At 49.3% G+C, this 1,153,433-nt stretch overlaps 5 protein-coding genes, 2 long non-coding RNA genes and 1 pseudogene across 15 annotated transcripts; 2 read left to right on the top strand and 6 right to left on the bottom strand.

The window, feature by feature from the left end:
• Positions 1–46,771: 46,771 nt before the first annotated feature.
• Positions 46,772–572,171, bottom strand: LOC147718360 (arf-GAP with Rho-GAP domain, ANK repeat and PH domain-containing protein 1-like). 5 transcript variants are annotated; one of them, XM_086918312.1, is made up of 22 exons: positions 571,813–571,975; positions 495,794–496,068; positions 495,390–495,520; positions 270,106–270,192; positions 217,209–217,391; positions 207,055–207,115; positions 197,477–197,597; positions 182,012–182,193; positions 180,255–180,361; positions 175,488–175,687; positions 168,899–168,984; positions 161,750–161,932; positions 145,729–145,906; positions 139,156–139,245; positions 138,226–138,343; positions 133,720–133,813; positions 120,960–121,149; positions 120,578–120,623; positions 117,490–117,662; positions 114,541–114,756; positions 77,474–77,579; positions 46,772–47,005 (listed from the first exon to the last, which is right to left on the bottom strand). In XM_086918312.1, exons 4-22 carry the CDS (start codon positions 270,114–270,116, stop codon positions 46,849–46,851), a joined length of 2,502 nt encoding a protein of 833 aa, XP_086774438.1. In that variant the 5' UTR covers positions 270,117–270,192; positions 495,390–495,520; positions 495,794–496,068; positions 571,813–571,975; the 3' UTR covers positions 46,772–46,848. The 5 variants fall into 5 exon arrangements, 4 of the variants coding, with proteins under 4 accessions (XP_086774438.1, XP_086774436.1, XP_086774437.1 ...); XR_015295285.1 differs by lacking the exon at positions 495,390–495,520 and having other exon boundaries at positions 120,550–120,623; positions 571,813–572,171; XM_086918310.1 differs by lacking the exon at positions 495,390–495,520 and having other exon boundaries at positions 571,813–572,171.
• On the bottom strand, positions 234,049–251,462 carry LOC147718361 (uncharacterized). The gene is made up of 2 exons (XM_086966703.1): positions 247,603–251,462; positions 234,049–234,846 (listed from the first exon to the last, which is right to left on the bottom strand). Exon 1 carries the CDS (start codon positions 249,974–249,976, stop codon positions 248,285–248,287), a length of 1,692 nt encoding a protein of 563 aa, XP_086822829.1. The 5' UTR covers positions 249,977–251,462; the 3' UTR covers positions 234,049–234,846; positions 247,603–248,284.
• On the bottom strand, positions 564,341–572,864 carry LOC147718362 (metallothionein pseudogene; annotated as a pseudogene).
• Positions 572,865–594,116: 21,252 nt separating this feature from the next.
• LOC147718363 (uncharacterized) lies at positions 594,117–690,745 on the bottom strand. 4 transcript variants are annotated; one of them, XM_086918314.1, is made up of 8 exons: positions 690,565–690,745; positions 662,936–662,971; positions 662,650–662,688; positions 661,945–661,980; positions 654,123–654,158; positions 646,392–646,640; positions 640,857–640,989; positions 594,117–595,062 (listed from the first exon to the last, which is right to left on the bottom strand). In XM_086918314.1, the coding sequence occupies exons 1-8, from the start codon at positions 690,572–690,574 to the stop codon at positions 594,909–594,911; spliced, it is 693 nt and encodes a 230-aa protein (XP_086774440.1). In that variant the 5' UTR covers positions 690,575–690,745; the 3' UTR covers positions 594,117–594,908. The 4 variants fall into 4 exon arrangements, with proteins under 4 accessions (XP_086774440.1, XP_086774442.1, XP_086774443.1 ...); XM_086918316.1 differs by having other exon boundaries at positions 662,650–662,685; positions 690,565–690,686; XM_086918317.1 differs by lacking the exon at positions 690,565–690,745 and adding an exon at positions 690,536–690,556.
• A 401-nt stretch (positions 690,746–691,146) lies between these two features.
• On the top strand, positions 691,147–754,710 carry PDZD11 (PDZ domain containing 11). 2 transcript variants are annotated; one of them, XM_086918319.1, is made up of 7 exons: positions 691,147–691,276; positions 714,206–714,312; positions 720,322–720,405; positions 738,058–738,114; positions 745,958–746,056; positions 749,530–749,590; positions 754,527–754,710. In XM_086918319.1, exons 2-7 carry the CDS (start codon positions 714,220–714,222, stop codon positions 754,559–754,561), a joined length of 429 nt encoding a protein of 142 aa, XP_086774445.1. In that variant the 5' UTR covers positions 691,147–691,276; positions 714,206–714,219; the 3' UTR covers positions 754,562–754,710. The 2 variants fall into 2 exon arrangements, with proteins under 2 accessions (XP_086774445.1, XP_086774446.1); XM_086918320.1 differs by having other exon boundaries at positions 691,189–691,291.
• Positions 754,711–817,066: 62,356 nt separating this feature from the next.
• On the bottom strand, positions 817,067–931,845 carry LOC147718365 (START domain-containing protein 10-like). The gene is made up of 6 exons (XM_086918321.1): positions 930,956–931,845; positions 847,788–847,935; positions 847,486–847,589; positions 843,237–843,354; positions 825,395–825,447; positions 817,067–817,787 (listed from the first exon to the last, which is right to left on the bottom strand). Exons 1-6 carry the CDS (start codon positions 931,121–931,123, stop codon positions 817,557–817,559), a joined length of 822 nt encoding a protein of 273 aa, XP_086774447.1. The 5' UTR covers positions 931,124–931,845; the 3' UTR covers positions 817,067–817,556.
• A 67,007-nt stretch (positions 931,846–998,852) lies between these two features.
• LOC147718366 (uncharacterized) lies at positions 998,853–1,000,228 on the bottom strand. Its single transcript, XR_015309970.1, has 5 exons — positions 1,000,167–1,000,228; positions 999,610–999,707; positions 999,453–999,515; positions 999,279–999,360; positions 998,853–998,931 (listed from the first exon to the last, which is right to left on the bottom strand). It is a non-coding gene; the product is annotated as an uncharacterized LOC147718366 (long non-coding RNA).
• A 668-nt stretch (positions 1,000,229–1,000,896) lies between these two features.
• Positions 1,000,897–1,002,272, top strand: LOC147718367 (uncharacterized). The gene is made up of 5 exons (XR_015309971.1): positions 1,000,897–1,000,958; positions 1,001,418–1,001,515; positions 1,001,610–1,001,672; positions 1,001,765–1,001,846; positions 1,002,194–1,002,272. It is a non-coding gene; the product is annotated as an uncharacterized LOC147718367 (long non-coding RNA).
• Positions 1,002,273–1,153,433: the final 151,161 nt, after the last annotated feature.

Raw genomic sequence — 1,153,433 nt, forward strand, 5'->3', positions numbered from 1 at the left:
CGCGATGTAAGTCTAGGGAGGCCAAAAACAAGCTATTCTCATGTGAAGTAAATCACGCAGCATAACTTGCAACAACAGCTATATGCAGTGTTGTGTGCAAAAGCAGCAAAAGGTAAAATGGCGTTTAAACTTCTAATAAGCCGGGGGCGTGGCTTCGCGAGCGGCGATGGCGGTTGCAGCTTGCTAGAGCTCCCGCCGGCCCGCTATTAATCCGGCAGTTTATCCCGGTCCCCGAGCCCAAGCTTCACAACCCATGCAGGGCAGACATTGCTGATGGTGCCAGGGATCCTCCGGTGCAGTCGGCGGAGCCCCCGAGTGGTCGGGCGCGACTGGACAGCGGTGTGAGGAGTGCGGCCTGGCGTGCTGAGGAGAAGCCGGGGCCTCGATTTTGGCGCCCCCCGGCCGGAGGGCCTCTGTGTGGGTCGGCTGGCCCGTCGATTGCCGTGGACTTTGTCTGCCCTGAGGGCTGAGAGGAGGCTGGCGATTCTCCCCCAAGAACCCCGCTGGGAGTGTGGAGGTCCGTAGGGCTGCATGCCCGACTGGCCGGACGTTGCGGCCCTGTGGACCAGGTACAGCCGGGGCCTCGAGTTTCGTGGTCCTCGCTGCGGGGGTCATCATCCGCCTCTGCCACAGCTGGGCCTCGGCGGAACCTGGGGGAACAACATTGATTGGAGGGGGCCCCGGCTCGGAGTGCGGGATCTCCTCTGCTGATCATCCACAAGCAGAGGTCCCGAAAGTGGCCGGACGGTGGCCTGCAGACCGGACCATTGAGGAGAAACCGGGGCCTCGATTTTGGCGCCCCCCGGCCGAGGGCCTCTGTGTGGGTCGGCTGGCCCGTCGATCGCCGTGGACCTTGTCTGCCCTGAGGGCCAAGGGGAGGCTGGCGATTCTCCCCCAGGAACCCCGCTGGGGGTGTGGAGATCCGTAGTGCTGCGAGCCCGTCTGGCCGGACGTTGCGGCCCTGTGGACCAGGTGCAGCCGGGGCCTCGAGTTTCGTGGTCCCCGCTGCGGGGGTCACCATCCGCCTCTGCCACAGCTGGGCCTCGGTGGAGCCTGGGGGAACAACATCGATTGGAGGGGGCCCCGGCTCGGAGTGCGGGATCTCCTCTGCTGATCATCCACAGGCAGAGGTCCAGAAGGTGGCTAGATGGTGGCCTGCGGACCGGACCATTGCCGGCATTACCGCGTGACTGGCAGCGAACTGTGAGTACCTCCCCTGGGTCCCTGAATACTGCAGGAGTGGCGGCCGGTTCTGGGAAGCGGGAGACCGGCGTTGCTGAGCCCGCGGCACACGGCGGAACGGCACGGAACGGCCAACAGAGTGTGGGACGCGCTGACCATCGGAGACGGGGGTGTAGGCCCCGGGGCCTGCCTTGACCTGACCCGAGTGTGGGGCCGGACCAGGGGTATGACCATCTGACCCTCACAGTGGGAAGGGAGCTGCTGTGTGGGCCCCCCTGTTGGACTTAGCAGACGTGATCGAAGACCCTACACTGCCATATCTGCCTACACTGTCGGTGGTCCAAGTACAATCCGCAGCCATGACCAGAGGAGGCGGCGGCCTCACCAAACAGGCGACCATCGATAAATTCACAGGGCCCAGCGGGGGCCCCGGATCCTCGGGAGGAGGACAACAAGGAGGGGGGCCGGACACTGCAGCACTTATGGCGGCCATCACCCAGTCCAGGGACATGCTAGGCGCCAAAATAGGTGCGGTGGGCGCAGATGTCACCCTGTTGCGCCACGACTTGCGGAATGCGGTGGCACAGATTACGGAGGCCGAATCTAGGGTGTCGGTAGTGGAAGAGGACGTGGGCGCCCTGAAGAAGAAAATGGCTGCAATGGAAACTGCGCAACGGGGCCTAGCGCTCCGGGTGGAGGATGCAGAGGGGCGCGCATGTCGAAACAACCTCCGCTTCATTGGCTTTCCAGAACGATGCGAGAAGGGTAACATGGAACAATTTCTTACGCAGTGGCTGGAGACATGGCTGCCCCCGGGGGTTCTATCTAACTGCTTCGTCATTGAACGCGCGCATCGCGCCTTGACGCAGAGGCCGCCGGAGGGCGAGCGGCCCAGAGCAGTAATTGCTAGACTTTTGAATTATCATGATCGAGACGTCATTTTGAAGGAAGCAAGAACCAGGGATGCCATTCTCTACGAGAATCGGAAGATAATGATCTTTCCTGACTATACCAAGTCGTTCAGCAACAGCGCCACTCCTTCATGGCCGCAAAGGCGAAGCTGCGGGGTCTGAAGCTCCAGTACTCCCTGCTGTACCCGGCTCGCCTGAGGGTGATTTTCCAATCGCAGACACTATTCTTTGACACTCCGGAGGACCTCTTTAAATGGACCGACGAAACAGTGAGAATCAGGCCGAACACTCAGCCGGGACTGAACCCGGGCTCTCCGAGGGGATCGTCGCAGGAACGGAGGGATCAGACGGTCAAGGGCAGGAGAAATCGGAGGTCCAAATCACGAAAGAGGTCAGTCTCCGTCAATGGCACGCAAGACAGCGGCAGAACTGAGGACTCGGATCATTCTGGAACAGATAACTGAAGACCATGAAACTCTGTGCTTCTCGTTTGGTATTATAGGTCCTGGCTAATTGGGACAGGGCTCTTGAGGTTCAGTAGACTGGAAGCATTGTCACTGCCTCAGCATCGATTCATAACTGAGTTATTGAACATGGGTGGAGTTGTGGGGTGGGGTTCGGGGACTGCATCCTAGGGGCTGCCACTCTCCTACTCATGTGGGAGTTGATAGGGGAGGGGGGATGAGTTCACTGTTTTCCGGGGAGTTGGGATCCATTGGCATGGTTGGTCCTGGGCCCTCTGTTTTGGACTCGGGGCTGCCCTTGCTGCGACAGGTACTTCATAGTTCAGTGAGGTATAGGAGGGGGGAGGTGGGGTGTGGGTGGCCAGGGCAGGGACTGTTGAGTTGGGGACGGGGGGTGCTCGGGAATGTGTGGGCGGGAGGTCTGTGGCTATTTTGGGGGTTGGGGGTGAGGGGGGAGAGCGGGTGTTGCTCTTCCTGCTGTTTTGGGGTACTGGGATTGGTGGGGGGGGGAATGCACGTGTCATTTGCAATGGCGTTGATATCAGTGCGCGGTGGGTGGCATTGGAGCAGAGGGCCTGTTTGGTGGGTCCAGCTTGATTATGGCTGAAATGACTCATAGACTCCCCGAGGAGTCCTTACGAGTGATCACGTGGAATGTCAGGGGGATGCTAGACAAGATTAAACGTGGGGCAATATTGCGCTGGGGGAAAAGAGAGGTCGCAGATGTGCTCTTGCTCCAAGAAGGGGTATTGGCCGTTCCTCCTGACCCGCTAGCTCGCCAGAGGCTACAGTATCGAGCCTGCGCTCTAACCTAAATGTGCTTTGTGATTTGCTACATCTTTTAATTCTGTGACTAAAAACCGAATTTACTTGTATTTTTAAAATTTGCATTTCGCATTTCCCGCACTCACTGATCAAATCGCCACACTTTGCTGATTGGTGTGCAGTAGCCGCTTTTCGGGTTGCTTGTTCGTTTTCCCTCTGATTAGCAAGGGGGAGGACACCACTTCCTGTTTAGTATTTGCTTGGCGGTTAGCGCTCTAGCACCTGGGTCTCTCGGGGCTATTTAGGCTGAGCCTGTCATCTACGCGCTGCGGTAAGGGGTAGTGGCAGTTCCTCCTGACCCGCTAGCTCGCCAGAGGCTACAGTATCGAGCCTGCGCTCTAACCTAAATGTGCTTTGTGATTTGCTACATCTTTTAATTCTGTGACTAAAAACCGAATTTACTGGTATTTTTAAAATTTGCATTTCGCATTTCCCGCACTCACTGATCAAATCGCCACACTTTGCTGATTGGTGTGCAGTAGCCGCTTTTCGGGTTGCTTGTTCGTTTTCCCTCTGATTAGCAAGGGGGAGGACACCACTTCCTGTTTAGTATTTGCTTGGCGGTTAGCGCTCTAGCACCTGGGTCTCTCGGGGCTATTTAGCCCTCGCCTCTTTATGAGCGCGCAGCGATCGCGCGCAGTGGAGCCGAAGCTACGCCGAAGAGTAGCCAAAGAGTAGCCCGTCTGCGCCCGTCCGCGACAGGACGGGGCCAGGGGCCACTCACTCTGCTCATATTTCTTTTATCTACCATGGCCTCATCAGAAGACACACGTCTCAGGTACACCCCCCAATCTCTATTAGCTCTTCGACCTCAGGGACAACCGAGATGTGCCTGCGACAACTGGCCATATCCTGAAGGCCCGTTCTCCTGTTTTCAATGTAGATTTCAAGCCACTTCCAACACAATCATTACTGGTTTCACAAGGGCTACTAACACTGAAACGAAAGGCTGGAAAAGCTTTCTTTTAAATGTCCGATCACTCCCCCGACACCACGTCGAGATTTGGGACACTATTCAGAGCCTCAAACCAGAAGTATGTTTCCTTACGGAAACCTGGCTGAAGCCCCATACTGTCCCGTCTATAACTCTGGGAATCCCTCAGGGATATAAAATTCTAAGACAGGACCGCCCGATAAAAACTGGTGGTGGAACCGCCATTATTTACAAAGAAAAGCTTCATATTACAGTGTTAGAACAAACTATTTTACCTTCTATGGAAATAATGATTTTCAAAATAAACACTAGAACTAAGGATCACTGGAGAGGTGCTCTAGTATACCGGCCCCCGGGCCCTAATGCTGGCTTCTCACTTGCCTTAACTGAAATATTAGCCTCACATATGAGGGCCAAAGAAAATGTTATCTTACTTGGAGATTTTAATTTTCATGCGGACATAGCATAAGATTCTGACACTAAACTCCTCCTAGCCGACCTTGCTCTACTAGGTCTCCATCTACCAAACTGTGGCCCCACCCATAGGAGAGGCCACACTCTGGATTTAATATTTACCAACCATCCCTCAATGCAATGCCACCCCCCCAAATCCATAAACTGGTCTGATCATAGCATGCTAGAATTTTCCTTTTTACAACTAACCAAATCCTCTGATCCTCCTACTACTCTGAGCATCAAACGGAGATCATGGCACAAAATCACCCCAGACTCCTTTGAGCAAGTCTGGAGAGAGCCTATTATCTCCGACTCAGACAACACTGAGTCGGCCCCATCCAAACTTAACAATACCCTTCTGGATGCCATAAACCTTTTAGCCCCACAAACACTTGTCAAACAATCCTCGACCACCAAAAAAGAGACATGGTACACTGAAACACTAAAAATAGAGAAACAAAAATGCAGAAAGCTGGAAAAACTATGGAGGAAGAATCACTCTCGCGCCAGTAAGGAGCTTTACTTGCAGGCAATATCTACCTATTATAAAAACATTAAAAAGGCAAGAAAAACCTGCTTAATATCTCAGCTTGATGAAGCTGGCAACTCAACCAGAGAATTATACAAAATCCTCAACACCTTTACCAATCCCTCGGCATGTGAAAGCCCTGACACGTTCTCTCAAGAGTTGTGTAACAACATTTCTCAATTCTTCGAAGACAAGATTGACACTATTTACAATAAAATCTTGGCCAAACACCCCAATAACTCGAAAGACCCTAGTGCCCCAGGCAAAAAGACCCACACAGACACCTTCCTTGACATCCCGGAAGCCACTGAGAATGATATTTTATCATTATTGAGCAACATGAAATCTGGCTCTCCCCATGATCTTCTCCCCGCCAGATTGACGAACAACCTGAGCAGGATACTATGCCCAATCATCCGAAAAATTCTCAACCTCTCCTTTAAAGAAGGTAAACTCCCTCAGCAGTGGAAAGAGGCAGTAGTGAATCCTATACGCAAAAACTCCACCTCTCCTTGGACGGAACTCTCCAACCTCCGCCCCATCTCTCTTCTACCCCTCCTGAGCAAGCTGGCTGAGAAATTTGTTAACACCCAGATTTCCAGTTTCATAGAGGCGACAGGGGGCCTGGACCAATCTCAATCTGGGTTCAGGCCCAACTACAGCACCGAATCAGCACTCCTCTCCGTGACCGATAACATCAAGATGTCACAGGATAGAGGAGGCTCGATGATTCTGGTGCTGTTAGACCTGTCGGCCGCTTTTGATACTGTGTCCCATAAAATCCTTCTGAGCCGGCTGCAGGGAGTGGGCATTGGAGAACAAGCCCTTGCATGGTTGGAAAGTTTCCTTTCAGGACGCTCACAATCTGTCAGCCTGGGCCCCTACCGTTCCATCTCAAGGGCGCACACGAAGGGGGTGCCACAGGGCTCATGCCTAAGCCCCACATTATTTAATATGTATGTGACCCCCCTTGCTGAGATTGTGAGGAAGTATGGATTCACACCAGTGTCCTACGCCGATGACACTCAACTTCTCTACCCTTTCCATGCCCTTAAATCCAATGTTAGGGAAAACTTTGCTGAAGGCATGTTTCAAACTGGATGGCCTCCAATTGCCTCCAATGTAATGTCGGGAAGACGGAGGTAATGCTCTTTGGGAAGGCTACCATACTCTGGTCTCCCGACTGGTGGCCGCTGGACTTAGGACCAGTGCCCTCCCCAAAACTGACTGTCAAGAATCTGGGTGTGAAACTGGACCAAAACCTAACCCTAAAAGAACACGCAAATGTTATTGCAGGAGCTTGTTTCCGCACCATTGGCCTGCTCAGACGAGTTTTCCCTCTCTTACCGGACACCTACAGAAAGACCCTTGTACAGGCCCTGGTAATAAGTCGATTAGACTATTGTAACGGGCTCCTGATACTAGCCAACGAGGATGCCATTAATCGACTACAGGTGGTTCAGAATACAGCCGCCAGACTGATTCTGAACGCTCCTACAAGAACACATCCTAGCAGACAGGATACAAGTGGTGGCCATGGGAGATTTTGAATCGAGCCCTTTTACCCTTCCAGGAGGGGTTCCTCAGGGCTCCTCCCTGAGCCCTACCCTATTTAATGTTTATGTTACCTCCCTCGCCCCGTTGATTCGTTCTTTTGGCTTCGAATTAACATCGTATGCAGATGATACTCAAATAGTGGTATCTCTGCTCCCGGGGCGAGAGGAAGGAATTGCGGCCAGATTCCAGGATTGCATGATGGCAGTAAGTTCATGGGTGGCTAAGAACTGCCTTAAATTGAATTCCTCTAAAACTGAGGTTCTTCTCTTTGGAAATGTGACCAATCTCTGGACCCCTGACTGGTGGCCTCACGAAATGGGAGCCCTACCCATTCCAGCCACTACAGTAAAAAACCTGGGGGTAATTATTGACTCCCAACTCTCCTTTAAAGCACAGGCTAATGCCTTATCATCCTCCATTCACTGGATAATAAAAACTATTAGGAAAATCCTTCCTTTCCTCTCCAGTGATAGCAGGAAAACGGTGGTGACAGCACTTGTGCTGTCTCGCCTTGACTACTGCAATAGCATGTATCTGGAGGCCCAGCAGGGAGTTCTGAACAAATTGCAAACGCTACAAAATGCTGCTGCCCGACTGATTACTGGTCTACCTAAGTTTGCATCGGTAGCTCAGGAATTAAAAAATCTACACTGGCTTCCAATACGGAAACGTATCATGTTTAAGGCTCTTTGTATGGTATTTAAGGCAGTAAATGGAATAGGTCCATCCTTCCTTCAAGAACACCTCCAACTGTACAAACCAGGGCGACAACTAAGATCTGCTAATAAAAGCCTGGTCATGACTAACCGTATTAGGAAAGCCCGTTGGGGAGGCCGTAGCTTCTTCCACGGAGCATCTAACATCTGGAATGAATTGCCTCTCGCCCTAAAACAAAGCAATGATCTCCTGACCTTCAGGAAAAATATCAAAACATGGCTTTTTAACCTCCAGTAACTTTCTTTGCCTCTTGGAGATAATGTATCGTTTCAGCGCCAGGACACCGCCCGGTAACAGCGCGCTCAACAAATGGTAAAAAAAACAACAACAAAAAAAAAACACCTTCCGGGCCCCTACTGAGAGAACTTCATTGGCTCCCAATACGGCAACGTGTTAAATTTAAAATCTGCTGTACCGTCCATAAATGCCTGTTTGGAAACGGCCCCAATTACTTGACCCAAAAGCTACAACTTTACAAACCGGACCGCGCTCTGCGTTCAAGCAATCAACTTCTATTAAAACCCCCTCTTATCAAAAAGACCAGACAAGGCGGCCGCGCCCTCTCCCTAGTGGGGCCGACCCTGTGGAACAATTTGCCCCTCAGCCCCAGACAGATCACTAATCATCTATCCTTTAGAAAAAGGCTCAAAACCAACTTGTTCCTAGAGTAATAACTAGCTGTAGCTTTGTCATCGAAACATCAGCTCATCTGCAATGCCCTTTTTCTCACCATCTTAGCGAGCAAAGCGCGGAGATACCCCGACCAGGGTCGATTCTTGCGCTATACAAGAAATTAAATAAATAAATAAATAAGAAACCCACATGATGGGCTCGAAAGTACTAGGTCTGCAGAGGTTTGGCTATCAACAGGTTTTTCACGCCGGATTTTCCAGGGGGTCCAGAGGGGTGGCTATCTTGATTCATCGCAGGGTGGCCTACGTCGATGAGAAGCAGTGGGTGGACCCACAGGGTCGCTATATTAAGGGCATGGTGGGCACTGAGCCGGTGGTCTTTGGAAGTGTCTACGCCCCCCCCCCCCTGCAGTGGGCCCTGGCCGAGAAGCTGTTCACGGTGTGGGAGGACACCCCAGACTCCTTAGCGGTGGTTGGGGGTGATTGGAATGAGGTGATGGAGGTATGTATGGATCGCCAGAGGCGCCAGGAAGTGGTTGGGATCCCTCCCCCCCCTCCTACCCGACTGCATGCTATGATTGAGGGAATGGGCTGGGTGGATACGTGGCGACATATGCACCCTACTGCACGCAAGTATACGTATGTGTCGGCAGTGCATGGCTCCTTTTCAAGACTGGACTATGTGTTTGTGCCCAGAGTGTTCCTGTGCAGGGTAAAGGACGCAGAGATCTTACAGAGGGGACTGTCCGATCACTCCCCGGTGTCGGTTAGGGTGGAACTCCTTAGAAAACGTCAGCCATTCAGATGGCGGATGTCCTCGTGGCATCTCCAGCAGCCTGCCTATGTCCAACATCTGCGGGAGGCGATAGACCACTATTGGCGAGACAACCTGGTAGGCGATATAGACGCAGGGGTGGTGTGGGAGGCTATGAAGCCCACTACACGGGGGGTGGACATCGCGTGGTGTACTGCGGCCCGTCGTAGGCGTCGGGAGACGATCACGGCGGCGGCCACGCTGGTGGAAACCTTAGAGCAGCAGAGCCGGGGAGGAGGCGATGAAGTTGGGATACGGTTGCTTCTCCAGGCACAGCAATCCTATGCGTCTGTCTTAATAGATTATGCCAAAGTGAATTGCAATGCAGGCTCTGAAGAACCGCCAAAAGGGTCTGCATGACTCCCGACCTTGCTCCATTGAGGCCGGACTGACTTTGTGGAGTCAGCGATGTCAAGCACGACCACATAACCCAGTTGGAGCTATTGTTTTCTAAAAGCTATACTTGATTTAATCTTTGAGAATTCATATCTTGACATGCTTGTGTATTTTGCATTTTTTTCGTTTTGGTCTTATTTTGCTCAAATAAACATTGGCTATTTTTCTGCCCTTAGGGCATGTGTGTGTGCAATATATGTGCACAGATCAATTTCAGGGGTGCAACAGGGTGTCATTCTGACACCCTTGTACCCTTGAAATTGCATGAGCAATTTGCGAGTACATACTGGTACTCGCAAATTGCTCATGCAATCTCCAATTCATTCCTATTGGCCTGGAGGCCCATAGGAATGAATGGGACAGCATTCCTTAATTGCGACTAGCAATTTGTGAGCAGCAATTAAGGAATGTGTAGGAATCGCTATTTTTATAGCGATTCCTACATGCATAGTCTTCTGCGATTCCTAAATAGCGATTCCTTAAAAATCGCTATTTAGGAATCGCAATTCCTTCTGTTGATAGATGTGGCAGATGATTAATAGGATAGACAGAATTGAAGTGCTAATTTTGCAAAACACAGCCATAAGCCCATCCAGTCCCTTGGATAGGAGAACATTAGAAATAGCAAGTCACATTTCCTCCTTTGCTAGTGGCTCATTCAGCAAATGTTTGCCGGCTGCCAATATTTTGGGTAGCTGGGACTCATCAAGGTACATTTGCCTTTTTCACATAAACATAAGCCTACTCATATTTCAGTTCAGTAATATAGATTTTTGTTGGGTGCACCGTCAGTAGTTTTGCCATTACTCTGCCCGACCAACTAAGAAAACCATTGGTCGAGTTTGGCCAGTAAGTAGTTTGCTCTGTCTGTTGCCAGAGTCCTAATATGCCATTTTAGCATTTTAATCTTCCGATTTATCTTCTGGGATTGTGTGTGTTGCATGGATTCTGCTCAGACACAGAACTGTGCACAGAGACCCAGGACTTCAGTGAATTGTGGTGGACCAAAAAGCATCAGTGTCACATTAGCTCTTTGTCCTATAGCAAAGGAACCAATGATTAGACATCCCAGAACATGCGACTTAGGTTACTCAGGAATGGTGGGAATCAAGAACACTCTTAGTTTGTTATTCTCATACCAGTCCACAACAGGAGTAAAAAGAGACACAAGAAAGTTTAAAATATTTATTTTAACGATGTGCTCTAAGATGCAGTATTTTTGCTAACACGAGCGGACATATGATTAGAAATAATATGATCAGCATTGTGACAATTCCATAAAACACAAAAGGAGAAATCATATTATAATGATAATGGAAACAGGTTTTATAATGCCTAGTATTCCACCCTCCCTAGCTAGGCACTATGGGGCATATTATCAAGGGCATTATCGCCGCTTTAGCAGGACTTTTTCCCGCTAAAGCGGCGATAATTTTATCGCCCTATTAGCAAGCTGTCGCTAACAGCAGTTAGCAACAGCTCCTAGGCGATAGCTACAGGTTTGGGGCCCGCTTTGCATGTCAGCGATATTTATCGCTAATGGCATGCAAAGTGGGCGTACCCAACCTGTTAGCAACTGAAAACAGTCGCTAACACAGCTATCGCCTATTAGCAATGCAGGCAAAGCGATTAAAATATTCGCGCTAAGCGCGAATATCGCCATAACCTAACGCCTGCTCACACCACTTCTTAACCTGTATATCCAATGGGAGGTGGATATTCAGGTTAAGACTCTATTGGCGATGATGCCTGAATATCCATGCATTTCCAGCGATATTCACAAATTGAGCCACTATCGCCGGATATTTTATCGCATTTGAGATAAACGTTGCTAATAGCACATTATCTCTGCGATAATACCCGTCGATAAAAAAAAATGCGCTAAGCACATCTAGCGATAATTATCGCAATTTATGTTATGTTATGTTATGTTAAGTGTTGCTTGTAAAGCGCACTGACACCGAAGCTTCCTGGCGCTGGTAGACAGAACAGAGTGAGGAGGAGGTAGAGGTAACAGAATCTACGTGGGGGTAGGGAAAAGATAAGTTTTTAGCATTTTCCTAAAGTTGAGAAAAGAAGAGCAGGATTTGATAGAAAGAGGGACGGTGTTCCAGAGTCTAGGGGCCAACTGGGAGAACCGGCGTCCGCCGAATCTCTTAGTTTTGCCCCTGGGGATGATCAACAAGTCAAGCTGGGCGGATCGAAGATGGCGTGTAGGACAGTAAGGGTGGATGGTGGATTTCAGGAAAGCAGGGGAAGGGCCGTGAAGTGCCTTGAAGGTAAGACAAGCCACCTTGAAGGCAGCCCTTCGCTCGACCGGGAGCCAGTGCAAATTCACAAGCAAAGGTTTAGCTGATTGCCATCTGGGTATTCCATGGATCAAGCGGGCAGCCTGGTTCTGGACGATTTGGAGGCGTTGAGTCAGGTATTGTGGTAGACCGTGATAGATGGCGTTGGAAAAATCCAGACGGGAAAGTACCAGTGAGATAACAGTTTGGGTGAGTGCTGCCGGGGGAAGAAAGTGGCGGATTTTGCGGATCCTCCGAAGTTGAAACATACAGGAGGAAACCACCGCTCCCACCTGAGCCCTGAGAGAAAGCTCGGTGTCAATGATGACACCTAGACTTTTTACATATTGCTAATATGCCCCTATATTTTATAAACGAAAGAAGGTCTCTTAGGCTTGAATAGGGGAACCCATACCTCTAAGATCAGCAGGAGTGAATCACATCAGGATCTGCAACAGCTCTTTCTCTCTGGGAATCGGATTTTCTCTGAGTGCCTGAAAACATGCCTACAGTGCAATATTAAAGGAGCCAACATTTTATTTGGCTGCAGCTGCATTTATGTTATGTCTAAAACGTGAAGCGATCAGCCCGAACAACAGCTACCTTGTTATGATAACCTTGGAGGCTTTAGCCCTCACTGTGCAAACCAGGGTCGCGATGTAAGTCTAGGGATGCCAACAACAAGCTATTCTCATGTGAAGTAAATCACGCAGCATAACTTACAACAACAGCTATATGCAGTGTTGTGTGCAAAAGCAGCAAAAGGTAAAATGGCATTCAAACTTCTAATAAGCCGGGGGCGTGGCTTCGCGAGCGGCGATGGCGGTTGCAGCTTGCTAGAGCTCCCGCCGGCCCGCTATTAATCCGGCAGTTTATCCTGGTCCCCGAGCCCAAGCTTCACAACCCATGCAGGGCAGACATTGCTGACGGTGCCAGGGATCCTCCGGTGCAGTCGGCGGAGCCCCCGAGTGGTCGGGCGCGACTGGACAGCGGTGTGAGGAGTGCGGCCTGGCGTGCTGAGGAGAAGCCGGGGCCTCGATTTTGGCGCCCCCCGGCCGGAGGGCTCTGTGTGGGTCGGCTGGCCCGTCGATTGCCGTGGACTTTGTCTGCCCTGAGGGCCGAGAGGCGGCTGGCGATTCTCCCCCAGGAACCCCGCTGGGGGTGTGGAGGTCCGTAGGGCTGCGTGCCCGACTGGCCGGACGTTGCGGCCCTGTGGACCAGGTACAGCCGGGGCCTCGAGTTTCGTGGTCCCCGCTGCGGGGGTCATCATCCGCCTCTGCCACAGCTGGGCCTCGGCGGAACCTGGGGGAACAACATTGATTGGAGGGGGCCCCGGCTCGGAGTGCGGGATCTTCTCTGCTGATCATCCACAAGCAGAGGTCCCGAAAGTGGCTGGACGGTGGCCTGCAGACCGGACCATTGAGGAGAAGCCGGGGCCTCGATTTTGGCGCCCCCCCGGCCGGAGGGCCTTTGTGTGGGTCGGCTGGCCCGTCGATCGCCGTGGACCTTGTCTGCCCTGAGGGCCAAGGGGCGGCTGGCGATTCTCCCCCAGGAACCCCGCTGGGGGTGTGGAGATCCGTAGTGCTGCGAGCCCGTCTGGCCGGACGTTGCGGCCCTGTGGACTAGGTGCAGCCGGGGCCTCGAGTTTCGTGGTCCCCGCTGCGGGGGTCACCATCCGCCTCTGCCACAGCTGGGCCTCGGTGGAGCCTGGGGGAACAACATCGATTGGAGGGGGCCCCGGCTCAGAGTGCGGGATCTCCTCTGCTGATCATCCACAGGCAGAGGTCCCGAAGGTGGCTAGATGGTGGCCTGCGGACCAGACCATTGCCGGCATTACCGCATGACTGGCAGCGAACTGTGAGTACCTCCCATGGGTCCCTGAATACTGCAGGAGTGGCGGCTGGTTCTGGGAAGCGGGAGACCGGTGTTGCTGAGCCCGCGGCACACGGCGGAACGGCACGGATCGGCCAACAGAGTGTGGGACGCGCTGACCATCGGAGACGGGGGTGTAGGCCCCGGGGCCTGCCTTGACCTGACCCGAGTGTGGGGCCGGACCAGGGGTATGACCATCTGACCCTCACAGTGGGAAGGGAGCTGCTGTGTGGGCCCCCCTGTTGGACTTAGCAGACGTGATCGAAGAACCTACACTGCCATATCTGCCTACACTGTCGGTGGTCCAAGTACAATCCACAGCCATGACCAGAGGAGGCGGCGGCCTCACCAAACAGGCGACCATCGATAAATTCACAGGGCCCAGCGGGGGCCCCGGACCCTCGGGAGGAGGACAACAAGGAGGGGGGCCGGACAATGCAGCACTTATGGCAGCCATCACCCAGTCCAGGGACATGCTAGACGCCAAAATAGGTGCGGTGGGCGCAGATGTCACCCTGTTGCGCCACGACTTGCAGAATGCGGTGGCACGGATTACGGAGGCCGAATCTAGGGTGTCGGTAGTGGAAGAGGACGTGGGCGCCCTGAAGAAGAAAATGGCTGCAATGGAAACTGCGCAACGGGGCCTAGCGCTCCGGGTGGAGGATGCAGAGGGGCGCGCTCGTCGAAACAACCTCCGCTTCATTGGCTTTCCAGAACGATGCGAGAAGGGTAACATGGAACAATTTCTTACGCAGTGGCTGGAGACATGGCTGCCCCCGGGGGTTCTATCTAACTGCTTCGTCATTGAACGCGCGCATCGCGCCTTGACGCAGAGGCCGCCGGAGGGCGAGCGGCCCAGAGCAGTAATTGCTAGACTTTTGAATTATCATGATCGAGACGACATTTTGAAGGAAGCAAGAACCAGGGATGCCATTCTCTACGAGAATCAGAAGATAATGATCTTTCCTGACTATACCAAGCTCGTTCAGCAACAGCGCCACTCCTTCATGGCCGCAAAGGCGAAGCTGCGGGGTCTGAAGCTCCAGTACTCCCTGCTGTACCCGGCTCGCCTGAGGGTGATTTTCCAATCGCAGACACTATTCTTTGACACTACGGAGGACCTCTTTAAATGGACCGACGAAACAGTGAGAATCAGGCCGAACACTCAGCCGGGACTGAACCTGGGCTCTCCGAGGGGATCGTCGCAGGAATGGAGGGATCAGACGGCCAAGAGCAGGAGAAATCGGAGGTCCAAATCACGAAAGCGGTCAGTCTCCGTCAATGGCACGCAAGACAGCGGCAGAACTGAGGACTCGGATCATTCTGGAACAGATAACTGAAGACCATGAAACTCTGTGCTTCTCGTTTGGTGTTATAGGTCCTCAGGGACTGTTGAGTTGGGGACGGGGGGGCTCGGGAATGTGTGGGCGGGGGGTCTGTGGCTATTTTGGGGGTTGGGGGTGAGGGGGGAGAGCGGGTGTTGCTCTTCCTGCTGTTTTGGGGTACTGGGATTGGTGGGGGGGAATGCACGTGTCGTTTGCAATGGCGTTGATATCAGTGCGCGGTGGGTGGCATTGGAGCAGAGGGCCTGTTTGGTGGGTCCAGCTTGATTATGGCTGAAATGAATCATAGACTCCCCGAGGAGTCCTTACGAGTGATCACGTGGAATGTCAGGGGGATGCTAGACAAGATTAAACGTGGGGCAATATTGCGCTGGGGGAAAAGAGAGGTCGCAGATGTGCTCTTGCTCCAAGAAACCCACATGATGGGCTCGAAAGTACTAGGTCTGCAGAGGTTTGGCTATCAACAGGTTTTTCACGCCGGATTTTCCAGGGGGTCCAGAGGGGTGGCTATCTTGATTCATCGCAGGGTGGCCTACGTCCATGAGAAGCAGTGGGTGGACCCACAGGGTCGCTATATCTTTGTTAAGGGCATGGTGGGCACTGAGCCGGTGGTCTTTGGAAGTGTCTACGCCCCCCCCCCTGCAGTGGGCCCTGGCCGAGAAGCTGTTCACGGTGTGGGAGGACATCCCAGACTCCTAAGCAGTGGTTGGGGGTGATTGGAATGAGGTGATGGAGGTATGTATGGATCATATATTATCACAACAGAGAACACCTGGGGGTCAAACATAAGGGGTGGATCATAAAGCCAAATGCAACACAAAAGACACCAGTGAGTGAGCTTCGATAGTGAAATGCAGGCCAGGTTAAGGCTCAAGAGCAAATGGAGAAATAGTTCCCATCAGAAGCCACTCTGTACCGCCCTTATTCTCATCATCTGGGTTCTCCTTGCCCAGGAGACTGAACGGCCGGTCAGATGTTACCGTGGCCGATATGTGCGAGATAAGGGAAGTGAATGAAGTACAAAAAGTTAAGGTGGCTACTGTAGAGGCAGTGTTGTGGTAGGAAAAGTGTTAAGTGAAGGGAGAGAAACTAAAATTAGGTGATCGGGTGGACAAACAACATTTATTAGTGTCTCCCAATCCCTAAAGTTTAAAAAGCAAGTGTAAGTGCGGGTTCCAAATAATCACCGTACTATATGATGGTCAACATGTTTCTGCATTATTATGAACAAAGTTTCAAATGCATTCGTCAGGACCGAAACTATAAAACACTGCTGCTTAGATTTAGTGAAATTAAAACCAATATCACCTGATCTTCAGGTACAAACTCAACCGAATACCAAATCTTGTGGTTGAGAGGCTTCACCCCACCTGGCCACAGCGCAGGTATGAGGAGCACCGCTCTAATCCGTCGATGTCTCCAGGCAGTCAGCTGTACTGCTTGGAGACATCGACGGATTAGAGCGGTGCTCCTCATACCTGCGCTGTGGCCAGGTGGGGTGAAGCCTCTCAACCACAAGATTTGGTATTCGGTTGAGTTTGTACCTGAAGATCAGGTGATATTGGTTTTAATTTCACTAAATCTAAGCAGCAGTGTTTTATAGTTTCGGTCCTGACGAATGCATTTGAAACTTTGTTCATAATAATGCAGAAACATGTTGACCATCATATAGTACGGTGATTATTTGGAACCCGCACTTACACTTGCTTTTTAAACTTTAGGGATTGGGAGACACTAATAAATGTTGTTTGTCCACCCGATCACCTAATTTTAGTTTCTCTCCCTTCACTTAACACTTTTCCTACCACAACACTGCCTCTACAGTAGCCACCTTAACTTTTTGTACTTCATTCACTTCCCTTATCTCGCACATATCGGCCACGGTAACATCTGACCGGCCGTTCAGTCTCCTGGGCAAGGAGAACCCAGATGATGAGAATAAGGGCGGTACAGAGTGGCTTCTGATGGGAACTATTTCTCCATTTGCTCTTGAGCCTTAACCTGGCCTGCATTTCACTATCGAAGCTCACTCACTGGTGTCTTTTGTGTTGCATTTGGCTTTATGATCCACCCCTTATGTTTGACCCCCAGGTGTTCTCTGTTGTGATAATATTGTATTTTTTGGGGCATACACCTGGTTGGTCGGTAAATTCGCCCTTCGACCCTACTCCCACTGTTTGTTGTGAATGGTATGTATGGATCGCCAGAGGCGCCAGGAAGTGGTTGGGATCCCTCCTACCCGACTGCATGCTATGATTGAGGGAATGAGCTAGATGAATACGTGGCGACATATGCACCCTACTGCACGCAAGTATACGTATGTGTCGGCAGTGCATGGCTCCTTTTCAAGACTGGACTATGTGTTTGTGCCCAGAGTGTTCCTGTGCAGGGTAAAGGACGCAGAGATCTTACAGAGGGGACTGTCCGATCACTCCCCGGTGTCGGTTAGGGTGGAACTCCTTAGAAAACGTCAGCCATTCAGATGGCGGATGTCCTCGTGGCATCTCCAGCAGCCTGCCTATGTCCAACATCTGCGGGAGGCGATAGACCACTATTGGCGAGACAACCTGGTAGGCGATATAGACGCAGGGGTGGTGTGGGAGGCTATGAAGCCCACTACACGGGGGGTGGACATCGCGTGGTGTACTGCGGCCCGTCGTAGGCGTCGGGAGACGATCACGGCGGCGGCCACTCTGGTAGAAACCTTAGAGCAGCAGAGCCGGGGAGGAGGCGATGAAGTTGGGATACGGTTGCTTCTCCAGGCACAGCAATCCTATGCGTCTGTCTTAATAGATGAGGCCAAACAGGCGTGGCTGGCCACGCGGAGTAGAATATACCAGTGGGGGGATAAGTCGTGTACGATGCTCCACAGACTCTGTCAACACAACCTCCAACCTATCACGTTGCCGGGTCTTACTGCAGACAACGGAGTGGTCCTTACTGACCCGAACGAGTTGGCAGCTAGTTTTGCCAGCTACTTCACGACCCAATACACCCCGTGCGACCGTCTATTGGCTGACGAAGTGGCTAAGTTCATTGATGACTTGCCGCCGAAAGCGGTGTCGGATGAGACTAGGAAGGCTCTTGATGTTCCCCTTACAGCAGAGGAGCTGGGGGAGGCCCTGGGACAACTTAATGCCGGGAAGGCCCCTGGCCCGAGTGGCTACCCATGCGAGTTCTATAAGAAATTCCATGTACAACTGGGATCCCATTATCGCCGTGCACTTGAGACGGCGCGTACGCTGGGCAAGTTGCCCCCGGAATGGCGCCATGCCGAAGTCGTGGTTTTTCAGAAACCAGGTACACCCCCAGACAGGCATGACTCGTATCGTCCCATCTCTTTACTCAATATAGAGGCCAAAATTCTAGCCCTGGCGAATCGGTTACTCCCGCATATAACAGACCTGGTTCATCCGGACCAGGCCGGATTCATGCCTCACAGGGCAACGCGACATAACATCCGACGCGCGCAGGCCGCGGTGGACGCCATGGGGGCCACAGGAGAACAGGCGGCTCTGTTATTAGCTGATATAAACAAAGCCTTTGACTCGGTTAGTTGGACGTACCTCTTTGCACTCCTGTCCCGTCTCAATTTGGGCCCGGTCTTCCTGTCATATGTCAAGTTACTGTATACCGACATTACGGCCTCGGTGCGGGTCGCGGGGGCGGTGTCGGAGACGTTTCATATTGGACGCGGGACTCGACAGGGGTGTCCACTTTCTCCTTACCTGTTCGCTCTGGCCATGGAGCCTCTGGCCACCTGGGTGCGCATAGATGCGCAGATGCGGGGCTTTGTGTGGACCGACAACCTCTCGGATAGAATCGCACTATATGCAGATGATGTCCTCTTCTTCCTTACCGATTTGCAGCGCTCGGGGCCGCGAATGCTGGAAATTATGCGAATCTTCGGGGAGGTCTCGGGCCTATACCTGAACCTGCGCAAGTCCACCCTATGGGTACTGGGAGATGGAACCGTGACGGATCCCTGGACATCGGGACTGCAGGTGTCTACCAGCGGTCTGAAATATCTCGGGGTGTTCCTGTCGGAATTGGTGCACACTACCTGGGAACGCAACATAGTGCCTGTTTGGGAGCGGGTTCAGGCGGATGTGAAAACATGGTCTCGGATGCCCCTCTCTATATTTGGCAGATCTGCAATTTTCAAAATGGTAGCGCTCCCGCGCCTCTTGTATCAATTGCAGAATCATCCCTACCCTATCGCACCCCAGTGATTTCGACAGGTCAACTCGGTCTTGGGCCGCTTCCTGTGGGCTGGGGGGGCTGCCAGGGTAGCGCTGCGTACGTGCTTCTTATCCACATATTGTGGAGGCTTAGCCACCTCGGATCTGCTATCCTATTACCAGGTCGCTCACCTACTAATCCTGAACGAATGGTGGTATGGAGACAGTGGGGATCCGGCTTATGCCCTAGAACGCACATTGATGGGCGACAATACGCTCCATACGATCCTCTACTCAGCAAGGCTGCGCCGGACGTTGCCAAGGGTCACAAGACTCGTCTTTGCTGTGTGGCGGCAGGCTTTACGTCGCATGGGCTGGTGGGGAAGACTGACCGCGGAAACGCCGCTGTGGCGTAATGGCCTACTCCCCGAACTTTCCACGTTATCGGGATTCGATGGCTGGGACACGATCGGGATCTCGCAGCTGGGACATGTAATGTCCGGGACGACGCTCAAATCATTCCAAGAGCTCAGTACGGAGTTCAATATGCCCCAGTCCCAGTTTTTTCGTTATCTGCAATTTCGACACGCACTGACACCCAGCATTGCCAACCTAGATTCGCTTCCAGAATTTAGTCCGATTGAGGCGAAGGTCTTTATGGGCGACCTTGGAGATAAGAAAGTCTCCCGTATTTACCAAACGATGGTTACTCACTGTTCCTCTACCCTTCTTCCCCTGAGGACGGCCTGGGAAGCAGACATTGGTCCTCTGGATGAGGATGATTGGAGGGAGGCCCTGGAATCCCCGCGGGGGACGGCCATTGCAATGCGGTTTAGACTGATCCAATTCAAAATTCTACATAGGGCCTACTATACCCGTGAGCGTCTGTGGAAGGCAGGATTGATTGGGTCACCGGAATGTTTGCGCTGTGGGGCTGCGGTGGGCACATTGCTTCATACAGTATGGTCGTGCCCTAGACTAGTTGGTTTCTGGAGGGGTGTTTGGAGCTGCCTGTCTGAGGTGCTGGGTTGGGATCTTCTCGTACTCATCGTCTAGGTCTACTCCACATCCTGGAGGGGGTTGGTGGGAACATATATAAACGTCATCTGTTGTTACTGGGGCTGGTGGTTGCCAAAAGGGACCTGGCCCGAGCTTGGAAGGATGAGAGGGCCCCCCCCCCCTGAGTGCATGGAGAGCCGGACTGGACTTTTGTATGGGTCTAGAGCGACCAATATTTGAAGCACGAGGGTGCCCCCGCAAGCACTTTAAGGTGTGGAAGAGATGGGCGGGCTATAGGGGGTTGACACTGGACCCCCCAGCGGAACCTGAGGAAGATCTTTAGGTGTATGATGTATAGCGAACCGATAAACTACGTTACGATTGCCATACCACGACCAAGCACTAAAGCTATCTGTACACACGTGCACGGGGTTAGGGAGGGACACCGGGGGGGTAGTGGGGGAGTTGGGTAGGTGGGGTTGGGAGGGATAGGGGCGGGTGTAGAAGTTTCCTTTCATTTGTGCTTTCTCTCGTTTTTGATTGGACTCTGGTCCTGTGCTGTAACTGTACCATGATGCTTGGTGGTGTTCTCCTGACTGTGGGGAGCCACACTTATTACTTTGCCCAATCCTATCAATAAAATTTGTTGTGAAAAAAACTTCTAATAAGCCTATGCTAACAAAGCAATGTGCGCAAATAAGTCCCAGCCCTCACTATACCCTCCCTTGATCGGAACACGTACAAACGGGGCAAAACAGGAATGCAGAGTTCAAGTTTGAGAGACACAATCAAGTGCAAAAATTGCCAAAATGGAAAATTGGGAGTGAATTCCGAATTATCTAACCACATATAATTTAAAATCCAAGTTGGGGCAGTTCAGTTTTCAAACGCAAAAAATGTGTGGAGAGAAAAAAAATAATGAAAAAACTCAACTCCAGTAATCCAACAGTGTATAGGCACAGTACGCTGCAACTGCCACTAATAGGAAGTCATTAATTTCATCCGAAAACATTTTAGCCATCCAATTCAGTAATGGAAAGGAACTAACATGTTCTTCAATAGCCGGAGCCCTAGCACCATCAGAGGACAACTCCGGTATTCTTCAATATAACTGCGTGCCAGAAAGTCATGTGCCGCTGCACAGATATTCCAATTACCTAGGACTTCATGCTTTGCTGCAAAGGCCATAATCCTGATGCCAGAACAGTGCAGTTCATGAGCAACTAAGGGGCTCATCAGCTGATCATAATCCGGGTTAGGAAACACCGTATTGTAGAGACACAAATCCAGAGCCCATTCAAAACAGCAATCCAGGCAATGGAAGACAGTCTGCACGCATGTAAAGTAGGAGAATCGAAACGATAAGTTGCACTCAATGTAGCCAAACGCAGCGTTCCATAGTATTCAAGCATCCGGTAGCGAAACAGCAGAAGCCGGGGAAGATTGATGTGTGACACGGGTTGTGCAGCCATTTTTAAGCAGGCAAATTAACAGCAGCACACCAGCAGCCAGGGCAAAAATTAACAGGAAACCGGCAAAGAGGCTGGAAAAAAATTAGAATGAAAAAATGCCGGGATCACACCAAATATAGTTTGGAATGAAGTCACAAGGTCAGAACTTACTACTGTAAAAAAGTGCACCAAGCCCGGGGTCGACGAGCTCCAAAATGCAGGGGGAGATCAGTATTCAGAAGGGCATGTACCTCTGTACGAGTGTTAGCCACGTTAAGGATAATTGTTTCACTTGCAGATGTAAGGGCGACTTCTTTTTGAGACAAAAGAGCCCTTATTCGACTCATCTTGTTGAACCCTGCTTTCAAGGTGAAATGGAAGGCCAGACTGAAACATCGAGCTTCCCATGCGGAGGAGAAAATAGCACATTTTTATAACGGACTACATGTTCGGAGACAGTCACTATGTACGGAATCCCTGCCAGCATCCCACAGCAATCTTTATTATTTAAAAGTAAGTAACTACAGTTTGCTAACAACCTGAAAGTCGGTGTAATAGCTGGGGCGGGTGTACCTTTTAAAATACAGGCCAAATTTGGTGCCTCTGAATTACAAGAGCCGTGCAATTGTATATTCCGACAGACTAATGAGTGATCGGGTGTTGAAGTGCAATCTTCACCTTTTAAATTCATTTCCTTCCCTCAAGCACCTATAGGTAAAGGGTAGATACCAAACTTCATGGAGATATGCGCTACCTAATGGTTCATATCTGCCTATGGCATAATGCTTCATGCAGGCTTCAAATTTAAACAGTGGAAAAGGTAGCGTTATTAACCCATGAATAAGCCAAACGGCAGAATTTTTCTCGGCCACAGAAAACTGTAAAGGTTCTAACTTTTCAGTATGCAATATTGAAAATGTAGCATCTTTCATTGACATAAATTGTTGTTTAACAGTCAAATTAAATAGTAAAAATAGTGAAGAAGTGTTCATGTAGTCCTAAGGCACTTTCCCAGCCTTCAATGTTTGTAAAGTCCATGCAAACTGCATAATAGAATGCAATTGATTTTGACCATGGTACAAAACTGAGACATCATCTTGCACAATAACAACAACAGATGAAACAATTTTGTCTAATGTGTAAATTCGGGAAGAAAGTGTGTTAATGCTATTATCTACAACTGCAAGCCCTTTTTTTCTAAATTAGCTTGGTCTATAGCTCTTAACCTAGAAACAGCCTCAACTTGAGACAGTTTCCAGACTTCGTTGTAAATAGCATATATCCATCTTTTGGATCTGCCTGTTGCAGGGCCTTTCACAAAGTCATTCAAATCAACATTGTCAGTCAATTTAGTTTAACTGACTCTAAATTGGAGTGTTTAAGCCAGTTCTGACATAGCTTGCCTACAGAATAGGTAGTAACAGAAAGGTCACTCTCAAAACGGGGACCCACCCTAACCTGTGAATAGCCAAGGGCAAAAACCCACAAAACAATGCTGGCATGAATCTGCACTTTTTTGCCATAACAACTAACCTTGGGGATCCAAACTGGAAATGTTAAAGGACGAATTTAGTAACAGAGACTGTAAATCACTAAGGGGCTCACTGGTGTGATTGTACCAGGTGGGGTATTCTCCCAAATCAGTAAGAGAAGGAGCATTTAATTTTTTAGATGTAGCCAATCCAAAGCAGGTGGTTTGTGAAATAGTCGAATTCAGAAATAACATATGGTTCGGGATGAGACATGCACAATGCAAAGCCTCAGTGCCTTGCACTTGCCAACTTTTAGAACCGCAAACAGATTTAAGATCAATAGTATCTTTTCACAGCTCATAGCCCCCTATTGCCAATTGGTCGATAAAGGACTTCAAATATAATAATTTAGTGTGGGTAAGTCTAACTTTGGAAGAGGACTTCTCAGTCATCTTAAAATAAAACACGTCAGGAGTTGATAGATTAAAATCAGTAAAATAAGTAAACTTTTTTCAAAAGCGTTTTCGAGTTGCCTTCTAAAGGGGCTGTTCCCATTGTGTATAATTAACCACATTTCTAAATGTATTTGCCTTATGCAGAAAGTGATTGCTATAATGTTGGTAGCAAAATAAGTCAGCACAATTTGCGGAATCTAAGTACAAATCTTCAGCATCAAAGGCAGCATACTATTTCAAATCAGAAAACAAAACCTCTGCGGCTTGGACATCCCAATCGTCAGAGCGAAAATTTTATTTAACCACATCCCCCATTGAAACACGAAGTACATTAGGGACATTAATAACTTCTGTGGGTCCATGTATCTGAAATTTAACAGCATCCTACACAATCCCATCTAAGACAGGCCAAGCAGTGATATTCACAAAAGTCTGGTCTCTCTTCATGATGTGTGAGGAGGAGTGGGGTGCTAAAGTTCCATCAATCATTCTAATTGTAGATCTTTCTTTAACATAGTGCCCATTAACAAGACGGAAAAAATACACCACAAATCCAATTGACATGAATAAAAAAATTGAAAAAAGCACCAGCCAAATGTACGTCCAAGGGGGAATCAAATTTGTTTTTTAAACCAAACAGCAAAAATCGAAACTTTTGAAGGGGACTTCGATGTGTTAGAGTCAGTGTCAAATGAAAAACGTGACTGAGTAGCCAAACATGTCTGCAAATTGGGCATCGATAGATCTGTGGGATAAGTATACACAGTTTCATCAAGTGGGTCACCAGCTGGTGGATTCAATAAAGGATTTGTAACTAGGTATCACAATAGCAGCATCAGGCCTGGTGGTGTGTGCCGGAGCAAAAACAGAATTTCTCAGCATTTCAGGACAAGAGACTTCAGGTGTCATACTAAGAAGAATTGGCCACTCTGTGTAGTTTGACATGGTCAATGGAGATGTACCTGTTCTCTTTGAGACCAGGAAGTGGAGGTAAAATGACTGTTCTAGTACCCTGCACGCCAAGCACAGGAACTGGAGCGCGATATGAAGGGCCAAACTCCTTCTTGTTCTCGACCTTCTCTCGGACCAATTCACTTACTCAGGGTAGCCAGCCAACTACCGGTATCTGAAGTGCAGCATCAGTTGTGGAGGGCAAGTGTTCCTTTTCAAGACTGTCTCAATGCTTTAGTAGATTCTGTAAAACATTACAATGTTCATCTACGTCAAAGGGTGCAGCAGACGCCGCCTGGTCTAGACCCTCAAGGTCCAGAACAAACATTTTGATGCCAAAGAGCATTTCGTATGGGGTCGGCCCACCCAGAGACCTTCTAGAGAGATTATTAAGTGCACGCTGAACGCTATTGAGGTGGGCTAGAAAGTTCTGGCCTGTACCACAACACTACTGCCCTCAGGCCTGTATGGAGACCAAAATTTGACTTGGACCCCTAATGAACGCATGGCATCCTTGTACGCCTTAGAGGCAAACGCTGCACCCTGGTCCGAGTGGAAGGTACCACATGCAAAAATTCCCATAAAGACGCGCAAATCTCCTACGACAGTTCGAGATTCGGCACTTCTTTGGGGCCACACCGACACAAAGCGCGTGCAAGAATCAACTGCAACTAAGATGTACTTATACGCAGTATCAGAGGAAAAAGGACCGCAGGGATCTAAATAAACGCATCCAAGCAGTTTATTAGATATGTACAACTGTGTCTGGGGCGGGCATGCAGGAGTTGAAGGTTTAATCGGCTGGCAAATGTCACAATTGATACTTGTATAGCGCACTACTCACCCGCAAGGGTCTCAAGGCGCTTGTAGGAATACCGCTGTGGAACTCATCCTGGCTTTCCCTGTGAGGCGTCCACTCCTGGGCACCCCTAGGGTGAAGTCCAGACATCCTTAGCGTTGTGGGGGCCGTTGTGGAGATTAAGCCAGCTATTGCCCAGAGTTGCAGAGTGGGACTCCATGATTAGAATAGACACAGAGGCGAGTATTATCAGGTCAGTGGAATTTTGAGCCCAAGACCCTCCAAGGCGGGGAATTGAACCCCGGTCCCGGGCTAGAACTCTGCATCAGGGTCTGCCGCTATAACCATTGAGCCACACTTCTCCTCCAATGAAGGACGTAATCACACGTCTGTTTGTATAATCCGCTCCACCAGTAACGCTGTTGTAAAAGAGATACAGTTGCAGAGACGCCGGCATGAGCACAGGCCATACCTTCGTGAGCGGCTGGCTGTTATCAGAGAGGACCTGCGGTCCGCATTTGGAATCAATCTATCACCAACGTCGTTAATTCTCACATAGGGAACTTTATCAGGACTTAAATGATAAGTGTACTTGGAAGGGAAACCCCTGGGGTAATTACTTCTCTTCTCTGTAGCAGCAACAGCTGCCAAGATGTAATTATCAATCTTACTTTTGGAACGTGTAACTGCTGCAACTACATATGTCGCTACTGCGGTCTTTGCTGCTTCATCAGCAAGACTATTGCCAACAGTGTGTACTCCGACGCGCTGATGACCAAGAGTATGAATTATAAACACGAGTGGCAGTCGTTCTTTAAGCTAAGCCACTCGAACCCAGAGCATTTGGTGTTTGATTATGCTACCTTTGGAATCACGATATTCATTTTGAGTCCCAAAAAACACAGTAGTAAGAGTCACTTACGATAAGAGTAGTCACATCAGGATCAGCATACTCAAATGCAAGCACCAGAGCACAGAGCTCTGCCAATTGGGCGGTACAGTCCTCTAATGTCTGTGTATGCACAACATCGGACTTAAATTCACCATGGTACCAACCACTATTGCGCAGGCCGAAGAATACTCATGCTTTGAAACCGTCGCGGGTTGCGCCGAACCATCAGTGTAAATGATACAATGGAAATCCTCCAGCTGGCGCATGGTCAGAGGAGGGGGATGAACGAATTCATACTGCAAATACTCCTGTGACTGCAAAGAGGAGTCAAAAATGAACGTGACATTTGGAGACGTCAAGGATGTGGCCCATTGTATCCACTGTGGGTGCAAAGCTTTCGAATTAGGTACACTGGCCTTCGTCACTGCCTCCAAAGCAGGATATGGTGTTACAACCAATATGCGTTTTCCCTGAGACAGTGCACATTCTTTCAGAATCGCCATCTGCACTGCCGTTAAAACTTTCTCCATAGTGGAAAACCGCATTTCAGCCTAAGTGTACAAGTGTGACTTGTTAGCGATAGGGACTGTGTCACCCGCATTTAAAGTCAGGTACATGAAACTCGCCGCCCCAGGTACGATTCTTATTACCAGGTTGGTATGGTTATCACGAGTCAGTAGGAATTAAGGGATAGATGTAGGTAGCCCAATACCGGCCGGTAACGGCCGAAATTACAGAATTTCGGTCGTTAGCGACCGGTATTGGGCTTTTCAGATGTAGGTGGCCAAATTTACAGATTCGGTAATTTACCGAATCGGTAATTTAAGGAATCTGTAAATTACAGAATTCTTAACATACCGATTCGGCAAATTACCGAATCTGTAATGTAGAGAGCACTCAAGTGAGTGCATTCCTCAGTTAAGGATTCGTTATTTATACCAACTACAAGTTGGTGATAAATAACGAAAACCTTCGAAAAAGCAATTTTTAGCTTTTCCAACAGTGCGATGTGGCAGACATACATGCCCTTAGGGCATGTATGTGTGCCACATGTGCACCCATGCACTATTCAGGGGTGCAACAGGGTGTCAATGTGCCACCTTGTCACCATAGGAATGAATGGGAATTACCAATTCAGTAAATACCGAATTGGTAAATACCGAATTTTAACGATTAGGTAAAATTTACCTACATATTATTTACCTATTCTTAAATCCCGAATCAGTAAAATTCGGTATTTAAGAATCGGTAAATAGTATTTACCTACATCTGGCCCTTAGATTCTAAAAGATCAGCCTGCAAAGATTGCAAGAAGGCTAAATGTGAAGGCAGCCAGCAAGATTTGGTGAAAGTAGGTTGTACCAAAGCGTAAAGAGGCTTGATACACTGGGCATACTCGGGAATGTAAGTACGCCCGAAGTTTAAAAAACCCAGCAAAGATTGTAGTTTTTCAGAGTTGTAGGAGCGCGCAACTGTGCGCATTTCTCCGGGATGTGAGGCGCAAAACCTCGACCTTCAATGTTGAGCTCATAGCCCAGGAACTACACTGTGTACTCTGCAATGTGAGACTTTGCACAGTTAAATTTGTAACCGAATTCCGCAAACATACAAATTATGCGGTCAACGCGACACAGATGCGCCCACAATTCATCATCTCTATGAAAAATATCATCAACATACGAGCACGCATCAGGGTCGAGTCTCTCCAAAAGAGAGACAATGCGAGCGGCAAAGAGGCCTGTACTGTTTTTGTAGCCCATCGCCAAACATGTGAACTATTTTTGTTTGCCGCCACAAGTAAATGCTGTCCATTGACTACTAATAGAGGACAAATTATGGCTGAAAAAGCCATTGGATATGTCAAGTGTGCTTTTAAACCGTTTACGCCCAAGACTATCCACAAGGGCTGAACTGTGAGTATTCTGTATCGCGCAGGTACGGCAATGAGAGTTTAAGTGCCGGTAATCCAATACCTAATGGTACGAGCCATCAGGCTTTCTCACAGTAAAAAGAGGATTATTCATCGGAGACACACATGTTTCAATTACACCTTGATATTCCAACTGTTCAAGGATTTCCGCCACGGGAGCTTTCGCCTCACGTCGCATGGGGTATTGGGGTTAAGGCTGTGGCATAGACTGCAACGGTATCTCATGCCGGGGAGAAAATGTGTCCCATCCACAGTGAGTACGGTACAAAGCCGGTGTAAGCACCTTAGCCCACTCTTCTGCAAAATTCAACGCCTGCCCCTTTGGCACTGTGTGTGCCAAACTAGGGAGGATTACCTCCTACCCGTTTGGAGCAGCGAGAATGAAAGGGGGGGGGGGGGCAGTCAGCCTCCGCTAACAAAATGTCATATGTAGTAGTCAAATTCTCCCAAAATACCCCTCTTGTAGTACGTTGTATGTCACCTTCAATTAAAAAGACTATTTCATAAAGTCTTTCATGGGGAGCCATTCTAGTGTCAGCTGTCTCAACGGCAAAGAACTTGTCAGTTGCTGTCACCACCCGAAATGAATGCAATGCTTCCCGCACTACTGTAATTTCCGCCACGCTGTCTAACAACGTCAGCACCCATGTCAGGTTCCGAAGCTGTGTTCTCACTACCCGTGGCATATCTCACTGTTAAAGCGGCAACTTTCTTCTTCTGAAACTGGGCTCTTGGACGTGGAAAGTCTTCTTGCTTGCCATTACCCTCTTTAGGGCGGGGCTGCTCTCGGCTTTGCTGGGCAGCCCGACCTCTGCTGCGGTCTCCTCCACCGGTGGGCGAGACCGATGTTTCCTGTAAAGAGCGAGGAGAACGTTGATCAGGAACCTGAAAACGATCAGGTGACTTAATATTAGCTCGGTCGCGCAAGTCATAAGTGCGTTCAGTAGACACAGGTACTGGCGACGCAGGACGAGACCCCTGTTTCTGTTGCTGTTTTCCCTGTTTTTTATTCTTATTCCAATTCTGCTTTGGAACATTTGGGCGGTCATCCTTGTCAGATTTCGCCGCCTGAGTTTGCTTCTGCGCTGTTTTAGCAAAAGGCTTAACACCCAAACTATTATGGCTAATGGTCTTATATGCCGCCGTAATAATTTAAGGTAACTGACGGGTTTTATCGGCATCGGGGACATCGCGCAAAGTATTAGACACCTGGAAGCTTACCGCGTCTCCCTTACCATTAGCAAGGACGAGATCGGAAACTACGTCAAACACTCCAACAATTCTCATTCCCAATTCAACAGCCGGCTCCGCACCTTGTTCGTCTTGAACACGCTTAATGACTTAGGGTAGGACAGCCATGGACGTTGTGCCAAAGCACTTAGCATAGACTGCCGCAAAAACCATACCCCAAGTATCACAATCAGTCACTTCCGGCACTAAGTCTTTCTGCAAACTAATACTAAGAATCCTGTGCTTCTCCACAGGAGTTGTATTAGGAAATACTGCCTCCAGTTGGTCAAATTTCTCGGCAAGCCAAAAAGGCATATCATCCTTATCCTGGGGGCGATTGCCCATAACCGCATTCACCATGACGGGACTAAGCTTCATCCCCCCCGGCCCAACTGGATGTGCCGCAGCTCCTGGTGCCCCGCCCTGGATGTTGCGTGAAATGTACTGCACTAAGGCTCGTATAACCCCTATAGCAGAGGTATAAAGGGGCCTAAATTTTCCAACGGGCACTAGCATGTAACGCGGGTGCGGAGTAAACCCAGCCAAAATAGGCCAAGAAAGGCCTGGGATGGACAAAGGACCTAACTGAACTGCCGTTACGGAGTAAAAGGGGCGCCATTAAACCAAACTTGGTGCTGCCAAGCTGAAATCGGAATCTCCTGTGTCCTATAAGTAGTGTACTCCATAGGCATGGCAGTGGGAGTGTAAACATGAAACGTATTGCTATCTGCATTCACCGCAGGGAATGTAACCCATGAGTAGAAAAGCTGAAACGGGTATGCCGCCTCAGCACTCACCACAAAAACAACCGCCATGCCCTCCAAGAGGACGTCATAAGTCTGCAAATGATTGTGGACCGCCATCCGACTATGTTGGGGAATTTCAACATCACCCATAACGACACGGAAAAGAACAAGAACAATGCAAAATAATGTAGCACAATTGGGTAGTAATTCAAATAGAAACCGTTTTAAATTATCAAGCTTAAAAAGACCTATTTAACTATAGGTAGGTGTATCCGTCACCACTGTCATCCGGAAACAATAATGAGGGGGTCGTGGACTGATATAAGCACTACTAGAGAGTCTCAAAAATAAGCCCACTAAGTTGGGTGAGCCATGTTGCAGGGATTCTGCTCAGACACAGAACTGTGCACAGAGACCCAGGACCTCAGTGAATTGTTGTGGACCAAAAATCTCACCTCAGTACCTAGAACCCCTAACCAACTAGCATCAGTGTTACATTAGCTCTTCGTCCTATAGAAAAGGAACCAATGATTAGACAACCCAGAACATGTGACTTAGGCTACTCAGGAATGGTGGGAATCAAGAACACTCTTTTGTTTGTTATACACATACCAGTCCACAACAGGAGTAAAAAGAGACACGAGAACGTTTAAAATATTTATTTTAACGACGTGCTCTAAGATGCAGTATTTTTGCTAACACAAGCAGACATATGATTAGAAATAATATGATCAGCATTGTGACAATTCCATAAAACACAAAAGGAGAAATCATATTATAATGATAATGGAAACAGGTTTTACAATGCCTAGTATTCCACCCTCCCTAGCTAGGAACTATGGGCCTCAATTATGAGGCTGTGCGTAACTTTTACCCGGCCGGTGCATCACTTTTTTTGACGCACCAGTGGCGTAAAAAATGCGCCTTGTTGCGCCATATTTACAAAGTGACGCATCTAGGTAGATGCGTCACTTTGTAAACCCCTGCGCCACATTATACCTGCACCAGGTATAATGTATGCAAGGGGGGCGTATTGACACAAGAAAGGGTCATGGAAGTGACGCAGTCAAATCTATGAGATTTCACTGCGCCACTTCTAAGACTCAAATGCGTCAAAATCTTATGCCTGCCTCACAGCAGGCGTAAGACTGACGCAGGCCCTTTCACATGTGAAAGGACACATTACTGGAGTTGCCTCACTTTTGTGACACACTCCAGCAATGCGTCACTTTTGCTTATCTGTAACTCCTCGCGCAATGATGAGTCATACTGTAAATATGACGCATCATTGGTGTCGCAAGGAGGGCACAATGAAAAGTGACGCATCGCTGTTTTCACGCAGCGATGCGTCACTTTTCATAAATGAGGCCCTATGTTTTATAAACTAAAGAAGTTCTCTTAGGATTAAATAGGGGACCCCATACCCCTAAGATCAGCAGGAGTGAATCACATCAGGATCTGCAACAGCTCTTTCTCTCTGGGAATCGGATTTTCTCAAAGTGCCTGAAATCATGCCCACAGTGCAATATTAAAGGCGCCAGAATCTCAGTTGGCTGCAGCTGCATGTATGTTATGTCTAAAACGTGAGCTGATCAGCCCGAACAACAGCTACCTTGTTATGATAACCTTGGAGGCTTTAACCCTCACTGTGAAGACCAGGGTTGCGATGTAAGTCTAGGGATGCCGAAAACAAGCTATTCTCATGTGAAATAAATCACGCAGCATAACTTACAACAACAGCTACATGCAGTGTCGTGAGCAAAAGCAGCAAAAGGTAAAATGGCGTTTAGACTTCTAATAAGCCTATGCTAACGTAGCAATGTGTGCAAATAAGACCCAGCCCTCACTACATGTGCATTTATGGGTGTTTTCTAAGTTAAGGTATGAGGGCGTCTTTCATTTTCTTGAGGTGAGTTGCCTCCTCTATAAAGTTGCCCCTCACTCCTACCTTTATTGTAAATTCTGTTTATTGAATAAAGAACGTACGGCTCAAGCCAAACAAGTTGAAGACTCATGTCCCTGTAACACGAGCATCCGGTAAGTCCACATTCCACTGTACAAAATGCAACAGCTTAATGAGAACTTTCATGTCAAGATCAACCCCATGTAAAATGCAATCAGGCTCTTCATAGCAAACTGTAGCTCAATATGGGGGAACAGCATTCATACAAGTCTCGCCACCATTTGTCAGAATAAGCAACCCTTTATACGGAAAGCGGAAAGAAACAAGCCTAAATGTGGGAGGGGAGGAATGAATAAAAGAAGGTTCCCCTTATCTCAAGCAGTGAACATGAGCCCATCTTTGATGCAGCAGAGGAAGCGTTGAAGAGGTCATGTGGATGCCCGCACAAAATATGAATATTTCCCCTGCTTTATGGGGGCCCCCTGAATAGAAAAGCCACAGGGAACGGTCATCACTTACACATTAAAAAAAATAACCATTAGAGAGAAACCAGAGATGAAAGCCTCACAAAACAAAAAGAAGAAAAAAGGAAAGAAAGAGACAAAAGGATGTGCAGGAAGAAACCACCCCTTGGCCGGGAATTGGGGAGACATCATGCCAGATCATCGGGTCTAAGTGAGTCGTTCAGACGGATCCAGCTTCTGGCCTCTAGAATATGGCTCAAGAAAGTCCTCAAACAACTGCAAGGCCTGAAGTCTGGGAGGAACCAAACGGGAATGCTGATCGCAGTAAGGTAGTGTATAAGAGGCTGCCAAATGCGGGTGAAGCGTGTGTCTGCGTGATTAATGCGGACGGTGAGCAATTCAAGAGCTAAAATATTCCACAGCCGAAGGAACCAGGTGGCAATAGGAGGAGGATACAGCTTCTTCCAAAATAGGGCTATCGACTGGCGAGCCGCTCCTAAAAGATGGAGGATCAAGCGCCAGTCCGTGTATGACATAGCAGTGAGTGTTGAGGGTTTAATGCCTATGAGGCTGACTACCGGGGAAGGAGGAATAGGAAAACCCACTATCTCTTTATTGTGACTGAAGACTTCCTTCCAAAAGACCGTGATAACTTGGCATGACCACCAGATGTGAAGGAAATCACCTCTATCCCCCTGGCATCTCCAGCAAGTCGGGGGAGAGTTTGGAAACATTTGGTGCAAGTGGGTTGGGGTGTAATACCATCTCATCATTAACTTGTAGGCCGATTCATGTTGTGGTGTGCTTTGGAAAGTCTTTGGGATATCCAGCCATTTCTGGGCCCATTCTTCGGGAGATATGTCTTCGTCTATATCCGAAGCCCTCTGTGTCTGATATCCATGGGGTGTGGGGTGCTGAGAGCATTGTAAAACCCCTCAATTTTACGAACCAGGGACTCAAAAACAGTGAGTTGTCTAGTAGCTCCCTGAACATAGATCTGGGAGCTAAGCCAGTGGCATAGCTGAGAATATTGCATATGTGCCCCTTCTGTGAGATGAAACTTTTGCCTTCATTGCTCGAATGTGAGAAAGTCCTTATTTTGAAAGAGGGCCTGAATGACCCGGCATTCGCCCTCTATCCATGCACCAAATGCCTGGGTATGCACTACTGGGGGAAACATGGGGTTACGGGCTATTGGCGCATTTGGGGATTGGAAGGACGTCAGGCCTCGGGCGACTGCTTTCTTGTCCCAAATCTCCAATACCGTCTTTGTAGCGGTGGCTATATAGGCGCTACGGGGGCACGCTCCACATGGGAGCCAGGCCAAGTCCCGCAGAAGTCCACAAGCCACCACCCATTCCAGATGAAACCAATGCTTTCCGCTTTTGCGAGCCACCCACTCCGAGATTTACCTGAGGTGACAAGCCCAGTAGTATTCCAAGAGATTTGGGCACGTCAATCCATCCCTGTCCCAAGGCAACATGAGAATCCTGTTGGAGAAGCGAGGGCGGGATTTCCCCCATATACATTTAGTAAATTCACTTTGTAGGGCAAGGATATCGGCTTGAGGTATTGTGGTGGGTAAGGTTTGGAAGAGATAGAGAACTTTAGGAAGGAGGGACATTTCAATGGTTTTGATACGCCCTAATAATAACAATCAAAGTAGGGAGGAGGGATTCAATTGTCCATTCAGTTCCACCTTGCAATACATATAATCAAAATGGTGAATGGACACTTGTAACTATGTTACAAACAGATTTGATGGATCACCCTCATAAACGCTATGTTACTCGTGCGGTTTATATCGTTTTTCTGTCCCACATATGCGTTATTTCATTATCATTGGGTGTTCCAAATTTGTGCTATATGCCAGCCTCAAGCCTGAGGCAATCTCTGGTGTAGCGTGGTAGTGTCCAGAGATGAAAAGGGATGGCCCCTAGTGAAATAATTCACTAAAACAATCTCTCACCTGGTTAAGTTTTTAATTGTCAGGTGCAAGTTTTCATAATTTAAAAACAAGGGGTATAATGGGAGATCATGTTAATGAATCTCTTTATATCACTTCAGAGAGAGTCAACATGTTTCTGTCCCATCTTGCCCAGCCGGGTCTGAGGGACATTCGTCAGGACAAAACACACAGATAGAAAAATGTTAACAAAAAGATGTTAATATTTACACACAATTCGTGTGATATATAGTGATTATGTAATCAATCTGCATCCATATAGGCTTGTTGCACCTGTAATAGAAGGAAACACAAAAAATACTGTGGGGGTACGGTATAGCACTCTTCAAATTTGCTTATTTAGCTCTCATTCGATATACTCAATTAGAGATATATAATAACATGCCTTATTATTGCATTCATATGGATTGCAAATTATTGGGATAGAGACAATCATGTTATGGTATAGGGGAAGCTTCACTTTGGATTGACTTATGGGCTTATTTCTCTGATAAGGGAAAATGAACTATCCATACATTTTAGCTCACTCTTTTTTGCTCACTGCGTTTTAAAATGTACTGATCGCTGTAAGTTAATAACTGTGTAGTGGTTACTGTATCGCTACATCGTGTACGCTCTGAAGAGATCTCCTAATATCATTCAGTGCCAGGTAATAATGTATTTCTAATTCACTGATACAATACTGTTCGAATTAATGCGTAGTGGCCCTACATCGTTAAATCAGTGAAAGAGTCTAAAAACCATAAAGAAGTTCAATTACCTGCTACGGAAATTACCTTTATTTCACAGGAGCGTAGGGTTTTCTGTTCCTGAGCTAGGACATAAAGGTAATTGGAAAGGCGCGTTTAAACCTTACCGTATTCTTCCTGGAAGGTCTAAGTTCTGAGTACACTGATGTTAATCTCACCCGCACTTGGAAATATTCCGGCTTTAGTGCTCGCTCTGCTCCCGGTTACGGAGATACGTTTCCGGCTTGTTTTTCAACATGTCGTGGTGTTTGGAAATAGAAACAGGACTACGGGGCATTTGTAAAGTTTTGTATTAATACTTCGTATTCCAGTATGTAGTCAATAATAGCGGTTCTTTCGTATTTTACAAAGAGAAGCTCCATTATTATGTATTAATATCAGTTACTTTTCACAATCGAATTTTGGGGAAAAAATTATTTTATGATGCGGAATCGATTGTATAATAAAATACATGATATTCCTTAATATTTTTCTTATGTCACGATGTTCTATAGTGTTTATCGTATATTGTAAGTGAGAATATTTAGACAGTAGTGTCCTAAGGGAGTAGAGCTAGAAACAGGACTATGGTTCGATAATGTGGGATTTTGATGTACTCATCTAAATTAGGTTTTGATACGTTCTAACCATACAAGGGGGAGGCCCGTCCATCTATGCAACTCCTCACAGATAGCCTTCCTATATCTAGGCCAATTGGATTGAGTCCAGGTCGAGAGAGTAGGGGTCAAATCTAGACTCAGATATCGAATTGAGACGTCTGTCCACTGCACCGGAATCAGGTCTCGCAGTGCCTGAACGTTCGAAGCCAAGAGGGTAAGATTTAGTGCGTGAGACTTTCCCAGATTGATCTTATATCCTGACGCATCCTCAAAGGTCTACAGAAGGGAAGCCACCGCTGGGAGGGACGTAGCTGGAGAGGATAAGGAAAGAAGGAGGTCATCCGCAAAGAGGGAGGCCTTATGTTCATACCCACCCATGGAAATGCCTGGTATAATTTAAATTGTAAATTGATACTTGTATATCGCACTACTCACCCGCAAGGGTCTCAAGGCGCTGTGGAACCCCTCCTGGCTTTCCCTGTGAGGCGTCCACTCCTGGGCACCCCCAAGGTGGAGGCCAGGCATCCTTAGCGTTGTGGGGGCCGTTGTGGAGATTAAGCAAGCTATTGCCCAGAGCTGCAGAGTGGGACTCCATGATTGGAATAGGCACCGAGGTGAGAATTATCAGGTCCGTGGAATTTTGAGCCCAAGACCCGCCGAGGCGGGGAATTGAACCCTGGTCCCGGGCTAGACCTCTGCATCAGGGTCTGCGGCTCTAATCATTGAGCCACACTTCTCCACATCAGGTCTTGCCAAAGAGCAATAGCCAGGAGTTCCACCACCAGGGCGAACAACAACAGGGATAGCGGGCAACCCTGTTGGGGGCCCCAATAGATAGAGATAGGGGCGGTGAGACGACCGTTAAAACATATGCGGGCAAAGGGCTTCACATAAGGTGCCATCAATCTGGAGATCATTTCCGGTCCTAGCCCCACTCTCCGCAACACCTCTCTAAGGAATCCCCAGTCCACCCGATCGAAGGCTTTCTCTGTGTCAAGAGATACCAGGCAGGCAGGGATATTTCTAAAGCATACTTTGTCCACGAGGTGGGCAACCCAGTGGATATTATCCGCTCCCTGGCGATGTCGAATAAAACCCAACTCGTCCGGATCAATGAGACCGGGAAGATGGGGTTCGAGGCGTTGGCTAAAATATTTGTATAAATCTTGCATCAGTGTTTACCAGAGCAATGGGGCAGTAGGACGTGGGAAGGGTCCTTACCGGGTTTAGGAATAAGTACCACCTCCACTTCGTTCATGGAGGGGGTGAGACCCGTGACATCAGAGAAGCTATTAAAAAGGTGAAGCAAATGGTCTCGAACCTGTGGGTAAAAAACCCGATAAACAGTGACAGGTAGGCCATACGATGTCGCTGTTCTTCCACTTTTGCTGGTCTCTTTGTGCACATGTATGATGTTCAGATGTCACTGTACTCCCATTTTCACCAGAATGTTGGTGAACATGTATGATGCGTAGAAGTCACTGTACTTTTACCGGTCTGTCGGTGCACAAGTATGATGTGCAAATGTCAGTTTACTGTACTGTTGGTATACATGTATGATGTCTAGATGTCAAAATACTTTAACCTGTCTGTTGGTGTACATGTATGATGTGCAAATGTCACTGTACTTCCATTTTCACCAGAATGTTGGAGTACATGTATGATGAGCAGATGTCAATGTACTTCCATTTTCCCCAGTATTATGGTATTCATGTATGATGTGCAGAAGCCACTGTATTTTCACCGGTCTGTAGGTATACATGTATGATGAGCAGATGTCACGTACTGTACTGTCTGATGGCATACATGTATGATGTGTAGATGTCTATGTACTGCCACCAGTCTGTTGGTGGACATGTATAATGTGCAGATGTCACTGTACTTCCATTTTCACTAGTATGTTGGTGCACATGTATGATGTGCAGACGTCACTGTTTTTTCACCGGTCTCTTGGTGAACATGTATGATGTGGAACTGTCACTGCACTTCCACTTTCCCAAGTATGTTGGTGTACATGTATGATGTGCAGAATTCACTGCACTGTCACCAGTCCGATGGTGTACACGTTTGATCTGCAGAGGTCACCGCTCTTTCTTTCAAAGATCTGTTAGTGTGCATGTATAGTGTGTAGAAGTCCCTGTACTTTCCCTGGTGTCTTGGTGTACACAAATGAGGTGAAAATGTCACTGTACTTCCTTTTTAGGTCTCGACTTAAAAGCATTGCTTTTAGCAATGCTTGTTGTCGAGAATTATAGTAGGCAATCCAAGGCCTCAAACCATCGCAGATTTTGAACAGTTCCTGTGAACTAGTGGAGCGGAAAGCGCGTCCACATCAAAGCCATCTGTTGCTTCCCCAGTGCGCTCGGCCTCACTTCTCCTCTCCCCTAATTAACATCCCTGCTGTTTCACACTTCTTTCACAGCTGCGAGGCCGTGCTTCAAAGGGATCCGCTCCCCCGCCCCTAAAAGCTTATTTTGGCGATGTTCTTGTTCACAACTTGTTTTTTTCCTTTTTCATCAGACCCTGCGTGCACGGGTGTTTTAAAATTAACTTTGTTTGTCTTTCAATGCTTGCAGCTCCACCTAGTGGCTTTTTTTTTAGGTCTCGCCTATTAATCCCGCAAGGGATAATAGACGAGAGTATAGAGGCCAAACCAAGGTCTGAAACCATAGCAGATTTCGGCCAGTTCGTGTGGTGCACTCGTGCGGAAAGCGCGTCCACATTAAAGCAATCAGCCCTCCTCCCACAGGCATCTGAAGCTTCCCCAGTGTGCACAGTGCGCGCTCGGCCTCACTTCTCCTCCCCCCTAAATACATGCCGCTTTCACTTTCACAGGCGCGAGGTAGTGAGCTTCACTTCAAAGGGGTCGCCAATGCTTGTTTATTTCAAGCTTTATCTCTATCAACGGCGGTCGCGTGTCTTTTCTTATGTAATGCACGGCTGCCTAACTTGACGCTTGTGGCTGTACAGCTTCCACTGTGAGCTCCGCACTGAGCTACAGCACAAAACAAATAAAAACTGGGCCGCCAATGCTTGTTTATTTCAAGCTTTATCTCTATCAACGGCAGTCGCGTGTCTTTTCTTATGTAACGCACGGCTGCCTAACTCAACGCTTGTGGCTGTACGGCATCCACTGTGAGCTCCGCACTGAGCCACAGCACAAAACAATTAAAAACTATGGCACAGCGAAGACCCCAGCATCACAGGCAGGAAGCTTGCACCACCCGTGGGGCATGGACAGACTGGGAGCTGCAACCGACAGAACACCGGAAGAAACCCCGTAGTGCTCTCTTTCAAAAAAACGCCTCATATCCCAGTTGCACCCAAAGTCTCTCAGCACGCAACAGGTATCCTTTTATATTATATTATATTATATTAAAATCATACAACCCCAACAATAAAAGCATTCATAAAATGTCCGTCAACATGGTTTTGCCTACATATATGGAATGCTGACCATTCTTTTAGGTGTCCATTTTATCCTTCCACGTTGTTTAACAATGCGTGAGACACCTCCAGTTACTTGCCTTGTAGTAACTACGCCACAGGGTTTCCTCTTTCACTCACTCTGTGCCTGGGGCTCTTCTCTCCTGAATGGAATCAACTGCCATATGGATTTAACTGCTATTCAATGTACATTCATCCAATATTGCACCCGAACATGCACTTTAATTTTCTGACCGGTTTTCTGTTTTGGACGTTCCTCATTTTTCATCCGAACACTTGTTTAAATTTTCTGTTTCGGACGGATCTCATCTTCTTCTGTATTCTTCACAAAAGTATGTTCTTCAAAATGGCACTGTGCCTTACCCTTTCTTCCAACACCATGGGTTCCATTGCTGAGGCCTTGAGCAGCTCATCGCCATTAATTGTAATAATTACCGCTCACACGCTATTCTAAGTTAAGCTTTGTATTGCATGTAATGCCCCAGCTGAACACTGAGAGCAGCGCATAAGCAACTCTCTCCAGTGCCATACACACGTATAATGTCCACATTTTAACATAACATCATAATACCATTTGGCAAGTACAACATGGTATAGTTAAGGAAAAGCACATGGGACAATAAGTGAATAATAGCACATGCTATAAATAATAATCAACAACACCCCCGCCCACCCATTTTTTCGTTGTGCTAAAGTGCACCACAGTTTTAAATAATTTGTCGATCCACCCCATACAGAGCCCACGACAGACGCCGTGAAACCACAGGCTGTGCCTGTGCATCTCCAATTCCCCTCCCAGCAGCTGTTTAAACTAGAAGGACAAGGCACTGGGAACATTCCTCCCCCTTCTAAACTCTTTAAGCAGCTTTCCCACTCACTAGCATTCATGCAGCATTACTTAAATCAGCACATTTAGCTTTTATTTTGTCAGCAGGTTAATTGTTGCATTTCCAAAATCCATAAAAAAACAGTATGAGAGCGAGCGAGTTAGGTTCAGGTATTTGGCAGCTGGTACTTCTATCATTTAATTCCCATTCCCATTGTAAATACTTGGGTCTTATTTATAGACTATGAAACCTTTGGTCCTTCTCTTACTTCTTTGATTCTCTATGGATCCACTCGTCAAACAGTATATATTCTTAGGCCTTTCCAAACAGATTTTAGTCTCCTCCATGCATCGGACAATTGTCTTCTTTGAGCCTGCGCTATAATTGCTTTTGTACGTTTTTTTGCAACGTTTGTTTTATTACTTTTTGTACACTGCTTATACGTGGCTGTTTATACATATATGATCTGAATTTTAAAATAATTTCACAGTGTATTTTAATTAATGATTTCACTGACACGCATATCTTTGTAGATTCCTGTAAATGATTTTTTAAAGGCTTTTTGAAAAGTGTCAAATAACTCTTCCCCCCTCCCATCTTCCCTCTCTCCTCAACATCCCCTCCTCCATCTCCTCTCTCTCTCCCCTCCCTCTACACCAGGGGTCTTCAAACTGTGGGGCGCGACCCCCAGGGGGGCCGTGGAACGATGCAAAGGGGGTCGCGCCTTCACAGTGTCACTTCTGCCTCCAGGGCTTCAGCCCCCCTCCTCCCCCATCCTGTGTCTCAGCCCGGGCTGCTGCAGTGCAGCTCACGCTGCTCCTGGGGCCTCGGCTGGGCAGTGTCTGGAGTCTTATCTCCGGCCCGAGTTTTCACAGGTCGTTAAAGGCCATTAGCATATTTACATGCCTTTGTTAACCCGATTACCAAAGATTCGTTTTTTTCTGGTTCCAGTACCCCCTGGGCCCCCACTCTGCCTATTTCTTAAATTTGTATTTTTACACTTAACTGCTGCAGTGTAAGAATGCATTTAATGAAAATAAATATAAAGTTGGGTTGCCAAAAGAAACATGCCTGCTATGTGTTGTTTAAAGATCCTGCAGAGACCTGCTCTTGACACTAAATTGATTTATAAATAAAAAAGTATGTATTAATTAGGTATGTGACTTTTCTGTCTTTATTATCTTTAATTATTAGTCATGGATCATTGAGGCACCCCTAGCACACAATTAAAAGTGCTTTCTATTTATATTAGCTGTTATAAATATTCACAGATAAGTGCAAAAAATACAGCTGTAGGTGACTGCTTATTTCTGGGCCATCAAAATAATGAGCTGGTAACCCTAATCATTAGACTGGAAGTTTGTTGCAGGATCAGCACATTATTTATATCCTCCACCCTCGAACCCTGATTAATGCCATTATAGCAATAATTTAACTTATATCTGAAACCCTGCGCTTCAACTTTTTGGGAATGCACCCTGCTTTCAGACTACTCACTTCTCATTCTCTCCTTCACTTTCACGTTCACCCTGCACTCCCAGCGATCACAATGCACTCACACTGATCACAATGCACTGACACTGATCACCATGCACTCACACTGATCACCATGCACTCACACCGATCACCATGCACTCACACCGATAACCATGCACTCACACTGATCACCATGCACTCACACCAATCACCATGCACTCACACCAATCACCATGCACTCACACCAATCACCATGCACTCACACCAATCACCATGCACTCACACCAATCACCATGCACTCACACCAATCACCATGCACTCACACCAATCACCATGCACTCACATCAATCACCATGCACTCACACCAGATAGCCATGCACTCACACTGATCACCATGCACTCACACCAATCACCATGCACTCACACCAATCACCATGCACTCACACCAATCACCATGCACTCACACCAATCACCATGCACTCACACCAATCACCATGCACTCACACCAATCACCATGCACTCACACCGATCACCATGCACTCACCCTTGCTGCTCCCGGCCATGGCCAGGAGAGCTTCTAATGTGGCAGCGCGTATTCCTGCGGATTGGGAGGCCCTTCAGAGGTTGACTAGACATCTTTCTGATGTTAATTGCTGTATTTTGGTTATAAACTGGTACTGATGGGGGGAAATCTTTCCTCAGTATTACTGTGTTTAAAAAATTCTAATTAATAAAGCAATGCTACCCCAAAATACGCAGCATCACAGAACATTATTTACATTTTCTACTCACACAATTTAGTCAAGCCCATCGCATAATTTGGTCCTCACCTTCCTCATACCCTAGAGGTTTAGAAATTTTTGTCAGGAGGGGGTCCTTACGCTTGAAAACGTTGACAGGGGGGTCTCGGCATCCAAAAGTTTGAAGACATCTGCTCTACACCCTCACACTCTTCCCTCATTCCTCACCTCTCCCCTCACTCCCATCTCCTCCCACTCTCCTCACTCTCACCTCACTCTCACTTCTCTATACTCACTCTCTCCCCTTTCTCCACTCTCCTCTCTCTACTCTCCTCCCTCTATCCTCTCCCCTCTCTCTCCTCACTCTCCCCCTTTCTCCCCTCCCTCTACCCTCTCCTCAGACTCCCCTCTTCTCAGTCTACCCTCTCCTCACTCTCCCCTGTCCTCACTCTCCCCTCTCCTCACTATCTATTTGAATAACCTGCACTAAGTCCTTTAAAACGAACGCACATTTGTCAGACCATTCCTAGCAGCCATTTCCAAAAATTATTTTTAAAAAGTCACACTATTCCAAGAGCTACTTTTGCGACCTTCCTCCGAGTTAATTAATACGTCCTGTAGCGGATGATAATTTATTTTTTACAATCAAGATAAAAATACAAAACATGTGCACTGCTGGCATTTCATGTTGTTGAGGTCAATAATAGTATAGTGAAAAGACCTACAGAATTTTTTCGGTTCGGGCTGTTTTTTTTTCACCTTCTGGCTGACCTACTTCAATGGAATATTTGCTCCAGTAACACACACAACACCCCCACACACACAACACCCAACACACATAACACCCCACACACACAACAACCACACACACAACACCACACACACACAACTACAACCACACACAACACACAACACAAACGACAACAACACACACGACAACAACACACACAACAATCTATCTATCTATCTATCTATCGCCCTTACTCTATCAATCTATTGCCGTCCCTCTATCGCCCTCACCCTATCTATCTATTGCCCTCACTCTATCTATCGCAAAAGAACAGCATCACTCAGCAACACCACAGCATCACTCAGAGACACCACAACATCACTCACCACCAACACAGTATCACTCAGCGCAACCCCAGCGTCACTCAGCACCACCACAGCATCACTCGTCGCCACCACATCACTCAGCACGACAGCATCAATCTGTGCAACCATTCAACAACAACTGGTTCAAATATGTTCTCTCAATGTTTCAAGCTTTATTACAAATGTCACAAAAAGATGTTAATATTTCACTTCTGTACTTGGATTTTCGTCACAATACAATACACTGAACATAATCTTCACAAAAGTTATTTACAAAAGTTTAAGCTATGGCCATTATAAATTACAATCACTTTTATTTAAGTATTAATTATTTTAAAAAAATAAAAGCAATTGTTATTTATAATATCAATTCATCCAAGTCACGTAAATACAAAACATGTTGCATTACAAATGCTATAGGTGTCACATTTGCGAAAGTTATAACTATTGGCATTGTAAATGACAAAGTTATTAATTTAGCTATTTTCAAAACCAACACATAAATAAAAAAAATTGTCATTTACAAGACCAATAGCTCAAACTTTCATAATGCGAGACCTATTGCATTGCAAATGCTTGTTTAAATATACGCTTTGTGATAATTATTTAAATATACGCTTTGTGATAATTAAAACCCCCGTAAATGAAACACCCACAATGTTCTGAGCTGCTCAGTTCAATCTGCTTAAAAATGCCATGATTACGGACACTACACAAATGCTTAAACTGCCAGGAATACAGGGATGCAATAAGGCAATATCTACATTCTTGCCCAGTGGATTAGACTCGTTTTTTGTGCCCTTCTGCCCTCTGTTAGACTCTTTTTTCCCCCTTGCAACCCCAGCACCACCTTTCTGCCCCTATTAGACTCGTTTTTTTTCCTTGTTTGTCTGCCTTTCTGCCCCTATTAGACTCGTTTTTTGTGCCCTTCTGCCCCTATTAGACTCGTTTTTTCCCCTTGTTTTTCTGCCCTTCTGCCCATATTAGACTCGTTTTTTGTGCCCTTCTGCCCTTTGTTACTCGTTTTTTGTGCCCTTCTGCCCCTGTTAGACTCGTTTTTTGTGCCCTTCTGCCCTCTGTTAGACTCTTTTTTTCCCCCTTGCAACCCCAGCACCACCTTTCTGCCCCTATTAGACTCGTTTTTTTTCCTTGTTTGTCTGCCTTTCTGCCCCTATTAGACTCGTTTTTTGTGCCCTTCTGCCCCTATTAGACTCGTTTTTTTCCCCTTGTTTTTCTGCCCTTCTGCCCATATTAGACTCGTTTTTTGTGCCCTTCTGCCCTCTGTTAGACTCGTTTTTCCCTTGTTTTTCTGCCCTTCTGCCCTTTGTTACTCGTTTTTTGTGCCCTTCTGCCCCTGTTAGACTCGTTTTTTGTGCCCTTCTGCCCGTTAGACTCGTTTTTTGTGCCCTTCTGCCCTCTGTTGGACTCGTTTTTCCCTTGTTTTTCTGCCCTTCTGCCCTTTGTTACTCGTTTTTTGTGCCCTTCTGCCCCTGTTAGACTCGTTTTTTGTTCCCTTCTGCCCTCTGTTAGACTCGTTTTTTGTGCCCTTCTGCCCCTGTTAGACTCGTTTTTGTGCCCTTCTGTCCCTGTTAGACTCGTTTTTTGTGCCCTTCTGCTCTGTGTTAGATTCGTTTTTTTCCCCTTGCAACCCCAGCATCACTCAGCGCAGCCCCAGCATCACTCAGCGCAACCCCAGCATCACTCAGCGCAACCCCAGCATCACTCAGCGCAACCCCAGCATCACTCAGCGCAATCCCTGCATCACTCAGCGCAATCCCTGCATCACTCAGCGCAATCCCTGCATCACTCAGCGCAACCCCTGCATCACTGAGTGCAACCCCTGCAACACTCAGCGCAACCCCTGCATCACTCAGCGCAACCCCTTCATCACTCAGCTCAACCCATGCATCACTCAGCGCAACCCATGCATCACTCAGCGCAACCCATGCATCACTCAGCGCAACCTCTGCATCACTCAGCGCAACCCCATCATCACTCAGCGCAACCCCTGCATCACTCAGCGCAACCCCTGCATCACTCAGCTCAACCCCTGCATCACTCAGCCCAACCCCTGCATCACTCAGCCCAACCCCTGCATCACTCAGCCCAACCCCTGCATCACTCAGCGCAACCCCTGCATCACTCAGCGCAACCCCTGCATCACTCAGCGCAACCCCTGCATCACTCAGCGCAACCCCTGCATCACTCAGCGCAACCCCTGCATCACTCAGCGCAACCCCTGCATCACTCAGTGCAACCCCTGCATCACTCCGCGCCATCACAGCATCAATCTGTGCAACCATTCAACAACAACTGGTTCAAATATGTTCTCTCAATGTTTCAAACTTTATTACAAATGTCACAAAAAGATGTTAATATCTCACTTCTGTTCTTGGATTTTCATCACAATAAAATACACTGAACATAATCTTCACAAAAGTTATTTACAAAAGTTTAAGCTATTGCCATTATAAATTAGAATCACTTTTATTTAAGTAATAATTATTTTAATAATTTAAAAGCCATAGTTATTTGTAATATCAATACTTCTAAGTCACGTAAATACAAAACATGTTGGATTACAAATGCTATAGGTGTCACATTTGCGAAAGTTATAACTATTGGCATTGTAAATGACAAAGCTATTAATTTAGCTATTTTCAAAAACACATGAATAAAAAAATTGTCATTTACAAGACCAATAGCTCAAACTTTCATAATGCGAGACCTATTTCATTGCAAATGCTTGTTACTTTTAGTCTTCTACACCAATGTGCAGATGTTACAGCACCTTTGTACAGATGTCTGTATATGTTCACTTTCACATGCATTATCCCTCTTCCAGTTTTCTTCACCCATTGAGTTACATGATACTGCACTTCACCTTTCACCAGCCTGGTGGTCTACATATATTACTGTACTCTGTACCCTGATCTCATAATGTAGAAATGTTACAGCACCTGCAGCTGTACATGGCTGCTGATGTGTATATTCTTCTTATTATTATTGAGCTTATAAAGCGCCTGGTTACTCCAACGGAGTTTCCCCCCGCTAGGACATCACAGACCATGACCACAAGCCCTCCCCCTTCACCCACCCCCAGACCCACAGGTCTAAGATGCGTGAAGCCCTGCCCCAGAATACTAACACCCATCCCCAGGGGGAGATTGAAAGAACCAGGTTTTAAGTTTTTTATGAAACATAGTTTCAGATGGATAGGTCCTTAATTGCATAGGAATATTATTCCAGGCCTTAGCCGCAAGAAAACCAAAGGATCTACCTCCTGACCGTACCTTATGAATCTTAGGTACTGCCAACTTAACTGTGCCCGTGGACCTCAGATTCCTAGTAGGTCTATAAGCAGCGAGTAATGGGCACAGATACCTCGGCCCTTTCTCATTGAGTTCACAGTGTATATCTCCATTTGCCTTCACTTATGAGAACATACTTTTCCAAACACAGAGATGAGACAACCAGAATCTCATAAAGTGTACTTTATTTTTTATATTACATACAAAAGAGAGTGGCCTGCCACCGTCATGTCCACCCACGCCTCTCATCGCACATTGAAGATGGCTGGGTGGTATACGATAAAGTCATTCACCAGTTGTGTGCTGACCGACAAGTCCAGCATGCTGTGGAACAGTGTGGGGGCAAAGACCACGGATAGGTTTAGCGCTGGCATGTTGTTCACACTGGACTGGAGGTGGACCCTAGAAGAAGAAAGAGATCCATTAGGACTCCTTGAAGGTCAGGGGTCAAGTCCACACAACCTGCATACAGAACAGCCAGGGAGATGTATGCAGCTTTACCTGGTGCTGAGCACAAACCGGGAGCACAGGAAGAAGATATGGACTTCGTCGCTGTCGGTGACAGTGCACGCGCGGCGACATAGCTCGTTCTTTAATTACACATGACAGGGCTATTTGCTTTCTGATGACGCCAAAGGCGCGGAGATACTCCCCAGGGAGTCGATTCCCAGCGCGGTACAAGTATGCAAATAAATAAATAAATAAATAATAAAGGCCCTTGTACCCAAGAGCAGGTTTGCATATAGGTCCTGTCAGCTATGACCTGGCAGGAGGGTTGAAGGGTGGTATTTGTATTTTTTAAACACAATTTTATTGATTTTATTACATTTATTGCAGTATATTCATTCCAGTAATTTGTCAGCAGATAAATAGAAACATTACATCAATTAGTATGTTATATCTGACAATATATCTCCACGCATGTAAGTGGGTTGAAGGCTGGTATTATGTATTTTTGCTTTGCTTTTTTCAGACATCTTCTTGCTCCTAACTGTTGACACACAGAATAGGACAAGCACGCGTCACCTGCTTCTTGATTGCCATAATCAGAATACAAGTACAGACACCAAGCAAAACAAATGTAACTAGAATAAAGCAGCGATATATATGCATGAGGCCCCATTGGTCACACAAGTAGGGCTTGTGAGTAATAGAGGACAGAGATATGTATGAGATTAGAAGAAAAAAAAAAACACTCCCCATAAGGCACCACAGGTCCAAATAAGGGACTGGTAGTGGGAAAGCTTAGAAACTAGAACTTGGCTGGGCTGTAAAATATCAGATGTGAAGGCGAATAATTGTCCATATTGTATTGGGTATCGTAAAGAACATAGCGTTCAGCTGGTAGGTTGGATGTGGGCAGGCAGGGACAAATGCTCCATAGTCAGCAAATTCTTGAGGAGGCATCTGAAGCTGTGAAAGGAGGGGGTTCTTATAATGTGGCGAGGGGGGCATTCCATGCTTTGGCAGAAAAGGCTCTTCGTAGAGTGGGTTTATGCCTGCCACTCCCTGTCTGCCCATTCAACCAACCCATGCTTCCCTGCCCAGGGGCCCTTTATCACTTTCTTACTACTTTTCTGTTGGACAGGCCACCTGAAGGGCCGCTCTCCCCCCGGCCCGACCCGGCCCGAGCCCGGTCACACATATGCCACACACCACCACTGCACGTTCTCCGTCCCCTCAGGGACCCCTGCCTTCGAACATATCGACCTCGTGGGTCCGATCCACTGCTGGCCCACGCGCCCAACCTGGGCGCCATCTTGGACAACCCACCACGAGGCCGCCTGGCCCCCGATCGACCTCAACCTTGGGCCTAGCCAGGCCTCAGACATCCCGGCACCACCATCCACCCAGGAGGTGAGCGGGCTACTTGGCAAGTCAATGGGAGAAAGAGGTGTCGATGGCTCTCCCTCGCCGAGTGCCGCTCATCCACCGCCTCCCCGGGCGCTGGCTCCACCCCCCTGCTGGGTGTCTGAACTCCCTCATCCCGGACCTCCCGATCCCCAAGTGCGAGGGTCCGGACATCAAAGATCACCAGCCCTATAACTGGGGCAGCTCCAGAGCAGGAAGGCAGTTGTATCTTGGAGTCGAGAGACGCAAAGAAGAACTCATCCTTGACGGACTACTGGCGCTGCCGTAGTTCTGCCTTGTGCACCATCGTCGTACCTGCTGGCGCTGCCGCAACCTTCGTATCCTTCATCGTCGTCGGGACCTGCTGGCGTGGCCGCGGACCGTTTGTAACCATCATCTTCATCGGGACCTGCTGGCTCGCCGCGGACCGTCGTTTCCTTCATCCATCTCGGGACCTGCTGGCTCCGCCGCGGCCCGATCATCTAGAACGCCGAGCTCGAGGATTGAGAGCTATTTCCATCTTTTGGTAACCAAGACTGTCCCGCTACCCTTTCCCCAAACCAGAGACCAGAATCGAGGGGACCCCTGAGTCCAGACCTCCTTGTACCATTTGATCGTACTTAAAGAATTGCCTATAAAATCTCGTTGAACCTTACCCTTGTGTGGTGTCCGTCTGTGGGGGGGGGAAGTTACTTGTCTGTACGATCGCTGGAGCCGGCTCTCCCTGGAGACTGCTCCCCTTATCCTCGGCCGACCCTCCCGGTCCGTCTAACATTGGTGGCCAGCGGCGCGATCCGAATCACCGCATAATCATACAGACAGTAGCTCATCCCACGACGAAATCACGATGACAACTAAAGAAAGCGGATCCACCGAGAAATTCCAGATGGAGAAATTGGACGAGTACAACCATCGTGAACTAAAACAATTCTGCATCGAACTAGGTATCGCTACCACCGGACTAAGTACCAAAGACGATTTTAAGCATGCCCTAGAATCTTGGGCAGAAACCGGGGTTGCCGGAACCCCCGATCGAAGCATCGCAGCAAAAACCACCATGGCCCCTGAAGAGCAAAGAACGGGTCTCTCGCAAGACGAGATCCAGGAACGAGAAAAAACCCGACTACACGAGCTAGAAATGGCTCGGCTCAAAATGGACGTTGAACTTAAGTTGGCCGAACAGAAAATAAACTTAGAGCACCTGCGTCTCCGAGAAGAAAGAGAGGAGAAACAGAGACAAAGGGAGCTCGAGGAAAAGAAACTGGCATATGAACACGAGCGACGACTAGCTGAGATTGATTTACGCAAGCAGAATAAAGAAGTAGGGGTGTCCGAGCAACCCCACACCCCAGGGACAACGGAGAAAAAGGTACACATCCCCAAGGATGTCGTTCGAGAATACTTCCGAGAGGACGACATCCAGCAATGGTTTAAGGCCTACGAAATCGCTATGACTGCACACCGGATCGATAGAAACGACTGGGGAGCCGGCCTATGGGGGAGATTCCTCAATGAGGGCCGCGACACCCTGCTACAGCTCCCGGACCACCAGATGACCTCCTATGACCATATGAAAGCTGCCCTCCTCACCCGCTATGGCCTCACACCCGAAATGTACCGCCAGAGGTTCCGAGACTGCACCCGCATCCCGGGTACAACTTGGGTGGACTATGTGACCTACTTTAGCCGAGCCTTCGAGGGCTGGATCAAAGGAAGCAAGGTTACAACCTACGAACAACTGTTCAATCTCATGGTATGGGAGCACCTATCGAACAATTGCTTTATTGAACTCCGCCAGCACCTCCTCGACAGCAAGTTAACCGATCCCCGGCAGCTCGCAGCCGAGGCTGACCGATGGGAAATCACCAGAGTGGGCCGGAATGGGTCCTACGAACAGAACCGGAACAACAATGGTCAGCACCGTCCCCGAGGAGGAGGAGGAGGCCAAGGACGCGGAAGAGACAACGCTCCGGTCGCCCCCGCTACCAGCACCACCCCCCCGGCCAACCGGGGCAGCACCCCGGCGCGACCGGGATACCGAGCCAATGTTACGTGCCATCGATGCCAACGAGTCGGCCACTATGCAAACGACCCAAATTGCCCACAGTACCAGAGCCCAAGACCCCGCCAGGTGGCTGCTGCTGCCCTGGGGGAAGAACAGATCTCCGAGGAGCAAGAAGAATATGAGCAAGAGCATCAAGAATGGGAGCCAGCCGCCATGGCTCTAGCCTGCTTAGGGGGGAAAGACATGGTCCCGCGGGTCCCCCTACCCGCTAACACCCAGAAGTACAGCCAATGGGTGAGCATCAATGGACACCGGGCCGAAGCCCTTCGTGACACCGGGGCCAGTATAACAGCCGTCCGCTGTCACCTGGTGACCCCAGAACAGTATCTACCAAACATTCTCTGCCCTGTACGTTCCGCCGATAACTCGGAAAGTCTGTGTCGGATGGCCTGCGTCCCTTTCGAATGGGGAGGGGTCCCCGGCATGTTGAAAGTCACGGTCCGGGACGATGCCCCCGTAGACTGCCTCCTGGGGAATGACCTTGAAAGCTCTCCGTGGGCAGCCGTAGAACGAAGGGAACACCTGGGGATGTTGGGCGTCCCGGACTGGGCGTGTGTCACCACCCGGTCCATGGCCGCCCGTGCCAACCCCCGACCAGAGGAACCCGAATGGCCGGCGCCACCGCCCCCGGTCGCTCCAGCCGAAACCACCGACCGTGATGTCCCCCCAGAATCAGCTCAACCTCCAGACCTCGCTAACCTCGACCAGTGGCCTCAAGAGGGGGGGCCCACGCAAGAACAATTTCGCCAAGAACAAAAGACCTGTCCCTCCCTCGAGGGACTCCGCCAGCAAGCGCTCGCCCAAAGCGCAGGGGATACTTCCGGAACCCACTGGATCTACTGGGACAATGATCTGCTGTACAGTGAGCAAAGAATCGCGGAACTGGGGGCCAGCCGAGTGCTAGTGGTGCCCCTCCGTTTTAGAGACTTTCTGCTAAACCTGGCCCACGATGTCCCCCTGGCAGGACACCTGGGTCAAGATAAAACCTACAGTCGTCTGGTAACCCACTTCTTCTGGCCCAAAATGAGGAACGATGTACACCAGCATTGCCGATCTTGCCCCACGTGCCAAGCCAGTGGAAAGAGCGGCCGCAAACTAAAAGCCCCCCTGCAACCTTTTCCCGTGGTCACCACCCCGTTCGAGAGGGTCGGGATAGACATTGTGGGGCCCCTGGACCCACGTACAAAACAAGGCCATCGGTTCATCCTGGTGCTAGTGGACCACGCCACCCGCTACCCCGAGGCTGTTCCCCTGCGAACTGTGACAGCCCCGGTAGTCGGCCGGGCTCTGATAGGGATCTTCTCCCGTGTGGGCTTCCCCCGAGAAGTCGTCAGCGACAGGGGCACAAACTTTATTTCAAAATATATGAAGTCCCTCTGGCAACAGTGCGGGGTCACCTACCGATTCACGACCCCCTATCACCCTCAAGGAAACGGACTCGTTGAGCGATTCAATCGCACACTCAAAGGGATGATCGGGGGGTTGGAAGAGCCCCTCCGTCGCCAGTGGGATGTGCTGCTGCCGTGCCTCCTCTTCGCATATCGAGAGGTCCCCCAGAAGTCCCTCGGCTTCAGCCCGTTTGAACTGCTGTATGGACACCCAGTACGAGGGCCCCTCAGCCTAGTCAAGGAAGGCTGGGAGATGCCCCCTCTGAAAAACCCACCAGATGTCTTCAGGTACCTCCTAACCCTCCGCAACCAGACCCGGCGGTTCAGAGAGCTGGCAAAAGCCAACCTAGAGGCCAGTCAAGAGGACATGAAAAAGTGGTATGACCGGAATGCCTCCTCCATCGAATTTGAGCCTGGGCAACAGGTATGGGTGATGTCCCCCACCGAACCCTGCGCCCTGCAAGACAAATGGACAGGGCCCTTCAAAGTAGTCGAGCGCAAGGGTCCTGCCACCTATCTCATCGACATGGAATCTTCCCGGAACCCCCTCCGGGTCCTCCACACTAACAGACTGAAACCCCACTTTGTGCGTTCAGAACTCAGTCTCCTGATGGCCACAGACAATGGGGCGGAAGAGGACTCCGAGCCCCTCCCTGACCTCCTACGGACTAGGGAGAAAGACGGCTCCGTGGATGGGGTCCGACTCTCGGAGGCCCTCACCCGGGAACAACGCCAGGAGTGTCGAGCCCTTCTGGTGCAATTCGCCAGCCTGTTCTCCCTGACCCCCGGTGTCTCTCCCTGGTGTGTGCACGATGTGGACACGGGGGACAGCCCCCCTATCCGCCACCGGGCCTACCGCGTGCCAGATCGGGTACGGGCCTGCATCCAGGAAGAAGTAACCAAAATGCTCACGCTCGGAGTCATCGAGCCCTCAGACAGCCCCTGGGCCAGCCCTGTGGTACTGGTCCCCAAAGCAGCCGCCCCCGGCACCACACCGGAACTCCGATTCTGCGTCGACTACCGGGGCTTGAATGCGGTCACCAGAACAGACGCACATCCCATCCCCCGGGCAGATGAACTAATCGACCGCATGGGGGCTGCCCGCTACCTCAGTATTTTCGACCTGACGGCGGGCTACTGGCAGATCGGCCTCACACCCCGGGCACAAGAACGTTCTGCTTTTTCCACCCCCGATGGCCATTACCATTTCAAGGTCATGCCCTTCGGCATGAAAAACGCTCCAGCAACATTTCAGCGGCTCGTCAATCAGGTCCTGGTGGGGCTCGAAGGGTTCAGCGCCGCCTACCTAGACGACATCGCTGTATACAGCCACCATTGGCCCGAGCACCTCCACCACCTCCGAGCAGTGCTACAAGCCCTTCAGCGCGCTGGCCTCACGATCAAGGCCAGCAAATGTCAAATTGGCCAAGGGTCTGTAACCTACCTCGGGCACCAGGTGGGAAGCGGCCTGGTGGCCCCTCTGCAGCTCAAAATTGCCGCCATCCAGTCCTGGCAGCCTCCCAGCACCCAGACCGAGGTACGAGCCTTCCTGGGCCTCACGGGCTATTACCGAAGGTTCGTGAAAGACTATGGTACCATAGTGGGGCCCCTCACGGAACTCACATCCAAAAATCAACCCAAGAAAGTCAACTGGACCCCAGATTGCCAAACAGCATTCGAACAATTGAAAGCCGCCATGTGCTCCGCCCCTGTGCTCCAGGCCCCTGACTACAGCCGGGAGTTCGTCGTCCAGACGGATGCCTCCGACCATGGCATTGGGGCAGTCCTGTCTCAAATGAACACCGAAGGCCTTGATCAGCCAGTGGCCTTCATCAGCAGACGGCTCCTACCACGAGAACAACGCTGGAGCACCATAGAGAGGGAGGCCTTCGCTGTGGTATGGGCCCTCAAAAAACTCCGGCCCTACCTCTTTGGCACACACTTTCGGGTGCAGACCGACCATCGACCCCTGCAGTGGCTGATGCAGATGCGGGGGGAAAACCCGAAGTTACTACGCTGGTCCATCTCCCTCCAAGGAATGGACTTCACTGTTGAACACCGGCCTGGGCCAGATCACGCCAACGCGGATGGCCTGTCCCGGTTTTTCCGCCTCGACGAGGAGAGTCCCCAAGAGGATGGGTGACTCTCCCCGCCTTCAGCTGGGGGGGACGCATGTTGGACAGGCCACCTGAAGGGCCGCTCTCCCCCCGGCCCGACCCGGCCCGAGCCCGGTCACACATATGCCACACACCACCACTGCACGTTCTCCGTCCCCTCAGGGACCCCTGCCTTCGAACATATCGACCTCGTGGGTCCGATCCACTGCTGGCCCACGCGCCCAACCTGGGCGCCATCTTGGACAACCCACCACGAGGCCGCCTGGCCCCCGATCGACCTCAACCTTGGGCCTAGCCAGGCCTCAGACATCCCGGCACCACCATCCACCCAGGAGGTGAGCGGGCTACTTGGCAAGTCAATGGGAGAAAGAGGTGTCGATGGCTCTCCCTCGCCGAGTGCCGCTCATCCACCGCCTCCCCGGGCGCTGGCTCCACCCCCCTGCTGGGTGTCTGAACTTCCTCATCCCGGACCTCCCGATCCCCAAGTGCGAGGGTCCGGACATCAAAGATCACCAGCCCTATAACTGGGGCAGCTCCAGAGCAGGAAGGCAGTTGTATCTTGGAGTCGAGAGACGCAAAGAAGAACTCATCCTTGACGGACTACTGGCGCTGCCGTAGTTCTGCCTTGTGCACCATCGTCGTACCTGCTGGCGCTGCCGCAACCTTCGTAACCTTCGTATCCTTCATCGTCGTCGGGACCTGCTGGCGTGGCCGCGGACCGTTTGTAACCATCATCTTCATCGGGACCTGCTGGCTCGCCGCGGACCGTCGTTTCCTTCATCCATCTCGGGACCTGCTGGCTCCGCCGCGGCCCGATCATCTAGAACGCCGAGCTCGAGGATTGAGAGCTATTTCCATCTTTTGGTAACCAAGACTGTCCCGCTACCCTTTCCCCAAACCAGAGACCAGAATCGAGGGGACCCCTGAGTCCAGACCTCCTTGTACCATTTGATCGTACTTAAAGAATTGCCTATAAAATCTCGTTGAACCTTACCCTTGTGTGGTGTCCGTCTGTGGGGGGGGAAGTTACTTGTCTGTACGATCGCTGGAGCCGGCTCTCCCTGGAGACCGCTCCCCTTATCCTCGGCCGACCCTCCCGGTCCGTCTAACATTTTCTATTTTCCTTTATTACATTTCCTTCTTCACCAACCCTTTTCTGAATAGGTTTTTCACTTTTTTTTAACAATCCTCATAGAGGTCAGCCATCTACAGGGGTGTGACTACAAACAAACATAACCTTGGTTGTTTTTCGTCTCACTCTCGCTCTCTCTCTGTAATCTTTACTGATTATTACTAACTTATTCTTTTTTTTAAAATAATTTTCAATACATATCATGTACAGTAGCTCCATAGTTTCACCTATTATCAACTTCATTGTCCATACATTTGGACATTACAATTTCTTTCCCTTTTTTTCAATTTACCCTTGCACCAACAAATGCAGTACATGTACTTAGTACGAGCCGTTTATAGCATTTTTTTTCAACAAGTCAACCGTAAGGGCCCCAAATCCCTTGGTTTGGAGGTCATCGGGAATTCCTCAGCATACAATCCCATTTTTTCAATATAACATCTCTTTAAGCCAATGGTTGTGTTTAGGAGCTGCTCTTTTCCCCCAATTCATGTCTACCCGTCTTTTAGCCAGTAGTAGCGCTACTGCTATAAATTCACATATCATCGTCTTCTTTTTTGGGAGCGCACCCAGCAGGCACACCTGTGGACTACACTGGATCTCCTCTGATGTGATATCCCTCAACTCTTTTACTACATGTGCCCAAAACATCTTAATAAGCTAACAATCCCATGCCAGATGCATAGAACCTGCTCCTTCTCTCCCTCACCACTTGCATCTACCAGTATCTCTGAGACCACACCTGTGCAGTTTAGCTGGTGTATGATACATTTGCTGAATATATTTAAAATGAATACGCAAGTTAGAATTGGATGTTAATAGCTTTGATAACACACAGCATCTCTACCCATTCCTCCAGTGTCATCTCGGGGTCTAATGTTTCATTCCAGTATTCAAGGGCCTTAATGTTGGTGCCTCTGCTCTCCTCTAGCGCAGTCTTATATAATTCAGTGACGAGCTGGCACCGCGTGGGGCTAGCTAGAAATGTCTAATGTTTGGGGCACTGGTGGTTTCTCTAGGAACTCAGAGTATAGTCCCTGGATAACTGCACAAAGTCGTTAACATATGAATGTGAATAGGGGCGTTTTGTACTGTATATAGTTGAACTTGTGAGATGTTAGAAATGTTCCTTCTGGGTTTGCATCTCCCATCTTATCTATATCCGCCTGCCCCCTGTTCTTGTGTGACCGATAAGGCTGGGTGGTGTCCTAGAGGGAGTGATGGGGCGTATAATGAAGGTCATTGGCTTTCGCACCCAAAATCGGCCATGCGAATGTGGTGCAATATATCATGTTTATTTCTGGGCGCGGTATTCCTCGTCTCTTGTGTGGTAGAATGTAGCGAAGTGGTGTGGGGTAAACTTTTCTGCCTTCTATGGTCAGATGCAGTGTGTACATATAGAGGGGGGGTATACTAGTAGTGTGCAAATTGAGCCTGTACACATGTAAGTCTTACCCACCCTGTTTATATGACCTGGTCAGTGCCTCCCATTTAATGCGTGCCGTTTTACTGCCCATATTAGCTTTTTCAGGTGAGTTTGTATAGTTTTAAAAAGGAGGCTCAGTAATATGATAGGTATATTTGTAAACAAATATAAAAATCGCGGTAATACTATCATTTTTATTGTGTGTTTAGGTCCCACCCCATATTATTTCAGATTGTGGGAGAGCATGTATCATATTCCAGATGCCTATGCAAAATTCAGGGTCGTCTTCATTTGGACCATAAGGTTGCCACATAATCTACCCTAGGGTATGGTGTATCGACCATGGTCATCTGTAATCGCCTGTTCAACCATAAATGGAGTGCCTTTCTTAATTAGAGTCAATACTCCCCTAGCGTATGTTGAATAAGAGGAGGGAAGTCTTCTCTCCGCCCACTGTGTGCCATACCTTCGATTCCGACCTCTTCGTCAAATGTGTCACCTGGGGGAGCGCAATATGCACATTATGTCAGTTGAGATTGGCCATCCCCTGTCTTACCTTCCAGGGGTCATTAAGACCTCTTACATTGCATGTTATGAGAGATATATTATCGAGTTTACAGTGCCCAGCTGCAGTCATAAGTGTACATGATATGAATTTGCCCTGTTGGAGATATGATCATGTATGTATCTTCTGTTTCCCAGTCATGCTGAAGTCTCATCCCCATCAATCTCAAACAACGCGCTATTAATAACATTAACAATGCTAACACTTTCAGTGTATCTATCAGAACAGTCAGAATTCACTGTTGTAGGGGCTGCTAGATACCTAGTTCCTCTGAGGGTGCGGAGGTGGCCGGGCGTCTTGTTATGTCCAATATCATCAATGATGTTTGGTGTCAAAGGCTCGGCCTGGGGCAGCCCTGCTTGTGGGCCTTGGCATAATACTTTCTGCTACTGGTTTCTTTTCGGAATAGTGTATTTTCCATAAATGCAGCCAGTCCTGAGAGTCCTCCTCTTACGCATTTTTTTTTTTTACGCAATAAATCTCAAAAAGACTTTGGCTGCCTTTGGGCTGGTGCACATCTTTTGTTGGCCACCATGGTCTATACGCAGACGTGCTGGATACAACACTGCGTACGGTATTTCAGCTTTCTGTAGTTGCTGTTTTATGGTTAAGTAATCTGTTCTCGCTGCTTGGACGGCTGCTGCAAAATCTGGGGAAAAAGATACCTGTATCCTTGGTAATTAAGCTCTCTCTTCTCTCGCGCAAGCGATGCACTGTGTCCCCGTCACGGTTATTGAGTAATTTAGCAATAATGGGTCGCGGTGTGGCAACCGGAGGAGGCCCCCCTGTCAAAATCTATGGGCTTGTTCTACGAGTAGCATATTGGACAGGTTCTCTTGTCTGAAGAAAGTGGATAGCATCTGTTCTCCATCTGCCCTATGTTTGCTGTCTATAGAACACCAAGAATGTCTTCAGCGTTCTTCTAAGTCTTCATTTTTCGCCTGTATGACCTCTAATGTTTTCTCCACGGCTGTGCACTACCCGGTTACTGTGTGTATTTCATCTTCTGCAGTCGAAAGTCTTTGCTCTGCTTCCATTAACCTGGATGCTTGCTTATTCAGTTTTGTTGATATGTTATCTGTACGCAATTTTAGGGAGTCAATTTTACCATCGATTGATAAGAGGCTCTACTGCATGGCTTGCAATTTAGATTCTATTGCTGACGCTCCCTGCATTTCAAAGTCCTGATACGAGTCTCTTTGCACTTCCTGTGTATCCCTGACAGATTTCTTTGCTTGAAAAGTTTATCTTGGTTGTCTTTTATTTGTTTTTCCAATGTCTGTATTGTGGTGGCGCTTTCGTTTTTCTCGTCTGCCCTCTATCTATGGCCAAACTCTGCGACGCAGTAGGAAGTTTCAATATCAGTATTGCTTTGTGCTGTACTCCCTTAGTTTGCTGCAACAGAAAAATAGGTGTTGGCAGTCGCAGTCGTCTCTCATGCAATGTACGGCTGACTCCAATGTGGGAGCTGCTGGGAATAGAGAACATTTTGGCTGGGATGGAGGGGAGAGGATGCATCGGAGAGTCTGAAAGTCATGCATAGCCTTTTTGGCTCAATAGTTTAGGGAGCTACATGTCCAACATACTTACAAATACTGCACCTCACACAATCCCATGGGGTGGAGTAATGAAGTACCTGACCCATGGAGCTCCGGGGGTAGGGGGGGGCACACACCAGGATGGTCCCAGTGGTGTAGCAAGGTCAGGTGGTACCCGGTGCAGAGAATTTCTTGTCACCCACAGCTTGACAAAATGGCAAAAGGAAAATGCGACTTACCAGTATGCATCTGTTCTTGGCATGCAGATACACACCCTACGCATAGATCGCCATCTGGTGTTGGGCCTGTATGTTTGCAGTTTGTTATTTTCTTGGAAAGTCTTTGAAAGTCACAAGATAGGTGATTCCTCCTTTGGACAATAGTGCGCATGGGCATTGACTCTTCAGATTGTTTTTTCGCCAAGAAGAGAAATGATGGAGTTTTGTGTTAACAGAAAGAGATGTCCATGTATGTTGTATCTAAATAAGGTAATACTGGAACAGATAAAGGTAGCCGTGGAGGTGGGTGGGCGTGGGTGAATCTGCAGCTCTACATGCTAAGAACAGATGCATACTGGTAAGTAGCATTTTCCGTTCGAGGCATATGAGCTGCAGACCACACACTATGCATAGATTGCATAGCATTACTGTCCCTTTAGCGGCGACCATCGGTATCTGTTGCAGTAGTTTGAAATAATGTTTTGAGTACAGCTTGACCGACACTAGCTTGTTGTTTTATTTGCACATCTACACAATAGTGTTTTGTGAATGTGTGCAGTGTAGAACATGTAGCTGCTTTGCAGATGTCATCTAAGGGAATGTTTTCTAAAAAATGCCATGAATGCCCCTATTTTGCGAGTGGAATTAACTTTAGGGGGAATAGAAAGTGTACGTTTTGCTTTGTGATAGCAAATTTGTATACTTTTGACAATCCACCTTGCAATTTCAGACTTTGATATGGGATTGCCTTTATGTGGTGGTGAAAAGAAAACAAAATGCTGTTTTGTTTTACTAAAAGGTTTTGTTCTGTCAATGTAGTAAAAAAAGTGCTCTTTTTACATCTAATGTATGAAGAACTATTTCTGCTACTGTTTGTGGTTGCGAGAAGAAGACTGGCAACTCTACTGATTGGTTGAGATAGAAGGGAGTAATAATCTTTGGAAGTAATTTGGGATTTGTTCTGAGAACTACTTTGTTATGATGGAGTTGTAAAAATGTTTCTTGAATAGTTAGTGCCTGTAGCTCACTGACTTTTCTGAGAGTTGTGATAGCCACAAGGAAAGCAACTTTCCATATAAGAAATTGTAGCTCACTTTTATGCAAAGGTACAAATGGAGGTCTCATTAACCTAGTGAGGACGATGTTTAGATTCCACACTGGAGCGGGTGGTACCCTGGGAGGAATTATCCTTTTGAGGCCTTCTATAAATGCTTTAATGGTAGGTACTCTGAATAATGATAGATGTTGTCTATTTTGCAGGTAGGCTGCTATGGCAGTGAGATGTAATCTGATTGATGTGTAAGCTAGATTACATCTTTGAAGATGTAGTAGGTAACATATGATGTTTTGAATAGACACATCTAGAGGATTGATTGTGTTATTGGTACAGTATATTACACATCTTTTCCACTTGGCTGCATTGCAGGCTCTAGTGGTGGGGCGTGTAGTCTCTTTGATGACATTAAGACAATCAGATGGAAGATTTAGAAAACCAAATTCTAGGACTTCAGGAACCAGATCGCCAGGTTGAGCTGTGCTGGATCTGGGTGTCTGATCTCTCCATGGTTCTGTGTTAAAAGTTGTGGGGAGAGATGTAGTTTTTGGTGCGGGACTACTGGTAGTTCCAGCAATGTTGTGTACCAGGGTTGTCTGGCCCATGTTGGAGCAACTAGGATCAGTGTTAGTGACTGTTGTTGCAGTTTGCGTACCGCTAGTGGAATGAGTGGGAGAGGCGGAAAGGCGTAGACAAATCTGCCTGACCAATTCATCCATATCGCATTGCCTTTGGACAATGGGTGTTGATATCTGGCGGCGAAGCTTGGGCATTTTGTGTTTAAATGTGTGGCGAAGAGATCTATCTCTGGATGCCCCCACATTTCGAAAAACGGTTGTAGGACGTGTGGATGAAGTTCCCACTCGTGGATCTGTTGTGTCTGATGACTTAAGAGATCTGCCATCTGATCCTGGAAGATGTTGGGCTAACAGGAATATGTTCTGAGGAATTGCCCATCTCCATATGCTCTGTGCTAGTTGAGAGAGCTGCAGCGTGTGTGTCCCCGTGTTTTTGTAGATAATACATCGCTGTTATATTGTCCGTCCGGATTAAAACAGCTTTGTTTGATACGTGTTTCTGGAATGCTTTTAATCCCAGAAATATTGCTAGTAGCTCCAAATGATTGATGTGGTGTAACTTTTGCTATGGTGTCTACCTGCCTTGTATGGTGTGATGTTGTAGATGAGCTCCCCAGCCGGTGAGTGATGCTTCTGCTGTTAACACAATCTGTGGAACCGGCTCTAGGAAGGGTCGCCCTTTGGAAAGGTTTTGTGTGTTCCACCACTGCAGAGAGCGATGTGTGCGGCCGTCTACCAACACCAGATCTGTTGACTGGCCTTGAGCTTGGTTCCACTGACGTGCTAAGCATTCCTGGAAGAGGCGCATCTGGAGTCTTGCATGAGGTACTATGGATATAAAAGAGGCCATCATCCCTATGAGTTGCATGAACACTCGAGCTGGTAGCGAGTGTTGCGGTTGGAACTTTGTTATAAGGGCTTGCATGCTTGCTAACCTGGCTGGATTGAGATATGTAAGGCCTTTTGAGGTGTCTATTGTGGCACCTAGGTATTGTTTGATGCGGGACAGTTGGAGGTGAGACTTTGAGTGATTTATTGTAAACCCTAAGTTATGCAGTAGTTGGATTGTGGTGTGTGTGTGTGACCTACATACTGAGTATGTAACTTGGCTTTCATGAGCCAGTCGTCCAAGGAAGGGAAGACATGAATTTGTTATCTTCTTAAGTGGGCTGCTACCACTGCTACACATTGTGTGAATACTCTGGGTGCTGTGGTAACTTCGCATGGGAGAACTTTGAATTGATAATGCTGACCGTCCACTACAAACCGAAGATGTTTCCTGTGAGCCGGCTGAATGGGAATGTGGAAGTAGGCGTCCTTGAGATCTAAAGTGGCAAGGAAGTTGCCTTGTTTTAGAAGGGGAAGGACTTGTTGAAGAGTGACCATGTGAAAATGGTCTGTTTGTATGTATAGGTTTAATGGTGTGAGGTCTAATATGGGCCTCAGGGTTCCATCCTTCTTTGGAATCATAAAGTACAAGGAGTAAACTCCTGTGTTTTGATGGTGAAGGGGAACTGGCTCTATTGCATGTTTGTGCAGGAGGGAAAGCACCCCTTGTTTTAGATGCATTAAATGTTCTGTTGACATTGGGCGCTGTTTGGGTAGCATGTTGGGGGAAGCGGCAGTGAGCTCCAGGCAATTACCACATTGGATAATTTGTCTCACCCACCTGTCTGTGGTGATATTGTTCCAGACAGGTAGGAACTGGGTTAATCGTCCCCCGACTGGAATTGGATAGTCCGGGGGGAGCGACGGAAAGTCACTGTTTGGGGGTGGTGGCAGTACGAGTATTGATAGTTTTGCTCCTACCTTTGCTGTTATTGCCCCTGTAGCCTCCTCTGTAATAACCTCTGGTAGAGGAGGTTTGTGTGGTACTTTCATATGAAGTGGATGCATTATATGTGTTGAAGCCTCTAGAGGCACCCCTATAAGAGGAGAGACGAAAAGAACTTCTGGGGGCTTGCGATTGCAAGGCTCCCTTTGATTTGGCCGTGTCGGTGACTTTTTTCATCTTCTCTAAAGATGAATCCACCATAGGCCCAAATAAGTGTTCTTGGTCAAAGGGTTGGTTCGGTATGGTAGTCTGAACCTCAGGTTTAAACCCTGATATCCTTAGCCAGGCATGTCTGCATAAAAGGACACTGGTATTTATGGCTCCGGAGGCTGTATCTGCGGCATCTAGAGCACACCGAATGGAGGTATTGGTTACAAGTTTACCTCCCTGTATAAGATCATGGGCTCTTGCATTATATTGATCTGGAAGGTGTTGTAGTAGGGTCTCTAGCTCGTCATAGTGCGCCCTATTGTATCTAGCTAGTAAAGCCTGTGTGTTGGCAATCCTCTATATGTTGGCTGCTTGTGACGCTGTTCTTTTTGCAGATGCGTCCAACAGTTTTGACTCTTTGTCAGGTGGTGGAGCATCACCTGAGGTTTGAGAATTGGCCCTTTTTCCTGGCGTTTGAAACAACCAAGTAATCTAAGGGAAGTTGTCCCTTATTGGATGCAGGCTCAGATGGGGCAACCTTGTACTTTTTTCTATTCTAGGGTTAATGACTTGAGCTCTAACTGGGTCTTTAAAGACTTAAGGATCGTGTTTAATTACCCCTTTTAACATTGGTAGAATTGAGGTGGACCCTTGGGATGCTGCAAAAGTGTCCATAAGGAAGTCTTCTTCTATGGGTCTGTATGTAAGTTTACCCCGTGGTATTGTGCAGCCCTGTGTATTAGTTGAGTGAAACCTAGAGTGTCCTCAGGTGGGGATGGTCTAGATGGATAGACATCATCTTGTGGTGTATCAGGAACATCTGGAGTGCCATAATTTCCCCATGGATCATTTGGGATGTGATGAATAGGCCCCTGTGGAGGTTCATTATCCCCTTCATCACCAGTGGTATCATCATGTGTAGGTGGAAGAGATTCTGATGGTATTGGAGATGGAACAGGAGAAATGTATAGTGGAGGAGGAGGTGGAGAAGGGATCCTTAAAGGCGAGGTAGCAATGTCGCTTTTCTTTAAAGGAAGTGAAGAGGGTGTAGGTTTGTCCATTTTCCTTTTGTTGGAGAAACTAATCCTAAGATGTTTCTGGGTCTATTGCTAGAGTTTTTTGTGTAGGATCAAGTCCAAAAAGCTCTTCCTCCGAAGTATGGGATTTGGGTGCCGATTTTTTCGAGTCCGAATGCTTGTGTGGCATAGTCTTTGGAGTTGTTGTATGCACCTTTGGTTTGGAATGGGGGACTTTTGTGGGTTCCGAAGGTTTGGTTGGAGTCTGTGCAACCAGCTGCTTGGTTGGCTCCGATGATTTTTTCGGATCGGAGGTGCCAGATGTCTTTGGAACCGGTTGTTTTTTCGGTTCCAATGGTTTTTTGGAATCCGAAGGTTGATTAGTGGGTTTCAGAACCGGTGACCCTTGATCCGAAGGGTGAGTGTCTTTTGGTTTCGGTGCCGAATGCGCCGGTGTGGAATCAGGCGTCGGCGTGGATGAGGACGATGGTTTGTCTTTCGGTTTCTCTTTAGTCGGTGCCGAGGATGGAGTTTTGGCACAGATGTCAGGCTGGCTCAATTCTGAGTGGCCTGAAGGCTTATTTGTAGTCTTCTTTGCTGAGCCCGAAGGCAGGGCGTGGGAAGTTTTATCATGGTATGCACCAAAGCCCAAAGGTGAAGGTGTTACCAAAGCCTTTAAATGGGTGGGTGGATGGGGGGGGGGGGGGGGGGGGGGGGGGGAAGGGGTCGACGGCCGTATTTACGACCTGTTACTTCAGAGGCACTGAAATTGCCTTCTTCCATCTGCTCCTACTCCGGTACATCGATGCATCCCTGGAAGATGTTGTCTGGTATCGATGTCAATGATCGAGCCATGCTTCTTCGAGCTCAACGATCTCTGATGGTTTTCTTGGAGTGGAAAGAGACACAAGCCGGACAGTCTTTGGCCTCGTGCTCAGGTGAAAGGCAGAGGTTACACACCTCATGCAGATCGGCTTGTGGAAACTTGCATCCACAATGAGGCCATTTTTTGAAAGGAATCCTTTCCATGAGCCAAGAAGGCCTGATGGCACAGCTAGGCCCGAAGTCCTGCTTCGACGACCGAAACCGAAGTAAAAGTTTGTAGAGATGCGCGTCGAAAGCGAAATGCGATCGAAAACAATACCGAAGAATTGGGTAAGGATTGCGCATCGAAAGTTAACTCGGTAACGATACCGAACTGGAACGCGTGGAACACATCCAAGCCCGATGGCCGAAAAAACTATTTGAATATGGAGTTGATGCCCATGCGTACTATTGTCCAAAGTAGGAGTCACCTATCTTGTGACCTCCAAACACTTTCCAAGACAATAACAAACTGCAAACCTCCGGGCCCAACACCAGATGGCGATCTATGCATAGTGTGTGATCTGCAGCTCATATGCCTCGAACATATGTGTTTAAAGCACATATTTTTGCCATATTGACTGCCCCCCCCTCCCTAAGTGATGACAACCGGGCGGCCGACAGCCACTGCACCTCCATTCCTAAACCACTGGGTGGTCCCCAGTTACACTCATCAACATCTCCCAAAGCTGAATGGATTATTTTATTAACTGTCGTCTCTCTTCTTAACTGTAGAAGTCATAGTCAGGGAGGGAGGTGAGGGGGTGGCACAAGAAGTTGGGGTTTTGACCTTTGTTTTTGCATTTGTCTTACTGCTGCAACAGCTTCGCACCCCGCCATCCTATGGTTGTAGGTGGGTGTACATGTAACTATATACCTGGGAATAAAATTGAGTTAACCATGAATTGTCCTGATGTTTCTACAGGTAAAAAGGGTCAGATTTATGCTAGGAGTGACCTCTTAAGGGATCAGTTTCACATTCTATCTGACGTGGCTAAGTAGCCAAAAAACAACGGAATGGAATGCAGTCTGAGTAATTACCAGTGGTTGAGATTAATTCAAGCATGTGCTCCATAACCTTTTTGTTTTCCTCAATACGACGCCTTGAGCGGGTCCTGTGTTCACTGTGACATAGGACTCAAGCTGCACCCTGCTGATGAGACCCAAAGTGCTGAAACTGGTCTAGAGTTGATTGTATTCCTGGCTCCGGCTTGGAGATTCAGGCTGGACTGCCTCCATTGAAGCAGTACAAAAAGGCTAATCAGAGGAGGCAAGTGGGCAAAAAAAATGGATCTAAAAGCCACCTCAGTTAATTACTAGTGGCTGACATTATTTCAGACATTCCACCCATCAGTTACTGTTGTTTTCCACCCATCAGTGTATTCAAGAGGACTTTGAGGTTAGGTACTGGAGAAGCTGCCAGCTCTCCAGACAACTATAGTGCTGCCAGGCCTGCCAGTTGTTCTGTCCCCACTGGCATGTCTGTTTTCGTGGCCACCACGTTAGCGGATGTTTGTGGCATTGTCTGGCTGGATGACCTAGCTGTCCCCAGCGGTAGAGCTTGTCTTTTTCCTGCTATCAATGTCCATTCGGATTTATGGGTTATTTGACCTCATTCAACAACATGCATTCAACCCAAACAAGCTAAAGGGCCACAGACCTCTTTGATGAACTTTATATTCATCCTAGTCAATGTTTCATACTTTGATGAAACGGCAAGGAATGTCGATAAAGGTACTCAACATCCGTGTCTGAGCAGCATTCTGCAGAAAGGCAACTCCAGGTTTTTCACTTCACTTTCAGTAATAATCATGGGTCCTGATTTAGAGTTTGTCGGAGAGGGTACTCCATCACAAAGGCTAAGGAGAACCCTCTCCGCCAAACTGACGTTCCGCCCCCCTCATTTAGAGGCGGCGGAACTGAAGTAAGTCAGTGGCAGTGACTACTCTGTTTCCGCTACTCTCATACACCTCCGTCAGAGGTTTGGCCATTTGAGAGGGAGACGAATGGCAAGTTTTCCCTATCCGTGTAAGGGGACGTGAAAACCTGTACATTTTTATCATCAAAAACACAATCCCAGTTTGGGATTTTGTTTTTGAAAATAAAAGAAATATTGAAGGTTTATGTGCGGCCCCATGATATTAATTAATCAGTTGATTAAACTTTCAATAGATTGACAGGAACTGCCATGACGGGAGTTCCTGCCAGTGGAAGAGATGTCAGCTGGGCGGGTTGAAATCTCTCAATTCAGCAGGCAGAGGACCCATGGCATGGTGGTAGCAAAGTACTCTGCTATGCTGAAGGTACATATTCCTTCCACTGAGCCCTAAAAGAGATCCTTATTCATCTCCCATCCAATTTGTCTCCACTGCCATGTTATTTCATGGACTAGATACAAAATCAGATGCCTGGCCGAAAAAGAATTTCATTAGTTTAGGAATCTCCCATAATTATCTAAGATGGAGGAGTCAATGAGACCGATTATTTGGAAGTCCCAAAATATTGCATCACCTACATTCTTATCAGGGTAAATGTCTCTTTGCGTTACTGATAGCGTACATTTTGGGTCTGTTAATTAGATGATGTTGGCTCCTATAAGCTATGGGATTCTTAGGGGAAAATGAGGTTTGTCCAAGTTTTTGGCATTCACAAACCCATCTGACTCCTGTTGCATCACTTACGGTGGTGGGTGAGGTAACCCCATCATACCTGGCATACAAATCAATAGAGAAAGCAGGATACATCAGACTTGCAACATCAGCATTACCAAGGGGGTCCTCCCGTCTTATGGGCCAAGAGTAAAGAAAACCTTCAGAGCTAAAATGTGCCAACCACCAACCATTTTACATTTTAGGAGAAAGCGCAGTACTCTACTTTATGAAGATTGCATCACGCATTATAGCTCTCTTGATTACTTCACTATCTAAAGATTCTCCCATGAGCCTCTCTGTTCCGATCAATGCTATCCCTCCATTGTCTTGCACTGCCAAGTGTTTCCCTTCTGTCTGCTTATCCCCTTTCTGTTTATCTTCCCATAGCACCCACATTTTCCTTGCCCCTGGCATATCTATGTTTCCCTAGCACGCCCGAGACCCTACGGGGCTCTGTTGTTTCATATCTAAGTTTGTTACCCAGATCCGAAGAGATCTATTAAAACATTGTTACGGTAAGGGACGACGGTGGCAGTGTCTCCCGACCGTGATTGGCGCCGGTAAGCACCCTCAGAGCGGAAGCTCTGCACGAAAATTGTTTTACTTGTAACTCATTTCCTATGTCACATTTTTAAAATTGATTATGAATATTAAAATCACGTACTTTATGTTATCTGCGAAAAGTTAAAATTGAATACGAATTTTAAACTCCACTTACTCTGTGTACCCACGCTTATTCCCGGTGCTGCTAGGGGCTCAATTGTATTCCAGTAGAGTGTGCTCGGTATTCCAGCCTGCCTGCCCTGGTCCGACTCGGTAGCCAATACTGTAGAGCGGAGGGCGGGACAGGAAGAGCCAGACACTCCCAGCAAGTCGAGCGGTTAGCGCTCTAGATCTTCTGATCACAGGGCTATTTAGGCAGCGAGGAGGCACCGGCTAATTGTGGTAAGGGATGATGGTGGCTGTGTCTCCCGACCCCGCTTGGCGCCAGTAAGCACCCTCAGAGCGGAAGCTCTGCACGCAAATTGTTTTACTTGTAACTCATTTCCTATGTCACATTTTTAAAATTGATTACGAATTTTAAAATCAAGTACTTTATGTTATCTGCGAAAAGTTAAAATTGAATACGAATTTTAAACTCCACTTACTCTGTCTACCCACGCTTATTCCCGGTGCTGCTAGGGGCTCAATTGTATTCCAGTAGTCTGTGCTCGGTATTCCAGCCTGCCCGCCCCGGTCCGACTCAGTAGCCAATACCGTAGAGCGGAGGGCGGGACAGGAAGAGCCCAGCAAGTCAAGCGGTTAGCGCTCTAGATCTTCTGATCACAGGGCTATTTAGCCCCCTCGTCAGGCCAAGCGTGCAGCGGTTGCACGCAGCGGAGCGCCCAAGGACGCGCCTAAGACGAGCCAAAGACCAGCCTGTCCGCGACTGGACGGGGCCAGGGGCAATTGCACCTAGATCTGATAACTCAGAGGCATGGCCCATTACTCGTGCTATCTATACCCCTCAGGTTCTTCTGGGCTTACGTAACAAACCTCTATGGGAATGCTCAAAAGGGGCAGATACCAGCTTGGAGGGCCCCCTCTCTTGCCGTCATTGCAAGACCCAGTTCCAAACTCTATCAGAGGACAAACAGGACACAGACCCTGCGGGTGATCCGCTATATACGAATACCAAGGGCAGTGATCTTGCCGATTGCCACCCCACTCTGACTAAAAGGGTGGGTACTAATGTATTACTTGGGAGTAAGAACCTTTTATGCAACATCCGATCACTATCGAAACATGCAACTGAAGTATGGGAACTAATTTCATCTGAAGAGCCCGACCTATGTTTTCTGACGGAAACATGGCTGAAACCACATTCGGTTCCGGCCATAACCCTAGGAATTCCGATGGGGTATAAAATTGTCAGACTAGACCGCCATACTAAGACAGGGGGAGGGATTGCAATAGTCCATAAACAAGAAATAAACATTTCTATCCTGGACGAACTATGCACCCCAGAACTTGAACTGTTGATTTTTAAAACAAATGCTGCACCCAAAGGTAGCCAAAAAGGGGCTCTGGTTTATCGCCCTCCTGGGCCTTGTGCCAACTTCTCCATCACACTAGTGGAAGCATTGGCCCCCCATATAAGCAAAGACAGCGATTTCTTACTTGTGGGAGACTTCAACGTTCATAGCGAATTAAAAAGATTGCACTGAGGCACAATGCCTTCTGATGGATTTGTCCTTACTAGGCCTAAAACAAGCTAATAGCGGTTCCACACACCAGGCAGGACACACTCTGGCTTTAATCCTGTCCAACTCCCCATCAATCAAAGGCCTACCTCCAACACAAGTAAAATGGACCGATCATTTCATCATAGAATTTTACACCCCCCCGCATCAGAACTCCTCCCTCAGGCCCAATATCCTTGACGAGTAAACGTAGGCAATGGCACAAAATAACCCAAAATTCCTTTAAAGAGAGGTTTGTAGGTCCCTTGCGCTCACTGAAGACATCGGGGGGGCCCTGACTAAATTTGAAGGAGCGCTGGTGACAGCAGTGAATGATATTGCCCCCCTCAAACTGTTTAAACCACGCCCGGCACATAAACAAGAAGTCTGGTTTTCTGGTTTTCCCCTCCTGTGCTGGAGGCTTTGAAAGCCCATTGTTCATGACGAGCTCAGCTCGTCATCAGCACAGCTCCACTGTGCCTCATGACGAGCTGAGCTCGTCATGAGCATCGAAGGGGTTAAAAAACTGCCAGAAAACTTGAAAAGAAATGAAGGTCGTCCCATTTGGCTGATGACAAGAGCCGCTATTGGGAATCCCTCTCCACATACCATAAAGCCATTCGTATGGCGCGCAAAAACCACATTGCGTCCCAACTCGAAGCTGCTGGAAACTCTCCTAGGGTATTATATCAAATCCTGCAGTCTTTTGTTAAAGCGGTGGCCTGCGAGAGCTCAGAGTTTGCATCTCAGCAACTGTGTGATGACATCTCACTGTTTTTCACCAACAAAATAGATAAGATCTATGAGAAAATCATTAGCTCCAACCTGTTCTTTTGTGGAGATAACTCTCAACCACAAATCAAGGAAGACCCTAACCATACCACGCACACCCTAGGCATATTTCCCCCTATCTCATTAGAGGAGGTTGTATCTTTAACCTCGCAAATCAAGAGCGGGTGTCCAGATGACACTATCCCAGCAAGAATTATGCCTATGCTTCGTACAGAACTAGGTCCTGGGGTTCAGAGGTTGGTAAATCTTTCCCTGAGCACAGGTGAGGTCCCCAGAGGGTGGAAAAAGGCTCTGGTCAGACCTATTAGAAAAAAAACCACAATTCCATGGACAGACCTGTCCAATCTTAGACCAATATCCCTGCTACCATTCCAAGGAAAACTCACAGAAAAACATGTGAACCGCCATCTATCCATGTATATTAAACAGGCAGGAGGGCTGGATTACTCACAATCCGGCTTTAGGCCTAAACATAGCACAGAGTCAACCCTGATGTCGGTCACAGGCGACCTACATATGTATCAGGATAGGGGCCACTCTGTCATCCTGGTACTACTAGACTTGTCGGCGGCATTCGACACGGTGTCACACAACATCTTGACAAGTCGACTGGAAAACATTGGTCTAGAGAACAAGGCTTTGACCTGGCTAAGGAGCTTCTTATCCAACCGCACCCAATGCGTCACCATGGGTGCCTATCGCTCGGTGGAGGTAGAGATTTGTAAAGGGGTGCCACAGGGCTCTTGTCTGAGCCCAACCCTCTTTAACATCTATGTGGCACCCCTGGCTGGAATTATGCGAGCATATGGTTTCATCCCTGTGTCTTACGCAGATGACACACAGCTCCTTTTTCCCTTTAAATCTCTCACCACCGAGGTTAAGAACTCCTTTTCTCAGGGCATGAGAGCTGTGGCTCAATGGATGTCATCAAACTGTCTGCAGTGCAATGTAAGCAAGACCGAAGTTATGATGTTCGGGGAGGCAAAGATCCTCTGGACCCCAGATTGGTGGCCACATGATCTGGGACCAATCCCCGAACCCAAACAGATCGTAAAGAACTTAGGAGTCCGCCTAGATCAGGAGCTTTCACTGAAACAACATAGCAATTACATTGTGGGCTCGTGCTTCCACGTAATTAGCCTGTTACGCAAAATCTTCCCTATACTCCTAGACTCCATCAGGAAAACATTGGTACAGGCCCTGGTCCTTAGCCATATTGATTATTGTAACGGCTTGCTACTATCTGTAAACGAGGGAGTATTAGCCAAACTCCAAGTGATCCAGAACACTGCGGCCCGCCTGGTCTTAAACGCCCCTCCCCGAACTGCGTCCAAACCTCTTTTGGACAAACTACACTGGCTGTCAGTCGGACAGAGTACGAAGTTTAAGACATGTTGTCTAATCCACAAAAGCTTAAACGGACTAGGTCCTGCATACCTGAAAAATACATTTATACCCTACACCCCTGCACGTTCCCTTAGGTAAAGCAATCAATTCCTATTATGTGTGCCCCGCGCAAAGAAGGCCAGGCACGGAGGCAGAGCTCTTTCTGTGGTTGGTCCATCACTGTGGAACAAGCTCCCTCTAGCTCTCAGACAGTGCTCAGAACATCTGCTGTTCAGAAAGCAACTCAAAACCTTTCTGTTTCAAAACGAATCTATTTTCGTCTGGTTTCCCCTCTGACTGTGCTTTGCTGTGTTTCCTAGGGCGCAGAGATACTCCTCCGGGAGTCGATTCAAGCGCGATACAAACCCGCAAATAAATAAATTACATTAGGAGAAGAGCCAAGGTTCAAGGATCCTACCATTGGACTCTCACCGGGTGAAGGACGGGACCAGAATCTTCTCTACCTACTACCCGAGAGCTGTGGTAGGGATTGGTTAGCAGTCGTATGAGATCTCTTTAAAAGGAGGCATATTTATGAAATAGTTGCGTAGTGCGGCAAGCCACCTTGCGTGGCAGGGAGAGGGCAGCAATGTGCCTCATTCCTGCCTTATCCTCTGTGCTGCCGCCCTTATGGCTGCCTAGCGCCAACGCAGGCACCCTTGCACCTTCCTGCACAAAAACAATCCTGAGAGGGATATTCCTATATCCATGCAAGCTGCCGAATGCATCACACGTAGAAAGAGGAAGTAACAAGGAGAAACAAAGATACTCTCCTTGCTCTGCATATCTTTTTGGCACGTTCCCAGGTTCACCAGTTCTAGTAAGTATGGGAATGCTTCAAAAGCCATGGGAGTTTCATGGGAACAGCCACTGCAACCCCCATGGAACGCTTCCCTGGCCCAGAGTAAGGGAATGCAGTGATTTGCGCTGTGTTTCTTTATTCCAGATTTATGAACCACTCAGGGACACACAAGCAGGCCTTGTGTGGCTTCATACATCTGACTTCAAGTTTGTGTCACTCTTGCACTGCGTTGAGTGGTGCAAGAGCAACACAAACCACCTCGTCAATAGGCCCCCAGGCCTCTACTTCGATTACACAGAGTTTATGGCTCGTTATTTCCTGGGGCTTACTCTTAGCTACATACGAGGACATATTGAAGTTTGAAACATGGCAGAGTCCGCTTGTGTTGATGGACTAAGGAAGGAGCATCACATCACCACTCACCGTCAGTGGCAGCCCCCAAGCTTCACTGAAGCAGAGGAAGAGGTTGGAAATCGTATCCAGTAGCGTGGCCTCAAAGCATAACTATGGGGGGAGTTGGGGAGTTGTAAAGACAAGCTCAAGTTTAATTTCATTTTTGGGAAAATAATGTAGAACTGTGAACACTGAGGAAGCTAGAAGATTCATCCCATCTGTAAGGACTAAGATGTCATTGGCATGTAAAAGCACGCCTTTAAACTAGAACTTGATTTCACATAAAAGAAAACAAGGTGCTAGTGTCATGTTTACTCAGCTAAAGTAAAGTTTGAAACAATAACCCAAAAACAAGTCCCTGAAAGAAATCCAAAACAAAGCAAAGTCATCTATCTATGGAGAGATCACAAAGAGGTCTTTAGCAAAGGCTCAGATTCCAGAGGCCGCCAACTTTACTACCTGCAAAGATAGCTCTTTTATAGGCCATGGTCTGGCATCGTCTTTGACCCAGATGTCACAACATCATGTATACTTCGAAATTGGTTGGCAGCAGGAGCCAACGGAAGATTGCAGTCACAACATTAGGGTTACCTATAAGAAATCTGACAAATGTTTTTTTTTTATTATCTACGATGGGTGGAACAGCCCCTCGTGTCCTGTGGCATGTTCTCTTCTGTCACACCCCTCAGAAGCAGCACAGAATTTCAGGAGTTAGCTCTACGGATCCAGAATCACACATGTATGTCTCTACAAGAGTGGACGGCCATTGTCTTGGGTAGCAGGAGAGCAGGGATTGTGTCTGTCTGGTATATCTGGTTATGTGTCACATTGTAGGGAACTCGAGGTCCTTCAAGTGCCTCATTATTTCTGCTGAGAGTATGAAGATTCTCTCCAGGACCTGAAAACAGCACTGAAAGATCATCTACGCCAACCTAAGGACGAACAATGCTGCTCGCATACTGTTGTAAGCATGACTGTTTCCTACCTTGTGTTTACAGAGAAGTAGAAATGTGAGTTCTGTGCATGTATTCCTGTCCTTGATAGTGATAAGGGTCAACTCACCATCACTGTTCTATTCACTGCCAGCATGATTCTTGTGAAACATTTCTGATGGAAACATTACTTATACTTAACAAATGGAATAGATCAGTCCCCGTGATACTGAACGTGATCTCATGACCAACGACTCAAGTATTTGGGTAAACAGCAAATCCTTCTCCTCCTGATGACAGACGCCAATCTATCACTCAAGCAAAATTCAACAGAAAATTCCAAACCACCATGGTTATCACCTAAGTCCTCAAGAACAACAAATTCATGTTTACTTTTGAAATAAAAGTGGGTGATGGAGATTATTTGAGTGCTGAGCTCCCTAAACATTTTTTGCTTCAAAAATCCCTTGCCTTCTGCAGATGATGAAAACCGCGGTCTACCGCATTTAGGGGCTTACTGATATGTTCCAATTGCAATAGCCGCCTTAAATGGCATAAAGTCTCTCAGCAAGAATGTAAACTGCAAAGCATTAGGGAACTTCTCAACCAAAAGATTAAGGAGCTTGAAACGATTCATTGCGAAGCTGAGAACTTATCTACTTTTTCTTTGTTCTATCGAAAAAACATTAGACAAGATAGGTACCTTCTTTTTCGTAGAAGGGAATAGGGCATCAAAGAGACATTTAGTAAGGCCCACAAACCCATGGTACTCACCAGCATGTAGGGAGAAGAGGCAGGCCCTATCCCTAGCTGTTAGAAAGAAAGATTCTCTGGCAATTAGAGTAGCAAGAAAGGCTTACTCCAGGGCATTAGTGGAAGCAAAACGGAACTGGGACGAGGCACACTGGCAGGAGCTCAAACACGCCTCTAAACATAAGGACTCAACCTTATTCTGGGAGCTAATCAATATTGGGAATAGAAAAGGATCTGACCCAATCCCAAATCACATCACAGGGCAACAATGGCATGATCACTTTTCTAACCTTTATTAGGGAGATGAAAGCCCCTTGTGCTCCCAGACCGAGATCTACATAACTATCCTCGGGGTTCCGCCGACACCGGACTGCTTTGACCTATACGAGGTGGATCTAGCAATAAATAGTATTTCCTCTAGAAAGGCTGCTGGACCAGACGGCCTTTCTGGAGATCTGCTTTTGCATGATCCAAAGCCCTGGGCTCATTTTATTCTACTTGTGATGAACTTGATAGCCAGGGGGTCTGATGTTCCTGATTCATGGAAGGGTGCGGAGGTTGTACCAATCCACAAAAAGGGAAATAGGGAGGACCCTGCCAACTACAGGCCGATTAGTTTAATCGATGTGATCCAGAAAGGTGTTGGCAGGGTGCTCCTTATGAGGTTAAGGTCCTGGATGGAGGACGGGAACATCCTCTCTCACTATCAAGCAGGCTTTAGACAGAAGGTGGGTATGATGGACCAGGTTTTCAGATTTTTCATGATCCACTGGAAAGCTGTGGTGATTGGGAAAGGCAGCTTGTATCTGGCCTTTATAGATCTGAAGACCGCATTCTATCTTGTTCCAAGCGTTACGCTCTGGCAGGTCCTGCATGAACTGGGCATCTCTCCTCAGATTCTCGATTTTATAAAACATCTGCATGAGGACAATTATGCCAGAATCAGGTGGGGCTCACAGGGGCAGCTGACGGAGAGGGTCGTGGTGAATATGGGGGTGCGCCAGGGTTGCGTGCCGGCCCAACCCTGTTCTCTTTACTTATGAACGGGGTGGTAGATCACCTCAGAGAGGAACCAGCCGATGCCCCAATCCTGGCAGGGGAAAAAACCCCAACCCTCCTATTCGCCGACAATACCCTCCTGATCTCTACAACACCGGGAGGTCTTCAAAAACTTCTAAATAGGTTTAGCCTTTTTTGTGACTCTCGGGGGCTGATAATAAACAAAAGTAAAACAAAGTTAATGACAATCAGCCCGTCGAAACGTTTCAGAACCGGCATTACCCTTAACGATACTGCACTTGACACCGTTAAGTCTTTTGACTATCTGGGAATCCAGATCTCTGAAGGTATGAAATGGAGTTCCCATATAGCCAAAATGCTCCTTAGCCACAAACGGGTGTCTGGGGCTATCATAAGAGAACAACAACGTTCTGTAAGTAGGCCAGTTGCCCCGGCCCTCGTGGTCTATGATGGCAAAGCGTTACCCTCGGCTCTATATGGGGCCGAATTATGGGCCTTTGAGAATACCACCGAACTTGCCAGATCCGAAAACAAGTTCTTTAGAGATCTTGTCTCTCTTCCAACTTCTACCCCACTGAAGCCCCTATATCAGGATATGGGACCCGTTCCATCAAGGACATTGCACGCCTGCACCCCCTACTCTTTAGGGCACCATAAGAAGGACCCCTGAGTTGTCCAACTATGCTGCCGCCCTTAGCAAATTAATAATAGCTGACACGGGAAATAGGATCAAATGGATCATCAATCTCAGCCAGTTTTTATTTGACATTGGGTTTGGGGAGGCTTGGGCCAGCCAGATTCCGCCATCCAAGCAGGACCTAAAAAGTGCCTATTGGCAATGGGTACAGGTAAAAGAGATGCACAATCCTAAAATGGGGAGACTCACTGAGATGTTCTTTGAGCACAAACCCATCCGCAAATTAGAACCTTTTCTTGATTTTATTCAAACACCTAGGGATAGGGCCCTCTACTTTAAGATGAGAATAGGGATCCTCCCGTTAAATGAGGAGACAGCAGCCTGGAATCGGTGCTCTTTACCATCTGCACCTTGCCCAGGCTGTGTAGCTCCTAATGAGTCTATCGCCCATTTTTTCTTCGCGTGCCCAGCCTACAGTATGGCTCGAGCCAAATGGCTCAAACCAGTCTGTAAAAAGCTTGGTTCCAAGAACTATCGGGTGGCACTACGCATCTTAAAAACTGACACCTCCTCCCTCACCTTGGTTTGTGGTGTGGCAAAATATCTGGGCTGCGCATGGCTAATAAGAACAAAGCTTTTACCGAAGATTAGTAATCTGGCAGCCCCCATGCATGTCACTTGATGTACCTGTTTTGATCATTGCTATCTATGTTTTTAATGAAATCTTTTAACTTACTTTTTAATTGTAGTTGTATGATGTATAGTTAGACCTATTTATTATGCTGTATTGTAGGTTTTTATTTAATATGAATTTTGGATGTATATGCTTTTATGATAAATTTTATCGAATAAAGCTCCTACTACGATATGTTTAGGGATTATGGTTTATGCTGCTCAGAGAGGCTTATAGCTCTGACCATGCTTGGTTTCATGGTTCCTCGCATATACCCCTGTGGTTCTGGCAGGATGGCTCAAACCCTCTTCCATACCAAATGTCTCCTTTATTACAGGCCTACTATTCAGAGAAATACAGCCTATGATATTCTGGTAGTACGAGGGCTCCTCAAGATTCTGATATACTCTTATGGCCACTAAACAAAGACAGCTATAGGTATCTTCTTCCTCATCTGTGCATGATTCTGATCTTTGTTATACTCTTGTAGACCCTATGCCCATGGTATGGCACATTCCCTAGCACAGCTAAGAATCCTAGCCAGACACGAGGCCCCCATACCCAGATAATAAATCTATGGCAGATACTGCAACTTAACCAAACTGCAATGTAGGCACATAATGTCCTCTATGCAGGTAATGTCCCCTAGATAGACAACATGCCCTAGGCCGGTGTTGTACCATAGCTAGACGCTGCAAACTAGCCTGACATCAGGACTATGCTGGATCCAAGACTCAGGACTTCACAAGATGACCCACCCACCGTAAGGTGAAAAAGCGAACAATCCACATGTCCCCAGCAGGGACAACTCACAAGTGCAAATGTGCAAAAACGTCCTTCAATAGCAGCTTGTTCTGAATTGGGATGGCATCCAGGAGCGCGCTGTAAACTGCGATTCTGTCGGTCTCCTCCGTCACAGCTGCAAAAAGAACAAGGAGAAACAGATGAGCAAAATCATAGACTTGTCATTGGTGGAAGAGTAAATGCAATGTTTCAAGCATGGCTGTTAAACACAGACATTTGAGTAACCCCTTTGTTGTTTAGGGGGAGAAGGTACTTTTCTTATGGGGCCAATTAGTGAAATCTATGCCCCAATACGTGAGGTTTGCAGCACGACCACATGCACTATCCTAATTCCAGACCAGCACTTTTTGTAGCCTTCTGTCCAGTAGTAACTGGCGAGTATGCTCAACACCTTGCTACCCTACCAGCATCCAAATATTTGTTTCTATGACTTATTCAGCAAAAACAGAAAAATGCAATTAAATTATGGAAATTTCCTTTGAACCACTACATTATTAGTGTAACTATTTCAGCCAGAATCATCAGCAAAAGCATTACAGAAGAAATGGTTTACACAGGAACAATTACTTGGTACATAAGAAGTTGTAATGATGAGAACATGTAGAAGGGGTGGGTGATGGATGGTAAACTTAAACAAGACAGTACAACTCGAAGATTCAAATGCATTATTGCCATTATTTACAATAGTCGTTGCACAGAGATGGAGAGTGTCATGTAGTTGGTAATTAGGATTAGCAACTCTTACGTGGTGATCTTTAGAGCAGTCTCGAAGGAGGTTAGCGAAGCAATAGCGCACATTTTAGCTGGAAGAGAGTTCCAGTTCAGAGGTCCTGGTAGATGGAAGATCTGAATCTTACAGGTGCGCATTGAGGTTTAGAGGTGACAAGGAGTTTATGGTTGCTTGAGCACAGATTGCAAAGTGGGATGTCTCAGCACAGGATATAGGCGAGGTAGTTTAGAGAGAAGCTATTTATGGTTTTGAAGACCAGTATGAGTAGCTTATAGCTCAGTGATGGTAATTGGAGGTTAGGGCATGATAGGGCAGATGGCAAATGGTAATTCTGTTGAACTTTAGTACCTTGTCCTGTGGGGAAAAAAGTGCACAGGAGGAGCTCAACCAAAAGACAGGTGCAATAGTCAAGTTTTCTGAGGCCAAGTGAGTATATTACTGCCTTGGCAGTGTGGAAGGGAATATATAGGCAACTTGTTTTTAACATTAAATAGTTAAAATCTGGCTGCTGTGGATGTGAAAGATATGAAAGATTCCATACTCAAGAAAGGGTTGAAATATACACCAAGGATTCCGGCTCAGGTCGTAAGAGGTCAGATATCAGGTGAAAGTGGATCAGGTGTGGAAGGATGACCAGTGTTGACGTGTTTGGAAAGCAGATCATTTCTGTCTTACACAAGTTCGGTTTAAGAAATCTGATAGTCATCTAGTGACAGACAGCTGTAAGGCAGTTGGAGATATTTCTACGAGAGGAGGGAATGTGGGAAAATAAGAGAAAGCTTTGGCTGTCGTCAATGTAGAGGTGATATGAAAATACGTAGGAAGCAACGATCTGGCCGAATGTGAAGTTCAGCCCTGTAGCAGGGTTTCCGTTCTCCCACAGAACTGTGCACAGAGATCTAGAACCTGGGTGAGTTAGGGTGACCCAAAACTCACCTTAGTTTCAGAAATCCCCTTACCTAGCTAGCTACAGTGTCTCATCGGTAGTAATAACTTACCAATGACTTAGACAATCCAGAACATGAACTTAGGGTACCTCAGGTATCGTGGAACACATGAACACTCTTTCGTTATATAATCATTACAAACCGAAACTGGGAGGCAGAGAACACACGTGCAAGTTTGAAATGTTTATTTTTCAATGCAAAGTTCTCAAACGCAATATCTTGTATAATATCAACATACATATTATAAAAATCAGAGTTAGCAGCATAGTCACTAATCCATAGTAAGCAAAAGGTGATAGCATGTTATGATTCAAAAATCTATAGAATTCTGTATCACCTATATTTCGCGCACCCTATTTAGCATATTATATTATATCTAAGAAGGTCTCATTTGGGTTCTAGCAGGGCGGGCCCATACCTCTAAATTTCAGTAGGAGTAGATCACATCAACAGCTACCAGCTCTCTGCATGCGAAGCATCAAGTGTGTTGATTCATTCCCTGTAACTCTATCTTAAACCCGAGTAGAGCCCAATGTTGGCAGCAACATTATTTGTGTTATGTCTAATGTGGTGCGAGGATCAGGCCTTCAGCAATCTTGTGTTAGGTTATTCTTAGAGGGTGCAGTTCTCAGTGTGCAGACATTTGTACCAAGTGTACCAAGCACGACTGATATCAGAGCAATAACATATTATTCTCAAATAAATCACATCTTTCGTCTAGGTTGAAAGCTACAATAACAATTAGGTGTCGTGTGCAAACTGAAGCCGAAGGAAAATATGGTGTTTAAACATTTAATAAACTCATGCTAACTTAACACAATATATAGAAATGCAGTAACCATATGACACCCCCCCAATGATCCGAGGACGGTCAAAAAAGGAAAAATTAAACCAATACTATAAGAAAGGCAAAACATGAAAGCAGAGTTCAATAGTATTGAGCCAAGCTAAATGTATGTAAATGTATATAAAAATCAATAATACAAAATATGTATGAATGCCTATAGTGGCCACACAAAAAAAAAATATATATATATATATATATATATATATATATATATATATATATATATATATATATATAAAAAAACTTGAACTTGAGGCCATTTATAAATTCACAGGCCCAGAACATATCAAAGTCCAATGTTCGTAATAGAAAAGGCACCATTCAGAATTACTAAAAAGTCACGTGCCAGTATAGTGAAAGTCTCCAAAGCCACTCATGGGTGGATAGAATATGCAAAATAGGTAGCCACAGCTTCCAACATGAAATCACTGTCATCATCCGAAAACAGTTCAGCCATCCAATTAAGCAATGGGAAAGAACATACGTGCTCCTCCAGCACCGAATCCTCTAGCAACATCAGAGGACAACTCAGTGGGTTCTCGAGAACGCTATGTGCCAGAAAGTCATGCGCCGCTGCGAATATGTCCCACTGACCCATTAGTCCATGCATCGCTGCCAAGGCCATAACCCTTTCGCCAGAACAAACCAACTCGTGAGCAACTATGGGGCTCATCAGCTGATCAAAATCGGCGTCAGGAGAAGTCGGTAAGCAGAGACACAAATCAATGGCCCAGTCGAAATCACAGCTCAGGCAATGAAACACAGGCTGGACACATGTGAAATAGGAACATCGAAACGATAATCCAAAAGCCGTGCTTAAAGTCGCACGCGGCAAGGAGCCATAGTAATCAAGCATCCGGTTGCGAAACAGCATCAGTAGGGGCTGAGCGTTTTCTTGCGCAGGATGGGCATCCATGTTTAATAAAGCAAAATATCACCAGCACGCCTGCAGCCAAAGCCAGCAAAACAGGGAATCCGCCAAACAAGCTTGCGAATATAGAATGAAAAAACGCAGGGATAATACCAAATACTTTTTCAAACGTAGTCACGAGACCACTGCTAACCAATTTAAAAAAATGTGCTAGGCCATTTGTGGAGGAGGCATTAAAAATTTGATGAACCAGCTCGCAGAAATGAAACGGCAAATCAGTATTTAAAAGCGCCTGCACCTCTGTGCGTGTGTTAGCTATGTGAAGGACATAAGTTTCACGGGCCGAGCTCAGGGCCACTTCTTTTTGAGACAATAGGGCTCTTATTCGGCTCAAACCATTGAAGTCCGCTCTCAAGGTTGGAATTCTTGGCCAAATGGAAACATCTGAATTCCCATGCGTGGGTGGATATAACACGTTCTTGCAACACACCACACGTTCTGATACAGTAACCACATATGCGATACCGACCATTAACCCACAACATAGTTCGTTGTTCAAAAGTAAATAACTACCGTTAGACAATAAAGTGAATGTGGGAACTATTGCAGGAACCGGTGCGCCTTTTAAAACGCAGGCTAAATTTGGCCTGTCCTGATTACAAGAACCATGCAATTGGATGTGCCTGCATATCAGTGAACGGTCAGGCGACTGTGTGCATTCTTCACCATTCAGATTCACTTCCTTTCCTTCTTTCAGACATCGGTATGTATATGGTAAAGACCATGTCTCATGCAGGAAAGCACTACCTAGTGGTTCATATCGCCCTATAGCAATATATCTCATACAATTTGTAAATTTATACAGAGCAAATGGTAAAGTAATAATACCATGGATAAGCCATGTAGCAGCAGCCGCCTCAGCAACAGAGAAGGGCAAAGATTCTAACTTCTCAATGTGTAACATAGAAAATGATGCATCTCGCATGGAAAGCATGCGCTGCTTGTCAGTCAAATTAAATGGGGCAAATAGTGATGAGACGTTCATATAACTCCAAGGCACTCGACCAGCCTTCAGAGTCTGTAGTGTCCAGGCAAACTGCATAACAGAACGCAATTGATTTTGACCATGATATAATACGGACACTTCATCATGCACAATGTCAACAACAGAAGAAACAATATTGTTTAACGTGTAAATACGGGAAGAAAGCGTGTTAATACTGTTATCGACCACTGCAAGTACTTTTTCCAAATTTGCTTGGTCAATTGCCCTTAGGCGCTTAGCAGCCTCAATTTGAGACACTTTCCAAATTTCATTGTAAACAGCATAAATCCACCGTTTAGATCTACCCTTAGCTGGGCCTTTTATAAAATCATTTAAATCCACATTTTCAGTTAACTGAGACAGATGTAGTTTCACTGAAGCTAACGTGGAATGTTGTAACCAATTCTGGCACAGTTTCCCCATAGAGTAAGTGGTGACAGTATAATCAGTTTTAAAACGGGGATCTGGTCGTACTTGTGTGAACCCTTCAGCCAACCCCAGAAATCGACGTTGGCAAGAATCCGAACTCTTTTGCCACAACAGCCAACCTTTTGGATCCAAACTGGATACATTAAAGGACGAATTGTGTATTAGAGACTGTATCTCATGAATAGACAAATCTGAAAAATTACCCCATCCTGAATATTCTTCTAATTCGGGGATAATTGGTGTATTTAATTTTTTAGAAGTAGCCAATCCAAAGCATGTTGTCTGGGAAATAGTCGAATTTAGAAACAACATGTGATTTGGGATGAGACATGCACGGTGCAAAGCCTCAGTGCCTTGTACCTGCCAATCTTTGGTACCCCAAACCGATTTAAGGTTAATAATTCCCTTCCAGAACTCGTAGCCATCTAAAGCCAATTTGTCTAGAAAGGACTTCGAATACAGCAACTTTGTATCGGTAAGTCTAACTTTGGACATGGACTTTTCTGTCATCCTGAAATAAAAGGACTCAGGATTTGATTGATTGAAATCTGTAAAATAGCTGTATTTTTTCAGAAATGTACTGGAGCTTCCAATTAAAGGAGCTGGGCAGTGCTCCCACTGCGTGTAATTCACAGCAACCCTCCTGGAATTTGTCTTATCGAGAAAATGATTACCATAATGCTGGAAGCAAAACAAATCACCATAATTAATAGAATCTAAATATAAGTCTTCAGCATCAAAAGCCGCATAGTATTTCAAATCAGAAAATAATGCTTCTACAGCCTGAATATCCCAATCATCAGAACATATATTTTGTTTAATTACATCTCCCATGTTTACTCTAAGCACATTCGGAACATTAATCACTTCAGTGGGCCCATGTATCTGAAATCTAACCGCATCCCACACAATCCCATCAAGGACAGGCCAAGCCGTAATGTTGACTGTATTTAAGTTTCGTTTCAGTCTGTGCGCTGAATGTGAAGAGGAAAGAGGGGCCAATGTTCCATTAAGGTACCGAATTCCTGTTCTTTCTTTAACGTAGTGACCATCGATCAGGCGGAAAAAATAAAACACAAAACCAATTGACATAAAAAGGAAAAAGGAAAATAGGATCAACCAAATGTATGTCCAAGGGGGAATTAAAAAATGTTTTTTAAACAACGTGGCATATTTTGCAATAGTTGAGGGTTTCTTTGAAAGTTCCGAAACAGAGTCAAAAGAGAATCTGGACTGGTCGGCCAAACGAGTCTGCAAATCAGGCATCGATAAATCAGCAGGATAGGTGTAGTTCAGCTCATCAATGTTAGTAACAGGAATAGTATTTAATAAAGGACTGGATATGGCAGGCATCTCGAGGGACACCTCCTGTTCTGCACCAGATGTAATAGCCAGCACAGAGTGCCTCACCATGGAAGGACAGGATACAGCCGGTGTCATGCTATGAAGAATCGGCCACCCTGTGTGTCTTGACATTGTCAATAGAAATAAATCTGTTTTCCTTACGACCTGGAAGTGGTGGTAAAATGACTGTTCTTGTGCCCTTCACTCCAAGAACTCGAACCGGTGCACGATATGAGGGACCAAACTCTTTCTTGTTATCGATCTTCTCTCGAACCAGTTCTCCAACTTGGGGTAGCCAGCCAACTACCGGGATCTGCAACGCATCATCCGATGTGGAGGGCAAATGTTCCTGTGCTAGACTGTCTCTGGTCTTTTGTAGATCCTGTAAAACATTGCAATGTTCATCTACGTCAAAGGCCGAGGCCTGGGCCTTGCAGTCTAAACCATCGAGGTCAGGGACGTACATCTTGATACCAAAGAGCATTTCGTACGGGGTCCGCCCACCCAGAGACCTTCTAGGGAGATTATTAGGCGCACGCTGCACGCCATTGAGGTGGGCTAACCAGTTTCTGCCAGTGCCTAAAGCTCGAGCTGTCAAAGATTGCTTTAAGTCGCGGTTCATTCGTTCAACTACACTATTGCCCTCGGGCCTGTAGGGACTCGAAAACTTGACTTGGACCCCCAACGAAACCATAGCATCCTTATACGCCTTAGAGGCGAAAGCCGGACCCTGATCCGAATGGAAGGTACCACAGGCAAAAATTCCCACAAAGACTCGCAAATCCTTAATGACAGTCCGTGAATCAGCGCTCCGATGTGGCCATACCCACACAAAGCGTGTGCATGAATCAACTGCTACTAAGATGTATTTGTATGCAGTATCAGAAGAAAATGGACCGCAGTGATCCAAATAAACGCATCCAAGCGGTTTATTAGAGATGTACAACTGTGTCTGAGGCGGACGCGCAGCAGTTGAAGGCTTAATCTGCTGGCAAATGTCACATTGAAGGACATAATCGCACGTCTGTTTGTACAGTCCCCGCCACCAGAACCTTTGTTGTAGCTGAGTTACAGTGGCTGAGACGCCCGCATGCGCAGACGCCACACCTTCATGAGCCGCTGTAATCAAAGTAGCCCTGCGATCTGAGTTGGGAACTAGACGTTCGCCAACATCAGGAATTTTCACATAAGGAACCTTATCGGGACTTAAGTGGTATGTGTACTTAGAAGGGAACCCCGCAGGATATTTACCTCCCTTCTCGGTCGCAGCAACAGCTGCCAAGATGTCATCATCTATTTTGCTTTTGGACCTCGTGACTGCTGCAACTAAGTATTTCGATACCGCTGACTTCGCTGCTTCATCAGCAAGCGAATTGCCAACAGCGTGGACCCCCACGCGCTGATGGCGAGAGTATGAATCACAAACACGAGTGGCAACTTCTCTTTAAGTTCCGCCACTCGGACCCAGATCATTTTATGTTTTATTGTGCTACCTTTGGAATCACGAAACTCATTCTGAATCCAAAAGAACAAGTTTTCATTGTAAGACTGGACACAGTAGTAAGAGTCACTTACGATCAAAGTCGTCACACTAGGATCTGCGTACTCCAATGCAAGCATCAGAGCACGAAGCTCTGCTAATTGTGCGGTGCAGTCCCCAAGCGTCTGCGTGTGCACGACACTGGACTTGAACTCATCGTTCACCATGGCACCGACCACAATGGCGCATGCGGAAACGTAGGCATGTTTAGAGCCATGCGCAACCTGCGCCGAACCATCAGTGTAAATGATGCAATGGAAATCCTCCAACGGCCGCATTGCTAAAGGAGCAGGATGAACAAATTCATACTGTAAATACTCCTGCGATCGTAAAGTGGCGTCAAAAATAAACGTGACATCCTGGGATGTCAAGGATGCAGCCCACTGAATCCACCGAGGGTGCAAAGCTTTGGAATTAGGTACACTGGCTTTCGTAACTGCCTCCAAGGCAGGACACGGGGTTACAACCAACATGCGTTTTCCTTGTGACAGGGCCCGTTCTTTAAGAATTGCCATCTGTACAGCAGTTAAAACTTTCTCCACAGTGGAAAAACGCAATTCAGCCGAAGTGTACAAGTGTGACTTGTAAGCAATAGGTACTGTATCTCCTTCATTAAAAGTCAGGTACGTGAAACCCACCGCCCCAGCGATAATTCTTATCACCAGGTTGGTCTGGTTATCACAAGTCTGTAAGTATTCAGAAGCGAGCAAATCAGCCTGCAAAGATTGCAGAATGGCTGAATGCTCAGGCAGCCAGCATGATTTGGAAAAAGATGGTTGTATCAAAGCATATAAAGGCTTGATACGCTGGGCATATTCCGGAATGTAAGTCCTCCCGAAATTCAAGAAGCCCAGTAGAGATTGTAATTTTTTCAGTGTTGTCGGAGAGTGCAACTGTGCGCACTTCTCCAGGAAGTGTGGTGCTAAACCCTTTCCCTCGTTGTTAAGCTCGTAGCCCAGAAACAACACTGTGTACTCTGCAATGTGCGACTTTGCAAAGTTAAATTTGTAACCAATGTCTGCAAAGTTACAAATTATGCTATTTACTCGACACAGATGCTCCCAAAGATCGTCGTCTGTGAGATAAATGTCATCCACATACGAACAAGCAACTGGGTCGATGCCCTCCAGAAGAGAGACAATGCGGGCGGAGAATACCCCAGGACTATTCTTATAGCCCATTGGGAGACGCCGAAACATTTTTTGCACACCGCCGCATGTAAAACTGGTCCATTGGGAACTTAGACCATCTAATCTATGTGCATAAAAACCATTGGAAATGTCAAGCGTGGTTTTGAACCATTTACGCTCAAGACTATTCACTAAAGCAGAGCCATGAGTATTCTGTACTGCGCAGTTCCGGCAATGCGAGTTTAAATGCCTGTAATCCAAAACCAAACGATATGAGCCGTCCGGCTTGTTCACAGTAAAAAGGGGGTTATTCATCGGTGACACACACGTTTCAATTACACCTTGATATTCCAATTGTTCAAGGATAGCCGCGACTGAAGCTTTGGCTTCACGCCGTATGGGATATTGAGGTTGAGGCTGCGGCTGAGACCGTAAAGGAATCTCGTGGCTTGGAGACAATTTATCCCAGCCACACTGATTGCGGTACACAGCTGGCGCAAGCGCCAGAGCCCACTCTTCTGCAAAATGCAGCGCTTCCACTCTCGATACAGTGTGCGCGAAACTGGGGAGGATCACCTCCTCCCCTCGCGGAGCTGCGAGAACAAAAGGTGGGGGCCAGTCAGCCTCCGAAAGCAAAATGTCATACGTAGACGAAAGATTTTCCCAAAAAACCCCTTTTACAGTTCGCTGCATGTCACCTTCAATTAACAGGACAATTTCAAAAAGACGTTCAGGGGGAGCAACATGCGTATCAGCAGTTTCAATCACAACATAAGTGTCAGTCGCTGTCACCTTCAACAGTGGACGGAGGGCCTCTCTCACTATGGTAATCTCTGCCGCGCTGTCCAGCAAGGTCAGAGCCCACGTCAGATTCCGAAGCCGCGTTCTCACTATCCGGGGCATAAAGATGCGCTGTCAGGGCGGCGACTTTCTTCGTGGCAAACTGTGGTCTCTTGGGCGTAGCGCCTTCCTGCTGCTCTCCACCGTTACGCGGGCGGGGCTGACCACGTCCTTGCTGGCCACCCCGGCCCCTGCCGCCCCCTCCACCACCGGTTGACGGAGCCGATGAGTCCTGAAAGGAACGAGGAGAGCGTTGGTCAGAAGGCTGAAACCTCTCAGGTGATTTAATCATCGCGCGGTCGCGCAAATCATAAACACGATCCGACTGCGCAGGCAACGGAGACGCAGGAGCAGAAACCTGTGTTTGTTGTTGTTGTTGCTTACCCTGATTCTGCTTTTTAGGCCAATTCTGTTTCTTGGACTTAGGTTGACCACTAGTTTCCGAAGACTGACCCTGGGGCTGCTTTTTCTCTTTATCAGGAAAAGCCTTAAGCCCCTTTGCATTGTGGCCAACCGTTTTATAAGCAGCCACAATAATCCTTGCCAACTGACGGGGTCTTTCGGCCTCGGGAATCAACGCCAAAGCGTTAGCAACCTGAAAGTTCACTGCATCTCCCTTGACATTTGCAAGGATCAGATCGCAAACTACATCAAAGGAGCCACACAGGCGCATACCCAATTCGACCGCCGACTCCCGTCCGTGTTCGTCTTGAACACGTTTAAGGACCGCACCCAGATTGGTCACAGACTGGGTGCCGTAGCACCTCGAATAGACCGCTGCAAAAGTCTTACCCCAGGTCTCACAGTCAACAAGCTCAGGTGCCAAATCTTTCGGTAAACTCAGTGTAAGAATCCGGTGCTTATCACCGGGATTCGTATTAGGAAACACAGCTTCTAGCTGGCCGAATTTCTCTGCAAGCCAGAACGGAAAATCATCCTTGTCCTGGGGCTTTTTGCCCATCACGGAATTCACCATGACAGGATTGATTTTCAAACCAGCCTGTTCTGCACGAAGCTGTGCACCCCTAGGGGCTACGTCTTGAACATTACGGCTAGTGTAATGAACAAGCGCTCTAATCACTGCCACTGCGACTTCATGAAGTTGCCGCAGATCAGCTATGCCACAAGTGGCTCGATTAGGGTGAGGCGTGAATCCAGCCAAAGCGGGCCAAGGAGTGCCCGGAATGGACAAAGGACCCAACCTCGGAGCGGTTAAAGCGTGTGGTAGGGCGCCACCAAACCAAACTCCATGCTGCCAAGCATCAATAGGAACCTCCAGTGCTCTGTACGGAGCATACGCAGCCGGTACAGCCGTAGCAGTGTAGGAGTGGAAAACACCAGAATTAGCGTTCATCGCCGGAAATGTCACCCACGAATAAAACAGTTCGTACGGGTAAGCATGTTCCGCACTCACCTCTAGAACAACAGCCAAGCCTTCCATAGGTACATTATAAGCCCGCAAATGGTCACGCACCGCAATGCGACTATACGGCTGGATGTCCACGGCTTGTGCCATGTCAGCACAGGAAAGTGAAAAAGCAAAGATTACTTTGTAGCACAACTGGGTAGTAATTCAATGAAACCGTTTTCAGATAGATTCAAGCTTGAAAAAGACCTATTTCAAAAATAGGTAGGTTTTTCCGACACTGCCGTTTTCCGGAAACGGGAATGAAGGTGTTAAGGTTTGAATGATATACTACTCGAGTGTCATGATATAAGGCCAACAACGTATGGGCGCCATGTAGCAGGGTTTCCGTTCTCCCACAGAACTGTGCACAGAGATCTAGAACCTGGGTGAGTTAGGGTGACCCAAAACTCACCTTAGTTTCAGAAATCCCCTTACCTAGCTAGCTACAGTGTCTCATCGGTAGTAATAACTTACCAATGACTTAGACAATCCAGAACATGAACTTAGGGTACCTCAGGTATCGTGGAACACATGAACACTCTTTCGTTATATAATCATTACAAACCGAAACTGGGAGGCAAAGAACACACGTGCAAGTTTGAAATGTTTATTTTTCAATGCAAAGTTCTCATACGCAATATCTTGTATAATATCAACATACATATTATAAAAATCAGAGTTAGCAGCATAGTCACTAATCCATAGTAAGCAAAAGGTGATAGCATGTTATGATGCAAAAATCTATAGAATTCTGTATCACCTATATTTCGCGCACCCTATTTAGCATATTATATTATATCTAAGAAGGTCTCATTTGGGTTCTAGCAGGGCGGGCGCATACCTCTAAATTTCAGTAGGAGTAGATCACATCAACAGCTACCAGCTCTCTGCATGCGAAGCATCAAGTGTGTTGATTCATTCCCTGTAACTCTATCTTAAACCCGAGTAGAGCCCAATGTTGGCAGCAACATTATTTGTGTTATGTCTAATGTGGTGCGAGGATCAGGCCTTCAGCAACCTTGTGTTAGGTTATTCTTAGAGGGTGCAGTTCTCAGTGTGCAGACATTTGTACCAAGTGTACCAAGCACGACTGATATCAGAGCAATAACATATTATTCTCAAATAAATCACATCTTTCGTCTAGGTTGAAAGCTACAATAACAATTAGGTGTTGTGTGCAAACTGAAGCCGAAGGAAAATATGGTGTTTAAACATTTAATAAACTCATGCTAACTTAACACAATATATAGAAACGCAGTAACCATATGACAGCCCTGTGAGCCGGATTCCTTAGCAAGTCACCTTTCCTTACTCCAAGACTTTCTGCTCCCCGGCACCCTAACAACTTAGCATGTGTTTGTGTAATCAGATGTGGAGATCTCCAACATGTCTGCCCATTAGAGTCCCTGTAAGAGGGGTGTGGACATGAATATGTAATTGGTCCTGCTGTGTGACCTATGCCCCTGGAAGTAAAAAGAAATCTCTATCTCCGGTGGAATGGAAGTGCCCAGTATCTTTTAGGCCAAGCTCTGTGAAATGAGAGCACAGTCATCATGGTCGCGCATGATCGAAACCGCTCCTGTTTTTAGGTCTGCTGATGCCCAGAACTGAAATGGGTATGTCCTGCTTTTCAGCCAAAATTGGTCAGTCCTTAACAGGCTGGTCTCTTGTAGCAAAATAATATCTGGGTCTTCCTCTCTGATGTATCTCCATTTCCTGAACAGTTTCTTGGCGGACGTCTGCCCCCTCACTTTAAGAAATATTAGCCTGATAGTAACTCTTTTTATATTGATCTCTAGGGATGTACCCAACATATTATTGAAAACAGCAACTACAGATAATCTACTGCCCTTTCAAATCATAAATGTGGTCCCAATGAGACCACTCCTCACCATAGGGCCTCATCTGTGGCCACATCATTAAGGAATTTTCTGCAACTACCTGCCGGGTGAGTAATGTATCTAGGATTAAATTAGTAAGGGTGAAATAAATGTTTAGCAACTCCTACCTAGATCAGGTCTCTTATCCCTTCTCCCTGGATAACTAGAAATCTCCCTCTAAAACATTATATTATTCATGTCAATACCCAATCTCATTTTGTAGCCACTTCCTGAAGAGAATCTCCAATCTCCTTTCTGCAACTCCCTCCCCTTGTTATAGATTTCAGCACAAAATGTTAGTCTGCTGGTCGGACAAGAGAAATCATGTAATCATATCTTGCACAGGAATATGCCGTTATTGCTGAAGATGATGCACAATGTATTTTATTTCTTCCTGGCCAGGTAGCTTTTTCCTGTCCCTTGCAAGAATCTGTCTCATGTTTGATGTCTTTTTTTTTTTTAACTTTAATTCATTTTTATTCGATCATCATCTTTCCAGTGTCGTGTAAATGTTAGAACAAGGAGACAGTGCTTTCATAGTAATGAATTGCTCCCATTGCCCTGGATTGGGAGATATTTTTCTCTTTTAGATGGAAACCGAGAGAGTTTTGCCACCATATCCTCAAAGCGATCACCATGGGTTTTTTCTTTGGGCCCACACAATCTGCTGTTTCGATGCCAACTATTTAGAATTAATAATGATCCTTTAAGATGCCTTAAAACAGTTTAGTCATACATCGGATCATGCCATCATCTGTGTTTTCTTTCAAACCTTAAATTGGGATGAACTCTCGCTGTGACCTAGTTCCTAACTCAACCTGGTGACGGTTCACCCTAGCATGTTTTTCCACTGTGGGTGAAACATTTGTTTTAATATTTTACCAGGCCTTTTGAAACAAAATACTATGATTTTCCCTTCACAGATTTACACGTTGGCTCTTTCTTCAAGTGAGTACTTGTATATGGTGGATTTTACCCCTACCCATGTGCCTACGCTACAAGTTACTGTAATGAAATATAGTCAATAATGTGTACTATATTCAAAGGAAGAAATGTCCAGCCGGACACAGCATTTAATCAATGTAGGGTTATCGAGGAATTTTACAAGCACAAATATATACAGTGGGATACACTCCTGTATCCAATACATGAAAACATAACAAAACAAAAATGAACAAAAAGGTTTTTCAGGCAAAAGCAGGGTGGATGCTTATGATCAGTAGCAATGCATATCAAAGCTATCCACAAATAGTTAACACACGAATAAAACACATTGGTAGGCTTGTGTGTAACTATATTACTGGTCGACGGCGATTCGATCCCTAAACAACAGATACTGGGATCATCATCAGGACTTGTAGCATATGCCTGAATATTATAAGCAAGCGTGTAAAGGAATGGGGGGGAAAAGGCAAGGAAAAGCTTTAGAAAAGGACAAGATTCAGCTTTGTTTTCTCATTTTATACTCGTACACCATGCACATTGAAGCAACTAGGTTGCAGGGTGAGTGGAACCTTTGATAATGATGTAGAGAATCAAGGAGAAAGAATAAGGTGCCAACTGAGTGGTGAAAGTAGCCGGGCCCGGAAATATACTATCGCAGACTCACTAACCAAGTGTAAACAATCCATACGGAATTGTGGTGAGCAGAGGAGCCTTGGGCGTGTCAAGTGGACGTACGAGAGCAAAGGACAATACTGAAGGTAACTCTGCGGGTGATGCCTATAGTGAGTTAACCAGGAAAAATGAACGAAACAGAGGTGAAGTGATAACTGACTGAATTAGGGATCGGAAAGTGAGAGCGGGCTGTGGCAATCACATGCTTGGAAGAATGCAATTGTGGGAGTCAACCGAGGGGTCGACGTGAAAGGTGGTCGTGCCAAGGGGAGAATTGTACAAGCATTCTGACCTGTGGTGCAGGCAAGAAGGGTGCGAGAAGTGTGGCTCACTGGCTAGAGGAGGCAGACCCTGATGCAGAGGTCAGACCGGGACCAGGGTTTAATTCCCGACGCGGCAGGGTCTTGAGCTAAAAAATGTCCACGGACTCGTTAATTCTCGCCTCAGTGCCTACTCGAATCATGGGTTCACACTCTGCAACTCTGGGCAATAGCTTGCTTAATCTCCACTACGGCCCCACCGCGATGGGATGCCTGGTCTTCACCTTGGGGATGCCCAGTAGGGGTTATCTCACAGGGAAAGCCAGAACGGGTTCCCAAAGCAAGCGCTAAGAGACCTGTTGGTGATTTGGCGCTATATAAATCGAAATTAACATAACATAACATTATTGATTGACCATGGAATTCTGTTGAACTCATTCTTTTTCCAGCTACAAACCTATGTTCTTGGTATGTGTAAATGTCCCTGGTGGTTTTTGGGCTGCCACAGTTCAAGATACTTACTTTAGTTTTTGAAATATCAGCTTCAATTCAAGAAGGCAGAGAGTGGGTTACACAAGCCTCTCTTAAGGTACATCATATCTATTGTTAGGTTAGACGTCTTACCCTTAAGGACAGATTAATGAAGATATCCATTGGCCTTTGGCTAGCCATCTTGACCTGTAGATGTCAGTGGCATCAGAGCGGTAAGTCAGAGTGAGGTGTTTACGGTCTCTGTTTTCTCTCTAATCCCATTATCCTTTCTTCATTTTCACTATTCCTTCTAGTCGGGATAGTGGAAGATGCGGTGAGGGGCAGAAGAGCGCATCGCTCCTGTTGGATCCACAGAACCAGGTTAGTGCTTACTATTAGTTAATCACTTGGAAGCCTTGTGAATGATCATGGACAGTGACCGCTGGCTGGAGAGGATTCAAGTGACTGAGCATTCCGAGCACTGCATTCTATGTGCAAATATTTTATGTTGCTTTTTCCTTTTTATGTCTTTATTTAAGTATAAAATGTACTTCCAGAGAAAATAAGGGCAGAAGATATCGGATTTTTCCAAATGTTATGTGAGTGGAAACAGCAGTATTATGAGAAAGAAGAAATTTGATGAGCACAATTGAATGAAAATTAAATACAAGACTATGGTTGTGAGCAGAGATAGTAAAACTCACTTGAGTCGACGGAAAGATTGCAAGAGGAGTAGGCGAGAGTAACAACGTAGGAAAAATGAGTCACTTTCTATTAATCTAGGATTTAGTTTAAGGAAATGAGATAACATCAACACCTCAACAGGTTTGCTGAAGAAAGGTGTATATGGAGTAGCTAAACAGCAAATCTGACTGTAAAAGGGGAAACAAATGATTAATGTGGACAGAAAAGTTACATTTAGAAAAAAAAATACATTTAAGTACAAGATTAGTTGGAAAGTAGAAGGATCAATGGAGTCAGCGATACGTTTTTAAACAAAGGGTTTTTAATAATCATGTCTATGGCTTATCCCAAGAAAAGGAAAAGAAAAGAAACCGAGGCGATGCATGTATAATACGGACACGATGGGAATGCCCATAAATCTATTTAAGTTCTAATCGTGAAACTCAAAGCCTTTATCATCAGTAAACAGATGGAGCGTCAAAATACATCCCAAGATGGGGAGACATGTACATCTTGATATCTGATAACTGGAACACTGCACGCCTCTTCTTGTCCCTTTCCTATCTTGTCCCAGTTATCTGGGCAACCCAGACCTTTATAAACAGATTTTGTTGATAAATCATATACCATTTTATACCCTTCCTCTGTATGTATCATAGGAGTAGTATTATTACCCCACTGCCTAGCAATCTCTCTGTGTGGACAATACCATCTTGCATTTAGGCAATACTAGTTCTCCTTTTATGTCCTTTAAGGCCTCCTTAGAGCATAATTCAGATTGCTCTTCCAAAACCCCATCAATTCACTGGGTACACTTATTCCAAAATTCTGCTGACAGTATGGAAGAATGTTTCAGGCTTCGCACGACGTCTCACCAACGTCAGATTGTCCATGTCCAATGATAATATATCCTATGTAGGATTTTGAGTTAATTAAAAGATTGATTGGATGTCCATCTCCCTAGGGTATACCGTGGCGTTGCTCCAGTCCATATCTTCTGGGCGTTAGTTCCATTAGTCTAGTGTGTTGTAGACTAACAGAACTAACCCGCCTTCTAACACCCGGGCCAGAGTCCACAAGAGCCACTGCAAAGTGGGATGACTCCTTGCATCAAGGAGGGACTGGCCTTCCCTCATAACCGGCATCCAGGCTTCCGTCAAGATCCCTGTTTTGTGATAGTGCCATCTTACAGGTCGCGCACCGCTGCACCACAGCAGCCATCAAGCCCTGCGAAGCGCGGATATCGACAAGCCGTTGGGTTTAAACCTTTAATCTCTCTATTGCCTTTGGCAGTGTTTATAGCAAAAGGATAGTTCCTTCAGCCATCTCTCCTTGCCTCAAGATCCAGTCTAATCTAGGCCTGTTCTGCAGTTGTGCAATTGCTGCCAGAGGAGGGGCGAACCTTCAGTGCAGCTTTTACCATTCCCATGTTCGGACAAATATGTCCCAGTACACAGTTCTAGATCCCACTTCATGTTGTTGAGAAGCCTCCTCATGCTAGAGGCAACATGATGTTACAGGAGTTTCTTGTAAGAAGGGTTGATGCTCTTAACCAGCCATCTTGCCCTGCATAAGCACGTACCTCAAAACAGAGGATGTTTAAGAAGCCGGAAAGATGCCGGAAGTATGTTGAAAAATAGAGCCTGGTAGGAAAGGAAGAAGAGAAAACAAAGAGCCTTATTTAGATCTTGGCGAACAGGTTACTCTGTCACAACAGTGACGGCAATCACGTCCACCAACATATAAATCCCATAGGATATTATGGGATTTATATTTTGGCAGATGGGATATCCGTCATCGTTGTGATGGAGTAACCCATCCGCCGACATCTAAAACAGGCTCAGAGTTCACAATAAAGGGGTGGTACAGGATCACCTGGGAAGTCATTGGTTAAGCATGGACCTTTAAAGTTAATAAATCATCCTCAAATGTAGGTCAAAACGTGTCAAAGCAAAGTGGTGAGGAGAAAAGAAAGAGCGTAAGAAGTTGAAGATGGAGTTGGAGAAGTTGCTGGTGTGGGTATCACTGGTTAGAGGCGGCAGACCCGAGAGCAGAGGACGGCCCGGGACCAGGGTTCTATTCCCGGCGCGGCAGGTTTCTGGACCAGGGTCAGCGGACTCGATAATTCTCTCGCCTCGGTGCCCACTCTGATCAGCGATCACACTCGGCAACTCTGGGCATTAGCTTGCCTCATCTTCACTAACGGCCCCACCAGACCGCCGGGGATGCCTGGTCTCACCCTGGAGATACCCATTAAGGGACCATCTCTCAGGGAAGCCGGGAAGGGTTTCGCAGCGGTCGAAGCGCCTTGGGACCCTACGGGTAAGTAGTGCGCTATATAAATGCCAATACATACATACATTTACAATGCCGAGGCAGAAGTAAACAAAGCATGGTTGATACTAAAGAAGAGAAGGATCAACCAAAAGAGGAAGTAGATGATTTAGATGAGAAAACTGATGATGTGGTTTATAAGGGTGATTAGCTAAGAAGGATTGAAAGTAGGTTTCTGGGGAAGATTACCTGCCTCTCCATAATACCCTGTATTACTTTTCTCCCTATTTCTGTCTACCAATTATTTGCTTAAACTGGAAAACAATAACAAAAATCCAAAAAATAAAAATAAAACTTTATAACAGGGAAGAAAATGTAATGTCTTCTGCTTGTGCCAGCAATGTTCTAAATGATGCACTGACGTACGCAGTGGTATGACAGGCTGTGGAGGATTAGCTGAGGTTTCACAAGGTTTTGGACGAGCAATGCAGTTGATCTTCTCAGAGATCATGCCAGTTATAATATAGGTTTCCTTTGGGGAAGAGATGTGAAGCTGTCGGGGGGAGGCAATGCATTAAGAGCATCTTTGGCCAAATTCAAAAGTGGAGCATTTCGTAGATCACAGCTGAATAATGTCATTTTAAAAGAACCTACAACCTGTGATGAAAAGGAGGAAGTGAAATCTGAGAAAAGAAGAAAAGGAAAAATAGCATAGATAAGGAGAGTAAGTATATTAAAAGCAAGAATTAAACAAAGTCAACAGTGCTGAGAGGGGTGTGCATATGGGGAGAAGAAAGTAGAAAAACAGGTCAAGTGTGTCAATAATGATCATATGTGAAGACCATACCACTCTCTAGAAATATGTAAATTGAAGTTGAACGCTGATATGAAAGATACAAGAGCAGACAGTCTCTAGATTTTGGCAGAATGACTAAAGTGCATTGGGGATGATAAATTATTACAAGTGCAAGAACAGTAGGTTTAGAGAAAGTGAGAGAGTGACATTCATAGGCAGTAGTAGCAAGAAATAGAGCAGTAGAAGAGAACTAAAGAGATTGAGGGTGATGGCGAAGAACAAAGAAGAACAAAGCAACCCCCATCGAGAGAGACTCATCGAGAATCAGCAAACCAGAGGCAAAGGTATTTAAAGCAGCAGACGCAGCCGAGGCATTCTGGGACACACACAATTCAGTAATACAAAGAAGCTGGAAATTGAGACCAAAAAGTGTCAAGAGTAGTGATAAACATTTGCTATAAAGACATTGGGGCATATTACCAACAACTAGCGATCATTTTTGTCTCTAACTTGTTTAGAGACAAAAATTATCGCCGCACATCGGCGATTTTTATCGCAGATAAACCTTGCTATTAGCAAGGTTTATCGCAAATGCGATAAAAAACGGCCGCAATGCATGAATATCGCTGAAAAGTCAGCGATATTCATGCATTATCGAGCAAATGCTCTTAGCCATGTTATCCACCTCCCATTGGATAACATGGCTAAGAACTGCTCAGGGCAGGTGTTAGCTTTTGGAGATATTCGCGCTTAGCGCGAATATCTCCAAAAGTTGGTAATAGGAGATAGCGATGTTAGCGACTGTTTCCAGTCGCTAACATCTTGGCACGCCCACTTTGCATGTCATTAGTGATAAATATCACTGACATGCAAAGCGGGGCCCAAGTTGGTCGCTATCTCCTATTAGCTGTCACTAACTGGTGTTAGCGACAGCTTGGTAATAGGGAGATAATTTTATCTCCGCTTTCTTGACTTTTAAAGCCAAAAAAGCGGAGATAAACCCCCTTGATAATATGCCCCCTGGTATTTATTAGCCTAAGTGAAAAGACAAAGAAGGGAGAGGAAAGTTCTGGAACTGCAGCCCTTGCGTTCAAGGAATTAATGAACAAAGAGATTGCTTTAAGAAGCGGTGCTCGCTTAATGTTGGTAGGATTCATATCTCACATTCACTCACTTGATGTCGGGGATACATGTTATATATGATTTCTGATTAGGATATAGTTTTTTTTAGCAGGGCTGCATTGCATGGCAGTTCCATACACATGAACTGCTTAAAACGTCTTTTGGTTCTCCACCACAGCATCGTGTTTCTGACGCCCCAAGGTGATGAAGCATAGTAAAAGAGAAAACTGGTTAAAAAATGATTTGATAAACATGTGAGTCAAGGCCGTCACCTATGGAAAAGCTGAGCAGGACAAAGTGGTGTATAGATCACACCAATCAAGAGGAAAAAGGAACTAGCGATTGCGAACAACTACAGAGGAAACAGGGGTGTGGTGTGGCCTATGTAGTATCAACAGCACAAATCTCTGAAATGAATAGATTTGAGAAGGAGTTGATTCTCTTGCTTCCATGTGGCACAAAGACCTCAGGAGTCGAAGGCACAGGAGTCAAATCTATAACCTTATGAGGCATTCAAGTTATGTGTGACCTGTGTGTAGAAGCGCCATTCCAAGATGGCCGCCACAGACATGGATCATGAATTGAGAGATTAGTAGAAAAAATCAGTACAAGGTGGTCATACCCAATGGCTTGTACTGAAAATGTGTAGCAGCAAGGTGTTTCCAGAATGGGCCATTCACTTGATCTCATCTTAAATCATGTTCCCAGGCTTTGGTGGCGACTTCAGCTCTCCTGTCCGAATAACTAACTCAGTTTAGGTGCAACCTACCACTCACACCCTGCGTGGGAAAAGAAACTGAGTAGACTTTTTTAAAGCAAAAGAAGTGTACGCCCATATTTGACTGGCACCTTACCGTACTTTCACCTGAGGAATTTCCAATTGTACTGTCTTCGAGGGACTCCCTCCTTGATGAATTACGTTTCCTTTTAATTGTTTTCCTACTATTTGGCTCTTATAACAAGTTGTGCCAAAATTCAAACTCATGCACAACTGAGCGTTTGTTACCAAAATCAGATTATGAGCTCAAGGGGAAAACCTGCACATCCAATGCTCTCCCCTTCATTTTTGGCTACAGGAAACCTGACAAAATGTCATGGGTGAAAAGTGCCCTCAAACTGCTGCTCAAAAGACAGGTTTCAATAGTTACCCATCATTCTGAGGACTTAAACCTGCCATTGGGAGGTGTAGGACCCTGGGCTTTTGTTGCGATGGTCCCCCCACTTTTTGCCCTCTTTTTAGCTACTAGATGCTGATTTTCGACTCTTGCCTGAGCACTGAGGCAGGCTAACCAGACCTCGGCGCCAGTGCTCCTTTCATAAAGCAAGGTAAAGTCTAATTGTTCTGAAACTGGCTAAAGACTTTAGCACCCCTGTAAGTCAATAGTAAATGGTTCCCTAGGGCATGGGTACTAAAGAGGGTTGGTAAGGACTGCAGCATAGATTATGCCACCCTAAGGGACCCACATACAAATCCTACACAGACTGCCATTGTAGGCTGTGTGATATGGTGCAAACCATGAGTGAAAACACAACATGACACACTTGTGTGTCATTTCAAAGTCATTGCATCTAATATATGTAAGTCACCCCTACAGCAGGCCATTGAGCTCTAATGCAGGGTGCATTATATTTTGCCTAGTTCTATTTCTAGATATTGGAAGTGAGCAGGGAGGCCATCTTAAGGTTAAAATGCACTGGTTAAAATGAGTTCCCCAGCTACATAATGGCTTCACTGAAACATATGGTGTTTGGTATCAAACACTTTGTATTAATAAACCCGAACTGATTCCAGTGAGGGATTTATTAATAAATGTACCCTGAGGGTACCTTAGATGTACCCCCTGAGCCCAACTAGCCTCCGTGTGGACTGGTCCATCCGGCCTGCCTCCACAGACGAGTCTCTGACCCCCTGGGAGGTGAGAGTCCTGCTTTCAGAGGCCTGAAACAATGCCTGCTCTGGGGAGAGGTGGTATCACCTCCTCCCCCAGGAAGGCTAGTAAATCAGCATATCAAGGCAGGAGGCATCAAAGGCCTCTGCCACTTATGGTATGTGACCCAAAACCCGGAGATGCCACTCTCTTCCCTGGGTTATCTGGCACCAGAACAGGCAGGAAATTAGCTATGCAGAAGGTGCGTTGCGCTGCCAGGCTGACACCTCTAGGGAGAACAGCCTGAAGTGAACTCAGATTTAGAAATGCCACCTTCTTATGTGTGGTGGAGTTACGAATTCTGCGACAGGGTGATGCCCCCTCCCCAAATAAGTGGTCATGTAGGGGGTGTGGTGACCCCAGGGGTAAGTAGCCCATTGGCTACTACCCTTTACTCCCTTAACACCCCTAAATGTAATATTTAGGGACCCCTCCCCTGTGACCAGCACTTCAGATTTCAACAGGAAAAAAGAAGAAGTGGACAAAGAAGAAGGTATAACCTGAGAACCAGAGGAACAAATATTGACCTGGCTTCAACCCTTCCAGCCTGCCTGCTGCACCTGACCCTCGTGGAGAACTTGATCCATCCTGCTGCTGTGCAGACTCCAAGAAAACTAGAGGGCTGCCAGTGCTTCTAAGAGAAACCCCCTTAGAACAGAGGGAGCTACTTCCCTTCAGCCACAGGCACCAAAGGAGCAAGACCTAGTTTACCAAGCTGCAGCTCAGCGGGACGACCAACGCAGCAGCCGCCCAGGAAGTGGTAGCTGTGCTCCTACAGGTCAGATCTGTCCTCCCTCCAAGTATGGGGACACCAGGACTGACCAGAGCCGCACATTACTAATTCCTGGGGTACTGGACCCCTTGTAGCAGCCAAGCTTGCTGTGGCCAGTCCGGACACCAACACAGAGGAAAACCGACCTGCACTTTGAGGGACAGTGAGACCCACATTGTGATTGGCACACCTGTCTTGTTTGCCCCTCTGCCGCAGAAACATTGCCAAAGAGTCGCTGCCACCCACGCCCCACAGCCCGAGTCTGGAGGAGGTGACAGTGCCAATGGGGTCCCCAGACCCACAGAAGCTACACCCACCCTTGGGTTTGCCAAGACTGGACTTCCAGTCGCCGCCTGCAGCCTATTCCTGCAGGCCTTCCCCAACCCCAGAGACTCTAGCACCGGATCCAATACTAAAAGACAGCACTGCACCCAAGCCTCACAGCCCGAGAAGAAGTGGACCAAGGGTGTCCCAGCATGCCTCAGCACCTCAAAGGTCGAGCTCCCTTGTGGGTTTCCCCAGACTCGTCCCCCAGTCGTTGCTTGCAGACTCTTTCCAACCTTACCGTTCCCAGTTGAAGAGAATGGGACACTCAACGTCATAACACACCTCTGCACCTGGATGCCCCAGGGCCTCCCGATTTGACCTGTTGGAGTGGTCTTGTGTGAGAACTTCGGTTTCAGTTGCAGTAACACCCCCACTTTTTGCTAGACTACTGATGCACTTTTGACTTGATGTGCCCTGGGTCCCTGCCAATCAGGTTCCCCAGGTATGTGTTCTTTCCCCAAAACTAACCCAAACCCAATTGGCATCTCAGGGCACAGGTCAGCCCCAGGGTACTGTGACCAGGGAAGACCTCTAAGGGCTTCAGCATTTATTGTGCCACCCTTAGAGGTCCTGTACCTGTACACACACACACACACACACTGCCTTTGCAGGCTGCGTGTCTTAGTGCAGAACAAAGTGAAGAGTCGACATGGCACACATCCCTGTGTGCCATGCCTACAACCCACTGCCGTGGCATAGATTAGTCACCCCACTAGCTGGGTGCACTATACCAGTGGTGAGGGTACAGGTGCATGAGCCCTGTACCCCTACAGTGTCTAAGTCCATTCTTAGATATTGGAAGGGCAGTGCTGCCATTAAGAGTATATGGTGCTGGGAGTCTGTCATTACCAACTCCACAGCACCATAATGGCTACACTGAAAACGGAGAAGTTTGGTATCAAACTTCTCAGCACATTAAACCCACACTGAGTCCAGTGTGGAATTTTATGAAAAATGCACACAGAGGGCATCTTAGAGATGCCCCCTGAAAAACGACCTACCACTAGTGTCTAGGCTGAGTGGCTGCTTAAAGCTGCCACCACCAGACATGTTTCTGCACCCCGGTGTCGAGAGCCTGCTGTTCACGGGTGCCTGAAACAAAGCACATCCTGGGACGAGGTGCCAAGCCTCCTCCCCCAGGATGGGCCAGGACCACGAAGGGGAAGCTTCAAAGACTTGCCGCCTTTGTGAGCTTCCTCAGGCCACTTGCTGCTTTCAGCAGCTGGTCCCCACTGGTTCTGACCCCCACTTTGGGTGGGTGAACCGACAGGAAAAACAAGTGAGGAAGAGAGGTGTGCCCACCTCTGCCAACTCCACCCCTCAGGTGGGGTAGGCGAGGTGAAGCACAACTCTCAGTCCCCGCAATCTTGCAGATGGGGGACCCAGCCAACCAGGGAAAGGCTTATGCCCCCCTCCCACTGGAGGGTGGCATAATATGGGGTGTACCCACCCCAGGGAAGGGACCGATTGGTCCCAACCTTTTACCTACCTGTAACACCCCTAAATCGATTATGCTACTTACCAGTATGCATCTGTTCTTGGCATGTAGGGCTGCTGACATTCATATCTGTGCATAGATCGCCGCCTAGTGTTGGGTCCGGATGATTGCACATTTTTGTCCTGGAAGAGTCTTCGAAGTATCACGAGATAGGTGGCTCCTCCCCTGGACTACAGTGCGCATGGGCATCCTCTCAATCCTCAGATTGTTTTTCGCCATTGTGGCAGAGATGGAGTCTAGTACAGTAAGTGATGACCATGCTAAGAGTAATTCTGAGTGCTGCAGCCGCTACAGGCACCGGGGAGGAGGGCGGGTGATATGAATGTCAGCAGCCCTACATGCCAAGAACAGATGCATACTGGTAAGTAGGATATTCGGTTCGAGGCATATGAGCTGCTGAATTCTCATCTGTGCATAGAATATATAGCAGTCCCTCTATTAGCGGCGGCTGCCTGTGCCAGCTGCAGCAGCCTGAAAAAGTGTTTTTAGAACAGCCTGTCCTACAGCTGCCTGCTGTTTGGAGTGCACATCTACGCAGTAGTGTTTGGTAAATGTGTGTATGGTAGACCATGTGGCTGCTCTACAGATTTCCTCTAAGGGAATGTTTCCCAGGAAAGCCATGGATGCCCCTAACATTCGTGTTGAGTGGGCTCTTGGGGAAATAGTTAATGTGCGCTTAGCCTTTTGATAGCAAATCTGTATGCACTTAACGATCCATCTGGCTATACCTGCTTTTGAAATGGGGTTGCCTTTGTGTTGTGGTGAAAAGGCAACAAACAGTTGTTTTGTCTTCCTGAAATCTTTTGTCCTATCTATGTAGTACATGAGAGCTCTTTTGACATCTAGTGTGTGGAGCATTCTCTCTGCCACTGAATCTGGATTCTGGAAGAACACTGGCAGTTCTATAGTTTGATTCATATGGAACTGTGAAACCACCTTCGGCAGAAACTTAGGGTTAGTGCGTAGTACCACCCTGTTGGAGTGAATCTGTATGAACGGCTCTTGGATAGTTAGGGCTTGAAGTTCACTAACTCGTCGTAGCGATGTGATTGCTATTAGGAAAGCCACATTCTACGTCAATAATTGTATCTCGCATGAGTAAAGAGGCTCAAAAGGTGGACCCATCAGTCTGGTGAGGACCACATTCAGGTTCCATACAGGCGCTGGTGGGTGTCGGGGAGGAATAACTCGTTTGAGTCCTTCCAGAAAAGCTTTGATGGCAGGCACTCTGAAAAGTGAGAGATGCCGCCTGTTTTGGAGATAAGCTGCTATTGCGGATAAATGTATACGTATGGAAGCGTAGGCCAGATTGCATTTGTATAGATGTAATAGATAACAGATGATGTTGTGACTAGATGCATATAGCAGATTAATGTCATTATTGGCACAATAAATGACGAATCGCTTCCATTTGGCCGCATAACATGTTCTAGTTGTGGGCCTCCTTGCCTCCTTTATGATATCCATACATTCTGGCGGCAGGTTGAGGTAGCCAAATTCTAAGACCTCAGGAGCCAGATCGCCAGGTTGAGCTGTTGCGGATCTGGATGCTGAATGTCGCCATGGCTCTGCGTCAAGAGTCTGGGTGTGAGATGTAGCCTTTGATGCGTCCCATGGAGAGTTCTAGAAACGTGGTGTACCATGGTTGGCGTGCCCACGTTGGAGCAACCAGGATGAGAGTCATCGAGTGTTGCCTCAGCTTGCGTGCCACTAGCGGTATTAGCGGTGCTGGGGGAAAAGCGTACGCAAATATGCCTGACCAGTTCATCCATATCGCATTTCCCTGCGACTGTGGGTGTGGGAACCTGGCGCCAAAGCTTTGGCATTTTGCGTTTTCCCTTGTGGCGAATAGGTCTATCTCTGGATGACCCCACTGCTGGAAGTAGGGCTGGAGTACTGATGGATATATCTCCCACTCGTGTATCTGGTGGCTGTGCCTGCTGAGCTGGTCCGCCATCTGATTGTCCTTGCCTGGGAGGTGTTCTGCCATGAGGAAGATGTTTCTTTGAATGGCCCACTTCCACATGCTCTGAGCCAGATGAGACAACTGTGGAGAGTGTGTACCTCCCTGCTTTTGTATGTAGTACATGGCAGTCATGTTGTCCATCCGGATCAACACTACTTTGTTGCACAAATGTACTTTGAATGCTTTCATTGCCATGAAGATTGCCATCAGTTCCAGAAGGTTGATGTGCATCTTTCTCTGCTGTATTGTCCATAGTCCCTGCACTGTGTAGTGGAGTACATGAGCACCCCATCCCTGGAGAGATGCGTCCGTTGTCAGTATTATTTGTGGTACAGGCTCTTGGAACGGTCGGCCCCTGCAAAGGTTTTGTGGGTTCCACCAATGCAGAGAGCTGTATGCGCGACCGGTCACCAACACTAGGTCTTTCAATTGTCCGTGAGCCTGATTCCACTGACGTGCTAAGCACTCCTGAAGCGGACGCATGTGTAGTCTCGTGTGCGGGACTATGAAGATGCAGGAGGCCATCATGCCTATCAACTGCATGAACACTCGTGCTGGAAGCGAGTGTTGTGGTCTGAATTTCTGTATCAGCAATTGAATGCTGTTGATCCTCACTGAATTTGGCTGTGCTTTGGCTGCCAGAGTGTCTATTGTCGCGCCCAAGTACTGCCGTACGTGGGCGGGCTGAAGGTGGGACTTTGGATAATTCAGTGAAAACCCCAGGTTGTGAAATAGGTGAATGGTGTGGGACATGTGGGTGGCACATTGCTGGGCCGACTTTGCTTGGATAAGCCAGTCGTCCAGATAAGGGTAGACGTGAACATTCTGTCTCCGTAGGTGTGCAGCCACTGTCGCTAGGCACTTGGTAAACACCCTGGGTGCTGTTGTTACTCCGAAAGGGAGGACTTTGAACTGATAATGCTGATCCTGAATGGTAAATCTGAGATATTTTCTGTGTGACGGGTGTACCGGTATATGGAAATTTGCATCCTTTAGTTCTAGTGTTGCGAGGAAATCTCCCTGACTGAGTAACGGTAGAACCTGCTGTAACGTGAGCATGTGAAAATGTTCTGACAGGATGTATTGGTTTAGGGGCCTGAGGTCCAGTATAGGTCTGAGGGACCTGTCCTTTTTTGGGATCAAGAAGTACAGCGAGTACACCCCTGTACCTCTTTGTTCTACAGGCACGAGCTCTATGGCTCCTTTTTGCAGCATGCTGACTACCTCTTGCTGTAATAACTGTATATGCTCTGCGGACATAGGACGGTGTCTTGGGGGTATGTTGGGTGGAGTGGATATTAACTCCAGACAATAACCGTACTGGATAAGCTGCCTCACCCACCTGTCTGTAGTGATGGTTTTCCAGACTGGCAGGAACTGTTGTAGTCCCCCCCCCGATCGTTGTTATATGGTCGGGGGTAGTGACAAGACGTCACTGTTTGTTGGTGGCGGAGGATCGGGAGTTGTTGTTTCCACGACCCCTGCCCTTGGTGCTGTTTCCACGATAGCCACCCCTATTGTTCTTGTTGTAGGTGGTCTGCGTGCCTCCTTTACTGTATTGTGTCTGCTGGGACACCTGGCCTCTGGAAGCTCCTCTATTGTTGGAGCGACGAAAAGAACCACCCCTGAACTGCTGCGACTGTAGAGCCCCCATAGACTTTGCAGTCTCTGTGTCCTTTTTAATTTTTTCTAAGGTGGTGTCCACTTCTGGGCCAAATAAGGGTTAACTGGCTGATTGAGTATGGTGGTTTGTATCTCAGGCTTGAAGCCGGAGATTCTCAGCCAGGCGTGTCTGCGTAACATAACACTTGTATTAATAGCCCTGGCTGCAGTGTCTGCTGCGTCTAGCGCACACTTAATAGACGCGTTGGATATAAGTTTCCCTTCTTGTATTAGCATTTCTGCTGCCTCCTTGTACTCATCTGGCAAGTGTTGTAACAGGGTTTCAAGTGTATCATAATGAGCCCTGTCGTATCTGGCTAAGAGTGCCTGTGTGTTGGAGATTCACCAGATATTGGCCGCTTGAGCTGCCACCCTTTTCCCCGAGGCTTCTAGCACTTTAGATTCCTTGATTTGAAACAACTAGAGAGTCCAATGGCAACTGTCCCTTGATATATGTAGGGTCCACAGGTGCTGGTTTGTATTTTTTTTCAATCCTGGGGTGTACCACTCTTGCCCTTGTGGTTTCCTTAAAGATGTCTCCAGCGTGTTTCAGGACACCTTTCAGCATGGGTAGAGTCTTGACAGTTCTCTCTGAGGTTGAGAAGGTGTCAAATAAAAAGTCCTCTTCAATAGGGTCAGCATGGAGTTGGACATCGTGATTTTTTGCTGCCCTCTCAATAAGTGCATTAAACGCAGCCGTGTCTTCTGTAGGTGAGGGTTTAACAGCATAGATATTGCCGTCAGGGGCATTTTATGGCACCCCTGGGTCAACAGCGTCTGTCCAGGGTTCAGTGTGGTCTTCAGGATCAGTGTCGACAGGATAACTGTATTCCTCATTGTCACCATCCCCTACATCCACATCTGAATGTGTGGGTGAAGAAGGAGCAGGCTCACGTCCATATTTTTGAAGAGGTTCAAAAAGAAGAGGTGATGTTGCTGAATCCCTTTTTTTCTTTAATGGAATTTTATACGACTCCATTGGCTGTTCTGGGACGATCTTTCGCTTGTGAATGGAAAGTGTACCAGTCTCAGCGTCGATGAATTGCCTCGACTGGTCTTCCTGCAGAGGCTGTCGATGCTTTGTGGCCTCTTCAGTAGTTGTAGGCTTTTGCCCCATGGACACCTTCTTGGCCGCTTCAATGCCCGTATGTGGGGCGAACGCCTTAGGTGTCACTGGTGGCGGCAGTATAAACTCAATCGGTGTCGACGCCTTTGGAGTCTTACTGACTGTCTTTGGGAGTGGAGTGGCCTTCGGTCCGACAGCTATAGCTTTTTCCTTAATTTGAATTTTTGAATTTAAAAGTATTTGTACAGCGCTCGTTTACCCAGCGGTTTCTTGGCGCTAGTGGTGCACAATGGGCGGCAGCAGCAGGACAGAGTAAATCAGGTTAAATCGGGTAGGCTTGCGTGAAAAGGAAGGTTTTGAGATTCTTCCGAAACAAGGGGTAAGACGGTGAGGTGCGCAGGGTAACAGGGAGGGAGTTCCAAAAGGTTGGAGCCAGGACAGAGAATCTCGCTCCGCCTGCCTTCTGCTTTTTATAGCGAGGGATGGTAAGGAGGGCCAAATGAGCCGAGCGAAGTTCTCTGCCTGGATGGTATGGCTTGATGGCAGAGCAGATAAATTCAGGAGCGGTGCCCGCTCTAGCCTGGTACGTGAGACAGCCAAGTTTGAACAGGGCGGGCTCTCTCACAGGGAGCCAGTGCAATGTTTTGAGTAGTGGGGTGGCTCGATGATGTTTAGGTAGGCCATGGATCAGGCGGGCCGCCTGGTTCTGCACCAGTTGTAGTCGGTGGATCACGTATGCAGGAGCCCCATTATAGACTATGTTGCCATAGTCTATGCAGGACAGTACCATGGCCAGCACGATTATTTTTAAGGCTGAGGGAGAAAAAAAACGTGAAACTTTCCTAATTACTCTAAGTGAAAAGAAGCAGGAGGAAACCACGGAGCTGACTTGTGGGTGGACGGTGAGTTGAGGATTAAGATAGATTCCTAGGGTTTTTACTTTGGGCACAGGGAGTGGAGGGGCACCGAGGGAGGGGGGCCAAAAGGAAGGGGACCATGGACTGCAACCACCTCCGGTCAAGGCCAGCTCGGTCTTGTCCGGGTTGAGTTTGAGGTGGTTGCAGTTCATCCAATCTTGAATGAACGTCATTACTGTCTGGACGTTCAAAGCAGATGAGGGTGAGTGAGACAGGTTGAAGATGAGCTGGAGGTCATCCGAGTAATTAAACACGGTGACCTCCAGTTGCTGTAACATAAAAATGAGGGGAAAAATATAAAGGTTGAATAAAAGGGGGGAAAGTGATGAGCGCTGCAGCGAGTCCGACACTTGCTTTGAAAAAGAGGTGGATGGTTGTGTCGACTCAATGGGATCTTTAGAGCCACTGTTTGTTTTGTGCTCAAGGTCTTTGCTGACTTTCGCTTTGTTGAGTCGACGCTTAGGATCGATAACGTTCTGTGTTTCGAGTCCTTTATTTGTGTCTACGGTTTTCGGCGCCGACTTCTTCGGGTCGATGTCCTTGACCTTTTTCTTCGGTGCCCCGGATTTCGACTCGACACCCTTTAGCGACCTCTCTGGGTCGATAGCACTCTTTTGTTTCGTCGGAACCGATGGTTCAGAAGCCTTCAATCCGATCAAAGTAAGTTGTACTTTCGGTTTCGATTTTGTTTCCGGTGCTTTCGGTTTTGTGGTCACTGATGTTTTTTGTTTCGATTTCGATCGATCAACCGATGGCTCTTTAGAATGGTCTGTAGCGGGGCCTTGAAGCGAGGCTGTAGAACTATGCGCTTGATCTTGAGTAAGGCCTTGTGGCGATCCCTCGACCTGAGCCTTATAGAGTGTTTCAGTCTCGGCCCCCATACCAACGGGTGGGCCTAGCTCCTCGCTCGAGCTATCTTCTACGGCCCCAAAGGCCTCATCGTCGTCTCCTACCTCATCGACGAAGTCTTCATTTTTGACCATCTCCTCATCCTCTGCGTCATAACTGGAGTCGATCTCTGACGCAGGATCCGACTGGTTCTCTTGAACTTCCTGCTCGACCCCCACATCTTCCTCAGCATCAAAGATGTTCACCGGGTCAGGCGCCGTCTGCTGGGCTTCCTTCCGCGCCGCGTGCCGAAGGCGAAGTGTTTTCTTGGACCGGAACCGAGAACAAGCCATACAGCTGGCTTCATCGTGATCCGGAGACAGGCACTTGTTGCACACCGGGTGGACATCGATGTGGGGATACTTGGAGTTGCAAAAGGGGCATCTCTTGAATGGGCTCCGTTCCATTATCGATCGTCGATAAGGCCTCTGGCGTCGACCGGGCCTTTGGAGCTGAATAGCCACGCGGCTTCTTCTTGACGTCCGGCTCGAGAATCGAGCTGGAACGAGTACTCGGCACCGATCGCAAAGAAAATACCGACAATACCTAGAGGCCTTTTGGCCAAATATAAAGTTTTTTATCGATTCCGAACTTGAGTTAACAAATATACATCCGAACCTAATGGCGGAAAAAAACAATCTGAGGATGGAGAGGATGCCCATGCGCACTGTAGTCCAGGGGAGGAGCCACCTATCTCGTGATACTTCGAAGACTCTTCCAGGACAACAATGTGCAATCATCCGGACCCAACACCAGGCGGCGATCTATGCACAGATATGAATTCAGCAGCCCACATGCCTCGAACCTAGTATTTAGGGGTACCCCTGAACCTTGCTTCTTTAGACAAGAGCAGGCAAGAATAAAATAAGAAGGACCGAACAGCTGTGCCAAAGCCAACAAAAGGAGGACGCCCATTGACTTGGCCCCAGCCCTACCGGCCTGTCCCCACCTCGAATCTGCTCCAGCGAAATCCCAGTGTCTCCTGCAGCCAGCAACCTCGACAAATCTGGAGGACCTGCCTTCCTTCAATCCCAAAGACTCTGTAGCCTGTGAACAATGGATTTGTTCAAACACAGACTCCAGTTCAGCAAGGATCCTCTGGTCTACACCACTCTGCACCTGACGCCCATGACCAGAGTGTCCCAACACCAAGAGGAGGTTCCCCCAGCAATCTTGACCCAAAATCCGGCGACCCCTGACCGATGTGGGAAGCAGTTGAAGTAAGAAGTAAACAACACCAACAACAACCCCCACCCCAGAAAACCCAACCTCCCCCCACCACCGCTGTAAGTGCACACCCTATACTGTTCCTTGAGGGCCCTCCTGCACCTGGGAATGACGCACTCTTGTCAGCAAGTGAAAGGAAAATCCTCTCCATACCTAGGATTTGCCCTATGCGATACAGCCAGCCCATGTGAGAAGGTTCCTCAGTGTGTGAGTATATTTTGAAGAGACGCTTCCAAAGCTAGTGTTATACGGCAGCCTCTACGTGATTTGAGAGGGTACGGGAGACCATTCATTAACCCCAGGAGGATGTAGGCTGGGAACCGGGGTAGTTCCGTCTCAAAATGAGTATCTATATCCCATAGCACCTGCTCCCTGTAGGACCTCAACCGAGGGCAATCCCACGGTACATGGGTCAGGGTACCAGGTAAGCCACACCCGCGCCAAAACAAAGGATCTTTTAATGGGTTGCATCTGTGGAGGCGAACAGGAGTGTAGTATCAGTACGTTGCTATTTTGGTAGCGGTCTTCACACTGGCCACGTTGCGCACAGTATGTTTGGCCCTGTAGTAGATGTCTTGCTATTCTTTCTGGGTGAGAGCACGCTCCAATTCAAGTTCCCATCTCTTGCTCTGTGTCTTGTGAGATGGTGGGGCCTGTCTCATTAGACAGTATAACTGCAATATGAGATGGCCTTCGTCCGTTTTCGATAGTAGCCACGTTTCCAATTCGTTTAGGCGATGCTACGCTAGTGAGTGGACCTCTGGGTGCATGACCCAGTGCCGTATCTGTTGGTAAGGCGTTCTAACTTGGGGAGTCCCTGCTCGCTACGGAAATCCTCGAAAGAGAGCGGGCCTTCTTTGTCAAAGAAGTGCCCGATTGATCTACACTCATCCCCTGTGGAAAGGCCTTTACGTCCATCCCGGGGAAAAGGAACTGTTGACGACAATAGGAGTCAGGGGGTCAGAAAGGTAGTGAGGTTCCGTTTGACCGCTATTTTGTCCCAACCATTAAGAGGAGCCCGTGTTACGCATGAGAGATAGAGGTTCTTACATCTGGTCGCCTTTGCCAGGAAAGGTATCTGCCATAATGTCAACCTTGTTAGTGCCCTGCCAATGAAAAGCCAATGCTTTTCGGACTCCAGGCGTGAACACTCCACGAAGGTCTTAATATAGGCCACCCAGTGTTAATCCTGTAGATTTGGGATCCCCAGACCCACCCTCCCCCGGAGGCCTATAACCTAAGTAGCGCCACAGTCTGGGCCTCTTACCCGCCCAGATAAAGGATTCTGGCTCTCACTGAAGTGTTTGCAACATGTCCTGGGGAGGTTCCAGAGGGATGGTCTGGAATAGAAATAGGATCTTTGGCAGTATAGACATTTTGATGGATGCTATCTGGCCAAACTAAGACAGCGCATATGGTCTCCAACGTCGTAAGTCTTCCCTGATCTGCTGTCGAAGTAGTGAGCTTTATGGTGTCGTGTACTGATGCTGAAAGTTGAATCCCCAGATAGGGGATCGCCACTGTAGCCCATTGTATAGGAAGCGCACTTCTTAAGGAGCTAAGTGTGGAGGGTTTCAAGGTAAGATTTCGAACCTGTGATTTGTGAACATTTTTTTTTTTAATCCTGCAGCTTGGGAGAGGCGTTACATTTCCAACAGTACATCCAGGCCAGAGATCTGGGGGTTTTCTAGTGTCACCATAATATTGTCTGCATACATACTGAGTGTGTGTGTATCCCCTCCAAAGCGGATGCCAGAGACAAGCGGGTTGTCCCGAATACATTGAGCCATTGGCTCCATGTATAGGGCAAAAAGCAAGGGGGAGAGCGGGCTGCCCTGTGGGGTCCCTCTCTGTATGAGAAACTGAGGAGAGATGTATCTGTTTACGGGAACGTGTCTACAGGGTTCGTATACCCACTGTAGACCAAGGTGATAAATCTCTCAGGAAGGCCGAAGTGCTGCAACGTCACCTTTAAATATGACCAGTTCACTCTGTCGAACGCTTTCTCTGCGTACATGGACAGGAGCAAGCGCTCTGCATCAAAATGCTGTGCTTTGTCGATTATATGGAGTATGCGTTTTGTGTTGTCCGCACATAAGCGAACAGGCACAAACCCCGACTGGTCTGGGTCACTCAGCCCAGGCAGTAGTGGCGACAATCAAGACTCGAGGAACCCTGTAAACAGCTTAAAATCAACATTGAGGAGGTAGATAGGCCTGTATGAGGCGCATTGACGCCTGTCTTTCCCAGCCTTCGGCGATTACAATCACTGATGCTCCCAGCATTGACTTGGGAAGGGCAGATGATGTCCCCACAGCGTTATACACTCTAGTGAGGACGGGATAAAGTATGGGACAGAAAGCTTTGTAGAATGCTGCGGTGAAGCCATCCGGTCCTGGGGATTTTAGTGGCTTAAGCTTGGCAATAGCCAAGATTACCTTCTCGATTCTAATCAGGGCTGCGATCTCTTCCACCTGGTCAGAGGTGACTGTAGAGTTGGGGATTAACTGTAGATATTGTGTTTGGGCCGGCAAAGAAAGATCTTGCGCAGTATAAAGGTCTGCATAAAATTGGCGAAATGTTTTGGCAATGCGCAGATCGGTAACCATCTCCTCTCCACTGGGGCGGTCACTTAATCAATAGTGGATGCCTGGCTCTGCGCTCGTAGCTTATGAGCTAAGAATCTCCCTGCTCTGTCCCCTCCCTGTGTCGAACTGCAGCGTCTTCAGCTCGGTGCAAAGTCAAGCACTGCCAACTGGGAGCTGCTCTTGAGAGAAGGCTGGTGCTTTAGTTATTGCGGGAGTTGCCCCATGCCTAGATGACTTGGGAGAGTTACTGTTTTTGCCTCGATCAGGGAGTCGTTCGGGGGACTCGCCGGCACCTCTTTATTTATACAGCCTGTTGTGTTGAAGGGCCTGACGGCACCGCGTCACAACTCGACCATCTTCTAGGAAGTCGCCTCTCCCCCCCGGCCATGGCCCACACGAACACGACCTTCGGCGGCAGGGCCAAGCTTCGCCCGAGCAGTCGCTCTCCTCCGGCTTGAGATCGGGCCGGTCTCTCCCCAGGGCCCCACTATGTAGGTGCATGGTTGTGGGGCGTTGCAGTACTCCAGATGAGGGGCACTAACAAATCATCCCCTAGTCCAAGCGAGCGCCACTCTCTCCAAACCCTGGGCCGCTCCAGAATATTCTCCTACTGAGGATCAGGGCTCCCAAGCCACGCCCGAGTCTTGCGGGCCGATCGTGGCCTGTGTTAGGCAATTTAGTCTCACTGGGGGCTCCGCTGTTACAGAACATCTTGTGTTCAGGCTGCCGTGGCCCGCCAGCCTCCTCGCAGGCCCTCGGGAACCGTGATCCGGCCCAGCCCCGGGCCAGTGTGTAGATGCTGTCACCCATGAGGTCCTCTGGCCCGGCTCCCTGTGCCGGGGCTTCTCGCTCACCTCTTCAGACAGCTGCGGACCTCAAACGCTTCTTCAAAGGCTGGGGTGCCACCACAAGCACTCTCTGCTTCTCCGGACACCCGGTGCTTGTCTGCTGAAGGCCGCCGTCCTCCCACTTCTGGGCTGCTCGCGCTGCTGCACCTCTTTCGAGACGCGACTCTGCGGGATCGGGGGTCCTCCACTGCCCTGCTTCGCAGCCTCGCTGGGTGTCGTGATGGCATTGGAAACGGATTCTGGACCTTCACCTTTGGTGCTTCACGCTCGTGCTGGCTGTATATTTACTGCAACGTATTTATCACTGACATGTGCCCGGCTTGCTTTGTTCTAGGAAATAAAATAACTAAAAGAATATTTTCTGTACAAAAACAATTGGTCTGAAATTCAGTCTTTGAGTGTGTGAATTCATTTGCTGACTGAGTGTGTACAACAAATGGTTAACACTGTCTCTGATACTGCCTTACTGCTCGACCACACATCCACAGATAGAGAGTGAGGTGCTATCTAACTTTACCTCTGCCTACCTTTGGGGTTCCACTGGACTCTGTGCACAATATAACTCACTTTGGTATAGTATATACAGAGCCAGCTTCCTACACCTTAGACATGGCCCGATACTTCACTTTAAGTCCCGGAGAACAGTCCAGTAAATTGCCATCAAGTGCTAGAATTCAGTACATGTTTTTCCCCCATAGGAGAACCTTACCGGTCTCAAAAACGGCACTAGCAACTTTGGAAAACTGGAAAAATTCATAATTCTAAAAGTACTTAGCTGATTCCGATCATCTTGGTATCTAAACTTAAATAAAAAAATGTATGTGTTATTTGTATAAATAGGTGTTGGATTTCTTTTTTGAGTGTGTGTCTGACTTACTGCCTGCGCGTGTCCAATAAATGCTCGGATATGCCTAACTGCTCGCCCACACTACCACAATAGAGAGCCTTTGGGGTGTCATTTGTGCCTCTATAATTCCTGCGGGGTTTGCCTGGACCTCTTATTGGTCCACTATATAAAGAACCAGCTTCCTACCGAAGGGAATCTTGCACATTACTGAATCCTAGCAGCAAGCAGAATTTTTTGTGCGCGATGTCCACCCAATCACTCCCTGACTCGTAATGAGGGACATTAACTGAGCTCAAATGCTGCTCACCTGTTGCCCTCATCCACTGGGTGAGGTGCTCATCTGTGAACAAGTCTCCAGGGTCCATTTCCCGCAAAAGGTGTTTCAGGGCCCCAGCCACTTCATGCTCGGTGTATTTGGTCAGCTTCAAGGTTGGTTTGTGAGCCTCTTTTCTCAAATAGGCCAGCAGATCTTCTAGCCTAGACTTCGTGCTGCACTGCCGATAGATTCCATTCGTCGTCAGGGCTGCCGGAGAAGAAGAAACCATCAAGTAGGAACCCATGCCAGCAACATTAAAGGAAGCATCAAAAGGCCTTACGACACATCAGTCAATAAAAGGAAATAGAAAACAGACACATAATCCATTATCAGAGGCAATATAAGAAGTGATAGCCATGTGGACAAAGTTGGACTTTTAGGGAAAATCCTGCCTACAAACAACCAGAAGATGAACTCTTCAATGCTGCATGCACTCCCATGCACCCATCCCACAGGACGCTGCGAAGTCTGTGGCAGCTCACCGTGCTGCGCTCCCGCCCACCACCCACCCATCCTACAGGACGCTGCGACGTCTGTGGCAGCTCACCGTGCGGCGCTCCCGCCCACCACCCACCCATCCTACAGGACGCTGCGACGTCTGTGGCAGCTCACCGTGCGGCGCTCCTGCCCACCCATCCCACAGGACGCTGCGACGTCTGTGGCAGCTCACCGTTCTGCGCTCCCGCCCACCCATCCTACAGGATGCTGCGAAGTGTGTGGCAGCTCACCGTGCTGCACTCCTGCCCACCCACCCTACAGGACGCTGCGACGTCTGTGGCAGCTCACCGTGCTGCACTCCTGCCCACCCATCCTACAGGACGCTGCGACGTCTGTAGCAGCTCATCGTGCTGCACTCCTGCCCACCCACCCTACAGGACGCTGCGACATCTGTGGCAGCTCACCGTGCTGCACTTCTGCCCACCCATCCCACAGGACGCTGCAACCTCTGTGGCAGCTCACCGTGCGTCACTCCTGCCTACCCATCCCACATGACGTTGCAACGTCTGTGGCAGCTCACCGTGCTGCGCTCCCGCCCACCCACCCATCCTACAGGACGCTGCGACGTCTGTGGCAGCTCACCGTGCGGCGCTCCTGCCCACCCATCCTACAGGATGCTGCGAAGTCAGTGGCAGCTCACCGTGCTGCGCTCCCGCCCACCCATCCTACAGGACGCTGAATCGTCTGTGGCAGCTCACCGTGCTGCACTCCCGCCCACCCATCCTACAGGACGCTGTGACGTCTGTAGCAGCTCACCGTGCTGCACTCCTGCCCACCCACCCTACAGGACGCTGCGACATCTGTGGCAGCTCACCGTGCTGCACTTCTGCCCACCCATCCCACAGGACGCTGCAACCTCTGTGGCAGCTCACCGTGCGTCACTCCTGCCCACCCATCCCACTTGACGCTGCGACGTCTGTGGCAAGTCACCGTGCTTTACTCCTGCCCACCCATCCCACAGGACGCTGCGACGTCTGTGGCAGCTCACCATGCTGCACTCCCATCCACACACCCTGAAGGATGCTGTGCCATCTTTGACAGTTCACCATGGTGCAGTCCTGCCCACCCATCCTGAAGGACGCTCCGCTATCAGTGGCAGCTCACTGTGCTGCTCTCCTATCCACCCATCCTAAAGAATGCAGTGCCATCAGGGGCAGCTCACCGTGCTGCACTCCCACCCACCCATCGTGAAGGAAAGTGTACCGTCTGTGGCAGCTCATCGTGATGCACTCCCGCCCACCAATTCTGAAGGATGGGGCGCCATCTATGGAAGCTCACTGTGCTGCACTCCCGCCCACCCATTCTACAGGCCGCGGCACCGTCTATGGCAGCTCATCATGCTGCACTCCCGCCTACCCATCCTGAAGGACGGTGCACCATCTGTGGCAGCTCACTGTGCTGCACTCCTGCCCACCTAACCTGAAGGACGATGTGCTGTCAGTGGCAGATCACCGTGCTGCACTCCGCCCACCTATCCTGAAGGACGCTGTGCTGTCAGTGGCAGCTCAATGTGCTGCTCTCCTATCCACCCATCCTAAAGAATGCAGTGCAGTCAGGGGCAGCTCACCGTGCTGCAATCCTGCCCACCCATCGTGAAGGAAAGTGCACCGTCTGTTGCAGCTCACCGTGCTGCACTCCCACCTTCCCATCCTGAAGGACGGTGCACCATCTGTGGCAGCTCACTGTGCTGCACTCCTGCCCACCTATCCTGAAGGATGCTGTGTGGTCTGTGGCAGCTCAATGTGCTGCACTCCTGCCCTCCTTCCTACAGGATGCGATGCCGTCAGGGGCAGCTCATCATGCTATACATTCTCCAGGATGCTGTGCCATCAGGGGCAGCTCATTATACTACACATTCTCCAGGATGCTGTGCCATCAGGGGCAGCTCATCATGCTACACATTCTCCATAAGTGTGGCAGGGTATGCTCAGACGTGAGTCCCTTGCTCACTTTGCCACTGGATTCAAGCAAGCCGGGCTGAAGACGGCTGGAATGCCAGAAACCGGTCCTCGGAAGCTTGTTTCCGGTCCTGGGAAGACATGGCTTGGCAGTTCCAGTTCGGGCTGGACTGTTCCCATGAGGCACAGGGTCAGACTGATTTGCATATAGCCATGTCTGAACTGGGGTGGCAGAGTGGGCTATAGAACGGTGATGGATCAAACCCAGATCTTTTGACTGGGTGTGAGTGTTTGATTGATTCAGATGCTCTGTCCATCACCACCCCCTTTTGTACCGCTGTGCCATCCGGGTCAGCTCATCATACTACACATTCTCCAGAATGCTGTGCCAGTAGGGGCATCTCATCATACTACACATCCTCCAGGATGCTGTGCCATCAGGGGCAGCTCATCATACTACACATTCTCCAGGATGCTGTGCCATCAGGGGCAGCTCATCATTCTACACATCCTCCAGGACTCTGTACAGTCAGCGGGAGCTCACCGTGCTGGTTCAGATACTCCAGGCAGTGCAGTATGGTGCCAGAGGCCGAACAGTGCTTTTTTGATTTTGCTCCAGCTTTGTTGCAGGTGGACGTCTGCGTTGCAGTGATGTCACACAGGACAGAGCACCAGTGCTCGAACTCCTTCGGGGAAAGGAACTCCAGCTCCCAGGATCTGGAATGAATAAAACAGAGGCATATCATAGATAAACAAGCCTCAGCATGAGACATAAGACCAGGTCACTGTCCTCGTGCCAGGGTAGCTTAAAAGGTGCATCTACCAAAATTAAACCTCATCAAAGCCTGCCCTGCCACAGTTATCCACAACTGGACATGTGACTTCACATCTTTCTGCACAGTAGGAGTCACTCCAGCATGGGGTCTATCAAGCTTGCCACAGCTTCACACTATTTTACTTTCTCCACAAAAAGCTATACATTTTTTACTCGTGGAGAGACTCCTTCCCCTACTTTCTCGCCAGGTTTGTGAGTGCTCTTTTCTCATTACCTACCCTGGAAAAATCTCTGACCATTTTCACAGTGGAAACAGGAACTGGATAACTTCTCACAAAACTTCGAATATGGGTTTTCCAAACTTTACTAGGGGTTCCTGACCTACATAGCGTACCCGCCCCCACTGGGAGAAGCATGAGTGAGAACATTTATTTAGACATTTAAATATACGTATTGTGAATGACAAACATAATTTATCCTCATAAAAACTTCATTTGTGTGTGTAAATGGAAGTTACAAATGCAATTAGTTTGGTGAATCTGGCCTATGTTGAGGAGCAGTGAGAAGGGCTCATCAGATCCTCAGTGTTTGAGCCTCAATCACTTTGCTCAGATTTCAGTCAGTCCTGAGAGACTTTACTCACTCCTTGGGATTGTCAGCCAATAGTTTTTATTCATGTAGTGGTTTCAGTGTCTCACGTCGATGGACCCTCAAGCTCAATGACTTTCACTAAACAGTGTTTTAATTATGGAGCTGTTTTACTCTTTTGGGTTTTTAGTGACAGGTTTTTCCTTTTGTTTTCATTCCTTGCAGTCTTGGGCCCTAGGAATTTAATTTCATATGATGTTTCAATACCATTTTTTTTCTGTCCCTGGGTTTTCAATTACTTAAGAATTAATAAATCCTGCATACATATTTTCTCTCTGGGGGTTTCTATTTTTAAACTCTACCTGGCTGTTTAGTTCTCACTAGGGTTTACACTTCATGGTGCTTCGATTGTTCTCCTTAGACTGGAGAGACTTCTCAGATTTTACTCCTAACTCTGTTGCTTCTAGAGTTGGCAGAACTTTGAGTATTTCACCTGCTTGTTTGGTCCATCCCAGACTCTTTCCCCTCTACGCTGGCTATAGTGGCAGTCATGGTCAAAAGGGGGCCTTCAGGGAAGGCTGAGTTTGGGAGGTCCCAGGGCTAGATGACAACAAGGCCTCTGGGCTTCGTATGTGCTGTGTCTGTTTAGGTCTGGACAGGTGCATGGTGTCTTCTGGTGCAGACTGAGTGCTCCATGCCAAGCCGAGGAATCTTCTCGAATGCCAGAAGTAGTAGCGGCTTGGGCCTGGCGGAGGGGAGCAGGAAGTCTCAATCTCTGTCAAAGTTCCTTCATGGTCCACATGATGAACCATCAGGAGCCTCCGATTTAGAAAAATGACCACAGGGAATGGCCCCATGGAAAGCTTCTAAGGTACTCCAAATCGGCCGCCCAATGTCTCATATGCGGCGTTACTGAAGAATAATGCCAATGTCATGGGAGGTGGAATTCTGCCCGCAACATGAATTCTGCATAGACTGCACTCCTCCATGGGAACGTATCCTCCTTCTCTCTCTCTAGGCTCCTCCTTTACTATACGTTTGTAATTGTTTACTCAGCGTTCTCTTACGAATTGTCTCAGATTGTAGAGAGCTCTGACTTGTACATTAAACTCTTGTTTGGAATGTCTCGAACAGTAAAGGTCTCTGTCATTACAATAAGCATGGTGCCTTCTAGTGAAAACCTCAAATACATAAATATTACACTTGGGCCTCGTTACGAGAGGCCTGACACGCTTGAGGGGGGTCGGTGACCCTTTTTACCAGCCCCATGGTCATTATTAGTTCTTTGAGATTACTGCAGACCGAGCATGTTCCCCTGGAGATTACGGCTGCCAAAATCTCCAAGTGAAACTAAAGGGGAGCAGGAGTAAGTACCAGAAGAATGGGAAATTGAATAATCCATACATTGCTCATTACTCGGGCGATTGTGTGGCTTCAACCCAGAATGCCTTTAATTCTGTTCCCCTCAGAGTTAATGGACCCTCAGTATTATTAACTGGAAGTATCAGGAATTACCACTCCTTCACTTCCAAGACAGGGTCACTTGCAATGAGGCCCTTGGTAATGTGGAAAATAGGTTGGCGAGGTCATGGCACTGTTGAACTTGGGTCACAGAAAAATAGTTGAGCTTTGTCAATGGGCAGTTGGAAAAATCTAACTATAAAAGTATATTAACAAAAATGTTTTGGAAGAGATTGACATCTAGAAATTGGTACAGCTGAGAACCACCTTGCCTATTTCAATTTACTAGAATCTACTTGATCCCAGCAGGAGTGGTATTTTGGAGCCATAGGAAAAAAATACATATTCATGCCACCTCCCATGACAATGGTGCCATTTCTATGCCAGTAGCTCCAAGGTGGGGCCCTCTCTCCATCTGACGGTGCCCTAGGCAGTCACCTAAAATGATCTTGCTGTGCCGCTGGCTTGATATCAAGATATGTCTTTGGTCCCACACTATTCATATCTCCATTGTAGTTCATACTTTGTTCCAGTTCATATTCTTTCTTGTCTAGTGTATTGTCCATAAAGTCAAAGGATAGGTGGCATGGTTGAGAGATCCTTGCCACAAGGTTCATCAGACAGCAGCAGCTCATGTAAAATTACCTCTTGAATTAGACCTCCTAACCTGCTATGGACGTGTATCCTATGTCTAAACCCATGCAACTTCGAACTCATCCTTCAATACCGCAGAGATTGGTACTTCACCATCGCACATCCCTTTCCCAAGCAGACTCCTACCCGATGACCACCACCTGCTCCAGCGTACCTCTCCTTGGTCTGGATGCTCATCTTACTCTCTTCAACATTATAACCTATGAAGGAAACCAGAAATATGTCATAACAGAGACATAATAGAGGGATTTAAATAGTTTTCTGGAAGGATCACCTTTGAAGCTGATGGTGCTGTTCTGTGCCCATAGTTCATGAGATGGTAGAATCATCTGCTAGGGGTGGTAAGCGGAGAACAAAACTTGTGCATACATCTGTTCTGCAATAGAACTAATTGCAAGGCCTGGGAAAGAGGCTGGCCAAACCAACAGCCGGGGCACTGTAAGAGCAGTATATAGAGAGCCCTAAGAGATGGATGTCTCTCACTTGGACCTCTGAAGGAAGGTCAGCTCATAGATGATATTGTGCCTTAAACTCACTAATGTCCTGGATGGCGGTGAACAAGCAGCTCTGCTTCAGTGCGTCTCTAACAATGGCTATGTCCTTCTGCCTCCACAGCGCCCAGGCCATCTGCCCAGTTTCAGATTCTTCATACATTATCTTTATTTGGGTCATCCTCTCTGACTTCTCAATCACTTGGGGATCATCGCCTCCATGTGGCAGCAGTGCCTGGAAAGGATGAACATTAGTGAGGACATGTGAAATTGAGGCGATATTTAGGACACAGTATTTTTGTCAGGCGATATTTAGTCCACGACATCCTGCTACCACACCACTCATTACAATTGCAATGCAAAATAAAGTCTCTCGTGCTTAGAATCACAAGGCCAACAAATAATTTGTTGATCTGTCCTGTTGAAGTTGGAACCTGCCTTTACACTAAAAGAAGGACCACGTTTGATGTTCACTGAACCGCAACATCAAACCGAAAAACCACAGAGCACGGCAGAGGCACACCTTGTGACCAAGTCACGTTAGCATCATGGATTGTCGGACACAACTGCAACACACCCCAACTTTGAGCTATTACGGACCTTTGTGTGTCAATTTCATGTCAAGTCAACACCATTTAGAACCTGCACACACCTGTACGTCTTGCTGAACGTAGTGGGAGGCAAGAAGTATAAACACAGAACCAGAGTCATGATTCACCATCCATTTTAAAGAAGATGGCTTTGGGGCCTAATTGAGGCACAGTTAAACGTAAGCCAAGATACACACTTTAATACATCATAATGAAATTGGTTTAATTGCAAAAGTTCCATGTGGACTCCTCATCCAGTTCCTGCAGAACCGAACAGTCGGCCCCCTGGTTCACTGGGAACGCTAGGACTGTAAAAAAAGATTGTAAACACCAATTTGAAAAAAAAAATGGTGAAAAAGTTACAACCTGGATGACAAGCACACCTGTAAGCTTGCCCTAAAAAACTATTATTCACAGATGCACCTAGCACAAAAGCATTTTTTGAGACTAGGATTAAAGAATCCGGCAATAAATCTAAAGACATTTTTAAAATTGTAAAAAGGTTTATGAATCCAGATGCTGCTGCTAGAGTCTGACAACACACAGCTGGATGGTGTGAACTACTGGCCTCTTATTTCCACAGCAGAATTACCTCTATCCTAGCTAGCCTGCTTACTGTCTCCCAGGCTGCAGCTATTCCTCTGGAGGTGGTACCTCAAGGGGAAGCTAGCAAGCCTGCTTTTGATAATCCTACTATCCTTTGCAACTCCCAACTATATCTATGGAAGAATCACTAGTGGCCATTAAGGGTCTTAAATCGGGCACGCCAGCGGACCCTTGCACTCCCAGCTTACTTGCTAAAGCAGTATCTGCTATTAATCCTATCGCTAACCGTGTTCTGAATACATCACTGTCTACTGGAATGGTGCTGGCCCAGTGGAAACATGTTAAAATTCTGCCTCTACTCAAACAACCTACACCTGATCCCAAAATCCAGTAAAAATGATCGGCCCATTTCTCTTCTTCCTGCCATTTCTAAAGTTTTAGAAAAATTTGTAAATCTTCAAATTGCAGGAAACCTGGAAACTAATGAGTTTCAGCACCCGAGTGAGTCGGGTTACAGAACTGGCAGCAGCACAGAGACGGTCTTCCTTGAGATGGTCGAACATATTAGGGGCATGTTAGATGAAGGGGGTAAGGCGGTCTGGATTATGTTGGATCTATCTGCGGCCTCTGACACGGTTTCCCATGAGGAACTGCTGGCTCATCTTCAATCGAGTAGTATTAATGGATCAGTCCTGAATGGCTGACCTCCTTCTTAACTGATAGAAGGCAAAATGTGTGGACACCTTCTCTCGGACTCCCCCAAGGTTTGGCACTCAGCCCTATGTTAATTATTGATTATCTAAGTCCCCTGGCAGTATTAACTGAGACTTTGGGGTTGAAGGTAAAATCCTATGCCAATGACACCAAACTTCTTTTCACTCGTGAAAAAGGTGAAGAACTTGATGGAGACGCTATTAAAACCTGGCTGACCACTAACCAACTAAAATGTAACCCTGACAAAATGGAGATTTAGTTTTTTGGCCCTGTACCACCAGACCTTTGAAGGATGTCCAGGCTTCTCCCTGGCCCTTAATAGAGTACGGTAAATAATTTAGGAGCTAAAATGGACGCTGCTCTCATCTTCCAGTCAAATACATTTTCTAACTGGGTCCCGTTTTGGGCTGTTACGATCCTTGAAAAAGTTCCTACCTCTCCTATCCGATGATGCGAAGAAAACTGATTCAAGCACTAATATCTTCCAGCCTTGACTATGGCAACGCACTTTACCTGGGTCGTCCAGATTACCTGCTCCGTGGATTTCAAGAGGTACAGAATGCGGCAGCACAAATTCTTCTCAAATTTTCTCCACACTCATATGACCTGGTATTTGAAAGCCCTGCACTGGCTTCCAATTAAAAAGAAGGCTCTTTTTAAAACCCCGGTCCATAAAGTCTTACATGACAAAGGAGCAGTTTACTTGAGGAGGAGGAGTTGTGCTTGTGTCCCACCCAGGAATTTACGGTCAGCCCATCAGAATTCCAAAAATCTGGTGCACCAGGACTGGAGCCAGATCCTTTTCTGATCTTGGGCCGATCGCATGGAATAAGCTACCATTGCAACTTTGTGTCACATCAGAGACGTCCATCTTTAAGAAGAAATTAAATGTGGGCGCTTTATAAATCTCAATTGTCCTCATCATTATAAAATGCATGTGTGGATTCAAAAGTAGAGCAACTAATATTAATGTATTTTCATTTTAATTGTAAAAAGCTTCTACACCACATGTAGAGGGACACCAACCTTTGAATGGAAGAAAATGTGCAAATTTGCTACACTGTGTTGTGTCGTAGAGGAACACAGTTTTTAGCAGTCTGCCTGCAGCAGGGCGGGTTGAATGGAAGGTGCACAGAAAGGCACTTGTCAATAAAGTACAGCCTATGCAAACATTAATTAGAGCAAATAAGGCAGAACAATTCCTACAGAGTGAAACAGAATTGATATGGCATACTGTAAGCTATCAATGGGCTCCCTTTAGCACTGGCGACCAGGAGATGCCTTACACACACAAGTACTGGGTAAAGGGCATTTTACTGACCCAAGAAATAGGTAAAGCGATCGGGCCAGACCTTCCGACAACAAAACCACATACCGAAAGCTCAAACTAAAAAAAAATAAAAACACCCAAGGACGAAATGGACTACAACATGATATCCAAAACATATCATCACAAACCAACTACGTCTGCTGTGTGTAAGATCCCTCTGACTGCACTATGAGGCCACACGAATGGCAGAGTGTGCAATATAGAAATGCCATCAACAAAACAGGAAAGTAACATAGTGATGGTGTTAGACGGACCGGGAGGGTCGGCCGAGGACAAGGGGAGAGGTCTCCGGGGAGAGCCGTCTCCAGCGATCGTACAGACGAGTAACTTCCCCCCCACAGACGTACACCACACAAAGATAAGGTTTAACGTTCTTTATAAGCAATCTTGAAGTACGGTAGAATGGTACAAGGAGGTCTGGACTCAGGGGTCCCCTCGAATTTTAGTCTCTTGGATGGGAAGGGGGTAGCGGGACAGTCTTGTTACCAATCTGGTAGATGTGATGATACGATGGATAGCTCACAATCCTCGAGCTCGGCGTTCTAGATGGTCGGGCCGCGGCGGAGCCAGCAGGTCCCGAGATGATCGAAGGTGACGACGGTCCGCGGCGGTGCCAGCCGGTCCCGGTGAAGATGGTAGTTACAACGGTCCGCGGCAGTGCCAGCAGGTCCCGACGAGGTTGAAGGATTCAGAAGGTTGCGGCAGCGCCAGCAGGCAGGACAATCGTTCGCAAGGCAGGACTACGGCAGCGCCAGTAGTCCGTCAGGGATGAGTTTGTCGCGGTGTCTCTCGACTCCAGGATACAACTGCCTTCCTGCTCTGGAGCTGCCCCAGTTATAGGTCTGGCGCCCTTTGATGTCCGGACCCTCGCACTTGGAGGTCGGGAGGTCCGGGATGAGGGAGTCCAGACACCCAGCAGGGGGGTGGAGCCAGCGCCCGGGGGAGCTGGGTGCGATCGGCACCTGGCGGGGGAGAGCCATCGACACTTCTTTCTCCCATTGACCTGCCAAGTGGGCCGTTCACCTCCTGGGTGGATGGTGGTGCCGGGATGTCGGGGCCTGGCCAGGCCCAGGGTTAGGGTCGATCTGAGGCCACGCGGCCTCGTGGTGCAGTGTCCAAGATGGCGGCCGGGCCGGCCGAGGGAGCTGGAAGGGATTCGACCACATGACACAGATGTCCGGGGGCAGGAGTCCCGCCTGGGACGGGTTGCGGGTTGCTTCTGTGGGTAACATCTGGGGGACCGGGGCTCGGGCCCTGTCATGCGGGGAGGAAGCAAGCCCTTCACGTGGCCTGTCCAACATGCGTCCCCCCCAGCTGAAGGCGGGGAGAGTCACCCATCCTCTTGGGGACTCTCCTCATCGAGGCGGAAAAAGCGTGACAGGCCAGCTGCGTTGGCGTGGTCTTGGCCAGGTCGATGTTCCACAGTGAAGTCCATCCCCTGCAGGGAGATGGACCAACGTAGTAGTTTAGGATTTTCCCCCCGCATCTGCATTAGCCACTGCAGGGGTCGATGATCTGTCTGCACCCGGAAGTGGGTACCGAAGAGGTAAGGCCGGAGCTTTTTGAGGGCCCACACCACTGCGAAGGCCTCCCTCTCGATGGTGCTCCAGCGTTGTTCCCGGGCCAGGAGACGTCTGCTGATGAAGGCCACTGGTTGGTCAAGTCCTTCGGGGTTCAACTGGGAGAGGACTGCCCCAATGCCATGGTCGGAGGCATCCGTTTGGACGATGAATTCCCGACTGTAGTCGGGGGCCTGGAGCACAGGGGCAGTGCACATGGCGGCCTTCAGCTTCTCGAAGGCCGCTTGACAGTCTGGGGTCCAGTTGACCTTCTTTGGGTGGTTTTTGGATGTGAGTTCCGTGAGGGGCCCCACAATGCTGCCATAGTCCCTCACGAACCGCCGGTAGTAGCCTGTGAGCCCCAAGAAGGCGCGGACCTCGGTCTGCATGATGGGGGGCTGCCAGGACTGGATGGCAGCGATCTTGAGTTGAAGAGGGGCTACCAGACCGCTTCCCACCTGGTGTCCGAGATAGGTCACGGACCCCTGACCAATTTGGCATTTGCTGGCCTTGATCGTGAGGCCAGCCCGTTGGAGGGCCTGCAGGACCTCTCGGAGGTGGTGGAGGTGGTCGGGCCAGTGGCGGCTGTACACAGCGATATCGTCCAGGTAGGCGGCGCTGAATTCCTCGAGTCCCGCCAAGACCTGGTTCACCAGACGCTGAAAAGTAGCGGGGGCATTCTTCATGCCGAATGGCATGACCTTGAAGTGGTAGTGGCCATCAGGGGTGGAAAAGGCGGATCGTTCTTGAGCCCGGGGTGTGAGCCGATCTGCCAGTAGCCCGCTGTCAGGTCGAAGATGCTGAGGTAGCGAGCAGCTCCCATGCGGTCGATCAGTTCATCCGCTCGGGGGATGGGATGGGCGTCGGTTCTGGTGACAGCGTTCAAGCCCCGGTAGTCGACGCAGAACCGGAGCTCAGGCGTGATGCCGGGGGCGGCAGCTTTGGGGACCAGTACCACTGGGCTGGCCCAGGGGCTGTCTGAGGGCTCGATGACCCCGAGCGGGAGCATCTTGGACACCTCCTCTTGGATGCAGGCCCGTACCCGATCTGGTACGCGGTACGCCCGATGTCGGATAGGGGGACTGTCCCCAGTGTCCACGTCGTGCAAGCACCAGGGGGTGACCCCTGGGGTGAGAGAAAACAGGGTCGCAAACTGCTGCAGGAGGTCCCGGCAGCCTTGGCGCTGTTCCGGGGTGAGGGCTTCGGAGAGTCGGACCCCGTCCACGGAACCATCTTTCTCCCGGGTCTTTAGGAGATCAGGGAGGGGCTCGGAGTCTTCTTCTGCTCCGCTGTCTGTAGCCATCAGGAGGCTGAGCTCTGAGCGCACAAAGTGGGGTTTGAGTCTATTGGCGTGGAGGACCCGGAGGGGGTTCCGTGCAGATTCCATATCGATGAGATAGGTGACGGGGCTCTTGCGCTCGACCACTTTGAAGGGCCCCGTCCACTTGTCCTGTAAGGCACATGGTTCAGTGGGGGACATCACCCACACTTGTTGGCCAGGTTCGAATTCGACGGAGGAGGCATTTTGATCGTACCACTTCTTCATGTCCTCCTGACTGGCCTCAAGGTTCGCTTTCGCCATTTCTCTGAATCGCCTGGTCTGATTGCGTAGGGTCAGGAGGTACTTGAAGACATCTGGAGGGGTCTTTAGGGGGGGCATCTCCCAACCTTCTTTGACTAGGCTGAGGGGCCCTCGCACATGGTGTCCGTATAAGAGCTCGAACGGGCTGAAGCCGAGGGACTTCTGGGGGACTTCTCGATACGCGAAGAGGAGGCACGGCAGTAGCACGTCCCACTGGCGACGGAGGGGCTCTTCCAACCCCCCAATCATCCCTTTGAGCGTGCGGTTGAACCGCTCAACTAGTCCGTTTCCTTGAGGGTGATAGGGGGTCGTGAATCGGTAGGTGACCCCGCACTGTTGCCAGAGGGATTTCATATATTTTGAAATAAAGTTTGTGCCTCGGTCGCTGACGACTTCTCGGGGGAAGCCCACCTGGGAGAAGATCCCCATCAAGGCCCGGCCGACCACCGGGGCTGTCACAGTTCGCAGGGGAACAGCCTCGGGATAACGGGTGGCGTGGTCCACCAGTACCAGGATGAACCGATGTCCTTGTGCTGTACGGGGGTCCAGGGGCCCCACAATGTCTATTCCCACCCTCTCGAACGGGGTGGTGACAACTGGGAAGGGTTGCAGAGGTGCTTTAAGTTTGCGGCCGCTCTTCCCGTGGCCTGGCACGTGGGGCAGGAACGGCAGTGGTTAAGGACGTCGTTTCTCATCTTGGGCCAGAAAAAGTGGGTCACCAGGCGACTGTAGGTTTTGTCTTGTCCCAGGTGTCCAGCCAGGGGGACATCGTGGGCCAGGTTTAGCAAGAAGTCTCTAAAGCGGAGGGGCACCACTAGTACTCGACTGGCCCCTAACTCCACGATTCTCTGTTCACTGTACAACAGGTCGTTGTCCCAATAGATCCAATGGGCTCCGGAGGTGTCCCCTGCGCTCTGGGCGAGGGCTTGCTGGCAGAGTCCCTCGAGGGAGGGACAGGTCTTCTGCTCTTGACGGAACTGTTCCTGGGTGGGCCCCCCTTCCTGTCACCACTGAGCCAGGCTGGGAAGGTCCTGGGGCTGAGCAAGCCCTTCGGGAGTTGGCCCTGGGGGATCGGTCGGGTCGGTGTCTTCTACTGGAGCGACCGGGGGAGGAGGTGCTGGCCATTCGGGTTCTTCGGGTCGGGGGATGGTACGGGCCGCCATGGCCCGGGTGCACGCCCAGTCCGGGAGGCCCAACATCCCCAGGTGCTCTCTTCTCTCTACGGCGGCCCACGGGGAACTCTCAAGATCATTCCCCAGGAGACAGTCCACGGGGGCATCATCTCGGACCGTCACCTTCAGCATGCCGGAGACTCCTCCCCATTCGAAGGGGACGCAGGCCATCCGACAGAGACTCTCCGAATTGTCGGCTGAACGGACGGGGCAGAGAATGTTCGGCAGGATCTGTTCCGGTGTCACCAGGTGACAGCGGACGGCCGTCACACTGGCTCCTGTGTCACGTAGGGCTTCGGCCCTGCGCCCATTAATGTTCACCCACTGACTATATTTTCTGGTGTTGGCGGGTAGGGGAGCCCGCGGGACCATGTCTCTTCCCCCTAGGCACGCTAGCACCATGGCGGCCGGTTCCCATTCTAGTTGTTCTTGCTCGCATTCCTCCTGTTCTTCAGAGATCTGTTCTCCCCCCAGGGCGGCGGCAGCTACCTGGCGGGGTCTCGGAGTCTGGTACTGTGGACAGTTCGGGTCACTTGCGTAGTGGCCGAATCGCTGGCATCGGTGACACGTGACATTGGCTCGGTACCCCGGGCGCACTGGGGGGTTGCCCCGGTTGGCCGGGGGCGGTGTGTTGGCAGCGGGGGCGGCCGGGGCGGTGTCTCTTCCTCGTCCCTGGCCTCCTCCTCCTCCTCGGGGACGGTGCTGACCTTGGTTGTTCCGGTGCTGTTCGTGCGGCCCGCTCCGGCCTACTCGGGTGATCTCCCACCGGTCAGCCTCGGCGGCGAGCTGCCGTGGGTCCGTCAATTTACTGTCGAGGAGGTGCTGCCTGAGCTCGACGAAGCAGTTGTTAGAGAGGTGTTCCCACACCATGAGATTAAAAAGTTGCTCGTATGTTGTTACATGGCTTCCCTTGATCCACCCCTCGAAGGCTCGGCTGAAATAGTTTACATATTCCACCCAAGTTGTACCCGGGATCCGGGTGCAGTCTCGGAACCGCTGGCGGTACATTTCGGGTGTGAGCCCATATCGTGTGAGGAGGGCAGCCTTCATGTGGTCATAGGAGGTCATCAGATGGTCTGGGAGCTGTAACAGGGCATCGCGGCCTTCATTGACGAACCTCCCCCATAGACCGGCTCCCCAGTCACTTCGATCGATCCGGTGGGAGGTCATGGCGATCTCGTAGGCCTTGAACCACTGTTGTATGTCGTCATCTCGGAAATACTCTCGAACGACATCCTTGGGGATGTGTACTTTCTTTTCTGTCGCTCCTGGGGTGCGCGGTTGCTCGGGCACCCCCAGTTCTTTGTTCTGCTTCCGTAAGTCTATTTCTGCTAGTTTGCGCTCGTGGTCATACGCTAGTCTCTTTTCTTCGAGTTCTCTCTGTCTCTGTTTTTCTTCCCGTTCTTCTCGGAGCCGCAGATGTTCTAGGTTCAGTTTTTGTTCGGCTAATTTGAGTTCACCTTCCATTTTGAGCCGGGCCATTTCTAACTCATGAAGTCTGTTTTTTTCTCTCTCTTGGATCTCTTCCTGCGAGAGACCCGTTCTTCGCTCCTCGGGAGCCGTGGTGTTCCTCTCTGATGCTGCAACATTTTGGTCCGGGGGTCTGACGGCCCCGGTTTCTGCCCATGACTCAATGGCGTGTTTGAAATCGTCTTTAGTACTCAGACCGGTGGTAGCAATGCCTAATTCAATGCAGAATTGTTTCAGCTCACGATGGCTGTACTCTTCCAATTACTCCATCTGGAATTTCTCGGTGGATCCGCTTTCTTTGGTTGTCATTGTGGTTTTGTCGTGGGGTGAGCTACTCTCTGTACGATTACGCGTTGATTCGGATCGCGCCGCTGGCCACCAATGTTAGACGGACCGGGAGGGTCGGCCGAGGACAAGGGGAGAGGTCTCCGGGGAGAGCCGTCTCCAGCGATCGTACAGACGAGTAACTTCCCCCCCACAAACGTACACCACACAAAGATAAGGTTTAACGTTCTTTATAAGCAATCTTGAAGTACGGTAGAATGGTACAAGGAGGTCTGGACTCAGGGGTCCCCTCGAATTTTAGTCTCTTGGATGGGAAGGGGGTAGCGGGACAGTCTTGTTACCAATCTGGTAGATGTGATGATACGATGGATAGCTCACAATCCTCGAGCTCGGCGTTCTAGATGGTCGGGCCGCGGCGGAGCCAGCAGGTCCCGAGATGATCGAAGGAGACGACGGTCCGCGGCGGTGCCAGCAGGTCCCGGTGAAGATGGTAGTTACAACGGTCCGCGGCAGTGCCAGCAGGTCCCGACGAAATTGAAGGATTCAGAAGGTTGCGGCAGCGCCAGCAGGCAGGACAATCGTTCGCAAGGCAGGACTACGGCAGCGCCAGTAGTCCGTCAGGGATGAGTTCGTCGCGGTGTCTCTCGACTCCAGGATACAACTGCCTTCCTGCTCTGGAGCTGCCCCAGTTATAGGTCTGGCGCCCTTTGATGTCCGGACCCTCGCACTTGGAGGTCGGGAGGTCCGGGATGAGGGAGTCCAGACACCCAGCAGGGGGGTGGAGCCAGCGCCCGGGGGAGCTGGGTGCGATCTGCACCTGGCGGGGGAGAGCCATCGACACTTCTTTCTCCCATTGACCTGCCAAGTGGGCCGTTCACCTCCTGGGTGGATGGTGGTGCCGGGATGTCGGGGCCTGGCCAGGCCCAGGGTTAGGGTCGATCTGAGGCCACGCGGCCTCGTGGTGCAGTGTCCAAGATGGCGGCCGGGCCGGCCGAGGGAGCTGGAAGGGATTCGACCACATGACACAGAGATGTCCGGGGGCAGGAGTCCCGCCTGGGACGGGTTGCGGGTTGCTTCTGTGGGTAACATCTGGGGGACCGGGGCTCGGGCCCTGTCATGCGGGGAGGAAGCAAGCCCTTCACGTGGCCTGTCCAACAGATGGCAAGACAGCGGACGAAGGCCTCACAGCTGTGCGTGATGCAGCTGGGAGATGAGATTTTGGTACCCAGCCTTACGGACCACATCAGGCAACTGAATGCCTTGAACTTTATGGCTGCATAGGCATGCTCTATGCAAATCAGAAAATAGCTTTTAAAGGTTTTTAAATATGGGCAAGAAGTACAGGGACGTTATGTTAGGGAAACAAGTGAGTCAATATGCATGATGGTCAGATAAGAGTAAAGCAAAAAGAAATCTCAATCCAAGTGAAGAACTAATTTGTCCCCGGGAATTCCATAGCTTATAGGAGCCAACATCATCATGTGAACAGACCCAAAATGTAAGCTATTGGTAACGCAAAGAGGCTTTTACTCTGTTAAAAATGGAAGTGATGCATTAGTTTGGGATTTCCAAATGATGGGTCTCATTGACCCCTCCATCTTAGATGATTATGGGAGATTCCTAAATTGATGAAATTCTTTTTCGGCCAGGCATCTGATCTTGTATCTAATCCATGAAATAACATGGCAGTGGAGACAAATTGGACGGAGGATGTATAAGGGCCTCTTTTAGGGCACAGTGGAAGGAATATGTACCATCAGCATAGCAGAGTACTTTACCACTGCCACACCAAGCGGTCTCTGCCTGCTGAATTTAGAGATTTCAACCCTCCCAGCTGACATCTCTTGCACTGGCAGGAACTCCGGTCATGGCGGTTCCTGTCAATGTATTGAAAGTTTCATAAACTGATCCATCAATATGGTGGAGCCAAACATAAACCTTCAATATTTCTTTTATTTCAAAAACAAAATCCCAAACTGGGATGGTGTTTTTGATGATAAAAATGTACAATTCTTTACTTTCCATGACACGGATACTGAAAACTGGCTATTTGTCTCCCTCTCTAAATTAGGCGGGTGGTCAAATGGGCCAAACCTCCGATTGGGACAGAGTACTCACAGCCACTACCATACTTCAATTCCGCCCACCTTTAAATGAGGGGGGCGAAACCCCAGTTTGGCGGAGAGGGTACCCCTTAGCATTTGTGACAGAGTACCCTCTCTGACAAACGCTAAATCAGGACCTATGATTATTACTGAAGGTGAAGTGAAAAACTTGGAGTTGCCTTTCTGCAGAGTACTTCTCACACATGCACGATGAGTACCTTTATCGAAATTCCTTGAAGTTTCAACAACGTATGAAACATTGACTGGGATGAATATAAAGTTCATCAAAGAGGTCAGTGGCCCTTCAGTTTGTTTGGGTTGAATGCATGTTGTTGAATGAGGTCAAAGAACCCATAAATCCGAATGGACATTGTTAGCAGGAAAAAGACAAGATCTCCGGCTGCGGCCGGCCAGGTCATCCAGACAGACAATGCCTCAAACATCTGCTAAAGTGGTGGACAGGAAAACAGACATGCCAGTGGGCACAGAACAACTGGCAGGACGTCGGACACTGTGTTTACGCTGGGTTTCCTACCCCCTCCCCCACCTCTTCCCTCCTTCATTCGTCAGAGTGTGCCAGTGACCAAAGCACTCCTCTCCCCTTGTTGGGGAGGGATCCAGCATCTATGCCCTGGAATCTCAGAGACCCCACTGAGAGAGTCCACCGCGATAAGGGAATCACACGTAACGGAGGACTGGAAATGATCCCTTTACCACTGGGAGCCGTCACCTACCCAGCATGACGTCAGACACTGTTTACTTCCTCATCTCCACGCTGTGTCTCCTACCCTCTCTTTTTAATGAGAATAGGACCAAGATGTGGAAAAGGGAATATTAGGAGTGGAGAGGAGGGATCCTGTGCAGGCTGCAGTAGGAGCAGTAATTGCAATGTGGAAAATTGGAAATGTGGATGCATGGAGGATGGACAAGTGAAAAAAGAGAAGAGAGGCACATTGGACTCATGAAGGGGACAATGTTGAATGAACATCAAGGTTAAGTTTGCTGATAAGGTGAGTGGCTGAAAGACAGTTCGAGTAGGCAGTCTATGGCCGTGAGGCCAGTTGACAGAGTTATAGGCTACAGATGGGAAAGATCACACAGTCTTTCTTTCCTTTTCATATCCTACTTTTTCATTTTTTGTTTGTCTGCATATCGATGTGCCATCTATGGGAGGATGTGGGTTATATGCAATATTTTATTAGAGTTTTGTTCACCAGGAGCTGGCACGGAATCTGGGAGTTTGAAAATAAAGTTGAAGTATGGGTAAGTGGGTGTGTTTGAATATATTTTTAAAACAAGTGGGTAAAGTGGTGTATTGCTGACTCTGCCACAGTATCCAGGAGCAGCATCCCCCAGCAGCAGGGATCCTGACCTAAGCTGCAGTAGTCGTCTGGGATATCTCCCGCCTTCCCTGTGTCGCGCCTAGTCTGGGCTAGGATAAAGCAGACCTACCTGAGCAAGGAACTTGTACATCAGTGTGGCTTTCTCCGGGGTGCTGGCTTCACACCTATGGCAGTCTGTTGGGGTCCCAATCTCCACCCACTGCCTGCCACAAAAACAAATAAGGAAAAACATTGAGATGTTGCAAGGATGTCTGCTATTTTAGTCAAAGTACAGGCTTTTAGTGGCCCCCATCCTTCCCAACCCACATGGTATGGGGCAATGTTTTCAGCCTATCAGAGTGATCTCGCTCTCCATGGTAATGCAGCTCTCGGAGGCTGCCAAGTCTGACCTTGTGCGTACCCAGTCCTGTTTTAGACACATCAATTCACATTATTTTATCAAAGGATGACTACAACCTGCCAAAGCAGGCGAACTCTGGAAGAGGAATTTCATATGAGAACCAGCAGCCAGCTTGAGGCCTTCAGTCGGAAATCGTAGCACTCGACAAGCAAAGTTAACATTAACATAAATCACAAGGGTGCTCACACTGACAATACACATCTTGAACCCTGCAAGGATCTGATCATTGTGGCCGGAGCTGGTACTCTTCCCCTAGTAAATTCTCTACAGCACAGTCTCCCACACTGCAGAGAGGATCTTTAAAGGAGGTGTGGCTTCAGCTGTTTCCGGAATTGGAGCAGAATTTAGGTAGTCCTTGTAGATACAGAGATATAGTTAAGGTCCCAGATCACATAAATAATAATGCCTGTTGCTGTGTTGGCACTTCTTCATCTCTAGTGTAACAGTGTGCCGACTGTTGGTGTGCCAATGGCTAACGCAAGTAGTGCGCATGGCCGCCAGATATGTGGCGTTGCTGGTTGCGATGGCTTTATAGATGCTGCAACAGGTTTAAAAAATGGTTGGGGCTCACAAATGGAGCCAATGGCATATCATTGGAGGAGTGGAGATGTACTCATACGTCTTGAAGTCCTCAATGAAGCGTGCCTCAGCGTGCAGGATGCAATTGAGGGGGAAGAGTGTGGATTCTGAGAGCCCTCGGAACGGGGGGTCCCTACCATCCAGATGGAGAGCATAATAGCAGTTCTGAAGTAGCTTTCTGGGAGGAAAGTTTCACTTTCTTCAGTGCAGAGAGCAAGCACCAAGTCATCTCGATTTTCTTGGCCAGGCCTTTAATAAATTATAAAACTGTTTCTAGACCTGCAGCTCGAGTAACTTGAATAATCTACTCGACCTAACGGTGATGTACTTGACCCATAAACTGGTCTCATTATATCATTCCTAGGCAAAGATTTGATTTTACAGAGCCACCATTTTCTTCATTATCACACATGAGAGCACCTTCCAATATGTGAGTTCAGCATTCCTGCTCACAGCCTACTTGGTTTGATTTAATAGACTTAACATTTGCTCTGTGCAGAATAGGAATCTAGCCCACATATCGGGTACACATAGCCCCTGACTTGCCTCTTAGCTCACTAATAGCATTGTTATCAGGGCGGGGGCAGGAATGTTTCTCAGTTCATCTTTGAAAAGTCACTTCAAATAAATATATTACTAAAGCCTGAGGTGGTAGTGCACTGTAATTTACAGACAACACATTTTCCATTGAAATAGCCAAGAAAGTTCCCACTAACATGCAGTTTTACTTATAAAACTATATAGTGTATAGTCAATAACCTGTTGAAATGGAGTTTCAGCACATCACGAGTAGTGTTCAGATTTGTTTTCATCCTATCAAAATATTTGTTTTCATCACACAGAATTACAAAACAAGGGCTTTTATAACTACTGAATTGTATTTTGAAATCTTTGTACAGTATACTTTTAGCTATTTAGACGTGTGATAGAATTAAACATGACATCCTACAGACTTTCATTTCACACTTTTTGTACAGAACGTTTGTCAGACAGCTCACTTTACAAATTCCTCGAACTTTGCAATCCGAGAAAGAAAAGTACTTGTAGATGCAATCTGACTTTTAACTTCTTTCTTTGAACACAGAATAAATGTAACACGAAGAAAACAACATTTAAAGGAATCTTTAATGCTCCTCCACTTTGTGAGTGAACAGAGCATCAGTTTGTCAGCTCGCCAGAAGGGGAGAGTAGGCCCTGAATACAGCTCGCACTAATTAAATGGGACTCGCCATAGTGAGTGGGCGAGTTGATTTGTCGGGGCATGTTGGCGATGTGTTGTTTGAGTGAATGCAATTGACTTGGATAGATGCAGTGGCGGCTCTTCTATAGGGGTGTAAGGGTGTCACTCCACTACTTTCAGCCGCCCACCCATCTTGAAACTAAATCAGTTGTAATTGTGTATTTTATTTTTGGTGCATATTTAAACTGATGGTGGAGATTCGTAATCCGGCAGGGTAGGACTGGGTACCAAATCAAAGTCCAACATCATGTATAAAAAGTAATTATTAATCTTACAAACGAAAGAGCTGATTTGGAATAATATTGTCAGTGCTATAGCAGAACCGTAAAATTACCTTTTCTGTTTCTCGTTGTCTGAAGCATCTCTGCCTAGAAGCCATGGACTAGTTTTCTTTTGATAAAAAAAAAAGACTTTTTCCACAGTGGCCATTTAGCCACTCACAGATTTCTGTGACCCCACCTGAAATCGTCTACGTCTCTGTCAATGTATCACAAGATTTCAGTGCCCAGACTGGTACGCAATGAATGTGCACGTGTAAGGACCGTACTCTATGCAGGTAGTAACTGAGTAAATAATACCAAAAGGCTAAATGTTTCTATTTCTATTTCTATGCGGAATTTGTTAAGCGCGCGGACACCCAGGGGTTTCATGGCGCTATGCCATCCTTTACTTAAAGTTGTTCAATATAGTGCTTACAGTTTACCTTTCCACCACTTCAGAGTTAAGCTTTGGGGTTACGCTAACGTAAAGCCCATTTGCAAACATTTACTTAGTGAAGATGGAGACAATGTCTTTAGGCTGAAACCCTCTCGGGTCAGCTAGGCATTACTTCCTTTGCTCACTCGTGACAGTCGAAGATTATGTTTACTTCTCCCCACTTTCAAATGTGACCAGCCACCACTGGGAGAAGGTTTGGGGTTTGAACCTGTCCAGGTTCATGTCACTGAGGCAGGTATAGACTAGTTTTTGCTTGTTGTTCTTGCCAAACAGTAAGAATTTTGGACCCGATTTACATGTTGGTAGAGTGAGAACAGCGACGGCGTTCCCTCTCTGCCAATGTAATAGTCACCTTCCAAATTTAGATGCGGGTAAACCATAGATTGACAAAGGCAGAGGCTACTCTGTCTCTGCCGTGACCAAACTTCTCTGATGGCCTGACAGAGTGAGGGCCGTCAGATAACTGTCCTTTTGGATGGGCCGACATGTAGCCATTTTTTACGGTCTGTCACTGCCAGGCAATCCCTGGCTGTAAAGGGAAGTAAAAAAAAAAAAAGATATAATTACCCCCTCCTTTCCACCACACTCCAATGGGAGACAACTCCCATGGCAAGGGGGATTTTTTTTTATTTCCAAAAAGAAAATTCTGCTTTTCATTTTGAAATTACAAAAAAAAATCTTTGCAGACGATTCATCAAAGTTAAAATGCATTGACAGGAAACGCAGTAACAGTGGTTCATGCCAATGACAAAAATGTCCGCTGGCCTGACAGACATTTCTAAATCTGGCAGACGGTATCTCCATCAGGGAGATTAATTCAATTTCTACGTCGCCAAGCTGGAAAAATGGACCGCCCGTCAGAGTATAAATCCGGCCCGCTGTTTTAGTGGGGTTAAGTTTACGGTCATCCAGGTGCAGTGCAGGCAGTTTATGAACTGAGGACACTTTAAAGTACAGATGTCTCAAGGAGCTCCAGGCAAAAGAAGAATATGACAGGGGACAGGTAGGGACAATGTAGGGCTCCTCAGGTCACCAGGATCCTTCAGGATCAGGAGATGCCCAAGTGAATGAACTGGTGTTCACTGGATAGGCAGGGAGAGAATCACAGAAGGATGTTTTCAGCAAATCCTATTCCAGATTTCAGGCAGAAATTATCAAGGGTGTCGAAGACGGCAGGGAGGTGCAGCACTATTAGGAGGTAGGGCTACTCTTTGCCTATGGTCAGGAGGGCGATTATAATTTGTAAGGTTGCTACCTACATGCTTCAGCCCGATCTGGCCTGTCTTGAGAGCTTCTGTGAAAGATGCCTTGAGAGGCGGCATTGATAATGGTGCGTAGGGATGAGAGAGCTTCCCTGGAGAAGACTGTGATAGAGGACAAGAGTAAGATTTCAACTTGTTAGGAGTTCTCTACGTTAAGGGCAATGCATATAAATGGGGAGCACATTCGGGAAGTGCTTCTTCTACTGCACTGCAATACATGTTAGTGACGTATGTTTAGGTAACTCATCACTGCATACTGTTCAATGCATGTTAAGAAACTTAGGTTACCTCCTCAGCACAATGTTCAATGCATGTTTATAGAGTGGTGAAGTTCTGTCTCCACCAAGACCAGTCTAATGCATACCAGTGGGGTTGCAGTCCTACAAGGGTGTGATCCAGGGGTTCACGTGTACCTACCCCAAGGGGGACTTTTCCACTGTGAAAATGTCATCTAGCTCCACAGAGCATGTCAATTCCTCTGAATGGTTATCGTAAAACTGCAGCGTGTTTCCCACTATCTGGAGGGGCAGAAGATCTGAAAGAAAGGAAAAAACACCTCTTGGCAACTCCACAAATGTGTATATCCTGAGTCTGCTGACTACCACAGTAATATAGTGACTGCAAGATGAAACATCTAGCTCCAGTACACAGAGCACAAGAAAAACAGTCTACCATAATGAACAGGCCAAAGGCTGAGACCAGAAAGCAACAATCCAATACACAGAGCAGAGACCTGTCCCAACAAAAAGTAAATCCCTACAAAACAAAGAGAACAGAGAGCTCGACCAACTCAGTGGAGAAAACAGACAGACACATGCCTCGAGAAAAAGTATCAATCCTCAACATAAAGAAAACAGATCAAACTCTGAATAAGGCAACAAAACCTAAACTCCCATACAGAGAGCTGATCATTGAAAAGGTGCAAATACCAATACAAAGAAAATGCACAGAAGATTTCCACAGGAAAAGTCAACAAGCGCCAATGGACAGAAGAAACCGGACACCAGAAAAAAACATTAAGCCTAAATGCAGAGAGCACAGACCTGGTCCTGAAAAAGGCAACAAACCCCAATACAGATTAGAGATTTGAATCTAGAAAAAGCCTCCTAACACACTGCACATAACAGAGACTTGAAACTAGAAAAACACCCAAACCATCCATAAAGAGCAGAAACTTGAGCCCAAAATAGACTCTTTCAGTAATGTACAAGGAACAAAAACTTGACCTTTGAGGAGGCATCCAGCCATGAGAGTAACCATCACACTAGACATAGACCCCCCCTTCCCCAGCTCCCTCTCCAATTCACCCAATACCCCGTGCTTGCTGCACAGGTGGAAGCCAATTACCTTGCGATATCCTCTGACGTTGCACTTTTTTGCTAGTACTCGGAGGGGTGGATACAGCTAAAGGCACGACTGGATCAGGAGTGGGGGTTTCTGAAAGAGAAACAGAGACAAATACCGTCAGCCACTTACATAGTCCACACCATTTACTCAGTGTCATCTTGTGTCTATAAAAATATGAGGTTGTTAACGCAGTATTTAATGATACTTGTTATATTACTTCTACTCATACCCCAAGGAATCCCTAGACAATGTTGATCTAAAATACAGTTCAAACACATCTGCCTTTTGCAGGCCTTTGAAGGTGAAGAGACTAGGACGGGTCCAATTGGTGTCAAGCAGTTTATTCCAAATGCCTGCTGCTTGGACAGAGAAAGAGTGTATGTCTTCAGATGTAAGCTTGAACTTGAGGGACTAATTAAATTGCACTTGGTATTTTGGAGGGGCCTAAAAGGGTATAAGGAGGGGTCCTAGATGCTTCATAGACTGGATTCAGCCCTTGCAAACATCTAAATTTAAGGCTAGTAATCTAGAAAGTAACCCTTGTTTTAATCTGGAGCCAAGGGGCCTATTTTGCGTCATATTAGATCTCTTTTGCAAAGGCCATGGATAAATCTGATGACAGTGTCCTGCACTGCCTGAAGCCAGTGTAAGAGTGAATTAGCAAGGCCCGAATGTAGAGTAGTTGTAGTAGTTTTAGTAGTAGTAGTAGTATGTTCTTGCGAACCATCCGCTTAATTGGCACTGGATAATAAAGTGCCTTCATGCTGAAATTGTGTTGAGTGAAAAGTGACTGGCAGCCGACCAGAGCATGCAAGGATGAAACAAAACGTAGGAACATGAAAGCTTTCATTTTATATACATATTATGCCATTCCTGCCAAGCACGAGTTTTAATTGGGCGCAGCCACTTGGTGGGTAATGATCATGTCAATTTTATTTCAGTGCATAAAAAAGACAACAGCAGGTCGACAACGTGTTTCGACTCCACTGAAGCCTTCCTCACATAGGTCGCCATTTTAGAATTAGGTGCAGTGTAATAATAGAGTAGTGACATCAAGCGGTAAACATGGAATACTCATCCAATGCCTGAAATTCATGTTGATTAACTCCTAAATAAATTAAGCACTAGTTGATTTAAAAATGTGATATTGTGTTGAATCTTGATGCGCTGTCTCATAATGCTACTAGGCATGGATAAAATACCACAACCATGATCGCACCCCAGTAGGCAGATTCACATTTCTGATTGAAACCTGAGATTGTCACAGTATTTGTGTATTCCACTAAAGCCCAAGAAGGTAAGGACCTACAGGCTCACTCAAGCAAACTTCTGCTGGTGAGTGCTTAACTCTACGTTAACCTACATAAATTTAGTATGCATCTCTGTATAGTGCATGTGTGTTGTTTGCATGTGCTGGAGGTACGTGTGCCTGTGACTGGTACAATGCATGGAAGACTGCAATCCATTTTGGAAGACCCAGGGCAGACTAGAGTAGCATGAGGAGGTAGAGGACTCCCCAGGATAGATGCGTGGATTGCTGCATTCATGTGAGCCTGGTGTAACACACACTGGAGGAAGTAAAATCTGGTTCTCCAGAACACTTCAAAGAGTGCACTTTGATTCCGGGAACGGTCACTGGAAAGTGGCCTTGGCACATCTGAGGAAGGAGAAAGGGCTAGTAGGAGAATCATAAGAGTAGGGCATAGGCCCAGGGATATCCTTTCAATACACATATCACTGTGGCTGACATCCAGATGTGAAGCATGGTCACTCCTATGGCCTGTGTTGTGTTTTTTAGAATCACCCCAATATGACAGGCTGCTTTCTGGAGGAAGAGAGGGCAGAGGAATGAGCACTTAAAAAGGAAGTAGACCCCCCACACAAACTTCGAAATACTCAGACTCTAAATCACATTTGATGTCTGGAAGGAAACAGGCTATAAGAAGAAGAGTTCAAGGCCCCAAAATGGTCATCTGCAAAGCAAAGAGTTGGCCTGTGTGAGGAGGAGAAGCTCTACAACACTTCTGATTGTGACATCGGGGATAAGGTCTGCAGTCTTCCAGCTGGGTGCGAAGACATCACCCAGGGAAAAACCAAGATCCCTGTAGCCTGGAGAACCAGTGCCTGCCTGCTTGCAAAGATCAGTGTGACCTGTGAGGAAAAGGAGATTGCTGGAGGGAGCAAGTGCCAGCGGCAGATCCTGGAGGGGGTGGCTGTGTATTCAACTGTGCCAATCGGGCCACCAAACGTGCAGTTGGAAAGTCGGAGATCCCTTATGCCAAATGGGACTGCTGTGAAGAGGAACTTGCTGCCGTGCTGATCAGGCCACTGCGGGAGTGTGGAGTAAGGGTGGTAACCCTTATGCCAAATTGGGCCACCAGCCAAGTTGTTGCCATGGTCAAGAGGAGAGCCCGCCATGGTGAGGAGTGCAGGCTTGAACCCTGACTAAGGATCAGAACCACAAGCTGTCGTTCCCCCACAACATGTGGGGAGTATCAAAGGAAACTTACAGATGCACTGGAAGAGCACCGAGTAAACCCAACCTGTTCGTTTCTAGTAAATGGTACCCTGGTACCCAGGGCATAACTGGTAGAGTAGTTGTGCAAAGCTAGCCCGACTTTGCCATTGCAAGGAATGGCAAACGAACCACTTCTCCACAACATGTGAATAAGTCACTCCTCTGACAGGCCTACCGAGCCTAAAGGTAAGGTTCAACATATGACACAGGCAGGACATGTACTTAGCATGTCCCGACCGTAAAACATGCAAAACAAAAGTTTACAGGGTTGCGCGCTGGCCCCTCAGCTGTGCTAACTCCTGAACGGTGCGACAAAAGTGGGGACTCAAAGGTATTAAACAACTTGATACATCAAGCCGGACTTGTATCTCAAGTCGAAATGAATGTAACTTGTTGCAGTGTGCAGCTTTAGCAGAGCTGGCTCTTTGTTGCATTTAAAATCCCTGGGCCTTCCCGGGCACACATGGTGCCTGGTCCTCAAGACCACTTTCTGCCCTCCTGGAGACACGTAACAGTGACTCTCAGGAAGAAGAACAATGAGGGATTGCAGGCCAGGGAGGTGTAACCTACCTCCTGCAGGTAGCCACTTGGGTGTTATCCCTTAAAAAGGCTTCAGAGGAGATGCTGCATTTGAAGGGCAGATGTGTCACACCAGGGAAAGGGGCTGCCCCATTGTTGAGGTAGACAGGCTGGCACGAAAGGCAGAGAGGGGAAACCAGTTGCCAAACCGGTTTCACTAGGGGGTGTAGCCCTGAGGTAGCCACACCCCGGTGGTGGGCTAGTGAGGTCAGTTCACCAGGAGCGGGGACTCGCCATCTTGGGAGTAGGCAGAAAGATGCATCCTGGGATAGCACAGGAAGTGGTCACCAGGTGGAAAGGAACCTTGGTAGCCCACTGACTACCGATCGCATCTTGTCCTGAGGGCACCGTCAGAGCATAAAGGAGGTACCCCTGGCACCCCAGAAAAGAACAACAGAGGGACCCTGGGAACAGATACTCGGGGAGGCTGGCAGGGAAAATGCAATTACAAGAACAAAAACCTCTCACTACAATTTATCTAAACTCCGGTAATATATCCTACATTAATTCAAATAATGACATTGTCCCACAAACAGAATTATTAGAAAAACGTTTTTTTTATTTATACAATTTTCTGGTAAATTAAAGCATTATAACACAATCAAAAAATCATTATGCAAATATTAAATAAATGTTCTCTATGTACAAATTTATACTATATACACATACCCCCAGAAAGCAAACGGTTCACACATACCAGTACTGTCAGCCCATTCACACAGCTCAGACGGACCAACAGTCTCACCAGTCTTGTCAAACTCAACAACATGGACAGGTCAAAACTATAAAGACTAAGAAACGACATACAATATATACATGAACAAATAAATCCAACAACAAAGAAAGCGCCGACGCGCGTTTCGGAAAGGAACTCTTGGTCCTGGATTCCTTCGTCAGGGCTCATTAAATCGTTATTTTCATGTCTGACAGTCCTTATCTTGACTTTATGATATACTGTTTTCAATCCAACTTAATGTTCTCAAGGGGGCACAATCTGAAGTCAGAGTAGTGCTCTGAACAATCGTCCTGTTAAATCTGGTTATAGTTGAAAGAGCAATACATGGAGATATCCGTACTCGTGTATCCTAGGGTGTATAACTCGATTCCACACATCTAAGGGTCAAGGACCGCTAAGGTCCACTATTTGTCCGCTCAACATAAGGCGTCAGACCGATTGAGATATACCCTCACAGGGGCAGCCTTTGCCGTGTCGGATACTTTTCGGTTTACGTGCAATCACACCTCCCAAAGATGACATAACAGTTGAAGGGCTCTTCCGATAGCTCCCACGCTGATTCAGTAACGGCGGTCCATTCCTCACGCGTCCATACAGATAAATAACCGAGGGCACCTTCAGAGCATAAAGGAGGTACCCCTGGCACCCCAACCTCAGATCTTAACTGACTTCGGAGGACTGCCCAGCTGCAGTGAGGGGCCAACAAACAGAGGTTGCACCGACTAAGACTGCAACTGCTGCACCAGATGGCTAGCGAAGGGAGGGACTGTGGCTGCCGTGTCTTACTCTGGGAGGGATAAGCTGTCTTTACAGACAAGTCAAGTCAAGAGAACACCAAAGGTCAGCTGACTGGCTCCTGCTCACAGTACAGTGACACACCAGCTGAAGAAACATGCTGGGGCAAGTTGGTTTCCCAAAGTATTCGAGCCACTAAAACAGCCGCCTTGCAGCACCAAGGACCAAAATCCAATGCACAGAGATGTGCCCAGGAGTGCTGTTGGGGAGCAGCTGGGATCCTCAGAAGGAAAGTTATCGACCCAGGAAGGACTGGTCTGTGACCGTGACAACGGGTGACTGGTAGGCCAGGCTGGAGAGAACTTTGTGGGACTACGACACTGCAACCAGGGCACTCTCACCAACTCCTTGGACTGAGGAATCCCTGCAGAAGACTCCGGTCGACTAAATCGCATCCAGAGAATCCTTAGAGAATCATCAGCATCCTATATCCCTCACATTAGGACCACTCAATAGCAATCAATTGCAACGCAGATAAGATGCCTGGAACTGTGAGGGACTGCTTGTCCTGTGAAGGTAACTGATCTTGAGGACCGTGCTAGTCCCCCTGACTAACTCTATGCCACAGCCCACAAGTAATTCTAACCGACCGCAAGGAGATTTACTTACGTTTTCCATGAAAAAGTTTCTACGTGTCCAATTCGTTCACTTTGCTAAGGCCTGTTCGTGGTTGAGTGAAATTGCTTTGCCTTATTATTGCTTATAAAATCTATATCTCTGGAACCCTCTGGTGGATCTTTTTCGTTCTAGTGTCTTAGGCCCACATGCATCAAAGTATTTAGGAGTCGCAAACGGTGCGAATCGGTAAATTCGGCCGTTTGCGATTCCTAAATATCTTTTTTGGATGCATCAAACATTTTTGGGAAAATCGCTATTTTTAGCAAATTCCAAAAATGCGATTGCTTTTAAGGAATCGCAAATGTGCGATTCCTTAAAAGCAATGCATGATTGCATTTTAAATTGCGAATTCGCAATTAGGGGGTGCAAATTACCACGAGGTGGAACCTCGTGGTAATTTGCGAAAAAGTTTAAAAATGCTCAAAATTGCATTTTAAACACTGTAATGTTACAGACACACATGTCCTTAGGACATGTGTGTGTGAAACATGCACTTAAAAATGCATTTCAGGGGTGCAGGGGGGGGTCATTTGGACCCCCCCGAACCCATGTAATGCATGAACATTTTGTGAATCGCAAATAGAAATTCGCAAAATGTCAATGCCTTCCCATTGATGCCTATGGGCCTTTTGGCCCATAGGAATTAATGGGAATTGCGAAATGGCAATTTAGAATTTGCATAATCCTTGCGATTAGGTAAAAATTGTGATTTTCACCGAATTTCAAAAATTATGCGAATAAATTAATGCATCCCATTTTGCGATTCCTTATTTGCGATTCCCTATTTTTCGCAAATAAGGAATCGCAAAATGCCCCGATGATGCATGTGGCCCTAAAATTCTTTAAAAAATACAGTTTACTTTTTTACATTTTTGGGGGGATTTCTCGAATGTCAAATCGATTTATTCTTTAATTCTTTTGGTGCTGTTTAAATGCTTAACACCTCGGTGTAGTCCTGCTGCTGAGTGCCACAGCTAGGGTTTTACAGACAAAATTTTCTGGACCTAAAAAGGTTGGTAAATGTATTAAGGTCGCACAACCACATTGCAAAATGCACCCAATTTCCTCACACAGTAGCATCCTCCTGCAGCACAAGGTTTGTTTGAATATTTAAGCAATGGCAGGATTTTGGTTTCATGAACGCGGCTTGCAAATATCTTAGAAGAATTATATACTTTTACAATAATAATTGGAAATGTGTCTCATTTACTAGTTTGCTACATGAAATGTTAAGAGCACAGGTTTAAAGAAGAAAGACCTGCTATTCAAGGAGAGTTACTGGAACCAGCATCCTTTGAAAACCACACACACAAGGCCTCAGTCTCACCTTTATGTTCGTTCTGTTTGAGGAACTCCAGCTGCAGTGGTTGCCCTGCTTTCGCCGCCAGAGCGATGGGCGTGGGTTGGCCAAGCTGGCCAGAGGAGCCGGTCACCTGAGCCCCAGAAAAGACCAGCAGCATTGTTTCCGAAATGTTGTCATCACTCAGTACTGCTTGGCACAGAGCCTTGGGAGAGATGAAGAGCAACTCATGGTTAGCCTGATGATGAGAGCAAAACATATAAGAAGAAGGGAAGGGAAAAGAGCAGAGTTCTAGAAAAACACAAGGCATGGATTTGAAGCACGCCTACCTCTTAAAACTCCTCTCGTCAAGCCACAATTCTTCCTAGCCCTCAGTCACAAACAAGAAAACTGGGGTAACAGTCCCTCGCCACAGCTAGAGAGAGGAATGCTGTAACATCCAATGAACCTAAAAATATTGGTGTAATTCTATCTTCTAAACCAACTTACAAAAAATATTCCATTGAGAACAAAATCAGCTTCATAATGAAAATATAAAAAACAAATGGGTCAAGCCATGAATTGTGCATTAACACCAGCAGAATTGTGATGATCCGAGCGAAGCTCCTTTATGGTCCTCAGTTACTTCAAATCTGTGACTATTATTAGTCTCTACTCCGTCAATACGGGAGGAACCTGGGGAAATGCCTGGAAATTGGGAATACTTACTACTAAACCGGATAGGAATCAGGCAGGAGTAAAAAGTGAACTAATAAGGTGCAAGGATGGGTAAGAAGGGGTTTTGGTAGCAACATTCTATTACAAACACCCACCCACAGACTGGTAAGCCCATTGCTGTTCTCAACTGCACTTTTATGTGCAGCTAAAAAAGGAACAAAAAAGCGGCAAATGTCCACCAGCCCAGCCTTGGAGTAAGTCAAACACCACACATTGCCACACAAAGGTACGGCAACCCACTCCCCAAGAAAACTGTGGGGGCAAGGACTGAAAGGACTATCCCATAGGATATAATGTAATTAAAAAATGTTATATATATTTATTGAGATGTCATGAGTGATGTCATAAATTATGTCAAAGAACATGTCATGAGTGATGTCATAAGCAGTGCATGGTGGGGAAGCTGCTTACTGTAACTGGTGAATCTGTGTTCACACTGACAAATTCACCGAACTATAATGTTACTTTAGTATTTGTTTTTTTCAGTGAATTTCTAAGGTTTAAAAAAAAAAAATACCTATTTTTATTACACCTAAATATAGAATTATTTTAACCTTTGTTTTTTTTTCAATGAATTTCTAGAGCTTTTAAAGCAAATTATATGTGAGTGTATGCATGGTAGAAGGACTATAAAATATGCTGTGCTGACATTATTTTAGTAAAAGAATGTTTTTTTTATTTTTACAGGATACGGTTCAAAGTTTGCAAAATCTTTGTAAAATGTGTATTTGTATTAAACATATATATATGACATAGAAATTGTTTATTTGCTCAAATATTGTACCCTGATATGAACACATTTTACCAGCAATCTTTTTTTTAAGGTGTCATTACTCTTGCAATGACAGGTGTGCTTAGTAGGGTGTGTAGCGGGACCAGCTTCTCTGCTGAGACTTCTCTCTGTAATGATGGGTGTGCGTAATAGGGTGTGGAGAGGGACTGGCCTCTCCTTTCAGACTTCTATATCAGATAATGGGTATTCATAGCAGGTTGTAGGGAGGGACTGCCCTCTCCCTTTAGATCTCACTCTCAGATGACAAGTGTGCCCAGTAGGGATATATATATATATATATATATATATATATATATATATATATATATATATATATATCAAAGACCTCCCTCGTAAAAAGGATCGGAGCACACAAGGGCGTAAAAAGACTGGCAGCTTCATACAGACAAGCATGATGCGTTTGGTCGTAAGTGACTTCTTCAGATGCTTAATGAACAACCAGTGTTGCTATTGTCCACATTTTATAAGGGCGCTAGCTTCGCTACAATTGGCGGAGACCATAGGTTTGGCTTGGCAGAAACCCCGATCCCTGCACTCTGGGTTTGTGAGTGCGAGCGCCTCAGGTAAGTATCTTTTATCCCTTGTGGGTGGCGCTCCTCTTCTCCTCACATACACCGTTGGCCCAAGCACCCTACTGCCAGATTGACACCCTACATCCTGCCCTTTTTAGCCTCAAGGAAATCCCAGACTGGAATCAGTCCCAACAAGTGTTGTCCCAATGTTCTTTCACGGGCTGCGTCAGTAACTCCAAGACGTTGAAGGAACACCAAAATGCCACTCTGCCTGCCACACTGCTTATAGGATGGGTGCTCAAGGTGCTTTGTGGCCAAGCACCAAAATACCAAAAGCAAAGACCTTCCTCCTAGAAAGGATCAGAGCACACACAGGCGTGAAAAGACTGGCAGATTTCTTCAGACAAGCATGACTTGTTTCTTCGTAAGGGACTGCTTCAGATGCTTAATGAACAAACAGTGTTGCCATAGTCCAAGTTTTTTAAAGGCGATAGCTTCGCTATGAATGGTGGAGACCCAAGGGTGGGCGTGGCAGTAACCCCAATCCCTGCACTCTGGGTTCGTGGGTGCGAGTGCCTCAGGTAAGTACTTTTTATCCCATGGGGGTGGCGCTCCTCTTCTCCTCGCATGCACCGTTGGCCCAAGCACCCTACTTCCAGTCTTTGACACCCAACATCCTGCTGCTTTTCAGTCTCGAGGAAATCCCGGACTGGAATCAGTTCCAACAAGTGTTGCCCCAATGTTCTTTCACAGGCTGCGGCGGTGCAGCAGTATCTCCAAAATGTTGAAGGAACACCTGAATGCTACTCTTCCTGCGATCTATATATATACACACATACAAACATACATACATACTGTGGGAAGGGGCCGCGCTCTTCTTTCAGACCTCCCTCTCATGGGTGAGCATGGTAGGGTGTGGAGAGAAATTGGACTCTAGTTTCACACCTCTTTCTCAGATGTGCGTAGTAGGGTGTGAGGAGGGACTAGCTTCTCCTTTCAGACCTCTCAGCTAACGGGGAGGGGCTGTAGTAGGCTGTATGGATGGACTATCCTCTCCTTTGAGACCTCTTTCTCAGGTGATGGGTGTGCGGGGTGTGTGGGGAGGTACTGCCCTCTCTTTCAGATGAAAGGTGTGCATACATACATACATACATATGCATTTGTATGTGTATGTATAGGTATGTATGTATGAAGTATATCTATTCATCTATGTATGTATGTATGTATGTATGTAGTTATCTATATCTATACTAATATAATGAAGAGAGAGCCCAAACCTTTGAGGCGGGTAATCTCAGGAACCACAGCACCAATCATAACACCCAATACAGCGTTGGAAAGGGCAGTTGCAGCAGAAGGACATAGGCTATGCAGACGCCCACCATATACATTTAAAAGTTAAAAGAACCGGGCCAGCAAAGTAGTCCCTTGTGGGCGTGTCTGCGTTGTGCTGTGGGCGTGACAAACGCTGGGGGCATGTGGTACGTTCCGCACTTCATGCCATGTCTCATATTGTGTGCTGGGGGCGTGGGCGTGTGCGGGGCGCGGGATTACGGAAAAAAAGCAAGCGTTGTGCCCAATATTTCATTGTTTTTTCTTCCCAGGTTCTGTACATTCCAGCTCCAGGTGTGCTTGCCCCGCGCTCCCAGTGACGTGCACCTGCTTTACTGTATGGAGGTCAGGAATAGCGCTATACTCAAGGGCCGGAAGGAGCGCAAACAGAGGCCATTGTGCAGGAAATGTAATCTCGCCTTAACTTCCGGTGAAGCCTGAAGCGCACACTGGAGATTTTCTACTTCTGTTGCGCACAGGCTTCGCGCCACGCGCATCCGGACACAAGGCCCGCCTCCACGGAAATAGCAAGAAAGGGACTATCCCTCCCCCGGGAATATGTGATGATATTCCGCAACCCAACATACCGCGCACCATCACTCCGCAATTTTTAGAACGCGGGACTATTATTCCGCAAAGACATCATTTCTAAAACTTTTACAACGCATATGACTTTATCACGCATGCCATTATAACGCAAATGCATGTGTGGTAAAGTCATATACATTGTAAAAGTACATTATTAAAACATCAAATATATGTTTGTATACATGTGTGTGTGTATATATATATATATATATATATATATATATATATATATATATATATATATATATATATATATTGACATGTCAGATTACTCCCTTTAGACCTCCTTCCACATTCATCCCTATCATGCCAAGGGACAATCTGGATATTTTTCATGAGAACGTAACTAACGAAATCATGATCCTACACAGTAAAACTTGTATGAAAAAATTCAAGTACGACAAAAGAACTATGGAATATGAAGCGCTGATTAACAAACTAAGCAGCAACAAGAATATCATTGTGCCCAAGTGACAAGGGGGGTAACATCGTATTGCAAACTAAATCTGCATATGATAAAGAAGCGTATGCTCAACTTAATATCCGGGAGCACTATGAGCGGATTAATACAACTTCTACCAAAGCCATGCAAATAGAATACCATCAGAGATTACTGGGATGGAGAAACAAGAAACTACTATCTGAGGCGGAATTTAAGTTTTTATGAAATGACTTTCCAGTGATTCCGAAGTTATACCATATTCCCAAGATACATAAAGACTGTGATAACCCCCCTGGCAGACCCATTATTTCAGCCAGGGGTGGCCTGATGGAAAACACCTCAGTTTATATTGATTATTTTTAAATGCTTTGTAAAAACACTGGATTCATACATCCAAGACACTGGGGACTTTTTATCAAAATTGCGCAAGGTAGTATGGCAGGAGGGCGATTGGTTAATGGCGCTAGATGTTTCATCGCTATACACCAGCATTAGCCATCCAGATGGTGTTGCTGCAGTCAAATACTATTTATCACGCAGAGAAAAAATGTTTGAAAAACATAATGAAATGTTGATAGCTATGCTGGAGTATTGTTTACATCACAACATATTCATGTACAACAATTTACTATACAAACAACTCCAGGGAGTAGCCATGGGGGCCAGTTTCTCCCCAAGCGCAGCATGTTTACACATGGGAGCTTGGGAGGAACTGGTCCTTCTGGTCGAGCATAAAGATACCATGGCTAGAAATGTGACAACATGGTACAGATACATTGATGATCTGTTCGTGGTCTGGAGGGGCAGTAAAGAGGATGCACTGGAATTTGTGGCAAACATTAATGTAAATTCGTGTAATCTGAATTTTACAGCAACTTTAAGTCAGCAAAAAATAGCCTTTTTAGATACAGAAGTATTTGTAAATAGAAATAGCCTCGAAACACGACTATACAGAAAAAGAACTGCGGGTAATACCACTCTACATGCGGGCAGTGCACACCAGGCTCATTTAATTACAAGCATACCCTAAGGGGAAAGGATCCGGTTAAGACGATTATGTAGCAATGATCAGGAGCTACATTGGGCACAAGAATCTAGTATGGCCAGATTCTTAGAAAGAGGCTATTCCAAGAAGACCATCAGGAAGGCTATACAGAAATCCATGCTGACCACTCGTTCTCAGTTGCTTAGTAAATACTGTACCGTAGAGGCTGTAATTGACCCAGAATCAGAAACTAGAACTACCACTACTGTACCATTAGAGCCTTTTAGATTCATTCTAGGCTTTTGTAATCAACACAGGGATCTGCGTAAGATCATAAATAGAAATTGGCCAACAGTACTAAAGGATGCCGTAAATGGAAATTTGCTTCCAAATAGGGCATCTATCACTTACAGTCGTGCTCCCTCAATGAAAGATAAACTGGTGGATACGAGTCCCGAAGTACTTGACAAAACATCTTGGTGGCAGAACTACAAAGGTTTTTTCAAGTGCAAAACTTGTAAGGCCTGTGCACATGGTGTCAATAAAAAGGCTTTCAAGGATGGTTTTGGCAATAAGGACCATATAACCAGCAATGTCCTTACTTGCAAAACAGAATTTGCCATCTACATCCTGGAATGCCCATGCGCCCTACGTTATATCGGGAGTACTAAACTCCCGGTACATAAACGAATACTACAGCATCTTAGGGCTATCACAAACCAGGACAATACGTATCCTGTAGCCAGGCACTTCAAGGAATTCCACCAGAGCAACAGTAATCAGGTACAGTACTATGTTATTGATTCTATTTGTGCTAGTAGAAGGGGTGGCAATAGAGAGGCTCAGTTAAGAAAACTTGAAACCAAATACATTCTTCAGCTTGATAGCAAACAACCCAATGGTTTAAATCTTACAGACGATATGTACACATGTTAACATTGAGGCCTCCAATATTAGAATTCTGCTACCCTGCCATGTTGTATTGTTGTATTATATCAATTTTAAACGGTTTTTAACTTTTGATAGTTATTTATTGTTTTATAAGCATCAATATTTATGAACTCATTTTAACATTTTGCACAGGATAGTACTGTACTGTATATTTTGCCATTTTTTTAGCATTTAGGGAGCTCCTATAAGTACTTGTCCAGTTTTTCTAAATTCCTCTAACTTTAACCTAACAGCTCTTGCCTTCATGAAACTATTGAGCAGTTTGCTGTTGATGGGATAAACAGTAGTGAGGTCAGTCCCTCTGTGATCAAGTCTGGGCTCAGTCTGATCCAGAGGAACCAGTCCAGAATTATTTTAGCCTCATTTTTCTTAAAAACACTTTGCACTAATGCACTTTATTTCATGAGCACTTTTTGGGTACATGTCACTAAGGATGGTAGTTATACAAGGGGATTTATCCCGTTATTCTATTTGTTTTAGACTAGGAATTAAATATTTGTAGTTGACAACCATGGTAATTACATGTTTACACATGGATTCTATGTTTACAATTGGCATTATATTGCACATATTCATGTAATATTCAGGGAATCAATATTGTAGACATTAATGTATGTTTTAATGGATTTTAACATATATTTTTATCCCCTTAATAAGCCATTATTTAATCGTCGTTTCTTACAATGTATTTTTTACGATGATGTATTATTTATTTACTAGTCTGTTTTCTATATCCATCCCATGTCACGTAGTTAATATGTGGCACTAGCCCTTTAAAAGGAAACTTGCACTATCATCACGTTGTCATGTGATCAAGGCTCGTTTGAGCAGAAACATTATGGCGACAGCACTTGAATAAATCTGCATCCTACTATTTGGTGGTCCGTGTCTGATCTTGCCCCACGTCTGGGGAAGTATCAGCGTGTGGGGAACGGAGTTAGTTATATATATATATATACACACACATTTTTTAATTTATTAAAACCTTTATTCTTTTAAATAGCATTATTTATATTGTTTTTATTTATTATTTTATTACCCTTTACACCCGAAAAACGAATTCCACCCTGCTCCCTTTAAATACCTCTGTACCCCATAATCATAACCCACCCTTACTCCTTAAAATATCCCAATACCCTTAAACACTAACCCATCTTAACCCTATAAATATACCCTGTACCCCAAAACCCAAACCTATCCCTAACCCCTAAAAATAACCCTGAACCCCAAAACCCAAACCTAGCCCATAACCCTAAAAATACCCCTGTACCCCAAAACCCATACCTAGCCCTAGCCCTGAACCCTAAAAATACCCCTGTACCCCAAAACCCATACCTAGCCCTGAACACTTAAAATACCCCTGTACCCCAAAACCCAAACCTACCCCTGAACCCTAAAAATACCCCTGTACCCCAAAACCCAAACCTAGCCCTGAACCCTAAAAATAACCCTGTACCCAAAACCCAAAATTACCCCTGAACCCTAAAATACCCCTGTACCCCAAAACCCAAACCTAGCCCTGAACCCTAAAATACCCCTGTACCCCAAAACCCATACCTATCCCTAAACCCTAAAACTACCCCTGTACCCCATAACCCAAAACTATATCTGAAACCTTAAAATACCCAAACACCCCAAAACATATACCTCAGTATCCCAAAACATATACCCCTATACCCATCCTTACCTTATCCAAACATTTAAAAAAAAAACATGCTTTTACCATTCATGCATTTACAACGAATTTCGTTGTAAATGTATGCGTGGTAAAAGCATACAAAATGTAATGCCATGCGTTATAATGGCATTGCGGAGTCATGGTACTTTCCTAATGAAAGTATGCGGAGTGATGGTATGCGGAAAGAAAGTTGCGGAATAATGGGCGTTTACCCTCCCCCGGTAAGTACATTGGTGGCACGGCGGCCCACATCTCCAGCAACATACTCATATTTTTTCACCACCCATTTGAAAAATGCACAGGTCTCTCTCATTGATGGCCAGCACCGACATACACTTTTAGACACACCTCCTGCCACAAGTTCTAGAATTGTGAACTTTAGAGCTGGGGAGCCACGTTCGAATCACGGCATCAGCTTAACATCCTGTGATTCCAGGCAAATCGCTTTGTCTCCCTGTGCCTACCACAAATGAATGTGTTCTTCTGTAATATAAATTGTGCTCATGCCATGTTGTCGAGTTTGCGCTATATAATATTGCAAGGAAAAATAAAGTAGGGAAACTCGAGTTTACACACTACTGAACGCGCACTCTTAAGTGCATCAGCAGTGCACTGTGAATCGTAGCATTTCACTGGCCTGTCACAGATAAGAAATGCTATCAAAACGAAATCCTACAAAACAATATACTACTGGCTGGCAGCAATTCATACCCGGACAACGTCGGGACGGGCTTCTAGTATATATATATATATATATATAGATAAGAGGTGTCTAAGTCAGAACTACTGTTTATTCTTTATAACTAATTTTTACGATCTCACAGGACTCTCACAAGAACGTGAATAGTAAAAAGGGATAGATGAGTTCTCAATCCACTCTATTAGTAGGAATGCATTTTGAGGCCCCTGGTCTTGGGAGGAAGTTTGTAAGAGATAAGTACTGTGATGATTAGAAGGTTAAATCTTTTTTTTATTTTAAAATGTTATGATCTCGCGAGACTCTCGCAGAGTTGCGAAAAGTAGGAAGGAGTAGGTGATGTTTGAATGCACTCTGCTATGGACACTTTTCTGTATGAAGCAGTCTTACTTGAGATGGTGTTTATCAGACTACTATGTATGCTCATTGATTTGAGACGAGTTGTGAGTCGAATTAAAGCTCATCCAAACACCCTACTATGCACACCCATCATCTAAGATAGAGTTCTGAAAGGAGAGCCCAAACGCACCCTACAACCTACAATGCATACCTATCATTACAGAGAGAGGTCTCAGCAGAGAGGCCAGTGCACATACTGTCATCTGAGAGAGAGGTCTGAAAGGAGAGGCCAGGCCCACCCCACACCCTACAATGCATACCTATCATTACAGAGCGAGGTCTCAGCAGAGATGCCAGTCTCTCCACATACCTGCCATCTGAGAGAGGTCTGAAAGGAAAGGCCAGTTCCCCTCCACACCCATCATTACATTTTGCATTTTATTTAACATAAAAATAGTTTTATAAGTTGTAATATTGTTTTAGTAAAGTTTAGCATTTTTTCCTATAGTTTACTATAGGAAAATCTATTTGATGGCTGACCCCTCCGCCTACCAGTAAAAAGTAAACTGAATTAACTTTACACTCATAATTCCTTTACTAGCAGGCTACACCACCTGTTCTGTTGGGGTGGAGAGATGTAAGTTGGCACCAAGTAGTAAATTTACACTCAAAAGTAGTACATTAAAAAATAGTAAATTATTAGTAGGTGCAGTAGTATATGCACATGGGTAAATCTATACATGTAAATTTACCTCTGTGAATAGCACCCTATAGGTTCCATGTATGGCCAGGTACAATAATCATTGAACTGGTGCTGGTCAGCTTTTGGGAGCATGAGAGGGGTAAGGGCACAAGCCCCTGCTCAAACATTTGCTTCCTTAGGCCATCTGGGGGTAGGCGGAATCTGGCCCCTTAAAATATTGTATAGGTTGTGCTCAGGTTGCCAGCCTTCATTGCTCTTCTACTTCTTTCCTGCTCCAGAGGGGTACTTGCAGAGCTTACGGCAGTATTCCTGCCTACAAAAAGGTGCTTGGCAAATAATCATGTCACCAACACCTATTCTTTCCCATTTTGGCCACACACAAATGGACGCCATTTTGTTTGCCAGTCTAGTTTCTTTTTTCGCCCCAGCCCCAGTATTTAATGAAGCTCGGTGCACTGAGGCATTAGACAGGCTGGGAGTGATTCCCCTTTGATTTTATGTGTTTTTAACTTGCTGAATTTACACTTAACTGAATGAAATAACGTCTTTTGCTAACCCTTGGTTTGACTTTGCACATATTTTAGCTGCTATCGCATATTTGCACATTAAAAAAATAAAGTGGATATAAAAAGGGAGGAAAGTGTTTTATTTGATGCTGCTCGTGGGGGCCTTTTATCTGATCGGTGCTATTTTTTGGGGACAGTTGTCTCCTTGCCGTGTTCAATGCCAGCAAACTCCCGGTAGCCCTCAAACGGATGCCATTTTGTTTGACAGTCTTTCTTTTTTCGCCTCAGTATTTGATGAGGCTAGGTGCGCGGATACGCTACTGGCACGCCTGTCTGCACTCGGCCACGTCCGGCGGGGGTCAGAACCCCTACTCCTTTTGTCTTAGGTAGAATAAAATACTCCTCAGAGACTATGAAAGCACTTCGCCTAGCTATTCAATCGCAAGAATTGACCGGGCTGATCAGAGGAGGGGGGAGGGGGAGTGGCCATTAGCTTAAATACAATCCTGATTGTAAGTTCACACCAGTCTTAATCTCAGGTTGTGAAATTCTACTATTCTGTATTAAAAACTTTTTCAGGTTTGCTCGCTTATCGTCCGCCAAGGCCCACCTCAGTTCATTCAGGCTGCGCCAGACAATATGGCCTCTTACAGTCTCCAGACCGCTAACTTTACATTATTGGGCAAACTGAATATTCAACTCGATAATAAAAAAAGTACTTGGGGTACAAACAACGGACAGGACCAATCAGCGATTCAGCTCTACCAACTAGTTACGTCCCCCGCACATAATGAGGGCCACATATTAGATCCCATTTTTACCAACATTCCTACCATGACCGTAAAAGCACCCATGCAAGTTACTTGGTCGGATCACTTAGATTCAGTTTTTCATCCCAAAAACAGGAGAGCATAAATCCAAGTTACCACAATCAAGCTGGGAATTGGCCTTGTGCAACTTTATTCTGGAACTAAATGGATAGGTCACCACAACCTATTTCACCTTCAAGGAATGGGTCAGTACTACGTTAGGCGTGTTAATCCCCTTACAAACTAGCAAAATAGCCTGGTCTAGGGACTATGCTAAGTGGTTCTCGTCAGAGCTAAGAGAACTATAAAAAGATTGTAAAATATGCAAAAAGAAGTGGGGGTGCCACTATGAAAACAAACCTCTAAAGAAGCCTTGAAGAAATATCAAACCACCATCAATAGAGACAGGTTAGATGACTTTGCGGACAGGATCAGTCAGTCTTCAAATCCCTCTAAGGATATATACTCCAACGTCTACTCCTTTTAAAACATAATACCTCCAGAGCAGGCCCTCCCCCCTTCAAGGAGTGTTGCGAGCAACTGGCTAGCTATTTTCTTGGAAAGGTCAGGCTCATCTATGACATTTTATCAGACCATAATAATGGAATTAATGACAACTTCATAGCCAAGAAATCCAAGGTTGACCTTTCAACATTTCCGCAACTGAGCAAAATGATAATTTGACTTTAGCTAATATGATCAAATTCAGCTCCCCAATGGATCCCGCCTCCCAGACATCCTCATAAAAAGGGGGGATGTAATTCTGTCAGTTTTGAGAGACATAGAACTCATCCCTGGAGAACTGATGTGTCCCTAACACGTGAAAACATGCTTTCATTCGCCCTTACTTAAGAAACCTTCGCTAGTCCCTGATCTGATCGAAAACTACAGGCCTATTTTGCTACTCCCAGGAGTCAGCAAAATGTTAGAAAAGGTGGTAAATGGCACCTATCCGATGTTCTGGAATCCAATAACATACTGCACCCTACGCAAACTGGTTTTCGATTTGGTTGCAATCAATCAATCAATCAGGGGATTTGTAAAGCGCGCTACTCACCCGTTAGGGTCTCAAGGCGCTGGGGGGGGGGGGGGGGGGGGGGGGGGGGGAGGGGGCGTGGGGGGGGGGTGTCGCTACTGCTCGAACAGCCTGGTCTTGAGTTGTTTCCTAAAGGCGAGATGGTCCTGTGTCAGTCGGAGGTGGGTGGGGAGGGAGTTCCATGTCTTGGCTGCCAGATAGGAGAAAGACCTTCCTCCGGCGGTGGCTTTGCGAATACGTGGGACGGTGGCAAGGGCGAGGCTGGCGGAGCGGAGCTGGCGGGTTGGTGTGTAGAACGCGAGGCGGTTGTTGCGGTACATGGGGTCCGCGTCGTGGAGAGCCTCGTTTGCGTGGGTGAGGAGTCGTAATGTGATTCTCTTGCTGACGGGGAGCCAGTGCAGATTCTTCAGATGGGCAGAGATGTGGCTGTGGAGGGGATGTCCAGGATGAGTCTTCCCGAGGCGTTCTGTATTTTCTGTAGTCTTTTCTGGAGCTTGGCTGTGGTTCCGGTGTAGAGGGTGTTTCCGTAATCCAGGCGGCTGGTGACGAGGGCCTGGGTGACAGTCTTCCTGGTTGCTGTGGGGATCCATCGGAAGATTTTACTGAGCATACGCAGGGTGTTGAAACAGGACGATGAGACGGCACGCCGTTGACTTGCTTGGTCATCGTGAGGGAGGAGTCCAGGATGAAGCCCAGGTTGCGTGCGTGGTCTGTGAGTTTGGGGGCGGTGCCCAGGGCAGGTGGCCATCAGGAGTCGTTCCAGGCCGAGGGGGAAGGTTCCAGGATGAGGACTTCCGTCTTGTCTGAGTTCAGTTTTAGACGGCTGAGCTTCATCCATTCCGCGACGTCCTTCATTCCTTCCTGGAGGCTGGCTCTGGTGGTGTCCTGGTCATTGGTGAGGGAGAGGATCAGCTGTGTGTTGTCAGCGTAGGAGATGATGTTGAGGTTGTGTTTGCGTACGATGGCCGCGAGGGGGCTCATGTAGACATTGAAGAGGGTGGGGCTGAGCAAGGATTCTTGTGGGACGCTGCAGATGACTTTGGTGGCCGCGGAAAGGAACGGGGGGAGGGGACTCTCTGGGTTCTGCCGGCGAGGAACGAGATGATCCATTCCAAGGCCGGGCCTTGGATTCCGGTGTCGCTGAGGCGTATCAGGGTGTGGTGGCATACTGTGTCGAAGGCTGCTGAGAGGTCCAGGAGGATGAGTGCGGCGGTTTCCCCGTTGTCGAGCATAGACCCGATGTCATCATTAGCTGCGATGAGGGCGGTCTCGGTGCTGTGGTTTGCTCGGAAACCGGACTGTGACGGGTCGAGGGATCCGTTTGTCTCGAGGAAGGCGGAGAGTTGTTTGTTGACCGTCTTCTCGATGACTTTGGTGGGAAACGGGAGGAGCGAGATGGGTCGAAAGTTCTTGAGGTCCGTGGGGTCCGCAGTGGGTTTTTTCAGGAGGGCGCTGAGTTCGGCATGCTTCCAGCTCTCCGGGAAGGAGGCTGATGCGAAGAAGTTGTTGATGACGTCCCGGAGTAAGGGTGCGATGATGGAGTCGGCTTTGTTAAAGATGTGGTGTGGGCATGAGTCGGTGGGGGAGCCGGAGTGGATGGTGCTCATGGTGTGGGCGGTGTCTTCGGTGCTGACCGGGTTCCAGGTGCGGAGGGTGGCGGTCGGGTGCGCTGGTTCGGTGGTTGGTCTGTGCGCCGAAGCTGTCGTTTATGTCGGCGATCTTGCGGTGAAAGAACGAGGCGAGTGAGTCGCAGAGGTCTTGCGAGGGTGTAATGTCATTGTTGCAGGTGCTGGGGTTGGAGAACTCTTTAACAATGCTGAAGAGTTCCTTGCTGTTGTGGTTGTTGTTGTCCAGACGCTGTTTGTAAGTAGTTCACTTGGTGGTGCGGATCAGTTGGTGGTGCGGATCAGTTGGTGGTGCTTGCGGGTGGCGTTCTTGAGGGCTGTCATGTTCTCTGTCGTCTGGCCCTGGAGCCAGGTTTTCTCCAGGGAGCGGCAGGTTCTCTTAGAGTTGATGAGGTCGTCTGTGAACCACGAGGCTTGATTGCTGTGGGGTCTGCTGGGTGGTTTCTTCAGTGGTGCGAGTTTGTCGGCGCAGTCGGTGAGCCATTGTGCGAGTTTGCGAGCTGCTTCGTTGGGGTCAGTCGTGATAGTGGGAGGGTTGTGGCTGAGGGAGGTGGTGAGCTGGTCGGCGGTGATCTTGCTCCAGCTTCTGCGGGGGGCCTGCTGTGGGTGGTGGTGGGTCGTGGTTTTCTTGAAGGAGAAGTGGATGCAGCTCTCTTGATGGCCACAGAGGACCTTAAAAAGGCCCTGGATCAGGGCGGATCGGCTGCACTTATTCTTCTTGATTTAATCGCAGCATTTGACAGAATCTTCCACTCCATTTTACTGTGTAGACTGGAAGAGGCAGACATTAAATGTAGCGCTTTGAAATGGATGTCATCTTTCCTAAACAACAGGAGCATTCAGGTTAGCAAAAGGCCCTTTTCCTCTGCGAATCATCAGCTAAAATGTGGAGTGCCGGCCGCAGGGCTCTTCTCTGAGCTCTACGCTTTTTAATCAGTATGTCTACCCCTCGTCTGACATAATTTGTTCTCCATGTTTAACCATGGCGTCTTACGCAGACAATACACAGATTATTGTCTGTCACTCAATATATAAGCCCTAGATCTGAAAAATGTCAACTTTGTTTAGAGCAGGTCACTAGCTGGATGGCAACCAGCTGCCTTATGCTAAACACAGACAAAATGGAGGTTATGATCATTTGGAACAACTCGTCCCTGTGTAATCAACTTTATTGGCCCCCGTCCCTTAGCAATCGCTCACTTCCCAAACAAGAATTGAAAAGTCTGGGTGTCACATTGGAAAAACAGCTTACCATGGCTTCCCAGGCAAAGAGAGTTGTGGTTACGTGTTTCGGCCTCCTCAGAGTTCTGAGGAAGACCCTGAGAAGGCTCCCCAAGAAAGTACACAGAACAGTGGTCCATGGTATTATACTATCTTGCTGGGACTATGGCAAATCCATTTATTTAGGCAGCCCACTACCAGTCACCAAAAAATGGCAAGGCATCCGGAATGCCGCAGCTTGAATACTGCTGGGTATATCCAAAGCTCAGCAGCTTGCTGGGCTCTCACCACACTTCACTGGCTGCCAAGAAGTAAAATAATACAATTCAAAGCACTCTGCATTGCACACCGTGCAAAACACAAGGCTGGTCCGCATATCTTTCGTCACCTCTTTAATTCCCACAGTGCCAACTGAGAATTGAGATCAAACCATTTATCTCTCCTTGCCGAATCAGAGGCGGTGGTCGCATATTTGCTTATCTTTTTCCAAAACTCTGGAACTCACTACAGATCAACCTTAGGACAAGAAACATTCTTTTAAGTTTTAAACAGCAACTAGAAACCCATTTATGGGCCAAAACAGCCCACTATCCTGCTCAACCTGACCGTGCTGGGAAGCCCGTTTGGGTAGCCATGCGCTCTATAAAAACCCTTGAATTGAATTTTACGAATCAGACAGCATCTCGGCCTTCTGAATGTTACCATACTAATTGCTGGGCCTGCTCTAATTCACCCCTTTTTTTAAACATAGACCCACACACCGCACCGCTGCACCTCCGGCTAGACTGGTGCTGCATAGCTTCCATTATGTTTTAATCCTAATTACAATTCTAATTTGCAAACATATATCTCACATCACTTTGCTAGGCACTACGCCCAAGACAAGATAAGATAACCTTTCTGGTCACTCATACACAACACCAAAACATGTCCACATAGGATCACAACAAATAATTGTCAGCTATGCATTCTCCCAGGGTGTAGCTGGGCAGCCACCTAAACCATGTTTGGCACCCCACATCAGGGTATTAAGTGCTTTGAAAATGATACTGTACAATACAATGTTACTGGGATGATGTCATCTATTGTGACCCAATCACGACTGCCACAATACCTCGTTCAGGTGCATCTGTTTCCCAAACAGTTGATGAAACCTCCGGAACTTCCCCAGACGGTACTTGTCGAATATGAACTGATGCCGGTCCTCGTGGGAGCTCCATGGATTGATCCTCTCACTGGGGGGGACATTGAGGGCCCAGATCTTACAGGCTCCCTTGTTACCGACCTGCATGAAGAGCTAGAAACAGCCCGGATGAAAAAAGCAGCACAGGTGACTCCAAAAGTACATGGTAGGGTGTTAATAATACTAGCACCTTCTGAGAGAGAGAGAGAGAGAGAGAGAGAGAGAGTGTGAGAGAGAGAGAGAGTGTGAGAGAGAGAGAGAGAGAGAGAGAGAGAGAGAGAGAGAGAGAGATAGCAATAGGGAGCAGAGACAGTCAGCTAAGGATAGATAGATACACAGATAGATAGATATATCGATAGATAGATAGACAGATAGATAGATAGATAGATAGATAGATAGATAGATAGATAGATAGATAGACGAATAGATAGACAGACAGATAGATCAAATTTGTTGTAGCGAGAGATAGAGACAGCAAGAGATAAAAAGAGCGAGATACAAGAAGACATTGAGACAAAGAGAAAGCAAGAGAGAGGCAGATAGAGGAAAGAAATAAAGATATATATTTATGTATACGCATGGAGAAGGACAGCAATCGAGAGACAGAGTGAAAAAAGACAGAGAGAGGGGAAAGTGAGACATAGCAGGTACAGTGAGGAGAGAAAAGGATTTGGGGAGAAAGAGAAGAAAAGGGGAAAGCTAGGAAAGAGAGAGAAGATCATAACAGGTGAGTTAACAAGAGTGTCAACGAAAGAGAAGATGCAGCACTGCAGGGGGCAACTTAAGTTTTCATAATTCTTCTGACAATGATCAGAATTATCCTATTGTCTTGAAGCAACTGTATGGCTTCCCCTTGTGAGGTTCTATTCTCTCCATTCCCCCCTATCTGTTCCTTTGTAACACTCCCTCCTTGAACTTCCATCTCTCTAACCTTTTTGGAGGTTCCTGTTCTTCCTCCTCAATAAAGTAAAGCAGGGATTCCTTACCCTGGAATTAAAAGCAACCCCTTACCCAGACACCACAAACAGCACATTGACTTTTATGAATCACAGACAAAAGCTTAACACAGAAACCCAAAGCGTCCGACGGGTGGGAAGTACAAGTGTCATTTTGATAAAACAGAAGCCCAACATTATCATGGAAACAAAAGAAACTCCTTCAACAGATGCACAGAAACGAAACATCTTACAAAGTAAAGACTTCATTTAGAGTTAAAAAGTCATTTAAAATCAAATTGTCAATTAATTCGCAAAATGCTAACTAAATGGGAATTGGCATAGGGTAATTTGAGATTGAGACCTATTCTATTTAATTAGCCGGAACCCGTTACGGTATAGCACAAGCCAAATACATGCAAACATATAATATAACCTCATGAAGGCAAGGAAAAAAGTAAATGATCCCAAAGTAGAAGTCAGTAGGAGGACTAAAATGAGGTCTGCCCCTAAATACAGCAAAGAAAAGCTTGGCTCAGATCCCAGAAACAGCAAAACTGCACTGTCAGGATGATGTGAAATAACTGTTACGTCACAAAATCCAATGGTAAAACAGAAAATGCATCAGATGGAAAATGACTTTTGCTCCAATACTGATGAATAATCATGCATTCCAAAACGAGAGAAAACAAAACCACATACAAACAAAACTGCTGGCCAGAGGAAGTGGCCCTGCAAGGACACACATCAGCCTTGCTTCTTCCTCAAGGGCATCAGGGACACCATTGCACAGACACAACAAAACATGAATCAAACTACTTCCATTAATGGTATTTTACAAAGTGCTGATGGACACATTTTCAACTCAAGTTGCACAGAAAGAGCAAAATCCTTTTTCATTTTTAAATGTGCAACGCACAACAAATACAAGTGACTTTGAGGCATGGCAAGGCCAAACTAAAAAACGTTGTTAAGTTAAATACAGTTCAATTACATTACTTATTATTCAATCATGTTAACTAAACACACATCAATTGTTAATTTTACATTATTTTTGTCAAAAGCAGCAAAATCCCTTACGGATTTGCCCTCAGTCCCAGCTGCGATTGAAATCTCAGCCGAATATAAGGCCAAAGCTTCTTGGAACACATCTAACTACCGATGGTCAAGAAAGAGGTTGTCCAACCATGACCTCTGCTGCAAATGTCACACACAAAAATCATGCGATCAGTGAACGGAGTGGGATCTGACGAAGTCTATCATCAGCACCAGCTAAAAATGTAACAGATGGAAGTCTCCTCTCTCAACCTGAGCCCAGTGTAAGGGGGATGCAACCTTTGGAAGGAAACTCAGGTCAGGACGATGAACAACACCCATCATGCAGAAGAGGGCCCCGGCATAAAAGAGAAGCTGGTTCGCCAATTCTGCATGCCAAAGTGAATCTCACCAAGAACGCCACCTTCATGGTCAGGAACTTGAGGTCTAATGAGGAAGGGGACTCAAATGGATGATCTTGTAATAGTCACAACACTAAAGATAGAGAGTAAGGTGGGTCAAGAAGGTGGACCACATGACAGGGCAAAGGGGAGCTCTTCAGGAGGTGAGCCACCAAAGTCTCCCCGCTATTCTGGCTAGCACAGGATCTCAAAATGGCTGAATAGCTGCCCACTGAGCCCTTAATGCAGAGGTTGAATGATTAGGCCCAAAATAATCCCATAGGCATTAAAGAGCAGAAGGGAAACCAAAGTCAAAGAGAGACAAAGACCGACCTGAGCACCACCTTTGAACATTACCCAATGACGAGCATAATATTTCAAGGTCTACAGGATGTCTGAACGGCTTCTACTCATTGATGGGGAAGGCCCATGCTCTGCTAACCCCTCCTCTCAAGCTCCAGGCGGAAAGGGACAACCCCCCTGGAAGAGGAGAACCAATGGGCAAAGAGGGGATGGGACTAAAGGTAGCCTCCAGGGTGGCAGTATTGACAGTGCTGAAAGGTGAAGAAACTGTACCCTACGGGGCCAAAAGGAATCACAACAGTTGCATCACCCTTCTCCTTCCATATCCATGTCAGCAAGTTGAAGATCAACAGGAACTAGGGGAAGAATATAGGAGTCTCCGCGGCCATCTCATAGTCAGAACCCCAACCCTATCCACCCACCGCCAAGGATTGAGAGCTGCAGCAGGGCAGCTGAGTGTTGGACAACGATGTTAAAAGATCCAAAAAGAAGATTTAAACCTCCTGGAAATGTAATGGGAACAGGGAGAGATCTTGAGAGGAAGCAAAGACCCTTCCCAGGTGCTCCAAGTAAACCGTGTATAAACACGTAATAGTGTAGTCCCCTAGTGACAGCAGATGATGTTCCGCTCAGGAGCCCACCTGAACGACCACCAAATCCAAAGACTTGGAGTAAGTCTAACCCAGACAATTTATTTACGCTTACATCAGCCTATTGCCTGATTTCACCAGTGCCGTTCAACCCTGTGTTTGAGAGTGGAACTGTCATGGATGCCGTACCACTACTGAGAGTTCCCTCCAGTTAGAAGAATGTCGACTCTCTACTAGAGACCACTGGGCCAGAGTTGACAGATCCACCAGAATAGCAGCAACCCAGAGGAGCAGGCATTATAGTCACTACCACTGGCAATCCCAGATAAAGAGGAAGCCCACAAGGCACAGACAGCAAATCCAACCACCACTAAAGAGAATCCACACCTCCTGAGCCACCAGGACCAAGGCCTCAACGCACGGAGATGCTGGAGTCTCATGGGCTTGGAGTTTCAAAATAAATAGGACAGGCAAATGCTTCAGGTAAGTATAGATCCGGCACCTTCGCAGATAAAGAACTGCCACCATCTTGGAGTACCCAATGAGCAATCATCTTGGTGAAGACTTGAGGTGCTGAATGGAGGTTGAACGGAGGTACCTATAAATGAAATTAATTCCCTGGGCACAAAACATGAGGGACCATTAATGGGTGGTTGCCACTAGGATGTGAAAGTCTGCATCCTGTATATTCACTGATACCATGATGTTCCTGAATGTCAACAGGAAAGTGATTTTTGAGTGTTTCTATTTTGTAAGCAGTCAACTTCACCTAACATTTGACACCCTTTAAGTATTTAAAAAGTCCCGACACCCTGGCTGTGGACTAAGAAAATGATGGAATATATCGCATACCCCTCTTCAACACTGGTTACTAGAATTAAAGTGGAACTGGAATTACAAATCTCTTTTGCAGCAGAGACTAGAGGTTGGGAAAATGTCACTCTCTTTTGTGGGACATCATGACCACGGTGTTGGTCTGGTCCTGGAACAGTGACCAGGACAGGGTCAGGAATACCAGGAAAGATCACATTACTACTATCTAGACATGCAGGGTTTAGGCAATCCTTCACGATGAAAAGAGGAAGACTAGGTGAGTATGGAGGACGGAACATGGAAGCTAGCCTACTGCTCACTTACAGAAAAAACGCCTGTGGCCTTATGGGTCAGTGACTATAAAAGGCTAGTGCTGGCAATAGGTCGGTGCCGGATAACATCTCCCAAGTGCTTCAGTTTACTTTACCACTATCAATTTGTCCCTCAACATTTGTGATCCCTCACTGGAATTGTTATCTTTCTCAGTCCTCTGCTTTTTCTCTGAGCCGTTTAGTCTCAATGCTTTGCTTTCCATTGACCCTTTTGTGCCTGCCAAGTTCTTTTGTTCCCTTGCCTTTCTGTACCCAGTATTCAGAAGGGCACTGTACTCTCCATCTTGGCAGCACCTCCTTGGCACGTGTATCAGGTCCTGCAGCAGCTTCAGCAACCACCCTGCTGACCTGGCATGCTGCCTCGCTCCGGTCCAGTAGTCCAGGATCCTCTCCTCGACTACTTGGCCTGATTCCTGGTAGGACTGAGGCTAGTGAAAGTATGTCCTTGCCGAGGAAGCTATAAACGCGCTTGATATGGTACAGTCGGTGCTTGTTCCTTTAGGGGAAATAAACTATTATCCTTAAATTCTGACGAAGAGGAGAACTTGATGATACATCCATTTCTGATCACTCTGCCCAAGGAGTTACAAAGTGCTAATTGCGTCGTCGCATTGGAAAGTTGGGCCATCTCCGAAATAGTCAGGAATGCAGTTATTTTCCCGAAGCACCATGCCTCTGCTTCTGTAGGACTCATCCTTTCCCACAAAACCTGCAAGACAGAGACAGTGGCTGTTTATGCTTGGAAGGCTGGCAATAGGGACATTGCTTCCCAGTCCTAAAAAAGAGGAAGAAGGCTGATGTATGAAAGAAGAGGATAGTTGCTGTTACTGAAAGAGTTTTTGCAACTTGTCCTCAAGCTCCTTTCAAAAGAGATGAGTCTCCTTAAAGACCAGGCAAATGGCCTTTGATTTCTGGGCAGCACCTCATGCCAGTCCTTCAGGAAAAAAAAGCCCCACCAGCCTGTGCAGAGGGACAAACGAGATATCCAAACGGAAATCCATTTGACATTTTATCCCTTCAAAAATAGCAGAACACTCTTCTCCTTCTTTTACCACCATGAACAACTCCTTAAAGTCAATCCTTAAAGTCTCAGGGTCAATAGAAGTTCATGCACTGGTGAGAGAAGCTGCATAGGGACCGGTATTGTAACTGGTAGCCTTCTGCAGTAGACACATGGTTTTAGAGCAGGCAGGTCGTATGGCTTCCCTTGGGTGCAGCGTTGGCATGCCACTGGTGCATCTGCGTATGTGGCGTCAATCGATTGACAGCGGAAGGACTCAGGTTTGGTCTCCAAGTGCTTTGGACAAAAGCCACAGAAGGACAATGAAGAGGTTTATGAAGTTTTGTGGATGTACTTTAAATGTAGATACTAATTCAGACATGAAGGCGTGTGTGCCTAGTAGCACAGCTGCATGGCTGGGGTTGCTCAAGCTCTTGGTACAATCTTCAGAATCAGAAGAGATTCTCAACCCATCAATACGATGAGCCCTCATCCACTTTGAAGGCCGAGTCAGAAGACTAGACATCAGGTTGTAAGATCGTCTGCCTCCATCTTCTTGGCAAGAACTCAGCTGGGTACTAACTTTACACTCTGGCCTTATGGCAGTTGTTAGCGGGTGGTGCACGTCCGAAGATGTGGCGAGGGTTAGTTGATGGTTGTGGTACTAAGACATGGCAGCAGGTCACTGCGGTGCACCACGAGGGACTTTTAAAACTTGATCCTCCGTTGTTTGTGGTTTCTCAATCTGTCACTAAGTAAAGATCATAAAAATGCCTGTTGTGAGTGCTCCATGTGCACTGGGGTATTCCTATGCCTGACCTCAACTTCCCTGTTTACTGTGAGTCCACATACATTAACTATTTGCCTGACCCAATATGGTTGCCCCTTAAAACATAGCCGTGTTGCTGCTAGCCATGCTGGGGAGAGACACATATGAACTACCATACAATTGTTTTATTTTGTGCAAGAGACTGATCAGTGAGGAGCGCTGCATTGCGAGGAAGGCTGCTGGGAGGCAAAGCAGCGCATCGCAGGCCATGCACATTACCATGCACTGATTGCAAAAAGAAAATCACATACAAGCACCACTCTGTTGCTAGAGGGCCGGAAGAGTCAAAGATGGATACAATCATGCGCCCTGCTACTTGCCCCAACTTCAAACAACACAGCGACACTTCACACACCCAGTGGGGACAAAACTGAACATTAAAGTGTAAAAAGGGTTCCAGAATCCTATCACACGGAGGAAGGCAGGCACCGAGTTCTTGCAGTAACAGTTAAGAAAATATTCACAGATAATGCACGACTCAAATATCTATTCGTCTTTATTATCGACCCCTTCCAAACTGGTTGCTAAAGGCACAGGGCTGCGCGATGTGCGCCTTTAACAGCTCACTGAAACAAATATTTGGAACTGCTGAAATATTACACAGCTGCTTTAGGGAGCAATATTCCATAAATTTAGCATCAAGTATCTTACAATTTATTTGCAACATCAACTACATTAGAAGAATATCAATTCTGAAGTAGAGGTGATCCTCGGTAGAGTTTAACAAGCTCTTTACGCAGGTCTTAAAGCACTGACCAGGTTGTACTGCGTAATGATGTGCTGGTGACACTATACAGTGGCTCACACTTCTGTAAAGAAGAGAATAGAACCGAGGGTCTTACCTGAATCAGGGGCTCAATCCAGATGGCACTGTCCATTTTCAGGCTCTTGATGTTGGAGATGTTGGTACCCAAGGATCGATGCTCACCTGCGGAGTGAAAGGGGTTGACACTTTGTACTAAGCCACAGATGACCAGCAAGGAAGACAAGCCCCTCTTTAGAGATCAAAGGGATAGCTACATGGAACACTTTTAGGGACCAACAGCTTGAAGTTGAATGCAACCACTTAACTAGTTAGATCTGTGTGACAGCAGTAAGCTTTGCTTCAGGTGATTAAAAAACTGAGAAGAGATAGAGAGAGGGAGAGGAAGGGGGGGAAGAGAGTGAGTGAGAGAGAGAGACAGAGAGAGAGAGAGAGGGAGAGAGTGTGTCTGGGTGTGTGTACATCTGCTTGTATGTATATATGTGTGTGTGTGTGTGTGTGCCACCAACAGTTGTCTTCCAGAGACCAAAAATGACGATAAGCGGACCCAAGGTTCTTGGTGCCAATCAAAGTGCAGTATTTGTGCCCAGCAAGTCCGCGATATATATATAAAATATTTTCAGCTTTTGCTTGCTGATTGGTTGTTGTTGCATTCTGGGTCTGTTATCACTTATGGTGATCTTTAACCAATGTTAAAAACTGAGGTTCTCCTAAATCCTCAAAAGAAAATAGGGGGAGATAGAAGCAGAGATGTATTCAGCTTCCAAAGTTAATGATAATCTAATATAAGATCTTTAAAGGGGAAACCTGACAGATAGAGCTACTGTCACTGGTAGTAGTGATAGCGTGATATGAAATAACTGAGGATTAGCATGTACATCCTGACGAAGAACGAGCAAAGTGTGTACAGTATTGTCTAAGTTACAATGCTACTACAGGATGAATTCTTTAGTCATCCTATAGCGATACATCAAGAATAGTCGATTTTTGTGGTTAGCCAGCGGCCTAGTAAAGGGGGGGGGGGTGGGGCCCAGCTATTTAAAAGTATAGGATGTTGTAGGAGGGAACCCAGGAGGTAGACCTTAAGCCACTGATGGTAGTGGGAGGGTCCCTTAAGGTATTGACTGGTGGGGGATAGCGTGGGTTTGAATTATGGCTCCGGTTAAAAGAGAGCAAAGGAATAATGTTGTTTAAACCTTGGTCATAGGTGTTGAGCGGATACTTCCAGCGTTGCTCTTTTTCAAATCGAATGTGTTCAGCATTACTGTTGACAGCATACAGAGTTTCCAGGATCAACCATAAGGGTACTACCCGGCCGAAACATGTCAACCAAACCATTAGGCGTTGTGGATCAATAACTCACCCACTTCAACACCGCAGTTTCTTTTACCTTTATCCTTCACCTGTTCAATAGCTACAAACAGAAAAGGAGATCATTTTAACCTCTCACTACTGTCGTTATTTAGACAGTCGCCCTCCTGGTGGAGGACAGGTGGTCACTTGGAGAACGGAAGACTCAAGGGACAGAGCTGATAAAGACACTATCTATCAAACCACACCGCATCTTGTGAAAGTGTGGCTGAGGGTCTCCGATACATCTTTTCGGAGACTCTGGCACATTAACAAATATTATTCATTCTCTTGATTAGAGGTTCCCCTAACTCCACCACAAACTCACTGTGTGCATGTGTTTGGGGGAAGCAGGGGATATTAAACGTTACTAGTGAGAGACTCTTTCGATGTCTGTGAGGTCATATTTAACTCCAAACTATTGACAAGTAGTCTGATTCGTATATGTCACATGGCTTGATCATGGCCCAGACCGAGGTATCCCTCCTGGGGATATTGGATCAAGATACAATTCAATGGTTTGAAAAGTTTATTAAATGGTTAAACTCCCTAGTGCATATGAAAAACACGTCTAGCATCTTACAGGAGTTAACAGAATATAGCACTTTACATCGCATGCGTTTACAACGCAAGTGATTACAACGCGGTTGTTACAACAACTGCGTTGTTACATCGCAGTACAATTACAACGCAATCCCTTAAAACGACTTGCTCTAGGGAGCGCACTGGACTTAGAATCCTTTTCCAGGCACCCATAGACATGACTGTAGGTCAGAGGTTCAGAGTTGTACATTTTTCTATCCGTGGATTGATTAAATGAATGATTCCGGATGTTGAGAAGGCCCCTTACCTTTGTTGAGCCAGCAATGATTGGTAGCAGGCTGACGCCACTAGTGGCCTAGATATTGGGGAACAATGTGTAGGCGGTGTACATGTCCTGCTCTTCATACATCCCAGACACATTGCTCAAATGGTTCCAGTTGAAGTGCTCCACTTCCAAAAGACCCTCCTCTCAACTGTGTCTTCCAGGGTTTATCTGTAATTGAACAGAACCTCTAACTGTGTTTTGCTTTTGTCAAAAGGTTTCCTCTTGGCATTAGGCGTCAGAGTTTTCAAAGTCAACTCTGGTATTTCTTTCAAAGTTTTTAAAGGTTTTAAGGTCCACGTTTTCAATGTAAAAAACATGTCAGTTGCAAAACGTCGTTAACAACTAAAACAAAGGTGTGCTTCAAATCATCAGGGTCTGATGTCTTCAGACTTGGTGACATTCAAATTAAAACAGTTTGGGGCAGATGTTGAAGTGGATTTATGTTTAGTCTGCCTCAAATCCTTACATACTCTTTAATAGGTGTGTTAGAACAAGAACCTTGGGGTAGGACGTTTTATATAGCTGACTATGGGTTTGCTTTCTAAATGGGGCATTTGTTGCGTCTTAAGGGAGCTTCATAGTAGAGACTCACTCAGATTTCTGCAGGCTATCTTTGTCTGAATCTCCAACTTCCTCGTTCCTGCAGGCTATCTTTGTCTGAATCTCCAACTTCCTTGTTGGTAAAGAGTTGTGTTCTGCTTGCATTTTCAATAATATTCAAGTCTGACTTCATAAAGCCAAAAGTGCCTGCCTTCCTAGTTTGACAGTTTTAGATTTGCATTTTCCTCGAAAATTGAACCTAGCTTTGCCCTGGTCCTTTGGTACACACCTGTCACAGACCTGTTGCTTGCCAATCCATGGTAACACCTGACTGCAAGTGGAGAAAAACTGAAAGACGTTTTTCCATATCACTCAACCAGTGACGTAAAGAAACGCACAAAAACTGAAATGTTGAGCACAGTGCTAAGGTTATCTCCACTATGGCTCTGCCCAGGCCTCCATCCCTCGGTCCACTCCTGGGGTTGAATCCCAAGGCCAAGAACCTAGGCCTCCTGTTTGACGCAGGCTTCATGTTCGACAGACAGATCACTGCTTCAGCAAGCAGGTGCTTTGGGATATTAAAATCCCTCCACATATGGCCATGTCTGAACTGGGGTGGCGGAGTGAGCTAAAGAATGGTGACGGATTAAACCCAGATCTTTTGACTGGGGGTGAGTGTTTGATTTGCTCAAACGCTCCGTCCATCATCCCCTTTTGTATCACTGCCTTCCGATGAAGCAGCAGCTGTCCTTCAAGGCTCTCTGCTATTGTTAAAGGGCCTTTAACAAATCAGGTGCCAGCTACCTCCAACATTTCAGCCAACTCTACTTCCCCCTGAGGGCTTGAGATCTTCAGGGGCTCCGTAGGCTGAAGTCCCCGCAGTGATGCAAGCCCGGATTGGGGGCAGTTCTTTTAGCTTCCTGGCTCCCAAGCTATGGAACTCTCTGCCGCTGCTCCTAAGACAATCTAAGACAGAGCTTTAATTCCAGAAAAATCTCAAAACGTGGTTGTTCAGATAGTTTCCTGGTTTCCTTCAGGCTTTCTGTGACTCTGTTCAGTAGCTAAACCTTATCAGCACTGGTACGCTTCAGTAGCGCTTTATAAATTGATTCATTATTATTAGCGCTGAGACAGCGTGTTGGGATCTTGTGCATTCCTTTCTTGGTGATCCCTACATGGAACATGGAATGCGGTGGCACTGGCAGTCGCTGCCAGGAAGCTGGGTGAACGGATGCAATAAAGAAGACTGAAAACATACCTAGTGACGGTCTCCTTTTCACAGTCCTTCCCCGAATGCCTGATCTGATAAATCTAAAAACTTCAACAATTTCCCCTGCAAACCAGACCAGTTAGCAACAAACGTCAAGTCAAATATTAATCCCTTGCAGGTTTCAATGGTGAACAGTAACAGTAAAAACTGTGAGAAAAGAACTAGAACTTTTGCAACCAAGACCTAAATGGTTGCAAAAGCATTTGAACCTCTACAGCATTTAAGCTTTAGAAGAACAGTGAGTGATTACATACAAAGATTTGAGTACAGCAAAAAGTAACCCAAGGGTTAGATCCTAATCATGGGTCTCATGATCAGGGTAGAAGCGTTCAGAGTTTAGACATACTGGAAAAGCCAAGTTTTTATATTTTATGGAAAAGACAGCTGGTTATCAAGATTACGGATCTTGATTGTCAAAGAATTCCAGTACTTATTTGCCAAAAAACAATGATCTCCCAAGACAAGCACGCCTGAAGCGAGTAGGCCTGGAACATGCAGACTAGATAGGCCTGCCAGTGCTTCTCGATCATCACATTCCCTGATATGGGGGACGGATGCCATCTGGGTTCAAAGAAAATCTAATCTCAGCTATTTCCAGGAAACTCAACAGCTCTGCAACAAGCCTGGCCACAAATAAGACACCCGTTCTGGCACCTCAAGAGTCCTCCAGCGTTGAGGCATCTTACAGATCTCACCTTCCTCGCTTTATGGCTGGACAACTTTTAACCACTTAATGGAAGCCCATAATGGTCTCCCTTTTATCTTGCTGGTAGCAAACAATAAGCAGGGAGGCAAAGCAATGGTGTGTTAGCCAGTGTGAGGGTCTCTCCCTATCGAGTCACTTGAATTATCAGGTGAGGATAGACCTAGGTTGGGAAATCTAGGGCTAGTACTTAGCTGAAGGCCATGTCTGGCCAGACCCAATAGAGATAAGAGTGATGTGCCACCATGCCCTACCTCAATAAGTGATGACCCGCAGGGGCTACCTCTTTACTGCTGTTTAACGTCCTTGGGTCTAGGCTGTCCCAAATTCCTCTGATTCCCTTTATCTGAAAACCTCATGAAAATAATTGGTAGACCAGGTTCACCATGTTTAAACTGCTAGCTCAAGGTCTCCCCCCCCCCCCCACAGGTGATCTTTCCTCCCTGTCCCCCACGCCGGAGCGTGCCAGAAGCCTTTATGCCCCCCGATTGATGGTGCAGCTGGTGGATCGTCCTCTCAGGATTATTCCTTTGACTGGAAACTTTAAACTGTTTCACACAAACACTCTCTGCACACAGACATCCAACTGTGCTCCTCCAGCACGGTTACTGATCCCCTTTCAGCCCAGGCATAATCCATGACCTCATCGTTACTTCCTGACAAACGGAATACAGTACACTTCTTAGCATCCTTGGCATACTTGGGACCTCTTTCAGTTGTAAATATAAGGTTTACTACTGGAATTAACATTTCAATACCTCACAGGAATCAACAAAGGGGTTTCTGGTACGTGCCTGTGTACCTGTTTCTGCGTGTGGAGATTTCTACCACCAGGGTGAAGATCTCCGCAGTAGTAAATCCCACTCAACGGAGTGAGATGTGAGCGTTCCAAGGCGTGGGCTGCCCTGTACGTTTTGCACAGTTTATAACCATGTACATTTGTGGGCATTCCTAAACTCTGGTCCAATCCTTTCCTAGCTGGAAATGGTCGTAGATTTACCTCAGCTCAGGAGTGGAGAAACTCGCCTTCTAGGAAGGGAAGGGAAAATGATCACGCGAGATTTGGTGGATGTGCAGAGAAAGAGCCTTCTCCACAGATATATTATTTACAGTAACTGGGATGCTGCTGGGTCTTGATAAATATACCTAAATAATGCAGTGTTGGTTGAACAGAAAACTGAACTTATGGCTCCCAGATTTTCTTCTGTGAATTACAGATCATTTGCTGCAGGTTGGGCAGTATCCTGAAATGCAAAGATCCCACTTTAGAAGAGTCTGTCACGATTTAGCAAAAGGCTGGGTTAGATGAGGATCTATTCTAGACCCTCGAAGCAAGGATTATTTGAGCCTTATATGTGCCGATATGACCCAGCGGCTGATTTGCTGACCTTCAAACAAGATAGTGGCCTCACTCAATATCCATCACCCTCAACCCAGGGCTCACTCACAGCGGGGGTGTAACTGACGTAACACAGCATCATTGAAGGTATCTGTGATCTTGGGTACAGTCAACCACTCAAGAGACTGGTCTGACAAAGCGCCCAGTTCACAAAGGTAACCTTAGAGCAAAGGTCTAACTTTATACCTGAAGTTTACCGTTACTGGTAGTAAAGTTGAACTTTTGCTCTAAAATGACCAAAGGTCTAACTTCACTTCTAGTAAAGTTAGACCTTTTATCTAAACTTAGACCAAAAGTCCAACTTTACTACTTGTAGAGTTAGGCTTTTGATCTAAGTTAGACTTATGGTCTAAACTTAGCATACAAGTCTAACTTTACTACTAGTAAAGGTAGACTTCAAATCTAAACTTAGATGTTTGGTCTAAGTTTACCTTTGTGAATTGGGCCCAGAAGCTCCCTTCTCTGAACCCAGAGCTCTCACACTGGGACTCAATTCCTGCGATGCCCGTTTCAGAGAGCACATCCAGGCCGTCCTCACCTGCACAGTTGCTGCAGACCACCGCCACGAGGTTCACAGACACCCACTCAGGCTGAAGACACCCGCAGTCGGCGCACCGCTGGTTTTCAGGCAGGCTCCAGATCCTCTTGGCCACCTCATCAGAGCAGAGGGAGTCGTCTGCGACCCTGGACATGACGGACACCCACTCTTCAGCCTCCCGCTGCGTGCTGGCACTGAAACTGAGCAAGGAGCAAGAGAGAGACAGGCATTTCAGCAGAGTCCAAACCCAGACTTTTTGTTAGGAGACACTGCACCATCAGTAAAAACATTTTGTGACAAAAAAATGAAGCTTCAACCTCTTCTCTCTCCACCTTCACAAGGCTGTCTAGGAGTCCACCCTGGTTAATCATGAGAACCGATTCCAGTTTTTTCCCCCATTCTGGTTCTTGTAGTTTTGCATTTAGAATAATGTTAAATGGAATGCCTACAAACAAAACTGGAAAAGGGACTTTTTCCTGATAAGGAAACCTGTGAGCTCTAAAATGTAAGCACTCCCACACCAGAACCCACAAGTCAGACTATGTATGTCCTTTCTGTGACATCTTGTGATGTTCAGAAAAGAACTGGCTATGTGACAATGTTATATGATACGATGCCTGGTGCTCACATGGTTGTACACATTTCCCAGAGAGCAGGGTCTAACCAAGAATCAATTTACAAATGATAATTGAGCTGCTGCAGCTGCAACTTAGGCCCACATTACAACCGTTCAGTACTACTGCATCTGAGTTACGGATCTGTAATTTTGTGGCGCGGTAAAACTGCAGGATTAACTAATCACCCATTGACCCAAATGGAAAGGGGAAAACGATGCAGAAATCACTATTACTAAACCAATTCCTGCATTATATTACCAAAATACTCCTCTCTTTTTTCGGGCATCCACTGGCTCTGTACTACTGGGATTGTCTCGGAGTCCCCCGTCCGTGATAAAATATTATTATGAGGCATGAAATATTATGTAGAAAGAATTTAAAACTCAAAATTCGCTTCAGATGCGGCCCTGATGTACAAGCGCTGCAGTATTTGTATTTTTCAACTACACATTTTATCCCATTGAACGGATTGGTATTTATGCAGTGCTTACATTAAGAGATTTATTTTCCTTGAATCAAACAGTTTTGCGTAAACGCTGAAGACAGGATTAGCACCGAGGCCTCCATATTTCAAAGTCAGCAAATCAGCCGCTGGGTCATATCGCCTTCCTTCATATGGGCACATACAAGGCTCAAATAATCCTTACTTTGAGGGTCTAGAATAGATCCTCATCTAACCCAACCTTTGCTAAATAGAGACAGACTCTTCTTAAGTGGCATCTTTGCATTTCATGGTACTGCCCAACCTGCAGCAGATGACCTGTAAGTCGCAGAAGAAAATCTGGGAGCCATAAGTTCAGTTTTCTGGACAACCAACACTGCATTATTTTGTAGTCTCCCAGGTCATAATCAATGATTAATACTTTTTGTTTCCTCGTCTTTAGCTGTGCGACTCCTGCTATGCCCTGCAAGAGCTTGAGAGAAAACTTATTTAATCGGCATTTCCTATGAAAATGATCTGTGAATCTGAGGAAGATGTGTCTGCAGGTCAGGGCCAAGGCTCACTGCATTAACCAATGGAAGAATCTTTGGGAAGACAACAAGCACTGGCATCTGAAATAAAAGGTATTCTGCTGGTCTTTGTGAAAATGTGCTGAAATCCCAGTGTCGTGTAAGGTTTTCAACCCCTTGAGGAAGGAGACTTCCTTCCATACTTGCAGCCTGGACTGAAATGTGCTTACACAGCTATCAAGCCATGCCACAGACCTAAGCAAGAATTAGAAAGTGGGAATGGTGCCCATGGATCAATGCTCTGTGGGAATTGGTGCTTGACCAGCATCTTTTATATCCACTCCGAGAATCCATGACTGGAATTCGGTGCAGACTTCGGCAATGCCACAGATGGCCGCCTCTTGCTAATAGTGGTCAATGGGCAGTCTGGCTACCCCTCCACTAACATTGGACCAACCACATCTGCAACTGCAGTGTATCCAAAAGTGGAAAAGATTTTAGAACCACAACAGACCTTCCCTTCAAGGGAGAGATATCCCACAAGACAAAATCCTGAATTGGCCATAAACCAGGTCTAGTGAGTAGATGCTGTATGTCAAATTCCTCAACCCTAACTGTCCGCCCTTCGCAATGCATTATTCAAGTGCAGCCCTCATGAAGGCGAGGCGACAGACAAAGACTTCTCAACTTTAGTTCCAGAGCAGCAATGTCAAAAAGAGGCATTTATCCAAACTCGCCAACATCCATGTTAGAGATTACAGAGTCCGATACTAATAAAACATGGGCACAAGGACGCATGTACGGCTGGAGGTCAGCACTAACAAGACGCTGCAGAAGGAAGCGCATGCTGCAGCTGTGCAGCAATGACAAGAGGCTGCAGACGGAAGCGCATGCTGCAGCTGCAGGGGTGCAGCACTAGCAAGACTCTGCAGAAGGAAGCGCATGCTGCAGCTGCAGAAGTGCAGCAATGACAAGTCACTGCAGAAGGAAGCACATGCTGCAGCTGTGCAGCAATGACAAGACGCTGCAGACGGAAGCGCATGCTGCAGCTGCAGGGGTGCAGCAATGACAAGACGCTGGAGAAGGAAGCGCATGCTGCAGCTGCAGGAGTGCAGCAATGACAAGACGCTGCAGAAGGAAGTGCATGCTGCAGGGGTGCAGCACTAGCAAGACGCTGCAGAAGGAAGCGCATGCTGCACCTGCAGGAGTGCAGCAATGACAAGACGCTGCAGACGGAAGCGCATGCTGCAGCTGCAGGGGTGCAGCAATGACAAGACGCTGCAGAAGGAAGCGCATGCTGCAGGAGTGCAGCAATGACAAGACGCTGCAGAAGGAAGTGCATGCTGCAGCTGCAGGGGTGCAGCACTAGCAAGACGCTGCAGAAGGAAGCGCATGCTGCACCTGCAGGAGTGCAGCAATGACAAGACGCTGCAGAAGGAAGCGCATGCTGCAGCTGCAGGAGTGCAGCAATGACAAGTCACTGCAGAAGGAAGCGCATGCTGCAGCTGAAGGAGTGCAGCAATGACAAGACGCTGCGGAAGGAAGTGCATGCTGCAGCTGCAGGAGTGCAGCAATGACAAGACGCTGCAGAAGGAAGTGCATGCTGCAGCTGCGGGGGTGCAGCACTAGCAAGACGCTGCAGAAGGAAGCGCATGCTGCAGCTGCAGGAGTGCAGCAATGACAAGACGCTGCAGAAGGAAGTGCATGCTGCAGCTGCAGGGGTGCAGCAATGACAAGACGCTGCAGAAGGAAGTGCATGCTGCAGCTGCACAGCAATGACAAGACGCTGCAGAAGGAAGCGCATGCTGCAGCTGCAGGAGTGCAGCAATGACAAGACGCTGCAGAAGGAAGTGCATGCTGCAGCTGCACAGCAATGACAAGACGCTGCAGAAGGAAGCGCATGCTGCACCTGCAGGAGTGCAGCAATGACAAGACACTGCAGAAGGAAACGCATGTTGCAGCTGCAGGAGTGCAGCAATGACAAGACACTGCAGAAGGAAGTGCATGCTGCAGCTGCACAGCAATGACAAGATGCTGCAGAAGGAAACGCATGTTGCAGCTGCAGGAGTGCAGCAATGACAAGACACTGCAGAAGGAAACGCATGCTGCAGCTGCACAGCAATGACAAGACGCTGCAGAAGGAAGCGCATGCTGCACCTGCAGGAGTGCAGCAATGACAAGACACTGCAGAAGGAAACGCATGTTGCAGCTGCAGGAGTGCAGCAATGACAAGACACTGCAGAAGGAAACGCATGCTGCAGCTGAAGGAGTGCAGCAATGACAGGACACTGCAGAAGGAAACGCATGCTGCAGCTGCAGGAGTGCAGCAATGACAAGATGCTGCAGAAGGAAGTGCATGCTGCAGCTGCAGGGGTGCAGCACTAGCAAGACGCTGCAGAAGGAAGCGCATGCTGCAGCTGCAGGAGTGCAGCAATGACAAGACGCTGCAGAAGGAAGCGCATGCTGCACCTGCAGGAGTGCAGCAATGACAAGACACTGCAGAAGGAAACGCATGCTGCAGCTGCAGGAGTGCAGCAATGACAAGACACTGCAGAAGGAAACGCATGCTGCAGCTGAAGGAGTGCAGCAATGACAGGACACTGCAGAAGGAAGCGCATGCTGCAGCTGGAGTGCAGCAATGACAAGACGCTGCAGAAGGAAGCGCATGCTGCAGCTGCAGGAGTGCAGCAATGACAAGACGGTGCAGAAGGAAGCGCATGCTGCAGGAGTGCAGCAATGACAAGATGCTGCAGATGGAAGCGCATGCAGCAGCTGCAAAAGGAAGCGCGTGCGGCAGCTACAGGAGTGCAGCAATGACAGGACACTGCAGAAGGAAGCGCAGGAGTGCAGCAATGACAAGACACTGCAGAAGGAAACGCATGCTGCAGCTGAAGGAGTGCAGCAATGACAAGACACTGCAGAAGGAAGCGCATGCAGCAGCTGCAAAAGGAAGCGCATGCGGCAGCTACAGGAGTGCAGCAATGACAAGACACTGCAGAAGTAAGCGCATGCAGCAGCTGGAGTGAGGCAATGACAAGACGCTACTAAAAGGAAGCAAATACTGCAGGAGTCCAGCACTTATCAGACTATGCAGAAGGAAATGCATCACTCAGGGCCCAATGATACCCTATGACAAGCATTCAGATGTGTTTTATTTTACATGCATTTCTGTGACCACAAAAGACCCCGCTTGCCTCACCAGAATTTCCGGTACGGGGTGATCACTTCCAGTGCGCCTCGGCCACCTGTCTTCACTCTGGCAATATTCATTGCGATGCTCAGGATTCCAAACCCATCATCAAAATCCTGCAAATAAAGGCAGAGGTGAGATCTACGGTGATCCAAGAAACCCAAGCTAGAACCTGCAACACTCCGAAAAAATCAAAGGACCCGGGGCCTGATGTACTATCATTCAATTCACGAAAGTGGACACGGTTGCACACAAATTTGGCAAATTGAATAGGATTGTGCGAACCGCTGTATATACAAATAGGTCGGTTCACAAAATACCGAATTGTAGAGGATCAGAGAATACATTGCCTAATTAATATTCATTATACAGGCTGCAATTTTCAACCCCTTATGACTGGCAACAATCAAAGGCCTGCAGTGGTCAGCAGACCACTATGTCTGTGACTGTGTTTGAACAAGGAACATTTTTAGTAAACACAGCTTGTTTTCCTTCGAGGAAATGGGACAAAATTTAAAATGTACATATTGTTTCTTCAAAGTTTCATTCAGAGTTGCTGGTGGCCCCATGCACCTCTGTCAATTGCCCTTGCATCTTTTTTCAACACTCACAAAGAGGAAGGAGTTCAAAGGGGATTCTTTACCCTTCGTGAATTAGGTCCCAGCTCATCTTGGAACCAGTAACTGTTCAATGGTTTGCGACTGGAAATACGGGTGCATCATTGACACATCAGATCACAAATTGCAATTTGGAAGGGAAGCCCACAAAACACCCCTTCCAAATAGTGTTACCTAGTCCATTTTAAACTCATTACTGATCCAGAAACCCTTTTCTGAACAGGAAAAATGTGTTTAGTAAATACAAAATTGTGTAAGGAACAACATAGAAGATGCAGCCCCTGCTCAGTGCACAGCTGGGAGCACCAAGCAAAGCACATGCCCAGAACACAACAAGATGGCACGCGACAGTAGACAAAGCAAGCCGAGGGAAGACAAGCTCTCACCGCAAGAAGGAGCACAAGGGGAGGAGCCAACGCCACACAGAGCCAATAGGCCCAACCAAAAAGGGCACAGCACCAAGATGAAGCACTTCCAAGGTATCTGAGGCCCTAATCTGAAAGGCACAACAGGCACCTAGGACTGTAGAACCCCAGACGAGCCACAGGAGGTGTAATGAGTATCGGGCAGCACCAAGAATCACAAGAAAAGAATCACAAACTCCCAGCCAGTGACAGAGAGCTCAGGGGGGCAGCCTTCCAAAGGAGAAAGACACAGGAGGTTTTTGGGTAGAGGTCGACCTACACAGGCACATGTGGAGGGGAGGAGCTTGATTTTAGGTTGGCAGGGGGCATTAATCTACAGGGCACGGATACACCTTATGATGAAAGAAATGGGACAAAGAAGTGATGAGGAGTTAATGACCAATCCATCCCGCCAAGAGTTTCTCCAGAAACAATCAGATTGCCACTAACTACATTTACTTACACACTATAAAACAGTTCCTTTATCGTCCCTCATCCGTTCGAATGCTGATCACTGGAGATTTATTTTCTGTCCTTAAACCGCTTTTTCTCTTCCTGCTTCGCTGCCTCCTCTCTTCCTCCTACAGCCTGTCTCCGTGCCATCTGTATCTCCACCCAGAGATACCCGTGCTGTACTTGATCCTGGATCAGTGAGCGTTAGGCCTCCCACCCCTCCTCTCCCACCATCAAGTACTCCACTCCCTGTTGCTCCCCTTGCTTTGCTGCACCTCCCCTGCTTCCTTACCTGTTTGTTGTTGAAGACCCATGTGCTGTCGTTCGCGACCACCACAAACACCTTGGACCGAAGCTCCTTCCAAACCAGGATCCCAGATTTCTTGATGGTGTTCTTGTTGAAGATCGGAAGCCCAATCAACTTGTCGGAAATGATGGCCTGCTGGAGAATTTGCACCCACTTGTGATTCTCCTCTGCAAAACATTAAAGGGACAATATAAGCATATTGCCAACCCGCTCTTCTCCCACTGCAAGGCTCTCTTAGCTCTTTCCTAGCTGCCCTCCTTCCCCAACCCATCTCCTCTCCCCACCTGTCACTTCTACTCTCTTAAATGTTTGCCTGTCAGGAACCTAGAAGGTCCTTTTAACTCATAATTCTAACCTCAAAAGAGGTCTATCATGAGTTCCTCTGAATTATAGCTATACCATCTATGGAACATTCACTCGATATTAAACCACATAGTGGCGCTTTAATATGAACTCAGTGCAATCTGTTATGTTATGTTCGTTGCATTTATAACGCGATCAGATACTACAGGAGTGTCCCGGCGCGAGCCTAGCGAGAGAGCGGGGCTCAGAATTAGATGAATAAATGCGTTTTCAGTTTTTTCTTAAACACGTTGATGTCCTGAGTGCAACAGAGAGCCTGAGGTAGCTCGTTCCAACCAAGGGCGGCCTTAGTAGCTAGAGAGCACCAGTCCATCCTTTGCAGTCGGAAGCGCGGGACATGGGCCAGATATTGGAAGGAAGAGAGCTGGGGTGTAAAAGGAGAACCGTTTCTGAAGGTAGCCATTCCCTGTGGCGTACAGAGCACGGTGAGCAATAACTAAGGTCTTGAACCTGACTCTCTCGGACATAGAAAGCCAGTGTAGAGTGCGGAGATGATGTTTCACGCTACATCTGGCCGAAATTTTCAGGAGAAGCCTGGCCGCCGCATTCTGCACTGCCTGCAGTTTATTTAACAAGTAACTCGGGACGCCAGCATAAAGCGCACTGGCGGAGTCCAACCGAGAAAGAATGAGGGCACGGGTGGCTGTCTCCTTGGCTGCCTGAGGAAGAAGAGGAAGGAACTTCCTTAGAATTTTTAGAAGTCCAAGGCATGTCCCTGCCAACCTCTTGATCTGTGTTGCAAACAGGAAATTCTCCTCGAACCAGGCCCCCAAGTTCTTGACAGGATTCCCCAAGAAGACAGGAAATGCAGAGTCAGATGGCCAGAGTGTTTCCCTGAAACTGGGGGGGGGGGATTTATAAAATAAGAGGATCTCAGATTTCTCCTCATTGCATTTCAATTCGGCCGCCACCAGGCAACTGAAGACTGCTGTCAGACACTCTTTGGAGGCGGAGACAGAGCACTCGTCCTTTCCCCAAGTGAACAAGAGCTGTGTTTCATCGGCGTAAGCAATTACCTCCGCGCCTAAGTCCTCAGCCAATTGAACCAGGGGGGTCACGTAAATGTTAAAGAGCAAAGGGCTCAGGGACGAGCTGTGCGGGACTCCTGTGGTAACTTTCTTTGGTGCGAAGGATAATGGTGGAAGACAAACCTGCTGTGTCCGATCCTTCAGAAAGGATTCCATCCAGGCTCAGGCACTTCCTGATACCCCGATCTCAGCCAGTCGGGTGAGCAGCAGAACGTGGGGGACCGTATTGAATAAAGCCGAGAGGTCCAGCAAAATCAGGGCTGCCCTCCGTCGGCATCCAGACAGTCTCTGATGGCTTCGGATATTTCCACCAGCGCTGCCTCAGTGCTGAATGAGCCCCTGAAGCCTGACTGGGCGGGATGGAGAAGCCCTGAACTCTCTACAAATCTGTTCTGTAGTCTCCAAACAACTTTCACACAGACCTTGGCCATACATGGCAGAAGTGAGATCGGCCGATAGTTGGCTGGACACAGGGGGTCAAGTGATGGCTTCTTTAGGAGAGGCAGTATCAACGCCTGCTTCCAGGCAACAGGGACAAGCGCTTCTGAGAGGGACATAGAAAGAGTTCTCTCCTGACATGTTTCAAAGTGATTAGTAGAGCTATTGTTATGTTTGTCAAGATTTATTGTCATGGTACTTCAAAATGAAGATCAGTTCCCACAAATTAGTCACCCGTCCCCCCCCGAAAGCCAATAAAATATCTTTCTGTGACAGTGGTGCAGGAACAAATTTCAGAGTGGGGTGGTAGGGAAGGTGGGGGGGTTGCCATCAGTGTTACGTCACTGAAGTCACAGGAACTGTGAACAAATCTGAGTGTCACACAAAGAAAATGTGTAACAAATAAGGCACACCCCTTCAGCAGGAGAGTGGTAAGGATGCGGGATGTAGCTGGTGGGGTTTTATAGAGCAATGGTGTGCTAGTGCAGGTGTTTACAGACAGCACATTTTACTTTGAAATGGCCACTAAATTTGCACTGGCATGCAGTTTTACTGATAACACTATACAGCACACAAATGATAAAGTGTGGAAACCAGGTTTCAGTGAATATTTATAATCTGTCCATCACCACGCTAGGTGTCTTAAGTTTGTTTTCATAATATTAAAATAACTGTTTCCATCACACTTCAGAATTACAAAAGTAAGTGCTTCATTTATGCTTTCTTAACTGCTGATATATTTTGAAATATTTGTACAGTTCAAGGTTTTGTGTGTGTTGGAAAGAAATTAACCCCCTACCACCTTCCCTTTCACACGTACCAAATTTGACCCATCGTTCACTTTAAAAATCCTCTCACTATGGAGTCAGAGAAATAAAAGTAAACACCAATCTCCATGTTAAAAGCATAAGCAGCAATTTGCCGGAAAACAGAGCCTGACATTTGACGTCTGTGACAAGGTAAAATTCAAAGGGATCTTTCGTGCTCGATCACCTTCGGAACTCCAGCATGGTTATTTTGGGGGTGCTACAGCAACCCGCACCCATACTTCCGGCGCCTATGTTCTGTGATAGAGGCTGGTACCAGGTTCTTATAGCAGCTCTCAAAACTATCACTGAGTGACACAAGAGCCCTCGGGTACATTTAGAGCAAAAATGTAGATTTTATACTTTCTAAAATCAGTGGGGATAATATATGTGATGTAATGTCCTGACACATGTTTCTCTGTCATTATTTATTACATCAGAGGACTGAAAATTTATTTTTAGAGTATCAATCAACTAAATAAAGTTTATTTAGACTAAATAGTAGAATTCATTATTGTCCAGCTGCAGTCGAAGCACTATGAATACAATAACAAAGCATTTAAAACGCATCCATAAAAAAGGCTCCATATTAAAATCAAATTTAAAAATAATGACGGGCTCTTCTTTCAAGCATTAAAAAATAAAGCGACCCCAATAGCTATCCGTAAGAAAATACATGCAGCGACAGTAGCATGGACACTGTTCTCAATTAATATATTTTATCCCGAATGTTTTGAAAGCAGGGCAGAGCAGCAGAACGTGCTCAAGGACATCAGCTCAACGTACAGAGCACCAACACTTACATAATATGTTTGCTTCAGCCCTAATGTGTTGATTTTGTTGGACATTAAGGGCCAGATGTACGACGTGATTTTGCATGCGCAAACCGGTTTACGAACCCGTTTGCGCATTCCAAATCACTGTTGGCCATGTACAATTCCTAAATAGAGGATCGCAATTTATTTATAACTTGCTATTTAGGAAATGCGAGTCGCAATGAGGAAGGGGCGTTCCCCTCCTAATTGCATCCGCAATTCTATGTGTGAATAATTTGTGACCGCATTTGCGGTTGTAAAAACAGTTGCAAATTACCACCCTCTTCAAGCGGGTGGTAATGCAGTCGCTATTTGGATGGGGTCCCACGGACCACTGCCTGCCATTAAAAATGGATCTAAAACGTACCATTTCTTTTTTTTTTTTTTATTGCATACCATTTTCCGCAAAGGAAAATGGGCTGCATTAAAAAAAAAAGCTGCTTTATTAAAAAGCAGTCCCAGACTTGGCATTCTGCTGAGCCCAGCAGGCCACCATCCCTGGGAGGACTAGCATTCCCAATGGGCTCGCAAATTGCGAGAGGCTCATTAATATTAATGAGCCGCGCAATTTGCAACCCCATTGGGAATCGCAAAACAGTGTAATAACACTGTTGTACATTTCATTTAGCGACTCGCAATGAGTCGCAAATTTCGAGGCGCTAAATGGAAGGGTCGTACATCTGGCCCGAAATCTAAAAAGCAGGAGTTCGAGAAGTAAATTAGGTCAAAGCACACGTCAAACAAGGTGATATTCCAAAAGTGTACTTAACTTTGTCCAATTATTGAGGAGTCTTTCTATTTTTTATGTGAGATAAGTCAGCCTCAAATGACAGCTTGTTTGCGCTCAGCTTCAGAAGCCCTTTTGTAAATAGTACTAGCCGTCCATGTAAAGGATTCTCAAATGTGATTAAAACGCTATACTTAAAACACAGTGTAACCAATCTAGCTCTTGTCTTGATCTGTGACAAGAGATTTACCGCCTGATTTATATCTCTGACATGTTATCCCGTCACAACTATGAATCCCATAGGATATAATGGATTTATATTTCGGCGGATGGGATCCTCGTCACCATTGTGACGGAGTAACCAGTCTACAAAGATCTAAATCAGGCCCTTAAACTCTGGGATTGATGGAGTTGAAATTAATGTGGCTGCAACCACTTCGGTTAAGACAGCCACAGACCGTAAGCCAAGTTCGAGTGGTGCTTGGCATATCGCAAACCCTGCAGAGTGCAAGACCTTCAAATGTTTATAAGTCTACAGAAGGGCCTAAAAACAACACTGAGGAGCCAGAAGTAGCAATGAGGACCTACCTGGGGAAGATAGGCCCTCAAGGGCAGTGGAATTGAGGAACCACTGCATAATAGGTAGATCACAAGTTACTTTGTTGATGAAGATGATGCTTATGTATAAACAAAGAAAACAGGACTGGACACCCCTTTTTAAGAGCACTATATGTTGCAGCCCTAGCTGGCCTCTCGCCTTTAAGGTCTATGTTAATTTGTGCCCATGTGTTCGTGTAGAATGCTATCAGTAGTTTACGCAGACTACTTGTTATGTTTAGTCTAGCGAGCTTAGCCCACAGAAGTCCACAATCCACCATATTGACAAAGCATATGTATAAGCCACCTTGACAGATAGTTTTATGAATAATGCATAGAACCGGGTTTGCTCGTTGTGAATTAAAGAGTTGTTTATTGGTCAATCCTCAACTTTTCACTGTGATATGTAGGCAAACACAAGCAGTAAGATAAGATGGAATGCAGTGAGATTGCCCAGTTTTACTTTTTTTTAATCAGGCTTATTAAGGAACACCATCAGGTTTGTGGGACTCTATCCATTTTTATGTAATTAAAATATAATCATATTTCCCACCTCTATCTTTTCCTAGCTCCTGTACTTTCTTATTTCTGCAGGAATTGTAACTAAATGTAAATTCAATACATATCTAGATTTTTAAAGCCCTGAGAAAACAGAAGGGCACATACAATTTACCCATGTGCGAGTCCCACTGGGAGTTTGTGACCTGTGAGACCTTGCGGTCACTTGACATGGTAAAGTCGTCAGATACCAACTTCTGGTCATTCTTCTTTATGGTATTGCCCATCTTTTGCCAGTTGCTCTACACTGTCGATTTCTTCTTCTTTTAAGTCCTGTCTCTTGGCCTTTAAACAGGGGCTTATGAACCTTTTCTAGCTGAACCTGGTCATCTAAAGTTCTTACTCTGCACCCATCCCCGATACGGTGCAAAGCCCTTCCGACTTCTCTGCATTTGAAACTGAATTCCTGGTCAAACCAGTGATTAATGTTCCTAGTTCAGCACTCTTCTTTGTTCCAGATGATATGTTAAGAGTAGTTTTTATCAAGGTCTTAAATTTACTAATATTAGCATCATATGCTAATTTTAACTTGTCAACCTCTCTATCACGAGTTTCAAGTGCACGCACCCATACTTTCTTGGGTGACTAATAGAAGTGAGTAAAATCTTGATTAAGTCTTGTGTTCAGTGATAGTATGGCAGAAAGTGAACCTGTCTGAAAACTGAATTTATAGCCATCATAGGTAAGTCAAACTGTCAGTCCAGGACGTCCAAGGACTTCCCTGCAGCCAAATAATGAACACAGAGCTAATCGAAGGGGAGATTTAAGAACCCTCTAATGCAAGCTCCCTTGGCTGGTAGATCTTGTCGAAGCCTGCCATATAACATTTTAAGACACAGGTTGCAGATGCAGCTTTCTATAGTTGAACCCCTTTTATCTTGTATGTGACTAATGTAATCCTCATAGGGAGGGCTGCCAAGACACAAACCCTAATGTAATTTATTAATAAATATAGGGCCCTGACAATTTTCCAAAGCTATCAAAAATTCTAGTGTTGAAATGTCCCCCAATCATTATTACAATGCGGGTAGGTTAGTCGAAGATGTACAATCATATTATGAATATCTCTACGAAGCGGTTAGAGATCGTTTTTCTGTTATAATAGATCTTAACAAGAGCAATTTTTACTATGGGCTTTTACGCTGAAAACATTCAAACTACTACCAAAAAACATTCACTACATGTTGTGGTTAAAGCATCATCGGGCAAGTCTTCTGCAACATCACTAGATGTGATCTTCTACTATAGGAGCTTTCTGGCTCAAAGGGTGCAACTGAGCAGTCTCTAATCTCAGCATGTGCTTGATCAGAGCAGTAGTAGATCGTGGTTGTGCTTTCACATAAGAGGATATGAATGTATTACAAGTGTTGTCACTTCAATAAAACTTCAAAGGATTGCCATAAATGTAAAGTTCATATTTTTATTTTTTTTGTTCACAGTAACCGCGAACAGCATTAATGCATTATCTCCTGACAGAGGATTTACTGTCATCACTAATAACCAGAGAAATTGAAATTTACCTTGTCAGGGTGTGTCATTATGTTTCTCATTATCAGTGCAAATTCGGTTTCAATTCCACCAGAAATGCTCTGTATGCAAACCAGCTCTACAAATATGATTTCAAACTTTTAGTGCCAATTCATTTTTGGTATCACAAACATCTACTTACAGTGGGCCCGATTCACAGAACTAACTTAAGACAAAATCCTAAACTTACTACTTTTGGTATTCACAGAAGTTAGGATTTTGTCTTAAGTTTGTCTTAAGACAGACTTAAGACAGACTTAAGACAAAATCCTAACTTCTCTGAATACTAAAAGTAGTAAGTTTAGGATTTTGTCTTAAGTTAGTTCAGTGAATCGGGCCCAATATATTTCTGTACCAAGTAATTAGACACTGTATTGAAAGTCCGCAGGGAAGAGCACCTTTCTACCCTAAGTGCACCCCTATTCTTGCCTTCCAGTAGTAGTAAGTACGTTTTGTAATAAGGTGGAAGAAATCATGAGAACTGTTGCAACTATATATAGAAGAATATAACTTTGTGACTGTTCACCACTTTGGTAATGGTTATTATCTGCTTCTCTCCTGGCAATGCCCAGGTTCCCAACTATATATTTTCTGAGTTCACATTTATTTTTTGATTTTAACTCAAAACCAAGAAACACATCAATATCTAATTAACACAGTGGCAAGCTTACTCTATATCAAATTTCAATTTCCCCCCAAAAAAGATTTCAGATACATATTAAAAAAATACAATATATTTTCAATAATATTGCAGTAAAATCTATTTAAATGAGATATGTGTTGAGGTTAAAAGCCTCCATAAATGTTTTAAGCTTTTCGTGTTATGTTGTTAATATAGTTTAACGGAATATTTATGCTATATACCTTTTAAATATTAAGGGCCCGATGTAGGTAAACTCCACTTTACCACTTCTTAAATACCGCATCATACCGATTCGGTATTTAAGAAGTGGTAAATTGGAGGGGGGGAAATGTAGGTAATCCAGATGTTTTGATTACCGATTCGGTAAAAATCGGTATTTACCGATTCGGTAATTACCGATTTGGTATTTTCCGAATCGGTAAATACCGAATCCATCAAGGGTGCAGGGGGTGTCACTTTGACACCCTCTGGCACCCCCAATACAGGCGTGGGTGCCATGTGGCAGGCATACATGCCCTAAGGGCATGTCTGCCTGTCACATGGCATAGGTGTACATGCACACATGTGCATGCACACCGGAATCGGTATTTTACCATGAGGTTTTTTTTCATGGTAAAATACCGATTCTGTAAGGCTTGTGGGACTCCGAAGAGTCCCACCTACATATGTAAAATACCGAATCGGTATGAATACCGATTCGGTATTTTACAGATTCGGTAACTTTACCGATTCGGTAAATATACCGAATCGGTAAACAAGGTCCCCCTACATCTCATTGACCCATTTACCGGTCGGTAACGGCCGACCTACATCGGGCCCTTAGTGTTTATACATAGTGGCAGTATTTTATCCATCTTTTACTTTAAACCTCCCACTGTGGTTATGGTGGTCGATTTTGTGTTGCGGTAAGCAGGTTTTAAGATTGATGATATTCTGAACTGGAAGTCTGAAATGTACTTCCTGCATCTGTTATGACTGTAAAAGGATTTTTATTTTTGGTAAATCTTATTATTGGCATTTCATTGATTTACAAGGTCAATGCAGAGTGATCACATCAATACAGGTGATCCGTACAGCACTACAGGACTGAATTCTCTTGGGTACAGTTACATTGGGTTGAAGCATACGTCTTAACACAAACTACACTTCGCCTATGACTGTAAAAGGATATGCAAATAAGACTATGCTGCACATACGCAGCCAACTCAAGCGTTACATCATTTGATAAACATTCAATGAAGATCCTGACTCACAAAGATGGATATATTAGTAAGTCTGACTTGGTCTTAGAACTCCTTGCTTACTCAAGAATTTCAGGAGTAAGCCAGGAGAACACCTGGATTACACAAATAACTAAAAATTACACAATGAGTAAGTTGCAGCTAGATTTTTATAAATAGGACCCTAAATGTACCTTTTGGAACAGTAGAGGCCCTAAACAGAGTATTACTTTACAGTGCATGCTGGATGAGGGCTGAACAATAACAATATATAGCATAATGAAAAAAGTAATTGAACTACCCGTGAAATGTAAATGGCTGTTGGTCTGTAGAATACTGCTATCAGGATGCATAAATATTAACACAGTCTTGACTATAAATGTGCATATGCAATGGGCAACCACGGAGCAATATAGGAAGGAAATGGCTCTGTTTAAAGAAGATATGGACTTCCTGTGCGAGATATATTGTGAGGACATAATTATACTACTTCGTGATTTTAATCATAAATTGCATCCTAAGAATGTAGATTGTTGTTTCCAAGATATATTAGAGGCTTATGAAATACCACAAGCTACTTTCCCATCATGCATAATAGGAGCAAAGGATAAGCAGTTGATGAATTACTTGGGTGCTAAAAATCTCTTTTGCTTAAACGGAAGAAGCGAGTTAGACTGTCCCGCAAAAAGAACCTTTAAACTGGGTGCTCAAACTTGCCCGATTGACTACATCTATCTGACTCCTTGGAACTTCCATCGATCTACTGGGTTTAGGATTATAAATAGAGAAGGAAGTGATCACAACATGTTGGCTTTAGAGGTCCCCGGTGTTCATTAGCACCCCGCTCACAAGTTTTGGAACAACAGATGGAGTACCCCAGACGTTGTACAACCAGGCTAACGGAAAAATATGTCTCAAGATTAATACATTTACAACAAAATCTAGACCTTGAGACTGTGAGTGGACAAACTCTCGAGTGGTACACATGTAAAATCGAGGAGGTAGTCCAAATACTCAGTAAGGGACTAAAAGTTAGAAACGGTGGAAATAATAAAATTAATCAGAGCAATAGCAAGATGGGGAAAGTAACTGGTTGGTTTACAAGGAAATGCCAGGAGAAAAAAAGAGAAATCAGGAGGATGGCACGCCGTAACTCCCGAAACAGAGACCAGGATAGTAGAAAAGCGCTAGAGGCCCTAAAAAGAGAGTATAATATGCTAACCAGGAGGGTTAAAAGAGAATTTAAAGAAGGGTGCTGGTTAAAACTACTTGAGGCGATAGAAACAAAGAACCTACGCCAGTTTTGGAAACTAGTGCACTCAGCAGCAGACTGCCAGCCAGGGGCAATGAATTGTATAGTGGAGGAAGCCGCTTGGGAGGAATATTTACATGACTTGTATAGCCCAGGGACAGACCGGGAGGAAAATCTGTACACAGATTGGAGCGGTCTGGTAATAGATATGAAACCAGACTTCTCAGTCACTGAGCTTAAAAAACACTAATGGGCTTGAACCTCACAAGAGCAGCAGGCCCTGATAACCTTCCAGCAAAGATAATTAAAACACAACCAGACTGGTGGGCGAAACTCTTCGCAAACATGTTCCAAATTATTCTAGATACTGGGAAATTCCCTGATACCTGGAAAGGGGCAATAATACGGCCCATAAACAAGAAAGGGGACATGTATAGTCCAAAAAACTATAGATAAATTAATCTACTGGACATTGGGGAGAAGATCTTTGCTAAAATAGTGCTTGGCAAACTAAAAACCTGGGTAGAAGCCAACCAAATCATCCCGGTAGAACAGGGGGGATTTAAGGAAGGGCACTCCACAGTGGACCACTGCTATGCACTGTGGGCCTTGGCACGTAAGTCGATAGAACAAAGGGGGAGTATGCGGTGTTGCTTTGTCAACTTTCACGCAGCCTTCGACTCTGTGGACCGGGGGAAACTTTGGGAGTGCCTGATTAAATACAATATCCCACAGAACTTATTAGACATTTTAAAAGAACTACACAGAGGGAACTGGGCCCAAGTAATAAAAGACACCCAGGGGGCACTCACAAAGAAAATAGACATAGGAAACGGGCTAAGACAGGGCTGCGTCCTGGCCCCACTTCTCTTTTCTATCTTCTTAGCAGATTTACGAGCAGCATTGGAGGTGGAAAAAAGCACCAGCCCCAGAATGAGTGTCAGAAAGATCTCATGCCTGCTGTATGCAGATGATTTGGTTATTACTGACCAGACCGAGTTAGGGTTACAGAGGAAATTAAACGCTTTGAATGAATACTGCAAGAATAAACTGTTAACCGTAAATATGGAAAAAACAAAGGTCATGTGCTTCGGGAAAGGGTCAAAGAGCTTCCGTTGGTATCTTGGTAAAACCAAACTAAAAATAGTAAAAGAATATAAATATCTGGGTCTACTGTTCGAGTCTAGTTTAAAATTGAACAAACATATGGAAAATCAGAATGCAAAAGCTTCAGCATCCATTTGTGGTTTGAAAAAATGTAATAAAAACTTTGGTGATATGTCACACAAACCCATGCTGGAAGCCTTTACAGCCATGGTCCCCCCACAATTATTATACGGAGCAGAGGTGCTCCTTTTTAGTGGGAAAGGCGATTGGGACCGGGAAGAAAGTAAGGCTTTAAAAATGCTTCTGTCCCTACCAAAGTCGGCAATGGTGCAGGCGATTACACTTGAAACAGGAATGGTAGGGTAGAATACCCAGGCCAAAATGCTAGTGGCCAGATTCTGGAAACGCCAATCTCAGGGGGAAGACCAAAGGGTCTCACATTGGTGTAGTGAGGAGATCCGACAAAGTAGCCTAAGATGGGCAACCGAGGCAAAAAAGAAAATAAAGGAGATAATGTGCTGCCTAAAGGTGGGGGTAACCCAAAATTCCTTAGAGGTTAATTTCACAAAAACCTCTCTAAGAGCACAAGGAAGGGAACTTTCCAGAACACAAGACCTAGTGTATGTAAAAAATCTGTCCATAACGTGATAGAGGTATGGGAAGCCGACGTGGGGTATCCTTACCTGGAAGCCCTGCCAAACCATGGATTTAGGTGTGACATCTTAAAAATGAGAATTGGCACTATCCCCTGGCGATTGGAGGGGAGAGTGATGAAGGAAATGATGTACCCTGATGGTATATGTAAATGTGGGTTAGGGACTAAGTGCGGAATAGTGCACATATTACTGGATTGTTTTATGAGTATAGAAACGAGGAAACGGTTTTTGCGACCCATATTTATAAAGTATGACATTAGAGCAAGAGCACAAGCGATCAATTTATTATTAAGAATGGAAGATCTAGAAATAGCAATTGCTCTCGGGTATTATTTGAAAGGGGTGAATGCACTGACTAGGGAAAAGCTCAAGTAAGGTTAGTAAACTCCCCTGTAAACTATATCTAGCAACACTGGAAGGATAAATCAGGGGTGACGCAAATTCAAACGGATTTAATATTGTACAGCAAATGGATAATGTAGAATGAAAAGAACCCTCCACTACTATAAATTTTTATAAAGACTTGATTTTCTGTTTTAGAATGTACATACGTTTTTACTCCTTTAAAGATTTTAATGACTCTCAGAAATGAAACCAAATATTGAATAGAAGTAACAAGGCGGAGTGTATAGAAGGAATGGATAGATTTTAATACGTTTTGTATTCTCAGTTTTTAGCTGATTGTGTATAGGGCTTTGAATTTTACCCGATTGTTTAAAGACTAAGGTCTAAATAAACAGAGTTCTTCTCTCTCTCTCACTCATTTCACCAACCTCACTGGAGACTGGTCAGGATTCAGATGCATGACCGCCAATACAATCCCCTTTGATTTTGATTTGTTCGCCCTAAGTTGGCAGGGTATGCTCAGACGTGGGTCCCTTGCTCACTTTGCCACTGTATTCAAGCAAGCCGGGCTGAAGACGGCTGGAATGCCAGAAACCGGTCCTAGGAAGCTTGTTTCCGGTCCAGGGAAGACATGGCTTGGCAGTTCGGGCTGGACTGTTCCCATGAGGCACAGGGTCAGACTGATTTGCATATGGCCATGTTTGAACTGGGGTGGCAGAGTGAGCTAAAGAATGATGATGGAATAAACCCAGATCAGTTGACTGGGGGTGACTGCTTGCAATGTTCGAAAATTCAGTGCATCATTCCCTTTGGTTTCGCCAATACAATACAGTACATTTTGCTGGTGTTTTGGCTCACTTCGTCATCCAGTCATCTTGCCCAACTGATAGAGCAAGAAGCAAAGTCTTAGATTTGTGGCATACCTTGAGAGGCCACATTTTGATAACTAAAGACCAGTGAAGCACAGGGATCAACATTTCAGTTTCTTGTTTGCCCAATTTCTCTCACACTAACCTCTTGCCTTGCCTTCTGGATTCCTACATAAGTCACTTCCGAATATTTAAATGGCAAACACATTCTAAACCCCCTTTTGCTGCACATTTTGTTTTGACTGTTCCCAGGTTTTGCTTCACTTGAACAGTGTGCAGTATTTAAACACAATTGTTATTTTATGATTCATATTTTTTTATATTAGATGTGTAGTCTTACACTTAAATATAGTTTCATTTTTGCATAGAAATTGTGGATTCAGCATGTTTATCTGCAAAATCAAGACACTGGATTAAAAATTATCGCTTGGAACCAATTTAAAAAGGGATCCAGTTCTTCAGAATGTTTAGCCAAGTTTCCACAAGACAGTGAGGAACCCGAGCACAAGAAGAAAAATTGTAAACTTATTAGAGTACACTAAAGATAAGGTAAGCCATGATATCTAGTGAGAGTACTGCACATAAGCAGGCATTACCAACTAGGATGAGGGAATTCCATTATGTGGGTGAGAACAATGAGGGAGCGATAGGTCACATCGAAAGGTGATGCGTAGAGGACCCTATGATCTCATACTATACTGATACAATAAAACCTCAAAACTGAAAGACTACAAAAAGAAATGTTCAAAAATGTAGACTACAAAACTTAAACTCATGTATAGATGTCAACTGGCCAGAGTACTGGCCTGTATATAATCCCACTGTCAAGCCCTTGCCCCCAGATGTGCAAGGATGGGGTCCGAACTGCAATTTCACCCAGTACTTCAATATATGGCAGCAAGTTTGGCTGGAGTGTGAATTTCCAATCATTCAAAATTTGTGTATGTCTAATTCTGAGGGTGCCGGCACGCCTATCAGTCTCCGCCTCCCTTCACCAATTGCACCGGCTGCCCGTCAGCTGTTGAATCAAATTAAAAGCACTAATTTATGAGTATAGGGCCTTTCAATCGAAAGGCCCTATGTATCTGAGGAGAGGACTGAAAGTGTACTCTCAAGAGTAGAGCCTTGCGTTCCATTGATATGATCCAATTACAAGTTCCAAGAGTGTGCAGGGCGAGAAGGGGTGGAAGATCTTTATTTTTCAGTACTCCTCAGCTCTGGAAGATCCTTTCTACTGCACTCCGCACCGTTCCCTCAGAATCAATCTCCCATAAACAGCTAAAGAGCTTCCTCTTTGCAGCTCGGCCATAGGATTTGGATTCTCAAATGTTGGGTCACTCTGGTTTTCTGTTGCTAGCGAGGGACGCCTCCTAGGAAGCAGCTGCACGCTTTAAAATATGTATTGTATTGTGTAGATATTTTTGCATGTCTTCATCTTTACAGTCCATATTTTAAATTCTTTATTGTGACATCAATGAAGCGCACAGTAGAGACACATACTGAAAGGTATAGTGTGGGTGCCAGTTGCACATAGAAGACTATGTTTTCGTTCACCATGTTGTGTGACACTGAGGGCCCTATTACCATACTAGCAGTGACGGGCCAACCACCACCACACTGCTGGCCCACTCACAGCATTACATGTGTGGCGATCGGACCACCACAGGACTGCAGCAACTGCTAGGGATCCAGGATGCTGCAGTGGTCGTACAGCTATCGGAGCCTGGAATATGTTGACGGTGCCGTAGCAACCCCGCCAAGCATATTTCAACTTGCCTTTTCACTGTCCTTTTCCTGGTGGTAAGCCCACTATAAAAGGGTGGCGGAGAGGTAACCCTGCTGCCTCTGGTCCAGGGGGTGCATACATGGGCCACACATGCTGTACCCCCCTCCCTGGATTTGCACCCCCAATTCCTGCACGGTGTGGCATGCCGGCCACCACGCAGGAAGGGTCCGTTGCAGCTCTGACAGCGGCGGTCTGCATGTTGGGCTCTTCTTTGAGTCTAACAGACCAGGATTTTACTCCTAATCTGGAAGGGCAGCCGCACCATGGCTTTGGCGGTCCTACACCAGAAGGTGCATTGGTGTCGCCGCTTTAGAACCTCCAAATTCATAATAAGGTCCTGAGTCTCCTGGTCCTTGTCTTCTCCCCTTGTATTCATGTCTTAGAAGTTGTAGCAACAGTAATGGCGATCATAAATTGTGTTTTGTTGTGATTGATGCCAGAGGAATGCAGCATTGTGAAACGCGAGCCACTTTTACCCAACTCCTACAAGCCTTCACTTTTATCATCTGTTGCAGAACCTGCAACCTCTCCTTAGTTAGTTACCCTACAATTCTTACACTTCAATGCCTTCAGTGAACTGTACACTTTTTCTAATGGTTTCTCTGCTACCCAAAAGCACACACACATACATACTCAGCACTTTAGGACGTTTTCTCTGAATCTAGCTCTTGGGACGTTCTTGCTTCCCCTGCCAGCTCTGCTCCGGATCTCACCTGCGGTACTGCTCCTGAAGGTTAGCTCCTGTCCCTGGGTGGTCACCGAGAACCTGGAATCATCTTTTTGCATCACCAACGTGATGGACGAAACCGTCACAAACAGCCTTGAGTAGTGCTCCTAAACCAGGGGCGATAGAAGGGGTATGTGCATTAATACATGCAGGTGAGGGACGGACGTCATTAAGCGTACATGCATTAATGCCAGCAAGTGAGACATAGACGGCAGGAGGGGCATGTGCATTAATATGAGCAGGTGAGGGATGGATGCTAGGAGGGGTATGTGCATTAATATGAGCAGGTGAGGGATGGACGCTAGGAGGGGTATGTGCATTAATACGAGCAGGCGAGGGATGGACGCTAGGAGGGGTATGTGCATTAATACGAGCAGGCGAGGGATAGACAGCAGGAGGGGTATGTGCATTAATACGAGCAGGCGAGGGATAGACAGCAGGAGGGGTATGTGCATTAATACGAGCAGGCGAGGGATGGAGGCTAGGAGGGGTATGTGCATTAATACGAGCAGATGAGGGATAGATAGCAGGAGGGGTATGTGCATTAATACGAGCAGGCGAGGGATAGACAGCAGGAGGGGTATGTGCATTAATACGTGCAGATGAGGGAAGATAGCAGGAGGGGTATGTGCATTAATACGAGCAGGCGAGGGATGGATGCTAGGAGGGGTATGTGCATTAATATGAGCAGGCGAGGGATAGACAGCAGGAGGGGTATGTGCATCAATATAAGCAGGTGAGGGATGGACACTAGGAGGGGTATGTGCATTAATATGAGCAGGCGAGGGATGGAGGCTAGGAGGGGTATGTGCATTAATATGAGCAGGTGAGAGATAGACAGCAGGAGGGGTATGTGCATTAATACGAGTAGGTGAGGGATAGACAGCAGGAGGGGTATGTGCATTAATACGAGCAGGTGAGGGGTGGATGCTAGGAGGGGTATGTGCATTAATACGAGCAGGCGAGGGATAGACAGCAGGAGGGGTATGTGCATTAATACGAGCAGGTGAGGGATGGACGCTAGGAGGGGTATGTGCATTAATACGAGCAGGTGAGGGATAGACAGCAGGAGGGGTATGTGCATTAATACGAGCAGGTGAGGGATGGACGCTAGGAGGGGTATGTGCATTAATACGAGCAGGCGAGGGATGGAGGCTAGGAGGGGTATGTGCATTAATACGTGCAGATGAGGGATAGATAGCAGGAGGGGTATGTGCATTAATACGAGCAGGCGAGGGATGGACACTAGGAGGGGTATGTGCATTAATACGAGCAGGTGAGGGATGGACGCTAGGAGGGGTATGTGCATTAATACGAGCAGGTGAGGGATGGACGCTAGGAGGGGTATGTGCATTAATATGAGCAGGTGAGGGATGGACGCTAGGAGGGGTATGTGCATTAATACGAGCAGGCGAGGGATAGACAGCAGGAGGGGTATGTGCATTAATACGAGCAGGCGAGGGATAGACAGCAGGAGGGGTATGTGCATCAATATAAGCAGGTGAGGGATGGACACTAGGAGGGGTATGTGCATTAATATGAGCAGGTGAGGGATGGACGCTAGGAGGGGTATGTGCATTAATACGAGCAGGTGAGGGATGGACGCTAGGAGGGGTATGTGCATTAATACGAGCAGGTGAGGGATGGACACTAGGAGGGGTATGTGCATTAATATGAGCAGGTGAGGGATGGACGCTAGGAGGGGTATGTGCATTAATACGAGCAGGCGAGGGATAGACAGCAGGAGGGGTATGTGCATTAATACGAGCAGGCGAGGGATAGACAGCAGGAGGGGTATGTGCATTAATACGAGCAGGTGAGGGATGGACGCTAGGAGGGGTATGTGCATTAATATGAGCAGGTGAGGGATGGACGCTTGGAGGGGTATGTGCATTAATACGAGCAGGTGAGGGATGGACGCTAGGAGGGGTATGTGCATTAATACGAGCAGGTGAGGGATGGACGCTAGGAGGGGTATGTGCATTAATATGAGCAGGTGAGGGATGGACGCTAGGAGGGGTATGTGCATTAATACGAGCAGGCGAGGGATAGACAGCAGGAGGGGTATGTGCATTAATACGAGCAGGCGAGGGATAGACAGCAGGAGGGGTATGTGCATTAATACGAGCAGGTGAGGGATGGACGCTAGGAGGGGTATGTGCATTAATACGAGCAGGCGAGGGATGGACGCTAGGAGGGGTATGTGCATTAATACGAGCAGGTGAGGGATGGACGCTTGGAGGGGTATGTGCATTAATACGAGCAGGCGAGGGATAGACAGCAGGAGGGGTATGTGCATTAATACGAGTAGGTGAGGGATAGACAGCAGGAGGGGTATGTGCATTAATACGAGCAGGTGAGGGGTGGATGCTAGGAGGGGTATGTGCATTAATACGAGCAGGCGAGGGATAGACAGCAGGAGGGGTATGTGCATTAATACGAGCAGGTGAGGGATGGACGCTAGGAGGGGTATGTGCATTAATACGAGTAGGTGAGGGATAGACAGCAGGAGGGGTATGTGCATTAATACGAGCAGGTGAGGGGTGGATGCTAGGAGGGGTATGTGCATTAATACGAGCAGGTGAGGGATAGACGGCAGGAGGGGTATGTGCATTAATACGAGCAGGTGAGGGATGGACGCTAGGAGGGGTATGTGCATTAATATGAGCAGGTGAGGGATGGACGCTAGGAGGGGTAGGTGCATTAATACGAGCAGGCGAGGGATGGACGCTAGGAGGGGTATGTGCATTAATACGAGCAGGCGAGGGATAGACAGCAGGAGGGGTATGTGCATCAATATAAGCAGGTGAGGGATGGACACTAGGAGGGGTATGTGCATTAATATGAGCAGGTGAGGGATGGACGCTAGGAGGGGTATGTGCATTAATACGAGCAGGTGAGGGATGGACGCTAGCAGGGGTATGTGCATTAATACGAGCAGGTGAGGTATGGACGCTAGGAGGGGTATGTGCATTAATACGAGCAGGTGAGGGATGGACGCTAGGAGGGGTATGTGCATTAATACGAGCAGGTGAGGGATGGACGCTAGGAGGGGTTTGTACATTAATATGAGCAGGTGAGGGATGGACGCTAGGAGGGGTATGTGCATTAATATGAGCAGGTGAGGGATGGACGCTAGGAGGGGTATGTGCATTAATACGAGCAGGCGAGGGCTAGACAGCAGGAGGGGTATGTGCATTAATACGAGCAGGTGAGGTATGGACGCTAGGAGGGGTATGTGCATTAATACGAGCAGGCGAGGGCTAGACAGCAGGAGGGGTATGTGCATTAATACGAGCAGGTGAGGTATGGACGCTAGGAGGGGTATGTGCATTAATATGAGCAGGTGAGGGAGACAAGCCGGGAGGGAAATGTGCTGTAATATGAGTAGGTGAAGGATGGATGCCAGGAGGGGTGGGGGCATTAATACGAGCAGGTGAGGGATGGACGGTAGGATGATGGGCATTAGTACACCAGGGGGTATATTAACAGACTGTCCCTGAGGCACAACGGTATTACAGACGGGGCACCTATGCATGTGCCTCCCCTTCTGTAATAATGATGGCACACTTGTAGTGCCAGCATTATTATGAAAGGTCGTTCCCTCATTTGCACAGGCTGGGCCCCATGCAAATGAGGGAACCACTTTATCTCTACGCCTGTGCTGATTAGGGATGCGAGTGTTGAAGCAAACATATCCTTTAGAGGTGCACTTTCAGTCCGCCTCCTGAAGGCAGCCCTCTGGAGAGGAGAAAGGGGGTCCTTTGGACCCACTCAGACATCCCCCATACAGGTGGATGCAGTTACTCATTGGACCCGCCTGCAGGGGACTATCTCCACCCTCTTCAAAGAGCAGCTTCATGCTGCCAGCACTGTGAAACCTTTGAAGCAGCCACGCCATATTTCACTTGAATGCGCTGCCCCGAGAGCAGCACGAGTCCACAGCTGCCATGGGGCCACGTATGCTTTGTAATAGGACATACTGTCCTCGTTTGTGCCCGAGGCACTTTTTGAAAGACACAAACAGGGATAGTGTGCTCTATGCATAATACAGACGACCGGAGGGGGTATGTGCATTAATACAAACAGGTGAGGGATGAACGGAAGGAGAGGTTTGGGCATTATTACCAGCTGGTGCACAACTTAACTTATCTTGAACAAAACACTTTTATATGGAAACTGACAAAGGACAGTTCTTTCAGGATATGCGCCTGTGTGCCCAAGACTAAAGGGATGGGCGGGAACTGAGCCCTGCACCACGCTGAGAGAATAACATGCAGACTTGGCACAGATGAAAATAGGGAAACAGTCAGGGTCAATGGACGGTGCCCATACATGGTTCAAATCAATGAGGAATGTTTTGAATGTGGTGAGACTGGCAGATGAATGAGTGGTTTTAAGTACAAGACATCAACATGGCATTACCTGGTAAGACAACACAATATCATAGCAAGAGCAGGTGAGGTGAAGAGACCGTGCTCTTGGCCCTGTATTCTGAAATCAGCCCGTACTCTTTAAATTGAGATACAGGTTTTAACATTTAGACAAAATCAATCCGAGGCCAAGGTTACTTCACTGAAGCAGGATGAGATACGATGAACCATCCAGGTAAAGGTGAATGGTTCATTGTCCAGCTTCTAATGGAAGACCAGAAACCATTGCCTCCCCGGCCCACTCATGGGTCTACAGCAATGGAACTTTTGGCAGGACACGCTGTAGACAAGCTTTAGAAGGCCTTCAGAGATGAGGATCCAGATGCAAATAGCACATTTCTTTCTCTGGATTATGTCAAGGACCAACAGACATCATAGAGGCATTTTTCAAACATTCAGAATTGGGTGTCCCAGGAGACATCAATAATAGTACCACGAAAGGGAGGAGATGGAGCACCACAAGGTGGAGTTGAATAAAAATTAAGATGAATAGTTACAAATCCTGGGAGATGCACGTGTCCGCATGCGAGGAGAGAAGATTGCCTTGTGTTGTGGACAAATGTATATATTGCTACTTAACCCTCACTAGATGCCGGACAACAGCCATGTGCCTCCGCATACGCCTGTGTTTAGAAGTGTCTGGATAGAGGTGGGCATAGAAGCACGCAGTTACCTAGCATCTCTAAAATTGTCTGTATCAGACTGTTTAACTACTGTGAAATGTAGAGACATGCGCTCCTCTTGGGTGTGTGCTTCCAATGTCTACAGTTTGAACCCTGGAGTCCACACAGGAGTGCAGAGGGGGGACAGGCAGCTCAGTGGGTTCTGGGGTTCCATGCAGATGTTTCCCAGGAACAATGGCATGGGTTTCATACAACCAGATGCTGCTTCTGCTCTGTGATGCTACTGGGAGTAGCAGAGATGAATCCCACAGGAGGAGGTGAGGCTAGCCTTGGTGAGGGTGAGTTGTTGTAGACTAGGAGATGTAGCCAAATGCTAGAGGCAAACACTGGCCACAATGTAAAATCAAAGATCAAGAGGTGTGCAGAGGTATGTGGTTTAGACAATCTGTTAAAAGAAACAAGGTGAACTGCACAGAAACAGCACAATATGGGAACACTGGAAAGAACATTTCCACATCCCAGTGGTTGACTAACCATATACTGTGTGTGAGGCGTTTGCAGCAAAATGCAGCCCCTTGATGAGAACACTCCTTATCTTAACGGCACCACAAGCACATGCCCAAATGAGAAGAGTGTGTGATGATTGGCTTGTAAGAAATACCTGCCAGATGTTGTGCCGTAACTCAGATAGGTTGTTCCCTTCGATGTGAATGTACTCCAAAGAGAAGCTGAGGGAATAAAACACATGTAATCCCGCAGACAGCCACATTAAGGCCCTTCCTATCCAACCAGTAGGTTCTCTACCTGCCTCTCCCCCGGTGCTCACTTTGGCCATGTTTACTTCTTCAGGAGAGAAGTCGCCGCATGCGGAGGAGTGCCCTTCCACCTCTGTTGAGATGCACAGTTAAGTTAAGAGCATACAAAACCTTTGCATAGATTTGTGAAGTGCATAAGGGTTCACAAATTGATCAATAAATAAATTGCCATTTGATAATCTATTCCTGCTGCTTCTAGATGCATACTCTACCGACACAATCCAGGCCCAATCTGTATATGCCACGTAAAGCCACATCCTCAACATATAAAAAGCTAGGCAGCAATGCACCAGACACCCTTAGGGAATTGAAAGAGCACTGGGATCAGGATTTGGGAAGTCTGGAGGACGACAAGTGGGCGGAGGCCCTGGCGTCCCCTAGAGAGATGGCTACACCAGCGGGTTTCTGCCTGGTTGAATTACAGATCCTCCACCGCTCCTATTACGCTCAGACCACAGTGGTTAGAATGGGTAGAGCACCGACAAAGCTGCAGTCAAGGTAGTGGACACAAAAGTACCTTTCACCATATGGTATGGGGCAGTCCAATACTTCAATGCTTTTGGGTGGTGGTGGTTGCATGTTTGGGGGAGGAGTGCGGGGATTCCTGCACTGCTTCGGCAAAGTTGTGTCTCCTAAATATCTGGTAGGAAATAGATTTGCTCCCTATGAAACGTATATGGGTCGCCCTAGGGTTGGCTGTAGCTAAAAGGAATGAGGCAAGAATGTGGGGAGTGGAACAAGAACCGCGGCTGGAGGCCTGGAAATGCGCTATAGATTGGTGTATGTTGGCTGAGAGGGTGGTATATGAAGGCGGAGGATGCCTCCAAAAGTGGGCTAAGATTTGGGCTGTTGGAAAATGTATGTATGTAATATATGTGATGACCTCACCCCTATTGGTTTGGAAGAATAGCTGCCCAGTGTGGTTGATTCAGGAATTTCTGGTTGCATTGGGCGGGAGGACAGACAGGTTTGATGCCACAGGGGAGACAGTATCGATGAGATTATCGGTGCACAGTTTGATGCATGTACTTGTTTTTATTGAAAGGCCAATACAACGATTTGTAAAAAGAAAAAAAAAGATCCTGGTCCCGATCAACTTTGCATGTCTGGCATTAGCAAAGACCTTTTGATTTTACTAAAATGAACTGTATAATATACTTACTTAAATGAGCTTTCAGACAGTTCTCTTCCACTGGTCTGCTGCATCATTCACATCTTGCTTTCTCTGACTACAGTTTGGGGCAATGTGTCGGTCTTCTTTAGCCACTGGCTAACTTCACTTTGAGTGACTGCATTTTTCTCTTTTGCGAGGAGCACATCAACACTCAAGGTAGTCCCCTTCAGTGCCAGTGTTTTTGTTATTACTTCAATATTATCACTTTAGCGTTGCCTGTCTGTCTGCCTGTCTGTCTGTCTGTCTATCTGTCTATGTATCTTTTCACCCTTTTCTATATATGCAACCCCATCTAAATAGCAATTGATGCAACCATCTCGATCCACGCAACAGTCTATCTATCTATCATCCTATGCAACATTATCTATCTATGAAGCATTATCTATGCAACGCTATCAATCTATTTATTGAACACTATCTATTTAAACCACCCTCTCTATCTATTTGTCTTTGTAAGCCTCTCTATTTATCTATCTTTTCAATCCTCCCTATCTATTTGTAATACAGAGTTACAAAAATATTATTTAAAAAAGCATTAACACTATCTATCGGTGATAAAGATTTGCAACAATATATTTAAAAAAGCATTAGCAAAGGTAAGAAGCTGGCACTCAACACCAGAACCATTGTTTTTTTTTTATGTCTGGTATTAGCCAAGACCTTGTCATTTTACTAAAATTATGTGTATAACAACATTGCGTTGCTTTTATACGTTTTCAGGCTGTTTTTGTGCCATTCACATTTTTCATCCACCCACTACAGTAAGCATCAGAGGGCAATGGGTCAGTCCACTTTGACTGACTCCACTGTAAGTTATGTCATGCTACCCTTTCACAAGGAACACGCACAACGTAGTTTCCCTCAGTGACAGGGACTAGTGTGATAGTGTTTTCCTTTTTTAGACTGATGAGAGCCCAGCAGTTTCCCAACAATAAAGTTTTGCAAAAACCATGACGGAACAAAACAAGAATTTCTAAAGTCAACAAGCCGGAGCCAGCGCCAGAGCTATTGGCTTTGCCGATGCTTATTCATGCTATGTTATGAGAAATTTATAAAGTGTGTGGAGGGAATCTTTGGTGCTAAACTACTTAACGGTGCAAATGCAATTTAATGTCATAAACAGGATTTGGGAGTGTGAGGCGGTCTCTAAAACATTAGAAGTTTGCTGGGGGTGTCACTTGGCGTCCCTGTGATGCTATTGTAAACCCTGTGATTTACTCAGCCTGATTCCTCATCTTTTAACACTACGTTTGCTACGAGTTATCGCTAGATTCACTAGCTGATAGTTTACACCTGTTATTGGTCACTGGTCACTAACACGGTGACGCCTTGAGGTTTTTATTGACAACTTCCTAAATAACTAAGGGGCATATGTATCAAGCCCTTTTCCCATTCGCAAACGGGCCGATTCTCAGAATCGGCCCGTTTGCTAACAGGAAAAGGTCTTTTGGGATGTATCATCCCAAAAGTGCATCGCAAATTAGAGAATCGCAAAATTTGCGATTCTCTATTTTGCAATTGCATTTAAGGAATCACAAATTGCGATTCCTTAAATGCAATGTATGAAGCACGGAAAAAGTGCGATTTGGCTTTAAGGAATCGCAAATTACCACCAACTTGAAGTTGGTGGTAATTTGCGATTTCTTTGAAAAATTCACTTTTTTGCATTTTTCAAACTGCCATGTGGCACACATACATGCCCTCAGGGCACACATACATGCCCTTAGGGCATGTATGTGTGCCACATGTGCACACATACATATTTCAGGGTTGCAACAGGATGTCCTTTTGATACCCTGGCACCCTTGAAATTGCATTCTCAATTTGCGATTCCCTAACTGCAAATCGCAAATTGAGAATGTCTTCCCATTCATTCCTATGGGCCTCCTAGCCCATAGGAATGAATGGGAAGGTATTCCTTAATTGTGATTCGCAATTTACGAATCGCAATTAAGGAATGCCAAGGAATCGCAAAATATTTGCGAGTTTTTTATTACATCCGTTTTGCGATTCTCAAATAGCGATTCTCTAAAAATAGCTATTTGATAATAGCAATAACGGTATTTGATACATATACCCCTAAGCTAAGCATATTCAATAAATATATTTTTGTCTAGTTAGTTAGTTGTGAGTGGGTTAGCAACTCATTGGGCTAGCTCTGAGCAGTCCAAGTATCATTAAATACATGGATGCATGAATAAAAAGAAATACGCATTGGACAGTCATTCAGGTCAAAGATCACAGCATAGCCTGCGATTTCACTGGTTGCCATTTGCCGGCTGATGTCACTTCCGCCACTTGCTGTGATTTGGTGAAATGGCGTTGATGTACTCAAAGACAGGAAGTGAGGTTTACGGGTAAAGCTCTCCAGGGTGGGCGGAGTCCCCAAGGAAGAGTATGCCATTGCTCAGTCTAGCCACTGGAGGCGGTCTCTAAAGAATGCAGCGCTAACTCCCTACAGAGGCGCCTCCATTAACACCCCACGTTCCAAATTTTGAAAAGTGCCAGAGGAAACCTACCTCTTTATCATTGTAAATGAAGAGCACTCTTCCGTCAAACGTGGCCCACACCACCTCGTATCTATTGGGGCAGAGAGGACATGAGTTAGTGCTCATCTTCGTGCAATTTTGGGGACCATAAAGCGCTATCTAAATAATCGAAATCTACAATCAAAGTCATCAACTCCATAAATTTAAATAACATGAAGCACATCAGGCTCCAGAAGTAAGACAGCCAGTGGTTAAGATATCAAACCGTAAAGATTTATCAAAAAATGTAAAGGATCACAAACTCAAGATCATCAAATTCATGTCAATCAATAAATGAATGCATTTAGCAATTATGAAGTTCAAATCAATCAAACTCATATAACTGAAGGAACAAATTAGTATAAGTTGTCTCACGAGGAAAAGGTTAACTGCACCACTTTTCCAATACGGAGATCACCCTCTTCTGCTCTGAGCTGTCTCGATTGGGACAGAAGCGTCTGCAGGAGGCATTCTGCTCTACTCAAGCTTAAATCACACAATTCTAACATTCACTGCACCTACACCTGGTTCCCACAAAACGATCTAAGGTTAAGGCGCACAGATACAGCCTAGAGCTCATTCGTTTCCCAGGATCCTACACAATACAGCCTCCCCAGGAGTCCTTCAAACTCGCAATCATCCGCAACACACCAGAAAATTGGACCAGCCTGTATTCTGCATGTGGACTCTTTCTACTAATTTGGACATTCTACAGTTACCACATAAAGGAAAACATTTCACATGAGAAAGAAAACAAAGACCCATTGCATTGGTTAATTGTGAGTTCCACTAGAAATTAAATACACACAACATGAAACAAGACAACTCCCAAACATTACCCATTTTAAGTACAGGCCTAAATTAGCTATGGTCAGTCTAAAGTCAATAGTACCCACTTAACAGCATTTGCGTGTTCACATGTTAATTTTGATAATATGCAAAACAATTAATTTGAAAAATGGCCTTATCCAGGCTATGGTTCTCTCTGGTGGCTCAGGTGGGCCTAGGCGGGAAATTAACCCCCCGCTGTGCACATCTTGGGCGTGGAAAGCTCTGGCTATTAGAGCGAAAGTCCCATATTTATATGCTCCTTTGTTGACCATCGCTTCACATCCGGGGATTTCTGCTGCTCAGGAACCCGCTGCATTGAAGGAGCTTGTGGCTGGGAGCATTATTCGGATGGGTGATCTCTACACAGGGGGAAGATTCAAAACCCTTGATGAGGCCCAGAATAGCTTTGCTCGGCCCTTTATGTTCCGCTTCATGTATGTCAGCGTACGGCAAACCGTACTAACTGTATATCCGAACTTTCCGGAGGAGCCGATGACCCTTCGGGCATTACAGGCAATGCTGGCCGGAGTGAGCCATAAGGGGCTTATCACATGGCTCTACTCTGCTTCTCAGCGGGAGGAGGACTTTGAAGATCAGTCACGTCAACGCTGGCAATCGGTGATAAATAATCCGATTCCTATGGTGATGTGGACGGCATACTGTCAACTCACGGGTCGTCTTACGGCCAACTGCAACCTCAGGATCATTCACTTCAAATTTTTGCATCAAGTATATTATTCACCTCTACAACTCCATGGGTATGGTCTGAGGGACTCGGCGAGGTGTGTGCGATGTGGTGTGCAGGATGCCGATTTCTATCATGTTGCCTGAGCATGTGGGAAAGTTTTCGCATTTTGGACGGATGTGGCTCAAATTTTGTCAGAGGTGGTGCTTGAGCTGATGTCCTGAACGCCTGAGGTGTGCCTTTTGGGTTATGTGAACAAGTTAAAGCCTACTAACAGACGGCTGGTGGCAGTCTCCACTTCGATGGCGAAGAGGGTGGTGGCGAGGAAATGGAGATCGAGGTCTGCCCTTACCACCAAACAGTGGCTCACGGATCTTGCTTATTGTACGGATCTTCTGCAGGCATATGAGGAGGAGCTGCCTGAAGCCTCTCGCCCCAAGGACTTATGGAGTCCTATTACGGCGTACATGTTAGCACACCCTGATATGATCTGAGGGTGCAATTTCAAGCATGGACCGGCTACGGACACTCTTGTAAAGCTGTCATTCTCTGGGAAGTTCTTCACTCCTAAATTTAAAAGTGTTGTTATGGTACTGTCCTGATGTTGCTACTTATCGTACAACTATAGAGATATGACGCATTTGTTCTGGGAGATCCCCTCCATGTGGGGCTCTGCAGTATTTCCTGTTTTTTTGAGCCTGGCGGATGTTTATTCGGGGGGGGGGCGGGGAGTTGGGGGGTCCGTGTGCTTACTGTATCTGGTTGAATATTCATTGAGAGGCTTAACGCAGCCATTGTATCCTCCTGATTTATGAATATTTCCACTGCATGGGATACTCGTATTGCCAATGATGTTAAGTACTATATGCTGCTCTGTTGAAACCTCTAATAAAGAATTTTTTTTCTTTAAATGGCCTTTTCACTTGGCAAGGATTATGGGGCCCAGGCACACTATAAATACAGACAATTGCACACGGTTGTGGTCTTGTGGCGCCTTCTTCACCAGTCGTCTCAGAATGCCTTGTGCCCAACATTGACCCAAAATCATTGAAGCTGATAAATTTACCTCACTTACTGATTCAAACCTTCAACATAATATCTCCCAATCAGATTTCTATCCCAGAATCGTCTGAAAGTCACCCACCTAGTAGAAGATACACTTCAGTCAAGGCACTAGAGAAATCGCAACATCATATCCCATTTCACATCACGTCTACAATCCGCGGGTTGGTGTCATTCTAGGCCACACAGTGGTCAGTCAGAGACTTCAGAGATGTTGTTAAGATGAAGTCACCGGTAGCTGCTCGGACAATGTGAGGGACAGAGACTCAGAGCTGTGGAGCATCAGGGCCAAAACACAAGAGGAGCCAACTGTGGACAGCACTGTGATGAACGGAATGGAAAGAACAGCTCTGATAGCCTTATGAGGTCCTGAATCCCAAAGATATTTGAACATTTACATCCTTGTATATGTGCAGAATTCCAAAAACTAGAAATTCACAAAGGTTTGCAAGAGTACTCCTGGAAACCAGTGACTCCTGGAAATGTTTGTGAATTACACATAACATCGGAAGGGGCTTCCTGCATGCATACATAAATATAGTGCACAAATGAGCACTGGGAAATGCCAATACTTTTCGGAAATTGGTACTTCATTTTCTTGTCCCAATCGAGAACCCCTCTCCTCAACAATGTCATTGGTTTTGAATTTTCTTTTTTTTTTCAGGCGTAGCTGGACATCCTCTCGCCACGTACACCGTTTTTTCTTGCATGGCGCACCAGTCCACGCCCCTCTGCCATTTGGCGATGGTCGGGGAGATAGGATCTTTCCAAGCGACTGCAATGTCTCTTTTGGCCACCATAATGGCCGCTCCCAGGAACGACCTATCGGCTCGGATGCCGTCCAGCCCCTCCATCACTCCCAGGAGAAGGGCAAGGGGGCTAAGTGGGACAGTCCAGCCCAATACATCGCTCAGTTCTGCTACTATCGCTGCCCAATAACTGGTGAGGGAAGTACAGGACCAGACCATGTGATAGAAATCTGCAGGTTCCGCAGCGCATCTCGGGCACCCTGGGGCAGGAAGGAATCCAACCCGATGTAAACAGACAGGAGTAAACTACGTGCAGTGGAGGTAGTATATTTAGATTATGCGGAGCTTGGCAGAAATGGTGAGTACCCAGGGGGCCATCAGGGGCATCTCTCCAGCCTTCCTCCTCTAAAAGCCATTGTTCCCAGCGCTCTTTAAAAGGGTCCAGGGAAGATGGGGAATTATTTATCAGGGATCAGTAGATTTGAGAGACTCCCCCGTTCCCCACGTTACCCATGAGGATTTTGGCCTCGAGCGGGCTGAATTCTGGGAATGTAGTGCTTTCAGGGGCGTGAGGGGCAATAGCATGCCAGAAGTGGAGCTATTTATAGAACTGGGTGGAGTGTAATGAGTATGTATGATGCAAGTCTTGAAAGGAACACCCTCCGTTCCACATGTCCCCCAGGTGTGTTATCCCCATCAGGTCCCACATCTGAAAGTCCTACAGCGCCCCAAGCCAGTTTCTATGCCACAGGGGCATCTGTAATGTGAGTTTGGCATCCCACTGAGTCTATTGCAATGCAGAGCGCCATGCCAGTAGGACCGCCCGAGGCACCAATGGGACAGTTCGAGGAATCGAGCCCCATAGAGCATGGCCTGGATCGGTAAAAACCAGAGGTTTTGTAGTTCCAGCCAGTAGGCCGGATCAGACCAACCTCCGTTAAACCAGTCGTTTATCACCAGAGGACGGGTGGCCAGGTAGTACAGGAAATGGTTAGTCATTCCCATACCTCTGTTGTAGGGGGCCACTGACAGTGGGCTAGGGCTAGTCGTGGCCTTAAGTTACCCCAGAGAAAAGTTGTGATTATGCCATCTATTTCACGGAACCACTTGCAGGGATATGAAGTTGAAGGTTTTGGATCACATATAAAAACCGTGGCAGCACCATCATTTTGACTAGGGCAGTATTGCTGAGGGTATTGATGGGGAGGGATTGCCATCTGCGGAGGTCCTCCTTTACAAGTTTAACTAAGGGGTTGATGTTGAGCCACCAGGTCATTTCTAGGTGGAGGGCCACCCAGATGCCAAAATACTTGAAGGAGAGGCGTCGCAGGGGAATGGTAGTCGGCCAATCTATACATTCCCATGAGCTATGAAGGGGTATTAAAGTTGACTTGGCCGGGATAAGGCACAGCCCTGATGCCTCGCCGAATAGCCCAAGGATATGGAGGCACTGGTGACCCAAGCGTGCCGGGTCTGCGAGGAAGAGCAGGATGTCATCTGCATACACAGCGATGTGATCCTTATGTGCACCCCAGTATTTGCATGTCAGCACGGATAATACAAGCGAACAGCTCTATTGCTAGGGCAAAGAGGAGGAGAGATAGAGGACATCCCTAGCGGGTTCTTCTTTTGATAGTGAATGTCTCAGAGAGTCCCCCTGATGAGGACCCTGGCAGACAGGTTTGAATAGAGTAACCGTACCAGCATCCTGAAATGCAAGCCTAATCCAGCACTCTCACATACTTTATCCAAATAAAACGAATCAACCGTGTCAAAGGCCTTTTCGAAGTCGATTAATAATAAGGCTAGATACGGAGGGAGGAGGTGGCGATGAGAGAATGTCACATGAAGGCACCGCAGGCAATGTATCATGCTTCGGTATGGCATGAAGCCGCATTGACCTGAGTGGATTAAGCTCCCAAGCACCTGTTTAAGACATGTGGCCAGGATGGTCGCATATATTTTAACTTTGGTATTTATGAGCAAGATTGGCTGGAAGCCTGAGCGAGAGGCTGACGGGGATCCGTTTTGAGTAGGACTACTACCGTAGCTGTATTAATGTCCGGAGGGAAGATGCCTCCCTCGTCGTATAGTACTGGGAAGTCGTCTAGGCCATGAGTCTTTCGGGTTGAGATTGCCTCTTTGATCTCTTCCCTCATAATATGGTCATCCAGTCCCTGGGCTTTCGCTTCTGAGATCCTCAGGTGAGAGATACTTTGTAGGAATTTGGGGCTGGAGGCTAGTATACACAATCGATCTGTGGAATATAGCTCCCTGTAATAATCTGCAACGGTCTGTGCATTTGTGGTCGGGTGACTGACTTCTGGGGCTATCTGGTGTGCCAGGGGATAGGAAGCAAGCCTGTGAAGCAACTTTCAATTCTAATCACCCTATCCGTAGACTCGGGCAGTGGAGGACCTCCACATACACTTGGCGGATTCAAGTGATATATTTCTTCCCTCCGCAGATGAAGCTGTGGGCACTCATCCTCGCTATTCGCTGTAGCAGTGCTCTGCTCAAGGTGAAGGGCCTGGGCCTCTAGTTGGGAAAGACGCTGGTCCTGCACCAAACATTTGTGCTTGAGGTGACCTTTAGCTTAGCCTTGGATCATGGCCTTGCCGCCGACCCATAGTGTGCCCTGGGATTGTACTGTACCCTCGTTGGACTCAAAGTAGTGTTTGAGTTTGTCTCTGATCGCCCGTATGTATTCCTGATCCTCGAGAAGCCAGGCGTCAAATGGGGATTAAAGCACAAGTAGGACCCCCACATGAAGGAGGAGGGAAGAGTGATCCGATATGCCACATGCTAGGATTTGGATAATCGTGACCGAGCGACAGTCGGGCAGGCATTAAGACTAGATCGATACGGGAGTGGGTATGGTGTGGGGGTACTGGAGCCCCCCGGGGTTCCAAATGCGCCAGACATCCCAGAGGCCCAATTTGGATGCCCAGTTGGCAAGTCGCATAGCACCTCGCTTTCTGTGGGAGCAGGGTATCCCTGTGGCATCTCAGGTGGGATCTAGTACTGCATTAAAGTCCCCTCCAATCACTATCAGACTCTGGGGAAGGAAGATATTACTTCTACAGTAGCACGGAGGGTGGGCTCCAGGGTCGGTGGAGGTACATAAAGTGAAACTAGGTTAATAGTGGCATGTCCTATGTCCCCGTAAGGGCCACAAAGCAGCCCTGAGGGTCTCTAATTGTGTGGACCGGTGTGAAGAGGAGGGATCACTGCAGAAGTTTAGCCACTGTGAGAAAGTGCCCTCTTTCTGTATGGTTGCCCCCACTTTTTGCTGAACTGCTGATGTGCTTTGACTGAGTGTGCCCTGGGCTCCTACCAATCAGGTACCCAGGGCCTATGTTCTTTCCCTGAAAACTGCATTGAAAACAAAACTCAATTGCCATCTCTGGCCACAGGTCAGCCACTGGTAAATGGTACCACATGTACCCAGGGCACTGTGACCAGGGAAGACCTCTACGGGCTGCAGCACTTATTGTGCCACCCTTAGAGGCCCTTTACCTTTACACTCACACACTGCCTTTGCAGGCTGTGTGTTTTGGTGCAGAACAAAGTGAAGAGTCAACATGGCACACAATGACAACCCACTGCACTGGCTGGGTGCACTAAACCAGTGGTGAGGGTACAGGTGCATGAGCCCTGTACCCCTACAGTGTCTAAGTCCATTCTTAGACATTGTAAGTGCAGTGCAGCCATTAAGAGTATATGGTGCTGGGAGTCTGTCATTACGAACTCTACGGCACCATAATGGCTACACTGAAAACTGAGAAGTTTGGTGTCAAACTTCTCAGCACATTAAATTCCACACTGGTATCAGTGTGGGTTTAATGTAAAAATGCACACAGAGGGCATCTTAAAGATGCCCCCTAAAAAACGACCTACCACCAGTGTCCAGGCTGAGTGGCTGCTTTCAGCTGACACCACCAGACACGTTTCTGGATCCCTGAGTCAAGAGCCTGCTGCTTTCGGGGGGTATGACACAAAGCACATCCTGGGACGAGGTGCCAAGCATCCTCCCCCAGGATGGGCAGGGTTCACGAAGGAGAAGCTTCAAAGACTTGCCGCCTTTGTGAGCTTCCTCAGGCCACTTGCTGCTTTTAGCAACTGGTCCCAACTGGTTCTGACCCCCACTTTGGGCGGGAGAACAGGCGGGAAAAATAAGTGAGGAAGAGAGGTGTGCCCACCTCTGCCAACTCCACCCCTTAGAGTGGGGGAGGCGAGGTGAAGCACAACTCTTGCAGATGGGGGGACCCAGCCAACCAGGGAAAGGCTTATGCCCCCCTCCCACTAGAGGGTGGCATAATAGGGGGTGTACCGACTCCAGGGAAGGGACCCATTAGGTCCTAACCTTTTACCTACCCGTAACGCCCTAAATGTACTATTTAGGGGCACCCTGAAACTTGCTTCCTAAGACAAGAACCCAGAAGAAGAAAAGAAGGACCGAACAGCCGTGCCAAAGCTAACAAGAGGAGGACGCCCATTGACTTGTCCCAAGCCCTACCAGCCTGTCCCCACCTCGAACCTGCAAAAGTAAAACTCTGGTGTGTCCTGCAGTCAGCAGCCTCAAGAACCCCAAGGACCTGCCCTGCCTTCAACAGAAAAGACTATGTCTCCCGTGAACACTGCATTTGTTCAACAACAGACTCTAGGTCCGAGAGTCTATACCACTCTGCACCTGATGCCCACGGCCAGAGTTTGAGTGGTCCAACACAAAGAGGAGGTCTCCCCGGCGATCCCGACCTGAGATCTGGTGACTTCTGCCGGCTTCAAGCCTCCAGATGACGTCTGCAGCCTCATACTGGAAGGTCCCCCCAACCGCGACATGGAGCTGGTAAGAAGAGCCGACCCTAAAAGGCATCCCTGCACCCAAATCCCACGGCCTAGGTGGCACAACTGACGGTGCTAACCAACCCCCAGTATCCAAATTTACTTCTACAAGTGGTGGTCCCACCCAGAAGACCTTCGTCCCCGAGCCTGCAGTGTGTTTGCACATTTAAAGCTACAAGGCTCCCAACGCCACAGCAGCACTCTGCACCCCGCCGCCCCAGTTCTGCTGAAGGTGCACCTTTTGTGCAGGCTTCAACGCCCATTTGCCCTGAGCTTAAGTCCAGGAACTTTGCTCCCACAACCCAGTGGCCTGCTCGTCAGTAGCCACCAACTGGAGGCCCCCTATCCCCCAGTTGGATAAAATTGAGCCTCTGCACTCTGCCCTAGAGCTGCTGAGGGTGTAACAAGAGTGCGTCCTTGTCCCTGGGGGACCCTGGAGTCCAACCACAGAATACCAGCTCCCACAAAACAGTACTTACCTGCAAACCGATAACACTATTTTCCTCCATAGGATAACATTGTCTGTTTTTCAGTGAAAAGTGTGGAGTTGGAAAATCCTTGAAAACCTTTAAAACCGTAACTCAATAACAAAAACACTTTTACATACCTGTTTACAGGCAATATCCTAGTGTAGTATCCAAGTATACTGTACTGTGTAAGAAAAGTAATCTGTAAAATAATCTACTTGACATTTTACAAAGTATATGTACAGTATTTCAAAAGCATTGCATTACAAGTAGCTCTACTGCAATCATATCAAAGTGCATATACCATTGCAAATCAAACTGTTTACAAACTGCATTACTACTGTAAAGTATTTATTGCTTACCTGTGCCAGGCTTGCTAGGTTCAAGAAAATAAAATAACTAAAAGAATATTTTTATAACAAAATCAATTGGTATGAAGTTCAGTCTTTGATTGTGTGATATAATTTGTAGATTGAGTGTGTACAACAAATGCTTAAGACTGACCTCTGATAAAGCCTTACTGCTCGCCCACACTACCACAAATAGAGCGTGAGGTGCTATCTACTTTTACCTCTGCCTACCTTTGGGGTTCCACTGGACTCAGTGCACACTATACCTCACTTCGGTATAGTGTATACAGAGCCAGCTTCCTACAGCCACTCCTCGGGATCCCCGGGATAACCCCAAATGCCAAACTCCATTGAACCCATTGCGCGATAGGAAAGGGCAAAGATTCCCCATAAGATGGGTCTCTTGCAACAGTAGGGCCGCCGAGGCAGCTTTTCGTGAGTATTTTAGGATCGCTGAATGTTTCACTTTATCTAGGAAGCCATTCACATTCCAGGAGAGAACCTTGAGGGGTTCACCCTCTTAGTTGGGCGTTGCCATGTCGATTAAATATTGGCATGTAGGGCCATTGGCGTGGGCAACCTATTGGATCTGAATGGCTAGGACTTGGGAATAGCTAGAAGATTCCTACCTTGCACACTGGCACATCCCTAATGTCCTGTCCAGAGTTGCAGCAAAACAGAAACTACAACAACCACAGGGACAATGGTCCTGACCCCACCCCCTAACCAACCCCCCCCCCCACCCTATACTTCCCTTGTTGAAGCATCTGTCGCCCAATTAACTGGAAAACAAAAACAAATCAGGCTTTGAAGTGTACTATGGGAGCAGAGTGGCGGACCCCTCCATGTATCAGGATTTCCAGTACTCCGGAGCATGAATGGTGGTAACAGTGCATTGGTAATTGGATTTGGGGGCTTCGCGACAGGTCTGTGTCCTCTGACCCCACATTGGGGACCCAGGGGGTTTCTCTCCGGCGGCCCCTTCTGAGCCATCAATGTTTCTGGGTGGTTCGATGGTGCCTGCGGAGCAAACTCAGTGAATTGTAAAGCTCTCATCTGCGATATATAACTCAACTTTCCCACGATATTATGACATAAGTCCAAATACTATGTAGGTAAAAGTTCAGAAAATTGGCAATTCTTAAGAAAATTTTACTTGTCATTTTTTTCTGTCAAGTTAGCTTGCTTCTTCTTGCCATGCCACATCTCCAGGAATCCGCACTGTTCCATTGTCAATGCCAGGTTTCTGGGCGCTGGGTGGAGGGACGGCCCCACTGGAACGTACCATTTGGAGATGGGGCGCTTTGCAACGGTAGGAGGTAACAGGTGCTCTGGTTTTCTAAAAGAGAGTAAAAGAAGTAGTGAGAAGCAGCAAACAGGGACCATTCAGAAGCTACAGCGACAATGCTCATGGAATTCAGTGTTTTAAAGGAAGTAAAAACATTTTTGTTACCTAAATCAGTGTGTAGAATAAAGTAAGAGGATTACTATAACCCAATGTCCTGCCTCCGACAGGGACAGCAAACTTGAAAAAGATGTCCACCCTTCTACACTGTGTCCGAGACCAAGGTCTCAATATTGTAATCTCACTTTGAGAAACATTTATTTTCTGTTTTAGTTTATGGACACTCTGATCAAGCTGAGGCAAATTATAAAAATACCCATGAACCAAGCATTCTCATCATTTGAATTTTTTTTGCTAAACAACCAAACAAATACTCAGTGCAGCTTGGATAGTGGGAGATGACTTTTGACCTATCCCAAGAAGCCAATGCTTGGTTGTTTCTTGCTGCTCAACAATGGAGCCAAGGTCGCCCGTTATGTGTCCTCCCACCATGGAAACAGAGGTACTTGTAGCTGCTTCTTCTTTTAGTTCCTAAGGAGAAGATGCTTCTTTGTTACCCAGGTCTTTCCTTGAGGACTCACATCCTGGCCTCGTAGCACCTCAACTCTGTACTGTGGACTGAGTGCCTGCAACGTCGACGCTGGACTTCTGGCGACTGCCTGCACCACCATCATACAGGCATGTTCTCCTTCCTGTACCAACTGCTGCTGCCAAATGGACTCTGGCTTGGCGATGATCCAAGAGACCTGCCTATGGAGGTGGTCTTTGTTCACAGAGCACCAGGCGGCTAGTCGGCCTAACAGCTGCCCACCTTAACACAGATCGCCTGGACAAAGCTGGTCTTGACGCAGCTTGAACTCCATGAAGAAAAGGAGTTCTAACCATCGTGGGCTGAGGTCGTCCCAACTGAGCAGGAACATCTACACCATTCCATGTCTTGGAGTGGAAAGAACAGGCAGGCTTTTCCAGGATTGGCTCCTGAAAGCCTATAATCAGATCGATAGCGGAGAAAGGTTCTCAATGGCCAACTCTGAGGCCAGGTTGGAGGCCACTCAACAAGACAAAGGAAAGGGGGGTGGGAGGGGTGACCCTAGAGGAGACAGCAGGTGGCCTGGTCTACTTGCAAAGTTGCCGGGTCTATCTCCTTCTACTCGCTGTCCTCAGTTATAGTCATCCAGTCTATCACACAGAAAGGTGATGCTTAGCCAACCCCAGTGGTACAGATTCATCTAGGCCACAAAGGTGAAAATTCCTGGTGACTCTAAAACAGACTTGGGCGTCCCCTCAACAAAGAAACCACACAGGTTGAGTCTTTTACCCAAGAACTAGCATGCCGTTATTTCGGCGGGAAAGGTAAAGTTACAGGATTCTGGATAATAATCTCTAAGAGCAAACTTCAACTGGGGAGGCAAAGTCTATAGATCAACAATCTTATATTTCGGCAGTGACTAAATCTTCAGTGAATTGCGTATATAGGAGAGTATTTCTTAAAAACATTTTTAAACATAAGCATTTTAAAATTCAAACATAAGCATTAATTTCTACGAGAATGAATAACACAGACAAAACAATTTGTAGTGATTTAAAAAGATATTTTCCACACCATGAATTTCGTTAACCTCTGTTATACATTTAATACATATTCAAAATTAATCTTCATACAGTATACAAATTTTTAAAAAAACATCATTATACATTTCATTAAAAAAAAATTTAAAACAAGAATCACTTGTAGAAATTAATGCTTATGTTTGAATTTTAAAATGCTTATGTTTAAAATCTTAGAGATTATTATCCAGAATCCTGTAACTTTACCTTTCCCGCCGAAATAACGGCATGCTAGTTCTTGGGTAAAAGACTCAACCTGTGTGGTTTCTTTGTTGAGGGGACGCCCAAGTCTGTTTTAGAGTCACTATCCCCCCAGTCCCCAATTAATTTGTGCGGGGTCCTCCTTTCATTTCTCAACGAAAATTCCTGGTGCACTTCTATTCCCCTCACTATCCTGCACAAGGGCATCAGAGCACTTTTGGAAGACAGAGTACCCATGCACCCAGAGTACTAATGTAGTCAAAGCACTTATGAATCAGTGTACCAAGGTATGGTTGAGCATTAATGAACTTCAGACTATGAATAGGATCAAAGTACCAATGGAAACTTGAGCATTAAGGAGAGTCAGCACCGAAGGAGCCAAAGTACAAATGAAACGAGCATTAATGAACATCAGGGTTAATGGATGCAGAGTATCAATGGAAGACAGAGTACCAATGAACAATAAAGTTCTAATGCAAGTCACTGTACTAATGAACTATTGGATTCAGAACACTAATGGGAGTGAGAGTACTCCTGGGAGTATACAGACATTGAGCACTACCGACATCAGTGAACTAACGGACATCAGAGTAGTAACATATTTAGAGTGTACCAATGAGAGTCAAAGCATCAGTAGAGTCCGGGCACTAACGGACGTCATACTACAACTGCAATCACAGAAACAGTGGAAATCAGTGGACTAATGTATTTAGTGTAGTAATGGAAGTCAAACAACTACAAATGGAAGACAAACTACAACTGGAATCACAGTAACAGTGGAAATCAGAGGACGGATGTATTTAGAGTAGTAAAGCAAGTTAAACTACTACAAATGGAAGTCAAACTACAACTGGAATCACAGTAACAGTGGAAATCAGAGGACGGATGTATTTAGAGTAGTAAAGGAAGTCGTGGCACTAACAAATTAAGAATACAAATGTAGAAGTACTTATGGAATGAGTATTATTGGGAATCTGAATACCAACATGCTTAGAGTTAGAATAGGAACCATTAGGAAAACGGGGTATCACCCAACAAGGCCACAGGACCTGGGTATCAATTGGTACAGTTAACAATTGGTCCTAGACTTCTATCCAAGGGGAAACTTCAAAAATTATTTATACTAATAATAAATCAAAAATTGCTTACTAGGACTTAATCCTAAAAGAAAAAGAGCATATGAAAAAGCCAAATGCGTTTTCAATTTCTAAACTAAAAAAGTACCCATAATTAGTTCAGAACACAACGTTGCATAGAGACATATTACTTCTCAATTTATTATACATTTATATACACATGTTCATTAAAACTTGATCAAAAAAGATGCTGCCAGGTGTAATAGAAAGTGCAAAAAGTGGTGCTCAAGTGAAAGGAAAAGGAAAAATTATAACTAAAGAAAATCAATGGTTAAAAAATCAAAAGGTACAATTCCCTAAATAAGAGCCTGACCCACATAGTTAGTCAAATTATTCAAAAATAACATTTATCTAAGGAAGGGAAAGGGGAACAAATAGGGGTTCAGGCTTCACAGTTCAATCAATCAATCAATCAATCAATCAATCAATCATAACACTTATATAGCGCGCTACTCACCCGGCAGGGTCTCAAGGCGCTTGGGGGAAGGGGTCTGCTATTGCTCGAACAGCCAGGTCTTGAGTTGTCTCCTAAAGGCGAGATGGTCCTGGGTCAGCCGAAGATGGATGGGGAGGGAGTTCCATGTCTTGGCCGCCAGGTAGGAGAAGGATCTGCCACCAGCGGTGGCTCTTCGGATGCGTGGTACGGCAGCGAGGGCGAGGCTTGTCGAATGTAGCTGTCGGGTGGGTGTGTAGAAGGTCAGGCGGTCGTTGAGGTACTAGGGGCCCAGGTCGTGGAGAGATTTGTGTGCGTGGGTGAGGAGCCTGAACGTGATCCTCTTGCTGACGGGGAGCCAGTGCAGGTCCTTCAGGTGGCCGGAGATGTGGCTGCGTCGGGGGATGTTCAGGATGAGTCGGACGGAGGTGTTCTGGATGCGTTGGAATCTTTTCTGTAGCTTGGCTGTGGTTCCGGGGTAGAGGGCGTTTCCGTAGTCCAGTCGGCCGGTGACGAGTGCCTGGGTGACCGTCTTCCTTGTTTCGGTCGGGATCCATCGGAAGATCTTGCGGAGCATGCGTAGGGTGTTGAAGCATGATGAGGAGACGGTGTTGACTTGTCTTGTCATCGAGAGGGAGGAGTCCAGGATGAAGCCCAAGTTGCGTGCGTGGTCTGTTGGCTTGGGGGTGGCGCCCAGGGCGGCGGGCCACCAGGAGTCGTCCCAAGCGGAGGGCGATGGTCCCAGGACGAGGACTTCCGTCTTGTCTGAGTTCAGTTTCAGGCGGCTGTTCATCCATTCGGCGACGTCTTTCATCCCTTCGTGTAGGCTCGTTCTGGCGGTGGCGGGGTCTCTGGTGAGGGAGAGGATCAGTTGGGTGGCGTAGGAGATGATGTTGAGGTTGTGCTGGCGTGCGATGGCTGCAAGAGGTCTCATGTAAATGTTGAAGAGGGTGGGGCTGAGTGATGATCCTTGCGGTACGCCGCAGATGACTTCGGTGGCCTCGGATTGAAACAGGGGGAGGCGGACTCTCTGTGTTCTTCCGGTGAGGAATGAGATGATCCACTTCAGTGCCTTCTCTTGGATACCGATGTTGCTGAGGCGTTGCGGTGGCAGACGGTGTCGAACGCTGCAGAGAGGTCCAGGAGGATGAGGGCCACTGTTTCCCTGTTGTTGAGCAGGGTTCTGATGTCGTCGGTGGCTGCGATAAGGGCGGTCTCGGTGCTGTGGTTTGCTCGAAAACCAGACTGCGAGGGGTCGAGGGATCCGTTCGTCTCGAGGAAGGCAGCAAGCAGTCTGTTGACGGTCTGTTGACGGTCTTCTCGATGACTTTGGCAGGGAAAGGGAGGAGCGAGATGGGGCGAAAGTTCTTGAGGTTGGTGGGGTCCGCTCCGGGAAGGTGGCGGTGTTGAAGGAGACATTGATGATGTCCCGCAGTTGGGGTGCGATGATTGAGTCGGCCTTGTTGAAGAGGTGGTGAGGGCAGGGGTCGGTCGGAGATCCAGAGTGGATGGTGTTCATCGTGCGGGCTGTGTCTTCGGTGGTCACCGTGGTCCAGGTGCGGAGGGTGGTGGTGGAGGGCGTTGGTTTGATGGTTGGGTGCGTTGATGGTGCGCCGAAGCTGTTGTGGATGTCGGCGATCTTGCAGTGGAAGAACGAGGCGAGAGAGTCGCAGAGGTCTTGTGAAGGAATGATGTCGTTGTTGCCGGTGCTGGGGTTGGAGAACTCCTTGACGATGCTGAAGAGTTCCTTGCTGTCGTGGGTGTTGTTGTCCAGTCGTTCCTTCAGTGATTTCTTCTTGGTAGTGCGGATAAGCTGGTGGTGCTTGCGGGTGGCGTGTTTGAGGGCGGTCATGTTGTCTGTGGTCTGGTCGAGGAGCCAGGCTTTCTCGAGGGTGCGGAAGTTTTTCTTGGAGTCCTTGAGTTCGTCGGTGAACCAGGAGGCTTTCTTGCTTCTGGGTCTGCTGGTAGGGTTCTTTAGTGGCGCGAGGTCGTCAGCGCAGTCGAACAGCCACTTCATAAGGTTGCGTGCTGCTTCGGTGGGGTCCGTTGTGCTGGCGGGTGGGTTCTGACTGAGGGAGGTGGTGAGCTGATCAGCGGTGATCTTGCTCCAGCTCCTGTGAGGAACCTGTAGCGGGTGGTGGTGGGTCGTGGTTCTTCTGAAGCTGAAGTGGACGCAGCTGTGGTCGGTCCAGTGAAGTCCTGTAGAGTGGCTGATGGTGATGTGCTTGCTGGATCAGAAGACTGGATCAAGCGTGTGGCCGGCGTAGTGGGTGGGGGTGTTGACCAGTTGCTTGAGTCCGAGGTTGGAGAGGTTGTCCAGCAGGGTGGTGGTGTTGTGGTCGTTGTTGTTCTCCAGGTGGAAGTTGAGGTCCCCGAGGAGGATGTAGTCGGCGGAGGGGAGGGCGTGTGGGCTGATCAAGTCGGCGATGTCTTCGCTGAATTGTGTGCGGGGTCCTGGGGGTCTGTAGATGAGGGTGCCTCTGAGGGTGGTCTTGGGGTCGGTGTGGATCTGGAAGTGAAGATGTTCGGCCGCCGTGAGGGTGTCGTCGGAGTTGGTCGCGATGCGAATGGTGTTCTTGTGGACGATGGTAATGCCTCCTCCAGTCTGGTTGACGCGGTCCTTCCGGGTGATCTTGTATCCGTCCGGAATGGCGATGGCGATGTCGGGCGCTGAGGAGGTGTTCATCCAGGTTTCTGTCAGGAAGGCGACGTCTGGAGATGTGGTGTCGAGGAGGTTCCAGAGTTTCACGGCGTGTCTGTGGACAGAGCGGGTGTTGAGCAGGATGCACTTCAGGTGGTTACTGCTGGTGATCGTCTTGGCGGGTGCGGTGCAGGTCGGGATGCAGGAGAAGTTGCAGGATCGGCAGCAGAAGGGTCCGTGGGTGAGTCTCGGGGTGGCTCGGTAGCATCCGGGGGTTCGGCCGGTATTGAGTGCGTTGAGTGTTGCGGCGTCGTAGGTCCGGCGGATGGATTGGCCTCTGCGGGGGCCAGGGGTCCTGGCGCTGGGCGCGGTCCAGGCGCGGACGGGCTTGCCTTCGGCGCACAATCGGCGCGACCGCTGCGCTTGACCGCTGCGCTTGACCGCTGCTCGTGCGTGGAGGTGTCATAAGAAGGGAGCCGGGAGGGAGGGTCCGCTGGGTGGTGGGAGCGGGGTGACCAATCGGCTGGCGGGGGGCGGGCCGCAGGGAGGCAGCGGCGGGAAAACGAGTGCGGGCGGCTCAGCGGCGGCTGAGTCGCCTGTAGGGGCGGCGAAAAACACCACAGGAGTAGGCGGCAGTAAGCAGCAGGAGGAGCGTGGGGGCGACCCGGCCTAGGTAAGGCACAGTGGTTGCTCAAAAAAATCAAAAGATATTAAATCCCAATTGCTACAAAACACGAAGACGTAGGCACAGTAAATATTCACTCCAAAAAACGAAACCATACAATTACAAAACGGAGTGAACTACACACTAAAAGCCCAACTCACCCGTTTGGTGGGACTCGCTAAGTAAATCCCAAAGCGTTGTTTGTTTAAAGTCAGTCGAGGAATCCTGGCTTCGCTCTGAAAAAAAAAAGCCCTAATTACACTGGTTATTCCTACGGTGCTTGCTAACGTTTTGGTTAAAACATATTAGGACTGTGGGCTGATGGTACACAAATAAACGCTCACCTAGGTTATCCTCAAGTAACTCGAGCTACAGAAAAAGTACTGCTTGCGTCCCGATGCAAGTACACGCCGAGTCTACCGGCGTTTCCAAACAACACAGCTGCCTCACGCAATGAATGTGCAAGTTAAAGGCAGCCGGCTGATGCGGATTAAATACCTTTTGATTTTTCTCGTCACTGAAGGACTGAGATCGTTTTTTGATCTATGTGAAGGTTGGAGCACATCATTAATTGGTGAGTGCCCCTCTGTGTGTGTGTTCTTTCATGATTTTTGTATGATCTTACAATACATTGTTTGTGCCCAGATTAATTTTGTAGGGACTTAGCCTTATGCTTTTCTCCTTGTTCATAGGTGGCCAACCTCCTTGATTGGGGTGCTGTGCTTACCACAATTTTAGGTAATGTACCCTACCCATTTATTGGGCAACGTTCTTTTTGAGAATATTAATTATTTTTAGATTTCTCGCCTGATGCTCTATTTGGTTTCCCCCAGGTTCCCTCCCATCCCCCGTCCTGAGGAAGACACGTAGCTGAGGTGTTGATCTTCCCACCAGTGCGCAAGGGTCGAAACGTCAACGATCTCCCCCAACTGTGAAGCCTGAACCCCTATTTGTTCCCCTTTCCATTCCTTAGATAAATGTTATTTTTGAATAATTTGACTAACTATGTGGGTCAGGCTCTTATTTAGGGAATTGTACCTTTGATTTTTGAACCATTGATTTTCTTAAGTATTCATTTTTCCTTTCACTTAAGCACCACTTTTTGCACTTTCTATTACACCTGGCAGCATCTTTTTTGATCAAGTTTTAATGAACATGTGTATATAAATGTATAATACATTGAGAAAGTAAAGTAAAGTATGTTTATTGTGTGTGGTTAATTAAAACCTTTACAATTTTTTATACAAAAAAGATATTCATAAAATAAAAGTACGTTAATATTATATGATGTCCAATATCTTTAAAAAACCATTTTACATTGTCCGAATTCTAAGCCTCTTGTTACCCTTCAGGCCTTTAGTTTTGTGCCGTTAGTCAGCGTTTTTCAGTTTTCAGTATTAGAAGGCTCCCCTTCTGGAGGAATCTGGTGGCCCTGCAAGCTGTCTGCAGTTGTTGACTGTTCAATGCGAACATGACTGCCGGCCGACATGTTCGGATTTGGATTGAACGAAATATATGAAATAGATAGTAACATCTCAGATTAATCAGGGATGGGCAAATGCACAGGATGTGAATCAAAGTTTTTTCTGAAGGGCCACAGAGTCTGCAGAGTGATGTCGGCCATGATTGCTTCCATGCAGGGATCTGGTCTTTTGAAATATAAGTTCCCAGCCGTATTCGTAGAAGCATTTGTTGTATGGATTCTGTTATATGGTTGACTAAGTATGGTTGCGGGGCACATCTCTCATAACATCCAGCCATGTTTTTTCTTTGCTAGTGCAGCTTTATCTGCAATCCAGGATTTTTGTTTTGCCACGCTGTTGGCTGCTTTTTTAAAGGCAGGGAAGGTGTGCTTGATGTTCCATGCCTCTTGCATGTTGAGATTGGTCAATGCTTATTCAAGTACTGTTGTCCATGCATTTTTTGATTTTGTTTGTGTGGCGCCTCGGGGTCGCCCTGCTCGGTGGCCGTATGTGTAGGCGGGGGCGTGGGAGTGGGCGGGGCTACCGTCCCCTCAAAGAGACTAACAGACACTGGTAATCGGGGTAAGGCCGGCTTTATTAACTTAAAAGTGCGCTTCCGATGAATGGTCTTTCTATAGTAAGGAAGGGCTGTCTCTGCCTCTTCCGTGAGTCTTTGCAGGTGTTTCTCAGCTGCTGTTTTCCTCTCGTCCCAGTGCCTTCTGGGACTGGGAATTCGATCCTTCTCCTCCACGGTGTCGGGCCGTCACGTCCGTATAGGAAGAAAAGATAGCAGAGTTTTAGGCTACTGGTCAGACCGATAGCACAGGGGAAAAGAAGTGAGGAATCACACGTGCACCACTCTCCGTTTCGTTCTCTAGCGTGCTGGGTAGTGAGGGAGGGGGGGTAGTGCTTAGGGTGTGAATGTGAATTCGCTATGGGGGTTTCACCCACTTAAAGCCCGCCCAGCCCGCAAGCCGTGACCGTACCTCTGGTAGCCACACTTCCCTCGATGAAGTGTGGCTGGGCGAAGAGCCTTCCTGTTGGCCTCCTGGCTTTCCCCGTCGTCCTCTCTCCGCCTCTCTCGTCTCCTCTCCCGCCTCCTGCCTCCGATGGTCTCTCGTCTCCTCTCCCGCGTCCTGCCTCCGATGGCAACTCGTCTCCTCTCCCGTCTCCTGCCTCCGATGGTAACCTGCCTCCTCTCCTGTCTCTGTCTCCTGCCTCCGCCGTTCCTCTCCTCCTTCCTCTTCTCTCCTCCGCTCCCGCCTCTCCGTCTCCCTTTTCGGTCTCCTTTCGTCCTCTCCTCCACTTCGCTCGCCGTCGCTCTCTCCTTCACCTCCTACGAGTGCATAACACACCTGAGTATGTTCCTGGCCGGCATTTACCTGAGCCGAGGGGGCGTGTCCGGTGAGGATGTCGTTGTCCAGCTCCGCCCAATTAAAGAAACAGGGTCCACCGATCTCGTCCGTGTCCGTCTCTTCCAGTTCTTCAGCTCCTCTCCAGGCCCCTGTATGCTGGTCAAAGAGAGGTGAGACAGGTAAGCCAGGCGGACCCGAGTCCTCCCCGTCACACACCTCCCCCCTACGATTCTCCCGATCGGGGAGAGGAAACCTGGATAGAAAGTCCGCACTAGTATTGACCTTCCCTTTTCTGTGCAAAACTTGGAAGGAAAAGGGTTGCAATGATAAGAACCACCTCATGACTCTCGGGTTATTGGACGCATTGCGGCTCATCCACTGGAGAGGGGCATGATCGGTGTACAGTTTAAAGGTGTGACCCTCGAGGTAATACCGCAGTTTATCCACCGCCCACTTGATCGCCAGGCATTCTTTTTCGATTGTGGGGTACCTTACCTCCCTAGAGAACAATTTCCTGCTTATGAACAGAATGGGGTGTTCTAGCCCTTCCCCCGTCACTTGAGACAAGACTGCCCCGATCCCGAAATCGGAGGCGTCAGTGTGTAATATGAAGGGTTTGGTGAAATCGGGAGACGTGAGCACCGGGTGGGAGGTTATCGTCTTTTTGAGGGAATGAACGGCCCTTCTCATCTCAGGGGTGGGATTCTGAAACTCGGTTTTCGGGGTTTGTTTCCTCAAGGTATCCGCGAGGGGCGCTGCAACGTCCGAAAAGGAGGGTATGAATCTTCTGTAGTAACCCACCAACCCCAGGAAGGCCCTCATGTCTCAGAGGTTGGTGGGGAACGGGGTGTCTGCGATGGCCCGGACCTTTTCGTCTTGGGGCTCAATGAGTCCATGACCTAACACGTATCCTAAGTATTTTACCTTTTGGAATCCGATCCTTGATTTTTTTGAATTGACGTGGAGGCCTGCTTTGGTTAACTGAAGCAGGACGGTTTCTAGGTGTTGGAGGTGTGTCTCCCAGTCGGGGCTGAAGATGATGATGTCGTCCAAGTAAGCTGAACTGTAGGCCTGGTGTTCCCGGAGCACATCATTCATCAGCCTCTGGAACGTTGCAGGGGCTCCGTGCAGTCCGAACGGAAGTACGGTAAATTCGTATAAACCGTCGGGGGTTGAAAAAGCGGTTTTCTTGCGGTCTTCTTCGCGCAATGGCACCTGCCAGTAACCCTTGGTGAGATCCAGGGTACTGATAAATCTGGCTTCTCCCAACTTCCCGATTAACTCATCGATCCTGGGAATTGGGTAGGCATCGAAGGATGATACCGCGTTCAGGGCCCTGAAGTCCATGCAGAACCTACTGCTCCCGTCTGGTTTAGGCACCATCACAATGGGTGACGACCATTCGCTTTTTGATGGACGAACGAATCCTAGGCGGATCATTTCCTTCACCTCCCTGCTTATGGCCTCCCTTTTGGCGGCTGGTATTCGATAGGGTCTTTGTTTGACGATGATCCCTTTCGGGGTCTCGATTCTGTGTTCGGCCAGGTTCGTGGACCCGGGGAGGTCAGAGAAGACGTCCGCACATTTTTGTAGGACTCTTTGTAAACCTTCACGTTGTTCTTGGTATATCTCTTCGTTGATGACCAGGTTTTGGACCGTGCTTTCCTTCTTGTAGTCTTTATCGGGGATGGTATAGGCGGTGAGGGGAGGCGCCCCTAGCCATTTTTTTAGGACATTGATGTGGAAGATCTGACTCTTCCTTCCTGGTAACCGTAGCCGGTAGGTGGTGTTACCGATGGTGTCCAGGACTTGGTATGGCCCCTGCCACTCTGTTTGAAACCTCTTCGTGGTTGAGGGTAACAACACTAAGGCCCAATTGTTGATCTCCAGTTTTCTCCACTTCTTACCCTTGTCATAGTGGGTTTTTTGTTTGGTTTGACTTTTCTCCAGTTGGGAATAAGCCAGTTCCCTTATTTTTCCGATCTGATTTCTGAGAGTCTGGCTGTATTCAAGTAACGTTTTCGTGTTTCTTGTGGGTTCGGCCTCCCAATACTCCTTGGTCATGTCGAGCAGGCTCCAGGGCTGTCGTCCATATAACATTTCAAATGAAGAACAGCCAAGGCTGCTCTGTTTTTGCCCTCGGATAACGTAGAGGGCCAGGGGAAGCAACCGGTCCCAATTGGTCTGGTTGGCCGCAAGCATCTTCTTTAAAATACTTTTTAGTGTCCCATTATAACGCTCCACAAGACCGTCCGTTTGGGGATGGTAAATCGATGTCTTGATTTGATGGAGGTCTAGCATGAGGCACACCTCTTTCATTACACGGGACATAAAGGGAGTACCCTGGTCAGTGAGTACCTCCTTCGGGAATCCCACCCGAGAAAACAGTTCCAGGAACTTCTCCGCAATGTTCTTGGAGGTGGGGGCTTTAAGTGGAAAAGCCTCGGGGTATCTGGTGGCGTAATCCACAATGACCAGGGCATATTGGTTTCCTCTACCGGTCTTTGGTAGAGGGCCGATGAGGTCCATCGCCACCCTCTCAAATGGGGTCCCTATGATCGGTAGCGGCTGTTGTGGAGCGGCCGGGGGTCTGTGTACGTTCTTGCATTGACACACGTCACAGGTTTGGCAGTGGGTCTTGATATCCTGATAGACTCCTGGCCAGTAGAAATTCCTTAAGATGTTCTGAGTGGTTTTCTCACTGCCGGTGTGTCCTGCTAGGAGATGCGTGTGGGCATAGAACATAACCTGTTCTCTGAAACAAACCGGGACAAGAAGCTGTTTAGGTTCATCCTGCCTCCCCTGCCTATAAAGTAAGTCCTCATGTATCAGAAACCGGGGATATCGGGGATTTGGGTTATCCTGGTCCGCATGTGCCTGTTCCCAGGCATTAAACAACGAAGAGTCGTTGGCTTGGGCGAATTGAAAGCTTCGGTCGCCCTCCCAGGGTTCAGGGGCTATGAGCACTGTTTTTGGGCCCGTCCTCCCTCTTTTCAGGGTCTCTGCAAAAAGGTCCAGGAAGTGGGGGTTGTCGGTCCCTAATATGAGCTCCTCTGGTAAGCTGTCCAACATCCCCACCTTCACCACTATCTGCCGCCCACCCCCTAACTCTAAGGGGACACAAGCAACCCGGTAGCTCTTTACATCCCCATGGACGCATTTAATATGCACTAGGGATTCGGGTATTACCCGGGAGTCACACACAAACTTACCCTGCATCACCGATTGTTTGCAGCCCGAGTCCAACAGAGCCTTGACGTTCCTACCATTCACCCTGACACTTACGTGGTATGCCCCTCCCAGCTCCGCGGAAAACATCACAGCTCGGGGTAGATAGCCGACGTCCATGAGTTCCTCTTGCATTCTCTTCTTTGGGCAAAACCTAGCAATATGTCCCCATGTGCCGCAATCGAAACATTGAGGGCCTCTCAATGGGGCTACGTCTGGATGCAGTGGTCGGGGTGCCGGTAGCCCGGGAGGGGGTCGGGGTTTCCGGTCCACTCGCAGAGGAACCCTTACGTTTTTTTCTGGTTCCATAGGGTGTAGCCGGGGTTGGGCCCTCGAAAACGTTGATGCCATTTCTATAGCTTGGGCTGTGGTCAGGTTGGAGTGCTGCCTTAACCAACGTTGTGTCCCGAATGGCAGCGCCTCCAAATATTGCTCTAGATAAATTTTGTCCATTATGGCCTCCTTATTGCTCTGGGCGGGGGTTAGCCACTTATCGGCTGCTGCTTTCAGGCGAAAGAACAGAGTCTTGGGGTTCTCGCCTGGGGTCCCTCTTTCCTTGCGGAAGCGTACGCGATATGCTTCCGCATCTAACCCTAGATGGTCCAGGATAATGACTTTAATCTGTGCATAGGGTGTCTGCCCATTCCCATTGGCGACCTGATAGGCGGCCTGGGCTTCACCTGTCAGCAGGGGGGCCAGAAAAAACGGCCATTTCTCCAAAGGCCATCCACACGCGAGGGCAACTCTCTCGAAATTTACGAGGAAGGCGTCAGGGTCCTCTCCTGCAATATACTTTTGTAGGGATATGCCTGAAGGGGTGGGGGGTTGTCTCACTTCAGCACTGGGTTGCCGGCTTGATCAATCCGTATCGGCTGTAGCTCCCCCAGGCTCTTCACTACAGAGTCTCTGAGTGTGTCTCGGTCTGCTTGTGCGGTGGCTATCTGCTGTTCTATTGCCCAACCCAACTGCTCCTGCCCTTTCACTAGCCGTTGCAGCAATTCCTCCATCTTCGTGTCCCAGATGGCTATAGACGTGCCCGCATTCTCCACCACTTGTGGCGCCTCGGGGTCGCCCTGCTCGGTGGCCGTATGTGTAGGCAGGGGCGTGGGAGTGGGCGGGACTACCGTCCCCTCAAAGAGACTAACAGCCACTGGTAATCGGGGTAAGGCCGGCTTTATTAACTTAAAAGTGCGCTTCAGATGAATGGTCTTTCTATAGTAAGGAAGGGCTGTCTCTGCCTCTTCCGTGAGTCTTTGCAGGCGTTTCTCAGCTGCTGTTTTCCTCTCGTCCCGGTGCCTTCTGGGACTGGGAGTTCGATCCTTCTCCTCCACGGTGTCGGGCCGTCACGTCCGTATAGGAAGAAAAGATAGCAGAGTTTTAGGCTACTGGTCAGACCGATAGCACAGGGGAAAAAGAGTGAGGAATCACATGTGCACCACTCTCCATTTCGTTCTCTAGCGTGCTGGGTAGTGAGGGAGGGGGGGTAGTGCTTAGGGTGTGAATGTGAATTCGCTATGGGGGTTTCACCCACTTAAAGCCCGCCCAGCCCGCAAGCCGTGACCATACCTCTGGTAGCCACACTTCCCTCGATGAAGTGTGGCTGGGCGAAGAGCCTTCCTGTTGGCCTCCTGGCTTTCCCCGTCGTTCTCTCTCCGCCTCTCTCGTCTCCTCTCCCGCCTCCTGCCTCCGATGGTCTCTCGTCTCCTCTCCCGCGTCCTGCCTCCGATGGTAACTTGTCTCCTCTCCCGTCTCCTGCCTCCGATGGTAACCTGCCTCCTCTCCTGTCTCTGTCTCCTGCCTCCGCCGTTCCTCTCCTCCTTCCTCTTCTCTCCTCCGCTCCTGCCTCTCCGTCTCCCTTTTCGGTCTCCTTTCGTCCTCTCCTTCACTTCGCTCGCCGTCGCTCTCTCCTTCACCTCCTCCAAGTGCATAACACACCTGAGTGTGTTCCTGGCCGGCATTTACCTGAGCCGAGGGGGCGTGTCCGGTGACGATGTCGTTGTCCAGCTTCGCCCAATTAAAGAAACAGGGTCCACGGATCTCGTCCGTGTCCGTCTCTTCCAGTTCTTCAGCTTCTCTCCAGTCCCCTGTATGCTGGTCAAAGAGAGGTGAGACAGGTAAGCCAGGCGGACCCGAGTCCTCCCCGTCACAGTTTGATTGTTTATTTCAGTCCAACAGAAACCCATCAGCGTGTCCTCTTCTGCTGCTCTTAATTTCCAGTACGTTTTTAGTATGGCAGCTTGTCTGACTGGGTACTGATTTAATACCCCAAATTCAAGACGGACTTGCGCTTGTGATGCAAAATTCGGAATCTGAAAGATATATTTGAACAGCTTTGACTGTTGTAGGTTCAGGAAGTTTGCATCTTTGCCTCTGAATAAATCAGAACCGTATGTAAGGGATGGTAGAAAGTTTGCCGTGATCACCTTCAACAGGTATAAATTGGATGGACATTTCAATTTTGTTTTTAATAAGTTTAGAGCAAACCGTAGTTTGTTAGCCTGAGCTTTTCTATGCAGTTGGTGGTCTTTTAATGTCCCTCTTGAATCGACCAGTACTCCCAAGTACTTATAAGAGGGGCTTTCCTCTATGATGTTTCCTGCAATGTACCATTTAATGTTTGGCGCCCTGGCCGTGATGCAAAACAGACGACTTTGGGTTTTTTGTAATTAAATTGCAACCCATGCATACTGATGTATTCGTGCAACCTTGTGATGGAACGTTGGAGACCTAAAGGGGTCTGGCTGTAAAGAACGATATCGTCAGCATACTGCATACTCCTTATTTTATGATGAGCTAACTTTGGGGGGTCACTTTCTATCTCCGAAATACTCTTGTCGAGGTCCGCGGTGAAGATATTGAAGAGGGTAGGGGCCAAAACGCATCCCTGCTTGAGGCCGATGTGGGTGGGGATTTCTGCTGTTGTTCTGTCACCATTGCCCATTTTTATCTTGACCCAGGTGGATGTGTATCGGTTTATGATGGCCCGTAACAACTTCGGTGGTATACCCCAATTAGCCATCTTTTGCCATAGGATCTCCCTTGGTACTGTGTCGAACGCCGCTTTAGATCAACAAAGCAGGTGTACAGTTTTGTGGATTTATCCTTTGCTCTGTCGACAAGAAGGTTTAGCGCGAGCAGATTGCAGGACGTATTGGTTCCAGGCCTGAACCCCGTCTGGTGATTGGAAGAATCTTATTGGAGCTGACCCAGTCTTCCAGTGCTCTCAGGAGGTTTGATGCGTATGTTTTAGCCTCTACATCTAGGAGCGCAATCAGCCTATAGTTAGCTGGGTCTGATCGAGCACCTGCTTTGAAAATTGGGTGCAAGATACTCCCTCTGCATGAGGGGGGTATGCTTCCTGTTTGAAAGCCGTTGTTATACAATGGGGTAAGATATTCAGCCCAGAACAATTGATCATGTTTGAAGAGCCCGTTGGGCAAGCCATTTGGGCCTGGTGCACCTTTTGTCCTCAGTTTTTTTAAGACCATTTGGACTTGGAGTGGCGTGATCCAGTTTTCACCAAAGTTTTGATCCACTTCATGCTTTTCTTTTTGCTGGTAGGTGGGGTGGTCTAATTTCCTTGTTTGAAGGTTGGTCATTTGGGTTTGCTCCAAGTAGTGGATCCAATCTTCCTGTAATATGTTTGCATTGAGAACATGGGCTGTTCCATTTACTACTTTATTGATTACTGCCCAAAATTTCCTGTTGTTTATTGGATTTGCTGGATTCTAATAGTTGTTGCCAAATTTCTGTGTGGTGTTTTATCTTTTCTAACCAAACGTCTTTTTTGTATTTTTGCCTTAGATTATGGATTTGTCGCTTGGTGTCTTCGCCCTTTATTATATCTTTTCCTTGTAGCTTTCTGATTTCCTGGTTTAAAATCCTTTTTTTGCTTGGTGTACTTTGCTTGGTTTTCTTTTATGGATATGAGTTTGATGGACAAATGTATTATTTTATTTTTTTTGTCCATTAGGCTTGTAATCATCTTTTCCCAATTGTCCAGGTATGCTAATAGGCTTTCCCCTTTGACTTCTGCCTGCGCTTTTTTCACACGTGTCATGATTTCTTCGACATTCTTGCCATTCCATACCAGTCGCTTCAGATTGTAGGGACTCTGGGTTTCAAGCAAGTCTTTGCATGCTGGTGCCCTTATATGTTGAAAGCTAAGCTCGATTGATTGCAGACTATGATCACTCTCCAATTTGTGGATTATTCTGTAGGTAACGATTGTTTGGAATACCTCAAGGTCCACTATGGTATAGTCTAAAACTGCTTGAGCCTGTTTGACAATTCTGGTTGGGGATGCAGGCTGGTCTTGCCGAAAACGGCCATTCAGAGTGATCATTCCGATATAGGCGAACATTTGGGCACACTGCTGGCCGTGCTTATCATTTTTCCGATGGTTTGTTATTGTTGGAGGAATGGTTTTCCCATTCAGTTTGTTTCGTTGGATGTTGTGTGCATGGTCCCTTTGTAGTAGGAACATGAGAAGGTCACCAGACACAACCAGTCCCGCCTGAGGGTATGTGGATTGCATAGATTTAACAAGTGCTTTCAGGGTCAAGATTTTCTCTAATTTCTTCTTGGATTCCGAATGTATGTAGATGTTGCAGATGACCAATGACCGAGACTCTTGAGCACCCTGCGGTCCTAGACTGGGGTCAGGTGGTAGCTCGATTTTGATGCACTGGATCCATGTTTGTCCTGTATCAATTATAACATAAGACAGGGTTCTTCAAACTGTGGGGCGCGCCCCCCTGGGGGGGAGCGGCACCATCCCAGGGGGGGCGCGCGCTCCACTCCGATCTTCCCTTTGTGCCCGTTCCTTTGTATGGGTCGGTGCTTCCCAAACTGTGCGCCGCAGCACCCCGGTGCGCCACGATGAGAAGCCCGGGGCGCCGCGCCGCCATTCACCATTGTGGGAAATTGGAGCTGCAGAAACTTGCAGAGGGGGGCTGGGGGTTAAAATGGCACTTCAAAAATGGTTTGGCCAAATAGTTTGGCCCAAGAGCGCACTGCCCTACGTGCGTACGTACGCACGCGTCTATGTGCGATTCGATGCATAGTCTTCCCATTACTCTGCTCCTCTGCTCAGCTCGGAGCGTTTCAGTAGCGTTGTTCCTGCCGGCCTTCCCGTGCCGTGCCTCGCCTCGTTGAACCCTCTTCAGAAATAACTCGGAAAGTAAGGGCTTGTAAGCCTTGTAGTGCCGTGCCCTCGATGCACACTTTCACTTTGAATGCCAAGTTTACAATTCGACTCGCGAAATCTCCGAGCCACCAGCCCATCCTTTGCCTTGCAGGCATTAAAGGCCCACGGGTATTAAACTGTTTGCAAAGTTGTAAACCAAGACCCATCTGTGTTAGTTTTCTCGGTTTAATTTATGACTAAAATAAAACACTGACTGTGCGCGTCATCCTAAAAATATACGCACTTCGGCGGCCCTGCTATCTGTTTACCACCCCTACACTGGCGCGCCTGCTCCTCCGATGCAGGGGCCTTTTATTTGTGTGTTTCCTCAAACACAAAAACAAAAGGCCCCTTGTTGGACAGGCCACATAAAGGGCTCGCTCCCTCCCCGCATGACAGAGCCCGGACATCAGCTCTCCAGGTGCTACCCACAGAAGCAACCCACACTCCGTCCCCTACGGGACCCCTACTCCCGGACATCTCTGTATCACGGGCCTGGGCCACCGTCAGCACCACTGCCCAGCCCGGCCGCCATCTTGGACCCTGCACCACGAGGCCGCATGACCCCAGCTCGACCCCAACCCTGGGCCTGGCCAGGCCCCGACATCTCGGCACCACCATCCACCCAGGAGGTGAACGGACCACTTGGCAGGTCAATGGGAGAAAGAAGTGTCGATGGCTCTCCCCCGCCAGGTGCCGATCGCCCCCAGCTGTAGAAAAAGGTAGGGCTAGGACCTTTCTCAAGATTTGCCCGGCGCTAACCGCCCTTGTACCATTCAAGTTTACCAAGCAATGAGGCAGGCGCCGGAGACCAGAAGGCAGGAAACAGAAGTTTATTCCGACGGAGCAGAACACATCAGATCAGACAACAAGGTATCATGTCGAGGTGCTCTAACAGCCTCTCGGAGGCCTGGCCTCTTATACACTGGTTTATGGCATGTGACCTTCCTTTAATACAATCAGATCTTTGTAAGGCAAGAAAAAGACATCCCCGTAATCCTAGTGCTAATCCCACCCCCATATACCTTCACAATAGAGGTCCTCAACCTGCTGATAAGAGGAGGGGGCCATCACGCAGCTGAGTGTTCCGTCGAGTCTTAGGATGTGTGCGCCTGATCATATCACAGGGGGGTGGGGAGGCCTGGATCAATAGAGGGTCCTTTGAAGGAGAGCGACCTCATACAATAAAGGGCAGTAAATGATATCTCCCGGCTTAGGCAATGGCCTCGGACCTGTGTGGACAGTCGGACACGGGGTGAGGGGCTATCAATGGAGTGGTATTCATGCCGCGTGGACAATCCAGCGCAGGAGGGAGGTTTGTCAACAGAGGGGCATTCATGGGAGGAGAGGAGGTGTTGGTCAGGCGCTAGCGTGACTCCCAAGGACAGGGTCATGCAGAAGGGTCCTGCTCGTAAGGAGGAGGAGGGAGGGGGAGCCAGGGTGCGCGGAGGATGCTTGCTGGGTCAGAGGGACGTGCTGGCGATCGATCGTGGACAGGGAGACCATGATACCTAAAATGGCTGCCATGCACGTAATACATAGGTGACCTAGAATAGCTGCCGTGCATGTAGTACTTAGGTGACAAGCTGGCGCAGATGATGTTCAGATCGCAAGTCAAAATTCCACAGTCCTCCCTTTTAACATATCTCGCCATCTTGTCAGTTTGAATTTATTCCCATAAGGCCACGTATTTCTACTTCATAGAGGGGACTCATGTGCTCGTTTCGGAAGTCCAAAGTCTTTGGGCACATACAGTTAGAAACAAGGCCGCACAAGGGTGGCAGACATTGGATACCTAAACAACACCCACATAAGATCACAACAGGTATCAACACAAAGGAAAACAACTTCCAACCCCAATTCTTCAAAGTGTCCCAAAACCAGTTCCCAAGCGACCATCCTTCTTGTTCTTGGTGAACCTCTGAGGAAAGTCTGTGGAGGTGTTCAATGGCTTTGTAGACTGAAGGTGAGTTGTCAGGCACGTATGTGCAGCAGCTGGATCCGATGATGCGGCATGCTCCTCCTCGGTCGGCTAGGACCACGTCTAGGACAAGTCTATTTTGGAGGGTCACGAGGCGGACCGCCTGAAGTTCCGCAGTGTTGTTGGCGAGGATACCGGCAGTGATGTTGATCGTTGTTTCTACTGCCTGGGTCAGGTGCCGGATAGCACGGCTGTTTGCCATTGGGCCCCACAGAGGAACAAGTCCCTTTGCTGCATCTAGGAACTGTGCTCCGGTGGAGTCGGCTTGCCCAAGGTCGTCTGCACGCCTCTGCCTGTGATGGTTGGCAGGGGCTATATATGTGGGTGGGAGAACGAAGGCAATGTAACAGGTACCCTTCCAACCCTTCGGGAGCCAGGTGTAGGCCTTGGTGCCACACACAAAGTACATGTTTGGAGAAGCAACAAAGGAAGGGGGGTCAGCTGAGTCCAATGTTCTGGTGGTCTGGCAGGCGCTGTGACCCACCAGCTGCGTTCCATGGCCTTCGAGACACACAAGACCTGTGACATTGATGACAGACAGAGCCACAGTCAGTGTTGCGGTAGTTTGTTTTTGTAGATGAGAAAAGGTGGTCCTGGCTGGATTGTGGAGCACCTGTACTTCGACTCGTTCTTTGGCTGGAATGTTTTTGATGAAGGTGGCGCCTGTGAGCGCAGGACACAGGGCAGCAGGAGTCTTTCCGGTTCTGTTCAGCCAGAACCCAGAGTAGAAGTGTGACACTGTCCGGCCAGAGGTGGCGTTATCCTTGTGGCTCTCTTGCATGAGGATCAGCCAGGCGAGGCAAGAGCCGTGAACGGAGAAGGGTGAAGGGATGAAGGGAATAGAGTGTCCGGTGGCATGCGGGAGCAACCCGCAGATCCAACAGTTCGTAGCATTGGCAGCAATGTTGTGTTGGTGCAACAGTTGCACAAAGGAATTGTTCCAGAATTCCCTGCGCCTTTCTCGGAGCTGAGGCGACAGAGAGATTAGGTGATGCTCTTTCAGGGGGGTCGGCAGCACAGTAGGTAGCAATGCCTCATGAGCCGGTGTGCTTTCTTCCAGAATCCAGAAGGAGGTCATGAGGAGGAGGCAGAAGAGGAAGACAATGAAGAGTGCGATTATCTTTGATTTGTGCAAGTTGTCAGTCTTTGGATTTCTATACTGGGTATTTCCTGTTGCTTCCATCATCTTCTTATCTGGCGCTTCCATCATCTTCTTATCTGGCGCTTCCATCACCTTCAAGGGAGCTCGGTAGCGGGCAGAACCACAGACTTCGTTTAGCTTCTCTCCCGGCAACCTTTGATTGTGTTTAGGTCACCGTTCTGAGATTTAACTAAGTCCGTGGCCTACTTAGCCGAAACTCCCCCCTTTCGACGCAGGAAATACCCTTCTCTGGACGGCACAGTGGGATCGGAGAATTTTGCAAGTTCGAGTGCCCCAGTATCGGGATAACAGTCCAATATCGGTCGGTCTTTGCTCAGGAGCTCTTCTTGGGTGCTGACGTTTTCTGTCGTGGCCAGGTTTGCAGAGACTTTTCGGCAATGATGCGCATGCAGCCAGTGCCTCTTCCCCTCCACTCGGAGTGCCGTTCGGGTGGTGATCAGCACTTGCCAGGGGCCCGTCCACCGACGTTCCAGACTCTTGGTTCGCTGGAAATTTCGTATCAGCACGAAATCTCCCGGTTGGATGTCATGGCCGGGGCCCCTGGAAGCATCGGGGATAGCCTGCTGCACCTGTTGATGGATGACAGACAATGTTTTAGTTAACTTGCACAAATAATCAGATAGTAGGACGTCCGGGACGTCATGAATGGAGGTCGGTTTGGGAGCAGTCCAGAGATTCATCGGACGCCCAAACACGACCTCGTAGGGGGTCAAATGGTGCTTGGTGGGAGTGGAGCGCATTGATAACAAGTCCAGTGGGAGGGCATCCGGCCAGTTAAGTTCAGTGGTGGCCACTATTTTTGCCAGTTTCAGCTTCAGGGTGGCATTATGGCGTTCCACTAGACCAGCGGATTGGGGGTGGAAGACCGCATGAAATCGTTGCTTCACCCCCAACCCTTTTAGGATTAATTGGATAACCTCAGCTATGAAGTGGGGGCCGTTGTCGCTCCACAAAATTCGACAAAGGCCATAGCGAGGGAAGAATTCCTTCAGTAGTACTTTGGCAGTAGTCATGGCAGTGTTGTCACGGGTTGGATAGGCTTCCACCCATTTGCTGAAGGCACACACAATGACTAGTACATACTTCAGGTTTTGGCATCTCTCTAGTTGGATGTAATCCATCTGAAGGACCTCAAAGGGGTGATTGGGGGTCCCGAACCCTCCCCGGGGTACTACAGTCCCTTTCCCGGGGTTGTGTTGCAGACAGATGAGGCACTGCTGAACTAGGCGTCTGGCTGAGTCGGGGATTTTGTCGTTATGCCAGACTTTGGAAATGAGTTCGATCATGGGTGCAGATCCTATGTGTGCGGGGGAGTGAGCCATTGTCAGTATGGGAATCAGATATGAGTCAGGCAGCAACCATTTGTTTGCATCTTTTGTTCGCCAGCAACCCTCTTCGTCCTTCAAACCCACCCTTGCCCATTTAGTCAATTCGTGAGGGGTGCTGGCCGACTGTATGTCTCTGATCATTTCCCTTGTGTCACTCCATTTTTCTGCTTGTGACCTAGTCACATATATGCGTGTCACTGTCCTATTCTCAGCTGTGGTTCGTGCAGTGATGTCGGCTAATGCATTCCCTTGTCCGACTAAGTCTGTCACTCTTTTGTGTGCCTGACATTTGATCACCGCTAATCGTTTGGGGAGGAGAACTGCCTCAATCAGAGCGGACACTAAATCTCCGTGGAGGATTGGGGTGCCGTGGGACGTCAGGAATCCCCTCTCCCTCCACAGGAGCCCAAAATGGTGGACCACTCCGAAGGCATACTGGCTGTCCGTATATACGTTCGCGGTGGTCCCTGCGGCTATGATGCATGCTTGGGTGAGGGCTATCAGTTCTGCTGCCTGGGCAGATTGTTGTGTGATGCAAGCTGTCTCAACTATTGTTCGGGCCGTCGTGACTGCATAGGCAGCTGAAGTGGTGCCATCTGGGAGTTTGATGCATGAGCCGTCTACCCATAGCTCTCCATCGGGGTCAGGAAAAGCAGTGTCTCGGAGGTCAACCCTACTCCTAGTCTGTTCGTCTGTGAGGGTCACACAGTCGTGTATGGGAGGAACGTCGGGGTCGTTTTCAGGCAGGGGTAACAATGTGGCAGGATTCAAAGTCGTGCATCTCTTAAGTGTGATGTGGGGTGCAAGCAGAGTCAACTCGTACCCTGTCAGTCGTGCGCTAGTCAGGTGTTGGGTCTTTGTCTGGTTCAAAAGGGTGTCAACTGCATGGGGCACTAATACAGTGAGGGAGTTGGAAAGTACGATTCCCTCGCTCTGACGGATGGAGACAGCAGCGGCAGCTACTGCTCGAAGGCAGGCAGGTAAGGCTCTGGCTACAGGATCAAGAGTGGCGGAGAAGTAGGCACAAGGGCGCTGCTTAGGGCCAATCGATTGAGTCAGGACAGACAATGCGCATCCCTCCCTTTCGTGGGTGAAGAGGGAGAAGGGTTCTTAACAATAGGTAGGATTGGGCTGTTGCAGACGTTGCTAACCACTTCTTCAACCACTCCTGCATCTACCAGAGACTGAATGATCGCTACCAGTGCCTTCTCACCCTCTGGGGATATCCGATATTGCGGGAGTTTCGGGAGCATAGCGTCCTGTTATATGAATAGGGTCAATCATCATTCGCCCCACATCAGAGTCATTTTTGGCCCACAGGTACGGAGGCAGGGTGTCAAGCAGGGACAGGTCAGCGTTAGTTATGCAGCACATGTGTCGTGGGGGACGGGATCTGGGCATGTCTGGGTTGTCGTACAGAATGACTCGTATTCCATCTGGGGAACACCTAATGGTAGCTCGAAAATGTTTCAGTAAGTCAATGCCCATAATGGCGTCAGGGGAGTTGGAGGAGAGTAGAAATGTCGCGTCAGCAGTGTTGCTTTCTAGGTCAAAGGTAATAGGTACGGACAGGGGGTTAGTGGAGGGCGTCCCATCGAAACCTATCGACGTTATGTGTGAGCCAGACAAGGGTGCCCTTGGAATCAGTCGTTTTGATAACACACTACGTGTCGCCCCAGTGTCTACCAAGAATGGAGACTCTGTACCCAAGACCTTAGCGGTGACATAAGGACCTTGCTGGTCAACACAGAGCTCGACTGGATCCCTCCCTTGCCCCTGGCAGTCCTATGCAAAATCAGGGGCATTTTCACCTTCGGATAGCTGATATTGATTCTGTCGGGGACGGTCAAATGTATTCAGTCTTCCTGATCTGTCATTGTTAGTGTCGTTGGAGTTCCCTCGTCCCTGTACTCTATTCCTCGGACCACCTGCCACATCCCTGGAATCCCTATTTCTATTCATCTCTAGCAAAACCGGACACTGGGTTTTCCAATGGCCGAACCCTTTGCAGAAGGCGCATTGGTCATTGCTAATATCTCTCCGTCCAGTGTGAGATGTCGGGGTGTGATCCTTAGGAGGTAGATCTCTGGGGGCGTTTGATTGGTAGTTCCCCCTTTGATGTTCCCGTCCTAGCGCTATACCCTGTATCTGGGCTATCATTACCCTTTCCTTCAAATCTTTCTTCTTTTTCTCGGACGCCCTATCATTCTCATTCTTTTGGTGCTCGTAATACTGAGCCATCTGAAGGATAGCTGCGGGTTTGGAGGCCCCCCAACTACTCTCACTTGTCTGTAGTTTTTGGGAGACTTCTTGAGTTAGTCCTTTTACATAATTTTGCACAAACAGGTGCTGTCCGGTTGCGGTGGTCATGTCCTGGCCACTGTAGTCGGAGAACACTGTCTCAAATCGGGAGAAGTATTCTGACACATCTTCCTGGGGTTTCTGTCGACAGGCCGTGACTATCGACCAGTCTACTTTTCTTTCCGGGACCAGTGTTTTTAATTTCTGAACTATTTTATCTGGGAGTTCCAGTATGTCCTTCACTGGTTTACTCCCTGGCTCTCGCTGTCTGTCTAGTTTACCGAGTTGGTCCCAGGTATGTCCAAACAGGTCCGCGTGGTCAGCCTTCCGGATTTGCTTCCACACGTCAGCTGGCAGACATAGCCCAAAGAACAAGTCAATATCTGCTATAGTCATTATTGTTGAACCCAAGGCTGTACCCAATTCGGTATAAAATGCTGTCGGGTTCTTTCTTAAGTCGGGCAGGGTTTGCTTAAAGGTTAGGATATCTTGTCGGTCCCATGGTTGGTAAACCCAATTGTACACAACCCTTCCTTTTGCATTTTCATTATTAATATCATCGCTCGTTCCCTGGCCCCGTGGCGGGATCCAGTAAGGAGCCGCTTCTCTGATAGGCATCATAGTATTGGCTACTTCTGCCAACCTTGCTTCAGGGACCGTAACCTTGGCTTCTGGTTTCTGTTCCGTGAGGTGGCGGAGGACCTCAAGCATTTGCATGAAGAGCTCCGTCGCCTCACGTTCAGTCCCATCTCCAACATCAATTTTCCTATACAGCGTTGTTAATTTAGCGGGACCCTTGCTCTGATACCTATCTTCATACGCGTTCAGGGCGTGGTAGCTGAATCGCAAAATAAAATGCCGTCTGTGGCTTTCGGCATGTGAATTATATATGTTCATTGTGTACTCTTCGCTCTCCCTTCGTTCTACCAAGGTCTTTGCTATTTTGTCGATCCTGTCCCGCTCATCTTTGCTTAATCTATTTAATCTGGCCGATGATTGTTTGCTAGACTCGGGGTCGTCTGATGAGGTTGTTAATGTGGCTGGTGCAAAGGCCGTGAGGGCTGGTGCACTAGCGCTGAGATCGCTTTCGCTCACACTCGGAGCGTGGAAGCTTTGTCGGCAGGGGGCATATGGAGGGGGCATGTAGATGGTTGGGGGACCTAGTAGTAGCTCGTCGTTCGCTCGTTGTTTGGAGGGCAATTCAGGGTAGAGCGCAGAGGGGGTCCTAACAGGACATTGGCCTGTCGACCCTGATTCTTGGTTTTGTATAGTTTCCTTTCTTTCTTTTATTTCTTCTTCTAGTTGCTTTGCGGCTAGGTGGGCTGCCTTTCGTAATTCTTTCCCTATTTTTGCTTCTTCTCTTTTCTTTCTTTGTTCCGTTTCTTTGCGCCACATGCCGATACTGTCGAGCATAGTGGGCGTGGTCTTATTCTTCTGGAGCGCTATTTCTAATGTTTTTATTTTATTTTCGTCAAAGGAACCTATCAGTGGCCACTGACTTTCAAGGTTCTTTTTCGTATATTTATGCCATAGTTTAGTGTAAGCTATAGCGACTAGTCCATACTTAGTGAACATGTCCTTATTAGGGGTGCCCTCCAGTGGAGCTGGATGGTTCATCTCTAATAAGCGGTCCGGGCTAAACAGGCTACCAACCAGTGGGGAGAAGACAGGCATGACGGATTACAACGGGGACAAAAGTCTGCACTACCTATCTTATCACGGCGGACAAAGACTAGACAGAATATTTCTATTCTACGTTGTTTGGAGGCCGTGAATACCTCAAAAGAACCAATACCGAATAATCGGCCAATCAAACAATCCAGTGGGGAGAATAAGTGGGCACGAAAAATTATCGCTACCCACTCTTTCTCTACCTGCAAAGAGAGGCCTTGTTCTTCCCTGTTTGCAGACAAAGAATCTCCAGACAATAATCCACGAACGATAGTTCGGGAAACAGTGGGGGAGGAAGATAGGTACGACGGATTACAATGGGGACAAAAGTCTGCGTTACCTATCCTTCACTGCTTGCAAAGAGAGAGCCTGTTTGTTTTTCCCCGTTTGCAGACAGTGAATCTCCAGAGGGTTTCAACAAAGCGTAATACTAGTATTATCCAAAAACAATTTCCTCAATTCGTCGTGTTTACACGACCTTACCCGGACCGCATGGACGGTTTCCTGTCCTCTGGATCCAGCGCCCGATCGTCCTCTCTCCTTCGTGTTGTTCGCGGCACTCCTGATGGTTCCCAGTCAGGACCGTAGATCACTCGAGAGAGGTCTGTTCAGAACTAGTGAAGGTCGGATGATCGGCTGTCAGACGAGGGTCTATCGGACACGAGCTCTTCCCGATCGTTGCAGTCGTTCACTCTGTCATCGGGACCTCTCCCACTGGATCCACGTGTCACTGATGGGCCCCACGCTTTGGGACGCCAATTGTAGAAAAAGGTAGGGCTAGGACCTTTCTCAAGATTTGCCCGGCGCTAACCGCCCTTGTACCATTCAAGTTTACCAAGCAATGAGGCAGGCGCCGGAGACCAGAAGGCAGGAAACAGAAGTTTATTCCGACGGAGCAGAACACATCAGATCAGACAACAAGGTATCATGTCGAGGTGCTCTAACAGCCTCTCGGAGGCCTGGCCTCTTATACACTGGTTTATGGCATGTGACCTTCCTTTAATACAATCAGATCTTTGTAAGGCAAGAAAAAGACATCCCCGTAATCCTAGTGCTAATCCCACCCCCATATACCTTCACAATAGAGGTCCTCAACCTGCTGATAAGAGGAGGGGGCCATCACGCAGCTGAGTGTTCCGTCGAGTCTTAGGATGTGTGCGCCTGATCATATCACAGGGGGGTGGGGAGGCCTGGATCAATAGAGGGTCCTTTGAAGGAGAGCGACCTCATACAATAAAGGGCAGTAAATGATATCTCCCGGCTTAGGCAATGGCCTCGGACCTGTGTGGACAGTCGGACACGGGGTGAGGGGCTATCAATGGAGTGGTATTCATGCCGCGTGGACAATCCAGCGCAGGAGGGAGGTTTGTCAACAGAGGGGCATTCATGGGAGGAGAGGAGGTGTTGGTCAGGCGCTAGCGTGACTCCCAAGGACAGGGTCATGCAGAAGGGTCCTGCTCGTAAGGAGGAGGAGGGAGGGGGAGCCAGGGTGCGCGGAGGATGCTTGCTGGGTCAGAGGGACGTGCTGGCGATCGATCGTGGACAGGGAGACCATGATACCTAAAATGGCTGCCATGCACGTAATACATAGGTGACCTAGAATAGCTGCCGTGCATGTAGTACTTAGGTGACAAGCTGGCGCAGATGATGTTCAGATCGCAAGTCAAAATTCCACACAGCCTCCCCGGGCGCTGGCTCCACCCCCCTGCTGGGTGTCTGGACTCCCTCATCCCGGACCTCCCGACCTCCCAAGTGCGAGGGTCCGGACATCAAAGGGCGCCAGACCTATAACTGGGGCAGCTCCAGAGCAGGAAGGCAGTTGTATCCTGGAGTCGAGAGACACCGAGAAGAACTCATCCTTGACGGACTACTGGCGCTGCCGTAGCCTTGCCTTGTGAACTATTGTCCTGCCTGCTGGCGCTGCCGCAACCTTTTGCCTCCTTCATCCTCGTCGGGACCTGCTGGCACTGCCGCGGACCATTGTCCTTACCACCTTCCACGGGACCTGCTGGCGCCGCCGCGGACCGTCGCTACTTACGATCATCTCGGGACCTGCTGGCGCTGCCGCGGCCCGTCCACCTAGAACGCCGAGCTCGAGGATTGTGAGCTATCCATCATATCATCACATCTACCAGATTGGTAACAAGACTGTCCCGCTACCCCCTTTCCCATCCAAGAGACTGGAATCGAGGGGACCCCTGAGTCCAGACCTCCTTGTACCATCTTCTCGTACCTAAAGATTACTTATAAAGAACGTTAAACCTTATCTTTGTGTGGTGTACGTCTGTGGGGGGGAAGTTACTCGTCTGTACGATCACTGGAGACGGCTCTCCCCGGAGACCTCTCCCCTAGTCCTCGGCCGACCCTCCCGGTCCGTCTAACACCCCTGCATCGGAGTAGCAGTCCCGGCTGCAGTGTGTGGCTCTCTGGGAGGGTGGGTGGGCAGAGCGCTGTGTGAACTCACACTTGTAAAGCAAAGGAGGGGGTGTGGGGGGGGGAGCCGTGGAATAAAACATTGAGAGACCCCCGACTCTGCACCCCGCCGCTTCAGGCAGGACACTTGGATGGTCCACTGCACCTGAGCACACTGTCAGATTAGTTTCTGGGGGGCTGTATTATATCTGCCACTGGAGGATATTTTGAAAGGGCATCTAGGAACATTTGTGTGCATTCATTATATTTGGTTGCCATATTTGGTGCCGTCTCCTCGGGCGTTACTCATACAATTCTGAAGTGCCTTTCAGGCATTAAGTGGGAGTGTTTTTCCTTAGTTAGGCGCTGTCACCCTGCACAACAATCAATTTCTCACAAGCTGCTAGTAAAAATGTTAAAATGTTTAAATGAGGGAATTTATAACCGCTTTAATCTGTCTCCAGTTTACACTTAATGAGCCCTTCATTGTCTTTACTTTGCATAGATGCATAAATTAAGTACATGAATGGATGAGTGAGGACATGGATGAATGATTGGTAGAGTGGATGGGCAGGTTTGTGCATGGGTGAGGAGAGGAGCATGGAGATGGATGGGTCAGAGAGTGCATGCATGAGTGGGGGGAGGGTGGAGAGCGGGAGGGATGGATGGGTGGGTGGATGGATGAGTGGGGGGTTGAGTGGGTGGATGGATGAGTGGGTGGACGGATGAATGACTGGGTGGATGGATGAGTGGGTGGGGGATGGCTGGATGGGTGAGAGGGTGGGTGGTTGGATGGGTGAGTGAGTGGATGGATGGGTGGAGAAGTGGATGGATGGGTGGAAGAGTGGATGGATGAATGGAGGAGTAGATGGATGAGTGGGAGGATAGCTTGGGTGAAGGGGTGAGTGGTTGGATGGATGAGTGGGTGGATGGATGGGTGGAAGAGTGGATGGATTGGTGAGGGGATGGATTGGGTGAAGGGTTTGGATGGATGGGTGAGGGGTGGATGGATGGATGGGTGAGATGATGGATGGAGGGATGGATGGTGGATGGGTTTGCAAGTGGTTGAAGGGGTTTGGATGTGGATGGGGCACAGATGGAGGGACGGAATGAATGGTGGGGGAGTTGGTGGATGACAAGGTTTACATGATGGATGGGGAGGGTTGTAATGACTTCCTTTGCCTTGGAGGACTGTGTTTTGAGCTGTGTGGTACGCCTCTGTCGTTTCGCCACACCCACTCACAGGCCTGCAGTTTGCTAGGCACTCTTGTTGTGTTGAGCATTGTTTGCCGGATATGGCCCGTGGTGTGCGCGTTGCAGTCGATCATGTGGTGTTGCGGATTCCCGAGGTTTCGGTCGGGTGGTGGGGGGCCCAACATCTGGGGGAATTCAGCTGGGGGGGCTCAACCTGGAAAAGTTTGAATACCTCTGACATAAGACCATGGGATGCTGGTGTTCAAATAGATCGATAGGCCTCCAGCTGCCCTGCCAGATAAGCCTCTTTTGATGGCATATTGTTGGATTTCTTTGAAGCCATTTATGTGGTCTGATGTAGTTGACAAGGTCTCTTGGAGCAATATAATGTCAAAGTGTTTTTAAAATGCTAATAATTCTGCATCATTTGATTTGCCCCCCAGTCCGTTTATATTCAATAAGCATAGTTTCAAATTCATTTTTCATGCTTCATCCGTCATATGGTCCGCGGGGCTTGGCGTTGGGGGTAGGACTTTCCGGTTCTGGCTGGGTCCTCCTGGCTAGCCTTGATGAATAATACATAAGTTGGTCCATCCTCCCTTGGTCCTGTCCGAGCGACCAACTGCCCTCCGGAGTATTCCACTGTTGGTCAGTGATCTTGCCTCTACCGGCATTGATAACGGGCCCGGGTATCTTTCAATTTCTACTGGTCTTATTTTGATTCCCCATTTTGCGAACTCTTCTCTGTGTTGCCAAAATTCTTTGGCTTTCAAGGGATCCTTCCATGTTGCCAGGGTCATCTCTCTCCCATTTGCGTTTGGGATTGGTTTAAATTCAATACTTTCAATATGATTAGTGTTCAAATGTCTCAGTGTCTCAATTGAATTAGTAAGTTTTAAAATGGCGCTCCGATTGAGGATATCATGCATCCCCCTGGAACTGTAGTGCAGAATAATTTTGTGTGTTAATGCGCCTGCTGGGTAAATTGAATCTGTCTCTTCTTTTGGATCCACATGCCTGATTTGAGTGTTTTTTTTTTAAATTATTGTCTTGGTTGCCCTGATTTGAAGTAGTGGGCTGTGCTGCTGGCTCAATGTCGAAAGCGGGCTGAGGGAGTCTTTGACACTCCAGGTCTTCTGTGAGAACTCTTTGCTGCTGCTCATTGGCCAAAGGATTTTCTTTTTGTGCCTTGACCATTTTTGTAAAGTAGTGCAGAATGCTTTTTTGTTCTACTTGAGTTTTCTGCTCAGGTAAACAAACCGCAAGTTGCATTTTTATATTTTCTTGTATTGGGTTGTAGTCTCTTTGGCTACTGGGATGTTCGGTTAATGTGACTGTCTGGGATGGAATTAGGGGTGTGGGGGCCTGCCGAATTTCCCCTTGCTCTTCCTGGTCCTTTTTGCTTGACTCTTTGCCCTTCAGTCCATTCAATGTTGTTGCTAAGGTCGGGTTTGTTTTTTTGTTGCTGGCCATTGAAGGCTCATGGTCCTGGTACCTGTTGGATAGTACTGTTACTTTTTTGCCTTGATGCTGGTTTTGTCTGGCTTTCCTCAATCGCTTGCGTTCTCGTTTTGTTAAAGGGTTGGTTTGTTTTTGTTGCCCGTTGGTTGGTGATCCAGGATCTTCTCTCCCTTGATTAACTGGGTCGTCGGTGCCTTTGAGTTGAGATGGCATGTTTTTGGGGATTGCTGTCTGAGCATTTAATGTAATATTTGTTGGGCTGCCTTCTGTTCGATCCACAATGGTGTACTCACTAGTCGATATATCACTGCTAGTTGTACATGTCAAATGTTCAAGAGCATTTTCTATACCAGAGACCTCAATGGTTTTATGATGCTCATTTGTTTTGTTTTTCACTTCTGACAAGATGTCTGTTAAAATGGTCTTTAGAACTTTGAGTTGGTTCATTGTTTCAGAGCACTGGCATTCGTGGTACATTGTATGCTGGTCTTTCTGTACCCGTTCGATGAGGGAATTTAGCTCTAATATCTTTCTGTCTATTCTCACAACATGGGATGCCAGGATTTGCAGAAGGTCGATCTGTAACTCTAATTTTTCGGAGTGTTGAAGTAAAGCTGAAGAAATAGTTTCCATGATGCTTATGAATGGTGGCCACAGTGGAGCCTGTGCTGGTAGAAAAAGATCTGTTTGATTGCTGCCGGTTTGGGGACTAACCCAGGCTTTGTTCCCTGGTTTGTTCCGATCAGAATCTCGTGGATCTCCACCCAGACCAATGCCTGGAGTGGATGTTTGTTTTTCGCCTTTTTTCTGGGACTCAGGGCCTTTTGGTGGTGGTGTTACTTTGATTGGTGAGAAAGTAGTATGATGAGGGAGAAATTCTCCTGGCGTGCCATTTGGTGATTTTCCATTAGCCTCATTGCAAGTTATTGAACTGCTTACGCTTAAGCGGTCAGGTGCTTCCTGTGTTCCTGAACCTAAAGGAGATTTTGGTGTTTTATCTTCCTTGGGTGGATCCTCAGTACTTGGTGGGCACTTCTGTGCCCTCAATCTTTCCAGATTTGTGTGAACGTTGGCTTTCATCTGTTCACCTTGTTGCCGTTCTATGGTTTCTTTGTTTGTTATACCCTTGTCCGACATGTCCGTGATGTCCATTCTTTTTTTTTTTTTTTTGGAAAACCTTTATTTACCAAAATAAGTACACCGCTATTCAGCCATACATCCCGGAGGCCAGGCAGCATCATTTTGCATCTCGAAACCATGTACAAAAACAAGGCACAGGAGTGATCAGGTTTAATTTTGCGATATAAACTTGAAATTAACAATAACGACAACCAGAGTCGAAAAGAAACAGAATGAAAGGGAGAGAGAAAGAAGCAGAGGAAGAGAGAAGGAGAGAGAAAAGGAAACAAGGCTGAGGACAAGCGTAGTATCGTAGGCACATGTCGCGGGGAGGGGGCAGGGTAGTACCTCTATCTCAACAACATGATGTGCAGCAAGCGTATGGACGGGGGGCGTAAATTCAGGATACCAAGCCTGGAACTTGGGAAGGGGGAGCTACGGAGACAAACGGACCTCTGGCGGCGCCGTCTCGGGGGGTGCACAAATATCTCCTCTGTACGAGTTCCACACTCCCCACACCAATCCCCACATCCTGGGCTTGCCCCGAGCTACATATACTGTCTTCTCACGGAGCATGCACCAGTCCATGTTGGACTTCCACAGGCCGATCGTGGGGGACGCGGGAGCGCCCCATTTCTGGGCTATGTCTCTTTTGGCTATCATGTTGCCCAGGGTGACCCATCGGGTCTGGGCCACGTTGTAATCATTCGGGCCCCAGACGTTCAGAAGGCAGCGTCAGGCCTCCGCAGGCAGGGAAATACCGGTCACAGCTCTCATCACTTCATGCACCCGCCCCCAGAACTGGGCAACCTCCGGGCACTCCCAGATGATGTGCATAAAGGTAGCCACTGCACCACATCCCCTCCTGCACAAACCATCCTGGGAGAGACCCATGTGTATCAACCTGGGACCCGTGACGTAAATCCTGTGTAGGACCTTCAGCTGGACAAGTCTCAGCCTGGCCGAGATCGCCACCTCCTTAGGCGAAGAAACCGCCGACTGCCACTCCTCATCGTCCATTTCAATCCCATTGTTCACCCAGAGGTCCCTTAGTTTCACCAGTAGGTCAGACCTTACATTGATAAGCTTTTTGTAAGCCAAGCAGATGGCGCTATCCGGCATATGGCCGTCCAGTATTCTGTCCTCTAGCGGAGATGACTCAGGTACTTTCTCCCCCACAGGTAAAGAAGAAGTGAGAGCATGTCTAAGCTGTGCATAACGGAAGTATTCTGTTTTACCCAGTTGGAACTCGGTCTGCAACGCTTCGAAAGTTTTCACATCCCCCCTGGTCATCATGTCGGCAACCTTCGAGATACCAATAAGGTCCCATCTGTCAAACCCCTTGGAGTGCCACAGTTTCCCAAGCAGGTCAGAATCGAATAGGGGAGTAGCCATAGTGAGTTTGCCCTGCCAGCCCAATGCCTTGGTCACCGCCCTCCACAGTTGCACCACTGTTTTAGTGGGTCCCGTTAGCTTCCGATCCAGAGACCTAGAGTACAACGCCCTGTAGTAATTCCCATCATTCATGAGCCAACGGTCCATGGCATACCCAGGATTGACTGCCGGACCGTAAAGACCGTGATTGACTGCCGCCAACTGTGACGCCCAGTAGTAGCGACGGATGTCAGGTAAGGCGATACCGCCGTCATACCACGGTATAGTGAGCTTGGTTATGGATATACGTGGCCTGCCATCCCATAACAGGCTACGCTGCAGGCTCTCAACCTCTCCAAAGTATTTGGCCGGTACCGGGTCTTGCGTGTTCTGGAGTGCGTAGAGGAACCGCGGCAAAGACATCATTTTGAACAGCGCCGCCCGGCCGCGATATCGGCAACTTTTTCCAACTCTCCACGTCTCGCCGTAGTCTCACCAGAGGAGGGAGCAGATTATGGGTGTATCGGGCGCGGGCGTCCTTTGAAACATAGATGCCCAGGTACTTGAAGCCCTGTTGTGCAATCTGGATAGTGCAGCCGCGAGGGAGGCGCGGGGTAGCACCACACAGTGCGTAGAGGGAGGACTTGGACCAATTGATGACCAGGCCCGAGTAAGCACCAAAGGTGCCCAGTAAGTCAAACACCACAATCAGGGACCGACATGGAGAGGTAAGATACAAGAGGATGTCATCAGCATAGAGCGATATTCGATCCTCAAAGCCCGGTGACCATGTGATACCCGCAACATCAGGATGCGCCCGGATCCACGCGGCCAACGGCTCGAGCGCCAGAGCAAACAGGAGTGGCGACAGCGGGCAACCCTGTCTGGTACCCCTGTGCAAAGCAAAGGAGGCAGACAGTCGACCATTCACCGTCACATTTGCAAGCGGGGAAGAGTAAAGAAGCCGGACCCAGCCAATATATTCGGGCCCAAACCCAAATTTAGCAAGCACGGCCCACAGGTAGTTCCACTCAAGTGAGTCGAACGCCATAGATGCATCAAGCGAGGCAAGAACCGTTGGTGCCGTGAGCAACTGTGCCCGGGCCATAACCGCGTGAAGCCTCCTGAGGTTTAGAGCCGTGTTGCGATGTGGTATGAATCCGGACTGGTCCGGGTGAACCAGATCCGAGATCACTCCCACCAGCCGATTAGCCAATAGCTTCGCCAAGATTTTAGGCTCGGCGTTCAGCAGGGAAATAGGACGGTAGGAGCGACAGAGATCACGAGGCTTCCCCTCCTTGTGTATGACCACAATGGTGGCCAGTCGTTGGTCAAGCGGGAGCTCTCCAGTCTCACGGGCCGCCAGGAACATATTCCTCAGAGGTGCAGCTACGGCGTCAGCCCTGAGCTTATACAGTTCCACCGGAATACCGTTGGGACCCGGTGCTTTGCCGGAGCGCAGCGACCTGATCGCCAGTGCTACCTCATCCACCGTCAATTCCCGATCCATGCCCTCCCGCTCAGCGTCAGACAAACAGGGAAGCTCGACCTCCTCCAAAAAGGAGGCCGAGTCGGATTCGGACCGGGTAGAAGCGGACGTGTAGACCGCCTCGAAGTAGTCCGCAAACGTTTCGGCGATAGCGGCAGGGTCAGTCACGACCAGGCCGTCGTCGCCCAGGATCTCTAGTACTACACGGGACGCAAGTTCCCTCTTATCTAGCCATGCAAGAAGCTTGCCCGCTTTATCCCCAGCGTCATATATCCTGCCCTGCTGTTCCCTGCTCATGGCCGCGTCAGTAGCAGTGGCCCTAAGTTCCGATTGTTTCAGGGCAAGAGCATGGAGCAATTCAGGAGTCGGTCCCAGGGCCAGCTGAGAATTAAGATCAGCAATGTCCAGCTCCAGCCGAACCAGGTCCACATCCCGTCTCCTGCGCGCCTCGGCTATCAAGGAGAAGGCCTCTCCTCTAAGAACAGTTTTGAAGGCCTCCCAAAGGGAAACGGCCGAGTCAACAGAGCCAGAGTTCTCGGCGAAGTAGAGATCAATAGATTTCGCCAGGAGATCGCGGGTCTTAGGGTTGCGAAAGTACCAGGGGTTAATAGGTGCAACTCTCGACGTCGCCGCGATGTGGAAGTCGAAAGACACCCAGACCGGGGAGTGGTCAGAAATACCCCTAGCCATGAGACGGGCGGTAGAAACCGACTGTGCCTGGGCAGCAGGCGTCAAGACGTAATCAATGCGGGAAAGACTACCATGGGCCCCGGAGTGGAAGGTGTACTGTCTCTGGGTGGGGTGCAGGAGCCGCCAACAATCGATATGGCCCATGGCGGCAATGAAGTCCGGGAGCCAGGATTGGGCACTGCGTAGGTCTCTGGATGGGAAGCGGTCGAAATCGCCCGAAACTACAGAATTGAAATCCCCCCCCAGAATCAACAGGCCCTCAGGGAGTCCCAAAATGGCGCCGGCAAGATCTTGGAAAGTGGATGTTTGCAGCCCCGGGGGGACGTAAATCGAAACCAAAACCAAAGTGCGCCCCTCCCACCTGCACGCCACTGCGACAAATCGGCCCCTATCATCAATCAAGGTAGACTCCACCTCCAGGGGAAGGGACATGCGAACCATCATACCCACCCCCCGGGACCCCGTAGAGAACCCCGAATGGGCCACCATTTTAAACCCTCTCCTGTTCAGGGCCCTACAGGTGTTGCCGACAAGATGGGTTTCCTGCAAGAGAACAACATCTGGGGCACAACGTTTGAGCAGTTGCAAAACAACACCACGTTTTATTCTATCCCCCAGCCCATTAATGTTCCAGCTCAACAGATTTAATGGTTTACCCCCCATCATAAAGGATAACCCACCCCATCACCCCCCCCCGGAACCCAGCCCACGAAACAGGAGCAGCAGAACAATAAGACCTCAGCCATGACGAGTGTAGAAAGAATAGTACAAACAACAAAGACAAACCCCAACAACCCCCCACCCTGCACCCCTGCATTAGACTAAAAGCCACCCCAACTAGCAGTGTGCCTGTCGCCCCCTAAACTAACCTACAAGAAGCCCCTAGAGGAGAAAGAGACATCCTATCCCCCCCCGTCACCCCCCTTATCGAAAGTGCAGGAGCAATGAAAACAAGAAAAACAATAGTCAAGGTCGGTGCCATCCGCAGCATCCCTCCCGGAAAAAAGTCACAGACAAATTGTTCATTCCCGAGAACCTGAGCCTCCTGCGGCACCCTCCGTCTGGTCCTCCGGCTCCGTCTGCCGCTGCGGCAAAGTGTCCAACCAGTCCCCCGCCGCATCCGGAAGGTCAAAAAACATTGCCCGGTTGCCATGCTCGATGCGGAGTTTCGCTGGATAAAGCATGGAGTAGCGCATCCCCATCTCCCTAAGCCGTCGCTTCACTCCAGTAAAACTTTGCCGGCGTTTCTGGACAGCTTGAGTAAAGTCAGGGAAAAAGTTGATATCAGCGTTCTGGAATCGCAGCGGGCCAGCGCTCCTCGACGCCTGCAAAATGGCGTCCCGGTCTCTATAGTTAAAGAGTCTCGCAATGATGGGGCGAGGGGCAACGCCCGACTTTGGCGGGCCACCCGGGACCCTGTGAGCCCTCTCAACCGAGAAAAACTTACTCAGTCCTCCCGGCGCCAGGTTCTTAACCACCAAGTCCTCCACAAAGAGTTCAACCGAATCTTCCTCGGCCTTCTCCGGCACTCCCGTGATGCGTACATTCTGGCGCCGTGCCCGTCCCTCGAAATCGTCGAGCCGGCGAGCAAGCGTCCCATTAGCCAGTTTCAGGTCGCGGATCTCAGTCTGTACGTCCGACATGTTGTTGGTCAGGCTCGATGTCTTGAGGTCCAGCGACTTCACCTTGTCATTTGTCTTGCCAAGATCGGCCCTAGTAAGATTGAGTTCGATCTTCAGAGTGTCTACCTTGGTGGACAGCGCTTCATGTAGGCTATGCATCTCAGCCTTTAAGCCAGCAATAGCACCCATCACGTCCCGAAGTGTGATCTCAGGATCCTCAGGGGACACGTCCCGCTCCCGCAGCGAGTCTTTAGTTCGACCCGTCATGACCGGTGACCCCTTAGAGTGGGAGAATCGCTCTGGAATAGTAGACTGGGACTGGGCCGGCTTCCTACTGACCCTTGGAGGCTTCCCTTTGTCCGAGTCCCCTTTACCCGCCATATTGAAACGCTATGGCAGGGTAACCCAGGGGGAGGGGCAGATCACAATGCGCGCCCAGCGCCAGAACAATATTTGCGACAATAAGGTCCCAAAAGGCCACCAAAGGGAGAGTGAAGCAAGGATCGCACAAGCCAGCAGGTCCGGACAGTCCGATAGGCCCGATCAGGGCGTCCCGTGGCAGGCCATCACCTAGTTCCAGCGGTGCCAGCCAGTGATGCAGCCGGAGACCGCCAACTTCACGACGGCAGCTCTCGGTCCCGGAGGCTCGGATTTTCGATCCGGGAACGGGCGCCGCTTCAGCACCAGCTCAGCTAGTAATTCCCACTGTCGTGGGACAGGATAGGTGGCAGGATCATTGCGGAGGATCGGGAGGTCTTCGGAGCTCCGGGCTCACATGGCCATCTTGGTCGACCGCGAAGCTCCTCCCCCCGTGATGTCCATTCTTAAGGCTAATGGGCAGTCGGCCCCAGAGTCGGGCACCACGGTGCCAAAGTATAAACCCTGGCTTGATGAGCGATGCTTCTCTGGCACATTTGGTGTTTTTGCCTCTAGTGCCTCTGGTACCTCCGGGGGTTCTGAGCACGACTCCTTTTGAGCATTAAAGTTGTTTGCAGCTTCTATTGTATTTATTTGTGCTTTCACCATTAATTTATTAGTCATTGTTTTGGGAGATTTCCAGGGGCTTTGACTGATCTCTAGTGTAGTGTTGATCTGTGGCTGCAAAGCTTTCGATAGCGAGCCCACTGACTGGGACATTCTTTTGTTGCTGACGGCAGTCTTAAATTTCTGTGTTTGCAGCGTCGATGATGTAGATAAAATGAGAAAGTCTGTGATCTTAGAGTTTTTTAGTCCTGGAATGGTCTGTTGCGTCTTAACGGTGGGGGCGCTGACACTTGTGTCTTGCACCTCTGCTATGTCTTCGTCGGATGGATCATTTGCTCCTTCACTCATATTTCTGCTGTGTTGTTGGTTTCCTTTTTTTGGTTTATTTGTGGGGTCTGTTCTGAATCTCCCTGATCTCATGGTGGGGAGGGAGTGCGGATGATTGATGGGCTGCACCCCCCTTTTTCTTCTTTCCGCCTCGCCGCCCCCCCACACACCGCCCTTGCATTAGCTGTAGCTGTGGCTGTTGCGCGAGGGTCTCAGTTGAAAGCTGTAGGTTATTATGTGGGCCCAATGGGCTAAAGGGTGCACTTTCCCCTGATGTCGAAGTGTGGCTTTAATCCCCCACGCTCCGCGCTGCTTCACACAATGCACCTGGGGAAAAAGAAGCGAGCGGGCTGCGGGCGCGAGCGCAAGAAAGGGGGGAGCAAATGCAGACACAGGAGGGGGAGCAAGAGCAGGAGATCCACACCAACCTGCTCAACCTCGACCTGAACGCCTCCGCTCGACCCCAGTTCCACCAAGCGCCAGCTCGCGCCTCGACGCTACGCTCCGCTCGGCTCTAGATCCCACTGCAGGATCGCTGACTGTTGGTTGCTAATTGCTGACTGGGTCCTCCTCCTCCGCCACTATTCCAGGGATCCGTCCTTTGGTAATTCTCAGGCAGAGCGTGGTGCTTGGCCCCCCGAGCGCTCTCACCTGCGGGGGGAGGGCTCTTGTCGACTGGAGAGTAGCTGTGCTCAAGCCTCCCGGCGAGCCCACCGAGTCCTGCCGTGCCGTACCTGCTGCAGCCTTACAGACGACAGTCTCCTCAGCAGGAGCTCCGGGCACCGAGCAAGGACGGAGGGAAGAGCTCCCAGCTGATGGCCGTTAGGTAGGGCTCGGGACACCAAATGCCAGACGCCGTATGCCAAACCCGCTGCGGTCGGTCCGGGCGCTCCACTCCGCTCGGCTCAACCCTGTAGCTGCTCAGCTCAGCTCCTCCTCTTCCGACAACCCGCTTGAGAGTGACAATAAAAGATATAATAAATTGAGAAGTAATAGGTCTCTATGCAACGTTGTGTTCTGAACTAATTAGGGGGTACTTTTTTAGTTTAGAAATTGAAAACACATTTGGCTTTTTCATATGCTCTTTTTCTTTTAGGATTTAGTCCTAGTAAGCAATTTTTGATTTATTATTAGTATAATTAATTTTTGAAGTTTCCCTTTGAATAGAAGTCTAGGACCAATTGTTAACTGTACCTAGAGTTATATTAGGAGCAGGAGGACCATTAAAAGTTGGAGCACTAACAGGGGTCAGTAATAATCTGAGGCGGAGCGCTTTGGGTACTTAGGTACACTTGTTATAATGGAGGTCAGAGAACTAATGCTACTCAGATGGAAGTCTGTGCATTCTTCACAGCCATCTAATGTTGCCTCAGCCCCATGATGGGCCCACTGGAAGAACACTCACCCGCAAGGAAACCACCATCAACACATCCTTCAAAGAAAAGCTAGAAGGGGACACATAGCACCCAGATCACACTATAGCAATCGACATAATGCACCCAGAGTGTGCGCTTCACCCCTTTCATCCTGGCTACGTTTCTTACTGAATTTGATAATCACATGCTATTCAATTATGTGATCTCTACAGCAATCCTATAAAGACCCTAATACTCAGAAAATATTACAAGATTAAAATAAATTGAGATTCTCAACAATATTTGAATGTGCATAAAATCATGACTTGTTTATGATTGATTTGATAACTGTATTAAAAAAGTAGTCCCTTGTACAGTTCAATGCAAGGAGGTGAAATGATACAGTCAAAACAGCCAATAGCACTCAGTGACACAACGAATACTCCATGGGGTGAGCCAAGATGTGATTGGCAAAGCCCCAAGCAAATAGCTGGAGGAGGTGTTGTGTTCCAGCTTATGCACGCCTGTGATGTAACAGGCGTGCAGCGTAAATACCACGTGACCCTTCTCAATAAAGAGGGTCTCCGCACGTACGTACGCCAGTCAGCGGCAGTGCGCAGAGCCAGAACCATCATCAAGTGTCCGAGTGAGTTATTACAAGGTGGCCACGTGTAAGGCCTAGGCCCTCCCAGGTGCCCCACGAGAGTAGGCCCCCAGCTCATGCCCCCAAATGTCACCTGCACCCCAACAACACAACAACTGGCGACGAGAGTGGTTGTGCCCTGGCTGTGCGTGTGTGGCGTGCGAACAGCAGATCGGGGCGGCTGCGAGCTTTCAGCCCCGGCTCGTGGTGCTCGTGCCCCAAAGCCCCACACACGGCGCACGGCAGAGCGAAGAACCCGGCCTCCCGCTGGTGCACAAGGTGAGCCGCTGTGAGCCCCTGCGCCCCGCTCATGCGCCTGTCGGCCTCCGGCTCTCCCCCTCTTACCGCGTGTGCCGTTGCAGCTGCCCGGGGACGACCTCCGGCCTTGCCGTCCACCCGATCATCCCTGCGCCTCCGCCCGGGGTCCCGTGCAGCGCTGCACACGAGCAGGCTGCCGGTGCGTGAAGCGCGCTGCCGGGGAGAAGCGGCGCCGCGGTGCGACAAGGCCCTACCACGCCCCTCGCTAACGCGCAGGCCGGCAAGGCCTTGCTGAACCTCACGCATTACGCGGGCGTGACGCCACGCGCTGGAGGGCATATCTGGAATCAGCTAGGGTGGTGCAGGCACGCACAAGCGCTCAAGCCAAGGCAAAAGGAGGGAACCACAGGCCTGTGAACACATTTGGGCAGAAGAAGGAAAAGCCTGCCCCAAGGACTGCACACACAAGCAGTGACTGTTGCCACTAACCAGCACCAAACAAGCTCTGGCCACAGCTCCACTCGTCACATCGGGAGTAGCGATCAAGGGAGCCTACTAAACATCACCTGGTACAACGTGCCCTGTGCCCCAACACCAGAGTCATGGCCACGATACCCCCCATTGAGCCCTTCGTGGTGGAAGGCTCGCCGTCACGCTAGCCCCAAATTGGAAGGACTGGGTAGACCGCCTGTTAATCTTCTTCAAGGCTACCAAGGTTCATAAAGAACAAAAGAGAGCCATGGTGCTCCACTTAGGAGGCAAGGACATCCACAATATTGCCAAGACTCTAGTTGAGGCCACGCCAAAGACTCATCACTCACTTATAAACGCCCTGAATGCCTACTTTGAGCCAATGGCCAATCAGGATTACGAGAGGTTTATATTCAGGCAAGCCAGGCAACTGCCGGAGGAGTCGCTGGACACGTATCACGCCAGGCTGAAAGACTTGGCATCGACATGTGTGTTCCGGACGCTACCGAGGAGATAAGGGGACAAATAATCCAGGGCTGTGCCTCCGCTAAGTTAAGGGAACTTATCCTGGAGGAATCTGGAAAGCCCTTAGCCGATATCCTGACTCTGGGTCGCACTAAAGAACTGTCCAAGGCCCGAGCAGCCCACATGGAGGCAGCCCTCCGGGTGCCGGTAAAAGCCGAACCGGTCAACAAGCTCCAGGTAAAATCACCGACGAAGTGGAACAAGAAGGCCCCGGGGAACACCGCGGGAGCAACAGGGAAGTCCTGTGGATACTTTGGAGGCCCACCACATCAGGCATCGGAATGCCCAGCCCGAGGGAAACGGTGTTCAGGATGTGGTCGATTCAATCATTTCGAAAAAGTCTGTTGATCAAAAAAATTCCGCAAGCCACGGTAAGTGGTGAATGCCTTACCAGAGGGTGACCCAAGCCAGAGCGACATGGACGACGATGAAGAAGAGGAGAGGACAGTGCACAAAGTGCACATTATCGGCACGGCTACTCGACGCACCAGAAAGCTCTCCCAGTGTAACATCAGAGTAGCTGAGCAGGAGCTCATGGCTGTGGTCGACACAGGTGCGACCATCAACCTTATGAGTGCCGCCCTCTATCAGACAATGGATCCACCGCCAACCCTGAGTACGTCTCCCATCACCGTATTTGCATACGGCCAGGACACCCCTCTCAAGATCAGGGGAAAGTTCAAGACAGTGATCAACCATGGAGACAGGACTGTCACCGCCAACATCTTTGTGTCGGAGGATGGCAGGGTATGCTACTTGGATGCAGGGCCGCGGAAGATCTTGGAGTCGTCACGTTCGCATTCGGAGTTCACCAATAATCGGTACAGCAGCTCATAGTTGACTTTTCGGACATCTTCAAGGGAATTGGCAAATTCACAGGCCGCAAAATACACCTCCACATTGACCATGCTGTCCAGCCGGTAGCTCTGAGACATCGCCGCATCGCCTTCCACCTTAGACCCCTTGTGGAAGAGGAGCTTAAGAAGCTAGAGGCAGCAGGCATAATAGAAAAGGTGACGGGCCCCACGCCGTGGGTGTCGCCCATTGTAGTCACCCGGAAGCCGAAGCAACCGGGAGCGGTCTGGATTTGTGTTGACATGCGTCTTCCCAACGCCGCCATCAAAAGGGAGCGCCACATCACGCACACAATTGATGATCTAATCGGAGAAATGGCAGGAGCGTGCTGGTTTTCGAAGCTAGACCTGCGGTCCGGATACCACCAACTGGTGCTCGATGATGAGTCACGGAATATAACAACATTCTCGACCCACGTGGGACTCCGGAGGTACACCCGACTCAGCTTCGGTGTGTCCAGCGCAGCTGAGGTCTTCCAGAATGTGATCCAAGAACTGATTACCGACATACCTGGCTTAATCAATGTCAGTGACGACATCATGATACACGCTCGCACCATACCAGAGCACAACCAGCGGCTAGCACAGGTATTCTGAAAGTTGAAGGAAGCTGGTCTCACCCTACACCGGGAAAAATGTGAATTCCTGAAGCAGAAGTTACAATTTTTTGGGTACACATTCTCCGCCGAGGGGGTCAATCCCGATCCCGAGAAGGTAAAGGACGTCAAAGAAGTTGCTCCTCCCACCACCGTCACCGAAGTCCGCAGCTTTCTAGGAATGGTTAATTATTGCGGGAGGTTCATCCGAGATCTCGTTAATCTCACACTCCTGTTGAGAGAGCTCACGAAGGACACCACGCCCTGGAAATGGGGGCCGGAGCAAGAAAAGGTGTATAATGACATCAAGGCAGCTCTCTCAGACACCACCACCATGGCATTCTTTGACCCCCGGAAGCTAACCCTTGTGGCCGTCGACGCTGGTCCAGCCGGACTAGGTGCTGTGCTGATGCAAAAACAGCGGGATGAGGAAGACTAGGCCCCAGTTGCATTTTCCAGCCGCTCACTCACAGACACTGAACAACGCTATTCCCAGATTGAAAAAGAGGCAATAGCAATCCACTGGGGGTGCCGGCACTTTCATCTACATCTGTACGGAAAGCCATTCACCGTAGCCACGGATCACAAACCGTTGGTCGCCCTTTTCTCGGGGACCTCGACGAAACCCCCACCTCGCATTGAAAAATGGATGCTACAGCTCCAGGACTACAACTGCCGGGTGGAGTACCAACCAGGGTCAAGAAATCCGGCGGATTACCTCTCACGGCATCCGAGGGCAGCCACTCAGGCGGAAATGGAGGATGCTGAGGATACGGAAGCCTATGTCCGGTATGTCACTGCCCGATCCTGTCCACGGCCATTATTAATGAGCAACATCGCGGAGGCCACTCAGAAGGATGACTGCCTACAACGGGCGCGGAAGGCCCTTCAAAGTGGAAATTGGCACCGGGCCAAGGAAGAGTGGAAAATACTCACACCGGAAGAGCAACGCATAATGGAGAGCCTGCACCATGTGAGAGGAGAACTGAATGAGGATGATACAGGATGCTTGCTACGGGGCCACCGGCTGGTGATACCCTCCGTGCTGACGAGTCAGGTTGTGCAACTGGCCCATGTCGGCCAGTTTCCGCTCATGGATGACCTAGTTGAAAACACAGTGAGATCGTGCGCAGCCTGCCAGGTCACAGGAGATGTCCCACGAGAAGCACCTGTCATAGTCGAGCCTCTACCACAACGGCCATGGGAATATGTCAGCATGGACTTTGGCAGCCTCCCCGATGGGCGACACACCATGGTCGTGATCGACGACCACTCAAAGTACCCAGAAGTAGAGATAATATCTACCCCCAGTGCCACTGAAGTAATACCAAACTGGAGAAAATCCTAGCGGCCCATGGAGTGATACAAGAGTTAAAAACTGACAATGGCCCTCCTTTTCAAGGCCAGGAATTAGCCAGCTACCTGAGTGCCCTAGGAATCCGGCATCGCCGTGTGACTCCTCGGTGGCCGCAAGCCAATGGTGAAGCTGAACGCTTCATGCGGACCCTCAACAAGGTGATCCGAATCGCGCACGACAAAGGTCAGTCGCTGGAGATGGCGATATTTACATTCCTGCGGAGCTACCGACAGACACCCCACACCACCACGGGGGTGGCTCTGGCACATGTCCTAATGGGACGGGTAGTGGCAGATTCTATTCCCCATCACCCTCAGTGGACACCAGCATCAGCCAACGAAAGTAAAATCGCGGCGAAGCGACAGAAATCATATGCCAAGACAAGCCGGAGGCGGAGAGCTGTCATAACCCGGATCAACCGAGGAGATCTCGTGTTGCTGAAGAACAGAGTAACCAGCGGAAAGTTCAGACTGACATATGAAAAGAAGCCATGGCGTGTCGTCAGTGTGAAGGGCACTCGCATCGTTGCTGCCAGAGGTCGAGAAGTAGTGACCAGGAATGTGTCCCACTTTAAACGATTTCACCCTGAAGCAGAGGCAGTAGTTCTTCCGGAGTCTCCCGAAGCTCGGGCGGCAGCGAGTCCAGCAGCCGTGGACTCCACTGAATCTCGAAATGGCTATCCGAGAGACACCTCTCCTGAAGTGACAAGTGAAGGGCCAGATGACGCAGAGAGCTCCAGCATGGAACAGGCGGAGCCTGGTTGTGATCCTGCCAGCCCATGTCCAACACCCCCGGCCGGGGGTGATGTCACCAAGACTCGTGGGACATCTAACTACAGGCTGAGAAGTAATCCAGAACCTTCCTGCCGTCTTCGTGACCATCTCATGTAAGACTGTTCCACTACATATGTACTATGTGAGCCGCGCCCCCTCCCAGTGCCACGCCCCCACCTGTTAGCTGAAAACCTCTCGCGGCCCCCGCTCCGCGGGAGCCGCTCGTTGAGAGATTTCCCTGTGCCTTCAGTCGGACCCTTTGCTACAGGAGTAGCCCTACAGCTTCTGCCAAACTGCCCGCTTTGACAGCGTGAGGGAAGGACCATATGCCTGGCCGCAGCGGAGGTGAGAGGCGCCGGCCCCGGGACTGCGAGGACCAGCATTCACCACCAACAGCTGGTCCTCTTCCCGCGTGAGCCGCGCCCCCTCCCAGTGCCACGCCCCCTCTACGCCTAAGGGAATATCAGTAAGCCCAGTAACGCGGGTCGCAGCCCGGGGCGAAGACTGGGCAAAGAGCGGGCCGTTTGAGGCCGTTCGAGAACGTGAGGAGACCGGGCCGGGCCCCCCCTCTAAGTGCTACCACCCACCCATTTCTACATCATACCACTGCTTATCAAACAGATAAATCCACCCTAAATCCATCCTGATGAAAATGAATACCCGGAGTAACAAATTGAAGAAACTAAAAAAGGGAGGGAGTGGAGAACAGCTTTTAGGTCCAATGGACGATTTTCTCACCAAGGCTAATACCTTTATAGACCAAAGTATCAGTCTGATAGAGGGAAGAGTATCTACAGACCTCGCGATTGCGAGGCGATCCTCTATGGGACCATTGGCCACAGCAAGAACTCCAGAGGTAGAGAGAGACTTAACCGAATCACTACAAGGCAACAAAAGGCTCAGCCTCCCGAACAACGTAGATCTCTCAGCCTCTCAACTTTCCATGTCACTTACTAACTCCGACTTAGGAAAGACACCTGAACTTTTACGTGAGCATACACCAGAGGAAGTAAGACAAGCAAGAGGGAGGAGGGAGGGGGCCGTTAAGAAAAGGAAGGATAAGGGGAAAGCAGATATAGTTAATGGTACTGAAATAGCAGAGACAACTGACCTAACTACCCCCCTAAATCCGGCTTGCTCCCCATCAAGAGCGGCGAATACTGCCAACCATCAGGTTTTAGTACACCATTCCTCACCTAACAATAACATAAATACCACTGTCATAGGTTTACCCGTAACTATTCCCCACAGTAATGAACCAGGTCCTCTTGATCTGGTAAACAACATTACCTCAGTACTAAAATCTTTATTTCAACCTCTCGAAAAGAGACTAATAAACATCGAGACCCAAATGCTAATACTTACCAAATCTTTACAATCTAATTTAATTCGTGAATCCCAAAAAAAGGGAACAAATAATCAACCTGCATCTTCGCTACAAAGTAAAAAAAACACACAAACCTGTCCTGCCACAAAACCGCAACCAGTCGCAAAAGATCCCGTTGTAGGAAAACCGCTCCCGGTAATAACAATACCAACCCCTAACCCCAACACACTCCCTAAAGCCCCTGTCACAAAAACAACAAAAGTAACCACACCAGCCCCTAAAACACCAGCTGCCACAAACATTCCTCAGAGCAAACCAAACCCCACGGTAAATAAAGCCACCACGAGAGGAGCTTTTGATGGAAGATCCTCTATGCATCTACCACCCGAAGCATCGCCATTCGTGGTTGTAATGACGGGAGTGCCAGAATTGGCAGGGGAGACATCAGAGCCTAATTGGTCCTTAAAGAATAAGGTTCAATTCTGGCTAAATACAAACCGCCCCTCTCCCCCTAACTGGACAAGCAGGATAGCAACAGTCAGTAGGACCCCATGGGTGGGACACACAAAAAAAGTAATACAGGGTGATTGCATTGTAATCACTTTTGAGGACCCCAAAGTTGTCGAGTACATATGATCTTGGGATCAACATAATTCAAGTGGGGGAATAGACACAAAGAGTCTTTCCTTTTTCTATCCCAAAAAGCACCATAACAACCACTTTAATGAACAAGACAACCTGTGGCGCAAACCCGTCCCACAGCCCTGGGATTTCACCAATGCTAGATCTACAATCCCCCCACAGCAGAACGGCCAAGGACCCACTTGGTGGTCAGTCGACCCTAACTTCCACCAACAGGACGGCCCATGGCAGGTAATGGGTCCCCGTAATGGAAGAAGAGACTGGGATCAATGGGGTGTTCCACCACAGCGGCACTTTAGACCCAGATATGGAGAAGCTCCATACTGGGATAACTGGCTAGGTATACCAACAATGAACCGGTACAGTAGCCTGGAGATGGTCGACTGACCATTACCGGATTCCACCATCGATAAGTCAACCACTCCAGCTGGGGACCTAGAAAGGAAAAGGACTACAGGACAAGATAATAGGTCACGACTACTGTCTGCCATTTTCTGGAACATAGCGGGACTTCGCCCCAAAATAGATGATGGTACAGCAGCCCAATTTTTGGAGGACAGCAAATTAATATGCCTCCAGGAAACATGGGCAACAAAAGAGCTGCACATCGCAGGTTACAAAACTCTTTTTTCCCCAGCCCTTTCTGGTACTGCGGGTAGGCCCAAGGGGGGTTTGGCTACCTATATAGCGAATACAATCCCTAGCTTGAAACTCCTTAAAACTGAAAATACACCAAACTTCCAATTACTCTCCTTTTCAGTTGGCAAAGAAACCACTATCATCCTAGTAAATCTCTACAACAACTTAGAGGAGGACAAATTTATTAAAACAATCCAGACAATCCAGGAAAAGATCGCTAGATATACAGAAGTATACAGGAAAAAGGCAACCGTCCACCTACTATGGGAAGGGGACTTTAACATACACCCCTGCCCATTTTTGAACAACCATAACTGTGGGATAGTGGATGAGCAAGATAACCCCCTTCCTCATTTCAACCACGATGGAAAAGGGGAAGCGATGAACAATCTTCTTACAGACCTGGAACTGTCAATAATAAATACACAAAACTCGGATGATAACACTTTCTGCCCCACATACATAGGGAGGGGACATGAGACTACTGTCGACTATGTCCTTTCAACGGATGGGCTAAGACAGCTAACCATGGACTTTTCTATATTGGAAAACAACCTAAGCGACCACTCAGCGCTTAGAGTGGATCTGGACCTCTTAAATCAACCGACACAGACAACTATAATTGCACATACTCTTTCCCAAAATCGCCTGGAAGTGGGCAGAACAAATGGATTCACGGTGAAATGGGGCAAGATTGACCCAGTCCAACTAAGTAATACCATAATAAAGACCCTATACTCGAACATAATAAAATGCATAGATTTGGAGTCTGACGATAACACCATCCTTGAAAACTTCAAGATCATTTTGGACAAAATCAAACTAATGCTGACCAGAGAAAATAAATCAAAAAACTTAACAACTCCAGGTTGGTTTAACCACGATTGCACCACCTCACTAACAAAGCTAAAAGAGGCTCTCAGGCAACCAAAAAGGGATAAACAACTGATCAAAGATCTAAGACTCCAGTACAAAAAGGTCAGGAAACAAAGAAAACAGGAGCTGAAACAGTCCCTATGGAACGATTTACATAAAAGTTCTCTTACAAAAAACAGTGAGTCCTTCTGGCGGATCGTGAAAACCCCCTTTCTTTCGGACTCTAGCAGACCTCAGATTGACGCAGCGATAGAAGAGGAAACTTGGGTAAATCATTTTTCCCATATATTCAAGTTAACATCACCGAATGAAGACACAAGTCATTCTCATCCTCCTGTCGACTTTCCAATAAACATGCAGTTTGACATCCCCGAAGTACTGAAAGCACTGAATCTAAGCAAAGGAGGCAAAGCCCCAGGACCAGATGGGGTCCCTGTGGATCTCTTCAAACAACATCTGGATCTCTGGGCCCCTATACTTACTAGAGTATGCATTGCAACAGCGAGATTGGGCTTAATGGAGTCTTGGTCCAACTCCATTATGGTTCCGATTTTCAAAAAAGGGGACCGCCAAGATGTTAAATGTTATCGGCCGATTTCTTTATTAGATTCTGTGGGAAAAGTAGTTGGCAGAGTAATCCTGGAACAACTCCAACAATGGGCTGACGACAGAAATATTCTATCGGACCTTCAATTTGGTTTTAGAGAAGGGTTTGGAACTGTGGAACAGGCCCTCAATTTAAGTCTAATTGTGTCTAAATACATCCACGCAAAACAGGGGACAATGTACATGGTGTACGTGGACCTGTCCTCTGCTTTTGACTGTGTCTCTCATTCAAAGCTGTGGACCCTATTGCGAGACATGGGGGTGGATCCTCCACTATTGGACTTCCTAATGGAATTATATACGGACACTTCTGCGAGAGTGCGCTATGGGACAAAGGGAGAGCTTACTGTGTCATTCAAGGTAGAGCGAGGTGTCAGGCAGGGGTGTGTCCTAGCCCCCTTCCTCTTCTCCCTGTACACAAACGGGCTGGAAGAAAGGATGTTGAGAGGGGGGCAGGACCTCCCAAGACTAAAACAATGCATGATCCCGGCACTGCTCTACGCGGATATCTTGGCTCGCACCCCCATAGAACTTCAGAAATCTTTAAATAAATACGCTGACTTCATGGGCACACTAGACCTGCACATAAATGTGAAAAAAACGTTCGTAATGGTGGCTGGAGGAGGGAGAAAACGAATAAAGAACATTACTCTAAATAATCAAAATCTTGAGAGAACTGCACAGTATCCATACTTGGGCATAATGATCGACGAGAAACTAAACTGGAAAGCTGCAATTGAGTCGAGGAGACATCTGTTTAGGAGAGCCAATACTGCCCTGATTAGCTTCTCACAAAGACTTGGCAGGAGATCACCAGTGGAGATGTTGCAAATCTACTCTGCAAAATGCCTACCCACTGCCCTATATGGGGCTGGCGTTTGGGGACACGTTGACGCCGGATCACTCCAAACAGTTGAGAATTCTTTCACTAGATTCCTTTTATCTGCCCCCAAGTGTTCATCTACATATGCATGCCATATGGAATTGGGAATCCCCTACATAGAGGATCTAATAAAAGTCCAGTCACTGCTACTCTGGAGGCGCATATGGTTATCCGATAAGAACATGCTGACCAAAGCCATTCTGGAGGACTCAATGGCCCTGGATAATGCGCACAGAATAGCCTGGCTTACCTACGTCAAACGATTCTTCACTGATATGGGCCTAGCAAGATTCTATCTCAGCCCACTATCCATGACTGAGATAAGCAAGAAAGAGCTGAAATAGAAAGCAATGAGCCACCTAGAGTTACTCAGAATTACCCTGCTTTCAAACACACAATCTGTACAACACGCAAACATGGTACAGCTAACGCCACAAATTCAGCCTTATCTTGCATTGGAAATTAACTCTTACGAAAGAATGCACTTGACCAGACTCAGACTTAATTTGTTTCACAGACTAGTCGCCTTCCCACAAATGAATACTTGGGAATCAAAATTGACCCTCTGCCCCTGTGATGAAGCTTCCGCACAAACTTGTATGCATACAATCCTGTTTTGCAAATATTATCTCCCTCACAGGAAAATCTGGCTTTTTCCATTACTGAAAGCCTGGGGTCTTAGACAATGTCGTCCGGCCATGATTCTCTTACAGATGTTAGACTCTGAGCGCACCTGTTACCATACATTGAACTTTTTAAAATGTATTATTAGGCACAGAAAGAACCTTTAAAAATCTTTTTTGTGTGTGATCTAATTTTTATGCTGTAAATCTTAAACTGTTGCTTTTATGGTTTTATAATGACAAAAACCGAATAAAGAAATTTATATTATATATGTACTATGTGTGTTAATCGTGAACCAGAACTTTGCAGTCTGATCTGAGAAACACTTAATTCACTGACTGCCCTGAAGTGCTTTTCTGTGTCCCTATGCGTTTTTTTTAAATATAATTTAGGATGAATGTTGTGTTCCAGCTTATGCACGCCTGTGATGTAACAGGCATGCAGCGTAAATACCACGTGACCCTTCTCAATAAAGAGGGTCTCCGCACGTACGTACGCCAGTCGGCGGCAGTGCGCAGAGCCAGAACCATCATCAAGTGTCCGAGTGAGTTATTACAAGGTGGCCACGTGTAAGGCCTAGGCCCTCCCGGGTGCCCCACGAGAGTAGGCCCCCAGCTCATGCCCCCAAGTGTCACCTGCACCCCAACAACACAACAGGACAGGAGGCTGGTCGAAAAAAAGCCAATGTTTGAAAGGGGCGGAGCCAAGGCGCACTGTGTATATTGTTAGCAGTGGGTTTGTTTGACATGCATACAGACCTACACAAACAACTGTAAAAACACGACACACACACATATGATGACAGGTAAATGCATTCAGACAGTTATTTAGGAAAACTGTACACACGCAGGCACACACAACCACACGCAGGCAGGCACACACAGGCAGGCACACACAGACACACACACAAACACACACACACAAAGTGACATGATGACAAGTACAGAGATGCATGTGTACAGACACCCAAGAACGCACATATACACAGGCAGACGCGAAGGCTAATATACACACGTCGGCAACTTACATAAAAATACAAACAAGAAAACCAAACGCCCAACGAAATGACACACCCGCAGAAAAACTACCGCACCCCCAGGCACACAAAGACAGACACACAGAAATACCACCACCAAACACACGCCGGACACAAGCAAACTCCCCAGGCACTCGCGCAGACAATAATGCAAACTCACCATGCACAACACACAAATACATGGCTATATTCGGCACACACAATAACTTACTGTGCTGTCATGGGCAGAGGCCGGTAGTTGACGTCGCACAGCCCCGGAAGCCTCCTGGGCAGCTGGGAGAACTGGTCATTTCCAACACTGCAAGAGACGAGAGAACAGTTGAAGAAGTGGGCAAGAGTGAGAGCCGGAAGTGCCGACGGTCACAGCTTGCAGAGCACGCAGCCGGGATTCAATTCTACAGAAACAAGTGCCTACCCCTCCTGAAGCCTACGCCCGCCTCCCCCACAGGGGGACAGCGCCCCAGATGAGCTGCGGATGCTGGGGGTTCGCCCCAGGCCCCCGATGAGCTGCGGATGCGGGTGTCCGCCTCCTCTCACCGCTCACGCCCTCTTCTGTTTTTCTGTTGTTTTCTGTTCTTTATGTGACCACAAGTCTTGCAGAGGAGGAAGTTTCTTTGCTGAGGCAGCCGGGGTCCCTTCAGAGCGGTGTCTGCGGTTGGGGAGAGGCCGGCTGCTGGGAGGCCCTTGCAGGGGTATGATCCGTGTAGGGGCCCGGGGTGCTGCACTCCCTGCTACAGAAGCAGGCACTCGAGGGGTGGGGTGGAAGCGGTGCTGTTATTTCTTGTGAAACCGCGGCGACTCTTTCGCAAGACTCTTCTGCCCCAGGCACAAGATCACATGGTGTCTGCCTTCAGAGCCAGGAGTTTAGGAGCCGAGACTATGTGCGCGTCACTGAAAAGCCACAAATGCCAAATATAGTTATTCCCCATTCTGGTGGCCCTGCGGTGTCCTTCGACTTCCTGTCTATTGACTTGAGCGGGGAGACCGCGGGCCCCAGTGCTGCCGTAACTGGCATACATGGGGCCTGGTGTCACTGCACCTGCTGCACTATTGGGAGCTACACAGGTCTCAGGGCCACCCGCCTTTCCCTCTCCCATCTCCGTGCCTCTTTAGCCCCGCCCCTCCGTGCCTCGTGCGTTCCTGCCCCTCGCTCGTCTTCGACCCCTTCTTCTCTTTCTCCCACCTCACGACCCTTATCTCTGTGCTCTTCTATTCACCTCTTCTTACTCCCCAAGCCCCTGTATTCTTCTCTCTGCCGAGCCCTTCCCTCCCTCAAGGCCCCTGTTCGCCTCGCCCCGCCCCTCCCTCTGTTCGCCCCGCCCCTCCCTCTTTTCGCCCCGCCCCCTTCTCTCACCTGTGCATCTTATCTTCAATCTCCTTCCTGTCGCTCTTTCATGGACAACCTCATTGCTGCCCCATTCTCTCCATCTCCCCTGTCCCCATTGTATCTCCTTTTCTGTCACTGTTTCCCAGGGCAGGAGTCGGGGATACACGCTGGTGGACGGGGTCCCCCCTGCCAAGAATTTGGGCCCCACTGAATAATGTGCTGAACTACTCGTCCGGGTGTAATTTCTAAACACCGGGACACTTTCAGCAGCACTTGCATGTCGCCTGCTCTACCTCAAACTCTCCATTTGCAACAACACCGCCCAACTGTGCCGACTGCACATCTTTTACCACCCCCCAGGCAAGAATGAGACCTTCACGGACCTCCAATCCTCACAGCCAAGGCCTCCCCTAACTCTAATGGCATTTTCCTTGGCGACTCCAACTTGCATTGGAACGTCCCCAAGGACCCTCAGGTCAACGCCATGAGAGACTTCTTGGCCGATCAAGGCCATACCCAAGCCTGTTCACTCCCTACTCACTCCGAAAGGCTCCACTCTAGACTGGAGTATCGCTAAGGAATCAGCGGTCAAATTTCTCTCTATTGACCCAAGTGATTGGTCTGACCACCACGCTATCACCTTCCTTCTGCCTGGCACCCACAAGACATGGGCACCACAACCCGTGATACCCAAACGATGGGTTAGAGACACCAAGAACCCTGATCACAGAAAACTGGCTGCGCGCTGTGAGACCGACCCTCCCCCGACTCCTCTGTGCATTTCGGTCAACAACCTCGCGGATCATTATTCCTCAACTATATCGGACATTCTTGATGACCTTGCTCCACTAAAACTAACAAGAACCCAGATCAAAGACAAGAATCCCTGGTTCAACGGATCCCTCAACAGGGAGAGGAGATCCCTTCGGCAGACAGAACAAAACTGGAAACAGCACCCGTCAGCAGCCCATCTAAAACTTCTCCGCCAGTCCAGAAACGCATACAATAGCCTCTCAGGCGATCATTCCTTCAGGGACTGCAATAATCAACGCTTCCCTCCTACAGGGTTCGATACCTGATTCTCTTAAAGCTGGCCAAGTCGTCCCCATCTTTAAAAAACCTACGCTGGATCCTGCTTCCGCCGACAACTATAGACCCATATCAAACATCCAACTCATAGCCAAAGTTCTGGAAAAATGTGTGCAACAGCAGCTGAGCCTACAGATTACCAACTTCCACCTTCTAGATGACTTCCAATCCGGGTTCAGACCTAGACACAGCACTGAAACCACCCTCCTCCACATTGTGGATGACAACCTCAAAGCCCTCGACCAAGGCAAAACCTGTCTCCTAATCCTCCTAGACCTATCTTTGGCATTCGATACGGTTAACCACAAAATACTCCCTGAACGCCTCAAACTCAGTGTGGGTCTGGATGGCACTGTCCTTGAATTATTTAGGCCCTTCCTCCAAAACCGCTCACAGAGAGTCCTCATCAACGGTAACCTATCCGCTCCCTTTCCGATCACGGTTGGAGTCCCTCAAGGATCGACCCTGTCCCCTACCCTCTTCAATCTTTACCTTGAACCGCTCACAGAGGTGCTGCGCACCGCCAATATCTCCTACCTCATGTACGCCGAGGATACAGAGATCTACATTAAAATCTCTTCCCCTGAGGACATTCTCTCCCTGAATGAGGCCTTGAAGCGGACTGTCTGCTGGCTCACCAGCAACCAACTTAACGCAAATAAAACTGAGTTTCTTCTTATCTCCCCACCCAAAACCAATCCAGACAACCAGGAATGAATCAAAGCTATCACAGCTCTAAACTGCCCACCGACCATTATGGACTCTGTGAAATCCCTTGGAGTAACCCTTGACAGGAACTTGAACATGCAGGGCCATATCAACTCAATGGCCAAAACTGCCAGATTTCACCTGAGTTACCTAAGAAACCTGAAACCCTTCAACGACGCTTCCGACCTAAAAACGGCAATCCAGGCACTAGTCATCTCCAGACTAAAATATGGATGCTCTACTCTCGCAGGTCTACCCAAGAACTCTCTGGCCCCACTGAAAGCCTACCTCAATGCCGCCGCCAGATTCCTAACTGGCTCAAAGAAATTCAACCACATCTCTCCCCACCATAAAGCTCTAAACTGACTTCCTCTCGACGCCAGAATCCAACTTAAACTGGCCTGCATTACTCACAAAGCTCTTCACTCCAATCCCCCTGCATTTCTCACCCATAAACTTGTGATATCAGGAGGAGCCAGAAACTCCCGAACTGCCAGAGACCTTTTGCTCCAAACAGCACGCTTCCGCAAAAAAAAAAAATACAATCGGGCCTTCTCTGGGGCCGCTCCAAGAACTCTCTCCCGCATGCCACCAGAAGACTTCCGTATTTGGCACGCTTTACAAAGGAGACCAAAACTTTCCTAATGTGCAAATTCCTCACATAACGATCACTTCAGCGACATGTTCAACTCACCACTTCGGCATTATCCATGGCTTTTACGGATGATACCTACCCTGCACTCCTGTACTGATGCCAATGCGGTCCTAACCTTTCAGATTACGATGTTTACCGACCAGTTGCTGGAGGCTCAAGCATACCCAATTCACTGCACTTGCTACGCTTAGGAGCCGTATCACGGGGATCACCGACCGGTTGCCGATGGCACCCGCTCCCTTAAATTCTTTACGACTACCATATTTAGGAGCTTAATCACGTCATCTGCCGACCTGTTCCTGGCGGCACTCTCACTTTTTGATTTCTGTGATTGAAAAGCCGGGTGGAATTCAAGACTCAATTGATTTGTCTCTGCTCGCTTCTGGAGCTTATGGGCCCACTGATAAAATTTAGTCCTTGACCGTGACAACTGTTAATCACAGTTCCGTGCCCCCCTCTTCTTCCCCCTTTGTCCTGAAGAAGACCCCGTCCTAAGGTCATACTGTCACCTAGAACCTGTGGGGTCGAAACGTCGATGATCATCCCATTTGCCAGCACTTGACCATATTGTTGATTTATTCACAATGTTTGCTTTAATGATGGCTTGTGATGAAATTGTATGAACATTTATGCTAATAGTGTGGCTGTATTTTTTAAGCCAACATAGCTGTAACTGTCTAATGAATCAGGTAAGAAAAAAAGAATCAGGTAACTTTGACCAGCACTTTCTTTCCAATTTCCCAGTAACCCACACAATCACCTTGCACAAACCCCCCCTCTCCACCCTCCCTGGGGCACTTCTGTTGTGTCGCTTGAGAACGAACAACTTTTTGATTTAATAACTTGTGAAAAAACTCTATGTCCTGATTCATTGTGATTATATGACAGTGAATCTAAGTTGTATGCATTTTTCTTAAATTTTCCTATCTTTTGATTCACTTTCCTTCCTAACGGTTTTGTACTGGGACCCTCTACTTATGTACTACTTTCCACCCAGGTCCCAGTGACTCTATTGGGTATACCCTTTTTGGTAACATAACACAACATACCCTGCACTCATGGGCATCACACCCAAGAGTTGAGACTGCGTGCCTTCTTGTATAATGTATCTACCTGTTTTTTTTAATCCCAAATGTATCTGGGACTTTAGAGTGCTTGCTTTTCCTTGTTTAATGTATCTACCTATTTTACCCAATTGGTTCCCTCCCCTGCTAATTCTTTTGTATACCACCCTTCAATCCTGTAAAGCACTCTAATACCCTTACGGGTCTGGTTCGTGCTCTATAAAACTTTTAAATCAATACATAAAATCTGCAACAAGCAAAAACGTACAGGCAGGGACGGGGCTTTCTTATTTAAAACTCCTACTGGGCCCATAACAAATCCCGAATTTGAGGGGTCATCGGGACTTCTTTTGTGAGTCTGTGGCTTGCAGCAGTCAGGAGCCTCACACCTGATGCAAATGAAGCAGAGAGGAAACAAAGGCTCACAACCTGCTAGCACTTCACACATACTTAAGAGAGGCAGCTTTTCACTTTGTTAAGTGCCTGTTTAGGAGATATGAATGCACTGTAAGAATGTCAGATGTGTTGGTCTTTCCCAGTATTTACACAAAGCAAATTGCATTTATATAGAGCTTACTTCCCCTGAGGAGATGCTGAAATAATTGAAGTACCACTATTTTTTCTTGTATAGCCCTACTAATTCCAATGCAGGGTATCAAAGCGCTTTACATTAACACATGCATAGTACATGTACAATAAAATATATGTTTGTAAATGAACGTAGCGAATGTGTTTCATAAAACTGGGGGATTGCAAGCTGTAGAAGTCACATATCTTCCATAGCTCACTGTGCTATTTTTATAGCAATGCGCTCAAATGCACACATGATAAACCTGCTAAACATATGTGAGGGCTTTAGATCTGATGTCATTTCTTGTGATGCTACTTCGTGTAAAGTCGTGGCTTGTGATGTCACTTTCTATGATGTCAATTCCTGTGATGCCATGTGTGATGTTGTGTGCTGTGATGTTGTGCGCCGTGATGTCGCTTGCATTCTGCCAAACTAGGTCAGTCCCCCCAGTTCTTTTTTTTTTTTTAGGACTTGCACTCTGCTATTTCCTCTTTTTTTTCTAGGACTTGTACCCTACTATTTCCTCTAACTTCTCTTTCCCCCTTGTCTTTCATTCCTTCTCTGTCTCTTCTCCACTTCCCCATCATCTCTCCTCTCCTCCTTAATCCCCCCATCCACCCATCTCCCTCCACCTATAAGAGTAACCACAGAGCCCAGACCAGGACAGACTCTGTGCTTCAAACATTCATAGCAGTAACCCACCTGTGGCTGGTTGTGGGCATACTTGCCTCCCAACCCCATTCAGCTTTGGACTCCAGTGATACTGCACTGCTGGCTTCCAATTCATTACGAGGCTTGTTAGTCCCTCCTTGTTACCGGCTTGTCGCCATTTGTTACTGCCCATAAAGACTGGACCTTTTGCTTGGCACGTTACAAGGACTGCTTTATCTAGTGAGTGAAAGACACACAATTGATGCCCAGACGTGAGTCCCGTGCTCTACATGCCACTGGAGTCAAGCTATCCTGGCTGATGAGGGGTGAAACCCCGAAACCGGTCCTAGGATGCTTGTTTCCAGTCCAGGGAGGACCTTGCCTGGCAGTTCGTGCTGGACTGCTCCCATTGGGCGCATAGCAAAGACTGATTTGCATATGGCTGGGTCCAACTTGGAACAGCATGGTGAGCAAAAAAACAATGGGTTTAGGCCCAGATCTCTGTACTGGGGTGAATGTATAACATTGTTTTGCATTCTGTCCATCAATTATTCTTTTTGCATTTATCTAGTGAGTGAGCACTATTTTTAGGTCGACCTCTGCCAATGCGCTTGCGCATTGCAGATGTCGATCTATAGTAGCTGAAACAAACTCTTGAAACCAGCGAGGATTGTCCCCAATGCATGTGAGGTACTCAAGCGCGCCGCTTCCCCATCGCGCGCTTGGCCTCACTTCTCAATCACATCCCATATGGTGTTCCCTCCCACTCGCTCGCACATCAAAGGCTGCTGCTTCCCCGCCAATGCGCTCCCGCAGCCCCACAACAATGCCAAGAGCTTGTTGTTCGAGCCTGTTCCTTCTGCGGGCTTTTGAGTCAGGCAGTTCTTATCATATTGTCTTTTTCTTTGTGCCCTCACCTCTCCAGCCCCTCCCTGCTCGCCGTGCTCCTTGCTTCCAGCCCAGGCCGGCTCCTGATAGTGATCTTTAGTGCTATGCATCACCATTTACAACACAAGTAGACATTCTTGAGTCCCTTTTCACACCTACATCCATCTCTAACCCTTTTTGCATAAACTACAATAAGGTGTGAACGCTTTCCAAATGGCTGGCATACAGGCAGCTGACAACTCAGTGTCTGTAACCTCTGCCCCACAAAGTCAACAGCACCGCGTTACCAGGCTCATTCATGTTAAAACATAAGCTGCTGTTCCCGTTCAATGCAGCGGGAAGCCTTGTGTTCCAAATTTGGTGATGGTTGTGTCTTTTCACAGCTTGTGTTCTTTGTTGTTCTAGCCATGGCATAGACACTGCGCTTTATATTTTAAGCACAGCGCCCCTTTTAATGGTTTCCTGCCTCTGCTACGGAATTAGCTTAACTTAAAGTGCACGTACTTCGAACTCACTCAAAGGAATGCGCTCCCCCGCCCCTGCAATGCTGAGAGCTTGTTTTCCAATGCCCCCCTCCTACCCTCCACCACTGCCCGGTCAGAGGAAGATACCTCCCCCAAACCTGCCTGCCTCCAAACCGACGGACACAGCTTCAAAGGTTTCAGCCAACCACTCAAACCTGCCTGCCCTGCAGGATACCAACGGACGCGGCTTCAAAGCGCTTCAGTGCTCCACTTAGCCAAGCGTACGGCACTGGCACAGTTTCCATCATTCCATGTTCTTAGTTGTCACCACACCCTCCAACTACAACTCCAGCCTCCAAATCCACCCTCCAAATCCACCTGCAAACTACAACTACGGACTCCAACTCCACATTCAAAATCCAACTCCACCCTACAACTCCAACCTCCAACTCCACCCTCCAAATACACACTCCAACTCCACCCTCCAACTCCACCCTCCAACCCTCCAACTACACCCTCCAGCTACACCATCAAACTACACCCTCCAAATCAAAATCCTACATCCAAATCCACCCTCCAAATCCACCCTACACCCTCCAACTCCACCCTCCAAATCATCCCCCAACTCCTCCCTTCACTCCACCCTCCAACACAACCCCTCAAGGACCACTCAATGCCACAGCACCACTCAATGCCACAGCACCACGCAATGCCACAGCACCACTCAATGCCACAGCACCACTCAATGCCACAGCACAACTCAGCGCACAGCATTACTCAATGCCACAGCATCCCTCAATGCCACAGCATCACTCAACGCCACAGCATCACTCAATGCCACAGGAACACTCAGCTCACAGCCAGCACCACTCAGCTCACAGCATCCCTCAGCGCACAGCATTACTCAATGCCACAGCATTACTCAATGCCACAGCATCACTCAACGCCACAGCACCACTCCGCTCACAGCACCACTCAGCTCACAGCACCACTCAGCTCACAGCACCACTCAACTCACAGCACCACTCAGCGCACAGCATCCCTCAGCGCACAGCATCCCTCAGCGCACAGCATTACTCAATGCCACAGCATTACTCAATGCAACAGCATCACTCAATGCCACAGCATCACTCAACGCCACAGCATCACTCAACGCCACAGCATCACTCAACGCCACAGCATCACTCAACGCCACAGCATCACTCAACGCCACAGCATCACTCAACACCACAGCATCACTCAACGCCACAGCATCACTCAACGCCACAGCATCACTCAATGCCACAGCACCACTCAGCTCACAGCACCACTCAGCTCACAGCACCACTCAGCTCATAGCATCACTCAGCGCACAGCATCCCTCAACGCCACAGCATTACTCAATGCCACAGCATTACTCAATGCAACAGCATCACTCAACGCCACAGCATCACTCAACGCCACAGCATCACTCAACGCCACAGCATCACTCAGCACCACTCAACGCCACAGCACCACTCAACGCCACAGCACCACTCAATGCCACAGCACCACTCAATGCCACAGCACCACTCAAGGCCACAGCACCACTCAACGCCACAGCACCACTCAATGCCACAGTACCACTCAATGCCACAGCGTCACTCAGCACCACAGCATCACTCTGCACCACTCAACGCCACAGCACCACTGAATGCCACAGCATCACTCAGCACCACTGAATGCCACAGCATCACTCAGCACCACTGAATGCCACAGCATCACTCAGCACCACTGAATGCCACAGCATCACTCAGCACCACTGAAGGCCACAGCATCACTCAGCACCACTGAAGGCCACAGCATCACTCAGTACCACTGAACGCCACAGCATCATTCTGTACAACCATTCAACAACAACTGGTTCTAATATGTTCACTCAATGTTTCGCGATTTATTACAAATGTCACAAAAAGATGTTAATATTTCACTTCTGTTCTTGGATTTTCATCACAATAAAATACAATGAACATAATCTTCCCAAAAATTATTTACAAAAATTTAAGCTATTGCGAATATAAATGACAATAACTTTTATTTAAGTATTAATTATTAAAAAAAATAAAAGCCATTGTTATTTGTAATATCAATACATCGAAGTCACGTAAATACAACACATATTGCATTACAAATGCTATAGGTGTCACATTTGCAAAAGTTAAAACTATTGGCTTTGTAAATGACAAAGCTATTAATTTCGCTATTTTCAAAACCAACACATAAATAAAAAAATTGTCATTTACAATACCAATACCGCAAACTTTCCTAATGCGAGACCTATTGCATTGCAAATGCTTGTTGTTATTAACACTGATAGGGACAATGGCGTCTGCTTTATTTTGTCGTATTTGCATGTTGAGTGCGGCGCCCACTTCAGGGACACCGCGCTCTGTTTTTTAAAAATTTCAATCTTTAATACTAAGCACGGTGCCCGCTTCAGGGACACTGCGCTCAGTTTATTTATTTTATTTTTTTAATTTAATACTGAGCGCGGCGCCCGCTTCTGGTACACCGGGCTTGTTTTATTTTATTATTTTTTTAAATGCAATACCAAGTGCAGCGCTTGCTTCAGGGACACTGCGCTCGGGTTCATTATTTTTTTAATTAACTTTAGTCATGAGCGCGGCGCCTGCTTCAGGGACACAGCGTTATTTTTTTTTTTTTTTACTGTAATGAGCGCTGCGTACGCTTCTTGAACACCGTGCTCTGCAGTGCAATATGTGTTGCTTTTGGTATTGTAAATGACGATGCCTTTTCATTTTTTATAAAAGGCATTGTCATTTACAATGCTAATAGCTCCAAATCTCCCAGTTGAGAGACCTAATGCATTGTAAATGCTTGTTTATGTTCTACCCCAGCACTGACCATGATCTCGCTGAAAATATATGGACTCATTTCCAGCATATATGGTCCAAGAATCAAAAGATGCAAGAGTGTGCTCCAAGGGGTAGAACGCGCAGAAGGCATGAACAGCCACCCAGGTGGGTGCTCTCACCTTTCACAGATGTGAACAGCTGCTTGTGCTGTTAGGGGCTGCTGGGACGCGCTCCGACACCTTCAAGGGGGCAGATTCATGGGGCATGAACCATCCTTTCAGAAGGAGACAACACATTTAGGAATGGAGGCCTCGGGAGAAGAACTGTCTTCACTGGAGGTAAAAGTTGATGAAAATGTTTTCTATAACCTGCTTCGAATGGAATGTGGGGATCAGGGCAGGAAGGAGGCACGTGTGAGTCCTGGACCCGTCCCAGTCCGGTTTCCGCAGCAACCACAGCACTGAAACCGCCCTCATCGCCGCCACCGACGACCTCAGGACCCTGCTCAATGACGGAGAAACAGCAGCCCTCATACTCCTGGACCTGTCATCTGCCTTCGACATGGTCTGCCACCGCACACTACGAACACGCCTACACGACGCCGGGATCCAAGAGAAAGCCTTGGACTGGACCACATCCTTCCTCTTCCGCATAACTCAGAGATCCCGCCTCCCACCCTTCCGCTCCACCGCCACCGAGATCATCTGCGGCGTACCACAGGCCTCTTCCCTCAGCCCAACGCTGTTCAACATCTACGTTGCACCCCTCGTCTACGTCGCCCGACCTCAACATAATCTCCTACTCCGACGACACTCAGCCGATCATCTCCCTCACCAGAGGCCCTCACACCGCTAAAACCAACCTCCACGAAGGAATGAAGGCCGTCGCCGAATGGATGAGGAACAGCCGACTGAAGCTGAACTCGGACAAGACGGAGGTCCTCATCCTCGGCTCCACCCCTTCAGCCTGGGACGACTCCTGGTGGCCCACATCACTGGGAACAGCTCCCACACCCACTGACCAGGCACGCAACCTGGGGGTCATCCTCGACTCCACCCTCTCCAAGACTAAACAGGTCAACGCCGTCTCCTCATCCTGCTTCAAAACCCTACGAATGCTCCGCAGGATCTTCAAGTGGATCCCCACCGAAACGAGAAGAACAGTCACCAAGGCCCTCATCTCCAGTAAGCTGGACTACGGAAACGCCCTCTACGCAGGAACATCAAACAAGCTCCTGCGACGGCTGCAACGCATCCAGAATGCCTCGGCACGAGTGATCCTCGTTATCCCCTGCCGCAGACACAGCACATCCCACTTGGGAGACCTACACTGGCTCCCCGTTAACAAGAGGATAATCTTCAAGCTCCTCACCCAGCACACAAGGCCCTCCACAACGCCGGCCCAGCGTACCTCAAAAGACGACTCAGCTTCTACGCCCCTACTCGCAAGCTCTGCTCCGCCGGCCTCGCCCTCGCCACAGTCCCGCGCATCCGAAGAACAACCGCTGGCGGCAGATCCTTCTCATATCAGGGATTCTTCTCCCATCAGAACACCAAGACCTGGAACACCCTCCCCACCAAATCTACGGTAGCCCCAAGACCTCCTGGCCTTCAGAGGACTTCTCAAGACCTGGCTCTTCGATCAGTAGCAGCACCCCACCCTCCTCCCTTCAGCGCCTTGAGACGCTCACGGGTATGTAGCACGCTTAACAAATGTCCTGCTTGATTGATTGATTGAGTATAGAGCGCCACCTTGTGTTTAACAAGAGTATTACAGGCCCTGGTTATGAGTTTGTGTGTTATTTATGGCACATGGTAATAAGGATACCAGGGGGGTACTTATTTATCCTGTGCGATAAATAACACACATCACGAGTTTGTGGGGAACAACATGCGGTGTTTAACCGCTAAAATCCTCATGGTACAGTAAATACCTTTCAATTTTCCCTGTTAATTAACCTGCTAAAATTTTACGACAAGAGCGGAGGTATTTAACGCTAAATATAATTATCGGATGCGTTAAACACAGCCAAACTCGTAATTCCGACAGGTGCATAAAGGGGTTTACGCACAGGTTGGTATTTACCGGCCCCCTCATAATCAGTGACATAAAGTCTTAACATCATTAACTTGCAGGAGTTAGTTTGAACGCCCAAATCTATCATTTAGCGTCCCACTGCATATCTCAAAGTGCTGAAAAATCTCTAATTATCTATGTTTTTATTTATTTAATGCAAATGTTATTCAGCATGAACCATACCTTATCGGGTAACAAAGAGGCATAAAGAGATACATAGGTATTGGTGGAAAATATTTGCAACAAGCATTTGCAATGCAATAGGCCTCGCATTAGGAAAGTGTGAGCTATTGGTATTCTAAATGACAATTTTTTGTAATATGTGTTGGCTTTGAAAATATATAAAGGAATAGCAGTGTTAGTAACAAAGCCAATAGCTTACACTTTCCTAATGCGAGTCCTATTGGCTATGGCAAAGCTTATTGGTAGCAAGGAAGGACAGTGCTGTTGTGGTGCTGAGTGATGATGTGGTTAGGCTGAGTGATGTGGTGGTGTATTAGAGTGATGTGGTGGTGTATTGGAGTGATGTGGTGGTGTATTGGAGTGATGTGGTGGTGTTCCAGAGTGATGTGGTGGTGTTCCAGAGTGATGTGGCGGTGTCCCAGAGTGATGTGGCGGTGTCCCAGAGTGATGTGGCGGTGTCCCAGAGTGGTGTGGCGGTGTCCCAGAGTGGTGTGGTGGTGTCCCAGAGTGATGTGGTGGTGTCCCTGAGTCATGTGGTGGTGTCTGTGAGTGATGTGGGGGTGTCCCTGAGTGATGTGGTGGTGCCCCTGAGTGATGTGGTGGTGTTCCTGAGTGATGTGATGGTGTCCCTGAGTGATGTGATGGTGTCCCTGAGTGATGTGATGGTGTCCCTGAGTGATGTGATGGTGTCCCTGAGTGATGTGGGGGTGTCCCTGAGTGATGTGGTGGTGCCCCTGAGTGATGTGGTGGTGTTCCTGAGTGATGTGATGGTGTCCCTGAGTGATGTGATGGTGTCCCTGAGTGATGTGATGGTGTCCCTGAGTGATGTGGTGGTGCCCCTGAGTGATGTGGTGGTGCCCCTGAGTGATGTGGTGGTGTCCCTGAGTCATGTGGTGGTGTCCCTGAGTCATGTGGTGGTGTCCCTGAGTGATGTGGTGCAGCAGCACAGAGACTGAAGCTAAGAACACGCAGGGTTGAGTGCTACAAAACGCATTCAGTTTATCAAAGCAAGGGGAAACAGGAAAACAGAGGGAGAGTTTATAATTGTGTGGTGTCCCTGAGTGATGTGGTGGTGTCCCTGAGTGATGTGGTGGTGTCCCTGAGTGATGTGGTGGTGTCCCTGAGTGATGTGGTGGTGCCCCTGAGTGATGTGGTGGTGTTCCTGAGTGATGTGGTGGTGTTCCTGAGTGATGTGGTGCTGTTCCTGAGTGATGTGGTGGTGTCCCTGAGTCCTGTGGTGGTGTTCCCGAGCGCTGTGGTGGTGTTCCCGAGTGATGTGGTGGTGTCCCCGAGTGATGTGGTGGTGCCCCTGAGTGGTGCCCATGAGTGATGTTGTGGTGCCCCTGAGTGATGTAGTGGTGTCCCTAAGTGATGTGGTGGTGTCCCTGAGTGATGTGGTGGTGTCCCTGAGTGATGTGGTGGTGTCCCTAAGTGATGTGGTGGTGCCCCTGAGTGGTGCCCCTGAGTGATGTGGTGGTGCCCCTGAGTGATGTGGTGGTGCCCCCGAGTGATGTGGTGGTGCCCCTGAGTGGTGCCCCTGAGTGATGTGGTGGTGCCCCTGAGTGATGTGGTGGTGCCCCTGAGTGATGTGGTGGTGTCCCCGAGAAATGTGGTGGTGTCTCCGAGTGATCTGGCGGTGTCCCCGAGTGATCTGGCGGTGTCCCCGAGTGATCTGGCGGTGTCCCAGAGTGATCTGGCGGTGTCCCAGAGTGATGTGGTGGTGTCCCTGAGTGATGTGGTGGTGTCCCCGAGTGATGTAGTGGTGTCTCCGAGTGATGGGATGGTGTCCCTGAATGATGTGGTGGTGCCCCTGAATGAAGTGGTGGTGCCCCTGAGTGATGTGGTGGGGTCCCTGAGTGATGTGGTGGGGTCCCTGAGTAATGTGGTGGTGTCCCTGAGTGATATGGTGGTGTCCTCGAGTGATATGGTGGTGTCCCCGAGTGATGTGGTGATGTCCCCGAGTGATGTGGTGGTGCCCCCGAGTGATGTGGTGGTGTCCCTGAGTGATGTGGGGGTGTCCCCGGGTGATGTGGTGGTGTCCCTGAGTGATGTGGTGCAGCAGCACAGAGACTGAAGCTAAGAACACGCAGGGTTGAGTGCTACAAAACGCATTCAGTTTATCAAAGCAAGGGGAAACAGGAAAACACAGGGAGAGTTTATAATTGTGTGGTGTCCCTGAGTGATGTGGTGCTGTTCCCGAGTTCTGTGGTGGTGTTCCCGAGTGCTGTGGTGGTGTTCCCGAGTGATGTGGTGGTGTTCCCGAGTGATGTGGTGGTGTCCCCGAGTGATGTGGTGGTGCCCCTGAGTGGTGCCCATGAGTGATGTTGTGGTGCCCCTGAGTGATGTAGTGGTGTCCCCGAGTGATGTGGTGGTGTTCCTGAGTGATGTAGTGGTGTCCCCGAGTGATGCGGTGGTGTTCCTGAGTGATGTGGTGGTGTCCCTGAGTGATGTGGTGGTGTCCCTGAGTGATGTGGTGGTGTCCCTAAGTGATGTGGTGGTGTCCCAGAGTGATGTGATGGTGTCCCAGAGTGATGTGGTGGTGTCCCAGAGTGATGTGGTGGTGTCCCCGAGTGATGTAGTGGTGTCCCTGGGTGATGGGATGGTGTCCCTGAGTGATGTGGTGGTGCCCCTGAGTGAAGTGGTGGTGCCCCTGAGTGATGTGGTGGTGCCCCTGAGTGATGTGGTGGTGCCCCTGAGTGATGTGGTGGTGTCCCTGAGTGATGTGGTGGTGTCCCTGAGTGATGTGGTGGTGTCCCTGAGTGATGTGGTGGTGTACCTGAGTGATATGGTGGTGTCCCCGAGTGATATGGTGGTGTCCCCGAGTGATGTGGTGGTGTCCCCGAGTGATGTGGTGGTGTCCCCGAGTGATGTGGTGGTGTCCCCGAGTGATGTGGTGGTGTCCCTGAGTGATGTGGGGGTGTCCCTGAGTGATGTGGTGGTGTCCCCGAGTGATGTGGTGGTGTCCCCGAGTGATGTGGTGGTGTCCCTGAGTGATGTCCCTGAGTGCTGTGGTGGTGCCCCTGCGTGGTGCTCCTGAATGATCTGGTGGTGTGGTGTGGTGGTGTCACGAGTGATGTGGTGGTGTCCCGAGTGATGTGGTTGTGTCCCCGAGTGATGTGGTGGTGTCCCTGAGTGATGTGGTGGTGTCCCTGAGTGATGTGGTGGTGCTCCTGAGTTTTGCCACTGAGTGATGTGGTGGTGTCCCTGAGTGATCTGGTGGTGTGGTGGTGTCCTGAGTGATGTGGTGGTGTCCCTGAGTTATGTGGTGGTGTTCCTGAGTGATGTGGTGGTGTCCCTGAGTGATGTGGTGGTGCCAGTGAGTGGTGCCCCTGAGTGATGTGGTGGTGTTCCTGAGTAATGTGATGGTGTCCCTGACTGATATGGTGGTGTCCCTGAGTGATGTGGTTGTTGTAATTGGCCCGGCCGCATTAGCGATTAGCTGAACCTACACGTTGTCCTCCTTAACTTGGCTATATATGAAAACGCCATTTTCGAATGTTACAGCGGCCATCTTAGATCATGAGCGGCCTCGTGGCTGGCGTGCCCTTTAGTCCGTTGTCCGTTCCGCTGACCACTTCTATCTGCCCAGCAACAGGCTATTTTTAGTACTGGTCAAGCCGCACATGCGCAGTTCCCACTGACCCGTAAACCTTCTGGAATGTGCACCAAACTGGCCAGCAGAGTTGTGCCCCTCCAATGAGCTGGCAGTATTCCGAAACATGACCATATATGTCCTTAAAATGTGTATTAACTCGTGCCGCCTATCTTTTATTGCCCCAAAACTGTATATAAACGGGGTCACACCGGTGTTCGGTGTGATACCTCTTGCATTACCGAAGGGTGCTGTTTGAGTGTACCACCACCCCATGGGGTCTTAATAAATTTGTTCTTTGCCTTTTACAGTTTCCGTGCCAACAGTTCTTGAGTGTAAGTGGGTTTTCTCTGGAGTGTGTAGGCCTTGGGAACCCCGAATTACTTCATGGTGGTGCCCCTGAGTGATGTGGTGGTGTTCCTGAGTAATGTGATGGTGTACCTGAGTGATATGGTGGTGTCCCCGAGTGATGTGGTGGTGTCCCCGAGTGATGTTGTGGTGCCCCTGAGTGATGTAGTGGTGTCCCCGAGTGATGTGGTGGTGTTCCTGAGTGATGTAGTGGTGTCCTCGAGTGATGTGGTGGTGTTCCTGAGTGATGTGGTGGTGTCCCTGAGTGATGTGGTGGTGTCCCTGAGTGATGTGGTGGTGTCCCTGAGTGATGTGGTGCAGCAGCACAGAGACTGAAGCTAAGAACCCGCAGGGTTGAGTGCTACAAAGCGCGTTCAGTTTATCAAAGCAAGGGGAAACAGGAAAACACAGGGAGAGTGTATAATTGTGTTATGTCCCCGAGTGATGTGGTGGTGTCCCTGAGTGATGTGGTGGTGCCCCTGAGTGATGTGGCGGTGCACCTGAGTGATGTGGTGGTGTTCCTGAGTGATGTGGTGCTGCCCCTGAGCGATGTGGTCGTAGCCCTGAGTGATGTGGTGGTGCCCCTGAGTGATGTGGTGGTGTTCCTGAGTGATGTGGTAGTGTCTCTGAGTGATGTGGTGGTGTCCCTGAGTGATGTGGTGGTGCCCCTGAGTGATGTGGTGGTGTTCCGAGTGATGTGGTGGTGTCCCCGAGTGATGTGGTGGTGTCCCCGAGTGATGTGGTGGTGTTACAAGTGATGTGCTGGTGTCCCCGAGTGATGTGGTGGTGTCCCTGAGTGATGTGGTGGTGTCCCCGAGTGATGTGGTGGTGTCCCCGAGTGATGTGGTCGTATTCCTGAGTGATGTGGTGGTGTCCCTGAGTGATGTGGTGGTGTCCCTGAGTGATGTGGTGCAGCAGCACAGAGACTGAAGCTAAGAACCCGCAGGGTTGAGTGCTACAAAGCGCGTTCAGTTTATCAAAGCAAGGGGAAACAGGAAAACACAGGGAGAGTGTATAATTGTGTTATGTCCCCGAGTGATGTGGTGGTGTCCCTGAGTGATGTGGTGGTGCCCCTGAGTGATGTGGCGGTGCCCCTGAGTGATGTGGCGGTGCCCCTGAGTGATGTGGCGGTGTTCCTGAGTGATGTGGTGCTGCCCCCGAGCGATGTGGTGGTAGCCCTGAGTGATGTGGTGGTGTCCCCAAGTAATGTGGTGGTGTCCCCGAGTGATGTGGTGGTGTCCCCGAGTGATGTGGTGGTGTCCTTGAGTGATGTGGTGGTGCCCCTGAGTGGTGCCCCTGAGTGATGTGGTGGTGTCCCGAGTGATGTGGTGTTGTCCCGAGTGATGTGGTTGTGTCCCCGAGTGATGTGGTGGTGTCCCTGAGTGATGTGGTGGTGTCCCTGAGTGATGTGGTGGTGCTCCTGAGTTTTGCCACTGAGTGATGTGGTGGTGTTCCTGAGTGATGTGGTGGTGTCCCTGAGTGATGTGGTGGTGTCCTTGAGTGATGTGGTGGTGCCCCTGAGTGGTGCCCCTGAGTGATGTGGTGGTGTCCCGAGTGATGTGGTGTTGTCCCGAGTGATGTGGTTGTGTCCCCGAGTGATGTGGTGGTGTCCCTGAGTGATGTGGTGGTGTCCCTGAGTGATGTGGTGGTGCTCCTGAGTTTTGCCACTGAGTGATGTGGTGGTGTCCCCGAGTGATGTGGAGGTGTCCCCGAGTGATGTGGTGGTGTCCCCGAGTGATGTGGTGGTGTCCCAGAGTGATGTGGTGGTGTCCCAGAGTGATGTGGTGGTGTCCCCGAGTGATGTGGTCGTATTCCTGAGTGATGTGGTGGTGTTCCCGAGTGATGTGGTGGTGTCCCCGAGTGATGTGGTGGTGTTCCCGAGTGATGTGGTGGTGTCCCCGAGTGAAGTAGTTGTGTCCCCGAGTGATGTGGTGGTGTCCCCGAGTGATGTGGTGGTATCCCCGAGTGATGTGGTGGTGTTCCCGAGTGATGTGGTGGTGTTCCTGAGTGATGTGGTAGTGTCCCGGAGTGATGTGGTGGTGTCTTTGAGTGATGTGGTGGTGCCCCTGAGTGGTGTCCCTGAGTGATGTGGTGGTGTCTTTGAGTGATGTGGTGGTGCCCCTGAGTGGTGCCCCTGAGTGATGTGGTGGTGCCCCTGAGTGATGTGGTGGTGCCCCTGAGTGATGTGGTGGTGCCCCTGAGTGATGTGGTGGTGTCCCGAGTGATGTGGTGGTGTCCCTGAGTGATGTGGTGGTGCCCCTGAGTGATGTGGTGGTGTTCCTGAGTGATGTGGTGGTGCCCCTGAGTGATGTGGCGGTGCCCCTGAGTGATGTGGCGGTGTTCCTGAGTGATGTGGTGCTGCCCCTGAGCGATGTGGTGGTAGCCCTGAGTGGTGTGGTGGTGTCCCCGAGTAATGTGGTGGTGTCCCCGAGTGATGTGGTGGTTTCCCCGAGTGATGTGGTGGTGTACCTGAGTGATGTGGTGGTGTTCCTGAGTGATGTGGTGGTGTCCCTGAGTGATGTGGTGGTGTCCCTGAGTGATGTGGTGGTGCCCCTGAGTGGTGCCCCCGAGTGATGTGGTGGTGTTCCGAGTGATGTGGTGGTGTCCCCGAGTGATGTGGTGGTGTCCTCGAGTGATGTGGTGGTGTTACAAGTGATGTGGAGGTGTCCCCGAGTGATGTGGTGGTGTCCCTGAGTGATGTGGTGGTGTCCCTGAGTGATGTGGTGGTGTCCCCGAGTGATGTGGTGGTGTCCCCGAGTGATGTGGTCGTATTCCTGAGTGATGTGGTGGTGTTCCCGAGTGATGTGGTGGTGTCCCTGAGTGATGTGGTGGTGTTCCCGAGTGATGTGGTGGTGTACCCGAGTGATGTGGTGGTGTCCCCGAGTGATGTGGTGGTGTTCCCGAGTGATGTGGTGGTGTTCCCGAGTGATGTGGTGGTGTTCCTGAGTGATGTGGTGGGGTGCCTGAGTGATGTGGTGGTGTTCCTGAGTGATGTGGTGGTGTCCCGGAGTGATGTGGTGGTGTCCCTGAGTGATGTGGTGGTGTCCCTGAGTGATGTGGTGGTGCCCCTGAGTGGTGCCCCTGAGTGATGTGGTGGTGTTCCGAGTGATGTGGTGGTGCCCCCGAGTGATGTGGTGGTGTCCCCGAGTGATGTGGTGGTGTTACAAGTGATGTGGTGGTGTCCCCGAGTGATGTGGTGGTGTCCCCGAGTGATGTGGTCGTATTCCTGAGTGATGTGGTGGTGTTCCCGAGTGATGTGGTGGTGTCCCCGAGTGATGTGGTGGTGTTCCCGAGTGATGTGGTGGTGTTCCCGAGTGATGTGGTGGTGTTCCCGAGTGATGTGGTGGTGTCCCCGAGTGATGTGGTGGTGTTCCCGAGTGATGTGGTGGTGTCCCCGAGTGAAGTGGTTGTGTCCCCGAGTGATGTGGTGGTGTCCCCGAGTGATGTGGTGGTATCCCCGAGTGATGTGGTGGTGTTCCCGAGTGAGGTGGTGGTGTTCCTGAGTGATGTGGTGGGGTCCCTGAGTGATATGGTGGTGTCCCCGAGTGATGTGGTGGTGCTCCTGAGTTTTGCCACTGAGTGATGTGGTGGTGTCCCTGAGTGATGTGGTGGTGTGGTGGTGTCCTGAGTGATGTGGTGGTGTCCCTGAGTGATGTGGTGGTGCCCCTGAGTGATGTGGTGGTGTCCCTGAGTGATGTGGTGGTGTCCCTGAGTGATGTCCCTGAGTGCTGTGGTGGTGCCCCTGAGTGGTGCCCCTGAATGATGTGGTGGTGTCCCTGAGTGATGTGGTGGTGTGGTGGTGTCCCGAGTGATGTGGTGGTGTCCCGAGTGATGTGGTGCTGTCCCGAGTGATGTGGTTGTGTCCCCGAGTGATGTGGTGGTGTCCCTGAGTGATGTGGTGGTGTCCCTGAGTGATGTGGTGGTGCTCCTGAGTTTTGCCACTGAGTGATGTGGTGGTGTCCCTGAGTGATGTGGTGGTGTGGTGGTGTCCTGAGTGATGTGGTGGTGTCCCTGAGTGATGTGGTGGTGTTCCTGAGTGATGTGGTGGTGTCCCTGAGTGATGTGATGGTGTCCCTGAGTGATGTGATGGTGTCCCTGAGTCATGTGGTGGTGCCTCTGAGTGATGTGGTGGTGTCCCTGAGTCATGTGGTGGTGTCCCTGAGTCATGTGGTGGTGTCCCTGAGTGATGTGGTGCAGCAGCACAGAGACTGAAGCTAAGAACACGCAGGGTTGAGTGCTACAAAACGCATTCAGTTTAACAAAGCAAGGGGAAACAGGAAAACACAGGGAGAGTTTATAATTGTGTGGTGTCCCTGAGTGATGTGGTGGTGTCCCTGAGTGATGTGGTGGTGTCCCTGAGTGATGTGGTGGTGCCCCTGAGTGATGTGGTGGTGTTCCTGAGTGATGTGGTGCTGTTCCTGAGTGATGTGGTGCTGTTCCTGAGTGATGTGGTGGTGTTCCCGAGTGCTGTGGTGGTGTTCCTGAGTGATGTGGTGGTGTCCCCGAGTGATGTGGTGGTGCCCCTGAGTGGTGCCCATGAGTGATGTTGTGGTGCCCCTGAGTGATGTAGTGGTGTCCCTAAGTGATGTGGTGGTGTCCCTGAGTGATGTGGTGGTGTCCCTGAGTGATGTGGTGGTGTCCCTGAGTGATGTGTTGGTGTCCCTAAGTGATGTGGTGGTGCCCCTGAGTGATGTGGTGGTGCCCCTGAGTGATGTGGTGGTGCCCCCGAGTGATGTGGTGGTGCCCCTGAGTGGTGCCCCTGAGTGATGTGGTGGTGCCCCTGAGTGATGTGGTGGTGTCCCCGAGAAATGTGCTGGTGTCTCCGAGTGATCTGGCGGTGTCCCCGAGTGATCTGGCGGTGTCCCAGAGTGATCTGGCGGTGTCCCAGAGTGATGAGGTGGTGTCCCAGAGTGATGTGGTGGTGTCCCTGAGTGATGTGGTGGTGTCCCTGAGTGATGTGGTGGTGTCCCCGAGTGATGTAGTGGTGTCTCCGAGTGATGGGATGGTGTCCCTGAGTGATGTGGTGGTGCCCCTGAATGAAGTGGTGGTGCCCCTGAGTGATGTGGTGGTGTCCCTGAGTGATGTGGTGGTGTCCCTGAGTGATATGGTGGTGTCCCCGAGTGATATGGTGGTGTCCCCGAGTGATGTGGTGGTGTCCCCGAGTGATGTGGTGGTGTCCCCGAGTGATGTGGTGGTGTCCCCGAGTGATGTGGTGGTGTCCCCGAGTGATGTGGTGGTGTCCCCGAGTGATGTGGTGGTGCCCCTGAGTGATGTGGTGGTGTCCCTGAGTGATGTGGGGGTGTCCCCGGGTGATGTGGTGGTGTCCCTGAGTGATGTGGTGCAGCAGCACAGAGACTGAAGCTAAGAACACGCAGGGTTGAGTGCTACAAAACGCATTCAGTTTATCAAAGCAAGGGGAAACAGGAAAACACAGGGAGAGTTTATAATTGTGTGGTGTCCCTGAGTGATGTGGTGGTGTCCCTGAGTGATGTGGTGGTGCCCCTGAGTGATGTGATGGTGTTCCTGAGTGATGTGGTGCTATTCCCGAGTCCTGTGGTGGTGTTCCCGAGTGCTGTGGTGGTGTTCCCGAGTGATGTGGTGGTGTTCCCGAGTGATGTGGTGGTGCCCCTGAGTGATGTGGTGGTGCCCCTGAGTGATGTGGTGGTGTCCCTGAGTGATGTGGTGGTGTCCCTGAGTGATGTGGTGGTGTCCCTGAGTGATGTGGTGGTGTCCCTGAGTGATGTGGTGGTGTACCTGAGTGATATGGTGGTGTCCCCGAGTGATATGGTGGTGTCCCCGAGTGATGTGGTGGTGTCCCCGAGTGATGTGGTGATGTCCCCGAGTGATGTGGTGGTGTCCCCAAGTGATGTGGTGGTGTCCCTGAGTGATGTGGGGGTGTCCCTGAGTGATGTGGTGGTGTCCCCGAGTGATGTGGTGGTGTCCCCGAGTGATGTGGTGGTGTCCCTGAGTGATGTCCCTGAGTGCTGTGGTGGTGCCCCTGCGTGGTGCTCCTGAATGATCTGGTGGTGTGGTGTGGTGGTGTCCCAAGTGATGTGGTGGTGTCCCAAGTGATGTGGTGGTGTCCCGAGTGATGTGGTTGTGTCCCCGAGTGATGTGGTTGTGTCCCCGAGTGATGTGGTGGTGTCCCTGAGTGATGTGGTGGTGCTCCTGAGTTTTGCCACTGAGTGATGTGGTGGTGTCCCTGAGTGATCTGGTGGTGTGGTGGTGTCCTGAGTGATGTGGTGGTGTCCCTGAGTGATGTGGTGGTGTTCCTGAGTAATGTGATGGTGTCCCTGACTGGTATGGTGGTGTCCCTGAGTGATGTGGTGGTGCCCCTGAGTGATGTGGTGGTGTCCCCGAGTGATGTGGGGGTGTCCCCGAGTGATGTGGGGGTGTTCCTGAGTGATGTGGTGGTGTCCTCGAGTGATGTGGTGGTGTTACAAGTGATGTGGAGGTGTCCCCGAGTGATGTGGTGGTGTCCCTGAGTGATGTGGTGGTGTCCCTGAGTGATGTGGTGGTGTCCCCGAGTGATGTGGTGGTGTCCCCGAGTGATGTGGTCGTATTCCTGAGTGATGTGGTGGTGTTCCCGAGTGATGTGGTGGTGTCCCTGAGTGATGTGGTGGTGTTCCCGAGTGATGTGGTGGTGTACCCGAGTGATGTGGTGGTGTCCCCGAGTGATGTGGTGGTGTTCCCGAGTGATGTGGTGGTGTTCCCGAGTGATGTGGTGGTGTTCCTGAGTGATGTGGTGGGGTGCCTGAGTGATGTGGTGGTGTTCCTGAGTGATGTGGTGGTGTCCCGGAGTGATGTGGTGGTGTCCCTGAGTGATGTGGTGGTGTCCCTGAGTGATGTGGTGGTGCCCCTGAGTGGTGCCCCTGAGTGATGTGGTGGTGTTCCGAGTGATGTGGTGGTGCCCCCGAGTGATGTGGTGGTGTCCCCGAGTGATGTGGTGGTGTTACAAGTGATGTGGTGGTGTCCCCGAGTGATGTGGTGGTGTCCCCGAGTGATGTGGTCGTATTCCTGAGTGATGTGGTGGTGTTCCCGAGTGATGTGGTGGTGTCCCCGAGTGATGTGGTGGTGTTCCCGAGTGATGTGGTGGTGTTCCCGAGTGATGTGGTGGTGTTCCCGAGTGATGTGGTGGTGTCCCCGAGTGATGTGGTGGTGTTCCCGAGTGATGTGGTGGTGTCCCCGAGTGAAGTGGTTGTGTCCCCGAGTGATGTGGTGGTGTCCCCGAGTGATGTGGTGGTATCCCCGAGTGATGTGGTGGTGTTCCCGAGTGAGGTGGTGGTGTTCCTGAGTGATGTGGTGGGGTCCCTGAGTGATATGGTGGTGTCCCCGAGTGATGTGGTGGTGCTCCTGAGTTTTGCCACTGAGTGATGTGGTGGTGTCCCTGAGTGATGTGGTGGTGTGGTGGTGTCCTGAGTGATGTGGTGGTGTCCCTGAGTGATGTGGTGGTGCCCCTGAGTGATGTGGTGGTGTCCCTGAGTGATGTGGTGGTGTCCCTGAGTGATGTCCCTGAGTGCTGTGGTGGTGCCCCTGAGTGGTGCCCCTGAATGATGTGGTGGTGTCCCTGAGTGATGTGGTGGTGTGGTGGTGTCCCGAGTGATGTGGTGGTGTCCCGAGTGATGTGGTGCTGTCCCGAGTGATGTGGTTGTGTCCCCGAGTGATGTGGTGGTGTCCCTGAGTGATGTGGTGGTGTCCCTGAGTGATGTGGTGGTGCTCCTGAGTTTTGCCACTGAGTGATGTGGTGGTGTCCCTGAGTGATGTGGTGGTGTGGTGGTGTCCTGAGTGATGTGGTGGTGTCCCTGAGTGATGTGGTGGTGTTCCTGAGTGATGTGGTGGTGTCCCTGAGTGATGTGATGGTGTCCCTGAGTGATGTGATGGTGTCCCTGAGTCATGTGGTGGTGCCTCTGAGTGATGTGGTGGTGTCCCTGAGTCATGTGGTGGTGTCCCTGAGTCATGTGGTGGTGTCCCTGAGTGATGTGGTGCAGCAGCACAGAGACTGAAGCTAAGAACACGCAGGGTTGAGTGCTACAAAACGCATTCAGTTTAACAAAGCAAGGGGAAACAGGAAAACACAGGGAGAGTTTATAATTGTGTGGTGTCCCTGAGTGATGTGGTGGTGTCCCTGAGTGATGTGGTGGTGTCCCTGAGTGATGTGGTGGTGCCCCTGAGTGATGTGGTGGTGTTCCTGAGTGATGTGGTGCTGTTCCTGAGTGATGTGGTGCTGTTCCTGAGTGATGTGGTGGTGTTCCCGAGTGCTGTGGTGGTGTTCCTGAGTGATGTGGTGGTGTCCCCGAGTGATGTGGTGGTGCCCCTGAGTGGTGCCCATGAGTGATGTTGTGGTGCCCCTGAGTGATGTAGTGGTGTCCCTAAGTGATGTGGTGGTGTCCCTGAGTGATGTGGTGGTGTCCCTGAGTGATGTGGTGGTGTCCCTGAGTGATGTGTTGGTGTCCCTAAGTGATGTGGTGGTGCCCCTGAGTGATGTGGTGGTGCCCCTGAGTGATGTGGTGGTGCCCCCGAGTGATGTGGTGGTGCCCCTGAGTGGTGCCCCTGAGTGATGTGGTGGTGCCCCTGAGTGATGTGGTGGTGTCCCCGAGAAATGTGCTGGTGTCTCCGAGTGATCTGGCGGTGTCCCCGAGTGATCTGGCGGTGTCCCAGAGTGATCTGGCGGTGTCCCAGAGTGATGAGGTGGTGTCCCAGAGTGATGTGGTGGTGTCCCTGAGTGATGTGGTGGTGTCCCTGAGTGATGTGGTGGTGTCCCCGAGTGATGTAGTGGTGTCTCCGAGTGATGGGATGGTGTCCCTGAGTGATGTGGTGGTGCCCCTGAATGAAGTGGTGGTGCCCCTGAGTGATGTGGTGGTGTCCCTGAGTGATGTGGTGGTGTCCCTGAGTGATATGGTGGTGTCCCCGAGTGATATGGTGGTGTCCCCGAGTGATGTGGTGGTGTCCCCGAGTGATGTGGTGGTGTCCCCGAGTGATGTGGTGGTGTCCCCGAGTGATGTGGTGGTGTCCCCGAGTGATGTGGTGGTGTCCCCGAGTGATGTGGTGGTGCCCCTGAGTGATGTGGTGGTGTCCCTGAGTGATGTGGGGGTGTCCCCGGGTGATGTGGTGGTGTCCCTGAGTGATGTGGTGCAGCAGCACAGAGACTGAAGCTAAGAACACGCAGGGTTGAGTGCTACAAAACGCATTCAGTTTATCAAAGCAAGGGGAAACAGGAAAACACAGGGAGAGTTTATAATTGTGTGGTGTCCCTGAGTGATGTGGTGGTGTCCCTGAGTGATGTGGTGGTGCCCCTGAGTGATGTGATGGTGTTCCTGAGTGATGTGGTGCTATTCCCGAGTCCTGTGGTGGTGTTCCCGAGTGCTGTGGTGGTGTTCCCGAGTGATGTGGTGGTGTTCCCGAGTGATGTGGTGGTGCCCCTGAGTGATGTGGTGGTGCCCCTGAGTGATGTGGTGGTGTCCCTGAGTGATGTGGTGGTGTCCCTGAGTGATGTGGTGGTGTCCCTGAGTGATGTGGTGGTGTACCTGAGTGATATGGTGGTGTCCCCGAGTGATATGGTGGTGTCCCCGAGTGATGTGGTGGTGTCCCCGAGTGATGTGGTGATGTCCCCGAGTGATGTGGTGGTGTCCCCGAGTGATGTGGTGGTGTCCCTGAGTGATGTGGGGGTGTCCCTGAGTGATGTGGTGGTGTCCCCGAGTGATGTGGTGGTGTCCCCGAGTGATGTGGTGGTGTCCCTGAGTGATGTCCCTGAGTGCTGTGGTGGTGCCCCTGCGTGGTGCTCCTGAATGATCTGGTGGTGTGGTGTGGTGGTGTCCCAAGTGATGTGGTGGTGTACCAAGTGATGTGGTGGTGTCCCGAGTGATGTGGTTGTGTCCCCGAGTGATGTGGTTGTGTCCCCGAGTGATGTGGTGGTGTCCCTGAGTGATGTGGTGGTGCTCCTGAGTTTTGCCACTGAGTGATGTGGTGGTGTCCCTGAGTGATCTGGTGGTGTGGTGGTGTCCTGAGTGATGTGGTGGTGTCCCTGAGTGATGTGGTGGTGTTCCTGAGTAATGTGATGGTGTCCCTGACTGGTATGGTGGTGTCCCTGAGTGATGTGGTGGTGCCCCTGAGTGATGTGGTGGTGTCCCCGAGTGATGTGGGGGTGTCCCCGAGTGATGTGGGGGTGTTCCTGAGTGATGTGGTGGTGTTCCTGAGTGATGTGGGGGTGTCCCTGAGTGATGTGGTGGTGTCCCTGAGTGATGTGGTGGTGTCCCTAAGTGATGTGGTGGTGCCCCTGAGTGGTGCCCCTGAGTGATGTGGTGGTGTCCCCGAGAAATGTGGTGGTGTCCCCGAGTGATCTGGCGGTGTCCCCGAGTGATCTGGCGGTGTCCCCGAGTGATCTGGCGGTGTCCCCGAGTGATGAGGTGGTGTCCCCGAGTGATGTGGTGGTGTCCCTGAGTGATGTGGCGGTGCCCCTGAGTGATGTGGCGGTGCACCTGAGTGATGTGGTGGTGTTCCTGAGTGATGTGGTGCTGCCCCTGAGCGATGTGGTCGTAGCCCTGAGTGATGTGGTGGTGCCCCTGAGTGATGTGGTGGTGTTCCTGAGTGATGTGGTGGTGTCTCTGAGTGATGTGGTGGTGTCCCTGAGTGATGTGGTGGTGCCCCTGAGTGGTGCCCCTGAGTGATGTGGTGGTGTTCCGAGTGATGTGGTGGTGTCCCCGAGTGATGTGGTGGTGTTACAAGTGATGTGGTGGTGTCCCCGAGTGATGTGGTGGTGTCCCTGAGTGATGTGGTGGTGTCCCCGAGTGATGTGGTGGTGTCCCCGAGTGATGTGGTCGTATTCCTGAGTGATGTGGTGGTGTCCCTGAGTGATGTGGTGGTGTCCCTGAGTGATGTGGTGCAGCAGCACAGAGACTGAAGCTAAGAACCCGCAGGGTTGAGTGCTACAAAATGCGTTCAGTTTATCAAAGCAAGGGGAAACAGGAAAACACAGGGAGAGTGTATAATTGTGTTATGTCCCCGAGTGATGTGGTGGTGTCCCTGAGTGATGTGGTGGTGCCCCTGAGTGATGTGGCGGTGCCCCTGAGTGATGTGGCGGTGTTCCTGAGTGATGTGGTGCTGCCCCTGAGCGATGTGGTGGTAGCCCTGAGTGATGTGGTGGTGTCCCCGAGTGATGTGGTGGTTTCCCCGAGTGATGTGGTGGTGTCCCTGAGTGATGTGGTGGTATTCCTGAGATATGTGGTGGTGTCCCTGAGTGATGTGGTGGTGTCCCTGAGTGATGTGGTGGTGTCCCTGAGTGATGTGGTGGTGCCCCTGAGTGGTGCCCCTGAGTGATGTGGTGGTGTCGCGAGTGATGTGGTGTTGTCCCGAGTGATGTGGTTGTGTCCCCGAGTGATGTGGTGGTGTCCCTGAGGGATCACTGAAATAATATCGACTGACAAAATATCGACTTGCCAAAATATCGTGGACAAAATATCGACAGTCAAAATATCGAGTTTGTATCTACAAACAGGTAAGTACAAAAATATCGAGTTAAAAATATCGTTAACAAAAATATAGATGTAAAAAATATCGACTTTATTAAAAACAGTGTTAAATTAAATTAATATTAAATTTTGATTACTAAAATATACTTAAAACGACTTAAATTAAATTATAATAATTAAATAATAAATGAAAATAATAAAAATATTTTTTTTAAATCTTATTTGTTGACCCTGAACCCTAAAAATACCCCTTTACCCAAAAACCCAAAACTGACCCTGAACCCTAAAAATACCCCTTTACCCAAAAACTAAAAACTGACCCTGAACCCTAAAAATACCCCTTTACCCAAAAACTAAAAACTGACCCTGAACCCTAAAAATACCCCTTTACCCAAAAACTGAAAACTGACCCTGAACCCTAAAAATACCCCTTTACCCATGAACTGAAAACTGACCCTGAACCCTAAAAATACCCCTTTACCCAAAAACTGAAAACTGACCCTGAACCCTAAAAATACCCCTTTACCCATGAACTGAAAACTGACCCTGAACCCTAAAAATACCCCTTTACCCATGAACTGAAAACTGACCCTGAACCCTAAAAATACCCCTTTACCCAAAAACTAAAAACTGACCCTGAACCCTAAAAATACCCCTTTACCCAAAAACTGAAAACTGACCCTGAACCCTAAAAATACCCCTTTACCCAAAAACTGAAAACTGACCCTGAACCCTAAAAATACCCCTTTACCCAAAAACTGAAAACTGACCCTGAACCCTAAAAATACCCCTTTACCCAAAAACTGAAAACTGACCCTGAACCCTAAAAATACCCCTTTACCCAAAAACTAAAAACTGACCCTGAACCCTAAAAATACCCCTTTAATTTAACATAATTAACAATTAATCTATTAAATTAAATTAATTACCAATTACATTTTAATTAAATACCATATATTATTTAATTACCAATTAATTAATTATTACTACCAATTAATAAATTTACATATTTAATTAATTATAATTAAATTACTTCCCACCCTATTCCCCTATAAACCCACAACCCGCTACAGAAAAGACATTATTTTAATTTACATAATTAGAAATTAATCAATTAAATTAAATTAATTACCAATTAAATTTTAAATAATTAACATATATTATTTAATTACCAATTAATTAATCATTACTACCAATTAATGAATTTACATATTTAATTAATTATAATTAAATTACTTCCCACCCTATTCCCCTATAAACCCACAACCCGCTACATAATAAAATGACACAATAATTAAAAAAATCATTAATTAAAAATAATTATAAAATAAAATGACACTTTTCACACATATTATTACATAAAAACACTATAAATAATTAAATATTATTTTAAAAACTATATTTTTTACTATCTAGATTATATACTTGGATATTTTCACTGTCTATATTATTTACAGTCGATATTACTTCACTTACCTTAAAAACGATATTTTGGCTGTCGATATTCTGTCTAGTCGATATTCTGTCCAAACGATATTTTGGAGTCGATATTATGTCTGTGCACCGTCCCTGAGTGATGTGGTGGTGTCCCTGAGTGATGTGGTGGTGCTCCTGAGTTTTGCCACTGAGTGATGTGGTGGTGTCCCCGAGTGATGTGGTGGTGCCCCTGAGTGATGTGGTGGTGTTCCGAGTGATGTGGTGGTGCCCCTGAGTGATGTGGTGGTGCCCCTGAGTGATGTGGTGGTGTCCCCGAGTGATGTGGTGGTGTCCCTGAGTGATGTGGTGGTGCCCCTGAGTGATGTGGTGGTGTTCCTGAGTGATGTGGTGGTGCCCCTGAGTGATGTGGTGGTGCCCCTGAGTGATGTGGCGGTGCCCCTGAGTGATGTGGCGGTGCCCCTGAGTGATGTGGCGGTGTTCCTGAGTGATGTGGTGCTGCCCCTGAGCGATGTGGTGGTAGCCCTGAGTGATGTGGTGGTGTCCCCGAGTAATGTGGTGGTGTCCCCGAGTGATGTGGTGGTTTCCCCGAGTGATGTGGTGGTGTCCCTGAGTGATGTGGTGGTATTCCTGAGATATGTGGTGGTGTCCCTGAGTGATGTGGTGGTGTCCCTGAGTGATGTGGTGGTGTCCCTGAGTGATGTGGTGGTGCCCCTGAGTGGTGCCCCTGAGTGATGTGGTGGTGTCGCGAGTGATGTGGTGTTGTCCCGAGTGATGTGGTTGTGTCCCCGAGTGATGTGGTGGTGTCCCTGAGGGATCACTGAAATAATATCGACTGACAAAATATCGACTTGCCAAAATATCGTGGACAAAATATCGACAGTCAAAATATCGAGTTTGTATCTACAAACAGGTAAGTACAAAAATATCGAGTTAAAAATATCGTTAACAAAAATATAGATGTAAAAAATATCGACTTTATTAAAAACAGTGTTAAATTAAATTAATATTAAATTTTAATTACTAAAATATACTTAAAACGACTTAAATTAAATTATAATAATTAAATAATAAATGAAAATAATAAAAATATTTTTTTTAAATCTTATTTGTTGACCCTGAACCCTAAAAATACCCCTTTACCCAAAAACCCAAAACTGACCCTGAACCCTAAAAATACCCCTTTACCCAAAAACTAAAAACTGACCCTGAACCCTAAAAATACCCCTTTACCCAAAAACTAAAAACTGACCCTGAACCCTAAAAATACCCCTTTACCCAAAAACTGAAAACTGACCCTGAACCCTAAAAATACCCCTTTACCCATGAACTGAAAACTGACCCTGAACCCTAAAAATACCCCTTTACCCAAAAACTGAAAACTGACCCTGAACCCTAAAAATACCCCTTTACCCATGAACTGAAAACTGACCCTGAACCCTAAAAATACCCCTTTACCCATGAACTGAAAACTGACCCTGAACCCTAAAAATACCCCTTTACCCAAAAACTAAAAACTGACCCTGAACCCTAAAAATACCCCTTTACCCAAAAACTGAAAACTGACCCTGAACCCTAAAAATACCCCTTTACCCAAAAACTGAAAACTGACCCTGAACCCTAAAAATACCCCTTTACCCAAAAACTGAAAACTGACCCTGAACCCTAAAAATACCCCTTTACCCAAAAACTGAAAACTGACCCTGAACCCTAAAAATACCCCTTTACCCAAAAACTAAAAACTGACCCTGAACCCTAAAAATACCCCTTTAATTTAACATAATTAACAATTAATCTATTAAATTAAATTAATTACCAATTACATTTTAATTAAATACCATATATTATTTAATTACCAATTAATTAATTATTACTACCAATTAATAAATTTACATATTTAATTAATTATAATTAAATTACTTCCCACCCTATTCCCCTATAAACCCACAACCCGCTACAGAAAAGACATTATTTTAATTTACATAATTAGAAATTAATCAATTAAATTAAATTAATTACCAATTAAATTTTAAATAATTAACATATATTATTTAATTACCAATTAATTAATTATTACTACCAATTAATGAATTTACATATTTAATTAATTATAATTAAATTACTTCCCACCCTATTCCCCTATAAACCCACAACCCGCTACATAATAAAATGACACAATAATTAAAAAAATCATTAATTAAAAATCATTATAAAATAAAATGACACTTTTCACACATATTATTACATAAAAACACTATAAATAATTAAATATTATTTTAAAAACTATATTTTTTACTATCTAGATTATATACTTGGATATTTTCACTGTCTATATTATTTACAGTCGATATTACTTCACTTACCTTAAAAACGATATTTTGGCTGTCGATATTCTGTCTAGTCGATATTTTGTCCAAACGATATTTAAAACTCGATATTCTGTCCAAACGATATTTTGGAGTCGATATTATGTCTGTGCACCGTCCCTGAGTGATGTGGTGGTGTCCCTGAGTGATGTGGTGGTGCTCCTGAGTTTTGCCACTGAGTGATGTGGTGGTGTCCCCGAGTGATGTGGTGGTGCCCCTGAGTGATGTGGTGGTGTTCCGAGTGATGTGGTGGTGCCCCTGAGTGATGTGGTGGTGCCCCTGAGTGATGTGGTGGTGCCCCTGAGTGATGTGGTGGTGTCCCCGAGTGATGTGGTGGTGTCCCTGAGTGATGTGGTGGTGCCCCTGAGTGATGTGGTGGTGTTCCTGAGTGATGTGGTGGTGCCCCTGAGTGATGTGGTGGTGCCCCTGAGTGATGTGGCGGTGCCCCTGAGTGATGTGGCGGTGCCCCTGAGTGATGTGGCGGTGCCCCTGAGTGATGTGGCGGTGTTCCTGAGTGATGTGGTGCTGCCCCTGAGCGATGTGGTGGTAGCCCTGAGTGATGTGGTGGTGTCCCCGAGTAATGTGGTGGTGTCCCCGAATGATGTGGTGGTTTCCCCGAGTGATGTGGTGGTGTACCTGAGTGATGTGGTGGTGTTCCTGAGTGATGTGGTGGTGTCCCTGAGTGATGTGGTGGTGCCCCTGAGTGGTGCCCCTGAGTGATGTGGTTGTGTTCCGAGTGATGTGGTGGTGTCCCCGAGTGATGTGGTGGTGTCCCCGAGTGATGTGGTGGTGTTACAAGTGATGTGGAGGTGTCCCCGAGTGATGTGGTGGTGTCCCCGAGTGATGTGGTGGTGTCCCCGAGTGATGTGGTGGTGTCCCCGAGTGATGTGGTCGTATTCCTGAGTGATGTGGTGGTGTTCCCGAGTGATGTGGTGGTGTCCCCGAGTGATGTGGTGGTGTTCCAGAGTGATGTGGTGGTGTCCCCGAGTGAAGTAGTTGTGTCCCCGAGTGATGTGGTGGTGTCCCCGAGTGATGTGGTGGTGTTCCCGAGTGATGTGGTGGTGTTCCTGAGTGATGTGGTGGTGCCCTGAGTGATGTGGTGGTGTTCCTGAGTGATGTGGTGGTGTCCCGGAGTGATGTGGTGCTGCCCCTGAGCGATGTGGTGGTAGCCCTGAGTGATGTGGTGGTGTCCCCGAGTAATGTGGTGGTGTCCCCGAGTGATGTGGTGGTTTCCCCGAGTGATGTGGTGGTGTACCTGAGTGATGTGGTGGTGTTCCTGAGTGATGTGGTGGTGTCCCTGAGTGATGTGGTGGTGCGCCTGAGTGGTGCCCCTGAGTGATGTGGTTGTGTTCCGAGTGATGTGGAGGTGTCCCCGAGTGATGTGGTAGTGTCCCCGAGTGATGTGGTGGTGTCCCCGAGTGATGTGGTGGTGTCCCCGAGTGATGTGGTGGTGTCCCCGAGTGATGTGGTCGTATTCCTGAGTGATGTGGTGGTGTTCCCGAGTGATGTGGTGGTGTCCCCGAGTGATGTGGTGGTGTTCCCGAGTGATGTGGTGGTGTCCCCGAGTGAAGTGGTTGTGTCCCCGAGTGATGTGGTGGTGTCCCCGAGTGATGTGGTGGTGTTCCCGAGTGATGTGGTGGTGTTCCCGAGTGATGTGGTGGGGTCCCTGAGTGATGTGGTGGTGTTCCTGAGTGATGTGGTGGTGTCCCGGAGTGATGTGGTGGTGTCCCTGAGTGATGTGGTGGTGTCCCTGAGTGATGTGGTGGTGTCCCTGAGTGATGTGGTGGTGTCCCTGAGTGATGTGGTGGTGCCCCTGAGTGGTGCCCCTGAGTGATGTGGTGGTGTTCCGAGTGATGTGGTGGTGCCGCCGAGTGATGTGGTGGTGTCCCCGAGTGATGTGGTGGTGTCCCCGAGTGATGTGGTGGTGTCCCCGAGTGATGTGGTGGTGTCCCCGAGTGATGTGGTGGTGTCCCCGAGTGAAGTGGTTGTGTCCCCGAGTGATGTGGTGGTGTTCCCGAGTGATGTGGTGGTGTCCCCGAGTGAAGTGGTGGTGTTCCCGAGTGATGTGGTGGTGTCCCCGAGTGATGTGGTGGTGTTCCCGAGTGATGTGGTGGTGTCCCCGAGTGAAGTGGTTGTGTCCCCGAGTGATGTGGTGGTGTCCCCGAGTGATGTGGTGGTATCCCCGAGTGATGTGGTGGTGTTCCCGAGTGATGTGGTGGTGTTCCTGAGTGATGTGGTGGGGTCCCTGAGTGATATGGTGGTGTCCCCGAGTGATGTGGTGGTGCTCCTGAGTTTTGCCACTGAGTGATGTGGTGGTGTCCCTGAGTGATGTGGTGGTGTGGTGGTGTCCTGAGTGATGTGGTGGTGTCCCTGAGTGATGTGGTGGTGCCCCTGAGTGATGTGGTGGTGTCCCTGAGTGATGTGGTGGTGTCCCTGAGTGATGTCCCTGAGTGCTGTGGTGGTGCCCCTGAGTGGTGCCCCTGAATGATGTGGTGGTGTCCCTGAGTGATGTGGTGGTGTGGTGGTGTCCCGAGTGATGTGGTGCTGTCCCGAGTGATGTGGTGCTGTCCCGAGTGATGTGGTTGTGTCCCCGAGTGATGTGGCGGTGTCCCTGAGTGATGTGGTGGTGTTCCCGAGTGATGTGGTGGTGTCCCCGAGTGATGTGGTGGTGTTCCCGAGTGATGTGGTGGTGTCCCCGAGTGAAGTGGTTGTGTCCCCGAGTGATGTGGTGGTGTCCCCGAGTGATGTGGTGGTGTTCCCGAGTGATGTGGTGGTGTTCCCGAGTGATGTGGTGGGGTCCCTGAGTGATGTGGTGGTGTTCCTGAGTGATGTGGTGGTGTCCCGGAGTGATGTGGTGGTGTCCCTGAGTGATGTGGTGGTGTCCCTGAGTGATGTGGTGGTGTCCCTGAGTGATGTGGTGGTGTCCCTGAGTGATGTGGTGGTGCCCCTGAGTGGTGCCCCTGAGTGATGTGGTGGTGTTCCGAGTGATGTGGTGGTGCCGCCGAGTGATGTGGTGGTGTCCCCGAGTGATGTGGTGGTGTCCCCGAGTGATGTGGTGGTGTCCCCGAGTGATGTGGTGGTGTCCCCGAGTGAAGTGGTTGTGTCCCCGAGTGATGTGGTGGTGTTCCCGAGTGATGTGGTGGTGTCCCCGAGTGAAGTGGTGGTGTTCCCGAGTGATGTGGTGGTGTCCCCGAGTGATGTGGTGGTGTTCCCGAGTGATGTGGTGGTGTCCCCGAGTGAAGTGGTTGTGTCCCCGAGTGATGTGGTGGTGTCCCCGAGTGATGTGGTGGTATCCCCGAGTGATGTGGTGGTGTTCCCGAGTGATGTGGTGGTGTTCCTGAGTGATGTGGTGGGGTCCCTGAGTGATATGGTGGTGTCCCCGAGTGATGTGGTGGTGCTCCTGAGTTTTGCCACTGAGTGATGTGGTGGTGTCCCTGAGTGATGTGGTGGTGTGGTGGTGTCCTGAGTGATGTGGTGGTGTCCCTGAGTGATGTGGTGGTGCCCCTGAGTGATGTGGTGGTGTCCCTGAGTGATGTGGTGGTGTCCCTGAGTGATGTCCCTGAGTGCTGTGGTGGTGCCCCTGAGTGGTGCCCCTGAATGATGTGGTGGTGTCCCTGAGTGATGTGGTGGTGTGGTGGTGTCCCGAGTGATGTGGTGCTGTCCCGAGTGATGTGGTGCTGTCCCGAGTGATGTGGTTGTGTCCCCGAGTGATGTGGCGGTGTCCCTGAGTGATGTGGTGGTGTCCCTGAGTGATGTGGTGGTGCTCCTGAGTTTTGCCACTGAGTGATGTGGTGGTGTCCCTGAGTGATGTGGTGGTGTCCTGAGTGATGTGGTGGTGTCCCTGAGTGATGTGGTGGTGTTCCTGAGTGATGTGGTGGTGTCCCTGAGTGATGTGATGGTGTCCCTGAGTGATGTGATGGTGTCCCTGAGTGATGTGATGGTGTCCCTGAGTCATGTGGAGGTGCCTCTGAGTGATGTGGTGGTGTCCCTGAGTCATGTGGTGGTGTCCCTGAGTCATGTGGTGGTGTCCCTGAGTGATGTGGTGCAGCAGCACAGAGACTGAAGCTAAGAACACGCAGGGTTGAGTGCTACAAAACGCATTCAGTTTATCAAAGCAAGGGGAAACAGGAAAACACAGGGAGAGTTTATAATTGTGTGGTGTCTCTGAGTGATGTGGTGGTGTCCCTGAGTGATGTGGTGGTGCCCCTGAGTGATGTGGTGGTGTTCCTGAGTGATGTGGTGCTGTTCCTGAGTGATGTGGTGCTGTTCCTGAGTGATGTGGTGGTGTCCCTGAGTCCTGTGGTGGTGTTCCCGAGTGCTGTGGTGGTGTTCCCGAGTGCTGTGGTGGTGTTCCTGAGTGATGTGGTGGTGTCCCCGAGTGATGTGGTGGTGCCCCTGAGTGGTGCCCATGAGTGATGTTGTGGTGCCCCTGAGTGATGTAGTGGTGTCCCTAAGTGATGTGGTGGTGTCCCTGAGTGATGTGGTGGTGTCCCTGAGTGATGTGGTGGTGTCCCTAAGTGATGTGGTGGTGCTCCTGAGTGGTGCCCCTGAGTGATGTGGTGGTGCCCCCGAGTGATGTGGTGGTGCCCCTGAGTGGTGCCCCTGAGTGATGTGGTGGTGCCCCTGAGTGATGTGGTGGTGCCCCTGAGTGATGTGGTGGTGTCCCTGAGAAATGTGGTGGTGTCTCCGAGTGATCTGGCGGTGTCCCCGAGTGATCTGGCGGTGTCCCCGAGTGATCTGGCGGTGTCCCAGAGTGATGAGGTGGTGTCCCAGAGTGATGAGGTGGTGTCCCAGAGTGATGTGGTGGTGTCCCAGAGTGATGTGGTGGTGTCCCAGAGTGATGTGGTGGTGTCCCTGAGTGATGTGGTGGTGTCCCCGAGTGATGTAGTGGTGTCTCCGAGTGATGGGATGATGTCCCTGAGTGATGTGGTGGTGCCCCTGAATGAAGTGGTGGTGCCCCTGAGTGATGTGGTGGTGTCCCTGAGTGATGTGGTGGTGTCCCTGAGTGATATGGTGGTGTCCCCGAGTGATATGGTGGTGTCCCCGAGTGATGTGGTGGTGTCCCCGAGTGATGTGGTGGTGTCCCCGAGTGATGTGGTGGTGTTCCCGAGTGATGTGGTGGTGTCCCTGAGTGATGTGGTGGTGCCCCCGAGTGATGTGGTGGTGTCCCTGAGTGATGTGGGGGTGTCCCCGGGTGATGTGGTGGTGTCCCTGAGTGATGTGGTGCAGCAGCACAGAGACTGAAGCTAAGAACACGCAGGGTTGAGTGCTACAAAACGCATTCAGTTTATCAAAGCAAGGGGAAACAGGAAAACACAGAGAGAGTTTATAATTGTGTGGTGTCCCTGAGTGATGTGGTGGTGTCCCTGAGTGATGTGGTGGTGCCCCTGAGTGATGTGGTGGTGTTCCTGAGTGATGTGGTGCTGTTCCCGAGTCCTGTGGTGGTGTTCCCGAGTGCTGTGGTGGTGTTCCCGAGTGATGTGGTGGTGTTCCCGAGTGATGTGGTGGTGTCCCCGAGTGATGTGGTGGTGCCCCTGAGTGGTGCCCATGAGTGATGTTGTGGTGCCCCTGAGTGATGAAGTGGTGTCCCCGAGTGATGTGGTGGTGTTCCTGAGTGATGTAGTGGTGTCCCCGAGTGATGTGGTGGTGTTCCTGAGTGATGTGATGGTGTCCCTGAGTGATGTGATGGTGTCCCTGAGTCATGTGGAGGTGCCTCTGAGTGATGTGGTGGTGTCCCTGAGTCATGTGGTGGTGTCCCTGAGTCATGTGGTGGTGTCCCTGAGTGATGTGGTGCAGCAGCACAGAGACTGAAGCTAAGAACACGCAGGGTTGAGTGCTACAAAACGCATTCAGTTTATCAAAGCAAGGGGAAACAGGAAAACACAGGGAGAGTTTATAATTGTGTGGTGTCTCTGAGTGATGTGGTGGTGTCCCTGAGTGATGTGGTGGTGCCCCTGAGTGATGTGGTGGTGTTCCTGAGTGATGTGGTGCTGTTCCTGAGTGATGTGGTGCTGTTCCTGAGTGATGTGGTGGTGTCCCTGAGTCCTGTGGTGGTGTTCCCGAGTGCTGTGGTGGTGTTCCTGAGTGATGTGGTGGTGTCCCCGAGTGATGTGGTGGTGCCCCTGAGTGGTGCCCATGAGTGATGTTGTGGTGCCCCTGAGTGATGTAGTGGTGTCCCTAAGTGATGTGGTGGTGTCCCTGAGTGATGTGGTGGTGTCCCTGAGTGATGTGGTGGTGTCCCTAAGTGATGTGGTGGTGCTCCTGAGTGGTGCCCCTGAGTGATGTGGTGGTGCCCCCGAGTGATGTGGTGGTGCCCCTGAGTGGTGCCCCTGAGTGATGTGGTGGTGCCCCTGAGTGATGTGGTGGTGCCCCTGAGTGATGTGGTGGTGTCCCCGAGAAATCTGGTGGTGTCTCCGAGTGATCTGGCGGTGTCCCCGAGTGATCTGGCGGTGTCCCAGAGTGATCTGGCGGTGTCCCAGAGTGATGAGGTGGTGTCCCAGAGTGATGTGGTGGTGTCCCAGAGTGATGTGGTGGTGTCCCAGAGTGATGTGGTGGTGTCCCTGAGTGATGTGGTGGTGTCCCCGAGTGATGTAGTGGTGTCTCCGAGTGATGGGATGATGTCCCTGAGTGATGTGGTGGTGTCCCTGAGTGATGTGGTGGTGTCCCCGAGTGATGTGGTGGTGTCCCCGAGTGATGTGGTGGTGTCCCTGAGTGATGTGGTGGTGCCCCCGAGTGATGTGGTGGTGTCCCTGAGTGATGTGGGGGTGTCCCTGGGTGATGTGGTGGTGTCCCTGAGTGATGTGGTGCAGCAGCACAGAGACTGAAGCTAAGAACACGCAGGGTTGAGTGCTACAAAACGCATTCAGTTTATCAAAGCAAGGGGAAACAGGAAAACACAGGGAGAGTTTATAATTGTGTGGTGTCCCTGAGTGATGTGGTGGTGTCCCTGAGTGATGTGGTGGTGCCCCTGAGTGATGTGGTGGTGTTCCTGAGTGATGTGGTGCTGTTCCCGAGTCCTGTGGTGGTGTTCCCGAGTGCTGTGGTGGTGTTCCCGAGTGATGTGGTGGTGTTCCCGAGTGATGTGGTGGTGTCCCCGAGTGATGTGGTGGTGCCCCTGAGTGGTGCCCATGAGTGATGTTGTGGTGCCCCTGAGTGATGTAGTGGTGTCCCCGAGTGATGTGGTGGTGTTCCTGAGTGATGTAGTGGTGTCCCCGAGTGATGTGGTGGTGTTCCTGAGTGATGTGGTGGTGTTCCTGAGTGATGTGGGGGTGTTCCCGAGTGATGTGGGGGTGTCCCCGAGTGATGTGGTGGTGTCCCTGAGTGATGTAGTGGTGTCCCTAAGTGATGTGGTGGTGCCCCTGAGTGGTGCCCCTGAGTGATGTGGTGGTGTCCCCGAGAAATGTGGTGGTGTCCCCGAGTGATCTGGCGGTGTCCCCGAGTGATCTGGCGGTGTCCCCGAGTGATGAGGTGGTGTCCCCGAGTGATGTGGTGGTGTCCCTGAGTGATGTGGCGGTGCCCCTGAGTGATGTGGCGGTGCGCCTGAGTGATGTGGTGGTGTTCCTGAGTGATGTGGTGCTGCCCCTGAGCGATGTGGTCGTAGCCCTGAGTGATGTGGTGGTGCCCCTGAGTGATGTGGTGGTGTTCCTGAGTGATGTGGTGGTGTCTCTGAGTGATGTGGTGGTGTCCCTGAGTGATGTGGTGGTGCCCCTGAGTGGTGCCCCTGAGTGATGTGGTGGTGTTCCGAGTGATGTGGTGGTGTCCCCGAGTGATGTGGTGGTGTCCCCGAGTGATGTGGTGGTGTTACAAGTGATGTTGTGGTGTCCCCGAGTGATGTGGTGATGTCCCTGAGTGATGTGGTGGTGTCCCCGAGTGATGTGGTGGTGTCCCCGAGTGATGTGGTCGTATTCCTGAGTGATGTGGTGGTGTCCCTGAGTGATGTGGTGGTGTCCCTGAGTGATGTGGTGCAGCAGCACAGAGACTGAAGCTAAGAACCCGCAGGGTTGAGTGCTACAAAGCGCGTTCAGTTTATCAAAGCAAGGGGAAACAGGAAAACACAGGGAGAGTGTATAATTGTGTTATGTCCCCGAGTGATGTGGTGGTGCCCCTGAGTGATGTGGTGGTGCCCCTGAGTGATGTGGCGGTGCCCCTGAGTGATGTGGCGGTGCCCCTGAGTGATGTGGCGGTGTTCCTGAGTGATGTGGTGCTGCCCCTGAGCGATGTGGTGGTAGCCCTGAGTGATGTGGTGGTGTCCCCGAGTAATGTGGTGGTGTCCCCGAGTGATGTGGTGGTTTCCCCGAGTGATGTGGTGGTGTCCCTGAGTGATGTGGTGGTATTCCTGAGATATGTGGTGGTGTCCCTGAGTGATGTGGTGGTGTCCCTGAGTGATGTGGTGGTGTCCCTGAGTGATGTGGTGGTGCCCCTGAGTGGTGCCCCTGAGTGATGTGGTGGTGTCGCGAGTGATGTGGTGTTGTCCCGAGTGATGTGGTTGTGTCCCCGAGTGATGTGGTGGTGTCCCTGAGTGATGTGGTGGTGTCCCTGAGTGATGTGGTGGTGCTCCTGAGTTTTGCCACTGAGTGATGTGGTGGTGTCCCCGAGTGATGTGGTGGTGCCCCTGAGTGATGTGGTGGTGTTCCGAGTGATGTGGTGGTGCCCCTGAGTGATGTGGTGGTGCCCCTGAGTGATGTGGTGGTGTCCCCGAGTGATGTGGTGGTGTCCCCGAGTGATGTGGTGGTGCCCCTGAGTGATGTGGTGGTGTTCCTGAGTGATGTGGTGGTGCCCCTGAGTGATGTGGTGGTGCCCCTGAGTGATGTGGCGGTGCCCCTGAGTGATGTGGCGGTGCCCCTGAGTGATGTGGCGGTGTTCCTGAGTGATGTGGTGCTGCCCCTGAGCGATGTGGTGGTAGCCCTGAGTGATGTGGTGGTGTCCCCGAGTAATGTGGTGGTGTCCCCGAGTGATGTGGTGGTGCCCCTGAGTGGTGCCCCTGAGTGATGTGGTTGTGTTCCGAGTGATGTGGTGGTGTCCCCGAGTGATGTGGTGGTGTCCCCGAGTGATGTGGTGGTGTTACAAGTGATGTGGAGGTGTCCCCGAGTGATGTGGTGGTGTCCCCGAGTGATGTGGTGGTGTCCCCGAGTGATGTGGTGGTGTCCCCGAGTGATGTGGTCGTATTCCTGAGTGATGTGGTGGTGTTCCCGAGTGATGTGGTGGTGTCCCCGAGTGATGTGGTGGTGTTCCAGAATGATGTGGTGGTGTCCCCGAGTGAAGTAGTTGTGTCCCCGAGTGATGTGGTGGTGTCCCCGAGTGATGTGGTGGTGTCCCCGAGTGATGTGGTGGTGTTCCTGAGTGATGTGGTGGGGTCCCTGAGTGATGTGGTGGTGTTCCTGAGCGATGTGGTGGTAGCCCTGAGTGATGTGGTGGTTTCCCCGAGTAATGTGGTGGTGTCCCCGAGTAATGTGGTGGTTTCCCCGAGTGATGTGGTGGTTTCCCCGAGTGATGTGGTGGTGTACCTGAGTGATGTGGTGGTGTTCCTGAGTGATGTGGTGGTGTCCCTGAGTGATGTGGTGGTGTCCCTGAGTGATGTGGTGGTGCCCCTGAGTGGTGCCCCTGAGTGATGTGGTTATGTTCCGAGTGATGTGGTGGTGTCCCTGAGTGATGTGGTGGTGTCCCTGAGTGATGTGGTGGTGCCCCTGAGTGGTGCCCCTGAGTGATGTGGTTATGTTCCGAGTGATGTGGAGGTGTCCCCAAGTGATGCGGTGGTGTCCCCGAGTGATGTGGTGGTGTCCCCGAGTGATGTGGTGGTGTCCCCGAGTGATGTGGTCATATTCCTGAGTGATGTGGTGGTGTTCCCAAGTGATGTGGTGGTGTCCCCGAGTGATGTGGTGGTGTTCCCGAGTGATGTGGTGGTGTCCCCGAGTGAAGTGGTTGTGTCCCCGAGTGATGTGGTGGTGTCCCCGAGTGATGTGGTGGTGTTCCCGAGTGATGTGGTGGTGTTCCTGAGTGATGTGGTGGGGTCCCTGAGTGATGTGGTGGTGCCCCTGAGTGATGTGGTGGTGTTCCGAGTGATGTGGTGGTGTTCCGAGTGATGTGGTGGTGCCCCTGAGTGTTGTGGTGGTGTCCCCGAGTGATGTGGTGGTGTCCCTGAGTGATGTGGTGGTGCCCCTGAGTGATGTGGTGGTGCCCCTGAGTGATGTGGTGGTGTCCCCGAGTGATGTGGTGGTGTCCCTGAGTGATGTGGTGGTGTCCCTGAGTGATGTGGTGGTGCCCCTGAGTGGTGCCCCTGAGTGATGTGGTGGTGTTCCGAGTGATGTGGTGGTGCCCCCGAGTGATGTGGTGGTGTCCCCGAGTGATGTGGTGGTGTTACAAGTGATGTGGTGGTGTCCCCGAGTGATGTGGTGGTGTCCCCGAGTGATGTGGTGGTGTCCCCGAGTGAAGTGGTTGTGTCCCCGAGTGATGTGGTGGTGTTCCCGAGTGATGTGGTGGTGTCCCCGAGTGAAGTGGTGGTGTTCCCGAGTGATGTGGTGGTGTCCCCGAGTGATGTGCTGGTGTTCCCGAGTGATGTGGTGGTGTCCCCGAGTGAAGTGGTTGTGTCCCCGAGTGATGTGGTGGTGTCCCCGAGTGATGTGGTGGTATCCCCGAGTGATGTGGTGGTGTTCCCGAGTGATGTGGTGGTGTTCCCGAGTGATGTGGTGGGGTCCCTGAGTGATATGGTGGTGTCCCCGAGTGATGTGGTGGTGCTCCTGAGTTTTGCCACTGAGTGATGTGGTGGTGTCCCTGAGTGATGTCGTGGTATGGTGGTGTCCTGAGTGATGTGGTGGTGTCCCTGAGTGATGTGGTGGTGCCCCTGAGTGATGTGGTGGTGTCCCTGAGTGATGTGGTGGTGTCCCTGAGTGATGTCCCTGAGTGCTGTGGTGGTGCCCCTGAGTGGTGCCCCTGAATGATGTGGTGGTGTCCCTGAGTGATGTGGTGGTGTGGTGCTGTCCCGAGTGATGTGGTTGTGTCCCCGAGTGATGTGGCGGTGTCCCCGAGTGATGTGGCGGTGTCCCTGAGTGATGTGGTGGTGTCCCTGAGTGATGTGGTGATGCTCCTGAGTTTTGCCACTGAGTGATGTGGTGGTGTCCCTGAGTGATGTGGTGGTGTGGTGGTGTCCTGAGTGATGTGGTGGTGTCCCTGAGTGATGTGGTGGTGTTCCTGAGTGATGTGGTGGTGTCCCTGAGTGATGTGATGGTGTCCCTGAGTGATGTGATGGTGTCCCTGAGTGATGTGATGGTGTCCCTGAGTCATGTGGTGGTGCCTCTGAGTGATGTGGTGGTGTCCCTGAGTCATGTGGTGGTGTCCCTGAGTCATGTGGTGGTGTCCCTTAGTGATGTGGTGCAGCAGCACAGAGACTGAAGCTAAGAACACGCAGGGTTGAGTGCTACAAAACACATTCAGTTTATCAAAGCAAGGGGAAACAGGAAAACACAGGGAGAGTTTATAATTGTGTGGTGTCCCTGAGTGATGTGGTGGTGTCCCTGAGTGATGTGGTGGTGCCCCTGAGTGATGTGGTGGTGTTCCTGAGTGATGTGGTGCTGTTCCTGAGTGATGTGGTGCTGTTCCTGAGTGATGTGGTGGTGTCCCTGAGTCCTGTGGTGGTGTTCCCGAGTGCTGTGGTGGTGTTCCTGAGTGATGTGGTGGTGTCCCCGAGTGATGTGGTGGTGCCCCTGAGTGGTGCCCATGAGTGATGTTGTGGTGTCCCTAAGTGATGTGGTGGTGCCCCTGAGTGGTGCCCCTGAGTGATGTGGTGGTGCCCCTGAGTGATGTGGTGGTGCCCCCGAGTGATGTGGTGGTGCCCCTGAGTGGTGCCCCTGAGTGATGTGGTGGTGCCCCTGAGTGATGTGGTGGTGCCCCTGAGTGATGTGGTGGTGTCCCCGAGAAATGTGGTGGTGTCTCCGAGTGATCTGGCGGTGTCCCCGAGTGATCTGGCGGTGTCCCAGAGTGATCTGGCGGTGTCCCAGAGTGATCTGGCGGTGTCCCAGAGTGATCTGGCGGTGTCCCAGAGTGATGAGGTGGTGTCCCAGAGTGATGTGGTGGTGTCCCAGAGTGATGTGGTGGTGTCCCAGAGTTAATTAATTAATTAATTGCAGGTTTATATAGCGCTAGGATCGACTCCCGGAGGAGTATCTCCGCGCTTCGACCGCTGCGAAACCCTTCCTGGCTTCCCTGAGAGATGGTCCCTTAGTGGGTATCTCCAGGGTGAGACCAGGCATCCCCGGCGGTCTGGTGGGGCCGTTAGTGACGATGAGGCAAGCTAATGCCCAGAGTTGCCGAGTGTGATCGCTGATCAGAGTGGGCACCGAGGCGAGAGAATTATCGAGTCCGCTGACCCTGGTCCAGAAACCTGCCGCGCCGGGAATCGAACCCTGGTCCCGGGCCGTCCTCTGCTCTCGGGTCTGCCGCCTCTAACCAGTGAGCCACACTACTTCACTAGAGTGATGTGGTTGTGTCCCTGAGTGATGTGGTGGTGTCCCCGAGTGATGTAGTGGTGTCTCCGAGTGATGGGATGGTGTCCCTGAGTGATGTGGTGGTGCCCCTGAATGAAGTGGTGGTGCCCCTGAGTGATGTGGTGGTGTCCCTGAGTGATGTGGTGGTGTCCCTGAGTGATATGGTGGTGTCCCCGAGTGATATGGTGGTGTCCCCGAGTGATGTGGTGGTGTCCCCGAGTGATGTTGTGGTGTCCCCGAGTGATGTGGTGGTGTCGTCGAGTGATGTGGTGGTGCCCCCGAGTGATGTGGTGGTGTCCCTGAGTGATGTGGGGGTGTCCCCGGGTGATGTGGTGGTGTCCCTGAGTGATGTGGTGCAGCAGCACAGAGACTGAAGCTAAGAACATGCAGGGTTGAGTGCTACAAAACGCATTCAGTTTATCAAAGCAAGGGGAAACAGGAAAACACAGGGAGAGTTTATAATTGTGTGGTGTCCCTGAGTGATGTGGTGGTGTCCCTGAGTGATGTGGTGGTGCCCCTGAGTGATGTGGTGGTGTTCCTGAGTGATGTGGTGCTGTTCCCGAGTCCTGTGGTGGTGTTCCCGAGTGCTGTGGTGGTGTTCCCGAGTGATGTGGTGGTGTTCCCGAGTGATGTGGTGGTGTCCCCGAGTGATGTGGTGGTGCCCCTGAGTGGTGCCCATGAGTGATGTTGTGGTGCCCCTGAGTGATGTAGTGGTGTCCCCGAGTGATGTGGTGGTGTTCCTGAGTGATGTAGTGGTGTCCCCGAGTGATGCGGTGGTGTTCCTGAGTGATGTGGTGGTGTCCCTGAGTGATGTGGTGGTGTCCCTGAGTGATGTGGTGGTGTCCCTAAGTGATGTGGTGGTGCCCCTGAGTGATGTGGTGGTGTCCCCGAGAAATGTGGTGGTGTCCCTGAGTGATCTGGCGGTGTCCCCGAGTGATATGGCGGTGTCCCAGAGTGATGAGGTGGTGTCCCAGAGTGATGTGGTGGTGTCCCAGAGTGATGTGGTGGTGTCCCAGAGTGATGTGGTGGTGTCCCCGAGTGATGTAGTGGTGTCCCTGAGTGATGGGATGGTGTCCCTGAGTGATGTGGTGGTGCCCCTGAGTGAAGTGGTGGTGCCCCTGAGTGATGTGGTGGTGCCCCTGAGTGATGTGGTGGTGTCCCTGAGTGATGTGGTGGTGTCCCTGAGTGATGTGGTGGTGTCCCTGAGTGATGTGGTGGTGTACCTGAGTGATATGGTGGTGTCCCCGAGTGATATGGTGGTGTCCCCGAGTGATGTGGTGGTGTCCCCGAGTGATGTGGTGATGTCCCCGAGTGATGTGGTGGTGTCCCCGAGTGATGTGGTGGTGTCCCCGAGTGATGTGGTGGTGTCCCTGAGTGATGTGGGGGTGTCCCCGAGTGATGTGGTGGTGTCCCCGAGTGATGTTGTGGTGTCCCCGAGTGATGTGGTGGTGTCCCTGAGTGATGTACCTGAGTGCTGTGGTGGTGCCCCTGCGTGGTGCTCCTGAATGATCTGGTGGTGTGGTGGTGTCCTGAGTGATGTGGTGGTGTCCCTGAGTGATGTGGTGGTGTTCCTGAGTGATGTGGTGGTGTCCCTGAGTGATGTGGTGGTGCCAGTGAGTGGTGCCCCTGAGTGATGTGGTGGTGTTTCTGAGTAATGTGATGGTGTCCCTGACTGATATGGTGGTGTCCCTGAGTGATGTGGTGGTGCCCCTGAGTGATGTGGTGGTGTCCCCGAGTGATGTGGTGGTGTCCCCGAGTGATGTGGTGGTGTTCCTGAGTGATGTGGTGGTGTTCCTGAGTGATGTGGGGGTGTCCCTGAGTGATGTGATGGTGTCCCTGAGTGATGTGGTGGTGTCCCTAAGTGATGTGGTGGTGCCCCTGAGTGATGTGGTGCAGCAGCACAGAGACTGAAGCTAAGAACCCGCAGGGTTGAGTGCTACAAAGCACGTTCAGTTTATCAAAGCAAGGGGAAACAGGAAAACACAGGGAGAGTGTATAATTGTGTTATGTCCCCGAGTGATGTGGTGGTGTCCCTGAGTGATGTGGTGCAGCAGCACAGAGACTGAAGCTAAGAACATGCAGGGTTGAGTGCTACAAAACGCATTCAGTTTATCAAAGCAAGGGGAAACAGGAAAACACAGGGAGAGTTTATAATTGTGTGGTGTCCCTGAGTGATGTGGTGGTGTCCCTGAGTGATGTGGTGGTGCCCCTGAGTGATGTGGTGGTGTTCCTGAGTGATGTGGTGCTGTTCCCGAGTCCTGTGGTGGTGTTCCCGAGTGCTGTGGTGGTGTTCCCGAGTGATGTGGTGGTGTTCCCGAGTGATGTGGTGGTGTCCCCGAGTGATGTGGTGGTGCCCCTGAGTGGTGCCCATGAGTGATGTTGTGGTGCCCCTGAGTGATGTAGTGGTGTCCCCGAGTGATGTGGTGGTGTTCCTGAGTGATGTAGTGGTGTCCCCGAGTGATGCGGTGGTGTTCCTGAGTGATGTGGTGGTGTCCCTGAGTGATGTGGTGGTGTCCCTGAGTGATGTGGTGGTGTCCCTAAGTGATGTGGTGGTGCCCCTGAGTGATGTGGTGGTGTCCCCGAGAAATGTGGTGGTGTCCCTGAGTGATCTGGCGGTGTCCCTGAGTGATATGGCGGTGTCCCAGAGTGATGAGGTGGTGTCCCAGAGTGATGTGGTGGTGTCCCAGAGTGATGTGGTGGTGTCCCAGAGTGATGTGGTGGTGTCCCCGAGTGATGTAGTGGTGTCCCTGAGTGATGGGATGGTGTCCCTGAGTGATGTGGTGGTGCCCCTGAGTGAAGTGGTGGTGCCCCTGAGTGATGTGGTGGTGCCCCTGAGTGATGTGGTGGTGTCCCTGAGTGATGTGGTGGTGTCCCTGAGTGATGTGGTGGTGTACCTGAGTGATATGGTGGTGTCCCCGAGTGATATGGTGGTGTCCCCGAGTGATGTGGTGGTGTCCCCGAGTGATGTGGTGATGTCCCCGAGTGATGTGGTGGTGTCCCCGAGTGATGTGGTGGTGTCCCCGAGTGATGTGGTGGTGTCCCTGAGTGATGTGGGGGTGTCCCCGAGTGATGTGGTGGTGTCCCCGAGTGATGTTGTGGTGTCCCCGAGTGATGTGGTGGTGTCCCTGAGTGATGTCCCTGAGTGCTGTGGTGGTGCCCCTGCGTGGTGCTCCTGAATGATCTGGTGGTGTGGTGGTGTCCTGAGTGATGTGGTGGTGTCCCTGAGTGATGTGGTGGTGTTCCTGAGTGATGTGGTGGTGTCCCTGAGTGATGTGGTGGTGCCAGTGAGTGGTGCCCCTGAGTGATGTGGTGGTGTTTCTGAGTAATGTGATGGTGTCCCTGACTGATATGGTGGTGTCCCTGAGTGATGTGGTGGTGTCCCCGAGTGATGTGGTGGTGTCCCCGAGTGATGTGGTGGTGTTCCTGAGTGATGTGGTGGTGTTCCTGAGTGATGTGGGGGTGTCCCTGAGTGATGTGATGGTGTCCCTGAGTGATGTGGTGGTGTCCCTAAGTGATGTGGTGGTGCCCCTGAGTGGTGCCCCTGAGTGATGTGGTGGTGTCCCCGAGAAATGTGGTGGTGTCCCCGAGTGATCTGGGGGTGTCCCCGAGTGATCTGGCGGTGTCCCCGAGTGATGAGGTGGTGTCCCAGAGTGATGTGGTGGTGTCCCAGAGTGATGTGGTGGTGTCACTGAGGGATGTGGTGGTGTCCCTGAGTGATGTAGTTTTGTCCCTGAGTGGTGATGGGATGGTGTCCCTGAGTGATGTGGCGGTGCCCCTGAGTGATGTGGTGGTGTTCCTGAGTGATGTGGTGGTGCCCCTGAGTGATGTGGTGGTGTCCCTGAGTGATGTGGTGGTGTCTCTGAGTGATGTGGTGGTGTCCCCGAGTGATGTCCCTGAGTGCTGTGGTGGTGCCCCTGAGTGGTGCCCCTGAATGAAGTGGTGGTGTCCCTGAGTGATGTTGTGGTGTGGTGGTGTCCCGAGTGATGTGGTGGTGTCCTGAGTGATGTGGTTGTGTCCCCGAGTGATGTCCCTGAGTGCTGTGGTGGTGCCCCTGAGTGGTGCCCCTGAATGATGTGGTGGTGTCCCTGAGTGATGTGGTGGTGTGGTGGTGTCCCGAGTGATGTGGTGGTGCTCCTGAGTTTTGCCACTGAGTGATGTGGTGGTGTCCCTGAGTGATGTGGTGGTGTGGTGGTGTCCTGAGTGATGTGGTGGTGTGCCGGAGTGATGTGGTGGTGTCCTGAGTGATGTGGTGGTGTACCTGAGTGATGTGGTGGTGTTCCTGAGTGATGTGGTGGTGTCCCTGAGTGATGTGGTGGTGCCAGTGAGTGGTGCCCCTGAGTGATGTGGTGGTGTCCCCGAGTGATGTGGTGATGCACCGAGTGATGTGGTGTTGCTCCAGAGTGATGTGGTGATGTCCCCGAGTGATGTGGTGATGTCCCCGAGTGATGTGGTGGTGTCCCCGAGTGATGTGGTGGTGCCCCTGAGTGATGTAGTGATGTCCCCGAGTGATGTGGTGGTGTTCCTGAGTGATGTAGTGGTGTCCCCGAGTGATGTGGTGGTGTTCCTGAGTGATGTGGTGGTGTCCCTGAGTGATGTGGTGGTGTCCCTGAGTGATGATGTGGTGTCCCTGAGTGATGTGGTGCAGCAGCACAGAGACTGAAGCTAAGAACCCGCAGGGTTGAGTGCTACAAAGCGCGTTCAGTTTATCAAAGCAAGGGGAAACAGGAAAACACAGGGAGAGTGTATAATTGTGTTATGTCCCCGAGTGATGTGGTGGTGTCCCTGAGTGATGTGGCGGTGCCCCTGAGTGATGTGGCGGTGCCCCTGAGTGATGTGGCGGTGTTCCTGAGTGATGTGGTGCTGCCCCTGAGCGATGTGGTCGTAGCCCTGAGTGATGTAGTGGTGTCCCCGAGTGATGTGGTGGTGTTCCTGAGTGATGTGGTGGTGTCCCTGAGTGATGTGGTGGTGTCCCTGAGTGATGTGGCGGTGCCCCTGAGTGATGTGGTGGTGTCCCCGAGTGATGTGGTGGTGTCCCCGAGTGATGTGGTGGTGTCCCTGAGTGCTGTGGTGGTGCCCCTGCGTGGTGCTCCTGAATGATCTGGTGGTGTGGTGGTGTCCTGAGTGATGTGGTGGTGTCCCTGAGTGATGTGGTGGTGTTCCTGAGTGATGTGGTGGTGTCCCTGAGTGATGTGGTGGTGCCAGTGAGTGGTGCCCCTGAGTGATGTGGTGGTGTTTCTGAGTAATGTGATGGTGTCCCTGACTGATATGGTGGTGTCCCTGAGTGATGTGGTGGTGTCCCCGAGTGATGTGGTGGTGTCCCCGAGTGATGTGGTGGTGTCCCCGAGTGATGTGGTGGTGTCCCCGAGTGATGTGGTGGTGCCCCCGAGTGATGTGGTGGTGTCCCTGAGTGATGTGGGGGTGTCCCCGGGTGATGTGGTGGTGTCCCTGAGTGATGTGGTGCAGCAGCACAGAGACTGAAGCTAAGAACCCGCAGGGTTGAGTGCTACAAAGCACGTTCAGTTTATCAAAGCAAGGGGAAACAGGAAAACACAGGGAGAGTGTATAATTGTGTTATGTCCCCGAGTGATGTGGTGGTGTCCCTGAGTGATGTGGCGGTGCCTCTGAGTGATGTGGCGGTGCCCCTGAGTGATGTGGTGGTGTTCCTGAGTGATGTGGTGCTGCCCCTGAGCGATGTGGTCGTAGCCTTGAGTGATGTGGTGGTGCCCCTGAGTGATGTGGTGGTGTCTCTGAGTGATGTGGTGGTGTCTCTGAGTGATGTGGTGGTGTCCCTGAGTTATGTGGTGGTGCCCCTGAGTGGTGCCCCTGAGTGATGTGGTGGTGTTCCGAGTGATGTGGTGGTGTCCCCTAGTGATGTGGTGGTGTCCCCGAGTGATGTGGTGGTGTTACAAGTGATGTGGTGGTGTCCCCGAGTGATGTGGTGGTGTCCCCGAGTGATGTGGTGGTGTCCCCGAGTGATGTGGTGGTGTCCCCGAGTGATGTGGTGGTGTCCCCGAGTGATGTGGTCGTATTCCTGAGTGATGTGGTGGTGTCCCTGAGTGATGTGGTGGTGTCCCTGAGTGATGTGGTGCAGCAGCACAGAGACTGAAGCTAAGAACCCGCAGGGTTGAGTGCTACAAAGCGCGTTCAGTTTATCAAAGCAAGGGGAAACAGGAAAACACAGGTAGAGTGTATAATTGTGTTATGTCCCCGAGTGATGTGGTGGTGTCCCTGAGTGATGTGGTGGTGCCCCTTAGTGATGTGGCGGTGCCCCTGAGTGATGTGGCGGTGCCCCTGAGTGATGTGGCGGTGTTCCTGAGTGATGTGGTGCTGCCCCTGAGCGATGTGGTGGTAGCCCTGAGTGATGTGGTGGTGTCCCCGAGTAATGTGGTGGTGTCCCCGAGTGATGTGGTGGTTTCCCCGAGTGATGTGGTGGTGTCCCTGAGTGATGTGGTGGTGTTCCTGAGTGATGTGGTGGTGTCCCTGAGTGATGTGGTGGTGTCCCTGAGTGATGTGGTGGTGCCCCTGAGTGATGTGGTTGTGTTCCGAGTGATGTGGTGGTGTCCCCGAGTGATGTGGTGGTGTCCCTGAGTGATGTGGTGGTGTTACAAGTGATGTGGTGGTGTCCCCGAGTGATGTGGTGGTGTCCCAGAGTGATGTGGTGGTGTCCCCGAGTGATGTGGTCGTATTCCTGAGTGATGTGGTGGTGTTCCCGAGTGATGTGGTGGTGTCCCCGAGTGATGTGGTGGTGTTCCCGAGTGATGTGGTGGTGTCCCCGAGTGATGTGGTGGTGTCCCCGAGTGATGTGGTGGTGTCCCCGAGTGATGTGGTGGTATCCCCGAGTGATGTGGTGGTGTTCCCGAGTGATGTGGTGGTGTTCCTGAGTGATGTGGTGGGGTCCCTAAGTGATGTGGTGGTGTTCCTGAGTGATGTGGTGGTGTCCCGGAGTGATGTGGTGGTGTCCCGGAGTGATGTGGTGGTGTCCCTGAGTGATGTGGTGGTGTCCCGGAGTGATGTGGTGGTGTCCCTGAGTGATGTGGTGGTGTCCTCGAGTGATGTGGTGGTGTCCCTGAGTGATGTGGTGGTGTCCCTGAGTGATGTGGTGGTGTCCCGGAGTGATGTGGTGGTGTCCCGGAGTGATGTGGTGGTGTCCCTGAGTGATGTGGTGGTGTCCCTGAGTGATGTGGTGGTGCCCCCGAGTGGTGCCCCTGAGTGATGTGGTGGTGTTCCGAGTGATGTGGTGGTGCCCCTGAGTGATGTGGTGGTGCCCCTGAGTGATGTGATGGTGTCCCCGAGTGATGTGGTGGTGTCCCTGAGTGATGTGGTGGTGCCCCTGAGTGATGTGGTGGTGCCCCTGAGTGATGTGGTGGTGTTCCTGAGTGATGTGGTGGTGCCCCTGAGTGATGTGGTGGTGCCCCTGAGTGATGTGATGGTGTCCCCGAGTGATGTCGTGGTGTCCCTGAGTGATGTGGTGGTGCCCCTGAGTGATGTGGTGGTGTTCCTGAGTGATGTGGTGGTGCCCCTGGTGATGTGGCGGTGCCCCTGAGTGATGTGGCGGTGCCCCTGAGTGATGTGGCCGTGCCCCTGAGTGATGTGGCGGTGCCCCTGAGTGATGTGGCGGTGTTCCTGAGTGATGTGGTTCTGCCCCTGAGCGATGTGGTGGTAGCCCTGAGTGATGTGGTGGTGTCCCTGAGTAATGTGGTGGTGTCCCCGAGTAATGTGGTGGTGTCCCCGAGTGATGTGGTGGTTTCTCCGAGTGATGTGGTGGTGTCCCCGAGTGATGTGGTGGTGTTCCTGAGTGATGTGGTGGTGTCCCTGAGTGATGTGGTAGTGTCCCTGAGTGATGTGGTGGTGCCCCTGAGTGGTGCCCCTGAGTGATGTGGTTGTGTTCCGAGTGATGTGGTGGTGTCCCCGAGTGATGTGGTGGTGTCCCCGAGTGATGTGGTGGTGTTACAAGTGATGTGGAGGTGTCCCCGAGTGATTTGGTGGTGTCCCCGAGTGATGTGGTGGTGTCCCCGAGTGATGTGGTGGTGTCCCCGAGTGATGTGGTGGTGTCCCCGAGTGATGTGGTCGTATTCCTGAGTGATGTGGTGGTGTTCCAGAGTGATGTGGTGGTGTCCCCGAGTGATGTGGTGGTGTTCCCGAGTGATGTGGTGGTGTCCCCGAGTGAAGTAGTTGTGTCCCCGAGTGATGTGGTGGTGTCCCGGAGTGATGTGGTGGTATCCCCGAGTGATGTGGTGGTGTTCCCGAGTGATGTGGTGGTGTTCCTGAGCGATGTGGTGGGGTCCCTGAGTGATGTGGTGGTGTTCCTGAGTGATGTGGTGGTGTCCCGGAGTGATGTGGTGGTGTCCCTGAGTGATGTGGTGGTGTCCCTGAGTGATGTGGTCGTGCCCCTGAGTGGTGCCCCTGAGTGATGTGGTGGTGTTCCGAGTGTTGTGGTGGTGCCCCCGAGTGATGTGGTGGTGTCCCCGAGTGATGTGGTGGTGTTACAAGTGATGTGGTGGTGTCCCCGAGTGATGTGGTGGTGTCCCTGAGTGATGTGGTGGTGTCCCCGAGTGATGTGGTGGTGTCCCCGAGTGATGTGGTGGTGTCCCCGAGTGATGTGGTCGTATTCCTGAGTGATGTGGTGGTGTTCCCGAGTGATGTGGTGGTGTCCCCGAGTGATGTGGTGGTGTTCCCGAGTGATGTGGTGGTGTCCCCGAGTGAAGTGGTTGTGTCCCCGAGTGATGTGGTGGTGTCCCCGAGTGATGTGGTGGTATCCCCGAGTGATGTGGTGGTGTTCCCGAGTGATGTGGTGGTGTTCCTGAGTGATGTGGTGGGGTCCCTGAGTGATATGGTGGTTTCCCCGAGTGATGTGGTGGTGCTCCTGAGTTTTGCCACTGAGTGATGTGGTGGTGTCCCTGAGTGATGTGGTGGTGTGGTGGTGTCCTGAGTGATGTGGTGGTGTCCCTGAGTGATGTGGTGGTGCCCCTGAGTGATGTGGTGGTGTCCCTGAGTCATGTGGTGGTGTCCCTGAGTGATGTCCCTGAGTGCTGTGGTGGTGCCCCTGAGTGATGCCCCTGAATGATGTGGTGGTGTCCCTGAGTGATGTGGTGGTGTGGTGGTGTCCCGAGTGATGTGGCGGTGTCCCGAGTGATGTGGTGCTGTCCCGAGTGATGTGGTTGTGTCCCCGAGTGATGTGGTGGTGTCCCTGAGTGATGTGGTGGTGTCCCTGAGTGATGTGGTGGTGCTCCTGAGTTTTGCCACTGAGTGATGTGGTGGTGTCCCTGAGTGATGTGGTGGTGTGGTGGTGTCCTGAGTGATGTGGTGGTGTTCCTGAGTGATGTGGTGGTGTCCCTGAGTGATGTGGTGGTGCCAGTGAGTGGTGCCCCTGAGTGATGTGGTGGTGTTCCTGAGTAATGTGATGGTGTCCCCGAGTGATAACGTGGTGTCCCTGAGTGATGTGGTGGTGTCCCCGAGTGATGTGGTGGTGCCCCTGAGTGATGTAGTGGTTTCCCCGAGTGATGTGGTGGTGTTCCTGAGTGATGTGGTGGTGTCCCTGAGTGATGTGGTGGTGTCCCTGAGTCATGTGGTGGTGCCCCTGAATGGTGCCCCTGAGTGATGTGGTGGTGTCCCTGAGTGATGTGGTGCAGCAGCACAGAGACTGAAGCTAAGAACCCACAGGGTTGAGTGCTACAAAGCGCGTTCAGTTTATCAAAGCAAGGGGAAACAGGAAAACACAGGGAGAGTGTATAATTGTGTTTTCTCCCCGAGTGATGTGGTGGTGTCCCTGAGTGATGTGGTGGTGCCCCTGAGTGATGTGGTGGTGTTCCTGAGTGATGTGGTGGTGCCCCTGAGTGATGTGGTGGTGCCCCTGAGTGATGTGGTGGTGCCCCTGAGTGATGTGGCGGTGCCCCTGAGTGATGTGGTGGTGTTCCTGAGTGATGTGGTCCTGCCCCTGTGCGATGTGGTCGTAGCCCTGAGTGATGTGGTGGTGTTCCTGAGTGATGTGGTGGTGTCCCGGAGTGATGTGGTGGTGTCCCTGAGTGATGTGGTGGTGTCCCTGAGTGATGTGGTGGTGCCCCCGAGTGGTGCCCCTGAGTGATGTGGTGGTGTTCCGAGTGATGTGGTGGTGCCCCTGAGTGATGTGGTGGTGCCCCTGAGTGATGTGATGGTGTCCCCGAGTGATGTGGTGGTGTCCCTGAGTGATGTGGTGGTGCCCCTGAGTGATGTGGTGGTGCCCCTGAGTGATGTGGTGGTGTTCCTGAGTGATGTGGTGGTGCCCCTGAGTGATGTGGTGGTGCCCCTGAGTGATGTGATGGTGTCCCCGAGTGATGTCGTGGTGTCCCTGAGTGATGTGGTGGTGCCCCTGAGTGATGTGGTGGTGTTCCTGAGTGATGTGGTGGTGCCCCTGGTGATGTGGCGGTGCCCCTGAGTGATGTGGCGGTGCCCCTGAGTGATGTGGCCGTGCCCCTGAGTGATGTGGCGGTGCCCCTGAGTGATGTGGCGGTGTTCCTGAGTGATGTGGTTCTGCCCCTGAGCGATGTGGTGGTAGCCCTGAGTGATGTGGTGGTGTCCCTGAGTAATGTGGTGGTGTCCCCGAGTAATGTGGTGGTGTCCCCGAGTGATGTGGTGGTTTCTCCGAGTGATGTGGTGGTGTCCCCGAGTGATGTGGTGGTGTTCCTGAGTGATGTGGTGGTGTCCCTGAGTGATGTGGTAGTGTCCCTGAGTGATGTGGTGGTGCCCCTGAGTGGTGCCCCTGAGTGATGTGGTTGTGTTCCGAGTGATGTGGTGGTGTCCCCGAGTGATGTGGTGGTGTCCCCGAGTGATGTGGTGGTGTTACAAGTGATGTGGAGGTGTCCCCGAGTGATGTGGTGGTGTCCCCGAGTGATGTGGTGGTGTCCCCGAGTGATGTGGTGGTGTCCCCGAGTGATGTGGTGGTGTCCCCGAGTGATGTGGTCGTATTCCTGAGTGATGTGGTGGTGTTCCAGAGTGATGTGGTGGTGTCCCCGAGTGATGTGGTGGTGTTCCCGAGTGATGTGGTGGTGTCCCCGAGTGAAGTAGTTGTGTCCCCGAGTGATGTGGTGGTGTCCCGGAGTGATGTGGTGGTATCCCCGAGTGATGTGGTGGTGTTCCCGAGTGATGTGGTGGTGTTCCTGAGCGATGTGGTGGGGTCCCTGAGTGATGTGGTGGTGTTCCTGAGTGATGTGGTGGTGTCCCGGAGTGATGTGGTGGTGTCCCTGAGTGATGTGGTGGTGTCCCTGAGTGATGTGGTGGTGCCCCTGAGTGGTGCCCCTGAGTGATGTGGTGGTGTTCCGAGTGTTGTGGTGGTGCCCCCGAGTGATGTGGTGGTGTCCCCGAGTGATGTGGTGGTGTTACAAGTGATGCGGTGGTGTCCCCGAGTGATGTGGTGGTGTCCCTGAGTGATGTGGTGGTGTCCCCGAGTGATGTGGTGGTGTCCCCGAGTGATGTGGTGGTGTCCCCGAGTGATGTGGTCGTATTCCTGAGTGATGTGGTGGTGTTCCCGAGTGATGTGGTGGTGTCCCCGAGTGATGTGGTGGTGTTCCCGAGTGATGTGGTGGTGTCCCCGAGTGAAGTGGTTGTGTCCCCGAGTGATGTGGTGGTGTCCCCGAGTGATGTGGTGGTATCCCCGAGTGATGTGGTGGTGTTCCCGAGTGATGTGGTGGTGTTCCTGAGTGATGTGGTGGGGTCCCTGAGTGATATGGTGGTGTCCCCGAGTGATGTGGTGGTGCTCCTGAGTTTTGCCACTGAGTGATGTGGTGGTGTCCCTGAGTGATGTGGTGGTGTGGTGGTGTCCTGAGTGATGTGGTGGTGTCCCTGAGTGATGTGGTGGTGCCCCTGAGTGATGTGGTGGTGTCCCTGAGTCATGTGGTGGTGTCCCTGAGTGATGTCCCTGAGTGCTGTGGTGGTGCCCCTGAGTGATGCCCCTGAATGATGTGGTGGTGTCCCTGAGTGATGTGGTGGTGTGGTGGTGTCCCGAGTGATGTGGTGGTGTCCCGAGTGATGTGGTGCTGTCCCGAGTGATGTGGTTGTGTCCCCGAGTGATGTGGTGGTGTCCCTGAGTGATGTGGTGGTGCCCCTGAGTGATGTGGTGGTGTTCCTGAGTGATGTGGTGCTGTTCCCGAGTCCTGTGGTGGTGTTCCCGAGTGCTGTGGTGGTGTTCCCGAGTGATGTGGTGGTGTTCCCGAGTGATGTGGTGGTGTCCCCGAGTGATGTGGTGGTGCCCCTGAGTGGTGCCCATGAGTGATGTTGTGGTGCCCCTGAGTGATGTAGTGGTGTCCCCGAGTGATGTGGTGGTGTTCCTGAGTGATGTAGTGGTGTCCCCGAGTGATGCGGTGGTGTTCCTGAGTGATGTGGTGGTGTCCCTGAGTGATGTGGTGGTGTCCCTGAGTGATGTGGTGGTGTCCCTAAGTGATGTGGTGGTGCCCCTGAGTGATGTGGTGGTGTCCCCGAGAAATGTGGTGGTGTCCCTGAGTGATCTGGCGGTGTCCCCGAGTGATATGGCGGTGTCCCAGAGTGATGAGGTGGTGTCCCAGAGTGATGTGGTGGTGTCCCAGAGTGATGTGGTGGTGTCCCAGAGTGATGTGGTGGTGTCCCCGAGTGATGTAGTGGTGTCCCTGAGTGATGGGATGGTGTCCCTGAGTGATGTGGTGGTGCCCCTGAGTGAAGTGGTGGTGCCCCTGAGTGATGTGGTGGTGCCCCTGAGTGATGTGGTGGTGTCCCTGAGTGATGTGGTGGTGTCCCTGAGTGATGTGGTGGTGTCCCTGAGTGATGTGGTGGTGTACCTGAGTGATATGGTGGTGTCCCCGAGTGATATGGTGGTGTCCCCGAGTGATGTGGTGGTGTCCCCGAGTGATGTGGTGATGTCCCCGAGTGATGTGGTGGTGTCCCCGAGTGATGTGGTGGTGTCCCCGAGTGATGTGGTGGTGTCCCTGAGTGATGTGGGGGTGTCCCCGAGTGATGTGGTGGTGTCCCCGAGTGATGTTGTGGTGTCCCCGAGTGATGTGGTGGTGTCCCTGAGTGATGTACCTGAGTGCTGTGGTGGTGCCCCTGCGTGGTGCTCCTGAATGATCTGGTGGTGTGGTGGTGTCCTGAGTGATGTGGTGGTGTCCCTGAGTGATGTGGTGGTGTTCCTGAGTGATGTGGTGGTGTCCCTGAGTGATGTGGTGGTGCCAGTGAGTGGTGCCCCTGAGTGATGTGGTGGTGTTTCTGAGTAATGTGATGGTGTCCCTGACTGATATGGTGGTGTCCCTGAGTGATGTGGTGGTGCCCCTGAGTGATGTGGTGGTGTCCCCGAGTGATGTGGTGGTGTCCCCGAGTGATGTGGTGGTGTTCCTGAGTGATGTGGTGGTGTTCCTGAGTGATGTGGGGGTGTCCCTGAGTGATGTGATGGTGTCCCTGAGTGATGTGGTGGTGTCCCTAAGTGATGTGGTGGTGCCCCTGAGTGATGTGGTGCAGCAGCACAGAGACTGAAGCTAAGAACCCGCAGGGTTGAGTGCTACAAAGCACGTTCAGTTTATCAAAGCAAGGGGAAACAGGAAAACACAGGGAGAGTGTATAATTGTGTTATGTCCCCGAGTGATGTGGTGGTGTCCCTGAGTGATGTGGTGCAGCAGCACAGAGACTGAAGCTAAGAACATGCAGGGTTGAGTGCTACAAAACGCATTCAGTTTATCAAAGCAAGGGGAAACAGGAAAACACAGGGAGAGTTTATAATTGTGTGGTGTCCCTGAGTGATGTGGTGGTGTCCCTGAGTGATGTGGTGGTGCCCCTGAGTGATGTGGTGGTGTTCCTGAGTGATGTGGTGCTGTTCCCGAGTCCTGTGGTGGTGTTCCCGAGTGCTGTGGTGGTGTTCCCGAGTGATGTGGTGGTGTTCCCGAGTGATGTGGTGGTGTCCCCGAGTGATGTGGTGGTGCCCCTGAGTGGTGCCCATGAGTGATGTTGTGGTGCCCCTGAGTGATGTAGTGGTGTCCCCGAGTGATGTGGTGGTGTTCCTGAGTGATGTAGTGGTGTCCCCGAGTGATGCGGTGGTGTTCCTGAGTGATGTGGTGGTGTCCCTGAGTGATGTGGTGGTGTCCCTGAGTGATGTGGTGGTGTCCCTAAGTGATGTGGTGGTGCCCCTGAGTGATGTGGTGGTGTCCCCGAGAAATGTGGTGGTGTCCCTGAGTGATCTGGCGGTGTCCCTGAGTGATATGGCGGTGTCCCAGAGTGATGAGGTGGTGTCCCAGAGTGATGTGGTGGTGTCCCAGAGTGATGTGGTGGTGTCCCAGAGTGATGTGGTGGTGTCCCCGAGTGATGTAGTGGTGTCCCTGAGTGATGGGATGGTGTCCCTGAGTGATGTGGTGGTGCCCCTGAGTGAAGTGGTGGTGCCCCTGAGTGATGTGGTGGTGCCCCTGAGTGATGTGGTGGTGTCCCTGAGTGATGTGGTGGTGTCCCTGAGTGATGTGGTGGTGTCCCTGAGTGATGTGGTGGTGTACCTGAGTGATATGGTGGTGTCCCCGAGTGATATGGTGGTGTCCCCGAGTGATGTGGTGGTGTCCCCGAGTGATGTGGTGATGTCCCCGAGTGATGTGGTGGTGTCCCCGAGTGATGTGGTGGTGTCCCCGAGTGATGTGGTGGTGTCCCTGAGTGATGTGGGGGTGTCCCCGAGTGATGTGGTGGTGTCCCCGAGTGATGTTGTGGTGTCCCCGAGTGATGTGGTGGTGTCCCTGAGTGATGTCCCTGAGTGCTGTGGTGGTGCCCCTGCGTGGTGCTCCTGAATGATCTGGTGGTGTGGTGGTGTCCTGAGTGATGTGGTGGTGTCCCTGAGTGATGTGGTGGTGTTCCTGAGTGATGTGGTGGTGTCCCTGAGTGATGTGGTGGTGCCAGTGAGTGGTGCCCCTGAGTGATGTGGTGGTGTTTCTGAGTAATGTGATGGTGTCCCTGACTGATATGGTGGTGTCCCTGAGTGATGTGGTGGTGTCCCCGAGTGATGTGGTGGTGTCCCCGAGTGATGTGGTGGTGTTCCTGAGTGATGTGGTGGTGTTCCTGAGTGATGTGGGGGTGTCCCTGAGTGATGTGATGGTGTCCCTGAGTGATGTGGTGGTGTCCCTAAGTGATGTGGTGGTGCCCCTGAGTGGTGCCCCTGAGTGATGTGGTGGTGTCCCCGAGAAATGTGGTGGTGTCCCCGAGTGATCTGGGGGTGTCCCCGAGTGATCTGGCGGTGTCCCCGAGTGATGAGGTGGTGTCCCAGAGTGATGTGGTGGTGTCCCAGAGTGATGTGGTGGTGTCACTGAGGGATGTGGTGGTGTCCCTGAGTGATGTAGTTTTGTCCCTGAGTGGTGATGGGATGGTGTCCCTGAGTGATGTGGCGGTGCCCCTGAGTGATGTGGTGGTGTTCCTGAGTGATGTGGTGGTGCCCCTGAGTGATGTGGTGGTGTCCCTGAGTGATGTGGTGGTGTCTCTGAGTGATGTGGTGGTGTCCCCGAGTGATGTCCCTGAGTGCTGTGGTGGTGCCCCTGAGTGGTGCCCCTGAATGAAGTGGTGGTGTCCCTGAGTGATGTTGTGGTGTGGTGGTGTCCCGAGTGATGTGGTGGTGTCCTGAGTGATGTGGTTGTGTCCCCGAGTGATGTCCCTGAGTGCTGTGGTGGTGCCCCTGAGTGGTGCCCCTGAATGATGTGGTGGTGTCCCTGAGTGATGTGGTGGTGTGGTGGTGTCCCGAGTGATGTGGTGGTGCTCCTGAGTTTTGCCACTGAGTGATGTGGTGGTGTCCCTGAGTGATGTGGTGGTGTGGTGGTGTCCTGAGTGATGTGGTGGTGTGCCGGAGTGATGTGGTGGTGTCCTGAGTGATGTGGTGGTGTACCTGAGTGATGTGGTGGTGTTCCTGAGTGATGTGGTGGTGTCCCTGAGTGATGTGGTGGTGCCAGTGAGTGGTGCCCCTGAGTGATGTGGTGGTGTCCCCGAGTGATGTGGTGATGCACCGAGTGATGTGGTGTTGCTCCAGAGTGATGTGGTGATGTCCCCGAGTGATGTGGTGATGTCCCCGAGTGATGTGGTGGTGTCCCCGAGTGATGTGGTGGTGCCCCTGAGTGATGTAGTGATGTCCCCGAGTGATGTGGTGGTGTTCCTGAGTGATGTAGTGGTGTCCCCGAGTGATGTGGTGGTGTTCCTGAGTGATGTGGTGGTGTCCCTGAGTGATGTGGTGGTGTCCCTGAGTGATGATGTGGTGTCCCTGAGTGATGTGGTGCAGCAGCACAGAGACTGAAGCTAAGAACCCGCAGGGTTGAGTGCTACAAAGCGCGTTCAGTTTATCAAAGCAAGGGGAAACAGGAAAACACAGGGAGAGTGTATAATTGTGTTATGTCCCCGAGTGATGTGGTGGTGTCCCTGAGTGATGTGGCGGTGCCCCTGAGTGATGTGGCGGTGCCCCTGAGTGATGTGGCGGTGTTCCTGAGTGATGTGGTGCTGCCCCTGAGCGATGTGGTCGTAGCCCTGAGTGATGTAGTGGTGTCCCCGAGTGATGTGGTGGTGTTCCTGAGTGATGTGGTGGTGTCCCTGAGTGATGTGGTGGTGTCCCTGAGTGATGTGGCGGTGCCCCTGAGTGATGTGGTGGTGTCCCCGAGTGATGTGGTGGTGTCCCCGAGTGATGTGGTGGTGTCCCTGAGTGCTGTGGTGGTGCCCCTGCGTGGTGCTCCTGAATGATCTGGTGGTGTGGTGGTGTCCTGAGTGATGTGGTGGTGTCCCTGAGTGATGTGGTGGTGTTCCTGAGTGATGTGGTGGTGTCCCTGAGTGATGTGGTGGTGCCAGTGAGTGGTGCCCCTGAGTGATGTGGTGGTGTTTCTGAGTAATGTGATGGTGTCCCTGACTGATATGGTGGTGTCCCTGAGTGATGTGGTGGTGTCCCCGAGTGATGTGGTGGTGTCCCCGAGTGATGTGGTGGTGTCCCCGAGTGATGTGGTGGTGTCCCCGAGTGATGTGGTGGTGCCCCCGAGTGATGTGGTGGTGTCCCTGAGTGATGTGGGGGTGTCCCCGGGTGATGTGGTGGTGTCCCTGAGTGATGTGGTGCAGCAGCACAGAGACTGAAGCTAAGAACCCGCAGGGTTGAGTGCTACAAAGCACGTTCAGTTTATCAAAGCAAGGGGAAACAGGAAAACACAGGGAGAGTGTATAATTGTGTTATGTCCCCGAGTGATGTGGTGGTGTCCCTGAGTGATGTGGCGGTGCCTCTGAGTGATGTGGCGGTGCCCCTGAGTGATGTGGTGGTGTTCCTGAGTGATGTGGTGCTGCCCCTGAGCGATGTGGTCGTAGCCTTGAGTGATGTGGTGGTGCCCCTGAGTGATGTGGTGGTGTCTCTGAGTGATGTGGTGGTGTCTCTGAGTGATGTGGTGGTGTCCCTGAGTTATGTGGTGGTGCCCCTGAGTGGTGCCCCTGAGTGATGTGGTGGTGTTCCGAGTGATGTGGTGGTGTCCCCTAGTGATGTGGTGGTGTCCCCGAGTGATGTGGTGGTGTTACAAGTGATGTGGTGGTGTCCCCGAGTGATGTGGTGGTGTCCCCGAGTGATGTGGTGGTGTCCCCGAGTGATGTGGTGGTGTCCCCGAGTGATGTGGTGGTGTCCCCGAGTGATGTGGTCGTATTCCTGAGTGATGTGGTGGTGTCCCTGAGTGATGTGGTGGTGTCCCTGAGTGATGTGGTGCAGCAGCACAGAGACTGAAGCTAAGAACCCGCAGGGTTGAGTGCTACAAAGCGCGTTCAGTTTATCAAAGCAAGGGGAAACAGGAAAACACAGGTAGAGTGTATAATTGTGTTATGTCCCCGAGTGATGTGGTGGTGTCCCTGAGTGATGTGGTGGTGCCCCTTAGTGATGTGGCGGTGCCCCTGAGTGATGTGGCGGTGCCCCTGAGTGATGTGGCGGTGTTCCTGAGTGATGTGGTGCTGCCCCTGAGCGATGTGGTGGTAGCCCTGAGTGATGTGGTGGTGTCCCCGAGTAATGTGGTGGTGTCCCCGAGTGATGTGGTGGTTTCCCCGAGTGATGTGGTGGTGTCCCTGAGTGATGTGGTGGTGTTCCTGAGTGATGTGGTGGTGTCCCTGAGTGATGTGGTGGTGTCCCTGAGTGATGTGGTGGTGCCCCTGAGTGATGTGGTTGTGTTCCGAGTGATGTGGTGGTGTCCCCGAGTGATGTGGTGGTGTCCCTGAGTGATGTGGTGGTGTTACAAGTGATGTGGTGGTGTCCCCGAGTGATGTGGTGGTGTCCCAGAGTGATGTGGTGGTGTCCCCGAGTGATGTGGTCGTATTCCTGAGTGATGTGGTGGTGTTCCCGAGTGATGTGGTGGTGTCCCCGAGTGATGTGGTGGTGTTCCCGAGTGATGTGGTGGTGTCCCCGAGTGATGTGGTGGTGTCCCCGAGTGATGTGGTGGTGTCCCCGAGTGATGTGGTGGTATCCCCGAGTGATGTGGTGGTGTTCCCGAGTGATGTGGTGGTGTTCCTGAGTGATGTGGTGGGGTCCCTAAGTGATGTGGTGGTGTTCCTGAGTGATGTGGTGGTGTCCCGGAGTGATGTGGTGGTGTCCCGGAGTGATGTGGTGGTGTCCCTGAGTGATGTGGTGGTGTCCCGGAGTGATGTGGTGGTGTCCCTGAGTGATGTGGTGGTGTCCTCGAGTGATGTGGTGGTGTCCCTGAGTGATGTGGTGGTGTCCCTGAGTGATGTGGTGGTGTCCCGGAGTGATGTGGTGGTGTCCCGGAGTGATGTGGTGGTGTCCCTGAGTGATGTGGTGGTGTCCCTGAGTGATGTGGTGGTGCCCCCGAGTGGTGCCCCTGAGTGATGTGGTGGTGTTCCGAGTGATGTGGTGGTGCCCCTGAGTGATGTGGTGGTGCCCCTGAGTGATGTGATGGTGTCCCCGAGTGATGTGGTGGTGTCCCTGAGTGATGTGGTGGTGCCCCTGAGTGATGTGGTGGTGCCCCTGAGTGATGTGGTGGTGTTCCTGAGTGATGTGGTGGTGCCCCTGAGTGATGTGGTGGTGCCCCTGAGTGATGTGATGGTGTCCCCGAGTGATGTCGTGGTGTCCCTGAGTGATGTGGTGGTGCCCCTGAGTGATGTGGTGGTGTTCCTGAGTGATGTGGTGGTGCCCCTGGTGATGTGGCGGTGCCCCTGAGTGATGTGGCGGTGCCCCTGAGTGATGTGGCCGTGCCCCTGAGTGATGTGGCGGTGCCCCTGAGTGATGTGGCGGTGTTCCTGAGTGATGTGGTTCTGCCCCTGAGCGATGTGGTGGTAGCCCTGAGTGATGTGGTGGTGTCCCTGAGTAATGTGGTGGTGTCCCCGAGTAATGTGGTGGTGTCCCCGAGTGATGTGGTGGTTTCTCCGAGTGATGTGGTGGTGTCCCCGAGTGATGTGGTGGTGTTCCTGAGTGATGTGGTGGTGTCCCTGAGTGATGTGGTAGTGTCCCTGAGTGATGTGGTGGTGCCCCTGAGTGGTGCCCCTGAGTGATGTGGTTGTGTTCCGAGTGATGTGGTGGTGTCCCCGAGTGATGTGGTGGTGTCCCCGAGTGATGTGGTGGTGTTACAAGTGATGTGGAGGTGTCCCCGAGTGATTTGGTGGTGTCCCCGAGTGATGTGGTGGTGTCCCCGAGTGATGTGGTGGTGTCCCCGAGTGATGTGGTGGTGTCCCCGAGTGATGTGGTCGTATTCCTGAGTGATGTGGTGGTGTTCCAGAGTGATGTGGTGGTGTCCCCGAGTGATGTGGTGGTGTTCCCGAGTGATGTGGTGGTGTCCCCGAGTGAAGTAGTTGTGTCCCCGAGTGATGTGGTGGTGTCCCGGAGTGATGTGGTGGTATCCCCGAGTGATGTGGTGGTGTTCCCGAGTGATGTGGTGGTGTTCCTGAGCGATGTGGTGGGGTCCCTGAGTGATGTGGTGGTGTTCCTGAGTGATGTGGTGGTGTCCCGGAGTGATGTGGTGGTGTCCCTGAGTGATGTGGTGGTGTCCCTGAGTGATGTGGTCGTGCCCCTGAGTGGTGCCCCTGAGTGATGTGGTGGTGTTCCGAGTGTTGTGGTGGTGCCCCCGAGTGATGTGGTGGTGTCCCCGAGTGATGTGGTGGTGTTACAAGTGATGTGGTGGTGTCCCCGAGTGATGTGGTGGTGTCCCTGAGTGATGTGGTGGTGTCCCCGAGTGATGTGGTGGTGTCCCCGAGTGATGTGGTGGTGTCCCCGAGTGATGTGGTCGTATTCCTGAGTGATGTGGTGGTGTTCCCGAGTGATGTGGTGGTGTCCCTGAGTGATGTGGTGGTGTTCCCGAGTGATGTGGTGGTGTCCCCGAGTGAAGTGGTTGTGTCCCCGAGTGATGTGGTGGTGTCCCCGAGTGATGTGGTGGTATCCCCGAGTGATGTGGTGGTGTTCCCGAGTGATGTGGTGGTGTTCCTGAGTGATGTGGTGGGGTCCCTGAGTGATATGGTGGTTTCCCCGAGTGATGTGGTGGTGCTCCTGAGTTTTGCCACTGAGTGATGTGGTGGTGTCCCTGAGTGATGTGGTGGTGTGGTGGTGTCCTGAGTGATGTGGTGGTGTCCCTGAGTGATGTGGTGGTGCCCCTGAGTGATGTGGTGGTGTCCCTGAGTCATGTGGTGGTGTCCCTGAGTGATGTCCCTGAGTGCTGTGGTGGTGCCCCTGAGTGATGCCCCTGAATGATGTGGTGGTGTCCCTGAGTGATGTGGTGGTGTGGTGGTGTCCCGAGTGATGTGGCGGTGTCCCGAGTGATGTGGTGCTGTCCCGAGTGATGTGGTTGTGTCCCCGAGTGATGTGGTGGTGTCCCTGAGTGATGTGGTGGTGTCCCTGAGTGATGTGGTGGTGCTCCTGAGTTTTGCCACTGAGTGATGTGGTGGTGTCCCTGAGTGATGTGGTGGTGTGGTGGTGTCCTGAGTGATGTGGTGGTGTTCCTGAGTGATGTGGTGGTGTCCCTGAGTGATGTGGTGGTGCCAGTGAGTGGTGCCCCTGAGTGATGTGGTGGTGTTCCTGAGTAATGTGATGGTGTCCCCGAGTGATAACGTGGTGTCCCTGAGTGATGTGGTGGTGTCCCCGAGTGATGTGGTGGTGCCCCTGAGTGATGTAGTGGTTTCCCCGAGTGATGTGGTGGTGTTCCTGAGTGATGTGGTGGTGTCCCTGAGTGATGTGGTGGTGTCCCTGAGTCATGTGGTGGTGCCCCTGAATGGTGCCCCTGAGTGATGTGGTGGTGTCCCTGAGTGATGTGGTGCAGCAGCACAGAGACTGAAGCTAAGAACCCACAGGGTTGAGTGCTACAAAGCGCGTTCAGTTTATCAAAGCAAGGGGAAACAGGAAAACACAGGGAGAGTGTATAATTGTGTTTTCTCCCCGAGTGATGTGGTGGTGTCCCTGAGTGATGTGGTGGTGCCCCTGAGTGATGTGGTGGTGTTCCTGAGTGATGTGGTGGTGCCCCTGAGTGATGTGGTGGTGCCCCTGAGTGATGTGGTGGTGCCCCTGAGTGATGTGGCGGTGCCCCTGAGTGATGTGGTGGTGTTCCTGAGTGATGTGGTCCTGCCCCTGTGCGATGTGGTCGTAGCCCTGAGTGATGTGGTGGTGTTCCTGAGTGATGTGGTGGTGTCCCGGAGTGATGTGGTGGTGTCCCTGAGTGATGTGGTGGTGTCCCTGAGTGATGTGGTGGTGCCCCCGAGTGGTGCCCCTGAGTGATGTGGTGGTGTTCCGAGTGATGTGGTGGTGCCCCTGAGTGATGTGGTGGTGCCCCTGAGTGATGTGATGGTGTCCCCGAGTGATGTGGTGGTGTCCCTGAGTGATGTGGTGGTGCCCCTGAGTGATGTGGTGGTGCCCCTGAGTGATGTGGTGGTGTTCCTGAGTGATGTGGTGGTGCCCCTGAGTGATGTGGTGGTGCCCCTGAGTGATGTGATGGTGTCCCCGAGTGATGTCGTGGTGTCCCTGAGTGATGTGGTGGTGCCCCTGAGTGATGTGGTGGTGTTCCTGAGTGATGTGGTGGTGCCCCTGGTGATGTGGCGGTGCCCCTGAGTGATGTGGCGGTGCCCCTGAGTGATGTGGCCGTGCCCCTGAGTGATGTGGCGGTGCCCCTGAGTGATGTGGCGGTGTTCCTGAGTGATGTGGTTCTGCCCCTGAGCGATGTGGTGGTAGCCCTGAGTGATGTGGTGGTGTCCCTGAGTAATGTGGTGGTGTCCCCGAGTAATGTGGTGGTGTCCCCGAGTGATGTGGTGGTTTCTCCGAGTGATGTGGTGGTGTCCCCGAGTGATGTGGTGGTGTTCCTGAGTGATGTGGTGGTGTCCCTGAGTGATGTGGTAGTGTCCCTGAGTGATGTGGTGGTGCCCCTGAGTGGTGCCCCTGAGTGATGTGGTTGTGTTCCGAGTGATGTGGTGGTGTCCCCGAGTGATGTGGTGGTGTCCCCGAGTGATGTGGTGGTGTTACAAGTGATGTGGAGGTGTCCCCGAGTGATGTGGTGGTGTCCCCGAGTGATGTGGTGGTGTCCCCGAGTGATGTGGTGGTGTCCCCGAGTGATGTGGTGGTGTCCCCGAGTGATGTGGTCGTATTCCTGAGTGATGTGGTGGTGTTCCAGAGTGATGTGGTGGTGTCCCCGAGTGATGTGGTGGTGTTCCCGAGTGATGTGGTGGTGTCCCCGAGTGAAGTAGTTGTGTCCCCGAGTGATGTGGTGGTGTCCCGGAGTGATGTGGTGGTATCCCCGAGTGATGTGGTGGTGTTCCCGAGTGATGTGGTGGTGTTCCTGAGCGATGTGGTGGGGTCCCTGAGTGATGTGGTGGTGTTCCTGAGTGATGTGGTGGTGTCCCGGAGTGATGTGGTGGTGTCCCTGAGTGATGTGGTGGTGTCCCTGAGTGATGTGGTGGTGCCCCTGAGTGGTGCCCCTGAGTGATGTGGTGGTGTTCCGAGTGTTGTGGTGGTGCCCCCGAGTGATGTGGTGGTGTCCCCGAGTGATGTGGTGGTGTTACAAGTGATGCGGTGGTGTCCCCGAGTGATGTGGTGGTGTCCCTGAGTGATGTGGTGGTGTCCCCGAGTGATGTGGTGGTGTCCCCGAGTGATGTGGTGGTGTCCCCGAGTGATGTGGTCGTATTCCTGAGTGATGTGGTGGTGTTCCCGAGTGATGTGGTGGTGTCCCCGAGTGATGTGGTGGTGTTCCCGAGTGATGTGGTGGTGTCCCCGAGTGAAGTGGTTGTGTCCCCGAGTGATGTGGTGGTGTCCCCGAGTGATGTGGTGGTATCCCCGAGTGATGTGGTGGTGTTCCCGAGTGATGTGGTGGTGTTCCTGAGTGATGTGGTGGGGTCCCTGAGTGATATGGTGGTGTCCCCGAGTGATGTGGTGGTGCTCCTGAGTTTTGCCACTGAGTGATGTGGTGGTGTCCCTGAGTGATGTGGTGGTGTGGTGGTGTCCTGAGTGATGTGGTGGTGTCCCTGAGTGATGTGGTGGTGCCCCTGAGTGATGTGGTGGTGTCCCTGAGTCATGTGGTGGTGTCCCTGAGTGATGTCCCTGAGTGCTGTGGTGGTGCCCCTGAGTGATGCCCCTGAATGATGTGGTGGTGTCCCTGAGTGATGTGGTGGTGTGGTGGTGTCCCGAGTGATGTGGTGGTGTCCCGAGTGATGTGGTGCTGTCCCGAGTGATGTGGTTGTGTCCCCGAGTGATGTGGTGGTGTCCCTGAGTGATGTGGTGGTGTCCCTGAGTGATGTGGTGGTGCTCCTGAGTTTTGCCACTGAGTGATGTGGTGGTGTCCCTGAGTGATGTGGTGGTGTGGTGGTGTCCTGAGTGATGTGGTGGTGTTCCTGAGTGATGTGGTGGTGTCCCTGAGTGATGTGGTGGTGCCAGTGAGTGGTGCCCCTGAGTGATGTGGTGGTGTTCCTGAGTAATGTGATGGTGTCCCCGAGTGATATGGTGGTGTCCCTGAGTGATGTGGTGGTGTCCCCGAGTGATGTGGTGGTGCCCCTGAGTGATGTAGTGGTTTCCCCGAGTGATGTGGTGGTGTTCCTGAGTGATGTGGTGGTGTCCCTGAGTGATGTGGTGGTGTCCCTGAGTCATGTGGTGGTGCCCCTGAATGGTGCCCCTGAGTGATGTGGTGGTGTCCCTGAGTGATGTGGTGCAGCAGCACAGAGACTGAAGCTAAGAACCCACAGGGTTGAGTGCTACAAAGCGCGTTCAGTTTATCAAAGCAAGGGGAAACAGGAAAACACAGGGAGAGTGTATAATTGTGTTTTCTCCCCGAGTGATGTGGTGGTGTCCCTGAGTGATGTGGTGGTGCCCCTGAGTGATGTGGTGGTGTTCCTGAGTGATGTGGTGGTGCCCCTGAGTGATGTGGTGGTGCCCCTGAGTGATGTGGTGGTGCCCCTGAGTGATGTGGCGGTGCCCCTGAGTGATGTGGTGGTGTTCCTGAGTGATGTGGTCCTGCCCCTGTGCGATGTGGTCGTAGCCCTGAGTGATGTGGTGGTGTTCCTGAGTGATGTGGTGGTGTCTCTGAGTGATGTGGTGGTGTCCCTGAGTGATGTGGTGGTGCCCCTGAGTGGTGCCCCTGAGTGATGTGGTGGTGTTCCGAGTGATGTGGTGGTGTCCCCGAGTGATGTGGTGGTGTGGTGGTGTCCCGAGTGATGTGGTGGTGTCCCGAGTGATGTGGTGCTGTCCCTGAGTGATGTGGTGGTGTGGTGGTGTGGTGGTGTCCAGAGTGATGTGGTGGTGTTCCTGAGTGATGTGGTGGTGTTCCTGAGTGATGTGGTGGTGTTTCTGAGTGATGTGGTGGTGTCCCAGAGTGATGTGGTGGTGTCCCTGAGTGATGTGGTGGTGTGGTGGTGTCCTGAGTGATGTGGTGGTGTCCCCGAGTGATGTGGTGGTGTCCCCGAGTGATGTGGTCGTATTCCTGAGTGATGTGGTGGTGTTCCCGAGTGATGTGGTGGTGTCCCCGAGTGATGTGGTGGTGTTCCCGAGTGATGTGGTGGTGTCCCCGAGTGAAGTGGTTGTGTCCCCGAGTGATGTGGTGGTGTCCCCGAGTGATGTGGTGGTATCCCCGAGTGATGTGGTGGTGTTCCCGAGTGATGTGGTGGTGTTCCTGAGTGATGTGGTGGGGTCCCTGAGTGATATGGTGGTTTCCCCGAGTGATGTGGTGGTGCTCCTGAGTTTTGCCACTGAGTGATGTGGTGGTGTCCCTGAGTGATGTGGTGGTGTGGTGGTGTCCTGAGTGATGTGGTGGTGTCCCTGAGTGATGTGGTGGTGCCCCTGAGTGATGTGGTGGTGTCCCTGAGTCATGTGGTGGTGTCCCTGAGTGATGTCCCTGAGTGCTGTGGTGGTGCCCCTGAGTGATGCCCCTGAATGATGTGGTGGTGTCCCTGAGTGATGTGGTGGTGTGGTGGTGTCCCGAGTGATGTGGTGGTGTCCCGAGTGATGTGGTGCTGTCCCGAGTGATGTGGTTGTGTCCCCGAGTGATGTGGTGGTGTCCCTGAGTGATGTGGTGGTGTCCCTGAGTGATGTGGTGGTGCTCCTGAGTTTTGCCACTGAGTGATGTGGTGGTGTCCCTGAGTGATGTGGTGGTGTGGTGGTGTCCTGAGTGATGTGGTGGTGTTCCTGAGTGATGTGGTGGTGTCCCTGAGTGATGTGGTGGTGCCAGTGAGTGGTGCCCCTGAGTGATGTGGTGGTGTTCCTGAGTAATGTGATGGTGTCCCCGAGTGATAACGTGGTGTCCCTGAGTGATGTGGTGGTGTCCCCGAGTGATGTGGTGGTGCCCCTGAGTGATGTAGTGGTTTCCCCGAGTGATGTGGTGGTGTTCCTGAGTGATGTGGTGGTGTCCCTGAGTGATGTGGTGGTGTCCCTGAGTCATGTGGTGGTGCCCCTGAATGGTGCCCCTGAGTGATGTGGTGGTGTCCCTGAGTGATGTGGTGCAGCAGCACAGAGACTGAAGCTAAGAACCCACAGGGTTGAGTGCTACAAAGCGCGTTCAGTTTATCAAAGCAAGGGGAAACAGGAAAACACAGGGAGAGTGTATAATTGTGTTTTCTCCCCGAGTGATGTGGTGGTGTCCCCGAGTGATGTGGTGGTGTTCCTGAGTGATGTGGTGGTGTCCCTGAGTGATGTGGTAGTGTCCCTGAGTGATGTGGTGGTGCCCCTGAGTGGTGCCCCTGAGTGATGTGGTTGTGTTCCGAGTGATGTGGTGGTGTCCCCGAGTGATGTGGTGGTGTCCCCGAGTGATGTGGTGGTGTTACAAGTGATGTGGAGGTGTCCCCGAGTGATGTGGTGGTGTCCCCGAGTGATGTGGTGGTGTCCCCGAGTGATGTGGTGGTGTCCCCGAGTGATGTGGTGGTGTCCCCGAGTGATGTGGTCGTATTCCTGAGTGATGTGGTGGTGTTCCAGAGTGATGTGGTGGTGTCCCCGAGTGATGTGGTGGTGTTCCCGAGTGATGTGGTGGTGTCCCCGAGTGAAGTAGTTGTGTCCCCGAGTGATGTGGTGGTGTCCCGGAGTGATGTGGTGGTATCCCCGAGTGATGTGGTGGTGTTCCCGAGTGATGTGGTGGTGTTCCTGAGCGATGTGGTGGGGTCCCTGAGTGATGTGGTGGTGTTCCTGAGTGATGTGGTGGTGTCCCGGAGTGATGTGGTGGTGTCCCTGAGTGATGTGGTGGTGTCCCTGAGTGATGTGGTGGTGCCCCTGAGTGGTGCCCCTGAGTGATGTGGTGGTGTTCCGAGTGTTGTGGTGGTGCCCCCGAGTGATGTGGTGGTGTCCCCGAGTGATGTGGTGGTGTTACAAGTGATGCGGTGGTGTCCCCGAGTGATGTGGTGGTGTCCCTGAGTGATGTGGTGGTGTCCCCGAGTGATGTGGTGGTGTCCCCGAGTGATGTGGTGGTGTCCCCGAGTGATGTGGTCGTATTCCTGAGTGATGTGGTGGTGTTCCCGAGTGATGTGGTGGTGTCCCCGAGTGATGTGGTGGTGTTCCCGAGTGATGTGGTGGTGTCCCCGAGTGAAGTGGTTGTGTCCCCGAGTGATGTGGTGGTGTCCCCGAGTGATGTGGTGGTATCCCCGAGTGATGTGGTGGTGTTCCCGAGTGATGTGGTGGTGTTCCTGAGTGATGTGGTGGGGTCCCTGAGTGATATGGTGGTGTCCCCGAGTGATGTGGTGGTGCTCCTGAGTTTTGCCACTGAGTGATGTGGTGGTGTCCCTGAGTGATGTGGTGGTGTGGTGGTGTCCTGAGTGATGTGGTGGTGTCCCTGAGTGATGTGGTGGTGCCCCTGAGTGATGTGGTGGTGTCCCTGAGTCATGTGGTGGTGTCCCTGAGTGATGTCCCTGAGTGCTGTGGTGGTGCCCCTGAGTGATGCCCCTGAATGATGTGGTGGTGTCCCTGAGTGATGTGGTGGTGTGGTGGTGTCCCGAGTGATGTGGTGGTGTCCCGAGTGATGTGGTGCTGTCCCGAGTGATGTGGTTGTGTCCCCGAGTGATGTGGTGGTGTCCCTGAGTGATGTGGTGGTGTCCCTGAGTGATGTGGTGGTGCTCCTGAGTTTTGCCACTGAGTGATGTGGTGGTGTCCCTGAGTGATGTGGTGGTGTGGTGGTGTCCTGAGTGATGTGGTGGTGTTCCTGAGTGATGTGGTGGTGTCCCTGAGTGATGTGGTGGTGCCAGTGAGTGGTGCCCCTGAGTGATGTGGTGGTGTTCCTGAGTAATGTGATGGTGTCCCCGAGTGATATGGTGGTGTCCCTGAGTGATGTGGTGGTGTCCCCGAGTGATGTGGTGGTGCCCCTGAGTGATGTAGTGGTTTCCCCGAGTGATGTGGTGGTGTTCCTGAGTGATGTGGTGGTGTCCCTGAGTGATGTGGTGGTGTCCCTGAGTCATGTGGTGGTGCCCCTGAATGGTGCCCCTGAGTGATGTGGTGGTGTCCCTGAGTGATGTGGTGCAGCAGCACAGAGACTGAAGCTAAGAACCCACAGGGTTGAGTGCTACAAAGCGCGTTCAGTTTATCAAAGCAAGGGGAAACAGGAAAACACAGGGAGAGTGTATAATTGTGTTTTCTCCCCGAGTGATGTGGTGGTGTCCCTGAGTGATGTGGTGGTGCCCCTGAGTGATGTGGTGGTGTTCCTGAGTGATGTGGTGGTGCCCCTGAGTGATGTGGTGGTGCCCCTGAGTGATGTGGTGGTGCCCCTGAGTGATGTGGCGGTGCCCCTGAGTGATGTGGTGGTGTTCCTGAGTGATGTGGTCCTGCCCCTGTGCGATGTGGTCGTAGCCCTGAGTGATGTGGTGGTGTTCCTGAGTGATGTGGTGGTGTCTCTGAGTGATGTGGTGGTGTCCCTGAGTGATGTGGTGGTGCCCCTGAGTGGTGCCCCTGAGTGATGTGGTGGTGTTCCGAGTGATGTGGTGGTGTCCCCGAGTGATGTGGTGGTGTGGTGGTGTCCCGAGTGATGTGGTGGTGTCCCGAGTGATGTGGTGCTGTCCCTGAGTGATGTGGTGGTGTGGTGGTGTGGTGGTGTCCAGAGTGATGTGGTGGTGTTCCTGAGTGATGTGGTGGTGTTCCTGAGTGATGTGGTGGTGTTTCTGAGTGATGTGGTGGTGTCCCAGAGTGATGTGGTGGTGTCCCTGAGTGATGTGGTGGTGTGGTGGTGTCCTGAGTGATGTGGTGGTGTCCCTGAGTGATGTGGTGGTGCCCCTGAGTGATGTGGTGGTGTCCCTGAGTGATGTGGTGGTGTCCCTGAGTGATGTCCCTGAGTGCTGTGGTGGTGCCCCTGAGTGATGCCCCTGAATGATGTGGTGGTGTCCCTGAGTGATGTGGTGGTGTGGTGGTGTCCCGAGTGATGTGGTGGTGTCCCGAGTGATGTGGTGCTGTCCCGAGTGATGTGGTTGTGTCCCCGAGTGATGTGGTGGTGTCCCTGAGTGATGTGGTGGTGTCCCTGAGTGATGTGGTGGTGCTCCTGAGTTTTGCCACTGAGTGATGTGGTGGTGTCCCTGAGTGATGTGGTGGTGTGGTGGTGTCCTGAGTGATGTGGTGGTGTCCCTGAGTGATGTGGTGGTGTTCCTGAGTGATGTGGTGGTGTCCCTGAGTGATGTGGTGGTGCCAGTGAGTGGTGCCCCTGAGTGATGTGGTGGTGTTCCTGAGTAATGTGATGGTGTCCCCGAGTGATATGGTGGTGTCCCTGAGTGATGTGGTGGTGTCCCTGAGTCATGTGGTGGTGCCCCTGAATGGTGCCCCTGAGTGATGTGGTGGTGTCCCTGAGTGATGTGGTGCAGCAGCACAGAGACTGAAGCTAAGAACCCACAGGGTTGAGTGCTACAAAGCGCGTTCAGTTTATCAAAGCAAGGGGAAACAGGAAAACACAGGGAGAGTGTATAATTGTGTTTTCTCCCCGAGTGATGTGGTGGTGTCCCTGAGTGATGTGGTGGTGCCCCTGAGTGATGTGGTGGTGTTCCTGAGTGATGTGGTGGTGCCCCTGAGTGATGTGGTGGTGCCCCTGAGTGATGTGGTGGTGCCCCTGAGTGATGTGGCGGTGCCCCTGAGTGATGTGGTGGTGTTCCTGAGTGATGTGGTCCTGCCCCTGTGCGATGTGGTCGTAGCCCTGAGTGATGTGGTGGTGTTCCTGAGTGATGTGGTGGTGTCTCTGAGTGATGTGGTGGTGTCCCTGAGTGATGTGGTGGTGCCCCTGAGTGGTGCCCCTGAGTGATGTGGTGGTGTTCCGAGTGATGTGGTGGTGTCCCCGAGTGATGTGGTGGTGTGGTGGTGTCCCGAGTGATGTGGTGGTGTCCCGAGTGATGTGGTGCTGTCCCTGAGTGATGTGGTGGTGTGGTGGTGTGGTGGTGTCCAGAGTGATGTGGTGGTGTTCCTGAGTGATGTGGTGGTGTTCCTGAGTGATGTGGTGGTGTTTCTGAGTGATGTGGTGGTGTCCCAGAGTGATGTGGTGGTGTCCCTGAGTGATGTGGTGGTGTGGTGGTGTCCTGAGTGATGTGGTGGTGTCCCTGAGTGATGTGGTGGTGCCCCTGAGTGATGTGGTGGTGTCCCTGAGTGATGTGGTGGTGTCCCTGAGTGATGTCCCTGAGTGCTGTGGTGGTGCCCCTGAGTGATGCCCCTGAATGATGTGGTGGTGTCCCTGAGTGATGTGGTGGTGTGGTGGTGTCCCGAGTGATGTGGTGGTGTCCCGAGTGATGTGGTGCTGTCCCGAGTGATGTGGTTGTGTCCCCGAGTGATGTGGTGGTGTCCCTGAGTGATGTGGTGGTGTCCCTGAGTGATGTGGTGGTGCTCCTGAGTTTTGCCACTGAGTGATGTGGTGGTGTCCCTGAGTGATGTGGTGGTGTGGTGGTGTCCTGAGTGATGTGGTGGTGTCCCTGAGTGATGTGGTGGTGTTCCTGAGTGATGTGGTGGTGTCCCTGAGTGATGTGGTGGTGCCAGTGAGTGGTGCCCCTGAGTGATGTGGTGGTGTTCCTGAGTAATGTGATGGTGTCCCCGAGTGATATGGTGGTGTCCCTGAGTGATGTGGTGGTGTCCCCGAGTGATGTGGTGGTGCCCCTGAGTGATGTAGTGGTTTCCCCGAGTGATGTGGTGGTGTTCCTGAGTGATGTGGTGGTGTCCCTGAGTGATGTGGTGGTGTCCCTGAGTCATGTGGTGGTGCCCCTGAATGGTGCCCCTGAGTGATGTGGTGGTGTCCCTGAGTGATGTGGTGCAGCAGCACAGAGACTGAAGCTAAGAACCCACAGGGTTGAGTGCTACAAAGCGCGTTCAGTTTATCAAAGCAAGGGGAAACAGGAAAACACAGGGAGAGTGTACAATTGTGTTATCTCCCCGAGTGATGTGGTGGTGTCCCTGAGTGATGTGGTGGTGCCCCTGAGTGATGTGGTGGTGTTCCTGAGTGATGTGGTGGTGCCCCTAAGTGATGTGGTGGTGCCCCTGAGTGATGTGGCGGTGCCCCTGAGTGATGTGGCGGTGCCCCTGAGTGATGTGGTGGTGTTCCTGAGTGATGTGGTGCTGCCCCTGTGCGATGTGGTCGTAGCCCTGAGTGATGTGGTGGTGCCCCTGAGTGATGTGGTGGTGTTCCTGAGTGATGTGGTGGTGTCTCTGAGTGATGTGGTGGTGTCCCTGAGTGATGTGGTGGTGTCCCTGAGTGATGTGGTGGTGCCCCTGAGTGGTGCCCCTGAGTGATGTGGTGGTGTTCCGAGTGATGTGGTGGTGTCCCCGAGTGATGTGGTGGTGTGGTGGTGTCCCGAGTGATGTGGTGGTGTCCCGAGTGATGTGGTGCTGTCCCTGAGTGATGTGGTGGTGTGGTGGTGTCCAGAGTGATGTGGTGGTGTTCCTGAGTGATGTGGTGGGGTCCCTGAGTGATGTGGTGGTGTTCCTGAGTGATGTGGTGGTGTTCCTGAGTGATGTGGTGGTGTCCCGGAGTGATGTGGTGGTGTCCCTGAGTGATGTGGTGGTGTGGTGGTGTCCTGAGTGATGTGGTGGTGTCCCTGAGTGATGTGGTGGTGCCCCTGAGTGATGTGGTGGTGTCCCTGAGTGATGTGGTGGTGTCCCTGAGTGATGTCCCTGAGTGCTGTGGTGGTGCCCCTGAGTGATGCCCCTGAATGATGTGGTGGTGTCCCTGAGTGATGTGGTGGTGTGGTGGTGTCCCGAGTGATGTGGTGGTGTCCCGAGTGATGTGGTGCTGTCCCGAGTGATGTGGTTGTGTCCCCGAGTGATGTGGTGGTGTCCCTGAGTGATGTGGTGGTGTCCCTGAGTGATGTGGTGGTGCTCCTGAGTTTTGCCACTGAGTGATGTGGTGGTGTCCCTGAGTGAAGTGGTGGTGTTCCTGAGTGATGTGGTGGTGTCCTGAGTGATGTGGTGGTGCCAGTGAGTGGTGCCCCTGAGTGATGTGGTGGTGTTCCTGAGTAATGTGATGGTGTCCCCGAGTGATATGGTGGTGTCCCTGAGTGATGTGGTGGTGTCCCCGAGTGATGTGGTGGTGCCCCTGAGTGATGTAGTGGTTTCCCCGAGTGATGTGGTGGTGTTCCTGAGTGATGTGGTGGTGTTCCTGAGTGATGTGGTGGTGTCCCTGAGTGATGTGGTGGTGTCCCTGAGTGATGTGGTGGTGCCCCTGAATGGTGCCCCTGAGTGATGTGGTGGTGTCCCTGAGTGATGTGATGCAGCAGTACAGAGACTGAAGCTAAGAACCCACAGGGTTGAGTGCTACAAAGCGCGTTCAGTTTATCAAAGCAAGGGGAAACAGGAAAACACAGGGAGAGTGTATAATTGTGTTATCTCCCCGAGTGATGTGGTGGTGTCCCTGAGTGATGTGGTGGTGCCCCTGAGTGATGTGGTGGTGTTCCTGAGTGATGTGGTGGTGCCCCTGAGTGATGTGGTGGTGCTCCTGAGTGATGTGGCGGTGTTCCTGAGTGATGTGGTGCTGCCCCTGTGCGATGTGGTCGTAGCCCTGAGTGATGTGGTGGTGCCCCTGAGTGATGTGGTGGTGTTCCTGAGTGATGTGGTGGTGTCTCTGAGTGATGTGGTGGTGTCTCTGAGTGATGTGGTGGTGTCCCTGAGTGATGTGGTGGTGCCCCTGAGTGGTGCCCCTGAGTGATGTGGTGGTGTTCCGAGTGATGTGGCGGTGCCCCTGAGTGATGTGGCGGTGCCCCTGAGTGATGTGGCGGTGTTCCTGAGTGATGTGGTTCTGCCCCTGAGCGATGTGGTGGTAGCCCTGAGTGATGTGGTGGTGTCCCCGAGTAATGTGGTGGTGTCCCCGAGTGATGTGGTGGTTTCCCCGAGTGATGTGGTGGTGTCCCCGAGTGATGTGGTGGTGTTCCTGAGTGATGTGGTGGTGTCCCTGAGTGATGTGGTGATGTCCCTGAGTGATGTGGTGGTGCCCCTGAGTGGTGCCCCTGAGTGATGTGGTTGTGTTCCGAGTGATGTGGTGGTGTCCCCGAGTGATGTGGTGGTGTTACAAGTGATGTGGTGGTGTTACAAGTGATGTGGAGGTGTCCCCGAGTGATTTGGTGGTGTCTCCGAGTGATGTGGTGGTGTCCCCGAGTGATGTGGTGGTGTCCCCGAGTGATGTGGTGGTGTCCCCGAGTGATGTGGTTGTATTCCTGAGTGATGTGGTGGTGTTCCAGAGTGATGTGGTGGTGTTCCAGAGTGATGTGGTGGTGTCCCCGAGTGATGTGGTGGTGTTCCCGAGTGATGTGGTGGTGTCCCCGAGTGAAGTAGTTGTGTCCCCGAGTGATGTGGTGGTGTCCCGGAGTGATGTGGTGGTATCCCCGAGTGATGTGGTGGTGTTCCCGAGTGATGTGGTGGTGTTCCTGAGCGATGTGGTGGGGTCCCTGAGTGATGTGGTGGTGTTCCTGAGTGATGTGGTGGTGTCCCGGAGTGATGTGGTGGTGTCCCTGAGTGATGTGGTGGTGTCCCTGAGTGATGTGGTGGTGTCCCTGAGTGATGTGGTGGTGTCCCTGAGTGATGTGGCGGTGTTCCTGAGTGATGTGGTTCTGCCCCTGAGCGATGTGGTGGTAGCCCTGAGTGATGTGGTGGTGTCCCCGAGTAATGTGGTGGTGTCCCCGAGTGATGTGGTGGTTTCCCCGAGTGATGTGGTGGTGTCCCCGAGTGATGTGGTGGTGTTCCTGAGTGATGTGGTGGTGTCCCTGAGTGATGTGGTGATGTCCCTGAGTGATGTGGTGGTGCCCCTGAGTGGTGCCCCTGAGTGATGTGGTTGTGTTCCGAGTGATGTGGTGGTGTCCCCGAGTGATGTGGTGGTGTTACAAGTGATGTGGTGGTGTTACAAGTGATGTGGAGGTGTCCCCGAGTGATTTGGTGGTGTCTCCGAGTGATGTGGTGGTGTCCCCGAGTGATGTGGTGGTGTCCCCGAGTGATGTGGTGGTGTCCCCGAGTGATGTGGTTGTATTCCTGAGTGATGTGGTGGTGTTCCAGAGTGATGTGGTGGTGTTCCAGAGTGATGTGGTGGTGCCCCCGAGTGATGTGGTGGTGTCCCCGAGTGATGTGGTGGTGTTACAAGTGATGTGGTGGTGTCCCCGAGTGATGTGGTGGTTTCCCCGAGTGATGTGGTGGTGTTCCTGAGTGATGTGGTGGTGTTCCTGAGTGATGTGGTGGTGTCCCTGAGTGATGTGGTGGTGTCCCTGAGTGATGTGGTGGTGCCCCTGAATGGTGCCCCTGAGTGATGTGGTGGTGTCCCTGAGTGATGTGGTGCAGCAGTACAGAGACTGAAGCTAAGAACCCACAGGGTTGAGTGCTACAAAGCGCGTTCAGTTTATCAAAGCAAGGGGAAACAGGAAAACACAGGGAGAGTGTATAATTGTGTTATCTCCCCGAGTGATGTGGTGGTGTCCCTGAGTGATGTGGTGGTGCCCCTGAGTGATGTGGTGGTGTTCCTGAGTGATGTGGTGGTGCCCCTGAGTGATGTGGTGGTGCTCCTGAGTGATGTGGCGGTGTTCCTGAGTGATGTGGTGCTGCCCCTGTGCGATGTGGTCGTAGCCCTGAGTGATGTGGTGGTGCCCCTGAGTGATGTGGTGGTGTTCCTGAGTGATGTGGTGGTGTCTCTGAGTGATGTGGTGGTGTCTCTGAGTGATGTGGTGGTGTCCCTGAGTGATGTGGTGGTGCCCCTGAGTGGTGCCCCTGAGTGATGTGGTGGTGTTCCGAGTGATGTGGCGGTGCCCCTGAGTGATGTGGCGGTGCCCCTGAGTGATGTGGCGGTGTTCCTGAGTGATGTGGTTCTGCCCCTGAGCAATGTGGTGGTAGCCCTGAGTGATGTGGTGGTGTCCCCGAGTAATGTGGTGGTGTCCCCGAGTAATGTGGTGGTGTCCCGGAGTGATGTGGTGGTTTCCCCGAGTGATGTGGTGGTGTCCCCGAGTGATGTGGTGGTGTTCCTGAGTGATGTGGTGGTGTTCCTGAGTGATGTGGTGGTGTCCCTGAGTGATGTGGTGATGTCCCTGAGTGATGTGGTGGTGCCCCTGAGTGGTGCCCCTGAGTGATGTGGTTGTGTTCGGAGTGATGTGGTGGTGTCCCCGAGTGATGTGGTGGTGTTACAAGTGATGTGGTGGTGTTACAAGTGATGTGGAGGTGTCCCCGAGTGATTTGGTGGTGTCTCCGAGTGATGTGGTGGTGCCCCCGAGTGATGTGGTGGTGTCCCCGAGTGATGTGGTGGTGTCCCCGAGTGATGTGGTTGTATTCCTGAGTGATGTGGTGGTGTTCCAGAGTGATGTGGTGGTGTTCCAGAGTGATGTGGTGGTGTCCCCGAGTGATGTGGTGGTGTTCCCGAGTGATGTGGTGGTGTCCCCGAGTGAAGTAGTTGTGTCCCCGAGTGATGTGGTGGTGTCCCGGAGTGATGTGGTGGTATCCCCAAATGATGTGGTGGTGTTCCCGAGTGATGTGGTGGTGTTCCTGAGCGATGTGGTGGGGTCCCTGAGTGATGTGGTGGTGTTCCTGAGTGATGTGGTGGTGTCCCGGAGTGATGTGGTGGTGTCCCTGAGTGATGTGGTGGTGTCCCTGAGTGATGTGGTGGTGTCCCTGAGTGATGTGGTGGTGCCCCTGAGTGGTGCCCCTGAGTGATGTGGTGGTGTTCCGAGTGTTGTGGTGGTGCCCCCGAGTGATGTGGTGGTGTCCCCGAGTGATGTGGTGGTGTTACAAGTGATGTGGTGGTGTCCCCGAGTGATGTGGTGGTGTCCCCGAGTGATGTGGTGGTGTCCCCGAGTGATGTGGTGGTGTCCCCGAGTGATGTGGTGGTGTCCCCGAGTGATGTGGTCGTATTCCTGAGTGATGTGGTGGTGTTCCCGAGTGATGTGGTGGTGTCCCCCGAGTGATGTGGTGGTGTTCCCGAGTGATGTGGTGGTGTCCCCGAGTGAAGTGGTTGTGTCCCCGAGTGATGTGGTGGTGTCCCCGAGTGATGTGGTGGTATCCCCGAGTGATGTGGTGGTGTTCCAGAGTGATGTGGTGGTGTTCCTGAGTGATGTGGTGGGGTCCCTGAGTGATATGGTGGTGTCCCCGAGTGATGTGGTGGTGCTCCTGAGTTTTGCCACTGAGTGATGTGGTGGTGTCCCTGAGTGATGTGGTGGTGCCCCTGAGTGATGTGGTGGTGTCCCTGAGTGATGTGCTGGTGTCCCTGAGTGATGTCCCTGAGTGCTGTGGTGGTGCCCCTGAGTGATGCCCCTGAATGATGTGGTGGTGTCCCTGAGTGATGTGGTGGTGTGGTGGTGTCCCGAGTGATGTGGTGGTGTCCCGAGTGATGTGGTGCTGTCCCGAGTGATGTGGTGGTGTCCCTGAGTGATGTGGTGGTGTCCCTGAGTGATGTGGTGGTGTCCCTGAGTGATGTGGTGGTGCTCCTGAGTTTTGCCACTGAGTGATGTGGTGGTGTCCCTGAGTGATGTGGTGGTGTCCTGAGTGATGTGGTGGTGTCCCTGAGTGATGTGGTGGTGTTCCTGAGTGATGTGGTGGTGTCCCTGAGTGATGTGGTGGTGCCAGTGAGTGGTGCCCCTGAGTGATGTGGTGGTGTTCCTGAGTAATGTGATGGTGTCCCCGAGTGATATGGTGGTGTCCCTGAGTGATGTGGTGGTGTCCCCGAGTGATGTGGTGGTGCCCCTGAGTGATGTAGTGGTGTCCCCGAGTGATGTGGTGGTGTTCCCGAGTGATGTGGTGGTGTCCCCGAGTGAAGTAGTTGTGTCCCCGAGTGATGTGGTGGTGTCCCGGAGTGATGTGGTGGTATCCCCGAGTGATGTGGTGGTGTTCCCGAGTGATGTGGTGGTGTTCCTGAGCGATGTGGTGGGGTCCCTGAGTGATGTGGTGGTGTTCCTGAGTGATGTGGTGGTGTCCCGGAGTGATGTGGTGGTGTCCCTGAGTGATGTGGTGGTGTCCCTGAGTGATGTGGTGGTGCCCCTGAGTGGTGCCCCTGAGTGATGTGGTGGTGTTCCGAGTGTTGTGGTGGTGCCCCCGAGTGATGTGGTGGTGTCCCCGAGTGATGTGGTGGTGTTACAAGTGATGTGGTGGTGTCCCCGAGTGATGTGGTGGTGTCCCCGAGTGATGTGGTGGTGTCCCCGAGTGATGTGGTGGTGTCCCCGAGTGATGTGGTCGTATTCCTGAGTGATGTGGTGGTGTTCCCGAGTGATGTGGTGGTGTCCCCGAGTGATGTGGTGGTGTTCCCGAGTGATGTGGTGGTGTCCCCGAGTGAAGTGGTTGTGTCCCCGAGTGATGTGGCGGTGTCCCCGAGTGATGTGGTGGTATCCCCGAGTGATGTGGTGGTGTTCCAGAGTGATGTGGTGGTGTTCCTGAGTGATGTGGTGGGGTCCCTGAGTGATATGGTGGTGTCCCCGAGTGATGTGGTGGTGCTCCTGAGTTTTGCCACTGAGTGATGTGGTGGTGTCCCTGAGTGATGTGGTGGTGCCCCTGAGTGATGTGGTGGTGTCCCTGAGTGATGTGCTGGTGTCCCTGAGTGATGTCCCTGAGTGCTGTGGTGGTGCCCCTGAGTGATGCCCCTGAATGATGTGGTGGTGTCCCTGAGTGATGTGGTGGTGTGGTGGTGTCCCGAGTGATGTGGTGGTGTCCCGAGTGATGTGGTGCTGTCCCGAGTGATGTGGTGGTGTCCCTGAGTGATGTGGTGGTGTCCCTGAGTGATGTGGTGGTGTCCCTGAGTGATGTGGTGGTGCTCCTGAGTTTTGCCACTGAGTGATGTGGTGGTGTCCCTGAGTGATGTGGTGGTGTCCTGAGTGATGTGGTGGTGTCCCTGAGTGATGTGGTGGTGTCCCTGAGTGATGTGGTGGTGTTCCTGAGTGATGTGGTGGTGTCCCTGAGTGATGTGGTGGTGCCAGTGAGTGGTGCCCCTGAGTGATGTGGTGGTGTTCCTGAGTAATGTGATGGTGTCCCCGAGTGATATGGTGGTGTCCCTGAGTGATGTGGTGGTGTCCCCGAGTGATGTGGTGGTGCCCCTGAGTGATGTAGTGGTTTCCCCGAGTGATGTGGTGGTGTTCCTGAGTGATGTGGTGGTGTCCCTGAGTGATGTGGTGGTGTCCCTGAGTCATGTGGTGGTGCCCCTGAATGGTGCCCCTGAGTGATGTGGTGGTGTCCCTGAGTGATGTGGTGCAGCAGCACAGAGACTGAAGCTAAGAACCCACAGGGTTGAGTGCTACAAAGCGCGTTCAGTTTATCAAAGCAAGGGGAAAAAGGAAAACACAGGGAGAGTGTATAATTGTGTTATCTCCCCGAGTGATGTGGTGGTGTCCCTGAGTGATGTGGTGGTGCCCCTGAGTGATGTGGTGGTGTTCCTGAGTGATGTGGTGGTGCCCCTGAGTGATGTGGTGGTGCCCCTGAGTGATGTGGCGGTGCCCCTGAGTGATGTGGCGGTGCCCCTGAGTGATGTGGTGGTGTTCCTGAGTGATGTGGTGCTGCCCCTGTGCGATGTGGTCGTAGCCCTGAGTGATGTGGTGGTGCCCCTGAGTGATGTGGTGGTGTCTCTGAGTGATGTGGTGGTGTCCCTGAGTGATGTGGTGGTGCCCCTGAGTGGTGCCCCTGAGTGATGTGGTGGTGTTCCGAGTGATGTGGTGGTGTCCCCGAGTGATGTGGTGGTGTGGTGGTGTCCCGAGTGATGTGGTGGTGTCCCGAGTGATGTGGTGCTGTCCCTGAGTGATGTGGTGGTGTGGTGGTGTGGTGGTGTCCAGAGTGATGTGGTGGTGTTCCTGAGTGATGTGGTGGGGTCCCTGAGTGATGTGGTGGTGTTTCTGAGTGATGTGGTGGTGTCCCGGAGTGATGTGGTGGTGTCCCTGAGTGATGTGGTGGTGTGGTGGTGTCCTGAGTGATGTGGTGGTGTCCCTGAGTGATGTGGTGGTGCCCCTGAGTGATGTGGTGGTGTCCCTGAGTGATGTGGTGGTGTCCCTGAGTGATGTCCCTGAGTGCTGTGGTTGTGCCCCTGAGTGATGCCCCTGAATGATGTGGTGGTGTCCCTGAGTGATGTGGTGGTGTGGTGGTGTCCCGAGTGATGTGGTGGTGTCCCGAGTGATGTGGTGCTGTCCCGAGTGATGTGGTTGTGTCCCCGAGTGATGTGGTGGTGTCCCTGAGTGATGTGGTGGTGTCCCTGAGTGATGTGGTGGTGTGGTGGTGTCATGAGTGATGTGGTGGTGTCCCTGAGTGATGTGGTGGTGTTCCTGAGTGATGTGGTGGTGTCCCTGAGTGATGTGATGGTGTCCCTGAGTGATGTGATGGTGTCCCTGAGTGATGTGATGGTGTCCCTGAGTCATGTGGTGGTGCCTCTGAGTGATGTGGTGGTGTCCCTGAGTCATGTGGTGGTGTCCCTGAGTCATGTGGTGGTGTCCCTGAGTGATGTGGTGCAGCAGCACAGAGACTGAAGCTAAGAACACGCAGGGTTGAGTGCTACAAAACACATTCAGTTTATCAAAGCAAGGGGAAACAGGAAAACACAGGGAGAGTTTATAATTGTGTGGTGTCCCTGAGTGATGTGGTGGTGTCCCTGAGTGATGTGGTGGTGCCCCTGAGTGATGTGGTGGTGTTCCTGAGTGATGTGGTGCTGTTCCTGAGTGATGTGGTGCTGTTCCTGAGTGATGTGGTGGTGTCCCTGAGTCCTGTGGTGGTGTTCCCGAGTGCTGTGGTGGTGTTCCTGAGTGATGTGGTGGTGTCCCCGAGTGATGTGGTGGTGCCCCTGAGTGGTGCCCATGAGTGATGTTGTGGTGTCCCTAAGTGATGTGGTGGTGCCCCTGAGTGGTGCCCCTGAGTGATGTGGTGGTGCCCCTGAGTGATGTGGTGGTGCCCCCGAGTGATGTGGTGGTGCCCCTGAGTGGTGCCCCTGAGTGATGTGGTGGTGCCCCTGAGTGATGTGGTGGTGCCCCTGAGTGATGTGGTGGTGTCCCCGAGAAATGTGGTGGTGTCTCCGAGTGATCTGGCGGTGTCCCCGAGTGATCTGGCGGTGTCCCAGAGTGATCTGGCGGTGTCCCAGAGTGATCTGGCGGTGTCCCAGAGTGATCTGGCGGTGTCCCAGAGTGATGAGGTGGTGTCCCAGAGTGATGTGGTGGTGTCCCAGAGTGATGTGGTGGTGTCCCAGAGTTAATTAATTAATTAATTGCAGGTTTATATAGCGCTAGGATCGACTCCCGGAGGAGTATCTCCGCGCTTCGACCGCTGCGAAACCCTTCCTGGCTTCCCTGAGAGATGGTCCCTTAGTGGGTATCTCCAGGGTGAGACCAGGCATCCCCGGCGGTCTGGTGGGGCCGTTAGTGACGATGAGGCAAGCTAATGCCCAGAGTTGCCGAGTGTGATCGCTGATCAGAGTGGGCACCGAGGCGAGAGAATTATCGAGTCCGCTGACCCTGGTCCAGAAACCTGCCGCGACGGGAATCGAACCCTGGTCCCGGGCCGTCCTCTGCTCTCGGGTCTGCCGCCTCTAACCAGTGAGCCACACTACTTCACTAGAGTGATGTGGTTGTGTCCCTGAGTGATGTGGTGGTGTCCCCGAGTGATGTAGTGGTGTCTCCGAGTGATGGGATGGTGTCCCTGAGTGATGTGGTGGTGCCCCTGAATGAAGTGGTGGTGCCCCTGAGTGATGTGGTGGTGTCCCTGAGTGATGTGGTGGTGTCCCTGAGTGATATGGTGGTGTCCCCGAGTGATATGGTGGTGTCCCCGAGTGATGTGGTGGTGTCCCCGAGTGATGTTGTGGTGTCCCCGAGTGATGTGGTGGTGTCGTCGAGTGATGTGGTGGTGCCCCCGAGTGATGTGGTGGTGTCCCTGAGTGATGTGGGGGTGTCCCCGGGTGATGTGGTGGTGTCCCTGAGTGATGTGGTGCAGCAGCACAGAGACTGAAGCTAAGAACATGCAGGGTTGAGTGCTACAAAACGCATTCAGTTTATCAAAGCAAGGGGAAACAGGAAAACACAGGGAGAGTTTATAATTGTGTGGTGTCCCTGAGTGATGTGGTGGTGTCCCTGAGTGATGTGGTGGTGCCCCTGAGTGATGTGGTGGTGTTCCTGAGTGATGTGGTGCTGTTCCCGAGTCCTGTGGTGGTGTTCCCGAGTGCTGTGGTGGTGTTCCCGAGTGATGTGGTGGTGTTCCCGAGTGATGTGGTGGTGTCCCCGAGTGATGTGGTGGTGCCCCTGAGTGGTGCCCATGAGTGATGTTGTGGTGCCCCTGAGTGATGTAGTGGTGTCCCCGAGTGATGTGGTGGTGTTCCTGAGTGATGTAGTGGTGTCCCCGAGTGATGCGGTGGTGTTCCTGAGTGATGTGGTGGTGTCCCTGAGTGATGTGGTGGTGTCCCTGAGTGATGTGGTGGTGTCCCTAAGTGATGTGGTGGTGCCCCTGAGTGATGTGGTGGTGTCCCCGAGAAATGTGGTGGTGTCCCTGAGTGATCTGGCGGTGTCCCCGAGTGATATGGCGGTGTCCCAGAGTGATGAGGTGGTGTCCCAGAGTGATGTGGTGGTGTCCCAGAGTGATGTGGTGGTGTCCCAGAGTGATGTGGTGGTGTCCCCGAGTGATGTAGTGGTGTCCCTGAGTGATGGGATGGTGTCCCTGAGTGATGTGGTGGTGCCCCTGAGTGAAGTGGTGGTGCCCCTGAGTGATGTGGTGGTGCCCCTGAGTGATGTGGTGGTGTCCCTGAGTGATGTGGTGGTGTCCCTGAGTGATGTGGTGGTGTCCCTGAGTGATGTGGTGGTGTACCTGAGTGATATGGTGGTGTCCCCGAGTGATATGGTGGTGTCCCCGAGTGATGTGGTGGTGTCCCCGAGTGATGTGGTGATGTCCCCGAGTGATGTGGTGGTGTCCCCGAGTGATGTGGTGGTGTCCCCGAGTGATGTGGTGGTGTCCCTGAGTGATGTGGGGGTGTCCCCGAGTGATGTGGTGGTGTCCCCGAGTGATGTTGTGGTGTCCCCGAGTGATGTGGTGGTGTCCCTGAGTGATGTCCCTGAGTGCTGTGGTGGTGCCCCTGCGTGGTGCTCCTGAATGATCTGGTGGTGTGGTGGTGTCCTGAGTGATGTGGTGGTGTCCCTGAGTGATGTGGTGGTGTTCCTGAGTGATGTGGTGGTGTCCCTGAGTGATGTGGTGGTGCCAGTGAGTGGTGCCCCTGAGTGATGTGGTGGTGTTTCTGAGTAATGTGATGGTGTCCCTGACTGATATGGTGGTGTCCCTGAGTGATGTGGTGGTGCCCCTGAGTGATGTGGTGGTGTCCCCGAGTGATGTGGTGGTGTCCCCGAGTGATGTGGTGGTGTTCCTGAGTGATGTGGTGGTGTTCCTGAGTGATGTGGGGGTGTCCCTGAGTGATGTGATGGTGTCCCTGAGTGATGTGGTGGTGTCCCTAAGTGATGTGGTGGTGCCCCTGAGTGGTGCCCCTGAGTGATGTGGTGGTGTCCCCGAGAAATGTGGTGGTGTCCCCGAGTGATCTGGGGGTGTCCCCGAGTGATCTGGCGGTGTCCCCGAGTGATGAGGTGGTGTCCCAGAGTGATGTGGTGGTGTCCCAGAGTGATGTGGTGGTGTCACTGAGGGATGTGGTGGTGTCCCTGAGTGATGTAGTTTTGTCCCTGAGTGGTGATGGGATGGTGTCCCTGAGTGATGTGGCGGTGCCCCTGAGTGATGTGGTGGTGTTCCTGAGTGATGTGGTGGTGCCCCTGAGTGATGTGGTGGTGTCCCTGAGTGATGTGGTGGTGTCTCTGAGTGATGTGGTGGTGTCCCCGAGTGATGTCCCTGAGTGCTGTGGTGGTGCCCCTGAGTGGTGCCCCTGAATGAAGTGGTGGTGTCCCTGAGTGATGTTGTGGTGTGGTGGTGTCCCGAGTGATGTGGTGGTGTCCCGAGTGATGTGGTTGTGTCCCCGAGTGATGTCCCTGAGTGCTGTGGTGGTGCCCCTGAGTGGTGCCCCTGAATGATGTGGTGGTGTCCCTGAGTGATGTGGTGGTGTGGTGGTGTCCCGAGTGATGTGGTGGTGCTCCTGAGTTTTGCCACTGAGTGATGTGGTGGTGTCCCTGAGTGATGTGGTGGTGTGGTGGTGTCCTGAGTGATGTGGTGGTGTGCCGGAGTGATGTGGTGGTGTCCTGAGTGATGTGGTGGTGTACCTGAGTGATGTGGTGGTGTTCCTGAGTGATGTGGTGGTGTCCCTGAGTGATGTGGTGGTGCCAGTGAGTGGTGCCCCTGAGTGATGTGGTGGTGTCCCCGAGTGATGTGGTGATGCACCGAGTGATGTGGTGTTGCTCCAGAGTGATGTGGTGATGTCCCCGAGTGATGTGGTGATGTCCCCGAGTGATGTGGTGGTGTCCCCGAGTGATGTGGTGGTGCCCCTGAGTGATGTAGTGATGTCCCCGAGTGATGTGGTGGTGTTCCTGAGTGATGTAGTGGTGTCCCCGAGTGATGTGGTGGTGTTCCTGAGTGATGTGGTGGTGTCCCTGAGTGATGTGGTGGTGTCCCTGAGTGATGATGTGGTGTCCCTGAGTGATGTGGTGCAGCAGCACAGAGACTGAAGCTAAGAACCCGCAGGGTTGAGTGCTACAAAGCGCGTTCAGTTTATCAAAGCAAGGGGAAACAGGAAAACACAGGGAGAGTGTATAATTGTGTTATGTCCCCAAGTGATGTGGTGGTGTCCCTGAGTGATGTGGCGGTGCCCCTGAGTGATGTGGCGGTGCCCCTGAGTGATGTGGCGGTGTTCCTGAGTGATGTGGTGCTGCCCCTGAGCGATGTGGTCGTAGCCCTGAGTGATGTAGTGGTGTCCCCGAGTGATGTGGTGGTGTTCCTGAGTGATGTGGTGGTGTCCCTGAGTGATGTGGTGGTGTCCCTGAGTGATGTGGTGGTGTCCCTGAGTGATGTGGCGGTGCCCCTGAGTGATGTGGTGGTGTCCCCGAGTGATGTGGTGGTGTCCCCGAGTGATGTGGTGGTGTCCCTGAGTGCTGTGGTGGTGCCCCTGCGTGGTGCTCCTGAATGATCTGGTGGTGTGGTGGTGTCCTGAGTGATGTGGTGGTGTCCCTGAGTGATGTGGTGGTGTTCCTGAGTGATGTGGTGGTGTCCCTGAGTGATGTGGTGGTGCCAGTGAGTGGTGCCCCTGAGTGATGTGGTGGTGTTTCTGAGTAATGTGATGGTGTCCCTGACTGATATGGTGGTGTCCCTGAGTGATGTGGTGGTGTCCCCGAGTGATGTGGTGGTGTCCCCGAGTGATGTGGTGGTGTCCCCGAGTGATGTGGTGGTGTCCCCGAGTGATGTGGTGGTGCCCCCGAGTGATGTGGTGGTGTCCCTGAGTGATGTGGGGGTGTCCCCGGGTGATGTGGTGGTGTCCCTGAGTGATGTGGTGCAGCAGCACAGAGACTGAAGCTAAGAACCCGCAGGGTTGAGTGCTACAAAGCACGTTCAGTTTATCAAAGCAAGGGGAAACAGGAAAACACAGGGAGAGTGTATAATTGTGTTATGTCCCCGAGTGATGTGGTGGTGTCCCTGAGTGATGTGGCGGTGCCTCTGAGTGATGTGGCGGTGCCCCTGAGTGATGTGGTGGTGTTCCTGAGTGATGTGGTGCTGCCCCTGAGCGATGTGGTCGTAGCCTTGAGTGATGTGGTGGTGCCCCTGAGTGATGTGGTGGTGTCTCTGAGTGATGTGGTGGTGTCTCTGAGTGATGTGGTGGTGTCCCTGAGTTATGTGGTGGTGCCCCTGAGTGGTGCCCCTGAGTGATGTGGTGGTGTTCCGAGTGATGTGGTGGTGTCCCCTAGTGATGTGGTGGTGTCCCCGAGTGATGTGGTGGTGTTACAAGTGATGTGGTGGTGTCCCCGAGTGATGTGGTGGTGTCCCCGAGTGATGTGGTGGTGTCCCCGAGTGATGTAGTGGTGTCCCCGAGTGATGTGGTGGTGTCCCCGAGTGATGTGGTCGTATTCCTGAGTGATGTGGTGGTGTCCCTGAGTGATGTGGTGGTGTCCCTGAGTGATGTGGTGCAGCAGCACAGAGACTGAAGCTAAGAACCCGCAGGGTTGAGTGCTACAAAGCGCGTTCAGTTTATCAAAGCAAGGGGAAACAGGAAAACACAGGTAGAGTGTATAATTGTGTTATGTCCCCGAGTGATGTGGTGGTGTCCCTGAGTGATGTGGTGGTGCCCCTTAGTGATGTGGCGGTGCCCCTGAGTGATGTGGCGGTGCCCCTGAGTGATGTGGCGGTGTTCCTGAGTGATGTGGTGCTGCCCCTGAGCGATGTGGTGGTAGCCCTGAGTGATGTGGTGGTGTCCCCGAGTAATGTGGTGGTGTCCCCGAGTGATGTGGTGGTTTCCCCGAGTGATGTGGTGGTGTCCCTGAGTGATGTGGTGGTGTTCCTGAGTGATGTGGTGGTGTCCCTGAGTGATGTGGTGGTGTCCCTGAGTGATGTGGTGGTGCCCCTGAGTGATGTGGTTGTGTTCCGAGTGATGTGGTGGTGTCCCCGAGTGATGTGGTGGTGTCCCTGAGTGATGTGGTGGTGTTACAAGTGATGTGGTGGTGTCCCCGAGTGATGTGGTGGTGTCCCAGAGTGATGTGGTGGTGTCCCCGAGTGATGTGGTCGTATTCCTGAGTGATGTGGTGGTGTTCCCGAGTGATGTGGTGGTGTCCCCGAGTGATGTGGTGGTGTTCCCGAGTGATGTGGTGGTGTCCCCGAGTGATGTGGTGGTGTCCCCGAGTGATGTGGTGGTGTCCCCGAGTGATGTGGTGGTGTCCCCGAGTGATGTGGTGGTATCCCCGAGTGATGTGGTGGTGTTCCCGAGTGATGTGGTGGTGTTCCTGAGTGATGTGGTGGGGTCCCTAAGTGATGTGGTGGTGTTCCTGAGTGATGTGGTGGTGTCCCGGAGTGATGTGGTGGTGTCCCGGAGTGATGTGGTGGTGTCCCTGAGTGATGTGGTGGTGTCCCGGAGTGATGTGGTGGTGTCCCTGAGTGATGTGGTGGTGTCCTCGAGTGATGTGGTGGTGTCCCTGAGTGATGTGGTGGTGTCCCTGAGTGATGTGGTGGTGTCCCGGAGTGATGTGGTGGTGTCCCGGAGTGATGTGGTGGTGTCCCTGAGTGATGTGGTGGTGTCCCTGAGTGATGTGGTGGTGCCCCCGAGTGGTGCCCCTGAGTGATGTGGTGGTGTTCCGAGTGATGTGGTGGTGCCCCTGAGTGATGTGGTGGTGCCCCTGAGTGATGTGATGGTGTCCCCGAGTGATGTGGTGGTGTCCCTGAGTGATGTGGTGGTGCCCCTGAGTGATGTGGTGGTGCCCCTGAGTGATGTGGTGGTGTTCCTGAGTGATGTGGTGGTGCCCCTGAGTGATGTGGTGGTGCCCCTGAGTGATGTGATGGTGTCCCCGAGTGATGTCGTGGTGTCCCTGAGTGATGTGGTGGTGCCCCTGAGTGATGTGGTGGTGTTCCTGAGTGATGTGGTGGTGCCCCTGGTGATGTGGCGGTGCCCCTGAGTGATGTGGCGGTGCCCCTGAGTGATGTGGCCGTGCCCCTGAGTGATGTGGCGGTGCCCCTGAGTGATGTGGCGGTGTTCCTGAGTGATGTGGTTCTGCCCCTGAGCGATGTGGTGGTAGCCCTGAGTGATGTGGTGGTGTCCCTGAGTAATGTGGTGGTGTCCCCGAGTAATGTGGTGGTGTCCCCGAGTGATGTGGTGGTTTCTCCGAGTGATGTGGTGGTGTCCCCGAGTGATGTGGTGGTGTTCCTGAGTGATGTGGTGGTGTCCCTGAGTGATGTGGTAGTGTCCCTGAGTGATGTGGTGGTGCCCCTGAGTGGTGCCCCTGAGTGATGTGGTTGTGTTCCGAGTGATGTGGTGGTGTCCCCGAGTGATGTGGTGGTGTCCCCGAGTGATGTGGTGGTGTTACAAGTGATGTGGAGGTGTCCCCGAGTGATTTGGTGGTGTCCCCGAGTGATGTGGTGGTGTCCCCGAGTGATGTGGTGGTGTCCCCGAGTGATGTGGTGGTGTCCCCGAGTGATGTGGTCGTATTCCTGAGTGATGTGGTGGTGTTCCAGAGTGATGTGGTGGTGTCCCCGAGTGATGTGGTGGTGTTCCCGAGTGATGTGGTGGTGTCCCCGAGTGAAGTAGTTGTGTCCCCGAGTGATGTGGTGGTGTCCCGGAGTGATGTGGTGGTATCCCCGAGTGATGTGGTGGTGTTCCCGAGTGATGTGGTGGTGTTCCTGAGCGATGTGGTGGGGTCCCTGAGTGATGTGGTGGTGTTCCTGAGTGATGTGGTGGTGTCCCGGAGTGATGTGGTGGTGTCCCTGAGTGATGTGGTGGTGTCCCTGAGTGATGTGGTGGTGCCCCTGAGTGGTGCCCCTGAGTGATGTGGTGGTGTTCCGAGTGTTGTGGTGGTGCCCCCGAGTGATGTGGTGGTGTCCCCGAGTGATGTGGTGGTGTTACAAGTGATGTGGTGGTGTCCCCGAGTGATGTGGTGGTGTCCCTGAGTGATGTGGTGGTGTCCCCGAGTGATGTGGTGGTGTCCCCGAGTGATGTGGTGGTGTCCCCGAGTGATGTGGTCGTATTCCTGAGTGATGTGGTGGTGTTCCCGAGTGATGTGGTGGTGTCCCCGAGTGATGTGGTGGTGTTCCCGAGTGATGTGGTGGTGTCCCCGAGTGAAGTGGTTGTGTCCCCGAGTGATGTGGTGGTGTCCCCGAGTGATGTGGTGGTATCCCCGAGTGATGTGGTGGTGTTCCCGAGTGATGTGGTGGTGTTCCTGAGTGATGTGGTGGGGTCCCTGAGTGATATGGTGGTTTCCCCGAGTGATGTGGTGGTGCTCCTGAGTTTTGCCACTGAGTGATGTGGTGGTGTCCCTGAGTGATGTGGTGGTGTGGTGGTGTCCTGAGTGATGTGGTGGTGTCCCTGAGTGATGTGGTGGTGCCCCTGAGTGATGTGGTGGTGTCCCTGAGTCATGTGGTGGTGTCCCTGAGTGATGTCCCTGAGTGCTGTGGTGGTGCCCCTGAGTGATGCCCCTGAATGATGTGGTGGTGTCCCTGAGTGATGTGGTGGTGTGGTGGTGTCCCGAGTGATGTGGTGGTGTCCCGAGTGATGTGGTGCTGTCCCGAGTGATGTGGTTGTGTCCCCGAGTGATGTGGTGGTGTCCCTGAGTGATGTGGTGGTGTCCCTGAGTGATGTGGTGGTGCTCCTGAGTTTTGCCACTGAGTGATGTGGTGGTGTCCCTGAGTGATGTGGTGGTGTGGTGGTGTCCTGAGTGATGTGGTGGTGTTCCTGAGTGATGTGGTGGTGTCCCTGAGTGATGTGGTGGTGCCAGTGAGTGGTGCCCCTGAGTGATGTGGTGGTGTTCCTGAGTAATGTGATGGTGTCCCCGAGTGATATGGTGGTGTCCCTGAGTGATGTGGTGGTGTCCCCGAGTGATGTGGTGGTGCCCCTGAGTGATGTAGTGGTTTCCCCGAGTGATGTGGTGGTGTTCCTGAGTGATGTGGTGGTGTCCCTGAGTGATGTGGTGGTGTCCCTGAGTCATGTGGTGGTGCCCCTGAATGGTGCCCCTGAGTGATGTGGTGGTGTCCCTGAGTGATGTGGTGCAGCAGCACAGAGACTGAAGCTAAGAACCCACAGGGTTGAGTGCTACAAAGCGCGTTCAGTTTATCAAAGCAAGGGGAAACAGGAAAACACAGGGAGAGTGTATAATTGTGTTTTCTCCCCGAGTGATGTGGTGGTGTCCCTGAATGATGTGGTGGTGCCCCTGAGTGATGTGGTGGTGTTCCTGAGTGATGTGGTGGTGCCCCTGAGTGATGTGGTGGTGCCCCTGAGTGATGTGGTGGTGCCCCTGAGTGATGTGGCGGTGCCCCTGAGTGATGTGGTGGTGTTCCTGAGTGATGTGGTCCTGCCCCTGTGCGATGTGGTCGTAGCCCTGAGTGATGTGGTGGTGTTCCTGAGTGATGTGGTGGTGTCCCGGAGTGATGTGGTGGTGTCCCTGAGTGATGTGGTGGTGTCCCTGAGTGATGTGGTGGTGCCCCCGAGTGGTGCCCCTGAGTGATGTGGTGGTGTTCCGAGTGATGTGGTGGTGCCCCTGAGTGATGTGGTGGTGCCCCTGAGTGATGTGATGGTGTCCCCGAGTGATGTGGTGGTGTCCCTGAGTGATGTGGTGGTGCCCCTGAGTGATGTGGTGGTGCCCCTGAGTGATGTGGTGGTGTTCCTGAGTGATGTGGTGGTGCCCCTGAGTGATGTGGTGGTGCCCCTGAGTGATGTGATGGTGTCCCCGAGTGATGTCGTGGTGTCCCTGAGTGATGTGGTGGTGCCCCTGAGTGATGTGGTGGTGTTCCTGAGTGATGTGGTGGTGCCCCTGGTGATGTGGCGGTGCCCCTGAGTGATGTGGCGGTGCCCCTGAGTGATGTGGCCGTGCCCCTGAGTGATGTGGCGGTGCCCCTGAGTGATGTGGCGGTGTTCCTGAGTGATGTGGTTCTGCCCCTGAGCGATGTGGTGGTAGCCCTGAGTGATGTGGTGGTGTCCCTGAGTAATGTGGTGGTGTCCCCGAGTAATGTGGTGGTGTCCCCGAGTGATGTGGTGGTTTCTCCGAGTGATGTGGTGGTGTCCCCGAGTGATGTGGTGGTGTTCCTGAGTGATGTGGTGGTGTCCCTGAGTGATGTGGTAGTGTCCCTGAGTGATGTGGTGGTGCCCCTGAGTGGTGCCCCTGAGTGATGTGGTTGTGTTCCGAGTGATGTGGTGGTGTCCCCGAGTGATGTGGTGGTGTCCCCGAGTGATGTGGTGGTGTTACAAGTGATGTGGAGGTGTCCCCGAGTGATTTGGTGGTGTCCCCGAGTGATGTGGTGGTGTCCCCGAGTGATGTGGTGGTGTCCCCGAGTGATGTGGTGGTGTCCCCGAGTGATGTGGTCGTATTCCTGAGTGATGTGGTGGTGTTCCAGAGTGATGTGGTGGTGTCCGCGAGTGATGTGGTGGTGTTCCCGAGTGATGTGGTGGTGTCCCCGAGTGAAGTAGTTGTGTCCCCGAGTGATGTGGTGGTGTCCCGGAGTGATGTGGTGGTATCCCCGAGTGATGTGGTGGTGTTCCCGAGTGATGTGGTGGTGTTCCTGAGCGATGTGGTGGGGTCCCTGAGTGATGTGGTGGTGTTCCTGAGTGATGTGGTGGTGTCCCGGAGTGATGTGGTGGTGTCCCTGAGTGATGTGGTGGTGTCCCTGAGTGATGTGGTGGTGCCCCTGAGTGGTGCCCCTGAGTGATGTGGTGGTGTTCCGAGTGTTGTGGTGGTGCCCCCGAGTGATGTGGTGGTGTCCCCGAGTGATGTGGTGGTGTTACAAGTGATGCAGTGGTGTCCCCGAGTGATGTGGTGGTGTCCCTGAGTGATGTGGTGGTGTCCCCGAGTGATGTGGTGGTGTCCCCGAGTGATGTGGTGGTGTCCCCGAGTGATGTGGTCGTATTCCTGAGTGATGTGGTGGTGTTCCCGAGTGATGTGGTGGTGTCCCCGAGTGATGTGGTGGTGTTCCCGAGTGATGTGGTGGTGTCCCCGAGTGAAGTGGTTGTGTCCCCGAGTGATGTGGTGGTGTCCCCGAGTGATGTGGTGGTATCCCCGAGTGATGTGGTGGTGTTCCCGAGTGATGTGGTGGTGTTCCTGAGTGATGTGGTGGGGTCCCTGAGTGATATGGTGGTGTCCCCGAGTGATGTGGTGGTGCTCCTGAGTTTTGCCACTGAGTGATGTGGTGGTGTCCCTGAGTGATGTGGTGGTGTGGTGGTGTCCTGAGTGATGTGGTGGTGTCCCTGAGTGATGTGGTGGTGCCCCTGAGTGATGTGGTGGTGTCCCTGAGTCATGTGGTGGTGTCCCTGAGTGATGTCCCTGAGTGCTGTGGTGGTGCCCCTGAGTGATGCCCCTGAATGATGTGGTGGTGTCCCTGAGTGATGTGGTGGTGTGGTGGTGTCCCGAGTGATGTGGTGGTGTCCCGAGTGATGTGGTGCTGTCCCGAGTGATGTGGTTGTGTCCCCGAGTGATGTGGTGGTGTCCCTGAGTGATGTGGTGGTGTCCCTGAGTGATGTGGTGGTGCTCCTGAGTTTTGCCACTGAGTGATGTGGTGGTGTCCCTGAGTGATGTGGTGGTGTGGTGGTGTCCTGAGTGATGTGGTGGTGTTCCTGAGTGATGTGGTGGTGTCCCTGAGTGATGTGGTGGTGCCAGTGAGTGGTGCCCCTGAGTGATGTGGTGGTGTTCCTGAGTAATGTGATGGTGTCCCCGAGTGATATGGTGGTGTCCCTGAGTGATGTGGTGGTGTCCCCGAGTGATGTGGTGGTGCCCCTGAGTGATGTAGTGGTTTCCCCGAGTGATGTGGTGGTGTTCCTGAGTGATGTGGTGGTGTCCCTGAGTGATGTGGTGGTGTCCCTGAGTCATGTGGTGGTGCCCCTGAATGGTGCCCCTGAGTGATGTGGTGGTGTCCCTGAGTGATGTGGTGCAGCAGCACAGAGACTGAAGCTAAGAACCCACAGGGTTGAGTGCTACAAAGCGCGTTCAGTTTATCAAAGCAAGGGGAAACAGGAAAACACAGGGAGAGTGTATAATTGTGTTTTCTCCCCGAGTGATGTGGTGGTGTCCCTGAGTGATGTGGTGGTGCCCCTGAGTGATGTGGTGGTGTTCCTGAGTGATGTGGTGGTGCCCCTGAGTGATGTGGTGGTGCCCCTGAGTGATGTGGTGGTGCCCCTGAGTGATGTGGCGGTGCCCCTGAGTGATGTGGTGGTGTTCCTGAGTGATGTGGTCCTGCCCCTGTGCGATGTGGTCGTAGCCCTGAGTGATGTGGTGGTGTTCCTGAGTGATGTGGTGGTGTCTCTGAGTGATGTGGTGGTGTCCCTGAGTGATGTGGTGGTGCCCCTGAGTGGTGCCCCTGAGTGATGTGGTGGTGTTCCGAGTGATGTGGTGGTGTCCCCGAGTGATGTGGTGGTGTGGTGGTGTCCCGAGTGATGTGGTGGTGTCCCGAGTGATGTGGTGCTGTCCCTGAGTGATGTGGTGGTGTGGTGGTGTGGTGGTGTCCAGAGTGATGTGGTGGTGTTCCTGAGTGATGTGGTGGTGTTCCTGAGTGATGTGGTGGTGTTCCTGAGTGATGTGGTGGTGTCCCAGAGTGATGTGGTGGTGTCCCTGAGTGATGTGGTGGTGTGGTGGTGTCCTGAGTGATGTGGTGGTGTCCCTGAGTGATGTGGTGGTGCCCCTGAGTGATGTGGTGGTGTCCCTGAGTGATGTGGTGGTGTCCCTGAGTGATGTCCCTGAGTGCTGTGGTGGTGCCCCTGAGTGATGCCCCTGAATGATGTGGTGGTGTCCCTGAGTGATGTGGTGGTGTGGTGGTGTCCCGAGTGATGTGGTGGTGTCCCGAGTGATGTGGTGCTGTCCCGAGTGATGTGGTTGTGTCCCCGAGTGATGTGGTGGTGTCCCTGAGTGATGTGGTGGTGTCCCTGAGTGATGTGGTGGTGCTCCTGAGTTTTGCCACTGAGTGATGTGGTGGTGTCCCTGAGTGATGTGGTGGTGTGGTGGTGTCCTGAGTGATGTGGTGGTGTCCCTGAGTGATGTGGTGGTGTTCCTGAGTGATGTGGTGGTGTCCCTGAGTGATGTGGTGGTGCCAGTGAGTGGTGCCCCTGAGTGATGTGGTGGTGTTCCTGAGTAATGTGATGGTGTCCCCGAGTGATATGGTGGTGTCCCTGAGTGATGTGGTGGTGTCCCCGAGTGATGTGGTGGTGCCCCTGAGTGATGTAGTGGTTTCCCCGAGTGATGTGGTGGTGTTCCTGAGTGATGTGGTGGTGTCCCTGAGTGATGTGGTGGTGTCCCTGAGTCATGTGGTGGTGCCCCTGAATGGTGCCCCTGAGTGATGTGGTGGTGTCCCTGAGTGATGTGGTGCAGCAGCACAGAGACTGAAGCTAAGAACCCACAGGGTTGAGTGCTACAAAGCGCGTTCAGTTTATCAAAGCAAGGGGAAACAGGAAAACACAGGGAGAGTGTACAATTGTGTTATCTCCCCGAGTGATGTGGTGGTGTCCCTGAGTGATGTGGTGGTGCCCCTGAGTGATGTGGTGGTGTTCCTGAGTGATGTGGTGGTGCCCCTAAGTGATGTGGTGGTGCCCCTGAGTGATGTGGCGGTGCCCCTGAGTGATGTGGCGGTGCCCCTGAGTGATGTGGTGGTGTTCCTGAGTGATGTGGTGCTGCCCCTGTGCGATGTGGTCGTAGCCCTGAGTGATGTGGTGGTGCCCCTGAGTGATGTGGTGGTGTTCCTGAGTGATGTGGTGGTGTCTCTGAGTGATGTGGTGGTGTCCCTGAGTGATGTGGTGGTGTCCCTGAGTGATGTGGTGGTGCCCCTGAGTGGTGCCCCTGAGTGATGTGGTGGTGTTCCGAGTGATGTGGTGGTGTCCCCGAGTGATGTGGTGGTGTGGTGGTGTCCCGAGTGATGTGGTGGTGTCCCGAGTGATGTGGTGCTGTCCCTGAGTGATGTGGTGGTGTGGTGGTGTCCAGAGTGATGTGGTGGTGTTCCTGAGTGATGTGGTGGGGTCCCTGAGTGATGTGGTGGTGTTCCTGAGTGATGTGGTGGTGTTCCTGAGTGATGTGGTGGTGTCCCGGAGTGATGTGGTGGTGTCCCTGAGTGATGTGGTGGTGTGGTGGTGTCCTGAGTGATGTGGTGGTGTCCCTGAGTGATGTGGTGGTGCCCCTGAGTGATGTGGTGGTGTCCCTGAGTGATGTGGTGGTGTCCCTGAGTGATGTCCCTGAGTGCTGTGGTGGTGCCCCTGAGTGATGCCCCTGAATGATGTGGTGGTGTCCCTGAGTGATGTGGTGGTGTGGTGGTGTCCCGAGTGATGTGGTGGTGTCCCGAGTGATGTGGTGCTGTCCCGAGTGATGTGGTTGTGTCCCCGAGTGATGTGGTGGTGTCCCTGAGTGATGTGGTGGTGTCCCTGAGTGATGTGGTGGTGCTCCTGAGTTTTGCCACTGAGTGATGTGGTGGTGTCCCTGAGTGAAGTGGTGGTGTTCCTGAGTGATGTGGTGGTGTCCTGAGTGATGTGGTGGTGCCAGTGAGTGGTGCCCCTGAGTGATGTGGTGGTGTTCCTGAGTAATGTGATGGTGTCCCCGAGTGATATGGTGGTGTCCCTGAGTGATGTGGTGGTGTCCCCGAGTGATGTGGTGGTGCCCCTGAGTGATGTAGTGGTTTCCCCGAGTGATGTGGTGGTGTTCCTGAGTGATGTGGTGGTGTTCCTGAGTGATGTGGTGGTGTCCCTGAGTGATGTGGTGGTGTCCCTGAGTGATGTGGTGGTGCCCCTGAATGGTGCCCCTGAGTGATGTGGTGGTGTCCCTGAGTGATGTGGTGCAGCAGTACAGAGACTGAAGCTAAGAACCCACAGGGTTGAGTGCTACAAAGCGCGTTCAGTTTATCAAAGCAAGGGGAAACAGGAAAACACAGGGAGAGTGTATAATTGTGTTATCTCCCCGAGTGATGTGGTGGTGTCCCTGAGTGATGTGGTGGTGCCCCTGAGTGATGTGGTGGTGTTCCTGAGTGATGTGGTGGTGCCCCTGAGTGATGTGGTGGTGCTCCTGAGTGATGTGGCGGTGTTCCTGAGTGATGTGGTGCTGCCCCTGTGCGATGTGGTCGTAGCCCTGAGTGATGTGGTGGTGCCCCTGAGTGATGTGGTGGTGTTCCTGAGTGATGTGGTGGTGTCTCTGAGTGATGTGGTGGTGTCTCTGAGTGATGTGGTGGTGTCCCTGAGTGATGTGGTGGTGCCCCTGAGTGGTGCCCCTGAGTGATGTGGTGGTGTTCCGAGTGATGTGGCGGTGCCCCTGAGTGATGTGGCGGTGCCCCTGAGTGATGTGGCGGTGTTCCTGAGTGATGTGGTTCTGCCCCTGAGCGATGTGGTGGTAGCCCTGAGTGATGTGGTGGTGTCCCCGAGTAATGTGGTGGTGTCCCCGAGTGATGTGGTGGTTTCCCCGAGTGATGTGGTGGTGTCCCCGAGTGATGTGGTGGTGTTCCTGAGTGATGTGGTGGTGTCCCTGAGTGATGTGGTGATGTCCCTGAGTGATGTGGTGGTGCCCCTGAGTGGTGCCCCTGAGTGATGTGGTTGTGTTCCGAGTGATGTGGTGGTGTCCCCGAGTGATGTGGTGGTGTTACAAGTGATGTGGTGGTGTTACAAGTGATGTGGAGGTGTCCCCGAGTGATTTGGTGGTGTCTCCGAGTGATGTGGTGGTGTCCCCGAGTGATGTGGTGGTGTCCCCGAGTGATGTGGTGGTGTCCCCGAGTGATGTGGTTGTATTCCTGAGTGATGTGGTGGTGTTCCAGAGTGATGTGGTGGTGTTCCAGAGTGATGTGGTGGTGTCCCCGAGTGATGTGGTGGTGTTCCCGAGTGATGTGGTGGTGTCCCCGAGTGAAGTAGTTGTGTCCCCGAGTGATGTGGTGGTGTCCCGGAGTGATGTGGTGGTATCCCCGAGTGATGTGGTGGTGTTCCCGAGTGATGTGGTGGTGTTCCTGAGCGATGTGGTGGGGTCCCTGAGTGATGTGGTGGTGTTCCTGAGTGATGTGGTGGTGTCCCGGAGTGATGTGGTGGTGTCCCTGAGTGATGTGGTGGTGTCCCTGAGTGATGTGGTGGTGTCCCTGAGTGATGTGGTGGTGTCCCTGAGTGATGTGGCGGTGTTCCTGAGTGATGTGGTTCTGCCCCTGAGCGATGTGGTGGTAGCCCTGAGTGATGTGGTGGTGTCCCCGAGTAATGTGGTGGTGTCCCCGAGTGATGTGGTGGTTTCCCCGAGTGATGTGGTGGTGTCCCCGAGTGATGTGGTGGTGTTCCTGAGTGATGTGGTGGTGTCCCTGAGTGATGTGGTGATGTCCCTGAGTGATGTGGTGGTGCCCCTGAGTGGTGCCCCTGAGTGATGTGGTTGTGTTCCGAGTGATGTGGTGGTGTCCCCGAGTGATGTGGTGGTGTTACAAGTGATGTGGTGGTGTTACAAGTGATGTGGAGGTGTCCCCGAGTGATTTGGTGGTGTCTCCGAGTGATGTGGTGGTGTCCCCGAGTGATGTGGTGGTGTCCCCGAGTGATGTGGTGGTGTCCCCGAGTGATGTGGTTGTATTCCTGAGTGATGTGGTGGTGTTCCAGAGTGATGTGGTGGTGTTCCAGAGTGATGTGGTGGTGCCCCCGAGTGATGTGGTGGTGTCCCCGAGTGATGTGGTGGTGTTACAAGTGATGTGGTGGTGTCCCCGAGTGATGTGGTGGTTTCCCCGAGTGATGTGGTGGTGTTCCTGAGTGATGTGGTGGTGTTCCTGAGTGATGTGGTGGTGTCCCTGAGTGATGTGGTGGTGTCCCTGAGTGATGTGGTGGTGCCCCTGAATGGTGCCCCTGAGTGATGTGGTGGTGTCCCTGAGTGATGTGGTGCAGCAGTACAGAGACTGAAGCTAAGAACCCACAGGGTTGAGTGCTACAAAGCGCGTTCAGTTTATCAAAGCAAGGGGAAACAGGAAAACACAGGGAGAGTGTATAATTGTGTTATCTCCCCGAGTGATGTGGTGGTGTCCCTGAGTGATGTGGTGGTGCCCCTGAGTGATGTGGTGGTGTTCCTGAGTGATGTGGTGGTGCCCCTGAGTGATGTGGTGGTGCTCCTGAGTGATGTGGCGGTGTTCCTGAGTGATGTGGTGCTGCCCCTGTGCGATGTGGTCGTAGCCCTGAGTGATGTGGTGGTGCCCCTGAGTGATGTGGTGGTGTTCCTGAGTGATGTGGTGGTGTCTCTGAGTGATGTGGTGGTGTCTCTGAGTGATGTGGTGGTGTCCCTGAGTGATGTGGTGGTGCCCCTGAGTGGTGCCCCTGAGTGATGTGGTGGTGTTCCGAGTGATGTGGCGGTGCCCCTGAGTGATGTGGCGGTGCCCCTGAGTGATGTGGCGGTGTTCCTGAGTGATGTGGTTCTGCCCCTGAGCAATGTGGTGGTAGCCCTGAGTGATGTGGTGGTGTCCCCGAGTAATGTGGTGGTGTCCCCGAGTAATGTGGTGGTGTCCCCGAGTGATGTGGTGGTTTCCCCGAGTGATGTGGTGGTGTCCCCGAGTGATGTGGTGGTGTTCCTGAGTGATGTGGTGGTGTTCCTGAGTGATGTGGTGGTGTCCCTGAGTGATGTGGTGATGTCCCTGAGTGATGTGGTGGTGCCCCTGAGTGGTGCCCCTGAGTGATGTGGTTGTGTTCGGAGTGATGTGGTGGTGTCCCCGAGTGATGTGGTGGTGTTACAAGTGATGTGGTGGTGTTACAAGTGATGTGGAGGTGTCCCCGAGTGATTTGGTGGTGTCTCCGAGTGATGTGGTGGTGCCCCCGAGTGATGTGGTGGTGTCCCCGAGTGATGTGGTGGTGTCCCCGAGTGATGTGGTTGTATTCCTGAGTGATGTGGTGGTGTTCCAGAGTGATGTGGTGGTGTTCCAGAGTGATGTGGTGGTGTCCCCGAGTGATGTGGTGGTGTTCCCGAGTGATGTGGTGGTGTCCCCGAGTGAAGTAGTTGTGTCCCCGAGTGATGTGGTGGTGTCCCGGAGTGATGTGGTGGTATCCCCAAATGATGTGGTGGTGTTCCCGAGTGATGTGGTGGTGTTCCTGAGCGATGTGGTGGGGTCCCTGAGTGATGTGGTGGTGTTCCTGAGTGATGTGGTGGTGTCCCGGAGTGATGTGGTGGTGTCCCTGAGTGATGTGGTGGTGTCCCTGAGTGATGTGGTGGTGTCCCTGAGTGATGTGGTGGTGCCCCTGAGTGGTGCCCCTGAGTGATGTGGTGGTGTTCCGAGTGTTGTGGTGGTGCCCCCGAGTGATGTGGTGGTGTCCCCGAGTGATGTGGTGGTGTTACAAGTGATGTGGTGGTGTCCCCGAGTGATGTGGTGGTGTCCCCGAGTGATGTGGTGGTGTCCCCGAGTGATGTGGTGGTGTCCCCGAGTGATGTGGTGGTGTCCCCGAGTGATGTGGTCGTATTCCTGAGTGATGTGGTGGTGTTCCCGAGTGATGTGGTGGTGTCCCCCGAGTGATGTGGTGGTGTTCCCGAGTGATGTGGTGGTGTCCCCGAGTGAAGTGGTTGTGTCCCCGAGTGATGTGGTGGTGTCCCCGAGTGATGTGGTGGTATCCCCGAGTGATGTGGTGGTGTTCCAGAGTGATGTGGTGGTGTTCCTGAGTGATGTGGTGGGGTCCCTGAGTGATATGGTGGTGTCCCCGAGTGATGTGGTGGTGCTCCTGAGTTTTGCCACTGAGTGATGTGGTGGTGTCCCTGAGTGATGTGGTGGTGCCCCTGAGTGATGTGGTGGTGTCCCTGAGTGATGTGCTGGTGTCCCTGAGTGATGTCCCTGAGTGCTGTGGTGGTGCCCCTGAGTGATGCCCCTGAATGATGTGGTGGTGTCCCTGAGTGATGTGGTGGTGTGGTGGTGTCCCGAGTGATGTGGTGGTGTCCCGAGTGATGTGGTGCTGTCCCGAGTGATGTGGTGGTGTCCCTGAGTGATGTGGTGGTGTCCCTGAGTGATGTGGTGGTGTCCCTGAGTGATGTGGTGGTGCTCCTGAGTTTTGCCACTGAGTGATGTGGTGGTGTCCCTGAGTGATGTGGTGGTGTCCTGAGTGATGTGGTGGTGTCCCTGAGTGATGTGGTGGTGTTCCTGAGTGATGTGGTGGTGTCCCTGAGTGATGTGGTGGTGCCAGTGAGTGGTGCCCCTGAGTGATGTGGTGGTGTTCCTGAGTAATGTGATGGTGTCCCCGAGTGATATGGTGGTGTCCCTGAGTGATGTGGTGGTGTCCCCGAGTGATGTGGTGGTGCCCCTGAGTGATGTAGTGGTGTCCCCGAGTGATGTGGTGGTGTTCCCGAGTGATGTGGTGGTGTCCCCGAGTGAAGTAGTTGTGTCCCCGAGTGATGTGGTGGTGTCCCGGAGTGATGTGGTGGTATCCCCGAGTGATGTGGTGGTGTTCCCGAGTGATGTGGTGGTGTTCCTGAGCGATGTGGTGGGGTCCCTGAGTGATGTGGTGGTGTTCCTGAGTGATGTGGTGGTGTCCCGGAGTGATGTGGTGGTGTCCCTGAGTGATGTGGTGGTGTCCCTGAGTGATGTGGTGGTGCCCCTGAGTGGTGCCCCTGAGTGATGTGGTGGTGTTCCGAGTGTTGTGGTGGTGCCCCCGAGTGATGTGGTGGTGTCCCCGAGTGATGTGGTGGTGTTACAAGTGATGTGGTGGTGTCCCCGAGTGATGTGGTGGTGTCCCCGAGTGATGTGGTGGTGTCCCCGAGTGATGTGGTGGTGTCCCCGAGTGATGTGGTCGTATTCCTGAGTGATGTGGTGGTGTTCCCGAGTGATGTGGTGGTGTCCCCGAGTGATGTGGTGGTGTTCCCGAGTGATGTGGTGGTGTCCCCGAGTGAAGTGGTTGTGTCCCCGAGTGATGTGGCGGTGTCCCCGAGTGATGTGGTGGTATCCCCGAGTGATGTGGTGGTGTTCCAGAGTGATGTGGTGGTGTTCCTGAGTGATGTGGTGGGGTCCCTGAGTGATATGGTGGTGTCCCCGAGTGATGTGGTGGTGCTCCTGAGTTTTGCCACTGAGTGATGTGGTGGTGTCCCTGAGTGATGTGGTGGTGCCCCTGAGTGATGTGGTGGTGTCCCTGAGTGATGTGCTGGTGTCCCTGAGTGATGTCCCTGAGTGCTGTGGTGGTGCCCCTGAGTGATGCCCCTGAATGATGTGGTGGTGTCCCTGAGTGATGTGGTGGTGTGGTGGTGTCCCGAGTGATGTGGTGGTGTCCCGAGTGATGTGGTGCTGTCCCGAGTGATGTGGTGGTGTCCCTGAGTGATGTGGTGGTGTCCCTGAGTGATGTGGTGGTGTCCCTGAGTGATGTGGTGGTGCTCCTGAGTTTTGCCACTGAGTGATGTGGTGGTGTCCCTGAGTGATGTGGTGGTGTCCTGAGTGATGTGGTGGTGTCCCTGAGTGATGTGGTGGTGTCCCTGAGTGATGTGGTGGTGTCCCTGAGTGATGTGGTGGTGCCAGTGAGTGGTGCCCCTGAGTGATGTGGTGGTGTTCCTGAGTAATGTGATGGTGTCCCCGAGTGATATGGTGGTGTCCCTGAGTGATGTGGTGGTGTCCCCGAGTGATGTGGTGGTGCCCCTGAGTGATGTAGTGGTTTCCCCGAGTGATGTGGTGGTGTTCCTGAGTGATGTGGTGGTGTCCCTGAGTGATGTGGTGGTGTCCCTGAGTCATGTGGTGGTGCCCCTGAATGGTGCCCCTGAGTGATGTGGTGGTGTCCCTGAGTGATGTGGTGCAGCAGCACAGAGACTGAAGCTAAGAACCCACAGGGTTGAGTGCTACAAAGCGCGTTCAGTTTATCAAAGCAAGGGGAAAAAGGAAAACACAGGGAGAGTGTATAATTGTGTTATCTCCCCGAGTGATGTGGTGGTGTCCCTGAGTGATGTGGTGGTGCCCCTGAGTGATGTGGTGGTGTTCCTGAGTGATGTGGTGGTGCCCCTGAGTGATGTGGTGGTGCCCCTGAGTGATGTGGCGGTGCCCCTGAGTGATGTGGCGGTGCCCCTGAGTGATGTGGTGGTGTTCCTGAGTGATGTGGTGCTGCCCCTGTGCGATGTGGTCGTAGCCCTGAGTGATGTGGTGGTGCCCCTGAGTGATGTGGTGGTGTCTCTGAGTGATGTGGTGGTGTCCCTGAGTGATGTGGTGGTGCCCCTGAGTGGTGCCCCTGAGTGATGTGGTGGTGTTCCGAGTGATGTGGTGGTGTCCCCGAGTGATGTGGTGGTGTGGTGGTGTCCCGAGTGATGTGGTGGTGTCCCGAGTGATGTGGTGCTGTCCCCGAGTGATGTGGTGGTGTGGTGGTGTGGTGGTGTCCAGAGTGATGTGGTGGTGTTCCTGAGTGATGTGGTGGGGTCCCTGAGTGATGTGGTGGTGTTCCTGAGTGATGTGGTGGTGTCCCGGAGTGATGTGGTGGTGTCCCTGAGTGATGTGGTGGTGTGGTGGTGTCCTGAGTGATGTGGTGGTGTCCCTGAGTGATGTGGTGGTGCCCCTGAGTGATGTGGTGGTGTCCCTGAGTGATGTGGTGGTGTCCCTGAGTGATGTCCCTGAGTGCTGTGGTTGTGCCCCTGAGTGATGCCCCTGAATGATGTGGTGGTGTCCCTGAGTGATGTGGTGGTGTGGTGGTGTCCCGAGTGATGTGGTGGTGTCCCGAGTGATGTGGTGCTGTCCCGAGTGATGTGGTTGTGTCCCCGAGTGATGTGGTGGTGTCCCTGAGTGATGTGGTGGTGTCCCTGAGTGATGTGGTGGTGCTCCTGAGTTTTGCCACTGAGTGATGTGGTGGTGTCCCTGAGTGATGTGGTGGTGTGGTGGTGTCCTGAGTGATGTGGTGGTGTCCCTGAGTGATGTGGTGGTGTTCCCGAGTGATGTGGTGGTGTCCCCGAGTGAAGTGGTTGTGTCCCCGAGTGATGTGGTGGTGTCCCCGAGTGATGTGGTGGTGTCCCCGAGTGATGTGGTGGTGTTCCTGAGTGATGTGGTGGTGTTCCTGAGTGATGTGGTGGAGTCCCTGAGTGATATGGTGGTGTCCCCGAGTGATGTGGTGGTGCTCCTGAGTTTTGCCACTGAGTGATGTGGTGGTGTCCCTGAGTGATGTGGTGGTGTGGTGGTGTCCTGAGTGATGTGGTGGTGTCCCTGAGTGATGTGGTGGTGCCCCTGAGTGATGTGGTGGTGTCCCTGAGTGATGTGGTGGTGTCCCTGAGTGATGTCCCTGAGTGCTGTGGTGGTGCCCCTGAGTGATGCCCCTGAATGATGTGGTGGTGTCCCTGAGTGATGTGGTGGTGTGGTGGTGTCCCGAGTGATGTGGTGGTGTCCCGAGTGATGTGGTGGTGTCCCTGAGTGATGTGGTGGTGTTCCCGAGTGATGTGGTGGTGTCCCCGAGTGAAGTGGTTGTGTCCCCGAGTGATGTGGTGGTGTCCCCGAGTGATGTGGTGGTATCCCCGAGTGATGTGGTGGTGTTCCCGAGTGATGTGGTGGTGTTCCCGAGTGATGTGGTGGTGTTCCTGAGTGATGTGGTGGGGTCCCTGAGTGATATGGTGGTGTCCCCGAGTGATGTGGTGGTGCTCCTGAGTTTTGCCACTGAGTGATGTGGTGGTGTCCCTGAGTGATGTGGTGGTGTGGTGGTGTCCTGAGTGATGTGGTGGTGTCCCTGAGTGATGTGGTGGTGCCCCTGAGTGATGTGGTGGTGTCCCTGAGTGATGTGGTGGTGTCCCTGAGTGATGCCCCTGAGTGCTGTGGTGGTGCCCCTGAGTGATGCCCCTGAATGATGTGGTGGTGTCCCTGAGTGATGTGGTGGTGTGGTGGTGTCCCGAGTGATGTGGTGGTGTCCCGAGTGATGTGGTGCTGTCCCGAGTGATGTGGTTGTGTCCCCGAGTGATGTGGTGGTGTCCCTGAGTGATGTGGTGGTGTCCCTGAGTGATGTGGTGGTGTGGTGGTGTCCTGAGTGATGTGGTGGTGTCCCTGAGTGATGTGGTGGTGTTCCTGAGTGATGTGGTGGTGTCCCTGAGTGATGTGGTGGTGCCAGTGAGTGGTGCCCCTGAGTGATGTGGTGGTGTTCCTGAGTAATGTGATGGTGTCCCCGAGTGATATGGTGGTGTCCCTGAGTGATGTGGTGGTGTCCCCGAGTGATGTGGTGGTGCCCCTGAGTGATGTAGTGGTTTCCCCGAGTGATGTGGTGGTGTTCCTGAGTGATGTGGTGGTGTCCCTGAGTGATGTGGTGGTGTCTCTGAGTCATGTGGTGGTGCCCCTGAATGGTGCCCCTGAGTGATGTGGTGGTGTCCCTGAGTGATGTGGTGCAGCAGCACAGAGACTGAAGCTAAGAACCCACAGGGTTGAGTGCTACAAAGCGCGTTCAGTTTATCAAAGCAAGGGGAAACAGGAAAACACAGGGAGAGTGTATAATTGTGTTATCTCCCCGAGTGATGTGGTGGTGTCCCTGAGTGATGTGGTGGTGCCCCTGAGTGATGTGGTGGTGTTCCTGAGTGATGTGGTGGTGCCCCTGAGTGATGTGGTGGTGCCCCTGAGTGATGTGGCGGTGCCCCTGAGTGATGTGGCGGTGCCCCTGAGTGATGTGGTGGTGTTCCTGAGTGATGTGGTGCTGCCCCTGTGCGATGTGGTCGTAGCCCTGAGTGATGTGGTTGTGCCCCTGAGTGATGTGGTGGTGTTCCTGAGTGATGTGGTGGTGTCTCTGAGTGATGTGGTGGTGTCCCTGAGTGATGTGGTGGTGCCCCTGAGTGGTGCCCCTGAGTGATGTGGTGGTGTTCCGAGTGATGTGGCGGTGCCCCTGAGTGATGTGGCGGTGCCCCTGAGTGATGTGGCGGTGTTCCTGAGTGATGTGGTTCTGCCCCTGAGCGATGTGGTGGTAGCCCTGAGTGATGTGGTGGTGTCCCCGAGTAATGTGGTGGTGTCCCCGAGTGATGTGGTGGTTTCCCCGAGTGATGTGGTGGTGTCCCCGAGTGATGTGGTGGTGTTCCTGAGTGATGTGGTGGTGTCCCTGAGTGATGTGGTGGTGTCCCTGAGTGATGTGGTGGTGCCCCTGAGTGGTGCCCCTGAGTGATGTGGTTGTGTTCCGAGTGATGTGGTGGTGTCCCCGAGTGATGTGGTGGTGTCCCCGAGTGATGTGGTGGTGTTACAAGTGATGTGGAGGTGTCCCTGAGTGATTTGGTGGTGTCCCCGAGTGATGTGGTGGTGTCCCCGAGTGATGTGGTGGTGTCCCCGAGTGATGTGGTGGTGTCCCCGAGTGATGTGGTTGTATTCCTGAGTGATGTGGTGGTGTTCCAGAGTGATGTGGTGGTGTCCCCGAGTGATGTGGTGGTGTTCCCGAGTGATGTGGTGGTGTCCCCGAGTGAAGTAGTTGTGTCCCCGAGTGATGTGGTGGTGTCCCGGAGTGATGTGGTGGTATCCCCGAGTGATGTGGTGGTGTTCCCGAGTGATGTGGTGGTGTTCCTGAGCGATGTGGTGGGGTCCCTGAGTGATGTGGTGGTGTTCCTGAGTGATGTGGTGGTGTTCCTGAGTGATGTGGTGGTGTCCCGGAGTGATGTGGTGGTGTCCCTGAGTGATGTGGTGGTGCCCCTGAGTGATGTGGTGGTGCCCCTGAGTGGTGCCCCTGAGTGATGTGGTGGTGTTCCGAGTGTTGTGGTGGTGCCCCCGAGTGATGTGGTGGTGTCCCCGAGTGATGTGGTGGTGTTACAAGTGATGTGGTGGTGTCGCCGAGTGATGTGGTGGTGTCCCCGAGTGATGTGGTGGTGTCCCCGAGTGATGTGGTGGTGTCCCCGAGTGATGTGGTGGTGTCCCCGAGTGATGTGGTCGTATTCCTGAGTGATGTGGTGGTGTTCCCGAGTGATGTGGTGGTGTCCCCGAGTGATGTGGTGGTGTCCCCGAGTGAAGTGGTTGTGTCCCCGAGTGATGTGGTGGTGTCCCCGAGTGATGTGGTGGTATCCCCGAGTGATGTGGTGGTGTTCCCGAGTGATGTGGTGGTGTTCCTGAGTGATGTGGTGGGGTCCCTGAGTGATATGGTGGTGTCCCCGAGTGATGTGGTGGTGCTCCTGAGTTTTGCCACTGAGTGATGTGGTGGTGTCCCTGAGTGATGTGGTGGTGTGGTGGTGTCCTGAGTGATGTGGTGGTGTCCTGAGTGATGTGGTGTTGTCCCTGAGTGATGTGGTGGTGCCCCTGAGTGATGTGGTGGTGTCCCTGAGTGATGTGGTGGCGTCCCTGAGTGATGTCCCTGAGTGCTGTGGTGGTGCCCCTGAGTGATGCCCCTGAATGATGTGGTGGTGTCCCTGAGTGATGTGGTGGTGTGGTGGTGTCCCGAGTGATGTGGTGGTGTCCCGAGTGATGTGGTGCTGTCCCGAGTGATGTGGTTGTGTCCCCGAGTGATGTGGTGGTGTCCCTGAGTGATGTGGTGGTGTCCCTGAGTGATGTGGTGGTGCTCCTGAGTTTTGCCACTGAGTGATGTGGTAGTGTCCCTGAGTGATGTGGTGGTGTGGTGGTGTCCTGAGTGATGTGGTGGTGTCCCTGAGTGATGTGGTGGTGTTCCTGAGTGATGTGGTGGTGTCCCTGAGTGATGTGGTGGTGCCAGTGAGTGGTGCCCCTGAGTGATGTGGTGGTGTTCCTGAGTAATGTGATGGTGTCCCCGAGTGATATGGTGGTGTCCCTGAGTGATGTGGTGGTGTCCCCGAGTGATGTGGTGGTGCCCCTGAGTGATGTAGTGGTTTCCCCGAGTGATGTGGTGGTGTTCCTGAGTGATGTGGTGGTGTCCCTGAGTGATGTGGTGGTGTCCCTGAGTCATGTGGTGGTGCCCCTGAATGGTGCCCCTGAGTGATGTGGTGGTGTCCCTGAGTGATGTGGTGCAGCAGCACAGAGACTGAAGCTAAGAACCCACAGGGTTGAGTGCTACAAAGCGCGTTCAGTTTATCAAAGCAAGGGGAAACAGGAAAACACAGGGAGAGTGTATAATTGTGTTATCTCCCCGAGTGATGTGGTGGTGTCCCTGAGTGATGTGGTGGTGCCCCTGAGTGATGTGGTGGTGTTCCTGAGTGATGTGGTGGTGCCCCTGAGTGATGTGGTGGTGCCCCTGAGTGATGTGGCGGTGCCCCTGAGTGATGTGGCGGTGCCCCTGAGTGATGTGGTGGTGTTCCTGAGTGATGTGGTGCTGCCCCTGTGCGATGTGGTCGTAGCCCTGAGTGATGTGGTGGTGCCCCTGAGTGATGTGGTGGTGTCTCTGAGTGATGTGGTGGTGCCCCTGAGTGATGTGGTGGTGCCCCTGAGTGGTGCCCCTGAGTGATGTGGTGGTGTTCCGAGTGATGTGGTGGTGTCCCTGAGTGATGTGGTGGTGTGGTGGTGTCCCGAGTGATGTGGTGGTGTCCCGAGTGATGTGGTGGTGTCCCTGAGTGATGTGGTGGTGTCCCTGAGTGATGTGGTGGTGTGGTGGTGTGGTGGTGTCCAGAGTGATGTGGTGATGTTCCTGAGTGATGTGGTGGGGTCCCTGAGTGATGTGGTGGTGTTCCTGAGTGATGTGGTGGTGTTCCTGAGTGATGTGGTGGTGTTCCTGAGTGATGTGGTGGTGTCCCAGAGTGATGTGGTGGTGTCCCTGAGTGATGTGGTGGTGTGGTGGTGTCCTGAGTGATGTGGTGGTGTCCCTGAGTGATGTGGTGGTGCCCCTGAGTGATGTGGTGGTGTCCCTGAGTGATGTGGTGGTGTCCCTGAGTGATGTCCCTGAGTGCTGTGGTTGTGCCCCTGAGTGATGCCCCTGAATGATGTGGTGGTGTCCCTGAGTGATGTGGTGGTGTGGTGGTGTCCCGAGTGATGTGGTGGTGTCCCGAGTGATGTGGTGCTGTCCCGAGTGATGTGGTTGTGTCCCCGAGTGATGTGGTGGTGTCCCTGAGTGATGTGGTGGTGTCCCTGAGTGATGTGGTGGTGCTCCTGAGTTTTGCCACTGAGTGATGTGGTGGTGTCCCTGAGTGATGTGGTGGTGTGGTGGTGTCCTGAGTGATGTGGTGGTGTCCCTGAGTGATGTGGTGGTGTTCCCGAGTGATGTGGTGGTGTCCCCGAGTGAAGTGGTTGTGTCCCCGAGTGAGGTGGTGGTGTCCCCGAGTGATGTGGTGGTGTCCCCGAGTGATGTGGTGGTGTTCCCGAGTGATGTGGTGGTGTTCCTGAGTGATGTGGTGGGGTCCCTGAGTGATATGGTGGTGTCCCCGAGTGATGTGGTGGTGCTCCTGAGTTTTGCCACTGAGTGATGTGGTGGTGTCCCTGAGTGATGTGGTGGTGTGGTGGTGTCCTGAGTGATGTGGTGGTGTCCCTGAGTGATGTGGTGGTGCCCCTGAGTGATGTGGTGGTGTCCCTGAGTGATGTGGTGGTGTCCCTGAGTGATGTCCCTGAGTGCTGTGGTGGTGCCCCTGAGTGATGCCCCTGAATGATGTGGTGGTGTCCCTGAGTGATGTGGTGGTGTGGTGGTGTCCCGAGTGATGTGGTGGTGTCCCGAGTGATGTGGTGGTGTCCCTGAGTGATGTGGTGGTGTTCCCGAGTGATGTGGTGGTGTCCCCGAGTGAAGTGGTTGTGTCCCCGAGTGATGTGGTGGTGTCCCCGAGTGATGTGGTGGTATCCCCGAGTGATGTGGTGGTGTTCCTGAGTGATGTGGTGGTGTTCCTGAGTGATGTGGTGGTGTCCCTGAGTGATGTGGTGTTGCCCCTGAGTGGTGCCCCTGAGTGATGTGGTGGTGTTCCGAGTGATGTGGTGGTGTCCCCGAGTGATGTGGTGGTGTGGTGGTGTCCCGAGTGATGTTGTGGTGGTGTCCCGAGTGATGTGGTGCTGTCCCTGAGTGATGTGGTGGTGTGGTGGTGTGGTGGTGTCCAGAGTGATGTGGTGGTGTTCCTGAGTGATGTGGTGGGGTCCCTGAGTGATGTGGTGGTGTTCCTGAGTGATGTGGTGGTGTTCCTGAGTGATGTGGTGGTGTCCCGGAGTGATGTGGTGGTGTCCCTGAGTGATGTGGTGGTGTGGTGGTGTCCTGAGTGATGTGGTGGTGTCCCTGAGTGATGTGGTGGTGCCCCTGAGTGATGTGGTGGTGTCCCTGAGTGATGTGGTGGTGTCCCTGAGTGATGTCCCTGAGTGCTGTGGTGGTGCCCCTGAGTGATGCCCCTGAATGATGTGGTGGTGTCCCTGAGTGATGTGGTGGTGTCCCGAGTGATGTGGTGGTGTCCCGAGTGATGTGGTGCTGTCCCGAGTGATGTGGTTGTGTCCCCGAGTGATGTGGTGGTGTCCCTGAGTGATGTGGTGGTGTCCCTGAGTGATGTGGTGGTGCTCCTGAGTTTTGCCACTGAGTGATGTGGTGGTGTCCCTGAGTGATGTGGTGGTGTGGTGGTGTCCTGAGTGATGTGGTGGTGTCCCTGAGTGATGTGGTGGTGTTCCTGAGTGATGTGGTGGTGTTCCTGAGTAATGTGATGGTGTCCCCGAGTGATATGGTGGTGTCCCTGAGTGATGTGGTGGTGTCCCCGAGTGATGTGGTGGTGCCCCTGAGTGATGTAGTGGTTTCCCCGAGTGATGTGGTGGTGTTCCTGAGTGATGTGGTGGTGTTCCTGAGTGATGTGGTGGTGTCCCTGAGTGATGTCGTGGTGTCCCTGAGTCATGTGGTGGTGCCCCTGAATGGTGCCCCTGAGTGATGTGGTGGTGTCCCTGAGTGATGTGGTGCAGCAGCACAGAGACTGAAGCTAAGAACCCACAGGGTTGAGTGCTACAAAGCACGTTCAGTTTATCAAAGCAAGGGGAAACAGGAAAACACAGGGAGAGTGTATAATTGTGTTATCTCCCCGAGTGATGTGGTGGTGTCCCTGAGTGATGTGGTGGTGCCCCTGAGTGATGTGGTGGTGTTCCTGAGTGATGTGGTGGTGCCCCTGAGTGATGTGGTGGTGCCCCTGAGTGATGTGGCGGTGCCCCTGAGTGATGTGGCGGTGCCCCTGAGTGATGTGGTGGTGTTCCTGAGTGATGTGGTGCTGCCCCTGTGCGATGTGGTCGTAGCCCTGAGTGATGTGGTGGTGCCCCTGAGTGATGTGGTGGTGTTCCTGAGTGATGTGGTGGTGTCTCTGAGTGATGTGGTGGTGTCCCTGAGTGATGTGGGGGTGCCCCTGAGTGGTGCCCCTGAGTGATGTGGTGGTGTTCCGAGTGATGTGGTGGTGTCCCCGAGTGATGTGGTGGTGTGGTGGTGTCCCGAGTGATGTGGTGGTGTCCCGAGTGATGTGGTGCTGTCCCTGAGTGATGTGGTGGTGTGGTGGTGTGGTGGTGTCCAGAGTGATGTGGTGGTGTTCCTGAGTGATGTGGTGGGGTCCCTGAGTGATGTGGTCGTGTTCCTGAGTGATGTGGTGGTGTTCCTGAGTGATGTGGTGGTGTCCCGGAGTGATGTGGTGGTGTCCCTGAGTGATGTGGTGGTGTCCCTGAGTGATGTGGTGGTGCCCCTGAGTGGTGCCCCTGAGTGATGTGGTGGTGTTCCGAGTGTTGTGGTGGTGCCCCCGAGTGATGTGGTGGTGTCCCCGAGTGATGTGGTGGTGTTACAAGTGATGTGGTGGTGTCCCCGAGTGATGTGGTGGTGTCCCGAGTGATGTGGTGGTGTCCCCGAGTGATGTGGTGGTGTCCCCGAGTGAAGTGGTTGTGTCCCCGAGTGATGTGGTGGTGTCCCCGAGTGATGTGGTGGTATCCCCGAGTGATGTGGTGGTGTTCCCGAGTGATGTGGTGGTGTTCCTGAGTGAACTGGTGGGGTCCCTGAGTGATATGGTGGTGTCCCCGAGTGATGTGGTGGTGCTCCTGAGTTTTGCCACTGAGTGATGTGGTGGTGTCCCTGAGTGATGTGGTGGTGTGGTGGTGTCCTGAGTGATGTTGTGGTGTCCCTGAGTGATGTGGTGGTGCCCCTGAGTGATGTGGTGGTGTCCCTGAGTGATGTGGTGGTGTCCCTGAGTGATGTCCCTGAGTGCTGTGGTGGTGCCCCTGAGTGATGCCCCTGAATGATGTGGTGGTGTCCCTGAGTGATGTGGTGGTGTCCTGAGTGATGTGGTGGTGTCCCGAGTGATGTGGTGCTGTCCCGAGTGATGTGGTTGTGTCCCCGAGTGATGTGGTGGTGTCCTTGAGTGATGTGGTGGTGTCCCTGAGTGATGTGGTGGTGCTCCTGAGTTTTGCCACTGAGTGATGTGGTGGTGTCCCTGAGTGATGTGGTGGTGTGGTGGTGTCCTGAGTGATGTGGTGGTGTCCCTGAGTGATGTGGTGGTGTTCCTGAGTGATGTGGTGGTGTCCCTGAGTGATGTGGTGGTGCCATTGAGTGGTGCCCCTGAGTGATGTGGTGGTGTTCCTGAGTAATGTGATGGTGTCCCCGAGTGATATGGTGGTGTCCCTGAGTGATGTGGTGGTGTCCCCGAGTGATGTGGTGGTGCCCCTGAGTGATGTAGTGGTTTCCCCGAGTGATGTGGTGGTGTTCCTGAGTGATGTGGTGGTGTCCCTGAGTGATGTGGTGGTGTCCCTGAGTCATGTGGTTGTGCCCCTGAGTGATGTGGTGGTGTCCCTGAGTGATGTGGTGCAGCAGCACAGAGACTGAAGCTAAGAACCCACAGGGTTGAGTGCTACAAAGCGCGTTCAGTTTATCAAAGCAAAGGGAAACAGGAAAACACAGGGAGAGTGTATAATTGTGTTATCTCCCCGAGTGATGTGGTGGTGTCCCTGAGTGATGTGGTGGTGCCCCTGAGTGATGTGGTGGTGTTCCTGAGTGATGTGGTGGTGCACCTGAGTGATGTGGTGGTGCCCCTGAGGTTATGTGGCGGTGCCCCTGAGTGATGTGGCGGTGCCCCTGAGTGATGTGGTGGTGTTCCTGAGTGATGTGGTGCTGCCCCTGTGCGATGTGGTCGTAGCCCTGAGTGATGTGGTGGTGCCCCTGAGTGATGTGGTGGTGTTCCTGAGTGATGTGGTGCTGTCTCTGAGTGATGTGGTGGTGTCCCTGAGTGATGTGGTGGTGCCTCTGAGAGGTGCCCCTGAGTGATGTGGTGGTGTTCCGAGTGATGTGGTGGTGTCCCCGAGTGATGTGGTGGTGTGGTGGTGTCCCGAGTGATGTGGTGGTGTCCCGAGTGATGTGGTGCTGTCCCCGAGTGATGTGGTGGTGTGGTGGTGTGGTGGTGTCCAGAGTGATGTGGTGGTGTTCCTGAGTGATGTGGTGGGGTCCCTGAGTGATGTGGTGGTGTTCCCGAGTGATGTGGTGGTGTTCCTGAGTGATGTGGTGGTGTCCCGGAGTGATGTGGTGGTGTCCCTGAGTGATGTGGTGGTGTTCCTGAGTAATGTGATGGTGTCCCCGAGTGATATGGTGGTGTCCCTGAGTGATGTGGTGGTGTCCCCGAGTGATGTGGTGGTGCCCCTGAGTGATGTAGTGGTTTCCCCGAGTGATGTGGTGGTGTTCCTGAGTGATGTGGTGGTGTCCCTGAGTGATGTGGTGGTGTCCCTGAGTCATGTGGTTGTGCCCCTGAGTGATGTGGTGGTGTCCCTGAGTGATGTGGTGCAGCAGCACAGAGACTGAAGCTAAGAACCCACAGGGTTGAGTGCTACAAAGCGCGTTCAGTTTATCAAAGCAAAGGGAAACAGGAAAACACAGGGAGAGTGTATAATTGTGTTATCTCCCCGAGTGATGTGGTGGTGTCCCTGAGTGATGTGGTGGTGCCCCTGAGTGATGTGGTGGTGTTCCTGAGTGATGTGGTGGTGCACCTGAGTGATGTGGTGGTGCCCCTGAGGTTATGTGGCTGTGCCCCTGAGTGATGTGGCGGTGCCCCTGAGTGATGTGGTGGTGTTCCTGAGTGATGTGGTGCTGCCCCTGTGCGATGTGGTCGTAGCCCTGAGTGATGTGGTGGTGCCCCTGAGTGATGTGGTGGTGTTCCTGAGTGATGTGGTGCTGTCTCTGAGTGATGTGGTGGTGTCCCTGAGTGATGTGGTGGTGCCCCTGAGAGGTGCCCCTGAGTGATGTGGTGGTGTTCCGAGTGATGTGGTGGTGTCCCCGAGTGATGTGGTGGTGTGGTGGTGTCCCGAGTGATGTGGTGGTGTCCCGAGTGATGTGGTGCTGTCCCTGAGTGATGTGGTGGTGTGGTGGTGTGGTGGTGTCCAGAGTGATGTGGTGGTGTTCCTGAGTGATGTGGTGGGGTCCCTGAGTGATGTGGTGGTGTTCCCGAGTGATGTGGTGGTGTTCCTGAGTGATGTGGTGGTGTCCCGGAGTGATGTGGTGGTGTCCCTGAGTGATGTGGTGATGTGGTGGTGTCCTGAGTGATGTGGTGGTGTCCCTGAGTGATGTGGTGGTGCCCCTGAGTGATGTGGTGGTGTCCCTGAGTGATGTGGTGGAGTCCCTGAGTGATGTCCCTGAGTGCTGTGGTGGTGCCCCTGAGTGATGCCCCTGAATGATGTGGTGGTGTCCCTGAGTGATGTGGTGGTGTGGTGGTGTCCCGAGTGATGTGGTGGTGTCCCGAGTGATGTGGTGCTGTCCCAAGTGATGTGGTTGTGTCCCCGAGTGATGTGGTGGTGTCCCTGAGTGATGTGGTGGTGTCCCTGAGTGATGTGGTGGTGTCCCTGAGTGATGTGGTGGTGTGGTGGTGTCCTGAGTGATGTGGTGGTGTCCCTGAGTGATGTGGTGGTGCCAGTGAGTGGTGCCCCTGAGTGATGTGGTGGTGTTCCTGAGTAATGTGATGGTGTTCCCGAGTGATATGGTGGTGTCCCTGAGTGATGTGGTGGTGTCCCCGAGTGATGTGGTGGTGCCCCTGAGTGATGTAGTGGTTTCCCCGAGTGATGTGGTGGTGTTCCTGAGTGATGTGGTGGTGTTCCTGAGTGATGTGGTGGTGTCCCTGAGTGATGTGGTGGTGTCCCTGAGTCATGTGGTGGTGCCCCTGAATGGTGCCCCTGAGTGATGTGGTGGTGTCCCTGAGTGATGTGGTGTAGCAGCACAGAGACTGAAGCTAAGAACCCACAGGGTTGAGTGCTACAAAGCGCGTTCAGTTTATCAAAGCAAGGGGAAACAGGAAAACACAGGGAGAGTGTATAATTGTGTTATCTCCCCGAGTGATGTGGTGGTGTCCCTGAGTGATGTGGTGGTGCCCCTGAGTGATGTGGTGCTGTTCCTGAGTGATGTGGTGGTGCCCCTGAGTGATGTGGTGGTGCCCCTGAGTGATGTGGTGGTGCCCCTGAGTGATGTGGCGGTGCCCCTGAGTAATGTGGCGGTGCCCCTGAGTGATGTGGTGGTGTTCCTGAGTGATGTGGTGCTGCCCCTGTGCGATGTGGTCGTAGCCCTGAGTGATGTGGTGGTGCCCCTGAGTGATGTGGTGGTGTTCCTGAGTGATGTGGTGGTGTCTCTGAGTGATGTGGTGGTGTCCCTGAGTGATGTGGTGGTGCCCCTGAGTGGTGCCCCTGAGTGATGTGGTGGTGTTCCGAGTGATGTGGTGGTGTCCCCGAGTGATGTGGGGTTGTGGTTGTGTCCCGAGTGATGTGGTGGTGTCCCGAGTGATGTGGTGCTGTCCCTGAGTGATGTGGTGGTGTGGTGGTGTCCAGAGTGATGTGGTGGTGTTCCTGAGTGATGTGGTGGGGTCCCTGAGTGATTTGGTGGTGTTCCTGATGGATGTGGTGGTGTTCCTGAGTGATGTGGTGGTGTCCCGGAGTGATGTGGTGGTGTCCCTGAGTGATGTGGTGGTGCCCCTGAGTGGTGCCCCTGAGTGATGTGGTGGTGTTCCGAGTGTTGTGGTGGTGCCCCCGAGTGATGTGGTGGTGTCCCCGAGTGATGTGGTGGTGTTACAAGTGATGTGGTGGTGTCCCCGAGTGATGTGGTGGTGTCCCCGAGTGATGTGGTGGTGTCCCCGAGTGATGTGGTGGTGTCCCCGAGTGATGTGGTCGTATTCCTGAGTGATGTGGTGGTGTTCCCGAGTGATGTGGTGGTGTCCCCGAGTGATGTGGTGGTGTCCCCGAGTGATGTGGTGGTGTCCCCGAGTGATGTGGTGGTGTCCCCGAGTGATGTGGTCGTATTCCTGAGTGATGTGGTGGTGTTCCTGAGTGATGTGGTGGTGTCCCGGAGTGATGTGGTGGTGTCCCTGAGTGATGTGGTGGTGTGGTGGTGTCCTGAGTGATGTGGTGGTGTCCCTGAGTGATGTGGTGGTGCCCCTGAGTGATGTGGTGGTGTCCCTGAGTGATGTGGTGGTGTCCCTGAGTGATGTCCCTGAGTGCTGTGGTTGTGCCCCTGAGTGATGCCCCTGAATGATGTGGTGGTGTCCCTGAGTGATGTGGTGGTGTGGTGGTGTCCCGAGTGATGTGGTGGTGTCCCGAGTGATGTGGTGCTGTCCCTGAGTGATGTGGTTGTGTCCCCGAGTGATGTGGTGGTGTCCCTGAGTGATGTGGTGGTGTCCCTGAGTGATGTGGTGGTGTCCCTGAGTGATGTGGTGGTGCTCCTGAGTTTTGCCACTGAGTGATGTAGTGGTGTCCCTGAGTGATGTGGTGGTGTGGTGGTGTCCTGAGTGATGTGGTGGTGTCCCTGAGTGATGTGGTGGTGTTCCCGAGTGATGTGGTGGTGTCCCCGAGTGAAGTGGTTGTGTCCCCGAGTGATGTGGTGGTGTCCCCGAGTGATGTGGTGGTGTCCCCGAGTGATGTGGTGGTGTCCCCGAGTGATGTGGTGGTGTTCCCGAGTGATCTGGTGGTGTTCCTGAGTGATGTGGTGGAGTCCCTGAGTGATATGGTGGTGTCCCCGAGTGATGTGGTGGTGCTCCTGAGTTTTGCCACTGAGTGATGTGGTGGTGTCCCTGAGTGATGTGGTGGTGTGGTGGTGTCCTGAGTGATGTGGTGGTGTCCCTGAGTGATGTGGTGGTGCCCCTGAGTGATGTGGTGGTGTCCCTGAGTGATGTGGTGGTGTCCCTGAGTGATGTCCCTGAGTGCTGTGGTGGTGCCCCTGAGTGATGCCCCTGAATGATGTGGTGGTGTTCCTGAGTGATGTGGTGGTGTCCCGGAGTGATGTGGTGGTGTCCCTGAGTGATGTGGTGGTGTGGTGGTGTCCTGAGTGATGTGGTGGTGTCCCTGAGTGATGTGGTGGTGCCCCTGAGTGATGTGGTGGTGTCCCTGAGTGATGTGGTGGTGTCCCTGAGTGATGTCCCTGAGTGCTGTGGTTGTGCCCCTGAGTGATGCCCCTGAATGATGTGGTGGTGTCCCTGAGTGATGTGGTGGTGTGGTGGTGTCCCGAGTGATGTGGTGGTGTCCCGAGTGATGTGGTGCTGTCCCTGAGTGATGTGGTTGTGTCCCCGAGTGATGTGGTGGTGTCCCTGAGTGATGTGGTGGTGTCCCTGAGTGATGTGGTGGTGTCCCTGAGTGATGTGGTGGTGCTCCTGAGTTTTGCCACTGAGTGATGTGGTGGTGTCCCTGAGTGATGTGGTGGTGTGGTGGTGTCCTGAGTGATGTGGTGGTGTCCCTGAGTGATGTGGTGGTGTTCCCGAGTGATGTGGTGGTGTCCCCGAGTGAAGTGGTTGTGTCCCCGAGTGATGTGGTGGTGTCCCCGAGTGATGTGGTGGTGTCCCCGAGTGATGTGGTGGTGTCCCCGAGTGATGTGGTGGTGTTCCCGAGTGATCTGGTGGTGTTCCTGAGTGATGTGGTGGAGTCCCTGAGTGATATGGTGGTGTCCCCGAGTGATGTGGTGGTGCTCCTGAGTTTTGCCACTGAGTGATGTGGTGGTGTCCCTGAGTGATGTGGTGGTGTGGTGGTGTCCTGAGTGATGTGGTGGTGTCCCTGAGTGATGTGGTGGTGCCCCTGAGTGATGTGGTGGTGTCCCTGAGTGATGTGGTGGTGTCCCTGAGTGATGTCCCTGAGTGCTGTGGTGGTGCCCCTGAGTGATGCCCCTGAATGATGTGGTGGTGTCCCTGAGTGATGTGGTGGTGTGGTGGTGTCCCGAGTGATGTGGTGGTGTCCCGAGTGATGTGGTGGTGTCCCTGAGTGATGTGGTGGTGTTCCCGAGTGATGTGGTGGTGTCCCCGAGTGAAGTGGTTGTGTCCCCGAGTGATGTGGTGGTGTCCCCGAGTGATGTGGTGGTATCCCCGAGTGATGTGGTGGTGTTCCCGAGTGATGTGGTGGTGTTCCCGAGTGATGTGGTGGTGTTCCTGAGTGATGTGGTGGGGTCCCTGAGTGATATGGTGGTGTCCCCGAGTGATGTGGTGGTGCTCCTGAGTTTTGCCACTGAGTGATGTGGTGGTGTCCCTGAGTGATGTGGTGGTGTGGTGGTGTCCTGAGTGATGTGGTGGTGTCCCTGAGTGATGTGGTGGTGCCCCTGAGTGATGTGGTGGTGTCCCTGAGTGATGTGGTGGTGTCCCTGAGTGATGTCCCTGAGTGCTGTGGTGGTGCCCCTGAGTGATGCCCCTGAATGATGTGGTGGTGTCCCTGAGTGATGTGGTGGTGTGGTGGTGTCCCGAGTGATGTGGTGGTGTCCCGAGTGATGTGGTGCTGTCCCGAGTGATGTGGTTGTGTCCCCGAGTGATGTGGTGGTGTCCCTGAGTGATGTGGTGGTGTCCCTGAGTGATGTGGTGGTGTGGTGGTGTCCTGAGTGATGTGGTGGTGTCCCTGAGTGATGTGGTGGTGTTCCTGAGTGATGTGGTGGTGTCCCTGAGTGATGTGGTGGTGCCAGTGAGTGGTGCCCCTGAGTGATGTGGTGGTGTTCCTGAGTAATGTGATGGTGTCCCCGAGTGATATGGTGGTGTCCCTGAGTGATGTGGTGGTGTCCCCGAGTGATGTGGTGGTGCCCCTGAGTGATGTAGTGGTTTCCCCGAGTGATGTGGTGGTGTTCCTGAGTGATGTGGTGGTGTCCCTGAGTGATGTGGTGGTGTCTCTGAGTCATGTGGTGGTGCCCCTGAATGGTGCCCCTGAGTGATGTGGTGGTGTCCCTGAGTGATGTGGTGCAGCAGCACAGAGACTGAAGCTAAGAACCCACAGGGTTGAGTGCTACAAAGCGCGTTCAGTTTATCAAAGCAAGGGGAAACAGGAAAACACAGGGAGAGTGTATAATTGTGTTATCTCCCCGAGTGATGTGGTGGTGTCCCTGAGTGATGTGGTGGTGCCCCTGAGTGATGTGGTGGTGTTCCTGAGTGATGTGGTGGTGCCCCTGAGTGATGTGGTGGTGCCCCTGAGTGATGTGGCGGTGCCCCTGAGTGATGTGGCGGTGCCCCTGAGTGATGTGGCGGTGCCCCTGAGTGATGTGGCGGTGCCCCTGAGTGATGTGGCGGTGCCCCTGAGTGATGTGGTGGTGTTCCTGAGTGATGTGGTGCTGCCCCTGTGCGATGTGGTCGTAGCCCTGAGTGATGTGGTTGTGCCCCTGAGTGATGTGGTGGTGTTCCTGAGTGATGTGGTGGTGTCTCTGAGTGATGTGGTGGTGTCCCTGAGTGATGTGGTGGTGCCCCTGAGTGGTGCCCCTGAGTGATGTGGTGGTGTTCCGAGTGATGTGGCGGTGCCCCTGAGTGATGTGGCGGTGCCCCTGAGTGATGTGGCGGTGTTCCTGAGTGATGTGGTTCTGCCCCTGAGCGATGTGGTGGTAGCCCTGAGTGATGTGGTGGTGTCCCCGAGTAATGTGGTGGTGTCCCCGAGTGATGTGGTGGTTTCCCCGAGTGATGTGGTGGTGTCCCCGAGTGATGTGGTGGTGTTCCTGAGTGATGTGGTGGTGTCCCTGAGTGATGTGGTGGTGTCCCTGAGTGATGTGGTAGTGCCCCTGAGTGGTGCCCCTGAGTGATGTGGTTGTGTTCCGAGTGATGTGGTGGTGTCCCCGAGTGATGTGGTGGTGTCCCCGAGTGATGTGGTGGTGTTACAAGTGATGTGGAGGTGTCCCCGAGTGATTTGGTGGTGTCCCCGAGTGATGTGGTGGTGTCCCCGAGTGATGTGGTGGTGTCCCCGAGTGATGTGGTGGTGTCCCCGAGTGATGTGGTTGTATTCCTGAGTGATGTGGTGGTGTTCCAGAGTGATGTGGTGGTGTCCCCGAGTGATGTGGTGGTGTTCCCGAGTGATGTGGTGGTGTCCCCGAGTGAAGTAGTTGTGTCCCCGAGTGATGTGGTGGTGTCCCGGAGTGATGTGGTGGTGTCCCCGAGTGATGTGGTGGTGTTCCCGAGTGATGTGGTGGTGTCCCCGAGTGAAGTAGTTGTGTCCCCGAGTGATGTGGTGGTGTCCCGGAGTGATGTGGTGGTATCCCCGAGTGATGTGGTGGTGTTCCCGAGTGATGTGGTGGTGTTCCTGAGCGATGTGGTGGGGTCCCTGAGTGATGTGGTGGTGTTCCTGAGTGATGTGGTGGTGTCCCGGAGTGATGTGGTGGTGTCCCTGAGTGATGTGGTGGTGCCCCTGAGTGATGTGGTGGTGCCCCTGAGTGGTGCCCCTGAGTGATGTGGTGGTGTTCCGAGTGTTGTGGTGGTGCCCCCGAGTGATGTGGTGGTGTCCCCGAGTGATGTGGTGGTGTTACAAGTGATGTGGTGGTGTCCCCGAGTGATGTGGTGGTGTCCCCGAGTGATGTGGTGGTGTCCCCGAGTGATGTGGTGGTGTCCCCGAGTGATGTGGTGGTGTCCCCGAGTGATGTGGTCGTATTCCTGAGTGATGTGGTGGTGTTCCCGAGTGATGTGGTGGTGTCCCCGAGTGATGTGGTGGTGTCCCCGAGTGAAGTGGTTGTGTCCCCGAGTGATGTGGTGGTGTCCCCGAGTGATGTGGTGGTATCCCCGAGTGATGTGGTGGTGTTCCCGAGTGATGTGGTGGTGTTCCTGAGTGATGTGGTGGGGTCCCTGAGTGATATGGTGGTGTCCCCGAGTGATGTGGTGGTGCTCCTGAGTTTTGCCACTGAGTGATGTGGTGGTGTCCCTGAGTGATGTGGTGGTGTGGTGGTGTCCTGAGTGATCTGGTGTTGTCCCTGAGTGATGTGGTGGTGCCCCTGAGTGATGTGGTGGTGTCCCTGAGTGATGTGGTGGCGTCCCTGAGTGATGTCCCTGAGTGCTGTGGTGGTGCCCCTGAGTGATGCCCCTGAATGATGTGGTGGTGTCCCTGAGTGATGTGGTGGTGTGGTGGTGTCCCGAGTGATGTGGTGGTGTCCCGAGTGATGTGGTGCTGTCCCGAGTGATGTGGTTGTGTCCCCGAGTGATGTGGTGGTGTCCCTGAGTGATGTGGTGGTGTCCCTGAGTGATGTGGTGGTGCTCCTGAGTTTTGCCACTGAGTGATGTGGTAGTGTCCCTGAGTGATGTGGTGGTGTGGTGGTGTCCTGAGTGATGTGGTGGTGTCCCTGAGTGATGTGGTGGTGTTCCTGAGTGATGTGGTGGTGTCCCTGAGTGATGTGGTGGTGCCAGTGAGTGGTGCCCCTGAGTGATGTGGTGGTGTTCCTGAGTAATGTGATGGTGTCCCCGAGTGATATGGTGGTGTCCCTGAGTGATGTGGTGGTGTCCCCGAGTGATGTGGTGGTGCCCCTGAGTGATGTAGTGGTTTCCCCGAGTGATGTGGTGGTGTTCCTGAGTGATGTGGTGGTGTCCCTGAGTGATGTGGTGGTGTCCCTGAGTCATGTGGTGGTGCCCCTGAATGGTGCCCCTGAGTGATGTGGTGGTGTCCCTGAGTGATGTGGTGCAGCAGCACAGAGACTGAAGCTAAGAACCCACAGGGTTGAGTGCTACAAAGCGCGTTCAGTTTATCAAAGCAAGGGGAAACAGGAAAACACAGGGAGAGTGTATAATTGTGTTATCTCCCCGAGTGATGTGGTGGTGTCCCTGAGTGATGTGGTGGTGCCCCTGAGTGATGTGGTGGTGTTCCTGAGTGATGTGGTGGTGCCCCTGAGTGATGTGGTGGTGCCCCTGAGTGATGTGGCGGTGCCCCTGAGTGATGTGGCGGTGCCCCTGAGTGATGTGGTGGTGTTCCTGAGTGATGTGGTGCTGCCCCTGTGCGATGTGGTCGTAGCCCTGAGTGATGTGGTGGTGCCCCTGAGTGATGTGGTGGTGTCTCTGAGTGATGTGGTGGTGCCCCTGAGTGATGTGGTGGTGCCCCTGAGTGGTGCCCCTGAGTGATGTGGTGGTGTTCCGAGTGATGTGGTGGTGTCCCTGAGTGATGTGGTGGTGTGGTGGTGTCCCGAGTGATGTGGTGGTGTCCCGAGTGATGTGGTGGTGTCCCTGAGTGATGTGGTGGTGTGGTGGTGTCCAGAGTGATGTGGTGATGTTCCTGAGTGATGTGGTGGGGTCCCTGAGTGATGTGGTGGTGTTCCTGAGTGATGTGGTGGTGTTCCTGAGTGATGTGGTGGTGTTCCTGAGTGATGTGGTGGTGTCCCAGAGTGATGTGGTGGTGTCCCTGAGTGATGTGGTGGTGTGGTGGTGTCCTGAGTGATGTGGTGGTGTCCCTGAGTGATGTGGTGGTGCCCCTGAGTGATGTGGTGGTGTCCCTGAGTGATGTGGTGGTGTCCCTGAGTGATGTCCCTGAGTGCTGTGGTTGTGCCCCTGAGTGATGCCCCTGAATGATGTGGTGGTGTCCCTGAGTGATGTGGTGGTGTGGTGGTGTCCCGAGTGATGTGGTGGTGTCCCGAGTGATGTGGTGCTGTCCCGAGTGATGTGGTTGTGTCCCCGAGTGATGTGGTGGTGTCCCTGAGTGATGTGGTGGTGTCCCTGAGTGATGTGGTGGTGCTCCTGAGTTTTGCCACTGAGTGATGTGGTGGTGTCCCTGAGTGATGTGGTGGTGTGGTGGTGTCCTGATTGATGTTGTGGTGTCCCTGAGTGATGTGGTGGTGTTCCCGAGTGATGTGGTGGTGTCCCCGAGTGAAGTGGTTGTGTCCCCGAGTGAGGTGGTGGTGTCCCCGAGTGATGTGGTGGTGTTCCCGAGTGATGTGGTGGTGTTCCTGAGTGATGTGGTGGGGTCCCTGAGTGATATGGTGGTGTCCCCGAGTGATGTGGTGGTGCTCCTGAGTTTTGCCACTGAGTGATGTGGTGGTGTCCCTGAGTGATGTGGTGGTGTGGTGGTGTCCTGAGTGATGTGGTGGTGTCCCTGAGTGATGTGGTGGTGCCCCTGAGTGATGTGGTGGTGTCCCTGAGTGATGTGGTGGTGTCCCTGAGTGATGTCCCTGAGTGCTGTGGTGGTGCCCCTGAGTGATGCCCCTGAATGATGTGGTGGAGTCCCTGAGTGATGTGGTGGTGTGGTGGTGTCCCGAGTGATGTGGTGGTGTCCCGAGTGATGTGGTGGTGTCCCTGAGTGATGTGGTGGTGTTCCCGAGTGATGTGGTGGTGTCCCCGAGTGAAGTGGTTGTGTCCCCGAGTGATGTGGTGGTGTCCCCGAGTGATGTGGTGGTATCCCCGAGTGATGTGGTGGTGTTCCTGAGTGATGTGGTGGTCTTCCTGAGTGATGTGGTGGTGTCCCTGAGTGATGTGGTGTTGCCCCTGAGTGGTGCCCCTGAGTGATGTGGTGGTGTTCCGAGTGATGTGGTGGTGTCCCCGAGTGATGTGGTGGTGTGGTGGTGTCCCGAGTGATGTTGTGGTGGTGTCCCGAGTGATGTGGTGCTGTCCCTGAGTGATGTGGTGGTGTGGTGGTGTGGTGGTGTCCAGAGTGATGTGGTGGTGTCCCTGAGTGATGTGGTGGTGTTCCTGAGTGATGTGGTGGTGTTCCTGAGTGATGTGGTGGTGTCCCGGAGTGATGTGGTGGTGTCCCTGAGTGATGTGGTGGTGTGGTGGTGTCCTGAGTGATGTGGTGGTGTCCCTGAGTGATGTGGTGGTGCCCCTGAGTGATGTGGTGGTGTCCCTGAGTGATGTGGTGGTGTCCCTGAGTGATGTCCCTGAGTGCTGTGGTGGTGCCCCTGAGTGATGCCCCTGAATGATGTGGTGGTGTCCCTGAGTGATGTGGTGGTGTCCCGAGTGATGTGGTGGTGTCCCGAGTGATGTGGTGCTGTCCCGAGTGATGTGGTTGTGTCCCCGAGTGATGTGGTGGTGTCCCTGAGTGATGTGGTGGTGTCCCTGAGTGATGTGGTGGTGCTCCTGAGTTTTGCCACTGAGTGATGTGGTGGTGTCCCTGAGTGATGTGGTGGTGTGGTGGTGTCCTGAGTGATGTGGTGGTGTCCCTGAGTGATGTGGTGGTGTTCCTGAGTGATGTGGTGGTGTTCCTGAGTAATGTGATGGTGTCCCCGAGTGATATGGTGGTGTCCCTGAGTGATGTGGTGGTGTCCCCGAGTGATGTGGTGGTGCCCCTGAGTGATGTAGTGGTTTCCCCGAGTGATGTGGTGGTGTTCCTGAGTGATGTGGTGGTGTTCCTGAGTGATGTGGTGGTGTCCCTGAGTGATGTCGTGGTGTCCCTGAGTCATGTGGTGGTGCCCCTGAATGGTGCCCCTGAGTGATGTGGTGGTGTCCCTGAGTGATGTGGTGCAGCAGCACAGAGACTGAAGCTAAGAACCCACAGGGTTGAGTGCTACAAAGCGCGTTCAGTTTATCAAAGCAAGGGGAAACAGGAAAACACAGGGAGAGTGTATAATTGTGTGATCTCCCCGAGTGATGTGGTGGTGTCCCTGAGTGATGTGGTGGTGCCCCTGAGTGATGTGGTGGTGTTCCTGAGTGATGTGGTGGTGCCCCTGAGTGATGTGGTGGTGCCCCTGAGTGATGTGGCGGTGCCCCTGAGTGATGTGGCGGTGCCCCTGAGTGATGTGGTGGTGTTCCTGAGTGATGTGGTGCTGCCCCTGTGCGATGTGGTCGTAGCCCTGAGTGATGTGGTGGTGCCCCTGAGTGATGTGGTGGTGTTCCTGAGTGATGTGGTGGTGTCTCTGAGTGATGTGGTGGTGTCCCTGAGTGATGTGGTGGTGCCCCTGAGTGGTGCCCCTGAGTGATGTGGTGGTGTTCCGAGTGATGTGGTGGTGTCCCCGAGTGATGTGGTGGTGTGGTGGTGTCCCGAGTGATGTGGTGGTGTCCCGAGTGATGTGGTGCTGTCCCTGAGTGATGTGGTGGTGTGGTGGTGTGGTGGTGTCCAGAGTGATGTGGTGGTGTTCCTGAGTGATGTGGTGGGGTCCCTGAGTGATGTGGTGGTGTTCCTGAGTGATGTGGTGGTGTCCCGGAGTGATGTGGTGGTGTCCCTGAGTGATGTGGTGGTGTCCCTGAGTGATGTGGTGGTGCCCCTGAGTGGTGCCCCTGAGTGATGTGGTGGTGTTCCGAGTGTTGTGGTGGTGCCCCCGAGTGATGTGGTGGTGTCCCCGAGTGATGTGGTGGTGTTACAAGTGATGTGGTGGTGTCCCCGAGTGATGTGGTGGTGTCCCCGAGTGATGTGGTGGTGTCCCCGAGTGATGTGGTGGTGTCCCGAGTGATGTGGTGGTGTCCCCGAGTGATGTGGTGGTGTCCCCGAGTGAAGTGGTTGTGTCCCCGAGTGATGTGGTGGTGTCCCCGAGTGATGTGGTGGTATCCCCGAGTGATGTGGTGGTGTTCCCGAGTGATGTGGTGGTGTTCCTGAGTGAACTGGTGGGGTCCCTGAGTGATATGGTGGTGTCCCTGAGTGATGTGGTGGTGCTCCTGAGTTTTGCCACTGAGTGATGTGGTGGTGTCCCTGAGTGATGTGGTGGTGTGGTGGTGTCCTGAGTGATGTTGTGGTGTCCCTGAGTGATGTGGTGGTGCCCCTGAGTGATGTGGTGGTGTCCCTGAGTGATGTGGTGGTGTCCCTGAGTGATGTCCCTGAGTGCTGTGGTGGTGCCCCTGAGTGATGCCCCTGAATGATGTGGTGGTGTCCCTGAGTGATGTGGTGGTGTCCTGAGTGATGTGGTGGTGTCCCGAGTGATGTGGTGGTGTCCCGAGTGATGTGGTGCTGTCCCGAGTGATGTGGTTGTGTCCCCGAGTGATGTGGTTGTGTCCTTGAGTGATGTGGTGGTGTCCCTGAGTGATGTGGTGGTGCTCCTGAGTTTTGCCACTGAGTGATGTGGTGGTGTCCCTGAGTGATGTGGTGGTGTGGTGGTGTCCTGAGTGATGTGGTGGTGTCCCTGAGTGATGTGGTGGTGTTCCTGAGTGATGTGGTGGTGTCCCTGAGTGATGTGGTGGTGTCCCTGAGTGATGTGGTGGTGCCAGTGAGTGGTGCCCCTGAGTGATGTGGTGGTGTTCCTGAGTAATGTGATGGTGTCCCCGAGTGATATGGTGGTGTCCCTGAGTGATGTGGTGGTGTCCCCGAGTGATGTGGTGGTGCCCCTGAGTGATGTAGTGGTTTCCCCGAGTGATGTGGTGGTGTTCCTGAGTGATGTGGTGGTGTCCCTGAGTGATGTGGTGGTGTCCCTGAGTCATGTGGTTGTGCCCCTGAGTGATGTGGTGGTGTCCCTGAGTGATGTGGTGCAGCAGCACAGAGACTGAAGCTAAGAACCCACAGGGTTGAGTGCTACAAAGCGCGTTCAGTTTATCAAAGCAAAGGGAAACAGGAAAACACAGGGAGAGTGTATAATTGTGTTATCTCCCCGAGTGATGTGGTGGTGTCCCTGAGTGATGTGGTGGTGCCCCTGAGTGATGTGGTGGTGTTCCTGAGTGATGTGGTGGTGCACCTGAGTGATGTGGTGGTGCCCCTGAGGTTATGTGGCGGTGCCCCTGAGTGATGTGGCGGTGCCCCTGAGTGATGTGGTGGTGTTCCTGAGTGATGTGGTGCTGCCCCTGTGCGATGTGGTCGTAGCCCTGAGTGATGTGGTGGTGCCCCTGAGTGATGTGGTGGTGTTCCTGAGTGATGTGGTGCTGTCTCTGAGTGATGTGGTGGTGTCCCTGAGTGATGTGGTGGTGCCCCTGAGAGGTGCCCCTGAGTGATGTGGTGGTGTTCCGAGTGATGTGGTGGTGTCCCCGAGTGATGTGGTGGTGTGGTGGTGTCCCGAGTGATGTGGTGGTGTCCCGAGTGATGTGGTGCTGTCCCCGAGTGATGTGGTGGTGTGGTGGTGTGGTGGTGTCCAGAGTGATGTGGTGGTGTTCCTGAGTGATGTGGTGGGGTCCCTGAGTGATGTGGTGGTGTTCCCGAGTGATGTGGTGGTGTTCCTGAGTGATGTGGTGGTGTCCCGGAGTGATGTGGTGGTGTCCCTGAGTGATGTGGTGGTGTTCCTGAGTAATGTGATGGTGTCCCCGAGTGATATGGTGGTGTCCCTGAGTGATGTGGTGGTGTCCCCGAGTGATGTGGTGGTGCCCCTGAGTGATGTAGTGGTTTCCCCGAGTGATGTGGTGGTGTTCCTGAGTGATGTGGTGGTGTCCCTGAGTGATGTGGTGGTGTCCCTGAGTGATGTGGTGGTGCTCCTGAGTTTTGCCACTGAGTGATGTGGTGGTGTCCCTGAGTGATGTGGTGGTGTGGTGGTGTCCTGAGTGATGTGGTGGTGTCCCTGAGTGATGTGGTGGTGTTCCCGAGTGATGTGGTGGTGTCCCCGAGTGAAGTGGTTGTGTCCCCGAGTGAGGTGGTGGTGTCCCCGAGTGATGTGGTGGTGTCCCCGAGTGATGTGGTGGTGTTCCCGAGTGATGTGGTGGTGTTCCTGAGTGATGTGGTGGGGTCCCTGAGTGATATGGTGGTGTCCCCGAGTGATGTGGTGGTGCTCCTGAGTTTTGCCACTGAGTGATGTGGTGGTGTCCCTGAGTGATGTGGTGGTGTGGTGGTGTCCTGAGTGATGTGGTGGTGTCCCTGAGTGATGTGGTGGTGCCCCTGAGTGATGTGGTGGTGTCCCTGAGTGATGTGGTGGTGTCCCTGAGTGATGTCCCTGAGTGCTGTGGTGGTGCCCCTGAGTGATGCCCCTGAATGATGTGGTGGTGTCCCTGAGTGATGTGGTGGTGTGGTGGTGTCCCGAGTGATGTGGTGGTGTCCCGAGTGATGTGGTGGTGTCCCTGAGTGATGTGGTGGTGTTCCCGAGTGATGTGGTGGTGTCCCAGAGTGAAGTGGTTGTGTCCCCGAGTGATGTGGTGGTGTCCCCGAGTGATGTGGTGGTATCCCCGAGTGATGTGGTGGTGTTCCTGAGTGATGTGGTGGTGTTCCTGAGTGATGTGGTGGTGTCCCTGAGTGATGTGGTGTTGCCCCTGAGTGGTGCCCCTGAGTGATGTGGTGGTGTTCCGAGTGATGTGGTGGTGTCCCCGAGTGATGTGGTGGTGTGGTGGTGTCCCGAGTGATGTTGTGGTGGTGTCCCGAGTGATGTGGTGCTGTCCCTGAGTGATGTGGTGGTGTGGTGGTGTGGTGGTGTCCAGAGTGATGTGGTGGTGTTCCTGAGTGATGTGGTGGGGTCCCTGAGTGATGTGGTGGTGTTCCTGAGTGATGTGGTGGTGTTCCTGAGTGATGTGGTGGTGTCCCGGAGTGATGTGGTGGTGTCCCTGAGTGATGTGGTGGTGTGGTGGTGTCCTGAGTGATGTGGTGGTGTCCCTGAGTGATGTGGTGGTGCCCCTGAGTGATGTGGTGGTGTCCCTGAGTGATGTGGTGGTGTCCCTGAGTGATGTCCCTGAGTGCTGTGGTGGTGCCCCTGAGTGATGCCCCTGAATGATGTGGTGGTGTCCCTGAGTGATGTGGTGGTGTCCCGAGTGATGTGGTGGTGTCCCGAGTGATGTGGTGCTGTCCCGAGTGATGTGGTTGTGTCCCCGAGTGATGTGGTGGTGTCCCTGAGTGATGTGGTGGTGTCCCTGAGTGATGTGGTGGTGCTCCTGAGTTTTGCCACTGAGTGATGTGGTGGTGTCCCTGAGTGATGTGGTGGTGTGGTGGTGTCCTGAGTGATGTGGTGGTGTCCCTGAGTGATGTGGTGGTGTTCCTGAGTGATGTGGTGGTGTTCCTGAGTAATGTGATGGTGTCCCCGAGTGATATGGTGGTGTCCCTGAGTGATGTGGTGGTGTCCCCGAGTGATGTGGTGGTGCCCCTGAGTGATGTAGTGGTTTCCCCGAGTGATGTGGTGGTGTTCCTGAGTGATGTGGTGGTGTTCCTGAGTGATGTGGTGGTGTCCCTGAGTGATGTCGTGGTGTCCCTGAGTCATGTGGTGGTGCCCCTGAATGGTGCCCCTGAGTGATGTGGTGGTGTCCCTGAGTGATGTGGTGCAGCAGCACAGAGACTGAAGCTAAGAACCCACAGGGTTGAGTGCTACAAAGCGCGTTCAGTTTATCAAAGCAAGGGGAAACAGGAAAACACAGGGAGAGTGTATAATTGTGTTATCTCCCCGAGTGATGTGGTGGTGTCCCTGAGTGATGTGGTGGTGCCCCTGAGTGATGTGGTGGTGTTCCTGAGTGATGTGGTGGTGCCCCTGAGTGATGTGGTGGTGCCCCTGAGTGATGTGGCGGTGCCCCTGAGTGATGTGGCGGTGCCCCTGAGTGATGTGGTGGTGTTCCTGAGTGATGTGGTGCTGCCCCTGTGCGATGTGGTCGTAGCCCTGAGTGATGTGGTGGTGCCCCTGAGTGATGTGGTGGTGTTCCTGAGTGATGTGGTGGTGTCTCTGAGTGATGTGGTGGTGTCCCTGAGTGATGTGGTGGTGCCCCTGAGTGGTGCCCCTGAGTGATGTGGTGGTGTTCCGAGTGATGTGGTGGTGTCCCCGAGTGATGTGGTGGTGTGGTGGTGTCCCGAGTGATGTGGTGGTGTCCCGAGTGATGTGGTGCTGTCCCTGAGTGATGTGGTGGTGTGGTGGTGTGGTGGTGTCCAGAGTGATGTGGTGGTGTTCCTGAGTGATGTGGTGGGGTCCCTGAGTGATGTGGTCGTGTTCCTGAGTGATGTGGTGGTGTTCCTGAGTGATGTGGTGGTGTCCCGGAGTGATGTGGTGGTGTCCCTGAGTGATGTGGTGGTGTCCCTGAGTGATGTGGTGGTGCCCCTGAGTGGTGCCCCTGAGTGATGTGGTGGTGTTCCGAGTGTTGTGGTGGTGCCCCCGAGTGATGTGGTGGTGTCCCCGAGTGATGTGGTGGTGTTACAAGTGATGTGGTGGTGTCCCCGAGTGATGTGGCGGTGTCCCCGAGTGATGTGGTGGTGTCCCCGAGTGATGTGGTGGTGTCCCGAGTGATGTGGTGGTGTCCCCGAGTGATGTGGTGGTGTCCCCGAGTGAAGTGGTTGTGTCCCCGAGTGATGTGGTGGTGTCCCCGAGTGATGTGGTGGTATCCCCGAGTGATGTGGTGGTGTTCCCGAGTGATGTGGTGGTGTTCCTGAGTGAACTGGTGGGGTCCCTGAGTGATATGGTGGTGTCCCCGAGTGATGTGGTGGTGCTCCTGAGTTTTGCCACTGAGTGATGTGGTGGTGTCCCTGAGTGATGTGGTGGTGTGGTGGTGTCCTGAGTGATGTTGTGGTGTCCCTGAGTGATGTGGTGGTGCCCCTGAGTGATGTGGTGGTGTCCCTGAGTGATGTGGTGGTGTCCCTGAGTGATGTCCCTGAGTGCTGTGGTGGTGCCCCTGAGTGATGCCCCTGAATGATGTGGTGGTGTCCCTGAGTGATGTGGTGGTGTCCTGAGTGATGTGGTGGTGTCCCGAGTGATGTGGTGCTGTCCCGAGTGATGTGGTTGTGTCCCCGAGTGATGTGGTGGTGTCCTTGAGTGATGTGGTGGTGTCCCTGAGTGATGTGGTGGTGCTCCTGAGTTTTGCCACTGAGTGATGTGGTGGTGTCCCTGAGTGATGTGGTGGTGTGGTGGTGTCCTGAGTGATGTGGTGGTGTCCCTGAGTGATGTGGTGGTGTTCCTGAGTGATGTGGTGGTGTCCCTGAGTGATGTGGTGGTGCCAGTGAGTGGTGCCCCTGAGTGATGTGGTGGTGTTCCTGAGTAATGTGATGGTGTCCCCGAGTGATATGGTGGTGTCCCTGAGTGATGTGGTGGTGTCCCCGAGTGATGTGGTGGTGCCCCTGAGTGATGTAGTGGTTTCCCCGAGTGATGTGGTGGTGTTCCTGAGTGATGTGGTGGTGTCCCTGAGTGATGTGGTGGTGTCCCTGAGTCATGTGGTTGTGCCCCTGAGTGATGTGGTGGTGTCCCTGAGTGATGTGGTGCAGCAGCACAGAGACTGAAGCTAAGAACCCACAGGGTTGAGTGCTACAAAGCGCGTTCAGTTTATCAAAGCAAAGGGAAACAGGAAAACACAGGGAGAGTGTATAATTGTGTTATCTCCCCGAGTGATGTGGTGGTGTCCCTGAGTGATGTGGTGGTGCCCCTGAGTGATGTGGTGGTGTTCCTGAGTGATGTGGTGGTGCACCTGAGTGATGTGGTGGTGCCCCTGAGGTTATGTGGCGGTGCCCCTGAGTGATGTGGCGGTGCCCCTGAGTGATGTGGTGGTGTTCCTGAGTGATGTGGTGCTGCCCCTGTGCGATGTGGTCGTAGCCCTGAGTGATGTGGTGGTGCCCCTGAGTGATGTGGTGGTGTTCCTGAGTGATGTGGTGCTGTCTCTGAGTGATGTGGTGGTGTCCCTGAGTGATGTGGTGGTGCCCCTGAGAGGTGCCCCTGAGTGATGTGGTGGTGTTCCGAGTGATGTGGTGGTGTCCCCGAGTGATGTGGTGGTGTGGTGGTGTCCCGAGTGATGTGGTGGTGTCCCGAGTGATGTGGTGCTGTCCCCGAGTGATGTGGTGGTGTGGTGGTGTCCAGAGTGATGTGGTGGTGTTCCTGAGTGATGTGGTGGGGTCCCTGAGTGATGTGGTGGTGTTCCCGAGTGATGTGGTGGTGTTCCTGAGTGATGTGGTGGTGTCCCGGAGTGATGTGGTGGTGTCCCTGAGTGATGTGGTGGTGTTCCTGAGTAATGTGATGGTGTCCCCGATGGATATGGTGGTGTCCCTGAGTGATGTGGTGGTGTCCCCGAGTGATGTGGTGGTGCCCCTGAGTGATGTAGTGGTTTCCCCGAGTGATGTGGTGGTGTTCCTGAGTGATGTGGTGGTGTCCCTGAGTGATGTGGTGGTGTCCCTGAGTCATGTGGTTGTGCCCCTGAGTGATGTGGTGGTGTCCCTGAGTGATGTGGTGCAGCAGCACAGAGACTGAAGCTAAGAACCCACAGGGTTGAGTGCTACAAAGCGCGTTCAGTTTATCAAAGCAAAGGGAAACAGGAAAACACAGGGAGAGTGTATAATTGTGTTATCTCCCCGAGTGATGTGGTGGTGTCCCTGAGTGATGTGGTGGTGCCCCTGAGTGATGTGGTGGTGTTCCTGAGTGATGTGGTGGTGCACCTGAGTGATGTGGTGGTGCCCCTGAGGTTATGTGGCGGTGCCCCTGAGTGATGTGGCGGTGCCCCTGAGTGATGTGGTGGTGTTCCTGAGTGATGTGGTGCTGCCCCTGTGCGATGTGGTCGTAGCCCTGAGTGATGTGGTGGTGCCCCTGAGTGATGTGGTGGTGTTCCTGAGTGATGTGGTGCTGTCTCTGAGTGATGTGGTGGTGTCCCTGAGTGATGTGGTGGTGCCCCTGAGAGGTGCCCCTGAGTGATGTGGTGGTGTTCCGAGTGATGTGGTGGTGTCCCCGAGTGATGTGGTGGTGTGGTGGTGTCCCGAGTGATGTGGTGGTGTCGCGAGTGATGTGGTGCTGTCCCTGAGTGATGTGGTGGTGTGGTGGTGTGGTGGTGTCCAGAGTGATGTGGTGGTGTTCCTGAGTGATGTGGTGGGGTCCCTGAGTGATGTGGTGGTGTTCCCGAGTGATGTGGTGGTGTTCCTGAGTGATGTGGTGGTGTCCCGGAGTGATGTGGTGGTGTCCCTGAGTGATGTGGTGATGTGGTGGTGTCCTGAGTGATGTGGTGGTGTCCCTGAGTGATGTGGTGGTGCCCCTGAGTGATGTGGTGGTGTCCCTGAGTGATGTGGTGGAGTCCCTGAGTGATGTCCCTGAGTGCTGTGGTGGTGTCCCTGAGTGATGTGGTGGTGTGGTGGTGTCCCGAGTGATGTGGTGGTGTCCCGAGTGATGTGGTGCTGTCCCAAGTGATGTGGTTGTGTCCCCGAGTGATGTGGTGGTGTCCCTGAGTGATGTGGTGGTGTCCCTGAGTGATGTGGTGGTGTCCCTGAGTGATGTGGTGGTGTGGTGGTGTCCTGAGTGATGTGGTGGTGTCCCTGAGTGATGTGGTGGTGCCAGTGAGTGGTGCCCCTGAGTGATGTGGTGGTGTTCCTGAGTAATGTGATGGTGTCCCCGAGTGATATGGTGGTGTCCCTGAGTGATGTGGTGGTGTCCCCGAGTGATGTGGTGGTGCCCCTGAGTGATGTAGTGGTTTCCCCGAGTGATGTGGTGGTGTTCCTGAGTGATGTGGTGGTGTTCCTGAGTGATGTGGTGGTGTCCCTGAGTGATGTGGTGGTGTCCCTGAGTCATGTGGTGGTGCCCCTGAATGGTGCCCCTGAGTGATGTGGTGGTGTCCCTGAGTGATGTGGTGCAGCAGCACAGAGACTGAAGCTAAGAACCCACAGGGTTGAGTGCTACAAAGCGCGTTCAGTTTATCAAAGCAAGGGGAAACAGGAAAACACAGGGAGAGTGTATAATTGTGTTATCTCCCCGAGTGATGTGGTGGTGTCCCTGAGTGATGTGGTGGTGCCCCTGAGTGATGTGGTGCTGTTCCTGAGTGATGTGGTGGTGCCCCTGAGTGATGTGGTGGTGCCCCTGAGTGATGTGGTGGTGCCCCTGAGTGATGTGGCGGTGCCCCTGAGTAATGTGGCGGTGCCCCTGAGTGATGTGGTGGTGTTCCTGAGTGATGTGGTGCTGCCCCTGTGCGATGTGGTCGTAGCCCTGAGTGATGTGGTGGTGCCCCTGAGTGATGTGCTGGTGTTCCTGAGTGATGTGGTGGTGTCTCTGAGTGATGTGGTGGTGTCCCTGAGTGATGTGGTGGTGCCCCTGAGTGGTGCCCCTGAGTGATGTGGTGGTGTTCCGAGTGATGTGGTGGTGTCCCCGAGTGATGTGGGGTTGTGGTTGTGTCCCGAGTGATGTGGTGGTGTCCCGAGTGATGTGGTGCTGTCCCTGAGTGATGTGGTGGTGTGGTGGTGTCCAGAGTGATGTGGTGGTGTTCCTGAGTGATGTGGTGGGGTCCCTGAGTGATTTGGTGGTGTTCCTGATGGATGTGGTGGTGTTCCTGAGTGATGTGGTGGTGTCCCGGAGTGATGTGGTGGTGTCCCTGAGTGATGTGGTGGTGCCCCTGAGTGGTGCCCCTGAGTGATGTGGTGGTGTTCCGAGTGTTGTGGTGGTGCCCCCGAGTGATGTGGTGGTGTCCCCGAGTGATGTGGTGGTGTTACAAGTGATGTGGTGGTGTCCCCGAGTGATGTGGTGGTGTCCCCGAGTGATGTGGTGGTGTCCCCGAGTGATGTGGTGGTGTCCCCGAGTGATGTGGTCGTATTCCTGAGTGATGTGGTGGTGTTCCCGAGTGATGTGGTGGTGTCCCCGAGTGATGTGGTGGTGTTCCCGAGTGATGTGGTGGTGTCCCTGAGTGAAGTGGTTGGATCCCCGAGTGATGTGGTGGTGTCCCCGAGTGATGTGGTGGTATCCCCGAGTGATGTGGTGGTGTTCCCGAGTGATGTGGTGGTGTTCCTGAGTGATGTGGTGGGGTCCCTGAGTGATATGGTGGTGTCCCCGAGTGATGTGGTGGTGCTCCTAAGTTTTGCCACTGAGTGATGTGGTGGTGTCCCTGAGTGATGTGGTGGTGTGGTGGTGTCCTGAGTGATGTGGTGGTGTCCCTGAGTGATGTGGTGGTGCCCCTGAGTGATGTGGTGGTGTCCCTGAGTGATGTGGTGGTGTCCCTGAGTGATGTGGTGGTGTCCCTGAGTGATGTCCCTGAGTGCTGTGGTGGTGCCCCTGAGTGGTGCCCCTGAATGATGTGGTGGTGTCCCTGAGTGATGTGGTGGTGTGGTGGTGTCCCGAGTGATGTGGTGGTGTCCCGAGTGATGTGGTGCTGTCCCGAGTGATGTGGTTGTGTCCCCGAGTGATGTGGTGGTGTCCCCGAGTGATGTGGTGGTGTTCCCGAGTGATGTGGTGGTGTCCCCGAGTGAAGTGGTTGGATCCCCGAGTGATGTGGTGGTGTCCCCGAGTGATGTGGTGGTATCCCCGAGTGATGTGGTGGTGTTCCCGAGTGATGTGGTGGTGTTCCTGAGTGATGTGGTGGGGTCCCTGAGTGATATGGTGGTGTCCCCGAGTGATGTGGTGGTGCTCCTAAGTTTTGCCACTGAGTGATGTGGTGGTGTCCCTGAGTGATGTGGTGGTGTGGTGGTGTCCTGAGTGATGTGGTGGTGTCCCTGAGTGATGTGGTGGTGCCCCTGAGTGATGTGGTGGTGTCCCTGAGTGATGTGGTGGTGTCCCTGAGTGATGTGGTGGTGTCCCTGAGTGATGTGGTGGTGTCCCTGAGTGATGTGGTGGTGTGGTGGTGTCCTGAGTGATGTGGTGGTGTCCCTGAGTGATGTGGTGGTGCCAGTGAGTGGTGCCCCTGAGTGATGTGGTGGTGTTCCTGAGTAATGTGATGGTGTCCCCGAGTGATATGGTGGTGTCCCTGAGTGATGTGGTGGTGTCCCCGAGTGATGTGGTGGTGCCCCTGAGTGATGTAGTGGTTTCCCCGAGTGATGTGGTGGTGTTCCTGAGTGATGTGGTGGTGTTCCTGAGTGATGTGGTGGTGTCCCTGAGTGATGTGGTGGTGTCCCTGAGTCATGTGGTGGTGCCCCTGAATGGTGCCCCTGAGTGATGTGGTGGTGTCCCTGAGTGATGTGGTGCAGCAGCACAGAGACTGAAGCTAAGAACCCACAGGGTTGAGTGCTACAAAGCGCGTTCAGTTTATCAAAGCAAGGGGAAACAGGAAAACACAGGGAGAGTGTATAATTGTGTTATCTCCCCGAGTGATGTGGTGGTGTCCCTGAGTGATGTGGTGGTGCCCCTGAGTGATGTGGTGCTGTTCCTGAGTGATGTGGTGGTGCCCCTGAGTGATGTGGTGGTGCCCCTGAGTGATGTGGTGGTGCCCCTGAGTGATGTGGCGGTGCCCCTGAGTAATGTGGCGGTGCCCCTGAGTGATGTGGTGGTGTTCCTGAGTGATGTGGTGCTGCCCCTGTGCGATGTGGTCGTAGCCCTGAGTGATGTGGTGGTGCCCCTGAGTGATGTGCTGGTGTTCCTGAGTGATGTGGTGGTGTCTCTGAGTGATGTGGTGGTGTCCCTGAGTGATGTGGTGGTGCCCCTGAGTGGTGCCCCTGAGTGATGTGGTGGTGTTCCGAGTGATGTGGTGGTGTCCCCGAGTGATGTGGGGTTGTGGTTGTGTCCCGAGTGATGTGGTGGTGTCCCGAGTGATGTGGTGCTGTCCCTGAGTGATGTGGTGGTGTGGTGGTGTCCAGAGTGATGTGGTGGTGTTCCTGAGTGATGTGGTGGGGTCCCTGAGTGATTTGGTGGTGTTCCTGATGGATGTGGTGGTGTTCCTGAGTGATGTGGTGGTGTCCCGGAGTGATGTGGTGGTGTCCCTGAGTGATGTGGTGGTGCCCCTGAGTGGTGCCCCTGAGTGATGTGGTGGTGTTCCGAGTGTTGTGGTGGTGCCCCCGAGTGATGTGGTGGTGTCCCCGAGTGATGTGGTGGTGTTACAAGTGATGTGGTGGTGTCCCCGAGTGATGTGGTGGTGTCCCCGAGTGATGTGGTGGTGTCCCCGAGTGATGTGGTGGTGTCCCCGAGTGATGTGGTCGTATTCCTGAGTGATGTGGTGGTGTTCCCGAGTGATGTGGTGGTGTCCCCGAGTGATGTGGTGGTGTTCCCGAGTGATGTGGTGGTGTCCCTGAGTGAAGTGGTTGGATCCCCGAGTGATGTGGTGGTGTCCCCGAGTGATGTGGTGGTATCCCCGAGTGATGTGGTGGTGTTCCCGAGTGATGTGGTGGTGTTCCTGAGTGATGTGGTGGGGTCCCTGAGTGATATGGTGGTGTCCCCGAGTGATGTGGTGGTGCTCCTAAGTTTTGCCACTGAGTGATGTGGTGGTGTCCCTGAGTGGTGTGGTGGTGTCCTGAGTGATGTGGTGGTGTCCCTGAGTGATGTGGTGGTGCCCCTGAGTGATGTGGTGGTGTCCCTGAGTGATGTGGTGGTGTCCCTGAGTGATGTGGTGGTGTCCCTGAGTGATGTCCCTGAGTGCTGTGGTGGTGCCCCTGAGTGGTGCCCCTGAATGATGTGGTGGTGTCCCTGAGTGATGTGGTGGTGTGGTGGTGTCCCGAGTGATGTGGTGGTGTCCCGAGTGATGTGGTGCTGTCCCGAGTGATGTGGTTGTGTCCCCGAGTGATGTGGTGGTGTCCCCGAGTGATGTGGTGGTGTTCCCGAGTGATGTGGTGGTGTCCCCGAGTGAAGTGGTTGGATCCCCGAGTGATGTGGTGGTGTCCCCGAGTGATGTGGTGGTATCCCCGAGTGATGTGGTGGTGTTCCCGAGTGATGTGGTGGTGTTCCTGAGTGATGTGGTGGGGTCCCTGAGTGATATGGTGGTGTCCCCGAGTGATGTGGTGGTGCTCCTAAGTTTTGCCACTGAGTGATGTGGTGGTGTCCCTGAGTGATGTGGTGGTGTGGTGGTGTCCTGAGTGATGTGGTGGTGTCCCTGAGTGATGTGGTGGTGCCCCTGAGTGATGTGGTGGTGTCCCTGAGTGATGTGGTGGTGTCCCTGAGTGATGTGGTGGTGTCCCTGAGTGATGTCCCTGAGTGCTGTGGTGGTGCCCCTGAGTGGTGTCTCTGAGTGATGTGGTGGTGCTCCTGAGTTTTGCCACTGAGTGATGTGGTGGTGTCCCTGAGTGATGTGGTGGTGTGGTGGTGTCTGGAGTGATGTGGTGGTGTCCCTGAGTGATGTGGTGGTGTTCCTGAGTGATGTGGTGGTGTCCCTGAGTGATGTGGTGGTGCCAGTGAGTGGTGCCCCTGAGTTATGTGGTGGTGTTCCTGAGTAATGTGATGGTGTCCCCGAGTGATATGGTGGTGTCCCTGAGTGATGTGGTGGTGTCCCCGAGTGATGTGGTGGTGCCCCTGAGTGATGTAGTGGTTTCCCCGAGTGATGTGGTGGTGTTCCTGAGTGATGTGGTGGTGTCCCTGAGTGATGTGGTGGTGTCCCTGAGTCATGTGGTGGTGTCCCTGAGTCATGTGGTGGTGTCCCTGAGTCATGTGGTGGTGTCCCTGAGTCATGTGGTGGTGCCCCTGAATGGTGCCCCTGAGTGATGTGGTGGTGTCTCTGAGTGATGTGGTGGTGTCCCTGAGTGATGTGGTGCAGCAGCACAGAGACTGAAGCTAAGAACCCACAGGGTTGAGTGCTACAAAGCGCGTTCAGTTTATCAAAGCAAGGGGAAACAGGAAAACACAGGGAGAGTGTATAATTGTGTTATCTCCCCGAGTGATGTGGTGGTGTCCCTGAGTGATGTGGTGGTGCCCCTGAGTGATGTGGTGGTGTTCCTGAGTGATGTGGTGGTGTTCCTGAGTGATGTGGTGGTGCCCCTGAGTGATGTGGCGGTGCCCCTGAGTGATGTGGCGGTGCCCCTGAGTGATGTGGTGGTGTTCCTGAGTGATGTGGTGCTGCCCCTGAGCGATGTGGTCGTAGCCCTGAGTGATGTGGTGGTGCCCCTGAGTGATGTGGTGGTGTTCCTGAGTGATGTGGTGGTGTCTCTGAGTGATGTGGTGGTGTCCCTGAGTGATGTGGTGGTGCCCCTGAGTAATGTGGCCGTGCCCCTGAGTGATGTGGTGGTGTCCCTGAGTGATGTGGTGGTGCCCCTGAGTGGTGCCCCTGAGTGATGTGGTGGTGTTCCGAGTGATGTGGTGGTGTCCCCGAGTGATGTGGTGGTGTGGTGGTGTCCCGAGTGATGTGGTGGTGTCCCGAGTGATGTGGTGCTGTCCCTGAGTGATGTGGTGGTGTGGTGGTGTGGTGGTGTCCCGAGTGATGTGGTGGTGTCCCGAGTGATGTGGTGCTGTCCCGAGTGATGTGGTTGTGTCCCCGAGTGATGTGGTGGTGTCCCTGAGTGATGTGGTGGTGTCCCTGAGTGATGTGGTGGTGCTCCTGAGTTTTGCCACTGAGTGATGTGGTGGTGTCCCTGAGTGATGTGGTGGTGTGGTGGTGTCCTGGGTGATGTGATGGTGTCCCTGAGTGATGTGGTGGTGTTCCTGAGTGATGTGGTGGTGTCCCTGAGTGATGTGGTGGTGTTCCTGAGTAATGTGATGGTGTCCCCGAGTGATATGGTGGTGTCCCCGAGTGATGTGGTGGTGTCCCCGAGTGATGTGGTGGTGTCCCTGAGTGATGTGGTGGTGTCCCCGAGTCATGTGGTGGTGTCCCTGAGTCATGTGGTGGTGTCCCTGAGTCATGTGGTGGTGCCCCTAAATGGTGCCCCTGAGTGATGTGGTGGTGTCTCTGAGTGATGTGGTGGTGTCCCTGAGTGATGTGGTGCAGCAGCACAGAGACTGAAGCTAAGAACCCACAAGGTTGAGTGCTACAAAGCGCGTTCAGTTTATCAAAGCAAGGGGAAACAGGAAAACACAGGGAGAGTGTATAATTGTGTTATCTCCCCGAGTGATGTGATGGTGTCCCTGAGTGATGTGGTGGTGCCCCTGAGTGATGTGGTGGTGTTCCTGAGTGATGTGGTGGTGCCCCTGAGTGATGTGGTGGTGCCCCTGAGTGATGTGGCGGTGCCCCTGAGTGATGTGGCGGTGCCCCTGAGTGATGTGGTGGTGTTCCTGAGTGATGTGGTGCTGCCCCTGTGCGATGTGGTTGTAGCCCTGAGTGATGTGGTGGTGCCCCTGAGTGATGTGGTGGTGTTCCTGAGTGATGTGGTGGTGTCTCTGAGTGATGTGGTGGTGTCCCTGAGTGATGTGGTGGTGCCCCTGAGAGGTGCCCCTGAGTGATGTGGTGGTGTTCCGAGTGATGTGGTGGTGTCCCCGAGTGATGTGGTGGTGTGGTGGTGTCCCGAGTGATGTGGTGGTGTCCCGAGTGATGTGGTGCTGTCCCTGAGTGATGTGGTGGTGTGGTGGTGTCCAGAGTGATGTGGTGGTGTTCCTGAGTGATGTGGTGGGGTCCCTGAGTGATGTGGTGGTGTTCCTGAGTGATGTGGTGGTGTTCCTGAGTGATGTGGTGGTGTCCCGGAGTGATGTGGTGGTGTCCCTGAGTGATGTGGTGGTGTGGTGGTGTCCTGAGTGATGTGGTGGTGTCCCTGAGTGATGTGGTGGTGCCCCTAAGTGATGTGGTGGTGTCCCTGAGTGATGTGGTGGTGTCCCTGAGTGATGTCCCTGAGTGCTGTGGTGGTGCCCCTGAGTGATGCCCCTGAATGATGTGGTGGTGTCCCTGAGTGATGTGGTGGTGTGGTGGTGTCCCGAGTGATGTGGTGGTGTCCCGAGTGGTGTGGTGCTGTCCCGAGTGATGTGGTTGTGTCCACGAGTGATGTGGTGGTGTCCCTGAGTGATGTGGTGGTGTCCCTGAGTGATGTGGTGGTGTCCTGAGTGATGTGGTCGTGTCCCTGAGTGATGTGGTGGTGCCAGTGAGTGGTGCCCCTGAGTGATGTGGTGGTGTTCCTGAGTAATGTGATGGTGTCCCCGAGTGATATGGTGGTGTCCCTGAGTGATGTGGTGGTGTCCCCGAGTGATGTGGTGGTGCCCCTGAGTGATGTAGTGGTTTCCCCGAGTGATGTGGTGGTGTTCCTGAGTGATGTGGTGGTGTTCCTGAGTGATGTGGTGGTGTCCCTGAGTGATGTGGTGGTGTCCCTGAGTCATGTGGTGGTGCCCCTGAATGGTGCCCCTGAGTGATGTGGTGGTGCCCCTGAGTAATGTGGCCGTGCCCCTGAGTGATGTGGCGGTGCCCCTGAGTGATGTGGTGGTGTTCCTGAGTGATGTGGTGCTGCCCCTGTGCGATGTGGTCGTAGCCCTGAGTGATGTGGTGGTGCCCCTGAGTGATGTGGTGGTGTTCCTGAGTGATGTGGTGGTGTCTCTGAGTGATGTGGTGGTGTCCCTGAGTGATGTGGTGGTGCCCCTGAGTGGTGCCCCTGAGTGATGTGGTGGTGTTCCGAGTAATGTGGTGGTGTCCCCGAGTGATGTGGGGGTGTGGTGGTGTCCCGAGTGATGTGGTGGTGTCCCGAGTGATGTGGTGCTGTCCCTGAGTGATGTGGTGGTGTGGTGGTGTCCAGAGTGATGTGGTGGTGTTCCTGAGTGATGTGGTGGGGTCCCTGAGTGATTTGGTGGTGTTCCTGATGGATGTGGTGGTGTTCCTGAGTGATGTGGTGGTGTCCCGGAGTGATGTAGTGGTGTCCCTGAGTGATGTGGTGGTGTCCCTGAGTGATGTGGTGGTGCCCCTGAGTGGTGCCCCTGAGTGATGTGGTGGTGTTCCGAGTGTTGTGGTGGTGCCCCCGAGTGATGGGGTGGTGTCCCCGAGTGATGTGGTGGTGTTACAAGTGATGTGGTGGTGTCCCCGAGTGATGTGGTGGTGTCCCCGAGTGATGTGGTGGTGTCCCCGAGTGATGTGGTCGTATTCCTGAGTGATGTGGTGGTGTTCCCGAGTGATGTGGTGGTGTTCCCGAGTGATGTGGTGGTGTCCCCGAGTGATGTGGTGGTGTTCCCGAGTGATGTGGTGGTGTCCCCGAGTGAAGTGGTTGGATCCCCGAGTGATGTGGTGGTGTCCCCGAGTGATGTGGTGGTATCCCCGAGTGATGTGGTGGTGTTCCCGAGTGATGTGGTGGTGTTCCTGAGTGATGTGGTGGTGTCCCTGAGTCATGTGGTGGTGTCCCTGAGTCATGTGGTGGTGTCCCTGAGTCATGTGGTGGTGCCCCTGAATGGTGCCCCTGAGTGATGTGGTGGTGTCTCTGAGTGATGTGGTGGTGTCCCTGAGTGATGTGGTGCAGCAGCACAGAGACTGAAGCTAAGAACCCACAGGGTTGAGTGCTACAAAGCGCGTTCAGTTTATCAAAGCAAGGGGAAACAGGAAAACACAGGGAGAGTGTATAATTGTGTTATCTCCCCGAGTGATGTGGTGGTGTCCCTGAGTGATGTGGTGGTGCCCCTGAGTGATGTGGTGGTGCCCCTGAGTGATGTGGTGGTGTTCCTGAGTGATGTGGTGGTGTCTCTGAGTGATGTGGTGGTGTCCCTGAGTGATGTGGTGGTGCCCCTGAGTAATGTGGCCGTGCCCCTGAGTGATGTCGTGGTGTCCCTGAGTGATGTGGTGGTGCCCCTGAGTGGTGCCCCTGAGTGATGTGGTGGTGTTCCGAGTGATGTGGTGGTGTCCCCGAGTGATGTGGTGGTGTGGTGGTGTCCCGAGTGATGTGGTGGTGTCCCGAGTGATGTGGTGCTGTCCCTGAGTGATGTGGTGGTGTGGTGGTGTGGTGGTGTCCCGAGTGATGTGGTGGTGTCCCGAGTGATGTGGTGCTGTCCCGAGTGATGTGGTTGTGTCCCCGAGTGATGTGGTGGTGTCCCTGAGTGATGTGGTGGTGTCCCTGAGTGATGTGGTGGTGCTCCTGAGTTTTGCCACTGAGTGATGTGGTGGTGTCCCTGAGTGATGTGGTGGTGTGGTGGTGTCCTGGGTGATGTGATGGTGTCCCTGAGTGATGTGGTGGTGTTCCTGAGTGATGTGGTGGTGTCCCTGAGTGATGTGGTGGTGTTCCTGAGTAATGTGATGGTGTCCCCGAGTGATATGGTGGTGTCCCCGAGTGATGTGGTGGTGTCCCCGAGTGATGTGGTGGTGTCCCTGAGTGATGTGGTGGTGTCCCTGAGTCATGTGGTGGTGTCCCTGAGTCATGTGGTGGTGTCCCTGAGTCATGTGGTGGTGCCCCTAAATGGTGCCCCTGAGTGATGTGGTGGTGTCTCTGAGTGATGTGGTGGTGTCCCTGAGTGATGTGGTGCAGCAGCACAGAGACTGAAGCTAAGAACCCACAAGGTTGAGTGCTACAAAGCGCGTTCAGTTTATCAAAGCAAGGGGAAACAGGAAAACACAGGGAGAGTGTATAATTGTGTTATCTCCCCGAGTGATGTGATGGTGTCCCTGAGTGATGTGGTGGTGTTCCTGAGTGATGTGGTGGTGTCCCTGAGTGATGTGGTGGTGTTCCTGAGTAATGTGATGGTGTCCCCGAGTGATATGGTGGTGTCCCCGAGTGATGTGGTGGTGTCCCCGAGTGATGTGGTGGTGCCCCTGAGTGATGTGGCGGTGCCCCTGAGTGATGTGGCGGTGCCCCTGAGTGATGTGGTGGTGTTCCTGAGTGATGTGGTGCTGCCCCTGTGCGATGTGGTTGTAGCCCTGAGTGATGTGGTGGTGCCCCTGAGTGATGTGGTGGTGTTCCTGAGTGATGTGGTGGTGTCTCTGAGTGATGTGGTGGTGTCCCTGAGTGATGTGGTGGTGCCCCTGAGAGGTGCCCCTGAGTGATGTGGTGGTGTTCCGAGTGATGTGGTGGTGTCCCCGAGTGATGTGGTGGTGTGGTGGTGTCCCGAGTGATGTGGTGGTGTCCCGAGTGATGTGGTGCTGTCCCTGAGTGATGTGGTGGTGTGGTGGTGTCCAGAGTGATGTGGTGGTGTTCCTGAGTGATGTGGTGGGGTCCCTGAGTGATGTGGTGGTGTTCCTGAGTGATGTGGTGGTGTTCCTGAGTGATGTGGTGGTGTCCCGGAGTGATGTGGTGGTGTCCCTGAGTGATGTGGTGGTGTGGTGGTGTCCTGAGTGATGTGGTGGTGTCCCTGAGTGATGTGGTGGTGCCCCTAAGTGATGTGGTGGTGTCCCTGAGTGATGTGGTGGTGTCCCTGAGTGATGTCCCTGAGTGCTGTGGTGGTGCCCCTGAGTGATGCCCCTGAATGATGTGGTGGTGTCCCTGAGTGATGTGGTGGTGTGGTGGTGTCCCGAGTGATGTGGTGGTGTCCCGAGTGGTGTGGTGCTGTCCCGAGTGATGTGGTTGTGTCCACGAGTGATGTGGTGGTGTCCCTGAGTGATGTGGTGGTGTCCCTGAGTGATGTGGTGGTGTCCTGAGTGATGTGGTCGTGTCCCTGAGTGATGTGGTGGTGCCAGTGAGTGGTGCCCCTGAGTGATGTGGTGGTGTTCCTGAGTAATGTGATGGTGTCCCCGAGTGATATGGTGGTGTCCCTGAGTGATGTGGTGGTGTCCCCGAGTGATGTGGTGGTGCCCCTGAGTGATGTAGTGGTTTCCCCGAGTGATGTGGTGGTGTTCCTGAGTGATGTGGTGGTGTTCCTGAGTGATGTGGTGGTGTCCCTGAGTGATGTGGTGGTGTCCCTGAGTCATGTGGTGGTGCCCCTGAATGGTGCCCCTGAGTGATGTGGTGGTGCCCCTGAGTAATGTGGCCGTGCCCCTGAGTGATGTGGCGGTGCCCCTGAGTGATGTGGTGGTGTTCCTGAGTGATGTGGTGCTGCCCCTGTGCGATGTGGTCGTAGCCCTGAGTGATGTGGTGGTGCCCCTGAGTGATGTGGTGGTGTTCCTGAGTGATGTGGTGGTGTCTCTGAGTGATGTGGTGGTGTCCCTGAGTGATGTGGTGGTGCCCCTGAGTGGTGCCCCTGAGTGATGTGGTGGTGTTCCGAGTAATGTGGTGGTGTCCCCGAGTGATGTGGGGGTGTGGTGGTGTCCCGAGTGATGTGGTGGTGTCCCGAGTGATGTGGTGCTGTCCCTGAGTGATGTGGTGGTGTGGTGGTGTCCAGAGTGATGTGGTGGTGTTCCTGAGTGATGTGGTGGGGTCCCTGAGTGATTTGGTGGTGTTCCTGATGGATGTGGTGGTGTTCCTGAGTGATGTGGTGGTGTCCCGGAGTGATGTAGTGGTGTCCCTGAGTGATGTGGTGGTGTCCCTGAGTGATGTGGTGGTGCCCCTGAGTGGTGCCCCTGAGTGATGTGGTGGTGTTCCGAGTGTTGTGGTGGTGCCCCCGAGTGATGGGGTGGTGTCCCCGAGTGATGTGGTGGTGTTACAAGTGATGTGGTGGTGTCCCCGAGTGATGTGGTGGTGTCCCCGAGTGATGTGGTGGTGTCCCCGAGTGATGTGGTCGTATTCCTGAGTGATGTGGTGGTGTTCCCGAGTGATGTGGTGGTGTTCCCGAGTGATGTGGTGGTGTCCCCGAGTGATGTGGTGGTGTTCCCGAGTGATGTGGTGGTGTCCCCGAGTGAAGTGGTTGGATCCCCGAGTGATGTGGTGGTGTCCCCGAGTGATGTGGTGGTATCCCCGAGTGATGTGGTGGTGTTCCCGAGTGATGTGGTGGTGTTCCTGAGTGATGTGGTGGTGTCCCTGAGTCATGTGGTGGTGTCCCTGAGTCATGTGGTGGTGTCCCTGAGTCATGTGGTGGTGCCCCTGAATGGTGCCCCTGAGTGATGTGGTGGTGTCTCTGAGTGATGTGGTGGTGTCCCTGAGTGATGTGGTGCAGCAGCACAGAGACTGAAGCTAAGAACCCACAGGGTTGAGTGCTACAAAGCGCGTTCAGTTTATCAAAGCAAGGGGAAACAGGAAAACACAGGGAGAGTGTATAATTGTGTTATCTCCCCGAGTGATGTGGTGGTGTCCCTGAGTGATGTGGTGGTGCCCCTGAGTGATGTGGTGGTGCCCCTGAGTGATGTGGTGGTGTTCCTGAGTGATGTGGTGGTGTCTCTGAGTGATGTGGTGGTGTCCCTGAGTGATGTGGTGGTGCCCCTGAGTAATGTGGCCGTGCCCCTGAGTGATGTGGTGGTGTCCCTGAGTGATGTGGTGGTGCCCCTGAGTGGTGCCCCTGAGTGATGTGGTGGTGTTCCGAGTGATGTGGTGGTGTCCCCGAGTGATGTGGTGGTGTGGTGGTGTCCCGAGTGATGTGGTGGTGTCCCGAGTGATGTGGTGCTGTCCCTGAGTGATGTGGTGGTGTGGTGGTGTGGTGGTGTCCCGAGTGATGTGGTGGTGTCCCGAGTGATGTGGTGCTGTCCCGAGTGATGTGGTTGTGTCCCCGAGTGATGTGGTGGTGTCCCTGAGTGATGTGGTGGTGTCCCTGAGTGATGTGGTGGTGCTCCTGAGTTTTGCCACTGAGTGATGTGGTGGTGTCCCTGAGTGATGTGGTGGTGTGGTGGTGTCCTGGGTGATGTGATGGTGTCCCTGAGTGATGTGGTGGTGTTCCTGAGTGATGTGGTGGTGTCCCTGAGTGATGTGGTGGTGTTCCTGAGTAATGTGATGGTGTCCCCGAGTGATATGGTGGTGTCCCCGAGTGATGTGGTGGTGTCCCCGAGTGATGTGGTGGTGTCCCTGAGTGATGTGGTGGTGTCCCTGAGTCATGTGGTGGTGTCCCTGAGTCATGTGGTGGTGTCCCTGAGTCATGTGGTGGTGCCCCTAAATGGTGCCCCTGAGTGATGTGGTGGTGTCTCTGAGTGATGTGGTGGTGTCCCTGAGTGATGTGGTGCAGCAGCACAGAGACTGAAGCTAAGAACCCACAAGGTTGAGTGCTACAAAGCGCGTTCAGTTTATCAAAGCAAGGGGAAACAGGAAAACACAGGGAGAGTGTATAATTGTGTTATCTCCCCGAGTGATGTGATGGTGTCCCTGAGTGATGTGGTGGTGCCCCTGAGTGATGTGGTGGTGTTCCTGAGTGATGTGGTGGTGCCCCTGAGTGATGTGGTGGTGCCTCTGAGTGATGTGGCGGTGCCCCTGAGTGATGTGGCGGTGCCCCTGAGTGATGTGGTGGTGTTCCTGAGTGATGTGGTGCTGCCCCTGTGCGATGTGGTTGTAGCCCTGAGTGATGTGGTGGTGCCCCTGAGTGATGTGGTGGTGTTCCTGAGTGATGTGGTGGTGTCTCTGAGTGATGTGGTGGTGTCCCTGAGTGATGTGGTGGTGCTCCTGAGAGGTGCCCCTGAGTGATGTGGTGGTGTTCCGAGTGATGTGGTGGTGTCCCCGAGTGATGTGGTGGTGTGGTGGTGTCCCGAGTGATGTGGTGGTGTCCCGAGTGATGTGGTGCTGTCCCTGAGTGATGTGGTGGTGTGGTGGTGTCCAGAGTGATGTGGTGGTGTTCCTGAGTGATGTGGTGGGGTCCCTGAGTGATGTGGTGGTGTTCCTGAGTGATGTGGTGGTGTTCCTGAGTGATGTGGTGGTGTCCCGGAGTGATGTGGTGGTGTTCCTGAGTGATGTGGTGGTGTGGTGGTGTCCTGAGTGATGTGGTGGTGTCCCTGAGTGATGTGGTGGTGCCCCTAAGTGATGTGGTGGTGTCCCTGAGTGATGTGGTGGTGTCCCTGAGTGATGTCCCTGAGTGCTGTGGTGGTGCCCCTGAGTGATGCCCCTGAATGATGTGGTGGTGTCCCTGAGTGATGTGGTGGTGTGGTGGTGTCCCGAGTGATGTGGTGGTGTCCCGAGTGGTGTGGTGCTGTCCCGAGTGATGTGGTTGTGTCCACGAGTGATGTGGTGGTGTCCCTGAGTGATGTGGTGGTGTCCCTGAGTGATGTGGTGGTGTCCTGAGTGATGTGGTCGTGTCCCTGAGTGATGTGGTGGTGCCAGTGAGTGGTGCCCCTGAGTGATGTGGTGGTGTTCCTGAGTAATGTGATGGTGTCCCCGAGTGATATGGTGGTGTCCCTGAGTGATGTGGTGGTGTCCCCGAGTGATGTGGTGGTGCCCCTGAGTGATGTAGTGGTTTCCCCGAGTGATGTGGTGGTGTTCCTGAGTGATGTGGTGGTGTTCCTGAGTGATGTGGTGGTGTCCCTGAGTGATGTGGTGGTGTCCCTGAGTCATGTGGTGGTGCCCCTGAATGGTGCCCCTGAGTGATGTGGTGGTGCCCCTGAGTAATGTGGCCGTGCCTCTGAGTGATGTGGCGGTGCCCCTGAGTGATGTGGTGGTGTTCCTGAGTGATGTGGTGCTGCCCCTGTGCGATGTGGTCGTAGCCCTGAGTGATGTGGTGGTGCCCCTGAGTGATGTGGTGGTGTTCCTGAGTGATGTGGTGGTGTCTCTGAGTGATGTGGTGGTGTCCCTGAGTGATGTGGTGGTGCCCCTGAGTGGTGCCCCTGAGTGATGTGGTGGTGTTCCGAGTAATGTGGTGGTGTCCCCGAGTGATGTGGGGGTGTGGTGGTGTCCCGAGTGATGTGGTGGTGTCCCGAGTGATGTGGTGCTGTCCCTGAGTGATGTGGTGGTGTGGTGGTGTCCAGAGTGATGTGGTGGTGTTCCTGAGTGATGTGGTGGGGTCCCTGAGTGATTTGGTGGTGTTCCTGATGGATGTGGTGGTGTTCCTGAGTGATGTGGTGGTGTCCCGGAGTGATGTAGTGGTGTCCCTGAGTGATGTGGTGGTGTCCCTGAGTGATGTGGTGGTGCCCCTGAGTGGTGCCCCTGAGTGATGTGGTGGTGTTCCGAGTGTTGTGGTGGTGCCCCCGAGTGATGGGGTGGTGTCCCCGAGTGATGTGGTGGTGTTACAAGTGATGTGGTGGTGTCCCCGAGTGATGTGGTGGTGTCCCCGAGTGATGTGGTGGTGTCCCCGAGTGATGTGGTCGTATTCCTGAGTGATGTGGTGGTGTTCCCGAGTGATGTGGTGGTGTTCCCGAGTGATGTGGTGGTGTCCCCGAGTGATGTGGTGGTGTTCCCGAGTGATGTGGTGGTGTCCCCGAGTGAAGTGGTTGGATCCCCGAGTGATGTGGTGGTGTCCCCGAGTGATGTGGTGGTATCCCCGAGTGATGTGGTGGTGTTCCCGAGTGATGTGGTGGTGTTCCTGAGTGATGTGGTGGTGTCCCTGAGTCATGTGGTGGTGTCCCTGAGTCATGTGGTGGTGTCCCTGAGTCATGTGGTGGTGCCCCTGAATGGTGCCCCTGAGTGATGTGGTGGTGTCTCTGAGTGATGTGGTGGTGTCCCTGAGTGATGTGGTGCAGCAGCACAGAGACTGAAGCTAAGAACCCACAGGGTTGAGTGCTACAAAGCGCGTTCAGTTTATCAAAGCAAGGGGAAACAGGAAAACACAGGGAGAGTGTATAATTGTGTTATCTCCCCGAGTGATGTGGTGGTGTCCCTGAGTGATGTGGTGGTGCCCCTGAGTGATGTGGTGGTGTCCCTGAGTGATGTGGTGGTGTCCCTGAGTGATGTCCCCGAGTGCTGTGGTGGTGCCCCTGAGTGATGCCCCTGAATGATGTGGTGGTGTCCCTGAGTGATGTGGTGGTGTGGTGGTGTCCCGAGTGATGTGGTGGTGTCCTGAGTGATGTGGTGGTGTCCCTGAGTGATGTGGTGGTGTTCCCGAGTGATGTGGTGGTGTCCCCGAGTGAAGTGGTTGTGTCCCCGAGTGATGTGGTGGTGTCCCCGAGTGATGTGGTGGTATGCCCGAGTGATGTGGTGGTGTTCCCGAGTGATGTGGTGGTGTTCCTGAGTGATGTGGTGGGGTCCCTGAGTGATGTGGTGGTGCCCCTGAGTGGTGCCCCTGAGTGATGTGGTGGTGTTCCGAGTGATGTGGTGGTGTCCCCGAGTGATGTGGTGGTGTGGTGGTGTCCCGAGTGATGTTGTGGTGGTGTCCCGAGTGATGTGGTGCTGTCCCTGAGTGATGTGGTGGTGTGGTGGTGTAGTGGTGTCCAGAGTGATGTGGTGGTGTTCCTGAGTGATGTGGTGGGGTCCCTGAGTGATGTGGTGGTGTTCCTGAGTGATGTGGTGGTGTTCCTGAGTGATGTGGTGGTGTCCCGGAGTGATGTGGTGGTGTCCCTGAGTGATGTGGTGGTGTGGTGGTGTCCTGAGTGATGTGGTGGTGTCCCTGAGTGATGTGGTGGTGCCCCTGAGTGATGTGGTGGTGTCCCTGAGTGATGTGGTGGTGTCCCTGAGTGATGTCCCTGAGTGCTGTGGTGGTGCCCCTGAGTGATGCCCCTGAATGATGTGGTGGTGTCCCTGAGTGATGTGGTGGTGTGGTGGTGTCCCGAGTGATGTGGTGGTGTCCCGAGTGATGTGGTGCTGTCCCGAGTGATGTGGTTGTGTCCCCGAGTGATGTGGTGGTGTCCCTGAGTGATGTGGTGGTGTCCCTGAGTGATGTGGTGGTGCTCCTGAGTTTTGCCACTGAGTGATGTGGTGGTGTCCCTGAGTGATGTGGTGGTGTGGTGGTGTCCTGAGTGATGTGGTGGTGTCCCTGAGTGATGTGGTGGTGTTCCTGAGTGATGTGGTGGTGTTCCTGAGTAATGTGATGGTGTCCCCGAGTGATATGGTGGTGTCCCTGAGTGATGTGGTGGTGTCCCCGAGTGATGTGGTGGTGCCCCTGAGTGATGTAGTGGTTTCCCCGAGTGATGTGGTGGTGTTCCTGAGTGATGTGGTGGTGTTCCTGAGTGATGTGGTGGTGTCCCTGAGTGATGTCGTGGTGTCCCTGAGTCATGTGGTGGTGCCCCTGAATGGTGCCCCTGAGTGATGTGGTGGTGTCCCTGAGTGATGTGGTGCAGCAGCACAGAGACTGAAGCTAAGAACCCACAGGGTTGAGTGCTACAAAGCGCGTTCAGTTTATCAAAGCAAGGGGAAACAGGAAAACACAGGGAGAGTGTATAATTGTGTTATCTCCCCGAGTGATGTGGTGGTGTCCCTGAGTGATGTGGTGGTGCCCCTGAGTGATGTGGTGGTGTTCCTGAGTGATGTGGTGGTGCCCCTGAGTGATGTGGTGGTGCCCCTGAGTGATGTGGCGGTGCCCCTGAGGGATGTGGCGGTGCCCCTGAGTGATGTGGTGGTGTTCCTGAGTGATGTGGTGCTGCCCCTGTGCGATGTGGTCGTAGCCCTGAGTGATGTGGTGGTGCCCCTGAGTGATGTGGTGGTGTTCCTGAGTGATGTGGTGGTGTCTCTGAGTGATGTGGTGGTGTCCCTGAGTGATGTGGTGGTGCCCCTGAGTGGTGCCCCTGAGTGATGTGGTGGTGTTCCGAGTGATGTGGTGGTGTCCCCGAGTGATGTGGTGGTGTGGTGGTGTCCCGAGTGATGTGGTGGTGTCCCGAGTGATGTGGTGCTGTCCCTGAGTGATGTGGTGGTGTGGTGGTGTGGTGGTGTCCAGAGTGATGTGGTGGTGTTCCTGAGTGATGTGGTGGGGTCCCTGAGTGATGTGGTCGTGTTCCTGAGTGATGTGGTGGTGTTCCTGAGTGATGTGGTGGTGTCCCGGAGTGATGTGGTGGTGTCCCTGAGTGATGTGGTGATGTCCCTGAGTGATGTGGTAGTGCCCCTGAGTGGTGCCCCTGAGTGATGTGGTGGTGTTCCGAGTGTTGTGGTGGTGCCCCCGAGTGATGTGGTGGTGTCCCCGAGTGATGTGGTGGTGTTACAAGTGATGTGGTGGTGTCCCCGAGTGATGTGGTGGTGTCCCCGAGTGATGTGGTGGTGTCCCCAAGTGATGTGGTGGTGTCCCGAGTGATGTGGTGGTGTCCCGAGTAATGTGGTGGTGTCCCCGAGTAATGTGGTGGTGTCCCCGAGTGAAGTGGTTGTGTCCCCGAGTGATGTGGTGGTGTCCCCGAGTGATGTGGTGGTATCCCCGAGTGATGTGGTGGTGTTCCCGAGTGATGTGGTGGTGTTCCTGAGTGATGTGGTGGGGTCCCTGAGTGATATGGTGGTGTCCCCGAGTGATGTGGTGGTGCTCCTGAGTTTTGCCACTGAGTGATGTGGTGGTGTGGTGGTGTCCTGAGTGATGTTGTGGTGTCCCTGAGTGATGTGGTGGTGCCCCTGAGTGATGTGGTGGTGTCCCTGAGTGATGTGGTGGTGTCCCTGAGTGATGTCCCTGAGTGCTGTGGTGGTGCCCCTGAGTGATGCCCCTGAATGATGTGGTGGTGTCCCTGAGTGATGTGGTGGTGTCCTGAGTGATGTGGTGGTGTCCCGAGTGATGTGGTGCTGTCCCGAGTGATGTGGTGGTGTCCCCGAGTGATGTGGTGGTGTCCTTGAGTGATGTGGTGGTGTCCCTGAGTGATGTGGTGGTGTGGTGGTGTCCTGAGTGATGTGGTGGTGTCCCTGAGTGATGTGGTGGTGTTCCTGAGTGATGTGGTGGTGTCCCTGAGTGATGTGGTGGTGCCAGTGAGTGGTGCCCCTGAGTGATGTGGTGGTGTTCCTGAGTAATGTGATGGTGTCCCTGAGTGATATGGTGGTGTCCCTGAGTGATGTGGTGGTGTCCCCGAGTGATGTGGTGGTGCCCCTGAGTGATGTAGTGGTTTCCCCGAGTGATGTGGTGGTGTTCCTGAGTGATGTGGTGGTGTCCCTGAGTGATGTGGTGGTGTCCCTGAGTCATGTGGTGGTGCCCCTGAATGGTGCCCCTGAGTGATGTGGTGGTGTCCCTGAGTGATGTGGTGCAGCAGCACAGAGACTGAAGCTAAGAACCCACAGGGTTGAGTGCTACAAAGCGCGTTCAGTTTATCAAAGCAAAGGGAAACAGGAAAACACAGGGAGAGTGTATAATTGTGTTATCTCCCCGAGTGATGTGGTGGTGTCCCTGAGTGATGTGGTGGTGCCCCTGAGTGATGTGGTGGTGTTCCTGAGTGATGTGGTGGTGCCCCTGAGTGATGTTGTGGTGCCCCTGAGTGATGTGGCGGTGCCCCTGAGTGATGTGGCGGTGCCCCTGAGTGATGCGGTGGTGTTCCTGAGTGATGTGGTGGGGTCCCTGAGTGATGTGGTGGTGTTCCCGAGTGATGTGGTGGTGTTCCTGAGTGATGTGGTGGTGTCCCGGAGTGATGTGGTGGTGTCCCTGAGTGATGTGGTGGTGTGGTGGTGTCCTGAGTGATGTGGTGGTGTCCCTGAGTGATGTGGTGGTGCCCCTGAGTGATGTGGTGGTGTCCCTGAGTGATGTGGTGGAGTCCCTGAGTGATGTGGTGGAGTCCCTGAGTGCTGTGGTGGTGCCCCTGAGTGATGCCCCTGAATGATGTGGTGGTGTCCCTGAGTGATGTGGTGGTGTGGTGGTGTCCCGAGTGATGTGGTGGTGTCCCGAGTGATGTGGTGCTGTCCCGAGTGATGTGGTTGTGTCCCCGAGTGATGTGGTGGTGTCCCTGAGTGATGTGGTGGTGTCCCTGAGTGATGTGGTGGTGTCCCTGAGTGATGTGGTGGTGTGGTGGTGTCCTGAGTGATGTGGTGGTGTCCCTGAGTGATGTGGTGGTGCCAGTGAGTGGGGCCCCTGAGTGATGTTGTGGTGTTCCTGAGTAATGTGATGGTGTCCCCGAGTGATATGGTGGTGTCCCTGAGTGATGTGGTGGTGTCCCCGAGTGATGTGGTGGTGCCCCTGAGTGATGTAGTGGTTTCCCCGAGTGATGTGGTGGTGTTCCTGAGTGATGTGGTGGTGTTCCTGAGTGATGTGGTGGTGTCCCTGAGTGATGTGGTGGTGTCCCTGAGTCATGTGGTGGTGCCCCTGAATGGTGCCCCTGAGTGATGTGGTGGTGTCCCTGAGTGATGTGGTGCAGCAGCACAGAGACTGAAGCTAAGAACCCACAGGGTTGAGTGCTACAAAGCGCGTTCAGTTTATCAAAGCAAGGGGAAACAGGAAAACACAGGGAGAGTGTATAATTGTGTTATCTCCCCGAGTGATGTGGTGGTGTCCCTGAGTGATGTGGTGGTGCCCCTGAGTGATGTGGTGCTGTTCCTGAGTGATGTGGTGGTGCCCCTGAGTGATGTGTGGTGCCCCTGAGTGATGTGGTGGTGCCCATGAGTGATGTGGCGGTGCCCCTGAGTGATGTGGCGGTGCCCCTGAGTGATGTGGTGGTGTTCCTGAGTGATGTGGTGCTGCCCCTGTGCGATGTGGTCGTAGCCCTGAGTGATGTGGTGGTGCCCCTGAGTGATGTGGTGGTGTTCCTGAGTGATGTGGTGGTGTCTCTGAGTGATGTGGTGGTGTCCCTGAGTGATGTGGTGGTGCCCCTGAGTGGTGCCCCTGAGTGATGTGGTGGTGTTCCGAGTGATGTGGTGGTGTCCCCGAGTGATGTGGGGTTGTGCTTGTGTCCCGAGTGATGTGGTGGTGTCCCGAGTGATGTGGTGCTGTCCCTGAGTGATGTGGTGGTGTGGTGGTGTCCAGAGTGATGTGGTGGTGTTCCTGAGTGATGTGGTGGGGTCCCTGAGTGATTTGGTGGTGTTCCTGATTGATGTGGTGGTGTTCCTGAGTGATGTGGTGGTGTCCCGGAGTGATGTGGTGGTGTCCCTGAGTGATGTGGTGGTGCCCCTGAGTGGTGCCCCTGAGTGATGTGGTGGTGTTCCGAGTGTTGTGGTGGTGCCCCCGAGTGATGTGGTGGTGTCCCCGAGTGATGTGGTGGTGTTACAAGTGATGTGGTGGTGTCCCCGAGTGATGTGGTGGTGTCCCCGAGTGATGTGGTGGTGTCCCCGAGTGATGTGGTGGTGTCCCCGAGTGATGTGGTCGTATTCCTGAGTGATGTGGTGGTGTTCCCGAGTGATGTGGTGGTGTCCCCGAGTGATGTGGTGGTGTTCCCGAGTGATGTGGTGGTGTCCCCGAGTGAAGTGGTTGGATCCCCGAGTGATGTGGTGGTGTCCCCGAGTGATGTGGTGGTATCCCCGAGTGATGTGGTGGTGTTCCCGAGTGATGTGGTGGTGTTCCTGAGTGATGTGGTGGTGTTCCTGAGTGATGTGGTGGGGTCCCTGTGTGATATGGTGGTGTCCCCGAGTGATGTGGTGGTGCTCCTAAGTTTTGCCACTGAGTGATGTGGTGGTGTCCCTGAGTGATGTGGTGGTGTCCTGAGTGATGTGGTGGTGTCCCTGAGTGATGTGGTGGTGCCCCTGAGTGATGTGGTGGTGTCCCTGAGTGATGTGGTGGTGTCCCTGAGTGATGTGGTGGTGTCCCTGAGTGATGTCCCTGAGTGCTGTGGTGGTGCCCCTGAGTGGTGCCCCTGAATGATGTGGTGGTGTCCCTGAGTGATGTGGTGGTGTGGTGGTGTCCCGAGTGATGTGGTGGTGTCCCGAGTGATGTGGTGCTGTCCCGAGTGATGTGGTTGTGTCCCCGAGTGATGTGGTGGTGTCCCCGAGTGATGTGGTGGTGTCCCCGAGTGATGTGGTGGTGTCCCTGAGTGATGTGGTGGTGTCTCTGAGTGATGTGGTGGTGCTCCTGAGTTTTGCCACTGAGTGATGTGGTGGTGTCCCTGAGTGATGTGGTGGTGTGGTGGTGTCCGGAGTGATGTGGTGGTGTCCCTGAGTGATGTGGTGGTGTTCCTGAGTGATGTGGTGGTGTCCCTGAGTGATGTGGTGGTGCCAGTGAGTGGTGCCCCTGAGTTATGTGGTGGTGTTCCTGAGTAATGTGATGGTGTCCCCGAGTGATATGGTGGTGTCCCTGAGTGATGTGGTGGTGTCCCCGAGTGATGTGGTGGTGCCCCTGAGTGATGTAGTGGTTTCCCCGAGTGATGTGGTGGTGTTCCTGAGTGATGTGGTGGTGTCCCTGAGTGATGTGGTGGTGTCCCTGAGTCATGTGGTGGTGTCCCTGAGTCATGTGGTGGTGTCCCTGAGTCATGTGGTGGTGCCCCTGAATGGTGCCCCTGAGTGATGTGGTGGTGTCTCTGAGTGATGTGGTGGTGTCCCTGAGTGATGTGGTGCAGCAGCACAGAGACTGAAGCTAAGAACCCACAGGGTTGAGTGCTACAAAGCGCGTTCAGTTTATCAAAGCAAGGGGAAACAGGAAAACACAGGGAGAGTGTATAATTGTGTTATCTCCCCGAGTGATGTGGTGGTGTCCCTGAGTGATGTGGTGGTGCCCCTGAGTGATGTGGTGGTGTTCCTGAGTGATGTGGTGGTGCCCCTGAGTGATGTGGTGGTGCCCCTGAGTGATGTGGCGGTGCCCCTGAGTGATGTGGCGGTGCCCCTGAGTGATGTGGCGGTGTTCCTGAGTGATGTGGTGCTGCCCCTGAGCGATGTGGTCGTAGCCCTGAGTGATGTGGTGGTGCCCCTGAGTGATGTGGTGGTGTTCCTGAGTGATGTGGTGGTGTCTCTGAGTGATGTGGTGGTGTCCCTGAGTGATGTGGTGGTGCCCCTGAGTGGTGCCCCTGAGTGATGTGGTGGTGTTCCGAGTGATGTGGTGGTGTCCCCGAGTGATGTGGTGGTGTGGTGGTGTCCCGAGTGATGTGGTGGTGTCCCGAGTGATGTGGTGGTGTCCCGAGTGATGTGGTGCTGTCCCTGAGTGATGTGGTGGTGTGGTGGTGTGGTGGTGTCCCGAGTGATGTGGTGGTGTCCCGAGTGATGTGGTGCTGTCCCGAGTGATGTGGTTGTGTCCCCGAGTGATGTGGTGGTGTCCCTGAGTGATGTGGTGGTGTCCCTGAGTGATGTGGTGGTGCTCCTGAGTTTTGCCACTGAGTGATGTGGTGGTGTCCCTGAGTGATGTGGTGGTGTGGTGGTGTCCTGGGTGATGTGATGGTGTCCCTGAGTGATGTGGTGGTGTTCCTGAGTGATGTGGTGGTGTCCCTGTGTGATGTGGTGGTGTTCCTGAGTAATGTGATGGTGTCCCCGAGTGATATGGTGGTGTCCCCGAGTGATGTGGTGGTGTCCCCGAGTGATGTGGTGGTGTCCCTGAGTCATGTGGTGGTGTCCCTGAGTCATGTGGTGGTGTCCCTGAGTCATGTGGTGGTGTCCCTGAGTCATGTGGTGGTGCCCCTAAATGGTGCCCCTGAGTGATGTGGTGGTGTCTCTGAGTGATGTGGTGGTGTCCCTGAGTGATGTGGTGCAGCAGCAGAGAGACTGAAGCTAAGAACCCACAAGGTTGAGTGCTACAAAGCGCGTTCAGTTTATCAAAGCAAGGGGAAACAGGAAAACACAGGGAGAGTGTATAATTGTGTTATCTCCCCGAGTGATGTGGTGGTGTCCCTGAGTGATGTGGTGGTGCCCCTGAGTGATGTGGTGGTGTTCCTGAGTGATGTGGTGGTGCCCCTGAGTGATGTGGTGGTGCCCCTGAGTGATGTGGCGGTGCCCCTGAGTGATGTGGCGGTGCCCCTGAGTGATGTGGTGGTGTTCCTGAGTGATGTGGTGCTGCCCCTGTGCGATGTGGTCGTAGCCCTGAGTGATGTGGCGGTGCCCCTGAGTGATGTGGTGGTGTTCCTGAGTGATGTGGTGGTGTCTCTGAGTGATGTGGTGGTGTCCCTGAGTGATGTGGTGGTGCCCCTGAGAGGTGCCCCTGAGTGATGTGGTGGTGTTCCGAGTGATGTGGTGGTGTCCCCGAGTGATGTGGTGGTGTGGTGGTGTCCCGAGTGATGTGGTGGTGTCCCGAGTGATGTGGTGCTGTCCCTGAGTGATGTGGTGGTGTGGTGGTGTGGTGGTGTCCAGAGTGATGTGGTGGTGTTCCTGAGTGATGTGGTGGGGTCCCTGAGTGATGTGGTGGTGTTCCTGAGTGATATGGTGGTGTTCCTGAGTGATGTGGTGGTGTCCCGGAGTGATGTGGTGGTGTCCCTGAGTGATGTGGTGGTGTGGTGGTGTCCTGAGTGATGTGGCGGTGTCCCTGAGTGATGTGGTGGTGCCCCTGAGTGATGTGGTGGTGTCCCTGAGTGATGTGGTGGTGTCCCTGAGTGATGTCCCTGAGTGCTGTGGTGGTGCCCCTGAGTGATGCCCCTGAATGATGTGGTGGTGTCCCTGAGTGATGTGGTGGTGTGGTGGTGTCCCGAGTGATGTGGTGGTGTCCCGAGTGGTGTGGTGCTGTCCCGAGTGATGTGGTTGTGTCCCCGAGTGATGTGGTGGTGTCCCTGAGTGATGTGGTGGTGTCCCTGAGTGAGGTGGTGGTGCCAGTAAGTGGTGCCCCTGAGTGATGTGGTGGTGTTCCTGAGTAATGTGATGGTGTCCCCGAGTGATATGGTGGTGTCCCTGAGTGATGTGGTGGTGTCCCCGAGTGATGTGGTGGTGCCCCTGAGTGATGTAGTGGTTTCCCCGAGTGATGTGGTGGTGTTCCTGAGTGATGTGGTGGTGTTCCTGAGTGATGTGGTGGTGTCCCTGAGTGATGTGGTGGTGTCCCTGAGTCATGTGGTGGTGCCCCTGAATGGTGCCCCTGAGTGATGTGGTGGTGCCCCTGAGTGATGTGGTGGTGTCCCTGAGTGATGTGGTGCAGCAGCACAGAGACTGAAGCTAAGAACCCACAGGGTTGAGTGCTACAAAGCGCGTTCAGTTTATCAAAGCAAGGGGAAACAGGAAAACACAGGGAGAGTGTATAATTGTGTTATCTCCCCGAGTGATGTGGTGGTGTCCCTGAGTGATGTGGTGGTGCCCCTGAGTGATGTGGTGCTGTTCCTGAGTGATGTGGTGGTGCCCCTGAGTGATGTGGTGGTGCCCCTGAGTGATGTGGTGGTGTTCCTGAGTGATGTGGTGCTGCCCCTGTGCGATGTGGTCGTAGCCCTGAGTGATGTGGTGGTGCCCCTGAGTGATGTGGTGGTGTTCCTGAGTGATGTGGTGGTGTCTCTGAGTGATGTGGTGGTGTCCCTGAGTGATGTGGTGGTGCCCCTGAGTGGTGCCCCTGAGTGATGTGGTGGTGTTCCGAGTGATGTGGTGGTGTCCCCGAGTGATGTGGGGGTGTGGTGGTGTCCCGAGTGATGTGGTGGTGTCCCGAGTGATGTGGTGCTGTCCCTGAGTGATGTGGTGGTGTGGTGGTGTCCAGAGTGATGTGGTGGTGTTCCTGAGTGATGTGGTGGGGTCCCTGAGTGATTTGGTGGTGTTCCTGATGGATGTGGTGGTGTTCCTGAGTGATGTGGTGGTGTCCCGGAGTGATGTAGTGGTGTCCCTGAGTGATGTGGTGGTGTCCCTGAGTGATGTGGTGGTACCCCTGAGTGGTGCCCCTGAGTGATGTGGTGGTGTTCCGAGTGTTGTGGTGGTGCCCCCGAGTGATGTGGTGGTGTCCCCGAGTGATGTGGTGGTGTTACAAGTGATGTGGTGGTGTCCCCGAGTGATGTGGTGGTGTCCCCGAGTGATGTGGTGGTGTCCCCGAGTGATGTGGTGGTGTCCCCGAGTGATGTGGTCGTATTCCTGAGTGATGTGGTGGTGTTCCCGAGTGATGTGGTGGTGTTCCCGAGTGATGTGGTGGTGTCCCCGAGTGATGTGGTGGTGTTCCCGAGTGATGTGGTGGTGTCCCCGAGTGAAGTGGTTGGATCCCCGAGTGATGTGGTGGTGTCCCCGAGTGATGTGGTGGTATCCCCGAGTGATGTGGTGGTGTTCCCGAGTGATGTGGTGGTGTTCCCGAGTGATGTGGTGGTGTCCCTGAGTGATGTGGTGGTGTCCCTGAGTCATGTGGTGGTGTCCCTGAGTCATGTGGTGGTGTCCCTGAGTCATGTGGTGGTGCCCCTGAATGGTGCCCCTGAGTGATGTGGTGGTGTCTCTGAGTGATGTGGTGGTGTCCCTGAGTGATGTGGTGCAGCAGCACAGAGACTGAAGCTAAGAACCCACAGGGTTGAGTGCTACAAAGCGCGTTCAGTTTATCAAAGCAAGGGGAAACAGGAAAACACAGGGAGAGTGTATAATTGTGTTATCTCCCCGAGTGATGTGGTGGTGTCCCTGAGTGATGTGGTGGTGCCCCTGAGTGATGTGGTGGTGTTCCTGAGTGATGTGGTGGTGCCCCTGAGTGATGTGGCGGTGCCCCTGAGTGATGTGGCGGTGCCCCTGAGTGATGTGGTGGTGTTCCTGAGTGATGTGGTGGTGCCCCTGAGTGATGTGGTGGTGTTCCTGAGTGATGTGGTGGTGTCTCTGAGTGATGTGGTGGTGTCCCTGAGTGATGTGGTGGTGCCCCTGAGTGGTGCCCCTGAGTGATGTGGTGGTGTTCCGAGTGATGTGGTGGTGTCCCCGAGTGATGTGGTGGTGTCCCGAGTGATGTGGTTGTGTCCCTGAGTGATGTGGTGGTGCTCCTGAGTTTTGCCACTGAGTGATGTGGTGGTGTCCCTGAGTGATGTGGTGGTGTGGTGGTGTCCTGGGTGATGTGATGGTGTCCCTGAGTGATGTGGTGGTGTTCCTGAGTGATGTGGTGGTGTCCCTGAGTGATGTGGTGGTGCCAGTGAGTGGTGCCCCTGAGTGATGTGGTGGTGTTCCTGAGTAATGTGATGGTGTCCCCGAGTGATATGGTGGTGTCCCCGAGTGATGTGGTGGTGTCCCCGAGTGATGTGGTGGTGTCCCTGAGTCATGTGGTGGTGTCCCTGAGTCATGTGGTGGTGTCCCTGAGTCATGTGGTGGTGCCCCTGAATGGTGCCCCTGAGTGATGTGGTGGTGTCTCTGAGTGATGTGGTGGTGTCCCTGAGTGATGTGGTGCAGCAGCACAGAGACTGAAGCTAAGAACCCACAAGGTTGAGTGCTACAAAGCGCGTTCAGTTTATCAAAGCAAGGGGAAACAGGAAAACACAGGGAGAGTGTATAATTGTGTTATCTCCCCGAGTGATGTGGTGGTGTCCCTGAGTGATGTGGTGGTGCCCCTGAGTGATGTGGTGGTGTTCCTGAGTGATGTGGTGGTGCCCCTGAGTGATGTGGCGGTGCCCCTGAGTGATGTGGCGGTGCCCCTGAGTGATGTGGCGGTGCCCCTGAGTGATGTGGTGGTGTTCCTGAGTGATGTGGTGCTGCCCCTGTGCGATGTGGTCGTAGCCCTGAGTGATGTGGTGGTGCCCCTGAGTGATGTGGTGGTGTTCCTGAGTGATGTGGTGGTGTCTCTGAGTGATGTGGTGGTGTCCCTGAGTGATGTGGTGGTGCCCCTGAGAGGTGCCCCTGAGTGATGTGGTGGTGTTCCGAGTGATGTGGTGGTGTCCCCGAGTGATGTGGTGGTGTGGTGGTGTCCCGAGTGATGTGGTGGTGTCCCGAGTGATGTGGTGCTGTCCCTGAGTGATGTGGTGGTGTGGTGGTGTGGTGGTGTCCAGAGTGATGTGGTGGTGTTCCTGAGTGATGTGGTGGGGTCCCTGAGTGATGTGGTGGTGTTCCTGAGTGATGTGGTGGTGTTCCTGAGTGATGTGGTGGTGTCCCGGAGTGATGTGGTGGTGTCCCTGAGTGATGTGGTGGTGTGGTGGTGTCCTGAGTGATGTGGTGGTGTCCCTGAGTGATGTGGTGGTGCCCCTGAGTGATGTGGTGGTGTCCCTGAGTGATGTGGTGGTGTCCCTGAGTGATGTCCCTGAGTGCTGTGGTGGTGCCCCTGAGTGATGCCCCTGAATGATGTGGTGGTGTCCCTGAGTGATGTGGTGGTGTGGTGGTGTCCCGAGTGATGTGGTGGTGTCCCGAGTGGTGTGGTGCTGTCCCGAGTGATGTGGTTGTGTCCCCGAGTGATGTGGTGGTGTCCCTGAGTGATGTGGTGGTGTCCCTGAGTGATGTGGTGGTGTGGTGGTGTCCTGAGTGATGTGGTGGTGTCCCTGAGTGATGTGGTGGTGCCAGTGAGTGGTGCCCCTGAGTGATGTGGTGGTGTTCCTGAGTAATGTGATGGTGTCCCCGAGTGATATGGTGGTGTCCCTGAGTGATGTGGTGGTGTCCCCGAGTGATGTGGTGGTGCCCCTGAGTGATGTAGTGGTTTCCCCGAGTGATGTGGTGGTGTTCCTGAGTGATGTGGTGGTGTTCCTGAGTGATGTGGTGGTGTCCCTGAGTGATGTGGTGGTGTCCCTGAGTCATGTGGTGGTGCCCCTGAATGGTGCCCCTGAGTGATGTGGTGGTGTCCCTGAGTGATGTGGTGCAGCAGCACAGAGACTGAAGCTAAGAACCCACAGGGTTGAGTGCTACAAAGCGCGTTCAGTTTATCAAAGCAAGGGGAAACAGGAAAACACAGGGAGAGTGTATAATTGTGTTATCTCCCCGAGTGATGTGGTGGTGTCCCTGAGTGATGTGGTGGTGCCCCTGAGTGATGTGGTGCTGTTCCTGAGTGATGTGGTGGTGCCCCTGAGTGATGTGGTGGTGCCCCTGAGTGATGTGGCGGTGCCCCTGAGTGATGTGGCGGTGCCCCTGAGTGATGTGGTGGTGTTCCTGAGTGATGTGGTGCTGCCCCTGTGCGATGTGGTCGTAGCCCTGAGTGATGTGGTGGTGCCCCTGAGTGATGTGGTGGTGTTCCTGAGTGATGTGCTGGTGTCTCTGAGTGATGTGGTGGTGTCCCTGAGTGATGTGGTGGTGCCCCTGAGTGGTGCCCCTGAGTGATGTGGTGGTGTTCCGAGTGATGTGGTGGTGTCCCCGAGTGATGTGGGGGTGTGGTGGTGTCCCGAGTGATGTGGTGGTGTCCCGAGTGATGTGGTGCTGTCCCTGAGTGATGTGGTGGTGTGGGGGTGTCCAGAGTGATGTGGTAGTGTTCCTGAGTGATGTGGTGGGGTCCCTGAGTGATTTGGTGGTGTTCCTAATGGATGTGGTGGTGTTCCTGAGTGATGTGGTGGTGTCCCGGAGTGATGTAGTGGTGTCCCTGAGTGATGTGGTGGTGTCCCTGAGTGATGTGGTGGTGTCCCTGAGTGATGTGGTGGTGCCCCTGAGTGGTGCCCCTGAGTGATGTGGTGGTGTTCCGAGAGTTGTGGTGGTGCCCCCGAGTGATGTGGTGGTGTCCCCGAGTGATGTGGTGGTGTTACAAGTGATGTGGTGGTGTCCCCGAGTGATGTGGTGGTGTCCCCGAGTGATGTGGTGGTGTCCCCGAGTGATGTGTTGGTGTCCCCGAGTGATGTGGTCGTATTCCTGAGTGATGTGGTGGTGTTCCCGAGTGATGTGGTGGTGTCCCCGAGTGATGTGGTGGTGTTCCCGAGTGATGTGGTGGTGTCCCCGAGTGAAGTGGTTGGATCCCCGAGTGATGTGGTGGTGTCCCCGAGTGATGTGGTGGTATCCCCGAGTGATGTGGTGGTGTTCCCGAGTGATGTGGTGGTGTTCCTGAGTGATGTGGTGGTGTCCCTGAGTCATGTGGTGGTGTCCCTGAGTCATGTGGTGGTGTCCCTGAGTCATGTGGTGGTGCCCCTGAATGGTGCCCCTGAGTGATGTGGTGGTGTCTCTGAGTGATGTGGTGGTGTCCCTGAGTGATGTGGTGCAGCAGCACAGAGACTGAAGCTAAGAACCCACAGGGTTGAGTGCTACAAAGCGCGTTCAGTTTATCAAAGCAAGGGGAAACAGGAAAACACAGGGAGAGTGTATAATTGTGTTATCTCCCCGAGTGATGTGGTGGTGTCCCTGAGTGATGTGGTGGTGCCCCTGAGTGATGTGGTGGTGCCCCTGAGTGATGTGGTGGTGCCCCTGAGTGATGTGGTGGTGCCCCTGAGTGATGTGGCGGTGCCCCTGAGTGATGTGGCGGTGCCCCTGAGTGATGTGGTGGTGTTCCTGAGTGATGTGGTGGTGCCCCTGAGTGATGTGGTGGTGTTCCTGAGTGATGTGGTGGTGTCTCTGAGTGATGTGGTGGTGTCCCTGAGTGATGTGGTGGTGCCCCTGAGTGGTGCCCCTGAGTGATGTGGTGGTGTTCCGAGTGATGTGGTGGTGTCCCCGAGTGATGTGGTGGTGTGGTGGTGTCCCGAGTGATGTGGTGGTGTCCCGAGTGATGTGGTGCTGTCCCTGAGTGATGTGGTGGTGTGGTGGTGTGGTGGTGTCCCGAGTGATGTGGTGGTGTCCCGAGTGATGTGGTGCTGTCCCGAGTGATGTGGTTGTGTCCCCGAGTGATGTGGTGGTGTCCCTGAGTGATGTGGTGGTGTCCCTGAGTGATGTGGTGGTGCTCCTGAGTTTTGCCACTGAGTGATGTGGTGGTGTCCCTGAGTGATGTGGTGGTGTGGTGGTGTCCTGGGTGATGTGATGGTGTCCCTGAGTGATGTGGTGGTGTTCCTGAGTGATGTGGTGGTGTCCCTGAGTGATGTGGTGGTGCCAGTGAGTGGTGCCCCTGAGTGATGTGGTGGTGTTCCTGAGTAATGTGATGGTGTCCCCGAGTGATATGGTGGTGTCCCCGAGTGATGTGGTGGTGTCCCCGAGTGATGTGGTGGTGCCCCTGAGTGATGTAGTGGTTTCCCCGAGTGATGTGGTGGTGTTCCTGAGTGATGTGGTGGTGTCCCTGAGTGATGTGGTGGTGTCCCTGAGTCATGTGGTGGTGCCCCTGAATGGTGCCCCTGAATGATGTGGTGGTGTCCCTGAGTGATGTGGTGGTGTCCCTGAGTGATGTGGTGCAGCAGCACAGAGACTAAGGCTAAGAACCCACAGGGTTGAGTGCTACAAAGCGCGTTCAGTTAATCAAAGCAAGGGGAAACAGGAAAACACAGGGAGAGTGTATAATTGTGTTATCTCCCCGAGTGATGTGGTGGTGTCCTTGAGTGATGTGGTGGTGCCCCTGAGTGATGTGGTGGTGTTCCTGAGTGATGTGGTGGTGCCCCTGAGTGATGTGGTGGTGCCCCTGAGTGATGTGGCGGTGCCCCTGAGTGATGTGGCGGAGCCCCTTAGTGATGTGGTGGTGTTCCTGAGTGATGTGGTGCTGCCCCTGAGCGATGTGGTCGTAGCCCTGAGTGATGTGGTGGTGCCCCTGAGTGATGTGGTGGTGTTCCTGGGTGATGTGGTGGTGTCTCTGAGTGATGTGGTGGTGTCCCTGAGTGATGTGGTGGTGCCCCTGAGTGGTGCCCCTGAGTGATGTGGTGGTGTTCCGAGTGATGTGGTGGTGTCCCCGAGTGATGTGGTGGTGTCCCCGAGTGATGTGGTGGTGTTACAAGTGATGTGGTGGTGTCCCCGAGTGATGTGGTGGTGTCCCCGAGTGATGTGGTGGTGTCCCCGAGTGATGTGGTCGTATTCCTGAGTGATGTGGTGGTGTTCCCGAGTGATGTGGTGGTGTCCCTGAGTGATGTGGTGGTGTTCCCGAGTGATGTGGTGGTGTCCCCGAGTGATGTGGTGGTGTCCCCGAGTGAAGTGGTGGTGTCCCCGAGTGATGTGGTGGTGCCCCTAAGTGATGTAGTGGTGTCCCCGAGTGATGTGGTGGTGTGTCTGAGTAATGTGGTGGTGTCCCTGAGTGATGTGGTGGTGTCCCTGAGTCATGTGGTGGTGCCCCTGAATGGTGCCCCTGAGTGATGTGGTGGTGTCCCTGAGTGATGTGGTGGTGTCCCTGAGTGATGTGGTGCAGCAGCACAGAGACTGAAGCTAAGAACACGCAGGGTTGAGTGCTAAAAAGCGCGTTCAGTTTATCAAAGCAAGGGGAAACAGGAAAACACAGGGAGAGTGTGTCTTTGTGGTATGTCCCCGAGTGATGTTGTGGTGTCCCTGAGTGATGTGGTGGTGTTCCTGAGAGATGTGGTGGTGCCCCTGAGTGATGTGGTGGTGCCCCTGAGTGATGTGGCGGTGCCCCTGAGTGATGTGGTGGTGTGGTGGTGTCCTGAGTGATGTGGTGGTGTCCCTGAGTGATGTGGTGGTGTCCCTGAGTGATGTGGTGGTGTTCCTGAGTGATGTGGTGGTGCCCCTGAGTGATGTGGTGGTGTCCCTGAGTGATGTGGTGGTGTTCCTGAGTGATGTGGTAGTGTCCCCGAGTGATGTGGTGGTGCCCCTGAGTGATGTAGTGGTGTCCCCGAGTGATGTGGTGGTGTTCCCGAGTGATGTGGTGGTGTCCCCGAGTGATGTGGTGGTGTCCCCGAGTGATGTGGTGGTGCCCCTGAGTGATGTAGTGGTGTCCCCGAGTGATGTGGTGGTGTTCCTGAGTGATGTAGTGGTGTCCCCGAGTGATGTGGTGGTGTTCCTGAGTGATGTGGTGGTGTTCCTGAGTGATGTGGTGGTGTCCCTGAGTGATGTGGTGGTGTCCCTGAGTGATGTGGTGCAGCAGCACAGAGACTGAAGCTAAGAACCCGCAGGGTTGAGTGCTACAAAGCGCGTTCAGTTTATCAAAGCAAGGGGAAACAGGAAAACACAGGGAGAGTGTATAATTGTGTTATGTCCCCGAGTGATGTGGTGGTGTCCCTGAGTGATGTGGCGGTGCCCCTGAGTGATGTGGCGGTGCCCCTGAGTGATGTGGTGATGTTCCTGAGTGATGTGGTGCTGCCCCTGAGCGATGTGGTCGTAGCCCTGAGTGATGTGGTGGTGCCCCTGAGTGATGTGGTGGTGTCTCTGAGTGATGTGGTGGTGTCTCTGAGTGATGTGGTGGTGTCCATGAGTTATGTGGTGGTGCCCCTGAGTGGTGCCCCTGAGTGATGTGGTGGTGTTCCGAGTGATGTGGTGGTGTCCCCGAGTGATGTGGTGGTGTCCCCGAGTGATGTGGTGGTGTTACAAGTGATGTGGTGGTGTTACAAGTGATGTGGTGGTGTCCCCGAGTGATGTGGTGGTGTCCCCGAGTGATGTGGTGGTGTCCCTGAGTGATGTGGTGGTGTTCCTGAGTGATGTGGTGGTGTCCCTGAGTGATGTGGTGGTGTCCCTGAGTGATGTGGTGGTGTCCCTGAGTGATGTGGTGGTGCCCCTGAGTGATGTGGTGGTGTCCCTGAGTGATGTGGTGGTGTCCCCGAGTGATGTGGTGGTGTTCCCGAGTGATGTGGTGGTGTCCCCGAGTGAAGTGGTTGTGTCCCCGAGTGAAGTGGTTGTGTCCCCGAGTGAAGTGGTTGTGTCCCCGAGTTATGTTGTGGTGTCCCTGAGTGATGTGGTGGTATCCCCGAGTGATGTGGTGGTGTTCCCGAGTGATGTGGTGGTGTTCCCGAGTGATGTGGTGGTGTCCCCGAGTGATGTGGTGGTGTCCCCGAGTGAAGTGGTTGTGTCCCCGAGTTATGTGGTGGTGTCCCCGAGTGATGTGGTGGTATCCCCGAGTGATGTGGTGGTGTTCCCGAGTGATGTGGTGGTGTTCCCGAGTGATGTGGTGGTGTTCCCGAGTGATGTGGTGGTGTCCCAGAGTGATGTGGTGGTGTCCCCGAGTGATGTGGTCGTATTCCTGAGTGATGTGGTGGTGTTCCCGAGTGATGTGGTGGTGTCCCCGAGTGATGTGGTGGTGTTCCCGAGTGATGTGGTGGTGTCCCCGAGTGATGTGGTGGTGTCCCCGAGTGATGTGGTGGTGTCCCCGAGTGATGTGGTGGTGTCCCCGAGTGATGTGGTGGTATCCCCGAGTGATGTGGTGGTGTTCCCGAGTGATGTGGTGGTGTTCCTGAGTGATGTGGTGGGGTCCCTGAGTGATGTGGTGGTGTTCCTGAGTGATGTGGTGGTGTCCCGGAGTGATGTGGTGGTGTCCCTGAGTGATGTGGTGGTGTCCCTGAGTGATGTGGTGGTGTCCCTGAGTGATGTGGTGGTGCCCCTGAGTGGTGCCCCTGAGTGATGTGGTGGTGTTCCGAGTGATGTGGTGGTGCCCCTGAGTGATGTGGTGGTGTCCCTGAGTGCTGTGGTGGTGTCCCTGAGTGATGTCCCTGAGTGCTGTGGTGGTGCCCCTGAGTGGTGCCCCTGAATGATGTGGTGGTGTCCCTGAGTGATGTGGTGGTGTCCCGAGTGATGTGGTGGTGTCCCGAGTGATGTGGTGGTGTCCCGAGTGATGTGGTTGTGTCCCCGAGTGATGTGGTGGTGTCCCTGAGTGATGTAGTGGTGTCCCTGAGTGATGTGGTGGTGCTCCTGAGTTTTGCCACTGAGTGATGTGGTGGTGTCCCTGAGCGATGTGGTGGTCTGGTGGTGTCCTGAGTGATGTGGTGGTGTCCCTGAGTGATGTGGTGGTGTTCCTGAGTGATGTGGTAGTGTCCCCGAGTGATGTGGTAGTGCCCCTTAGTGATGTAGTGGTGTCCCCGAGTGATGTGGTGGTGTTCCTGAGTGATGTGGTGGTGTCCCTGAGTGATGTGGTGGTGTCCCTGAGTCATGTGGTGGTGCCCCTGAGTGATGTGGTGGTGTCCCTGAGTGATGTGGTGGTGTCCCCGAGTGATTTGGTGGTGTCCCCGTGTGATGTGGTGGTGTCCCCGAGTGATGTGGTGGTGTCCCTGAGTGATGTGGTGGTGTTACGAGTGATGTGGTGGTGTCCCCGAGTGATGTGGTGGTGTCCCCGAGTTATGTGGTGGTGTCCCTGAGTGATGTGGTGGTATCCCCGAGTGATGTGGTGGTGTTCCCGAGTGATGTGGTGGTGTTCCCGAGTGATGTGGTGGTGTCCCCGAGTGATGTGGTGGTGTCCCCGAGTGAAGTGGTTGTGTCCCCGAGTTATGTGGTGGTGTCCCTGAGTGATGTGGTGGTATCCCCGAGTGATGTGGTGGTGTTCCCGAGTGATGTGGTGGTGTTCCCGAGTGATGTGGTGGTGTTCCTGAGTGATGTAGTGGTGCCCCTGAGTGATGTAGTGGTGTCCCCGAGTGATGTGGTGGTGTTCCCGAGTGATGTGTTGGTGGCCCTGAGTCATGTGGTGGTGCCCCTGAATGGTGCCCCTGAGTGATGTGGTGGTGTCCCCGAGTGATGTGGTGGTGTTCCTGAGTGATGTGGTGGTGTACCTGAGTGATGTGGTGGTGTTCCTGAGTGATGTGGTGGTGTACCTGAGTGATGTGGTGGTGCCAGTGAGTGGTGCCCCTGAGTGATGTGGTGGTGTCCCCGAGTGATGTGGTGATGCACCGAGTGATGTGGTGATGTGGTGTTGCTCCAGAGTGATGTGGTGGTGCCCCTGAGTGATGTGGTGGTGTTCCTGAGTGATGTGGTGGTGCCCCTGGTGATGTGGCGGTGCCCCTGAGTGATGTGGCGGTGCCCCTGAGTGATGTGGCGGTGCCCCTGAGTGATGTGGCGGTGTTCCTGAGCGATGTGGTGGTAGCCCTGAGTGTTGTGGTGGTGTCCCTGAGTAATGTGGTGGTGTCCCCGAGGGATGTGGTGGTTTCCCCGAGTGATGTGGTGGTGTCCCCGAGTGATGTGGTGGTGTTCCTGAGTGATGTGGTGGTGTCCCTGAGTGATGTGGTGGTGTCCCTGAGTGATGTGGTGGTGCCCCTGAGTGGTGTGGTGGTGCCCCTGAGTGGTGCCCCTGAGTGATGTGGTTGTGTTTCGAGTGATGTGGTGGTGTCCCCGAGTGATGTGGTGGTGTCCCCGAGTGATGTGGTGGTGTTACAAGTGATGTGGAGGTGTCCCCGAGTGATTTGGTGGTGTCCCCGAGTGATGAGGTGGTGTCCCCGAGTGATGTGGTGGTGTCCCCGAGTGATGTGGTGGTGTCCCCGAGTGATGTGGTGGTGTCCCCGAGTGATGTGGTCGTATTCCTGAGTGATGGGGTGGTGTTCCAGAGTGATGTGGTGGTGTCCCCGAGTGATGTGGTGGTGTTCCCGAGTGATGTGGTGGTGTCCCCGAGTGAAGTAGTTGTGTTCCCGAGTGATGTGGTGGTGTCCCGGAGTGATGTGGTGGTATCCCCGAGTGATGTGGTGGTGTTCCCGAGTGATGTGGTGGTGTTCCTGAGCGATGTGGTGGGGTCCCTGAGCGATGTGGTGGGGTCCCTGAGTGATGTGGTGGTGTTCCTGAGTGATGTGGTGGTGTCCCGGAGTGATGTGGTGGTGTCCCTGAGTGATGTGGTGGTGTTCCGAGTGTTGTGGTGGTGCCCCCGAGTGATGTGGTGGTGTCCCCGAGTGATGTGGTGGTGTTACAAGTGATGTGGTGGTGTCCCCGAGTGATGTGGTGGTGTCCCCGAGTGATGTGGTGGTGTCCCTGAGTGATGTGGTGGTGTCCCTGAGTGATGTGGTGGTGTCCCCGAGTGATGTGGTGGTGTCCCCGAGTGATGTGGTCGTATTCCTGAGTGATGTGGTGGTGTTCCCGAGTGATGTGGTGGTGTCCCCGAGTGATGTGGTGGTGTTCCCGAGTGATGTGGTGGTGTCCCCGAGTGAAGTGGTTGTGTCCCCGAGTGATGTGGTGGTGTCCCCGAGTGATGTGGTGGTATCCCCGAGTGATGTGGTGGTATCCCGAGTGATGTGGTGGTGTTCCTGAGTGGTGTGGTGGGGTCCCTGAGTGATATGGTGGTGTCCCCGAGTGATGTGGTGGTGCTCCTGAGTTTTGCCACTGAGTGATGTGGTGGTGTCCCTGAGTGATGTGGTGGTGTGGTGGTGTCCTGAGTGATGTGGTGGTGTCCCTGAGTGATGTGGTGGTGCCCCTGAGTGATGTGGTGGTGCCCCTGAGTGATGTGGTGGTGTCCCTGAGTGATGTCCCTGAGTGCTGTGGTGGTGCCCCTGAGTGATGCCCCTGAATGATGTGGTGGTGTCCCTGAGTGATGTGGTGGTGTGGTGGTGTCCCGAGTGATGTGGTGGTGTCCCGAGTGATGTGGTGCTGTCCCGAGTGATGTGGTTGTGTCCCCGAGTGATGTGGTGGTGTCCCTGAGTGATGTGGTGGTGTCCCTGAGTGATGTGGTGGTGCTCCTGAGTTTTGCCACTGAGTGATGTGGTGGTGTCCCTGAGTGATGTGGTGGTGTCCTGAGTGATGTGGTGGTGTCCCTGAGTGATGTGGTGGTGTTCCTGAGTGATGTGGTGGTGTCCCTGAGTGATGTGGTGGTGCCAGTGAGTGGTGCCCCTGAGTGATGTGGTGGTGTTCCTGAGTAATGTGATGGTGTCCCCGAGTGATATGGTGGTGTCCCTGAGTGATGTGGTGGTGTCCCCGAGTGATGTGGTGGTGCCCCTGAGTGATGTAGTGGTTTCCCCGAGTGATGTGGTGGTGTTCCTGAGTGATGTGGTGGTGTCCCTGAGTGATGTGGTGGTGTCCCTGAGTCATGTGGTGGTGCCCCTGAATGGTGCCCCTGAGTGATGTGGTGGTGTCCCTGAGTGATGTGGTGCAGCAGCACAGAGACTGAAGCTAAGAACCCACAGGGTTGAGTGCTACAAAGCGCGTTCAGTTTATCAAAGCAAGGGGAAACAGGAAAACACAGGGAGAGTGTATAATTGTGTTATCTCCCCGAGTGATGTGGTGGTGTCCCTGAGTGATGTGGTGGTGCCCCTGAGTGATGTGGTGGTGCCCCTGAGTGATGTGGTGGTGCCCCTGAGTGATGTGGTGGTGCCCCTGAGTGATGTGGTGGTGCCCCTGAGTGATGTGGCGGTGCCCCTGAGTGATGTGGTGGTGTTCCTGAGTGATGTGGTGCTGCCCCTGTGCGATGTGGTCGTAGCCCTGAGTGATGTGGGGGTGCCCCTGAGTGATGTGGTGGTGTTCCTGAGTGATGTGGTGGTGTCTCTGAGTGATGTGGTGGTGTCCCTGAGTGATGTGGTGGTGCCCCTGAGTGGTGCCCCTGAGTGATGTGGTGGTGTTCCGAGTGATGTGGTGGTGTCCCCGAGTGATGTGGTGGTGTGGTGGTGTCCCGAGTGATGTGGTGGTGTCCCGAGTGATGTGGTGCTGTCCCTGAGTGATGTGGTGGTGTGGTGGTGTGGTGGTGTCCAGAGTGATGTGGTGGTGTTCCTGAGTGATGTGGTGGGGTCCCTGAGTGATGTGGTGGTGTTCCTGAGTGATGTGGTGGTGTTCCTGAGTGATGTGGTGGTGTCCCGGAGTGATGTGGTGGTGTCCCTGAGTGATGTGCTGGTGTGGTGGTGTCCTGAGTGATGTGGTGGTGTCCCTGAGTGATGTGGTGGTGCCCCTGAGTGATGTGGTGGTGTCCCTGAGTGATGTGGTGGTGTCCCTGAGTGATGTCCCTGAGTGCTGTGGTGGTGCCCCTGAGTGATGCCCCTGAATGATGTGGTGGTGTCCCTGAGTGATGTGGTGGTGTGGTGGTGTCCTGAGTGATGTGGTGGTGTCCCGAGTGATGTGGTGCTGTCCCGAGTGATGTGGTTGTGTCCCCGAGTGATGTGGTGGTGTCCCTGAGTGATGTGGTGGTGTCCCTGAGTGATGTGGTGGTGCTCCTGAGTTTTGCCACTGAGTGATGTGGTGGTGTCCCTGAGTGATGTGGTGGTGTGGTGGTGTCCTGAGTGATGTGGTGGTGTCCCTGAGTGATGTGGTGGTGTTCCTGAGTGATGTGGTGGTGTCCCTGAGTGATGTGGTGGTGCCAGTGAGTGGTGCCCCTGAGTGATGTGGTGGTGTTCCTGAGTAATGTGATGGTGTCCCCGAGTGATATGGTGGTGTCCCTGAGTGATGTGGTGGTGTCCCCGAGTGATGTGGTGGTGCCCCTGAGTGATGTAGTGGTTTCCCCGAGTGATGTGGTGGTGTTCCTGAGTGATGTGGTGGTGTTCCTGAGTGATGAGGTGGTGTCCCTGAGTGATGTGGTGGTGTCCCTGAGTCATGTGGTGGTGCCCCTGAATGGTGCCCCTGAGTGATGTGGTGGTGTCCCTGAGTGATGTGGTGCAGCAGCACAGAGACTGAAGCTAAGAACCCACAGGGTTGAGTGCTACAAAGCGCGTTCAGTTTATCAAAGCAAGGGGAAACAGGAAAACACAGGGAGAGTGTATAATTGTGTTATCTCCCCGAGTGATGTGGTGGTGTCCCTGAGTGATGTGGTGGTACCCCTGAGTGATGTGGTGGTGTTCCTGAGTGATGTGGTGGTGCCCCTGAGTGATGTGGCGGTGCCCCTGAGTGATGTGGCGGTGCCCCTGAGTGATGTGGTGGTGCCCCTGAGTGATGTGGTGGTGTTCCTGAGTGATGTGGTGCTGCCCCTGTGCGATGTGGTCATAGCCCTGAGTGATGTGGTGGTGCCCCTGAGTGATGTGGTGGTGTCTCTGAGTGATGTGGTGGTGTCTCTGAGTGATGTGGTGGTGTCCCTGAGTGATGTGGTGGTGCCCCTGAGTGGTGCCCCTGAGTGATGTGGTGGTGTTCCGAGTGATGTGGCGGTGTCCCCGAGTGATGTGGTGGTGTGGTGGTGTCCCGAGTGATGTGGTGCTGTCCCTGAGTGATGTGGTGGTGTGGTGGTGTGGTGGTGTCCAGAGTGATGTGGTGGTGTTCCTGAGTGAATTGGTGGGGTCCCTGAGTGATGTGGTGGTGTTCCTGAGTGATGTGGTGGTGTCCCTGAGTGATGTGGTGGTGTCCCTGAGTGATGTGGTGGTGTCCCTGAGTGATGTGGTGGTGTCCCTGAGTGATGTGGTGGTGCCCCTGAGTGGTGCCCCTGAGTGATGTGGTGGTGTTCCGAGGGTTGTGGTGGTGCCCCCGAGTGATGTGGTGGTGTCCCCGAGTGATGTGGTGGTGTTACAAGTGATGTGGTGGTGTCCCCGAGTGATGTGGTGGTGTCCCCGAGTGATGTGGTGGTGTCCCCGAGTGATGTGGTGGTGTCCCCGAGTGATGTGGTGGTGTCCCCGAGTGATGTGGTCGTATTCCTGAGTGATGTGGTGGTGTTCCCGAGTGATGTGGTGGTGTCCCCGAGTGATGTGGTGGTGTTCCCGAGTGATGTGGTGGTGTCCCCGAGTGATGTGGTGGTGTCCCCGAGTGATGTGGTGGTATCCCCGAGTGATGTGGTGGTGTTCCCGAGTGATGTGGTGGTGTTCCCGAGTGATGTGGTGGGGTCCCTGAGTGATATGGTGGTGTCCCCGAGTGATGTGGTGGTGTCCCCGAGTGATGTGGTGGTGCTCCTGAGTTTTGCCACTGAGTGATGTGGTGGTGTCCCTGAGTGATGTGGTGGTGTGGTGGTGTCCTGAGTGATGTGGTGGTGTCCCTGAGTGATGTGGTGGTGCCCCTGAGTGATGTGGTGGTGTCCCTGAGTGATGTGGTGGTGTCCCTGAGTGATGTCCCTGAGTGCTGTGGTGGTGCCCCTGAGTGATGCCCCTGAATGATGTGGTGGTGTCCCTGAGTGATGTGGTGGTGTTCCTGAGTGATGTGGTGGTGTACCTGAGTGATGTGGTGGTGCCAGTGAGTGGTGCCCCTGAGTGATGTGGTGGTGTCCCCGAGTGATGTGGTGATGCACCGAGTGATGTGGTGTTGCTCCAGAGTGATGTGGTGGTGCCCCTGAGTGATGTGGTGGTGTTCCTGAGTGATGTGGTGGTGCCCCTGGTGATGTGGCGGTGCCCCTGAGTGATGTGGCGGTGCCCCTGAGTGATGTGGCGGTGCCCCTGAGTGATGTGGCGGTGTTCCTGAGCGATGTGGTGGTAGCCCTGAGTGATGTGGTGGTGTCCCCGAGTAATGTGGTGGTGTCCCCGAGGGATGTGGTGGTGTCCCCGAGGGATGTGGTGGTTTCCCCGAGTGATGTGGTGGTGTCCCCGAGTGATGTGGTGGTGTTCCTGAGTGATGTGGTGGTGTCCCTGAGTGATGTGGTGGTGTCCCTGAGTGATGTGGTGGTGCCCCTGAGTGGTGTGGTGGTGCCCCTGAGTGGTACCCCTGAGTGATGTGGTTGTGTTTCGAGTGATGTGGTGGTGTCCCCGAGTGATGTGGTGGTGTCCCCGAGTGATGTGGTGGTGTTACAAGTGATGTGGAGGTGTCCCCGAGTGATTTGGTGGTGTCCCCGAGTGATGAGGTGGTGTCCCCGAGTGATGTGGTGGTGTCCCCGAGTGATGTGGTGGTGTCCCCGAGTGATGTGGTCGTATTCCTGAGTGATGGGGTGGTGTTCCAGAGTGATGTGGTGGTGTCCCCGAGTGATGTGGTGGTGTTCCCGAGTGATGTGGTGGTGTCCCCGAGTGAAGTAGTTGTGTTCCCGAGTGATGTGGTGGTGTCCCGGAGTGATGTGGTGGTATCCCCGAGTGATGTGGTGGTGTTCCCGAGTGATGTGGTGGTGTTCCTGAGCGATGTGGTGGGGTCCCTGAGCGATGTGGTGGGGTCCCTGAGTGATGTGGTGGTGTTCCTGAGTGATGTGGTGGTGTCCCGGAGTGATGTGGTGGTGTCCCTGAGTGATGTGGTGGTGTTCCGAGTGTTGTGGTGGTGCCCCCGAGTGATGTGGTGGTGTCCCCGAGTGATGTGGTGGTGTTACAAGTGATGTGGTGGTGTCCCCGAGTGATGTGGTGGTGTCCCCGAGTGATGTGGTGGTGTCCCTGAGTGATGTGGTGGTGTCCCTGAGTGATGTGGTGGTGTCCCCGAGTGATGTGGTGGTGTCCCCGAGTGATGTGGTGGTGTCCCCGAGTGATGTGGTCGTATTCCTGAGTGATGTGGTGGTGTTCCCGAGTGATGTGGTGGTGTCCCCGAGTGATGTGGTGGTGTTCCCGAGTGATGTGGTGGTGTCCCCGAGTGAAGTGGTTGTGTCCCCGAGTGATGTGGTGGTGTCCCCGAGTGATGTGGTGGTATCCCCGAGTGATGTGGTGGTATCCCGAGTGATGTGGTGGTGTTCCTGAGTGGTGTGGTGGGGTCCCTGAGTGATATGGTGGTGTCCCCGAGTGATGTGGTGGTGCTCCTGAGTTTTGCCACTGAGTGATGTGGTGGTGTCCCTGAGTGATGTGGTGGTGTGGTGGTGTCCTGAGTGATGTGGTGGTGTCCCTGAGTGATGTGGTGGTGCCCCTGAGTGATGTGGTGGTGCCCCTGAGTGATGTGGTGGTGTCCCTGAGTGATGTCCCTGAGTGCTGTGGTGGTGCCCCTGAGTGATGCCCCTGAATGATGTGGTGGTGTCCCTGAGTGATGTGGTGGTGTGGTGGTGTCCCGAGTGATGTGGTGGTGTCCCGAGTGATGTGGTGCTGTCCCGAGTGATGTGGTTGTGTCCCCGAGTGATGTGGTGGTGTCCCTGAGTGATGTGGTGGTGTCCCTGAGTGATGTGGTGGTGCTCCTGAGTTTTGCCACTGAGTGATGTGGTGGTGTCCCTGAGTGATGTGGTGGTGTCCTGAGTGATGTGGTGGTGTCCCTGAGTGATGTGGTGGTGTTCCTGAGTGATGTGGTGGTGTCCCTGAGTGATGTGGTGGTGCCAGTGAGTGGTGCCCCTGAGTGATGTGGTGGTGTTCCTGAGTAATGTGATGGTGTCCCCGAGTGATATGGTGGTGTCCCTGAGTGATGTGGTGGTGTCCCCGAGTGATGTGGTGGTGCCCCTGAGTGATGTAGTGGTTTCCCCGAGTGATGTGGTGGTGTTCCTGAGTGATGTGGTGGTGTCCCTGAGTGATGTGGTGGTGTCCCTGAGTCATGTGGTGGTGCCCCTGAATGGTGCCCCTGAGTGATGTGGTGGTGTCCCTGAGTGATGTGGTGCAGCAGCACAGAGACTGAAGCTAAGAACCCACAGGGTTGAGTGCTACAAAGCGCGTTCAGTTTATCAAAGCAAGGGGAAACAGGAAAACACAGGGAGAGTGTATAATTGTGTTATCTCCCCGAGTGATGTGGTGGTGTCCCTGAGTGATGTGGTGGTGCCCCTGAGTGATGTGGTGGTGCCCCTGAGTGATGTGGTGGTGCCCCTGAGTGATGTGGTGGTGCCCCTGAGTGATGTGGTGGTGTCCCTGAGTGATGTGGCGGTGCCCCTGAGTGATGTGGTGGTGTTCCTGAGTGATGTGGTGCTGCCCCTGTGCGATGTGGTCGTAGCCCTGAGTGATGTGGTGGTGCCCCTGAGTGATGTGGTGGTGTTCCTGAGTGATGTGGTGGTGTCTCTGAGTGATGTGGTGGTGTCCCTGAGTGATGTGGTGGTGCCCCTGAGTGGTGCCCCTGAGTGATGTGGTGGTGTTCCGAGTGATGTGGTGGTGTCCCCGAGTGATGTGGTGGTGTGGTGGTGTCCCGAGTGATGTGGTGGTGTCCCGGAGTGATGTGGTGGTGTGGTGGTGTGGTGGTGTCCAGAGTGATGTGGTGGTGTTCCTGAGTGATGTGGTGGGGTCCCTGAGTGATGTGGTGGTGTTCCTGAGTGATGTGGTGGTGTTCCTGAGTGATGTGGTGGTGTCCCGGAGTGATGTGGTGGTGTCCCTGAGTGATGTGCTGGTGTGGTGGTGTCCTGAGTGATGTGGTGGTGTCCCTGAGTGATGTGGTGGTGCCCCTGAGTGATGTGGTGGTGTCCCTGAGTGATGTGGTGGTGTCCCTGAGTGATGTCCCTGAGTGCTGTGGTGGTGCCCCTGAGTGATGCCCCTGAATGATGTGGTGGTGTCCCTGAGTGATGTGGTGGTGTGGTGGTGTCCTGAGTGATGTGGTGGTGTCCCGAGTGATGTGGTGCTGTCCCGAGTGATGTGGTTGTGTCCCCGAGTGATGTGGTGGTGTCCCAGAGTGATGTGGTGGTGTCCCTGAGTGATGTGGTGGTGCTCCTGAGTTTTGCCACTGAGTGATGTGGTGGTGTCCCTGAGTGATGTGGTGGTGTGGTGGTGTCCTGAGTGATGTGGTGGTGTCCCTGAGTGATGTGGTGGTGTTCCTGAGTGATGTGGTGGTGTCCCTGAGTGATGTGGTGGTGCCAGTGAGTGGTGCCCCTGAGTGATGTGGTGGTGTTCCTGAGTAATGTGATGGTGTCCCCGAGTGATATGGTGGTGTCCCTGAGTGATGTGGTGGTGTCCCCGAGTGATGTGGTGGTGCCCCTGAGTGATGTAGTGGTTTCCCCGAGTGATGTGGTGGTGTTCCTGAGTGATGTGGTGGTGTTCCTGAGTGATGTGGTGGTGTCCCTGAGTGATGTGGTGGTGTCCCTGAGTCATGTGGTGGTGCCCCTGAATGGTGCCCCTGAGTGATGTGGTGGTGTCCCTGAGTGATGTGGTGCAGCAGCACAGAGACTGAAGCTAAGAACCCACAGGGTTGAGTGCTACAAAGCGCGTTCAGTTTATCAAAGCAAGGGGAAACAGGAAAACACAGGGAGAGTGTATAATTGTGTTATCTCCCCGAGTGATGTGGTGGTGTCCCTGAGTGATGTGGTGGTACCCCTGAGTGATGTGGTGGTGTTCCTGAGTGATGTGGTGGTGCCCCTGAGTGATGTGGTGGTGCCCCTGAGTGATGTGGCGGTGCCCCTGAGTGATGTGGTGGTGCCCCTGAGTGATGTGGTGGTGTTCCTGAGTGATGTGGTGCTGCCCCTGTGCGATGTGGTCATAGCCCTGAGTGATGTGGTGGTGCCCCTGAGTGATGTGGTGGTGTCTCTGAGTGATGTGGTGGTGTCTCTGAGTGATGTGGTGGTGTCCCTGAGTGATGTGGTGGTGCCCCTGAGTGGTGCCCCTGAGTGATGTGGTGGTGTTCCGAGTGATGTGGCGGTGTCCCCGAGTGATGTGGTGGTGTGGTGGTGTCCCGAGTGATGTGGTGCTGTCCCTGAGTGATGTGGTGGTGTGGTGGTGTGGTGGTGTCCAGAGTGATGTGGTGGTGTTCCTGAGTGAATTGGTGGGGTCCCTGAGTGATGTGGTGGTGTTCCTGAGTGATGTGGTGGTGTCCCTGAGTGATGTGGTGGTGTCCCTGAGTGATGTGGTGGTGTCCCTGAGTGATGTGGTGGTGTCCCTGAGTGATGTGGTGGTGCCCCTGAGTGGTGCCCCTGAGTGATGTGGTGGTGTTCCGAGTGTTGTGGTGGTGCCCCCGAGTGATGTGGTGGTGTCCCCGAGTGATGTGGTGGTGTCCCCGAGTGATGTGGTGGTGTCCCCGAGTGATGTGGTGGTGTCCCCGAGTGATGTGGTGGTGTCCCCGAGTGATGTGGTGGTGTCCCCGAGTGATGTGGTCGTATTCCTGAGTGATGTGGTGGTGTTCCCGAGTGATGTGGTGGTGTCCCCGAGTGATGTGGTGGTGTTCCCGAGTGATGTGGTGGTGTCCCCGAGTGATGTGGTGGTGTCCCCGAGTGATGTGGTGGTATCCCCGAGTGATGTGGTGGTGTTCCCGAGTGATGTGGTGGTGTTCCCGAGTGATGTGGTGGGGTCCCTGAGTGATGTGGTGGTGTCCCCGAGTGATGTGGTGGTGTCCCCGAGTGATGTGGTGGTGCTCCTGAGTTTTGCCACTGAGTGATGTGGTGGTGTCCCTGAGTGATGTGGTGGTGTGGTGGTGTCCTGAGTGATGTGGTGGTGTCCCTGAGTGATGTGGTGGTGCCCCTGAGTGATGTGGTGGTGTCCCTGAGTGATGTGGTGGTGTCCCTGAGTGATGTCCCTGAGTGCTGTGGTGGTGCCCCTGAGTGATGCCCCTGAATGATGTGGTGGTGTCCCTGAGTGATGTGGTGGTGTGGTGGTGTCCCGAGTGATGTGGTGGTGTCCCGAGTGATGTGGTGCTGTCCCGAGTGATGTGGTTGTGTCCCCGAGTGATGTGGTGGTGTCCTTGAGTGATGTGGTGGTGTCCCTGAGTGATGTGGTGGTGCTCCTGAGTTTTGCCACTGAGTGATGTGGTGGTGTCCCTGAGTGATGTGGTGGTGTGGTGGTGTCCTGAGTGATGTGGTGGTGTCCCTGAGTGATGTGGTGGTGTTCCTGAGTGATGTGGTGGTGTTCCTGAGTGATGTGGTGGTGTCCCTGAGTGATGTGGTGGTGCCAGTGAGTGGTGCCCCTGAGTGATGTGGTGGTGTTCCTGAGTAATGTGATGGTGTCCCCGAGTGATATGGTGGTGTCCCTGAGTGATGTGGTGGTGTCCCCGAGTGATGTGGTGGTGCCCCTGAGTGATGTAGTGGTTTCCCCGAGTGATGTGGTGGTGTTCCTGAGTGATGTGGTGGTGTCCCTGAGTGATGTGGTGGTGTCCCTGAGTCATGTGGTGGTGCCCCTGAATGGTGCCCCTGAGTGATGTGGTGGTGTCCCTGAGTGATGTGGTGCAGCAGCACAGAGACTGAAGCTAAGAACCCACAGGGTTGAGTGCTACAAAGCGCGTTCAGTTTATCAAAGCAAGGGGAAACAGGAAAACACAGGGAGAGTGTATAATTGTGTTATCTCCCCGAGTGATGTGGTGGTGTCCCTGAGTGATGTGGTGGTGCCCCTGAGTGATGTGGTGGTGCCCCTGAGTGATGTGGTGGTGCCCCTGAGTGATGTGGCGGTGCCCCTGAGTGATGTGGCGGTGCCCCTGAGTGATGTGGCGGTGCCCCTGAGTGATGTGGTGGTGTTCCTGAGTGATGTGGTGCTGCCCCTGTGCGATGTGGTCGTAGCCCTGAGTGATGTGGTGGTGCCCCTGAGTGATGTGGTGGTGTTCCTGAGTGATGTGGTGGTGTCTCTGAGTGATGTGGTGGTGTCCCTGAGTGATGTGGTGGTGCCCCTGAGTGGTGCCCCTGAGTGATGTGGTGGTGTTCCGAGTGATGTGGTGGTGTCCCCGAGTGATGTGGTGGTGTGGTGGTGTCCCGAGTGATGTGGTGGTGTCCCGAGTGATGTGGTGCTGTCCCTGAGTGATGTGGTGGTGTGGTGGTGTGGTGGTGTCCAGAGTGATGTGGTGGTGTTCCTGAGTGATGTGGTGGGGTCCCTGAGTGATGTGGTGGTGTTCCTGAGTGATGTGGTGGTGTTCCTGAGTGATGTGGTGGTGTTCCTGAGTGATGTGGTGGTGTCCCGGAGTGATGTGGTGGTGTCCCTGAGTCATGTGGTGGTGCCCCTGAATGGTGCCCCTGAGTGATGTGGTGGTGTCCCTGAGTGATGTGGTGGTGTCCCTGAGTGATGTGGTGCAGCAGCACAGAGACTGAAGCTAAGAACACGCAGGGTTGAGTGCTAAAAAGCGCGTTCAGTTTATCAAAGCAAGGGGAAACAGGAAAACACAGGGAGAGTGTATAATTGTGGTATGTCCCCGAGTGATGTGGTGGTGTCCCTGAGTGATGTGGTGGTGTTCCTGAGTGATGTGGTGGTGCCCCTGAGTGATGTGGTGGTGCCCCTGAGTGATGTGGCGGTGCCCCTGAGTGATGTGGTGGTGTGGTGGTGTCCTGAGTGATGTGGTGGTGTCCCTGAGTGATGTTTTGGTGCCCCTGAGTGATGTGGTGGTGCCCCTGAGTGATGTGGTGGTGCCCCTGAGTGATGTGGTGGTGCCCCTGAGTGATGTGGCGGTGCCCCTGAGTGATGTGGTGCTGTGGTGGTGTCCTGAGTGATGTGGTGGTGTCCCGGAGTGATGTGGTGGTGCCCCTGAGTGATGTGGTGGTGTCCCTGAGTGATGTGGTGGTGTCCCTGAGTGATGTCCCTGAGTGCTGTGGTGGTGCCCCTGAGTGGTGCCCCTGAATGATGTGGTGGTGTCCCTGAGTGATGTGGTGGTGTCCCGAGTGATGTGGTGGTGTCCCGAGTGATGTGGTGGTGTCCCGAGTGATGTGGTGGTGTCCCCGAGTGATGTAGTGGTGTCCCTGAGTGATGTAGTGGTGTCCCTGAGTGATGTAGTGGTGTCCCTGAGTGATGTGGTGGTGCTCCTGAGTTTTGCCACTGAGTGATGTGGTGGTGTCCCTGAGCGATGTGGTGGTGTGGTGGTGTCCTGAGTGATGTTGTGGTGTCCATGAGTGATGTGGTGGTGTTCCTGAGTGATGTGGTGGTGTCCCCGAGTGATGTGGTGGTGCCCCTGAGTGATGTAGTGGTGTCCCCGAGTGATGTAGTGGTGTCCCCGAGTGATGTAGTGGTGTCCCCGAGTGATGTGGTGGTGTCCCTGAGTCATGTGGTGGTGTCCCTGAGTCATGTGGTGGTGTCCCTGAGTCATGTGGTGGTGCCCCTGAGTGATGTGGTGGTGTCCCTGAGTGATGTGGTGGTGTCCCCGAGTGATTTGGTGGTGTCCCCGAGTGATGTGGTGGTGTCCCCGAGTGATGTGGTGGTGTCCCCGAGTGATGTGGTGGTGTTACGAGTGATGTGGTGGTGTCCCCGAGTGATGTGGTGGTGTCCCCGAGTGATGTGGTGGTGTCCCCGAGTGATGTGGTCGTATTCCTGAGTGATGTGGTGGTGTTCCCGAGTGATGTGGTGGTGTCCCCGATTGATGTGGTGGTGTCCCCGAGTGATGTGGTGGTGTCCCCGAGTGAAGTGGTGGTGTCCCCGAGTGATGTGGTGGTGTCCCCGAGTGATGTGGTGGTGTCCCCGAGTGATGTGGTCGTATTCCTGAGTGATGTGGTGGTGTTCCCGAGTGATGTGGTGGTGTCCCCGATTGATGTGGTGGTGTCCCCGAGTGATGTGGTGCGGTCCCTGAGTGATATGGTGGTGTCCCCGAGTGATGTGGTGGTGTTCCTGAGTGATGTGGTGGTGTCTGTGAGTGATGTGGTGGTGCCCCTGAATGGTGCCCCTGAGTGATGTGGTGGTGTCCCTGAGTGATGTTGTGGTGTCCCTGAGTGATGTGGTGCAGCAGCACAGAGACTGAAGCTAAGAACACGCAGGGTTGAGTGCTACAAAGTGCGTTCAGTTTATCAAAGCAAGGGGAAACAGGAAAACACAGGGAGAGTGTATAATTGTGTTATGTCCCCGAGTGATGTGGTGGTGTCCCTGAGTGATGTGGTGGTGTCCCCGAGTGATGTGGTGGTGTTCCCGAGTGATGTGGTGGTGTCCCCGAGTGAAGTGGTTGTGTCCCCGAGTTATGTGGTGGTGTCCCTGAGTGATGTGGTGGTATCCCCGAGTGATGTGGTGGTGTTCCAGAGTGATGTGGTGGTGTTCCCGAGTGATGTAGTGGTGCCCCTGAGTGATGTAGTGGTGTCCCCGAGTGATGTGGTGGTGTTCCCGAGTGATGTGTTGGTGTCCCTGAGTCATGTGGTGGTGCCCCTGAATGGTGCCCCTGAGTGATGTGGTGGTGTCCCTGAGTGATGTTGTGGTGTCCCTGAGTGATGTGGTGCAGCAGCACAGAGACTGAAGCTAAGAACACGCAGGGTTGAGTGCTACAAAGCGCGTTCAGTTTATCAAAGCAAGGGGAAACAGGAAAACACAGGGAGAGTGTATAATTGTGGTATGTCCCCGAGTGATGTGGTGGTGTCCCTGAGTGATGTGGTGGTGTTCCTGAGTGATGTGGTGGTGCCCCTGAGTGATGTGGTGGTGCCCCTGAGTGATGTGGCGGTGCCCCTGAGTGATGTGGTGGTGTGGTGGTGTCCTGAGTGATGTGGTGGTGTCCCTGAGTGATGTTTTGGTGCCCCTGAGTGATGTGGTGGTGCCCCTGAGTGATGTGGTGGTGCCCCTGAGTGATGTGGTGGTGCCCCTGAGTGATGTGGCGGTGCCCCTGAGTGATGTGGTGCTGTGGTGGTGTCCTGAGTGATGTGGTGGTGTCCCGGAGTGATGTGGTGGTGCCCCTGAGTGATGTGGTGGTGTCCCTGAGTGATGTGGTGGTGTCCCTGAGTGATGTCCCTGAGTGCTGTGGTGGTGCCCCTGAGTGGTGCCCCTGAATGATGTGGTGGTGTCCCTGAGTGATGTGGTGGTGTCCCGAGTGATGTGGTGGTGTCCCGAGTGATGTGGTGGTGTCCCGAGTGATGTGGTTGTGTCCCCGAGTGATGTGGTGGTGTCCCTGAGTGATGTAGTGGTGTCCCTGAGTGATGTAGTGGTGTCCCTGAGTGATGTGGTGGTGCTCCTGAGTTTTGCCACTGAGTGATGTGGTGGTGTCCCTGAGCGATGTGGTGGTGTGGTGGTGTCCTGAGTGATGTGGTGGTGTCCCTGAGTGATGTGGTGGTGTTCCTGAGTGATGTGGTGGTGTCCCCGAGTGATGTGGTGGTGCCCCTGAGTGATGTAGTGGTGTCCCCGAGTGATGTAGTGGTGTCCCCGAGTGATGTGGTGGTGTCCCTGAGTGATGTGGTGGTGTCCCTGAGTCATGTGGTGGTGTCCCTGAGTCATGTGGTGGTGCCCCTGAGTGATGTGGTGGTGTCCCTGAGTGATGTGGTGGTGTCCCCGAGTGATTTGGTGGTGTCCCCGAGTGATGTGGTGGTGTCCCCGAGTGATGTGGTGGTGTCCCCGAGTGATGTGGTGGTGTCCCCGAGTGATGTGGTGGTGTTACAAGTGATGTGGTGGTGTCCCCGAGTGATGTGGTGGTGTCCCCGAGTGATGTGGTGGTGTCCCCGAGTGATGTGGTCGTATTCCTGAGTGATGTGGTGGTGTTCCCGAGTGATGTGGTGGTGTCCCCGATTGATGTGGTGGTGTCCCCGAGTGATGTGGTGGTGTCCCCGAGTGATGTGGTGGTGTCCCCGAGTGATGTGGTGGTGCCCCTGAGTGATGTAGTGGGTTCCCCGAGTGATGTGGTGGTGTTCCTGAGTGATGTGGTGGTGTTCCTGAGTGATGTGGTGGTGTCCCTGAGTGATGTGGTGGTGTCCCTGAGTCATGTGGTGGTGCCCCTGAATGGTGCCCCTGAGTGATGTGGTGGTGTCCCTGAGTGATGTGGTGCAGCAGCACAGAGACTGAAGCTAAGAACCCACAGGGTTGAGTGCTACAAAGCGCGTTCAGTTTATCAAAGCAAGGGGAAACAGGAAAACACAGGGAGAGTGTATAATTGTGTTATCTCCCCGAGTGATGTGGTGGTGTCCCTGAGTGATGTGGTGGTGCCCCTGAGTGATGTGGTGGTGTTCCTGAGTGATGTGGTGGTGCCCCTGAGTTATGTGGTGGTGCCCCTGAGTGATGTGGCGGTGCCCCTGAGTGATGTGGCGGTTCCCCTGAGTGATGTGGCGGTGCCCCTGAGTGATGTGGTGGTGTTCCTGAGTGATGTGGTGCTGCCCCTGAGCAATGTGGTCGTAGCCCTGAGTGATGTGGTGGTGCCCCTGAGTGATGTGGTGGTGTTCCTGAGTGATGTGGTGGTGTCTCTGAGTGATGTGGTGGTGTCTCTGAGTGATGTGGTGGTGTCCCTGAGTGATGTGGTGGTGCCCCTGAGTGGTGCCCCTGAGTGATGTGGTGGTGTTCCGAGTGATGTGGTGGTGTGGTGGTGTCCCGAGTGATGTGGTGGTGTCCCGAGTGATGTGGTGCTGTCCCTGAGTGATGTGGTGGTGTGGTGGTGTGGTGGTGTCCCAAGTGATGTGGTGGTGTACCGAGTGATGTGGTGCTGTCCCGAGTGATGTGGTTGTGTCCCCGAGTGATGTGGTGGTGTCCCTGAGTGATGTGGTGGTGTCCCTGAGTGATGTGGTGGTACTCCTGAGTTTTGCCACTGAGTGATGTGGTGGTGTCCCTGAGTGATGTGGTGGTGTGGTGGTGTCCTGAGTGATGTGGTGGTGTCCCTGAGTGATGTGGTGGTGTTCCTGAGTGATGTGGTGGTGTCCCGAGTGATGTGGTGCTGTCCCTGAGTGATGTGGTGGTGTGGTGGTGTGGTGGTGTCCCAAGTGATGTGGTGGTGTACCGAGTGATGTGGTGCTGTCCCGAGTGATGTGGTTGTGTCCCCGAGTGATGTGGTGGTGTCCCTGAGTGATGTGGTGGTGTCCCTGAGTGATGTGGTGGTACTCCTGAGTTTTGCCACTGAGTGATGTGGTGGTGTCCCTGAGTGATGTGGTGGTGTGGTGGTGTCCTGAGTGATGTGGTGGTGTCCCTGAGTGATGTGGTGGTGTCCCCGAGTGATGTGGTGGAGTCTCCGAGTGATGTGGTGGTGCCCCTGAGTGATGTAGTGGTTTCCCCGAGTGATGTGGTGGTGTTCCTGAGTGATGTGGTGGTGTCCCTGAGTGATGTGGTGGTGTCCCTGAGTCATGTGGTGGTGCCCCTGAATGGTGCCCCTGAGTGATGTGGTGGTGTCCCTGAGTGATGTGGTGGTGTCCCTGAGTGATGTGGTGCAGCAGCACAGAGACTAAGGCTAAGAACCCACAGGGTTGAGTGCTACAAAGCGCGTTCAGTTTATCAAAGCAAGGGGAAACAGGAAAACACAGGGAGAGTGTATAATTGTGTTATCTCCCCGAGTGATGTGGTGGTGTCCCTGAGTGATGTGGTGGTGCCCCTGAGTGATGTGGTGGTGCCCCTGAGTGATGTGGTGGTGTTCCTGAGTGATGTGGTGGTGCCCCTGAGTGATGTGGTGGTGCCCCTGAGTGATGTGGCGGTGCCTCTGAGTGATGTGGCGGTTCCCCTGAGTGATGTGGTGGTGTTCCTGAGTGATGTGGTGCTGCCCCTGAGCGATGTGGTCGTAGCCCTGAGTGATGTGGTGGTGTCCCTGAGTGATGTGGTGGTGTTCCTGAGTGATGTGGTGGTGTCTCTGAGTGATGTGGTGGTGTCCCCGAGTGGTGTGGTGGTGCCCCTGAGTGGTGCCCCTGAGTGATGTGGTGGTGTTCCGAGTGATGTGGTGGTGTCCCCGAGTGATGTGGCGGTGTCCCCGAGTGATGTGGTGGTGTTACAAGTGATGTGGTGGTGTCCCCGAGTGATGTGGTGGTGTCCCCGAGTGATGTGGTGGTGTCCCCGAGTGATGTGGTGGTGTCCCCGAGTGATGTGGTGGTGTCTCCGAGTGATGTGGTGGTGTCCCCGAGTGATGTGGTGGTGCCCCTGAGTGATATGGTGGTGTTCCGAGTGATGTGGTGGTGTCCCCGAGTGATGTGGTGGTGTCCCTGAGTGATGTGGTGGTGTTACAAGTGATGTGGTGGTGTCCCCGAGTGATGTGGTGGTGTCCCCGAGTGATGTGGTGGTGTCCCCGAGTGATGTGGTCGTATTCCTGAGTGATGTGGTGGTGTTCCCGAGTGATGTGGTGGTGTCCCCGAGTGATGTGGTGGTGTTCCCGAGTGATGTGGTGGTGTCCCCGAGTGAAGTGGTTGTGTCCCCGAGTGATGTGGTGGTGTTCCCGAGTGATGTGGTAGTGTCCCCGAGTGATGTGGTGGTATCCCCGAGTGATGTGGTGGTGTTCCCGAGTGATGTGGTGGTGTTCCTGAGTGATGTGGTGGGGTCCCTGAGTGATGTGGTGGTGTCCCCGAGTGATGTGGTGGTGTCCCCGAGTGATGTGGTGGTGCCCCTAAGTGATGTAGTGGTGTCCCCGAGTGATGTGGTGGTGTGCCTGAGTGATGTGGTGGTGTCCCTGAGTGATGTGGTGGTGTCCCTGAGTCATGTGGTGGTGCCCCTGAATGGTGCCCCTGAGTGATGTGGTGGTGTCCCTGAGTGATGTGGTGGTGTCCCTGAGTGATGTGGTGCAGCAGCACAGAGACTGAAGCTAAGAACACGCAGGGTTGAGTGCTAAAAAGCGCGTTCAGTTTATCAAAGCAAGGGGAAACAGGAAAACACAGGGAGAGTGTATAATTGTGGTATGTCCCCGAGTGATGTGGTGGTGTCCCTGAGTGATGTGGTGGTGTTCCTGAGTGATGTGGTGGTGCCCCTGAGTGATGTGGTGGTGCCCCTGAGTGATGTGGCGGTGCCCCTGAGTGATGTGGTGGTGTGGTGGTGTCCTGAGTGATGTGGTGGTGTCCCTGAGTGATGTTTTGGTGCCCCTGAGTGAAGTGGTGGTGCCCCTGAGTGATGTGGTGGTGCCCCTGAGTGATGTGGTGGTGCCCCTGAGTGATGTGGCGGTGCCCCTGAGTGATGTGGTGCTGTGGTGGTGTCCTGAGTGATGTGGTGGTGTCCCGGAGTGATGTGGTGGTGCCCCTGAGTGATGTGGTGGTGTCCCTGAGTGATGTGGTGGTGTCCCTGAGTGATGTCCCTGAGTGCTGTGGTGGTGCCCCTGAGTGGTGCCCCTGAATGATGTGGTGGTGTCCCTGAGTGATGTGGTGGTGTCCCGAGTGATGTGGTGGTGTCCCGAGTGATGTGGTGGTGTCCCGAGTGATGTGGTGGTGTCCCCGAGTGATGTAGTGGTGTCCCTGAGTGATGTAGTGGTGTCCCTGAGTGATGTAAAGGTGTCCCTGAGTGATGTGGTGGTGCTCCTGAGTTTTGCCACTGAGTGATGTGGTGGTGTCCCTGAGCGATGTGGTGGTGTGGTGGTGTCCTGAGTGATGTGGTGGTGTCCCTGAGTGATGTGGTGGTGTTCCTGAGTGATGTGGTGGTGTCCCCGAGTGATGTGGTGGTGCCCCTGAGTGATGTAGTGGTGTCCCCGAGTGATGTAGTGGTGTCCCCGAGTGATGTGGTGGTGTCCCTGAGTGATGTGGTGGTGTCCCTGAGTCATGTGGTGGTGTCCCTGAGTCATGTGGTGGTGCCCCTGAGTGATGTGGTGGTGTCCCTGAGTGATGTGGTGGTGTCCCCGAGTGATTTGGTGGTGTCCCCGAGTGATGTGGTGGTGTCCCCGAGTGATGTGGTGGTGTCCCCGAGTGATGTGGTGGTGTTACGAGTGATGTGGTGGTGTCCCCGAGTGATGTGGTGGTGTCCCCGAGTGATGTGGTGGTGTCCCCGAGTGATGTGGTCGTATTCCTGAGTGATGTGGTGGTGTTCCCGAGTGATGTGGTGGTGTCCCCGATTGATGTGGTGGTGTCCCCGAGTGATGTGGTGGTGTCCCCGAGTGAAGTGGTGGTGTCCCCGAGTGATGTGGTGGTGTCCCCGAGTGATGTGGTGGTGTCCCCGAGTGATGTGGTCGTATTCCTGAGTGATGTGGTGGTGTTCCCGAGTGATGTGGTGGTGTCCCCGATTGATGTGGTGGTGTCCCCGAGTGATGTGGTGCGGTCCCTGAGTGATATGGTGGTGTCCCCGAGTGATGTGGTGGTGTTCCTGAGTGATGTGGTGGTGTCTGTGAGTGATGTGGTGGTGCCCCTGAATGGTGCCCCTGAGTGATGTGGTGGTGTCCCTGAGTGATGTTGTGGTGTCCCTGAGTGATGTGGTGCAGCAGCACAGAGACTGAAGCTAAGAACACGCAGGGTTGAGTGCTACAAAGTGCGTTCAGTTTATCAAAGCAAGGGGAAACAGGAAAACACAGGGAGAGTGTATAATTGTGTTATGTCCCCGAGTGATGTGGTGGTGTCCCTGAGTGATGTGGTGGTGTCCCCGAGTGATGTGGTGGTGTTCCCGAGTGATGTGGTGGTGTCCCCGAGTGAAGTGGTTGTGTCCCCGAGTTATGTGGTGGTGTCCCTGAGTGATGTGGTGGTATCCCCGAGAAATGTGGTGGTGTTCCAGAGTGATGTGGTGGTGTTCCCGAGTGATGTAGTGGTGCCCCTGAGTGATGTAGTGGTGTCCCCGAGTGATGTGGTGGTGTTCCCGAGTGATGTGTTGGTGTCCCTGAGTCATGTGGTGGTGCCCCTGAATGGTGCCCCTGAGTGATGTGGTGGTGTCCCTGAGTGATGTTGTGGTGTCCCTGAGTGATGTGGTGCAGCAGCACAGAGACTGAAGCTAAGAACACGCAGGGTTGAGTGCTACAAAGCGCGTTCAGTTTATCAAAGCAAGGGGAAACAGGAAAACACAGGGAGAGTGTATAATTGTGGTATGTCCCCGAGTGATGTGGTGGTGTCCCTGAGTGATGTGGTGGTGTTCCTGAGTGATGTGGTGGTGCCCCTGAGTGATGTGGTGGTGCCCCTGAGTGATGTGGCGGTGCCCCTGAGTGATGTGGTGGTGTGGTGGTGTCCTGAGTGATGTGGTGGTGTCCCTGAGTGATGTTTTGGTGCCCCTGAGTGATGTGGTGGTGCCCCTGAGTGATGTGGTGGTGCCCCTGAGTGATGTGGTGGTGCCCCTGAGTGATGTGGCGGTGCCCCTGAGTGATGTGGTGCTGTGGTGGTGTCCTGAGTGATGTGGTGGTGTCCCGGAGTGATGTGGTGGTGCCCCTGAGTGATGTGGTGGTGTCCCTGAGTGATGTGGTGGTGTCCCTGAGTGATGTCCCTGAGTGCTGTGGTGGTGCCCCTGAGTGGTGCCCCTGAATGATGTGGTGGTGTCCCTGAGTGATGTGGTGGTGTCCCGAGTGATGTGGTGGTGTCCCGAGTGATGTGGTGGTGTCCCGAGTGATGTGGTTGTGTCCCCGAGTGATGTGGTGGTGTCCCTGAGTGATGTAGTGGTGTCCCTGAGTGATGTAGTGGTGTCCCTGAGTGATGTGGTGGTGCTCCTGAGTTTTGCCACTGAGTGATGTGGTGGTGTCCCTGAGCGATGTGGTGGTGTGGTGGTGTCCTGAGTGATGTGGTGGTGTCCCTGAGTGATGTGGTGGTGTTCCTGAGTGATGTGGTGGTGTTCCCGAGTGATGTGGTGGTGCCCCTGAGTGATGTAGTGGTGTCCCCGAGTGATGTAGTGGTGTCCCCGAGTGATGTGGTGGTGTCCCTGAGTGATGTGGTGGTGTCCCTGAGTGATGTGGTGGTGTCCCTGAGTGATGTGGTGGTGTCCCTGAGTCATGTGGTGGTGTCCCTGAGTCATGTGGTGGTGCCCCTGAGTGATGTGGTGGTGTCCCCGAGTGATTTGGTGGTGTCCCCGAGTGATGTGGTGGTGTCCCCGAGTGATGTGGTGGTGTCCCCGAGTGATGTGGTGGTGTTACAAGTGATGTGGTGGTGTCCCCGAGTGATGTGGTGGTGTCCCCGAGTGATGTGGTGGTGTCCCCGAGTGATGTGGTCGTATTCCTGAGTGATGTGGTGGTGTCCCCGAGTGATGTGGTGGTGTCTCTGAGTGATGTGGTGGTGTCCCTGAGTGATGTGGTGGTGTCCCTGAGTGATGTGGTGGTGTCTTTGAGTGATGTGGTGGTGTCTTTGAGTGATGTGGTGGTGTCCCTGAGTGATGTGGTGGTGCCCCTGAGTGGTGCCCCCGAGTGATGTGGTGGTGTTCCGAGTGATTGATGTGGTGGTGTCCCCGAGTGATGTGGTGGTGTCCTCGAGTGATGTGGTGGTGTTACGAGTGATGTGGTGGTGTCCCCGAGTGATGTGGTGGTGTCCCCGAGTGAAGTGGTTGTGTCCCCGAGTGATGTGGTGGTGTCCCCGAGTGATGTGGTGGTATCCCCGAGTGATGTGGTGGTGTTCCTGAGTGATGTGGTGGGGTTCCTGAGTGATGTGGTGGTGCCCCTGAGTGATGTAGTGGTGTCCCCGAGTGATGTGGTGGTGTTCCTGAGTGATGTGGTGGTGTCCCTGAGTGATGTGGTGGTGTCCCTGAGTGATGTGGTGGTGTCCCTGAGTCATGTGGTGGTGCCCCTGAATGGTGCCCCTGAGTGATGTGGTGGTGTCCCTGAGTGATGTGGTGGTGTCCCTGAGTGATGTGGTGCAGCAGCACAGAGACTGAAGCTAAGAACACGCAGGGTTGAGTGCTACAAAGCGCGTTCAGTTTATCAAAGCAAGGGGAAACAGGAAAACACAGGGAGAGTGTATAATTGTGTTATGTCCCCGAGTGATGTGGTGGTGTCCCTGAGTGATGTGGTGGTGCCCCTGAGTGATGTGGTGGTGTTCCTGAGTGATGTGGTGGTGCCCCTGAGTGATGTGGCGGTGCCCTTGAGTGATGTGGTGGTGTTCCTGAGCGATGTGGTGGTACCCCTGAGCGATGTGGTGGTACCCCTGAGTGATGTGGTGGTGTCCCCGAGTAATGTGGTGGTGTTCCCGAGTGATGTGGTGGTTTCCCTGAGTGATGTGGTGGTGTCCCTGAGTGATGTGGTGGTGTTCCTGAGTGATGTGGTGCGGTCCCTGAGTGATGTGGTGGTGTTCCTGAGTGATGTGGTGGTGTCCCCGAGTGATGTGGTGGTGCCCCTGAGTGATGTAGTGGTGTCCCCGAGTGATGTAGTGGTGTCCCCGAGTGATGTGGTGGTGTCCCTGAGTGATATGGTGGTGTCCCTGAGTCATGTGGTGGTGCCCCTGAGTGATGTGGTGGTGTCCCTGAGTGATGTGGTGGTGTCCCCGAGTGATTTGGTGGTGTCCCCGAGTGATGTGGTGGTGTCCCCGAGTGATGTGGTGGTGTCCCCGAGTGATGTGGTGGTGTTACGAGTGATGTGGTGGTGTCCCCGAGTGATGTGGTGGTGTCCCCGAGTGATGTGGTGGTGTCCCCGAGTGATGTGGTCGTATTCCTGAGTGATGTGGTGGTGTTCCCGAGTGATGTGGTGGTGTCCCCGATTGATGTGGTGGTGTCCCCGAGTGATGTGGTGGTGTCCCCGAGTGATGTGGTGGTGTCCCCGAGTGAAGTGGTTGTGTCCCCGAGTTATGTGGTGGTGTCCCTGAGTGATCTGGTGGTATCCCCGAGTGATGTGGTGGTGTTCCTGAGTGATGTGGTGCGGTCCCTGAGTGATATGGTGGTGTCCCCGAGTGATGTGGTGGTGTTCCTGAGTGATGTGGTGGTGTCTGTGAGTGATGTGGTGGTGCCCCTGAATGGTGCCCCTGAGTGATGTGGTGGTGTCCCTGAGTGATGTTGTGGTGTCCCTGAGCGATGTGGTGGTGTGGTGGTGTCCTGAGTGATGTGGTGGTGTCCCTGAGTGATGTGGTGGTGTTCCTGAGTGATGTGGTGGTGTCCCCGAGTGATGTGGCGGTGTCCCCGAGTGATGTGGTGGTGCCCCTGAGTGATGTAGTGGTGTCCCCGAGTGATGTAGTGGTGTCCCCGAGTGATGTGGTGGTGTCCCTGAGTGATGTGGTGGTGTCCCTGAGTCATGTGGTGGTGCCCCTGAGTGATGTGGTGGTGTCCCTGAGTGATGTGGTGGTGTCCCCGAGTGATTTGGTGGTGTCCCCGAGTGATGTGGTGGTGTCCCCGAGTGATGTGGTGGTGTCCCCGAGTGATGTGGTGGTGTTACGAGTGATGTGGTGGTGTCCCTGAGTGATGTGGTGGTGTCCCCGAGTGATGTGGTGGTGTCCCCGAGTGATGTGGTCGTATTCCTGAGTGATGTGGTGGTGTTCCCGAGTGATGTGGTGGTGTTCCCGAGTGATGTGGTGGTGTTCCCGAGTGATGTGGTGGTGTCCCCGATTGATGTGGTGGTGTCCCCGAGTGATGTGGTGGTGTCCCCGAGTGATGTGGTGGTGTCCCCGAGTGAAGTGGTTGTGTCCCTGAGTGATGTGGTGGTGTCTGTGAGTGATGTGGTGGTGCCCCTGAATGGTGCCCCTGAGTGATGTGGTGGTGTCCCTGAGTGATGTTGTGGTGTCCCTGAGTGATGTGGTGCAGCAGCACAGAGACTGAAGCTAAGAACACGCAGGGTTGAGTGCTACAAAGTGCGTTCAGTTTATCAAAGCAAGGGGAAACAGGAAAACACAGGGAGAGTGTATAATTGTGTTATGTCCCCGAGTGATGTGGTGGTGTCCCTGAGTGATGTGGTGGTGTCCCCGAGTGATGTGGTGGTGTTCCCGAGTGATGTGGTGGTGTCCCCGAGTGAAGTGGTTGTGTCCCCGAGTTATGTGGTGGTGTCCCTGAGTGATGTGGTGGTATCCCCGAGTGATGTGGTGGTGTTCCAGAGTGATGTGGTGGTGTTCCCGAGTGATGTAGTGGTGCCCCTGAGTGATTTAGTGGTGTCCCCGAGTGATGTGGTGGTGTTCCCGAGTGATGTGGTGGTGTTCCTGAGTGATGTGTTGGTGTCCCTGAGTCATGTGGTGGTGCCCCTGAATGGTGCCCCTGAGTGATGTGGTGGTGTCCCTGAGTGATGTTGTGGTGTCCCTGAGTGATGTGGTGCAGCAGCACAGAGACTGAAGCTAAGAACACGCAGGGTTGAGTGCTACAAAGCGCGTTCAGTTTATCAAAGCAAGGGGAAACAGGAAAACACAGGGAGAGTGTATAATTGTGTTATGTCCCCGAGTGATGTGGTGGTGTCCCCGAGTGATGTGGTGGTGTCCCTGAGTGATGTGGTGGTGCCCCTGAGTGATGTGGTGGTGTCCCCGAGTAATGTGGTGGTGTCCCCGAGTGATGTGGTGGTGTCCCCGAGTGATGTGGTGGTTTCCCTGAGTGATGTGGTGGTGTCTCTGAGTGATGTGGTGGTGTCCCTGAGTGATGTGGTGGTGTCTTTGAGTGATGTGGTGGTGTCCCTGAGTGATGTGGTGGTGCCCCTGAGTGGTGCCCCCGAGTGATGTGGTGGTGTTCCGAGTGATTGATGTGGTGGTGTCCCTGAGTGATGTGGTGGTGTCCCCGAGTGATGTGGTGGTGTTATGAGTGATGTGGTGGTGTCCCCGAGTGATGTGGTGGTGTCCCCGAGTGAAGTGGTTGTGTCCCCGAGTGATGTGGTGGTGTCCCCGAGTGATGTGGTGGTATCCCCGAGTGATGTGGTGGTGTTCCCGAGTGATGTGGTGGTGTTCCTGAGTGATGTGGTGGGGTTCCTGAGTGATAAGGTAGTGTCCCCGAGTGATGTGGTGGTGTCCCCGAGTGATGTGGTGGTGCCCCCGAGTGATGTGGTGGTGTCCCCGAGTGATGTGGTGGTGCTCCTGAGTTTTGCCACTGAGTGATGTGGTGGTGTCCCTGAGTGATGTGGTGGTGTGGTGGTGTCCTGAGTGATGTGGTGGTGTCCCTGAGTGATGTGGTGGTGCCCCTGAGTGATGTGGTGGTGTCCCTGAGTGATGTGGTGGTGTCCCTGAGTGATGTCCCTGAGTGCTGTGGTGGTGCCCCTGAGTGATGCCCCTGAATGATGTGGTGGTGTCCCTGAGTGATGTGGTGGTGTGGTGGTGTCCCGAGTGATGTGGTGGTGTCCCGAGTGATGTGGTGCTGTCCCGAGTGATGTGGTTGTGTCCCCGAGTGATGTGGTGGTGTCCTTGAGTGATGTGGTGGTGTCCCTGAGTGATGTGGTGGTGCTCCTGAGTTTTGCCACTGAGTGATGTGGTGGTGTCCCTGAGTGATGTGGTGGTGTGGTGGTGTCCTGAGTGATGTGGTGGTGTCCCTGAGTGATGTGGTGGTGTTCCTGAGTGATGTGGTGGTGTTCCTGAGTGATGTGGTGGTGTCCCTGAGTGATGTGGTGGTGCCAGTGAGTGGTGCCACTGAGTGATGTGGTGGTGTTCCTGAGTAATGTGATGGTGTCCCCGAGTGATATGGTGGTGTTCCTGAGTGATGTGGTGGTGTCCCCGAGTGATGTGGTGGTGCCCCTGAGTGATGTAGTGGTTTCCCCGAGTGATGTGGTGGTGTTCCTGAGTGATGTGGTGGTGTCCCTGAGTGATGTGGTGGTGTCCCTGAGTCATGTGGTGGTGCCCCTGAATGGTGCCCCTGAGTGATGTGGTGGTGTCCCTGAGTGATGTGGTGCAGCAGCACAGAGACTGAAGCTAAGAACCCACAGGGTTGAGTGCTACAAAGCGCGTTCAGTTTATCAAAGCAAGGGGAAACAGGAAAACACAGGGAGAGTGTATAATTGTGTTATCTCCCCGAGTGATGTGGTGGTGTCCCTGAGTGATGTGGTGGTGCCCCTGAGTGATGTGGTGGTGCCCCTGAGTGATGTGGTGGTGCCCCTGAGTGATGTGGCGGTGCCCCTGAGTGATGTGGCGGTGCCCCTGAGTGATGTGGCGGTGCCCCTGAGTGATGTGGTGGTGTTCCTGAGTGATGTGGTGCTGCCCCTGTGCGATGTGGTCGTAGCCCTGAGTGATGTGGTGGTGCCCCTGAGTGATGTGGTGGTGTTCCTGAGTGATGTGGTGGTGTCTCTGAGTGATGTGGTGGTGTCCCTGAGTGATGTGGTGGTGCCCCTGAGTGGTGCCCCTGAGTGATGTGGTGGTGTTCCGAGTGATGTGGTGGTGTCCCCGAGTGATGTGGTGGTGTGGTGGTGTCCCGAGTGATGTGGTGGTGTCCCGAGTGATGTGGTGCTGTCCCTGAGTGATGTGGTGGTGTGGTGGTGTGGTGGTGTCCAGAGTGATGTGGTGGTGTTCCTGAGTGATGTGGTGGGGTCCCGGAGTGATGTGGTGGTGTTCCTGAGTGATGTGGTGGTGTTCCTGAGTGATGTGGTGGTGTTCCTGAGTGATGTGGTGGTGTCCCGGAGTGATGTGGTGGTGTCCCTGAGTGATGTGGTGGTGTGGTGGTGTCCTGAGTGATGTGGTGGTGCCCCTGAGTGATGTGGTGGTGCCCCTGAGTGATGTGGTGGTGTCCCTGAGTGATGTGGTGGTGTCCCTGAGTGATGTCCCTGAGTGCTGTGGTGGTGCCCCTGAGTGATGCCCCTGAATGATGTGGTGGTGTCCCTGAGTGATGTGGTGGTGTGGTGGTGTCCCGAGTGATGTGGTGGTGTCCCGAGTGATGTGGTGCTGTCCCGAGTGATGTGGTTGTGTCCCCGAGTGATGTGGTGGTGTCCCTGAGTGATGTGGTGGTGTCCCTGAGTGATGTGGTGGTGCTCCTGAGTTTTGCCACTGAGTGATGTGGTGGTGTCCCTGAGTGATGTGGTGGTGTGGTGGTGTCCTGAGTGATGTGGTGGTGTCCCTGAGTGATGTGGTGGTGTTCCTGAGTGATGTGGTGGTGTCCCTGAGTGATGTGGTGGTGCCAGTGAGTGGTGCCCCTGAGTGATGTGGTGGTGTTCCTGAGTAATGTGGTGGTGTCCCCGAGTGATGTGGTGGTGCCCCTGAGTGATGTAGTGGGTTCCCCGAGTGATGTGGTGGTGTTCCTGAGTGATGTGGTGGTGTTCCTGAGTGATGTGGTGGTGTCCCTGAGTGATGTGGTGGTGTCCCTGAGTCATGTGGTGGTGCCCCTGAATGGTGCCCCTGAGTGATGTGGTGGTGTCCCTGAGTGATGTGGTGCAGCAGCACAGAGACTGAAGCTAAGAACCCACAGGGTTGAGTGCTACAAAGCGCGTTCAGTTTATCAAAGCAAGGGGAAACAGGAAAACACAGGGAGAGTGTATAATTGTGTTATCTCCCCGAGTGATGTGGTGGTGTCCCTGAGTGATGTGGTGGTGCCCCTGAGTGATGTGGTGGTGTTCCTGAGTGATGTGGTGGTGCCCCTGAGTGATGTGGTGGTGCCCCTGAGTGATGTGGCGGTGCCCCTGAGTGATGTGGTGGTGTTCCTGAGTGATGTGGTGCTGCCCCTGTGTGATGTGGTCGTAGCCCTGAGTGATGTGGTGGTGCCCCTGAGTGATGTGTTGGTGTTCCTGAGTGATGTGGTGGTGTCTCTGAGTGATGTGGTGGTGTCCCTGAGTGATGTGGTGGTGCCCCTGAGTGGTGCCCCTGAGTGATGTGGTGGTGTTCCGAGTGATGTGGTGGTGTCCCCGAGTGATGTGGTGGTGTGGTGGTGTCCCGAGTGATGTGGTGGTGTCCCGAGTGATGTGGTGCTGTCCCTGAGTGATGTGGTGGTGTGGTGGTGTCCAGAGTGATGTGGTGGTGTTCCTGAGTGATATGGTGGTATCCCCGAGTGATGTGGTGGTGTTCCCGAGTGATGTGGTGGTGTCCCTGAGTGATGTGGTGGTGTCCCTGAGTAATGTGGTGGTGCCCCTGAGTGGTGCCCCAGAGTGATGTGGTGGTGTTCCGAGTGTTGTGGTGGTGCCCCCGAGTGATGTGGTGGTGTCCCCGAGTGCTGTGGTGGTGTTACAAGTGATGTGGTGGTGTCCCCGAGTGATGTGGTGGTGTTCCCGAGTGATGTGGTGGTGTCCCCGAGTGAAGTGGTTGGATCCCCGAGTGATGTGGTGGTGTCCCCGAGTGATGTGGTGGTATCCCCGAGTGATGTGGTGGTGTTCCCGAGTGATGTGGTAGTGTTCCTGAGTGATGTGGTGGGGTCCCTGAGTGATATGGTGGTGTCCCCGAGTGATGTGGTGGTGCTCCTGAGTTTTGCCACTGAGTGATGTGGTGGTGTCCCTGAGTGATGTGGTGGTGTGGTGGTGTCCTGAGTGATGTGGTGGTGTCCCTGAGTGATGTGGTGGTGCCCCTGAGTGATGTGGTGGTGTCCCTGAGTGATGTGGTGCAGCAGCACAGAGACTGAAGCTAAGAACCCACAGGGTTGAGTGCTACAAAGCGCGTTCAGTTTATCAAAGCAAGGGGAAACAGGAAAACACAGGGAGAGTGTATAATTGTGTTATCTCCCCGAGTGATGTGGTGGTGTCCCTGAGTGATGTGGTGGTGCCCCTGAGTGATGTGGTGGTGTTCCTGAGTGATGTGGTGGTGCCCCTGAGTTATGTGGTGGTGCCCCTGAGTGATGTGGCGGTGCCCCTGAGTGATGTGGCGGTTCCCCTGAGTGATGTGGCGGTGCCCCTGAGTGATGTGGTGGTGTTCCTGAGTGATGTGGTGCTGCCCCTGAGCAATGTGGTCGTAGCCCTGAGTGATGTGGTGGTGCCCCTGAGTGATGTGGTGGTGTTCCTGAGTGATGTGGTGGTGTCTCTGAGTGATGTGGTGGTGTCTCTGAGTGATGTGGTGGTGTCTCTGAGTGATGTGGTGGTGTCCCTGAGTGATGTGGTGGTGCCCCTGAGTGGTGCCCCTGAGTGATGTGGTGGTGTTCCGAGTGATGTGGTGGTGTCCCCGAGTGATGTGGTGGTGTGGTGGTGTCCCGAGTGATGTGGTGGTGTCCCGAGTGATGTGGTGCTGTCCCTGAGTGATGTGGTGGTGTGGTGGTGTGGTGGTGTCCCAAGTGATGTGGTGGTGTACCGAGTGATGTGGTGCTGTCCCGAGTGATGTGGTTGTGTCCCCGAGTGATGTGGTGGTGTCCCTGAGTGATGTGGTGGTGTCCCTGAGTGATGTGGTGGTACTCCTGAGTTTTGCCACTGAGTGATGTGGTGGTGTCCCTGAGTGATGTGGTGGTGTGGTGGTGTCCTGAGTGATGTGGTGGTGTCCCTGAGTGATGTGGTGGTGTTCCTGAGTGATGTGGTGGTGTCCCTGAGTGATGTGGTGGTGCCCCTGAGTGATGTGGTGGTGTTCCTGAGTAATGTGATGGTGTCCCCGAGTTATATGGTGGTGTCCCCGAGTGATATGGTGGTGTCCCCGAGTGATGTGGTGGAGTCTCCGAGTGATGTGGTGGTGCCCCTGAGTGATGTAGTGGTTTCCCCGAGTGATGTGGTGGTGTTCCTGAGTGATGTGGTGGTGTCCCTGAGTGATGTGGTGGTGTCCCTGAGTCATGTGGTGGTGCCCCTGAATGGTGCCCCTGAGTGATGTGGTGGTGTCCCTGAGTGATGTGGTGGTGTCCCTGAGTGATGTGGTGCAGCAGCACAGAGACTAAGGCTAAGAACCCACAGGGTTGAGTGCTACAAAGCGCGTTCAGTTTATCAAAGCAAGGGGAAACAGGAAAACACAGGGAGAGTGTATAATTGTGTTATCTCCCCGAGTGATGTGGTGGTGTCCCTGAGTGATGTGGTGGTGCCCCTGAGTGATGTGGTGGTGCCCCTGAGTGATGTGGTGGTGTTCCTGAGTGATGTGGTGGTGCCCCTGAGTGATGTGGTGGTGCCCCTGAGTGATGTGGCGGTGCCCCTGAGTGATGTGGCGGTTCCCCTGAGTGATGTGGTGGTGTTCCTGAGTGATGTGGTGCTGCCCCTGAGCGATGTGGTCGTAGCCCTGAGTGATGTGGTGGTGCCCCTGAGTGATGTGGTGGTGTTCCTGAGTGATGTGGTGGTGTCTCTGAGTGATGTGGTGGTGTCCCCGAGTGGTGTGGTGGTGCCCCTGAGTGGTGCCCCTGAGTGATGTGGTGGTGTTCCGAGTGATGTGGTGGTGTCCCCGAGTGATGTGGCGGTGTCCCCGAGTGATGTGGTGGTGTTACAAGTGATGTGGTGGTGTCCCCGAGTGATGTGGTGGTGTCCCCGAGTGATGTGGTGGTGTCCCCGAGTGATGTGGTGGTGTTACGAGTGATGTGGTGGTGTCCCCGAGTGATGTGGTGGTGTCCCCGAGTGAAGTGGTTGTGTCCCCGAGTGATGTGGTGGTGTCCCCGAGTGATGTGGTGGTATCCCCGAGTGATGTGGTGGTGTTCCCGAGTGATGTGGTGGTGTTCCTGAGTGATGTGGTGGGGTTCCTGAGTGATAAGGTAGTGTCCCCGAGTGATGTGGTGGTGTCCCCGAGTGATGTGGTGGTGCCCCTGAGTGATGTAGTGGTGTCCCCGAGTGATGTGGTGGTGTTCCTGAGTGATGTGGTGGTGTCCCTGAGTGATGTGGTGGTGTCCCTGAGTGATGTGGTGGTGTCCCTGAGTCATGTGGTGGTGCCCCTGAATGGTGCCCCTGAGTGATGTGGTGGTGTCCCTGAGTGATGTGGTGGTGTCCCTGAGTGATGTGGTGCAGCAGCACAGAGACTGAAGCTAAGAACACGCAGGGTTGAGTGCTACAAAGCGCGTTCAGTTTATCAAAGCAAGGGGAAACAGGAAAACACAGGGAGAGTGTATAATTGTGTTATGTCCCCGAGTGATGTGGTGGTGTCCCTGAGTGATGTGGTGGTGCCCCTGAGTGATGTGGTGGTGTTCCTGAGTGATGTGGTGGTGCCCCTGAGTGATGTGGCGGTGCCCTTGAGTGATGTGGTGGTGTTCCTGAGCGATGTGGTGGTACCCCTGAGCGATGTGGTGGTACCCCTGAGTGATGTGGTGGTGTCCCCGAGTAATGTGGTGGTGTTCCCGAGTGATGTGGTGGTTTCCCTGAGTGATGTGGTGGTGTCCGTGAGTGATGTGGTGGTGTTCCTGAGTGATGTGGTGCGGTCCCTGAGTGATGTGGTGGTGTTCCTGAGTGATGTGGTGGTGTCCCCGAGTGATGTGGTGGTGCCCCTGAGTGATGTAGTGGTGTCCCCGAGTGATGTAGTGGTGTCCCCGAGTGATGTGGTGGTGTCCCTGAGTGATATGGTGGTGTCCCTGAGTCATGTGGTGGTGCCCCTGAGTGATGTGGTGGTGCCCCTGAGTGATGTGGTGGTGTCCCTGAGTGATGTGGTGGTGTCCCCGAGTGATGTGGTGGTGTCCCCGAGTGATGTGGTGGTGTCCCCGAGTGATGTGGTGGTGTTACGAGTGATGTGGTGGTGTCCCCGAGTGATGTGGTGGTGTCCCCGAGTGATGTGGTGGTGTCCCCGAGTGATGTGGTCGTATTCCTGAGTGATGTGGTGGTGTTCCCGAGTGATGTGGTGGTGTCCCCGATTGATGTGGTGGTGTCCCCGAGTGATGTGGTGGTGTCCCCGAGTGATGTGGTGGTGTCCCCGAGTGAAGTGGTTGTGTCCCCGAGTTATGTGGTGGTGTCCCTGAGTGATCTGGTGGTATCCCCGAGTGATGTGGTGGTGTTCCTGAGTGATGTGGTGCGGTCCCTGAGTGATATGGTGGTGTCCCCGAGTGATGTGGTGGTGTTCCTGAGTGATGTGGTGGTGTCTGTGAGTGATGTGGTGGTGCCCCTGAATGGTGCCCCTGAGTGATGTGGTGGTGTCCCTGAGTGATGTTGTGGTGTCCCTGAGCGATGTGGTGGTGTGGTGGTGTCCTGAGTGATGTGGTGGTGTCCCTGAGTGATGTGGTGGTGTTCCTGAGTGATGTGGTGGTGTCCCCGAGTGATGTGGTGGTGTCCCCGAGTGATGTGGTGGTGCCCCTGAGTGATGTAGTGGTGTCCCCGAGTGATGTAGTGGTGTCCCCGAGTGATGTGGTGGTGTCCCTGAGTGATGTGGTGGTGTCCCTGAGTCATGTGGTGGTGCCCCTGAGTGATGTGGTGGTGTCCCTGAGTGATGTGGTGGTGTCCCCGAGTGATTTGGTGGTGTCCCCGAGTGATGTGGTGGTGTCCCCGAGTGATGTGGTGGTGTCCCCGAGTGATGTGGTGGTGTTACGAGTGATGTGGTGGTGTCCCTGAGTGATGTGGTGGTGTCCCCGAGTGATGTGGTGGTGTCCCCGAGTGATGTGGTCGTATTCCTGAGTGATGTGGTGGTGTTCCCGAGTGATGTGGTGGTGTCCCCGATTGATGTGGTGGTGTCCCCGAGTGATGTGGTGGTGTCCCCGAGTGATGTGGTGGTGTCCCCGAGTGAAGTGGTTGTGTCCCCGAGTTATGTGGTGGTGTCCTTGAGTGATCTGGTGGTATCCCTGAGTGATATGGTGGTGTCCCCGAGTGATGTGGTGGTGTTCCTGAGTGATGTGGTGGTGTCTGTGAGTGATGTGGTGGTGCCCCTGAATGGTGCCCCTGAGTGATGTGGTGGTGTCCCTGAGTGATGTTGTGGTGTCCCTGAGTGATGTGGTGCAGCAGCACAGAGACTGAAGCTAAGAACACGCAGGGTTGAGTGCTACAAAGTGCGTTCAGTTTATCACAGCAAGGGGAAACAGGAAAACACAGGGAGAGTGTATAATTGTGTTATGTCCCCGAGTGATGTGGTGGTGTCCCTGAGTGATGTGGTGGTGTCCCCGAGTGATGTGGTGGTGTTCCCGAGTGATGTGGTGGTGTCCCCGAGTGAAGTGGTTGTGTCCCCGAGTTATGTGGTGGTGTCCCTGAGTGATGTGGTGGTATCCCCGAGTGATGTGGTGGTGTTCCAGAGTGATGTGGTGGTGTTCCCGAGTGATGTAGTGGTGCCCCTGAGTGATTTAGTGGTGTCCCCGAGTGATGTGGTGGTGTTCCCGAGTGATGTGGTGGTGTTCCCGAGTGATGTGTTGGTGTCCCTGAGTCATGTGGTGGTGCCCCTGAATGGTGCCCCTGAGTGATGTGGTGGTGTCCCTGAGTGATGTTGTGGTGTCCCTGAGTGATGTGGTGCAGCAGCACAGAGACTGAAGCTAAGAACACGCAGGGTTGAGTGCTACAAAGCGCGTTCAGTTTATCAAAGCAAGGGGAAACAGGAAAACACAGGGAGAGTGTATAATTGTGTTATGTCCCCGAGTGATGTGGTGGTGTCCCCGAGTGATGTGGTGGTATCCCCGAGTGATGTGGTGGTGTTCCCGAGTGATGTGGTGGTGTTCCTGAGTGATGTGGTGGGGTTCCTGAGTGATAAGGTAGTGTCCCCGAGTGATGTGGTGGTGTCCCCGAGTGATGTGGTGGTGCCCCTGAGTGATGTGGTGGTGTCCCCGAGTAATGTGGTGGTGTCCCCGAGTGATGTGGTGGTGTCCCCGAGTGATGTGGTGGTTTCCCTGAGTGATGTGGTGGTGTCTCTGAGTGATGTGGTGGTGTCCCTGAGTGATGTGGTGGTGTCCCTGAGTGATGTGGTGGTGTCTTTGAGTGATGTGGTGGTGTCTTTGAGTGATGTGGTGGTGTCCCTGAGTGATGTGGTGGTGCCCCTGAGTGGTGCCCCCGAGTGATGTGGTGGTGTTCCGAGTGATTGATGTGGTGGTGTCCCCGAGTGATGTGGTGGTGTCCCCGAGTGATGTGGTGGTGTTATGAGTGATGTGGTGGTGTCCCCGAGTGATGTGGTGGTGTCCCCGAGTGAAGTGGTTGTGTCCCCGAGTGATGTGGTGGTGTCCCCGAGTGATGTGGTGGTATCCCCGAGTGATGTGGTGGTGTTCCCGAGTGATGTGGTGGTGTTCCTGAGTGATGTGGTGGGGTTCCTGAGTGATAAGGTAGTGTCCCCGAGTGATGTGGTGGTGTCCCCGAGTGATGTGGTGGTGCCCCTGAGTGATGTAGTGGTGTCCCCGAGTGATGTGGTGGTGTTCCTGAGTGATGTGGTGGTGTCCCTGAGTGATGTGGTGGTGTCCCTGAGTCATGTGGTGGTGCCCCTGAATGGTGCCCCTGAGTGATGTGGTGGTGTCCCTGAGTGATGTGGTGGTGTCCCTGAGTGATGTGGTGCAGCAGCACAGAGACTGAAGCTAAGAACACGCAGGGTTGAGTGCTACAAAGCGCGTTCAGTTTATCAAAGCAAGGGGAAACAGGAAAACACAGGGAGAGTGTATAATTGTGTTATGTCCCCGAGTGATGTGGTGGTGTCCCTGAGTGATGTGGTGGTGCCCCTGAGTGATGTGGTGGTGCCCCTGAGTGATGTGGTGGTGTTCCTGAGTGATGTGGTGGTGCCCCTGAGTGATGTGGCGGTGCCCTTGAGTGATGTGGTGGTGTTCCTGAGCGATGTGGTGGTACCCCTGAGCGATGTGGTGGTACCCCTGAGTGATGTGGTGGTGTCCCCGAGTAATGTGGTGGTGTCCCCGAGTGATGTGGTGGTTTCCCTGAGTGATGTGGTGGTGTCCCTGAGTGATGTGGTGGTGTCCCTGAGTGATGTGGTGGTGTCCCCGAGTGGTGTGGTGATGTCCCTGAGTCATGTGGTGGTGCCCCTGAGTGGTGCCCGAGTGATGTGGTGGTACCCCTGAGTGATGTGGTGGTGTCCCCCGAGTAATGTGGTGGTGTCCCCGAGTGATGTGGTGGTACCCCTGAGTGATGTGGTGGTGTCCCCGAGTGATGTGGTGGTGCCCCTGAGTGATGTAGTGGTGTCCCCGAGTGATGTGGTGGTGTTCCTGAGTGATGTGGTGGTGTCCCTGAGTGATGTGGTGGTGTCCCTGAGTCATGTGGTGGTGCCCCTGAATGGTGCCCCTGAGTGATGTGGTGGTGTCCCTGAGTGATGTGGTGGTGTCCCTGAGTGATGTGGTGCAGCAGCACAGAGACTGAAGCTAAGAACACGCAGGGTTGAGTGCTACAAAGCGCGTTCAGTTTATCAAAGCACAGAATGATGGAGCCGGGAAAAATCAACGGGAAACAGGAAAACACAGAGAGAGTGTATAATGATAGAGGCAGCGAGGGCTGGGGCTTGGACAGCAATCAAGTACAGGGTCGAGAAGGCACTGAATGGGAGAACACGGAAAACACCCAGGGCCAGGGAAGGAAGATGCAAGCACACTGGAGAGCAGGTGGAGAGCAGAGGGCAAGGAGTAGCAAGCAAAACAAGCTCTCGGCATTGCTGTGGCGGGGGGCGGGGGGCGGGGAGCGGGAGCGCATTCCTTTGAAGTCTGATGCGGGGGCGGGGGAGTGGCAGCCTTTGAAGTCTGATTGGGAGGGGGAGCGGCAGCCTTTGAAGTCTGATGCGAGGCACAGACAAATGGTGGTGTGTGACGTGGTTGTCGCTGTGCACACGCATAGATCACATGAACTGTGTCTAATCCCCCGGTTTGGTAGAATGTTCTTTTCCCCTTACTATAATCTCGCCAGCAATGCGCAAGCGCATTGGCTCAGGAGAGACCTAAAAATATACAAGGAGCAAATTCATATTTAGTGATAAGCGAGAGTAGGGTTCATTCGAAAAAGTAATTCGTCCGCACTCCGTGGTCAGACATATTAAAGTAAGCAATGCCATTGGAAGTAAAGGTACTCCAGCTCGGATTTGAAGATTTTTAAAGGGGGGGTATGTTCCAAACGCTGGGTGCGCGCCCTAGAAAGGACTGTGGATTAAGGAAAGAGTTTATTGGAGCTCTGAAAGGGGAAAAGCCCACCTGAGAAGACCACTGTGTAAGCCAGATGCTGTGGGGGTTCTACATGGGCGTAGGGGATGGGAAGAGAGGGACCCCCAAGTTTTCTGAATAGTGGGACAACGGACTAAACATGAAGCCAGACACGTTTTACTATCTGATTATTTTTTTGGACCCGCAAATGTGCAATACCCCACGTTACAGAAAAGTGTCCAAGATCAAACGGAGGTCTCGTCCTCGGGCTAGTGTTAAAGCGTTCTCAGAGGAGCAGGGGCTGTGGAGTGAACATTTAGGGAGTTGTTACTGGACAAAACATAAGTGAGAAACAACAGACGAGCTCACTTTCTTTTTATAACTGGAACACTATATGAATATTTTCGGGCCTTTCTTTTCACAGCGCCAATACTCTGAAGATAGGCAGCTGCTCTTCTCAGTAACTCCTCGAACACACTGCGAGGCTTGTTGCAGACTGGAGATTATGTTCAAGAGGCAGAGTGTTAAAACAAACCTTGAGTTGTAAAATCGGTTCACATTTTTGGCTTCACCCAATACATAGCGCTCACCTGACAGGGAGGGCAGAACAGTGTGCTGCTGAGATGGTCAAACAAGCAACAATTATCAACAGGAATTCATTTAATTAGAATATAAACACATGTTAGGATTTATCAATCTTTGTTCTAAACACAGATAAATCAGTGGCAATTGCCATTAAGGCAGGTCAAGAACACAATATTTGTAATTTTTCATAATTGGGCTCAGTGCTCAGGTGATGATACTGAACATGAAGAAGTATAAAGGGCAGAGTGTGTTTAGTCTAAAAGAAGCGATGGACAAACAGGTAATTTGCTGTTGTTTTTACAGATCCTCAGTATCCAAACAGATATTTGAAACCAATCCAAAGTGTACTATTGCCTACTATGTTGATGGAGTTTCAAACCAAAATTAATTAGGGGTCATCATCAGGACAGAGCTTTGGAGCACAAGCAAGGTCTGTATATCTAACAAAAGAAAAGTCTGGATTACTAATGTGTAATAAGGCAATGTGGCCATGTCACTTAAAATTCTTACAGAAACCACTGGTTACAATGATCAAGGACATATCAGTGAGTAAGGAAAGAAAACCAATAAAAAAGGCCCATAAAAGGACCGTGACCAGGAAGAGACACAGTAAAATGAAATTGCTTACAAGGGATATCAACATTCCCCAAGGGTGTATAAAAATCCGTCATAAAAAGGTCAGGAAGGTGATGTTATGTTATTTTATTTTTATATAGAGCAAATTACCACTGGTCTCTAAGCGCTTCAGAGAAGGAACAGGGCACTGCAGGGCGGAGGATTAAACAGATGTCAGTGTTTCTCTAAACAGGTGGGTTTTTAACAGCTTTCTGAAGGGGAGAAAGCTGTTCTCTGGTAGATCATTCCAGATCCGTGGCAGGAGGACCGAGAACACTCTGCCCCCTTTGGTCTTAAGGTTGTATCTGGAGGAGGCTAGCCTGCAGGTCTCCGAGGAACGCAGAGCCCGTCCAGGCACGTACTTTTGTACTCTGTAAACCAGAACATTGAACGTCATGGGGAACCCATTCGTGTCATCGCAGTGGTAAACAAATGATCTGTTCAGAAGAGCCTTCATTTGCTAAAAGAGTCTCTTTGGAGGTCAGGAGACACCTTTAAAGCGAAAGGCCTGCAGGTGTAGGCTTTGTAGCAGGGAGGTGGGTGAAAGTGCTGAGAAGAGCATCATGCATGTCCTAATCTCAATCAAGAATTAAACAGGTAGCCGGAGCCCTGCGCTGTGCGAATTAGATTCCAAGGCACGCGTTTGTGAATGAGACGCATATTAGACAGAAACCTTGGTTGAATATGATGGGGAAGCATCTCTGTGGAAATTGGAAAACTCCTCGAAGGATGAAATAGCTTAAAAGTGAGGTCACAATTATTGTCTCATCATGGTGAGAAGGTAGCAAGGAACTGTCTTTGGTCCCTTAGCTCTATCAGGAATCAGAAAGAGGGTGGGAGCCCCACTGTCAAGGGACGTGCCAAAGGATGATTGTATTTATTAAGATGCACGCCACGCAGGCTTGTGGTGCAAGGGTCAACGAGTGGATGTATAGGGAAATCCACAGCAAATAACAAAAGCATTCTCCAGAAGTTGTAAATAATGAATTTGGATTTGAAACAGTTGTTTATTGAAAAACTGGGAAGATTAAAAATAGAGCAAAAGACTACCAGAATGCTAAGGTGGCTTACTAATGGTGTCAGCAGTAAATTGTGGGATAACTTATCAAGATCTCTTTGCAATTTCTCAAACAGAACTACCCCAACTTAATGCTAAACAATGTGGTCATCTACAAAGTTTTCTTTGAAGATCAAGGTGTATTACTCCACAGTATGCCTCAAGTGACCTGCAAGGTATTTATCGAGAGTGAGTGCTGTGCCAATGCTTTACACGTTGCTCCTGTTTTAAGCCTGACTGCTCAGTGCCAAGTTACCCAAGGGTGAGCGCAGGTTACACAGTGTGTGTAATCATCCTCCCATGATGGGTGTGGTATGGTCTGCCTGGTTGAGAACATTGCTTCAGCCAATCAGAAAGAGCCAGGTTCAACACCGATATATATTTAAATTCCCAAGAGTTTGATTCTTGATATTTGGGCAATATTCTGACATACAGCCATGGGCAAGCCTACCTGGGACTGTTGGGCTACAGAAGAGAGACCCTTAGCGATCCTTCTGCCTGGCTTCCGATCCGATGGTTACTTACATACTTATCCCTACTACCTCTCCTGGGGTATAGGTCATCAACTAGGACTCTCCAGCCATCTCTGCCCTAGGCTCTTATTTCAATCTGACTCCAGGTGTAACCCATCTCCTTGCAGCTAGCCTTGAGGCCTCGGTGCCAGGTGCTTCTTGGCCTTCCTTTTTTTCTTTTACCTCGAGGGTTCCAAGTCAGGGCTTGGTGTTTGATCTGGACTTGGACTATCCTGCAGGTTATTCCCTTATAAAAGTTCCTGTTATGTTATGTGAATTTGTAGAGTGCGGCTAATCACAAGTGAGGGTATCCAGGCGCTGAGTAGAGTTAGGAGGAAAAGCTCATGCCTGTTTCATCTGGAAGAGCCATGTCTTGTGGTTCCTTCGGAAGTCCATGAGGGAGGTTCAGAGGTGTTTCAGGAGGTCGTGGCAGGTCTTGGCTGCAAAAAGGAGCATGCTCAGCTTCTGGTCTTCTCCATGCGAGGGAGGTGTGCTCTTGCCTGGAATGCAGATTGAAGGTGCCTGGTGGGTTGGTAGAAGTTGAGGAGGTGGTTTAGGTAAGCTGGACCGAGGGGGTGGGGAGCTTTCTAAACATGGGTGAGTATCTTGAACGTACATCTTTCCTGGACTGCGAGCCAGTGGAGATTGTTGAGATGTGGTTATTTCACTGGATGTTCAGGATGAGTCTGGTAGCAGCATTCTGAGTGGACATGGGCTGGGATTCCGATGTAGAGGGCGTTTCCATAATCAAGTCTACTTGTGATAAGAGCATGGGTGACCGTTCATCTGGTGGTTAGTGGTTTGCACTTGAAAATCTTGCGTAGCATTCGCCGGATGTGGAAGCATAATGAGGAGATGGCATTGATCCATCTGTTCATGGAGAGGTTGGTGTCCAGGATGATACAGAGGTTTTTGGGATCATCCACAGGGGTGGGTGGGGGCCAAGTTCAGAGGCCACCTAGCGGTGCCGACAATTAGGACTTTGGTTTTAACTGTGTTGAGCTGGAGGCAGTTGTTTTTTTCATCCAAACAGCAACGTTTCTCATGCAGTTAGCGAAGTTTGCTTTTGCGGTGCAAGTTGAGTCAGTAAGGGAGAGGATGAGCTGTGTGTTGTAGGCGTAGGATAATATGTTGATGCTGTGGGCTTTAACAATGTCCATGAGGGGCGTCATGTAGGCGTTGAAGAGTGCTGGGCTGAGCGATAATCCTTGAGGGACTCCGCAAATACGTTCCTTGGATTCTGAGGAGTGGGGGCGGGTGGAGTCTACCTCATTGAGTTCTACTCATGAGGAAAGAGGATATCCACTTGAGGGCCGGTCAGCAGATTTCCAAGTGCCTACGTTTTGAAATGATGGACTTGTGGGAAACTGTGAAAGCTGCAGAGAGGTCGAGGAGGATGAATGCATCCATTTCATTTCTCTTTGTCCGAGGATGCTTCTGATGTCATTGGTGGCCACAGGGAGGGCTGCCTCTGTGCTGTGGTTGGTGCAAAAGCATGATTGTGAGCGATCTAGGAGTTAATGGAGTTCTAGGTGGTCTGCAAGTTGTGTATTGACAGCTTTTTCAATGACTTTAGCTGAAAAAATCAGGAGCGAGATGCGTCTGTAGTATCTGAGGGTGTAGGGGTCCGCTGTTGGTTTCTTCAATAGGGTGTTGACTACAGTCTACTGCATTTTTCCAGCAAGATGGGAAGGTGGTAGTGGTTATGGAGGAATTGATGATAGACAACGTGGGGGAGATGATGGTTCTTCCAAGGTTGTATACGAAGTGAGGGTATGTGTTACATCTTGCTAATGCTTTGCGTTTACCTTGCTTAGATTTCCCCATTGCTTAGCCACTGCATCTGGTAGAATGTTTGATGACACCTTAGAAAGTTTGGAACCTGACTGCTCTGAGTAGAGGCAGTTGATGGCAGGCAGGCTGAGCGAGAGAAGAACTGCTCCTGGTGGGGTTTTTATTATTACATCTATGGATCATTTTATTGTTAACTTAACTTGGATTAATCTACAATAAATCAAACCTATTTATACATACTGGATCTAAGAACTTTATTTGCTACAAATTGGCGACGAGGTAAAGAACTGAACCTATGCGTGGAAAGAGGACTGTTTTAATGAAGTATTATTGCAACCAAGGAACTACTTAAGCCGGAAAAGAAAAGGTAAATTTACAGAAACGCCCTGGTTAGCCCCACCAGTGTCCCCAGTCATCTGGACAGCCTCTATCCCAGGGTGTTTGAGTTCTGACTGCGTGATTTGACCTGAGAACTTGGAATGAACTATTAAATTATGGTTTCGGTGTTTTAAAGAGAGATTTTTACTTCTGGATTTTTGGATTTAAGGAAACATCTTCCAAGTACTGTGCTCACACCAAGCTTCTAACTATGGGACCCAAACCCAGTCTACCACTGACATACATGTTTTCGATTTGAACACGTAAACACGTGTCTACCATCAGCTTTAGGGAAGTGGATGCGCTGTGTTTGCTTGTTATTTGACGACTCACAGCATAAGCAACAGCGTTTTAGCCCTGCGGGAGAGACAGGGATTCTGGCGGTTGTGAGCAAGTACATGGGTGTGAGCAAGAGCACAAGGTACGGGCTGCTGTTGGATTAAAAAAAAAGTACAGTTTTGTTGTTAAAATGCAATACTAGCGGTATTTTGAAACCGCGTGTTTCTAGCACATGTTTAAGCATCATGGTTATTATTTTACATATTTTCAACGCTTTACTATTGAGGCAATTTTTAAAATTAAAACGAACGACTCACTTATGCGATGGCTCGAGCACCGGCATCTTCAGAGCATCTACTGTGACATCTGCATCTGTGTCTTCATTCGTGCTGCTCAAAGATGGCGTCAAAGCATCGGCGTGAGGAGAGCCATCCAGTACAGCGTCTGTGTACGTGCTGCCATTTTACTGTGTACAGTGATGATCCAAGTTTATTTTGGCAGAAGGACATCGCTGCTTCTTACTTCTGGTCTCATGGCGGAACGGAGTCCTGGGCTTGAAGTCAGACTTATTGAGGTCATGGATTATTATCCTCACTGAGGGAAGTTGCAAAATTGTGAAGAATCTACTTACATGACTTTGGCGATGGTGATGCTTATTAAGGCTTCAGTAGTGAACTTCCCGTCCCGGCGATTTACTGTCATTACATCTAAACTGTTTTCTAAGAAGAAATTTCAGCGTTTTCCTTGGAACTGCGAATCTTACTACTGTTAAATGAAACCCATTCGGGTGAGAGATCGCTCACCGGAGTGTATGTTCATCTTTTTGTGGAAAACTAACATCTTTATAGTAACTTGTTTTCAGAGGGAGGTGGTGCATCTTTCATTTATGTATTTCTGGAAGACTGCACATCATTTTCATTGCCATGTTTTGCTTCTTATATGATTTGCATGTGTGTACTTTGAATGTGTGTACTTTGCATGTGTGTTCTGGAACTCTTAGTATCTTTGATGGGTGAGGTTTTTACTTATACTACAGTGAGATTGTATCGTTTTATTACATCTTTCATTTATGTATTTTTTTCACTCTTTGAATTAAGCTATGTGTAGTGTTGGCTTACTTTTAGTGGATTGAGCCACGTATGAGCTCAACGTTTGTTGGGGTGCTCAATTTGTTTATTTCTCGTGATTATTTGCAGATATGTTTGATACTGATATGCTGATTTGAACCACAAGTGTGCTCAATTGTTTTTGAGGTGTTCAATTCCATATTGATTTGTTGAAGATTAATTGTTCAGCTGTTTGGACTTATTGGATGAGTATTTTTTGCTGGAGCCACTTCGGTGCTCATGTTTGAGGCGCTCCATATTGGATATGTACTGTTGGTGGAGCCACTTCGGTGCTCATTTTTTGAGGCTTTCCATTTTTCTAGTTTTAGGTTGTGAGAGCCGTAGTTGCTAAATTTTCTCGATATGGACTCTGAGGGGTTCAATTGTTTAATGCTGTGAAGAGCCGTAGTTGCTCACTTTTCTTGATATGGACTCTGAGGGGTTCAATTGTTCTTTGTTGTGAAGAGCTGTAGTTGCTCACTTTTCTTGATATGGACTCTGAGGGGTTCAATTGTTCTTTGTTGTGAAGAGCCGCAAGTTACTCTATTTGGCTGATATGAACCACGCAAGTGCTCTAATTTTTTTTTAGAGGAGTTCATATTGTATTTATTTTAGATATGGAGGTTGTCGGAAATTTTTAGGAACATCTGTTTAATTTCTCCCTAGGGAGGGGGATGGGGTCATTATATTTGAGATTCCTATTGTTGATTTATTTGAGAATGCAATTGTGAGGTTGTCATATTTGAGAATGCAATTATATTTGAGAATGCAATTGTGAATATACTTGAAAATGCAATCCTTATTATATTTCAACTGTATTTGAGAATGCAATTGTGAATATACTTGAAAATGCAATCCTTATTATATTTCAACTGTTATATATTTAAGAATGCAATGTAATGTGTTCCTTTCATATGATTTGTATATATATTCTCTTATCTTTGTTTGTTGTTTTCTAAGGAAGGGGGATGTGTTACATCTTGCTTATGCTTTGCGTTTCCCTTGCTTAGATTTCCCCATTGCTTAGCCACTGCATCTGGTAGAATGTTTGATGACACCTTAGAATGTTTGGTACCTGACTGCTCTGAGTAGAGGCAGTTGATGGCAGACAGGCTGAGCGAGAGAAGAACTGCTCCTGATGGAGTTTTTATTATTACATCTATGGATCATTTTATTGTTAACTTAACTTGGATTAATCTACAATAAATCAAACCTATTTATACATACTGGATCTAAGAACTTTATTTGCTACAGTATGGATCTGAGGAGGCTCCTAAGTGGAAGGTACTCATCAGGGCGGTGGTTTCTTTGTTCGAGAGGGGCTTATAGTTGCTTAGCTGCTATTTGGCGATGACGAACGTGTCAAGCTGGTCAGGGGAGTTCCTGTCAGTATGCTGTGGGTCGAATGCATTGTAGATCTTGGCAATCTTCTGTTCGAAGATGTTTGAGGTCACTGCAGAGTGCTTGGGATCGGATGATGTTGTTGTTGGCAGCAACAGGATTGGAGAATGCCTTGACGATGGCGAAGAGTTCCTTGCCGTTGTTGGAGTTGGCTTTGATTCTGAGAGTTAGGGCCCTTTTCTTTGCGTCTTGTAGTTGTTGATGGTATACGGCAGCTTTGTATGTGGATCTTGCGGTAGTGTTTTTGTAGAGTCTCCATTTTCTCTCAAGTTGTTTGCAGTTACGCTTGGACTCCCTGAGGTCGTTTGTATACCAGCTGGTTAGTTTGTTGTTTTTATAGGTCTCGTTTCTGGAGGGAGTGGTGTGGTTGGCGAGCCATTTATTGAAGAGCTTGGTGTCTACAATGAGGTTCCTGGTGTGCTGGGTAGGCATTCCCGTAGGGACTCGTTCCAGTTATCTTCGGATATTTTGTTCTAATGTCTTTATGGTACTTTTGGTTTTTCTGGAGTGGTGGCTTGGTGGGATGGTATCTTGAAATGTATGATGTAGTTGTCGGACCAAGTGAATGGGGTCGTGTGGGTGGTGGAGATCCTGTTGCTGGAGGAGAAAATAGGTCAGAGGGTGTGGCCTGCTGTATGGGTTGTTCCTTGGATGGGCTGGGTGAGGTGCAGGTTGCTGAGGCTGTCAAGGAGGGCCGTGGTGATAAGGTCTATTGTGTCTTCCAGGTTGAAATGGAGGTCCCTGACAAGGACGTTGTTGGTTGATCTGATGGAGGGGGGAGTGATTAAGTCTGCGATGTGGTTGCAGAATCCCGCTCAGGGGTCCAATCGACGGAAGGCGAGGGCTCTCTTAGGGGTGGCATTGTAGTTTGTTCGTATTTTGAAGTGGAGGTGTTCCATGAGGTTGGTGTCAGAGTCCACGGATCAGGTGCAGTCAATTGGGTTGATCCATTCCATCCATTACACAAATTTAACAATAGAAAGTTCTCATTTTGACAACACGTTACTAAAATTAGAATGATTAAAATAACTGTATTATTGTAGCTTCCAAAGATAGAAACTACCAGTTTATAGGCTGAAGTCTTGAGTTTATTCTGACCTAAATGCTCCTGCCATCATCCAGTGGGTTACAGTAATTATCACAGGATGGAACCTGCACCCAGTTCATAGCAACACAATCCCACAACCCCAGGGATACATTCTATGGAATGGGAACGCAGGAGCATTACACAGAGAAAGACGAGAAAGACAACCTCAGATACGACACCAGTGACCCTTATCAAAGCACCCTTCACTCCCTCCCTCTCAAGGAAAATAAATTAGATAGAAGATGAAGAAATAAAAACCTAAAGGAAAATCTCAAAGCAGAAAAATAATCTGATCACTTTCTTGGACAAGGTGATCTAAGAAGGACACAACAAAGTAGTCTTCTCCTGCAAAGTTCAAACAATGTAATCCCAGTTGAGGAATTCAGAGTGAACCTGTACTCCTCAACTCTCTTGTACATTTAATCTTCCCAGTCTTTTCCAACACTTCTCTATATTTCCACACCTTCTTTTAAGGTTCTGTAGAACTGTGTACCATTTGTGGATGATGCAAGGAAGTTTTCTTGTGAACAATCCCACCCTTCCTTCGGAAATGCTTCTTTTCCTTGGAAGTCATCGGAGCTCCATTAGCAGTTTTGGGTTACTATCCCTGGATAAGACCCGACTAATGAACTTGATGACTGAATGAGTAGAAATATTGATGATGTCATATATCTTTGGCCATCTACAAATCTTTTAAAACACAGGAACTGAACCAAAGGTAAGTGGATCAAGGATGTCTAAAGCTTTTTCTTGCCAAGACAACCAGAAATTTCTCTACAGATCAAAGGTGGCATTCCCACCTTTCTAGACTTAAACTATTCCAACAATCCGCACACTCATGATAACTTCATTCCCTCATCAGATTCCTGGCCACCAATAGCAATCACTCCATCTTGGGTTCATTTTGCGCAGACCTTGATGCTGTAGTAGCGTTTTTAAAATGTGCAAACGTGTAATGTCGGGTGAAAATTATTTCTGAAATTTGAAGGTTTTAATGATGCACAGAGTCATAACTGATGAATTAATAATGTTGCACATGAAGTTAGTTTACTGAGTCACTTTGAAATGTAATTAATACTTTGAAGTTGTTATGCCACATTTTCGTATGAGACACAATTCATTTTAATATGGATGCAGTTTGGGGTGTTATGTTCATCTCACTCCTGCTCATTTCCTCTTCCAATCACTGTCTTGCTGCAAACCATCCCTCCTCTCGTTTCCACAAAGCACAAAGTGAATGATGTCATAAATGAACTATTGTGGTAAGAAATGTGTATTGTAAATAAAGATTCCATCATGTACCCAGAGCATCATAGTCAAGAACTTGCTAAGGAAGTTCAGCTGGCGAAGTTCTAATTCAATAAGCGATTTTTAAAAAAATGTTTCATTTTGTGCTGTTCATCTCCGGAGTGCAGTTGCTGAGAGAGTAAGTGAAAGATTTATCTCACCGTAAGAAATGGGTTAGTTTTCAAATATTACGCGGCTTTTTCTGATTTGCCAATGTGACCCTAACCATGATCATACCATGCTGAATTTTCAGAATCTATTAATAGAATGTGTCATTTGTGAATAAAAACTCTTGGGCTTTGGCATTGTGGGACTCATTCCAATTTACGCAGAGATCATTTTCTTCATTTTGCTGCCGAGGGAATGGTTTTACTTCTCTCCTGACACTTTGCCATTTGTATCACATGTTCTTATTGGGATGTTGTCAGTACCCTTTAAAGGTTTGACTCTCATGGTTTTGCTGTTTAGTTAGGGCTAAGGGCTATGTTTCAACATTGCTGTACTTGAACCTTCATATCATTTTCATGTATTTTTGTCTGACCTGATTTACAAAAATATCTGTAATAACTCTATTTTTCGTATTTTTGATCTAGAACTCAGTTATTAGTTCTACTTCATTTATTCAGTTTTACTCTGCTGGAATTTGTTTTTTTCCAAGAGGAGGTTGTATGTCAGCACAACGCGGGCTATTACCAAGCGTGCAATTACAATGCTGTTTTTACAACGCAAGTCATTACAACGACTTGCGCTGTAAGCGCTGGATAGTATTATAATTTAATTTTCTATTCCAACTCCAGCCCACGTTAAGGTAGGGAAGGTGTTGGAATAGAAAATTAAACTATTCCTTGTCCAACAGCGCCCTCCAGCGCAAGTCATTGAAACGACTTGCGTTGTAAAAGCAGCATAGTAATGGCAGCGCGTGGTAATGGCCGCGTTGTAAAGGCTGTTCCCTGTTCAAAATATTGGGGTTCAGCTGATTATTGAGGTTCGGCTCCCACAATGCCCTGCATGCACCATGCCAATCTAATGCTTCCACCGGCCAACAAGGGTATCCAATTTCTAACCTGTCCAAAAGAGCCAATTAAAAACTAGCAATTACTCTCTCTTTCAAATTCTAAAAACATCACACACTCTCATTGGGCTTATGCCAACCAATCTCACCTCAAAGTAAAAGTTACAAACCGCCTTAAGAAATGAATTATTTCCTGATTCATCCTATCACTGCTCCTGAGAGATACATTCCTCTGTAATAGGACAAACTCTAACCTTATCACCTGACCACCACATTAGAAGAACGATCCTCTACCTTGAGGGACAATCTGAAACTTTATCTATCACCACTGGAATATAATTCACGTAAAAGTGATAGTCCTGCAAAACAACAATCCACTTGTAAATCCTTGTAGATATTGCATCAAGATCTTTTTTGTTTAAAATCTCTTGTAAGGGCTTATGATCAGAGAATACCTCTAAGCACACCATCCACTGGGAATGCTTAAACTTCTTAAAGGCAAAGTACACAGCCAAAGCCTCTTTCTCATTTGTGGAATAGTTTTGTTTGCCTACTCTCTGGGTTCTACCATGTTACATCCTGGCTTTGATAGTATTCCTGCAATCTCTTGTTCTGCCAGTGGAATGTTCATTGGATGATGTGTTAAGGAATGTTGAGAGCCAGAGATGTCAGTTGAGAAGGGCTGAGCAGCATGCTGGCTGATCCTGGTGGGGTTTGTATTGGACTTAACTAGAGGACCTGTAACGAACTACAAATAAACATCTGAAGATCCTCTACACGTCTGGACTCAGTTACTACATTTTAATGGCGACGATTTAAGAAACGAAAATCTACGAGTCCCACTTCAAAATGAAAAGAAATAAGAAGACGAATGAAGTCAAGGAAAAAAATTCAACGTACCTGTTCAACTGGCATTAAGAATCCCAGCAGTGACCAATCCCTACAGCGCATCAAGAACTAAGTTCCTGCTGCCCTTACAGTTTCTCTAGTACTCAAGTCCTTAGAGCGTCTTTAAAAAAAATAAGGAACTAGGTAATTTATTTTAACCACAGCTAAAGCAGCACCGTTGGTAAGCTCATGCATATATATGTACGGTAAGGTAAGGTAAGGTAAATTTATTGCACAGTTAATTAAAACTCTTAATTAAAAATACATAAAAATTGGTTGTCAAACATGTAAAAATTATTTGTGTAGTACGTGTAGTTGGTTAGTCAGTTAATGTACTTCATTTGGGTCGCGAACCCAAGAATGCACAGGGCACTGTCTGGCTATTACTCATTTTCATCTTTTTGTGCTTCCTTAATTCTTTTTGCCACTGTGTCGAGGTATTTTGTAGTTCTGCAGTTTAGTTGGGTCTCTTGCGGATTGAAACACAGTTTGACTGCCTGTCGGCAGGATCTAATCCCCTTCTGATTCCATATTTCGCGTAGTAGTGTTCTCCTTAGGTCCGTTAAACTGGCACAAATACATATTGTGTGGACTAGATCTTCAGGACCTGTCTTGCAGAGTCGGCAAGATTGGTCGTCCTGAATCCTCTTCCATGGAGCCAGATGAGGGAGAATTGGGAGTATGCCTAACTGCAGCTTTAGGAATTTTTCCTTGATCTTCTGTTTAAATCCCTGGTCTAAATACACTTGAGGCTTTAGAGTTTTATAGTCATTTAAGACTATCCATCCATGTGCCCTTTTTGCCAGAGTTTCTTTGTCTTCCAGCAGGGTTGTTATTTTAGTTGCTTTTGTTACTAGTTTTTTAAAGTTTTTGTGGTCTACTGGGCTGTTCCAAAGGCCGGTCAGCTCGAGATTTTCTAGAGATTCCGTCAGATACTCTCTAGCTTGTGATCGTTCTCGTCTTTGCAGTTCAGTCCAGAGGTGGGAATTTAGGGTGCCTGGCTCTGCGTTTCTGATCTTGTGCCAGCATTTTATGAAGCTGCCCCTTCTTTCCACTGTTTGCTTTTGTATCCCAAACTCCAGACGGATTTGCGCTGATGAGACATAACTAGGAAGCTGGAAAATTGACCTGTAGGTTCTGGCGGTTACTTTGTCAAGTGTCAGAGCGTCTTTTCCAAAAGTAGGTTCACTCCCATATGTTAATTTCGGTTGGAGACGAGCTCTCAGTACCTGCAGAAAAGGGTCGAGCGTGTGGTCAGGCAGAAGCTTCTTCAAGGGTTTCATCGCGAGGAAGCTCATGGTTCCTTTTCGGTGTAGCGTCTCTAATTTAGGTTTAAACGACCCTCTGCTATCCAATAAGACACCCAGGTACTTGTAACACGTCACTTGATCCAATTTGTGGCCGTCCAGGAACTAATTGTTCTTCCTGGCCTTCTTATAGTTCACAGCCATAATTCTTGTTTTTTTCAAGTTGATGGTTAGGCCGTTACAATGCGAGAATGTGCTAGTAGTGTTCAAAAGATGTTGGAGGCCTGTTGGAGTGCGGCTTATTAGAACAAGATCGTCGGCATAGAGGCGATTGGTCAGCGTAATGCCCCTAGCCTCGGGGCGTGCGATTTGGTACTGTCCAATTCCCCTGGTAGATCTGCCAGGTAAAGGTTGAACAGGGTCGGGGCTAGGACACACCCTTGTTTCAGGCCTTTGGAGGTGTTGATTCGCCTTGATAGGTGCTTCCCGTCTCCCAGCTTGATCTTGACCCACGTGTTGGTGTGCAGTAGGATAAGTTGCCTAAAGAGGGGATGGGGTATCCCCCATTTTTTGAGCTTTTGCCATAACTTACCCCGGTCCACATGGTCAAAGGCTGAGCTGTAGTCTATGAAGCACAAGAACAGCGAGTTTTTTCCTAGTTTTGCCGCATCTGTAAGTAGGGATAGAGCCATAATGTTTGTAGAAGTACCCTGTCCTCTGCAGAATCCTGTTTGGGTCGGTGGAATTATATGCATTGTCTCTGCCCACGAAGTCAGTTCGTCTAATAGTATGCCAGCATAATACTTGGCCTCTATATCTAGTAGGGCTATCAGCCGGTAGTTGGCAGGATTGCTCCTGTCTCCTTGCTTATAGATAGGGCTTACGATAGATCCTTTCCAGGATTCCGGGCATGTTTCTAATTCCAGTGTGCTCGAAAAGAGTGGCACTAAAGTATCGCTCCAGAATTCGATGTCATGCTTGAATATTGACGGTGGAATCCCGTTTGGGCCCGGGGCTCCTTCCGATGCATATATATGGACAAGTTAAGACTGTGGCCGTGACACCTCTAACATGAATGTTGCGCTTTTCAAGAAAACACAAGGAAGCATATGTCAGCACTATTTGAACTTTATTTTGGACTGTGTGTCCATGTTACTGCGCAAGGAAGGTTTACCTCGTGTCTGTGATTTCACCCCTGTAATGGCACCAGTACCGGGACATTTGGTGAGACTTCTTATGTTTTGTTTTCCTTAATCTTTATTTTCTAACATGGGAGCAGTTCAACTGTCACTGTGCCTTTTAAATCTGTTGCGCGAGCAGCGTTAAGCCGCGTGGGTCCTAGTGACGTCCTCCAGCTCCCCCCAGTCCAGCTGCCTTTTCACGCCGCATGCTCAGTTAGCCATCCGGCGCAGCGTATACGACGTGACACCATCTTGTGGCGCTCTCTTCCCTCCGGTCCAAATCTGCCAAGCACGCTGATCCTGCCACCTGAATAAAGATTCTTAATGACTGGGTGGACTTTGGCGTGTGTAATGGCGGACTTTTTCCGGCCCTTTTAGAGGGAGAATGATGGAGAATGACTCCAGTCTATCAACCTTATAGTATAGGGATTAGGACTATAAGTAGGACCTCTTCCTGAGACATAGTAGGGTATTTTCGTACCCCTTTCCTTAGATCAGGGCTTATGAATTTAAGCTAGGGGATAAATATATAAGTATTAGTGATGATCCATCCTTTTGCTAGAGTGTTAGGATATTTTCCATGGAGTTATGCGTATTTTGGGCCCTGTAGGCCTTAAACGGGACAGACTCCATCTTGCCCTCTGCCTGGTAGCTCGAGAGGCCTTCTAGGTCAAGTGTAATGTTTTAGTTTCAAGGTGTTGTTCGCTTGGAGAGAACCGGCTCAGGCTGGCCCTTATCGAAGGAATGTATTTTTCTCCACTCCGAAGACACAACTTCAGGCCGGCCGGCTGGGAACGTGTCCTTGGCCCGGGGAGGTACAAGAATTTGGTGGGCGGCAGGTTACTGGCCGTAACTTTCCATGAAGGGACAGGCTTTGATATTAGCGAAGGTGTTAGGCAGTTAGTGAGTTAGTTCGTAGGCGGCAGCTAGCCGTTAGCATCTCTGCTATTAATTATTTCCACGGCGGACAGTCGCCATCTTTGAAGTCCGAGAAAGATTTAAGACCGAGACTCTTTGAGACAGACTGAAGGAGAAATAGCGCGGAGCGCACAGAGACAGAGAGAGAGAGATACGGTAGCTAATAACCAGCAAGGTTCCAGTGACTTGGAGGGAAGCAGAAGAGATTGAGCCAAGCGGTGCAGACGTGTACTTGTGACGGCTGGGGTGTGACTTCGAGACGAGCCAAGACACAGAGACGAGAAGGGAACCTAGATGACTACCGAGCCCAGACTTCACATTAACCAGGTGACCTCCGCCCTTTCCTTAAAATAAGAGCGCATCCTAACCTTTACCTTTTCTTTGCAGAAACTACATTGCATAGTATTGTGTTGTATGTTTATTATCAATAAATATCCTAGTTCTTAGTGAACTGACATGTGCCTTGTATTCTTGTTCAATCATGGTAACTAAGACTTCTAGTTGAGCATTGTTTGCATGAACGGATGTGAAATCCCGATCAGGTAAGGAGTGATCAAGCAAATAGGAAGCAAGGGGACCTTTGATGCCAGGAGCAGAAGGTACATATTATAATTCGGAAAACCGTACTAACTTTCATTGTCATAGTTTTATCCCAAGTAGATAAATGAGAAATTGCTCCCATAGGTGTCCATAGGAAAGTGGTCGTCGTTGATATACGGCGTTAATGAGAGCGCTGGGGAGGATACCAGCGTGGAGGTTCGCCGGATTGTGAACCGTGTGTAAGTGAGAGCGCTGGGGGGGATACCAGCGTGGAGGTTCGCCGGATTGTGAACCGTGTGTAAAAGAGAGCATTGGGACTGCAGGCCCGTGTGTAGACACGCCGGATTGTGTGTCATATCTGCCCTAGGGTAGATTAGTCTGGGTCTGAGTGGCCGCGAGACTAGCTGATGTGAATAGGATATGGTAGAAAACCTATGCATGTTTATTGCTATTTCCCCATCCTTAGGTACGAACTGTACATATATGTATCTATACCCATTGTAAATACGTCCTAAGGAGGGAGGTGATTACGTTCTGGCTGGGTTAGAGGGGCCCCTAGGGGCTGATTCCATCTAAGCAGAAAATCCGGCCATTACAGCGTGCTTCTTTACTGTTTATCCTTCACTGCTTAATTTGCGCTACATGGAGCCTGTCAAGCATGATCAAATATGGAAGAGAAGCTGGTGAAATTACTATTCAAAGGGTTTGCAGTAAAAATGTAAATTGATACTTGTATAGCGTACTACTCACCCGCAAGGGTCTCAAGGCGCTTGTACGAATACCGCTGTGGAACCCATCCTGGCTTTCCCCGTGAGGCGCCCATACCTGGGCACCCCCAAGGTGGAGGCCAGGCATCCTTAGCGTTGTGGGGGCCGTTGTGGAGATTAAGCAAGCTATTGCCCAGAGTTGCAGAGTGGGACTCCATGATTGGAACAGGCACCGAGGCGAGAATTATCAGGTCCGTGGAATTTTGAGCCCAAGACCCGCCGAGGCAGGGAATACCCGCCGAGGCAGGGAATTGAACCCTGGTCCCGGGCTAGACCTCTGCATCAGGGTCTGCCGCTCTAATCATTGAGCCACACTTCTCCACCTAACCATTGAGCCAAACTTCTCCACCTAACCATTGAGCCACACTTCTCCACAGTATAGAGAGGTATTTGGGGAAGTCAGCCTGCGTAGCATTCTCATTTCGACGGACACATGTTAAGGAAAATGTCATATGGCTGCTTGTCTTTAATGTTTAGGCACGTTTTTGGGTGTTAAGAGAAATGTTATATAGCTGCTTGTACTTAACATTTACTGAAATTGTTTTGGACTTTCTTTTCCTGTTGTCGTTTACCTCAAGAACAAGATGCATCTTTGCTACCAGCATTTCTGCACGTTTTTTCCTGCACTTCTGCAGTACAGTTGGGGTAATACTGTAGTTGACACTACGTTTTCGAAAACTGCTCAGTGATATTTCAACAGTGTGACACGTCAAGCTACAGAACCAAATTGGTTACGTTTTCTTTTCAAGTAAACAGTGTTTTCTTGACCTTTTCTGCAAGGGTTTTAGAGACACAGTGTACAATGTTTGTACCTTAACACAAGGGTTTTAGTCCCGTTACTACAGTGCACAATGGTTTTATCTTTTTACGGTATCCTAAACCTGTCTAGTTTGTATCTAGTGTTACATATACAGCACATTTTGTCTTAGTGATGTACATCACAGGATCACCGTTTTTGTCTCATGTTTACACATCACTGAAGCACACAACATTTTTGCCTCTAAGCAAAGCTGTTCTTACTCTAAGTATATGGTACCCCTCACAGTGCACAACGTCTTAACTCCATCCAAGGTGTGTCGCATGGGTTCTTGTCCCATTGCCACAGTGCACAATATTTTTACCTCTCTTGAGGTGTGTAGTGTGGGTTACAGTCCCATCACTGCAGTGTACAATAAATGACCTCCACTGGAGGTGTGTAGTATGGGTCACATTCCCATCACTGCATTGCACAACATTGGACCTCCATACGAGGTGTGTTGTTCTGGGTATTCCCTTCATAACAGTGCACAACAATTTTATGTTTTAACCTACTTAGGGTGTGTTATATGGGTTTAAGTCCCTTCACAACAGTGCACAATACTTTACGTGGTGTGTTTAATGGGTTTGGTCTCATCAGTTCAGTGCACAGTGTGCACCCCTTCACCACATGTTTAGTATAATATTACCTTCACACAGGGTGTATTTGGTCGGAATACCAATTGATGTTTTTCTCGTTTATTGCGTTTTGTTTACATTTTCCATTTGGTATTCAACGTCGTGTTTTATTTATATTGAGATTTTTTATTTAATTGGAAGTATGAGTGATTTATTTTAATTGTCTCACTATTTCCTGTTACAGCTCAGTTTTCCTTTTGATAACTTTTATTGATGTCATCTGTGGATTCTGGATTCTATTCTTCTTAGTTTTTCTATGTCTTTCTTTTACTGTTGTGTTCTCTTTTCCTTTGGAGGTTTTCGTCTCCTACTTTTTGTTAGTGTCCGGTTTTGGTCTGCTGGTCTTTGTGGTGTGTTATGACTTGTCTCTTTTTATACATGCCTGGCCAGCAAGTATGTCTAGAGGTAGTCGTTGGTGTTTTCTCTTTTCGTTCTTGTTCTTGTGTTGGAAAGGAGGGTGGTATTCTCACCTTTACCTTTCTTTTTATCTGTTTTCCTCACTTGTTACTTCTCTGTTTTGCTCCTTTATATCTTCGCACTTTCTCTTGTTTTTCTCTTTTCTCATTGTTTTGCTATGTTTCTGATATACCCTTTGTCTTTCCTCTTACTTGGTTTTCTTTCTGTTTTCATTCATTTTGTTTTTATGTGTGGAAGGAAAGAGGATATGTTACATCCTGGCTTTGATGGTATTCATGCAATCTCTTGTTCTGTCAGTGAAATGTTCATTGGATGATGTGTTACAGAATGTTGGGAGCCAGAGATGTCAGTTGAGAAGGGCTGAGCAGCATGCTGGCTGCTCCTGGTGGGGTTTTGTATTGGACTTAACTAGATGACCTATAACTAACTACAAACAAACATCTGAAGATCCTCTACACGTCTGGACTCAGTTACTACATACCCTCATGTTGTACTTGTTTTAGAACTGTACCTCAACCTAAATCACTGGCATCCACCCATGACCAGACGATATGGCAGCCTAGGTACAAAACTGTGAAGTTGCTTAGCATAAGCACATTCAGTTTAAAATCCCCAAACTCTTGCTGACATGCATTGGTCCCTTCAAACTCAACATCTCTTCGCCGAAGTCAACACATACCACGAGTCTTATTTGTAAAAGTGGAAATAAATTACATATAAAATACAGCTAACCCTAAAACTTTTTGCAAATCTTCTTTTCTCTGTGGACTAAGCAGGTTCTGAACAGTTCCCATTAATTCCTTTCATGAATGAATGCCATCTGTTGAGATTATGTGCCCAAGATAATTCAGATCAGCACATGCGAAGCTATGTGTCTTTGCCTTCAAGGTCATGCCATGGTCCCTAGGTACCTCTAGTTCCTTCTCCTCTCTACTATTATGTTCCTCCAGTGTAGCACCAAAGATTAATATGTCACCCAGAAAGAATTTGATTCCAGGAAACTTTCAAACAAATTACTTATAAGCCTCTGAAAAACACACACTGCTGAGCCTAAGCCATATCTCAAGAGAATCAATATAGGAATCTGGCAAAAATCAGCAAGGCTAGGCCAACTGAACACTCAAGGAACAAGAAAGAGCCAATACTGATGCTATTTGAACACTCAGATAAACCAATCACTCATACCACTCAAAGTGATTGTAATCATTTTATTTAGAAATTAATTCTATTTTATTTTGATTTTGTATTTAGCCATATGGCATTCGATTTAAATGATATCTCACAGAGTTATGAAAGAAAAAAAAAGCCTATGACTCCGTGGACAGGTTAGTCAATCACAATGGTGACGGATATCCCGTCCACCGAAATATAACTCGGTAGGCTATAATGGGATTTATATTTCGGCAGACGGTGTATCCGTCAACGTTGTGATGGCGTAACCCATCCACTGAGATCTAAATCAGGCCCTCAGGATTGTACCTTCTAGGGGGAAAAACACTACTTGATAGGTTGCTATGTTGAGTTTTTTTTAAAAGCTCCAGCCATCGTCCAACAGGTTACAGTAATCATGACAGGATGGAACCTTCACACCAGGTTAAAGCAGCACAATCCCACAACCCCAGAGATAAATTCAATGAAATAGGAACGCTGGAGCATACCACCGAGAACGACTAGAAAGCCAGCCCTAGATACCAAACCAAGTCATACATACATCAAAAAGCAAGGCAGCAGGCCGTCTCCATATATGAACCCAGGATCAGGAACAGCACCCCAGTCTCCATCAGGACGGACCCAACCCTGCTCCAATGTAGAAAGGTTGAAGACGCACCGGCTTGAAGAACCCTATATCAGGATGCAGAAACAATCAGCTTCTGATCCCAGAACCCAGCGACCTCTTCCATCATTACTAGACGTATCCCTTTACAGTGCTCTGCTGCCTTTTTTCTAAGAGCCAGAAAAATAGAACATACATTTACACATACATCTATAACTTGAACGAGGCCCCTGCACATTTGTGAATTGTTCCATATTTTTAGACCCAATGCCTCTGATTTGGAATCCCAAGCAGGTCAACACATAGGGAAGGGGTCTCTTTCTTACCCCGCTGTCTCTTACCTCTTCAGGGTCCGGGGGGCATCCTTGGAGTTGGTGGAATAGAGGAGGTTTGCCTCAGAGGTGGAGGCGGTGAGCCAGCCTGCTCTGGTTTGCTGAGGCATTGAGGTAGGAGTCTTTGGCAGGCCAGAAAAGGATCTGCAGCGCGTCTTGGGAACCCCAGCAGCCGACGCGGATACCGACAAAGAGCGGAAATGAAAGGGAAGCCCCGCCTCATCCTGCTCGTCATCCATCGGGGTCAACTAACGCGTGCTATGACGTATGCATAGTCGAAAAACCTAGGAGTAAAGATCCAAGATTCAATTTATTGCAACTTTGTTATTATTGCTGTTAATATTAATTTGTGTTTTTATTATTGTTTTTATTGCCATTGTTATTATTGGTTTTATTGTTAATATTATTGCTATCTATATCTTTATTTTTAAAAGAGGCATCGACATGCTAAACAAAATTGAGAAAATAGTCAAACAGTGATGGCTTCATTAAGAGTTACTTGTTATTTGTTTAAGGGATACGGGGGGTACTTTTCTGCATTTCATTCCTTTTTACATCCAAATAACAGGTCTTTTTATGCTGACTTTTACCACCTGCTGCAAATAGGATAGGTTGTAAATGGCAGTGGGAGAGTACTGCACATTGGGAGGGGGTGCTGCACATTGGGAGGGGGTGCTGCAGGTGGGGAGGGGGTGTTGCACATTGGGAGGGGGTGTGGCAGGTACAGAGGGGGTGCTGCAGGTGGGGAGGTGGTGCTGGAGGTTGGGAGGTGGTGCTGCAGATGGGGGTGAGGGGAGGGCACTCCAAGTCAGGGCAATGCTAGTGGTTGCTGCTGTACAGTAGAATGGAGATGGGCGGGGGGCGGGCTCGCCTCCATCCTCAGCCCCGGCTGCAGTTTCTACCGGATGCAAATCTTCACCCAGGTCTGGTGTTTCTGGACCAAGACTTATTGGGGATGTAAACACCAGGCCACTGTTCCATGCCTGGAGCGGTATCTGATATGGGGAAACTGCTCCAGGTAACACAGTGAGACCGTTGAACCATAACCAGGGGGGGAGTAGGCCCTTTGCAAATCAAGGTAAAGAAGTGTACACGGGGAGGTGAAGCTTTCCTGAGGCTATTGCTTAGAGGACCTTGAAGGGGGGTTAAGGGCACACTGCCTCACATCTCACACAGTTTGCCCCGTTGCATTGTGGTGAATGCAGCTTTGGAGACGCACCTGTGTGCCTGTGAGTGGTACTGAGACCTGTGAAGGCTTTGGCAGCATTTCAAGCAACCCCAGATGAAATTGTTTTTGGATCTCGACTGATTAAGGATGAATTCCAAAAAAAACAGTGTCTTGAGATGTACAACACTGTCTGCACCAACGTTGGAGAAAATCTACAGTTAATATTGAAGTTAGCGCTAATTGTGTTCAGCATTTGCCATAATGCAAAGGGACGAACTGTGCTGGGATGTGAGACTGTGTGATCTCAACCCCCTTCTGCTTAGAGAAAGTTACTAGGGAGCCAGACACAAGCCAGGCATGCCAGGAGGGGAAAGATTCAGCTCCAGGCCCACCAGCAACCCAAAGGCCCTTCATCACTCCAGCCTTACCTCTAGCTAATACGCTCCTCGTCCAATCTGCACAATTCCGGTACTCCAATCTCCTCTCCTCCCACCTATTCCTACCTGCCACCCCCCTTTTTAGTCCACCACTCCTCCAACCTTCTCCCCCAGTTAACTTTCCTTACGCTCCCCTTATTCCTCCCTTTCCCCCTATTCTCTACCCCCTCCTCCACTCGCTTTTTACCCCGATTTCTCCACAAACCCATTGCATCTCTCTCCTTCCCCCCACTCCTCACACATTGCTATGCTACCCCCTTGGTAACCCTTTCCATCTCCCTCCCTCGGGCCCAGCAGAATCATTTCCTTTCTACAACTTTCCTTTCTCCCAACCCCCCTCACTCTGCCAGATGTCCATTCCCTCACAGCCACCTCTCCTAGCTGACAGGACCTCTCCAACCACCTCCCCTCTTATCCGCCCTAACCTCCTACATCCCTATGATTCCACACAGTCCTCCCCTCTCCTTCTACCCCACCGCCTTGATCCGCGCCGATCTTCCCCCTAAATTTGTCCTTAATTCCTTTCCTTCTTGCAACGCCAACAAAGATAACCCACCCTTCACCTCTGATACACCAACTCCCGCTCTCAACCTCCACTTCTACCCACCTATGAACCCTATACCCCAACTCTCCTCCTGTCCCCCAACCTCTCCCCGCCCTTCACCACCAATTTCACCCCCTCCTGTTTCCATCGAGCCACCCAACCTTCCGTGCTCTGCCCTACTCTCTCTGGAAAATAAGGTAGGCTTCACCTCCATCTCCCAACTTGTAGCTACCATTTCACTTTTAAGCTCCAAGATCTTCACTTTTCCTTACACCTCAACTCCTTTGGAAAACTCTCACCTTCCCACGAGATGCACCTCACCCCCTCACCCCATCATAGCCAAGCATAACCAGTCGTCTGCAAACATCGTTAACTCACACAAGCCCTTGAACGCCACCCTTCTTCAACGTGCATCTCTGAGTAACCCAACTATTTACACTATTCAGACCATCTCCTCTGTCAGAGCCAAGCATCCGCCTAAACCCTCCCGTGCACCCCCGTCTAAGTACAATATCCCAATCACCCTTCATAGCCCAAGTGCCTCCGTCACCAAAACAGTCTTGACAGAGCTGCGCTGTCTGCTCCACAACTGCAGATCTGCAATAAAACACAAACTCAAAATCTCCGATACCATCACCCTTCACAATATTGACATGCTCTTCCTCACAGCGACCTGGTTCAACGATACCTCTCACTCTATGTTTGATCTCCTATTACCCACAGGCTATTATATTTTTAGGAATGACAGAACTGACAAAGTTGGGGGAGGTGTTGCAGTCATCTTTAGAAACTCCCTTCAACTTGAGGTTTTTCCTATCAGCTCCTTCCGCACTTTTGAAGGCCTATCTCTTGAGCTTCAGCTCACCACCGCTCACCCCTCAGATTCCATGTCATTTACCGCCCGCCTGGCAGCGGCCCTTCCTTTATAGAGGAACTCACTGACTTCATCAGTGACCAATACTCACATAGTGACAATCAGACCTTCGTGGGTGACTTCAATCTCCACTGGGGCTCACCGCAAGACTATTCCGCGAATTCGCTGACCACCTTCCTCTCTGCAAACGCTCTTATCCAACACTGCACAGAGTCAACACACTCCAAGGGCTCAATCCTGGGCCTTGTTATTTCTAAAGCAGGCATGCTTTCCATCACTACCCCTATTCACGTAGACTGGTCTGACCACCTCCTCATCCCATTCTCTCTTCACCTAGCATACTCTATAACTCTTGGCCAACCTAAGGAGGCTACCTCCTAGTTTCGTGACACTAAAAATATTGACACCGGTTCCCTCTGTGAATCAACTTTGCTGTCACTTCCAAGGCTAGACCCGAACCTAGGTGTTGACGAACTCACCTCCCAATGCCTCACAGTCCTTGCAGTCGAAATCAATAACATCGCTCCTCTCCAAAGCAAAAAGAAAAGGCCCATTCCCTCAGCACCTTGGTTCAACAAATCCCTCTATGAAGAAAGGAAGCACCTAAGACTCCTGGAGAAACAATGGAGGCAAGCGCCCTCCACCGATAATTTGACCACGCTTCGTTCAGCAAGATCCAGGTATCACAAGCACATCTTCCTTGGGAAAGTGTCGCACTTCAGAACCCTCCTTGACTCCTCCAAAAATAGACCCAAAAAACTATTTGATCTCATCAAGAATACTAACTGCTCTCCCCCAACCTCCAAGTTGGAGGATTCTACAAAGTAAGCAGCGGATTTCACTGTATTCTTTGACGAAAAAGTGAAATCACTGGTGGATCAGGTCGCTCATCCTATCCCTCCAGAGGAGCGCAAATCACTAGCCATTTGGCAGAACTTTGACCCCATCTCTGAAGATACCCTCCTCAATTGCATCCGTGAAACAAAGCCCTCCAACCATTCTCTTGACCCCATCCCTAGTGCCATTGCCATTGACTTTTATACCCATTCTCTTTTCTATTGGACCACTCTGGTCAACTTCTCCCTCTGTCAAGGCTCCCTTCCTGTCCCCTTCAAAACTTGGCAGGTCACCCCCATGCTTAAAAAACCCACTGCTGATGGGAATGACCTCAACAACTTCCGCCCCATCACTAACCTATACCTTTCTTACGAAGATCACAGAAAGATGTGTTGCGAAACAACTCTCTCGTCATATCATGGACAATGATCTTCTTGACAATATTCAGTTCGTCTTCATCCAAAACTGCAGCACTGAAACAGCCCTGCTGCAAGTGATTGATGACGTGCTGAGGATACTCGACTGTGGGGGGGTCCTATCTTCTAATTGTCCTCGACCTTTCTGCAGCCTTTGACACTGTCAATCACACCACTCTCCTCAACAGTCTTCAACTGAGAATGGGGATGGGGGGGCACTGTGCTTAAATAGTTTGCGTCCTTCCTCTCTGATAGATCCCAAATGATCAAAATAGGGAACAGTCTTTCATCTCCTCTGGCGGTGTTCCTCAAGGCTCTATACTTGCACCCACATTGTTCAATCTCTATTTAGAACCACTGGGAAATCTCCTAAGTAAGTCCGGGATCCACTATCATCTCTATGCAGACGACACTCAAATCTTTTGTTTTTTTCTTTTTATTGAAGGTATTTCAAAAGGGAAAACAAAACAACATACAGTTGTCTTCCATATACAGCACTTAAAGCAGTAGCTTATGGTCAAAGTGTCCAGTATAAGAATTCACAATAACATACGAGCATGGTACATAATCAGTTGTATCATCATAGCACCTCAAGAGGGTATTCTCCCCCAGGTTTCAGTCCCCACCCACTTTTCCCCCAACAGTCCCTAAAGAATACAATTGCCCAATAGGATGCAGCAGATAAATCCTTCCATTAGTTTAACACTCTTTCCCTCCATACCCCGAGACTCGAACACCAGCAACATGTCAGTGGTATCAAACCCAGAGGTCATAACGCCTGTACACCGACCATGCACCACTAAGTGGAGCTCGCATCTTCATTGCCCGAGTCAGTAGACTCTCTAGTTGCTAGATAACATGTGAGGGGTGCCCGGAAATCATTCGGCCTGGAGGTTACTGGCAGCAGTTCCGAATATGTGGCCAGTCGCTCCTGACAGGTAATTAAATCAGCAAGCCATGTCTTGAATTTAGGCGCCCGGCCCCTACCCCATCTGCAGGCTACCCCCCGTTTTGCCAAGAGAAGTGCCATTGCCACAAATCTCCTGTGTTCTGCCTTCACCGGAGTAACAAACCCCAACAATGCCATTAAGGGATCTGGCTGTAGTGTCTCATCTATCATGCACTGTAATGCTTCAAACACCTCACTCCAGTAACCCCGGATGCTCGGACAATCCCATGCCAAATGTAAAAAATCCGCCCCAGGGGTACGACATCTGTCACAGCAATCGCCCACTCTAAGCTGAAATCTGTGCATCTTAGCAGGTGTATAATAAAGTCTATGGAGGAACTTATAGATGCGGAGTCTGCTGTTCGCTGAAACTCTCTCAGTGTGCAGGCAGCAGGTTTCCCACTGTGAGTCAGACAACTGTCTCCCCAAATTTGCTTCCCATTTCAGCCTCGCCGGAGCCGCCTGCCTTTCTTGTTGCGCATGCACCGTATAATAAATCAATGAAACTAAGCGTCTGGGCTTGGGCCTTTCAAGTATCGCATGCAACGGTGTCAGTAGCGCTGGGCTGTCTGGGTAAGTTAGTGTGACGGCCTTCACTCCCTGTCTCAGCCTGATCTATAAAAACACATCTAACGGTGTCTGCTGGTCCCCCGGGCACATATGCGGGAGAGCACGGAACACACCGTCATGATACATATCTCCCCAGACGATACTATAATCTACCTCAAGGTTGCCTCCACTCACGATCTCTCCGTCCTAAGCTCTACTCTGGACTCCATTCAAAACTGGATGTCAACGCATCAACTGATTCTGAATCCCGCCATAACTGAATTCCTCCTCCTCGCCTCCTCACTTTCTCCTCCTCCGGTTCAATCATGGATGAATCAGATGAATCTACTCTACAAAAAAACCCATCATTTTTTTTTTTTAACCTTTATTGTGCAGATAGTAGCATACAAATACGGGCCTACAACCAATTAGGCCGGCCACGAAGCAATCTGAAAAGCACGTAAATCAATAAAGAGGTTTCACGGCAGTCAACCAGTATATTGCGGACTTGTAGTTCAATCATAGAGGAGCTGAGTGTGACCGCCGGACGTAGGATCAAAGAAGGTTAATTTTATAATAGAAATTATAGCAGGATCAGTTGCAGTTTAATCATCTGAGTGCCCATAGCGGGCCACGAATCAAGCAGCAAAACAGTAAGGCATCAATAAAAACGGTTATCAGCAATAGTCTACAGCAATCAGGATATAGATGCCATATTTCCAATCAGTACCCATCGTAGCCCGCCACGTGCACACAGACCACCAAATTATTATACTTATACCTAACTGAGTAACCAGAACGGCAAAAGGAGTTACAGTCATTCTCTATACTGACCCAGAAGATAAAGAAAAGGGGGAATGCTAAAAAAGAAAGAAAAGAAGGAACGCCGTGCTGCTGTACGTGCCCCCACAGCGATAAGGGCGAGCAAAGTGACTGGGGACCACGTTATTGGGGGTGGGGCGTTCAAGGCAGGATATCTGTGCAATCAATATCGTATAAAGTAAGAAAACCTCACCCCCCTCCCCCCACAAGCAATCACACCGTGGGAAACACGCACAGCCACGGCGTCCTAAGAAAGGGACACAAAAGAGCCGTAGAAACTAAAAAAACGGTCAGAAAAAGACCCCAACCCACCCACCCCACCCTGCACCCCTGCAGAAGGATATGGCCTACCCCCCCAGCAGCGTGCCTGTCGCCCTAAATAGGAGACCCGAAATATAGGAAAAGTTAGAGAGAGGGAAAGGAAACAAAAGAGACAAAAAAGGGAAAAAGAACCAGAGGGAGAGAAGAGCCATCAATTGAACCATTCGGCCCCTACCCCCCCCGCCACCACACACATTAATGCAACATCAAAACGAAATCGACATGGGGGGCGTGGCCAGCAGCCGACGATGGTGGCAGCCTAGAGGGAGAGCTCCGCAGCTGAAGCGGCCTCCAACGAAATCCGTCTAATTATCCGAGACATCTATGTCCCAGGCGGGAAGGTGCTGAGGTCCAGGACCGGGCGGCAGAGGTACGGCCAAGCGGAAAGAAAATCCGTGACCGGGGAGCCGAGATATCACTGGCCCCGAATCGGCCCTTGGAGGGAGCCCAAGCCGGAGACTGACCTAGACGAAGGAGCCGGCAGGAAGTGAGCCGCTCCGGGCGGAGGGCCGCCGGAAGCACCCGCCCGCGACACCTGTGGAGGGAGAGACTCCCCGACATCTTGAGGGACTCTCCAGGCACCGAAAGCACCGAACGGAACCCCGGGGGCCTCCGCGCGGAGTGGCGGAAGACGGACCAAACGACCGGAGGAATCAGGCACGGACGTGCCCTGAGGGGAAGAACCTGACACGGTGCCCGCCATCTCGAGGACCCGGCCGGGTCCCCGTGCACAACAGATCGGGTGCTGACATCGCGGAGGGAAAGCAGGTACCGTCGCTACGCGCCACCTAGCCACCCGTAACAGCGACCCACGGCTCCGGCGGCCCCCTCACCCCCTAGCGGTCTGGGGGCATATTGCACACGCGAGAGGACGCGAGGGCCAATATACTACCGAGCGTGACGCACTCTCCCCTGCAGCTGAGACAGGGGATAAAGACAAGAGAACACACACTGAACTGGTGCAGGCAGCGCTGAGGAAGCGTAGATACCGTCGTGACACAGCAGAACACCGCCTGGTACAGCGCAACACGGCTCACAGACCCCCCCCCCCCCTGTGTGGGAGCGCATCGCAATCATAAGCGGGCACAGGGGGCCCTTCTGAGACAATAAGTGGAATAATACCCCCGGGCAGGGGCCGAGGTGACTGGGAGAGAGGTAAACACTGCAACAACAGCAGGGGAAAAGACTGAGGATTAACAAGAGCGCTCTCGGCGCAACAGCTCTTGAGGGGGCATCTCCGCGGCCCGCGACCCGTCGATACCACGTGGTTGGGCAGAGTGCAATACAACGGCCTAGCATATAGCTGAACAGGGGGCCATACGCCGCCACGTACAGGCCGGAGGCGAGCCTGAGGTGCCATACCGGAGCCCTGAGGGTCACGATAAAGGGTGGACTGCGCGCTGGGAAAGTCCCTGGAAACTGGTGAGGCGAGGGGCTACCCCGGAGGAGAGTGAGGGGCACGGCTCCACGAGCAAAATGGCTGGAAAGGGGCCGAAGAACAACACGACGCAGTCCCGCCTTGACCGCTTCGCGTATGAGAAACCCGTCACCCCCCCGCCGGATGCCAGGTCACAGGCGAGCAAGACAGTGGAGGCGACGGGGGGCAAGAAGGCAACCCTGGACGATGTCATGCGGGCCCTCACACAGGTACAGGCCACGGTGGGGTCAATCTCAGCCGAAATCACGCTGATTAGGGCAGACTTCCACAAGCTGACGGAGAAAGTGAACACGATGGACATCGTAACAAAAGCCTTGGTGGAGGATGTGTCAGAGCTACAGGTTAATATGGAACGTCTTTCAAAAGAGAACAGGGAGCTGAGAGACAAGCTCGACGACCAGGAAGGACGCTCGAGACGGAACAACATCCGTATAATAGGTGTGCCAGAATCGGAAGACACGAGGTCAATGGACCTCTATGTGGAGAACCTAATCAAACAGCACCTCCGACCGAAGTGACTCTCCAATTTTTTCACAGTGGAGAGGGCGCACAGAGTCCCTGGAGGGCGCCGACAAACGGGTGCCAACCCCAGGCCAATTATAGCACGACTCTTTAATTTTAGGGATCGGGATGTCATCTTGCAGGCGGCGAGAACCTCACCCCCCGTCAAGATTCAAAACGCCACGCTAGCATTTTTTCCGGACTACACGGCGGAGGTCGCGAGGAGAAGGAGAACTTTTTTCGAGGTCAAAAAAGAACTGAGAGCCAGAGAGATCCCTTATTCAATGCTTTTCCCAGCAAAACTTCGGATTGTGGCCGACAATAAGACTTGGTTTTTCGACACCCCGGAGGTGGCACAGGAATGGCTGGAGGGTTGGCGGACGACAGGCCACCCCCGTCGCTCCAACAGACAAGCCAAAAACCGTAATGGAGGATCACAGCAGGGCCTGCAATCAAACGGTGCCGAGGAGGAGACACTTTCGCCATTGTCAGAAACTCAAGAGGGGGGCGACGACGGAGAACAGTGATCCACGGATACAGTCCATTTGAACTGCAAATACCGCGGCCCGAGAATGCCGCCTTGGACACTGGACTGAGGGCCTCCGCGGCAAAGGAGGGGGCCGCCGACTTCGGAGCATCCTTCACCCCAGCGAGCAAGTACTATGTTATGGGTTGGGTTCAAGCACTCTGCTAAGTTGGGGGGGCGGGCAGTTATGAGTCCGTTGAGCAGGGGGGCAGGGAGGGGGGGAGTTGGGGGTAGGATGGGGCTATGGTTTTTAGTTTATACACAGGGTCAAAATTGCTACACAGGGGCACATGCACACAGAACGAGAGTGTCAAGATGCTGCACGCAGAGTCACCACACGGATCTCCTGGTCCTCCATACGCATGACTTAGTCCGCATACACTTGCACGATGGGGGAGGGCACTGATGTGGGGCGGGCAGCCCCGTTGAGCCTCATGTCCTGGAACGTGAGGGGTCTGGGCGACAAGATTAAGAGGGGGCTGGTTCTGCAAAGTATAAAACGATTTAGTCCTGCCCTGGTCCTACTACAAGAAACACACCTCACAGGCACGGCCACAAAGGCCCTAGACAGGAAGGGCTATAGTATGGTGGCCCACTCTGAGTTCACGAGGGGGTCCCGGGGCACCGGGATACTAATTCACCGCTCGTCCAAGTTTATACTCCAATCAGTGAAAATGGACACACAGGGCCGCTTCGCAGCGGTACATGGACAATGGGAGGGAAACCCACTTAACATAGTATCGGTATACATCCCACCGGCACTACACACTGTGGCCTTCACGGACCTAGGTAAATTCCTGCTAGACCTTCCGGAGGGGGCCCTTGTACTGGGCGGGGATTTTAACGCAGTGGTTCAGGACTCCCTAGATCGATACCCAACGCGCGCACAAACACCGGCACACTCCAAACTGCAGGACTTCATGGAAGCACAGGGTTTAGTGGACATCTGGAGGCGACTCCACCCAATAGACCGGCAATACACATACTACTCGGCAGTTCACGACAGCCTGTCGCGGATTGATCACTTCATGTCGTTAGAGGGGGGTCTCCTCACCTTCACTGACTCTCAGATTAGACCGCGAGGGGTCTCAGACCACTCCCCGCTGACACTGACTCTCTCCAGTCTGGAACGGTCACGTGGGCGTATCTTCCCTATATACCCGGGGTACCTCGGGGAGCCTGAAATAGCCAAGGCCTTGAAAAGAACTACACAGTCCTACCTCAATGAGAATAAAGGTTCAGTAGAATCACCTACGGTCCTATGGGAGGCCTACAAAACGGTGCTCCGCGGGCAGGCGATCTCGGTGATAGCGCAGCACAAGCGCACACGGCGTCAGGAACTGACAGATCTGGAGGGTCAACTTGTCAAGGCAACACAGGACCACGAAGGGAACCCAACTGGGGACACACAACACGCGCTCCGACTGGCCCAACAACACCACACCGACTTTCTGCGCCGCAGAGTGAGGGAACACATGTCAGCAACTACGAGTAGGGTATATGAAGCAGGGAGACTCCTGGCATGGTTGGAGAAAGCGCGGGGAGGTCGGAGGGCCATACTCCGGCTGAGAGACTCTAATGGCGAAGTACACTCTAGTCCGGCAAGCATAGTGGAACTCCTGGCAAACCACTTCCACTCCGTATACACCCCTGAGTATGAGGTTACACGGGAGATGGCAGAGAGCTCGCTCACAGGAGTGCCGACGCGCACTCTCACCCCCGACCAACGTGAAGAGCTCGACTCCGACCTGACGGCGGAGGAAATACAGATTGCCATAACGGCACTCCACCCGGGGAAAGCGATAGGTCCTAATGGTGTGCCGATAGAGTGGTACAAAATTATGTCCGAAACGCTGTCCACGCCATTGCTTGATATGTTCCAGGAGTGTCGGGAACAGGGGCGTCTGCCTCCTGACCAACGTACGGCCACGATTGTCGCGATACCCAAGCCCGGCAAACCCCCTGAGGACTGCGGGTCATACCGCCCGATATCCCTCCTTAACGCTGAGAGCAAGATCCTGGCGAAACTATTGGCCACCAGGCTCCTGCCTCACCTGACGCATTTAATACACCCGGACCAGTCGGGATTCATGCCGCACCGGAGTACGGCACTGAACCTAAGACGGCTGCACGGGGTGCTGGCCCGAGCCCCGCGGCTGGAAGAACCAGCGGCGGTACTGTCACTAGATGCCAAAATGGCGTTTGACATGGTGGAGTGGCGCTATCTCTTTGCGGTTCTGGAACACATGGGTGTTGGCCCGATGTTTATATCGTGGGTCAGACTACTATATACAGAGCCCGTGGCGAGGGTAACCGCAAATGGCCACATATCAAGGGAGTTCTCGCTGGCACGGGGCACGAGACAGGGGTGCCCACTCTCGCCACTGCTGTTCGCCCTAGTATTGGAACCATTGGCCACAGTTATTAGAACCACCCGGCTACTGAAGGGCGTACAATGGGGGGGCGGTTGGGAAGATAGAGTCTCCCTATACGCCGACGACATGCTCGTCTACCTCATGGACCTTTCGAACAGCATCCCGGTCCTACTGGCACTGTGCGAAACCCACGGTACAGCCTCAGGATATAAACTTAACTGGGCCAAATCCATAATCTTCATGGTGCAGGGTGACCTGCCTGCGTTGCCTGAGGATTGCCAATTGCTCGTAGAACACATCTCCTTTAAATACCTAGGGATCTGGATCACGAAGGACCAATCAACCTTTCTGGACCTGAATCTCAAACCCCAGCTGGACAGGCTGAAAGCAGATGTGCGCCACTGGAAAAATCTTCCCTTAACCTTATTAGGGAGAGCGGCGCTCTTCAAAATGATGGCGCTGCCCCGCTTCCTCTATGTCCTGGAAAACACACCGGCGATGGTCCCCGTATCACTTTTCCGCCACGTGGCGGCACAATTATCCGGCCTCCTGTGGGGTGACAAACCGGCGAGGGTAGCACAATTGAAATTGACCAGGGACTGGTACAGTGGGGGAATAGCCCTCCCCAACCTCGAATTGTATTACTGGGCCGCTCACCTCAAGGTGATTAACCAATGGGTCCACGCGGCACACGACGACCCGGCGTATGAGGCGGATAGGCACCAGCTGGGCGCATCCACCCTTCTGGCCCCACTTTACAACAAAGGACTAGTGAGAAAGTTAGAGGGGCCTACCAAGCACACAGTAGCCATCTGGCACAAGGCGCAGAGGCGGCTGGCATGGGAGGGAGTGATCACTAACCTCACGCCACTGTGGGACTCCAAGGCCCTCGGCAGCCTGCGCAGTTCGAAAGGGTTTGATCAATGGGATACCATTGGGATCTCCACGGTGGGCGACTTATGGACAAGGGATGGAGTGCTCTCCTTTGCGACCCTGAGGGAGCAGTATAGCCTAGAAGTGACCGAAACATACAGGTACATACAAATCAGGCACGCGCTCTTGTCGGTGTTGGAGCCAGGGGTGACGCTTCCGGAATCGGCCCCGTTAGAGGACCGATTGCTTACGGATTACATGGAGTCTAGTGCAACCTCCCTCACCTACCGCAAACTGATGAACAACCTACCGGATCCCCTTGCAAGGCTGAAGGAACACTGGGAGGATGAGCTAGGAGACCTGGATGAGGCGGACTGGAACGCAGCCCTGGCATCACCCAGGGAGGCGGGCATTTCCACCCGATTCCGGCTGGTCCAACTCAAAGTACTACATAGGGTCTACTACACCCGCACTACATTATACAAAATACACAGAGCTGACCACCCGTATTGCTTGAGAAAATGTGGAGGGGAGGGTACACTGTTCCACACTATATGGACATGCCCAATTATACAGGAATACTGGAGGCGTGTCACACGCACAATAAGTCAAACCCTCCAGAGCCCATTCACGCCTGACCCCAGACTTTGTCTCCTAAATGTGTGGGGCCCGACAGATTTATCATTGACCGCAAAGGGCTGGGTGGTCATTGGCATAATGCTGGCAAAGCGTGATATCGCGAAAAACTGGGGGGCACTAGAGGCACCGACGCTGGCACAATGGTGCAGGAACATGGACGTGCTCATGGTGACGGAGAGGGGAGTGTATCGGCAGCGACATAACCCACGTAAATGGAACAAAATTTGGACACCGTGGAACACTTACAGGGGGGACATTTGTGAGCCTTTGCCTGAGGAGGAGGAAGGGGATAGCTCGGGGGACGAGGAGGATCTGGAGTGCTGAAAGGGGGAGGAGGAGGGCCCAGATATTCAACATGGCCCCGGGTCATAGGGGACGTAACTGGAAGCATGAATGAAGTTATCAGAGACTGTGTTGAGGGCTGAGGGACGTCTGTAACCACACTAACGCTGTAATAGACTACAATTCGAGACCACTCACTGCAACGCTTAAAGTAGCAAGTTATATGTTGGGGGGGGTAAAATTAAAAAAGTTGCTCTACTACTCGTGGACAGCTGAATGTTGACGCTGCTCCACGGACCGATTGATCGTCGCTGTATAACATATGATAGCAACAACAAAAATAAAAGGTTTAAAAAAAAAAAAACGAAATCGACATAGTCTCGGGTATCATAAACCTTCGAAGGAATCGTCCATAGTATCATGGTTGAGGGCACTCCTCATCTCCATCCGCCAACCATCAGTCCTCCGGGTCCAGAACCGGCTCACCCCTGTCCTTTCCTAGCCATCGCTACCGCGCGTGGTAGAGTAGTGGGCAGCAAACAAATCAAAGTGGTGAGGCCGTATGGTAGAAACAGGACAGACCATGGGAGCAAACCAGAGGACTCCATCAACCAGCGGCCAAGCAAGAACTTTGTGCGGCAGTCTAGACGTTTCAGCAACGACAACGGGAACAACAGACAGTGTGGGTAAAGTCTCACTGCCCAGGAAAGTAGAGTCGTCCCCGCAGGATAACACTGGGGTCTCGCCGGGGCAGTTCGAATCGGCAATCTACGTTGTTCCCCGATCAGTCGAGCAGGAACGGGCCCCGACGCGGTGCCCACGCCCGCGCCCCTCACGATCAAGCCGACCCCGGGATCCGGGGCCGCTGGTGTATTAGTCTTGCCGATGCACAGTGACAGCACTCCTCACGGCAACAGAGGGGGACGAAACGGCACACACTCGGAGCCGAGCCGCGTCCATGAGGGACGGCCCGACAGCAATGGCGGCCGTCCCTCTATCCAGCACAAAGGCGTCGAGGGCCAGGGTCGCGTGTAAGGTCTTTAAGGCGTCAAGAACATCACCAAGCGTGGGCTCCCGCTCACATGACCAGACCCCCGTACACTTCAGTGACACAAATTCGCCGCCCCGGTTCAGTCCGTGACTCAGGGCGCCGGCCGCCATCTTGCAGATCCAGCCGCGTCCCCGTGCGCCTCAACTTCTGGAGCGGGCTCTCAAGCAAGGCCACCACGGGAGCCCCCAAGAGCCCCAGGAATGACAAGCTGGGTGCAGAAAGGAGAGCCACCAAGAGGGGGACCGCCAGCGCCACCGCCCCGCGGGCGCCACACGCCGACTCCGGGCGCAGGGCTTCAAGATGACCGGACAAGTCAACAAAGGGGGGAGCCTCCCACACAGTCTTCCCCCGTCCACGGCATGCTGCACCTCACCACGGGGCCCTCCGTACGCAGGACCGGGCCCGATCCGTTGCCATCGGCATAACCGCAACACGGCCTCTCCCAGGCGACCTCTCCCCTCCACCAGGGGCCGCCGTCGACACCATCTCGCCGGCTGACCTCCACGGGCAAGTCCCCGGTCTCTACGCCGCGGAGGCCCCAGACCAAGCAGGGGTGTAACTTCAGATCCGCCGCTCGCAGGAGCCCCCGGGACAGATGGTGAGTACAAGCTTTCCTTCGTCGAGTCTTTCCGAGTATGTCGTCTCGGGCAGGATACGTGTCAGGATATATGTGTTGGGCAGGAAGGCTAGCGGAGCCAAGCTACATTGCGGCCATCACGGTCGCGAGATTGGCTCCTCCCCCAATAAACCCATCATTGTCGACAGTGCAAAATCCCTTGGTGTCATACTCAACACAAAACTAAATCTAATCTCCCACATCAACTCCATTGCAAAGTCTGCTCGATACGAACTGCGCCTTCTTTGGGGAATTCGTCGCTTCTTTTTCCCGGAACAAGACCTTAAAATCCGGTTCCAATGGCTGGTCCTCTCCAGACTGGACTACTGCAATTCTCCTCTTACTGGCCTCCCCAAATCCCACCTGTCCCCCCTTAAATCTGTTCTCCATTCAGCAGCTCGCTTCATTTATGGGGCCAAAAGAAGCAACCACATCACACCCATGCGATCCAACCTCCGCTGGCCTCCCATCGAGGCAAGATCTATCTACAAGACTGCCTAAATCACCCACCAAGCCTTGCACTCCTCCTCTCCTTGCTACCTGGCAAATAAACTGAAACTCGCTGGAGGCTCTAGAGTCCATCACGTAATGCGGAAAATTTACTGCTTGAACCTCCCACTTTCAAGAAGGAAAGATCGATGGCCCAATCCTTTTCAGGCATTGCGGTGAGAATCTGGAACTAATTTCCGCCGTAGCTCCGGACCACCACCTCCTCCCAGGCCTTCAAAACTGACCTCAAAGTTCTCCTCCTTCAAAGACACTTCCAAATGGAATTCACACCCTCTCTATTATCTGAAGGAAGACCCTCCATTATAGATAATCCTTTTCTCCATGACTTTGGAAGTGCCTTCCCAGTGTGTTCTGCCATTCATTGCAGTATTATCCTTCTACCTGCATTTGGTAAACTTTTGTTACCTGCACACGTCACTTTTCTTTTGTAACACACTGTTTGCTACCTCTTACATTTTGTTTGCTTTAGATACTTGCACAAGCGCCACCATTGACTACGTAGCGTTTGTTCTTGTATTTGAGTGTCTGCCATATATTGCAGTACTATACCTTTACTTATACGTTATATGATTTTGTAACCTGCACACGTCACTTTTTCCTCCTGTAATGCACCGTTTGCTACCTCTTGTATTTTGTTTGCTCACAATTGTCACTTTTGCCTCATGTAACGTAAGGTTTGCTTTTGTAATTTGTTCACTTGTAATTTTTCCTCATGTAAAAGATCTGTTCCTTTTGTGAAGCGCTCTGACACCTTCGGGTAAAGTCTGCGCTATATAAAAACGCATAGAATATATAAAATAAAATAAAAAAGGTTTGATCAGCATAAAAGGGGTCCTGGAATGTGTTAAAGGAACTCGGTGCAGAGTAGGGAAGTCCTTTTGACTGGCGCTAGTGTCACCAATGACAAAGACACCGCCCTGCAAGGGCCGGATATCCAAAGCTCAGGAATCGAAAGCTGGAGGATTTCACTCTATTTTGCATGCTCTCTATACCCTTTGGAAAAAGCATAGGTTAAAGTGACGTTTTAATGAGGCGCGATAATAATATCTCTGCTTATATTAAAAACGATCGAAATTCATTGAAAAAACAAAGGCTAAAGAGAGGTTATAGTTAGGTGGTGAAATAAGGTAAAGTTTAAAATTAAAAAATATTGAAATTAATCAGTTACAGTTTACTGAGCTAACTATAACTTGGATAACTGCCAGGCACGCTTTATGACCTCACTACATAGCTCATGACTATTTGTTTTGCGAACAGGCTGCATTCTGGGGAAAGTACAGTATTTTGTGTATCGTGGGAGAACAGGAAGTGGCGGTAAAAATAACACCACAGGCCACTGAAAGCAGTGATGAGTCACGAGTAGAATGTGGGAAGCAGAGGCAGTAAACACAGTGCCAAGTAGACAGCCTTGCTGGGAGAACAGGACTGATCAGCAGAAGGCGTACATGGGCGTGACGCAAGAGTGCCGGGCGTGACACTGTCACGCACTATCACTGATCCGACACAGAGACAGACAGCACATACCACAAGCCCACAGCACAAGACCTCTCTCACAGTGGTGACACAGCAAGATTTATCATTCTGTGGCTGCTGCTTCTATCAGATATACGGAAAGAAATAGTAAAAAAATGTAACAAAGCATTGGGCAAAATCTCACAAAAATGAAAAAAGTAAAACAGCAGATAAGATGTAAAAAGTAAACAAAAATAAACCAACATTTTCACTGGAGGCAAAAGATTAAAAAAATAATCCTGGTTTCAAAAACAATAATCAAGAGCCTTTTTTTGTCAAAAGGTGTCCACTAGAGGGCAGGAACACACCAAGAGCAATGTATGACGTTACAACGCAAACATTTACAACGCATACCTTTACAATACAGTTTTTACATCGCAACATCCATTACAAGGCATGTTTTTACAACGCATGCCATTACAATGCACACCTTTACAACGCATACCATTACATCGCATAATTTGGGGGGTAACAGTAGGGTAAGTGTTGGTTAGTGTAGGGGTAAAAATTACTATTCCCACTCCAGTGAATGCAACAGTAGGGTAAGTGTTGGATAGTGTAGGGGTAGAAATTACTATTCCCACTCCAGAGAGTGCAACAGTAGGGTAAGTGTAGGGGTAAAAACTATGCTTTGTAATGGTATGCGTTGTAATGGTATGCGTTGTAGTGACATGCGTTGTAATGGTTACGTTGTAATGGAATGCGATGTAAAGGATGTTGCGATGTAATGACGATTTAGAAAAGGGGGTGGTGATGAACAGAGTGTCTGAGTTAAACAGACCACTCTTACCCAGTCCAAAGATCAGGGCTTGATCCATCACCGTTATTTATCTCACTGCCCCATCCCAGCTCAGAACCTGGCTATATGCAAATCAGTCTGTCCCTGGCCCAGTGCATCATGGGAACAGGGCAGACTAAACTACCAAGCCAATTCTTCACCAGAAAGGAGACAAGCTACCGGGGACCGGTTTCTGGCATTTCAGCCTTCTTTGGCCCGGCTTGCTTGAATCCTGATGGAGCAGTGAGAAAGGGACTCATGTCTGAGTATACCCTGCCACACCTATAGTGGCCAAAAACGATTTAGAAAAGGGGGTGGTGATGAACAGAGTGTCTGAGTTAAACAGACCACTCTTACCCAGTCCAAAGATCAGGGCTTGATCCATCACCGTTATTTATCTCACTGCCCCATCCCAGCTCAGAACCTGGCTATATGCAAATCAGTCTGTCCCTGGCCCAGTGCATCATGGGAACAGGGCAGACTAAACTACCAAGCCAATTCTTCACCAGAAAGGAGACAAGCTACCGGGGACCGGTTTCTGGCATTTCAGCCTTCTTCGGCCCGGCTTGCTTGAATCCTGATGGAGCAGTGAGAAAGGGACTCATGTCTGAGTATACCCTGCCACACCTATAGTGGCCAAAAACGATTTAGAAAAGGGGGTGGTGATGAACAGAGTGTCTGAGTTAAAAAGACCACTCTTACCCAGTCCAAAGATCAGGGCTTGATCCATCACCGTTATTTATCTCACTGCCCCATCCCAGCTCAGAACCTGGCTATATGCAAATCAGTCTGTCCCTGGCCCAGTGCATCATGGGAACAGGGCAGACTAAACTACCAAGCCAATTCTTCACCAGAAAGGAGACAAGCTACCGGGGACCGGTTTCTGGCATTTCAGCCTTCTTCGGCCCGGCTTGCTTGAATCCTGATGGAGCAGTGAGAAAGGGACTCATGTCTGAGTATACCCTGCCACACCTATAGTAACTAAACGGTGTTGGATCTAGCCCTGATCTCTTGACTGGGTGAGAGCTTTCTGCTTAATTCAGAGACTCTGTCCCTCACCACCCCTTGTTGTAAATATTTTTGTCCACCCTAAGCGTGGAAGGGTATTCTCAGATGTGAGACCCTTGCTCATTGCACCATCAGGATTCAAGCAAACCGGGCCGAAGACGGCTGTAATGCCAGAAACCGGTCCCCGGGAGCTTGTTTCCTTCCCAGTGTAAGAATTGGCTTTTGTAGTTTGGTTTGCCCTGTTCCCAGCATGCACTGGGACAGGAACAGACTAATTTGCATACAGCCAGGTTCTGAAACTGGGATGGTGCAGTGAGCTAAAAAACGGTGTTGGATCTAGCCCTGATCTCTTGACTGGGTGAGAGCTTTCTGCTTAATTCAGAGACTCTGTCCCTCACCACCCCTTGTTGTAAATATTTTTGTCCACCCTAAGCGTGGAAGGGTATTCTCAGATGTGAGACCCTTGCTCATTGCACCATCAGGATTCAAGCAAACCGGGCCGAAGACGGCTGTAATGCCAGAAACCGGTCCCCGGGAGCTTGTTTCCTTCCCAGTGTAAGAATTGGCTTTTGTAGTTTGGTTTGCCCTGTTCCCAGCATGCACTGGGACAGGAACAGACTAATTTGCATACAGCCAGGTTCTGAAACTGGGATGGTGCAGTGAGCTAAAAAACGGTGTTGGATCTAGCCCTGATCTCTTGACTGGGTGAGAGCTTTCTGCTTAATTCAGAGACTCTGTCCCTCACCACCCCTTGTTGTAAATATTTTTGTCCACCCTAAGCGTGGAAGGGTATTCTCAGATGTGAGACCCTTGCTCATTGCACCATCAGGATTCAAGCAAACCGCGCCGAAGACGGCTGTAATGCCAGAAACCGGGCCCCGGGAGCTTGTTTCCTTCCCAGTGTAAGAATTGGCTTTTGTAGTTTGGTTTGCCCTGTTCCCAGCATGCACTGGGACAGGAACAGACTAATTTGCATACAGCCAGGTTCTGAAACTGGGATGGTGCAGTGAGCTAAAAAACGGTGTTGGATCTAGCCCTGATCTCTTGACTGGGTGAGAGCTTTCTGCTTAATTCAGAGACTCTGTCCCTCACCACCCCTTGTTGTAAATATTTTTGTCCACCCTAAGCGTGGAAGGGTATTCTCAGATGTGAGACCCTTGCTCATTGCACCATCAGGATTCAAGCAAACCGGGCCGAAGACGGCTGTAATGCCAGAAACCGGTCCCCGGGAGCTTGTTTCCTTCCCAGTGTAAGAATTGGCTTTTGTAGTTTGGTTTGCCCTGTTCCCAGCATGCACTGGGACAGGAACAGACTAATTTGCATACAGCCAGGTTCTGAAACTGGGATGGTGCAGTGAGCTAAAAAACGGTGTTGGATCTAGCCCTGATCTCTTGACTGGGTGAGAGCTTTCTGCTTAATTCAGAGACTCTGTCCCTCACCACCCCTTGTTGTAAATATTTTTGTCCACCCTAAGCGTGGAAGGGTATTCTCAGATGTGAGACCCTTGCTCATTGCACCATCAGGATTCAAGCAAACCGGGCCGAAGACGGCTGTAATGCCAGAAACCGGTCCCCGGGAGCTTGTTTCCTTCCCAGTGTAAGAATTGGCTTTTGTAGTTTGGTTTGCCCTGTTCCCAGCATGCACTGGGACAGGAACAGACTAATTTGCATACAGCCAGGTTCTGAAACTGGGATGGTGCAGTGAGCTAAAAAACGGTGTTGGATCTAGCCCTGATCTCTTGACTGGGTGAGAGCTTTCTGCTTAATTCAGAGACTCTGTCCCTCACCACCCCTTGTTGTAAATATTTTTGTCCACCCTAAGCGTGGAAGGGTATTCTCAGATGTGAGATCCTTGCTCATTGCACCATCAGGATTCAAGCAAACCGGGCCGAAGACGGCTGTAATGCCAGAAACCGGTCCCCGGGAGCTTGTTTCCTTCCCAGTGTAAGAATTGGCTTTTGTAGTTTGGTTTGCCCTGTTCCCAGCATGCACTGGGACAGGAACAGACTAATTTGCATACAGCCAGGTTCTGAAACTGGGATGGTGCAGTGAGCTAAAAAAACGGTGTTGGATCTAGCCCTGATCTCTTGACTGGGTGAGAGCTTTCTGCTTAATTCAGAGACTCTGTCCCTCACCACCCCTTGTTGTAAATAGCGATGTAATGACAGCATTGTACAGAAAACGCGAAATCGGCACTTTTGTAAAAATGCAGTGATTTTTACAAAAGTGCCTGCGAAATCGGCACTTTTGTAAAAATGCAGCGATTTTTACAAAAGTGCCTGCGAAATCGGCAATGCGCACAATTAGACAGTATCTGTTGGTGACTACGTTTTTCATGGGGAGATGCTTCTTCCACATTTTAAGAGGGTGCCTTTATCATAGCAAACTCAGGCAGAAGGAGGACATCTTGGGAGCTAAACACAGTGAAGGAACTGGTATGGTACTGGCAACATGACAAATGTAGGTGACAGGTGAGAGAAGGGCAGGCGGCAAGCTTCCCGGTAACAGAGTTGGCACAAGTAAGGGACAGGCAGACGAAAGGTGTCGGGCATCATGGCGCAAAAGGCAGCACAAGAAGATGAGATGAGGACAAAGGCAGGAAGGAGTGGGAAGGCAGCGAGCACCTTAGGGCAGAACCTGGCGCGGGTAGAAATCAAGAGAGAAGAGGACATTTTCCAGGCATCAAGTGAAGTGATGAGGTAAGACCAGGATATGAGTTGATGAGGTGGCAACTGGATAAAAGCAGGGAGTAGAGGAAAAGTAAACAGGAAGGGAACATCTTGGGGGCAGAACGGGATACAGGCAGGTAATTAATGGACAGCAAGGTGATGGGTACCATGGAGACCAGGGACCAGAACTGGACACTTAGCGGGCAGGCAGTGAGGCCAATGGGGCAGATCAGGTGAAAAGAAGTCACACTCTGGAAACTGCCAGGCCACACAGAAGTGGTGGAGAGAGGACAGAGCAGCAGCAAAATCCACCATACATGTCCTGTGTAAATGTCTGTCACCCTAGCAGAATAGTAAAAAAACAAGCATTTGCAATGCAATAGGTCTCACATTTACGCGAGTTTGAGCTATTGGCATTTGATTTTTAAAACATAAATAAATGGCAGTCATTTACAATGACAATAGCTTGAACGTGCGTAAATGCGACTCCTATTACATTGCAAATGTTATAACGTTGTGCCCCCATGCCCCCTTCGCCCGTGAAAACATAAACGGTCGGAGCCCTAGCCAGAGCCTCCAGGATTTCGCGATTTGCCTTGAAGTATTATACGTTGTATAGTACCTTTATTATGAGTTTCTCCTCTGCTGCTCCTAAGTGGATTCCACAGGTCATATACTGTGACTGGTAGCATAATTTCACACGTTGTATAGTGCCTTTATTATGAGTTTCTCCTCTGCTGCTCCTAAGTGGATTCCACAGGTCATATACTGTGACTGGTAGCATAATTTCAATTTCTTTGGGTATCTCCCTGTCCCTCCAATCTGGACCCCAGAGCATACACTAAGGTAGGTTCTAGAATGGAAAAAGGAAATGAAAAAGCTGTATGAGAACGCCCTGACGGAGATGGAATCTGTCCTGAAGAAGCTGGCGAGAGAAAGGCGCGGTAAGAGCATCCCTCAACAGATCTTCATGGACGCCTTTCTGCAGGGTAACCTGAGCGACAAGCAGGTGCTGGAGGACAGCAGGATCTTCTCACTGGCAGGATGTGTTATCACAGCTAACTTGTGTACATGGGCTTTATATTTCCTCACCACATCAGAGGACGCTCAGGAGTAACTTTACAAGGAGATGACCCAAGTACTAGGCAAGGGGCCCATAACACTGGAGAAAGTTGAGCAGCTCAGGTATTGCCAGCAAGTCCTCTGTGAGACAGTACGGACAGCTAGACTGACACCCATTGCGGCACGGCAAGGCTTCAGGACCTGGAAAACAGTTTCCATTGATTTAAGGCTGAGAATGAATAATTATGAGTAAAATTAAGTGCCTCAAAAATGCCGCTAAATTTCCATATTTGTGCCGCTAAATTTGCTAATCCATGCCGCTATATCCTGGGGGATCTGTGTACAGGTAGTGCGTTGTAATGACTGCGTTGTAAAGGTTGTTTCCCCACCAGGAGTACTCACGAAGAAACCTCAAGCCAAAGATGCTCATAGAGGCTGGTGGGGCTGGGGAAGGCGGGGTGCTCGAGGCTGCCTCACTTAGGGATGTTGCTGGCTTTTGAGTGTGTAAAATGGACTTCAGCATTCACTTCAAAGTATTCTGGACTAGCTCCATCGGGCGACTTCACTTTATGCTGTTTTGTAATATTCTCCTTACAATTAACATTTTGTTACCAATCTAGGCTCCGATGCTGTGGGCTCACTGAAAACCCAAGCCAGTCCTGACTACCTAGTATTCCTGTTCTCATGAAAATCCACTGACCTGTTGTGTTTAACCAGTTCCTTCAGCATGCTTCGCAGCCTTAGTTTGCCCTGAATCCTGACAGTAACATATGTCATTGAGAAAGGAGTTGTTGCTCTCTCCAATCATTTATGCAGGTCTTCATCCAAGAAAAAGCACTAGTGAACTGCATCAAAGTAAATTCCAACTGCTGCAAGGAGATCTAATTGATCGTTAAGGATTTCATCTCACTCTCATCCACTGTCACTAACATCGCTGCCTCCCAGCAACTCTGCGACAACCTATACAACTTCCTCCACTGCAAAATAACGAACATCTACAGCAACTTTGCACACCAACCCAACCCCAGAGAACTCTTTGCTAACCTACCCACCACCAGCCAAGATGGCCACCTGACTGAATGGACAACCCTCACCAGAAATGACACATCAGCAATCATGTGGACCATCCACTCAGGGGCCCCAACTGACCCATGCCCCCACCACATCTACAACCTGGGAACATCACCAATCAGCACCACCCTGACCCACATCATCAACACCTCCATCATGTTCGTCACTTTCCCGGATGAATGGAAACTTGTAGAAATCAATGCCTGCCTCAAGAAGCCCGCAGCCGACCCGAATCAACTGAGCAACAACATCCCTGGTCCCTGGCCCCGTCCGGCCGCGGACGGGCCCAGACGGGCTGGCCTAGGCGCGACTTTGGCGCGCTGACGGCGTGCCCGCTGCGCCCGTTCACTGCACTCCCTGGGGGGGTGGACCATTTTGTAGGGCTGAGGGCAGGAGGGGCCGAGCGCTAGTCCGCTCGCCTGCTCCTCACCCAAGATGGCGGGTGCACCGAGTCCAGATCCCAGGCAGCACCTTGATCGGCTGCAGTGGGACAGACCGGGAGGCGGAGTCAAAGGTGAGTGAGCGCGGCGCTTCTAAGTCCCAGCGCGCACTCCAACACTCGGGCAGAAAATGAAAGTGAATAACTAGGGCAAATCAGCTAAAAAGGATGACACTTCTCAGGGGGGGTGGTACCTGCACAATTAAAAAGCAAGTTAAGCACAAAATCACAGCATTAAATAAATGCACAAACAGATACGAATTAAAACACAGGTCCCGGTAGCACCTCAGGGCACACCACGGACACCCAATCCAACATTACAATCGATAAACAGTTTAAATGCGAACCCTCAAGACCCTCCCACCCATAAAATCAAAACCGCAGAAGAATCATGGCAACCAGACACTAGAAATTGGAAAACAAAATTAGGATATTTCGCCAAAATATCTAGTAAAGGAAAGACTAAAAAGAGATTGAAATAAAGAGAAACCATATGAGCGATAACAGAAAGAAAACAATAAACCCATCCCCCCACCCTGCACCCCTGCAACGGCTATCGCCTAACCCCCATTAGCAGTGTGCCTGTCGCCCCAACTAACTAAGTTCTAAATGTGGAAAAGAAAAACTGTGGAGGAGGGTATTTCCATATGAGCTCCCGGTCCCCTTTCCCCCCGCCAGAGACCAGCACCCCCTATGATGAAAAGTCAATAATGTCTATAATCATAAAAAATAAATTAGGGGGAGCCGTGATGCACCGCCCAACCTTCCGTGAGACCAACAGCCACAAATTCTACATCCATTAAGGCCGTAATACCAATTACAGTCGATCACTCTCAGCCCTGGCCCTTCCGAACCATTATGTGAACCCCTCCCATTACTTCAGCAGGAGATTCAAAGTGAAAAAGGAGTCTGAGTAAATGCAGTACAATACAATTCAAAGTCAGCAAGTGGCCGAATACTTCAGCAGCACAGGAACACTCCTAGTTTTCTCCAAGATCGTAAAGGCGTTAAAGAGAGAAAGGATGGAACAGAAGTCCAAAGATAATCGCCCACAGGATTCCCTGGGAAGGGGACGCACATCGATTCTCCCAAAATCAGTGATGATGGTAGGTATGTCGATATGTTCAAAACACTGGGTTCAGGATTTTCCAGGAGACCGACCAAGGGCTGCTGCACCTCTTGTCGCACGGAGACCTCGTTCAGAATTAAGATGGCCGTAGTTGAAATTGTAGCTTGTGGCAATTCCTGAGATGTAACAGGATCCGGTTCCATGCACTCCATCACCAATAAGCCCGTCATCATTTTGTGAATCCGGACATCCACATGTGAATGAAATGCTGTTACATCTTGCTTATTTCTTGCATTTCACTTGCATAGATTTTCCCCTTGCTTAGCCACTGCATCTGGTAGAATGTATGATGACACCTTGGAATGTTTGGTACCTGACGCATGGCCATCCATCCACAGGTTACAGAGTACAGCTACAACTGATTTCTATAACAGCAACATGTAAATTCCACTAGCATGTGGAATGTAGAGCTCTGTTGAAAGGAAACATGTCGCATGCAGTGGCATGCGACCATGACCAAGCTTCTTAAAGAGATACAACCTGAAATAAGAATACAACAAATGCCCTGATGGCTGCCAATATCATCTTTAACGACGGCTCACTCTCGGTCCGGTCCATTTCTCCACGCTCAACACCAATCATGTTCACCTCCCCCGGGGAGCCGGCTTCCTCGGGGGGAACAGACAGGAGCGGAACGGACGGCGTCGGAGGGGACTGATCGGTTTCCACGGCAACAATATGTATCTCGTTTCCGCGAGCGAAGACCCCGACTCACCGAACCCCGGCCGGGCCACACCGGGTCCGCGGGTCAGGGACCTCCACTCCCGGCCACTGTTGTGCCACGTCAGTCCTCCCTCAATGTTGGTCAGGCAAAATGAGCGCCGTCGAGATCGGACAAAGTAAAAACCTCCACTGCGGTAGACCGGACCCTGACTGCGTCTCACAGCCGATGTTGTTCAACTCCGACAAAGCCAGATCAAAACTCGAGGCCCCGGCTCTCCTGCTGGATTAGGCCGCAAACTTCAACTCGACCAGCTCCGTCACCCAAGCAAGTTAAGTTTTCGGAATTACACCATCGGAGTGAGCATCGGGTCATCTACACGGAGGTCGGGCGTTAAATCAGGATTATCGACAGGATCTTTTGGCAGGATACGGAGGTCGGCGGAGCCGAGAGCCTAAGCGGCCATCTTGGTTGCCAGCGTAGCTCCTCCCCAGCTGCATATATTTTCATCAACCCACCAGACACTTACGCTCTGCCTCACTCTCACTTATTCCCTGCATCAGCAAAAGCAAAACTGGAGGTCGCTCATTCTCCTACATCGCACTCAAGACATGGAATGAACTCCTTCAACACATCGGAGCCTCCCCTTCACTTCTTGAGTTCGACAAGAAGCTTAAGACCTGGCTCTTTGTATAAGCACATTGGAATCCACAACCCTGCACAGCTGCCCAAGTGCCTGGATACCCTCTCAGGTAAATAGTGCGCTTTACAAATCAATATAACGTTCATTGTCTTCCTAGGAGCAAATCAGTTATCTGGGATTTCTGAAACTGGTCGTTCAGCCGCATGTAGCATGGAAGCCCCCCTGTCTCTTAGCTCCTAAAGGAGGCAAGTTTCCCAGGACACCAGCAGCAATTTCCAGCTAACTATCAACGATTCCCAGTAAACAAGCAATCATTCGAATAGAACAAGGCTAGGATGACCTTGAGGGCCTTTTAGGGAACGCAACCTCTCAGTTCATACAGCAAGATTTGTAGGGCACAGACGTTCATGCCAAAGTTAGCAACAGCTCTGAGTTTTTTTCTTCAGCCGGATTCCACCTAGGCCAGAGGAATTAGAGATCTCCTTTTGCCCACACATGAGTCACGGGATCACTACTGCACTGGAACTAAGCTGTACCCGACAGATGAGCCCATAGCGAAGGCGAAACTGATCCTTGGTTGCTTGTGTTCTAGTTCAGGGCGGACCTGCCCTGGCCATTCGGGCTGGAGTGTTCCCACTGGAGCAGGGTGAAGATGGATTTGCAGTTAACTGGGTCCAAACTGACGTGGCTTGGATTGGGATGAGGCCCGAGTAATTTCCAGTAGTTGAGATTTATTCAAGTATTCCATCTATCACCATTTAGTATCTCCTCTTCTCAGCTCCTGAAGTTCGAGCAGGGGCGTAACAAACGCCCCCGCAGCCCCTGCAGTGGGGGGGGGGGGCTCACTCTCTACAGTTAATGAAGGGGGCCCCAGGGGGCCCGGCCCCCTCAGCTCTTCTGAGAGCTGTGAGAGAGGTCTGCGCTGAACTAGCAAGCCTCTCTCCCTCTGCGTCTGAAGCAGGTGCAGCCTGCTTGGAGCCCCCCTCCCTCTGACTGAAGAGAAACAAAGTATCAATATACATTGTTTCTCTTCAGTCAGAGCCAGAGGCAGTCCTGGAAAGAGGATGGGGGCCCCAGGGACAGCAGTCTCCACTGCTCCTCTGAGGCAGCACAGAGCCCGGCCCCCACTCTCTCCTCTCGATAAACAAAGCCCACCCCACAAGAAAAGAGAAGAGACAGGGACAAGGATGGGGTGGGGGGCCCACCCCACAGGAGAAGAGAAGAGACAGGGACAAGGATGGGGTGGGGGGCCCACCCCACAAGAGAAGAGAAGAGAAGAGACAGGGACAGGCCCCCATCCGAGAAGAGACAGGGACAAGGATGGGGTGGGGGCCCACCCACAAGAGAAGAGAAGAGACAGGGACAAGGATGGGGTGGAGTGGGGGCCCCACCCCACAAGAGAAGAGAAGAGACAGGGACAAGGATGGGGTGGGGGCCCCACCCCACATGAGAAGAGAAGAGACAGGGACAAGGATGGGGTGGGGTGGGGGCCCCACCCCACAAGAGAAGAGAAGAGACAGGGACAAGGATGGGGTGGGCAGGGCCGGCCCTAGGCATGTGCAAACTGTGCACCTGCACAGGGCCGCCAAACCCCAGGGGCCGCCACGTCTCCAGTCGATTAAGGGGGCCCCTCAGCTGAGCTCTCGGTAGAGAGCTGTCTCTCTCTCTCTAAAGCAGCTGCTGCTGTCTGCAGCCTGCTCCTGTCCCTCGCTCCTTGTGCTGCTGACCTTTGACTGAAGAGAAACAAAGTATCAACTTCCATTGTTTCTCTTTAGTCAAAGCCACGAGCCAGGCCCGGAAAGAGGAGGGGTGGGGGCCCTAGGATGGTGCATTCTCCTCAGGGCACTATTCCTTTGAGAAGGGAGGAGGCCAGGGCTGTGAGGGGTGAGGGGTGGGGGAGGGGGGTTGTCAGGGTTTGGGGGCCTACATGGGCTGGGGACCTCTTAATGTGATTGTGGCACCCTTATAAAACTGCTTCCCTGCCACCCCCTACAAGTTATCTAAAGACACAATTACAATGCTGAAGCTGGCTCTGTGTTTCACATCAGCATTTTAAAAGCATGCTCACCTTTTCTGGGTGATTTCAGCCAGCTCGACTACGCATGTCTAACATGTGAAAGTGAAAGCGATTTGCACACCCCTCTTGAGTGGGCCTCGGTAAATGTGGAGAACTGGCATGCTGGCATGTGGCGAAGACGCAGTGTTCTGCTATGTGATTGTGCCCAGGTTGGCCCATGGTGAATTATAATTATTAGAAAGAACGCTCCAGACGCAGAAGCACTTCCTCAGCCACCAAGTTTGGGACAAGGAACGAGACAGTGAGTAAGTTTCTTTTTATTGTTGAAAGGTGAAACAGAGGTCTCGGTGGAATGGGATAACGGCTCTGTTCAGACAGCCTGTAGGTCCTTTCTCCAACATACGTGCCTGTGTAATATAGTTTGTAATCACTCTGACATTTTTAGGAACTTTTATACATAATAGAAATTGTGTTTTCCGACAAGTCATGGTTCTTTTAAACAAAATACAATTTTAATTGCTTGCTTTATCGTAGTCCGTTTCACGCTCACCCTGACATCTGTTTAAGTCCTCAAAGTCATTTGTTATTCTCTCAGTGTACCAAGTCAACCTTCCCTCTGAGTTCGGTAAGCTGAGTTACAGTGACAATCGTTATGTACAGCACATAGAGGTGTCAAAATGGCATTTGTACAAACATTAATTTTATTGTGAGAGAAAAGCATCCTCATTAAAACATGAATGCATGTGAGGGTGATGTGCTCTCTGCCCACCCTTGTTTGGCCGATATATTGTTGGTAGTTCTTAGTATTTAGAGTGCATCCTTGGCTTGGGATGGTGGCACTTTCCTTGTATAGCCAGAGTACATATGGTTACTGGATGAAAACTGCAAACTGATAATAGAGCACCTGCCATGCATTTACTAAAAATAAAAAGCTTGTCTATTAGGTCAAAATTATTTTGTTTGAAGAAAGTGATCAGCTTACGTTTTGGAGTCCAGGCGGAGGGGGAGAAGGGTGCAAGGCAGAGGGGAGAAGGGTGCAAGGCAGAGGGGAGAAGGGTGGAAGGCAGAGAGGAGAAGGGCGCAAGGCAGACAGGAGAAGGGCGCAAGGCAGAGAGGAGAAGGGTGCACGGCAGAGAGGAGAAGGGTGCACGGCAGAGAGGAGAAGGGTGCAAGGCAGAGAGGAGAAGGGTGGAAGGCAGAGAGGAGAAGGGCGCAAGGCAGAGAGGAGAAGGGCGCAAGGCAGAGAGGAGAAGGGTGCAAGGTAGAGAAGGGTGCAAGGCGGAGGGAGAAGGGTGCAAGGCAGAGAGGAGAAGGGTGCACGGTAGAGAAGGGTGCAAGGCAGAGGGGAGAAGGGTGCAAGGCAGAGAGGAGAAGGGTGCACGGTAGAGAAGGGTGCAAAGCAGAGAGGGAGAAGGTTGCAAGGCAGAGGGTAGAAGGTTGCAAGGCAGAGAGGAGAAGGGTGCAAGGCAGAGAGGAGAAGGGTGCAAGGCAGAGAGGAGAAGGGTGCAAGGCAGAGAGGAGAAGGGTGCAAGGCGGAGGGGAGAAGGGTGCAAGGCAGAGGGGAGAAGGGTGCAAGGCAGATAGGAGAAGGGTGCAAGGCAAAGGGGGGAAGGGTGCAAGGCAGAGAGGAGAAGGGTGCAAGGTGGAGAGGAGAAGGGTGCAAGGAAGAGGGGAGAATGGTGCAACGGGGAGGGGGAGAAGGGTGCAAGGCGGAGGGGAGAAGGGTGCAAGGCAGAGAGGAGAAGGGTGCCACGGGGAGGGGAGAAGGGTGCAAGGCAGAGAGGAGAAGGGTGCAAGGCAGAGAGGAGAAGGGTGCAAGGCAGAGAGGAGAAGGGTGAAAGGCAGAGGGGAGAAGGGTGAAAGGCAGAGGGGAGAAGGGTGCAAGGCAGAGAGGAGAAGGGTGCACGTAGAGAAGGCTGCAAGGCAGAGAGGGAGAAGGTGGCAAGGCAGAGAGGAGAAGGGTGCAAGGCAGAGGGGAGAAGGGTGCAAGGCAGAGAGGAGAAGGGTGCAAGGCAGAGAGGAGAAGGGTGCAAGGCAGAGAGGAGAAGGGTGCAAGGCAGAGGGGAGTAGGATGCAAGGCAGAGAGGAGAAGGGTGCAAGGTGGAGAGGAGAAGGGTGCAAGGAAGAGGAGAGAATGGTGCAACGGGGAGGGGGAGAAGGGTGCAAGGGGGAGGGGAGAAGGGTGCAAGGTGGAGAGGAGAAGGGTGCCACGGGGAGGGGAGAAGGGTGCAAGGCAGAGAGGAGAAGGGTGCAAGGCAGAGAGGAGAAGGGTGCATGGTAGAGAAGGCTGCAAGGCAGAGAGGGAGAAGGTTGCAAGGCAGAGGGTAGAAGGTTGCAAGGCAGAGAGGAGAAGGGTGCAAGAGAAGAAGTGTGCAAGGCAGAGAGGAGAAGGGTGCACAGCAGAGAGGAGAAGGGTGCACAGCAGAGGGGAGAAGGGTGCTCCAAGCACGGTACAACCACTCTTATTACGAAGGGATACTCCAAGCAAGGTTCGACCACTCTTATTATGAGGGGATACTCCAAGCAAGGTACAACCACTATTATTACAAGGGGATACTCCAGTCAAGGTATGACCACTCTTAATACAAGGGGATACTCCAAGCAAGGTATGACCACTCTTATTACAAGGGGATATTCTGTGATCCGGGTAATGCATCCTGCTTTAGTGTCCAGAATCTGCTAAATGCCAGAGCACCGGCTGCTTGAATGAATTGTGTGATCGTGGGCAATATTTCAAAGTCTGGTAAATACTGTGAAAGCTGAGAGGCCTGGCTAAGTTTGCACTGCCCGTCATACAAGAAACACTGCTCTCCACTGATGTGGCTCCTTTTTTTAATGCTTAGCCAAGGGATACGTAGCCCCCCCCCACCCACACACACACAAACCCCTTTCTTTACATAACGCTGGCACACACTTGGACAAAACTCTAGCCTTTCCACACTCTGGCATAGTATCAAGCCATGGCACGTAAAGGAGTGTTTGTCATTAAGTCGAGGGAACCTACAATAAATCAAATATTTGAAATAGAGGATGAATCATTTCCTTTTACTATTTATTGACTGTTCAGGTATCTTAGTTCACAGGATTCCACCATAAAAGGGCACCAGGTTGCACCCAGAGTACTCCACAATTGGGGCGCTGCTAGGCGAGAGGGGAGAGACAAATTGGCAAAATTAAATTTTATCTGTGGCTCTGAAAATCTTTCCACCAAAGATGGGAGTAGCCAGAATGCTACGGCAAGGAATATTCGAAATCTCTGGATATTTGACTCATGTTCTCAATATTTTTCATATTGTTTTCCAATTCACTGCCGCATTATAGTTAAGTTCGCCGTGCAGTGTGTGGCATTGCGCCCTAATTTTCCCCAAAAGAAGCTTTGGCTATTTTCCAACCCATTATCTGCATTTCTAGAAACTCGCAACTACTATGTGTTCATGTACAGGACCTGGTGGAAGACCCTTATCGCTCCTTCTGCATGAAATACTCGGCTCCCCCACCCACCCCACAACCCTTTTAACCTCTCTTTCAGTAAAAAAATGAAAACATTTTCCTTCATTTGTCAGCGTAGGTAAATCCACAGTTTGATATCTCAACGCCACCAAACCCTTAGTGTTACACATTTTGCCAAGAAACTCTAAATTGAATAATAGAAAACAAAATAATAATAAAAAGCAACATTTAGGCTTGGATAACTATTCAGAGATAGACCTCCTTTAACATTTCTATAGAAATCTGAGCTAATGGCCCTAGATTTTTTCTCTTTTGCATTACATGTTTCAAATCATGTACAGAAAAGCTCGGTGATGCAATATCAATGGGAAACTGCGTGCTATAAAAAAACAAGCATTTGCAATCCAACAGGTATCGCATTATTAAAGTTTGAGCTATTGGTGTTGCATTCTTTAGCAATGCCAATAGCTAAAACTTTAATAATGCGAGACCTATTGAATTGCAAATGCTTGTTACCAATTGCCTCTATTGTGTGCATGCCTTCTGTGGCCTCTTTTTATAAGTTTTAATACACAATGGGATTGTGCAGCAGGAGAACACTACTAGCTGTGAAGTGCTTATGCAGAACCGTTTATTGCAGCGAGCAGTGCCCACTCTTTTCAGGGAGCGTTGTCACCAATGCAGTGCAGGGAGCAGTGCTCATGCACGGCAGGCAACGGTCACTACAAGAACACTGCCCCTTAACTGCGTAGTCGGGTGTCTACTCTCTTTAGGAAGCCATGCCAAATCACTACTGGTGGCAGTGCACGTGCACTGATGATGTGAGCTCAAATGCACCTCGTGGTCTTGTGTCGATTTACTGCTGGGACGGCTTTATTTCACTTAAGGAAATACTGGCCATAGCAGTGCAGGGCTCAGTGTTCCTTCACAACAGGGGGCAGTGTCCGTTTACTATGAGGGGCAGTGTGAATTTATGCAGGGTGTATTTCCAGAGTTACCGTATGCATTGTCCTAAATTGTTGACATAATACAGAATATTGACTTATACGGCCAGAAGGGGATTGTTCGGTGTCGTTGGGGTGCCTGTCCCACAGAACGTTAGAGCAGCCAGAGATGGTTTTTCAGTGCCAGGGGTTTTCTGTGCTATTTGCAGATGTTTCAGCCTGGTGCTCTGTCAGAGGCTGCCTAAACGCAGCAAGGTATTTTCGTCAGAAGTTACGCTTTATCTTGCCTACAGAACTTCGCAGTTTTTATGTGAAATGCCAGATTTATTTTTACTCCATAAGCACCAACCCATTTTTTTCAGTGTATACAGAATCCCGTTTGTACACAGATAATAAGATGCTTTCGAGGTTCAACAACGCAACCAACGCTGTTGGCGCATTTCGAATGTCAAAATCGATGCATATCCCATTGTAACTTTTTCTTGCAGAACGTGTTGTATATTATTGTTCGTATGTGTCCATTTTCATGTTTTAATGCCCCACTAAAGTTGTTTAACAGAGTGGGCCTGTGGTCTGCTCACTACTACCTCTTCTTGTTTTCTCTGCCATTTGTCTCATTGTTTGTCTGTAAGTGAATGTCATCACCCCGAGCAACACACGCACGGCTTCAGTTGTGCTGTAAACGTGTAATCACATAGTGCACACCTTGGTCTGAGGCTTCTCCCGAGCCAGACATAGCAGGAGCCCGGAGCGTCGCTGCCATTACCTGATCCAGACTGCACTGAATACGCGCTGCATTTACAACTCTACAGGTCGAAGTGCAGAGCAGTAAGCATGAGCGCAGGGGCGGGGGTAAAAGGTGAGGATATCGGGCGACCACTAAATTGCATTAGAACACCTGTTCTGTTGCACCGCCTGCCCTTCGCGCTCTTGCGCATGCGTTGGCTGTACACTTGTATACGTCAGGGCAATTTATGATTAACGAGTCTGAAAAGAGGCTTTACTCTCGAAAGCAGTGTCGGTTTCCTGACAAAGAGATTGGGAGAGAGTGGAAGCGAGAGATAGACATGGATGACATTTTGGGGGTGCCCAGAGGAAGCACCTGCTACAGTGTGTTGCCTTTTGACCTCCACCTTGCCCTTTGGTGACCGGTCTCCTTAGCAAAGTCCTTCCCCCATCCCCTACGTTTACCCCTCCCCAACCACACACACACACACAAACACACCACACACATTCAGCTTATGAAGAGAGAGAGATAAGAACAGAAACTAAAGAGGGCCCATGAAGCTTTGTTTACTTTTCTGTTGTCTCCATTTCTTGCTCTTTCCATAACACCTCAGCAGTAAATAAGAGGCCGTCGAAAGTCCAAGGTTAGACACGCCTGTGATGTCACTGGGTGTGAAAGGGAGTGACATGTCGCTTTTGTCACCCATAACATTTTGGCGAATCGATGTCCATGAGGGTCCGGACCCCCTCTTCCGGGGCCCCCACCTACGCTCCCTGCACAGGGCCACCATGAGCCTAGAGCCGGCCCTGGGGTGGGGGCCCCACCCCACAAGAGAAGAGAAGAGACAGGGACAAGGATGGGGTGGGGGGCCCACCCCACAAGAGAAGAGAAGAGAAGAGACAGGGACAGGCCCCCATCCGAGAAGAGACAGGGACAAGGATAGGACGGGAGGCCCACCCCACAAGAGAAGAGAAGAGACAGGGACAAGGATGGGGTGGGGGCCCCACCCCACAAGAGAAGAGAAGAGACAGGGACAAGGATGGGGTGGGGGGCCCACCCCACAAGAGAAGAGAAGAGACAGGGACAGGCCCCCATCCGAGAAGAGACAGGGACAAGGATGGGGTGGGGGGCCCACCCCACAAGAGAAGAGAAGAGACAGGGACAAGGGAGGGGGGGCCTCAGAGAGCAAGAGCAAAAGACAGCACAGAGAAGTGCTCGGGACCCTGACAAGGCTGGGAGTGGGGGCCCCCAGACAGAGTATTCTCCAGGGCAAAGCTCACATGAGAAGGGACAGGCAGCAAAATGGTGCCCTCAGGTAAGCACTCTTGTTAGAACACACCATGGGCGTCCGCAGGGAGAGGGAAAGGGGGGCCGAGAAGGGTGCAAGGCAGAGGTGGAGAAGGGTGTAAGGCAGAGGGGGAAAAGGATGCAAGGTAGAGAAGGGTGCAAGGCGGAGGGGAGAAGGGTGCAAGGCAGAGGGGAGAAGGGTGCAAGGCAGAGGGGAGAAGGGTGCAAGGTGGAGGGGAAGAAGGGTGCAAGGCAGAGGGGAGAAGTGTGCAAGGCAGAGAAGAGAAGGGTGCAAGGCACAGGGGAGAAGGGTACAAGGCAGAGGGGAGAGGAAGAAGGGTGCAAGGCACAGGGGAGACGGGTGCAAGGCAGAGGGAAGAAGGGTGCACGGTGGAGGGGAAGAAGGGTGCAAGGCAGAGTGGAGAAGTGTGCAAGGCAGAGAAGAGAAGGGTGCAAGGCAAAGAGGAGAAGGGTGCAAGGAAGAGAGGAGAAGGGTGCAAGGTAGAGAAGGGTGCAAGGCAGAAGGGGAGAAGGGTGCAAGGTAGAGGGGAGAAGGGTGCAAGGCAGAGGGGAGAAGGGTGCAAGGCAGAGGGGAGAAGGGTGCAAGGTAGAGAAGGGTGCAAGGCGGAAGGGGAGAAGGGTGCAAGGTAGAGGGGAGAAGGGTGCAAGGCAGAGGGGAGAAGGGTGCAAGGCAGAGGGGAGAAGGGTGCAAGGCAGAGAAGAGAAGGATGCAAGGCAAAGAGGAGAAGGGTGCAAGGCAAAGAGGAGAAGGGTGCAAGGAAGAGAGGAGAAGGGTGCAAGGTAGAGAAGGGTGCAAGGTGGAGGGGGAGAAGGGTGCAAGGTAGAGGGGAGAAGGATGCAAGGCAGAGAGGAGAAAGGTGCAAGGCAGAGGGGAGAAGGGTGCAAGGCGGAGGGGAGAAGGGTGCAAGGTGGAGGGCAGAAGGGTGCAAGGTGGAGGGGAGAAGGGTACAAGGCGGAGGGGAGAAGGGTGCAAGGCAGAGAGGAGAAGGGTGCAAGGAAGGTAGAGAAGGGTGCAAGGTAGAGAAGGGTGCAAGGCCGAGGGGGCAAGGCAGAGGGGAGAAGGGTGCAAGGCAGAGGGGAGAAGGGTGCAAGGCAGAGAGGAGAAGTGTGCAAGGCAGAGAAGAGAAGGGTGCAAGGCAAAGAGGAGAAGGGTGCAAGGCAATGAGGAGAAGGGTGGAAGGTAGTGAAGGGTGCAAGGCGGAGGGGGAGAAGGGTGCAAGGTAGAGGGGAAAAAGGTGCAAGGCAGAGAGGAGAAGGGTGCAAGGCGGAGGGGAGAAGGGTGCAAGGCGGAGGGGAGAAGGGTGCAAGGCGGAGGGGAGAGGGTGCAAGGTGGAGGGGAGAAGGGTGCAAGGTGGAGGGGAGAAGGGTGCAAGGCAGAGGGGAGAAGGGTGGAAGGTAGAGAAGGGTGCAAGGCGGAGGGGGAGAAGGGTGCAAGGTATAAGGGAAAAGGGTGCAAGGCAGAGAAGAGAAGGGTGCAAGGCGGAGGGGAGAAGGGTGCAAGGTGGAGGGGAGAAGGGTGCAAGGCAGAGGGGAGAAGGGTGCAAGGTGGAGGGGAGAAGGGTGCAAGGCAGAGGGGAGAAGGGTGCAAGGTGGAGGGGAGAAGGGTGCAAGGTGGAGGGGAGAAGGGTGCAAGGCAGAGGGGAGAAGGGTGGAAGGTAGAGAAGGGTGCAAGGCGGAGGGGGAGAAGGGTGCAAGGTATAAGGGAAAAGGGTGCAAGGCAGAGAAGAGAAGGGTGCAAGGCGGAGGGGAGAAGGGTGCAAGGTGGAGGGGAGAAGGGTGCAAGGCAGAGGGGAGAAGGGTGCAAGGTGGAGGGGAGAAGGGTGCAAGGTGGAGGGGAGAAGGGTGCAAGGTGGAGGGGAGAAGGGTGCAAGGCAAAGGGGAGAAGGGTGCAAGGCAGAGAGGAGAAGGGTGCAAGGCAGAGAGGAGAAGGGTGCAAGGCAGAGAGGAGAAGGGTGCAAGGTAGAGAAGGGTGCAAGGCGGAGGGGGAGAAGGGTGCATGGCAGAGGGGAGAAGGGTGCAAGGAAGAGAGGAGAAGGGTGCAAGGTAGAGAGGAGAAGGGTGCAAGGCAAAGGGGAGAAGGGTGCAAGGCAAAGGGGAGAAGGGTACAAGGCAAAGAAGAGAAGGGTGCAAGGCAGAGGGGAGAAGGGTGCAAGGCAGAGGGGAGAAGGGTGCAAGGCGGAGGGGGAGAAGGGTGCAAGGCAGAGAGGAGAAGGATGTAAGGCAGAGAGGAGAAGGATGCAAGGTAGAGAGGAGAAGGGTGCAAGGTAGAGAAGGGTGCGAGGCGGAGGGGGAGAAGGGTGAAAGGCAGAGGGGAGAAGCGTGCAAGGAAGAGAGGAGAAGGGTGCAAGGTAGAGAAGGGTGCAAGGCGGAGGGGGAGAAGGGTGCAAGGCAGAGGTGAGAAGGGTGCAAAGCAGAGAGGAGAAGGGTGCAAGGCAAAGGGGAGAAGGGTGCACGGCATAGGGGAGAAGGGTACAAGGCAAAGAGGAGAAGGGTGCAAGGCAGAGGGGAGAAGGGTGCAAGGCAGAGGGGAGAAGGGTGCAAGGCGGAGGGGGAGAAGGGTGCAAGGCAGAGAGGAGAAAGATGTAAGGCAGAGAGGAGAAGGATGCAAGGTAGAGAAGGGTGCAAGGCGGAGGTGGAGAAGGGTGCAAGGCAGAGGGGATAAGGGTGCAAGGCAGAGGGGAGAAGGGTGCAAGGCAGAGGGGAGAAGGGTGCAAGGCAGAGGTGAGAATGGTGCAAGGAAGAGAGGAGAAGCGTGCAAGGTAGAGAAGGGTGCAAGGCGGAGGGGGGAAGGGGTGCAAGGCAGAGAGGAGAAGGGTGAAAGTTAGAGACGGGTGCAAGGTGGGGGTGGAATAGGGTGCAAGACAGAGAGGAGAAGGGTGCAAGGCAGAGGGGAGAAGGGTGCAAGGCAGAGGGAGAATGGTGCAAGGTAGAAAAGGGTGCATGGCGGAGGTGGACTAGGGTATAAGGGGAAGGGGAGAAGAGTGCAAGGGGGAGGGGGAGAAAGGTGCAAGAGGGAGGGCAAGAAGGGTGCAAGGCAGAGGGGAGAAGGGTACAAGGGGGCTGGTGATGAAGTTAAAAATGTGCCCCCCCTGGAAACATTTCTGTGGACACCCATGGAACGCACACTACTTTGTGAGGGAGAGTGGGAGAGTGTGGAGAGAGAGAGAGTGGAGAGAAACAGTGGAGAGAAACAGTGGAGAGAGAGAGTGGCTAGAGAGAGAGAGTGGAGAGAGACAGTGGAGACAGAGTAGACAGTGGAGAGAGAGTGGAGATAGACAGTGGAGAGACCGAGAGTGGAGAGAGAGTGGAGAGAGCATGGAGAGACACTGGAGAGAGTGGAGAGAGAGAGAGTGGAGAGAGAGAGTGGGGAGAGAGAGAGTGGGGAGAGAGAGAGTGGAGAGAGAGAGAGTGGAGAGAGAGAGTGGAGAGAGAGAGAGAGTGGAGATAGACAGTGGAGAGACCGAGAGTGGAGAGAGAGTGGAGAGAGAGAGAGTGGAGAGAGAGAGAGTAGAGAGAGAGAGTGGAGAGAGAGAGTGGAGAGAGAGAGAGTGAAGAGAGAGAGTGGAGAGAGAGATAGAGTGGAGAGAGAGTGTGGAGAGAGAGAGAGTGGAGAGAGAGAGAGAGTGGAGAGAGCGAGTGGAGAGAGAGAGTGGAGAGAGAGAGTGGTGAGAGAGAGTGGTGAGAGAGAGTGGTGAGAGAGAGTGGAGAGAGACAGAGTGGAGAGAGAGTGGAGAGAGAGAGAGTGGAAAGAGAGAGAAAGAGTGGAGAGAGAGTGGAGAGTGGAGAGAGACAGTGGAGAGAGAGACAGTGGAGGGAGACAGTGGAGAGAGAGTGAGTGGAGAGAGAGTGAGTGGAGAGAGAGTGAGTGGAGAGAGAGTGAGTGGAGAGTGGAGCGAGAGAGTGGAGAGAGTGGAGCGAGAGAGTGGAGAGAGAGAGAGTGGAGCAAGAGTAGAGAGAGAGAAGGGAGAGAGGGTGGAGAGAGAGAGAGTGGAGGGAGACAGTGGAGGGAGACAGTGGAGGGAGACAGTGGAGAGAGACAGAAGAGAGATTGTGGAGAGAGAGACAGTAGAGATAGAGTGGACAGAGTTGAGAGAGAGAATGGAGAGAGTGGAGAGAGGAGTAGAGACTGACTGACTGACTCAGAGACTGAATACTGACTGACCGAGAGACTGACTGAGAGAGAGAGAGACTGCCTGATAGAGAGAGAGAGACTGATTGAGAGTGAGACTGACTGACAGAGACTGGCTGAGGTAGAGAGAAACTGACTGAGAGAGAGACTAGGAGAGAGAGGCAGAGACTGACTGACAGAGAGATAGACTGATTGACTGTGAGAGACTGACAGAGAGAGAGACTGACTGAGTGAGAGACTGACAGAGAGAGAGAGACTGACAGAGAGAGAGAGTCTGACTGACAGAGATTGACTGACAGAGAGAGAGAGAGACTGACTGACTGGGGTAGAGAGAGAATGACTGACTGAGAGAGACTGACTGACTGGGAGAGAGAGAGACTGACTGGGAGAGAGAGAGAGAGAGACTGACTGACTGAGAGAGAGACTGACTGACAGAGAGACTGACTGACAGAGACTGACAGAGAGAGAAAGAGACTGAGAGACTGACAGAGAAAGAGAGACTGACCAACAGAGAGAGAGAGACTGACTGACAGAGACTGACTGATAGAGAGACTCCCAGAGAGAGACTGACTGACAGAGAGAGAGACTGAGACTCTGACAGAGAGAGAGACTGACTAAGAGATACTGACAGAAAGACTGACAGAGAGAGACTGACTGACAGAGAGAGAGCGAGAGACTGACTGACTGACTGAGAGAGACTGAATGACAGAGAGTGATAGACTGACAGAGAGAGAGACTGACTGACAGAGAGAGACTGACTGGCTGACAGACTGACAGAGAGAGAGAGAGAGAGAGAGAGAGAGAGACTGACTGACTGACAGAGAGAGTGACTGACTAAGAGAGACTGAATGACAGAGAGAGATAGACTGACTGACTGAAAGAGAGATACTGACTGACAGAGAGAGAGAGAGAGACTGTGATGGAATTGGGGTCAAAGTGTGTATGAAGCTATGCAATGCCTCTTAAGATTGCTATTGTCTAATAAAAATAAAAATGTATTATCAAAATGTGCTCTTTGTGGTTACATCTGCTTTTGAAATACTGCATTGAAGCTTTGTCCAATGTCTTAAAACGGAAATGAGAAGGAGCAGTGGTTGCACTTTTGTCAAAACTAAACGATGAGTGGGCCCGATGTTGTATATCATGACAGGAGTCTGCATCAGGAAACCCACATAACATTGGGCAAACTTTCCCGGCGTACTGATGGCAGGGACCCTGTAATGAATGGACCGCCACCTATGATAGCCTGCGGGCAGACTAAGCCCAACCTTTAACTCCACCATTCAGTGTTACTTGCAACGGCTGGATTGGTGACTGTGGCGTAACAATCGCCCGCATCCCCTGCAGTATGGTGGGTCGCTGGCCTGAGCGCTCTAGACTGGCACGGAGGATGGGAGGGGGGCCCCCTCCATGTAGTTTGCAGGGGGGCCCCCTCAAGTTTCGTTACGCCACTGAGTTCGAGTAGAGTGAAAACTTGTTGCTAAAGAGAAATTCTAGAGTGCAATTAGTAAACAATATATACATAAACAATCGCCAAAGTCCTCACACCTTCCCATCAATGAGATGCGTTTCACGCCCTTGTCTTGGTAAGCCAAATCTCTCAGAGTTCCTAGCAAGGAACATTCTGCCTCTAACAAAGCACTAACCAACCCTACGTTAACCAGACCTGCCCCCTCTCCTACAAACATAACATAACAAAACATGTGTATTTGTAAAGCGCACGTTCATCTTGAGGTCTCTTGGCGCTGAATGACAGATGTTCATTGTTACCCAACTCAATGGTACTCCTTTTATCGACCTCAGATGGAAGAAAGGCTGAGTGGACTTGCCAGGATTTGAACCTGTGAGCTTGAGGTCAAACACAGGCTCCTGCAATGGACACATTAGTCCACAGAGCCACCAGACTCGGCTAGGGTAAAAGCCAGAGAGTCTGGGAGGGGCCTTTAGCTGGATATACTATGGTTACTTAGGTCTATTCACATCTGTGGCAGGACAATGAAGGCCAGCTCTAGCCAATCAGCGCTGAGCACTGCAGTTTTGATGGCATATTTCATTAGCATTTTTATTACACAGTGGAACAACACATAAGGATGGATCACATTGAGCAGAAAGTGTCGCGTCATTTGACATTCCACACTACTCCTCATTACACCCCCAGTCTGAGGGTTTATCCCAATATTTAAACTCCAAGATCAATACCTGATGGCGTGATCCAGGGCGTCCGCTTGGACCCCTCGTGGTAGTAATCATTCCGCTTCTCCTGGATCCTGTCACATTTGGGGGGTAGCGACAGGCATGATATCCGTACATCGGTCTACAGCGATTGAGCGCCAGTTTCACTTTGCAACGTTGGGCGCGTGAACTGACTCGACGCCTGAGCCAATATCCCTTGAGGGTCACCAGGACTAAACCAATGACAGGGTTTCTGTATTTATTAGAATTAAGTTTAAGCCGAGTACATTTAAAAGGCCATTGATGAGCGAGGAATAACAGTAGAGAGTAACCTCCCATAGGACAGAGCACTGTATTTGTAAAGTGCACGTTCACCCATGGGCATCTAGGCGCTGAGTGACAGATATTTATTGTTACCCAGCTGAAGGGTACTCATTTTATTGACCTCAGAAGGATGAAAGGATGTGCATAATCTGAATTGAGTCACACTCAGTTGTTTATAATGGGTTATGCTTGAGTTGTGACTGAAACCAGTGCCAGTAAGTGGGGGAAAAATGTGTTCAGAATACGTGGACATCCAGAGCATAGAGGGCAATAGTCACGTATGCAAGTTGCAGTTGCGATTCTATGCGAATAGCATGGCATTTTATGGGAATTTTTGTGTATGTCTTTAAGCCACGCCCTTATTTATATAGGCACTACCACTTTCAGGCCCCCTAACTTTTTTCATCTGATTTAAAGCCCTTATAAACCACAACCTTTCCTTTGTGCAGTGTATTTGTTGTAAGTACTGAAATTGATTTTGTCAGATACAGGATATCTTTTTTAGGGCGAGCGTCAACTTAGTTAATTTTATTTTGAAGGGTTTAAATTCTGGTATGTTCTCAGAGACACTGATGTACAGTTTAAGTGTATCTCAGTTGGAGAAGCCAGAAGAACTAGGACGGGAAGTAAAAAAAACTCCTCTTGAAGAGAGAAAGATTGTTTGATGACGTTATTTGTAGTTACTTACACGTCCAGCGCCGACTCCCTGATTGTGTCCAAGCTCGTAGGACCTATTAACATTCCTACTCCGGGAAGATATATACCAAGCCGTAGTGGTGCCTGTCACTACATTTTATTTAGGCACCTATTTTGATGGGGGCAGGACGAGGCTGGACGCCACACAAGATGGCCGCTGCTCCGTAGCGCTCCAAGCGACTTTGGCGCCTTTTGGACGAGAAGCGAGGACCGGACCTGCCTTCTCCGCTTCTGCAGTCGGAATCCGACGTCAGAAGGAAGCCTCTTCACCGACATGCCCACATTTTACAATTGCAGGAGCAGTGGCTCCGTTTCACCACACAGACACTGTTCGCATTCTTCAGGCCGACATTTCCAACGCACCTGAGGTAATTTGATTCTACTGCGTGCAATCCCCCTGCCTGCTCTAATGTCATCGGGCTCTGAGCTGTCAGGCTAAGATGGCACAGTATAACTCATACGCTTGAAGGGCAAAGTTTACAGCAGCAAAACTGACTAATATGCCCATTCAGTTTTCTCACTTGTGACATTCTTTACTCTGTACCCCCTAGTCAAAAAGGAAGATCATCCTGGAGTGATTCTGAAGTCATTGGATGGCTTCAGGAAGCACCTGTTTTTTTTTTTTTACCAATCTCATTGACACTATTACCTCTCTATTTCAGACCACTTTTAAACGACTTGCCAGTGTATTTTGTTAGGTCGAGCCTAGCGGAGTGCGCATGCGTTGTTCTTGGAATCACTTCAGACTTTCTGCAAACTCGTGCGTGTGGTGTTCGATTTTCCACGCAGGCTATTGGCCTTTGCCTGTGGCTTTCAAAAGTTAAAGCACGCAATTGGCCAAAGGCGGGTGCATGTCCCACCCTTTCTGAAAATGTTTACTCCCACAGCGTTTAGCTGTCGGGAGCGAGCAGCGGCACGCACCGTGCCTTCTGTTGTGGATCCTGTTTCATTTCAAGACCTTGCCGCTTCCCTTACAAGTCGCATCCCCTCCACCCCGGCGAAGGGACAGACCCCACCACCATAAGAGTGCACGCTTCTTTTCCAGCCCTCACATTCATGACAATAAGATACTAACAAGGCACGTCCCCCCCCACCCCGGCCACGGGACAGACCCCGCCGCCACAAGAGTGCAAGCTTCTTTTTCCAACACTCGCATTTCATCTATGTCAGCACTCTCTTACTACACCATTATACTTGTATTAGTATGTTATTGTCAAGATATTTGCTGTACTCTGTAGTTAGCCTCTATAGTCGCCTCTTTTTGGTACCATCTTAAAAATTGACCGCATCTTTTAACGTTAGCGTTTTTTTCATTACCGTGGTGCGTGCTTCCTTTCACACCTCTGCGCAGCTGTGGTGTGTGCTAACTTTGACATCTCTGCATAGTGCACAGCTGGTGTGTGTGTGTTTCCTTTCCCCACATTGCTTTTGGTGCTCGCTCGATCCAAGGGCGTAACGTACGTCCTTGCTGGGGGCTTCATTTTAGCCAGTGTCTGCTGGGGCGCACATGGACACTTAATTATTAGCACTTGCTTTTTGTCCATGCTTGCTGTCACCGGCTGCTAAATAATGCCTCTGCTTAGCTGTGGTGCGTGCTACCTTTCACTTCTCACGTTACAGCAAACAAAGGATGGACGTAATGATGACAATGCAAACATTCTCTGGGGGAGAATGTTTGAATCATTCAGCATTCCGTCCATCATTTGTTGCAGTTACACTTTTCGCCCTAAGTGGGCCGGGTATGCCCAGACATGGATACCTTGCTCACTGTGCCACTGGATTCAAGCCAGCCTGGCTGATGAAGGGTGGCATACCCTGAAACCGGTCCCAGGATGCTTGTTTCCGGTCCAGGGAGGTGCTGGCTTGACAGTTCGGTCTGGACTGTTCTCATGAGGCACAGGGTCAAGACTGATTTGCATATGGCTGGGTCCAAACTGGGGTGGCATAGTGGGCAAAACAACGATGGATTTAACCCAGATCTCTTGACTGGGGAGAATATTTGAATCATTCAGCATTCCATCCATCATTTGTTGCAGTTACACCTTTCACATCTCTGCACAGTGCACAGCTGTGGTGCGTGCTTCCTTTCCCCCATTACACAGCTTAAAAATGAACCGCACCTTTTAACATTCAAGTTTTTTCAGCACTGTGCTATATGCTTCATTTCACATCTCTGCGCAGCTGTGGTGCGCGCTACCTTTGACATCTCTGCACAGTGCACAGCTGTGGTGCGTGCTTCCTTTCCCCCCCATTGCACAGCTTAAAAATGAACCGCACCTTTAAACATTCACGTTTATTTATCACCATGGTGCGTGCTTCCTTTCACATGTCTGGGCAGCTGTGGGGCGTGCTACCTTGAACATCTCTGCACAGTGCACAGCTGTGGTGCATGCTTCCCCCCCCTCATTGCACAGTACACAGCTGTGGCGAGTGCTTCCTTTTACCCCACTGCACAGTAGTGGTGCATGCTTCCTTTCACAACACTGCACAGTGCAGGTATGTGGTATGTGCCTCCTTTCACCCCAGTGCACAGCTGCGGCGAGTGCTTCCTTTCACCTTATTGCACATTGCACAGCTGTGGTGCGTGCTTCCTTTCACCATATTGCACATTGCACAGCTGTGGCGAGTGCTTCCTTTCACCTTATTGCACAGCTGTAGCGAGTGCTTCCTTTCACGCCACTGCACAGTAGTGGCGCGTGCTTCCTGTCACAGTGCAGATATGTGGTATGTGCCTCCATTCACCCCAGTGCACAGCTGTGGTGCGTGCTTCCTTTCATCTTTATGTACATTGCACAGCTGTGGCGAGTGCTTCCTTTCACGCCACTGCACAGTAGTGGCGCGTGCTTCCTGTCACAACACTGCACAGTGCAGGTATGTGGTGTGTGCCTCCATTCACCCCAGTGCACAGCTGTGGTGCGTGCTTCCTTTCACCTTTATGTACATTGCACAGCTGTGGCTAGTGCTTCCTTTCACCCCACTGCACAGTAGTGGCGCGTGCTTCCTTTCACAACACTGCACAGTGCAGATATGTGGTGTGTGCTGCCTTTCATCCCAGTGTACAGTTGTGGTGCGTGCTTCCTTTCACCCACTGCACAATGCACGGCTGTGGTGTGTGCTGCCTTTCACCCCACTGCACAGTGCACAGCTGTGGTGCGTGTTTCCTTCACCCCACTGCACGTGCCCCATCCATCACACCCACGTGGTTCTCTCGTTTTCTGTTTAATAAACAAATTTCACACACAGATGCCCAGGTTTCCGAAGCATCACTAAGCAGCACCTAAGCACCGTATCAACACATAACAATATTAGCATCAACACAGTAATACCTCCTCATCAGTGCACCACCACCACCAGTGTAGCAACAAGTCACCATCAGCACAGCACTACCTCCACTGCACTGCAGCAACACCTCATTATCAACACAGCACCATCTCAGCATTAGCACAGCACCACCTCCACATCAGTGCACCACCACCAGTGCAACACCAGCTCAGCACCTGCACAGCCCCACACCAGCAGCAATTCATAACCAACCCAGCACCTCTTCAGCATCAAAACAGCAACACCTCAACACAGAACAAAAAGAACATCACTTGGCACCACATAAACACCAGTTCAGCTACACAACATTGGCATAACTCATCATCACAACATCACAGCACCACCTCAGCATCACTCAGTACCACCTATGTATCATTCAGCATCACATAAGCATCACCTCGGAACCAGCGCACCACCACTTCAGCATCATCTCAATATCATTCCGGATCACCAGAGCATCACCTCTGCCACTACTCACAACCACCTCCATATCACTCCACACCATTTCAGTTTGGCATACAAATTTGACATTATTAATTCTCCACAAATAACTCTCCACTACTCCTATCTAATTAAAATACTATTCCACAACATCCACCCTCCCGTTGTTTATATCCAACACCTAACAATAAAAACTATAACAAAAATGAATTACAACAAGCAAGGAAAATTTGACAGCATTGCATAAACAAATAAACTAGAACACATTTTTTTGTACTAATTTTGGTTTTTAGTACAATACTTCAGTTGTATATAATGTTTTTTGGGTTAGATATAAGGTGACAGATATAGTTATAACACTCTTTTTATTATAACTTATACATTTTCAACATGCTCCACAACATTCTCAATGCTCTACAACACATATTAAAAACATTAACAAAGCCAATAGCTCTGTCTAAACATTTATAATGCCCCAAAGGCGAGACCTATTGGCTATGCCAATGCTTGTTTTCTTTCTCACGACCCTGCCTCTCTGGCCTTATATGGGGAGAACTCACAAAACTCAAAAAGTTAGCTAGTCATCCTCTTGTTTCAAGTCTGCAACTCCACTCTGTGTCCTGCGCACTCATCAAACAACACATCTTTTCTGTAAACAACCGTCATTATGGAAAACCCTTCAGTTCTTCTTCCTCCCATTCTTATGGCACTATAGCGAAGAAATCTTCAAACATCACTTCTGTTAAACGGCCTAAAAAATACATGGCTCCCACACTAAATCGCCCACTCATTTGACCTTAGAAGACGTCATGGAGGATTATGAGCCCTAAAACTTTTATGATTGGTACTAATGCCTCGTTACAACGAGGAAAAATGGTCTTCGCAAGAACAACGCAGCTCAACCTTGGAACAAAAAGTCAGAAATCTTGAAGACTCCACTCCTAACAGCTCTCAAATCACTAAACCCATTACTCACATTAAAAGACTTACTGAAAATTTTGAAAACAGGAACAGAAGGAATAATGTCTGCCTTTTTGGTATTCCAGACAGATCAGAAGGTGCCAGTGCTTTTCTGCAAATGGCAATACCTTTAGTTCTACGTCTGCCTTTTGCTTTTTCTCTAATAATTCAACGAGCGCACTGCCTCAGCCTGTGAACTACATCAGGCCCCAACTCTTGACCCAGAGGAATCATTATCCTTTTCCTTCAATTCACTGATCTGATGCAGATATTATCTGAGGCCAAAAAGGCAGGTTCTCTTCAATGCTCAGGTCATAAGGTGCTTTTTACACAAGACTTTTCTCCCACCACAGCAGCTCATCGGAAACAAATTCTTGATCAACTGAAATCCTTGAACATTAGATATGGTACTAATGTCTATTTTCTTCATCTCAGGTTAATGTTTGTTATTCAATTATTATATATTGACAGTTTCTCCTTTTTCTCTCTTTCTAGATAGAAACCTTTAGTGGATCCCTCATGTAATACCCCTCCTTATGTTCCTTCTATACCACCCCAATTTTCTTCCTCTCTTCCTTCTTGTTCCTACTGGTAAGTCCAGTTTTCCTTTCTAAAATGTTAATGCCTCATGTACTTGTGTGATTACTGTTGCCCGTATATCAGGTGGTTCATCATGAATGTTCGTGTTTTGCATTTATTGGGGGTTTTTTTTCCGACCCAGCTTCCACATTTTTTTATATTACTATTTAACTACTTTTGTGCTGAAGGTGCTTCGCCTGTCTCTCTCAGGTCTTCTGCTGTCCATCAACTCTCTGGGGTCTTTCATTTGTCCTTTTTCTCCTTTTGAGCATTCGTGGACCTCAGTCCTTGAAATGCCATATTTAGGTGTCTACAATTTTGTTAGGTTATCTCCCTGAGGTTCCGTGACGATTTGAACCCGTGTTTTCAATATTGTCGTAAATACATAATTTTGGTATCAGTGAACCGCAAATGATCCATTTAGCATATCCTGGTGTTTTCGCTATGCTACGAGCAAGAGCACTCCTGTTATGAACACATCTCTGATCTACCATTGGCATCCATCTTAGATTACGGCAGCCATTTTGTATTTCTTGCCCTCACATAGTCAATGGACACGCAGTGACCTCTTTCACTTAAGGACACGTAAGCTTTAGCCGGCGATTCACCTTGCTAGTGACACGTGCACCTTAGGACAAGAACATGCCATGGCCGCATGACTCGACAGAAGCTGCCTCCTCTGCCTGAGGCCAGTCCTGCTATACTGGTTCTCGTGTTCGTTGGCCTGATCATGATTAGGCGGCCGAAGCTGGTAGCCTTGCCCATTTACGACCCACAAACATCTCTTATCCTGCTTTTCTATCTTTTGCACCTGGCTCTGCTCCTTTCCTTCTGGGCCTTTATTAGGGGGAGGTAATGAAATTTACGATGAGGCGGTCCGGCTCTTGAATGAAAAGTTGACATGGGATTATGATGGAATGGTGGGAACCCCTTGTTCGTAATGTTTTGCCATCAGATATTGTTGACGATTCCTGTGCAACGCCAAATATTTATTGTTTAGGATGCAAAGGTTTAGAAATGTACTAAGCATGTAAAGAATTTGCCCCAAGCTTAAAATTTAGTATATAAGGAGCAACCCACTATGTACAAATCGAACAGGCTCCTAGATACTGCCCGTGTGTAGTTTCTGTGACTTCTGTGTCCCTGCAGTAATAAACCTTTGGTCTTTGACGCCACCATCGAGAAGCCCGTGTTTCTGTTTATTTGTGCACCGAGACAGGTAGAACTCCGGGGTCTTCGGGTGTTATCCCTGACACCTCTGGACGGAACCAAAAAGTCCAGAACTCCAATTGGCGCCCAACGTAGGGCGACGTCATTCGGTACCGGTCCAAAAGCCTGAAGAGTTCGAGAAGCTTCGTGTGAAGATTCCTGAGGGAGGCGCCCCACTTCATCGATCCCGGCATATCGCAAAAGTGGCCCGACGTTCTCTTCCACGAGGGTTCCCGTTCGGACGGCTGCAGTGGTCCGTTGCCTTGACCGTCGCCCTGTCTTGGACCCGAGGTGCAGTCCTTAGTACGGCGAGATGTGACGGGTTTCTCCTTGGTGACGTCTTCAGTACCTCAGTTAAGTATTAAGTGGTTGCTAGTTGGTTACTTCGTAAGGGTTGCTCCTGTTTGGATAATCCTTTTAGTCCTTGGTTTGGTAAGATTATCACTGGTTGTTCTAGTTACGATAATCTTTTGGTTTAGTTTGGGTATCGATACATTTGTTCGCTTTGGTAGGCCTAAGTTCTTGGTTCAAGTGCGCACCTTTTGTTTGGGTTTTGTCTGTTCTGTGTTCCGGATTATAAAATGGTAAGTCGGAAAAATTGTATGTTGTCGTGTTTTGGTTGCAACAGTGATTCCCGGTTGGAGGACTCATGTCTGGTTCCTCCGATTGAAACTCCGCTTTATGATTTGTATTGTAAGTTTGGTGTGGGTCCTATATCTTATAATGAGGTGTGGATCCGATATACAGAGAAAGACGGTGTCCTTAGTTGGCCACTGCATGGTAGTTTTGAACCCGAAGTTCTTGATAATTTGGAAATGAAATTGTTTAAGAAGAAAGCCCGGCCGGCAATGTTTGGTTCTTTCCGTTATTGGCGAAAAGAATCCAAACAGAGAGAAATTAAGAAGTTAAAGAAAGAACAGAAAGAGCAAGAGTTGACTTTAGAACAGTCTGCCAAGCAGCTGCAACTCAACGAGTCTGAGAAAGCAATGGAGATGGCCAATAGAGAGCGTAATTTAGCGATAGACAAGTGCTATCCTGCCTTGCCATCGAGTACAACTAAGATAATAGAGGACCCCGAAAAGGATCCCCTGTTGTCTTACTTGTTGAGGTCACTCCCACCGTATGCACAGGGTGCTACAGCTCCACCCTTGCCGAATGTTCAATTACCGGTTGCTGGACAGCCTAGTATTCCTGCTCCTGCTCCCCTGAATCAAGCTCCTGTACCTCCTGTGGTCAATGTTAATGTTCCTCCAGCACCCCCTCTTCCAGGGTTGCCAGTTTCTTTGCCTATACCTGTACCGCTCATACCTGTTGTTTCACAAGCTACTTTGCCTGCTACTCCTACTGTTCCTGTTTTATCTGTTCCGACTGCTACTTTACTTATGGCTTCTGCTAGCATTATGACTCCGCTTTCTGTTCGTCGGAGAATCACTGATTCTGTCTCTAATATTCTATCTCCCTTCTATAAAACTTTAATTAAGACTCCTGCCTCTGACTCTGTTCAGAGACGCAGTCAGCTTCCCAGTACTGAAGAACGGGGAATATTAGATTCCACAGCTCTTAGATGGATTTCAAAAAGTGGAAGATATAGTACTAGAGATGTATTAGATACATTTATGCAATGGAATGAACCGACACAGCGATATGTATTTGATGAAATGTGCTCCCTTTTGCGTGAGGAATTGGAGGAGGATGACTCTGAATCAAATCTAGAAGAATTAATTCAAGTCCAGAAAGAATTTGCCGCAGGTATGATAGTTGGTCAGAGTATAAAGGAAGTGATGGAACTGATTTTAAGTTATAGGAATGGTCCATCCCTTCGCTCACCGAGGGAGTTAGAAAAAAGTAGTACGAAGCAGAATCGCCAATATCCTATGAGGGAGGTTCCTCCAATTTGGCGCGAAGCTGTGCCAGCTGATGTGAATCGTGGTATTGCTGCCGCTCCGGCCCAATTCCAGAGAGTGTGGATACACATTCCGTGGAAGCGAGCCAAAGTGTTAGCAGTGAAACAGGCCTTGCCTGACCCGCGTAAGAATCCCGCCGGATACTACAAAGAGTTAGCGCAGACAGTTGAAGCTTGTGTGATGAATTTGGCGGACATTGACATGTTATTTGGTAATGTAGTTCCGCAGCCGATTTGGGCTAAAATTCGTAAAGAGAATCATCCAGTTGCTCTAGGGGGTGATTGGGCAGCTATAATAGCAGCGGATGGTCAACAAGTAGGTGGTTCCAAACCCGAACCTCTAATTGCTGATTTACCCGGCAGAATAATCGACTTAATGAAGACTCTGATGCCAGCATTGCGCGTTAACTGGGACAAATTGTCCGCATGCAGGCAGAAGAAAGACGAAAGTGTCTCCGACTTTTTCACAAGGTTTGAAGAGACTTTCGTGGATCACAGTGGTCAGGATATGACCACGGAAGGAGGGCAGAGATTATTCGTTGATAAATTTGTGCACAATCTGTTGCCAGAACTTAGTAATAAATTGAAAGATTCTGAAAGTGCGTGGGCTGTCTCTACAACTGCACAAATACTTGCAACTGCCCAGTATTATGAAAATAGGGATAAAGAAGAGAAAGAAAAGTCAGATAAGAAAACGAAAGATTTAAAAACTAAAGTTCTTTTGCAGCAAGTGTACCCGCCCCGCGCGAATCAGACTAATACACAGCAAGGATCATATCAGAGGACAGATTATGGTTCTCAGAGACCACAATATCAGTGGAATCAGTGTGCTTACTGTAAGAAAGAAGGTCATTATAAAAATGAATGTCCAGTGTTAGCACAGAATAATGCTACAGCAGCTCAGAGAGGTCGTGGTGGTTCCATGCAAAATTCTAGAGGTCGAGGACGAGGTGCTATGCCTCCACAGACGAATGACCGCCCTTCTAATTATTTTGATCAGCGAAATGGACAGTCTGCCCAACAAAATAGATCTCAACAGTATCACGTCGAAGACTACTGTGAAACTAGTGAGGAATTTCAGCAAAGTGAGTACTAGGACAGCCATGGACAAAGAGAGGGAGTAGTATCAGTTCCAGTAGATCAGAGTGGGGCTTATGTCGCAGTAGCAACATCAGGTGTAGTCGAACCGTTTCTGTTGGATACTGGTGCAGCAAAAAGTTCTATCATTCATGCAAAACTCCCTGGCGCACCTTTGTCTGGCTTAACAAATGTTTCTGTAGGTTATTCAGGCGCCCCTGTTTACAACCCCGTATCTGGTCCTTTGTCTATTTCTGTTGGACCCCGTCAATTGAAAGCACCCTTGATTTTGACGACGGGTTGTAATGAAAATCTGCTTGGTTTAGACTTGTTAAAACGCCTGTACGCGACATTGTACTGTTCTCCGGCAGGAGTACAGCTTACATTGGGTAAAAGAATCATCTCTCCGATGTACTTGTCGATGGATGCGCTCCCACCAGAGCTGCGTTCTCTCCCTGATTCTCTTTGGGCGACTGGTCCTAATGATGTAGGTCTTTTAGAAATTCCACCATATGTAGTAACTTTGAAAGCGAATGTCAAATTTCCACGAATCCCACAATACAAGATCTCTAGTGAAGGGGAACGTGCACTTTTATTGATTGTGCAAGATTTGATAAAGAAAGACGTAGTAGAAGAAACTAGAGGAAATGTCTGTAACAGTCCTGTATTGCCAATTCTGAAACGCACTGATCCTTCTAAGCCTCCAGTCTATAGGTTTGTAATCGATCTTAGAGAGGTTAACAAAATTGTGGTTCCGCAGTTTCCTGTAGTCCCAGACATTAATGCATTGTTAACGTTGATTCCTGCTACAGCCACATGGTTTTCAGTTATCGACTTGAAAAATGCCTTTTTCAGTATTCCGATAGCCGAGGAAAGCAGAGATATTTTCGGCTTCTCTCTAGGAGGTCGAAGCTTCAGGTTTAAACGTGCTCCACAAGGCTATTGTGAGAGTCCGTCCATCTACAGCCAGGCATTAAAAAGTCAGTTAGATTCTTTTGTACTTCCTCCTGGTTCTGCTTTAGTGCAATATGTCGATGATCTTCTAGTGGCTGCCGATGACAAGGAAACTTGCAAAGCAGCTACAATTTCCTTATTGCATCATTTGTCTAATTTGAATCATAAGGTGTCACCTTCGAAAATGCAATACTGCTGCCAAGAAGTGACCTACCTAGGTCATCTCTTGTCAAAGGAGGGAAGAAAGTTGACCCCAGAGAGAATAAAAGCAATTACACAGATGAATGTTCCTAGCACACAGAGAGAAGTACGTGCCTTTTTAGGTATTACCTCATATTGTAGGCAATGGATCCCAAATTTTTCTCTTTTGGCAAAACCATTGATAGCTTTGACTGGGAAAAATGTTCCGAGTCCGGTGCCATGGTCTGCCGAATGTCAGCAGAGTTTTTCTGAGTTACGAAATGCACTGTGTTCAGCTCCTGTGTTGGGCACACCTGACTACAGCAAGCCATTCACGCTCTATGTTCACGAGAGAGAAGGTTGCGCGTTGAGTGTTCTGACACAGAGATTTGGTGATAAACAACGCCCTTGTGCGTATTTTTCATCAACCTTAGATCCGGTAGCCAGAGCGTTGCCTAGTTGTTTGAGAGCTACAGCAGCAGCTGCGGCTTCCATTCGACAATCTGCTGGTTTGGTTATGAACAACAAGCTAGTGGTTATGGTTCCACATGCCGTGGATACACTCATGAACCGAACCAAGACGCAACACCTTACCAGTGCTAGATTATCAGGCTACGAGCTGACACTGCTAGCGAGTCATATTCAGATCAAAAGATGCAATGTATTGAATCCAGCAACATTGTTGCCGACTAGTCAGGAGTCGAGTGATTCGGAACCACATGACTGTTGTTTCAGAACCGAGGAAAAGACAAAAGGACGTATTGATCTTAAAGACACTCCATTGTCAGATCCAGATGGCACGTTGTATGTTGATGGGTCTTGCTTTAAATTAGAGAATGGTGATGTGACTGCTGCTTATGCAGTAACAACTTTGAGTACGATTGTGGAGACTGCAAGAGTGAGTCAGAATTCTGTCCAGGCTGCAGAATTGATCGCACTAACGAGAGCGTGTGTTTTAGCTAAGGGAAAGAGAGTGAATGTGTTCACAGATAGTCAGTACGCGTTCGGCGTGGCCCATAGTTTTGGCCGTTTGTGGAAAGAAAGAGGTTTCATTACGTCCCATGGGACTAAGATTCAACATGGTCAGCTAGTTAATGACTTGTTGGAATCTCTAACCTTGCCGACTGAAGTTGCGATTGTGAAATGCAGTGCTCATAAAGCAATCACGGATGATGTTGGTCGTGGGAATGCTTTTGCTGATGAAACTGCTAAACAGACAGCTAGGAATATGATGAGTGGGATGTATGTTGCAACGTCTGCAAGATGGATTTCTGAGTCTGGAATGTGTGAGGATACAGTGGAAAGTGTGAAAGAAATTCAGAAAGAGGCGACAGAAGAGGAAAAGCTTGCATGGAAAGAGAATACGGGTAAATTGGACTCGAGTGGGTGTTGGATTGATTTGTCAGAACAGCAGCGTTGGATGTTGCCTGATGCGTATGTGCTTGCAGTAGTAACGATGGCGCATGGAGCAGCGCACATCAGTTCTAAAGGGATTTGTAAGATGTTGGCTCCAGTCTGGAAGAATGATGGGATTAGTAAGTGTGCAGAGAGAGTAGTGAGAAATTGCATGGTATGCCTGATGCATAATCCTGGCAAGGGAATCCCCACACCCGCTGGTCATTTTGCTCCTCCTTCTTGCCCCTTTGAAGTGATTCAGCTAGACTTCATTCACATGGACCGTTGCAATAATCTAAAGTACGTCCTAGTGGTAGTCTGTGCTTTTTCCAGATGGATCGAAGCATACCCACTGAAGGACAATACTACCTTGTCCACTGCCAAAATCCTTCTCAAAGAATACTTCCCCAGATTTGGAATGCCACGGATTGTATGGTCAGATAATGGAAGTGAGTTTGTAGGGAAAGTTATGCAGAGTGTGTGTGCCGGTTTAGGGATAAAACAGAAGTTCCACAGTGCGAATCATCCCCAGTCTGCTGGTTTAGTTGAGGGTTACAATGGCACCCTCAAACTGAAACTTGCTAAGATACAAGCATCCACGGGTTTGTCCTGGCCAGATGCACTACCTTTGTCTCTGCTATCCACAAGAGCGACCGTGCATTCTAGAGTAGGGCTTAGTCCGTATGAAATAGTCTTTGGTCGTCCTGCCAATGTTTGGGGGGTACCTAGACCGAAGGAGTTTAAACAGCTGGAATACCCAATGTTAATTGATTACCTTTTCGACTTGACTGCTAAATTGAGTCTTATTCACCAACAGGTTTTCGATGCATTGCCAAAGCCACCGAAGAGTCCAGGTCATCAGCTGAAACCAGGTGACCAAGTGGTCATCCGAAATTTTGCACGGACGAGAAATCTCCAACTCAGATTCGTTGGCCCATTTCAAGTATTATTGGCGACGAGAACTGCTATTCGTGTGGCTGGCCGAAAGAACTGGATCCATACAACGCATGTCAAGCGTGTACCTCTGCCACTTCCTTATGATAACTAGGTGAAGAAAGGAATCGGTGCCTCTGATACTGAACAAGTCCCCAGGTTCATCCCTTTCAGCGATGCAGAACTGATCACTGATTCACCGAACTCCGACTCCCCTTCCGAAACTGCTCCTTTGAACTCTGAACATTTGTCCTCTGCATCAAAAGAACATTTGCCATCTGCGAACTTGAACATTGCAACCCCTGCTGAAAATACACTGTTTCCAGATCAAACAGCTCCTGCAAAATTGAGATACAATTTACGATCTCGCAATATGGACAAATAAAGCAGGAAACTGCCTATTTTACACATTTGAATTTTGATACATTGCCTCCAGCCAGGAAGTTTGCTAATACTTTGTATTGTTTTGTTGTTTTAAAATTGCCTTGCCGTCTGGGTAGCCGTAGGGTCGTGGCTGTGTGCCTAGTTGAATCTGCAGGGGTCAGACACAAGGTCGACCTTTCTGTTAGTTCTGGGAACTCCCAGGGCTGATAGAGGCATTTTCATCTACGTACACATCATCAGTTGTCGCGAGCGGATTGTAGAAGATGGCGCTTCCTGAGCTGCAACGAGAAAATGTAATTCATGTTCGCAGAAATAGACTTTACAAAATTCTTCATAGCAAATGCTTTCTGATGCAATGTGCAATTACGTTTTTGATTGTTTTAATAACATTGGTGGGTGGAATCGTCTTTGGTGTGCATTTAATTTTTACACCGGTAACAACTACAGTACCTCCCCTTGATTCTGTTTCTCCTACTGTTGCTTCTATGCATTCTTTTCACTCGTTTCCTGAACACGAACAAGCTCGACGCTCAGAATTCATTAACAACACCTTTGTACAGCTCTTGCATCAACACCAACTGGTAGTTAACACTACAGACTGCTGGGTGTGTGGCCTGATACCCCACACTATGGATAAAGGCATTCCCTATCTAGTCATGCCTTTTAGCTATAATGGATCATTTCAGGCCTTTCAGACCATTTTTGCCTATGCCCTTGAGACCTATCCTCCGCGTCCACCACGTTCCACTAAATACAACTCTGCCAACAAAGCTTTAGTCCAGGGAATTATTGACATGATTAAAGACGTCAATAATACTCCATCTTACCCTAGAGATGAATTACGGGTATATTTGAGTTGGAATACTACAGAGTATCGCCTTAGTTTGGGAGAAAGCAAGCGTAAGAGCTCCACTCCAGTCTGGGTCGTGCCTCACCGAGGTCAAGTCTGTTTGCAAGGAAATGGGAGAAATCCGAGAGCTCAGCTAGTCAAGTCAAGTCAAGTCATAACATTTATATAGCGCACTACATACCCAGAGGGTTTCAAGGCGCTTAGGAAGGGGAGGAGGATTATTTGTCAAATATCCACGTTTTAAGCTGCTTTCTGAACGCTAGGTGATTCTGGGTGAGGCGAAGGTAAGCTGGGAGTGAGTTCCATGTTTTGGCAGCCAGGTATGAGAAGGATCTGCCTCCCATGGAGGTCTTGTTGATGCGAGGTACAGTGGCGAAGGCTTGGCTGGAAGAGCGAAGTTGGCGGGAGGGGGTATAAAAGGACAGTCGAGAGTTGAGGCACTCTGGTCCGATGTCGTAGAGTGATTTGTGTGCGTGGGTAAGCAGTCGGAAAGTAATCCTCTTATTGACGGGTAGCCAGTGGAGGTCTTTAAGGTGACCAGAGATGTGTTCGTTGCGTGGGATGTCTAATATGAGCCTGGCTGAGGCGTTTTGGATTCGTTGTAGTTTCTTCTGGAGTTTTGCGGTAGTGCCTGCGTAGAGGGTGTTTCCGTAGTCCAGTCGGCTCGTGACCAGAGCGTGGGTGACTGTTTTCCTTGTTTCGGAGGGGATCCAGCGAAATGTTTTTCTGAGCATGCGGAGAATGTTAAAGCAGGAAGAGGATACGGCGCTGACTTGTCTGTTCATTGAGAGTGAAGAATCCAGGATGACGCCTAGGTTCCGTGCGTGGTCTGTCGGGATGGGTGCTTTTCCGAGGGCTTCCGGCCACCAAGAGTCGTCCCATGCAGAGGGGGATTTACCTAAGATGAGGACTTCTGTTTTGTCTGAGTTCAGTTTCAGACGGCTTTGTTTCATCCATTCGGCGACTTCTTTCATTCCCTCGTGTAGGTTAGTTTTGGCGGTGCTGGGGTCCTTGGTGAGAGATAGGATCAGTTGAGTGTCATCCGCGTAAGAGATGATGTTGAGGTTGTGTTGGCGGGCGATGGCCGCGAGGGGGCTCATGTATACGTTGAAGAGGGTGGGACTGAGTGAGGATCCTTGTGGTACGCCGCAGATGATTTCAGAGGCCTCGGACTTGAATGGTGGGAGGCGGACTCTCTGGGTTCTTCCGGTGAGGAACGAGGTGATCCATTCCAGTGCTTTTCCTTGGATTCCGGTGTTTCTGAGGCGTTGTAAAAGGGTGCTGTGGCAGACTGTGTCGAAGGCTGCAGAGAGGTCGAGGAGGATGAGGGCGACTGTGTCTCCATTGTCCAGTAGAGTTCGAATGTCGTCTGTTGCTGCGATGAGGGCGGTCTCAGTGCTGTGTTTTGCTCGGAAGCCAGATTGTGAGGGGTCGAGTGATTTGTTGGCTTCGAGGAAGGTGGCGAGCTGGTTGTTGACAGCTTTCTCGATGACTTTGGCCGGGAATGGAAGAAGCGAGATGGGGCGGTAGTTTTTGAGTTCGGTGGGGTCTGCTGTTGGTTTTTTCAGAAGGGCGGTAAGTTCAGCGTGTTTCCAGTCTTCTGGGAAGGTAGCGGAGTTGAAGGAGCAGTTGATGACGTCTCGGAGGTGCGGAGCTATGACGGAGTCTGCTTTGTTGAAGATGTGGTGAGGGCATGGGTCTGTGGGGGATCCAGAGTGGATGGAATTCATCAGGCGGATGGTGTCCTCAGTGGAGATTGGGTTCCAGGCGTTAAGGGTGTTAACGGGGGGAAGATGGTCAGCTGATGGTAGGGTGGGTTGGCTTCCGGGTTGGTTGTCAAAGCTGTTGTGGATGTCAGCAATCTTGTTGTGGAAAAAAGAGGCTAGGGAGTCGCAGAGGGTTTGAGAGGGGGTGATGTCGTTGGAGTTGGCCGAGGGGTTGGAAAATTCCTTGACGATGTTGAAAAGTTCCTTGCTGTTGTGGGCGTTGTTGTCAAGTCGATCCTTGAATGCTGTTTTCTTGGCTTTTCGGATCAGTTGGTGGTGAGTACGGATGGCGCTTTTGAAGGCGTCCTTGTTGCTGGTGGATGGGTCTTTTTTCCAGGTCTTTTCAAGGGAGCGGCACAGTTTCTTGGACTTCTTGAGGTCGTCGTTGAACCATGAGGCCTTCTTGATGCCAAGTTTGTGTTGACGTTTTTTCAGTGGTGCTAAGATGTCGGCGGTGTTGGATAACCAAAGGGTGAGGTTGGAGGCGGCTTCGTTGGCGTTAGAAGAGAGGGCTGGGGAGGTTTGAAGGAGCGATGTGGAGATCTGTTCTGTGGTGATTTTGTTCCAGTTTCTTTGTAGAGTTGGTTGGAGGTGGATGGTGGGTTTCGGCTTGTTGTAGGTGAAGTGATTATCACAAGACCAGAGTAGCAAGAGGTGTTTTCAGCAAGGAAGATACCGCTGGACAGGAAGCTGGAGACTTCTTCAAAGGTTTCCTTCCGTTCTGGGGGCCTATGGCCAATAGTAGAAATCTACGTCAGCTAACACGGGTAGTTGAATCTACTATTACAGAAACTACTGGTGCCCTTAGTAACTTAACAGCTGAGCTTCAGGCGGATCGTCTCATGACGTTGCAGAACCGTATGGTTCTAGACGTAATACTTGCAGATCGAGGTGGGGTATGCAGAATGATCCAATCGAGCTGCTGTGTTTTTATTCCCAATAATGCTCCGACTGTCTATGAAGCGATCTCTAAGCTACACAAGATTTCCGAGTCTGTTCACGTAGACAAGGGAAACTGGTCCTTAATGGAATGGCTTTGGACTCTGTTATCGGCGTGGGGATGGAAGGTTCTGATGGTCATTGGTATCATCCTAGTATTCCTGTTCTCGTGCTGCCTTATTATCCAATGTGGTCCCGCTTTGTGTAGTCTCTGTGCTGCAACCTGTTTCAGAAAACCACCTGCGTTTGGAGAAAAGGTACGGGAAAGGATGATGATGCAACAACATGTCACTGACCTGATGAGCATAGAGATAGACTCTGACATAGACTGAGTAATTGCCTATGTAAGGGCAAAAGGAGGGTCTGAGGTTCCGTGACGATTTGAACCCGTGTTTTCAATATTGTCGTAAATACATAATTTTGGTATCAGTGAACCGCAAATGATCCATTTAGCATATCCTGGTGTTTTCGCTATGCTACGAGCAAGAGCACTCCTGTTATGAACACATCTCTGATCTACCCATGGCATCCATCTTAGATTACGGCAGCCATTTTGTATTTCTTGCCCTCACATAGTCAATGGACACGCAGTGACCTCTTTCACTTAAGGACACGTAAGCTTTAGCCGGCGATTCACCTTGCTAGTGACACGTGCACCTTAGGACAAGAACATGCCATGGCCGCATGACTCGACAGAAGCTGCCTCCTCTGCCTGAGGCCAGTCCTGCTATACTGGTTCTCGTGTTCGTTGGCCTGATCATGATTAGGCGGCCGAAGCTGGTAGCCTTGCCCATTTACGACCCACAAACATCTCTTATCCTGCTTTTCTATCTTTTGCACCTGGCTCTGCTCCTTTCCTTCTGGGCCTTTATTAGGGGGAGGTAACGAAATTTACGACGAGGCGGTCCGGCTCTTGAATGAAAAGTTGACATGGGATTATGATGGAATGGTGGGAACCCCTTGTTCGTAATGTTTTGCCATCAGATATTGTTGACGATTCCTGTGCAACGCCAAATATTTATTGTTTAGGATGCAAAGGTTTAGAAATGTACTAAGCATGTAAAGAATTTGCCCCAAGCTTAAAATTTAGTATATAAGGAGCAACCCACTATGTACAAATCGAACAGGCTCCTAGATACTGCCCGTGTGTAGTTTCTGTGACTTCTGTGTCCCTGCAGTAATAAACCTTTGGTCTTTGACGCCACCATCGAGAAGCCCGTGTTTCTGTTTATTTGTGCACCGAGACAGGTAGAACTCCGGGGTCTTCGGGTGTTATCCCCGACACCTCTGGACGGAACCAAAAAGTCCAGAACTCCATCCCTCCACCTAACTTCTTTCATCTTCTTTTCTCTCTCCTTTTTCTCTTGTTTTTCTTTTCGCTCCGATTACATTGATATCCCTTATATTTTTCTTGAATCAGCAGTGGGCTGGTAATTCTCATTGCAATGCAACTTAGAACCGGTACATGGAATGTCAAGGGGCTCAAAAACCCCTTCAAACATCAGCGTGTTTTATCTCACTTCGCTCGGTTAAAATGTCACATAGCTCTGTTACAAGAGAAGGATCTTAATGAATTGAAGGTTGCTATTCCTTAAAAACAACGGGTTGGTGAAATATTTTTCTCTCCCTGTACCACAAACACCAAGCATTTGCAATACAATAGGTCTTGCATTTGCAAGCGTTTAAGCTATTGGCATTGTAAATGACAATGCCTTTTATTTATGTTGTGAGAAGCTGGCCTGGTATATGATGTCCTCTTATGTAAGTGGGCACCTTACACCAGTCCAAACAACCCTTATGGTGATTTCAGAGGTCTTAGACAACCTTAGAAAGCTGTCTAAGTGGGAGTTGTGGAGAGCAGCCTTCAGGCTTAGTCCAGAAGGAGTCTAAAGCAGCTTGTTTTACCAGAATGCAATCTTATAGTATAGATTAAGTGAAAAGAACCACAACACGTATTTATTATTTTTTTTATTTATTATATAATACTCTCTAGTACATTCAAATATCTCCTACACAGAGATAAACACAATGCACACAATACTTTAGCAAAGAAACACAGTAAATAGCACGAATTACACAGTGGACCCCATGGGGGACCAAACCATATATTAAGAAAGTGGTAAAAGAACCACGACTCAGATCAAGACAGGGTTGAGAGGACGTAGAAGTGCTGGAGACCCAAGGAACCACCCAAGGTTAGTAGATAGGGACTCCACTGAGAGCGTGTGCAGTGTGGAAACATAACCTTGTGCTTCGTACAACTCTATGTGTAAGTTGCAGTTGAATTTTTAAATTTTAAGGACCCTTCCCAGAGGACCCTGAAGAAACTCAGTGGAAGACAGAAGGCTGGAGAGCCAGTCCACCCAAGGATACCCTAGTACCCACGTTACCTACACCAGGGAAGCCGGGTGCATACGAGTGAAGTGGTGTCAGAAGCTGCAGTCGAACCCAATGGAGGACTTCAGAAAAGTGCCACTGTTGCAGAAGGAGAAAGTGTCTGGCAGAATCTGAAGGTGGATTCTAGATGAGAGGTACCTGCAAGCAGATGGGACAGAGTATATGTCACTTAGGCATGGCCAGGAGACTTGGAAGACGGATGCCCTCAGATGTCAGGTGTTGCAGGATGGGTGTGGATGACCTTGACTCTGCAGCTGTAAGGACCAGGCGAGGCTGAGGAGGACCAGGAGCCATGCACGAGCTGTCCCATGAAGGATGTTGAGTGCTGAGGGGTCGGTGCCTGCGGGAGCACCAACAAGCCGAGAGAAATGCAACCAACGCAGGAAGTGAAGACGGAGCAAGATCGGGAAAAGCAAGGTCCAGGGTATCAACCAAAAGCAGGCGAGTCAGGGCAGGTTGAGCAATCAGGGGAGCCCAAAAGAAACAAGTGTGACCATCAAGTGGACCCCCAGGCCGGAGGTATTGGAATCGCGAGAGGACCTCAAGCAGCTCACCAAAAGATGCAGGCCACGATGCACACAATGCGGTGTGGCTTAAGATTCTGGTCAGTGGAGGTGCTCGAGATTGGGACTACTAGGAGCCCGAAGATCTTCTTAGAAGGAAGCCAACAAGCCTTTGCAACTGCATGTTGGGTGCACAGGGGTTCGGTTATTGCAACCCCCACAAGGGATACTGGCCTTAAACTTGGTGAGAGGGCAGGTCAGGCCTTTGGAGCTGTGAAAAAGCACCAACTGTGTTGCAGAACCTTACGAAGTACGGAAGAGTTCAGAATCAGCAGACCGGTCGACTTAGTTGCAGTGCCTGCGAATGCAGGGGAGTTACTCCTTCACTCCAAGGGAGATTCCTTCAAGTGTCTTTGATTATTCACAGGCCTAGGAAGGTTCCTATATGATGCACAGGCACAGACGATGCAGCAGACTGGAACGGAGACGAAGTCAGGCACAAACGAAGTCCAGAGTGCCCAGACGGTAGAAGAAGTGGTGTCTAATCTGAATCTTATCCCTCGATGAATCTAGGGATCTACACCCAGGTAAGCCCTTAAGTACCCCGGGGAAAGGATTGGGAACATTTAGGGGACCCTCCCAAGGGAGAATCTGGACAGGGGAGAGGTTACTCCCATGTCCGTTGTACAGTTTTGCTCCAGAGCGGAGCCAACGGCTCCCAGGTCTGGTTTGAACTTGACCATGCACGGGGACACCAAATGTGCCCCTTGTGCAGACTGAGTGGTGCTGGCAAGCACACCCACCCCACCCCACCCCAGTACACTAAATCCTGTCTGTGACGTAGTCACTCCTAAGTTGTCTTTTAGACTTCAGCATCCTTTGGGGTTTGTGTTCTGACAATTCCTGAGGAGAAAAGGGAGCTTCCTTCAGCCAGTTTTTGAGGGCTGCTTCCCCGAGTTATCTGTCCCCAAGATTAGGTTCTCTGTTCATTTCGGTACGATCCCTACTTCAGCTTCGACATCTAACTCTAGACTTTTCTCCATCCAGACTTAAGCTATGGGATATTCTTTTTATCCCAAAGTATACACGGGTATGAACCCATGCCCAGTGCTTAAATTGAGCTGGTGGTTTCCGGTGTTCGGCACAGGCACTTAATTTCCGGAACCTGCACCTATGAAAGATGCCACATGGTGGTGCGGTTTGTGTAATTTGAAGACAAGCAGAAAAACAATTGTTTGTTAATTTAATATACAGTCAAAACAACAAATACCTGCCACACAAGCCATTCTTAAGGCTTTGGTGGCCTCGAAAAGTCTGAATTGTCACACTTGTTGCAGTGTGATGGTCTGTAGTTGAGTAAGTGTCATGCCTGCCTAGCCTCCGTGGAAGGTACAGACGAACTACCGAGACCAATCCAAGATGGCCTCGAGGGAATGCGCATGCACGAGGGGTTCGAGCCGGAACTTAAGCTTGCTTCCCCAGGCGCTCAGCGCTTTGCGCTCTAGTCTCTTCGCTGTCGAGACGTCACTTCCGCTTGGCCGCTTCCCGTTACCTGCCCATGTTTGTTAGTGGACACTTGTTCCTGGTTTTGGCACAGCTTTCCTTTGCTGTGCTTGTTTGCTTCTTTGTTTAAATCCTGGCTTGGGGTCACCGCATTTCGGACCTCTCTTATCGCCCGGATAACAGAGCAGCCATTCTTGGATCTGTTGCTGCTTACACGATTCCTTTGTTGAAAACCGGCGTTTCTGATAATTGCACGCAGAGAGTTCCTCTGTGATCGCTCCGTAAGGGCTGTACGGAGTTTCCCTGCCTCATTACCCGATAGACCCACGTGTCCTGTTTTAACGTGGGTGCTATTACTTATTATTTCTCTCGCCCAGTGCCGGCTGTCTTACCCCGGTGTGACTGTGACTTTCTTCACCCTGTTTCTTGCGGACCCGTCGTCGGGACGGACTAAGGTACCGCCGAACGGCCGGTATTTGCATGAGCAGTGGTGTGAGGGGTTTGCGTGGCATTGTGGGATTTGTGGTCCGCCTGGCGAGTATCCTCATTTACTTTTTGGCATATTATTTGTTCGTTCTCTGGACTTCCCGGATTCTGGCATTTATCACAGTGCAAGGACAAGAAGAACTGGTAAAGCGCTTGTAGCGCACTATATTTACATTGTGTTCTTGTCAAATATTATATGGGTGTTTATGTATGTACTTATTACCCTCCAGGCAACTATTGCTGTGATCCCAACCTTTTATCACACAAGATCCATTAGCTGAGAAGTGATTCTGGTTAGGTAAGATAGAGACTCATACCCGTAGATAGGTTCATACCAGTATCATACCAGAAGTAACAAACCATATTCCTCAATCTAGGCCATATTGGATATCCATAAAGTTCCATGATTACATGTACGTTTCCAGAAGCTGTCCTAGTTGTTTTCCTTGACACACCCTTGTGCTCTCAGGTAACAGGTGGTCTATGTATTAACATTGGGGGGTTTGCGGGTTGACTGTTGTTGTAGTAACCCATTATTCCTTGTAGCTTCATATTCCGACAGAAGCAGAAGAGAGCAGTGTCTGAAGAGTCCAGTGTTTTGTCTCCCCCTACTTTCCTTGTTTTGTTCCCTCCTTTCCCTCCATATCACCCTTGTGTCCTAGTGTTTGATAGGCACAGGTGGTGTAGGGGGGAAGGGTTGGGGTTATCATCGGCTCCTGGCACTCCTGCGGAAACCGTGACCGGATCCTTACAGTAAGTACAGTGGGAATGTGCGGTGCAAACTGCGGGGACCTCCTGACGCGCGCTGTGCACTTATTTATTTTGCAAATTAAGCACAGCCGTGACCCTCACTGCGTGGAACATTTCTGGTAGGTTTGGGTGCGTTGGCCTTGTAAGTGTCAATTGGGCGACCACTTGGACCGGGGCATGGGGGTTCTACTGGATTTGATCCTCTGGGATCCACTGGTTGAGGTTCTCATCATCGCTGTAATGTAGCGGGCTTACATGGCGACCATCAATGAGGTTGTGCAGTGAGTGTTGCCTATGTTATGGCTGGTCTCACACAGTTTCCTATAAAAGGAATCAAATTCCACGCATTAGGGCCTGGGTCTATTAGCTACTATGGTATATCCGTACTCAGGGTAAATGCTTCCATAACCTGATCTCACGTACTGTCCAGCCAATATATCAGCCTAACCGTCTGGTCTCCTTGGTCATAAACTCTACTCGGGGACGCTAGAGAAGTTTTTTGTACTTTGTGCAGTCCCAGCATGCGGCAGAGTGGCTCAGCTATGTCCAGTTTGTTTTGAAGAATATCTGCTGCTCTCTCAGACATCTCATTTCAAGCTCCATGACAGACGCCAATCTCTGCCTTCCTAATTTCCTTCAGTTTCTCTGTAATTTTTTGTGATGAATCCTACTGCCTGCATCTCAACCGCCTCTGAGCTATTGAGCATATCTCGTTTGAAGTCTGACCTGAGGCCCAAGGTCAACCAGTCCAATGTGCATATAGTACTTGGGCTCCTCTCCAGCCTGGAAGGTTTGAATCCCCTTACTACAAAATGCACAACATATGCAAGCATTCATAACTACAAGGCTAAATCAGGTCATCTTTGCAAAGATAAACACTAAAGTAGGTAACTTAATTCTTTTTTCATATTTAAGATTTGAAATTATCAGGCATACTGGTGAGGGTGGAAGCCTCATTAGATGCCTCCAGGCCATAATATTGGTTAAATGACCATGTTTCTGATGAAAGATCAGCTTCTGTAAAACCACTGACTCCAGGACTCCCTGAAGTCTATTTCTTATCATGAGGAAACCATCTCTGCTCTGATTAACTACAGTCTAAATACCCCTCTGGCACTCTTGGGCAAGATCACTCAGAAGGACTTCATCATGCAGCTTCATGAGAACATGAAAGTAATGTTCCCTTCCACAAGTATTGTACTATTCTCGTAGAACAGTTTTTTCTCGTTAGCTCTGCAGTAAAATTTAATAAAGCTGGTGTTGTCATGAACTATGGCAATTTTACTACCTCTAGCATTTTGGGGCCCTTCTTTGATATAATATTGATAGAAAAGGGTGTAGAGTTTGTGGAGATGCTCACCCCATGGGAAGGAACCACCAGCTCCAATGGATGACTCTTCTGAGCTCTGTGCCAGCACCTCATACTTGGAATTGGGAAATACCAAATACCTGTTTTTTTCACACTGAGACTAGTGTTTTAATGACCCCTCTCTTTCTTTTAAAGCAAGCCTGTATTTCTACAAAAGGTATAGTGATCAGCATAGGCATTCATTCTCCAAATATCCCTGTGCACTCTGTGCAGTACTGTTATTGTCTTGTAACAATATGTCTTCTTAAGAGCATTCTTTTTTTTACCTCTTAACAGGCATCTACCTGGACTTCACATCAGACATCCTTTCTGCAGGTAGTGATAGTGTCAGACCCCATTCAGGGGTGCAATGGGGCAGGCTGGGGATACTGGGCGCATGCGATGATTGCGGAGGTTAGCTGCCACTGGTGTCCCAGGGCCCATCCAGCGAGGCGTTTCCCAACTGGGCCAAACACTACCCCTTCCACACTGGACTCTCAGAGTAGCACGAGCGAGCACTCACAGACTTCTTAGGGAGGTACAGAGGAGGTTCTTGAGCACAGCACTCAACAGACACTCTAATCTTAATGTCCAGCCCAGGGCTTATCTTTTCAAGAAATAAGGTACTTTAATCACACAGTTGTGCTAAATACTACATCATTAGATGATTACACAAGTCGGTGTTCCTGGGCGTACCATCTCCTCCACCCACTATGTCTGGGTTCCCTCTCCTACGGGGAATTCAGGAGAAACCTGGCTCAGGTGCAGTTTATATCTGCCCACAGTAAAATGTGCTCTGCTTGCATTTGGTTTTACCCTTCCTTGGGATGGGTGACACTTACTGAAGCCTCGCTTGCTGCCTTGTACTAATGCTGGCCCACCTGTATACCAGGCAGGGGATTAAATGAACCATCTAGTTTGCTGGGATGTCAGACCTGGGTACAGGACATGTGTAACAGAGTGTCCACCCAGAATCTGATGGGGAAATCACCACACAAGACCTGGCTACAGTGTCTTCATCTGGAGCGGTGATGTGGCCCTGCCTGGGCTGAAGCAGCTACAGCCGGAGGGTCAGGCGGCAGCAGTTGTTAAGTCTCGGCTAGACAGCGCTTGCACCGTCTCTTCAAAACATGTTGTGTATACGCTGTGGGCTTCAGCCTGCCCATAGGTTTCCCATTGACTACCTCCATTGTCAATCTCCTAATCTTTCTCCCCATTGGTCCATTGCATGCATGCGTCATGCCTCTTCTTGTGTTTAGCCCTCCCCGAGAGCAGGGACCAATTACTACTATCCTTCCACTCCTCCCATTTAATTACCATTCTAGGAGCTTATTTTTTTCTTTGTTTAAGAGTCAACTTCAGGAGAAGTTGCGTTTTCACTTGCTTCGAGCGCAGTTTCTGTAAATAGGCCACCCAAGCAGCCATACCACCATTTTCACTATTGTCACTAACTCCAAGACCATTTCTAAAAGCACCAGGATAACACCAGCGGAGGCTGTGTGTTGGTTCTATGTCCAACACCCGTTCTCAGACAGGCACCGAACCTCTCACCACCCGCACTGTCTGCCCAACAGAGAAACGCAAAAAGAACAATTGATGGACAGAATGCAGAACAATGTCATACATTCACCTGAGTACAGAGATCTGGGCCTAAATTCATTGTTGTTTTGCTCCCCATTCCATTCCAGTTTGGACCCAGCCATAAGCAAATCATTCTTGACCCTTCTCCCCATGGGAACAGTCCAGCCCGAACTGCCAGGCCAGGTCCTCCCTAGACTAGAAACTAGCATCCTGGGTCTGGCTTCGGATTATCATCACCTCATCAGCCAGGCAAACTTGACTCCAGTGGCATAGTAAGCACAGGACCCACGTCCAGGCATACCCTTCCCACACGGTTGAGGGGAACACAGCGCTGGTTTGCGGCACTCCGAGCACCGTAGCACTCAGAGAATTCCAGACTAGTGCAATCAGCCGGGACATTGACACTGCTGCCAAATTTATTGGTGCTGGTGCTGCCACAGTTGGGGTGGCTGGTTCCGGGGCTGGCATTGGAACCGTTTTTGGAAGTTTAATTATTGGCTATGCCAGGAACCCTTCTCTGAAGCAACAGCTCTTCTCTTATGCTATCCTTGGATTTGCACTTTCTGAAGCCATGGGTCTGTTTTGTTTGATGGTTGCGTTCTTGATCCTGTTTGCCATGTAAATGTGATGCTCAAGATGTTGGCATTAGATGATACAGATGTGATTCTACATATTTTACTCTGGCTCCCAAGAGATGTGTTGTCATGGGAATGTACATTCTTTGCAAGGTCGTTTCATTAAAAATAGTGATAAAACTTGTAAAAAAAAAAAATAAAAAAAAAAGACAAATGCAAAAAGAACAATTGATGGACAGAACGATGAACAGAGAAACAGCAGAAGCGCTCCTGGGGCTGCGATATCCAAGAGCAGGGAAGGCTGTATTGGAGGTTCGGCTACACCCCTCTTTTTACGCTTCCTTCTTCCTGCTTTGTTCGCTAAGTGCCGGAGATGTGGGTCGGGTACACACACTGAGCGCCAGCCCTTTCACTGATCTCAGTGCTACCCTATCCTCCCACCACCACCACCTGATGTTATTCACCTGCCATATTCCCCCACCCTCAAAAGGTTCAGGAGAAGCACCCTATGCACTGCACATGCATAAAACCGGCGGCCATATTAGGGCCAGGCAACATGTTAAGAGAGAGTATTTTAAACAACACTGGCTTTCATTCTGCTCGTAGTGGTTTACAATGTTGCGGTTTATGGGGATTATTTAGTACCAAAAGCCTCTTTTTTGTTCCAGTAACATCAACTGCATTCTGCTTTAAGTGAAGCAGGTATAGGGAGAGGAGTGACCAGGCAGCCAATAATGAACAAGCTTTCAACGATCTAGGCCCGTTGGTTGCACATATGAAGGAGAAACCATTCCTCCAATCCTGTACAAGAGCTACTCTGCTGTCGCTGAGTTTCAAAACAACGTCAGTAAAAGCATGTAAAGCGCTCCGATATCCTTCGTGATCTTGTTTGCGCTATATAAAACTTTTTAAATAAATAAGAGGACTCCAGTCAAGATCATGGTAGTGGTCTTTTTTGCGCTGGGTTCATTTTAAAATAAGGGATGCCTTGCAACATGGAATGCAAACACTAAACATGCTTTTGGCTATCCCTTTAAAAACGTTAAGCAGAAACGTTACGATAGAAAGAGGTCTTTCACTATGGAGGAGCGGCTTCGGTCTGCTGGCCCCCCACATTATCCAGATGATGCTTCTGGTACCTCAATGGAGTCGTCGATCCCTGTATCCGAGGCACCAGGCGCCTAAAGTCCTGGCAGTCTGACGCTGCTCGTGTGCTTCAATACGTCACATTAGCTGCCTCATATATATTTATTTATTTATTTATTTATTTATGGTATTTATAAAGCGCTCTGCAACCCTACGGGCATCCTGGCGCTGTGAGAGTATAACTGAAACAGATGTGCATCATGAGTAGGATGGGTGATCAGTTTGCTTCTGGGGTAATTAAACTTTGGGGAAGAGCCATGTCTTTACCTTTTTTCGAAATGCCATCAGTTCGCCTGTTTTCCTAATAGCAATAGGGAGGCTATTCCAACTATTTTGCCCCTTGATTCCGCAGGTGTGTTTTACTGCTGTGTTTGCCTGATCCTAACGTGGATGCTCGTTTATGTCCTGGAAATTCCTATATGCACCACCCTAGATAGGGAATACGGACCCGAAGTGTGTGCCGTCACGTGCAGTCTGTATGTTTTGTGTGTGTGTGTTTTTAGGTCTTGGCACTAGACTCGAAAGAGATATGTTGTATATACTGTGTGTCCATGGTTACCCGAAGGAGTAAAGGCGCATCAGCTGCGGGCATTTCGGTGCTGCATGTGCATGGGGAACACTTACCACCTGGCCATGCAATGCTGGAACACATTGACAAAGCCAATAGTACTCTCACTGCTGAGACCGATTGGCTTTGCCAATACTTGTTGAGCTTGTGTTCCCAAATGAAGATCAGTGCAGCCCTGGCTGGGCTTCCGAAAACCAGGCAGTTCTAGACTTCGTCCGGGCTAACTGAAATCATGCATTTGCAGCCGCAAACGGGCAGACAAGGAGCACAGTGTAATGTAATGTAATGTAAATGTAATGTAAAAACTCATTTCTATAGTGCTACTACCACTCCATGGAGCATCTTGGCGCTCAAACCAACCCAGCTCGAAAGGGTTGGTGGACTGAGAGCAACACAAAGCACATTACACACTAAACACTCTACACCAAAGCCCTGCATGCAGCATCAGTTTCCTGAATTGGCTCTCCTTGGACATGAGTCGAAGCTGAAGTGGCAATTTGTTCCAAGCCCTAGAGCCCAGAACAAAAAGAGATTTTCCACCTTTAGTGGCCAGTCTAAATCTGGGGGTTACCAGAAGATTTTGGTTAGCTGACCTCAAACAACGTGCTGGCTGATAGTGTTTGAAGCCCCTAACCAGGTATCGGGGGCCTTGAGACTGGAAAGCTCGAAAGGTGATTACAAGCACCTTAAACAATACACGCTTGTGTATGGGTAGCCAGTGGAGAGTTTTTAGTGCGGCCGAGGCAGATGACTTTTTGGGCCACCGAAGTACTAAACGGGCAGTGGCATGCTGGACTAACTGCAACTTGTGAAGCACTGTTTTGTTGGTCCCTGCATACAGGCTGTTGCAGTAGTCCAGTCTAGATGTTATCAAGGCCAATGCCACAGTTTTCCTGGCGGTAAGAGGAAGAAGATCAAAAAACTTCCTTAGTGATCTAATGATGTGAAAACACATGCCAGCCACCGCTACCGCTTGCTGCTTAAACGATAAATGGTCATCAAACTTGATGCCCAAATTGCGGGCAGATAAGATGGTATTCGGCGGGGCTTCAGCATTCTTGGGCCACCATTGTTTAGGGGAAAAAAGATTTTGAGGGCCAAACGGCAATATTTCCGTCTTTCCGGAGTTACATTTGAGATGATTGTTATTCATCCACTCAAATGTGGCTGAGAGGCAGTTTTTAAGGTTTTCCTCTGCTCCAGGCAGCTCCCTGTCCAGTACCAGAATCAGCTGCATATCATCGGCGTATGATATTGCGTTGATCTGGAAGGAGGCGACTAAGTCCATCAGGGGAACCATGTAAAGATTAAAAAGTACTGGGCTCAAGCTAGAACCCTGAGGGACCCCTGAGCTGATGATTTTTTATCCAGATTTGAACTTGCCTAATATAGTTACTTGGCGTCTCTGGTTAAGAAAGTTCTTAAACCACATCAGAACCGTTCCTCCTATACCAGCGTTGCCAAGACGGTCGATCAGTATGGAATGCGAAACCGTATCGAAGGCCGTCGATAGGTCGAGTAAAATCAGGACGGTTTTCTTCCCTTGGTCCATAGCCATTCGCAGAGTCTGCGCCGTGAACAATGGTTCAAGCAACCGAGATGAGAGCTATGGGGGGCAGCAAGGGTCCTCTCAAGCTCCCTCTTGAGCAGTCCGCTCGACCTGAATGTCTCATAAGCATTGAGGAATGCTAGGCCTCACTTCTCCTGGACAGTCTATCTTCATGTAGGGACAGGTAGACTTCTTTTCTCTTGGCTGGCAGGCCGGCTTCTTGTTGCTTTTGAGCACACCCACAATTTCTCCTGTACATACTTCAGAATGCAGGTGATGTCCCTCACCTCAGGCGGCTGTCAGACAGACACCAGCCCTGGTTTCACAGCAGTCTTTTATGGAGCACTTCCTTCCTTGGTCATAAATGACGTGGAACTGGAACAAAGTGAGGTGGTCTGTATCCCACGTTTAGACCTGGCTTGGCAGTTCGGGCAGGACTGTTCCCACGAGGCACTGGGTCACGACTGATTTGCATATAGCAAAAACCGATGGATTTAGGCCCAAATCTCTGTACTAGAGTGAATGTATGACATTGTTTTGCATTCTTTCCATCAACTGTTGTTTTTGCATTTGTCACCCTGAGTGGTATGCCGAAATATGGGTCCTGTGCTCTCCACACCACTGGAGTCAAGCTATCCTGGATGAAGAGGGGTGAAACCCCGAAACCGGTCCCAGGATGCTTGTTTCCAGTCCAGAGAGGACTTGGCCTGACAGTTCGGGCTGGATTGTTCCCAAGAGGCACAGGGTCAAGACTGATTTGCATACGGCTGTGTTCAAACTGGAATGGCATGGTGAGCAAAAAAACGATGGATTTAGGCCCAGATCTCTGTACTGGGGTGAATGTATGACATTGTTCTGCATTCTATCTATGAACTGTTGTTTTTGCATTTGTCACCCGAGTGGGACGGGTATGCTCTCCATGCCACTGGACTCAGGCCATCCTGGCTGAAGAGAGGTGAAACCCCAAAACCGGTCCTAGGATGCTTGTTTCCAGTCCAGGGAGGGTCTGCCTTGGCAGTTCGGGCTGTACTGGTCCCATGAGGCACTGATTTGCATATAGCTGTGTCTGAACTAGGCTCGCGAAGTGAGCTAAAAAAGGATGATGATGGATTCAAGCCAGATCTGTGACTGGGGGTGAGTGTCTGAAAACTTCCAGCTCTTTGTCCATCATCTCCTTGTGGTTACGTTCAGTTGGCAGGGTATGCCCAGACGTGGGTCCCTTGCTCGCTTTGCCACTGGATTCAAGCTATCCTGGCTGATGAGGAGTGTTAGCCTGAAACTTGTCCCAGGATGCTTTTTCCGGTCCAGGGAAGACCTGGCTTGGCAGTTCGGGCTGGACTGTTCCCATGAGGCACAGGGTCAAGACTGATTTGCATATAGCTGGGTCTGAACTAAGGTGGAGAAGTGAGCTAAAGAATGATGATGGATTCAACACAGATCTGTGACTGGAGGTGAGTGTCTGAAAAGTTTCAGCGCTCCGTCCATCATCTCCTTGTGTTTGCTGTATCCCACATTTATAATAACTTCTAGATTGAAGATATAAATCACCGCCTCAAACGGGGGAACCGATCTGGAGTGATTCTCCTTTCAAGTGTCCTCTCCAGGCTTATTCTCCGGACACATACTTTAGTACAGTGTTAGTTCTCTTAGACTTGAGGACCCACAACAAAGGCACAAAAAAAGGTGTGATGTTTATACACCTGGCTGTCTAAAGCCCAACTGAAGCAGTAATCAGAGACAGACAAAGGTACAGGTCTCACCTAGAAACTCTCTCACCTGTGACAACAGAGTCCCACCTCCCATCCATCAAACGGCCACGCTCAGGAAGACCAACCAGCAGCTCCTCGATGACCAGAAGGCCTCAGCAGCCCTGCCTTCTTTCTGCTCGGTTCAGTGTTTGGACCTCCCCCTCCAGATACAGGGACGCAGGCAGTCCACGTGCACTGGAGGAGTACCCCCTAAATGCAAAGTATACAGTATAGGGATTTCCTCTGTATCTAAAGCATAAGGCTTAGGTTAGTAATAAGTGTCCCAACCTTGAACCGGACAAAAATGTCTTTTTGAGAAGACCCCTCACTCACCAACCTAGTTGGTGACATGCTTCATCATCGGGGTCCCACCCCATAAGCCGAATGCCTATGGGGTGTGCTGCGACACCTGATTACAGTGGAGCGGGTTCTTTGTTTTTTTTATATGTGAGAAATAATAACTGTGAAAGGTGTATTAAAAAGGGGCAAAACTGCTCACTTCAAAGACTTTATTCCTGAGTGATTTGTCCCTGTTAAAAAGAGTGTGGCACCCGTGCCTATTTAGGAAGGCGATGGTGTCTCAAAACGTGTGATAATTATAAAAATAGCGTAGTGTGCTATGTGTAGTATTTTAAAAAAATTATAGGTCAAAATACTACACATAGCACACTACGCTATTTTTATAATTATCACACGTTTTGAGACACCATCGCCTTCCTAAATAGGCACGGGTGCCACACTCTTTTTAACAGGGACAAATCACTCAGGAATAAAGTCTTTGAAGTGAGCAGTTTTGCCCCTTTTTAATACACCTTTCACAGTTATTATTTCTCACATATAAAAAAAACAAAGAACCCGCTCCACTGTAATCAGGTGTCGCAGCACACCCCATAGGCATTCGGCTTATGGGGTGGGACCCCGATGATGAAGCATGTCACCAACTAGGTTGGTGAGTGAGGGGTCTTCTCAAAAAGACATTTTTGTCCGGTTCAAGGTTGGGACACTTATTACTAACCTAAGCCTTATGCTTTAGATACAGAGGAAATCCCTATACTGTATACTTTGCATTTAGGGGGTACTCCTCCATTGTTGTTAAAACCTTTACCAGGGGACCAGGAGTTCCCACCACACATAGCTTGTGTAACTTCCCTTACTCTCTCCTTTGATTTTCACAGTCCACGTGCACTGCCTGGGAGCACAGACCTCACCCTGCATGGGGTACAAGGCCAAGAGCAATGTGGAGCACAGTGGATGGGCGAAGTGAGGTACACTCACTCAATCAGAACATTTGTAAAGCGCACTACTCAGCCGTGGGGGTCTCAAGGCGCTGGGTGGGGGTGCTGCTACTGCTCGAAGAGCCAGGTCTTGAGTAGCCTCCTGAGGGTCAGTAGGTCCTGGGTCTGCCGGAGGAGGATGGGGAGGGCGTTCCAGGTTTTGGCAGCGAAGGAGGGCGGCGGGGAACAGGTGGAAAACATGCAATCTCATGAAGTGCTTAACCAAAAAGAAATAAGCGCGTCTCTGTAGGTTATATTGTAGTCATTTTAAGTTTACTGTGGGCATCTGTAACAAGCTCTGGTAATGTTGCTCTCTGATGTCACTTCCTGAGACGTCACTGATTATGCTGGTTAGCAGGTTCCTGCTGAACGGTGCTTCCCAGATGCCAGCGGAAGTGCTCAGTGCCTCTCAGCTGCTGCTGGCCTCCAACCAGGCAGCCATCAAACTGACGTAAAAGAAAAACCACTGTGGCCAGACTGATCAAAGGACAACTTCAAACACTTCCCTTTATTCCTTCGCCTACTGGCACTTTGCATGCCGCGAGATCTGGGCTCTCACTTGCGATGCGAGAAGTTGAACTACAAGTCCCAGACTGCAACCTGCTTTTGGCAAATTCCCAGGACTTAGTGGCTCGCACTCGAGACGGCAGTGCCCGACAGCTGTGCCGAGAGGACCCACAACCACTGTCTAAAGACAGCGAGTGACGTATGACGACTGAAGAAAAAGGCCTGGAGCATATTCTCAGGTGATAACAGACAGTCTGGGCGGCTCAAGTCCCGAAGAAAACGCAGTGGGATGTCGCACCTGCTGCATTCACATGCATAGCTGACAAGCTTCACAGGTCCACGCGTGTTCTGCTGCTTCAGGGCAGGTGTTTTTTAAAGTTCTGGAACTTGTAGTCCTGTTTTATAATGGACTACAAGTCACATAATTCAAAGATAAAAACTGGAACAGTAGAGCACATCACGCAAAGAGTATGAAGGGCCAGGTTTGTTACACGGCCCCGGGCCTCTCCCCTTTCCAAACTCCAGCAGCCCAGACAGTCTGTGAAGACTCTTTCAATTCAGGGGCTTGTAAGAAAAATACAGAACTTTTCAGCGCTAGGCGTCTTCAGGAGCGCCTTCAACAAGCCCAGATATTTAGTCCAAAACACTTGGCGCGCTCGAAAGTTGCAAAAAAACGGCAAGGAAAAAAGAACATACAATAACATACATTAAAGGTAAAAAAGCGAGCACTTGTTACCTGAGCTCCTGGGCACCTGGAATCCGAAAGGTACGTGGGGTGGGTAAGCGCCCTCGCACCCACAGCTGCCAGCCCCGCCTCCGAGAGGCCACCCTGCACCCCGGGAGAGAGATTGCCCGCCTGCTCGGTGCCGCTCGTCAGCTGACGGACCCGGGTCCGCACTGCCAGCTCCGGAGCCTGGGCGAGGCGCTGCGGGCACAGACTTTGGACTTCACGGTGCCCGAGCCGTGCCAGGGCGCGAGGACTGAAAACCACCTGCTTCTGTGCAGGCCCGGTTCTAGCGGGTGGGCCGGGTGGGCCAGGCCCACCCAAACATGAGCCTGGCCCACCCAAACAGGATCCTTGGCCCTCACAATGAGGGTTTGAAGACAGGCGGGCAACGCCTTTAGGATCAAAAGAGCTTCAACCCTCCCCCTTCTTGTGTGTCAGCCCGGGCCGAGACAGCTTCTCCGAGCGCACTCACACACAGTTTTACAGATTATCACAGCCGCCCCGAGTACTTCACAGGTCTTTACAAGACCATTTACATGTTAACGAGGCTTTGCTTATTTTTTCACCCCTTTATCTCTGCATGGGGAAAGGCGACAAATCCTTTCTTTGACAAGGGTAACCTTTGGTAACCTTTGCTTACCGTCATGCTGCATTGATATTTCTTTTTCTATGTAGCGGAGGAGAAAAGAAGTTTGTTTATTTATTTATTTCCGTATTTTAGGTTACTTTATTAGCAGAACATTTATATACAAATATATAATATGTAAATGTAAGATTGCTCATTTGCACAAGAAAGAAAAATAAATCAAAAAGTGCAATTCGTTGTGTGTTAAGCAACTCCATGGGCACTGAATAAGCCAATCTGCAAAATATGTGCAACAGCTGCATTTCTCCGTCGATCCTCCTTTGCACACACACCCCTGGCCACATTTATCGCTTCCGGGAGGGCAACAGGAACAGCAGATTTTTTTCGAGGATGTACATTTGCAGTTTTCACACTTGCACGACCCAGTACATGTACAAGAGCCACTGTTGGCACAACCGCAGTCTTTAGGGTCCATGTTTTGAAGTAGATGTTAGATACGGATTATCGGCCCAGTATTGAAAGGTCTCTGTAAAATTTGTTTATTTATATTCACCTTTCCTGACCCCTGCCGTGGCTCATCACATAAGGCTGTGACACAAAGTTTGACTCATGGAGTAGGTAAGAGAATGCGTTACTACATTTTTTTTCTTTTTAAAATCTGCACAGGCCCAGCAGGACACATACTTCGTGTGAGCTTCATTTAAACAGTTTTATCATTATCATTGCTGATGCAGGACAACAATAATAATACAAAATGCCAGATAACGCTGGTGATTAATTATCCTGCTGGAGAGCAATCATTTGTCTGTTACAAGTTTTTAAATGCTGATGAACTGTATTTTATGTGGATAAATTCAGGGCTTTAAGTGGGATGAAAAAACTGGGGGGTCTCTCAAAGGGGCGTGGCCAATGTAATTGAGGACGTGGCTTAAAAACAGTACATTAAAAATCTGTGTTTAGCAGTGTGCGGCCCGACTTGTATTTTGCTGTTTCTGTCATTGTATCCAGGTATATGATACAACAAGTAACATCATACCTACAAGCCAGGACTATTGGCTTTGTCAATGGTTGTTAGTTGCATAAAATAAATTACAGCAACTATGGCTTGTATATAATATTGCAAAAGCTTCCACTTAAAGCCCTGGTGACATCACAACAGTGTTGCTGCTCCTGAGTTTCAAAAAGAGAAGGGAAATCCAGAGAGAAAATGACTCTCTTTAAAGGATTTCCCTTTCCCTTCTCCCTATAACGCTCACCTGGCATGACGTTATGCCGTAACTTTATGTGCCTGCGGTCTCGAAACGGGTCTCTATCGGGCTCTGTTTTGTGCCCTGGCACTTTTTTCCGGACTGCGGTGACAGCAGACTGCTGTCACTGCAGTTCGGAAAAAAACGGACTACCTGTGACCAGAGCACAAAAAAGAGCCCGATAGAGACCCGTTTCGAGGCCCCTTTAAAAAAACTGCCTGTGCTCAGACCCAGTGAGACCCGGCCCACTTAAAGCTCTGGATAGCTCAGTGGGTTACTGCATTTGTCACAGAGATCCTTGTTACTTGCAGTTCAGAAGTTACAATCCTTACATAGGACAGTAACCAATGAACTGTCATCAAAGAGCTGCCTACAAACATGAATGGTATAGTTAAAACTTCGCTTTTTCTGTTTTTTGATATAGTTAGAACTTCCCCAGTCTTTCATTATTCTAATGTTGCCAAAATGAGTATGTTTGGGCAGATATACATTTTTATCAGTAAAGCTGACCCCCATGGAATACTCTTTAAATCCTAAGGTTGTGTTTCCCCAGACCAAACCCTCTTAAAATATCCTGCCCACCAGTATGGATGACATATGATTCCTACACCTTGTAATCCTCATTGGCTTATATGACATTCCCTATAGACTGATTTACATACTTGTACGATTCATTGTCTCTGTATAATGTGTGCTTGGTGTAAAGTACTGACACACACTACACTGATATGAGTAGCGCTATACAACAAATGAAATGCATATGAGAGAGGGGCTACGTAAAGATAAGGGACACTGATGGAGGGTGGCAGTGAGGGAATCTGAGGATGAGGTAGTGGGAGGGGCTCCAGAGAGATGAGGGGCACTGTTGGAGGGTGGCAGTGAGGGAATCTGAGGAGGAGGTAGTGGGAGGGTCTCCGGAGAGATGAGGGTTACTGGTGAAGGGTGGTAGTGAGGGAATCCGAGGAAGAGGTCATGGGGTGGAGGGGGTAGTCAGGGAGAGATGAGGGGCACTGGTGGAGGGTTGCAGTGAGGGAATCCGAGGAGGAGGTCAATAGGGGGAGGGGCTATGGGGAGATGAGGGGCACTTGTGGCGTGTTGTTGTGAGGGAATTCGAGGCGGAGGTCAATAGAGGGGGCATTGAGAATTGAGGGGCACTGTTGGAAGGTGGGAGTAAAGGTATTTACGGAGAAAGAGGTTATTCGTGCGGCGCCAAAAAAGACTTTCGCATCAGCGCTGAAGCCGGCCTTTCTGTTTTTGTTTATCTAATTAGCTGTTGGGTTATAAGGGCTACTGTGGAACATATTTTAAGTGCATGCTAATTATGTTTACTACTATATTCAATGTTTTAAGTTTGAAGGTGATTTTACTAATGTTTTTACCGGGAAAAATGAAAGTGGAGCCCGATGGTGCCTGATATGGGGATGGGGCCCAAGGTCATCTGTGACATAAGGTGCACTGGAGAGGAGTAGTGGATAATCAAGCCTGTATGGGAGTGTGTTGCAGAGTCCTTGGTCAGGTGGAGGTAGTAATGAAGAGGGATTCTCCCTGAAGGCTCCCACAGAGGGAGCCCGTGGAGTGTCACTTGCCTGATACTCCCACCTCAGAAACCTCCTCTTCCCATCAAAAGGAACATTACATGGAAAAAACACTTTTTGAAAGTGATAATATTTAGAAAGAGATTTGCGTTTTACTGGGCCTTGTAAGACTAAGAATAGATAAAGGAGGGCCCTGAAGCAGGCCTGCCTAGACATATATGCGACAAATCGAGCCCGCAGTGGCCCACCCAAATGCACCCTTGGCCCACCCAAATAAAAATTCCTGGAGCCGGGCCTGCTTCTGTGGATGATGAAAGGCAGCGCGCAGGCTTCCAGGAAGAGAAAAGGAGGTCTTGAGAAGAACACGCCCCTGCTGACCTGTCATATCTGGAAGACGGCGACCGTCCTTAGCTCGGTCACAAGGCGAGGGTAGACGCCGTCTACCCATTTCACCCACAGGGTGCACGGCGTCTACCCTGCAAGAGACGGGCCCCGCATATGTATGCTTAACTTGAGCCGGTGTAATCTTAGACACGCAGCAGCACCTTCTCTATAAACACGCCCCTGCGCTGACCTGTCATAGCTCGAAGACGGTCCTTTATTTTGATTTATGACTGTGTTCAATTACCTTATGATCAAAAAAAGAGGCAATCTCAAGTCACATGAGTGCAGTTGTTAATTCAAACACAAAAGGAACATTCAAGAGGCAGCCACCAATAAAGGACATATTTGTTTCACATACCATACTCCAGCTAGAAGAAATAAGCATTGGCAAAGCCAAAAGATCTCGCCCATGGGGCCAATTTGTTTTGCAAATAGTTTTTAGCGAGGGTGTGCAGCAATGCATGGTTAAAGAGTAAACATAAAAAATGGCGCTAAGACGTTTTCGCCTACCTCATTATGCATGTGCGTACAACTTGGAACAATAAATGTAAAAGTTGAAAAAGTAGACATTGACACTGGCACTATTTGTTTCAATGTTTCTCTTTTTGCAGATCCGAGATGGCAGACTTCACTTGGCACAATTAATAACAACAATTAGGATTTTTTTGCACAGGTTTTTTTTTTAAAGCATCACGTGTATTGGGGATGAATGTGAATAGGGGGAGCATAAAGAGGTCAGGAGGGGGAAACCACTGCACGAGGAAGACAGAGGCAGGGGACGGGGGAAGTGAAAATGGAGAAAAATACAGGGCGAGGGAGAGAAATCCAGCTTGGGGTTGCGAGCGGCGAAGCACATGAGGGCAACAAGCACATGAAAGTGTCAGCAACCCAGGGAGTGGGGGAGAAGCGCACGAGAGCGGGAACAACACGTATCATGAGGCGAGAAGAACAAACAAGAGGGGAGATGCATTGCAGGCAGCATACTTTGGAGAGTTGGAGACAGCTGGAAAACACATGCAGTCTTGTGGACTAATTAAACAAAAAGGAGAAAAAATATAGCTCCCTAAAAGTGTGAAAAGGAAGGACAGAACTCAGTCAATCAGAGGGATGCAAAGAGGCTAATCTCCAGGGGAAAGACAAACAAGATGGAGAAACCAAGACAAGGAAGGTCACTTAATAAGAAGCAAGGAAATGAGACTGACAAACCCAAACAAGGCTAAGCATTCGGCTGAGAGTTTCTTAGTAAGCCTGGAGTAGGTCTTTTGCCACCAGGCAGCCAGACCTAAGAATGTGAAAGCAAGGAGAAATGTGTATGAATCATCCCTTGTGCTTCCTCCCCCTGGCTCAGCAGAACAACAAATTGGTACAATTCTAACAAGTTGAAGATAAAGTTGTCAAGTGGTGAGTGCCAGACACAGGCCCCCGTGAACATTAGGTCACATGAGATGAGGTGTGCTCCACAGACACAGGCCCCTGTGAACCTCAGGTCACACGAGAGGAGGTGTGGTCCTCAGACACATGTCTGTGTGAACCTCGGGTCACACGAGAGGTGGTGTGTTCCACAAACACAGGCCAGTGTGAACCTTGGGTCACACGAGAGGTGTGCTCCACAGACACAGGCCGGTGTGAACCTCGGGTCACACGAGAGGTGTGTTCCTCAGAAACAGGCTGCTGTGAACCTTAGGTCACACGAGGGGAGGTGTGCTCCAGAGACAAAGGCCGGTGAACCTCGGGTCACACGAGGGGAGGTGTGCTCTAGAGACACAGGCCCCGTGAACCTCGGGTCACACGAGAGGAGGTGTGCTCCACAGACACAGGCCGTGTGAACCTTAGGTCACTCGAGAGAAGGTGTGCTCCAGAGACACAGGCCCCTGTGAACCTTAGGTCACACGAGAGGAGGTGTGCTCCAGAGACACAGGCCCCGTGAACCCCAGGTCACACCCCAGGAGGTGTGCTCCACAGACACAGGTCCCCTTGAACCTCGGGTCACACGAGAGTAGGTGTGCTCCACAGACACAGGCCTGTGTGAACCTAGGTCACACAAGAGAAGGTGTGCTCCACAGACACAGGCCCCCTTGAACCTAGGGTCACACGAGAGGAGGTGTGCTCCACAGACACAGGCCCCCTTGAACCTAGGGTCACACGAGAGGAGGTGTGCTCCAGAGACACAGGCCCCCGTGAACCTCTGGTCACACGAGAGGAGGTGTGCTCCTCAGACACAGGCCTGTGTGAACCTGGGTCACACAAGAGGAGGTGTGCTCCTCAGACACAGGCCGGTGTGAACCTTCGGTCACACGAGAGGAGGTGTGCTCCACGGACACATGCCGGTGTGAACCTTAGGTCACACAAGAGGATGTGTACTCCACAGACACAGGCCCCGTGAACCCCAGGTCACACCCCAGGAAGTGTGCTTCACAGACACAGGCCCCCTTCAAACTCGGGTCACTCGAGGAGGTGTGCTCCACAGACACAGGCCCTCTTAAACCTCTGGTCACACGAGAGGAGGTGTGCTCCACAGACACAGGCCTGTGTGAACCTGGGTCACACGAGAGGAGATGTGCTCAAAAGGTACAGGCCTGTGTGAACCTCAGGTCACACGAGAGGAGGTGTGCTCCACAGACACAGGCCCCCTTGTACCTCAGGTCACACAAGAAGAGGTGTGGTCCACAGACGCAGGCCTCCATGAACCTCGGGTCACACCAGAGGAGGTGTGCTCCACAGACACAAGCCCCAGTGAACCTCGGGTCACACAAGAGGTGGTGTGCTCCACAGACACAGGCCCGTGAACCCCAGGTCACACCCCAGGAGGTTTCCTCCACAAACACAGGCTAGTGTGAACCTCAGGTCACACAAGAAGAGGTATGGTCCACAGACATAGGCCCCCGTGAACCTCGGGTCACACGAGAAGAGGTGTGGTCCACAGACACAGGCCCCTGTGAACCTCGGGTCACACGAGAGGTGTGCTCCACAGACACAGGCCCCATGAACCTCGGGTCACACGAGAGGAGATGTGCCCCACAAACACAGGCCTGTGTAAACCTCAGGTCACACGAGAGGAAGTGTACTCCACAGACAAAGGCCCCCGTGAACCTCGGGTCACACAAGGAGGTGTGCCCCACAGACACATGCCTGTGTGTACCTCAGGTCACAAGAGAGGAGGTGTGCTCCACAGACACAGGTCTGTGTGAACCTCGGGTCACACGAGAAGATGTGTGGTCCACAGACATAGGCCCCTGTGAACCTCGGGTCACACGAGAAGAGGTGTGGTCCACAGACACAGGCCCCTGTGAACCTCGGGTCACAAAAGAGGTGTGCTCCACAGACAAATGCCCCGTGAACCTCGGGTCACACGAGAGGAGGTGTGCTCCACAGACACAGGTCTGTGTGAACCTCGGGTCACAAGAGGAGGTGTGCTCCACAGACACAGGACCCCATGAACCTCGGGTCACACAAGAGGAGGTGTGCTCCTCAGAAACAGGCTGGTGAGAACCTCGGGTCACACGAGAGGAGGTGTGCTCCTCAGACACAGGCTGGTGTGAACCTTAGGTCACACGAGAGGAGGTGTGCTCCACAGACACAGGCCCCTGTGAACCTCAGGTCACACGAGAGGAGGTGTGGTCCTCAGACACAGGCTGGTGTGAACCTTAGGTCACACAAGAGGAGGTGTGCTCCAGAGACACATGCCCCCGTGAACCTCTGGTCACACAAGGGGAGGTGTGCTTCACAGACACAGGCCCCCGTGAACCTCGGGTCACACAAGAGGAGGTGTGCTCCTCAGACACAGGCCCCGTGAACCTTGGGTCACACAAGAGGAGGTGTGCTCCAGAGACATAGGCCTGTGTGAACCTTAGGTCACACGAGAGGAGGTGTGCCCCACAGACACAGGCCCCCTTGAACCTCGGGTCACACAAGAGGAGGTGTGCTCCAGAGACACAGGCCCCCGTGAACCTCAGGTCACACGAGAGGAGGTGTGGTCCTCAGACACAGGCCGGTGTGAACCTTAGGTCACACGAGAGGAGGTGTGCTCCACAGACACAGGCCGGTGTGAACCTTAGGCCACACGAGAGGAGGTGTGCTCCACAGACACAGCCCTGTGAACCCCAGGTCACACCCCAGGAGGTGTGCTCCACAGACACAGGCCCCCGTGAACCTTAGGTCACACGAGAGGAGGTGTGCTCCAGAGAGACAGGCCCCCGTCATCCTCTGGTCACACGAGGGGAGGTGTGCTCCACAGACACAGGCCCCTGTGAACCTCGGGTCACACGAGAGGTGGTGTGTTTCACAGACACCGGCCGGTGTGAACCTCGGGTCACACGAGAGGAGGTGTGCTCCTCAGAAACAGGCCTGTGTGAACCTCGGGTCACATGAGAGGTGTGCTCCACAGACACAGGCCCCATGAACCTCGGGTCACACGAGAGGAGATGTGCCCCACAAACACAGGCCTGTGTAAACCTCAGGTCACACGAGAGGAGGTGTACTCCACAGACCAAGGCCCCCGTGAACCTCGGGTCACACAAGGAGGTGTGCCCCACAGACACATGCCTGTGTGTACCTCAGGTCACAAGAGAGGAGGTGTGCTCCACAGACACAGGTCTGTGTGAACCTCGGGTCACAGGAGAAGAGGTGTGCTCCAGAGACACAGCCCCCTTGAACCTCGGGTCACACGAGAGGAGGTGTGCTCCAGAGACACAGGCCCCCGTGAACCTCGGGTCACACGAGAGGAGGTGTGCTCCACAGACACAGGTCTGTGTGAACCTCGGGTCACAAGAGGAGGTGTGCTCCACAGACACAGGACCCCATGAACCGCGGGTCACACGAGAGGAGATGTGCTCCTCAGAAACAGGCTGGTGAGAACCTCGGGTCACACGAGAGGAGGTGTGCTCCTCAGACACAGGCTGGTGTGAACCTTAGGTCACACGAGAGGAGGTGTGCTCCACAGACACAGGCCCCTGTGAACCTCAGGTCACACGAGAGGAGGTGTGCTCCAGAGACACAGGCTGGTGAGAACCTTAGGTCACACGAGAGGAGGTGTGCTCCAGAGACACAGGCCCCCGTGAACCTCTGGTCACACAAGGGGAGGTGTGCTCCACAGACACAGGCCCCGTGAACCTTGGGTCACACAAGAGGAGGTGTGCTTCACAGACACAGGCCCCCGTGAACCTCGGGTCACACAAGAGGAGGTGTGCTCCTCAGACACAGGCCCCGTGAACCTTGGGTCACACAAGAGGAGGTGTGCTTCACAGACACAGGCCCCCGTGAACCTCGGGTCACACAAGAGGAGGTGTGCTCCTCAGACACAGGCCCCGTGAACCTTGGGTCACACAAGAGGAGGTGTGCTTCACAGACACAGGCCAGTGTGAACCTAGGGTCACACGAGAGGAGGTGTGCTCCAGAGACATAGGCCTGTGTGAACCTTAGGTCACACGAGAGGAGGTGTGCCCCACAGACACAGGCCCCCTTGAACCTCGGGTCACACAAGAGGAGGTGTGCTCCAGAGACACAGGCCCCCGTGAACCTCAGGTCACACGAGAGGAGGTGTGGTCCTCAGACACAGGCCGGTGTGAACCTTAGGTCACACGAGAGGAGGTGTGCTCCACAGACACAGGCTGGTGAGAACCTCAGGTCACACGAGAGGAGGTGTGCTCCTCAGACACAGGCTGGTGTGAACCTTAGGTCACACGAGAGGAGGTGTGCTCCACAGACACAGGCCCCTGTGAACCTCAGGTCACACGAGAGGAGGTGTGGTCCTCAGACACAGGCTGGTGTGAACCTTAGGTCACACAAGAGGAGGTGTGCTCCAGAGACACATGCCCCCGTGAACCTCTGGTCACACAAGGGGAGGTGTGCTTCACAGACACAGGCCCCCGTGAACCTCGGGTCACACAAGAGGAGGTGTGCTCCTCAGACACAGGCCCCGTGAAGCTTGGGTCACACAAGAGGAGGTGTGCTCCAGAGACACAGGCCCCCGTGAACCTCAGGTCACACAAGAGGAGGTGTGCTCCAGAGACACAGGCTGGTGTGAACCTTAGGTCACACGAGAGGAGGTGTGCTCCAGAGACACAGGCCCCCGTCATCCTCTGGTCACACGAGGGGAGGTGTGCTCCACAGACACAGGCCCGTGAACCTCGGGTCACACGAGAGGTGGTGTGTTCCACAGACACAGGCCGGTGTGAACCTCGGGTCACACGAGAGGAGGTGTGCTCCTCAGAAACAGGCTGCTGTGAACCTTAGGTCACACAAGAGGAGGTGTGCTCCAGAGACACAGGCCCCGTGAACCTCGGGTCACACGAGGGGAGGTGTGCTCTAGAGACACAGGCCCCGTGAACCTCAGGTCACACGAGAGGAGGTGTGCTCCACAGACACAGGCCCTGTGAACCTCAGGTTACACGAGAGAAGGTGTGCTATAGAGAAACAGGCCCCCAAGAACCTTAGGTCACACGAGAGAAGGTGTGCTCCAGAGACACAGGCCCCCGTGAACCTTAGGTCACACGAGAGGAGGTGTGCTCCAGAGACACAGGCCCCGTGAACCCCAGGTCACACCCCAGGAGGTGTGCTCCACAGACACAGGTCCCCTTGAACCTCGGGTCACACGAGAGGAGGTGTGCTCCACAGACACAGGCCTGTGTGAACCTGGGTCACACAAGAGAAGGTGCGCTCCACAGACACAGGCCCCCTTGAACCTAGGGTCACAAGAGAGGAGGTGTGCTCCACAGACACAGGCCCCCTTGAACCTCTGGTCACACGAGAGGAGGTGTGCTCCTCAGACACAGGCCTGTGTGAACCTGGGTCACACGAGAGGAGGTGTGCTCCTCAGACACAGGCCGGTGTAAACCTTAGGTCACACGAGAGGAGGTGTGCTCCACAGACACAGGCCGGTGTGAACGTTAGGTCACACGAGAGGAGATATACTCCACAGACACAGGCCCCGTGAACCCCAGGTCACACCCCAGGAGATGTGCTCCACAGACACAGGCCCCCTTAAACCTCGGGTCACTCGAGGAGGTGTGCTCCACAGACACAGGCCCCCTCAAACCTCTGGTCACACGAGAGGAGGTGTGCTCCACAGACACAGGCCTGTGTGAACCTAGGGTCACACGAGAGGAGGTGTGCTCCAGAGACACAGGCCCCCGTGAACCTCGGGTCACACGAGAGGAGGTGTGCTCCAGCGACACAGGCCTGTGTGAACCTCGGGTCACACGAGAGGAGGTGTGCTCCACAGACACAGGCCCCCTTGTACCTCAGGTCACACAAGAAGAGGTGTGGTCCACAGACACAGGCCTCCCTGGACCTCGGGTCACACGAGAGGAGGTGTGCTCCACAGACACAAGCCCCAGTGAACCTCGGGTCACACGAGAGGTGGTGTGCTCCACAGACACAGGCCCGTGAACCCCAGGTCACACCCCAGGAGGTTTCTTTCACAAACACAGGCTAGTGTGAACCTCAGGTCACACAAGAAGAGGTGTGGTCCACAGACATAGGCCCCCGTGAACGTCGGGTCACACGAGAAGAGGTGTGGTCCACAGACACAGGCCCCTGTGAACCTCAGGTCACACGAGGAGGTGTGCCCCACAGACACATGCCTGTGTGTACCTCAGGTCACACGAGAGGAGGTGTGGTCCACAGACATAGGCCCCTGTGAACCTCGGGTCACACGAGAAGAGGTGTGGTCCACAGACACAGGCCCCTGTGAACCTCGGGTCACAAAAGAGGTGTGCTCCACAGACAAATGCCCCGTGAACCTCGGGTCACACGAGAGGAGGTGTGCTCCAGAGACACAGGCCCCCGTGAACCTCGGGTCACATGAGAGGAGGTGTGCTCCAGAGACACAGGCCTGTGTGAACCTCGGTTCACACGAGAGGAGGTGTGCTCCACAGACACAGGCCCCATGAACCTCGGGTCACATGAGAGGTGGTGTGCTCCACAGACACAGGCCTGTGAACCCCAGGTCACACAAGAAGAAGTGTGGTCCACAGACATAGGCCCCCGCGAACCTCGGGTCACACGAGAAGAGATGTGGTCCACAGACACAGGCCCCTGTGAACCTCGGGTCACACGAGAGGTGTGCTCCACAGACAAAGGCCCCGTGAACCTCGGGTCACACGAGAGGAGATGTGTGCTCCAGAGACACAGGCCCCCGTGAACCTTAGGTCACACGAGAGGAGGTGTGCTCCATAGACACAGGCCCCGTGAACCCCAGGTCAGCCCCCAGGAGGTGTGCTCCACAGACACAGGTCCCCTTGAACCTCGGGTCACACGAGAGGAGGTGTGCTCCACAGACACAGGCCTGTGTGAACCTAGGTCACACAAGAGAAGGTGTGCTCCACATACACAGGCCCCGTGAACCGCAGGTCACACCCCAGAAGGTGTGCTTCACAGACACAGGCCCCCTTGAACCTAGGGTCACACGAGAGGAGGTGTGCTCCACAGATACAGGCCCCCTTGAACCTCTGGTCAGCCCCCAGGAGGTGTGCTCCTCAGACACAGGCCGGTGTGAACCTTAGGTCACACGAGAGGAGGTGTGCTCCACAGACACAGGCCGGTGTGAACCTTAGGTCACACGGGAGGAGGTGTGCTCCACAGACACATGCCGGTGTGAACGTTAGGTCACAAGAGAGGAGGTGTACTCCACAGACACAGGCCCTGTGAACCCCAGGTCACACCCCAGGAGGTGTGCTCCACAGACACAGGCCCCCTTGAAACTCGGGTCACTCGAGGAGGTGTGCTCCACAGACACAGGCCCCCTTAAACCTCTGGTCACACGAGAGGAGGTGTGCTCCACAGACACAGGCCTGTGTGAACCTGGGTCACACGAGAGGAGATGTGCTCAAAAGGTACAGGCCTGTGTGAACCTCAGGTCACACGAGAGGAGGTGTGCTCCACAGACACAGGCCCCCTTGTACCTCAGGTCACACAAGAAGAGGTGTGCTCCACAGACACCAGCCCCAGTGAACCTCGGGTCACACGAGAGGTGGTGTGCTCCACAGACACAGGCCCGTGAACCCCAGGTCACACCCCAGGAGGTTTCCTCCACAAACACAGGCTAGTGTGAACCTCAGGTCACACAAGAAGAGGTATGGTCCACAGACATAGGCCCCCGTGAACCTCGGGTCACACGAGAAGAGGTGTGGTCCACAGACACAGGCCCCTGTGAACCTCAGGTCACACGAGAGGTGTGCTCCACAGACAGAGGCCCCATGAACCTCGGGTCACACGAGAGGAGATGTGCACCACAAACACAGGCCTGTGTAAACCTCAGGTCACACGAGAGGAAGTGTACTCCACAGACCAAGGCCCCCGTGAACCTCGGGTCACACAAGGAGGTGTGCTCCACAGACACAGGTCTGTGTGTACCTCAGGTCACACGAGAAGAGGTGTGCTCCAGAGACACAGCCCCCTTAAACCTCGGATCACACGAGAGGAGGTATGCTCCAGAGAAACAGGCCCCCGTGATCCTCGTGTCACACGAGAGGAGGTGTGCTCCTCAGAAACAGGCTGGTGTGAACCTCGGGTCACACGAGAGGAGGTGTGCTCCCCAGACACAGGCCCCCGTGAACCTCGGGTCACACAAGGGGAGGTGTGCTCCAGAGACACAGGCCCCCGTGAACCTCTGGTCACACAAGGGGAGATGTGCTCCACAGACACAGGCCCCGTGAACCTCGGGTCACACGAGAGGAGGTGTGCTTCACAGACACAGGCCCCCGTGAACCTCGGGTCACACAAGAGGAGGTGTGCTCCTCAGACACAGGCCCCATGAACCTTGGGTCACACAAGAGGAGGTGTGCTCCACAGACACAGGCCAGTGTGAACCTAGGGTCACACGAGAGGAGGTGTGCTCCAGAGACATAGGCCTGTGTGAACCTTAGGTCACACGAGAGGAGGTGTGCCCCACAGACACAGGCCCCCTTGAACCTCGGGTCACACAAGAGGAGGTGTGCTCCAGAGACACAGGCCCCCGTGAACCTCAGGTCACACGAGAGGAGGTGTGGTCCTCAGACACAGGCCGGTGTGAACCTTAGGTCACACGAGAGGAGGTGTGGTCCTCAGACACAGGCCTGTGTGAACCCCAGGTCACCCCCCAGGAGGTGTGCTCCACAGACACAGGCCCCCGTGAACCTTAGGTCACACGAGAGGAGGTGTGCTCCAGAGACACAGGCCCCCGTGAACCTCAGGTCACACAAGAGGAGGTGTGCTCCAGAGACACAGGCTGGTGTGAACCTTAGGTCACACAAGAGGAGGTGTGCTCCAGAGGCACAGGCCCCCATCATCTTCTGGTCACACGAGGGGAGGTGTGCTCCACAGACACAGGCCCCTGTGAACTTCGGGTCACACGAGAGGTGGTGTGTTCCACAGACACAGGCCGGTGTGAACCTCGGGTCACACGAGAGGAGCTGTGCTCCTCAGAAACAGGCTGCTGTGAACCTTAGGTCACACGAGAGGAGGTGTGCTCCAGAGACAAAGGCCCCGTGAACCTCGGGTCACACGAGGGGAGGTGTGCTCTAGAGACACAGGCCCCGTGAACCTCAGGTCACACCAGAGGAGGTGTGCTCCACAGACACAGGCCGTGTGAACCTCAGGTTACACGAGAGAAGGTGTGCTCTAGAGACAAAGGCCCCCAAGAACCTAAGGTCACACGAGAGAAGGTGTGCTCCAGAGACACAGGCCCCCGTGAACCTTAGGTCACACGAGAGGAGGTGTGCTCCAGAGACACAGGCCCCGTGAACCCCAGGTCACACCCCAGGAGGTGTGCTCCACAGACACAGGTCCCCTTGAACCTCGGGTCACACGAGAGGAGGTGTGCTCCACAGACACAGGCCTGTGTGAACCTGGGTCACACAAGAGAAGGTGTGCTCCACAGACACAGGCCCCGTGAACCGCTGGTCACACCCCAGAAGGTGTGCTTCACAGACACAGGCCCCCTTGAACCTAGGGTCACACGAGAGGAGGTGTACTCCACAGACACAGGCCCCCTTGAACCTCTGGTCACACGAGAGGAGGTGTGCTCCTCAGACACAGGCCTGTGTGAACCTGGGTCACACGAGAGGAGGTGTGCTCCTCAGACACAGGCCGGTGTGAACCTTAGGTCACACGAGAGGAGGTGTACTCCACAGACACAGGCCCCGTGAACCCCAGGTCACACCCCAGGAGATTTGCTTCACAGACACAGGCCCCCTTGAACCTCGGGTCACTCGAGGAGGTGTGCTCCACAGACACAGGCCCCCTCAAACCTCTGGTCACACGAGAGGAGGTGTGCTCCACAGACACAGGCCTGTGTGAACCTAGGGTCACATGAGAGGAGGTGTGCTCCAGAGACACAGGCCCCCGTGAACCTCGGGTCACACGAGAGGAGGTGTGCTCCAGCGACACAGGCCTGTGTGAACCTCGGGTCACACGAGAGGAGGTGTGCTCCACAGACACAGGCCCCCTTGTACCTCAGGTCACACAAGGAGAGGTGTGGTCCACAGACACAGGCCCCCATGAACCTCGGGTCACACCAGAGGAGGTGTGCTCCAGACACAAGCCCCAGTGAACCTCAGGTCACACGAGAGGTGGTGTGCTCCACAGACACAGGCCCGTGAACCCCAGGTCACACCCCAGGAGGTTTCCTCCACAAACACAGGCTAGTGTGAACCTCAGGTCACACAAGAAGAGGTGTGGTCCACAGACATAGGCCCCCTTGAACCTCGGGTCACACGAGAAGAGGTGTGGTCCAAAGACACAGGCCCCTGTGAACCTCGGGTCACACGAGAGGTGTGCTCCACAGACACAGGCCCCGTGAACCTCGGGTCACACGAGAGGAGATGTGCCCCACAAACATAGGCCTGTGTAAACCTCAGGTCACACGAGAGGAAGTGTACTCCACAGACAAAGGCCCCCGTGAACCTCAGGTTACAGGAGGAGGTGTGCCCCACAGACACATGCCTGTGTGTACCTCAGGTCACAGGAGAGGAGGTGTGTTCCACAGACACAGGTCTGTGTGAACCTCGGGTCACACGAGAAGAGGTGTGGTCCACAGACATAGGCCCCCGTGAACCTCAGGTCACACGAGAAGAGGTGTGCTCCACAGACAAAGGCCCCGTGAACCTCGGGTCACACGAGAGGAGGTGTGCTCCAGAGACACAGGCCTGTTTGAACCTCAGGTCACACAAGAGGAGGTGTGCTCCACAGACACAGGCCCCCATGAACCTCGGGTCACATGAGAGGTGGTGTGCTCCACAGACACAGGCCCGTGAACCCCAGGTCACACCCCAGGAGGTTTCCTCCACAAACACAGGCTAGTGTGAACCTCAGGTCACACAAGAAGAAGTGTGGTCCACAGACATAGGCCCCCATGAACCTCGGGTCACACGAGAAGAGGTGTGGTCCACAGACACAGGCCCCTATGAACCTCGGGTCACACGAGAGGTGTGCTCCACAGACAAAGGCCCCGTAAACCTCGGGTCACACGAGAGGAGATGTGTGCTCCAGAGACACAGGCCCCCTTGAACCTTGGGTCACACGAGAGGAGGTGTGCTCCACAGACACAGGCCTGTGTGAACCTGGGTCACACAAGAGAAGGTGTGCTCCACAGACACAGGCCCGTGAACCGCATGTCACGCCCCAGAAGGTGTGCTTTACAGAAACAGGCCCCCTTGAACCTTGGGTCACACAAGAGAACGTGTGTTCCACAGACACAGGCCCCCTTGAACCTCTGGTCACACGAGAGGAGGTGTGCTCCTCAGACACAGGCCTTTGTGAACCTGGGTCACACAAGAGGAGGTATGCTCCTCAGACACAGGCCGGTGTGAACCTTAGGTCACACGAGAGGAGGTATGCTCCTCAGACACAGGCCTGTGTGAACCTCGGGTCACATGAGAAGAGGTGTGCTCCAGAGACACAGCCCCCTTGAACCTCGGGTCACACGAGAAGAGGTGTGCTCCAGAGACACAGGCCCCCGTGAACCTCGGGTCACACAAGAGGAGGTGTGCTCCACAGACACAGGCCCCCGTGAACCTCGGGTCACACCAGAGGAGGTGTGCTCCTCAGACACAGGCCCCCATGAACCTCGGGTCACATGAGAGGTGGTGTGCTCCACAGACACAGGCCCCGTGAACCCCAGGTCACACCCCAGGAGGTTTCCTCCACAAACACAGGCTAGTGTGAACCTCAGGTCGCACAAGAAGAGGTGTGGTCCACAGACATAGGCCCCCATGAACCTCGGGTCACACGAGAAGAGGTGTGCTCCACAGACACAGGCCCCGTGAACCTCGGGTCACACGAGAGGAGATGTGTGCTCCAGAGACACATGCCCCCCTGAACCTCTGGTCACACGAGAGGAGGTGTGCTCCTCAGACATAGGCCTGTGGGAACCTGGGTCACACGAGAGGAGGTATGCTCCTCAGACACAGGCCGGTGTGAACCTTAGGTCACACGAGAGAAGGTGTGCTCCACAGACACAGGCCGGTGTGAACCTTAGGTCACACGAGAGGAGGTGTGCTCCACAGACACAGACCGGTGTGAACGTTAGGTCACACGAGAGGAGGTATGCTCCTCAGAAACAGGCCTGTGTGAACCTGGGTCACACGAGAGGAGATGTGCTCAAAAGGCACAGGCCTGTGTGAACCTCAGGTCACACGAGAGGAGGTGTGCTCTTCAGACACAGGCCTGTGTGAACCTCAGGTCACACGAGAGGAGGTGTGCTCCACAGACACAGGCCCCCTTGTGCCTCAAGTCACACGAGAAGAGGTGTGGTCCACAGACACAGGCCTCCGTGGACCTCGGGTCACACAAGAGGTGGTGTGCTCCACAGACACAGGCCCGTGAACCCCAGGAGGTTTCCTCCACAAACACAGGCTAGTGTGAACCTCAGGTCACACAAGAAGAGGTGTGGTCCACAGACATAAGCCCCCGTGAACCTTGGGTCACACGACAAGAGGTGTGGTCCACAGACACAGGCCCCTGTGAACCTCGGGTCACACAAGAGGTGTGCTCCACAGACACGGGCCCCGTGAACCTCGGGTCACACGAGAGGAGATGTGCCCCACAAACACAGGCCTGTGTAAACCTCAGGCCACACGAGGAGGTGTGCCCCACAGACACATGCCTGTGTGTACCACAGGTCACACGAGAGGAGGTGTGCTTCAACGACACAGGTCTGTGTGAACCTCGAGTCACATGAGAAGAGGTGTGCTCCAGAGACACAGGCCCCTGTGAACCTCGGGTCACAGGAGAAGAGGTGTGCTCCAGAGACACATGCCCCCGCGAACCTCGGGTCACACAAGAGGAGGTGTGCTCCAGAGACACAGGCCTGTGTGAACCTCGGGTCACACGAGAGGAGGTGTGCTCCACAGACACAGGCCCCCGTGAACCTCGGGTCACACAAGAGGAGGTGTGCTCCTCAGACACAGGCCCCCATGAACCTCGGGTCACATGAGAGGTGGTGTGCTCCACAGACACAGGCCCCGTGAACCCCAGGTCACACCCCAGGAGGTTTCCTCCACAAACACAGTCTAGTGTGAACCTCAGGTCGCACAAGAAGAGGTGTGGTCCACAGACATAGGCCCCCGTGAACCTCGGGTCACTTTAGAGGAGTTGTGCTCCACAGGCACAGCCCCCCGTGAACCTCGGGTCACATGAGAGGTGGTGTGCTCCACAGACACAGGCCTCCTTGAACCTCAGTTCACAAGATAGGAGGTGTGCTCCAGAGACACAGGCCCCCTCGAACCTCGGGTCACATGAGGGGAGGTGTGCTCCAGAGACACAGGCCCCCTTGAACCTCAGGTCACACGAGAGGAGGTGTGCTCCACAGACACAGGCTGTTAGAAATGGGGATTTCCGGTTGGGTAAGGCTTGCGCCAAAGCCGGGCAGAAACCACCATTCTATGTCAGGGCAAGAAAGTCACCCGCCAAGATAACCCCTGCTCACCGCCTTGGTTGCTTTGCACGAGCAGTCAGGCTTATCCCGGACGCAAGGTGTAAAGCGTTTGCGCGCGCACCCAGCAACAACACCCAAGGCCCACCACAAAAGAAACTCCACACATGGTTATATATAAAAACAGCCTTTGTATTATACCAAACACATTAGATAATAAACACACACTTTACAATGTGCCATTTGCACGGGCAGAATTTACAGGGGATCATGTACATGGGACAGGGCCACGTGGGCCACTGTCAGGAATAAGCACTTTTAGAACTAGCACTTGGTAGAATTAGCACTTTGAAGGAATAACGCTTAGCACATAGAACATTTAATAACTGTAGCACCAAATAGCAAATGTAGCACACCACCAGCAACTACTGGTAAAAGGTAAGTACCACCTATGCAATCCTAACAACCTTAGGCATATATCACGCAGGGAACCATGAACTCACTAGCATCACTTATACTAGGAAAAACAACCTCCTAAGCATAAACATACATTTAGAGGTGTAGGCAACTAGCATTGCATATGATATAATAATCACATTAGGCAGGTAATCCCAATTGCGCAAAGATCACATTAGGCATAAACATGTACCCCTTGCAAGGACACAACACATGGAACTGTCCCCCAGGCCAACCGGCCTCTCAGGGGCTCAAACGACCTTTGTCCAAAATGTCAGGGCCAGCTGCGCAGGCAGCCAAAACAGAAGGATGCGCAAGGGTTCCTGGCCTAAACGAAGCAGCTGCACACTAAGTGCTGGGCAGCTGGAGGAACTGAGCCTGGCACCAGCGTGCCTCCTAGCTTTCTTCTGGGGCCCTAAATAAACAATGTGGAAGCCTCCTGGGCTCTGCCACAACTGTGCTACAAACACGTGGGAGCCTCGCAGGCTCGAGAAAGAAAATGCCCCCTGGAGCCTCGTGGGCTCTGTATCAGTAACTGGGGCCTCAGGAGCCTCGTGCCTCTGTAATACTGTGCCCCACACTGGGGGAGCGGCCCGCTGCCACCCGGGGCAGCTCTACCCTCTGTAATGCAGCTGAAAACGTTGGAGTCCCTCTCGGGGGACTCGAGATAAACAAATGCCCCCAAAGTCCATGGAGCCTCGTGGGCTCGAAATAACAATGGGCCCGTCGTTGGAGTCCCCCCTCAGGGGACTCAGAATCACATAATGCCCTGTGCAGGTGGAGCCTCGGGTTCTAACTAAAATAACGCCCCCGGGAGCCCCGTGGCGCCAAAACAACTAGGCTCTCGCGTTGGGGGGTGACTAAAGGGTGAGCGGCCCGCTGCCTTCCGGGCCCGCTCGAGGAATATGCGCGGGCCCCCACGGGGCCTTTAAAGAACAACGGTGCCCCGCCTCGAGACGACCGCCTCTGCTGGGGCTCCTCTCCGCCCAGGCGCTGCTCCTGGGGCCGGGCTTCTACAATGGCGGCGGGCAGGGCTCTCTTCCTCGGGAGAGCCTCGCTGGGGAGGCAGAACGCTTCCGGTTTCTGCTCCGTGCCCGCCTTGCTTCCTGGGAAAGCCCTCGAGCCGGGGACCAATCCCAGCGTGGCCCCCCTATGACGCGTTGGAAGGCCTGGTAGGCTAGAGTCAATCACGGAGCGGTGCACCGAGGACGGTGTTGGGACCCCGATTCTTGGTTCCTTTTGCGAACCCGGCCAGCTGAGGTGAACTCAGGGGTCAAAACGAGGGGTAGGCTCCCTCCAAGTCAAGATACACAACGGGGTAGGCACCAGATGCAGGGTGGGCTCCTGTTATTTAAAACATACCAACACGGGCATAATGCAGGGTGGGCACCTGCGGTGAAGGGGGCCACGGGGGAATCCCTGTGCTGGGGATTCTCTCTTTCAGGGCCACCAAGGAAATCAGCACAGCGCTACAGGTAACAAAGACCTAAGTCCAGGGCAAGTCCTTTAGAAAGGTAGGCAGGGGGCCAAAGGCTAGGCCCAGGGTCCAGCTCACAGGGCTCTCTAGGCAGGGAGGCAGTCCTAGTGGCAGTATCCTCCTGGCGCCCAGCAGCAGCAGGCCCCCCATCAAGATAGGATCCAGGGAAAAGAACATTTTGCAAGGGGTCACAGCCCCTTTTTATACACAATAATCCTTTGTCTAGGCTACAGGGTTAAGGGAAAAACCGGATGCAACTGGTTTTGGAGCACTCTGTTGTGCTCAGCCCCTGTCCCCATTCACTGGCCAGGCTAGGGTCATCAGTCGCACCACAGGGGGCGGAGCCAGCATTGTGTAGGAAAACCCCAGTCCTATTCAGGTCGCAGATGCACCCCTCCCTCACATCAATATGCAGATCTCTCCACTCACCACCGAGGCAGACCCATCCTGACTCATGGAGCCAGGCTCACCAGCCAGCTCCAGCCAATCACAAGCCAGACAGGGAATTCACCTTTACTACACAAACAGGCCAACTTCTAGAAGTGGCACTTCCACACTAGACACATGAACGCAGCACACATCATCGCGCAGCATTCAGTCTCACGAGTCCGCACATACCAAACTCGAGCTTGCACTCCCCACGCATCAGGAACTACCATGGACACTCACATTCCCTGTGCATTCCTATGGGAGGGCAGGCCAACCTTACCACACGCACGCACTTTACCCTGGGACACAGTGGTAAAGTGCGCAGGAGCCAAAAATAACTAACACCAGGTCAAAATTCAAAGCAAAAAGTTTAGGGGTGAACCAGCCAGAAGGGCCAAGTCCAACATAGGCCCCTTGAACCTCAGGTCACACACGAGGAGGTGTGCTCCACAGACACAGGCCCCCGTGAACCTCGGGTCACACGAGAGGAGGTGTGCTCCACAGACACAGGCCCCCATGTAGCTCAGGTCACACAAGAGGAGTGTGCTCCACAGACTCAGGCCCCCTTGAACCTCAGGTCACACGAGAGGAGGTGTGCTCCACAGACACAGGCCCCTGTGAACCTCAGGTCACACGATAGGAGGTGTGCTCCACAGACACAGGCCCCCGAGAAACCTCAGGCCACACAAGAGTAGGTGTGCTCCACAGACACAGGCTTGTGTGAACCTCAGGCCACACAAGAGGAGGTGTGCTCCACAGACACAGGCCCCCTTGAACCTCAGGTCACACGAGAGGAGGTGTGCTCCTCAGACACAGGCCCCTGTGAACCTCGGGTCACACGAGGGGAGGTGTGCTCCACAGACACAGGCCCTGTGAACCTAAGGTCACACAAGAGGAGGTGTGCTCCACAGACACAGGCCCCCGTGAACCTTAGGTCACACGAGAGGAGGTGTGCTCCAGAGACATAGGCCCCCTTAAACCTCAGGTCACACGAGAGGAGGTGTGCTCCACAGACAGGGCTGAGTTTGGAACAGGGACAAAGGGTTTCTAATCCCGGCTTTGTCTGAGCAAACATCATGTGAGTCTGGGCAAGTCTCTTCACCTCACTGGGCCTCAAACTGCGGTTGTGTGCAAATATACACTGTAAATATGTCTCCCCCATCACATCCTGATTTCTGTAAACCCCCCTCACCCCCCCTACTGACAGAACACGGTGTCCAGGCGCTGCCACCGCTGCAGCAACAATATTAACTTTAAAGAGGTCAGAGGTTTCCAGAGCTAGGTTTGGACTATGTAGAGTTCCTAAAAATAACACACAAATGATATGTTATTCAATGACAACACTCCAAGAGGAAGGCAGGTTCATTTATTGAAACATTTGAACTGATGAACAGAAAATCATGCCTCTGTGGTCAGATCTGTGGTGAGGTTGCTCGTGCAGTGAACATAAATCAGAAATGGCAGGACCCTCCACAATTTTGAGGTGACCCCTATTTCCGGTTTCAGCAACATGTCGGCGGTCTGGGCTACGAGGGAACAAACAGATTGATATACATAGTAAATTCAAATTATAGTACGCATACAGCTTTCCGCTGAGTGGGCAAGGATGTCTTCACTCCTAAATTAATTAATTCCAGCATGTAAAAATAAAAATAAAAAACGACAGCAGATGGATAGCAGCACAGGCAGAAGCATTATAAACCAGACCTTAATATACAAGAAATTATATGACATTAAAATTAAATATGAAAAAAGAAACCATCGGCAGTGGTAACCCCCAGAGATGTCCACGGTACAGTGTCAATCCAGAGTGGGACCGGTGCATGGCCGAAGAGGCAGAGTGACCACTAGCCAAAATCTAGAAAACACCTGCTCACACCAGGAAAAAGACCAATCAAAAGGAGGCACATTCATACAAAGGGAAAAAACAAAAGGCAATTATCCCTAAAAAAAAAGTGGACAAGCAAGGAATAAAAACACAAATTAGATATATATTAAAAGATCAAAATGTTGGTGACGAGTGACCAGATGTGACTGCTCCAGACAATGAAGTGTTTCGGGCTGCGGATGACGTGTGGTAAAAGTCCATAGGTCCAACCCATGGACAGAAGACCTGGTGGAGTGTTGACCACCACCAGTGCGCTTACTGCGCCCTCCGGAGGGCCAGCTCCTCCTGGATGGTGGACAGGATACAGTCAATGAATAAATTAGCGAACTGGGTCCCTCCTCCATGTGTCACGAGGTCAAACCTCTCCAGCTTCTCCCCTAGGGTCTGTTGCAAGCCCACGAGGTAATCCCTATAAGGGAACAAGTGAAAAGAATACCTGTTACATCTGCAGTTTAAAATACAACTATTACACCGCTAGGTACTGGAACCTATCTTGATTGTCTAGGGGCTGCTGAGATAGGGATGTGAAGTCTTAAACCTTTTACATAAAGCCCACTACATACATATGTAGTCCATGCAAGCCTTGACAGGGTGCTCTGCTAATGCCATCTGCCGTGTAGGTTTGTGGGTGGTCAAGAATTGTATTTAGCATTTATATAGTGCCTTGCTACCACTAGTTTGGTTACAAAGCGCTATGGGCATCCATATCTGGAATGCAGGCCTGGTCTTGTATGTCATAGTGAGTCCTAGGTGGGACGCGTTGCGGGTCACGCCTGAGGGTTTGAGGGGTGCTCTAATCTACTCACAGAAGACACAGCTCGACCATACACCGGCCACTGACGCGAAAGAAAGTGTGACAGAGAGTCGAGTGGAATCTGTCTCACGTCAGATTTTGGTGAAAAAAGTCTTTGCTAGAGGGAACATTGGGTGCGAAAAGAGACACCTAACGTCATTTTGTACAAAACTGAAACACAGTCAACTCTTCTGGCAAACCTACAGGGCTCAGCCCCTACAGGGGGCGCTACTAAACTAGCAGCGCAACTAGACAGTAAACAGGAAGTGTGCTGTAGTGTGGAGTGCCATAGAATAGATTACAGTGTCGTAGAGTGCCATAGAGTAGAGTGGCATAGAGTGACGTAGAGTGGAGTAGAGTAAAGTGTTGTGAAGTGGCATAGAGTGGAGTGGCGTGCAGTAGAGTGATGGAGAGTAAAGGGCTGTGGAGTGGTGTCGAGGGGAGTGCCATAGAATAGAGCAGGGGTCTTCAAACTGTGGGGCGCGACCCCCAGGGGGGCCATGGATTGATGCAAAGGGGGTCGCGCCTTCACAGTTACACTTCTGCCCAGACCCAGGGGCTTCAGCCCCCCTCCTCCCTCATCGTGTGTCTCAGCTGGGCTGCTGCTGCAGTGAAACTCGCGCTGCTGGGAATCGGCTGGGCAGTGTCTGGAGTCATCTCCAGCCGCCCGAGTTTTCCACAGGTTTTTAAAGACCATTTGCATATTTACATGCCTTTTTAAACTGGTTACAGAGGATACGTTTTTTTTGCCTGCTTCCAGTACCCCCTGGGCCCCCACTCTACCTGTTCCTTACATTTGTATTTTACATTTACTGTTGTACTGTGAGCATGCATTTAATGAAAAAGAATATAAAGTAGGGTTGCCAAAAGAAAAATGCCTGCCTTTTTTTGTGTAAAGAGCCTGGAAAGACCTCCTCTTGCACTTGATAGACTTAAATACAAAAGTATGTATGCATTCCTTATGTGACTTTTCTGTCTTTTTTCTCTTTGTCAGTCATGGATCATTGAGGCAGCCCTAGAACACAAGTAAAGGTGCTTTCTATTTATATTTGCTGTTCAAAGTATGCACAGATAAGTGCTGAAAATACAGCTTTAGGTGACTGCTTAATTTTGTACCGACTGGGCCATCAAAATAATCTGCTGGCAACCCTAACCATAGGACTGTAAGTTTGTTGCAGGGTCAGCCCATTATTTATTTCCTCCACCCTTGATTAATGCTGCAATAGTTTAACTTAGATCTTAAACCCTACTCCGCCGTCAATAAATGGCCGCCTGAGGAGGAGCTGCATAGAGGAGCTCCTGGTTTTGGGATCACCTTCGGGTGTAAATCCTTGTTAAACCAGCCAGCCTTCCCCACCTTCCGTCCACCTTCCCCAACAGGAACAGTGACACACGCGATACCTGACTCCAAATTGGAACAAGAAGAACGTTTTCTTACCGCGATCTACTGTCCGGTCACTGGGCAGGTCAGCATGCGGCAAGTCAGCAGGAGAATGGAGTACTGAGGAGCGGAGCGGAGATTAGACGTCGGACCACGGACACATTCTCGAAACCGGTTGTGGTGTGCCGGGAAGCAGGACCGGAGGAAATTGTTTTGTTAGCCAGTGGGGATGAAGTACGGCTTGAGAGTGCCGCGACGGGGGTCCTGAAACAGCGCTCGTCACGGGAGCTGCTTTTACGGGAACAGCTTAGGAGCACGGCTTAGGAGCACGGGAGCTTAGGAGCACGGGAGCGGAGCGAGGAACAGCTACTGTGACACCGGATCGGCGTGAGGAATATCGGCTGCGCTAGCGGAGAAGCTGGCATCGGTGAGGAGCATGGTCACAAAGGACGGACCAGCGACGTTAGGTGAGAGAAGAGAGAGCCTCTTCAAAGGATCTCGATCTCCCAGTCGGTGTTCGAGCATAATGGGGGGCAGGATAGGGAAGGTCCACTGCTGATTTCAAACGGCAGCCAGGGAATACGTTTTCAAATCTAAAACGGTGAGAGTGCTTCAGCCTGCCTGACCCTAAGATGGCGGCCAGATAAGACAAATAGTGACCAACTAGCAACTGGAGACAGAGAGAAAGGAATGTCTCAATCCCATACAGGAAGAGGAAAAGAAAGCTGATAACTGGGGGAAACTGAGAAAGTACTATCGAAGTTTATAATCATAATCAAGGGAAATAGAGAAAGGACAATTGAAACGATGGTTCATTTTGGAGAACAATAGTTATACCAGAATATCTAATAATTTATCGACCGTTAGTAGGAAACCCCATTTTCATTGTAAGATCTACTGAAGGAAATAATTAGTACAAGGTGGATAAATAAGAAGAAGGGACCTTTTGGGAATTCACCTGAGGAGAGCCACTTTAAGACCACTTAACGTGGAATTAAGATGAATGATAGGCACCTAGCTGATGCTGGCTCCAATGCCTTGAACATTGAATACCCCTCAAAACTATCCAAAGCTGCTGCAAAAAAATTCAAACACAACACCCTAAGAAAAAATCCGGACAAACTGTTTTATGACCCTTATTTTAATATAGCTAAAGGCATAATATTGAACGACCTGATATTCTACACAAAGAAATCGGCTCAATGGCGTAGCGCCATAACAAAAACCCTCTTCACAAAATCTACGATAAACATCCCATACGGCACAAAAATAACGACCGCACCCTCATTAAGATGCAGAGCAGACTTATGCATAACCATCTACAAAACAGGAATAGTGCTAATACAAGCTGGGAACAACGAACTAAAGAAGTTTGAAAAGACATTTCAAATATTAAAAGACTCTCTGGAGGGGCCAGGATACCCACAACACCAGTCACCAGCAGGAGACACCCCTGACAACAACGCCTCTATTACGACCAAGGACGCCAATAGTTATGAAGGACTCCTTGTACAAACAAACAGCCCGAGAGATGCTATCGAACAGGCCACGAGATTACCAGAGAATGAAGTCGAAGGGACAGAGGAAACCATTAATCAGGCATTTGTAGAGCATGACCTGCGCCGAAGAGAAGATCAAACGCCACCACCAAAAGATGAGACATCACGTCTAGAGCAGCCACCGAACCAGAGTGAATTAGGCGATAGGTACCGGGAACTGAAGACATCAGAAGAAACCGACACTATGCCTCATACCTCTAGCACAATACTAGAGAATTGTAGATCCTCGCCAACAAAAACTTCACCGCTGGCTTCACCACCAAATGATGAGACGGATAGTCCAGATTGCCCAAGGACCCAGAGGGAGGCATTAGATGTGAACCGGAAACTGAAGATAATAGAAGAAACCAACACCTTGCCACATACCTCAAGCACAATACTAGAAGGTGGTAGACTCCCCCCTACAAAAACACCACCACTGGCTGAACTGAAACCTGATACCACTCGTGTCAGCACGAATAATCTAGAATCCAACAATATATTAAGGGAGAGAAAGAAAAGGACTATGGCTCGAAGTATTGATATAAAACAGATAAGAACTGAGTGCAAACCTCGGATAGTCAAGCCAAACATACTTAAGAAATCGACCCGAAAGCAGAAAGATATTAAAGAACTCCAGAATCTGGTTAGTAACCTCGCACTAGAAGCTAATAACACTTCCCAAGCAATTAGAAGAATCCTGGAGATAACGGCAAGTACCCACTCTAAGATCGCGAATATCCAGGATGTTTTACATGCCTCAAATATAATGTTTAATGGGAGGGCCTTGGCACTAGCTAACAGATTGAATCAACCACAGAGGACGAATTCCCTGACGCAAGAGGAAATACTAGGTTTACTCCAAACATACGAATCGTCTGACCCCGGGAGTGAGGAGAAAATCAAAACAGTAGCTATCGATTCCAACAGAACATCCAGAAAGAACAACAGAAAACCCAACCTCCTCAATCTACAACAAGTCCAGTTAACAACAACTGAATCCACTGATAGGGATGTCAGTAACTCAGAGAAATCCCTGTCGTGCCTTCTACTCAATTGTCGATCAGCAACAAATCATGCATCAGATATAGCTGCCCTCATTATCAATAAGGGAATTGATCTGGCAATCCTGACTGAAACTTGGTTAACGGAATCATCTGGTCCAATCATGGATCTTTTAGTACCACCTCAATACAACATTGTGAGACAAGACAGACCAATAAAAACAGGAGGAGGTATAGCCTGCATTCACAGATCGGAGATTGTTCTCAAAGAGATTCAAGCTGACCCTTTAGAATCATGTGAATACTTAGGGCTTAATATAAAAGCGGCAAGCAATCAAACATGCAACTTGCATGCGTTTTACCATCCACCAGGCGACAACGCAAAGTTCACAGAGCAATTAATGGAGATCATAACGGCTTACCCCAGTACGGATGTGAATAACATATTCCTAGGCGATTTCAATCTACATTGGGACGACCACAATGATAAGCTGGTCAATAAGCTTAAAGATTTCCTCGACGAGCTAAATCTAACTCAAGCATGCTCGGTACCTACACATCTGAAAGGATCGACATTAGACTGGATTATTGCAAGAGACAAAAATGCTTCGATCCGCTCTATAGACCCGTGTGATTGGTCCGATCATCATGCAATATCATTTGCGATACCCACAGTGAGAAAGGGCACGACGGTGCAACCCCTCAAGATCAAAAAATGGACCCGCGACACGAAAGAGGCTAATATGGAGCTACTGGTTGAAAGATGTGAAAGAGACTTAAAGCCACCTAACCTTTTACATAATGTAAATGAGCTTACAGATCACTACATGACGTCAATCGAAAATATTGTCAACAACACCATGCCATTAAAACTGAAAAGTGTCACAGAGAAGACAAAAAATCCTTGGTTTAGTGGAGCACTCAATGAAGACAGAAGGAAACTGAGAATGGCTGAAAGGAAATGGAGACAACACCCCTCATCCCCAGAGCTGAAAGCTCTAAGAGAAATCAGAAACCAGTATAATAAAAAGATCATCAATTCCAAAAAGGAATTCTTCCGATCAGAACTTGACAATGCCAAAAACAGACCCCGAAAACTCTTTGAAATCATTAAACAACAATCAAACAAGCTAGCTAAATCCTCTCATGAGAATACAATTACTCCGTTAGGCTGTGAAGAATTCTCCACATTTTTTACAGAGAAGGCAAAAGCGCTGGAAGAAGAACTCACAAATGCGGCAACCACTATACATCCTCTGCCCCCGAATGATGACATCCAGTCATTAGAATGTACAAAGACCAAAAACGAGGCAAACTGGGACACATTCAAACTATACAACCAGTATAAGATCGCCAAAACGCTGGCAGAAATTAAACCTAACAACCACTATCAAGACCCTCTTCCCGGAAAATGTGTAAGAGATATCAGCCACGTTTTGGTTCCAATATGGACCAAAATAATAAACGCATCTCTATCTCAAGGGATTCTCCCTGACTGCTTGAAGACAGGACAAGTGGTTCCCATAATCAAAAAGCCTACAGCGGACGCAACAGATCCGAATAACTTCCGCCCAGTTTCTAACATCCCTCTTCTGGCCAAACTAATCGAGAAATGTGTGCAAGAGCAACTAAGCCAACACATCACCAAATTCTCCCTACTAGACGACTGCCAATCAGGATTCAGAGCAGGACATAGCACGGAAACGGCTATACTGCATATTGTGGACGACGCGCTACAAGCCCTAGACCAAAATCGAGCATGTCTACTGATTCTCCTGGACCTGTCATCTGCATTTGACACGGTAAATCACGAAGCCTTACTGACCAGACTTCGAGATAGGATGGGACTAACTGGAAATGTGCTGAATTGGTTCGACTCCTTCTTACGGAACAGGACACAAAGATTTCTGGTCAATCATTCTACCTCATCTCCAAGTCCTAACATAATAGGAGTCCCACAAGGATCGACACTTTCTCCAGACCTGTTTAACCTATATGTTGAACCCCTGACAGAAATTCTCCGCGAATCACAGATATCCTACCACATGTACGCGGATGATACGCAAATTTACATAAAGATAGCCTCCATTGAAGACATTGATCGGATGAACAAGTCCTTAGGAAGAGCGCTGCAATGGTTATCCACCAACCACCTGAAGCTAAATGCTCACAAAACAGAGTTCCTACTAATTTCGCCACCAAGGTGCCAGTCAGAAATAAGGGAATGGACCAAACAAGTGACTGCACTAAACTGCACCCCAACATTAGTAGAATCAGCTAAATCGCTTGGTATCACCCTAGACGAGAACCTTGACATGAAAGTTCACATTAATGCAATGGCTAACAGTGCCCGCTTCCACCTAAACTACTTAAGGAAAATGAAACCCTACATCTCGGAAATTGATCTAAAGTTAGCTATCCAATCTCTTGTTATCTCTAGGATTGAATACGGCTGCTCCACCTTAGCAGGACTACCAAAAATGTCAACAGCTCCGCTAAAAGCCTGCCTCAATGCAGCGGCAAGACTGATCACAGGATCAAGGAAATATGATCATATTTCCCCTCACTTGAAAGCATTAAACTGGCTACCTTATGAAGCCAGAATCCAAATGAAGTTAGCATGTATAACCCACAAAGCGCTTCACTGCAACACTCCTAGATATCTAGCCAAGAAAATTAAGATTTCTGGAGGTGACAGACCTGCCCGGAGTGCCGTTGGTCTACTATTGCGGCCAGCCAGATTCCGAAAGAAAAAGACTTACGACCGAGCATTCTCTGGAGCGGCCCCTAGAATCTGGAACTCTCTTCCTCCATGCATCAGGAAAATTCGCAATATTGCATCATTTAAGCGGGAAGTGAAGAGCTTCATGATGAGCAAATACCTTGCTTAGATAAGCTGCCCCGACTTTGAGCTGCTCTCAGAAGGAGAAGCTCTAACTGGAATATTATCAAAGCTATTTGGTGACTCAAGACTTGAGATTTATATAAGATGCAGAGATATTCGTATCTTATGACCTTAAGTGCAATGGGATAACATATCTAGCCTGGGTACATGGCATATGATATAAACTTAGCCGTACCCCACATCTTAATACGAATTGCATGGTACCTGGGCTTCGCTTATATACTATCTCTCATACTCATTTCCATACTATCTACCTCATAACGGTTCTGTTTTTAGAAAAGGTTAACATTTGTTAAGCCAAAACTTTACCTTCGCCTACATCACCTTGGCCAGGAATATGGGCATATGATATAAGCTTAGCCTTATCACACCTATTAAGGCGATTTGCACATGTATTGGTTTGCATATATACTGTTCACATAATTGTATTTATCCTATTATATACCTCTTATATGTTTGTTTCCTATAATGTAATCACTTGTGTTGGTTATCTATTCTGATGTTAAGCGCTCTGATACCCACGGGTCTTGTTCGCGCTATATAAAACTCTACAATAAATAAATAAAAATAAATAAAAATACCATGATGAGTTATTTCAAGTGTCTGGGAATGCACCCTGTATTTAGACAACTCGCTCCTCATTTTCGCCCTTCACTTTCACGCTCACCCTGCACTCACACGGATCACCCTGCACTCACACTGATCACCATGCACTCACACCATTCACCCACTCACCCTGCACTTCACAGTGATCACTCTGCACTCACAATGCACTTGCGCTTTTCACCCTATACCTCACCCTGCAGTCACACGAGTACACTACTCATCCTGCACTCCTGTGACCCTTCACTCACCTGTCCCCCACACTTCTCAATATGCAACTTACTCAAACAAGCCCATCAGTAATCATACATTTATTTGTCCCATTCTGAACTTGCATTCGCACCTAAATTCATAAATTCATATGCCACCTCACTCACCCTGCAGTCACTCCTCTTACCCTAATCTCGCACTGTTGCATCGCTCACCGTGCACTCCCATGGGCACTCTTGTCACCCTCACAGTGTGCAGAAGGTTAATGTGCCAGCTACAAAGAATGTGTACCATACAGATCACAGAACTGAGTGTGAGTAAACTATGAGCAGCGCTAAAGAAAAATGAAATGTTTGTCAGAAAGGTGCTATAGAGAGATGAGGTGCATTGTTGGTGAGTGGCAGTGAAGGAATTCATGGAGGAGGAGGAACCGGGGGTGGGAGGGGGCGACTAAAAAAGACTGTTGCACCGTGTGCGGCCAGTGTTAGGCCCAGCCCTGGCTGGGAGTATTAGTCCCCTACGAATTTCTGATCTAGTGACTCCCCTGCTTCTGGCTATTATTATTATTTACATTTTTAGTGCGCTACTGTTACCAAAAGATGTCCTGGGGCTAATAACCATCTGCTGCCTGTAGGCAAATGAGAAACACACGCCACGACCCCAGCAACGCCGCCCACCACCACCCTCCGAGCTTGGACTCCGATCAGCACCGAAGACACCGTCCGCATGATGAACTCCGTCCACTCCGGATCTCCGACCGACCCCTGCCCTCACCACGTCTTCAACAAGGCCGACGCTGTCATCGCACCCCACCTGCGGGACATCATCAACACCTCCTTCGACACCGCCACCTTCCCCGAGAGCTGGAAACACGCCGAACTCAGCGCTCTTCTCAAGAAACCTACAGCAGACCCCACCGAACTCAAGAATTACCGCCCAATCTCGCTACTCCCGTTTCCAGCCAAAGTCATCGAGAAGACCGTCAACAAACAGCTGGCCGCCTTCCTCGAGACGAACGGATCCCTCGACCCCTTGCAGTCCGGCTTCCGAGCCAACCACAGCACCGAGACCGCCCTCATCGCCGCCACCGACGACATCCAAGCCCTGATGGACAACGGAGAAACAGCGGCCTTCATCCTCCTAGACCTCTCCGCGGCCTTCGACACTGTCTGCCACCGCACCCTAGTGCAACGCCTCAGCAACGTCGGAATCCAGGAGAAGGCACTGGAATGGATCGTCTCCTTCCTCGGCGGAAGAACACAGAGAGTCCGCCTACCACCGTACAAGTCAGAGGCCACCGAAGTCATCTGCGGCATCCCCCAAGGATCCTCGCTGAGCCCCACCCTCTTCAACGTCTACATGAGCCCCCTCGCGGCCATCGCACGCCAACACGACCTCAACATAATCTCCTACGCCAACGACACCCAGCTGATCCTCTCCCTGACCAACGACCCCGCCGCCGCCAGAGCCAACCTGCACGAAGGGATGAAGGAGGTAGCCGAGTGGATGTCGACCAGCCGCCTGAAACTGAACTCAGACAAGACGGAGGTCCTCATCCTGGGCTCCACGCCCACCGCCTGGGACGACTCCTGGTGGCCCCCCGCCCTGGGCACCGCACCCAAACCAACGAACCACGCACGCAACTTGGGCTTCATCCTGGACTCCTCCCTCTCCATGACCAGACAAGTCAACGCAGTCTCCTCGGCGTGCTTCAACATCCCACGAAACAGCCACATCTCCGGACACCTGAGAGACCTGCATTGGCTCCCCGTCAACAAAAGAATCACCTTCCGCCTCCTCACCCACGCACACAAAGCCCTACACGATCAAGGCCCGAGCTACCTCAACAACCGAATCAACTTCTACGCTCCCAAACGCCACCTCCGATCAGCCAGCCACGCCCTCGCCGCCGTCCCACGCATCCGTAGAGCGACAACAGGAGGAAGGTCCTTCTCCTACCTGGCCGCCAAGACCTGGAACTCCCTCCCGACCGACCTGCGCCTGACCCAAGACCACCTCTCCTTCAGGAAGAAGCTCAAGACCTGGCTGTTCGAGCAGTAACGGCACCCCCCTCCCCTAAGCGCCTTGAGACCCTACGGGTAAGTAGTGCGCTCTATAAATGTCTTGATTGATTGATTGAGAAGGAGAAGGAGAACCAACCAAATGGGGTAACCTACAGAGCACAGAGAAAGGTTTTTATATCTTCCTGAAGGATAATAGATTCTTGGTGGAGAGAAACCAAGGAGGGTGCAAGTTCCATAACTGCGCGGCCTGCACCAAAACAGCGAGACAGACAGCCCATGCCTTCTTGAATTAGGGAACAATAAGCAGAGTGGCACAGGCAGAGAGGAGCATACGGGTCCGGCCCGTATGCTTGGTGAGGAGAGATGAGGATGAGAGAGGACAGCAAGGGAGTGAGAGAATTCGATTGAAGAGAACAGGGATGAGGAGAAATGTGAATTGCCGAAGAGAAGTGTGGACACGCAAGAAGTGAGTGTGAGCCAAAGGTGAGGGCTTCTGTTAGAACAAAGGGTAGATGTGAAAGTTGAATGGGGGGACTGGAGAGGTGTAAGATACAAATAGACAAAAATTTGAATGAAGAGACGAGGTGAATGAGAAGTGCTGAGGGGCACAGGTGGTAAGGGCCAGAGAGGCCATGAGATAAATGCGAGAGACTGTTAGAGATGAGGGCAGTGAAAAGAGAGAATGGCAAGAGGTGATAAAAGGTGAAGTGAGAGGTTGAATGGGGAGAGTTCAGAAGTTGTAAAAAGGGGTGAAAGAAAATGGCCTGCAAAGTGAGAGAGGGATATAGGGTTAGGAGAAGAGAAAGGGTGGAAGATAGTGGGTGAGAGGAAAGCTGCATGGGTAAACTGCTTAACTCTGCACAAAACCGCCAGGTGTTTAAGGGTCCCCTGCTTCTCCTGGACAGGGCTAGGTGAGCGTCTAATGTGGCAGCACCTATTCCTGCGGAGTGGACGGCCCTTCTCAAAGCTTGACTAGAAATCTTTCTGATGTTAATTGCTGTATTTTGGTTATAAACGGGTACTGATGGGGTGAAATCTTTCCTCAGTGTTACTCTGTGTAAAAAATGTCAAAATAAAGAATCAATGCTTTCCCAAAATACGGGGCATCACATAACATTACTTACATTTTCTTCCCACGCAATTTAGTCAAGCCTGTCGTGTAATTTGGTCCTCACCTGCCTCATAGTTCTAATAGCCCTGCCTACAGGTTTAGATGTTTTTGTCAGGAGGGCGTCCTTACGCCTCAAAATGTTGATAGGGGGGTCTCGGCATCCAAAAGTTTGAAAACCTCTGGAATAGAGTGAAAAAGAATGGCATAGAGTGGAGCAGAGTAAAGGGCCTTGGAGTGGCATAAAGCGAAGGAGCATGGAGGTGGGTGTCATAGAATACAGTGGAGTAGAGTAAAGTGCTGTGGGAGGCAAAGAGTGAAGTTGCGTAGAGTGTCGTGGAGTAGAGCGTCGTAGAGTGGAGTGGCTTGATTGCTTGTGTAACTCAGAGTCTGAGCTCGGGTTTTCTTTTAAAGAGAGGTGCCATTCTAACACCCAATTACAGGGCATTGGAGAGCGGTGAAGGTCTGTTTACGCGGCTCCGTCTTGTCTTATGCTGGGTGGTTTTGAAAGACAGGTATTGGTGGTACATACTGACTGGAGCCCTTGACATTCCCCTGTTCAAGATATCTGAGATCAGCGGGCTGTACAGGAGATGTACTATCTGATGTATTCTGATGAGTCTTGAGAGAAAGCAAGAAAGAGAGTGTGTGTGTGCGTGTGATATTGTGTGTGAGAGAGAGATATTGCGTGTGTGTGTGTGAGAGAGATAGATTGTGTGTGTGTGCGATATTGTGTGTGAGTGTGTGTGTGAGAGAGAGACTGTGTTTGTGTGTGAGATATAGTGTGTGTGTGTGTGTGTGTGAGAGAGAGAGGTTGTGTGTGTGTAATTTGGAGTGCGTGTTTGTGAGAGAGGTTGTGTGTGTGATAGTGTGTGTGTCTGTGTCTGTGTGTGAGAGAGAGATTGTGTGTGTGTAATATGGAGTGTGTGTGAGAGAGAGATTGTGTGTGTGATATTATGTGTGTGTCTGAGAGAGAGATTGTGTGTTTGTGTGTGAGATATAGTGCGTGTGATATTGTGTGTGAGAAAGATTGTGTGTGTGTAATATAGAGTGTGTGTGTGTGTGTGTGTATGTGATATTGTGTGTGTGAGAGAGATTGTGTGTGTGATATTCTGTGTGTGTGTCTGTGTGTGAGAGAAAGATTGTGTGTTTGTGTGTGAGATATGGTGTGTACGAGAGAGATTGTGTGTGTGATATTGAGTGTGTGTGTATATAGGTAGGTAGGTATGTCTCGGCTATGCTGCCTGTGAGATGTCCGGTGTAATGTGTTTCTTCTGGTTTTGTTGTGTTCTTTGGGAATCAATCCATGACATGAATGGAGTTGGTGAAACCTTTGACGACCACAGTGCCTCCTTGCACGTCACACGTTTGTTTACACTGTGAGGCTCTCCTCCTCTGCAGTGAAGAATGGTCAAAACAACTCGCGCCCTTGAGGCAATGAGTGTGGACAGGCAAGTCGGGCACAGCCAGATGCGCCAGCTGTGAAGAGCCAGAGTGGGGGCCGCCCACCTGGCAGTGCCAGAGCGCCCTGCTGCCACTTTAACCCTGGAGACTGAGACACCAAACCAGTGTGAAGTTACAATTGTGGAAGCAGCGTCATCAAACATTTCTTTTTAACTAGTAAAAGCATTTATCCTTCAGAGGGAGGCATGGGTATTTAGTGGGCCTACGTCATGTGGGTGGCTTTGAGCACGTTCTAGTTTATTATAACTAAGCCATAAGTTCTAAGCATACTGGGAACAGTAGGCCTGTATTTATAGGGTGACAATTGTAACTACACGTCCCAGCCTGCTGCTCACTGTCAGCTGAATACCAGGATTGGCTGAAATCCACTCTTAGGACATGGGGCAAGCAGACAAACCAGGGTGTGGGAGGGCTAGAAGGGAGCAGAGGTATGAAATGCATTAATTTTTAGCTTATTAATCTTGGTGCCTAAACCTGTGACAGTCACCCAATAAAAACAAAGCACGCATCCAAGGAATCTGTGCATCTTTGGCTGCGTGACCTGCGGAGAGCGGTGTCATCTGCGCAGAGCTTAGTTTGAGCCAGTGGTTTCCGGTGCTCAGCACCGGCACTTAATTGTTAATACCGGCACTTATGAGAGCTGCCACATGGTGGTGCTGTTTATGTAATATAGAGTTGAGCGCAACAAGAATTGTTTATTGATCAAATTGACATTAAGACAACCAAATACCTGCTTCCAAAGCAATTCTTACAGCTTTGGGGGCCTGGAAGATTCGAACTGTCACAAGTGTAGGAGTGTGATGGGCTGTAGTTGTGTTGATGCGGTCATGCGCTGGCAGGGGCAGTTCGTGGTGCAAGCTGGGGTGGCCTGAATAGAGCTCTGGCATTTTTTAGGGACAAATTAAGCCAATCAATCAATTCTTAGCTTCATTCGATTTTGGTTTAAAAATCATAAAAGCGTACAGTTAAAAACAATCATAAAATACTTACATACATTAAAAACATTTGTCCAAACTGTGGGCATAAGTTCCCTAGTTCCATTTAAAAATTCATAATTTTCCATGTTTGTGGCCAATGTCCATTGTTACGGGATGATTGAAAACGGAAAGGCCACTGCCACTCAATGCCTCAATGCTTCTACCCCTCGTGTAAATTGTCTCTGCCGTTAGTCTTTGTTGCGGGATGACTGCCATACTTGGATAAAAATCGTGTAGGTCCCAGATGAATATAGGGCAGTCACCTTCATGGGGATGCAAAGTTTGGAGGTAGGGTACAATTAGTCTGCTTCTAAATCTTATTAGAACCAAGTCGCCGGCAATGTCTTTTTGTAGGGGACTTAACCAGCCTACCCTTCTAACAGCCATGATTGTACCATCAAGGTCTGGAGACAAGGGCCTATTTTTAGTAAGCCAATATGTGTGTTATTTAGTAGGTCTTGTTCCCATTCGGTTTTTCCATGTTTGAGTGGTGGGACTCCAGCAAGGACACACACGAAAGGAGCAGCCTCCGGAGGTAGCTGAATATGAGTTGTTTTATAAGGCTTTACTCTAGTGGCAGTGTTTTGTGATAAACCAGGTTTGGAGTAGACTTTAGGGGCAATTGGGGGTAGTAAGTAAGTGACTAGAGGATTAGTTTGATCATTACTATTTGTTACAAGTGGCGTCGGGACTTCGGTTCTACCAAGTGAGTGGGAACAATTAGGTGTTTCAATTTTTTCAGTGGGGGATAAGTTAGCCTTGATACTTTTCTCAATTCCCAGCAGCCTGTCCTCTAGAGTGTTAATTTTCTCCATCAACGGAGAAATGATTGATCTAACCAGTTGTTCGATCTGGGACAGAAAAATCAAGTTGAAAGGAGGTACTGGTTGGTCTAATTTTTCCTCCGAATTTAGGGGGATTAGCTACGGTCGATGGAGGACTAGGGCATATTTTTTGTAGTTTGGGTTCGTTCCCTATGGGATTAACCCCATCCCACTTCCTTTTACTGGGTAAGAGCTGGGGAGGTACTAAATTTTGCGTATGTGCATTTTTAGGTAATGAAGGGTGTTCCAGTGGGCTGTCGATTGGAGTTGATATAGTGGTTCTTTTAGCGGGGCAAGGTGGGGGGCTTTTAAATCCATTTCTATCTTCTACAGTAGAATACCTAGTATTGCAAAGGGAATTTAGCTCGTCCAGTAGCGAAAGGTTTTGCACTGTAGTAATCGTTTGTTTGGGAGAATGCTTGGTGGGTGTGCGATCTGTAATCTGACAAGATACATTCGTGTTGGCAGTGGACGGAGATAACCTTCCATGATCTTGTGACCCAGGACGTGAGCCTCTTTGGCTGATAGAGTTCTTGGTAGCCCCCTTGCAAATCATGATGGAGTTTGCTAGTGTAAGATTATTATAAGAAAACAAAACAATCTGGTGGTATTTGGAGATTTTCGGCTAGTGTCCAGTGGGGATATCCCTTAACAAGTGTGTGCAAAGGGGTCAAAAAGTAATTACCTCAGGGATGTGACACGGTCAAGGGGGGTGGCCCGTCCCGTCCTCCGGCCTCTGAGGGCCGTGGAGGGCCTGCCCTTTGCCCGGGCTTCGCCCGGCGCATCCCGCCCGCGTCCTCGGGGGACGAGGGACCTGTCCAGTCTTTATGCGCCTCCTGGCACGCTCCTGCTCACGTCATCATCACGCCCCTAAGGATGCTGGGGGATGTAGTGTGAAGCTAGACCGGCGGAGCCAAGCCCGGCCGGTCGTCCAGTGTGCGGGAGGGGCGGAGCCAAGCCCGGCCTCGGAGCAAGGTCCCTGGGAGCCCCGGTGGGGGAGAGCAGCCCAAAACGAGAAGAAATCAGCCAGCAGGACACCAGGGGACTCGGCCCCTGTCCAGACTTTATGCGCCTCCTGGCGCGCTCCTGCTCACGTCGTCGTCATGCCCCTAAGGAAGCTGGGGGATGTAGTGTGGAGCTAGACCGGCGGAGCCAAGCCCGGCCGGTCGTCCAGTGTGCGGGAGGGGCGGAGCCAAGCCCGGCCTCGGAGAAAGGTCCCTGGGAGCCCCGGTGGGCGAGAGCAGCCCAAAACGAGAAGAAATCAGTCAGCATGACAAATTAAGCACTGCATCTGTATAATCGCAGATCACCACGGATTGTGCAATATACAGAGCTGAGATGTTATGGTGTTTCCTAGGACTCATTAATTAGGTTCATTCATTGTGCACAAAAACAAACCAGCCATATTAAAGCTACAAGATGGCCAGGAAGGGAGCCCATACTGGGCCAACACTGTGCTTAGGAGAACAGGATCCGCTTACGTAGAAAGATAAAACCTTCACAAAGGAGTTGGTGGAAAGCCACAACTATCTGTCTCTATTTCACGGTATTTAAAACACTGGTGTTTGTTTTAGACGAAGTAGTTACATTAAATCAGAAAAAACACAGGCATGATGTCATTACCTAAAACCTTGCATTTATTTGATGGCCCTGCATTCCAGACAGCTCGTGCAATGCGCAGAGAGCACAGGGCGAGCTTCTCTAATCAGGAGACAGCATCCCGCAATACGTAAACAACAATCATTGGCAAATGTGTTTTTAGACATGTAGCACGGCAGCGAGCGAAGCTGCTGCGCAACACGGCTTGAAGTACATGTTTAAAAGCGCATTGACCGTATCATAGTGATTTTTTAAACCGTGTTGCACAGCAGCGTGTGCCACTGTGCAATATCTTGAGAGCAGGGGGCTGGGAGCATATGATGAGGTCAGCAATAAATAGAAGGGAGGGGAACAAAAACGAGTACCTCAATCACAGCGCGAGCAGCAGACAGGGGCTCATTAAGTTAAATCAATCAGTGCTTCGTTCATTTCATGTGCCAAACAAAGGAACAGAAGTGACGTTTGGGATGCGTGGGCCAATTGAAAGGCAGCAAAAAAGAGTGACATCGAAGCCAACCAATGGAAAGCAATGGGCGGACTCCATCCTCCAGCTTATGGACCATTTATGGTTCTTAAAACACTGCAACTGGATTCGTGGGTTGCCACAGTCAGATGCAGTACATTTGGTCCGCAAACACGCTACTGTGTATCTATACTACATGCATGTGTCATCCATGATCCACTTGGTCAGAGACTGACTGGCCAATTAAAACATAGCGTACGGCAGTGAGTATCTGTCCCCGGCAGGTGACAAGTAAACAGGCCTGTCCGGCCACTAGAATCTGTTGCTGCCATTTCACAGAGAACCCTGAGACACATGCATGTCGGTCATGTGCGGTGAGGCAAAAAGTGAAAAACCTACAGAGCTCGCTGAGGGGAACTCGAACGGGGCAAACACGATCCGAAACCATGTAGTAGACCATTCGACCCAGAGAAACAAAGTGCTAGAAACCAAGAGTTGTACCAACTTTGAAACAATCTGGAAACCAAATCAATGACTGTCAAATGGGGGAAAAGCTACGTCTGCCAGAGCCCTTACAGCACAGAGCACACGCTGAGGAGCAGCCACGCCTCTCTGGACCCAGAGCCCCTACAGCACAGAGCACACGCTGAGGAGCAGCCACGCCTCTCTGGACGCCAGAGCCCTTACAGCACAGAGCACACGCTGAGGAGCAGCCACCCCTCTCTGGACGCCAGAGCCCTTACAGCCCAGAGCACACGCTGAGGAGCAGCCACGCCTCTCTGAACCCAGAGCCCCTACAGCACAGAGCACACGCTGAGGAGCAGCCACGCCTCTCTGGACGCCAGAGCCCTTACAGCCCAGAGCACACGCTGAGGAGCAGCCACCCCTCTCTGGACGCCAGAGCCCTTACAGCCCAGAGCACACCCTGAGGAGCAGCCACGCCTCTCTGGACCCAGAGCCCCTACAGCACAGAGCACACGCTGAGGAGCAGCCACGCCTCTCTGGACGCCAGAGCCCTTACAGCACAGAGCACACGCTGAGGAGCAGCCACGCCTCTCTGGACCCAGAGCCCTTACAACGCAGAGCACATGCTGAGGAGCAGCCACGCCTCTCTGGACCAAGAGCCCTTACAGCACAGAGCACACGCTGAGAAGAAGCCTCGCCTCCCTGGCTGCCAGAGCCCTTACAGCACAGAGCACACGCTGAGAAGAAGCCTCGCCACTCTGGCCGTCAGAGCCCTTACAACGCAGAGCACACGCTGAGAAGCAGCCTCGCCACTCTGGCTGCCCGAGCCCTTACAGCACAGAGCACACACTGAGAAGAAGCCTCGCCTCCCTGGCTGCCAGAGCCCTTACAGCAAAGAGCACACGCTGAGAAGAAGCCTCGCCACTCTGGCCGTCAGAGCCCTTACAACGCAGAGCACACGCTGAGAAGCAGCCTCGCCACTCTGGCTGCCGGAGCCCTTACAGCACAGAGCACACACTGAGAAGAAGCCTCGCCTCCCTGGCTGCCAGAGCCCTTACAGCACAGAGCACACGCTGAGAAGAAGCCTCGCCACTCTGGCCGTCAGAGCCCTTACAACGCAGAGCACACGCTGAGAAGCAGCCTGCCACTCTGGCTGCCGGAGCCCTTACAGCACAGAGCACACGCTGAGAAGCAGCCTCGCCACTCTGGCGGCCGGAGCCCTTACAGCACAGAGCACACGCTGAGAAGCAGCCTTGCCTCTCTGGCCGCCAGAGCCCTTACAGCGCAGAGCACACGCTGAGAAGCAGCCTCGCCACTCTGGCTGCCGGAGCCCTTACAGCACAGAGCACACGCTGAGAAGCAGCCTCGCCACTCTGGCTGCCGGAGCCCTTACAGCACAGAGCACACGCTGAGAAGAAGCCTCGCCACTCTGGCCGTCAGAGCCCTTACAACGCAGAGCACACGCTGAGAAGCAGCCTCGCCACTCTGGCTGCCGGAGCCCTTACAGCACAGAGCACACACTGAGAAGAAGCCTCGCCTCTCTGGACCCGGAGCCCTTACAACGCAGAGCACACGCTGAGGAGCAGCCATGCCTCTCTGGACCAAGAGCCCTTACAGCACAGAGCACACACTGAGAAGAAGCCACGACTCTCTGGACCCAGAGCCCTTACAACGCAGAGCACACGCTGAGGAGCAGCCACGCCTCTCTGGACCAAGAGCCCTTACAGCACAGAGCACACGCTGAGAAGAAGCCTCGCCTCCCCGGCTGCCAGAGCCCTTACAGCACAGAGCACACAATGAGAAGAAGCCTCGCTTCCCTGGCTGCCAGAGCCCTTACAGCACAGAGCACACGCGGAGGAGAAGCCTCGCCACTCTTGCCGTCAGAGCCCTTACAACGCAGAGCACACGCTGAGAAGCAGCCTCGCCACTCTGGCTGCCGGAGACCTTACAGCACAGAGCACACGCTGAGAAGCAGCTTTGCCTCTCTGGCTGCCAGAGCCCTTACAGCCCAGAGCACACGCTGAGAAGCAGCCTCGCCTCCCTGGCTGCCGGAGCCCTTACAGCACAAAGCACACGCTGAGAAGAAGCCTCGCCACTCTGGCTGCCGGAGCCCTTACAGCACAGAGCACACGCTGAGGACCAGCCTCGCCACTCTGGCTGCCCGAGCCCTTACAGCACAGAGCACACACTGAGAAGAAGCCTCTTCTCCCTGGCTGCCAGAGCCCTTACAGCACAGAGCACACGCTGAGAAGAAGCCTCGCCACTATGGCCGTCAGAGCCCTTACAACGCAGAGCACACGCTGAGAAGCAGCCTCGCCACTCTGGCTGCCGGAGCCCTTACAGCACAGAGCACACACTGAGAAGAAGCCTCGCCTCCCTGGCTGCCAGAGCCCTTACAGCACAGAGCACACGCTGAGAAGAAGCCTCGCCACTCTGGCCGTCAGAGCCCTTACAACGCAGAGCACATGCTGAGAAGCAGCCTCGCCTCTCTGGACCCAGAGCCCCTACAGCACAGAGCACACGCTGAGGAGCAGCCACGCCTCTCTGGACCCAGAGCCCTTACAACGCAGAGCACACGCTGAGGAGCAGCCACGCCTCTCTGGACCAAGAGCCCTTACAGCACAGAGCACACGCTGAGAAGAAGCCTCGCCTCCCTGGCTGCCAGAGCCCTTACAGCACAGAGCACACGCTGAGGAGCAGCCACGCCTCTCTGGACCCAGAGCCCTTACAACGCAGAGCACACGCTGAGGAGCAGCCACGCCTCTCTGGACCAAGAGCCCTTACAGCACAGAGCACACGCTGAGAAGAAGCCTCGCCTCCCTGGCTGCCAGAGCCCTTACAGCACAGAGCACACGCTGAGAAGAAGCCTCGCCACTCTGGCCGTCAGAGCCCTTACAGCACAGAGCGCACGCTGAGAAGCAGCCTCGCCACTCTGGCTGCCGGAGCCCTTACAGCACAGAGCACACGCTGAGAAGCAGCCTCGCCACTCTGGCTGCCGGAGCCCTTACAGCACAGAGCACACGCTGAGAAGCTGCCTCGCCACTCTGGCCATCAGAGCCCTTACAGCGCAGAGCACACGCTGAGAAGCAGCCTTGCCTCTCTGGACGCCAGAGCCCTTACAGCACAGAGCACACGCTGAGAAGCAGCCTCACCTCTCCTTGCCTGGAGCCCTTACTGCACAGAGCACACACTGAGAAGCAGCCTCGCCTCTCTAGATACCAGAGCCCTTACAGCACAGAGCGCACGCTGAGGAGCAGCCACGCCTCTCTGGACCCAGAGCCCTTACAGCACAGAGCACACGCTGAGGAGCAGCCACGCCTCTCTGGACCCAGAGCCCTTACACCCCAGAGCACACGCTGAGAAGCAGCCTCGCCACTCTGGCTGCCAGAGCCCTTGCAGCACAGAGCACATGCTGAGAAGCAGCCTTGCCTCTCTGGACGCCAGAGCCCTTACAGTGCAGAGCACACGCTGAGAAGCAGCCTCACCTCTCCTTGCCTGGAGCCCTTACTGCACAGAGCACACACTGAGAAGCAGCCTCGCCTCTCTAGATACCAGAGCCCTTACAGCACAGAGCACATGCTGAGGAGCAGCCACGCCTCTCTGGACCCAGAGCCCTTACAGCACAGAGCACACGCTGAGGAGCAGCCACGCCTCTCTGGACCCAGAGCCCTTACACCCCAGAGCACACGCTGAGGAACAGCAACGCCTCTCTGGACCCAGAGCCCTTACACCCCAGAGCACACGCTGAGAAGCAGCCTCGCCACTCTGGCTGCCGGAGCCCTTACAGCACAGAGCACACGCTGAGAAGCAGCCTTGCCTCTCTGGCCGCCAGAGCCCTTACAGCGCAGAGCACACAATGAGAAGAAGCCTCGCCTCCCTGGCTGCCAGAGCCCTTACAGCACAGAGCACACAATGAGAAGAAGCCTCGCTTCCCTGGCTGCCAGAGCCCTTACAGCACAGAGCACACGCTGAGGAGAAGCCTCGCCACTCTGGCCGTCAGAGCCCTTACAACGCAGAGCACACGCTGAGAAGCAACCTCGCCACTCTGGCTGCCGGAGCCCTTACAGCACAGAGCACACGCTGAGAAGCAGCTTTGCCTCTCTGGCTGCCAGAGCCCTTACAGCCCAGAGCACACGCTGAGAAGCAGCCTCGCCTCCCTGGCTGCCGGAGCCCTTACAGCACAAAGCACACGCTGAGAAGAAGCCTCGCCACTCTGGCTGCCGGAGCCCTTACAGCACAGAGCACACGCTGAGGACCAGCCTCGCCACTCTGGCTGCCCGAGCCCTTACAGCACAGAGCACACACTGAGAAGAAGCCTCGCCTCCCTGGCTGCCAGAGCCCTTACAGCACAGAGCACACGCTGAGAAGAAGCCTCGCCACTCTGGCCGTCAGAGCCCTTACAACGCAGAGCACACACTGAGAAGCAGCCTCGCCACTCTGGCTGCCGGAGCCCTTACAGCACAGAGCACACACTGAGAAGAAGCCTCGCCTCCCTGGCTGCCAGAGCCCTTACTGCACAGAGCACACGCTGAGAAGAAGCCTCGCCACTCTGGCCGTCAGAGCCCTTACAACGCAGAGCACATGCTGAGAAGCAGCCTCGCCTCTCTGGACCCAGAGCCCCTACAGCACAGAGCACACGCTGAGGAGCAGCCACGCCTCTCTGGACCCAGAGCCCTTACAACGCAGAGCACACGCTGAGGAGCAGCCACGCCTCTCTGGACCAAGAGCCCTTACAGCACAGAGCACACGCTGAGAAGAAGCCTCGCCTCCCTGGCTGCTAGAGCCCTTACAGCACAGAGCACACGCTGAGAAGCAGCCTCACCTCTCCTTGCCTGGAGCCCTTACTGCACAGAGCACACACTGAGAAGCAGCCTCGCCTCTCTAGATACCAGAGCCCTTACAGCACAGAGCACACGCTGAGGAGCAGCCACGCCTCTCTGGACCCAGAGCCCTTACAGCACAGAGCACACGCTGAGGAGCAGCCACGCCTCTCTGGACCCAGAGCCCTTACACCCCAGAGCACACGCTGAGAAGCAGCCTCGCCACTCTGGCTGCCGGAGCCCTTGCAGCACAGAGCACATGCTGAGAAGCAGCCTTGCCTCTCTGGACGCCAGAGCCCTTACAGTGCAGAGCACACGCTGAGAAGCAGCCTCACCTCTCCTTGCCTGGAGCCCTTACTGCACAGAGCACACACTGAGAAGCAGCCTCGCCTCTCTAGATACCAGAGCCCTTACAGCACAGAGCACACGCTGAGGAGCAGCCACGCCTCTCTGGACCCAGAGCCCTTACAGCACAGAGCACACGCTGAGGAGCAGCCACGCCTCTCTGGACCCAGAGCCCTTACACCCCAGAGCACACGCTGAGGAACAGCCACGCCTCTCTGGACCCAGAGCCCTTACACCCCAGAGCACACGCTGAGAAGCAGCCTCGCCACTCTGGCTGCCGGAGCCCTTACAGCACAGAGCACACGCTGAGAAGCAGCCTTGCCTCTCTGGCCGCCAGAGCCCTTACAGCGCAGAGCACACGCTGAGAAGCAGCCTTGCCTCTCTGGACGCCAGAGCCCTTACAGTGCAGAGCACACGCTGAGAAGCAGCCACGCCTCTCTGGACGCCAGAGCCCTTACAGCCCAGAGCACACGCTGAGAAGCAGCCACGCCACTCTGGCTGCCGGAGCCCTTACAGCACAGAGCACACGCTGAGGAGCAGCCACGCCTCTCTGGACCCAGAGCCCTTACAGCGCAGAGCACACGCTGAGAAGCAGCCACGCCTCTCTGAACGCCAGAGCCCTTACAGCCCAGAGCACACGCTGAGAAGAAGCCTCGCCACTCTGGCTGCCGGAGCCCTTACATCACAGAGCACACGCTGAGGAGCAGCCACGCCTCTCTGGACCCAGAGCCCTTACAGCGCAGAGCACACGCTGAGAAGCAGCCACGCCTCTCTGGAGGCCAGAGCCCTTACAGCCCAGAGCACACGCTGAGAAGAAGCCTCGCCACTCTGGCTGCCGGAGCCCTTACAGCACAGAGCACACGCTGAGGAGCAGCCACGCCTCTCTGGACCCAGAGCCCTTACAGCGCAGAGCACACGCTGAGAAGCAGCCACGCCTCTCTGGACGCCAGAGCCCTTACAGCCCAGAGCACACGCTGAGAAGAAGCCTCGCCACTCTGGCTGCCGGAGCCCTTACAGCACAGAGCACACGCTGAGGAGCAGCCACGCCTCTCTGGACCCAGAGCCCTTACACCCCAGAGCACACGCTGAGGAGCAGCCACGCCTCTCTGGACCCAGAGCCCTTACAGCCCAGAGCACATGCTGAGAAGAAGCCTCGCCACTCTGGCTGCCGGAGCCCTTACAGCACAGAGCACACGCTGAGGAGCAGCCACGCCTCTCTGGACCCAGAGCCCTTACAGCCCACAGCACACGCTGAGAAGAAGCCTCGCCACTCTGGCTGCCGGAGCCCTTACAGCACAGAGCACACGCTGAGAAGAAGCCATGCCTCTCTGGACCCAGAGCCCTTACAGCCCACAGCACACGCTGAGAAGAAGCCTCGCCACTCTGGCTGCCGGAGCCCTTACAGCACAGAGCACACGCTGAGAAGAAGCCATGCCTCTCTGGACCCAGAGCCCTTACACCCCAGAGCACACGCTGAGAAGCAGCCTCGCCTCCCTGGCTGCCGGAGCCCTTACAGCACAAAGCACACGCTGAGAAGAAGCCTCGCCACTCTGGCTGCCGGAGCCCTTACAGCACAGAGCACACGCTGAGGACCAGCCTCGCCACTCTGGCTGCCCGAGCCCTTACAGCACAGAGCACACACTGAGAAGAAGCCTCTTCTCCCTGGCTGCCAGAGCCCTTACAGCACAGAGCACACGCTGAGAAGAAGCCTCGCCACTCTGGCCGTCAGAGCCCTTACAACGCAGAGCACACGCTGAGAAGCAGCCTCGCCACTCTGGCTGCCGGAGCCCTTACAGCACAGAGCACACACTGAGAAGAAGCCTCGCCTCCCTGGCTGCCAGAGCCCTTACAGCACAGAGCACACGCTGAGAAGAAGCCTCGCCACTCTGGCCGTCAGAGCCCTTACAACGCAGAGCACATGCTGAGAAGCAGCCTCGCCTCTCTGGACCCAGAGCCCCTACAGCACAGAGCACACGCTGAGGAGCAGCCACGCCTCTCTGGACCCAGAGCCCTTACAATGCAGAGCACACGCTGAGGAGCAGCCACGCCTCTCTGGACCAAGAGCCCTTACAGCACAGAGCACACGCTGAGAAGAAGCCTCGCCTCCCTGGCTGCCAGAGCCCTTACAGCACAGAGCACACGCTGAGGAGCAGCCACGCCTCTCTGGACCCAGAGCCCTTACAACGCAGAGCACACGCTGAGGAGCAGCCACGCCTCTCTGGACCAAGAGCCCTTACAGCACAGAGCACACGCTGAGAAGAAGCCTCGCCTCCCTGGCTGCCAGAGCCCTTACAGCACAGAGCACACGCTGAGAAGAAGCCTCGCCACTCTGGCCGTCAGAGCCCTTACAGCACAGAGCGCACGCTGAGAAGCAGCCTCGCCACTCTGGCTGCCGGAGCCCTTACAGCACAGAGCACACGCTGAGAAGCAGCCTCGCCACTCTGGCTGCCGGAGCCGTTACAGCACAGAGCACACGCTGAGAAGCTGCCTCGCCACTCTGGCCATCAGAGCCCTTACAGCGCAGAGCACACGCTGAGAAGCAGCCTTGCCTCTCTGGACGCCAGAGCCCTTACAGCACAGAGCACACGCTGAGAAGCAGCCTCACCTCTCCTTGCCTGGAGCCCTTACTGCACAGAGCACACACTGAGAAGCAGCCTCGCCTCTCTAGATACCAGAGCCCTTACAGCACAGAGCGCACGCTGAGGAGCAGCCACGCCTCTCTGGACCCAGAGCCCTTACAGCACAGAGCACACGCTGAGGAGCAGCCACGCCTCTCTGGACCCAGAGCCCTTACACCCCAGAGCACACGCTGAGAAGCAGCCTCGCCACTCTGGCTGCCAGAGCCCTTGCAGCACAGAGCACATGCTGAGAAGCAGCCTTGCCTCTCTGGACGCCAGAGCCCTTACAGTGCAGAGCACACGCTGAGAAGCAGCCACGCCTCTCTGGACGCCAGTGCCCTTACAGCGCAGAGCACACGCTGAGAAGCAGCCTTGCCTCTCTGGACGCCAGAGCCCTTACAGTGCAGAGCACACGCTGAGAAGCAGCCTCACCTCTCCTTGCCTGGAGCCCTTACTGCACAGAGCACACACTGAGAAGCAGCCTCGCCTCTCTAGATACCAGAGCCCTTACAGCACAGAGCACATGCTGAGGAGCAGCCACGCCTCTCTGGACCCAGAGCCCTTACAGCACAGAGCACACGCTGAGGAGCAGCCACGCCTCTCTGGACCCAGAGCCCTTACACCCCAGAGCACACGCTGAGGAACAGCCACGCCTCTCTGGACCCAGAGCCCTTACACCCCAGAGCACACGCTGAGAAGCAGCCTCGCCACTCTGGCTGCCGGAGCCCTTACAGCACAGAGCACACGCTGAGAAGCAGCCTTGCCTCTCTGGCCGCCAGAGCCCTTACAGCGCAGAGCACACAATGAGAAGAAGCCTCGCCTCCCTGGCTGCCAGAGCCCTTACAGCACAGAGCACACAATGAGAAGAAGCCTCGCTTCCCTGGCTGCCAGAGCCCTTACAGCACAGAGCACACGCTGAGGAGAAGCCTCGCCACTCTGGCCGTCAGAGCCCTTACAACGCAGAGCACACGCTGAGAAGCAGCCTCGCCACTCTGGCTGCCGGAGCCCTTACAGCACAGAGCACACGCTGAGAAGCAGCTTTGCCTCTCTGGCTGCCAGAGCCCTTACAGCCCAGAGCACACGCTGAGAAGCAGCCTCGCCTCCCTGGCTGCCGGAGCCCTTACAGCACAAAGCACACGCTGAGAAGAAGCCTCGCCACTCTGGCTGCCGGAGCCCTTACAGCACAGAGCACACGCTGAGGACCAGCCTCGCCACTCTGGCTGCCCGAGCCCTTACAGCACAGAGCACACACTGAGAAGAAGCCTCGCCTCCCTGGCTGCCAGAGCCCTTACAGCACAGAGCACACGCTGAGAAGAAGCCTCGCCACTCTGGCCGTCAGAGCCCTTACAACGCAGAGCACACGCTGAGAAGCAGCCTCGCCACTCTGGCTGCCGGAGCCCTTACAGCACAGAGCACACACTGAGAAGAAGCCTCGCCTCCCTGGCTGCCAGAGCCCTTACTGCACAGAGCACACGCTGAGAAGAAGCCTCGCCACTCTGGCCGTCAGAGCCCTTACAACGCAGAGCACATGCTGAGAAGCAGCCTCGCCTCTCTGGACCCAGAGCCCCTACAGCACAGAGCACACGCTGAGGAGCAGCCACGCCTCTCTGGACCCAGAGCCCTTACAACGCAGAGCACACGCTGAGGAGCAGCCACGCCTCTCTGGACCAAGAGCCCTTACAGCACAGAGCACACGCTGAGAAGAAGCCTCGCCTCCCTGGCTGCTAGAGCCCTTACAGCACAGAGCACACGCTGAGAAGCAGCCTCACCTCTCCTTGCCTGGAGCCCTTACTGCACAGAGCACACACTGAGAAGCAGCCTCGCCTCTCTAGATACCAGAGCCCTTACAGCACAGAGCACACGCTGAGGAGCAGCCACGCCTCTCTGGACCCAGAGCCCTTACAGCACAGAGCACACGCTGAGGAGCAGCCACGCCTCTCTGGACCCAGAGCCCTTACACCCCAGAGCACACGCTGAGAAGCAGCCTCGCCACTCTGGCTGCCGGAGCCCTTGCAGCACAGAGCACATGCTGAGAAGCAGCCTTGCCTCTCTGGACGCCAGAGCCCTTACAGTGCAGAGCACACGCTGAGAAGCAGCCTCACCTCTCCTTGCCTGGAGCCCTTACTGCACAGAGCACACACTGAGAAGCAGCCTCGCCTCTCTAGATACCAGAGCCCTTACAGCACAGAGCACACGCTGAGGAGCAGCCACGCCTCTCTGGACCCAGAGCCCTTACAGCACAGAGCACACGCTGAGGAGCAGCCACGCCTCTCTGGACCCAGAGCCCTTACACCCCAGAGCACACGCTGAGGAACAGCCACGCCTCTCTGGACCCAGAGCCCTTACACCCCAGAGCACACGCTGAGAAGCAGCCTCGCCACTCTGGCTGCCGGAGCCCTTACAGCACAGAGCACACGCTGAGAAGCAGCCTTGCCTCTCTGGCCGCCAGAGCCCTTACAGCGCAGAGCACACGCTGAGAAGCAGCCTTGCCTCTCTGGACGCCAGAGCCCTTACAGTGCAGAGCACACGCTGAGAAGCAGCCACGCCTCTCTGGACGCCAGAGCCCTTACAGCCCAGAGCACACGCTGAGAAGCAGCCACGCCACTCTGGCTGCCGGAGCCCTTACAGCACAGAGCACACGCTGAGGAGCAGCCACGCCTCTCTGGACCCAGAGCCCTTACAGCGCAGAGCACACGCTGAGAAGCAGCCACGCCTCTCTGAACGCCAGAGCCCTTACAGCCCAGAGCACACGCTGAGAAGAAGCCTCGCCACTCTGGCTGCCGGAGCCCTTACATCACAGAGCACACGCTGAGGAGCAGCCACGCCTCTCTGGACCCAGAGCCCTTACAGCGCAGAGCACACGCTGAGAAGCAGCCACGCCTCTCTGGAGGCCAGAGCCCTTACAGCCCAGAGCACACGCTGAGAAGAAGCCTCGCCACTCTGGCTGCCGGAGCCCTTACAGCACAGAGCACACGCTGAGGAGCAGCCACGCCTCTCTGGACCCAGAGCCCTTACAGCGCAGAGCACACGCTGAGAAGCAGCCACGCCTCTCTGGACGCCAGAGCCCTTACAGCCCAGAGCACACGCTGAGAAGAAGCCTCGCCACTCTGGCTGCCGGAGCCCTTACAGCACAGAGCACACGCTGAGGAGCAGCCACGCCTCTCTGGACCCAGAGCCCTTACACCCCAGAGCACACGCTGAGGAGCAGCCACGCCTCTCTGGACCCAGAGCCCTTACAGCCCAGAGCACATGCTGAGAAGAAGCCTCGCCACTCTGGCTGCCGGAGCCCTTACAGCACAGAGCACACGCTGAGGAGCAGCCACGCCTCTCTGGACCCAGAGCCCTTACAGCCCACAGCACACGCTGAGAAGAAGCCTCGCCACTCTGGCTGCCGGAGCCCTTACAGCACAGAGCACACGCTGAGAAGAAGCCATGCCTCTCTGGAGCCAGAGCCCTTACACCCCAGAGCACACGCTGAGGAGCAGCCACGCCTCTCTGGACCCAGAGCCCTTACAGCCCAGAGCACACGCTGAGAAGAAGCCTCGCCACTCTGGCTGCCGGAGCCCTTACAGCACAGAGCACACGCTGAGAAGCAGCCTTGCCTCTCTGGCCGCCAGAGCCCTTACAGCCCAGAGCACACGCTGAGAAGAAGCCTCGCCTCCCTGGCTGCCAGAGCCCTTACAGCACAGAGCACACGCTGAGGAGCAGCCACGCCTCTCTGGACCCAGAGCCCTTACAGCCCAGAGCACACGCTGAGAAGAAGCCTCGCCTCCCTGGCTGCCAGAGCCCTTACAGCACAGAGCACACGCTGAGGAGCAGCCACGCCTCTCTGGACCCAGAGCCCTTACACCCCAGAGCACACGCTGAGGAGCAGCCACGCCTCTCTGGACCCAGAGCCCTTACAGCCCAGAGCACACGCTGAGAAGAAGCCTCGCCTCCCTGGCTGCCAGAGCCCTTACAGCACAGAGCACACGCTGAGGAGCAGCCACGCCTCTCTGGACCCAGAGCCCTTACAGCCCAGAGCACACGCTGAGAAGAAGCCTCGCCACTCTGGCTGCCGGAGCCCTCCAGGAAGAAAGCTGCAGACCTGGTGGTTGAAAAGTGAGCTGATCACAGGCATCCAATCACCAACCAATGAGGCCTCTACATCTACTTATCGAGTTGTGATAAATGTACATTAATTAGGAAATTAACTTTTGGATATGGAATAACCTATGCTGGAGATTCCGACATGTAGTTATAATGAAACTGGGGGACTTGGAATCACCTAGTACTTGTTCCTGGATTGTGTTACTTATTTAAGAGCACAAAATAAAATAGTATTTCTGTAATTTACACTAAGGCAATGCTTGCAAGTGTCTAATTTATTTTCGTTTTCCAGACCTTGACTTTGTGTCATGTTTTAGAAGAGCTATATTGCTTACTATTTATGGCAAATAATTCAGACTAAACACATGATTGAGGGGCAAACTTTTGATCAGTAGTTGGGTGTTTGTAAAGGGTACAATAGCGTAGTGGATTAATGCACCTCCTGCATGTGGGACACACAATTTCAAACAGGGAAACAATGAATACCATAGCTCAAAAGCATATTATGACATGTGCAATAAATACACTGAAATGAAGGGGGAATGTCCAAGATCACTAAATTGGAAGAAAGCATTAATATCTTTTAAGAGCATGGCCCTTGGGAGTGGCCATTCAACTCCCATGAAGGCGGGAACGGCAGTCTGCGGCACATCAGAATAACCCTGCAACTATTTATTTCATAAGGAGATTTCAGATGCTGAAAACAGCTGCAATCTCAGAGAGACAGTTATGCGCAGAATTAGGAATTACCTGGGGAATCAGACCTGGAATTACTGATACACGGTTAATGATAATTTCTTAATGGACCCCCAGACCCCTTTTCTAATAGGCTGGATTTCCTCGCCCCCTCCAGGAAGAGGGGACATGCCCACCCATTTCCTGGGCCACTTGGAATGAGTGCCTAAATTGGGAGGCGGTCCCAAATAGCATTTCCGGTAGGCTGCATCGCCCAAATCAGCATTGTTGTGCTGGAATATTATTTTGTTGGTATTAATGGCACATGTTCAGACTTAAGCAGTAATATTTGTTGAAAGCAGGTTTCAGATCATTTTTAAGATTTGCATGGTCATCGTGAAAAAGAATGCAGTCATTTTTTGGGGGGTTTTCCGATATATTAGAGGTAAAAAAATAGGTTTCATTCAGAAATGGAGAGAAATAAGGCTTCAAAGCAGTTTTAGCCTTGCAGGCATCACACCTTAAACTGAATATTTCTTGGTTTGCTTCAACCCTAAAATATGTCTTACACTTCAGAATTATGGCAGAATGCGCCTCTTTGGTACATTCCATGGAACCTACAGAAAAAGTAAGCAGTTCGTACAAAGCTCAGCTTGTAGAAAAAGCATGTTATGCTTGTTATGTTATGCTATGTTGCTCGTACTCTACGATTATGTGTTTTATTTGTATTATTGGGTTACCTGACTATCTATGCGCACATTTATCTGTAATACTTGCACTATTGATGTACCCGTTCTACTTTGCTCCCCCACGTATAATCTCACTCTACCTGATGACCTGCCACTCACTCACTCTTGTTGTTATTCCTTGCATTGTAAAGCGCTCTGATATCTGCAAAGATCTTGTTCGCGCTATATAAAACTTTCAAAATAAATAAATAAAATAAATAAAATATGCTTTTCATATGTATGTAAAAAATCTTGAACATACTGTATCCTGCTTACATGCTTCGAATACCAGTGTCACGAGGTTCAGGTTACAACATTCTCTCCTTGGCAGTCAGAAAGGGTCAAAGTTAACAAAGATATTCATGGTAAAACATATTTTAGCTCCTTATTAGATAAACTGCCTGACTTTTGTCAGACTGCCTTTGACGCCACATAGTCTGAGAGAAAAAAAACATCTAGTTTATTGCTCAATCTCTCTGCTCTGACAACTGTTTAACAATAGCTGAGGAGAGGGGGGCTCTATCAACTACTGCACCCCTAGCCTCAGTGCCGCGGCTTCTAGGACGTTGAAAAGCCACGCAGCACTTTAGGCTACTACCTCTTGTATGTGGAAACCCTTAGACGCAAGGTCTTCGTCGAGTAACATTTCAGGATGTCGGAAACATCTTTGGAAGCTAGAGATTATTTCAATATCTGCATTTCAGGATATCATAAACATCCTTGAAAGCAAGAGATTATTCAGAAATCTTCTTAACATTTCAGGATGTCGGAAACATCCTTGAAAGCAAGAGATTATTCAGAAATCTTCTTAACATTTCAGGATGTCGGAAACATCTTTGGAAGCTAGAGATTATTTAGAAATCTGCATTTCAGGATGACTGAAACGTCCTGGGGAGCTAGAAATTATTTATAAATCTGTTTAACTTTTCAAGATGTCACAAACATCCTGGGTAGCTAGAGATTATTTAGAAATCTGCGTTTTAGGTTGTGGAAAACATCTTGAGAAGCTAGAAATTATTTCAATATCTGCATTTCAGAATATCAAACATTCTTGGAAGCAAGAGATTATTCAGAAATCTGCTTAACATTTCAGGATGTCGGAAACATCTTTGGAAGCTAGAGATTATTTAGAAATCTGCATTTCAGGATGGCAGAAACATCCTGCGAAACTAGAGATTATTTAGAAACCTGCATTTCAATATATCGAAAACATCTTGAGAAGCTAGAGATTATTTCAATATCTGCATTTCAGAATATCAAACATTCTTGGAAGCAAGAGATTATTCAGAAATCTGCTTAACATTTCAGGATGTCGGAAACATCTTTGGAAGCTAGAGATTATTTAGAAATCTGCATTTTATGATGTCAGAAACATCCTGCGAAGCTAGAGATTATTTAGAAATCTGCGTTTCAGTATATCGAAAGCATCTTGAGAAGCTAGAGATTATTTCAATATTTGCATTTCAGAATATAATAAACATCCTCAGAAGCAAGAGATTATTCATAAATCTTCTTAACATTTCAGAATGTCGGAAACATCCTGCAAAGCTAGAGATTATTTAGAAATCTGCATTTCAGGATGTGGGAAACCGGCACTGTGTTTCCCATAAATATAAACAGGTTCACTGAGGGAAGACCCATTGCAGAAAGAGACAGTTACAAATTGAGTGCAGCAATCTACTCCACATGTCCACAAGAGTATGTAGGCGGCTGTTCTCTGATGGAACACACATTCCGAGGTCCCCCACCAGATAGCACAGTGGAGGAATCATGATGCATGACCTGACTGGGATTACACAAATTCCAAGGAATTTCTGAAAAAGAACAACAAGATGAGCCATGAGGTGACCAGAGCAAGCTGCGGTCAAACAGTGGTCTCTGGGAAGGAGTACAGCCACCCACTCCTGAAGCTTAAAGGTATGAGCTGCTTGAAGCCTCAAGGGGCTGGGACGCCTGTGCTCTCAATGAGAGGACTCCTATGTGCCAGACAAAAGGGTCTGGGATGTAAGCACATGATCAGGCCTTGCATTTACTAGTATTTGAAGTAGAAAAGCATTGCAAAGTTGATATGTACAGAGACAAAAAGTTATGGCATGCCTGAGAGTGCTGAGTGTTCTTTGCCTGGCCTGTCGTCTGTTTTTACACGAGTGAACATGAAAATATGGCCGTCCACTGCAGTTTTTATGATTTTCGCAGACATTCACCGCCTCTGTTGTCCAAGGAGTGCACCAACAGAGTGCCTTAGCCCCCCAGTAGGACAGGAGCAGGCAATTCTGGAGGTAAGCTGATTTAGCCATCCCAGTGCCACCCATCGATTCTAGTACAAATTGGCCCTTAGCCCAAATAGAGTATCAGGGGTACCGAGACTCCAGCATCCACAAGTCTGAGGAAACTGAAGTTGGATAATGGAGGCAGATATCCAGATGTACATAGGATTAGGAAACTGCTGCATCAGTATGAAGTATAGCAATTGTAATCCACGGCCCAGTAGGCTGAGAAGCCACGCAGGTGAGTTTGTAACCTACAGAAGATTCCAAGTTCAAGTTTAAATACTTTATTCAACAGCATGGTCATAAAAGCATATATCCCTAAGCTAAACAGAATAAATACTAGTCTAGAATGTTAAAATACATATTAAATTTCATACAATTTATACTTTGTTGACGAATAGCTCAATAAAAGTGTACATTTATGAAATCAAGTCACAGCGCAAAGTTTTTTTTTAAAAGTATAAGTTTTGTAATTCAGTTAATTAATTAGAGTTTTAAAGTGCGCATACGTATTATCCATGCCCACCCCATATATTTAGCTACAGCAATTGCAAGGTTGGGGGCACAATTTGATTTTAAAATCCTTAGGGCCTCTAAATATTTCCTTGTCCCCATATTTCTGCATGCTGGCTTTAACCATCTGCTTCTTGGGGCAGCATATAAAGGGCATACAAACAAAAAATGTGGGATGTCCTCTACATGTGTTTTACAGTAAAAACAAGTATTTACATTATCAGGGGACCATTTGACCGTGAAGGCATTGAGGGGTAAAGAGCCAATTCTAAGCTGAAAATACAATTTCCTATCTAGGGGCTTGGTGATCAAGTCCCAGTACTGTTCAAGTTTTGGAATGGTTTTAACTTCCAGGAACTGGGATGTCAACGCAGATGGTTGATTGGAAATCAATACAGTGCTATTTATCATGTCCCAGTACATTTTTTTCAATGTAGTCTTTGATGGAAAATCATCTGGGTCTACTGCAGTCCACAAATGCTCAAGGTGCAGTTTTTGGAGTAGTTTCCTTACTTCTTTAAGCCAAAGTACTTTATGAAACGTGTCAGAGTTAACAACATCCAAAAGGGCAGCTGCGTAATGGCTCAACTCAGGAGTCGTTTTTATACGCCTCCAATAGAGGAGGGGACGCAGTCTGACCATATCCTCGATCTTTTTCCTCCCAAGATCATATTGAAGTGGGGTCGAGGGGGTACTCTGAGGGACACCAATTATGCGCCGAAGAAATTTATTTTCTGCAACTACTAGTGTGTTCAAATTGGTGAAACCCCATAGTTCTGATCCATAAAGACAAGCGCCCAGCACTTTCATACTGTAAATCTCCATTATTGGCTGGATAGGTCTTGTAAATGAAAATTTGTGCTTTTGGGCTATTGCCCCTGCCAGCTGATTAAATTTTAGCACCACAGAGTCCATGTGGGATCTCCAGTTCATGTTGGCATTTAGGGAGATGCCTAGGTAGGTAAAAGCATCCACTTCCTCCAGAAAAGCCCCATTGTAGATCATTTTCCCCTTAAATTTCTTAGCGGGATTCAGATTCATAAATTTAGTCTTTGATGTGTTTATTTCCAAGCCCCGAATCCGGCAGAAGTCACCAAAAGCGTTTATTGTCTTTTGTAATCCGCTAGGGGTCCGCGAGACCAGCAAGGTGTCATCTGCGAACATTAGTACTGGAACTCGCTCCCCATTTAATAGTGGAGCATCTGTCGGAAATTGCTTCAAAAAGTCAACTATGCCATTAATGTAGAGGGAGAATAAAGTGGGGGCCAGGACGCAGCCCTGTCTCACTCCTCTATCCACGGGAAAGGGTTCCGTGACATCTCCCTGGGCACCCCATCTAATCCGGGCATAGTTGTTCTCATGCATCCTTACAAGCAAAGTCAGTAATTCAGGGCTTATTCCGAGATCCCTTAAGACAATCCAAAGCTTTTGCCGGGGAACTAGATCAAACGCTGACTTCAAGTCAACGAAAACAGCAAACAGAGGACCATTTAGCAAGGTTACGTTTTTCCAGTACATAATTAAAAAGTGGAATACCTGGTCGACAGAGCTGGTTAAAGGGCGGAAACCAGCTTGGTACGGGGAGAGGATATCCTTATCAACTATCCAGGCTTGTATTTTGTTTTGTATCATCCTGCCCATCAGTTTTTGCGCACAATCGATAAGGCTGATGGGCCTTAATTGCTTGGTAATGCCTTGTCCCCTTTTTTGTAGACAGGTATTATTTCCGCTCCTTTCCAAGTTGCTGTAATCTTTGCTCCTTGTGCAATGGCATTACCAAGCCAGACAAAGTATTTACACCAGCTGGCCCTGTCCGATAAAAACACATCTGCCGGTATTCCATCAATTCCTGGCACCCTTCCTCTGGTTACTCCATCCATTGCCTCATTTACATCTTTCAATGTGAATAGTTCATGGGTATAAAATACCCTTACTGGAGGGGAGTCAATTTGTGAACCCGAATTGTCTGCATATTGAGGTTTGAAAAAGTCCACCCAGGCCTCCTTAGCTACATGATTTTTCGGGCAAGCAGCTATTCCCCCAGAGCCCCACTTTAAAATGGCCCAAAACTCTTTCTGATGTTTATCAGCACATGCTTTCTTCAGGTCTAACCATATGTTCTCGTCCCACAATTTTTTTGCCTTAATTTGTGTTTTTCTGTATTCATCCCTGGCCTTTAAAACTCCTATTTTAGATCTCAGCGCTACACTGAGATTTTGTCTCACTATTCTACAGGAATGGTCATACCATCCTCTCTTTATAGGAGGTCTAACACCCTTCCTCTTCTTAGCTTTTTTAAAGAATAACTTCTGAATATTAGCAAAAAACTTTGGCTGTGATACTTCAATCAATAAATAAAAATTTGTATCATTCATAAGAACCTGTAGTCTGGTTACTTCTTCAATAACTATCCCCTCTAGGGCCTGCATATCCTCAGGGTTGTCTACCAAAGTTGTCCATTTAATGTGACGGAGATTATTAGATGAAACAACGTCTAAAGACGTAAGATCCCTAGCCGGGTTTATTGAGTTTACACTTTGGTCCATGTTGAAGAGCAGACACAAGGAATTGTGGTCGCTCTCCAACCTTGGAATCACCTGCATATCGACCACTTTATGCCAACCTCTAACATCTATAAGAATATAATCTATCCTGCTACTTGATCTTAAGTTATCAAAGGTGTGCTTACCCTGTAGGTCAGAGGAGGTGCGGCCGTTGGCTGCCCTCAGTCCTCTGGATAGGCATAAACTTTTAACCTGTATTGCTACTTCTGTCCACTTTTTTTACCAGCGGGAGGTCTAATTGGGGAATTCCCCATTTGGTATCTTCCTCTTGGGCCAGATCGTTATCCTCACAGCCTAAAGGTTCAAATGTTGTGTTTAGGTCTCCACCCACCAGGATAGTGTGCTGCGTAGGTAGCGTCTCTAAATCATTATCTAAAGCACCTATCACATCAGAAAATGTGCCCCCTTGGGTTCCCCTGGCATAGATGTTATATATTGCCAGATTATGACCATCAGCCCAAGTGAGCACTATAGAGAGTAGGTCACTGTTAATAATATGGCTCTGCTTGATGGTGCATTGCAAAGATTGGCGTATCCATATAATTAGACCCCCAGAAGGGCGTCCCTTGGTGTTCTTTTTCGCAGGTACATGGAAATTTAAAAAGCCCTGACGAAAAACTGGTACCACTGACCATGTTTCCTGCAGCAAGATGACATCATGACGGTCAATGAACTCGCACCATTCGGGAGTCTCTATTTTGTGATGGATACCCGCTATATTCCATGAAATGAGCTTAATGCTACCTTTCACTTCAATATTCCCCTCATATAAAGGTATGCTCTGGTTTAAGGGGAGCAAGGGGGATGGAGAAGTAATTTCCTCACCATTAGTACTAGTATGAACTACTGGTGAATTGTTCACTACTGTACTAAAGGTATGATCTCTATGGTCCGGGACCTTACCCTCACAACAATCTGTTCCTGGTTTCGTAAGAGTACTACTGTTTCCGTAGTTAACCTCTACAACCTTAGCTTTCCCTAAGCTCCACGATTTTTCCAGTCAATCACATTGGCTTAGGCCCGAGAGGGCAGAGAACCTATTTTCGATCGAGATGCCCCAGTTATTTTTATTTTCAGGGATTTTGGCTTTTCTTAATACAGGGTTCCATTTCGTTTTCAACAATGTTGGATTTAGAATGATTCCTTTTTTTATATAAAAGAAATCCAACGTTAGTGTCACTATTTCCGTAGATCTACGCTGAGGGGGGCATATGTTAGCTAGAATATTTGGCAAAACTTCTGGGTCTGAGAAATGTAGCACCACACAATCCCCCTTAAATTTTTTGGTACCACCCCCGATCCATTCAACTCTTCTAGCTTTAACTACTTCCTGTGCCAACTGGTCCCTGCCTCCCGGTTTAAAAGCCATGTTCTTTGATAGCCAATGGAGTGATTTGTTTATCAAAGAAGGGATGTTCTCTACTTGCCCTGGTTCTAGTTGAGGGACATTTGCTAGGACCAATATTAATGGAGAGGCTTCCACTATTAATTCAACAGGCCCCTTCTCTAGGTTATCAAGATCTTTTGTACCTCTAGAGCTCGGCCCTGCAGAGTCCTCATTATTATTAACTGAATCTGGGTCTCTCGATCCCTCCCCCCCTTGGGCTAGCCTCCTCATAGTGTTCCGGGGAGTGTTGCAAGTAAATCTGACCCAAGAGCAATTTGAATAGATTTTGGGTCAACTGTAGCTGGTTTTAACAAAGCAGTATTTGATTTTTCTTCTAATGTTTTTTGCAAAAGTACCCCCAGTCTGTTAACCTCTTCTGTGAGCTGGTCTATTTTGCTTAGGAGTGGTTTGGTAATAGTTTTGATTTTATTATCTATGGCATTCAGCAACTTCTTAAATTGGTCGTCATCCAGATGGACCTTTCCTCCTACGTTACTCCTAGTATCATCTCCATTATTTCCCTGAGGGGAGGCATCAGGGCGCTTTTTACTTGATCGAAGGCCACCCCGTTTAGGTATATTCTTTCCCCCCCCTTTGTTACTCTAGGAGCTGGGACCGGTGTAGGGGCCTCCTCTTCTAGAGTAATAATGTCAATATATGGCCTGCTCTCTGGAGCTGGTTCAGCGATGGCTACTAGAAGCTGGGTCAGTGGGTTGTTATCCGGGGTCTGAAACACCTCGTTACTGATATCAAGTGCTGAGGTAAGTAGAGGCGTGTTGTCAATAAGCAAGTCTGGCAAATAACTCAATCCCAGGGATGATCTCCTGTCATGATTAATTTTGGCAACTTTCTGAACCATGTAATTGTCTATGGTGTTGAGGGGAACTGTTGATGTTTTAGATTTAGACATTTTCCAAGCAATTATACAAAATTACAACAGTGCAGGTCCAACGGGTTTTAAGTCAATGTGGTATCCCAGGCACATACAGGGGTTTATGGGAGTATGTAACTTACTTGGATGATTTTGGGCAGCGTTCTTGGCCCTGCTCCTGCCTCTTCCTGCCTTAGAGGGCCCGCCCTTTGCCCGGGCTTCGCTCCGGGCGTCCCGCGAAGCGGGGGTGGCAGGGAATTTATTGCGCCTCCTGGCACGTTCTCCCCGCGTCTGGCGTCACTGCTACGCGCCACCGCGAGGCCTGCCGGGTGTTGTAGTCTCCCGGAACGGGGGCGCGGTGATTGTGGTTTTCGTAACTCTTGGCGGTGGCGGCTGGTACCTGCGGCATTTCCTCGTGACTCTCGGCGGTGGCGGCGGTATGTAAGTCTCCCCCGCTCCGCCGGGGTGGCAGGGAATTTATTGCGCCACCTGGCGCGTTCTCCCCGCGTCTGGCATCACTGCTACGCGCCGTCGCGAGGCCTGCCGGGTGTTGCAGTCTCCCGGAGCGGCGGCGCGGTGATTGTGGTTTTCGTGACTCTTGGCGGTGGCGGCTGGTACCTGCGGCGATTCCTCGTGACTCTCGGCGGTGGCGGCGGTATGTAAGTCTACCCCGCTCCGCCGGGGTGGCAGGGAATATATTGCGCCTCCTGGCACGTTCTCCCCGCGTCTGGCGTCACTGCTACGTGCCGCCACGAGGCCTGCCGGGTGTTGTAGTCTCCCGGAGCGGCGGCGCGGTGATTGTGGTTTTCGTGACTCTTGGCGGTGGCGGCTGGTACCTGCGGCGATTCCTCGTGACTCTCGGCTGTGGTATGTAAGTCTCCCCCGCTCCGCCGGGGTGGCAGGGAATTTATTGCGCCTCCTGGCGCGTTCTCCCCGCGTCTGGCGTCACTGCTACGCGCCGCCACGAGGCCTGCCGGGTGTTGTAGTCTCCCGGAGCGGCGGCGCAGTGATTGTGGTTTTCGTGACTCTTGGCGGTGGCGGCTGGTACCTGCGGCGATTCCTCGTGACTCTCGGCGGTGGCGGCAGTATGTAAGTCTCCCCCGCTCCGCCGGGGTGGCAGGGAATTTATTGCGCCTCCTGGCGCGTTCTCCCCGCGTCTGGCGTCACTGCTACGCACCGCCGCAAGGCCTGCCGGGTGTTGTAGTCTCCCAGAGCGGCGGCGCGGTGATTGTGGTTTTCGTGACTCTTGGCGGTGGCGGCTGGTACCTGCGGCGATTCCTCGTGACTCTCGGCGGTGGCGGCGGTATGTAAGTCTCCCCCGCTCCGCCGGGGTGGCAGGGAATTTATTGCGCCTCCTGGCGCGTTCTCCCCGCGTCTGGCATCACTGCTACGCGCCGCCGCGAGGCCTGCCGGGTGTTGCAGTCTCCCGGAGCGGCGGCGCGGTGATTGTGGTTTTCGTGACTCTTGGCGGTGGCGGCTGGTACCTGCGGCGATTCCTCGTGACTCTCGGCGGTGGTGGCGGTATGTAAGAAAAGATTCCAGAAAAGAGAGAGGCATGCCTACCCAATAGAGTTTTCTAAAGTTCCTAGAACAGAGACGAATTAGATCAAGGAACTAGTCCCAAAGGATGAGTCTGTGGATTGAATAGTGTGCCCACCCATCTGAAAAGAAGTGCAGGGATTTGTAGTTTTTTTAATTAAAAGGGCCCTTGAAGTTTCAATCTCACCTGTTAACATTCGTAGGTGTTCTTCCAACTCCAATGTGGCCAGTAAGCACCTCAAATAGTCTGAACTCGGCACAGGGCTCTGAACTAACATTATGGTGCGCAAACATCACATTTTTCTGGATGGGACACTTGTTCTTTCTGACTGTTAGATTTTTGTGCAAGTTAAACTTCAGGACTATTTGAAATGGAGTTTCAACAATTCGGACCCAGAAATTATGATACTGTTAATGCTACAATGGTTCAGGTTCCTAGTTTAAAGAAGAAACAATTGTGGCTTTAAATGATTCATTAAAGAATCCCATCCAAAAATCATGAAATAATTCAGTACCCTTAAGAAATTAGCAAAAGATATATTTTTCATTTGTAGAAAATTCAAATACACAATAATAGAGAAGGTGCTCATTGTGTTACCCAAAATATGTCAATAACAAAGGACAAAGTAAAGTGTGAACAAAAATATTAATGGCAAAAAAGGAAACATTTTATACAATAACAGGTTTGTAGGATCACAAGATATGAAACACTTAAGGCTTCCTCTTATTTTTTGCCAAGAAAGGCGTAGACGGCGTTTCAACCATATTCATTTATTATGTCATCGACAGGACAGAACATATAAAGAGCAACCATCAATTTTTCAAGAAAAGCTGGTCAACCTCAGGCAACAAGAAAGCCCAAATCTTGCACTGCGATTCGTTCAAGATATAATTTGTGAGAGGCCAAAAGAGATCTGACGTAGATGGGGGACTGTTGAAATCTTAAATTATGTGACGCCTCCTGGATCCAGTCCATATTATTTCAATTACTCGAGTCAAAATCCGCTGCTCTTGTCAATGCATTCGAATTACGCCGTTAGAAATGATGATACCTTTTTGTCTGGCACCCGTGCACCATGTGTCTGAAGGCAACTGTTTGCTAAGTCCATCCAAATACTTCTTAATAACATAAAACATCATTTCATTTTAACCCTTTATTGTCTAAGTGCTACTGAGAACGTGGAGCTTGAGGGCCTTCTGGGTTTGGCGTAGTCCCCAATTTGAAATACACTAGTTTTTAGGTCTCGGATCTGCGAACAGATTGCGAAGCAATCTGTCGTTCCGAGACTCTTTTGCAATCATTCTTGCTTTCAAGGAGTCAAGGGAGACAGGAGACAAGTGAGGTGCACGCGCAACCTTGGAACTGGGATCAGGTCGCGCGCGCTTCCTGTCTCCCATGGCTCCTTGGAAGCAGACTCACACGCACGCACACACATACAGACCCCCCCCCCTCGCCGCACATACACACACTCAACACGCACACATACAGAACATTTCACAGAGACCCCCCCCCCTTCCCCTTCCCCTTCCTACCTCGTCTCGGCGTGTCTATGCGCTCCATGGTGACGTCACTGGCTTGCCCCAGTCGCGTGCCGTCCCTGCCTCTCAGATTGCGTGCCAGTGCTCGCGCGCAGCCGCCGTTCACGGCTGCGCGCGCCCCCCGCAGCTAAGGTCGCCGGTACGTAGGGAGAAGCGGGTTGCTTTGCCAATTGTGCCGGTGCTTTCTGGTGCTTAGCACCGGCACTGCTCCACGGGGGCCCCGCGCTCCAGGGGCCCCCTTCACTTCATCATGAATTATCCCTGTTGTGAATTAAATGGTGCGCAGTGCGTACGGCATGCACGCCCCTGGGCCCCGGCCGGGCATCAGAGGCTCATCATTAATTAGGTGCGGGTCGGGCGGGCCTCACAGGCTCGCTCTTCATTAATCAAATGTGCGCAACTGCTGCGCACGCGCGCGGGCCCCAGCCGGGCCTCCGAGCCGTCTTTTTATTAATTACATAGTGCGCGTCATTTGGCATGAGCATTCAGCATGCGCAATTTAAAGTGCGAGTGAGACGTGAGGTGTGGCATCCTAAGACCCAGCCACGCTCCAACGACAGAGAGAAGGACCTCCGTCACCGCCGGCCGGCGGCCATAATTTAAACTATTACTAGCCCCTGCCTTCTACTGCCTGCCCGCCGTGCCCGGCCCGCTCCCGCCTATGGCCTACCTCGGAAGCTGCAGTCCAGGCCCAGCCCTCAGGTCAGTACCTCACCTACTCAAATGTTTGAGGCAATTGTAGTTTCCATGCCCATTCAAATATTGGTATCCTTGCAGAGACTGCCAACAAGTGTCAGTACTGCACTGCTGAAGGTACAGCCGCCGTCATATACAAAGTTATTGGGCCATTAAAAAAACAACGGGCCTGCTGTACATTTCTGCCTATGTCTCCATTTAAATATGGCAGTGCTGCTGAGCGGTTCTGGTACTATCCGATTAATAGCGCACTCTCCTCCTAGTACTTGCCCCTGGAAGTGTTATGTATGTCCGTTTTGTTAACAACCACGGCGGCTCCTTTCACTTCCGACCGAGCAAGTAGTAAGGGGGGTGAAAAAGACTCAGAGCCCCGGCCCCCGTCCCAATCCTGTACCTTCCGTTTCTGTGTCGACTACCAGCTGTTCAACAAGGGCACGCGTGGATTTTTAGACAATTTTAGCGCGCACAGGCTGTTCACTGTATCACTGCATTCTCTTTTATGCCCTTATTGTGGGAAAGTGTCACCATTTTTACACAGACTGTACATTTATCGGAGGTGCCCATAAGCTGAACAGAAGTGTCTCAACATTAAAGCAATAATAATATAGAGCTTCATACTGCGCTTAAGGAGCTGTCAACAACAAGTTTTGCTATTACTAATTGATTCAATTCACCTTCCTCTAAACAGTGAACACAAGCAACAAAATGAAAAAAAAATATTTGCGTTTCAATCTCAATTTGTAGTGTTATAATGAAATACAAAGCAATTAAAATTTGTGTTGTGAACTTGTGAGTGCAGAGTAGTGAGTGCAGAGTAGTGAGTGCAGAGTAGTGAGTGCAGAGTAGTGAGTAGTGAGTGCAGAGTAGTGAGTAGTGAGTGCAGAGTAGTGAGTAGTAAGTGCAGAGTAGTGAGTAGTGAGTGCAGAGTAGTGAGTGCAGAATAGTGAGTGCAGAGTAGTGAGTAGTGAGTGCAGAGTAGTGAGTGCAGAGTAGTGAGTGCAGAGTAGTGAGTGCAGAGTAGTGAGTGCAGAGTAGTGAGTGCAGAGTAGTGAGTAGTGAGTGCAGAGTAGTGAGTGCAGAGTAGTGAGTGCAGAGTAGTGAGTAGTGAGTGCAGAGTAGTGAGTAGTGAGTGCAGAGTAGTGAGTAGTGAGTGCAGAGTAGTGAGTGCAGTGAGTAGTGAGTGCAGAGTAGTGAGTGCAGTGAGTAGTGAGTGCAGAGTAGTGAGTGCAGAGTAGTGAGTGCAGAGTAGTGAGTGCAGAGTAGTGAGTAGTGAGTGCAGAGTAGTGAGTAGTGAGTGCAGAGTAGTGAGTAGTAAGTGCAGAGTAGTGAGTAGTGAGTGCAGAGTAGTGAGTGCAGAATAGTGAGTGCAGAGTAGTGAGTAGTGAGTGCAGAGTAGTGAGTGCAGAGTAGTGAGTGCAGAGTAGTGAGTGCAGAGTAGTCAGTGCAGAGTAGTGAGTGCAGAGTAGTGAGTGCAGAGTAGTGAGTAGTGAGTGCAGAGTAGTGAGTGCAGAGTAGTGAGTGCAGAGTAGTGAGTAGTGAGTGCAGAGTAGTGAGTAGTGAGTGCAGAGTAGTGAGTAGTGAGTAGTGAGTGCAGAGTAGTGAGTGCAGTGAGTAGTGAGTGCAGAGTAGTGAGTGCAGAGTAGTGAGTGCAGAGTAGTGAGTAGTGAGTGCAGAGTAGTGAGTAGTGAGTGCACAGTAGTGAGTAGTGAGTGCACAGTAGTGAGTAATGAGTGCAGAGTAGTGAGTAGTGAGTGCAGAGTAGTGAGTGCAGAGTAGTGAGTGCAGAGTAGTGAGTGCAGAGTAGTGAGTGCAGAGTAGTGAGTGCAGAGTAGTGAGTGCACAGTAGTGAGTGAGTGCACAGTAGTGAGTGAGTGCACAGTAGTGAGTGCACAGTAGTGAGTGCACAGTAGTGAGTGAGTGCACAGTATTGAGTGCACAGTAGTGAGTATTGAGTGCACAGTAGTGAGTGCAGAGTAGTGAGTGCAGAGTAGTGAGTAGTGAGTGCACAGTAGTGAGTAGTGAGTGCACAGTAGTGAGTAGTGAGTGCAGAGCAGTGAGTGCAGAGCAGTGAGTGCAGAGTAGTGAGTAGTGAGTACAGAGTAGTGAGTGCAGAGTAGTGAGTAGTGAGTGCAGAATAGTGAGTAGTGAGTGCAGAGTAGTGAGTGCAGAATAGTGAGTAGTGAGTGCAGAGTAGTGAGTAGTGAGTGCAGAGTAGTGAGTGCAGAGTAGTGAGTAGTGAGTGCAGAGTAGTGAGTAGTGAGTGCAGAGTAGTGAGTAGTGAGTGCAGAGTAGTGAGTAGTGAGTGCAGAGTAGTGAGTGCAGAGTAGTGAGTGCAGAGTAGTGAGTGCAGAGTAGTGAATAGTGAGTGCAGAGTAGTGAGTAGTGAGTGCAGAGTAGTGAGTGCAGAGTAGTGAGTGCAGAGTAGTGAGTGCAGAGTAGTGAGTGCAGAGTAGTGAGTAGTGAGTGCAGAGTAGTGAGTGCAGAGTAGTGAGTGCAGAGTAGTGAGTGCAGAGTAGTGAGTGCAGAGTAGTGAGTAGTGAGTGCAGAGTAGTGAGTGCAGAGTAGTGAGTGCAGAGTAGTGAGTGCAGAGTAGTGAGTGCAGAGTAGTGAGTAGTGAGTGCAGAGTAGTGAGTGCAGAGTAGTGAGTAGTGAGTGCAGAGTAGTGAGTGCAGAGTAGTGAGTGCAGAGTAGTGAGTAGTGAGTGCAGAGTAGTGAGTAGTGAGTGCACAGTAGTGAGTAGTGAGTGCAGAGTAGTGAGTAGTGAGTGCAGAGTAGTGAGTGCAGAGTAGTGAGTGCAGAGTAGTGAGTGCAGAGTAGTGAGTAATGAGTAGTGAGTAATGAGTGCACAGTAGTGAGTGCACAGTTGTGAGTGCACAGTAGTGAGTGCACAGTAGTGAGTGAGTGCACAGTATTGAGTGCACAGTAGTGAGTATTGAGTGCAGAGTAGTGCGTAGTGAGTGCAGAGTAGTGAGTAGTGAGTGCACAGTAGTGAGTGCACAGTAGTGAGTGCAGAGCAGTGAGTGCAGAGCAGTGAGTGCAGAGCAGTGAGTGTGCAGGGTGAACAATTCCAATCCATACCACATAATTCCATTACACACCATATGCATACACTCCATAACACATGGCTAAAAGACATTGCCATTTACAATGCCATTAGCTCTAACTCAAATAAATCCGAGACCTATTGCATTTCCAATGCTTGTTTACTTGGTTGGTTACTGTGGGAATCCTGGTGATTCTGAACCTATGGATTCGTCGACGTTTCAATGGTGCCGCATCAGAGAGAGAGATTCACCCCTGAGACACACGCGATAGATGCGAGAGGCCACTGAGCCATACTAGATCAACCAGAGGAAACCCCTGCTTTGATCTTTAAACCGTCCCCCTTCCCCTCTGTCTTGAGAAAGACCCGCCGTGACCACCTACAGGGGCACACAAGGGTCGAAACGTCGACGAATCCATAGGTTCAGAATCACCAGGATTCCCACAGTAACCAAAGGAATCCTCAGTTGCGATCAAACCATCATCTGACCAAACCCTAACTGTACCTGTATATACATCTGTATAGATTTATTTCCCGCACTGTATAGATTATCCTGTTCACTGAGCACTCTTTCACAAAAAGTCACAAAATTGTTTATCACGGTCTTTCTATGTATGTATAAATTAACTTATGAATGAAGTAATTCAGTTTTGTATAGAAGCAATCATTTATTAATATGTACAATACAATACTTTTGAACATATAACTTCGTTCTTCCGTGTTTTGAGCAATTGATTTCTCACTAAACACTAGTCCCTGTATCAGAGAGCTGATTTGTTTTCACTTGCATCTATGAGCATTGTTCAAATAACCTGTCTTACCCAACAGAACCAATTTTTTGTTGAACTACCCCAAACTTTGTGCCATGCTTTGGAATAGGGCTTGGCCACTGGACGTACTACCCTTGGACAGCAACATTTACAACAGAAGGGCCTTGTTTTTGCAGTTGTGCTGCAACAGTACTTGTCGCCCTGTACGCCAGTGGTAAACAACAGCACTCACCACATACCAGACGGCCACAGAACCCACCGTACACTCTGCACAGAAACCACTGGCTGCCCTACAAGCCAGATAAAAGGTCTCAAAAGAGGGACACATAATAGTAAAGAATGAGTTACATTAAAAAAGAAACATTTTTTTAAAGTTACCTGGTGTTTTCTAGTTGTCCAGTGCGGGCGGCGGACGCTGTGCAAATAGTGTTCAAATCTTTAGCTATTTCCTTGGAAGGCCAGTACTTGGCTGCAAGAACCTCTGTGCTTTCTGCTAAATGTTTCGCATCACCTGAAGTAGCAAGCAAGAAACACTGCAGTCATCAGAAATGTAAACGAGTAAGAAAAACGTAGTGCTTACACCTTACACATTCTAGAAAGCATGCACATTAACTTTACAAATGCAATACTCTTACTTTTAGGAACATTTCATCTACAATTCTTGGCATGTAAATGAAAAACAAACATACGAAGATGGATTGCAAGTGTGTTACAACTGGTTGCAATGTGGGGAACAATTCGATCTTACAAATGTTTTTATAGAACTGACCTGGCCTGTGCTGTGCTGTTTGGCATGTGTTTTGTTTATGTATTTGAGATTGTATCCTAGAATAACCGCACAAATTGAAATGTGTTTAGCGTTTGAAAGGATACATCTCATGAGATGTAGAATAATAATGCGGGTACCTATGTGAGATTGGCAGATTGGAACTGTGCGTTAATGTTGGCACAGAGAGAGAGAGAGTCAGAAGTCAAGATGGAACATTAATGTACATTTGAAACTTACAAGTTTCCTAAATGCTAGTAACTATTTCTATTTGCTTAGACCTTCTGTATGGTGCAGTTACAAAGATCACAAACGTGTACAGCACAATACAGTGGAAACCTGCCAAAAGTTTTTTGGAAGAGGTAATTTTTTAGATGTTTATGGAAAAGCAGTCATTTGGTTAGTGCTGGGTGGGATGGTCTTCCGCAGTGACGGACTACGTACCATGAATCAAAAGCCTCCATAGGATGCCAAGAGGACCTTTAAAGTGTGCTCGAGAAGTAGAGACGCACACGTCAGGGAGCTGTGTATTTATTTATGTTGTTTGTAGGGTACACTGGGGCATTGTCAGCGAGATACATGTGCACCACATAGAGTCCTGGATACAACCCTAGACAGGAAGCCAATGGAGAATCATTCTGGCTGCAGTGGTGGGTTACCAGGAGTGCTGTTTAGTTGAGAGTCAAACACTCAGCAGCTGTGGTGAATCCTGGGTGCTGCTCATGTCCAGATATGTACCTATCACTATCAGTTAATACCAGATACAGTTGATAGGAGCCCTTTCCAAGCCTCTGTACTGCCACAAGTGAGAGCTAAAGTAGGAAGGCGCTCATGTGGTATTCCTTTATAAAATCAAACCTAATTTAATTGCCAAGTAATGCAGCCTGAACCACCAGTTGAACCCTCACTCAATCCTTTTCAGGCTGTGCCCAGTCTCTAAAACGCACACGCTTCCCTGAACTTCGCCTGACAACGGTCTCTCAACACAGATAACCGAAACACCTTCTGAACTTTTGCCACAACCTGTCACAGTAGTCCCAGATTCTCCTACAAAACTCATCTCTGCAAAATGATCATCACCCTTATCTCCTATAACTTTTTTCTCCATATGTAATGACTTTTTTTTATCCAAATCACTCCTGTTGTAAATAGGTCTTGTAACACTATCTCTGACTCCAATGACTCTGATGAAGACAACGAGGCAGGTTTATAATCTTAATGATAATGTATCTCTGTTTTCTCTATGTGACACTGAATACTTTGCTCCTATATGCCTCTGCCTCCCCCGTAGGATCCCCGTTTATGCTTTTCATGAACTTACGCAGTCGTATTTTATATGTTTTGTACTTTACACCAACATAAAACTGCAACATATAAATACATAACTAAAATAAAGCAGCATCTAGATTCAGACGTCTCAAAGTGGAGATAAAGAGAACAGAGTCAGCGTGCACGTCAACAAGGAAGTCCAAGTGCATCGTGTAACCAGCTGGCTCTACGTCTTGAGCAAGGAAGAAGCAAGAAGGGCAGCGTCTGATAAAACTTGTGACCAGGATATAGTAGGCAATGTTGAAGTTTACTTTCATTGTAGTCACTGTAAGGCAGCTTCATCCTGTTTGCGCACTGTTGACTGCAGATGGATAAGGGAGTTACCAATAAAGTAAACTCAGTTCTGAATAAGCCCTATGGAAGAAGATAGTTTTACAGTTCCTAGAAAAGGGTAGCTTGGCATGTGGAGAAGTGTGGCTCAATGATTAGAGCGGCAGACCCTGATGCAGAGGTCTAGCCTGGGACCAGGGTTCAATTCCCCGCCTCGGTGGGTCTTGGGCTCAAAATTCCAAGGACCTGATAATTCTCGCCTCGGTGCCTATTCCAATCATGGGTCCCACTCTGCAACTCTGGGCAATAGCTTGCTTAATCTCCACAACGGCCCCCACAACGCTAAGGATGCCTGGCCTCCACCTTGGGGGTGCCCAGGAGTGGACGACCCACAGGGAAAGCCAGGATGGGTTCCACAGCGGTACTCGTACAAGCGCCTTGAGACCCTTGCGGGTGAGTAGTGTGCTATACAAGTATCAATTTACAAGTTTTTCCTGTCTTCCCTCCAGGAAACAATTGATAAAGAGGACGATCCCTGAGGAAGCGAGCCAGTGACCGCCCTCATGGAGGTCTTTTCTACCACGAGGAATTAGCATACAATATTGTGTGAGCTCAAGGCCTGCTTGTGGCACAGTGTAAACACCATATGTAGAGGGGATTCCCTTCTCAATGCTTCAATGTATCCTACACAATCTTTTGCACCAGAATTCAGCATTCCTCTAATGAGCATACAATGGGGATTGCTTGATAACACTGGTGGGGTCTGGATATATTTGCTGTATTAGGGCACTATACAAATCTGCTTCATCTGATCTAATCTGCATCCTATGTTTACTTTTATGAAATTTTGTAAGCACAATGTAAATGTCCAGTATTTGTAAAGCACAAACAATTCCCCGACGGTGTCAAGGCGCTGGGGGCCGTCGGGAAGAGTGAGCAAGCTATTGCCCAGAGTCACATGGTGCTGGGCTGATCAGCCGCAGGCACCGGTGATCGAACCCTGAGCCCACGGGTTATGGAGTCAGTCGCCCTGGACGCTGCGCCACACCTCTTCCACTGTATGCAGTGGCTTCTTAATGCTATAGAAGCTTCTAACAGAAAACGAAAGTTGAGTATTGTTATTGATCGCCTGAATTTAAGGCTTCCAGAATCTTTGCAGAGATAAACAGGGTTGTTACAGGGAGATAACAAAGGTCAGATGAATAATGTGATCAGAGTGAAGTGATTGTGTGCTCTGGTAAATTGTAATTTTGAGAGAAACGTGGGGAATGTCTGGTAGATAGTGCAAGTACCAAACACATAGTTTGCTGCACTCTTGAACTTTGGCAGTCAGAGCAGGGCTTTGAAGGTTTGACATATATCGATCCTCTTCTCCGCTTTCAAGGCTGGATATAGATTGTCCCTCTTCACGGCTTTCAAGGCTGGATATAGATTGTCCCTCTTCTCACAGTTTATGCAATAGTTCTACAGAGAGCTCCAGACAAGCTTTAGCCCCTGAACTAAATTCCAAGGAAGTATCAAGTAGACAGATTTCAAATAATCCAGCCTAGATGACAAACAGGTATTAAAAATCAGAGACTACGCAGAGAGTAGCAAAAACTGAAGAGGTCTGTTAAGCACCTGCAGATGCAACCAACAGGAACTAATTGCAGCCTTCACCTGCCGAGTTAACTTTAGTTCAGAGTCAAACTTGATGCCAAGATTTTTCCCAACTGGACTACACTAATAGGAGATCACAGTGAAACAACCCCTGCAGGAATTCCAGTGCTGGACACAAGACATCTCTAGAACCGATGGTAGTAGTGAGCCATGCAACAGTGGTTGTAGACGCCCCAATGTATCTGGAGTTACGACAACTGAAATATGACTGCAGAGGACAAAACAAAGGTGCTTATTTGGTGCAGTGAATGTGGTATTAAGATCGTTGTTGCTCTCATCTGAACATGAAAATCTTAACCACTTTTGCAGCTGGGGCAAAATCCTCAAAACTGTAATGGACACCAAAAGATGAAGACTGTCAAGATATCAGCCTGATGCTGTAGGAAGTTGGTCCCTCTGATCTAAGCCAAAATTATCCAGGTCTTAATGAAGGTTTTTTAAGTTCTCTATAGCCAGAATCCCACAGAGCGTCAGCGATCTTTGTAATCTTTCCAGTGGAGCTCTAGAGTCAGGGTCAGAAACTCAGCGGACCAGGCTTAGGGCACAGCAGTCAGAGAACCAGCCGACCTCAGGGTGGGATAATCGGAGAACGGGCTAACCTAAGTGTTGAACATTCAGAGACCCAACCAAGCTCACGGCGTGGAATTCAGAGAACCGTACAACCTCTAGGCCAGTACTTCCGACAACCAACAGAGCTTTGGGCCAGGCATTCACAGAATCAGCAGAGCATTGGCCAGACAGTCAGAGAACCAACCACCTCTGGGCCAGGAATTCAGAGAAACAACTTTCAGTAGGGGTGCCCACCAGGGGAACAGCCATCATTTCAGACAAGATCTACAGATAGGAGACCCATGGGGATCTTTGACAAGATAAAATAATAGAGCTGCTAACCCATCAAAGCTCTTTGGGAAATAACAGTGTTCAACTGCTCATTTTTCTGCAATTGAACCCACGAACATGCACATTCTAACAGCTTTTCCTGTAGTAAGCCTTCTTTTTTTCTGTATATAGAGAATTTAGGTGCAAAAAACTCGATCCTCCTACTGATCAGACCTCTACTGGAGCACCATACCCTATTCATTGGGGATCACTCCACTGCTCGTCTAGAACCCGCCTACTTATTATTCAGTGTCCGTTTAGAAATCTAGTGATCTGTATGACTGCAAAGTACACTGAAGCAACACTCTACAAAGCTCCCCTAATCAATGTGTAAATAAAAACTTTTGTGCCCTGCATAAAACTTTATTTGCTTGAGTCCTGAAGTGATCTGACACACACACACACACACACACACACACACACACACACACACACACACACACATAATATACATAGATAATTTACACACACACACTCACTACAAATAATACTATGCTAGACTGAGCATAAGAAACCAGACGCCGAAGACTAGGAGAACAACTGTGGTTTAACTGCTTGCAGAACTGAGGCAATGTTCAGACTCTAAAGATATCTCTAAAGATATCAGAGGAGAATTCTGAATATTACCAGCAACAAAGGAAAAAGCAGATGGATTCTGCGACATCTGGGGAAGGAAAAAAGATAAGCGGTAGGGCGAAGAGCTCTGCCAGGAGTATACCAGAATAAAGTGCGCTGCGATGGAGGCAGAGGGCCCTCAACTAACATTTCTTTTGACTTGGTAGCCGCCGAAGGGTTTTCAGAGGATTGGAAACTGATCAATTAATACTTGAGAAGGAGAAGCAAAGCTAACTTTAGAAAACCCTAGTTAGACATTGCTAATTGTTTTAAACTGGTAATTACTAAATGCTACCTCTGATGCATTGCAAAAAACTGAAAATGTAATAATTAGCCATGTTTCAAATATGTTTGAACACAAATAAAAAAGAGAAACCCAGAAATAAAAATGGCACCTTCAGTGATTAATGTCCACGCAGAGGTCATGCCAACATTCCGGTTCGGATGCAAGTTGTACTGGCTGCATTTATCAGCCAGGTTGGAAACGACATCCTTTCGCTGACGCAGGTAACGCTGTGCTATCCGCAAGGAAAATTTCTCCGGTTCTGAAAACCTCCTTTCAAGCTCTTCTGCGGTGACAAGATGTTGGATCTGTCCTTTGTGGGACAGGTTTATATCAAACATGGAGTACACCGAACCAAAGACTAAAACATAAAAAGAGTTTATGACACAGCGATATTGATAAAATGTGAAATGAGGGGTGCAGAAATGCAAACTCTTTTGACTGCTTAACAAAGAAGTCACAAATACAATTCAAATATGCCTAAAGTGGCTGAAAAGAAAAATGTTACCAACCTGTAAAAAAGATTCTGTTTGAGTCAATTGCTCTCCACACCACTGGAGTCAAGCTATCCTGGCTGATTACGGCTGATACCCAGAAACCGGTCCTAGGATGCTTGATTCCGGTCCAGGGAAGACAAGGCTTGGCAGTTCGGGCTGGACTGTTCCCATGAGGCACAGGGTCAAGGCTGATTTGCATATGGCCATGTCTGAACTGGGCTGGTATGGTGAGCAAAAAAACTATGGATTTAGGCCCAGATCTCTGCACTGGGGTGAACGTATGACATTGTTCTGCATTCTGTCCATCAATTGTTGTTTTTGCAAGTGAAGATTCAGATGGGTCATCTTAAGTCAGCAAATAATTAAAATATTTTCTAATGCAGTCCGATATCCTCAATTCTCTAATTTAAGGCACAGAGTTGTTGAGCTGTGTCTGCGCTGTGGGTATTCTAGTGTGGTGCAAGTGCTACAGCTCTGTACTCTAGTGAAAGAGAAATGATTTGGACACTGATCATATGCTTACACAATGTCCTGCTATCACAGGGGGTGATTGATAAACCTATCATTTAGCACACAGTTTTGCAGAAGCATCCGTCAGTGGTATCTTGTTTGGTTTGGTAATTGCACTTTTGGTCCCAAAGCAAGTCTCAGTCTTCTTTATTGACTGCACAGCTGTTGGCCAACAGTTACCTGCACACAGTTGGCTAGACAAGGAACCACCACCAGTGTCTCTGTAGCCTCAGTACATTTAAACATGCTTCTTTTTCAATGGATGGATACGCAGGGCTCAAAACATGTATTCCTTCTTTTGAAAAAATTTTTAATTATGTGGAAAATTAGTTGGGGATCCAATATGTATTGTGCCTAAGAATTTCAGTAATCACAGTACATTTGACTGATCGTACCATATTCTAGCAATGCAGCACCAAACTCAACACCTTAAGTCTTCTGTCTCCCTTTGAATCCGGCAGAAAGTAGGCATCTCTCTATCATAAGGGAGATGGAAGCAAGATTCACCCACCTCTCCCATAATAGCACAAGCCAACAACATATATGCCCAGTTTGGCTGTAGTATGCAAGTGAGCAAGCACAACAAACCTACTTGGAACTAGCTGAGACCAACAATATCTTTTCTTTTTATGGTTTCTTTCATTTACTGCACCACCTACGTAGTGTGTAGTCCTGATAACAGGTAAAATAAAGAAGTAACACAAATACTATGTTAAAATTTTTAAAAATGAAGTTAATCTGGAGAGCATATAATAAGCAACTGCCAGTTCTAATGGTTTTTAAAGTTATTTAAAAAAAATATTGTTTAGAATTTCATTTGGCACTTCCAAGGAACAAGAATTTAACCATGACATTAGTTTAGAGAACAGTGAAAGATCATTGGGTGTTTCTCTTGCCTTAATAGTATGGCATAGTATGGATAGTATGACTTCATTGAGTTTTAATAAAAACAAAGTGAAGCCCCATATAAACTAGCGGTGCCAAATAAGTATGCAATTGTCTGCTATATGAAGTCTTCAAAGACAACCCAACCTCAATATGGAGCAAAGACTATTATAGAGTTTGTGTTTATGTGGCATGTGAGGTTGTGATATAATGAAAGTGTAAAACAGGCCATTGTATGTTCCTTCTTTTTTGTTTATATTTTTGATTGTTAAGAGGTTCTCAAATTGATTATGTTGCAGCCATGAAGAAGTGGGGGCATTCCTGCGAACCCCGTGCTAGCTGTTAACATCGGATTGGTATTGTGGACCTCAAATCTAGGCCTTCATATCAAATACAGAAAAAAACTATGTGTAAACAGGTCATTCAAATAAAGCACTATGACATTGGGTGTATTTTATGCCAAATTTATAAACTAAACAAGCAAAAAGGGCTTTTTATTATATGCATATATGGGCTTTTATATGATGTGCTTATAAATATGAAAAAGATTTTTGCAAATTAGTACATGAAGGTCAATTAATCAATCAGTATGTATACAGCGCAGCACATCACCCCTGAGGGTATCCAGGTGCTGCGGTTTTGCTGGTCTCAGTCAAAAAGCCAGGTATTGAGTCCCTTTCTGATGGCCCCTAGATAGGACGACGTTCCCAGATGGAGAGATAGGTAGTTCGAGTACTTGACGGCGCGGTAAGAGAAGGAAAGACCTCCACTGCTGCTTCGGACGATGCAGAGAGTGTGGGCGAGGGAGGTGGATTGCAGGTGTCTGGAGAAAATGCAGGCAGTGGTTAATGTAGGCTGGTCCCGGATAGTGGAGTACCTTGTAGGCGTTTGTCAACATCTTGAACTGGCATCTCGTCTGAACGGGGGCAGGTGGAGGGCCCTGAGGTGGGGAGTGGTGTGAGTCCATCTGGGGAGGTCGAGGACGAGCCTTGCCACTGTGTTCTGTATGGTCTGGAGACTCTTGAGGAATTGGGTAGTGATTTCATCATAGAGTGCAATTCTGTAGTCTAGCCGACTGGTGACGAGGGCCTGAGAGATGATTTTTCTGCTGTTGACGTGGATCCATCTTTAGATTTTCCTGAGCATGCAAAGGGTGTGGAAGCATGAAGAAGTGACTGTGTTGACCTGGCACTTCATGGTGAGTTTGGTGTCTGGGATGATGCCAAGGTTACAGGTCAAAGTTCGAGGGGGCACCCGGTGTCACCCCATTAAGGTGTTATTTTCAAAGATCAGCATTTCTGTTTTGCCTGTGTTGAGTTTCAGGCAGTTGGTCCTCATCCAGTTGGCGAAATTCATCATGTCGATGTAGAAGTTTGTCTTGGTGATGGTGGGGTTATGTGTTAGAGGGAGGATGAGTTGATGAGGTTTTGATGTTGAGGCCATGGGTTCAGATGATGTCTGCCAGGGGTGTCATGTACGTGTTGAAAACGGTGGGGCTGAGGAATGAACCCAGAGGTATGCCGCAGATGATGTTCTTGACTCTGAGGAGTAGGGTGGTAGGAGAATTCTTTGGGTGCGTCCTGTGAGGATGTAAGATGTCTATATGTTTATTAAATTGTTCATATAATACCCCCCTAAAACATACAATGAACTATGGCTTAATGTATGTCAGTGTGATCTTCTAGTATTTTGGGTGAGAACTGCAGGGCCATTAATGCTGATCAAAACCCCCTGATATCTTTATATTGAGTTTGTATCAATTAGGCACTGTAATTTTTGTGAAATTATATATTGGTCATAAATAATCTTGCTATTTTTATTGAGACTGGTTTGCCAATTACATTTTCTTTTGAAAGTGATAAAATTGTTCAATGTGCCAAAAAACTAAAAGATTTGGCATTCAGGCTAGCTAAAAACAACATAATAAACCGGACAAAGGAGAAATATGATATCTTGGTTGAGGTCTATTTGAAATTTCCAGATGATGTCAAAGATACAAAAAGAAGTAAGTTCCTACAATATTAGAATATGCATTAGGTTGCGTTTTCAGGTATGCTAAACAATTGGACAAAACAGTTGAAAATATTCCAAAGACTATTGTTACCTCCGATACTTCTAGTGTCGATTCTCTGAGCTCAAGTTTTGAAGAACGTAATAAAGGTGGTGAGAGAACTATATAATTTTTAGAGTAGCAAAGAAGGATGAGATTAGCAAAAACAGCTCGGAACAGAGAGCTCAGTGTAACACAGGATCAGTTACACAGGAGGAGAAAAAGAAAAGCTTAAAAGCGTAGGGGTCAAGACACTATCGCAGATGAGCGCAGAACAGCAATAGGTTATCTGATTACTGATCTGTTGGATAGATGGTTATCAAATGCTGAGATTCAATGTTTAAAAGGTCTCTCATATGCTCGGATGAGAGTCACTTTGAAATAATTGATCCTAAAAAAAGACTTATAAAAATTCACTGGAAATCTGAAGTTGAAATAAATTATTTTCAATTATTGTGAAGAAGAAATTAGAGATTGCAAAAACCCTAATGAAATGACCCTTAAGGACCAGCAAGATATCCAACTTTTGATGAGTTTACAAACCAATGAGGTCCATGGCATTGAGGGTCTAATCTAAAATATGGAGATGGAAAAAGTGATTTGTTTTACTAGTACATTGCCCAATAAATCTTGTTTTATACCGGCCATGAAGGAATATCATGTAATGGAGGTCTTGTATAAATTGGAGTCAAGTCTTTGAGCAAGTTAAGACAAACAGCCGTAAGAACAAAATGACCAAAAGTGAGATCCACTTCAAAGTCTTGTTAATGATAGAACAGTTATAATACACAAAGCTGACAAGGGAGAAAATGTCAGTATGAACTCTGACTCCTATGACCGTGAAGCTATTAGACGGCTTATAGTATCGAAAGATTATGAGAAAGTACGCACCAAACAGTTATACGAACCAAAGAAATTGGTGTCCCTTACTTAAAAAATGGGTGAAATATGGTATATTGGATCAGCAAGTGTAAAAATATTTAGAAGTAAAAAGTTCTGTGACATCATTATATACTTTCTTCCTAAGATTCATAAATGTGTAGTCCATTGTGCAGGCTGATCCTCTCTAGAATTGGGTCATACACTGAGAAGATATCAGAATGCATTAAGAAGTTTTTAGCACCTATGGTTGGATAGTTACCATCATGCATTAGAGATTGTGAAGTTCTTCAGAAAAAAAGTAATATCCCATGGCAGAACATTTACAGGTTGTTAAAAATGGATGTCTAGACTCTGTAGAATCATAGATCATGATTATGGTATACAGGCCATCAATATATAAGATATTTATATAATCTAAACCAGACAGCCATATCCAGCAGGTGAACATGATTGTTCTATACAAAATCAATTTGTTCTATCAAAAATGGGTATTAAATGGAAGACAGATTTGCTCCCTCATATGCCAAACTCTTCATGGGGTGGTTTGAAATGGAGAATGCCTGCAATGAAAATCTGCAATGAAAATCTGTAATGAAAATCTGTACAAAGGCGTAGTATATTACGTTTTTCTAGGATATATTTATTGACAGTGTCTTATTGAGATGGCTCTTACTGATGTAAATATATGTTACTATATGTAATTATCAATTGCTGTAGAATATTCACTTTAATATACAGCTGACAATGCAATACTGCAGAACAAAAACCTGTTTGCTTGTTTTAGAACTTTATATGAGTGGAAAAAGTTATGCAACAGCAGTCAACGGCACTTGTTTTTCAGGACATCCACATGCCCAGAAGAATATTATCCCCGATAGGGAGTTATTACTATGCTAATCCTAGTGTCCTCTCAGATCTACAACTAAAACCCAATTTAGAGCAGGTACTTTAGCCACAACAACCCCAGAGGCAGAAGTATGGTAGAGCAAAAGCAGGGTCCTTCAGCATTCTGTTATATACGAACCCAGCAGACCTGTCACGAAGGATTTGTCACTCAAGAATGATTAAATGTTCATGGAAGAGGGAAGGAGGTGACGCAAGGCTACTTTCAGATGACCACTGAGTCAGTAAATAGTGCAGGCCCATTATGGGAGGACTGTCAGATAGTGGTGAGAGGGGTCTAAATAACCAAACAGTCTGGGGTACTGAGATCTCTTCACACACATTTGCAGAGATTGGAGAGGGATCTTACAGAATTAGATTCTCATAATATGTCAGCAGGGATCAGGAAGTGTTAGCAAACTTATATCTTAAACTCCAGGAATAGAGGGAGATAGCAGACCGAGAAGTTCACTTTTTGGGAAATACACCACCACCAGGAAATATGGTCAAATAGGTAAAACTGTAACAGGGAATTATACAAAAGTTAGCAGCCTTTTAACACCAAGCCTTTTAACACCAAGCTGGAAACGCCTAATAACGATATGGAGTACTTGTGGAGGACAGCAGATGAAAATTGCTTGTGGACCAATGAAAAAAGGAAAACAAGCGTCAACGGGTCTTGCCTTTATGATGTCAGTGCCAAGCTACCGACTTTGCCAGTGGTTCTTTGTAAAGCATCGTTTTAAAAACCCCCTGAAAAAAGCATTTAAAGTACTGCAGGAAAAGAAAACGCGCCTTAAAGTGCCTTGAAACTCAACATTTAATTAACTTTTTCCACTCGCTATGTGCGCCATTGTTTACTTGTCACATACTTTTCATGAACGAAACTGACTAGAATCTAAAAAGAATTGTCACAATTTAAAGAAAAACACTTACTGCTGCATAATTGACTTCCCGAGGACTCAGAACTAAAACAAAGGCCCAGCACGGCCTCCAGGAGAAGAGAGATTTCCTTTTCATTCAGGGTAAGTCCACTTTGGTCTCAAACAGCTAAGTTAAGTGCAGCTGCCCACCCAACCTCCTACACCATAAGTACTGCCTTTCATGCCAAGCCCATGTGGAACACTGGAGATAAAACAAAAACAACCTGTAGTCTGTTATTTTGTCAAACCCCTGTAAAAATATGCTTTTTAGAACAAGCAAAGAAGGGTTGGGTGCAATACAGAGAGAGAGGGGGAGAGGATATGAGGAGGAAGCAGAACAGAGGAAGAAAGCAAGAAACCATATGAACTACCAAGGAATGCAAAAATAAAGAAGTAACTCCCGGATTTGATCCACAGAAGAATACAAGTCATCCAGTCAAGAGGATGGTAAAGAAATTATGCTCAAGCGGAGGGACAAAAACAAGAAGAGGAAGAAAAGACAATAAAAACGAAGCAAGGAAACAAGATTTAGAAGAAAGCCAACCAATGGTAAGAAATGGTGTGACCCAAAGCCAGCTCCAAGTGTATTGTATTATACACAATATGTCAGTGGCAACAGACAGCTAAAAGCTGTATGTATGCGAGACTTGACGAGGAAGCCCTCACTCCCTGAAGCCATGTAGAACATGTGCAATAGTTCTGACTTACATCTTGTACAGCTGAGCAAGTTCCCACTTCAGTTGATACCTAATAACATACATATCTATACTGCAGTATATGACTGTTCTCTTTACTGTGCCACCAAGTCACCCATGTTTGTGGAGCCATTTTATTATTGCTTTACAAAGACCATTCAAAGCACACATTTAATGGCTTCGGAAATATCTGCCGAGCCATGCTTCAATTCTGGAGAACTTTCACCAGAACATGAAAACAACATGCTTAAGAAAATTAGCACCATCTTTGATAGCAGCCTCACAACACGCAGTTAATAGAAGTACTTTGCTGTCACAAAACGGTATGATTGGTTAGATTAAATTCAAGGCTCTTCACCGATCCTCAAATTTGCTATGAATTCAGAACAAACCTCAAAGCAACACAACTTTATGTTTAACAGAGTCAATGAAAAAATATACTGAATAATATTTTGTTACCAAAATTTGGATAGTTGTTTTTTTCTGATAAAAAGGGAGTTAATGTTAATGTTAACTAACCTCCACTAACTACTCCTTGGTCTGCAGCCCATGATTCTGTAGAGAGAAAGAGCAATTATGAGGTTAGCAAACACAGAATGATTAAAACGAAATAAGGACAGGCGACTGGTACAACTTTGGTTACATTCCAAGTATATGAAAACAATGGCAACTCCCATGTCTGAAACAAGTGTACAGACGTGTAATGGCATGGATACATATAGGTTATCATACTGCTCTTCTCCAGTATAAAAGTGAGTCTCCATGCACCCTCTGTGACAAGTACCTCTTCTACCTCTAGACATTAAAAATAAATAATCTTCCAGTGAGTGGCCTATGGACAACCAGTAGGTGAGTATAATCCTGTTAACTTCCCACACCATGTAGCAGCTACGGAAGCAAGCACACCACAGCCACCTTCACCAGAGCACACACGCTAGAACTGGGACACAAAAGAGTATAATGACGATCATTTTGAAGTTCCTCGCTCCTCATTTTCATCACAGTCCTAGTGATACCAGGATTCAAGCATACTCTGAAAGCTTGCAAGAGCGTGGGTCACTTAAGACATCACACGTGTTATATTCAGAATGTTCTACTCAAACAGATACCGCCTCCTGGACTGCCACTCCAAACTATTACTGGTGAGGAGTAAACATAGATGGACTGGTCCATGTTACAGTCAAAGACACCCCAAAACACTCGGTCTCGGAGGTCACAGGGCCTTAGTGGAATGACCTAGAACCAGAAGCAGAGACCTATTTGCAACAAAGGTGGGGAGCCATCCATGCACATCCTTGGGGTCACAGAGGAGGTTGCCTTTCTTTGTTTGGAAATCATGAGACACAGAATGCCCCTGATGCAATTAGGGTTTTGTACAATCTGGCTAGGCTCTCACTGCCCTCTCATAATTTAAACCTATGATGTCCTGCACCCATAAGAGGAGAGGGAGTAAAGTACAGAGACTGGGGGGACTGAGATCCTGATTTAAATGAACGTCAGTTGAAATCTGGAGAAGAATAAAGGAATGGAGCCTTCGTTAGAAACCTCAGATACAGTTCCCAAACTTCCTCCATCCCAATAACAAAGTTATGGTCACATTGAAATAATCTGTAAGTTAACTGTAACAGGGACCCCTCCATAAAGAATTCCAGAGTATTATAAACCGCAAGTCAATGTGATTAAATTGTTTGATGTTGCACCGTGCTCGAACACACAACCAGTGAAGGGAGTGGGCACTAAGCATGGTTAGGTGCCAACACTACTGCCTCCTTTACAATATCGCTGCGTTGCGGACAGGTTTGTCCCATTTCATGCCGAAAAAACCTCCGGCACTTAACTCCCTGCCTTAGAAGACTAGATTATTGGAGAATAGGACAAGTCAAGAGCAGGATACGTGCTCTCGTTAGTGATATCTGCCTCACCGAAGGGAACCAAGACATGTCGTTCACCACTAACACCACCAGGGTCTCCTCTTTTTTTAAACATATTTTATTTCCTTAGGTCCACTGCATATTCATACATTCACCCCTTAGTACATTGCAGTGTTTTCAATTCGCATTATATTACATTTTTCTTATACATTCTTCATCCCTTAGTGTTCATCTGTACTTGCAGGTACCTTCTGATTCAACTATTCTTGTTTGAAACCCTCCCCCAACTCCCCCCTTCTCACTGCAGTTATTTTATTGACCTCATTTCTAATAGTTGTCGCTTTCCTTGCTACGCATTGGTTATTCGTGTAGCTTTTGTGTTTTTCTCCCTTTGTACCACCTTACTCACCACCAGGGTCTCCTCTTGCATGTTCTTTATCAAGGCTCTGAGTATCATGTGGGTTAAGTGAACGAAGACCCTGAGAACACTTAAGAGATATGACATCATTCCCCAAGCCACGTGACGCCACAGGAGCCCCAGAAGGTGGCAGATGTGTAGAAATCCATCCAGTCTGAAGTAATCCAGGGACTGGAGTAAATACAGATTCAACCCATCTGTCAGGTCACCTTTTCCTCGGAGTGTACCAGGCCTCAGAATGGCAGAATCAAGTGTGGGTGTTCTTCCAGAAAATGTGCCCCTATCACTTTTTTTTATTGTGCCTGCTATCAAATATTTCAGCTGCTCTCTGAAGGAGCAGTAAAAACCTAGCAGCACTTGAGCGGGTATCCCAGGTGTGATAGTTAGGGCCAAGAACGCAACAGGAGATCTGAGTAGGGAAGGACATGAGTGGGTATCCCAAGATGGGCATAGAGCACTAGGAGCACTAGAGAAGCTATTCCAGAAATGAGAGAGACGGCCAACAGCATCAAAGCGAGTATCTCAAAAGAGATAGTCTGGACTGACAGCAGCCGGACGGGTATCCCATGAGCACAGGACTGGCAACACTTGAGCAGGTATGTAAGGAAGAACCAACAGGACCTATAACACTTAAGAGGGTGTCCAATGAAGGAAGGCTTGGACACGCAAAACATGAGGGTATTCCAAAGGGAGCAGGAAAGATTGGCAGCGCCTTTGTGGATATCCCAGGAAGAACATCTAGAAAGGCAGAACAGGAGTAGGTACCCCAAGCGGGACAATGCTTACTTGCATCATCTGAGCTGGTATGACAGGAGAGACATCGAAGACTGAGATCACTAGAGCCTGATTCCTAGAAGGGACAGACAGGGCTGACATCCCTGAAGGGATATCCAGATGGAACAGATGAGACATGCAGGAACTGAGCAGATATTCCATAAGGTACAGGATTACAGGCAGAATCTGATAGTCATTTCTGTCCTTCATATGGACAGTATGAACTAATAGCATCCGGGCCGGTATCCCAACAAGTTACACACACTCAGGACTAGCAACACTGGCTCAGTGGGCCAGGAAGGATCATCAGCACTAACAGGGATATCCATGGAAGGACAGTTTGGACACAAAGCAAATGGGGATATTCTATCTGGAACAACCATGACTGCCAGCATCTGAGTGGGTGCCGCAGGAGTAACAGCTGGAATGGTAGCACCTGAGTAGGTGACCCCATGAGGGACAAACTGTACTTGCAGCAGCTGAGCTGGTGTGCAAGGCGAGAGATTGAAGAATGACAGCACCGTACGCGAATCGTAGGAGGACACAGAACCGGCAACACTGAGGGGGTATATCAGACAGGATAGCTGAGCCATGCAGGAACTGGGCGTGTATGAGGGAGATAGAACTGACAGCATTTTTAGCAGGTATGTTTATAGATATTCAAGAGACAATCAAACAAATGTTTACACAGTAAATTACAAAAGGGCTCAATAAAAGTATAAGAAATCAATCCTCTGTTTGTGTGTATTCTTTTATTCATGCCCTTCTTCACAAGCGATCAGAATGCATGCAGCCAACGTGTTTCGTCAATACAGGGCTCTTCAGGGCCCAAAAGAGTGGGTCGGCAACGACCGCCCAGCACAGTTTTCCAGCATTGCAGAAAGCAGTTTAACATTTAAAAACATCTGAAATGTAGGATGAAATCACCATGAACAATATATAGTTCAAGTGTCCAAAATTTTCCAAAATAGTATACCAACAATGATTGTGGTTTGCAGTTCACATCACAGAAAAACGTTCAAACGTCCAAAATCATCTGACGTTACCGACGCGTAGCTCGAGTGTCATGCAGTGGTCAATTCAGTCAGGAAAACGAGTATCTATGGTGTGTTCGGTTGAATGTGTTGAATAGCTGACAGTCGAGTTTGGCGTGCAGCTAGAGAAAGAGGATAGAAGATATCTCAAAAGGGACAGGCAGTATGTAAGTGGGCAACAGAGCTGCTCTGTGAAGAACAGACAGGACTGGCAGCACCTGAACATATACACTGAGGGACAGGCAGAATTGACAGCACCTGGACATTTATTATGTTTACAGGGACACACAGGGATGAGATCACCAGATTGGATATCCTGGAATGAACAGCGGGCAAAGGAAGGAACTGAATGGATTTTCCATGGCGGACAGATGGGGCATTAGAATGTACCCCAGGTGAGATGGCTGATATAAGTACTCCTTGAGCAGGTATCCCAGGAAGATGGAGAGCAGGACGGACCTTATTGCAGCAAGCACCCGGGGGGAGACAACTGGCGCAGGTATCTCCTTCGAGAGGGTATCCCAAGAGGAGCAGACAGGACTGACAGCACTAGAAAAGGTACACTTCAGTGTTTACTTTAATGTGTCCCTTGTCTCCAGGGATAATGGAGTGGAATCACAGTTCATCTTCATATCTCGGAGAGCTATGAAACATTACAGAAATGGGCCTGTACAAAGGATATTTCAAGCAAGGCAATGGACCGGAGAACATCTACCCTCCAGAGAAGTGTACATGACAGGGATGACTGACACTACTGTAGCAGGTTTCCCAGGACCGCATTATAGAGGATAACCACTGATGTGCTCAGTCAGGACTGAGATAACCTTCTGTCTCAGCCATTCCATGGCAGTCTCGTCATCCATGTGGGAAGTGCGCTTTACCGTCAACCAGGTGGTTACATCCACACTGAGTGCTTAGCAGAGGGGGCAGGTGGGGGGTTGTCTGAGGAAAATGTTGTGCTTATTGCTTAGTCAGGCAGCATATTTCAGGAGGGTGTGCTCAATGCAAGGGTGGGTGACCTCACAGCCTAGACCATGCTTGTGATTTCACCTGGAGCGGTGTTCTGTGACTTGCAAAGTGTCGGGTAGGAAGGGTGCCAGAGACAGTCGGATTATGGAGTTCTGCTTCAGACAAAAGATGTCAAACATGGGTTTCTTCCTCACGTGTCTAGTCAGCACCATGTGTTTGAAGAGTGTCATGGTCTAGCCTTGTGAACCGCCCTTTCCAAGAAGGTGGTCTTTCCTGAGGTTTCTACCTGGGATTCTCAATCCAAGATGACGTTGAGTGTTTTCCTGTGTTGTTAGTTCCTGTTTGAATCATATATAAAGCAAGCATTAAGGAGAGAATGATGTGTCACAAGACATTCATTGCCCTATACTTTGTCACATTCATCGCCCACTTGCTACTATTCATGTCCATGATTTTGACTCCTTTCAGCTTGAATTCTCTTTGGTTCCTCTACAGGATGTCATTGCACAGCTCTTTCCCCTTTCATAATTCCAGGCAGAGTTTGGTGCCTTTCATATCTACTTCTGCATAAATCATCTTCAATGAAGAACCTCTGGCTGTTTTCTGCCTTTCTGGCTTTTTCTTCCCAGTTAGGGCTCCTTTAAGGAGACATTCGACACCTTTCACATGTACTATCAGGTGCAGGGTGGAGCAGTAGTCACCGGAAGGAGACACCTGATCCTCGAGCAATGAAGAAGGAAACTTGACAGACCTTGAAAGAGTCAGGCCCTTCACACAAGACCTGAGCTACCGATAACCGATTTGTGCCATAGACAGCCTTCCCAACCTCAGAGAAACAGGTGGAGGGTGTAAGGGCCGGGGGCATGGAAGGCATAGTACAATAACTGTGCCTCCTTTGCTGAGAATTATCCAACATGGACCTTTAAAGCTGTAGTAAACTGCACTGGGATCTCAATGACACTCCTGAGAGCAGGCAAGTAAAATGTTGTGAGACCATTGTTAAATTACAAATTAGAAACAAAAATTAAACGTATCTTCCCAGGCTAATACTTTCTTTCAGAGAAGTTACCCGCTTTGTAAGAAATAGAACTATACAGGATGTATTATTTGGGGGCAGGAGGGAATAGTCTAGACAAATATTCTGGAAATTAAGTTCCTTGAAATCCTGCTTGATAAAACCAAATCTGGTTCTCCGCTGGATGTCTGCCCGCTAAAGATCCTCAAGCAGTGCAGAGAATCTCTCCTTCCTCCTCTGGTTGACATCATGAACAGAGCGATGAAGGAAGGCATTTTTCCCCAACAGTGGAAGAATGCTGTAGTAAAACCCTTGCTTAAAAAGCCTTCTCTGGACCCCGGGGTGTTAAAGAACTTTCGCCCCATTTCACTGCTCCTGGCTCCCGCAAAGATGCTCGAAGCCCATCTAAATAAACATCTGGCTGCATTTGTGGAGAGCTCGGGCTGTTTGGATCTCTCCCAGCATGGCTTCAGGAGGGAACATAGCACCGAGTCTGCCCTCACCATAGTGCTGGATACCATCCGCACCAGAGTTGATGAGGGTCAGACCTCCCTCCTGATCCTTCTAGACCTCACAGCGGCCTTCGATACCCTGTCTCCTGTGGTGTTAACATCTCGCCTGAGGGAGATTGGGGTCCGCGGGTCTGCTCTGGGACTCCTTTCCTCTTTTCTCGACCTTAGAGAACAAAGGATAATGCTGGGATCGTTTCTATCTCCATCCCTGTCTGTGCAATGTGGGGTCCCTCAAGGGTCAGCGCTTAGTCCTACCCTTTTTAATATCTATGTGACCCCCCTTGCCAGACTTATTAGATCTTTTGGGATGGAGGTAGTTTCCTACGCGGACGACACTCAGATCTTAGTCTCTCTCTCCCAGCCAGCTACGTCAACTGCCGCCAATTTTAGATCTTGCATGGAGGCAGTTGGCCAGTGGATGATCCACAATTCACTAAAGCTGAATGGGGAGAAGACGGAGGTGATGGTTTTTGGAGGAAAGGAATCGATCTGGTCGGCGGAGTGGTGGCCGAACTCGCTGGGCGTATGTCCCGAGCCCACCTTGTCAGCAAAAAACCTGGGAGTTATGATCGACCCCAACCTTAGTATGTGCCAACAGGTCAACAGGACTGTTTCGACCTGCTGGGGGATTATCCACATACTGAGGAAAATCAGGCACTTCTTGTCACCCCAGGCAAGAAAGCAACTTGCTGTCGCTCTTTTGGGCTCGCGACTAGACTACTGCAATGCGCTGTATGCAGGGCTGAACAAGAGTCACCTACAGCGCTTGCAGGTGGTCCAGAACGCGGCAGCGAGATTTGCTCTTGACCTACCAAAACGTGCCTCTGCCACTGAAGCCCGAAAACAACTGCACTGGCTCCCCGTTGAGTACCGGATCCTTTTCAAATCCATGTGCCTGGTGTATAAAGCACTTGCTAAACCCAGCCCTACAAGCATGGGATCCATTCTTTCTCGGCATAACCCTAGTAGGAATCTTCGCTCCAGTCACAAACTTCTCCTCTCTGTACCCCGTGTTAGAAAAGCAAGATGGGGAGGTAAGGCCTTTTCCTTTCTAGCACCCAAGTGGTGGAATGCCCTCCCTTTGGAAGTAAGATCCAGTCCCTCTTTGCAAACTTTTAGATCCGCGCTTAAAACTCATCTTTTCACACGTGCATACCCGCAGTGGTACTTTGTATTTTCTGTTTATTGATTTTGATAGGCGCCTTGATACCTTCGGGTTTAGTCTGCGCGTTATAAGTTGCATAATAAATAAATAAATAAATAGTTTGGGAAGGATTTTAAAAAACAATATGTGAAGGCCACTCTCCAAGAAAGGTAGCTGTTGCATCAATTCCATTCAGTTCAAGTTAATTAATGTTTAGACACCCGAGTACATAAATATAGTTTAAAATTATGCATTAAAAATTGAGCCCATCCTGCCCCCTCCAATCCTTCAAGTACTGACTTGATCTACTAATCATACACCAGTACTAACAGACACTTGAGTGCACAATATCACTATGTAGACATTCTTCCTTAGCCCACTGGGATTCAACAATAGCCACCTAAATAGTCTCAGATCAGAGATCCTTACATAACTAACCCAAACTTATTTTTAAGCTCTCATATTAAGATGGCTGTCAGTTGAAAAGACCTGAAGTAATAAAAATGGAAAAAAATGTTTTTGAAACAATGAATGAATAGTAAAAACAATAATGTTTCAGTTTTTCTTTAAAAAACAATCAACTTAAAGTACATTACCAACTGACCTGTGTTTGATATTTCCACCTCTGCGCAAATGGCATCTGGAAAATAAATAAACCAAAAAGCATATAGTGTGACTCTTTAAAAGCAAATTAAAATAAATTCATTACTAGGTTTTATAGAAACTAATAAAAAAAGCTTCAAACTTTGTGTACTCTGTAAAAAATCACTTACACATATTAAACACAAATGATCACAATAATAAAAATACTACAATGTCTCAAAGTGTCTCGACTATTAACGTCTCCTAGTCACAATACAAAAGCCAGGGAAATTACAGGTATACACCCACCGAAATAAATGTAGAATACTTAAGAAATGTCTAAACAGTTGTATAACTTCATGTTCACTCTGCATAAAATGTTCAAGATTTTAACCCCTTCCATGCGGCCGCGATTCCCCTCGTGTGCTGTAAACAACACGAACAGGGGCGGGCCGTGACGAACCCCAGCCGTCATCAGCACACGAGCACCGTAGTGCATGACGGCTGGGGTTCGTCGTCAGCATGGAAGGGGTTAATACTTAACAGTAGGATGTTACTCCCTCTAATATTTTTACATTTTAGAATTACAATAGTTATCCCACCACCTTTCTGAGTTTTGTAAATTATGCCTCTGTCTGTTTCACGATATCCCTTGGTCATAAATGGTTACCACTCCTATTTACGGCTAATGGTTTTGCTCCTCAGATGCTACGTCATTTATACTAACCTGCACCAGCTACATCCAGCTTTGCAGGCTTGGTGTCTACTGAAAGTAAGAGCAAACATAGGAGGTTAGAAAACAAAGTGAACTGTTAAATAGGAAGAGGCACAAATGCTTATGATGTATACAAAGAGGAAGGCACTGCTGTTTGAGGGAAAGATTTTAACTGCAGGCCTAATGCAAACAATGGGTTTGTTTATCCAACATTATAAATCTGGAATATTCACTGTTCAAATTGCTTTTAAAGACAAATAACCAAATTATTTTGTAGTTGTGAAATGATTGCACTAACCTTGGATTGGTGTGTCTATTTCCATGGCGTGGGATTCTAAAAGAGTTAATCAATAAAAAAGCATGATCTTGTGACCCATTATTTACAACATGATTTGGCACACATAGAACTATGTACTAAAAACTGAAAAAATGTACATTTTGAAATGTTCTTCTGATTCCACAATTACAACCTGGAGAGTAGATGGATTTGTTGTGATTTATCATGCCTTCTTATCACGGTGCACTGATAAAGACAATCATTTTGACGTTTGGACGTGCGTTCACCTAGAGACAGAACCTAGATGAAGATATTCACCTACTTACCACACAAATATCCAGACCTATTAGCACGTACACCGAGGTCAACATGCACCTAAATTCAAACAGATGCAAAGACATGTATGTACAAACGTCCACAACACAAACATTCAAGCGCCCAGACCAATAGGTAAACGTGTATACAGACAACAGTGTGCAATGACCAACATATAGTTAGAGGAGTGCTGTACAAACAAAAAACACATAAAGGTGCTTATGGAAAGACTGGGATATTGTCGATAGGAAGAAAAATGGACATATGAATATAATACACCTATAAGCACCAGTGCACACAGAATGACAGATGTACGGGCACCGATGCACACAAATAGATATTCAAATAGCTATACAGGCACCAAAAAACACAGGGCAACAGCAATGCAGCAACCAATGCACACGGATGCCTACAGGCTTCTTGTTCTGGTTGGCATGGGAGCCTGAATTATTTTTTCCGGTCCAGGGTTCCAGGCTGGACTGTTCCCATGGGGAACAAGGTCAAGGCTGATTCGCATATGGCTGGATTTGAACTGGAAAGGCATGGGGAGCAAACAGCAATACATTTAGGCCCAGATCTCTGTGCTGGGGTGAATGTCTGACATTGTTCAGCATTCTGTCCATCAATTGTTCTTTTTACATGAATTCTAAGATGGACATGTTTGGACCGGGTATTCACTTACTGCTAGAACCCCAATTTCATAAACTTTGTTGCCTTAATTTGAAGGACTTGCTCCACAGCCATTTTGGACAGAATACAATGTGCTGGGAGCTGGACTCTTGACATTCCTGCCCACGGTGATAACACATTTATAGACATAATCTAGGAAATCTGACTTTTCTGCATGATGACCCTAATTTTTTCACCTTTTCTAGACCCTATATTTTTTGCTGGCTTTCGAACTATGTGCATGTCATCCCTGCTAACCAATAGAAAAGTGCTTGTACTCCCCATTTAAGCATGGTTGAATTGACAATACCCCCAATTGGTATATTTAAGTTGCCGATAAGTCCTAATTTATGGTACAAAATGTACCCAGACCTGGAAGTGAAATGCCACTAGTGGACTGCAGCGTCTACTATGCCATCCTCTACAGTGGTAACACTAACATGGCTTCAGACCTTCCACTGTAGCTTGACTGTAATAGTGTAATAACTGCAAGTCAGCCTGGCAAAATGAATCCTTTTCACAGGTAAAAAAAAAAGACTCCTTTTTAAATATTAAAAGGTGCCTCCTCTTTAGGGCCTTGAAGCCCAGATGGAAGAGTACATTGTATTTAGAAACAAGTCATACCGAAAATTTAAGTTAACATGTCTAAACTGTGACTAGAACCTAAAAGCTATTTTCACTGTGACAGGTCTAATTGCCCTATGTGGAAATTAATAATGTATCCCCAGAATGGAGCCAGTTAGAAAAATAATAAAAACAACTATTTTAATAGTTCTTAAAAATCTAAATCGATGGTGAAGTTAGATTTGTAATACATATAAAGGAAAAGTTACTTTTGGAAAGTTACATTTTCCCTACCTCATTCTCTGGGAGTTAATTTGCATAGGCTCTCTGGCTTCTCCCAGCCAATAATTAGCCCTGAAAAGGATTGAATAGGTGTGAAATGTCTCCCAGGAGCCAACAATAAGCTGACCTGAGTGGGCTGCGATGGAGCCTCTGAACACTATAGAATAGGCAGGCTGGGGGGCTGTGTGAATCCTTTTTGGTACTAGTGTCAAATCCTCCTGGACAGGTCTTCTGGTTTCACATATAACACTTGGGGCACAATTGAAAGGAGAGAGAAAAGGATGCCAAGACGACTCTTGTGAATCTTCTGTCTGGTTGCTGAAGAACTCAGCTTTTGCCCTACCAGACATCTGTGTCTTGGTTTATTATAGGTACAGTGGGACTCTCAAATGTATTTTAGGTTTAGTTGTGAGAAGACACTTGGATTACCATAGTACACTCCCCCTACAAACCAGCCTTCAGAGCACAAGTTTAGTGTGGCCAAAGACTTTTGCAATCTTGAAAACGTTTAAAACGGGTAAGATTGGCCCTGGGATCTTTTACCTCATTGGTTAGCGCCTGCACTACATCGCAGTCAGCCTCAAATTGGACCTAGGTCCCAACCTACCAAGACCATTTACATCATTGATGATTTGTGCTTTTTGGCACTATTTCTACTTACAACTTTAAAATTCATATCTCTTGTTCCCCATACTGGATTTTTGTCATGTGAATTCATTTTATTAAATGTTACTCTATTTTTCTACTTTGGTTCGAGATTCTTATTGGTCTGCATTTTGACGTTATTACTGTTCTGGTATTGCATACATGCTTTACACATTGTGCTAGGTAAAGCTGGTCTGCTCTGAGCCATAGTTACCAGAGGGTTGAATCCAGGTAAATTTAGTAACTTTGAGAGTTCACCCTGACACGGGTTGTTATTATTCTTCGAGGCGAGTAGTCACCCACTCCAAATATTAATCCAATTTCTTACACATGAAGATCATCCAAAGCTACTATAACCTGCACTCAGGCCTCTGACCTGAATGACAGGAGACAGGGTCCAGCAGAAACTGCAATTTGCCTGGCAGATGAACTCAAGAGGAAACCACTGCAGGAGTCAACAAAAGGTCTGCGGTCCAGCACGATCAAGACAAGAAGGTGGACAAAGGAATTATTATTATTGTGAGATGTCTGAGAAACACAGAAGAACTGTCTCCACCTGGTGACTCCTGTCCAATTCATCTCTACCGTACTAAATATTATGTAACATATCCTTTGGGCCAAACAGCGTATATGACCGCAGTCGGAAGCTCACTTGACTGCTCTTCCATAGTCTGCCTATGCTCTTGGTGTTCGGAGCCAAACAGTGATACTTCCTTACCAAGAACATGTGTGATACTAGGGGTTTTCACAAGCACCCATGACTTCTTGGTGCCCTAAAACATGTGGGGCTTTATTTACTATATTTGGAAGCAAAGTTCTACAGTGAACGGCTTTGAGATCTTAGATCATTCCTGTGTTCCACCGCCTCCTGTGGATGCCACCTCATCCGCAGATGTGTCTAAAAATACCAGAGGTTAGAAAACCTTGGGTTCATCCACGTTGTTTTCAAGATATATGTCTCAGTTAATCCAACCATTAGATGCCAACTGTTGATGCTATCCAGTTTCTGCAGCGCACTTGGCACCTTGAACACAAACTTTAGTCAGTTATGCGACACCCATGATTGGATGGTTTTGGGGTTTGTGGTTAAAGAAGACCACATGAAGGACGCACCCTGTTCAGCTTCTGTCAAGATCCATGTGGCATCAAAAATGAAAGTATGATAGTCAGGTAGGCACTTTTAAGTCCTCACTGGCCCATCTAAAATTTTAACTGGGTTTTGCTTTGAGAAAGCCTACATTTTATACACCCCCTGCATCCCCAAAGACCTCCAAGCCCACATAGATAGAATAACATTGAGCCTAGAATACTGAGTTAAATGGTTATAGTGTCTTCAGTTCTAAGCACTGTGAAAATGTTTGCGGGCATATGTTGGGACCAGAAGGCCCAATAAGTGTTGGATTGGGACAGAAAATATACCTAGGCACCAAAATAAAGGAGAGCACCATTTGTGAATTAAATAGCTAAAAATGTTGCGCATGTTTGCAAATTCTGGCAGTTTTGAACTTTTGAAGATGCTGTGTAAGTGTTTTGCAAGATATGGAACACACCATGGATTTGAGCTTGCTGTCTGCAATGTTTGTTTTGATATCGGGAAAATCACCAGTAAAAACCGGCCTAGAAATAACCACAATAAAAACCAGGCCAAACATTGACCTGTCAGACCCACCCTTCAGGCACTGCCAGATAGCCCAAGAGGCCAGTCCGACCCTAGGCCCAAGAAACTTCTTGTTTTCTTTGTAGACTATAATTAAACTGCCTTGCATTTCGTTCCTTTAAATAAAACCCTGCTCCTTTACTAGAGTATAGCGCCGGCTAAACATATTCCTTTATTGCATGTTATGTACTGGGTTACACTGCATCTTAGGGCCCGATTTATAAGTTGGCGGAGAGAGAACCCTGTTGCAACCTCAACCAATTTCCCTCCAACCAACACAATGGTCCTCCTGCTCGATATAAATGCGGGCAACCACAGGTTTGGCTACAGTGGTGACTACTCAGTTACTGTCGTAGCCAAACTTCTCCGAAACCCAACAGAGTAAGGGCCATCGGATTACTGGCTATATGTATGTCTGCCCAATTAGGATGGATGTACAAAGAGCCATTTTATTACTATCCATCACCGCCAGGCAAACCATGTTGGTAAAGAACAGTAAAAATAACAATAATTCTCCCTTCCAATGGGAGAAGACTCCCATTGGCGAGCGGGGCATTATCTTTTTTATTTTCAAAAAGAAAATCCTGTTTCAGTCTTTTCTTTTTGAAAAGAAAAAAGAAAACAGTTTGACCAAAGGCTAGTTCACATTGACGGATTACTGCACAACACTGCAAAAGGCATTGATTGGAATTGCTGTGACTGTCATTTCTAAATCTGGCAGACGGTACCTTCGTCAGAAAGACACAGTAATTTACTATTTTGCCCGGTGGTGAAACGGGCCATCCGCTAGAATATAAATCAGGTCCTTAATTCCAAACCTACACCATCTACTACCTTGCATCTCCTCATCCGAACTAGCACTGGAGAGTCTATTGTGCAAAGGGAGTCTTGGATAACTAACTGCAAGCAACAGTAGCAACGAGCAGCAAACTATAAAACGCATCAACAAACATACTGTTTCCAAGGTACACCCATCGGTAGCCATAACGCAAACCATGCACATAGACCTCCAAACAAATAAGAACCAAGTAACAAACCAACAGACAAACAAGCACCCACATGCACAGAACAGCAAGCAGCCATGCATATATGCCTAAAGACATCCCAGTACACTGCTAACAGAAACAAGTGTTCTTCAGCACAAGAGGTTAAGGGAAGGTCAGGATGGTTTCCCGCCAAGGCTCAAGAAGGTATAGGATGCTGTTATGTGTTTGCTCATTAAATACCACAACAGGCAGAAAGTGAAGCTTTCAGTGAAGGCTTATTGGGCATCGGAATGTCTGTGTACATTTAACTTGAAGAACTTTCAGTGGAAATGGGAGAGGCTTCAAACTTTAAGGTTCCAGTACCTCTCTTAAATTACCAAATCGCAAAGGAAATACATTCATGTGATCGAGCATCACTATAGCATTGAGATGATGTTAAACTAGCAGGTATGGAATGTTTAATTAAATTGTTGGCAGGTGTGAATTACCATCGGTGGTAGATGTAATGCATACTTTCATCATGACACAAAGAAACAAAGAGCAGTTCTTTAGAGATCATCCTCAACTAAAACTAGAAGTGAAGTCTTTTTATCGTAATCACTTTAATCCTCAATGTCTTTAAAATTAAAATTGCCTTGAACGTAGACAGGAATGCTTTCACAGGGATTGCAAAATACACGTTTTGAAAATGCTATAAAGGCTCAAACTAGCATGTGCAGGACAGTAATGGAGGAATGGTAAAATCGATTTTTTATATTTAACGCTGTGTACTTTTATGCTTTCTCCACAAGATGGCAGGATTTCATTATAAATATCATCTATTTATGCGAGCTCAACAAACAGGGTTGGAATTCTTGTAGCGTATCAAAAAAAAACCACAAGCGACAACAGCTTTAATGCTCTACTGACAAACTTCAGAGCGAACCCTTAGGACCAAGGCTCGGAGGCCTCAAATTTTCACTAATTTTTTTGCATCACACAGACAGAAATTACATGTGTTCCAATTTCTGTGTTCATAACATTGGGAACTAGCGCTCGCAGCAGGGGGAGGGGACAGAGGAGAAAGCCTGCACGATTCACTCACGGGAGGGAGCAGCTGGCGCGGCGATAATTGCTGCCATATGCCAGCCGCTCGCTACCGAGAGCAGATCGCCAAACGTGCACGTGTTGCAATAGAAAGCAATGCAACGCGTGCACGTTTATCGGGAGAAAAGCTAATTGATTACATGAGGTCCCCTACTATGCAACGCTTGCGCGTTGCATAGGACGAGACCTAAAAAAGAGACATGCAAGTACCCATCCAGTGAAGTATGCCCATACAAGCAACATACATAGTGTGGCAGATAAAGAGCAGACAAAAGTACAGATGCATGAATTTACTCATAACTGGGCCAGGGGTGCAGACTTTAAATGAATTTAACCTTAAGCTATTTCTCAGCGGAAATACAATCTAATGCGGAGAACATACTGCTGGGCCAATGCCCATTCAATATTTACATTGTTTGAAATTATTACCAGCAGATATCAATATAGTGAACGGGTGTCTAGTCTATCCTTGCACACTTATAACTATACAAGAATAGCAACTCAGACATAGAACATCTCAAGTAGCATCATGACAATTATCACTTCACTCTTTCAACTGGACTAAAAAGTCTGGAATACACAGACTGCACATATTTAAATCAATGATCACAACTAAAAACAGGGTAGTTAGGATATATGGTGTGATCTGGCGACTGTAAAGCTGCAGCCTCTGTGCATTAACTTTGTTAGCTTCCATTTTCTTCAACATTCATTGAGGTTTACTTTCTTGAAACGTTCACTGACTTAACATTTCTTGATTTCAAAGGAAATAAATGTTTCCTTTTGGCATTTTCCAACTGCATAGCTGAAAAAGCAGATTTGATACACAAATCCTGTAACTCTGATACTCAAACTTTTTTCACTAACCTTTGTTAACATTTTCAACCAGTCATGTAGTAGGATGGGGTGCTTATACGCAAGGTTAGGGGTCCCAGGACGGAACTCAAGGAGGGTAGGGGATCCTCAGTAAAAAGGATTGAAGGAAGACATCCTCATTAACATATACTGAAAAAACAAAAGTATCCTCTCTGGAACCAGAATGGCTCCTTAGGAAGAGGTGAAGAAAAGGGGGGTGATCAGTACGCCAGGTGACAGCATACCCACTATTGTTGGTGGGAAGGGAAAAAGACCCTTTTCTTTAAATACTCCTCACTCACTCTAGTAGTGACATGCTTCATAATCTGGTTCACCCCAAGTCCTAAAGATCCGGGTTGGCTCGACCGTAGTGATCACCCCCCCCCCTTTACTTCACCTCTTCCTATGGAGCCACTCTTGTTCCAGAGAGAATACTTTCGTTTTTTTAGTATGATACTGTGCAACAAGTGTTTAAATTGAAAACCAGGCAGGGAAAATGTGTTTAATTCCACAAATTGTGAGTTGGTAGGAACCAAAAAACATACCCTCATCGTCTCTGCAAAATAATGGAGATTCACTCCAGTCTACTTTTAAATTTGCAACGCACTTTTTTCCCTTAAACAATCGCCTGAGGGATGCACTAAGTGATGAAAGAGGGACTCATGCAGATGATCAACAAAAAATGGCCAATAAACATTTAAGAAATATTTCTGAGGCTACAATACTGTAAGACAACTTGTAAACACACTAAAATAAAGTGACATCTCTGACACCATATTCTGATGCTTACCGTTTTTGTTAGTCTTTAAAAAAGTCTATGGGGGACTCGATTTCTGCACTGGTATGGTGTTATTTTATTAACACTTTGACTCCAGCACTACCTGTGGCATCACGTAAGTCAAAAATTGTGGTCCAGGCCTTGAATGGATCGAGGCTGGACTATGTTAACCTTCTTTATCTGGGGCTTACAGAGTATTTACTCACCAGCCTCCAAGTAGTGCAAAACGCGGCGGCCAGAGCTATTCTTTCTCTTGGTCTCAGGACCCGAATGTTTGCTCATCTGAAGTCTCTCCATTGGCTTCCAGTCCGGAAGCAGATACAGTACAAGGCCCTGGTGCTGGCTTTTAAGGCATTACATGGGTACAGGGGCCCCTACCTGAGGAAGAGAGTGCAATTTTATCATCCACAGTGCTCTCTTCGCTCTGCCGCATTGGTTCTAGCATGCACTCCGGTGGTGAAATACTCTCGTATTGGTGGCCGCTCTTTCCGGCTGAAAGTGGCTAAGCTATGGAATGATCTGCCACTTGCTGTGAGACTTGGGGAAGAGTTTTCCATAAAGAGTTTCGACAACTTCAGGTCGTATCTTTTCTTGTTACTACTCGTTAGGTCTGGACACTTTAGGGGGTGTCGACCACCGAGTAGTATTGGGCCTTTTTCTTGATCCTGACGAATGCTGAGCTGATCCATTGCTCTATAAGCAGAAACATGTTGACCATATTTTATGTTATGTTATGTTATGTTATTTGGGTTCTTCTATAGCGCAACGGCTACTCCAGTAGGAGTGTCCCGGCGCTTTGGCGAAGAAGTCCTTTAAGGAAAGGAAACATAACTGCAAAATAAAGGAACAGCAAAAATTAATTAGTAAAAAGCCAGGTTTTTAATGCCTTTCTGAAAGACATCAAACTGGGGGCCTGTCTAAGGGATATAGGAAGTTCATTCCAAGCGCGCGGGGCCAGGTAATGAAAAGAACGCCCCCCTTGTCTGGTTCGCTTGATGGACGGAACGACCATTTTAGACAAGGAGGCAGATCGCAAAGCTCTGCTCGGCTTGTAGAGAGCAAGGCGCTTCCTAATGTACCTAGGGCCTAAGTCATGAAGGGCTTTGTAGGTCAGCGTCAGGCTTTTGAAGAGAACCCTCTTGGCTATAGGAAGCCAGTGCAGTTTCTTCAACAAGTCAGAGGCACTAGCTCGTCTAGGGAGTCCATAAATAGCCCTGGCAGCTGAATTTTGGACTACCTGAAGTCTCCTCACGAGATATTTAGGGAGTCCTAGATAGAGGGCATTTGCATAGTCCAAACGCGACCCGACAAGTGCTTGGACAATGACCCTTCGATGGTTCACAGAAATCAAGGGGATGAATTTCCTGAGCATTCGCAGGATTCCAAAGCATTTCCCCGAAAGACAGGCTATTTGAGGCCCAAAGGTTAGCTCATTGTCAACAATGATACCTAGAATTTTAGCCTTGGTACTTGCATTAGCAGGTGGAAACAGATCTTGTGGCCACCAACTTTTCCAATTTGGTTCAGAGACACATCCAAAAAAGAGCAGCTCCGATTTATCGGAGTTGCATTTCAAGCCGTGTCTTTTGAACCAATCAAAGACTGCTTCTAAGCAGCCTCTGATACGGATCCCATCGAACACCTCATTCTTGTTGTATGTAAACAAGAGCTGGGTGTCGTCAGCGTAAGACACGATCTGAGCGCCAAACGACTCCGCAACCTCTGCAAGGGGGGCCATAAAGATGTTAAAGAGCAGAGGGCTAAGGATAGACCCCTGAGGGACCCCCACTTCGAGAGTTGCCATAGCTGCGGAGTGAGGTGGCGCCCAAATCGTTTGACGACGGCTGGCTAGAAATGATTTGAGCCAGTTCCACACCGTCCCCCGAAGGCCACAATCCCAGAGTCGAGTTAGGAGGGTATCATGGGGAACGGTGTCGAACGCCGCCGACAGGTCCAACATAACCAACATGGCCTTTCCTCCAGTATCCAAGACCTCTCTGATGGCGGTGGTGACTTCAAGTAGCGCGGTCTCTGTGCTGTAATTCGCACGAAACCCAGATTGAGTAATGTGCAACAGGTTATTGTTCTCGATGAAATCAGAGATAGATCTGTGCACATGTCTTTCTGCCACCTTCGCCAGAGCGGGGAGGAGAGAGATAGGCCTATATTTGGCGTGTATGATGGGATCCAAAGCTGTTTTTTTTATTAGTGGAAGGATAGGAGCGCTCTTCCAAGGCAGAGGGACTACGCCAGAAGACAGTGAGGAATTAAGAATGAAATTGATGGGGCCATTTAGCACAGGGGCTATTTTGATGAGGCAGGAGACCGGGCAAGGATCTAAAGGAGAGCCCGACTTCAAGCCTGTCAGATGGTCTAATGAAGCAGCAAGGCTTAGCTGCGGGAATTCCCAGAGAGTGGGCTGTGAAGAGGAAAGGGCATCAAGATCACCTTTCTTTCTCACATAACTAAAGGGACTTACTGGTTCAAATTCACACAACCGCTCAGCAGTCCTGAAAAATAATTACATTTTTCACACATTGGTTTTAATAGCGTTAGAGCTACCCTCTCATTAAAATAGTTTTGAGGAGTAGTCTACACTCTTTTTAACGCACCTTTCACTTTTCTTGCAACTAATGGGGACCCGATGAAGACAACTGGTTACCAGCTTTTAGCTGGGGCCTGAGGGTCCTTTTAGTTAGTTCTCTGAGCACGTGCACCCTATTTTTTCCTACTGTACTAACAGTTTCCTTTAATGCTTTAAAATACCTCAAAAAGTTCTTTTTGCTGCATTTGATGTTTACTTCGACACTCTTTTGTTGATTGGTATATGTATTTGTAAGGGGTATGAGAGTGTTTTTTTCCGACCCTTTCTCTCTTGTTGTTTGAATTGTCTCTCCATTGGCTTCCGGTCCGGAAGCAGATACAGTTCAAGGCCCTGGTGCTGGCTTTTAAGACATTACATGGGTACAGGGGCCCCTACCTGAGGAAGAGAGTGCAATTTTATCATCCACAGTGCTCTCTTTGCTCTGCCGCATTGGTTCTAGCATGCACTCCGGTGGTGAAATACTCTCGTATTGGTGGCCGCTCTTTCCGGCTGAAAGTGGGTAAGCTATGGAATGATCTTCCATTTGCTGTGAGACTCCTCCACGATCTGCTTCCTTTCAGAAAAGCCCTTAAAACATGGCTGTTTCCGCAATAACGTAATACTTTGCCCATGGTACACTTGGTTTCTTCCTGTCTAGTTCAGTCATACTCACCCAGCGCCGGAACACTCAGTAGAGTAGCTGTGCGCTTTATAAAACCCCGGATAACATAAGATAACATGTTATGTGCATGTGACACTTTCAGCTATTCCTAGCTTTTCAGACCAACATTTAACTCATAGACCTTCTCAGCCCAAAGTTAAAAACTAAAAGTCACATAATGGTATTTTCTGAAACTGCAAAAGCCAGGACTAGCTAAGGGTGCCACAGATGACACCGCGTCATTTGGTAGCTATGTCAAATGTCATGCAACGTCACTGCCTTTGATGTTATAACATATGCTGTGCGCAGCCCTGCCAAGAATCACACATCAGGGCATTTTAGTGCTGGTGTCCGCATCACTGCACTAAAATGCAAAAGTCACGCATTTGCGACACTGTAGAGGATTATGATGCCTTTATAAAAAGAAGCCTGGGTGTGCTTTGGGGCTAATTGTGCAATGCCTCTCAACCTGCTGTCCCAGGCAATGGTTATATTCTTAACCTGACGTCCTCTGCTCACTCGTTGCTATTGTGACCAAGACTCTTCCTTAGTCTTGCAGGCTGATACAATTGTTTCCATGCTGAAAAAAGAACACTGTTCTCTAGCGGTCCCTCCTACACACACGTAGACCTGGCGGCTAGCAGGGCGCCTTATGAAAGAGTTGACTTTCAACATAAGCAACAACAAGCGTTGGACCCAGGCTCACGCGGATCCGGTGCCTTCTGTTTGTTGTTTGTCGTCACAGATACAGGGCAGAGAACCGTAATCTATCATGGCATCTTCTTTACCAGGATGATATTACAGGATGAGAGAAAAATCCCTTTTGATTGTGTTTGTGTTTACCTCAAAAGCGTTGCAATGAAAACATTGTTTTATGATCACACAATACATATTTCCTTGTTAATATGTGTTTGTTAAGAGCTCAGCTCGTCATGCAATACACTGGTCGTGTGCTTATGACTAGCTGAGCTGGTCATGAAACAATGGGATTTACAGATCGCTGAGCACAGGAGGAAAATCTCCCTAGCAGCGATGTGGTTAATACCCAGAGCTGCCAGCTTTGGAACTGAGGAACCAGTTTCGAAGCACGGTGTCCACTCAATACCCTGTGATTATGGGCAAATCACTTAATCTCCCCTGGAAAGCCTAAAAATGAATCCAACCTTGTGTTCAGTAATCTGGTGCTCATGTAAAGTGCGCTATTGCCCATGGGCCAAATTTGCACTATATAAAATGGAAAAAAAGACAACAAAAAATTGACAACGGAAAGCACGATTTCTGTACCGCAAACAGTTCCTTGTGGGGTACAACAAATCCGAATACCATGGAATTTCCAAATATTAAAGAATAAGGCAATCATATCATTATGCTGCTATATATTTTTGATAGCCGGCACTCATAAAAAAAGTTATGTTTTCTTCGTGTAATGCAGGGTTGAGGTATATTTGTGAACGCTTCTCTTCACACCACACACCTTCCCACTGACGCCCTGTTTGCCAGTAATGTTAATGAGTCCAGTACCTGTTCCCAGGATGCGCAAGGGCCTGCCCCCAGGCCGGACACATAACCTCTGCATGGGGGATGGGGCGAGCCCTCACTGTTCCTCGTGCTTGCACCGCTACTGCAGGAGTTTTGAGAGGGAAGACGTATGAAGCAGCTGCTAATTCTGCCAAAGAACTAGCTGAACGCAGGTATCCTTAGAAGAGGGCCGGAGTCACACCTTGTGTGGAGACAGTGTCCTGTAGGAACAGCTTGAACTTAGCTGAAGACATCGAGGACTCCTTTTTATCTTCAGTGATGCAGATTTTTGATGGGCCGAGCCATTTACAGATGTGCACTGTGGCCTGTTACCTACAGCATTTGATGAATCGTGTCCTACCAATGGTCTATGGACACTAATGCAAGGACAATGCCTCCACACACCTGTCTGGCAGTGATGGACAGCCATAGTTAGAAAGAAGAGGGCCTCTTATACCCGCTTCCACAACACCTGTTGTTCCATCGATAGCTAGCCCCATGATGGCGAAATCTGTCCCGTGCTTCCCACTGCACAATATACATGGTTGCCTATTTCTTTCTCTTCACAAGCACCTCAGTATAGGTTGCCTAGAGGTTGTCCAGGCGACCTGGATTTCAGAGTCTCACCAATTTATGTACTTCCTAACTTTACACCTTTGTGGCATTTTGGTTTTCATACAGCGCTTTAAATTTTTATGTTAGAAGCCAGTAAATAAACACCGTTGGTTTTAAATACCAAGGTGCCTGTATTTTTTTTTATCGTAAATGGTGTGTTGCATTTTACTCCTTCATGCAGCTGCAATGACTGAGCAGTACTCTGCAGTACTATGTTGTACTGCAGAGACCATGAGGCAACCTTAGTCAAGGCCTCACAACAAATCAGAAACAAGGAAAAAATGATCGTATGGCCCATGTCTCAGAGAGTTATATGGTGACCAGCAGCCTGAGCCCAGCAAGGTGTTTACTTAACCTAAACTTTTTAATTAGCTACCTCCAGGCCCAGCACTGACTTGCACCACACAAAACAAAAACATTGTTTTCTGCAACAAGCCCACGATTCTGGCATTTGCTTTTTGACCTCTTACATTCCCCGGCGCAGATACAGTTAATCGACAGAGTGGTGTCACGCACCATTCACAGGCGCTACTAGAGTGTAGCAGGCTCAGCAAGGCATGGCACACAATGTTTCCTTCTCAGGGTGTCTAGGGCAGTCGTGGCGCTATGCAAGTGCCAGCGGCCAGCACAAGCTCCCTCCATTGTGGAGGAGTGTGGCTCACTGATTAGAGCGGCAGACCCTGATGCAGAGGTCTGGCCCGGGACCAGGGTTCAATTCCCGTCGCGGCAGGGTCTTGAGCTCAAATGTCCGCGGACCCGATAATTCTCGGCACGGTGCCTACTCTAATCATGGGGTCCGACGCTGCAACTCTGGGCAATAGCTTGCTTAGTCTCCACACCGGCCCTAATCGCTAAGGATGCCTGGCTTCACCAGGGGGGTGCCTAGGAGTTGGGTGCCTCACAGGAACAGTCCAGGACGGGTTCCTCAGTGGTTTTTCAGCGCGGGGACACACTGGTAAGTGTAACCATGCTCTTTATAAGCTTCAGAATTATTATTAATAATTATTGCAGGCAGCAGAGGTGGGGACCCGAGCTGGTGGTTTAATTTGAGCACTAGTAGCCAACCTCCCCTGATATAAAGCACTGCAGAAACAGTATCAGCCACCAGGAGAGAATCACATACGCGGCCTTCCAACCTCAGACAGCGCTCCATGGCTGTAATGAGGAAGTAAGGCACTGTAGACTATGCAGCGTGTTTACTGACCTTTCTCCTCTGTTGGCTAGTCATTTTTCGGGCCATTTCCCCCTTGACTTCCTCCACCTTCGTGGCGAGTGATGAGAGCCATGAGGACAGCAGGCCCAGAGAAAGAATGTTTATTCATTACAAAGTACAATGATGGAAGGCGTGGATGCCTGGCAGCAGTTTACCCGTCAGAATCCCCGGGCTGAGGATGACAAAGATCAGTTGGCAGTGCTGCCAGCTCTAGCAACGAGGTGCACACATGACGAGTTACAGCAGCAGTTTTTAAAGCTAAACATGGGTAGCCTGTAAAGAGAGCATCCCTGAAAAGTGGGTATCACTGATGATTCCACAGATATCATGCCATCGTAATAGAAAACAAGCATTTGCGATGCAATAGGTCTCACATTTGCCAGAGTTAGTGCTATTGGCGTTGTAAATGACAATGTCTTTTACCTATGTGTTTCGGTTTGGAGTGGAGGCATAAACAATGAGTGCAAGCAGATGACAGACCACTTATGAATCTTATGAATCTCTTCTGTCATTGATTGCTTTCCAGTCACATGGAAATTATAAAATCTCACCCGATAGTACCCGCACTAGGGACGGTTACGAGATACCCTTGTGAACCGGCATTGTATTCATGGCCCGCAGAGGCAAGTGCCTATCCCATGGTATACTGAGCGTTGCCCCAGGGTCCCCCCGAGACATCTGTTTCGATTTTACACCTCCAGAACCACTGCAAGAGCCAATGGTGTGAGAAAAGGGAGAAATACAAGGAGATAGCACTGCATATGTGTTTGAGTTCTGCACTTTGAAGGACGGGTTAAAACAAAGGGATGATGGACCAGCAAGCATGTGTGTTCAATTTGCTGCAACCCTGTACAATTGTGGGAACCACAGCTGTACGGTTGTACATTGAATATACACACGGAAGGCCGCCGGTGATGGAATTCGAATGAGGAATTACCATTGGGACCAGAGAAGGTGCTGCAGCTCTGTGTGGAGGACTAGGAATCACCACTGATATCAGAGACACGGCTAGCAGCACTGCCTAGAGGACTAAGAACAAGAAATTACCACTGTGACTAGAGCACAGCTGCAGCACCGCCTAGAGGACTTAGAATGAGAAATTACTGACGAGACCAGAGAAGCAGCTCTCTCTCAAGGACTAAGAATGAGGAATTTCTACTGGGAACAGAGAAGTATCTGCAGCACTGTCCAGAGGAATTAGAATGAGGAATTACCAACGGGACCAGAATAGCAGCTAACATCACTGTTTGAAAGACTTACAGGGCCAGATGTAGGTCACCCAATTACCGAATTTGGCATTTGGAATGTAGGTGGCATGATTGTAGGATTCGGTATTTTACCAAATCGGTAACTTAAGGAATTGGTAAATTACCGAATTCTTAACATACCGATTCGGTAAATTACCGAATTCGTAATGTAGCGAGCACTCAAGTTAGTGCTTTTCTGAGTTAAGGATTCGTTATTTACCACCAACTACAAGTTGGTGGTAAATATCGAAAACCTTAGAAAAAGCAAATGTTTTGCTTTTACAACAGTGCGATGTGGCAGACATACATGCCCTTAGGGCATGTATGGGTGCCACATGTAAACACATGCACGATTCAGGGGTGCAACAGGGTGTCAATGTGACCCTGCCACCCTTGAATATGTGCCCCCTTTTACCGATTCGGTATTTACCGAATCGGTACTAGTGAGTGGCTTGCCATTCATTCCTATGGGCCTCCAGGCCCATAGGAATGAATGGGAATTACCGAATCGGTAACTATACAAAAAAAGATCACTGTGCACAGACACTAATTTAAAAGATATGATTTGCCTATTAAACACATCCAACTGTTTTTATGTAACTGGGTAGAAAGGGATCACTTGCACATTAAAAGGCCAACATCAAACTGCATAATAGCGATTTAAAAATTTAAATCACTGAAATCATATAGGAATACTTAAAACCTACAGACGGAACAGCGCACAAAGTAGGCTGTGCTCTGTGAAGGGACATTTGTCGAGCTACGGCCTGCTTCTGTGCGACTGGACAGCTGACTTTGCACACAATCAGAGGAAGTAAGGCACTGTAGACTATGTTTTCCCATAAGCAGGGATGCTCTTTAATGTCCAGACACATGCCAGAAGCTCAGCTGTGGAAGCAGATGTGTTAGCGCCCCTTGGATTTGTTGTTGTTGCCCTCCTGGGGCCAGGGAGGCTCCCCAATTGTTCGAGGTCCCATTGTGCAGACCCCAAAATAAACATGCCTATGTGTGGTAACGAACAAAGATCACGACCCATTGTAGGCCACAGTGGCTGCTGGACACACAACATGTTTGTTTTATTTAGGCGCTAGGAGACCATTTAATTTACAGACTGGCCAAAATGTAAACAACACAAGTTTCAGAAATGGGGGGGGGGGTGGATAAGAAAAGTAAGTGGACTGGCTCCTTAAATTGAATCCTTCGACTCAATCAGGCCCACTCAGACAGGAAAGTTATTTTTACAAGGTCCCAAATGAGCTGATATGTTTCTAATAACAAGTGGACGTTACTGCGCATGCATGGTACAAATAGGGACTGAAATTACAGTAGCAATCATGAAGGTTTATAAAGCGGCTGGAGTGTTGGTCTGCATGCAGTTTTTCATCCAACCCACTATGCACACCGGGACCCCTTTTAGAAAGATAATTCCAAGAATATGGAAAGGTAAGAAGGGAAAAAGGAATAAATCATCTTGTAGTGAACTTGATGGATAATAAGACTGCCATCTACAATACTGTAGCCTTTGTGTGTGGTGAGTGATGGGAGCATATCCTGCTATTTAGACTGTAGACGGTCCTTAACCGCATCGCTGCAGCGGCTTTTCCCCCTGTGCGTGGCTTTTTTCAAATTACCGCGTTACATGACAAGCTCAGCTCGTCATCAGCATACGAGCGCTGTAGCTGATGACGAGCTGAGCTCGTCATCAGCATCGAAGGGGTTAAAGATTCTACATCTCCAATCCCTTCGAATTATCGTCAGTCTGAAATCTGTCAATCATCACTGCAATTTTAGATTGTGAGCATTTGGGCAAGGCAGATTATTGACAAAGCAATCCAGGCTGATACAACATGGCCTGGCAAACAGCAGGGGATTGTGTTACCTATGACACTGTAAAGAGACGATAAATTAATTCTCACCAGTTAACATTTCTCTTAAATATCTGTCGGACTCTTATAAAGTGCTCTGCAGCTCTAGTAGCTGTGAACCAGGCACAGTACCTTGTAATAAGGTATGAATAAGTGAGCTATTATTTATAGCTTCTAATCGGGCAACCCCATACCTTAAGTCCTGGGCCAAATCCCCGAGTATTGTGCCAGTCTGTTGGTATGATGTTAATCTGCCAAGTTTATAGGTCATTTAGAACCCTTCTTTGATGTCAATTATGGAGAACAAAAGGGAGGTCTACATCTCTTACAAGGCCATCATCTTAGAATGCATAGGCTGAGACGTATTCCTTTAAGATTTATAGTTTAAAGTGTTCATAAAGGTAATTACATTTACATCAGAATAAGAGTATTTAATGTCATTAACCTGCATCCCATATATGCTTATTGCCAATTTTTCTTGATTATCTAGTGATGGAGGCAGAAAACCAGAGAAGAGCAGTGGTACTATAGAATTAAATTGAAAAGAAGAGAAGCAAATTCCATGGTATTATTGTAACGTTGCTTAAAGTGTAATAGTAATTACGTTGAGAGAAGTGAAATCCGGGGGCCGGTCATAGGAAGGCAATAACTAGATAAGGAGTGGCAAATTTGCTGGTCCTACATGTATATTAGAGGGAAGTTTTGGCTATCTTCCCAATAAATATAGTGTAAGTGGTAGAGCGTGCCTGGAGAGCCCAGTATGAGCCCGAGGCCAAACAACGATATAAAACAACGATGAAGTCATACCATGAACTTGTCCTTCAGAGCAAGAAACGGTATCTTGCCAATAGGATTGACGATGCTGCTAACTCCTGTAAGGAGATCTTCTCAATCGTGCGTGAATTCACTAGCCCCCGGTCCATCTCTACTCAGGGTGCGCCGGCAGAGACCTGGGCGAACACTATTGCCAATTTTTTTACCACCAAAATTAGGCAAATCCAGGTCTCTTTCCCGCAGAGAGACCCAGATGATGTGTCTGAGATGCCGATTGAGGCAGCGTCTCTGTCTCCCCCGGGCCCAGCTCTGCTCGATTTTCCTCCTCTCTCGGCTGCTACATCTTTAACCCTGATGAGGAACCTCAAGTCGGGCTCACCATTAGATCCTTGCCCGGCAAAATTTCTGGCAAAAGTGGCAGATGCCATAAACCCTATAGCCAATCCCATCCTTAATCTATCTTTGAGCGAAGGCTTTCTGCCTCAGACCTGGAAGCAAGCCATGGTCATCCCTCTGATCAAGAAACCCAATCTTGACCCAGAGGTACCCTCCAACTACAGACCAATCTCGCTCCTTCCAGCACTGACCAAGATCTTGGAAAAACACGTGCACAGCGTGCTTTCCAACTTTTTGGAGTCTAATGATCTGCTTCATGAATCCCAATCGGGATTCCGCTCCAACTTAAGTACCGAGACGGCGCTCTTGGAAGTCTCGGAGATCATTAGAGAGGTGCTGGACACGGGAGGCAGGGTGTTGTTAGTCATGCTAGACCTGTCGGCGGCGTTTAACACCGTCCCCCATGAGGACCTCCTCACTAGGCTCCATGACATCGGGCTAGGGGGGACGGTGCTCAACTGGTTTTCTTCCTTTTTGGCCAACCGCCGCCAGACGGTCTGGGTCCCACCCGGATCCGCCGAGATGCCGCCATTGGGAGTCGGAGTGCCTCAGGGCTCTATCCTGAGCCCCACTCTTTTTAACATCTTGATGACCCCTCTGGCGACATTGGCGGAGTCCTACGGGGCCCGGATCGTCTCTTATGCTGACGACACTCAGCTCCTCTTCACCTGTCGCAAGGGTGAAGAGTTTGATGGCGAAGGGATCCGCGAGTGCCTTGGGGCTGTTTTCAGCTGGTTTTCACAAAACAGCCTCAAGTGCAACTCGGACAAGTCCGAAATACTATTCTTCGGATGCCCTTCTGAACCAGATTGGCGAGGATGGTGGCCTGCCGACATGTTCCCTCCCACGCAGTCCTCTAAGTGGGCCAAGAACCTGGGAGTCAAAATTGATAATGAGCTGTCGCTCAAATCCCAGATTTCTACCCTTACGGGAACTTGTTTTGGGATCCTCAGAATGTTGCGCAAGTTCTTCCCTCTTCTTTCGCAGCAACATCGGAGGATCACTGTTCAGGCTCTCATAGGGTCCAGATTGGACTATGCCAATGCTCTATATCTGGGCCTGCCTGAATATCTCCTCCAACGTCTGCAGATCACCCAGAACGCGGCTGCGCGTGCCATTTTTGGCCTTCATCGTCGCACTAGCGCCTCTAATCTTCTTGTATCCCTCCACTGGCTTCCGGTGCGGAAGAGGATACTGTTTAAGACCATGACTCTTGCCCATAAGGCCTTACATGGCACTGGTGCCAAGTATCTTCAGAGGAGGCTGGACTTCTATCGACCTGCACGATCCCTCAGGTCAGAAACCTTGGCCTTGGCTCGGGTACCACGCATTAAAAAGGCTCGGCTAGGCGGCCGGTCTTTCAGCTTCCTTGCTCCTCAGCTATGGAACTCGCTACCGTTGTCTCTGCGAAACACCTCTAATCTACTTGTCTTTAGGAAAGACTTGAAAACTTGGTTGTTTGCTGGATAATTTTTTCCCTCCGGGTGCCCCTTTTCTGTTATTGTTATGTTTCTTGCTCTTTTTCATGGTCAGGAGCTCAAAGCGCCGGGACACTCCTTTGGAGTAGCCGTTGCGCTATAAAAGTCCCATTTTAACACATTTTTAACATAAGGGTGAAGTGGAGTAGAACTGCTCCCTGTGGAGAGGTGCACATTATTAATTTATTTTATTTAATTTATTTAGATTTATAAAGCGCCTTATCACCCAGAGGTCTCTAAGCGCTTGTCCAGAACAACATACTGGTTTGATCAAGGGGCAAGAAGCTATTAGGCCGAGCCCCAAACTTGAATTAAGTCCCATGCAACTCTTAAAGTATCAGAATGTGCTGAAACACAGGATAAGCCAAATCGCCCTTAAAAGGAAGCCCAAAACCAAACCAACATCCTACCAAAATAAAAAAAGCCCAAGTGGCGTTGGTTATCGAAAAGTGAACAAGCATTTACAATGCAATGGTCTCGGCAGCATTAACAGTAGAGCTATTGGCATTGCTCATGATTTTTTTTTAAATCATAAATAAATGGCATAGTCATTTACATTGCCAATAGCTTCATCACTTGCATATGCGAGACCTATTGCATTAGCACCCACACACAGAGTAAGTAGTAGAGTGAGAAGTTGAGAGTGAGTAGGAGAGGGTTATTAGTAAAGAGTATTAGAGAGCGCATCAGAGCTGTGTGAATAATAACAGCTGTGAGCCCGTGCCTGAGGTGCATCATCAGAGCTGTGTGAATAATAACAGCTGTGAGCCCGTGCCTGAGGTGCATCATCAGAGCTGTGTGAATAATAACTGTGTCAGCCCCGTGCCTGAGGTGCATCATCAGAGCTGTGTGAATAATAACAGCTGTGAGCACCTGCCTGAGGTGTATCATCAGAGCTGTGTGAATAATAACTGTGTCAGCCCATGCCTGAGGTGTATCATCAGAGCTGTATGAATTATAACTGCGTCAGCCCGTGCCTGAGGTGCATCATCAGAGCTGTGTGAATTATAACTGCGTCAGCCCGTGCCTGAGGTGCATCATCAGAGCTGTGTGAATAATAACAGCGTCTAGCCGAGACCCAAAAAAGAGCTCTGAGGAAGCTCTCACTGGCCATATTTCACTTTTTTTGCCCCCACCTGTCCTCCCTTCATTGTCTGTGTTGTCACTCCCCCACCTGTCATCTCACCTCAAATAACAACCAGATGGATTGGGGAAAGAGGCATGTGACTCACTGGATCGCAGACTGGGGAGGTGTGTCTGCAGCTGCACAGTAAGAAGAAGGGAAAATAAACGAACATGCGGAGAATGACGGATGGGCTATGGGCAGTTCTCCAACATGGTAGACAGGGAAAGGTCGTGCCGATGTGCCCTGGTGATTGAAGTGAACAGGGCGTGACTCGCCAACCCATGCAGCTTTTTTCCACGGGTGGCTGTACCTGAGCAGTTGATCCCTTTGCCGCCCTGGCCTGCTATCTAGAGGCGAACCATGTGTCCACAACAACCGGTTCCCTCGGCGCTGAAGAGCGTGCTGCTAATGGAAGAAATGCGAAGAACATCCAGGCGTGCTAGGCCTAGCCGCTACACTGCCTCTAGGTGCTAGGTGCAGCGCTTAAATGCCACTAACCTCGGGACTTCTAGCTGTTCCTTCCAGTCTGGATCGGAAGGTCGAGTACACACAGCAAGAGAAGAAAGATCGACTGTGTGCCTGTAATATGCCATGCGCAGGTACGGGGTGGGAGTGATGTCGGCATGGGGTGTACAACTCTATCAGCCCAGCCAACGCTGCTTCCTGGAATTGTGCACTCAAGGCCCTTGACAAGTCTGACACAGGCTTTCATTTCCAATCCTGTGAAAGGCTCCCAGGCCAAAAGTTGAGTTTCAGGCACTATACCTCACCCTGGCATTCCGGCAGTTTTAATCAACGGTGTTGTGGCATTCGTTGTTGGACGCCAGGCTGATGGACACGCAGGAAATGGCCAGGACCAGAAGCACCAAGGTGAGGCACAGCGGTGCCTCCGCCATGGCGGCCCGGAGGTTGGGGCGGGGCTGTGGGCCTGGGGTCTCAAGCTGAGCACAGAGCGCCACCGCCTGTCTCCTCCTGCACAGGGTGGCCCTCCAGTATGCCCGGCCCACCCAACGTCCTGTGTCCAGGTCTGCCCTCAGCACCCAGTGCCTCTCAAGGGCATGTTGTGCACCACAGCTGCAGATTTCCTGTCCCCGTCTGGGAGCCGAGGTTTGGGACGCAGAGTCCTGGCACCGCTTTAATACTGTCACAGTGAGCGAGTGCAAATGAGCAGAATTCCCAAACTCTTGTTTTTGCCGCCCTCTCCCTTCTGCCGCCCTAGGCAACCGCCTAGTCTGGCCTAATGGTGGAATCGGCCCGTGCTTTGAAGTGGTAAAACAAAACCAGCCTCACAGAACACCCACGCAGGTACACATAATATGAGTGGCTTGCACAACATTAACCACACAGACCTGATCGGCGAGAACACGCACATGCGGAAGACAGGCACCACCCAAGTCTGTCTCTGAGATAAAATGGACTTATGCGATATTCCCGAGACTTGAACCCTGTTCCCCAGGTCCGAGGTCGAGCGCCCTAGCCGTTAGGCCAACTCCTCTCTTCTTACCACTGAATGCAGGAGCAGGTTAACTGAGTCATGCCTTTCGTTGCAGAAGCAGCATGTACTATCTATGTTTGGGTGAGGCTACAATGACCCATGCTTATCACATGTGGTGTACTTGTAGGAAGAGAAAATAAACTCCAGAGAGTCGACCGATTTGGAAACACGGAGAGACAATACTAAACACCCCGGGGAGAGAGGAACGCGCACTGCTGAGGCTTTCACCCGTGATTGAGCATTTAGAAATAATTAAAGAGGCGCTGTGAGCACGAGCTGAACCCCGGGGAGAGAGGAACGCGCACTGCTGAGGCTTTCACCCGTGATTGAGCAATTAGAAATAATTAAAGAGGCGCTTGGAGCGCGAGCTGAATGCTGAAGTCGTGAAGCTTACGGACATAGCAATATTATCATTGTTTGGATTGCCGAGTACGCAGAGAGTATTTACACATATCAAAAGAGCCCATGAAAAAGTTGATAAGGGTTCTCGACTTTAATACCGGATGGATTGTGAATAGCCCTAGTCCTGAAGAGGCCAGAATTGATTGGCTGAAACGCGTCGACCATACAGAGACAGCAGATACATATAAATAATTCTGATTAATTTGAATAGTGTGTTGAGGGATCTTTAAGACATTGGGTTAAATTATTTCCACCTAATTGTTTTCCTCATATGAGTCTGCGTGATCTCAGACCATACAGAGACAGCAGATACATATAAATAATTCTGATTAATTTGAATAGTGTGTTGAGGGATCTTTAAGACATTGGGTTAAATTATTTCCACCTAATTGTTTTCCTCATATGAGTCTGCGTGATCTCAATAGGAATGTCTGTTTAAGGTTTTGGTGAGACATCCTAACTCGAAACGAAGGGCTTCTATTCTGTTGTATATATGTAAAAACTATTTGTATATACAAACGTGTTTTGAAATCAGAAATGAGAGATATATAAATTTTCTTACTTGATAAAAATAAAAAATAAAAATCATTTGGTAATAACCGCTTACGTGTCTGTGGGTCACGATGAGATAGGAGGCTATATAAAAGAGATAAATATACTTAGTGTGGTCACAGTGATATAAACACTAATATAGGGAGTACTTTAATTTTATTCCTTATTATTTCAAATTATAATACATACCGTATAACCAAGGTACCAATTTCTTATTTGAGTCTATATTACCCAGGTACCCTTTGGTTTAATGGGTTTCCCCTGTCCTACATAGAGAAAATAAACTTAAGCACTTTCCCTCCCTCGATGCTTCGATGCACCAGAAATGCTTTAATATCAACGGGAGGCAGGCGAGCGTGGGTGAAATAAAAGAACCAGCGTTTGTCGGGCGATCCGCCCATCCTGCATAAAGAGAAGACTGCGACCTGTGTACTTTTGAGAAGAGGGAGGAACACTACAAGCTGCTCTACCAAGTCGCACAGATGAGAGAGTGCATGCCCTGGGAGCAGGCGTGAGCACGAGCAGCGTTCTGAGTTGTGGGAGGCTGCTTTCCAGGAGGACAGCACCTGGCCACTGCGAGCGCGTTCGCGCACGCGTGGCCCGCGCAAATCGCCTCCTTCGGCAGAAATGCGCGCAGCCAGGTGCTGTCCTCCTCGGAAGCTGAGCCGATAACTATAGGTCTCTGGCGAGAGCGAGCTTCGCTCGCTTCTAGCCGAGACCTAAAAATGGGTCAAATAAAATACAAGCAACAGAGAGGGAAGCACGCATGGGAGGCAGCATTAATATAACTGTGGCTTTAAGAGGAGGAGGGAGGGGGTATGCTATATTTAAATGTAAGCATCTAAGGCACTGAAGCAGAACACAGACAAACAGTAACAGAGCAGGAAACCAACAAATAAATAGTCACCCCCCAAGGACAGATAACATAACTTAGTGGAATGTGACAGTACTTAGTCCCTGCTGCCTCAGAGGGATAGAAGAGAACAAGGAGGGAGAAAGAGGCAGGACTGACCACTAGCAAGGAAGGATTTTATAGGACACTCAAACAAACAAATGAAAAGCAGTAGAATGGCTTTAAGACCTCCAGAGAAGTTACAACGGGTCCCGAATGCTCAACCTAAAAAGGGAAGTTTTGTTAGTGACCTTCTGTTTCAGAGTTTATGGATATGTTTCAGTGCCTTTCTAGAGCTTCTCAAAGCGCAAAATAGAGGTAATTTCTTTTTTGCCTCCTTAGCGGATTTTGATTGCTTGATTTTCCTCATGTGAGGTGTCTCTCAAGTGTCACACATTTGCCAATCGAGTGTCGCTCATAGGCCCAATGAAACCAGGGAAATGTCACTCATTAATTGCTTGAAAACTTGGCAACTATGTTAAAGATATTTTTTTAGAGCTTCTCATTATTCAAAAGGGTATATGTTCTGTTATTTATCTCTTTCAATGCCCTTCATTGCTTGAGTTTATTCTCAAGAGAAGTGTCACACATTTGGTTTTGAATGTCACTCATAGGTCCCCTGAAACCATGAAAATGTTACATTCAGCAAGATCCAAGTACCACAAACACATCTTCCTTCAAATAGCATCACACTTCAAATCCCTCCTCGACTCAGCCAAAAACAGACCTAAAAAACTATTCGATCTCATCAAAAATCCTAACTGCTCTCTCCCAACCCTCAAGTCGGGGTATTCTCCAAAGAAAGCAACGGAATTCGCTATATTCTTTGACGAAAAAGTGAAATCATTGGTGGATCAGTTCATACCCCCATAGAGGAGTACAAATCCTTAGTCATTTGGTAGAACTTTGACGCCATCTCTGAAGATGCCCTCCTCAAATGCATCTTCGAAACAAAGCCCTACAATCATTCTCTTGACCCAATCCCTAGTGACATTGCCATTGATTTCTATACCCATACTCTTTCCTATTGGACCAGTCTGGTTAACCTATCTCTCAGTCAAGGATCACTTCCTATTACCTTTAAAACGGGACAAGTTAGCCCTCTTCTTAAAAAACCCGCTGCTCATGCGAACCACCTCAACAACTTCCACCCCATCACTAACCTCCCTTTTCTTGCGAAAATCACAGAAAGCTGTGCAGCGAAACAACTTTCCCGTCATATTATGGACAATGATCTTCTTGACAACTTTTAGTCTCATTTCATTCAAAACTGCAGCACTGAAACAGCCCTGCTGCAAGTGATTGATGACGCGCTGCACATACTCGATTCAGGGGAATCTTGTCTTTTGATTCTTCTAGACCTTTCTGCAGCTTTTGACACTGTCAATCACAACACTCTCAATAACACTCTTCGACAGAGAATGGGCTTGGAAGGCACAGTGCTTAAACGGTTTTCCTCTTTTCTCTCTGACATATTCCAAATTATCAAAATAGCGAACAGTCTCTCATCTCCACTGGCGGTAGGTCAAGGTGTCCCTCAAGGCTCTATCCTTGCACCCACTTTGTTCAATCTCTATCTGGAACCATTGGGAAATATCCTTAGTAAATCTGGGATCCTCTACCATCTCTATTCGGATGACACCCAAGTCTTCCTCAATGTGTCCTCCACTCACGATATCTCGATCCTCAACTCTACTCTCCACTCTCCACTCTCTCCAAAACTGGATGTTAACTCATCAACTCTAAATCCCTCCAAAACCGAATTCCTCCTCCTCTCTACCTGACTATCTCCTCCTCCTGTTCAGTCTTGGATGGATCAGCTGAATCTACTTAACAGTAAACCTATCGTTGTCGACAGCGCAAAATCCCTTGGTGTCGTACTCGACAAAAGGCTCAATCTTCTCTCCCACATCAATTCCATTGCAAAGAAGGCTCGATACCAACTGCACCTTCTTTGGGGGATTCAACGCTTCTTCCAGAAGCAAGACCTAAAAACCCTGGTCCAATCGCTGGTTATCTCCAGATTGGACTATTGCAATTATCTTCTTGCTGGCCTCCCCATATCCCACGTTTCCCCTCTTAAATCCGTTTTGCATTCAGCAGCTCATTTTATTTTTGGGGCCAAAAGATTCTACCACATCACACCATTGTTGTCCTCTCTCCTTTGGCTTCCCATTGCGGCAAGATCAATCTACAAAACTGCCTGTATCACCCACAAAGCCTTGCTCACTTCCTCCCCTGGCTACCTGGCGAATTAACTGAAAATCTCTGGAGGCTCTAGACCGTCACGTAATGTGGAAAAACTACTGCGTGAGCCCCCCACTTTTGAAAAGGGAAAGATCGATGGCTCAATCCTCAGGCAATGCAGTGAGAATCTGAAACTCACTTCCGCCGCAGCTCCGTACCACCACCTCCCCCCGGACCTTCAAAACTGACCTTAAATCTCTTCTCTTCCAAAGACACTGAATCCAGAACTAATACACGCCCTTTCAAGTCCCCCAGGAAGTTATTTCACTTTTGTAAATTTGTATTATATGCCTGTACAAATGTCATCCTAGTGTGTTTGTGACTCAGGGACTGCCATCTATTGCTGTATTATACCTCTTCTTGTATCTCGTTTGCTTCTGTAACATGTACTTTTGTAACATTCTCCTCATGTAACGGAACTGGTTCTATTGTGAAGCGCTCTGACACCCTTGGGTAAAGTCCGCGCTACATAAGAATGCAAAAATAAATAAACAGTCTGAAAACGTGTCAGCTATGACCCATACGACATTCAAGAAAAAGATTCAAGATCATAAACACGCTGACGTCATCATACCCCCCCCCCCCACGTTCGCGGGACCTATTGGGGGGGGCTCTATCCGCGAGGATGGGGGGGGGGAGATGGGCGTGGTTCCCCAGTGGACCTTGGCGCTACACGGCCCCTCTCACCGATGTGGGTTCCCCCGGGGGACAATACTTACATCGTGAGCCCCAGGGGTACACTACATACCATGTGCCATGCGGACAGACGCCCCGGGTACTGTGCTAATACTCCTCCGTCACTAGCGCCCCCGGGAGACTTCTGAGCGATGCCTTCTGAGCGCGGTAGCTCCGACGTACAGTGCGCGTTCTCGCGGACAGCGTGCTAGTTTCCGCGTAACGTGACCGCCATCTTGGAACAACACGTTTTCATTACAATGTGGGGCACGCTCCTAAAAATACCATCCGTTAGCCGTAGACCTTGTGTTATCTACATTAAAAATACGTGACTCGAAATATCGCTTACAACAAATATAGGAACTACATGTTTTAGATTTTTTATATTTTTAGCTGAATTTATAGGCAGGGCAAAACTAAACACGAAACATTTCTAGTAATTTGAATTTCCTATTACTTTACATACTTTTGTTTTCGCTCACAGTACTGTGACGGATCGTGGTTGCAGGCAGAATCTTCTGATACGACAACAAGATTCACAGAGTTAAAAAAGACTAGTGTGGTCGGGTGGGTTCCATGCACCCCTACGTTACGAGCGCGTGCACTGTCAGGAAGTGACCAACCACTGCACAGGCGCAGACGAGTACCCGGAAAACCTATCTGCGCATGCGCAGTACGGACATTGGGTGTGTTGGGACTGGGCTGGGAGTGCTGTGTACATAAAGCAGGAGTGAAGTGAGTGGGCCCTGGGGAGCTTCGATCTGGAGTGGAGCGGAGGACCCGGGGTGAGTACTGCCGAGGTGAGGGGGGCGTTGGTTGGCCGAGGGCAGTGGCACTGACTGTGCCTTCATTCAGCATGTTGGACAGATCAGCCTAGGCATGTGATTAAATATAATCTGACCCTGTCCACACCACAGGCTCCCTAGTTTGAGAGGGTGAGGGGAGGGGCACAACCCCCGAGTGGAACGGCAGCCCCTGCTGAGAAAACGTGCAAATGAGCTGGAGCAATAACATGAGTCCCTTCGCCTCATCGGTTGTTTGCAGTTGTGGTGCGGAGGTCACGCACTCCTGAACCGAGGTGCTCTAGGCAGCAGCCCTGGTATCCACATCGGTAGCAACCCTTAGCATCCGACTGTATTTCTCAAGTGAGACCTTCAAAACTGATCTTAAAACTCTTCCCCTCCAAAGGCACTTCCTGGAATAATTCAACCCACTGCTTGGCCCTTACGGTCATCTAGCACTCGTATGATGTCAACTTTGTAAATTTGTATTTACTCCTGCTTTTAACCTAACAATGACACCTTTTTATGTTTTACAATATAAATATGCACATAGTTAGAGTTGGAACTGCATAGATGTAACTTGTTAGCGTGCTCAGTCTTTCTTGTGTGCCTTTTTATTTATTTTATGTATTTTTATTTATTTACTTGAGTTTTATATAGCGCTGGCTAGACCCGGAGGTATCAGAGTGCTTTACATGAGGAAAGTTACATAGATTATAAGTTACACATTGTTTCAGAAGATATATCAGTTACAGTAGTTGGTTCGTGGCGTGTAGAAGGGTACGGGGTAATGTAAAAGGGGGAGGGAGATAAAGTGGTGAGACTTAGGAAAGTCTGTCCAATAACAAGACAATCGGTAGTGGTGCTTCCTGTAAGGAAAGAACTGCACATACACAAACATTCGTAGATTGAATAGTAGTACTGAGTTTACAGTGTAAAATGGAATCTTAAATTAAAGACGGAGTGCTGCACAGACCACTGTCACTCACTACCAAGAGTGACTAATGCCCGTCAAAGACTGGCATATACAAAGCTATAGATAGGGTTCAAGAAGAGCACAATCCTTAAGCACCAATAGGCATTAAATGACTTGATAGTCACAATATACAGACACATCAGTCCAATTAGATGTCTTGAGATCTTCCTTGTTAGACAGGATAACAGAACCAAAAGTTCATATTGTAAATTTTCTTTATTTGAAGTTACGTCATGTAGATTCAACAAAAACAGCAGACACAACTTTCCTGGGCTCGTCATTATGCGGACCCTTCTGCTTAATTGCAGCATCTAGAGACTTTGGGACAGCGCTTTGGTTCGCTGACACTTTGCGATCTGTTTATCTGCCACCGTTTACTCAATTCCGCTACTTCGCACGACCCTGCTGTCCCTTCTAATTGGTTCGGTGGATGATCCCCATTCCAGATTTACATAGTGGAACGTTACAACGGTTAGGGTGAAGCCTTTCTATTATCCAGACCATTGCCTGGGACTACAACTTTCGATTGATATCTAAGTCCTGGCTTTTATCCTCACCATATACATGCTAGGTTCCTGCTTTTTAGGTCGAAGGCCTAAAAGGCTGCGCTTGCGCAGACTTAGGTCTGAGATTTAATGACTCTCAGTAGCGCAGAAGGTCCCGCCTCCCTGCCCTGTCTCTCCTTCATTGGCTGGCTTCCTAAACAGAGGCCAGCCATTGGAGGAGAGATCAGTCACTCCGATGTAGCCCCGTCCTTTTCGGATTTGGGGGCGTAATTTTTGATGTTCTTTAGACAGTGACGTTGTCCGTCACTCAGAACATCAAAACCACGCCCCCAATTCCGAAAAATTTCAGAAGCGCCGGCCGCCATTAAGCTGTTTGTTGTAGATGAGTAGGTCGCATGCTCCCGCTGTCCTCGTTCCCGCCCCGAATCCGAAAGTCGTTGTGGCCGCAGTTTTGTTTTTGCCGTTTTATTTTTCTTTCCATTAGCAGAGTGGCTGATGTCAGAGATAAAGGAGCGGGCGCGCGGGGGCCCTTTGAAGCTCTGCGTGCACTCATGACATGTCCCGTGGGCTCGGCCGGTCTCGGCGTATCACTGTTCGTGGCTCCCGCCCCCTCCCGCCATTCATTGCTCCCGCTGTCCCCCCTCCCGCCCCCTCCCGCTGTTCGTGGCTCCCGCTGTGGTAGGTGTCTTCGCTCTATTGCCTGCTTATGCTGGTCTCTCTCCCCCCCCTCCCCCTGAGTCTCTCTCCCTCCGAGTCTCTCTCCCCCCCCCTCCGAGTCTCTCTCCCCCCCCCTCCGAGTCTCTCTCCCCTCCCCTCCCCCGCGAGTCACTCTCCCCCCCCGCGAGTCACTCTCCCCCCCCACCCCCGCGAGTCTCCCTCCCCCCATCAAGTCCCCCCCCCGCGCGTGAGTCTCTCCCGTCTCTCCCCCCCACCCCGTCTCTCCCCCCCACCCCGTCTCTCCCCCCCACCCCGTCTCTCCCCCCCCCTCCCCGCCTCTCCCCCCCCTCCCCGTGGGACTCCGGGGATTCCTACAGAAATAGGGCTGTCCCTTGTAGCTCCAGAAGGGATGAATTTAGGCCGGATTCATCATTATCGCTATAAACGCATCCCATTTACATTAACTGGTAACTGTCTGTACATGTATTTTAAGTGGTTATCCTGGACGTCTTCCAAGTCTTGATGTGGGATGCGCACAGGCTGGGCTGGGGGGCTGTTTCTGCTCTACTTTCTCCCCTTTGACGCCCCGCCCCCCACTTCTCAGGCACAATTATCTGATTTGAAGGGACCCCAGAGGTCGGTCACTTAATTACCAAATGACTCCCTCCGAGCCCCCACCAACCCCTCTCGTATCAACTGCCAACTATTCCCAAAGGTCCCCAAAAGGTTGATGACTTGAAGCACGCAGCACATATGGGGTCAATTACCCAATTATCGAACGACCCGAGCACTAAACTCGAAACATTCCTAAGTAGAGGGACATTAAATGTGCTAATCTGCCCCGACATCCGAGGTCACGACCAAACCACAGTGCAATTAAACTTGCTTTAAAATGAAATGTTTGTTTGGCGTCATTGTACGCGGGGTATTATGTTTGTGCTTTCAAGCTATTTGTAACCTCACAAGTCAAACGCTAGTTTAGGTCACGGGAAACATTGCAGCTCCCGGTGACATCACGGGGAGTGACATCACGGGGCGCGACATCACTCGCGTAGTGGCACATCTCTGCTAGACCCTATGCAGTAGTAGCTGCAGAGTCTTATACTAGGTTCTCGACAGCGCTTTAAAATGAAAATCCACACTAAAGCCCTAAAAAGGCATAGTAAGGATTTGAAAAGCCAATGACCCCAATGTGTTGGCGCTATATAAGAATCCAAAGTCATGAGTGGCTTTTCTAGAGAGTCTAGAGTCAGCGTGCTCTGGTTGCGGTCCCAAAACATCACCTCCGCTTCCCCGCGGCCATTTTGATCCTTTTAAAACAATAGCAGGATCATCATCAGGACAGTTAAAGCTACAAGCCTGAATTGTAAAAGTGCCTTGGATTATGTGCAGGAACAAATTATGCACACATTGGCTCAAACTGAGCTGAAGGAGCCGTACAATGGAGGGGTCTTGACAATAACTGGCGAGGAACTGCTGGCGCTTTGGGATAAGTAAAGTATTGGTTCACAGCAAGGTGGCGATGCACGTTGTGCCGTGGGATCCACTGTGCTCATAATTTGTGCCCACACGTAAATCCAAGGCACTTTTACAAAGGATGGAAACGTCGTAGACTAATGTAAACAGTATGCACATTAATCCAATGTGATAAAAGTAGTGCATTTACTGTTTTTTTCTAAGCTTGCCACAATTATGCTCAATATTCCACAAGCTACCATTGTCCTGCCTCAAATGTTTTTGTCTTAACCACATCAGTGCTAAGGGAATTCCCCTCCTGTCCTGAAGAATCAGATTTACCATTGTTCATGACAAGGTTTGCTCGTCATAAGCACACGACCAGTGTACTGCATGACAAGCTGACCTTGTCATGAGCATGGAAGGGGTTAAATGTACTTGTCATGTGTTCGTGTAGGATGCAGGACTGTGTCCCACTATATTGATGTGCTCTTAATTGTGTTTTTGACGTTATTGATTTGTTAAATTGAATGTTCGGCTGGACACTCGCAATGTAGCACAGATTCTAGTCTATATTTATCCTATTCACTATTGTTCTGTTTAAGGACCACTGTTCTAATATAAAACTGTCACCCAAGGTCCTAATCTGCCTTTTGGGTTCGCTTTTTTTTTTTTAAATCTGGATGGGTGATGGGTGAAGGGCATTCGAACCATGGGGTTCCTGACTTTACTCCTCAAATGAGGCATCACTGCAGAAGCCCTGGCTATATGAGGGGCAGATGGCATTAGAACCAGAGGGTTCCCGACTGTACTCTTCAAGTGAGGCATCAGTGGCAGAAGCCCTGGATAGGTGATGGGCAAAGAGCATTAGAACCAGGGGGTTCCCGAATGTACTCTTCAAGAGAGGCACCCGTGCAGAAGCCCTGGATAGGTGATGGGCAAAGAGCATTAGAACCAGGGGCTTCCCGACTGTACTCCTCAAGTGAGGCATCACTGGCAGAAGCCCTGGAAAGGTGAGGGGCAAAGACTACTCGCACCAAAGGATTCCCTCATTGGAAGTGCCAGGCGCCGCTGCCCTCAGCACATTTGGAGACCGAGTGGAGTTGCTTTGGGCTTAGGGGCCTAATGTGCTAGCAAAGTACTTTCATTGTTGAGTTGTGTGGTATGTGAACTGCAATACTTTTCCTGTTTTATTGTTTCTGCTTATGTGTTCTTGCACTCATTGAAAGATCTAGCTAGACACTTTTCCCTGACTGTGCGTGTAGTTATCAATCAGTATACGTTTTAACACAAAGTGCAAAACAAAGATGACGGCCTTGATGACTATGTAGTTAAACTTACACCAACATTATATCCATGCATTTTTTTTTTATTAAAAGATGAACTCCTAAGAGACCCAGTAGTTATGCACACAAATAACCCTAATATACAAGATAGGTTTATGATTAAATTGGGATTCGTCAAATTTAAGATAAATATTTGCGATTGTTAAAAAAGCAGACCTGACAAGTCTGTCTGCTACAGTGGTGATAAAAGAAGAGGAACATAAGGATGTTGTGGGAAGAGTAATGAGTAAAAGAGAAGACCAGTTACACAAACAAAATAAACCTTATTTGAAACCTATTGGGATCAAGAGTATGGACAATCTTTTAGGGAATAAAGGAGCATGCTATGAATGCAGTAGTATTGACCAAATGGCGGGTAACAGGAAGGGACCTTTTTGTCAAAAATACTCAGGATGTAGTGTTGAAATTCATTTTACAGGGATAAGCGTAAAAGGTGGGATAGTAGACCTTAACTTGGGGTTAATTTTCATTAACACTGGTATCCTCCTTTCTGCGTTAAGAATCGCTTTTGCGTTACCCAAAAAAACAAGAGCTCTTTGGCTCCAACCTCTTAACATGTCCGGGTCCAAAGGAAAGACTTTAATGTAAGTGCCCTCAGCCATATCTATTATGCGCGCGAATGGATCAACCACATCAAGGAGTCTATCTCTCTAGTCCTTTTTGGGGGTCTCTGCCCATCTTAAATAGAAAGGGGATCATCTCAGAATCAAAATTAGGTGTAAGACAGACCTTCTCATCGATAACTGGCCTTGACCATTCAGCTTTGAATACATTTCTCACCTCTTTCTCAATAGGATTTTTCAAACATTTTCTAATGAAATTGCCCACATACGCTAAGGCAACCACTCTGCACTTCTGCACATATTACTGGGTGAGAACATTTCCTCCTCTAAGGGATTTTCAATAATAAATCTGGTATTTGTAAAGGTCAAACTACGAGCCCCTATGGGTCTCGGGCGCTGTTGGCCTTCTGGGAGATTAAGTGAGCTATTGCCCAGAGTCACATGGTGCTAAGCTGAGCTACCGCCGGTGCGGGGATCGAACCGCGAGCCCTGCGCTCCAGAGTCAGCTGCCATGGCTGCTAAGCTGAGCTACCGCCGGTGCGGGGATCGAACCGCGAGCCCTGCGCTCCAGAGTCAGCTGCCATGGCTGCTGCGCCACAGCTCTCCCTTCTAATATCTCTCATCTTACTTTTCTTTTTACCTCCTTTTTTTTTTTTCCTTCCAATATCATATTCTCCCTCTGATAAGGTACATTACTCATTATATGAACCCTTTTTGTTTTTTTTCCATGTCTTTATCAACAGTCTCCTTCTGAACACAACTTCTTATCTCTTGCTGAATTCATCTTCTAAATATAGCCTTGTTAATCTTTTCCCTCAGGGATCTCAAGTACAATCTTTCCTTTCTCATCCATATTAGTATTTACACTACTCCTAAATGTGCCCAAAAGTAGTCCTTAATCTCTTCTTCCAATTATAGCTCTTCACCTGACAATGACCCCCCTCCTGTCTTTTCACCGTCACAGCCGATACAGTAACTGTCATTTGTCAAAGTACGCAGTAACTGCATCAAAAAACCGGCAGCGTAGACTGTATGCTTAATGCAGGGATACGCCCAATCCTAAATGGCTTCCCATTCTCTTGTGATTTCTGCAACACGCTGGTCCACTCTTCTTTCCTCTATTCAATCTCTGCCTCGCATGTCAGACCAACTGACAGATGAGCGGTTGGCTGCTGTACTGACCTTGCGTCTATGCACAAGTGGTCGGCTCCATCATGCCATACAAGCCTTGTGCTGCCATGCCATCGGCCCACTCATGAAGCAGGAATTGTCTTGCACGTGGCTACACGCACATATAATGCCCAAAGGCTCGCTCACTGCTCTGATGTAAGAGCACTTTTTAAACGTCACTCGCTGTGGCTGGTAGCGACATCCCCAAATACGCGCCTGACAAGAGTCAAGCGCTGGTAAACCAACAACACACCAGCCCAAATGCAATAAATATTAAAACCATGGATCCTAAGCGCTGGAATATACATAGCGCATACTTCATACTGAGCCTGAACTAACATCCACAGTAAACTCATACGTTTTACCATTTTCAGACTCTACTTCCTTTAAAATTCTTACATACCTACTTGTTTCCATAAATTGGCAATCATTTACCCCATAATAATACACCATATACACTCATAGATCTAATTTATAAAGAAAATAAATGTGCTGGTTATCTAAAGAGGAACCGCATTAGGAAGAGGATTCAGAGAAGAGACTTTATTTGTAGAAGAAGGTTCTAGTTCTGGATTGTTAATGATGTAATATGTTCTTGAAGTGCTGCATGGAGTAGTGTTAACGGATAAACGCATAATGATTGACAACGGCCATGTAATGAAATTGTAAAAGAGAATAAATGTGAGGATTTTATATGTGAATGAAAAGTTATTCATTATATTGCAAATGTTAGATATAGATATTGATGGGTTTGTGTTAACAAGAAACACATAGTTACATAATGCCTAACACTGTCCTCTGATACTGCCTTCCTGCTCGCCAACACTACCACAAATAGAGGGTGAGGTGGTATCTAATTTACCTCTGCCTACCTTTTGGGTTCCACTGGACTCTGTGCACACTGTACCTCACTTTGATATAGTATATTTTAATATGGTACTTATATATGTATGATTAAAGTAGAAACAATATTACATATCTGTATATTTTTGTTGTCATTTAGTTGTATATTAATGGGAAAGATACGTTGTATTTTGTGTAATGAATAGTTGCCTCCGTCCTTGAGTGTTCAGAAATACACTGGAATTTCCAGTACACAGGAAATGGTGTCTTGTCCACGTTCAGTCCTTCAATAAAGAAATAATTTTGAGACCCATATCTCTTGTTTTATATCAATAAAGAGTACATTGTAGCCCTGCAAGTTCTTGCCACGACTAGTGATAGAGTAACTGACATATTTACATAAGGGTTGTGAGAAAGTGCCCTCTTTCTGCATGGTAGCCCCCACTGTTTGCTGAACTGCTGATGTGCTTTGACTGAGTGTGCCCTGGGTTCCTGCCAATCAGGTACCCAGGGCCTATGTTCTTTCCTTAAAACTTAATTGAAAAATAAACCAATTAGCATCTCTGGCCATAGTTCAGCCCCTGGTAAATGGTACCACAGGTACCCAGGGCCCTGTGATCAGGAAAGACCTGTAAGGGCGGCAGCACTTATTGTGCCACCATTAGAGGCCCTTTACCATTAAAATCACACCCTGCCTTTGCAGGCTGCGTGTTTTGGTGCAGAACAAAGTGAAGAGTCGACATGGCACACATCCCTATGTTCCATGCCTACAACTCACTGCCCTGGCATAGATCAGCACCCCTCTAGCTGGGTGCCCTATACCAGTGGTGGGGGTGCATGAGCCCTGTACCCCTACAATGTACAAGGCCATTCTTACACATTGTAAGTGCAGTGCTGCCATTAAGAGTGTATGGTGCTGGGAGTATTTCATTACGAACTCCACAGCACCATAATGACTACACTGAAAACAGAGAAGTTTGGTTTCAAACTTCTCAGCCCATTAAACCCACACTGATGCCAGTATGGGATTTAATGAAAAATGCACACAGAGGGCATCTTAGAGATGCCCCCTGAAAAACCATCTTCCACTAGTGTCCAGGATGAGTGGCTGCTTTCAGCTGACACCACCAGACATATTTCTGGATCCCTGAGTCAAGAGCCTGCTGCTCTCGGGGGGCCTGAAACCATACACATCCTGGGAGGAGGTGCCGAGCCTCTTCCCCAGGATTGTCAAGGGTCCTCGAAGGGAAAGCTTCAAAGGCTTGCCGCCTTTGTGAGCTTCCCCAGGCCACTTGCTGCTTTCAGTAACTGGTCCTCACTGGTTCTGACCCCCACTTTGGATGGGAGAACAGGCGGGAAAAGCAAGTGAGGAAGAGAGGTGTGCCCACCTCTGCCAACTCCACCCCTCAGATGGGGAGGCGAGGTGGAGCACAACTCTCAGTTCCTGCAATCTTGCGTTTGGGGTAACTCCGCCAACCAGGGAAAGGCTTATGCCCCCCTCCCACTGGAGGGTGGCATAATAGAGGGTGTACCCTCCCCAGGGAAGGGACCCATTGGTCCCAACTTTTTACCTACCTGTAACGTCCTTAAATCTAGAGGAACCCCTGAACCTTGCTTCCTCAGATAAGAAACCAGAAGAAAAAAGACCAAACAGCTGTGCCGAAGCTAACAAGAGGAGGATGCCCACAGACTTGGCCCCAGCCCAACCAGCCTGTCCCAACCCCAAACCTGCTCCAGCAAAGTCCCGGTGTATCCTGCAGCCAGCAACCTCGAGAAACCCGGAGGACCTGCCTGCCTTCAATCCTCAACTCTTATTTCCCTTGAACACAGGACTGTTCAAACAACAGACTCCAGCCCCGCAAAAATCTGTGAGTTTGCACCAATCTGCAACCGACGCCCACGTCCTGAGTTCGAGTGGCCCAACACCAAGAGGTGGTCTCCCCGGCGATCCTGGCCTGAGATCCGGTGACCCCTGACCTGCCTCAAGCCTCCAGCCGACGCCTGCAGCCTCAAACTGGAAGGTCCCACCAACCGTGACCAGAAGCTGGTAAGAAGATCCGTCCCCAAAAGGCACTCGACATCCCACGGCCTTGGATGGCCCAACCGACTGTGCCTAACCAACCCCCAAGATCCCAACTTATCTCTCAAAGTGGTGGTCACACCCAGAAGGCCTTCGACCCAGAGCCTGCAGTGCTTTTGCAAACCAGAGACTCCCATTTGAAAGCTACAAGGCTTCCGATGCCAAAACAGCACTCTGCACCCGGCCGTCCCAGTGCCGCTGAGGGTGCATCTTTTGTGCTGGCATAAACCCCCATTTGCCCTGAGCTTAAGTCTAGGAGCTTTGCTCCCACAACCTAGTGGCCTGCTCGTCAGCAGCCACCAACTGGAGGCCCCCTATCCCCCAGATGGATAACATTTGGCCTCAGCCCTCTGCACCCGGCTGCCTTAATGCCGCTGAGGGTGTAGCAAGAGTGCATTCTTGACCCTGGGGGACCCCTGAGTCTAACCCCAGAATACCAACTCCCACAACAAAGTCCTTACCTGTGAACCGATAACACTATTTTCCTCCAAAGGATAACATTGACTGTTTTCCGATGAAAAGTTTTTAAGTGTGAAGTTGGAAAACCTAAGAAATTCTTTAAAACTGTAACTAAATAACCAAAACGCTTTTACTTATCTGTTTTCAGGAAATGTCCCAGTGCAGTATCCAGGTATACTGCAGTGTGTACGAAAAGTAAACTAAAAAAGTAACTTGCATGACATTCTGCTAAAAATCCTATACAAAGTTTATGTACCGTATTCTGAAAAGCATTGCATTATCAGTAACACTACTGTAATCAAATTGCAATCCAAACTGTGTTACAACTGTATATTTATTGCAAAGTATTTATCACTCACCTGTACCAGGCTTGCTTGGTTCTAGGAAATGTAATAACTAAAAGAATATATTTGTACAAAAACAGTTGGTATGAAGTTCAGTCTTGGAGTGTGTGAATTCATTTGCTGACTGTGTACAACAAATGCTTAACACTGTCATCTGATAACGCCTTACTGCCCGCACACATAGAGAGCGAGGTGCTATCTACTTTACCTCCGGCTCCCTTTTGGGTTCCACTGGACTATGTGCACACTGTACCTCACTTTTGTATAGTATTTACAGAGCCAGCTTGCAGCCTGCACGGCCGCTCCCCTCGCTCCCTGCTCCCAGCCCAGTGCAGCGTCCACAGCCCACAGCTGAATCTGGTTTTGCCTGTGACTCGCCTGCAATCTGGTATCGTTGTTGTAACCCTCTCTATCAGCTCTGTGCATTTTCTAGAGGCAGCGCTTTATAATTCATTTGTGCATGTAGTTTTGGCAGCGCTTTTAACCTGCAGTGCATTCATTTTAGACAGGTTGTTTTAAAATTATCAGCGCTCTTACCGGGACTCTCTGTATGAGCACGCTGGTACCTATTAGCATTCGAAATTACCAGCCTTCGCATTGCGCCCTCCCGGTTTCACTTTCCAGCCCCCCCACCATCTTGTTGTTGTGCTTTGCCCCTGGGCCGCCTCCACGTCCACGCCTCCCAGCGGACCCTCCCACGCTCCGCCCCCTCCACCACCTATGTTAGTCAGATGTCCCAACGCGCAGCGTCCACGCGCTACGGACACGCCGAAGGTGCGCCAAAGGTAAGCCCGTCTACGCCCGTCCGCGCCTGGACCGCGCCCAGCGCCAGACCCCCTGCCCCTCGCGCTGCCCAGCCCCCCCGCGTTACCTACGATGCCGCCACCCTCCTAGCCCTTAACCCCGGTCGCGCCCCCAACTGCGTCCAAGCCGCTCCTGGACGCACCCATGGACCGTTCTCCTGCTTCTCCTGCAAATTTAGCGGCACCGACAACATCTCCGCTACGACCACACCACAGATTCCCGACCCCAACCACCTACAATGCATCCTGCTCAACACCCGCTCGGTCCACAGACACGCCATCGACCTATGGAACCTACTAGACATCATCTCTCCAGACATCGCCTTCCTAACGGAAACATGGATGAACGCCTCTTCCGCCCCTGACATCGCCATCGCTATCCCTGATGACTATAAGATCACACGCAAGGACCGCACCGACCATACAGGAGGAGGAATCGCTATCGTCCATAAGAAATCCATCCGCATCTCTACCAGCTCCGACGCCAACCTCGCTAACTCCGAACACCTTCACTTCCAGATCCACATCGACCCCAAGACAACTCTTAGAGGCACCCTCCTCTACAGACCACCAGGACCCCGCGCAAAATTCAGTGAAGACATCACGGACTTCATCACCCCTCACGCGCTCCCCTCCAAAGACTACATCCTCCTGGGAGACCTCAACTTCCACCTTGAAAAGACTAACGACCGCAACACCGCCACCCTCTTAGACAACCTCGCCAACCTCGGACTTAAACAACTGGTCACTTCCCCCACCCACATCGCAGGTCACACACTCGACCCCATTTTCACCTCCAGCAACCATGTCTCCTTCAGCCACACTACGGATCTCATCTGGACTGACCACAGCTGCGTTCACTTCACCTACAACAAGCCGAAACCCATCATCCACCTCCAACCAACTCTACAAAGAAACTGGAACAAAATCACCACGGATCAGATCTCCACATCGCTCCTTCAAACCTCCCCAGCCCTCTCTTCTAACGCCAACGAAGCCGCCTCCAACCTCACCCTCTGGCTATCCAACACCGCCGACACCTTAGCACCACTGAAAAAACGTCAACACAAACTTGGCAACAAGAAGGCCTCATGGTTCAACGACTATCTCAAGAAGTCCAAGAAACTGTGCCGCTCCCTTGAAAAGGCCTGGAAAAAAGACCCATCCACCAGCAACAAGGACGCCTTCAAAAGCGCCACCCGTACATACCACCAACTGATCCGAAAAGCCAAGAAAACAGCATTCAAGGATCGACTTGACAACAACGCCCACAACAGCAAGGAACTTTTCAACATCGTCAAGGAATTTTCCAACCCCTCGGCCAACTCCAACGACATCACCCCCTCTTAAACCCTCTGCGACTCCCTAGCCTCTTTTTTCCACAACAAGATTGCTGACATCCACAACAGCTTTGACAACCAACCCGGAAGCCAACCCACCCTACCATCTGCTGACCATCTTCCCCCCCGTAAACACCCTTAACGCCTGGAACCCAGTCTCCACGGAGGACACCATCCGCCTGATGAATTCCATCCACTCTGGATCCCCCACAGACCCATGCCCTCACCACATCTTCAACAAAGCAGACTCCGTCATAGCTCCGCACCTCCGAGACGTCATCAACTGCTCCCTCAACTCCGCCACCTTCCCGGAAGACTGGAAACACGCTGAACTCACTGCCCTTCTGAAAAAACCAACAGCAGACCCCACCGAACTCAAAAACTACCGCCCCATCTCGCTTCTTCCATTCCCGGCCAAAGTCATCGAGAAAGCCGTCAACAACCAGCTCGCCACCTTCCTCGAAGCCAACAAATCACTCGACCCCTCACAATCTGGCTTCCGAGCCAAACACAGCACTGAGACCGCCCTCATCGCAGCAACAGACGACATTCGAACTCTACTGGACAATGGAGACACAGTCGCCCTCATCCTCCTCGACCTCTCTGCAGCCTTCGACACAGTCTGCCACAGCACCCTTTTACAACGCCTCAGAAACATCGGAATTCAAGGAAAAGCACTGGAATGGATCACCTCGTTCCTCACCGGAAGAACCCAGAGAGTCCGCCTCCCACCATTCAAGTCCGAGGCCTCTGAAATCATCTGCGGCGTACCTCAAGGATCCTCACTCAGTCCCACCCTCTTCAACGTATACATGAGCCCCCTCGCGGCCATCGCACGCCAACACAACCTCAACATCATCTCTTACGCGGATGACACTCAACTAATCCTTTCTCTCACCAAGGACCCCAGCACCGCCAAAACTAACTTACACGAAGGAATGAAAGAAGTCGCCGAATGGATGAAACAAAGCCGTCTGAACTCAGACAAAACAGAAGTGCTCATCTTAGGTTCATCCCCCTCTGCATGGGACGACTCCTGGTGGCCGGAAGCCCTCGGAAAAGCACCCATCCCGACAGACCACGCACGGAACCTTGGCGTCATCCTGGATTCTTCACTCTCAATGAACAGACAAGTCAGCGCCGTATCCTCTTCCTGCTTTAACATTCTTCGCATGCTCAGAAAAACATTTCGCTGGATCCCCTCCGAAACAAGGAAAACAGTCACCCACGTTCTAGTCACGAGCCGACTGGACTACGGAAACACCCTCTACGCAGGTACCACCGCTAAACTCCAGAAGAAACTACAACGAATCCAAAACGCCTCAGCCAGGCTCATATTAGACATCCCACGCAACGAACACATCTCTGGTCACCTTAAAGACCTCCACTGGCTACCCGTCAATAAGAGGATCACTTTCCGACTGCTTACCCACGCACACAAATCACTCTACGACATCGGACCAGATTGCCTCAACTCTCGACTGTCCTTCTACACCCCCTCCCGCCAACTTCGCTCTTCCAGCCAAGCCTTTGCCACTGTACCTCGCATCAACAAGACCACCATGGGAGGCAGATCCTTTTCATACTTGGCTGCCAAAACATGGAACTCACTCCCCGCTTACCTTCGCCTCACCCAGAATCACCTAGCGTTCAGAAAGCAGCTTAAAACGTGGATATTTGACAAATAATCCTCCTCCCCTTCCTAAGCGCCTTGAAACCCTCTGGGTATGTAGTGCGCTATACAAATTTTATGACTTGACTTGACTTGAATATATCTTAAGTTGATTCTCTGAAAATAAACCGGAGAGCCTTCTAGGTTGTAGGAGATGATTGGCTTAGCTAAAAAAATATATAGAAGTTTACTCTATATGAAGCAAACACTGGCTGATGTCTTCAGGAAAGGTTACTTCTTCAATCGGCTATAGTCAATCATCAGAACTGGTACAATATGCGCATTATCGGGTTAGACCTAATAAGGGCATGAGTAAAAGAAACTGTGGTAGGTGTTAAAGAATGAATTTAAACATATCTTGGAAATATTATTGTCCTGCACAGGGCAGACATTTTTGGCACATGCTAAAAGGGGAGAGGAGTTGGCTTAACGGCTGGGGCGGCCAACCTCGAATCTGGGGAACTGGGTTCGAGTCTCTGCAATGACGCTGAACATCCTGTGGGCAAATACCTTAATCTCCCCGCACCTAACAAAAATGAATGTGTCCTCATGTAATGCAACTGGTGTTATGTAAAGCTCTCTGATGCCCTATTCGGGTCAAGTTTGCGCTATATAAAACTCTGTTAAAAAAAAAAAAAGATTGGCCACTTCCAGGATAGATATAGCAGAACAAGAGTGCATCGATAGAATTAGGACTGTTGTAGTGACTGTAAATTACTGCTTTGTGTCCTGCAAAAGGACTAATCTGTATAGAACATTTTGGCGAAAATGTTGAAATGTTTTTGAAACTAGGTGTGGAGTTATATGACCCACAGCAAGACTTGTATTTCTTCTTTTAGGCTTTTGAAGGTGATGATCCTAAAAAAAAGTCTATCCTGAATGGTTGAGAGAGTTGTTTGATGCAATTAGGGCTTGTGGTGATTCAGCTAGTCTGGAGACAGGTACGCAAAATGGAGCAAAAGAAGCAGATCGCATGAAAAAAATGTATCTTAATGAGAAAAGAGGGGCTAAAGGCTTAGAAACTGTGTTAGTGACTGGGTGCTCGTCCGCTTTATACGGTTAATAAGGAGAGGTCCAATTTCACTTCACCTGAAAAAGCGATCAAGGTGTGCAAAGCTTCTGTGTTTTTGGAGTTGAAAAGGTGGTAGTATAGGTGTTTGTATCTTATAGGACACTCTAGGCAGTCACTATGGAATATTAGGTTTGTTTTTCATGGTCTAGTGACGATAATGTGTGTGTGCTGACATTGCTTCTGGGTGTACTAGATCAAGTGTTCTGGGAAATGTGTCTTCACGTGAAATGATATGCTCTTGAGCAGAAGAAGGCGATTCTCTCTTGCTTTGCTAAGCGAGGGTCACACCTATTTTTTATCCTAACAGACTGTTGTTACTCCACAGCAAGCCAGTAGCAGAGTGATTAAAGTTCTCTGACTGTGAAATGTATTGATTCCAGTTATTCCTGCATTTGTTATGTTATTTGAAACTTAGTTGTAGTTATCTTCTTTTGTTGGTCCAGGCAGGCTTTGCATTGTTTTCCATTAAGATGACATGGTGTGTGGACTACAATGTTTTCCCTCTTTGACTGTTTTTGCTTACCCATTAACGTTTTCATTCCGTTTTCGGGGAGCGGAACACATATTGCTCTGGAGCCTGGCCGCAGTATTTCGCTCTTGGCCAGGGCTTGAAAAATCCTAAAAATATTATCAGACCTGCAGGTCTAGTAACTTGAATAATCTGCTCAACCTAATTGTAATGTACTTGACCCGTGAACTGATCTCAAATTTTGTGCTCCAAGCAAATCCTTTGTCCCATGTAGCCACCTTTTTTGAAATGATCACAAAAGGCAGCACTCTCAAATATTCAAGTTCACTATTTCTGCTGTACAAAACAACTTTTTTTTATTTTCTAGACTAAACATTTGCTCCATTTATATTACAAATCGAGCCCACATATAGGATAGACATGATTTCTGGCTTGCCTCTTAGTTCTCTTGTATCATTGTCATCTGGGCAGGAATATGAATATTTCCCATTTCATGTTTAAAAACTCTTTTCATAAATATATTACTAAAGCATGATGTGGTAGTGCACTGTAATTTACAGATCGTACATTTTCCATTGAAATGGGCGCAAAACTTCCCCACTAACATGAAGTTTTGCTGATAAAACTATATATCGCAAAAACAATGTTTGAAATTGGGTGCCACCCAAAAAAAAATTACGTTTGGACATCATCAAGTAAAGTGTTCTGACTTGTTATAATTTGATCCAATACAAATCTTTTTTTTCACATTAGAATTGCAAAAATGTAGCTTCATAACTAGTGAAATATAATTGAAACAATTCACTTATTAGCTATTTCAGTGTTGTGTTAGAAAAAAATCCTGAAATCTTACAGCCTTTAATTTCACATGTTTTGCCCTGGATGGTCACACAGTTGACTTTACATAATCTTCTAACTTTAGTCACAGAAAGAAAAGTAAGCGTAGGAAGACAAATTGACTTTTGACCTGTCTCTGAAAGCCGAGAAAGTGTGACATGGTAAGAAAATTTGAAGGAATCTTTATTGCTCATTCAGTTTGTGAGCAAGCAGAACACCTGTTGCCAGCTCGCCAGAATAAGCGAGTAGGCCCTAAAAACGAGATTGGACCTCACGGTGTTGAACGTTTGTTTGGAGATGGTGCGTGCTGCTGTAATGAGATTGGTCCTCTCTATTTTTGATGTTGGTTTGGAGCTGGTGGATGCTGCAGAATTGAGATTAGATAGACCTCGCTGCGTTGAATGTTGATTTGGAGCTGGTTGTTGTTGCTGTAACGAGATTGGGCCTCGCTGTGTTGAATGTTGGCCTGGAGTTGGTGGATGCAGTGGTAATGAGATTGAGAAAGAGCAGATCCAGCAGAGAGTGGATCCTTAAATGCCAATTTCTTGCATGCACCAGATGAGGATCGGTTGCGAGTCTGCATCAAATGCTGCTGAGAGGTCCAGGAACATGAGGGCTGGAGTGTCTCTGCTGTCAAGGATCATGTGAATGTTGCCTGTGGCATGTGCTGGTGTGTGATGGGTATTCTGAAACTGATGAGGGTGTGGTCTGTCAAGGTAATTGTTGCTGGCTTGTCAACTGTGAGGTTGCTGATAGAGGAGAAAATCAGGTCCATTAGGTGTCGGCTGTGTAACTTGCTGGGTGTGGACAAGAAACATTCCACTGCTGTTGTCTTTTCTGTATGTAGCCGTACATTTAGGAAGGAATTTTCACTGCTTTCGATCATATTGTAGATGTTATGTGTTTGCAGGAGCTTTGCTTTGCTGCTGTTGGAATCTTTTTGCGAGCATGCCAAACCTGTTCTGTATGTGGGGAGCTTGCATGGCTGCTACATATGCTGACTGTGTGCATGTTTATGTTGGCGCAGATGCTGCCTGTTATACATGTTTTATGTACCAGCAAAGCTTGTACTGCTGCTGTTTGTAGTGTACCAGTTCCATTTGTAGAAAGCTTGCCGTGCCGCTGTGTATGCTCTGTGTTCTGTGTATTGGTGCCTACACAGCTTCTGCCCAGGCAGTGCATGGTATGTGTTTGCAAAAGGGTTGCATTGCTTCTGCCTAGGCTGCATGTTGGTGTGAGTCTAGTGCAGCTCTGTCCGTACTGAGCCTGCTGTGTATGTATGTGAAGCTTGCACGGCAGGTACTTCTATTAATTATCTTTGTGTGTGTTCTCTAGATTGCACTTGTTTTCTTTGTGCAGGAAGCTTGCACTGCTCTTTTTTTCTGCTCTGTGTGTTTTAAACTGCTGCCTCCACTATGGTACATCTTCTGTGTGTGTGTGGATATCTTGCGCTGTTTCGTCCCATGCTGTGGTTGCTACACTTGCGATGCAGCTAGATTGCTGATGCCCCGGTAATCTTCATTACTCCGAGAATCTGTGGTGGTATAGAACTGAAGCTCACTTTGTTACTCATGTGGCTAGGAAGACTTACAAGGAGGTAATGACCGTGCTGCGCCCGCTCTCTACATAAGTTTGCGTTTCTGCCATGCTGCCTCCGTTCTGTGTGTGAGAAGCTGGCATTGCAATTGCATGTTCTCTGTCAGTTGTGCCTCAATGAAGCTTGAGCAAGCATTCCACATTACAGGAGCCCTGCCAGCTCACTCTGACAATGCTCGTGTTTGCCATGGACTGGGTAGGGAAGTGATTATCAACCTGTGTTCCGGGGACACCTAGTGGTCCAAGAATCCTACTCTGGCTAACCACGACTGCTGAGAAAACAGAATATTAACGGATTATTGTTCTGTTGATGTTCAGGAATTTGAAATTTAACGATCAAATTTAAGGAAGTATCCTCCGATTGTTCTCTGGGAACAATGCAAGTGTATCAAACAGAATATAAAATGGACCATGAGTGGCCTCAATTGAAATTAGAAATGCTCTAATATTCCTCTTAAATTTACAATTTTGATTTAAATATATATATCTGTGAATTAAGTAAAATATTATGTCATTTTAGTTAATTAATTCTAGTTCTGTATTTCTTTTGTATTTTTTGCAGTTCAAATCATCAAAAATGACTAGGCTACAGCTTCCAGTAATGACTAAGTTGGGGTCCCCGAATTCCAAAAACATTCAGTGGAGGTCCCCAGCTTCCAAAATGATTAATTCGGGGTCCACAGAAGTCAAGAGATTAAGAACCACCGCTGTGTTAGGGAATGGAGGAGAAGCTGGGGCTGGGATAAGAGGGGGTGTTCTTTCCAATAATAAGAATATCTATGAACTCAGCGTTGCTTGTTTGAAGATATAAATAGCCTGTTTTTGAAGAGGCGTATTTCCCAACAGGTATTGGTAGTAACTGGAGAAAAGGACCTTTTCTGTTCTAAATACGTCTTCTCTGTCTGCGACACTTGTGATTTTGCATCCATGTGCGAAGTGGAGTTTGACAGATCTGCGAAAAAAAATAACACGTGGGTGGAAATGAAATGCTTCTAGGCTAATATTATGACAGATGTCTTCAGGAAGCGCGGCCGTGCCTAAAATTAAACCTCGGGGAAAATTATCCAAGTTTTTATTTCTCAAATTCTGATCGTCTCAATTGTGGATTGTCATTGCTCCAACTCTAGATATCCATGAGAATTGTACATCCTCACGTTTTGTTAGGACATGGTGCTGGTGTTCAGCTAGTTGCAAACTGTCTCTGTACTCTATTTTTTTTTTTTAATTGTCGTAACAGTGCAGATACTATTTTTTTACTCTAGCGAAAGTGTTCTGTTCCCACTTTTTTAAATAATCAGCGTTTCTGAAACTGTTTAGATTGGCTGCTACGGAATACCCCATAGCACACCATCATCTGCTTATTTCTGGATTGGGTGTCTTTACTCCAGGAAGCAGCTGTCTGTTTCTCTTAGAATTTCTTTAGACATAGTTGACATCAAATCAGAAGATTACAAAATAGAATTAGCAGTTTACAATCGGTTTCTAAGAAAGCAATGCATCTGTGTGTCCTAAAGCCTCCTCTTCTCTTACTCAGTGACGTGCCATTTCTTTGAGACTGAGTATGCGGCAGCCTCTGCAGCAACATTAACGCATAGGAGACCAGTATGGGGTAAATGGGGATTTATGTAAGGTGAAGTGAATAGGGATTTATGTGAGGTTTACTCCTAGTTGTTTCCTATCTCGATACTTAAGCAAAAGTTGGAACATACTGTTGCAAACAAAGCCCATGACTTGGGAACCAGCATAACCCCTTAAAATGGCCTACTTGTAGAAAGCTGTGTTGTGCGAAGTGTCTATTAATAAACCTCCTTTCTATGGAGACATCCCTGAGGTCTTCTTCTCTCTCCACAGGATAGGAAAGGGATGGTAATCCATGAGGATAAGCAACGCTACAACCATCCAGATAAACTGCAACGTATACATTCACTTGTATAATTGCATTCTCACCCACACATACTATCTTGGCCTTAGTCGCCCTTGCACGTTCCAGTGCGGAAGTTCCTCATCAGAAAGGTACAACTGACTGACCTTGACAGCAGCACCTCCAACAGGTCTTGGTTCACCTCAGCGTAGAAGTCAAAAGTGGGGGTGGACGATAAACTCTGCTCCACCGCTGGAGTTTTGCCCACTCTGCATTTTACTTGCAATGCGGAGTTCCGCCAACTGCTGCGCTGCAGAGTTTCTTCTCGCGAGCAGCTCACCAACATTAAGTTAGCGAGCGAGAATACATTTCCTAGAGTGATTTTTGGGTGCTAGAACGCCTCCTGGCGAGATTTCACAACACGGGTGATCGTGACTGTACGCTACCTTTTGCGTTGAGCGGCAGAAAAGAGCAGCACACTCTTGGGTGTACCGCGGTGCCACTTGCAGTGATTTTACAGTTCAGAAAAAGCTTCCGGTGCTAAAAATCATTGCAAGCAGCGTGACATGCCGAATTCCGTCTTCTTGCACAACTCTGCGGAGTCTCTTCGAGTTTTTATGTAACCCCCCTGAATTACGCAGAGTGAAACTCTGCTAGTTCCGCCCACCCAAAGTAAAAAGACAGGATATGAGGCAGTCTAGTCTGTGAGCTTGTGATATGGATCACTTTTCCAGCAACCTGATTGAGATATGTTCTGACTCTTCATGAGACCATGCCCCTGGCTAAAGAAAGGGAACGACTGCCCTTGATGGCACAAGATGTTTATATCAGAAGAACTACTTCAGCCAATGTCATACCATCTTAAGGTATAAGACTCATCTGAGGTATTTTAAAATCAAAAACTGTACTGTAGCTATCATTGCTCTTTCTGAAGTATTTTTAGAAGAAATATCTTGCATGTTCAAGGTGAGTGGCCTCATGTGGTTATTTTTGAGTTGGCTTCTTTTGATTCAAATTTCTGATCCACCAACCATGCTTCATGTGTGAACGCCATTGCCCTACCTCATTTCTTGAACCCCCACACGATCCGGGCAGTTTTGAATTTCTAGGCACGCTGGAAAGTGCAAATGTAATTCTGCTGCAGTTTTTATTATAATCTGAGTAAGAAACTGTATATATGAGACTTTTCCTTTTGAATAATGACTTCAAGCAAGCAGGGTGTGTGTGTGTCCTGACACCTTGTTACTATACAAAGACAGAAAGTAATTTTCATTCGTAAAAATCAGTGCAAGATAGACCATATCTTCTCAGCCATAAAACCTGACAACAAGCCTCCTAAAGCAAAAAATAATCATGACAGGGGTTTGAATGAGCGGTCTCTCATTATCCATTTCGTACCACATTGAGGCATTCGAAAAGTTATTGGAGGCTGTTCATAATCTATACGTGCATTTTAGGAAGTTTCGTTTTAAGTGAATAGCTATCTAGTTCAGACCACACTCAATCCGAGTCAAAGCTAACAGTACAGGTAACATGACTGGTGAAGCTGGGTACAAACCATTGAATCCAAACCTGTAGTTGGACTGTCCATGTATAGGGTGGTCATTGAGTATTAATGTACAAAATAGTATTTTGATAAGCTTCACCAGGGGCACTACTATTGGCCAACAAGCGCCTCTCAAAATAATTATTGCAAATGTAAGAGCACTTGCTTTTCATTTAAGGCTGGATTTAGGTTTGATAAGGGCACAGCCCATCTCTGATGTATAAAGGGAAAATGACACGGTCAGGACACAGCTATATTTCTGCACCTTGTTAGTTGCACTTCCCATTGAGACCTGGGACCCAGTGCCCAACCTTATTCTAATCCAAGTATTCCCTAGAAAAGGGCAATAGCTCCGGCAGACCAGGAAATGTCCCAGCTACAGAGTTTAGTCCAGAGCAAGCCATGATTTACTCCACCGAAGGCCGAGGAGAAGTCTGTGAAACAGTGGAGTGTGTAGCACACGGATTGCTCCTCTTGCCAGTAGTACCGACACAAGAGCAGTACCCATGTTCTTCTTGCCTGAATCCTCTTTGATGTGGACTGAGAGAGCCCACGAGCTCACTCAACACAGTAGTTCACCTCACAGTATTTTTATGCACGCTTTGGCATTCTAGATGGCGAGCATACAGTAATTGTCAGGACAGCGTGGATTGCGCTCTCGAATACGGTCCCCTTCATTATGCTATGAGAAGAGACGGGAGCTGGTGACCTTGCCCGGCAGACTTACAGAGGTGAATCTGCAGTAAAGTCTAATATTTTGGGTAACTTTTGAAAAATAACCGCCGCTCATTTGGGGCCAGGGGCATTTGCTGGACTGGTTATCTACAATTCATCTGATGGGGTGCGAAGGTTGCTGATAAATAGCTTGTTTATGTGGTTACAACTTTAAAACATGCTTTATCCACTGTCGGTCCTAAATTACAACCAACTGCAATTCAGAATAAGTAGTCCTTACTATCGACCAGTCCTCATCCATATGCATCCTTTGACAGTCTCATTCCCACCTGTAGAATCTGAGTAAATCTCCTCTATCCCTTTTATTGATTGGATCTTAAAGATGACAGGCTGGGGGTGTAAAATATTCTAAATGTACAGGATGACTTTCGAGATGCATTCCTCCATTAGGGCAATAGCAACCCAGTCTGCGGTGGCCCGATTGATACTTGATGCCTGACAATCTATAACTCCTCTCTGAGATTGTTTCCTTATAATGTAGTTTTTGTCGCTTTTTCTTTCAAGTCAGGTTTGGGGAAACTAATTCTTAATCTTTCCGTATTTCCTCTATGTGGCAAATTACTCACTTTGACAGTTCTAAACCCTGGTATCGTGCCTTACAGGACGGCTTTCGGACATGGATAACCGGATCGCCTACGATGATTATCCATACCCTGTAGTGTTCTTACCGGCCTACGAAAACCCACCTGCATGGATTTCACCTCATGAGGTGAGTGGAAGTTCTATCTTGCTGCTTTGTTATCTCCATTCTTGTGTCTGGATGTTGGGGTGGTGAGATGATTATAAAGAAAGGGCATAAAATGGTGTTGAGGCAATTGAATGAGAAATCAATTGTGCAAAAAAGGCTTGCATAGGACAAACTTTATGCTCACATACCTTACATGAGTATTTCACACAGATTTCCAGTTTATTTCCTTCCTATTTTGCATTTTGTCTCATGTGGGTCATTCAGCTTCTGTTTATTTTTAGACGATTTCATTCGCTGTTTCATAATAAACAGAATTTTTTTATTTTCATGTTATGGAGGTGCTCTAAATGTAAATATAAATTATTAATCCTGCAATGTGACTGCTCAGTCATACTAATCTAGTCTTTAATATTTTTCTCATTTGTTAGGTCTTCCTCATCGTGGCCCATAGTAAATTATTCACACTACAAAGTACATTTTTTTACAGCTCAAATTTTATGGATTTATAATCTCCACATTATCTTGCAATTCTAGGTGACCATGTACAATTCTCTACCTCTTCTATATTGTCCTGTCTCTTTTCACGATTGTTCAGTAGGGCCCCTGTATGTTTTGGGTCCCAGTAGAACTACAAGTTTCCCTCCTGTGTAAGTCTCAATCAAGCAGTATATATCTGCAGTCTCAATCAAGCAGGATATATCTGCAGTCCTTCCATACGCATGAAGGTCTTTCTTGAAATTCCAACTCCCTTCTTCTGTAATAAAGCTTGTGTGTGTATGAATGAACAGCTGTGTGCCTTTTTTCTTTACTCTCTTTAGGGTCTTATCTTGGACTGTCTCCCCCCTGGAACTGTAACACAATTGTTGGTCCATGTTTCATTTAATTTGTGTTGTTACTTTTGGTTCTGATGCGCAGGTATTTCATAGCCTGCTTCTGTGACTCCTCCCACCAGATTCTGCTGAATCCTTAGGTTTCCACATTTCACACCTATGATTTGAATCGATAAATACACAGGATCGGTGGTCTGATGTTATTCTGTATCATGTGATCTTCTCTATGAATGTTTTTTATTCAACCCTCTGGTATCTTTGATCTCTGCTGTAACTCTGTTGGGCAGTACGGTTGAATTCCACTACTTCATTGTGTCCTCCAACATCTGTATTTAATTATTTTCATCAAGTTTCAGTTAGTTTGTTTTCAACGTCTCTATAAACACCTCTTTAGCATTGCACCAAGAAGCCTCCTTGTGTCTTATCGTGTCTTTGTAGGGAAGATTTCTAACTGTGCTCAAACGTTGTGAGACTTCCTGATTCCATAGGTCATTCACTTTTTGTTTTGACCGAATGGTTTAATGTTCTTTTGGGCAATCTGCTGTTAGTTGCTGTCATGACACTGGGTCATCAGCGCTGTACATTCTATTCATCCTGGAGAGAGGACTTTCCACCTGCTCAAGCTCGTCCTGTGATCACACCTATGATAAAGTTCACAAAGAGCGCACATAATAATCTGTGTGTGGGCTTTTACTAATCCACAGTGTTCCCCAGCAGAGTTAGACGTGCGTTCTGCTTTTCCCTTGAACTCGCTTAGATCCTCTTAAATTGCACCCCCCTCTAAAACTCTGGTCTTTCACATCCCACATTGCACAGATGATACTACTCGAAAAGCTCACTACTTCTCAGTAATTGATTTACCTCCAGGAATCTTCACTTCATAGTAGAGGTCTTTTTAACAGACCTCACAATATTCCAGGGAAAGAAAAACACCTTGGCTGCTGCTTTAAAGAATGTGTGTGTCTTGGAGCAGCTCTTATTACCAAGTCCGTGTAAAGTGAGCTTCTAAACCTGATCATATTTAGAAGTGCGTACAAACACAACAGCAGACCAAGGTCAACACCCACACTCTTATAGTTTCCAAAATAATCAGAATAAATGCAACAACTTCCGGCATCCGCTGCTGAAAGATGCCTATTTACATTAAGAGTTCAAAACCAAAGGAAGGTGCATTTCATAGAAGTCAGGACAAGTCACAAATAAGTATTTCCCAAATTCTTCTTTTTATTGAGTTCTTGAAAAAAACCACTGGCATATTTAGAAGTGCTCTTGCCTGTGTCTCCTTACTGGTTAGTATAAGAACAACAGGAGAAGACCCATAAACCTCGTTGGGATGGGTGTATCATGTGAGCAAAGACCGTTCCCAACAGGTATTATGTGAAGACCGTTTTAGAAATGTATGCAACATGCATTACAAAGAAAGGAGGACCAAGGAGTCAAATGCTTTTCAGAAAGGGTAATCTTATTTTCAAAAGCAAAAGGAGAATAAACTTTCAAGGGTCAATACAGTTAAAGCAGCACTGTACAGAGTGGATCTTGTGACAACCCGGTGACACTTGGTGCAAGTGCTATATACAATCAGTGACAAGTGAGTGTGCAAGTGTTAAAAACAACAGCAAAGGCGACGCATTGGCCAGAGTATAAACATCAAATAATGGCTCCAACAGAGACAAGTTGCAATCACTTGAAACACAATTATTTATATGGGAGCACAAGACGTGATATGCGTCGTAAAATTCAAGCTGTCTAGTCGACGGCGTTTCGATCCCCTTTAGTCGGGATCGTCATCAGGACGGGGTTGTCGATGAGAACAGTGACTTAAGCTCAGGCAGGAAGGCGTAGTTGAAATCCTGTTTAGGAACTCAATGGTCCAAAGTTACTGAATGTTTCTTCCGTCTGGGCAGCGAGTAATATTGGCAAGGCCTGACTTAATCTGGACTGTAGGCCGTAACCGGGGCTCTGCTGTCAAGCGGGTTGCAGGCAATGAATGCGCGAGCCTGAGCTTAAGTCACTGTTCTCATCGACAACCCCGTCCTGATGACGATCCCGACTAAAGGGGATCGAAACGCCGTCGACTAGACAGCTTGAATTTTACGACGCATATCACGTCTTGTGCTCCCATATAAATAATTGTGTTTCAAGTGATTGCAACTTGTCTCTGTTGGAGCCATTATTTGATGTTTATACTCTGGCCAATGCGTCGCCTTTGCTGTTGTTTTTAACACTTGCACACTCACTTGTCACTGATTGTATATAGCACTTGCACCAAGTGTCACCGGGTTGTCACAAGATCCACTCTGTACAGTGCTGCTTTAACTGTATTGACCCTTGAAAGTTTTTTCTCCTTTTGCTTTTGAAAATAAGATTACCCTTTCTGAAAAGCATTTGACTCCTTGGTCCTCCTTTCTTTGTAATGCATGTTGCATACATTTCTAAAACTGTCTTCACATAACTCCTTACTGGTTAGAGCATCTAGCTTTTCCCAATATTCTCTAGCAATTTCTTTGACTCATCCTAACCGGTCTACACCAAAGTCCTGAAAATATCGTTTTATGATATCAGATTAAACACGTTGCCTTCTGTGCATTCTTATGAAAAAAACTGTTACCATCTGCAACTCTGGCTCAGTCCCCGTTCCGTGGAAAGATGTGTTAGATCATTAAAAAGCCGACTCTGAAGTCACCAACACCAACGCTATTTGGTAGCCCAGAGATGGCCACGCTGATGGGAACTCAGTCAAACAACTGGAACCACTCCAGATGATCCAATCACAATCGCTCTACTGCTTGGGAGTACCACAACAGACTGCGGAGAAACCTTACAGACTCCTGATTGGCGGAGCTAAAATCAAGTATTTGTAAAATACGATCCACTTCAAACCTGCCAAAGCCTTCTTCCCCACAATGAAATATTTAGTGAATCACTTTCTGAATTCTCATGCTCGCTTTTGAACAGCCATTTTACCCAGATAAACTACTTAAAGTGAACATCTCAAATATTAATTCTCAAAATAAGTAGAATTATCCATCTAGTCTTTTGTACACGTCTAATTTCTGAAGAGTTCTCGTCTAACTGTTTAGCTCGTAGGAATGCAACAAGATCTTTCACACTTCAGATCCTTGACCTATGAAGATTATGTTGTTGCAGAACCTTTACTCAAAGAATGGAAATGGTATCGCTTGCAACATCATTTTTTTAAAAACTATTATGCCTTTATTTTACATTGAAAGTAAACCGAATCTCTTCTGTCAGAAAAACAACATCAACCTTCGATCTTAATGATATCACAAATCTCAGAACAGACTTTCATTCTTTGCAACCTTGATGGTAACAGTGAGGCAACTTCACCTAAATCGATTGGTTGAATAACATAGAAGCCCACTCGCTGGATTGTTGGTGTTGCTGGACCTCTCTGTGACATTTGGAACTGTGGACACCAGCCCTTAAAGGATTGGCACCTTTCCTCTTCCTTTTGCCATGCCTCCAGCCCATTGCATGCATTTTGGAGCCACCCTAGACCCTCCAGTGCTGCCAGCCAGGTCTTTTCCTACCAGTATCATGAACATTCACCTCCTATTTCAGAGTCCTGTCCTCCTCTGACACATTCGAGATATGCCAGTTAAGAAACTTGTGTGCCATCACTGCTCACCACTCTGTGCTGGCTCCGGAGAGCTTTTAAGTGGATGGCAATTTGTATTATAGTATATTTTCTAGAATTGGTGGTGGGTAATCAGACAACCACTGAGCAGCAATGGGCCGTGATTGGAGATAACTGCTAATAATGATATTAACTTGATGATATAACCTGGCCCGAAATGCATCGGGATGTGTGATTATGTGTTACAACGCACTAGTGATCTAAAACATTTTGTGAACACCATCTATCCAGTGATTCAACTTAAATCATGAATTTACAATGAGTTTAATAAACTGTGATTGTTGGAAGAACATTTTCATACATTTGGAATGAACTTTTGGTTAACCCTCAGATTTATAGAATAAGACCTGCCGGTCCCCTCCAGTTGTGCTCAGAGGTGCTCTCTCCCAAGAGGGGGAGCAATGTATTAGTTCCTGCGTATTTTTCACTGTTTGGCCAGACTGCGATTTCCTTTTCGAGCACACTACAGAACTTTATAACTTACAACCTTTTGAACAACAAGCTGTGCGAGTTCCACTCTTCTTTAGTTCTTACTAATTTCAGAGGAAACTGCAGGTGAGCCCTGTAGTTTTGAGAGCGATGAGAACACCGTACCTAAGCCATTAGTTGTCAAAGCACTTCCAGTTCAACAGCGTGTTTGCTTCAACATGCATCTTGGAATCATTCTAATCACAATAGCTTAGGTATTGCACTCCGGTGTGTGCATAACACTGCACCATACCTGCAAATATTGTCAGAGAAGTCTTTGGAAAACAAACTGCTTCGGCTGGGCAATGGGAACCGAGCACCCAGCTGAAAGCTAAACTGCGCAGTCATCCTACCATACTCTTACAATATTGCAAAGACCTTTTGGGGGAATCATTTCACGTAAGCCAACACTAATAGTTTGTGATCTCAGTTTCTAAGAAACAATTGGGTTCCAACCGCACACAGCAATAAACAACTAATTAGTTTGAATCCCACAATCGTACAGTATTGGAACTGAGATCAATAATGCACTAAAGTGCCATACTAATGGTAGAAGGCACTGTATTAAGACACATAACATTACTTGGCCTCTAACACAAACTCTACCCTTCTGTTACCATGCTATTTTAAGGACTGTATGGCTCCGGTTGTGCTTTCAGGATTCATGTTTGCTTAAAAACAACAAAATATTGAGCACATTTCTAAATTAGAAACATGATTACATCTTAACTTTCTCTTTATGGCCCAGGTTGGGTGCACATTATTAAACACACAAAAATAGGTATATTGGAAGAATGTTTTAGCAACTTTTTTCACATACCACCTACTGTAGGAAACTGAAAAGACAGTTTTTTTGCATGCCTTTTTTTTTATATATATATATATATATATATATATATTAGTATTACATTGCCATGTTTTGGGGATATGACCCATGTTCTTCATGTCTGTGAGCTACACTGGCAGTCTCTTCGACTGACAAATGTTGCATAGATGCTAAAGGAATACTATTTTATGTTCACGAGAATGACCACCTCACACACATTGTACTGATAAACTCGCTTATGTTTTTAGAGAATTTACCACCCGGACTACAACAATGAACTAACTCAGTTTCTACCACGAACCATCACACTGAAGAAGCCCCCAGGAACCCAGGTGAGAATTTTTCGTGCGGCTTCTGTTTTTTACATTACTAAAATTCTCGCACAAACATGGGAGGTCAGATTTAAAGGAGGTGTTAAATACTCAATTGAAAACATTGGAGGCATAATCCACAAAAGGCATTTTACAAAAAGGGAAATGTATCCATTATTCTTGATGATGAAAAGGGCCTCAGCAGCGTAAAATGGGAGTGCTTGCTCATGGTAATTGGATGAATTTTGGAGATTACTTCTGAAGCATTTTTACCACCTTCTTTACGGAGTCTAATAAAAAAGTAAACCTAAGTTGTTTCATTTCAGAATGTTTTAAAGTTCATATTTTCAGCTATCCCTGCTGTGATAATTTTAGACAATAATCGTGACTGATGCACCCTTCGAGTGAACACTGAGATAATTGCCATCATGATCTGGGAGAACTAACTAACACAACTCGTTTACCCACCTGAACATGATATTGTCTTGATTTTTCACGTATCATCTTTGTGTTCAGGGATCAGGGTTGCCTGCGATTGACTTGCCATTATTGACTGTAGATGTTAAACCATGATCTAATATATGAAAAAGAGAACATCAAATTGCAAACGTTGTTCTAGGTGGTATCAAGAAGGATTTTTTTAACCAGTCTGGATGATCAAGTATTGGGCGAACCAAGAGCCCGGTACAGTTGGTTATGCGTAAATTTAAAGAAATAAACAAATTGATGCCTGCAAAAACAAGTTATTTATTTATTATTTTTGAAGGAGTGCATAGAGAGAACCTTTAAAATATGTATCTTCTTAACAGGAGTGCCCTAATTAGGTTTAGCTGTAACATTGTTCATAGATTTGTTACTTTCCCTAGGATGCATGGTTGGTCGCTCCCACTGATGAAATGCCCTTGTGAAGGCTGCTCAGTACAAAGCTCTTTGCACTGTTTTTATTAGGTCTTGCCTAGCGTTGCAACGCGCATGCGTTGCTTGCTCTGCAAGACATATTGTGGTAGAGAAGATTTCAGAATGGGACTTGAAGCCCGCCCATCATTTTCATTGGCTGGCGTCATCGTTTATGCTAAACAGTGGCCTCTGATTGAAAATGAGGCTTCTTTGTTACCGCCCTGTCTTCTTTTGGGACGGCCCATCTGGACAGGATCGTTTGCTTAACGGCTGTCGTAAGGGTATTTCTTATCTAAAGGAGGCGTGTAGTGACGGATCATGTTTCCGAATTGTGTTTTTTTTTCTTTCTAAATGTGATTGTCTGCCAGTGACCACATTACAAAACAGCACAGCGCACAGTCTACACCGAAATAAAATGTTCTCTCTTGCTGGAAGTGAAGATTTCACCTTTTTATTTGCCCGCTGTCATGCGTGTAGGAAAGAGATGTAAGGATTTGCTGTTGATCGCAGGGAGCTGGATTTCCACTAGCTCCCTGTGTGCGACAGCAATGCAGGCTCCCGCAGGAAGTGGAGAGCCGACTGGGGCCTTGAGGCTCCCTCCGCAGTTCCTAACCTGCAGACTGGGTGCCCTGGGTGTGACCATGGCACTCCGTGAGATGTGGCCATGGGATGGGGCCTGCGGGGCTGAAATCATCTTTGGGACAGGGGCCATGCAGTCCACCTCCCCACATTAAATTTCTTCCGGGACTCCATCCCTGGGGCCAAAATTGGCCCAGTGAAGAGGGCTGTGCAGCCCACCTATTAAGTCAGGGATGGGGTCCCCCGGCCGTTCTGGCCCTGATGCACATTTCAAAGAAATTAAACCCTTAACAGGAAGCACTTACAAATATAAAATAGTAGATGCTCCAGCTGAAGCTGCACTTCTGTAAAGGACAAATGATTCTAACTCCTGTTTTGGCGAAGGCAAACCAGGTTTGTTTTCACAGCAATTCAATATTGAAAGACTATTTGAAATCCTTTGTGGAGGTGAATCCTTTGTTGATGTGTTGAAAGCAATCTGTAGTGACTGTGAAAAGTGAGTTCTTTCTTGTCCTGTCCTGGTGAGAGCAGAGTCCATGGTTCTCCCTTTAAATTGGTACGAGTATTCAAATACACAAATCAGGTGGAAGCTTTGTCGTTTGGCCCACCCACCTTAGTAATATGCAGAGGTCTTCCTACTTTATTCCAGGATGATGGACAGCTTAACAAGCGCCTCCCCCACTCTTTCCCCCCTCCCCCTCGCAGGTTTCCTGCTGATTTTGGTTAGGCGTTGTTGATGACGAGGAATATGAGGACATCTTCACCAAACTAAGAAGCACTTGGTTCATATAGTTAAGAAGAAAGACCCTTGTTCGATGGAGATTTACCCCTTTGTAGGCTAGTTGGCTCTTGTATTGAAGGATTAATATTATCACTTATTTCTGGATAAATACGCACCAGGAACAGTTACATTGCCAAAACGCACACAAGGTCTCTGGTGACATTTCCTTGTGATCCATTATGCAGCTGTAGTGTAGAGTACGTACTGGACATTTACCCAAGGAGATAGCACTTAGTAAGAAGCCAGTAGAAAAACTCCACGTGGGTAGATTTTTTGTGCAAAACTGTGGACTCTTGTTGGATAAAAGGGTAGGTGCGGTTCCTTCGTGGTTCAGTCACTCACACAGTTACTGACACACCCACACAGACACTTAGACACTTAGACACCCACTCACATTCTCAGGCACCCACTGACACACCATTAGGAAAGTTTGAGCTATTGGTATTGTAAATTATGATTTTTTTATTTATGTTGGTTTTGAAAATAGCGAAATTAATAGCTTTGTCATTAATAATGCAAATAGTTTTAACTTTCGCAAATGTGACACCTACAGCATTTGTAATGCAACATGTTTTGTACTTACGTGACTTAGATATATTGATATTACAAATAATGGCTTTTATTTTTTTTTTAAATAATTAATACTTAAATTACAGTTATTGTAATTTATAATGGCAATAGCTTAAACATTTGTAAATAACTTTTGTGAAGATTATGTTCAGTGTATTTTATTGTGACGAAAATACAAGAACAGAAGTGAAATATTAACATCTTTTTGTGACATTTGTAATAAAGCTTGAAACATTGAGAGAACATTTTTGAACCAGTTGTTGTTGAATAGTTGTACAGATTGATGCTGTGGTGGCGCTGAGTGATGTTGTGGTGGAGGCGAGGGATGCTGTGGCGTTCAGTGATTCTGTGGTAGCGCATAGTGAAGTTGTGGTGCCCCTGAGTGATACTGTGGCGGTACTGAGTGATGCTGTGGTGATGCGATAGAGTGAGGGCGATAGATAGAGTGAGGGCGATAGATAGATAGATAGAGTGAGGCCGCTAGATAGAGTGAGGCCGCTAGATAGAGTGAGGCCGCTAGATAGAGTGAGGCCGCTAGATAGAGTGAGGCCGCTAGATAGATAGAGTGAGGCCGCTAGATAGATAGAGTGAGGCCGCTAGATAGATAGAGTGAGGCCGCTAGATAGATAGAGGGAGGCCGATAGATAGAGGGAGGCCGATAGATAGAGGGAGGCCGATAGATAGAGGGAGGCCGATAGATAGAGGGAGGCCGATAGATAGATAGAGGGAGGCCGATAGATAGATAGAGGGAGGCCGATAGATAGATAGAGGGAGGCCGATAGAAAGATAGAGGGAGGCCGATAGATAGATAGAGGGAGGCCGATAGATAGATAGAGGGAGGCCGATAGAGGGAGGCCGATAGAGGGAGGCCGATAGAGGGAGGCCGATAGAGGGAGGCCGATAGAGGGAGGCCGATAGAGGGAGGCCGATAGAGGGAGGCCGATAGAGGGAGGCCGATAGAGGGAGGCCGATAGAGGGAGGCCGATGGAGGGAGGCCGATGGAGGGAGGCCGATGGAGGGAGGCCGATAGATAGATGGAGGGAGGCCGATAGATAGATGGAGGGAGGCCGATAGATAGATGGAGGGAGGCCGATAGATAGATGGAGGGAGGCCGATAGATAGATGGAGGGAGGCCGATAGATAGATGGAGGGAGGCCGATAGATAGATGGAGGGAGGCCGATAGATAGATGGAGGGAGGCCGATAGATAGATAGAGGGAGGCCGATAGATAGATAGAGGGAGGCCGATAGATAGATAGAGGGAGGCCGATAGATAGATAGAGGGAGGCCGATAGATAGATAGAGGGAGGCCGATAGATAGATAGAGGGAGGCCGATAGATAGATAGAGGGAGGCCGATAGATAGATAGAGGGAGGCCGATAGATAGAGGGAGGCCGATAGATAGAGGGAGGCCGATAGATAGAGGGAGGCCGATAGATAGAGGGAGGCCGATAGATAGAGGGAGGCCGATAGATAGAGGGAGGCCGATAGATAGAGGGAGGCCGATAGATAGAGGGAGGCCGATAGAGGGAGGCCGATAGAGGGAGGCCGATAGAGGGAGGCCGATAGAGGGAGGCCGATAGAGGGAGGCCGATGGAGGGAGGCCGATAGATAGATGGAGGGAGGCCGATAGATAGATGGAGGGAGGCCGATAGATAGATGGAGGGAGGCCGATAGATAGATGGAGGGAGGCCGATAGATAGATGGAGGGAGGCCGATAGATAGATGGAGGGAGGCCGATAGATAGATGGAGGGAGGCCGATAGATAGATGGAGGGAGGCCGATAGATAGATGGAGGGAGGCCGATAGATAGATGGAGGGAGGCCGATAGATAGATAGAGGGAGGCCGATAGAGGGAGGCCGATAGAGGGAGGCCGATAGAGGGAGGCCGATAGAGGGAGGCCGATAGAGGGAGGCCGATAGAGGGAGGCCGATAGAGGGAGGCCGATAGAGGGAGGCCGATAGAGGGAGGCCGATGGAGGGAGGCCGATAGATAGATGGAGGGAGGCCGATGGAGGGAGGCCGATAGATAGATGGAGGGAGGCCGATAGATAGATGGAGGGAGGCCGATAGATAGATGGAGGGAGGCCGATAGATAGATGGAGGGAGGCCGATAGATAGATGGAGGGAGGCCGATAGATAGATGGAGGGAGGCCGATAGATAGATGGAGGGAGGCCGATAGATAGATGGAGGGAGGCCGATAGATAGATGGAGGGAGGCCGATAGATAGATGGAGGGAGGCCGATAGATAGATGGAGGGAGGCCGATAGATAGATGGAGGGAGGCCGATAGATAGAGGGAGGCCGATAGATAGATAGATAGAGGGAGGGCGATGGATGGATAGATAGATAGAGGGAGGGCGATGGATGGATAGATAGATAGAGGGAGGGCGATGGATGGATAGATAGATAGAGGGAGGGCGATAGATAGAGTGAGGGCGTGCACTGACAACTGGTGGTGTGTGTCTGGTGAAAGTGTGTACTATGTCTGTTGGTGTGTACCTGGTGGAAGCGTGCACTGACGGCTGGTGGGGTCTGTGTCCGGTGAAAGCGTGCACTGATGGCTGGTGGTGTTTGTGTGTGGTGAAGCGTGTACTGATGAGTGATGGTGTCTCTTTGCGTGGTGAAAGTGTGCACTGACTGGTTTTCAGTGTAGTTGTGTGTGTGGCTGTATGTGGTTGTAGGTGTGTGTGTGGTTGAGTGTGTATGTGTGGTTGTGTGCGTATGTGTGGTTGTGTGTGTGGTTGCACTGTAAGGCATTCGTGAGCATGGCAGTGCTAGAGTTCACACCTTTCAGTGAGAGGCTTTGGGGTAGAGGTGTGCCAGAAAAAAACTCATAAACGCCAGATTGCAGCATAATGTATACAAAAATAGATCAGCCTAACAAAAGTGTGTAAAAGACAATACATAAAAAAATAGTTGTCTAACTATTAGGCGGGTAGGATGGTGGTGTGTCTGCCTGCTTGAAGCGTGCACTGATGGCAGGTGGTGTGTATTCCTGGTGGAAGCGTGCACTGACAAACGGTGGTGTGTGTGCCTGGTGGAAGCATGCAATTATAGCTGGTGTTGTGTATGCCTGGTGAAAGTGTGCACGGACAGCTGAAGGAGTGTGCCTGTTAAAACGTGCACTGGCAGCTGGCGGTGTGTGTCTGCCTGGTGAAAGCGTGCACTGACGGCTGTTGATGTGTGTCTGATGGAAGCGTGCACAGACAGCTAGTAGTGTGTGGGCATGATGGAAGCATGCACTGACTGGTGATGATATCTGGTGGTGTGTGTGTCTAGAGGAAGCGTGCACTAATGGCTAGTGGTGTGTGTGCCTGGTGGAAACGTGCACTGATGGCTGGTGATGTGTGTGTGCCTGTTGGAATCGTGCACTGACGGTTGGTGGTGTGTGCCTGGTGAAAGTGTGCATTGATGGCTGTTGGTGTGTATTCCTGGGGTGGAAGCGTGCACTGACAGTGCACACTTTCACCAGGCACACACCACCAACCAACGGCCGGTGGTGTGTGCCTGTTGAAAGTGTGCACTGATAGCTGGTTGTGTGTGTGCCTGGTGGCAGTGAGCACCGACGGCTGGTGGTGTATGCCTGGTGAAAGTGTGCACTGAAGGCTGGTAATGTGTGTGCCAAAGAGAAAGTTTGAAAGTTTGCAAGGAAAAAACAGGGTGTTTACTGAAAGGGAAACTCTGGACGAGAATGCTGTATTTTATCGAGGATCTATTAAAGAAGGCAGGACGGGGGTGAAGGAACCATGTCCCGAAAATACACTGCACATTCTGCTTCACGTTGTGCAAAATGACCAAAAGATTACATTTTTCGTAAAGAATTAAAAAAAAAAACTTAATATTTGACGTTGTAATTGGAAGGAGTGTTAAACCTGGGTTAGAAAAGGTAATTTTTAAAACCAACTCCTTAAAAGCAAACCAGTTTCTGCAAGGGTAACTTTGCTTCATCTTTAGTTGCTTGGACTGAGCACAAAGATAACTCTTGAGGCGTCATGAAGCAACCGAGCCAAACATTACAGTTAAATAAACAATTTCCACATCACGTTTAAACATACAAGAAAAACACACAAAAAAGAAAATTAAACCAAACAAAAAAAGCCAAAGTGTTCCATTAAACAATAAATGACAAACATTTGAAAACGGATGGGTCTCGATTTAGAAGGCAAGTGCAAAGCTATTGTTTAAAAACGTAAAAGATCAAGGGAGACTAAGAGGCAAATGGTGAGCATTTTGTGGCCGCTTTGATGTTCTCAGTGGCCCCGCGGCTCACGGAGAACATCAAAGCGGCCGCGAAATTGCTCCCAAAGCTGCAGGTGGACAGATGGTGTGCGCGCGCCGTCGCACATGCACTGTGTCCGATCTGCAGACTTTGGGAGAATTTTTGGAAGCCCTACTATACTCTTGCAGAAGCAACGCATACGCGTTGGCTTCAGCGAGACCTAAAAATAGAAATTCACAAAAAAAACAAATGTTACAAGGACATTTTATTTAGGAAATAGAATGAAAACAACTTTTGAAATTCGCTGAAAAAAACTAAGGTTTACATGGACGTTATAGTTGGGCTCAGATTACACTTGTATAAAACAATTGAAATTCAGTCCGTATAGTTACCTGAGCGAACTATAATTTGCAACCCACAATGCACTGCTTATGACCTCGCAAATTGCATCACTTATGACTTCGTCTGTGGAATCACTGATAACATCATTCACAGAACTACTCGCACCCCTATACACTCTTATACACCCACTCAAACACCACACAACCACTCACATACCCATTCACATACCATACAAGTACTCATGCAACCACTCTCTGCTCAAGCCACTGACACAGCCACTCTCACAACCAGTCACTCACCCTTACAGCCTCTTACATAGCCACACATTCACCCACACAGATACTCATACACATGTATTCACCTATACAGTCACCACTTGCTCACCTATACAACCTCTCAACACATCCACTCGCTCAACCATATAAGCACTCACACACCCACATACATACCTTTTCAGAGATCGATACTAGCACTCGCATCTGCCCACTCACCCATACAGCCATTCACTCACCAACTCACTCAACCAAACACCCACTCAAACAGCCTCTTGCGCACCCATAAACCCACTTAGACACCCAGTCACTCACTCATACAGCCATTCAGACACACCTTCACTCATCCATACAGCCATTCACTCACCCACACAGCTATTCACTCACCCACACAGCTATTCAACACCCACTTATACACCCTTTTAGCCACTCGCATAGCCACTTACACACGGATACACACAGTCACACAGCCACTCACATAATATATTTTAGAAGTAGTATCACTCATTAGTAGTACACCTAGAATACCTATTTACCTTTTGTAGTAGCTTACTATATGTTTAACAATCATAAAATCTTACAAAATACTTAGAATCACTGGGTGATGTCATCAATAATGCCATTGGAGATGTCATCAGTGATGTTACTGACCATGTCATGAGTGATTTAATATGTGAGGTCGTAAGCAGTGCATTTTGGGGGGGCATAAGTTATAGTTAGCGCAGGTAAGTATAACTGCTGAATTTCAATGGTTTTGTACAAGTGTAATCAGAGCCTAATTATAACATCCCTGTAACCTTTGCTTGTAGGATTGAATGAGTGGCTTTATTGAGAGGTTGTGGGAGTGAGTGAGTGGGTGTGTGTGTGTGTGTGGCTGTATAGGTGAATATGTGTATGTGTGCAAGTATCTGTATGGGTGAGTGTGTATATGTTTGTGTGTGTATATTACCTAATGGCGGTCGCCACATAGAAGTTATAGTTAGATCGGGGTGATTCATCAAGCTGGGAGAAAAAAAGGACAAAAGCAAAGTTCCCATGCATTTTCAATAGACTCCTTTAAGATGGGTTACAGCAAAAACTGCTGAACAGAATTGCACCAAGTTTTATAGGAAGCTACATCATACTTCAAGGATTGTGCTTTTTGTGATTTGGTGTACATTTGTTCAGTAGTTTTTGAGATTTCAATGCAAAAAAATCTATTTGGGTGGTTAGACTCGCAAGAGTCTTGTGAGCCTCTTGCGATAGCTTAAATTAAACAAACATTGAAAATGCAATAGGTCTCGCCTTTTATTAAGTTAAAGCCATTTGCTTTGCTAATGGTATTGTATAGCAAAGCAAATGGCTTTTACTTAATTAAAGGCGAGACCTATTGCATTTTTAATGCTTGTTTATTTTTTGCAGCTGCAGGGCTTCTGGGTGCTATAGATAATTAAACACACATTTGAACAGTTCCAACATACAATTGTCTTGGTTTACATGTTGCCTGGCAGACTTTGCACCCCTCAGCATGGGTGCATTCCCATTTCTGGCCAGGCTGCAGTGGCAAATGTGACTCTCCCCCAGTGCTGCAATAGGCAGCTTGCTCCACCCATGCCCGTACTGCTTGCAGAAAAAAGACCTCCAAACGTAGGCACCAGAAATCTACCCTCCGAAGAACGCTGCCCTGTGCTTGCCCCCAGATAGTTGCCCCGCGGGCTTTTTATGGAGTGAACTCAGACAGAGGGCTCTCCTCAGGCGGCACGCGTTACCCCTGTCACACTAATGCCCCAGGTGGGATTGAGGTATTTTACAGATATTGTACATCCAGACACTGTGCTGCGAGGTATATATTGTGTCCAGTAAATACCTTCGATTGTGTATTTTCTCCTAAAAACGCAGCACAGCATGTAGTAATTATTGCCAACCGTACCAATTTACACATGTCTCAGTAATTACTCTGAAGGCTCCCCCGGTACATGTTGGCAGCTTTGACCTGACGTAATTGACTGCAACTGACCCAGGGAAAGTAGAAGGCGTGCGATACTGACTGCACCTGGTAATAACCCTCGGAATTCCAATCTACGACACAAAAAGAGTTTGCCCAGGTATCGAATGTGCGCCTCACACTTAGTGCTGCCCTAGATGGGGGGCTTGCACCTCCTGGGGGGGTCGGGAGCACAGACGTAATGTGCCACTTTTTGGCAGAGCCGCCCACCCTAATCCCAGCCCTCATGTCTCCAGTCCAACTCAACATTCTATATTTCTCTCCCTCCTCCTTTCAGACTAACCTAGTTACCTAACTTTTTTACTCACTGACTGACGCACACGGTTCTCACCAACACGGAAATGGGATCCGATTTATAAAGACAAAATCAAGGAGTTGGGGGTAAAGGAGAGACATAATAAAGGAAGAGGCTGATGGGAGCGATCAACAATCAAGGAGAAAAACTTTTGTAGAGAAAATCGAAAGTTCAGAGAAGGAGAAAAAGGGAAAGAAGGAATAACTGAAGGTAAAACATAGCTCATGTTGCACCTGCTGCGCCCATCTATCAGCCGAGACAGTCATGTCTAAATAACACCTCCTTCTCCGGATCAATGTAATCCAATTCATGGTGCCAAAGTGGTGTTTACCAGAAATAACTGCCCGGGCAGAGCCGGCGTGTTTGCAGTTAGGGGGTGCATGCGTGCTCAATGCGTCTCTGGACCCAGACTTGGCGATCCCATATACTGAGTAAACTCCCAGTACTGAGTATGTACGACGTGACACGCTGAGTGCACACCACACCGTAACATGCAAACACTACCATAACATGTACACCCATCATAACAATCAACAGCGTTCTAGCATGCACATAGCACCCCAAAATACGCAGATTACCCTATTATACACACACATCATAATCTGCACCTATTATCAAATGAGGGCCCCAGCAAAATAATACGAACGTCGTAACACCCGCACATTACCATCTAGTGTGTACACCAGGCGCGCAACAGGCAGGGTAGGGCAGCTCGGCGCTTCACACGCAGAGACCCACACACCTGCTGGGACATCATGAAGTGCAGGTTGGCCTCACCGGGCTGCCATGAAAGGGAGGGCTGACTTCACGAGCGCATGGCAGTGTGTGCTGTGCCAGAGTCAAAGATGGCGACGGCCTGTCCACATGGTCCATCCTAAAAGTGGACAAGGTGGTCATCGAGAAGCCCGCTTTCCAATTACGCGCCATCGTTTAACATAAACGATGACACGTGCCAATTGGAAAGAAGGGTGGGCCTTTAAATGAGTTTGGAAAATGTATCGATAGCAAAAGGTACTCTCATGACGAGAGCAGCACATGCACGCTGCTAACGCCAAACGAGACCCAAAAATGGAGCCCTGTATTTGGTTGAGAGGCCCATTTTTCCCATGAGCCCTCAAGCTCTTACGGGAGCATGAAGGCTGAGACTCTGGGTGATAATGCGCGCTACAAGTCAAAATTACAATTACATGCGGGTCTCGCTATGATTTGCTTGTTAGAGTTTTAGAAATAAAATGGCCGCCAATATTGACTGTGAAAAATTGCAGGTGCTGTGGAAAAGAAGTAGATAAGCTATAAAAGTGACAGCAGAAGGGTATCCTGTACCCAGTTGCATAACAAAGGCCCCTGCAGTCCCCGCAGTGCGTAGGAGCCCCGACATCCAGGGCCTCCCCTCAGCCCAGTCCCTTGGCCTGAGAGCTCCGGAGTGAGTTTAAAGGGGGCCCCTAAATGTACTTTGCGGGGGCCCCTCAACATTTGTTATGCCACTGCCTGTACCCATAGATTTGGAGAGGAGGGGTCGAAGACATAAGTGCTGTGAGATTTTTTTTTTACAATCTCTCAGGACACTCACAGGGTCTTGAATAGTGAAAGGAGTAGTTGAGGTCTCAATTAACTGTACTGGCTGAAATGCATATTGTGGCCCTTGTCATTCAGAGGGAGTGTGTAAGACATAAGTACTGTGATGAGTAGAAGGTCAATTCTTTGCTAAAACAAAATTAGACTCTTGCTGAATTGTGAAAAATAGGAAGGAGTAGGTGATCTGTGAATACACTCTGGTATGCACACTTGTCACTGTAGGAAGGAATCTTAGTGGGGATGGTGTTTATCAGTCTACTATTTACGCTCATGAGCTAGCGAAGAGTTGAGTAGAGTTTAGGCTTTTCCCACAACCTAATATGCAGACCCATCATCCAAGAGAAGGGTCTCAGTGGAGAGGCCAGTCCCTCTCCACACCCTACTATGAGCACTCGTCATCTGAGAGAGGGGTCTGAAATGAGAGTGCAGTTCCTCCCCACACCCTACTACGCACACCCGTCATGTAAGAGAGAGGTCTGAAAGGAGAGGCCAGCCCTTGCCCACTCCATACTACACACACCTGTCATATGAGAGAGAGGTCTGAAAGGCGGGGATAGTTCATTTACATACCCTACAATGCACACCTGTCATATGACACCGAGGTCTGGAAGGAGAGGCCAGTCCCTTCCCACACCCTATTACACACACACACTAACATTTTGGTTTTTTCAGTGAATTTCTGGGTTTAAAAGAAAAAAAAATAATTAAAGTCTTGATCTAGTTAGGTGTGATAAACAGATCTATTTCTATTTAAAGATTATCCCTAGAAATTCACTGGGGAAAACAAAGGGTATAGTAACGATATAGTTACGTTAATTTCTCACTGACAACATTAAAATTTTTAACTAAAAAAAAAAACAAATTCACCCGTTCTAGTTAGCAGCACTAACTGTAAATTGGGCCCCTCCATACACTGCCTTTGACCCCACGTATGTAAATGTAAATTGATACTTGTATAGCGCACTACTCACCCGCAAGGGTCTCAAGGCACTTGTACGAATACCGCTGTGGAACCCATCCTGGCCTTCATGTGAGGCGTCCACTCCTGGGCACCCCCAAGGTGGAGGCCAGGCATCCTTAGCGTTGTGGGGGCCGTTGTGGAGATTAAGCAAGCTATTGCCCAGAGTTGCAGAGTGGGACTCCATGATTGGAATGGGCACCGAGGCGAGAATTATCAGGTCCGTGGAATTTTTGAGCCCAAGACCCGCCAAGGCGGGAAATTGAACACTGGTCCCGGGCTAGACCTCTGCATCGGGGTCTGCCGCTCTAACCATTGAGCCACACTCCTCCACTCATGGTATGTTCTACCACATCATTTATGACATCATTGACGACTGTCCTTACAAATGACATCATCGATTACATCACTGACGACATCATCCAAAGAGTGTGAGTTTGCTTTACAGTTTTACATAGTGGAGGATAACTACTATATTGCTTTTTTACCTACTTTTTAACAGCGTGTGTCCTGCTAATTGGTAGACGTGTTTATAAAACGCATAAGCTCCTAATGCTCGTTATAAATCTGTGTATTGAAGTCTAATTATGTCTGCAGATGACAGTTGACTTGTGTTAATTCATGGTATAGAAGCCCATGTTACACTGGTTTCTGTGATGTATGAACAATATTTCACAGGTCACTCTGAAATATTGTTTAATTCATCATGACTGCCCCCAAAACTCTCTGCAGAACTTTACTCACTAGGGGTGTGTAATAATTTAGGTTCAAAATATGTGCTAAAGCTTATCTAAATTATGTGGCAAGAAAGGCAAATTATTCTGTAAATTTTGTCGAAGTATTATTCAGATCCATTTGATTTGTGATTGTGAGGCAAATTGTGCAGTAAATTGATAATTGTCCCGCAAACACCGAAGCCACAGGCTTTCATAGTTGCACTTGCTTTTGCCATTTTCCATTTTAATAACCATATAATCTTGAAAGATGAACAAAACCTAGACGGTCTGATTGAACTCACTTCCTATTCATCTGCTGCACTTTGAATAGATGAACTTTCCAGTCCAAAGTCAGAATGTGCTTTTTTTAACACGATTGGTGTTTTTCTAAAATTCTATTCTATTCTATTCTATTCTATAGTTTTGGTAGAGCGCGACAGCTGCCCCAGCAATGAGGCGTCCCGGCGCTAGGAACCCAGATCCTGGTCTGAGGGAGGGGTCAGGACAGAGGGAGGGTTACAGGCAAGGGAATAGAAACGTTTTCACAGCTTTCCGGAATGCTGGTAGGCTGTCTATTGAACGGATATGTTGTGGCAGGTCATTCCACAACTTGGCTCCGAGGAACCAAAAGGAGCGACCGCCGATGCGGCTAAGTTTTATGCGAGGAACGCATAAAAGATTTTGGTTGGAGGATCTTAGGTTCCATGTCGGGGCGTAGGGAGTGAGAAGGGGTCGAAGCAGAGGGGGGGGTGTTGAGTTTGAGAATTTTGAAGGACATAGTGAGGGTCTTGAATTTGATTCTAGAATCAACGGGTAGCCAGTGTAATTTTTTGATGGTCGCTCTGGCTGAGCATCTGCGGGGGAGGCCGACCAGAGTTCTAGCCGCAGAGTTCTGCACACGTTGGAGTCGTGATATCTCACATTTATTGGCACGAAGAAGGAGCACATTGGCGTAGTCTAGACGCGAGAGGATGGTGGCTTGGATAATTAGTTGGCGGGTTTTGGCGTCGAAAAAGCCTAGTATGTGGCTGAGGCTTCTCAGCAGGCCAGTGCAGGTGCCGGCAACTTTCTTGGTGTGGGCCCGAAAGTTGAGTGAGTCATCCATCCAAACACCCAGGTTTTTCACTAGGGTTTTGGGGGGGGGGGTATGGTGCCCAGGGAAGACTGCCACCAATGTTCATTCCAGAGGCTGGTGTTTTTGCCCAGGAGGAGTACCTCTGTCTTTCCGCAGTTAAGTTGTAGACAGTTCATTGTCATCCATCGGGCAACCGCAGAGAGTCCGTTTTTGAAATTAGAGGATAAGTTGGAAGGACCTTCTGAGAGAGCGATGGCCAGCTGTGTATCATCGGCGTATGATACTAATGTCAATCCCACTCTTTGGCCACTGCCGCCAAAGGCTGGACGTAGAGATTAAAAAGGGATGGGCTCAGCGCAGAGCCCTGCGGAACTCCCTGTGCAATGGGGTGGGGTTTGGATAGGAAGGGGGGGGCAGAAACTCGAAAAGACCTGTTTTCGAGGAAAGATCTGAACCAGTCCAAGGCATGACCAGCTACTCCAAAGGTCTCCAAACGGTTGAGAAGGATGACATGGGATACCGTGTCAAAGGCCGCGCTAAGATCCAGAAGGATTAGCGCAGCACTTTGACCGGCATCTAAGATCGCTCGGAGGTGCTCTGTGGTGGCTAAGAGAGCAGACTCAGTGCTATGGCCTGGTCTAAACCCGTTTTGTGATGGGTCAAGGATGTTGTTTTTGACCATGTGTTGGGATAGAGTGCTGTTGACATGCGCTTCAGCGAGTTTAGACAGCCATGGGAGCAGGGAGATAGGACGAAAGTTCTCCGGTTTAGATGGGTCTAGGGTGGGTTTCTTGATGATAGGCGAAACCCACGCTTGCTTCCAGGCTGATGGTACACACGCTGAAGTGAAGGAGAGGTTCAGGATGGCGGTAAGTGCTGGTAGGAAGAAGTTGAGTGACTCTAAGAATTGAGCCGGGCGCATAGGGTCCGCGGGGGAGCCAGATTTGACCTTTTTGCATAGTCTAAGGAGGATATCATCGGTGATTTCTGGGATGCATGTCATGTTCGAGTAGCTGGGGGGAGAGGAGGGATTGCTGGTAGTGCTAGGGGTGAGCTGAGGAAAGGAGGTGTAAATTTTCCGCACCTTGTCGACGAAGAACCTGGCAAGGTCTTCGCACTGCTGCTCGGAGGAGATAGTAGGGAGGGGAGCTTTACTGCTCTGCAGTTCTTGTACGAGTTTGAAGATTTCTTTAGCAGGGGTGGGACTAGATTCGATCTTGTCGGCGTAGAAGACGGTCCGTGCCGCACGGATGGCTTTGTTGTACTTTTTCTGTAGGAGTAGATATTTTGATTTATCTTCTTTGTTGTAATCCCTACGCCAGAGGCGTTCTGCCTTTTTGCATTCTTTGCGTAAGTTTTTGAGGGTATCGTTGTACCAGGGATTGGATGGGGAATTGCGACCTTTAGCCCATTTAGCCGGAATGAGACTGTCTAGTCCGCCCGTGATCCACTCATGAAACACGCTGTAGTTGGCATTGATATCAGAGTTGGTGTCAAGGTGGAAGTCCCCTAAGGTCATATGCAGGTCGTTATGAGATAGTTTATGCCATGGTCTTTTTAATCGGCGGGTCGAAGCCGTATTGTGTCTGCTTTTATTGACCGGAATGGCCAATTTAATAAGGGAGTGATCCGTCCAACCCATTGGTAAGGGTGACTCTGAGGTAAGTTTCTCTAGGTTTGAGAAAACTGGGTCTAGGATATGACCGGCTAAGTGGGTTGGAGTGGAAATGAAGGAGTTGAGTTGCAGTGCGGAGAAATCTGCAAGGAGCGTTTTGATCGTGGGGTCATTTAACTGATCGAAATGAAGATTAAGATCTCCCAGAATTGTGAAATTAGAGTTTTTGGTTATTAAGGAAGTTGTTGTCTCAAGGAGGGCTTCGATGAATTTTGAAGTGGGGCCAGGTGGGCGATAGATGTAGAGACCCGACACCGTGAAGTTAGGATTTATGATGATTTTAAAGTGGGCGCAGTCACAGTTTGGCAGTTCTTCCTTAACAAATGTACAAGAATATATTTTTTTTATAGATTACAGCGATGCCGCCTCCTCTTCCATCTCTGTTAATGGTCGACATCAGATAGTCGTCTGGTAGCGTGAGGTTGGGAATGGTGGAGGTACCATCCCATAACCATGTTTCACAGAGGAAGAGGATGTCTGGATTTTCATCCAGGATGAGGGTATTAACCTCAAGGTGGTGTTTGGCAAGCGATCTTACGTTGAGGTGAAGTATCGAAATGGAGGTGTTTTTTTCCGGAGCTAGGAGCTGTCGAATGGAGTGGGGTTCAGTCGTAGCAAAATTGCAGGTTTGACATTGTAAGCAGGTAAAACCGGGCCTACCTGTAATGTTAGGGCAAGACCGTCCAGGGTTCAGGCTAAGTAGTAGCTCTCTGTCATAGGAAAGGGGTGGTGACGGAGTTAGGCCAGGGGGACTGGCGAGAGGCGATGACTTGGCGATGACGGGCGCAGACGGGCTTGCCTTAGGCGCGCCTTCGGCGCGCAAACGGCGCTCCCGCTGCGCTCGTCCGCTGCGCGTCCTGTACAGGCACATATCAAGGTGAGGAAGGGGGCGTGGCCTGAAAGGGGGCGGAGTCAGCGCGCACGCCTGGGATGATGGCGGCAGCTGAGAAAGCGCGAGGTAGGGCGCGGCAGCTCTAAGATCAGCTGTGCGCTGAAGGCAGAGGAAGCGCTTGGGTGAGTGTTGTTTTTAAAAGCACAAAAAAACAGTGACACCACACAGAAATAGCGAAATAGCAGATTGTTTACAGTTTTTAAAATCAAACGAGTACCTCCAGCTCCCGGCTTCCGCCTCAGGACTGGGTCATGGGTTATCTGATGCCGCTAGGAGTCAGCGGTTTAAATACAGCCAGCAGGGGGCGTGGCCTGAAAGGGGGCGGAGTCGGCGCGCACGCCTGGGATGATGGCGGCAGCTGAGAAAGCGCGAGGTAGGGCGCGGCAGCTCTAAGATCAGCTGTGCGCTGAAGGCAGAGGAAGCGCTTGGTTGAGTGTTGTTTTTAAAAGCACAAAAAAACAGTGACACCACACAGAAATAGCGAAATAGCAGAATGTTTACAGTTTTTAAAATCAATCAATCAAACGAGTACCTCCAGCTGTTCCATTCTTAACTACATGATTAAAACGTGTTTGCTTCTTTTTACTGCCGACAACGAAAAAGTAATGTGCTGCCTTTAACGCACTATTTTCTATAAATATTTCCATTCTTTTCAAGCAGATTACCCTACGATAAGCATCTAGATATCTGTCTCTCCTCACTTCAGACTGTTATCCCTGTGTTAACTGTACACTCAGATACAATGTACTGCAGCTCTCCTTTTGTTGAGCATTGAGGTACTGTCTGGCATGCAAATCCATGGGAATCTGGGAATGATCCATGTCTTGTTTTTCTTTTCCAGCTGGGATTTAACATCCGAGGCGGGAAGGCGTCTCAGCTGGGCATCTTCATCTCCAAGGTTAGTCTGCCCTGGGATATCTGCCACCTTCCGCAGCTTCCTCCTCTGTCTCTGCATGCTCTTGATAGCCCAGTGCCCGTCCTTACCGCCTCAACCAACCTCTAGTCTGGTAACAGCATGCGCCAGTGCAACCACCCCATTTACTTTTAACACCCCTGCCATTTGCCCCCACTCGGTGGTCTGCCAGTGCAGGTCAGCGCTGCTCATCAGCTCTCAAGCTATCCTGCTATGGAGGCTAGTCACAAAGCCCAACCAGTGCTAGTCTGTCTGGAGAACCGCCCGCAGCTTTACCAGTGCACATCAGCCCTCTCCTCAGCACCCCCCACCCCCGAGAGTGAGCACCGCCCACAGTTCTACAAGTGCACACCAGCCTTCTCGTATGCACTCACCTTGAGAGTGAGAACCACCCGCAGCTCCACCAGTGCACATCAGCCCTCTCCTCAACACCCCCCCCACCCTTGAGAGTGAGCACCGTCCACAGTTCTACAAGTGCACACCAGCCTTCTCGTATGCACTCACCTTGAGAGTGAGAACCACCAGCAGCTCAACCAGTGCACATCAGCCCCCCCGCCCCGAGAGTGAGCACAGTCCACAATTCTACAAGTGCACACCAGCCTTCTCGTAGGCACTCACCTTGAGAGTGAGAACCACCAGCAGCTCAACCAGTGCACATCAGCCCCCCCGCCCCGAGAGTGAGCACCGTCCACAATTCTACAAGTGCACACCAGCCTTCTCGTATGCACTCACCTTGAGAGTGAGAACCACCCGCAGCTCCGCCAGTGCACATCAGCCCTCTCCTCAGCACCCCCCACCCCAGAGAGTGAGCACCGCCCACAGTTCTACAAGTGCACACCAGCCTTCTCGTATGCACTCACCTTGAGAGTGAGAACCACCCGCAGCTCCACCAGTGCACATTAGTCCTCTCCTCAGCACCCCCCCACCCTTGAGAGTGAGCACCGTCCACAGTTCTACAAGTGCACACCAGCCTTCTCGTATGCACTCACCTTGAGAGTGAGAACCACCCGCAGCTCCACCAGTGCACATTAGTCCTCTCCTCAGCACCCCCCCACCCTTGAGAGTGAGCACCGTCCACAGTTCTACAAGTGCACACCAGCCTTCTCGTATGCACTCACCTTGAGAGTGAGAACCACCCGCAGCTCCACCAGTGCACATTAGTCCTCTCCTCAGCACCCCCCCACCCTTGAGAGTGAGCACCGTCCACAGTTCTACAAGTGCACACCAGCCTTCTCGTATGCACTCACCTTGAGAGTGAGAACCGCCCGCAGCTCCACCAGTGCACATCAGCCCTCTCCTCAGCACCCCCCACCCCCGAGAGTGAGCACCGCCCACAGTTCTACAAGTGCACACCAGCCTTCTCGTATGCACTCACCTTGAGAGTGAGAACCACCCGCAGCTCCACCAGTGCACATCAGCCCTCTCCTCAGCACCCCCCACCCAGAGAGTGAGCACCGCCCACAGTTCTACAAGTGCACACCAGCCTTCTCGTATGCACTCACCTTGAGAGTGAGAACCACCCGCAGCTCCACCAGTGCACATCAGCCCTCTCCTCAGCACCCCCCACCCCGAGAGTGAGCACCGCCCACAGTTCTACAAGTGCACACCAGCCTTCTCGTATGCACTCACCTTGAGAGTGAGAACCACCCGCAGCTCCACCAGTGCACATCAGCCCTCTCCTCAACACCCCCCCACCCTTGAGAGTGAGCACCTTCCACAGTTCTACAAGTGCACACCAGCCTTCTCGTATGCACTCACCTTGAGTGAGAACCACCCGCAGCTCCACCAGTGCACATTAGTCCTAAGGTCCAGGAATTCCAGGGAGTATTATATAGGAGCCTAGAGAGAAGACCAAAACTGAGTGCCACAGGTAATGCAATGCAATGTACAGAACATTATTCATGATTTGAAATGTCCCAAGACCACGTAGATGCAAACTATGGTAATCCCTCCGGAGGGGCCACTGTTGCAAGAGAGGTTATGATTGCAAGGGAGGATGGCACCAGAAATTGTGTGCCACTAAGATTATGAAAACATTTACAAATTTGAGTCCAACTGTTAGAAGGTGGTTCTGACACTCTGGGCCGCCCGGTTTTTCGCTTTTTGAGCACCTAATTGTTGAGCATTTACTGTGGGGAGCCTCATAATCTGGAACTCGCCCACAGTGAACTCCTAATGAAGGAGACTGCATGGATATTTTACTGGTGTACCCCTGGCTTAACTAGGCCGCTGTGCAGCAGCTGGAGTATGGGACACCGTGCTGGTTACATGCAGGCACGGGTGTACATGCGTGTGCACACGTGTAGGGGCTGCGCAGGGGAGATCCCTAGCGTGCGCAGTCCAGGAGCAGCTACAGAGTGAATGGTGTGGCAGGACTTATGCAGAATTGGGTGGTGACATGGAATAGGCTTTATACCCTGGGGAGGAACATGCCAGGGAAAGTCAGTGTGTTTTACTGTGTTTTCACTTCATTATTCCCCATATGGGATGTGGGGCCCATGGCTAAAATGACTTCCACAAAGCCTACAGATTCCAGACACGCACTAATGTCCAGTGTAGCAGATTAATGACCTTTTTTTTCCCAGCGCGAAGATCTTCCCTCCAAAGAGAAAACATAGGTGGAGCTCCCAGCCAATCCATCAACTGCTGTCGCTCGGTGCCAGGCACCAAGGAGGGAAGGCAGTGAGGGGGGAAGGAGTTGGGTTTCAGAAGCCATGTGGCCAGAGACACTGGACGACGCCATTTTGAACAAACCCAGAGGCTGGACAAGGAGGGGGGAGCAGGGGCAGGGAAATGATGTGTCGCTGTTTGATAGGACAAACAGAGACTTACTGCCAGCCCCCTACTCCACTTTAAAAGTACTTGCACAGGAAGAGAAGCTCTATCTGGGGTGTGGTCTGCGGAGGCGGAAGGTGCTGGAGCCTGGCAATGGGCAGTTGAAAGGAAGTACCCCCTGACTGCCCTCCAGGGCCCTAACGACGCCAGAAGAAGATCCCAGGACCGGTGCACAGAAGCAGTGGCCTCTGCGCAAGGAGAAGAGAGGCCCAGGAGGACAGCCAGGCGAAAGGCTGGTGCAGGGAGCCAGAGAAGACCGCTCCCTGCAGAATGCACCCTCTTGGAGACCGGGAAAGCGAAGGAGAGTGCTCCCAGTGGTTGGAGGATGCCGCCAGGAGTGGGAGGACGCGAAAATGGGGCAGATCGGACCCCCAGGGCTGAGATATGGCTCCGGGAAGGTAGGCGACCTTTGACCCCTAAGAAGACCGACGAAGCGCGTGGGGCTCGGCCGCCGGTCTTAGAGATGCCCCCGGGGTGGGTCAGGTCCCGGGGGCTGCCCCAGGAGGAAGCAAAGCCGCGGGGGCGCCGTCGCGCCCCCAGTGAAGATGCCCGAAGGGGGCCAGGAGCCCACCCTGCCCACCGGTGATGTGAAGAAAGGGGCGGGGGAGCGCCGTCACGCCGCCCCCGTTTAAAATTGCCCCCAGGGGGTGCCAGGAGCGATGCCCGAAGGGGGGCCAGGAGCCCACCCTGCCCACCGGGGATGTGAAGGAAGGGGCGGGGGAGCGCCGTCACGCCGCCCCCGTTTAAAATTGCCCCCAGGGGGTGCCAGGAGCCCACCCTGGCCCCCCGCCGGCACAGGATGCGGGGGAGCGCCGTTGCGACCCACCCCCCGAAGATGTCCATCTCCGAGCCCAAAGTAAAGCGGAGGTGTGGGAACCGCCCCCCCCCCCCCCCCCCCCCCCCCCCCCCCCACGAGGAGCGAGAGAGGTGCCAGGGCTGAACCGGGCCCTAGAAAATCAGCGGATCGGCCGGGGGTGGGCTCCCCGAGCCGGATGACTCACCTGAGGGTCTGGGTGGGGCTGGACCCTCCCGCCAACGTCCGCAGCAGCATGGGGCGCACGTCGCGGCTCTCCCCGGCACAGCGGGAGAGCCGCTCATTTAATATGCGGGGAAGTCTGCATGGAGCGCCCCAGAATGCCTTGCAAGGCATTAGGAACTCTGCTGTCTTGGATACTGGTGGCCCCAGAGGAGGGCGGGTCACCCTCATTTGTTGAAAGAGGGGCAGGGGGAGCTGCAGGAGCAACGCAGCCTTTCCCAGCCCAAAGAAGAAAAGTCCCACCCCAAGTCTCTTGGGGAATTGGAGAGAATAACCCCTCCAGGGCTCAACTTGCTTGTAACACCTTCTGAGCTGGAACTTTTGATTTTCAGCTGAGGGTGTTTTGATAATTGCATCAAGGAGTGAAGGGCTGAGTCGGGGATGTTTGCAGAAGGGCATCCCCTGGAGGTGAAGAGGTGTAATTGCACTGAAATGCAGTTATTAATGGTTATTTCTTTTAGCGGGACTGAGGCTCAATGTGACTTATTGGTGCGAGGTGAGGTCATAAGGAAAGTGGATTTAAGTGGCTAGACATTCCTGCAAGGATGTCCGACTGTATTTACTTAAACCTGTGATTTTGTCTGTGATGCCTTTAGGGGCTGTAATTGCAATGCATTCTAATGATATCCAAATGTTATGAGTACTGTCATTCTGAAGTGTGCGTAAACCGGTATTCTTGCTGCTGCGCTTAGGTGAAGACCCCTGACTATTCGCCCTTAAGATGTAGAGGTGTATACTTCATGGTCAGTAGGAAATGCTCAGTCAGGGTCATGTGTCACCAAGACAGGTGTAGCCTGTTTAATGCTTGTTGAGGTAATAGGGGGGGGGGGGGGGTTGCCCCTGGGGGGGGGGGGGGGGGGTTGCCCCTGGGATGGTGCCAGTGCGCAGGGCCCTTGTGCCAGGTTAAGACCAATTCACTGCATTGGGGGCAAGATGATGTGCATACATGGGAGTGGTGGTACTAGACCCCACCCCCACTGCGGGAGGGGTGGAGATGTTATGCAATATCACAAAGAAATTCCATCAGCTTATGTATATATGTAAATTGGTGCATAGTATTGATTAGTGTGTGTGTTTAATAAATGTACTCTTACTTTTATAAAGCAAAGTACAGACTGGACAATCAATTATTGAGTTTTATTTTTGCGCTCCTACAAATGGCGATTACTAGCCCACACCACCTCCCTTGAGTAAGCCTCAGACTGCTCTGCAACGCTACCCCTCTGAGAGCCTGGCGCTGCCCTAGGGTGTTTGGTTCCCAGTGAAGGACAAATGTGTCCTGTTATTTGTGCAGGCCTCAAAGATGCTGCCTCGTTTTCCAACACCAACAAAGCACCAAGCAGGCATGGCTTGCTTGCATCTGGGAGCACTGATGGCCTTGTAAAGCTGCGTCCAGTACTTCTGTGGAGCTCAGGAAAAAAATGAGGGCCCACAGGAAGATCCTGGAAGGAGTAGTGCTAGGTGTGATGAAGAGTGCTCCAGAAGCCACCACAACAGCAGTGTGCGTCTGGTGCCGTGGTATGAGATGGAGAGAGAGAGGAGTCCATGTGGAGCAGTAACCCTCTGCTAGACGAGGAGATAGTACCCCCCCACCCCGTCAGATGCCACATAAGCCATCACTAAAGCTCTGCATCACTTGTGGTCCGGGCGCAGTGTTACCAGCTGTACACATGCACCAGTGGGGCATGAGTCTGGCTTGTGAGCCTGGACCTAGATTTACAAGTCCAACTATGGGGTGTGTGATGGTGGCTCTTAGGTTTCTGGAGAAACAGTGGAAACACTGGGAACATTGGGAAGAGGAGAAAACAGCCCTGCCTTTAAGTTGGAGATGAAAAGTAAAGATGGAGCAAGGTAGAGCATCGCCCAGAGCTACTGGCCCCCATCATTAGCGAGCCCAACAAAATCCGGAAAAGGGGGAGAAAGTATGCAGGATACTCTGGCATGGCCTGGCATTGGTCAGACTAAGTTAATGTTGGAGCGGTTGTTTAGTAACAGGAGATAGTGATGAAAGAACAGGGTGATCGTGGTGGCGGCGCAGCAACTCAAACTGGCTAATGACAAATGCACCCAACCATCAGCTCCATCCAAAACCCAGGTACTCCCAGCATAGCGCCAAGAGTAATGCTGGCCGTTGAATGTCCTACCATGTTATATACTTAATTTGAGTTTTATATAGCACAAAGTAAATTCTGCAGACTTCAGAGAGCTTTACATATGAAAAGTTAAAATTCATAAACAGTTTAGGGTCAGTACAATTAAAATGTGCTATTCACAGGTTGCAAATTATAGGTTTCAGTACAACAAGTTCTTAGAGGTAGGTAGGTGAGTTCATCCAGGCCAAAACTCGTCAGAAGTGGTCTGCTCCATTGCTAGGCAGGATTGCCTTAGCCTTAAGGCGCTGCCAGTCCTAACCAGGTGTGGTGTGGTCTATGCAGGAAGCCAGTGGAGTCCCACATCAGTGGTTTTGTGCCATCCTGTAAAGTGATACTTGAGTAAAACTGAAATTCCCTGCCTTGACCAGTCCTGTAAACCACAGCTTGTACACCTAGCATCTATCGCCCGCACCAGAAATACAGCGCGCACAACCCCACGCTTGATGTAACAAATGACCTTACAAACACCAGAGATGATCTGATTAGTGACATGACATACCACTTTCCCATCCCAAGGGTGGGACGAGAAGGAACTGGAGACCCTTTTAAGAAGTATCCCATCCCAAGGGGGGAGGGGCTCAAGAGGGAACTGGAGCCCCGTTTAAGAAGGATCTCACCCCAAGGGTGGGGCGAAAGGGTACTGTAGCCCCTCTAAGCAAGGGATTCATCTCAAGGGTGGTAGGGTGGGGGAACGAGGCCCTGCTTAAGAAGTATCTCATCCCAAGGGGGCGGGAGGGGGGGAAGAGGGAATGGAGCCCTGCTTAAAAAGTATCCCATTCCAAGGGTGGGGCGAGAAGGAGCTGGAGCCCCTCTTAGGAAGGGATTCATCTCCGGGTGTGGTGGGGGAGACTGAAGCCCTACTTTAGAAGGATCCCATTGCGGGGGGGCGAGAGGGAACTGGATCCTCGCTAAGGAAGTATCCTATCCCAAGGAGGAGGGGGGCGAGCGGTTAATGGAGCCCCTCTTGGGGAGGGATTCATCTCTGGGTGTGGTGGGGGAGACTGGAGCCCTGCTTAAGAAGTATCCCATCCCAAGGGTGGGGCGAGAAGGAACTGGAGCCCCCCTGAAGAAGTATCCCATCCCAAGGGTGGGGCGAGAGGGAACTGGAGCCCCTCTTAGGAAGGGATTCATCTCAGGGGTGGGGTCAGGGTATGGAACCCCACATAAGTATCCCAAGGGTGGGGCGAGAGGGAACTGGAACCCCATCTTAGCAGGCATTCAGCTTGGGGATGGGAGGCTGGCCTGGAGCCCTCCTTAACCCCTTCCAGTCTCATGACGAGCTGGGCTCGTCATGGCGTAGCCTCCTCGCACGCTGATGCCGAGCCCAGCTCGTCATGAAGCATGGGCTTTTGTAAATCTGAGCACAGGAGGAGAATTCCACTAGCGCGGATGTGGTTAAGAATGTTTTCATCTCCAGCGTGGGGGCGTTTCATGGTCCGTATTGTATCCTCTGACTGCATCCTTATAACTAGCACCCCATACATCTGTCAGTTGTGTGCAGACTGTTTCGTCTTTTTACTCTTATTTTATATGGCTTCTTTTCTTTCACTCCTACAAATGTGTCCAGTATCTGAGCCATTGTACAGCTTCAAGCACTGCGTGGCCAGCGCCTCGAGACCCCCGTGGATGATGTGCTGCGCTATATAAGTGATTAGTACATTTGTGTTTGGCACCAGAGCTAGAGCTCAGCAGTCAGCAGGCTGTTCTCCATTATGTCACCAGTCCCTTGCTCTGATGGGATTCTGGTGGCTGTGATCAGAGGGTGCTATAACTATCCTGTAATCTTTCTCTGGACTGTTCTCAGGTGATTCCAGATTCTGACGCCCACCGCGCCGGCCTGCAAGAGGGGGACCAGGTGCTGTCTGTGAATGATGTGGATTTTCAGGATATCGAGCACACCAAGGTGAATGTTAGCGCTTCCTTCATTAACTGTACCTATGTTGCTAAATGCAATGTTCCCATGGTGTACCGCCAGCTTCCAGTATGTGCCATAAGATACACCAGGATAACATAACCGCTCCTTCTGTGTGCTACTCAAGCGCACCACCTGAATTTGTCTTTATTATACTGCCTGATGCAGGGTGGCCTGCCTTTCAGTGGGCCTCTGTAAACGCTTCTGCAAGGCTTGCGACTAGTCACTGCAGACCTTTCATGCTCCCAGTCAATCTTGAGCATCAGCATCTCTAGGCGATGGCCCATGAACACCTTGATCAGCCTCCAGGGTAGTGTCTCTGATGCAGCGTACCAGGGTAAGACAGCCAAGTTGAGCCTCTTAGGTTTCTTAGTGGACGCTGCTACCCTTTACCACTCACTCTGGTTGGGTCCTACGAAGGCCCCTATGAAGTAAGACCTGGGCCGTCAGTATAGGCCAAATGAGAGTTGAGATTCTTTGTCTGGAACCCTGGGACCATAAATGGTTGGGGATTAATCTGAGCTGGAAACTTGTGTTGCTGCATTTCTTACTCTCTTTTATACAAATAGTGCAGTCTTTGCTGGACTGCATCAACACAATAAAACTTTTCCTTGTCTTTTTTCCTAATTACATAAAATAAGCTGATCTATCTGGGCCTGGGTGAGGGTGATTTGGCTAAGACAGCATTTCTCGTCGGTGTATAAAAAACAAATTTCAGCTAGGGCCCTCGCTTTCTTAATATTTATCCAAAAATTTGATATCGAAGGTGGGCACCACTATAAAGTCTTGTCTTTTTATTGTCTAAAATAATTTTCCAGATAAGCCATTTTCTGTCGTATGAGCATATGGAAGCAGTGGCGGGGGGAATAATTTGATGTCAAAAGTACTGTATTGTCCTTCATGCTGGCCAGTGTCCCAGCGGTCTTCATCACTTGCTGAGAAACCAAAACAAGCCTGGATTTTTACAAAAAAACTCCTTACCTGAGTGCTTGATTTTTTTTAATCCTATAAAGTTGTACATGCTTTTCACTTGCTTCATCTCGACTTGTTAGGCAGTTTATGGGAATACACCTCTTTGCTTGAAAAGAAATGTTAAATAAGTGAAGGACTGCCTGTTTTTGTACCATACAAGTCTTTCTTTATTCTTGTTTTCTTCTTTATTTGGACACTTCATTGCACGCTCTTTATCAGTTCATAAATTAAATTGGGCCCAAAGAACTTCTAATTTTGTTAACCACACCTACCTGTCAACACAACAAAGAGCTATGAACACTGTAAAAAAAATCCAAAAAAGCTACAAAATAAACAATAGATGGCCTTGCTCTGGGCTTCTGAGTTGAACAGGATCTTGGCCCAGTATGGGGGAGAGCCAAGATCTAACACATGTTGAAGTGAAAGTGGGCATCCATGGGTTCAGCCTCCTCAGTCTGTCATACTAGACTTCAGGTTCATGGCAGCCTTCAATGTCAAAAGATATTAAGAGAGGCGGAGTTGAATGTTGCAGGTGAAGTACACTTTCTGCTGTAGTACATTTGAGCATGAGTTATCGGAAGGCTGTCCTGTGGCAGATGAACTGTAGGGAGTCTGTGGCGTTCGCCTGGCAGGAGAAGATGACATGTGTGCTTTCTGCCAATAGGTGATAGGAGAAGCCAAAAGAAGATGACTTGTCAAGGGGGATAGGTTGCTTTCAGACGAAGAGGGCGTCAAGACCTGAACCCTGCATGATCATTGGCCTCTGTGGGAAAAACATGTGTCAGTGTGAAGTTGGAGGATCATATGTGTGAATAATGGCACAATTCTAGCAGGCAAGAGGGAAGGTAATTGACATTAAAAATATACTAACAAATTTATTCAGATATAAAAACTATTCCATTTAATAGATATTCATATAAAAAAACATACATTCCATACATAAATGTTGCAAAAAAATAACAAGAACCAAAAAACCATAATTTATACAACTTTCCTAAAACATATATTCACATAATATTTAAAAGAAACACAAAGTGGCAAACAATATTTTCTCGACGCGAGTTTCGGCGTTTCTGAAAACTCCTTCAGGAGCCACAATATATTATTCAGAATCTCCACACAGAGGCTAGAGAGAGGATCGTATTTTCTTTAGCAATTCAAACTCTACTGATGAAGAGAAAGTGCCATCTATTAGTAACTTGAAGAAGTCTTTAAAGTTTAATTATGAACTTAAACACGTAAAATATTCTGTATTACGTCTTCTTCTCTGTATTGCCGATATAAATGTAAAAGATCATAACTTCTCAGCAGCCCGCTGTGACAGAATAGTTCGGATAGAGGAGAACCACGTTTCCTTGTTACCGAGTCAAGATCGGTGAAAACCGCTTTCCTTAATTTCCGACTCGAGTCGCCTTTATTCAAAACACATTCGTGTTTTGAATAAAGTAGAGTTTGAATTGCTAAAGAAAATACAATCCTCTCTCTAGCCTCTGTGTGGAGATTCTGAATAATATATTCTGGCTCCTGAAGAAGGCGTTTTCCGAAACTCGCGTCGAGAAAATATTGTTTGCCACTTTGTGTTTCTTTTAAATATTATGTGAATATATGTTTTATGAAAATTGTATAAATTATGTTTTTTTGGTACTTGTTATATTTTTTTGCAACATTTATGTATGTAATGTGTGTTTTTTTATATGAATATCTATTAAATGGAATAGAGTTTTTTATATCTGAATACATTTGTTAGTATATTTTTAATGTCAATTACCTTCCCTCTTGCCTGCTAGAATTGTGCCATTATTCACACATATGTTATGTCCCTGTCTTAGGAACTGATAATTCCGATCAGGGGGTCCTTGTTGTTTACATTATGTGAAGTTGGAGGATCACCAGGTGACGGCAGTGCTTATTTTGAGCTAGTGGTTTCCAGTGTTCGGCACTGACACAATTGTCAACCCTGGCAATTGTGACAGTCTTGCACCAGGTGGTGCTGTCTGACTAATTTAGGGATTACCACAACAACAGTTATTTATTAATTAATTCAATAAAGATTAAAAATGACTTACCTACCGCCGAAGACGTTCTTATAGCGCTGGGGACCTGAAACAGTCCGTTGTCAGACTTGTAGAAGTGGGATGGTTAGTAGTTGTTTTACCATCATTGACCGCGTTGGCAGGGGCGATGTGTGGTGCAAGCTGTAGTGACATCCTGACGAGAGAGCTGGAACTAATTTTTTTTTTCTTATTTAACGAATTAAGCAATGGAGGGAGACTTCTGTGATGAGAACTGCCCTTGTGATATCCAGAGGGATAAGGTATAATCAGTGTTAGGTTGTCAACTGTGTCGAAAGTAGCAGAGGAATTCGGGACACGGTGGTGGAGGATGTGTGATTAAAGTAAAGATGTGCAGGGCATGTGGGCTCTCCTTCAGGCTATGCTCTGCATCTCTATTTTGTTGGGGTTTTTTAATCATTTTTTTTGTTCTTTTTTTAGGCAGTGGAAATATTGAAGACCGCCCGAGAGATTGTTATGAGAGTTCGCTTTTTCCCTTACAGTGAGTATTTTGCTCTTGAGGCCTCTTTATCCTGTGATCTGTCTTCCACCCATTGGTTCCACATGTATTTTGCGTTTCTGAGAGCGGGGACTGCACAATCTGGAATACACAGTCTATCTTCAGAAGAGCAGAAAAAGCAAACTTTTGTTGATTGGATAGCTGTGCCAGCGAAGAAGATTGTTTTATGTAAAATCCATTGCCATTCCCCATCTCCCAGGTGGTTCCATGAAAGTAGAGCTATTGGTGTGAGGTTGCGTGGGATTACCACAAATTAGGGCCTGTGTCTGGAACTCTCCATTTGGAGAATGCTCAGACACAGACATGTCGATTGCCCCTTGACCGCCATTGGTTTCCCCAAGGTACATATCAATATTCTGATGATGCCATATTGCTATCTGCTTATTCTTCAATTTTGGAATCTTATGCAGGTGGGGCCCAGTCTTATCAGCTAAAGCTTTTAATCTACACTGAACTGAAAAAGGGAAGCCCATCGTGATATGCGAGTTAATTGTTGCAGATGGGTGTTCACTTCTGCTTTTGGGTGCCAACTTTTGAGTTCGCATCAGGTGAAAAGAAGTTTGGGCCTTAGAGATTTTGGTTGATGCAGTGTGTCTGCTTCTCCCAATGGAACACTACAGTCAGACTCTTTCTAGAGTGCTGAAGGCTAGTGTTGGGCCATTTTCTTTCTTCTGCTGCAGTTTACGGTTTCTCAGATTTACAACTTGCCTTCGGTTCTTATGATATAGCTTCTACCTGTGCACCTTAATGAGACACCACTATGTCTGCTGAATTCAACCTTTGCTCAGAACCTCCAGTGGATCTTGAACAGATGGCAAATCCTGAAATGGAGGTGCCTCAAGTATTTGGGCCTTTTGAGGTAAACGTTGCTCTCTGAAAGTCTCTTGGGCTCAATTGGCTCGAACTCCCTCGCGCCTTTAAAGATCGGAGGAAATGGTTATCACACCATGACCAATGACGTTTGGGCGAGGCAAGCTTTTTAGTCCAGTTCTGCGAACCTTTTGCCCTGCAGACAGGACAGTTGCTGGCTGGAATGATGACCACTCACCAAAGAGGAGGGCAATTGAAATGGTGCCCTGCTCTCCCCAGCTTCTCTCTCCCAAGGGAGCCTGAAGTGTCCCAGGCTCCACCAACAAGGCTGATCTATGGGAGATGGTTCCTGACCGGAGGTGGACTATTTCAATAAGGACTACAACTCTTACGGAGTCATGGGTGGTGTTCCAGTTCTCGACAAGGAGAACAGAAAAATGAATGCAGCAATGCCTATCGACAGTAACTGTAAATGCCTCCCAGTCCTATCTCCAACCCCAAAAGATCCAATCCACACTGGTATCCAGGTTTAACGCAGTCACCGGTAAAGCTACCCCTACCAAAAAAAAGAGTTGGCATTCCAGCAGTTGCTGCATCTTTCAGCCCAGTCGTCAAATTACATTCTGTGGTGTTGTGCCTTCTAGGGATGATGGCCTCGTGTATCTTTATTGTAACCCACACACCAGGCTTCCCATATGCTTTATGGGTCAGTGTCATAGGCAAAGGTTCACTGGAAAGATTTAGTGTTGGTAAAGGCCAGCTCTCTACTTTGGTGTAACAGCAACAACTTGTTGCAGAGTAGGGCTTCCTCAAACCCCATTCTGCAAGTGACCAGCATCACAGACACCTCTCACAGGCTGGGGTGTGCCTCTTAATGACATGACTGTCCAGGGGGTGTGGTACCTAGGAACGCTAGCAACACTCCTAGCCCTTAAGGCCTTTGCCAAAGGAATTTCGAGGGAAGGTAGTTCTCCTCACGACAGACAACATGACTGCCAACTATTACCATAAAAAACGGAGGCACGCCTTCTCCCACCTCTTGGTACTAGCAGAGGAGAATTGCCATTAGTCAATCTGCCACAACATAAGCTTCTAGCGGAACACTTCACAGGGGTGACGGCAACTTTGCAGACCAGCTCAGCAGAACACATCAACAAGTCCAGGATTGGAAACTCCACCCACAAGTCCTACATGGGTACTTCCAGCCTCGGAACACTGAACAGAGAGAATTGTTCAACATTCCCGAAAATGCAAAATGCCCAAACTTTGCCGGCAGGTACCAACAGTTCATATTTGTTCACACCTACAAAGGGGACATCTGATCAACCCCATTTACAATTATGAAGCACTCATGCGTGGACATTCTAGCCCGCCAACAGGTTTTGTTTGACCAGTCTTTGGAGCTTTGTTCAAGACACCTGCATCAGCCACACGCTAGCCCCCACTGCAGGAGGTCCTGCTTTCCAGTCTATGCAGAGTATGTGTATCTACAGCCACACATGCTACAACTGGAAAATGGGAACCTTTAAGCATCTGTTTGTAACCTGTAGTGCTGTAGATTCCTTTGCGCCCACCCTCCTCCTAGAAGACTGGGTTGATTGCAGATTACTGTTCTTTTTAATTAAGTTCACATTCCACAATATGAATAGTGCATCAAGCTACGCTCAGTCAACACTCCGCACACATTGTCAACTGCTATGCAAAAAAAAACAACTTCAGATGGAGTCAGTGCCCATGGGCATTGTCCAGTTGTCCACTCAGGGAGTAGTCGCAGCATAGGCAATGCACAACGGATGAATGGATAGGGGATATTTGCATAGGCCTTTCTTCCTCTCCCACTGCTCCCGTACGTGGTAAGGAAGATGAGACAAGCATCCCTAACATTCATCCTGGTGGCTCCCATCTGAGCCAGGCAACCATGGTACATACAGCATGTGCCTGTAGAGATCTGCCCTCCCCCCCCCAAAGAAACTGCTGCTCCTGCCGGACCGTCTCACACAGAGACCAGACCCCATGCATCTCAGCCTAGCGATCTGATGTCTTGGGCATTGGTTATTTGAATCTTAACAAATATTCTATGACCATTGTACGAGAGGTGTGCAGGCCAGCTTCATAGCTTGTTATGCCACAGACTTCAGGAACCTTTAAAACCTAACGTCTCGGACATCATATGCAGTAATCAGGATACATGTACACAGCAATACACCTACACTTCCACTGCTGTAGTGACACACATGCAAAACAGAGGACATTCAGCCATAATTAATATTCCTGTAGTCAAGGCCTTTTTGCAAGGTCTTAATAGGGCCATACCTGCCACCAAGAGGAACCTTACTATAGTCCTTGCACGCCTCATGAGGCCACCCTTTACCCTCATGTGCCTATACTGGAAGGCTGTGGCCATTACTTCGGCAGACACATTAGCTAACTGCAGGCACTCGCCTTACAAGAACCCTTCATTGAGTTTCACAAAAATAGGGTTGTTCTCAGAACCAATCCTACTTTTCTCCCCAAGGTGGTAGTGCCCTTCCACCTTAATTTAACAATAGAATTCCCAGTCGTCTTTCCACGGCCAGACGCTGAACCAGACACAGCCCTAGACATGCTAGGTATTAAGAGCTCTTGTGTAAGCCTAACAAAGGTGATTCCATCTCTAGGATAGATCAGTGCATCCAGACACGCCACCACAAAGCTAGAAAGTCATACCTGTGTTGCCCAGGGCACACTCCACCCATAAGAAAGGGGCAGCCATGGCTCCCATAGGCAACTTTTGTTAGCGGACATCTGCAAAATGGCCACCTGGTCAACCCCCACATGAATTTATAAAGCATTAATATGTGGACATTCTAGCCCACCAACCGTCTTAATGGCTTTGTGAAAACACCTGCATCAGGAACATGCCAGCCCGCACTGAAAGAGGGTAGTGCTTTACAGTCTATGCAGAGTATGTGTATCTACAACCACACATGCTACACGTGGAAAATGCTACTTACTCTTTAAGCATCTGTTCTTAACATGTAGTGCTGTAGATTCACATGCGCCCACCCCCTCCTGGAAGCCTATGTTGATTGCAGACCTCTGTTCTTTTGACCTAAGTTCACATTTCACAATGTGATCACTGCACCTTGCTACACTCACTCAACACTCATGGAGTCGGTGCCCATGTTCATTGTCCCCTCAGGGAAGAGTCACAGTACACCTCATGACTTTTTTGATGAAAACCAACTTCCTGAGGCCCATAAAAGGCAGGAGTAAGCAGAGCGCGAGTATCTACAGCTTTACAGGCCACGAACAGCGAGTTAGAGAATGATTATTAGGAACCTATAGATCATCTATGGGCTTCGGCCTATTACTGAACAAGGAATCTGAACATGAGCCAGAGGGGTATCCAGACGCTGACACACCAAAGCTACAGGGAGAACATGAAGAGAAATATACACACACTTTGAGGATGACACTCTGATACCAAATCTAGTCAATACTGACACTGAAGATGACACATTGCTCAGGAAGAGATAAGACACATCCATAGGAGCCATCCCTGCCAGACGGCCTCACCCATATGCTGGCTACTGATTGGTAGAGCAACCACTACTTATGGTGTACAGTTAAAAGAACAGAAAGAAACCTGCTTACTGCTGGAAACATTAAACGCAAGAGAAAGGAGCAACTTGTACCTTCCAATGTTACCCAGAATGGAAGACATTTTGTTTTGTGGATCTCTACTAATCCCACCTCACTCTATGCTGTAAAGATAGACATGAATACATGTCCCCACTCCTCTTAGTCCTATTTTGCACCTTGATTTTTCCTTGTACTCTGCTATCTGTGGTTCTGTTGTTCAGTCTCATCCTCTTGCATGCCTATTCACTATTAAAGTCTCCCCATTGTGAATTCAATTATTTTCTTTTGCTCCTGTCTAATTCCTCACTCATTTCTCTTTTTCTCTCTCCATATTTTATCTCGTTTCTTGTACTGCCTAAATCTCTTTCGTTATTTGTTTTATGCGCTCTCATCTGAATTTTGTGACTGTTTCATTGAAGCTACCTACCTTAGGGTTGGATTCTTCACTCCTGCTGACTCTTGCTGCTTGTTTCCCTTCCCTCAGATTACCAGCGACAGAAGGAGAGGACTGTGCACTAAGAGTCTTCCTGAAAACTGACTGCAACACCTACTGCCTCTCCGTTCACTCGCCACCTGTCCCGCAAAGGAACACCCCTCTGACCACGACATGCGTATTTATTTCCCTGACCTCAGTCCATTTATTTTTTCTGAATCTGTGCCTTTTATCGCATAAGCCCTGCCCCCCCCGAAACCCCCCCCCCCCCCCCCCACATGTGGAAGGCCATTTGCCCAACCTTAAGGTTGGTTTGTTTCTATTTTGAATTGGATTTCAACAGAAGCCTTGTTCTACCATCATCCATTAGAGGGATACCTTCTCGTCCTGTTCCCTAATCACTGTTCTCAGAAGGAACGCACTGTAAACTACTTGGCGTGCATAAGCAGTGCTATCCGTTTGTCTGCGACTGTTACTTGTGATGAGGGGTTCCAAGGATGCCTGACATTTAAGCTGTCTCCACCCTGGTTTTTTTCAGCATACACGTCTTCCGTACGCGCTTCACAGTCCGCCCTCCAGGTGCGCTTGTGTGCATTGAGGGGTCTAGATCAAATGACTGCGTCTCTTGGTTCAAATTAGTGCTTTTCTGTTCTTTGTGAAAAGGGGGGCCGGACCCCTGAGTACTGGTCTCTGGATGGTTGGGCAGAAGTGCATTGTGGTTTTCCACTTTGATCAGATCAGAGGTCGGCAATTTTATGTATTTGTGTGTCTATGTGTATGTGTATGTGTATATATATATATATATATATGAACCCAGTTGATGGTGCGATTCGCTTTATTTAGTGCCCAACACTAACACCGCCATGACGCGTTTCAGCCCGCGTGGGGCCTTGATCATATATATATATATATATATATATATATATATATATATATATATATATATATATATACACATATACACACACGTACATGTGTGTGTATATATATATATATATGTATATATATATATATATCCACAGCTACCGAACACCAGCCAGTTGCACTCGTGAGCGGGTGCACACAAAACGGGGGTGTGCCCGTTACGAAATCACAGCTCCAAACATCCACGGACAATGTATCCAAAGGAAAGTAGCACACGCAGGGGGTAGTTCCACAACAGGTTTATTTCAGGGAACTAAGCAGCTGTTTAGTTCCCTGAAATAAACCTGTTGTGGAACTACCCCCTGCGTGTGCTACTTTCCTTTGGATACATTGTCCGTGGATGTTTGGAGCTGTGATATATATATATATAATATATGGGCATGGGCATTTGTCCTTAAATTCAAATAAAAATCTCTACTCTGCCACCTATTTGAGATTTGGATCTGCTTTTGTGCGAATCTTTTCGCTGCTGTTACGAGGTCTGGAGGGCTGCACCTGGTGTTCCAGTCACCCATTGACGAGAGCAGGAACATTTTCTTTATATATATATATATATATATATATATATATATATATATATTCCTGTGCGATACTCCTCCTATTCCCCTGAAGCAGAGATTCAGGCGCACTCAAGGGGTATTTTTCAAAGTTTAATGATCACAAATCAAAACTGCCCGACAGACGCGTTTCGGCTACACGCCTTTGTAAAAAAAAAAAATATATATATATATATATATATATGCACAAAGTGAGGCTCTCTCCAGTGATTATCGCAGCCGCCGCCGCAGCAAATGTCGAAAAGAAGCCACGCCACTCCAACGTTCGTCATGGGCCAAAAAAACAATTTATTTGCGCTCAAGCCACCAGATCCATATATATTTCGCTGCAGCGGTAGTTCCGCCACGGAAAAAAATGCTGCGTGTGCATTTCAGACGGCCCCTGGCTGTCCGACACACACGCCCACTGTGACGTCGGACGGCCTGGGGCTGTCTGACACATCGAAAAGGTTAAATATACACACACACACATCCATATATACATACACACAAAAAATTAAGAGCAAAAAGAAATGGAGTGGGGTTTGTCTTTGGCTCCCACTCACTCGGTGTTGGGGCAGGGAGACTACCTATAGTTATAGGTTGATGTAGGGCTGGGGTATAGACTGGGCTCCATGGTTCAGGATGACGCTTGAGGATAAGGCTCGTTTAGGTATGGCCAAGAGCCGAAGCGCATCTCTGGTTAGATGTGGTGGTTAAGTATTTAGTAATATGTATCCATTGTAGCTGTAGGGATTTTGTGTCGCTCTGAGTCAGTGAGAGTCTTAGACACTGGACTTTTCCACATCGGTGGAAGGGAGGGCTGGGGCACAGAGGACTGCTTGGAAGTTGCGACAGATACAACTTCAAACAGGAAAACCATTGCCACTCCATATTCATTGAAACTTACGCAAGCACCTTAACAGATGTATTTTAGATAGTAGCTAATATATATAAAATCTCTAAACACAGTAGACTATCTGGTGAACTGTTTCCCTGCCATAAGGTGCTCAGAAGATTATAGTTTGTTACCAGTACATATGTTCTGTCCATTGTTAGATGATCCTCTTTTTGGTTGAAATGTTGCTTCTTGGTAAACAGGCGGACACCGCGTTTGTGTTGCTGGCTTTGATTGCCGTCTTCAATGGCGGGCAACGACGTCCAGATCCGTGTGGATAAACTGAAGGTCCCAATTTTGAATCCCAGATTTTTGTCTTTTGCAGGTTGTTGAAAATGAGAACCCTCTCACACGAGATCTTTAGATACTAGTGTCAATGCAGTGCACTATTCCACTGGATGGACCAGCGTCTATTTTTGCAATCTTTGCTCGCACATTTGTCACATGTATGCTGCAACAACAACAAAAATGCGGTACACACCCAAACAGCCTTTAAAAACGAATATGGTGAAAATATGTTCTGAAGGGGGAGTAGTTGCCAGTTACTTCCTATATAATTGATCTGTATGAACTGACCAGGTCATTCCTAACAATTAGCAACAAGCAAGGAGCACATGGCACACCCGTGTCTTACACCGAGGTATAGCCACTAAAACTCGCAAAGCAGTTGAAAGAGTCTGCCGTAGATGTGCTGAGGGTACAGAAACAACTGAAAATTAAACAACTCATTTAAGTAGTCAGTTCACAACCCTTGCGGCAAAACCTAGGTTTGGTGCATTCGTGCCTGGAGATAGTACCCCTGCGTCGTGGCGAGGAACGGACCAGAAGGAAATATAGGTTTTGTGCAGAAGCAGCCTTGGGCTGAGGAATACGTAGCCAGTGCCTGAACCTGTGCCAGAAGAGGCAGTGTGCCATACATATCTACCCTGAAAGGATAGACCGACAAAAGAATCAACACGCAACTATAACTTTGCTAACGCACAGTCCATAAGGGGGCAACAGGGGTTCCATTAACCAGCTGTTGCTTAGGCCTGTGTTTAAAATGTTTGTATTCACTAAACAGGAGGAACAGAGACTCAGTCCAAGTGTAAGATCCTGTGGATCTAAACGCATGGACACCTTAGGCAAGCGCATGTTCTCTTCTGCCAGCCTTGCCCTACATTCAAATGCCTGCTGCCTCATAGAGACTAAACCCATGCTTTGTGGAAAGTTGTTGGACAAATTGTGCAGCAGTTCTGGACAACTTATAGCCCCAATGTCTTTAGCCCAAACCATCTAGGACAGTTAGGATGTGGTAACATTTGTAATTTTGGTGTGGCCTGATAACAGATTGCTTGAACTGGGCAATCATTCTAAGTGTGTCCTTTCCCCAACCGGCCTGCCACTGCCAGGGCTACAACAAAGTTTTTCTATATTGCCAAAGCCAGACTTCGCAGCAGGCTCAACAAACCTTTGAACCCTTTTGTGGCTGAGGCACTGCTCCCAAAGATGATGCTCAGGTCATCAGGGACAGCATGTAGCTCAGACCCCCAACGCCCAACCACAAACCATTTTAGTGAGTCTTTTTTTTAACACACACTCACACCCACTTGTAGGAGGCAGGATCCGACATTTCCTCCAGGGGTGGTGAGACATCACTTTGAGCACATGGGTCCTCCAAATTGTTTAGCAGGGCTACACCCTCCCCTTTCTTTCATCCCACAGTTCCTTCCACCTGCATTAGCATGGCTGACAGAGGATTACTTCTGTTTTGCAGCAGGAAGTGTAGGTCCCTTTGGCCCGTGGAGCTATAGAGAGAAGCAGGCTAGTAAGTAGAAACTGGGTGTTACACCTGCTATTTCCTTCTGCCAAAGAAAGACGGAGGCATTTCTCCTATGTTAGATCTCTGAACATCTTACTGCAAAAGGACAAATTCAGGATGCTCATGATCTTGTCTTCCCAGCATCCTGGGCGCTGGATGGTAGTGTTGGACCTGTACGCTTATTTCTATATTGCAGTACTTCAATCCTACAAGCATTATTCGTGGTTCAGTTTGCGGTGCTCCCTTGTGGCCTTTATAGTTCCGTTTGAGTGTTCACAAAAGTGATGGTGGTATTTGCAGCACACCCTTGGAGGTCAGGTGTGCCAGTTTGCCACCTCAACGCCCGTCTGTTAAAGACAGGCTCACTCCAGGCAGTTTTAGACCTCCTCTACATGACAGCAAACATCCTAATATCGTTAGGGTTCACTGTGAATGTTCCAAAGTCACATCCGACTCCACTTGTTCATTTGAGCTCTTCTTAATGTGGTGCCTTCTTGCCTTCTCCCTGGAGAAAAGTCTAGACTTTCGGGCTATGATCTCAATGTTTCTGTCCTAGATCTATGTGAAGAGTGTGAGGGTAACATTGTGGGTGTTGGGACTATTGGTCTCCTGCAGCGTGCAAGTCTCCCACACCAGAAGGCACATGCGGGCTCTGCAGTGGAATCTAAAGTCCCAGTGGGCACAGCCCCAAGGGAACCTATCAGAAAGGGGGAGGGGTCGGGGGTCAGAACTCTGATGTGGATACGGGTTTCTGCCATTGATCAGTTTGTTGGAGTTATGGGCAATCTGCTTGGCTTTAAAGGATTTGCTAGTACAGTTGCTCAAGAACACCACCATACGGCCCTATGCAAGGAGGGTCCGTGCCCCTTTAGAAGCAGCTGACTCGCCAGGGCATTTCTCTGGTTGTGAACCGCCTGGTGGCATCTCTAAATGCCAGGGTGGACGAACTTGGTTGCTGACCCCCTAGCAGATCATGAATGGCCGTTACATCCGGATATTCTAGGGTATTTTTCAGCAATGAGGACAGTCCTGGCTTGATCATTTTGCCACGGCTGAGAACATGCAGTCAGACTTTTTGTTTGCTAGAGTTCCTAAGACGTCTCTCTATGAGACACATTCCACCAAGATTTGGGTTTGAGACTCCTGTATGCCTTCTTGCCTCTACCCCTCATGGGTCAGGTTCTGAGAGAAAAAGAAAATAAAGCCAGACCAGGTCCAAGTCTTCAAAGTGGATCAAGAGTGGGCCAGGAGTATGTGGTACCAAGAATTCCTGGTCATGAGGATTGTCCTCTGATCAAGCTGCCACTTCCATGAGGATCTACTGTCGCAACAACATGGCACAGTCCTGCACCTTCAGGCGTGGAGACTGTGCGGCAGCAACTAGTTTCCTTTGATGCTCCGGCTCGGGTGATTGATATTATTCTAGAAGCTAGGTGCCCATCTACGAAATCGGTGTAAGCCGAACAATGAGACAAGTTAGGGGCTTGGTGCGGCTCCTGCCAGATTGATGATCTGCTACAAGCCAAACTGTCCTTAGTGTTTGTCGTTGGCTCAGCAAGGACTTGCATTGTGCAGAGTTAAGGGGTATTTGTTGGCTGTTCTGGCTTTTGTACGATTGCTAGATCAGCTTTCTATAATGAAATTACATGTTGTGATGAGGTTTCTCAAAGGTTTACTGTATTTGTTTCCACCAAAGCCCTTTGTGATGTCATTGTGGAATTTAAATCTGGTCCTTTCTATCTTCATGTGCGCTCCTTTTGAACCAATACACAATTTTACACGATGTCTTTTGACATTTAAAATGGTCTTTTTGATTGCTATTACATTGGTTTGGCGTGTGAGTGAGCTTCAGGCACTCACTGTCCAACCACCTTATGTGTAATTTTTTCCTGACAAACTGGTTTTGAGGAGAAACGTGGCATTCCTGCCTAAGGTGGTGACACCTTTCAGTCTGTTTGACATACCACCCTTCCAGCCTTCTTTGCCCTGACTCGCCCCTCTGTAGATGGAGAGGAGAGACTCTATTGTTTGTATCCTAAAAGAGCCCTCCGTATCTGCATTGATCCTACCAGAGACCATCTGGATAACAATTAGAAATGCAGTGCAGAACAGAACCATCTGTAGGTTGACCTTCAGCATCAATAAAATCTGCTCTGTTAGCTAAGAAACAACCACATTATGGATAAGGGCTCATATTACTCAAACCAAGGCTGCTACTACTGCGCCGGTATGCGGAGTGCCTCTCCTATATATCGGTCAGGCTACAATTGAGCACAGGTGCATATGTACACGAAGGACTATTGCCTTGCCAATCAGGTCTGTCCGGATGACCTTTTTGCCCATTCGTTCCTGCAGGACATTTTGGTCCGAGCCACCTGATGAGGTACTGCTTTGATATCTGCTCACAAGATGAGGCATATGTATGTGTATGTGTCTTGTAAAGCGCACTGATGCCCTGAGGCGTCGTGGCGCTGTAGACCGCTGGGGAACCCATCCTGGCTATCCCTGTGAAATGGTCCCTACTGGGTATCTCCAAGGTGATACCAGGCATTCCCGTGAATGTGGGGGGCCGTTGTAGAGATGAGGCAAGCTAATGCCCAGAGTTGCCGAGTGTGTTCCCTGGTTAGAGTAGGCACCAAGGCGAGAATTATCGAGTCCGCTGACCCTGGTCCACGACCCTGCCGCGTCGGGAATTGAACCCTGGTCCCGGGCCGTTCTCTGCTTCCGGGTCTTCCATATGCAGGTGGAAGTATTAATCAGAAGAACAAGTTACTTACCTTCGGTAACTCCCACCTCCACGTTTTGTGGAATGGACTCTTCCATCTAAAAAGGTACCAAACTAGACTTGTGTGCAGATCGCAAGCCAATTTGCTGTTGGATTTGCATCGGAGGGTGCATACAAGCCGTTGAATGCACCTGACGTAATTACGCCCAGGTGTTGCATATTTGCAGCCCCTCTCATGTATTCCACAGCGGATTGATGTTGGTGCAGAGCCACATGCATGAAGGAGTACTGCTTTTGAGTTTGCGGGTGAAGTCTGATGCATGAGGGAATTTTGACAAGGTTAGGAATCTGCGGTAATGTAGAGTATTCACCAGAAAGAGCATTATCAAAGGTAAGTATGTTCATCTAGCTGTGGATATGTGGGGACTAGGATTTTATCTGCTTCCTTGCCTAAGTGAGGGATTGGCGACCTTGCTCAATAGGGCAGTGGGAGTTTGGGGGAATAATACATTTTTTTTAAAAAGTTTTTTTTAATTAAAGTTTCGTACCTGTCGCTGCAGGCTGCCTTAGTGCTCCTCTTCCCGGCAGTCGCTAGGGCACAAAGCACAGGCACCCCACCCAGTCCAGGCACCGCTCTTATGCAATACCATTCATGAGAGAAGCACCAGGATTTGCCTGGGTGGGCTGGTCTGATGCTCACTCAGGGAGCCTGTGCCATTTCTCCACCCAGCTGTGTAACATCTGGGTTGGAGAAATGTTAGGATGGCTAAACTGACATGCACACTAAGGCAGCCGACCAAACCGACTGATTCCACGGCTAAGTCAGTGGAAAATCGAATTATATTATTGTTTAATTATAATTTTATTTCTCACTGCCTGAGCAGTGGAGCGATTTCCTCCGCCCTTACGGAGGAGCTACCCCTGCAAAAGGGTGCTGATAATAGTCTGGTTATTGCACCGGTTGAATATGGCTTATTGAAGGCAGGTCGGGGGGAAAAAAACACACTCGCACACGTGCCTCAACGAGGGACCAAATGGAATAGTTCCATACATCTACTTGATAACAGGGTTGGGGATTACCAATATCAGCGGTTTGGGGGGGGGGGGGCTCACACAAATCTTGGGGTGGGGGAGTTAAGGATATACAAAGCTAAATACAAGATGTTGTATTAATATTTATCACTTGATGAGAGCCCAGCGATTACCCATATATTTATAGCACAGGAAGGATATAAGAAAATGGCTCGTTGACGGGCAGGATCATCCATACATGGTCCTTCGCATGCAGCCTCTACAGCCCCAGCCTAATGTGGGAGGACAGACACGCTCTTAGAGCACTTGAGATAAGAGGGACTACCTTGCTCGGAGCAGTTGACAGTATGACTTGAAGCCGGTCTGAGACACCCATGAAAGGAGGCATTTCAGTTAATGTGAGAGTGCATCGGGCATGAGTAAATATGAACACTGGATAAAAAGTAATTATTTGTAAAGAATTTAAGTTTTATGTACCACAAACATTCTTGTGTATAAAATATTTTCACATGTGCACTTTGTTGGATTTTTGCAGATGACTAAAAATTTCTGAATACCTACCTAGGAAAATAAATAAGTTATTATGTTACAAAACAAGTTGTTGGTCAATTCTTCAGAGTACTGTAAATGTTTATGCTAAACACTTTGAATGTCACTTGTCTGACCCTTCTCCCCTTCCGCCATCCAGGTTGTTTCAAGTCAGAGGAGGGGCTTGTGTCACTCTTTGTTACAGTAGGGCACATTTCAGTGGTGGCATTCAAATAGGTACCTCGATGGCAGCAGGTCCTTTGTGTTTTAGTTACTATGTGTGCAGCGAGAGTTTGGAGGCAGCTGGCACGGTCTGCCTTCTCTTGAACTGTGTCAGAGGCGCAGTCACCGGCAGGCGGTACGACAGACGTGAGTGGTCAGGCACCTCCTGCTACTCCTAGACCCAGACTTAAAGCAGGTGCATCTGAGCTTCTAGGAGCCAATGCATGAGATGTCTTATCTCATCCCCGAGGTGGTGAATCTGGGCATCCGGTTCCTTACCAGCTCTAATGGGGGTGGGTGGAAATCACAGAGAGGCCTCCATCCTCTTCCTCAGGTGGGAGAGTTCTGGAGCTCAGAAGTTGCTTTTTTACTCTCAGGAGACTAAGCTCAGTGATGCCTCTGTCCCATTGCGGAGTTGAGTGTTTTTTAGGCTTGGATCCATCATACCAGCTTTCCTGTTTTTTTGTTTAGCAGAAATGTTGGTGAGAGTGTAATTGACCTCAACGTAGTAGCCGGCATCACCATCCTGAAGATTGATGTGTTGTGGGAGGTACTAGTTTTTGCTGCCTCCCTTAGGCTAGAGGAGGCAAACTACATTGCTTGTAGCTACCTCTTTTGCTCATCTGAATTGTATCCGCCTTAGATGCTGCTCTATGCGGTTTGCAATGGATAGGCCATTCAGCCTGAATCCCTAAGTTAAATTTTCATTCACTCACTGATAACAGTTGTAAAATATTGGACTGAAATATTTCTGAACCATGCATGAAAAATGTCAGTGGAAGTGTGAACGTGTTGTGCTCATTCACAAAACAGTGAATCTCAGTTTCAGAATCTTAGTGGGTTTCACATTTTTAAAATGTTGGCTGCCACCTCCGATCAGGTCTCTTCTCTGAGCCGAGCATTGGACCATCATGCTCCTATGCTGTGCAGATTCCATTTGCCATCTCTGTGGTGTGGCAGTACAAGTTTTGCAACCCATTTACTGTCATTAGAAATTCTTCATAAGCTAAACATTATGTGCGAGGTAAAAAAAAACAATTGTAGACTATCAAAAAGCTTAAAATTGGCAAAGCTCCAGGCCCAGACAGCTACAATGCTAAATTCTCCAAGATGTTCTACTCATCCTTAACTGCCCCATCCTGAAACTATATACACACTTTGCTAGAACCAGTCAAATTCCAAGCACCCGGCCGAGGCTAGTAAAACAGTATGTTATGTTATTATAATTTGTATAACACACTAATACCCATGGGTGTCTAGGCGCTTCCGGTTCTGCATACTGTGTCAGGAAAAGCTAGTTTAAAAAAAAAAGCCATGTCTTGAGTTGTTTCCTAAACTCAAGAAGGTAGTGAATCTTCCAAAGACATAGTGGAAGGGAGTTCCATTCCTTGATGGTATTGTAGCTGAAACTCCTCCCACCCCAGTTCGTCCTTTTGAATCTGGAAGTAGGCATCAAGTTGGCATTGCCCGAACATAAAGGTCTATTAGGAGAATACCAGCTGAAAAGGTCCCAGAGAAATTGTGGGCCTGCTCTGTGCAGTGCCTCATGTGCAGTGCCTCATGTGCAGTGCAGAGAGCCTTGAATTTAACACACTGACCAACAGGCAGCCAGTATAAATCCTGGATATCTGTCCTGACTGACTGATTTTGGGAACATTCAGAACTAATCTGGCAGCTGCGTTTTGCACCTCCTGTAGCCGTCTGAGTTGGTTAGATTGGAGGTTGATATATATAGACCATTACAATAATCCAATTTGGTAAAACCAGGGAGGTCCTCACCGTCTTCCTGGTGTTTGGAGGAATGAATGGGAGAATCTTGCATAAGGTTCTAATGGTAAAGTATGAGGAAGACACAACCTTAGAGACCTGGGACTTAAAATTCGGTTTCTCGTCTACAGTGACCAAGATTTTTAGCTTTAGCTACTGGTGTGGGAGGAGGGCCTAGGGTGTCTGGCCACCAAGCTGGCGACCACCGTGGCAAAAGGTTTCCAAACAGCATCGCCTCAGTTTTGCTTGAGTTAACTTCCTTGTCCACTGTAGAAATTACCAACTGAGTATCGTCTGCATAGGAAGTAGGCATTAGGTCAAAACCTTTAATCAGAGGAGCGAGTTCGGAAACATAAATGTTAAAAAGCATAGGGCTCATTGAGGAGCCCTGCGGAACACCACAAGGCAAGACAAAAGATGCTGACTTAAAATCGCCTAAGTGCACTGTTTGGGTTCTATCTGATAAAAACGATGTTGAGGGGGCCTTTCCTCCTATACTAATGGCTTTTAGTAGTTGAACCAGAAGTGCATGGTCCACGGTATCAAACGCCACGGATAGGTCGAGCCGAATAAGAGCTGCCGACCCTCTGCCATCCAATGCAGTGCAAATTTCCTATATGGTCTTTATCAGAGCCGTCTCAGTGCTATGACCTGCTCTGAATCCAAACTGACTCTGGTCTAGGATTTGATTGTCTGCAATAAAAGTGGAGAGTTCAACATTTATTATTTTCTCAATTTTTGCAGGAAGAGGGAGTCTCGCGATAGGACGGTAATTGGCCGGGCCATTATGTTCTGCATAAAGATGGGTAAGACCCCCTTCTCCCAAAGAATTACAGACCAATCTCACTGATCAACCTGATAAAGGTAAAATTGGGTAGAGAAGGGGAAAGGACATTTTAATATGCACTTCTTCAATCCCAAATTAATAAAACCTACCCAATTTTACCATTATTTACATCTCACTTGTTCACTCACTTATTCTCACATTTATTGCACTGCTTTTTAGTCACCTTCGGACACCCCCATATGACACTCAAATCACTGGGTCCCATAAGCTAGATTAGGCTTTTACATATGCCAGTCTGCTGTGGGCATACTACTCTACCTTCATGGTGTGAAGGATCCCAGATGATGAAGGGCGGATTCGGACGGTGACTGATGGGAATCTTCTCACAAAGAAGGGATACCGTAAACGTGACTGTATTAGCACACATTATTAGTTAAGCCTCTCCTTCACATTTACATAGTTAGTTGCCCCCTATTTTGTCTTTTCTGACTTCTTGCTACTTTTTGTTGGTTTAATTGTTGATGTAGGGACAGTAGCATTGGTAGGTCATTAAACTTTCCCTAGGACCCTCCCCCTCCCTGTTGTGTATATAACTCCATTAGTACAATTAAAGTGTAGACCATCTCAGTGTGACAGCGTTATTCCTAAAGAAACAAGTATATGTCAGCGCACCACCCAGCGGTTTCCTGCTCCCCCGGTCAATGGTATAACCCAACCTGGGGCACGTCCCTCTTATCTTCCATGTATGCGGCCTGTCCGTAAAGCGACCTTGAAAATGATAGTTAACCTCATCGCTGCTAGCCATATTCCCCTGAGGTGCTAGAGTATAATGATACTGGGTGTGGTCATGACTGAACCGTTCCGTCATCAGCCCAGCTCCACTGTGCCTCATGACGGAACCGTTCCGTCATGAGCATCGAAGGGGATAACTATCTCGTCAGTATGCTACCCATGACACGCTCTGAGGATTTTTTCAAAAAGATAGATCAGGCTTTTAATAACTTTCTCTGGCAAGGGGGGAAAAATGAGAATCTCACTCAAGAAACTCGGATTATCCAAAGGCGGCCTTAGCCTACTCATCTTCAGAAACTATCAAAGAGCCTACCTCTGTAAGCAAGGCGCTAACTGGTTTATGAACAATCCGGCATATGAACCACCATGGGTGGCAGTGGAAAAATCTCTCATAAACTATATACCTCTTGCCGCTCTCCCAACAATGCATTCCCTCCACATTCCAAATATATCATACAAAACACAAAGAATGCCCTCCTACGCTTAGACAGCCAAACACAGGTTAAAATGCAGAGTTCCAACTTAGCTTCTATGTGGAATAACCCCAAACACAAAATGGATGGCCTCCCAATTTTCTGGTCAGAATGGGTGGATAAGGCATCAATCTAATCTAAGACCTCTATGAAGGGATCCCTCCACTGCCTTTCTCCGCATTGCAGGCAGGACTCAACCTAGACTTCTACAAATTCTTAAAACTGAAAGTACAGATTGCATAAAGCTTATTCTCTGCTGCTGACCTCTTGCTACCCTCCTTGCTAGGTCATCTATCCAAAGCAGGACACATGGTCCCGGATATACAAACTTTCTTCCCAAACCCACGTGAGAATCGCTCCTGAAACAAACTAAAATGGGAATTGGAACTAAACACAAGTAGCATCTCTACCAATTGGGGGAACCTAAGCAAAACCCTGTTCTCAAACAAAATCTTGCCAGTCCTGTCCCAAACATAATACATGATTATTAACAGAGCGTATTGGACCCCCTATAGAATTTACAAGATCGGTCTTATCCAAAACCCCAAATGTGGCTGCCGTGAAGGCTAACCCATCTCACTTTAAAAAAAAAAAAAACATATTTTATTGGTTTCATATTCACAAATGACACAGTACTTTATCATCTACAAACTTCGTCCTTCAAACCTTCCAGTATCCCTCCCCAGCACCTCCTATATAAACCATCCAATTATACTTCCAGATTCAATACAATAAGGCCCGGGCGATTCATTATAGCCATACTATATTTCTCAGTTCTGTGAAACTTAATCCTCTTACTAGTACTACCCCAACCCCAATACAGATCCCTCCCTATCCCTCCCCACCGGTGTGTGTTACTTAAAGCATCTCCTTCAAGTCTCGTTTCGTGATTTAACTACTATTTAAGGTATTCCACAATGTACCTATAAGGGGTCTTCACCGTGCATAATATCCTCCTCCTACTCCTCATCTGCTTGGTGATCACACAAGATTGTACTAGTGTCTCCCATGCGTTTGCAGAGTCTAGTACCTTCTCATTATTCAGACGTCGCGCCTGCTGATATCTAAGAACACTCTTGCCACTAGCCCATTTTAGCAACTCATCCTTCCATCTCTTGCTGTTAGGGCCTTAGTTCGATTTCCAGTGCCTTGTTATTTCCCTTTTTGCTAGCAGTAACCCCATATCCACGAAAGTACTTGTTACCTTGGTCTTGGACGTATGAGGGAACCAATGCAGTATACATGCTACCATGTCAAAAGTTAATTGTCGCTCCGTGACCACATTCAATGTACTTCCCACTTCTTCCCAGTTATCCCCTAGCTTAGGGCACTCCCACAGCATGTGCTCCAGCTCTACTCCTTCACTCGTGCACCGAGGGCATGCTGCATCCTCCACTTTAAAGTACTTCCTAATCCTACCCGCTGTCAAATATGCCCTGTGTAGTATAAAGAAATGCACCAGTTGAAATCTTGCATTCCTCGTGCTTTTCCAAGCCTTAAGCATTATCTGTTCCCATGCTGCTCTGGTATAGGTTTCCCTGATGCCTGCCTCCCATTTTAATCTTAAGGCATCCAATGGTGCCAATCCTTCATTCAACATTCTGGAATACAGGCACGTGGCCGGTTTGAAGATCCCAGACGCCATCATTACATATTGGCAAGCCATTGTTGTTTTGGGCTTTGTGAGCCCTTCTCTCTACTGTGTCTGTAGTGCATAGACCAGCGCGGCGTGTAGAAAAAATCCTCCCCCAGGAAGATCATACCTCTCCTGCAAGGCCTGGTAAGACAGTAATTCCCCGTCCTCATAAATCCCCAAGTACCTGGATCCCTGCCTGCTCCCAGTCCATCAAGGGCGTCCAATAGCCTCCCTGGGGTAATGCTGTAGCCATCCCCAACGGGATTTCGGGCGCATAGGGATGTAACACTCCTGCTCTACTTTGGCTACGATTCCAGCACAGTCTCAGCATCTTTTCCTCTAGGGAGACATCTTTAACCCCTTCGACGCTCATGACGAGCTCAGCTCATCATGAGTTACACCTGTCGTACGCTCATGACAAGCTGAGCTCGTCATGAACCGTGGGTTTTTTAAAACTTCAGCGCACAGCGGGAAAATGGCCCGCACCCATGGTGTTAAGGTCCAGCTTTTGATGCATAATTATAAAAGATAAAACGTGCAGTGGAATCCCCCTACCTCTCATGTTCTCAGGGCCTCTAAACTCCATTGCACCTGCTTGCGTCAATACCTGGAGCTGAGCCGCCAAATAATACAGCTCAAAAGCGGGAACCGCTAGCCCACCTTCCGCCTTCGGTCTTACCAGTTTTGCCTGGGCCACTCTCCTTCTACCAGATCCCCATAGGAACCCTACAATCAAGGATTTCAGTGACTTCAAGGTCAGGCTCTGTATCCAAATAGGTAATGTTCAAAAAAAAAAAAGTAACAGCCGAGGCAGCGCAACCATTTTTAAAAACGCTATCCGTCCCATCACCGACAACGGGAGAGTGGCCCAAAAGGCCATGCTACCCTACAAAGCCCACACATCTCCCCACGTTCCCTTCCAGCATACCATTGGCACCATGATAGATATGTACACCAAGGTACGCCAAGCAGGTCGGCTCCCAGCGCACTTCCCTAGAAATGATGGGTGGTAGCTCACCGGGCTTAACTGGAAAGAAGCACGTCTTGGCCCAATTTACCCGTAGCATCACCAAACTCCAACAAGCTCGCTGCTCCCTCCAGTGCATCTCCTGAATCTTCTAGAAACATCATCCGATCTCCTCTGTATCCCAGGCCCTCATAGCTTATTTATTTATTTATTTAAAGTTTTATATAGCGCGAACAAGATCTTTGCAGATATCCGAGCGCTTTACAGAAACAGTAGGTAGGATAAACAAGACTCCTAAATCAATATGAGATTCCGTAGACCTTGAGTTGCAAGAAGTAGGGTATCAATCATACACGAGTATACAGAGTAATAACAATCAAGAAACAATAATATGGAAACAGTACAATGTCTAAACGGATAAGATTATAGCACCCCAGAGGGTGAATAAACACAATGTTGAAGGCAGAGCAGTAGTCAGTAGTGGGTGCATTGCAGGTTATTGAGGCCCTCAAGTCCTAGTGTACAAAGGTAAGTATTCAGACAGCCGATAATGAGGGAGCCAAATTCTGTCATTGATCCAGTATCAATAGTGTTCAGGTGTATTTAGCCATAAGGATGGCCTTCACCTCTTTCTTGAAGAGTATGGTGGACGGGATAAGCCTGGTTTCTGGCGGGAGTGCATTCCAGATCCTAGGTGCCATTCCAGAGAAGGAGCGTTTGTATGTTTTTTCCTTCCGGAATCTCCGTGGTTTCAGGAGGAGTGTTTGTGCTTCTGTTGGATCTTGAGCCTCCTGATATGGTCAGCTTATGAGAGAGGTAGTTGGGTGCCTTGTGATGTACGGCAGAGTGTGTCATACAGGCAATTTTCAACTGAATTCTGGCTTCAATAGGCAGCCAGTTCAGGGCTTTTAAGTCAGGGGATATATGCGAGTGTTTTCTTGAGCCGGTGATGAGTCTCGCGGCCGCGTTCAGGGAGGCTCTTAGGGGAGCCGTTGTAGTCAGGGGGAGCCCGCTGAGAGCCACAATTCCGTAGTCTATGCGAGGAATGACTAAGGCTTGTACCACAGTTTGGAAGTCCTTGGGTGGAAGGAAGGGTTTGAGTTTTCTCAGCGTGTTGATTTGGAAGTTGGCTCCTTTAGTTGCTATGCTAATATGCTGCTGCATGTCGAGATTGCAGTCCAGTGTGATGCCAAGGGATTTCGCTGAGTCCACGATGGTGGGTTGGACATTGAGTGCGGTTAAATGATTGAGCCAGGTTTGGGTGATGGCCTTTTTCGCAGGAGGAGAGATCAGAAGGAACTCAGTTTTCAGAGCATTTAGTTTGAGGTGATTGTCGGCCAGCCAAGCTTGGGTGTTTCTTAGTGTGGCATTCAACAGTTTGATGTCTTCAGGGGATTGAAGCTTGAGGTAGAGCTGAGTGTCATCGGCGTACATATGGAACTGTACCTTAGAGGAATGAAGCAATGTGGTGAGTGGTTCCATGATGAGGTTGAACAATGTGGGGGATAGGGAGGAACCTTGCGGAACGCCCAGTGTTACTGGCACAGGCGAGGACAGTGCGTTGTTGATCTTGAACCTCTGAGAACGGTTGTGCAGAAAGGACGTGAACCATTTGAGAACCGTCCCGGATATGCCCATTCTGGTATTTAGGAGCTCCAGTAGATTCTCGTGTTTGACCGTATCAAATGCTGAAGAGAGGTCAAGAAGGATGAGGAGGCAAGACTCATTGTGATCAAGGATTTGGAGGGCATCATCTATTATGTGTGTCATGGCCGTTTCCGTGCTATGCTTTGCTCTGAATCCGGATTGGTGAGAGTTGAGGAGGTCAAACTGCTCAATGTATTTGGTCAGTTGGAGTTGTACGCATTTTTCTAACAGTTTTGCTAGAGTGGTGATATTGGTGATAGGACGATAGTTGTTTAGGTCGGCCGGGTCAGCTGTGGGTTTCTTGAGTATAGGCGTGACTTGCCCAATCTTGAGGGAATCTGGGATGAGCCCTTGTTGCAGGGAACAGTTGATGATTTTAGTCCAGAGTGGGAGGAACAGGGGGGTGAGGACTTTAACAGCATTGGCAGGTAGGGGATCTGAGTGATGATTGGCGGGTTTCAAGGTGACCAGCAGCTTGTGGATTGATTCTTCGGAATAGGTGTCGAAGGACGTCCATGAAGCGTTGTTTTTAGCATGAGTGTTAGTTATGCATAAGGAGCCGGCGAATCGACTTACATCCTTGGTGAGATCGCTTCTTATAGTGTCGTACTTTTGCTTGAAGAAAGCAGAGAAGTCTTCGCAACTTGGGATAGTCTTTGTTAAGTTGTTGGGTTGTGGAGGTTGCGTTTTGGTTTGGGTTTTGACTAACTCGAACAGTTTTTTTGGTCGCTTTTTAGCTTGATCCAGCTGTTGGCTAAAGAATATTGATTTTGAGCGTTTGATTTTTCTGAAGTAAGCGTTTCTCTTACTCTTAAGCGTTCTACGCGCGCTCAGCTAAGCGCATCACACGTCTGTCTTCATTGAGTCTGCCATCGTACCATGGGTTCGAGTTCTTGGTGGAGACTCTCTTCAATTGCAAGGGTGCGGCTTCATTGATTATTGTAGACATGGAGTCTAGGTAGAGGTTGGTCAATGAATGCACATCAGAGACGTCCGTCGGGGGAAGAAGGAGACTGCCTGTGTGGGCAGGCAAGGTCTTTGGGTTAAGGTTCTTCAGGTCCCTCTTCCAAATCTTGGTTTTGGCAGGTTGCGCCGGGTTAAGTTTGACTTTTTCGTTGATGAAGAAGGTGATGATGTGGTGGTCTGACCAGTGACATGGTTCGATTGCGACTAGTTGGGTAGAGTCTTCTTTGGCGATGATAAGGTCAATGATAGAGCCTTTTTCATGTGTCGGACCGTTGCATATTTGGGTGAGGTCAAGCGCGTCGAGGAAAGTCTTAAGGCTCTTCACCACAGTGTCTTTCTGGTCATTCCAGTGGAGGTTGAAGTCTCCCAGGTAAATTTGATTGAGCTGTCGACCGGCGTTGGTGGATATCGTGTCCATTAGTTGTTGGGAGAAGATGAAGTTGTCACCGGGTGGGTGGTAAATAACATGAAGGGAGCACACAGGTTTGCCCTCACTAGTAATCTCAAGGCAGATGAGTTCGCAGGCGGAGAGGGAGGGGGAGGGGCCTTCAGTGACAGCTAGGTTGCTCCTGTAGATGCATGCGATTCCCCCGCCCGTCTTGCCATTCCTGTCGAGTCTAATAATGCGATAGTTGGGGGGGACTAGTATGTCCATTATAGGTGTGGATGTTTCAGTTAACCACGTTTCAGTCAGAATGGCTAGATCAATGCCCATTGATAAGATGAGCTCCGCGATGCCAGAGGAGTGTCTTCGGGCCGATCTGCAGTTGAGTAGGATACACTTTAGTCTAGGGGTGAGGAGGGTGGGAGAATGCTCTAAGGAGAGGGGGATATTTTTGAGATTACCAGGGACAGAACTTCTGTCGCTCAGTGTGGGTGGCCTGAGGGGATTTGTGAGAATCGTGGGTATGGGGAGGTGTGTTGTGGGTGAGCGTTTTGTGGGACCTGGGCCATAAGAGCAGAGTAGATTGTGTAAGTCTCGGCCCGAAAGGGTGTTTAGGGTGCGACGGGGACGGCCGGTGGCCTTGCGATCAGGGATAGAGGGCCAGCGCGGGGAGAGCAGGGTGGGACGGTTTGAGGGGCGAATGGAGTCCTTGTTGGGCGAGGAAGTGTAGGGTAGTGGGTGCCTGGGGTGTGTGAGAAGAAGTTCTTTGATGTTGTGGAGCTCTTCCTTGACTTGTAGGAGGGTGAAGATGATCATGTCCAGTGTTGGATTGGGGATGGAATTGGAAGTGAGAGCAGTAGGTGAGTGTTTGAGTCGGGTAATGGGGTGGGAACTGGATTGAATGTGACGGGATGTGCGCGCGGTGGAGCAGGGCTCTGCGGTCCGAGTAGGTGGGTTAGCGTTCGAAGGATGAGAGAGTTTGTGAACCGGGGTCGGGGATGAGGACAGGGGGCGGTTGATAGCGTGAGTGATGGCGCTTGTGGTAGGCGGTGTGGGTGAGTTGAGGGAAGAATGTAGACTGGAGAGGGAAGGAGTGACAATAGGGGAGTGAGGGCTAAGAATGGGAGGGGATGAAGGATAAGGGGTTATGTTGAGGGAGGTGGCGTGTTCCGTGAGTCTGGCCGATGGTGTGGGGTAGTGGGGAGTGAGAGTGGGGGGGGGGAGAGAGGGTGAGGGTTGGTCATGTCGCGGGACGCGGGAGGTATGCTCAAGGTAGTGGAGGTGGGTTCTGCGCGACTTGTGTGAGGGGTGGGGTGGGGAATAAGGAGGGTGGGGGTATTGGTGATGTGTGAAAGGGGATGATAATCGCCAATGCATGAGGGGTGTGGGGAAGTGAGATCGGATGGGTGATCGATTACAGCAGCGTCTGTGACGTTCGCGGAGGTTGTGTGGTAGGGGGTTAGGAGGGTGGGGATAACGGGAGTGCGCAAAGGGGGGTGATCTTAGCTAGTGCATGGGGGAATTTGGGGGATATGAACGGGTGGTATGCAATGGGAAGTATGATCAGGAGGGTGACTGATTACCGCGGATTGGGGAGGGGAGAGCTGTGAGATGTTCCTCAGCTGTGATGGGGTGCGGCTGGTGTATATTGGGGAGAGGTCTATGTCTGTGAGTGAGAGTTGTGGGGAAGCTACAATAGGTCGGTGGGTGATTAAGGTGCAGGGGGTAGAGGGGGAGAGATCTATGTCTGTGATTAAGGAGTGTGGGGTAGCTACAGAAGGTGAGTGGGTAATTAAGGAACTGGGGGTGGCATAGAGGTGCGTGTCGTTTTGGGGCTGAACTATGTTAGCTGGGTTGTGATTGGAGGCTGTGCGGTTAGGGATGAGAGGACTGGGGATGCTGTGAGTGGGGGTCTGTGGATTGGAGAGGTGCTGTTTGAAGGTGGGGAACATGTTGTCTAGTAGTACCAGGTTCCTGTCTGTGGATTGAATTAGGACAATCCCGTTATTGTAGATAGTGATGGTGGTTCTACCTGGGAAGAGTTGAGATGGTGTGATGGAGAGTGTTGAGCCATGAGCGGATTTCCTGGTAGAGGAGACGGTGAGTAAGGTGTAGAACACTTTTCTCCATTGGACTCTTCGTGTGGTGTGGAAGATGATGTCAATAATCATGGATCCATTCACCGATGAGAAATAGGTGTCGACAAAGGGGGTTTCAGGGTGGGTCCTAAGGAAGTTATGTTTAAAGCGCTTAGCGGCTTTTTTGTTGGGTAATGGTGGGTAGATGATTTTATATGTGTGTTTGCCGATGGGATCCATGTTGGGTAGAGGTAGGCGTAGGAGGGTGTACAATAATGATAACAGGAGCAAAAACAAGTGCAAACAACAAATTACATGTATCGATAGTGACAATGGTGAGTAGAGTATATGAGGTGGCAGTCAGAATCAAAAGTGACATTAGTGAGCAATCAAAATATATGAGGTTACAAAGTACAAAGTGGCACTAGTGTTCAACCAGCATAACCAAAATATAAGAGGTAGCTGTTGGTGTAATTCATGAATAAAAAGTGAAATGAGTGCAGCTTACAGGATAGAAAGAGATGGGCGCAGCTTACACAAAGTGTATATAGATATGTGAGGTAGCGATCAGTGCAGTACAGGACTAAGAATTGAGATGGGTGTAGCTTATACTAATGTATATAAATATGTGAGGTAGCGATCAATGCAATACATGAATAAGAAAGTGCGATGGGTGCAGCTTATAATACTGTACAGTATACACATAAAAGTATAATATTAAAGATATAACGGACCAAAATACTGGTGCAAACAAAAGGCAGCATTAGTCAAAAAATGACAAAAGTGAGCAGCGAGAAATATATGAGGTAGCAATCGGTGCATTGAATACAAGTATAAGTATAATACTGCAATAAGTGGCAGACACTCAGTAGTTGAGATTAGTCTAAAGAGGCCAGTTCATAGGTATGGACATATATTGAGAAGGACTAGTTCATGATGGCCGCCACAGAGAGAGCGAGACCACTCTAAAATGGCCGCCAGAATAGGGGAGATAGATACGTTAGTCCTCTGTTAGTTGCTGTTGCTTTAGGAACAGGAAAGGGCAGAGTCAGTTTCTATTTGAGCAATCCCAGTTCCTATCTTGCTGGGAGGGAGTCTTATCTCTATTGTGGTGGTCTCGTGTGGAGGAGTCAGGCCGGGGAGCCTCGTGGGCCTCGTGGATACATGAGGGGATTTATTGCTACAGTTTTATGGCCCCAGCCATTTTGAACAAAGGAAAAAGGAATGTGGACAAGCTGATCAGGGTGGATAAATACCTTCTTATAGTTCTGCTCATCCAGTGCTTTGATGTTGCCAGCAAAGTGATGCATTTAACACAGTCCATTATATTTCTTAAGGGTGATGTAAACGCTACCTGAGGTCCGACATTTCTGGAAAAGTCTTGTCAGCTCAGTCAAAAACTTAGCTGTGATTTCAGCTCAGTGGATATGCAGATTTTGAAGTTGAGAGAAATGCAAACCTCGAGGCTTTTGTCAGAATGTGTGCATCGATTTCTGACAGATTTGAGAGCAGGAAGGGCAGTTGAGGCTAGACTTCATGCTCCTCTGGTGTAGCATCGATGTTTGCCAGTGCTTGCAGGTCCACTCCTCAGGACACGGTAGCACAGTAGCAGCAAGGGGTGTGAGTCCGCGGTGGCATGGGGGAAGCCTTGTCGGGATCCTGTTCCTGTAGACCGGTTCATATCGGGGCAACTCCGCACTTCTGTACTTCAGCGCTTCTGAAGGCGCTGCATTCCGGTCATTTGCTCTCCGGTCATCCATGCAGCGCCCGACGATGCCAGTGTAGTGTAGTGCCGCAGGGGTCCGGGCCAGAGATCCGTCCCATGCAGCCCGGTGTCGGTGGTGGTGTAGGAGTACCGGCTGCCTCAGGAGATTAGAGCAGCTCTGCCCGGGATCTGTACCCGCGGGGGAGGGCGTACCGGCTGCCTCTGGTGATTAGAACAGCTCTGCCCGGGATCTGTACGCGGAGGGGGGGGGTGACTCGGTCTCTCCTGCGACCAGGGCCCCCGTCAGCGCCTCCCAGCAGCCGGCGATCGTCTCATGCAGGCAGCCTGGCGTCCGTCCCAGCCCGGGATCTGGACAGAGAGGGGAGTGACTCGATTCTTCCTGCTCCGGGCGATCGTCTCATGCAGGCAGCCTGGCGTCCGTCCCAGCCCGGGTTCTGGACAGAGAGGGGGGTGACTCGATTCTTCCTGCGCCGGGCGATCGTCTCATGCAGGCAGCCTGGCGTCCGTCCCAGCCCGGGTTCTGGACAGAGAGGGGATTGACTCGATTCAGTGCCACAGCAGGTTCCAAGCAGCAAAGCGACCGACCAAGGCTCCGTCGGTGGCCAGGGGCGCTCTCCCAGCTTGCTTCAGCCGCAGCCGCCCCTGTGATGCGACGGGGGTGTCCTCTACGGCCGCCTCGAATTCCGTGCTGGGCTGATGGTAGCGGGGGGGGGGGGATGACTTCAAGCGGGCGAGCTCAGCCGGCTCCCCGAGTTTCAGCCGCCTCTGCGACGCTACGGGGGTGCCCACCACAGCAGCTTCAGCCGCCCTTGCGGCGCGACGGGGGTGCCTTCTTCTCCCGCTGCGAGTCCAATGCTGTGCAGGTGACAGGATGTTCCGCAGTGTCGGCTCCGCAGACTCCGGGAATATCAGCGCTGGGGGTGTCTGCGGCGAGAGTCCGGTCTCGGGACCCTGCAGTCTCCAGCCTCCTCTCATCCGGTCCGTGGCAATCGGTTGCTTTTGTGACTTCTCCGTCACTAGCTCTGCCCCAATCTGGCTCTTGCTGCCAACGGCTCTATTGCCAGGCAAACAATAGGGGGGAAAGCAAGCATCCCTGTCTCGTCCCACAGGCCACTCGGTATTGGTGTGATATCAATGCTCCTACCTTCACCCTGGCCACCGCAGAGGTGTACAGCACCCTGGTCCAGTCTACGAATTCATCCCCTAATCCAAAAAATCCTAGTGTCTTATATAAATACAATCTTTCCAAGCTATCAAAGGCTTTCTCTATATCCACTGAAAGCACTGTTGGTTTTGGTGCACCAGGTTGTTCCTCCTCTAAAATACTCACCAATCGTCGCAAGTTGGTGGCTGTGTTCCTAGTTGGAATAAACCCAGCCTGATCCTCATGGATCAGGCCAGTCATGTGCTGGAAGAGACGAGTCACCAATATCCTACTCAAAATCTTGTAATCAGTAGTCCGCATTGATAATGGTCGGTAGGCAGCTGTGTCTGTAACCTCCTGCCCAGGTTTTAACAATGGGATAATAAGCGCCTTCCTCATTGACCCGGGAAGTTGACCTAAATCTTTCGCCTGTCTATAAACCTCTAACAACCGCGGAGCCAATAAGTCCGCGTGCTGCAAGTAGAATTCTACAGGCAATCCGTCTACGCCCGGAGTCTTATTATGGGCCATGTGCTTGATAGCGCTCCTAATTTCTTCCAACATTATATCTCGGCCAAGCATTTAGTGTGTTCCTCTTCCAACTTTGGAAGGAGCATCCTATCCAAAAAGGAATCCATTTCTGATTCCCCCACTACCAGTGAGCTCTCATACAATGCCTCATAGTACTCTAAGAAACGGCCCAAACTCTCACGTTAGGTAAACGCAGCGCCACCATCTTGACCCTTCAGAGCCAAGATTGGAGAACCCGCGTCGCAGGATTGGCCAGCCAAGTTAACAACGTCCGTGCCTCGTCTCCCTCAGCATGTACTTTCATAATATAGGTTTTATAATCAAAGCAACGTAGTCTCTCTATCTCCCCCGCCACGGCTTCTTTGGCTGCCTCTACCGCTTCCTGCACTTCAGGATACCCAGATCTTGCTAACTCGGTCATCTTCAATCTGCTTTCAGCCCGGTCCACGTACTGGAGTAGCACCTTCCGCACTCTTACGTGTTTACCAATGCAGAGGGCCCCCGTATCACCACCTTAAAGGCGTCCCATTCCATTGCTCTTGTAGACGCCGTACCTGCATTCTCATCAAAATAATGTGTTATCCCTTCTCCTACCTCCCTCTGAAAAACCGGGTCATCCAATGTTTCAAGACATAACCTCCAAGTAGGGATGTCAGACTTCGCCGTCATCCAGTGCATAGTAAACATCAATGGATTATGATCAGACAATGTCCTAGTGAGATGTTCAGAGTGCATTATGGAGGGCACCATCGATGTGGAGCATAAAACTGCATCTAACTGAACATGCAGGTCATGCATCGCAGAGAAGTAGGAATAATCCTGGACTTGTGAATGGTGTGTCCGCCATATGTCCACTAAGTTCCATCTGTTTTGCCACTCCAGCCTACATTTAGCCAATCTATGGACCGGGGAGTCCGCCAGAAGGGGGTGCGACCTGTCTTGTGACACATTCACTATGGAATTGAAATCCCCTCCCAACACTACCGGTCCTGTAAAGTAATGTGCCAATGTGCCTGATAAGCGTTCTAAGAAGCGCGCCTGGTCAACGTTTGGTGCATATATACTACACAGCGCTATGTCCCTGCCTCACAATCGCCCCGCCACTGCTACAAATCTGCCTTCAGGGTATAAATCTTGTTTCGTGACCTGAAAAGGAACCCCCGCCCATATCCAGATCAATGCCCCCCGTGCAAAAGCAGAGTATGTGGTGCTAAAAGCCTGCCCTCTCCACTTTTGCTGCAATGCCAGACCCTCCACCTTAGTAAGGTGAGTCTCTTGAAGCAACACTATAGGTATTCCTCTCCTGACTAAATATGCATGGATCTTGTGGCGCCTTGTCATTGTGTGAAGACCCCTCACATTCCAGGTGACACAACGTAAATCAGGTATCACCCCCATCACAGTAGAATAATGTCCATATTTCACTTCGTACCATAGTAAACACACCGGTGACCCCCCTACCCCATCCCTTCCCCCAACTCTCCTGGTCTCCACCCCCCCCCCCAAGAACAGGACCTAGAACCAAACTGCTAGTCCCCATCCAAACCACTGCAACAACCAACACACACCCCTAAGCCCACCAGCAGTCACTGAGGGCATGCCTTATGGGCAATGGGGGGTGCTCTGCGCCACCGGGTGACCACGTGCACTCCAGGCTTGCTCCCGCTTCGAAACCCGAAAAAACAGAGCATTCTCTTCCCTCGATGCACACCATTTTGGTCCCATTGAGCATCCACTGACTGTTCGAGCTTGCCACTGCATAATAGAGGCAGAGGGCCCCCCCGTGCAGCATCGAACGCCATCTTCCCTCCTCAGCAATAGTGTCCACAGGCCCTTTCTCCACCACAGCAGTCTCATAGCCTCCCAGATTTCAAACCTTTACTCATCCAATAGCCCATCTGCTGTCACCGGTGGGACCAACGGCAGCCTTACACTGCCCGTTTCTGAGGTCTCAGTTTCCGAATGCTCCTGGTCCTTCTCCGAGACTGTACCTTCCAGGCGATTGCGCCTTCCGTTCAACCGACAAAGCAGACACCGCCTCCAGCACTCCTCGCCGCTCCACCTCAGTTTGCGATATCGATGGTCTCACTAAGCCACGCCGCCGGTGTCGAAGCCACTGTGATTTGCGTATCTGAAGCTCTTCCGAGAGTTCTTGGGCCTGTCGTTCTTGTCCATCCTTTCCAGCTCTATAAGACTCCAGCCACGTCCATGCTTCCTCTGGAGTTTCATGAAAACAAGTCTTCCCATCTAATATTATTCTCAAGTTAGCTGGAAATAGCAAGGAGTACTGGAGACCCTCCACCCTCAGCTCTTTGTTGACTGGCAGAAAGGACGTACAGCGCCGTTGAATCTCGAAAGTATAATCTGGAAACAGATTAACCTTGCTATTTCCTACATGAAATGGGCCATCAGTGTGCACCTTTTGGAGCAGCAGATCCCGGTCCTTAAAGTGCAGTAGGCACGCCACCACCGGTCTAGGGGTACGCCCCTGCTGCGGTGGTTTCGCAGGTACTCTATGCTCTCTTTCCAGGGTGTAAAAAGATGACAATCCCTCAGAGGCCACCACGGATTTCAACCAGTTCTCCAGGTATTGCACCATGTCTGATCCTGCCACTTTTTCAGGCAGGCCCACTACGCGGATGTTATTTCGCCAATTTCTACTTTCGGCATCTTCAGCGCGCTTCTCCAAAGCCAATAATACGATCCAAGGCATCCATCACTGTTGCTTTCAGCGCAGTCTGTGCTGGCACTACATCCTGGAGTACGCCTTCCACTTGTTTCATCCTATCTGCCAGCTTAGAGTGGTCCGCCCTCAGGAGGCCAAGGCCCGTCGCAACATGTGCAATGTCTTGTTGCAGGGCAGTGCGGGATTCTGCAATTGCTGCCAAGATTTTGTCAAATTGCTGCTGCATTCTGGGGTCCCGAGGTGCCCCCTGCGCATAGAGTTCAGCTTGACTAGGGTCCTCACTGTCCAAGAGCTGCTGTGCCCCATCTTTCTTTCCCCTTAAGTTTCCACATGGAGAGGCCCTCCAGCTCCTACCCAAGCAGCGATCGGGTTATGAACCGGACTTGCGCGTCTAAAGAGAGCCAGATCTCACATCCAGTCCATGTAGTACCAGGAGTCCAACTTTCCAGGTGGTTCCCCGCTCCGCTGTCGATTTGTTCTAGCCCTGGGTCGCAGGACACCACTATATTCCAACTGTGCCCGTGCAGGAGCCCCAATCAGAGTCCCGGTCACCCTTGCCTGGCCCAGCACACTCTTGTTCGCCGCTGCCTCTGTGCTCACGGTTAGCCCTAATGACTCATCTTTGTGGTCCCCAACAGAGGCCCAAACGGTGAGACACCACCGCCTGTGATCCCGATCAGGACCCACTCTCGCCGCCGTTTTAATCTTGGGTCAAGACCTTGTTGCCCTGCTCGACACCATCAGCTCAAGTTTCAATGGCGCACAGCCATCTCCATAGGTGCAGCAGAGCCTCCAATCTCAAAGGCCCTCTGCACTCAGTCTTATCCGGGAGGCAAATCACTCACTTCAGGCCTCTCCCGGGTCCTGCAGCGTCCCACCACTCCTCCAGGGTCCCGCCACAGTCTCGAGGGCCTAAACCGCAGCTGCTCTGGGCGCCATATATGTATCCATTGTAGCTGTAGGGATTTTGTGTCGCTCTGAGTCAGTGAGAGTCTTAGACACTGGACTTTTCCACATCAGTGGAAGGGGGGGCTGGGGGCACAGAGGACTGCTTGGAAGTTGCAACAGATACAACTTCAAACAGGAAAGTCATTACCACTCCATATTCATTGAAACATACGCAAGCACCTTAACAGATGTATTTCAGATAGTCTACTGTGTTTAGAGATTATATATATTAGCTACTATCTGGTGAACTGTTTCCCTGCCGTAAGGTGCTCAGAAGATTATAGTTTGTTACCAGTACATATGTTCTGTCCATTGTTAGATGATTCTCTTTTTGGTTGAAATGTTGCTTCTTGGTAAACAGGCGGACACAGCGTTTGTGTTGCTGGCTTTGATTGCCGTCTTCAATGGCGGGCAACGACGTCCAGATCTGTGTGGATAACCTGAAGGTCCCAATTTTGAATCCCAGATTTTTGTCTTTTGCAGGTTGATAAAAATGAGAACCCTCTCACACGAGATCTTGAAATACTATTGTCAATGCAGTGCACTATTCCACTGGATGGACCAGCGTCTATTTTGCAATCTTTGCTCGCACATTTGTCACATGTATGCTGCAACAACAACAAAAATGCGGTACACACCCAAACAGCCTTTAAAAACTAATATGGTGAAAATATGTTCTGAAGGGGGAGTAGTTGCCAGTTACTTCCTATATAATTGATCTGTATGAACTGACCAGGTCATTCCTAACAATTAGCAACAAGCAAGGAGCACATGGCACACCCGTGTCTTACACCGAGGTATAGCCACTAAAACTCGCAAAGCAGTTGAAAGAGTCTGCCGTAGATGTGCTGAGGGTACAGAAACAACTGAAAATTAAACAACTCATTTAAGTAGTCAGTTCACAACTCTTGCGGCAAAACCTAGGTTTGGTGCATTCGTGCCTGGAGATAGTACCCCTGCGGCGTGGCGAGGAACGGACCAGAAGGAAATATAGGTTTTGTGCAGAAACAGCCTTGGGCTGGGGAATACGTAGCCAGTGCCTGAACCTGTGCCAGAAGAGGCAGTGTGCCATACATATCTACCCTGAAAGGATAGACCGACAAAAGAATCAACACGCAACTATAACTTTGCTAACGCACAGTCCATAAGGGGGCAACAGGGGTTCCATTAACCAGCTGTTGCTTAGGCCTGTGTTTAAAATGTTTGTATTCACTAAACAGGAGGAACAGAGACTCAGTCCAAGTGTAAGATCCTGTGGATCTAAACGCATGGACACCTTAGGCAAGCGCATGTTCTCTTCTGCCAGCCTTGCCCTACATTCAAATGCCTGCTGCCTCTGAGGCTAAACCCATGCTTTGTGGAAAGTTGTTGGACAAATTGTGCAGCAGTTCTGGACAACCTATAGTCCCAATGTCTTTAGCCCAAACCATCTAGGACAGTTAGGATGTGGTAACATTTGTAATTTTGGTGTGGCCTGGTAACAGATTGCTTGAACTGGGAAATCATTCTAAGTGTGTCCTTTCCCCAGCCGGCCTGCCACTTTCGGAGCTACAACAGAGTTTTCTATATTGCCAAAGCCAGACTCTGCAGCAGACTCAACAAACTTTTGAACCCTTTTGTGGCTGAGGCACTGCTCCCAAAGATGATGCTCAGGTCATCAGGGACAACATGTAGCTCAGACCCCCAACGCCCAACCACAAACCATTTTAGTGAGTCTTTTTTTTAACACACACTCACACCCACTTGTAGGAGGCAGGATCCGACATTTCCTCCAGGGGTGGTGAGACATCACTTTGGGCACATGGGTCCCCCAAATTGTTTAGCAGGGCTACACCCTCCCTTTTCTTTCATCCCACAGCTCCTTCCACCTGCATTAGCATGGCTGACAGAGGATTACTTCTGTTTTGCAGCAGGAAGTGTAGGTCCCTTTGGCCAGTGGAGCTATAGAGAGAAGCAGGCTAGTAAGTAGAAACTGGGTGTTACACCTGCTACTTCCTTCTGCCAAAGAAAGACCGAGGCCTTTCTCCTATGTTAGATCTCTGAACATCTTACTGCAAAAGGACAAATTCAGGATGACCTTGTCTTCCGCTGGATGGTAGTGTTGGACCTGTACGCTTATTTCTATATTGCCGTACTTCAATCCTACAGGTATTATTTGTGGTTCATTTTGCGGTGCTCCCTTGTGGCCTTTATAGTTCCGTTTGAGTGTTCACAAAAGTGATGGTGGTATTTGCAGCACACCCTTGGAGGTCAGGTGTGCCAGTTTGCCACCTCAACGCCAGTCTGTTAAAGACAGGCTCACTCCGGGCAGTTTTAGACCTCCTCTACATGACAGCAAACCTCCTAATATCGTTAGGGTTCACTGTGAATGTTCAAGTCAAGTCAAGTAAAGAATTTATATAGCGCACTACATACCCAGAGGGCCTCAAGGCGCTTAAGAAGGGGAGGAGGATTACTTGTCAAATATCCACGTTTTAAGTTGCTTTCTGAATGCTAGGTGGTTCTGCGTAAGGCGAAGGTGAGTGGGGAGTGAGTTCCACGTTTTAGCGGCCAGGTATGAGAAGGATCTGCCTCCCATGGTGGTCTTGTTGATGCGAGGTACAGTGGCGAGGGCTTGGCTGGAAGAGCGTAGTTGGCGGGAGGGGGTGTAGAAGGACAGTCGAGAGTTGAGGCATTCTGGTCCGATGTCGTAGAGTGATTTGTGTGCGTGGGTTAGTAGTCGGAAAGTGATTCTCTTATTGACGGGTAGCCAGTGGAGGTCTTTCAGGTTACCAGAGATGTGTTCGTTGCGTGGGATGTCTAATATGATTCTGGCTGAGGCGTTTTGGATTCGTTGGAGTTTCTTCTGGAGTTTAGCGGTGGTACCTGCGTAGAGGGTGTTTCCGTAGTCCAGTCGGCTCGTGACCAGAGCATGGGTGACAGTTTTCCTGGTTTCGGTGGGGATCCAGCGAAATGTTTTTTTGAGCATGCGAAGAATGTTGAAGCAGGATGACGATACAGCGCTGACTTGTCTGTTCATTGAGAGCGAAGAATCCAGGATGACGCCTAGGTTCCGTGCGTGGTCTGTCGGGATGGGTGCTTTTCCAAGGGCTTCCGGCCACCAAGAGTCATCCCATGCAGAGGGGGATGTGCCTAAGATGAGGACTTCTGTTTTATCTGAGTTCAGTTTCAGACGGCTGTGTTTCATCCATTCGGCAACTTCTTTCATTCCTTCGTGTAGGTTAGTTTTGGCGGTGTTGGGGTCATTGGTGAGAGAAAGGATTAGTTGAGTGTCATCCGCGTAAGAGATGATGTTGAGATTGTGTTGGCGGGCGATGGCCGCGAGGGGGCTCATGTATACGTTGAAGAGGGTGGGGCTGAGTGAGGACCCTTGGGGTACGCCACAGATGACTTCAGTGGCCTCGGACTTGAATGGTGGAAGGCGGACTCTCTGGGTTCTTCCGGTGAGGAACGAGGTGATCCATTCAAGTGCTTTTCCTTGTATTCCGATGTTACTGAGGCGTTGTAAAAGGATGTTGTGGCAGACTGTGTCGAAAGCTGCAGATAGGTCGAGGAGGATGAGGGCGACTGTCTCCATTGTCCAGTAGAGTTCGAATGTCGTCTGTTGCTGCGATGAGGGCGGTCTCAGTCCTGTGTTTTGCTCGGAATCCAATCCAGATTGTGAGGAGTCGAGGGATTTGTTGGCTTCGAGGAAAGCGGCGAGTTGGTTGTTGACAGCTTTCTCGATGACTTTGGCCGGGAATGGAAGGAGTGAAATGGGGCGGTAATTTTGGAGTTCGGTGGGGTCCGCTGTGGGTTTTTTTAGAAGGGCGGTGAGTTCCGCGTGTTTCCAGTTTTCCGGGAAGGTGGCCGAGTTGAAGGAGCAGTTGATGACGTCTCGGAGGTGCGGTGCTATGACGGAGTCTGCTTTGTTGAAGATGTGGTGAGGACATGGGTCTGTGGGGGATCCTGAGTGGATGGAGTTCATCAGGCGGATGGTGTCCTCAGTGGAGATTGGGTTCCAGTCATTAAGGGTGTTCTCGGGGGGAGAGTGTTCAGCAGATGGTTGGGTGGGTTGGTCTCCGGGTTGGTTGTCGAAGCTGTTGTGGATATCTGCAATCTTGTTGTGGAAGAATGAGGCTAGGGAGTCGCAGAGGGCTTGAGAGGGGGTGATGTCGTTGGAGTTGGCCGAGGGATTGGAAAATTCCTTGACGATGTTGAAAAGTTCCTTGCTGTTGTTGGCGTTGTTGTCAAGACGATCTTTGAATGCTGTTTTCTTAGCCTTTCGGATAAGTTGGTGGTGAGTGCGGGTGGCGTTTTTGAAGGCGTCCTTGGTGCTAGTGGTTGGGTCTTTTTTCCAGGCCTTTTCAAGGGAGCGGCAGTGTTTCTTGGACTTCTTAAGATCATCGTTGACCCATGAGGCCTTCTTGTTGCCAGGTTTGCTTTGGCGTTTTTTCAATGGTGCTAAGGTGTCGGCGGTGTTGGATAACCATAGGGTGAAGTTGGCGGCGGCTTGGTCTGGGTTAGAAGAGTGTGCTGGGGTGTTTAGAAGGAGCGATGAGGAGATCTGGTCGATGGTGATTTTGTTCCAGTTTCTTTGCAGAGTTGGTTGGAGGTGGTTGATGTGTTTTGGCTTGTTGTAGGTGAAGTGAACGCAGCTGTGGTCAGTCCAGAGGAGATCCGTAGTGTGGCTGAAGGAGACATGATTGCTGGAGGTGAAGATGGGGTCGAGTGTGTGACCTGCGATGTGGGTGGGGGAAGTGACCAGTTGTTTAAGTCCGAGGTTGGCGAGGTTGTCCAAGAGGGTGGTGGTGTTGCGGTCGTTGATCTTTTCAAGGTGAAAGTTGAGGTCTCCCAGAAGGATGTAGTCTTTGGAGGGGAGCGCGTGTGGAGTGATGAAGTCCGTGATGTCTTCACTGAATTTTGCGCGGGGTCCTGGTGGTCTGTAGAGGAGGGTGCCTCTGAGTGTGGTCTTGGGGTCGATGTGGATCTGGAAGTGAAGGTGCCTTCTTGCCTTCTCCCTGGAGAAGAGTCTAGACTTTCGGGCTATGATCTCAATGTTTCTGTCCTAGATCTATGTGAAGAGTGTGAGGGTAACATTGTGGGTGTTAGGACTATTGATCTCCTGCAGCGTGCAAGTCTCCCACACCAGAAGGCACATGCGGGCTCTGCAGTGGAATCTTAAGTCCCAGTGGGCACAGCCCCAAGGGAACCTATCAGAAAGGGGGAGGGGTCGGGGGTCAAGTCAAGTCAAGTGATTTATATAGCGCACTACATACCCAGAGGGTCTCAAGGCGCTTTAGGAAGGGTGGGGAATTACTTGTCGAATATCCAGGTTTTAAGTTGCTTTCTGAATGTAAGGTGGTTCTGAGTGAGGCGAAGGTGAGTGGGAAGTGAGTTCCAGGTTTTAGCTGCCAGGTAGGAGAAGGATCTGCCTCCCATGGTGGTTTTGTTGATGCGAGGTACAGTTGCAAGGGCTTGGTTGGAGGATCGTAAGTGGCGGGAGGGGGTGTAGAAGGAAAGTCGTGAGTTGAGGCATTCGGGTCCAAGTTCGTAGAGTGCTTTGTGTGCGTGGGTTAGTAGGCGGAAAGTAATCCTCTTGTTAACGGGGAGCCAGTGGAGGTTTTTCAGGTGTCCGGAGATGTGGTCTTTACGCGGGATGTCTAGTATGAGTCTGGCTGAGGCGTTCTGGATGCGTTGGAGTTTTTTCTGGAGTTTTGCGGTGGTACCGGCGTATAGGGTGTTGCCGTAGTCCAGGCGGCTCGTGACCAGTGCGTGGGTGTCCGTTTTTCTAGTTTCGGTGGGGATCCAGCGAAATGTTTTTTTGAGCATGCGAAGAATATTGAAGCAAGAAGATGGGACGGTGTTGACTTGTTTGTTCATAGAGAGTTAGGAGTCCAGGATGACACCTAAGTTCCGTGCGTGGTCCGTCGGGATGGGTGCTTTTCCAAGGGCCTCTGGCCACCAAGAGTCATCCCAGGGGGAGGTACCTAGGATAAAGACTTCAGTTTTGCCGGAGTTCAGTTTTAGACGGCTGTACTTCATCCACTCGGCTACTTCTTTAATTCCTTCATGTAGGTTGGTTTTGGCGGTGTTAGGGTCTTTGGTGAGTGATAGTATCAGTTGAGTGTCATCAGTGTAGGAGATGATGTTGAGGTTGTGTTGGCGTGCGATAGCCGCAAGGGGACTCATGTATACGTTGAAGAGGGTGGGGCTGAGTGAAGATCCTTGCGGCACGCCGCAGATGACTTCGGTAGCTTCTGATTTGAATGGAGGAAGGCGGACTCTCTGAGTTCTTCCGGCAAGGAACGAGGTGATCCATTCCAGTGCTTTTCCTTGGATTCCGATGTTTCTGAGGCGTTGTATTAAGGTGCTATGACAAACTGTGTCAAAGGCTGCGGAGAGGTCGAGGAGGATGAGGGCGACTGTGTCTCCGTTGTCTAGCAGAGTTCGAATGCCGTCTGTTGCTGCGATGAGTGCGGTCTCGGTGCTGTGTTTGGCTCGGAAGCCGGACTGAGAGGAGTCGAGGGATTTGTTGGTTTCGAGGAAGGCGGCGAGCTGGTTGTTGACAGCTTTCTCGATGACTTTGGCCGGGAATGGAAGGAGCGAGATGGGGAGGTAGTTTTTGAGTTCGGTGGGGTCAGCTGTGGGTTTCTTCAGAAGGGCGCTGAGTTCGGCATGTTTCCAACTTCCGGGAAGGTTGCGGAGTTGAGGGAGCAGTTGATGACGTCTCGGAGGTGCGGTGCTATGATGGAGTCTGCTTTGTTAAAGATGTGGTGAGGGCATGGGTCTGTGGGGGATCCTGAGTGGATAGAGTTCATCAGACGGATGGTGTCCTCAGTGGATATTGGGTTCCAGACATTGAGGATGTTCAAGGGGGGTGGGGGTCCGGCAGAGGGTTGGGTGGGTTGGTCTTCGGGTCGGTTGTGGAAGCTGTTGTGGATGTCTGCAATTTTGTTGTGGAAGAATGAGGCTAGGGAGTCGCAGAGGGCTTGAGAGGGGGTGATGTCGTTGGAGTTGGCTGAGGGGTTGGTAAATTCCTTGCTGTTGTGGGCGTTGCTATCTAGTTGGTCCTTGAGAGCGGCTTTCTTGGCATTCCGGCTCAGTTGGTGGTGTATGCGGGTGGCGTTTTTGAAGGCGTCCTTGGTGCTGGTGTTTGGGTCTTTTTTCCAGGCCTTCTCAAGGGAGCGACAGAGTTTCTTGGATTTCTTAAGATCATCTTTGAACCAGGAGGCCTTCTTGCTGCCTAGTTTGATTTGTCGTTTTTTCAGCGGTGCTAGGATGTCGGCGCTGTTGGATAACCATTGGGTGAGGTTAATGGCTGCTTGGTCGGGGTTTGAGGAGTGGGCGGGGGGGTTTTGAAGAAGCGATGAGGAGATCTGGTCGATGGTGATTTTGTTCCAGTTTCTTCGCAGAGTGGGTTGGGGATGGTTGTTGGATGTGGCATCTCTAAATGCCAGGGTGGACGAACTTGGTTGCTGACCCCCTAGCAGATCATGAATGGCCGTTCCATCCGGATATTCTAGGGTATTTTTCAGCAATGAGGACAGTCCTGGCTTGATCATTTTGCCACGGCTGAGAACATGCAGTCAGACTTTTTGTTTGCTAGAGTTCCTAAGACGTCTCTCTAAGAGACACATTCCACCTAGATTTGGGTTTGAGACTCCTGTATGCCTTCTTGCCTCTACCCCTCATGGGTCAGGTTCTGAGAGAAAAAGAAAATAAAGCCAGACCAAGTCCAAGTCTTCAAGGTGGATCGGGAGTGGGCCAGGAAGATGTGGTAGAAGAATTCCTGGTCATGAGGATCTGTCCTTTGATCAAGCTGCCGCTTCCATGAGGATCTACTGTCGCAACAACATAGCACGGTCCTGCACCTTCAGGCGTGGAGACTGTGCGGCAGCAACTAGTTTCCTTTGATGCTCCGGCTGGGGTCATTGATATTATTCTAGAAGCCAGTTGCCCATCTACGAAATCAGTGTAAGCCGAACAAAGAGACAAGTTTGGGGCTTGGTGCGGCTCCTGCCAGTACTGATGATCTGCTACAAGCCAAACTGTCCTTAGTGTTTGTAGTTGGCTCAGCAAGAACCTGCATTGTGCAGAGTTAAGGGGTATTTGTTGGCTGTTCTGGATTTTGTACGATTGCTAGATCAGCTTTCTATAATGAAATTATAAGTTGTGATGTGTTTTCTCAAAGGTGTACAGTATTTGTTTCCACCAAAGCCCTTTGTGATGTCATTGTGGAATTTAAATCTGGTCCTTTCTATCTTCATGTGCGCTCCTTTTGAACCAATACACAATTTTACACGATGTCTTTTGACATTTAAAATGGTCTTTTTGATTGCTATTACATTGGTTTGGCGTGTGAGTGAGCTTCAGGCACTCACTGTCCAACCACCTTATGTGTAATATTTTCCTGACAAACTGGTTTTGAGGAGAAACGTGGCATTCCTGCCTAAGGTGGTGACACCTTTCAGTCTGTTTGACATACCACCCTTCCGGCCTTCTTTGCTCTGACTCGCCCCTCTGTAGATGGAGAGGAGAGACTCTATTGTTTGTATCCTAAAAGAGCCCTCCGTATCTGCATTGATCCTACCAGAGACCATCTGGATAACAATTAGAAATGCAGTGCAGAACAGAACCATCTGTAGGTTGACCTTCAGCATCAATAAAATCTGCTCTGTTAGCTAAGAAACAACCACATTATGGATAAGGGCTCATATTACTCAAACCAAGGCTGCTACTACTGCGCCGGTATGCGGTGTGCCTCTCCTATATATCAGTCAGGCTGCAATTGAGCACAGGTGCATATGTACACGAAGGACTATTGCCTTGCCAATCAGGTCTGTCCGGATGACCTTTTTGCCCATTCGTTGCTGCAGGACATTTTGGTCCGAGCCACCTGATGAGGTACTGCTTTGATATCTGTTCACAAGATGAGGCATATGCAGGTGGCAGTATTAATCAGAAGAACAAGTTACTTACCTTCGGTAACTCCCACCTCCACGTTTTGTGGAATGGACTCTTCCATCTAAAAAGGTACCAAACTAGACTAGTGTGCAGATCGCAAACCAATTTGCTGATGGATTTGCAGCTGAGGGTGCATACAAGCCATTGAAAGCACCTGACGTAAGTACGCCCAGGTGTTGAATATTTGCAGCCCCTCTCATGTCTTCCACAGCGGATTGATGTTGGTGCAGAGCCACATGCATGAAGGAGTACTGCTTTTGAGTTTGCGGATCAAGTCTGATGCATGAGGGAATTTTGACAAGGTTAGGAATCTACGGTTATGTAGAGTATTCACCAGAAAGAGCATTATCAAAGGTAAGTATGTTCATCTAGCTGTGGATATGTGGGACTAAGGTTTTATCTGCTTCCTTGCCTCAGTGAGGGATGGGCGACCTTGCTCAATAGGGCAGTGGGAGGTTATGGTAATTATAATTTTTTTTTTAAAGTTTTTTTTTTATTTAAGTTTCGTACCTGTCGCTGCAGGCTGCCTTAGTGCTCCTCTCTTCCCGGCAGTCGCTAGGGCACAAAGCACAGGCACCCCACCCAATCCAGGCACCGCTCTCATGCAATACCATGCATCAGGGAAGCACCAGGATTTGCCTGGGTGGGCTGGTCTGATTCTCGCTCAGGGAGCCTGTGCCATTTCTCCACCCATCTGTGTAACATCTGGGTTGGAGAAATGTTAGGATGGCTAAACTGACATGCACACTAAGGCAGCCGACCAAACCGACTGATTCCACGGCTAAGTCAGTGGAAAATAAAATTATATTATTGTTTAACTATAATTTTATTTCTCACTGACTGAGCAGTGGAGCGACACTCCTCCGCCCTTACGGAGGAGCTACCCCTGCAAAAGGGTGCTGATAATCGTCTGTTTATTGCACCGGTTGAATATGGCTTATTGAAGGCAGGTCGAGGGGGAAAAAAACACACACTCACGTGCCTCAACGAGGGACCAAATGGAATAGTTCCATACATCTACTTCATAACAGGGTTGGGGATTACCAACATCAGTGGTTTAGAGGGGGAGCTCACACAAGGGGGTGGGGGAAGTTAAGGATATACAAAGCTAAATACAAGATGTTGTATTAATATTTATCACTTGATGAGAGCCCAGGGATTACCCATATATCTATAGCACAGGAAGGATATAAGAAAATGGCTTGTTGACGGGCAGGATCATCCACACATGGTCCTTCCCATGCAGCCTCTACAGCCCCAGCCTAATGTGGGAGGACAGACACGCTCTTAGAGCACTTGAGATAAGAGGGACAACCTCACCCGGGAGCAGTTGACAGTATGATTTGAGCCCGTTCTGAGACACCCATGAAAGGAGGCATTTCAGTTAAAGTGAGAGTGCATCGGGCATGAGTAAATATGAACACTGGATAAAAAGTAATTATTTGTAAAGAATTTAAGTTTATGTACCACAAACATTCTTGTGTAAAATATTTTCACATGTGCACTTTGTTGGATTTTTGCAGATGACTAAAAATTTCTGAACACCTACCTGGGAAAATAAATAAGTTATGTTACAAAACAAGTTGTTGGTCTATTCTTCAGAGTACTGTAAATGTTTGTGCTAAACACTTTGAATGTCACTTGTCTCTCCCCTTCTGCCATCCAGGTTGTTTCACGTCAGAGGAGGGGCCTGTGGCACGCTTTGTTACATTAGGGCACATTTCACTGGTGGCATTCAAATGGGTACCTCGATGGCAGCAGGTCCTTTGTGTTTTAGTTGCTCAGTGTGCAGCCTTCTACACCCAAGCAATTCTTTTCCTGTACCTGCCATAGAGTTTGGTGGCAGCTGGCACGGTCTGCCTTCTCTTGAACTGTGTCAGAGGCGCAGTCAGCGGCAGGCGGTACGACGGACGTGAGAGTGGTCAGGCACCTCCTGCTACTCATATACCCTGCCTTAAAGCAGGTGCATCTGAGCTTCCAGGAGCCAATGCATGAGATGTCTTTTATCTCATCCCTGAGGTGGGTGAGATCTGGGCATCCGGTTCCTTACCAGCTCTAATGGGGGTGGGTGGAAATCGGAGGGCTCCATCCCCTTCCTCAGGTGGGCGAGTTCTGGAGCTCAGAAGTTGCTTTTTTACTCTCAGGGGACTAAGCTCAGTGATGCATCTGTCCCATTGCGGAGTTGAGTGTTTTTTAGGCTTGGATCCATCATACCAGCTTTCCTGTTTTTTTTTTTTTAGCAGAAATGTTGGCGAGAGTGTAATTGAATTTGAATTTAAAATATTTATAGAGCGCAACATTCACCTGGCGGTTTCTTGGCGCTGTGCAGGGAGGGTACCAGAGGAGAAAGATGACCTCAACGTAGTAGCCATCATGACCATCCTGAAGATTGATGTGTTGTGGGAGGTACTAGTTTTTGCTGCCTCCCTTAGGCTACAGGAGGCAAACGACATTGCTTGTAGCTACCTCTTTTGCTCATCTGAATTGTATCTGCCTTAGATGCTGCTCTATGCGGTTTGCAATGGATAGGCCATTCAGCCTGAATCCCTAAGTCAAATTTTCATTCACTCACTGATAACAGTTGTAAAATATTTACCAGAAATATTTCTGAACCATGCATGAAAAATGTCAGTGGAAGTGTGCACGTGTTGTGCTCATTCACAAAACAGTGAATCTCAGTTTCAGAATGTTAGTGGGTTTCACATTTTTAAAATGTTGGCTGCCACCTCCGATCAGGTCTCTTCTCTGAGCCGAACATTGGACCATCATGCTCCTATGCTGTGCAGATTCCATTTGCCATCTCTGTGGTGTGGCAGCACAAGTTTTGCAACCCATTTACTGTCGTTAGAAATTCTTCATAAGCTAAACATTAGGTGTGAGGTAAAAAAACCAATTGTAGACTAAAGCTTACAATTGGCAAAGCTCCAGACCCAGACAGCTACAATGCTAAATTCTCCAAGATGTTCTACTCCTCTTTAACTGCCCCATCCTGAAACTATATACACACATTGCTAGAACCAGTCAAATTCCAAGCACCCGGCCGAGGCTAGTAGAACAGTATGTTATGTTATTATAATTTGTATAACACACTAATACCCATGGGCGTCTAGGCGCTTCGGGTTCTGCATACTGTGTCAGGAAAAGCTAGTTTAATAATAAAAAAAAAAGCCACGTCTTGAGTTGTTTCCTAAACTCAAGAAGGTAGTGAATCTTCCTAAGATATAGTGGAAGGGAGTTCCATTCCTTGATGGTATTGTGGCTGAAACTCCTTCCACCCCAGTTCGTCCTTTTGAATCTGGAAGTAGGCATCAAGTTGGCATTGGCCGAACATAAAGGTCCATTAGGAGAATACCAGCTGAAAAGGTCCCAGAGAAATTGTGGGCCTTCTCTGTGCAGTGCCTTATGTGCAGTGCAGAGAGCCTTGAATTTAACACACTGACCAACAGGCAGCCAATATAAATCCTCGATATCTGTCCTGACAGACTGATATTTGGGAACATTCAGAACTAATCTGGCAGCTGCGTTTTGCACCTCCCGTCTGAATAGGTTAGATTGGAGGTTGATATATATAGACCATTACAATAATCCAATTTGGTAAAACCAGGGAGGTCATCTCCGTCTTTCTGGTGTTTGGGGGAATGAATGGGAGAATCTTGCATAATGTTCTAATGGTAAAGTATGAGGAAGACACAACCTTAGAGACCTGGGACTTAAAATTCGGTTTCTCGTCTACAGTGACCAAGATTTTTAGCTTTAGCTACTGGTGTGGGAGGAGGGCCTAGGGTGTCTGGCCACCAAGCTGGCGACCACCGTGGCAAAAGGTTTCCAAACAGCATCACCTCAGTTTTGCTTGAGTTAACTTCCTTGTCCACTGTAGAAATTACCAACTGGGTATCTTCGGCATAGGAAGTAGGCATTAGGTCAAAACCTCTAATCAGAGGAGCGAGTTCGGAAACATAAATGTTATAAAGCATAGGGCTCATTGAGGAGCCCTGCGGAACACCACAAGGCAAGACAAAAGATGCTGACTTAAAATCGCCTAAGTGCACTGTTTGGGTTCTATCTGATTAAAACGACATTGAGAGGGCCTTTCCTCTTATACCTATAGCTTTTAGTAGTTGAACCAAAAGTGCATGGTCCACGGTATCAAACGCCACGGATAGGTTTAGCCGAATAAGAGCTGCCGACCCTCAGCCATCCAATGCAGTACAAATTTCCTCTATGGTCTTTATCAGAGCCGTCTCAGTGCTATGACCTGCTCTGAATCCAAACTGACTCTGGTCTAGGATTTGATTGTCTGCAATAAAAGTGGAGAGTTCAACATTTATTATTTTCTCAATTTTCGCAGGAAGAGGGAGTCTCGCGATAGGACGGTAATTGGCCGGGCCATTATGTTCTGCATAAAGATGGGTAAGACCCCCTTCTCCCAAAGAATTACAGACCAATCTCACCAATCAACCTGATAAAGGTAAAATTGGTTAGAGAAGGGGAAAGGACATTTTAATATGCACCTCTTCAATCCCAAATTAATAAAACCTACCCAATTTTACCATTATTACATCTCACTTGTTCACTCACTTATTCTCACATTTATTGCACTGCTTTTTCAGTCACCTTCACTGGGTCCCATAAGCTAGATTAGGCTTTTACATCTGCCAGTCTGCTGTGGGCATACTACTCTACCTTCATGGTGTGAAGGATCCCAGATGATGAAGGGCGGATTTGGACGGTGACTGATGGGAATCTTCTCACAAAGAAGGGATACCCTAAACGTGACTGTATTAGCACACATTATTAGTTAAGCCTCTCCTTCACATTTACATAGTTAGTTGCCCCCTATTTTGTCTTTTCTGACTTCTTGCAACTTTTTGTTGGTTTAATTGTTGATGTAGGGACAGTAGCATTGGTAGGTCATTAAACTTTCCCTAGGACCCTCCCCCTCCCTGTTGTGTGTATATAACTCCATTAGTACAATTAAAGTGTAGACCATCTCAGTGTGACAGCGTAATTCCTAAAGAAACCAGTATATGTCAGCGCACCACCCAGCGGTTTCCTGCTCCCCCAGTCAATGGTATAACCCAACCTGGGGCACGTCCCTCTTCTCTTCCATGTATGCGGCCTGTCCGTAAAGCGACCTTGAAAATGATAGTTAACTATCTCGTCAGTATGCTACCCATGACACGCTCTGAGGATTTTCTCAAAAAGATAGATCAGGCTTTTAATAACTTTCTCTGGCAAGGGGGGAAAAAATTAGAATCTCACTCAAGAAACTCAGATTATCCAAAGGCGGCCTTAGCCTACTCATCTTCAGAAACTATCAAAGAGCCTACCTCGGTAAGCAAGGCGCTAACTGGTTTATGAACAATCCGGTATATGAACCACCATGGGTGGCAGTGGAAAAATCTCTCAAACTATATACCTCTAGCCGCTCTCCCAACAATGCATTCCCTCCACATTCCAAATATATCATACAAAACACAAAGAATGCCCTCCTACGCTTAGACAGCCAAACACAGGTTAAAATGCAGAGTTCCAACTTAGCTTCTTTGTGGAATAACCCCAAACACAAAATGGATGGCCTCCCAATTTTCTGGTCAGAATGGGCGGACAAGGGCATCAATCTAATCAAAGACCTCTATGAAGGGATCTCTCCACTGCCTTTCTCCGCATTGCAGGCAGGATTCAACCTAGACTTCTACAAATTGTTAAAACTGAAAGTACAGATTGCATAAAGCTCATTCTCTGCTGCTGACCTCTTGCTACCCTCCTTGGTACGTCATCTATCCAAAGCAGAACACATGGTATCCGGAATATACAAACTTTCTTCCCAAACCCACGTGAGAATCGCTCCTGAAACAAATTAAAATGGGAATTGGAACTAAACACAAGTAGCATCTCTACCAATTGGGGGAACCTAAGCAAAACCCTGTTCTCAAACAAAATCTTGCCAGTTCTGTCCCAAACATAATACATGATTATTAACAGAGCGTATTGGACCCCCTATAGAATTTACAAGATTGGTCTTATCCAAAACCCCAAATGTGGCTGCTGTGAAGGCTAACCCATCTCACTTTTTTTTTTAAACATATTTTATTGGTTTCATATTCACAAATGACAATACTTTATCATCTACAAACTTCGCCCATCAAACCTTCCAGTATCCCTCCCCAGCACCTCCTATATAAACCATCCAATTATACTTCCGGATTCAATACAATAAGGCCCGGGCGATTCATATATAGCCATACTATATTTCTCAGTTCTGTGAATCTTAATCCTCTTACTAGTACTACCCCCAACCCCAATACAGATCCCTCCCCACCGGTGTGTGTTACTTAAAGCATCTCCTTCAAGTCTCGTTTCGTGATTTAACTACTATTTAAGGTATTCCACAATGTACCTATAAGGGGTCTTCACCGTGCATAATATCCTCCTACTCCTCATCTGCTTGGTAATCAGACAAGATTGTACTCGTGTCTCCCATGCGTTTGCAGAGTCTAGTACCTTCTCATTATTCAGACGTTGCGCCTGCTGATATCCAAGAACACTCTTGCCACTAGCCCATTTTAGCAACTCATCCTTCCATCTCTTGCTGTTAGGGCCTTAGTTCGATTTCCAGTGCCTTGTTATTTCCCTTTTTGCTAGCAGTAACCCCATATCCACAAATGTACTTGTTACCTTGGTCTTGGACGTATGAGGGAACCAATGCAGTATACATGCTGCCATGTCAAAAGTTAATTGTCGCTCCGTGACCACATTCAATGTACTTCCCACTTCTTCCCAGTTATCCCCCAGCTTAGGGCACTCCCACTGCATATGCTCCAGCTCTACTCCTTCACTCGTGCACCGAGGGCATGCTGCATCCTCCACTTTAAAGTACTTCCTAATCCTACCCGCTGTCAAATATGCCCTGTGTAGTAAAAAAGAAATGCACCAGTTGAAATCTTACATTCCTCGTGCTTTTCCAAGCCGTAAGCATTATTTGTTCCCATGCTGCTCTGGTATAGGTTTCCCCGATGTCTGCCTCCCATTTTAATCTTAAGGCATCCAATGGTGCCAATCCTTCATTCAACATTCTGGAATACAGGCACGTGACCGCTTTAAAGGTCCCAGCCGCCATCATTACATATTGGCATGCCATTGTTGCTTTGGGCTTTGTGAGCCCTTCTCTCTACTGTGTCTGTAGTGCATAGACCAGCGCGGCGTGTAACAAGAATCCTCCCCCAGGAAGATCATACCTCTCCTGCAAGGCCTGGTAAGACAGTAATTCCCCGTCCTCATAAATCCCCAAGTACCTGGATCCCTGCCTGCTCCCAGTCCATCAAGGGCGTCCAATAGCCTCCCTGGGGTAATGCTGTAGCCATCCCCAACGGGATTTCGGGCGCATAGGGATGTAACACTCCTGCTCTACTTTGGCTAAGATTCCAGCACAATCTCAGCATCTTTTCCTCTAGGGAGAGATCTTTAACCCCTTCGACGCTCATGACGAGCTCAGCTCATCATGAGTTACGCCTGTCGTTCGCTCATGACGAGCTGAGCTCGTCATGAACCGCGGGTTTTTAAAAACTTCAGCGGGAAAAGTGCCCGCGCGCATGGTGTTAAGGTCCAGCTTTCTTTGCATAATTATAAAGGATAAAACGTGCAGTGGAATCCCCCTACCTCTCAGGTTCTCAGGGCCTCTAAACTCCATTGCAACTGCTTGCGTCAATACCAGGAGTTGAGGCGCCAAATAATACAGCTCAAAAGCGGGAACCGCTAGCCCACCTTCCGCCTTCGGTCTTACCAGTGTTGCCTGGGCCACTCTCCTTCTACCAGATCCCCATAGGAACCCTACAATCAAGGATTTCAGTGACTTCAAGGTCAGGCTCGGTATCCAAATAGGTAATGTTCCACAAAAAAACAAACAATAACAGCCGAGGCAGCGCAACCATTTTTAACAATGCTATCCGTCTCATCACCGACAACGGGAGAGTGGCCCAAAAGGCCATGCTACCCTACAAAGCTCACACATCTCCCCACGTTCCCTTCCAGCATACCATTGGCACCATGATAGATATGTACACCAAGGAACGCCAAGCAGGTCGGCTCCCAGCGCACTTCCCTAGAAATGGTGGGTGGTAGCTCACCGGGCTTCACTGGAAAGAAGCACGTCTTGGCCCAATTTACCCGTAGCATCACCAAACTCCAACAAGCTCGCTGCTCCCTCCAGTGCATCTCCTGAATCTTCTAGAAACATCATCCGCATACAGCGAGATATACTGCCGATCTCCTCTGTATCCCAGGCCCTCATAGCTCTGCCCCAATCTGGCTCTTGCTGCCAACGGCTCTATTGCCAGGGCAAACAATAGGGGGGAAAGCGAGCATCCCTGTCTCGTCCCACAGGCCACTCAGTATTGGCGTGATATCAATGCTCCTACCTTCACCCTGGCCACCAGAGGTGTACAGCACCCTGGTCCAGTCTACGAATTCATCCCCTAATCCAAAGAGTCCTAGTGTCTTATATAAATACAGCCATTCCAAGCTATCAAAGGCTTTCTCTATGTCCACTGAAAGCACTGTTGGTTTTGGTGCACCAGGTTGTTCCTCCTCTAAAATACTCACCAATCGTCACAAGTTGGTGGCTGTGGTCCTAGTTGGAATAAACCCAGCCTGATCCTCATGGATCAGGCCAGTCATGTGCTGCAAGAGATGAGTCGCCAATATCCTACTCAAAATCTTGTAATCAGTAGTCCGCATTGATAATGGTCGGTAGGCAGCTGTGTCTGTAACATCCTGCCCAGGTTTTAACAATGGGATAATACGCGCCTTCCTCATTGACCCGGGAAGTTGACCTAAATCTTTCGCCTCTCTATAAACTTCTAACAACTGCAGAGCCAATAAGTCCACGTACTGCAAGTAGAATTCTACAGGCAATCCGTCTACGCCCGGAGTCTTATTACGGGCCATGTGCTTGATAGCGCTTCTAATTTCTTCCAACGTTATATCTCGGCCCAAGCATTTAGTTTGTTCCTCTTCCAACTTTGGAAGGAGCATCCCATCCAAAAAGGAATCAATTTCTTATTCCCCTACTACCAGTGAGCTCTCATACAATGCCTCATAGTACTCTAAGAAACGGCCCAAACTCTCACGTTAGGTACACGCAGCGCCACCATCTTGATCCTTCAGAGCCAAGATTGGAGAGCCCACGTCGCAGGATTGGCCAGCCAAGTTAACAACGTCCCTGCCTGGTCTCCCTCAGCATGTACTTTCATAATATAGGTTTTATAATCAAAGCAACGTAGTCTCTCTATCTCCCCCGCCACGGCTTCCTTGGCTGCCTCTACCGCTTCCTGCATTTCAGGATGCCCAGATCTTGCTAACTCGGCCATCCTCAATCTGCTTTCAGCCCGGTCCACGTCCTGGAGTAGCACCTTCCGCACTCTTACGTGTTTACCAATGCAAAGGTCCCCGTATCACCACCTTAAAGGCGTCCCATTCCATTGCTCTTGTAGATGCCGTACCTGCATTCTCATCAAAATAATGTGTTATCCCCTCTCCTACCTCCCTATGAAAAACCGGGTCATCCAATGTTTCGGGACATAACCTCCAAGTAGGGATGTCGGACTTCGCCGTCATCCAGTGCATAGTAAACATCAATGGATTATGATCAGACAATGTTCTAGTGAGATGTTCAGAGTGCATTATGGAGGGCACTATCGATGTGGAGCATAAAACTATATCTAACCGAACATGCAGGTCATGCATCGCAGAGAAGTAGGAATAATCCTGGACTCGTGGATGGTGTGTCCGCCATATGTCCACTAAGTTCCATCTGTTTTGCCACTCCAGCCTACATTTAGCCAATCTATGGACCGGGAAGTCCGCCAGAAGGGCGTGCGACCTGTCCTGTGACACATCCACTATGGAATTGAAATCCCCTCCCAACACTACCGGTCCTGTAAAGTAATGTGCCTGATAAGCGTTCTAAGAAGCGCGCCTGGTCAACGTTTGGTGCATATATACTACACAGCGCTATGTCCCTGCCTCGTAATCGCCCGCCACTGCTACAAATCTGCCTTCAGGGTATAAATCTTGTTTCGTGACCTGAAAAGGAACCCCCGCCCTTATCCAGATAAATGCCCCCCGTGCAAAAGCAAGTATGTGGTGCTAAAAACCTGCCCTCTCCACTTTTGCTGCAATGCCAGACCCTCCACCTTAGTAAGGCGAGTCTCTTGTAGCAACGCTATAGGTATTCCTCTCCTGACTAAATATGCATGGATCTTGTGGCGCCTTGTCATTGTGTGAAGACCCCTCACATTCCAGGTGACAACGTAAATCAGGTATCGCCCCCATCACAGTAGAATAATGTCCATATTTCACTTCGTACCATAGTAAACACACCGGTGACCCCCCTACCACATCCCTTCCCCCAACTCTCCTGGTCCCCCACCAAGAACAGGACCTAGAACCAAACTGCTAGTCCCCATCCAAACCACTGCAACAACCAACACACACCCCTAAGCCCACCAGCAGTCACTGAGGGCATGCCTTATGGGCAATGGGGGGATGCTCCGCGCCAACGGGTGACCATGTGCACTCCAGGCTTGCTCCCGCTTCGAAACCCGAAGAAACAGAGCATTCTCTTCCCTCGATGCACACCATTTTGGTCCCATTGAGCATCCACTGACTGTTCGAGCTTGCCACTGCATAATAGAGGCAGAGGGGACCCCCCCGTGCAGCATCGAACGCTATCTTCCCTCCTCTGCAATAGTGTCCACAGGCCCCTTCTCCACCCCAGCAGTCTCATAGCCTCCCAGATTTCAAACCTTTACTCATCCAATAGCCCATCTGCTGTCGCCGGTGGGACCAACGGCAGCCTTACACTGCCCGTTTCTGAGGTCTCAGTTTCCGAATGCTCCTTGTCCTTCTCCGAGATTGTACCTTCCAGGCGATTGCACCTTCCGTTCAACTGACAAAGCAGACACTGCCTCCAGCACTCCTCGCCGCTCCACCTCAGTTTGCGAGATCGATGGTCTCACTAAGCCACGCCGCCGGTGTCTAAGCCACTGTGATTTGCTTATCTGAAGCTCTTCCGAGAGTTCTTGGGCCTGTCGTTCTTGTCCATCCTTTCCAGCTCTATAAGACTCCAGCCACGTCCATGCTTCCTCTGAAGTTTCATGAAAACAAGTCTTGCCATCTAATATTATTCTCAAGTTAGCTGGAAACAGCAAGGAGTACTGGAGACCCTCCACCCTCAGCTCTTTTTTGACTGGCAGAAAGGACGTACGGCACCATTGAATCTCGAAAGTATAATCTGGAAACAGATTAACCTTGCTATTTCCTACATGAAATGGGCCATCAGTGCGCGCCTTTAGAGCAGCAGATCCCGGTCCTTAAAGTGCAATAGGCGCGCCACCACCGGTCTAGGGGGACGCCCCTGTTGCGGTGGTTTCACAGGTACTCTATGCGCTCTTTCCAGGGTGTAAAAAGATGACAATCCCTCAGAGGCCACCACGGATTTCAACCAGTTCTCCAGATATTGCACCATGTCCGATCCTGCCACTTTTTCAGGCAGGCCCACTACGCGGATGTTATTCCACCGATTTCTACTTTCGGCAACTTCAGCGCGCTTCTCCAAAGCCAATAATACAATCAAAGGCATCCATCACTGTTGCTTTCAGTGCAGTCTGTGCTGGCACTACATCCTGGAGTACGCCTTCCACTTGTTTCACCCTATCTGCCAGCTTAGAGTGGTCCGCCCTCAGGAGGCCAAGGCCCGTCGCCACATGTGCAATGTCTTGTTGCATGGCAGTGTGGGATTCTGCAATTGCTGCCAAGATTTTGTCAAATTGCTGCTGCATTCTGGGGTCCCGAGGTGCCCCCTGCGCATAGAGTTCAGCTTGACTAGGGTCCTCACTGTCCAAGAGCTGCTGTGCCCCATCTTTCTTTCCCCTTAAGTTTCCACATGGAGAGGCCCTCCAGCTCCTACCCAAGCAGCGATCGGGTTATGAACCAGACTTGCGCGTCTAAAGAGCGCCAGATCTCACACCCAGTCCATGTAGTACCAGGAGTCCAACTTTCCAGGTGGTTCCCCGCTCCGCTGTCGATTTGTTCTAGCCCTGGGTCGCAGGACACCACTATATTCCAACTGTGTCCGTGCAGGAGCCCCAATCAGAGTCCCGGTCACCCTTGCCTGGCCCAGCACACTCTTGTTCGCCGCTGCCTCTGTGCTCACGGTTAGCCCTAATGACTCATCTTTGTGGTCCCCAACAGAGGCCCAAACGGTGAGACACCACCGCCTGTGGTCCCGATCAGGACCCACTCTCGCCGCCGTTTTAATCTTGGGTCAAGACCTTGTTGCCCTGCTCGACGCCATCAGCTCAAGTTTCAATGGCGCACAGCCATCTCCATAGGTGCAGCAGAGCCTCCAATCTCTCAGGCCCTCTGCAGTCAGTCTTATCCGGGAGGCAAATCACTCACTTCAGGCCTCTCCCGGGTCCTGCAGCGTCCCACCACTCCTCCAGGGTCCCGCCACAGTCTCCAGGGCCTAAACCGCAGCTGCTCTGGGCGCCGTCATCACTAGCGCCAAGTCCTGTTCCTGCCCGGGTCTCCCATCAGGGGCCAGCAATTGTTGTTCTGCCTGTGCTCCCTACCCCGCCCCAGCTTGCAGGCCACAGCGTCCCCGGGGCCCCGCCACTCCACCCAACGCCCCCTGGTAGTTATCTTCTGTCATGCCGTCTCTCGTTTTCCCAGCTCAGCTCCGGGAGCGGCGAGAGTCTCTGCACACGCAGCCCTAGTCACTGTGCCCTCGCCACTGCTGGGAGATCTTGCGCCAGGCTGTCAACACACCCCTCCGCCGCAGCTCTGATCCAGCACACAAGGGGATCACCGCTGCACCACTCGCTCGGTCCTCTGATCGATCAGCTCCCCAGCTACCGATCCACCACGTCCCTCAAGTCTGGCTCTGAATCTCTCGCTTCCGCTGCCATTTTGTGGACGCCGCCATCGGCCGTCGCGAGTCCGGGAACCTTCAATAACTCCTGAGTCACGCTAGATACAGCAACGGGGCCGAGCCAGAGCAGGCCTGCTCCGCTCTCCATTCATTCAGTGGCATCAGGGAATCCGAACCATCATTTAAACAGGATTACGTCGGGTTTTCTAGCAGAGCTCAGTGCTCACGCAGCCTTCCTCATCGGCTTCCAAGCCACGCCCCCAAGGCAACCTCTCACATGCTATTCTATTGCCCCATCCTCCAAACTTACTGGGACAAGATTTTCAACTGTATTAAATGCTTCTTCAAAATTGTCCCCACTAAAGAGTTCTCATCTGGAACTCTAGGCTCCTTAACCCACAATTAAAAAACGATAATGATCACCACCTCCTGGATCTTATGCTTACTCTAGCCTGCAAGCTGATACTGAACAACTGGAAAACTTTTAACATAGTATTGTTCCAAATGGGGCAAGAATGGCTCACCTTCCTGAGAGGGGCTGATAACATCGCATTACAGCTCTCCCCATGGTGTCCCTCCCCAACTTACCTAGACCGAGGTGGGACTCCCTTGATGCCGCTTCCTTCAACTCCCAACCCCCATGAATACAGCAGACTAGCGTGGATACCCTGCAGTCACTCCTGCTACACACCAGCCCACTCCAAGCTGTTACACATTCAAGAGTGCTGTGAATGGTCCAAAGCTTACATATACTCTTACACTTCATTCAGTCTTCCTGCCTTACCGATTACGGACCGTTCTCTCTGCCGCTGTACAAGCTACCTCAGATGTTTATTAGACTCTCTCTACACGTACATTCTGAGCTTAGTTATACAATGAGATGCATATATTTTCTCTACGACTTACCCAGCGCTTCATTATCCCTAATGAACCAGGACCAGATGACAAACAGTAATCAGTTGTGAATTATATATATATATATATATAGAGCAAATACTAAAGTTTAGTCTACTCCCACTTTGCTCTAATATATATATATATATATATATATATATATATATATATATATATATAGATATATATAGTTGTTTCTGTCCTGTAACTCCAGTTCTGTAGTAGGGGTATCTCTGTTATAGTCATAATCTAGTGAATAGTCCCGCCCATGTGCGTGGACCCCGGCAATCAAAAATAATCTCTTAAATTGTCAAAATAATGCAGAAACTGCAAAGACACTTAAGGGAGAATTTAAAGACAAATAATGCAGCCTATATCCACAGGCTACACTGTCCAGTACTTCAACTAGAAATTCCACCAAAAAAACACTACACATAATACAGCCTGCCAGTTTCTACCATAGAGAAACTTGCCTCCCCCAGTCAAAGACTCTGGAATGATAGAGAGGAAGGTAGGGACAGACAAGCCCCATAGGCTGCCATTATGTGGCTTAAATAGGATACTGTGCCTTTAAGAGAACTTTCCAGAACTTCTCCCAGTATCCCAGAATGCATAGCAGGTCCCTCTACTTTCAGTTCTTTTTGAAGGCGAAGCACGCCAGACCTGTCGCATTCCGTACATGATGAAATATCTCCACCGGGGAGGAGGGCGGGCGCTTATGACTATAAGAGAGATACCCCTACTACAGAACTGGAGTTACAGGACAGAAACTACTCCTTCTGTAGTAGGGGATCTCTGTGTATAGTCATAATCTAGTGAATAGAATGGCAAGCCCATCCCCCACACCAAAGCGGCGGTGGAGAATAAATACATAACGCCACTACTGTGCGAACAAATTCCGCAGCGAAGCCTGCCCAACCTGAGCATCTGCCCTGGCGTCAGTGTCCAGGCAGTAATGCTTAGCAAAGGTATGAACCGACTTCCAAGTGGCTGCCTTGCAGATTTCAGCAATCGGCACGTTACGGAGCAGAGCAGTCATGGCAGCTTTGCCCCTGGTGGAATGAGCCTTAGGCTTACCTCCTAAGGTCTTATTAGCCTTTTGGTAACATAATTGTATGCAGGACACAATCCACCTAGAGAGGGACTGCTTAGAGGTCGCAAGACCCGTCTTGACCGAGCCATAATTGATGAACAACTGGTCAGACCTACGAATATCTTTGGTTTTATCCAGATAGAATTTCAATACCCTCCTAACATCCAGGGAATGTAAGGACCTTTCCGCTGGAGAAGAAGGGTTCTGAAAAAACGTAGGCAAAGTTATGGTCTGGTTGACATGAAAATCAGAAATAACCTTGGGAAGAAATTTTGGGTGAGTACGCATAACCTTAGCAGCATGAAACACAGTATAAGGTTCAGTACAACACAACGCCTGAATTTCACTCACCCTGCGGGCCGATGTAATGGCCACGAGGAACGCCACCTTCCAGGACAGGTGCTGCAACGAAGCCTTAGGAATAGGTTCAAAAGGCTCCTTCATCAATCTGGACAGCACCACATTCAATTCCCATGAAGGCGAAGGAAGCCTGACAGGAGGGAATACTTTCTTCAATCCTTCCAGAAAATCTTTGATCACAGGGATCTGGAAAAAGGAAGTCTGTGAAGGGCAGTTCCTGTAGGCAGTCAATGCAGCAAGATGAACCTTAATGGAATGAACATTAAGGCCAGACTGCGCCAAATGTAAAAGGTAAGGAAGGATGACATCTTCCTTACAGGTCGTAGGATCATGGTTCTTAGACTGGCACCAGATACAAAACCTCTTCCACTTGTAAGCATATGAAGTCCGAGTGGAAGGTCTCTTAGACTCCTTCAGTATGTCCATGCATCATCGGGCAGATTCAGATGGCCATATTGCACTATCTCAGGAGCCATGCCGCCAAACTCAAAGACGAGAGGTTGGGGTGTAACATCCGTCCCCCGAACTTCGTGAGAAGGTCCGGCCTGCACGGCAACCGAATGGGAGGAAGGAGAGACCGGTGAAGTAGGTCCGTGAACCACCACTGCCTGGGCCACTCCGGGGCAATGAGTATCATCCGAGCCCTGGACCAGGCCAGCTTGATGAGCACCGCCGGAATCAGGGGAATGGGAGGAAAGGCGTACAGAAAACTGTTCGTCCAGTCTATCCATAACGCATTCCCCAGCGTCCCTCGCTGGAAGTACCTGGACGCGAAGTCTCTGCACTTGCTGTTTTCGGCGGTGGCGAACAAATCCGCGTCTGGAGTTCCCCACCTTGCGAAGACTTCTCCTAGTACTTCGTCGTTTATGACCCATTTGTGGTTTTCCTGAACCAGTCTGCTCAGTGCGTCTGCCTGAACATTCTGCACACCTGGTAGATGGGTGGCCGTTATCGTCAGTCCTCTGGCTAGGAGCCAGTGCCAGATCGCCTGCACCTCCTGTGACAGAGTGCGTGATCGCGAGCCCCCCTGCTTGTTGAGGTAATACATCGTGGTGGTATTGTCCGTCTGTACAAGCAGAGAGTTGGTCTGGAAGGACGGAAGAAAGGCCTTCAGTGCCAAGTGAACAGCTCTGAGTTCCAGGAAATTGATGTGATACGTGGCCTCCATCGGCGACCACGTTCCTTGAATCTGTAGAGTCCCAGAATGCGCTCCCCATCCCAGGAGAGAAGCATCCGTCACAACAGTCTGCGTGGGAATGTCCTTCTGAAAGGGAACCCCTCTGAGGAGATTCTCCGCCGAACACCACCACTTCAGAGACTGAAGAGCATGCAGCGACAGTCGAATCTTGTCGTCCAAAGATCCTTGCCTCTGATCCCACTGGTCCTCCAAGCACTCCTGCAGCGGTCTCATGTGCAGCCGTGCATGTGGCGTCAGGAAGATACAAGAAGCCATCGATCCCAGTAGAGAAGACACCGTCCTCACTGTTGTAGATGGAGTTGTCATAAGAGCCTGAGCCTTCCGAAGGAGAGATAATCGTCGCTCTTCCGAAGGAGACACGCTTGCTGACAGCGTATTGATGGAGGCTCCCAAGTACTGTATGCATTGGACCGGAGTCGGACAGACTTGGCCATGTTGATGTGCAGCCCCAGCTTGTTCAAGAGAACGCACGTCTTCTGGAAGTGTGCTCGCGCTTCCGAGAAGGAGGATGCCTTGATCAACCAATCGTCCAGGTACGGGTAGACGAACACCTTGTTCTTCCTCAGGTGTGCTGCCACCACCGCCATGCACTTCGAGAATGTTCTCGGCGCAGACTGCAGTCCGAATGGGAGTACTGTGTATTGATAGTGATTGGTGCCGACTTAGAACCGCAGGAACTTCCTGTGTTTGTGTGCAATGGGCACATGGAAGTAAGCATCCTGTAGGTCTATAGTGCATAGCCAGTCTCCCTGTTGCAACTGAGGATAAATTTGATGCAACGACAGCATGCAAAACTTTTCCCTGCGAATCCATTTGTTTGCCTGCCGCAAGTCCAGAATGGGCCTGAACTCGTTCTTGTCCTTCTTGCGAACCAGAAAGAACCTGGAGTACAGACCTCTTCCTCTCTGAGACAGAGGTACGTCTTCTATCGCCCTTTTCCTCAACAGGATATCCGCTTCCGCCTGAAGCTCGCGCAGCTGAAACTGCGAGCTGACTGGGGGAATTGCTGGAGGAGGGCTGGTGAACCGAAGACTGTATCCATTGCAAACAATATTCAGCACCCACTTGTCCTGAGTAATTTTTCTCCACTCTGCCAGAAAAAATTGAATGCTTCCCCCCTACCGGAGTGGGTAACAGATCCGGGGGAAGTAGGTTCCTAGGGCCTAGACCCAGCCTGGCCCTTGGGCGCCGGAGCCGACTGCTGGCCTCCTCTGCCCTTCTGGAACGGCTTACGGAACTGTTGTTGATGTTGCGATTGTCCCGAAGCCTGGCCTCGTCCTCGGCCTTGCCCACCGAACCGCCGTTGGAAAAGGCGGTACGTCTTCTTGGTCTCTTTAGGCTTCTCCAGGCCCACAGCCGTTAGCGTCTCGGCCTCCGCCTTCATGCATGCCATCTCATCGTCCGCATGCTTCCCGAAGAGGGTCTCACCGGAGAATGGTAGGTTGGCCACCCTCTGCTGTGCGTCCGGTTTCAGGGACGTAAGCCGGAGCCATGCGTGGCGTCGTTGGTTGACTCCATGTCAAAATCCGTGAGCAGCCAACAGGGAAGAGTCCGCTGCAGCGCTGATAATCTGGTTCGCCACCAGCATCCCTTCATTCAGCACCTCCATGAAGTCCTCACGCTTCTCCCGAGGTAAGTGCTCTGCAAATCACTCGAGGGAGTCCCAGAGGGCGCGGTCGTATCGGCCCAACAGCGCCGTGGCACTCGCAGCTTTCATGGAGGTAGCGGAAGTTCCACAGACTTTCCTCCCCACCGAATCCATCCACCTGGACTCCTTATCCGGGGGAACCGTGGATGACGGAGTGGTGGCATGTTGCTTGCGGGCCGCCGTCACAATGACAGAGTCAGGAGGGGGTTCCGTTCTCAGAAAGGCCGGATCCGAATTGGGAGCCCGGTACTTTTTCAGCAACCTCGATGGAGCCGCCCTCGTCACCGCAGGGGTGAGAAAAAGGGCCATAGCCGGTTCCTCCAGGCCCGGCACCAGAGGCAGGAGAGGACGCGACAGGTGTTTTTGATGCAATGTCTCAAAAATGACTGAAGTTTTCGGAGTAGGCACCGTCAGGGATATGCCCAACTTCACAGCGCCCCTTAAAAGGACGTCATGGAACGCCACCAGGTCATCAATGGGGGACACCCTCGTGTCCGGTGACCCCGACAAGGTAGGAGAATAGTCCCAGAGGACCTCGTGTGTGAGCGAGATTCGCGCCTCCTATGGCGGCGTCTCGACCTCGTGGACGATCTGCGTCGCGATCTCTCCCTTCTCCCAGAGCGAGAGCGAGACCTGCCAGCCCGTGGCCGCTCCACCGGTTTTCGTGGCGGGGTCTTCCTTGGCTCCTCACGGGGTTTCGGTTTTGGGGTTCCCTTAGGAGGTACAGGCAAAGACGGCAGCGAAGTGGACCTCGGCGGAGGAACCTTCGGCTGCGGGGCGGGCCCATGCGGAGGGACAGGAGGTGGTGGTGGGTTGCCTGAAGGAAGTGGAGGTTTGGGTGGATGATCCTCTTTAGGAACAGGAACAGGAGGAGGAGTTGGAGTCAGAGGCCAAGATGGCGTGTACACCTCTGAGTACACCGAGCCCGGTGACCCCTTGGGCAGAGATCCAGCCCCTTCAGCAGGTGATCGCTTCCTCTTGCGTCCTCCACTAGAAGCAGCGTGACTTCTGGGACTAGAATCTCTCTTGCGCCGTTTTGGAGAGGCTGAATGACTCCCAGACGCCGACCGCTTTCTGCTCGACGCAGAGCGTCGCTTTTCTGGCGTCGAACGACGCTTCCGTGACTCCGGCGTCGAACGCCGCCTCCGCGACGTCGACCCTCTCTCTCGACGTCGAACGCCGACCCCTCGACGTCGACCTCTTCCTCCGCGACGTCATACGCCGCCTCCGCGACGTCGAGCGTTCCGTCTCCGACGACGAGCGTCGCCGTCTCCTTGATGCTCTCGACGTCGAGGAGACCCTCGACGTCGACCGGTGCCTTGATGGCGATCGACGGTGTCGCCTCGACGGCGAGCGTCGATGCTTGTCACTTCGCCATCGATAGGAAGACCTTGACGTAGACGATGACGTCGACGGTGGCTTCGACGGCGACTTCTCCATGATCTTCGACATCGAGCCGTCACGCCGTCTCGACCCTGAGCCCCAGGGAGAAGGGGAGCACACCGCCGTCATCCCTCTCGACGTCATCGTCGATGCAATCGACGTCGACAGAGACCGGGACCGTTTGCTGGACTTCCTGCCCCTGGGGAGCCCCCCAGAGGCCTCAGCAGAGGCAGAGGGAACCTTCCCAGCCTGCCCAGACCCACCTGCAGACGCCTCTCCTCAAGGCCAGAAAGCCTGATCTTCATCCTGTCCCTCAGAGTCCGAGCAGTAAACTGCTGGCAGATGACACAGTCCTCAGGGACATGATCCTCAGGGAGGCAGACGATTCAGACATCATGGGGATCACTCTTGGCCTTCTTCCTCCCACATGCTGGGCACTTATCAAAAAGGCCAGGCATTTTAGGGCCCTAAAACGCCTGAAACAGCACACAAAAGAGAAAGAGAACACCAAGAAAGAAAACTGAAACACTTTCAGAACACAAAAGTGCCAAAAAAATCCAATAAACCCTTGAAACAAGGGAGACCTCAATGCCAGGGTCCTGTAAGCAGGAGCCGGAAAAAAGAACTGAAAGTAGAGGGACCTGCTATGCATTCTGGGATACTGGGAGAAGTTCTGGAAAGTTCTCTTAAAGGCACAGTATCCTATTTAAGCCACATAATGGCAGCCTATGGGGCTTGTCTGTCCCTACCTTCCTCTCTATCATTCCAGAGTCTTTGACTGGGGGAGGCAAGTTTCTGTATGGTAGAAACTGGCAGGCTGTATTATGTGTAGTGTTTTTTTTGGTGGAATTTCTAGTTAAAGTACTGGACAGTGTAGCCTGTGGATATAGGCTGCATTATTTGTCTTTAAATTCTCTCTTAAGTGTCTTTGCAGTTTCTGCATTATTTTGACAATTTAAGAGATTATTTTTGATTGCCGGGGTCCACGCACATGAGCGGGACTATTCACTAGATTATGACTATACACAGAGATCCCCTACTACAGAAATATATATATATATATTGAGCAAATACTAAAGTTTAGTCTACTCCCACTTTGCTCTTATATATATATATATTTGACAGATAACGATATTGGGACTATTGATATAATTATTGCAGTCTTTTCCTTCCCCTCTTTGCTTTACCACTGTACTAGTGTTTGCTTATGCTTTCTAAAAATTCAATAAAATACTTTGATAAAAAGAATTTTAAAAAACTTTGCGGTAACTACAGTTTATTTATGTTCGGAATAAAAAGGGCTGGCCTATGGTAAAGTGGTAAGAAGAGAGCGCGCATTAACTAAAGAAGCCAGAGGTCAGCAATAGTCTGCACCAATGTATCAAACTTGTATTATAAGCGGAATAATGCATTGATTGTCATGGTGCAGCCACCCCTGCACATTAAGTCGCAAATCAATAAAAATGATGAATTCGGTTGCCAGTTAGACTATGGTGACTTTGTGTAATGTCCTTGGGTCCATCATGCAATTTCGAATCAACAGGTTTGAAGATTCGACCTTGAATCATTTGGAGTAGAAAAGAAATTGAGGCAACTAATGTCAAGGTACCTCCATGAAGTGCACATGGGGACAGCTACACACATTTCAATGTTAGACATGGTTTCCAGGCTTCCACTCGTTAAGCGCTTTTAGTCTTTTCTCCTCCGGGGACGCACAGAGACCTACATACCTGCTCTCTCTGCGGCAAGTCTCCGAGAATGAAGAGGAGATATTTCTCTTAGGGAAGTTTTAAGTTTTCAGCAGGATGTGGTTGTATGTGGTGCAGTGATGGGGAAGTGCCTCTCGACCCTGCTGCTAGTAGATCCTGGACCATCTCAATGCCCAGCCTGTGTTCACTGTCCCAAGCAGCTGATATCCACATGCTCCCGCAGCACGGGTGACTGTCACACTCCTGTGCATCGCAAAACACAGTAAGTATGGTATGAAGCTGGAATCAAAGTCTGGGTCAAACATACATTAGGAGGGGTGGACACTAGAACAGTTTTCTCTCCACGTCTTTACCTCTCTAGGTCTTCTCCTTGGCGTGGTCAAAGCGCAGGAGATTTGAACATTTGACTAGAAATTGTACAAGAAAGAGACTGCATATTGAATAAATGCCAGGAAGAAGTAGCATTTTATAGACCAATGTTTAACAAAAACGGCTATACTCCAGGGGAAGCCAAAAATAGTAAACCTCGAAACTAGTAGCAAAAGGATTCAGAGAAGATGGTGTGCAGAAAACATGGTGTACAGAAAAGACAGTGTGTCTCCTAATAACTATGGGACTGATTCACTAACTGCATTTTGTAGTCCATAAAGTGTTACTTCTTACTACAAAATGCACTTCATAAACGTACAGGTGGAGATCTGCACCTCACCCTCTCCTAACTTGTATGAGGAGATCTCCACGCTCTACTTTTGTACTTAGGGGCAGATTCCGATGTCGGACGGATTCAGGTCCGTTCGACATCGGTCAGGGGCCGTAACCAACCGACCTGCTGTGGTCGGTTACGGCCCTGCTAGTACAATGCAACCATTCGTATGGTTCACAATGCAAGCATGCATTCAGACCGGAAAGCATGCTTGCAATGTGAAATACAGGGGTGCAGTTCATCCCTGCACCCTGTGGCCAGTGCCTCAAGGTGCCTGCCACTGGGTGCAGGGATCAACGGAGGGGCACATGCTCCTCACATCCATGGGGTCCTGCTGGGGCACCAGAGACAGTTTCAAACTGCCTTTTCGTGCCGGACACACCTGCACGAAAAGGCAGTGAAAAACTGCCAATGTACTCCCTCGGTCGTAAAGAGGCGACCGGGGGGAGTACTGGAGGATTTCCAGATGGTAGACGGGCTCTCCGAGCCCATTGGAATGGCTCGGTCGGAAAGAAATCCATCCGACACGTACCAATTCGGTCGGAAGGGCTCTGAACATGGTTCGGAGCCTTTCCGACCCGAATCAGAAACTGCCCCTTTGTGGTAAATGTGAGAGGGGTGGTGAGAATATGGAGAATACTACTAAATAGGAGGGGTTTAGAGAGAAGTAAGGAGAAAGTGCATTGCTGTTCACAAACTATTTCTAACGGTAGAACTTCCAAAAAAGGCCCTAAACCAGTAATTAATGTACTTCAGCTCAAACCTGGCTGAGCCCAGCACCACACACAATCAACCACTATTACTGCAACTCTCTCCCTTTAGAAAGAAATGGAGTGACTTAAAATAGAACTCAGCAGGAAATATGTTAAAATGAATTAATTTAGAATTAAAAAAAATATACATTTAAAGATTAAATCTTAAGATAAATATAAAATATTTTAATAACCTTTTTAAGTTAAAAATATACCAAACTTTTCTAAAAAAATACAATAATTTAAATTAATTCTATACTTTTTAATATGTAGCAAATATAAACATTTTACTTTAGGTTGGATTTAAAAAAAATCTTTAATAATAATTTACATTTAATATAGTTAAGTTTAGTTTAATAAAAATGGAATTCAAGTCAATACTGATGTAGTTCTTATGTTCTACATTTATAACATAAAAAAGATCTTAATATTTAACAAAAATAATTGTACTATTGTTTTTTTAAAGTTAAATAAACTTCTTACATTTTACCTATAGATTGGCTTAAAGCCGGTTTAATCAGAGCATCCTTCACTCACGCCGGATTGTTATTCTAGTCCATGTATTAGTCACCGACTTGGGCCTTTTATTCACACTTTGCACATTAAATGAATCAATTGTTTTTGTTGGTCAGTGGTAAATAACTAGAAGAGGCAAATCGCTATCCTCAGAGCCATCTCCTTCCTCCTGATAACTTGAAGATTGCTTTCTCCAGGGCGATTCCTTCCCCAATTCCCCCTCTTTTACCCTACCACCCCTGTTCCCTCTTAATCTCTTGACTACCCCCCTCATCCTGTCCCTGCGTCTTCTGTTCTTCCTGGTGGGCTAATCCGAGCTCCTCTCTAGCCAAACCAACCCCTTTAGTTTTCTGGAGCTCTAGGTAAAGTTTCAGTGGCGGAGCAAAATCTACCCTACCCAAGGGTAGGATACATGGAACAGCAGACATGGGTACCTTAGAGATGGATGGAGGAGACTGTCTCGGAGAAACTCCAGAGAAAGATCTCAGGCCTCAGTGGGGGAAGGGAGGGGATGGCCGTCTAGAGCCTACATCCACAGAACTCTTCTCTGGGGTATCATCTAATGATCTCCCCCCTGGATTTTCTGCCCCTTCCGTTGTCTGTAAAGGTCTGCTTTCCTATAAAAAAAAATCATTAAATCTAGAAAGACCTGCCTACTCTTGGACTCTTCCACCTCCTAATGCAGCATCTCCTTCAACTCCTCTACAGACTTGTCTTTCAGGTTTGCGGTTTCCCTTTTGCCATCTACTTTTCTTATGTGCAGGATTTCATCAAAAATAAACGTGGACTTATTAATTGCATTCGCGTCCATTGGAGCTGCAATCTAAGGATCCTTACTGCTTGGAGCCATGCCGGGGAACCTTTTCCGGAGCCCCAGGATTGTGCAATGTTCTGTTCCATCTCCTGAAGAGAGGTCTGATCTTTGCATGGTCCCCCCACCCCCTCATTCTCGAGACATTACGTTAAGCCAAACCCTAATGAGTTTAAGACTGGTAAGTCAAACAATGAAAGTCCACCCCTCCTGGCGGTTTGCATCACATGTTATGGTCATGCATGATGCACCACTTTCTCATGACACTGGTCGCGGGGACTCGTTGTTACCCCAGAGTTACTGCTCATGAAAGGACAAGTGCCCGGAATCTGCGATACTGGGCGCCCCCTCCCTAAACTGAGGAAGCGCCTGGAAGATTCACAGCTCTTGCTCTGCTCCTAACTGGACATCTCAAACTGGAAAAACGACCACTCCTTCCAGGACAACATGGCAGCCCGTCTGTCCCTTGGTTCCTCTCTGAGAGCGCTCACGCAGGGAGGAGGCAGCAGGCCTTCACAAGCAGCACTATTCACAAATAAGACCCCTGCTAGAGGAGTTTAACCCCCACCCTCCCCATGGTACACGCTCACGCGGGGGAAGGCAGCAGGCCTTTGCAAGCATCACAGTTCACACGTGTGCGCCTCCTACCAGAGGAGTTTAAACCCCTAGACAAGAATTAAGTTACACTCCCACCCAGGTGGGAGACTTCCCCTCCCCCCACCCCCCATGCTTCATTGATACCGAGCAATGTTACATGTATCCTGGCCTTCAGTTTGCTACATTCACTCTTACCCTACGAGGGTCCTTTACGTTACCCGGTAACCCCGGGCTCTGGTTATGGTCAGGGCACTGGTTCTCCCGGTTGCACCTTCATTCACCAGCCATGCCTACTTTGGCTGCCGCTGAAGGGCGGTGGTTCTTGGTATTGGTTATTAAATTGCACAATGCTAGTCGGGTCACGCTGCGACTGAAGTGGTCACTTGTTGTGGACTCGTGCCAATGACAACTTGTAAATGTAAACAAAAACATAAAAGGAGCGCCGAGCCTCAACTTACCAGATGAACCTAAAGCCAGCGCTTCTCCCACGTGGTTCCTTCTACCAACAAACACCGCACAATCTTGTTCCCATCGACTTTTACGCAATCTCCTTCGGGCGTCATTCTGGCCACGATCAACCGGGGTGGATCCAGCTTTCGGAATTTGTTGAAAATAATTATTAATACTCAGCAAACTTGGCCCCCGGCTGAATCTGGGCTTCCTACCCAGCTCTTTGACGTTTGTTATTTCATCTGTGTTCAATCCTATTAGAAATCTCCATGAACTCTGCACTAGGCTTTCTGATTAAACTTCCCTGTGTTTGCTTCCATCTCATTCCTTTCCTGTGCGCTCTCATCTTATTGGTCCTGTCTTCCACAGTACAGCCCCTCTCCTCTCGGACCAGCCTCGCCCCCTCGTTCTCTGTCCCTGGTGCCACGTCTGCCTTCCATCTCATGGACATCTGCACCCAAATGAAATCCCAACTGCGTCCCAATCATAGCCTCACCACCTTCCTTAAACAGGCAGCACTTCATAGTCTACAATAATCCCATTCTGTAAAATGTTTAAGGTACTCTGAGGCATATTTACAAGCACCCATTGCCACCGGAATATCACTTTTCTTGACGTTGTGGTGGCGATAGGGGCTTCGCCTTATTTACAAGGCAGCACTACCCCACTTAACGTGGCTTACAGGCACTCTTTCACGCTTTACTTAGCATGAAAGAAGTGGGCAATGGGTGTTACGGTGGGCAACCCACTGCAAAACCCACCGATTTTGATGCTGCCTCATATATACAACAGCAGTGTAAATATGGGGCAGCGCCAAAATTAAGACCAGTAAAAAACCTGGTCTTACCCTGGCGAAATGAGAAATGCTTTATTTCTCCTTATTGTTGCTGTTTCTATGTGTGCAGCACAAACACAGCAAAACGCCAATGATTGTTTATGTGCAGCAAGATGCCCTTGCAGCACATAAACAATTCAAAATAAGCAGAGTTGCAACTTCCATGTGTGCTGCACAAAGCAGCTCACATAGAAGTTACGAAGCACCGTTACTGATTGTTTATGTGTAGGAAGGGACCCCTTCCTACACAAACAATAAACAATCATTCCCGTCAATGCAGGCACCCTTACGCAATGGTGCAAGGTGCCCTCATTTTACGCCAGCGCTAAGGGAAAGGAAGGGACGCACTGTATTCTTGTGAATGTGGCACATCCCTGTTTGGAAATTGTCTGAGTGCAGCGTTAGACTTCTTGGCTTAACGCAGCCCTCCAACAGTTTCCTAGTAAATATGACCGTCTGTTTCTAAATCTATATAGGTTGATTTTGATAAAAACTTTAAATGCATTCACAAAAGACATATGCTACACAGCACACCAGCACCAAAATACACCAGAACCAGACTGCACTTGGTCCAACGCTTTTAATAAATTAAAGGCTTAAATTATACCTCGCCCCTCACATTTTAAGATCTGTTCTTCCGCAAACTCTACAGTGAAAGCTTATAACTGTGCCACAGCGGGCGAGGGTGCAAGTGGCGCCCAGTCACAGTAAACTCAGTTCACATTTGGCACTTGGGAAATGGGCACCGCATCGTGGTCCAGCCTGCCAGGCGTGTGCCCTGATTTTACTTACCATGGCAAGGTACCGCCATATAATCTAGAAAACTCAACAAGTTTAATGATGGGAGGCCTGTGTGACATAACACAATACAATCTCCCCAGCCCCAACATTCGGTTGCAAAACCACAGTTTGATGCATGATATCAAAACATCCCTCCGCGTACACAAAAACGCATTCTTTCCTCTTCGCTGGATGGTGAGTTATTAAAAAGTGGTGGATCCACATTAAGATAAAACTGAGTTCTGTCCATAACCCAGATCTTCACGGCGCAACCCCTCAATTTCTGCAGTCGTCCTCGTCGCTGTTCCCACCTCGGTCCTCGCTGGCGTCGCACAGGCCACTCTCGTCGATGTTCTCCAGCGAGTCCGCGTGCTGCATGGCGAGCCGCGTGAGGGAGATGCTGGGGAGTGTGTTCTGCTCAGGGTTGAGCCATGGCTTGAAGTCAGGGTTGTGGGTCTTCTTCCAGGCCGGGTAATTGATGCAGGCTTTGTAGATCATCTTCAGGACCTGCCGGGGAGGAAACACGTCATCACTTTATTGAAAATGAGACCAAAGACCACCACCAATCACATGGCTTTGCTCTATAGACCAATGTCCTCCATAGGAGGCCGCAAAATATTAGTCAACATTTTTCATTGCAAGCGGACATCACGGCCTAGTTATTTCTAAACCTAAGTTGCACCTTTCAGAGCTGCAGATGTTCTATGTGACTCACGGTGCTTCAGGTGTCCCTGTGTCCTAAAGCACCAGAGATGCTGGTCTGTGACTTTAACTAATGGAACACCATCAATCATTCTTGCATTTTGAAGGCATTGGAGTAGACATCCCAGCTCTAGAAGTGTTCCAGCCCTCACAGTACCTAAGAGGCCGTGACATCCCCCAAAGCAATAAAAGTGTCTGAGGCCTTTAAACAACCACCCCACATCTCTAGGTCCATCATTCTGCGGTACAGTCTTCATCCTACAAGCTGCTGAATGACCTCATCACAGTGATACCAGGCGCATCAGATTAGCCCCGGAGACGTCACTGCATCAAGGAAAAGGGTCAATATTGCTTAATTGGAGAGGTAGTGGAGGGAGAAGGAGATGGTTTTATGGACCTCTGGGATCTGTGTTGGAGAACACACTTGGTTTATTTATTTATTTATTTAGTCACTTGTAGAGCGCAAACAGCTACCCCCAACGGGGGTGTCCCGGCGCTGACAGCGTGTGTAGTCCTAGAGGGTCGAACAGGAAGTTCCAACAAGCTAGATCTGGGAGAAAAAACAGGTTTTAAGTTTCCTGCGAAAAGCAACCTCGGATGAAAGGAATCCGAGTTCTACTGGGAGGGCATTCCACAATCTGAAAGTAGCTACAGCAAATGCTCTACCGCCTGTGCGAGAAAGACGAAAACTTGGGCAGAACATAAGCCCGAGATGGTTGGATCTAAGATCCCTTGTAGCTAAAGATCGCCTGATTCAGAGCCTTAGGTATGCCGGACCACGACCATTGAGGGCTCTGAAAGCAAGGACCAAGGCCTTGAACTGGATGCGGAATCTCACAGGTAGCCAATGGAGTTTGGCCAGATGGGGTGAGATCGAGTGGCGGTAAGGGATGTTTCAGACCAGCCGGGCCGCAGAATTCTGCACTAATTGCAGTTGATTAATGAGATATGCCGGGGCGCCAACATATAGACTGTTAGAATAGTCCAGATGAGATGTGATTAGAGCATGTACTAGTGCTCAGCGGGAATCAAGAGGTAAAAAAGGAATGATTTATTTAATCATTCGGAGTTTTCCGAAACAAGCTGATGACACCTTATTAATTTGGGTCTTGCAAGACAGTGCTGTGTCAAATAGAAAGCCCAGGTTGCGGGCGGCTTGCATCGGCACAGGGGGGGGGGGGGGATTGAGTTGAGATGGCCACCAGATATTGGAGTGGATGGGAGATTTTTGATGAAAGAATAGCACCTCAGTCTTGTCAGTATTCAATTTTAAATTGCTGATGGACATCCATGAGGCGATGTTAACCAGACAGTGGCAGAAGTCTGCCATGGAGCTGTCAGAGTGATCCTTAAAAGAAAACACAAGCCGAGTGTCGTCAGCATAAAAGATCACTGACGCCCCATGCCTCGACTAACACCGCCAAAGGCCTCAGGCTTTGTGTGGAGGTCCCAGGGCGGAGAGTCTGCAAGCAAGGGTGATTACTACAATGCAGTCAAAAGAAAGGAAGAGTTGCTTACCGGTTACCCCAGTTCTCCGTCGTAGGTATTGTCGCTGAAGCCATAAACAGCACAGTATTTGCTTGCACGTGTGGGATCGCCGGAAGGCCGGCTTAAAGAACATTTTTACAATGAAAAGATGCTAAGTTACAATATTTTCTACTTACTATATTTTTAAGGTTTTAAAAAGAAACTCAAGTTAGCCAAATTAAAGTACAATACATTCAGCTGAAAACACTCAACTAACCCCTTTATAAAATCCGAAATCTAGCCTCTAATAGGCTGAGCACACACTGTGCCCATTTGCCTCTGGACTTTCCTAAAGGTGCAGGGTTTGCCAGCCCTCCCATCACGCAATGCAGGGCCAGTGAAGGAAATACAGGGAGTGACTGCTGCCCACACAGACTATTCACCCAAGTCTTTTGAAACAGGCGGGTGGGTGGGTGGCTGTGGTTTCAGAGAAAAACCCCATGGAGAACTAGGATTACAGTTATTGTTTCCTTCACATCTCAGGATTCTCTTTGATATATATTATTATTAGAATGGAGTAGCAAGCTAATGAATGCTTAACACCGTTAGAGGGTAGCTAAGACGATGGTGAGGAGAGTACAAATAAACTGCACAACAAGGCCAGAGTATCGGTTCTGGACTAAGAGTCCATGCGGTAAAGCTTAGCAAAAGAAGGCAACAGTCAAAATTTCTGCTTTTCATTCTGTACAGAACCAGCAGTCGCAGCTTTTACCTTGAGTAGAATGAACGTCAGGCTGACCCGGAAGAGGCTAATTCGCCTGTTGTTAGCAACTAATTATGCAAGAAACAATCCACCTAGCTATGGTTTGACTTGATGAGGCCAAGCCAATGTGGTCTGCACCATAATTAATTAGCACATGTTTCAACTGTCGAATGGGCTTGGTCTTGTCGAAAATAATGTTTCAAAGCTTTAAACATCCAGAGTATGAAGAACTTTTTCAACCGGAAACGAATGGTCTGGAAAGAACATATGAAAAGAGAGCGTATGATTGACCTATAAGTCTGAAATGCCCTAGGCAGAAAAGATGGGAACATTCTTAAGGGAGTTTGGTTGAAGAGAAAAAGCAGATAAAGTCCCTCCAACAAGGGCTTAAAGATCACTCACCCTTCTGGCGGATGTTATGGTAACAAATAGAAGCCACTTTCCATGAGACATGTTGCTGTCTGCCTGGTAAACTGGTTTATAGGGGGAGGGCGTCAACTTGCAAAAGGCAATGTTAAGTTAAAGGAGTGAACTTTTGCTTAGGCTTGCTGAAACATCTTTTCTGTGTTATGGTGAAAAAGGACATCTGGGAAGGGCTCTAACAACAAGCAGTGATGGCTGACAAATTTACTTAAATAGAAGAAAACTTAAGGTCAGTATTTGCAAATTAAAGATAAGTTAATACTGTCTATATAGTTCTTGGACCCAGTTGCTCATAAAGGCACTGCGTGCAGGGCCACCTCAATTTAAAAGGATATAAACAGCAGATGATATCTTTGCTTCCTTCAATGCCTTCATGTAACCATGTGGAAGATTCAAAAATCCATATTGTTTGTAGGGGATCTAGGCAGTCAAGTTTAACAAGTGCAGACTGGGATGGAAAACCCTGCCCGCCCAACAGTCTGAATAGAAAGGCTCCAAGAAACTGGACCAGAAGATGCAGAATTTTACATCTATTTCAGTGGCAAACCAATCCATTTCGTTTGTAGTGCCCAGATCACAAAAGATGTATTGAAGTGGTCGTCTACTACCCATTTGTTGTTGCTGGTGAGCTCGCCTGCTTTCATGCTTTGCGCACCAGGCTGGTGTCTCGCTATCAGAGAGGTAACTTGCTAGTGCCCAGGGCCAGGTTAGCGGTGTTTGTTTGGATAGGACTCTTGATTGAGACTCCACCCCTTGTTGATATCGTGCACAGTGGAGGGTTTGTCGGATTGAGTGTTCGCTGCCGATTTGAGCAGGAAGAAAATACTTCGGAATAATAGCTCTCAACTCAAGTAAGTTGATGTGATAGTTTCTCTGCCAGACACAGTCGGCCTTAAGCTGAAAGATCTCCCATGTGGGCAACGGATCCATGACGAATGAGATGGAAGAGGGAGACCCCGGGAATGGTCTCTTTAGCTTCTTTGCTCTGTGGCTCTACTACGCGAGCACCTGGGCGGCGGCGATGTCCAAAGTTATTGTCTCTTCCCAGTACTCTGTCTTCACTGGTATTCTTGGCATTCTTATAATGGCAGCACATGCAGCCTGGCACTGGAAACTGGGAACATGCATGGGGTGATTCTGTCCAAGAGGGGTGATACTTGTCTGACGGATGAAGCTGCTCAATCTTTCTATGTGAAGATCCGTTCTTCCTCTGCAGGAGACCCTGTTGCTTGGACCGGCATAGTCTTGTGTGTACTGGTTGAAAGGAGATTTCAGAGTTGATCTGAAGAACCTGGTCAGAGGTTAGGGCCCGGATATTCCCTGTGTCTTGATGAAGTTGTGGTGCTGAACTGGCTTTTACTAGACAATCGTCCGAGAGTGGATCAGCCTTTGCCTCGCAGTGCTGCTGCTGCCGCTGCTGTACAAGACCCTTGGGGCCGACTTCAAGCCGAAAGGGTGGACACAAAAGTGATATTGAGAACGCCACACTCTGAAGCAGAAATATTTACAACGTGCCTTGTAAATTGGGCTTTAGAACAAAGCATCCTGTAGGTCTATAGAGGACATCCAATCGCCTCTTCGAAGATGAGAAAAGTTGACAGAGCGAGCACTTGAAATGTGTCTGTTTTCACCCATTTGCTGGCGTATTTGCGGTCCAGTGTGGGATGAGACTAGAAAATTCTGTTTTTTCTTCTAATCCACCAAATGAGTAAATTCAATTGTTCTTCTGCTACTTGGGGACTCTTAGAACCTATAGGTAGAATATGCTGGGCAGGAAAGAACAGAAACGGAGTTTGTAACCAGATTTGACCATTTTTAGCACCCAACTGTCTTTTGCATGTATGTATTCATGTGGTATTTTATGGCTTAAAAAGGCAGTGAAGTGCTGCACAGTGTCAAGTCAAGCACACAATCAGCGAGTGATAGGAGAGGAAGCTGGTTACTGAATTGTTACTGCAATGTGATGTAGTGTTATTTAAAATAGGTCTATTCTTATGAATGTGGGGATGGCTGCATAACTGGAAAAGCCGAGTTGCCTTTTATTTTTAAACACTTAAGGCTCCAGTCTGATACAGGCCTCAGTTGAAAAAAATCAGGAGAAAGGGGCAAAATAATGCAAGAATGTGTAGCACTTGGAATGAAGCCAAAAAGTCCACAAAAAACGCACTTCAGCCAAAAAACCCTAGAAGGCAGGACTTTGAGCATCCTTCTGACAGAAAAACAAAATGCCTCACTGACCCTGACCTGCATGATTGATAGTCTGGATGACTTTGGAGTTCCTTAAAGGGGCAGTGTAGTAAATTGTGGAGATTGAAAAAGGAGCTCGTTCAGTGATGTTTTCAATCAAATGTATTTACATTAATTTTGGTAATTAACTTTTCAACCCTCTGCCCCTGAAAGAAAAAAAAGAAGAAAATTGTGCTTTTTTTAGTCAAGTTTTGACTGTAGAAATGCTTCTTAAAAATGGAGTCCTCGGGCATCACACATGTGTGCGGACATATTCTAGTCTTTACAGATTCGGTGAGAATCTCTCATGACGGAGAACTGGCCTTCAACTCGCCATGAATGGAGTGCATTTGGCCCCTCACTCCATCAGGCTGCTGCCCCTGCTGTGCTCATGATAAAGCTCCTGCTAAAGTCAATGACATTGTGGCAGAGGTACATCTGTCTTAAGATGGCTGGGCTGAGTGTGTGGAAGGCACAGAAGCGTTATCTGGCTACGACTAAATAACTGGGTACCGGTGACATAAGGAGGAGGAAAGGAGACTACATTTGAGAGGCGGGTAGAAAGGATCTCAGAGTCCTTCCACATGGCACTGCTGGGTCACTTTTGGCGAGGACCTGGTCTGCTTCACGTACCAGACATCAGATTGGGTGATGGGTTGCTAAACGATTTCCAGAGTTTTAATGTCTATGGAGGAAAAGTTTGAATTCAGTAAACCCTCAAACTCTTTGAACATGGTTCAGGGGGAAAGTAATTTTCCTTCTTAAGAACCCAATACTGCAGACGGCTGGAGAGCACATATTTTGCAGTTGGCAAGTGCAGCAGTCGAACAAACCGCATGTTAAACTGCCCCCAGAGTCCAGCGTCCTACCTTCTAATCTGACGAACAGCTTTTATTATGGTCATATTTAACATACTAGTCTTGCCATGAAACCTGCACCCTAATTCTGGCAGTGAAATGTGACCAGAAACGGTGCGATGGTAGCAAACACCTATATCTCAATTCATAAACAAGTTATGTAAAACAAGTATATAATGTAAAGACTATCCATGTACTGTAAAGTACAGTCCCAAACACATACTGCCAGACCCCAGCCATCGCCACATTGTTCTTGTGAACAGAGCGCTGAGAGAGCTCTGCATTCTTGACCGCGATGACAGTGAATGAATCAAGATGGCGTCTGTGGAGGACTTTGTGGATGTCTCATCAGTGGGACGGTTGTGCATGATGCAAGGTGACAGCGAGTTACATCACGAGGGCCATGTGAACAAAGCGCTGAGAGAGCTCTGCTTTCATGACAGCGATGACCGGGTATGAATCAAAAGGGTGGCTATGGAGGGCTTTGTGGACATCACCGCAGTGGGACAGTTGTGAATGATGCGAGGTGACAGAAAGGCACATCGCGAGAGCCATGTAAACGATCAGTACTGAAGCATCACTGCTTGCCTCATGTCGGAGCAGAGGGCCTGGAGAGCTCTGCGGATGTCTCATCAGTGGGACAGCTGATGGGTTTCAAGAAAGAACAGATCCGTCTCATGAGACCTCTGAGGCTGGCGCAAAACAAAATAGAGGGATATTGTGACCAATGATGGTTTTACGTTGTTCAATTCCAATAGAATGAGGGGTAAAGTACACCATGAAATGCAATGCTTGGTATTCGTTGTACTTGTATGTTGGAAAAACGTGATAGATCTCATCGCATTCGTTGGATGGCTGAGAGTTGACCAGCCTATAAAACAAGGCAAAGTAGAGTCCATAACGACCGGTACAGACCCTAGATGCAACTGATCACAAACCGCTAACACTACTTAGGACAGGAGAAGAAGGGCAGTGACAGAGCTGGCACACTCGAGTGGCCTCAACGCTGGTCAATAACATTTCTTATAGTGCCTTCCCTCTCAATGCTCACTGGCCCGCCCTTCACTCTCCCCTACATGTGCTTCCTGGCTCTCCTCAAACTCCTCTGCTTTTTATTTATTTTTTATTTAGAACATTTATAGAGCGCAACAGCTGCCCCAGCCAAGGGGCGTCCCGGCGCTAGAAGCAAAACAGCAGCAAAGATACGAAGGAAAGAGAAAGGTTTTAATAGCTCTCCTAAACTGAGTAAGATTGTCAAGGCCACGAATATGAGGGGGCAGAGAATTCCAGAGAACAGCCGCTCTGTAAGGGAAGGAACGACCTCCAGCACAAACTTTCCTGACGCGAGGGACCCGCAACAAATGTTGGCCGGGGGGAGACATAGAATGAGAGCAAGTCTGCTAGGGAACCAGGAGATCCAAGCCTCAAATTTTTGAAAGCTGAACAGAGTGCTTTAAACTCAATCGTTTGAGCCACGGGCAGCCAGTGAAGGCTACGAAGACTGCCAGACACTGAGAATACTCTACGCAAGCCCAAAAGAGCTCTAACTCCGGCATTCTGGACTCTCTGTAACCTTAGTACTTCTGCCTTGTTCACCCCTAGGTACTGAGAGTTCACATAATCTAGCCTAGAGATAATAAGAGACTGAATAATGAGCTGTCTTTAACACAACTCACCTTGGGAGCCAAGAACTGTGAAGACTTATTAACGACCCACTTCGGTAAGGATCCTAAAAAAAAATAAAAAAAACATTTTTGAGAACTACAAAAGAAACAGGAAGAGAAGCAAAGTTATTCACCCGGAAACAGAACATTACACAAAATTCTATTCAATGGTGCAGAACTATACAGAATTGCATGCGTTTGTCCAGCGTTCCTCCCCAGAACAAAGTGGAATCTTAAGTACTGGCTGTACAAAGCAAATACATTTTAGACAAGTCAAACAGCATAGATCAATAAACGCACACATTCAGACAGGTGAGCAAACTCGAAAGATGTGGCGTTTCAGCCCTCCATCCATAAGCAATAGCTACACGAATTTTACGTTACACAAATCTTACAAGAAGCTAGGCGAATCGGACAGAAAGAAAGCCAGGCAGGCAAATCGGACAGAAAGAAAGCCAGGCGAAACTGACAAAAAGAAAGCTAGGCGAAACTGACAAAAAGAAAGCTAGGCGAAACTGACAAAAAGAAAGCTAGGCGAAACTGACAAAAAGAAAGCTAGGCGAATCTGACAAAAAGAAAGCTAGGCGAATCTGACAAAAAGAAAGCTAGGCGAATCTGACAAAAAGAAAGCTAGGCGAATCTGACAAAAAGAAAGCTAGGCGAAACTGACAAAAAGAAAGCTAGGCGAATCTGACAAAAAGAAAGCTAGGCGAATCTGACAAAAAGAAAGCTAGGCGAATCTGACAAAAAGAAAGCTAGGCGAATCTGACAAAAAGAAAGCTAGGCGAATCTGACAAAAAGAAAGCTAGGCGAATCTGACAAAAAGAAAGCTAGGCGAATCTGACAGAAAGCTAGGCGAATCTGACAGAAAGCTAGGCGAATCTGACAGAAAGCTAGGCGAATCTGACAGAAAGCTAGGCGAATCTGACAGAAAGCTAGGCGAATCTGACAGAAAGCTAGGCAAATCTGACAGAAAGCTACACAAATCTTACAAGAGTCTGTCCTGGGCACAGAGCTAGCTCTTGTATGCACACATGAACTTGTGTTACCATTTGGAGCTGGTGTGTGACCAAGGTTCTCGAAGCTGCTGTGCCAGTGGCACATTTAAATTCCCAGTCCTCACAAACCATCTTCTGTACTCCAGCAGTCAGACAAAAAGCATGCTCCTTCAAGCAGAACTAGTATAAAGCATTAAAAAGGCAAAATGTAAATTTACCAACTTCAGCAACTTACAGTTGTTCTCTGCCCAGATCCATCATGGGAAAACCCCCATACCTTTTCTATGGTCCCGCTGCCAAGCACCCTGGGTACTCGTTAGGCAGAACCCTAGTGAAAGCTGCTGCTGTACTGCTGGGTAGTAAAGCCCTGGCACCATCATATGTGGGCCGCGTCTGTGATTGTACATGTGTAAGAGAGGGAGTGATTATCTGGGCAGCTCAGTCAGGTCACTCCTTCCTATATAAAAGAGTGTGTCCATAAGCAGCCGTTACATCAAAACTGGTTCGCAGAGCTAGGGGCAAGAAACTTGCCCTTCACAGCAGAAAGACTTGGATAGATGAGAACAGCAAAGGCAGAAGAAGACGGGAACTGGCCAATGGGCGCTTGCTGTACCTACCGTAAGCAAGATGGGCTGAGGAGGCACTCGGGCAATGGAGCTACTAGCAGCCAGCACAGAGGGCCACTTGGACACGGTCATCCTTACAATTAATATTCTTAGGACATTGTTATTTGTGTTGCAGCATTCACTGGTAAATACATTTTCTGGAAAACGTTGCGTGCAGTGTGCCCCTTTAATCAGTTTTACACTGGAATATTTTGAAATCAACATCAATTGAACACATCATGCTCAGTGCTTGCAGAGATCCCACAGTGTAAGAGCAAAGCAAAAATGTGTATGTACAAGGCTAGCAATTGACCCTGGGGCATAATCATAACCTGTGGGCCAACATTTTGGAGAAACAGTCTATAATTACCAACAATTGGGCCACTAGACCAGAGGCATTTTTGTTGACTATGTTTCGGCTCTGAGTCATGTACAGGTCATCATCATGATAAGTAATGTTAGTAGCGCAGGAGGGTGGGCTGTGATCTGTGTATGTAACAAAATAGTCTTATTTAAAGTGCAGCAGAAAACACTGTTCAATTTGCTCACTAAGGGCATTTACAGCAAATATTTATTTATACGTTTTATATAGCGCTAGCTAGACCCACAGGTATCAAAGCGCTTTACAGGATCACAAAGAATACAGTAAATCAAGAACGCAATACCATATGAAGCGAGACTCAATAGATTCCAGTACACACCAAAGAAAAACAAAGAAAATGGGTTAGGCCGAGAGGGTGGGAACCGAAAGAGGTCAAAAGAATAGTACGTGTTAAGGGAGACTGAATCTAATAGACAGCAGAAGCAGCCCAACAACCGGCTATGACAGGGTCTAGTCCTGTAATGAGAGATAATGGACAACGTTCAGTATGCTTAAGAGTTAAAGTATTTGTTGAGGAGCAGGAGTTTCAGGTCTCTTTTGAAGCAAGGGACGGAGGGGATTGCATCGTAATACTTTATTGGCAGCTGACTGAAATTAATTGGGCAGCGATGGAAAGTTACTTGGCTTAAAGGTTTAGTCCTATTGATTGAGACTCCACTGACTGTCCCTCTCTGGTCACTAATGACTCCGCTTTGGACAGTGCCGGTCACTCTGCTGAGATATGAAGAAGCGGCGAGTCGCTGAATTAATACTATGCTCAGTGGCGCCTAGCCTAACTCAACAGGAATACACCTTTTAGCAACTCGTTTTCCATTGTTGCCTTATTTATTCTGGGAGCCGCCCATGGAGTATAACCTGTAGAACCTGTAGAACAAGGCATGTTTGAAGGGAGTCCTTTGTGGACCATTGTTTGCACTGATATAATCACCCAAGTTTCAAAAAGCACATTGAATCGCCCCTGTTCAGGTGGTGTGATCCTTGTACACTCCTCCGCAGGCAAATAATCAGATTTTCACTCTTCAGTGACATGCTTGACAATATTCTTGGTGAGAAGACAGCGGCCGTGGCAGCCTGTACGCGGTGTAGTAAGTGGCGCGAGAGCCAGGCCAGTTGCAAGTTGTATGGCGCTACAAGATTCAAATCTAAGGGCTAAATTTACTCTAAAGCACATCACTGAAAAGAGGACTCCAAGCTGGATCAAGGGGCGCTGTTGGTCTTTCCCAAGAGGTCTCCAGACTCTGCCCCCTCCCTGGACACACAAGTGACCCATCCAACCTCCACTGCCATGGATGCGAGGTCTGAAAACCCAAAACTAAAGAGGTCTTTAAGAGAACATACTGCAGCATCCCGATAACACAGACATACAGTATGGCGCTTGAAGGCCCCGTATTTAGCTTCTCACAAACTGGAGCATCTGAATACAAAGGTCCCACAGAGAGCCCCAATTATAACTAATAGCAGCTCTGAGCAGGGCCCAGCACCAGGTCCTCGAAAGGTGGACTTTTCTGAAACAAAGATGCCTCTCAGTCGCTCTGTGTTAAATAACCTGATATTTGAGCCTTACCAGCATCCGTAGCAGGAAGAAAAGCGCTGCAACAGCCCCTTTAATAAAGCACTGACTGCATCACTTCACAAATCATCTGCCCAGGGTCAATATTTGATCACAAAACAGTAGACTCCCACCCCTTCCACCAGCCTTGGGAGCACCGCTATCAGCAGGTGCTGCAAACTTGATTCAAGTGACAAGCGTGCTGATAAAGTGCCCAGATGTTGAAGAAAGCGCATTGACCAAACCTTGGTGACAAGATTGCTTTTCCCCATTGCCACCTGGTCGGACAGGAGCTCTCCTAGGCTTTGGGGAGAGTTAGGGGGTAGAGCAGGAGCCAGGCGGTCCTCTTAGGGATGGGTGCTGTTCCGCTCCGCTCCCCCAAAAAATTGCATTAGCAACTGAATTACCTTGAGAAGAGGTCCTAGAGCCCCTTAGATGTGCCCCGAGGCTCCCAGATGTGTGGGAAACCACCCTGCCAAGCCCATTAAATATGCCAGTTGTGTGGAGCTAAAAGTCCGCTGCTGTAGAACAAGTTGGGGCTGTCAATAAACCCTGCTTGTCCTGACAGCTCAAACCCATGGCCTCTGAACTACTGCACAAATCCATGTAAACAGAAGCAAGCCCTTTTCTTAAGAGGTAGGAAGAATTCTTGGGGAACTACTTAGTGACCGACTACAACAGTCCTGCTTCCCGAAGGTAGACAAACCCCTACCGCATCCCCGCACGCGGGGTGAAACTCATCACCTGAAAAACCTTCCCCCACATTCAACAATGGCGCAACAACACAACCCTCCAAATATGGCAACATAACTGCACCGACCAGACTCTCCGGAAAGACTCGATCTTTGCTACACTAGAACTGACCTATCACTTCAAATCGGTAACTGAACTTGGTTTTGTATTCATTTAGTTGAGAGTTTTGCTTCCTGCACAAACAGAAATCAAGATTATAGAACATGGAACTAGATCAGATAGTTTGCGGCGTCCGAGCTCCTCCTCCCCACTGGTTGCAGGGAAGTTCCTTCAGGTCTTTCCATGTGACTTTTCACTATCCATTCACTTTCCTAATAAGATTACTGTACAAGGCGCCCGCCTTGATCCTTTTGATATTAAAATATTCCACGCCTGGAGCAGAGCTCTGTTCAATATTACATGATAGCTTTGTGCAGCACAAACGTCACCTAAGGGTATCTTGTAGCCCTAAGTAAAGCAGACTGCGGACCTCCTGAGGACGAACATGCCAAGGTCTACGCAGTCCATTCTGATGATCAGTGGTGGTCCACAGCTGCTGGGTCTCAAGCTCAGCCCTGAGGGTGGAGGAATGTTTTTAGTGCTTTTAATGGCTGGCTGCTTCAACTGGATTCTGGGACCAAGGCCAGGGTGTTTGTAGAGTCCTGTCCCTACACTGCGACATTGGGCTTTGGTGTGTCGTACTCGCGACTGTGGATGAATGATCAGGTTGTGACTCATTGGAGGGTCCCCCCCTTTGTGTTGGAGGGGTCTATGCCCAGGAGGAGTCTATGCCCAAACACTTTGAACATGGTACGTTGTCATCTGAATGTGCCTATGGTAGTCACTGGAACTCAAACAATCCCGATCTGACTTTATTTATTTCATTTCCTGCATCCCCTCTATGCCCATTTATGGATCCTTCGGGCTCCTGTATAAGATTCCTCGATTCAGTCATTCAGACCGTTAAGCGTTCAACAAAAGTCTGTGTTGCATCAGTAGCAACATTTCTGGAAAGCTCGCTCGAGTAGATTTGCCAGAAGAGCATAGTGAGCAGACAGGGCCAACGGTGATGCCATTTCCACCTGCAGTGATCCTGCGGAAGGAGGAAAGGTCCAAACAGAGCAAGGAGCCGCTTTTAGGCTAAGATCCTCCTGACATTTCACTACAACATGCTACTCTCTTGGCCACAAAGTGAGCAACTGTTGGTGTATTGTGTGATCTTTAGATCTCCAAGGCACCGTAGGGTCCAATTCTAACATCATCCCCAGCACTCCAGACCTTATTTACCGCTGACCAAAAGCTCTGCATGCATGGGTACCCCTGAGGCGTATGCAAGATGGCTCCCAGCATCTAACCAAATGTAAGAAAGAAACTGGGACAGCAGGTCATCACCCAGTGAGGGTCTCCTGGCACTAAAAGGTTCCTTGTACCACAAGGGTTCCTTGATGGCTCACATTACAGCCTATTCGACTCTAGAGTAATCAGAAGAGTGCTTTATGAAGAGTAATCTCTGAAATGTTGTACAGTGTATAATCCATCTTCTTACAAGGGGGAGGGGTTGGTATGCCAGGGGGATCCGTGGAGCTTACGTTGACCTGGGTAGGTGTGTGCGGAGACTTTGATCCAGAAGCATGTATTATGTCACCCATGAGAGGTCAAGCAAAATGGATCTATAGGCCTGCCATTGAAGCTGGTGTAAATTGGTGCATGCACCAACTACTTAAGATATAGGTTTACTATATCTAAGAGTCACTACACTTAAAAACTATAAGGCACCCCTACTGCAGGCCCTGACAATCCTGATGGCAAGGTGCTTGATTCTAAGTGAGAGGGTGCCCCTAGCATGAGCAGGACACCCCTGCAGCCTACAGAGTCCATTCTCCCGGGTTGTTAGTGCTACATCCATTTACGACATAAAGAGTGGCATTATTAATTTTTTTTTTTTATATTTTATTTGAGCAAAATCATGAATGTACAAATCATATGAAACAGATTTCACTTCAAACGTTTCCAAAGATCAAATTGACAAATATACCACATAATTCAGTTTAAGCTTTGTCACGGTCATACCCGATTACTCTTAAGTAAAAATGAGAAGAAAAAAGAAGAGAACATTAAGAAGCGAGAAAAGAAGGAGAGAAATAATAAAGACAGTACAAAAAAAATATTAATATAATACATTTCTACAACATCCCGTCTTTAAGGGCTAAGAGTTTCTTTGGTTATCAAACCAGGTGGCAACAGGGGCCCATATCTGAGCCCCAAGGGCTCGTGATGGTGATCTTTTCCCTCTAATTTTATAAATTGCAGTCTCCTGTTTATAAATTCCTAGTAATCTGTTTAGCCATCCTTGAAAAGTAGGAGCGTCTGTGTCTTTCCACCGCACTGCCAAAAGTATTCTAAATACAGCTCTCCCAACAAATACAGACATTGCTTCATTGTTACTATACCCTAGAGAGTCATCGTAACCCAGAATGAATAGTGTCGATGATGTTTTAAATTCATGTCCAAAAATTGCATGTGGCATAAAAGTGGCATTATGCAAGTGCGTGATGACCAACTCTAAAACGGCTGAAAGTAACCCTATCGTGTTTGGTGTCAAACATTGTGGAATCATACCCCCACACCAGTTACCAGTGCGGGAGGTATAATTTCACCCATCAGAAACAAGCTTTGTGAGGTCGTTGGTGTTCCCGGTACCAGCCTTCTAGTCCTTGGCAGCCCAAAATGGTTACTGCCGACCAGAGACAAATTTCTGCCCTCCTGCTGCTGAGCCAAGCTCGAGCAGGGAAAGACAGAATAGGCATCCTGTCACAGGGAGGTGTGACCACGTCCCAGACAGGATTTTAGATTATTAGGCCTGGGTGGGTGCGCTTGCCAGCGACCAAAAGTCTGCATGAGGGGCACAGTTGGTGTCCCTGTGCAGAGTCCAGTTCAAACCAGTCCTGGGAGCCATTAGCTCCTGCTCTGGCACGAAACTGGACAAAGGACATGGGAGTAACCTCCCCACTGTCCAGACCCTCCCCTGGGAGAGTCTTCTGAGTATGTCCAAACCTCTCCCCAGGATACAAAAGAGCTTACCTGGCTGTAGGACCCTAGATTCGACGTGGACAAGATTCTGAACAAGAAGCCACTGACCATCGAGGGTCTAGACATTCGTGACTTAGTTTGGGCCCAACTTAGTCTCCCACTCAGTCTAAAGCATCGTCTGTGCCCGTGCACCATATAGGCTGTGCAGCACCTGTGGAGCATTAAGGACAACTGAAGACATCTCCCTTGGAGTGAAGGAGTCGCTTACCTGCATTCACAGGCACAGTAACGCAACTGACCGGTCTGCTGCTCCTGAACTCCTGCGGACTCCGAAGGCTCCAGCAACACAGGAGGTGGGTTACCAAATCCCTCGAGGTCCGACCTGGCCTTTCACCAAGTTTGAGGTCAGAATAACTTGTGGGGGCTGCAATACCTGCACCCCTTTGCACTGCATACTTTTGCAAGTGCATATGCTTGTTGACGTTTCCAAAACAGGTCCACTGGGCTCCAAGTAGCCCAGACTTCTAGCATCATTTCCACCAAAAAACGTCAGCCTCTTCGCACCGAGTGCTCCGTGAGCTGTTGCTTTCTAAATCTGCTCAAGGTCCTCTAGCGACTACCGTGCCTCCGGCCTGTGGGTCCTCTTGAGGGTCAACGCTGCTTTTCTTGGGGCGTGGCTTGAGAGCTGATGGCGGAGGAAGCATGAGCCTGCATCTCCACGCTAGCCCGCCGATTATCCTGACCAGGGGACTGCTGTGGCCCCCCCAAACTAACCCCCGGCATAGGGGAGCATCGACGGCGCCTGCCCTGGTGTGTTGTGGAGGTTGGCGTCCCCCGGGGCGGGCAGAGAGCCCTGCTGCGGGCCCGAGACGGGTGTGAGGTCTAAAATGGTGGTGGCCGGAGAGTGAGCGGAGCGTCTGAGCACCTCCCACCCCCAGCAGCCTAGAAGATCTCAGCGGCGGCCCACGACCGCCCCTCATTGTGAGCAGATCTGGGAGGCAGGGTCGGCCGGCGGCTGACCAGCGGGTCCTTTGAATTGGACCTGGTGCCGTGCCGGAGTTTCACCTCCTGCTGGGGGCGGAGACCCGGGTTGCAGCCGGGCAGCAGACTGCAGCCGAGTGATCTCGGGGTGTGGGAGTGGTGCGGAGGATAGTGGGCGCCCTCTCCCCCCCTTCTCTTCACTATTGAGATCCTTTCTGCTCCCTCCTTGGCGGAAAACATCTGGGGGGCAGCGGACTGAGGTGCGGCCGGCCCGGGCACAGATACGCCCGGGACCGGAAGGACGCCGCGGTTCCTCTGGGCATAGGCGGCGCAAGACGTGCCCTGCGTCCCGTGCAGAGGAGGCTGCGCTGCAGGGGTTGGGGCGCAGCGGACCCCCTGCAATATTGAGCCACTGGGGCTGCCGGAGGGATACAGTTGTTGAGGGTGCGTTGCCTGCCGTGAGTTAGGCGGAACCTCGACGGGAGACCCAGCGCTGAGGACAAGATCTCCTTCCCCGCCTTGACAGACTTGCATCACGGGCGGACTGCCTCCTGCTCCGCGGTGAGCAGCTTCAGCGAGGGGCTTTTGTGCGTGGCTGAGTGGCACAGAACAGGAGCAGAGAGGATTGCCCATAACAGGGCCGTTGGTGTTCCTACAGCCGTTGGTATGCCCGGGTGGCTTGACTCGCTGTGGTGGCCCTGCCGAGCCAGTCCCTGCCTGATTTTGGGGAATCGCTGCCGCAGGAGCTGAGTGCATAGCGGTGGTGCTTGGCACTCCCTTACCCCCGTAGGGGTGTGTGCAATGGACTATCCCAGGGCCTGAGGAGGGAGATCGCATCCTGGACTGGCCCGGGCCGGCGGCCCTTGAGCATGGGGAAACCCCGGGGAAGGCAGTGGGGGGACCCCCTCTGACAGCGCGGAGCGGATGGAGAGCGCGGACCGCGGGACCCGGACAACGACCCTCCTGGACTGCTCCAGCAGCACCAGGTGGACCAGATTCTACAGGCTATATAACGGACACTAGAACGGCCCTCCAACAAGACATCGCACAGGTGAAGACGGGCCTAGGGCTCTTGAGGGTTGATCATGCTAAACTGTCGGACAGGGTGCGACAAACGGAACTCACACTGAAGGACGTGGGGCCTGCACAGCATAAGTTGGACACCCAGATGGTAGATGTAATGGCCCGATTGCAAACCTTGGAAAAGAGAGTGGATGATGCGGAAGGCCGCAATAGGAGGAATAACGTCCGAGTGGTGGGCTTGCCAGAACGGATTGAGGGGACTGACATGGTGGCATATCTGGAGCACTGGTTCCGGGAGGTGGTTGCGCCGGAAGGCCTGTCGCAGTTCTACACGCTGGAAAGGGCTCATAGGGTGCCGGCATGCCCGCCGGACCCGGGATGCTCACCTAGACCGGTGGTGGCACGTCCTCTCCACTACAGAGACAGGGATCTGCTACTTCAGAGGGCCAGGACATCTGGCCCCTACTCCGTGGACAATAGCAAAGTCACGCTGTTTCCAGATTACACGCTCGAGGTGCAGCGAGCAAGAGCCTCTTTTTTGGCGGTCAAAAGGGCACTACGCGACGAGGGCTTGCAATACTCTCGGATGTTCCCGGCTCGGCTACGGATAGCCCTGGATGGCAAAACACACTTTTGCGGCACTCCGGAGGAGGCCTGGACCTGGCTGGAGGAGTATAAGGCTGGCAGGGGCGAGGATGGGTTGCCCTCGAGGCGGCCGGCGCTGGAGCAACGGCTTTGTAGAACCCGCCGTACCCGGAGACGACGATCGGGCCCTTCACTGTCCCAGACGGAGGCGGAGCGACTGGCAGCGCTGCAGGCAGTAATCGCTGGAGCGGAGGAGTCTTCCCTGGAGCTGGCTGCGAAGTCTGGAGAGGAAGCTAATGAGACCGAAACGGAACTGTTGTAGTCTGGCAGACAGGTCCTCCCTAAGGTGACACCGGGCACGGCAGACTACATGGTGGACGCTCCTTGAAGGTAGGGTGGTTCCAAGACTCTGGACCGGTTGTGGTGGTAGCTATTGATTCGAACTTCCTGGGGTGTTGGGGGTGGGCTGCTGGGGTCTGGGGTGCCCGGGGCTCCTGGGGATCTGGGGCGAGAAACCTGGCAACCAGTAGAACTGTTAGTCATTGATAGGGGTGCAGTGCCGCTCTCGCAGCTGGGGGCTTGGCTGCTGATAAGGGGCTGGAGGGCCTGGCTGATTGTTGTTGCTCGTTCCGCTCTAACCCACCCCCGTCGGATGGTCAACAGTTAGTACGCCTTGACATTTTGTGGGGGAGTTTGTTGGGATAAGTTTGGATGGGATTCACTATGTTAGTGCCTGTTCTGGGGAGGGAGGGACGTGTTTTGGGGGGAGACAGTTTGGGGATGGCACTCACCGGCGTGTCTTGGCGTGACCAGTGGGTCATTGTGCTTTTACATATTGACTATGGGACATTACCTGATGTTACATGTATGACTTGGAATGTGAGGGGCTTGCATACGTCGCGGCGTCGGCACAAGGTCCACTCCTACTTGGTATGTAGGGGTGCGCAGATAGTATTCCTGCAAGAGACGCACCTGACTAGGGCTAAAGGGATGGCGCTGCAGCGTAGAGGTCGTGGGCAACTCTATTATACTACCTATTCGGCCTTTGCGAGGGGAGCGCTGATCTGGATTAGGGCCGGGGTTCCTTTCCAAATGACTGACAAATGGTTGATCCTGAGGGCCGTTATGTGGTGGTTGCGGGACGCCTTCACGGGCGGGACGTGACCCTTTGCAGTATCTATGCCCCCAATGTAGAGCAGGCAACCTTTTTCACTCATATGTCTGGAAAACTGGCAGTTTATTTCACGATCCCGGTCATAATGAGGGGAGATTTCAACTCCATTGCAGATGTGGCCAAGGACAGATCCCACCCCCCGCTGCCTGGCGCCCCCATTCATAGACTTTCAAAGGTCAGGTCCCAGTGGCAGGATAGTTGGGGACTAATAGATATATGGCAAGCGCAACATCCAGATGAACGTGAATATTTCTACTTCTCAGCATTGCACAACTTACATGTGCGCCTTGACGCGGTGCTGTGTAGCTCCGGCCTGGCTACTAAAGTAAAACGAAGGGAATACTTGGCGCGCACTATATCCGATCATAATCCGCTATTGGTAAGCTTCTGCTGGGCCCAGGAGTGCCCGGCCGTACCGGCCTGGTGATTGCGTCCGGAGATGCTGGAGGACCCAGTCTTCCGTGCTGAGCTGGAAACGGGAATAGAACGTTATTTTGCCGACAATGCGGGTACAGCCACGACAACCGCCCTGGAATGGGATGCCTTTAAAGTGGTGATCCGTGGCTTGTGTATTACTAAATGGGTGGGTGTACGGAGGTTGCTGTTGCAGGAAATCATTGCCGCCGAACAGACACTTAGGGAAGCGGAGAGGGCGCACTCGACTGACCCTGAGCCCCGGCATTTGGTGTTGCAGTCAAGGGAGGCCGTAGCGGTAGTCGTAGAACGCCTGAGGTGTTTTCACCATATGGCTTACCTAGCTAGGGCGCATGCAGAGAGGGATAAGGTGGGTACGTTATTGGCTTGGTTGGCTGACCCCATCCCCCGCAGCGCCCCCATCTTGGCGCTGAACTCCCCGACAGGCCAAGCGGAATATACTCAGCGTCCGATTAATACCCACTTTCGCAATTTTTACGCACATCTGTATGATAGCAAGCTGCAGACCGGTGAGGTGGATGTCAGAGCTTTTTTGGAGGACTTGGAGCTTCCTACATTGGAGGCAGAACAAGCTGATTCCCTTGGCCGAGACATCACCCTACCGGAAATTAGAAGCGATATCAAGCACATGGCGCGAAACAAAACCCTGGGAATTGAAGGCCTGTCCATAGAGTTTGATGCGACATATGCAGAGCTTCTTGCCCCTAGATTGTGATCGATCTTTAAAGAAGCAAGAGAACTAGGGGTATTGCAAGCCTCGACTAGGGAGGCTATCATCATTCCCCTACTGAAACCAGAGAAGACACAGACCCTGCTACATATCGACCCCTATCTATGCTCACCACGGATTATAAGATTCTGAGTCGAGTGTTGTATACCCGACTCCTTCCGCACATGGTGGTCTGGTCCATCCTGATCAGGCGGGTTTTATCCCTACCCGCAATACTGCGGACAGTGTACGCCGACTGATACGAATATTGGGAAACGACCACGATGGGGACCCAATGGCAGCAATCCTATCTGTGGATATTGCAAAAGCGTTTGACAGTTTGGAATGGCCCTATTTATTGTTCGTTATGAGAGCTTTTGGGCTTGGGGAAGGTTATGTTCGCTGGACCGAAATATTGTACTCCTCGGCGTGCGCAAGAGTGAAAGTGGGGATGGTGGTCTCCTCTTCCTACCCGGTGGGCCGAGGCACGCGACAGGGGTGCCCGCTTTCCCCGCTGTTTGCACTGGCCATAGAGCCACTGGCTGTTAGGGATAGATTGGGGAGGGCATTCCAAGGCTTACAACTCCGGCATGTAACATATCGTATGCATATAACATATCGTTATATGCAGATGATCTCCTATTGTTCAAAAGATGCGGAGAACAGATTAGAAGGGGCTCGAACACTGCTCCATAAGTTCGGGGACATCTCTGGACTTAAGAGTCAACTGGGCGAAGACTTGTGTTTTCCCGGTTAATCCAGCGTGTGGCCGGCCTGTAGCGGCGCGGGGAATCATGTGGGAACCTCACTGTCTTCCTTATTTAGGGACGCATATTTATCATACCCCGGAAGATCTACTAGATGGCAATATTAGTCGGGCGATGCGAGGCCTCAAGAATAGCATGCAGTTCTTGGGGACACTGCCACAGTGGAGAAGTGTGGCTCACTGGTTAGAGGAGGCATAGAGGAGGCATACCCTGAAGCAGAGGTCAGACCCGGGACCAGGGTTCAATTCCCGACGCGGCAGGGTCTTGAGCCCAATTGTCCACGGACTCGATAATTCTCGCTTCGGTGCCCACTCTAAGCACGGGTTCACACTATGCAGCTCTGGGCATTAAGCTTGCTTAATCTCCACAATGCCCCCCCCCCCCGCGGCGGGATGCCTGGCTTTCACCTTGGGGATGCCCAGTACGGGTTATCTCACAGGGAAAAACCAGGACGGGTTCCCAATGCAAGCGCCGAGATGCCCGAGGGGAAGTCGAGCGCTATATAAGAACACACATACATACATGCATACATACATACATACATACATACTATCAGTAGCAGGTCGGGTGGCCCTGTTAAAAATGGTAGCACTTCCTCGGCTACTTTATTATTTTAGAATGTTGCCGGCGTGGATACCCGCCTCCTTGTTTCGACAGCTCAGGCCCATGGTGGGTAGTTTCATCTGGGGAAGTGGCAGGCGGAGAGTGGCACTTGACACACTAACGCGTTCGAGAGAGGAGGGTGGTCTTGCAGTCCCGGTCTTCGAATTATACTATCTGGCCGCACAGTTCCAGGTCCTTACTCAAGCAGTGGCGATGAAATTCAGGGGCCCGTAAAAGGGACCATGAACCGGAGATACGTCGGCATGTGCTATTGTTTATTATACTCCAGCAGAAATTGCACATAAATTCGCTGTCTATAGAGGAACGCATGTTACAACTCTGCTGGAAGCGTTATTTCGGTAGGATCAAAGTGCGATGCCCCTATGCCCCGGAAATACCATTGGGTATGTGTACCGCCCTGCCACACGGGGGGGGACTGGCTGGCCCTTGCGGAGTGGGAGTCCCTCGGACTACAGGTAGAGGGCGACCTGTATGAGGCTGGCACGTTGCTGCCCTATAGCGAGTTGCAGGAGAGGTTCGGGCTTTCACGCGGTCACTACTTACTCCATTCTGCCTTGACAGCTGCGGTGCGCAAGTACTGGGGTGAGGGCCTTTCGGAGCCACCGGTAAGCACGGCGTGCCAATATGTGGCGATGGCAGCGGGTATTTACAAAGCCGTCACCTGTTTAAATAAGCGCGACCAGTGGACGACAGACATGGGTAGAGACATACCGGACCCGGCTTGGTCACAGATCGTTAAGAGGGCATGGAAGAGTAGCAAGAATGCCAGATTTCAACTGGTCCATTACTTCATACTGCATAGGGCCTACCTCACCCCGGCGAGGATCAACTAATACTTTCACGTAGACACAGCGCAGTGCCCTCGTTGTAGGCTTGCGGACCTGCTACATATGTTGTGGGACTGCCCACAACTGGGCTCATACTGGGAGGATGTGGTGAAATTACTGAGCAGGGTCACGGAACGGCAGATTGCACTGGATAAGTGTACTTGCCTTTTGCACTGGTTCCCCCATACAGCTAAGTCCAAAATAACAAGTAAATTCCAAGATCTGGGGCTGGTGTTGGACAAAAGGGAAATCACAATTAATTGGAAGGCTGCTGGGGGGGGCCTAGCTATGCTAGGTGGAAGGCCGCAATGCTTACATGGGCGGGGAGTGAGAGTGTGTTTCGCCTACAACAGGCCCAGAGGTCCCACAATGAGGTGGTGTTGGAAGCCGCCCAGGCGTGGGAAGCCGTAGTTACAGAATTTAAGGCTACCGAGGCGAACTCTGGGTCCGACCTGAGTGTGCACTCAGGGAGTGAGACATTGCAGGCGCCTGTGACATTATAAGGAATGAAAGGTGTGAGTGTGCCCCCTTCCCTGATATAGTCATGAACTCCCATAAGATTTGTAAATACGATTCTCTGCACAGTCCTGTACCTAGAGAGGAGTAGTTGCATTAATATTGTATATTTCCTTAGCAAGTATACCTCTACGTTACAACAGGTTGCATTATTTGTAATGGGAGGAGGTTTGGATTGCCTGACTGTTCTTGGATAATTGTTTTTTTATTTACCCTGACCTCTTATATGGACTATTATTGAATGCCATGTGGCCTTATTGCTATTTTAATTGAGACAGTAGTGCTTGTTTGATAATACTCAACTACTGGATGTGTTGATGGTTGAAAATTAATAAACAGATTTAAAAAAAAACAAAAAAACAATCACTGCTTTTCTTCGGCTTCCCTGGTTGCTCCAGGCTTGCCCCGACTCCCCTGTGTGTAGTGAGTTGCCTGGACCTTGCTGGTCTGAACCGTAACATTTCTTGACCATCTTCATGGGTTAATGCTGCAAAGGCTTGTTGGTGCTCCAGCCGGACATCGACCCCTCAGCGCTCTACAACCTTCGTGGGACAGCTCGAATCCAGCTGTTGGTCATCCTCAAAGTCTCCTGGTCCCGGTGGCTGCAGAGTCAAGAACCCCCTCAATGCATCCGAAGCACCAGACAGTGGGCATTCATCTACGAGCCCCTGGTCACTCCTGAGTGACCCAAACGCTGTCCCATCTGCTTTCAGGTACCCTTCATCCCGAATCCACCTTTGGATTCAACTGACACTTTTCTTCTTTCCCACAGTGGCATTCCCTTTAAGTCCTCCATTGAGATCGACAGGCGGTTTCCGACACCACTTCGGCCCTATGCACCCGGTTTCCTTGGGATAGGTAACTCTGGTACTACAGTATCCATGGGTGGGGTGGCTCTTCAACCTTATATGATTCAAAGGGCTTCCTCGTAATCCACTGGGAAAGTTCCTAAAACTTTAAAACTGCAACTGCGACTCTCCCATAGAATTGTACGGCAAACGCAGTTGTGTTCCCACACTACTCTTGTCCCGCTACTTACTCACCTAGGGTGGTTCCTTGGGGTCCCAGTGATTCTACATCTTCTAGACACGGTCTTGACTCGAGTCGTGGTTCTTATACCACTATTTTAGTATATGGTTTGGTCTCCTCCTGGAGCCCACTGTGTATTACTGCTACTTTCGATTGTTTCTATACTGCAGTATTGTGTGCTTTGTGTTCATCTGCGTGTAGCAGATACTATGAGGTATATAGAGTGTTTTAATAATAAACACTTTATTATAACTACTGTGTGGTTCTTTCATTTAACCGATACAATAAGGTTGCATTCTGGTAAAACGAACTGCTTAACATTCCTTCAAGACTAAGCCAGACGGCTGATCTCCATAGCTACCACTTGGATAGCGTCCTAAGGTCCTCTTAAATCACCATAAGGGTTGTTTGGACTGGTGCAAGGTGCCCACTTTAATTAGTGGAAATCATATACCAGGCCAACTTCTCACAGACCTTGATTGCCGAACGAGTCTTCAAACATCAGATTGTTCACTACGCCCAAATGAAACTTGACAAGTCCACAGACAGTGAAGCCAGTCGCCTGAATAGCTTCATTACTGTTTCCGGAATAGTTTTTATTCCAGTTTCCTCAAACATAATCTGAGCCTTAGATTGAATTCATACACCTTTCCAATCCTGACTCTCCCTCCGTTTTCTCCTACAACAAGAACCCCTCCTTTGTAGACATCTTTCTCCAGATCTCTAGATATCACCGCTAACGCCTCTCTCAAATTATAAATATTTGCAATAAAAAAACCTTGCAAGAGTTGTTGTTTCGTCCAACTCTACCTTCTATTGTCCGATCAAGCCAGTTATCCCCAGCACAGAAGTTCAAGACATGATCATTTCCGGCCATATCGCCAGAATGGTTTATTTTTCTGATGAACATACTTTAACACCTCTTCTCCCCTCCGTTGGCAGACAGACACACACACACACACACATACACACCCACCCACCCACCCTCCCTCCCCCCGCACCCCCTAGTTCCCCTACTGCTCAATTGTAAATACAATCTGAGAACAATCAGCTACTTGGTGGTCAGCAGCAGGTTTTACCACCAATCCTAGCAAACCCGGCAATGGCTCGCTGTCGAACGAGGGACCGAGGTGTGCTTCAGTGGGCGTTGGGCTCTTAGAACACATCTACGAAGCCCTGATGTACCAACATCATCGCTACAGAGCCCAAAGGGCTTGCTGGAAACAAGTTGGAAACAGGAACCCACTTGAAAGGTCTCCACATCTCCAAAGTTGCATTCATTTCATGGAAGCACTTGGCTATGTAGCACACTCCCTGGCGCATGATCCGTGATGTTCTAAAGTTCGGGGAACCTTCTCAGAACAACTCACTCTACACACGATGCTGATGCATAGCATTTCATTTCTGACGTTGGAGATGCCGTCTCACTACACACCAATACGAGGCACACACCCTTTAACAAATTGTGCCATTGAGTTACTCCCCAAGTGCACAAAGCATATTGTTCACCCACCACAGGAGATTAGATGCCAACCGCATAAAAAAGTCTCCCTACCATCTGCACCAGTGTTTAGTCCTCCTGTGAGACTGGTCGGAGGCACCGCACTCCCCCTGCCCTTTAATTCAGAATGACCACGGTGAGGATGAAGACCGTGCTCCTTTGTCAGGTCTTTGATGAGCAAGATAAGCCTTCACCCAGGTCAACCCTGAGGAGCAGTCCTCATCACAGAGGTGCCTGCTTCCTGTTCAACATGAAGGGTGTCTGTGTGGCACTGACACTAGAGGGCAATAACAACCACCAGATACAATAATCACCCTCCTAAACCCCAAAAACAACCGACCAGAAAGGCCAATCCATGGACGCAGACAGCCACTTTTCATGCCTTACCTTTGGGATCCACCTGAGCCAAGTATGTCAGAATGCAGCTGTTGGGACCGGTTGAGGTGATGAGATAGCCGGCCAGGAGGGAGACGGCACGAACACGATCCCTCCGGGGAGGGTAGTCCTATGGAGTCAAAAAGGACGCATTGAGTTAAGCTGCTGTACCCTCCTCACAGCTGAAAGTCAATGCACAATGTGAGCCTGACCTCAATGGGCGCTGCTCATCCCACACCCCCTGCCATGACCAAGGACCTCTACGTCCGCACATGCACAGTCAATGCCATCTGCACTCAATGCACAATGCGACTAACCTCAATGGGCACTGCTCATCTCACACCAAGCCAGGACCTTGGACCTCTAAGTCAGGACATACATGATCAATTGTATAGATTATAAGAAATGTGGGGAAAAGCAGCAGCAGGCCTTTGGTTCCGCACCTCAGTCCCAATTCCAATATTATATCAAAGCAATCGTGCAAACAACCCCTACGTCAGCTGCTGGGTGACGTCACTGTGCTCCATATAACAAGATACTTCTTAATACTGCTGGGGGTGCACAATTTAAAAAGTCCAGAGAGGCAAAAGGTGTATGAAAATAACTTTTTTTATCCAAAAGAACTTGAATGAATAAAGATCAATTGCATCAAAAGATCAGCCAATGCGTTTCTCTCCCTCACTGGGAGCTTCCTCAGGGCAAAATATAAATGAGACTTCAATTGATCTGAACCGATGCAAAAGCTATCCAGATGTTTGGATTAGAAGTGTAGTAGACTGTATTAGCGCTGATAGAAGTAGAGACCAAATTAATTCCAACGGTCCAATGTTTCGTGTGCCAGCAAATCGTATTACTGAGGCATATATTTGCCGAGGCAGGGATTCTGTGATCACTGGTTCCAAACCTCAAATTATAACTGGAAACTACACAGGCAAAGATTCCGCCTCAGGGTGGAATGAACAATCTCCAAGGTAGAATTGCCTTCGGAGAATTCACATGAAGAATCCCAAAGTGATTCTAGTCTGTGGTCCTAAGAATATATGTATGTAGGCTACTTGCAGCAGGCACGACTTGGGATAATTCCGCTCTCAATTCACGGGAAGGGTAAAGTATCAGAGACGCATTGTCTCACCTCGTCCAACAGTCCGGACAGAAATCGTAAGACGCAGCGTAATGTGGCGTGTAAGACCCGTGCACATGTCTTTTGGTCTCTACTTCTATCAGCGCTAATACCGTGGAACACGGATTCAAGGATGCCGCTCATCAGCTACAGGCTGAGGTCACCGCCTCCCTCGTCAGCTACAGGCTGAGGTCACCGCCTCCCTCGTCAGCTACAGGCTGAGGTCACCGCCTCCCTCGTCAGCTACAGGCTGAGGTCACCGCCTCCCTCGTCAGCTACAGGCTGAGGTCACCGCCTCCCTCGTCAGCTACAGGCTGAGGTCACCGCCTCCCCATCAGCTATATGCTAAGGTCACCGCCTCCCCATCAGCTATATGCTAAGGTCACCGCCTCCCCATCAGCTATATGCTAAGGTCACCGCCTCCCCATCAGCTATATGCTAAGGTCACCGCCTCCCCATCAGCTATATGCTAAGGTCACCGCCTCCCCATCAGCTATATGCTAAGGTCACCGCCTCCCCATCAGCTATGCTAAGGTCACCGCCTCCCCATCAGCTATAGGCTAAGGTCACCGCCTCAATCATCAACTATAGGCTAAGGTCACCACCTCTCATCATCTATAGGCTAAGGTCACCACCTCTCTCATCATCTATAGGTTAAGGTCACCACCTCCCCCATTAGCTAAGCGCTAAGGTCACCGCCTCCCTCATCGTCTATGTGCTAAGGTCAATTAATCAATCAGGTATTTTTAAAGAGTGCCAAATCGCCCATGAGGGCTCAAGGCGCTGGAGTAGCTGCTTTCTCCGTGGTGAATATTCATTCACACAGCCAGGTTTTGACTCCGTTCCTAAACTGCTGGGGCAAAGGGGTGGTCCTCTAATGTGAAAAGGAGCAGCCTACGCTGTTGCTTCAGGGGAAATCTATGAGGAAGAGGAAGGCGGATCACAGGTGTCTGGTTAGTTGATGTAAGCTGGTCCTTAGTTGTATAGGGCTTTGTACGCGTGGGTCAACAACTTGAACTGGCATCTCTTCAGGATCGGGAGCCAGTGTACCTTCTTAAGGTAGGGTGTGATGGGGGTATGTCTAGGAAGGTTGAGGATGAGTGGCCGCTGTGTTTTGTATGGTCTGTAGGATCTTCAAGAAGCGTGCAGGGATTCCTACATAATGAGTGCTCCCGTAGTCTAGCCTGCGTGACGGTCCTTCTGGTGTTGACTGAGAACCACATGAAGATCTGGTGGAGCATGTGTAGAGTTTGGAAGCAGGCGGATGAGAAAATGTTTACCTGTTTCTGCATGAAAAGCTTGTTGTCCAAGATTATACAGAGGTTGCGGGCAGGGGATGGGCTGAGTTCAGCAGGCCACCGTGCTTCGTTCCATGGAGGTGCTGGTCCCAAAGAGGAGGACTTCCATCTGGTCTATGTTGACCTTCAGACAGAAGTCCTTCATTCAGTCAGCGACGTTCATCAAACATCTGTGGACATTTGCTCTGGGGGGGTTCTTCTGACAGCATAATAATGAGCTGGGTGTCGTTGGCGTAGGAGATTATGCTGAATCGTGTGTTCTGACAGTGCTAGCCAGGGGGGGGGGGGGGAGGGGGGGTATGTTGAAGAGAGTGGGGCTGAGGGATGATCCTTGGGGGGGATGCCGCAGATGATCTTCTTGGGTTTAGAGTTGAACAGTGGGAGACTGATTCTCTAGGTTCTTCCAACGAGGTAACTATTTCAATGTGGTGGAGTCTGTTGATCAAGATTTGATGGCAGACTGTGTCGAAGGTGGCCGACAGGTCCAGGAGGATGAGGGCTGCCATTTCGCCATGTCCAGGAGGGCCCGGATGTCATCGGTGGCTGCGATCAGGGCTGATTGTGCTGTGGTTGCCCTGAATCCGGATCGAGAGGTGTCCAGGAGGTTGTTTTGTTCCAGGTGTTACAGCCTCCCCCATCTGCTCTGTTCTGAGGTCACCACCTCTCTCATCTGCTACGTGCTAAATTCACCACCTACCATCTCAGTTTCACTCATCTTGTGCTTCAGACGTATCTCAATCAATGTTTGCTGGATCAGTTTTCCTGCTCATCTGTCCTGTGCCCTGCCCCCTTTCTGTCATCAAACTTGTGTCTTGGCCCACTCTCTGCTCCCGCATGGTAGTCCCTTCTCTCACAGGAGATGTTACAAAAAGGTGCTGAACACTAACACTATTCCACAGTCACTAGCTGTCTTGGCGCTGGACAGTTCCTGGATGGAGAGCCTCATGTCTGCAGTAGGATATAGCCTTCCCACTGGGTCTTAGCCAAGGCCAGTGAAGGATGACATACCCCCCCCCTTACCTGTCCGCAGGAAGCGTGATATGGCCGGAAAGTGGGTGAGGGGTGGTAGGAGACCTACTCCCACAGCTGAAGACCAAGTGCACAAACCTTAGCACAGCTTTCTGCGCATCAGGCAGAAGCAACTCACTTCCATCCAGGAGGTTCAGCAGAAGACTTTAGTTTTAAGAGCTGAAGACTGAACTTCACAGCATTTCTATTAGAGTGTAAACGAAAGTCTAACCCAGAGGAGAGCACGAGGCCCTGAGAGCCACATGGACAATTATTTCTTCTTTTGCAAACTTCTGCGTTGCCAGATTCAAGCCCATCTAACATCTTGCCAATTTGTAGCACAAAAAAATAAAACTTAAAAGGATTAATCTAATGGACTATAAAGCTAAGCGGTGAAGGGAAATATTGACAATGTCTACCGGAAGCGGTAAAATGATCCAAGGTAGGACCACCATGGAGGGGCCAGAATACTGAGACACATTTCGGTTTAATCTTGGACATGTTTGAGAATGAAATAGCAGTTAAGAAAGTAAGATAGGAGGACTCAGCAGTCTTGAATAATCATCGAGGCTTGAGGGCACACCTAGTTCAGTTGGTTCTCTAAACAGCTGCTAAATCTTTGAGGACCTTCTCCAATGGTTTACAGACCTGTGGCCAATGAGTGGAGAAAACATTCTGGGCGAAGCATCTACGCCAGAGTCACTTTGTCGCAAAGGCTAGTATAAATGTTGGTTTGAACCACACTGCTCTTCATGTGGACAGGTCCAGCCTGTCCAGTCTATCTGTCCCTCACTCTCACCCTGCGGTCCCTTCCCTCGGCTGAAAAGATACTCACCGGGTGCTTGACCGAGAAGTTGATTATCATATAGTGCTTGCTCAGGACCAGCCAGGACCGCAGGGTCACCACATCTCGATTCTTCAAGGGTTTCGGACATTTCCCTAAACAGAAAAAAATTCAATTCAAAAGGAGAACTGAAATTGAATCAAAACATTCCCATGAGCAGCCGTACACTTTTGAATATCATTGCCTTGAGATCTGAGGCAAGCACTAAGGTTGGGAGAGGGGAAGAGAGCTCTGCTGAGCTTCTGAGAGTCCTGGCATTGACCGGAGCTGCCACTGCCCTCAATGGTACTCACAGGAGTAGTAGCCCACGTCTGCGTTGGCGCTGATGCGGGCAATATCTCTGGTCTCGATCATGCTGATGTCCCACTTCTTGCGATACTCGATGTCGTGCAGAACGTCGTACAAGGTCTCCGCAGGTACATCCTTTATCGCAAACTGGCACTGCAGATTGAAGGAGCAGGAGAGTCAGTCATGTGCACCTCTGTGGTGTTCTACACCGATCCCCACTGGAGAGTTCCCAGCTCCTGCATATCAGAGCGGATGCAACCCCTACTACAAATTCACATCAGCTGCTGCAACACTCCACTCCAGTATAACCAAAGACAACCCCAGCAGGGCTTTTCTTCATCACAGATTAACCCTGCACTTCAATGGAGACTCCCTCTCGTGCAGCGACGCCATGCTCAACACTTGAGTGAGGAGAAACCAGGGATTCTTAACCTGTGGTCTGAGGATCCCTGGGGGTCCACAAGGACTATTCAGAGCCTGTGACTGGTTTACAAAATTAAATATTAAAATGAATACAGTACAAAAAATAAGCACAATTTAAAATGTGCAAACGTTCTACATTTATTTCATAGTGAATTAAAACACAATATTTCAATATTTGAGCACTTGTTTGATGTGTTCCTGTATTTTTGCGTATTGTTTTGAGGTTCAAATCATCCAAATTGCATAGCCTTTGAGGTTCCCCGGTTTCTAATTGTAACTGAATCGGGGTCACTGGATTACAGTAATGATTCAGCAGGGATCCACAGAAGTCAAAAGATTAAGAACCACTGCTTTAAACAATTCAATGAAGACCTCCATCCATCTATCTATAGGGATTTTATTCTTCAGGATTGCCCTTTCCTCCTTTGCCTTGGGCGCCGTAGCGAGCTATGAAATATACATAAGTAACATCATAACATTTCATATGAAAATTGCATGTTTGGTAATATTTGATCTCTACCTGTACTGCAGGGTTTTAAATGCAAATGAAACTTTTCTTAAATACTTAGGACACCTATAGTTAGCAACACTGTACTTTTCACTTTGTTGGAGCCCCTCATCTGCTGCCCAATCTCCATCTGCACATTCATGGAGTAGAGCTAACTGCAACAACCATCACACTCTGCACTTCTATACAGCATCACACGCCTAAAGCTGTGCCACCCTTTACAACAGCACTCACTACTTCCAGTGATCCCACCCCTTGCGTGTGAACAAAGGGCACCGCTGTGTACACTTCAATGGAAAACCAAAACTCACCAGTCCCTTACCAGCCAGTGAATAGAGCCCTCGTTTTTTATGAGGACTGCGTACCAGGTGCTAGATTTCTTTCTAAAGTTAAGTCTGGGGCCAATGTTGGCCGATGGAGCGATTCACGATCCGATCTCAACTTTGCGATTACTGAACCAGACTGACTTGGTGAGCTTGGAGCCCAGATTGGTAAATGAGAAGCAATGATTTCAGTGGGGCCAGTTTTACTTGTTTGCGAGCATGGTACGTTTCAGATGCATCCTTGGCTTGTATAGATGTGCACTACTGTTCAAAGTAGGGTGCACCTACCCTGAAACCGCTCCGGTCTAGTATGATTCCCATAAACCCCCGGAAAGTGGAGAGAAGCGCCCACCCAAAGTCTGGTAAAGAAATTGGTCACAATAGGGGAGTGAAGGGGGTGACCGTCAGTGCAGACCACAAGCTCAGCAAAACATTGTGCAAAATGACCTAAATAGGCTCCATAATAAATACTGAAAGAGACCACTCCTGCCCTGAGTGATGTACAGAGGTGGTGCAACTTTACATCCCCTATAGAAGCTGAGAAACCGCTTGGTTCTAGAGCAGCACAGATCTCAAACTGGTTCTTCATTAGTCCCACAGGCAGCAGGGCTCGTTGGCTCCTTTGCTCTGTTAAGTGCAGCCCATTCTCCGCTCTTAAGGTACGCGGGGCTCTCCTTGAAGGGCACAGTGTGCAGCGCTTCGAGCAGAGCTGACTGGTTCAGACTCAATCCTTGCCTGCTCTTGCCGGGACATAGTCCACCGCTCCTCTGTATGAGTACACCGAGTCTTTCATGGCCATGAGAGACCCTAGAACAAAGTAGTGGTCACACTGACCAGTATTTGTGCTCAGAGTTGACCTATCAGCTCCCTTGCACATTTCAACAGTGGGAGGGAATTCTCCAATTAAATCCTGCATGCCCATCGTATGAGCAACACAGTGCTTAATTTAATCCGGTGGTTTGTGGTGCTGGGCACCGAAACGTAATGGTCAACACCGGCACTTATGATAGTTGAGCATTCTAAAGTGCCTGCTGATGTGCTCTCTTAATGCATTCCACTGAACAGAAGGGGACTACCTGTGCAAGGTGCTGGATTGAAGAACCTGAATTCAATCTGAAAAGAATTATGAAGGCCAAAGTTGTTCATCTGCAGACTAAAATTAAGGGTCGTCGTTACTGCCTCCGACCATGTGGGATCCCTTCAAGGCTCCCGCACGCGGTACTCACAGGTTAACACCTGTATGCACCGCTGGTCAGGATCATTAAGCACCTGACTCCATGAAGACATCCCCTCATTACACTCCTGCCTTTCACAATCACACAGCCAAGAAGAGCAAACACTGCTGTTACAAAAGGCAAGGATATTACTAGGAGTGTCTCAAACCAATGTCTGATCAAAGAGAAACCCTGCTCTTGAGCTCCGCAGAGTCGGCAGACCTACCACACCTGGGGCAATCACCTCTTGGCGCCCGTCAGGTACAGTAACGTCTGTCGGGGAGACGGGGGTTCTCTTTGACAGTGAGGTCTACGTGGAGCCTCCGCTCAATGCAGTCAGCAAAGCATGCGACATCTGAAGTACACTGACAATAGTACTGATTACCCTGATATCAAACAGCAGGTCTCGGAGGAACAATGACATTGCAAATGCTACGGAGTCTTGCCCCAGATTTGCGAATCGCTAGAGATGTGAATCCCAAACATCTGGGTAAAGGAGTTGGTTTATCAAATTGCAAACTAAAGTCTTCTAAAGACCACACAGTGAATCCACAAACGTAATGGTAGGAGTTTGAGAGTTGGGGAGTGCCATCATGTTTCGGGAACCATCTCCCTGTGAATTCTGGAGTCACGAAGAGCTATCAATGTCAAGTAGAGATTATACGGAGAGCATGGGTTAAGTAAGGAGCTCATGCCCTCATTCTTTCTACTTCCAAAACAAAACCATCACTTCCAGGCACGCACCTTAAAGCTGTGCCAGATATCGCCGGGAGGGGTGATATTGTGCCCATTATTTGGTTTTGAGAGTTGATGCTCATAGGTCATGGTGGCTACCTTAAACTGTTTATGGAAGACTGGCATTAGACCAACCACGTTCAGCACAAACCGCAGAGCCCACCTAGGACCATGGAAAAGTTCCAAGCACTGGGCCTTGTGCTATTCAACAAGCGCACAGATAACAGGACCGCGCAGGGATGAGGTTTGTATGATCTGATCAAGATTTCAAATGTGAGCATTAATGGCAAACACCACTCAAGGGAACAAGCCCGAAACTGAAGAGCGGGCGAGAAGACTGCTATCACCAATGCGCCACATATAAAAAAAGAGAAGTTGCGTGGACACGGGTGGTAAGGCAAGGACAATCTGCAGAGCACCTTCCTCTGGAATTGTAGAGTAAAGCTGGGAGGATGGCGGAGCAGGGTGCCGGTGCATCACTGTTATAACCTTCATTTAGTAACCAGACATCTGAAGCTACACATTTAAACTGTGGTCAAACGTGGAGTACCTGGAGCACGCACACCATGCAGACTCAGGAAAAAAAATCCTTAAAGCCAAGAGATTATGCAAATGTTGACCCGCCCTCGGAGGCCAACACTCTGCTCATTCTCATCAGGTTGAGCTTAGCTCTTTGCACTCCACTTCAGAGGTCCAGCAGTGTGACGGTCAGCGAGTGCCCAAGAAAGACTCGATCTGTGTGATATTAGGATCCTGAAAACACTTCAGACTGCACATTTACAGCCACCTCTCAGAGGCCACTCACAGCGAAGAATGTGAACAAGAGAACCACCTCAAAGGGTACCCCTAAAGAGACAAGGCTATCAAATGACCCATGAGGACACAAAATAACCCTCACCTTCTACAACACAAGCCTGTACTCGTATGTGAAGTGTGTGCTACCTCTACAGCTCAACACCCACCTCTAAAGCTCAATCCTGAGCCTCACAACGGCAGCAACACTAGCCAATGCACCTACATGAAGAAATGCCACCTAAAGAAGCCACGGTCTCATTGGAGACTCCCTCAACCCGGAACGGCAAACTCTACTTCCTGAAAAAGCAAACTATGCCCCGCAAGCAAAACCCCATCCCATCCAGGAACCGCCGCCTCTACATATCAACAAAGACTCCCTCATCTCTCGGAACGCCAACATCTGCACATCAATGAAGACTCCCTCCCGTCCAGGAACCGCCACCTCTACATAGCAACAAAGACTCACTCATCTCCAGGAACAACAACGCCTACACATCAATGAAGACTCCTTCCCATTCAGGAACTGCCGCCCCCACATAACAACAAAGACTCACTCATCTCTCGGAACGCCAACATCTGCACATCAATGAAGAGTCCCTCCCGTCCAGGAACCGTCGCCTCAACATAGCAACAAAGACTCGCTCATCTCTCGGAACGCCAACATCTGCACATCAATGAAGACTCCCTCCTGTCCAGGAACCGCCAGGAACCGCCGCCTCTACATATCAACAAAGACTCACTCATCTCTCGGAACGCCAACATCTGCACATCAATGAAGACTCCCTCCCATTCAGGAACCGCCGCCTCTACATATCAACAAAGACTCACTCATCTCCAGGAACAACACCTACACATCTTTGAGGCGCACACCTCCATGGAGACTCCCTTATCCACAGAAACGCAACCTCTACACCTCAACTGACGCACCCTCTCCTCCAGAAACTGCAACATTGAACCTCAAAGAAGACTTCCAACCACTACATCTCAAGGATGACGGTCTCTTACCCAGAGGCTACACCTCAAAGGGGACTCCCTCACCCCCTGGAACAGCAACCCCTCCCTCTCAATGGAGACTGCCTTACTGCCAAGAACACCAAAGTCTGCACTTCACCCCCCCTCAATCCCCGGGACCATCATCATCTGCACCTTGGGGCCTCCCACTCACAGGAACTATACCTCAGTGGAGAGCAGTGGACCCCATATTCTTATGTACGGCCCTCCTTTTGGCGAGGGTAGATTGGTTGAACCCTCTGTTGGGTGCGCGGCCCTCCTTTTGGCGAGGGTAGATTGGTTGAACCCTCTGTTGGGTGTGCGGCCCTCCTTTTGGCGAGGATAGATTGGTTGAACCCTAGGTTGGATGCACGGCCCTCCTTTTGGCGAGGGTAGATTGGATGAACCCTAGGTTGGGTGCACAGCCCTCCTTTTGGCGAGGATAGATTGGTTGAACCCTAGGTTGGATGCGAGGCCCTTATTTTGGCGAGGGTAGATTGGTTGAACCCTAGGTTGGATGCACGGCCCTCCTTTTGGCGAGGGTAGATTGGATGAACCCTAGGTTGGGTGCACGGCTTGACAGTGTGCATTTGAACGTGGAGGTCCTGAGGCGGAAGCCGGGACCTGGTATGAAAGATTGTTGCTCTGCTCTAGCGGAAAACTGCTTTTAAATGCGCAAACTTGATTGCTTTTAAAGAACAATTTTAAAAGTGTAATTTCTCTTCTGTGACACTGACGCCTTTGTTGGGCTACACCTCACTCCCTTGTTCCCGCCCCACCGCAGCTGTCAGGCGCTGCCGGGGACCATAGCGGAATCAACTTCAGGTGAGGAGCAGGCGAGCTGCACAGTGCTCGGCCCCTCCCACCTTTAACCTTTAAAAACCCCGTTCACAGCGCGAGCACCGATTGACAGTGTGCATTTGAACGTGGAGGTCCTGAGGCGGAAGCCGGGACCTGGTATGAAAGATTGTTGCTCTGCTCCAGCGGAAAACTGCTTTTAAATGCGCAAACTTGATTGCTTTTAAAGAACAATTTTAAAAGTGTAATTTCTCTTCTGTGACACTGACGCCTTTGTTGGGCTACACCTCACTCCCTTGTTCCCGCCCCACCGCAGCTGTCAGGCGCTGCCAGGGACCCTAGCGGAATCAACTTCAGGTGAGGAGCAGGCGAGCTGCACAGTGCTCGGCCCCTCCCACCTTTATGGCTACTAATGAACCACCCCCTTAGGAAGCGCAGCGGACGAGCGCAGCAGGCGCGTCGACGGCGCGCCGAAGACAAGCCCGTCTGCGCCCGTCCACGACCTGCCGGGACCAGGGGCAGACAATGCTGCCCGTCCCAGTGTCTACACGAGGTCAGCCCTCCTGAGCTACAGAAATAAAGGACAGGGCCTGCTATCAAGAGACCCCCTTAGTCGCCTCTGTTCCAATGGCATCCTGTCCCAGGGCTGTCATTTAACCACCCCGGCGCTACAACATATGCAGAGAGATTCACTCCCGCCACCGCTCACTATTTTCTACCTAAACACTCGCTCCCTGGTAAAACACCAGTTGGACATCTTTCTCCTATTCGATACAGAAAAACCGGACATTCTCCTGCTCACGGAGACATGGTTAAACCCCAACTCTGCTCCCGACATCATCGCAGCACTCCCACCCAACTACTACATCATCCACGCTGATCGTATCAGCGGGAAAGGGGGAGGAGTCGCAGCTATTATTCGTTCCAACCTGACCGTCACCTCCCTCGCTGGCCTCCTGCTGGAGGAGTCAGACAACCTTGTGCTGAAAATCACCACTCCTGACTCGACAATCGCGTGTGTTCTACTGTACAGACCCCCGACCCCAATGCCTACATTTCCTATGAATCTGGCCGACCAACTTGCTAATCTAGCACTCGAACACCCTAAAATCTTTTTCATTGGAGACCTAAATTATTGGTACAAAGACCCCCTAGAGGGCCCCCACTCAGCCGAACTGTCGGACCTCCTATCCAACTTAAATCTTACCCAACTAGTCTCCTCTGCCACTCACTGTAAGGGCCACATCCTCGACCAGTTATGGTCTAACACCACTTGTACCACTGCCCCAACCATATCACCATGCATCTGGTCTGATCATGCCCTCTTGCAATTTAACCTTTGCATCTCCCCTGTGACCACTGCCGCACCTGTCGGTGGTGGGTCAGCCAGGAATTGGAACTCAATCAACAAACCAGCTTTTTTAGAGTCACTAGCCAACACCATCCCACCTACTCATGACGAGATCAATTCCTCGGTCTCCTCGCTCACCAGCTGGCTCAATACGGCCAGGGATTCTCATGCCCCTCTTAAAAAAATCAAACGGGCAAGACGCGCTGACGCCAACCGGTGGTTCTCCACCGACTTAAAAGCAAGGAAATTGACCTTACGACAATTAGAACGCCAATGGCGTAGGAAGTACGACGCTGACTTAAAAAAAACCTTTATGGAAGCTAGGAAAGAATACATGACGGCCATCCGGACGGCCAAAGCATCCTACTTTTCCTCTAAAATTTTGGAATCCACAAATAAGTCTAAAGACATCTTTTCCATCCTCAACGAACTTACAAACCTTGATACAGTCCGACCCAAGATCATCCCTACCCAGTCGTTATGTGATTCACTTAACGTCTACTTCATCGACAAAATACTGGACATCAAAGCCAGCATTCCTCGACCAGTGTCCCCCCTCACTTCTGGCATGTCAATCAAGCCGAACCATTACACCTTGAGCAGGTTCCCACCCATCACCCAGGACCATTTTTGGGAATTACTATCTAGAGTAAAATCTGGTGCTCCTTCAGATAGCTGCCCGCCCCACATCCTAAAAGAGTGTTTCCTGACCCACCCTGCCCTTACTATTTTGAACAAATCCTTGACTCTTGGCCTAGTCCCCACAGCTTTTAAAGAAGTCATAGTCATCCCGCTCCTAAAAAAAACGGGGGCAGACCCAGCCTGCAAGGCCAACTTTCGGCCGATCTCACTGCTGCCCTATTTGGCAAAAGTTCTTGAGGCACATGTGGCCAAATGTTTATCTAATTTCCTTGAGGAATCCTCCTGCTTCGACCCTCATCAGGCAGGCTTTCGACCTGCTCATTCTACCGAAGCAGTAGTCACAACAGTTCTGGACACCCTGCGAGACTGTGCTGACAGACACTCTCCGCAAGCCCTGGTGCTCTTGGACCTCTCGGCCGCCTTTGACACGGTCGACCACAACATCTTGGTCGACCGTGTCGAACAAGCCGGCGTCGGGGAACTAGCAGCCGGCTGGCTGAGATCCTTCCTGACTGACCGTAACCAAACTCTGCGTCTAGGTGACTTAATGGGCACCAAACAGGCCATCACCTGCGGAGTGCCACAGGGCTCCTCCCTGTCTCCTCACCTATTTAATCTGTACATTCTCCCTCTGATCCAGACCTTAAGAGATAATCAGGTGAGTCTCTTCAACTACGCAGACGACTTACAGCTGCTATTCACCATCGATAACACCGAAGACTCCATACGGCACTTCCAGTCCACCATGAGTTTCATCAAAACTTGGATGGACCAGAATCAGCTCAAATTAAATCCGGGCAAAACGGAACTAGTCCTGACTGGCGATAGCAGCAAGTACTGGGGCCCGCACTACTGGCCTTCTGAACTAGGCCAAGTCCCAACACCCTCCCTGTCAGCCAAAACACTAGGAGTCACTGTGGACCGGGACTTATCTCTTAAAACTCAAGTTGGTCAAGTGGTCTCCAAGTGTTTCTTCCAACTGAAGAAAATCCGGAAGGTACGCCGCCTGCTCACAACCGAGGCACTAACCCAGGTGGTGATGGCTACTGTAGTATCCCATCTGGATTACGCAAACGCCATCTACCTAGGTCTTCCCAACTACCTAGTTAAGCGACTCCAGATGGCACAGAACCATGCCGCAAGGTTAATTCTGAACCGCGCCAGGCAGCCACCCCCCTCCTTAGGAAACTACACTGGCTCCCGGTGGCCCAACGATGTGCCTTCAAAACTGGCTGCATAATTTTCAAGTCCTTATACTGTAAAAGCCCACTATTCATCAACAATCTGATTTCCAAATACACCCCGTCCCGCAACCTACGCTCACGCCATCAGAACCTCCTGCAGTCGCCTACCTTCAACTTAAAGCGTGCAGGAGGTCGTAGGTTTGCCACCCTCGCTCCCTGCTTGTGGAACTCTCTCCCGATAGAGTCCCGGAATTGTCAAGACCTCCTTTCCTTCCGGAAAGCCTTGAAGACCTGGCTTTTCAGACAAGCATTTTCATAACTCCCTTCCCTCTATGTTCATGTTATTGCTGATCAAAGCGCCAAGCAACCAATCGGTAAAAGTGCGCTCTAAAAGTACTTTAATAACATAACATAACATAACGGCCCTCCTTTTGGCGAGGATAGATTGGTTGAACCCTCAGCTGGGTGCGCGGCCCTCCTTTTGGCGAGGGTAGATTGGTTGGATGCGCGCCCCTCTTTTTGGTGGGGGTAGATTGGTTGAACGCTCTGTTGGGTGCGCGGCCCTCCTTTTGGCGAGGGTAGATTGGTTGGATGCGCGCCCCTCTTTTTGGTGGGGGGAGATTGGTTGAACGCTCTGTTGGGTGCGCGGCCCTCCTTTTGGCGAGGGTAGATTGGTTGGATGCGCGCCCCTCTTTTTGGTGGGGGGAGATTGGTTGAACCCTCTGTTGGGTGCGCGGCCCTCCTTTTGGCGAGGGTAGATTGGTTGGATGCGCGCCCCTCTTTTTGGTGAGGGTAGGTTGGTTGAACCCTCCATTGGATGCGCGGCCCTCCTTTTGGCGAGGGTAGGTTGGTTGAACCCTCTGTTGGATCCTGTCAGTAAAAACTAGAGAGGCTTACCCCAATGGTTTATGCCTGACCCGAGGCTTTAAGCAGGCCGGGTCCCTCCGGGTTCAGACCCTGCTGTAATTTAAAACGGACTTTTACCGGGTCCATTTCGGGCCCTGTATTCATGTCACTAACTGTTCATGCAGAAATACTCATCAATTTCAGAATAACGGGTGCAAAAAAAGTTGCGACACTTCATGTCGTTCCGGTTTTTATTTCACGTAGTTTACTTAATCTGCCCTTCCGTAGGAGTGTGTGTTTTCCAGGATATTGTTACTTATTTTTTTTCAGGAAACCTGTGCTGCTGCCAGGTGTGGTCTGCAGCGTCTGCGGACACATTATAAAAAGGGAAATGACACATTTATATGGGGGGAGGGGGGAGAAGGGGAGAAGGGGAGAGAGAGGGAGAGACAGAGAGAGACCCGTCTTCAACTCCATGTCGTTAGACTATTTGAATAACTGAACACAAAGCGCGGCCTGGGCCATCGGAGCAGAGCCGGCCTTTGCTCGGAGAGCGCCCTCGGCAAAACCAGACACCGTCACACCGCTCCATCCCCACCTGTGCTCTTTAATTCACTCTACGGGTTGTAAATTTGGTTAGCATAGGTGGAAGAAAAAACTAAACACGTACACACACAATAGTGCCAGCTGCGTTCAGAAATTAAACACTTCTCTGGAACTACGTCGGAGGGAGACGGCCGCAGGGACCTGCGGCGCCCTCTGGAGGTCAGCACCCTGGGCATGGGCTGAGCTCGCACATGATAAGCAGGGGCGGTGGGCGAGATTTTAAAGTGATGGGGCGCTTAGTGATTTGCATACAGCACCGTAGCAAGCGAGCGCAGCGAGCGATCCCGAACCCCAAAAGGGGGGGTTGGGGGGTACCCCTCCCCCCCCAAGAAATTTTTTGAAGAAAAATCGTGCTTTTTCAAGCAAATTTGAGAAAGCAGGAAGGTTAATAAAGCAATTGTGAAAGTGCAGTTATTACATTAATAGATGGCATAACATAGGTAGCTGCTTATTCAGTATAACCACAGAGCTTCATACATTCCGTCCTATTATGCCCCTCTTCAAAATGCGGCAGCAAAACTCACTCTGCCACAGCTGCAGCCAGAAAGGTTTCCTTTGTTCATCAAGTGTTATTTTCAGATAGATTTCTTTGCTGTTGTGGGACAGAGACAGAGCTGTAGGGCTAAATCAAACATTTACTCTTCTGGGGCAACAAAACGAGTGCAGTTGAGATGGGTAGTAAAACAACACCTACTACAACACGCCAAAAGTAATTCAGCATATACAGTCTACTATATAACGGTCATTATTAATATAAGGAAACACCTGCCTAGGTAAAGCACTTTATATTAAATATATTGGACCAGATTCAAAAAGTCATTTTAGTGATAAACTTATGTTTGAGCTGAAAATAGCTGCATATATACCTGCTAGGCATTCAGAAAATGAGCGTTGCTGCTAGAAATGCTTTAATAATTTGTAATTGTATACCACAATTGCTTGGAATTACACAGTAATCTCTATGCAAGGGGTCAAGAGTGACGAGATCAATGGACCCACCGCGGCTGTTGAGGGTGCAACTGAAGGCATGATACCTGCATGAGCAAAGGCCCATAGGAGTACTTTTTCTATTTCCAGAAACACATATTGGTATACAGAAAGCAGGCAAATGGCAGAAAGAAAACACTTAAAAAAGGAACCGGATGTAGGCTAACAAAACGAAACTGTCCAATTACGAAAAACAGGACTTCTTCAATACAATAGGCAAAACTGAAAAATAGGAGGAAGATGAAAGAAATAGAGAGGGGAAGAAGGAGGGGCAGGTCGAGAAGAGAACATAAAACAAGTGAGCTGTTCAGCGAGAAAGTGAATCACAAAAAGGGGTAAGTATAACGGGTATAAAAACAAAAAGAAAAGAATGTTCTATGTGTATTGAGAAAGTTTTTATCTCGAAATTGCATTTAAAAAGTTCTAAGACTTTAGCTAAGTTAGATTCCAAAACCTAGAGCCTGTCTGTTAATCTTGGACATTTCGATGAAACAGGTTAACAGAAACTGAGTTTACCGATTTGGTGTTCAACAACAATCTGTTTTTTCAGATATGTTACACAAAGTTGGAGAATAATTTGGTCCCCATATACACTGATAAGTGTGGTCGCTAGTACTCAGGCTCCACAGCCAAAAGTGCAAGGGTGGATGGAAATTTGAGAGCCCACGTACCACCTACAAGATGACTTAATTTAAATTATTTAAGTCTCATAAGACTAGAGTACTCTTTAAATAAACATCTGAAATGAGTGTCCTGGTACACAGGAGAGTAAATATTGAGAATGCCCAACAAGCCACAGTGCTGTCACGTGGCCGGCTTCTCTCTTGTCTCTAATTGTGAAGCTGGTCTTTTCAAACTTCTATCTCCCCATTTTACCTTAACTGGAACGCTGATCTATCGTCCTCCGGGCTCGGCGGGTGCATGGGCCTCCTCTTTTCCTGAACTTATTGCCCCCCTAATAGCACAATCTACTAATTTTCTTGTTGTAGGTGACCTAAATATTCATTTTAACTCAGTTTCGTGCTCAATTACCACTCGCCTATTACAGGATCTTGCAGCGTTAGACCTTCATCTCCATAATTCCGGCCCTACGCACAAGGCCGGCAATCTATTAGACCCCATTATCTCCAACCTTACTTGCATCTCCTATCATTCTTCCTCTCCGGTTACTTGGTCTGATCATTTTATTATTAATTTTTCAGTTAAGATGTCTCTATTTCCTCCACGACCGTACATCCTCAAAGCTAGTAGGAACTGGAAACGCTTAGACAAAGATAAATTAAACACTCTTCTTGCTAATTCGAAACCTACGTTTTCCAGCGCAACTACTAAAGAGGTGCCTACTGTCAGATCATGGCCGATAACAGCCTTGGATTCTTGCCTTCCTACTCAAAGAAATAAATCACAGATTCACCACCCTCCGGCACCCTGGTTCAATGACTCGTTGCGTCAAGAAAAATCCTGTTGCAAAAAACTGGAACGCATTTGGCGTTCCAGTTACTGCACAGATCATAAAATAAAATACAAGGCTGCCCTTAAAGCCTACCACTCTGCCTGTGATATCGCTAGGGCTAATTATGCTAATAGCACCATACTCACTGCTCAAAACAGGCCGAAGGCCCTGTTTAAAGTAATCAAAGATCTCTCTGGTGCGTCTTCTTCACCTAAGGATCCTTGCCTGGACACTGCACAGTGTAATGCCCTCGCAAATTTCTTTCTCGAGAAAATTGACAGGATCTATGATATTTTCAATGCTACTCCTGCTGTACCCACTCACCCTGATTATGTTCCTCTTACTTCCCTTTCTGATGATATCATTAGTTCAATGCCCACTGCCCCCCTACTTCACTTCTGGGAACCAATCTCCCCTCTGCTTCTAAAAAAATATCTTCAAGATATAAAATCTGGCTCTCCCCTTGACCCGATGCCTCCTCAAATTTTGAGTACCCTGGATCCAGCCTTACTCCAGGTTATTCTGGATGTTTTGAATGCATCATTGACTGAAGCTATTGTTCCTAATGAATGGAAACACGCGATGGTGGTTCCATTGTTAAAAAAGGCCAACGCTGATCCAAACAACCCTTCCAATTTTCGTCCTATTTCCTTGCTTTCATGTTTCTCTAAAATTCTTGAGAAGCATGTCAACTCTTTGCTTAGTACTTATGTCGAAGCTTCTAATTGTCTTCACTGTTCACAGTCCGGGTTCAGGGCTGACTTTTCCACTGAGACCACTCTTCTCGGTGTGTCAGAGACCATCAGAAGACAGGTGGACAATGGGGAGACAGTGGCACTCATCTTACTTGATTTGAGTGCCGCATTCGATACGGTCTCCCACACCATCTTATTGTCCACCCTGAAATCTGTGGGTGTTGATGGCTCCGCCCTGGCCTGGATTGCTAACTTTCTTTCTGATCGCACTTTTCAAGTCTTTTCCTCTACTTCTGTTTCTTCAATACTCCCTTCCCCTCACGGTGTTCCCCAAGGGTCTATTCTCAGCCCTCTTTTCTTTAATTTGTACGTGAGACCCCTTGCATTTTTGGCAGAACAAGCTGGTCTCACAATTTATTCCTATGCTGACGATACTCAAATCGTCTACTCACTCTCCACCAATAAACATTTTCCTACGTCCTCTCTTCAGTCCGGACTGAAACAGATATCTGACTGGATATACAAACATAAATTAAAATTAAACGGGGACAAGACCGAACTGCTTCTGTTTGGTCCAGATACTTCACTCTGGGGCCCGCAACATTGGCCTCCGGAGATGGGCCCTCTACCTATTCCATCTGTGACAGCCCGCAACCTTGGGGTCCTCCTTGACAACCAGCTATCTTTCAAGCAACACGTTGTAAAAGTCTCCGCCACCTGTACTACCATCATCAGGTGGCTGAGGAAAATTACGTGGATGCTGCCTGCTGACACCCTGAGGACTGTAGTCCAAGCTCTCGTCACCTCACGCATGGACTATGGGAACATTCTACTCTTGGGTGCCTGTAAGGAGGTCATAAGGAAGTATCAGGTGGTACAGAACATGGCAGTTCGCCGTATATGTAACCTGCCTGCCAGATCCTCAGTCACTATTCATTTGCGCAAACTGCATTGGTTGCGAATTGAGAGCCGAGTGAAATTCAAAGCACTCTGCCTAATGCACCATATTAAGACCTGTAAAGCCCCGAAATACATATCCTCTCTGGTGCAGCAATATGTTCCCCCCCGCACGCTGAGGTCCTCTACTCAAAATAAGTTTAGTATACCTCGTGTGAACAGAGCTAAAATGGGTGGACGTTCGTTTTCCCTGTTAGCACCTTCTTTATGGAATTCGTTACCTCAAGCCTTGCGTTCTGAAATGTGTTACCTGACATTCCGCAAAGGAATTAAGACATGGCTCTTTAACATTTAATCTGCCTGTTTCTTGGTTCTCACACCTTGCTTACCTTTTTGTTTGCTTTAGCGCCGGGAAACCTCCGGGTAGCTGTGCGCTTAATAAATGCAATAAAATAAAAATAAATAAAATCTCTATTGGGGAGGGGGCAGGCAGGGTCGGGGAATCTCAATCCGAGGACCGTCACACGTCTTTCTGATGTATTTGCAGGGACGTGGGGAGTGGGGACTAGGGGACGAGTCCTGCAGCTCTCCATAGGGACGGTAGGGCTGGGGCAGTCAGTCACATTTCCGATTTTCCGTGCTCCCTCTTTGCAGGCCCGGTAGCTATAGGGAACAGCGAGGCACGCCAGGCTGTCCTCTGCCAGGCCAGTGCGGGGTGGGCACTCACTCAGTCAAACACCAGGCTGCTGCCTCCACGGACTGCAGTCAGTAGAAAGATGAGCCTGGGCAGAGTAAATCCCACACCAGGCCACTGGAGGGACTGGACAGACACTCCTGTGTCCGGCTGGCCTCAGACCGCGCCAGTCATATTCGGCCTCGTGCTTTGAACCGACAGTGTGACTTGGATAGCGCTTTCACAGGTCACTATGGCGCTCATGGGAGGCCACTACTACAGCTTGGGTAGAGCTATCCCCATGCCGGGCCATAGCTTCTTGAGTACCAGGGCAGGGGAACATACACTTCGGAAACAGGCAGTTGTCCCCGGATTTAAAAATGAATAAGTAAATACACAAATACATGGCAGGGTTTGAATCCAAACAAAAGATTAAAGGTTATGTTTTTACAGGAAACTTTATATTTGATCTCAGACTCCTAGCAAGGCTTCCACTGAAGTGTAAATTAAAGATTAGGTACAATTAACTGGCCAGCAGTTTCCAAATTGGAGGCATGGTGTGGACACGCTAGCCCAAAGCCAAAGGAAGGAAGGAGGGTATTTCTGTCCTGAATTTGTTCTTGCTTCGCATCTAATGAAAAGTGAGCTCATACTACTGCAATGTCCTGTCTCCACCAGAGAGTCTCCAGGAAATCATCAGAGACTCTGATCTGACAGCCCTGGCATAGTAGCTACAAATCCATTCTCATTTCCGTGCATTGCTGAGCCTGAAGGGTTCATCATCTTTCACCATTTAGACAGGACTTGTGTGCAGTGTTACCCTTTACGGCTTGGCTCAACACCCACCCAGTGGTTTCTGGGAATATTTTGAACAAAACCATGCACTCTTTCATCCTCAACAGAACTACCTTTGTGAGATACTAGTTTAATTCACAAATCAGTGGGAACTGTTCTTTCCACTTTCCTAAGTTTATTCCTAAATAAATATGTAGTGGCAAATAGTATATTGAGAGGTTTCCGTTTTACCCAGGCCCCCCCTCAGAAAAAACAACTGAACTCAACTGAACTGAGAATGATACTCACTAAAAGAAGAAGTCCAGTACTTCGTGATGATGAGGATGGCCGACGGGTCGAGAAAGAAAGGCAACGAACAGGCAGCAATTAATTAAGCAAAGGCAAGCACAGGCTGCCGGCAGTGATGCGCACACTGTCTCCACACGACTCTACACACAACCACAAGGCGAGTCGGAGTGAACCGGATCTAACGACAGCAGCGCCGCGCGCCAATGGCCAATCACTGCATGACTACAAGAAGTCAAACACAGTGATTGGCCATTGTGCACTGTGGCTGAGCCACCCACGCGCGGCATCCAATATGGATTGCCCCTGCTCTGCGGCGCGGTGACCAGCCAATCCTGGCGCTGCATGCAGCGCCAGGATTGGCTTGGAGGGCACACTAACTGCTCGCCCTGTCACCCTTTTAACGCCATGGCTGCCGCACGAATAAACCTGCACCCCCCCTCTAGTCACTAGCTAATGTGGGGGGACTTAATGAGCATGCTCGGGCAAGTTTCTGCCCCAAGCTGTACATGCGCGTTCTAAAAAGGAGGACTCGTCTCGACTCGCCTGTCAATCACACCAGCCCGCCCCCCTGCGCACTTTATTTATTTTTATTTAATTTCTTGTATAGCGCAAGAATCGACCCCGATCGGGGTATCTTCGCGCTTTGCTCGCTAAGATGGTGAAAAACAAGGGCATTACAGATGAGCTGAGGTTACAATGGTGGAACTACAGTTGGTTATTCCTCTACGAACAAGTTGGTTTTTAGCCTTTTTCTAAATGATAAGTGATTTGTGATCTGTCTGAGGCCGAGGGGCAGATTGTTCCACAAGGTCGGCCCCACTAGGGAGAGGGCTCGGCCGCCTTGTCTGGTCTTTTCACTCTCGTTTCAGTCGGGTGCTGCCCGGCGGCGCTCGGATAAATATTATGAAAAGTTATTTACAATACACTGCGAGTCAGGGCCATTTATTTAAATTATTTTACTTGGCAGCCGCGGGTCTATGGGCTGGTGGGGCTACGCCCCCCTGCTATAGTGTTAAATGGAAGAGAGAAGGATGCAACCCTTCAGTGTCTAAACTGCTCAAGATGCAATCCCGGATCCTAATCCCGGCTTCCCCACGTGTCCAAACAGTGTGATTCGTGGCCCATTGCTTTACTCCACTGTGTCATGGTCCGCACTCCCCCAGTTGTAGTAACTCTACTAAGCCTCGCGTCGCGTCATTTTAACATGCCATGTAGTGCTCGGGTAACTTTCCAACGTGAGCGTAATTTCCGCTAGATTTGTTTTAGCTCTGAAGATCATTCGAATTATCGACCGCAAAACTACAAATTCAAATGCGCATGAGCAGTGATTGGAGTGCGAGCGATCAGAGAAAACCCGGCCATTTCAGATCAGAGTTACATTAGTGCTGAAAAGGAACATCCGGGTAATGTTTGAGTGCGAGATGCACTGCGCTCGAGAGGCAGAATTGTGCCCCATGCTGTGGTAATTTCGCAATCCCCAGACAGGAGCTGGCAGCGTTTATATGAATGCACGTCTGACGAGGTAGTGACAATTGGGCCTCTGCCTCGCGCCACCATCAGCCTCTTGGGCGGACTAGGAGGGCTTCTAGTGCCGGTCCTGGTCCCGGATCCCGGCGCGCGCACGGGGCCCCCCGGATCCCGGCGCGCGCACGGGGCCCCCCGGATCCCGGCGCGCGCACGGGGCCCCCCGGATCCCGGCGCGCGCACGGGGCCCCCCGGATCCCGGCGCGCGCACGGGGCCGGGGGGGCGACAAAGAACCAGGTTTAGTGGTTTCCAGTCTGGCCTCCCCAGCGCCCTGTGCTCATAGGGCTGGGGCGGTAGAGAGAGTTACAAGGAAGAGGAGTCCGGCCTCTTCCTTTGCAGACCTGCACGTCATTCGGGACAAGCGGGGCCCGAAGTGGATTTTGCAATGCCCGGGGGCGGCTGTGCATTTAGTGCTGGGGCGGGGCGGGGTGTTCTTAGCCTCGGTACACATGACACGGGGAAGGGCACCTGGAAAAAGCCGTGGGAACCGCAGCGCGCTCCGTGCCAGCCCAGCAGATACGATCAGCCGCAGTGTACACAGGCCCAGGCCGGCCTGGAGGCCGCAGAGCTCGGGGCTGATGCAGCCAGCCCCCCCTCCCCCTCCCCCTCGTGACACTGCTCGCGAGGCGCCTGGGAGCAGGAACAGCTGGGCACAGCTGGGCTACTATCCAGGAGCCAGCCACTGAACACATCGAGAGTGGCGTCGACTCTGGGTCAGTCATCTTATAAACAATGTGCCCGTTACCCCGGGACCAGCCACTGTACATATACCAGTGTCCGATACCCTGGGGCAGCCACTGTACATATACCAGTGTCCGATACCCCAGGGCAGCCACTGTACATATACCAGTGTCCGATACCCCAGGGCAGCCACTGAACATATACCAGTGTCCGATACCCCAGGGGCAGCCACTGAACATATACCAGTGTCAGATACCCCAGGGCAGCCACTGAACATATACCAGTGTCCGATACCCCAGGGGCAGCCACTGAACATATACCAGTGTCAGATACCCCAGGGCAGCCACTGAACATATACCAGTGTCCGATACCCCAGGGGCAGCCACTATACCAGTGTCAGATACCCTGGGGCCAGCCACTGTACATATACCAGTGTCAGATACCCCAGGGGCAGCCACTGAACATATACCAGTGTCAGATACCCCGGGGCCAGCCACTGTACATATACCAGTGTCAGATACCCCGGGGCCAGCCACTGTACATATACCACTGTCACATACCCCGGGGCAGCCACTGTACATATACCAGTGTCCGATACCCCGGGGCCAGCCACTGTACATATACCAGTGTCAGATACCCCGGGGCCAGCCACTGTACATATACCGGTGTCAGATACCCCAGGGGCAGCCACTGTACATATACCGGTGTCAGATACCACAGGGGCAGCCACTGTACATATACCAGTGTCAGATACCCCAGGGGCAGCCACTGTACATATACCAGTGTCAGATACCCCAGGGGCAGCCACTGTACATATACCAGTGTCAGATACCCTGGGGCAGCCACCGGACATATACCAGTGTCAGATACCCCAGGGGCAGCCACTGTACATATACCAGTGTCAGATACACCGGGGCAGCCACTGTACATATACCAGTGTCAGATACACCGGGGCAGCCACTGTACATATACCAGTGTCAGATACACCGGGGCAGCCACTGTACATATACCAGTGTCAGATACACCGGGGCAGCCACTGTACATATACCAGTGTCAGATACACCGGGGCAGCCACTGTACATATACCAGTGTCAGATACACCGGGGCAGCCACTGTACATACACCAGTGTCAGATACCCCAGGGGCAGCCACTGTACATATACCAGTGTCAGATACCCCAGGGGCAGCCACTGAACATATACCACTGTCACATACCCCGGGGCAGCCACTGTACATATACCACTGTCACATACCCCGGGGCAGCCACTGTACATATACCAGTGTCAGATACCCCGGGGCCAGCCACTGATCATATACCAGTGTCAGATACCCCAGGGGCAGCCACTGTACATATACCAGTGTCAGATACACCGGGGCAGCCTCTGTACATATACCAGTGTCAGATACACCGGGGCAGCCTCTGTACATATACCAGTGTCCGATACCCCAGGGGCAGCCACTGAACATATACCAGTGTCCGATACCCCAGGGGCAGCCACTGTACATATACCAGTGTCCGATACCCCAGGGGCAGCCACTGTACATATACCAGTGTCAGATACACCGGGGCAGCCTCTGTACATATACCAGTGTCAGATACCCCGGGGCCAGCCACTGTACATATACCACTGTCACATACCCCGGGGCAGCCACTGTACATATACCACTGTCACATACCCCGGGGCAGCCACTGTACATATACCAGTGTCCGATACCCCGGGGCCAGCCGCTGTACATATACCAGTGTCAGATACCCCGGGGCCAGCCACTGTACATATACCACTGTCACATACCCCGGGGCAGCCACTGTACATATACCAGTGTCAGATACCCCGGGGGCAGCCACTGTACATATACCAGTGTCAGATACCCCGGGGGCAGCCACTGTACATATACCAGTGTCAGATACCCCGGGGCAGCCACTGTACATATACCACTGTCACATACCCCGGGGCAGCCACTGTACATATACCAGTGTCAGATACCTCAGGGGCAGCCACTGTACAAATACCAGTGTCAGATACCCCAGGGGCAGTCACTGTACAAATACCAGTGTCAGATACCCCAGGGGCAGCCACTGTACATATACCAGTGTCAGATACACCGGGGCAGCCACTGTACATATACCAGTGTCAGATACCCCAGGGGCAGCCACTGAACATATACCAGTGTCAGATACCCCAGGGGTAGCCACTGTACATATACCAGTGTCAGATACCCTGGGGCAGCCACTGAACATATACCAGTGTCAGATACCCTGGGGCAGCCACTGTACATATACCAGTGTCAGATACACCGGGGCAGCCACTGTACATATACCAGTGTCAGATACCCCAGGGGCAGCCACTGAACATATACCAGTGTCAGATACCCTGGGGCCAGCCACTGAACATATACCAGTGTCCGATACCCCGGGGCCAGCCACTGTACATATACCAGTGTCCGATACCCCGGGGCCAGCCACTGTACATATACCAGTGTCCGATACCCCGGGGCCAGCCACTGTACATATACCAGTGTCCGATACCCCGGGGCCAGCCACTGTACATATACCAATGTCAGATACCCTGGGGGCAGCCACTGTACATATACCAGTGTCCGATACCCCGGGGCCAGCCACTGTACATATACCAGTGTCAGATACCCCAGGGGCAGCCACTGAACATATACCAGTGTCAGATACCCCAGGGGCAGCCACTGAACATATACCAGTGTCAGATACCTCAGGGGCAGCCACTGTACATATACCAGTGTCCAATACCCCGGGGCCAGCCACTGTACATATACCAGTGTCAGATACCCCAGGGGCAGCCACTGAACATATACCAGTGTCAGATACCCCAGGGGCAGCCACTGAACATATACCAGTGTCAGATACCTCAGGGGCAGCCACTGAACATATACCAGTGTCAGATACCCCGGGGCCAGCCACTGTACATATACCAGTGTCAGATACCCCAGGGGCAGCCACTGAACATATACCAATGTCAGATACCCCAGGGGCAGCCACTGTACATATACCAGTGTCCGATACCCTGGGGCAGCCACTGTACATATACCAGTGTCAGATACCCCAGGGGCAGTCACTGTACAAATACCAGTGTCAGATACCCCAGGGGCAGCCTCTGTACAAATACCAGTGTCAGATACCCCAGGGGCAGCCACTGTACATATACCAGTGTCCGATACCCTGGGGCAGCCACTGTACATATACCAGTGTCAGATACCCCAGGGGCAGCCACTGTACATATACCAGTGTCCGATACCCCAGGGGCAGCCACTGAACATATACCAGTGTCCGATACCCCAGGGGCAGCCACTGTACAAATACCAGTGTCAGATACCCCAGGGGCAGTCACTGTACAAATACCAGTGTCAGATACCCCAGGGGCAGCCACTGTACATATACCAGTGTCAGATACACCGGGGCAGCCACTGTACATATACCGAGGAGAGATACCCTGGGGCCAGCCACTGTACATATACCAGTGTCCGATACCCTGGGGCAGCCACTGTACATATACCAGTGTCAGATACCCCAGGGGCAGCCACTGTACATATACCAGTGTCAGATACCCCCGGGGCCAGCCACTGAACATATCCCAAATTTGGATCAGTAAATTAAAATAAAATGGCCACTGCATCATCAGACATGCATGTGTTGAATGCACACGTATCTGTGGTGGTACAGGGCGCCTCCGCATCATGACGCATGCACATGTATTAATCAATGCAGTAAAAAAAAAATGCATGTGCTATTTAGCCTTGCCAATAATCATGTGATCTTTCTCCCAATGCTGAACAGTATCAGCAAAAAGCACTGCAAAAGCCAATGGGTAGGCATTGTCAAAACCTCCTGGCTTTCCAAATGCTTGTTGTGAAAGCTGTTCACCTCTACTTGAAGCCTGGCTAGTCCCTGAACTGGTTGTCATACACTGCCCACCCCGGCAATGGCAGTAATCCAACCCACCAGCTCACCTGAAGGGCCTCAACAAAGAACAAAGGTTCCTTTGGCAGCAGCTGGCGGCTGGCAGATCTCGGACAAGCAGGAATTGGGAGGTTAATTATAGAAACATCTCGCACTATTTAAAGAGGAATGTGGGAGGGGACAGCAGAGACTTACAAGGAACAGTGTCAAAGACCCCTGACACTTACCAGGGCTCTAGCGTGCCACTGAAGCCTTGACACATCACCAAGATCCCCAAGGAGGTGACCTGGGACGAGAACCATTCGAGGGGGAAGAAGCCGAAGGAGGGGGAGGGGATTCCTGTTAGTGTGAAGGAGAGGTTCTCATTTTAGTAAGTCAGTCTCTGGGAAGGTCATGGTTTCTGTCATCTTGAATATTGCCAGAAGTGAGTGACTTGGTTTGTTTTGCAGTAAATTCACAGATATTGCCACAAGATACAGACGGGAAGAGCGTAGACACTATGAACGCATCACCAATTACTAGCCAGCGAGTATGATACGAAAGGCTCTTACTCCAGAGAACCTCAGACCACATCGAGACTGGATGAGAAACAGAAAGCACCAGCTACTTCATCTCCCTGGAAGAGGGACACGGCCAGGACCCGTCCTCTCTTGTCCGTAAGGGTGTCTTTGGGTGCTCTGGAGGTGCTCCCAGGGTCAGAGCAGCTGGCTTCCTGTGGTCCCAGGGAAATACAGATCTGGAAGGTTATCTTTCAAGATGAACCAGCAGACCCGTGGGCTCTGGGGCCTGTGCTGGAGCCCTGGCTGGAGTGAGTGCTGAGCTGGCTTCCCACTGCTCTCTGTACCTGGCATCATGGAAGCCGCCATACCAAATTGAGAGCTTTAGGAGTCAACAGAAGGAAGCGATCCAGCATCTGAAGATACAGGAACTCTTCAGTCACCAGAGGAGCAGAGGGTACACCACAAGGGTGACCTTAGCAAGGAAAACCTCCCAGTTGAATCCTCTGGAGCCTTTTGCTGCCAGAAATACAAGCCTCCGCGGCCTTGCCATCAGGTGTGTGGTCTCCTGGGGCTAAGCTCAGCTATGGAGCTCAACCTCAACAGCTGGATGATTTCAGTCACCAAAAAAGTGACCGAGTCAGAAGGCAAAGCTCAAGGGTGACACTTTGCAAAGGTGGCAATGTGCTCCCAGCAGTCAAGTGAAGTCTGCAGTTACGAAAATCAAGTTCTGCCCTGCTCCGATCATTGGACTCCAAAACTCACAGCCTCAGTATTCACCCCCAAGGTTGGGTCCTGGCTCTCCCACTGAAGGAGTCTGACTTTGACCTGTCCCACTCACACTCCATCATGGTCAGACTGACACAGCGCTTAGGTCTCCGTCATGTGTGACTGTCGCCCAACACTCGCACTTTGTTAATCTTTGACGCCTTTTGACATTTAGACTTAAAAGAAAAAAAACAACAATCTTCGTATCTCTTCGTGACATTTTTGCGATTTTGGACTTATTTTTATACTATTTATTCATTAATTTTATTGATAGTTTCTTGATTTTAATGTTGTTTTGGGACTGCTTAACTATTTAAGTGCTGACATTTCCCCTTCAAAGATAAGAACTTTTTTTGTTAACACTTCCGTTGAAGCCTCATGACATTTTTCCACAAGAGATATCCAAGTCAAAATGTATGTACTTTTTTTCTCTCCTCATTTTGAGGATTCTAGGTACGCAGGATTTGTGGTTCCCCTGGAAGGAACCGAGAAAATTGCAGTAAGATGGGCATCCTTTCAGATACGTCAATAAAGTGCGGTGTCAAAAAAATATCTTTAAATCTAATAAAAATGGCTTCTTCAAAAGGTTTGCTGGGCTTAGAGCTCCCGTTCTGCCTGCTCTTCCCAACTCACAGAACAGGTGGAATGTGAATTAAAAACACAAAGACACTTTGTCACCACAGTTTGGAAAGGTTTCCTATTTTTGCGGTTTCTCCTTGCAGTTGAGTGTTCATTCATGGGTGTGGGGCTCCTGGGTGAACCCCGAAAGTGTTGTGTTTCTGAAAAGTAGACATTTAGAATCCGGACAAGGGTCATGTACTGAGGCCACTCATGCTTCTCTCAAATAAACTGATTGTTAAAAAAAAATAAAAAAAATAGCAAAACTAAGTAGAAACAAAAATGAAGAGTGACAATGTTTTCATCTATAACTTTGTGCACCAAAGGCCGATCTACAAACATGATAAACCCTCCACCCTTCACACACTCCCTCTGCATATAGTGTTCACCGGTTGTCAAACATGCGATGCCCAGAGCCATCAACCAAGGGGCGACTTACCAGGACATTTCATCGTGTTTTGATCATGCAGCCACAGAGTACAGCAACCCGTGATCCTGGAACCAGCCACGAGAAACACACAGGGTGCAAGACGCCATCAGCCACTAGAAGACTGAGAACAGAAATCCTCATTCTTAGAACCAGCCACTGAATAATACAGCAACCCGTGGTCCTGATCCGGACACCAGAAGCACAAAGGTACCAGCCACTGAGTAAAGCAACCCATGATCCTAGAACCAGCCACCAGTAACACACACAGGGTGTACCAGGTACTGAGTACAGCAACCCATGACCCTGGAAACAGCCACTATAAACACAGGGAGTAGCAGACAACCTGGTACCAGCCACTGAATAATACAGCAACCCATGGTCATGGACCCGGCCACCAGAAGCACACAGGTACCAGCCACAGAGTAAAGAAACCCATGATCCTAGAACCAACCATCCACCAGACCCACACACACAGGTACCAGCTACTAAGTACAGCAAACCATGATAGTAAAAACAGCCACCAGTAACACACAAAAGGTGTACCAGGTACTGAGTACAGCAACCCATGACCCTGGAAACAGCCACTATAAAAACACACAGGGAGTACCAGACAACCTGGTACCAGCCACTGAATAATACAGCAACCCATGACCCTGGAACCAGCCACCAGAAACACACAGGGGGTACCAGACAGCCTGGTACCAGTCACTGAGTACAGCTATCCGTGAACCAGCCATGGGAAACACAGAGCAAACCAGACAACCCGGTACCAGCTACTGAATAATACAGCAACCCATGATCCTAGAACCAGCCACCAGAAACACACAGGGGGTACCCGACAGCCTGGTACCAGCCACTGAGTACAGCTATCCGTGAACCAGCCATGGGAAACACAGAGCGTACCAGACAACCCGGTACCAGCTACTGAATAATACAGCAACCCATGATCCTAGAACCAGCCACCAGAAACACACAGGGAGTAACAGACAACCTGGTACCAGCCACTAAATAATATAGTAACCCGTGGTCATGGAGCCGGCCACCAGTAGCACACAGGTACCAGCCACGGAGTACAGAACATCATGATCCTGGAACCATCCACCAGAAACACACACACACACCGGTACCAGCTACTAAGTACAGCAACCCATGATCCTTGAACCAGCCATCCGAAATACACAGGGGGTACCCGACAGCCTGGTACCAGCCACTGAGTACAGCTATCCGTGAACCAGCCATGGGAAACAGAGCGTACCAGACAACCCGGTACCAGCTACTGAATAATACAGCAACCCATGATCCTGGAAGAAGCCACCAGAAACACACAAGGCACAACACCCTAGCATTGTGGTTCCTGTAGCCTTGAGATATTCCTAGTCCTGTTTTCTTTACTGTGCACTATGTAGATTAGTAATTTATGCACACGGTTTACAGCCTGTTCTGATTAAGTATATGTTATTAGTATTTTACGAACCTAGTCCGGAATCAGAGTTCCAAGAGAGTGTCAGGGTAAATTAAAAAAAAATCTTGGTTCAGCACGGAACAAATTCCAATAGGCGGTTGTTCATGTGTAATATTTTTTATGCAGTGTTCTCAGACACGATTCCTCTCAAGGGAGTGGGACATGTTGACAGCCGACACGTGTTTCGCCCCCTTTACATGGCCTTCCGGCCTGGGGCTTCCTCAGGGCGTAGAGATATCAAGAAAGGACAATATATTGTCCAGATTGTTCCTGTGGTCTGGATTGAGCTCCTCGTTAGTGTATTGCCCTGGAGCAGTCTATCATATCAGTCGGCATCTGAGAACACTGCATAAAAAATATTACACATAAACAACCGCAGCAGCACTCGCTCCAGCAGGAAGTCCTGTTGGAGCGAGTGCCGATCGGACGTCGGATCTTGTAAAACGACTTCGCTGGCTGCCCACTGAGACTCCAGCCGATGGGTGGAAGTCTATAAAAGATACTAACTTTAAGGCTCCTGTCGCCCAGAGGAGAACAGACTTTTGGAATTAGAAACCATCATTGGAATAAGAAGCTTTTCACTTGTGTAGTCTCTACAACCTCGCTGGCCACTCCCTCTCCTGAAGAAGACCCACCTCGACGCCTTTCATACTATTGCGCATTTGGGGCAAACCAGTAGGTGAGGGGGGGGATGCACTGACACAGACACCAAAATAGTGTGATAAAAGCCGCTTTATTGTAATCAGGTGCACCTACAACAATGTCCCACCTGGCCTGTGCCGAACAAAACTACTGCTCACTAAATAACAACTGCCTGACAGCCCCCCACCCCCACCCCTAAAGTTAACCCCAACATTGCAACTGAAAATACAACACATCCGCTCAGCAACCTACCCCCCCGACTGAATGCCACAGTGACCTCCATGACCTCACCCCCGCCTACCATACAGTCCCAGGCCTCCAGCAAAACTACCCTATCTCCTTAGGAAAGCGCCCCTCGAAAATCGCTTACGACTTTCGACCCCCCTCTAGGACTCCTGCCTTCTGGGATACCTGAGCACCCCCAACGCCCCATCCAACGCCTCCTACAGCTGGACTATGTACAATTCCATGCCGTACCTGGACAGGTGAACCCCATCCTCCCGGAAAAAATAGACCGCGCCATTGCGCAACTCCGGGTGCTCCATCCTCCCCACCCCCTCCCTGGCACAGAATTCCCTCATCTCCCGATTAATCTTCCTCCGTGCCCTGTCTATGGCTCCTGGGCGCTCCGCTCCCCTTCACACCCGCCTGGGAATAAACTTGGACCAGATAACATGACAGCCCGCCCATTGCTTCTTAATTTCCCTCAGGTCCCTCTTCATTTGCTTGAGCAACGCCAGCCCCTTGCACTGCACCAAATCGTTCTCGCCCAGATGAATCCCCACCACATCCGGGCACACCCCCCCTCACCACCGTGTTCAACAAGGGCAACAACTCATGCCAACGCCTATCCCCTTTCCCCCTTCAATGACAACGGTACAGCCCTGCATCCAATCCCAAATTGAGTGTCCGATGCCTGTCCCACTCCGCCTGTTCTGCCCTCTTGACGAATGAGTGTCCCACAATATATACATTCAAAACAGCCACTTCCGGCCCCGCCACAGCACCTGTAAAGACACACATATCAAAATCGGGAATCACTGTTACAACACCCCATCCGTCTCCCTCAACCGCACGTACGTCCGGTAACAATCAGACTTCCACCGTCCCAGCCTCTGTATCTCCTCCTTACCCCAACCCCTCCGTGCCGCCCCGATCCGGAAGGAATGCGTCCCGAAAGCCAGCGGGTCCTCACCCATGTACCGCAGGGCGCGCCGCAGAACCCACAAAGCCTGAGACGCTGTCACTCCGTCACCCCCACCTCGACCAAAAACCTCCCGCTCCTTCTCGTCGCGGCCAGCCATCAACCTCCTCCCACACGCCTCCCTGCTGCCTGGGCCCAGTACCACCAAGCCCCAGCTACGGAGAGCCCCGAGTGCCAAACATCCTCCCCCACTCCCCTGGTGCCTCAAACTTCCCCAGGGGGGGGGGGGGGGGGGGGGTCTGGAGAGCCTCCCGCTGGTCGGCCACCCCCCCAAATCCCCATTGTAGGGTCGAAATGTGGACGCACTTGATAGGTCTACACAACGTTCATGATCATATTTTAAATCATTTATGGACCTTGTAGCGTATGTGCAACAATCATAAGGACAAACAAATCTTCTCCCTTCCCATTTCTCACGTTGATGGGTCTTGTATATAGTGTACTGTTTGTCACCATTCACCACAGTCACCTATTCATTTTGCAATTGTTTTGTAAATTGCGACAGCCTTGAATAGTTGACCACTGCTTGAATATAGCATTCAAATCTATACCTCGGTGTAGGTTGTTATTTTCTTTTCCTTCCTTAACTCATTTATATTTGTTTGAAGTATACTTGTGCTGCTTCTTCAATTCAAAGCAATTTGTGAACGCAAACAGTATCCACTGAACATAAACAGGGACTAGAGAGCCGTGCTGCCGCCACTGAACATCATAAGCCGTGCTGCAGCCACTGAACATCATAAACAGGAGCTGGAGAGCCGTGCAGAAGCAACTGAACATAAACAGAGGATGGAGAGCAGTGCTGCCACCACTGAACATAAACAGGGGCTGGAGAGCTGTGATGCAACCACTGAACATAAATAAACAGGGGCTGAGAGCAGTGCTGCAGCCACTGAACATAAATAAACAGGGGCTGAGAGCAGTGCTGCAGCCACTGAACATAAATAAACAGGGGCTGGAGAGCAGTGCTGCAGCCACTGAACATAAACAGGGGCTGGAGGGCTTTGCTGCAGCCACTGAACATAAACAGGGGATGGAGGGCCGTGCTGCAGCCACTGAACATAAATAAACAGGGGCTGGAGAGCAGTGCTGCAGCCACTGAACATAAACAGGGGCTGGAGAGCCGTGCTGCAGCCACTGAACATAAACAGGGGCTGGAGAGCCGTGCAGAAGCAACTGAACATAAACAGAGGATGGAGAGCAGTGCTGCCGCCACTGAACATAAACAGGGGCTGGAGAGCTGTGATGCAACCACTGAACAGAAATAAACAGGGGCTGAGAGCAGTGCTGCAGCCACTGAACATAAACAGGGGCTGGAGGGCTTTGCTGCAGCCACTGAACATAAACAGGGGATGGAGGGCCGTGCTGCAGCCACTGAACATAAACAGGGGCTGAGAGCAGTGCTGCAGCCACTGAACATAAACAGGGGATGGAGAGCTGTGCTGCCGCCACTGCACATAAACAGGGGATGGAGAGCAGTGCTGCAGCCACTGAACATAAACAGGGGCTGGAGAGCTGTGCTGCAGCCACTGAACATAAACAGGGGATGGAGGGCCGTGCTGCAGCCACTGAACATAAACAGGGGCTGAGAGCAGTGCTGCCGCCACTGAACATAAACAGAGGATGGAGAGCAGTGCTGCCGCCACTGAACATAAACAGGGGCTGGAGAGCTGTGCTGCAGCCACTGAACATAAACAGGGGCTGGAGAGCTGTGCTGCAGCCACTGAACATAAACAGGGGATGGAGGGCCGTGCTGCAGCCACTGAACATAAACAGGGGATGGAGAGCCGTGCTGCCGCCACTGAACATAAACAGGGGATGGAGAGCCGTGCTGCAGCCACTGAACATAAATAAATAAATAGGGACTGGACTCGCTGGAGAGCAGTGCTGCAGCCACTGAACATAAACAGGGGATGGAGGGCCGTGCTGCAGCCACTGAACATAAACAGGGGATGGAGAGCCGTGCTGCAGCCCCACAAACAGTGTCTGAAAGTCTGGTGCAAGTCTCCAAGCACCACCCTGAAAGGCTGAAGACCACAGAGCCGGCGACTCAGGTGCCAGACACGGAAACAGAGCCGGGCAAAGGTGGCACACCCGCTCACACACCACTTCCAACCAGCCCCAGTGCACCCACCATGTCGAGGCTTCTAGGCTCACTTTTATCCTTCACACCAGAACCGGGGGTCCGCGAGGGATACTCAGGGGGCCTGCGACGATCTTATAAAATGAAATATTAAAATGAATACATTAAAATGTATAAACTATACCAAATAAGGAAGACAATTGGAAATGTGGAAACTTTCCATATTTGAATGTGAATTGAACAAAATATTTAAATAATTGAGCATTCGCTTGGCGTATATGTGTTTCTCTCTTTATGTGTATTATTTTGAGGTTCAAATCACAGAAAATGTTAAGGCCGGGGGTCCCCAACGCCAATAACGACTCAGTGGGGGTCCTCGGATCCCAGTCATCCGGCAGTGGGGGTCCTCGGATCCCAGTCATCCGGCAGTGGGGTTACAAAATAGTCAAAAGGTTTTAAAGCGCAGCTTTACAATGTGTGGCCGGAGGCGAGAGGCCGCTTCATGCTGCAAGAACAGGACGGGCAGGAAGTCCCCCTCATGGCGTGAGTGACGTCAGTGGACACCTATGAAATGAGGAGCACCCATTAGTGGGTGACGTGGACCTGGGGGCGCTGGTTTCCAGGCAGCAAACTGGAATGAAGTCGAACAACAAACAAAACCGGTTCCGGGGCGTGTGGAATCTGGCCAACCCGGTTACAGGGCCTCTAGAAACGGCCCTCCTAAAGCCCACCCACGAGTCTCAACGTCAGGGGAGGCGGAGTACCGACACATGCACAGGATCACCGGTTCAGGTAGGTTGGGCCGCAGAAAAAGTGCAGTCCTGAGACATTAAATGAAAGAACTGAGAGTTGATAAATAAACTGTAGATGTGCTGACGCCAACTTTTAAGGAAGGGCCAATTAACAGACGAAAAAACATGCCTGACTCAGAACTGAGTGCCAGAATCTTAGGACCAATTACAACCATTTTTCCAAATATAAAATTACCCCCAAACTCCAGTTTCGGTCTCCTTGATGGTAAGCAGGCCAGGAAAGGTCCAGAGACAGACCAGCATGCACCCTCCGCGGCAGTCCTCTGAACACCCCAATTGCCTCCTGACCCGTGGTCAGGAAGAGAGGGTGGAAGGGTTGAACTATCAATGTACCAGAAGCCGTGGGCAGAAACACCGAAGACACGCCCAACTGTTGGGTGTCATGGTGGATGCCACCCAGTTGTCATGGTGGATGCCACCCAGTTGTCATGGTGGATGCCACCCAGTTGTCATGGTGGATGCCACCCAGTTGTCATGGTGGATGCCACCCAGTTGTTACCGAGGCCTCCTGGGTGTCACTGATGCCCGATGGTTGGGCGGTTGGTCGTCACAGATGCCCGCTGGTTGGGTGGTTGGTTGTCACCAATGCCCGTTGCTGGCCACCGATGCCCGTTGCTGGCCACCGATGCCCGCTGCTGGTCACCGATGCCCGCTGCTGGCCACCGATGCCTTTAAAAGGATAACCAGTACTTAATTTGTACAAAATAAAAGAAGTGCCAGGGCCCTCGCCCGGAGGCCATCGCAGCCCAAACCACCCATTGCCCTGGTCAGCGCTGCCAACACAACTACAGACCATCACCCTCCGACCAGTGACAATTCAGACTGTTCGAGGCCCCTAAAGCTATAAGATGGCTTGGGCAGCAGGTAATAGTTTGTTTAACGTTTATTGAATTAATAAAATAACTGTTCTGCTTGTCTCTAAATCTGGTGCTGAGTGCCAGAAAGCACCGGCTCACACTCCGCCCTGGGTCTGCCTCTACCCTGGGGGTAATCTCCCTGAACCCGAGTTCTATCTACCCTGAGCCACGAGCCACGCCCATCTGGTCCAGAGGATCCCAGGCGTGGGGACCCCGGAGCCCCCCGCCCGTGCAGCCGGCCTGCAGACAGCTCTTGGTTCCAAGGAGGAGGCTGGAGATGCTTCTCCTTTGTAAATGCCTGCCTGGCTCCAGCAGGCTTGCATTAGATCTACTGGTCAGAAGCCTCTCACGACCATTGACACGATGCACCACAAGACAGGCAGGACGGCCAGTGCCAGGAAAATGGGGGCCTCAAGGGGGACCGTGCCCAGATAGAGACAGCCAGGACACACCAGGGCCTCAAGAGGGAAGAGGAGGCCTGTCCAGATAGAAACAGCCAGGACACACCAGGGCCTCAAGAGGGAAGAGGAGGCCTGTCCAGATAGAGACAGCCAGGACACACCAGGGCCTCAAGAGGGAAGAGGAGGCCTGTCCAGATAGAGACAGCCAGGACACACCAGGGCCTCAAGAGGGAAGAGGAGGCCTGTCCAGAAAGAGACAGGCAGGACAGGACACACCAGTGCCTGGAAGGGGGGTGGGGGGTCTTAAGGGGGGAGTCCGGCCCAGATGAAGACAGGCAGGACACCCCAGTGCCTGGAAGCGGAGGGCCTCAAAGGGGGCGGGGGAGGGGGAGTCCTGTCCAGAAAGAGACAGCCAGGACAACCAGTGCCTGGAAGAGGAGGGCCTCCAAGGGGGAGGGGGGGGGGGGGGGGGGGGGGAAGGGGAGGCCTGTCCAGAAAGAGACAGCCAGGACAACCAGTGCCTGGAAACAAAAAGAAACAAGACATTGCCTTAAAAACAACATGCGCAAAAGCAATAGCAACTATAATAGGTATACAAGGGTGGACAACGGGGAGGCGGATGGGTCAGTGAGGAATTCACAGGCAGATACAGTATCCACCAGAAAAAGCGTTACTGAAGGTACTTAACTTGATCTTCTGATGGATACATCTACTAGTGGATTCCTCACCTTGTGAATAGATTCCAACAGCAGTCCCACTCCCGTTGGAGGGTTTCCACCCTTCTATACCATGAAGTCCCGAAGGACGAAACGAGCAAAGTGTCCGTCCCTCCTCACCTCTGCATCTAAACAATAATGCTTTGCGAAAGTCTGGAGGGAGGCCCAAGTTGCCGCCCTGCAAATGTCCTCCACAGGAACACCCCATGACAAGGCAGATGTAGATGACTTTGCCCCAGTAGAATGAGTTCTCAAACCTTCTGGAGGTTCCTTACCGGCCAGAGAGTAGCAGATCTTGATACACAAGACAATCCCAGCGCCAGACCCCCTGGCCCTCGCATTGCCCAGCCCTCCCGCATTACCTACGATGCCACCACCCTCCTAGCCCTTAACCCCGGCCGTCCCACCAACTGCGTCCAAGCCGCTCCTGGACACACCCATGGACCTTTCTCATGCTACTCCTGCAAATACATCGGCACCGTCAACAACTCCGCTACGATCACACCACAGATTCCCGACCCTAACCACCTTCAATGCATCTTGCTCAACACCCGATCGGTCCACAGGCACGCCATCGACCTATGGAATCTACTAGACACCATCTCTCCGGACGTCGCCTTCCTAACAGAAACATGGATGAACGCCTCTTCCGCCCCAGACATCACCATTGCCATTCCAGAAGATTATAAGATCATACGCAAGGACCGTACCGGCCACACAGGAGGAGGAATCGCTATCGTCCATAAGAAATCCATCCACATCTCAACCAGCTCAGACGTCAATCTCGCCAACTCTGAACACCTTCACTTCCAGATCCACATCGACCCCAAGACCACACTCAGAGGCACCCTCCTTTACAGACCTCCAGGACCCCGCGCACAATTTAGTGAGGACATCACGGACTTCATCACTCCACACGCGCTCCCCTCCAAAGATTACATCCTTTTGAGAGACCTCAATTTTCACCTTGAAAAGAACAACGACCACAACTCCACCACCCTTTTGGACAACCTCGCCAACCTCGGACTTAAACAACTGGTTACTTCCCCCACCCACATCGCAGGTCACACACTCGACCCTATCTTCACCTCCAGCAATCATGTCTCCTTCAGCCACACTACGGCTCTCCTCTGGACTGACCACAGCTGTGTTCACTTTACCTACAACAAGCCCAAACCCAACAACCACCCCCAACCAACTCTGCAAAGAAACTGGAACAAAATCACCATCGATCAGATCTCCTCATCGCTTCTTCTAAACCCCCCAGCCCACTCCTCAAACCCCGACCAAGCCGCCACCAACCTCACCCTATGGTTATCCAACAGCGCCGACATCCTAGCACCACTGAAAAAACGACAAAGCAAACTTGGCAGCAAGAAGGCCCCCTGGTTCAACGATGATCTTAAGAAATCCAAGAAACTCTGCCGCTCCCTTGAGAAGGCCTGGAAAAAAGACCCAACCACCAGCACCAAGGACGCCTTCAAAAACGCCACCCGCATACACCACCAACTGATCCGAAAGGCCAAGAAAACCGCATTCAAGGACCGACTAGATAACAACGCCCACAACAGCAAGGAACTTTTCAACATCGTCAAGGAATTTACCAATCCCTCGGCCAACTCTAACGACATCACCCCCTCTCAAGCCCTCTGAGACTCCCTAGGCTCATTCTTCCACAACAAAATTGCAGACATCCACAACAGCTTCGACAACCAACCCGGAGACCAACCCACCCAACCATCTGCTGGACCTTCACCCCCTCGAACATCCTTAATGACTGGAACCCAATCTCCACTGAGGACACCATCCGCCTGATGAACTCCATCCACTCAGGATCCCCCACAGACCCATGCCCTCACCGCATCTTCAACAAAGCAGACTCCATCATAGCACCACACCTCCGAGACGTCATCAACTGCTCCTTCAACTCCGCCACCTTCCCGGAAAGCTGGAAACACGCTGAACTCAGCGCCCTTCTGAAAAAACCCACAGCGGACCCCACCGAACTCAAAAACTACCGCCCCATCTCGCTCCTACCATTCCCGGCCAAAGTCATCGAGAAAGCTGTCAATAACCAGCTCGCCGCCTTCCTCGAAGCCAACAAATCCCTCGACTCCTCACAGTCCGGCTTCCGAGCAAAACACAGCACTGAGACCGCCCTCATCGCAGCAACAGACGACATTCGAACTCTACTGGACAATGGAGACACAGTCGCCCTCATCCTCCTCGACCTCTCCGCAGCCTTTGACACAGTCTGCCATAGCACCCTTCTACAGCGCCTCAGAAACATCGGAATCCAAGGAAAAGCACTAGAATGGATTACCTCGTTCCTCACCGGAAGAACCCAGAGAGTCCGCCTTCCACCATTCAAGTCAGAGGCCACTGAAGTCATCTGCGGCGTACCACAAGGATCTTCACTCAGCCCCACCCTGTTCAACGAATACATGAGCCCCCTCGCGGCCATCGCCCGCCAACACAACCTCAACATCACCTCCTACGCGGATGACACTCAACTGATCCTATCACTCACCAATGACCCTAGCACCGCCAAAACTAACCTACACGAAGGAATGAAAGAAGTAGCCGAATGGATGAAACACAGCCGTCTGAAACTGAACTCAGATAAAACAGAAGTCCTCATCTTAGGTACCTCCCCCTCTGCATGGGACGACTCTTGGTGGCCAGAAGCCCTTGGAAAAGCACCCATCCCGACAGACCACGCACGGAACCTGGGCGTCAACCTGGATTCCTCACTTTCGATGAACAGACAAGTCAACGCCGTCTCTTCATCCTGCTTCAACATTCTTCGCATGCTCAAAAAAACATTTCGTTGGATCCCCACCGAAACTAGGAAAACGGTCACCCACGCTCTGGTCACGAGCCGACTGGACTATGGAAACACCCTCTACGCCGGTACCACTGCTAAACTCCAGAAAAAACTCCAACGAATCCAAAACGCCTCAGCCAGGCTCATATTAGACATCCCGCGTAAAGAACATATCTCTGGTCACCTGAAAAACCTCCACTGGCTTCCCATCAATAAGAGGATCACTTTCCGGCTCCTAACCCACGCACACAAAGCACTCTACGAAATCGGACCAGAATGCCTCAACAACACACGACTGTCCTTCTACACCCCCTCCCGCCAGCTACGATCATCCAACCAAGCCCTTGCCACTGTACCTCGCATCAACAAAACCACCATGGGAGGTAGATCCTTCTCCTACCTGGCAGCTAAAACCTGGAACTCACTTCCCACTTACCTTCGCCTTACACAGAACCACCTAGCTTTCAGAAAGCAACTTAAAACGTGGATATTTGACAAGTAATTCCCCACCCCTCCTCAAGCGCCTTGAGACCCTCTGGGTATGTAGCGCGCTATATAAATTCTCTGACTTGACTTGACTAGATAGCGAGCACTTGTGCACCGCTCTGCCTTTCCTGCAGCCAACGAAACCCACGAAGAGTTGGTCATCAATTCGGGACTCCCTGGTTCTGTAAAGGTAGAAGCTCACCGCCCTCCTAGGGTCCAGGCGATGAAGTCTCTCCTCCTCCTTGGAAGGGTGAGGGGGGAGGATAGATGTTAGGGAGGGTAATGGACTGCCCCAGATGGAAGGGAGTTACCACATTAGGCAGAAAAGCAGCCCTGGCCCTGAAAACCAGTCTTTCAGCATGAATAGTCAAGAACGGGGATTTTGAACTTAGAGCTTGAAGCGCACTTACCCTCCTTGCCGAGGTAATCAGAAAGACCGTTTTAAAAGATAAAAACCTCAAGGGACACCTGTACAGGGGCTCGAAGGGTGAACCCATTAAGAAAGTAAGGACAAGATTCAAGTCCCATTGAGGCACAATAATAGGAGTGGGAGGAAATGTATTCCTAAGACCCTTTAGGAACCTTAAACACTAGGTGACTTGAACAAGGACTGCTGGTCCGGCAGGCAAAGGAATGCAGACAAGGCCGAAAGACAACCTTTCACTGTCGCTACAGCAAATCCTTGCTGAGCCAAAGAGTGCAAACTGAAGAATATCGGACAAGCGAGCCTTCAAGGGGGTCAATGGACTTCTCTCCACACAATGAGACAAACTTGAACCACCTATAAGAATAGATAGACTTGGTGGAGTTCCGCCTGACTGATAAAATAACATCCACCACGTCAGGTGGGAGAGAAAAAGAATTCAGATTGCCTTGTTCAATCACCAGACATGAAGGTGTAAGCTCTGTAGGTGGGGGTGTAGAACCTTCCCCTGTGACTGCGAGAGGAGGTCTGCCCTGAACAGGAGATGGAGGGGAGGGCATGAGGAGAGGTGGAAAAGATCTGTGTGCCACACCCTTCTTGGCCAATCAGGCACGATCAATATAACTTGGGCCCGGTCTTGGCGAATCTTCCTCAGAACCAGAGGAATCAAGGGTATGGGAGGAAACGCGTAAAAGAGTTGTGAACTCCAACTCAACTGAAACGCGTCCCCCAAAGCTCCCTGCATCGGATACTGGAGACTGCAGAATGACGGGCAGTGAGCGTTTGAGAGTAGCAAACAGGTCCACCTGAGAAGTTCCCCACGTCTGAAAGATGGGACAAACCACCTCCGGATGAAGCCTCCACTCGTGGTCCACAGAGAATTGCCGATTGAGACTGTCTGCATGCACGTTCAGGACTCCAGCCAGATGATTTTCCATCAGACAAATCGGATGGTCCTGAACCAAGGATCAGACACGCAGAGCCTCTCTGCAGAGACAGTGCAACCCCAACCCTCCCTGCTTGTTGACATACCACACTGCAGTAGTCCTCCAAGACTTGAACCGACAGACCGCGAAGGGAAGGGAGGAAAGCCTTGAGCACCAAACTAATCGCCCACAACTCTAGAAGGTTTATGTGAAGTAACCTTTCCTCTGGAGACCAAACACCATTGATCTCCAGATCCCCCAGATGAGCCCCCCACCCTAGGGTGGATGCATCTGTTATCACTGTGGCCACCGATGGAGGAAGATGGAAGGGCTTTCCTTGAGACAGATAGCCTTCCACGCTCCACCAAGACAGATCCGCCACAGCTTCTCTGGAGATCCTCACAGACTCCCTGAGATCTCCATTGTGCTGATACCACTGCCAGTGGAGACACCACTGGAGGGCCCTCATGTGCCAGCGTGCATGGTTGACCAACAGAATACAGGAAGCCATCAGACCGATCAGACGAAGGACCTTCAGGACTGGAACGACCGCTCCATTGTAAAACAAGGGAATCATTTCCTATATTTCGAGAATCCTTTGTAGAGGAGGGAATGTCCGACACAGTTGTATCCAGTACCGCACCTATGAACAGGTTACGCTGAGAGGGCACCAGGTGAGATTTGGGCACGTTTAGCGAGAAACCCAACCTGTACAACAACTGAGTTGTAATTTGCAGAGGATGGAGCACCTTCTCCAGCGACTCTGCTTTGATCAGCCAGTTGTCCAGTCAAGGGAATACTGGTATCCCCGACCTTCTGAGATGGGCTTCCACCACCGCCATCACCTTGGTGAAGACTCGAGGTGCAGTAGTAAGACCGAATGGATGAACTGTACACTGGTAATGTTGAGATCCTACCGTAAAACAGAGATACTTCCTGTGTGACTTCAGGATTGGAATCTGGAAATACGCATCCTGCAAGTCGATCGCCACCATCCAGTCCTCTTGCTGCAGCGCTTGAAGAACCTGCGCAAGGGTGAGCATCTTGATATTCTCTTGCTTCAAAAAGAGGTTCAAGATCCTGATGTCCAGGATTGGACGAAGCCTGCCATCCTTCTTGGGTATCAAGAAATACCAGGAGTAGCATCCCTGACCCCTTTCCTGCTCCGGGACCACCTCTATCGCACCTTTTCTCAGTAACGCCAGGACTTCCTCATGCAGGAGAAGTAAGTGGTCCTCCGTGCAAAATCTTTGACAAGGAGGGTAATTTGGGGGAAATTCCCGAAAGGGAAGAGCATCCCCATTCTCCACAAGATTGAGAACCCAAAAGGTCTGATGTGACCGATTCCCAATCTTGTAGAAAATGAGTAAGCCGACCCCCCACACGACCAACATGATCCAGAATAGTGGATCTAGGGCATCTTTGCTGTGGCAGGAGGGAGGTGGGAAGAGTAAGAGGAGGCTTGACGACCTCAAGCACGGCCCCTGTTTCTGCCCCTGTAGGATTTGTACAGGGAATTCGGCTGCTGTGGCTGTTTGTATGAGCGAAAGGATGACCTTCTGAATCCTCTGAATCTCTTATTTGAAGAACCTCTAGTTTGCAGACCTAAAGACCTAGCTGTCACCTTACTGTCCTTGAACCTTTCCAAGGCTGCGTCACCCTTCTTGCCAAACAGACCCGAACCATCAAAAGGGAGATCTATCAAAGTCGCCTGCACATCAGGAGAAAACTCAGAAGTCTTCAGCCAAGCAGCCCCCCTGGTGGCAACAGATGATCCCATGACCCTTGCCACAGAGTCAGCCGTATCCAAACCACTCTGGATTACCTGGCGAGCGGCAGCCTGTGTATCTGCTAGAACTTCACTGAAGTTCTGCCTGTCCTCCTCAGGTAACTTTGGTACAAACTGCTTTGGGGAGTACATAAGTGGGTGAATATAACGCCCCAGAAGGCATGTCGCATTTGTAGATTTGAAGGCCATGCTGGCCGATGAGAAAACCTTTTTTGCCGACTGGTCCAATTTCTTTGACTCCTTATCACTAGGTACTTGAGGGAAGGCTCCGGTAGACTTCTTGGAGCAGGCTGCCTGAACTACCAAACTCTCTGGAGACGGATGTGATGACAAAAAGCCTGGATCCCCAGGAGCAACCCTATACCTTCTTGGAACTGCCTTTGATACCGCAGGAGACGAAGAGGGCTTACGCCACACCTCCATTACCGGCTCAGTAATAGCCTCATTAAATGGCAGCATTGGCTCCAGAACCGAAGAGGGAGAATGAAGCACCTCCGTTAAAATCTTTGACTTAACCTCTGCAGTAGGCAAATTCAAATCCAAAAGCTCAGCCGCCTTTTTAATGACCGCGTGGTACGGTGCGACATCCTTTGATGGGACATCAGTAGTCGAAGAAAGCTCCCACTCCGGAGATAACTCCAGGCCACTTGCCTCTTTAAGCTCTTCAAACAAGTCCTCAGACTCTTGCAGTTCTCCCTCCTCCATCTCCTCTGCTCGATACCTTTGCTCCTCCAGTAGCCTTTGAGCCTCACGCCTAGACCTCGGAGTGGATGGAGCCACAACCGACTCAGACGGAGCCGGCGTTGAGCCCAGATACGGAGGTACAGCCTGGAACGTACGAGGTGGAGTCGGATTCGGAGCTGGTATCGGCATCTATGACCTGGGAGCCAAGAAATGCCAGGACAGCGGCGCCGGCAGAAAAGGCATAAACCGTGCCTGTGCATAAGTCTGCAGGGCACCCAGACTGTAGGCCATTGGACCCATGGGACCGGATGGTGCTCGAGAGGGGTATATGGCTCTTGAAAATACCCCGTACATCGCATTTAAATAATGCGTCGGGTCTTGACCTAGGCCTGGAAAGGGTGGGTATGGCCCCAGAGACTGCTCCTTTTGTGGTACAACCAGAGTCGGGCCAACCAGACCAGAGGGAGGATCCATCTGAGTCAAAGATCCTTCAGGCAGTGGAGCCTCCTTCTCCTCCTCCCGAGATGGAGAGTGCGTCGGCACCGGAGAAGAATTTGAAGCCGGAGCAGGGGAATGCTCCGGAAAAGCCACAGGAGAAGGCTCACCTTGCGACTCCGGATTAGATGCAATAGGCGAAGGAGAGACATAGTCCTTCCGATGTCGATGTTTTGGAGATTTCAACTTCGAATCAGACTCTTTCAGAGTGACGTCGCGACCCATGCTTCTCTTCGTGCTTCTTCTTAGAACGAGCAGCATGCTTCGAAGACTACCTCGAAGCCGATCTCGACTTCAAGCAGGCCCTCGAATGCCTCTTACCTCTCTTCTCCTTCAGTTTAACTACGAGCACCTTCGTCTCTCTCTCTCGCAATGCTTTCGGGTTCATCTTATTACAGCTGGAGCATCTTTGACGTTGTGATCAGACGACAGGCACCAAACGCAGTCCTCATGCGGATCTGTTATCGACATCAACTTTTCACAAGCCCCACAGGGCTTGAACCCAGATTTCCTTAATGACATATCAACAGGAAACAAGATTTCACACGAAACAAGTAACAAAGTAATCAACAAGCTACTGAGGATCCCAGGAAAAACAGTTAGCGGCGATGACGCGGAAAAAAAGGGAACGGATGTCAGCACGCCGACGGAGTCCTACTATGGATTCAGTGACGTCAGCGGAGCCGTGCGCGATGCCGTGCTTCTGTGACGTCGCCCATGTCGGCGTGAGGAGCTACGAAAGAATTTCCGAATGTTGCTGACGCAGGGGATATTCACAAGGTGAGGAATCCACTGGCAGATGTATCCATCGGAAGGAGACAGCCAGGACACACCAGTGCCTGGAAGAGGAGGGCCTCAAGGGGGGGGGGGTTGGCGAGCGGGGGGTCCTGCCCAGATGGAGACAGCTAGGACACACCAGTGCCTGAAAGAGGGGTGTCTCAAGAGGGAGTCCAGCCCAGATGAAGACAGCCAGGACACACCAGTGCCTGGAAGGGGGGTGGGGGGAGTCCGGCCCAGATGGAGACAGCCAGGACACACCAGTGCCTGGAAGAGGAGTGTCTCAAGAGGGAGTCCGGCCCAGATGGAGACAGCCAGGACACAACAGTGCCTGGAAGAGGAGGGCCTCAAAGGGGGGGGGCTGTCCAGAAAGAGACATCCAGGACACACCAGTATCTGGAAGAGGAGGGTCTCAAGGGCGGAGTCCTGCCCAGCTGGAGACTGCCAGAATCTAGCGGGGAGAGCCAAGCACGTGGCGGTGCCAACTAGATGGCAGCAGGGACAGCCGAGATGGACCAGTCAACTGAGGTGAACATCCCAGGACGATTTAACAATGGGGGCAATATACAGAGGCAGCCATGGCTTTCCAGTGAGAAAAAACACACACCCAGAGAGTAGGGGGGGGGGGGGGAACCACCTATTTACAGATGCAGCCAGGACTCACCAGTGAGAACCAAGAACCTGGGAGTTTGGGGGGGGGGAGGGGGGATTAAACCCCTCCAGCAATATGCAGAGCCAGCCATGACTTCTCAGTGAGCACTAAGAACCTAGGGGGCATAAACCAGTGACATCATGCGAAGAGGAGCTACCCCCTTTGACAATTCCTAGGAGCAGACCCCACCGGCGATATATTCAGGGTGGCAGGCCTTACCAGGGAGTGACGGGGCATTGACCCTGCCACAGATCCAGGGGCTGCCAGGCCTTACGGGTGAGAGCTGAGGAGACAGAGACCCTCCCCCCCCCCCCCCCACCCCCCACTCGTGCCATACATGGAAGCCGCCAGGTCTTACCGGTGACAGCAGAGGGGACATAGATAGGGTGACCAGATTCTCAACACAAAAAACTGGGACAGGTCATAGACATAGAAGAAGGACTACGGTTTGCAGTAACCATCAACATAAAAGTAGGACTATTTGACAGCTGTCAGACAGAGAAAAAGGACTACAATGACAGCTCCCTCCACAACAAATCAGAGGTCATTTATTGGAACCCCTCTCCTTTACGCAGCAGCATTTGTACTTTTTAGGCAAAATCGCGAGTGGGCGGGTTTATGACGGCCCCCAGCCGTCATCAGCACACGAGCGCCGTAGTGCATGACGGATGGGGGCAGTCATCAGCATGCAAGGGGTTAAGGACTATAGCATATATTTGCCAAAAATCAAAAAAACACCACAGGCTAGCAAACGCCAGAATTACTAGTTTTATCAATGCTCGTTTCTATAGCTGCGCGTCAGCACCACGTAAAGTACAACTCACTAATGTTGCTTAGTTGCTCATGACCGAAAAGCATGGGAGGTAAACTGCGGAATGCTAAATTACCAAAGGGCAGACATGGACCAGATTAAGAAAAACACTTCTCTCCAGGTATTACTGCTTTAGGTTCTTAAGGGTCGCAAAGGCTGCCGACCACACAGCCCTCCCACATTTGCGTGGTCACTGCTGGGATGTCATGTTACTTAACTGGAGTATGTATAGTGCACTCCAGCCATTGGTATCATCTCATAGGGCAATAGTGTGAAGACCTGAGCAAAAAGCTCGAGCAGCGCTGGCCGCCTCTTCCACAGGCGTTAATACTGCTCCTTAAGTCCTTTCCAGCTAAACAGTTTGCCGTGATCTGAAAGGTCAGTCAAGAGGTCAAGTCATGAAATGGAGAACACAGAGCATGCATCAATTGTTTAAGAATAAAACATGCAATGAGCAATACATTAATCCTTGCACGGTGTGTACAAGGGCTACTGAAAAGTTTGTATGGCTATGAATACAAGCTACAGGACGAAAGAATCTTGTTTTATCCAAAATAGAAACTTTTGGTGAGAGACATGGGCTAGGCAACTGAAGATCTTTTGGATTGCTACCTGGACAGTATGCTTGCTCGTGAAATTGATAATCTGCTGATGCAAGCATTAGATGCACAACTTCCATGTGCAACGGACAGGCTAATAATTTACAGATCTTTGGATAAGTGAAATTTAATGGCTTTGGGAATGTGCAATATCTAGGCTACTGATACAACTAAAAGACCACTAAAGCAAGCAAAGGGCATGATATGGGAATGTGCAATCTACATGTTCTTGGTATATGAAACAGATAAGCTATTGCCACATATTCACTTTTAGTAAAATAGGTTTAAATAAATAATGCAACAACAGGGGACATTTTTTACAATCTGAAAAACACGTTGGAAACAATGAGCAGAATTACTAGCCAAGGCAGGTTTAACCTGAAGCCACTGAATGAAGGCCTCGAATAGCGAGTCAGCCTTTTACTTGATCACCAGTGTTGAGTTTCCCAGGATATCTGTTCTGATTTTGGTACAGGTAGAAATGAATGGTTGGAGTTTGAGAAGGACGTTGGGGACGTCATCACCACATGTGTTATCGGACACTCATCCTAACATTCAGAAATACTTTTAAGTTTGTTTCGTGTACTTCTAGGTGGGACATCTGGGGGAGCAGCAAACACACAGCCTCAACAGATCACAGAAGTTCAGAAAGTTCATAAACTGGGGTTGCACCTCAATATCACCATTTCCTCCTCTAGTGAAGATTCAGTTTTGATGATATGCAATTGTTCAAATATGGCTGACATGATGACGTAGGTGGTGCAGCGTGTAAAAAGAGAAGGGAAATCCCGAGAGAAAATGTCTCTTTTCAAAGGTTTTCCCTTCCTGCTACAGAGCTCACTTCACTGACGACACACGCCATAAACAGTGCAAAGAGAGCATGCGTGCACATGCTCAACCGGAACAATAAAAAAAGGGACATTTCTATGTTTAACCCAGACACCGTTTGAAAACAGGGACATTTGAGTCACTTGGAGAAAAGTGTCGGGACACTTCTCCAAAAACGGGGACGTCTAGTCACCCTAGACATAAACCTAACCCCCGCTATACATGTAAGCCACCAGGTCTTACCGGTGAGAGCGGAGGAGACCCCCCCCCAATATACATCGAAGCAGGCAGGCCTTACGGGTAATAGCAGACGGGACATTGACCTTAACCCCCCCCGCTATACATGGAAGCCACCAGCCCTTACCGGTGAGAGCAGAGGGGACGTAGACCCCTCCTGCAATACACAGGGCCAACCAGGACTTACTGGCGTGGGCTGGGGGGGGGCATGACTTACTAGGAACAAGAGGAGGAACCATTTATCTGCGGCTCATCCCTGGCCAGAGCTGGTGTGTGAATCACAAACACCAGACCCCTTCCAGAAGAGGAACTGCAATGCACTTCATTCCCCCCCCCCCCCATTACCACCACAAGCCAGACAACTGGAAGACCAGTGACTAATTATTACCTCCAGTGGAAAGCGGACCCGAGAGCGAAGGTGAAGAAACATGTCATGGGAACGAGGAGGGTGGCCAGGACGGAGAGCGTGGGAAAGTAAGAGAGAAGTGAGAGAGGGCAGTGAGAGAGGGCTACGAGACAGCTAGTGGCTGGGGGGATGGACAGCTGAAACTTAAGCAGTTTCTATACCTTTACTAGTGTGAAATAGATGTAAGTTACTGTTTATATATGCACTTCATCAGCCCTTTGAAGATGAATGGCTGAGTCGGCTTCAGCCTGTGATCTGCAGGTTATACCGCTGAGCTGCCTTACCAGCATGATCACATAGGAATGACCACGATGAAGCAAAAGAGTGGGGAGGAAGGTGCTGGGCCAGAACCAAGAGAAGGAAACGACAAGCATGGAGAAGGAAGTAGGGGGAAGAGACAGGAGAGCAGCATCCGACCCCGAACTGCCCATTAGGCATGAGGCCTGGCTGTTCCACCTCCCATAGCAGCCAGGGTTTCAGATTGCTTGTGTGTGATATTTTCATAATTACAGTGTGATTAAGAGTGACATTCAATGACTATGAGTGACACTTTCTGGCAAGCAAAATCAAGCAATGAAGAGGAGGGAAACATAAATATCAGAAATTACACCCATTTTAGCAATGAGGAACTCTAAAAAGATCTTTAAACTGCTGCAAAGCACCAGCAATGCAAAGGCGCTATCCTAGTGCCCCTGCAACCGGACCGCACTGGTAAACAAATGTGTAATCATGATATCACTTGGCAGAGTCTATCCAGACTGTCTACCCCATGGGACCCGGCCGACTGCAGGATGTGAGGGCCCAGCGCGGATCAAGATCTCAGCAGCCTGATAGCTCAGCTCTGAGGCACCAGCAGCTCATTGCTGCCAAGTTTTCAGATTGCTTATGTGTGACATTTCCATGGTTTAAGGGCGCTTATGATAATAGCAGTCAACTGCAAATGTGCAACACTTTCTTGTGAGTAAAACCAAGCAGTGAAGTGCGTAGAATATCTGAAATTACACCCTATTGCGAAATGAGAAGTTTAAAAATGATATTGAAACTGCTGCAAAACCCCTGAAAGGCAATGAAGAGGATTCTTTCCTTCGCGGTGAACAGCAGATGTGATCCTCGGCAGCCCTTTTGGATCGATGCACTCCCTGTGTTATTCATAGATCTCTTTCTTTTATGCCACCCACGCACTTACTCATACAGATACTAACATACGTACTCACTGATCCATACAGTAATTGATACACGCACACACTCACACCCACTCACTCACCAATACAACACTTTTGCACCCAGTCACTTACCCATGCAGCCAATCGCGCACACCATCACTAACCTTTACATGCCTCTCACATAACCACTCTCACCCATACACCCCTGACACACCCACTCATTCATCCATCCATTTAGCGACTCAGATAAACTAACACACCGATACAGCCACACAGACCCACTCACTCACTCACCCATTCAGCTACTTACACATCCACTCACTCACCCATACAGCCACTCACACACGGATACACACTACTATATAATATGTTCCAAAAAGTATCACTCATTACTAGGACACAACTTACACTAATTTAAGGAATGTATTAGTTTAATATATGTACTTATCACACAAACATTTACAAAACACTTACATTTAATGGATGATGTCATCAGTCATGAGTGATGTAATATGTGAGGTCAGAAGCAGTGCATTGCAGGGGTGTAAGTTCTAGTTAGCTCAGGTAACTATAACTGCTGAATTTCTCTGGTTTTGTAAGAGTGAAATCTGAGCCTAACCACAACATTTATGTAACCATAGTTTTTTTGCAGAATATATACATATATACACACACACCGAGAAATCCCTGCCAACAGCGCAGAAAAGACGGGCCACACCAGGCTGCAGTTCGTATTCGTAGAATATGCGGGTTTATTCGGCAAGCAAAGGACGACACGTTTTGATCTCAGGCGAGATCTTGGTCAAATAAATAAAATTATATATATATATATATATATATATATATATATATATATATATATATATACACATTCACAGGAGGAAAAAAAAAAAAGAAGGTTCCAGGGACGTTATACTTAGGCACTGAATTTACTCGCACAAAACTATAGAAATTCAGCAGTTATAGCTCCCAGTCCTAACTATAACTTATGCCCCCGCAATGCACTGCTTATGACCTTTCATATCACATCACTCATGACATGGTCAGTAACATCACTGATGACATCTCAAATGACATCACTGTTGACATCATCCAGTGAGTGTAAGGGGTTTCTAAGAGTTTATGATTGTTAAACATATATATTAAGCTACCACAAACGTTAGATTAGTATTCCAGCCATACTACTAATGAATGATACTACTTCAAACATATACTATGTAAGTAACTGTGTATGCATGTGTGAATGGCTATTTAAGTGGCTGCATTGGTGTGTGAGTGGCTGTATTGGTGTATAAGTAGGTGTTAGAGTAGTTTTGTGGGGGAGTGAGTGGCTGTTTGGTGAGAGAGTTGGTGTGTGAGTGGCTGTTTGGATGAGTGAATGGCTGTGTGCCTGGTTCTATGGGTGGGAGAGTGGTGTGTGGGTGAGTGGGTATCTGAATGGCTGTGGGAGTGACTGGTTGTGTAAGTGACTATAGTTGAGTGAGTGGCTGAGTTTGGTTAAGTGAGTTGGTGTATTAGAGGCTTTATTGGAGAGTGAGTGTGTGTGAATGGCTGTATGGGTGAGTGAGCTGATGTGAGTGATTGTGTGAATAGGTATGCAAGTGGTTGTGTGAGTGTGCAAGTGCTTGTATGGGTGAATGAGTGGCTGTGTTGAGAGGCTGTATAGGTGTGTGTGATGGTATAGGTGAATAAGTGTGATTAGCTGTATCGTGAGCGTGTCGTTATGTGAGTGGCTGTATGAGTGGCTCTAAGGATGGGTGGGTGTGTGAGTACTTGCATGGGTTTGTGAATGGGTATGTAAGTGGTGATGTGGGTGTGAGGATGGACGTATGAGAGGTTACATTGGGGTGCAAGTGTGAGTGGTTTTGTGGATGATATAATTTGAGATGTCAGTGATGTTATGAGTGATGTCACTGACCAGGTCATGAGTGATGTAATATGCGACGTCATAAGCAGTGCAACGCGGGGGCATAATTTATCGGTAGGGCTGGTAACTATAACTGAGAAATTTCTATGATTGTGTGATTAAATTAGGTACCCAACTTAAACGTCCCTGTAACCTTTGGTTTTTTTGTGTTAATATATATTTATATATGTAGGGAGTACCAAATTGCAGGTCCAAAAAAGTATTTTAAAGCATCTAAGAGCGATTACCAATGTTGACCAATCTTATCCGGTTACCCGCCACTTTGCAGAATGTCACAATATGAACCAGAATTGCATCAAATATTTTGTTACCGATTCGACTCACAAATTGATTTGGCGTGGCAATTGTGGGTGGATGCTTAGGCAGTTACATTTTAAATTTAGATTCCAGAGTACCCAATGGTGAATACGGCTTAATGTGCGTTGACCCTTATTGATGTTCCAGAGTACCTTATGGTTTGAATCAAGACAGTGATTTCCGTACATTCTTATGAGTTTTTCCTAAACAATATTGGATCAGAGTAGATGAGAAGATTTTATCCACTTTTTCATTCCCTATAATTCTATGTATAATATTCACATGATGGGTGTGTATGAGGGTGATGGATTCAAGTTAATGTGTAGGATCGGGTGCATATTTCTATAACTCTGAACTATGTATATCTTTTTTTACATTTTAACTTCTGTTTGCCATGTGACAGATTCGATTTGGGGGCCATAACACGTTATGCCAGTCTTATTTTAGGATTGGATTGTTCTAAATATACTTTATGGCGTCTGTACATTCTGCATTTGGGTAATTTACGGTTTACAGCATAGAACATTGGCCTTTTTTGATACAGGATGAGTGTTGTGACTATAACCATGTACACCTAAAGGATTTAGCCAGGGATTTAGATGGTTACTATAAAAACCTGTACACTTTTGTATTAATAAGATGCTGTAATAGGATTGTGTAAAATGTTTCACTTTATTTTATTTACCCAAAAATAATGGCTTTATGGTTTATAGCACGTATATTGACCTGATTAGCATTATGTTTTACGTATATCAACAAAAATGAATTGGTTGTTTTAGCCCATGCCAATGGATTGATCCTGTGATTTATCTATAAAATCCTAATATGTGGCGACAAATTATATATATATATTTTTTTTTTCATGAGTTTAATATAAATGCTTAAAACATTTTGTATCACATTGCCTGTTTTGCACGTAACTGTTTTGTGAAGTTTTGCACTTTGCTTTGATTTTCACAGTATGTCTTCTATGTTTACATACCAGGTGGCCAATATAAGTGTGTCCTCAGTTTTGTAGTGCATATGTATGTGATCAATGCCAGGACTGGCTGAAACGCGTCACAGCACCAGAATTTGCAATAGAATACGAGAAAGTGAAGTGGTGCCTGATACCCGAACTTTTGGATGAGTTACTGGCAGTTGGAGATATACATCTATACATATATAGATGTTCAAGAGGCAATGCTCCTTGGCGGTTTTTATGTGGTGCTCCAAGAAGGCAGTGCAACCTGGGAAATACAGTAAGGTACTCCTAAGAGGCAGATACCCTGTAAAATACACCGAAGTGCTCCTAGGACTCGGGCTCCCTTTGAAATACACAAAGGTACTCGTAGGAGGAGGTGCTTACCAGTAACTACACCAGTGAGTGACATTCACAGGTTATCACATGATGGATTAAGTACCCATGGGTCCAAGAGCTGGGGAAGGCAGGGTTGATGGTTGTTCTAGGGCCACCGGCCTGGCTTTTTCCAGGGCCACCGGCCTGGCCCGGCTTTTTCCGGGGCCACCGGCCTGGCCCAGCTTTTTCCGGGGCCACCGGCCTGGCCCAGCTTTTTCCGGGGCCACCGGCCTGGCCCAGCTTTTTCCGGGGCCACCGGCCTGGCCCAGCTTTTTCCGGGGGCCTTGCTCTTCCGGGGGCAGTGGCATTGCTGCTCTTTGGGCCCCACGATGTATGTTACTGGAGGAACTTAATGTCCCCAGATGAAAAGGAGGCCCCTGCAGAAAGGTGGACAGGATTTCTGGAAGGGAATGCCAAGTTACCTGCCGAGTGCACAGCACAGTCGCGGTGAGTCCCTCTGAACAGGCCAGGCAAGAATCTCACCTCAGGCTGTTTCTGCACAGAGATGCAGTGTTTGCTTTGCTGCACCACAGACATGGAAACCAAAGACCTCTGCAAACACAACTCGATGGACCCGTGCTTAACTGGCTTATATTAACCCCTCCCATGCTGGTGACGAATCCCAGCCGTCACGCCCCACGGTGGGCGTGTGCTGATGACGGCTGGGGTTCGTCACGGTCCCACCCTGTTCTTTTGTTTACCGCACAGCGGTAAAATCGCAGCCGCAGAGAAGGGGTTAATAACAATAATTAGAACCATGATAAATGTGCCCAGCAGTGGTGCTGCAGACAGGGGGGGTTCTCAATGCCTCCTCCACACACTTCGCTCTCTTCATCCTACCTGTGACGCGTATAGTTCACTCTTGCTTTCTACCTCGGTCAGTCTTCCCACCTTTCTCCCCCCTATTGTAGGTTAAAGTCTGGTGATGAACAGAGTCCCAGTGCCCACCCCCGGTACAGGCTGAGCACTACCTAAGACTAGGAATAAGGAGCCTGAGCAGGACCCACATAGGATGAAACCACAGATGATGTCCACACAGACACCATGAACAGAAAGAAGAACCAGCGGGGGCCAGGGTTCAAGGGCTGGAAGAGCACACAAGGAGACTGCGGACCTCTAGAGGCATGGAACCACAGGCGATGTCCACAGAGGGACCAAGAACAGAAGGAATAACCAGAGGGGGCCTGAGTCCAAGGGGCTGAATGATCTCACTACAAGGAGACTACTGACCCCCCACAGACATGAAACCACAGGGCCAATTCAATTTAGTTTTTATTTGTTAAGGAACTCCTACGGAGGTCCACATAAGTACACCAGTACAGTTAAAATAAAAAAAATTATAAAAAATACTTTAAAGACTTTTTTTTTTTTAAATACACCAATAAATAAAAATAGAGAAAAGAAAAAAAAAAACATACTTTGTAACTGATACAAAATTCTACATTGGCCAACCAGCAAACATTACACATACCAACTACACTCTTTCAAAAAATGTCCTAATAAATGGCCAGAAAGGTTTTAAAAAATTTAAATAATCTATGGCAAACCATTTCATTTGGTGGGGACAGGACAAAAAAAAAAAAAAAAAAAAAAAAAAAAAAAATCAAGCCCCCTGAACAGAATGAATATTAAATTTGATAAATGAGGGTCTTAAAAACATGCTTCTGGCCCTTAAATCTGGACACACAAATTGTACGTGATTAAGATCCTGTATTTGAGAACAGCACAATTTGCAAATTCTCTCCTCTCTAGGCGTTTTTCCCAAATGCCCGTCACTTCTCTCAAGGGCAACAGGTTGTTTCTTAAGAGTACTATCATGTGGGAAATTCAATGAAAGAGGGGCTGTGGTCTACTCTCCATCGCACTCACACAGATCACCTCATTGCGGGCTTTTGGTTGACTTACGGCTGTGTCTCTTACTGTACTAATCGTGCTTAATAACTTCTTTAGGAATGACTTCAATACAGGCTTAGACATGGGTGAATCACAATTTAAACTAAGCCCAAATGAGTCGTTTGCGTAGTCAAATGATCTGAAGAATGCCGATTTATCTTTTAATTTAGCAAAGATTTCCATCTTCAAGGCGGCCCTTAGGGTGCCCTCACCACCCCCCCCCCCCCCAAAAGAGGGAGTTCCCCTATCTCAGGACCGCTGCCAAGGATGAAGTAAAAGAAGAGACTAGATGGAATTCCAAGCGAAGAACATGTGGGGCAACTGAAGAATTTAAATTGCAAATTGAAGTAAACCGGCCTTCAGTCTTATCGAAAGCAAGCCAGTAATTCCGGTCCAGTACTTCTGCAGCATATGTTAATGTAGGAGGGATTTTAACCTTAAATACTGACCCAACATGATTAAAATAACGTCTCCCACAGATTTTATAAAATCTGTTTAAAGCTCCGATAGAGATAGAGATAGAGATATATAGAGATATAGAGATAGATAGATAAAACAAAAGAGGGGCCAACAGGCAACCCTGCTTAAGACCGCTATATGTCTTAATCCTACAAAATAGCCCCTCCGAGCCTCCAATCATCACTTGACACCAGGTGTCTGTGTGTAATTCTATTATAAGGCCCAGGAGTTGATATGGCATACTAAGATCAGAAAGCTTTCTCCACAGCGTCTGACGATCCACTTTTATCAAACGCCATTGGAGAAATCAATGAATGCTGTATAGACTAACATACTTCATGAGAAAACATTTCTCTACGATGGTCTGGACAGCTGCAATGTTATCCAGCGTTCCATGGTTCTTTCTAAAACCTGCCTGTTCTGGCGGTAAGATGTTCTGATCTTTGGCCCACTGCTGCAAATGCTGAAGCATCCAGCAGCGCGATATGTCTAAAGCTAGTAGGTGACATTTTTGGGCCCTTTTTGAACAACGGAACTATAATCCTCCACTTCCAAGAGGAGGGAATACTAATCGTTCGAAAACAGAAGTTAAACAGTGACGCCAGAAAGGCTCCCCATGCAGCTGGTTCTTTTTTTATTAGCATAAATCAGGATACCGTCCGGTCCTTGTGCGCCGAAGGTTCTGGCATTCTTTATATAGCCCATCACTTCATCCCTTAGCTGGGGACCGTATTCAACTAAGACAGCCTCCTCTATTACAGGTATCTGAAAAAGCACTGAGCTGTTAAGTTTATATAATAGTGAAATATAGTCCACCCACTCGCTTTCTGGGATCGGAATGGGGAGTGCCCTCTGTCTAGAATCACAATATTCTACAATCAGGTGCCAATACTTTTTTTAATCTTAGGCTCTCGCGGCTTCCCTCAACCCAATCCATTTAGCATCCATCTCGTTTCTCTTTGCTCTGAGTTTAGAACGGCTTCTAACTCGCTTAAGGCCATTAATGTCCTGTTGCATACCCATGGAAAATTGTTGATTTTGTTTTCTAACTAAATGGTTAATTTCTTGATTTAATGCCTTCAGAAAAGAGGTGTTCCGATTTACCCTACGGGGGCTAGTGGAATCGGAGCTTAAAATCCCTTATTTGGGCCTCAAAAAATTGTATAATATTAGCAGAAACATGGCCCTGCTGTTCTGAAAAAGTTTTTTTCACTATTGCACCTACCTCGGCGGTATTATTAACCACAAAGCCCTGGCACAAGTGCCCTTGATTCAGTGCAGGTAGATCAAAGGCCAAAGTCAAGCTTATTACACTGTGATCACTCCATAGTGACGGGAAAACCTCAAAATTTTCACAGGCCCCAAACATTTGATAGGAAACAACTACATAGTCCAATAGGCTTTGTGTGCAATGAGATTGAAAAGTAAATTGTGCCGTTTTATCGACTGGCATCCTCCCATTTAGGATGACCAAGTCTGCACTTCTAATGCTATCGAGCAGGAGGAATCCCAGTTTATCCGTTTTTATTTTATCCGGTAAAAAGGATTCAGGAATATGCCAGATTTCCTCTTTATCTGGATTAGCATAGATTTCCTGCGCGGAATTGGACATTTTTGCACTTAGATCTCCCACTAAGTGGCATTCTTCCGTGGTAGCTATCTCATTAATATATAAAAAGAGTGGCTCAACAGATGGTAGAATTTTTTCCCAGGGGGGATATAGAGATTTGCTACCAGGAAGAAGGTGGGCCTGCCAGACTGTCCCAGACATGCCAGCTTCAGGCAAATACAGAGATTTGATGGATGGCAAAAAACTTTGATTCCAATTAATAGAATTCTTAAGCAGGATGGGGAACCCCCACTAGCATGTCCCCTTTCAGAGAGCTTAGCATAAGAAGAGAAAGTAAAAAAAAACATCACAATCAAAATCTTTGCACGCCCATGTCTCTTGTAGGCATATAATCAGAGGATTTAAAGATTTTAAGAAGTTCAATTTTTCCTCGTCATGACCCAAGCCAGCCATATTTCACAACAGAAGTAACCCCCACTGGCTACCTCAAAGGAGCTATCCTTTCTACCTCTGGACAGTTGGTATTAAGGGCTTTTGCTACCCAGCTCCACTGGGCTAAATCATCTTCTATGTTAGGGGTCTGACGCGTGACTACAGAATAAGACACCAAATGTATGGAGCTGCCCTTTTGAAACCTCAGGCGACCTCCACAAAGAGAGTACAATGGAAGAATGAACCAGAAGGAGCAGAGTCCAAGGGACTGATGAGTCTCACAACAAGGAGACTGCTGACCCCACAGAATGAAACCACAGGCAACCTCCACACAGACTCTAAGAGGAGAATACAACAGAAAGAAGAACCAGAGGTGGCCAGATGTCCAAGGGGCTGGAGGATCACACAACAAGGAGACTGCCGACCTCCAGAGACCTGAAACCACAGTCGACCTCCACACAGACACCAAGAACAGAAAGGAAGGAAGAACCAGTGGGGGCCTGAATCCAAGGGGCTGGAAGATCCCACAACAAGGAAACTGCCGAACCCCAAATGCATGAACCTATAGGCTAGGTCTACACAGAGACCAACAGAACAGAAGGAGGCGGCCTTCGTCCAAGGGACTGGAAGATCTCAGAAGAAGACTGTAGACCTCCAGAGGCATGAAACCACAGGCGACCTCCACACAGACACCAAGAACCGAACAGAAAAAAGATTCAAAGGGGGTCTGACTCCAAGGGGCTAGAGCATCTCACACTTTGAAGACTGCTTGCCCACAGCATGAAACCACAGGCGACCTCCACACAGACACTAAGAGTAGAACAGAAGAATGAACCAGAGGGGCAGAGTCCAAGGGACTGATGGGTCTCACAACAAGGAGACGGCTGACCCCACAGAATTAAACCACAGGCAACCTCCACACAGACACTAAGAAGAGAACACAACAGAAAGAAGAACTAGAAGGGGCCAGATGTCCAAGGGGCTGGAAGATCTCAGAACAAGGAGACTGCCGAACCCCAAAGGCATAAACCTATAGGCTAGGTCTCCACAGACAGAAAAAACAGAGGGGGCCTTCGTCCAAGGGACTGGAAGATCTCAGAAGAAGACAGTTGACCTCCAGAGGCATGAAACCACAAGCGACCTCCACACAGACACCAAGAACAGAACAGAACGAAGAACCAAGAGGCATCCGTCCAAACGAGAATGCAGGTAACATGCCATTTAGCAGCGGTCACCTACAGGATCATGGCATCCACAGGGTACATCTATAAACACACCATGACGAGGAGGCCAAAGGGACGGTGCTTGAACTACAGAACTGCCGACTCAACAGGACAAGCCAGTGACCACAGGGAAGTGAATGCATGTTTACCCAGTCTATGACACCCCAGATCTCAACAAGAAGCAGGGCCCCCAACAAGAGGTGCAGCTGAAAGGGCTTCACCACAGCAAGGCAGCTACTCGGGTACAGATGAAGGGAGCACCCTGGCACACCAGAAACAATGTACCCCATGCAGAGGAAGAAGTTCACAGGTGCTAGCAGTTAGGCTGCTCCTCAGGTACAACACAGTGAAACCCCTAAACGCACCAGAAACCGGATGCATCACAGAGAGGTGCAGGCCAGCAGGGTCACCACAGCGAGTAAACCCCTCACCTACAGGTGAGGTAAAACCCCACACAGACCAGAAACAGTGCCCCAAAGAGGTGCAGGCCTGCAGGGTTACCACAACGAGAAAACCCCTCGCCTACAGGTGGGGTACACCCCTACACAGACCAGAAACAGTGCCCCGAAGAGGTGCAGGCCAGCAGGGTCACCACAGCGAGAAAACCCCTCACCTACAGGTGAGGTAAAACCCCACACACACACACACCAGAAAGAGTGGCCCAAAGAGAGGTGCAGTCCAGCAGGGTCTCCACAGCTAGTAAACTCCTCACCTACAGGTGAGGTACAGAAACAGTGCACCGAAGAGAGGTGCAGGCCAGCAGGGTCACCACAGCTAGTAAACTCCTCACCTACAGGTGAGGTACAGAAACAGTGCACCGAAGAGGTGCAGGCCTGCAGGGTCTCCACAGCGAGAAAACCCCTCACCTACAGGCGAGGTAAACTCGTGTACAGGCCAAAAACAGTGCCCCAAAGAGGTAGTCTGGCAACTACCTTAGTTTAAAAACGGACTGACACCCTGCTGTTTGGATTGCAGCTTCCTAGTTTCCTTCTTATATAATTTTAGAGTGCCCTCAATAACACAATAACAAACTCCCTCCTCAAAGCAGGGTGCAGCTCAACAGCAGCCCCTAGTTTCATGGTACCCATGTGTGGAGAGCACCCTGCAGAGAGCCCCTCCCACAGCAGGGCCAGGGTGGGGCCATCGGTAGGTTCTGATGATCAGGATCAGCGCAGCCCACCCAGGGGCGAGAGGGCCTGGAGACTGTACAGTGTATGCACACCAGAAGTGGGACTGTGCCACCATGCCAGCCACGCAGCAGTATGAGGACTGCGGTGCTGGCACGCAATGGACCAGTGAAGTGCCAGTTTAACAATAGCTAGACATTAATCAACTCCAAAGGACTCCAGAGCAGGCAGGTGTGTAGACCAATTATTTAAAAAACAGCTGACAGAAACATGGTACTGAAGTGAGCAGCCCGCAAGACTCCAAGCTGTCTCCACCCTCATACCACCCAGAGACTGGATGAGGAACAGTCTTCGAGGGTACCAGGAGGGGTGCTCCCAGGGACATGGATGGGGAACTTCTCACCACTAGTGTCGTCCATGGATCAGGGGTGTCTACTCCTCACTCCCTACTGTAGTCCACAGACAGGAGAGGTATCTACCACTCATACCCTGCTGTCATCCACAGACCGGACAGGTGTCTGCTCCTCACACGTTAGTGTCGTCCACAGACTTGAGGCATCTACCCCCCCCCCCCCCCCCCCACACCCCACTGCCGTCCACAGACCAGAGAGGCATCGACCCCCAACACCCTACAGTCGTCCACAGGCCAGAGAGGAGTCTATTCCCTAGAGACCCAAGTGTCGCCCACAGACCGGATAGGCCTTGATGGGGAATAGACTCACCCCCACTACGGCGAACGATCGTCCCAGAGACAGACAGAACACCCAAGGAGAGAATGAGAAAGTCAAGTGAACAAAAGCGGCAGAGGGTTGGACTCCATGGTCGACACTTTGAGAAATGGACATGTACCAACCCTGAGCTCCGGCCACTAGGGCGTTCCCAACCAGCAGAGGTGACGTGTAACACACAGAGCAGCAACTCAGCATTAGAAGAGCCTGCACCGGTGACTGACTGCCATGACACCCCACTAGGGCTGGGCACAATACGGGCAGATCCTAGGCTCAGTGGCCATCCTAAGGCTAGGGTACTAGTCAACGCAACCCACATGGTTTCCAGCCGAGCACTCCCTAAGCAGCATCAGACTAGACGTGGGCTTTCTACAAACTTTAGGAAACAGTAGATGCTGCTGGTGCTAGCAGTCCGACAGGGTGCAGGGGCTGGAGTCTACTTGGGTTTAGGCGCAAGAGTCTCCAATGGGCGATGAGCACTGCTCCTCGACTTCTGCTGAACGTATTTTAGAGTGACTTGCTTGCGCACGGTTTGCAGATGGGGGTTTCAGTCGAGTTTGCAGCAGGTTCACTTCCCACCTATGACCGGAAGGTGGACGAATGAGCATTTGTCTCTGTTGCAGCAAACCACAGCGTGCACTGCAAGCGCAATGAGTTACTCTAGGACCCTTGGTAGCAGGGCGAAGACAACAGAACAGACCACTGCTTTCGGAGAGGTTTGAGGGGGGTCCTGTTGGGACCCCAGTGCGGTGTCAACGTGGAGGACCCTGCCTCTGTCGCTTCTTCTCAGGGACAAGGATTGCACAATCACCGGCTCTGACCATGGAGGAGACTTCCAACTGAGCATAGAAACTGAATGTTCTGGCAGCCCCTCCCGATTACCCAAGCAAGGACACGGTGATGCCACTCGTGATGGGTTCATGGACACTGCACATGTTCAGACTGGTGACCACCATGGTGCAGTTTCAGGCTGTCCAAGCCCTCAAGGCTGCATCTGTGATTCAACAGATTCTGTACGAAGGTCCTGGGTTTCTGTAATATTCAGTTTTTATTTATTTAATTTCTAGAGCACACTTACACCTGTAGACGTCACAATGCAGGCTTTGTTTTTTGGCCTCGTGTCTATGGTTTGTCATTTTCTTGGTACCTTCGATGAGCGTGGATGGAATGGACTCGGATCAGTCCAGAAGCGGCGAGCAGTGACCCACATGAGTGCAGCGCAGAAATGCAGCTCTGTATGAGCTGCACAAGTGTGGCCCTCGGCAGTGCGCTGGTTGCATGCAACCATGGTCAGTCCTCTGAACGCTCCAACCAGAAGGGACGAGAATAGCTCAAGACAAGTACAAGGTACAGGCAGCCAGGATAAGTGAGCTATCCAGGAGCGGGGAAAGCTATCCTACAGACATGCAGCCAAAGAGAATGCCCAAGAATCAGGGGTGCTTTGGTCCAAAGCCCATCTGGACACCGAGGGAGTCAATCAAGGAGACGCAAGCTTAAGACCCATGGAAAACCATCAGTGTCGCAGCAGAGGATCGAAGACGTCCACATTTTACAGAAAACTTTGGACACCAAGATTCCACCAGACCCTCAGTAGAGTGCCCATAGTGCCCCACCCACAAGCAGTGAACGTGCAAGCCGTGGAATTCAGCCAACTCAGCACAGGGCCTATAGCGCTGCGGTGGAAGGGAAACCCTAGCGTTCGGAGGACGGTCTGCGGTGTACATCCAAGAGCGGTAAGTACATCAAAGCTCAACCAAGTCAATGCTCTGGGCTGCGCGTGCCAGCATCTGCCTCTAGGGAAGAGGTGTGGTGCAGCGGCCAGGGCGACTGACTCCGGAACCCGGGGGCTGAGCAGCCCAGCACCATGCGACTGTGAAAGAGCTTGGTTAATCTTCCCGATGGCCCCCAGCACCTTGACACCTTCGGGTAATTGGTAACGCTTTACAAATACTGGACATTTACATTTACCAAGGGTCTCCTTTCCGACCCACCTCCGTACCTTAGTAGGCCATGGCAGCAGCCGGCCAGAAGCTCCCTGCAACCTCTGCGGCAGCGGCTTGCGCTCCCGCCATCAGCTCACCCATCATGGCTTCCAACCAGCCCACAGTGGCACGAAGGGAGCCTCGGACACTCTTTGGACTCCAAGGGCCTTCCAGGCCTGCACCCGGGGTGAGCGCACACTCCAGCATTCACAGTGCCCGGCAGCCACCAGCCTCGATTCCTTCTTGATGTAAGAGCCACACATTAGAATACGTGCCAAGCATGCATGAATTCTCACTGAAGATTGAATATTAATATTGTTGTAAGCAAATAGAAGCTACCAGGAGGCTTCCCGGAGATACCATGTAAATAGCAGCTACAGGGTACATAAGAAGAATCAACAATGAGACACCTTTGTCAAAAGGAGCTGCACAAACAGCTGCTTTGCTTACTGAGCAGTCCTGCTGCTTGGGTTACGGCTGATCAGAACACCAGGTTTATTCATTTGCTGCCGCTTTAATTTGTGGCGATTCATCCATTTTGTACTTTATGTAAACTGTACATGTCATTGTGCACAGGAGGCTACCGTGGAGTTATGTGAATCTGTGTGAAGCCGAGTACTGGTGGAAGGAGTGTCGGGATGTCAGGAAATCTTAGCAGCTGCATACCTAGGCTGAAAGGGTGGATGATTGAAAATGTACAGCATTCCGTTGCTATAGTCGCCCCAAGTTGGCAGGGTATGTCCAGACGTGGGTCCCATGCTCACTGCGCCGATGGATTCAAGCCTGGTTGATACGGGGAGTTACCCCGAAACCGTCCCAGAATACTTGTTTACGATCCAGGGAGAACCTGGCTTGGCAGTTCGGGCTGCACTGCTCCCATGAAGAGGGTCACAACGGATTTCCATATGACTGGGTCCACACTGGGGTGGCGTGGTGAGCAAAAGAGCATTGGATTAAACCCAGATCTCTTGACTGGGGTGAATGTATGCATGTTCAGCATTCAGTCTATCATTTGTTCTTTTTGCTTTTGTCGCCCTAAGTTGGCAGGGTATGCCCAGATATGGGTCCCTTGCTCATTTTGCCCCTGGATTCAAGCTAGCCTGGCTGATGAGGGCCGTTAGCCCCAAACCGGTCCCAGGATGCTTGTTTCTGGTCCAGGAAAGACATGGCTTGGCAGTTTGGGCTGGACTGTTCCCATGAGGCACAGGGTCAGACCGATTTGCATATGGCTGGGTCTGAACTGAGGTGGCGAAATGAGCTAAAGAAGGATGATGGATTCAACCCAGATCTGTGACTGGGGGCGAGTGTCTAAAAAGTTTCAGCCATCATCCCCTTGTGTTTGCCCTAAGTTGGCAGGGTGTGCCCAGACGTGGGTCCCTTGCTCACTTTGCCCCTGGATTCAAGTTAGCGTGGCTGATGAGGGGTGATACCCCGAAACCAATCCCAGGATGCTCGTTTCCAGTCCAAGGAGGACCTGGGAGTTCGGGCATGACTGTTCCCATGTGGAGCAGGGTCAAGATTGATTTCCATATGACAGAGTCCATATTGGAGTGACATGGAGGGCAAAAAAACGATGGATTTTACCCAGATCTGTGACTGGAGGTTTATGTTTGACAATGTTCTGCATTTCTGTTCATCTTTTTGTGGAAGGCTGGACAGCAAACATTGGCTAATGTAGAGCATGAAAAGAGGAAATTACTAGGAGTAAGTAGATACAGGTTTGTCTGCCTTCATCAAGATCGGATTTAAAACACTTTAATACCGACCCCAAAGAACTATGCTGCATTCGCCTGATTACTTCTACAAGTGATGCCTTTTGCATTTTTACACAACAAGTTGTGGGTTTCATAAAACCATCCTTGCAATGGGTAAAAGAAAGTCCAGTTCGGTCTTTTCTGGGGAAGAGACGATTAATTCAGGGTCTTGCATCCGATGTTCTCGGGGCTAGCTCAAAGAATACGGAAACTTCCGTCTTCTAAGCACTGCCCCGTCCTTGTATGCTCATCATGTTATAGCGAATGTTCTACCAACTCCGGCCGTTTTCTTTTTAACGCTCTAGTAACACAGCCAGGGTGAAGGTCCGGCGGGCCAATATCTGATGCTTCCAGTTGGACCCGCAATCTACGTGCAAGGTCCCAGATCCGAGGTGACGAACGGGTTTACAGCCTCCATGGGGCCCGGTTACTTATTAATGCACATTTACAGCCCCACTATTAGCTCATCGGCGGCCCCGGGCCGGGAAACAAAGCGCCCAGGCAGGGTGGGAACTGGCTGCACCTGCTGCTAGAGAGGTCGCTCATAGCAGGGGCCGCCAGACCGGAAGTAATCCCCAGCCAGGAGCAGCCATCTCGGGCGGAGGGAAGCGCACACATTTCACCAGTGAATCAACAACAAAAAAAAGCTCCAAGGGTATAAGGCAATATGACCGCACCGATCTACAATTTGGTCTCTTGTGTACACTGAATGTGGGTGCCAAGAACCTGAAGCCACATACCCCTAGGCTCCCAAGGGTATTCGCCCCCAATTCCACAACAAAACACAATGGTTCAGCACTCCACAGCAAGAAATAATAAACCAATAATTTTTGAAGAATCCGCACAGTAGGACTTAACCCCTTCCACACTCATGACGAGCTGGGCTCGTCATGGTGTAGCCTCCTCGTACACTCATGACGAGCCCAGCTCGTCATAAAACAATGTAAAACAACAATTTGCAGCACAGATGGGGAAAACGCATAGCAGCCATGGAGTTAAACATTTCTTTTATTCTTATTTCTCCAAGCAAAGCGTAGCCATTTCACCAGTGCCCCACCCCGGGGTGGACAGATGCCCTGCCATCAGCTTCACACGGAGCAGAGCGGGCGGCGCGGGCCCGAAGCCTCCATGGGGGCATGGAAAGGTGACAGACAGCCTTTCCTCAAGGCAGATGCGTTTGAAAGATCCTACAATGTGTCTGCACCCAGTATTAGTCTAATGGACTGATCAAATAAACAGATGAACTTTAATGAAGAAAAGACGAAATGCAGTGTTGGGAGTGGAAATATATGTACATTTAATTCTAATTCACATGCACAAGCCCACTATTCAGCTGTGATCTAAATAAAGTCAGAGGAAGGAGACGGCGGGGCTCGGTGTAAACGGGGCTCAAACCTACCTGGCGGGGGAAAGAGAAAAGGCGTTCCCTCCCACAAGTATGTGCAGCAGGGAGCTAGTGTGTCACGGGCCCCGGTGCAAAGAGAGAAATGGGCCCCTGGCTGCTGTTTTCCATTATAAAATGCAGCTATAGCCAGGGTTTGATGGGCTCGCCAGGCCTCTGGGATCCGGTGCCACTGCACCTGCTGCACCAGTGTACGTGATTTTTAGAAAACACTGCGCCCAAAATGCCATGGTTTAAGAGAAGGGTCTCGGACCATTCCTTTACTAGACGACGATTCCGAAGCAGGTCGCCATAAATATAATATTTGTCGTCCTCTCCCCCCCGCCCCCTTTCAGAGCCTCGAATCTGCACTTGAATGCTGAAATGTGGAGCTCGCGGGTGAGGCTGCCGGTCCACGGGAGGCACTTGGGGGTGTCAGCCACACAAGTAAGCCAGACTAGGAGCGTGAAGTGGGTTCACACCCCAAGACACACCCAGGGCTGTCCAATCCCGACAGCGGATGAGCCGGAGACCAGGGCTGAAGCTGCCTTCAGGGGGTGCCAGCAGGGAGGAAGACCCCTGGGCTTACTGGTGGTCAGAAACACCTTCACTCTGGAATATTCGGCGTGCACGTGTACAATACTTACACACCGTCTTGGAAGGAGGGGGTGGTCAGGGTAGTCAGAGGATATTTGTAATGACTGTTTCACTACAGTCAGTAGTAGTATTACAAATAAGCAAGTAGTGTTCAGCTGCGCTCGTGCCTTTAAAAAGGAGATTACGCCAAATTAATTTAAAGACTACCGGAAATAAAGTGACCCAAACCGCCTCAGTCCAGCGTCCTGAGACACTTGATTCGGTTAAGGCCCTACATTAGATTGGCGCCCACTCAGTCTCCTCATTTTACAGCACCACGTGCCTCGGTGCACGAGGCCTGACCCCAAGCACCCCCCACACAGCCCCTGCCAGGGCCGGTCCTAGAACTTTTGGGGCCCCGGGCGAAATGGTAGATGTGAGGCCCCTCTAATTTGCATGTATCACATCACAAGAAGTGACCACAGAAAGGGACATTGCAGGACTATTGATCTCATTTGGCATCACTGAAGAGACCTAACGTGGATATCAGTAACAATGACAAAAAGATAAATATACAAATGAAATAAGTCCATATATTTTCAAACTGTATTAAATGGATTACATTTGTCGCATGGGATGGAAAAGCTAGTTCCAGGTCTTAGAAAGATGGATGTTTTTTCACTCAATGTTAACTGATCGTTTCCAGATGAGTGCTTGATAGAAATTCCAGTTCTGTCTCATAAAGGGGGGAGATCCTGTTGAGGTAATGAGGGGCGGGATCATTCAAAATATAAAATTACACAAAAGCAAACCACACATTTCCAAAGTCTCCCTTACCATTTTGTGTCATTATGCTGCCACCTTAGGATGACATTAATACTAAGTAATTTCTTTTAACGTAAATCTTCTCACCAGTATACCACACGCACATGCTAAGAGTCGTAGGACAATCTTTTTTGTGTGTGGGCTCTTTACTTGCCAGAATTATGTTGAGTGCAAAAACACAACACATATAATACAAAATTACAAGACACCATTGCGAACAAATTAAGATTGTACATAAATAAAAAAAGACCTAGAACAACCGAGACCACTACTAAATCATACATTGACTTGAAGGTATGCTGCAGATTGAAGTTTTTTTTTTTAAATCAACGTTTTTGATTTGGTGTTAGTAATGCAAGTGGCCGGCTTTAGCGCTGGTGGAGCCCTATGCAACAATGTTTGTTAGTGCCCCTAATTACTTCCTCTGCCACGGATTCCCTCACTACCACCCTTTAACAGTGCCCCTCGAGTCTCCATAACCACATTCTCACTGAGATGCATTTAATTTGATTTACAGCGCTACTGATACCAGTGTAGGGTGTCAGAGAAATGTATATCACACACATTATACAGAGACAATCTCTCATAAATGTCTCAATCACTGTATAGGAAATGTTACATAAGACAAAGGACTGCAAGGTGTAGAAGTCATCAGACAATCATGTTACTAGGCATTATAGTTTATTAGTGATAGGTCTGGAAAAACACAAACTCTGAATTTAGAACGTAATACCATGGTTGGAGGTTCTCTTTAATAGCCAGAATTGAATTCTATCCAAATGAACCCTTTTTGCAACATTAAGATAACCAAAGACTGGGGAAAAAACATAATCCTCCAATTTATTCCTTGAAGTTTGCATGCAGCTCTTAGATGACAGTTAATAGCTCACTGTTCAATGTTAGGATTTTGACTTATTAACTGACTTATTTACAATATGTACACTTTGTGATCTGCATGGTACATGTTCTTTACAGCAGGCACATTAATCCTCTGCTCTACCTTTCCATGAGTCAAAACTTCCACTAGACTAAACTTCGATCTATGTTATGTTATGTTATTAGTCTTTTTGTATAGCGCAACGGTTACTCAAAAAGAGTGTCCCGGCGCTTTAGGTAAGGCGGACAGATTTCAGAATAACACAACACAGATAAAAGAGGAGAGGAATCAACAGAATAAAACAGAGCTACTGGCAGACCTATTGCGAGAACAACCAGGTTTTGAGACCTCTTCTAAAATCAAGGAGGGTAGTCGCCCCCCGCAAAGAGAGCGGTAAAGAATTCCACATCTGTGGAGCCAGAAGACTGAAGGAGCGACCCCCTAAGCGGGCCCTCTTCACGCGCGGAACAGCCGCCAAAAGTAGAGATTCCGACCTCAACGAGCGGGTAGGAAGGTAAAAGGTCAGTCTCTTTTGGAGATGTTAAGCTCCCACGGCATGGAGCGCTTTATAGGCAAGGGTCAGAGCCTTAAAGGCAATCCGTTTGCGGATGGGTAGCCAGTGTAGCGTCACCAACAACCCAGAGACGCTGGTACGTCTACTAAGGCCAAAGATGGCCCTAGCCGCCGCGTTCTGTACAACTTGCAGCCTCTGCAGCAGATACTCTGGCAGGCCCAGGTAAAGAATGTTGGCATAATCCAACCTGGAGCCTATCAGGGCCTGCACTGTCAACCTCTTGTGCTCCTCGGACAAGAGAGGCAGAAACTTCCGCAACATTTTTAAAAGGCCGAAGCAGGTACCGGTTACCCCCAGGATCTGGGCTTTCATCGTCAGCCCCTTGTCCATCTTCACCCCCAAATTTTTGGCCATGGGCGATGAGCCGGACGGAGGGAACATGTCGATGGGCCACCAAGCCTGCCAGCAGGGCTCCGTATCGCACCCGAAGAAGAGTACCTCTGATTTGTCGGAATTGCACTTGAGGCTGTGCAGTTGGAACCATGCAAACACAGCCCCAAGGCAATTCTGGATACTCTCCCCGTCAAAGTCAGCCCCCCTCTCACAGGAGAAGAGGAGCTGGGTGTCGTCGGCATACGACACGATCCGGGCACCAAACGACTCCACCACCGCCGCCAAAGGGGTCATATAGATATTAAAAAGGGTCGGGCTCAATATAGAGCCCTGAGGGACCCCGACTCCCAGAGGCGGCATTACAGCGTTGTCAGGTGGTGTCCAGATCGTTTGCCGGCGGCCGGCCAGAAAGGAAGAAAACCATTTGAGCACCGTCCCCCGCAGGCCAATCTCAGAGAGTCTTGCGAGCAGACCCTCATGGGGGACGGTGTCAAAAGCCGCCGACAGGTCCAACAACACCAGCATGACTTTGCCCCCGGAATCCAGCACCCCTTTAATGATTTCCGAAACCTCCAGGAGCGCGGTCTCGGTGCTGCGATTTGAGCGGAAGCCCGACTGGGAGTCGTGCAAGATCTCATGGGACTCCAGAAAATTGGAGAGCACCGACTGAACGTGCTTCTCCAAAATTTTTACGAGGGCCGGCAGCAGCGAAATTGGCCTGTAATTGGCTAGAGCTTTCGGGTCAAGTCCCGGCTTTTTAAGCAACGGGATGACCATTGCCTGCTTCCATGCTGGCGGCACCTCTCCCAGACTCAACGAAAGGTTGAGAAGAGGGTGAGCCAGCGGATTAACCACCTCCGCCAAATTACCCAGGAGCTTAGCTGGGCAGGGGTCAAGCGGAGACCCAGATTTTAAATTGCCCATAAGCGCTAGGGAAGCGGAGGCTGGCAGAGATGGAAACTCAGCCAATATGGCGCCCTGCCTAACTAGGGGACATTAATCACTGAAGTTATGACATTTTTATTGTTGCCGAAAATTGCTGGAGGCCAGGAAGGAGGCAGCAAGTGCTTTTAAAAACATAATATACTTGCAAAGATGACGCCCCCACCCGAAGTGAGCGCTCAGTGCGATGTCACCGGTCCCACCGCCCTAGAGCCTCCCTGCTCAAGGGACCTGTGACCTCAATGACCGGGTCCCTGACCATCTAGGGCATTGTTTCCCAAACTGTGGTCCGCGGACCCCCAGGGGTCTGTGACACATTTCCAGGGGGTCCGTAGGCAACAGTTTTAAAAGCACAGAAACGTTTCTTGTATAATTAGCAGCTTTCCAGCAACAGTAAAAGTGTCAAGAGAATGCCAGTGATTAATGTACCTGCTGGAGAGCAAGGAGAGTTTTGTTTAGTGGCAACTTTGATTTAACTAATGTAGCACAGAGGGTTAATGTGCCTACTGCAAAGAACGTGTAACATGCATCTTAAAAAGCAGTATTTTGTGTGCCTAGGTTTGTGGTTACTGCTTTTGTCACAGAGTTTCTTTTGTGAATGTGCACTTCATAAGTGACAATCGTAATCTAGCAGAGGGACCTATAAACTGTCAAAGAGCTGCTTGCAAACTGCATGGTACCAGTTAGTAACATATTTTGGTCGAAGTTATTCATTATCCTGATGCTGCTAAAAAGATATATTTGGGTGGAAATACATTTTTAATGTTAAAGTCAATGCTAGCCACTGTGTTATCTTCTGAATCCTGAGTTTGTGCTTTTCCAGACCAAGCACTCTTTAAACATTTTATATACACACTGATTAACACGTATGATTCAATGTCTTTATATGTGTGTGATGTAAAGTGCTCTGACATCCTACAATGGTATGAGAGATGCTATAAAACAAATGAAATACATGTGACAAAGGGGCTATTACTTCAATATAAAATACTAAGGGCGAGATGTACGATCTGTTTTTATATGTGCGAACGGGTTCGCGAACCCGTTTGCGCATGCAAAAACCCATTGGGCCATGTACATAGCCTATTTCGCGAGTCGCAATTAGTTTGCTACTCTCTAAATAGGTTTTGCAACTTGCTATTTGGAAGGGGCATTCCCTTCCAAATAGTGAGTCTCAAAACCATGTACAAATGTTTTGCGGTCGCAAAACAGTCACAATTACTACCTACTTCAAGTAGATGGTAATGCATTCGCAAATGGGAAGGGGTCCCCAGGGGACCCCTTCCCTTTTGCGAATGCATGCAAAATTATGCAAAATTATTTTTTAAGGGCAGGCAGTGGTCCCAGGGACCTCTGCCTGCCCTTAGAAAATGAAACGAAAAAGTTTCATTTTTTTTTTTTTAATGCATGTTAAACAGGCTGCATTTTTTTTAAAAAAACTGCTTTATTTAAAAGCAGTCTGAGACATGGTGGCCTGCAGAGCCCAGCAGGCCACCATCGCTGCGAGGGCTGGCATTCCCAATGGGCTCGCAAATTGCGAGAGGCTCATTAATATTAATGAACCTCACAATTTGCGACCCCATTGGGAATACACTGTTGTACATTTCATTTAGCAACTCGCAATTTGCCACTCGCAATGTGTTACCAATTGCAAGGCGCTAAATGAAATGCTCGTACATCTGGCCCCAAAATCCTTAGTACTTCGAGTATTTGTTTTGTGTGCACACATGTGTATTTTTTTCGAATTACTGTTTTAATGTTTGAAATTTAACTCATACAAATTGCTTGGGGTTCCCGGCTTCCAGTGTTGACTCAGTGGGGGTCCTCAGGAGTCAAAAGTTTGAGAACCACTGATCTAGGGCATGGGAACTCACAAACTTTCTCGGGGGGGGGCAAATTTACAGTGTGGTTTTTGGCCGAGGGCCGCACCGGTGGGGGAAGGGTCAGAGGGGGAAAGCAAAAAAAAATTGTGACCATGGGGTTTCACACAGGTCCCTGCAGCAGATGCCTTTGTCCACTGAGCCACCAGACCAGCATACCCACATCTCTTTCTCTCTCTCCCTCTTTCTTCCTTCCTCTGTCTCCCTCCCTCTATCTCCCTCCATCCTTGTCTTTCTCCCTCCCTCCCTCTATCTCTCTCCTTCCCTCCGTCTCTCTCCTTCCCTCCGTCTTTCTCCCTCCTTATCACTCTCTCTCCCTCTGTCTTTCTCCCTCCGTCTCCGTCTGTCCGTCTCTCTCCGTCTGTCCGTCTCTCTCCGTCTGTCCGTCTCTCTCCGTCTGTCCGTCTCTCTCCGTCTGTCCGTCTCTCTCCGTCTCTCTCCGTCTCTCTCCGTCTCTCTCCCTCCGTCTCTCTCCCTCCGTCTCTCTCCCTCCGTCTCTCTCCCTCCGTCTCTCTCCCTCCGTCTCTCTGCCTCCGTCTCTCTGCCTCTGCCCCATCTCATAAAAAACAAAAGTAGCGCTTCACTGGCAAACTCTTTAAATTGGCGCTAATGTGCGTTTGGTTTGAATAAAATCAATGTTGCCACTTTTTTCGATCCACACGGTCTTGCAGAGGCCGCCGCACCCTCCCGCAGGGGGGGATGAGGCTCGAAGGCCGGCACCATAACCCACGCGGTGCCAGTAGTGGGGGTGAACTGGTTCTGTGTGCCCAGAAGCGGCCAGGAACCAGCGGAAGCGGGGTGCGCACCAGCCACCCCGACAGGAAGTGACCCCGTGACCCAGACGCCCCATGGTCAACCAAGCTGTGTTTGAACCCTCCAATCAGGGGGGTTCACCTGAGACCCCCTAGGGGTTTTGTGAGGATTTAAGCGCTGCCGCTCCCCAGCAGAAGCACAACGTCTTCGAGGAGCTGGGAGAGCGGCGCGACAACAACATCGTTTGAAGCGAAAGGAGGGACCGAAGAACAACGGCGGCAGGAGACGACGAGGCGACAGCGGAAGCAGGAAGGAAGGCGAACCACTCCAGGCCGTCGCGCTCCAGGTAGCGGTCTTCGCTCAGGACGGCACCGCAGAGTAGCGCGCCGCTCCAGCCTATCGCCCAGCTCTGTGAGACTGCAACGCAGAAGATTCGGAGGCGGCGGAGCCGGAGTACGAGCCTGGCAACCCAGCCAAGCTCCACCACAGCGTAAGTGACTGAACTTTTCCCCCGGCTCTCCCAACCTCTCCACGCTTAGCGCGCATTGAGCCGCTACACCAACGGGCGGGGAGGTTAGTGGGATAGCGGGTGGAAAGCAGCAGTCGATAAGCGCGAGAGTTTTAGACCAACCTCTCCGTGTGAGCCGCCCCTTTTGGTTTGAATAAAATCAATGTTGCCACTTTTTTCGATCCACACGGTCTTGCTTTAGTTATTTTTCAATGTTAACCTTTTATTTCTGTCCGTCCCGAGGGAGCACATTTAAAGTGAAAAATGTCAGAAAAAGACTACCTTCCCAGCAAGCATGTTTTTTTTTGGTGGGGGGACAAAAAGTAAAGAGGGAGTAATGGCTAAAGGGCACAAGGACGGGGCCCCACACCTGGATCTTGCTCTAGTGCCTAGAGGCCCAGGGAAAGGGGGCCCCCTCCCCATGGCCTCCAAGCAGTAAAGAAGCATTTCGTAAAACACTACCGTGACAGTTCTACATACATTTTAAATGCACATTCCCATAAAAAAAAAATAGGGGATACAAAAGTAAACACAGCCAGTTGATCTGGCTGCTCCCTCCTCCCCTCACCCACCTCTCCTTACCTGTGTCTGGCTGGTTCCGCTAACAAAGGGGGCCTTCTGTCACCTAGCAACAAAATGCAGAAAGGCAATGGCCGGTACTTAACAGAGGTGTTGCCTCCCCCTGACACTGTGAGCACACATAATTGCTGGCCCAGTTGCGGTGCAGTCCCTACTTTGTTTGTCCCTCCCCCCCACCCCTGTGCACCCAGGAATGCCATCACACCCTGCCAGCAAGGTCAAGACACCTCGCATTTGTAATTTCATTGCGTGGGCCAGGGGGCCCTGGAGGTTAACTGTGAAAGCGTGCCCTTTCACAGTGAAGCAGGGGGCCCCCTGAGCGCGAGGCCCTGGGCAGCTGCCCACACTGCCCATGCCTAGAGTCGGCCCTGGCCCCTGCCCTCCACCTGCAGAGAGCTCGCCGGAGGAAGGGCCGCAGTTTATTATTGTTCTTCAATTCTTCTGTTCACAATAAATACATTAAAGGCGCTTCACAAGCTTTAAGGAAGGACGAGTCGAATGATGACGTGCTGGTTTCAGACCGCCTCCCACAACAACGTGATGTAGATGATGTAGATGTAGAGTCCATTTATAACGCGCTAGCAATCGCTCCAAGGAGCATCTCGGCGCCAATATGAGGACAACCAGATGAAAAAGGTTGCCTTACTGCTAAGGAGACCATAACCGGGATCACACTAACGTGACGCTCAGTCTCAAGCATCCGAGGCTGCAGGTCTGGCTTACGTCACACTGCATACTACCATCCATCATGTCCTACCTTTGTGTTTATAAATCGATGTTATTTACCGGTTCTCATTCACGTGTTTTCCCTTCAATGTACTCCATGTTCTACCCTCACTCTCAGCTGCCTGCAGGCGGGGCTGGGGCTGCCAGGCGAGGCTCCTTACTTTTTGAACAATAAAGTCACTTTCGAATGACGCAGGCTCGGCGGAAGCATTTCTGCATAATATACCAGTTCTCTTCTATATTGCGAAACGTGTGAAAGAAATAGTGGCCAGTACAGAAATGGCGAGTTTCTTCATAACTCCTAATAATCACACGAGTTGCACGGCAGCACGGTAGAAAGACGAATACACGCTTTTGACATTTCTTTACAAGGGAGGGGGGGGGGGGCGTTTGCAGAGATGGATTCCTCCCGAGGTATACCATGCCTGATAGGGCCTGTCCAGTGCCGTTTTCTCATCATCATTCGGACTTTTGTACTCCAGAGTTTAAAACTAAATACAAGTACCAGATTTCGGTTAGACGAGGATAGGCCGCCTGCTTGACATGTGTCCTCTCGAGAACTCCTCTGTGCAAATATGGAATCAGCATTTTAGCCTAGCACCGGGACAGCAGGTGTGGCTTTGCACATTTAAAGGTTCTTTTATCAGTGACTCTGCATTACATAAAATAAAATAAACTTAGTTGATAAAACCACAAAGTCTCTCAGGGCCCTGATGAAGCCTTCTTGAAGGTGAAACGCGTTGGCTACGCTTGCATGAACTGACACAATAAAGAAAGGTTTGCCTTCAACATTAAAGGCCCAAGAGTCGTCTTTTTCTAAACTTTTTTTTTTTTTAAAGATTGTTGCCTCTCCGTTTATGATTGTATCATTAAATAAGCCAACCCTACGCACTCCTTGCTGCGTACAAGGTGCATAATATTTAAGACTGGAACCCGTATGACATTACAAATGGCAAGTACGATAGAAGACTAGACCCAAAACGTCATTTTCCGTAGTCAGGCTGTAGCTGGCAAATAGGAAAGGTCAAACTATAGATTACACACTTTAATCAATAACTTTTGACCTGACTAATATTTAGATTTTATAAAAATGCAATCTAATGGTAAAGTTAGATTTTTATTAAACAGCCAGGAAATGTAACTTTTAGAAAGTTACCTTTACCCTGCCTGAAGCTGCTAGAGACAAAGTTGCACGAGCTCTCCAGCAACTGCAAAGCATAATACATGGTCTGAATAGGTGTGAAAGTCCTCACAGGAGCTACACAATAGGTTGATGTGAATGGTCAGGGATGACTCTTCTGAGCTCAGCAGAATATGCAGGGTGTGGACATTCTTTTGACACCACAGTGTCAAATCCTGTCTGACCGGTCCGTTTGAACCATATGTAACGCCCCTGGGCACACTTGAAAGGGAGAGAAAAAGAAGCAACGATGATTCTTGTCAATCCCATCTACGTTCTGTGGGACCCTGCCTTTGTCTATCAGACGTCTATCTCCTGGTTTGTTGTTGTCACTGGGCCTGCTTCATACCGACTTTTAGTGTTAGATGTGGGAGGACAGTGGGGATTAGCATGATGCACTCCCCTACACACCGTCAATCTTCAGAGTCCAGGATTAGTGTGTCTGAAGGCTTTCAGCGCCCTGAAAGGGCCCCAGCGCATAGCATTTTGTACCTGTTTGCAGTCAGGCAAACAGGAACTACTGAAACAAGCATTTGCAATGCAATAGGTCTCGCATTTACAATAGTTGAAGCTATTGGCATTGTAAATGACAATGCCTTTTATTCTTTTGTTTTGAAAACCTACAAGCCATGCATAAACATGCACTTTGTACGTATAGTCCTTGCTTACGAGAAGCAAGGCTGTCAGTAAAAGAGACTGCCAGCTTTGCTTCTCATAAGCAAGGACTACAATTACTAAGTGCTTGTTTACGCACATCTTGCAGGTTTTCAAACGCTTTTAATAAAAGGCATTGCCATTCACAATGCCAATAGCTCAAACTCTCGCAAATGCAAGACCTATTGCATTTCAAATGCTTGTTTTAATGAACTGTGCAACTACAGATTTGACTCTAGTGAATCCCCGCCTGGTGGGGTGCAGAGTACTGTGACCCACAGCATCCCATTGCTAGCCGTGCCAGGGGAAGGCCAGATTCCAACAGACGGGTATTCCTGAGACAACAGTTCCACAGTGTTAGGAAGCCACCCGAGCCCTGTGAGCCACGGATTTCTCAAGTTACCAGAACCTGTGGCCGGGCAGAGAAAAGCAGTGAGCCATGGTGGCACAGAGCTACCTTAGATCATGGCAGGGCATCCTTTTAAGATGAAGTTTCGTGCAGCTCTGTCTTAAATGCACCAAAACTTCACTTTGTCTGGGCTCTTGATCTACCGCCCTCAGGGCCATCCAAAGATTTTACAGAAGCCCTAATTACTGCGTCCGGCCTATTAGCTACCAGGTCAGCTAATTTCAACATTATTGGGGACCTCAAACTGCATTTAGAAGCGAGCCAAGTCCGCAAGATTAGCAATTTCCTAGCGGGCCTTGCTGCCTTCCAAATACCGCAATGTGTCCCGAATAGTACACTCAGCAGGGCATTTGATGGACCCTATTTCTTCCAATATACCGGCCTTCATAGTTAGCCCGCCTCTCCCTATGAGCTGATCTGACCACTATCTGGTATCTATGACATTATAGGGAGTAGGGCCTCCTCAGGGTGTACCAAGGAAACCCGTTCTTAAGCGCCCCTGACATAAAATGGACGCAGACCACTTTAGCCACCTCCTCCTTAGTCAAGCACCTAGTCATCCAGATAACCCTGACCGGGCATATAGCGTCCTGCTCACACATTCCCTGGATACGCTTATCCCTGCCAAGCTGTCCCAGTCGCAGTACTCAGTCGAGCCAGTGGTTCACCGATAATCTGGCCCTGGAAAGGGCAATAGGACCCAGCCCTGAAAGTACAATACCAGGTGTCCATCAAAAAATACCGTAAGTCCATTCAGAAAGAAAGAGCGGATTATTTTACCGATACAATTAAAAATAGCAGCAATCCTGCAAAATGTATCTTCTCCTTACTTAAGGACCTCAAATATTCAGGGCAACCTAACACCCCCCCCCCCCTCTCCTCCAATCAGCAATGTGAGGCACTGGCCCCATTCTTTATTAAGAAGGTTGAAGATATTTACAAAACCTTTCCCCACACTGCGATCAAAGCAGACCCCCTATCTCAGTCTAGCGCTGCCCTTTCACTCTCCGCTTTTCCTGCACTCTCTCAAGAAGTCGTGTCCACCATTTGCAATAAACTTAAATCTGGATCCCCAGCGGATCTCCTCAAACCTGATCAGTTTCAGAAATCCCTACCTCAGCACCTTCCCGCTTTTTGTGATGTCATGAATCTGTCTATGTCCTCTGCTGTAGTTCCCGTGGCATGGAAACACGCAAAGGTGATTCCACTACTAAACCGACACATTGAGGAATTCAACTTTCATGACACTTTCCAATTAGGATTCAGGAAAGGTTGTAGCAACAAAACCACTATGCTCAATATTTTGGACGACATTCATAGAAGCCTGGACGAAGACGATGCATGTCTCCTAATCCTACTCGACCTATCTGCGGCTTTCCATACAGTAAATCACCCAGCTCTACTTAAAACACTCAGATATTGTACGGGTGTCAATGGCACAGTCCTGAAAGGGTTTACGTCCTATCTACAATATCGCTGTAAGGAAATAAAAATCCACAGCTGTCTCTCTAACATCCTGTGACTTAATGCGTACCCCAAGGCTCAATCCTCTCCCTAGCCCTTCATGGAATCCCTCACCGCCATTTTGAACCAAGCAGAAGTCAAATACCACCTATATTCCAACAACATACAACTACTGCAAAATCGAATCACCCGGCAACCTCCAACAACTGAACAACACACTTATTAACATACAATCTTGGCACCAAACCAGCCGTCTTAAACTGAACCCAAATAAGACAGAACTACTACTCTGCTTCCCCAGAAAGAATGGATCAAGAATCTGGATGCTCTTAATTGCGCTTTCTCTCTAACTCTGTCAAGTTGCTGGGCAATATCCTGGACAAGAACAAGTCCATGGTGGACCACATCAAGAACTCTACCTAAGGAGCGCTTTGCACACTCACCCGCAAGAAAGTAAAGCCGTTTATTCCTCCAGACTATCTTAAGACGGTAGAGCAATCTCTTGTCATCTCAAAACTCGACTACAATAATTTTCTCCTTGCTGGAACCCCTAAATGGCACCTGGCACCCATGAAAGCTGCTCTTAACGCGGCTGCCAGACTCCGCACAGGTACCCAAAAATATAACCACGTCTCTCCTGCCTTCGGTAGTCTTCAATGGCTTTCCATCGAAGGAAGATGCTTTTTAAGACAGCCTGCATCACATACAAAGTGTTTCTTTCAAACCCCCTCTCAATAGTTAGAAACCAGAATCCCATGAGCTGAAAGGTCCTGAACACTGAGAAGTTCCGACGCTCTTCTTCTCATTCCCCCAACTTCATGAAAAAATCTCCTCAATATCGCTCCTTCTCACGTAATGCTCCAAATATCTAGAACTCACTACCTAAAGATCTCCGCTGAAACCCCTCCTTTCCCTCATTCAAACGTGAACTCAAATCTCTGCTCCTCAATAGCTACATCAGCATGCACTCAAACTGTGCTTCGCTCCCCTCGTTGATTACCACCTTCTAAATGGAAACATTCCAGCTCAATCTGCCTTCAACGTGACTCTTTTCACCTTTTTGTCCCAAATGCCTTTCTCCTCCATATGCCCTGTATTCTGACTATCTGACTATTACCTTGGAGTGCTGTACTGTCTAGTGACTTTCACAATAAGAACTCCTTCTGTACCTCTTGTAAACGTATTTATTTATGTATTTGCATAACCTGTAAAGCATTCCGATACCCGCGGGAACAGCAAGCACTATATAAAACTCAAATAAAAGTGATCTCTTCTTAGCTGTCTGCCAGGATTTTGTAATAAAAAGATCACTATATAATACATACATCTATATATGTATATAAATATATATCCATTATAGATACAAAGAGGGCTTTTACGTCAGCTCTCTTCTACCGTTGATCTGTCTGATAGATTTCATCCATGACAGCATACTGTATGGGGTAACGGTGCAGTCCACATCAGTCATTGGTCCTCTTGCTCTGTGAACGGAGGCGTTCTCTCATCGCATGAGCATCGCCACCTAACTGAACAGGAGTGTGCTTCAGTGCCGGTGCTGGTTGGCCAGACCTTTACTTTTCAATGTTCTCCCTTTCATTTATTTTGTTCTCTTTTTATATTAATGTTTGTTAATAGGATACTACACTCATCCAGTCAACGCCAATAGGGTGGTTGCTTGCTGCTCGTTTCATCTGTGGTGCGCTACATCCCACATCCTTTACACCAGGAGACCTTTATGGAACGGTTCATAGTTCCTCGTTGTTTGACCATTCTAAGATGGCCAACACGTTGGTTCTAAATGTGGGGGCCATGCTGGAACTTTAATACAACAATACACTATTTATAATATTCCTCCAAGAGGGACACCCACTGCTATGTAAAGTTACGTTGTTGCAAGCATGTGCCCACCACGTTTAGACAACAGTATGTTTTCTTTTTTCCACTTTTATTCTTTCAATTTATCTTGCATATTTTTTGAATTTGTGTGTACTATTGCAGTTGTGTCCGAGGGTGAATACAGTAATGAGTATGTGGATGGATAGATTGATGCATGAATGAATGCAAAGACGAGTGCATGTATGATAAATGATTGTGTGCCTAAACCCATCAATGACACAAAAGGTACGTTCATTCATAAGTAGGACTGATTGACATTGACAATGCTTGTTATCAGTTTCTGATTGTTTTACTGCTACCAAGATGCCCAACACCTTGACTCTAAATTAGATGGCCATGGACTTAAAAAAAAACTATTAACAATACCTCTGCCAGGCGGACACCCACTGCTATGTTCAATGTCATTATTATTAGCATATGCCCGCCGTAGACAGCAGCAGGCTTTATTTATGTGGACTTTTAATTTGTCTTGAATATTTTTCTGAATTTGTGTTTTTATTGTGCTTGTGTCAGGGGGTGAATGCAAGAATGAGTAGTCGATGAATGGATGCATAAATGAAGAGATGAGCGACTGGCTGCATATACGATGACGTACCAAGTGCAAAATCAACCAAGGACCAAAAAGGCACATTCATTCTTAAAAGTTGTTTTGCTGTGCAGTTTAAGTGACACGTGAATCATGTACCCTAGAAAGGCCGGTCAATCAAATAAACCCTGTACTACTTTTTGCACCGAAGTCTGAGACTAAACCCAGCTGTCTAGGATTCCTTACATTCTACGTTTCTTACTCATCCTCTGCAGGAATAAGTTTCACTTCATCAAACAACTGTGTCCCTGGCCATCAACAGCAGCATGCAGCGGTGCTACTGTCCTGGTCGGACGTCTTTTCCGGGGTGGATACACGGTGAGGTCAAAAGGGAATTTCCATCGTTTGCTGATGCAGGACTCCCCGAGAGTAGAGTGTGACCCGCTACTCCATTTCAGGCGACATCTTTCACAATATGACTTCCGTGGATTATTGTAACCCTCTGACTGGGCTTGGACGAAACAAAGTATTTTGCTCAAGCGAAAATGAAACATGGTTGCATGAAATTTAAGAAATTGAACTAGTGAAGCATGGAGAGCCGGTGTGGGCCATCTGCTTAAGCAAGCCCCTAATCTCAATATCGCAAGTACTTTGACCATGCTAATTCCCACCCCACCCCCACGAGCGGCGTCAGGTCCCACATGATGGGTATTGATAGAACTCTGCCTCACTCTTCTTCCTTTAGTCTCCTCCACCATTATACCCCAACCCTGACCCCTTAGCCGCTCCATGCATCTCCACTCTGCTGGTCGGAGAGTTCCACTTCCTCAACCCTTCTGAGTTCACCGTGGTCACCATCGCTCTTCACACTGCCCAGCGACACTCGCACTGTTCACCGTATGACTTCCTAAACTAAAAACTTCACGCCTGAGTACTGTAGAACAGACCCCACCTCCACCAGGAGGCACCAGGTATGTTCACCAGGAGAGCCAGATAGACACAGCCTACTCCAGGTCACCTTCACTGCCATCTTCGACTCTTCGCTCTAGGTCCCACCGCCAAGTCCTTGTGCAGCACTGCCGTTCCAGACGGTCACCCTCCACCCACGCCTTCATTGGAAGCCAGGGTTTCATCAACCTTGTCCTTATCTAAAGAGAACTCCAAGTGCTAACGGCTTCTGGGCAAAACCTCTGGGCTCTTAATCCACCCCCTCCCCTGAAATGGTGTCACCCTTCTGGCCCAGAATCCATATTCCCACACAGACTCACCCGCCAGGTCTGAGCCCAGCTCCCAAATGGACTCAGAGCCCAAAACCACTCATGGAGCCGGCTCTGAGCCGATACAGATACGGACTGAACCCGTATCCACACGTGGAATACCTACAGACGGCTCAACCCATGACATCAATACCAAGGGGCCCAACAATCTATCCTCCATCCCCCCAACATTCAGAGCATCTTACCTCTCAGCTCAGGAGGTCAAACGCACCATAAAACAAATAAAAACTAACGCTGTGGCCATGTTAAGGCCTGGACGGGCATGCTTGCAGCATTTATTAGCTTGGAATTAAGTTGCCTCAGCTGTGAATTTAAAAAGTATTGGAAAAAAATTGAAAAAAACTTAACAAATAAAAATGACTGACATCAAGAAAAATTGGTTGTTAGTTTTCATTCAAGTAATCCATGTGACTGCAGTAAAATACTGCCCCAGCCTATATTTGAACTTTAAACAGGTGCCCACTGGGACAGGCACACAGCAAGCGAGCAAGCATAACTTTCTGCATGGAGCACTTATCGTGTTGAATATGGGCTAAATGGGTCTGGATGGACTTATTCACTGTTGAGAGCAGCAGACAAGCACATATCTTGACTTTTCAGTAGACTCCGATATTTCAATCACCTTCACTTGGGAATAAGAACACTGGCCTGCTCGTCCTTTGCATCCATCTCACGGGGGACGAGTGCTGCAGCTCCACTTCAAACGGAGCAAGCGGCAAGCCGTCAGGGCCTGGGATGTCACAGGGGGGGAAGGTTAGCGTGACAAGGGGTTTCAGAACAAAATACATAACAGATTGGCATTCAAACACTTCTCATTATAGACGACAAGGCACCACAGTATACGTGCACGATGCTTGCATCCACTCCTGTGTGTAAGGAATGGTAAAGTGTGGGGTCTATGCCTGTGCGTGATGAACGGCTGCTCTGACGCAGGGAAAGAGACTTCAATGCCCCAAACCATGATGCTGACATCCACTGGCCTATAGAAGCTGCCACAGACTACAACGGCAATGATTAATTATGAAGGGTTTTATAACCGTGTGCCCTGCGTAGGGCTTACTGTTGCATAGCAGCTAAGCTTGCATTAACCCCTCCCATGCTCGTGACGGAACGGGTCAGTCAGTAGCCTCGGGTGGGCTGTGCTGGTGACGGAACGGTTCCATCACAGCCCTCTCGCCGTGCCTGCGGGGCGCGAATTCCGTGCCTGCGATAACGTTCTCTAGCTCACCCGTGTGCCGTGACGGAGCGGTTCCGCCACAAGCACGGGACCGGCACGCAGCCCCCCCCCACCCCCTTACACTGCGGCAGAATAGCCGCCGCAGTGAAGGTGTGAAATAGACAACGCAGAGCTTCTGCATCGCCTGCCTTAAAGGATCTCCATTGGCTGCCCATGGCACAGAGAGTCCAGTTTAAGGCACTATGCATGGTATAGGGCAGCTCACAAAATGGGACTAAGACTTTGCAGAGGAAATTCCTCTGGTACTCTCCAACCAGAAACCTCTGCTCTTCCTCAGCTATTCTGATATGTACTCCACATTTCAACAAGGTCCGATTAGGAGGCAGATCTTCAGTCTGGTAGCATCCAGGCTTTAGAACTCATTGCCTATCGAGATTAGACAAAGTAATACTTTACTGAGGTTTAAGAAGAATCTGAAAACCAGACTTTTTCTGAGAAACTAACTCCCAGCCCCCTGATTAGATCTTCAGTTACGCACAGTGTCTGTCTGTTAGTGGTAATCTCAGCGCCAGGACACCTGTTGGGTGGCAGCCGCGCTATATAAGTGCTATTTACATTACATTACATAGCGATTCCCAGTTCAGAAAGTTGATTTACTGCCTGACTTCAGTCTCCTGCTTCAGAGCGGGGCAGGCAGCCTGGAACACACAGCCCAGACCTAGATACATTGATTTGTTAAGCGATACGATTGTATCTCTAAATAAATCGATTTAGTATCTGTGCAGGAATGTGAAGGAAATAATTTCAGGGGGGGGGGCTCTAGAGCCCAACTGGAGAATATGCGCCTGCATGGTGGCATGCCTATCTTGCTGTCCCATTCATAGCCGTGGTCAGCCACTCCTGACCAGCCCGGTCTTGCTGTGATTCAGAGACGTTTGGGCATGAGCAAATTGGGCCCCAGTCTTTCAGGGGTCCCCTCTGATAGATCAAGCTCTGTTCTGCAGTCTTACCCAGATGACCTTCAATCATTTTGAAACAGATTGTTTTAAATAGCGTTTTCCTTTATTTTGTTTTAAATGTGGATGATGTTAGACTCAAGTCTATTTTTAGCAGAAAAACGTGTTTAGGTTTCATGCAGCATGAATGAAAAAAACTCTTTTAGATCAAGCTAAGACCTCACATATGAGAAATGGGAGAGGGTCCCGGATTATTTGCAGTAATATTAATGAGCTGAGGCTGTGTTACAATGTTGACAACACACACTAGTATCCCTGAAAAACAGATGTAATAATAATAATAATAATAATAATAATAATAAGCCATTTGTAGAGCGCCTGGCTACACAAAACTGTGTGTCCCCGCGCTAACTGCTGCTAGATTTCAGTAGGCAGATGTAAAACAAGCCGAGGGGAAGGAAAGGATTACGTGATAGGAAACAGAAATGTTTTGAGTTTCCCCCGGAATCTAGATTCAGAGGGTTCCATTAGAAGATGGAGCGGGAGTTCATTCCACTGTTTAGATGCAAGGTACCTAAAAGAACGGCCACCCATTCTGGCCCTGATGACACGGGGGAGTTTAAGCAACATCGCACCGGACGATCTTAAATTCTGAATGGGGCGATGTACAGTGAGGAGATTCTCTAAGTAATCTGGGCCCTTGCCCTGGGCAATGCGGTGTGCAAAACAAAGAGCTTTAAATTTGATCCGCTCCCTTACAGGGAGCAAGTGGAGCTTGGCCAGAGCTGTCTTCCCAGAAGCTCTTCGCGAAAGTCTGAGCACAAGGCGTGCGGCGGCATTCTGAACACACTGAAGTTGGTGGAGGCCTTTCTTACTCAGCCCTATCAGCAGAACGTTCCCATAATCAAGGTGCAGAGTCACTAGGGCATGAACAATAGTTATTCTGGCGCCCATAGGGAGGAGATCTAGTACCTTCCGAAGAACCCTCAATATGCCGAAGCATCTACCAGTCCCCTTGCTGACATGGGCCTTGTAAGAGAGGTCTGAGTCCAGCATTACGCCACGGTTTCTTACCGAATCCACAAGAATGGGAGGACTGCCTAATTCAGTGGGCCACCACATATGAGACCATGCTGATGCTGCTTTCCCTACCACCAGCAGTTCAGTCTTTTTGCCATTAAGGCGCAGGCAGTTATCATTCATCCATGATGCCACTGATGAGATACAGTTCGAAAAATTAGTGGCATCTTCTCTGTGGTCGGGCATAAGCTTAAACATCAGTTGGGTGTCGTCAGCAGAGCTAACAATGCCCACCACAAATGTCTCCACTACGTGAGCCAGGGGTTCCATATAGATCTTAAACAAGGTAGGGCTCAAGCTTGAGCCCTGGGGAACCCCTTGGCTCACTTTCCGGAGGGAAGATTTAAAGGGTGGGCAGTGCATCTGAAAACTTCTGTTGGCCAAGAAGGAACGTAAACACATATTGAATTTGGAGGAGTGTGGCTGAGGGGGGTCAGTGATCTGGCCAAAGATGGATGAAAGAGCAGACACTTGATTGTAAACTGAAGGCTGTTTCAAAAAGGGGCACCTAGAATAGGTCAGGCCCAGGTCCCCCCAAAATTCTTAAAATGTCCCTGCTTCGATTACCCGATCCTGAGTGGCATGCAGGTCTCACGTTTGTCATCCATCTTGATTCGGTCATGACTTTACCTACTCTCATCCCCACACACACAGTCACACACACCCACCTTCAATTGTACTATTAAGTGCAGTTTTATACTATAAAAAGTCCTGAGATTAACTCCTGGCCCGGTCTGTCTCTACTTTTCTAACAATATTCACAGAATAATATTCAATATTTCCGTTTGTTAATATAAGTCAGGTCGTGGCTGCCTCTGACATATACAAAGAAACATAGACCGCAAAAGGCAACAAACAAAACAAAAATCACTCTAGCGCACGCCATAAGGGTCTTTAAGAAATGCAAACAAAAACGCAATGGTACAGACAGGGAAGTGGCTAAGAGATCAAAAATGATAATGACCGTACACTTCACTCTTCCAAAACACTGACCTCAGTCTCAAAGCACAAACCTCAAGCAACAGGAGCGACAGACTAAACTAAATCCACCTACAATCTACAGTAGGTGAAAGTCAAATGACGACGTCATTTGACTCATCCAGTGTAGATTGCAGGTAAAAAGAACCTTTGAATGTGATACGTCATTATGACATATTAAATTCAAAAGTTACTTAGTAATACAGGAAACCCTCCAGAGGCACTTCCAGCTACTTGTGAAAAAATAAATACTTTTTAGGGTGCAATTTCAGAACAGCCTCTACACAAACCAGAGTAGCAACAGTATCCAACACGAAGGGTGGAGATTTGCAGCAGCAGGCCTACAACAAGGAACACAAACCAACTCACCACCTGGACAGATCCAAGCTGCACCCAAATGAACTACGACCCCGTTAGCATGGACCTGGGTAATTCTGGCGCCTGCGGTACCTGACGGTGTGTGTTGTTCGCCAGCCCTCTGGTGAGGGAATATAGCGGATGATATTAAAAAAATGTTTTTTAAAAACAGTGCACCCTCCTGGCTTGTAGCGGCTTTTAACAGGAAGAGTGACTTCAGGAGCTTGGCAACAAAAACAGACTTTCTTACAGGGTTACTTTCTGGGACAGGAAGATTAAGGTATTGGCCCCGAATGACAGGCTGCTCGGTGGAGGCCGGGTTTCGAGTCCGATTCCACATGTTCCAACGTGGGTATCTCAGCCCATCACGGCACACAGTGGTGTGGAAATCTGGTAGATACCCTCCTGCGCTGGGATAACACCTCCTTCCACAAGGGTTCGAGGTTTATATCCCAAAGAGCTGCAGTTGCCTTACTTGCTGCGGTCCTCATCGTTTCTCTTAGGTCCTTCTCCAACCCTCCTCCTCACAGTGGTAGCCCCCACTCTTCACTCACACACACCCCTTCGCCCGGGTGAATCCCGGCGCCCCCCCCCCCTGCTTACCTTGACCTTGTGCACGGCCTCGGCCCTGGCGTCCGGGCACGGGGGCTGCACGCAGACCACCATCCCCCGCTTGGAGTACTTGGGGACCCAGCCCTGCTCGGACTCGCACTGCTGCAGGAAGTCCTGGAAGGCGGCGTCATCGGGGACCTCGACCGGGGTCTGGGCCATCGGGGAGGAGGGCGGACACCGGGGATGGCAGGAGAGGGGGCGGGCAGGAGAGGGGTCCGGGCAGGAGAGTCCTGGGGAGGAGGGGGCGGGTAGGTGAGGTCTGGGAGGAGGAGGAGGGGGCAGGCGAGTCCTGGGCAGGGGTCCTGCGCAGGGGGCCGGGCAGGTGAGGGCAGTCCTGTGATTCTGTGGAAAATCACCTGCCTTCCAAATGAGTGTGTCCTTAACTGGTGCTTTAAGAACCGGCGCTGAGCACCGGAAAGCACCAGCTCAAATTAAGCACCGTAGAGGGTCAGACAGGGGCGTCCTGAGATGGGAGGGCCGGGCAGGTGAGTAACCAGGAGGGCGAGCACCTCAGGAGTGACTCCAGGGCGAGACAGGGGAGCCCGGACAGGTGAAGGACTGCAGGGGAAGTTTCCGGACAGGTGAGTCCCTGGCCAGACTGGCCCTTTAAGTCCCCGGGTGGCCGGTGCTGGACAGGTGAGTCCCCAGGAGGGCAGAGCGTGTCCCCGGACAGGTGCGTCTCAAAGGCTGACGCACGATGAACATCCGGGTCCTGCAGCAGGTGCAACCCGGCCAGGTAACCACGCCCCGGGTGCGTCACGGCACGCCAGGCGCGCGCTCGCTCGGGAGCTCGCGGGACTAGTGGGGGCGCGCGGCTGCACGGCACGGCTTCTCTGTCTACGGGTGGTCCACACCCTGCTGGAGCCACGCCTCCAACACCTGCGCGAACCGGCGATTGGCTGAAACTATTCCGGAACAGCTCGGCCAATCACGACACGGCTCCACCCAAGCCCAACTCAAGGTAGCACAGCAACCACCGTTGACACAGTCAGGAAAGGGGCGGAGCCCGCATACCTGATTGGCTGGATACATTGTCAAGGAAACTTATTTCGATTCATTGTGATTGGTAGATGTGAGCTAGACAAGTGCACTGGGTGAAGCGACGTCCAACTGTCTTAGCGATCAGTGGCACGCAGGCAGTGGAAAAGGGCGTTGTTTGAATAAAATGCGTCCAATGACGTTGGCACTTCCTTGTTTCACGTGGAACGATTCGTGGAATCGCGATCAAGGCTCCGCCCACCGTGCGTGGACCGGCAGCGCCTGCCTCCAGGTCTCTCTTACCAGACAGCCTGTTCTATTTCCGAACTTCTTGTGCTTCTTATCGAAAAGTTACAGGGGGCTCAGAGCCGCCAGTTTACTGCCATTGGTATACTGTATTGTCACTCTCAATTGTTTGCCTCTTAGCTTGCTTTCCTCTTCTGCTGTTTGTTCCTGCCTGATTCTTGTCTTCTCCTGTCAGATACCTTCTGACAGTGGTGGGTTTTTGGATACCGAGGCAATAGCCTCATTACTCCATATTCGTTTGGAATTTTGTAGTCGCTGTTTAGGTTGTCTTATTGGTGTGTGACGCTTTGTCACAGTTGAGGTTGTATCACATGGTCAGCTCAGTGATCTGTTTGTTCCTCCAATAGGGCAAACAACTTATACCATCCCTTTTACTGGATGACTTGTATCCTTCCGCAGCTCACATCAGGGAACTACTTTTTCCTTTCAGTCCTCCAGGAGACTTAATATGATTTATTGCTCTCTTCTCCAAGTGTGCTGATCCCCCTTTAATATCCGTTCCCCACAGTGTTTGAAGTGGGCAGGATCGGCACAGCACGGTGTTGCCCAACTTTTTTGAATGTATTAGAATCCGCTCTTCAATTTCAAGTTCGGAGATTTGTATAGCGCACTACTCACCCAGAGGGTCTCAAGGCGCTTGAGGGAGGGGGGTGCTTTACTTATCGAATATCCAAGTTTCTAGTTGCTTTCTGAAGGCGAGGGGGTTCTGTGTAAGGCGGAGGTGGGTGGGGAGAGAATTCCAAGTTTTGGCCGCTAAGAAGGAGAAGGATCTACCTCCCATGGTGGATTTATGGATGCGCGGAATAGCGGCAAGGGCTTGATTGGACGATCGTAGTTGGCGGGAGGGGGTGTAGAAGGACAGTCGCGTGTTGAGGCAATCGGGTCCTTGGTCGTAGAGGGCTTTGTGTGCGTGGGTGAGGAGGCGGAACGTTATTCTCTTGTTGACGGGGAGCCAATGGAGGTCTTTTAGGTGGTCAGAAATGTGAGCTTGCCGAGGGATGTCCAATATGAGTCTGGCTGAGGCGTTTTGGATTCGTTGGAGTTTTTTCTGTAGTTTGGCTGTGGTTCCGGCGTAGAGGGTGTTTCCGTAATCCAGTCGGCTGGTGACCAGTGCGTGGGTGACCGTCTTTCTTGTTTCGGTGGGGATCCAACAGAAGATTTTTTTGAGCATGCGGAGGATGTTGAAGCAAGATGATGAGACGGCGTTGGCTTGTCTGGTCATCGAGAGGGAGGCGTCCAGGATGAAGCCATGGTTACGTGCGTGATCCGTAGGTCTTGATGCGGTTCCCAGGGCTGGTGGCCACCAAGACTCGTCCCAGGCAGAGGGGGATGATCCTAAGATGAGGACTTCCGTTTTGTCAGAGTTTAGTTTTAGACGGCTGTTCTTCATCCATTTGGCTACGTCTTTCATCCCTTCGTGTAGGTTGGTTTTGGCGGTGTTTCGGTCTTTGGTGAGGGATAGGATCAGCTGAGTGTCGTCTGCGTAGGAGATAATGTTGAGGTTGTGTTGGCATGCAATGGATGCGAGGGGACTCATGTATACGTTGAAGAGGGTGGGACTGAGTGATGATCCTTGTGGTACGCCGCAGATGACTTCGGTGGCCTCTGATCTAACAGGAGGGAGGCGGACTCTCTGGGTTCTTCCGGCGAGGAACGAGATGATCCAGTCCAATGCTTTCCCTTGTATTCCGATGTTGCTGAGACGTTGTATGAGGGTGCTATGACAGACTGTGTCGAAGGCTGCGGAGAGGTCGAGTAGGATGAGGGCAACTGTTTCTCCGTTGGCCAGTAGTGTTCGAATGTCGTCTGTTGCTGCGATGAGGGCAGTTTCGGTGCTGTCTTTGGCTCGGTAGCCGGACTGTGAAGGGTCGAGGGATTTGTTGGATTCGAGGAAGGCGGCGAGCTGACTGTTGACGGCTTTCTCAATGACTTTGGCAGGGAATGGGAGGAGCGAGATGGGGCGGTAGTTCTTAAGTTCAGTGGGATCTGCTGTGGGTTTCTTCAGAAGGGCGCTGAGTTCGGCATGTTTCCAGCTTTCCGGGAAGGTAGCGGAGTTGAAGGAACAGTTGATGACATCGCGGAGATGGGGTGCGATGATGGAGTCTGCTTTGTTGAAAATGTGGTGTGGGCATGGGTCGGTTGGCGATCCTGAGTGGATGGAGTTCATAAGGCGGATAGTGTCTTCAGTGGTGATTGGGTTCCAGGCGCAAAGGTTGTTAGAGTGCGGTTTTGGTTCGGAGGTGGGTGGAGTGGGCTGGTGTTCGGACTGGTTTTCAAAGCTGTTATGTGTAAAAGGGTGCAAAGACAACCAGTAACCAAAGACCCTTTTGTGTTGCCCGGCGGTGTCGCCTCTATAACCCACCAATATTAATCAATGAAGAAGCAGGCGCTGGAGACTGAAAGGCAGGAAACGAGGGTTTAATCTCTCCGGAGGAGAACACATCAATTCGGACAGCAAGTATCGTCACGAGGTGCTCTAACCGCATCTCTGAGGCCTGGCCTCTTATACACAGGTTTATGATCTTTATTGCACGTAACACATTCTTGCAACACTTTGATATGTGAAAGAACATCCTCGGAATCTCCCCTTCAGGCCCGTTCCCACATACATTTACAGTTGAATTCCCCACCCCGGTCACAACAGGTGATGATTATCGCGCAGCTGGACATTCCGCCGATTCACGGAATGCGTGGAGTTTGATCGGATCTCAGAGAGGGAGGGGGGGCTTTTGATCGGCTCGAGGGTCCTTTGATGGGGAGGGGAGGTTTCCTACTGTACGGGGTAATAAACAGTATCCGCAGGGCCAGGTGGTGGCTTGGGAACAAGGAAGACAGACGGGCACACAGGAAAGAGGGGGTTTGCATCAAAGGGCCTGAGACTATGAAAGGAATGAAGGGAGGTGTTGCCCCGGGAACAGGATGGGGTTCTGAGGCCGATCTGCACTGAAGAGGGGTTTATGACCCAAGGCATGTGAGAGCGAGGGGGTTGTCAGCGTGCGGGGGATGCCTGTGAGGTTAAGAGAGAGTGAGACGCGCTGGCAATCAGCGAGGGACAGGGAGGCCATGGTGCCTAAAATGGCTGCCGCCTACGCGCACAAATGAGCTTGAAAGGGGCAAGATGGCGCCGATAATGTTGACGTTTGCAGTCTAATCTTTAACAGTCCTCCCTTTTCAACATATCTTAGCCAACTTGCTTACTCAATGTCAATCTTCATCAAATTCCTAACCTCGGCATCATATAATGCTCTCATACGTTCGTTTCCAAAGTCCACAGTCTTAGGGCAAATACAATTTACGCATAATGTACACAGAGGTGGCAGACATTGAATTCCTAAGCATAAACCGCATATTACAACTACAGGAATCAGGATAATGGTGAATAGTCTCCAGCCCCAATTCTTAACGGTGTTCCAGAACCAACCACCAAGCGACCATTCTTCTTGTTCTTGGTGGACTTCTGAAGAGAGTCTATGAAGATGTTCGATGGCTTTGTACACTGAGGGTGAGTGGTCCGGTATGTACGTACAGCAGCTGGACCCAATAATGCGGCATGCTCCACCACGGTCCGCAAGAACCACATCTAGGACAAGGCGGTTCTGGAGGGCCACCAAGCGGACCGCTTGAAGTTCGGCGGTGTTGTTAGCAAGGATACCAGCCGTGATGTTCATTGTTGTCCCAACTGCTTGAGTCAGATGTCGGATGGCACGGCTGTTTGCCATCGGGCCCCAGAGGGGGACAAGTCCCTTCATAGCATCGAGGAACTGCGCTCCTGTTGAGTCGGCTTGTTCAATGTCCTTGGCTCGTTTTTGTCTGTGATGATTTGCTGGTGCCACATAAGTCGGAGGAAGGATGAAGGAAATGAAACATGTGCCCCCCCAGCCTTTGGGGAGCCAGGTGTAAGCCTTCGTGCCGCAGACGAAATACATGTTTGGGGATGCCACAAAGGAAGGTGGGTCGGTGGAGTCCAGAGTTCTGGAAAACCGGCAAGCACTGTGGCCTACCAGCTGAGTCCCAAGCCCTTCTATGCACATGTGGCCGGTGACGTTGATGACTGACAGGGCCACAGTCAGAGTGGCAGCCGTTCGTTTTCGCAGGTAGGAGAAGGTGGTTCTGGTTGGATTATTGAACACCTGCATTTCAATTTGCTCTTTAGCAGGAATGTCCAAGTGGATTGTGTTGTTGGTGGTCTGCGGGCAGAAGTGTGTCTTTGTTCTGTTCCTCCAGACCCCGTGGTAGAAATGCGTTACGGTTTTGCTGGAGGTGGCATTGTCCTTAAAGCTTTCTTGCAGAAGGATCAGCCAAGCAAGACAGGAGCCGTGAACTGAGAAAGGTGAAGGGATGAATGGTATCGAGTGTCCAGTGGCGTGGGGTAGCAACCCACAGATCCAACAGTTGGTGGCATTGGTGGCAAGGTTGTGCTGGTGAAGTAGTTGTACGAAAGAGTTATTCCAAAATTCCTTTCGCCTCTCTCTGAGTTGGGGAGAGAGCGAAATCAAATAATGTTCCTTCATGGTGGTAGGCTGAGCAGTAGTCAGGAATGTTTCGTGAGCAGGTGTGTTTTCTTCCACAATCCAGAGTGTGGTCATGAGGAGAAAGCAGAAAAGGATTGTGATGAAGAGTGCAATTGTCTTTGAGCTGAGGAGTCTGTCTGCTCTCGGGTTTCTGTAGTGGGTATTTCCTGTTGCTTCCATCATCTTCTTATTTGGCGCTTCCATCATCTTCTTATCTGGCGCTTCCATCATCTTCTTATCTGGCGCTTCCATCATCTTCAAGGTGCTCGGTGGTGGGCAGAACCACAGACTTCGTTTAGCTTCTCTCCCGGTATCCCTTGGTTGTGTTTAGGTCACCGTTCTGAGATTCAACTTAGTCCGTGGTCTGCTTAGCCGGAGCTCCCTCCCTTCGGCGCAGGGAATACCCTTCTCTGGATGGTACAGTGGGATCAGAGAATTTTGAAAGTTCAAGTGCTTCGGTATCAGGATAGCAGGTCAGTGACGGTCGGTCCTTGTTCAGGAGCTCTTCTTGGTTGTCGATGTTTTCTGTCGTGGCCAGGGTCGAGGAGATCTTCTTACAGTGGTGCGCATGCACCCAGTTGCGTTTTCCCTCCACTCGAAGTGCTGTTCGGGTGGTGATGAGGACTTGCCAGGGGCCCGTCCACCTGGGTTCCAGACTCTTGGCACGCTGGAAGTTCCGGCTCAGGACGAACTCCCCAGGTTGGATGGTGTGTCCGGGACCCCTGGAAGTGTCAGGGATGGCATGCAGCACCTGTTGATGGATAACAGACAGTGTTTTAGTCAACTGGCATAAGTAATCAGACATTAGGACGTCCGGGACGTCATGAATGGAAGTTGGTTTCGGTGCAGACCAGACATTCATAGGTCGGCCGAATACAACCTCATATGGTGTCAAGTGGTGTTTGGTAGGGGTAGAACGCATTGAGAGCAATGCCAGTGGGAGTGCGTCTGGCCATTTTAGTCCTGTGGTAGCCACTATTTTGGCCAATTTTAGTTTCAGTGTGGCATTATGTCGTTCAACTAGTCCAGCAGATTGGGGGTGGAAGACTGCGTGGAACTTTTGTTTTACACCCAACCCCTTCAAAATGAGTTGGATAACTTCGGCTACGAAGTGGGGGCCATTGTCGCTCCACAAAATTCGACAAAGGCCGTAACGGGGGAAAAACTCTTTTAACAGAACTTTTGCTGTGGCCATAGCAGTGTTGTCACGGGTTGGGTATGCTTCCACCCATTTGCTAAATGCGCATACCACAACAAGTACATATTTCATGCCTTGACATCTGTCTAGTTGGATGTAGTCCATCTGCAGGACTTCAAACGGGTGATTTGGGACCCCAAACCCTCCCCTGGGTATTACAGTTCCTTTCCCGGGGTTGTGTTGCAGGCATATCAAGCATTGCTGGACCAGACGTTTGGCGGAGTCTGTGATTTTATCGTTGTGCCAAACCCTGGAGACAAGTTCAATCATGGGGGCTGATCCTATGTGGGCAGGGGAGTGTGCCATAGTCAGTATGGGAATCAGGTACGAGTCAGGTAGCAACCATTTGTTTGTGTCTTTTGTCCGCCAGCAGCCTTCGTCATCCTTTAATCCCACCCGCGTCCATTCAGTGAGTTCGTGTTGTGTGCTAGCCATTTGAATGTCTCTAATAGTGTCCCTAGCATCAGTCCATTTTTCTGCTTGTGACCTGGTCACGTACATATGTGTTGTCGTCCTACTTTCAGTTGTCGTTCGGGCAGTGATGTCAGCTAGTGCATTTCCCTGTCCTATAATGTCTGTCACCCTTTTGTGCGCCTGGCATTTGATGACTGCAAGCCTTTTGGGGAGAAGGACGGCTTCGATCAAGGCGGAGACTAGATCCCCGTGCAAAATGGGGGTGCCGTGTGAGGTCAAGAATCCCCTCTCCCTCCAAAGGAGCCCAAAATGGTGAACCACCCCGAAGGCATACTGGCTGTCGGTGTAAATGTTCGTTGTGGTTCCTGCTGCTAGAATGCAGGCTCGTGTTAGGGCAATCAGTTCCGCTGCCTGGGCAGATTGTTGCGTGATGCGGGCTGTCTCGACTACAGTTCGAGCCGTGGTGACTGCATAGGCAGCTGAAGTGGTGGCATCGGGGAGTTTGATGCAGGAACCGTCCACCCACAGCTCTCCGTCAGGGTCAAGAAAAGCCGTGTCTCTGAGGTCAACCCTACTTCTAGTCTGTTCGTCCGTAAGGGTCACGCAGTCATGCACAGGGTGCACATTGGGATCGTTTTCTGGTAAGGGTAGCAGAGTCGCCGGGTTCAGTGTGGTGCATCTCTTCAGAGTGATGTGGGGTGCGAGCAGAGTCAGTTCGTATCCAGTCAGTCGGGCACTCGTCAGGTGTTGCGTCTTGGTTTGGTTTAGGAGGGTGTCAACTGCATGGGGTACCAGTACTGTGAGGGAATTCGAGAGCACGATCCCCTCACTCTGTCGGATAGAGATCGCAGCAGCAGCTACAGCTCGAAGGCAGGCAGGCAAGGCTCTGGCTACAGGGTCAAGAGTGGTAGAGAAGTAAGCGCACGGTCGTTGCTTTGGGCCGATGGACTGGGTCAGGACAGATAAAGCGCACCCCTCCCTTTCGTGAGTGTAAAGGGAGAAGGGCTTCGTGTAATCAGGGGTACCTAACACAGGGGCCGAACAAAGGGCATCTCGTAGTTGCGTGAAGGAGGTCTGACACTCAGGGGTCCAGGGGAGTGGGAAAGGGACGTCTTTAGCTAGCAGTGAAAGCAGGGGTTTTACTATGAGGCTAAAGTTGGGTAACCACTGTCGGCAGAAGGAGGTGAGGCCTAGTAGGGAGCGGACCTGTTTCTGAGTCTTAGGGATAGGAGTTTCGAGAATAGTTTGGATCCGGTCAGGAGTGAGTTTCCTTCCGACTTTGGACAAAAGGTGGCCTAGGTATATGACCTGGGGTTGGCAGAATTGCAACTTCTTCTTGGAGACCTTGTGGCCATTTTCTGCAAGGAAGTGCAGGAGTTGAATGGTGGCTGTGACAGCTAATGGAGGGGTGTCGGCTGCCAAAAGGATGTCAACGACATATTGCACTAACACCACTCCATCGGGTAACTGGACTTGATCCAGTTGTCTCTTGAGGGCCTGGCTGTAGATGCTAGGGCTTTCTGTGTAGCCCTGGGGTGCTCGGCAGAACCTATATGAGCGGGCTTTGAGGGTGAAACCGAAGAGATATCGGCTGTCTGGGTGGATGGGGATGGAAAAGAATGCGTTTTTAAGGTCAATGACAGTGAAGGTGGTGGCAGTAGAGGGAATCAAAGTCAGGATGGTGGTGATGTCTGAGACCACGGGGTACTGGGGTACCACCACTTTGTTGATCTCTCGAAGGTCGATGATAAAGCGGTATGGTTTCTCATCTCCCTCTCCCTGCTTCTTGATGATGGGCAAGATTGGGCTGTTGCAAACGTTGCTAACCACTTCCTCTACCACCCCTGCGTCTATTAGTGACTGAATAATCTTTACCAATGCCTTCTCGCCCTCGGGCGATATCCGATATTGTGGAAGTTTTGGGAGTGTTGCATCTGGTCGGACAGTAATGTGTACTGGGTCAATCATCATGCGCCCTACGTCCGAATCCGTTTTGGCCCACAGATACGGAGGCAGAGTGTCAAGCAGGGATGTGTCAACGTCAGTGATGGAAAACATGCGTCGGGGAGGGCAATGTCTAAGCAGAACGGGGTTGTCGTAAAGAAAAACTCGAACTCCGTCTTGAGAACATCTAATTGTTGCTCGGAAGTGTTTCAAGAAATCAAGTCCCATAATTGCATAAGGGCTATTGGAGGAAAGCAAAAACGTGGTGTCAGTGGTGTTGTTTTCTAAGTCGAAGAGGATCGGGGCGGACAAAGGGTTAGTGGAGGGCGTTCCATCGAAACCTGTCGACGTTATTAGTGAGCCAGACAAGGGTGCCCTTGGAATCAGTCGTTTAGATAACGCACTACGTGTTGCGCCAGTGTCTACCAGAAATGGAGACTTTGTACCCAAGACCTTAGCAGTGACGTAAGGGCCTTGCTGGTCAACATGGAGCTCGACTGGATCCCTCCCTTGCCCTAGGCAGTCCTATGCAAAGTCGTGAACGTCATCGTAGTCAGATTTCTGGCATTGGTTCTGTCTGGGTCGGTCAAATGTGTTTGGCCTGCCTGACCTATCGTTAGTCGCGTCATTTGTGGGCCCTCGCTGCTGTCCCTTATTTCTCGGCCCACTTGCTATGTCCCTAGGATCTTTATTTCTGATGATTTCCAAAAGAACTGGGCACTGGGATTTCCAATGGCCCGTTCCTTTACAGAAAGCACACTGGTCCTCTCTAATGTCTGTACGTCCAACGTGGGGAGTCAAAGTGCGGTCCCTGGGAGGTGCAGTTTTAGGGACGTTCGTCTGATAGTTTCCCCAGTATTGGTCTCGTCCTATAGTCACCCCTTGCAGTTGAGCAATCATCACCCTCTCTTTTAAGTCCTTCTTCTTTCTCTCTGTTGCTCTATCGTTTTCATTTTTCTGATGTTCATAATATTGGGCCATCTGGAGGATAGCCGTAGGTTTGGAGGCTGCCCAACTACTCTCGCTGGCCTGCAGTTTCTGGGAGACCTCTGGTGACAGACCCTTAACGTAATTCTGGACAAAAAGATGGTGTCCGGTTGCAGTGGTCAAGTCCTGGCCGCTGTAATCGGAGAACACCGTTTCAAACCGGGAGAAGTAGTCTGATACATCCTCCTGAGGTTTCTGGCGACAGGCCGTTACTATCGACCAGTCCACTTTCTTTTCTGGGATCAGGGTTTTTAATTTCTGTACGATTTTATCCGGGAGGTCTAAAATGGCTTTCAAAGGCTTTTGTCCGGGTTCTCGTTGTTTATCTATGCCATCGAGTTGTGACCAGTTATGTCCAAACAGCTCAAGGTGGTCGACTTTCCGGATTTGCTTCCACACATCAGCTGGTAGACATAACCCGAAAAACAAGTCGATGTCAGCCAGGGTCATAATCGTTGATCCTAGGGCTGTACCCAACTCAGTATAGAAGGCAGTGGGTTTTTTACGTAGGTCAGGCAGAGATTTCCGGAATGTCAGAATCTCTTGCCGGTCCCATGGTTGGTAGACCCAATTGTACACTACTCTTCCTTTTGCATCTTTGTTGTTTGCGTCATCGTGAGTCCCTTCACCTCGTGGAGGAACCCAGTAAGGGGCAGCCTCTCGTATCGGCATCATGGCGTTAGATTGTTCAGTTTGTGGTTTGGTCACTACGGATGCCATGGGTTCGATTGTTGGTTTCCGTTCAGTGAGGTGGCGGAAAACCTCAAGCGTACGCATAAGGAGGTCCGTCACATCACTCTCACTCTCATCCCCGATATCGACCTTCCGGTACAGAGTCGTTAGGCTCTCGGGACCTTTGTCTCGATATCGGTCCTCATATGCGTTCAAGACGTGGTAACACAGTTGTACAGTAAAGTGTCGTCTGTGACTTCCTGTATAAGAGTTAAACACATCCGTGATGGAGTCTTCATCTTCCCTCTTCTCTACCAGTATCCTTGCTATCTTGTCAACCCCTGCTCGTTCATTTTTGCTTAGTCTGTGTGTTCTTGCAGAACCAACCCTTCGGGCCTCGGGGTCACCTAACGTTGTTGTTTGCGCGGTATCTAATGCAAGGAGTTCGGCCGGCACAGAGGCCATGGGGGCCGAAGCTGTGGCGCTACTCTCGCTTGTACCTGGGGGTGGTGGGTGTTGTGCTAAGGGTTGGGAAGGGGCATATGGAGGGGGCATGTAGACGATCGGAGGACCTAGCAGCAGATCATCGTTGGCTCGTTGTTTCAAGGGTAGTTCAGGGTAGAGCGTGGAGGACGTTCTAACCGGACACTGGCTGGACGTTTCTATTTCTAGTTTCTGTTTGGCTTCCTCCCTTTCTTTTATCTCTTTTTCTAGTTTCTGAGCCGCTAGGTGGGCTGCTTTTCGCAGCTCTTTTCCCAACCTACTCTCAGTTCTCTTCTTTCGTTGTTCAGTTTCTTTGCACCACATGCCGAAACTATCAAGCATAGTGGGCGTTGTCTTGTTTTTACCAAGGGCTGTTTCTAGCGTGTTTATTTTATCATCATCGAAGGATCCTATCAGTGTCCACTGACTTTCTCGATCCTTTTTCGTATATTTATGCCACAGCTTGCTATAGGCTATAGCGATCAATCCATGCTTCATGAACATGTCCTTATTAGGGGTGCCTTCTAACGGAGCCGGATGGTTCATCTCTAATAAGCGGTCCGGGCTAAACAGGCTACTAACCAGTGGGGAGAAGACAGGCATGACGGATCGCAATGGGGATAATAGTCAGCACTACCTATCTTATCACTGCGTGCAAAGACTAGACAGAATATTTCTATTCTACGTTGTTTGCAGGCAGTGAATACCTCAAGAACCAATAGCGGGCAATCAATGTTTGGTCAATAAATAAAAAATAAAAAATGGTCAATGGGGAGAATAAGTAGGCCCGCAAAGGTCCGCGTCACCTACCCTTTCACTATCTGCAAAGAGGGGACCTATTCTTTCCTGTTTGCAGACAGAGAATCTCCAGAAAACAATCCGTAACAGTTAATCAATGGGGAGGGGCAATTGATCAGTGGGGGAGAAAGATAGGTCCAACGGACGCGTACCTATCCTTCACTGTTTGTAAAGGGAGAGCCTGTTGTTTCTCCGTTTGCAGACAGCGAATCTCCAAATAAATTAACAAAAAGTAATACTAGTATTTTTCATCAATTATCAATCATTTCGCAATTTGTCGTGTTTACACGACCTTACCCGGACCGCATGGACAGTTTCTTGTCTTCCGAATCCAGCGCCCGATCGTCCTCTTCTCTTCGTACTCCTCGTGGCACTCCTGATGGTTCCCAGTCAGGACCGTAGATCACTCGAGAGAGGTCCGTTCGGAACCAGTGAAGTTCGGATGATCGGCTGTCAGACGAGGGTCTATCGGACAGGGTACCTTCCGATCGTTGCAGTCGTTCACTCTGTCGTCAGGACCTCTCCCACTGGATCCACGAGTCGCTGATGGGCCCCACGCTTGGGACGCCAAGTGTAAAAGGGTGCAAAGACAACCAGTAACCAAAGACCCTTTTGTGTTGCCCGGCGGTGTCGCCTCTATGACCCACCAATATTAATCAATGAAGAAGCAGGCGCTGGAGACTGAAAGGCAGGAAACGAGGGTTTAATCTCTCCGGAGGAGAACACATCAATTCGGACAGCAAGTATCGTCACGAGGTGCTCTAACCGCATCTCTGAGGCCTGGCCTCTTATACACAGGTTTATGATCTTTATTGCACGTAACACATTCTTGCAACACTTTGATATGTGAAAGAACATCCTCGGAATCTCCCCTTCAGGCCCGTTCCCACATACATTTACAGTTGAATTCCCCACCCCGGTCACAACAGGTGATGATTATCGCAAAGCTGGACATTCCGCCGATGCACGGAATGCGTGGAGTTTGATCGGATCTCAGAGGGGGGGGGGGGCTTTTGATCGGCTCGAGGGTCCTTTGATGGGGAGGGGAGGTTTCCTACTGTACGGGGTAATAAACAGTATCCGCAGGGCCAGGTGGTGGCTTGGGAACAAGGAAGGCAGACGGGCACACAGGAAAGAGGGGGTTTGCATCAAAGGGCCTGAGACTATGAAAGGAATGAAGGGAGGTGTTGCGCTGGGAACAGGATGGGGTTCTGAGGCCGATCTGCGCTGAAGAGGGGTTTATGACCCAAGGCATGTGAGAGCGAGGGGGTTGTCAGCGTGCGGGGGATGCCTGTGAGGTTAAGAGAGAGTGAGACGCGCTGGCTATCAGCGAGGGACAGGGAGGCCATGGTGCCTAAAATGGCTGCCGCCTACGCGCACAAATGAGCTTGAAAGGGGCAAGATGGCGCTGATAATGTTGACGTTTGCAGTCTAATCTTTAACATTATGTATATCGGCGATTTTGTTGTAGAAGAATGAGGATAGAGAGTTGCAGAGGCCTTGGGAGGGAGTGATGTCGTTGGTGCCGGCGGTGGGGTTGGTAAATTCTTTGACGATGTTGAATAGTTCCTTGCTGTTTTGGGCATTGTTGTCAAGTCGATCCTTGAATGCTAATTTCTTAGTGGATCGGATCAGTTGGTGGGGTTTGCGGGTGGCGTTCTTGAAGGTGGCCAGGTTGTCAGTGGTTGGGTTTTTTCTCCAGGCTTTCTCGAGAGTCCGACAGATCTTCTTGGATTTCTTAAGGTCAACGTTGAACATGGGGGCTTTTTTGCTACTTTGCTTGAAAAGATGGTTCTTCAAGGGTGCTGGTTCATCGGCGCTGTGGGTGATCCATTGTGTGAGGTTGGTGGCTGCTTGGTTTGGGTCCGATGATATGGCAGGGGGGTTTTGGTGGAGCGAAGTGAAGAGCTGGTTGGTGGTGATTTTGTTCCAGTATCTTCGAGGAATAGGATGTGGGGGGTTGTTGGTCGTGGTCTTTTTGTAGCTGAAGTGAACGCAGCTGTGGTCCGTCCAATGGAGGGCTGTGTTGTGATCGAAGGAGATGTGCTTGCTGGAGGTGAAGATAGGGTAGAGCGTGTGTCCGGCAAGGTTAGTGGGGGTGTCAACAAGTTGTTTGAGTCCGAGATTGTTCAGGTTGTCCAGAAGGGAGGTGGTGTTGCTGTCGTTTTTCTTTTCCAAATGGAAGTTGAGGTCTCCTAGTAGAATGTAGTTCTCGGAGGTGAGGGCATGTGGGCTGATGAAGTCAGTGATGTCTTCACTGGAATTGTGTGCGGGGTCCTGGTGGTCTGTAGATGAGGGTGCCTCTGAGTGTGGTCTTGGCGTTGGTGTGGATCTGGAAGTGAAGGTGTTCGGCGTTAGCGAGGTTATCGTCGGAGCTGTTTGTGATGCGGATGGTGTTCTTATGGACGGGCGATGCCTCCTCCTGTTTGGTTGATGCGGTCCTTTCGGATGATCTTGTAGCCGCCCGGGATGGCTATTGCGATGTCGGGTGCTAAAGAGGCGTTCATCCAGGTTTCTGTAAGGAAGGCTCTTCAATTTTTATTTAAAAAAAATATGTTCCAGATGGCAGATCTAAGCTAAGGCCTAGAGATGACGCTCGGCCGTTTGTGGCTGTTTTAGGGTGGGCAGAGAAGACCAGGACAGTGCCCACTTCTCATGCTCTGCCTCCGTCAGCTGCCCCCTCTCTTTCTTCCTCTTATTCCCGCTGTCTCGCTCTTCACTTGCTGAATGAAAACCGTGAAATCAAGAAACACCTCTTTCCTCAACTTTCCTCCATTCGTTCCCTTGTGAAATGGATCCTTAAAAGAAAAACACTTGCTGGAAATGGCGTCCTTTTTGACATTTTTCCATTCCAAATTGCAGCCTCAAGATAGAGAGAAAAAAAGGTTAAAAGTATAAAAAAAATAACTAATTAAAGCCAGACAGAGTGGTTGTGCCAGATTGTTTTTATTCACATCCAAGCATATTAGCTCTACTTTACAGTGTTTGCCAGTGAATCGCTACTTTCGTTTGGTTGTCTTTCTTCAACAACATTGTTTTCCTGAGGTGGAGAAATGCACCATTCCTGAAGGCACTGCAATACCTGGTTGATGCATGGAGTGGAAAACATTTAATGTGATCCTTATCAGCGTTTTTCCTAATTTTAGTTTATAAAATAAATGTGTATTGAGGCTCTGTGTTCAGGGATGTGGTCTTTTGAAACCATACTGCTTACGTTTTATAGGGATATAAGTAATGGACATTGATACAGGTCCCGCTGGGCCCTGTAGTCATGTCCATACATTTTCAGGCAAAAACACTCATCGATTTTTGAATAATGAGTGTTAAAGCGTTAAGGTAACTGTTGGACTTGGGCCTTTTTGGCAGGTTCACCCATAGACTGTTTGCCTTTAGCCTCTGGCAGGATGGTAGTGATTTTAGGCCTCTGCGCACTTTTTCAGTGTGGGCCAGTGTAAAGTGCATGCGCTCTCTGAGTGCATGTGGTGAGAGTTGCCTGCCCTCCCATAGGAATGCATGGGGAATATGTGTGTCCATGGTAGTTCCTGATGTGTGGGGCGTGCAGGGGCGAGTTTGGTATGTGCAAACTCGTGAGATTAAATGCTGCGCAATGATGTGCGCAGATTTAATGTGTCTAGTGTAGAAGTGCCACTTTTAGAAGTTGGCATGTCTGTGCAGTAAATGTGAATTGACTGTCCGGCTTGTGATTGGCTGGAGCTGGCAGGTGTGCCTAGCTCCAGGAGTCAGGATGGGTCTGCCCGGTGGTAAAAGGAGAGATCTGCATGTTGATGGGAGGGAGCAGTGCACCTGGGACCTGAATAGGGTTGTGCCTTCCCTCCACAATGCTGGCTCCACACCCTGTGGTGTGTCTGATGTCCATGGCCTGTCTTGTGAGTAGAGAGGGGAGCTGAGCAAAACAAAGTGCTCCAGAACCAGTTGTATCTGGTTCTCCCCTTGCCTGCACCTTTGAGAACAAAGGATTTCTGTGTATAAAAGAAGGGGCCCCATGAAGATGTTCTTGTTTGTGGACTTGAATCTAACAGGGGCGTGCTGCTGCTGCTGGGGCCCAGGGGAAGGCTTGCCTCCCTGGGCTCTGCCCTGCCCCTGGATGGTGTTCAGTGGGGAAGAGGATGTGGCACTATGACCAGAGCTACTGAATTTGGAACTGCTAAAACAGGTTCAGCCTTTATGACCAGTATTCCAGACCACTCTCCTGAGGGCATGCTAGAACTTAGAGGGCCTCACTAGACCTTAGAAGCCCTGGTGTCTTAGCACCAGCAGGTGGACCTTAGTCGTGGCCGGTGTGGGTAAACCTTGAAGGCACAATCAATACTGAAGTTCCTCTGGTCTGCGGTCATCTCCAACGCGACGACCCCGCCAGATGGTCAGCAGATGTCACGGAGAAGGAGGGTGAGCCTCGCGGGTCTGCGGGCACCCCCGACGCGATGACCCCCACCTGAAGAATGGCTGAGAGCGGACAGCGGAGCGGGTGTGACTCGCTGCCCTGTGGGTGTGCTTTCCTGACACCCCTCCTCACTGTAATCTGCTGTGCTTCCACAGTGCACCCCTCCACCCACACCGTTGCCTGGCGAGCTTCACCGAACAGAATCTACAACCACTGTAGGTTTTTTTAGCACCCGAGTCCTGACGAACCAGGCTGATCTCGAGGAGCTACAATAACAGTACTGAGTACATAGCTTGTTTTGCTCACTTCGGAGAGGAGTTGTGCAGAGGCTCGGGAAGCCTCCCTGTCATGTTGTAGGTGGGTGATGCCTGAAGCGGAGTCTCTAGTCCCTTCGATAACATCACACCAAGGTACACATGCCCCCTCCCCCCGCCTTCGTATTCCGCAGCACGAGCCTCATTATCTTCTTGATTTGTGACAGTTTCCTGAATGACCCCCGGCCCCCCTTTTCATACGGAGGTAGGCATGTACATTTCGGCTCAGTGGTTTTTTGATATAGGAGCCTCATGTTCTCTGTGAATCCCTTTAAATGCCCTACTGGCATGTTTTGCAGCTCTGCTGATGCTTTTCAGTTTTTGGGCACTGTCAGAGACACTCGGTCTCTCTACTTAGCCCATTTCATTCTTGGGAATCAGACAACTTTCATCAGTGCTTAGTTAGATCTGCCTTTATGTATCAATCCAAGAACCCCATGAGAGGAAATCCTCTGATAACATACAAAACGGCCACAACAAGGTCATCACAGAAAAAGGACTACTTCCCTTGATGTCCTCCAACGGAAATAAACAGAGTACTCCCCTGATGTCCTCCAACGGAAATAAACAGAGGACTCCCCTGATGTCCTCCAACTGAAATAGATAGAGGACTTCACTTACAGCATTAGTTAACTAATTGTGCAGCCATCTTGGACTGTCTACATGCATTACACTGCAACTCTTTCCCCTAAGGTGAGCAGCACATTGCAAAGTCCCTTTTTCCGTTTTGTGTACCCTCAGTGTTTCTAGAATTTACCCACACTATGGAGCGCACTGGGAATGCAACGTTCTCCATCACTTACCCTTCATACCTCACAAAAAATCAGCAAAATGCTACAAACATAACTTATTCAAATCCCATCCTCAAACCCCTATCTCTGACCCATACTTATCTATGAATAAAGGGCTCATCAAGAATGACATTATCTTCTTCACTAAAAGAAGAGCTTAATGGAGAAAAGCCTTTCTCGCTCTATTTAAAATCTCTTCCATGAAGAAAACAGCGCACGGATTCACTCTTTCTATCCTACCTTCCACATTTTTCAATGCTGCAGCCACCGTTAATATGTATCACAATGGAATCATCCTCATACAATCCCCAGACCCTAACCTTAATATGTTAGACCACATATTTCCACTCATCTTGGAGAGATTCTCGCTAACTCACCCCTCCTCTCCATCAAACCGTTCCGAAATTATCAATCCCCATTCCTCTCCATTCATAATTCAGGATTCCCAGTTATCCCCATCTGTCCCGCTACATCTAGTCCCAAACAATTCCCAAACGAAGAGCCCATCCCACCTTACATCCGTCTCCCTCATAAACCCTACCAATACACTCTCTCTCCCTCCTTTCCCTGCATCACCTCCCCCGTCCCCCCCTCACCTTCCCTCCATTCACCCCCCCTCAACCCATTTACCCCACCTACACCCCCTCTAAGTATGGAATAACCGTCTCTCAGGCACCTCACCCTACACCCCCGCCCCCCCACCATTATTCCCAATTCCGACTTTCTGCCCCTCAACCTCACCCTCACCACCATAGAATCTAGCACTGCCATCTTCCAGCCCCCTACCCTACTTGTCTGCCCCCTCTCTCCCACCTCAAAATCCCACCCAGCACCTCCCTTCAGTCCTCTAATTCCACCATTACCCCCTCTGTGCCCATCTTAGCCACCTCTTTGCCCCCTCCCCACCCGGTCAACCCCACCTTCACCCTTATTGATCTCGCCTTAGCCGTCTTTCTGCCACCTCACTCTACACCTAGTGCACCCCTCCCTTCCCCCCTCAGCACTATCCTTAGTCCCCCCATCTGCCTAGCAAAACCACCTTTACCCCCACTGATCACTCAGCAGTCGCTCTGATCCCCCCCCGACCTTCCCGGCCCCCCCTCCATTGTCTTCCACTCAGATAAAGCCCGTTGTTTTACCCCGACCAAGATTACCCCTCAATCGACACCAAAGATGCTAGTACTCCTCCTATCTCCTCTGCCCACCTTTTCAATTTGGAAACTCTCACGCCTGATCCCAATCTCGACCAGATATTATCAGCCCTACAACAAATCAAATCTGACATCCGATCCCTATACGATTTGATCTTTCAACAACCCAAATTCTCTTGCAACAAACAGGAATACAGATCTTTTCCCCGATCCAAGAACTCTAGCCACACCCAACATCCACTTGCAAGTTCCCAGGTACAGGGTACTCCTCGTTGGAGTTCCGTGCCGCACCCAAATGCCTCATCCCACCCCAACAGAATGTTAAACCTCTATCTACCATAGAAATTTGTGACCTCCTTCACTCATACAAGCTTCCTCCCCCTCCACTGTACACCAGGCATTCTGCTATCACTCTCTCAGAATCACAAATTCAACCTATCCCTATCAACACACACAGAGCCCCCAGACACATATCCAGAGGCATAGTTGAGAATAACTTCACTAGAATCCCCCTCACATATGATCCCATCACAGTACTCATCAAGACGAGGCTTAACTGTATTCTACTTAACTGCAGATCTGCTTCCAGACAGGCAGCTGAGATAGCGGACTTATTACTCACTAACAAACCCGACATTCTGATTCTAACTGAAACCTGGTTAAATGATACTTCCACTCCCATCATGGACATTTTGTTACCCCCTAACTATGACCTCATCAGACTCGACAGAACCGACAGACCTGGTGGTGGGTGTTGGACTTAGTGTTGCTAAGCCACCTAGGGTAGCCTGGCCTAGGGTAAGACAGTCAAATTCCAGAAACACAAGTGTAAAGTTTGCACACCACCCAGCAGTAACTCAATGCAATTCCACTAAAAAACGACACTACACCAATTTCTGTGGAAAAATATGGACTGGTTTATAAAAATAGATTTGTTTCACTTTATCTTTTTACACCATTATTTCTCCTTATACGTCTTTTCACTTTTAAGGTTTGAGTTCACATTGCAAGGTCATTCTATACTTTCCTTATCACTTACATAAAAGTTCAGCATATACTTTTATCAATCCTAAAGAAGGTGCAACTAGACAGGCTGTATGGCAGATGATATGCTACTGGAATTTTCCACAAAACCTTCCCCTTGACGAAAAGGTTCTATACCACCTTTTCCTTAGACAAATGAAACAGACCTAGAAATTTCTAGTAACTAACAATTATCATTCTTTCTGTCATCCAGATTGAACCATATAATCACTTCTCTTAGTAGAAACTCGGCATGAGAAGGTTCAGTTTTCACCTGTACATTTTCCCCTTTAAGACGCCTGCTCAATTCTGCCCAAGGCTCACCCTGTTCGTTCCAGTCAGGTGCCCAGTTAGAGTCTGGCAGATGTGCCCTTGTTTTGGATAAAGATTTTGGCAATATCTCGTTCCCTACTTCTCCTCCTCTTCCCGGCTTAAAATACGGTCAACGGTTTACTCCCCCCGTCTCCTTCTCAGATCACTTCAGCACTCTTTACCTTCTGGGGTTAGCGCTGTAAGCGGGAATGGAGCCAGGCTCTCCCTCCTCGCTCCGCTAGGCACTCACCGCAGCACTTCGGTTCTGACGGCTTCCTGACCTGATGTGGGCCCACGGAGCAGCTGCCAATGCTGGGGTACACCCCGCACTTCTCACCGCAGCGCTCCCACGGGGTCGAAGGCCACTCGGTGCACTCCTCTCAGATCAGTACCAACGAACCTGCGCACTCCACGTCGATGAGGCACTGCTTCCGACGCCCTCTCATGCGGCGGTTGGGCCTGCGCACTACACGTCAGGGAGACACTGCTCCTGGCGCTCCCACCCGGCGGCTGGGCCTGCGCACTGCACGTTGGGGAGACACTGCTCCAGGCGCTCTTCTCCAGGCGGCTCCCTCTTCGCTGTCCACACTCGCCGTCGATCCCGCCTCCTCCGATCAGCTTCCTCTGACGTCGCTCCGCCTTCCTCTGCTACCCACAGGGAAACTCAGCGCCATGCAAGGCGATCACGAGCTCACTGAATCCCTGCACAGGGAGACTTCAACGAGTGACCAGACAACTTCTCACAGAGAGAGAAGGATGGTATGAGCTCCACCGCTTCCAGGTATGGTCCGGCAGAATTGGGGGTTTCTTGTCCCCTCAAAAGCGACTCCTCAGACACAAACACCTGGGCCCATTTCCTTAGGATTTCTCAGGGGTAGTTCAAGAGTTTCCAGATGGGGACTTTTACGGCAGGGTTCGGTCAACACTAGGTGGGGATGGGTCAATACAGGAGACTGGCTGGCCCGCAGGTCAATCCTACTCCCAGTAAGCACTATCCTCCTCCTCAGAAATTGCCTCTCTCCTCACCAGTCCCACCCTGTGAAATCACTGGGTACCTCTAAAATGGCTGCCCGGTATTCTGTCTTTTATAGGCTGCCCTTCAGAGGTCCAGAAGGGACCAGAAGGTTCTGGAATGCCCTATTCTATCCTATGGGTCAGGTCTCAGGTGTGACAGTCGTGGCAGTTGAAAACCACAATTTTGTAGATCTGGGTGAATTCTAGTCAGAAAAAGGCACCTGGGCCTGAGGTAAAAGACTATGAGGGCAAAAGAGCATCTATCCCCCAGGTCAACACCATAAAAATCTAGTGGACACAAAAAGATAAAAAAAGGTATGAGGGGCAAAAAGGGGACAAAATAAATAATTAATAGGAGGGGCTACGCAAAAAGCCAGACAGGTCTAACAGTGGGATAGCCTGCATACATTAGAACAGCCTAACAGTATCCAACTCCAATGCCCCCAATCTTGTCTTCCTGTGAATACCTCTGCCTAAACATCGCTAGTAATAACAAACAAATCTGCTCTTTTCACACTTTCTACCACCCTCCAGGAGATAACCTCACATTCATCGAGCAACTCATGGATATTCTTGCGTCAAATAATAGCCATAAACATAAGCAAATATTCCTGGAGGACTTCAACCTCCATTGGGATGATCAGAACGACCGTAGGGTGAACAGCCTCAAAGCCTTTCTCGCTGACCTCAATCTCAACCAAATATGTAACATCCCTACTCACGACAAAGGTGCTATTCTCAACCTCGTAATTTTGAATGTGGATTTCACACTTCTTGACTCAATCCTCCCTTGCGATTGGTCTGACCACCACAATATCACTTTCCAAGTCTTAGAAGATGTTAAACGCCTCCCAACACAACTCCTGAGACCTAAGATCTGGAAGAGAAACCTGAAAAACGTTGGTTCTATCATTATAGCATTAACTATCTCTAACCCTCTATGCCCCCCAGATGACCTAAACAATTTCCAGGGTCTAACCAATCACTTCTTCCACTCCATGAACAATCTTCTTGATAACATTGACCCGCTCCAACTGAAAAGAGCCTCCACAAAAGACTCAAAACCCTGGTATGACGGGAAGCTAAATGAAGACAGACGCTCTCTCAGATTAATTGAACGACGGTGGAGAGCCGCTACCTCAGCTGATCATCTTAAGCTCCTAAGACTCTCCAGAAACTCCTATTTTAGAAAAATCAGAAAGTCTAAAACCGACTTCTTCATGTCGCAACTTGACCAAGCCAAGAACCGACCCAAAAAGCTTTTCGACCTTATTAAATCCCAAACTAAGAGCATACCCATTCTCCCGAACGCCATCCCTCCTAATCTACAGAATCCATAAAATCAGATCTATTCAGGACCTCTTATCCATCTCAGACATGGATAAGAATTCATCTGCGGACCTCGTTGGTGTGCAAACTAACATCCTCCCTAAATTCAAACTCAAAAACAACGCAAATTGGTCCCACTTCAACAAGTACAGTGAAGACTCTATACTAAAGTCATTAACCTCTCTGAAACCTTCCATCCATTTCACAGACCCGCTCCCAGCTAACTACCTAAAAGACTTCATTCCGCTCTTACTACCTTTCTGGACCAAGATCGTAGACACATCCCTCCTTCAAGGAATCATTCTAGACATCCTGAAAACTGGTCAGGTTTCACCAATCCTAAAGAAGACAACAGCGGACCCCTCAGACTTAAATAACTATCGGCCGAATTCTAACATACCTACGTTAGCCAAACTCATGGAAAAATGTGTTAACATGCAGTTGAACAGTCACATTGATAAATTCAACTTGCTTAACCAATTTCAATCCGGTTTCCGAGCAGGACATAGTACAGAATCGGCCATGACTCATATAATTGACGACGCTATAAAAATTCTGGACCAAAATGAAGCTTGTCTACTTATCCTTCTAGATCTATCGTCTGCTTTTGACACCGTCAAACACGACAACCTGCTTGAACTCCTGAAACACAGAATAGGACTGTCTGACACAGTATTTAATTGGTTCGCCTCCTTCCTTCAAAACAGATCCCAAAGATTGAAAGTCAACCAAACCCTGTCAAATCCTTTGCCTGTAACTCTTGGAGTTCCACAAGGCTCCTCTCTCTCACCGACCCTTTTCAACCTTTTTATGGAACCTCTTACAGATCTTCTCAGCCTCACCAAGATCCACTCCCATATGTATGCAGACAACACCCAAATTTATATCAAGATCCACTCACTCGATGACATCAAATCACTCAACTTCACTCTACAAAAAACCCAAACTTGGCTGGCCGAAAATCATCTGAAACAAAACTCCTTCTAAACGGAATTCCTCCTAATCCCCCCCCCTCCCTTCACCCCCCTAGCAAAACTCCCACTATCCTTGATTGGCCGAAGCACCTAACAGCTCTCAAAGGTCAACCACTCATCGTCGACTCAGCTAAATCACTTGGGATAACCCTTGGCAGTGATTTAAAGATGCAGAAGCACATCAGTGCCTTCACTAAAGGAGCCAAATTCCACTTGAGGACCCTGCGAAAACTGAAACCCTTTCTGCCAGCCTTTGATTTCAAACAAGCTGTCCAAGCCCTAGTTATAACTAACGTGGAATATGGTGCTGTAACCTTATGCGGCCTCCCTAGGTCATCGACAGCCCCATTAAGAGCCACTATCAACTCTGCTGCGAGACTCATCACTGGCTCAAATAGCAATTAACACATATCGCCTGACCTCAGAGCCCTCAACTGGCTGCCATTTGAAGCTAGAATTCATCTTAAAATCGCTTGTATGAATCACAAAGCCCTGCACCACAATTCCCCGCACTATCTAGCTCAGAAACTGGAGCTCTCTGCTGGCAGCAGAACCTCCAGGAGTGCCAAGACACTTCTTCTAAAACCACAACGATTTTCCAAGAAAAAAAACTATTCTCGCTCATTTTCTGGCATGGCTCCTAGGTTTTGGAATGCTTTACCCATGGAAACAAGAACAAACCCGTCCCCTGCCTCCTTAAAAAAAGAAGTGAAAGCGATCCTCATGGCTCAATTTACGTGATCTTGACCGTTCTGTTAGCTCTTGTATTATTGTACCTATTTATGTATTTGTCCTCAATCGGCTGATGTTTGTTCCTCCATGATAACTGACTTTACATGTTTAAGTTTCGTACCATGGTTGCACCTATCTCTTGTTTTTGTTACATTTTGGTTTCTGTCTTACATTTTTCTTGTAAAGCGCCCTGATACTCATAAGAGTCTTGTTCGTGCTATATAAAACCCTTAAAAAAAAGAAAATCTCCAGTCTTCCAGACAGGCCTACGAAGCATCTCACCCTAGAGCGACATTTACTCTGTCACTGAGGTCACAGGACCCTTGAGGCCAGTCCACCTCACCCATTGGTATTTCCATTGGCCTTGTTCTTGTTCAGCAGTAGTAGTGCAACTCACCAGGGATCGGCAATGCAGGATTTGTACGCACACCAAACTAAGTTTGCAAACTTCACAGTCTCTCTGCTTCATGCACATTTATAATATGTGCTGCCTGCTTTGGGGGCACTGGAATTATGCAGTAATGGAGGACAAAATTATGTTGCAGTGTTGACTAAATTATGCAGCAAAAAAAAGGCTGTCCATTTTCAGAGACTTTATTATTTCGTTTTTTTTAACTTACTAACAATCTCTGTGAATACTTTGCCTCATTAGCACCAGTGTAACATAGAAATGCAGCAGTGAGAAAGGTGACAAGTTGACCTTTGCAGCAACACAAGTCACATTTTTGATTACTTTTTGATCCATTAGAGTTACAATTTTTTAGTTAAGATCATCAGATTATGCAGCAGATGATGATGTTATATAGCAAATATGGCAGAGCCATAATTATGAGGAACATATTTGCAAACTAGGATATTTTGCCATTCAAGTTTGAACTGCTCTTGTGGAAAAAGGGTGAAGTGCTGATGACAGAAACAGTGTGGGTCGGAGACACATGGCTTGCGATATAACTTTTAGGTTTAAAGTATTTTATTGAAGCAGGGTGGGGTAGGACACAAGGGGGCAGGGAACAAATGAACCACAGGAACCGCACATCAGTTCGCATTATACAGCAAGTACAACAATGCAGTCACAATTTTGCAAGGGGCTCCATCCGACTCGGGAGCATAGCTTTCGCACCTGTGGGCACGTACAGACAACGAGGGGGGGGGGGTGGGAGGGGAGAAAGGGAGGGAGGGACGGGATGGGGGAAGGAAAGAAAGTCAGGAAGGGAGGGACAAAGGAGAGAACGAATGAAAGAAAAGGGGGGGGTAAGGAAAAAATGGGGGGAAGGGAAGGGAAGAGAGGAAGGGGGGGGGTGAAGGGAGGAGAAACAACCCCGCTCCAAAAACCTACCCAACCAAACAAAACCCCCAACTACCATATCCCAACCCACCCCCTGTACTGTGCCAATGTCTACAGTCTCCACTACTGCGAACTCTCCATGAATCTCTGCTATACAATACCGACCCCACCCAATCAAGCAGGCGGGTCTGGTGGCGGCGTCAGCCTCAACAACCGAAGGTATCTAGGGCAGGTGATCTCTCGAAACTCGGAACATAACAGGCAGTGAAAGGGCTCCCACAATTCCTCAAAGGTATCAGTGTCCCCCAGGGCTACTAAGGACATCTTCTCCATTCCAAGAACGTGCCATAATCTGTGTAGCCAACCAACTACAGAGGGAAGTGTTGTGGTGCGCCAGTGTATGAGAATATTCTGCACCGCTGACCCCAGCGCAATCGCTATCTGTCTACCTCTCTTAGACCTAAAGGGGTACATCAGCCCATTCGGCAGCCCCAGCAGGACATAGGCCGGGAATCTAGGCAGTTCTATCCCAAAGCATTTGTCCACCTCGCCCAAGACCTCTTCCCAGTAAGGAGCCAGCAGGGGGCATTCCCATAGAATGTGTGTTAGTGTACCAGTGTTGCCACAGTTGCGCCAGCACGTCCCTGGTATTGCCCTGTCCATCTCGTGCAGTTTCTCCGGAGTACGGTACCAGTAGGTCGAGATTTTAGTGAAGGTCTCTGTAAGACCCGTGTGGTAAGCCGAATGGCGTGCGCGGAAGGAGATGTGTTCCCATTCTTTATGGCTCAGCTCGCGCCCGAGCTCTCGCTCCCAACGTTCCCGACCGGGGTTGTGAATATGAAAGGAGAGGGGCTGCAGCATTCTATACAGGTCTGAAATCAGTTTAGCGTCCGACGTGCGAGTAATTAACCAATGCTCATACGCCGTAATTTCCCGGTGTGCCGCGTCGCGCACTTGGGGTTGTAATGCCCAGTGGCGCGCCTGCATGTATCGCATGCGCTCCGTTTCCGGGAGGCCATAATCCCGTCTCAAGTCCTGGAAGGAGACAACCCCCTCAGGGGAGTACAAGTGATACAGAGTGCAGCAGCGGGCCACCCGCCAGCGCTCATAGGCACCCGGTTCCGTCCCAGGGCCAAAGTCCGGGTTGCCAATGAGCGGCGTGAAGGGAGAGGGGAAGGTGGTAAGCTCGCATCTGGCAGCCACCGAGTCCCACGTCTGGAGCGGGACCCGCGTTACCAAGGACGCATAAAGATTGGGGGGGCGATGGGCCCGCCTCAAGAATGGCACTTCCTGCAGCGTCCTACCCGCCACCGCCTGATCCTGGAACAGCCAATGCTTATCAGACTCCCACCGGTTCCATTCAACGAGATAGCGGAGCTGAGCGGCCTGGAAATATTTCCGCAAGTCCGGTATCCCCAGCCCTCCGGATTCCGGTGACAGCATAGCGATGCCTCTCTTGATCCTCGGCCTGCGGCCCTGCCACACGAACCGTGCAATGGCAGTCTGAGTCTCCGCAAGCCACCCCGCGGGGGGCTGGAGCGGTAACGCTCTGAAGAGGTAAAGCACCTGAGGCAGGAGGGTCATCTTCACCGCGGCCACCCTACCCAGTAGCGACAGCGTGCCCTTATCCCACCGGCCCAGTTCCTCCCTGATTTTCGCGCCCAGAGCCGCGTAATTGGCCGTGACCATCTCCGGGAGGGAGGGCGCCAACAGGATCCCCAAGTACGGGATCCGGTCCCTGGACCAGCTCAGAGGGTAAAGCCTCTGCAGTTCCACCCTAGTGGCAGCAGTAAGCGAGATGTCCAGGGCGGCTGACTTACCCAGGTTCACCTTGAAACCCGCCACGTCAGCGAATAAGTTCAGTTCCTCCACACAGGCCGGCAGCGATCTCCGCGGGTCATCCAGCGTCAGAATGACATCATCCGCGTACAGGCTAATCGCATGACGGAACCCACCCATCTGGACGCCGATAATGTCAGGGTTCTGCCTAACCCTCTGGGCAAATGGCTCCATGTACAGGGCAAAGAGCAAGGAGGAGAGCGGGCACCCCTGTCTCGTGCCCCGCTCAATGGGGAAGGGTCGAGAGCTGCCGCCGTTCACCCGGACCACCGCAGATGGGAACCGGTAACAGTTGAAGATCAAATGACGGAACCTCTCCCCTATCCCGAATTTGCTCAGGACTTTTTCCAGGTAGGGCCAGTGCACCCTGTCAAAAGCCTTCTCCGCGTCGATGGACAGGAGCATCCTCTCCCCAGGGATCCTGGAAGCCTTCTCGAGAGTGTGCGTCACCCTTTTCGTGTTATCTACCGTTTGCCTACCGGGCACGAAGCCCGCTTGGTCCGAGTCAACCATGCCGGGGAGGTGCAGCGCCAGGCGTGCAGCTAATATACTGGTGAACACCTTCAAATCAGTGTTCAGCAGCGAAATGGGACGGTAGGACCCACAAGCGGCCCTATCCTTGCCCGGCTTCGGAATCACTGAAACCGTGGCCTGGAGAAACTCGGGGGGATAGCTCCCGGCTCTGCGAAGGAGTTAAAGAGGCGAGTCAGCAGAGGCGCCAGCTCCTGACAGAAGGTTTTGTAGAACAGCGGGATAAAGCCATCCGGACCCGGGGCCTTGCCCAGTTTGAGCCGGGATATCGCTGTGACCACCTCCTCGATACGTATGTCACGCTCCAGATACTGAGCCTGATCCTGTGTCAGCGACGGGAGCGGGACCGAGTCCAGATAGTCCACCTCAGCCTGGGCCGAAGGGGCCTCCCCGGAGTAGAGGTCAGCATAAAAGCCGCGAAAGACATCTGCTATCTGCTCATCGGTCGTGACTCTACCTCCGGCCAGGTCCAATAGCTCCTTCACTCGGTGCTGCTGGTGCTGCACCCTAAGTTTGTTAGCTAGGAGCCGCCCACACCGATCGCCCCCTGTGTAATATTTGTGTTTCAGGCGAAGCATCGCATACTCCGCCCGGTCCGTGTCGAGGGCCGCCAGGAGCTTCCGCGCCGCCTTCAGCTGTCTCCACACCCTGGGGGCCCCTGTCCTATGATGAACCTGCTCCAGCTCCCTCACCTGCCGGGTGAGCTCATCCCTCTTGAGTTGTCGGTCCCTATTCTCGGCCGAGGAAATCGCGATAAATTCGCCCCGGAGCACGGCCTTGAGGGCTGCCCACTGTGTCGCACGAGAAGTATCCCCATTATCGTTCACGGTCTGAAAAGCCAAAATGGCCGCCCGGATCTGATCCACCACCGACCGCCTGTGCAAAAGCGTGTCTCGGAGCCTCCAGACCCCTCTCGGCCGAGCCACCGGCGGAAGAGTGAAAACGCCCTCCACCGGAGCGTGGTCAGAAAGAGAGAGGACCCCCATGTCCGCACTCGAAGCCAAAAGGAGCATTGGGCCCGACACAAGGAGATGGTCTAAGCGCGCATAAGATCTATGGGCGTGTGAGAAATAAGAGTATGCGCGGGTGGTGGGGTGGAGGCGGCGCCACATGTCGTGCAAGTCCAGCTCCTCAAGTCGAGTTCGAATCGAGCCCGAAAGCTCACCCAACTGATGGCGCCGCTGCACAGACCTGTCCAGTGCCGCGTCGAAAACCAGGTTCAAATCACCCCCCAACACTATGTGCCTATCAGAGGTGGATGCAACGTCGTCCAACGCCCTGTGCAAGAATTGATCCTGATGATCATTGGGGCAATAGACGGTGCCAACAGTCAGTGCCAATCCCCCCATCTTAATCTTGTATACTAGAAGTCTCCCTTTCTGTTCTGCTACCTTGCACACGACCTCCCCCCTGAACCCCCTAGAAAACAAGATGGCCACCCCCGCCGTCTTGGAGGTGCCAGAGGAGAACAGCTGCGTGGGGAACTTAGGGGTACGCATCCGCGAGCAATCCTTAGCCAGCAAATGGGTCTCCTGCAACAGGCAGATATCTGCTTGTGAGTTCTCCAGCAAGGATAACACTGCCCGCCGCTTAACCGGATTGTTCAGCCCTTTCACATTGATAGTAAGCACCTTAAGAGCCATCAAGGAGGGAGTTCAAGGAGCACACATCAAGAAGCAAAGCCCCGCAATCAAACACTGAAGGCACCATTCGAGGCCTCAAAACAGAGCAACTTTGAATCACCCACTGGCACAGTACAGTCCCCGTACCCCAACACCCCACAACTAGAAAACCCCCCCCTGCCCCTACACAACCAAATCTACACCACCCCCCGCTACTGGTCCCCCCTCCAGGTCCCAAAATCAAACCATCCGCCCGCCTGTCCCAACCCCATACCCCGCTTCCCAAACTTTCCAAAAAAGACATTGTCCCAGTCCGGCCCGAAACGGGCAAGGCCGTGGTAAGTCAATCTTGTGGACGTCCAGCCACCACCACCAGCACTCGCCCTTCCTCCCAGCACACCCCCCGGATCCCCGCACCTGCAATAAGAATGAGCTAGAGTAGACTCCCCCCGGAGTGAGTTCAGGCCGTCAAGGCCACTTCGCCGTTCGTCGCCACTCTGGAGGCCTCCTGGATGGCAGCCGCCATGTCCGCCCGGATTGCGGGCGAGCCCGGACGCTCCGCCGGAGGAGAAGCCCCCCCCCCAGCTTGTCGCCATCCGTCACGAGTGCTGCGCCTCCGCCGTGGGGCCGGGGTATCTGTGTCCGATGCTGTGAGGCCCAACACCGCGCAGACATCCTGGAGGGACCGAAGCTGATGCAAGACACCGTTCCACCTAAAGATCAGACGGAAGGGGTGTCCCCAGGAATACTGTGTCTCGTGCTCTCGGAGGAAGTCCGTGGCGATCTTGAAGGATTTCCTCTTCTGTAGCGTGACTGTGGATAAGTCCTGAAACAGGGTCACAGGGTGGTCCCGGAATCGGAAGGGTTGCTGCCCTCGTGCCTCACGGAGGATCCGCTCCTTCAAGGGAAAGTTCGGGAGGAAGGCCAGAATGTCCAGAGCGGGCGCCGTAGCTCTGCGGGGGCGACCCACCCGGTGTGCCCGGTCTATGCGAATCCGAAAGTCCTCCGACTCCCCCAGGATCGCCCGGAAGAGGGCCACCAGATATGCAGTCACGTCCTCACCCTCTTCACCAGACGGCACACCGCGGACCCGTATGTTGTTTCGCCTGGACCGATTTTCAAGGTCCTCGGCGTGGGCCTGTAACTCAATCTGTTGCTCCCGCAGCCGTAGGACTTCCTGCTGCAGATGGGTGATCTCCTCATCTCTGGAGTGACCCGCTTCTTCCACTGTGTTCACACGGTCCCCCAGGGAGTCCATCTCTCTCCTTACTTCGCGGACCTCCCGGGCCACCTCATTCTTGAGCGCTTGAAAGTCCTCCCGAAGGGAGCTAAACAGCGATTCGAGAAACGATCTAGTCACCGGGGGCTCTCCACCATCCGCCCCTCTGGTCGGCGCCGGGGAGGTCGCAGCAGGTTGGGCTCCTCCGCTGCGTAGGGAGCCCCGTCCCAGCATTTCCGGCAAGGTCCGGTCGCCCCGTCGCTGTCCCCTGGCATTTGACATTGTAGCTCAATAAAGGACGCTGAGGCTCACTGTCCAGCGAAGAAAGCAGCTATATGCCATCCGAGAGCAGCCCACACAGAGAGCACCGGGAGGCTCGGCCGAGCTTCACAAAATGGCCGCTCAGTCAAGTCGAGGGGCTAACGCCCAAGATGGAGATCCCCTCTCCTTCTCCGATCTGAGAGCCAAAAATCCGGCCAGTGGGCAGAGTCACAGTGCAACGTTCGCCGAGGTCCACGGCTTCAGGGAAAGATCTTCCCCGGGAGACTCATTCTTCAGTCCCACACAGACAACCAGCCGAAGCGATCTCCTCCAGCTGGCCTCCTCAAGCCACGGGCTGGCGTAGTGGGCGATGCCGACTCCGCCTCCGCTCTGCACCTCCGCTCCGTTCCGCTCCGTACAGCCGCCGTCGGACAACTCCGAGCCGTTCGCGAAGCCGCTGCCTACTCCCACTCCAACAGCTCATGCACCGCTGCGGGCTTCACCTCCCGGAGGCCAGTCGCTCCGTCGCGCGCCGAGGGTCGGGAGACTCGCGGTCTCGGGCTCACACTCGGGCCGTTCAGCGGGGTCCGACCCAGGCCGCACCGGTCAGAATCTCATCCCCGACGGCGCAAACCAGGCTCTCCACACCTCCACCGTAAGCACCCGGCGCAGTTGCCGCTTGATCCGGGGGGGAATCAGCGGTTACAAGCGGTGCAGGAATTCAGGGGTCCGGGAGCTCTCGGCAAGTGCCACCGCTCAGCCCGCCATCTTGGCCACGCCCCTCGCGATATAACTTTTAAGCCTATTTGGGACATATCCCACTTTGTGAATGTATTTTAATGTCAATAAATCATATTAAACCCTAAATAAACAGTGTATTCATTGGTTGAATTAAATAACGGAATAAGCGGTAACTGGACAGTGAAATGCCAAATACAAAAAAATTGGGATGTTTTGATCTTTCTGGCTACACCTGACTCCTCTTGCTAACCCAATCCTCAGGTTATTCCCGCCCTCCGATTCACTGCCCATAGTTCTCTTACTTTTTCCCCCACTGCTCCCCCAACAATCTTGGTATTGGTCCCATTCCTCTCCGAGGTCTGTAAATATAAAGCAACGTATATTTTGAGTGGAGTTTGACATAAGAGCTGGCTTTTATCAGTATTGGTTTGCATGCTTTTTTGTGTTCCATATCTTACATCAAAACCCAGACTTGTTTAGGAAAAGCGGCATTCATGGCTCTGGGAAGTAGGTCTAAGTGCCTGCTCCCCCTGCAACGGTCTCCTGTCCACCTGCCTACAGTTTGCTGCCCTATGCTGCCTTCAGTTTTCTGCCTCCTTTGCTAGTTTTCTGCTTGTTTTTTGCCCTTTTCAGCTTTCCTTTACTCATTTTTCAGCCTCTTCTCTGCTTGCTCCTGCCCTTTATTTTTCCTCTTTCTGCTTCTTTATGACCTGTACTCTGCCTCTTTCTGCTCATCTCTGGCCTGTATTTTGACTGTTTCTGCTCGTTTCTGACCTTTATTTTTCCTCTTTCTGCTAGTTTCTGACTATTGTGCCTCTTTCTGCTCGTTTCTGATCTTTAATCTGCCCTTTTCTGCTCCTTTCTGTCCTTTGTTTTGCCACTTTTCTGCTTGTTTCTAATCTGTATTCTGCCTCTTTCTTCTCTTTTCTGACCTTTACTTTGCCTTTCTGCTAGTTCCTGTCTTTTATTTAGCCTCTTTCTGCTAGTTTCTGACCCTTATTCTGCCCCTTTTGGCCTTTATTTTGTCTCTCTCTCTGCTAGTTTCTGACCTTCATTTTTCGCCTCTTTCTCCCCGTTTCTGACATTAATTTTGCCTCTTTCTGCTTATTCTGACCTTTATTTTGGCATTTCCCCCCTACGAACATATCCCTCTTTCTGCCACCCCGCCTTCCCTGGCGGACTTTCAGGCAGAAACTCAATACCTGGCTCTTCAACTGTGCTTTTGCATCCTAAGCGCCCAGATACCCTCATTTTTTATTTTAAAGAGTTTTATATAGCGCGAACAAGACCACATGTGTAACAGAGGGCTTTACATCTTGGCAGTACAGCGGGTACACAATGTGGAAATCATAACACAACCAGAACAAGAAACAAACATAACAAAACATGATAAACATAACAGATCTATAGAGAACAAATGAAAGCAAAAGCATCCCAAGGTGAATGGGCACTAGCCCAGAAATGTCTTCATCAGTAACTTTGACTTCATTTTTGAAGAAAACTGTGGAATTGTTGAGTCTTATTTCGGTGGCTTTAGCAGTAAAGGGTGATAGTGCAAATGCTGATTGATTGGGAAGGACTGGCACTCACCTCTAAAAAAGAGAAGTCTTTTTTTCACAGAGGGCGGTAAATCGACCTGCTGGGCTGCGGCAGAGAATATGGGCAGTTTCAGCTCAGAGTACTTCCTTGTTTACAGCCTGAGGTAGCTGTTATGCGTTTTAAGTTCAATCAGCTGGTCCCCTTTTTTTAGTTTTTAGCTAGATCAAATGCAATAGGCATTTTAATTTTGTTCAGTTTCCTGTGTGTAACCTATTTGGCTAACTGAGATTTACATTTTGAAATTCAGTGTTCATTTTCAGTATATTTTATGGTATGTTTGTGTTTTTTCTAGTATTTTTAATGTTCTTCTTTATTTTTTTATTGTAAAGCAATTTTTTAGAAACCAGATTTGGCACTCGATATAAAGTTGAAACCTACAGGCTTTGCCAGTGTTTGTTTTCTGAAGTCATCAATGTTGGAAGCTGGCTCTGTATACATCAGGGGTCTCCAACCTTTTCTGCAGTGAAAGCTACTTCTGATCAGTAGAAATCATTGTGAGCTACTAAAGGCCAAGCAGCTCATGCATTGTTACCAGACGCCCCCTCGCCCAGCTTCATTCACTTCAAGCATTATGTCCACAGAGCCAGATACTTCTGTTTGAACAAAGTACTTTGACTATGGACACTATGACATGACTGGCATGTGTGTCAGAGAGCGCGTGGTCTTTGGGGATGTATGAACATGTGTGAATGGGATATATGCGTATGGGTGACTGAGAGCATGTGTTGTTTGTACTAGTGGCACCGTTAGAAGCACAACACAATAATACAACTATTTTTTTTTAAATGGGAGAAATTTCAAGTGCAGAAAACTGTCCTGCAAAAATGTTTATAATATGGAACATGTTTCTGCACTTAAAATAATGACTGTGTTTTTCAGTTATAAATATGGCACCATGTCTACCAGCTAGTGGGAGCAAGATGGCTGCAGTGTCTAAAGGTGACACTTTGAAATGTGAGAAAAATATGTTTCTATGGATTGCATGAAATTAATCATTTCAATTCTCTTCCATTTCAAAGTGTCACGTTTACTAAACAGCAGGTATCTTGCTCCCAGTGGCCAGTAGACACCGTGTCATATTTATATTATAACTAAAAAATACAGCCATTTGTTAAATGGGAGGAATTGAAAGTGAAGAAACATGCTTCATAAAACATTAAGACTTAAATGGCCTAATTAAAAGTGGAGAAAAACATTAAGACTTGATATCTCATTGATAAATTATTCTACCATTAAAAAAAAGCTATTTATAAGTATGGCACAGTGAGCACGAGGTCTGCTGTTTGTAAATGAGACACTGAAACGGGAGAACATTTAAATGAAGTGTTTACTTAATTATGAAGTTAACTCTGCATTTTAATTTTCTTACATCTACTAGCAGTCCATCACTGCTTCAGTTCTTCAACTCTGTGCCCCAGCCTGGTTCATAAATCTGTCTGAGCACTGCTCATTGTCAGGCCCTGCTATCTGCTGCTTGATAAACACACCCTTCCCTTAATTTTAAAAGGAAAACGTGACCCCGTGCTTCTTAAAAAATGAACTCAAGGCTGCGAGCTACTCTGAAGGTGTCTGTGAGCTACTGGTATATCAGGATGCACTGGTTGGAGACACCTGGTATATACTATACCAAATTAAGGTATAGTGTGCACATACTCCAGTGGATCCCCTAAGGTTTTACAGAGGTTGAAGTAGATAATACCTTACTCTCTTTTGTGGTGGTGTGGTTGAGCAGTCAGGCTTATCAGAGAGCTGTGTTAATCATTTGTTGTAAACACTCAGGCATGAAATGATTACACACACAACTGAATCCAAGACTAATTGTTTTGTATAAAAAAAATACTTTGTTAGTTTTATTTTAGAACCAAGAGAAACTTAGTTGCCGGTAACTACCCGTTTTAAAATAGCAATACATTTCAGGTACAGCAAAATGTGTTGGAATTATTCCCAGTCTGTGGGCAGCAGGGTAGGGGTTCTAGGGCAGCTCAGCTTAGACATGCTTCGGACGACTTTCAATATCTGGGGGTATATGTTTCTCCCTGCCCAAGACGTTCTGGTCAAGAAATATCAATCCCCTACTTGTCCGGCTACACGAGGAAACCTCTGTAAAATGTTTCGTTGAGTGTATACCCCTCTTTCTTTTATTTTGTATGAATGAACAAGGAGAAATCTTTTACAGAAAGGTTGTTTTTTATTTTTTTAATTATTTTTTGTATGTTCTTAGTATGGTCCAAACACAGAAGTGACATCCTTATTTTTCAGAATACTCTTGGAATTACATTGCTTAAACTGCACCAGCCGACACGTGTGTCGCCCTCAGTGGTCAGTTGGACCGGGGCTTTCTCAAGCATTCTTCAATCATTAATACATCTCAGTTAAGTTCACCATTTTATATTTCCACAATCTTCACATACATATTGAAACAGTCGGTATTTCTTCTAAGCATCTTGACGGTCGCTGGAGAGGTCCGGTGCCTCGAGTGTACCTTCTCGGAACCTACATACACCTATATTCAGCAATATCATCCAGTACTGGGATCCCTGGACCTTGTCAAACTGGAATCGGCGAAGAGACCTCCATATGGTCCTCTATACCCCTCTCGCTGTATGGGCGGTCGGCGATTTTTAAGATGGTTTCTCTCCCCAGGGTGCTCTGTTGACTTCTAAATTTTTCGTATTCTATTTCACGGTCCTGGTCTGCGCAAATAAATACTGTGCTTAATAACTTCCTCTGTGGTGGGGGTGCGGCAAGAGTGGCCCTGCAGACATGTGTACAATCTACTTACTGTGGTTGTATCGCTGCTGCTGACGTATACTCATATTATGCAGCCTCTCATCTCCTAGTCATAAATGACTGGTGGTACAGCTCGCCTACTGACCCGGCATATGCCCTAGCACACGCAGCAATGGCAGGGACCCCTCTCTTATGGTTGCTATACAGTACACAGAAGCTTGATACACTGTCCCATGCCACTCAAACGACGTTTCGGGTGTGGAGGTATGTGGTTCGGCAGATAGGTTGGGGGGCGCCTAACCCAGGCTACACCATTGTGGCAGAGTAATTACCTGCACCAGGTGACAGCTTTGAAGGGGTTCCACCAATGGGACCTCATCGGCATCTCCACTTTAGGTGATGTTATGCAAGGCATAACGCTTAAATCTTTCCAGCAACTACAGGAAGAGTTTCACCGTAATCAAACCCAATTTTATAAATATCTTCAACTTCACCATGCGCTCACCTCTGCGATACGACATATAGATAATCTCCTGGATTTTCACCCACTAGAAGTCCGCCTTTTTATGGGGGATTTGGGCACTCACAAAATACAACAGGTTTACCAAACACGGACTACGCATGCCAGAAAGACCTATCACAAGACTCAAAGGGTATGGCAGGATGATATCCCGGAACTGACTGACGACGATTGGGCAGAAGCCATCGCCAGCCCTAGGGGCGCTGCAGTGTCCTCTAGAGACTGGCTTACTCAGTTTAAATTTGTCCATAGGGTGTATTATACACACCTTTGTCTTTGGAAGATGGGAGTTATTAGCTCCCCACAGTGCCTAGGCTGTGACCGGGAAGAGGGGTCATATTTTCATACAGTGTGGGGCTGCCCTACTACACAGCGCTTCTGGCGCAGGGTTCAGACCTGTCTTAAGGAGGTACTGTTGTGGGACCTCTCGCTGGACCCCTCTGTTCCTCTCTACAGTACTGAAGATATCGGGGGGAACCGGTATAAGCAACATTTACTTTTCCTAGCGCGCATGATTGCCAAGCGTGACATTGCCCAACATTGGAAAGGAACTACCCCGCCGACTATGGGAAAGTGGCGAGGGAAGACTGGGGGCACCCTCGGGAGGTGCTGGTGGTACGTAAGTACCCGCGGTTTCAGGGTACAGGCCCCCGGGGTTTTGGCAAGCACAGGGGGACCACAAGGCAGCCCAAAGCTATACCACCAGCGGCACAGGGGAGGCTGGGTGCAGAGTGCAGACACAGCGTCGGGAGTCCATTGCAATCCTATGAAGATTCTTCTTTTTGGAAACAGGCTGCAGGCATCGAACCTGAGGTTGCAGGCAGACAACCAGCGACAACACAGACAATTAGGGGTGTTGGGGGGGTTACAGGGGCACCGGTAGTCAAGCTCCCAAAAGCCCAGGGGCTGCAGGTACAGGGGTGCCTGTAGACATTGTATTTCTTCTTATCGAGCTGGTTGGGGAACCCTTTGGATTTGCACTGCAGGTGCTGCCGTAGAAGTCAGGAGAGGTCGGCCACCAGTGGATTCAAGAGCAGGATCACTGGGGAGACTTCCCTGAACAGTTAAGCCCCTCTGCAGAGTGGGCAGGTCTCGCGGTTCCAGGTGGCACAGGAGTCCTTGGAGTTGATTTCACCTGGACAGGTCCGCTGTCCATGGGAGATTGGAGTCTTTTTTGAAGGCAGCAATACTTCCAAGGTTTTCAGCAGTTGCTGGCTGCAAGACAGGTTGCCTTTTTGTTGCAACCTCTTCGAAGCTGGAGACAGGCCGGTAGGGCTGGGTCCAAGGTAGTCATCGTCTTCAGGGTCGGCTTCAGGGATGTCTTCTTAATTCTTTGGTCATCGCAGAGCTGAGGCTCAAGGTTCAGGGGTGCCCCTAAATACTGAATTTAGTAGCGCTACAGGTATTGGCATGTAGCAGCAAATGGGCAACTTACCTTTGTATGTCTCCTCCCTTTGGGGAGGGGGCATCCCCTCCCCATATTGGCTAAAATCCTTGCATCCAACATGGAGGAGTTTCTAAGGGGAGGGTCACTTCAGGTCAGGACACCTTAGGGGTGGTCCTGGCTGAGAGGAGGGACACTGTTTTGGGTGGATTAGAGCCTTGAGAAAGATTCTTCCATTGCTGCCCGCCTCGGCCAGAGCATTAGTAGTGCAGGGTGCAATTTTAAGTTACCTTGACTACGGTAATGCCCTGTTGCTGGACTCTCCTAAATATTTGATCCAACGTTTGCAACAGGTTCAAAACATGGCGGCAAGATTAGCTTTGGCTAAACCGTGAGATTCTTCTTCATCAAAATGCTTGGCTGAGCTACACCGGCTGCCAGTGTTGCAAAGAGTACAGCTTAAGTCCTTGTGTATAGTGTTCAAGGCCTTGCATAGCTTGGGACCGAAACCTCTGCAAGAAAAATTACTTTGGTACATCCCCACTCAACATCTCCGCTCCTCTTCGGCCGGTCTGGCGAAAGTTCCTAGGTTTAAAAGGCTCAGACTGGGTGGATGTGCTTTCAGCATTGCTGCAGCAAGTCTGTGGAATGAGCTGCCACCTGGTATCAGACAATGTAATTCCGTGCTGCTGTTCCGGAAAAGTATTAAGACATGGTTGTTTCCTAGAATTAGACTCTGTCCTCTGAGTACTGCCCATTCCCTCTGTTGCTTTGATTAATATTGGTCCTCTAAATTATGCATTGCAGCGCCAGGGTACCCATGGGGTGTTTGTTGTGCTTAATAAATATTATATACATACATACACCTCTCCTGACTAATTTTCCCGCCTATCTTGCTGCAAAATGTGGGTCTTGGTCAGGGGGCGGGCATCTCCACTAGCTGGAGAGGCCCTGGCTAGAATTATAAATGGGCAGAAAGCTTTTGAGGCCTGAATACTGTTCCTGCTTGGGGCCAGGTGTGAAGCAAATCCACTCCAAGCAGGTTTTGTCCTTGACCCACAAGAATACGGCTCCCACCTCAAGGGGTCAGAAACATGTCTGAATGTAGCAGGCTGGTGCAGACTAGTCAGCTGCACGATAGCGATTTAGTCATTTTTAAGGTCTCGCCTTTTCCATTCCGAAGGAATGGGAAATGGCGAGAATTCAAGTGCTCAAAATACTTGTGAAACCACAGGTTTTTTTGTGCGGTTTTCTCCGAGTTCACGTGGCCACAGGCACGCGCTTTTGGGCCATAAACATTCACGGCCATCTGTTCCCCAATGCCCCTCCCACCCTTCCTTTGATCTTGCTGCGAGTTCTTACAGGCTAATGGCCCTCCCCCTCCCCCAGCACAGAGCGCGCATCGCTTGTTTACTCTCCCCATTTGCCCCCATCTCTTCCAGTACATCCCCATCCTGATCCTGTTCACCATTTCTTTCACTGCTCTGCAGCATTTACTTACCCTTCAACCTCTGCTCGCTCCACCATTGTTCCCTTCTCCTTCTCAGAGAATCAGTTTTATATTTTCTTATTTTTAATCAAAAGGCCTGACAGCTGCAATTGACTGCTGGGTCACCCCTTTAAAAAAACACACTTTCATGCACATTTCATTTTTTTTTTATTTACAGCTCGATCTTTGGCATCCGCCATCTTGTTGAAATTGCAACGTGTAACCAAAAATGACTTGTTTTATTGTTTTCCTGGTTTTCGGCGAGAACGTAAAGCCTTTAACCCACCACAACAGCGACGTGGCTCCAACTAATCTAAGGGGAACGCGGGGATGAGGGAACACCGGCATTCACACGTGCAAATGCGGAATTTGCGGTGCTCGGCCTTTCACTGGATGCGGATGAATGCTACCCACTGCTGCCTCCCCTCGTTAAACGCACCACAGACAGGCTTCCTTCCTCGCGCCTAACGGCGCAGCCCGCCAGGGGCCTCCCTGGCACTGTCGGCACACACATTTACTTGCTGCCGTGCCGATCGTTTATCAAAGCCGCTGTCATTACTCCGCTGGCGCCTAGCCCAGCAAATGACTAATGCGCGCAATAATAATGAGAAAAAAAGCCGACTTCGCAGCACATCATCTGCAGAGCTGCGAGCAGAGAAGCTCCCCATTTGCCCCCATCTCTTCCAGTACATCCCCATCCTGATCCTGTTCACCATTTCTTTCACTGCTCTGCAGCATTTACTTACCCTTCAACCTCTGCTCGCTCCACCATTGTTCCCTTCTCCTTCTCAGAGAATCAGTTTTATATTTTCTTATTTTTAATCAAAAGGCCCGACAGCTGCAATTGACTGCTGGGTCACCCCTTTAAAAAAACAAACTTTCATGCACATTTCAGTTTTTTTTATTTACAGCTCGATCTTTGGCATCCGCCATCTTGTTGAAAAAGTAACGTGTAACCAAAAATGACTCGTTTTATTGTTTTCCTGGTTTTTGGCGAGAATGTAAAGCCTGTAACCCACCACAACAGCGACGTGGCTCCAACTAATCTAATTGGAACGCGGGGATGTTAGGTAACCGGCATTGAGATGAGGGAACACCGGCATTCACACGAGCAAATGCGGAATTCGCGGTGCTCGGCCTTTCACTGGATGCGGATGAATGCTACCCACTGCCGCCTCCCCTCGTTAAACGCACCACAGACAGGCTTCCTTCCTCACGCCTCGCGGCGCAGCCCGCCAGGGGCCACCCCGGCACTGTCGGCACACACATTTACTTGCTGCCGTGCCGATCGTTTATCAAAGCTGCTGTCATTACGCCGCTGGCGCCTATCCCAGCATATGACTAATGCGCGCAGTAATAATGAGAAAAAATCTGCAGAGCTACGAGCAGAGAAGCCGTGTTTATGTAAAATAAAGTGTTATTTAACAGCCTCTGCTCCTCGGCGTCGCGGAGAGTGCAGCGTTCGCCGACTCACCGCCTGCCAGAATTGAGGCTCGTTGCAACCTGCAGCCTGATTCACAGCCCATTATGCTTTCGGGAGGGTCTTGTTTTCAGTCAGCCGCCCGAGAACTTTGTGCTGTTTGAGGATGCAGGCGTCTTCGCCTCACACCATCTGGGACATTCCTCATACCCTTAATGACCGTTCTCCACAATTCCTTCCTTTTCTTCCCTTCCTCCATTCCCTTCTTTCCCTTCCTTCCCTTTCCTCTCTCCCTTTCCTTCGTTCCCTCCCTTCCCTTCCTTTCCTTCCTTTCCTTTCCTTCCCTACCCTCCCTTCTCTTCTTTTCCTTCCTTCCTTTCCGTTCTTTCCCGTCCGTCCTTTCCTTCCCTTGCTTCTTTCTCCTCCTCCCTCCCGTCTTCTTTCTTCTTTGTAAAGCAATGACATGTCACCTGAATCACTTCGGAGGTCTCTCACCCTAATGCAATAAAGGATATTAGCTCCCATCAGGGCCAGCATTAGGGCAGTGCGACTGGGCGCTGACATGTGGAGGGCGCACTGCGATCTCACGGGGCACTGTGTTTAGCAAAATATTATGATAGGAGAGTGAGGGCCACTTTTGCAGGTGCAGACCACAGCATCACTCAGCACAACAACAGCACCACTCAGCACCACCACAGCACCACTCAGCACCACCACAGCATCACTCAACACCACCACATTATCACTCAGCACCACCACAGCACCACTCAGCACCACCCCAGCATCACTCAGCACCATCCCAGTATCACTCAGCACCACCACAGCACCACTCAGCACCACCACAGCACCACTCAGCGCCAACCCAGCATCAATCTGCGCAACCATTCAACAACAACTGGTTCAAACATGTTCTCTCAATGTTTCAAGCTTTATTACAAATGTCACAAAAAGATGTTAATATTTCACTTCTGTTCTTGCATTTTCGTCACAATAAAATGCACTGAACATAATCTTCACAAAAGTTATTTACAAAAGTTTAAGCTATTGCCATTATAAATTAAAATCACGTTTAAGTATTAATTATTTAAAAAAATTAAAAGCCATTGTAATTTGTAATATCAATACATCTAAGTCACGTAAATACAAAACATGTTGCATTACAAATGATATAGGAGTCACATTTGCGAAAGTTATAGCTATTGGCATTGTAAATGACAAAGCTATTAATTTAGCTATTTTCAAAACCAACACATAAATACAAAAAATTGTAATTTATAAGGCCAATAGCTCAAACTTTCCTAATTCGAGACCTATTGGCAACGCCAGTGCTTGTTTTCAGGAGACATCTCTAAGATGCCTTCTGAGTACATTTTACAATAAATCCAACACTGAAAGTGTGGGTTTATTCTGCTGAGAAGTTTGATACTAAATGTCCAAGCATTCAGTAAAGCTATCATGGGGCCAGTGGACTTTGTAATAACAAATTCCCAGCCCATGTACTTGGTATGGCGTCACTCTACTTACAATGTCTAAGAATGGGCATTGGCACTGGAGGGGCATATTGCTCATGGAACTACACCCTCAACTGATTTATAGTGCATTCTGCCTTAGGGCTGTGAGGCCTGCTTGAGGAGTGGCTTACCTATGCCATGGGCAGTGGTTGTGGGCATGTGGCACAGGGAGGTGTGCCCTTTTGACCCTTAGGTTTTGCCTGCATCAAAACACACAGTCTACATTGGCAGTGGGTATGTGTTTGGTGAGGGGGGTGTTTCTGAGGATGGCATAATACATGCTACAGCCCTCGGAGACACTCTCTGGTCACAAGGCCCTTGGTACCAGTGGTACCTTTTACAAGGAACTTATATGTGGGCAATAGTGTGCCAGTTGTAGGAACAAAGGTACAGGTTTGGAAAAGAACACAGGCACTGGAAACCTGATTAGCAGGGACCCAGTGCACATTCAGTCAAAGTGCATCAGAAATCAGGCAGAAGGGGGGGGGGGGGTTACTGCAATAGAAACCCACTTTCCTACAATGAATACCTCAGAGAGAGCACTGGCCTTCTTATACCTGCACCCTAATGCACTGGGCAAGACATTTTAACATAGGGGGCTCTTTAGATTTCCTTTGTCTTCTTCAATTTGTTTTTAGTAATTAACATACACGAAACCATCACAGGAAGTGACATCACACAGACCTTGACAGTAATACAAGTAGTGACTGATGGAATACTAATAAAAAGAATAACTGTAGTATGAATAAATCAGTCCTGTCAACTCACACTGTGCCCCATGACATCTGCTCTCTTCACACATTCACCCAGTGAAAAGATGATATCCAACATTGCAACAGAAGGTGAGTTGAAACCTCTGCAAAAATGGGAGAGGATGTAGCCTAACGGCTAGGGCGGTCGAACTCAAATCTGACGACTCCATGTGTGTCCCCTTAGCTTCTAATCTTTATGTAGCGTCAGTAGGTGAGGCCTGTTGGGTGGACGCTGTATTCCTCAGTTCTTTTTATTCAGCTTTACTCAAGCTTGAGCACAGAACATCCTGGGAACAGAGCCAGCTTGAACTCTAACTGGCCAGAATCTTTATAAAGTGCCATCTCATTGCACATTCTGGAATAGGACTCCTGGAAAGACTTCCACTGCTACATATAAAACCCACCACACCACCCTTCCTTCAATTACAGATGTATTACACATGTTATCTTATGAAAAAGAAAATATGACCAACTAAATAAACAACTACAGATCAAAAATATTAATAAGAATACCATAACATTTAAGGTTATGCAGAACCTCAAGATAGAGTATTAATTGCTGGCCTTGATCTTGTTACTTTCTTGCAGTGCTGACATATTCATATCATCTCTCAGCGCTTTTGATTAGACGGGCCCTTACACTCTTTCCCCTTGCGTCATTTGTTCCTGCATTCACTCACTCTTCATGAACCTGTCCCCACAGTATCTGTTCTCCTTCATTACATGCAACCACTTTCCGCATGTTCCATCTTTTGCCAATGTCAAGAACTACTCTTCAAATTTCCATTTCTCTTATTTCCTTTGGATCTGACCATTTATTTGTCCCTTTCTTATAAAAGGTTTCCAACTTCACCCGAACTGTGTCATCCATCCTGTATTGCTGTTTTTTTGCCCCTACACTTCACATTGTGCCTTTCACCAGACACCCTCTTAAACCCCCTCATTCAGTTTCTTCTTAGCCATCCCTTCCATCCTACAGTGCACGGAACTGCTTTTCAATACGAAAAATTGAATTTCCAGTCACTGAACGAGGAGTCACTCTATATGACCAAAGCATCTTCTGTACCTCTTTCCTGCTGTTCAAACCATTCCACTCTACCAATTGTTCACATTCCTCTAACTTCCTAGAGAACAGTTCCAGCAAACCATTGTGCCTAGGATGATGAAGGGCTGTTTTATGATGCCTTATACCCAGTTTATGAATTTACTCTCCAAACTTACATGACTCAAACTGAGGACCATTGTCCTCAGTACAACCTTCCCTCCTGAAAATGTATTCACAAAAGCTCATTATGTTGGGGGTTTACACTTCCTCTAAAAATCCTACTTCCAGCTATTTAGAGTAATAATCAGCTAAGTCAATTTCAAATGATCCTTTCAAACCTTTTGCACTGCATGGGCCACTGATATCCACTCACACTTGGAAACCACCAGCAACTCCGATACCTCTTGTGAAACATGAAAATTGTCCCTGATTGCAAAAGGTACAAACCTCCTCTAAAATCACTATTACAACCCATGCCTAGCCACCTAAAGTCCCTGCAAGCTTTTCTTTTTATAGCAGACATACCTCTATGCCCCTCATGGGCTGTATAATGGAGCTTATTTGCAATACTTCTGGGACAACAAATCTTTCCCGCTTCTCATTACTTCAAGTCCACAGACCCTTCCAATCAAGCTGGCTTAAAGCTGTCATTAGAAAACATCTGCACATTTTTAGATAATCCTGCCCCTCCTCTCTCAAGACCATCTCGGCTACACTCATCCTTACATTCCTTCTCCACAATTGCTTTTAAGACTATATCTTCTACACTCATCCTTCGCCAAAATTACTCCTTCGAATGTCTGATTTATATTTGCTACTAACCAGTCATCGTCTTCCTCCCAACTCTGGTCGTGCATCAGTAATGTGAACGAACAATCCACATTTACAATTTCTATGCTTGGAACATACTTTAACTTGTGTATTGTCAGGACCAGTTCCTACAAATCTATACCCTGAAGACGCCCTCCCTCTGGCAGCACCAACTTGAGTTTTATATTTTAGGATTTCATTCCCAAGTGTCTCTGGTGCTATGTTTGCTTGAACTCCCTTCAACAACAACTAGCGCAGAGCCTAAATGTGCCCCACAACTCACCACCTTACTGGAGTGCTGTTTTTTCCCTCAATTGGCAGGAATAATTTCTGCTCGAGCATCAAAAAGCTCTACCTCATCCAAAAGTCTGAAGATGGTGAGCAGGCACTGAAAGCAAGAAGTTAGCTCAATGTCAGGAAACACGTGCCGCCTTGATCTATAGGAAGACCAGAACAGCTCTCTGAAGTCAAGAAAACCTCTTGGGTGTTTGACTCCTCATTGTGGCAGCTCAGTTAAAAACCAAAAATGAATAGCAAGCACAGCTGAAAATAGAGGTGCCATCTCAGATGGCGGTGTCCTCAAGTATGTTCCAGAACTAGCACCTGCTGCTAAAAGAGAAATAACAGTGAAGTCATCAGAGTCAGCACAAGCAAATGAGTCATCCGGGGCAGCAGGTCATTTGAGCATGTTCCAAAACTGACACCTGCTGCCAAAGGAAAGCAACACATGAGTCAGAGTCAGCACAAACAAATGAGTCACACAGTGAGGTCCCTTAATGGCATGCGTGTTAAAGCACACACAACAATAACAATAAAGACATTACAGTAATACAACATATCCTATTTACGCATTGAAACATTATTGGTATAAACATGCTGATAAGATGGGCTTTTAATACTGGTTTTAATCCTTATGGCAAGGAGTTTGTGACATCACTCCCCTCTCTCCTAAAAGTCCATCAATAAAAGGTAAACAGAGACTCTCACTGGCGGTGGCGAGCATGGAAGTGACGTAACAGTGATGGAGCAAGGATTCGCACGTAAAGCGCCTTGCTCACATTCAAGAACCTCGTTTAACCTGTAATAGTATTAACCAATCCTGTTTGTCATTAATATCACACGGAGTCCTAGCATTTCCCCTCGATGGTACCTTTAATGGTAGAATCCTGTTTAACTTGAGGACCCGAATGAATGAATTACACCCCGACCCAGATTAACGCAATATGAAGCTTTAGAGGAATGGGAGATTGCGGCTCTAGAGCGAGACAGACCCCGAATGGATAAGGGAGTAAGCAAATGGTATCCAAAATTGCAGCGGGAAACAAAAGAGCAAAAGATGAAGCAGTGGAGACAGAATATGATGGTTGAGGGACTATTTCCGATGTTCGGGGTAACTGAACAAGGGGGAGGAAAAAGGGCAGAGAAAACTCGACATCTAATGGCCATGGGGAATTCAGAGGATGAATACCTGGAGGATTTGTTCATGAAAAATCCACCTCCTTATGCTGAAGAGTCTGGGCCCCTAAGCTCGAAAAATCAATTTTTTCGACATCCTAGAAGTAGAAGGGCCAGCGAGACAGATGTAGCTGGTACTGGTAGCAAACCCAGTAATAGTGACGAGTTTTGCAGACCTGGTACAGCAGTCCCAAATTACCGACCTTTTGGTGAAGACAGACCAGGGTTAGCAATCCCAACTGCCCCGAGTATATACCCTCCTTTAGTACCCCAAGTGATGCATGACAACTCTACGGAAAGGGTTTTGCATGAACGAGAAAGAGAAGCACTGATTAAACAGCGAAATGAGCTAATTCAGACCATAGCTCAGATAAATCCCAGTCCTGACTCCCTAACAATCCCAGTGACTATTGGTCCTGTGGTTCCTCTTTAAGGAGATAGACAGGCTAGTCCAAGCACCCCAGTCATTACACCAATTGTAGTCTCACCAAGAAAAGAACCGCTCATAGTTGATGATCAGGCAAGTGAATGCGAGTCTGAAATTTCTTTAATGGATCTGCCCATAAGGGAACCCGGAACTAGTGTACCGCGGTCAGGGCATCAGACCAAGGCAAAGGAAGTCCTAATTGGACAGCTTCAGGGACTCGGAGTGCCACCGTAGTGACTCCGGAGGAACTAGATCGATGGACCCGAGAAATAGAAAAGGAAACTCCCCAACCCAAACCTTTAGATGTCTACAGACTAAGGATAGAAATGGAGGAACTAATGGCTGGAAATGTGGGATTCGACAGATTGAATACTCTTAATGAGGAAGAGTTACTGTTTATCAGCAAAAACCTTACCCGGAACACCAGAGTGCTCCATGAAAAATTAATGGACACAGCCGCGGATATGGGAATAGATGTTAGTCGATCCAAAGTATTACAGAAACCCTATAGAGCCGAATTTTGCGACAAGGATCTAGAGAACATGAATGTGTCAGGGAAGAAAATACAGATAAAAGAATTGGTGAACATACTGCAGAAATGAGGAGATCTAGATAAATGGAAAGCCAGGTGGGCAAAGAAAAAGAAAGACAGTAAGGCCAAACCAAAAACTTCAGAATATGTACTAAAAGAAGTGGGCAAAGCAGAAAACCTCTATCCACTGAGAGAAGTACCGGGTGGGAAATATGTACATGTCCCTTGGTCCCGACAGGATATTGTGTCATTTACCAATGATTTCCCAAAATTACGAGAGAAACCAGTGGAGTGGTATAGGCAGGTTGAACGATTCGTGAAGGTTCAAAAGTGTCTCCTGAAGGACCTGGATGGGTTCTTTGATATTGTAGTTCCTGTAGACTTATGGACAGAATGCAAAATTGCAGTTGATTGGCCCAGTGAGGAATATGAGAGAGACTCCAGAACCGGAGCTCCTTCACCAGATGTAATGAGAAAGTATGATAAGGTCATACAATACCTAAAACAGAAAGTGCCAGCAAAGAAAACCGATTGGACCCGAATAGATAGAACTACCCAAAATTGTGACGAAACAGTGCACTCCTACTATGAAAGACTATTGCAGGTATTCAAGACCTACAGTGGAATCGATAATATTGAAATGAAGGATATGACCCATTTCATTTATCGATTCGTGTTGGGTTTGAGGCCTGAAATATCCCAGTGGATTAGAGACAATAAAATCTGTTGGCAGGGAAAACCCATAGATGAGGTCCTTAAGTACGCTAAGTACTGTGAAGATGAATTGGAGAACAAAAGAAAAGCCCTGAAAGAAAAAGTGATGTGGGCACAAGTAAAATTGGCTGAACAACAAGAGAAACAGTTAAGTAAATTGAATAATAATACTCAAAACACTAACTCTGGGGGAGGAGGGAAGCCCCGAGTAAAGATGAGTAAAGAAGAGGCTAAGAAAAAGTTCCCCTGCCACGGGTGCGGTCAGATAGGGCACTGGAGAGACGAGTGTCCACATTTGCAGGCTGGTAATGCCCCCATAAATGGTTTAAATCCACAGGTGCAGAAAGAGGGGCCACGAAAGAATCAGCAACAGGTAAATCAGCATCCATTGCCTCGAGCTCCTAGACCTAATTACAAGAATCAGGCTCAGCAGAATGAGGGGGTCGAGGTATGGGAAGGAGGGGATGAGAGAAATGCAGCAACTTCACAATTCCTGTTAAATGATACATTCCTCTGTGATGAACAATACTGACGGGGCCTGAGGGGGGAGGACGAGTAGTGCGTGCTTGGCGCCTCCTTACTGGTAGACCAGACAGGGCCATACATTGAAGGAAAGGTTGAAGGAAATGACGTCACCTTTCTGTTGGACACTGATGCTACCAGTTCGACTGTAAGAACAGCGGACGTTCCAAACCTACCCCTCTCGGGAGAAGCCATCCAAGTAGTGGGTGTGTCAAATCAAATAATCAGCACTCCAGTAACTGAACCAATGGAGATTTCTATAGGGAACTTCAAAGAAATGCACAGATTTGTTGTCTGTGATTCCAGTCCAGTGAATCTACTAGGTCGTGATTTGTTGTGCAAAATGAACTGCACCATCTTTAGCACACCAAAAGGCGTCGAAATTCAGAAGCCCGACGAAGATGGCCTGTACAAATTGATGTTACTGAGGCCTGACACAGAAATTAAGACACTGACAATACAGGACTTACCAGAAGAGCTCCAACAAAAAGTGATACCTGATGTGTGGGATTTCACGGGAAAAGATGTGGGATTAATGGCAAATGTGGACCCAGTTAAAATAGCCATTAAAATAAATGCTATTTACCCAAAAACCAGACAGTACAAAATGAGTGCAGAAGTAAAAGCAGGAGTTGCTATTGAAGTAAAAAGGTTGCTAGAGTCAAACATAATACAGGAAGTAATGAGCAGTCCTTGTAATTCACCCATAATTGGAATTAAAAAGCCTAGCGGAAAGTACAGGGTAGTGCAGGACCTGCGAAAGGTAAACCAGATTGTTGTACCTTGCTGTCCCATTGTGCCAAACCCTGCAGTGATTTTGTACCAGATCCCATGGAATGCGGAATGGTTTACCGTTATTGACTTGTGTCACGCATTCTTTTCCATCCCATTGCATCCAGACTGCAAATTTCTTTTCTCATTTGAATTCGACAGTCATGTCTACGTTTGGAATCGTGTCCCCCAGGGGTACACAGAGAGTCCTTCGATTTTCAATCAGATTTTTAAAAGATGCCTTGAATCCCTGGTCCTGCCAAAAGAGTCAGTTTTGGTCCAGTACATAGACGACCTTCTGGTGGCGTCTAAAAGTCGAAAAGACTGTGTCACTGATACCATTGCCTTATTGAATCATCTAGGCGGAAAGAAGGAGTTAGGTCCTGGTTGGGACTGAGGGGGGGCTGGACCATAATATAATGAGGGAAAGAAGAAGATGCCCACACCTCATGTAGTATACAATTATTCAAAGAAGAAGGCACGTGTAACTGAATTGCACATGTGAAGGTACATTTATTTATACCGACTACTAATATTTTTTGGAATTTTTTGGCAAAGTGTTTTTTTGAAAAAACAGAAAAAGGGGGGAACCCACACAATCAAATGATTGTGTGGGTTCACAATCATTTGATTGTGTGGGTTCCCCCCTTTTTCTGTTTTTTCAAAAAAACACTTTGCCAAAAAATTCCAAAAAATATTAGTAGTCGGTATAAATAAATGTACCTTCACATGTGCAATTCAGTTACACGTGCCTTCTTCTTTGAATAATTGTATACTACATGAGGTGTGGGCATCTTCTTCTTTCCCTCATTATTGAATCATCTAGGCAAGGGAGGACATAAAGTATCTCCTGACAAATTGCAGTTCTGTAAAAACTCAGTGAAATATCTGGGGCACCAGATAGAAAAGGGTATCCAACGGGTTACTTCAGAAAGGATTAGAATAATTCGTGATATAGAGTTACCTAGAACCCAGAAGGAAGTCAGAATGTTCCTAGGAGTTGTAGGATACTGCAGACAGTGGATTGTGGGATTTTCTGTTTTAGCCAAACCATTGATAAAAATGACCAAGAAAGGAGTAGATGATCCAGTTAGTTGGGATGACGAAAGTATGACAGCTTGGATAAAATTACGAAACTGTCTGTGCTCAGCTCCTGCATTGGGAATGCCAGATTATTCCAAGAACTTTGAATTGTTCTGTGATACACAAGACATTTGTGCACTCTCAGTCCTAACACAAGAGCATGGTCTGACCAGACGTCCAGTGGCTTACTTTTCAGCTACTCTAGATCCAGTGGCTGCTGGGTTGCCTGGATGTCTGAAAGCAGTAGCTGCCACTTGCACTAGTCTAGAACAAAGTGAAAACATTGTCATGGGACATCCTGTAACAGTATATGTTCCACATTCAGTTGTGATTCTGTTGACCCGAACAAAGACCCAGTATCTCAAACCTAGTCGGCTGACTAAGTATGAGAGAATTCTTATTGGTGCAGAGAATGTGATAATTTCCCGATGCAATATTCTGAACCCTGCAACCTTGTTGCCCGTCACCCAAAATGCAGAAGTCGAGGGTGAAATTGAACATAACTGCATTGACTTAACTGAGTTTAGTACCAAACCACGTCCTGATATAAAAGAAACAGCCTTACCTGTAGAGGACCTTGTGATATTTGTGGATGGCTCCTGCTTGAGGCATGAGGATGGAGGGTTGAGTGCTGCCTATGCTGTAGTCACACTGGAAACGACCCTAGAAGCATCCTACTTAAGTGAAATAAAATCTGCCCAAGTAGCCGAATTAATTGCATTGGCAAGAGCTTGTAAGCAAGGGAAAAATAAGAGAGTAACCATATACACTGACAGTCAATATGGTTACGGGGTTGTTCATGACTTCGGCCAGCTATGGTTGCAAAGAGAATTCATGACTTCCTCAGGTACCCCTATCAGAAATGGAAAAGTGGTCCAGAACGTACTGGAAGCAATCCAGTTACCCAAAGAATTGGCGGTGGTCAAATGTGCTGCTCACAAATCTGGTAACGACGATGTGACAGCCGGAAATCGATATGCTGACCAAATTGCCCAATATTGTGCCCGATACAAAATGTCCCTAAAAATTAAATTGTGGGGAGGCGGAAACAGCTGCCAACTTATGGTGTTTGAGAATGTATCTACTTGGAGGGAACTGAAAGAGTTGCAGCAGGCAGCAGAGGAGGAGGAAAAGCAAAGATGGGAGACAGATGGATGTCAGCCTAGGGACAGGGATGGTGTTATGGTTGATAAAACGGGTATGCCTGTATTACCAGACAGCATGGTTGCTCCAATGGCCAGAATAATACATGGAGACACACATATTGGGAGGGATGCGATGTGCCGTATGTTCCATGAAGTATTTTACAACTCAAAGTTCAGAAACGGTGCGGAGATGCTTTGCCAAAGGTGCTTGGTTTGTCAGCAATTTAACCCAGGGAAAAGAACAGTAGTAGACCAAAGTACGATTGGAAAGGCAGAAGGTCCCTTTGTGAGACTACAAGCAGACTTTATTCAGTTACCCATGTGCAAAGGATATAGGTATGTCTTAGTTATAGTCTGCCTATTCTCAAGGTGGGTGGAGGCCTACCCAGCAAAGAAAAATGATGCCATTACTGTAGCCAAATTGTTGCTAAGGGAACTAATACCTAGGTATGGAATTCCAGAGACAATCGAAACAGACAGAGGTGGGCATTTTGCCAACGAAATTCTAGCAGAGCTCTATAAAGCATTCAAGATTGAGCCTAAGCTACACTGTGCATATCATCCAGAGGCTTCTGGGATAGTTGAACAGGTGAATGGCACTATAAAATCAAGATTGGCAAAAATGTGTAATTCTACAAAATTGAACTGGATAGAAGCTTTACCCCTTGTCCTGATGGGATTGAGAAGCATTCCAAACGAAAGATAGGCTTGAGCCCCCATGAAGTACTAATGGGAAGAGTGATGCGACAGGCAGGGGTACCTGGACACAAACTGCTAAGTATTTCTGATGATTTGGTACTAGAATACTGCAAGCAGCTGGGTGACCAAGTGCGTTCTATCTCTCACCAGATTGGGGAGGATGCTGTCGAATGGCCAACAACTCCAGCCCATAAACTGAAACCTGGGGATTGGGTTGTGTTAAAGAAACACACCCGGAAGAGTTGCCTTGGACCAAAGTGGGGAAAACCGAGGCAAGTGATCCTTGTGACTACAACTGCCGTGAAGTGCGCAGGCGTGCCAAAGTGGATCCATGCCAGCCATACCAAGAGGGTAACCGGAGAAGAAGCGACTGAAGCTGAAGGTGGTGCAGCTGAGGAGACTCCAGACGAGGGTCCGGATCTAGCTGATGTCATACTACCGAGCAACAGTCAAGACGAATGGTTCCCAGCAGACAATCTGATTCTTGATCCAATAAGAACCAGAAAGTATTCCTATCTAGACAGAGAGTGGGATAGTGAGGATAAGACAGGAGTAGAAGGAGAAGATCAGGTTATCGAGATTCACATCAGACCTGATCAGGAGGTAGGTCAAGTAGGGACAGACCAAGTCATCGACACTCCTCCAAAGACTCCCGAAACTGAAAAGGGACAGATAGTATTTAGGGCTGAAGTTAATGCGGAAGAAAATCAAGGGTTCGAAGTGCATGAACAGGAACAGATAGACCTAGACGAACGTGTTCAGGAAGCAGAGCCAGAAACAGTTGAAAATCAAAGACAAATCTAAAGTATACCTGAACAAGGCCAGCTTAGAAACCAGGCAGAAGAAACTGAAGAAAGACCTGGGACTAGTCAGACAGGAAGGGAGAAAAATACTGTCGAAGTAACAATGCCACAACTGTACGAAAATAAAAGGGCTTGTGAAGAGGGCCAAACTACAGTGACAGCTAAAAGACTCAAGAAGAAAAGTGAACCCAGATACATAAAAAGACTGAAACTAAGATTAAAAACAGTAGAAGAAAAGATAGAAGACCGAAAAAGAGCTGCTAGTGAAAGACAGAGAGCAGGAACTCAGCAAAACAGACGCAGTACCAGAATAAAAAGACAAAACAAAAATTATCGAAGTCCTGAATTGGCCTACTTGGTGTTGGAAGAAATTGATGATCCTGAAATAAGCGACAAAAGCCACCAAGATTCGATTGCTGATCTGAGTCCTGAAGACGAAGACCCAACTTGAAAGTGAAACTGCGTAAGCCTCTTGTGTTAAGAAACAAAGAGGGGTTGGAAAGCCACCTGTGAGCCAAAATGTCTGATTCAAATGTGAATGGAAGACCTAGAGGGAATTGTTGTAAAACTTGCTGTAAAATATGCTTATGTAGTGTAGCAATAGTAATAGTGATATGGATAGGACTAACAGTCTTTATACCTTTTATGATAAGTAAAGATACTAACTTGTACCCTACTAAATCAATGACGCCAGACACAGAAGTCGTACAAACTGAAGAAACACCACGAAGTGTAGAAAGACGTGAGAATTCAGTTAGCTTGAAACAAACCAGACCTGACTTAGAAGCATCAGATGAGGAAGGACTACATTTTCACAAAATCAAAAACAGAACACATTTAAATGTCTTTGCAAATCTTTTAGTGCATTATGTAGAAGCTATGGAAATAGAAGATTGTTATGTCTGCATGAAGCTACCTACTTCTGTAGCTGAAGGTGTGACCTATCACCATCTACCCTTGACCTATGGAATTTCCTGTAGTATATTAGCAAGCTTATTTTACAGAAGCACCTTACAGTACTATTATTCAAATACTGACGTAATCTTTTCTGAACTTCCTATTCGGGGAAACCTGAACATTGTACATGTTAGGAGCGAAGTGACTCGTTACATTGGAGAATACTTCCTGACTATAGGTGACATACATTTAAATGAAGCACGCAGAGATAATTTAACTTGTTCATTACATGAACAGAAGAAAATGTTCTTAAAAATGGCAGAAAAGAGAAGCGAGAGTTTCCAAAGAAAGGCAAATGATAAGAAACAGAAAACTCCGAAATGGGCTGAAAACATGGAAAGCACCTCAAATGGCGAAGCTAATCCTGCACTGTTGCTGGATTTCGAACGAAAAGGGAAACTCTGTCTTCATAGAGAAAAGACTAGTTATTATAACAATGTATTCATCGGTTCCAGTGAATGCGAACATAATTACAAGGTAATTGGAGGTTGGGGTTTCAAAAATGGGTCAGAACCTGTGTTTCCCGGAATTTATTATATATGCGGAAACAAGGCCTATTTTAAATTGCCGGATCACTGGTATGGAAGCTGCTATTTTGGCATTGTCTTCCCGAAAATATACCATGTGAACAACGCCGCTGGAAGCAATGAAAATACTAATGGTTTAGTACGTAGTAGACGAGAAAGTGTAGGAGAAATTATAGGTGATATATTTAGTGCACTGATACCTGGAGTGGGAGTGGTTCTGAATACTCACCGTATTTGCAAATTATCTACAGTAGTGGATAGGTTATCAACTGACACTGCTGCTGGATTCCTGCTGGTCAATACTGAAATGGTTGCGATCAGATCAATGGTTTTACATTTTGATACCTTATTGGCAAAAGAGGGCGGAGTCTGCAGGATGCTGAAGGCGCAACATTGTTGCACTTACATTCCTGATAAAAGCGTAGAAATTAAGAAATATGTGCGAAACATAACTAATTTGGAAAAAGAACTCAAACCACTGGAGGTTGATAGTGCCTGGAAGAGACTAACTGATGGTCTCTCTTCTGTAGGTAGTTGGTTTTCTAACATAGGTCGAAGCCTTGTTGGGAAAATACTGATGCCAATAGCTGGAATAAGTTTGATTGTGTTTATCATAATAATTTGCTGTAAATGCCAAAAATGCCGAAAGAAGTACACCGTAAACAAGAGGGGAGTGAAACGAAATGTTGATGAGCTGGAATTAGAGGAATTAAGAAACCAGATATACAAAAAAGCTAGGAATTTTCATCCTAATAAGGATGCTGAGAAGAGGCTCAACAACAAATTTGTCGAGATTGAAATGAGTGAGATGTGAGAAAGGAAGTTGGCATCTGTTTCCATTAATAGTGATGATAGTAAATAACATCAAAGAGGGGATTAATGGAGCAAGGATTCGCACGTAAAGCGCCTTGCTCACATTCAAGAACCTCGTTTAACCTGTAATAGTATTAACCAATCCTGTTTGTCATTAATATCGCACTTTTTCAGTACACGCGGGTGTCCCAGAGATGCTTGCCTATGTGTCTATTAATCATAATGAGGCTTGCATACTACAGCATCACTGCTTCGCAGAAATCCAGTCTGCGCATGCGTCGGTCATACCCATGTGATGAGACGCACTCGCAGTTCTGGAGGAATATTTTCGCTCATGCGCATTACTGCTAAAATGGCCGCTTGTCTTTAAACATGCTCTCTGCTTGCTCTTGCTGCTTTTGCACATCTATCTATTTCTGCCTAAAATCCTAATGCTATAGATATTATAAAGTAAGGGATGTAGTGCAGCTATTCATGGTGTACAGTGTAATAATTTTTTCTGTGTTTCTAATTTGTTTTCGCTTACTTTTCATGTACCGCGTATCTGTGGGCCTGGGAGTGGGGAGTCGCTCCATCTTTGAAAACCCCTTGCACCCCGTCATGTGATGAGGGACAATTCAAACCGCGCAGAAGCAAAACCCCGCCAGCTGGCTGCCGAAGCTGAGATGCTCATGAGAACCTGAACTATGACCCAGCGAGAGGAGCCGAGCTGCACCTGAACTTGAAACAAATTGATACTTTACTGTGTGTCCTATTGTATTCCTTGCTGCCTATGGCATGGGAACTGGAATGTAAGGGGTGGGTACTGAAATATAAATATAAATTATGAGAACCCAGAATTTTAGGTGGTGACAATGACCTAACCACCTCTCCTGACCAATCCTAAGTTGGGGATCCTGTCACTCGCAACATTTGTGGGTGGTCTGGGGACCCGCAAAGGGTATAACTAGCCTAGTTTTAGCTAGAGAAATTGTCCGACTTGTCCGAGTAGCTGACCTGTCACCGACCCTACGAACTCTATAGGTGATTGATACAGAGAGCTGCGGAGCACTCTGTCCGAAATTTCCACAAACTCCAAGCGGTGGAAAATAGTCTTACGTGCTGGCGAAGCACTTTGCTGGGAGATTCGAGAACCCAATCGGGGTTATTGGCGGATTACGTGCAGAGAGGGAGTAGCGCAGGCGTTGCATCCGAAGCTGCAGGTGTTGGTCGTGCCCTTTGGTGAGCCCAGTCCTGATCCAAAATCCTGAGGGGTATCCTGTCCTGACTGTCCGTGAGCTGTACCTGCTCACATACTGGCATCCTAAGTCCTTGAGGGTCCCTGTCCTCGCCTTTCCAAAACGGACCCGTGGCCAGGGTTAGTCCTCATTCCTGTCCTAGGTAAATATAGATTGGGTGACCGTCTATCTATCCACTATCCTTTCCTCTTTAATAAAGCACTCTTGCCCGTATTATTTTCCTCTGCTTTCCAAAAATGTACATGTTATTGTTTATTAGTTATGTTCCATTTTTCCCCCTACCTGTAGGACATTACTGAAACTGTTTTACTTAATTAGTGTGGTCTAAATTCACTTGTGTTTAGAACCTAGGTTTGAATTAGCAGTTAGACTAAGACCAGTTTGAATCACTTGTAGGACTTTAGTCAATCACTGACTAATGTTTTGACACTGACCTACCTTAGCATAAGTCTGAAATTGAATAGCATGTTCCCTGTTACCCTTAGCCTATAGTATTCACTCATTCTCAATGATACTTGCCCTTATTGACAGTTATACCATAGCTATAATCCTGATTATTGATATTCTAATCTGTATCAGTCTTATTCTTATGTCATTCTGATTTTAAACTTTCTATATCTAAAAATCCTTAAAACCTTTCAGGTGTCTGTGGTCATTATAAAATTATCAAAGTGTTGTTGAATGTATAAAGTATTAAGGATCATCTTATCTCTTGTCCACTGCTAGCTCCTGATTCATCAGGAGAATATGTGCCTGTGGTAAGTCAGGTACACAGGTAGTAGTGTTAAAGAAAACACATAGAATTACTGATGGTGGTGTGTAAACTCGCCCGATTCACAAAAATACTGTCATAAACACGTCATGGGCCCAAGTGCGTGAAATCTGGTAAATCTAAGGGTCGGGCGACCTGCGCGCTCTATCAACAGGAGGGGAGCATGAAGGCCAGTTGTGGGCTCAAAAGAATCTTCCTCTAAGCCATACCCTTTACTGCCAACAAGATACCATGGGTGGTGGTTCAGAGCAAGATTTGGACACAGCTGGTTTTAACAAGGAAATTTGAAAATAGGATTAATCTTCACAGAGCGGGCAGTTTAAGCTCTAAGGTAAGTGGATTATTATGAGAGTTTAATTCAGATGGTCCAATGAAACATGGAAAGAAAATGATGACGTGTTTGAAGGTTACATTTTTTGCAAAGAGTCGCACTTTGTCTCCAGATGAATAAATAGGACCAGGCTGTCGACAACGGTCAGGAACCTGTTTGCACTGAGTCTTGGCCTTCATGGCATTGCGGCACATTGTACTACATGCGCCATGTGTTTGAGGCGCAAGGCAACACTAGGAATGAATGGTGCCTAAGATGATATTGATAGTTTGCATAGATGGTGGCCTGCGAAGGGCTGTATGATACGAGTTTTTGTAAGCAAACTCAGCTTTCACAATAACTCCTACCCATGAGGCATTAGACCCGAGGGTGAAGCATCAAAAGTATTTCTTCAATTCTTGGTTAACCACTCAGTTTGGCCATCTGTTTCTGGATGGAAACACATGGAAAAATGTGATTGGATTTTCAGGATTTTCATGGCAATATACACATTTTTCCAGAAACAGGAAGTAAAGGGCTTCTGTCTGATGTTATAGTCTTGGGTAACCCATGCAGACAGACCACATGATTTAGTACTAGGGTCACAGTGTCTCTCTAGCAGAAGTAAGACCTTTGTAGGTTATAAATTGGGCCATCTAGGAGAGCCTGTCGACTACTACCAGAATGGTAGTTTTACCATGATCCTCAGGGAGACCGGTGATGAAATCCAAGGAAACCTCTTCAGATCTGGTTAGGAGTGGGTAAGGTTTGCAGAAGTCTTTTATTTTTGGAGTGGTCTAATTTGGCTTGACTACAGATGTCACATTGCTGAACGTAGGTACTTTGCAAGATCTAGTACGACCTGTGTGTTCACCTAATGTATTGTCATGATACCTTTGAAGTACCTTTGATTGTAAGGTCTGAACTGGTACGTAACATTTATTCTCCTGAAAGGGTAGTGTGATAGGACAAGAAGGAGGCGTAGTCACTTAGTTTAGTATGAAGGGGTTATATTTGAGTCTCTCAGCCGTTTACTACACGTATTCCTAGTCCTCTGGTACTCCTCTCAAGTTCTTCTTTACTCGTCTGGTTGTTTTGGTATCTTTCCTCCTCTTCTCCCCATCTTTCTTCTTTCTCCTTGGCGGTCTTGCCCTCAGGCAAAATAGACAGGCCCGTGGCTGTTAGTTATCACACCCCCGGCAATGAGGAGCCCTCCACCAAGCACCACTGTGACAAAACAATTCAACCATGTCAGTGGAGTTACGCTTCTTGAGGCAAAACTGTGCCTAATCACAGGTATGGCAGGTTAAGCTGGGAGTGTACTATAGGGAAGTAACCCCAGGATCTCCTTTTGAGTTCCCTACTTCACCTTTCCCCTGTGCCGCCTCTAGTACCCTGCCCAGCACCCACAAGCAAAAACCCACCCTCTTCAGGGTTTCTCCCCGTGTCAACACTTGCCTTGAGTCGTGACTCCAGACCGGAGTCACGGCTGCCCCATCCGTCTCGCCTTCCCTAGGGTCAGTCTTTGGGCTACCCCCAGCGTCTTCTGCGTCCTCCTTTCGGCTCATGTACTCGTCTCCCGCACTGCGTACTCTACTCATCTTTCCCGCTGTTCCTGCATCCACGTCTCCTCCTTCTCCGGCTTCCTCACGTCTCTTTCCTTCCCGCGATGGTCCGTCCACTTCACTCATTGCTCCGGTAACCACTCACCCGTATCCGTGTCACTCCTGCCACAACACCTCCCAACCAGGCACGGACGTTCGGGCTATGAAGACACGGGCCAATGTGACAGGAAGTCAGCCGGTCCCTGCAAACAGCCAGGGATGTGACGGACCTGAAAGGAGAAGGGCTGTATAGCGAAGAACCAATGCAAGATGTGAGCATTCGTATCCTTCTGATGTGCTAACCACACCAAGGGGGCATTATCCGTATACAACACAAAAGAGCGGCCCAACAGGTTGTACCGACATGCCTCCATAGCCCATTTAATGGTCAGACACTCTTTCTCAGTGGTGGGGTACCAGGTTTCCCTGGGGAGCAGTTTCCGACTGAGGTATACTAACGGGTGCAAGGCCTCCTCACGTCCAGGCAGGGAGAGATCAGCCCCAAGGCCACTGTCCGAGGCGTCTGTCTGGAGAATGAACTGTTAGGAAAAGTCAGGACAGGCCAATACAGGTTCTTCACACAGGGCTTTCTTCAAGCTATCAAAGCTCTCTTGGTGTACAGCAGCCACTCCTGCATATGCTTGGGATGTTTTCTTGCTAGGAGTTCGGTTAAGGGGGTCACCGATTCCGAGAAGTGGGGTATGCAATGCCGATAGTATTCAATTAGTCCCAGTAAGAACCTGACCTCTTTCTTGGTCACGGGAGGTGGCAGTTCTTTGATCGTCTTTACCTTGTCCACCTGAGGCCAAAGGCCGGACATTTCTCGGGATTTGCCTTCAGGCCGGTCTGTCGGAGGATAAGCAACACTGCCTCCAGGTGTTGTAAGTGGAGCTCCCAGGATGAACTGAAGACCACTATGTCATCCAGGTAAGCTGTGCATATGCCTGATGTTTTCTGAGTATCAGATCCATCAAGCGTTGAAAGGTGGCAGGTGCTCCATGTAACCCAACTAGGAACTGATACAGTCCGGTTGGGGTTGTAAAGGCGGTTTTCTCTTTGGCAGAGGGTGCAAGAGGGATGTGCCAATAGCCCTTAGTGAGGTCCAATCTGGTCATATAGGAAGTAGACCCCAGGTTCTCGATCATCTCGTCGATTCTGGGGATTGGGTACACATTGAATTGTGACACTTCGTTTAATCTGCGGAAATCAATACAGAAGTGAATAGACCCATTGGGTTTGAGAACAAGCACCATCGGAAAGGACCCAGGACAGCAGGACTGTTCTATGATACACCCCTCCAACATGGCCTCTACCTTTTGTCTTACAGCTTGTCTCCGTGCTTCTGGTATGTGATATGGATGGAGACGTATGGGGTTTGCTCCCTCTGTTCTGATGTCTTGGTGTATCATGTGGGTTTTCCCTGGCAGATCAGAACCCGTATGGATATCCCCCGCCCCGATTTTGGAGTGTTTGTTTGGGACGTTAATGTCTAGGGGTTCAGAATCAGTTATCATTAGGGTTTCCCCGTCCACCCACTTCTTCAGGAATGTGGTATATCTGTCCATGACCCCGTCCATGACCCCGTCTCTGTGGTGTGGTGTGTCTAGTCTGTATGGGACAGGCGTGACCTTATCCATGACTTTATAGGGGCCGAGCCACTTGGCTAATAGCATATTGTATGATGAAGGAAGAAGCATAACACCTTATCTCCCATCGCTAACTCTCTCAACCGAGTATTGACGTAAAACGTGGTTTTCTGTATCTATTGTGCCTTTTCAAGGTTCGCGCGGGCATCTTCCCATAGGGTTTCCACCTTTTGTTTTAGTTTGGAGGCATAATCAAGGAGGTCAACCCCTTCATCTTCCTGGTCCTCCCACCTCTCAGCAGCCATGTCCAGAAGGGTATGTGGTTTTCTGCCAAATACAAGTTCAAAGTGGCAAAACCCTGTGGAGGATTGGACATGGGTGCGTATGGCAAACAGGACCAAGGGTCACTGCCTGTCCCAGTCCTTACCAGTTTCAGTGAACACTTTCTTCAGGAGGGACTTGATGGTGCGGGTATACCGCTCGACCAGCCCTTCTGTCTATGGGTGGTACACTGAAGTACGTACTTGCTTTATCCCCAGTATGTTACAGACCTGGGACATCAGCCTGGACATGAAGGGGGTTCCCCAATCCATCAGGATCTCATTGTCGAAACCCACCCTACCTAAGAACCAGACTATAGCCTGGGCCACAGCAGAGGTGGTCGTGCTTGTCAGAGGAATGTCCTCGGGGTACCTTGTGGCATAATCAACAAGAACAAGGATATATTGATAACCTCTTGTGGAGGCCACCAGGGGCCCCACCAAATCCATACCCACATGGGAAAAGGGAGTTTCAATGATAGGGAGGGGCTGTAATGGTGCCCTCGGGATATGGGGAGGATTCACCCTCTGACCTCTTTCACAGGCAGCACAAAAAGACGTATGTCTGAGTATACCCCTGGCCAGTAGAATCTTCGTAACAGATATTCCTTGGTCTTATCCCTCCCGAAGTGGCCTCCCCCTGTCTGCCCATGGACTAGGTGTACCACTTGGTTCCTTAAAGTTAGTGGTACTAACAGCTGTGAAACCAGTTTATCTGGGTGTTGTACTCTCCTATACAACAAGCCCTTGTGAGACACAAAAATAGGGTCCTACCTGTCCTCCTTCGTTGTCAAAGGCTCGAACCCAAGCCGTTCCAGTATGGGGTCTTCTCTCTGCGCTGCCCTAAAGCTGCGGGTCGTTACCAGTGCCTCGTCTGTGGAAGAGGAAGTGGAGGGTATGTCAGAACCACCAGAAAGGACATATTGTCGGTTATGTGCTCGTTTTTCTCAGTGGGACATTTGAGCCTTATACCTACCACCTGTTAATTCCCCCCGGGAAAAGGCGCCTCTTCCCACCATATAGCTTCCTGCTTCTCTTTTACGGCCTTTGTTACCAACATCAGGAATTCATCATAGTCTGTCCCTAGAATCGTGTCTTCCACCAGATCAGGGATACCCGCCACCCTCAGTGAGATATGTTGCCCGTCATGCTTCTAGCTTATCCTGGCTAGGGGTTATTGCTTACTGTTTCCTTGGACACATGTGATCCAGGCAGTCTTCCCTCGTAACCACTATCCTGGACCCACCAGTTCCGCCTTTATCACAGAATGATGACATCCGGAGTCAAATAAGACCTTTCCGGGTTCATCATTGATGCCCATCATGTAGTGATATTTTGCTTCCCCTTGATCTATCCATAACGCACGCCCTTGTAGGTACCCCACCTCCAAGGGCTCCGTGGCTGTTATCTTCTGGGGACAATTCCTTACTATGTGTCCCCGTTCCCCACAATGAAATCACTGGAGTACCGTTACAGTGTCTCGAAAGGGTTGTCTAGGTACCGGTCTGATGTCTGAAACGTGTCTTGGTGTACCCATGGGTGGTGTGAATTTCCATTTGAGGGCCACAGGAGTGGGCATTCTGGGCATGGAGGATCTTGGTTCCAGGGGTCGGGTTGGGAAGGACGGGAGTCAGTTGCCCTGTGATAGGCACATGCTAGTTCTATGGCTGTGTGGACGGTAAAGTTAGGGTGCTGCTTCACCCAGGCTCTTGTGGGATTAGGCAGGGCATCCAGGTATTGTTCCAGGAAGACTTTATCAACCACCTCCTCTAAGCTGGATGTGGTTGGTTGTAGCCAACGGTTGCCCAGATCCTGTATCCAATAGTAAAGGCCACAAGGGTTATTATGGGTATTCCACTTCCATCTGCGGAATTTGGAGCAGTAGTACTCATCATCATATCCAAGAGGCCTCAGGATGGTTCTCTTGATCTCTGGGTACGGGGTTATACCAGCAGGGTTTATGGCCTGATAGGCGGCCTGTAATTCGTTGGCCAAAAGAGGAGTAATGTATTGTCCTCATCTTTCCAGCAGCCAGGAGGCTCTGGTGGCTATGCACTCAAAATTGATGAAGAAATAGTCCGGATCTTCACCGGGTTGGACCTTCTGGAGCATGGAGCTAAGGACATTGGAGTGTACCCTGGTGTTAGCGATAGTGTATGTCAACCTCTGTATGGCGGTGTTCTGGATAACTTGGGTATTTGAGATGACCCCAGCCTGGGCCTGTAAAGCTTCCTGTAGGAATTTGCAGTCTTTTTGTGCAGCGGTAGTTTGGCCTTCAATGACCAGCTGCAGGTGTCTCTGGCCTTCAGCCAGTTGTTTGACCGTGTCGGTCATGGTTTGAGGTTGGGTCATCTCTTTGTCCTATCAAAAAGAGGGAATCCCACTTCTGACACCATTGTGATAGAACAAGAAGGACGCTTGGTCACTTAGTTGAGTATGAAGGGGTTTTTATTTGTGGCTCTCAGCCCTTTACTACATGTATTCCTAGTCCTCTGGTACTCCTCTCGAGTTCTTCTTCACTGGTTGTCCCAGTATCTTTCCTCCTCTTCTCCCCGTTTTTCTTCTTTCTCCTTGGTGGTCTTGCCCTCGGGAGAAATAGACAGGCCCGTGGCTGATAGATATCACACCCCCGGCAATGAGGAGCCCTCCACCAAGCACCACTGTGACAAAACAATTCAACCAGGTCGGTGGGGTTATGCTTCTTGTGGCAACACTGCACTTAATAACAGGTATGTATAGGGCAGTAACCCCAGGATCTCCTTTAGAGTTCTCTACTTCACCTTTCCCCTGTTCTGCCTCTGGTACCCTGCCCAGCACCCACAAGCAAAAACCCACCCTATTCAGGGTTTCTCCCCGTGTTAACACTTGCCTTGAGCCGTGACTTCGGACTGGAGTCACGGTCACGGCCGCCCCGTCCGTCTCGCCTCACACTTTAGGCTCCTCCCTGCATCTTCTCCGTCCTCCTTTCGGCTCCTGTACTCGTCTCCCGCACTGCTTACTACGCTCGTCTTTTCCGCTATTCCAGCATCCACGTCTCCTCCTTCTCTGGCTTCCTCTTGTCTCTCTCTTTCCCGCGAAGGTCCGTCCTCTTCACTCGTTCCTCTTATAACTACTTCCGGGTTGAAACGGTGCGAACCGCTAGAGCGCGTCCCTCCGGTGCCCCAGACGCGCCTCTCGCCCGTATCCACGTAGCTCCTGCTACAGGTAGTTTGTTGCAAATTTTGCAAGATGAATCTTGAAATTTCCTGATTATTAATTTTTTTATAGTCATGTATTTTTGATCTGCTCAGAAAATTCTCTGTTAGTTACTCCTAATATTCTGATCTTTAGTAATCATGGGTGGTGGTTGATGGATAGTTTCTGTCTCCTCAAGGTAGTAATGGGATAAGGCGTCCAAATTTTGGTTATCACTTCCAGGGTGAAAGGTGATCTAACTCTGCACAGAACAAGTTCCACCTTAATTGTCTGGGCGACAGTCCTCGGGCACACCTGAGGAACTGGATGTTAGGGTGGTCGATAAAAACTGTAGCAGGAAATTTGGTCCCAAGCAAATGTCTCCATTTCTTGGAAGTCTCAAATAGCCAGCAATTCTTTTTCAGCTATGGTGTAGTTTGTTTCAGCTGGTAACAACTTTTTGGATAGATAAGCAGCAGGATGTAATTTACCATTCTCAGACTCCCACTAAGGATAAATTGCTCCAATGACTCCATCAGAGGCATCAGCGTCGACTGTAAATGATTTAGACAAGTCTGGATGATACAGAATTGGGGTGCTAGGGAAGGCCTTTTTTCTTTGGTCTTACTCTTGAGTCCAAGCGAATGGTACTTTCTTTTTTAAGCAGTTTAGTAATGGAGGTGACTTTCAAAGAAAAATGATTACTGAACCTCCTATGAAAATTAATAAACCCTTAAAACCGTTGCCCATTTTTAATATTTTGAGGTTGTGGTCAATCAGTAATGTCCTCAATCCTATGTTAAGCCATGGAGATACCTTGAGGAGTTAGAACGAATCCTAAGAATTCTACCTTGGTGGTGGGAAACTCACATTTGGCGAGTTCACAATAAATACCATGTTTTATTAATGTTGTTAGGATACTTTTCACCTGACTGATGTGCTCATTTTGGGACTGTGAATAGTTAGGAATGTAGTTGATCTATATGATAACATGTTTATCTAGAAATTTGCATAGTACAACAAAACTGAAACGCCAAAGAGCATTACATAGTCCAAACGGCATCACACAAACAGCACGCAACGGGTCCGAAAAGCTGTCTTCCATTCATCTCTGGGCCTGATCTGGACAAAATAGTATACCCTCCTTTGATCTAGTTTAGTATAGAAGTTAGTATCTTTAACTTTATCCAAAAGGACTGGAATGAGTGGAAGGGGGTACCGTCTTTATACAGTGATTTTATTGAGATTCCTGCAATCAATGCAGGGTTGATGCTCCCCACTGCTTTCAGAGACAAAGAATCAGGGTGGGATGGGTGAGACTGACAGGGACTTTAATAGTCGTTTAAATCCATTCTGGAGATACTTATTGAAGTAATGCTATGTGAGGGCATAGATCCGACTGCACTGTATTTTAGTGGCGGGAACAAGATCAATTTGGCAATCATATACCTAATGAGGAGGTAAAGTTTCTGCACGACTTTCGCTGAAGAGGTAATGAAAGTCTTCATATCCTGTGGGCAAATATTTTGCTCAGCAGCTTATGAGATGAAATGTGTGATAACTGGAACCCTGATTTTCAAAGTTACAATTTTTTTGCATGGTTTTAAACAATATTGGCAACACCAATTTGATGGAAAAGTCACGTTCCTTTTAGCCCAGTCTATGATGTGATTATGAACTGTTAACCATGGCATTCCTAAAAAATGATTCCAAATTGTGGTGGGTCAACTAATTTAAAACTTAGTTCTTCCTCATGATTTTCATGTGAACCAGTTTCTTCTGACGGGTGATTGGACCGGAAGTGAACAAAGAACCATCAACGGCCCGACTGATTCGGGGGTCTTTTTCTTTATGATAGGGAACCCTCATTTTGAGTAGTAGGTAGTAGATTTGGCACTCAGTTCCGTATAGTGCTACCTGCTGATTGATCCGGATGTTTTTCAATCAACCTCGAAGGGACTTCCTGCTTATCCTTCAAGCTGATTACATTTTCCGCCTCTTTAGGTACAGTGGTGCTGAAATTCTGATTCTAGTTTGGCAGAACACTCCAGAACAAAGTGACTTTTATTTCCAGTATTCAGACAATAGCTGGTCTTAAGTTGTAAATCTTTTCCTTCCACAGTAAGAGGACCACGGACACCCCCTATCCGTATTTTAGTTATTAGAAACATCAGCAACCCCATTCCTTGAGCGAAGAAAGACTTGAGTTTCAGGCTGCCTCCTCTGACCTTTCCAAATGGGTAGCGGGCATCAGGCGTTTTCCCGGTGGGCTAGAAGGATGGAGGCCATTTTTTGACCCATGGGGGACGATTTTGTTACAAAAGGCCGCTTTTGCAGCACTGCTGCAATATTGGCCCCCTGTAACAAAAGCAGCAGCAGTGCTTGACACTAGCATCCTCCTTCTCCCCCTTCCCCCGGGCAGTTGCTTCTCAGTAGCCCCTGTACTGGGGGAAGGGGAGGCCTGCGACCCCCCCTGGACTGGTTGAGCAGAATTGTGAGGGCTGGTTTCCATTCCCAGTCTGCCCATTATGGATAGCCTATGGTCTAAGCGTAGGGCAAAGCCAACCAAATCACTACAATTATGAGGTAGAGGAGCAGTTTGACCTATGAAGTCTTTTAGCTCATCTCTAAGTCCGTGATGGAACACAGCTGCTCTTTTATCTGGCAGACAGTTCATTTCTCCAATCAGTTAAACGGTACACAATATGCCATCCGTTCCTTACCTCCTTGTCTTACATGTAACAACTCTCTATCTGCTGATCCTGTGGCAATACGTCAAGCAAACATTCTCTTGAATCACCTTTTAAAATCTCCCCAGTTGTAAAGAAGAGGGGTTTCAGAATTTACGAAGGGTACAGCCCAAGCAGCTGCATCCCCGCTCAGGTACGAGATCATACAGGCTATATGTGACTGTGCATCTGGAAAGCTGTTGGTCGAACCATAAATGGAGTTGTATCTGGGTAAGGAAGGTCGGGGTTTAAATCGGGTCCCCTGAAAACCTCTCTGGTGGAGCCAAAGGTACTCAAAGAGAAACACCCTGTCTTAGACGTTTTTAGGTACGATTTCCTACCATATGGACACAGAGAGTTCGATACTTAGGAAGTTTATAAATCTATAGGTTCTCAGGAATCAAATAAGATAAAGCTAAAGCAGGGCAGTGCTAGGTAGACAAGTAGACAAGATGAACTAAAGCAGGATAATAAAACCAAGTGAGAAAATATGTCAAAATACAAACAATAAAATTTATTACCTCCCGAACGGGTTACAATCTAAAAGAATAATTAAAAACCATTATAAGCCACCCAAAAAGGTGGATAATTCATAAAAACAATCATATACAATCAAGTGAACACAGTCGACGCAGCGTTTCGGTGCTTAAAAGAATCTTCACACCTTCCTCAGGACGTTCACACTAATTTCATATCTAAAGCAATTAAAGAAAAGTTTTTCAGTCAAGTACAATATTGATGAATTAACAAAACATTACGCCATTTGTCTACACTTAAGAATAGTTATAGCTCCTGCAATCATTTTTATTACCGATTTAAACATTTTCTCCATTTTAACATATATATTTCCCAAAACTTATGAGTTAAGAGCATATGCATTTGCTATTCTGCATCATATTAGTGTCTTGTATCTCGTTCAAAAATGCTCACAAGGCCACTCCGTATTATGTATAAATATAGCTGGGGGTTATACATCCTTTTCTACCCCTATAAAGCCTTAGTGAAAATAACCAGTTTCATACATATTTGGTTTATTGAATACCTGTTGGTGATGTGGGATGAGTGTCTATTCTTTCACCCAGAAACCCAAAAATTAATCTTCAGCAGAATTATTCTAGCTCGAACTGTATAGTAAAGAGACACAGATAATATTTAATCATTTTGCTTCAATTTATGTGGTGGAATTTCATAAGAAGCTGAATCACCGGTAAATTACCTTCTATACGGGTGTACTTTTTTCTAGGTGCACGGAGGGGCCACCGATGGATAGTTTCAATACCTGAATATACAGATACATACGGATCAATCCAATTTTTCAAATGTTTATGAAGATCATTTATTTATTTTATGTTTCATTCCATATTCATACTAACCTGATATTTATTCAGGCTATCAATAAGAAATTCACGACTCTTGTGGATTGTCGCTTCTGAGGGTTCTTCTTACATTAGGAACCTCCACTTCCTTCGCTCTACAGAGAAAAATTTTTTATGGATAAAGGACCTTGTTTTCACAACTCACTATTTTTTAAAATTTTTTTTTTAAATATATTAAGTGTCATAGACATTTTTGTACGTATAAATCCTTAGAAATTGGGGATATGTTTTGACTCTCTCCCAAGTATTTGGACACTTTGAGAATAGTATTTGTATTGTCCATTTTCGATTTTCTGCTAAGTATACTGAGAGAGGAAGGTAAAGTATTACTCTTGTAGTCCTATATTTTATCTATGTGTTAAAAAGGACACAACTCTTTGGGGCATTTTAAAGTGTTGCTAGCAAATACACTATATATCCAGCTTCATAAGGGAACATTATCTATTTAAAACTTAAAAAAGGAGCACTAGTTTAGCAGAGGACCCTATTCAAGAATAACAAAAGGTCAGAAATGCGACCAATTCTATTTTTCCAATGGGCCAGAGTATTCTTACCAATATTAACTGGCTCGGCCTCCCTGCTCCTCCGTGCTGTCGTGGTTGTCGATGCCTTCGTGATGATGTAGAATGTAAAAACACCCATTTGCGGGGCTGTTTATATGCTGACACTACTCTTCTCGACCCGGAAGTATACTCGCGGGTGAAGTATTTACTTTTATCGCGTCTTTATAAAGATATAAATCTTTTACAATACGCTTAATGTTACTAAATCGCCAACTTGTCTCGAAGGTTAGAAATAAGAAAAACTATCGTATACGGAAAACGCGGGTCGGGTCACCCGGAAGTATTCCTTTTGCCGATATAACTCGGGACGGGGAAAATAATGCTAATATTTCCCTCGTATGTTTATTAAATTTTGCGCAACGGCGCTGCAGAGCAGTACTAATAATGCATTGCACAAATATGCCTAGTATCAGGTTTTTAACGAGAAGCTGAGATATCGCGAAATATAGCGGCCATGTTGGATTGGGCAACGTTTTCTATTATGCAAAGACGGACGAATGATAATTTCCTCTATATTTATGTGTTTTTGAGTGGCCAAGGGCACTATGTTATCTCTATTGTTTATTCTATATCTATTGACCCGCGTCTTTATAAAGATTTATATCTTTATAAAGACGCGATAAAAGTAAATACTTCACCCGCGAGTATACTTCCGGGTCGAGAAGAGTAGTGTCAGCATATAAACAGCCCCGCAAATGGGTGTTTTTACATTCTACATCATCACGAAGGCATCGACAACCACGACAGCACGGAGGAGCAGGGAGGCCGAGCCAGTTAATATTGGTAAGAATACTCTGGCCCATTGGAAAAATAGAATTGGTCGCATTTCTGACCTTTTGTTATTCTTGAATAGGGTCCTCTGCTAAACTAGTGCTCCTTTTTTAAGTTTTAAATAGATAATGTTCCCTTATGAAGCTGGATATATAGTGTATTTGCTAGCAACACTTTAAAATGCCCCAAAGAGTTGTGTCCTTTTTAACACATAGATAAAATATAGGACTACAAGAGTAATACTTTACCTTCCTCTCTCAGTATACTTAGCAGAAAATCGAAAATGGACAATACAAATACTATTCTCAAAGTGTCCAAATACTTGGGAGAGAGTCAAAACATATCCCCAATTTCTAAGGATTTATACGTACAAAAATGTCTATGACACTTAATATATTTTAAAAAATTTTTTTTAAAAATAGTGAGTTGTGAAAACAAGGTCCTTTATCCATAAAAAAATTTTCTCTGTAGAGCGAAGGAAGTGGAGGTTCCTAATGTAAGAAGAACCCTCAGAAGCGACAATCCACAAGAGTCGTGAATTTCTTATTGATAGCCTGAATAAATATCAGGTTAGTATGAATATGGAATGAAACATAAAATAAATAAATGATCTTCATAAACATTTGAAAAATTGGATTGATCCGTATGTATCTGTATATTCAGGTATTGAAACTATCCATCGGTGGCCCCTCCGTGCACCTAGAAAAAAGTACACCCGTATAGAAGGTAATTTACCGGTGATTCAGCTTCTTATGAAATTCCACCACATAAATTGAAGCAAAATGATTAAATATTATCTGTGTCTCTTTACTATACAGTTCGAGCTAGAATAATTCTGCTGAAGATTAATTTTTGGGTTTCTGGGTGAAAGAATAGACACTCATCCCACATCACCAACAGGTATTCAATAAACCAAATATGTATGAAACTGGTTATTTTCACTAAGGCTTTATAGGGGTAGAAAAGGATGTATAACCCCCAGCTATATTTATACATAATACGGAGTGGCCTTGTGAGCATTTTTGAACGAGATACAAGACACTAATATGATGCAGAATAGCAAATGCATATGCTCTTAACTCATAAGTTTTGGGAAATATATATGTTAAAATGGAGAAAATGTTTAAATCGGTAATAAAAATGATTGCAGGAGCTATAACTATTCTTAAGTGTAGACAAATGGCGTAATGTTTTGTTAATTCATCAATATTGTACTTGACTGAAAAACTTTTCTTTAATTGCTTTAGATATGAAATTAGTGTGAACGTCCTGAGGAAGGTGTGAAGATTCTTTTAAGCACCGAAACGCTGCGTCGACTGTGTTCACTTGATTGTATATGATTGTTTTTATGAATTATCCACCTTTTTGGGTGGCTTATAATGGTTTTTAATTATTCTTTTAGATTGTAACCCGTTCGGGAGGTAATAAATTTTATTGTTTGTATTTTGACATATTTTCTCACTTGGTTTTATTATCCTGCTTTAGTTCATCTTGTCTACTTGTCTACCTAGCACTGCCCTGCTTTAGCTTTATCTTATTTGATTCCTGAGAACCTATAGATTTATAAACTTCCTAAGTATCGAACTCTCTGTGTCCATATGGTAGGAAATCGTACCTAAAAACGTCTAAGACAGGGTGTTTCTCTTTGAGTGCTTAAGTCCCCCCACCCTGCCATTGGTAACAGGGGTACCTCCAATTTCTTACAAGGAGCCAAAGGTACTACAGCAGGAACGGTAACTGAGACTGTCTGGGGAGTTGATGCAGCAGTTACGGAAATGGGAGGTACTGGGGAGGCTCTAGCTTTACTCAAATGACCCTGGATTTGAGCCACTTGAGTTGCAAGAGCTGAAGCTAATGTACAGGCCACCACCAGTTCTTTGTGCACGTGTGCAAGTATTCTACGCAAGTCCTTCATGGATGACATCTTGAAATGCCTGCTCAGAAGTAACACATATTGTGGGAGTTGCTATTTGTCAGGCCTGGTTCCTTGGAACTGATACTTTCAAGATGTCCTCCATCTGGCAGCACTGACTGTGTTTTATATTTATTCAGAGTATCGATGTGGCTAAATTGGGTGGGGAAGAAAGTCGGGGGAGGGTACAGCAGGGAAGGAGACCTGAAAGGAAAACGTTCAGTCAAAAATTCTTAGTTCTGCTTTATTTATTTATTTATTTAATTTGTATGGCGCGTTATAACCACAGGGGTCTCTAAGCGGGCTCTTTGGCGGGCATGTTTGGGTCTGCACTAGTGGTTGGTGAAGGGAGATCAACCAACCAAAAAGTTTAGTGAACAATTCTCAGTTCTGCTTTCACAAAGAATTGTTTTTACATTTCACACAAGTAAACACTGGTTGTTTCCACTAAGAGAACAAAGTCTAAAATTACAGTTTCTTATGTTAAATAGCACAATGTTCTTGATATTCCTACTCAAAAGCTGTAACAGTTCTTTTCAAGGTTCACTGCGAGTTATGAAAACAAGCCTATACATACAAAGACAAATCTCTACCAAGGGGGAGCCAGGAGTGAGTCACATAGTGAAGCCCCTAACTGGCATGAGTGTTAAAACACAAAACAATAACCAGGACATTACAGTGATACAACTTTGGGAACTAACTCAAAGTTCCCCTCAGCGGAGATTTGTCTTTGGATATATACGCTTGTTTTCAAAACTCGCTATGAAGCTTGGAAAGAACTGTTACAGTTTTTGATTGATGAATATCAAGACCTTTGTGCTATTTAACATAAGGAACTGTAAATCTGGGCTTTGCTGTCTTAGTGGAAACAACCAGCATTTACTTATGTGAAATTTAAAAACACTTCTTTGTTAAAGCAGAACTGAGAATTGTTCACTAAACTTTTTGGTTGGTTGATCTCCCTTCACCAACCACTAGTGCAGACCCAAACATGCCCGCCAAATTACCAGAGTGCTGTTGTTTCCCAATTCGCCAGAAGTATTTGTGCTTGAGCGCAAGAAGGCTCTACCTCATCTGAATGCCTGAAGAAGGTTAGTGGGGGACTGAAAGCATGCAGTTAAAGAGGGCGGAGTCAAGAAACACTTGCAGCCTTGATCTGTAGGAAGACCAGAATAGCGGTCTGAAATCAATAAAACCTCTTAGGTGTTTGGCTCCTTGATGTGACAGCTCCTTACAAAACCAATCATTTAGTTTCCTCTGGGGCCAAAAAATTGCTAGGCTATCGTGGAAAAAAGTACGAAGAAAATTGTTAAAAGGGGGGCTGGCGCTTCCGAATATAAATCTATACTTACTGGCCTTTCAATTTAAGGGGATTAGGATGCTCCTATCCAATCCATCAGAAACTTCATGGGGTAGATTATTAGGAGAACTTGTCTTAACGGAGGGTGGCATTGGGCAGGCAGGGTTCCTATATAAGTTTGGGGCCCCAAGATTTTTCAAGAAGGTACGCCTTAAGGTACTTCAGATATGGTATAAACTACGACGTATCTGGGGTGTAGGCTATTTTTCTCCATCCGCACCGATCTGGGACTCACCGGGTACCCCGGCCTGTTTGAAAAAATCTTTAGCAATCCCGATAAGAAGATCTGGGTTAGAGAAGTGGTCAGATTTGGTAGACTCGGATGGGGTTCTCCCTTGGGAAGTACTTTCTGATAAGATAGGGTCTTCATTCTCCCGATTTAAGTACCTTCAGTTAAGATCTTGGTTTGAGGCGGAGGCAGGAGAGGCAGAAGGTAATTGGGAGTTAGAGCGGCTATTTGAGAGTGTTTTACCAAGGAAAAAAGAGGTATCATTTTGGTATAATAGCCTCTTAGATGCAGTAGATCAGGAAGTTCCTCCACAGGTAGCTGTCTGGAACAACACCCCACTTCATCAAGAAGCCGAAATTTTGTTCGAGTTCTCCATAAAATTAATGTGTATTAAGCCTGCCACACTTAAGAAAAAACACGTCTATGTTTTAACCTTATTGCTGCTAAGGAGATTTTCCTGATGTGCTGCATCCTCAGAATTGGGTGTGGTCATGACGGAACGGTTCCGTCATGAGCACAGCTAAACCGATGCTCATGACGGAACCGTTCCGTCATGAGCATCGAAGGGGTTAAACAGGCTATACTACACTCCATCAAAGATAGCCACATTTTCTGGACCCTCTAACTTAGTACCATCATGTCCGAGGTGTCACATCAACAAAGTGGATGATGTACATATGTTTTTTGAATGTGCAGAACTGGGCATATATTGGAAAGAGTTGGGTGAATCCTTGTCGGATATTTTTCAAATGCACATAGCGGTAGATCTACCTTTGGTCCTTTTTGATGTGAATAATCAGGAGAACACAACACTGCTACAGCCACAAAAGGGCTTGCATCTTAATCTGGTGGTTTTGGCCAGAAGAGAGATATGCATAAAATGGAAAGACCCCGCCCCTCCAACAAGGGAAAGTTGGATTAAAGCCGCTCTTCGCATGGCGAGCCTAGAATATGAAGAAGCATTAACGTACATCTGGTCCCTTCTGATATCATGGGGAAGACGTCTGCATATGATAAATAGGTGGTATTTGGAGAGCGGAATATGTGTTCAATGATTACGCCCAGTCCTCGGGATAAAGAGGAAGGCCGTGGATGGCTAGACAGATGCAGTAAGTCGTAGGGAGCACAGTTAGTACGAAGCGGCTTGTCAAAACTGCTGTGACCATGGGGAGATGAGGACAAAAAAAACAACAACAAAAAACAAACATGAATAGTAAGCCCAGTTGAAAGGACACAGCTTCTTTAAATAAAGGTATTGTCTCAAAAGGCAGTGCCCTCAAGTAGGTTCCAGACCTTGCACCTGCTGCCAAAGGGAAACAACAATGAAGTTATCAGAGTCAGCACAAATAGATTAGTCAGCATGTCATTTGAACATGTTCCAGAACGGACACCTGCTGCCAAAGGGAAACATCGAATGAGTCATCAGTCAGCATAAATGAGTCACAAATTGAAGCCCCTAACTGGCATGAGTGTTGAAGCACACAAAGCAATAACCAAGAAATTCCAGTAATACAACATATTTTGTTGTTTAAGCATTAGAACAGCTTGTTGCAGGGTTTGGTAAATACCAAATTATTTTAAAACTGAGTGAACAGACCACAGTTTAAATAAATAAAACTACAGCTTATTCATTTTCCATGCAGAGAAGTGGGAAAATGCTGTGATCCTGTTTCACAATGCATTGGTAAAGCCATACATATCAGATTATTTCCTAATTGTAGGGGGAGGTCCAATAGTGTGGTCAGTGGCGTATTAAAATTTGAGCCCCACCCCCCTCCCAAACCCCGTCAGGAGCTCTCAAGCCAAGGGTGCATAGTGCTGGAAAGGCCCCCTGAAGCTTGGGACGCAACAGACCTCACTAAACACCTCACCTTATCTGAAGAACCAATGCTAACCACATGGCCCATCCTCATCCCAGAAGAAACCGCTGCCACAATGAAGTTCATCAACTCAGGGGCCCAATCGGACCCTGCCCGTCATGTCTACTCCAGAAGACTGCAACCCATTAGTGCCACACTCATTGTGAATGCTTCCACATCTTCCACAACCTTCCCAGAATCTTGTCCTCCCATTGTTGCAGAAATTCTCTGCTGACCCTTCAACGCGCACCAACTACAGACAAATCTCCTTGCTACCATTCTCCGCCAAGGTCTTTGAGAAAATCATCAACAGACACCTTGATGAATACCTCAACAACTACCAACTCTTCAACACCACCTAGTCTGCTTTCAGACCCAACCGCATCATAGAAACTGCCCTCATCCCCACCACGGATGACATCCTCATGACTCTGGACAGAGGAGACTTGGTGTCCTTCATCCTCCTCGACCTCTCTGCAGCATTTGACACAGTCTCCCACCCTCATTTAACCGCAGGTAGGCTTTCATCACTGTGGTCAGATGGTAACTATAAAACGTTTATTTGCTGCCAAGGGGCTCTCGGCTGAGATGCGTTTTGACACCACCTATGCTTATTTTGATTTTATGCAGGTTTGCAGTTTATCAAGGATTACTGAATAGTCTTCTTGCTGTGACGAAATTGCAACAGGAAATAAGGCAATGAAACATGTTGGCATGTGCAAGGCGTAACTAACAGGTGGTGGCATGCATCTTATGTTAGTTTGTGTATTTGTAATGCACACCATCTCCCGCGAGGGGATCCTGGTGCAAAGCAGGTGTGTGACCCTAGCCCTGCCTATGGAAGGCTGGTCAATTGAAATGCTGGGTCTTCAGCTTCTTGCAGAATTCAAGAAGAGAGGAGAAGGCTATGATAAGGAATGGGAGCTTGTTCCATGTTTTAAGAGCAATGCAAGAGAATGCCTGCCCTCCTAAGCGGATTCTGTATATGCTGGGATATGAGCGAGTATGAGTCATGAGGAGTGGAGGGGTCTGGGTGGTTGGCGGCAGGAGGTGCAACTGTTCAGGTGGGGGGGCTTGAGCTGCATCGTGCCCTGACTGTGTGTGAGGAGTCTGAAATAAGTGTATTTGTGTATCAGGAGCCAGTTCAGTTCTCTGAGCTGTGGGATCATGTGATTTGGGTTCTTTGTAGAAGCTTGAGTCCTGCTGCCATGCTCTGGATGGTTTGTGGTCTTTGAATGAGCTTCTTGGTGATCTCAGCATAGAAGATGTTTGCATAGTCCAACTTGCTGGTGACTAGGGCATGAGTGACAGCTTTTCTAGTGTTGCTTGGGGGGTTTTGACAGTCTTCCTCAGCATCTTTAGGGTAAGGAAGCATGATGCAGTGGCGGTATTGACTATGTCAGGGGTCTCCAAACCGGTCCTGGAGGGCCGGATCCATGCCAGATTTTTAAAATAACTACATGCATCTCAATGGGGATATCCCAAAATCTGGCATGGATCCGGCCCTCCAGGACTGGTTTGGAGACCCCTGGACTATGTAGTCATGTCCAGTTTGCTGTCCATTATTCGGAGGTTCATGAATTTGGGTGGAAGTCCAAGTTCGTCCTGCCACCAGTTTGAACCCCATGGTGAGGTGTTTTGGCGGACGATCACTACTTCTGTCTTGTTGGTGTTGAGCTTGAGACTATCCAGAACCACAATCTTGTTTGCTTACATGAGGTCTCCTACTTTTACAGCATAGTATCCACCACTAACTGCTGTTAAAGAATGCACCTGGAACACAATCTACTGAACCAGACAGTGGCTGGTCTGATACTCTTGTGGTTTGGGATAACAGATGCAGGGTTTGCAACTAGTGCGCTGGGGATGCTCAGACGTGGGTCCCAGGCACTCCACGCCACTTGGAGTCAAGCTAGCCGGGCTGATGAGAGGTGTTACCTGAAAACCGGTCCGTCCTCGGATGCTTGATTCCTTTCTGGGAAGGACATGGCTTTTGTAGTTCGGACTGGACTGTTCCCATGGGGCACAGGGTCAGAGCTGATTTGCATATCGCCATTGTCTAACCCAGGGTGGTGTGGAGTGCAAAAAAACGATGGATTTGGGCCCAGATCTTTGGACTGGGGTGAATGTGTGACATTGATCCACATTCGGTCCATCACCTGTTTTGTTTGGGTTTGCAACTACAGCATGCTTAGGAACAGGGGTACAAGATTTGGATGCACATCCTCCTTCTCTCATAAAGAAAAGGCAAAATACTATCCATGCCTCTTTTCTGAGGACAGAGCTAGCTTGATTGCTCTGAAATGGCTGAGAGTACCTCTTGCAGACATTCTTGAGATGCCATCGGGGGTGGAGGTGGACTGGAAGGAAGTGCTCATGGAAGCTTTAGGATATATCCATTCTTGACCACTGAAAGGATCTATGTGGACCTCTGTATTGATTGGGTGCCCAATGGTGATAGCAGATTGAAAACCTTCTTTCAACGAAGAGTAGTGGGTTCCTTCGAGATGGTGCAAAGGAGGATGTCAACACTGGGATGTCTTGGCCTCTGTTTCATCTGGGTGAGCCATCTTTTTTCCTCTGTAATACAGCTCCTTTGTGACTCCTGCTTTTCCAATTCACAAGAAGGCTCCAGACAGGGACCTAGAGCCAATGGGACTTGCAGCTTGTAAGACCGGAAGGCTGTTCCTGACTTGAGAGGGAAGATAGACGTGGTGGTCCTGCTAGGATGTCACTCAGCTATTTGAGAGTTACAGGTTTGGTACTGCGGGAACGCCACCTCTGACAAGGTACCAAACAGATTTATCTGGTCTCCTTGTTCATGTGGGAGAACATTGCTTTACCCTTCTAGTACGCCTCCATCACCAGTGCAAATTTAGTTTGAAGATTTCCAAAACACAAACACTTGACACTTCTTGGAGGCTTGATAATTGGGATCTAATTTTTTTTTAATGGACGTCTTGGAGAAAACTCCAATGTTGAAGGACCTGTGGCTTTACGGCAATGCCTGCTTTGATGGGGAGCATTGTGGGCACACAGAGGCCCTAATTTTCTGGCATAGAAAGAACTTGAGAGAACCTTGAAAGTCCTAGTCATGCCTGCACGGTAGCACCGCGCAGGATACAGGGCACAGCTGTCTTCAGAACAGTGTCCATATGGGTGACTGTCTCTCAACTGATCTCTCTGGGAAGAAGGTAATATGGGAGAAAATGTAAGGAGGGAATTGAAGATCCCGAATCACCTAATTAGAGCAAATGGAAAAGAGGTTAGTTGATTAGAAGTGGCAATGCCTGTTGGCAAAGGGGATTGTGGCTCTGAGTTGATCCGTTGGCGTTATGAGATTCACATGAGTCTCCATAAATCGCACCAGGATGTGAAGCGGGGGTGCCAGGGTGGCATCTCAATTTTGTGATCCGATCATCCAGGAAGGAGTCTGGTCTGAGCAGCAGGCAAAGCATTGAGGCAAACCCTGTAGGTGCAGCAATAGAGAGAGGAGGACTTTGACAATCTGTGGTTTGGATGAATCGGATCTGTCTGACATGAAGTCCACAAATGCTACACCTCTGGTTAATGAGCCCTACACAGACTTATCACCAGTACAAGTAGATGCTCTTCTCTCCGGAAATCAGTATTCTAGCAGTCTATGGATTTTACTTTTGGAGGGAATGACTTCAGCCTCAGAAGATTATTAGTCACAATTATAAAAGCACCCATGTGTCTTTTCATAGCTGTTGACAGCCCTGCAGGAACCTCCTGCTCATAGAGAGTGTCAGAAATCAACCCGTTTTGGGACGCTGTCCGCGCAATGCGTGGGATCCGGCAACCTGCTACACGGAACTACCATCCCCATGAGGCAATGGGTGAAGTAGCGCGAGACGGAAAAGTAAGCCGGAAATATAAACAATCCGGAAAGCGCAAACGGTGCCGATAATTCTTGTGAGCCGAAGGATTGTGCCTGAGGTACTGGACAAAGAAATCGTGAGTAAAGTGATTTGAATGTTTCCGGCTGGAACATTCAACGACGAAGAAGCGGAGGTTCCGCTGTTTTGTTCTGGAGGGTTTTGTTCGGAATTGACGGACACGGCTGTGTACGTCAGTTACCTTCCGGGATAGTCTGTGTTGGAGGAAAGGAGTTTGGTCCTCCATTTGGTATAGAGAGACGTGGCTGCGTTTCTCTGTTTCTGGATACCCTTCGTTTGTTTTGGATAAAAGGAAGTCCTTTTCAAACCTTGAAAGATCTGAAACTAACTAAAGACTTTGTCTCACAGTGAAACATTAAACTGTGATACTGCAAGAAAGAAAAGGATTAGAGTGTTATGGTGCATACTATAACGTAACACTGGTGTGTGAACAGAACTGAAGTGTTTTCTCTGAAAGGTGTCAATTAACCTTCATCTCATTTTTTGTTGAGTTTTCATGTTTATTTCCGACAACCTGTTTGTGCTTTCTTTTGAACTACAGGAGAGGAGAACAGGGGGGGTACCTAACGCTACAGTGGAACAAGATAATCTATGGTCAAACATGGGTATGTGAGATGCAAGAAACTGTCTATGGTGTGTGTTACTGTTGTAGAACAATCCATGTGAATGTTTGTGTTATTTCTTTACTAGATCATAGCCACTGATAGGACCTTCCATCTCCCTCCTGCATTTCACGCCTTAGAATTTTCCTTTACAGGTAGGCTTCACAAGCTGTGGGAGAATAAGGGATAGTTAATCTATTGCGTGTTGTTGGTGTATTATAGATTAGTTAGGGAGGGGTGTGAAACTAAATCCCTTGTTCTTTATCGTTTCAGATCTCCCTCCCCGCTGTCCCCTTCCTTTCCCGCGGTTGCGGAACCCTCCTAGTGATCTGTGAAATCTGCCGGGTCACGGGTGGGTTGCGTGAGCGCGTGTTTGGAACTTTCAACACAGCCCCGAGGAGAAGAGTGACGGACCTTGACAGAATTATCGGCCCAAGGAAACGGTCCTCCTCTTGGCTGTGTTGAAAGACGAAATGGCCACTATGGATGACGTATTGGCTGCCCTTGCGTTAGTCCAAACGGAACTGGCGGCCTCCAATCGTGAGGTTGCTGCTTCTCGTGCGGAAAATGTTCAAATTAAAGCCCGTTTAGATGGCCTACATGCCAACCCATTCAGTGCTGGGGCTAGTACTTCTGCTCCTTCGTCTGTAGTGGTAGAAATGCCCACTCAAATTCCGTTAGCCCCTCCCGAGAGATTTTTTGGGGATAATAAGAAGGTCCAGGTGTTTATGACTCAGGTACGCCTGCACTTTATGTGCAAACCAAAGATGTTTACAACTAATCAAGCCAGAGTGGCCTTTTTGATTTCTTATTTGGGTGGGGAAGCAGCGCAGTGGGCAGTTCCCATAGTTAGAAGAGATGATCCCCTCCTACACGATTGGGATGAATTCCGGTTGGAGTTCGAGAAAACCTTTGACCGCAGGGCGGAAACATTCTCTGCAGATCGTGAACTACTGGTGTTGAAGCAAGGCACCTCTGATCTGGTCACCTATTTGAACCACTTCCGTCGCCTGGTAGCAGAGACAGATTGGCCTGAGGCGAAACAATCCGCTTTGTTTTATCAAGGATTAAATGACGAAATGAAGGATGTTTTGGCACACATTGATCCTCAACCCCGTACCTGTACGGCTCTCATTGAACTCGCTCTTCGCTTGGATCACCGCATCAGAGAACGTAAAGGGGAGTTACGGAAGAAGGAGCCTGTGGTGATGGTACATGAGAGAGGAGGGGGAAACGGTGACAAATCTACATCCGCTCAAGAGGCTATGGAAATAGGTGCGGTGAGGGCTGCTCTATCGTTCAGCGAGAAGGAACATCGCAGGAAGAATGGACTGTGCCTGTATTGCGGGAAGAAGGGGCATTACCTACGGGAGTGCCCAGTGAAGCCGAAAACTGGAAGATTCCGGTCCAGCCAGAATGCAGTGAGTGCGGTGGAAGAGAAACCGGGAAACTCCAAAGCTTGAGGGTCAACGGAGGGGAACCCCCAAGCCAAATCCTTATCCCTTCAGTTACGGCCTGTTGCAAACAAGACACAAAACATGTCTTTCTACCCATGCTAATTATAATGGACACTGGCGATCAAGAAGTAAAAGCAATGGTGGATTCCGGAGCTACTGGGTGTTTCATGGATTATGCTGAAGCAGATAGACTGGGCATCCAGCTCATTGAGAAGAAACACCCGGAACCGGTATATGCAGTGGATGGCAGTGAACTAATTGCAGGACCCATAAGATATCACACACCTGAATACCGGTGCATCAGCAATAAGGTACACCAGGAAAACATCTCCTTTAATATCATCCAAGCACCACAGTATGGGATCATTCTAGGACTACCCTGGCTACAGAAACATGAACCATCCATACATTGGACGTCGAAAACCATCGACTTTGTCTCTGAGTATTGCAATGACCAATGTATGATCTCCACGGCTAGCCCTTCACAGACCTTGGCAAGGGTCTTTAACATCGCCACGGCGGCGGAGAAGGAGGTACAACTACCATCGTGCTATGCGGAATACGCTGAGGTGTTCAGTGAAGAGCAGGCTGAAACACTTCCCCCTCACAGACCCTTCGATTGCCGCATTGACCTCGTTCCTGGAGCTGTGATTCCGAATGGCAGGTTATATGCACTCACTGTTCCAGAAAACGAATACCTGAGGAAGTACTTAGACAAATACTTGGCGTTAGGATATATACGCCCTTCTCGTTCCCCGGCATCATCGCCTTTGTTCTTCATCCCAAAGGCCAATGGGGACAAGAGGTGTTGCATCGATTACCGCGCATTAAACACCATAACGGTAAAAAACCAGTACCCTCTACCGCTGATCCCGGTCTTACTTGAACAAGTCAGAACAGCCCATATATATACAAAGCTAGACCTGCGAGGAGCCTACCATCTGGTCCGCATAAGAGAAGGTGATGAATGGAAGACGGCATTCAAGACGCGGTATGGGCTGTTTGAATATCTCGTGATGCCTTTTGGGTTGTGTAACGCCCCTGCTGCGTTCCAATACTTTCTTAATGAAGTATTGAGAGAGTATCTGGACATCTTTGTGGTCGTTTACATTGACGACATCCTCGTCTATTCCACCAAGACGAGTGAACATCAGTATCATGTGAAACAGGTCCTGGGTGCCCTGATGAAACATCATCTTTATTGCAAGATTACGAAATGCGAATTCCACGTCACCACTGTCGAGTTTCTGGGAGTGATGCTTACTCCATCAGGCCAGGTAATGGCAGAAAGAAAGGTACAGGCTATCAAGGAATGGCCTTGCCCACGTAACGTAAAGGACATCCAATGTCTATTGGGGTTTGCTAACTTTTATAGGAGGTTTATCTGTGGATTCTCTGCATTGGTGACCCCATTGACGCGTCTAACGAAAAAGACAGTACCGTTTCTATGGAACACAGAGGCCCAAAAGGCGTTTGATGGATTAAAAGAAGCCTTTATCAAAGCTCCGGTTCTGAGACATGCCAACCCCTCTTTGCCTTTCATAGTAGAAGCGGATGCTTCTGAAGTTGCTTTGGGAGCGGTTCTCTCCCAAAGACAAGAAGATTCAGGCATGTTACATCCAATCGCCTATATGTCCAGAAAACTCAGCCCCGCAGAACTGAATTATACGATAGCCGAAAAAGAGCTACTGGCTATAAAAGACGCATTTGTGGAATGGAGACATTGGCTTCTAGGGGCAGTACATCAGGTGACGGTTTATACAGACCATCGCAACTTGCAATTTATAAGAGCGGCACATCACCTGACGCCCCGGCAGTTGCGCTGGATGCTCTTTTTTGAAGAATACCGTTTCGTTGTCACCTTCAGACCCGGAAGCATGAATAAAAAAGCAGACGCCCTAACCAGACAGGAGCATCCGGTGTTGCATTTACAAACTCCGAAAAGGTCCATAATCGATCCATCTAAAGTGGTGTGTGTGACTCAATCTGGTGATTTTGTGCAGTCCTTGCGGTCAGGGATCCAATCCTGTGTATGGAGAACTTGGTTAAGACACCACCCAGAATGGCGTTTGAGACAAGGTGTGGCAATGAAAGGGAAGCAAGCTCTAGTGCCAACGAAGACCTTACGGCTTCAAGTGTTCAAATGGTGTCACGAAATACCAAGTGCAGGACACATGGGATATGTAAAAACCTTGGAAAAGGTGTTGAGACAGTTCTGGTGGCCCTCCATTCGGCTGGACTTGAAGAAATGGGGAGACCAATGTTTGCAATGTGCCCGGATGAAATCCGATAGACAACGACCTCAAGGTCTTTTGATGCCTTTACCAACCCCCGAAATGCCCTGGGAAAGCATTTCGGTGGACTTCATTGTGGGGTTGCCAAACGATCAAGGAAAAACCGCCATCATTGTAGTAGTTGACTTCCTTACCAAAATGGGACATTTCATAGCATGCAACAAGGTGCCTACTGCAGGTCAACTAGCTCATCTCCTGTTAACCCACATAGTCAGGTTGCATGGGCTTCCTCAAGTGATAGTGTCAGATAGAGGGGCCCAATTCACTGCAGGGTTTTGGAAAGTGTGGTGTGCTGAGTTGAGGATTTCCTCCTCATTATCCACCAGTTTTCACCCACAGTCAGATGGCCAAACAGAGAGACTGAACCAATCCCTGAAACAGTATCTTCGTTGTTATGTTCTTACTGACACAGATTCGTGGGTGGATTGGTTGTGGGTAGCGGAGCTGGCCTATAATAGCACAGTGCACTCATCAACAGGTCATTCCCCTTTTTTCAGTAATTATGGTCACCATCCTAGGGTTACCCCTCTGATTCTTCCCAGACCCACAGTTCGGATTCCTGAAGTGAAGGCCAGATTGGGGCGCATTCGCCGTGTTCTCCTGGCGACACGCAGGAATCTGGTTCAGGCAAAAGGGAAATACAAGGCTCAGGCTGACAAACACCGTAGGCCGAACCCTGTTTATAAACGTGGGGATCTGGTGTGGTTGTCTACTAAGTACATCAAGTTCCGTAGATATAGCGTGTTTAACCCTAGGTTCATCGGGCCATATAGGGTGGTGAGAATGGTGAATCCGGTGGCGGTGAAATTGCGGTTGCCTGCCCACTTGCACATACACCCTGTGTTTCATGTGTCCTTGGTGAAGCCTTCTCGAAGTCCTGTTCATCGCCCTCCTGTGCCTGTGTGGGTGCAGAATGAGTCTGAGTATGAGGTGTCACGTGTGTTGGACTCCCGGTGGGTGCGGGGGAGGCTCCAGTATTTGCTGTCCTGGAAGGGCTATGGGCCTGAGGAGAATTCGTGGGAGCCAGCGAGGTCGGTGCATGCTCCTAGGTTGGTGTCTTGTTTTCACCGACGTCATCCGGATAAGCCTGCTCCCGGCCAGCGTCCCTTGCAGGGGCGTAACACAAGGCCCCGCAGCCCCCGCATTGCGGGGGGGCCACGCGAGGGCCACTGGCTCCGGGGGGCCCCCAGGGGCCCCTCACGTAACATGCTGCTTGCGCACACAGTAGTAGGCTAAGGGCTGGCTGTGACAAAATGAGCAGCGTGGGCCGGCCGGAGTTTGAAATGGTGGCGGCGCATGGCGTTGGGGGCCCCGACAGGGCCGGGCCAGGGGGCCCCTGCGAGTCTCAGGCTGGACTTTCATCTTTTATGGTGCGGGGTGCGGGCCGGCCGGCCGCCGGGGGCCCCGGCCCGGCCCGCCGCCGGGGCCCGTCAGTAGTGAGTGTGTGAGTGACTTCTAATCTTCACTACTGTGACTGTGAGGGAAGACGAGGCGGGCGGGCTGGGGGCCCCCGGGCCCGACCCCACCCGACTCGAGTGTGACAGTCTTTGGGGGGGGGGCCGGGGCCCGCCCCGGGCCCGGACGTCTGTCTGATGCAGGCAGGGGAGGCACGGCACCGTGACCGAGGCAGGGCCAGCCAGCAGGGTGGTTGGTACACGGCAGTGTGGCAGTGCAGTCAGTGGCAGTGCACGCCACTCTGATGCAAATAAAATGTATAAATGGAATGGTGGTGGCGCTGGTGCCGAATCAATCGATTAATCAGGCGGCGGGCGGGACGGGGACGGACAGACTGTGGATGCGCGGCGCGCACACACTTATTTACTCCAGACTTGTCTTTAATTCTTCTTTCACTTTCATTTGCGATTTCCGCCACGTATGCGCGTGCCGGGTGGGGGGGCTGGGGTAGGACTGGCTGGCGAGGAGAGGTGACCAATGATGCCCTTCCCTGAGTACATTTGTCAATGTCAGCACACAGCACACATGCGCAATCCGCAAACACAAGGTGTGGCATCAGGGGCCAGGGGCGCGCATAGCCCGCCCACCCCAAGGAGCCAGGCCAAGCAGCCGCCCGGCCCGCCCATAGTCAAGACAACTTAGAAGAGAAGACGTCGATTTAGAAGAAGACAAAAGCCAGCCAGGCCCGCCCCGCCCCGCCGGCAGACAGATTGTCCGAAGTAAGTTTGTCCCTGCCGTCACCGTCCTGACAGTGACACTGACCTGTTCTGCTGCCGTGCTGTGGGGCCTAAGGGCCTTATAATCCTGATTTAAATTGCCCTGCCCCGGCGGCCCCTGCCCTGCCCTGTCACTGTGTCCTGCCTGGCAGCTGGCTAGCTAGCCTCCTCTCTGAGTCTGGCCTGGGTGTGGCGCATCATGCCATTCAGGATGGTGTGTAGAAGAGGCACGTGCCACCTGTGTGTCACTGACTGTTAATATTTATAACAAATCATTTTCAGTAGCAGCGCTCGATGAGCTGCTGCCTCAGCCTGCAGACAGTGTGTGCCCTAGCCACGGTTCAAGGAGGTATAGGCCGTCATCCGTGTTTAAATTGAGAAATTGTTGAGGTCTCTCTCATCTTTGCTATTGGGCCGGGTTGCGTCACAGAGGCCCGAGTCCTGACATTTTACTCTCCAAATTGATTTTGCAGGGAGTGGAGCGGGGCCATTGGCTGGCAATCTGTTTTGTTTTTCTGCCGGCCAGTCCAGGGCAAAACTAGGCAGGCACGCACTGTACCACTGTTTTGTTGGGGCCAAGTTCAAGACCCAAGTAGGAGAGAGGTTCTGTAGTGATGCTCATCAGCATAATTCATTACGAGGGAAGTGCAAGGGGGCAACTCAAGTCGCAAAGCCAAGGCTTAAATTGTGTAATTTGTAATATTTGTTTCCCTCGTCTTCATGGCTTGATTTCCTTCCTTGATTTTGTTCGTGAGAAAGTGTCACTCATAGTGGTGGAAATGTCACTCCTAATTACACTGAAATTATGAAAATGTTACACTTCGCAATCTGGAACCTTGGCAGTTATGGTGCCGCGTGCGGCGCATACTCCTTGCCGGCTTCTTAATTAATTAAATGGTTGGTGCGCAGTGTTCACACCCCGGGCGGGCCTCTGAGGCGCGCAGTTGTCTCCGCGACTGCACGGTCTTCATGGTGGGGCATAGGGTGGGGCTTGTGACCAATGCCTTTGTCATGTGCATTGCGCAGCACAAATTAAAAGTGCACTGCAGTGTGACTTGTGAGATGAGGCATCCAAGGACTACTGTACTGAGAAGGACCGGCTTCACCATGTTGAGGATGTGACCCCCATCCCCTCCTTCCGTGTGTGGGGTGGATGCATTGTCTGGGAGTGTTTAGCAATGGGACAGCCCCAGACGTGCGTGAAGTGCAGTACCTCTAACGCTGGCATACTAAGTGTGTTATAAACACTCGTGCAAGCAAGGAAAATACCCCCACGCCGCAGGTTTGTGTCAACATATGACCATTCCTGGGCCACAGTTTTGCTCTTGGTTTCAATCTGTTTCAGTATGAGACCGCCCGCCCCGACGCACTGTTGTGTGGGAAACTGTGTCTGCAAGCATATGGCCTCAATACTGTATGAAGAGTAGTGTCCGTGGTGCTGTGACCTAAGTGCTGTGTGGGAATGCAGTGTCTGTGTGTGTGTGTGTCTAAAAGTAGCCGCCCATGTACTGTGCAACGTGCAGTATCAGAGGACAAGAACTTAAACTCCCAGGACTGTTTGGAGTGTTGTGTCCACCAGGATGTGACTTCCCAAAGCGCGTAGGCTGCGGTGTCTCAGTTTGTAAAGTTGGCCATACTAGTGCGGTTTGTGTTGCAGTGGCTGCGGGAATGTGATTTTTCAGTGCTGTGGGTGGCAGAGGCTCAATGGGTCAAGGGTCACCGCACCCGTACTCTGTAAGTTGCAGGTTCTAGGTGATGTGGCCTTTTAGTGCTGTATAAGATGCGGTGTCTCTGTGTGTCTAGGAGTCATCACACCAGTTCTATGGGCGTTGTAGTGTCTTCGGATATGTGACCTCTCAGGTTTAAGGGACGTATACTAACTCGGTGTGTGTCTGAACACTGACCGCTGCTAGCCTTGTGTGTGTAGTGGGAAATACCACCCCAGTGGCCCCACGGACAGTACTGGAGTGTACAGAGCCTTCATTGGTCTGCGTGCGCTGGATCAGCCGGTGTAGTGAGCTCCTATGCTGGCTGGTTGTTTGCAGTTTTATATAGCGCTAACTGAACCCGAGAGTAGAGGAGAGCTTTACAGGACAACCAGTAATAATACAAGTAGACATTAACACAAAACACATTGCCTTTCAGAAGGCATGGGAGATAAACTGATTTGCACAGAATCACATGATGGTGAGCCAACGCCGTGACTCTAACCTGGTTCCCCAGCTTCCCGCCAAGCAGCTCTGGTCATTACGCCAGTAACGCCACATCCTTTTGCTTTAGGGAGATTGACTACTGCTGTGTTGTGTTCCTATGCTCTGTTGTTGTACGGTTCTGTTGCAGAGAGGGCTACTGTGCCCCTAATGTTCTATGTGGTGCGCCACAGTGATGCATTGCATCAGGTGTTGGTGTAGAAGGAGAGTATTCAAAGTTTTGCTTGCTGTTTCAAATACCCATAAAACTGCATATTTTTTTAAATCCTATATTTAAATGCCTGCAGCTGTTCTCCTTTATACATGTGAATTAATCTGTCAACCCACAAAAATAATTTTCAGCTCCCGTCCAAAAATATAGCTATAGTTACGGTTTGTACAAACATGTAAATTGTTATTTTTTCATATGCCAATTTCAAAGTTTTGCTTGCTGTTTCAAATACCCGTAAAATGTTGTGGATTGACGCATATATTTTTCCTGGGCCGTTCGCTATGCTGTTATACTGCACTGTTTTTGTTCATGTTATGTATGCTTTAATAGAATAGCTTGCCGTATATTACAAATGTTATTCTTGCTTTTGTATCAGGCATTTACTGCTAATTCCTTTACTTAAATAATTTAGCAGCTTTAACGTAACGCAAATGCAATAAAAACTGTATCTAAACATAATTCGCTAACTATTTACTACAAATTGTTTGTTCGCTACATGCAAAATATGTCTAATGAAACAATATTAAAATACGCAACAATTGTACTGCACCTGTTAATATACAGGCAACTCATGCCTATAACGCTCAGACACATATACTACACTTTATACTGATATACATAAACACATTACTACTTATTACACCACTACACAGTACTACAACTGACACTCTTAACACAACTGTCATTCCACATTATTGCTACCCTTGCTAATGCTACAAATGCTTTTAAATCACAGCAACTATTCATTGCAATACTCAAACACTGCACACAACTGCTACCGACTCCTCTTGCCACCGTTACTAGCTGAAACATAAGTTATAAATCCACATACTTACTCCACACATACATGCAGCTCTTTGTCTGTCAAATACATTCACTACACTACAAAGAAAAACATTAAACACAATTGTAATTATAATGCCAATAACTCTTTCTCTAACTGATGCGAGACCTGTTGCATTGCAAATACTTGTCCTGATTGAGTGGAGTGGGGCTCCCACAGCCTCAGATATCACAGTGAGGGGCAGAGAAGAAGGGGTGGTTGGTAGCACTGAATATGCCTCTAAAATCAATTGCCATTCCACACATTTTCTCACCATACTATTGAAAATGTGTAGGATGGGTCTGAAGGCTGTTATTTGGCTTCCCGGATGCCAGAACAATGACAGCTAAAAGGTGGAATTCTACCTTGTTAGCCTCCTGCTATCATCGAGGGGAGCGCTGCGTAGCGACTTCGCACTATACCTTAATTTAAGAGGGGTCTCAGGGGATTGAAGCGTCCCTTTCAGGCTACAGTGTGTAACCATTTGTTCACAGGTTTGAATCGTGGTGGATCCGTTCAGACTTTCATCCTTCCGAGATAGATAAATCATCAGCGCTGGACTGTGAAACAGAAAGCATCCATTGAATGGTATGCTCCATTATCTATGGACCCGGCCTGGGGGAGACACGCTGGTGTGACGACAACATACACTTTGTGAATAGCCCGTAAATCTTAGACCGCATAAGGAGCTCTTGGGGTGCAAAATATAAGTGCCCCGGGGGCAAATAGAGATTGGGGGGAGCTTGGGGTACATTGACAGTGCAGGGGCATGGTGATTTAGTCAAGTGGGTGCTGTGCTCGCTTAATAAAACAATAGTACTGATCAACTTTCATAAGCTATTTTTGCACATAAACGCACCACACCAGAGGCTTAAATGGCATTGGTAGACATAGTGAGAAGTTCCTGATAACAGATGCAAATTGCAAGAGTACACGTTGTGTCATTTGCATTAAATCACACAAAATGCTCCCCAATAGCCTTTTCGCTGCGGTATAACATTACTTCAATTTTATGTTGGCCGCAGCGTTTGTGTTTTGCATGGCACATGTGACCACAGTGAGCAACCAGTTGTAAATACAAAGGCGGGTAGTCATTGCCCTTACCAGGGGCGTAACACAGGCCACCCCCACAGCCTCAGCGGTGCGGGGCCCCAAGCTCCAGTGGGTACCTTCATCACCGCACTTCGGCCAGAGAGTTTTCAGATTGAGTCCGGAGGGGGCCCCTCCATGTACCCTGCAGGGGGGCCCCCTCAAGTTTCGTTACGCCACTGGTCCCTTGTAAAAGGGGGGTGTACTGTCAGAAATCAACCCGTTTTGGGACGCTGTCCGCGCAATGCGTGGGATCCGGCAACCTGCTACACGGAACTACCATCCCCATGAGGCAATGGGTGAAGTAGCGCGAGACGGAAAAGTAAGCCGGAAATATAAACAATCCGGAAAGCGCAAACGGTGCCGATAATTCTTGTGAGCCGAAGGATTGTGCCTGAGGTACTGGACAAAGAAATCGTGAGTAAAGTGATTTGAATGTTTCCGGCTGGAACATTCAACGACGAAGAAGCGGAGGTTCCGCTGTTTTGTTCTGGAGGGTTTTGTTCGGAATTGACGGACACGGCTGTGTACGTCAGTTACCTTCCGGGATAGTCTGTGTTGGAGGAAAGGAGTTTGGTCCTCCATTTGGTATAGAGAGACGTGGCTGCGTTTCTCTGTTTCTGGATACCCTTCGTTTGTTTTGGATAAAAGGAAGTCCTTTTCAAACCTTGAAAGATCTGAAACTAACTAAAGACTTTGTCTCACAGTGAAACATTAAACTGTGATACTGCAAGAAAGAAAAGGATTAGAGTGTTATGGTGCATACTATAACGTAACACTGGTGTGTGAACAGAACTGAAGTGTTTTCTCTGAAAGGTGTCAATTAACCTTCATCTCATTTTTTGTTGAGTTTTCATGTTTATTTCCGACAACCTGTTTGTGCTTTCTTTTGAACTACAGGAGAGGAGAACAGGGGGGGTACCTAACGCTACAGTGGAACAAGATAATCTATGGTCAAACATGGGTATGTGAGATGCAAGAAACTGTCTATGGTGTGTGTTACTGTTGTAGAACAATCCATGTGAATGTTTGTGTTATTTCTTTACTAGATCATAGCCACTGATAGGACCTTCCATCTCCCTCCTGCATTTCACGCCTTAGAATTTTCCTTTACAGGTAGGCTTCACAAGCTGTGGGAGAATAAGGGATAGTTAATCTATTGCGTGTTGTTGGTGTATTATAGATTAGTTAGGGAGGGGTGTGAAACTAAATCCCTTGTTCTTTATCGTTTCAGATCTCCCTCCCCGCTGTCCCCTTCCTTTCCCGCGGTTGCGGAACCCTCCTAGTGATCTGTGAAATCTGCCGGGTCACGGGTGGGTTGCGTGAGCGCGTGTTTGGAACTTTCAACACAGCCCCGAGGAGAAGAGTGACGGACCTTGACAGAGAGTAACAGTCGCAGACCGAGAGGTATCAAGTCCTTTGTGGGGCTGTTGCAGTGAGGAATTCAGTCAGTAAATCCGATCACCGGGTGATCCTAGGGCAGCTCAGCAGATCTGTAATGAGGGCATGAATTAAAAGAGCCAATCTCTGATGAACAGATAACACTGGTTATCCTAAAATGTAATTACAATTTTGTACAAACTCTTTGATGAAAATTCATAATTTCCTCCTCCACCCCCTGACATACTTAGTTGGTGTTCTGCTAGATGGGTCACTTATCTTAACATTTAGTCGTATTAGTTAAGAGGGTGCTTAGGTACTGAAGTAATACAGGCAATAATGGATAAATACGATAACATGTTTGAATGCAACACACTATCTATTGAGCAACTCCTGCTATGGATATAGGTGCCCTCTAGTAAGATTTGTTAAAAGCAACAAAAAGCTGTTGTATATTTATAAAAGGATGTTGTATGATAGCCCTTTTAACATCTAATGTCTGTAGGTCTCTCTGCTACTGCCCGTCTGCGCCCGTCCGCGACTGGACGGGGCGCGGGGCCATAAACCCTGGCTCACCGACATCGACCATCACAAGGTATGGCAGGCAAGAGCTGCTGGATATACGCTCCAACATCCCTTTATGTGATAAACAACCGATGCATGTCCTATCGCTAATAAACTGCTTCTCTTGCACTTTTTCCCCTGTCACCATTCAGAAACCGGCCAGTGATATTAATACAATAAAGTCAGCTCTGTTAAATTGCAGATCCCTCCGAAAACATAGCTTAGAAATTTTTCATCTACTGGAGGACGATACTATCCAAATTCTGTTTCTTACAGAAACATGGCTGGATGAACACTCCGAGCCTGATATCATACAAACCCTTCCTCCTGGCTTCGTCCTTTCCAGATTGGATAGGAAAGATGGCAGAGGGGGGGGCATTGCGATAGCTACTAAAACCCCATTAGAATGTACCCTCTCTTCTACCATGATTGACCACTGTGAAGCGGCCACTTTCACCATCACCACTGGTCCCAATCATTCCCTCTCGGGTATTCTGGTGTACCGACCCCCTGGACAACTGTATGATTTCACTCCTACTCTGGTAGAAGCCATCACTCATCTTGCGCTCAAAAAAACCTGCATTCTAGTGCTTGGTGACTTTAACGTCCATTTTGACGACCCACTCAATAAAGAGGCGGCGGATATCAAATCAGAGCTACTCTCCTTAGAACTAGAGCTAAAAAATACCGATCCTACCCACCACCATGGTCATCTACTAGACCCGGTATTTGGAAATTGGAAGGGAATTCAAACCTCTGCTCCTCAGCCAATTCCTTGGTCTGATCACTTCATAGTGCCAATATCCATTCAACTAGAAAGGTCTGAGCAGTACAAACAAAGCTCTCAACGTTTCAAGCGTAGAAGATGGAAAAATTTCTCCATTGACTCCTTTTCTAACATCATTCAGGATGCTGGCCCCCCAAAAGGATCTGATAGTGAGACAACCTATGCTCACTTACAGGATAATATCACTAAAGCGCTGGATGCTACCGCTCCCATTCGTACTACCACCAATGCCACAAGAACTAGAAAAACTGCCCCATGGTTTAGTCAGGAGCTCCAGATCGCGAAAACAGCGTGCAAAAAGCTCGAAAGAGATTGGCGTGTCAATTTCTGCCCTGAAATAAAAACCAGATATAAAACAGCACAAAAAGATTACTACAGAATGGTACGTACATCTAAAGCTTCCTACTATAATAAGCGGATCCAGGAAGCTGAGAACTCCTCTAAGGAGCTTTTTCTGATCTATAAGGAGATCTCTATAGTTGAGTCCAACCCCACTCCCCAGAATGATTCAGTGGATATTTGCAATAAGATTGCCAAGTATTTCTCCGACAAAATCACCAACATCTATGCTAATTTTTCTAGCAACATAAAATCTGGCAATGACTTCATAGAGAATGATGCTTATATAAGCACTCCCATCCATCTAAGTACCTTTTCTGTACCTCCAACCGAAACTCTAACTAAAATCTGTAAGAGTATTAAGTCTGGTTCACCACGCGATCCCGCCCCTCCTAAAATTCTAACGGCCAGTCTCCCGGCCCTGGAACCGCATTTCAGACATATGTTGCAAGTATCATTCTCTACAGCTACTCTCCCCGCGGACTGGAAAAGAGCTATAGTACTCCCTATTAAGAAAAAACCTAACCTGAGCCAGGATATATTGGAGAATCTACGTCCAATTTCTCTTCTCCCTTACCTCGCCAAATTAGCTGAGAAGGTAGCTAATGCCCAACTTATGAGACATCTTGAAACACAAGAAACCTTCCATCCCTCACAATCGGGCTTTAGATCAGGCTTCTCCACAGAGACAGCACTCCTAAGAGCTACTGAAACTCTGCGGGAGGGAGCGGACTTAGGCAAAACCATGGCCTTGATCATGCTAGACCTCAGTGCCGCGTTTGACACTGTAGCCCACTCCATACTGCTACAGTGTCTAAACAGAGCGGGAGTCACAAAAGAGGCTCTAGGATGGCTGAAAGCTTTTTTAACCAACAGAAGCTTTCAGGTCCAAAGAGGGACCTGTCTCTCGGACAGCCTAACCTTAGAACAGGGGGTACCTCAGGGCTCGGCCCTGAGCCCCACCCTGTTCAATTTGTATATGACACCTTTGGCAGAGGTGGTCCAATCGTTCGGCGTGGAGCTTGTCTCCTACGCCGACGATACACAACTCCTGATCTCCCTGTCCCAATCCCCCTCCTCGGAGGCCGATAACTTCAAATCCTGTATGTGCAAGCTGGCCATATGGATGAATGAGCACTGTCTCAAATTAAACGGAACAAAAACAGAGGTGCTCATTATAGGGGAAAACAACACCAATTGGACCAAAGACTGGTGGCCTACATGTCTGGGACCAATACCTACCCCCAGTCAGGAGGCCAAGAATTTGGGTGTCTGGATTGACAACAAACTCTCGTATGACAGTCATGTTAGAAAAACAGTTGGAAAATGTTTTGGAGTTATGAAGACGCTCAGCCGCACCATGGACCTACTCCCATTGAGTTCCAGGCGCACCATGACACAAGCTCTGATCACTTCCCGCATCGATTACGGGAATGTGCTTTTGTTGGGCACTTCTGGAAAAAACATTAGAAAGCTGCAGGTCCTGCAAAACTCAGCGGCACGCCTTGTGCTCAGACTCCCGCGCAGAGCTCCATCTAAACCTTCCTTGGATGCTCTGCATTGGCTGCCCATTAGAAAGAGGCTAATTTTCAAGGCACTCCTCTGGTGCCATAGGATCATTCATCAGAGAGCACCCTCCTATTTGTCCGACCTAGTTTCCCGTTATGAACCCTCCAGATCTCTACGTTCTAAGGGAACAGGCTTGCTTAAAACCACACGCCCAAAAAAAGCCAGACTTGGAGGCAGGTCCTTTCGCACTCTTGCGGCCAAGGAGTGGAACACCCTCCCCATGAATATTAGACAGGAAAAAAGCGAAACATCTTTTAGGAAACTTCTAAAAACACATCTTTTCATCAGCTAATTTCACTGGTTGCTGCCTGTCTCTTCTTCCGCCCAAGTAATACTCTCTCCTAAGCGCGGGGACACGCCGGGAGGCGTCACTAGGCGCTTTATAAACTCCTATAATAATAATAATACTGTCTCTGGTTTAGGAAAGAACACTGGTAGCTCTACGGTCCGACTTGTATGAAAGGCTGAGACGACTTTGTGGAAATATTGGATTGGTCCATAGAACTAATTTGTTTGGGAACATTTTAAAGACTAGTTCTTGCCGAGTAAATGCCTGTAATTCACCTATCTTTCTGAGAGAAGCGATTGCCACTAGAAAGGCAACATTTCATGTTAGAAATTCAAGTTGACATGAATAAAGTGTTTCGAATGGTGACCCCATAAGCCTGGTAAGGACAATCCTTAGGTTCCAGGCTGGGGCTGTGGAGTGGAAGGCAGGATATCTCTTTTGAGTCCTTCCATGAATGCTTTCATCACTGGTATTTTAAACAGGGTCATATATTACCTGTTTTGCATGTATGCAACTAGTGCTGCCAAGTGTACTCTGATAGATGTGTAAGCAAGCATTGTTTGCTGCAGATCGAAAAGAGATAGCCTATAACAACTTGTACTGTAGGCTCTAAAGGTTGAATCTTTTTACTTGTACAGTAATGTACAAAACATTTCCATTTTGCCGCATAACATGCTCTAGTTGTAGGCCTACGAGCTTATTTAAGGATGTCCATCCATTCTTGTGGTACTTTTAGATGCCTAAACTCTAGGATTTCAGGAATCAAATCACTAGATTTAGCTGATTGTGATGCATTACTCTTCCCTTGATCCTGAGTTAGTATATGTGGCCAACGAGGTAGTTTCTCATGTGCCACTAAAGATAGTTAATATGTTATATGGGTTTTTAAAGCACAAACAAATACCCGTAGGTGTCTAGGTGCTGCAGCATAGGGGGCATGTAAGAAGTCAAGGAATTAAGGCTATGAGGGTATCTAAAACAGATAAAAGGTGAAGGTCTTAGTAGGTCGGGCTGACGTTAATTAAGAGAGGATGGAGAAAAGAGTTATAAAGGATAAAGCCATGTCATTAGGCGTTTTCTGAACACAAATTTATTTGGGATTGATCTAACAGAGGAAGGAAGGGAATTCCATTCTTTAGCAGTGGAATTTACAAAACTTCTTCCTCCCCAATTTAATCATTTGAATCTGTTCACAACTACTTTACGAGTACCCATGGATCTTAAGTCCCTTCCATGGGTACACAATTTAAAGGCCTGTTTGAGGAACTCTCGGCTGTCTCCTTGAAGAGCCTTAGGGGCAAGGCAAAAAGCCTTAAATATGATGCGGTGTATAACAGGTAACCAGTGAAGACGTTTGATGGACTGTGTGACTGACTGATGTTTGGGGATTCCTGTAAGTAGTCTTGCTGCTGCTGCATTTCGCAGGACCTGGAGCCTATTCAAATGTTGGTGCTCCATGTTTAGATATAGCCCATTTCAGTAGTTAACTTTGGTAAGTATGAGAGCCGTAGTTACCGTTTTCTGGACGTGGTTTGGGATAAAAGGAAAAACCTTCTTTAGCATCCTTAGGAAATGGAATGTTGATGAAGTGACAGCATTTATCTGCTGTCCAAAGGTCAGCTTATTATCTACTATTACTCCAAGATTTTTGGCTTTACACACTGGTTCGGGGTGACCCTAGTTCTCTTGGCAAGCAGGCTGATGTCCATTTGGAGGGGGAGTTTCCAAACATGATAACCTCAATTTTTTCTGCATTTAATTTCAAGCAGTTCATAGGCATCCAGTCTCCAACTGCAGACATGCAGTCATGGAAAGTGGATGCTGCCTAGTGATTTGAAGCAGATAAGGCTACCACGGTTTGTGTATTGTCCACATACGGCACAATCCAACCCAAATGACCTGATAAGAGAGGCCAATGGTTTAACGTAGATGTTAAATAATGTGAGGCTGAGTGCAGACCCCTGAGGTACCCCAAGCAGGAGTGAAAAAGGTTTGGACACAAAGAGATAAAGTGCTACTACTTGAGATCTCCTGGACAGAAAAGATTTGAGTAATTTAAGTGCTGACCCCTTGATCCCGACAGCACCGAGACGCTGAACCAACACCTTATCAAAGGCTGCAGACAGGTCGAGGAGTATTAGTGCAGCATTCCCACCTCCATCTACTATAGATCTAATCTCCTCAGTTGTTTTGATTAAGGCAGTTTTGGGAGGGTTGTGAGCCATGCCTACCTTGCCCATGTTGGGGCTATGTTAGAAGTTGGGTGTTCAAAGAGATTCGGGCGCTCATGTAAAATTTACACAAAAATTACTAGTGAACCAGCAATATCTTCAAATTTCCTGTATCCTGCTGTGCTTTCAGAAAAGGAGAGTGTACACCCAATCCCTCCTAATTAATCAATCTAAGATTGAATACAAATTTTAACAATTTCCTGAAGCACAAGCCAATTTGTGTATGGGTTAACAGTACAACAGTATAAAATAAATTCCAAGTTGTTATGCTTGTCTTTGTTCTTTTATTTCTTTCACTTGATCCCAATCTTCCACTCCCTTATGCCAACGCGTTTCGTCATCCCTGGGTGTGTACCCACGACTTCCTCAGGGCTTATGTATCTTTTGGACGCCAAATAACCTTGATTAGGGTTATATAATCCTCTTCCAAGTTATGATATCGTGTTTTTCCTTCCAATCATTTATGAAGTATCCAGTACTCTGTTTCTTTTCTCAATGTTCGAAGAACGAAACCAATCCTATCATCAATAACAACAGGTCCCTGCAGTACCGGTCGACCTATGAACAATAACAATGTCTTTTGTATAGTTAATGCGTCTTCTGACCCCTTATAAAAACGCAGTAATACCGAAATTGACATGAGCCTCGCGTACCTGCAATTTCTCTGCGCTCAGCGTCCCTCGCCGATACTCTTTCCCAGTACGGAACCGATCCTTCCGCCTATGTAACAGGTCCCTGCAGTACGGGTGAACCTGTCAATGGTAAGAACCATAGTACTTAGTTAACGCGTCCTTTACCCAAATTAATTTCACGGTCTAATTCAATATTTAAATGCCACACGAGCCTCGGCGGCCTGTTAAAAATTGTTGGAAATTGTTAAAACATGTTGGGGCTATAAAGATTGGTGTTAGAGATATTTGTGTTAACTTCTGAACCACATATGGAATCAATTGGAGAGGAGGAAGAGCGTAGGCAAATACTCCTGAGCAATTCATCCATATGGCATTGCCCCTGGATTGAGGGTGGGGGAACCTGGAGGTGAAGCTTTGCCATTTGGTGGTGAGTTGAGTAGCAAACAAGTCCATTTCATTTCCGGTGTTCCCAATCTTTCAAAATAAGAGTGAAGTAGTGGTAAGTTGATCTCCCACTCATGTACCTGATGTGTCCTGCTGAGCATATCTGCGGAGTCGCTGTCCATCACAGTTTGGTATTCTGCTAGGAGGAGGATTTTGTGATAGAGTGCCCAGTTCCAGGTGCACTCTGTAGGAGGGATAACTGTGAGGAGTGTGTCCCCCGTATTTTTGAATATAATGCATTATATAAAAAAAAAACTAAAAAAAACCAACAATTTTAGGGAGGGTCAGAGGCAATATTTTAAGAACAACCAGGATACCTTGCCCTAATTAACAATACTCATATACCTATAGTATCCAAGGGTCTACAAAACTCTGCAGAGATCTGCAGAGAAAACACACCACTGAGACATTCGCCGAAACTAGAAAGAAAATGTTTCGGAAAATACATTCGAGGCATGTGGGCTGCTGAATTCATATCTTAGCATAGATCGCCGCCTAGTGTTGGGTCCGGATGTTTGCACCTTGTTGTCTTGGAAGAGTCTTTGAAGTATCACAAGATAGGTGACTCCTCCCCTGGAATAGAGTGCGCATGGGAATCTTCTCCATCTTCAGATTGTTTTTCTCCGCCATTGGGTTCGGATGCACTTCGACAACTCCAATTTCGAGACCAAAGTTTTCCTAATTTCTAAGGCCAAAAACCTCATAATTTCGCCAGCATTGTTTCCGCTCGGTATCACTCGACTTGACAACTCCTTCCATCCATCTCTGGTAGTCGACGCGGGCCGTTGGGCGTTTTTTACCTCGCCACGTGGGCCTCCCGCCGATGGAAAGGACCCCGTTCAAAAGATGCCCACAATGTCGATCAATGTTTCCACAAAGCGATAAACATACAGTATGCAACAAGTGCCGGTCTCTGGAGCACAACGAGGAAGACTGTCCAGCTTGTGCTCAGTTACGGTCGAAGAAAACTATCCGGAACCGAAGAGCTGCTCGACAAGAGGTGCAGCGACAGGCACCTGAACCGTAAAACATTTTAGACGACGAACATGAACATCCAGAGGCAGCGGACTCAGACCTAGAACTAGTCACAGTAGAAGACAAGTCGGACTCTGATGACGACATCCCACCGGGGCAAACGTGAGTACTAAAGCCCCTACACTGCCTCCACCTCCAGACAAGGAGGTCAAAGCATCGCCAAGAGGCCTTAGCCGCGACCGAAACACCGCTTCAGAAGCCCCGCCTTCTGGTTCGGCTCTGAAGACCATTACCAAGCCTTCCGGTACCCCAGGACTGAGCAAGACTCTTCCCAAAAAGCGTGTTGACTCAAAGACGGCCGCACAGCCGAAAACGGGCCCAACACTAAAAAAGTTGTTGATCCGAAAAACACCGGCCAACCAAAAAAGGTTGTCGAACCGAAAAAGACTGTTGACCAGAAAAAGGGCGTCAATCCAAAAAAGAGTCGACCCAAAAAAGGTCATCGACCCAAAAAAAGGAATTGACCCAAACAAAGTCGTCGATCCGAACACTGCCTCCAAGCCGAAAAAGGCAGTCGAACCGTAAAGGGCAGTCGAACCGAAGAAAGCCGTCGACCCAAAAAAATACATCGAGCCGAAAAAGGCTGTCGACCTGAAAAAGACCGTCGAACATAAGAAGGTCGTTGAGTCAAACAAGGCCGTTGAGCCGAAAACAGCAGTCGAGCCGACAAAAGACGTTGAGCCGAAAAAAGCTCAAGACAAAAATAAAAACAAGCAAGCAAGACTGTATGTAGAACCTGATACAGGACATATAACAGTTTATAATAAGAACAAGAGAAGACTGGACACTGAGGCTCCTTCTCCTGTTCCTCCTAAGAAAAAGGACTTTGGGACATCCCCTTCTAGACCTTTTACACCTCCTCCTTTCACTCCTGACATGCCTTATGTTCCATATTCTCCTACACCTCCACATTATGATGAGGGAGAAGACATGGGTGAAGACCCTCATCAGGATTTTATAGACCCTGATGATCCGGGAAACCAAGATCACAGATGGGACGATCAGAATGACCCTAATGACCCATATGATACACAACCCATACCAAATCCCTCCACATATCACACAAAACCATCCCCTACTGACGACACAGTCGCTTTTAACTAGCTAGTTGACAGAGCAGCTCAGTATCATGGTGTAAGCATGCACACTGACCCTGTAGAGGAGGATTCCCTATTTAATACCTTCCTGCCATCAGAGAAGAGTATACATACACTCCCTATGCTAAAGGGAGTACTTAAGCATGCACCAGACATCTTTAAAGACCCAGCCAGAGTGCGTGTTCTCAATCCAAGAATTGAAAAGAATATAAACCAGCCCCTACAGACCCCTCTTATATCAAGTCTCAGTTACCACTAGACTCTAGTTGTTTCTAATGCCCGAAATAGGGCAAATTCTCAAACAACAGGTGATGCCCCCCTCCTGACAAAGAGTCAAAAATCTTAGAAGACTCAGGAAAGAGAGTGGCCTCTCAGGCAGCAAATACCTGGAGAATTGCCAATACACAAGCTCTCCTAGCACGCTATGACAGAGAACACTATGATGAACTGGAGGGATTATTACAACACCTATCAGAACCCTATAAGGCAAAAGCTAATGACCTAATTCAAGAAGGGAAATTCATCACTAACGCATCTATAAAATGCGCCCTTGATGCAGCTGATACAGCCGCTAGGTCTGTCAACACTAGTGTGTTGCTACGCCGGCATGCCTGGCTACGCATCTCAGGTTTTAAAAATGAAGTACAGTCTACCATACTTAATCAACCCATTAACCAGGATTTCTTGTTCGGCCCTGCAGTTGATACCATCTTAGAAAGATGAAAAAAGATACTGACACCGCAAAGTCCATGGGTGCACTTCAATTTCAACAGTCTAGGGGCTCCTTTCGCCGCTCCTCCCTTCGAGGCTCAGGCAGAGGCAACACATCACAAACCTCTTCATCATTTAAAACTAATATCCAAAGGCACCTTTAAGAAAGGCTCCAACAGAGGAGGTTATAGAGGAAATAATAACAAAGGCAGAGGACGTGGTGGTAATAACACCAGAGCCTCCACCGCCACCAAACAGTGACTTGTTCACACTCCCCCCAGACCACTTAACACCAGCCGGAGGCAGAATAACACAACTCCTACCAGTCTGGAATGCCATTACCACAGACAGGTGGGTGAGACAAATTATCCAGTATGGTTACTGCCTGGAACTCACTTCTACTCCACCCAACATACCACCCAAACACTGTCCAATGTCCAAAGAACACATCACGCTGTTACAACAAGAGGTACTATCCATGCTAGAAAAGGGAGCCATATAGCCAGTCCCTTTTCAACACCAGGGCACAGGAGTATACTCTCTATTCTTCCTTATTCCCAAAAAAGACGGGTCCCTCAGACCAATATTAGACCTCAGACCTCTGAACCAATATATACTTTCAGAGCACTTCCATATGATCACTCTACAACAAGTACTCCCGCTACTCCAGCAAGGCGACTTCCTCACTAAATTAGACCTCAAGGATGCATACTTTCACATACCTATACATCCAGCTCACAGGAAATACCTCCGGTTCACAATAGAAGGTCTAGTGTGGCCAAACGGAATAGTTCTGGACGGGGTAGGAGATAAATGAGTGATTATCCTTATGAAAATTGACTCATAGTAACCTAGGCAAGGACTAAACATTCACACAGCAGTATTCAAAAATGTATAAAATATATACTCCACAGGTCAAAATTTGTTGGTTGCACCAAGGTTAAAATAATTTATTACCTCCCAGTATGGGTTACAGTCTACACATAATAAAAAACAGTGAGATTAAAAACCACAAAGGTGGTGACAAAGTTACTATATAGAAGAACAAAACAGTCGACGCGGCGTTTTGGTGTATTTCTAATTCTTCACACCTTCTTCAGGACTTTTGTAAAATATTCACTCAGTATCTGGTTTGATACGGACAAGGCTTTAAAATTTCCTTTCCTTTAAGCTTGAATTGCTTTCAATAGTGTATCATGGGCTTCGCATTCAATTGAAGAGAGCCTACGTGTACACGGAGGAGCCACCGTCAATGTGAAAGAATGGTCATCTTTTTCTTATGATCTGTTTATGTTTATTTCACAGAAAGCTTTTGGCCAAGGTATGATGTTCCCGTTGTGCCAATCTTCACCTTCTTACTTTGATCAAGTGGTCTCTGATTCGAAAATCGGCCTCCCTGCTCCTCCGTGTGTCAGGACTCCATGCGGATTCGAAGTAGGAGTCCTGACACCCGGAGGAGCAGGGAGGCCGATTTTCGAATCAGAGACCACTTCATCAAAGTAAGAAGGTGAAGATTGGCACAACGGGAACATCATACCTTGGCCAAAAGCTTCTGTGAAATAAACATAAACAGATCATAAGAAAAAGATGACCATTCTTTCACATTGACGGTGGCTCCTCCGTGTACACGTAGGCTCTCTTCGATTGAATGCGAAGCCCATGATACACTATTGAAAGCAATTCAAGCTTAAAGGAAAGGAAATTTTAAAGCCTTGTCCGTATCAAACCAGATACTGAGTGAATATTTTACAAAAGTACTGAAGAAGGTGTGAAGAATTAGAAATACACCGAAACGCCGCGTCGACTGTTTTGTTTTTCTATATAGTAACTTTGTCACCACCTTTGTGGTTTTTAATCTCACTGTTTTTTATTATGTGTAGACTGTAACCCATACTGGGAGGTAATACATTATTTTAACCTTGGTGCAACCAACAAATTTTGACCTGTGGAGTATATATTTTATACATTTTTGAATACTGCTGTGTGAATGTTTAGTCCTTGCCTGCTTGAATAGGTTACTATGAGTCAATTTTCATAAGGATAATCACTCATTTATCTCCTACCCCGTCCAGAACTATTCCGTTTGGCCACACTAGCCTACAATTGTTCAAACAGGGATTCTTGTTTTCTGTGACAAAGACCCCCTTCCCTTCTATAGACATCAGGGGTACCTCCTTCTGCTTAATTCCACAATAGAAGGTCGCCACTATCAATTAAAAGTTCTTCCCTTCGGGGTAACCACAGCACCAAGGGTTTTTACAAAATGCCTAGCAGTAGTAGCAGCACACCTCAGAAGGCACTACATCCATGTGTTCACCTACCTGGACGATTGGCTCATAAAAGCCAAATCATACGTACAGTGTGCAAACCATACGTCTCAGACAATCCAGCTACTGCACAGTCTGAGATTTTCCTTAAATTACCCAAAATCACAACTGCAGACCTCGCACATACAACAATATCTGGGAGCAACAATAGATACCTCAGTGGCGAAGGCATATCCAAATCCAGCCAGGATATCCAACATACAGTCTCTCATTCAAAGATTTCAGCCACAAAACTCCCTGCCAGCTCGAGTGTTCATGCAGCTTATAGGCATGATGGCCTCCTGCTTATTCATTGTCCCTCATACCCGACTTCAAATACGTCCATTGCAGGAATGCCTAGCACAGCAGTGGGACCAAGCTCAAGGACAACTAAAAGACCTAGGGCCCGATGTAGGTAATTTTATTTTACCACTTCTTAAATACCGAATGATACCGAATCGGTATTTAAGAAGTGGTAAAATAGAGGAGGGGGGATGTAGGTAATACAGAATCGGTAAATACCGAATCGTTAAGATTCGGTATTTACCGATTCTGTAAATACTGATTCGGTAATGCCCATTGATTCCAATGGGCATTAAAGCCCATAGGAATCAATGGGCATTACCGAATCGGTATTTACCGATTCGGTAAATACCGATTCCAGCAAGGGTGCAGGGGGTGTCACTTTGACACCCTCTAGCACCCCAAATACAGGCATGTGTGCCATGTGGCACACAGACACGCCCTAAGGGCATGTCTGTCTGTCACATGGCATAGGTGTGCATGCACACATGTGCATGCACACCTGGATTCGGTATTTTACCACCCAATTGGATTGGGTGGTAAAATACCGAATCTGAAAGGCCTGTAGCACTGGAAACAGAGCTACCTACATCAGGAATTTTCCGAATCGGTAAAATTACCGATTCGATATTTTACAGAATCGGTAAATTTACCTAATCGGTAAATTTACCGATTCTGTGAAATATAGCCCCCTACATCTCAATCACCAAATACCGGTCGGTAACGGCCGAATTCGGCCGTTACCGACCGGTATTTGGTGACCTACATCTGGCCCCTAGTGTTGGTAGACAGCCAGTAATTTCCAGACGGAAGTTTGTCCGCATCGTTTCTTGACCAAGGGAAACATCATCACAGCCGACCATAGCGGCAGCCTCCAGTTAAAAAGTAAAACAATTGGCGGTTATTATCAAGCAGTAAAGATTTAACCGTTCACGAATCAGGTTAAGAATCCCGAACATTGTGAATCAATCGCCCTCTCCCTCCTTTATGAATCTGAAAAGCTGGCTTTGCCATTCATCTAGATCTCCCACTCGAAGAGGCTCTGACATATTTTTTCATCGAAACTATTCATATATGGGCCTGTTTGTTTTCATAAAACGAGAACAAGAACAGATACCTCGAAATCGATCCTATTAATTAAATCTTCATGCATCTGCAGGGAACCCTATTACATGCATTTTAACATGCCAACTGAGCTGAAACCACAGTATATCCCTGTAAGCCATCTTTATTATGAGTAGTGGACGGCTACCTGATGAAGGCTGTGTGCCGAAACGCGCGTTGTAAGACATCTGCCGCACTGCCCGAATCAACGCTTGCATCTATTGCATGGATTTGTATATAGTTTCTGATACTGTATGAATTTATTCACATGTAATTTATTTTTATTTTTCAAATGCACTTTTTGTATCATTGATTCGTCTATTTAAATATGAACTTTGTATATGTCAACAAAAAGGAAAAAATATTTCAAATAAACTAATTAAAATAAGTATATTAAAAATCTTTTTGTCTATCAGGTTGTTTCAGAGTGCTTATCTCATATATGTCTACAATTGAGACATAGAAGGGTATTCTTTCAGCTAACAACAGTTTAGTACCCTTTCTAGCTATAACTTCCTTCCACTAGCACTTACAACTCTCTGCAGTGGTGGAACCCACAAAACCTTTCCAAGGGGCGACTGTTCCAAGAGCCGGCTCCACAAGTAGTATTAACAGCGGACGCATCACTGACAGGTTGGGGAGCCCACCTCCTTCAATACACAGTCCAAGATCTCTGGACAGTCAAACAAAAGACACTGCATATAAACCACTTAGAGTTACTAGCAGTATTTCTAGCAATGAAAGCCTTCCAGAAATACTTGTACAACAAGGCTGTGTTAATACGGACGGACAACATGACAGCCATGTACTACATCCAAAAACAGGGAGGGACACACTCTCCGCAGCTCTCTCACCTAGCACAGAGCATATAGAGGTGGGCAATTCCAAAAAACATCTTTCTCCTGGCAGAACACCTCCCAGGAAAAGACAATCAGATCGCAGATCTACTAAGCAGACACAGCCAACAAATACACAAATGGGAGATTCACCCTCAAGTTCTCCAACCATTCTTCAAAAAATGGGGACATCCAGAGATAGATCTGTTTGCCACAAAAGAAAACTCAAAATGCCAGTCCTTTGCCACCAGGTTCCCACACCCGTTGTCACACGGCAATGCGATATGGATGAACTGGTCAGGTACGCTTTTCCGCCAACACCACTGATCCCATTAGTGGCAAGCAAGCTAAGGCAACAGTCACTCACAATGATACTGGTTGCTCCCACATGGGCAAGACAGCCATGGTACATGACGCTCCTAGAACTCTCAGTAGTTCCGCACCAAAGAGTATGCCTGTCGCCACAATTGCTAACACAGAACCATGGCGAAATCAGGCACCCAGATCCCAATCAGATGAACCTAGCAATCTAGCTCCTGAGGTCTTAGAGTTCAGATTCCTTAACTTGCCTTCAGACTGTATGAACATTATCAAGGAAGCAAGGGGCCCCACTACTAGAGCATGCTACGCAGCTAAATGGAAAAGATTTGTAATCTATTGTAATATTAATCAAATCAATCCATTAGATGCCTCCATCCAAGACATAATCTGTTACTTGCTACATCTTCAAAGATGTAATCTGGCATGCTCATCCATAAGGGTACACCTTGCTGATACAGCAGCATATCTTCAAAACAGGCAACACGTGTCCCATGTTCAGAATACCACTTATCAATTTTTTTATGGAAGGACTTAAAAGAATTATCCCTCCAAAGCATCCACCTTCGCCAGTCTGGAACTTAAACGTAGTACTAACCAGACTCATGGGGCCACCCTTCGAACCACTCCATTCATGTGACCTACAATTCTTAACATGGAAGGTGGCATTTTTAATTGCCATTACCTCCCTTAGGCGAGTAAGGGAGCTACAGGCACTAACCATTCAGGAACCCTTCATGCAAATTCACCACAATAAGGTAGTGCTTCGTACTAACCCTAAATTTATGCCAAAAGTGATATCCACTTTTGACATCAATCAGTCCATAGAATTGCCAGTTTTCTTTCAAAACCCGCAGTTGGTGGCTGAAAGAGCTCTACACACACTAGATGTCAAAAGAGCTGTGCTATATTACGTTGACAGAACTAAATCATTTAGAAAAATAAAGCAACTTTTTGTTGCCTTTTCTCCACATCATAAGGGTAATCCCATTTCAAAGACAGGAATAGCCGTATGGATAGTTAAATGCATTCAAATATGCTATAAAAAGGCAAAGCACACTTTAAAATAAATATTCCCCTAGAAGATATATGTAGGGCGGCTGCATGGTCTACCATACACACTTTCTCTAAACACTACTGTGTAGACGTGCAAGCTAAGCAACAAGCTGCTGTAGGCCAGGCTGTCCTTAAAACTCTTTTTCAAACCACTGCAGCTGGTACAGGTGACCACCGCTAGAGGAGAAACTGCTATCCAGTCTATGCTAATATATGAATTCAGCAGCACACATGCCTTGAACGGAAAATGCTACTTACTAGTATGCATCTGTTCTTGGCATGTAGGGCTGCTGACATTCACGTCGTTCCTAAGCGTGATGACGTAATCACGATGCGAGTGCTCAAGGAGGATGTAGTTCCACGAGTCACTGAGACTCCGCATCGCCAAAATATATACCTTTCTTCGCAAGGTGGCTTAGATGCGTATACGGTGAATAATTGCACCTTCAAATGTACTAAATTGTTAGCGGGATCGTACAACTCTATTTCAAGACACAAACCAAGCACGCAAACACAATTATCGCCATGGCTTGTAGGTACGCTACTTCAGAAATACCCAAACGCTAGCCCCATTTCAACAAAAAGAGAGAAAGTATCCCCTTTAAAGTGTATAAGAAAAAGTGTTCACCCGCTTAACAAACGGGCATAGGCGCTTACATAGGATCTACTACAAGTGATTACACAATTACAGTGTAGAACACCCACAGTAACATCCGCCCTCGGACACTAACAAATTTATTCACACCGTATGCAAATAAGAGTAATTGATCATGCTCACACCCTATACTGCCTGCTGGTATTTCTATTTGTATCTTTCCCAAGTCAGCAAATAGGTGAGTTATCATATATTACACAGTCATTATGACAATCTGATATTAAGACCGGGTGAAGGTATTCCTTCCCAAACGTATATGTGACCTTGCAAACTAAAATCAGAGCTTAAGATCATAATGTGGAGTCACGGTCTATAGTTGGATTGGCCTTTTGGATATTAGTCCTAATCAGGTATCCAGATGGCTGTATTAATAGTGACCCTTGACACCTACAGATCTTATTAAACATTAAACATGGTATGGCATCGTTCAGGTCAATTTTATCGCTGTTTAACTTAAACACCCATTTCTGTTCTTTAAGTAAAAGAAACTTGGAGATGTCTGTCACATGTTCAGAAATATATGGTTGTTCCAGAACCGTCCAAGTGAAATCTACTGGACGATGGTTCGCTTCTAAGAAATGACTTGTCAGTCTAGTAGCTTGTCTCTTACACCTTACTGCGCTTCTATGCTCCATTATTCGAAGTTTAACCTTCCGGGTCGTCATGCCCACGTAATTGAGCTGGCACGGGCACGTGATCAAGTACACAACCTTTTTGCTGTTAGAGTTAGTAAACTTCTTTTGTACCCATGGTCTTTCTGTTCCAATATCAACTGATTTAGATTTTCTAGTTTGTGGATAGGCAGCACAGGAACCGCATGGAAAATGTCCTTGGACAGCGGGGAGCCCCCACAACGTGTCTAGGTTTTGTTCCTGAGCAATCCTTGGTCTAGTATGGACCAGAGGCTCAGGAATGTTGTCATTTCCGATTTTTTTTTTTGTAAACAATTTTTATTGCAGATCAAATCACAGAATAAATCAATCACATAATTATCATCAGTATGGAAACCCCCCTTCGGTTGTAAGCCCCCATCCTGTATACACAGCCGTTCAGCCCACATCCCGGAGGTCGGGCGGCAAGATCACAAAACGGTGCAATCCTCACAGTCGGAGGTCACTGTACGGCGCATGGGGGGGTTCCACTGTCTGCTTTTTAATGTTATCCTAAGCCCCACCCTCCCTGTAGTGTCTACAACTAAACATCCCAATGACACCGCCGGTAAGGGGCCCTCCCCCCCTCAAAACTCGCCCTCCCCCCCTAGTGTCACCAATCGTTCTCGGTTAGGAATTAGGTCTGTATGATTGCAATCAGATGGCTGTAGTTATCTACTGTGTGTGTGTGACTGGTGTTGGTGCTGCCGTCCCATGATCATTAGTGGCAGCAGCCGCCCCTTCTCGTTCATTCTCCTCCTCCTCTAATGCGCTATCTCGCAATGCTTGCACTAAGAGTTCCCATTCCATATCCGCCTCCAGGGCCCGTTCGTCTGCCCTCCTGCACGCCAACTGGTATCTAATCGTGCTCTCGCTCGCCGCCCATTTCAGAAACTCAGCGAACCATCTGTGGTGTGTCGGGCTCGTTTTCGATTTCCATCCCCTTGTCAATTCCCGTTTGGCTAAGAGGAGGCCCATATCAATGAACCTGCTCGACATCTTATTTTTTGGTGTGTGCGGAAACCAGTGAAGAATGCTGACAGCTTTAGTATATTGGAGGTCTCTATCCGCGGCCTCATTCATTCATCTCTCTCCAGTAGTCCTGTAGGTGGGGGCATTCTCTGAGTATGTGAGTCAGATCCGCCCCTATTGTATTGCAGCGTGGGCAGGCGGCCTCCTCCGCTCCAAAATATTTCTGTATGTTACCCGGGGTAAGGTAGGCTCTGTGGAGAATATAGACATGAATGAGCTGGAAACGAGCGTTCCTCGTGCTCTTTCTAGCCCGTCCCACCAGTTGCATCCACGTGGTATCCGGGTTCTCCACCTGCAGATCTGATTCCCACTTGATCTTCAGAGTAGTCAGCCGCTGCAGTGTTTCCCTCAGCATTCTCGAATATAAGCACGTAACCGCCTTATAGGTGCCTGCCGACATCATAATGTACTGGCAGGCCTGGGCTACCGGCGGCTGTGTGAGCCCCATGCCCCAATGTCCCTGTATGGCTCGCACTACTGCCGCATGTAATAAATAGTCGCCTCGTGGGGGGTCGAAACGTTCCTGTAGCGTCTGATATGGGACCAATGCCCCATCCTCGAACAAGTCTCCCACCACTTGCAGTCCCGCCTCCTCCCAGCCCTGTAGGTGTGACCAGTCTCCCCCATGCGGGAGCGCCGTCACCATGCCGAGGGGGATCTCGGGCGCATATGGGCATTTAGTCCCCGTGCGCTTCGCCGAGCGGTTCCAGCACAGGCGGAGAGTTCGCTCCTCTACGGACAAGTCCCTCAGTGGCAACCTCTGCCGCAGGGCAATGAAGGCAAGCACATATCGGGGGATGCCGCTGTCTCGAACCTGTTCTGGACGGCGGTAGACTCTCGCAATTTCTTGCATTAGGGTTTGGAGCTGGGCCGCTAAATAATAGAGCTCAAAATCTGGGACAGCCAGGCCTCCCTCATCCTTCGGGTGGATCAGCGTGGACAGTGCCACCCTCCGCCTACCCGTGCCCCATAGAAAGGAGATAGTCATTGATCGCAGTTGTCGGAAAAACGCGGCTGGGACCCAAATAGGCAGGGTCCGGAAGTAATACAACAATCGGGGCAACGCTATCATCTTAAGCAGCGATATGCGGCCCGTGACAAATAACGGGAGAGTGGCCCAGAAGGACATATTGCCCCTCAGGGCTCGAATGCAACGTCCGACGTTCCCTTCCAGCATGTCACCTCTTCATGGTTGATATGCACACCTAGGTATTCCAAACAACTGGATTCCCATCTAAGTAAAGGCCGGAGGAAGGGCTGGATCTCGTGCTTACGCAGGGGAAACAGGCAGGTCTTGGCCCAGTTAACCCTCAGGCCAGATATCTCTCCGAAGCGTTCCAGGAGTTTTTCCGCCCCTGACAGCGCCTCATCAGCATCTTCCAGGAAAAGAAGGAGGTCATCCGCGTATAGCGAGATGAAATGGTGAGTCCCACTGTGGGCCAACCCCCCATAGTAAGCGCCCCTCCTAGCCATCTCCGCCAGAGGTTCTACCGCCAAGGCTAACAGCAGCGGAGATAGCAGCAGCCCTGCCTGGTGCCACGAAGCACTTCAAATTGATCCGATATCAGGGTGCCCACCCTCACCCTCGCTTTCGCCACAGTATATAATACTTTCGTCCACCGTATGTAGTCCTCCCCGAGCCCAAAACACCGCAGCACTCCATAAAGGTAATCCCATTCCAGGCTATCAAACGCCTTCTCTATATCCACTGCCAATACCAGGGGAGCTCTTGCCTCTGGCGGTGGGCTGCCCAACAGACGGGTCAATCTCCTAATATTGTGACTGGTGTTTCGCTTGGGGATAAACCCGGACTGGTCACTATGGACCAGAGTCTGCATGTTCTGTAACAGCCTGTTCGCTAACACCGTGCTCAGGATCTTATAGTCGGTGGTCAGCATTGACAGCGGTCGGTAGGACGCGGTATTAGTGCTCTCTCTCCTTGGTTTCAGTAGGGGGATCATTAATGCTTCACGCATTGAGGACGGTAGCCGTCCCTTTAGCTTAGCTTCAGCATAAATAATTTGAAGCCGCGGGCCTAGCTGATCGAGATATCGCCCATAGAACTCAATCGGCAATCCGTCCAGGCCCGGGGTCTTATTCTGGGCCATCCGCTTTACCGCCCCCCTGATTTCCGTTAATTCGATCGGGCCTCCCAAGGCTTTCGCCTGGTCTCGGTCTAGCCGCGGCAGCTGCAGGTCCTCTAGGAAAGCATCTATGTCCCTCTCCTTATCGCCGAGGTCGCTCCTATATAGTTGTTCATAATAGGTCCTGAAACTATTCAGGATCGCCGATTGCGTGGTGCACATGCTGCCTTCTCCATCTGAGATGGCCAGAATTGGGTGACTGCGTCTGGTGGGGTTGGCCAGCCAAGCCAGCAGAGTCCCCGCCTTATCCCCTTCAGCGTGCGTTTTCACCAATTACGCCTTGTAGTCATAACTGCGGAGGAGTTCTAGTTCTGCCGCCACCGCCTCCCTTGCTGCACAGAGATCTTCCTGGAGGTCAGGCCGGTCCGGGCGCGAATGTTGTCACTTCCGATGTTAAGTATTTTCCAATGTCTGCGCACACTCTTCTTAACGATTTAGAAAAGGGGGTGGTGATGAACAGAGTGTCTGAGTTAAACAGACCACTCTTACCCAGTCCAAAGATCAGGGCTTGATCCATCACCGTTATTTATCTCAATGCCCCATCCCAGCTCAGAACCTGGCTATATGCAAATCAGTCTGTCCCTGGCCCAGTGCATCATGGGAACAGGGCAGACTAAACTACCAAGCCAATTCTTCACCAGAAAGGAGACAAGCTACCGGGGACCGGTTTCTGGCATTTCAGCCTTCTTCGGCCCGGCTTGCTTGAATCCTGATGGAGCAGTGAGAAAGGGACTCATGTCTGAGTATACCCTGCCACACCTATAGTGGCCAAAAACGATTTAGAAAAGGGGGTGGTGATGAACAGAGTGTCTGAGTTAAACAGACCACTCTTACCCAGTCCAAAGATCAGGGCTTGATCCATCACCGTTATTTATCTCACTGCCCCATCCCAGCTCAGAACCTGGCTATATGCAAATCAGTCTGTCCCTGGCCCAGTGCATCATGGGAACAGGGCAGACTAAACTACCAAGCCAATTCTTCACCAGAAAGGAGACAAGCTACCGGGGACCGGTTTCTGGCATTTCAGCCTTCTTCGGCCCGGCTTGCTTGAATCCTGATGGAGCAGTGAGAAAGGGACTCATGTCTGAGTATACCCTGCCACACCTATTGTGGCCAAAAACGATTTAGAAAAGGGGGTGGTGATGAACAGAGTGTCTGAGTTAAACAGACCACTCTTACCCAGTCCAAAGATCAGGGCTTGATCCATCACCGTTATTTATCTCACTGCCCCATCCCAGCTCAGAACCTGGCTATATGCAAATCAGTCTGTCCCTGGCCCAGTGCATCATGGGAACAGGGCAGACTAAACTACCAAGCCAAATCTTCACCAGAAAGGAGACAAGCTACCGGGGACCGGTTTCTGGCATTTCAGCCTTCTTCGGCCCGGCTTGCTTGAATCCTGATGGAGCAGTGAGAAAGGGACTCATGTCTGAGTATACCCTGCCACACCTATAGTGGCCAAAAACGATTTAGAAAAGGGGGTGGTGATGAACAGAGTGTCTGAGTTAAACAGACCACTCTTACCCAGTCCAAAGATCAGGGCTTGATCCATCACCGTTATTTATCTCACTGCCCCATCCCAGCTCAGAACCTGGCTATATGCAAATCAGTCTGTCCCTGGCCCAGTGCAGCAAGGGAACAGGGCAGACTAAACTACCAAGCCAATTCTTCACCAGAAAGGAGACAAGCTACCGGGGACCGGTTTCTGGCATTTCAGCCTTCTTCGGCCCGGCTTGCTTGAATCCTGATGGAGCAGTGAGAAAGGGACTCATGTCTGAGTATACCCTGCCACACCTATAGTGGCCAAAAACGATTTAGAAAAGGGGGTGGTGATGAACAGAGTGTCTGAGTTAAACAGACCACTCTTACCCAGTCCAAAGATCAGGGCTTGATCCATCACCGTTATTTATCTCACTGCCCCATCCCAGCTCAGAACCTGGCTATATGCAAATCAGTCTGTCCCTGGCCCAGTGCATCATGGGAAGACGGCTGTAATGCCAGAAACCGGTCCCCGGGAGCTTGTTTCCTTCCCAGTGTAAGAATTGGCTTTTGTAGTTTGGTTTGCCCTGTTCCCATCATGCACTGGGACAGGAACAGACTAATTTGCATACAGCCAGGTTCTGAAACTGGGATGGTGCAGTGAGCTAAAAAACGGTGTTGGATCTAGCCCTGATCTCTTGACTGGGTGAGAGCTTTCTGCTTAATTCAGAGACTCTGTCCCTCACCACCCCTTGTTGTAAATATTTTTGTCCACCCTAAGCGTGGAAGGGTATTCTCAGATGTGAGACCCTTGCTCATTGCACCATCAGGATTCAAGCAAACCGGGCCGAAGACGGCTGTAATGCCAGAAACCGGTCCCCGGGAGCTTGTTTCCTTCCCAGTGTAAGAATTGGCTTTTGTAGTTTGGTTTGCCCTGTTCCCATCATGCACTGGGACAGGAACAGACTAATTTGCATACAGCCAGGTTCTGAAACTGGGATGGTGCAGTGAGCTAAAAAACGGTGTTGGATCTAGCCCTGATCTCTTGACTGGGTGAGAGCTTTCTGCTTAATTCAGAGACTCTGTCCCTTACCACCCCTTGTTGTAAATACACTCTTCTTAACAGCATTCGATACCGTGCTGAATGTATTCACAAAAGTTAACCTTGAGAGTTCTCCTATCGGTGCACGTGGGTCCAAAAGTGCCTCTCTGAAGTTATTTTTGGCTCGTTTGACGGAGCGTTGAATATACTATAGGTATATGAGTATAATGCATTATAAATAAACAACAAGAATCCACCAGATTAGGTGATGTGTTCCCTAAAATGGCGGGGAGCACATAGTGTTTTTAAAAATACCCCTCACACACCAAAAGGACCCTTGGTGTCATGCTTCATCATTGGGGTCTTCGCACCCCTCTAGGGGATGCGGCGTTCAGCGACCTACGACTACGCGGGGGCACTGATAATTTGACTATGCATGGTGCATGTGGGGGTTGGGTGTGAGTATGTGGTGAGGAAATGTGAGTAAGTGAATGTTTAAAAAGTGCTTGGCTCGTGGGATAGGTCAGAACTAATTTTAATGAGCCCCCGGGCTGGTACTATTAAAATGGGTGCAGAATGAGGTAATAATGTGATATTAAGCACAGTACCTCTATGGGTGCGTCAACATGTTTTGGAGATCAACTCCTTTTTCAGGACAGGGTGCACCACACCCCACCTTACTCATGTTTATTTAATAAAAAGTGTATTATACATAAAAAGTGAAGTTGTAGTACTATAATGTTCCTACAAATTGAATAAAGTTACGCCAATATGCAAGTAACCTAAAAGGAAAAAGAAGACCACGTTTTGTAGAAATCAACTCTTTAGTATTTACACAAGGTACAGTGACCTGTAAAAATAAATAGTGAGGGTCGCTAGACAAAAATTGATGTCATACTACTAGTGCAGGTGACCCTGTTGAGAAAAGGGACAAAATACAATACAAACATACACAAAACATAAAACACACACTAGGGCTGAGTGTTCAAGACCCTCAATCGATGAGAAAGCTTGTTTTGCCCCTAATATGGACCCCAAATTAATTAAGTACCTTTTTAGACTTGGGCGTGACCCTAGGAAAGGTCTTGAAAAAGCCTTTAAAGGGTGCCAAGATCGCCTACCGAACGTGCTTGGTCCATTGAGCAGAATTCTTGACTCCGCTGAGGAATGTTACCTTAAAGGTACCCAGCTTGATACAGATCTAATAAGAGGTTGGAGTCAAAGAGCCCTCATTCTCCTAGGTAATGCTAATACTAGCATTAACGCTGAAAGGCGTAGGCTCATCCTTTTTAAACTAGACCCTAAACTCACAGATATGGCTGAGAAGGAGCCTTCCTCGAATCCACAAGGCCTGCTCTTTGGTGAAGAGCTTATAAGATCTTTGGGAAAGTACGTCTCAACTTTTACTGCTCTTGATAAGGACCAAAAGAATATAAAGAGAATATTCAGCAATAATGTTTTTGGAAGGGCCGGAAGAGGGGGCCTTTCTTCCCGCCGGTATAACCAAAGGCCCTACCAGAGATCACGCCCCTTCGGAAGAGGCTCATACCAGAGTAATTACTACAACACCTCCAAACGTGGAAGAGGAAATCGAGCAAAAGGTGGAAGATCTCGATCATCTTTCTCATCAAACCCTCCAAGTAAGTTCCCTTCATTTACTTTCTCCTTCTACCCCTCCAAAAGTGGGAGGCAGACTGAAACTCTTTCGAAAAAATGGGAGGAAATAACTCAAGATCTGTGGGTACTGTCCACAGTAATAGGCTTTATGATAGATATTGTTCAAACTCCGTTTCAAACCTCATTCCCAAGGGATATTCCCATCTCAGTAGAGAAGGAGAAAATAGTAGAGGAAAAGATATCCTCTATGCTCAAAAAAGGAGCGATATTAGAAGTTCCCCTGGATTCCCTAACCTTTGTAAGCTCTTTGTTTCTTGTCGAGAAAAAAGGAAAAGGTTGGAGACCGGTTATAAATTTGGAGGGCCTGAACAAATTTCTCGTTTACAGGCATTTCAAAATGGAAGGAATAAATCTCCTAAGAGACCTTCTTCAAAAAGAAGGCTGGTTAGTCAAACTAGATTTGAAAGACGCCTACTTCACTATCCCTATGGCGGAAATACATCAACCTTACCAACAATTGCTCTCCCCTTCGGGCTTTCGTCCGCCCCTTGGTGTTTTACCAAGGTAATGAGAGCAGTAGCTTCCTTCCTAAGAGAAGCTTCATAGTCAACAAAGAGAAGTCTATTCTAACCCCCTCCAAATCTCTGGAGTTTTTGGGTTTCACTCTAAACACTTCCAAGTGTCTTCTCCTTTTACCTCCTTCAAAAATCTCGAAGATCAAGAAAGAGATTCGTCATGTTTTAAGACAGGAAGACATCCCTTTAAGGGAACTGGCAAGACTTCTAGGCCTCTTATCTTCTTCCATTCAGGCGATCTTCCCAGGCCCTCTGAATTACCCGGCCTTACAAAGGATAAAAGGAAGGGCGTTGAGGTCTGGTCTTTGGTACGAAGATCGAATCACCCTAGATTTGGAGGCCAAAACAGAACTGAACTGGTGGTAAGAAAACCTGGAAGCTTGGAATGGGAAAGCAATTTTCGGGTCAGAACCGGACTTTGTGCTGGAATCAGACGCTTCCCTTCATGGTTGGCGTGCTTGTTTCCTAGACCAGAATACAGGTGGTGTTTGGTCTTAGGAGGAGTCATCTCACCACATCAATTTCCTAGAACTTACTGCTGGTCTATACGCCCTTATGAGTTTCAAACACTCCATTCAAGGGAGATCGGTTGTTCTGAAAATGGACAATGTTTCGGCAGTGGCCTACATCAATCGGTTAGGAAGTACGAAGTCTGCTGACCTTTCGAACCTAGCAAGGAAACTCTGGATGTTCTGTTTAGAACACAAAATTGCCCTCAGAGCGGAATACTACCCAGGGAAGTCGAACGTTTCTGCAGATTGGAATTCCAGATTCCTTTCGGACTACAGCGATTGGAAACTGAACGTTGCTGTCTCGACTCACTAAATTCTTATTGGGGTCCATTCGAAATAGACCTATTTGCGACCCGTCTCACCTCTCAACTAGAGCGTTACTTCAGCTGGATGCCGGATCCCGGCGCACTGGCAGTGAACGCATTTCTCCAACCCTGGTGAGGGATCAATGCTTATGCCTTTCCCCCATTCGCAATGATCCCGAGAGTCTTGCAGAAAGTGAGGCAGGACCGATGCTCTCTAGTCCTAATAACTCCCTTCTGGCCATCACAGGCGTGGTTCCCCACTGTTCTGGAACTGACCTTCGAAATTCCATTTCTCATTCCTTCCCTGAAAGATCTCCTTACGGATGTAAACGGAGATCCTCACCTAATGACCCTATCAGGGAGTTTGAACCTTCTTCGCTGGAAAGTGTCAGGCGATCTAACGAAGTCTCAGGACTTTCGTCATCAGCTTCTACTCTCCTCAGAGAGTCATGGGCACCGGGAACTCACTACAGATACAACAATATCTGGAAATGCTGGCTTCGTTGGTGCATGGAGAGGGATTTGGATCCCACTCAAGCACCTATCGTTGATATAGTGAATTTCCTCGCTGAACTCTTCGACAAGGGATTGAGTTATAGATCAATCAACTGTTATAGATCGGCAATCTCTGCTGGTCAAAATGTGATTGTTTGTAGGGTAATGAAGAGCATTCGTCTAAGGAGACCCCCAAGGCCGAAATATGATACTCTCTGGGATGTGAATTTGATTCTAGATCTCTTCACTTCCTGGCCAGATAATTAATTTTTAAGCAGAAAGTTTCTTTCTTTTAAACTCGCAACTCTTCTTTGCCTTATCTCCTGTCGTAGAGTTTCTGATGTTAAAGCTCTGGAGATTTCCAATAGGTCATATAATTTATTTGGAGTTAAATTTGAGGTCTATAGAAGAACCAAGACCATGTCTGATTCATTCTTCTATCCTCGTTTCGATCCTTCTCCGAAACTTTGTGTAGTCGAATGTATGAAAGCGTATGATATGACAATGTCTAATCTTCGACGGCTTAATGAGAATCAACTTCTCATTTCCTTCGTTAAGCTTCATAAGGCTATTTCCTCCACTTCTATTGCCAGATGGGTTAAGTCTGCTATGTCTTTAGCTGGTATTGATATTTCCAAATGTCAAGCTCATTCTCTTAGAGGTGCCATGGCAAGTAAGTCTCTTTGGTCCGGAGGTAAGTTGGATGGTATCCTTAAAGCTGCTGACTGGTCTAATGCAAGTGCCTTCGCAAGACATTATTGTAAACCAATTGAACACATGTCTAATGTAGTTTTACAGGGCTACCAACATGCATAATGTAGCCTCCGATCTTGTAATGAAATTGCGATTCTCCTATTATCATGCCTAGAGAATCTAGATTTCATTAAAGACACGGAGGCTCACATTATCCCACCCAACCCTTCCCATGGTATTGGGTATAACTTAACATGATGTTATTTATCATCTTGATGTTATGTATTTCAAAATGTTTATTATTTATTGTTCAATTGTTCATCTGGATATGAGTTGGATTCCTTTGTTTTTAGGATACAATTTTATTGTCCTCTTTCTTTCAGATAACCCTTCTACTTAATCTACTTTTGACGTGTCATCATCAGGAGGTCGATTGGCTGTCTTCTTCTTCTTCAATTTTGCTTCCATTCACTTCGAATCTTCTGGAATCTACTGGATCTACTTTCGCCGAATTTAAAAGAGGCTTATGATTGCTATGTGTAATGTCTTACTTTATCTCAGTGTTCTTATTGGAACCTTTATATTGTGATGCGACTGGCTTGGATCTGCAATTAAAAGTCATTGCATAATGTATAATGTGAGCCTCCGTGTCTTTAATGAAATCTAGATTCTCTAGGCATGATAATAGGAGAATCGCAATTCCTTGTGCCTTTTGGGACATAACTTTATAGGGTGAATAAATCGAGTTAGAGAGGATAGAAAAAGGCATACTTCTTGTTCTAGGTACAATGCCCCATGAGCCTCCACAACGTTGGGGGTCGCTCCTGCCCAATGGCTCCTGTAAACAATACAGAGTATAGCAGTTGTTGGTACTTACAGGCTGGAGAAGAATGGCCCCCTCGTTATTACAAGATTTTACTCACAAATTACAGCAATCGTAATATCCTTTTGAACCCGAACGCGGCTCCGCTGTGAATGCGGTAGAGCGTCCCGGAGCCGTATTTATAGTGATTGGAGATTCCGGAGTGTTAGGCTAATTGGTAAGATAATTAGTGGAAAAGCCTAATAAGGGTGTTCCGTTTTCCGATATTTGCGCTATGTTCGAAGGGTCTGCACGGCTCATGAGAGATGTTCACTTCGCGGTGTCTTTTATGTACGCATGCGTGGTGGTGCGTTTAGGAGCCGCACATGCGCAAGATCCAGACGGTGCATTCGTTTCCCAAGGTATGCGCCTCACAGGGGGAGCGCCCCACAGTAATGATCAATGACACACAATACAATATCGGCTATACAGAGGTCCGCCCAGTAAATGCAATTCCCGAGTGGGAATAAGAGTCTGGGTGTATAACAATATCTGCCCTGAATGGGAGGGTGGGATAAGGTATATGGAGAGTCCAATAAGCATTTTTGATTCAATACCCAGATAGAGGATGGTAGAATTGTCATATTCGAAGCTGTGTAATTCATTCTTTCTGCAGAGTACAGTTATTATGACAGAAGCCAAAAAACGGGGATCCCCTATTCAGATAATTGGATAGTGATTCAGGTGACTTGACCCCATGGGATGTCATCATTGAGTCCGTCAGTATGTGTTCCCAGACGGAACACCCAACGTTGTTCCTTTTGGAACAGGCCCTTCTCTGTTGGTAATTGTTCAATCGCTGTCCATTTTATGTCATTAACACAGTGTTGTGCTTTTAAGAAATGCGTTGCCATTTTTGTGGTACTTTTTTTACACCTGATATTGCTCTTATGTTCATTTATCTGTGTTTTGATTGCTCTTGATGTCATTCCCACGTACTCCAATGTACAAGGGCATGTAATCATGAAAATTACATTTCTGCTGTTGCAGGTAGTGAGACTCCTTTGTTCCCATGTCGTTCCGTTTTTGAAGGTTAGGTGTTTGCTTTTGCTGGTGAGGTGACAACTACTACAATTCCCACATGGGAAATGTTCATGTATTCCATGTATTGAGGGTGTAGAGAGTTATCACTCTCTTGGGCGGGTATGGACCAAGATGTCTTTGAGATTTCTCCCACGTTTGTTGGCGAACATAGGTTTTTCAAAATTCAGTTCGCCACAGTTCAAGAATCGCCAGTTCTTGTTGATGATTTTTGTGACCTCATTTGAGTGTGTGTTGTATGTTGTCATACATACTTGTCTTTTTTGGTCACTATCTGTTTTTGTCTTGTCTTCAAGGAGGGCATCTCGGTTATTGTTCCTTGCCCGTTTCATGCGGTGTCTATTATGCGGTCTGGATTGTGCCTGTGTTGTAATTTAGTTTTTAGGTCCTTCACTTGTGTTTTGAACTGGGCAACATCAGTGCAATTACGCCTGAGGCGGAGGAATTGGCCACATGGTAGATTTGTTCGTAGGTGGCGAGGATGAAAACTGTCAAAGCTCAATAGGCAGTTCCTAGCAGTTGGCTTAAAATGGGTAGTTGTCTTAAGTGTACCTGCTTCTGAGTATATGTTCAGATCTATGAACACTAGGGACTCGTTGGAGACTGAGCTCGTGAATTTGAGGAAGGCATTCTGGTTGTTGAGCCATGTCATAAAGTCAGAAACTGACTGTAAATCACCTTCCCAGATTACAAAGACATCGTCTATGTATCTCCTTCAGATCAGGATCTTATCTCTGAAGGGGTTGGTTGGATTTAAGATCTTGCTGGTTTCCAAATGATGGACGTACAGGCCCGCTATACTAGGAGCAAATGTAATGCCCATACTGGTCCCTTGGCTTTGGAGGTACAGGGTGGTATTATACCTGAAAAAGCTTTTTGTGAGTGCCAGTGAAATGCACTCAAGGACTACACCTCTGGGTGTCTGATACTTCCAAGGATTACTAAACAGTACCTCCTCGATGATGTATTGTGTTTCATCGTGAGGCAGACTGGTGTAGAGGCTCTCGATGTCCAAGCTTAGCCATAGTTGAGTGTCAGGGTCGAATGAGATGTCTTTCAGCAGTTGGAAGATGGCTTTTGTATCTTTAAGATACGTGTCGGTGGCCTGCACTATGGGGCAAAGAAAGGCATCAGCAAATTTTGAAAGTGGCTCAAGAATAGAGCCAATTCTGGAGACTATAGGTCTCCCTGGAGGTTTTTCATAGTCTTTATGTATTTTAGGGATACAATAGCAGTATGGGATTTTCGGTTTTTGTCTGGATCAGAAACTCCCCTTCTTTTTGAAAGCCAATCATGTGCTAGCGCTTCCTCTACCATGGCTCTAATCCTGACCCGTAGTGATTCTGTTGGGTCATCTGTCAAGACCATATAATTGCATCTGTCAGAGAGAAGTCTCAGACACTCTTGGACGTAAGCCATAGAGGTCTGTAGGACAATTGCTCCCCCTTTGTCTGCAGGTTTTATCATGATCTCGTCATTGGTAGCTAACTGTCGGATAGCTTCTTGTTCCACACTGCTGGTGTTGTGGAAAGTCTGGCAATGTGTGAGGTCCAGTTTGTTTACCTCCCTCATCACTGCTTTCTCAAAGGTGAGAACCTCAATGGGTAACATGGCATCTGATGGGGTGAAGGAGGATTTTGGTTTTAGGCCTGAATTCAGAGTGGTCACTTTTGGTTCTTTGTCGTGAAAAAAAGCCTGTAATTTAATCTTTCGAACAAATTCATTCATTTCAACATGTAGTTTGAAAATATCTGGTTTATTGGTAGGAACAAAACCTAGGCCGTTGTTGAGCACAGTACGTTGGACATCGGTAAGATGCCAAGGTGTGAGATTGACTACTAAGTCTGTCTCTTGTTGGCCGAGGTTGATGCTTGGTAGGGGAGGTTCCCTGTCATGCTCAGTGTGTTCATCCTGGGGTCCTCTTGTTCCGAGTCTTGCCATCCCACTGTATTTCCTTTCCTGTTCCTGCCTCTCCGTGGTCCTGGGCGCGACCCTAAAAAAGGTTGGGGAATTGTAATATTGCCCTTCGTAGTCTGGATTCCATTGTGGATAGAATGGTCCATTGGGGGGTGGACCATATTGGTATTGGGGGACCTATGGGGGGCCCATGTACTGTGGGCATTGAGGTGGTGCTTGTTGGTAACCCCTCCATCCCCTTTGTTTTGGGTATTATTGTCTGCTTTGTCTGTAGCCCCCCCTATTTTGTTTGAACATCTGTTGTGCACTGGAGTTGGAGCCTGATGACCCACATTCAGAGCCTTCGCGGTCAGACCCGCTGAAGTTGTTTTTGGCGACATAGCCACTTTTTGTGTATGGGTATGCCTCTTCTGGAGTAAAACGTTCCTTATCCTTTTTCAACTTATTAAAATTACTCTGTTTAAGGGTGAGCTCAAAATCAGTCATTTCTTGATTCAGCTCTTCCAACCTCTTTTTCAACACACTAGGTTTTTCATATGTCTTGAGTTCGACCTCTATTTTTTGAATGTCTATCTTAAGTTCTTGGGTGATTCTGGTAGCTGTCTTGACTATGAGTACGAGCCAGTCCCTCATACGGTGCACCCTGTCCTGAAGAAGGAGTTGATCTCTGAAACATGTTGACGCACCCATAAAGGTACTGTGCTTAATATCACATTAGTACCTCATTCTGCACCCATTTTAATAGTACCAGCCCGGGGGCTCATTAAAATTAGTTCTGACCTATCCCACGAGCCAAGCACTTTTTAAACATTCACTTACTCACATTTCCTCACCACATACTCACACCCAACCCCCACATGCACCACGCATAGTCAAATTATCAGTGCTCCCGCGTAGTCGTAGGTCGCAGCACGCCGCATCCCGTAGAGGTGTGCGAAGACCCCAATGATGAAGCATGACACCAAGGGTCCTTTTGGTGTGTGAGGGGTATTTTTAAAAACACTATGCGCTCCCCGCCATTATGGGGGAAAACATCACCTAATCTGGTGGATTCTTGTTGTTTATTTATACTGTCTGGGAGAAGGAATCCACCCCGATCTCTCTCTCTCCCCCCTCTTGTTTTTTATATAATGCATTATAGACATATTGTCTGTTTGTAATAGTAGTAGTTTCTGGTGTAGGTGATTGAGAAAGCTTTGGCAGCTAGCTGAATTGCTAGCAGCTCTAGATAATAGATATGCGGGTTAGTGTGAGCTAATGTCCATAGACCGTGAACGGATAGATCCTGCATATGTGCTACCCATCCCTGAAGGGATGCATCTGTGGTAATGGCAACTTGCGGAACTGGGGCTTTGAAGGGCTGGCCATGCAACAAGTTGTTACTTTTCCACCACGGCAGAGCGATAAGTTGCTGGCCCCACAAACACTAGATCCTGTAGACGCCCCTCCATTTCAGACCATTGAGATTGCAGAGTGAGTTGAAGGGGACGCATATGTAGATGAGCGTGTGGTACTATGGCAATGCAGGACAACATCGTGCCTAAAAGCCCCATCACTATCTTTACTGTGAATTGAGCTTGTGATTGAAAAAGAGGTAATGTTTCTGTGAACTGTTGCACTCTTTCTGGACTGGGATATGCTTTGGCTGTAACTAAATCTAGAATTGCATCTAAGTAAGGCTGTATTTGCAATGGTTCTAGATGAGGCCTTTGTATGTGGAGGGTAAACCCTAGTTTGCACAGAGGATTGATAGCCTGCTGTATCTTGAAGACACTGTTGGTAGCTTGAGCTTTTGATGAGCTAATCGTCTAGATAGAGGAAACTTGTATTCCCTCCCTTCTGAGATGAGCCACCATTATTGACAGGCTTTTGGTGAAAACCCTAGGAGCAGTAGTGATCTTGACAGGTAGCACCTTGAACTGGTAGTGTTGCCCGTTGAGTGGAAAAAGTAGATGACTGCAGTGTGCTGGATGAATGGGAATATGGAAGCATGCATCCTTGAGGACTAATGCAGTCATGAAATCTCCTTGCTGTAGCAGTGGTATGATCTCTTACAGTGTGACCGTGTGAAAGTGGTCTGAAGAGATGTAACTGTTGAGTGGCCTGAGATCTAGGATTTGCCATTTTTGGGAATGAAAAAATAAACGGAGTATACTCTGTGTCCCTGATGTTGTAAGGGTCCAATTCTGTTGCCCTTTTTGAAGGAGAGAACCTCATCCTGTGAAAGGGTAAGATGTTTGTGTGGCATATTTTGGGTTCTTGGTGGAATTGTGGGTGGTGTTCGTTGGAGTTCTAGACAACACCCATTTTTGATTATGGATAGTACCGATTGGTCTTTGGTGGCATCCATTAGTGTGGATAGAAATGTTGTAACGTTCCCCAAAATGGTGCTCTATGTGGCTGGGAAGGTGTAGGTGGTCACGGTTTTGGAGGCGTGGAAGTTTTGGTAGTGGTTGCACGGCCTCTACGTCTATAATTTGTTTTATAGCAAGATCCCTTGGTAAATTGACGCTGGTAGGAGCCTTGTTTATGGCCAGTGCTGGAGTCAGTAGATGAACTCTCTCTGGCTGCACCCCTGTATTGACACCTATGAACGAAACCCCGATGCTGATATGTTTGTATCTCCATTGCTTTGGTGGGTTCAGTGTCTTTTTTGTTTGTTTATAAACAAATATTATTGAAATTTAAATACATCCAGGCCTGAAAGGCCTGCACATTGCGATATAATTAATAACAGAGCAGACCTCAATGGACCCGAAGAACTATACCCGTTAAACATGTATAAAAAGAACACCACCCTCCCCCAGACCCTGGACGATGATTACACCCATGTTGTGACCTCTGCCACGATGTGGGACAATTACCCTCATCCCAAACCTTATGTCTTTATCTCTATGTGTAAGGTTGCATCTGCGGATTGAGCCGGGTCAGCGGGATACCTCAAATGTCTGCCCATCGCTTCCAAATTTTCCCTGTGCTTCTGTGGGTAACCCCATACCTGGTAAACCACTACCTCCACCCCCATGCACCTATCCATGGCTGCAATCTATTTGTTCATAGATGGTGGGGACTCTGCTTTCCAATGTCGGGCGATGACCTGCTTGACCAATACTAGTCCCAGAAACACGAGATGCTGCTTATATTAGTTCCCCCAGAGCTCCTTTGTACTGTGGAGAAGAACCAGTTTGGGTTCCAAGGGAATTTCCCAACCCAGGACTTGGGCCAAGTTAGAGGTCACCCCATGCCAGAACTGCCGCAGTGCTGTGCAGCTCCACACGGTATGTATAAAGGTACCCTACTCAGCCTTGCAACAGTGTAGTATGCTCTGTGCAAGTATTTCAATTGGATGAGGCACCAGCGTAATGAAATTGCAGTACTTTGGGGGGGCGGTATGGCCTCAGTCGGATCGTTTCGTTGAGGTCTTCTAGGTCTCCCTCCTGTACCACCCGCAGCATCTGCATTGTGGTAGGGCTGTGTGTAACCTGTGTCTGGTATAGCTGCTGAATTTTGTGTGGCCCCATTTATTTATTTGTGGGTTTGAAACGCACTTGAATAAAATCCTGGAGGAGTATCTCTGCGCCTGGGAGCAAGGAAACAAAGACAGAGCAAATGTAGCATCTGATGGATCTAGATCTGGTTACTAAACAGCAGGGTTTTGAGCTGCCTTCTAAATTTTAGATGTTCTGAACATTGTCTGCGAGACAGAGGGAGCTTGTTCCACAGTGATGGTCCAGTTACAGATAGAGCTTTGCCTCCGTGTCTGGCCTTTCTTGCACGGAGCACCACCAAGAGAAGGTGGTTGCTGGATCTGAGAGATCCCAGACCCAGAGGTTTCCCCAAAGACCTGCAAGATCTGCAATATCTGTGGGCTTAGAAAATGCTGGGTCTGTGAGGAAAAACAGGACGTCGTTTGCATACAGGGCAATTCTGTTTGTTGCCTCTGTCGTCCAGCCAAGCCCGTGCACTAGGGGATCTCGTTGCACCCATGCAGCTAGAAGCTCAATTGCTAGCGCAAATAGCAAAGGGGACAACAGGCAACCTGGCCTGGTGCCCTGACATATTGGTAATGAGTGGGATACCACGCCTGCCACCCAGACAGACGTGGACAAGTCTATACATAAGAGATTGATATAGGCCAGAAAGTGTGGGCCTAAGTTAAGGGCTTGTAGAAGGGTAAATAGGTAGTCCCAACTGATCTAATCGAAAGCTTTGTCCCTGCGGGCATGCAGAAGAGCAGCGGGCCTCCCCAGGTTGGGCACCTTAGCCAGTGCATTGTACACGCGCCTGATATGTCGGGTCGACCGCCACAGCATAAAGCCAGCTTGATCAGGATGTACCAAGTCTGTTATGTGTTGTAGGAGGCAGTGTACCAAGACTGCTTAGTAATTTCACTTGCACATTCAGTAATGATATTGGTCTGTACAAGGCAGAGTCCTCAGGGGGGCGGCTGGGTTTATGAAAGTCCACAATTTCGGCATGCCTCCAATCTAATGGAAGGATCAATAGGTCAACGGCCTCTTGAAGGACAATGAGCAGATGCTTCCCTAGTTGGGGCATGTATGTTTTAAAGAACTCACAAAGGAACCCATTGGGTCCTGGTGCATGGCTCGGGCAGAGACTCGCCAAAGCCCCGGACAGCTCCGCTACAGTGATTGCTTCTCTACTTAGGGGACATAGTACCTATGAAGTCTTCTACTTGATAATGGGTGGTAAGCACTCCACGAGTTCGACCTGCCCAAAGACAACGCCAGTAGGCATACCTTGGAGTCACCTCTGGACCGGGCCATTCGTGCTCCATCTATCCCCCTCTGGCGCCATCTATCCTCCTTTGGCACTATCACATCATTCCAACTCCCTCCCTCCCCCCAAATCACAGATGGTCCTGCTGGGTACTCCCCCCCCCGAGCTATGTGATTAGATCTACAAATGTCGAGCTAACGGGAGGGGGTGCATATACACTACCTAATGTTAGACCCCATGCTGTGTCCCTCCTACAATAGTGTATCTCCCACCTGGGTCTTTGCACACCTTCGTAGGTCTGAAGGGCACCCTGTGGTGAATGAGTACTGCTGTGCCCCGGGAGCCTCAAACGAATCTGGAATAAATGGTTTGCTCAAACTGAAAGCGTGCTAAGCATGGCACCATCGAGCCCATCATGTGGGTCTCTTGGAGCAGCAATATATCAATTTCTAACATTTTAGTCTGCTTTAAGACCACACCCGATTTGACTTTATCAAGGAGGCCCCTCACATTCCAGGTCTTGACCCGGAACCCCCTGCTACCTCACCATGTGGGGTGCAGCCAGGTGAACTTGAAGTACATACTGAGTGGCGCCTGGGCATCTACTGGTGTGGTGTGTGTGTTGGTGTCTAGAGAAACAATAATCCCCAAATGAAAACAGCCCCCTCCCTTCCATCCCCCACCCCTATACCTTGCTGAACAGGAAGTATCTGTGGCGGTGGGGTGGGGGGGCCAGTACCCAAACAGGGGCCGGGAGGTGCCCCAAACCTAGAACTCCCCTAAACATAAGTCTCTGGAAGTCCGAGATACCCTCTTCCAGTGGGTGGCAGATAGGTCACTGAAAAGAAACTCCCCTGGGGCTAAAGCATGAACAAGTTGTGGCCCATTCGCTGGTATGACTTCAGACCAGTGTCAGTTCAATCCGCTGCGGGCTCATCCAGTGTGCACCTTATCCTTGTGGTTGGGTCCACCAGCTGGACCGAGAGTGATGCCACTGTTTTGACGTTGATTTCTTTGGACGACTGTTGCGATCTGCTTGGAAAGAGTCTGATTCCAGTGGGGGCAGCGTGTGTGGCTGCGAGCGCACTGTCTCATCTGTCCACTTCGGGAGTGTTAAAGAATAAGGACTTGATTTGAATATGACCCTCATTTGCGCCGGTTACAGTAGCATGTATAGAATGTTCCATCCACACAACCTCTTCTTTGACGCAATGAAGGATTGGTGCTGCTAGTTTTGTACTAGCCAGGTGTAGTCCGGGACGATCATGATCATGTGTGAATCGTATGTCAATTTCTCTTGGCCCTTGGCGTGTCTAAAGGTTAGCATCGCGATCCAGGTAGTTCAGTAATTTAGTGATTACCGGCCGTGTCCTGGCATGGGGGGGGTCTCTTCACCAAAGCTCAATGGGCTTGCTCCACCACAAAGCATGAGGACAAAGATTCTTTGGGCATGATAGAGCGCAAACAATTGTGATAGAAATTCCTCCATTGAGGCACCCTCACAGTCCTCGGGGAACCTCACGAATCGCAGGTTATTTTCAGAGTCCTTTTTAAAAAAATCTTTTCTAGCATTTCATCCACGTGTGGCCCAAACAGATTTTGCTCATGAAATGGTAAATTGAGCAGGTGGTGGTGTACATCCAGTGTGAAGTTGGAGGCTAACAGCCATGTGTGGCGTTTGAGAAGGACACTGGTAACTTTGCGGGCGCTTGTGTCTGCGGAGTCTAGGGCACATGGTATTGCTCAGGGAGGTGTTGCAGTAATTCTTTCATTTCATCCCATGTGGCACGATTACATCTGGAGAGTAGTCCCACAGAACTTGAAATACGCATGTGGTTGGCTGCTTGTGCTGAAACGCGTTTACCTGCTGCATCATATCTCATATCCTCTTTATTTGTAGGCGGCGCATCCCCTGTGCCTTGTGAATTTGCCTTTTTCCTGGCTGTGTGTAACACTAATGAATCTGGTGTGATTTGGCCCTTAATACAGCCAGGGTCAATGGACATGCTTTTTATTTTTCAATGGGGGGAGGGGGGGGGGACTCCCATACATTTAACTGGCTTTTTACATATGTTGTGTGTAGAATACAAAGTACATATGCATAGGGAGCGATTGAGCTGTCTTTTGTGATCTATTAAGTGCTCCAACCAGGAAATCCTCCCCTTGTGGGGGACTGTGTGTAGGGTTACTTTGTGGCATGGAGCAGCCCTACTTATAGGATCATGGAAAGATGTTGTATCATCCATCAATGAGGGTTTGGATGGATAGATGTTAGGATCTGTACCATCCAGTGGATCGGTATCATAAATATCCCCTGGGTCGGGGCAGTATTGTGATCTCCCTGTGGGTCTGTGAAATAAGGAATATTGTATTCCTCAGGTTGACCATCACCAATAGGTGATTGAGCTGATGAAAAAAAGGATTGCTCGGAAGGTAAGTATTCTGGAGAGGTTATCTGCACTGGCCTCAATGGTGGTGGAGATAAAGCAGGTGAAGATGGAATAGAAGGTGAAGAATTAGGAAGAGGAGAAGGAGGTAAACAAATAGGGCTTCTGCCTCGGTCCTCCATCTTTGCTTTGATGGGTTGGTTCAGGCCCAGCAATGTCCTTCTCAAATGTGTTCTTCCTTTTGGGAAGCGTAAGGGAAACAGGTGCTGGTGGTGAGATGTCTAGTTTCCCAGTGTCCGGGTGTGCAAAATGTTTTTTGTCCCTTGTCTAGTTTGTGTTGCAAGCACTCAAGAATGGGCTGCAACTGTTTTTGCCGTGGCTGTGTGCTACCTTTGGTGTTTCTCTGCTTTGAAGATGTGGAAGACCTTAAAGAGCCTTTTGGGCCGGTTGCAGTTTTTGCAGATGTGCTTTTGATGCAGACAACTTAGGTGCCCGTTTTGATGCAGAGAACTTTGAGGATGAACCATCTTTCGGTTCCAAGGCTTTTTTTGGATCCGATGTGCGCTGCTTCAGCTCAAAGTCCTTGCCTTGCTTCGGTGTGCCGATGTGTCTGTTTTGAGCTAGCGTCGAAACAAACTTTAATTCTTTATATTTTTTAACGCTAGTTGAAGGCTTTCCAGGCAGAGTGGATTTGTGTTTGAGCATCTGTTGATTGAGACCTCCATGCCCCGAGGGCAGTGGGGCTTCCAAAGTCAGTTTGGGTGGTTTAGTAAGGTTTTGGGTGGCTTTCACCAAGGTACTCACGTGCCCCTGTGTGGATTCTGGGTCTGGGTCTGAGCGGTCCCCGCTGCTAGCCTGCAGTATCTGCACATCTAGTGGCGCCGTCTGTGCCGATATGTCTCCTGGTTCTTGTTCGGGGTCTGGCGACTGTTCCTCGAAGATGCCCGGTGCGTCTTCCTTGCGTACTACATGATGGTGTGGGCCCAACGACATTCCATTTGCTGCTGAAGCATTTTCGACCGGTACGCCAAGTATGCCTCACAGGAAGTCTCCTCGTGTTCTGGTCACAAACAGATTGCACACTTAATATTGATCTTGCAGAGAGTACTTTGCCTGGCAACTGGGGCAAAATTTGACAGGCATGTTTTCCATCCCTCGTGGATGTTGTCCTATAAAATGGAGGCAAAGAAGTTTTGGAAGGCCGGGCCCATACCCGGGTGGGCGCTATAAAATGTGATCAATGAACACCAGCTGATGTTTGGATGGGACATCTGTTGGATTGGAGAGAAAAAACTGTAGGAAAGTAGGATCTGCTTTTATGGTTACTCCCACTTTTTACCTGGAGCTATGCTGTTTCTGACAAGTCTGACTGGGGTCCAGCTAATCAGGACCCCAGTCTCTGCTTTAACACCTAAACTGGTATGGTAAGTACTTCGGTACATCACAGATTGGACAGTGTACCCTTATCAGTCCCTAGTATATGGTACTGAGGTACCCAGGGCATAGGTATACCAGGGGTCCCCCATGGGCTGAAACATGTATTATGCCACCCATGGGGGATCACACAAACTGTAACTACAGGCCTACCATTGCAGTATGTGTAAGCTGGTGCTAGCACCACTTATGACAGATATAGGTTTCCCTATATCGGAGGTCACTACACTTAAATCTTATAAGTCACCCCTAAAGCAGGCCTTTCAATCCTGAAGGCAGGGTGCTTGGTTCTAAGGGTGAAGGAGTCCCTACATGAGCAAGGCACTCCTACAACATTCAGAGTCCATTCTCCCGGGTTGTAAGTGCATCAGCCATTGCAATACATAGAGTGGCCATGCATCATTACGCAATGACCATCCCTAAACTTGCTGTAACAAACCCTTTCATGTTTGGTATCAAACATGTTAGAATCATAGCCCCCCACACCGTAAGCGGTGCGGGAAGTATGATTCCAAGCACTGTAAAGCCCTCCGGGAGGCCCTTGGTGCTCCTGGTACCAGTCTTCTAGACCCAGACAACAACAACATGGCTGCTGCCGACCAGAGACACGATTCTGACCTCCTGCGGCTGAGCCAGCGCAAGCAGGGGAAGGCAGAACTAAGCATGGGCTGAAAATTCGTTCCGCTCACGGAATTTGTGAAATTTTGGCAATTTCACAATCCGCGAATCGTGTGAAATTGCCAAGCAATTCGCGAGTTGTCAATTTTTTTTTGCTTGTTCGTGCTTCAAAAATACAATCTCGCATGCGCGGCCTTGACTTACCGTGATTCTGAGTTCGCCGAGTTGTTTTCCTCCCGGTTTGCATGCGCCATTTTGGATCTGGCTGCGTGATCACGCAAGACTTTTCGACCGCGAGTATGTAATGGAGTCCCGCCATCTTGCACTGCGAGACTTTGAAATCGCGAATACGTCATAAGGGCCCGCAATCACATATCGCGAGAGTAAACAATCTCGAATACGTACATGCGACGCGCAGCTGACATCGGCTGGAGATTTGAACAGCTTGCTTTCCCAAACTCGCAAAAATTGCAATTATGCACAAGAAATCTATCGCAGGCAGCATAAACCTTCTGAAAATGATGATTTGGATCAGAATAACTTCAGATTGACATTTGGCTGCACTTTTTTGTGCAGGGAGTCCCTTTTGGGGGGGGGAGGTGGGAGGGAAGAAGTGCCCCAGAGTCTCCAATTTCCTGTTCCTGTCCAGCAGGCTCCTCCCAGTGCTTTGTCATTATCCTGTTCACTTTTCATTTGGATCTGGGGCTGGAAGGATTACTCTTTGTGGCTGCTGCTGGATATTTGTATTTGGGACTTTTTGTTTGGCTCACTTTTGGATTTGAGATTTTATAAGTAAGTTGGTGTTGTTTCTTTGGGGCATTGTAGTTGCTGCAACTACAATTTATAAACTTTTTCACAACTTAAAAAAAATATATTGTGGGTAGCCACAGTATCCAGTAAGCCCAGGGTTAGTCATGGGTGCATGATACAACTGTTTCTGTGAGTTTTGTTGAACTTAAATATCATTTACGGCATGGAATTGAATAGCTCACTGTTATATGTGGAATTTTTTTAAATGTTGGGGTGCATGTTAAAGCCACACTAGCCAGTAGGCCCAGGGGTAGTCAGCGAAGCATCTTTCTGTGGGGTCTCTTGGATGTAAACATAAACATCATTTAGGGAATGGATTGAGGTGATTTTTCTGTGTATTTTGATTTTTTTGGGGCGTGGTCCAGGGCTTGGCCATGTGTGTGGGGGCCATTTTGAGGCCTGGTCCAGGACCTGGCCATGTGGGTGGGGGCCATTTTGAGGCCTGGTCCAGGGATTGGCCAAGTGGGTGGGGGTCTAGAACCATTTTGAAGCCAGGCAGTTTGCTTTGTGCCATAGGCCTGCACCCAGTCTGCCATGCTTTCATCCATTATGCCCTAGGGTACTCAGTGGTGCATGGACCTAGTCTTTCTGTGGGGTCTCATGAATTTAAAGAAACATCATTTAGGGCATGGATGGCATTGGATTGAGGTGATTTTTGTGTGTATTTCGATTTTTTGGGTGTTGTTGGGGCCTGGTCCAGTGCCTGGCCATGTGGGCGGGGGCCATTTTGAGGCCTGGTCCAGGGCCTGGCCATGTGGGTGGGGGTCATTTTGAGGCCTGGTCCAGGGATTGGCCAAGTGGGTGGGGGTCTAGGGGCCATTTTGAAGCCAGGCAGTGTGCTTTGTGCCATAGGCCGTCACCCAGTCTGCCTTGCTTTCATTTCAACCATTATGCCATGGGGTACTCAGTGGTGCATGGACCAAGTCTTTCTGTGGGGTCTCTTGAATTTAAAGAAACATCATTTAGGGCATGGATGGCATTGGATTGAGGTGATTTTTGTGTGTATTTCGATTTTTTTGGGTGTTGTTGGGGCCTAGTCCAGGGCCTGGCCATGTGGGTGGGGGCAATTTTGAGGCCTGGTCCAGGGCCTGGCCATGTGGTTGGGGCCATTCTGAGGCCTGGTCAGGGACTGGCCATGTAGGTGGGGGTCTAGGGGCCATTTTGAAGCCAGGCAGTGTGCTTTGTGCCATAGGCCTGCACCTAGTCTGCCTGGCTTTCATCCATTATGCCCAGGGATACTCAGTGGTGCATGGACCAAGTCTTTCATAATTTAGGGCATGGATGGCTTTGGATTGAGGTGATTTTTGTGTGTATTTTGATTTTTGGGGTGTTCTTGGGGCCTGGCCATGTAGGTGGGGGCAATTTTGAGGCCTGGTCTAGGGCCTGGCCAAGTGGGTGGGGGTTTAGGGGCCATGTTGAAGCCAGGCAGTTTGCTTTGTGCCATAGGCCTGCAACCAGTCTGCCTTGCTTTCATCCATTATGCCCAGGGGTACTCAGTGGTGCATGGACCAAGTCTTTCTGTGGGGTCTCTTGAATTTAAAGAAACATCATTTAGAGCATGGATGGCACTGGATTGCGGTGATTTTCATGTGTATTTCGATTTTTTGGGAGTTGTTGGGGCCTAGTCCAGGGCCTGGCCATGTCTGTGGGAACCATTTTTAGGCCTGGTCCAGGGCCTGGTCCAGGGACTGGCCATGTGGGTGGGGGTCTAGGGGCCATTTTGAAGCCAGGCAGTGTGCTTTGTGCCATAGGCCTGCAACCAGTCTGCCTTGCTTTCATCCATTATGCCCAGGGGTACTCAGTGGTGCATGGACCAAGTCTTTCTGTGGGGTCTCTTGAATTTAAAGAAACATAATTTAGGGCATGGATGGCATTGGATCGAGGTGATTTTTGTGTGTATTTCGATTTTTTGGGTGTTGTTGGGGCCTGGTCCAGGGCCTGCCAATGTGGGTGCGGGCCATTTTGAGGCCTGGTCCAGGGCCTGGCCTTGTGGGTGGGGGCCATTTTGAGGCCTGGTCCAGGGACTGGCCATGTGGGTGGGGGACTAGGGGTCATTTTGAAGCCAGGCAGTGTGCTTTGCGCCATAGGCCTGCACCCAATCTGCCTTGCTTTCATCCATTATGCCCAGGGGTACTCAGTGGTGCATGGACCAAGTCTTTCTGTGGGGTCTCTTGAATTTAAAGAAACATCATTTAGGGCATGGATGGCATTGGATTGAGGGGATTTTTGTGTGTATTTCGATATTTTTTTGGTGTTGTTGGGGCCTGGTCCAGGGCCTGGCCATGTGGGTGGGGGGCATTTTGAGGCCTGGTCCAGGGCCTGGCCATGTGGTTGGGGTCCATTCTGAGGCCTGGTCCAGGGACTGGCCATGTGTGTGGGGATCTAGGGGCTATTTTGCAGCCAGGCAGTGTGCTTTGTGCCATAGCCCTGCACCTAGTCTGCCTTGCTTTCATCCATTATGCCCAGGGGTACTCAGTGGTGAATGGACCAAGTCTTTCATCATTTAGGGCATGGATGGCATTGGATTGAGGTGATTTTTGTGTGTATTTCGATTTTTTGGGATGTTGTTGGGGCCTGGTCCAGGGCCTGGCCATGTGGGTGGGGGCCATTTTGAGGCCTGGTACAGGGCCTGGCCATGTGAGTTGGGGCCATTTTGAGGTCTGGTCCAGGGACTGGCCATGTGGGTGGGGGTCTAGGGGACATTTTGATGCCAGGCAGTGAGCTTTGCGCCATAGGCCTGCACCCAATCTGCCTTGCTTTCATCCATTATGCCCAGGGGTACTCAGTGGTGCACGGACCAAGTCTTTCTGTGGGGTCTCTTGAATTTAAAGAAACATCATTTAGGGCATGGATGGCATTGGATTGAGGTGATGTTGTGTGTATTTTGATTTTTTTGGGTGTTGTTGGGGCCTGGTCCAGGGCCTGGCCATGTGGGTGGGGGCCATTCTGAGGCCTGGTCCAGGGCCTGGCCATGTGGTTGGGGTCCATTCTGAGGCCTGGTCCAGGGACTGGCCATGTGGGTGGGGGTCTAGGGGCCATTTTGCTGCCAGGCAGTTTGCTTTGTGCCATAGGCCTGCACCCAGTCTTCCTTGCTTTCATCCATTATACCCAGGGGTACTCAGTGGTGCATGGACCAAGTCTTTCTGTGGGGTCTCTTGAATTTAAAAAAACATCATTTAGGGCATGGATGGCATTGGATTGAGGGGATTTTTGTGTGTATTTCAATTTTTTGGTGTTCTTTTTGGCCTAGCCTTCTTGTAGTTGTTGTTGGCCTAGCCATGCGGGGGAGGGGCATATTGAGGCCAGGCAGTTTTTGCCATAGGCCGGCAAGCTTGCGGGCCAGTAGGCCTAGGGTTATGAATGGGTGCATGAAACAACTGTCTCTGTGTGGTCTCTCTTCTATTAATTTAAACAGCCATTTTTGATTAGAATTGCAATTTTTATTTTGGGTCTTTCCGTTTTTGGGTGTGTTGTGTTAATAATAATAAATGCCTAGTTGCAATAGTATTAATTGAAGCAAGACATATGCAACATTTATTTAACTGATGTTCCTCTGGCTTCTTTGCTTTTAGGTGCACAAAGACTGAGAACCAGTAATCATCCTCATCATCATCACTTGTTGTAGTGCCAGGAAGAAGTCCTGCTGCAGTGAGTACACAACCTCACGTGTGGCCACAGACAACTCTGCAACTCGTGCAACTGCGTCCTGCTGTTCTGACATCTGAAGAAGATGGGCCCAAAGAAAGGTGGCCGTAGCTCCTCTACCAAGAAAGTTGCCAGTGACACTGCCAGTAAGAAGGAGCAGAAGAAGCAAGTGGTGCCACTTACCAAGGAGACTGGTATGCCAACCGCCACTTTTTTTGGGGGAAAAAAACTACGCCTGCAGCAGCGGTGTCCGCAGGGACCAAGCTGGGAGCAGCACCTCCGCTTCATTGGTCTTAGTGCCACCACGCCAAGTTAGGCCCAGCCCATGAGTGCGGCAGAGGCAGCCACTTTAATTGCTCTTTCACCATCGACCAGTGATGTTGGCGTTGACTCATCGCAAAGTAGCATCCAATCAATGCAGGGTGTAACTCATCTGATGAGTGTTCAATCACAGCCGCAACGACAACCACAGGTGCAACAAGGAGAGTCCTAAAGAGAGGCGCAAGGAGAACCACAACTGCCACAATACTTGTTCCTCCAGAAGTAGCGGCACATCAGGAAATCGAGATTCATGCGGAGGTATCAGCTGAGCAAGCCACTCCTGATGATTCATTGTCGTGGAGAAGTGTGGCTCAGGGGTTAGAGGCGGCAGACCCGGAAGCTGAGATCGGCCCTGGACCAGGGTTCAATTCCCCGCCCCGACGGGGGTTGGGCTCAAAAATTCCACGGACTCGATAATTCTCGCTCCGGTGCCTACTCGACTCACGGGTTCACACTCTGCGACTCTGGGCAATAGCTTGCTTAATCTCCACAACGGCCCCTTGCGGCGGGATGCCTGGCTTTCACCTTGTGGATACCCTGCCGGGGTATCTCACAGGGGAATACCAGGACGGGTTCCCTAAGCAAGCGCATAGATGCCTGCGATGTGGGTGATTTGCGCTATATAAATACATGTACATTTACATTTACATTTACATTTTCCAGATCCCCAGCAAGGAAAAGGAGGGCTAGTACCACTTCTACTTCAAGCCCCCTTCCTTCTGATGATCTAGATCTTGATTGGCACCCACCAATTCAGTCTGAGAGGGAGGCACGCCATGAGTCGACAAAGCTAGGGAAAAAGGAAGGTTCCCGCAAGGCTTTCAGTTATGGGTGATGATGAAGAAGAAGTAGAAGTGGTGTATTCTGCTGCTGATGAAGAGTCTGATGATGACGAGCCAGTCATCACAGTCGTCACTCCAGCCCCAGCGGGCATGCAGCAGACAGACATTTTTACCCTATCCCGAAATGCTGCACGGGATGTGGGCGGCGTGGCACTGGTACCACCACCAACACAGGTAACTACTACACCAAAACGACTTACAGCTTCCATATTTTCTCTTCAGAAGGGCCAGCAAGGACCTCCATCCAGCTCGACCTCCATTACCTCAAGTAGTGGTGCAGTAAGTGCACAACCGAGTCAAATTCCGCCACGCCCATCCTCCACTTCATCTGCCATTGAAAGTGGCACCTCCACCACCACCAGAAATCTCAACTCTTCAATTTGGGACTTCTTTAGTATTAGCAAAAAGGCGGAAAACCAAGTTATTTGTTCGATTTGTAAACAAGTAGTTAGTGGGGGTAAGCTTGGTACCAACTATGGTGCTGGAGCCAGAGAGATCATTTTCAAAAACACCACAGCATCCAGTGGGAGGCGCACCTAAGTAACATCCGGAAAGCCAAAAGTACAAATCCAAATGTAGCCATTGATATTGCATCTGATGAAGAGGAGCTGATCGTGCAGGGGGGAGGTGAAGAAGCGAGAGACATTTTTTCTGGTACACACAGTAGCCCTAGCAGCAGCATTGCGGTGTTAGCGCCCACACCCTCTACCCCAGCAACATCTAGGTGGCTCAGTAAGAGTGTGGTAGAGACAGCAATGCGAAAAAGTACATCAAAGAGCCTAACTGGGTTGAAGAAGTCTGGATCATCATCACATATGAAAACGGTCCAGACCATCATTAAAAGCATGTTTTGGTCGGAGGTGCCATTGGAACGCAACCACCCAACGGCACGTCTGTATAATGCAAAGCTGGCTAAAATGTTAGCGCTGGACCTTCTCCCTTTTTCTTCGTGGAAGGGGTGGGTTTTCTAGAATTTGTGGCAACAGTCTGCCCTAAATGGAAGGTTCCTAGCCGGTCCTATTTTGACAGAGTTGCGGTTCCAGCACTACATCAAGATGTGCTGGACGTGATTGGGGCAGCTTTGCAGAAGAGTGCTGTTCACACTATCCACCTGACAACAGACATGTGGACCAGTTGCCAAGCCATTGATTACATGTGCATCTCTGCACACTGGGTCTCTTTTGCAGGGGTTAGAGAGAAGATAGCTGCAGGTGTTGACAGTGTCACAATTATTCAAGCTACTCGGAAACATGCAACAGTAGCCATGTTTGCCATGGAGAAATCTCATACTGCAGTAAACATTTTGGAGGAGTTTAACACGAAGGTCTTTGAATGGCTGCAGCCAAGAAGGCGCACGATTGGTTATGTTTCCACGGATAATGGCAGTAATATAGTTAAGGCCATTGCTGATTGTGGCTATTTCAGAGTGCCGTGTTTGGCGCACAGCATTAACCTTATTGTTCAAGATTTCTTGAAAAAAGAAAACACAGTCAGCAAGTTACTGACCACCTGCCGAAGAATCTGCACACATTAAAGCCATTCTTTTAAGGCCCGGAAGCAGCTGAGGATCATTCAACGTGACCGTAGAGTGCCAGTCAGAGGACTCATCCAGGAGGTGGCAACACGTTGGAACTCAACCTTCTACATGCTTGAGCGTCTGTTTGAGCAGTACTTGGTAATCAATGAGTATGTCTTTCACGCACAGGGTGCTTCTATGAAAGACATGAGGCTAGAGGTGGAGGAATGGGACCTAGTTAAAAGCCTGACATACATGCTTCGTCCTTTTGAGGTCTTCACGCGTGAAGTCAGCAGGGAGGACTGTGTTTTGGGCAAAGGTATCCCATTGTTGCGCATGCTAGAGCACCAACTGAAGGCGGTGTCTTTAACGTTCCGAATTGATGCTGAAAAACAAGACGCATATCGGTTGACGGAGAGCTTATTAAGCCGCCTAGTTGACAATGCAAGGCTTACAGCAATACATTCAGAACAACATTACATTTATTCTGGTTCCACGGTACAAAAAGGCACTGGCCAGCAATACATTCATTCCTTTTTCTGAAGCAGATGTTTCCAAGTACAAACATTGGCTAGCTCTGTCAGCCACTCGGTTCGAAAAAGAGCGGCAGGAAATTGAAGGAACCACTACAAGTACTACTGATGCAGCAGGCCATCCGGCGGCAAGGTCCACTTCTGTGGCCGAAGGCAGTCACTTTCCCTCAGAGCCGTTACCGACATCAGCAACTGTATCATCACCTGCACCAGACCCAGCCATAATATTGTCGGAAGCGGATTGGATAACTCATCAAGGGTTTGCTCGTTCCAGTTTTGATGCAAAGGCAACAGATGGTACGCAAAGTGGAGCACCCCTGGAGGACATTGAGTGGATGGTGCAGGCCTATCTGGATGACCAAACAGAGGTCTTCTTTCTTTGGTCAGAACCCATTAGTGTATTGGTATGGGAAAAGGCCTCAATGGCCACTGATCATCAAGCTTGCTATAAATTATTTGGCTTGCCCACTCGCAAGCGTGTCTACTGAACGTGTTTTCAGTGCTGCTGGTGCCATTGTAACATTTAAAAAAGGACACGCCTTTCAGCCAAAAATGGGGAGAGGTTAACAATGATCAAGATGAACCAGCACTTCATACCACCAGATTACAAAATATGTGAATCCACGCAGGAAGAAGAGGACACCGACTTAGGTGACGGAAGTTCTTCTCGGTTAACTGACCTACTCCCGGTTCAATTCACAGAGTTTGAGGATGAGCTCTACTTCCCTGACACCTAGGCTTGAAATACTTACTTTTTCCCCATCCTTATTCACTTTTATTTCAGTGTGTCTCTTTGTTTTGCAACTTTTAGCACAACAAAACTTTAATCACAACAAATCCATCAGCAGCACTGTCTTCATCTTATTTCCATATTGAAGGTGCCGCTGTCTGCATTCCTGAAGTTCACAACTCAGTCATGCTCCTCTATCCTCCTCCTTCAGACTCCCCTATCCATTTCCCTCAAGGCAGCTGGCCGGATTACGCAGAATCAAGAAACTGTTGCTTCGTAGACGAGTCCCTTCAAAAGAAGTGGGACTGGAATGACTGACTATGCTGACTGTTACTTCTGAAATTGACACGAGAGGCTGCCCTGTGGCCTTTCACTTAAGAATAAGATGCTGACAAAAAGTGGAACAGGTAATGAATGATGAGATGACATGCAGTGGACAACACTGGCTGTCTGGCTCTGATGAAAGCAATTGCTGTTTGTTTGTTGTGCATGAAATGAATACTATGTGTTCTGTTATTATTTAAGCTTTTACACACTAAATATAACTCAAGTCTACTCTGTTTACCCTGTTTAATACAAATTGTATTTCTACTGCAGGGGCCACTACGTTGCATTTTTTAATATGGAAAATGTCTTTGGACTCACTGTGTGTAGACTGTGACTGCATGAACAACATTGAGTCTGCCAACACAATGATGATGATGATGAGTCATGATGACCAAAGTTACATAATAACTTCACAGTCACTCACTGGGATGGATGGATCATCATAGTCGATTTACGGAAGAAATCTGGCCATTTCGTGAGTGGCAAACAGGTAAACAAGTCAACAACAACCACAGCGGAACTACATGTCTGTCTAGTCGTGGTATGGAGTGGTCGAGCCAGTGTAGTGTTTTACAGTGGTTCATGTAAAATTGCGGCTATGTGGCTTGCTGTATAAAATTAGATCTGCTTTGTCTGTCTGTGTCAAAGAGGTATGTTACATGGAGGTTGGTTCACTCAGTGGTGCCTGCCTTGACCGTCTGCATGGCCCTGGCCTGCTGTGTGCTAATTATTATCCTGGAAACAGAGACTCAGAGTAGGCACTTTAGAAATGATGCATGTGTGTAATACTGTCGCCTCTGAAAGTGAAAGTGTTATTTTTGCAATACACACGTGTTAGACCTGGCACCTTGGCGTGAGTTTCTCTTCCACTTTTTTTGTTGATGTGTCTCAGTTGTTTTTGCTGGTTTCTGCTGCTCAGGGCACTGCGCCACGGCCAATTCGTGCCGCAGTGCAAGTGCTCCCAATGTAAAGTGTATATGTGATTGATTTCCATGATTGGCTCATTGGATTTACTGTCAGTCCCCAGTAAAGTGCACCAGGAGTGCCAGGGCTGGTAAATGCCAATACTGCTAGTGGGTCTGCAGCGCTGGTTGCACCACCCACAGAAACAGCCTTTTAAAATGTGTCTAGGGTCTGCCACTGCAGAACCTGCATGCAGTCTGGTACTGTCATGCTGGCTGGGTAAGTGCACATACTTGCCAGCCTCCAAACCTTCCCTTTGCTGCATATTAGTCACCCCTATGGTAGGCCCTAGGGCAGGGTGTCAGGATTACGTTCCACAGGATCCGGTCGTTGCTAAAGGGGGTCCACCTCCTAACGTTACCAGGTCCCTGATCTTAGACCACAGGGAATTGGAACCATTAGGCGAGGGAAGTCAGGAACGGGGAGGGGACTGCTGGGACAAAGGCTCTGAAATGATATAAAAACAGGGTACACAATTAAACAATGCATAGCAACATCATTTCTACTCTCATCAATTCTCGCTAAGAGAGGAGCACCTATTTGCCCAAAAACACACCTGAACCACAGAGTCCAATTATACCCAGCAGGTAAAAACAAGGAAGGTGTCTCAGCGCTTTCCTCTTGAAAGAACCTCTGATTCACAGTACAGACTGAGATGAGCAAAAGCAAAGTACACCGATTCCATATGAAACAAAGAAGGTCCGTGAACACCTGGGTATTATAAAGCCATATCCAGCTTGGAGTAGAAAGCAAATGAGGATGAGGTTGATTACGCTGTGCTCGGTGCCAAACGGCAGAATTAGGCAACCACCTCTAATTCCGCCATAAATGTTTAAACAATGATCACACAATGGGTCACGGCAGCAAGTGGTTAGCCAACACACCTTGCTCCGCTACACACGCCGAATGAGTACTCATTAACGGTAGCACGTGGCCAAGACTCACAGTGCTCCGCTCTTAGGATGGAGAATGGAAAAAACACGGTAACATGTGGCGGCACCACAATGTTCCGCGATCAGGGAGATACCTCTTAACACTTAGCAGGATCGCGTGGCCAGCCGACACACAGCGTTCTGCATAACAAAAGCGCAGCCGCGCTGGAGTTCACCTCGGAGCCCCGAGGACAGAAGCAGGAGTAATACGGTAACGTGTGGTCGGAATGACACACGACGTTCCGTTGTAGACACGGAGGTGCTGCAAGACTGCCACTCACCCGGCGAAGGAGCGATGGCTCAGGGAAGCCTCCGACACACAGGGGCAGGAAACAGCCACGACGAAAGAGAGACCCGTTCCTCCGGACCTCCGCAAGAGAACTGGAACAAACAGAATTACGCGCATCCGCCCATGCGTATGACGTAGCTAAGTATCCTCCTGCCACGAAGGATCAAGGGAAATGTAGTTCAACACTGGGTAGGCGCAAGGGGAGCACGAACCCTGACAGTAGGTCCTCCTCCTCAGCGCCTCCTAGGGCCAGGCTTAGCCGGGAAACGAGAATGAAAGCGGCGCACAACCGCCGAAGCATGTACGTTATGATGCGGCTCCCATGTATCGTCCTCGCCGAATATCCTTTCCAGGCAACCAAGTACCACAGTGTGCCACGTTTCCATTTAGAGTCACGAATGCACCTCACTTCGTATTCCTTCCCACCACCGACCACCACATGCATGACAGAGCAGGTTTCAGAAGACTGCAGTGGAACACAGGGTGGATTCGCATGCTAGCAGGCAGTTTCAACTTGAAAGCCACAGGATTCACTTTCTTAATGATAACGTATGGCCCAATGAAACGAGGATGGAACACACTTCGCAGTTTGAATCTTATATTCCTGGTAGAGAGCCAGACCCTATCTCCCACTTGATAGTCAGGAGTATCCCTACGATGAGCATCGGCCCACCGTTTGTACGTCGCCTTAGCCCGATTCAGGTGTGTGATGAGCTGCTTCTGTACCGAGTGTAGCTTCCTCACCCGGCTATACACGGAGGGCTGAGCTGATACACTCTCAGGAATCTGAACAGGAAGGATGTTAGCATCTACACCATACGTGGCATAAAAAGGAGAAACGCCCGCAGAGCAATGCCAGGCGTTGTTGTATGCTAGTTCTGCCATCCATAACAGGGACACACATGATTCCTGTGCTGCATTGGCATAACAACTGAGGTATTTCTTTAGTGTCTGGTTTAGCCTCTCCGTTTGTCCATCCGTCTGAGGATGAAAGCTCGTAGATGTAATGGCAGTGTTTTTGGCTTTATTTAGAAGTGATATAGATCATTAATCTTGCTCGCATCTAGTACAGGTATTCTTAGCCTGTGTTGGCCCTTTTAAGCCCTTTTTCCAGACCTAGAAGAGGATAGCTGCTTAATATGCCTTTATTCTTGACTTTAACCTGTCTATTGCCTATTGGCTTTGACATATTAGACATATTGGTATGGTTTATGTAGGTATTCTGACAGAGCTAAGGAGCATTTCACCCCTTTCAGGCCTACAGGCCTAGAGCTAAAGGGACTCCATTTTGATGAAGCTGAGAGACTTTTTAGGGCAAAGGCAATGTTTATAGTTAAGGCTGTTGTCCGCCCTAAGCGGACCGGAGAGAACCGGCCAGAGCTGAATCTAATCAGGAATTGTTCCCGGGCTCAGGTCTCTAGACGAAACAAGCAGACTGGTCACTGTGGGAGCGTCTAGCGCAAGGAGCCTGGTGCATGGGATTGGTGGGAGGAAGCTACTGGCTGGAACTTTCCAAGAGGAAACAGCATTCTATATTTGTGAAGTGCAGAGGCGGAGTCAGGGAGTCGAGCAGAGAGAGTCGAGCAGAGTGAGTCGAGCAGAGGGAGTCGAGGAGAGAGTCAGTCAGCCAGAGAGTCGTGTTAAGGTGGAGGAGTGGAGAGCAGTGGAGTGGAGTTGGCAGAGAGAGAGAGAGGGTTCAAGCTGGAGAAGAGCTGAGTTGAATAGTGAGCTGGAACTGAAGGAAGCAGTCAGAAGCAGTGCTTATCAGGAGGAGGTGTGAATAGCTGGAGTCTGAAGTAATGCCTTTTAGAAGAGACCGAGGAGAGATCGTGGACTAAATTGGACATTGGCGCAGAGACAGAGTGAATAAGCTAGTGGAATGAACGGTGATCAGAGCGGCAGGAACCATTAAGACTGAATCTGGAAGGTGGAGACAGTTCGTGTGGGGGAGAGGAGTCCAGAGACAGAGCGATCAGCGCAGAGGTGTACCCAAGAGTGCAGGAGAGAGAGAGAGAGTCTGAGATGAGCCAAGGCACAGACGAGAGAGGAACCCAGATGACAGCTAGAACAAGACTACACACTAATAAGGTGAAGGCGTTCCTGTTATATTAATTTACTTTACACTTGCATCTTAATCTTATCTTTATTCCCTGGGCTTTTGCATTGCTAATCTTTTCTCTTTCAGCGGAGTGTTCTACCTATAGTCTTTGTCAGATCTGTGTATGTATCTATATTGTTATAATAAAACAACCCCCAGTTTGTAGAAAACTGGCACGTGTCCCCTTGTATTCTTGTTCACTGAAAGTAAATGTATCTCCTAGGTAGTTACTACGTGAATGGATGAGTAATCCCAATCAGGTAAGTGGTGATCACATAAATAGGGAGTGAGTGGACCTTTGATGCCAAGAGCAGGGAGTACACTATATAATCTGGAACTATATTCAAAGTTATTATTGTAGTAGCAGACCCTTAGTGAAGAGACTTCCCAATATATATATATATATATATGTATAGGTGTTCATAGGAATGTGGTCGTCGTTGATATGCGGCGTTAGTGAGAACACTGGGGAGGACTACCAGTGCCGATACCCACAGGATTGTGGCTTGAATAAGTGAGAGCGTCAGGGGGGAATACTGACGTGGAGTTCGACAGGATTGTTGAGCGTTTGGAAACGGGAGTATTGGGTTCTGCAGGCCCATGTGTAGTCGCACCGGATTGTGCGCAATATCTGCCCTAGGGTAGACCGGTCTGGGTCTGAGTGGCCGCGAGACCAACTGATGTAAATAAGTGTGGTGTAGGGTATGGATATCCCTAATAATCAGTGAGTATTCTTAGTATCCCTATAGATTTAGTGGTGTTTTTAATAATATGAGCTTGTATATTGCGAGTTCCCCATCCTCAGGTAGGTACCAGGTGCCTGGATAGGTGGTCCTGAGGAGGGAAGGTGATTACGTTCTGGCTGGGTTGGAGGGGCCCCTGGGGGCTGATCCCACCTACTCAGAAAATCCAGCCATTACATTTTGGCGTAGTCGGGCAGTTTACGAAGCCTGTGTGCCTGGCCATGTGCTTAGAGAGGTTCCCATGTGTTTTGAGTGAGTGCCATGAACGCCATTACATTTTGGCGTAGTCGTCATCTTACGAATCCTGTGTGTCCTGGCCATGTGCTTAGAGAGGTTCCCATGTGTTGTGAGTGAGTGCCATGAACGCCATTACATTTTGGCGTAGTCGGACAGTTTACGAAGCCTGTGTGCCTGGCCATGTGCTTAGATTGTTTCCCATGTGTTGTGAGTGAGTGCCATAAACGCCATTACATTTTGGCGTAGTCGGACAGTTTACGAAGCCTGTGTGCCTGGCCATGTGCTTAAATTGTTTCCCATGTGTTCTGAGGGAGTGTCCTGAACGCTGGTTCCATCTGGCGTAATGTTGCAGTTTATGTAGCCTGTTAGACCTATGGGCTTGGACAGTTGCAGCGTGAGGAGATTGCATTACATCATGGCATTTGGCTTATTCAGGGTGGAAGGAATGGTTTTCATCTTGGTGTTTAAACTGTCAGAGTTGAAGGATGGCATTACATGAGGAAGCCAGTTACATCTTTGTGATGGTCCAATTGTATAAATGTGTGTAAAAAGTGCTTTTAAATTGCCCATTAAATTGCTTGCTGCATCTGCTTATGCTGTGCAATGTGAAATGTGTTCATTTTAATATGATTTGTGGAGTTTTTTGAATATAGCTCCTTGTAAATATGACTTGTGAATAGCGCCATTTTAATGTGCCTTGTGAGGTGCATGTTCTCATGTTGATCTGCTGTGTTGCTTGTGAATGGTGCTTTGGATATATTCCTTGTGAAAAGCGTGTCGTTTTTTGAGTTTGTTTATTGTCTTGTAAATATGGCTTTTGAATAGCGCCATTTTAATGTGGTTTGTGAGGTGCATGTTCTCATGTTGATCTGCTGTGTTCCTTGTGCATTGCGCCTTGGAAATGTTGTTTGTGAACGGCTTGTCTTGTGAATATGGCTTGTGAATAGCGCCATGTGGTCATGGCTTGGACAGGGCATGTTCTCATTACGTTTGGCAGGAGAGAGCTGGATCTCTCTCGGGTGCTTGGGGATAACGTTTTTGAAAATATGTGTATGTGTTAGCTGTGAACGTGAAGAAATGATTGTGCTTGAGCTGCCAAAGGGTTAATATCTTGAGTTGAGATGGCAGTCTTTATTTTTTACATGCTGTCAACATGCATGGTTATCTGACCTGACTATAAAAGTCAGTGGATTATTTTACGGATTATTTGATGGTTTGATTTTGACTTTTTTTGATTCCTTGGTCTGCCTATGTGCTTTGTCAGTTTCTTGACGGAAAGGTAACATCTTGTGTTTTGAGAAGGGTTTTGTTCATTTCACATTCTTTTTGAAATGCGTCTACGAATTTGTGTGGGTTTGCCTTGGAACTGATGTGGTTATAAATCAACCTTACGGGGGAAAGCTGTGTTCTTTTAAAATGAGTGAAATGTTAAAAAGATAGCCCGTTAGAGTGCACGCTACGGAGCTGTTTTCATTAATTATTTCTGTGAGGGGTTTCCATCTAGACAGGAATGTGTTGGTTTGAGACTAATAAATCTTGCCCGACTGTGCATGGTAACATGTGCTTTTAATTAGTGTAAGGCAACCATGTGCCTTTGAAAGAAAAAAGTGTTAAAATGTAACATTATTATTTTCCCAAATGTAAATTAAAATGTATGCTTTTATAAATGTGTCAGTAAAACCTTTTTTATTATGTGAACCAACTCAGTTAGAAAATAATTAGTTGTTTCTCTGTGTGTGAATGTGGCCCTTTTATTACGCTGGCTTGAATGGCCTGCATATTAAATTACACTGTAATGTAAAATGTTATCCCGAATGCAGAATGTATAATTTTGTGTGCAAAACTGAGTTGCCTCTTTCTAAATAAGTGCCCATATTTTAAGTGTCTTGCCTTTAGCTGAATTAGTCAGACAAAAGTCTTTTTAGAAATTGCAGCTTTTTTAATTGGCAGTACACTGTAACCGTTAGTTTGAGAATCAGGCCATGAGAACAGGCAAAAGGAATTTGTTTTTCGACCTTGGCAGACCAGCTGGTTTGTGCAGACGAGTTTTCTTCCCTTCATTCTGCAAGTTTCGATCACGTCCCAGTTTGTTATGATTGGCTACAGTTCAATTTTCTTCCGCGAACGGCTTGTTTATTTAAGGGCGGGGTGACCTGGCTCTTCCCTTGGAGTTAGTTAGTCATGATGGGTCTGGGCGGGCTTCTCTGACCAGGGTAATGGGAGGCTTGCAGTGCCCTGCTGAGGCTGAGTGGCTCATCACTTGGCGGTAGTCCAAAGTAGCTTTACACTGTAGCATGGCTCCTGCTCTGAAGGGAGGGGCTGTCCCATGAAGGATTAGTGTATGAAATAGGCCCTTCTGCCTGTGTATGTACACAATTAGATTTTGCCCAAACTAATAATAATACATATATGATTTTAATTATGTCTTGACTTTAGAAACCTGTTTTTAATTAATTAAGTTTTTTTTCCCAACACTGAAAGGCACCCGGGGTGCTTTTTAAATGGAAAAATTTTATTTTTGCAAGAATAATGATACTTGTTCTCTTGTTCCTAGGATTGCTGTGGTTGTGGTTCTGTGTGGGTCCGTCCCCCTCCCACTCCCTTTATTATTTTAGCTTTTTACTTTCATGTTCTTATTTTAGTTTATTGTTTTTGGATGATGGAATCAGACCAGACCAGACCAGACCAGACCGGAAGGGTGATGGATGGCCGCATTGGAGGAAGTGTCCGGATACCGAAGATGCAGGGTGGTGGCCTACACTGAAGAATTTGGACTGACTTATTTAATCGCTTGGCCTGCGTCCTTCTGTTAACATCTCTACGAGCAGGCCCCACTTTTAAAAAACAATATATAACACAAACATGTTTTATTTGGGACAGAATTATACATGTATTTTGATGCATAATCCCTTGGACAAGCAGGCCCCACTTTTTAAAGCAAAAAAATATGTCACCTATTATAGTTTTTCTGTTTTCTTCAAAACAGTTTTTGCCAAATGAAGGACTTTTTTGAATGGCGGCGCACACATGTGCTCCACTGTGTGATTTAAGCTTGATGTTACACTAGTTATCTTGTAGACTGGGGTTGTAGTTTTTTTTACTGTTCTTGCATTTTCACCTTGATTGATCAAAGGGTGGTTACCTTGAAATTTAGATGGTTCTGGGTGGTGTGTCTTTTAGTATGATTATGTGTTAATGTTTATCCAGACCTTGCAACGGTTTGTCATGTTTATTTCTGAGATTTCACTTTAAATTGACAAATGTCAGCAGGTAGGCCTCATTTAGGCCTATTGTTATTTTCATCCCACAAACAAGCCCCTACACCAATAGTTTCATGAGTCATCATTAGCTTAACTTGCCTATAGTAGGTAGGGCTCATTTAGGCCCTTTCTTGTTTTCTCATTAGAAGTTGAAACACATTTAGTTCTTAAGTTGACAATAGTAGGTAGGACTCATTTAGCCTTAAGTTGTCCGAAGTAGGCCCCATTTAGGCCCCTTGCTGTTTTCATTCAACACATAAGTCCCTACATCACTAGATTTCACCAGTTATCATTAGGAGTTGAGGCACATTTAGTTTGAGGATGCTTTGGTTAGTTTCTGTTGTTATCAGATCCAATCTCAGATATGTTTCAGCATTCAAGTCAAGGGTGCTTTGATTTGTTTTTAGGTTTCTATTCCCTACAATTGAATTTCAGGTGGAATTTCCTTGAGTTGTCTTTGTTTTTAGGGAGTTTTTTAGGTTTTGATTTGTTGATAGATTGTGTTGATGTTTGTTTATCTAGATGTTATGGTTTGTAAGATGTTCGCAAGATAAGGATCTAAGGGTGGATGGCAGAGATATTTAGCAGTGATATAGATCTTAATCTTGCTCACATCTAGGATAGGTATTCTTAGCCTATGTTGGATAGATTATGTTGATGTTTGTTTAGATGGTTGTTGTTGTTTATAAGATGCTCGCAAGATAAGGATCTAGGGTGCAATGTAATGGCAGTGTTTTTGGCTTTATTTAGAAGTGATATAGATCATTAATCTTGCTCGCATCTAGTATAGGTATTCTTAGCCTGTGTTGGCCCTTTTAAGCCCTTTTTCCAGACCTAGAAGAGGATAGCTGCTTAATATGCCTTTATTCTTGACTTTAACCTGTCTATTGCCTATTGGCTTTGACATATTAGACATATTGGTATGGTTTATGTAGGTATTCTGACAGAGCTAAGGAGCATTTCACCCCTTTCAGGCCTACAGGCCTAGAGCTAAAGGGACTCCATTTTGATGAAGCTGAGAGACTTTTTAGGGCAAAGGCAATGTTTATAGTTAAGGCTGTTGTCCGCCCTAAGCGGACCGGAGAGAACCGGCCAGAGCTGAATCTAATCAGGAATTGTTCCCGGGCTCAGGTCTCTAGACGAAACAAGCAGACTGGTCACTGTGGGAGCGTCTAGCGCAAGGAGCCTGGTGCATGGGATTGGTGGGAGGAAGCTGCTGGCTGGAACTTTCCATGAGGAAACAGCATTCTATATTTGTGAAGTGCAGAGGCGGAGTCAGGGAGTCGAGCAGAGAGAGTCGAGCAGAGTGAGTCGAGCAGAGGGAGTCGAGGAGAGAGTCAGTCAGCCAGAGAGTCGTGTTAAGGTGGAGGAGTGGAGAGCAGTGGAGTGGAGTTGGCAGAGAGAGAGAGAGGGTTCAAGCTGGAGAAGAGCTGAGTTGAATAGTGAGCTGGAACTGAAGGAAGCAGTCAGAAGCAGTGCTTATCAGGAGGAGGTGTGAATAGCTGGAGTCTGAAGTAATGCCTTTTAGAAGAGACCGAGGAGAGATCGTGGACTAAATTGGACATTGGCGCAGAGACAGAGTGAATAAGCTAGTGGAATGAACGGTGATCAGAGCGGCAGGAACCATTAAGACTGAATCTGGAAGGTGGAGACAGTTCGTGTGGGGGAGAGGAGTCCAGAGACAGAGCGATCAGCGCAGAGGTGTACCCAAGAGTGCAGGAGAGAGAGAGAGTCTGAGATGAGCCAAGGCACAGACGAGAGAGGAACCCAGATGACAGCTAGAACAAGACTACACACTAATAAGGTGAAGGCGTTCCTGTTATATTAATTTACTTTACACTTGCATCTTAATCTTATCTTTATTCCCTGGGCTTTTGCATTGCTAATCTTTTCTCTTTCAGCGGAGTGTTCTACCTATAGTCTTTGTCAGATCTGTGTATGTATCTATATTGTTATAATAAAACAACCCCCAGTTTGTAGAAAACTGGCACGTGTCCCCTTGTATTCTTGTTCACTGAAAGTAAATGTATCTCCTAGGTAGTTACTACGTGAATGGATGAGTAATCCCAATCAGGTAAGTGGTGATCACATAAATAGGGAGTGAGTGGACCTTTGATGCCAAGAGCAGGGAGTACACTATATAATCTGGAACTATATTCAAAGTTATTATTGTAGTAGCAGACCCTTAGTGAAGAGACTTCCCAATATATATATATATATATATATATGTATAGGTGTTCATAGGAATGTGGTCGTCGTTGATATGCGGCGTTAGTGAGAACACTGGGGAGGACTACCAGTGCCGATACCCACAGGATTGTGGCTTGAATAAGTGAGAGCGTCAGGGGGGAATACTGACGTGGAGTTCGACAGGATTGTTGAGCGTTTGGAAACGGGAGCATTGGGTTCTGCAGGCCCATGTGTAGTCGCACCGGATTGTGCGCAATATCTGCCCTAGGGTAGACCGGTCTGGGTCTGAGTGGCCGCGAGACCAACTGATGTAAATAAGTGTGGTGTAGGGTATGGATATCCCTAATAATCAGTGAGTATTCTTAGTATCCCTATAGATTTAGTGGTGTTTTTAATAATATGAGCTTGTATATTGCGAGTTCCCCATCCTCAGGTAGGTACCAGGTGCCTGGATAGGTGGTCCTGAGGAGGGAAGGTGATTACGTTCTGGCTGGGTTGGAGGGGCCCCTGGGGGCTGATCCCACCTACTCAGAAAATCCAGCCATTACAGTAGACAAGGATGACTTGATCTGTAACGCATTGCACCAATGTTTCCAGAATCTGGCTATGAACTGTGGGCCCCTGTCAGAGACGATGACCTCAGGTACTCCGTGCAAACAGATTACCTCTGTGAGAAGTAGTTGTGCCGTTTGACCGGCTGTGGGTAAATTGATGCAGGGAATAAAGTGTCCCAGTTTGGTCAAACTGTCCACTACTACCAGAATGGCAGACTTGCCCTGATCAGAAGGCAACCCAGTCACAAAATCCAAACTTATCGTTTGCCAGGGTCTTCTGGGCGTAGGCATGGGCATCAATTTTCCTTTCTTCATTCCGCTGTCGGTCTTTGAACGTGCACAAACATCACAACGGGCTACCCATAAGGTAACGTCTTTTCTCAAGGTTAACCACCAGAAGTATCTCTGAACCAAGTGTATTGTTTTGAGCACTCCCTGATGACCTGCAAGAGGAACCACATGGCACCACCCAAAAGCCTCTTGTTGTAAGGCGATCGATGGCAAGAACAGCTGGGTGTTAACAAAAGGCAACCCTTCTTTCATGGATGGATGACTGTCCTTTGCTGCCCAGGAATCCCAAAGAGCAAGGGATTTGGCGCTTCCTACTTTACTCAAAAATGTCTCTACGCTAAGAACACAAACTACCTTAGCAGGTTCTATTATGGATTCCAATACAGGAACGATTGCGGTTTCACCTTCATCTTGTCTGGACAGTGCGTCAGCCTTTCTGTTCTCACTACCTGGTCTGTATGTAATAACAAAGTTGAATTCGGCAAAAAACAGCATCTAGCGTTGAGACAAATGCCTAGCCGTTTGCATGTATTGAAGATTCCTGTGATCGGAATACACCATCACCGGGTGTTCAGCACCCCAAAGGTATTGTCTCCACTCCTGAAAGGCCCTTTTTACCGCCAAGAGTTCCTTTTCTGAGATGGTATAGTTCTTTTCGGCTGGATTCAGTTTCCAGGGCAGGTATGCCACCGGATGCAGTTGTCCGGTCTCAGAATCTCTCTGTGAAAGAAAAGCCCCGAGGGCCTCATCGGAGGCATCCGCTTCTACGATGAAAGGCAACTCGGTCTTTGGATGGGCCAATACCGGAGCTGAAGTGAACGCCTGTTTCAAGCACACAAAGGCCTGTTCAGTCTCCAACGACCAACAAAACCTGACTCCCTTTCTGAGCAAGCGAGTCAAGGGAACAGCCATCTGCGAGAACCCCACAATAAACCGCCTGTAGTAATTAGCAAAGCCCAAGAAGCTCTGCACCTCCTTCACTGACTTAGGAGTAGGCCATTCTTGGAATGCTAAGACTTTGCGATCAGACATACGCAGACCTTCTGGATGTAACATTACCCCCAGGAATTCCACGGAATCCACCCCAAACTCGCACTTGCTTAACTTGCAATACAGTTTATGTTCTCTCAGCTTCTGGAGTATCCTGATGACCTGAGTTGTGTGTGTATCCACCTCCTCCGAGTATATCAGAATGTCATCTATATACACCACAACGCAGATGTCCATGTACTCCCTCAACACGTCATTCAGAAAAAACTGAAAAGCAGCAGGGGCATTGCAAAGCCCAAATGGCATAACCAGATATTCATATAGGCCATAGTGGGTCTTAAAGGCGGTCTTCCACTCATCCCCTGCTCTGACGCGGACTAGATGGTAAGCCCCGCGGAGGTCTAGCCTGGTATATATCTTGGCATTCCGGACCTGATCCAGTAATACTGTAATGAGGGGTAAAGGGTATCTATTTCGCACAGTAACCTTATTGAGCTTGCGATAATCCACACAAGCGCGTAGATCACCATTCGCCTGCGATATGAAAAACAAAGAAGATGCAGAAGGTGAGCGGGAAGGCCTGATAAAACCTATTTTCATATAGTGATCTAGATAGTCCTTCAAGTGTTTTGTTTTGGGGACTGATAATGCATATACCCTACACGTGGGTACCACTGCCCCGTCTACCAAATCTATACGGCAGTCGTATTCCCTGTGTGGGGGTAACTGCTCTGCCATGGCTTCGCTGAACACATCCTGAAACTCTTGATAACAGGGAGGCAGGACCACCACCTTTTCTGCCGCAGTGGCTAGACAATGGGAGTAAGTTAACGCTACGACATGGGGGGCTTGTTTAGACATAATATGGGCCCTACAACTAAGATCTACAAACCTTAGTGTCTTTTCTCTCCAATTAACCAAAGGGTTGTGATGACTCAGTCACGGCATATCCAAGATTACTTCATATTGAGGTGCCTCTATAATGTTTAGACGTATCTCCTCACTATGAACCCCTCCCGGGACAGGCAAGGATAACACCAGGTCTTCTGTTCTTTCAGTTATAAGGCCTGATTTCAACGGTTTTCCGTCTACTGCCCAGACTTCCTCTGGACTGTTTCTCCGAATCCTGCTTAAGGCCAAAGAGGTCACTAATCCGCTATCTACAAAATTCCCCGTAGCCCCTGAGTCAACCATGACCATTACTTGGTGAATCTGAGCCTGGTTTTCCAGGGACATGGTGAGCACTATGTGCGATTCATGTTCTTGTATTTTGGAGGCTGTGAGAGAAGGGAGTTTCCAGTTCTTAACCTTCCTTTCCTCTGGGGTTACTTCCTCTGTAGATATTGAGGATACTGTCACTTTCTTGTTCCTTGACCAAGTCCCTGTAGCCCTAGGTTTCGTGGGACATTCTTTGACATAATGGCCCTTCTTCCCACAATACATGCACAGACCAAGGACTCTACGACTTTCCCGCTCTTCTCTAGTCAAAGGTGCCCTTACCGCTCCTATTTCCATGGGTTCACTGCCTGTGTCAGGGGGTTGGTTTACCTTGCGAGGGGTATACTCGGAATGGTAGTACCTTCTCTCAGCCTTACGTCTCTCTCCCCCTCTTTCTGTGAGCCTCCCATCCAGACGTAGGGAAAGGTTAATCATGTCGGAGCATGTGAGAGGCTGAGGATCTATCTGTGCTAAGACATCCTTTAAACCCTCGCGTAGCCCTTGATAGTATATGGGCATTCTCTTCTCTTCAGGCCACGCCGTTTCAGCAACCAACCTGTTAAAAGTAGTAAGGTAGGTTACCAGATCTTGTCTCCCTTGTTTTAACTCTAACAGCTCTCTGTCAGCGCTAAAGGTGGTGGTCCTCCTGTCAAACACCTTCTCAAACTCTGCACGGAAAGCCGTCCAATTAGATAAGATGGCATTGTCATTCCGCACCAGAGGCACTGCCCAATTCGCTGCATCCCCACTTAAATATGAAACCGCAAATGCAACACGCAAATGATTGGAAGGGAATGAAAAAGGCTTGCAAGAAAAATGCATTAATACTTGAGTTAGGAAAACCTGAGTTTTGGTTCGGTCTCCGGAATACCTCTCGGGATTAGCCAGCGGAATGGGAGGAGGTACCGTGACCTGAATAGGAGGAGCAGCAGTTGTAGCGTCAAAAGGGTTTCTGGCTAACTTGTCTACCTTTTCGAGCAAAGCAGCTGCTTCAAAATTTAGAGGCAATCAATTCCTGCTGCACTAAGACTAGTGCTTGAAGCACATCATCCATGGTGGCCATGACTCCCAGAACCACCGGATCGGGTGGAACACAATTCATGGGCACGTAATTCTGTCAGGATTACGTTCCACAGGATCCGGTCGTTGCTAAAGGGGGTCCACTTCCTAACGTTACCAGCTCCCTGATCTTAGACCACAGGGAATTGGAACCATTAGGCGAGGGAAGTCAGGAACGGGGAGGGGACTGCTGGGACAAAGGCTCTGAAATAATATAAAAACAGGGTACACAATTAAACAATGCATAGCAACATCATTTCTACTCTCATCAATTCTCGCTGAGAGAGGAGCACCTATTTGCCCAAAAACACACCTGAACCACAGAGTCCAATTATACCCAGCAGGTAAAAACAAGGAAGGTGTCTCAGCGCTTTCCTCTTGAAAGAACCTCTGATTCACAGTACAGACTGAGATGAGCAAAAGCAAAGTACACCGATTCCATATGAAACAAAGAAGGTCCGTGAACACCTGGATATTATAAAGCCATATCCAGCTTGGAGTAGAAAGCAAATGAGGATGAGGTTGATTACGCTGTGCTCGGTGCCAAACGGCAGAATTGGGCAACCGCCTCTAATTCCGCCATAAATGTTTAAACAATGATCACACAATGGGTCACAGCAGCAAGTGGTTAGCCAACACACCTTGCTCCGCTACACACGCTGAATGAGTACTCATTAACGGTAGCACGTGGCCAAGACTCACAGTGCTCCGCTCTTAGGGATGAAGAATGGAAAAAACACGGTAACGTGGCGGCACCACAATGTTCCGCGATCAGGGAGATACCTCTTAACACTTAGCAGGAACGCGTGGCCAGCCGACACACAGCGGTCTGCATAACAAAAGCGCAGCCGCGCTGGAGTTGACCTCGGAGCCCCGAGGACAGAAGCAGGAGTAATACGGTAACGTGTGGTCGTAATGACACACGACGTTCCGTTGTAGACACTGAGGCGCTGCAAGACTGCCACTCACCCGGCTCAGGGAAGCCTCCGACTCACAGGGGCAGGAAACAGCCACAACGAAAGAGAGACTCGGAACAAACAGAATTACGTGCATCCGCCCATGCGCATGACGTAGCTAAGGATTCTCCTGCCACGAAGGATCATGGGAAATGTAGTTCAACGATGGGTAGGCACAAGGGGAGCACGAACCCTGACACAGGGTGCATTGTAAGTGTAAGGTAGGACCAGCCCTGATGTGTGAGGCATGTCCTAATAGTGAATTATAGCCAATTTCGTTTTTCACTATTGTAAGGCTACCTGCTCTCTTAGGCCAAGATGGGCTGCTGGAATTATTACACCCTATAATCCCATCAGGCTCAGGGAACATGGTAGAAAGTCAAGTTTAGTATGCCTGAACTCAGAATAATAAAATACTTCTTTTAGTAAAGTTTATTTTAATATCCTGTGTTTGCAAATGCTACTTTTAGAAAGTTAGCATTTGCTTGCCTAACCATTTTAGCCCGCCTCTGCTAGGATGTGTATCTGCTGTCTGGGTTGTGCGAGTCACAGGGCTGGGGGATGACAGGTGGTGAATGCAAGGATTACACGTTAGTGGGAGGTGGGAGTGCCCCTGGACTCTGAATAGGGCTGTGCTCTGCCACCACAATGCTGGCTCCGCCCCCAGGGGAGCGACTGATGACTTTGCCCGACACCTGGCCCAGGAAGAGCGAAGTCTGTCAACAAGGTACTCCTGGCTGTACTTGTCAGCTGAATGCTGGCTCCACCTCCGTCTGATGTGCCTGCCCCTCACACTGAAAGGAAAAGCCAGGAACAGCACAACAGAGTGCTCCAAAACTGAATTAGGCTATGCAAAGGCCCCCCTGGCCAGAAAGAACAAAAGAAACTGAGTATAAGTATAGGAGCCCCGCTCCCAAGAAACTAGATCCTGTTTCCCACAACAAACCTCTGCCCAACTAGAAGGAGAAGAAGAAGCTGGAAGGACTGGCCTGCTGTCTGCCTTGCTGAGGAAGGAGAGGCGAAGCCTTATTGAAAAGACTTTGCTGACTTGTGCTTGAAACTTTCTCCAAGGGCTTGATTGAGCTTGCCCCCTGATCTGAACACCAGGACTAGTGGGTTCTCTGTGCCTTGGCTCATCTGTGCTTGAGCCGTGTGTTCCTCCTGCCGGAGGTAAGACTGCACCCCCCTTGCCCCCTCCTAGAACTGTGTCACTCAGGAGCTTGCCTACCCTTTCACCTGTTGAGAGCCTCGCTCTACACTGAGCCGCTCTCTGCCCCTCGGGTCAGGTCGCTTGCTCCCCTGCCGCTGTTCGCCACTGGAGGACTTGGAGTGATCATCTGCACCCTCCAACTGGAATCCTGGTCTCCCCGAGCGCACATCTATAGCCTGGACGGCCACTCGTGCGTTGTGATCGCACCCGGCCGCCCCGCTGTGCCCTCTGACCTCAGGAAGAGGCCGTGCCGCATACCCATAGGACTCGCCACCTCTACTGCCCGTATTGGAGGTCTCCGTGCCGCGCCCACCCTCTGGAAACCGCTCGCCGTCCGCAGACCCCAAGGTACATCTGACCAGAGAAGTGCTCTACGACTCGTTCGCTTGCCCGGCGCAGGAGCGGACGTCGCACACTTCCGAAGACCAACTACTCACTATGGGCTCGGGGTCCGCTACATTTGTTTTCCCCGTGATTCCTTGTGCGCCTTCAACGTGCCCGGTAGACCTATCTGCCACCTAAATCGCTGGTGGAGTGCTGCGCGTACCCGGGACAGCTTTCCCCCTTTGTTCGCATCAGTGTACAAGTCGCACCAGCCCAGTACGACTCGTACCAGCCTGTAACACCAGTAGCGCTGTACGCGACCTATCGCGGGAAGCGTGGAAGTCAGCAGGACTCCGCTCCCCGGCCCGTACGATGCGCAGGGAAGCTCGCTGCAGCGTACCGCCAGTGCGGTCCGGGCCCCAGTGCCTGGATAAGGTGCCCACAGTGTGTGAAAAGACCGTGAAGACAACCAAAGAACTAAGAGAACTATTTTGACACAAAAGAGACTAGAAGGAAGCAGTGTACCAACCAAAAGAGGATTGCCATTACTTTACAAACTTGTGGCCTAAGCTAAAAAAAAAACGTTATATTGGTCTTGTGATAAGTTCTTACCTGCATAGAGATATTTTTTATATAAAGAAGACGTATTTTTACATATCCACAGCCTGGTGTCCGTTTTTGGGGGGATTGGTACGTTTACTGTGTGTGTGATTACAAATGCTTAACCCAATAACGCCTGAAGAATAGCCTTGGCTGCTCACGCCACGCACCTAGAGGGTGAGCAAGGGTCATTTTAAGGGGTCATCCTTCGCCCTGACTTAGAGGAGAGGGTCCCTGCTTGTCACAAGTGAATACTTGCGCCAACCAGAGACCCCCAATTCTAACAACAACGTTCCTTATATTTTTCCTCTGGGGTGTTTTAATATCCCTTTCTGTTTTTCCATTGACAATTACAGGCCGGCACTTACCCTGGGCGATGGGAAAAGCATTAATTCAGGCTTACCATAGCAATCCGTAATCCTGCATCCGTCAGGCAGGCAGTGGACAGTGTGGTCACCAAGATTGATCGACGGAACGCCCGATGGAATGGAGGAGTACCGCGAATAAGAGGAATGGCTGGATGCATGCAACTTCCCAATTTGACAAGGACAACTACAACATACAGTTACAGTATCCAACTCACTTGTCTTTATCTTTTAAATAATGTTATTGTTGTGAATTTCTGAGTGGAACTCTGTGAGTTTGCTCTCTGCTTCAAATTCATCCCTACAGCTATTTGATAAGTTTCTTTGCTATTTTTAAAACTAATGTAATGTACTACTAAGTGTTTATTCTCTCTGAGGGGAGATAGGCAAGTGAAATTGCGTAATTACTACAGCCCTGTACTGTCTAATTGTTTAGTACTAGTTAGTAACTTGTAGTAAGTACTACTTTTCAGTAATCTAACCATCCATTTAGCAAACAACTTCATGCATGTACTTCCTTTATGTCCCTTGAAAGATTTATTGATATCTTCGTATCCAAAGATTTGTTTTCTTCATTTGTTGTTTGTCCATGCATACTGTGTTTTTTTTTCTCTCTCCCCAAAACTTTCCCAAAAACCCCCATTCCCATCCATTTTTCAAACCCTAACCCTCTTCCCCCGGGCTGTGTGACTAAATGACACCAATAATTCCACACGCTTGCTGGGAAGGATAAGGTCAAAAGCAACAGAAAATCAATTTATCAATTTCAAGGCAGGTCCAGGAATCAGAGGATATATTCTTATTCTACTTGACACACACCCATGAGTATTTGCAAATAAATTCAGAATTTCATGTCCGCCATCGAGTGGATTCATCATTAACAACATCCTCCTACACGTGACTAAAGCTTACGCTGCTGTGTCCTTCAGTTCTAGTTCTTGTAGTAGCCATCATCCACGCAACTAGTAGTTAACTTTTGATTGAATACTTTAGCATTGCTTAGGCTACAATTTATGGCACTGTTCTTGTGTACTGTACTATCGTACTGTTCTAATGCTCCTCTCAGGCCACTCAATGTCTCATTTCCTTTTTTTCATATGCTGCTACTGCCAGTGTGTACCACTACTACTACCACCACAACAATGCCATTTCATCAGTCCAGGATTCCATAGCCAACCTTGATCGCCATTATACATGCAGCCAGCCCTGTGCCTAGCCCTATTTTCAAACACGAATCACAGGTAAGATAGGCATTTTGGGGGAGGAAGAACAATGGAGTAAGAGGAGAGGAGAGACTGACAGTAGTACTAGTAAAGTAGTAGGACAATTGAATTCACTAACTCGATCAGGGGCACTTTTGTACAAATGTGGGCGATTACTTAGACAATTTGAATCAACCAGCCAGTTAAGTTTCAGGAAAACAAACGTACAGTTAACCCCCCCTGCCTCCCTCACAAAACAGTAAAAACGTGTATGCTATGTTTAAGTGGAAAATAAATAATTATTTAGACCCTAACAAAAATAAACTATCCCACAAGACCCGACCTACCCCCCTCCCTAACCCCAACCAATGTCCATGAAATAAATGTCCCCAAAAGTTCAAGAACACCAACGCCCAATTCCCACCCCCCAAAAGTCTTTAAAAAAGGGGCAAGGGACAGTCTCTACTTTGGCCAGGTGGTCCCACAGCTCTTTCCGGAGGGCCTTCAGCAGGACTTTCTGCCTCTCCACCTCCTGCTCTAGGTAGGCCACTCGCAGGGTTAGGAGGTGCACATGCGTCTTGCAGGTACTGTGGGGGGCAGCTGTTGGTTGCGCTGCTCGGCGGCGGCTGGTGGCTGCCGGACCACGGCACCGTACCGCTTAAGGATTGCACTGGCTGGATGACCCAGGGGCAGTAGAGGAGGATGCAGCTGTTGTTGACTCCTACTGAGCCACCAGCCACCGATATTCGGCGACAATTGCCTCCAGCTTCCGGCGCCTGGCCCGGATAGCCAACTCCTTCCTCGATGGTTTAGAAGGAGTATCTATTGGAAGAAAGAAAAATATACTGTAACCAATACTCTTTAAGATTAACACAAAATAATTCAACAGAAAGTTGTGTCACAGTAGCACTAGCAACTTGCAAGCACAGTACATAACATTTGGGGCATGTATCTATCTAACCTCCCACTTCGTCGGCCTCTGCTCTAACATTAGTGGGAGTTTCAGGAATTCTACTAGCACTATGGACTCACTACATTAGACTCGGACAGTACACCAGTCTTCTTCTTCTCTCTTGTTTTGCGAAATTAGTACGTAAAATTGTGGAAGCCGGCATAATGCCAGCGCAGTCAGCTTGCACCCAAGAAAAACAGACTCAAGCCATGATGACGCAGACTTGCGTTACTGTTACCAGTACAAGCAGGTGGGGAAGCTCTTACTTTTCTATTACGGGTGGCACTGGCCATACTCTGTTACAACAAGGGCTTCTGCTCAATTAATTTAACTTTCACCCTGCCCTGCACCTGACTACTACAAAAGGAAAATGAAGAAGATAATATGATCATATATCCCTTCACCTGATATTTGCTTATATAAGGGATGACTTTAGGTGCTTTGTTTTTATTGATTGAGTGAACACCGATAGGCCACACCTGAATGAAAGTTGAAAAAAAATATTAACATAGGTAGTGAGTGGTCCCCGTAATCGCCGGAGGAAGGCACTTGTGACTTGACTTGATAATGTGAACTATACAATATGGATACACAACATATGCTGTGCTTGCAAACTACTGTTAGTCATGGGAGTATTTTGAAAAATTACAACTTCTACTTTCCTCGGCTTTGCTACTCTGGCACGGACGTGCGGTGTTACATGTTCTTCAAACTAACACTCTTCATCCAGTGACCGTCCACTCTGTCTACTCTACATACACCTATGCTATCTATGAGGAAGATACCATCCAGGCATCCATCCATTCAAAATAAATGTCAATCATTCTTCTTAATGTCTCAACTGGACAAACCTTACTTTTTTCACCGACAAACACCCTTTTTATTTTATTTTGTAAACCACCACCCATGCATCCGTGCTTGACTTGCATTTGAATTTGACCCAAAGGATATATTGCGCACACATACAGTTTCTGTTTCACCCACCCAGGCAGTCCTCTTTTCTTTCTCCTTCCACCCATCCTTGCTTCAACTGGCCGTGCATCAGATTCCTACCAGCCACCTCTGCCTGCATTAAAAAACACGTATCATTCTTTGACAGTCATTAATTTAACTCGCTCGTCCTTCCTAACACCCTTCTTTCCCTTTTCGTTCATCCCATCCATCAAGTTCATCTCTGATCTGACTTGACTTCTCGATAAAACTTTCACAGCTGAGTTGAAGTCAAATTTAGAGGAGGCCATTGGTTACTCGTCAACTCCCGCCGCTAATGCTATTGGTAATGCGAAGTCAAGGGTGACTGTCTTCTACCTGGTAGACAAAAACTTAGTTCTAAATTTGTAAGTCTTCTTAACAGTAAAGTGTACTTGTACTGTACAACATTCACCCCTGCAGCGAGCCTACTCTGCAATCTCAATAAGTAAGGAATATAATAGCTTACCACTGCCCGCCACTACCGAGGCATCCCCCACAGCACTTCCTGCTGGCACTGGTGGCACTGCATCTGCCCCTGGAGAGACCACCTCCGCGCTGGCCCCCGGCACTGGTGGTTGTCTGTGTGTGTCGGTGGGTGTTCCGCCTAGAAAAAACATTTCATAATTTTAGATGCCATATACACCACTCCCTGTTTTGTCTAGGGATGAAAACATTTTTTACTACATTAACAAATGTAATTATTTGTGACTCTCTAGTCTAAACTAAAAAATCCCCTTTCGGAAGGGGAGGGTGTTTTTATTCATGCTTAGCCATAACATGCTACACTTTTTGGCACAACTGATGAATGCTTGCTTTTTAATGTGCACCATTTTTCTCATAACAGACAGAAGATTCCCTTCTACGAACAAGAGCACTATGTTACTCATCATCATCACCACCAGTACTTTAGGTTCCAACAAGGTGAGGGGTCTCCCACAATTAATGTGTAAATCAGCCACTGTTCAGTTTTCATGATTTTCACAGTTTCTCTTCTATGAAGTTGATTTTAATAAATGTTTTTATATAATGCACAATTGAAAATTAATATACAGAGTACCCACAGAGCTAGTTGTTTTACTTTTAATAAAGCTTTAAAACTTACATAGACTCTGTGGTTTTTGGTCATGAGTGAGTGAGCGAAAGGGTTTGAAATTTGCAAGCATGATTCTGTGACTCTGAGAGGTCGGGACTCTGACTCCGTAGTCTTATGTTCTGGGTTGTATAATCATTGGGGATCATCGCTGCATTCGGGAGCTAAATAATGACTGACACAATAGCTAGTCAGTAAGGAGATTGGGGGTTCAACTTCTGTTATGACTGAGGTATGTGGAAAGTCTAACTGCGCCTATTATCACCAATGCCCTATTTCTTGTCCATAGTTCTGTATGTGCAGAATAGTCCCTGCAACAGTAGTAGTATGTCCTCCTATCCAATAAAAAAGTAAACTAGTATCTTATTCTTGGTGGCCATTGACATTTTATTGTTGGGAATTGTCAAAGCATAAACATTAAGAAGACTTCAATAGACATTATGGACAACCCAGAGGACTGTACTCAGTGCCTAGAGCTACTGCTGAATAGGAGTTTTGTTTAACACCTTTTGCCAACTGTGCAAGCTTAGCTAGCTACACAGACAGACTAATAATAATAAATAGTAGTAGCACCGAGAGCTATAGTAGAGGCAGGATAAGAATTTAGAAACAGTCTACAAGAAGATCAAAGACGATTTCGGAAAAAATAGAATTATGATGAACATTTGGAATAAAATAGGTGCTGTAAAAGTTAGGGAAGTATAAATATTAATATTAACAGGAAAACTTACTGGGGCCAGCAGAAGAGCCCTCGGTGGACCGATCCTGGCCTTCCTGCTTCGCCGGCGCCGCTACCTCTGTCTTCTTGCCCCTGGGAAGTGCTGATGTACATGAAAGAAAGACACAAACATGGATGATTGTGGTCAACAAAATCAAACATTTCCAAAAAACAATAAAAAATTATTTCGGGGAAATAAACAACAATTGCACTAAATTTATTGACCTATTTGATGTGGTCTACTAGGATATTAGTATTGCTGGATTCAAGGACCATCTACTTGGAAAGTTATGTAACTCACTAAACCAACCACAAAAAGGTTCTACTAGGACTGGCAGCACTCAGCAGCACGCGAAGTGACAGACACAGTCCGTCATGATTGCAGACCACTAAAAAATGTCCTACTAAATAACAAGTCATAATATACTCAACCTATCAATCCACCACCACTCTCTCTTCTTAGTGGCAGGAGTACAAAGGAAGGACTGGACTTGAGTCTCTAGTCTCTAGCATTACGCAGTTCTGTAAAGTACACTCATACATAATCACTCAGGCCAAATGAGCACAAAATTGAAAACAAGCATAGTAGCACCGCCACTGAGCAGACGAGCACCTGCAATCACAGAAGCTTTTGAAACATAATTTACCTGCAATGTAATCAGCAGCATTCTTGCTCTTCGAAAAAAAACATATATTTGAAATATAACACAGAGCAGAAGAAAACAAAGTAGTTATTAAACAGCTACTAGTACTCACCAAGCACAGGGATCTCGACGCCAAGCAGGTCGAGCAGGTCTTGTTTTCGGTCCAGTATGTCGGACCACCGGTGTGTCACCTGGTTGTAGGTGTGCCGGACACCTGACTCCCGATACATGGCCTGCCACACATTACCCCATAGCTGGCAACGCTCCAGGAGGCCGAACCCGGTACCGGGCCTGCTGCGATGGTCTTGGGGAGGTGGCGCTGCACAAAGAAGACAAGTGCGGCCACCTCCACCTCGCTGAAGATCTCCCTGGGACTTACAGACGCCCCCCTTAAACGCCCGCAAGGGAGCGGGCTGCGAGGTGCGGGACTCTTGCTCTTAGAGTTCTTGCCGGCTCCCTTTGCCATGGTCCTGGGTTAAAGGAAAAATAGGAAAGAATAGCGAAAAAGTAAATAAAAGAAAACAGAGAGAGAGAGTTACAAAAAAGTAGTTATTAAAGCAACGAAAAGTAGAAAAAAACACAAAATATTAATGTACAAAAATAGAGAGATAGATAATGAGTAAAAAAAGGTTTAAACAAAGTTCAAACAAAGGATTACAGAGATTCAAGCAGGATAGAAAAGGCATGCCCAGAACCATAGCAAGGAATGAAAAACAAGATGGCCGCGCCCATTGCAAACGCGTGGGTAAGTTTGCGCGATATTTTCCCCGCGAGCACGCAAAAATGGACACGAACACGTAGTAACATCTAACATGCGACCCGGAACAGGAAATGCGCAACGAGAGCATGCAACTCGCGACCGTAAATGGAAATACGCAACGCGAACAGTGAAAAACAAGATGGTTGCGCCCATATGCCACTGCATGGGTAACTTCGCAATCGATGCGATGAAAAAAATCTTGAGAACTCGCAAAAGTAAAAAAATCCGCAATCTCGTGAAAATCCGCATATTTTGCGAACCGCCAGTACGCTTTCGCGCGAATTTGCGTACCGCGAATTTGCTAAATTTGCCCATACTTAGGCAGAACAATAGGTATCCTGTCATAGGGAGGTGTGACCAGCTCCCAGACAGAGTTTAGTGTAGTAGAGCCTGATGGGAGCCCTTCCCAGCAGCACTCAGTCTGCTTGAAGGGCACCTTTGGTGCCCTCCTTGCATAGTGCACTTCAAACCAGCTCAGGGAGCTGTTGGCTCCCGTTCTGGCACGAAACTGGACAAAGGACATGGAGTATCCATCCCACTGTCCGACCCCTCCCCTGGGAGGGAACCCTGAATCATCCAAACCCTTTCCTTAGGGTACTTAGGAGCTTACCTGTAGGTGGGTCCCTAGATTCATCGTGGCACGATATTCATTTCAAGACACCAATGCTATTTCGCAACTGGGAAGACTCCTGCTCCTCCAGGTCTCGTCGCCCTGCGGGTCTGCTGCAGTGGCCATGCTTGTGCTCCATACAGGAACCTTCTAAGGCCTCTGGACATCCAAGACACGAGAAGGAATCTCCCTTTAAGGGAAGGAGTCACTTCCCTGCATCTGCAGGCACCGCAACTAAGTCAATCAGTCTGCTGATCCCGAGCTCCCAGGGACTCAGAAAGGCTCAGCAACACAGGTGATGGTTCTTCACATCCCTCAAGGCCTGCCCTGTCCTCTCACCAAGTTTGAGGCCAGTATCTTTAGTCAGAGCCACAGGAACCAAACCTTTGTGCACTGCGTCAACTTGCATTTGCAAAGGCTTGTTGGCTTCTTTCCTCCAAGATCTTCAGGCTCCAACTTCAAGCATCTCCAGTGACCAAGATCTTAGTCCTCACTGCAACACTTGCATCGTGGGCCTGCATCTTTGGTGAGCTGTTTGAGGTCCTCTTGCGACTCCAGTGCCTTTGGTCTGTGGGTCCTCTTGAGGGTCTTCTTTGATTTCTGCAGGCTCCTCTGATTGCTCGGGCCTGCCATTACTCCCCCGCTTGTGGTGAGTCACCTGGACCTTGCTGGTCTAGAAACTGCACCTGCTTCGCTTTCCACATTGTTTGCAGCTGCCAAAGCTTGTTGGTATTTCCTACAGACACCAACCCCTCAACTCTTGCCATCCAACGTGGGACAGCTTGTGAACGGATCCTGGTCTTCCACAGGGTCGCTTGGTCTTCACAGCTGCAGCTCCAAGGTCACCTTCACCTCTCCTGCAACAATCAACTTTGGTGCGCACTTGTCTTCCGTGCCACCTGGTCACTCCTGAGCGGCATAGTCTCGGTCTCCTCTGCTTGCAAATACTTCTCACCTTGAATCCACCTTTGGGTTCCACCGGACACTTTCACCTTCTCCAGCAGCGGCATCTCCCTGAAGTCTCCCAGTTTCCGCTGCCACTTCACACCTATGCACCCGGCTTCTGTGGTGTAGGTATCCTGATTCCTAGGGTATCTATGGGTGGGGTGGCTCCCCAACCTTCTGTCTTCCACAGGGTTTCTTAAGGGTCCACTAGGAATGGTCCTTCTTTAAAACTGCAACTTACCCATTGACTTGTATTGAGCCCGCAATGATGTATCCACATGGCCTCCGTGGGGTTCCTGGTTACTTACCTCTGGTGGTTCCTTGGGTCCCTGGCAGTTCTATATCATCTGGGTATAGTCTTGACTAGAGTCGTGCTTCGCATACCACCATTTTAGTATATGGTTTGGTCACCCCATGGCGACCAATGTGTAATTGTGCTACTATTTCTATTTAAAAGTATTGTGTATATCTCCGTTTAGTAGATATATATGAGTGTCTTATAATAAATACCTATTTTTATGAATACACCGTGTTTTTTTTCACTTAATCTATACCAATAACATTATGTAAAGGTAAAACAAGCTGCTCTGCACTCCTTCTGGACTAAGTCTGAAAGCTGCCCCCCACAGCTACCAATTAGAGAGCTTTCTAAGGTTGTCTAAGACCACTAAAATCACCATAAGGGTTATTTCTGGAATGGTGCAGGGTGCCCACTTACATAAGTGTGCATCATATACCAAGCCAGCCTTTCGCAAAAACCCAGTGCGGCAAAGGCCTTGTGAGGAATTAAGCTTCGGTTCCGGAGCTGCGATATCGTAAAAAAAAAAAACAACCTAACAAAGGAGCCAAGCAAAATGTACACCAGAGGAGGAGTCACTGTACCTCGTGACTCAAAGACTTCTTTGAAGAAATACAACTTGTAATCGTCTGAGCCAAACACTAGATGACAGGATAATGCTAATCGTATGTATCTACGGCCAACACATGCTACAAAGATCAGAAATATTTGAAGTCAACATAAAAAGGTTGTATGTGCAGTGTTTCTATCTCATCCACAGTGCCCCAATAAAATGGGCACATTCAAAAGATGTATTTTATAAATATCATACGTGTAGTTTTCAAACTGTAAGAAATATTATTCAAGAAACAAGATGTCAGACTTGTGTGGAACTTTTATACAAATGCAGTCTTTGAAAATGTTTTTTTCAAAAGTAGAATTTAAAATTAATCAGTGCAAATCAACATAATAGGGTACGTTATTTATAACAAAAATACATGTTTACATGCTGGAAGTGCAGTGGTGTATGAAAAGTACACTGTGAATAAATAAATGGACATACAAAGAAAAATGTTCTTCGCTGCTTTTTAGTGCGAGAACACCTGGGATCTTACAGTTCGAGAACAATCTTTCGCTATTTTAAGGTTGCAATAGCTGTCAGCATACTATTTGAATTGGTACCTTAAAAAAAATTATTAGCATAGAAAAGACATTATGTGCAGTCTTTAAGATGAACGTCCTGTAGGTGATGCTATTCATTTTTCATAGATATCAGCAAAGGTCCAGTGATGGAGAACATGTTCACGTTGGGGGCAGAGAGGCACACAAGTTTAACGAAGGTGGGGGTGGAGGGTGATGGGCTACATGTGATGGGATGAAATAATAAGGTACTGGAGGAAAAACACTGGGTAGAATAATGGGGAGTAAGGCTTTAATAGCAGAGACCAGAGTAGGGACCACCTGTACTGTGATAGCAGGAAAAGTCGGATGGGCCTTCATTTGAGTGGAGGAAGAATCGTGTCTTCACATGGGGTCAGTAGATTGTTGTAAACCAACGACAAAGCTTACTGTGGGGTGAAGCATTGGGAATTTACAGTAAAGCAGGACAGAAACTATGGGTGCTATGTGTTACATGTCACCGACACTAACAAGTTTTGTAGTGAAGATACGGTTCTGCCTGCACACATTGCTATGTTAGCAAAAGTACGTTGGTTGCTCAAATGCCATTTTGCCGCTTTTGCACACAACACTAAATGTCTCCGTTTTGTAAAGACACACTGCTTGCTTTCCTTCACATGAGAAGGGTCTGTTTTTCACATCTCTAGACACACACTGAGACCTCAAGTCTACATATAGTGTTCACGGTTAATTAACAATGTATGCTATTGATGCAGCGTGATCGGCCCACGCTCTAGACACAACATTCACACAGCTGCTAATTTTCTAAAACTCTGATGCTTTTAATATTTCACTGTATGCATTAGAGAGGCATCTTTTGGAGAACATCTTTCCATCGACAAAGAGCTGTGCTGATCTGGGATGTGATTCATTTCACCTGATCTTGGAGGTATGGGGTTCCCCGTTTTAGCCTAGTGATCTTCTATTATTATAATACATAGCTCCTAGCAAGGGAGGGTGGTACACAAGGCACTATAGACCTGGTTCCACTATCATAATAGGATTTCTCCTTTTGTATTTTATGGAATTGTAACAATGCTGATTGAATCGATCTTATGCATCTTTTTACTTATGTTAGCAAAGATATTGCATCTTAGAGTACGTAGTTGAAATAAACATTTTAAACTATACCGTATCTCTGATTACTCACGTTGTGGACCTTTATGAAAATAAAACCGAGAGTGTTCTTAATTCCCACTATTCCTGAGAGGTTCCTAAGGCGCTTGTTCTGCGTTGTCTAATCATTGGTAGCTTCGCTGTAGTACGGAAAACGAATGAGACACTGATGCTAGTCGGATTGGGGTTCTGGGCACTGAGGTGGGTTTTTGGTACACCACAATACACCAAGGTCCTGGTTTCCTTTTCATAGTTCTGTGCATGAGCTAAATCCCTGCACCAAGGCGCACCTAATGTTTGGTCTTATTTTCGAGACACTTGATTAGTGCTTATATCTGTCCACAATACCCTCACTACTGTTTCCAGATGACAGGCGTGACGGATTAACCTACCTATATGAAAGTGTTATAGGTTCATTCAAGCTTGAGATTTATAAAAAGGTTCACGTTTTGAGTTACTACCCTTTTTCTGCTACAATTTATATGAATTGTTTTTCTTCTCTGTGTCCTTATGAGTGATGTTGATATAGCTCAGCGCTCCAGCGTCATCAGACGCAATTTGGAGTGCTCTTGGGTTACGTTTCCTGCGGATAAAGCAGATACATTCCATACATATACTCCGACTGCGATACCTGCGAACTATGGGCCGATGCATCAAGCAAAGAAATAGCGATTCCTTATTAGTGATTTTTAAGGATTCGCAAATAAGGACTCGCTGTTAGCTAAGCATGATGAGTATAGCGAAATATTAAAGATTCGCTAAAAAACGCTAAATACAATAGCGATTCCATGTTAAGGAATCGCTATTGTGAAAAACATCCATTCTCGCATTTTGCGATCCCGCTATTTGCGATATCGCAAAATGTGATATCGCAAATTGCGATTTATCAAATTGCGATATCGTGAAAACTACAGAGTCGCATTGGGAGCAGGCTGATGACATCACAATCAGGAAGTCAATCAGCCCATGCTGCCACCTGTGAACAGAGAGGCAGAAGCAGAGTGCTGGGGGAGAGAGCAGAAGACACAAACTATTGTTTGCTGACAGGTGGAGACAGCCAAAATGTCCCAAACAGCTACAGAGGAGGGTGCAGTGGCCAGGAAGAAAAAAAATTAAGTTCAGTGAGAGGGAACTTGAGAACCTCATCGAGGAGTTGTCAAACAACCATTAGAAGCTGTTTGGGAAGCTCTCCCTTAAAAGTACCAGAGGCTGAAAAAATAAGGATCAGGAACCGGATTAAAAACAAAGTGAATGCTGTGGGGGTCACCCACCGCAGCATAAATGACTTAAAGAAACGATGGTACGACCTGCGTAGCCGTGCCAAGGAGCGGATAGCGGAAAGGCTGAAGGAGGCGAAGGGGACCTGAGGAGGAAGCTCAACAGTCCCAGACAACACAGCCCTGGAGGACATGATTGAGGGCACAATCCAGCCTGAAGCAGTGGTGGGAGTAACGCAGCTGGATACATCCGGGGCGGCCAGTAGCACACAAGGTAAGATGCATGATAATCAACATATCAATGTACATACTGATTGTGGCCAAACTGTAACCAACCAGAAAAATCACAGTAGAAATAGTCCAGTCCACATATTACATAGGGGCACTAATGCATTATGGGACCTGTAGGCTGTAGAACCCAATTGGCTGTCACAATCCAACATTGTAAGCCCAAATGCTACCAAAATGCTGTACAGTCATTGATGAGACAGTGAAAGCATAAATGTAAAGAATTTCAATGTTGCTCAACTTTTGCAACCACATAAAATAACATTGCACTGTTTCACATCACAGATGCAGCAGAAGTACACACTGATGACAGTAAATGTGGAGACAGCACACAGGTCATTGAAGAGGCTGCCGTGTCAAAACCTGTGCCACCACCACCCAAATCCAAGGCACCAGCAAAATGCAGGGCCACAGTTACACCACTGCAGCCAATGGAGACAGAACAGGAACCAGAAACTGCTCCTGGGACAAGCCGTCCAAGTGCGAGCCACACAACTACACCCCAGGCACATGTCCGTCAAGGAACAAGATGCAGGGCAAGGACCCATATCTGGGCACAGGAGGCAGGAACTCCCAATGAGTGGGGTGGCGTGGAGTCACGGATGTTGCGGGTGCAGCGCCTGCAAGCGAGGCATATGGGAGCCATCAACCTGCAGATGACGAAAATGAACAAAAACATATCAGTCATGGCCGAGAGTATGAGGGAACTAACTACTGCACTTGTGGAAGCAAACAGACAATCAAACAACACACTGCAGGAGGTGGCGCGTGTGATGCAGGAGGGACACACCACACAGAGGAGGAGGTATCACCAGTTTGTGACCTGCATGGATGGCTATACCAGGTCCAACAAATAGATTTGCAACAGCATAGCACAGCTGTCACGTCGGTCGGTGGAAATGCAGATTGATATGGGCCATTGTTGTGGGGATGTGTCCAAAGCACTTGGCCAAATTACCACTGCCGTTGAACCGATGCAGTCTAGCACTGGTGAGTACGGCCATGTTACAGGGGAAGAGGGTAGTGAGGCATCCAGCCTAAGCAGCATCACTGCGCCACTCACAACTGTCAGGAGGAGCAGTAGCCATAGACAAACACCTCCCGCTGCATCCGGGAATGTAGATGCAGATGCAGGTGAAAGACATTTGGGTGTGAGAGGGAGGAAACGCTGAACATAATCAGAAGGGTGGAATTCATCATGGTGACGTAACCATGTCAAAGACATTCTTTGTGACTGCATTTCAAGTCCTTTGTGTGTCTCATATGTCCTTCAGTGCATGCAGTTAATGTGCTAATGGACACCCGCTATATTCAATTATACACCCCTACCGCTTCACGTGGTAATAAATATTTTTCTTCAAATGCAAATAAGTGTTGCATTGTCATCATTACATACCTTAGAAATAATGCTGGGTGATGTCTGTACGTTTTCTTTGTCCCTCCGCTGAACTCACTAGATAGGCCCGGCGTGGGTGTGCTGGGGCTGGTTGCCGTCAGTATCGGATTCCTCAATGGGGATACCTTTCCTTGTTGCTATATTATGCAATATAGCACATGCCGCCACTATCCTGCAGCATGTTTCCGGTTGGTACAACATTGCTCCTCCAGTTTTATGCAGGATGCGGAAGCGACTCTTGAGCAATCCAAATGTCCGTTCGATTACATTACGTGTCCTGATGTGGGCTGCGTTGTACCTCTGTTGTTGTGGGCTGGCTGGGTTCAATTATGGAGTCATGATGTAATGCCTCACCGCGTATGCACTGTCACCTACAGGGTTACAAGCAATGTGTTCGTGTCAGGTATGCATAGCCATTACATACTTCAGTGATGAGTATTGCATTCAATTTACCTAGCAGGTGTCCGTCGCCAAAATCGCTCCTGAGCAGACGTGTGTGCATGCCACTATGGCGGAAGATGTAGGAATCGTGGGTGCTCGCAGGGTATTGTGCTACGAGGTCGGTAATGATGTTTTTGGCTTTGCACACTGCTTGGACATTTATTTTGATATGCTTTCCGGTTGGGGAATATATGCTCATTTACGGCAGGGGGACATATGGCTACGTGGGTGCAATATATGCATCCGATCACGTGTGGATACTGGGCAACTTGGTAGAAGTACTGTTTTGTTTGGGTCAATTCCTGTTGGGTTGTGGAGAAGGTGATGTGGTTGTTGATCAAAGACATCATGGCGGCCAGGAAGGATTAAAGAACCGCGAAAGGGAGCTCTGTGATACCCCTCCAGCTTCTGCCACTACATCCTGGAAGCTACCTGACGCAAGCAGGTGCAGGCAACATAGCACCTGGACATGAGTTGGGAAGGCCTGGGTCCTAAGTGTTTGGCGCTGCAATAGTGGGTCCAATTCATCTATTAAGTAGTGAATCATTGCAGAATTCAGCCTGTACTGGTCATATATTTGCTCAGGAGTCTGTATCAACAAAGTGATGCGCAGGCGGAAGATTCTCTCCTGGATTCTCCTTCTGGGTTGGCCTGCTGCAAGTATCCTCCTCCTCCTCCCAAAAAAGAAGAGTGCTGCCATTGTGGAAGGCCACTATGGCCTCATGGGTCTGTTTAAATAGGCTTCAGATGGATAGTAGGTGTGTAAAGTTTTTTTTTGTACCACCTCATTGTGATTCCCTTTAAACTGCTATCGCAAAATTGCGATTTTTGATGTAATCGCTATTTGCGATTTTTCATGAATTGTGTTTGCGATTATTTAGCGATTTCAATTTTGCGAAATAGCAAAATATTTTGCAGTATCCTTGGATTCTCGCAATTTCTGATTCGCTAAGGGGGTTCCACCTAGATTCTGCGATTTATTTAGCGAATTTGCATTTATGATTTTGCGATTTCGCAATTTGTTTTTTTTTCGCATCATGACTAGCTTTTCTTTTATTTGCGATCGCAATAGCTAATTCGCACCTATTGCGATCGCAATTTTGGATGATGCATCTGGCTGTATACTCCATATAGGACACAAGAGGTTCCGATTTCGGCATCGCAGCATCTTATTTAGTTTAGTGGCGCCCTCCCCCACACCGTAACTTCGGTTCGGTTAGGTCCCTTTTCGATTCCTGGGGCAACTTGGCCAGTCTTGGCCGGGTTCCCACCACATCCACGTTATCTTAACGTCCCGGTTGACGATTTGCATCAACTTTATACCTCCTTGGTTGGGGTACATAGAGCTTCAGTACAATACAATTCTCGCAACATCCCGGTGGGGGCACCTGGATTTGCGGCGCAACCAGTTGGACCAGCCGGGATGACAATTAGTCCTGTCATGGTTAATTCGGTAACGGGCAAGCGCCCCCAAACTAAGGACGATATGCCTTATTGGCTTGCCGAGAAGTCTGACCAACTGGAAGCAGTATTTCCTAATACAACACCTGTGGAAAAACCAGGATCCTCACAATTAGTTTGCAGAAAGACTTAGTGCCAGAGGTAACAGATTGTGAGAATTGGGGTAAGGTATTTGCAGCAGTATATGCAAAGTGCTTCGGCACAGTCTATGACTGTCCTGCCCTCCATGATCAAGCGTGTTCAAGATGAGCATAGTCCGGAGGCAGCTGTCGAGTTGGGAATGAGACTTGTCAGATTGTTTGACGTAGTTGCTGATCTCATCCTTGCGAAAGTAAAGGTAGATGTGGTTAACTTTCAGGTGTCTAACGCTCTGCGCCTTATCGACGATGCCGAAAAACCCAGAGTGTTACCGAAAATTATTGTGGAGGCTTATTAGACCATTGGCCACAACAGTTTGGGTGTTAAGCCTTTTGCTAAATCAGCAGCTCAACCGCAAACTCAGATGGCGAAGTCTACTAAAGACAACCGTCCAAATTTTCCAACACAGAATTTTATTTTTGAAAATCTGTTTATTAGCATAGTAGGTAAAGCAGTTACAGAAATTTCCAGGCTCAGTGAGAAGCAGGGTAATACATGCGTGCGCCTGCTTAGAACATATGATTGCATAGTTAACTTGATTTTTCATTTTGTTGATGACTATAACCGTCACAATTAAACAAACCCCGGTCAATCCAATCCCTCCCTCCACCCTCAAACAACCCACCCGACACTCTCTTAACGTGCATATGACTGAATGATCGTTAAACTGGGTCACCCATGGCGCTGTAACATGTAGCTTCATCTATCTGTACACACAGGTGGAACTAGGCAAAGGCCAGTGGTTTGGGTTACCCCGCATCTCATCGTAGCGCACCACAGTCAGTGATAGTGCATGAAAGTCTGGCTAAGGACACATTAATTCTACATTCGGCGAGTCGCATGTATCCCCCTCATCCCCGTCATCCCCAGTTTCAAACGTTCCCAAAGTGGCAAACCAGTCCAGCGAGATCGGCGTTTTCCGCAGACCTCTGTGTTCCTCTCGCTGCAGTGCCTCTCCCTCTGCCTTACCCCATCGTACCACCTCCGCTTTCCACAGTTCAGGGTTGGGAGGTTTGGGTGACTTCCACCTCATCGTGATGGCACGCTTCGCCAGCAACAGGGCCAGATCCGAGAGGCGTGTCGCCACGGTTCTGGTGCGTTGTGAGGGTCCCAGCCCCAGTAATGTGTTTTCTAGTGTAGGAGATCGGGACAGAGCACCCGCTGTCTCGAGCGATTCATGAACCGTGGTCCAGTAATATCCTAGTTTGGGGCATTGCCACAGCATGTGTATCAGTGATGCGTCTTCAGTGTCACATCGGGGGCAGTTGCTTTTCGCATCAGGGAACATCACATGTATGCGGTGCGGGGTCAGGTAGGCTCTATGTAGCAGCATCAATTGAATGAACTTAAACTAGGGGTTCCTAGCTACCTTTTTGGGAAACTGAAGTATTCGCTCCCACTCTTTGTCTCTCAGGGGCCTACCAATATCTCCCTCCCATGTCTCCCGGAGTGGCGACAGAGTAAGTGCCCTCCCCTCCTTGATGCTAGCAGTGAGCCATCTTGTCAGGTGGGCGCCCGTGCCCATTAGGTAGTGCATCGTGATGAGAGGGTTTGTAACAGGCTCCTGGCCCTCAGGTGACCACTTATGTGTTATATAATGGCGAAGGCCAGCGTGTAGAAGGAATGAGCCTCTAGGAACGCCTTGTGTGGCTCTAAAGTCTTCAAAGGACAACAGGTGCCCCTCCGCAAACAGGTCACCCACATGCGACACTTCTGCGTCATGCCATTGTGCTAGCGAGTTCGCCGTAAGTGTTCCCGAGCCCAACGGGATGCCCAAGAGCGGGATCGTGGGGGCATAAGATGACTTAGGGGACGTGTACTTTAATGCCTTCCGCCAGTAAATTATCGCTAGTCTGAGGAGTGGTGGGGCATCTCTCTGTATATCCGAGTTGGGAAGAAGTAATGTGTGTATTCTCCCCATGTCATGTTCCTCATCCGTCATATTGATCTCCTGAAGATTGCGACCGGCCACCCAGAAGGCCAGCCATTGCAGCTGACACGCATAGTTGTAAGCTCTAAAGTCCGGCAGGCCCATACCGCCAGCGTCAGAAGGGAGCTGCAGCTTGGACAAACCTATACGTTTGCGGCCGTGCCCCCATACAAGTTCGGTGAGTAGAGTGTCAAGAGTCTTAAATGTCGCTGCTGGGATCAGGTACGGTAAATTGGTGAAGTGGTAGAGAAGACGGGGGAGCATCACCATCTTAGATATCGCTGCTCTGCCGGGTATTGAGAGTGGCAGTGTTAGCCAGAATTGTATCTGCGATTTCAGTGCTCTGATGGCCCTCCCAAGGTTGCCGTCAATCATCGTGTCAGCTTCCCTATAAATCTGCATCCCCAGGTATCGGAAGGTGGTTTCTGCCATCTGGAATTCGTGGGGGGCGAAGGGTAGGGGGGTAGTCAGGCTGTGGTTGCAAATGTGAACCCATAGGACTTGGATTCGCTTATGGTCAGGCCAGAGATCGTCCTAAAGTCCTCAAAGACCTGGGAAACAGGGCTCGAGTTGCCCCTCAAGTCTCGGAGATATAATATAATATCATCCGCGTAAGCGGACACAATATGCGCCGTCCCATGCCTTAGAATGCCATGTTGGGGGGCCATCAACCGAAGTCTACAGAGCATAGGCTCGAGGGCAAGGACAAAGAGGAGGGGGGAGAGTGGGCAGCCCTGCCTGGTGCCCCGTGCTATAGCTATAGGAGCTGATATATGGCTGGAGGTGCGCACTCTAGCTGTAGGGATGGTGTACAGCAACCTGACCCAGGCGAGGAATTCGGGTGGTATCCCAAATTTAGACGTGGCAAACATATAGTCCCACCTAAGGGAATCAAACGCTTGCTTCAAATACAGAGATATGCAGCCTTCGGAGCTCGTGGCCTCCCGGTCTCCGAGCATAAGCTGGGCCAATCGCCTGAGGTTCATGGCCGTGTTGCGGCCCGGAACAAAACCACATTGATCCGAGTGGATCAGCTGTGGTACGTATTGCACGAGCCTCGATGCCAGCACCTTGCTCAATATCTTGGAGTCAGTATCGAGAAGGGACAGGGGTCTGTAGTCGGCCATCTGAAGCCCTTCTTTAGCAGGCTTCAAGAGGGACGTGATTAATGCCTGCATAGACGATTGTGGTAGGGCGGTTGTCCTTAGTGCTTCCAAATAAACAGTGTGCAACCGTGGGGCCAGAAGGTCTATGTATGTTGCATAAAAGTCGGCCGGTAGGCCATCTGTTCCGGGGGTCTTGCCCTTTGGGAGAGCTCGTATTGCCTGCCTGATTTCAGCTATTGTAATGGTACGCTTCAGTTCTTTGGTTTGCCCGTCAGTGAGTTGAGGTAGGTCCAAGTCCCTCGTGAAGGCCTCGAGTGCAACCTCGGATAGGGGCTGTGGGGGGCTGTATAGCGTGGTGTAATATTCCTTGAACGCCGTGTTAATCCCGATTTGGGTGGTAGTTGGGCTGCCCGTCTGGTCTAAGATTTTCAGGATAGGGTGGTTAACTGGGGAATCTCGTAAGAGGCGAGCTAGAAGGGGACCGGCTCTATCCGCCTGTGCATGCTGCCTATTCGTGTATTCACTATAGTCTAGAAGCCTCAGGTCTTCCAGCAGCTCTGCATGTCTAATGTGAGCCTCCTGCAGTGGTGTGAAGGGTGCATTTGTGCCGGCTGCTTCATTCTCTAGGGACGCTAGCGAGCCCTCCACCTCCTTCAGTTGATTGATTACCTCCCATTTCCTGCCCATTCCAGCGGCCATTGCTGCCCCTCTCAGACAAACTTTAAAAGCGTCCCATTCCACTTGCCGGGTGCTGGCTGTGTTCGCATTTGTGGAGAAGTAGGTTACTATAGTGTCAGACAGGGAGGCCCGGAATACCGAGTCTTCAAGGAGATCTGGAGAAAGTCTCCAAGTTGGGATGGGGGCCAGCCGCCTGCTCCACTGCCAGGTGAGTTCTACGGAGCTGTGATCGGATAGAGTTTTCCCCATGTGTTGGGTCTGGACAATTGAATCCGCCATGGAGCAGGAGCAGAAAATATGGTTGATTCTGGTGTGAAGCTGGTGTGGTGGGGAGAAAAAAGTATATTCCCTTTCCTGTGAATGTGTGCTGCGCCATGCGTCTGCCAGGTCCCAGCCCCAGCCCATCTCGTAAGAGCATCCGCCTGTTTTCTACTCTCAGCTGCCTGTAAAGGGGGATGTGACCTATCCAATGTAACATCAAGCACAGCATTTAAATCACCCCCAATGAACCAGCGATGATCAGCCCAATCCGCAAGTACCCCGTTCACTGTTAACAAGAACTCCGATTGATTTGAGTTCGGCGAGTACACACATCCAAATACAATAGCATCTCCGTCCAACAGCCCCCGCACAAATACATATCTACCCTCATTATCGATTCTTTGCTCCAACATCTGGAAGGGGACAGAGCCGCGGAACCAGATCGCCGCTCATCTTGAGAACTCAGAATAGGAGGTAGCAAAGAGTTGCCCCCTCCATTTCTTGCGCAGTTTCACAGTTTCAGCAGCGTTCAAATGTGTCTCTTGCAGGCAAGCAATCTGTGTCCCCCTGCGGTTAAGCTGAGCCAAGATTCTATGACGTTTCTGTACTGCTCCCATGCCACGTACGTTCCAGGTGCACAGTTGGTAATTATTAAGCGGCCCCATAACTATCTGTGCGGTGCGGCCCAGTGAAACACCCGGGTACCCATGTTAGTTCTGCTTTGTGATAAGGTGAGAGTGTCGTGAAAACATGTAATCCCTGAACAAGAAGGTCCCCAAGCCAATGTGCCAGGGAGCCAAACCATGGTGCCCAACGTGGGCACAAGTCAGTGAAGTTCGTGTGCATACCGGGGGGTGGCAGGCCTCTGTCGACTGTCACTGAACGGCCTGCATGGGCATGTTAGCCCTCAACAAAGTGGGCCCCCCATGCAACCCACCACATACGAAAAAAAGGGGGGGGGATCAGTTATACATTACCACCCGGAGGGGATCATACTCGCAGCAGATCAGAACTCCTCTGCCATCTGGGCTGTAATCTTCGGAAACAGCGGCAAGCTGTCTACTGATCCGGACACCTCCGTATGGGTGTCGGTGGTGGCGGTGTGTCTGTCTCCGGTTGCTTCCGCGTCGTGAGCTGCCAGTGCCTCTTCTGTTAGCCGCTGTCACGGTGTTGATGACGAGTGGCCTTCCATCCGATTACTAGTAGGGTGCGCCTTCGTTGGGGTTCCGTGGGAAGAGTGATGTCCCGGGCTGGGAGTGTTGTTCCGTCGGTCCGGTGGGTCCCTGTGGTCGCCGCCGCGGTGATCCTCAAACGGGTCCTGTGAGGTCGGTGGTGTCCGAGTGACTTCCATCCATTCCTCTGCCTCCTCTGGTGAGTCGAAGAAGTGAGATTTATTGTCGTGCAGAATTTTAAGCCGAGCAGGGAACAGAAGTGCATATTTCATATTCCTGTCTCTTAACTTGCGTTTTACACCCATGAAGGTGGACCTGGCGCGCTGTACAGTGGGCGTGAAATCAGGGTAGACCGAAATGTTCTTATCTTCAAAACGTATCGGTGCTTTCTCCCTGACCGCACGCAGGACAGTGTCTCGATCTCTGTAGTGGAGGAGGCGCACGATCAGGGGACGAGGAGGCGCCCCCGGTTTGGGGGGCCGTGGCGGCATCCTATGCGCCCGTTCCACGCTGTATAGGGCAGTGAGGTCCTCTTGGCCCACTAGTTTCCGTAGCCAGTCCTCCACAAATTGGGTGGGGTTCCTCCCCTCGCTTCTCTCTGGAATGCCCAGGATGCGGACGTTGTTGCGGCGAGCCCGTCCTTCGGCATCGTCCACCCTATCCCAGAGTTGTTTAAGCTGCTTCTCCACGCCCTCCAACTTCGTGGAGTGTTCCGACTGCTGTGGTACTAGGTCATTCAGCGCTATCTTTTGCTCCGCTACCCGTTCCGCCAACTTGTTATGGTCAGCCCTCAATAGTGACAGGCCAGTCGCCATATTGTCTATGCGCGATTCCAGGGCTTCGCGCGTCGCACGTATTTCATTGAGGATAAGGTCCAACTTTGCGTCCTGGGATCCTTTTCCGGTCGGTGGAATGATGTCCACATTGGAGGAGGCCAGCGGGTCCTCGAAGCCCGTGGACTGCATGTCTGCCGCAGCGCCCTGGTCATGAGTCTTGCCCCTGTGTTTGCCCATGGATCTCGTTAGCAGGGTGGCGCCGTAAAGGGCACAGCAGACTGCCGCTGCCCACACAAGTGTCCACTCAGAACGCCGGACCGTGTCCGCCGAGGGTTCAAGTTGTGGCGGCCAAAGGTGGTAGCTGTGTAGACCCCAGGATTGGCAGGGATTGTGTAGGGTCTCTGAACGTGGCGCTGTTATTGGGAGGGATGGCGTTCCACTGGAGGCCCTGCGGGCAGGTGTGACCCCGGCTTTCCAAAGGGCAGATGAAGGGGAGACAGTAGGGCCACGGTAATTACCAAGCGAGTCTTGAATCCCTAGCAGGAGCACGACAGATGACAGGACTGTAGTGTGGTGGCAGGGCTGCAATGCGCGCGTCGCACTTCCTCACCGTGGGTCGGGGTTGGCAGCCAGGGTATCCGGGGTCCGCTTTCCGCGGTGAGGTGCGCTGGCCCCAGTTGTGCGCCACCCCGTGCCGGGTCCCCGCTCCGGACCCGCCGACTGGCAAGTCTGGGGGCAAGCAAGATGCCACAGCACAGACCCGGGGACACTGTCCGTCCCGGACATTGAGACAAGATGGCGCCGGCGAAAATGTGCCTCAGATCCGTAGTGCCCGAGGAGGTCCGGGGGAAGCCGGGCCCACAGCGCTGGTGTCAGGTGACTGGTACCGCCTGCCCCGTAGTCCCAGCCAGCGCCGCAGAGAACAGGCGTACCGCTGACTCTGCGGGTGGGCGGCGAGCTGGTAAGTCGGTCCGGGGATGCTCTTGTGTTCTCCGCAGGCCCCACAGCAGGGCGGCCGGGCAGGGCTCAGCAGCATAGAGGGAGGCAGCAGGGTCACAGATGGATTTGGGCGCCTCGTCGTGTTCCGTTATCTCGGCTGGTGTCCGCAACTGCGCCCAGTGTGGGGTCCCGAATGGACCGCACCAGCAGCTATGGGCAGGCCGGGTAGGCTATCTACTTGAGCCTGGGGCTTCTCACCGTCCCGTAGGCCGCGGCCGGCGTCGATGTTGCAATGCTCATGTGAGACGGGCCGAGTGGACAGACACCGCTCCGCTTCACGCAGCACACCCCCGGGGGCCTCTGGCACAGAAATCAGGTGGGTTGCAGGTAGGGGTTTCAGGATAGCTTGCTAGTATTGAGGGCTACGGACGGAGTTCGAGAACTACTCGTCCACCATCTTCGGCTCCAGGCCACGCCCCCTTCCAAAACAGAATTGGAAGAATAAACAAGCATTGGCATAGCCAATAGGTCTCGGCTTTGGGACCTTATAAGTGCTGAGCCAGAGTCATTGGCTGTGCCAATGTCTGGAAACTATGCTGTAGAGCATTGTGGCTGCTGTGCTGGAATCTATGCTGTAGAGCATTGTGGCTGCTGTGCTGCATGTTGAAAAGTTATAACAAATGAGTTAGAACTATTGGGATTGTAAATGACAATGTCTTTTTTCTATGTGTTTTGTTTTGGAGTGGAATGAATGTATGTGGTTTGGAGTAGAAATATGTGGGTTGATTTGAAATTGTTAGTTGTGGAATCGTGTGAGGTAGAATTGTGTGATGTGTCGTGTAATTGTGTAGTGGAATTATGTGACATTGTGCATAGAAAGGGCGAGGGCTACATAGGGATAGATAGAAAGGAAGATAGTGAGGGATAGGTAGATGGTGCACGAAGTGGTAAATTAACTCTAGATAAAGTTGGTGCTGGGTGAGTCAGAGGTGGTGCTGGGTGAGTCTGAGGTGGTACTGGGCGAGTCTGAGGTGGTGCTGAGAGATGCTTTGGTGCTGGAAAAAGAAGGTGAGTTCTGAGCATGCCCTCCTGGTTTTGCCAGGAGATCTACCGGATTTCAATGAACTTAGCTGCTTTTCTTTTCAGTTAAGAAGAAAATCCTTATGTTTTATTTGGCCATAGTACTTCTGGGTGTCGAGGAGTTGCTCGAAACCATATAATAACGGACATGTGCCCCGAAATGATCGGGAGCCCACTTCATAAAAGATTAAAACACTTAACACAATAATACAAACCCGCAGCCAGCCATAAGTGAATATATTTTAGAATAAGGATTGCTGTACTCCAGGCTGTGTGCAATGGGCTTCATCCACACTTTCCTCAGAACTGCCCGCTCCACCAGCCAGGATAAAAAACTGAATTCCATGGAGGAATGTGGACGTTTAGACTTCAAGCGATGTAGGACATGGAAAAGAAAAATCGGCGGGCATGGCTCTGAAGGAGCCAAGCCGCAGGCTAGCAGCATGAACAAGCATTTACAATGCAATGGTCTCGGCATTATTAAAGGTAGAGCTATTGGCATTGCTCATGACTTTTTTTTTTAAATCATAAATAAATAGCATGGTCATTTACATTGCCAATAGCTTAATTGTTAAATAAATAGCATTGCACTCTGAATCTGCACTCTGCACTCACACTCTGAATCTGAACAGAGCCACGCACAGACAGACAGAGCCACGCACACATAGGCACAGAAAAACCGGGATGACAAGCAGGGAACAGAGGCTATGTCTTGATGGCATCAGCAAAAAAAATTGGCAAAGGAAAGAGATCCCCATTGGCAAAGTCAAAGAGGCGAGCCGCGAGACCCATTGGCTTATTTTCCTTTCTTGTCGCAAATCTCTTCTATCTGCTTCATGCTGTCACAACTTTAGGAGATTTACTGGTACAATGTCAAGTTTACCTGTATGCAGAAGGGCTGTTATCCATCTGTACTCCTGCAGGCAGGCTTTGCCCGTTCACTTTTGCAAGCACTGGGCTACAGGGCAACAACTTTCAGCATCGTGTTTATAAAATGTCGACGTTGAATATCACACTAATCTCTCAAATTGTTTCCGTTTAGGATGATTCTGGTGTAGGTTACTGATAGAGCATCCCGGATTACGCACACTTCGTGTCAATTATTGCTTGCAGAACCTACTGCGAAAGTTGTTGAGTTTAATTAATTAATCATTTAATCTTATAATCGCCCTGCCTGCCCATAAGTTTCCATTTCCTCAGCCCCAACAGGTTTGGGAGCCGGTGACTATTCCCAGTTCATTAACTGACTGACCTCTGCATTAACACCCCCTCGGCCTAAAAAGCACTAGCAGCAGGCTTTCGTGCATGTCTGAAGCACTGCATCTGGGTTGTTTCTGCGATAAACAAGAAATACAAGATAAGCAGTAGTTCTTCACTTATATATTCACAAACTCAAAGTGTGTTAGGTAACTGATCTACACTGCATTACCATCGGCTCACTAGACTCAGACAGTAAGAATCAGAAACATCCTATTTCTTATTTCACTGAAATCTATTTTTAGAGCTCCACTAAAGCCATGCCTTTTAAAAAGTGGTTAAAATCCATTGCTGTCCGAATTCTTCTTTCGACCATTTAGCAGTCGATAATTCACGATAGCAATGCATTTCAGTCTGGCGCACTCACAACAGTATAAATCTCATAATTAGACAAATGAGATCAGAGCTCAATCCCGTGATGTCTACAGACACAAAATAAATACAAGTTCGGCCTCCACATGACAGCTCAACAAAGCGGCACAAACTTTCAGGCACTCCTTGAATCCCATCCGGAAACACTGTCCCTCTATACAGCTCTTGTAGGTCTGCATGGACTACATCAGGACAATCGTTGCACGGCAGAAAGGGGCTTCAAAGATGGGAGGGGGGAGCTGGTATCCTTGGATTGCTTGCCGAGGACGGTGGGAGGGGGTTAAGCGCTCGGGTCATCGCGGAGCTGCACAATGGTGCTTCAACGCTGGCTTCGGCTGGAGGCGGGGTGGGGGGAGGGGAGAGGGGGCTCGCAAGGGAGCGTGACACATGTTTCCTAAAGAGTGACCAAGTGAGGCGGGCACCAATTTGAGGCGGGGGGGGGGCGATGTGGGGGAGGCAGGGAGCTACGGCGGGTAGCGGGAGGAGATTGCCGGTCTGATGGACGGGGACGGGTTTGTGGTCGTGGGGGGGCACGGGGCATCTTTGGCGGCCTAAAAGAAATGCTGCAGGGAAAGCGAGGCTTGGGATGGCTGGTATCGCAGATAGAATAGAAAGTCCGCATATGGTGCGCCGAGCCAATGAAAGTTTTCGCTCCACTGGGGTTAACACCATGGTTTTTCTAAATACGCTATTTGTGGCTCCATATTTCAAAATGACTTTCGTTATGCAGGGCCAGCAGTTTAAATTGGCTTAGGACAAAACACACGTACACGATGCATTGATGGAAGGTTGCCGGTCTGGTGGATGGGGACTGGTGGTGGTCTTGGGGGGTACAGGGCATCATTGGCGGCCTAAAAGAACTGTTGCGGGGAAAGCTAGGCTCAAAAGATGGCAGGGGATGTGAGGTGCTGTCGGAGGCTGTCGGGGGAGAGCACCACTTGACACGGAGGTGCCAACTGAGTCCTGGGTTAGGGGCGTGGGGATGCTTGGGTGCGGAGTGGGAGCCCGTGCGTGTGGGGTGGGCACGGGGACCACGCGGGGCGTGCGGCAGCTAGGCAGGACGTGGGCCGCACTCCAGCACACTATGCGGCGGTCGGGTCTTTCGATTGTCACTTTTGTAATGCACCGTTTCCTACCTCTTGTATTTGTTGGCTCACAATTGTCATTTTGTAATGCACCCTTGCTGCCTCTTGTAGTTTGTTGGCTCACGATTGTAATTGTGCTTCTTTAATGTAACGTTTGTTTTGGACTTTGCTCACTTGATTGGTCTCATGTATCAGCCCTGTCCCTATTGTGAAGCGATCTGACACCTTCGGGTAAAGTTTGCTCTATATAACATGGCATAAATAAATAAATAGATAAATAAATGGCACTGCGTGAGGGGAGCAAGGGGGAGGGAGAGAAAACGGCGCCAAGGGGAGGGGGAAGACAGGAGGGGGTCACCAAAACGAGCAGCAAGAAAGCCGCTGCCTCCTCGCTCTGCCTGGGGATGTCAGCTCGCCTAGGTCCCGCTCCACTCACTAGTCGGCGCTTTGTCTCCCTCGCAGTTGAAAATGGCGACCCCCTCCCGACCAAAAGCAGTTACTGTCTTTCCCGAAGTGTGTTAACAGGAGCGGACAAATGGGGCTTTAGCTGTAGTTTAGTTGCAAGATAGGAGCGGAGGCGGAGGGCTACCACTAAATATCATTGGGAGGGAGATGAATAACGATTAGAATGAGGCTCGTGAAAAGGAGGCTCATGGAAGCAAGCAGATGGATGCAACGGCCGACGCGGTCAGGCTGAAATGGCTGCCTGCAAAGCTCCGAAATTTTGGGATTCAGGGGCGTTTTGCTGTCCTGAGTGACGGACAACGTCACTGTCTAAAGAACAGCAAAACTTACGCCCCCAAATCCGAAAAAGACGGAGCTTCTTTGGAGGGACGGCTCTCTCCTCCAATGGCTGGCCTCAGTTTAGGAAGTAAGCCAATGGAGGAGAGACAGGGCAGGGAGGCGGGTTCTATAGCCCTACTATACAACATAAGATCTCCGGACCGGAAGCTGCTTCGCAGCTTATAGGTCCCTCGACCTAAAAAGGAAAGAAATCCAGCACGTGACTTCTATGTGCAGTGCTTGCTAACCGAGCACGGGAGAAGGAGGCGCAAGCGAAAGCTTTATTTTCACTTCTTGTAAAACATGCTGTCAACAACACGAGGGAGGGGGTGGGAAAGACATTGGAGAGCTGTGGGGGTGTTGAGTAAAATTACGGGGAGTGGGAGGAAGGTGGGGGTGCTGTGCATGCCCCACCTTATACCCTGGAGCTGGGGAAAGTGAGGGAGCCAGCCCCTGGGTGCCATGCAGAACGTGACACTCTACAGCATAAAATGATCGTTTACCACAGATTATGGCTTTTATGATATTAACTCAAAATGGAAATATGCCCTCCCTCAGCACTAAAAGCAGATGAAAATCACACGAGCGCAGATACAAACTCTAGCACTACAGATATATACACACTCTCAAATAACATGTGCAAATACAAACACAAGCACCACAGATACACACTCACAAATCATACTTGTGCATATACCAACACCCCAGATATACAGACAGTATCACACTGGTGCACATACAAAAACAAACATCCGCAGATACACACACATTCAAATCACACGTGTGCACATACAAACACAAGTACCCCAGATACACTCAAATTACACATGCAATCACATACACACCAAATGCACCCAAAGCAAGGACCCATATATCCCGAATAAATTGTGCATAGAAGAAACTACTGGCTGACCTTTATGCACATACCCATTAAACAAGGATAAGATGTAAACAGGCAGTAAACAGACACAGAGCAAGGAGAGAGGTGTCAGCGGGCAGACAGGGGATGTGAAGGGCAGTGGGAGCTTTGTTGTAGGCTCCCTGAAAGGAGGAAGACAAGAGTTTAGACATTGGGATATCTTGGAGAGAAGCACTGGTAATGTATAGGGCAAAAGAGCTGAATTTAACCAGATATGGTGCTTCACGAAAGGGCCTCATGACGTCCCATTGGCAGATTTCGGCAGCTTTGTCGTTCAGAATGGGCAGGTGAAGACGTCGTTCAGGGCACTGGAAAAACAGATGAATGCGTGTTCTAGTCCCTCTCCAGGCCGCTTATGGATGAGGAGAGCTGGATAAGAACAATAGTTACTTACCTGTAATCTGTGGTTCTCCAGTATTGGTGTCTTTCATAGATTCACATGCCTGAATCATTCCCCGTCGTCGGAGTGGGAGTCCCACGGTATATAAAATAGCAATAAACTGCCATAAATATGCAGTAAATACCCATAGAGTAAACCAGGAAGTAAAGTAGCCCAGCTACAGTAGGAAAAAAACTTCCACATCTATGACTATCATAGTCATTTTGTATAGTCCAAACTACAGCCAATCAGGCGCCAGCACCCACCAGAATGTTCTCCCCAGAGGCTCAGGCTCTCAGATTTTCTCGCAAGGAGTGAAGGTAACCCGAATAGCCTAAAAAAGCCTCTGAGGGGAGGTGGGCGGGTTGCATGTGAATCTATGAAAGACACCAATACTGGAGAACCACAGATTACAGGTAAGTAACTATTGTTCTTCTCCAGTATTAGGGGTGTCTTTCATAGATTCACATGCCTGAATCAGAGTAGCTAGCAGTAAATCCTTGTCAGGCAGATGAGCATGTTTGACAGCTTGCCAGTGAATACTATGTAACACAGTATAATTGAAAATACACATCTTGTTAACGTATAGTAAAATACAGTTCTGCAAGCAAATTTAACAAACATGGTATAAAAGAGCCTGACAGCTAAAAGGAGGTGGGAAACAGAGGCTCACCTTATTTGAAAAGGTTCCGCAGGACTGCTCGACCCACAGACGTATCTGCTTCGCTGGCTGTCTCCAGACAGTAGTGCTTGGTGAATGTATGGCGGCTAGCCCAAGTAGCCGCTCTGCAAATTTGCTGAATTGGGACTCCAGCAAATAAAGCCGTTGATGAAGCCATCGCTCTTGTGGAATGCGCTCTAGGAACTGTCTGCAGCGGTCGTCCCGCTTGCGTATGGCAAAAGGCAATGGCAGACGAAATCAATCTTGCAATTGTCTGTTTAGAGACTGCCTGCCCCTTACGAATAGTCCCGTAAGTGATGAACAGCTGATTGGAAGAGCGCAAGGAGGATGTTCTCTGTAGATAGAACTTAAGACATCTCTTGACGTCCAAGGTATGTAATGCTTTTTCTGCTTGTGATTGCGGATCAGGAAAATATGTTTTCAGAATTATAGGCTCATTGAGGTGGAATTCCAAGGGTACCTTGGGAATGTATTTTGGATTAGTGCGGAGCACTACAGAGTCGCTTGTAAATTGCAGAAAAGGCTGTTGGATTGTAAAGGCCTGGAGGTCACTGACTCTTCTGGCGGATGTCAACGCCAGTAACAATGCCACCTTCCAAGAGAGATATTTGAGGTCAGCCTTGTGAATGGGTTCAAAAGGATGGCGCATAAGTTGTGCCAAGACTACATTGAGATGCCACATCGGTGGAGGTCGGCGTATTGGAGGAAACATCCTAAAGAGTCCCTTGAAGAATTGTTGTACAACCCTAGTAGAGTACAAGGAAGTAGAACCGTCTTGCCGATACCTGGATATCGCTGCCAGGAACACCTTTAAAGTTGCGTGAGATAGACCTAATTTTGCTAAATGTAGGAAGAACGGTAGAATCTCTTCCGGTGTTGCTGAAAACGGGTGAAGCCCATTTGCATGACACCAAATGCAGAAACGTTTCCATTTCAGACTGTAAGTCCTTATTGTGGACGGTGCCCTCGCCCTGGCCAATACCTCTTAGCATTCTTCTGGGATGTTCAAGTGGGCGAACTCCCGGTATTCAGGTGCCAGGCTGCTAATTTCAGAGATGCTGGATCTGGGTGACAGACCTGACCGTCCTGCATACTGAGTAGATTCGGGACTGGATGTAATTGAATTGGTGTGCAGTCCGATAGCAGAAGGAGTTCCGTGAACCAATATTGGCGCGGCCATCTGGGTGCAATTAGGATTAGTCTGCACGGTTCCTTCTTGGCTTTCCGTAGAACTCTGGGTACAAGAGGGATCGGAGGAAATGCATACGCATAACTTAGGGACCAGTTCAGAGAAAACGCATTCCCTTGAGAGTCCTTTTGGGGATGCCAGCTTGCGAAGAGCTTGCATTTGCTGTTGGTCTTTGTAGCGAATAGATCTATGTCTGGGCGACCCCATAGTCGAAAGATGCGCTCCACCGTCTGTTGGTGAAGCTCCCACTCGTGAGTGGAGACCTTCGTTCTGCTGAGCGAGTCTGCCAAGACATTCTCTATCCCTGGAACGTGAACCGCTTGAAGATGTACATCGTGTTCCAAAGCCCACGTCCACAACTCCTGGGCTTCCTGGGAGAGGAGGAGAGATCGAGTTCCCCCCTGCTTGTTGACATAGTGCATGCTTGTTGTGTTGTCGGTCTTTATCAACACATTGGAGCCTTGAATGACTGCATGAAACGCCTTGAGCGCCAGAAAAATGGCTCTGAGCTCCAAGCGGTTTATGTGCCAACGCTGTTGCAGGGCAGTCCACTTGCCACTGATAGTGAGGCCCTGAAGGTGCGCTCCCCAACCCTCGAGAGAGGCATCTGTCGTGATGGTGAGGCTTGGTGGGTCTTGGAGAAACGCACACCCCTCTTGAAGATGACGCTTCTGCATCCACCATCTGAAAGATTCTTGCATTGTCGGAGTGATCTTGATCATATCCTCGAACGTTCCTGAGACCTGCAGCCACTGCTGGGTGAGTTCTTCCTGTAGAGGCCTCATTCTGAGGCGACAGTTCGGTAACAATGGGATGCAAGAAGAGGCCATCCCCAGAAAGGATTTGAATATCCGAACAGAAACTGACTTTTTTGACAACAGTTTTTGTGCCATGTCCCTTATCCTGAGTTGTCTTTCTTCCGAGACAAAGGCTCGAAGTTCCTGAGTGTCCAAAGTTGCTCCCAAGAAGGTTTGTCTTTGTGACGGTTGCAGCTTGGACTTTTCGTGGTTGATGGAGAGGCCCAGGGACTTGAACAGGTGTAGACTTAGTTGCAGATGCGAATGAACGACTGCTCGAGAACTGGCCTTTATAAGGCAGTCGTCTAAGTATGGGAATATTTGGATTCCCTGTAGGCGGAGATGCGCCGCCACTGGAGCCAGAACCTTGGTGAAAACTCTTGGCGCCGACCGTAGTCCAAAAGGCAGAACTTTGAATTGGTAGTCCCTGCCAGCCACCCTGAAGCGCAGGAACTTTCTGTGACGTGGTAGAATTGGGATATGGAAATATGCATCTTGGAGATCTAAAGTGACCATGTGATCCCCTGCTGCCAAAAGATGCAATATTTCCTGGAGCGATAACATCCTGAATGTCAATTTCCTCAGGTACTTGTTCAGAGCGCGAAGATCTAGAATCGGGCGCCACTCTCCATTCTTCTTCTTTATCAGAAAGAACCTGGAGTAAAACCCCATTCCTTTCATCTTGTGAGGCACGCTCTCTATCGCTCCCTTCTGCATCATTATTCTGACTTGAGCAAATAATTCCTTCAGGTGAGCTGGGGGGGGTCCTTTTGGAGCAACGTTTGGGGGAAAACTCTCGAATTCTAGGGCATGACCCTTGGATACTATGTCCAGGACCCATTTGTCTGAAGTTATTGACTGCCAACTTGAGTAAAATTTGGATATTCGCCCTCCAATTTTTTCTTTTGAATAGGGCGGCGGTGGCGGCAGGTGAAAAATTTCATTGTCTTTTATCCTTTCCTCGGTAACTTGACCTACCCCTGTTTTGGGGATAGGAAGGCTTTCTTTGGTTGAAGGACTGATAACGTTGAGTTTGGTACCTTTGGTTATTCTGCCTGTAAGAGGATTGCTGGCCATATCCACCTCTGGTAGAGGACGCTCCCCGTCCTCTCGCACCTCGAAAGGGCGGCTTTCGGAACTGAAGAGACACTAAGGATTTCGCAGTTTCAGAATCCTTCTTTATAGTTTGCAAGGCTTCTTCTACCTGAGGTCCAAATAGATATTCACCATCATATGGTAGATCTAGTACCTTATGTTGAACTTCTTGTCTAAAAGAAGTGGATCGCAGCCACCCCTGCCGGCGAAGAACTGCTGCTCCTGCCAGCTGTCGAAAGCCTGTTGAGGCCACATCCACAGCTGAATCGATAATCTCCTCCGAGATTCTTTGGCCTTCATGAAGAATCTTGATCGCCTCAGTCTTTGCATTTTCAGGTATAAGATCCAGATATGGTGCGATATCAGACCACATTTGCCGGTCATATCTTCCTAATATGGCCAATGAATTTGCCGCTCTAACTGTCGTAGCCGCCATAGTAGAGACACGTTTTCCAATAGAATCCAAGCGTTTGCCATCCCTGTCAGGAGGGGCCGTTAGCTGGGACGAAGGATTTCTAGCCCTTTTCTGTGCCGCTTGAATTATTACAGAGTCCAGTTTAGGCTGTCCTATAAGGCACGCTGGAGATTTGTCTGGAGCTCTGTACTTCTTCTCCAAACGTGGTAGGACTGGAGGAATGGATGCTAGTGTCGCCATGACCTTAATCCCCTCCTGCCAGATGAAATCAATGATGGGAATCGACTTAACCTGTCGCTTTGGTTGGTCTTTAAAGTCATAAAGAAAACAATCTTGCTCCTTATGCTCCATATCGATATGAAAACGTTTAGTGGCGCGTTCCATTAAGAGATGGAAGCCAACCACATCCACTAGTGGAGAAATCGAAACTGCTTGGCGCGAAGGGGAAGGTGTGTGCTCTTGATATTCATCCCACTCCGACTCATCTTGAACCTCACCTTCCTCCCTTTGCTCCTCCTCCTCCGAAGACAAAGGTTCGGCTCCTTCCACATGTACCTGTGAAGCAGGCGATGCAGGAAGTACTGGTTGCGAAGTTGGTGTCGGCACCTCAGTAGTAGGAGTAGTTGGTTCCGAGCCCGCTGGCTCTGAAGGTAGGAACCTCCTATAGTAATCGTCCAACATGTATTGGAGATTGGACAGTAAAGCCATAGGCACTTGAGTGAGTGGTATGGAATCCACCTGGGATGGCATCTGCACTTCTGGATGATCTTCCTCCTGTTCATCCTCCTTCAACTGAATATTCAATTCAGAAGGACTTGTAGCCACTGCAAACCTCTGATCTGTCTCCTCCTCACTATCCGAGTCCAAAAGACGGTCAGGAACTTGCGTCGTCGGTCTTGGTGTTACGAAAACTGTAGACGGAGACCATACTTGTAACGCGGTACAGGATGAAAGCTGCGGCGTCGACGGTGCGTTCTCCAATTCAGTGGCCGATATTGTAGGTGCCGTTGAAATTGCCGTCGACTGGATGGACATCGTCGACGGTACATCCCTCGAGGACGGTACGCCCTTCGCGGACGGTACCCCTTTTACCGACGATATGCCCTTCATCGACGGTACGTCCCTCGTCGACGGTATACCTTTCGTCGACGGTGCGCTCTTCGTCGACGGGACGCTCTTTGTCGACGGTATACCCTTCGTCGACGGTCTCGTCTCCGTCGACGGTATGCTCTTCGTCGACGGTATGCTCTTCGTCGACGGTATGCCCTTCGTCGACGGTATGCTCGTCGACGACTGGTTGGCCGTCGTCGACGGATTGATCTTCGTCAACGGGATTTTAGTCGTCGACGTGGAGGCCTTCGTCGACGGAACGCTAGTCGTCGTCGGAATGACCTTCGTCGGCGGCAGCGCCGTCGACGATATTGTCGCTGACGGTCTTCTCGATGACGGCAAGGCTTTCAGACCCGATGTCGACGAGGAATCGCCGACGGCCGTCGTCGACGAGATAGGCCTTACCGTCACGTAAACCATAGTTGGGGAAGACGAAGCCGTCGTCATAATCATGGACGATTTAGGCGATGAGAAGGTCATCGTCGACGTGGATGACGCATCGGCGGAGGTCTTCGTCGACGAGCTGACAGAGGAAGGCGTCTGAAAAGATGAGTCCTGAGAAGAACTCTTGACAGTTTTTTGAGGCAAGTTCTTGGCGGGCTTTTTATGAGACGAACTCTCCACGTCTTTGCCTGAAGAGGCAGCCCTTGAACATGAAGGTTTGTCAGAACCTTTTGGTGGTTGATTGCTCTTAGCAACCTTAGCCTCAGAAGATGGTTGATGTTCAGACGCAGGCCTCTTCCTAGACACTGAAGTGGAACCTGAGGCAATACTGTCAACATCAGACACAGCTTTATCCGAATTCTTTAGCTTTTGTAGCCACAAAAGCAATCGACCTTCCCTGTCTCTCTGAGTCTTAGGAGGAAATTTCCTGCAGATCTTACATTCTTTGACTAGATGATCTGGGTAGAGACAATATATACATTTCTCATGAGGATCCTCTTTAAAAAGCCGGAGCTTACCACAGGATCCGCAGGCTCTGAAAAGAGACTTCCTTGAAGACATTTCAACTGGAAAGTAGAGATAAATCCAAAGAAACTGAGCAGAGCTCAGGGAGACTCCCTTCACACGACGTGCGGTAGAAAATCTGAGAGCCTGAGCCTCTGGGGAGAACATTCTGGTGGGTGCTGGCGCCTGATTGGCTGTAGTTTGGACTATACAAAATGACTATGATAGTCATAGATGTGGAAGTTTTTTTCCTACTGTAGCTGGGCTACTTTACTTCCTGGTTTACTCTATGGGTATTTACTGCATATTTATGGCAGTTTATTGCTATTTTATATACCGTGGGACTCCCACTCCGACGACGGGGAATGATTCAGGCATGTGAATCTATGAAAGACACCCCTAATACTGGAGAAAATGTGTTCAGAATCGGCAGCAGACACAAAGTTGAAGCACCCTTTCAGTGTCTCATCGCGCGAGCAATGACAAGCGGGGAGATCCTCTCTTCTGGACTTCAGGGTAAAAGTACAAATCAGCATAAAATGGATCAGAGAAAGAGGTGAAGCCAGGGAGAGACGGGAAGCATCACCTCGTGGTTGCTGCTTATTAAATGTGGGGTAAAGAGGTCTCCCTATATCCTTAACTGCAGAGGTGGGAACCGGAGGCACCGAGAGAAATTAAATGGAATGCTTTTAACCCATGCTGCTAATTCACAATAAAACATTTGGAACAAAGTGATCGAAAGAATCAGGGTTGGATGAGTGCAAAGAGGGAGGTTCTCTCCCTGCATAGCTCATAGTAACATCAGGCAACAGGCCCCCACCCCTCATAGCATGCATCCCGCAAATAACACACTACAAACAAGTGTTAACTTGGGAAAAACTGCTGCAGGTTTATTACATACGTTATGTAATCACTGTGGGTTAGCTTACGGGCGATCCAAGGGCAGGCAGCATTCTCGCCACCTGCCTGCCTGATGAGCCAAGCAGCACCATGGCGAACCACCTATGTGCTGCCCTTCCGGTAATCCCTTCCAGGATTACCTGACCATTGGTCCCTTGTACTCACGCCCCTTTCGGGGCGGAGCGGAGCTAGGCAAGCCCCCGGTTGCTCAGGCACACAACCGCCCGAAGGACTAATGAGACACCGACCCAGGTTCCAGGAACCTCCCATGAGGCCCCTGGTGTTAGGCTCAGACACCCCTATGTGCCACGCTGAGGTACCCTTCTGTACCCATCCGCTTCCAGATCGCCCTGTAACTCCGCCACAGCCTTGGAGGCGGCCACCGTCGCCGCCAGGGCCCCCCACTACACCGCTCTTGCTCTTACCTGCAACCCTTCTGCTCTAATGCTTCTTGCAAGTCTAACAGGAACAAGTCCATCCCTACTGGCGATAGGTGGACCCCATCAGCTTCATAATAACCTTTGACCCTCTCCTGGATCATTTCGTGTCTAATGAAACCCAGGCCCCTCTGCTCCGTGAATTTGCGCATGGAGCTGTTAACGCGTCTCCTGGAGCGCTCCACTGCCTCGCAGGATTTCGTCTCGTGCCACACCCTCTGCGGCACAATCTCTGACCACCAGAGCTCACACTGCCCCATGCGCTTCCTGACCTCCCCCAAATCAGATTTCATCATTTGCAGCAGTAAAGTCCTTCCAGAGGTAGTGAGGTCATTGCCCCCCAGATGTATCACCAAACAATTTTTGGGGGGGGGGTCCCAGTGTAGCTAGCGCGTGCTCAAGTCTGTTCATGAGACTGTTCAATTGCATTCCTGGGTAACCCAACCAATCCACGCATCCATTTTTGATCGAACCCAACGGGCTAACCTGGAGATGGCCGAGTGCCCAATGACCCACACTCTGGACCCTGATAAAACAAAGGACACGTTTCCACTCAGTATTTTATTAATACCTTCAGTATGCTATTCTACAAACACTGAAAAACACAGCAACCATATTATCACATGACACTGCATGCTACGTTCTACCACACAGACTCCCTCAAGGGCGGATATAGCGTTTGTAACATTGGGACTCCCAGCATCCCGATTTCTTCACCCCTGCTGGTTCCATGCCTGATTTAAATGCAGTGGTAGCAGCCCCAATCCTGAATGAATGGCTGGAATATTTTTTGCCCGGGCGAAGGAGGCCCGCCCTGAACAAACATGCCCCAATGATACGTTCCATCTGATACTTCGTTAAAGGCCCCCGGTCTGCAGCTACCAGTACGACTGTCGCCCTTGAAAGTTCTGTGGTCAGACTCTTTAGCTGGCAGCGGTTCTGCTGGGAAGTCTTTAACTGTGGGCCTGAAAACCCTTTTAGACCTGGTGGGGCCTGTCTCTTCGGCGGGCTCCTGCCCCGTGGGCGGGACAGACATGGCGATTCCAGAGTCACCCGGACTGTGTGCTCTCAATAGGTCGGTGGCCCACGCCACTCCTTTAACCCTGGCCATTTCCATAACGCCTGCCAACTGCGCATCTTGGGAGGTTCCTGTTGGGGAATCCTGGGAATCCTCCACCTGGGACATCTGCGAGAAAAGCGGGGGGGATCCCTGGCTATTCAAATCGTTCGTCTCGGGCTCAGTTCACCTGAAAAAGAAATGGAACTGTAAGCCAGCCTCCTGGAAGAAGGTGGCAGTCCGACCTTCATGTTCCCCCCCCCTCTACCCCCAGAGTGCTCCTCCCCTGATCCCCCACACTGTACTTACTTCACTGATTGTAGCAACGATCTGTCCAGATGACCCTCCCGTTGGGTAGGGGGGTGTGCGGGTGATGGGGTGGCCCTCGATGTCCTCCTACGAGGGATCAGAATAAAGTCATTGACCATCATTACCTGATCAACCGGCGGGCACTCGCCCGAATCAATCCTTGCCAGCCCTTTCTATCCCATCCCTTCACTGGTGAGACATTCGTAACCCCCAAGTTTAGTTCCACAGCATATTCACACACACCTCCTGTATTACCGCAGCAAACTCCTTCTGTGGTATGGACTGAGCGGAACCCTAAACTACGTATGTTCTCCAAAGGCACAGATGAAGCTGAAAGGCAAAGCCAGCACCACGTGAGCACAGCTACCTTAGCCCTAAGCCGTGGGTTCCCTGGAGGATCCTGCTCATAGTCGCAAACCCGGAGCTTTCCTGTTGGCCCCCCTTTTATTTCCCTGCTCCATTGTGCTGCAGAACCGGGGGGGGGGAGGGGAGGTGTACATCTTTTAATGGGATTTACCCATCATACTCGCCAAACATGTTCCTACCCTGCTCCTACCGATTGTCGTTGCCGGAGCTCACCGCGTTAAAATTGTACGAGATCAGTCCAGCTTACCCCTGGGGAAATCTCACAATCTTTGCCAACAACCTTACCAATTCCTCTTGCACAGCAATAATCGCTCCTAAAATGAACACACAGTAAGCGAGAGGCTATACCTCATTCTGCAACCGCTGACACCTGGTGGCCGTTGTTGGGGTCTGTATAATGCCGGCAGTGAAAGAAACTATCGATATGAGCCTGACGGAAAGACTCCGCACACTGCCAGAGCAAAAGGGACTCTGGGGCAGTTTAGCTAGGCAAGGAGGGAGAGGGGGGAACCGGACCTCACATGTTGGCATAAATCTCTGCGTGATACCTGCGGGTTTCGTGGGCATTCACAAGGGTAGATCTCATCGGGCTGGCATTGGGAGCTTAGACGGTACACACGTCACCTGAAACATAGTGCCATATACACCTCACCTGAGCCAGAGTGGTTCCAGCAGGCAAAGTTTTCCCTTGACGGAAATGACCGTTTCGGACCGTGCCCCTGGGTTCCTGCTGTCCCGACGCTCAATTCGCCCCAGGCACTGAACTACTAACTGGTTCCGAGGGCGCCTACCCTCCCCTTAGCCACCGCTTGCCACTACCCCACCGCCGTCCACGGCCTGCCTGGATGTGGGCGGGTACCGCAGACGGAAGCGGAAGTGCTCTCCCGGCAAGCGGAGGCCAGCTGACGCCATTGCCGGGCTCCCCGAATCATCGCAGCCGGGCAGGAGTCCGACGAGGAAAGCAGAGGCAACAGCATCCTCAAAGCATTAACAGGTAGGGCACACCCGTAGTAACCAGCCGCAGCTGCTGCACGAGTGTCCGCCCCCTTGATCGCACAGCCTACGTCTGGGGCCCGCATATATGTGGGCAAAGTGACACTGCCGCCCGGTACCCCCTTGCCCCAGCCCAGTAACCGCCGTACACCAAAGGGGAAGGACACCCCCAGCTGCATGCCCTCCGATGTCGGGCAGCGCAACCGCGCAACAGGACCCGCCGCCCAGCACAGACATGGCCCGAGGCTGCACGCTAGCCCCAGACTATACGGCATGCCGCTGCTGTGAAAGCAGCCGGTGGTCATTGGAGCCCCAGGAAGGTGGCTTGGCCTCGAGGACCACGTGGGGAGTGGCCGCCAGAACCCTGCGTCGCAACCTGGGGTCCACACACTGCGCAGCCCCCACCGAGTGATCACGAGTGCAGGTAAGATGCAGTCCAATCATCTTTTACTGCTTTGTTGCCTCACAGGCTCAGTGTCCTTGGGAAGCCTTCTCCTTTTAGCGTTCCTTTACGAGTCGCTGCCCTTGAAAGACTTCTTGTAGGGGGTGTTGTCGCCACTGCATGCTCTTTTGGATGCAGGGGCCCTGCCGAAGGTCAGGCGGAACTCTTTCCCATCTGCGCTGAAGCCCTTTGCATAACATCAAAGCTTAGACTGCCTGATGAGGCTTTCGTAGTGCTACCTGTGGGGCTCGGGGGAGTCTCTTGGGACGGGGGAGCAGGGGAGCGGCTCTAGGGCGCTCTCACTGGTTGGGACATCCTCCGTAGTCTCCCCACGAAGCAGCTCTTTGTTGTCGGTTGATGGTGGCACTCCCCAGTCTTCCAGCGGACTCGGGAGGAGGTGGGGTGCTGCAGTGCTCGGCATAACCTCGGGCCCTTGTATTCCAACAGCTCGTGTCCGGGCAGTAACGGAGTATGTTGAGAAGGGAGAAGAATGGAGCATTGGGCTTCTCGAGAAAAGTGGAGCATGAAATAAATAAAGTGAGCGCAGTGCCTAAATCGTGCACCGCGCTTATTAAAGAATACTAAAACGTGGAAGTGCAGTGCAGAAGGTTTTATTTTTGCATTGCTTCACAGGAAAAGTGGAGCGCGAAATAAATAAATAAAGTGAGCGCGGTGCCGAAAGTATGCGCCACGCTCATTAAAGTAATATAAAAAGTGGAAGTGCAGTGCAAAAGGTTTATTTTCGCATCGCGCTTTAACTTTAAGTGAAAGCGCGATGCTAAAGTAAAAGAGGCTGACTTTGCCAAAGCGGAATGCAAACAAAAAAGTGCGTCTGGAGTAATAAAGGGGAGAGTGTCACGCCGTTGGTAAAAGATCAAATCCCTGTGGGCGTGGCCAAAAAGAGACAAAGCGGCAACCTTTACAATCAAAAGCCAGTGTTTTGCATAAAAAAATTACGTTGGCCAGTAAAAAAAAGATACCGGTCCTAGGAAGTTTGTTTCTGGTCCAGGGAAGGCATGGCTTGGCAGTTCGTGCAGGACTGTTCCCATGAGGCACAGGGTCAGACTGATTTGCATATGGCAAAGTCTGAACTGGGGTGGCAGAGTGGGCCAAAGAACGGTAATGGATTAAACCCAGATCTGTTGACTGGGTGTGAGTGTTTGATTGATTCAGATGCTCTGTCCATCACCACCCCCTTTTGTACCGCTTTGTTCGCCATAAGTTGGCAGGGTATGCTCAGACGTGAGTCCCTTGCTCACTTTGCCACTGGATTCAAGCAACCCTGGCTGAAGATGGCTGAAATGCCAGAAACCGGTCCTAGGAAGCTTGTTTCCGGTCCAGGGAAGGCATGGATTGGCAGTTCGGGCTGGACTGATCCTATGAGGCACAGGGTCAGACTGATTTGCATATGGCAATGTCTGAACTGGGGTGGTAGAGTGGGCCAAAGAACGGTGATGGATTAAATCCAGATGTGTTGACTGGGTGTGAGTGTTTGATTGGTTCAGATGCTCCGTCCATCACCACCCCCTTCAACTCCGCCTCCGAGAACTCCAGAATCTGTATTGATTCCAAGAAGCTCTCGAATGCCAAGAGCAGCGCATGTGCTGCTTTCGACAGCCGAGACCTAAAAACAGGGGAAGCAGCAACAGAAGCAAGGGTCGCGTCCTGCCTCACCAATACCGGTGTATACTGAGCACACATATGATTTGCGCAACTGCGCGAGAATTAGGTCTCCTGATAGATTTCAGGTTCCTGACCAATGTTCTCCTCTTTCTTCACAGGAAACATCGGGCATGCAAGCCGGTGGCAGAGAATGCGGCAGAGGTCGGGGTGACCCACAAGGACGTGAGCAGCCCTGCCCGACTGATGGTAAAGGCAAGCAGGACGCCTTTCCACATTAACGTCCTCAGTTTCAGAAAAAGAAAGATGCTGCGTTAACCACAAGGTATGCCACAGATAGTGAGAACACAGCTTTGGAACCAGACATGGGCATTAACGCTGCTAGACAGCGCAGCGGAGGTTACAATAGTGCGGCAAGCACTGCGTCCATATCTGTAGGCGACAGCAACTGACACTTTCATCACAGTGGAAACTGCATACACTAGAGTGGCTCCCCTGACAGACTATGTGATATAGTTCTTTTAATTGAAGGTGACATGCAACGTGTAACAAAAGGGATTTTTGGGGAAAATCTGACCTCTACATATGACATTCTGTTAGCTGAGGCAGACTGGCCCCCGCCTTTCGTTTTAGCCGCTCAGAGAGGGGAGGAGGTGATCCTCCCTAGTTTTCCGCACACAGTGCCCAAGGAGCAGGCGCAGAACTTTGCAGAAGAGTGGGCTCTGGTGCTTGCACCGGCGTTATATCATACTGAAGTAGGGTGGGATAAACTTTCTCCCAGACATGAGATACCATTGCGGTCTATGCCACAACCCCATATCCCATGCGGCATGAGGCAAAAGCTCCCATTGCGGAAATCCTTGAACAATTACAAAATCAAGGTGTGATTGAGACGTGTGTCACCCATGAATAATCCTCTTTTCACTGTAATCAAACGTGATGGGTCATACCGCCTGGTTTTGTATTATCGACATTTAAACTCATTGTCAGACTTGTGCGGTACAGAGCACCCGCAGTTCTGCTCTCGCAGACAGTCTGGTGCGTAAAAGATTTAAAACCACACCAGACATTTTCAATGGCTTTTTTAATTATAACTGGTCCCCTATTAGTAGTCAATAGACAGCGTTCACTTCTGGCGGCAAACAAAAACAATAGAAAAGATTGTCCATGGGCTAAAAACAGCCCAGGCATCTTTGCCGCACGTGTCGGCATTGACCCTGATGCGTACTTGTACGTTGATCATATTCATCTCACAGACGAATTATGGCCGCATCTCTGTCGCGTGGACCGCATCATAGTTATGTTTGGGGACTTCGGATACAAACTTAACTTAGTAAAATCACACTTTGCAGAGTACACAGTGTTGTTTCTGGGCTATGAGCTCAACAATGAAGGTCGAGGTCTTGCACCTCACTTCCTGGAGAAATGCGCACGTTTGCGATCTCCAACGACTTGAAAAAACTTCCAATCTGCTGGGATTTTTGAGTTGCGGACATACTTACATTCCTGATTATGCCCAGCGTATCAAGCTGCTATATGCCTTGATACAACCAATTTTTTCCAAGTCATGCTGGCTGCCTGAACATTCAACTATTCTGCAATCCTTGCAGTCTGATCTTCTTGAATCTAAGTACTTATTGACTTGTGACACCAACACTAACCTGGTGATAAGAATTGTTCCAGGCACTGTGGGTTTCACGTACTTGACATTTAATGAAGGAGACACAGTACCTATTGCTTACAAGTCACAGTTGTACACTTCGGCGGAAATGCGATTTTTTTCTGTCGAAAAGCTGTACAGATGGCGATTCTAAAAGAGAGCGCGCTGTTACAGGGAAAAAGCATGCTGGTTGTTACACCTTATCTTGCTCTTGAAGCAGTGACGAAAGCCAGTGTACCAAATTCTAAAGCTTTACATCCTCATTGGATACAATCAGCCACGTCGCGGACGTCTCCAGATGTCACGTTGATCTTTGACCCCTCTTTGCAAACACAGGAGTCTTTACAGTATGACATTGTACATCCTGCTCCTCGGTGTATGCGCCCGCTTTAGGATTACCATTGTATCATTTACACGGAAGGTTCGGCGCAACCGGTGATAGGATCTAAGCATTCTTATTCAGCGGCCTGCGTAATAGTGGCTGGTACCATTGTGAATGGAGAATTCAAATCTGATGTTGTGCACACATAAACTTTTGGGGGACTGTATGCCCAACTGGCAGAGCTTCGTGCTCTAGTGCTTGCACTAGAGTTTGCTGACTCTTGTGTGACTACTTTGATTGTGAGTGACTCTTACTACTGTGTCCAGTCTTTCAATGACAATTTATTCTTTTGGACTCAAAATGACTATTGTGATTCCAAAGGTGGCACAATTAAGCACAAAATGCTATGGGCTATTGGGCTCTCGTAAATACTCTTGGTCACCAGCACGTAGGAGTACACGCTGCTGGCAACAGTCTTGCTGACGAAGCAGCGAAAACAGCAGTAGCAACATATGTAGTAGCAGCAGTTACAAGGTCCAAAAGTAAGATTGATGATGACATCTTGGCAGCTATTGCTGCTACAGAGAAGAGTGATAATTACCCTAGAGGTTTCCCTTCTAAATACTCTTATCAATTAAGTCCTGATAAAGTTCCCTATGTGCACACGTTTTCTATGGGTTTGACCACGAAGGAGTGCTGATGCTCGAACTGTGATCAAGGATTTGTGTTCTTTGTGGGACTTTTTACATGTGGCACCTTCCATTGTGACCAGGGCCCAGTGATCGCCTCCAAGGCGTACAAGGAAGCCAATGGAGTCTTTGGGGGTGCTGGTCAAATTTTCATCTCCATACCGGCCGGAGGGCAATTCTGTTGTGGAGCGAATGAACCGTGACTTAAAGCAATCCTCAATAGTTAGGGTTTTACGTACTGGCAGGAACTGGTTTGGCCATTTGTGTAGCATACAACGTGCACTTAATCTCCCTAGAAGATCTCTGGGTGGGCGGACCCCATACGAAATGATCTTTGGCATAAAAAAGTTTGTCCCAGACCTTGATGGTCTAGACATGGCAGTGACAGTCGTACCCTTTGACGTAGAAAATCATTTTGCTGTGTTACAGAACCTACAAGAGACTAGAGACAGTCTTGCAAAGGAACACTTGCCCTCCACATCTGGAGCTGAACATGCTCTACACATTCTGGTAGTTGGCTGGCTACCCCAAGTCAGTGACCTGGTCCATGTGAAAGTGGAGAAAAAGAAGTTCAGCCCCTCTTATGCACCAGTTCCAGTGCTTGGAGTGCAGGGCACAAGAACAGTCATTTTACCACCACTTCCTGGTCGCAAGGAAAACAGGTACATCTCTATTGACAATGCCAAACTACGAGTGGCTGATTCTTCTTAGTAGGACTCCTGCGGTGTCTTGTCCAGCTGAGAAATTCTGTTCTGGCCTCAGCTAACACCACCAGGCCTGACATTGCCTTAGAGATGTCCACAGTTACTAATCGTTATTAAATCCGCCGTCTGGTGATCCATGAAGATACTGAGTATACCTATCCCACAGATGTGTCTTAGCCTGGTGTGTAGCCAAGTCCAGTTTATCAGTTACGTTTTTATTATTTGACTCTGTCTCCATAACATTGAGTGTACCATTGAGGTTTTCTATTTTTGTTACTTGGTTTAAAAGAAATGTTTTTGTTCCTCCTTGGACTTACATCTGGCTGGTTCTTATCTCAATTGTTTTGTTCATGTCGATTGGATTTGTGATTGTATTTTTTCGTCTAGTAAATGGATACTATATAACTGAACGATCAAAAATCAGGTTAATTAAGGGAACTTTGGCCTCACACTCATCACACATCATGAGAAGAGACCAGACTTTTGTCAACATCACAGTCTGGCCAAGATGGGATTGTATGGGATGCTGTCAATTTTCAAATTCATGGACCACAGGGGTGGTTAATGTTCCAAATGTACTTCGTGTTTCAATGGGGGGGATGCTGTGAAACAAAACATACGCTCTGATGATTGGGATGTACAAGCCATTGAAGCTCTATTTTCTGATTTGAAATATTATGCTGCTTTTGATGCGGAGGATTTATATTTAGACTTTGCTAACTACGCTGACTTGTTTTGTTATCAACACTATGGCCATCATTTTCTGCATAAGGCTAATACATTTAGAAATATGGTTAATTACACCCAATGGGAACATTGTCCTACTCCCATAGAAGGCAGCTCCTTTTCCCTTTTGAAAAAATTCACATATTTCACTGACTTTGATCGGTCTAACCCCAGCTCCTTTTATTCTAAATTACATTTTAAATCGAATTCCAAGGTGAGGCTTACTCACACAAAATTCCTGTATTCCAAATCCTTTATGGATAAGTTGGCTGTGGGTGGCTATAAGCTATGGAAAGATGCCATAGATCTTAAATCTGTTTGGGGTTCTAAATCTTGGCAGGTGCTTTGCACCGTGCATGTCTATCCCGGCCCACGTTGTTTTTGAATATTATGACTTCACAAACAACATGTCTTGGTTTGGCTACTTCAAAACACATGAACACCCCTAACATTCCTAATTTGTATGCATAAACTAACTGGCACAATTATACCGATATGATGAATTACAATCATTAATTTCGAACTCCTCATTTAACATTTCGTCCCTAGATCCTGAGGGCTGGCTAGTGTGGCCAAATTTCAAATTCATGAACTGATTCTCGTCAACGTCGCTTTCTGGGTTTAGCCCCTGGCCTCACACAGAACAGAACTGATCCCCGTTCCGCCAATCCCCATTCAGTTACGACCTATTCTGTGGGGAAATTGTCAAAATTGGCTGAAACATTCCACCCTAGCGTCCGTTAAACAACATTTATCTTTGTTAAACAAGGATGTTGACTTGACTGATTTTGTTAAGGGTGCTGTGGGTGGCAGATCTAAAAGGTATATATATGCAATTTACAATGAAGTTTGGAAGCTGTCACAAGTGGAGGCTGCTTCCGGTTTAAGAGCGATAGATCAAGCAAATTTGGAAAAAGTGCTTGCTGTAATTGATAATAGCATTAACACACTCTCCTCCAGGATTTACACCTTAGATAATATTGTTTCATCTGTTTTGGCTATTGTGCAAGATGATGTTTCTGTTTTGGTTCCATGGTCAAAATCAATTGAGGACTATAATGCAGTTTGCATGGACCTTACAGACTTTAAAATCTGGGAAAGTGCCTTGCGACTTCATGAATATTTCTTCAGTGTTTTGCCGTTTAATTTGACAGAAAAACAATTCAGGTCTATGAAGGATGCAACATAATCTCCATTGCATATTGAAAAGTTAAAACCGTTAAAATTTTCTGTAGCCGAATCTAATTCAGCTGTGTGGCTCATCCACGGTTTAATAACATTGCCTTTTACTCTGTTTAAGTTTAGTTCATGTATGAAACACTATGCCCTGGGTAGATATTAACAACTTGGTACCGCTTTTCTCCATGAAGCTTGGTCTCTGCCCTTTTCATACAGATGTCAGGGATGGCAAGGAGGTTTACTTAAATGGGAAAGAGTGTACTTCAATACCTGATCATTCACTCGTATGCAAGAATATTCAATTGCACGGCGCGTGTAACATACAGGCTCCGAATTTGCATTTTAAAAAGGAATTGCAGTGCCAACTATCGTACCGACATTCACACAATTAGCGAACAGTAGTTATTTACTTTTAAACAATGAAGCTTGCTGCGGGATGTGGGCAGGAATTCCGTACATTGTCACGGTTTTACAGCGAGTAGTTTGCTGTAAAAATTTGCTTTTCCTGCCCCCGCATGGGAGGTTTGATATCTCTATTTGGCCTTCCATTCCAACCCTGACAGCAGAGTTCAACAAGTTAAACAGAATAAGGACTTTATTGTCCCAAAAAGAAGTCCCTCTTACTTCTCGTGAAACATTTGTCCTTCACGTTGCAAACACGTTTATAGAAGAACACGCTCTTTTGAATACGGATCTCTCACTTCATTTTGGTGCTTTGATCCATACTATCTTTAATGCCTCGATCACTACGGGCCTGGCACACTTTCTTAAAATTGTTAGCTCCGGCCTTGTGACCTCATTCCAAACTATATTTGGTGTGATACCAGCATTTTCTCATTCTATTTTTTACAGCATCTTCGGAGGTTTCCCTCTAATTCTCGCCTTGGCTGCCGGTGTGCTACTGTTGCTTTGCTTGCTCCGAAATGGCTGCACTATGTGTCAAGAGGTAACCGATCCTGGCTGACCCAGCTCGTGATCGAATGCTTGAACACTTTAGAGTACTGCCATTGGCCACTTTGAGCGTGGCATACGGATTATCATTCTGCTTTTCATATTTTACTTGCGTACAGCCCGTGTTCCATTGCCTGGATTGCCCTTTTGAATGGGCATTAGAATTCGGTCTCTCAAATACGGTGTCTCCTGCTCCAGATTTCGATCATCTGATGAGTTCCTTAGTGGCTCATGAGTTGGCCTGTTTTGGCTCCAGGATTATGGCCTACGCAGAAGCGCACAGAGTTTTGGCAAATTGGGACATATGGGCGGCAGCGCATGACTTCCTGTCACAAACTTATCTTGAAGAAAACGCAAATTGTCCTCTAATCGTGCTAGAGGCTCCTGCTATTGAAGAACATGTATGTTCATTTCCGTTACTTTATTGGATGGCGGAATTCTTAGCTGACAATAACTATGACTTCCTTTTGGAGGCTGTTGCGACATATTGTGCATACACGCTGATGGATTGAATTGGCAGCGGTCCAACAGGCGGTGCTTGCATCACTTTTCTTTCTCCCCATGGTGAATTTTTTTCCGCTAGCATTTTTTCTTTTTCATAGACATTCTTTGCTTTTTATTCCTCTCATCTCCTCATGACCCCCAAGGACAAAACAGAACTTATTTCGGTCTCCCATAAACTTGAACTCTGCATTCTTATTATGTTTCTTTTCATGCGTTGACCTGAACAAGGGAGGGTGTAGTGAGGATACGGTTCTGCCTGCACACATTGCTATGTTAGCAAAAGTACGTTAGTTGCTCAAACGCCATTTTGCCGCTTTTGCACACAACACTAAATGTCTCAGTTTTGTAAAGACAAACTGCTTGCTTTCCTTCACATGAGAAGGGTCTGTTTTTCACATCTCTAGACTCACACTGAGACCTCAAGTCTACACAAAGTGTTCAAGGTTAAATAACATTGTATGCTGTTGATGCAGGGTGATCGGCTCATGCTCTAGACACAACATTCACACAGCTGCTCATTTTCTGAAACTGGGATGCTTTTAATATTGCACTGCATGCATTAGAGAGGAATCTTTTGGAGAACATCTTCCCATGGATGAAGAGCTGTGCTGATCTGGGATGTGATTCAGTTCACCTGATCTTGGAGGTATGGGGTTCCCCGTTTTAGCCTAGAGATCTTCTATTATTATAATACATAGCTCCTAGCAAGGGAGGGTGGTACACAAGGCACTATAGGCCTGGTTCCATTATCATTATGATATGATTTCTCCTTTTGTATTTTATGGAATTGTAACAATGCTGATTGTATTGATTGTATGCATCTTTTTACTTATGTTAGCAACGATGCTGCATCTTAGAGCACGTAGTTGAAGTAAACATTTTAAACTATACCATGTCTCTGATTACTCACGTTGTGGACCTTTATGAGAATAAACACAAAAGTGTTCTTGATTCCTACTATTCCTGAGTGGTTCCTAAGTCCCTTGTTCTGGGGTGTCTAATCATTGGTAGCTTTGCTGTAATACGGAGAACGAATGAGACACTGATGCTAGTCGGATTGGGGTTCTGGGCACTGAGGTGTGTTTTTGGTACACCACAATACACCGAGGTCCTGGTGTCCTGCTCATAGTTCTGTGCATGAGCAGAATCCCAGCAAGTTTCAGCTTCACTTTGCTTTACTCTGATATTAATTGGTCTGCTCTCTCGCCTCCATTTCCAACATCTCTTCGATTTTCTTCCACTTCGTCTACCCCACCCACATTGCACCTCTTGCCCCATTTGCTTTCTACACTGACATCAGATTTTTTCTACATGGTATACATTTAAAAGTCTGCAAAGTAATCTTTGCCCCAACACATCATAGCTGTGAAAAATGTAGAAATCCCTTACTTAAAAGAAGTCATATCACTGTATTTAAGTAGTATTTTGTATATGTGCCTCCCTAATTGAAAAATAGTTTTGCTCATGGGCAGTCTGTTATTTATTAATATTCTTAAGACACAATTGTTGTGGCTCTATTCTATTGTAACTAAAGATTTTATGAGGAATTTGCTATGGCGGCCAATAACTTGTGGCTATCCAGTTTGGTGACAGCTAGATTTCAGTGTTGTAGCCAAATATGTTTTTCAGAGACTGGAAGAAAAATAACACACAAGGTTTAGTGATTCTTTTACTCGAGAGCCCCAAATCGGAGAAAAATACAATGCTATTGTTAACTACTTTGTCGCAGGAAAGGAGTCAAACTGCACTTAAATAAAGGTGACTGTGAGGAAGGATGAGCACTTGTCAAAGGACATCACTATCTTTGATTAAAGATGTGTCAAATTACAAAGAAAAGCAAATAAAATGCTATTGCTTTCTCTTTGAACCACTCACGCATACATATCAGTATTCAATTAATGCCGTGATGTAAAAGTTCAACTTATATACACAACAAAAAGTGATCAGTGAATGTCACCTTGTGACTCGAACTGGTGTACAATACGTGGTAGTAATGGCTTTGTTGGATTTCCTCTCCCTTAACGCTATGGCTCTTATCCCTGGTTTATCCTTTGGGGAAGATATAGTGTCAGATATATTGGCGGGACCTTCCTTTTTAGGTGATGCCGCCGTTACAGATGTCTTGGCACAAGGGGAAGGCTGGGACACGCTCCTGGAACTAAAGAAAACTCAAGTCAAAACGATTTTACATGGGGTCATTCTCACTGAATACCTACGGGTTAATGCCGCCCCAAGGGGTCTCCTCGTTACTAATGAGCCTTTAATATTTTTAGAAGATGAGGCTTTCAGACGTGACTGGGCCCTTGTGGCATGGAAATGCACTCGGACTGGTTAGTCTTGATTATCAGCACAGCTAAGCGGCTGGCTGATGCCTTACTGATCCAGATTCAAACTACTGAATCTGGTCTTCAAACTAAAATTGTAATGACTACCTTTGATCACAAATTGGACTTGATCAATACAGAATTGTCTGAATACAGGGACCATCTAATACACTCCAAAATTTCGAAGCTACAAAAGGACTTACAAAATTTCTCTAGGGAAAAATGTTATCCTTATACCAATGATGAATACGCTAAACAGAAATTGGCAGAGAACAACAAAAACAACCAACAGGGCCGACCTCGCCATTATACCACCAGTAGCTCCAGCGAGGGCAGTGATGGGGACTTTCAACAGAGAAGAAGAGGAAGGGGCCGAAGGCAGTGGCGGGGGCCAAGACCACCGATGTACTATCAGCCATTCCCACAAAACCCATTCCAGACCAGTTAAACTGCTGGTTAGGGTAATCTCCCTACGGGACCTTTCCAAAATCCTCAGTTTCAAAACCCACAATTTGAAAATCCCCGCTTTCAGAATCTACAATATCCGGATCCACAGTTCCAAAATTATCAAGGGTCTTTTTTAGGGAGAGGTCGGAACAAGGGGAGGGGCAAACAAAGAAGCCAACAACAAGTGACCTGGGAGGATCCGAACCAGGAGATCACACAATGGATCACCAGGAGTATGGCACAGAGCAGCCTTCCGAGTACCAGCAGTGTACCTCCCTAGTTGTTAACCTATCTCCCTATTCCCTATCTACTCTACAGGAACAGGTATTGAATAAGGGACTGGGTTTTGTCCCTAATAACCCTCCTGATTTGTTCAAACTCCGCCAAGATTTGGCAGTCTTTTTCCGGAACCTGAGACGAATATATGACGAAATCCCGCAATCCAAAATCCCGCATACCATGACTCTGCATTTATTACAACGCGGTGCCATTACTCCGCAATACTATCACTCCTCAAACTTGTACCCCGCATATAACTGTACCACGCATGCCTTTACAACGCAAAGGCATGTGTGGTGAAGTTATATGCAGGGTAAACTTAGAAAATGTACTTACTATATATATATATATATATATATATCCACAGAATCCTCTCGTTCCGAACAAGGATGACAAGCCACACCATCAGGTACTTCAGAAGGTTGTTTATTTGGGCATAAACAAACGACGCGTTTCGAGCTCACGGGCTCTTGGTCACATGACCGGCATTTTTTTACTCATGTTTAAATACTGATTCAAAATCATAGAAAGGGAAGAAAGGTCTCCGTGTTTACAAACATCACACGGAGATCTTTAAAAGCAATGCGTTTTTACACAGCAACAATAGAAACTCATAGAGTAACTATAATAATGCATTTTCCCATTTGTTTGGTTTTAAAGAAAAGATTTTTGTAAGTGAAAACATAACATTTCAGATTAAATGTTTAACGTTTCAAAAAAGCACATTAAGGGTGTAGTGCCCGTAGTATAATTTCCAAAAATAACAGGTTGTAAGGCGAGGAGAAAGTAATCAAGGAGAAATGGAAACTATAATTTGAGAAGGGATATAAATATATATATATATATATAAGGACTAGGATCGCTTGGGTGTAGTACCCTCTGTATCAACATCTTATGTATTCCAATCTCATGTTATTCGTGTTAAAGTAAGTGAAAAAAGAGCTATGTTCTATGTCTAGTCAATAATGTCAGATAGTGAGAATATGTTGCTCAAAAAAGGTTTTATCTTTACCCCCCCCAGGAGAAAAGACATATATATGTCATCCAATCCTTCGTTTCTTGATGCGAAAAAAGGCGCTGACCCGCCTTGTTCACAACAACTTCACAGTGGGTGCTACGAGAATATATACACGGTTTTTGGAGCTTACTAGTGACTTACATCAGTTGCTACGGTACCCCTCCTCATTTTGATAGTGTTGGACCTGTGGTTACCAGATCACAAAGGTAGCTTGACACAGGGTAGAAAGGACCTTCCAAAGGCAAAAGTGTTAAGCTTGCGTCACACCCTCACAGGAACCCAGCGTCCGTCCCCTCAAAAATGACACTACACCAAACTTTTTAGAAAAGTTGAAAAGCTTTATCTTTTCTTTCAGTTAGTTTTTCAGTAACCTCACAATCTGTCACATCTGCATTTTAGATACCATCATTAATATTTGACATACTTTTGTGTTTCCATGACTTATAACACTGAATTCAGTTACATTAGCAGACCATACTTAATTCTAATAACCTAGTGCTAATAGTAATAAAAATTACTTTGCAAGAAGATCATCCTTTTTTTTCTCTGTAAGTGCATACCTTCCCTTCTGTGACAATCCAAATGTGAATCTGCATGTCAATGCGTACAAAAAGATTTACATCACCATAAAGGACACATTGGAATTACAAATGGGATACAGGTTCCAGAGGTAGTTCTGTAATATTAGTACCTAGAAATCGAGTCCAATAGTAGCTTGCCTAGAACGACAAAATTTAGTTGTGACATTAATTCTTACCACCATTGGATACACTCTACAAGTACCTCAGTAAGACAGGGTAATACTTTGGAATAAATAGACTTGAACGTGTACACTCTCCCATCAAAGTTCAATTTCCAGCATTGCTGTAACGACCATGCTCCTAGTCAAGTTTGATTGAGTACCGATCCTAACCTATCCCTGGGTTGTAACCTTTCTCAGGACTGCTGTGGATGGTTAGTATTTACGAGGGTTACCATCCTCCATTAAGAACCCCGGCATACACTGAACTTTCGTTGGATTTTACAGTCAGGGCTCTCAGTTGCCAGTCTCCTCGGCCCAGCAGCCCGACCACAGTTACAACCCCGCAGAGAGTTTGGGAGTGTCGAGTCTTTTCCCTCCCTCCAGGACAGATTTCCAAGCTTACTTGGTGATGACGAGCCTGTCAGGAATCCGGAAGGTAAAGGGCACTCGACGGAGCTTCCCCGCTGACTGTAGGACTCCGACGGTGGTTCTCTCACCAAAGTCCTGTCAGCGAGTGGGGGAATTCTTGCCTCCCCTCCTTTTCGTTTCCACGCCTCTCTCACTCTTCGGCCTCCTCTCAGAGAAGAGCTCCGCTTCAGCCCGGCCTCCGCTCGTCCCACCCCTCACCTTCCGGTGCCTCGCCTCTTCTCGACTCGACGGGCGGAGCCTTGCAGGGCCTCTGCTACCTAGCAACCAACACGGAAGACGCTCTCCTGCCTCACACCGTCGCCGGTCGCCCACGAGCGCCAGGAAGCACAGATTGCCCGCTTCCCCAGCCGACTTCAAATAATGAGCGGTGACTGCAGACAAGCATGATTGATGCTACGCTGCTTAGAGACCGTTTTCTTGGACCTCCAATTACACCTATTCACTAGTAGGCTTCGGGGAATGGCTAAGAGACAGTTCCTTCCGATTTCTCAGGGTTTCAGACGGTGTCCTCTCTCACCCTCTAACTCCTGGTCCAATGGTTTTCCGCTACCCAGGCTGAACCAGGGTTATTTTTAGACAAGAGGGGGGTACCACAAAAAGTAAATTGTGACAGGGCCACAGATTAAGACAGGGCCAGGTCATCAGACAGGGGGGGGCATCAGCAGAGAAGGGAAGCAGGCCTGCAGACAGTCAATTTTCCCTCCCCAGTGCGCCAACCTCTCTTCCCAGAAGCCTTAACTCCTGACTGACCCAACTCCTCACAAGATCACCTCTCTTCTCCAAAATGGCCAACCAACATTCCACCTTTTATAGGCTACCCTCAGGCTTCTAGAACCAATTGGAAGGTTCTGGAGTTTTCCTATATTGTCCTATGGGTCCATTCCCTGAGGTAAACAGTTACGGCAGTTACTAGCCACCATTTTGTGTGTCTGGGTTTTCACCATTTTAGGAGTCACCTAGGCCTACAAAAAACTATAGGGTCAAGGAGTACCTAATGCCTAGGACAACACCTAAAAATTCCAGTGGACATAAAAAACAAAGGTTAGGAGGCAGAAAGGGAACAAAAATAAATAACTAGTAGGAGGGACCACCCAAAGGGCTGACGGGTCTAACACGCGTCCCCCCCAGCTGAAAGTGGGAAGAGCTACCCAACCCCTTGGGAGTTCTCATCACTAAGGCGGAAATACCTGGAGAGACCGTCTGCATTGGCGTGTTCCACTCCAGGTCGATGTTCCACCCGGAAGTCCATTCCCTGTAGGGAGATAGACCATCTCAGCAGCTTGGGATTTTCTCCCTTAATTTGCATCAGCCAACGAAGGGGTCAATGGTCGGTCTGAACCAGGAAGTGCGAGCCAAACACGTATGGCCGCAACTTCTTCAGAGCCCATACCACTGCAAAGGCTTCTCGCTCAATTGCACTCCACTTTTGGTCCCGGGGAAGCAGTCTCCTGGATAGGAAGACAACCGGTTGATCCAGACCCTCTTCATTGAGTTGCGATAACACTGCCCCAATGCCATGCTCTGATGCGTCTGTCTGAACAATGAATTCTTTGGAAAAATCTGGGGCCCTTAGGACCGGTGCTGCAAACATTGCTTGTTTCAACTTATCAAAGGCTTGGGCCTTTATCCAGACTACCCGTCGGGGTGGTTTCTTGGATGTAAGCTCCGTTAGGGGTACTACAAGTGCCATACCCCTTCACGAAGCGACGGTAGTAACCTGTGAGGCCCAAGAAGGCTCGGACCTCAGTTTGGGTCTTGTGGGGCTCCCAGGCCATGATAGCCTCAATCTTAGCCTGGAGGGGCTGCACCGTTCCCCTACCCACCAAGTGGCCTAGGTACACAGCCGACCCCTGCCCAATCTGACATTTACTGGCCTTGATTGTCAGCCCAGCTTGTTTCAGGGCCTGGAGAACAGGTTGTAAGTGACACAAATGGTCCTCCCAACAGCTGCTGAAGACGGCAATGTCATCCAGATAAGCAGCGGAGAAAGCCTCCATCCCAGAGAGGACCTGGTTCACCAGCCGCTGAAAGGTGGCAGGGGCATTCTTTTTTTTTTTTTTTTTAATTTTTGAAAACCTTTATTAAAAAACAGAGCACACAGCTATTTAGCCTGACATCCCGGAGGCAAGGCAGCATGAGTAACAGGAGAACATTTAGTGCAAGAAGATCAGCACATAATCATTGAAGGTTAATTTTATATTTAAATGAGAACGTAACAAAAGGAGCGCCCGAGGGCGCGAAAAGACGGCAATAGAGTCCAGCGAGAGTCAGGGTGTCAGGGACGGGCAGGGGAGGAAAGGCAGGGGAACAACCATCAAGGAGAGGATGTAGAATGGAAAGGAGGGGGGGAAACAACAGGAGTGTACAGTATATTAAAGCTCAGTTGACGTTACAGGTCAAGGCGACAAGTGTTCATCCAGAGAGACGGGTTCAGGTGGCAAACACACGTCTCCTCTATATGCGTTCCAGGCCCCCCATACTTTATACCAGGTGCGAGGTCTCCCTCTTGCCACATAGACCGTTTTCTCCCGAAACATACACCAATCCATATTGGCTTTCCATTGTACCACCAGGGGGGCCGTGGACGCACCCCATTTCTGCGCAATGTCCCGTTTGGCCACCATGTTCCCCAGGGTCACCCACCTAGTCTGCGCCACGTTGTGGTCGGAAGGCTCCCACACGTTAAGGAGGCACCTCCGGGCTTCCGCATGGGCGATCACACCAGTAACTTCGTTCATAATACGGTGCACCCTCCTCCAGTAGGAGGCTATTACGGGGCATTCCCAGAGGATGTGGAGGAAGGTGGCGGGGGCTCCGCAGCCTCTGCGGCAGAGTCCGTCAGGCGAGTATCCCATGCGCACCAATCGGGGACCTGTCACATACACCCGGTGCAAGATCTTGAACTGCACTAGGCGGAGGCGAGAGGAGATTGCAACCTCCTTAGGGGAGGAAACTGCGCACTGCCAGTCCTCGTCATCAAGTTCTAGACCATCCGCCACCCACTGGTCCCGCAAGCCAAGGAGAAGATCTGTGCGCACATTTATCAGTTTCTTGTATGAAAGGGAGATCGCGCTGTCAGGCATGTGCCCATCCAATATCCTATCCTCCAGGGGGGAGCTCTCAGGAATGACGCCGTCCGGCGGTGTGGCCGAGAGTAGCGCATGTCTCAGCTGGGCGTAGCGGAAAAACTCCGCAGTGCCCAGCTGGTATTCGGTTTGCAGCTGGGGGAAGGTCTTAATAGTGCCTCTGGAAAGCATGTCCTCAACTCTGCTGATGCCGATGAGATCCCATTTGTCAAAACCCTTGGTGTGCCACAGTCTACCCAGAATGTCCGAATCAAACAGAGGGGTGAATCTGGTCAGCTTACCCTGCCAGCCCTGTGCCTTGGTAACCGCCCGCCAAACGTGAACCGCCGTCCGCGTAGGACCCGACATCCGTCGATCGAAAGACCTCGAATACAGGGCCCGATAGTAGTTGCCATCGCCCAAAAGCCATCTATCCATGGCGTAGCCGGGGCTATCTGCAGGACCGTAGAACCCATGGTTAAGGGCGGCCAGTTGCGAGGACCAATAGTAGCGGCGCACATCCGGAAGAGCGATGCCGCCGTCATACCATGGGAGTGTGAGCTTGTAAATAGCAACACGAGGTCGCCCGTCCCATAGAAGGGTCCGCAGGAGACCTTCAAGCTCACGGAAATAGCGCGCCGGAACCGGATCCTGGGCGTTCTGTAAGGCATACAAGAACCTGGGCAGGGACACCATCTTAAACAACGCCGCACGGCCAAGAAGGGAGAGCGGGAGCTTACGCCAGCTATCCACATCACGCCGTAGACGCTGGAGAGGAGGGAGCAAATTATGGTCGTACCGCATCCTTGGATTACCAGAGATGTAAATGCCCAGGTACTTGAAGCCGTGGCCGGCAATCTGGATATTGCAGCCCCTGGGAAGCCGTGGAGTATCCCCCTGAAGGACGTACAAGGACGACTTGGCCCAATTTATAATCAGGCCAGAGTAGCGTCCGAAAAGCCTAAGTACGTCACAGGCCACAATGAGGGACTTACAAGGAGAAGTTAAATAAAGCAGGATGTCATCCGCGTACAAGGAAACCCTGTCTTCAAAGCTAGGGGCCCAAGTAATACCGTGTAAGTCCGGGTGCGTACGCAGCAGGGCCGCGAGCGGCTCAAGGGCCAGGGCGAACAGTAGGGGCGACAGGGGGCAACCCTGCCTGGTACCCCGATGTAGGGGGAATGACGCCGACAGGCGGCCATTGACCGTGACGTTAGCCAGCGGCTCGGCGTATAGCAGCTTCACCCAGCTCACAAAGACCGGCCCAAACCCGAGTTTGGACCACACTGCCCAGAGATACGGCCATTCGAGGGAGTCAAAGGCCATCGTGGCGTCAAGGGACGCAAGGATAGCTGGCTCCGCAAGAGTGTGGGCTCTAGCCATAACGCCATGAAGGCGACGCAGATTGAGGGCGGTATTACGGTGGGGGATGAAGCCCAACTGGTCGGGATGTACGAGGTCGCCGATGACACCTATCAGTCGATTGGCGAGCAGTTTGGCGAGGACCTTGGGTTCCACAGTAAGGAGAGAGATGGGACGGTACGATCGGCAAACGTCCCGTGGTTTACCCTCCTTGTGAATGACCACGATGGTGGCCAACCTTTGATCCAGGGGGAGACGGCCCTTTTCAAAGGACTCCAAGAACATTTTCCGCAGATGCGGGGACACCACTTCCGGCCGAATTTTATACAGTTCGACCGGAATTCCGTTGGGTCCCGAGGCCTTACCAGTGCGCAGTGACCGGATCGCCAAGGCAATCTCGTCAGCGGTAACCTCCCTATCTAAATCCGCGCTTTCTTCCTCGGAAAGGCGGGGAAGTTCTATGCCAGAAAGGAAAGCCGACGAGTCCGCCTCAGAAAAGTCCGACTTAGAGTCATAGACCTCTCGAAAGTAGCCAGCAAAGGATTCGACAATGGCGCTCGGGTCCGTGAGGACTACACCATCGTCCCCTAGCAGTTCAGGCACCACTCGGCTGGCCATCTCCTTCCCGTCCAACCAAGCCAGTAACTTCCCGGCTTTGTCTCCCACATCGTAAATACGGCCCTGCTGTTCTTTAGCCAGAGTGAGTGCGGCATTAGTGGCCAGGTCGTGGTACTCCGCTTGCTTCAATGAGAGGGAATGCAAGATCGAGGGGTCTGGCTCGGGTCCCAGTTGGGACTCAAGAAGCAAGACCTCTTCCTCAATACTCAGCAAGTCGGCATCCCTAGCCCGTCGGGCCTCTGCAATGAGCGCCTGGGCTTCGCCCCTGTGCACCGTTTTAAAGGCCTCCCACAGGGTAACGGCCGACCCGACCGAGCCCACGTTTTCGGCAAAATAAAGATCAATGGCCTTGGCCAACAGGGAGCGTGTCTTGTTGTTGCGTAAGTACCACGGGTTAATCGCCGCCGGTCGCTCCGACAAGGCCACGCCAAAGTCGAAGGAGACCCACAGGGGGGAGTGGTCAGAGATGCCTCGCGCTAGAAAGCGGGCCTCAGAGACGGCCGACGCGTGCGATGCCAGTGTGAGAACATAGTCAATGCGGGAGAGGCTCCCATGCACGCCCGAAAGAAAGGAAAAATGGCGGTCCGTCGGGTGGAGAAGACGCCAGCCATCAACAAGGCCCATGGACTCGAGAAAGGAGGGCAGCCACATCTGCGAGCTGCGGAGGTCACGGGGTGGTTGGCGGTCATGGGAACCAGAGCAAACCGAATTGAGGTCACCCCCCACTATTAACAGGCCAACCGGCATAGACAAAATGGCACCACCAAGGTCCTGAAAAGTACTGGATTGTAACCCCGGGGGGACATATACAGAGAGCAACGAAAGGGAACGCCCTTCCCATCTGCCCGCCACGGCGGCGTAACGCCCCCTATCATCAATCAAGGTGACATCTATCTCTAGGGGAAGGGACGCGCGCACAAGGATACCCGCCCCCCGGGAGCCGGAAGAGAACCCCGAATGAGCCACCATTTTATAGCCCTTACGATTCAAAGCTTTACATGAATTTCCCACCAAATGTGTTTCTTGGAGGAGGACGATATCAGGCATGTGACGTTTAATCAATTGTATTACCACCCCTCTTTTAACTCGGTCACACAACCCGTTAACATTCCAACTGAGAATTCTTAGCTTTTTACCCCCCATCACCCCGCAGCCCGCCCCACCCAGTCCCAGAAGACACCGATAACATACAAAGTTCAGGAGCATAATCGACCCATTGCCAGATAGAAAGATAGAAAAAACCAACAAACAAGGTAACTCGTCCCAACACACCCCCCACCCTGCACCCCTGCATCAGACTAGAAAGCCCTCCCAACCAGCAGTGTGCCTGTCGCCCCATTAACTATCTACGAAAAGACCCCAGAGGAGTAAGGAGTCACCATGGACACGTCCCGCCACCCACCATGTAAGCAACAGGAGAGTCAAGTTGAGTTGCAGATACCAACTTAGGCAGTCATGTAAGGCGTGGATGTCCCAAGCCCAACGCTCAGTCTCGCCGCTCCGCACCACCAGAGGCACCTCCATCTTGATCATACTGTTCGTCTCGCCGAGGAGAAACTGTGTCCAACCATTCACTGACGTTGTCGGGAAAGTCAAAGAAAAGGGCACGGCCCTTATGTTCAACACGAAGTTTAGCGGGGAACATCATAGAGTACTTGTAACCCATTTCCCTGAGTCGCTTCTTCACTCCCGCATAGCTCTGACGTTGGCGCTGTACCGTCCTAGTGAAATCAGGGTAGAAGTGCACCTCCGTATTCTGGTAGTGGAGTGGCCCCTGCGATCTAGAAGCTTGCAGGACCACGTCCCGGTCTCTAAAGTTGAGGAGGCGCGCCACAATCGGTCGCGGTGCCACTCCTGACTTTGGCGGGCCACCAGGCACTCGGTGGGCACGTTCCACCGAGAAAAAGTTACTCAGTCCAGTGGGTGCCAGGTGGGTTTTGATCAATTCCTCAACAAACAGATCCGTAGCAGCCTCCTCGGACCCCTCCGGTACGCCGACTATGCGGACGTTCTGCCGCCTGGCTCGCCCTTCAAAGTCCTCCAGCCGCCTCGAGAATAGGTCCGCAGTCATCCGCAGGTTGCGGACCTCGGTCTGCAGCTCGGTTACATCAGAGGTGAGGCTGGAGGTCTTAATATCCAGCGCCTTCACACGCTCGTTGGTCTTGCCCAAGTCGGCCCTTATAAGAGTAATATCAACGGCCATTAAATCGACCTTGTGATCCAGAGTATCAAGCCGTTGTTGCATATCGGCCCGGTGACTCGTGATGGCACCCATGATGTCGCCAAGGGTAGGGTCTGACCCATCCGGCGAGCTCGTCGGAGGGGGGCCCTTAGACACGGCTCCCGATGTAGGCGGCGACTTTAGGTTCAGATAGCGCTCAATGCGATTCAGTTGTGTTTGCGACTTGCCTCGACCGCCTTTGGTCGCTGTCCTGTCCGAGTCGCCTCTGCTCGCCATGATGGGTCCGAAGAACAAAGGCAAGGCGCCACTCAAGCCCGGGTCCTCAGTCGACGGACAGGCAGGGCCGAGGAGGCAGAACCCAGGGTGCAGAAGGCTCAGGCTGGAGACACTATCACTCCGCTAGTAGGGACAGCAGGCAGCCGCTACGCATTCCAATCATGCAAAGTGGCGAAGTCCGGAGGGACAATGGCGCCGTCCCGGCGCGGAGTTCAGCTCGACGTATCTCTGCACTGGAACCACCGATTTGGAAGCTGAAGGCAGTCCCCGCCTCAGTAGACCACCAGCAATGAGGTTCCACCAACGTGGATCAGGATATCGAACAAGATATTTGCGGTGGGTCGGACGGTCCACGGAGCTCCGAGCTTACGCGGCCATCTTGGTTGCCCGCGAAGCTCCTACCGGCAGGGGCATTCTTGAGCCCAAAGGGCATTACGCAGAACTGGTAGTGGCCCTCAGGCGTGGAGAAGGCTGACCTTTCCTCTGCTCCATCTGTAAGGGAGATCTGCCAGTACCCTGAAGTAAGGTCAAAGGTACTCAAGTATTGGGCAGCTCCCAGCCAGTCAATAAGTTCATCCGCCCTAGGGATCAGATGTACATCAGTTTTGGTCACTGAATTCAGTCCCCGGTAATCCACACAGAACCTTAGTTCTGGAGTGGTGGGCAGCTTTTGGTACCAAAACCACCGGACTGGACCAGGGGCTACTAGAAGGTTCAATTACTCTTAGCTCCAGCATTTTTGTGACCTCACTGTGAATGCTGGCCTTCACCTTGTCTGACAGCCGGTAGGTCTTAGACTTCACTGGTGGGCTGTCTCCTGTGTCCACATCATGGGTACACAGGTGGGTCCTTCCCGGGACAAGGGAGAACAGTGAGGAATATTGCTCCAGGACCTGGCGGCAGTCCCTCTGCTGTTCAGGAGTCGGGGATGGTGAGAGAATCACTCCCTCCACCGACCCATCCTTTTCCTGAGACGAAAAGAGATCAAGGGAGGCTCGCTTTCCGCTTCCTCTGCTCCATCAGTCACCATCATTAAGATGACCTCGGGCCTCTCATGGTGGGGTTTGAGACGATTGGCATGCAGCACCCGTAGGGGCTGTCGAGGGGTCTTAAGATCCACCAGGTAGGTGGCCTTACCCTTCTTCTCCATCACCTCAAAGGGGCCTGTCCAGCGATCCTGGAGGGCACTAAGTCTCCAGGTTCCATCACCCACACTTTTTGGCTAGGCTCCAACTCCACAAGGTGAGCGTTGTGGTCCTACCACTCTTTCATCACTGCGTGGCTGGCTTCCAAGTTGTCTGAAGCTTGCTTCCACAACTTAGCCATTTGGCTCCGGAAGGCCAGCATGTAGCTCACCACATCCTGGGGAAGCTTCCTGGGAGTCTTTTCCCATCCATCTTTCACCAGGCTGAGAGGTCCACGCACAGGGTGCCCATACAGAAGCTCGAAGGGGCTGAAGCCCACTCCCTTCTGTGGAACTTCCCTGTAAGAAAACAACAGACAGGGTAGGAGGACGTCCCATTTCCTCCGCAGGCTCTCAGGCAGACTTCTTATCATGCCTTTCAAGGTCTTATTGAACCTCTCCACCAGACCATTGGTCTGTGGGTGATAAGGAGTGGTAAACCGGTAGGTAACTCCACACTCCTTCCACATAGCCCGCGCGTACGCCGACATGAAGTTGGTCCCCCTGTCGGACACAACCTCCTTGGGGAAACCCACTCGGGTAAAGATCTCCATCAGGGCCTTAGCCACGGCAGGTGCAGTAATGGTCCTCAGAGGTATGGCCTCTGGGTACCGTGTGGCGTGATCCACCAGAACCAGGATAAACCTGTAACCAGCTGTGGTTGGTGGATCCAATGGCCCCACAATGTTGATGCCCACCCTTTCAAAGGGGGTGCAAATGACAGGAAGTGGTTCCAGGGGAGCTTTTAGCTTCATCCATGTTTTCCCACTGGCTTGGCAAGATACACATGTCCGACAGTATGTGTCGGATGCCACCCTCATCTGAGGCCAGTAAAAGTGGGGGACAAGCCGGGCAAAGGTCTTGTCCTGTCCTAAGTGTCCTGCCAAGGGTATCTCATGAGCCAATTCTAAAAGAAAGGCTCGGTAACGTTGAGGGACAACCAAGGCCCGTGATGAACCGTTCACGGGTGCCTTAGGTTCACTGTAGAGGAGTCCATCCTCCCAGTAAATATGGTAACTCCCACTAACGTTCCCTGCTGCCTGGGCTTCGGCCTGTCGTCTCAGTCCCTCAAGGGTAGGGCACTCCTTCTGGCCCTTACAGAACTCCTCCCTGGTAGGCCCTCCTTCCACATGCCACTCAGCAGGGATAGGTAAGTTCTCCAGGGAGACAACTTCCCCCTCCACGGACTCCTGGTCCAACACCGCAGGTGGCCTATCTGTCTCATGGGGCGTGGAAGCCGAGGCAGGCTTCTCTTGTCCTCGGTTCTTTCCTTTTTTGGCAGCTGGCTGGGCCCTTGTTCCAGGCTCCAGCCCAAGCGAACTCCCCCTCCGGGTAGTCGCGGACCTTGTGCTAGCACAGGCCCGGTCAGGTGTACCCAGCATCTGAGAATGAGTCCGGTATTCCACCTCCTTCCAAGCATTGTGCTCCATATCATTCCCCAACAGACAATCAACTGGCACGGCAGGGCTTACGGCAACTCGAAGTGAACCTGCAACCCCTTCCCACTCGAATGGAACCTCGGCCACAGGGTAGTGGTCCAATCTGCCGTCAGCCACCGCGGCAGGGTGGAGTACATGCGGAATCACCTGCTCTGGAGACACCAGTTGACTCCTTACCATAGTCATACTGGCTCCTGTGTCTCTCAGAGCCTCCCCTCTTTGGCCATTGATGGTGACCCATTGCCCATACTTTGTAGTATTTGAGGGCAACTGGATCTTAGGAACCATCTCCCGATCTCCCAGGGACATTAAGGTGACACCCGCCCACTCCCCCCCCCTATCTAAGGGCAACTCCTCCCCGAGCACTACACTAGCTACTCCCGGGGCTTTTCCTCCAGTGGGAGGGGGTGGTCTCTTTGGGCACGTGACATCTCCCTTATAGTGTCCAACACCACCACACTCAAAGCAGTGGACAACCCTTGGCTGCTGACTTTGGCCAGGATGAGGGTTTCTAGGCGGGTTAGCCTTAGGGGTGAATCCTGTTCCCTTTCCCTGGAAACTGTTTTGGGGGGCTTTTGAGAACTCCCTCTTTATCTCCCCCCTCTTTCTTCTGGGGGACGCCCTGTCCGGTCCTTTGGGAATCCCCTCCAGTCCCCTTTGAGGACACCCGGGTACTAGCCCAGATATCCGCCTCCTCAGCAAGCTTCCGGGGGCTGGTCAGCTTGCTGTCCACCAGGTGTTGTCGCAGCTCCGGAAAACATTTCTCGAGTAGGTGCTCCTTGAGAATAAGGTCATACAACCCCTCATAGTCCCTCAGCTCGCTGCCTCCTCAACCTTCTAATGCCTTCTTTGCGTAGTCCAAGAAATCCACCCAATTCTGTGTGCCTAGTTTGTGACTAGCCCTTAACTTCTGCCGATACTTCTCTCGAGTCAGTCCAAACTTCTTGACCAGCGCCACTTTCATGGTGGTGTAGTGGGTCTGCTCTCCCTGATCTAGGGCCAAGAGTGTATCCCTTCCTGCAGGAGGCATGTATTTATACAAGCCACCCCCCCAGTGTTTCTCCAGTATCCCATGGGCTCTTAAGGAGACCTCATAGGCAGCCAGCCACTTGGCGATGTCATCCCCTGCGCTGTAGCTGGCGACTACGTCCTTTGGTAAATAGGGTCTGGGTTCCCTGGTCAAGTCCTTAGATTCGCTGCCACCATTTGGCAGTCCCTACTTGCAGGGCCTTAAAGTCTAATTCTCTGAGACTCAACTCATGAGCTAGCCTACTCTCCTCCCTTGCCTTCTCTAATTTCGCCAACTCCCATTTTAACTGTCTCTCCTCCCTCGTGTCCGCTAGTTCGGCTTCAGTCAAACTTCTCACGGAAACACTGCTGCCCTCCCTTGAGAGTGTTCTGGGACCTGTCAGTAGGTTCTCCCTCTCAGGTTGGTACAACACATCTACCCCGATGACAGTGTCCCGGTCTGCCTCCTCCTCCTCCTTACCATCTGGGTGAGCTGCCACCCACGCCCTCAAGCTGGTTTGGAGTTCCCCCTTTTTAG

This window comes from Lissotriton vulgaris, chromosome 4_1, assembly GCF_964263255.1.
Source record: "Lissotriton vulgaris chromosome 4_1, aLisVul1.2, whole genome shotgun sequence".
Classification (NCBI taxonomy): domain Eukaryota; kingdom Metazoa; phylum Chordata; class Amphibia; order Caudata; family Salamandridae; genus Lissotriton; species Lissotriton vulgaris.

Bases quoted from the DNA above. Each gene is read 5' to 3' on its own strand.
- LOC147718361 (XM_086966703.1), bottom strand. From the start codon at position 249,976: ATGGACATCACGGACATGTCGGACAAGGGTATAACAAACAAAGAAACC.
- LOC147718360 (XM_086918310.1), bottom strand. From the start codon at position 496,023: ATGGATGACGAGCAGGATGAGGCGGGGCTTCCCTTTCATTTCCGCTCT. The intron at 168,985-175,487 runs GTGAGGACGGCC...TTCACTCCGCAG, and splicing joins GGTCTGCAGCAACTGTGCAG to GTGAGCATCGATCCTTGGGT. The intron at 47,006-77,473 runs GTGAGTTGTCCC...TTCTTCTTCTAG, and splicing joins GTTTTTGCACATTTGCACTT to GGTCCACCTCCAGTCCAGTG.
- LOC147718363 (XM_086918314.1), bottom strand. The intron at 662,689-662,935 runs GTTAGTGCAATC...TCTTACTTTCAG, and splicing joins AATAGACACACCAATCCAAG to TAGACACCAAGCCTGCAAAG. The intron at 646,641-654,122 runs GTTAGTTAACAT...TTTATGTTTTAG, and splicing joins CCAAGGAGTAGTTAGTGGAG to TCTTTGGTTCGGTGTACTCC.
- PDZD11 (XM_086918319.1), top strand. From the start codon at position 714,220: ATGGATAACCGGATCGCCTACGATGATTATCCATACCCTGTAGTGTTC. The intron at 714,313-720,321 runs GTGAGTGGAAGT...TTATGTTTTTAG, and splicing joins CATGGATTTCACCTCATGAG to AGAATTTACCACCCGGACTA. The intron at 720,406-738,057 runs GTGAGAATTTTT...TTTCTTTTCCAG, and splicing joins AGAAGCCCCCAGGAACCCAG to CTGGGATTTAACATCCGAGG.
- LOC147718365 (XM_086918321.1), bottom strand. From the start codon at position 931,123: ATGGCCCAGACCCCGGTCGAGGTCCCCGATGACGCCGCCTTCCAGGAC. The intron at 847,936-930,955 runs GTAAGCAGGGGG...TTCAATCTGCAG, and splicing joins AGGCCGTGCACAAGGTCAAG to TGCCAGTTTGCGATAAAGGA. The intron at 817,788-825,394 runs GTGAGTTGTGTT...CCTCCCCGGCAG, and splicing joins CACAGTTCTTGGCTCCCAAG to GTCCTGAAGATGATCTACAA.